Here is a 1,073,527-nt window from a genome sequence, read left to right as displayed (position 1 = left end):
AAAAGACTTGCAGTGTCTGTTCTGTTGAACAGACACTACAAGTCTTTTATTCTTCTGTATCAAGGCCCATGAGTGCCACCCTGCCAAACGCTGGATAGATTTTATATATATATATATATATATATATATATAGTATCATTTTGTGTACCCCCCTTAAATATTTTCTGTTGATCACCCCTTATATGTGTTGTGCCTATCACCCCCCCCCCCCCCTCCCCGCACACACTTCCTTGATATAAATTATACTTATCAACCCTTATGTACTTTAATATCAAGATGACACACACAATTTTCTCTTACTTTTTTTGATGCTTGTGGCTGGGGGGTCTTTGTGTCATAGATGTGCGGTTCCACGGCACCACTCTATCAGTCCTCTCTGCACACCGAGCTTGCAAGGGCAGGATGCGGAGCTGGCCGGGGTCAGGCAGATACAAGGCTGCCAGAAGCTTGTGACAAATGGTGGGCTGCTGAGGGAGCATGGAAGCCTGGGAACAGTGACCGGGCCTCCGGCCTTGAGAGGGGCCCCTGCAGAGTGAGGAGGGAGAAAACGATGCTGCTGCCTGTCTAGCCAGTATAGAGACACAGCAGCAGTGCGCAACAGTGCGACTGTCAGCCTCTGACAGTCAATAAGGGTGGCCCCAAATGTTTAAGCGTACCGCGGCCTGGCTGAGCTATAGCCAATACGGCGGCAGAGGTGAGCGGGAGCCGCAGCTGTTCCCACTTGTTGCCGGGCGGTTGTGTCCAGGGACAGTCAGCAGAGGGGCCGCAGCGAACCCAGTTCGCCCGGGCCAGAGGTGAGGATGACTGACAGTGGCAGTAGGCCAGACCCGAGCCACTAGGATAGCCCAGCAAGTAAAACTGGTTCAGCAACAGCCTGCCGCCCTCCAGTGCCCAGCGCTCATAGGCAGCTGCCTAAAGCTGCCTAATGGTAGCGCCGGCCCTGGGTGCAAACCCATCTGACAGCCTTACAATATATCGGCTATGCGCTTGAACGGCAGATATATCGGCCAGTGTGTACCCAGCAATACAGTCAGTGTTCCAAAAAGAAAGTGTTTTGAAAACATAACTGATGAATGTATAGTTATAACAAACTCTTATACCTATAGAATCCGTACTAACACTTTGGGGTATATTTATTAAGTGGCTGCTTTTTGGAATCTGCTGCTTCTCTGTGTGTTTAAGTGCGACATGTAAAACTGGAAATGATATTAAAAGAGCACCAACTATTGGTTTTGCATTAGTTCTTCAGCAAAGTAAAATGTATTGTAAACTGTGTGATGTGACTACCACAGTGCCCTCTACTGGTCAGTAATAAGCATTCTTTTCTCAGGTACAGCATTACCTTATAATACATTTATAGCATCATCTGTTGGTTTTAAACCTATGAAGGTTTTTTTTTAAAAGCAAAGCAGTTATTCTAGTCTAGACTAATCCCACTCTTTCATGCACCTGTGATGAGCCTATAAATTGATCTAAGCAACTTCCATTCCATGTATCATTATCCTGTGGGCCATGGATGGGATTAGTGGTTGGAGGGTATGCTGATCTTTGTAGTACCACGATGGACGATTTTAGGTTACCTCATTTTTCAATTTAGAAATACGTAAATACTGTATAAAACCCAAAGTGGGTGCTATTATCATATATCATACAGAGACACCACGACATGGCATGGTGGCTTGCCATATAGTTGCAAATGTGACTGAGATTTCTGCATTTCATTCTATCAGGTAAAATGTAAATCTCATTATGCCGGCCCATTTGCAGTGTTCTGGGGGAATATGTTTTTGTTCAGTTTTAAATGTAGCTGACCTGCATACAGGGGCGGATTGGCCATAGGGCTCACCAGGAAGATTCCTGTTAGGCTGACATGTCTGTGGGGCCTGCACTGTGTGTGTGGTCATGTGGTCTCACCTCCCAAATGACAGGCAGCCCACCTCACTCATTACACTGCATTGTCCCCATTCATTCTGATATTCCATCTCTGCAGTACAGCTACTCTGCCATCCAATGATACTGCCATGGCTACATAATATGTTATACCTCTTGTGCTGCCCATGTCAGGCCACTCCTACAACATTTTACAGGCCCAGTTTTAGATGCCAATCCGCCCCTGGTCTGCAGCAAAAGACGCAATTACGTACAGGCCCTATGATGAGGGATCCCGCCCCCTCAACAGACTGCACCCCCATTAGGGCTGCTTCCATAAATTTCCTGGGCTGGTTTTCCATCCCAACCTACCCCTGCCTGCATAGGAATTACTTTATGCAATACTTAATGCAAAACACAGAATATACTATAGTTGTGTTTTAAAGTTTGTGAACCCTTCAGAATTTTGTATAATTCTGATGAAATTTGGCCTAACACTAACTCAGAATCAGATTTTAACACAAGTCCTAAAAGTAGACAAAGAGAACCAAATCAAACGAATGAGGCCGAAAAATTACACATGCTCATTCTTTAGTGCGGATAATGATCCAATATCACAAATCTGTGGGTGGCAAAAGTATGTGAACCTTTGCTTTCAGTATCTGGTATCACCCCCTGGTGCAGCAATAACTGCATGGAAAGTTTACCTCATTCCTCCGTACAAACCAGCTTCAACTCTGTTATGTTGGTGGGTTTCCTCCCATGAACTGCTCACTTCCGGTCCTTCCACAACATTTCACCTGGATTAAGGTCAGGACTTTGACTTGGCCATTCCAAAGTTTTACAGTTATTCTTCTTTAACCATTCTTTGGTGGAATGAAATGTGTGCTTTGTGTCGTAGTCTTGCTGTATGACCCGTGTTCTCTAGAGTTGCAGCTCATGGACAAATGTCCTGACGGTTTGGGTATGGGTGACTGGCGCTTGGGATCCCGCCGGTCACCATACCGGCACCGGGAGCCCGGGGGTTTAGAATGCCGGTGGGGGGCGAGCGCAATGAAGCCCCTTACGGGCTCGGTGTTGAGCTGCACTCGCCAGAGGTACTATTCCCACTCTCTGGGTGTCGTTGAATAGTCCCTGTTAGCATGCCGACTGTTGGGGTTTTGAGCAGGCGGTTTGCAGGCGTCTGTATTGCGACCGTCGGTCAACTACATCCTGTCCTGCATCATGAAAAAACAAGCACATTCTAATTTTTTTGTCACAAGTTTACAATGTATAGGCTGTGTTTGAAATGACAGGAGGTGATTGGATGGTACTTTATATCTCACAATTTTATCAGTATAAGGTAACGACTTTTGTAAGCTGCTTGCTTCGCTGTGTGTTTAAGTATGAAAATGAAACCAACAATTATATTAAACACAAAAACACACTGTATATACTGTAGTGATTTATTGCACATTCAGGTGGTCTGTGATATTTATACTGCTTTAAACTTAATCATACAGCACAGCCGGTGACACAAATTAACAAACGTAAGTAATTACAAGCCTGTGACTGTTACACAAAAGCAATTACATTTTCCCTAAACAGCCTGGATGTAAAAAGTATTTATGTTGTACTTCTTGTAACATTTATACTTCTGTAGTGTCATCTAATGATTGCGAAGGTGAGTGTTTTAGATTATTAAATTGTATACTCTGTAGATCTCTGGTGTAGAGCGCCATCTATTGGTTTTGCATATGTTCTTCAGCAAAGTAAAATGTTTTGTAGACTTTGTGACACAACTACCACAGCGCCCTCTATTAGATACAAATGTATGTATGCTGTAATTAGTTTACAGCGCCCTCTATTGGTTAGAAATATATGTACGTTGTAATTAATTTACATTTTTTAGAGCAAAGCATTTATTCTGAAGAGAATCACAGCGCCTTATATTGGGTTAAATATAATTATCCTGTTTAGGATTGGTATTATTTATTTATTACCAGTTATTTATATAGCACACACATTCCACAGCGCTTCACTGAGACTATTTGGCCATTCACATCAGTCCCTGTTCCAGTGGAGCTTACAATCTATAGTGTATAATGCCTTCCACGACAGTCTATATACACTGCTCTTAGCCGATAATCTGAACTAGGGATGGACATCGAAATCCGATGTTTACAAACCATCAATGTTTTTATTTTCGATGGTAGTGTTTTTCAGTTCGATTGTGGCCTTCTGATGGTTTGCTACCATTGATGGTAATCCTTCGATGGTGTTCCGATGGTGGCCTTTAAAAAAAAAAATCTTGATAGCTATGCCTCCCCCAACTGCTTCCTAACTGCTGTTTCTGTTCATGGAGTCTCTATGGGCTGGTCGGAGGCTGTCTCTGACTCTCTGCCTGCCTCAGATGTGGCCCTACTCAGTCCCCTCACTCCCTCCCCTCTCTATACTCCTGCAAGGCAACAGGGCACATTGCTAGCTCTGATTGGCTCTTACTGTCTCAGAGAACCAATGAGAGCGCAGCCTTTGCCCTGCAGCAGTCACTCATACAGCAGAGCAGTGCAGCAGTGACAGTGTCTCTCCTCCTCACTGCCTGCCTGTAACACACTGGACTCACTTCAGCAGCAGGTATAGTGTATCCTCCAGTCCGAGGCACAGCAGAGCAGCGCTGCTAGTTACACTAGGGATGGATGGACATCGGACGCAAACCATCAAATGATGGCTGGCCTTCCACCATTGAAACTTTCGATGCGATGGTAACTAACCATCGCATCAAAAGTATTCAACGGTAAAAACTATATGATTTGCGCATGAGCAAAAACCTTTGCAGTGCGGTTGACAGGGTGGGATTGGGGCGAGACTAGGGGTGGGATTGGGGCATGACTAGGGCCAGGATTGAGGCGTGACTAGGGGCAGGTTTGGGGCGGAGCCTTGAGAAACAGACAAACTCTAGTAGTGTGAGCATCCTCTCCCCCTCCTGTGACAGTGTTTGGACTCGGGCATGAAAAGGGGCGGGGCTACTCAGGACCAGGCTGGTTGCTACCACAGGTCACAGGAGAATGATCTGCAACAGCTCCTGCCAGCCTGTGATAGGTAAGTTGAGGGCGAGTAAGAGAGAGAAAGTGTGTGTGTGTGTGTGTGTGTGTGTGTGTGTGTGTGTGTATATGGGTGTGTGTGTGTGTGTGTGTGGTCATTATGTGTTAGTGCTACTATTGGAGGCATGTATAAGCGGCATTGCTACAGGGGGCAGTTTGTGTGTAAGCGACACTGCTCCTGGGGGCATTAATACGGTGCAAGGGGCATTAATATAGTGTTACTCCATATTTGCACAGGATTTATTTACTCATTTTTTAAATATATATTTAGTTATTTTTAGACTTTATATATATATATATATATATATATATATATATATATATATGTTTTTTTTGTCTTTCTTTTTTTTTTGTGTGTGTAGGGGGGTGGGGGTTCCTATTTTGTTATTTCTGGGTCTCTCAATTTCTGATGGCAGCCCTGGTTATGGGACAGTAATACTTTAATATAACGGTTATGATACGATGCTGGTTGCTTTTCTTAGTGCCAAATAACCAGTTACAACATCTGTGGGCAGCATCCTGATGTAACTGAATTCCTCTATTGTGCTAAATCGCAGCTTGCTTTGAGGGTCGGTATAATTGGCAGGAAGTCCTGAAATGTCCGAATATTTCTTTGATGGTTTGCATGAAGGTGGTGCATCAATATTAAAATAGCTTGGATCATTTAGTTGCCATGGCAATGCCCTTTCCAAAGCAAGAATCTGTTTCAGGTTCTTCCAGGTCCTGTTCTTTTTTCCAGCAGCAGCTCCTCCAATTCCTGAATGAAGAAAATGCATCTGTTTAAATGAAAGTAGTTTCCCAGCTGCTTCTGGCTCTCCTACACTGCTGGCATCAGCTGCAGATATTTTGCTATCACTCATATTGTAGAACACCTTCCACAACAATCTGAATATACTGCATTCAGCCAAAAGGCCAAGAATTGAAAACATAGTGGCCGAGGGAGGCATGTGGCTGGAAAAGGATCCTCACTCCATCATGGAGAATAACCTCCCCCCCCCTCTAATTTCTATTTTTGCACACCTTACATGCTTACTCCTTACTCTATAGATTTACTTTTGATGGCAAAGAAGGAGAAATCCTAACAAAGAGGAGCACGCACAACGACATTCCGTATCACTTACTACTGCATTGTAAGTTTTCTCTCCTCTCTTGCTGGCTGGATGATGCACAATTATTTGCATGTGCTCCGCCTCCGACAACCACACCCACCAGCCGTCTGCCGCCCATCCCTGGCTCCGTGCTTATCACACTTTCACAATGCTATGAACTCCATCAATCAAGCAGTGGGACATTCATTCTTCAATGGAAGGTTCCCTGGTTGTGTTGAACCTTTCCATGAAATCCAGATTATTTCAACAAGCCCGTCCATCAAAGCAGATTTCAATTTTTCACAACAGTGGGAGGGCTCTGTGATGTCATTGTGATGCATCCACTGGGATGTCATCATTATGCGACACACGTGATGTCACAATGTGCTTGGCTGTACGGACTGCATTTGCTTGGCTTTCTTACTGACATCCACTTGAGGGAGACACACACCAGGAGATAGATGCAGTATATACATACTGCAGAGGTTGTTCCTTTACTGGCTGCCTCTACTGCAAACATCCACACGGACTCCTGCAGCCAGCGTGGACACGCCACAAAAATAAAAATTATTTCCAAACGAGACCAGGTCAAAAAGCCAAGCAGAAGGATGATAATAATAGTAAGTTAGGAATTTAGGAGTTGATTTCGAAGTCGGAATGATTGTTCGTTCGCACTTAGCATTCAGGAATTGCTCACATCCACATGGTCCCCCTGCGTTTCAATTGGACTTGGGTAGAAAACGGGAATTCAATGGAGACAAGAAGTAGATGCAAAACAAGACTCCACAGTAGTTTTCGGGTGCTTTTATTCATCCATTGTAGCATTTTGCAAGGAACAGCAACACTTGAATACAATTTTGCAACAGTGTAAGCCTGCTTGCAAAATTCCCCCAAATCCAGGAGTTTAACAATGCTATGCTGCAAGAACTTTGCACATCTTGGGGAAAAGCTAAGAAGTCGTCAATAGTCTATTTTTGGAATACAGAATAGGAAAGGTGCACCGGTCCCCGAGGTACTGCAATACCGGGTCAATGCGTGGAGTGGACAGAGCAAGCTCTTCTTCCATCTCCCTGTTCTCAAAATCCATTTACTATATGGCCCCCAGATAGGGGGCGTATCAGATATTACACTGATAAGAACAGATTTTTTTTTTGTATGAAGTTACTTATTAATGGGATCCGGATTGAAAGTCGACAGTAACTAGGTCGACAATGTCTAGGTCGACCACTATTGGTCGACAGTAACTAGGTCGACAGGGTGTCTAGGCCGACAGGGTCTTTAGGTCGACATGTTCTAGGTCAAAAGGTCAAAAGGTCGACATGAGTTTTTCACAATTTTTTTTTTGAACCTTTTCATACTTAACGATCCACGTGGACTACGATTGGAACGGTAATCTGTGCCGAGTGAAGCGAAGGCACCATGCCCCGAAGCATGGCGAGCGAAGCGAGCAATGCGAGGGGACGCGGTGCACTAATTGGCGTTCCCGGTCACTCTACGAAGAAAACGACACCAAAATAACATTAAAAATTCATGTCGACCTTTTGACCTGTCGACCTAGAACATGTCGACCTAAAGACCTGTCGACCTTGACACCCTGTCGACCTAGTTACTGTCGACCAATAGTGGTCGACCTAGACATTGTTGACCTAGTTGCTGTCGACTTTCAATACCACACCCCTTATTAATATATCGTTCTTCAAGCTTACATATACATCTGAGGATCAGTGGGAAAACCTTGAAGTTCTCTGTACTTTTCAACGTGCATGCAAGAGACTTGATAATCTAGTAGTTTTACAATAAGCAAGAATGTAGACTAAACAAAGTAAAAACAAAAGAGAAAATATATATTACACCTACATTAGTATGGCCATTCAAAAAGATATGTATTTTTGGGGTTTAGTATGGTATGGTGTCGGCCGTGCTCACGGCGGCCAGCATACCAGCGCTGGAATCCCGACCGCCGGCATACAGACAGCTGGGCGAGCGCAAATGAGCCCCTTGTGGGAACGCAGCACTCGCCACGCTGTGGGCATGGTGGCGCGCGCACCACGCTATCTATTCTCCCTCCACTGGGGTCGTGGGCTGCCTCGAGGCTCAAGAGCTGCTGGGATATGTAGTTCTCCCAGTTTCCATCTCTGGTGGTGGTGACATTTCATAGGGGGTCTCACACAACACTACATACTCACCGCTGCTGCAGGACACCAGCTCCAGACATTGGATGCATTAGGTTAGGACCACACATAGCGGTCAAGCTGGACCCATTCAGGCCGGGAGGAAGGGGGGGGGGGAGTTCTGGGTTCACACGAATCCTGTTCTGTGGAATCCAGCAGAACAGGAGCCGGTCAGTGACACAGGGGATTTCGGTAGAACACAGTGCCGCACAGCGGCATTAGTTACATTGTAAAACCTCATTGTGTGCATAATGTAGGAGAGATAAACAGCCCTTATTGCAATGTCTGCCCCCAATAAATACTGAGAGGGTGGGGGGCATAGGTCTAGCTAATCCCCTGTGTCGGGCTATGTGAGTATATGTATAATTAGGGGGCTGCTTATTTTTCAGGAGTGCCCAACCTCTAATTCAAATAGTATAGAAGGATTAGGTGATTGCTCCAACCGGGATACGGTCGTTAGGTCGACTCAGCTTAGGTCGACAGTCATTAGGTTGGCCACTGAAGGTTGACATTTGCATTAGGTCTACTTGTGCATTAGGTCAAATGGTCGACATGAGTTTTTCACTTTTTTTTTCCTTCATTTTTTGGATTTTTCCATACTTGGCGATCCATGTGGACTACGATTGGAATGGTAACCTGTGCCGAGTGAAACGGTAGCAGAGCGAGGCACCTTGCCCGAAGCATGGCGAGGGGACACGGTGCACTAATTGGGGTTCCCCACACTTTATGACGAAAACAACACTAAAAGAAGTTAAAAAAAACTCATGTCGACCTTTTCAACTGTCGACCTATTACATGTCGACCTAATGCTCATGTCGACCTTCAGTGGTCGACCTAATGACTGTCAACCTAAGTTGAGTCGACCCATACCCCTCCACCCTACAGCGTGTGTGTCAAGGGCGTAGCTACAATAGGTGCAGGGAGTGCAGCTGCTATGGGGCCCAGAACTCAGAGGGGCCCACCTTCCCTGTCATGGGTACACATTATAGACATTTTTCACCACTGGGTGGTACATACAGTAGGGACCCTTGCAAATGTTTGCCTTGGGGCCCGCAATATATCTAGTTATGCCCTTGAATATGCTCATTGTAATGTGGCATAATGATCTTCATACTGTAATATAAACTGGGACACTGTAATGTGGGTGGCACAATATGCAGTGGAGGCACTATAGTGTGTGGCATAATATGAGCTGGGGACACTGTGGGGGAGATTCAAATGTTTGAAAAGTCAGTTGGGAGTCTGTTCTTAATATCTAGTAGACATGAAAATTCAGACACCCAACCGACTTATCAAACATTTGAATTCCCCCCATGATGTGAATTGGGGGTACTGTGCACTAAAATGTGACAAAATGTGAAATGCATAACTACTTCAGTTCATAAAATAAACTAGGGCACTACTATGGTTCAGAAAATTAACTAGTGCACTATTATGGGGCATACAATTATCAACTGCTGCAAAGAAGTGTCTCTAGAAACATTGGGACATGTGCCTATTCAAATTGCTGCTATGGGACCCACAAAGTTCTGGCTATGCCCCTGGTGTGTGTACTACAGTATAAGAATTAGGTAAATTAAGTGTCCATTAATTTGATTATCCCATTACAAACACAGAGGAAACAGACGAGTCGTCTGCTGGTGGGGGAGGTGTGATTGTGCTTCCTCTGAGAAGCTGTGATTACCAGGCTGGGGGAGGGGAGGTTAGTGCTCTGTTTCTAAAGATCCCAGTCTGTGATAATATACAAAGTGATCATTATCTGACACTGATCCAGTGATGATCCTAGAGAGAGGCTGCACAGCTGACACATGTTAGTACACTGCCACTGATTGAAATCTTTTTAAATGACCAGATAATTAACCCCCATGCTCCCAGCCTGGTAAGACAGCTTCTCAGAATGGATAAGCATAGTCACACCTTCCCCGCCATCAGGTGAGCACTGCAGCACTCATTGGGCAGGATTCAAATCTTGCAGCTGCCTTCCCGCCCCCATCGCACCCTCCGGCAGTATTCAAATGTTACTGCCGATGGGTGCGATTTCAGCATTTCAGCTCGCCACCCCCTGGGGTGGTGAGTTAAAAAGCATGAAAAGTGACCCGTTTGGACGCTCAAACGGGACTTTACGTGATCGCGCCCATGACTTTAGTCGGGTTTAGCTGCTTTATGCGGCTAAACCCATCTCTTATGGGCGCGATCAGTGCGATAACAGGGGGTCATAGAATATCGCCCCGTGAACCCCCGTCACTTTAGACGGGAAATCAGGGGCAATAAAAGATTGAATCCCGCCCATTATGTGCAAAGCACAAGACACAACACCTCTATATATGTCACCTCTACATCAGCGCTTCAACACAAGGGACCCGTCACCCTAGCACACTGGTGCAAGCAGGCGGGTAAGCATACCCTTAAGAATTTATCCGTGGGTACTCCATACCCACCGCCGCCGCTCCCTCCCTCCACTGCTGCTCACCGCTCCGCTGCTGCTTGAGGGGAGGAGAGCGCAGCGTGTGCCTCTCCTGCCCCTCAGTGTCTACCTTCAATTAGGTGCTGGACCACGAGCTTTGATTGGCGCCTAATTGAAGGTAGACACCCGCACTGCCGCCGGAGGCTGAGGGGAAGGAGAGGGGCACGCTGTGCTCTCCTCCCCTAACACACAAGACAGCAGCAGCATGGCATGCAGCAGGGGAAGGGGGGGGGGCACTGTGAGTACATGTGTACCTGGCACTGGGGGCATATCTGGCACTGCAGGGCATCTCTGTATCTGACACTGGGGGCATATCTGGCACTGTGGGGGCAATTCTGTATCTGGCACTGGGGGCATTTCTGTATCAGGCACTGGGGGCATATCTGGCACTGTGGGGGCAATTCTGTATCTGGCACTGCGGGGCATCTCTGTATCTGGCACTGGGGGCATTTCTGTATCAGGCACTGGGGGCAATGTGTATCTGGCACTGTGGGGCAATGTATATCTGGCACTGTGGGACAACATGTATCTGGCATTATTGGGGTCATATGTGTATCTGCCCCCCCCATATGTGTATCACGTCCCCATTTTCATTGGCATTTGGCCACACCAATCTTTTGGCACGGGCGCCTTTGGCGCTTAAACACAGTACCTGTAAGACATGTTTTCTACTTGCACCACTACCCTAGCAACCTGTGGGGAAACAGAGGACCCGGAGATGAGACCAGAACGGCACCAGGGTCTGCAGCACAACACCAGCTGCCAGAAATCATGCAAGCACGGATTAACCCCCCAAGGCCGAGGCAGCATAACTCAGACAGAGGCTCCGTCTCCGACATCTACATGGCCACCCTGCAAAACTCTCAGCAGTGAAGGGGTTAAATGACATATTGCGTTGTACTTTGCAGAACACTAATGTGATACCAATAGAGGGCGCTGTGCATCACACACAAATTTAGTTTGTTTCAAATGTTTTTCCAAGCTACAAACAGGCAGCAGGAGAAACTGTGCGAATAAAGGGGGTCATTCCGTGTTGTTCTCACGCTGGTTAGTTTTAGCAGCTGTGCAAACGCTATGCCGCCGCCCACTGGGGAGTGTATTTTAGCTTAGCAGAAGTGCGAACGCATGTGCAGCCGAGCTCTGCAAAAACAGTTTGTGCCGTTTCAGAGTAGCTCTGAACCTACTCAGCGCTTGCGATCACTTCAGCCTATTCGTGTCCGGATTTGACGTCATACACCCGCCCAGTGAACGCCCAGCCATGCCTGCATCTTTTCAGACACGCCTGCATTTTTGCAAACACTCCCTGAATACGGTCAGTTGACACCCAGAAACGCCCCTTTCCTGTCAATCTTCTTGCGGCCATCAGTGCGACTGAAAACTTTGGTAGAACCTGTGCACAACCACAACGGGCTTTGTACCCATACGTCGCGGGTGCGCATTGCGGGGCATACGCATGCGCAGAAATGCAGTTTTTTAGCCTGATCGCTGCGCTGCGAACAACGGCAACTATCGATCAACTCTGAATGACCCCGAAAGGGCTTAATTCAGATCTGATCGCAGCAGCAAATTTTTTAGCAGTTGGGCAAAACCATGTGCCCTGCAGGTGGGGCAGATATAACATGTGCAGAGAGAGTTAGATTTGGGTGGGGTGTGTTAAAACTGAAATCTAAATTGCAGTGTAAAAATAAAGCAGCCTGTATTTACCCTGCACAGAAACCAAATAACCCATCCAAATCTAACTCTCTCTGCACATGTTATATCTACCTCCCCTGCAGTGCACATGGTTTTGCCCATTAGCTAACAAATTTGCTGCTGCGATGAGATCTGAATTAGGGCCAAAGATTATTGATAGCAGTGACACGCATTGAGGTGAGGTAGAGCCTTTCCTGTCATATCAGCGTTACGGAGTTACCACTGTATAAAGTATATGAAAAATACAAAGAATATATTAGAAAGATCTTTTTTGTATTATTCTAATAATTTTTGGCATGGTCTATATGCATACTATAAGCAGGTCTGCCTGCTTATAGTGCACCCTCTATTAATAGTCTTCTTTCACAGTCCCTCGCGCCGCCTGTCTGTAGCTTGGAAAAAGCAAGTCCTAAACATTTAAAACTAACCAAATCTATCTGTGATACACAGCGCCCTCTATTGGTGTCACATTAGTGTTCTGCACAGTACAATGTATGTCGCCATGTGACACGTATAAGGAATTACAGCACCCTCTATTGGTTTTAGATTAGCTTTCTGCAAAGTGCAATGCATGCTTTCATTTACTTCATTCTGGTGACTCACATTCAGTCTGGCAGAGGCTCTTTACAGTTCTCTGCAACAGGGAGCACGCCAGCTAACATCCATACGGACAGCAGAGAAGTGTTCTATCATCCCGTTTGGTAATCTATGTGTGATGCACAGCGCCCTCTATTGGTTTCACATTAGTGTTCAGCAAAGTACATTCTGAGTTGATCGCTCGTAGACGTTTTTTACAGCGCAGCAAACTGGTTACTACTGCGCATGCGTAAGCACAGCAATGCGCACGCACGTCGTACGGGTACAAAGCGAATCGTTGCTGGGCGATGGATTTAACGAAGAATCCATTCGCACAACCGATCGCAAGGAGATTGACAGGAAGAGGGCGTTTGTGGGTGGCAACTGACCATTTTCTGAGTGTGTTAGGAAAAACGCAGGGGTGTCCAAGTGTTTGCAGGGCCAAAAAGACTGAAGTGATCGCAGCTGCTGAGTAAGTCCTAGGCTACTCAGAAACTGCAAAAAACTTTTTCATCCTGTTCGGCTGCAAAGGCATTCACACACTTGCAAAGCAAAAATACACTCCCCCGTGGGCGGCGACTATGCGTTTGCACGGCTGCAAAAAGTAGCTAGCGAGCGATCAACTTGGAATGACCCCCTATGTATGTCACCATTTGACATGTATAAGGAATTACAGTACCCTCTGTTGGTGTCATATTAGTGTTCTGCAAAGTACAATGTATGCTGTCATTTACCTCACACAAAGAATTACAGCGCCCTTTATTGGTGTCATATCAGTGTTCTGCAAAGTACAAGGCATACTGTCATTTACCTCACACAAAGAATTACAGCGCCCTTTATTGGTGTCATATCAGTGTTCTGCAAAGTACAAGGCATACTGTCATTTACCTCACACAAAGAATTACAGCGCCCTTTATTGGTGTCATATCAGTGTTCTGCAAAGTACAAGGCATGCTGTCATTTGACCCAGAGCTGGATTAAGGCTTCGGGGGGCCCGAGGTACATAAGACAATGGGGCCCTAAAATCTAAAACTAAATTCATAACATCTTTAATTACTACAAAGAAAATTACAATTCGGTGGTAAATTTGAAAGAAGCTTTCATATAGGGAGCACATGCATGTATATATAATGTGTGTGTGTGTGTGTGTATATATATATATATATATATATACCTACCTATGTACCGTGGTCGAAGTGGAAATTTTGAAGTGGGGGTATGGAAAAGTGAAGGTTGCAATTATGCAAGCGCCTCCAGGGAAGGGGGCGTGGCCACTCAAAAGGAAGCGTGTCCTTCAATGTAGTTTACCACTCCATATACCCCTTATACACATTATGCACCACAATAGTAGGACCCCTTATACTACCTAGTACTGGTACCCCTTTCACATTAGCTGAAATTCACATTATAGCACACAGAATGAGCCAAAATTCACATTATAGCACACGGTATGAGTCAAAATTCACAATCTAGCACAAAGAATGAGCCGAAATTCACATTATAGCACACAGAATGAGCCAAAATTCACATTATAGCACACGGTATGAGTCAAAATTCACAATATAGCACAAAGAATGAGCCGAAATTCACATTATAGCACACGGTATGAGCCAAAATTCACATTGTGCCACATGGAATGACAAAAAATTCAGGGAGAGTGACAGGGGGACAGGGAAAGTGACAGTAGGGACAGGGAGAGTGACAGAGAGAGGGACAGCAAGGGCATACAGTAGGGACTAGGGAGATAGAAAAGCAGCAGGGTAAGATTACCTACAGTATTATTTAGCAGCGGCGGTGCTGAGGATGCTGTGGTCCGCAGAGTGGTGGAAGTAGAGGCTGTGGTCTGCGGTGCGGTGGATGAGGAGGCTGTGGCCGGCATGGTGCGGAGGAGGCGTAGGCGCAGAGAAGGACTAAGGGTGGCGGCGGGGCGGCATGGGAAGCCCGGAAATGTTGGTGTATAAGATGAGTGTTTAATACACCTTTGTGAATTGCTTCAAAGACTCTGAGTGCCGCCTTGTCTCTTTGCAAATGTTACTACCAATTTGGAGGGCACACACACACACACACACACACACACACACACACACACACACACACACACACACACACACACATATATATATATAAGGTAATTCGTGGTTTTTCCACATAAACCAGTACACCATAAGTAGCAGAAAATAAGAATTTACTTACCGATAATTCTATTTCTCGGAGTCCGTAGTGGATGCTGGGGTTCCTGAAAGGACCATGGGGAATAGCGGCTCCGCAGGAGACAGGGCACAAAAAGTAAAGCTTTTACAGGTCAGGTGGTGTGCACTGGCTCCTCCCCCTATGACCCTCCTCCAGACTCCAGTTAGGTACTGTGCCCGGACGAGCGTACACAATAAGGGAGGATTTTGAATCCCGGGTAAGACTCATACCAGCCACACCAATCACACCGTACAACTTGTGATCTAAACCCAGTTAACAGTATGATAACAGAGGAGCCTCTGAAAGATGGCTCCCTAAACAAAATAACCCGAAATAGTTAACAATAACTATGTACAAGTCTTGCAGATAATCCGCACTTGGGATGGGCGCCCAGCATCCACTACGGACTCCGAGAAATAGAATTATCGGTAAGTAAATTCTTATTTTCTCTATCGTCCTAAGTGGATGCTGGGGTTCCTGAAAGGACCATGGGGATTATACCAAAGCTCCCAAACGGGCGGGAGAGTGCGGATGACTCTGCAGCACCGAATGAGAGAACTCCAGGTCCTCTTTTGCCAGGGTATCAAATTTGTAAAATTTTACAAACGTGTTCTCCCCTGACCACGTAGCTGCTCGGCAGAGTTGTAATGCCGAGACCCCTCGGGCAGCCGCCCAGGATGAGCCCACCTTCCTTGTGGAATGGGCCTTAACAGAATTAGGCTGTGGTAGGCCTGCCACAGAATGTGCAAGTTGAATCGTGTTACAAATCCAACGAGCAATCGACTGCTTAGAAGCAGGTGCACCCAACTTGTTGGGTGCATACAGTATAAACAGCGAGTCAGATTTTCTGACTCCAGCCGTCCTTGAAATGTATATCTTTAAAGCTCTGACAACGTCCAACAACTTGGAGTCTTCCAAGTCGTTTGTAGCCGCAGGCACTACAATAGGCTGGTTCAGGTGAAACGCTGACACCACCTTCGGGAGAAAATGCGGACGCGTCCGCAGCTCTGCCCTATCTGAATGGAAAATTAAATAAGGACTTTTATAAGATAAAGCCGCCAGTTCTGATACTCTCCTGGCCGAAGCCAGGGCCAGTAACATAGTCACTTTCCATGTGAGATATTTCAAATCCACCTTCTTAAGTGGTTCAAACCAATGGGATTTGAGGAAATCTAAAACTACATTTAGATCCCACGGTGCCACCGGAGGCACCACAGGAGGCTGTATATGCAGTACTCCTTTGACAAAAGTCTGGACCTCAGGAACTGAGGCCAATTCTTTTTGGAAGAATATAGACAGGGCCGAAATTTGAACCTTAATAGATCCCAATTTGAGACCCATAGACAATCCTGATTGCAGGAAATGTAGGAAACGACCCAGTTGAAATTCCTCCGTCGGAGCATTCCGACCCTCGCACCATGCCACATATTTCCGCCAAATGCGGTGATAATGCTTTGCGGTGACTTCTTTCCTTGCCTTAATCAAGGTAGGAATGACTTCTTCAGGAATGCCTTTTTCTTTTAGAATCTGGCGTTCAACCGCCATGCCGTCAAACGCAGCCGCGGTAAGTCTTGAAAAAGACAAGGACCCTGCTGAGGCAGGTCCCTTCTCAGAGGTAGAGGCCACGGATCGTCCGTGACCATCTCTTGAAGTTCCGGGTACCAAGTCCTTCTTGGCCAATCCGGAGCCACTAGTATCGTTCTTACTCCTCTTTGCCGTATAATCCTCAATACCTTTGGTATGAGAGGCAGAGGAGGAAACACATATACCGACTGGTACACCCAAGGTGTTACCAGCGCATCCACAGCTATTGCCTGCGGATCTCTTGACCTGGCGCAATACCTGTCCAGTTTTTTGTTGAGGCGAGACGCCATCATGTCCACCATTGGTTTTTCCCAACGGTTTATTATCATGAGGAAAACTTCTGAATGAAGTCCCCACTCTCCCGGGTGAAGATCGTGTCTGCTGAGGAAGTCTGCTTCCCAGTTGTCCACGCCCGGGATGAATACTGCTATCACGTGATTCTCCGCCCAGCGAAGGATCCTGGCAGCTTCTGCCATTGCACTCCTGCTTCTTGTGCCGCCCTGTCTGTTTACATGGGCGACTGCCGTGATGTTATCCGACTGGATCAACACCGGTCTTCCTTGAAGCAGAGGTTCCGCCTGGTTTAGAGCATTGTAGATTGCTCCTAGTTCCAGAATGTTTATGTGAAGAGACTTTTCCAGGCTCGTCCACACTCCCTGGAAGTTTCTTCCCTGTGTGACTGCTCCCCAGCCTCTCAGGCTGGCGTCCGTGGTCACCAGGATCCAATCCTGTATGCCGAATCTGCGGCCCTCCAGTAGATGAGCCTCCTGCAACCACCACAGAAGAGATACCCTTGTCCTTGGAGACAGGGTTATCCGCTGATGCATCTGAAGATGCGATCCGGACCATTCGTCCAGCAAATCTCCCTGAAAATGTTTTGCGTGAGATCTGCCGAATGGAATCGCTTCGTAAGAAGCCACCATTTTTCCCAGGCCTCCTGTGCATTAATGCACTGATACTTGGCCTGGTTTTAGGAGGTTTCTGACTAGGTCGGATAACTCCCTGGCTTTCCCCTCCAGGAGAAATACCTTTTTCTGGACTATGCCCAGAATCATTCCTGGGAACAGCAGACGTATCATCGGAAAAAAACAGCTGCGATTTTTGGAATATTTAGAATCCACTCGTGCTATCGTAGAACTACTTTAGATAGTTCTTTTCCGACCTCCAACTGTTCTCTGGAACTTGCCCCTTTCAGGATATCGTCCAAGTAAGGGATAATTAAGATGCCCTTTTCTTTGAAGAGAGTCATCTTTTCGGCCATTACCTTGGTAAAGGCCCGGGGTGCCGTGGATAATTCAACGGCAACTTTTGAAACTGATATTGACAGTTCTGTATCACGAACCCGATGTACCCTTGTTGAGAAGGGCAAATTTGGACATGGAGGTAATCCTTGATGTCCAGGGACACCATATAGTCCCCTTCTTTCCGGTTCGCTATCACTGCTCTGAGTGACTCCATCTTGATTTGAACCTTTATGTAAGTGTTCAAAGATTTCAGATTTAGACTATGTCTCACCAAGCCGTCTGGCTTCAGTACCACCATATAGTGTGGAAGACTAATACCCTTTTCCTTGTTGTAGGAGGGGTACTTTGATTATCACCTGCTGGAAATACAGCTTGTGAATTTTTCCCAATACTGCCTCCCTGTTGGAGGGAGCCGTTGGTAACGCAGACTTCAGGAACCTGCGAGGAAAAGATGTCTCGACTCTCCAATCTGTACCCCTGGGATAATACTAGTACGATCCAGGGGTCAACTTGCGAGTGATCCCACTGCGCGTTGAGACTCTTGAGACTACACCCCCACCTAACCTGAGTCCGCTTACACGGCCCCAGCGTCATGCTGGGGACTTGGCAGACGCGGTGGAAGGCTTCCTTTCCTGGGAAGGAGCTGTCTGCTGCAGTCTACTTCCCTTTCCTCTATGTCTGGGCAGATATGACTGGCCTTTTGCCCGCTTGCCCTCATGGGAACGGAAGGATTGAGGCTGAAAAGACGGTGTCTGTTTCTGCTGAGATGTAACTTGGGGTAAAAAGGTTGGATTTCCAGCTGTTGCCGAGACCCCCAGGTCCGTTGGACCGACCCCAAATAACTCTTTCCCTTTATACGGCCATACTTCCATGTGTCGTATGGGATATGTATCACCTGACCACTGTCGTGTCCATGACATCTTCTGGGAGATATGGATCACGCACTTATTTTGATGCCAGAGTGCACATATCCCTCTGTGCATCTCGCATACATAAATATATAATGCATCCTATTAAATGCTCTATATCAATCAAATATTTTCAGTCAGGGAAACCGACCAAGCCAACCCAGCACTGCATCTCCAGGCTGATGGCGATCGCTGGTCGCAGTATAACCACCTTATGTGTGTATATACTTTTTAGGATATTTTTCCAGCTGCCTATCAGCTGGCTCCTTGAGGGCGGCCGTATCTGGAGACGGTAACGCCACTTGATAAGCGTGTGAGCGCCTTATTCATTCCCAACGCGCCCTAACTTCTGGCGGGAAAGGGTATAACGCCAATATTTGCTATCGGGGTAAACCCACGCATCATCACACACTTTATTTTATTTTATCTGATTCAGGAAAAACTACAGGTAGTTTTTTCACTCCCACATAATACCCTTTTTTTTTTTTTGTGGTACTTGTAGTATCAGAAATATGTAACACCTCCTTCATTGCCCTTAACGTGTGGCCCTAATAAGGAATACGTTTGTTTATTCACCGTCGACACTGGATTCAGTGTCGGTGTCTGTGTCTGTGTCGACCGACTGAGGTAAATGGGCGTTATTAAAAACCCCTGACGGTGTTTCTGAGACGCCTGGACCTGTACTAATTGTTTGTCGGCCGTCTCATGTCGTCAACCGACCTTGCAGCGTGTTGACATTCTCACGTAATTCCCTAAATAAGCCATCCATACCGGTGTCGACTCCCTAGAGAGTGACATCACCATCATAGGCAATTGCTCCGCCTCCTCCAACATCGTCCTCATACATGTCGACACACACGTACCGACACACAGCACACACACCGGGAATGCTCTGACAGAGGACAGGACCCCACTAGCCCTTTGGAGAGACAGAGGGAGAGTTTGCCAGCACACACCAAAAAAACGCTATAATTACATAGGGACAACCTTATATAAGTGTTTCTCCCTTATAGCATCTTTAATATATTTATATCGCCAATTTAGTGCCCCCCCTCTCTGTTTAAACCCTGTTTCTGTAGTGCAGTGCAGGGGAGAGCCTGGGAGCCTTCTCTCCAGCCTTTCTGTGAGAGAAAATGGCGCTGTGTGCTGAGGAGATAGGCCCCGCCCCTTTTTCGGCGGGCTCGTCTCCCGCTATTTATTGTATTTAGGCAGGGGTTAAATATCTCCATATAGCCTCTGGGGGCTATATGTGAGGTATTTTTAGCCTTATATAGGTTTACATTTGCCTCCCAGGGCGCCCCCCCCCAGCGCCCTGCACCCTCAGTGACTGCCGTGTGAAGTGTGCTGAGAGGAAAATGGCGCACAGCTGCAGTGCTGTGCGCTACCTTTAGAAGACTGCAGGAGTCTTCAGCCGCCGATTCTGGACCTCTTCTTGCTTCAGCATCTGCGAGGGGGCCGGCGGCGAGGCTCCGGTGACCATCCAGGCTGTACCTGTGATCGTCCCTCTGGAGCTTCATGTCCAGTAGCCAAGAAGCCAATCCATCCTGCACGCAGGTGAGTTCACTTCTCCTCCCCTCTGTCCCTCGTTGCAGTGATCCTGTTGCCAGCAGGAATCACTGTAAAATAAAAAACCTAAGCTAAACTTCTCTAAGCAGCTCTTTATGAGAGCCACCTAGAATTGCACCCTTCTCGGCCGGGCACAAAAATCTAACTGGAGTCTGGAGGAGGGTCATAGGGGGAGGAGCCAGTGCACACCACCTGACCTGTAAAAGCTTTACTTTTTGTGCCCTGTCTCCTGCGGAGCCGCTATTCCCCATGGTCCTTTCAGGAACCCCAGCATCCACTTAGGACGATAGAGAAATTTCAATTCATTTAATCCATATTAGTTTTCCAAATGTGCAATGTGCAATGTGCAAGCATAGGCATGGATAATAAAATGATACTCAGCAGTTCAATGCATCAGAATAAGTGGCAGCTCCTACAGCTGTTTCGGTGCCGAAGCACCTTCATCATGGGAATAGCCATCAGTGTATTCTGCCATAGCCAAACACCACAGGTATATATACCAATCTAATCACCAATTAACAAACAAATTACAGAAACCTGTCCATTCAATCATTAACCAAATGCTCACCAATCAAATGTGTAAAACGAGGGTCATCCTGCTCCTCCCCCGCCGCCGCATCCCGCCATGGTCCCCAGCATTCCCTACACTGCATGTAAGTTCCCGTCTCCGTCTTCCGGTGGCCGGAACTAATATCACAGGCCCAGGCCTCAGGGGCAGCATTGTTCACTGCGCCTCCCGGAAGTGACGCGGTATTCATGCCGTCATCACCTGTCCGGCCTTGCTGTCGTCGCTAAGCAACCGAGACTAGACACAAAAGACGCTGGCCAGCCAATGGACGTCGGGGCAATATTACATGTCGCGCCTCCCGGAAGTCCTACATTCTCTGTTCCGTCCACGCCTATCTCGCTCCCTGCATGCATCATGTTGCTAAGCAACTGCAGTGTAATTACGAATCCTGTACGGCCAATAGCATAACTGTAGCGGCGGGGGTGTGTATCAGCATTCTCCTGCTTACCATAATAAACAATACATATGCACTAAGTACATAGTACACCAATGTGTTAGAGCATTTGGAAGTAATAACCTCATAAAATGATTGAAATGGAATAGACCATGGCATTTGATACAGACAGTCCCACTTAAGTCTATGCTGACTTGTTGAAGATTAAGAAAAGACATACTGAATTAGAACTACATGGTCTGACTCTCTCACAGTATCATAAGGATAAATACATACCGAGGGGCTTCCGTATCAGGAACCAGCCTACTATTGGACGTAATAATACAGAGTTTTGCCGGCAATGGTGCCTAATGCTCAATCAATGCAGTTTTGATCTTATGATCTTAGTTATTCAACAGGTTAACACTGAAATCGAGGTTCTTAATAAGGAATTGATTGATTGTGAATCAACAGGGATTCAGATCTTACAGTCAGATACAGGGGGAGACTGGCTTACGAAATTAGAAGCCAGTGTCGCTAGTTTTAGATCTGAATTACTATTGTTCAAAAAAACAAATTTAGAAAAGTAAAGGAAGATTATAGAGAACTCAGAGTCTACCCGTGGCTTACTAATCCAGGTGTGAGACGCACCTGGAGAGGCGGTCAAACAAATAGGGGTAGGAGAAGGGGTGACAGGATATATACTGACCTTGACTCCCAAACATCCCCTAGTGACTCAGACCAGCCATCCACCAGCAGACAGCCTTTTTTTCGGGAACGAGTGTACACAAGGAGTCGTTACAAAGGAGGCAGAGACCCTGTAGGAGAGGGGGGACAAAGCATCGAAAAGGGCCAAGAGAGAACTTACACAAAGGGGAACAAGAGGTAGTGGTGTTCAATCTATCTAAACACACCCTTACATCAGTAGAAATGGCGGTATTATCTAAGGGGTTAACATTTGTACCAACATATAAACAGACAGCGTTTCAATGGGAAACCGAATTATATCGATTTTATAGACAACTACGGTTAAGAGACTTTTTCAGCAAACATAAAGATGGGGCTAAGAAGGAACAGCCGTTTAGACCAAAAAGCACCTTCGATCCCCCCAGCAATAATGCGTCGATTGACACATTTATCAGGTTGGTCAGGAGGGACACTTTACCCATTATTAAGAGTATGAAGAAAAAACATCAACATTTGAGTGTACAAGAAACCCAGTAACATAGTATCTGAGGTTGAAAAAAGACAATTGTCCATCGAGTTCAACCTATTTGTGGTCTCCTATGCATGATGATTTGACTAAAATTTCTGACTGATGCTGCTGTCAGCCATTGCATTGTATCCCTATTTATAGTAACTATAATGCATGACTATGCACCATACCCCTGGATATCCTTATCCAATAGGAATTTATCTAACCCATTCTTAAAGGTGTTGACAGAGTCCGCCATTACAACTCCCTCGGGCAGGGAATTCCAAACACGTATTGTCCTTACCGTGAAAAAGCCTTTACGCCGTATTGTGCGGAATCTCCTCTCCTCTAACCTGAGCGAGTGTCCACGAGTCCTCTGTGTTGATCTAACCAAAAACAGGTCCCGCGCAAGCTCTGTGTATTGTCCCCTTATATATTTGTAGATGTTGATCATATTGTTATGCACACCAGTGCCTGCAGGAATGTACTGGTGTCTGAACTGTTATGCACACCAGTGCCTGCAGGAATGTACTGGTGTTTGAGCTGTTATGCACACCAGTGCCTGCAGGAATGTACTGGTGTCTGAACGGATAGGGATGCAAAACAAATGAACTCACAGACAGACTGGGGAATATGACATTACGTACACAGAAGGTGATAGGGTAACAAAATAAACACAAAGTGAACAGAGAAGCCCAGAGGCAAAGAAACTGGGTGTCTCCCTAGTATTAGTAATGCTCAGATGGAAAAAGCAAGATGTTGTGTTTTAATACGTAGAGAACCCGAAATGCTGTTGCTAAGGGCAACAGCAAAACCCTAAAGGGTTACCAACGGGTGTAGCAGTAAACTCCTTGGTCAGAGATGGAATGATAGACACAAGGAGAGTCTCCACAATCCTAATCCTCACTTGCAGTGCACAGGTTCAGCTTACTGCCACTAAACTGACACCTGAACACCTTGCACAGTGAGACAGGATTTAGGCAGGCAAGTCTGAGAATACAGCCGCAAACTTGCTAAGTTCACAGAGTAGCAAAAGAACCCCAGCAAGTTAAACGACTGACTCCAGTCTTACTGCTAGGTCTGGATTGGCAGAGTGTAGTACCAAATCCCCAGGCCTATTTGCAGTAAGCAACAACAAATACAAAGCTACACAGTACTGGCTAACTTTCAGGAACTGACTAACCAACAAAGATTCAGCAGCATCTGCTTAACCTGAGAAGAGGCCTTATATAGCAGGTGCTGTCCACGCCCCACTCAGACCTCACAGACTGTGAGCACAAAAACCAGCACCGGATCCCCTGCCGTGCACAGAGCCTGTAACCACTGCACAGCAAAAGACCCGAACCGGAGTATCAGCTGCGCTCAGGTTACTCCGCTAGCACTTGTCTCCCGGATGCCATGACGACGTGGCAGCACAGGGCAGGAGACCCTAACAGTACCCCCCCTCTGACGAGGGGTTAAAGAACCCCTACCACCGGGTTTATCGGGGAACTGCGAGAAGAAAGAGCGTATCAGTCTGGGGGCATGAAGATCACAACTGTGCACCCACGACCGCTCCTCCGGGCCATACCCCTTCCAGTGCACCAAAAATGACAGCCGACCCCGAACCATCTTCGAGTCAAGAATCGTTTCAACAACAAACTCCCTCTGGCCACGTATCAGAAGAGGGGAAGGTCTTCCACTGGAAGAAGGATTACTAATCGCCCGTTTTAAAAGAGAACAATGAAATGTTTTATTGATACCCAAAGAACGGGGCAGATCTAACTGAAATGCCACCGGATTGATAACCCTGGTGATCTTATAAGGGCCGATGAACCGGGGGCCTAACTTATGAGATGGCTGTCTCAACTTCAAATTCTTGGTAGACAACCAGACGAAGTCTCCTAATTTGAAGCTGCAGGGTCTTTTCCGCTTATCAAAAACCCTTTTGGTCACTAATGACACAGACACAAGGGCTTTCTTCACTTTCCTCCAAATACCTCTAAGGACCGAAACCACAGAGGAACCACCAGGCGTGGAGTCCAGGGGGTCAAAAGAATTGGCCTTAGGATGATGCCCATACACACAAAGGAAGGGAGAGATCCCTGTAGCAGAGTGAGCCGCGTTGTTATAGGCAAACTCCGCCATGGACAGATGAGCAACCCAGTCAGTCTGACACTTGGAGACATAACACCTGAGGAACTGCTCCAAGGACTGGTTCACCCTTTCAGTCTGCCCATTAGACTGCGGATGGTAGCCTGACGACAAGCTGACAGAAATCTGGAGATCGGAACAAAATGCCCTCCAGAATTTGGCCACAAACTGGGATCCGCGGTCAGAGACCGCATCAAGTGGCAACCCGTGGAGACGCACAACATGCAGCATAAATAATTCAGACAGGCGTCTGGCCGATGGCAGCCCAACCAGTGGAACGAAGTGCGCCATCTTCGAAAACCTGTCAACGACAACCCAGATGGCTGTCATCCCCGAGGATTTGGGCAAGTCCACCACAAAATCCATTGAAATGTGGGTCCATGGCTTAGATGGGATAGAGAGTGGATGTAATGGGCCAACAGGAACCCCTCTAGGAGTCTTATTTCGGGCACAGATGTCACATGCCCGAACCCACTGATCCACATCCTTAGCCACCGAGGGCCACCTCACCGCCCTAGATAGCAACTCCCGAGTTCTGGCAATACCCGGGTGACCTGCCGACTTCTTGGCATGGAATTCCAGGAACACTCGCTGTCTAAACCTAGGAGGCACAAACAAAAGACCTACCAGAAGGTCTGGAGGAGCCTGCTCCTGTGCTCTAAGGACTAATGACAAGAGGTCCTGGGTAATGCCCACTTTAATACATGATGGGGACACAATGGGCAACGGCTCCTCGGTGGTCTCCTGGATTGGAGCAAAACTCCGCGAGAGCGCATCAGCCTTGATGTTTTTTGACCCAGGGCGATATGTTATCAAAAAATTAAAGCGAGCAAAAAACAAAGCCCATCGTGCCTGCCTGGCATTGAGACGCTTCGCTGACTCTAAATATGCCAGATTCTTATGGTCGGTGAGAATTGAGACCACAAACTTAGCCCCCTCAAGCCAGTGTCTCCACTCCTCGAGTGCATCCTTAATAGCCAACAATTCCCGGTTACCCTCGTCATAATTCATCTCGGCAGGCGAACATTTACGGGAAAAGTAAGCACAGGGACTAAGGCGATTATCAGACACTCCCATCTGAGAGAGCACTGCCCCAATACCCATCTCAGAGGCATCCACCTCCACCACAAAAGGACGCTCTGGATCTGGGTGTCGCAGCACCTTGGCCGATACAAATGCCCTTTTGAGATGGGCAAAAGCCGCTTTAGCCTCACAAGACCAGTGAGCAACATCCGCCCCTTTCTTAGTGAGTGCCACCAAGGGCGCCACTATAGACGAAAATCCAGCGATAAATCGTCTATAAAAATTTGCAAAGCCCAGGAAACGCTGAAGCGCCTTCAAACTAGTGGGCTGCACCCAATCCAGGACTGCCTGTACCTTGGAACCCTCCATTTGGAAACCTTCTGGGGAGATAATATATCCTAGAAATGCGATTTGCTGAACTTCAAATTCGCACTTCTCCAGCTTCGCCCCAAGCCGGTGGTCTCTGAGTTTCTGGAGGACTAAGCGTACATGCTTCCGATGTTCCTCCAGGGAATGGGAGAAGATTAGGATGTCATCTAAGTATACAACTAAGAATCTATCCAAATATTCCCTGAGTACATCATTCATGAAATCCTGGAAGACTGCCGGGGCATTACAGAGCCCAAAAGGCATCACCAAATATTCATAATGCCCTGAGTGGGTATTAAAGGCAGTCTTCCATTCATCCCCCTCTCTTATTCGGATTAGATTGTACGCACCGCGTAGGTCAATCTTAGAAAAAATGGTGGCAGTACGAAGCTGGTCAAACAAGACCGAAATGAGAGGCAGTGGGTATGAGTTTTTAATCGTGATACGGTTCAATTCCCTGAAGTCGATGCAGGGTCGCAACGAACCGTCCTTTTTACCCACGAAGAAGAACCCCGACCCAACTGGAGACTGTGAAGGTCTGATAAATCCCTTAGCCAAGTTCTCCTGAATGTACTCTGCCATAGCCTGAGTCTCAGGACGTGACAGGGAGTACAACCTGCTCTTGGGAAGCTTAGCATTTGGCATCAAATCAATGGCACAGTCATAGGGGCGATGGGGAGGTAGTACCTCTGCAACTTTTTTGGAGAACACGTACGCAAAATCTGCATAACACCCTGGCAATCCTGGCAAACTTAGCTGCGAGAGCCTGACTGGAAGGCTCAAGCAACTCCTGAAACAATCAGTACCCCAACTAAGAATCTCCCCAGAGACCCAGTCAAATTGAGGATTGTGGGCCCTTAACCAGGGTAACCCCAACACCAATGGGGCAAAAGTACAGACAGTCACATAAAAGGACAATTCTTCAGAGTGTGTGGCTCCAATAAACAAAGAAATCTGGCTAGTAATTTTACCTTGGGATAATGGTTCCCCGTTTAACCCACAAATCTCAATTTCCGATGCCAAGGGTACTAAGGGAACAGAGTGTTTCAGGGCGAATTGGCAGTCCATAAAAACCCTGTCGGCCCCACTGTCCACAAGGCCTCAGTCTTGACAGTTTGACCGAGGATCTTCAAGGTCACCGGAATGATTAAAGTCTTCTTGGGAAATTCTGACTTCTGGCCTGACAGGATATTTCCCATCACCCTCAGGCCCTGAAGTTTTCCGGCTTTTCTGGGCATGATACTACCACATGACCTTTATTCCCACAGTACAAACACAACCCCTGCTGTCTCCTCCGCGTCTTCTCACGCAAGGAGAGGCGGGTAGCCCCAATCTGCATAGGCTCCTCGGAAAATTCCTCAGAGTCTGAGGTTCCCTTGGGAAAGAAGGAAACCTCGGTCTCCCTTTCAAGCCTACGCTCTCTCAGCCGTCTATCCACCCGGATGGATAACTGCATGAGCTGATCCAAGCTATCAGGCAAGGGATATTGTACCAGTTGGTCTTTTATCTGGTTAGAAAGACCTCTTCGGTACTGGTGTCTCAGGGCTGGGTCATTCCACTGGGTATCATGGGCCAACCTCCGAAACTCCGTACAGTAAACCTCAACTGGCCTTCGCCCTTGCTTAAGGATCGAAATCTGTGCCTCGGCTGAGGCCGTCTTGTCAGGGTCATCATACAACATGCCCAGTGCCGTAAAAAAAGCATCAACACTTTTAAGCGACGGACAGTCAGGCTGCAACCCATATGCCCAGACCTGTGGGTCTCCTTGTAGCAAGGAAATCACTATGCCCACCCGCTGAATCTCCGACCCAGAAGACTGAGGCCTAAGCCGGAAGTATAGCTTGCAGCTCTCCTTGAAACAAAAGAACTGCGAGCGATCTCCTGAAAAACGATCCGGGAGATTTACTTTCGGCTCCTTAACCCCTGAAGGTGCTGCTGCTGGGAGGTGTGCATTTTAATGGACAAATCATTAAATTGTCGAGTTAGGACCTGCACCTGATCGACCACCTGTTGCAACGTATTTTGAGGGGTATGCTCCATGTTCCCACAAAATTTCAACAGGAGTATTTAGGCTGCTGAATATGTTATGCACACCAGTGCCTGCAGGAATGTACTGGTGTCTGAACTGTTATGCACACCAGTGCCTGCAGGAATGTACTGGTGTTTGAACTGTTATGCACACCAGTGCCTGCAGGAATGTACTGGTGTCTGAACGGATAGGGGTGCAAAACAAATGAACTCACAGACAGACTGGGGAATATGACATTACGTACACAGAAGGTGATAGGGTAACAAAATAAACACAAAGTGAACAGAGAAGCCCAGAGGCTAAGAAACTGGGTGTCTCCCTAGTATTAGTAATGCTCAGATGGAAAAAGCAAGATGTTGTGTTTTAATACGTAGAGAACCCGAAATGCTGTTGCTAAGGGCAACAGCAAAACCCTAAAGGGTTACCAACGGGTGTGGCAGTAAACTCCTTGGTCAGAGATGGAATGATAGACACAAGGAGAGTCTCCACAATCCTAATCCTCACTTGCAGTGCACAGGTTCAGTTTACTGCCACTAAACTGACACCTGAACACCTTGCACAGTGAGACAGGATTTAGGCAGGCAAGTCTGAGAATACAGCCGCAAACTTGCTAAGTTCACAGAGTAGCAAAAGAACCCCAGCAAGTTAAACGACTGACTCCAGTCTTACTGCTAGGTCTGGATTGGCAGAGTGTAGTACCAAATCCCCAGGCCTATTTGCAGTAAGCAACAACAAATACAAAGCTACACAGTACTGGCTAACTTTCAGGAACTGACTAACCAACAAAGATTCAGCAGCATCTGCTTAACCTGAGAAGAGGCCTTATATAGCAGGTGCTGTCCACGCCCCACTCAGACCTCACAGACTGTGAGCACAAAAACCAGCACCGGATCCCCTGCCGTGCACAGAGCCTGTAACCACTGCACAGCAAAAGACCCGAACCGGAGTATCAGCTGCGCTCAGGTTACTCCGCTAGCACTTGTCTCCCGGTTGCCATGACGACGTGGCAGCACAGTGCAGGAGACCCTAACACATATCCCCTCTTAGTCTCCGCTTTTCCAATGTAAACATGCCTAGTCTTTCAAGCCTTTCCTTGTATTTGTTAGGGTCTCCTGCCCTGTGCTGCCACGTCGTCATGGCAACCGGGAGACAAGTGCTAGCCGAGTAACCTGAGCGCAGCTGATACTCCGGTTCGGGTCTTTTGCTGTGCAGTGGTTATAGGCTCTGTGCATGGCAGGGGATCCGGTGCTGGTTTTTGTGCTCACAGTCTGTGAGGTCTGAGTGGGGCGTGGACAGCACCTGCTTTATAAGGCCTCTTTTCAGGGTAAGCAGATGCTGCTGAATCTTTGTTGGTTAGTCAGTTTCTGAAAGTTAGCCAGTACTGTGTAGCTTTGTATTTGTTTGTTGCTTACTGCAAATAGGCCTGGGGATTTGGTATTACACTCTGCCAATCCAGACCTAGCAGTAAGACTGGAGTCAGTCGTTTAGCTTGCTGGGGTTCTGTTACTACTCTGTGAACTTAGCAAGTTTGCGGCTGTATTCTAAGACTTGCCTGTCTAATCCTGTCTCACTGTGCTAGGTGTCAGGGGTCAGTTTAGTGGCAGTAAACCGAACCTGTGCACTGCAAGTGAGAATTAGGATTGTGGAGAATCTCCTTGTGTCTATCATTCCATCTCTGACCAAGGAGTTTTACTGCCACACCCGTTGGTAACCCTTTAGGGTTTTGCTGTTGCCCTTAGCAACAGCATTTCGGGTTTTCTATGTATTAAAACACAACATCTTGCTTTTCACATCTGAGCAGTTCTAATACAAGGGAGATACCCAGTTCCTTAGCCTCTGGGCTTCTCTGTTCACGTTGTGTGTATTTTGTTACCCTACCACCTTCTGTGTACGTTATGTCATATTCCCTAGTCTGTCTGTGAGTCCATTTGTTTTGCATAACAGTTCAAACACCAGTACATTCCTGCAGGCACTGGAGTGCATAACAGTCCTGACACCAGTACTTTCCTGCAGGCACTGGTGTGCATAACATATTCAGCAGCCCAATACTCCTGTTGAAATTTTGTGGGAATATGGAGCATACCCCTCAAAATACGTTGCAACAGGTGGTTGATCAGGTGCAGGTCCTGACTCAAAAATGTAATGATTTGTCCATTAAAATGCACACCTCCCAGGCTGCTGGCGGAGCTCCCGCAGCAGCAGCACCTGCAGGGGTTAAGGAGCCGAAAGTAAATCTCCCGGATCGTTTTTCTGGAGATCGCTCGCAGTTCTTTTGTTTCAAGGAGAGCTGCAAGCTATACTTCCGGCTTAGGCCTCAGTCTTCTGGGTCGGAGATTCAGCGGGTGGGCATAGTGATTTCCTTGCTACAAGGAGACCCACAGGTCTGGGCATATGGGTTGCAGCCTGACTGTCCGTCGCTTAAAAGTGTTGATGCTTTTTTTACGGCACTGGGCATGTTGTATGATGACCCTGACAAGACGGCCTCAGCCGAGGCTCAGATTTCGATCCTTAAGCAAGGGCGAAGGCCAGTTGAGGTTTACTGTACGGAGTTTCGGAGGTTGGCCCATGATACCCAGTGGAATGACCCAGCCCTGAGACACCAGTACCGAAGAGGTCTTTCTAACCAGATAAAGGACCAACTGGTACAACATCCCTTGCCTGATAGCTTGGATCAGCTCATGCAGTTATCCATCCGGGTGGATAGACGGCTGAGAGAGCGTAGGCTTGAAAGGGAGACTGAGATTTCCTTCCTTCCCAAGGGAACCTCAGACTCTGAGGAATTTTCCGAGGAGCCTATGCAGATTGGGGCTACCCGCCTCTCCTCGCGTGAGAAGATGCGGAGGAGACAGCAGGGGTTGTGTTTGTACTGTGGGAATAAAGGTCATGTGGTAGTATCATGCCCAGAAAAGCTGGAAAACTTCAGGGCCTGAGGGTGATGGGAAATATCCTGTCAGGCCAGAAGTCAGAATTTCCCAAGAAGACTTTTATCATTCCGGTGACCTTGAAGATCCTCGGTCAAACTGTCAAGACTGAGGCCTTTGTGGACAGTGGGGCCGACGGGGTTTTTATGGACCGCCAATTCGCCCTGAAACACTCTGTTCCCTTAGTACCTTTGGCATCGGAAATTGAGATTTGTGGGTTAAACGGGGAACCATTATCCCAAGGTAAAATTACCTCTTGCACTAGCCAGATTTCTTTGTTTATTGGAGCCACACACTCTGAAAAATTGTCCTTTTATGTGACTGTCTGTACTTTTGCCCCATTGGTGTTAGGGTTACCCTGGTTAAGGGCCCACAATCCTCAATTTGACTGGGTCTCTGGGGAGATTCTTAGTTGGAGTACTGATTGTTTCAGGAGTTGCTTGAGCCTTCCAGTCAGGTTCTCGCAGCTAAGTTTGCCAGGATTGCCAGGGTGTTATGCAGATTTTGCGGACGTGTTCTCCAAAAAAGTTGCAGAGGTACTACCTCCCCATCGCTCCTATGACTGTGCCATTGATTTGTTGCCAAATGCTAAGCTTCCCAAGAGCAGGTTGTACTCCCTGTCACGTCCTGAGACTCAGGCTATGGCAGAGTACATTCAGGAGAACTTGGCTAAGGGATTTATCAGACCTTCACAGTCTCCAGTTGGGTCGGGGTTCTTCTTCGTGGGTAAAAAGGACGGTTCGTTGCGACCCTGCATCGACTTCAGGGAATTGAACCGTATCACGATTAAAAACTCATACCCACTGCCTCTCATTTCGGTCTTGTTTGACCAGCTTCGTACTGCCACCATTTTTTCTAAGATTGACCTACGCGGTGCGTACAATCTAATCCGAATAAGAGAGGGGGATGAATGGAAGACTGCCTTTAATACCCACTCGGGGCATTATGAATATTTGGTGATGCCTTTTGGGCTCTGTAATGCCCCGGCAGTCTTCCAGGATTTCATGAATGATGTGCTCAGGGAATATTTGGATAGATTCTTAGTTGTATACTTAGATGACATCCTAATCTTCTCCCATTCCCTGGAGGAACATCGGAAGCATGTACGCTTAGTCCTCCAGAAACTCAGAGACCACCGGCTTGGGGCGAAGCTGGAGAAGTGCGAATTTGAAGTTCAGCAAATCGCATTTCTAGGATATATTATCTCCCCAGAAGGTTTCCAAATGGAGGGTTCCAAGGTACAGGCAGTCCTGGATTGGGTGCAGCCCACTAGTTTGAAGGCGCTTCAGCGTTTCCTGGGCTTTGCGAATTTTTATAGACGATTTATCGCTGGATTTTCGTCTATAGTGGCGCCCTTGGTGGCACTCACTAAGAAAGGGGCGGATGTTGCTCACTGGTCTTGTGAGGCTAAAGCGGCTTTTGCCCGTCTCAAAAGGGCATTTGTTTCGGCCAAGGTGCTGCGACACCCAGATCCAGAGCGTCCTTTTGTGGTGGAGGTGGATGCCTCTGAGATGGGTATTGGGGCAGTGCTTTCTCAGATGGGAGTGTCAGATAATCGCCTTCATCCCTGTGCTTACTTTTCCCGTAAATTTTCGCCTGCCGAGATGAATTATGACGTGGGTAACCGGGAATTGTTGGCTATTAAGGATGCACTCGAGGAGTGGAGACACTGGCTTGAGGGGGCTAAGTTTGTGGTCTCAATTCTCACTGACCATAAGAATCTGGCATATTTAGAGTCAGCGAAGCGTCTCAATGCCAGGCAGGCACGATGGGCTTTGATTTTTGCTCGCTTTAATTTTTTGATAACATATCGCCCTGGGTCAAAAAACATCAAGGCTGATGCGCTCTCGCAGAGTTTTGCTCCAATCCAGGAGACCACCGAGGAGCCGTTGCCCATTGTTTCCCCATCATGTATTAAAGTGGGCATTACCCAGGACCTCTTATCATTAGTCCTTAGAGCACAGGAGCAGGCTCCTCCAGACCTTCCGGTAGGTCTTTTGTTTGTGCCTCCTAGGTTAAGACAGCGAGTGTTCCTGGAATTCCATGCCAAGAAGTCTGCAGGTCACCCGGGTATTGCCAGAACTCGGGAGTTGCTATCTAGGGCGGTGTGGTGGCCCTCGGTGGCTAAGGATGTGGATCAGTGGGTTCGGGGATGTGACATCTGTGCCCGAAATAAGACTCCTAGAGGGGTTCCTGTTGGCCCACTACATCCACTCTCTATCCCATCTAAGCCATGGACCCACATTTCAATGGATTTTGTGGTGGACTTGCCCAAATCCTCGGGGATGACAGCCATCTGGGTTGTCGTTGACAGGTTTTCGAAGATGGCGCACTTCGTTCCACTGGTTGGGCTGCCATCGGCCAGACGCCTGTCTGAATTATTTATGCTGCATGTTGTGCGTCTCCACGGGTTGCCACTTGATGTGGTCTCTGACCGCGGATCCCAGTTTGTGGCCAAATTCTGGAGGGCATTTTGTTCCGATCTCCAGATTTCTGTCAGCTTGTCGTCGGGCTACCATCCGCAGTCTAATGGGCAGACTGAAAGGGTGAACCAGTCCTTGGAGCAGTTCCTCAGGTGTTATGTCTCCAAGTGTCAGACTGACTGGGTTGCTCATCTGTCCATGGCGGAGTTTGCCTATAACAACGCGGCTCACTCTGCTACAGGGATCTCTCCCTTCCTTTGTGTGTATGGGCATCATCCTAAGGCCAATTCTTTTGACCCCCTGGACTCCATGCCTGGTGGTTCCTCTGTGGTTTCGGTCCTTAGAGGTATTTGGCGGAAAGTGAAGAAAGCCCTTGTGTCTGTGTCATTAGTGACCAAAAGGGTTTTTGATAAGCGGAAAAGACCCTGCAGCTTCAAATTAGGAGACTTCGTCTGGTTGTCTACCAAGAATTTGAAGTTGAGACAGCCATCTCATAAGTTAGGCCCCCGGTTCATCGGCCCTTATAAGATCACCAGGGTTATCAATCCGGTGGAATTTCAGTTAGATCTGCCCCGTTCTTTGGGTATCAATAAAACATTTCATTGTTCCCTTTTAAAACGGGCGATTAGTAATCCTTCTTCCAGTGGAAGACCTTCCCCTCTTCTGATACGTGGCCAGAGGGAGTTTGTTGTTGAAAGGATTCTTGACTCCAAGGTGGTTCGGGGTCGGCTGTCATTTTTGGTGCACTGGAAGGGGTATGGCCCGGAGGAGCGGTCGTGGGTGCGCAGTTGTGATCTTCATGCCCCCAGACTGATACGCTCTTTCTTCTCGCAGTTCCCCGATAAACCCGGTGGTAGGGGTTCTTTGACCCCTCGTCAGAGGGGGGGTACTGTTAGGGTCTCCTGCCCTGTGCTGCCACGTCGTCATGGCAACCGGGAGACAAGTGCTAGCGGAGTAACCTGAGCGCAGCTGATACTCCGGTTCGGGTCTTTTGCTGTGCAGTGGTTATAGGCTCTGTGCATGGCAGGGGATCCGGTGCTGGTTTTTGTGCTCACAGTCTGTGAGGTCTGAGTGGGGCGTGGACAGCACCTGCTTTATAAGGCCTCTTTTCAGGGTAAGCAGATGCTGCTGAATCTTTGTTGGTTAGTCAGTTTCTGAAAGTTAGCCAGTACTGTGTAGCTTTGTATTTGTTTGTTGCTTACTGCAAATAGGCCTGGGGATTTGGTATTACACTCTGCCAATCCAGACCTAGCAGTAAGACTGGAGTCAGTCGTTTAGCTTGCTGGGGTTCTGTTACTACTCTGTGAACTTAGCAAGTTTGCGGCTGTATTCTAAGACTTGCCTGTCTAATCCTGTCTCACTGTGCTAGGTGTCAGGGGTCAGTTTAGTGGCAGTAAACCGAACCTGTGCACTGCAAGTGAGAATTAGGATTGTGGAGAATCTCCTTGTGTCTATCATTCCATCTCTGACCAAGGAGTTTTACTGCCACACCCGTTGGTAACCCTTTAGGGTTTTGCTGTTGCCCTTAGCAACAGCATTTCGGGTTTTCTATGTATTAAAACACAACATCTTGCTTTTCACATCTGAGCAGTTCTAATACAAGGGAGATACCCAGTTCCTTAGCCTCTGGGCTTCTCTGTTCACGTTGTGTGTATTTTGTTACCCTACCACCTTCTGTGTACGTTATGTCATATTCCCTAGTCTGTCTGTGAGTCCATTTGTTTTGCATAACAGTTCAAACACCAGTACATTCCTGCAGGCACTGGAGTGCATAACAGTCCTGACACCAGTACTTTCCTGCAGGCACTGGTGTGCATAACAGTATTCCATCGTCTCCATGCCCTTAATTAGTTTGGTCGCCCTCCTCTGTACCTTTTCAAGCTCCAGGATATCCTTTTTGTAGTACGGTGCCCAGAATTGTACACAGTATTCAAGGTGTGGCCTCACTAGTGATTTATATAACGGGAGTATAATACTCTCGTCCCTAGCATCAATACCCCGTTTTATGCATGCTAATATCTTATTAGCCTTCTTTGCTGCAGTCCTGCTTTGGGTACTACTGCTTAGCTTGCTATCTATGAGGACACCTAAGTCCTTTTCCAGTACAGAATCCCCTAATTTTACCCCATTTAGTAGGTAGGTGTAATTTTTGTTCTTGTTACCACAGTGCATTACCTTACACTTGTCTGTGTTGAAGCGCATTCTCCATTTGGCTGCCCATGCTTCTAATTTAACTAAGTCGTTCTGAAGAGACTCGGCATCCTCCTCTGTATTTATAGTCTTACACAATTTGGTATCATCTGCAAAAATTGACACCATGCTCTCTAGACCTTCTGTTAGGTCGTTAATGAAAATATTGAACAATAGCGGTCCTAATACTGAGCCTTGCGGCACACCACTTAGCACTTCAGTCCAAGTTGAAAAAGATCCATTAACCACAACGCGCTGCTTCCTATTATCTAACCAGTTTTTGACCCAAGTGCATATTGTGCTTCCTAGCCCTGATTCTTGTAGCTTGTATATAAGTCTCATGTGTGGTACAGTATCGAACGCTTTGGCAAAGTCTAAAAAGATTACATCCACGTCTTTACCCTGATCTAGGTTTGCGCTTACTGTTTCATAAAAGCCGAGTAAGTTGGTTTGACAGGATCTGTCCTTCATAAACCCATGTTGATTCCTTTTAATGACCTTATTGGTTTCAAGGTACTTCTGAATACGATCTCTTAGAATACCTTCCAATACTTTCCCCACTATAGATGTAAGACTAACTGGTCTATAATTACCTGGTTCAGCTTTACTTCCCTTTTTGAATATAGGCACTACTTCCGCTATACGCCAGTCTTTGGGAACAATACCTGATATAACTGAATCCTCAAAGATCAAAGATAGCGGTTTTGCCAGTTCAGAGTGAAGCTCCATTAGAACCCTTGGATGAATACCATCGGGCCCTGGTGATTTATTAATCTTTAAATGTTTTAATCGGTCACAGACTACTTCCTCGCTTAAATAAGTACCTATCAGTGTGATATTGTCATTATTGAGATTGTGTGTCAGTCCCTGAATTGGGTCCTCTCTAGTGAATACTGTTGAAAAAAACTCATTTAGTGTGTCCGCTATGTCATTATCATTTTTGCTTAAGACTCCCAACTTGTCTTTCAAAGGGCCTATACTCTCCTTTTTTAATCTCTTGCTATTAATATATTTAAAGAATTTTTTGGGATTCGCTTTGCTTTCCTTTGCTACTAGTTTTTCAGTTTCTACTTTAGCCGCTCTTATTTCCTTTTTGCAATTTTTGTTACATTCCTTATAGTGCTGAAATGACTCTGCTTCCCCGTCAGATTTGTATTTTTTAAATGCTCGCCTTTTCTTGCCCATAAGTTCCTTAATCTTTTTGTTAAGCCACATCGGTTTATGATTTTTATTCCCTTTTTTGCTACTCATAGGAATATATTTGAGTGTATTTTTAGCTAGCAAGAATTTTAGTACCTCCCATTTCTCCGTAGTATTTTTTCCTAAAAACAAACCTTCCCATTCAATATCCCTGAAAAATACCCTCATCTTTTCAAAATTTGCTTTGCTAAAGTTTAAAGTCCTAGTTGAGCCAGTATAGGGCTGTTTGTAGAAACTGATATTGAATGTGACCATATTGTGGTCGCTGTTTCCTATGGGTTCCCCTACTATAATACCCGATACCAAATCCTGATTGTTTGTTAATACCAGGTCTAAGATTGCATTGTACCTAGTTGGTTCCTCAATTAGTTGGACTAGGTAGTTATCATTTAGTGTGTTTAAAAACATACTGCCCCTAGCAGTATCACATGAATCGTTTTTCCAGTTTATCTCTGGATAGTTAAAATTTCCCATCACTACTATGTCTCCTACTCCTGCTGCTTTTTCAATTTGCTTTAGTAACAATTCATCATCAGATGCGTTGATACCAGGCGGCCTATAGCATACACCCAATACTAACTTTTTTGCTCCTTTTTCCCCGCATGCAATTTCTACCCATAATGTCTTAACAGTGTCTACAGTCCCCTCCTGAATATCTTCCCATATATTAGGTTTTAAAAACGGCTTTACATACAGACACACCCCTCCACCCTTTTTATTTAGTCTGTCTCTCCTAAACAGTGTATAGCCCTCTAGATTGACTGTCCAATCATGAGATTCATCCCACCAAGTTTCAGTAATGCCTATAATATCATACTGTTTGCTTGCTGCAAGTATTTCTAGTTCACCCTTTTTACCAGTAATGCTTCTGGCGTTTACATACATACAACTAAGATAAGTATTTTCCCTTGCGTTAGGGACATCTTTCACCTTATGTGGCAAGGATGACCTGTAATCGTCATTGGTTAGTGCTTTGGTAAAATCCCTTTTAGTACCCATGTTAGTAACCTTACTACCTGCTCTTACCCTCCCCCCAACTTCTCCCCCATTTCGTTTACTACCGCCATCCCCACTATTCTCACTGCATGACCCGTAGTTTCTAGCCCCAGGCTCCTAGTTTAAAATCTCCTCCAACCTTCTAACCATCCTTCCCCCCAGCACCGCTGCCCCCTCCTCAGTCAGGTGCAATCTGTCACGACAAAAGAGATGGCGCCTGACTGAGAAGTCCGCCCAGTGTTCGAGGAACACAAACCCCTCTTTCCTGCACCAATCCCTAAGCCACACATTTACCTCCCTAATCTCCCTCTGCCTCCGTGGACTAGCGCGTGGCACGGGTAATAATTCAGAGAAAATTACCTTAGATGTCCTTGCCTTCAGTTTCTTTCCTAAGTCCCTATAGTCTTTCTTAAGGACATCCCACCTTCCGCTAACTTTGTCATTGGTGCCAACGTGCACCAAGACCGCCGGGTCTTTGCCAGCCCCTCCCAACAATCTATCTACCCGGTCCGCGATGTGCCATACCCGAACACCCGGGAGACAACAGACTGTACGGCGATCACGGTCCCGGTAGCAGATTTCCCTATCTGCCTTCCTGATGATAGAATCCCCTACCACCACCATTTGACTAGGTACCTCTCTATCTTTTATCCCAACCGCGCCAGAGGGACCGCACCTCTGGATGCTAGAGGGAGCAGTCTCCTCCGGCACCGTCATTTCTTCACTATCATCCTCCGATTCCTCGTCCAATTGGGCAAATTTGTTCGGGTTTGATAGTTCGGAGATGTCGTGCCTCCCCCTCTTTTTCTTCCTTCTAACTGTGACCCAACTGGCTACCTGATCATCATCCTCTTCTACCAGTGACCCCTCCCGCAACTCCTCCACCGTTCTGTCTAAACTACGCTCGAGATTGTGAATCTCCCTCAGTCGCGTAAAGGTTTGCTCTAGATCAGTTACCTGGGCTTCCAGGGCAACCGTTCGCACACACCTCGTGCAGATGTATTCACACTGGGCCAGGTGTGCATACATCTTGCACGACATGCACTGAGTGAGGTCCTCAATCACAGCCCCTCCCATATTGTTTGCAAGGTCTAACTCCCTGTTACACTCAAAGAAAAAGCAGCAAAAATAAAAAATAGAAGACAAGCAATATCACTTATACAATAATTAAGCTGGCTTATACTTATCTATCTTTGTGCGGTTCTTGGTCCTTCACTTTTATACAGCCGTAGTACTCTCTCCTGCGGCACCTATACTCCACTTAGTTGCAGTTGTTCCAGCTCACTGCTCCTCCTTTTCACTCGGCTTCCAGCTCCTGCTAAGAGAAAAAAAAAAAAAAATGCCCCTCACACCCGCACAATCACAGCCCCTCTGCTACTCTAAGTAAGAGACCCTCTCACTCACTCACATGGTCAGCCCCTTGCAGCCTCACCAGAAGTTTAATGGTACTGTAAATGTGTGTTCCTGATTGTGTATTATAAAACTCACCTTTTTCTGTATTCTTACTCACCTTTTTACTGTTTACAACTCACACTTAGAAATCCCAGCAGCACTTGGAAGAGACCAGCCCCACAGAGCAGCCGCAATAATAAACAAATAATCACACGCCCTGCAGATAAGAGCGGGGGCATTGTCCTTCTTGACCGCTCTGATTATATTGCTGAGGTTATGTCACAACTTGATGATACCACATGCTACAAGAAACTTACATTTGATCCCACAGAAGCCAATAAACGGGAAATAGATTAAATTATCTCTATGGGTGTCCTGAATGGGTGGATTGATGATTCCACCGCTGGGTTTTTGACTCAGGAATTTCCTAAAGTCCCCCTCCTGTATATATTGCCCAAAATACACAAATCAATGACAAAACCCCCGGGTAGGCCAATAATCTCCTCTAGAGGGTCATTGGGTCAGCTCCTGTCACAATTTGTTGATGCTTACTTGCAACCTGTTGTTCAGGGTACACCATTCTATTTACGTAACACCACTGACTTTATCAACAAATTACAATCAATTGGTACACCACCAGAAGGCTGTCTGCTGGTGACGCTTGATGTCAACAGCCTCTACACCAAAATAAGTCACAAGGAGGGAATGGAGGCTGTTAGAGCGGTGATTTCCTCTAATACATGTTATAGCGGCCCCCCCATTGAGAACTTGATGCTTCTCATGGAGGTGGTGCTCCACAAGAATTATTTCATGTTCAATAATGCATTCTATCTGCAATTAAGGGGCACTGCGATGGGGTCAAACATGGCCCCATCGTATGCAAACCTATTCATGTATGAGTATGAGGCATTGCACATACACGGCGACCCTGTGTTTTCTAAATTTGTGCAACTTTACACCAGATTCATAGATGATTTGTTTTTAATTTGGACAGGAGGGAGTCAACTGTTAGAAGCGTTTATTTCCAAGCTTAATGGTGTTGGTGGATCCATCAGATTTACGTATACCAGCAGTTCAAAAAGCATTGAATTTTTAGATGTGAAGGTCAACATATGTGAGGGACAATTCTTCACTGAAATATTCTGCAAGCCCACAGATTAAAACACATTATTACAGTTTGCTAGCTTCCATCCACAACCTTTGAAGAAAGGTTTGCCCTACTCACAATTGATCAGGGTGGTTAGAACTACCCCTGACCACAGTAAACTCCCTGAAGCATTGAACCAAATGGGGGCTAAATTTCTACAACGAGGGTATGATAGAGCTGAGGTGGATGAAGCCATACAGAGATGTCTACGATTGGACAGAAAGGAACTTCTGATCCCCAAAAAGAAACAGGCTGATAATGGGAGAATGTTACTGTCCAGCACCTATTCGATTTCATCACGGGCAATTAGACAAGCTATTCTGTCATAATGGCACATTGTTCAAAGTGATCCAATACTTGAACAAGTGTGTAAGGAGAAACCACTTTTTTGTTATAAAAGGAGTAACAACTTAAAAGATCAAATGGTTTACTTGGACATTAGTCCTCGAGTGGTGACAGGCACAGGATGGCTGCAACCACATAGTGGAGTGCACAAGTGCATGGGCTGCGCGAACTGCAGTTTCCTACAGACTGGGACTCATTTTCAAAACCCTATTACGAATAAGATCTACCAGATAAGGCAACGAATGACATGTGATACGAAATATGTTGTATATGTAATCTGGTGTCCATGCAAAATGATATATGTGGGGAAAACCTAGAGGATGCTGAAGGAACGAGTGGCAATGCATCGCAGCTCAATTAAAAAAGCTCTACTGAAAGTAGACACCAGCACACCACCAGTAGCACGACATTTTGCAGCAGTCAAACATACCATCAGAGACTTTAAAGTGATGCCAATTGAACAGGTGCCTCCCTCACGTAGAGGTGGTGACAGAAATAAATGCCTACTGCAAAAAGAATGTAAATGGATTTACAATTTACAAGCGATGGCCCCACAAGGGTTAAATGAGGAATTGTCCTTTAGTTCATTTATATAGATTACTTTTGAATCGTTTTGGACTTGCTGATGTGTCTGATGGGTCCATCAACAGCTGGATGTTATTTGTGGAATATAGATGTATTTTTTTGTTAAAAAAAACAGTTGGATAGTGCTAGAAAGATACGCTTTCTTCCTCCCTTCTTTGCAAATTGTTTTAATACTGATAAAGTGATTCATTGTTATCAATTTCTTTGAGGGACGCAATCCCATGGTCTATTCCATTTAAATCATTATATGAGGTTATTACTTCCAAATGCTCTAACACATTGGTGTACTGTGTACTTAGTGCATATGTATTGTTTATTATGGTAAGCAGGAGAATGCTGATACACACCCCCGCCGCTACAGTTATGCTATTGGCCGTACAGGATTCGTAATTACACTGCAGTTGCTTAGCAACATGATGCATGCAGGGAGCGAGATAGGCGTGGACGGAACAGAGAATGTAGGACTTCCGGGAGGCGCGACATGTAATATTGCCCCGACGTCCATTGGCTGGCCAGCGTCTTTTGTGTCTAGTCTCGGTTGCTTAGCGAAGACAGCAAGGCCGGACAGGTGATGACGGCATGAATACCGCGTCACTTCCGGGGAGGCGCAGTGAACAATGCTGCCCCTGAGGCCCGGGCCTGTGATATTAGTTCCGGCCACCGGAAGACGGAGACGGGAACTTACATGCAGTATAGGAAATGCTGGGGACCATGGCGGAATGCGGCGGCAGGGGAAGAGCAGGATGACCCTCGTTTTACACATTTGATTGGTGAGCATTTGGTTAATGATTGAATGGACAGGTTTTTGTGTTTTGTTTGTTAATTGGTGATTTGGTTGGTATATATACATGTGGTGTTTGGCTATGGCAGAATACACTGATGGCTATTCCCATGATGAAGGTGCTTCGGCACCGAAACAGCTGTAGGAGCTGCCACTTATTCTGATGCATTGAACTGCTAAGTATCATTTTATTATCCATGCCTATGCTTGCACATTGCACATTGCACTTATGGAAAATCAATATGGATTAAATGAATTGAAATTTCTGCTACCTATAATGTGCTGGTTTATGTGGAAAAACCACAAATTACCTTAGAGTAATTGTTTCACTGTGCACCCAGCAAAAGATTGGAAAGTGTGTGTGATTCAATTCGCTTTGTATACATGTGTGTGTGTGTGTGTGTGTGTGTGTGTGTGTGTGTGTGTGTGTGTGTGTGTGTGTGTGTGTGTGTGTCATACTGGAATGTTAGGAGACAAGAGATATTGGAAAGTTCCATAAGCCTTTTAATTCTTATCAGTGAGTGGGGGAGTTTATGGCCCCAAAACCAGGAAAAAACAGTTCTCACAACACAGAGCCTGCCACATGTAGGGGGTTACGACAGAAAGTGTAGGGGGTTTTTAGGACAAGGAACAAAGCACAGGACAGTTCAGTGTGAGCTGAGGTCTGAGAATGGAAGGCACAGGCTAAGTGTCCAGGACAGACGCAGTCTGGGGATTATGGAACAAGCATGGTACTCCACAGTCCCTGGCATTATAGAACAGCATGTAGGTGCTGCTAGGAAGAGCAAAAGATATCCAGATGTGCAGTGTGATAGCCACAGTATGCAGACTACAGTGGAAGGAACCAGGAACAAAGGCATCTTCAGGGATACCCAAGAAGCAGGACGGGAGGCGTGAGTCTGTGGGAGAGGATGACCTGGGTGAGTGGTAGGAACCACGTGTGGCGGAAGGCCCCCAGTAACGTGTCCATGAGAGACCCCGTTTAGATAGAGCCCCTAGCGAAGGGGGGAGAGCACACTGAAATGAATCTCAGTTTGCGGTCACCGCACTACTGATTCCCAGGGACTGCGCTGGTATGTACTGTAATGCTGTCACATCATTGTTAATGCTGTTATTGCCCGTGAAGCAAATGAAAGGAGATGTAACCTGATGTAACCCATATGAATATTGTGCTGGAGAGGAGAATGAGGCGTTAAATGTTATTGTCGTGATAACCCTGTCTGAACTGTGAATAAACTACTTGCTTATGTGAGGAGTTGGCCTGGTGTGCAATGCTTTTAAAATCACTGATGGACTGGCGCTGCCCGGCTATCACAACAGTATCCATATTGCCCGTCTCTCCCAATAAACAGTCAAATGCACCGGGTGCCCTCACAATATATTATACAGTATCCGGAGGTGCAGCACTCCTGGCGGCTTGGAGAAAAAAGTCTGTATAGCAGCATGTGAAGACAACGTTTCAAAGACTTTTATTCCGTCATTTTCATACCTAATGAAAATGATGGAATAAAAGTCATTTTCCAAGCCGCCAGGCTGCTGCTCCACAGATAATTGGACCGCTGAGCCGTCGCTCAGCTGTCCTTCCTGTATACACTCCCTGCGCGCGGCGCTGCCGCCAGCATTTTGGTGCAGTATTGAGCCGCCGAGGGAGTGGGGACAGCCATAGCTCAGGTGCCCAGCATGTGGAGGCGCCGCGCCGGCTCCTGGGAGCGCAGCACCACAGATCGGACTAGAGATCCGAACTGTGGCGGCAGCGGAGGGCCCTTTTAAAAAGGGGGGCCCGGGGTACTTACCCCCGGGGACCCCCTCTTAATCCAGCTCTGATTTGACCCCTTTACTGCTGAGGGTTTTCTCAGGGTGGCCATGTAGATGTTGGAGACGACGGAGCCTGTATCTGAGTTGTGCTGCCTCGGCCTTGGGGAATAATCCGTACTTGCTTGAGTTCTGGCAGCTGGTGTTGTGCTGCAGACCCTGGTGCCGTTCTGGTTTCATCTCCGGGTCCTGTGTTTCCCCGCAGGTTGCTAGGGTCCTGGGTCCCTTTGTTGAAGCGCTGATGTAGAGGTGACATACAGTATATAGAGGTGTTGTGTCTTGTGCTTTGCATGTAAGGAGTGCTGCAGTGCTCACCTGATGGTGGGGAAGGTGTGAATATGCTTATCCATTCTGAAGCTGTCTTACCAGGCTGGGAGCATGGGGGTTAATTCTCTGGTCATTTTAAAAAGATTTAAATCAGTGGCAGTGTACTAACATGTGTCAGCTGCTGTGCAGCATCTCTCTAGGATCATCACTGTATCAGTATCAGATAGTGATCACTATTGGGCAGTGACGTGCGGTGAGGTCTTTGGCTGGGGAAGCACATATATATCTCCATCTGCCCCCTGTCTCACTTGAGATGTGTGTGCAGGCCAGAGTGTAGGCGCCACTCAGGGCCGGTTCAAGGGTGTTCAGCGCTCTCCTGCAAACTATAAAATTGCGCCCTCCCCCCCTTAACTCATAAAGGAACAGCGTGCATCACAGAAGAGGGGTGTGGACACAATAGAACCTGAGAACAGTACCTTCAATTCAAATTACGCCACACTGTAGTGCAATCTTATTCACATTACACTGTATGTAGTCCCCATGATTCATATTACACAACATAGTAGTGTCCCTTATACTTATGTCCAGCATTGCCTGGGTTTCTGTTTATTTTTTTAAGCTATTATCCCCAGCACTGCCTGAGGATATTTTTTCTTCTCTCTTTTTACTCTTCTCTCTCAGCTCCCCTTTTCCCCATCTATTTCCCTCCCCTCTTTCCCTTTCTTACTCCCACTACTTTGAGAGTCACAGGGATTGTGAGGGCAGGGACGCTGAGGGGGAGATACAGGGAGGGTGAGGGCAGGGACACTGAGGGGGAGATACAGGGATTGTGAGGGCAGGGACGCTGAGGGGGAGATACAGGGAGGGTGAGGGCAGGGATGCTGAGGGGGAGATACAGGGATTGTGAGGGCAGGGATGCTGAGGGGGAGATACAGGGAGGGTGAGGGCAGGAATGCTGATGGGGAGGGTGAGGGCAGGGACGCTGAGGGGGAGATACAGGGAGAGTGAGGGCAGGGATGCTGAGGGGGAGATACAGGGAGAGTGAGGGCAGGGATGCTGAGGGGGAGATACAGGGAGGGTGAGGGCAGGGACACTGAGGGGGAGATACAGGGATGGTGAGGGCAGGGATGCTGAGGGGGAGATACAGGGAGGGTGAGGGCAGGGGACACTGAGGGGGAGATACAGGGAGAGTGAGGGCAGGGACGCTGAGGGGGAGATACATGGAGAGTGAGGGCAGGGATGCTGACGGGGAGGGTGAGGGCAGGAATGCTGACGGGGAGGGTGAGGGCAGGGATGCTGAGGGGGAGTTAGAGGGAGAGTGAGGGCAGGGATGCTGAGGGGGAGATACAGGGAGAGTGAGGGCAGGGATGCTGACCGGGAGGGTGAGGGCAGGGACGCTGAGGGGGAGATACAGGGATTGTGAGTGCAGGGACGCTGAGATACAGGGAGGGTGAGGGCAGGAATGCTGATGGGGAGGGTGAGGGCAGGGACACTGAGGGGGAGTTAGAGGGAGAGTGAGGGCAGGGATGCTGATGGGGAGATACAGGGATGGTGAGGGCAGGGATGCTGAGGGGGAGATACAAGGAGGATGAGGGCAGGAATGCTGACGGGGAGGGTGAGGGCAGGGATGCTGAGGGGGAAATACAGGGAGGGTGAGGGCAGGGATGCTGAGGGGGAGATACAGGGATGGTGAGGGCAGGGACACTGAGGGGGAGATACAGGGATGGTGAGGGCAGGGACGCTGAGGGGGAGATACATGGAGAGTGAGGGCAGGGATGCTGAGGGGGAGATACAGGGAGAGTGAGGGCAGGAATGCTTACGGGGAGGGTGAGGGCAGGGAAACTGAGGGGGAGTTAGAGGGAGAGTGAGGGCAGGGATGCTGAGGGGGAGATACAGGGAGGGTGAGGGCAGGAATGCTTACGGGGAGGGTGAGGGCAGGGACACTGAGGGGGAGTTAGAGGGAGAGTGAGGGCAGGGATGCTGAGGGGGAGTTACAAGGAGGATGAGGGCAGGAATGCTGACAGGGAGGGTGAGGACAGGGACGCTGAGGGGGAGATACAGGGAGAGTGAGGGCAGGGATGCTGAGGGGGAGATACAGGGATGGTAAGGGCAGGGACGCTGAGGGGGAGATACAGGGAGGGTGAGGGCAGGGACACTGAGGGGGAGATACAGGGATTGTGAGGGCAGGGACTGCTGAGGGGGAGATACAGGGAGGGTTAGGGCAGGGATGCTTGCTAAGGGGGAGATACAGGGATTGTGAGGGCAGGGACACTGAGGGGGAGATACAGGGAGGGTGAGGGCAGAGATGCTGAGGGGGAGATACAGGGATTGTGAGGGCAGGGATGCTGAGGGGGAGATACAGGGAGGGTGAGGGCAGGGATGCTGAGGGGGAGATACAGGGAGAGTGAGGGCAGGAATGCTGATGAGGAGGGTGAGGGCAGGAATGCTGACAGGGAGGGTGAGGGCAGGGATGCTGAGGGGGAGTTAGAGGGAGAGTGAGGGCCGGGATGCTGAGGGGGAGAACAGGGAGAGTGAGGGCAGGGACGCTGAGGGGGAGATACAGGGATTGTGAGGGCAGGGACACTGAGGGGGAGATACAGGGAGGTGGAGGGCAGGAATGCTGATGGGGAGAGTGAGGGCAGGGACGCTGAGGGGGAGATACAGGGAGGGTAAAGGCAGGGATGCTGAGGGGGAGATACAGGGAGAGTGAGGGCAGGGATGCTGAGGGGGAGATACAGGGATGGTGAGGGCAGGGACACTGAGGGGGAGATACAGGGATGGTGAGGGCAGGGATGCTGAGGGGGAGATAAAGGGAGAATGAGGGCAGGGATGCTGAGGGGGAGATACAGGGAGGGTGAGGGCAGGAATGCTTACGGGGAGGGTGAGGGCAGGGACACTGAGGGGGAGTTAGAGGGAGAGTGAGGGCAGGGATGCTGAGGGGGAGTTACAAGGAGGATGAGGGCAGGAATGCTGACGGGGAGGGTGAGGGCAGGGACGCTGAGGGGGAGATACAGGGAGAGTGAGGGCAGGGACACTGAGGGGGAGATACAGGGATTGTGAGGGCAGGGACTGCTGAGGGGGAGATACAGGGAGGGTTAGGGCAGGGATGCTGAGGGGGAGATACAGGGATTGTGAGGGCAGGGATGCTGAGGGGGAGATACAGGGAGGGCGAGGGCAGGGATGCTAAGGGGGAGATACAGGGATTGTGAGGGCAGGGACGCTGAGGGGGAGATACAGGGAGGGTGAGGGCAGGGATGCTGAGGGGGAGATACAGGGATTGTGATGGCAGGGATGCTGAGGGGGAGATACAGGGAGGGTGAGGGCAGGGATGCTGAGGGGGAGATACAGGGAGAGTGAGGGCAGGAATGCTGACGAGGAGGGTGAGGGCAGGAATGCTGACAGGGAGGGTGAGGGCAGGGATGCTGAGGGGGAGTTAGAGGGAGAGTGAGGGCCGGGATGCTGAGGGGGAGATACAGGGAGAGTGAGGGCGGGGACGCTGAGGGGGAGATACAGGGATTGTGAATGCAGGGACACTGAGGGGGAGATACAGGGAGGTGGAGGGCAGGAATGCTGATGGGGAGAGTGAGGGCAGGGACGCTGAGGGGGAGATACAGGGAGAGTGAGGGCAGGGATGCTGAGGGGGAGATACAGGGATGGTGAGGGCAGGGAAACTGAGGGGGAGATACAGGGATTGTGAGGGCAGGGATGCTGAGGGGGAGATACAGGGAGAGTGAGGGCAGGGATGCTGAGGGGGAGATACAGGGAGGGTGTGGGCAGGAATGCTGACGGGGAGGGTGAGGGCAGGGACACTGAGGGGGAGTTAGAGGGAGAGTGAGGGCAGGGATGCTGAGGGGGAGTTACAAGGAGGATGAGGGCAGGAATGCTGACGGGGAGGGTGAGGGCAGGGACGCTGAGGGGGAGATACAGGGAGAGTGAGGGCAGGGATGCTGAGGGGGAGATACAGGGATGGTGAGGGCAGGAAAGCTGACCGGGAGGGTGAGGGCAGGGACACTGAGGGGGAGTTAGAGGGAGAGTGAGGGCAGGGATGCTGAGGGGGAGATACAGGGAGGGTGAGGGCAGGAATGCTGACTGGGAGGGTGAGGGCAGGGACGCTGAGGGGGAGATACAGGGATTGTGAGTGCAGGGACGCTGAGATACAGGGAGGTGGAGGGCAGGAATGCTGACGGGGAGGGTGAGGGCAGGGACACTGAGGGGGAGTTAGAGGGAGAGTGAGGGCCGGGATGCTGAGGGGGAGATACAGGGAGGGTGAGGGCAGGAATGCTGACCGGGAGGGTGAGGGCAGGGATGCTGAGGGGGAGATACAGGGATGGTGAGGGCAGGGATGCTGAGGGGGAGATACAGGGATGGTGAGGGCAGGGACGCTGAGGGGGAGATACAGGGATGGTGAGGGCAGGAATGCTGACGGGGAGGGTGAGGGCAGGGACGCTGAGGGGGAAATACAGGGAGAGTGAGGGCAGGGATGCTGAGGGGGAGATACAGGGATTGTGAGGGCAGGGACGCTGAGGGGGAGATACAGGGAGAGTGAGGGTAGGGATGCTGAGGGGGAGATACAGGGAGGGTGAGGGCAGGGATGCTGAGGGGGAGATACAGGGAGAGGGAGGGCAGGGATGCTGAGGGGGAGATACAGGGAGAGTGAGGGCAGGAATGCTGACGGGGAGGGTGAGGGCAGGAATGCTGACGGGGAGGGTGAGGGCAGGGATGCTGAGGGGGAGTTAGAGGGAGAGTGAGGGCAGGGATGCTGAGGGGGAGATACAGGGAGAGTGAGGGCAGGGATGCTGACCGGGAGGGTGAGGGCAGGGACGCTGAGGGGGAGATACAGGGATTGTGAGTGCAGGGACGCTGAGATACAGGGAGGTGGAGGGCAGGAATGCTGACGGGGAGGGTGAGGGCAGGGATGCTGAGGGGGAGATACAGGGATGGTGAGGGCAGGGACACTGAGGGGGAGATACAGGGAGGTGGAGGGCAGGAATGCTGACGGGGAGAGTGAGGGCAGGGATGCTGAGGGGGAGATACAGGGATGGTGAGGGCAGGGACACTGAGGGGGAGATACAGGGAGGTGGAGGGCAGGAATGCTGACGGGGAGAGTGAGGGCAGGGATGCTGAGGGGGAGATACAGGGAGGGTAAAGGCAGGGATGCTGAGGGGGAGATACAGGGAGAGTGAGGGCAGGGATGCTGAGGGGGAGATACAGGGATGGTGAGGGCAGGGACACTGAGGTGGAGATACAGGGATGGTGAGGGCAGGGATGCTGAGGGGGAGATACAGGGAGAGTGAGGGCAGGGATGCTGAGGGGGAGATACAGGGAGGGTGAGGGCAGGAATGCTTACGGGGAGGGTGAGGGCAGGGACACTGAGGGGGAGTTAGAGGGAGAGTGAGGGCAGGGATGCTGAGGGGGAGTTACAAGGAGGATGAGGGCAGGAATGCTGACGGGGAGGGTGAGGGCAGGGACGCTGAGGGGGAGATACAGGGAGAGTGAGGGCAGGGATGCTGAGGGGGAGATACAGGGATGGTAAGGGCAGGGACGCTGAGGGGGAGATATAGGGAGGGTGAGGGCAGGGACACTGAGGGGGAGATACAGGGATTGTGAGGGCAGGGACTGCTGAGGGGGAGATACAGGGAGGGTTAGGGCAGGGATGCTTGCTAAGGGGGAGATACAGGGATTGTGAGGGCAGGGACGCTGAGGGGGAGATACAGGGAGGGTGAGGGCAGGGATGCTGAGGGGGAGATACAGGGATTGTGAGGGCAGGGATGCTGAGGGGGAGATACAGGGAGGGTGAGGGCAGGGATGCTGAGGGGGAGATACAGGGAGAGTGAGGGCAGGAATGCTGATGAGGAGGGTGAGGGCAGGAATGCTGACAGGGAGGGTGAGGGCAGGGATGCTGAGGGGGAGTTAGAGGGAGAGTGAGGGCCGGGATGCTGAGGGGGAGAACAGGGAGAGTGAGGGCAGGGACGCTGAGGGGGAGATACAGGGATTGTGAGGGCAGGGACACTGAGGGGGAGATACAGGGAGGTGGAGGGCAGGAATGCTGATGGGGAGAGTGAGGGCAGGGACGCTGAGGGGGAGATACAGGGAGGGTAAAGGCAGGGATGCTGAGGGGGAGATACAGGGAGAGTGAGGGCAGGGATGCTGAGGGGGAGATACAGGGATGGTGAGGGCAGGGACACTGAGGGGGAGATACAGGGATGGTGAGGGCAGGGATGCTGAGGGGGAGATACAGGGAGAATGAGGGCAGGGATGCTGAGGGGGAGATACAGGGAGGGTGAGGGCAGGAATGCTTACGGGGAGGGTGAGGGCAGGGACACTGAGGGGGAGTTAGAGGGAGAGTGAGGGCAGGGATGCTGAGGGGGAGTTACAAGGAGGATGAGGGCAGGAATGCTGACGGGGAGGGTGAGGGCAGGGACGCTGAGGGGGAGATACAGGGAGAGTGAGGGCAGGGACACTGAGGGGGAGATACAGGGATTGTGAGGGCAGGGACTGCTGAGGGGGAGATACAGGGAGGGTTAGGGCAGGGATGCTGAGGGGGAGATACAGGGATTGTGAGGGCAGGGATGCTGAGGGGGAGATACAGGGAGGGTGAGGGCAGGGATGCTAAGGGGGAGATACAGGGATTGTGAGGGCAGGGACGCTGAGGGGGAGATACAGGGAGGGTGAGGGCAGGGATGCTGAGGGGGAGATACAGGGATTGTGATGGCAGGGATGCTGAGGGAGAGATACAGGGAGGGTGAGGGCAGGGATGCTGAGGGGGAGATACAGGGAGAGTGAGGGCAGGAATGCTGACGAGGAGGGTGAGGGCAGGAATGCTGACAGGGAGGGTGAGGGCAGGGATGCTGAGGGGGAGTTAGAGGGAGAGTGAGGGCCGGGATGCTGAGGGGGAGATACAGGGAGAGTGAGGGCAGGGACGCTGAGGGGGAGATACAGGGATTGTGAATGCAGGGACACTGAGGGGGAGATACAGGGAGGTGGAGGGCAGGAATGCTGATGGGGAGAGTGAGGGCAGGGACGCTGAGGGGGAGATACAGGGAGAGTGAGGGCAGGGATGCTGAGGGGGAGATACAGGGATGGTGAGGGCAGGGAAACTGAGGGGGAGATACAGGGATGGTGAGGGCAGGGATGCTGAGGGGGAGATACAGGGAGAGTGAGGGCAGGGATGCTGAGGGGGAGATACAGGGAGGGTGAGGGCGGGAATGCTGACGGGGAGGGTGAGGGCAGGGACACTGAGGGGGAGTTAGAGGGAGAGTGAGGGCAGGGATGCTGAGGGGGAGTTACAAGGAGGATGAGGGCAGGAATGCTGACGGGGAGGGTGAGGGCAGGGACGCTGAGGGGGAGATACAGGGAGAGTGAGGGCAGGGATGCTGAGGGGGAGATACAGGGATGGTGAGGGCAGGAAAGCTGACCGGGAGGGTGAGGGCAGGGACACTGAGGGGGAGTTAGAGGGAGAGTGAGGGCAGGGATGCTGAGGGGGAGATACAGGGAGGGTGAGGGCAGGAATGCTGACTGGGAGGGTGAGGGCAGGGACGCTGAGGGGGAGATACAGGGATTTTGAGTGCAGGGACGCTGAGATACAGGGAGGTGGAGGGCAGGAATGCTGACGGGGAGGGTGAGGGCAGGGACACTGAGGGGGAGTTAGAGGGAGAGTGAGGGCCGGGATGCTGAGGGGGAGATACAGGGAGGGTGAGGGCAGGAATGCTGACCGGGAGGGTGAGGGCAGGGATGCTGAGGGGGAGATACAGGGATGGTGAGGGCAGGGATGCTGAGGGGGAGATACAGGGATGGTGAGGGCAGGGACGCTGAGGGGGAGATACAGGGATGGTGAGGGCAGGAATGCTGACGGGGAGGGTGAGGGCAGGGACGCTGAGGGGGAAATACAGGGAGAGTGAGGGCAGGGATGCTGAGGGGGAGATACAGGGATTGTGAGGGCAGCGACGCTGAGGGGGAGATACAGGGAGAGTGAGGGTAGGGATGCTGAGGGGGAGATACAGGGAGGGTGAGGGCAGGGATGCTGAGGGGGAGATACAGGGAGAGGGAGGGCAGGGATGCTGAGGGGGAGATACAGGGAGAGTGAGGGCAGGAATGCTGACGGGGAGGGTGAGGGCAGGAATGCTGACGGGGAGGGTGAGGGCAGGGATGCTGAGGGGGAGTTAGAGGGAGAGTGAGGGCAGGGATGCTGAGGGGGAGATACAGGGAGGTGGAGGGCAGGAATGCTGACGGGGAGAGTGAGGGCAGGGATGCTGAGGGGGAGATACAGGGATGGTGAGGGCAGGGACACTGAGGGGGAGATACAGGGAGGTGGAGGGCAGGAATGCTGACGGGGAGAGTGAGGGCAGGGATGCTGAGGGGGAGATACAGGGATGGTGAGGGCAGGGACACTGAGGGGGAGATACAGGGAGGTGGAGGGCAGGAATGCTGACGGGGAGAGTGAGGGCAGGGATGCTGAGGGGGAGATACAGGGAGGGTAAAGGCAGGGATGCTGAGGGGGAGATACAGGGAGAGTGAGGGCAGGGATGCTGAGGGGGAGATACAGGGATGGTGAGGGCAGGGACACTGAGGGGGAGATACAGGGATGGTGAGGGCAGGGATGCTGAGGGGGAGATACAGGGAGAGTGAGGGCAGGGATGCTGAGGGGGAGATACAGGGAGGGTGAGGGCAGGAATGCTTACGGGGAGGGTGAGGGCAGGGACACTGAGGGGGAGTTAGAGGGAGAGTGAGGGCAGGGATGCTGAGGGGGAGTTACAAGGAGGATGAGGGCAGGAATGCTGACGGGGAGGGTGAGGGCAGGGACGCTGAGGGGGAGATACAGGGAGAGTGAGGGCAGGGATGCTGAGGGGGAGATACAGGGATGGTAAGGGCAGGGACACTGAGGGGGAGTTAGAGGGAGAGTGAGGGCAGGGATGCTGAGGGGGAGATACAGGGAGGGTGAGGGCAGGAATGCTGACTGGGAGGGTGAGGGCAGGGACGCTGAGGGGGAGATACAGGGAGGGTGAGGGCAGGGACACTGAGGGGGAGATACAGGGATTGTGAGGGCAGGGACTGCTGAGGCGGAGATACAGGGAGGGTTAGGGCAGGGATGCTTGCTAAGGGGGAGATACAGGGATTGTGAGGGCAGGGACGCTGAGGGGGAGATACAGGGAGGGTGAGGTCAGGGATGCTGAGGGGAAGATACAGGGATTGTGAGGTCAGGGATGCTGAGGGGGAGATACAGGGAGGGTGAGGGCAGCGATGCTGAGGGGGAGATACAGGGATAGTGAGGGCAGGAATGCTGATGAGGAGGGTGAGGGCAGGAATGCTGACAGGGAGGGTGAGGGCAGGGATGCTGAGGGGGAGTTAGAGGGAGAGTGAGGGCCGGGATGCTGAGGGGGAGTACAGGGAGAGTGAGGGCAGGGACGCTGAGGGGGAGATACAGGGATTGTGAGTGCAGGGACACTGAGGGGGAGATACAGGGAGGTGGAGGGCAGGAATGCTGATGGGGAGAGTGAGGGCAGGGACGCTGAGGGGGAGATACAGGGAGAGTGAGGGCAGGGATGCTGAGGGGGAGATACAGGGATGGTGAGGGCAGGGACACTGAGGGGGAGATACAGGGATGGTGAGGGCAGGGATGCTGAGGGGGAGATACAGGGAGAGTGAGGGCAGGGATGCTGAGGGGGAGATACAGGGAGGGTGAGGGCAGGAATGCTGACGGGGAGGGTGAGGGCAGGGACACTGAGGGTGAGTTAGAGGGAGAGTGAGGGCAGGGATGCTGAGGGGGAGTTACAAGGAGGATGAGGGCAGGAATGCTGACGGGAGGGTGAGGGCAGGGACGCTGAGGGGGAGATACAGGGAGAGTGAGGGCAGGGATGCTGAGGGGGAGATACAGGGATGGTGAGGGCAGGAAAGCTGACCGGGAGGGTGAGGGCAGGGACACTGAGGGGGAGTTAGAGGGAGAATGAGGGCAGGGATGCTGAGGGGGAGATACAGGGAGGGTGAGGGCAGGAATGCTGACGGGGAGGGTGAGGGCAGGGACACTGAGGGTGAGTTAGAGGGAGAGTGAGGGCAGGGATGCTGAGGGGGAGTTACAAGGAGGATGAGGGCAGGAATGCTGACGGGGAGGGTGAGGGCAGGGACGCTGAGGGGGAGATACAGGGAGAGTGAGGGCAGGGATGCTGAGGGGGAGATACAGGGATGGTGAGGGCAGGAAAGCTGACCGGGAGGGTGAGGGCAGGGACACTGAGGGGGAGTTAGAGGGAGAATGAGGGCAGGGATGCTGAGGGGGAGATACAGGGAGGGTGAGGGCAGGAATGCTGACGGGGAGGGTGAGGGCAGGGATGCTGAGGGGGAGTTAGAGGGAGAGTGAGGGCAGGGATGCTGAGGGGGAGATACAGGGAGAGTGAGGGCAGGGATGCTGACCGGGAGGGTGAGGGCAGGGACGCTGAGGGGGAGATACAGGGATTGTGAGTGCAGGGACGCTGAGATACAGGGAGGTGGAGGGCAGGAATGCTGACGGGGAGGGTGAGGGCAGGGATGCTGAGGGGGAGATACAGGGATGGTGAGGGCAGGGACACTGAGGGGGAGATACAGGGAGGTGGAGGGCAGGAATGCTGATGGGGAGAGTGAGGGCAGGGATGCTGAGGGGGAGATACAGGGATGGTGAGGGCAGGGACACTGAGGGGGAGATACAGGGAGGTGGAGGGCAGGAATGCTGACGGGGAGAGTGAGGGCAGGGATGCTGAGGGGGAGATACAGGGATGGTGAGGGCAGGGACACTGAGGGGGAGATACAGGGAGGTGGAGGGCAGGAATGCTGACGGGGAGAGTGAGGGCAGGGATGCTGAGGGGGAGATACAGGGAGGGTAAAGGCAGGGATGCTGAGGGGGAGATACAGGGAGAGTGAGGGCAGGGATGCTGAGGGGGAGATACAGGGATGGTGAGGGCAGGGACACTGAGGGGGAGATACAGGGATGGTGAGGGCAGGGATGCTGAGGGGGAGATACAGGGAGAGTGAGGGCAGGGATGCTGAGGGGGAGATACAGGGAGGGTGAGGGCAGGAATGCTTACGGGGAGGGTGAGGGCAGGGACACTGAGGGGGAGTTAGAGGGAGAGTGAGGGCAGGGATGCTGAGGGGGAGTTACAAGGAGGATGAGGGCAGGAATGCTGACGGGGAGGGTGAGGGCAGGGACGCTGAGGGGGAGATACAGGGAGAGTGAGGGCAGGGATGCTGAGGGGGAGATACAGGGATGGTAAGGGCAGGGACACTGAGGGGGAGTTAGAGGGAGAGTGAGGGCAGGGATGCTGAGGGGGAGATACAGGGAGGGTGAGGGCAGGAATGCTGACTGGGAGGGTGAGGGCAGGGACGCTGAGGGGGAGATACAGGGAGGGTGAGGGCAGGGACACTGAGGGGGAGATACAGGGATTGTGAGGGCAGGGACTGCTGAGGCGGAGATACAGGGAGGGTTAGGGCAGGGATGCTTGCTAAGGGGGAGATACAGGGATTGTGAGGGCAGGGACGCTGAGGGGGAGATACAGGGAGGGTGAGGTCAGGGATGCTGAGGGGGAGATACAGGGATTGTGAGGTCAGGGATGCTGAGGGGGAGATACAGGGAGGGTGAGGGCAGCGATGCTGAGGGGGAGATACAGGGATAGTGAGGGCAGGAATGCTGATGAGGAGGGTGAGGGCAGGAATGCTGACAGGGAGGGTGAGGGCAGGGATGCTGAGGGGGAGTTAGAGGGAGAGTGAGGGCCGGGATGCTGAGGGGGAGTACAGGGAGAGTGAGGGCAGGGACGCTGAGGGGGAGATACAGGGATTGTGAGTGCAGGGACACTGAGGGGGAGATACAGGGAGGTGGAGGGCAGGAATGCTGATGGGGAGAGTGAGGGCAGGGACGCTGAGGGGAGATACAGGGAGAGTGAGGGCAGGGATGCTGAGGGGGAGATACAGGGATGGTGAGGGCAGGGACACTGAGGGGGAGATACAGGGATGGTGAGGGCAGGGATGCTGAGGGGGAGATACAGGGAGAGTGAGGGCAGGGATGCTGAGGGGGAGATACAGGGAGGGTGAGGGCAGGAATGCTGACGGGGAGGGTGAGGGCAGGGACACTGAGGGTGAGTTAGAGGGAGAGTGAGGGCAGGGATGCTGAGGGGGAGTTACAAGGAGGATGAGGGCAGGAATGCTGACGGGGAGGGTGAGGGCAGGGACGCTGAGGGGGAGATACAGGGAGAGTGAGGGCAGGGATGCTGAGGGGGAGATACAGGGATGGTGAGGGCAGGAAAGCTGACCGGGAGGGTGAGGGCAGGGACACTGAGGGGGAGTTAGAGGGAGAATGAGGGCAGGGATGCTGAGGGGGAGATACAGGGAGGGTGAGGGCAGGAATGCTGACGGGGAGGGTGAGGGCAGGGACACTGAGGGTGAGTTAGAGGGAGAGTGAGGGCAGGGATGCTGAGGGGGAGTTACAAGGAGGATGAGGGCAGGAATGCTGACGGGGAGGGTGAGGGCAGGGACGCTGAGGGGGAGATACAGGGAGAGTGAGGGCAGGGATGCTGAGGGGGAGATACAGGGATGGTGAGGGCAGGAAAGCTGACCGGGAGGGTGAGGGCAGGGACACTGAGGGGGAGTTAGAGGGAGAATGAGGGCAGGGATGCTGAGGGGGAGATACAGGGAGGGTGAGGGCAGGAATGCTGACGGGGAGGGTGAGGGCAGGGATGCTGAGGGGGAGTTAGAGGGAGAGTGAGGGCAGGGATGCTGAGGGGGAGATACAGGGAGAGTGAGGGCAGGGATGCTGACCGGGAGGGTGAGGGCAGGGACGCTGAGGGGGAGATACAGGGATTGTGAGTGCAGGGACGCTGAGATACAGGGAGGTGGAGGGCAGGAATGCTGACGGGGAGGGTGAGGGCAGGGATGCTGAGGGGGAGATACAGGGATGGTGAGGGCAGGGACACTGAGGGGGAGATACAGGGAGGTGGAGGGCAGGAATGCTGATGGGGAGAGTGAGGGCAGGGATGCTGAGGGGGAGATACAGGGATGGTGAGGGCAGGGACACTGAGGGGGAGATACAGGGAGGTTGAGGGCAGGAATGCTGATGGGGAGAGTGAGGGCAGGGATGCTGAGGGGGAGATACAGGGAGGGTAAAGGCAGGGATGCTGAGGGGGAGATACAGGGAGAGTGAGGGCAGGGATGCTGCGGGGGAGATACAGGGATGGTGAGGGCAGGGACACTGAGGGGGAGATACAGGGATGGTGAGGGCAGGGATGCTGAGGGGGAGATACAGGGAGAGTGAGGGCAGGGATGCTGAGGGGGAGATACAGGGAGGGTGAGGGCAGGATTGCTTACGGGGAGGGTGAGGGCAGGGACACTGAGGGGGAGTTAGAGGGAGAGTGAGGGCAGGGATGCTGAGGGGGAGATACAGGGAGAGTGAGGGCAGGGATGCTGACCGGGAGGATGAGGGCAGGGACGCTGAGGGGGAGATACAGGGATTGTGAGTGCAGGGACGCTGAGATACAGGGAGGTGGAGGGCCGGAATGCTGACGGGGAGGGTGAGGGCAGGGATGCTGAGGGGGAGATACAGGGATGGTGAGGGCAGGGACACTGAGGGGGAGATACAGGGAGGTGGAGGGCAGGAATGCTGACGGGGAGAGTGAGGGCAGGGATGCTGAGGGGGAGATACAGGGATGGTGAGGGCAGGGACGCTGAGGGGGAGATACAGGGAGAGTGAGGGCAGGGATGCTGAGGGGGAGATACAGGGATGGTGAGGGCAGGGACACTGAGGGGGAGATACAGGGATGGTGAGGGCAGGGATGCTGAGGGGGAGATACAGGGAGAGTGAGGGCAGGGATGCTGAGGGGGAGTTACAAGGAGGATGAGGGCAGGAATGCTGACGGGGAGGGTGAGGGCAGGGACGCTGAGGGGGAGATACAGGGAGAGTGAGGGCAGGGATGCTGAGGGGGAGATACAGGGATGGAGAGGGCAGGAAAGCTGACCGGGAGGGTGAGGGCAGGGACACTGAGGGGGAGTTAGAGGGAGAGTGAGGGCAGGGATGCTGAGGGAGAGATACAGGGAGGGTGAGGGCAGGAATGCTGACTGGGAGGGTGAGGGCAGGGACGCTGAGGGGGAGATACAGGGATTGTGAGTGCAGGGACGCTGAGACATAGGGAGGTGGAGGGCAGGAATGCTGACGGGGAGGGTGAGGGCTTGGACACTGAGGGGGAGTTAGAGGGAGAGTGAGGGCCGGGATGCTGAGCGGGAGATACAGGGAGGGTGAGGGCAGGAATGCTGACCGGGAGGGTGAGGGCAGGGATGCTGAGGGGGAGATACAGGGATGGCGAGGGCAGGGACGCTGAGGGGGAGATACAGGGATGGTGAGGGCAGGGACGCTGAGGGGGAGATACAGGGATGGTGAGGGCAGGGATGCTGAGAGGGAGATACAGGGATGGTGAGGGCAGGGATGCTGAGGGGGAGATACAGGGAGGGTGAGGGCAGGGATGCTGACGGGGAGGGTGAGGGCAGGGACACTGAGGGGGAGATACAGGGATTGTGAGTGCAGGGATGCTGAGATACAGGAAGGTGGAGGGCAGGAATGCTGACGGGGAGGGTGATGGCAGGGACACTGAGGGGGAGTTAGAGGGAGAGTGAGGGCAGGGATGCTGAGGGGGAGTTACAGGGAGGGTAAAGGCAGGGATGCTGAGGGGGAGATACAAGGAGGATGAGGGCAGAAATGCTAACGGGGAGGGTGAGGGCAGGGATGCTGAGGGGGAGATACAGGGAGAGTGAGGACAGGGATGCTGAGGGGGAGATACAGGGATGGTGAGGGCAGGGATGCTGAGGGGGAGATACAGGGAGAGTGAGGGCAGGGATGCTGAGGGGGAGATACATGGAGGTGGAGGGTAGGAATGCTGACGGGGAGAGTGAGGGCAGGGATGCTGAGGGGGAGATACAGGGAGGGTAAAGGCAGGGATGCTGAGGGGGAGATACAAGGAGGATGAGGGCAGGAATGCTGACGGGGAGGGTGAGGGCAGGGACGCTGAGGGGGAGATACAGGGATGGTGAGGGCAGGGATGCTGAGGGGGAGATACAGGGATGGTGAGGGCAGGGATGCTGAGGGGGAGATACAGGGAGAGTGAGGGCAGGGATGCTGAGGGGGAGATACAGGGAGGGTGAGGGCAGGAATGCTGAGGGGGAGATACAGGGAGGGTGAGGGCAGGGATGCTGACGGGGAGGGTGAGGGCAGGGACACTGAGGGGGAGATACAGGGATTGTGAGTGCAGGGATGCTGAGATACAGGAAGGTGGAGGGCAGGAATGCTGACGGGGAGGGTGAGGGCAGGGACACTGAGGGGGAGTTAGAGGGAGAGTGAGGGCAGGGATGCTGAGGGGGAGTTACAGGGAGGGTAAAGGCAGGGATGCTGAGGGGGAGATACAAGGAGGATGGAGGCAGGAATGCTGAGGTGGAGAGTGAGGGCAGGGATGCTGAGGGGGAGACACAGGGAGGGTAAACGCAGGGATGCTGAGGGGGAGATACAAGGAGGATGAGGGCAGGAATGCTGACGGGGAGGGTGAGGGCAGGGACGCTGAGGTGGAGATACAGGGATGGTGAGGGCAGGGATGCTGAAGGGGAGGGTGAGGGCAGGGACACTGAGGGGGAGATACAGGGATTGTGAGTGCAGGGATGCTGAGATACAGGAAGCTGGAGGGCAGGAATGCTGACGGGGAGGGTGAGGGCAGGGACACTGAGGGGGAGTTAGTGGCAGAGTGAGGGCAGGGATGCTGAGGGGGAGTTACAGGGAGGGTAAAGGCAGGGATGCTGAGGGGGAGATACAAGGAGGATGAGGGCAGGAATGCTAACGGGGAGGGTGAGGGCAGGGATGCTGAGGGGGAGATACAGGGAGAGTGAGGGCAGGGATGCTGAGGGGGAGATACAGGGATGGTGAGGGCAGGGACACTGAGGGGGAGATACAGGGAGGTGGAGGGCAGGAATGCTGACGGGGAGAGTGAGGGCAGGGATTCTGAGGGGGAGATACAGGGAGGGTAAAGGCAGGGATGCTGAGGGGGAGATACAAGGAGGATGAGGGCAGGAATGCTGACGGGGAGGGTGAGGGCAGGGACGCTGAGGGGAAGATACAGGGATGTTGAGGGCAGGGATGCTGAGGGGGAGATACAGGGATGGTGAGGGCTGGGATGCTGAGGGGGAGATACAGGGAGAGTGAGGGCAGGGATGCTGAGGGGGAGATACAGGGAGGGTGAGGGCAGGAATGCTGACGGGGAGGGTGAGGGCAGGGACGCTGAGGGGGAGATACAAGGAGGATGAGGGCAGGAATGCTGACGGGGAGGGTGAGGGCAGGGACGCTGAGGGGGAGATACAGGGAGAGTGAGGGCAGGGATGCTGAGGGGGAGATACAGGGATGGTGGGGGCAGGAAAGCTGACCGGGAGGGTGAGGGCAGGGACACTGAGGGGGAGTTAGAGGGAGAGTGAGGGCAGGGATGCTGAGGGGGAGATACAGGGAGGGTGAGGGCAGGAATGCTGACCGGGAGGGTGAGGGCAGGGACGCTGAGGGGGATATACAGGGATGTTGAGGGCAGGGACGCTGAGGGGGAGATACAGGGATGGTGAGGGCAGGGATGCTGAGGGGGAGATACAGGGAGAGTGAGGGCAGGGATGCTGGGGGGGAGATACAGGGATGGTGAGGGCAGGGATGCTGAGGGGGTGATACAGGGAGGGTGAGGGCAGGGATGCTGACGGGGAGGGTGAGGGCAGGGACACTGAGGGGGAGATACAGGGATTGTGAGTGCAGGGACGCTGAGATACAGGAAGGTGGAGGGTAGGAATGCTGACGGGGAGGGTGAGGATAGGGACACTGAGGGGGAGTTAGAGGGAGAGTGAGGGCAGGAATGCTGAGGGGGAGTTACAGGGAGGGTAAAGGCAGGGATGCTGAGGGGGAGATACAAGGAGGATGAGGGCAGGAATGCTGACGGGGAGGGTGAGGGCAGGGATGCTGAGGGGGAGATACAGGGAGAGTGAGGGCAGGGATGCTGAGGGGGAGATACAGGGATGGTGAGGGCAGGGAAACTGAGGGGGAGATACAGGGAGAGTGAGGGCAGGGATGCTGAGGGGGAGATACAGGGAGGGTGAGGGCAGGAATGCTGACGGGGAGGGTGAGGGCAGGGACACTGAGGGGGAGTTAGAGGGAGAGTGAGGGCTGGGATGCTGAGGGGGAGTTACAAGGAGGATGAGGGCAGGAATGCTGACGGGGAGGGTGAGGGCAGGGACGCTGAGGGGGAGATACAGGGAGAGTGAGGGCAGGGATGCTAAGGGGGAGATACAGGGATGGTGAGGGCAGGAAAGCTGACCGGGAGGGTGAGGGCAGGGACACTGAGGGGGAGTTAGAGGGAGAGTGAGGGCAGGGATGCTGAGGGGGAGATACAGGGAGGTGGAGGGCAGGAATGCTGACGGGGAGGGTGAGGGCAGGGACACTGAGGGGGAGTTAGAGGGAGAGTGAGGGCCGGGATGCTGAGGGGGAGATACAGGGAGGGTGAGGGCAGGAATGCTGACCGGGAGGGTGAGGGCAGGGACGCTGAGGGGGAGATACAGGGATGGTGAGGGCAGGGATGCTGAGGGGGAGATACAGGGATGGTGAGGGCAGGGACGCTGAGGGGGAGATACAGGGATGGTGAGGGCAGGAATGCTGACGGGGAGGGTGAGGGCAGGGACGCTGAGGGGGAGATACAGGGAGAGTGAGGGCAGGGATGCTGAGGGGGAGATACAGGGATTGTGAGGGCAGGGACGCTGAGGGGGAGATACAGGGAGAGTGAGGGTAGGGATGCTGAGGGGGAGATACAGGGAGGGTGAGGGCAGGGATGCTGAGGGGGAGATACAGGGAGAGGGAGGCAGGGATGCTGAGGGGGAGATACAGGGAGAGTGAGGGCAGGAATGCTGACGGGGAGGGTGAGGGCAGGAATGCTGACGGGGAGGGTGAGGGCAGGGATGCTGAGGGGGAGTTAGAGGGAGAGTGAGGGCAGGGATGCTGAGGGGGAGATATAGGGAGAGTGAGGGCAGGGATGCTGACCGGGAGGGTGAGGGCAGGGACGCTGAGGGGGAGATACAGGGATTGTGAGTGCAGGGACGCTGAGATACAGGGAGGTGGAGGGCAGGAATGCTGACGGGGAGGGTGAGGGCAGGGATGCTGAGGGGGAGATACAGGGATGGTGAGGGCAGGGACACTGAGGGGGAGATACAGGGAGGTGGAGGGCAGGAATGCTGACGGGGAGAGTGAGGGCAGGGATGCTGAGGGGGAGATACAGGGATGGTGAGGGCAGGGACACTGAGGGGGAGATACAGGGAGGTGGAGGGCAGGAATGCTGACGGGGAGAGTGAGGGCAGGGATGCTGAGGGGGAGATACAGGGAGGGTAAAGGCAGGGATGCTGAGGGGGAGATACAGGGAGAGTGAGGGCAGGGATGCTGAGGGGGAGATACAGGGATGGTGAGGGCAGGGACACTGAGGGGGAGATACAGGGATGGTGAGGGCAGGGATGCTGAGGGGGAGATACAGGGAGAGTGAGGGCAGGGATGCTGAGGGGGAGATACAGGGAGGGTGAGGGCAGGAATGCTGACGGGGAGGGTGAGGGCAGGGACACTGAGGGGGAGTTAGAGGGAGAGTGAGGGCAGGGATGCTGAGGGGGAGTTACAAGGAGGATGAGGGCAGGAATGCTGACAGGGAGGGTGAGGGCAGGGACGCTGAGGGGGAGATACAGGGAGAGTGAGGGCAGGGATGCTGAGGGGGAGATACAGGGATGGTAAGGGCAGGGACACTGAGGGGGAGTTAGAGGGAGAGTGAGGGCAGGGATGCTGAGGGGGAGATACAGGGAGGGTGAGGGCAGGAATGCTGACGGGGAGGGTGAGGGCAGGGGCGCTGAGGGGGAGATACAGGGAGAGTGAGGGCAGGGATGCTGAGGGGGAGATACAGGGATGGTAAGGGCAGGGACACTGAGGGGGAGTTAGAGGGAGAGTGAGGGCCGGTATGCTGAGGGGGAGATACAGGGAGGGTGAGGGCAGGAATGCTTGCTAAGGGGGAGATACAGGGATTGTGAGGGCAGGGACGCTGAGGGGGAGATACAGGGAGGGTGAGGGCAGGGATGCTGAGGGGGAGATACAGGGATTGTGAGGGCAGGGATGCTGAGGGGGAGATACAGGGAGGGTGAGGGCAGCGATGCTGAGGGGGAGATACAGGGATAGTGAGGGCAGGAATGCTGATGAGGAGGGTAAGGGCAGGAATGCTGACAGGGAGGGTGAGGGCAGGGATGCTGAGGGGGAGTTAGAGGGAGAGTGAGGGCCGGGATGCTGAGGGGGAGTACAGGGAGAGTGAGGGCAGGGACGCTGAGGGGGAGATACAGGGATTGTGAGTGCAGGGACACTGAGGGGGAGATACAGGGAGGTGGAGGGCAGGAATGCTGATGGGGAGAGTGAGGGCAGGGACGCTGAGGGGGAGATACAGGGAGAGTGATGGCAGGGATGCTGAGGGGGAGATACAGGGATGGTGAGGGCAGGGACACTGAGGGGGAGATACTGGGATGGTGAGGGCAGGGATGCTGAGGGGGAGATACAGGGAGAATGAGGGCAGGGATGCTGAGGGGGAGATACAGGGAGGGTGAGGGCAGGAATGCTGACGTGGAGGGTGAGGGCAGGGACACTGAGGGTGAGTTAGAGGGAGAGTGAGGGCAGGGATGCTGAGGGGGAGTTACAAGGAGGATGAGGGCAGGAATGCTGACGGGGAGGGTGAGGGCAGGGACGCTGAGGGGGAGATACAGGGAGAGTGAGGGCAGGGATGCTGAGGGGGAGATACAGGGATGGTGAGGGCAGGAAAGCTGACCGGGAGGGTGAGGGCAGGGACACTGAGTGGGAGTTAGAGGGAGAATGAGGGCAGGGATGCTGAGGGGGAGATACAGGGAGGGTGAGGGCAGGAATGCTGACTGGGAGGGTGAGGGCAGGGACGCTGAGGGGGAGATACAGGGATTGTGAGTGCAGGGACGCTGAGATACAGTGAGGTGGAGGGCAGGAATGCTGACGGGGAGTGTGAGGGCAGGGACACTGAGGGGAAGTTAGAGGGAGAGTGAGGGCCGGTATGCTGAGGGGGAGATACAGGGAGGGTGAGGGCAGGAATGCTGACCGGGAGGGTGAGGGCAGGGATGCTGAGGGGGAGATACAGGGATGGTGAGGGCAGGGATGCTGAGGGGGAGATACAGGGATGGTGAGGGCAGGGACGCTGAGGGGGAGATACAGGGATGGTGAGGGCAGGAATGCTGACGGGGAGGGTGAGGGCAGGGACGCTGAGGGGGAGATACAGGGAGAGTGAGGGCAGGGATGCTGAGGGGGAGATACAGGGATTGTGAGGGCAGGGACGCTGAGGGGGAGATACAGGGAGAGTGAGGGCAGGGATGCTGAGGGGGAGATACAGGGAGGGTGAGGGCAGGGATGCTGAGGGGGAGATACAGGGAGAGGGAGGGCAGGGATGCTGAGGGGGAGATACAGGGAGAGTGAGGGCAGAAATGCTGACGGGGAGGGTGAGGGCAGGAATGCTGACGGGGAGGGTGAGGGCAGGGATGCTGAGGGGGAGTTAGAGGGAGAGTGAGGGCAGGGATGCTGAGGGGGAGATACAGGGAGAGTGAGGGCAGGGATGCTGACCGGGAGGGTGAGGGCAGGGACGCTGAGGGGGAGATACAGGGATTGTGAGTGCAGGGACGCTGAGATACAGGGAGGTGGAGGGCAGGAATGCTGACGGGGAGGGAGAGGGCAGGGATGCTGAGGGGGAGATACAGGGATGGTGAGGGCAGGGACACTGAGGGGGAGATACAGGGAGGTGGAGGGCAGGAATGCTGACGGGGAGAGTGAGGGCAGGGATGCTGAGGGGGAGATACAGGGATGGTGAGGGCAGGGACACTGAGGGGGAGATACAGGGAGGTGGAGGGCAGGAATGCTGATGGGGAGAGTGAGGGCAGGGATGCTGAGGGGGAGATGCAGGGAGGGTAAAGGCAGGGATGCTGAGGGGGAGATACAGGGAGAGTGAGGGCAGGGATGCTGAGGGGGAGATACAGGGATGGTGAGGGCAGGGACACTGAGGGGGAGATACAGGGATGGTGAGGGCAGGTATGCTGAGGGGGAGATACAGGGAGAGTGAGAGCAGGGATGCTGAGGGGGAGATACAGGGAGGGTGAGGGCAGGAATGCTTACGGGGAGGGTGAGGGCAGGGACACTGAGGGGGAGTTAGAGGGAGAGTGAGGGCAGGGATGCTGAGGGGGAGATACAGGGATGGTGAGGGCAGGGACGCTGAGGGGGAGATACAGGGATGGTGAGGGCAGGAATGCTGACGGGGAGGGTGAGGGCAGGGACGCTGAGGGGGAGATACAGGGAGAGTGAGGGCAGGGATGCTGAGGGGGAGATACAGGGATTGTGAGGGCAGGGACGCTGAGGGGGAGATACAGGGAGAGTGAGGGTAGGGATGCTGAGGGGGAGATACAGGGAGGGTGAGGGCAGGGATGCTGAGGGGGAGATACAGGGAGAGGGAGGCAGGGATGCTGAGGGGGAGATACAGGGAGAGTGAGGGCAGGAATGCTGACGGGGAGGGTGAGGGCAGGAATGCTGACGGGGAGGGTGAGGGCAGGGATGCTGAGGGGGAGTTAGAGGGAGAGTGAGGGCAGGGATGCTGAGGGGGAGATATAGGGAGAGTGAGGGCAGGGATGCTGACCGGGAGGGTGAGGGCAGGGACGCTGAGGGGGAGATACAGGGATTGTGAGTGCAGGGACGCTGAGATACAGGGAGGTGGAGGGCAGGAATGCTGACGGGGAGGGTGAGGGCAGGGATGCTGAGGGGGAGATACAGGGATGGTGAGGGCAGGGACACTGAGGGGGAGATACAGGGAGGTGGAGGGCAGGAATGCTGACGGGGAGAGTGAGGGCAGGGATGCTGAGGGGGAGATACAGGGATGGTGAGGGCAGGGACACTGAGGGGGAGATACAGGGAGGTGGAGGGCAGGAATGCTGACGGGGAGAGTGAGGGCAGGGATGCTGAGGGGGAGATACAGGGAGGGTAAAGGCAGGGATGCTGAGGGGGAGATACAGGGAGAGTGAGGGCAGGGATGCTGAGGGGGAGATACAGGGATGGTGAGGGCAGGGACACTGAGGGGGAGATACAGGGATGGTGAGGGCAGGGATGCTGAGGGGGAGATACAGGGAGAGTGAGGGCAGGGATGCTGAGGGGGAGATACAGGGAGGGTGAGGGCAGGAATGCTGACGGGGAGGGTGAGGGCAGGGACACTGAGGGGGAGTTAGAGGGAGAGTGAGGGCAGGGATGCTGAGGGGGAGTTACAAGGAGGATGAGGGCAGGAATGCTGACAGGGAGGGTGAGGGCAGGGACGCTGAGGGGGAGATACAGGGAGAGTGAGGGCAGGGATGCTGAGGGGGAGATACAGGGATGGTAAGGGCAGGGACACTGAGGGGGAGTTAGAGGGAGAGTGAGGGCAGGGATGCTGAGGGGGAGATACAGGGAGGGTGAGGGCAGGAATGCTGACGGGGAGGGTGAGGGCAGGGGCGCTGAGGGGGAGATACAGGGAGAGTGAGGGCAGGGATGCTGAGGGGGAGATACAGGGATGGTAAGGGCAGGGACACTGAGGGGGAGTTAGAGGGAGAGTGAGGGCCGGTATGCTGAGGGGGAGATACAGGGAGGGTGAGGGCAGGAATGCTTGCTAAGGGGGAGATACAGGGATTGTGAGGGCAGGGACGCTGAGGGGGAGATACAGGGAGGGTGAGGGCAGGGATGCTGAGGGGGAGATACAGGGATTGTGAGGGCAGGGATGCTGAGGGGGAGATACAGGGAGGGTGAGGGCAGCGATGCTGAGGGGGAGATACAGGGATAGTGAGGGCAGGAATGCTGATGAGGAGGGTAAGGGCAGGAATGCTGACAGGGAGGGTGAGGGCAGGGATGCTGAGGGGGAGTTAGAGGGAGAGTGGGGGCCGGGATGCTGAGGGGGAGTACAGGGAGAGTGAGGGCAGGGACGCTGAGGGGGAGATACAGGGATTGTGAGTGCAGGGACACTGAGGGGGAGATACAGGGAGGTGGAGGGCAGGAATGCTGATGGGGAGAGTGAGGGCAGGGACGCTGAGGGGGAGATACAGGGAGAGTGATGGCAGGGATGCTGAGGGGGAGATACAGGGATGGTGAGGGCAGGGACACTGAGGGGGAGATACTGGGATGGTGAGGGCAGGGATGCTGAGGGGGAGATACAGGGAGAATGAGGGCAGGGATGCTGAGGGGGAGATACAGGGAGGGTGAGGGCAGGAATGCTGACGTGGAGGGTGAGGGCAGGGACACTGAGGGTGAGTTAGAGGGAGAGTGAGGGCAGGGATGCTGAGGGGGAGTTACAAGGAGGATGAGGGCAGGAATGCTGACGGGGAGGGTGAGGGCAGGGACGCTGAGGGGGAGATACAGGGAGAGTGAGGGCAGGGATGCTGAGGGGGAGATACAGGGATGGTGAGGGCAGGAAAGCTGACCGGGAGGGTGAGGGCAGGGACACTGAGTGGGAGTTAGAGGGAGAATGAGGGCAGGGATGCTGAGGGGGAGATACAGGGAGGGTGAGGGCAGGAATGCTGACTGGGAGGGTGAGGGCAGGGACGCTGAGGGGGAGATACAGGGATTGTGAGTGCAGGGACGCTGAGATACAGTGAGGTGGAGGGCAGGAATGCTGACGGGGAGTGTGAGGGCAGGGACACTGAGGGGAAGTTAGAGGGAGAGTGAGGGCCGGTATGCTGAGGGGGAGATACAGGGAGGGTGAGGGCAGGAATGCTGACCGGGAGGGTGAGGGCAGGGATGCTGAGGGGGAGATACAGGGATGGTGAGGGCAGGGATGCTGAGGGGGAGATACAGGGATGGTGAGGGCAGGGACGCTGAGGGGGAGATACAGGGATGGTGAGGGCAGGAATGCTGACGGGGAGGGTGAGGGCAGGGACGCTGAGGGGGAGATACAGGGAGAGTGAGGGCAGGGATGCTGAGGGGGAGATACAGGGATTGTGAGGGCAGGGACGCTGAGGGGGAGATACAGGGAGAGTGAGGGCAGGGATGCTGAGGGGGAGATACAGGGAGGGTGAGGGCAGGGATGCTGAGGGGGAGATACAGGGAGAGGGAGGGCAGGGATGCTGAGGGGGAGATACAGGGAGAGTGAGGGCAGAAATGCTGACGGGGAGGGTGAGGGCAGGAATGCTGACGGGGAGGGTGAGGGCAGGGATGCTGAGGGGGAGTTAGAGGGAGAGTGAGGGCAGGGATGCTGAGGGGGAGATACAGGGAGAGTGAGGGCAGGGATGCTGACCGGGAGGGTGAGGGCAGGGACGCTGAGGGGGAGATACAGGGATTGTGAGTGCAGGGACGCTGAGATACAGGGAGGTGGAGGGCAGGAATGCTGACGGGGAGGGAGAGGGCAGGGATGCTGAGGGGGAGATACAGGGATGGTGAGGGCAGGGACACTGAGGGGGAGATACAGGGAGGTGGAGGGCAGGAATGCTGACGGGGAGAGTGAGGGCAGGGATGCTGAGGGGGAGATACAGGGATGGTGAGGGCAGGGACACTGAGGGGGAGATACAGGGAGGTGGAGGGCAGGAATGCTGATGGGGAGAGTGAGGGCAGGGATGCTGAGGGGGAGATGCAGGGAGGGTAAAGGCAGGGATGCTGAGGGGGAGATACAGGGAGAGTGAGGGCAGGGATGCTGAGGGGGAGATACAGGGATGGTGAGGGCAGGGACACTGAGGGGGAGATACAGGGATGGTGAGGGCAGGTATGCTGAGGGGGAGATACAGGGAGAGTGAGAGCAGGGATGCTGAGGGGGAGATACAGGGAGGGTGAGGGCAGGAATGCTTACGGGGAGGGTGAGGGCAGGGACACTGAGGGGGAGTTAGAGGGAGAGTGAGGGCAGGGATGCTGAGGGGGAGATACAGGGAGAGTGAGGGCAGGGATGCTGACCGGGAGGGTGAGGGCAGGGACGCTGAGGGGGAGATACAGGGATTGTGAGTGCAGGGACGCTGAGATACAGGGAGGTGGAGGGCAGGAATGCTGACGGGGAGGGTGAGGGCAGGGATGCTGAGGGGAGATACAGGGATGGTGAGGGCAGGGACACTGAGGGGGAGATACAGGGAGGTGGAGGGCAGGAATGCTGACGGGGAGAGTGAGGGCAGGGATGCTGAGGGGGAGATACAGGGATGGTGAGGGCAGGGACACTGAGGGGGAGATACAGGGAGGTGGAGGGCAGGAATGCTGATGGGGAGAGTGAGGGCAGGGATGCTGAGGGGGAGATACAGGGAGGGTAAAGGCAGGGATGCTGAGGGGGAGATACAGGGAGAGTGAGGGCAGGGATGCTGAGGGGGAGATACAGGGATGGTGAGGGCAGGGACACTGAGGGGGAGAACCAGGGATGGTGAGGGCAGGTATGCTGAGGGGGAGATACAGGGAGAGTGAGAGCAGGGATGCTGAGGGGGAGATACAGGGAGGGTGAGGGCAGGAATGCTTACGGGGAGGGTGAGGGCAGGGACACTGAGGGGGAGTTAGAGGGAGAGTGAGGGCAGGGATGCTGAGGGGGAGATACATGGAGAGTGAGGGCAGGGATGCTGACCGGGAGGGTGAGGGCAGGGACGCTGAGGGGGAGATACAGGGATTGTGAGTGCAGGGACGCTGAGATACAGGGAGGTGGAGGGCAGGAATGCTGACGGGGAGGGTGAGGGCAGGGATGCTGAGGGGGAGATACAGGGATGGTGAGGGCAGGGACACTGAGGGGGAGATACAGGGAGGTGGAGGGCAGGAATGCTGACGGGGAGAGTGAGGGCAGGGATGCTGAGGGGGAGATACAGGGATGGTGAGGGCAGGGACACTGAGGGGGAGATACAGGGAGGTGGAGGGCAGGAATGCTGACGGGGAGAGTGAGGGCAGGGATGCTGAGGGGGAGATACAGGGAGGGTAAAGGCAGGGATGCTGAGGGGGAGATACAGGGAGAGTGAGGGCAGGGATGCTGAGGGGGAGATACAGGGATGGTGAGGGCAGGGACACTGAGGGGGAGATACAGGGATGGTGAGGGCAGGGATGCTGAGGGGGAGATACAGGGAGAGTGAGGGCAGGGATGCTGAGGGGGAGATACAGGAAGGGTGAGGGCAGGAATGCTTACGGGGAGGGTGAGGGCAGGGACACTGAGGGGGAGTTAGAGGGAGAGTGAGGGCAGGGATGCTGAGGGGGAGTTACAAGGAGGATGAGGGCAGGAATGCTGACGGGGAGGGTGAGGGCAGGGACGCTGAGGGGGAGATACAGGGAGAGTGAGGGCAGGGATGCTGAGGGGGAGATACAGGGATGGTGAGGGCAGGGACGCTGAGGGGGAGATACAGGGAGAGTGAGGGCAGGGATGCTGAGGGGGAGATACAGGGATGGTGAGGGCAGGGATACTGAGGGGGAGATACAGGGATGGTGAGGGCAGGGATGCTGAGGGGGAGATACAGGGAGAGTGAGGGCAGGGATGCTGAGGGCGAGTTACAAGGAGGATGAGGGCAGGAATGCTGACGGGGAGGGTGAGGGCAGGGACGCTGAGGGGGAGATACAGGGAGAGTGAGGGCAGGGATGCTGAGGGGGAGATACAGGGATGGTGAGGGCAGGAAAGCTGACCGGGAAGGTGAGGGCAGGGACACTGAGGGGGAGTTAGAGGGAGAGTGAGGGCAGGGATGCTGAGGGGGAGATACAGGGAGGGTGAGGGCAGGAATGCTGACTGGGAGGGTGAGGGCAGGGACGCTGAGGGGGAGATACAGGGATTGTGAGTGCAGGGACGCTGAGATACAGGGAGGTGGAGGGCAGGAATGCTGACGGGGAGGGTGAGGGCAGGGACACTGAGGGGGAGTTAGAGGGAGAGTGAGGGCCGGGATGCTGAGGGGGAGATACAGGGAGGGTGAGGGCAGGAATGCTAAGGGGGAGATACAGGGATGGTGAGGGCAGGGATGCTGAGGGGGAGATACAGGGAGAGTGAGGGCAGGGATGCTGAGGGGGAGATACAGGGAGGGTGAGGGCAGGAATGCTGAGGGGGAGATACAAGGAGGATGAGGGCAGGAATGCTAACGGGGAGGGTGAGGGCAGGGATGCTGAGGGGGAGAGACAGGGAGAGTGAGGGCAGGGAAGATGAGGGGGAGATACATGGATGGTGAGGGCAGGGACACTGAGGGGGAGATACAGGGAGGTGGAGGGCAGGAATGCTGACGGGGAGAGTGAGGGCAGGGATGCTGAGGGGGAGATACAGGGAGGGTAAAGGCAGGGATGCTGAGGGGGAGATACAAGGAGGGTGAGGGCAGGAATGCTGACGGGGAGGGTGAGGGCAGGGACGCTGAGGGGGAGATACAGGGATGTTGAGGGCAGGGATGCTGAGGGGGAGATACAGGGATGGTGAGGGCAGGGATGCTGAGGGGGAGATACAGGGAGAGTGAGGGCAGGGATGCTGAGGGGGAGATACAGGGAGGGTGAGGGCAGGGATGCTGACGGGGAGGGTGAGGGCAGGGACACTGAGGGGGAGATACAGGGATTGTGAGTGCAGGGATGCTGAGATACAGGAAGGTGGAGGGCAGGAATGCTGACGGGGAGGGTGAGGGCAGGGACACTGAGGGGGAGTTAGAGGGAGAGTGAGGGCAGGGATGCTGAGGGGGAGTTACAGGGAGGATAAAGGCAGGGATGCTGAGGGGGAGATACAAGGAGGATGAGGGCAGGAATGCTGAGGTGGAGAGTGAGGGCAGGGATGCTGAGGGGGAGATACAGGGAGGGTAAACGCAGGGATGCTGAGGGGGAGATACAAGGAGGATGAGGGCAGGAATGCTGACGGGGAGGGTGAGGGCAGGGACGCTGAGGGGGAGATACAGGGATGGTGAAGGCAGGGATGCTGAAGGGGATGGTGAGGGCAGGGACACTGAGGGGGAGATACAGGGATTGTGAGTGCAGGGATGCTGAGATACAGGAAGGTGGAGGGCAGGAATGCTGACGGGGAGGGTGAGGGCAGGGACACTGAGGGGGAGTTAGAGGCAGAGTGAGGGCAGGGATGCTGAGGGGGAGTTACAGGGAGGGTAAAGGCAGGGATGCTGAGGGGGAGATACAAGGAGGATGAGGGCAGAAATGCTAACGGGGAGGGTGAGGGCAGGGATGCTGAGGGGGAGATACAGGGAGAGTGAGGGCAGGGATGCTGAGGGGGAGATACAGGGATGGTGAGGGCAGGGATGCTGAGGGGGAGATACAGGGAGAGTGAGGGCAGGGATGCTGAGGGGGAGATACAGGGAGGTGGAGGGTAGGAATGCTGACGGGGAGAGTGAGGGCAGGGATGCTGAGGGGGAGATACAGGGAGGGTAAAGGCAGGGATGCTGAGGGGGAGATACAAGGAGGATGAGGGCAGGAATGCTGACGGGGAGGGTGAGGGCAGGGACGCTGAGGGGGAGATACAGGGATGGTGAGGGCAGGGATGCTGAGGGGGAGATACAGGGATGGTGAGGGCAGGGATGCTGAGGGGGAGATACAGGGAGAGTGAGGGCAGGGATGCTGAGGGGGAGATACAGGGAGGGTGAGGGCAGGAATGCTGAGGGGGAGATACAGGGAGGGTGAGGGCAGGGATGCTGACGGGGAGGGTGAGGGCAGGGACACTGAGGGGGAGATACAGGGATTGTGAGTGCAGGGGTGCTGAGATACAGGAAGGTGGAGGGCAGGAATGCTGACGGGGAGGGTGAGGGCAGGGACACTGAGGGGGAGTTAGAGGGAGAGTGAGGGCAGGGATGCTGAGGGGGAGTTACAGGGAGGGTAAAGGCAGGGATGCTGAGGGGGAGATACAAGGAGGATGGAGGCAGGAATGCTGAGGTGGAGAGTGAGGGCAGGGATGCTGAGGGGGAGATACAGGGAGGGTAAACGCAGGGATGCTGAGGGGGAGATACAAGGAGGATGAGGGCAGGAATGCTGACGGGGAGGGTGAGGGCAGGGACGCTGAGGGGGAGATACAGGGATGGTGAGGGCAGGGATGCTGAAGGGGAGGGTGAGGGCAGGGACACTGAGGGGGAGATACAGGGATTGTGAGTGCAGGGATGCTGAGATACAGGAAGCTGGAGGGCAGGAATGCTGACGGGGAGGGTGAGGGCAGGGACACTGAGGGGGAGTTAGAGGCAGAGTGAGGGCAGGGATACTGAGGGGGAGTTACAGGGAGGGTAAAGGCAGGGATGCTGAGGGGGAGATACAAGGAGGATGAGGGCAGGAATGCTAACGGGGAGGGTGAGGGCAGGGATGCTGAGGGGGAGAGACAGGGAGAGTGAGGGCAGGGATGATGAGGGGGAGATACATGGATGGTGAGGGCAGGGACACTGAGGGGGAGATACAGGGAGGTGGAGGGCAGGAATGCTGACGGGGAGAGTGAGGGCAGGGATGCTGAGGGGGAGATACAGGGAGGGTAAAGGCAGGGATGCTGAGGGGGAGATACAAGGAGGATGAGGGCAGGAATGCTGACGGGGAGGGTGAGGGCAGGGACGCTGAGGGGGAGATACAGGGATGTTGAGGGCAGGGATGCTGAGGGGGAGATACAGGGATGGTGAGGGCAGGGATGCTGAGGGGGAGATACAGGGAGAGTGAGGGCAGGGATGCTGAGGGGGAGATACAGGGAGGGTGAGGGCAGGAATGCTGACGGGGAGGGTGAGGGCAGGGACGCTGAGGGGGAGATACAAGGAGGATGAGGGCAGGAATGCTGACGGGGAGGGTGAGGGCAGGGACGCTGAGGGTGAGATACAGGGAGAGTGAGGGCAGGGATGCTGAGGGGGAGATACAGGGATGGTGGGGGCAGGAAAGCTGACCGGGAGGGTGAGGGTAGGGACACTGAGGGGGAGTTAGAGGGAGAGTGAGGGCAGGGATGCTGAGGGGGAGTTACAGGGAGGGTAAAGGCAGGGATGCTGAGGGGGAGATACAAGGAGGATGGAGGCAGGAATGCTGAGGTGGAGAGTGAGGGCAGGGATGCTGAGGGGGAGATACAGGGAGGGTAAACGCAGGGATGCTGAGGGGGAGATACAAGGAGGATGAGGGCAGGAATGCTGACGGGGAGGGTGAGGGCAGGGACGCTGAGGGGGAGATACAGGGATGGTGAGGGCAGGGATGCTGAAGGGGAGGGTGAGGGCAGGGACACTGAGGGGGAGATACAGGGATTGTGAGTGCAGGGATGCTGAGATACAGGAAGGTGGAGGGCAGGAATGCTGACGGGGAGGGTGAGGGCAGGGACACTGAGGGGGAGTTAGAGGCAGAGTGAGGGCAGGGATGCTGAGGGGGAGTTACAGGGAGGGTAAAGGCAGGGATGCTGAGGGGGAGATACAAGGAGGATGAGGGCAGGAATGCTGACGGGGAGGGTGAGGGCAGGGACGCTGAGGGGCAGATACAGGGATGGTGAGGGCAGGGATGCTGAAGGGGAGGGTGAGGGCAGGGACACTGAGGGGGAGATACAGGGATTGTGAGTGCAGGGATGCTGAGATACAGGAAGGTGGAGGGCAGGAATGCTGACGGGGAGGGTGAGGGCAGGGACACTGAGGGGGAGTTAGAGGCAGAGTGAGGGCAGGGATGCTGAGGGGGAGTTACAGGGAGGGTAAAGGCAGGGATGCTGAGGGGGAGATACAAGGAGGATGAGGGCAGGAAAGCTAACGGGGAGGGTGAGGGCAGGGATGCTGAGGGGGAGATACAGGGAGAGTGAGGGCAGGGATGCTGAGGGGGAGATACAGGGATGGTGACGGCAGCGACACTGAGGGGGAGATACAGGGAGGTGGAGGGCAGGAATGCTGACGGGGAGAGTGAGGGCAGGGATGCTGAGGGGGAGATACAGGGAGGGTAAAGGCAGGGATGCTGACGGGGAGATACAAGGAGGATGAGGGCAGGAATGCTGACGGGGAGGGTGAGGGCAGGGACGCTGAGGGGGAGATACAGGGATGTTGAGGGCAGGGATGCTGAGGGGGAGATACAGGGATGGTGAGGGCAGGGATGCTGAGGGGGAGATACAGGGAGAGTGAGGGCAGGGATGCTGAGGGGGAGATACAGGGAGGGTGAGGGCAGGAATGCTGACGGGGAGGGTGAGGGCAGGGACGCTGAGGGGGAGATACAAGGAGGATGAGGGCAGGAATGCTGATGGGGAGGGTGAGGGCAGGGACGCTGAGGGGGAGATACAGGGATGGTGGGGGCAGGAAAGCTGACCGGGAGGGTGAGGGCAGGGACACTGAGGGGGAGTTAGAGGGAGAGTGAGGGCAGGGATGCTGAGGGGGAGATACAGGGAGGGTGAGGGCAGGAATGCTGACCGGGAGGGTGAGGGCAGGGACGCTGAGGGGGATATACAGGGATGTTGATGGCAGGGACGCTGAGGGGGAGATACAGGGATGGTGAGGGCAGGGATGCTGAGGGGGAGATACAGGGAGAGTGAGGGCAGGGATGCTGAGGGGGAGATACAGGGATGGTGAGGGCAGGGATGCTGAGGGGGTGATACAGGGAGGGTGAGGGCAGGGATGCTGACGGGGAGGGTGAGGGCAGGGACACTGAGGGGGAGATACAGGGATTGTGAGTGCAGGGACGCTGAGATACAGGAAGGTGGAGGGCAGGAATGCTGACGGGGAGGGTGAGGACAGGGACACTGAGGGGGAGTTAGAGGGAGAGTGAGGGCAGGAATGCTGAGGGGGAGTTTCAGGGAGGGTAAAGGCAGGGATGCTGAGGGGGAGATACAAGGAGGATGAGGGCAGGAATGCTGACGGGGAGGGTGAGGGCAGGGATGCTGAGGGGGAGATACAGGGAGAGTGAGGGCAGGGATGCTGAGGGGGAGATACAGGGATGGTGAGGGCAGGGATGCTGAGGGGGAGATACAGGGAGGGTAAAGGCAAGGATGCTGAGGGGGAGATACAAGGAGGATGAGGGCAGGAATGCTGACGGGGAGGGTGAGGGCAGGGACGCTGAGGGGGAGATACAGGGAGGGTGAGGGCAGGGATGCTGAGGGGGAGATACAGGGAGGGTGAGGGCAGGGATGCTGAGGGGGAGATACAGGGAGAGTGAGGGCAGGGATGCTGAGGGGGAGATACAGGGATGGTGAGGGCAGGGATGCTGAGGGGTAGATACAGGGATGGTGAGGGCTGGAAAGCTGATGGGGAGGGTGAGGGCAGGGACGCTGAGGGGGAGATACAGGGAGGGTGAGGGCTGGAAAGCTGATGGGGAGGGTGAGGGTAGGGATGCTGACGGGGAATTAGAGGGTAAGTGAGGGTAGGGATGCTGAGAGGGAGTTACAGGGAGGATGCGGGCATGGACGCTCATGGGGTGTTATAGGGAGAGTAAGTGCATGGACGCTGACTGGTTATTAGAGGAAGGGTGAGGGTAGGGATGCTGACAGGGAGTTAGAGGGATCATGAGGGGCGAGTTACAGGGAGGGTAAGGGCAGTAGTACTGAAGAGGGAGTTACAGGGAGGGTGAGGACAGGGGCCTAAAAAATAGATTAAAATAAACAAATGCTCTAAATCCCCCCAACCGTCACTCACCAGATATGTGCAGCGCCTCCTCACTTCTTCAGTCTGTCACACATGGGTCTCTATCAGTGATTGTGCGGGACAGGACTCGGAGCTGATGGTGTGGGTTCCGCTCACCACCGGCAAAGCTCTTGACTGTGGGCTGGGTCTGGATCCCATCTTTATGTGCCTGGGCGTCTCCTTCCAGATCAGTCCTGTGTGCCGCCACTCCACTCAAATGGCTGTCGAGCTGTCACCGTCTTGCGGGCACATGGTGATATACACACAGGGGCCTGAAAGGGATATAGTGACACATACTGGGGCCTGGGACGGTACAAGAGGAGACACACACACTTTAGCTTGGAGGATTAGGGGGGAGACATGGCATACACACACTTCAGCTTGGAGGGGGGGACATGGCATACACACACTTCAGCTAGGAAGGGGAGGGGGGGACATGACATACACACACTTCAGCTAGGAAGGGGAGGGGGGGACATGGCATACACACACTTCAGCTAGGAAGGGGAGGGGGGGACATGACACACACTTTAGCTAGGAGGGGTGACATGGCACACACTTTAGCAAGGAGGGGAGAGGGACACGGCACACACTTTAGCAAGGAGGGGGAGGGGGGGACACGGCACACACTTTAGCAAGGAGGGGGAGGGGGGACACGGCACACACTTTAGCTAGGAGGGGGAGGGGGGACATGGCACACACTTTAGCTAGGAGGGGGGGGGACACGGCACACACTTTAGTTAGTGGGGGGGACATGGCACACACTCTAGTTAGTAGGGGGAGGGAGGGACATGGCACACACTTTAGTTAGTAGGGGGAGGGGGGACATGGCACACACTTTAGTTAGTAGGGGGAGGGGAGGACATGGCACACACTTTAGTTAATAGGGGGAGGGGGGACATGGAACACACTTTAGTTAATAGGGGGATGGGGGACATGGCACACACTTTAGTTAATAGGGGGAGGGGGGACATGGAACACACTTTAGTTAATAGGGGGAGGGGAGGACATGGCACACACTTTAGTTAATAGGGGGGAGGGGGACATGGAACACACTTTAGTTAATAGGGGGAGGGGAGGACATGGCACACACTTTAGTTAATAGGGGGAGGGGGGACATGGAACACACTTTAGTTAATAGGGGGATGGGGGACATGGCACACACTCACACACTTTAGTTAGTAGGGGGAGGGGGGGAACATGCCACACACTTTAGTTTGTAGTGGGAGGGGGGGACATGGCACACACTCCTCCACGTACCCAGATCACAGTAGACACTAGGTAGACTAGAGGAATGGTCAAGAGTGTGGCAATTACAGTTTAATGCCAAAAAATGCGAAATCATGCACTTGGGTCTCAAAAATCCTAAAGCTAAATATAGTATTAATGGTACTATACTGGAAACTACTGAGGAGGAAAGGGATCTAGGAGTCACTATTTCAGATGACTTAAAGGCAGGTAAGCAATGTAACAAGGCAATGAGGAAGGCTAGTCAGATGCTTGGCTGCATTGGGAGAGGAATCAGCAGCAGAAAGGAAGAAGTAATAATGCCACTGTATACAGCAGGTCATTGGTACGGCCTCATCTAGAATACTGTATTAAGTTCTGGAGGCCATATCTTCAAAAGGATATTAATACATTAGAAACTGTACAAAGGAGGGCAACTAAAATGGTGCATGGCCTACATCACAAAATATACCCAGAAAGACTAAGAAATCTCAATATGTATAGATTGGAGCAGAGAAGGGAAAGGGGGGACATGATAGAAACTTTCAAATATATCAAGGGTTTTAACAAAGTCCAGGAGGGAAACATTCTCCAAATGAAGAGAAGCAATAGGACACGAGGACATGCACTGAGACTGGAGGGGGGGAGGTTCAGGGGAAATTTGTGGAAAAATTATTTCACAGAAAGGGTAGTGGACAAGTGGAATAGCCTCCCATGAGAGATGGTAGAAGCTAAGACAGTAGAGCAATTTAAACATGCATGGGATAGACATAAGGATATCCTTACAAAGAAATAAGGATCAAATAAGGTTAGAGATAAAAAAAAATAGAGTACAGGGAACAAAGAGCACCACAATTCTCATACATAATACAGCTTAGATGTAAGTAGTGAGGGAGTAATCATTGTACTACTAGGGGCTGGCGGCCATTGATAGAGATGAGCCTTTACCAGCAGGAGAAACAGCGGGTAAAGATGGTCGCTAAGTAGGAGAGAAGAGGACTTTGACAACAAAAGGAAAGAGGGCCCTGATCTGAGGAGCTTACAATTTAGTAGGGCGTGTAAAACATACAAGCTGCAGGGTGAAGTGATCATCTAATCTTTCTATACTATTTGTATTGGAGGTTGGACACTACTGAAAAATGAACAGCCCCCTAATGATACATATACTCACATAGCCTGACACAGGGGCAAAGTAGAGATGCCATTGACCATCGATGTTCTCAAAACATCGATGGTCAGGACCTAGTGGTTGATTGGTTTTGCCATCGATGGCGGAAGATCATATTGTTTTCAGCCGTCAATGGCGGGTGTGGTTGCCAGAGGTAACAGTTTTTTGTTTTGTTTTTTTATTTCCATTGAAGTGGCACTGCGCTGTAGGGCTGCTGCCTGCAGTGCAGCATAAATACTTATTCCGGGCCAGCCTCCATTAATATTATAATCACCAGTACTGATTTTTGTGTGTGACTGCAGCTGCGGAATCCGGACAAGCAAGCTGTCAGTCAGAAGTCAGGGCCACCCTGTTCCTCCTCTCCCTGCCCGCCTCTGTAGTGTAGTGTCTCTAGTATACTAGTATATTCCCCAGCCCAGCCTATATGGGGGTGTGCGTGGTAAGTGGCAGCCTAGGTAGGAGAGTGACTCGTTGTCAATGACTACTCACTAGTCTCTCTCACTGCTGCAGCTGCTGTCCTCCCTGGGTCCCAGTCCAGAGAGACGCCACACGGCTGCTGCGACTGCTGGGTAGTCGGCATGGCAACAGGCAACGCACAACTACAACATCCAGCCGCCCGGGGACAGGGTGTGCATGTGCAGAGGTAACGGCACAATGTACTTCAAAAAGCTTCTACGCATGTGCGGCTATTCGATGGCGGGAACCATCAATGGTACATGGTAGAATTGTCTCTAACCATCGATGGTTCCTTCTAAATAGCCATCGATGGCAACCATCGATGGGGGATGTGCCGATGGCCATCCCGGCAAAACTGCCCAGCCGCTCTGTAATTAGTGTGGGCAGACATTGCAATAAGGGCTATTGCTAATCCGGCACACAATGAGGTTTTACAATGTAACTAATGCAGCTAGAATAACATTTCTGACAGCGTTTTTACAGCCACAGATTCAATAACAGGATTTTAATACCTACCGGTAAATCCTTTTCTCCTAGTCCGTAGAGGATGCTGGGGTCCACTTCATGACCATGGGTTATAGACGGTTCCGCAGGAGCCATGGGCACTATTAAGACTTTTCAATGGGTGTGAACTGGCTCCTCCCTCTATGCCCCTCCTCCAGACCTCAGTTATAGGAACTGTGCCCAGGGAGACGGACATTTCGAGGAAAAGATTTACTTGGTATACTGATGGTGAGATACATACCAGCTCACACCTCAACCATGCCGCACAACATGGCATTCAACATAACACACGCCAACAGGCATGAACCAATTACAGCAAATATGCTGAAACCAATAAAACACAACATGTGTAACTCTAATAAACAAAACTGCAGGTAAAGTACGCACTGGGACAGGCGCCCAGCATCCTCTACGGACTAAGAGAAAACGATTTACTGGTAGGCATTAAAATCCTGTTTTCTCATACGTCCTAGAGGATGCTGGGGTCCACTTCATGACCATGGGGTTTATACCAAAGCTCCAGTACGGGCGGGAGAGTGCGGATGACCCTGCAGCACCGATTGACCGAACTTGAGGTCTTCATCGGCCAAGGTGTCAAACTTGTAGAACTTAGCAAAAGTGTTTGACCCTGACCAAGTAGCTGCTCGGCAAAATTGTAATGCCGAGACCCCCCGGGCAGCCGCCCAGGAGGAGCCCACCTTCCTAGTAGAATGGGCCTTCACCGACGTAGGTAATGGCAATCCAGCTGATATGGTCATATAAAATAATTGAAGAACAATGAAGTCTCTTTGGTAGATTTATTGCATTATGAAGTTCACAGGGCTCACGATAAAAGAATATCATGAACTGAACATTGACACATTGATTTCATCTTATATACTTTCATCACAGCATTACATGATCTAATCATATTAACAAGCCAATCATATACATATACCAATTACATTTCAAATATCAGAATATATTATCATTTATAAACTCCCCTTATGGGGGATTTCCAATTAATTAGCTCAGCATCTTGTGATTATGACTGTTATATTAAAAATATACTTTTACCTTCAACATACTTTCGACTTCCCTTTTCTATAGGATACTAGCTAACCACAGTCTATGAAATACTGTAAAGCTAGACTAACTTCCTTACTTTCTGATAAAATCAAAGTTCCTGCAAACATATAAGAATCACATTTAAAACAACAGTTTCTTTTAAGCAATAGACAAACTGACATCCAGCTTCCATTTTGTGTATTCACTTATCTATATCACCAGCCATAGGCCCTCATTCCGAGTTGTTCGCTCGGTATTTTTCATCGCATCGCAGTGAAAATCCGCTTAGTACGCATGCGCAATGTTCGCACTGCGACTGCGCCAAGTAACTTTACTATGAAGAAAGTATTTTTACTCACGGCTTTTTCTTCGCTCCGGCGAACGTAATGTGATTGACAGGAAATGGGTGTTACTGGGCGGAAACACGGCGTTTCATGGGCGTGTGGCTGAAAACGCTACCGTTTCCGGAAAAAACGCAGGAGTGGCCGGAGAAACGGTGGGAGTGCCTGGGCGAACGCTGGGTGTGTTTGTGACGTCAACCAGGAACGACAAGCACTGAAATGATCGCACAGGCAGAGTAAGTCTGGAGCTACTCTGAAACTGCTAAGTAGTTAGTAATCGCAATATTGCGAATACATCGGTCGCAATTTTAAGAAGCTAAGATTCACTCCCAGTAGGCGGCGGCTTAGCGTGTGTAACTCTGCTAAATTCGCCTTGCGACCGATCAACTCGGAATGAGGGCCATAGAATGTGCATGCTGAATCATACCTCTGATCCAGCGCAATAGTCTGCTTGGAAGCAGGACACCCAATCTTGTTGGGAGCATACAGGACAAACAGAGGGGGAAATTTACTAAGCTCCCGATTTTGTCCGAGATGCCGTTTTTTCATCAAAGTGTCATCTCGGTAATTTACTAAGCAATAATCACGGCAGTGATGAGGGCATTCGTAATTTTTTGCAAGTCCAAGAAAAAAATTACGAATGAATACACCATCGGTCAAAACGCGGCTGTTTAAGTATGAATCTCGGTCATTTACTAAGAAGTGCAAAGCAAAAAAAAAACAAACACTGCCGTGAAAAATTACAACTCGTAAAAAAGTGCTAAAAAAAAAACAGACCTGCTTTTTTTTCCCGTGATTGGATAGGCATGCAGGGATCCATGAGATCCGTGCATGTATATCAGTGGGAAGGGGTGGGAAAGTTGTTATTTTATTAAAAAAAATTGCGTGGGGTCCCCCCTCCTAAGCATAACCAGCCTCGGGCTCTTTGAGCCGATCCTGGTTGCAGAAATATGGGGAAAAAATTGACAGGGGTTCCCCCATATTTAAGCAACCAGCATCGGGCTCTGCGCCTGGTCCTGGTTCCAAAAATACGGGGGACAAAAAGAGTAGGGGTCCCCCGTATTTTTAAAACCAGCACCGGGCTCCACTAGCTGGACAGATAATGCCACAGCCGGGGGTCACTTTTATATAGTGCCCTGCGGCCGTGGCATCAGAAATCCAACTAGTCACCCCTGGCCGGGGTACCCTGGGGGAGTGGGGACCCCTTCAATCAAGGGGTCCCCCCCCCAGCCACCCAAGGGCCAGGGGTGAAGCCCGAGGCTGTCCCCCCCCATCCAATGGGCTGCGGATGGGGAGGCTGATAGCCTTTTGTGATAATGAAAAGATATTGTTTTTAGTAGCAGTACTACAAGTCCCAGCAAGCCTCCCCCGCATGCTGGTACTTGGAGAACCACAAGTACCAGCATGCAGCGGAAAAACGGGCCCGCTGGTACCTGTAGTACTACTACTAAAAAAATACCCAAAAAAACACAAGACACACACACCGTGAAAGTATAATTTTATTACATACATACACACATACATACATACTTACCTTATGTTCCCACGCAGGTCGGTCCTCTTCTCCAGTAGAATCCAAGGGGTACCTGTTGAAGAAATTATACTCACGAGATCCAGGGGTCCAGGGTCCTCGGGGAATCCAGGTGTAATCCACGTACTTGAAAAAAATAACAAAACGGACACCCGAGACACGCACTAAAAGGGGACCCATGTTTGCACATGGATCCCCTTTTCCCGACTGCCAGAAACCCACTCTGACTGATGTCTAAGTGGGTTTCTTCAGCCAATCAGGGAGTGCCACGTTGTAGCACTCTCCTGATCGGCTGTGTGCTCCTGTACTGAGTGACAGGCGGCACACGGCAGTGTTACAATGTAGCGCCTATGCGCTCCATTGTAACCAATGCTGGGAACTTTCTGCCCTGCGGTTGACCTAAAGTGACGTCACCGCTGAGCAGAAAGTTCCCACCATTGGTTACAATGGAGCGCATAGGCGCTACATTGTAACACTGCCGTGTGCCGCCTGTCACTCAGTACAGGAGCACACAGCCGATCAGGAGAGTGCTACAACGTGGCACTCCCTGATTGGCTGAAGAAACCCACTTAGACATCAGTCAGAGTGGGTTTCTGGCAGTCGGGAAAAGGGGATCCATGTGCAAACATGGGTCCCCTTTTAGTGCGTGGCTCGGGTGTCCGTTTTGTTATTTTTTTCAAGTACGTGGATTACACCTGGATTCCCCGAGGACCCTGGACCCCTGGATCTCGTGAGTATAATTTCTTCAACAGGTACCCCTTGGATTCTACTGGAGAGGAGGACCGACCTGCGTGGGAACATAAGGTAAGTATGTATGTATGTGTGTATGTATGTAATAAAATTATACTTTCACGGTGTGTGTGTCTTGTGTTTTTTTGGGTATTTTTTTAGTAGTAGTACTACAGGTACCAGCGGGCCCGTTTTTCCGCCGCATGCTGGTACTTGTGGTTCTCCAAGTACCAGCATGCGGGGGAGGCTTGCTGGGACTTGTAGTACTGCTACTAAAAACAATATCTTTTCTTTTACAACAAAGGCTATCAGCCCCCCCATCCGCAGCCCATTGGATGGGGGGGGGACAGCCTCGGGCTTCACCCCTGGCCCTTGGGTGGCTGGGGGGACGACCCCTTGATTGAAGGGGTCCCCACTCCCCCAGGGTACCCCGGCCAGGGGTGACTAGTTGGATTTTTGATGCCACGGCCGCAGGGCACTATATAAAAGTGACCCCCGGCTGTGGCATTATCTGTCCAGCTAGTGGAGCCCGGTGCTGGTTTTAAAAATACGGGGGACCCCTACTCTTTTTTGTCCCCCGTATTTTTGGAACCAGGACCAGGCGCAGAGCCCGATGCTGGTTGCTTAAATATGGGGGAACCCCTGTCATTTTTTTTCCCATATTTCGGCAACCAGGATCGGCTCAAAGAGCCCGAGGCTGGTTATGCTTAGGAGTGGGGACCCCACGCAATTTTTTTAAAAATATTTGACAGTGTTTAATTTAAAAAAAACAAAAAAAATGAACCCCAGCACGGATCACACAGATCCGGCCGAGATTCATTGTAAAAAAGTCGGCAGTGTTTTGCTAATCACTGCCGTAAAAATAGAAAAAAAACCACGAATGACATCGACATCGGAACAAAAGAAAAACCCGAATACGACAGCTTAGTAAATCCATCGTAACAAATTCAAAAAGTTGCAGTTTTACACTTTCGATGTCATTCGTGATTGAACTTTGACCTGAAACGGGAAAACACGAATCTTAGTAAATTTACCCCAGAGTCTCTGTTTTCCGTATCGTAGCTGTTCTAGTGACATAAACCTTCAAAGCTCTAACCACATCTAGAGACTTAGACTCAGTGAACGTGTCAGTAACTACTGGCACCACAATAGGTTGGTTTATGTGGAAAGATGAAACCACCTTTGGAAGAAAATGTTGGCGAGTTCTCAACTCTGCCCTATCCTCATGAAAGAACCGGTAAGGGCTCTTGTGAGACAAGGCCCCCAATTCAGACACCCGCCTTGCGGATGCCAATGCCAAAAGCATCACCACTTTCCAAGTGAGAAACTTCCAACTCTATCTCTTGTAGAGGCTCAAACCAATCCGACTGAAGGAACTGCAACACCACATTAAGGTCCCATGGTGCCACTGGAGGCACAAATGGAGGCTGGATGTGCAGAACCCCTTTCAAGAAGGTCTGAACCTCTGGAAGAGCGGCCAATTGTTTTTGAAAGAAAATTGACAAGACCGAAATCTGTACCTTGATTGACCCCAATCGAAGGCCCGCCTCCACACCAGCCTCCCGAAAATGTAGAAAATGTCCCAACTGAAGCTCTTCCGTAGGAGCCTTCTTGAATTCACACCAAGACACATTTTCTCCAAATACGGTAGTAATGTTTCGACGTTACTCCTTTCTTGGCCTGAATAAGTGTGGGAATGACTTCCTTTGGAATACCCTTTCGGGCTAGGATCCAGCGCTCAACAGCCATGCCGTCAAACGTAGCCATGGTAAGTCTTGATACATGCACGGCCCCTGCTGCAGCAGGTCCTCGCGAAGAGGAAGAAGCCGAGGATCTTTTATGAGCAACTCCTGAAGATCTGGGTACCAAGCCCTCCTTGGCCAGTCTGGGGCAATGAAGATTGCTCGAACCCTTGTTCTTCTTATGATTCTGAGAATTTTTGGGATCAGCGGAAGTGGAGGGAAGACATACACTGACCGAAATACCCACTGGGTCACTAGCGCATCCATTGCTATTGCTTGAGGGTCTCTCGACCTGGAACAATATTTCTGAAGCTTCTTGTTGCGACGAGATGCCATCATGTCTATTTGAGGAACTCCCCAAAGACTTGTCACCTCTGCGAAGACTTTTTGTGGAGGCCCCACTCTCCTGGATGGAGATCGTATCTGCTGAGGAAGTCCGCTTCCCAGTTGTCTACTCCCGGAATGAAAATTGCAGACAGAGCCGTTACACGTCTTTCTGCCCAGAGGAGGACTTTTGTCACCTCTGCCATCGCCGCTCTGCTTTTCGTTCCGCCCTGCCTGTTTATGTAAGCAACTGCTGTTACATTGTCCGACTGGATCTGCACGGGATGATCTTTATGAAGATGTACCGCTTGTTGAAAGCCGTTGTAAATGGCTCTCAATTCCAGCACGTTTATGTGAAGGCAGGTTTCCTGACTTGACCATTTTCCTTGGAAGCTTTCCCCCTGAGTGACAGCTCCCCAGCCTCGGAGACTTGCATCCGTGGTTACCAGGACCCAGTCCTAAATACCGAACCTGCGTCCCTCTAGTAGGTGCGAGCTGTGTAGCCACCACAATAGCGAAATCCTGGCTTTTGATGACAGGATTATCTTCCGGTGCATGTGTAGGTGGGATCCCGACCACTTGTCCAACAGGTCCCACTGGAATACTCTGGCATGGAACTTGCCAAACTGTATGGCCTCGTAGGCCGCTACCATCTTCCACAACAACCGAATGCACTGATGGATCGACGCACTTGATGGTTTCAATATCTGTTTTACCATTTTCTGGATTTCCATAGCCTTAAATACTCTCTGAACTTCTGTGTCCAGAATCATCCCGAGAAAAGACAATCTTGTCATTGGCTCCAACTGTGACTTTGGAAAATTTATGATCCAACCGTGTTGTTGGAGTATGGACAGGGAGAGCGTGATGTTCTGTTGCAACTGCTCCCTGAATCTCGCCTTTATCAGGAGATCGTCCAGATAAGGAATTATATTGACTCCTTTTTGATGAAGGAGGACCATCATCTCCACCATCCCCTTGGTGAATACCCTCGGCGCCGTGGAGAGACCGAAAGGCAACGTCTGGAATTGGTAATGGCAATCCTGAACCGCAACTCTCAGATAAGCCTGGTGAAGAGGATAAATGGAAACATGCAGGTAAGCATCCTTTATGTCTACTGGCACCATGTAATCCCCCTCCTCCAGACTGGAAATCACTGCCCTGAGTGATTCCATCAGATTTTTTAGGTTTATTATCGGTCTGACCGAGCTGTCCGGCTTCAGAACTACAAAGAGGCTGGAATAAAATCCCTTCCCTTGTTGTGACAAAGGTACCAGGACTACGACCTGATCCTGACATAATTTTTGAATTGTCGCTGTTACTGCCTCTCGTTCTGGAAGAGAAGCTGGCAAGGTCGATTTGAAAAATCGGCACGGGGGAACATCTTGAATCTCCAGCCTGTATCCCTGGGATACTATCTGCAAAACCCAGGGGTCCAGGCCAGACTGAACCCAACTTTGGCTGAACAGTTTGAGACATGCCCCCACATGAGCGGCCTCCCGCAAGGGAGCCCCAGCGTCATGCTGTAGATTTGGCAGAAGTAGGGGTAGACTTCTGCTCCTGGGAACCTGAAGCCGCTGTGGACTTCTTTCCCTTTCCCCTTCCCCTACCTGCAAAGAAGGGGGAACCTCTCGCTTTCTTGTATTTATTAGGCCGAAAGGACTGCATGTGAGAGTGATATGTCCTTTATGCCGGTGCAGGCGCAGAGGGCAAAAATGTCGACTTACCTGCGGTAGCCGCCGAGACTAACGCATCCAGTCCATCGCCAAAAAAGGCCTCACCTTTATATGGGAGAGCCTCCATATTTCTTTTGGAATCTGCATCCGCATTCCACTGGCGAATCCACAACGCCCTCCGAGCTGATACTGACATGGTAGCGGCTTGTGAACTCAAGAGTCCAATATCTTTCATCGCTTCTAGCATGTATGCAGCGGCGTCTTTGATATCCCCTAACTTAAGGAGTATCTCATCTTTATCAATCGTGTCAATTTCTGATGACACGCTGTCTGACCATTTTTCAATAGCGCGACTCACCCATGCGTAAGCATTTGTGGGCCTGAGCAGTGTACCATTGGCAACATAAATGGATTTCAATGTAGTTTCCATTTTCCGGTCAGCCAGCTCCTTTAGTGAAGCCGTGCCAGGTGCAGGGAGAATTACCTTCTTTGTTAACCTGGACAGTGCACTGTCTAACACAGGGGGTGACTCCCATTTTTTCCTGTCCTCTACCGGGAAAGGATAAGCTATTTGAATTCTCTTGGGAATATGAAATTTCTTTTCGGGATTCACCCACATCCCTTCAAAGAGAGTATTAAGCTCGTTGGAAGGAGGGAAAGTAACCTTAGATTTATTTTCTTTATAGAAATACGCCTTCTCCTGAGGTACAGGAGTGGCTTCCGTGACTTCCAAAACTTCCCTTATAGCTACAATCATATATTGTATATTTTTTGCCAATTTATGATCTATTTCCCTGGAGTCACTATCGTCGACACAGGAGTCAGTGTCCGTGTTGGTATCAGAATTTACAATATTCGCAAATGGTCTCTTATGTGACCCAGAGAGATCACCTGCGGATGGAAGAACAGACTATTCTATCATGGACAGCCCTGAGGAAGAAGAGGACTAAACCCCCCTTCTTCTGCCCCTCTCCCCTTGTTTGAACTGATTACTGAGACTTTGGGACCGTGGCCCCTTCCCCCCCACTCACAATTAGAGATGAGCGCCTGAAATTTTTCGGGTTTTTTGTTTTGGTTTTGGGTTCGGTTCCGCGGCCGTGTTTTGGGTTCGAACGCGTTTTGGCAAAACCTCACCGAATTTTTTTTGTCGGATTCGGGTGTGTTTTGGATTCGGGTGTTTTTTTCAAAAAACACTAAAAAACAGCTTAAATCATAGAATTTGGGGGTCATTTTGATCCCAAAGTATTATTAACCTCAAAAACCATAATTTACACTCATTTTCAGTCTATTCTGAATACCTCACACCTCACAATATTATTTTTAGTCCTAAAATTTGCACCGAGGTCGCTGTGTGAGTAAGATAAGCGACCCTAGTGGCCGACACAAACACCGGGCCCATCTAGGAGTGGCACTGCAGTGTCACGCAGGATGTCCCTTCCAAAAAACCCTCCCCAAACAGCACATGACGCAAAGAAAAAAAGAGGCGCAATGAGGTAGCTGTGTGAGTAAGATTAGCGACCCTAGTGGCCGACACAAACACCGGGCCCATCTAGGAGTGGCACTGCAGTGTCACGCAGGATGGCCCTTCCAAAAAACCCTCCCCAAACAGCACATGACGCAAAGAAAAAAAGAGGCGCAATGAGGTAGCTGTGTGAGTAAGATTAGCGACCCTAGTGGCCGACACAAACACCGGGCCCATCTAGGAGTGGCACTGCAGTGTCACGCAGGATGTCCCTTCCAAAAAACCCTCCCCAAACAGCACATGACGCAAAGAAAAAAAGAGGCGCAATGAGGTAGCTGTGTGAGTAAGATTAGCGACCCTAGTGGCCGACACAAACACCGGGCCCATCTAGGAGTGGCACTGCAGTGTCACGCAGGATGTCCCTTCCAAAAAACCCTCCCCAAACAGCACATGACGCAAAGAAAAAAAGAGGCGCAATGAGGTAGCTGACTGTGTGAGTAAGATTAGCGACCCTAGTGGCCGACACAAACACCGGGCCCATCTAGGAGTGGCACTGCAGTGTCACGCAGGATGTCCCTTCCAAAAAACCCTCCCCAATCAGCACATGATGCAAAGAAAAAGAAAAGAAAAAAGAGGTGCAAGATGGAATTGTCCTTGGGCCCTCCCACCCACCCTTATGTTGTATAAACAAAACAGGACATGCACACTTTAACCAACCCATCATTTCAGTGACAGGGTCTGCCACACGACTGTGACTGATATGACGGGTTGGTTTGGACCCCCCCCCAAAAAAGAAGCAATTAATCTCTCCTTGCACAAACTGGCTCTACAGAGGCAAGATGTCCACCTCATCTTCACCCTCCGATATATCACCGTGTACATCCCCCTCCTCACAGATTATCAATTCGTCCCCACTGGAATCCACCATCTCAGCTCCCTGTGTACTTTGTGGAGGCAATTGCTGCTGGTCAATGTCTCCGCGGAGGAATTGATTATAATTCATTTTAATGAACATCATCTTCTCCACATTTTCTGGATGTAACCTCGTACGCCGATTGCTGACAAGGTGAGCGGCGGCACTAAACACTCTTTCGGAGTACACACTTGTGGGAGGGCAACTTAGGTAGAATAAAGCCAGTTTGTGCAAGGGCCTCCAAATTGCCTCTTTTTCCTGCCAGTATAAGTACGGACTGTGTGACGTGCCTACTTGGATGCGGTCACTCATATAATCCTCCACCATTCTATCAATGTTGAGAGAATCATATGCAGTGACAGTAGACGACATGTCCGTAATCGTTGTCAGGTCCTTCAGTCCGGACCAGATGTCAGCATCAGCAGTCGCTCCAGACTGCCCTGCATCACCGCCAGCGGGTGGGCTCGGAATTCTGAGCCTTTTCCTCGCACCCCCAGTTGCGGGAGAATGTGAAGGAGGAGATGTTGACAGGTCGCGTTCCGCTTGACTTGACAATTTTGTCACCAGCAGGTCTTTCAACCCCAGCAGACCTGTGTCTGCCGGAAAGAGAGATCCAAGGTAGGCTTTAAATCTAGGATCGAGCACGGTGGCCAAAATGTAGTGCTCTGATTTCAACAGATTGACCACCCGTGAATCCTTGTTAAGCGAATTAAGGGCTGCATCCACAAGTCCCACATGCCTAGCGGAATCGCTCCCTTTTAGCTCCTTCTTCAATGCCTCCAGCTTCTTCTGCAAAAGCCTGATGAGGGGAATGACCTGACTCAGGCTGGCAGTGTCTGAACTGACTTCACGTGTGGCAAGTTCAAAGGGCATCAGAACCTTGCACAACGTTGAAATCATTCTCCACTGCACTTGAGACAGGTGCATTCCACCTACTATATCGTGCTCAATTGTATAGGCTTGAATGGCCTTTTGCTGCTCCTCCAACCTCTGAAGCATATAGAGGGTTGAATTCCACCTCGTTACCACTTCTTGCTTCAGATGATGGCAGGGCAGGTTCAGTAGTTTTTGGTGGTGCTCCAGTCTTCTGTACGTGGTGCCTGTACGCCGAAAGTGTCCCGCAATTTTTCTGGCCACCGACAGCATCTCTTGCACGCCCCTGTCGTTTTTTAAAAAATTCTGCACCACCAAATTCAAGGTATGTGCAAAACATGGGACGTGCTGGAATTTGCCCATATTTAATGCACACACAATATTGCTGGCGTTGTCCGATGCCACAAATCCACAGGAGAGTCCAATTGGGGTAAGCCATTCCGCGATGATCTTCCTCAGTTGCCGTAAGAGGTTTTCAGCTGTGTGCGTATTCTGGAAAGCGGTGATACAAAGCGTAGCCTGCCTAGGAAAGAGTTGGCGTTTGCGAGATGCTGCTACTGGTGCCGCCGCTGCTGTTCTTGCGGCGGGAGTCCATACATCTACCCAGTGGGCTGTCACAGTCATATAGTCCTGACCCTGCCCTGCTCCACTTGTCCACATGTCCGTGGTTAAGTGGACATTGGGTACAACTGCATTTTTTAGGACACTGGTGAGTCTTTTTCTGACGTCCGTGTACATTCTCGGTATCGCCTGCCTAGAGAAGTGGAACCTAGATGGTATTTGGTAACGGGGGCACACTGCCTCAATAAATTGTCTAGTTCCCTGTGAACTAACGGCGGATACCGGACGCACGTCTAACACCAACATAGTTGTCAAGGACTCAGTTATCCGCTTTGCAGTAGGATGACTGCTGTGATATTTCATCTTCCTCGCAAAGGACTGTTGAACAGTCAATTGCTTACTGGAAGTAGTACAAGTGGGCTTACGACTTCCCCTCTGGGATGACCATCGACTCCCAGCGGCAACAACAGCAGCGCCAGCAGCAGTAGGCGTTACACGCAAGGATGCATCGGAGGAATCCCAGGCAGGAGAGGACTCGTCAGAATTGCCAGTGACATGGCCTGCAGGACTATTGGCATTCCTGGGGAAGGAGGAAATTGACACTGAGGGAGTTGGTGGGGTGGTTTGCGTGAGCTTGATTACAAGAGGAAGGGATTTACTGGTCAGTGGACTGCTTCCGCTGTCACCCAAAGTTTTTGAACTTGTCACTGACTTATTATGAATGCGCTGCAGGTGACGTATAAGGGAGGATGTTCCGAGGTGGTTAACGTCCTTACCCCTACTTATTACAGCTTGACAAAGGGAACACACGGCTTGACACCTGTTGTCCGCATTTCTGGTGAAATACCTCCACACCGAAGAGCTGATTTTTTTGGTATTTTCACCTGGCATGTCAACGGCCATATTCCTCCCACGGACAACAGGTGTCTCCCCGGGTGCCTGACTTAAACAAACCACCTCACCATCAGAATCCTCCTGGTCAATTTCCTCCCCAGCGCCAGCAACACCCATATCCTCCTCATCCTGGTGTACTTCAACACTGACATCTTCAATCTGACTATCAGGAACTGGACTGCGGGTGCTCCTTCCAGCACTTGCAGGGGGCGTGCAAATGGTGGAAGGCGCATGCTCTTCACGTCCAGTGTTGGGAAGGTCAGGCATCGCAACCGACACAATTGGACTCTCCTTGTGGATTTGGGATTTCAAAGAACGCACAGTTCTTTGCGGTGCTTTTGCCAGCTTGAGTCTTTTCAGTTTTCTAGCGAGAGGCTGAGTGCTTCCATCCTCATGTGAAGCTGAACCACTAGCCATGAACATAGGCCAGGGCCTCAGCCGTTCCTTGCCACTCCGTGTGGTAAATGGCATATTGGCAAGTTTACGCTTCTCCTCCGACAATTTTATTTTAGGTTTTGGAGTCCTTTTTTTACTGATATTTGGTGTTTTGGTTTTGACATGCTCTGTACTATGCCATTGGGCATCGGCCTTGGCAGACGACGTTGCTGGCATTTCATCGTCTCGGCCATGACTAGTGGCAGCAGCTTCAGCACGAGGTGGAAGTGGATCTTGATCTTTCCCTAATTTTGGAACCTCAACATTTTTGTTCTCCATATTTTAATAGGCACAACTAAAAGGCACCTCAGGTAAACAATGGAGATGGATGGATTGGATACTAGTATACAATTATGGACGGGCTGCCGAGTGCCGACACAGAGGTAGCCACAGCCGTGAACTACCGCACTGTACTGTGTCTGCTGCTAATATATAGACTGGTTGATAAAGAGATAGTATACTCGTAACTAGTATGTATGTATAAAGAAAGAAGAAAAAACCACGGTTAGGTGGTATATACAATTATGGACGGGCTGCCGAGTGCCGACACAGAGGTAGCCACAGCCGTGAACTACCGCACTGTACTGTGTCTGCTGCTAATATATAGACTGGTTGATAAAGAGATAGTATACTCGTAACTAGTATGTATGTATAAAGAAAGAAAAAAAAACCACGGTTAGGTGGTATATACAATTATGGACGGGCTGCCGAGTGCCGACACAGAGGTAGCCACAGCCGTGAACTACCGCACTGTACTGTGTCTGCTGCTAATATATAGACTGGTTGATAAAGAGATAGTATACTCGTAACTAGTATGTATGTATAAAGAAAGAAAAAAAAACCACGGTTAGGTGGTATATACAATTATGGACGGGCTGCCGAGTGCCGACACAGAGGTAGCCACAGCCGTGAACTACCGCACTGTACTGTGTCTGCTGCTAATATATAGACTGGTTGATAAAGAGATAGTATACTCGTAACTAGTATGTATGTATAAAGAAAGAAAAAAAAACCACGGTTAGGTGGTATATACAATTATGGACGGGCTGCCGAGTGCCGACACAGAGGTAGCCACAGCCGTGAACTACCGCACTGTACTGTGTCTGCTGCTAATATATAGACTGGTTGATAAAGAGATAGTATACTCGTAACTAGTATGTATGTATAAAGAAAGAGAAAAAAAAACACGGTTAGGTGGTATATACAATTATGGACGGGCTGCCGAGTGCCGACACAGAGGTAGCCACAGCCGTGAACTACCGCACTGTACTGTGTCTGCTGCTAATATATAGACTGGTTGATAAAGAGATAGTATACTCGTAACTAGTATGTATGTATAAAGAAAGAAAAAAAAACCACGGTTAGGTGGTATATACAATTATGGACGGGCTGCCGAGTGCCGACACAGAGGTAGCCACAGCCGTGAACTACCGCACTGTACTGTGTCTGCTGCTAATATATAGACTGGTTGATAAAGAGATAGTATACTCGTAACTAGTATGTATGTATAAAGAAAGAAAAAAAAACCACGGTTAGGTGGTATATACAATTATGGACGGGCTGCCGAGTGCCGACACAGAGGTAGCCACAGCCGTGAACTACCGCACTGTACTGTGTCTGCTGCTAATATATAGACTGGTTGATAAAGAGATAGTATACTCGTAACTAGTATGTATGTATAAAGAAAGAAAAAAAAACCACGGTTAGGTGGTATATACAATTATGGACGGGCTGCCGAGTGCCGACACAGAGGTAGCCACAGCCGTGAACTACCGCACTGTACTGTGTCTGCTGCTAATATATAGACTGGTTGATAAAGAGATAGTATACTACTAATATTATATATACTGGTGGTCAGGTCACTGGTCACTAGTCACACTGGCAGTGGCACTCCTGCAGCAAAAGTGTGCACTGTTTAATTTTAATATAATATTATGTACTCCTGGCTCCTGCTATAACCTATAACTGGCACTGCAGTAGTGCTCCCCAGTCTCCCCCACAATTATAAGCTGTGTGAGCTGAGCAGTCAGACAGATATATAATATATATAGATGATGCAGCACACTGGCCTGAGCCTGAGCAGTGCACACAGATATGGTATGTGACTGACTGAGTCACTGTGTGTATCGCTTTTTTCAGGCAGAGAACGGATATATTAAATAAACTGCACTGTGTGTCTGGTGGTCACTCACTATATAATATATTATGTACTCCTGGCTCCTGCTATAACCTATAACTGGCACTGCAGTAGTGCTCCCCAGTCTCCCCCACAATTATAAGCTGTGTGAGCTGAGCAGTCAGACAGATATATATAATATTATATATAGATAATAGATGATGCAGCACACTGGCCTGAGCCTGAGCAGTGCACACAGATATGGTATGTGACTGAGTCACTGTGTGCTGTGTATCGCTTTTTTCAGGCAGAGAACGGATTATAAATAAAAGTGGTGGTCACTGGTCACTATCAGCAAAACTCTGCACTGTACACTACTGAGTACTCCTAATGCTCCCCAAAATTAGTAAATCAAGTGTCTCTCTAATCTATTCTAATTCTAAACGGAGAGGACGCCAGCCACGTCCTCTCCCTATCAATCTCAATGCACGTGTGAAAATGGCGGCGACGCGCGGCTCCTTATATAGAATCCGAGTCTCGCGATAGAATCCGAGCCTCGCGAGAATCCGACAGCGTCATGATGACGTTCGGGCGCGCTCGGGTTAACCGAGCAAGGCGGGAAGATCCGAGTCGCTCGGACCCGTGAAAAAAAACATGAAGTTCTGGCGGGTTCGGATTCAGAGAAACCGAACCCGCTCATCTCTACTCACAATGTCTGTTTGTTGATGTCTTTCTATTTATTACCCCTCCCCTTATATGTGTCTGTCTTTCAATAAAGCTTCTGGCATGTGACTCCCCCTCCCTCACCCTCCTACCCTCCACACCCATAGCCTTATTAACTGTTGTATTATTGTATAGTTTAAATTAGGGATGAGCGGGTTCGGTTCCACGGAATCCGAACCCGCCCGAACTTCATGTTTTTTTACACGGGGCCGAGCGACTCGGATCTTCCCGCCTTGCTCGGTTAACCCGAGCGCGCCCGAACGTCATCATCCCGCTGTCGGATTCTCGCGAGGCTCGGATTCTATCGCGAGACTCGGATTCTATATAAGGACCCGCTCGTCGCCGCCATTTTCACACGTGCATTGAGATTCATAGGGAGAGGACGTGGCTGGCGTCCTCTCCGTTTATAGAGAAGAGAGTGAGACAGTAGAGAGAGACACAGTAGTAATTTTGGGGAGCATTAGGAGGAGTACTAGTTACTTGCTGAAGTGATAGATAGTGTGACTGTATATTATCTGACTTGTGGGGGAGACACTGACAGTGGGGAGCAGTTAGAGTCTGAGAGCAGGACTCAGGAGTACATATAACGTACAGTGCACACTTTTGCTGCCAGAGTGCCACACTGCCATTGTGACCACACTGACCACAAGTATAATATATATTGTGATTGTCTGCTTAGGAGTACTACTTGCAAGTTGCTGATAGTGTGACCAGTGACCTGACCACCAGTCACCACCAGTTTAATATATATATATATATATATATATATATATAATTGTATATAATATATATATAATATTGTATACCACCTACCCATGGTTTTTTTTTTTCTTTCTTCTTTATACATACTACTATAGTAGCTTACTGTAGCAGTCTGCGGTGCTGCTGAGCTGACTGTGTCCAGCAGGTCCGTCATCAGTCATTACATAATAAATATATATACCTGTCCGGCTGCAGTACTAGTGATATTATATATATATATATATATATTGATATTGATTTCATCTCATTATCATCCAGTCTATATTAGCAGCAGACACAGTACGGTAGTCCACGGCTGTAGCTACCTCTGTGTCGGCAGTCGCTCGTCCATCCATAATTGTATACCCCCTACCCGTGGTTTTTTTTTTTCTTTCTTCTTTATACATACTACTATAGTAGCTTACTGTAGCAGTCTGCGGTGCTGCTGAGCTGACAGTGTCCAGCAGGTCCGTCATCAGTCATTACATAATAAATATATCTACCTGTCCGGCTGCAGTACTAGTGTGATATAATATATATTGATTTCATCTCATTATCATCCAGTCTATATTAGCAGCAGACACAGTACGGTAGTCCACGGCTGTAGCTACCTCTGTGTCGGCAGTCGCTCGTCCATCCATAATTGTATACCACCTACCCGTGGTTTTTTTTTTTCTTTCTTCTTTATACATACTACTATAGTAGCTTACTGTAGCAGTCTGCGGTGCTGCTGAGCTGACAGTGTCCAGCAGGTCCGTCATCAGTCATTACATAATAAATATATATACCTGTCCGGCTGCAGTACTAGTGATATTATATATATATATTGATTTCATCTCATTATCATCCAGTCTATATTAGCAGCAGACACAGTACGGTAGTCCACGACTGTAGCTACCTCTGTGTCGGCAGTCGCTCGTCCATCCATAATTGTATACCACCTACCCGTGTTTTTTTTTTTTCTTTCTTCTTTATACATACTACTATAGTAGCTTACTGTAGCAGTCTGCGGTGCTGCTGAGCTGACAGTGTCCAGCAGGTCCGTCATCAGTCATTACATAATAAATATATCTAACTGTCCGGCTGCAGTACTAGTGTGATATAATATATATTGATTTCATCTCATTATCATCCAGTCTATATTAGCAGCAGACACAGTACGGTAGTCCACGGCTGTAGCTACCTCTGTGTCGGCAGTCGCTCGTCCATCCATAATTGTATACCACCTACCCGTGGTTTTTTTTTTCTTTCTTCTTTATACATACTACTGTAGTAGCTTACTGTAGCAGTCTGCGGTGCTGCTGAGCTGACAGTGTCCAGCAGGTCTGTCATCAGTCATTACATAATAAATATATCTACCTGTCCGGCTGCAGTACTAGTGTGATATAATATATATTGATTTCATCTCATTATCATCCAGTCTATATTAGCAGCAGACACAGTACGGTAGTCCACGGCTGTAGCTACCTCTGTGTCGGCAGTCGCTCGTCCATCCATAATTGTATACCACCTACCGGTGTTTTTTTTTTTTCTTTCTTCTTTATACATACTACTATAGTAGCTTACTGTAGCAGTCTGCGGTGCTGCTGAGCTGACAGTGTCCAGCAGGTCCGTCATCAGTCATTACATAATAAATATATATACCTGTCCGGCTGCAGTACTAGTGATATTATATATATATATATTAATTTCATCTCCTTATCATCCAGTCTATATTAGCAGCAGACACAGTACGGTAGTCCACGGCTGTAGCTACCTCTGTGTCGGCAGTCGCTCGTCCATCCATAATTGTATACCACCTACCCGTGGTTTTTTTTCTTTTCTTTCTTCTTCATACATACTACTATAGTAGCTTACTGTAGCAGTCTGCGGTGCTGCTGAGCTGACAGTGTCCAGCAGGTCCATCATCAGTCATTACATAATAAATATATATACCTGTCCGGCTGCAGTACTAGTGATATTATATATATATATATATATATTAATTTCATTTCCTTATCATCCAGTCTATATTAGCAGCAGACACAGTACGGTAGTCCACGGCTGTAGCTACCTCTGTGTCGGCAGTCGCTCGTCCATCCATAAGTATACTAGTATCCATCCATCTCCATTGTTTACCTGAGGTGCCTTTTAGTTGTGCCTATTAAAATATGGAGAACAAAAATGTTGAGGTTCCAAAATTAGGGAAAGATCAAGATCCACTTCCACCTCGTGCTAAAGCTGCTGCCACTAGTCATGGCCGAGACGATGAAATGCCAGCAACGTCGTCTGCCAAGGCCGATGCCCAATGTCATAGTACAGAGCATGTAAAATCTAAAACACCAAATATCAGTAAAAAAAGGACTCCAAAATCTAAAATAAAATTGTCGGAGGAGAAGCGTAAACTTGCCAATATGCCATTTACCACACGGAGTGGCAAGGAATGGCTAAAGCCCTGGCCTATGTTCATGGCTAGTGGTTCAGCTTCACATGAGGATGGAAGCACTCAGCCTCTCGCTAGAAAACTGAAAAGACTCAAGCTGGCAAAAGCACCGCAAAGAACTGTGCGTTCTTCGAAATCCCAAATCCACAAGGAGAGTCCAATTGTGTCGGTTGCGATGCCTGACCTTCCCAACACTGGACGTGAAGAGCATGCGCCTTCCACCATTTGCACGCCCCCTGCAAGTGCTGGAAGGAGCACCCGCAGTCCAGTTCCTGATAGTCAGATTGAAGATGTCAGTGTTGAAGTACACCAGGATGAGGAGGATATGGGTGTTGCTGGCGCTGGGGAGGAAATTGACAAGGAGGATTCTGATGGTGAGGTGGTTTGTTTAAGTCAGGCACCCGTGGAGACACCTGTTGTCCGTGGGAGGAATAGGGCCGTTGACATGCCTGGTGAAAATACCAAAAAAATCAGCTCTTCGGTGTGGAAGTATTTCACCAGAAATGCGGACAACATTTGTCAAGCCGTGTGTTGCCTTTGTCAAGCTGTAATAAGTAGGGGTAAGGACGTTAACCACCTCGGAACATCCTCCCTTATACGTCACCTGCAGCGCATTCATAATAAGTCAGTGACAAGTTCAAAAACTTTGGGCGACAGCGGAAGCAGTCCACTGACCAGTAAATCCCTTCCTCTTGTAACCAAGCTCACGCAAACCACCCCACCAACTCCCTCAGTGTCAATTTCCTCCTTCCCCAGGAATGCCAATAGTCCTGCATGCCATGTCACTGGCAATTCTGATGAGTCCTCTCCTGCCTGGGATTCCTCCGATGCATCCTTGCGTGTAACGCCTACTGCTGCTGGCGCTGCTGTTGTTGCTGCTGGGAGTCGATGGTCATCCCAGAGGGGAAGTCGTAAGCCCACTTTTACTACTTCCACCAAGCAATTGACTGTCCAACAGTCCTTTGCGAGGAAGATGAAATATCACAGCAGTCATCCTGTTGCAAAGCGGATAACTGAGGCCTTGACAACTATGTTGGTGTTAGACGTGCGTCCGGTATCCGCCGTTAGTTCACAGGGAACTAGACAATTTCTTGAGGCAGTGTGCCCCCGTTACCAAATACCATCTAGGTTCCACTTCTCTAGGCAGGCGATACCGAGAATGTACACGGACGTCAGAAAAAGACTCACCAGTGTCCTAAAAAATGCAGTTGTACCCAATGTCCACTTAACCACGGACATGTGGACAAGTGGAGCAGGGCAGGGTCAGGACTATATGACTGTGACAGCCCACTGGGTAGATGTATGGACTCCCGCCGCAAGAACAGCAGCGGCGGCACCAGTAGCAGCATCTCGCAAACGCCAACTCTTTCCTAGGCAGGCTACGCTTTGTATCACCGCTTTCCAGAATACGCACACAGCTGAAAACCTCTTACGGCAACTGAGGAAGATCATCGCGGAATGGCTTACCCCAATTGGACTCTCCTGTGGATTTGTGGCATCGGACAACGCCAGCAATATTGTGTGTGCATTAAATATGGGCAAATTCCAGCACGTCCCATGTTTTGCACATACCTTGAATTTGGTGGTGCAGAATTTTTAAAAAAACGACAGGGGCGTGCAAGAGATGCTGTCGGTGGCCAGAAGAATTGCGGGACACTTTCGGCGTACAGGCACCACGTACAGAAGACTGGAGCACCACCAAAAACGCCTGAACCTGCCCTGCCATCATCTGAAGCAAAAAGTGGTAACGAGGTGGAATTCAACCCTCTATATGCTTCAGAGGTTGGAGGAGCAGCAAAAGGCCATTCAAGCCTATACAATTGAGCACGATATAGGAGGTGGAATGTACCTGTCTCAAGCGCAGTGGAGAATGATTTCAACGTTGTGCAAGGTTCTGCAACCTTTTGAACTTGCCACACGTGAAGTCAGTTCAGACACTGCCAGCCTGAGTCAGGTCATTCCCCTCATCAGGCTTTTGCAGAAGAAGCTGGAGGCATTGAAGGAGGAGCTAAAAGGGAGCGATTCCGCTAGGCATGTGGGACTTGTGGATGGAGCCCTTAATTCGCTTAACAAGGATTCACGGGTGGTCAATCTGTTGAAATCAGAGCACTACATTTTGGCCACCGTGCTCGATCCTAGATTTAAAACCTACCTTGGATCTCTCTTTCCGGCAGACACAAGTCTGCTGGGGTTCAAAGACCTGCTGGTGACAAAATTGTCAAGTCAAGCGGAACGCGACCTGTCAACATCTCCTCCTTCACATTCTCCCGCAACTGGGGGTGCGAGGAAAAGGCTCAGAATTCCGAGCCCACCCGCTGGCGGTGATGCAGGGCAGTCTGGAGCGACTGCTGATGCTGACATCTGGTCCGGACTGAAGGACCTGACAACGATTACGGACATGTCGTCTACTGTCACTGCATATGATTCTGTCACCATTGAAAGAATGGTGGAGGATTATATGAGTGACCACATCCAAGTAGGCACGTCAGACAGTCCGTACTTATACTGGCAGGAAAAAGAGGCAATTTGGAGGCCCTTGCACAAACTGGCTTTATTCTACCTAAGTTGCCCTCCCACAAGTGTGTACTCCGAAAGAGTGTTTAGTGCCGCCGCTCACCTTGTCAGCAATCTGCGTACGAGGTTACTTCCAGAAAATGTGGAGAAGATGATGTTCATTAAAATGAATTATAATCAATTCCTCCGTGGAGACATTGACCAGCAGCAATTGCCTCCACAAAGTACACAGGGATGGTGGATTCCAGTGGGGACGAATTGATAATCTGTGAGGAGCGGGATGTACACGGTGATATGTCGGAGGATGATGATGAGGTGGACATCTTGCCTCTGTAGAGCCAGTTTGTGCAAGGAGAGATTAATTGCTTCTTTTTCGGTGGGGGTCCAAACCAACCCGTCATTTCAGTCACAGTCGTGTGGCAGACCCTGTCACTGAAATGATGGGTTGGTTAAAGTGTGCATGTCCTGTTTATACAACATAAGGGTGGGTGGGAGGGCCCAAGGACAATTCCATCTTGCACCTCTTTTTTCTTTCATTTTTATTTGCGTCATGTGCTGTTTGGGGAGTGTTTTTTGGAAGGGCCATCCTGCGTGACACTGCAGTGCCACTCCTAGATGGGCCAGGTGTTTGTGTCGGCCATTAGGGTCGCTTATCTTACGCACACAGCTACCTCATTGCGCCTCTTTTTTTCTTCTTTGCATCATGTGCTGTTTGGGGAGTGTTTTTTGGAAGGGCCATCCTGCGTGACACTGCAGTGCCACTCCTAGATGGGCCAGGTGTTTGTGTCGGCCACTAGGGTCGCTTAGCTTAGTCATCCAGCGACCTCGGTGCAAATTTTAGGACTAAAAATAATATTGTGAGGTGTGAGGTATTCAGAATAGACTGAAAATGAGTGGAAATTATGGTTTTTGAGGTTAATAATACTTTGGGATCAAAATGACCCCCAAATTCTATGATTTAAGCTGTTTTTTAGGGTTTTTTGAAAAAAACACCCGAATCCAAAACACACCCGAATCCGACAAAAAAAATTCGGTGAGGTTTTGCCAAAACGCGGTCGAACCCAAAACACGGCCGCGGAACCGAACCCAAAACCAAAACAAAACCCGAAAAATTTCAAGTGCACATCCCTAGTTTAAATGCATAGTGCAGTCTGAGAACTATAGTGTGGGCTGGCCTGTGCCGTAGTTCTTCGACTGCACTATACTGTCTGCATCTGTATTGTGTTTTGGCTGTGCTGCGGCACGGTACTTATGTTTGTCATGTATATGTATGTTTTTTGCTACTTTATGTCAAATAAAGACTGCTTTTTCAATCAAAAACTTGTACGATATTAACTTTTACAGCAAGGATATATGGCCCATATATCTTTATTAAACATTTGTGAGACCCCAGTCATAATCGTTTAGAATTTGTAGTGAAGTGAGGAGGAATAACCTTGGATATTAGTTAAAGAGCTGGTACAATCCACATGTGTCTCCTTGCTGAACCTGCTTGGAGCTGACTGACTAAAAGTTTACAAACAACCTGCTGGAGGTGGCGGCTGCAGTGTTATGCAGATGTGCGACTGTCACTGGATATGCAGTAACACTGCAGTGGAGATGGCTGAGATTATCCCTGAAGAAGTACAATGATCTGGCATCACTGTCTCTGTGTACCATTAGTAGTTACCAGTGTCCTCTCTCAGAGCTACTTGACTGCAATTTCTCTGTTGAAGTGAAGTCAGTGGCACCTGAATGTACTGCAGCTATATCAGCAGTTAGATATATAATATTAGAAGTGTCTCCCTGGCATGTAGTGCTGTGTATAGAATGTAACAGACCTGATGCAGAGCGCTACAGACGATTCACACAGATGCTGTGATCAGTCCTTCCTTCCCAGGCAGCCTGCAATCAGCTGGGCAGGGGCACACTACCTCACAGGCAGCCTGCAATCAGCTGGGCAGAGGCACACTACCTCACAGGCAGCCTGCAATCAGCTGGGCAGAGGCACACTACCTCACAGGCAGCCTGCAATCAGCTGGGCAGGGGCACACTACCTCACAGGCAGCCTGCAATCAGCTGGGCAGGGGCACACTACCTCACAGGCAGCCTGCAATCAGCTGGGCAGGGGCACACTACCTCACAGGGCTGACTATTATACTGGGATCAAGATGTTCCGACTCCGGCTCTACCTAGCAACGGAGCAGCACTTCCTAATCCGCCTCTGGGATGTGTCTATCCATGGCTGCTGTCACTCACATGGACCTCCCTCAGCGCAGCTTCTGTTTCACGAAAATAGTTACCTCAGCTCTCAGTCCTGACCAACTGTCCTCCCTCCTTCTGTCACTGGTTATGTGACCTGCCCCGGACCTCCGGAGCTGCTGCCAAGGCTGCTGGGAATTATCTGCCTGTATAATAAAATGTACATACAGTACTCTGTAGCGTGTCACACATAGGCCCTCATTCCGAGTTGATCGGTCGCAAGGCGAATTTAGCAGAGTTACACACGCTAAGCCGCCGCCTACTGGGAGTGAATCTTAGCTTCTTAAAATTGCGACCGATGTATTCGCAATAATGCGATTACTAACTACTTAGCAGTTTCAGAGTAGCTCCAGACTTACTCTGCCTGTGCGATCATTTCAGTGCTTGTCGTTCCTGGTTGACGTCACAAACACACCCAGCGTTCGCCCAGGCACTCCCACCGTTTCTCCGGCCACTCCTGCGTTTTTTCCGGAAACGGTAGCGTTTTCAGCCACACGCCCCTGAAACGCCGTGTTTCCGCCCAGTAACACCCATTTCCTGTCAATCACATTACGTTCGCCGGAGCGAAGAAAAAGCCGTGAGTAAAAATACTTTCTTCATAGTAAAGTTACTTGGCGCAGTCGCAGTGCGAACATTGCGCATGCGTACTAAGCGGATTTTCACTGCGATGCGATGAAAAATACCGAGCGAACAACTCGGAATGAGGGCCATAATACCTTATATAGCAGGGTATTACATAGTTATAAGTAACAATTCAGTTTGCACTCTGTACATGAATAGACCCAAATCCTTCTTATCTAGTAATGTGCGATGTGATCTCTGGAAGCCTGGATTTGTGTGCAGTCAGTTGGGGGATTAACAACTCACTTGATAGATAAAGGAGTTGTTACAATAATAAGGGGTACATTTACTAAGCAGTAATAAGAGCAAAGAAGTGAGCCAGTGGAGAAGTTGCCCATGGCAACCAATCAGCACTGAAGTAACATCTATAATTTGCATACTATAAAATGATACAGAGCTGCTGATTGGTTGATAGGGAAATTTCTCCACTGGCTCGCTTCTCCATTCTTATCACTGCTAAGCCCCAGGGTGTATAAGTGAAACCACAGTAGCTGGAGACACACTATAAGATTATCAGGGGAATTCAATTGCAAGTGGGAAATTTAAAAAAAACTTCAGTTGAAGGACAGAAACTGGGACTTGGGGAATCACTGGGCTTTGTTCTCACACCTCCAGAGCAAGGCTGATTTTTTTTCTAAAATAATGAATTTTAGGAAAAATCACCAGGACTTGCTCTGGCACCGCAGTGCCCCCTCCCCCTCCCGAGGACTAATTAAGCAATTGGAAGATTCTAATTATCTTAACTAGTCTGTAACTACTCACCTTACGAATAAGTGTCTACTGTACCCAACGTCTGGAGCTGGTCTCCTGCAGCAGCGGTGAGTATGTAGTGTTGTGTGAATGTGAGTGAGTGTGAGACCCCACTATGATACGTCATCACCACCAGATCTGGAAACTGGGAGAACTACATATCCCAGCAGCTCTTTAGCCTCCCGGCAGCGCCCTTCCCAGTGGGAAAATTGAGGGAAGACCACCGTACACGTAAGCTTTATTTATTATTTTTTTTACTCATGTCGCAGGGTTTTCAGCGGTGAATATTTTATATTTTTTTTAATCTGGATGCCATCTTTATCAGGAGCGAGCACATCTGTGGAAATCCAAAATTGGGCGCAAGATACACAAGGTTTTAAACCTTGCTAAACCTCATGCCCAATTTAATTCCCCCCTATCTGTCCAATCTCCAGAAAATGGACAAAACCAGTTGTTCAGATAAATTGGTTAAAAATCAAAAGGATTTAACCAATTTGTCAGAATGACCGTTTTTGTCTGTTTTCCAGTGTTTGGAAGCAGATGGTCAGTTGTCATTTGCTCTCATATACAATACCAGATTTTCATTCCAACCAGGAAGATTGGACAGATAATCTTATAGTGTGTATTCAGATTTGGTGTCATCTCATCCCACAATATGGGTCAAGATTAAATGAATGAAGGAGGAATTATAACTAGGGATGGCCATCGACCATCGATTATCTATAATCATCTATGGTTTTTGGCAGATGTAGGATACTTTTGCCATCGATGGGGGAGAACCAGATGGTTTCCCTCCATCGATGGCATAACCCAAAAACATTTTCTAGTTTTTTTTTAAACTAAATTCTGGGACACAGAGCATAGCTCTGTCCCCCGACACCCATGAAGCCATGCCCCCAGGCCCCGATTGGCCTGTGGCTTGCTCAATACTAAAGTAGGGGTTAACCAACGATGGCTGAAACCATTGATGGTTCCCTTACAGATGGTTTCCCACCATAGAGGTTATCCATAAATTGTACCATCGATGGTAACCATTGATAGATAACCCATCCCTAATTATAACAAATACCAGTAAATAAAATATTGAACTTCAGAATGCCAGGGTAACATTAGCTCTGTATTATTATGTTATCCCTGCACTTTGTGCCTGGCTGGGGAGTATGGGATCTATGCATGGACTAATCAGCATGAGCAGAATAAAGGATCTACATGACGTCTCTGGAAGCCTGTATTTGTGTGCAGTCAATTGGGAGATTAACAGATCACTTGATAGATAAAGGAGTTGTTACAACAATAAGCCCCAGGCTGTATAAGTGACACCACAGTATAAGATTATCAGGAGAATTTAAAACCCTTCATTTAAAGGATGGCAAAAGGGGGTTCTGTGAATCACTGCAATTTTTCTCATGCACCTCCTAAGCAGCTGCAAGTCTGATTTCTACTGAAATCGTTAATTTTAGGAAAAATCACCAGGTCTTGCTCTGGCAGCTCCCGGATCTGTTTTTGCCCTTCGCCGCCGGAAGTACCTGTGTGTAACGCACGGACACGGCACACCCCCTGACGTCACCCAGCCCAGTAGCCCTGCATGCTAATATGGACGATATATTCCACACTGGCTTGCAAGTATAAACGAGCTGGCACCAACGATGAACGACCGCGGGGCCGCGCATCATTGATCGTTGGTGCCTACACACTGATAGATATGAACAATTTCTCGTTCATTACTGAACGAGATTGTTCATATCTGCTGCACACATTGACCAGTGTGTAGGGCCCATAAGTCTCTGCGTAGTCTAGATCTGTAGAAATCAGACATCAATAATTAGATTATTAGTGTCACAACTGAGGGCCTGAGCTGACGGGAGGCAGCCTCAGTTGTAGGGGCTGAGATGTAACGGAACCTGGGAGGTTGTATCAGACCCCTAGACATGTAAGTAACATGTAGAATAACTGCCCGAAGGCGTGACCACGACAACCAGGATAAAAGTCAATGATGTTTATTATGACAAACTCCGTAACACAGCAGCAGTAAAAGGAAACATAAAAGTCAACAGAGGATAAATACAATTCCTGGGTACTACAGGGTGGCAAGGGCCACAGGCACTGGTAGTGTGAGACAGTTCTTATAATCTTCTAGTTGGAAAGTCCTTACCAGGCCTGACTGTAGCAATGGAGAGAACCCAGGATCGTACCAGCTGATGTTCCAGGAAAGGCTGGGCTGCTGAAGGTAAAACGGCTGCTGTGGATACTGGCTGGAACCAGACTGTTGTTGGTACGGAGTGAATACTGGCTGGAACCAGTTAAATAATAAACGAACTTGAGAGCGATGAAATAATAATGAAGTTTGGAGTTTGAGAGCGGTGAAATAATAATACCGGTGGAGAGTGGAAAACTGCAGAAAAGGGCACCGGCCCTTTAAGAGAAGCTGTACACTGCTGGAAGCTGGGCTGGAAGCAGGTGATTGTTTGAGAGCGGTGAAATAATAATACCGGTGGAGAGTGGTAAACTGCAGAAAGGACACCGGCCCTTTAAGAGAAGCTGTACACTGCTGGAAGCTGGGCTGGAAGCAGGTGATTGTTGTAGCTGGAAACAGGTGAGTCCAGAATGGATCGGAGAGTCAGGCTACACCGCAGATGGAATGCTGGTGTGGGTCTCTATAGCAGAAGTCTGGAGACAGGAGCTGGAACCTGGAAGACAACCACAGGAGAGAGACAAACTGGAACTAGGTTAGACAACCAAAGCACTGATGCCTTCCTTGCTCAGGCACAGCATATTTATACCTGCAGCAAGGAAGGGGTTGGCTAGGCAATTATGCAGATTAACAATACAGACAGCAGATTGGTGGAAATGATCAGATGACAAAATCCAAGATGGCTGCGCCCATGCAGACACTTGGAGGGAAGTTTGGTTTGTAATCCATGTGAGAATTGAAACAGCAATGGCGGCGCCGGCCACAGGAGACAGGAGACGCCAGACTGATGATTGCACATCTAAACCACGCGGGCACAGCGGAGGCCGCGGCTGACGTAATCGCCACTCTGACACTCTGCATGCAGGAACTCAGGGACAGCGGTGGAGGCCGCGGGGAACGCCATTCCAGATGTTACATGGCGCCGTGGTGACCGCGTCTCAGAGTGACAGGAGAGGAGGCAGGAATGTGGACATCAGTGTAACGGATGGGATCCGGTCCTGGAACGCTGAGCCAGCCTCAGGAGGCATCTGAAGGGTAAATAATGGCGTCCAGATACCCGGATCGTGACAGCACCCCCCCCTTTAGGAGTGGCCCCAGGACACTTCTTAGGCTTTAAAGGAAACTTTGCGTGGAAATTTCGGACCAAGGCAGGAGCATGGACGTCTGAAGCATTGGTCCAAGAGCGTTCTTCAGGACCATAGCCCTTCCAGTCAATGAGGTATTGTAACTGACCGTAACGGAAACGTGAGTCCAAAATCTTGGCCACCTCGTACTCGACTCCCCGTTGAGTCTGAACTTTGGGAGCTGGAGGAAGTGCGGAATGAAACCGATTCAGGATCAGCGGTTTCAACAAAGAAACATGAAATGTCCTGGGTATTTTCAAGAAGGATGGTAACTGTAACCTGTAGGCAACAGGATTGATGACTTGTTCAATCTTGAAGGGTCCGATGTAGCGAGGTGCAAATTTCATGCTGGGAACTCTCAACCTCAAATTCTTCGTGGACAGCCACACACAATCACCCACCTTGAGAGCAGGAACCGCTCTACGCTTCCTATCGGCAAACTTCTTATACCTGAATGAGGCTTTAAGCAGGGCTGCGCGGACGTTCCTCCAGTTATTTGAAAACTGACGCAAGGTGACATCCACTGCTGGAACAGAAGTTGCGGGAAGCGGTTGGAATTCTGATACTTTAGGGTGGAATCCATAATTAATGAAGAATGGTGTAGAAGAAGATGAGGAATGGTATTGATTGTTGTGGCTGAACTCGGCCCAAGGAAGGAGTTGAACCCTGTCATCTTGAGAGGAAGACACATATATACGGAGGAAGGCCTCCAAGTCCTGATTCACCCTCTCGGTTTGACCATTGGTCTGAGGATGGTAAGCCGTGGAAAACTTTAACTTGACTTGGAGGGCTTGACACAAACTTCGCCAAAATTTGGCTACAAATTGTACTCCACGATCCGAGATGATCTCTTCAGGAAGACCGTGAAGTCGGAAGATCTCTTGTATAAACACTTGAGCCAACTTGGAAGCTGACGGAAGACCGGTGAGAGGGATGAAATGTGCCATCTTGGTGAACCGGTCAACTACCACCCAGATGGTATTAAACTTGTTGCAGATAGGTAGATCGGAAACAAAGTCCATCGACAAATGGGTCCAAGGTCGACGGGGAACAGATAATGGAACCAGTTGCCCCGCAGGCGACTGGCGGGAGACTTTGTGTTGGGCACACTTTGGGCAGGAGGCAATAAATTCCATAACGTCCTTCTTCAGAGTTGGCCACCAGTAGGACCTAGAAATAAATTCAAGGGTTTTCTGAATGCCTGTATGTCCAGAAAAACGGGAAGCATGGGCCCAATGCATGAGCTTCTTCCTTAGAACTGGCTTAACAAAACTTTTCCCTGGTGGAGGCGTAGAGTCCATCCCTACCGTGGAGAATGCCAACGGATTAATAATAGGATGCTTGTCTGCAGACTCGGACTCATTTTCTTGCTCCCATGAGCGGGAAAGGGCATCGGCCTTACGATTCTGAGAACCCGGACAGAACTGGAGTTTAAAGTCAAACCTAGAGAAGAAAAGTGCCCATCTGGCCTGACGAGGATTCAGACATTGTGCGCCTTTGAGATATAAAAGATTTTTGTGGTCGGTAAGTATGGTGATTGAGTGGGAAGCTCCCTCCAACAGGTATCTCCACTCCTCCAGAGCGAGCTTGATGGCTAGCAACTCCTGATCGCCAATGGCATAGTTGCGCTCAGCTGGGGAGAACTTCCGGGAGAAGAAACTGCAAGGATGTAGATGTCCATCTTTGGCCCTCTGGGATAACACTGCTCCTACTCCAACGGAGGAGGCATCTACCTCTAAGATAAAAGGAGAGTCGGTGTCGGGCTGTTTCAGAACTGGTGCAGAGATGAACCGTTGCTTCAGAAGGTGAAAGGCCTGTGTAGCTTCCTCGGACCACTTGGACGGATTAGCACCTTTCTTGGTTAATGCAGTGATAGGCGCCACAATGGTGGAAAAGTCTCGTATAAATTTTCTAGAATAATTGGCGAACCCTAAGAACCTCTGGACCCCTTTGAGGCTTAAGGGTATAGGCCAATTCTGGATTGCTTGGAGTTTCTCAGGATGCATCTCTAGTCCGGAACCGGACACAATGTAACCTAGAAACGGAATGGTTTTAACTTCAAACACACACTTCTCCAATTTACAATAGAGGTGATTGACACGGAGACGGGAAAGAACCTCTTTTACCCAGAAACGATGATCTTCGAGATTATTAGCAAAGATGAGGATGTCGTCTAGATAAACCACGACATGGCGGTACAAGATGTCCCTGAAAATCTCATTCACGAAGTGCTGGAAGACTGCTGGAGCGTTGCTCAATCCGAAGGGCATGACGAGGTACTCATAATGTCCGTCACGGGTGTTAAAGGCGGTCTTCCACTCGTCACCCTCACGGATTCGAATGAGATTGTAGGCACCCCTCAAGTCCAGCTTTGTGAAAATAGTTGCACCACTAACTCTATCAAAGAGCTCGGTAATCAGGGGTAAAGGGTATCGGTTCTTGACGGTAATGTCGTTCAGACCTCTGTAGTCGATGCACGGACGCAGACCACCGTCTTTCTTCTTAACGAAGAAGAAGCCTGCGCCGGCTGGAGAAGAAGATGGTCGGATGAAACCCTTCGCCAGGTTCTCTTTGATGTACTCTTCCATGGAGTGTGTCTCAGGCAGAGACAACGGATAAGTTCGGCCTCGCGGTGGAACCTTCCCTGGAATGAGGTCGATTGGGCAGTCCCATTCTCTATGAGGAGGAAGGATATCAGCAGAGGCTTTACTGAACACGTCCGTGAAGTCTTGATATGGAGGAGGCGGAACATCTGATGACCTGGGGAAGGAAGAACAAACAGGAAGAACTTTGGCTAAACAAGTCTCAGCACAGGAGGGACCCCATGCCAGTATTTGCGTAGTCGTCCAGTCAATTGATGGGTTGTGGAGACGGAGCCATGGAAGGCCTAAAACCACTGGATGTGTGGCTCTTGGAATCACTAAAAAAGAAATATACTCAGAATGAAGAACTCCCACTCTCAGACGAACTGGAAGAGTCCTTAAGGAAATGACTGCGTCAAAAATCTTGCTGCCATCCACGGCAGTCAAAGAGATGGACGAGGACAGTCTCTCGGTGGGTAGGGACCACCGTTTAACATAAGCTTCGGTTATGAAATTCCCAGCTGCTCCGGAATCAAGGAGGGCAATGACGTTCCTGTAACGTTGAGCAATTTGGAGCGACACTGGGAGGTTACAGTCATGAGGAGATGGAGAGGAGATCATTACTCCTAGCCGGCCCTCTCCTTGGCGAGCTAGGATCTGGAGTTTCCCGGACGTTTGGGACAGGCATTGATAGTGTGCGACGGAGCTGCACAGTAGAGACAGAGAGACTCAGAGAGACGTCTTCGGCGCTCAGCGGGAGATAGACGGGAACGACTAATTTGCATAGGCTCATCCTTGGATGGAGATGGTTGACGAGGAGGAGGAGCAGAAGATTTAGGAGTAGATGATCTTCCTCGCTCGGTTGCTCTCTCTCTGAAACGTAGATCAACCTTCGTGCAAAGAGAAATTAGCTCATCCAACTTAGAGGGCAAGTCTCTGGTAGCTAACTCATCCTTGATGCGTTCTGATAAGCCATGCCAGAATGCAGCATACAGGGCCTCGTCGTTCCATGCCAGTTCGGATGCCAGGATTTTAAACTGTATAAGATACTGTCCCACAGTACGTGTTCCCTGGCGTAAACGGAGAATCTCAGATGAAGCAGATGTTATCCGGCCTGGCTCATCGAAGATGCGCCTGAATGTAGCTACAAAGTCAGTATAGGAGGATAGCAGGGGATAAGACTTCTCCCATAAAGGTGATGCCCAGTCAAGGGCTGAGCCACTGAGAAGGGAGTTGATATAGGCAATTTTGGTACGGTCACTGAAGAAATTGCCAGGTAGAAGCTCAAAGTGGATTTCACATTGATTGAGAAATCCCCTGCAGAACCTTGGAGATCCATCAAATTTTGCTGGCGTTGGAAGATGAAGATGTGGACTGGAAATGGGTAAGGTGGGTGGGGTTACAGCTGGTGTCACTGTAGTGGACGCACCGGACGTGCCAGGTCCACGGAGGGTCGTTTGAATCCCATCCAGCCGTGTAGAGAGATCCTGGAGACAGCGGATGATGTGGCCCTGTGCAGCCTCCTGATGTTCAAGTCGGGCTGCCAGTTCTTGCATCGGCCTGGCCGCTTGATCCTGGTCTCCGGCTGGATTCATTAGGTCAGTGCTTACTGTCACAACTGAGGGCCTGAGCTGACGGGAGGCAGCCTCAGTTGTAGGGGCTGAGATGTAACGGAACCTGGGAGGTTGTATCAGACCCCTAGACATGTAAGTAACATGTAGAATAACTGCCCGAAGGCGTGACCACGACAACCAGGATAAAAGTCAATGATGTTTATTATGACAAACTCCGTAACACAGCAGCAGTAAAAGGAAACATAAAAGTCAACAGAGGATAAATACAATTCCTGGGTACTACAGGGTGGCAAGGGCCACAGGCACTGGTAGTGTGAGACAGTTCTTATAATCTTCTAGTTGGAAAGTCCTTACCAGGCCTGACTGTAGCAATGGAGAGAACCCAGGATCGTACCAGCTGATGTTCCAGGAAAGGCTGGGCTGCTGAAGGTAAAACGGCTGCTGTGGATACTGGCTGGAACCAGACTGTTGTTGGTACGGAGTGGATACTGGCTGGAACCAGTTAAATAATAAACGAACTTGAGAGCGATGAAATAATAATGAAGTTTGGAGTTTGAGAGCGGTGAAATAATAATACCGGTGGAGAGTGGAAAACTGCAGAAAAGGGCACCGGCCCTTTAAGAGAAGCTGTACACTGCTGGAAGCTGGGCTGGAAGCAGGTGATTGTTTGAGAGCGGTGAAATAATAATACCGGTGGAGAGTGGTAAACTGCAGAAAGGACACCGGCCCTTTAAGAGAAGCTGTACACTGCTGGAAGCTGGGCTGGAAGCAGGTGATTGTTGTAGCTGGAAACAGGTGAGTCCAGAATGGATCGGAGAGTCAGGCTACACCGCAGATGGAATGCTGGTGCGGGTCTCTATAGCAGAAGTCTGGAGACAGGAGCTGGAACCTGGAAGACAACCACAGGAGAGAGACAAACTGGAACTAGGTTAGACAACCAAAGCACTGATGCCTTCCTTGCTCAGGCACAGCATATTTATACCTGCAGCAAGGAAGGGGTTGGCTAGGCAATTATGCAGATTAACAATACAGACAGCAGATTGGTGGAAATGATCAGATGACAAAATCCAAGATGGCTGCGCCCATGCAGACACTTGGAGGGAAGTTTGGTTTGTAATCCATGTGAGAATTGAAACAGCAATGGCGGCGCCGGCCACAGGAGACAGGAGACGCCAGACTGATGATTGCACATCTAAACCACGCGGGCACAGCGGAGGCCGCGGCTGACGTAATCGCCACTCTGACACTCTGCATGCAGGAACTCAGGGACAGCGGTGGAGGCCGCGGGGAACGCCATTCCAGATGTTACATGGCGCCGCGGTGACCGCGTCTCAGAGTGACAGGAGAGGAGGCAGGAATGTGGACATCAGTGTAACGGATGGGATCCGGTCCTGGAACGCTGAGCCAGCCTCAGGAGGCATCTGAAGGGTAAATAATGGCGTCCAGATACCCGGATCGTGACAATTAGTTCATGTACACCAGACTATTGTGTAACGGAATCATCTTTGTTTACCTAAACCACAGGAGACCTAGCTAGGTGTGGAGTCCCCCTCTGTTCCAAATCCAGCCAGATAGGGTGGTTCTCTGTGCCCGAATCAATCACCTTAATTAGGAAATGTGTATTATGTTCCTATACACAGAACACAGAAGAAAGACAAACACACCTACAGCCTGAGGCTATTCTGGGGGTATAAGAAGGAGCAGTTTAGTGTGATTCAGTTACGTGAAGCTATGTACACACTATACCAGAGGGTCTCAAACGCGATCCTCAAGGCACCCCAATGGTCCAGGTTTTAGGAATATCCAAGGCTCAGCAAACATGATTTTTTTTTTATTTTGTTATTTCAATATGTTTTTATTGATTTTTCCAGACAACCAGACAAATTATAACATTGAATAAAAGAAAGTATGCACTATGTGTACACATAAAAAACCATTGAATGTTGTATGCATTAACAGAACTACCTAAATAAAGTTGCAAACAGCTACAAGTTATACATAACGGGTGTCGTGTTTTCTTTACATTTGTTCATACAATGGTGATACATGAAGCGACCAGATATCAATGCGAGGCATAAGCACGGATACACTGGTATAGTGGGGATGATAACCACCTATCCCATATCTTGTAGAATTTATCCGGGGCTTTCCTAGAAATATAAACAAACTTTTCATGGGACACAACCGAGTTCACTAACGGGATCCATTTATTAATATCAGGGCCCTCAGTCGCCATCCATGAGCGTGCTATCAATACTTTGGCCAAAGCGCATAAATTAAGAATATATCTCCTAGAATGAGCATCCAATATCTCCTCATCTATGACCCCAAGGATACACACAAGGGGGGTAAACACATCTAAGGGGATTCCCGTAGAGGCTATCATCCGTATCACCGCTTGCCAAAAGTCCTGCACCACTGGACAGGCCCACAATAGATGCCAGAAGGTACCGTCCAGAGAGGCACACTTCGGGCACCTAGAGTCACTCCGTCCCCCTATGTTAACAAGACGGGTGGGAGTGATGTAGACTCGGTGTAATATAAACAAGTGTAACTGTTGAAAACGAGCCGAGGTGGTAGCGGTACGTGAAGTCCCCAAGGCCTCCTCCCATACATCTAGGGAAACCGGTCCCAAATCAGCCTCCCATTTAGATTTAAGGTGTGAGAGACTGTCAGAATGGTGGGCACCGAGCAGAGCGGAGTAGAGAGCAGAAACAGTCCCAGAGCCTAGAGTATCAGTCAGGAGCAGGTGAACCGGTGACTTTCGAAGGAGAGGTGGAGCAGCACTAAACTGAGACGCGCACGCGTGGCGAAGCTGAATATATCTATAATAATAGGATGCGGGTATATTAAACTCAGTCTGCAGTTGTCCAAAAGAAATAAGCGTGCCCGAGGCGTACAATTGATTAAGGGAACAAACACCCCAGCGTCCCCACACCGATCCCATTTGTAGGGACATGAAATGAGTGAGAGCACGAGTGTGCATCAGTGGGGTGTCGGGATCCCATCCCTCCCCCCCCAATATAGAGTGTACCTGCCTCCATACCATAATCGCTTGTTTAACCAACTGCATCTTAAGGAGTGCAACATTATCACTAAGTAGGAGCTGGAGGGGTGACAAATTGATTTCAGATGCTAGTAATACAGAAGAGATTAATAAATCCCCAGACGAATCAGAGACCCAAGGTATTAGATGGAATAACTGAGCCGCTAAGTAATAGAATCTAAGTTTAGAGAGGGCCAGACCACCCGAGTCCCGAGGTCTAGTTAGGGTATCGAGTTTAATCCGAGCTCTACGGTTGGACCAAACCAGTGAGGACAAGAGACCATCTATGATACCAAATAATCTCTGGGGGAGATAGACAGGGGAATGTTGGAGGACATACAGCATTTTAGGTAATACAACCATTTTAATTAGGTTTATCCTACCCGTAACAGTAAGTGGCAATTTACTCCACACCCTGACACGAGACCGTAAATAGACCATTTGTGGACGTATATTCAGATCAATAAATTGCGAGGACCGGTTGCTAACCCATACCCCCAGGTATTTAAAAGAGTCCACCCAACAAAGCGGCAGGTCCCCGGGAGGGAAGACAGGACAGGGGCCTCTAAGCGGAAGGACACAGGACTTGTCCCAATTAATGGACAAACCAGAGAATCCCCCAAAAGTGTCGATTACTTCCAAAATATGAGGCATAGTGGTAAAGTAATCAGGTACAAACAACAGGATATCGTCTGCATAAAGAGCAATTTTGTCTGTCCTGCCCCCCAACCGGAATCCCGCCACCCGCGAGGAGGATCTAACAGTACAAGCCAACGGCTCTACGGCCAGGGCAAATAGGATCGGGGACAACAGACAACCCTGTCTCATCCATCTCTGTAGAGAGAAAGTGGAGGATATGTGGCCGTTAACAGAAACCCTAGCCCGGGGTGCAGAATAAAGCAGTTGGACCCACTTTTTAAAAATAGGTCCAATACCAAATCGGTCTAATGTCCCCCACAAGAAGCCCCACTCCACAAAATCAAACGCCTTAGCAGCATCCAGGGAAACTATAGCTGAGGAGCAGGACCCCTCGTGAGGGGCCTGGAGATGCGTATAGAGTCTACGTAGATTAGGTAAAGTGGACCGGCCCGGCATGAACACTGATTGGTCCTCATTGTTACGACCCGGATGCTCAGGACTGGAGAGATCTTATACGGTAGTCCAGAGCAGCAGGACGTAATGCTGGGAAAGGGAAATGGAATGGGAAATGTTACTACCTGGAGGCTCAGGACTGGAGAGATCTTATACAGTAGTCCAGAGCGGCAGGATGTAATGCAGGGAAAAGGGAAACGGAATGGGAATAGCCCCTGGCACCCTACCTCCGTTGTTTTACCCGTGCTGTCAATTCACTCTTGCGAGACTATGGTTTCTTGGGCCCATGGCAGCCGCGTTTGAAGGGCGGATTAAGTCTGCCCAACTCCGATGCCCCCTCAGGTCTTAAGGAGAGACAAAGAGTGAACTGAGACAGGGTAATAACAAGGGGCCCTCTAACTGAAACAACAAGGCCAGGGGCTACTGGCTAACCTAAAACAAAAAGTATGCGCGGCTTGCCGCCAAGGAAAAGGACAACCAAAGATACCACTTGTCCACTCCCCTACACGGCACCGCCGAGCTGCGGGGAGGACAATGGAAGCGGAAACCTCCGCAATGCTCCAGTACAAACAAAACAATACTAAAGCGGCCTAGGCAGCAACACGCGGCAAGGCCGCCACTCACGAAACCCGGGTGAGAACCCCAACCGACTGCCACAGGTAAATGAGGACCAGAAGGATTCCCAGGACCGGGTAATGAACTCCAAGATACAGGAACTCAGGGAGCAGGACGGACCGGATACGACAGACCAAGAACAGACGTTCACCAAACATGAGCAGCATGCAGGAAGCTATCACCGGCGTTAGTGTGAGGCACTGAGGAGGCATATAACAGGGAACCCTCCAATAGAAACACAAAGGCTAATGAACAAATGCCGTGCAGCTGCTTTGCTGCACGAGCAGGGGAAAACAGGTGAATGCTGATTAGTGCAACGGGGAACGCGGTCCGCCTGTGGCATCCCCGTTGCTAAGGACGCGGCGGCCCTGCACGCACGGCGTCCTAGCGTTGCCAGGGAGCCGGCGGCTTGCACGCGCCTAGCGTCCCGGCGTTGCTAGGCGCAGTGCAGAAGAAACAAGAAGAGAGGCGCGGCGCCCGTGACCGCTGCTCTGTCAGCGAGCGGGCGCACCGCCGCGCCTAACAGTACCCCCCCCCTTGAGGAGGGGTTACAGAACCCCTAGAGCCGAGTTTCTGAGGAAACTCCTGAAAAAATACCCTCTTAAGTCTTGAAGCATGTAAATCTTTATCCAACACCCAAGATCTTTCTTCAGGGCCATAGCCTTTCCAGTGGACCAAAAAATAAAGTCGGCCCGAGACATCTTAGAATCTAAAACCTTCTCCACCAAGTACTCCTGCTGCCCCTGCACATTCACCGGAAGTCTACTCCGGGAAGCCCTCCGAAGAAATCTCCTGGAGGAAAAGTACTGTTTCAGAAGGGAACAGTGAAACGTATTGCCAAAGGAAAAGGACAACCAAAGATACCACTTGTCCACTCCCCTACACGGCACCGCCGAGCTCCGGGGAGGACAATGGAAGCGGAAACCTCCGCAATGCTCCAGTACAAACAAAACAATACTAAAGCGGCCTAGGCAGCAACACGCGGCAAGGCCGCCACTCACGTACCCGGGTGAGAACCCCAACCGACTGCCACAGGTAAATGAGGACCAGAAGGATTCCCAGGACCGGGTAATGAACTCCAAGATACAGGAACTCAGGGAGCAGGACGGACCGGATACGACAGACCAAGAACAGACGTTCACCAAACATGAGCAGCATGCAGGAAGCTATCACCGGCGTTAGTGTGAGGCACTGAGGAGGCATATAACAGGGAACCCTCCAATAGAAACACAAAGGCTAATGAACAAATGCCGTGCAGCTGCTTTGCTGCATGAGCAGGGGAAAACAGGTGAATGCTGATTAGTGCAACGGGGAACGCGGTCCGCCTGTGGCGTCCCCGTTGCTAAGGACCCGGCGGCCCTGCACGCGCGGCGTCCTAGCGTTGCCAGGGAGCCGGCGGCTTGCGCGCGCCTAGCGTCCCTGCGTTGCTAGGCGCAGTGCAGAAGAAACAAGAAGAGAGGCGCGGCGCCCGTGACCAGAAAGGCAGACTTAGCTTCTGGCGACCAATTGGAAGGGTCTGCTCCTTTTTTAGTCAAGGCTACAATTGGAGCGACCAAATCAGAAAAGGCATGAATGAAATGCCTATAATAATTTGCAAACCCTAAAAAGGCGCTGAATTGCTTTTAAATTCGTGGGTTGCGCCCAATTAAGGATGGCCTGGAGTTTTTTCGGTTCCATATAAAACCCCTGGGGAGAAATAATATACCCCAAAAAAGACACTTCCGTGATGTGGAAATCACATTTCTCAAGTTTAGCATATAAATGATTCTCCCGTAGCTTTTGAAGAACCAGACGCACATGGGAAACATGTTGTTCCAAAGACTCGGAGTAGATCAAGATGTCGTCTAAATAAACGACTACAAACTTCCCAAGAAAGTCACGAAGCACATCATTAATAAGGTCTTCAAATACCGCAGGCGCATTAGACAGCCCAAATGGCATCACCAGGTATTCATAATGACCTGACTGAGTGCTGAAAGCCGTCTTCCACTCATCCCCAGATCTTATTTGGATGAGGTTATAAGCTCTTCTAAGATCGATCTTAGAGAAGATGACGGCAGAGCGTAACTGATCAAAGAGCACTGAAATTAATGGCAAGGGATAGGTGTTCTTAACAGAAATTTTATTCAAAGCCCGAAAGTCAATACATGGTCTTAGCGACCCATCTTTTCTCTCAACAAAAAAGAACCCTGCACTCAATGGAGACTTCGAGGGCCTAATGAAACCTTTTTTCAGGCTCTCCTGAATGTAATTATCCATAGCCGTGGTTTCTGGCCCAGACAGGGCATATAATCTCCCCTTAGGTAAAGTGGCATCTGGAATTAAGTCAATAGCACAATCATAGGACCGATGGGGAGGCAGAACATCCGCGTTTCCTTTGGAAAAAACATGGGCAAAATCCTGATATTCCAAAGGAATAGATTCTGGGGTAACAGCCACAACCCGAACTGGATGGGAAATACACTCCTTGCAACAAAAAGGACCCCATTGGGAAATCTCCCCAGACCGCCAATCTATGGTGGGATTATGAAAGGCAAGCCAGGGGTGACCCAAAACTACTGGAACTGCCGGACAATGTGTAAGGTAAAATTCTATTTCTTCTGAATGTAGGGCCCCCACTGTCAGCAATACTGGAGGTGTGCGGTGAGTAATAACCCCATTGGAAAGCGAACCTCCATCCAAGCCGTGCATGGTGATACGTCTATCTAAGGGTATCTGTGGAACACCTAAAGCCTTAGCCCAAGCTAAATCCATAAAATTTCCTGCAGCTCCACTGTCGACGAAGGCCGACACCAACGAACTGAGGCTGCCAAAGGAAATCTTTACCGGAACTAATAAAGAATCTTTAGAGGAGATTAACTGCAGACCTAAGTGAACCCCCTCACCATTCACTTGGTCAAAGCATTTTCCGATTTATTCGGGCAACTACGTGCGATATGTCCCTTGCCACCACAATACAAACAGAGACCAGATTTTAACCTTCTGGTCCTTTCCTCTGGGGACAGCCGGGAGAAACCCATCTGCATGGGCTCCTCGACGTCCTCAGGAAAAGTGTATACACATGGACTAGGCCTAAAAGTTGTTCCTCTTTCAGCCCTCCGCTCTCGGAGACGACGATCAATTTTAATGGCAAGCTCCATGAGTTTGTCTAGAGTCTCAGGAGCGGGGGTACTGAAGGAGACTGTCTTTAATAATTTCAGACAAACCGAGGCGAAACTGACTGCGCAGGGCCGGGTCATTCCAGCCACAGTCGTTCGACCAACGGCGAAACTCGGTACAATATGCTTCTGCTGGACCTTTCCCTTGCTTTAGAGCACGCAGATGGCTCTCAGCTGATGCTTCTCTATTAGGGTCATCATACAAAAGGCCTAAGGATTTAAAAAAGGCGTCTACTGATAGCAAGGCAGCATCATCTGATTTTAGCCCAAAAGCCCAGGTCTGTGGATCACCTTGGAGTAAAGATATGACAATCCCGACCCGTTGGGACTCAGTACCGGAAGAACGAGGCTTTAAACGAAAATAAAGCTTACAAGCTTCTTTAAAATTAAAAAAATCCTTCCGACTCCCCAAAAAACGATCAGGTAAATGCATCTTCGGTTCAGGAACCACACTCGGGGAGGCTCGCAAAAGATCTTCCTGCGATCTCACCCGAAGAGAAAGATCCTGAACCATCTGAGTTAACTTCTGAATCTGGTTGGCCAAAAGCTGACTGGGATTTGGACCTAACCCTGCTGGATTCATGAGGACGAATTTCTAGGCCCACCAATACAAAAAATAAAACCCTTTTTTTTTTATATGGGCCGGTGATAATGTTACGACCCGGATGCTCAGGACTGGAGAGATCTTATACGGTAGTCCAGAGCAGCAGGACGTAATGCTGGGAAAGGGAAACGGAATGGGAAATGTTACTACCTGGAGGCTCAGGACTGGAGAGATCTTATACAGTAGTCCAGAGCGGCAGGATGTAATGCAGGGAAAAGGGAAACGGAATGGGAATAGCCCCTGGCACCCTACCTCCGTTGTTTTACCCGTGCTGTCAATTCACTCTTGCGAGACTATGGTTTCTTGGGCCCATGGCAGCCGCGTTTGAAGGGCGGATTAAGTCTGCCTAACTCCGATGCCCCCTCAGGTCTTAAGGAGAGACAAAGAGTGAACTGAGACAGGGTAATAACAAGGGGCCCTCTAACTGAAACAACAAGGCCAGGGGCTACTGGCTAACCTAAAACAAAAAGTATGCGCGGCTTGCCGCCAAGGAAAAGGACAACCAAAGATACCACTTGTCCACTCCCCTACACGGCACCGCCGAGCTCCGGGGAGGACAATGGAAGCGGAAACCTCCGCAATGCTCCAGTACAAACAAAACAATACTAAAGCGGCCTAGGCAGCAACACGCGGCAAGGCCGCCACTCACGAAACCCGGGTGAGAACCCCAACCAACTGCCACAGGTAAATGAGGACCAGAAGGATTCCCTGGACCGGGTAACGAACTCCAAGATACAGGAACTCAGGGAGCAGGACGGACTGGATACGACAGACCAAGAACAGACGTTCACCAAACATGAGCAGCATGCAGGAAGCTATCACCGGCGTTTGTGTGAGGCACTGAGAATGCATATAACAGGGAACCCTCCAATAGAAACACAAAGGCTAATGAACAAATGCCGTGCAGCTGCTTTGCTGCACGAGCAGGGGAAAACAGGTGAATGCTGATTAGTGCAACGGGGAACGCGGTCCGCCTGTGGCGTCCCCGTTGCTAAGGACCCGGCGGCCCTGCACGCACAGTGTCCTAGCGTTGCCAGGGAGCCGGCGGCTTGCGCGCGCCTAGCGTCCCGGCGTTGCTAGGCGCCGTGCAGAAGAAACAAGAAGAGAGGCACGGCGCCCGTGACCGCTGCTCTGTCAGCGAGCGGGCGCACCGCCGCGCCTAACACTCATGTATCAATTGTAGAATCACAGCGGTAAGCCTTGTCGCTAGTATTTTAGCTAAAATCTTAACGTCAGTTGTTAACAAGGAAATCGGACGGTAAGATTTGACTCGTGTTGGGTCTTTATCCGGCTTACGGAGAACTATAATTAGGGCCTCAGCAATAGAGTCAGGCAACCTACCCTGCACAAATAAATTATTATATATAGCAAGGATTTTAGGGCCATAAAAAGGTAAGTACTTTTTATAAAGTTCTAGGGGTATTCCATCAAGACCCGGGGTCTTCCCTCCAGGAAAAGAGTTAACAGCGTATTCCACCTCAGTCAGCGTTAAAGGGGAGTCCAAAAAACGTCACAGCGTCCTGGGACAGCGTGGGTAATGGAATATCAGCTAGGTACATCTCTATTTCCATCTCAGTGTGATTAAGCCTAGAACTATACAGCCGTCTATAGTAGTCTACAAAGTCCCCCACGATATCGGGAGTATTGAAATGAGTCACATTATCATTGGTACAAATTGCAGGCACCGTATTAGATGCCCTGTCCGCACCCGCCAATGTTGCCATAAAGCTACCAGGCCTATCACCCGTTGCATAGTACATGTGTTGAGCATAAAGTAGACAGTACTTAGCCTTATCAGCCAAGCAATCGCGCCATTCAGCCTGCGCAAGCAACCACCTCTCCCTCGTAGTGTCAAGACCATCGACCATATACTGCAACTCCAGCCTCCTACATCCTGCCTCAAGGTCACGCTCATCCCGGGCATAAACAGATTTCAAGACGGCCACAGTTTTGATCAGGGTGTCGTGGACATATGCTTTAAAGGCATCCCATAAAGTTGTGTCAGACACCGAGCTCTGATTTTCCAGCAAAAAGGCCTCCCACATCTCCACCAACTCCGCACCGGTGCCCATCTGAGTCAGCCAAAAGGAATTAAACCACCAAAACCGTGCCCCCCTAACGTCTCCCATGTCCAAACATAGAATTACCGGGGAATGATCGGATATTCCCCTGGTAGCATACTGAACATCCACCAACCTGGGCAGCAAGCCTTTGGAAGTGAGGGCCAAATCTATCCTGGAGAAGGATAAGTAGGTCGGAGAAAAGCAAGAGTACTGTCGCTTGCCAGGATGGCGGACCCTCCACGCATCGACCAAACCCAGACAGTCCACTAGCAGCGCAAAGTCCCTCCTGCGCACCACAGGAGCATCAGGGGACATTCTAGTTCTATCTAAAGCGTGGTCGATGACGTTATTAAAGTCACCAAGACAAACAATAGCAACATTCGGATATAGCGAAATAAACTCGGCTGCCTTTTTGAGAACCTCCGGGGAGTAAGGGGGCGGTATATAAACAGCCAGGATAAGCAAAGACATAGAATAAACTTGACATTTTAGAAAAACATATCTGCCCCACTGGTCCAATTGGACCTGACCAAGGACAAACGGGACCGACCTTCGAATTAGGATTGACACACCCCGCGAATGCGACGTATGGATGGAGTGGTATGCCCAGCCCACCCATGGTTTCTTAAGAGCCAGGACTTTTGCCCCCACCAGGTGGGTCTCCATGAGGCAAATAATATCCGCACCATATTGTTTAAAGTGACGGAGCACTAATGAGCGCTTGACTTTGTCATTCAGCCACCGGACATTCCAGGATAGGAGTTTAAGTTGATTAGAGGCCATAAGTCAAGATGAAATAAAATATATGATCGGTCCCGCGTATCCCCGGCAGGCCACCAACACCAGCACTAAATAGAATCGAAAAAATCAAAGAACCCATAGCATTTGCAACACGGACAAAAAAAGAAGAAAAGAAAACAAATACCAAAATACAGTTCCTCCCATCCTGCCCCCCCCCCCCCCCCACCCTGTATACCCACCCAAACTGAGGCATACCTTATCCCGATAAACTGTTCCCCCTTAACAAAGAAAAAGCAAACTATACCAACATAAAAGGGCAATGAATGAAATGACCCAAAGACAAAGGCTGCCCTCCTCCTTCTCCGGAAGCCCCACAAAGCGGACATTATTCCTCCTCAGTCTGCATTCCATATCTAGCATCTTGCCTTTTATAAGCGGTGAGATCTTATCCTCTAGCGTAGAGGTCCGGGTCTCGATTTCCCCGACCCGTTCTCTAACCTTCTGGATATCGTGATGGATTAAGGTCAGGTCGGCCTGTACCTGACCTATCTTGTCAGAGAGACGGGATTCGCTAGCCGCCAGGGCTTCCAACACTTTTTGCAACACATCATCAGAAGCTTCACCAGAGGAGGATGATTGACTGGGGGACACCAGTGGAGGGGTATCCCCACCCCCATCCGGCATCGCCGCATGCCTTCCAGGGGTACGCGAGTACCGCGCAAGCCGGGCCACAGCAGATTTATGGTGGTTCCTCAACATTGTTAGATATATTAAAGCCAATCAGGATCGGTAGTTCAAAGGAGACACAGCAACAGCACAGAATTAGTAGAGTCCACGGCTGTCAATAGATTAATGATAATATGTGCACACACTTGAAGCAGGGGGACCCACAATCACAGCACCTCCTTCCAACAGATTGCAAAATCAGAAGACTGGAGAAGTAAATATGGCGTGGGGCCAGTTAGGAAAAATGTATAAAATCTATAATAAAGGAGCTGACGTTATGAGTAGATGCTGAGCCAGTGGCAGTAGAATCTAGGAGAGGGCTCACAGAGAATAATCAGTAGACTTATGCACTGTTCCAGGAGCAGAGCTGACACAGTGCAGTTTAGTAGAGCACTCCGGTGAACTCAGCCAGCAGGGGAGAGGCAGACTCACCAGCCCACGCAGTGGTAAAGTCCAGCGGCTCACGGCAGCGCGATCTCACCCCCCAGGGAGTGGCAGCGGTCAGCGTCCCGGCGGTAAAGCAGCAGGGAGGACACAGCACAGGGAGGCTGCGGCCGCTGGCGAAGACGTGCCGCAGGGCAGCGGCGTTGTCCGGCGGCTCTTAGCGGCTCAGTGACACGGCACAGGGAGCGCCCGCGAACGGAGTCCCGAACACTCAGCGGCGGGCAGGAGACACCACGGAGAGGCCACAGCCGGCAATAGAAATGGGCGGACTGGGACCGGATGTCGCGGCGCCGGCCTAGAGCTCACAGATCTAGGAGCGAGCAATCAGTTAAACTCCAGCGAACGCCACACCGCAGACATCCAGCACGAGGCACCAGGATTCCATATACCTTCCCCCACCAGTTATGCAAGTCTGGGCTCGGAGGGGTACCCCAGGATATCAGTCACGGATAGTTGAGGTGGAGAGCGCCCAGCCAGAGCAGCTACTCCATGTCCTGCTTCCTCAGCAAACATGATTAAATCAAATTGACTGAGGTGCTAATTACGTCACCTGTGGCCAAGCACGAATAAACTTAAAATCTGGACTGTGAGTTTGAGAACCTCTGCACTATACAATTATTGGGCTGATTTGCCAATAAGCATGACATTGGCCTGATTTCTCGTATAGTGTGTAGGAATGAGAGTTTCTATGTTTCTCCATAGCTTGGAGAATGCAATACTAAACATTTGAAACTAAAATAAATATCCGTGATGCACAGCGCCCTCTATTGGTATAGATTAGTTTTCTGCAAAGTACAATGACTGTCGACATTTGATACACACAAGATATTACAGCGCCCTCTATAGGTTTCACATTCAATGTTTTCTAAGTATAATCATTTAATCTAAGTATAATCATTTAACTCACTAAGGAGTTACAGTGCCTTCTATTGGTTTTACATTCGTTTTTGGCAAAAATAATGTATTTCATTTAACTCACACAGGGAATTACAGCGCCCTCTATTTGTTTCAAATTAGTTTTCTGCAAAATATAATGTAGGATTCTGAATAACTCATACAAGGTATTACAGCGCCCTCTATTGGTGTCACATTCATTTTCTGCAAAGTATAATTAATGATTTCATTTAATTTACAAAAGGAATTACAGCGCCCTCTATTGGTGTTATATTACTTTTTTTTGGCAAAGTACTGTATAATGTATGACTTTTAACACAGATAAGGAATTTCAGCGCCCTCTATTGGTTTCAAATTAGTTTTCTGCAAAGTATAATCATTTTATTTAACTCGCAAAGGAATTACAGCGCCTTCTATCGGTTTCACATTCCTTTTCTACAAAGTATAATGTATGATTTAATTTACCGTAATTTACACAAGGAACTATAGCGCCCTCTATTGGTTGTACATTAGGTTTTGGCACAGTGCTGTATAATGATAATTTCATTTAAGTCGCACAAGGAATTACAGCGCCCTCTATTGGTTTAGATTAGCTTTCTGCAAGACGCAAAGGGGGAGATTCAATTTTTTTCACCCCTTTCCACACTCATTCTGTTTCTGCCCTCAGGGACGTTGAATCATTATTTCAGCTCGCTACCCCCCGGAGTAGTGAGGCACCCAACCCTTTACACAGTAAACCTGATTACTATGGGCGCAATATGCGCGATAACTGAGATAATTTTAGAAAGGAAATTGGGCGTGATATGTCATTTGAATCTAACCCAAAGTGTTTCATTTAATTCATTCTTGTTACTCATTCTGTACGACGGAGGGTCGCTACAGAGCTCTGCAACGGGGACCAGGCCAGCTAACATCCATACAGACAGCAGAGAAGTGCCCTAGCTTTCTTCTAACACCTGCCCCGCCCACTTACTGCTCTGCTGCACTTACTACTCTTCTTTTCTCATACACTCCCACATGTTGCAGGGAATAGATACGTCTGCTGCTCCATGTCTATAATGTTCAAGCTGTCTGCTGTTTCCACTTTTCAACAAACTGGATAAACATCAGTGAAATTTTTGTACCATTAGTGAATTTAAATAAGCATTTGATATTTATACAAGAGTTTCCTTTTGTCTTAATCTGGTACTTGTTTTGCTTTGTACATTTTGATACTCTGCACAGGGCTGGTTCCCCAAATCCGTGTCTTGCTTAGGTCTAAATCCACCTCAGCTGGACACACACTTGTCCAGATCAGACCACAGATCAGACTGTTTATACAAACCTTCTGCAGACCTGCTCGTGTATTCTATATCCAATCCTCGCTACATGCTTGTCCAATTTTACAGCAGGCCAATTCGTGTCTGCTGGAACATTTTGCTGAAAAAATACAATTTTGGCTGTGGAAAGGGGGAATTATTAATGAGGATTTTAATAAATTATAAAGACTAAGGAGAGATGGGGACAGGATTTTAATGCCCCACCCAAAAAAAAAATAAAAAAAATAATATAATAAATGTGTGGGCCTAACCAGCCCTGGTTCAAAAAATACAGGGAACTAATTTTGTAAGGGTTCCCCGTATTTAATGAACCAGCACTGGGCTCTCTGCGTTGCCCTGGTTCCAAAAATATGGGGAACAAAACATCTAGGGGTGCCCCCATATTTACAGATCCAGCACTGGGCTCCACTTGCAGGGGGTAAATGCATACCTCCCAACATGACCCTCTCCAGGAGGGACACAATGCTCTGCTTCTGGACTTTTCTCTTAGTTTATGATTGCTGACATCTGTTTTGAACAGGTTAATGGATAAGAAAGGTGTTTCAGCACAGGTGATTGCAAACATAAATTAAGAGGGAGGTCCAGAAGCAGAGCCTTCTATCCCTCCTGGAGAGGGTCATGTTGGGACGTATGAAAATGCCACAGCCAGGGGACACACTTGGTGGAGTCCCGTGGCCGAAGCATTCATCCCCCCTAACTAGTCAGCCCAGGCCGGGGATTCCTGAGGAAGTGGGGACCCCCACCAATAAAGGGGTCCCCCCTCTCCATGGCACCCAAGGCCAAGGCTGAATCCTGGTGCTATCCTTCGTGCCCCTGGGATAAGGGTGCTTAATTGATAGGCATTAATGAAAGAGAATATTATATTTTACAGGAGGACTACAGGTCCCAGCAAGTCTCTACTGAATACTGGTACTTGGAGAACCACATGTAAAGGCATGTGAGGCATTAAGGGCCTGTTGGAACCTATAGATGTGTTAAAATAAAAATCTGACACTGAATGTTTTAATATTTTATTATCCAGCAGCTTAACCTGGGGTGCGGCAGCCTGTAAGCTCTTTTGCATGGTGTCAAAGTCGAAAAATATTGCAGTACACACATCAAGTACAAACTACACACAGATGGCCTCTGCGTGTGTACTTGTTCTGTCGTGCGTGCACATATTCGCAATTTGCGTATGGTCGGTCCTGCGCATTAGTGCGTGGTATGAGTATTTACGGTAGAGTTTGTGTACGCATGGAGGGCCATCAGATCACATTACATATTTAATCCAAATAGTGCACAATGTACACATAGTCCCCCTGCACCACATCAGAAAGTTATAGCAGTTTAAATGGTTTCAGAACAAAGGGATTCACCTTTTCAGGATAGGAGGGGACAGAATAAGGTCATAAGGTGGTGTTTGGTATCCAGCTTTAGGGTATTTTAAGGGTAACATTCCGGTGTTGGTCTGCGGAAGATCGCATGTTCCTGAGGATAGTTAGGTGCAGAAGCAGAATATAGATATAAACTGTATTTACTGTACATTATGTATGCGGCAGGAATCCAGAGGAGACCACCCACAAGAGCAGTTGGAACAGACATCGCCCACCAATTCAAATTGACCTATGACCTCTCCTGTACTGTAAAAGTGCATTCCTGTGTCCAATGGACAAAGGGATTACAGTATCCATTGTATTGCTTTTGGAAGAATTGTATAAATAAAGCCTGCAGCAGGCCTGGTCAGACACAAGACTCACAACGTTATCTATTAGATTACGGAGGACCAGACCGGGAAGCGCACGCAAATATACTCACGTATGTACCATTGACTGTAGCCATTATTCGGTTATATTGTCTTATATTGTATTGTATATATTGTAACCCCCCTTTCAGCAATATTACGCTGTGGTGTCGGAACCCAGTGATTTAACTACAATCGGTGTTGTGTCTTCCTTTCCCTGCTAAGGTTTAAACGTGTTTAGTAACGCATTGCTTTGCTGTATAAGGTTTAAAGCGTATTCATTGGGTGTGTATGCGCTGTGGGTACATTATACCGTCAGCGCGGCATTTGTTCGCAGAGTCCGTACATCGTACAGGACTCTGTACGCTAATAGCGTAAAAAGTAAGTAGCATGTGTACCAAGTACAGCGGCCGCAGCGCCTAAAGGTTTAAAGTGTATTTAGAGTGTATAGAAGGTATAGCTTTTCATTCCTGTATATAAATCGACATTATCAAATGGGCGCATCGTCCGGTTTTCCACATATCCACAGCCTAACAGGTCACAGCAGACTTAACCTAAAAGCAAGAGGGTGGACAGGTATCCTACGTAACCTTTTCTTGGTTGGTGGATGCACTGAGAAACCCTACTTATTTGCTGATTAGATGACGTCTGCTCTGTATGGTTTGTAGGGATGCTGGTAGAACTCGTAAGGTAAACAGGAAAAAAGCTATTTAAAATCTGTGAATTTATTTTTGGCGCCAAATGCGTACACAACAAAAGCGTACACCCATACTCTTTGTACACCCGCTCACATTGTTGCCATAGGACTGATTGCTAGATTCATAAAATAAATATTAAGGAAGTAAGTGTAAAACACAAATGCAGTCTGGCCTAGTTATAAAAGTTTATACAGAAAGAAACTGTGTGGCGTGTTAAGTGAGCGATTATAGTTAATATTGCTCACATTTATAGAAATTGTGTGAGTTGTTTTATTGCGTACGCACATTGATATACGTGGTATAGAACGTGAGGACAGCGTACACAAAACGTGCACGTGGCGCAAGGCCGCACACGTGGCATAGAGGTACGCACGGTTGCGTAATTACGCAAGCTTGCGTAGCGTTGTGTGCACAAAATAAAACCACACGATAGTTCGTTTAATTTAAAGGTGGGACAGTAGCCACGCTACAATAGCACAAAATTGCCCAGTTTCCAAAGTTTAGTATAAAACTCTTATTTACTGTATTGCCTCTGGGAGTAAAACTGCTTATCTGAATGAATGATAATTTTCTGTACAGAAAAACCAAAGTGTATTTGAGTGAGCGAACGTAGGAGTGAGTGGAAATTTGAACCCCGGAATTCGGGATCCCGTCGTGCGGTACATCAAGTGAGTGGAGACTTGGTGGCGTGAGGTGGCTGACTCACGTTAGTATAAGGTTTAATACGCAAATCGTGAGGTGATTTGTAAAGGAGCGTGATAGTGCATTGTATTGCGAAGTATTGAAGTTAAAAGGTTTTTGTATTACGCTCCGGACTGAGAGTCCCAGTTGGTACAACGACCCGTGGTCGTACGGCAGATAAGTAACAAGTACCTATATGCTGTGCGATTGGACCGCGCATTTGTGGATGCAATATATATAGCGCAACTGGATACCCCTTTACGTGCTTTGCGTAAAATCGCGGTACCATTAGCACTGTATAGACCATACGCAAGTGTGATTTGTGTATAAGTGTATAGGAAGTTTTCGCTGGTCTCTCTCAGGAAAATCTCCAGCGGTGTATATTCATTGGAATAGGTAAGTCACTCCTAAACACTTCCAGTGAATAGAAATCAGATAGGGACCTCACTGGGTACGCGGTGGTCATTATTGGAGTGAGTCGTGGTACCCGGCGGAGAAGGAGTGGGTGAAAGCGCTTTAAGAACTTTCACCGTCTATTCGTATTGTGCATTGGGGATTGCGAAATAAGGAAAAAGTCCGCGATGGGATCCAATTGCACAATCGGTGGACGTTTAACCAGGGTTCAGGTTGAGGTGCCGCGGCCCAAGGGGTCGGCGAGGTTTGTTATGTGTGGTAAATATGGATCACACACTGAAGACTTTTTGTCTGAATGGGTACGTATGACTGACAAAGATAGGGTACCATTCCCTAAAGTGGGCAGTTTTGAACCAGAGGTATTGCAGAATTTAAGGATAAGGATATGTTTAATAAAATTAAGAAAACAAAGGATTAGACATACAGATTGTTTAAATTTATGGCAACAAGAGGGGGATATACAAAGAGAATTAGCTCGCGCAGCAGGTTCCAAACCTAGCAGGAAAATAATGGCGACCGCACCACCACCACCACCACCGTATATTGTGGGGGAGAAAGTGGCTACAGACAATGGCACATTGGTACAAGATAAGAGTGTAATTGATAAATGTACTAATGCTAACCATTGCCAGTTGTATCGCATTTTAAATTTTCCCCAGGACTGTGAGCAGGAAGATGAGCCCAGTACGATATCGGCACTCTCTCTAGCAGCCACCATACAAGACACTCAGGTGGGCACGGCCCAACCAACAAGAGCAGTAGTTAGGCCCCCTAGTGGAGGGATAAGTGAGGTCGTGTCCACAGGTAAGTACGGTACCGTACATTATGCAGAAACCATAGCACCCCACATTGTAGAATCAAACCTGAATTATGTAATTGAATTAAATCCTGTCAGGGTGATTGCAGTCCCCAATGGGAAGACTGACGCTCAGGGAGTAACTCCCATCAGGAACATTGCCATGCATTGTCCCTGGTCCCGGACAGAATTAAGGTCAATTATGTCAGAATTTCCTGATCCCAGAAAAGATCTAGTCGCATGCCAGAGGTTCATTAAAGAGTTAGGTAACGCCACCGAACCCACAAACAAAGATTGGCGAACAGTGCTACGGGCATGTTTACCCTCCAATATTGACCCCGCAAAGTTCATAACTGATTGTAACTTAGACGCAGAGGTACCTCTCACTGATGAGTACACTCAGGACTCAGGAGAATGTGCAGCAAATCAATCTGCAATTAGGAGTATATTTCCCTACTGTTGTCAAATGGAATAAAATCTTTTCCATAAGACAAAAAGAAGGTGAAATGGCATCTGAATATTTCCATCGAGCACTGCAGGAAATGGCTAGATACACTGGGGTCGAGGATATTAAGGACAATGCACATCACAGGCAGGTAGCCATTTCTGTATTAATGGATGGGTTGAAGGAGACACTGAGGACAAGGGTACAGACCTCTCTACCAAACTGGAGAGGTATCTCAGTGGCTGCATTGAGAGAGTCCGCTATCGAGCATGATAGGAACATCGTTAAACACAGGGAGTCACAGGGGGAAAAACTGATGACTGTAAGTATAGGTGCACTTACCACAAAGCGACATCAGCCGAAACCCCAGACCCCTGATGGTAAGTCACGTGAAGCAACATGCTATAATTGTCACAAGGTAGGACATTACTCGAGGGAATGTAAGAATAAAGGTTCACATTATGTATACCGACCCCCTAGACCAGGATATGAACTACACTACAATACACATAATTGGGATCAGGGACCGCATAGGAGAAGTTACGAGCCACACGCAGGGGAAACAAGGAGGTACCCACCTAGGAGGGACTGGCAGACCTCTGAAAATTATCAGCTACCCCCCTCACATATTGTAGCTGCCAGTGCGCTGCGGGAGGGTCTCACCACACAATAGGGATTGGGCCACACCTGTAGTCTGCAGCCAGTGAAGTTGATTGCTAGCCTTGGTAGTGAACCTGAGGTCACGGTTGATGTAGCTGGTATACCATTACCTTTTCTTGTAGACACAGGGGTGGCCAGGTCAGTGTTACATTCGACGGTAGGTATAAAAACCACGGGTAAAACAATTTCGGCAATGGGAGTAACAGGAACAGTGCAACACTACCCTTTGAGTAGGCCTGCAGAGATTACGATAGGGCCCTTGCAAACCAAGCATTCTTTTTTGCTGGCTGCAGTGGCTCCGACTAACCTGCTTGGAAGAGATTTATTGTGTAAAATGCGGTGTGTCATATACTATACTCCTGAGGGTGTCTTCTTGGATATACCTGAGAACCACGTTCAGGAAGTGCAAGATATATTAGACACCCCTCAAAGGCTAATGTCGCATTCTGCTGTTATAGACAAGTGTCCAAGAAAGGTAGAGGAAATGATCTCACAAATTCCGGGTTCCCTTTGGACCAAAGATGGACAAGACACTGGATTGATGCTCCGGTAGTAGTGTAAGTAAAAGACGGTAGGATAGCTCCAAAAATCCCTCAGTATCCTCTGAAGCCAGAGGTAGAATTAGGAGTGTACCCCATCATAGAGCGGCTGCTACAACAGGGCATACTAGTCAGGACGTCCAGACTGCCAATAGTCCCATCTTCCCTGTGAAAAAGAGTGGGCGGAGTGGTTACAGGCTAGTGCAGGATCTAAGGGGGATAAACAAGATAGTTGAGAGCCAATTCCCCGTAGTGCCCAATCCAGCTGTCATCCTCATGCAAATTCCCCCTACTGCAAAATTTTTCACTGTCATTTACCTCTGTTCTGCCTTCTTTTCTGTCCCTCTGCACCCTGACAGCCAATACCTCTTTGCATTTACATACAGGGGAGTACAGTACACCTGGACTCGTCTTTCCCAAGGTTTAATTGACAGCCCGAGTATTTTCTCCCAGGCTTTGCATGACTGTTTACAATCCTTTCAACCTGAGAGTGGATCAGTGCTAATACAGTATGTCGATGACTTATTGTTGTGTTCTGATTCACTCGAATCGTCCTTGAAAGACACGAAATAGCTTCTGTTTCATCTTTCCCAAACGGGACACAAGGTTTCAAAGGACAAGTTGCAGCTGTGCCAGACCAGGGTAAAATATTTGGGACATTGCTTGACTCAAGGACTTAGACACCTCACCGCTGATAGCATACAGGCGATTCGCGACATGACTCTGCCACAAACCCAGCAACAGATCCGCACTTTCCTTGGAATGTGTGGGTACTGCCGAAACTGGATCCCAGGGTTCTCCATACTGGCTTTACCTTTGCAAGAGATGGTCTCTTCGAACAAACCAGATCGGAATTCGCACACAGATGAGTCCGAACTGGCATTTGAGAGACTCAAACAGTGCCTATCACAGGCACCTGCATTAGGTATGCCAGATTATGGGAAGCCCTTTGAATTATACGGTACAGAACGTGCAGGGTGTGCGGAAGGTGTCTTAACCCAGAGACATGGTGATGCCAGCAGGCCGGTAGCTTACTACAGTGCACAGTTGGACACCGTAGCGCGGTCTCTCCCCACATGCTTGCGAAGTGTTGCAGCGATAGCTTTGCTAGTAAGTAAAAGCGAAGATGTAGTGTTAGGACACAACCTGACCACCCATACACCTCATGCAGTATCAGCCTAACTAAACTCCGCCCAAACCAGACATGTCTCATCGGCACGGTTTACAAAATGGGAATTATCACTGATGGCCCCTGTAAACATCACCATTAAGAGATGCAGCGCACTAAATCCTGCAACTTACTTGCCAAGTGTGCCTGGACAGGCACAAAGGGTGGAGGATGAGAATGATGGTGAAGGAGGATTTAGTGCAGACACTGATACGCATGATTGTATGGAATACCTGAATCAGACTTTCACCGCGAGACCTGACATCAGTGACAACCCACTGGAAGGCGTAGACTTTACCTTTTACACTGACGGTAGTTGCCACAGACAGACGGACTCGGGAGACCTGTGCACTGGATACGCAGTTGTAGATGACAGAGGTATCATAGAAGTTGAACCCCTGGGCCCACCGCACTCAGCACAAGTTGCTGAGCTGGTCACCCTAACCAGAGCGTGTGAATTGGCCAAGGGTAAGTCAGCTAATATATACACAGATTCTAGGTATGCCTTTGGAGTGGTGCATGATTTCGGGGCCCTATGGCGCCTCAGAAATTTCATGACGGCAGCTGGCACACCTGTAGCGCATGCGTCCCACATAAAAAGGCTTCTAACAGCGATACAAGAACCAGACAGAGTGGCTGTTATCAAGTGCAAAGCACACACTTACAACCAAGACCCAATTTAACTTGGTAACAGCCGGGCAGACGAAGCTGCTATATCAGCAGCCAGCACCCCCATACAAACGAACATCACATCACTGATGACATTCAACACAATCAACACACAAAAATTTCACTTGGTAACAGCCGGGCAGACGAAGCTGCTAAATCAGCAGCCAGCACCCCCATACAAACGAACATCACATCACTAATGACATTCAACACAATCAAGACACAAAAATTAATTGAAATGCAAAAATTGTGTTCTTCACAGGAAAAGGCGGTCTGGAGGTCAAAGGGGTATGGCCTGGAGTCCTCAGGACTCTGGACAGGTGGACATGGTAAGCCAGTGGCCCTCAGAACATATCTTCCAGGTCTAACTGAGGCGGCACACGGTCTGACTCACAGAGGCAAAGAGGGTATGTGCAAGCTAGTGAGAGCCTACTGGTGTACGCCAGGATTCTCTTCTCATGCAGGTAAGAGAGCAATGACATGCCTTACTTGCTTGAGGAAGAATATTGGAAAGTCAATACTAACAGAGCCATCCCATATCCCTCCAACAGACGGACCTTTTCAGGTAATACAAATTGGTTTCATACAGTTACCACCCTGTAGGAATTTAAAATATGTGTTAGTCTGTATTGATGTATTTTCCAATTGGGTAGAAGCGTTCCCTGCTGCCACAAATACTGCTACGTTCACTGCAAAGAAAATTGTGCAGGAATTTGTGTGTAGATATGGTATCCCTAGAATAATTGAAAGTGATAGGGGTACCCATTTTACAGGTGAAGTCTTTCAGGTTATGTGCAAACTGATGGGAATTAATAGCAAGCTGCATACTCCGTGCCGACCACAGGCGAGTGCGAAGGTGGAGAGAATGAACAGCACTATTAAGAACAAGCTGAGCAAAGTGATGGCTGAGACTGGATTGTTGTGGCCAGAAGCTTTGCCACTAGTATTGTACAGCATCAGAACCACTCCCAGGTACCCCCTTAACCTATCACCCTTTGAGATTCTTTTTGGCCGACAACCTCATGTAATGATAGACCCCCAGGATGATTTGAAATGCAATAATGAAGTGACTGTGAAAAATTTGGTTGGGATGAGCCAGCAGCTGAGAAATCAAAATAGAAATCTAAAGCTGGTGATTCCTGACCTACCGAACAGTAATTGTCATGACATTGAACCTGGGGATTATGTAATGATTCGAAATTTTCTACGCTAAGGTTGCCTCATTGACAGGTGGGAAGGACCATACCAAGTCTTGCTAACCAGCACGACAGCATTAAAGGTTGCCGAAAGAGAGACTTGGGTCCACTCGTCCCGCTGCAAGAAGGTCGCTGACCCAGAGAAAACTTGTGACAAAGAGCAGAGTGGAGAGAACCTCGTATCACTAGAGTGTTTGTTCCGGGAAAGCTGAGAGGCAGGACTGTTGAGACGGCACCTGAGCATGGAGAACAACAAGACCAGAGGCGGTTGTCGCACCAGTTTTTGTTTTTCCACCTCCCACTACCCTCCTTTTTTTCTTCTCTTTCTCCTCCCTTCTTGTCTCCCTTCTCTTCCCTTAACAAGATGGATCTACCACAAGAGACTGCGTTTCGGGTTTTCCTGTTAATCCTGTTGTTGACCAGGACAGTCTGTTTCGGTGAGGGTCCCAGAGAGGTCGAGCAAGGATCTGGAATGGGTTCTGATGGCGAGGATGGATTTGTAGAATCTCAGGAGCAACACATCACTCGAGCAAAGGCGGGTATCAGAAAGCGCTCTGGTAGTCAGGGAGCTCGGAGGCACTGTGAAGCGTTATTGTCTGAGGAAAATTGCGTTTGTAGGAATTGTGAGAACATAGTCGAGGATGGGTGCATCTAGAGATGCCAGTCCATCCTTAATATCGACATGGACTGTCATCCATTGAGTGATTACCACTCATTAGTGGGTAAGGTCTTAAACCAGACAGAATGTTGAGTGTGCTCACAAGTACCTCAAGGTCAGAGCAAGTCAGGATTAGTACCATACCCTTTACCAATAGATGAGGTACTCGAATTGCGGGGTGGGAGACCGGTGGACAAGAAATTCAATATTTCTAGGCCCCCTAGTTTGAAGCTCCACCAGTATCATGTAGATAGATCCTTATTATGTTTCAATATTTCCAATTACCGAAAACCGGGAAATTGGGAAGTGACGTGGAATAACCAGACAATTACCTTTTCACACAGAGATGATAGGATACCCATAGACTCTGAACTTGTACGCCAAATAGCCAACAGTGGGAGGTATTTTTGGTATAGGTATACTCGTGGAAGCAAGACCATGTGGGTTGGAAAAGTATCACCAGGGTATTGTGCTCATATCATCCATCCTGATACTTGTACTGAGCAGATGGGAGAACTAGGGATTGGGTTTTTCACTTGGAAAGTTTGTAATATTGTGATGTCATATTCTGTCCCCTATGTTCTCCCAGATGATGCCTATTTCATATGTGGGAGGAAGGCGTACAAGTGGCTTGCCCCGAGTTCAGAGGGATTGTGTTATATTGGGAGAGTACTGCCAGAGGTCATGACCATAACCCATGATAAGATGAAAGATGTTCACCGCAGTGCTCAGGCTCCTTATACTCATACTCAAGACACATCGTCAAGAGACACCTCATAGATAGGACAGAGCACGCAGCCTCTGATTTGATCCACGAATCCACCGGGATTCAATTCCTTCTCGCATTAAACATCACCCGTACTGCCAGAGGAATTATAAATTATAGGTATAAGCGAACTTGATAGATAATATCACTGAGATGTATGACGACACCTTCAGGTATACGGGAAGGGAGTTACAAGCTTACAAGAAGGAACTGATCCAGCACAGGGTGGTCCTAAATTATATCACAGCCGTGACGGGTGGGTACTGTGTCACTTTAGCAACTCAATATGGTGTGAAGTGCTGTAAGTATATTACAAACAGCACTGATGACCCGACCGAGATTATCGATCAAAAGATGGACGATATCTTGCAGTTGAAGTGGGAGTTCCGGAGGAGACACAACCTTACCCTGACGGCTGTGGGTAATGAGCTGACCGGCTGGGTCTCATGGTTGAACCCACGAAATTGGTTCTCAGGATTAGGAGAGTGGGCTCAAAATGTTATTATGAGTGTAGGAAAGTTTCTCCTTTGTATCCTGGGAGTCGTCATAATTATTGGCTTGATATTTAGGTGTGTTCGAATTCTAACGCGGCGCAAGCACGGCACAAAATTGATGAGTCTAAGGAGCGGGGGCATTGGTACAGCAGCAGATTTAATTTATGATCCAACCATAGAGACAGCGTTATGATAAGGATTGCAAATGAATTCCATGGCCTGTTTCTTTCACCCGTTTTTCTTTTGTCTCCTCCTCTGCCCAGATACACCCATCCGGAAAAGACATAAGCCCTACCCAAGAATGTTTATGTAAATGTTTATGTGAACGTATTTTAGATATGTGTCTTATCTTCATCTCTATGTAGAGAAAGAAAAAAGCAAATCAACTTTATATAGCAGCACTCATTCCCTAAGTTCTTTTTTCATAGCAAATGTACTTTATTCAAATATTTTAATAGAAATAATATAAACTTGGAAAAAGATTCTCAATACCCATATGTGATGTAAGTGCCTTTATTATTATCACATATGATGTATTATATGTCCCCTTATAACAAAGGGGACAACTGAAGTGAAATATTAAAACAATAGAGACAGAATAACGTGTAAGAAAAAATTAAATTTGTGTGTATAGAGATGAATTTAAAAAAATGCTGATACGCTGTCTTGATTTATAAATCAATAAATGCCTGTGATTAGAGAGATTGTCAAATGATTTGTTTAATTTATTGAAACAACCACTGACTCCTTTTGGCCAGTGATGTTTGTTCAGGGTTATAAAATGTATCAGTGTTGTAACAATTCTAGTACATTCTCAGTTTTGTGGATCAAAGTGCAACATTTGTTGCTATATGGTAATGCAATAAGAATGTTAGAAACAACACTGCATATATCCGGATGACAGTTTGTCTGTCTATTTATCTACAAATTTAAGGCTGTTGTTGCCTTCAGTAATGCCGGTATATGATTGCACGCTGACAAATGGTAATTTGATATTGGGTATTATAAATTACCCCTGTTGGAATGTATGCTCACTAGCCACTACTCCTAAATTGGTATCCTGCGATCACAGCAATACCTAGGATGAAGATTGCAATTTAGTACTGTGCTGTTTTAAGAATAAGCCTGCTTAGACAGCTCTTTATGGAATTCTATAAGAGGGGAATATAAAGTAAATGTATGCATATTAATGCTGCTGCAAAAATTGCTGTTTAAACATGTGCAGCTAATCCAAGCACATATGAATCTCGAGTTGGTGATTTCATCCTTTTATGACCCCTGTATGGTTCCAGTGATATATGTTCACAATAAAACAGGGGGGAGCATGCCAGATTTTTGAGAGATATAGATGGTTTATTTTATTCTCTTATATCTTAATGTGACCATTTACAGGACCTGTTATTATCTCAGTATCAAGTTGGTATTGCACCGCGGCACAAACATGCACTCATAAAAAACACCTTAGTGTATATTGGGGAGCTTCAAACAAGCGATCTTAATTTATATGCAATCTTCTATAGGATTTATGTATACGTTTAAATACTACTGCAAGTATGCTGTCATAGATGAACAGTTAATCCAAACCTATGTAGTTTCCAAATAGATGGTTATATCATTACATGATCACTGTTAGTTGTTATCCCAGTGACATGTGTTCACAGTAAATCAAGCATGTCAGAATTTTCAAAGATATAAATAGCTTGTTTGGATTTCCCATATACACATATAACAATTCAGGTCCCTGTCACTGCCTGCAAAGTCTGGCTGGTATTGCCATGCAGCACAGGTACCCATTAAGAGTTACCCCTCTGGTATGTATGGTAGAATTGATTGCAGGCAAGTGGCTAGTACTAAGAGCAAACCCTCCTATCTTCTATATATATTTTGCCAGCATGTATCTATTAGTCTAACAAATAACCCTTCCTAATATTCTGGTATGCACAGGTTGTTAATACATGATAATATTTCTATTGACAGCGCACAGCTGAGCCGATGCGCATTTCACTTTATTAAGCTTCGTCAGGGCTTATAGTCATGGGCGCCCGCCTCAGGGAGCATATTTATTGTTAATCATAGCCAATCCGAGGAGAGCAGCATTGGATGGGCTAATCCTATTATCCGGACAGGGAATTCAAATCCCTGTCCGTTGTATTCAGAGACTCTGTATGCGGCGGCCGCTAATTGCCGGCAGCTGCAGCGCGTCTAACCTTTTCTCTGATTAGTGATTACTAAGCGGCTCTGCGATAGCCGCTAATTGCAGCCACCCGCGGCACTGGTCCTTTCCCCATCTCTGAATGAGTGAGCAGGCCTGTTCCTGAGTGATTGAGAGCGCCCTGGAATCTGTAATTACTAGATCTGTCAAGTCTCGTCACCCTGGGAAACGACAGACAATCACGACAAATTCAGTTCCTACATGCTGGGCTAGACATTCTGTATGGGATTACCACTTCTAAACATGCATTAGTTTGTGATAATAGAAAGATCTTACCACATATATACAGATGGTGTGCCTATATACATTTAATTAATTTTAATGATGTATTTATTACGGAAATTGGAGGGATGAAACATGTTCTATTGATTATAGTTCTGTACTCAAGGTTTTTGTTATACTGAATAATCAAACAGTGATAAAAGTGAGAGATTAAATAAACTGTGAAATGTAAAATAAACAAGTTTCGTTTAAAATAGTGACCGTGTGTGCAAATAAATTATTACATATTATCTTCATCTCTACAACCTTCAGTTAATGACACACATAGTCGACAGGTGATATCCACATATACTAGCACTCACATATGTTCCCCCTCCATGTATCATCAACTAAATGTGCACCCCATTAGTTGGAACAAGAAGCCGAAAAGAGCTCGGTAGTGTTTGTTGGCCCACTTACAGACCCTTGATACAGGATAAGAAGGATTTAATGTATACTTTGCAGTACCTCGAAGCTTATCTAGAACATATACGGCACGATGATACATGCCCCTCAGACATGGATTCATACATACATGCTTTTTACTATGCCACTAGGTCATACCTTTCCTACCTACCACTCTCCCCCGACCATCCAATTTTCTGTAGATATTGTGTAGATATTTTTGTTTAGTGATTAGATAGTGGCAGTTATTGGTGACTGCCAAAGGGTGGACTGTCAAAGTCGAAAAATATTGCAGTACACACATCACGTACAAACTACACACAGATGGCCTTTGCGCGTGTACTTGTTCTGTCGTGCATGCACATATTCGCAATTTGCGTATGGTCGCTCCCGCGGTCCTGCACATTAGTGCGTGGTATGGGTATTTACGGTAGAGTTTGTGAACGCATGGAGAGCTATCAAAACACATTACATATTTAATCCAAATAGTGCACAATGTACACATAGCCTCCCTGCACCACATCAGAAAGTAACAGCAGTTTAAATGGTTTCAGAACAAAGGGATTCACCTTTTCAGAATAGGAGGGGACAGAACAAGGTCATAAGGTGGTGTTTGGTATCCAGCTGTAGGGTATTTTAAGGGTAACATTCTGGTGTTGGCCTGCGGAATATCGCATGTTCCTGCGGATAGTTAGGTGCAGAAGCAGAATATAGATATAAACTGTATTTACTGTACATTATGTATGCGGCGGGAATCCAGAGGAGACCACCCACAAGAGCAGTTGGAACAGACATCGCCCACCATTTCAAATCGACCTATGACCTCTCCTGTACTGTAAAAGTGCATTCCTGTGTCCAATGGACAAAGGGATTACAGTATCCATTGTATTGCTTTTGGAAGAATTGTATAAATAAAGCCTGCAGCAGGCCTGGTCTGGCACAAGACTCACAACGTTATCTATTAGATTACGGAGGACCGGACCGGGAAGTGCACGCGAATATACTCACGTATGTACCATTGACTGTAGCCATTATTCTGTTATATTGTCTTATATTGTATTGTATATATTGTAACCCGCTTTCAGCAATATTACGCTGTGGTGTCGGAACCCAGTGATTTAACTACAAATCGGTGTTGTGTCTTCCTTTCCCTGCTAAGGTTTAAACGTGTATTAGTAACGCATTGCATTGCTGTATAAGGTTTAAAGCGTATTCATTGGGTGTGTATGCACTGTGGGTACATTGTATCGTCAGCGCAGCGTTTGATCGCAGAGTACGTACATCGTACGGGACTCTGTACGCTAATAGCGCAAAAAGTACGTAGCGTGTGTACCAAGTATAGCGGCCACAGCGTCTAAAGGTTTAAAGTGTATTTAGAGTGTACAGCAGGTATAGCTTTTCATTCCTGTATATAAATCGACATTATCAATGGCCTCCCCCATCCAGGACTTCCCTGGCGTCTTCATTCTACAGGAGCTCTACACTGCTCCTCCTCTGCTGTCAGACTGACAGCTGCTGCTTCACGCTGGCTAATATTAGCTAACACAAGGGTGCGGGGTGATGACGTGATGAGCCGTGATTGGAGGCACCATTTCTGAAATGGAAATTTGTGCCCTGCTATTCTGCATGTCACCCACTGCTGAACTCTGCACAGGTATAGTCCCATCCTGCCACCTTGCTCCCTGCAACTATACTCTCCTCCATGTCCCTCAGCAATGATCCCGCCTCGACGCAACACCGATAGTCTGCAGGGCTGCCAGGACTGGAGATCGGTCGCCTGCTCCGGTCTCAGCAGTCTACACACTTCAGTATCGGTGGGCTGGTCAGAGGTCGGGTCTCCTAGTTTTTAAGCAGGTTTAAAAACCAGGAAACCTCACAGGCGACCAGGATCGGGTGTGCGAGTTGGTTGGTGGAGGGTACACACTTACCCAATGTCGGGCAAACCAGTCAGTCAGGAGTCGGATCTCCTGAGGATTAGACAAGTGTGTACCCAGCTGTACAGCTGCCGCGCTGGGCATGAGTCATCCACTCAGTTTGAATGAGCAGATACATTGTATTTATCACCAGACAATGTTTCGGGGAACAAGAAACTCACATATACACAGCTTGATTGTGAATGCCAGCAGTGCTCAGCTTTATTTTAATTGTACACTTTCTAATTTATTTCACACATTTCTTTGTCACACATATATATATATATATATATATATATATATCTCTTCAAAAACTAAGGATGCACTCACCAGACTTCTTCAAAAGGTACAAACCGAGCCTTTAATGCCAACAGCACATACTCACAAGGTCATGGTCAACGTTTCGGCTCACCACAGAGCCTTTTTCAAGACCAGATCACCAGATGCCATCTGATCTGGTCTTGAAAAAGGCTCTGTGGTGAGTCGAAACGTTGACCATGACCTTGTGAGTATGTGCTGTTGGCATTAAAGGCTCGGTTTGTACCTTTTGAAGAAGTCTGGTGAGTGCATCCTTATTTTTTGAAGATATATTTGGGACTTTGTCTGGATCAGACTTTGCTCTGGATTTTGCACCCAGCTGATGTGTGAAAAGAATGTGCGAGTGCAGCTTCTACACCACTACTATATATACACTGCTCAAAAAAATAAAGGGAACGCTTAAACAACACATCCTAGATCTGAATGAATGAAATATTCTTATTAAATACTTTGTTCTTTACATAGTTGAATGTGCTGACAACAAAATCACACAAAAATTATCAATGGGAATCAAATTTATTAACCCATGGAGGTCTGGATTTGGAGTCACACTCAAAATGAAAGTGGAAAAACACACTACAGGCTGATCCAACTTTGATATAATGTCCTTAAAACAAGTCAAAATGAGGCTCAGTAGTGTGTGTGGCATCCACGTGCCTGTATGACCTCCCTACAATGCCTGGGCATGCTCCTGATGAGGTGGCAGATGGTCTCCGGAGGGATCTCCTCCCAGACCTGGACTAAAGCATCCGCCAACTCCTGGACAGTCTGTGGTGCAACGAGGCGTTGGTGGATGGAGCGAGACATGATGTCCCAGATGTGCTTAATTGGATTCAGGTCTGGGGAACGGGCGGGCCAGTCCATAGCATCAATGCCTTCGTCTTGCAGGAACTGCTGACACACTCCAGTCACATGAGGTCTAGCATTTTCTTGCATTAGGAGGAACCCAGGGCCAACTGCACCAGCATATGGTCTCACAAGGGGTCTGAGGATCTCATCTCGGTACCTAATGGCAGTCAGGCTACCTCTGGTGAGCACATGGAGCGCTGTGCGGCCCCCCAAAGAAATGCCACCCCACACCATTACTGACCCACTGCCAAACCAGTCATGCTGGAGGATGTTGCAGGCAGCAGAACGTTCTCCTTGGCGTCTCCAGACTCTGTCACATCTGTCACATGTGCTCAGTGAGAACCTGCTTTCATCTGTGAAGAGCACAGGGCGCCAGTGGCGAATTTGCCAATCTTGGTGTTCTCTGGCAAATGCCAAACGTCCTGCACGGTGTTGGGCTGTAAGCACAACCCCCACCTGTGGACGTCGGGCCCTTATACCACCCTCATGGAGTCTGTTTCTGATCGTTTGAGTAGACACATGCACATTTGTGGCTTGCTAGAGGTCATTTTGCAGGGCTCTGGCAGTGCTCCTCCTGTTCCTCCTTGCACAAAGGCGGAGGTAGCGGTCCTGCTGCTGGGTTGTTGCCCTCCTATGGCCTCCTCCACATCTCCTGATGTACTGGCCTGTCTCCTGGTAGCGCCTCCATGCTCTGGACACTATGCTGACAGACACAGCAAACCTTCTTGCCATAGCTCGCATTGATGTGCCATCCTGGATGAGCTGCACTACCTGAGCCACTTGAGTGGGTTGTAGACTCAGTCTCATGCTACCACTAGAGTGAAAGCACCGCCAGCTTTCAAAAGTGACCAAAACATCAGCCAGAAAGCATAGGAGCTGAGAAGTGGTCTGTGGTCACCACCTGCAGAACAACTCCTTGCTAATTACCTATAATTTCCACCTATTGGCCCTCATTCCGAGTTGTTCGCTCGGTATTTTTCATCGCATCGCAGTGAAAATCCGCTTAGTACGCATGCGCAATGTTCGCACTGCGACTGCGCCAAGTAACTTTACTATGAAGAAAGTATTTTTACTCACGGCTTTTTCTTCGCTCCGGCGAACGTAATGTGATTGACAGGAAATGGGTGTTACTGGGCGGAAACACGGCGTTTCAGGGGCGTGTGGCTGAAAACGCTACCGTTTCCGGAAAAAACGCAGGAGTGGCTGGAGAAACGGTGGGAGTGCCTGGGCGAACGCTGGGTGTGTTTGTGACGTCAACCAGGAACGACAAGCACTGAACTGATCGCACAGGCAGAGTAAGTCTGGAGCTACTCTGAAACTGCTAAGTAGTTAGTAATCGCAATATTGCGAATACATCGGTCGCAATTTTAAGAAGCTAAGATTCACTCCCAGTAGGCGGCGGCTTAGCGTGTGTAACTCTGCTAAATTCGCCTTGCGACCGATCAACTCGGAATGAGGGCCATTGTCTATTCCATTTGCACAACAGCATGTGAAATTGATTGTCAATCAGTGTTGCTTCCTAAGTGGTCAGTTTGATTTCACAGAAGTGTGATTGACTTGGAGTTACATTGTGTTGTTTAAGTGTTCCCTTTATTTTTTTGAGCAGTGTATATATATATATATATATATATATATACATACAGTGATCGCACTGAGCAAAAGAATTTGTGGGTCCCAGGGACCCCTCACTTTAAAAAATTGGGGTCCTATTCCACTATTTCTGGGTCCCATCACATATTATAGGGGATGAAGGCAGGAAACAGATGGGACAGTGCTGGGGGACAAGAGCAGTGCCACCCGCGCCAGGGGGTAGAATGACATAGTACTCACTGAGTACATCCCTTAGCAGTGCTTATCCACTGCCGGACTCTCAGAAGCGTATTGCACTCTGACACTCTCTGCGACTACAGTCACAATGATGGTGAATATAGCTGGGGAGTGGGGCATTTCCAGGTATAGGGAGGGGGCAAGGCATCTCCTCTTCCTCATCCGCTCCCCTTCTCATTGGTCCCACGTGATCTGTCACCAGCCACTACAATCAGCACCAGTCAGCAGTGCAGCATCAGCATACCTGTACATTTTCTGCGGTACCGTAGCTGCACTGCATGGTCTATTCTGGCAGTCTGGATCACAGCTTACAAAGAGCTCTGTGTGGAGAATTATCTAGACCAGTCACTGCCTGTTCAGCTGTGTTGAGACTACAAGTCCCAGCACACCTTGTCAACTGGATTTGATGGGACATGTAGTGCCATCACACTTAGAGAGGGGTTTTTAACTGTATGTGTGCATATATCCACTCGGTGTCCCTGTCCGCATCCTTCATGTAATTCCCCCTCAGTGTCCCTGCCCACACCATCCCTGTAACTGCCGCCTCAGTGACCCTGCCCATACACTCCTGTAATTCCCTCTCAGTGTCCCTGCCCGCACCCTCCCTGTAACTGCCGCCTCAGTGACCCTGCCCATACACTCCTGTAATTCCCTCTCAGTGTCCCTGCCCGCACCCTCCCTGTAACTGCCGCCTCAGTGACCCTGCCCATACACTCCTGTAATTCCCTCTCAGTGTCCCTGCCCGCACCCTCCCTGTAACTGCCGCCTCAGTGACCCTTTCCATACACTCCTGTAATTTCCTCTCAGTGTCCCTGCCCGCACCCTCCCTGTAACTGCCGCCTCAGTGACCCTGCCCATACACTCCTGTAATTTCCTCTCAGTGTCCCTGCCCGCACCCTCCCTGTAACTGCCGCCTCAGTGACCCTGCCCATACACTCCTGTAATTCCCTCTCAGTGTCCCTGCCCGCACCCTCCCTGTAACTGCTGCCTCAGTGACCCTGCCCATACACTCCTGTAATTTCCTCTCAGTGTCCCTGCCCACACTCTTCCCATAATTCCACCTCAGTGTCCCTGCCTGCACCATCCCTGTAACTGCCCCCTCAGTGACCCTGGCCATATACTCCTGTAATTCCCCCTCAGTGTCCCTGCCCGCACCCTCCCTGTAACTGCCCCCTCAGTGACCCTGACCATACACTCCTGTAATTTCCTCTCAGTGTCCCTGCCCACACTCTTCCCATAATTCCACCTCAGTGTCCCTGCCTGCACCATCCCTGTAACTGCCCCCTCAGTGACCCTGGCCATACACTCCTATAATTCCCCCTCAGTGTTCCTGCCTGCACACTCCTCGTAATTCCATCTCAGTGTCCCTGCCCGCACACTCCTGTAATTCCCTCTCAGTGTCCCTGCCCGCTCTCTCCTCGTAATTCCTCGTCAGTGTCCCTGTCTGCACCCTACCTGTAATTCTCCCTCAGTGTTTCTGACCTCAGCCTCCCTGTGACTCCCCCCTCAGTGTCCCTGCCCGCACACTCCTGTAATTCCCTCTCAGTGTCCCTTCTCGCACCCTCCCTCTAATTGCCCCTCAGTATCCTTGACCTCAACCTCCCTGTAGGCCCTGCCTCTCATTTTCCCTACCCGAACCCTCCCTGTAATTCCCCCTTAGTGGCCCTGACCTCAGCCTCCCTGTGACTCCCCCCTTAGCCTTCCTGCAAACAACCTCCTGTAATTCCACTTATACATACCTCCCAACTTTGACATCTGCGGAGGAGGGACCCTATCGCGCACCGAAGGCGCGTGTCCGATTTCGGGAGCGTGGCCTAACGGAAAGGGGGTGTGGCCTCGCGGCAAGTGCCGCAATCGCAAGCCACGCCCCGTTTTCGTCATTATGGGGGCATGAATAGCGCTCAGAGAGCTGCTGGTCATGACCCCTGTCCCTCACTGCCGTGAATAGAAGCTGTGCGCATGCTCACAGCATCTATTCACCACTGGAAAGCTACAACTCAACACCCTCCGAGGAACAGCACTTTTGCGGACGCAGATTTGCCTAATTACCTCGAGAGACGTTGGTGGTAACTATAACCCACGGATAGGACATTGTGCCTTAAAAATCAAGGGGACTTTTATAGGAACAGGCCCATTTCACCATCAGTTTTCCAATAGGATCACTCGGTATTGGGAGTCACACCAATCATTTTTCTTCAGTGTTTTTAGGTAGCATTAACCACTTATGTGCATTGCATCTAATTTTTATTATGATCAAAACTATATTCTTATAATAAATTGTGATTTTAATTGTGACACACCTTTGCATTTGTGACCATTAAGCCCTATTATCCTTTGTATCATCTATTCACCGCTGCATTCCTCAGAGCAGCGAGTGACAGGAGGGGATCTCCCAACTGCCCCCCCCCACCCTGCGACCCGCGGGTGGGACAGCGGGACAGACCGTGAAAAACGGGACTGTCCCGCCAAAATCTGGACAGTTGGGAGGTATGACTTATGTGTCCCTGCCCGTACCCTCCCCGTAATTCCCCCCCAGTGTCCCTGCCCGCACACTCCTGCAATTCCCCCTCAGTGTCCCTGTCCGCCCAGTTCTGTAATTCCCCCTCAGTGTCCCTGCCCGCACACTCCTGTAATTCCCCCTCAGTGTCCCTGCCCGCATACTCCTGTAATTCCCCCTCAGTGTCCCTGCCCGCCCAGTTCTGTAATTCCCCCTCAGTGTCCCTACCCGCCCAGTTCTGTAATTCCCCCTCAGTGTCCCTGCCCGCACACTCCTGTAATTCCCCCTCAGTGTCCCTGCCCGCACACTCCTGTAATTCCCCCTCAGTGTCCCTGCCCGCACACTCCTGTAATTCCCCCTCAGTGTCCCTGCCCGCCCAGTTCTGTAATTCCCCCTCAGTGTCCCTACCCGCCCAGTTCTGTAATTCCCCCTCAGTGTCCCTGCCCGCACACTCCTGTAATTCCCCCTCAGTGTCCCTGCCCGCCCAGTTCTGTAATTCCCCCTCAGTGTCCCTGCCCGCACACTCCTGTAATTCCCCCTCAGTGTCCCTGCCCGCACACTCCTGTAATTCCCCCTCAGTGTCCCTGCCCGCCCAGTTCTGTAATTCCCCCTCAGTGTCCCTGCCCGCACACTACTCTAATTCCCCCTCAGTGTCCCTGCCCGCACACTCCTGTAATTCCCCCTCAGTGTCCCTGCCCGCACACTCCTGTAATTCCCCCTCAGTGTCCTTGCCCGCACACTCCTGTAATTCCCCCTCAGTGTCCCTGCCCGCACACTCCTGTAATTCCCCCTCAGTGTTCCTGTCCACACCCTCCCTGTAATTGCCCCTAAGTGTCCCTGATCTCAGCCTCCATGTAAGCCCTCCACCTCATTGTCCCTACCCGCACCCTCCCTGTAATTCTCCCTCAGTGTCCCTGATCTCAGCCTATTTGTAACCCCCCCCTCTGTGTCCCTGGGTGGGGAAGGTGAGGGGTGCCAGTTCCTTACTTTGCCAGGGGCACTCAGACCCCTAGATAGTGATACACCCCTGTGTACAGCTATAAATAAAGGATAATAACAATGCCCAGCATGCCGGCAGTAAAAGGCTTTCTCTATTCTAACATCCAGGTTTACAACCTGAGCTACTATCTATAAAATAAAACACAGACTACACAGAAGATACTGTAGGCCTGATACACAACCTGCTCAGGCTCCCAGGTGCAGTAACCATCAGTAAGCCTGGGTCTAATACCTGCACCATAGCGAGCCACAGATTGCCTCCTCCTGCTGTACAGGCCAGAAAGGGAGAGAACAGAGCAGCATGGGAAAGGGACCAGGGACGGCTGTATTTATGTGCGCTCCATGGTCACAAGAATTGGTGACAGAGCCACCCTCTGTGACAGCTTCGCCACACTCCTGCCCAGCCCAAGGCTGCCCCCTCCCATGTTACCTGTCGCTGCTGCTCGTGCTGCACTGATGAGATAGACACGCACCCCCCACAGTGCTGCAGCGGCGGATCTAGATAAGTAACGGTCTATGCATACATTAAGTCCAGTGTTAATAGTTTCAAGTGACCATGTGTATACATTAGCATTTATAGATATATCGGCCCTGCAGTACAGCTGACGGCCAATCTACCGATCTATTGGTACATCGTGCTGTGTGTACTGGCGGTCAGTTGACCGCCCGTACACTTGCTGCAGACGCCGGCAGTGATTGACAGCAGAACTGGGTGTGCGTATGTAAATGCCCGCCCAGTTCGTGATGTCAGTCACAACAGATCAAGCAGTGTGTATGCACAAGACATTGCTTGGTCCGTCTATAGATATAGCGGATATCGTGTACCCAGCACTGAACCTCACTGATCTTACAGGAAACTAAAAATACTAATTACACACTGAACACGCCCTCCACAGTTGCTTGACCAAATGTTTGCAGACACACAGCACTTCTTAAAAAAAAAAAAACCTGAAAATGTACAAGAAATGTAAATAAACACAAAATATTTTTTATCTGCTAATTTGTTTTCATTTTAAAGAAACAATGGGGTAAATTTACTAAGATGGGAGATTTTTTAGAACTGGTGATGTTGCCCATGGCAACCAATCAGATTCTACTTACCAGTTATCTAGCTGCTTCTAGCAGATAATAGATATAATCTGATTGGTTGCTATGGGCAACATCACCAGTTCTAAAAATCTCCCACCTTAGTAAATTTACCCCAATCTGAGAAACACAGTAAGTGGACATATTTTTCGGTTCTGAGATCCAGGTATCCTGCAGAGTGATTTACACTGCAGCTGCTGCCCGGGGGAGTGTGAGCGTAAGCCGTCCATTGATTTTATTAACGGCCTCGCCGTCCGTTCCCCCCTACCACCTTTTCTCCCCAATAAACACTCGGACAACTGAATTGCGATTTAAAAGGTCACAGCCAAATTTATTGATCAGATTAGAATTGGTACTGTATAAGTGGGTGGCGAGAAAGCAGTGCGTACCCCCGGCTACAGCCTCCATATTAATTTCTCCTAAATTAAACAACGGGGCGGAACCTAAGTCCCGCCCTTGCGCAAGTTAGCTGAGCGGTACCACTTCCCACCATTGGCATAGCACCGGTCCACCCTTAAGATGACGACCGTGTCGGCCCTTGAGGCCACGCCAAACTCGCCGAGTATCTGGGGGAAGTGCCGGCCAACCGACGTTGCGCTACTACAGACTGCCGAGGAGCACTGCTTGCCGCGCCTGCTGGACCTCTTTTGCCAGACCATAATTAAAGACCGAATTGGCCTGACGGTGCCTCCACCGGACGTAAACTTAATTTCAAATTCCAGTTACCTCACCTTTTCCTTGGTGATAATGAAAACTCTGGATTGGCCTATCGGTGCCACCACCGAACATAAAGAATATTCAATTCCTAAATACCAGGGCCAATTGCCCTACTACTTGGGCGGGAGGGTGGGTGCCTTCTTGGATCCTTGATCAGCATGAAAGAGGGAGCCTGCCTGGCATTCCTGATCTTTTGTATCTCCCAGGTAACTCTCCTCCCCTTTTTCCTAAAGGATGCTGCTATGCTACCTGCTCTACCCCCCCCCCCCCCCTCCCCTCCCCTTTTCACCTATTCTCTGCCCCTGGCTCCTTCTTATAAAAAACCCAGGACGCTTATTTATTCTCGGGCCTAATTTGTCCCTTGAATTCTTTAAGCCGTCCATTGATTTTATTAACGGCCTCGCCGTCCGTTCCCCCCTACCACCTTTTCTCCCCAATAAACACTCGGACAACTGAATTGCGATTTAAAAGGTCACAGCCAAATTTATTGATCAGATTAGAATTGGTACTCTATAAGTGGGTGGCGAGAAAGCAGTGCGTACCCCCGGCTACAGCCTCCATATTAATTTCTCCTAAATTAAACAACGGGGCGGAACCTAAGTCCCGCCCTTGCGCAAGTTAGCTGAGCGGTACCACTTCCCACCATTGGCATAGCACCGGTCCACCCTTAAGATGACGACCGTGTCGGCCCTTGAGGCCACGACAAACTCGCCGAGTATCTGGGGGAAGTGCCGGCCAACCGACGTTGCGCTACTACAGACTGCCGAGGAGCACTGCTTGCCGCCATAGCCTGGTTCCTAGAACCCAGGCCCGCCACCCGCTGCTACCTCCTGCCTCCCGCTGACGCTTTCTGCTATGTCGCCCAAGAATAAAGCTAAACCTTTCTCTGTGAGGTGTACCCCGTCTTGCCTGAACAGTCCCTCCTCTCCGAACCTCAACAACGGGTGCCTGGCGATTGTATCGCCTTCTCCCGTCAAGAGCCGGGCTACCGCCTTGTTCACCTTTCTTCTGACCCTTTCTAACCCCGGGCCCCCCTGCGCCCTTGGGACTATATCGGACCATGTGATCCCTGTATTAGGCCACCGGCCCTTCAGCCATTGTATGTCAGCTTGTATTGCCGTAATCAGCTCGCTCCCCTTGCTTTTTCCTAGATCGTTGCCCCCAAGATGTATTACGACCCTCCCTGGTATCCCCTGTGCCCTCTCGTTCCTTAGCAGCGTGTCCCGTAGCCCGTTCCACCTCAAACCCCTGATGCCTATCCATTCCACCTTTGCCCCCCACTTTTGTGCTAAGCCCCCTGCTGATTTGTGTCTGCTGGCCCAGTAAATATACGAGTGGCCGACCATCCAGACTCTCTCGTCCTTCTTTTCCCCTCCTGAAAAGTAGAATTACACATATCCGTTACCCCCTGCTGTATGCGGACCTATGTTGCGAACTTTCGCGCGACCCATATGAAGGTGAAAACCACAAAACCTCTTTTTGTTTGAGGGCAAAATTGGAAAAAGTCCTTCACTCCCCCATTTTATGGCGGGCAGCTTAAGGCCTTGGGTTTCGCGAAAGACGCCGCGCTGCCTTCTAGTCTTGCTTTTCCGCGCGTAAGTATACCTTGTACGCTCCTGATTTCCACCTGCCCAGCTTTTTGATCTCGCTTGCCGGCAACCCCTCGGCCTCCGCGCAAGTTGCCGCTCCTATCCTAAAGGAATGGGTACCGTACTGCCCCACGGGCAGCTGTAAGGCCCTCAGGCCTCTCTTGAATATGCTTTGGAACTGAAATTTTGTCAGGGGGGATCCGCTCTCATGCACTAGCCACTGCGGCCAGGGCCCTTGCGGGCGTTTCCGCTCGTAATCACTTGCTAGCGCCACTGCGCATGTGCTTTTTTCCTCCTGTCTGCCTATCGCTACCCAGCGCCCCCGGCCTAACTGATCTGTTTTAGACTTGTGTATCTTGCAGAGCACCCTATCTTTTTCCACCGCTACGTTGCCTGACAGTAGGCCCGAATCTTTTGAACTCTTGGAGCTTGCTACCAGCTCGCCTACCCTGAAAGCTCCGAAGAATGCGAGGGAAAAAGCCAGGCGGAATAGCCCTGCTTCGTACTCATCCGCTGCGATGCGACTGACTACTTCTATTAAGTTCCTAAGCATGGGGCGTCCTATGGGCCTGCGCGCGTCGCCTGGCGTTGCCTGCTCCCTTGCCCACCCTTTTAGCGCTTTTGATAACAAAAATGACTTTGTAGGGTCCTCCTCCCCTCTAAGCTTTGCGATGTACGCTATCCCTGCGAGTGTTGCGGACATTGCTGCCTTAGATCTCCCCTGGCTATACCCCTGCCACACGTACTCCAACAGTTCCTCGCGAGCGTTCTTACCCGCCTCTCCTTTTCCTATCCTGAACGCCTGCCATTCGCTGAAAGCCGCCTCGTACGTCCTCAGCGTCCGCGGTGCCACTGCCTTTCTTGCTAGCCTTGCTAGCCCGGCTTGATAATCTGCCAGATATAATCAGGACAGTGTAAACCCTCCGACCTGGCTTGTGGTGCGAGCGCCCTGAATCTATCCCACTGGAACCTGGAAAGCGCATCCGCAATCTCATTTTCCACCCCCGGGACGTGGCGCGCTATGAAGTCTATGTTCTTTTGCAAGCAGCGCAGCACTAGGTGCCTCAGTAGCCTGAGCGCTTGTGGCGATTCCGCTTTCTGGTTGCTTATCGCCTGTACCACCCCTAAGTTATCGCACCAGAATACTATGCTTTTGTTCGCCAACCTGCCTGCCCATTACTCCACCGCCACTATTATCGGGAAGAGCTCCAGCAGCAACATATTTTTTGTCCACCCGGCCTCTCGCCATGCCTCCGGCCAGGGCTGCGCGCACCATTCCCCCGCCAAGTAAGCCCCAAAGCCAACTGCCCCAGAGGCGTCGGTGTACAATTGTAGCCCTGTGCTGTGCACCGGCTCGGGCAGCCATACTCGGACCCCATTGAACTCCTTTAGGAATTCCAACCATACCCGCATGTCCTGCCTCAGCTCGCTTGATATGCGTATCTTATATCGCGCTTTCCTGACCCCGCAGGTCGCCCTCTCTAACCTGCGACAAAACACTTTGCCCATGGGAATGACCCTGCATGCAAAATTCAACAATCCTAACAGCGACTGCATCTGTTTTAGCGTGACTTTTTCCGCCCCTGCGCATTCCTGCAGCCTGCCCCTCAGTTTTTCTATCTTCTCTACCGGTAGTCTGCACAGGCCAAGCTCCGTGTCAATCTCTATGCCTAGAAATGTTAGCCTTGGTGTGGGCCCTTCCGTCTTCTCTGCTGCTATCGGGACCCCTAGCTGACTGAAAAGCGCATGCGTCGAGAATAATAGCTCCTTGCACTCCTTGCTGCCCTTAGGGCCCATTAGCAGGAAGTCGTCTAAGTAATGTGTTACCCCGCTCGCGCCTGTCCCTGCCTTCACGCACCATTCTAGGAATGAGCTGAACCTCTCGAAGAAAGCGCATGAGATAGAGCAACCCATTGGTAGGCATTTGTCTATGTAGTATTGTTCGCCTAGCTTAAAACCCATGTACCTGAAGGAATTTGGGTGGAGTGGTAGCAGGCGAAACGCGGACTCGATATCCACTTTCGCCAGCAACGCCCCTTCGCCGCATCCCTGCACCATGGCTAGCGCCTGCTCGAACGATTGGTATGATACGCTACAAGCCTGGGGGTCTAGGGCATCGTTTATTGATTCGCCCTCTGGAAAAGATAGGTGCTGTATCAACCGGAACTTCCCTGCCTCCTTCTTAGGGACGACCCCTAGCGGTGAAACGCACAGCCCTTCTAGGGGCGGCGAGGGGAATGGTCCAGCCATGCGCCCCAACTGGATTTCCCCGTCTATTTTGGCCCTGACCACCTCCGGGAAATCTCTTGCTGACTTTAAATTAGAGATGAGCGCCAGAAATTTTTCGGGTTTTGTGTTTTGGTTTTGGGTTCGGTTCCGCGGCCGTGTTTTGGGTTCGAACGCGTTTTGGCAAAACCTCACCGAATTTTTTTTGTCGGATTCGGGTGTGTTTTGGATTCGGGTGTTTTTTTCCAAAAACACTAAAAAACAGCTTAAATCATAGAATTTGGGGGTCATTTTGATCCCAAAGTATTATTAACCTCAAAAACCATAATTTACACTCATTTTCAGTCTATTCTGAATACCTCACACCTCACAATATTATTGTTAGTCCTAAAATTTGCACCGAGGTCGCTGTGTGAGTAAGATAAGCGACCCTAGTGGCCGACACAAACACCGGGCCAATCTAGGAGTGGCACTGCAGTGTCACGCAGGATGTCCCTTCCAAAAAACCCTCCCCAAACAGCACATGACGCAAAGAAAAAAAGAGGCGCAATGAGGTAGCTGTGTGAGTAAGATTAGCGACCCTAGTGGCCGACACAAACACCGGGCCCATCTAGGAGTGGCACTGCAGTGTCACGCAGGATGGCCCTTCCAAAAAACCCTCCCCAAACAGCACATGACGCAAAGAAAAAAAGAGGCGCAATGAGGTAGCTGTGTGAGTAAGATTAGCGACCCTAGTGGCCGACACAAACACCGGGCCCATCTAGGAGTGGCACTGCAGTGTCACGCAGGATGGCCCTTCCAAAAAACCCTCCCCAAACAGCACATGACGCAAAGAAAAAAAGAGGCGCAATGAGGTAGCTGACTGTGTGAGTAAGATTAGCGACCCTAGTGGCCGACACAAACACCGGGCCCATCTAGGAGTGGCACTGCAGTGTCACGCAGGATGTCCCTTCCAAAAAACCCTCCCCAAACAGCACATGACGCAAAGAAAAAAAGAGGCGCAATGAGGTAGCTGACTGTGTGAGTAAGATTAGCGACCCTAGTGGCCGACACAAACACCGGGCCCATCTAGGAGTGGCACTGCAGTGTCACGCAGGATGTCCCTTCCAAAAAACCCTCCCCAATCAGCACATGATGCAAAGAAAAAGAAAAGAAAAAAGAGGTGCAAGATGGAATTGTCCTTGGGCCCTCCCACCCACCCTTATGTTGTATAAACAAAACAGGACATGCACACTTTAACCAACCCATCATTTCAGTGACAGGGTCTGCCACACGACTGTGACTGATATGACGGGTTGGTTTGGACCCCCCCCAAAAAAGAAGCAATTAATCTCTCCTTGCACAAACTGGCTCTACAGAGGCAAGATGTCCACCTCATCTTCACCCTCCGATATATCACCGTGTACATCCCCCTCCTCACAGATTATCAATTCGTCCCCACTGGAATCCACCATCTCAGCTCCCTGTGTACTTTGTGGAGGCAATTGCTGCTGGTCAATGTCTCCGCGGAGGAATTGATTATAATTCATTTTAATGAACATCATCTTCTCCACATTTTCTGGATGTAACCTCGTACGCCGATTGCTGACAAGGTGAGCGGCGGCACTAAACACTCTTTCGGAGTACACACTTGTGGGAGGGCAACTTAGGTAGAATAAAGCCAGTTTGTGCAAGGGCCTCCAAATTGCCTCTTTTTCCTGCCAGTATAAGTACGGACTGTGTGACGTGCCTACTTGGATGCGGTCACTCATATAATCCTCCACCATTCTATCAATGTTGAGAGAATCATATGCAGTGACAGTAGACGACATGTCCGTAATCGTTGTCAGGTCCTTCAGTCCGGACCAGATGTCAGCATCAGCAGTCGCTCCAGACTGCCCTGCATCACCGCCAGCGGGTGGGCTCGGAATTCTGAGCCTTTTCCTCGCACCCCCAGTTGCGGGAGAATGTGAAGGAGGAGATGTTGACAGGTCGCGTTCCGCTTGACTTGACAATTTTGTCACCAGCAGGTCTTTCAACCCCAGCAGACCTGTGTCTGCCGGAAAGAGAGATCCAAGGTAGGCTTTAAATCTAGGATCGAGCACGGTGGCCAAAATGTAGTGCTCTGATTTCAACAGATTGACCACCCGTGAATCCTTGTTAAGCGAATTAAGGGCTGCATCCACAAGTCCCACATGCCTAGCGGAATCGCTCCCTTTTAGCTCCTTCTTCAATGCCTCCAGCTTCTTCTGCAAAAGCCTGATGAGGGGAATGACCTGACTCAGGCTGGCAGTGTCTGAACTGACTTCACGTGTGGCAAGTTCAAAGGGCATCAGAACCTTGCACAACGTTGAAATCATTCTCCACTGCACTTGAGACAGGTGCATTCCACCTCCTATATCGTGCTCAATTGTATAGGCTTGAATGGCCTTTTGCTGCTCCTCCAACCTCTGAAGCATATAGAGGGTTGAATTCCACCTCGTTACCACTTCTTGCTTCAGATGATGGCAGGGCAGGTTCAGTAGTTTTTGGTGGTGCTCCAGTCTTCTGTACGTGGTGCCTGTACGCCGAAAGTGTCCCGCAATTCTTCTGGCCACCGACAGCATCTCTTGCACGCCCCTGTCGTTTTTTAAAAAATTCTGCACCACCAAATTCAAGGTATGTGCAAAACATGGGACGTGCTGGAATTTGCCCATATTTAATGCACACACAATATTGCTGGCGTTGTCCGATGCCACAAATCCACAGGAGAGTCCAATTGGGGTAAGCCATTCCGCGATGATCTTCCTCAGTTGCCTTAAGAGGTTTTCAGCTGTGTGCGTATTCTGGAAAGCGGTGATACAAAGCGTAGCCTGCCTAGGAAAGAGTTGGCGTTTGCGAGATGCTGCTACTGGTGCCGCCGCTGCTGTTCTTGCGGCGGGAGTCCATACATCTACCCAGTGGGCTGTCACAGTCATATAGTCCTGACCCTGCCCTGCTCCACTTGTCCACATGTCCGTGGTTAAGTGGACATTGGGTACAACTGCATTTTTTAGGACACTGGTGAGTCTTTTTCTGACGTCCGTGTACATTCTCGGTATCGCCTGCCTAGAGAAGTGGAACCTAGATGGTATTTGGTAACGGGGGCACACTGCCTCAATAAATGTCTAGTTCCCTGTGAACTAACGGCGGATACCGGACGCACGTCTAACACCAACATAGTTGTCAAGGACTCAGTTATCCGCTTTGCAGTAGGATGACTGCTGTGATATTTCATCTTCCTCGCAAAGGACTGTTGAACAGTCAATTGCTTACTGGAAGTAGTACAAGTGGGCTTACGACTTCCCCTCTGGGATGACCATCGACTCCCAGCGGCAACAACAGCAGCGCCAGCAGCAGTAGGCGTTACACGCAAGGATGCATCGGAGGAATCCCAGGCAGGAGAGGACTCGTCAGAATTGCCAGTGACATGGCCTGCAGGACTATTGGCATTCCTGGGGAAGGAGGAAATTGACACTGAGGGAGTTGGTGGGGTGGTTTGCGTGAGCTTGGTTACAAGAGGAAGGGATTTACTGGTCAGTGGACTGCTTCCGCTGTCACCCAAAGTTTTTGAACTTGTCACTGACTTATTATGAATGCGCTGCAGGTGACGTATAAGGGAGGATGTTCCGAGGTGGTTAACGTCCTTACCCCTACTTATTACAGCTTGACAAAGGGAACACACGGCTTGACACCTGTTGTCCGCATTTCTGGTGAAATACCTCCACACCGAAGAGCTGATTTTTTTGGTATTTTCACCTGGCATGTCAACGGCCATATTCCTCCCACGGACAACAGGTGTCTCCCCGGGTGCCTGACTTAAACAAACCACCTCACCATCAGAATCCTCCTGGTCAATTTCCTCCCCAGCGCCAGCAACACCCATATCCTCCTCATCCTGGTGTACTTCAACACTGACATCTTCAATCTGACTATCAGGAACTGGACTGCGGGTGCTCCTTCCAGCACTTGCAGGGGGCGTGCAAATGGTGGAAGGCGCATGCTCTTCACGTCCAGTGTTGGGAAGGTCAGGCATCGCAACCGACACAATTGGACTCTTCTTGTGGATTTGGGATTTCAAAGAACGCACAGTTCTTTGCGGTGCTTTTGCCAGCTTGAGTCTTTTCAGTTTTCTAGCGAGAGGCTGAGTGCTTCCATCCTCATGTGAAGCTGAACCACTAGCCATGAACATAGGCCAGGGCCTCAGCCGTTCCTTGCCACTCCGTGTGGTAAATGGCATATTGGCAAGTTTACGCTTCTCCTCCGACAATTTTATTTTAGGTTTTGGAGTCCTTTTTTTACTGATATTTGGTGTTTTGGTTTTGACATGCTCTGTACTATGCCATTGGGCATCGGCCTTGGCAGACGACGTTGCTGGCATTTCATCGTCTCGGCCATGACTAGTGGCAGCAGCTTCAGCACGAGGTGGAAGTGGATCTTGATCTTTCCCTAATTTTGGAACCTCAACATTTTTGTTCTCCATATTTTAATAGGCACAACTAAAAGGCACCTCAGGTAAACAATGGAGATGGATGGATTGGATACTAGTATACAATTATGGACGGGCTGCCGAGTGCTGACACAGAGGTAGCCACAGCCGTGAACTACCGCACTGTACTGTGTCTGCTGCTAATATATAGACTGGTTGATAAAGAGATAGTATACTCGTAACTAGTATGTATGTATAAAGAAAGAAAAAAAAACCACGGTTAGGTGGTATATACAATTATGGACGGGCTGCCGAGTGCCGACACAGAGGTAGCCACAGCCGTGAACTACCGCACTGTACTGTGTCTGCTGCTAATATATAGACTGGTTGATAAAGAGATAGTATACTCGTAACTAGTATGTATGTATAAAGAAAGAAAAAAAAACCACGGTTAGGTGGTATATACAATTATGGACGGGCTGCCGAGTGCCGACACAGAGGTAGCCACAGCCGTGAACTACCGCACTGTACTGTGTCTGCTGCTAATATATAGACTGGTTGATAAAGAGATAGTATACTCGTAACTAGTATGTATGTATAAAGAAAGAAAAAAAAACCACGGTTAGGTGGTATATACAATTATGGACGGGCTGCCGAGTGCCGACACAGAGGTAGCCACAGCCGTGAACTACCGCACTGTACTGTGTCTGCTGCTAATATATAGACTGGTTGATAAAGAGATAGTATACTCGTAACTAGTATGTATGTATAAAGAAAGAAAAAAAAACCACGGTTAGGTGGTATATACAATTATGGACGGGCTGCCGAGTGCCGACACAGAGGTAGCCACAGCCGTGAACTACCGCACTGTACTGTGTCTGCTGCTAATATATAGACTGGTTGATAAAGAGATAGTATACTCGTAACTAGTATGTATGTATAAAGAAAGAAAAAAAAACCACGGTTAGGTGGTATATACAATTATGGACGGGCTGCCGAGTGCCGACACAGAGGTAGCCACAGCCGTGAACTACCGCACTGTACTGTGTCTGCTGCTAATATATAGACTGGTTGATAAAGAGATAGTATACTCGTAACTAGTATGTATGTATAAAGAAAGAAAAAAAACCACGGTTAGGTGGTATATACAATTATGGACGGGCTGCCGAGTGCCGACACAGAGGTAGCCACAGCCGTGAACTACCGCACTGTACTGTGTCTGCTGCTAATATATAGACTGGATGATAAAGAGATAGTATACTCGTAACTAGTATGTATGTATAAAGAAAGAAAAAAAAACCACGGTTAGGTGGTATATACAATTATGGACGGGCTGCCGAGTGCCGACACAGAGGTAGCCACAGCCGTGAACTACCGCACTGTACTGTGTCTGCTGCTAATATATAGACTGGTTGATAAAGAGATAGTATACTCGTAACTAGTATGTATGTATAAAGAAAGAAAAAAAAACCACGGTTAGGTGGTATATACAATTATGGACGGGCTGCCGAGTGCCGACACAGAGGTAGCCACAGCCGTGAACTACCGCACTGTACTGTGTCTGCTGCTAATATAGACTGGTTGATAAAGAGATAGTATACTACTAATATTATATACTGGTGGTCAGGTCACTGGTCACTAGTCACACTGGCAGTGGCACTCCTGCAGCAAAAGTGTGCACTGTTTAATTTTAATATAATATTATGTACTCCTGGCTCCTGCTATAACCTATAACTGGCACTGCAGTAGTGCTCCCCAGTCTCCCCCACAATTATAAGCTGTGTGAGCTGAGCAGTCAGACAGATATATAATATATATAGATGATGCAGCACACTGGCCTGAGCCTGAGCAGTGCACACAGATATGGTATGTGACTGACTGAGTCACTGTGTGTATCGCTTTTTTCAGGCAGAGAACGGATATATTAAATAAACTGCACTGTGTGTCTGGTGGTCACTCACTATATAATATATTATGTACTCCTGGCTCCTGCTATAACCTATAACTGGCACTGCAGTAGTGCTCCCCAGTCTCCCCCACAATTATAAGCTGTGTGAGCTGAGCAGTCAGACAGATATATATAATATTATATATAGATAATAGATGATGCAGCACACTGGCCTGAGCCTGAGCAGTGCACACAGATATGGTATGTGACTGAGTCACTGTGTGCTGTGTATCGCTTTTTTCAGGCAGAGAACGGATTATATTATGTACTCCTGGCTCCTGCTATAACCTATAACTGGCACTGCAGTAGTGCTCCCCAGTCTCCCCCACAATTATAAGCTGTGTGAGCTGAGCAGTCAGACAGATATATATAATATTATATATAGATAATAGATGATGCAGCACACTGGCCTGAGCCTGAGCAGTGCACACAGATATGGTATGTGACTGAGTCACTGTGTGCTGTGTATCGCTTTTTTCAGGCAGAGAACGGATTATAAATAAAAGTGGTGGTCACTGGTCACTATCAGCAAAACTCTGCACTGTACACTACTGAGTACTCCTAATGCTCCCCAAAATTAGTAAATCAAGTGTCTCTCTAATCTATTCTAATTCTAAACGGAGAGGACGCCAGCCACGTCCTCTCCCTATCAATCTCAATGCACGTGTGAAAATGGCGGCGACGCGCGGCTCCTTATATAGAATCCGAGTCTCGCGATAGAATCCGAGCCTCGCGAGAATCCGACAGCGTCATGATGACGTTCGGGCGCGCTCGGGTTAACCGAGCAAGGCGGGAAGATCCGAGTCGCTCGGACCCGTGAAAAAAAACATGAAGTTCTGGCGGGTTCGGATTCAGAGAAACCGAACCCGCTCATCTCTACTTTAAATTCCTCTTTGCTACTGCTGACACTGGCCTCTCTAGTGGCAACTTGAAACCCTCCCTGAACCCCTTTTCCAAAAAGGCCGCCTCCCCTCTTAGCGGGTAGCGGCCTAGCCAACGCTGTAGCGGTTCAGTATTTATTGGGGAGGGCGCCTTGCTTATCCCCCCCTTTACCTTGGGCGCGACTGCAGTCTTTGGCTGAATGATTTGCGTTGCAGCGTATGCATGTGTGCTTGTAACGGCAACCCGCTCCCCTGCTGCATGTGGCGGAATTAAACGCGTAGCATTTTCCTTTTGCTGCGGCGCTACCGCCTGCTTTTGGCAGAAAGGGCTGCCTGCGCTCTGTCGCTTGCGCCGCCTGATTTGTGACTTCCAGCCAAACTTCTACGTCTTTTACCCCAAAGCTAATGACCTTCAACCCTTCTTGCTTTTTTCTAAATTTCTCGTCATATTGCCTCCAAACCCATGCTCTGGCCGTCATGTACATGGTATGTATCATGTGCATGTAACGGAGGATGTTCAAGGCCTCGGCCGGCCTTGTTTCAATGTAGCATGCTGCGAAAACATACATACCCTCCGTCCAATGCGCGTAATCTCTCCGCGCCTCCTCTTCCCTTGCGCCCGCTGCCTTAGCCGCATCTAGACTGCGCTTCGCTTCCTCCGTCATTGCGAAGACGTCCACGAACTTCCCCTTACGTATACCATCCTTTACCTTTGGCCTAACCCCCCTCAATATTGCTGTATTAGCGCAGTGCACCATGCTCTCTTGCGAATCTGGCCCTGCGTCCCCCTTCTTCCCCGCCTCCCTGCTGCGCTTCTTGCTACTCCTTTTGCGTTTAAAATATTTTCTGAACTGTCGCCGCCTTTCGGCGGAGCTAGATGAGTCGCTCGAGTCAGTGTATGATTCGCTACTGCTAGAAAAAGACTTTCGCTCACCTGTTCCTGAAGCCTCGGGTGTCCGATTGACCATCTCTGCCGCTCCGTTCTGTCCCTCGTTGCGCAGCGCGCCCGCCGCGACTTGATCCGATGATGACCCTGCTGCCGGCTGTCTATCTTCTATGGAGGCTGGAACCTGTAACCTCACAGAGGACATGTGTAACGTATCTGCTGGTTGCTCCGCTGGGTGCCGCTGCTGCCCCTCTAGCGGCTGGAGGGCCTGCGCCCCACTGTTCTGTCCGCGGTCTCCTGACCCCAAACTTCCGCTGATCCCTGTCCCCATTGCCTGACCCGGATGCTGCTGCAGGCCGCTGTCAAAGGTGAGGGGCAGCCCGCATGACTGGAGGGGGGTTGCCCTGTGGAGGGCTCCTCCCGGGTGTGTGTAATGGCTTGCTGCTGCGGGCTGCGACGGGGGTGGGTACCATGGGGTTTGGGCGGTGGTGGGCCAGCAGCTCGCCCATTGTGGGTAATGGGCCGGGGGAAGGTGCAGCCCTGTCTGCCACCAGGGGGGGGGGAGCGCTGTGTGCTGCTGCCCCCATCCCATCTGCTGCACCGTTGCGTATTGCGGCTGGCTGCACGCCGCTTGTTCTGCCTGTGCGTGCGGTGTGAGGGAGCCCCGCACCAATATTGGTGGGTACGGGTGGCTCATATGCAGCGTCGCTGGGGGTGTATGCAAGGGCTCCGGCGGTGGGGCCTGTCCCGCCGGAGGCGTGCTATGCGGCTGCTGCTGCTGGGCACGCCCCATCATGTGTGGGTACATGCTGCTAATGCATAGGGATGCGGGGGGGGTACGTGTGGGCTCCGGCGGTGGTGCCTGTCCCGCCGGTGCCGGGATATGCTGTTGCTGGTTTGCACGCCCCAACATGTATGGGTACGTGCTATACATGTCCAGGGATGCGGGGGGTGTACATGCGGGCTCCGGCGGTGGGGCCTGTCCCTCCGGAGCCGCAATCTGCTGTTGCCGCCGCTGGTTTGCACGCCCCATCATGTGTGGGTCCGTGCCAATGCCTAGGGATGCGGGGGGGGGAGTCTGTGTGTGCTCCGGCGGTGGGGCCTGCACCGCCGAAGCCGGGGTTCCCGGCTGCCGCTGCTGTAGAGCGGCGCCAAGCGTGACGCGTTCGCTCGGCGCCGGAAGGGGAGGGTGTTGCGCGCCGAGCGACGGGATGTGCTGTATCACATCCCGCGACGGGCTGTGCGTTGGCGCGCCGGAGCCTGCCTCGAGCCCGCCGCGTGCCAGCCAAGTATGGAGGGGGGAAGCGGGTGGAGGTCTCGCCGACCCCGGCCGGGGCCCGTGGCAGCGTGCAGTACCGCGCGCTGGCGTGGACTCGGGTGCGTCTGTTTGTATGAGACGCCGGGGGGGGGGCTGCATTTCTCTTAGGCCTGGGCATGCTGCACGTGTGTGCTGGTTGTGCAGCGATGGGGCTTAAATGAACGTGAGCTAAACGGTGTATGAATGTTTGAATGTGGACTGCAGTGTGTGTATATACCTGCAGTTTGGGAGAGGGGGAGCGCAGGGAGGATTAGTAATGTAAATTGTACTTATTCTTTCCCTTGATTCCAGGAGCTGTGATGGTGGTGCCTTCTTGGATCCTTGATCAGCATGAAAGAGGGAGCCTGCCTGGCATTCCTGGTCTTTTGTATCTCCCAGGTAACTCTCCTCCCCTTTTTCCTATAGGATGCTGCTATGCTACCTGCTCTACCCCCCCCCCCCCCACCCCTCCCCTCCCCTTTTCACCTATTCTCTGCCCCTGGCTCCTTCTTATAAAAAACCCAGGACGCTTATTTATTATCGTGCCTAATTTGTCCCTTGAATTCTTTTAGCAGAGGGTCGGGCAGGCAGCTCAGCAATCGATACAGACAGACTGTGGCAGACATCATAATCAATGTCTGATCCCGGAAAAGTACTGCAGCTTGCTGAGTTTACAAACAATGGAGGACAAGCTGATGACAGCCACACAGTGCCCTATCCGCCCCCCATCCGACACTGCTGCACAGCGCACCACAAATACCTCTCCCCTTCTGCTGCAGGGGCAACAAACGACCTGGATCAATCCGGCACCGGGTTCCCGCCCTGATATGATGGACAGCCTATGTGTTGCACGAAGGGGCTCAGGTGGGGCATGCTGCTGAAGGTGATTGACATGGGAAACGGCCACTGAGGAATGACCGAGTCCTGCAGGACGCGCTGTGTGTCAGAGAACTGTGTGCGCCTCAACCAATACCATTCCTCAGTAGTGGCTGAGGCATACCCAGGACTCTGACTCACAGCGAGTCCTGCCGGACCCGGTCATTTTTAAAAAGTGAGTCCCCTGCTGCCTGTAACACGTAAAAACGCGCTACATCGCGTATTTTACAATCCCTGATATATAAGACAGAAAGTGAGGGGCGCACCAGGTGAGTATAAAAGTATCAATGATTTAATGACAAAGTAAAAGGTTCACATACATCTAAGAAAGAAATCATCAGCCTCACGCTCCTCCTGCGATACCTCCGGATGACTCACAGTGTAAACTCTGTAGGGCTGGTAGCAGCGGCGGCTCCGGCTCCAGGTCTACCTCTAGCAGAACGCTTGTCTGCAGTGTATTAAAGTGTTTCCCGGCCTCAGATCTCCGCTCCCCATGGACACAGACTATGACGTCTGTTAGCTTCAGTCCACAGGCCATACCCAACCAGTTTCGTCATTAGACTTTGTCAGGGGTGTGTGGCCTGAGTGGTTTGGTTTGTTACAAGGTTTGGTAATTATATGTTATAATATAAATGTATGTAATGATGGGGTTAATAGACTGCTGGTTAAACGGGCTATGTATTATATACTATAGAATGTGGATGTATTATATGCTACCGCTTCCACTGGTAAATGATAAATATGTATGTATTTTTAATTGTGACTATTATGAAATGTCGTTTTAATAGTTAATGAACTTGTATTATGCTAATGGGTTAAAGAATGTATAAATGTGCTAATTTGCATAGTAGATTGAAATGATCATAAATGCTGAGCAGTTGCTAGCTTGGCCACACACCCCTGACGAAGTCAAACGACGAAACCGGTTGGGCGTGGACTGTGGACTGAAGCTGACAGACGTCATAGCCTTTTACTTTGTCATTAAATCATTGATACTCACCTATTGCGCCCCTCACTTTCTGTCTTTTACATGTGTCTGATAAACCTGTGGTAAGGTTCAAACCAGAGGAGGCAGCACTAAACATATATATTAAGGACAACGAACTTTTAAAGCTATAATAAGGACCTGAGTGGACTCTGCGCAACATATTTCTTTGTGTATATATATATATATATATATATATTTATATATTATAGATGTGATGTCACCGGATCCCGACTGCAGGGGTGCAGCGTGGGTGATGGTCTCGGTGGAGGTTTCCTCTCCTCTCTCCCTATATAAGGTAAGAAATTGTATGTCTTCTTTTGTGTCCTGACGAAATGTTATAAAATAAAATGAAACATTGACAAGATTAGCTTCCAGCCATGTTGACTTCTTAAACACCAGTGATCTGGATTTACAAGACCTGCGAGTGCCGCAGTTATTGTATGTATGTATGTATGTATGTATGTATGAATGTATGTATGATATTTTGACACCCCCCATGGATCAATGGGTGGCAGCTCGTGCCCAGTAAATGGATAAAATGAAAAAAAGTGAAGTGCAATAGAGCGCCTACTGGTGTTTATCGAGAATCTGGATTTATAGAATTTTTATGTAGCCAGTTCACCATGTGAAAAGTGCAGAGTGTAAGTTTAAGACGGATTGACTTAGCTTCCTTGGGAACAGCTTCAGTCTGATGATGCTTTTTAGGACATGTAAAACAGAAATAAAACCAACATAGTGTGTACTGTTTGAATTATAAATAATGTTTAACGCTTTAGGGACCTTGCTAGTCCCAATATAGAAAAATAAGTTGGATAATAGGTACTGATTCCAGTACACAAGGGCTGGACAGATATTTATAAAACAAGAAATTTTAATATAACAAATCCTGAAATAAATGTAGGTAGCACACGTACAAAAATAAAATTGTATAAACAGCTTATCTGTCCACAAACGAAATCACCATGTGAGCAGCAGCCCAATCCTATTGGTGAATGTTAAAATGTCCTGAAGCAAATGCAGGTAGCATACGTACAAGATATAAAATTAAAACAGCTTATCTGTCCATTCAGAGAAGTCGTGGGTGAGTCATAAGTCCCGGTCCCGACGCCTTTCGTCCTGTAGCATAGGACTTCATCAAGGGGATACATAGTGGGAGCACAGCAGGGTATTTATGAGGTAGATCATTAGTCACATGACTACCAGGAAGCAGACATCACTTCCTGTGAGGACTGGAATGTATTTACTACTACATTTTTAATATACCTCTACTCAGGCAAGTTAATATAAGTAAAAAGCAGATGTAGAACACACATATATTGCCATGAATACATAAAAACATAAAAACGAGGGCTTTCTATACCAAAAACGGCTCTGGAGCGGCTGTGAACCGCATCTTTGAGCCGCATGATGTCACTTCCGCCCGGCGCTGTGGAGAGCGGTTGTGCGCCATGTGACACGCGGCGTGAGCCGCAAACGTCACTTCCGCCGGACGCTTGAGGAGATAGTTCATGGTAACACACTATGTCTTGCTCGCCGCGTCACTTCCCGCTAAGGAGTGTCTCATTTAAGTCCGGCTGGGGTAGGGTGGAGATTAAAAAGTCCTGGAACGCACGGCCATCTCCGGATGCTTTAGCCCAGACAATTCTTGTTAGTAGTGGCGCCGTGGAACGCACGGCCATTTTGGCAGAAACTTAATGTACAGGAAGAAAATATACGGATCTTTTATATCTAAAAATGATTAAAAATTTTTTTAGTATAGTGATACATGTTAAAAAATAATCAAAATAGTTTACAGGATAGAATTAAATAAATATTTGTTAATGATCTCAAATAGGTGGAAGTGCACTTAGGTGAGTTATAGGAAAACCATATATCTGAGTATGTGGCTTAAAGTGAGGATGATTAAAAAATGTATATGTGTGTGTGTGTGTGTGTGTGTATATATATATATATATATATATATATATATATATATAACAATTCGGGCGACACTCCCGTTGTCCTTCATGTCTTATAGGCCCTACACACATGCCGATCTTTCTGCATGATATGAACGATCTCGTTCATTAATGAACGAGATAACGTTCATATCGTGCAGTGTGGAGTCACCAGCGATGAACGATGCGCGGCCCATCGCTGGGGACATGTCGGCTGTGCATGCAGGCCAATATGGACGAGATCGTCCATATTTGCCTGCAAGTCTACGGAGCCGGGTGACGGGGGGAGTGAAGAAACTTCACTCCCCCCGTCACTGCCCCCCCGCCGCCGGGTCGCCCGTCGGCCGTATCGGCCGTCGGGCACCTCGGCGGCACCTCGTTAAATGTGTAGGGCCCATTAGTACATGTACAGCTTGGTGTGCGGGGGGACACCGGGGGTTAATCCCCATTGTATTTCTAGCTTAGACTACCCCCTCCCTTTCACACACCTGAATTGTATTTTCTAATTAATATGAGCAACTACCCCCAGAAAAAGCTTTAATAGAAGCCTTGATTCTTCTAATGTAATAGAACTTTCCATCTTCTCTCTAGCCTCTACGGAATGAGTTGGGATAGCAATTTCCCTCACATAGCTCTGTAGTTCCACCTGGCTACATGATTATCTTGAGGAATATGTATTCTTAAAAAAGGTTAAAAAAAAACCTCAGCAATCTGAGGAGAGAACCCACCAGATCACCCTCTACTGTCATCATTATCATAATATTAGCAGGACGTTCAGTGTTAACTAAATACACTAAGTAGCTACCTGCCCTATCTGAATTTAAATATTGAATATGTGATGTAAAAAGCAAACGACCTTTCACTCATTCCTGCATATGATTGATCTATTCTTTTTGAGCACTTAGCCACTCTGTCCTAGATGAATCCAATTTATCGGCCAAATCAATTCCAAAACCCTACATTTTGTTTCGAGCTCAAAAATCCATCTTTCTACTTCTAGGCAGCATCTTCAGCTCAGCAATTTTCTTCAATAATGTACCTCGTTGAAAGGCTTTAATCGTATCCCAAAAATCTCTAGAGGCTGAACTTAAATTACCCATAAAAACCTGACCATACTTCCTCCAATTCAGACCCTGCTCCCATTTGTAGTGACCATCAAGTATGACATTTCCAAAAAGCCTGTCCAATATCTACCTTCATATCTAATTGGAGAATAAGTGGTGCATGATCAGATATACCTCTGGCCTTATATTCTATGCTACATATACGAGATAGAATATTCCTAGAGATAAAAGCCATGAATATCCTAAAACAATAGGAGCAATGAATAACAATGGCCACCAAAGCACGCTGGGCTCTCCGGCCTAACACATATATATTGTCCCAGTATACTCAGGAACCCTGTCTCACATATCCCCGGAGTTATATCCAGGAATTCATGTTATACAAAGTACCACAACGTGCATCAATCTGTCAACCACCAGGTGCTATGCGGTCAAGCCAGGCACCAGCCTCTCATGATGTAATGAACATCTTAGTCTCACAATCTACCAGGGATGTGCAGTCAGGGGAGGATTAGTGGTTAAAATAATGCAAAGAAGATACTTATGAAACATATTCTGTGTCATAAGTATCTGCTTTGTACAAACCAATTCTACACTAAAAATAGGTTTGGGAGGCCCGATAGCGGTGCCTCCCGTTGCTAATAGGAAAGCTGCTGGAATGGGGGCCGGGCGGGGGCAGGGCCAAGCCATGGGCATTAAAAGCCCATTGGAAATAACATTGAAAGCGGCACTAGTTTGAGTGGCTCGGTGACAGGGGCATGCTTTCACTGCACATGAAAGCACGCCCCTGTCAATCACCCAGATGTGATTGGACAGCGGATCTGTCAATGGATACAGCTGTCCAGTGATGGATCCGCTGTCATCACTGGTTGGGCAGCTGGATGTGCAGTGGAGGTATGGCGTTAGAGGCGGCGGTGGGACCCGGCGGGGATACTTGGCAAGATGGCAGGCCTGGATCCAAGAGGAGGTTCCAATTTAAAAAATGGCGCCGTTAGCGGCATTTTCTCTGGCTGGGTCCACAGGATTATCCACAGGATCACATTGGGATATTGTCGAGCGACAGCGAAAATGGCACCAACACGGTCACGAGCTTTCTGGCCTCCCCGGATGCATTGGGGCCTCCACTATATAGTCCCGCCCACTGACTCAGTCAGATCAGTTTTTTGCTTGGTGCGGCAGGAAGCCGCATGGTCACAGGGCTGCTGTGAAAGCAGCCTCAAGTTTTCATTACTTTATTTTTATAGACTTACTGTTTTGGTTTGAGCGACTTCTCTTAACAGCGTCTTAAACGTGTATTAGAAAGAGTCGCTCCAACAACTCCCCACCGGGTCGCAACAACGCTTACCTTCGCGGTACAGTGCTGTCTCGACGGGCGTCTGTGTCGGATGTTCTAGCAGGTCCAGCAGACGTTACCAGGCTGTGGCCGGAGCATGGGGAGACAGTGAGTATATGGACTTCCTCTTACTAGAGGGGTCAGGACACAGCTGCGCTGATTTGGTGGAGACTACAAACAGCGTGTTGATGCGCCGAACATCTCGAGTGTGACAGCGCTACGCTCCGGGGATCATAGGCGCCAGGACTAGGTGAGGCCGCGATCCTGGGAGTTTAAGTCAACAGGGGGTTTCAGACGCTCTCCTGGCCGTCCCTCCTCCGAGTTCATGGCCAGTTCCCGCGGGTCTCTCGTTTCATGAACTGAATGACCTCACTTCCGGCTCAGACGCTACCACGAGGGTACTCGGTCGCAGCTTAGACGCTGCGGTTGTGTACACTGGATATAAACCCGCCCAGACCGAGTCGCAGGCCTTTAGTGTCTGCATGCACGTGGAGTCGCTCAGCGTCCGTGTCCGTTGGTGAGCGTCCGTGTCCGTTATCAGTTACCAAGAGCGGCAGTGTACACCAGTAGCGTCTGAATCCACTCAGCGTCTTTCGAGCGTCTTTGCTTGGATATGGAAGTGTGGTGAGTCTCCCTGTATCCCGCTCCCTGGAGGCAGGGTATACAGTACTAAAAATTCCTTCTACTTCTTAGTGTGCACTGTTAATTTTTAGTACCTATTGCATATGAGACCTGTATGTTACTGTGTTTTCTGCATGTTATGTTGAAAAAGAACCAGTTAAACAGAAGTACAATTTTCCTACTTATGTATAAGTTATTATGGAGGTTGTATTCTCATATGACAATGTCTAATGCTTTAACATGTGACTGACTGCTAGTATGTGTGCTGACTTTTCTGTGTAATGTCAGTCCTGTTCAGACCCTCAAATCAGGTGCACTGTGGTCAGATTGATTTCACCTCTATATACTGATTATAGGGTGTGGTTCAGTCACAAAATTGTGTAGTCAATATCAGAAAAAATGTCTGTGAGCGGCAAAAGTGATAAGGAGAATTTGTCAAGCACTCCTACAGCCCTAACATGCTTATCTTGTAAGTCAGGGGTAATTGATATGATTCAATTGGTCACTTATGAGGGTTTGTGTGCAAACTGTTTCGCTTTTCAGCGAAGTAAAAAACAGGAGTTAGTTCAACCTCCAGTAGAGCCACCATGGAATATGTTCGCAAAGACTCTATCTTCAATAGCGGACAGGTTAGCTCCAGTAGCACCACTTCAAGGGTTAGGTTACACTATGAACCCATACATGCAGCTCCCTTCCTATGGTTTGGTTCCAGTAGCCTCTACAAGCAACCAAGGGGTAGGTAAGACTAAGACAGATACGTCTGTATGGCAGACTACACAAGAGGATACATCGGATGATGATGCGGAAACAATAGATTCAACTCCGTATGATGATCAGTCGCAGAGCTTTAGTTCAGATGATGTAGCTGAACTCATTAATGCAGTAAAGGCTGTGCTTTCTCTGGAAGAACCAGCCAAGACAGCGTTAAAAGCAAAAGCACCTGTATTCAAACGAACAAAGTCAGTGAAAGCTGAATTTCCAGCGTCAGAGGAGTTGACGGAAAAGATGGATGAGTCTTGGGCAGCGCCCGGTAAAAAGTATAAGATTCCTAGGAGATGGGATTCTTATTATCCATTTCCTGCTGGAGATTGTTCGAAGAGAGAAGTTCCTCCAAAAGTAGATGCACATGTTCTGCGACTAGTGCACAAATCTGCTTTGCTACTGTAATCTACCTCTTTGAATGATGTCACAGACAGGAGGGTAGAGAGCCTATTGAAAAATATTTTTTCTCTTGTGGGTGCAGTGGTAAGACCTGCTATGGCTTCGGCCTGGGTAGCAAAGGCAATGGGCGAATGGATAGAGGAACTAGAGAATGACATCCCCTCTCCTACTAGGGAGCAAGAGGATCGTCTTTGCCGTTTAAGACAATCTGCCCAGTATTTAGAAGAAGCAGCCATTGATGTAGGCACTGTTGCTTCTAAAGCTTCAGCCCTGGCAGTAGTCGCTCGCAGAGCAGTCTGGCTACGGACCTGGAAGGCAGATGCGGAGTCCAAGAAGGAATTGGAAGCATTGCCTTTCGTGGGTAATATATTATTTAGAAAACCTTTATCGGATATCCTAGAGTCAGAGGCTGAATCGAAGAAGGTCAGATTTCTGGCTACCTACAACCCTAAGTCCAAGGGTTTAAAATTTCACTCATTTCGCTGGCAAAGCAAAGCGAAAGGTAAAGAGGAGCCTAAACAACCCTAGTTTAAATCCAGGGGTAGGAAGCAGTGGGCTAGCAAAAAGCCAGCTTCCAAACCTGAACAAAAGCCCTCAGCCTGAAGAGACGGGCCTCCGCCTGGAGGATTCCAGGGTTGGGGGCCGACTCCTGCAATTTGCACCCACATGGCAACAGTCAACAACAGATACCTGGGTGCAGAAGGTAGTATCTCAGGGGTATGGGTTCCCATTCAGGAGGCAGCCTCCTCAAAGATTTTTTTGCACCAGCCCGTCTCGTATAGAGTCGAAGGCCAATGCCCTGCACGAAGCAGTCCAAAAATTACTGCAGTCAGGTGTGATTGTCCCAGTACCTCCATCACAAAAGGGACAGGGGTATTACTCCAATCTGTTTCTAATCCAGAAACCAAATGGGTCATATCGACCAATTCTAAATCTGAAGATGTTGAACAATTACATATGGATCCCGAAGTTCCACATGGAGACGTTACGCTCCATAATGTTGGCTATGGAACCGGGAGACTATATGGTATCTCTGGATGTGCGGGATGCTTACCTACATGTGCCTATAGCACTATCACATCAGTATTACCTCAGGTTTGCCATCCTCAAGGAACACTTCCAGTTCCAAGCTCTGCCCTTCGGGCTAGCTACAGCACCCAGGGTGTTTACCAAGATCATGGTGGTTATGGCAGCTTGTCTGTGCAAACAAGGGATAAGGATATTCCCATACATAGACGACCTATTAATCTTAGCACAGTCGCAAGATTTACTGTTGAGCCATCTCCAACAGACGATAGTTTGTTTACAGAGACACGGGTGGCTCATAAATTGGGAGAAGTCGTCCCTGAATCCATCACAGCGGATGGTTCATTTGGGAGCCATATTGGATTCAGACCTACAGAGAGTTCTCTTACCAGAGAAGAAAATAGTCAAGGTGCAGGTCATGGCTCAGGAAGCGTTGCAAGCCCAGACAATGTCAGTCCATGCAGCAATGCGACTGTTGGGTCTGATGGTATCAACGTTCGACATGGTGGAATATGCGCAATTCCACTCCAGACCATTGCAGCACCTCATTTTGACAAAATGGAACGGAAATCATCAAACAATAAAGAAGCAGATGATAAAGAGTCCAGTAAATATAAAAAGGTCTCTAGCATGGTGGCTACAGACAGACCATTTAAACAAGGGGAGACCCTTTTGGATAAAAGAGTGGCAAGTCCTGACGACAGATGCCAGCCTGCAAGGTTGGGGGGCGGTACTCGGAAGCCTATGGTTCCAGGGAAAATGGACCGCAAGGGAAAGTCGCCTGCCGATAAATCTGTTAGAAATAAGAGCCATTTACTTGGCCCTAGTTCAGGCAAAGGACAATCTACAAGGAAGACCAGTCCAGATCCGCTCAGACAATGCGACGGCAGTAGCATACCTAAATCATCAAGGAGGGACTCACAGCAAGAGTCTGATGGAGGAAGTAACTCCCATTCTAAAGTGGGCAGAACTCCATCTCCCAGCATTGTCAGCAGTATTTGTCCCGGGTGTACTAAATTGGGAAGCGGATTTTCTCAGTCGGCACACCATTCAGGAAACCGAATGGGCACTACACCCAGAAGTGTTTCAGACACTGGTGAACAAATGGGGTCTACCGGAGATAGACCTTATGGCGTCTCGTCTAAACAACAAAGTTCCGAGGTACGGATCAAGAACAAGGGACCCAGGAGCAGTCCTGGTAGACGCACTGTCAGTAGAATGGAGGTTTCAGCTGGCATATCTGTTCCCTCCAATATCTCTGTTACCCAGAGTAGTGAGAAAGATAAAACAGGCAAAAGGAGCAATCATTCTAATAGCTCCAGCTTGGCCAAGAAGGCATTGGTACACAGATCTGTGGAGAATGTCCGTGGAAGCACCGACACTGCTCCCTCAACGTCCAGATCTGTTAATGCAGGGTCCTTGTTGTCACAGTCATCTGGATCGCCTGTCTTTGACGGCGTGGCTGTTGAAACCTCTATCTTAGAGGCTAAAGGATTTTCAAAGCAAGTAATCAAAACCATGCTTAGAGCAAGAAAGCCTTCTTCGGCCCGTGTATATCATAGAATATGGCAAGCCTATATTCATTGGTGTTCTGGAAAAAATTACAATCCAAGAGCCTTTAAAGTAGCTAGAATTTTGGATTTTCTGCAGGCAGGATTGGATAAGGGGTTGAAGGTTGCTTCCTTGAGGGTGCAAGTCTCAGCGTTGACTGTATGGTTTCAGCAGAAGATTGCTGACCTACAGGATGTACGTACGTTTTTTCAAGGAGTAGTACATATTCAACCTCCATTTGTTCCTCCTGCAGCTCCCTGGGATTTGAATTTAGTTCTTAAATTTCTCCAGGGTCCTTTGTTTGAACCACTTGAGAGAGCGGATCTTAAGTGGTTAACGATTAAAGTTCTTTTTTTACTGGCAATGGCGTCAGCCAGAAGAGTGTCAGATTTAGGAGCATTATCATGTAAGTCTCCTTTCCTAAGTTTTTTTCCAGACAGAGCAGTTCTCAGAACGAGATCTAGTTATCTTCCAAAGGTGGTGTCAAAGTTTCACCTGAATGAAGAGATTGTAGTCCCAGCTTTTCAGGTATCGGGACTATCTGCGGGAGAAGCGTCACTGGACGTGGTTCGGTATTTAAAAATCTATATAGATCGTACTAGTGCCATCAGGAAAACAGATTCCCTCTTCATCCTCTACGGATTCCATAGGAGAGGTTGGCCTGCTAGTAAACAGACGCTGGCGAGATGGCTCCGAGTGGTAATATATGAAGCTTATTCTCATGCAGATCTCCCTATTCCGGCTAATGTCTCTGCACACTCTACACGTAAGGTAGGTCCTTCTTGGGCAGCACAACAGGGTGCATCAGCAGAACAGATATGTAAGGCAGCCACATGGTCTTCCATAAACACATTCATCAGACATTATGCCTTGGATACTTTTGCCTCTCATGACGCAGACTTCGGGCGAAAGGTCCTCCTGTGCAATCAGGAGCGTCCCCACCACTAAAATGGCTTTGGGAATCCCAATGTTATCCTGTGGATAATCCTGTGGACCCAGCCAGAGAAATAAACGTTATGGTAAGAACTTACCGTTGATAACGTGATTTCTCTTATGTCCACAGGTATCCACAGGGATCCCACCCGGACGCATCTGATTTGAGGATCTAGACAAACACTAAAAACCTCTTCCTTCTTGTATGGAAGGGTGTGCATGTGTGTTCTTATCGCCTGTACAGGTCTCTACCTAATGTTCCTGCCTATGATCGCTGTGGAAAGAACTGATCTGACTGAGTCAGTGGGCGGGACTATATAGTGGAGGCCCCAATGCATCCTGGGAGACCAGAAAGCTCGTGACCGTGTTGGTGCCATTTTCGCTGTCGCTCGACAATATCCCAATGTTATCCTGTGGATACCTGTGGACATAAGAGAAATCACGTTATCAACGGTAAGTTCTTACCATAACGTTTATTTTTAAATCTAAGATGGCCGCCGAAAGCCAATCACGGCTCACCGCATCATCGCTCTGCCCATTGGGTCTGGCTTATAAAAACCAGCGCGAGGCAGCGATGGTCAGGCCGGCGGCGGAGAAGGAGCGTGCAGAAGATGGCGGAAAGTCCTGGGAGGCGGCGGCCATGGAAAAGAGCTGACCAAAGGCCGCCGCCAACCCAGGTGAAGACAGAAGACGACAGAAAGCCCTGGGGAGGCGGCGGCCATTCAAAAGAGCTGCCCAAAGGCCGCCGCCCACCCAGGTGAAGACGCGGAAGCCCTGGGAAGGAGGATCCCCCCAGGTGAAGACAGAAGACTCCAAAAGTCCAGGGGAGGCGGCGGCCATGGAAAAGAGCTGCCCAAAGGCCGCTGCCCACCCAGGAGAAGATGCTGCAAAATAAACTTTTTGAAATAAATTGTGTTGTGTATTTATTTTAATATTTTCTTTACAGGCGGACTATAGGTGCCAGCGGGCCCTTAATGGCCGGGCATGCTGGCAGTTGTGGTTCTCCAAGTGCCGGCATGCTGGGGCAGGCTTGCTGGGACCTGTTGGCCGCCTGTAAAGAACAATATTAGCATGGCATGAACCCCGCACCCACCGCCACCAGGGGTGCGGGGCATAGCACTGGGCTTTCAGCCCAGTGCTGGTTGTTGCTCGGGAGGGGGGACCCCATTCATTTTTTTTTCTGGGGCCCCCCGCTTCCCGAGGAATTTCAGCCCTGGGCTGACTGGTTTGGGGAAGTCTAATGCGATGGCAGGGGGACCCCACACTGAGTGTCCCCCCTGCTATGGCATTACTCCCCCTGGCTGGTTTAGCCTGGTGCTGGTTTTGTGTAGGTATGGGGACTCCCCCCCCAAAAAAAATAAAAAAAATAAAAAAAATCTCCATTGAGTGTGGCATACACTGGGTGTGGCATACACTGCACAGCTTGTGTTTACCCATGTTTCACAGTAAGCACAATAACATACACACAGACTGCCCTAACTGTATGTGAGAGGAGACACAAGAGAGAAGGACACCAGCACACCCCAAAGCTGTATAGCCCCAGTGAGGCTTGCAGCTTGCTATATCACAGTAACCACTAATACATTTTGTCCAGATGAGGACCCAGAAAGTGTACAATAGCGTCTCTCCCCCTTTGTTACACCCTGTACCAGTTTTCCAGCGTGTCTTGTGAGGCAGGAAGTGCTGTGTGTGCTGTCTGTGGCTGCATTAAGCAGAGGAAGGTACCAAAATGCCTCTGGTCCCACTCTGAGGTAGATCCGCCCCCTCCAATGGCGCCGGAGCTACAGTGAATATTTATACTGGCAGTCTCCTTTCAGCTAAAAAACATTACAACAAGTGCTAGTTTTAGCGGTTTAGTGCCAGTCTACACGGGGGATCTTAGCGGGACCCCCCAGGGAGGACCCCGTGTGCCGCGCCGTGGTCAGCCGCACAGTGAACCGTGGGGGCCCCCTGTTTGTACTCACCACAGATGTCACCTTCAGACAGCGTTAGGGGTGTGCGGCGTGCTGCGGCTGTGACAGCCAAGGCGCAGTGCCCTGCTGAGTGTGTATCCTCTCCTGAGGGGGCATAGAGGGGAGGAGCCAGCACACCCAGTGAAGAACATTTAAAGTGCACTGGCTCCTATGGACCCCGTCTATACCCATCGTACTAAGTCTCCCCCAATATCCCTTATGGATGCTAGAGAAAATAAGAATTTACTTACCGATAATTCTATTTCTCATAGTCCGTAGTGGATGCTGGGAACTCCGTAAGGACCATGGGGAATAGCGGCTCCGCAGGAGACTGGGCACAAAAAGTAAAAGCTTTAGACTAGCTGGTGTGCACTGGCTCCTCCCCCTATGACCCTCCTCCAAGCCTCAGTTAAGATACTGTTGCCCGGACGAGCGTACATAATAAGGAAGGATCTTGAATCCCGGGTAAGACTCATACCAGCCACACCAATCACACCGTACAACTCGTGATCTGAACCCAGTTAACAGTATGATAACCGTAGGAGCCTCTGAAAAGATGGCTTCCAACAATAAACAACCCGATTTGTTTGTAACAATAACTATATACAAGTATTGCAGACAATCCGCACTTGGGATGGGCGCCCAGCATCCACTACGGACTATGAGAAATAGAATTATCGGTAAGTAAATTCTTATTTTCTCTGACGTCCTAGTGGATGCTGGGAACTCCGTAAGGACCATGGGGATTATACCAAAGCTCCCAAACGGGCGGGAGAGTGCGGATGACTCTGCAGCACCGAATGAGAGAACTCCAGGTCCTCCTCAGCCAGGGTATCAAATTTGTAGAATTTAGCAAACGTGTTTGCCCCTGACCAAGTAGCTGCTCGGCAAAGTTGTAAAGCCGAGACCCCTCGGGCAGCCGCCCAAGATGAGCCCACCTTCCTTGTGGAATGGGCTTTTACAGATTTTGGCTGTGGCAGGCCTGCCACAGAATGTGCAAGTTGAATTGTACTACAAATCCAACGAGCAATCGTCTGCTTAGAAGCAGGAGCACCCAGCTTGTTGGGTGCATACAGTATAAACAGCGAGTCAGATTTTCTGACTCCAGCCGTCCTGGAAACATATATTTTCAGGGCCCTGACTACGTCCAGCAACTTGGAGTCCTCCAAGTCCCTAGTAGCCACAGGTACCACAATAAGTTGATTCATGTGAAACGCTGAAACCACCTTAGGGAGAAATTGAGGACGAGTCCTCAATTCCGCCCTATCCGAATGAAATATCAGGTAAGGGCTTTTATAGGATAAAGCCGCCAATTCTGATACGCGCCTGGCTGAAGCCAGGGCCAACAGCATTACCACTTTCCATGTGAGATATTTCAAATCCACTGTGGCAAGTGGTTCAAACCAATGTGATTTTAGGAAACCTAAAACTACATTGAGATCCAAAGGTGCCACTGGAGGCACAAAAGGAGGCTGTATATGCAGTACCCCTTTGACAAACGTCTGAACTTCAGGCACTGAAGCCAGTTCTTTCTGGAAGAAGATCGACAGGGCCGAAATTTGAACCTTAATGGATCCTAATTTTAGGCCCATAGACAATCCTGCTTGCAGGAAATGTAGGAAACGACCCAGTTGAAATTCCTCCGTAGGGGCCTTCTTGGCCTCACACCACGCAACATATTTTCGCCAAATGCGATTATAATGTTTTGCAGTTACATCCTTCCTGGCCTTGATCAGGGTAGGGATGACTTCATCTGGAATGCCTTTTTCCTTCAGGATCCGGCGTTCAACCGCCATGCCGTCAAACGCAGCCGCGGTAAGTCTTGGAACAGACAAGGTCCCTGCTGGAGCAGGTCCTTCCTTAGAGGTAGAGGCCACGGGTCCTCCGTGAGCATCTCTTGCAGCTCCGGGTACCAAGTTCTTCTTGGCCAATCCGGAGCCACGAGTATCGTTCTTACTCCTCTCCTTCTTATGATTCTCAGTACTTTTGGTATGAGAGGAAGAGGAGGGAACACATATACCGACTGGAACACCCACGGAGTTACCAGAGCATCCACCGCTATTGCCTGAGGGTCCCTTGACCTGGCGCAATATCTGTCCAGTTTCTTGTTGAGACGGGACGCCATCATGTCCACCTTTGGTTTTTCCCAACGGTTTACAATCACTTGGAAGACTTCTGGATGAAGTCCCCACTCCCCCGGGTGGAGGTCGTGTCTGCTGAGGAAGTCTGCTTCCCAGTTGTCCACTCCCGGAATGAACACTGCTGACAGTGCTATCACATGATTTTCCGCCCAGCGGAGAATCCTTGCAGCTTCTGCCATTGCCCTCCTGCTTCTTGCGCCGCCCTGTCTGTTTACGTGGGCGACAGCCGTGATGTTGTCCGACTGGATCAATACCGGTTGACCCTGAAGCAGAGGCCTTGCTTGACTTAGGGCATTGTAAATGGCCCTTAGCTCTAGGATATTTATGTGAAGAGACGTTTCCATGCTTGACCACAAGCCCTGGAAATTTCTTCCCTGTGTGACTGCTCCCCAGCCTCTCAGGCTGGCATCCGTGGTTACCAGCATCCAATCCTGAATGCCGAATCTGCGGCCCTCTAGAAGATGAGCCTTCTGTAACCACCACAGGAGAGATACCCTTGTCCTTGGAGATAGGGTTATCCGCTGATGCATCTGAAGATGCGATCCGGACCATTTGTCCAGCAGATCCCACTGAAAAGTTCTTGCATGAAATCTTCCGAATGGAATCGCTTCGTAAGAAGCCACCATTTTTCCCAGGACTCTCGTGCACTGATGCACTGACACTTGTCCTGGTTTTAGGAGGTTCCTGACTAGCTCGGATAACTCCCTGGCCTTCTCCTCCGGGAGAAACACCTTTTTCTGGACTGTGTCCAGAATCATCCCTAGGAACAGTAGACGTGTTGTTGGAATCAGCTGTGATTTTGGGATATTTAGAATCCACCCGTGCTGACGTAGCACTACCTGAGATAGTGCTACTCCGACCTCTAACTGTTCCCTGGACCTTGCCCTTATCAGGAGATCGTCCAAGTAAGGGATAATTAATACGCCTTTTCTTCGAAGAAGAATCATCATTTCGGCCATTACCTTGGTAAAGACCCGTGGTGCCGTGGACAATCCAAACGGCAGCGTCTGAAACTGATAATGACAGTTTTGTATCACAAACCTGAGGTACCCTTGGTGAGAAGGGTAGATTGGGACATGGAGATAAGCATCCTTGATGTCTAGCGATACCATATAGTCCCCTTCTTCCAGGTTCGCTATCACTGCTCTGAGTGACTCCATCTTGAATTTGAACCTTTTTATGTAAGTGTTCAAAGATTTTAAATTTAAAATTGGTCTCACCGAGCCGTCCGGCTTCGGTACCACAAACAGCGTGGAATAATACCCCTTTCCCTGTTGTAGGAGGGGTACCTTGATTATCACCTGCTGGGAATACAGCTTGTGAATAGCTTCCAATACTGCCTCCCTGTCGGAGGGAGACGTTGGTAGAGCAGACTTCAGGAACCGGCGAGGGGGAGATGTCTCAAATTCCAATTTGTACCCCTGTGATACTACCTGCAGGATCCAGGGGTCCACTTGCGAGTGAGCCCACTGCGCGCTGAAATTCTTGAGACGGCCCCCCACCGTGCCCGAGTCTGCTTGCAGATCCCCAGCGTCATGCTGAGGACTTGGCAGAAGCGGGGGAGGGCTTCTGCTCCTGGGAAGAGGCTGCATGGTGCAGTCTTTTTCCCCTTCCTCTGCCCCGGGGCAGGAACGAGCGGCCTTTTTCCCTCTTGCCCTTATAGGGACGAAAGGACTGGGTTTGAAAAGACGGTGTCTTTTTCTGCTGAGAGGTGACCTGGGGTAAAAAGGTGGATTTTCCAGCCGTTGCCGTGGCCACCAGGTCCGATAGACCGACCCCAAATAACTCCTCCCCTTTATACGGCAATACTTCCATATGTCGTTTGGAATCCGCATCACCTGACCACTGTCGCGTCCATAACGTTCTTCTGGCAGAAATGGACATCGCACTTACTCTAGATGCCAGGGTGCAAATATCCCTCTGTGCATCTCGCATATATAGTAATGCATCCTTTAAATGCTTTATAGTTAATAATATACTGTCCCTATCCAGGGTATCAATATTTTCAGTCAGGGAATCCGACCAAGCCACTCCAGCGCTGCACATCCAGGCTGAGGCGATCGCTGGTCGCAGTATAACACCGGTATGTGTGTATATACCTTTTAAGATATTTTCCAGCCTTCTATCAGCTGGTTCCTTGAGAGCGGCCGTATCAGGAGACGGTAACGCCACTTGTTTTGATAAGCGTGTGAGCGCCTTATCTACCCTAGGGGGTGTTTCCCAACGTGCCCTAACCTCTGGCGGGAAAGGGTATAGTGCCAATAATTTATTAGAAATCAGCAGTTTTTTATCGGGGGAAACCCACGTATCACACACCTCATTTAATTCATCTGACTCAGGAAAAACCACTGGTAGTTTTTTCACACCCCACATAATACCCTTTTTTGTGGTACTTGTAGTGTCAGAAATGTTCAATGCCTCCTTCATTGCCGTGATCATGTAACGTGTGGCCCTACTGGACATTACGTTTGTCTTGTCACCGTCGACACTGGATTCAGTATCCGTGTCAGGGTCTGTGTCGACCATCTGAGGTAACGGGCGTTTTAGCGCCCCTGACGGTGTCTGAGACGCCTGAACAGGCACTAATTGATTTGTCGGCTGTCTCATGTCGTCAACAGTTTTTTGCAAAGTGCTGACATTGTCACGTAATTCTTTAATTACTACCATCCAGTCAGGTGTCGACTCCCTAGGGGGTGACATCACTAACACAGGCAATTGCTCTGCTTCCACATCATTTTCCTCCTCATACATGTCGACACAATCGTACCGACACCCAGCACACACACAGGGAATGCTCTGATAGAGGACAGGACCCCACTAGCCCTTTGGGGAGACAGAGGGAGAGTTTGCCAGCACACACCAGAGCGCTATATATATACAGGGATAACCTTATATAAGTGTTACTCCCTGTTATAGCTGCTGTATTTATATATTAGCTGCCAATAGTGCCCCCCTCTCTGTTTTACCCTGTTTCTGTAGTGCAGGACTGCAGGGGAGAGTCAGGGAGCCGTCCTTCCAGCGGAGCTGTGAAAGAAAATGGCGCTTGTGTGCTGAGGAGAAAGGCTCCGCCCCCTTCACGGCGGCCTTTTCTCCCGCTTTTTTCAGGAAACTGGCAGGGGATAAATGCATCCATATAGCCCAGGAGCTATATGTGATGCATTTTTTTTAGCCATATAAGGTTTTTATATCGTTTTAATTGCGTCTCAGGGCGCTCCCCCCCAGTGCCCTGCACCCTCAGTGACCGGAGTGTGAAGTGTGCTGAGAACAATGGCGCACAGCTGCAGTGCTGTGCGCTACCTTATTTGAAGACAGGAACGTCTTCTGCCGCCGCTTTCTCCGGACCTCTTCGCTCTTCTGGCTCTGTAAGGGGGCCGGCGGCGCGGCTCCGGGACCCATCCAGGCTGAACCTGTGATCGTCCCTCTGGAGCTAATGTCCAGTAGCCAAGAAGCCCAATCCACTCTGCAGTCAGGTGAGTTCGCTTCTTCTCCCCTTAGTCCCACGATGCAGTGAGCCTGTTGCCAGCAGGACTCACTGAAAATAAAAAACCTATTTAAACTTTTACTTCTAAGCAGCTCAGGAGAGCCACCTAGCTTGCACCCTTCTCGTTCGGGCACAAAAATCTAACTGAGGCTTGGAGGAGGGTCATAGGGGGAGGAGCCAGTGCACACCAGCTAGTCTAAAGCTTTTACTTTTTGTGCCCAGTCTCCTGCGGAGCCGCTATTCCCCATGGTCCTTACGGAGTTCCCAGCATCCACTAGGACGTCAGAGAAATTATGATGTACACAATTTACAGCACAATCTGTTGGTTTTACATGTATTTTTTGGAGCAAAGCAGTTATTCTCACGAGGACCACAGCGCCTCCTATTGGTTTCAAATTTATTTCAACTGTAAGATTTACTTTCTGCAATACATAATGCAAAACGCTAAATATACTGTACTAGACAGAAACATGCAGAATTGTAGATAACATAAAAGAAAATACAGTATATAGGACCCTATTCAGGTTGGATTGCAGATTCTGCTAAAAAGCAGGATCTGAAATTGTTTCTATCGCATGCTGTGGGCCGCCCAGCGCAGGTCCAGGCCATCCAGCATTCTACCCACCACCCAGCGGCTGCGACCGCAATGTGATTGCGTTTGCTCTGCAATTACATCGCGGGCCGCAGCAACTGTGGATGCCCCCTGACCTTTTTTTTTCATCAGAGCGGCTGCGTGTGACGTCATGCAGCCACCCCGAAAACGGTCCAGCAAAGCCTGCGTTGTCGCCCCCATCACCACCCAACACCCGACCCTACCCTACTCCCGCCGTTGTCACTCAAAGTGTGATCGCATCACTCCGGCATGCAATCGCAGTTTGCTAGTAGTGCATGTGCTGTGAGAATGCAGTGCATGTGTAGTAGTACAAAAATCAATCAATTGCGATTTTTGTACTACTGCGATCCAACCTGAATAGGGGCCATAGTGTTTGAAAGGTTATCCAGTACCTCTATCATACTTCTTCCTCTTGACACAGTAAAGCTCAGCCTAGCGCTTCAGCAGGTTATAGACAAAATTCATGAATTATCCACTAACTAGTATTTTATTTATTAGTACTTAATTGCTGTGTTTCATCAATAGACGTTCCTAAGCTTTGAGGCTCCTCAAATATATAGTAAATATTCATGGTGAAATATGTATCAGTGATGATAAAATAAGATATGGTTGTGATCTTTAGCAAATACAATTACTGCTGTATACTGCACTCAACATAGAAATATCAAGTTGAAAACAGATTATTACCTACACATAACTTTTACCCTAATATGAAATCATGAAGCAGTGATAATTTGTCTCCTTCCTTCTGCTTCCATCCTACAGTTACAATCCAGCCCCGGTTTGTTTAGACTCAATTGTATAATGCTAAATAATAATAATAATAATAATAATAATAATATTATTATGTATGCAGACAGACACAGAGTTATTGATATATTAACAAATATTACTTATAGGGGGTCATTCCGAGTAGATCGCTAGCTAAAAATGTTCGCTGCGCAGCGATTAAATAAAAAAGCGGCACTTCTGCGCATGCGTATGCGGCGCAGTGCGCATGCGCGACGTACTTTCACAATGGGCTAAGTAATTTTACACAATGTCTAGCGACGCTTTTCAGTCGCAATGGCAGCCGCAGAATGATTGACAGGAAATGGGCGTTTCTGGGTGTCAACTGACCGTTTTCATGGAGTGTTCAAAAAAACGCAGGCGTGCCAGGAAAAACGCAGGCATGTCTGGGAGAACGCAGGCGTGGCTGGCCGAACGCAGGGCATGTTTGTGACGTCAAATCTGGAACTGAACAGTCTGCAGTGATCGCAAGCTAGGAGTAGGTTTGGAGTTACTCTGAAACTGCACAATTTATTTTTGTAGTCGCTCTGCGATCCTTTCGGTCGCACTTCTGCTAAGCTAAAATACACTCCCAGAGGGCGGTGGCTTAGCGTTTGCACGGCTGCTAAAAACAGCTAGCGAGCGATCAACTCGTAATGACCCCCATTGGTAGCAGCATTTCCATTATAAGCCAAAGTTCTGGCAATTGGGCTATGTAGTAGAAAATGCTGCATTATACCCCCTGCTAGAGATAATTGACTTACCATTCTGCTTCTACAGAGATGCAAGTGATTCAATGGAATCATGGTAGATATAAAATACACTTATGCAGTATGTTACCATATAGAACAGCAAGGGCCAGTTGGATATTTATAAAATCCTTCGGGGGCTATACAAAATTTATCAACTTAAAAATTAACCTGCCCCCAGTAGATATGCCCCCATTAGATATGACCCCTAGTAGCGCCGCTTACACACACACACACACACACACACACAATACTCACCAGCCCCGCTCCTGCTTCCGGATCGCTGCCCTCTGCATAGCCGCCCGCTCCTAAGTACTATGAGAGAGACATCATGACATCTCTCCCATATCACCGCACAGCCGCACACGCACACTGCCAGAGCCGGAAGCCGGAGCTCAGGAGTGAGCTCCTGCCTCCGGCTGCTGCTGAGGGGAAGAAGCCAGGCGCCCGCTAGCAACAAAATCTCAGCGGGCGCCTGGCATCTCCCTTGGTTAGGTGAGCCTGGGAGGGCCGGATCAAGTGGCTTTGCGGGCCTTATATGGCCTGCGGGCCTGAGGTTCCCCACCCCTGATATAGAACAATGTTTAGCAAAAAAAAAAAAAGAAGGAAGACAATAGGTTATAACAAATGTTTTTATTACTGAAATCATATACTGTAGTTATTGTTCCAAAAAGAAAGTTTTTGAAAAGATAACTCATATACAGCATGTACATTTATAACAATATTCTTACACCTACAGAATCAGTACTAACATTTAGGGGTAAAGTAACTTTTTACAAATTGCTGCTTCTCTAAGTCTTAAATTTATACCCAAATTTATATTAAAGATTTGATAGATAGGGCGGTATTCAATTCTTTCTGCCCCCATCCACACCCGTTCTGTTTCTGCTGACGGGCGTGGCATCATCATGTCAGCTCACTATCCCAGGCGCCCTAACCCTTTACACAGCTAAACCAAATTACTATGGGCAATCATGTGCGCGATAACAGGGATCACTTTAGAAAGGAGATTGGGCATGATATATCAATTGAATATCGCCCCATAGATAGATAGATAGACAGGGACGGATCTAGACTTTTCTTTAGGGGGGGCGGTTTACTGTTTAATCTTGACTCCTCCCTCTACAGTCCCAACTCCTCCCATCTGCAATCCTAACTCCTCCTCTCTCAATTCTGACTGAACTTTTTGAGTGAGACTGAGATAGAGCTTTGTGATTGTTCTATGTACATGTGACTGTGCTATGGGGAAATTATATTTATTAGCCCTAGTACCCACACACCAGCAAGTGAGGGTCAAATGCTCTGTAACCCTTGCTCTCCTGGCTCCTCTGTGCTCCTGTGGTATAAGCTGCAGCACATCGTTCTGCCTCAGTCTCTCCCAAGAGATCTCTATTCTGCTCAAAAGTGGGCGTGGCTATGACTGTTAGGGGGGGCGGTCGCCCCCCTTCGCCCCCCCTTAGATCCGGCCATGTAGATAGATAGCTATATGTATATATAGATCTGTCGCAGAGCGCCATCTATTGGCTTGCATTCATCTTTCAGCAAAGTAGAATGTATTCTAGGCATGGTTACACAATTACCACAGTGCCCTCTATTGGTACAGAATGTATAGGGTGCTGTATAAGCATTCTTTCTTAGATATTGTATTGTAAGTAATTTCCAGCGCCCTCTGTTGGTTTTAAACTTAGTTTTTAGAACAAAGCAGTTATTCCGTAGAGCATCACAGCGTCTTCTATTGGTTTTACATGTAATTAACCTGTGTAGGATTTACTTTCTGCACTATTTCCGTAAAGCACATTGCTATATATACTACACAGCGACATCCAGTATGTATCAGTGATTATAAAATTTATTGCATTCACAGTAAGAAAAAACAACAACAACTTGGAAGCAGATTTTACTCTACCTATAGATAAATAACTATGGCCTGCAGTGATTATTTCTGCCCTTCTTTTTCACTCTATCCTACAGTTAAAAAACTTCTCCTAATAGTCACAGAGGAATACCCCTTTCAGACTAGCATAAATTTCCCGGGTTATTGCACGTGAGCGCACAGCAACTCTGGATTTTGCTTAGTCTGAGAGGGTCCTGAAGGAATTTCCCAGGTGAGCTTCTCGGCATTTCATCGCGACCTGGGTTGAAGCCGGAATCGACCCGAGATGTAGTGCAGTGTGAACGGCCCCTGCCTGCATTTCTGATCCCAGGACCGTTAAAAGGACTGTGATTGGAGCTTATTTGGCACTGAAACTATGCTGTCAACAGCCAGCACCCCTGACAGCATAGCCAGCGCCCCGGACATTATAGCCAGTGCCCCGGACATCATAGCCAGCGCCCCGGACATCATAGCCAGCGCCCCGGACATCATAGCCAGCGCCCTGGACATCATAGCCAGCGCCCAGGAGAGCATAACAAGTGCCCAGGAGAGCAGATCCAGTGCCCCGGACATCATAGCCAGCGCCCCGGACATCATAGCCAGCGCCCCGGACATTATAGCCAGCGCCCCGGACATTATAGCCAGCGCCCCGGACATCATAGCCAGCGCCCCGGACAACATAGCCAGCGCCCTGGACATCATAGCCAGCGCCCCGGACATCATAGCCAGTGCCCCGGACATCATAGCCAGCGCCCCGGACAGCAGAGCCAGCGCCCCGGACATCATAGCCAGCGCCCCGGACATCATAGCCAGCGCCCCGGACAGCATAGCCAGCGCCCTGGACATCATAGCCAGCGCCCCGGACATCATAGCCAGCGCCCCGGACATCATAGCCAGCGCCCAGGAGAGCATAACAAGTGCCCGGGAGAGCAGAGCCAGCGCCCCAGACATCATAGCCAGCGCCCTGGACAGCATAGCCAGCACCCCGGACATCATAGCCAGCGCCCCGGACATCATAGCCAGCGCCCCGGACATCATAGCCAGCCCCCAGGAGGGCATAACAAGTGCCCGGGAGAGCAGAGCCAGCGCCCCGGACATCATAGCCAGCGCCCCGGACATCATAACCAGCGCCCCGGACATCATAGCCAGCGCCCAGGAGGGCATAACAAGTGCCCGGGAGAGCAGAGCCAGCGCCCCGGACATCATAGCCAGCGCCCTGGACATCATAGCCAGCGCCCCGGACATCATAGCCAGCGCCCCGGACATCATAGCCAGCGCCCAGGAGAGCATAACAAGTGCCCGGGAGAGCAGAGCCAGCACCCCGGACATCATAGCCAGCGCCCCGGACATCATAGCCAGCGCCCCGGACATCATAGCCAGCGCCCAGGAGAGCATAACAAGTGCCCGGGAGAGCAGAGCCAGCGCCCCGGACATCATAGCCAGCGCCCCGGACATCATAGCCAGCGCCCTGGACATCATAGCCAGCGCCCAGGAGAGCATAACAAGTGCCCAGGAGAGCAGATCCAGTGCCCCGGACATCATAGCCAGCGCCCTGGACATCATAGCCAGCGCCCCGGACATCATAGCCAGCGCCCAGGAGAGCATAACAAGTGCCCGGGAGAGCAGAGCCAGCGCCCCGGACATCATAGCCAGCGCCCCGGACATCATAGCCAGCGCCCTGGACATCATAGCCAGCGCCCCGGACATCATAGCCAGCGCCCCGGACATCATAGCCAGCGCCCAGGAGAGCATAACAAGTGCCCGGGAGAGCAGAGCCAGCACCCCGGACATCATAGCCAGCGCCCCGGACATCATAGCCAGCGCCCCGGACATCATAGCCAGCGCCCAGGAGAGCATAACAAGTGCCCGGGAGAGCAGAGCCAGCACCCCGGACATCATAGCCAGCGCCCCGGACATCATAGCCAGCGCCCCGGACATCATAGCCAGCGCCCAGGAGAGCATAACAAGTGCCCGGGAGAGCAGAGCCAGCGCCCCGGACATCATAGCCAGCGCCCCGGACATCATAGCCAGCGCCCTGGACATCATAGCCAGCGCCCAGGAGAGCATAACAAGTGCCCAGGAGAGCAGATCCAGTGCCCCGGACAGCATAGCCAGCGCCCTGGACATCATAGCCAGCGCCCCGGACATCATAGCCAGCGCCCCGGACATCATAGCCAGCGCCCCGGACATCATAGCCAGCGCCCCGGACATCATAACCAGCGCCCCGGACATCATAGCCAGCGCCCAGGAGAGCATAACAAGTGCCCGGGAGAGCAGAGCCAGCGCCCCGGAGAGCATAGAGGATACAGGGAGCAAGGCTACTTGGAGCGATGAGGAAGTCAGAGAACTCCTCAGCATAAGACAGATCACAGGCACATTAAAGGATGCCATTGTTTATAATAACATTGCAAAGCTGCTGGAAGCCAGAGGAATAATCCATACACAACAGCAGGTTGTCAACAAAATAAAGAATCTTCTTTCTTAAGGTGCATGACAACTAGGGATGGCCATCAGTGGTTTATCCATTGATGGTCACCATTGATGGATAACCTCGATGGTGTGATACCATCTGGAAGGGATCCATTGATGGTTTTCCCATCGATGGTCATCCCTGCATTTCTGTACAATGAAATGCGGGCCAATAAGAGCCCTTGGGTGTGGCTTTGTGGGTGTCAGGGGGTGTGGCTAAGCACCGTGCCCTGACACTACAAAAAAAAATAATTGGTAGCACGGAACCATCAATCTGGTTCTCCGCCATTGATGGTAAAAGTATTTGACATCGGTCACAGACCATCGATGATTTTTAATCATCGATGGTCGATGGCCATCCTTAATGACAACAACCGGAAAAAGAGTGGGGCTGGCCTGATAGACTGGCAATATTACAAGATCTGCGCAAATGTCTTTAGACACATAGCTCTCTGCAATCCTGTGAGTTTATCATCCAGCTCACAGTTCAGTGCTACAGAAAGCAGCCAAGACCCAGAAGAAACACCAAGCTTGCCAACCAGTGAAGCCTTCCAGTCATCACCCCGGTTAATTGAGGACACAACAGATAACAGCGAACAGGAACACGATACATCCACCCATACATCTACCAATGATGACAGCATATGTAACACCACGGACGAGGTTGTGGAGGTTCAGCCCAACGACAGCGGAACTTCATAAAAGATTGTCACCCCAACTTTGCAGAAAAACAGTAAGTATATTAAATAATGTTATAATACACATAACACAGTATAGGGTTAAACATGAGCCAGTATTTAAGGTGGAGAAGTGTGCCAGTGGCGAAGTTGCTCATGGCAAGAAATATATTTGCCATGGGCATCTTCTCCACTACTACACCTCTCCACATATTTCCACAGCTTCACATATGGACAAATTTTAGAAACATTACAAGCCACTTTTAATGCTAATCATGTGTCACTGTCAGAGTGTAGCTAGTGTGTAGGTGGGTGAATGCCACAAACACGTTTGTTAACACTGCAATTTTTATGTACGCTCAATGCTGATTCTAATTAGAGATGTGCACTTGAAATTTTTCGGGTTTTGTGTTTTGGTTTTGGGTTCGGTTCCGCGGCCGTGTTTTGGGTTCGACCGCGTTTTGGCAAAACCTCACCGAATTTTTTTTGTCGGATTCGGGTGTGTTTTGGATTCGGGTGTTTTTTTCAAAAAACACTAAAAAACAGCTTAAATCATAGAATTTGGGGGTCATTTTGATCCCAAAGTATTATTAACCTCAAAAACCATAATTTCCACTCATTTTCAGTCTATTCTGAACACCTCACACCTCACAATATTATTTTTAGTCCTAAAATTTGCACCGAGGTCGCTGGATGACTAAGCTAAGCGACCCTAGTGGCCGACACAAACACCTGGCCCATCTAGAAGTGGCACTGCAGTGTCACGCAGGATGGCCCTTCCAAAAAACACTCCCCAAACAGCACATGACGCAAAGAAGAAAAAAAGAGGTGCAATGAGGTAGCTGTGTGAGTAAGATAAGCGACCCTAGTGGCCGACACAAACACCTGGCCCATCTAGGAGTGGCACTGCAGTGTCACGCAGGATGGCCCTTCCAAAAAACACTCCCCAAACAGCACATGACGCAAAGAAGAAAAAAAGAGGCGCAATGAGGTAGCTGTGTGAGTAAGATAAGCGACCCTAGTGGCCGACACAAACACCTGGCCCATCTAGGAGTGGCACTGCAGTGTCACGCAGGATGGCCCTTCCAAAAAACACTCCCCAAACAGCACATGACGCAAAGAAGAAAAAAAGAGGCGCAATGAGGTAGCTGTGTGAGTAAGATAAGCGACCCTAGTGGCCGACACAAACACCTGGCCCATCTAGGAGTGGCACTGCAGTGGCACGCAGGATGGCCCTTCCAAAAAACACTCCCCAAACAGCACATGACGCAAAGAAGAAAAAAAGAGGCGCAATGAGGTAGCTGTGTGAGTAAGATAAGCGACCCTAGTGGCCGACACAAACACCTGGCCCATCTAGGAGTGGCACTGCAGTGTCACGCAGGATGGCCCTTCCAAAAAACACTCCCCAAACAGCACATGACGCAAAGAAGAAAAAAAGAGGCGCAATGAGGTAGCTGTGTGAGTAAGATAAGCGACCCTAGTGGCCGACACAAACACCTGGCCCATCTAGGAGTGGCACTGCAGTGTCACGCAGGATGGCCCTTCCAAAAAACACTCCCCAAACAGCACATGACGCAAAGAAGAAAAAAAGAGGCGCAATGAGGTAGCTGTGTGAGTAAGATAAGCGACCCTAGTGGCCGACACAAACACCTGGCCCATCTAGGAGTGGCACTGCAGTGTCACGCAGGATGGCCCTTCCAAAAAACACTCCCCAAACAGCACATGACGCAAAGAAGAAAAAAAGAGGCGCAATGAGGTAGCTGTGTGAGTAAGATAAGCGACCCTAGTGGCCGACACAAACACCTGGCCAATCCAGGAGTGGCACTGCAGTGTCACGCAGGATGGCCCTTCCAAAAAACACTCCCCAAACAGCACATGACGCAAAGAAGAAAAAAAGAGGCGCAATGACGTGGCTGTGTGAGTAAGATAAGCGACCCTAGTGGCCGACACAAACACCTGGCCCATCTAGGAGTGGCACTGCAGTGTCACGCAGGATGGCCCTTCCAAAAAACACTCCCCAAACAGCACATGACGCAAAGAAGAAAAAAAGAGGCGCAATGAGGTAGCTGTGTGAGTAAGATAAGCGACCCTAGTGGCCGACACAAACACCTGGCCCATCTAGGAGTGGCACTGCAGTGTCACGCAGGATGGCCCTTCCAAAAAACACTCCCCAAACAGCACATGACGCAAAGAAGAAAAAAAGAGGCGCAATGAGGTAGCTGTGTGAGTAAGATAAGCGACCCTAGTGGCCGACACAAACACCTGGCCCATCTAGGAGTGGCACTGCAGTGGCACGCAGGATGGCCCTTCCAAAAAACACTCCCCAAACAGCACATGACGCAAAGAAAAATGAAAGAAAAAAGAGGTGCAAGATGGAATTGTCCTTGGGCCCTCCCACCCACCCTTATGTTGTATAAACAGGACATGCACACTTTAACCAACCCATCATTTCAGTGACAGGGTCTGCCACACGACTGTGACTGAAATGACGGGTTGGTTTGTAGAGATGAGCGCCTGAAATTTTTCGGGTTTTGTGTTTTGGTTTTGGGTTCGGTTCCGCGGCCGTGTTTTGGGTTCGAACGCGTTTTGGCAAAACCTCACCGAATTTTTTTTGTCGGATTCGGGTGTGTTTTGGATTCGGGTGTTTTTTTCAAAAAACACTAAAAAACAGCTTAAATCATAGAATTTGGGGGTCATTTTGATCCCAAAGTATTATTAACCTCAAAAACCATAATTTACACTCATTTTCAGTCTATTCTGAATACCTCACACCTCACAATATTATTTTTAGTCCTAAAATTTGCACCGAGGTCGCTGTGTGAGTAAGATAAGCGACCCTAGTGGCCGACACAAACACCGGGCCCATCTAGGAGTGGCACTGCAGTGTCACGCAGGATGTCCCTTCCAAAAAACCCTCCCCAAACAGCACATGACGCAAAGAAAACAAGAGGCGCAATGAGGTAGCTGTGTGAGTAAGATTAGCGACCCTAGTGGCCGACACAAACACCGGGCCCATCTAGGAGTGGCACTGCAGTGTCACGCAGGATGGCCCTTCCAAAAAACCCTCCCCAAACAGCACATGACGCAAAGAAAAAAAGAGGCGCAATGAGGTAGCTGTGTGAGTAAGATTAGCGACCCTAGTGGCCGACACAAACACCGGGCCCATCTAGGAGTGGCACTGCAGTGTCACGCAGGATGTCCCTTCCAAAAAACCCTCCCCAAACAGCACATGACGCAAAGAAAAAAAGAGGCGCAATGAGGTAGCTGTGTGAGTAAGATTAGCGACCCTAGTGGCCGACACAAACACCGGGCCCATCTAGGAGTGGCACTGCAGTGTCACGCAGGATGTCCCTTCCAAAAAACCCTCCCCAAACAGCACATGACGCAAAGAAAAAAAGAGGCGCAATGAGGTAGCTGTGTGAGTAAGATTAGCGACCCTAGTGGCCGACACAAACACCGGGCCCATTTAGGAGTGGCACTGCAGTGTCATGCAGGATGTCCCTTCCAAAAAACCCTCCCCAATCAGCACATGATGCAAAGAAAAAGAAAAGAAAAAAGAGGTGCAAGATGGAATTGTCCTTGGGCCCTCCCACCCACCCTTATGTTGTATAAACAAAACAGGACATGCACACTTTAACCAACCCATCATTTCAGTGACAGGGTCTGCCACACGACTGTGACTGATATGACGGGTTGGTTTGGACCCCCCCCAAAAAAGAAGCAATTAATCTCTCCTTGCACAAACTGGCTCTACAGAGGCAAGATGTCCACCTCATCATCACCCTCCGATATATCACCGTGTACATCCCCCTCCTCACAGATTATCAATTCGTCCCCACTGGAATCCACCATCTCAGCTCCCTGTGTACTTTGTGGAGGCAATTGCTGCTGGTCAATGTCTCCGCGGAGGAATTGATTATAATTCATTTTAATGAACATCATCTTCTCCACATTTTCTGGATGTAACCTCGTACGCCGATTGCTGACAAGGTGAGCGGCGGCACTAAACACTCTTTCGGAGTACACACTTGTGGGAGGGCAACTTAGGTAGAATAAAGCCAGTTTGTGCAAGGGCCTCCAAATTGCCTCTTTTTCCTGCCAGTATAAGTACGGACTGTGTGACGTGCCTACTTGGATGCGGTCACTCATATAATCCTCCACCATTCTATCAATGTTGAGAGAATCATATGCAGTGACAGTAGACGACATGTCCGTAATCGTTGTCAGGTCCTTCAGTCCGGACCAGATGTCAGCATCAGCAGTCGCTCCAGACTGCCCTGCATCACCGCCAGCGGGTGGGCTCGGAATTCTGAGCCTTTTCCTCGCACCCCCAGTTGCGGGAGAATGTGAAGGAGGAGATGTTGACAGGTCGCGTTCCGCTTGACTTGACAATTTTGTCACCAGCAGGTCTTTCAACCCCAGCAGACTTGTGTCTGCCGGAAAGAGAGATCCAAGGTAGGCTTTAAATCTAGGATCGAGCACGGTGGCCAAAATGTAGTGCTCTGATTTCAACAGATTGACCACCCGTGAATCCTTGTTAAGCGAATTAAGGGCTCCATCCACAAGTCCCACATGCCTAGCGGAATCGCTCCGTGTTAGCTCCTCCTTCAATGTCTCCAGCTTCTTCTGCAAAAGCCTGATGAGGGGAATGACCTGACTCAGGCTGGCAGTGTCTGAACTGACTTCACGTGTGGCAAGTTCAAAGGGCATCAGAACCTTGCACAACGTTGAAATCATTCTCCACTGCGCTTGAGACAGGTGCATTCCACCTACTATATCGTGCTCAATTGTATAGGCTTGAATGGCCTTTTGCTGCTCCTCCAACCTCTGAAGCATATAGAGGGTTGAATTCCACCTCGTTACCACTTCTTGCTTCAGATGATGGCAGGGCAGGTTCAGTAGTTTTTGGTGGTGCTCCAGTCTTCTGTACGTGGTGCCTGTACGCCGAAAGTGTCCCGCAATTCTTCTGGCCACCGACAGCATCTCTTGCACGCCCCTGTCGTTTTTTAAAAAATTCTGCACCACCAAATTCAAGGTATGTGCAAAACTTGGGACGTGCTGGAATTTGCCCATATTTAATGCACACACAATATTGCTGGCGTTGTCCGATGCCACAAATCCACAGGAGAGTCCAATTGGGGTAAGCCATTCCGCGATGATCTTCCTCAGTTGCCGTAAGAGGTTTTCAGCTGTGTGCGTATTCTGGAAACCGGTGATACAAAGCGTAGCCTGCCTAGGAAAGAGTTGGCGTTTGCGAGATGCTGCTACTGGTGCCGCCGCTGCTGTTCTTGCGGCGGGAGTCCATACATCTACCCAGTGGGCTGTCACAGTCATATAGTCCTGACCCTGCCCTGCTCCACTTGTCCACATGTCCGTGGTTAAGTGGACATTGGGTACAGCTGCATTTTTTAGGACACTGGTGACTCTTTTTCTGAGGTCTGTGTACATTTTCGGTATCGCCTGCCTAGAGAAATGGAACCTAGATGGTATTTGGTACCGGGGACACAGTACCTCCAACAAGTCTCTAGTTGGCTCTGCAGTAATGATGGATACCGGAACCACGTTTCTCACCACCCAGGATGCCAAGGCCTCAGTTATCCGCTTTGCAGTAGGATGACTGCTGTGATATTTCATCTTCCTCGCAAAGGACTGTTGAACAGTCAATTGCTTACTGGAAGTAGTACAAGTGGGCTTACGACTTCCCCTCTGGGATGACCATCGACTCCCAGCGGCAACAACAGCAGCGCCAGCAGCAGTAGGCGTTACACGCAAGGATGCATCGGAGGAATCCCAGGCAGGAGAGGACTCGTCAGAATTGCCAGTGACATGGCCTGCAGGACTATTGGCATTCCTGGGGAAGGAGGAAATTGACACTGAGGGAGTTGGTGGGGTGGTTTGCGTGAGCTTGGTTACAAGAGGAAGGGATTTACTGGTCAGTGGACTGCTTCCGCTGTCACCCAAAGTTTTTGAACTTGTCACTGACTTATTATGAATGCGCTGCAGGTGACGTATAAGGGAGGATGTTCCGAGGTGGTTAACGTCCTTACCCCTACTTATTACAGCTTGACAAAGGGAACACACGGCTTGACACCTGTTGTCCGCATTTCTGGTGAAATACCTCCACACCGAAGAGCTGATTTTTTTGGTATTTTCACCAGGCATGTCAACGGCCATATTCCTCCCACGGACAACAGGTGTCTCCCCGGGTGCCTGACTTAAACAAACCACCTCACCATCAGAATCCTCCTGGTCAATTTCCTCCCCAGCGCCAGCAACACCCATATCCTCCTCATCCTGGTGTACTTCAACACTGACATCTTCAATCTGACTATCAGGAACTGGACTGCGGGTGCTCCTTCCAGCACTTGCAGGGGGCGTGCAAATGGTGGAAGGCGCATGCTCTTCATGTCCAGTGTTGGGAAGGTCAGGCATCGCAACCGACACAATTGGACTCTCCTTGTGGATTTGGGATTTCGAAGAATGCACAGTTCTTTGCTGTGCTGCTTTTGCCAGCTTGAGTCTTTTCATTTTTCTAGCGAGAGGCTGAGTGCTTCCATCCTCATGTGAAGCTGAACCACTAGCCATGAACATAGGCCAGGGCCTCAGCCGTTCCTTGCCACTCCGTGTCGTAAATGGCATATTGGCAAGTTTACGCTTCTCCTCCGACAATTTTATTTTAGGTTTTGGAGTCCTTTTTTTTCTGATATTTGGTGTTTTGGATTTGACATGCTCTGTACTATGACATTGGGCATCGGCCTTGGCAGACGACGTTGCTGGCATTTCATCGTCTCGGCCATGACTAGTGGCAGCAGCTTCAGCACGAGGTGGAAGTGGATCTTGATCTTTCCCTAATTTTGGAACCTCAACATTTTTGTTCTCCATATTTTAATAGGCACAACTAAAAGGCACCTCAGGTAAACAATGGAGATGGATACTAGTATACAATTATGGACTGCCTGCCGAGTGCAGACACAGAGGTAGCCACAGCCGTGAACTACCGTACTGTACTGTGTCTGCTGCTAATATAGACTGGTTGATAAAGAGATGTCTATGTAACTATGTATGTATAAAGAAGAAAGAAAAAAAAACCACGGTTAGGTGGTATACAATTATGGACGGACTGCCTGCCGAGTGCCGACACAGAGGTAGCCACAGCCGTGAACTACCGCACTGTACTGTGTCTGCTGCTAATATATAGACTGGTTGATAAAGAGATAGTATACTCGTAACTAGTATGTATGTATAAAGAAAGAAAAAAAAACCACGGTTAGGTGGTATATACAATTATGGACGGGCTGCCGAGTGCCGACACAGAGGTAGCCACAGCCGTGAACTACCGCACTGTACTGTGTCTGCTGCTAATATAGACTGGTTGATAAAGAGATAGTATACTCGTAACTAGTATGTATGTATAAAGAAAGAAAAAAAAACCACGGTTAGGTGGTATATACAATTATGGACGGGCTGCCGAGTGCCGACACAGAGGTAGCCACAGCCGTGAACTACCGCACTGTACTGTGTCTGCTGCTAATATATAGACTGGTTGATAAAGAGATAGTATACTCGTAACTAGTATGTATGCATAAAGAAAGAAAAAAAAACCACGGTTAGGTGGTATATACAATTATGGACGGGCTGCCGAGTGCCGACACAGAGGTAGCCACAGCCGTGAACTACCGCACTGTACTGTGTCTGCTGCTAATATATAGACTGGTTGATAAAGAGATAGTATACTCGTAACTAGTATGTATGTATAAAGAAAGAAAAAAAAACCACGGTTAGGTGGTATATACAATTATGGACGGGCTGCCGAGTGCCGACACAGAGGTAGCCACAGCCGTGAACTACCGCACTGTACTGTGTCTGCTGCTAATATAGACTGGTTGATAAAGAGATAGTATACTCGTAACTAGTATGTATGTATAAAGAAAGAAAAAAAAAACACGGTTAGGTGGTATATACAATTATGGACAGGCTGCCGAGTGCCGACACAGAGGTAGCCACAGCCGTGAACTACCGCACTGTACTGTGTCTGCTGCTAATATATAGACTGGTTGATAAAGAGATAGTATACTCGTAACTAGTATGTATGTATAAAGAAAGAAAAAAAAACCACGGTTAGGTGGTATATACAATTATGGACGGGCTGCCGAGTGCCGACACAGAGGTAGCCACAGCCGTGAACTACCGCACTGTACTGTGTCTGCTGCTAATATATAGACTGGTTGATAAAGAGATAGTATACTCGTAACTAGTATGTATGTATAAAGAAAGAAAAAAAAACCACGGTTAGGTGGTATATACAATTATGGACGGGCTGCCGAGTGCCGACACAGAGGTAGCCACAGCCGTGAACTACCGCACTGTACTGTGTCTGCTGCTAATATAGACTGGTTGATAAAGAGATAGTATACTACTAATATTATATATACTGGTGGTCAGGTCACTGGTCACTAGTCACACTGGCAGTGGCACTCCTGCAGCAAAAGTGTGCACTGTTTAATTTTAATATAATATTATGTACTCCTGGCTCCTGCTATAACCTATAACTGGCACTGCAGTGCTCCCCAGTCTCCCCCACAATTATAAGCTGTGTGAGCTGAGCACAGTCAGATATATATATACATTGATGCAGCACACTGGGCTGAGCAGTGCACACAGATATGGTATGTGACTGAGTCACTGTGTGTATCGTTTTTTTCAGGCAGAGAACGGATATATCAAATAAAACAAACAACTGCACTGTCTGGTGGTCACTGTGGTCGTCAGTCACTAAACTCTGCACTCTCTTCTACAGTATCACAGCCTCAGGTCAATCTCTCTCTCTCTCTCTCTCAACCCTAATCTAAATGGAGAGCACGCCAGCCACGTCCTCTCCCTATCAATCTCAATGCACGTGTGAAAATGGCGGCGACGCGCGGCTCCTTATATAGAATCCGAGTCTCGCGATAGAATCCGAGCCTCGCGAGAATCCGACAGCGTCATGATGACGTTCGGGCGCGCTCGGGTTAACCGAGCAAGGCGGGAAGATCCGAGTCGCTCGGACCCGTGAAAAAAAACATGAAGTTCGGGCGGGTTCAGATTCAGAGAAACCGAACCCGCTCATCTCTATTGGTTTGGACCCCCACCGAAAAAGAAGCAATTAATCTCTCCTTGCACAAACTGGCTCTACAGAGGCAAGATGTCCACCTCATCATCATCCTCCGATATATCACCGTGTACATCCCGCTCCTCACAGATTATCAATTCGTCCCCACTGGAATCCACCATCTCAGCTCCCTGTGTACTACTTTGTGGAGGCAATTGCTGCTGGTCAATGTCTCCACGGAGGAATTGATTATAATTCATTTTAATGAACATCATCTTCTCCACATTTTCTGGAAGTAACCTCGTACGCCGATTGCTGACAAGGTGAGCGGCGGCACTAAACACTCTTTCGGAGTACACACTTGTGGGAGGGCAACTTAGGTAGAATAAAGCCAGTTTGTGCAATGGCCTCTAAATTGCCTCTTTTTCCTGCCAGTATAAGTACGGACTGTCTGACGTGCCTACTTGGATGCGGTCACTCATATAATCCTCCACCATTCTTTCAATGGGGAGAGAATCATATGCAGTGACAGTAGACGACATGTCCGTAATCGTTGTCTGGTCCTTCAGTCCGGACCAGATGTCAGCATCAGCAGTCGCTCCAGACTGCCCTGCATCACCGCCAGCGGGTGGGCTCGGAATTCTGAGCCTTTTCCTCGCACCCCCAGTTGCGGGAGAATGTGAAGGAGGAGATGTTGACAGGTCGCGTTCCGCTTGACTTGACAATTTTGTCACCAGCAGGTCTTTGAACCCCAGCAGACTTGTGTCTGCCGGAAAGAGAGATCCAAGGTAGGTTTTAAATCTAGGATCGAGCACGGTGGCCAAAATGTAGTGCTCTGATTTCAACAGATTGACCACCCGTGAATCCTTGTTAAGCGAATTAAGGGCTCCATCCACAAGTCCCACATGCCTAGCGGAATCGCTCCCTTTTAGCTCCTCCTTCAATGCCTCCAGCTTCTTCTGCAAAAGCCTGATGAGGGGAATGACCTGACTCAGGCTGGCAGTGTCTGAACTGACTTCACGTGTGGCAAGTTCAAAAGGTTGCAGAACCTTGCACAACGTTGAAATCATTCTCCACTGTGCTTGAGACAGGTACATTCCACCTCCTATATCGTGCTCAATTGTATAGGCTTGAATGGCCTTTTTCTGCTCCTCCAACCTCTGAAGCATATATAGGGTTGAATTCCACCTCGTTACCACTTCTTGCTTCAGATGATGGCAGGGCAGGTTCAGGCGTTTTTGGTGGTGCTCCAGTCTTCTGTACGTGGTGCCTGTCCTCCGAAAGTGTCCCGCAATTCTTCTGGCCACCGACAGCATCTCTTGCACGCCCCTGTCGTTTTTAAAAAAATTCTGCACCACCAAATTCAAGGTATGTGCAAAACATGGGACGTGCTGGAATTTGCCCATATTTAATGCACACACAATATTGCTGGCGTTGTCCGATGCCACAAATCCACAGGAGAGTCCAATTGGGGTAAGCCATTCCGCGATGATCTTCCTCAGTTGCCGTAAGAGGTTTTCAGCTGTGTGCGTATTCTGGAAACCGGTGATACAAAGCGTAGCCTGCCTAGGAAAGAGTTGGCGTTTGCGAGATGCTGCTACTGGTGCCGCCGCTGCTGTTCTTGCGGTGGGCGTCCATACATCTACCCAGTGGGCTGTCACAGTCATATAGTCCTGACCCTGCCCTGCTCCACTTGTCCACATGTCCGTGGTTAAGTGGACATTGGGTACAACTGCATTTTTTAGGACACTGGTGAGTCTTTTTCTGACGTCCGTGTACATTCTCGGTATCGCCTGCCTAGAGAAGTGGAACCTAGATGGTATTTGGTAACGGGGGCACACTACCTCAAGAAATTGTCTATTTCCCTGTGAACTAACGGCGGATACCGGACGCACATCTAACACCAACATAGTTGTCAAGGCCTCAGTTATCCGCTTTGCAACAGGATGACTGCTGTGATATTTCATCTTCCTCGCAAAGGACTGTTGGACAGTCAATTGCTTGGTGGAAGTAGTAAAAGTGGGCTTACGACTTCCCCTCTGGGATGACCATCGACTCCCAGCAGCAACAACAGCAGCGCCAGCAGCAGTAGGCGTTACACGCAAGGATGCATCGGAGGAATCCCAGGCAGGAGAGGACTCGTCAGAATTGCCAGTGACATGGCCTGAAGGACTATTGGCATTCCTGGGGAAGGAGGAAATTGACACTGAGGGAGTTGGTGGGGTGGTTTGCGTGAGCTTGGTTACAAGAGGAAGGGATTTACTGGTCAGTGGACTGCTTCCGCTGTCGCCCAAAGTTTTTGAACTTGTCACTGACTTATGATGAATGCGCTGCAGGTGACGTATAAGGGAGGATGTTCCGAGGTGGTTAACGTCCTTACCCCTACTTATTACAGCTTGACAAAGGCAACACACGGCTTGACAAATGTTGTCCGCATTTCTGGTGAAATACTTCCACACCGAAGAGCTGATTTTTTTTGTATTTTGACCAGGCATGTCAATGGCCCTATTCCTCCCACGGACAACAGGTGTCTCCCCGGGTGCCTGACTTAAACAAACCACCTCACCATCAGAATCCTCCTGGTCAATTTCCTCCCCAGCGCCAGCAACACCCATATCCTCCTCATCCTGGTGTACTTCAACACTGACATCTTCAATCTGACTATCAGGAACTGGACTGCGGGTGCTCCTTCCAGCACTTGCAGGGGGCGTGCAAATGGTGGAAGGCGCATGCTCTTCACGTCCAGTGTTGGGAAGGTCAGGCATCGCAACCGACACAATTGGACTCTCCTTGTGGATTTGGGATTTCGAAGAACGCACAGTTCTTTGCGGTGCTTTTGCCAGCTTGAGTCTTTTCAGTTTTCTAGCGAGAGGCTGAGTGCTTCCATCCTCATGTGAAGCTGAACCACTAGCCATGAACATAGGCCAGGGCCTCAGCCGTTCCTTGCCACTCCGTGTGGTAAATGGCATATTGGCAAGTTTACGCTTCTCCTCCGACAATTTTATTTTAGATTTTGGAGTCCTTTTTTTACTGATATTTGGTGTTTTGGATTTTACATGCTCTGTACTATGACATTGGGCATCGGCCTTGGCAGACGATGTTGCTGGCATTTCATCGTCTCGGCCATGACTAGTGGCAGCAGCTTCAGCACGAGGTGGAAGTGGATCTTGATCTTTCCCTAATTTTGGAACCTCAACATTTTTGTTCTCCATATTTTAATAGGCACAACTAAAAGGCACCTCAGGTAAACAATGGAGATGGATGGATACTAGTATACAATTATGGATGGACGAGCGACTGCCGACACAGAGGTAGCTACAGCCGTGGACTACCATACTGTGTCTGCTGCTAATATAGACTGGATGATAATGAGATGAAATTAATATATATATATATATATAATATCACTAGTACTGCAGCCGGACAGGTATATATATTTATTATGTAATGACTGATGACGGACCTGCTGGACACTGTCAGCTCAGCAGCACCGCAGACTGCTACAGTAAGCTACTATAGTAGTATGTATAAAGAAGAAGAAAGAAAGAAAAAAAAAACACGGGTAGGTGGTATACAATTATGGATGGACCAGCGACTGCCGACACAGAGGTAGCTACAGCCGTGGACTACCGTACTGTGTCTGCTGCTAATATAGACTGGATGATAATGAGATGAAATTAATATATATATATATATATATATATATAATATCACTAGTACTGCAGCCGGACAGGTATATATATTTATTATGTAATGACTGATGACGGACCTGCTGGACACTGTCAGCTCAGCAGCACCGCAGACTGCTACAGTAAGCTACTATAGTAGTATGTATAAAGATGAAGAAAGAAAAAAAAAAAAAAACACGGGTAGGTGGTATACAATTATGGATGGACCAGCGACTGCCGACACAGAGGTAGCTACAGCCGTGGACTACCGTACTGTGTCTGCTGCTAATATAGACTGGATGATAATGAGATGAAATTAATATATATATATATATAATATCACTAGTACTGCAGCCGGACAGGTATATATATTTATTATGTAATGACTGATGACGGACCTGCTGGACACTGTCAGCTCAGCAGCACCGCAGACTGCTACAGTAAGCTACTATAGTAGTATGTATAAAGAAGAAGAAAGAAAAAAAAAAAAACACGGGTAGGTGGTATACAATTATGGATGGACCAGCGACTGCCGACACAGAGGTAGCTACAGCCGTGGACTACCGTACTGTGTCTGCTGCTAATATAGACTGGATGATAATGAGATGAAATTAATATATATATATATATATTATATCACTAGTACTGCAGCCGGACAGGTATATATATTTATTATGTAATGACTGATGACGGACCTGCTGGACACTGTCAGCTCAGCAGCACCGCAGACTGCTACAGTAAGCTACTATAGTAGTATGTATAAAGAAGAAGAAAGAAAAAGAAAAAAAAACACGGGTAGGTGGTATACAATTATGGATGGACCAGCGACTGCCGACACAGAGGTAGCTACAGCCGTGGACTACCGTACTGTGTCTGCTGCTAATATAGACTGGATGATAATGAGATGAAATTAATATATATATATATATATATATATAATATCACTAGTACTGCAGCCGGACAGGTATATATATTTATTATGTAATGACTGATGACGGACCTGCTGGACACTGTCAGCTCAGCAGCACCGCAAACTGCTACAGTAAGCTACTATAGTAGTATGTATAAAGAAGAAGAAAGAAAAAAAAAAAACACGGGTAGGTGGTATACAATTATGGATGGACCAGCGACTGCCGACACAGAGGTAGCTACAGACTACCGTACTGTGTCTGCTGCTAATATAGACTGGATGATAATGAGATGAAATTAATATATATATATATATATATATATATATAATATCACTAGTACTGCAGCCGGACAGGTATATATATTTATTATGTAATGACTGATGACGGACCTGCTGGACACTGTCAGCTCAGCAGCACCGCAGACTGCTACAGTAAGCTACTATAGTAGTATGTATAAAGAAGAAGAAAGAAAAAAAAAAAACACGGGTAGGTGGTATACAATTATGGATGGACCAGCGACTGCCGACACAGAGGTAGCTACAGCCGTGGACTACCGTACTGTGTCTGCTGCTAATATAGACTGGATGATAATGAGATGAAATTAATATATATATAATATCACTAGTACTGCAGCCGGACAGGTATATATATTTATTATGTAATGACTGATGACGGACCTGCTGGACACTGTCAGCTCAGCAGCACCGCAGACTGCTACAGTAAGCTACTATAGTAGTATGTATAAAGAAGAAGAAAGAAGAAAAAAAAACACGGGTAGGTGGTATACAATATTATATATATATTATATACAATTATATATATATATATATATATATATATTAAACTGGTGGTGATTATTAAACTGGTGGTCAGGTCACTGGTCACACTATCAGCAACTTGCAAGTAGTACTCCTAAGCAGACAATCACAATATATATTATACTGGTGGTCAGTGTGGTCACAATGGCAGTGTGGCACTCTGGCAGCAAAAATGTGCACTGTACTTTATATGTAGTACTCCTGAGTCCTGCTCTCAGACTCTAACTGCTCCCCACTGTCAGTGTCTCCCCCACAAGTCAGATATACATTATACAGTCACACTATCTATCTAACTATCACTTCAGCAAGTAGTAGTACTCCTCCTAATGCTCCCCAAAATTACTACTGTGTCTCTCTCTACTCTAGTCTCACTCTCTTCTTCTCTTCTCTATAAACGGAGAGGACACCAGCCACGTCCTCTCCCTATGAATCTCAATGCACGTGTGAAAATGGCCGCGACGCGCGGCTCCTTATATAGAATCCGAGTCTCGCGATAGAATCCGAGCCTCGCGAGAATCCGACAGCGGGATGATGACGTTCGGGCGCACTCGGGTTAACCGAGCAAGGCGGGAAGATCCGAGTCGCTCGGACCCGTGTAAAAAAACATGAAGTTCGGGCGGGTTCGGTTTCCGAGGAACCGAACCCGCTCATCTCTAATTCTAATGTATAATTTTATCTTTCAATCACAGTTTTCAACGTTCCACATAAGCGGAAGAAAATTAATAAAGCTGAGCAAGTGGCAAAAGCAATGACAAGTGTATTTGTTGATCAACTCAGAGAGATGGACACTGCAATGTCCGCACAGGAGGACGCACGGCTCGACAGGTTTTTAGAGGTTGAGCACCAAATGCAAGACTCATTTATGTTGCAGCTCTTGAAAATGCAGGAAGGCATGAGTAGGGAGGCACACGAGCGTCATAGGGAGGCCCAGCAAATGCACATGGCTTTCCTTGAACGAATGTTCATTAGTTCTAAAGGCCTGACACAACACCGCAACTCACCATACCATGAACACCATTATCCCACATTCAATCCAGACCCATACTATGACCCTAATGTACTAACCCCAAACCAACAAAGTTCAGTGTATACTGTTTTTCACAATTTAACTTAAGGGTTTATGTGGTTAGGAAAAACCAAGTATTTAAGACAATTGTTTGTGCACAAAGTTTAAGTGCTTAGCTTTAAGAAAGCAAGTTTTGCTTGGGGGGGGGGGGGGGGGTTAGTGTTGTGGTAGGGGTGGGCAGGGTTGTAGGGGTGGGATGGTAGGGGTGTGTTACATTTTGTAAAGTGCCTACATGCACATATCAAAAGCACTTTTTTTTTATACTGTGAACCATAAACTGTGGGTACATTTTTGTGTACGTATACTAGAGATGAGCGGGTTCGGTTTCTCTGAATCCGAACCCGCCCGAACTTCATGTTTTTTTACACGGGTCCGAGCGACTCGGATCTTCCCGCCTTGCTCGGTTAACCCGAGCGCGCCCGAACGTCATCATCACGCAGTCGGATTCTCGCGAGGCTCGGATTCTATCGCGAGACTCGGATTCTATATAAGGAGCCGCGCGTCGCGGCCATTTTCACACGTGCATTGAGATTGATAGGGAGAGGACGTGGCTGGCGTCCTCTCCGTTTAGAAATTAAAATAGATAGGAGAGTGAGAGTGAGACACTTCATTTACTTACTGGAGCTTAGGAGGAGTTATACTAGTGACTGATGACCAGTGACCTGACCACCAGTGCAGTTTTATAATTTATTATTATTTAATAATCCGTTCTGTTCTTGTTCTCTGCCTGAAAAAAACGATACACAGTGACTCAGTCACACTCACATACCATATCTGTGCTCAGCCCAGTGTGCTGCATCATCTATGTATAATATCTGACTGTGCTCACACAGCTTAATTGTGGGGGAGACTGGGGTGCAGTTATAGGTTATAGCAGGAGCCAGGAGTACATATTAAACAGTGCACACTTTTGCTGCCAGAGTGCCACTGCCAGTGTGACTGACCACTGACCACTGTGACCAGTGACCTGACCACACTGACCACCAGTATAGTATATTGTGATTGAATGTCTGCCTGAAAAAGTACACTCGTCGTGTGACTTGTGTGGTGTTTTTTTATTCTATAAAAATTAAAAAAACTCATTCTGCTGACAGACAGTGTCCACTCCAGCAGGTCCGTCATTATATAATATATACCTGTCCGGCTGCAGTAGTGATATATATATATATTTTATATCATTATTTATCATCCAGTCTACTAGCAGCAGACACAGTACGGTAGTTCACGCCTGTAGCTACCTCTGTGTCGGCACTCGGCAGTCCATCCATAATTGTATACCACCTACCCGTGGTTTTTTTTTTTCTTTCTTCTTTATACATACTACATCTCATTATCATCCAGTCTATATTAGCAGCAGACACAGTACAGTACGGTAGTCCACGGCTGTAGCTACCTCTGTGTCGGCACTCGGCAGTCCATCCATAATTGTATACCACCTACCCGTGGTTTTTTTTTTCTTTCTTCTTTATACATACTACATCTCATTATCAACCAGTCTATATTAGCAGCAGACACAGTATGGCAGTTCATGGCTGTAGCTACCTCTGTGTCGGCACTCGGCAGTCCATCCATAATTGTATACCACCTACCCGTGTTTTTTTTTTCTTTCTTCTTTATACATACTACATCTCATTATCATCCAGTCTATATTAGCACCAGACACAGTACAGTACGGTAGTCCACGGCTGTAGCTACCTCTGTGTCGGCACTCGGCACTCGGCAGTTCATCCATAATTGTATACCACCTACCCGTGGTTTTTTTTTTCTTTCTTCTTTATACATACTACATCTCATTATCACCCAGTCTATATTAGCAGCAGACACAGTACAGTACGGTAGTCCACGGCTGTAGCTACCTCTGTGTCGGCACTCGGCAGTCCATCCATAATTGTATACCACCTACCCGTGGTTTTTTTTTTCTTTCTTCTTTATACATACTACATCTCATTATCATCCAGTCTATATTAGCAGCAGACACAGTACAGTACGGTAGTCCACGGCTGTAGCTACCTCTGTGTCGGCACTCGGCAGTCCATCCATAATTGTATACCACCTACCCGTGGTTTTTTTTTTCTTTCTTCTTTATACATACTACAGCTCATTATCAACCAGTCTATATTAGCAGCAGACACAGTACAGTACGGTAGTCCACGGCTGTAGCTACCTCTGTGTCGGCACTCGGCAGTCCATCCATAATTGTATACCACCTACCCGTGGTTTTTCTTTTCTTTCTTCTTTATACATACTACATCTCATTATCATCCAGTCTATATTAGCAGCAGACACAGTACAGTACGGTAGTCCACGGCTGTAGCTACCTCTGTGTCGGCACTCGGCAGTCCATCCATAATTGTATACCACCTACCCGTGGTTTTTTTTTCTTTCTTCTTTATACATACTACATCTCATTATCATCCAGTCTATATTAGCAGCAGACACAGTACAGTACGGTAGTCCACGGCTGTAGCTACCTCTGTGTCGGCACTCGGCAGTCCATCCATAATTGTATACCACCTACCCGTGGTTTTTTTTTTTCTTTCTTCTTTATACATACTACATCTCATTATCAACCAGTCTATATTAGCAGCAGACACAGTACAGTACGGTAGTCCACGGCTGTAGCTACCTCTGTGTCGGCACTCGGCAGTCCATCCATAAGTATACTAGTATCCATCCATCTCCATTGTTTACCTGAGGTGCCTTTTAGTTGTGCCTATTAAAATATGGAGAACAAAAATGTTGAGGTTCCAAAATTAGGGAAAGATCAAGATACACTTCCACCTCGTGCTGAAGCTGCTGCCACTAGTCATGGCCGAGACGATGAAATGCCAGCAACGTCGTCTGCCAAGGCCGATGCCCAATGTCATAGTACAGAGCATGTCAAATCCAAAACACCAAATATCAGTAAAAAAAGGACTCCAAAACCTAAAATAAAATTGTCGGAGGAGAAGCGTAAACTTGCCAATATGCCATTTACCACACGGAGTGGCAAGGAACGGCTGAGGCCCTGGCCTATGCTCATGGCTAGTGGTTCGGCTTCACATGAGGATGGAAGCACTCAGCCTCTCGCTAGAAAACTGAAAAGACTCAAGCTGGCAAAAGCACCACAAAGAACTGTGCGTTCTTCGAAATCCCAAATCCACAAGGAGAGTCCAATTGTGTCGGTTGCGATGCCTGACCTTCCCAACACTGGACGTGAAGAGCATGCGCCTTCCACCATTTGCACGCCCCCTGCAAGTGCTGGAAGGAGCACCCGCAGTCCAGTTCCTGATAGTCAGATTGAAGATGTCAGTGTTGAAGTACACCAGGATGAGGAGGATATGGGTGTTGCTGGCGCTGGGGAGGAAATTGACCAGGAGGATTCTGATGGGGAGGTGGTTTGTTTAAGTCAGGCACCCGGGGAGACACCTGTTGTCCGTGGGAGGAATATGGCCGTTGACATGCCTGGTGAAAATACCAAAAAAATCAGCTCTTCAGTGTGGAGGTATTTCAACAGAAAAGCGGACATCAGGTGTCAAGCCGTGTGTTGCCTTTGTCAAGCTGTAATAAGTAGGGGTAAGGACGTTAACCACCTCGGAACATCCTCCCTTATACGTCACCTGCAGCGCATTCATAATAAGTCAGTGACAAGTTCAAAAACTTTGGGCGACAGCGGAAGCAGTCCACTGACCAGTAAATCCCTTCCTCTTGTAACCAAGCTCACGCAAACCACCCCACCAACTCCCTCAGTGTCAATTTCCTCCTTCCCCAGGAATGCCAATAGTCCTGCAGGCCATGTCACTGGCAATTCTGACGAGTCCTCTCCTGCCTGGGATTCCTCCGATGCATCCTTGCGTGTAACGCCTACTGCTGCTGGCGCTGCTGTTGTTGCTGCTGGGAGTCGATGGTCATCCCAGAGGGGAAGTCGTAAGCCCACTTGTACTACTTCCAGTAAGCAATTGACTGTCCAACAGTCCTTTGCGAGGAAGATGAAATATCACAGCAGTCATCCTGCTGCAAAGCGGATAACTGAGGCCTTGACAACTATGTTGGTGTTAGACGTGCGTCCGGTATCCGCCGTTAGTTCACAGGGAACTAGACAATTTATTGAGGCAGTGTGCCCCCGTTACCAAATACCATCTAGGTTCCACTTCTCTAGGCAGGCGATACCGAGAATGTACACGGACGTCAGAAAAAGACTCACCAGTGTCCTAAAAAATGCAGTTGTACCCAATGTCCACTTAACCACGGACATGTGGACAAGTGGAGCAGGGCAGGGTCAGGACTATATGACTGTGACAGCCCACTGGGTAGATGTATGGACTCCCGCCGCAAGAACAGCAGCGGCGGCACCAGTAGCAGCATCTCGCAAACGCCAACTCTTTCCTAGGCAGGCTACGCTTTGGATCACCGCTTTCCAGAATACGCACACAGCTGAAAACCTCTTACGGCAACTGAGGAAGATCATCGCGGAATGGCTTACCCCAATTGGACTCTCCTGTGGATTTGTGGCATCGGACAACGCCAGCAATATTGTGTGTGCATTAAATATGGGCAAATTCCAGCACGTCCCATGTTTTGCACATACCTTGAATTTGGTGGTGCAGAATTTTTTAAAAAACGACAGGGGCGTGCAAGAGATGCTGTCGGTGGCCAGAAGAATTGCGGGACACTTTCGGCGTACAGGCACCATGTACAGAAGACTGGAGCACCACCAAAAACTACTGAACCTGCCCTGCCATCATCTGAAGCAAGAAGTGGTAACGAGGTGGAATTCAACCCTCTATATGCTTCAGAGGTTGGAGGAGCAGCAAAAGGCCATTCAAGCCTATACAATTGAGCACGATATAGGAGGTGGAATGCACCTGTCTCAAGTGCAGTGGAGAATGATTTCAACGTTGTGCAAGGTTCTGATGCCCTTTGAACTTGCCACACGTGAAGTCAGTTCAGACACTGCCAGCCTGAGTCAGGTCATTCCCCTCATCAGGCTTTTGCAGAAGAAGCTGGAGACATTGAAGGAGGAGCTAACACGGAGCGATTCCGCTAGGCATGTGGGACTTGTGGATGGAGCCCTTAATTCGCTTAACAAGGATTCACGGGTGGTCAATCTGTTGAAATCAGAGCACTACATTTTGGCCACCGTGCTCGATCCTAGATTTAAAGCCTACCTTGGATCTCTCTTTCCGGCAGACACAAGTCTGCTGGGGTTGAAAGACCTGCTGGTGAGAAAATTGTCAAGTCAAGCGGAACGCGACCTGTCAACATCTCCTCCTTCACATTCTCCCGCAACTGGGGGTGCGAGGAAAAGGCTCAGAATTCCGAGCCCACCCGCTGGCGGTGATGCAGGGCAGTCTGGAGCGACTGCTGATGCTGACATCTGGTCCGGACTGAAGGACCTGACAACGATTACGGACATGTCGTCTACTGTCACTGCATATGATTCTCTCACCATTGAAAGAATGGTGGAGGATTATATGAGTGACCGCATCCAAGTAGGCACGTCACACAGTCCGTACTTATACTGGCAGGAAAAAGAGGCAATTTGGAGGCCCTTGCACAAACTGGCTTTATTCTACCTAAGTTGCCCTCCCACAAGTGTGTACTCCGAAAGAGTGTTTAGTGCCGCCGCTCACCTTGTCAGCAATCGGCGTACGAGGTTACATCCAGAAAATGTGGAGAAGATGATGTTCATTAAAATGAATTATAATCAATTCCTCCGTGGAGACATTGACCAGCAGCAATTGCCTCCACAAAGTACACAGGGAGCTGAGATGGTGGATTCCAGTGGGGACGAATTGATAATCTGTGAGGAGGGGGATGTACACGGTGATATATCGGAGGATGATGATGAGGTGGACATCTTGCCTCTGTAGAGCCAGTTTGTGCAAGGAGAGATTAATTGCTTCTTTTTTGGTGGGGGTCCAAACCAACCCGTCATTTCAGTCACAGTCGTGTGGCAGACCCTGTCACTGAAATGATGGGTTGGTTAAAGTGTGCATGTCCTGTTTATACAACATAAGGGTGGGTGGGAGGGCCCAAGGACAATTCCATCTTGCACCTCTTTTTTCTTTAATTTTTCTTTGCGTCATGTGCTGTTTGGGGAGGGTTTTTTGGAAGGGACATCCTGCGTGACACTGCAGTGCCACTCCTAGATGGGCCCGGTGTTTGTGTCGGCCACTAGGGTCGCTTATCTTACTCACACAGCTACCTCATTGCGCCTCTTTTTTTCTTTGCGTCATGTGCTGTTTGGGGAGGGTTTTTTGGAAGGGACATCCTGCGTGACACTGCAGTGCCACTCCTAGATGGGCCCGGTGTTTGTGTCGGCCACTAGGGTCGCTTATCTTACTCACACAGCTACCTCATTGCGCCTCTTTTTTTCTTTGCGTCATGTGCTGTTTGGGGAGGGTTTTTTGGAAGGGACATCCTGCGTGACACTGCAGTGACACTCCTAGATGGGCCCGGTGTTTGTGTCGGCCACTAGGGTTGCTTATCTTACTCACACAGCTACCTCATTGCGCCTCTTTTTTTCTTTGCGTCATGTGCTGTTTGGGGAGGGTTTTTTGGAAGGGACATCCTGCGTGACACTGCATTGACACTCCTAGATGGGCCCGGTGTTTGTGTCGGCCACTAGGGTCGCTTATCTTACTCACACAGCTACCTCATTGCGCCTCTTTTTTTCTTTGCGTCATGTGCTGTTTGGGGAGGGTTTTTTGGAAGGGACATCCTGCGTGACACTGCAGTGACACTCCTAGATGGGCCCGGTGTTTGTGTCGGCCACTAGGGTCGCTTATCTTACTCACACAGCTACCTCATTGCGCCTCTTTTTTTCTTTGCGTCATGTGCTGTTTGGGGAGGGTTTTTTGGAAGGGACATCCTGCGTGACACTGCAGTGCCACTCCTAGATGGGCCCGGTGTTTGTGTCGGCCACTAGGGTCGCTTATCTTACTCACACAGCTACCTCATTGCGCCTCTTTTTTTCTTTGCGTCATGTGCTGTTTGGGGAGGGTTTTTTGGAAGGGACATCCTGCGTGACACTGCAGTGACACTCCTAGATGGGCCCGGTGTTTGTGTCGGCCACTAGGGTCGCTTATCTTACTCACACAGCTACCTCATTGCGCCTCTTTTTTTCTTTGCGTCATGTGCTGTTTGGGGAGGGTTTTTTGGAAGGGACATCCTGCGTGACACTGCAGTGACACTCCTAGATGGGCCCGGTGTTTGTGTCGGCCACTAGGGTCGCTTAGCTTAGTCATCCAGCGACCTAGGTGCAAATTTTAGGACTAAAAATAATATTGTGAGGTGTGAGGTATTCAGAATAGACTGAAAATGAGTGTAAATTATGGTTTTTGAGGTTAATAATACTTTGGGATCAAAATGACCCCCAAATTCTATGATTTAAGCTGTTTTTTAGTGTTTTTTGAAAAAAACACCCGAATCCAAAACACACCCGAATCCGACAAAAAAAATTCGGTGAGGTTTTGCCAAAACGCGGTCGAACCCAAAACACGGCCGCGGAACCGAACCCAAAACCAAAACACAAAACCCGAAAAATTTCCGGCGCTCATCTCTAACGTATACACGAATCCCTACAGTTAAGCAGGGGGGTTTTCTTTTCATATAAAAAATGTTTACAACCATATTCATATATATGTATGTACATATTTTGAAGGTACCAAAATGTACATTTCTCTTACGTCCTAGAGGATGCTGGGGTCCATATTAGTTCCATGGGGTATAGACGGGTCCACCAGGAGCCATTGGCACTTTAAGAGTTTGAGAGTGTGGGCTGGCTCCTCCCTCTATGCCCCTCCTACCAGACTCAGTTAAAAAATGTGCCCGGAGGAGCCAGTCACAGCTAGGGGAGCTCTACAGAGCTTCTTTATAAAAAGTTTTTTTTTTTAGAGTTTATTATTTTACAGGGAGGCTGCTGTCAACAGCCACCCTGCATCGTGGGACTGAGGTGGGGGGGTGGAGTAGTGTCCGCCCTGCGGGGTCTGAGCCACTATCTCCGCTGACAGGACACTGAGCTCCTGAGGGGATAGAACGTTCCCCGCCGCAGGGGATCGCTCACCCTGGCAACATGCCGCCACCCCCTTATAGAGCCAGAAGATCGGTGGCGAATGAGTCATCTGCCCCCCCTAACAAGCGGGGAGCCAATGTGAAGATGGGGCAACGGGGTATGGAGCGCAGTACTAACTGCGCTCTGGGGCTCAGCGGTACATGGTGCTGTGAAAGGCACCCTGAGCCAGCACCTATACCCTACACTGACCTCTCAAGCCTGTCAGGGTCCCGGGATCACTGCCAGCACGAATCCTCATGCCAGTATAATCTTCTGAAGAGCGGGAAAACAGCGCCATTATGGAGGCGGAGCTTCTCCTCAGAGCGGACCCAGCAGCGTTCAGCACCATTTTCCTGCCTGCAGAAATGCTGTCAGTGAAGAACAGTCCCTCCAGAGCAACTCCAGCTATCTCTGACGGTACCAGGGGGTTGTAGAAGGGGGGTGAGGCTGTGTAAAGACTGTGTATCCTATTAAGGTGCACAGTCAACGCTGGTTGGGGTCTCCCTATACCTTGTAAGCGCTGTGTGTGGGTTGGCTCCAATCTCTGTGTCTCTCTGCCATTCTTGGGGGGAAACTCTGTCTGCCCTTACCCTGTGTGTATGTGGGGTGTGTGGGGATTGCAAGCAGCCATGTCTAGAGACTCTGTATCATATGCTGCAGAGGATATATCTTCTCAGGAAGATCCCATTCTATGTAATCAGGATTGCACTTTTGTAGTGCAGATCCCGGCTAGGGAACCGGAGTGGTTAGCCTCTCTGAAGGGGGTTATTTCTCAGATTTCTGAGAGGGTTGCGCAGACTGAGAATGCGACTCAGGTTTTACAGTCCTCTATGGCAGTATGGTCCGGTTCTGTTCCCTCGGGCCCCCCTGCGGTACACTCTCAAAAACGTGCTCTTTTTTACGCAGGGTGACACGGATACCGATTCTAAAACGGCAGACGGTGATGGGGATCTGTGGAGGGGGGCGGCATCACTTGCTAAGGGGGAGCAGTTGATGATTGAGGCCATGAGAGATGTGTTAAATATTGCTGACACAACTCCTGAGCAGGTTGAGGAGGCTTACTTTACTGATACTAAGAAAGCCTCGCTAACCATCCCTGCATCTAAATAATTAAATGCTATATTTGAAAAATCCTGGGAAAACCCAGAGAAAAAATTCCAGATCCCTAAAAGGATTCTGGTTGCTTTTCCCTTCACTGAGGAAGATAGGAAAAAAATTGGAGACCCCACCTATAGTTGATGCATCTGTCTCCAGGCTGTCAAAGAAGGTGGTCTTACCTGTCCCGGGATCTACCGCGTTGAAAGAACCGGCAGATTGCAAGGTTGACACTACGCTCAAGTCCATATACACGGCTTCAGGGGCGAGACTACGGCCTACTATTGCCTGTGCATGGATTTCTAAAGCTATAGCAAAGTGGTCAATCACACTACAGGAAGACTTTACTACGATGGATAAAGGTGACGTTGACTTGTTTTTACGCAACATACAGGATTCTGCGGGATATATTGTAGAATCCATGAAGAATCTGGGTTCCATGGCTGCGTGGATCTCCTCCATGTCCGTCTCGGCTTGCAGGGGTCTCTTGCTGCGCCAATGGCCTGCGGACGCGGAATCCAGAAGAAGTGTGGATAACCTACCCTACACAGGTCAGGCTCTTTTTGGGGAGGTGCTGGATGCGTGGATTTCCACGGCAACCTCGGGTAAGTCTCCTTTTCTTCCCTTAGCTGCACCGGCTACGAAGAAACCTTTTTCTCCCAACACGTCACAGTCCTTTCGGCCTGCTAGGACTAGAAAGAACAAGCCCTCTAACACCTTCTTTAGAGGAGGTCATGCTAAATCCAAAAAACCTGCACCTGCAGGTTCCCAGGGCCAGAAGTCTGCTTCTGGTGCCTCAAAGTCCTCAGCATGACGGTGGACCGCACAGCCTGGAGGTTGGTCAGGTGAGAGCGAGACTCCGGCATTTCAGCCACATCTGGGTGTCAACTGGCCTGGATCCCTGGGTGCAGGATATTGTGTTCCGGGGTACAGGCTGGGGTTTCAAACTCTCCCACCTCACCGATTCTTCAAATCAGGCTTGCCAGCTTTGCTGGCAGACAGAGCTATCAGAAAATTGGAAATGTCAGAAGTCATTGTTCCAGTTCCACCTCATCAGCAAAACAAGGGTTACTATTTGAACCTTTTTGTGGTACCGAAGCCGGATGGTTCGGTCAGGCCAATTTTGAACTTGAAATCGTTAAACCCTTATCTAAGGGAGTTCAAATTCAAAATGGAGCCTCTGAGGGCGGTGATCTCAGGTCTGGTGGAGGGGGAGTTTCTGGTGTCCCTGGACATCAAGGATGCATACCTCCACATTCCCATTTGGTCGCCGCATCAGGCTTATCTCTGATACCGCTCCGGCTCCATCATTCATTTGTCCCCGTCTGGGAGACACAGAGCTATCTGATGCTGCACTGAGCGGGTGAAGACAGACAACCAGGGCTCCCTGCACGGCGTGGCATGGTCTTCACCCACCACTGAGGCTCTGGTGTTCAACATTTCCCTTGCCAACGGGATAGCACCAGGGAGCAGGTATCGAAAGCTCCTGCCCAGCGCTACATGTGCATATACATTTATTTGTCATCTCACCGACCCTGCACCATCTGAATAACGCCATTGATTTGTGCTACATGCTATAGTTCTCAAGTATACAGCAGTGAGTGATTTTTATTCATTTGACAATTATATTCCAGCCATTTATTTAAGTGCATACATTGAACTCTGCACTACCTACGTCCCCTCTGAGTGAGTTCAATTATTGATAATTAGCTGCACCTGCGGAGCAGGTATAAGGACTGAACACTCCTACTCCCAGGTATACCTGCCTTTTGAGAAAGACGCCCTGCTGGCGTTGAAACGCGTTAAGGATACAGGTGATATACCTTGAGGATCAGTACTGCTGTGCACATCAATCTCTTTTCGGAGCCGTGTGTAGGAGCCCAGCTTGACTACTGCGGCCCGTAGATCCCAGCCCGCAGCTTCTCACTCACACAGCCCCAGCCGCTCATCTCCTGCCTTGGCGGCAGGAGCGGTAATTGTCGTCCTACAACAGACTCGGTGCGGGCTTGCAAACGGGAACTGCATCGGGTGCCTTCCCAACTACAGAGAGGTCGGCTGTCTGCCAGCGCACCCGTCCTGATGACCGCTACAGCTCCGGCTCCATCATTCATCTGTCCCCATCTGGGAGACACGGAGCCATCTGATACTGCACTGACCGGGTGAAGACAGACAACCAGGGCTCCCTGCACAGCACGGCATGGTCTTCACACACTGCTGAGGCTCTGGTATTCAACATTTCCCTGGCCAACGGGATAGCACCAGGGAGCAGGTATCGAAAGCTCCTGCCCAGCGCTACATGTGCATATACATTTATTTGTCATCTCATCGACCCTGCACCGTCTGAATAACGCCATTCATTTGTGCTACATGCAATACTTCTCAAGTATACAGCCGTGAGTGATTTTTATTCATTTGACAATTATATTCCAGCCGTTTATTTAAGTGCATACATTGAACTCTGCACTACCTACGTCCCCTCTGGTGGTATCAGTAATCAAACTTTTATTATCTGTTTGAATTGGTGCTCTAATCACATTTTGGATGCTTAGCTATATTATATACTAACATTATTGTGATGTCTTAATATTGTAACATACCCCCGGGAGGTTGCTGTATTTTATTTATTTTTTAAAATAGATGTCTCCAATTACCTGATTGTCAAGCGCCACTTGCTTTTGTTTGCTATCTTTGTGTTTTAAGGGATTGGCAATTCCCTTTTACAAGAGGCTGCTGACAATCATATCGCAGTACCACCCACCAGAGTGCTTAGTGTTTTTTCTACATTTTTCATACGCCTTGTGCGTTTCTTGCCTTACTATAGCAGCTTGGTGACTAGTACTGTAAGATTAATTTTTATACTGATAGAATCCAACGGAGACAAGAAGTCTTGAAGCAATATGAGACTGGGAATTTTAGCACTGAGGAAACACCCCACGATGAGTTCTTGAAAAATTCAAATAGACTAGAAGAGCTCCTTAAGTCTGAATCAAGACATTGGTGGGACAAGATGTTCCTATCAAAGTTTATGGAACATAATAAAATACCTTGTGGTCTGCGAATTTTCAAGAGCTCATCTTTTAATAATGTTTCCGATCTTCTAGAACAATGGGAAAAAATTTTAGACAAATGTTCGTTTGCACTGATGCAATTATTAATTGACTATAGGGGAAACAAATTAATTGAAATTGAGGATGAGATTAAGCAAACACAAGATATACTTTTGAAATATAAAGATGAGGAGTATTATAAAGAGAGGGAAACAGTAATGAACAAAAGATTAGAACATTACTAGAAGGAGATTATAGAGAGGAAGGAGAAGAAATTCTCGCGAGATTTGAGAGATTATAACACAAATACCATTAAAAATTATCACACTAGAAATAGAACAAGAGATGAATCCAGATCAGAGGTCCGACAGAAGTCTAGCCATAGTGAGAACTATGGTTACCAGTCCAAGCCGCAAAGAAGTAGGCCTCAATATAGGTCTACTCAGCACAATACTCGGGATACTTTAGCAAATAACCAGTAGGAATCCAATGCACGGATGTCGCCAGGGTGGACAACTGTACCTCCCAAAACGACATCACGGCAGCAAGAATCCTCCTTAGCAGCTGCGAATGGAGAGTCTCCCCAAGAGCGTCGCCATTTTTTAGACAGAGGGCGGAGAGACAGGATGGAATTGAATGTCAGAGGGAACAGATATTTCACACACAATCATTACGACCCCCGGCTAATACGAACACCAAAAAGAGGAAGAGATACCGAGCAAGAGGTCGAAGAGGAGGTAAGGGGCAACAAAAACCAAAGGTTCCGTTAAAACCAGCTGGTATTTTCAATCTCTCCTCTATTTCTCTAACTAAAACTGAAGAAAAAATTATCTCCAAAGGGATGAATTTTGCACCTACCACACGCCCCAATTTTTTTGAGCTCTTCATTGAGTTCAATCGGTTTGTCAGAGGATTGTGCAGGAAAAGATTTTTTGTGACAGTAGAAAAACAGAATAAGCGTACCTGCCAAGACAATCCTGAAATCATATTAGACCAGGACGATGCTTCTGGTCTTAATATACTGAATGAATTGTTGCTTGAAAATATGCTCCCTGACAACCTAGATCAGCAGACTGAAACATTTTTATTTGATGTTAATAGAGGTACCTTTAAGAAAAGATCTCAATTTTTTTCCTACCCAACACAAAACCAGTGCCATAGACACTTTTTATCATACCACTCTGGAGGAATTTCGCAATCTGTGTGATTATAAAATACAACCCTGTTTGTACAATTTAAAGCCTGATGAAAGAAAAGCTCTTAAGAGACTTTCTGACAATCAGGCTCTCACCATTAAACCAGCTGATAAGGGAGGAGGAGTGGTGGTGCAAAATACCAAAGATTATGTTAGAGAGGCTTAAAGCCAACTGACTGATACCACCTTTTACAGAACTCTAGGGCATGATCCAACTCTTGATTATTAAAAACAATGAAAAAATATGTTGACACTGGCTTGTGCTGATGATGTTCTCACACGTGATAAGTTTGAATTCCTCTACCCCCTCCACCCAATCACCCCCATCTACTATCACCTTCCCAAAGTACACAAGACACTGCACGAACCCCTGGGTCGTCCTATCATTTCAGGGATTGAGGGTCTTACATCAAATTTGTCTTACTATGTTGATCATTATTTACAGTCACGCGCATCCTCTCTGAGATCCCATATTAGAGATACCACTGAGTTTATTAAACTGGTGGAAGGTTTGAAATGGAATCCAGACTTTTTGTTCGTCACTTGTGACGTCCAAGCCTTGTACACAAATATCCCATACGAAAAGGGGGATAGAATGTGTGGCAAAAAGCCTACGTGAAGATATGGGTATCTCAGAGGGGAAACGCCAATTTATTCTTTCTGCTATTGCTTTAATTTTGTCTCACAATTATTTTTTATTTGATCACCGTCACTACCTGCAGGTCCTCGATACAGTGATGGGGACCAGGTTCGTGCCCAGTTTTGCGAACATCTACATGGGCGATTTTGAAAACACCTATATCTGGGGAGGCGCCCATGTTGCGAACCTGGTCCTCTATGGTCGCTATATCGACAACCTGTTTTTTGTATGGAAAGGGGATTCTGTTTCAGTCACTGAGTTTGTTAGTTATATTAATAATAACACTTATGGTTTAACCTCCACATGCACTCACCATCCCTCACAGATTAATTTTTTGGATGTAACAGTAGAGGTGGTAGAGGAAATCGTCACAGTATCTCCATTTAAAAAATCAGTGGATGTGTGTAATTTTATACCTTATTCCAGCAATCATAATAAAAGCTGGCTCAAGAATGTACCGAAAAGCCAGGTACATAGGATTAGAAGAAATTGCACATTTGATACAAAATATCATGAACAAGTTAGGGATCTGGTGGAAACATTTAAAGGTTGCGATTATCCACAAGTAGTACTGGATGAAGCTCTGGTCTATGCTTCTAAACTTGTTAGAAAAGATACCCTTGCTGTTGATGATGACAAAAGTCATGTTGACACTGTCAGGAATCGACTTACCACAGCTGCATCTGTCCGTCGGTGCGGTCTCCGTCCGGGGTCCCTACGTCTCGCTGTCACTGGTCTTCCTGTCGCCGGATGCCTTCTCGGGCCTAGGAACGCTCCTGTTGTCAGCGGGCGTGCATGCACGCCGCGTTCCCGCCAGGCCGCGGTATGGGCGCCGCCATGACAGTTCTCCTCAGACTGCCGCATCGGCCAATCCGGAGCTTGGCCACACCTCCTCGTTTCACTTCCAGCCAATACCTGCAGACCGGGGGGTATATCAGGAGCAGCAGGGTGAGTCAGTCCTTGTCCTGGACTTCGTGTCTCTCCTATGACCTGTGTCTCTGGCTCCGTTCTCCAGTTCCTCCGTTACCTGCTTTGCTTCCCAGTTGATCCTGTGCTACCGTGGAACCACAAGCACCAGCAACTCTTGTACTTGAGATCAAGCTTCACACCTTAACCAGCTACAGTGTGCTCCAGCCCTCTGCAGTAGAGACTCTCCTCCAGGTGCATCTTGTCATCTACACCTGTTCATCAGCCTACAAGCTGCCAGTGTATTTCTAACCCCACTGAGGACTTCAACACTTGTCTCCTGCAATTGCTACCAGGCTTGCTATTCCCACCTTCAGCTCTGCTGGCTCCACGGCCTAACAAATATCGGTTCCCATACCGACACATCGATCCCCTGATCGATTGGATTTACCATACAGTCTTTGCCATAGACTCTCAGCTTCCACGCTGCATATTCACAAACTGCATGTATTACTGTTATTATAAAATATTCCTGCTGCCATATTGTTCAAGCCTGCTGTTTAATAAACAACATTGCGCACATGCGCAGGAATCCAATCCGGCCTCCTCACTTCTTCTATCCTACCTCCACTGACCCACTAGCGCCCCCTCCGGGAACACAAGCTAAACAAAACCTGACAGACACACAGGAATCTAGTCACCTAGGTGGCGTGAATCTGGAGATCAATTATGATATCATCCCCATACAAGAGGTTCCTTCTGGTAGTCTCAATAATATCAAAAATAATGAAAATAATAATATTAACAACAAAAATAAAAACAAAAATAAAGTAAAGAATAAAGACAAGTACAGTTTAGTCTTTAAGTCCAAATTTAATGTAGCTGCTAGTAAGATCAAGAGCATAGTTAATAAAAACTATAGATTACTGTTTACTGACCCTGTTCTCAAGGACCATTTAGATGAAACTCCAGTGATAGTCTTCAAGAAGGCCAGGAATTTGAAAAAATATTCTGGCTCCTAGCTTCTTTAAAGGGCACTCGGATCAGGTTTCAAAAAGTACACAAAGAACTCTAATTGGACCAGAGGTTATAGGTTTCTACAGGTGTAACCATGGGAGGTGTACTACTTGTTCTTTTGTTTTGAATAAAACTAAAAATGTTGTTTCTAATGTCTCTAAAAAAGAGTACAGAATCAACACTTTTGTTAACTGTAACACCCAATATGTGATATATTTATTAATATGTCCATGTCAATTACACTACGTAGGTCGAACCATACGCCCCCTGAAACTCAGATTTATGGAACACAGAAGAAACATCTTAAATAAATGCATGAATCATAGTGTTCCACTTCATTTTTCTGAGTTTCATGGAGGCGATCCTACGGGGCTCCTGCTGGTTGGGCTGGAACATATCCCAGCCACCAGCAGGGGAGGTGACCGTTTTAGAATCTTGTGTAGACAGGAGGCAGCATGGATCCTTAGACTACAGACACTCAATCCTCAGGGTCTCAATGAAACCATAGATCTTGAGTTTATTTAAGGGTTTACCTCTGTTTCTAACTTGAGCACTTTTGTAGGAGTGTTCATAGATCTGTTTTCACCATCTTAGTTAAGGGGTCCTTTCCATTCTTCCCTCTGTGACACTGGTGTGTACCAATTTATTTTGGTCATGCACAGTGTTTTTCCCACTGTCCCACTGGGTTCCCTTCTCTAATTTTGTATACGAGCTTTATGCAAGTGGCTACCTCCCTAAATTCTCTAAACAATCAAGTCGCTATGATCTTCTCATCCTCTCTTTGTCTCTGCCTCCCTCTCTTTCTTTCTCTCTTTCCCCCTCCTCATTTTAGCACATTATCTTAGGAGTGGTTTTTTTTTCCTCCCATGTATTAGAACATGTCTTGTTGTCAGTACAGATCGGAACTGTGTGTGGTAATATGAATTTACACACGATAAGTTGCTTTCCAACATTGGAATTTTTAAACTATTGTGATGATAATATAGAACTTTATTTATTTATCTACACACACTTGTATACATGAAAAATGCTATAGTAACTATGAATTATTATAATATATCTTTTAGGATAAAGTTATGTATTCCCAGTCTCATATTTCGTTTTGGTTCTTTTATTATATTTGTATTGTCCATGCAGTGTATTTAGTGCTGCACGTTTACGGCTTCGTATTAACGTTTATTGTTTTATGGCACCAATATAGTAATATTCTTTTTTCATTCATGAATGTCTGTGTCTGCTCCAAAGTGGGGGCTTAAAGTATTACATCTAACCCGATTATTCAGAATGACTGAGTTTAATTGTTGATAATTAGCTTCACCTGCGGAGCAGGTATAAGGACTGAACACTCCTACTCCCAGGTATACCTGCCTTTTGAGAAAGACGCCCTGCTGGCGTTGAAATGCGTTAAGGAAACAGGTGATATACCTTGAGGATCAGTACTGCTGTGCACATCAATCTCTTTTCGGAGCCGTGTGTAGGAGCCCAGTTTGACTACTGCGGCCCGGAGATCCCAGCCCGCAGCTTCTCACTCACACAGCCCCAGCCGCTCATCTCCTGCCTTGGCGGCAGGAGCAGTAATTGTCGTCCTACAACAGACTCGGTGCGGGCTTGCGAACGGGAACTGCATCGGGTGCCTTCCCAACTACAGAGAGGTCGGCTGTCTGCCAGCGCACCCGTCCTGACCGCTACAGCTCTGGCTCCATCATTCATCTGTCCCCATCTGGGAGACACGGAGCCATCTGATGCTGCACTGACCGGGTGAAGACAGACAACCAGGGCTCCCCGCACGGCACGGCATGGTCTTCACCCACCGCTGAGGCTCTGGTGTTCAACATTTCCCTGGCCAACGGGATAGCACCAGGGAGCAGGTATCGAAAGCTCCTGCCCAGCGCTACATGTGCATATACATTTATTTGTCATCTCATCGACCCTGCACCGTCTGAATAACGCCATTCATTTGTGCTACATGCAATACTTCTCAAGTATACAGCCGTGAGTGATTTTTATTCATTTGACAATTATATTCCAGTCGTTTATTTAAGTGCATACATTGAACTCTGCACTACCTACGTCCCCTCTGGTGGTATCAGTAATCAAACTTTTATTATCTGTTTGAATTGGTGCTCTAATCACATTTTGGATGCTTAGCTATATTATATACTAACATTATTGTGATGTCTTAATATTGTAACATACCCCCGGGAGGTTGCTGTATTTTATTTATTTTTTAAAATAAATGTCTCCAATTACCTGATTGTCAAGTGCCACTTGGTTTTGTTTGCTATCTTTGTGTTTTAAGGGATTGGCAATTCCCTTTTACAAGAGGCTGCTGACAATCATATCGCAGTACCACCCACCAGAGCGCTTAGTGTTTTTTCTACATTTATCTCTGATTTGCGCTGTTAGACGATCACTATCAGTTTCAGGCGCTGCCATTCGGTCTCTCCACAGCACCAAGGATCTTCACCAAGGTGATGGCAGAGATGATGGTTCTCCACCGCAAGCAGGGGGTGAACATAATTCCTTATCTGGACGACATGCTGATCAAGGCATCGTCCAGGGAGAAGTTGTTAAGGTCCATTGCTCTCACAACGCATCTGCTCAGGGAGCACGGTTGGATCCTGAACCTTCCAAAGTCTCATCTGGAGCCGACAAGGAGGCTGTCTTTCCTGGGGATGATCCTCGACACGGAGGTGCAGAGGGTGTTTCTCCCGGTGGAGAAAGCGTTGGTGATACAGTCAATGGTCCGGGATGCGTTGAGGCCTGACCGGGTATCGGTTCATCAGTGCAACCGCCTTCTGGGGAAGATGGTTGCCTCCTACGAGGCTCTGCAGTACGGAAGGTTTCATGCTCAGTCCTTTCAGCGGGATCTCCTGGACCAGTGGTCAGGATCTCACCTACACAAGCACCAAAGTATACGTTGATAATGTCGATATTATCTTAAAACACAAAGCTATACCACTAGATACACTATTACCATGGAGCCGCTATGGCTGCTAGACTTAATACACGTGCTACACACTTTGTACGCTATTTGCGTATAGAGTCCTGCACGTGGTACGCACTTGGCGTACACACGCCGCGCTGAGTGTAGAGAGTATACACAGCGAGCGCACACACAATTGATAACCTTTAAACCTAGTTAATGATACAATGTAATGATATGCTTACACTTTAAACCTTTAGCAGCAAAGTACTGCAACGATGTTATACTTTAAACCTTAAGTAGCGCTGACGGTATAAAGTAACCGCAGTGCATACACCTTATCAATACTTATACACCTTAAACAGTTAAAATACTCTTTAAACCCCTGCAGGAAAGTGAGGACACCACACTGGTTTGTAGTTGAAACCACAGGGTTCTAAGGCCGCAGTGGATTAATTCCAAAAGGTAAACAATACAATTTATACACTACAGGCTAACAAGATAAGTCTAAACAGAATAATGGCTACAGAGAATGTACATACGTGATAATGTTCGCAAGCGCTACCCGAGTCGGTCCTCCGCTGGTCATACAGATAGCGTTCAGAGTCTTGTGTCCCCAAGCCTGCTGCAAGTTCTCTTTATTCACTTCATCGAAAACAATACAATGGTCACTGTAATCCCTTTGTCTATTGGACACAGAGATGTACCTTTTCATTACGGTAGAGGTCATAGGTTGATTTGAAAAGGTGGGCTATGTCTTTCTCAACTACTCTTGTGGGTGATCCCCTCTGGATTCCCCCTGCATACGTAATATACAGTAAACACAGTTAATGTTCATATTCTACTTTTGCACATAACTATACGCAGGAACAAGTGATCTTTCTCAAACCAACACCAGAATGTTTCCCTTAAAATACCCTACAGCTGGATACCAAACACCACCTTGTAACCTTGTTCTGTCCCCTCCTATCCTGTAAAGGTGAATCCCTTTGTTCTGTTATCATTTTAAACAGCTATTTCTTTCTGATGTGGTGCAGGGGGCTATGGGTACAAAATGCACTATTTGGGTTAAATATGCAATGTTCTAATAACACGCTACGCACTCACAAACTCCGCCATAAATACCCATATCACGCGCATGATTGCCGGAGCGATCCTACGCAAATTGCGGATATGTGCACGCACGGAGGACTGAGTGCACACACAGCGGGCATGCGCATGGGGTTAGTACATGGGGCATATATTACAATATTTTTTCGACTTTAACAGTCCACCCTTTGGCAGTCAACAATAACTGCCACTATCTAAACAGAAAAATATACAATTCATATCTACAAATGATTGGGTGGTAGGAGGAGAGGTATATGTGGGAAAATGTATGACCTAGTGAGAAAGTAAAAGCATGTATGTATGAAGTTCATGTCCGGGGGGGGGCATGTATCATCGTGCCGTACATGTTCTAGATAAGCTTCGAGGTATTGTGAAGTATACATTAAATCCTTCTTATCCCGTATCAAGGGTCTGTAATTGGGCCAACAAACACTACCGAGCTCTTTTCGGCTTCTTGTTCCAACAAATGGGGTGCACATTTAGTTGATGATACATGGAGGGGGAACATATGTGAATGCTACTATGTGGATATCACCTGTCGACTATGTGTGATACTACCTGAAGATTGTAGAGATGAAGATAAGACACGTATCACAAATACATTCACATAACATTTGTGCAATCGTCCTTGGGTGTTGATTGCAGTCTTGTCCGTATGGGTGTATCCTTGCTGTGGGTGTTAATCAAAGTCTTTAGAGTGTCCATTAAAGTCTTTAGAGTGTCCATTAAAGTCTTTTCTGGATGGATGTATCTTTGGTTTAAGTGTTCATCAAAAGTCTTGTCTGGATGGATGTATTTTCGCTGAGGGAAAACAAAGGAGAAACGGGTGAAAGAAACGGACCGGGGATTCACGTCTTATCACAACATTGTCTCTATTGATGGGTCATAAATTAAATCAGTTGTTGTAACAATGCCCCCGTTCCTTAAACTCATCACTTTGGTACTATGCTTGCGCCGCATTAAAACTCGAACACACCTAAATATCAAACCAATCATTATGACAACTCCCAGGATACAAAGGAGAAACTTTCCTACACTCACGATAATATTTTGAGCCCATTCTCCTAAACCTGAGAACCAATTGCGTGGGTTCAACCATGAGACCCAGCCGGTCAGTTCATTACTCACAGCAGTCAGGGTAAGGTTGTGTCTCCTTCGGAACTCCCATTTCAACTGTAAGATATCGGCCATCTTTTGATCGATGACCTCGGTTGGGTCATCTGTGCTGTTTGTAATATACGTGCAGCACTTCACACCATACTGAGTTGCTAGGGTGACACAGTACCCGCCTTTCACCGCTGTGATGTAATTGAGAACCATCCTGTGCTGGATCAGTTCCGTTTTGTAAGCTTGCAACTCCCTCCCTGTATACCTGAAGGTGTCATCATACATCTCGGTGATATTATCTATCAGGTTCGCTAGCGCATGAATATACCTATAATTTATAATTCCTCTGGCGGTACGGGTGATATCTAATGCGAGTAGGAATTGAATCCCGGTGGATTCGTGGATAAAATCAGAGGCTGCGTGCTCTGTCCTATCTATAAGGTGTCTCTTAACGATGTGTTCATAGTGAGTGTGAGTGTAAGGAGCTTGAGCATTGCGGTGAACGTCTTTCATCTTATTATGGGTAATGGTCATTACTTCTGGCAACACTATTCCATTGTAACACATTCCCTCTGAGTTTGGGGCAAGCCACTTATACGCCTTCCTCCCGCATATGAAATATGCATCATCGGGGAGAACATATGGGACAGATTATGACATTACCATATTGCAAACCTTCCAGGTGAAAAATCCTATCCCTAGCTCTCTCATCTGTTCAGTACACGTATCAGGCTGTATGATATGCGCACAGTACCCTGGTGATACTTCTCCAACCCGCATGGTCCTACTTCATGGAGTATACCTGTACCAGAAATACCTCCCACCGTCAGCTATTTGGCGTATAAGTTCAGGGTCTACGGGCATTCTGTCAGCTCTGAGTGAAAACGCCATTGTTTGGTTATTCCATGTTACTTCCCAATTTCCCGGCTTTCGGGGATTGGAAATGTTGAAACATACTAAGGACCTATCCACATGATATTGGTGGAGCTTCAGACTAGGAGGCCTAGAAATATAAAATTTCTTATCCACCGGTCTCCCACCCCGTAATTCAAGTACCTCATCTATTGCTAAAGGATACGGTACTAGTCCTGACTTACTCTGACCTTGAGGTACTTGTGAGCACACCCAGCATTCTGTTTGGTTTAAAACCTTACCCACTAATGAGTGATAGTCACTCAATGGATGACGGTCCATGTTGATATTAAGGCTTGACTGACATTTCTGGATGCACCCGTCCTCAACTATGTTTTCACAATTTCTACAAATACAATTCTCCTCAGCCAATAACCCTTCACAGTGTCTCCTAGTTTCTTGACTACCAGATCGTTTTCTGATACTCGCCTTTGCTCGGTGAATGTGTTGCTCTTGGAATTCTACAAATCCGTCCTTGCCATCAGAACCCATTCCAGATCCTTTCTCGACCTCTCTGGTACTCTCACCGAAACAGACTGCTCTGGTCAACAACAGGGTCAACAGGAAAACCCGGAATGCAGTCTCTTTGGGTAAGTCCATCTTGTTAAGGGGAGAGAAAAGGAAACAAAAAGGGGGAGGAAAGGAGGGTAATGGGAGATGGAGAAAATAATAAAAAGGAAAAAGAGAACTGGTACGACAACCGCCTCTAGTCTTGTTGTTCTCCATGCTCAGATACCGTCTCAACAGTGCTGCCTCTCAGTCTTCCCGGAACAGACGCTCCAGTGATACGATATTCTTTCCAAGTCAGCGACCTTTCTGTATGGAACATAAATCCTGCATTACAATGTGTTTAACTGTTGTGTGAAATAAACCATCCGTGGAAAATGAAAAAAAGAGAGAGAGAATATTTAAAAAAAAAGAAAATTTGTCAGATTTGCGTTCACCATCAGGCTGTCACACCAACATGTCCATCGGTATCTCTGCACAGTCTCCCTTCACCAGTATTTCCACTCTCCACCCTCTGTGCATGGCCAGGCACAATGATGCTGGTGAGATATACTGGGGTTGGGCAGACCTCTGAAAAGACCGAGTAGATATGTGATGTTTGAGCTGTAAATCTGTTGGTGAACGTCAGAGATGAAGAGGAAACTTTTAAAGATAAATCACAGAGTTTACCTGGCCGCCCCTGTATCTACAAGAAATGATCTACCAACTACATCAACTGTGACCTCAGGTTCACTACCAAGGCTAGCAATCAACTTCACTGGCTGCAGACTACAAGTGTGGCCCAAAATTTTTCCTATGTGATCCCTGATCCCAATTACGTGTATCATAACTTTGCTCGTGTTCTTGTCTAGGGGGTCTATATACGTTGCTTTTATAATTACAGTTTCGTGCGTAATGTCCTTCCCTTTGACAGTTATAACATTTTACTACATACGACTTACCATCAGGGGTCTTGGGTTTTGGCTGATGTGGCTTCGTTGTCAGGGCTTTGATACTTACGGTCATCAGCTTATCCCCCTGTGACTCTCTGTGCTTAATGATGTTCTGATCGTGCTCGATAGCGGACTCTCTTAATGCAGTCACCGAGATACCTCTCCAGTTAGGTTGAGTGGTTTGTACCCTTGTTCTCAACGTTTCTTTCAAGCCGTCCATTAATACGGACACAGCTACCTCTCTATGATGTACATTTTCCTTAATGTCTTCGATCCCAGTGTATCTAGCCATTTCCTGCAGTGCTCAATGGAAATATTCAGAAGCCGTTTCACCTTCTTTTTGTCTAATGGATAAGATTTTATTCCACTTGACAACAGTTGGGAAATATACTCCTTATTGCAGATTGATCTGTTGTACATTCTCCTGAGTGTATTCATCAGTGAGAGGTACCTCTGCGTCTAATTTACAATCAGCAATGAATTTCACAGGGTCAATATAGGAGGGCAAACATGCCCGTAGCACTGTCCGCCAATCTTTGTTTGTGGGTTCGGTGGCGTTACCTAGTTCTCTGATAAACCTCTGAAATGCTGCTAGATCTTTTCTGGGATCGGGAAATTCAGACATAATTGTCCTCAATTCTGTCCGGGACCAAGGACAATGCATAGCAATGTTCCTGACGGGAGTGATTCCCTGAGTGACAGTCTTCCCATTGGGGACTGCGATCAACCTGACAGGATTTAGTTCAATTACATCGTTCTGGGTTGCTTCTACAATGTGAGGTGCAATTGTCTCTGCATAATGTACTGTACCGTACTTACCTGTGGACATGACCTCACTTATCCCTCCGCTAGGGGGCTTTACTACTGCTCTTACCGGTTGGGCAGTGCCCACCTGGGTGTCCTGTACGGTGGCTGCTGGAGAAAGTGCCGATATCATGCTGGGTTCATCTTCTTGCTCGTATTCCTGAGGGAAGTTTAAGATGGGATACAACTTGCACGGGTTAGCATTAATACATTTATTAAGTTCATTCTTATTACCATTACTACATTTATCAACTTTACTCTTATCATCTATCAGTATGCCATTGTCTGTAGCCACTGTCTTCCCTGTAATATACGGTGGTGGTGGTGCAGTTGCAATCAGTTTCCTGCCAGGGTTGGATCCAGCTGCATGAGCTAGATCCCTTTGCATATCACTCTCTCGTTGCCATAAATGTAAACAGTTTGAGTGTCTGATCCTTTCTTTTCAGGATTTTAACAGACATATCCTAATTCTTAAATTCTGCAACACCTCTGGATTAAAACTGCCTACCTTAGGGAATCGTTCCCTATCTTCCGCAGTCATACGTTCCCATTCATTGCATAAAACCTTTGTGTGTGAGCCATATTTCTCACACATTATGTACCTCGCAGACCCATTGGGCCGCGGAACTATCAACCTGAACCCTGGTTGATCGTCCCTTACTTGAGCAACTGGCCCCCATCTTTTGCAGGTATTGCCTTCTCAGCTAATTGCTACAAAAAAACAAAATACTCAGTGGTAAGGCAACGGTGAAAGTTCTCAGAGCGCTCTCACCCACCCACGCCCACGTTGGCCAATACACCTAAACACTGTCGTCAGCGCCGGTCGTACCCAACTTAGGGCCCTATGTAACCTCTATTTACTGAGAGTGTGTGGGAGTGACTTACCCTTCCCAGTAAATATTGGTCGTTGGAGATTTCCTGAGTGACCAGCGAAATTCCCTTAAAATAAAAAACTGTTACACAAATCACGTTGCATGTGCTACAATTAGCGTCTATTATCCCACGATTTTACGCAAATGGCGTAAAGGGTAACATGTTGAACGAAATATTGCACACACTAACGCGCGGTACAATCGCATGGCGTATAAGTAACTGTTACTTATCCGCTGTACGACCAATGGAATCGTTTTTTCAGGCTGCGAAACCTCAGCCGGAGCTTTTCAGAACAGGCCTATATGGGTACTACGCCAACCCCCGGGGCTGCGCTCTCTATACAACTCACCGCTGACCTTTTAGGCCACGGTATTCAGAGCTTCGCGTGACTTTGTCAGCGGTTTTCTGACTTCGCTGACCTCTTGGTCTGCTGTTATACTAATTGCTCCTTTATACCTTAATCAATGTTAACGTGAGAAAGCCACTCCCACGCCACCAAGTGTCCACTCACCTGATGTGGTCTCCTACGGGATCCCGAATTCCCTGGGTCCACAAAACCTTTGTTGTTTGCACACTCACGCTCGTTCACTCATATACACTTTGGTTTTTCTGTACAGAAAATTAACTTTCATTCAGGGAAACAGCCCCAATTCCAGAGGTGATACAGTAAAAAAGGTATTTAAACTAAATATTGGACACTGATCAATTTGTGCTATTATTGCGTGGCTACCGTTTTGCGCCTAAACTAAAACAATGCTATTGTGTGCTTTGTATTTAGCGGTCGTACTTTTACGCACGTTGCGTGAACACGTCACGTATGTATGCCTTTACGTTGCGTACGCAGTCCCATACGCTATTTGAGACACGTGTACAAAGGCCGTACATCCGCAGTGCTACAAAACTCACAGTTCTATAAATGTAAGCGATATTTAACTATAATCACTTACTTAACACACACACAGTTTCTTCTGTATAAACCTTTACAACTAGGCCAGGTTGCATGTGCGTCTTACACTTATTTCTTAAATATTAACTGTATATTTAAACTAAATAGCAACACATTTTTTTCAGTACAGGTCAAAATGAATCTAGTAATCAATAATTCAAATGGTATGATTCAGATTGGATAGCTATCTTGCAGAACATACACTGATATAAATATACACATAATTATAATATTATATATATGTACCATTCACTGGTCTCCTGAGACTCATTTACCCATTAAGTGCTTCTAATTTGCATATGAATGCTATGTGCTATTGGTTGCCTGTAAAGGTGTTTTTTTTTTCACTGTTAGGAAATAGCAGTTACACAGGTTAATTTGCATTTCAATGGCTATCTTACAGCAAGCAGAGTTAACTGAATCCTAGAGGTAAAAGGAAAAAAAATTTTTGTTTATATCTGTGTGTCGTTCTTACATCAAGTATTCATCTTACTATTAACTTTCATTAAGCCCCATCTGAAACTATTTGTAATTGACTATGGCATGGGTTAAATAAATGCATTGGTAACTCATAAATGGTGATTTCTTATTGACCGAGGATGGCTGATTATTCCGGGCAGTGAAAATCAGCCATTTAGAAAAATGACCTTACCAACATGGCCGCTGCTCCTCCCCCTTCCACATCCATGAGGGTTACACAAAATGGAGGACAGACCATGCGGCTTCCTTTGTCACAAAGAAATCACACACCATGCAAGCCCCTGAAGTTATTTTAGGCCTGAGTTAAAAAAAAAAAACACTATATCAAGGCTATTGCAGCAACTTTTAAATGTACTTTTACCCTACTTAACAGATAAGCAATCCAATCTGAATCAAACACAATATGACTCATTTGAACCTTGTTTTGCAACAAAATGATCAGATATGCAGAGTACAGGTGTATGCTTGTATTGCGTGCGCATGTGGCGTAAAAAGGAAAAATAGCTTTTGCGTTCTTACCTTACGGATCCCTCCAGCATCCCAACAAATCTTGCAGAGCAGACGCTTATCTTATCAGCACTAGTGTATCCACCAACCAAGAGAAGGTTTATGTGGGATACCTTCCCTCCCTTTGCTGATGGATAAACGTCTGCTGTACCCTGCTAGGCTGTGGGTATGAGGAGAACAAGGACGAGCTCCCAATTGATAATGTCGATATTATCTTAAAACACAAAGCTATACCACTAGACACACTATTACCGTGGAGCCGCTATGGCCACTAGACTTAATACACGTGCTACACACTTTGTACGCTATTTGCATACAGAGTCCTGCACATGGTACGCACTTGGCGTAGACACGCCGCGCTGAGTGTACAGAGTACACACAGCGAGTGCACACACAATTGATAACCTTTAAACCTTGTTAATGATACAGTGTAATGATATGCTTACACTTTAAACCTTTAGCAGCAAAGTACTGCAACAATGTAGCGCTGGCGGTATAAAGTAACCGCAGTGCATACACCTTATCAATACTTATACACCTTAAACAGTTAAAATACTCTTTAAACCCCTGCAGGAAAGTGAGGACACCACACTGGTTTGTAGTTGAAACCACAGGGTTCTAAGGCCGCAGTGAATTAATTCCAAAAGGTAAACAATACAATTTATACACTACAGGCTAACAAGATAAGTCTAAACAGAATAATGGCTACAGAGAATGTACATACGTGATAATGTTCGCAAGCACAACCCGAGTTGTCCTCAGCTGGTCATACAGATAGCGTTCAGAGTCTTGTGTCCCCAAGCCTGCTGCAAGCTCTCTTTATTCACTTCATCCAAAACAATACAATGGTCACTGTAATCCCTTTGTCTATTGGACACAGAGATGTACCTTTTCATTATGGGAGAGGTCATAGGTTGATTTGAAAAGGTGGGCTATGTCTTTCTCAACTGCTCTTGTGGGTGGTCTCCTCTGGATTCCCCCCGCATACGTAATATACAGTAAACACAGTTAATGTTCATATTCTACTTTTGCACATAACTATTAGAGATGAGCGGGTTCGGTTCCTCGGAATCCGAACCCCCCCGAACTTCAGCCTTTTTTGCACGGGTCCGAGCAGACTCGGATCCTCCCGCCTTGCTCGGTTAACCCGAGCGCGCCCGAACGTCATCATCCCGCTGTCGGATTCTCGCGAGACTCGGATTCTATATAAGGAGCCGCGCATCGCCGCCATTTTCACACGTGCATTGAGATTGATAGGGAGAGGACGTGGCTGGCGTCCTCTCCGTTTAGATTAGATTAGAGAGTCAGAGACACTTGAGTTGATTTACTAATTTGGGGAGCATTAGGAGGAGTACTCAGTACAGTGCAGCAGAGTTTTGCTGATAGTGTGACCACCAGTTTAATTTTAATCGGTTCTCTGCCTGAAAAAAAACGATACACAGTCACATACCATATCTGTGCTCAGCCTCAGTGTGCTGCATGATAATATGATAATGATAATATATCATCTATGTATGTATTATATCTGACTGTGCTGAGTGCTCACTGCCAGTGCTGCTCACACAGCTTAATTGTGGGGGAGACTGGGGAGCAGTTATAGCAGGAGTACAGTGCACACTTTTGCTGCCAGTGTGACCACTGACCACCAGTATATTGTCTGCCTGAAAAAGTTAAACAAACACTCCTGTGGTGTTTTTTTTTTATTCTATAAACGCATTCTGCTCACAGGGTCCAGCAGGTCCGTCATTCATTATATTATATAAATATTTACCTGCAGTAGTGTTATATTTTTTTTGTTCATCTCTATCATCTTTATCATCTCTATATTAGCAGACGCAGTACGGTAGTCCACGGCTGTAGCTACCTCTGTGTCGTCAGTGCTCGTCCATAATTGTATACCTACCTGTGGTGGGGTTTTTTTTTCTATCTTCTTCATACTAGTAGTTCAGCAGTCTGCTGACAGCGTCCAGCAGGTCCGTCATTATATATTATATATACCTGCAGTAGTGATATATATATATTTTTTATATCATTATCATCTCTATATTAGCAGACGCAGTACGGTAGTCCACGGCTATGGCTACCTCTGTGTCATCAGTGCTCGTCCATAATTGTATATCTACCTGTGGTGGGGTTTTTTTTTTCTATCTTCTTCATACTAGTAGTTCAGCAGTCTGCTGACAGCGTCCAGCAGGTCCGTCATTATATATTATATATATATACCTGCAGTAGTGATATATATATATTTTTTATATCATTATCATCTCTATATTAGCAGACGCAGTACGGTAGTCCACGGTTGTGGCTACCTCTGTGTCGTCAGTGCTCGTCCATAATTGTATACCTACCTGTGGTGGGTTTTTTTTTTCTATCTTCTTCATACTAGTAGTTCAGCAGTCTGCTGACAGCGTCCAGCAGGTCCGTCATTATATATTATATATACCTGCAGTAGTGATATATATATATTTTTTATATCATTATCATCTCTATATTAGCAGACGCAGTACGGTAGTCCGCGGCTGTGGCTACCTCTGTGTCGTCAGTGCTCGTCCATAATTGTATACCTACCTGTGGTGGGGTTTTTTTTTTCTATCTTCTTCATACTAGTAGTTCAGCAGTCTGCTGACAGCGTCCAGCAGGTCCGTCATTATATATTATATATACCTGCAGTAGTGATATATATATATTTTTTATATCATTATCATCTCTATACTAGCAGACACAGTATGGTAGTCCACGGCTGTAGCTACCTCTGTGTCGTCAGTCACTCGTCATCCATAAGTATACTAGTATCCATCCATCTCCATTGTTTACCTGAGGTGCCTTTTAGTTGTGCCTATTAAAATATGGAGAACAAAAATGTTGAGGTTCCAAAAATAGGGAAAGATCAAGATCCACTTCCACCTCGTGCTGAAGCTGCTGCCACTAGTCATGGCCGAGACGATGAAATTCCATCAACGTCGTCTGCCAAGGCCGATGCCCAATGTCATAGTACAGAGCATGTAAAATCCAAAACACAAAATATCAGTAAAAAAAGGATTCAAAAATCTAAAATAAAATCGTCGGAGGAGAAGCGTAAACTTGCCAATATGCCATTTACCACACGGAGTGGCAAGGAACGGCTGAGGCCCTGGCCTATGTTCATGGCTAGTGGTTCAGCTTCACATGATGATGGAAGCCCTCATAACTGAGGCCTTGACACTTATGTTGGTGTTAGACGTGCGTCCGGTATCCGTCATTAGTGCAGTGGGATTTAGACAATTGATGGAGGTATTGTGTCCCCGGTAACAAATCCCATCTAGATTCCACTTCACTAGGTAGGCGATAGCGAGATCTTACCATTTAATTCCAGTGATTTGGACGTATAATTACAGTGATCTTGCCAATTAATTTCAGTGATTTGGACGTATAATTCCAGTTGGAATTGTTTATGTCGCTTGGCTTAGTCATACAGCTACCTCATTGCACCTCTTCGACATCTTTGCATGAGGTGCTGTTTGGGGCCTAGGTTTTGAAAAGTGCCATCCTGTGTGACACTGCGGTATGAGTCCAGGGGTACTGCTGTATTAGTCCTGGGGTACTGCTGTATAAGTCCACCATATGCAGATTTTTTTTAAAGTGACTGGAGCGTGCTGGAGATGCTGTCAGTGGACCGAACAATTGTGGCTCACTCTCGACATTCAGCCACTGCGTGACACTACTAGATGGGCCAGGTGGTTGTGTCGCTTAGCTTAGGCCTACAGCAACCTCGGTGCACCTTTTTTTCTTCTTTGCATGATGTGCTGTTAGGGGCCTTTTTTTTTATATCTGCCCTCCTGTCTGCCACTGCAGTGCCACACCTAGATGGGCCAATTGTTTGTGTTGCTTGGCTTAGTCATACAGCTACCTCATTGCAATTCTTTTTCTTCTTTGCATCATGTGCTGTTTGGGGACTAGTTTTTGAATAGTGCCATCTTGTCTGCAACTGTATTGCCACTCCTAGATGGGCCAGGTGTTTGTGCCGCACACTTGTGTCGCTTAGCTTAGTCATACAGACACCTCGGTGCAACTTTTAGGCCTAAAAACAATATTGTGAGGTGTGAGGTGTTCAGAATAGACTGGAAATGAGTGGAAATGATTGTTATTGAGGTTAATAATACCGTAGGAGCAAAATTACCCCCACATTTTGTGATTTTAGCTGTTTTTATGTTTTTTTTTTCAAAAATCATCCAGATCCAAAACCAAAACACGAAAGGGTGGTTTTGGCAAAACCAAGACAAAACCAAAACACGAAAGTGGAATTAGAACCAAAACCAAAACACAAAACACGAAAAGTGCCTGCCGCACATCTCTAAAAACTATACGCAGGAACAAGCGATCTTTCTCAAACCAACACCAGAATGTTTCCCTTAAAATACCCTACAGCTGGATACCAAACACCACCTTGTAACCTTGTTCTGTCCCCTCCTATCCTGTAAAGGTAAATCCCTTTGTTCTGTTACCATTTTAAACAGCTATTTCTTTCTGATGTGGTGCAGGGGGCTATGGGTACAAAATGCACTATTTGGGTTAAATATGCAATGTTCTAATAACACGCTACGCACTCACAAACTCCGCCGTAAATACCCATATCACGCGCATGATCGCCGGAGCGATCCTACGCAAATTGCGGATATGTGCACGCACGGAGGACTGAGTGCACACGCAGCGGGCATGCGCATGGGGTTAGTACATGGGGCATGTATTACAATATTTTTCGACTTTAACAACGTATGTCGCCAAAAGCAAGGATTTAACTCCTCTGGTGGCTGCAACTGCCGCACCTTCTGGAGGGCCGCAGATTCGGGGTTCAGGACTGGATCCTTCTAACCACAGATGCAAGTCTCAGAGGTTGGGGAGCAGTCACTCAAGGGGAAAACTACCAAGGAAGGTGGTCAAGTCAGGAATCCCTTCTTCCAATAAACATCCTGGAGCTAAGAGCCATGTAGAACGGTCTTCTTCAAGCGGCACACCTACTGCAGGATCAGGCTGTTCAGGTGCAGTCGTACAACGTGACCACAGTGGCCTACATAAACCGGCAAGGCGGAACGAAGAGCAGGGCTGCAATGTCAGAGGTGACAAGAATCCTCCTCTTGGCAGAAAGGCATGCAGTGGCGTTTTCAGCAATCTTCATTCCGGGAGTAGACAACTGGGAAGCGGACTTCCTCAGCAGACACGATCTCCATCCAGGAGAGTGGGGCCTCCACCCGAAGGTGTTCGAGGAGGTAACCGGTTGGTGGGGTGTTCCTCACATAGACATGATGGCCTCCCGCCTCAACAAGAAGCTGTGGAGGTACTGTTCCAGGTCTAGAGACCCACAAGCAGTGGCAGTGGACGCACTTGTAACGCCGTGGGTATTCAAGTCAATGTATATGTGTTCCCTCCACTTCCTCTCATTCCAAGGGTTCTACAGCTTGTAAAAAGAACGAGGGTTCAGGCAATCCTCATTGCTCCGGACTGGCCACGGAGGGCTTGGTACGTGGATCTGCTGGATCTACTACTGGAAGATCCAAGGCCTCGACCTCTTCGGCCAGATCTTAGCTCGGAAGGGTATTCCGAGCGCTGTTATTCCTACCCTGATACAAGCTAGGAAGGGAGTAACGTCTAAACATTACCATCGAATTTGGAAACAATATGTATCTTGGTGTGAATCCAAGAAGTTTCCTGCGGTGGAGTTTCAACTTGGACAGTTTCTCCTGTTCCTGCAAGCAGGAGTGGATACGGGCCTGAGATTGGGGTCCCTAAAGGGCCAGATTTTGGCTTTATCCATTTTCTTCCAGAAACAATTGGCTGCCCTCCCTGAGGTTCAGACCTTTTTGAAAAGGGTTCTGCACATCCAGCCTCCCTTTGTGGCGCTGACGGCACCCTGGGATCTTGACGTGGTGTTGCATTTCTTGCAATCGAATTGGTTTGAGCCTTTACAGGAGGCTGAGGTCAAGTTTCTCACATGGAAGGCTGTCACTTTGTTGGCCTTAGCTTCTGCGTGACGTGTGTCCGAATTGGGGACTTTGTTCTGTAAAAGTCCCTATCTGGTCTTCCATGAAGATAGGGCGGAAGTCAGGACGCATCCACAGTTCCTTCCAAAGGTTGTGTCGTCTTTTCATACCAACCAACCTATTGTGGTGCCAGTGGCTACTGACTCCTCAATTGCTTCAAAGGCCTTGGATGTTGTGAGGGCTTTGAAGATCTATGTGAAGAGGGCTGCTCGTCACAGAAAATCGGAATTGTCCTGTATGATCCCAAGATAATTGGGTGTCCTGCTTCTAAGCAGACGATTTCTCGCTGGAACAGGTTTACTATCCAGCATGCATATTCTACGGCAGGATTGCCGTGTCCAAAATCTGTTAAGGCCCACTCTACTCGTAAAGTGGGTTCTTCCTGGGCAGCTACCTGGGGTGTCTCGGCTTTGCCGAGCGGCTACTTGGTCTGGGTCGAACACGTTTGCTAAGTTTTACAAGTTCGATACTTTGGCCTCTGAGGACCTCAAGTTTGGCCAAGCAGTTCTGCAGGAGCCTGCGCACTCTCCCTCCCGTTCTGGGAGCTTTGGTACATCCCCATGGTACTAATATGGACCCCAGCATCCTCTAGGACGTAAGAGAAAATAGGATTTTAATTACCTACCGGTAAAAAAAATTCTCGTAGTCCATAGAGGATGCTGGGCACTCGCCCAGCGCTTCTTTATCCTGCAGTGGTTTTTAGGTTCAGTACTGCCTTGTTCCTAGGTAAGTTCTGCGTTTCAGTACTGTTTCAGCTGTTGCTGAGTTTTCCGGCTTGTTTGCAGAGTTTGTGTGAGCTGGTATGAATCTCGCCACTATTTGTGTATTTCCTTCTCTCGAAGTATGTCGTCTCCTCGGGCACAGTTTCTAGACTGAGTCTGGTAGGAGGGGCATAGAGGGAGGAGCCAGCCTACACTATTAAACTCTTAAAGTGCCAATGGCTCCTGGTGGACCCATCTATGCCCCATGGTACTAATATGGACCCCAGCATCCTCTACGGACTACGAGAAAAGGATTTACCGGTAGGTAATTAAAATCCTATTATCAGAAGGAGGCCATGTTAACCTGTTTTTTTTTAAAGTTCAACAATTGTTTGACCATATATACACACACACACATGATGATTCTGTGTGCTTTGTTTGTATTATTTAATTGAAAAAAGGGTTGAAACAGAATAAAAAACATTTATTGACCCTAAGAGGTTGCGTCAGCTACATTAATAGTGACCTAAGGTTTGCAGTAATGGTGTTACGAATTTGTTCTGCTGTTGAGTTTAGGTCATCGGCATTATCTGCAGATCCATCAGGTGGGTTTCCAAGATCAGGGTCCTGCACAGTCCACTCAGCAAGAAATTGGTCCTCTTGTAGCTCACTTATGTTGTGCAGTATACAGCACGCAGCTTCAACATGGGGCATGATTTTTAGGGCGACATCATTACGCTTCATCAAACAGCGCCATCATCCTTTTAAACAGTCAAAGGCAATCTCCACTGCCATCCTTGTAGAACTCAGGGTGTGCGCTTATGCAATTTTTCCAGGGTCAGCTGTACTTGTTGGGTGAAACCCTTCATAAGCCAGTGGCATAAAGGGTATGCCGCAATCTGCACCCAATTCACAATCCTAGAATATGGTTATAAAAGGGAGAAAATAAATAAATAAATAATAATATATATATATATATATATATAGATTCTCAGCAGTGTGCGGCACTCAGGTTTGCAGGAATGAATCAGCAGCCACGGTCTGTCAACGTTTCAATTTTAATGCAAAATTGTCATCAGGATAAATAACATACTGAAAAACTCACCTTATATCCCAGAGACCCAAGTGCAGTGAAGTGTGCAGCGCTCGCCCGGCGGGGACCCGTTCGGCTGCTGTAGCGCTGGAAGATGACGTCATCGCGTATTACGCGATGTGCGTCAGTGAGGCCGTCACCATGGAAACCCGGTGTGCAGTCCCTGGGAGGAGAGGAGCAGCATAGAGGCATAGTTGCTGTGTGATCATGCACAATACATTCTGAAGCAGACAAGTGTATAATGTCATAAGCGATATGTATCTGGGTGGATCGTCAGCAATAAAAGAAGTGTTATTGAATCCAAGTGTAGTCTGTGTGTATATGTATTACAATACTGCAGACAGGGGGCTCCCCATAGATGGGCATTAGAGATAATGAATACCTGAGCACTCCATGGTATGGACTTGATTCTAAAACATGTTATTTGTTAATCCATAAAAATGGAATAGTTAAAATGCTGCTGTGCCTGCAGATCTATTTATGAAGGTCTATTACTGAATTAATGTGTTGCTAAGGCAATGTATTGAAAAAAGGTATATGCGGAAATGACAAAAACTGAAATGGTGAAGGGGAGAGGCTGTGCAAGGGTAAAGACAGAACAATGCAGAGGAATTAAAGGTAGCAATAGATATTGAAGAGGTTAAAAGAAACAAGATAATGGTAAAGCTTCATTTAGTCCCTTCGGTATGATTACATCCAGTTTAAATATCCACCGTGATTCACATTGTAGTAGGGCTTTGTGCCTGTCTCCACCTCTGATGTTGGCAGGTATGTGGTCAATCATGCGGTATCGTAAACTCGCCAAGGAATGTTTGAGGGTCATGAAGTGGCGTGCAACTGGCTGATCGCTCTTCCCTTTAGTCAGGGCCAGTCTGATGGCTGATCTGTGGACAGTCATTCTTTCTTTAAACTTCCTCATCGTCTTGCCAATGTAAGTCAGACCACAGGGGCAAATTATTTGGTAGACCACAAAGGATGTTTCACAGGTTAGATGGTATTTGATGGGTATTTTATAACCCAAGTGTGGGTGATGGAAGGTGTCTCCGGCAATAAGGTATTGGCACGTTGTGCAGGTGCATCTGAAACAGCCCCTTTTATAGGTTGAAAAGATAGTTGGTCTATCAATGGTGGTTCTCGTAGAGATATCTGATTTAACCAGTATATCCTTCAGGTTTCTGGACCGGCGATAGCATGGCATGATGTTCGTATCCTGTAGATTCAATTTATTATCAGTTTGGATCAGGTGCCAGTGTTTTTTAGTTATTTTGTTAGTTTCCTCTGAGGCCACATTAAAGGTGCTTTTCCATATGAACTTGGGTGTTATGGTAGCTTTAGGCTTCTTCTGTAATAAGGTATTTCTGTTCATGGTTAACACCTTAAGTTTGGTCTCATGTAGATGCTGGACATTATATCCACGTAGAGTAAAGCGAGTAATGAGCTCATCCATTTGTGCAGCTGCTTGTTTGATGTCTGAATTAATTCTGTGGATCCTAATCATTTGTGAATATGGAAGACCAAGCTTTAGTCCCTTGGGGTGGCAACTTGCATTGTGCAAGAAGGTGTTCCTATCTGTCGGTTTGGTGAACACCGTGGTATGAATGCTTGTATTCACAATGGATATCCTAACGTCCAGGAAGTCTATGGAGTGTTGGTCCATTTTGTAGACCAGTTTTACGGGGCTGGGAGAGATATTATGAGCATCCAGTATACTCAGTAATGTTGATTGTGGGCCTTTCCAAATAATGAATAAATCATCTATATATCTCTTGTATAGAATGATGTTAGATGAGACATTGAGATCTGAAAAAAAGATGTCTTGTTCCACTTGTACCATATAGATGTTGGCATAGGTGGGGGCCACGGCCGATCCCATGGCACACCCCCTTAGTTGTAAATAGAACTTGTTGTCAAACAAAAAGAAATTCTTTGTTAAAACGAGTTCCAGTAAATGAACTAAAATCTCATTGTGTGTGGGATCCATCTTCAACTCATTCAGCAGAACTTTGTTAACTGCATGGAGGCCCTCAGAATGCGGTATAATTGTGTATAAGCTGGTAACATCAGCTGTTACCAGCCATGTATCAGGAGGAATGGGTCCAATTTCACTTAATTGATTGAGTAAAGATGTTGTATCCATCAGAGTATGGGGATGTTGTTGAACATACGGCTGCAATATGGAATCCAGCAGTACTGAGGTAGGTTGAAATAGTGAACCCCTGGCTGAGATGATCGGTCGTCCTGGGGGAGGGTTAATCCCCTTGTGGATCTTAGGGACTGTGTATAAGACCGGGACCACTGGATGTTCTGGGAGTAGCAATTTCATAATTTCTTCTGTGATGATCCCTGCATCACATGCCCTCAGTAGTGCTTCTTTGAGTTCTTTCAAGAAAGTGGACGTGGGGTTGCCATTCAACCTGGTATAAACACCCGGTTCCTCCAATTGATGATAGATTTCTGCCCGGTAGTCGCAGACATCTTGCAGGACGATAGCTCCGCCCTTGTCTGCCGGGCGAATGATTATTTGTTTATTATTGGACAAATTGTGAAGGGCTTCTGATTCAGACTTGGATAAATTATGCTTGAATTCCTTTTTCGTTGCTTTAAGATGTTGCGAATCAAAATCCACTAAACGCATATATGTTTTGATGCTGGCGTTATTTGATAGTGGATCGAAGGTAGATGGTGATTTGAACTGCATCAATTTGGATGGTATATCACTGACGTTTTGCATAGCTGTCTCAGCAAAGTGCTCCTTCAATTTCAATTTGCGGTGAAGCTGATTTTTTGCCACTTGCCAATCTAATTCATCGAATGGGGTTGCTGGGATAAATGATAGACTTTTAGATAGTAGACTACGTTCGCTTGCAGAGAGTTCGTGATGGGATAAGTTGACTATTACCTCCGCTTGTTTGGCGCGGGTGGTTTCCTTCCACCTGCGGCTGCGTTTGTATTGGCCCCCTCTGCGGGTTGCTTTGCTCTGCGTGGTCTTGCTTCGCGAGTGCCAACTCCTAAAGGGGCAGTTCCTTTGGAGGGTAAGTCCTGATCACTGTTCGTACTCTGACCTTCCGCCGATGTATCCGTATCCATGTCGGTTCGTGGATAGCGTCGTCGTCTGAAGAATGGTTTTCTTTTTGCATCAGGATCATTTCCAGAAAGCCATCTGTATACTTGGTGATTCTCGTAATCTTGATCTACCTTGTCAAATTTAGCTTTTTTAAACTTGATGAGGTCACGCTTGTATATGGCTAGTTGATTCTCCAGTTTGGTCAGCCAATCATTCTCTGAGTCAGCGGTCAGTATGGGAAGGTGTTTCACTTCATAATTGTTGATTTTTTGTTTGGAATTGTCTACCTCCAAGTTAGCTTACTCAATGACCAACAGCATAAGGTCTGCTGAGCACTTGTTTAAAATGGAGACCCATTTACGGCAGAATGCCGGATTGAATCTACCGATGGTGGGACAATTCCTCACCCTGAACCCCCTGGGAATTTTTTTAGCTCGGTAATAATCACTGAGTGTGATGGCGTGATATGTGAAATCGATTTCTTTCTTTTTCATGCGGAGTAGATCCCTGTATATTGCTTCTGGGGCCAGTGCTTCAGCCTGAGTCCACAGTTGTTCTTTGTGCAATATAGCTTCTGTGTCTGATTCAGAATAGCTGAAATGTTCCTGTAAAGGTATCAGTGCTGGATTGAATAAGTTCTCATCACCTTGTAGTGGCTGCTCCATAATGGTGTTTCCCAGAAGTGCTCAGCCCGGTTCCGTGAACACACGTGAAAGTGATTATTGTATGCACACAATAATTCAAGTAGATTCCCAGATGCACATAGGTGAAATGCTGGTATTAACTGCGTTGGTTGCCTTGACCTGCTTAGTTCCCTGTGGTCCGGGAACGGTGCTATGTAGGTAAGAGACGGTCCGGCACTCCAATAACTAATGCACTGTGCCCTGGTGCCCTCACTTTTCCAAAGGATGAATAGATTCTCAGCAGTGTGCGGCACTCAGGTTTGCAGGAATGAATCAGCAGCCACGGTCTGTCAACGTTTCAATTTTAATGCAAAATTGTCATCAGGATAAATAACATACTGAAAAACTCACCTTATATCCCAGAGACCCAAGTGCAGTGAAGTGTGCAGCGCTCGCCCGGCGGGGACCCGTTCGGCTGCTGTAGCGCTGGAAGATGACGTCATCGCGTATTACGCGATGTGCGTCAGTGAGGCCGTCACCATGGAAACCCGGTGTGCAGTCCCTGGGAGGAGAGGAGCAGCATAGAGGCATAGTTGCTGTGTGATCATGCACAATACATTCTGAAGCAGACAAGTGTATAATGTCATAAGCGATATGTATCTGGGTGGATCGTCAGCAATAAAAGAAGTGTTATTGAATCCAAGTGTAGTCTGTGTGTATATGTATTACAATACTGCAGACAGGGGGCTCCCCATAGATGGGCATTAGAGATAATGAATACCTGAGCACTCCATGGTATGGACTTGATTCTAAAACATGTTATTTGTTAATCCATAAAAATGGAATAGTTAAAATGCTGCTGTGCCTGCAGATCTATTTATGAAGGTCTATTACTGAATTAATGTGTTGCTAAGGCAATGTATTGAAAAAAGGTATATGCGGAAATGACAAAAACTGAAATGGTGAAGGGGAGAGGCTGTGCAAGGGTAAAGACAGAACAATGCAGAGGAATTAAAGGTAGCAATAGATATTGAAGAGGTTAAAAGAAACAAGATAATGGTAAAGCTTCATTTAGTCCCTTCGGTATGATTACATCCAGTTTAAATATCCACCGTGATTCACATTGTAGTAGGGCTTTGTGCCTGTCTCCACCTCTGATGTTGGCAGGTATGTGGTCAATCATGCGGTATCGTAAACTCGCCAAGGAATGTTTGAGGGTCATGAAGTGGCGTGCAACTGGCTGATCGCTCTTCCCTTTAGTCAGGGCCAGTCTGATGGCTGATCTGTGGACAGTCATTCTTTCTTTAAACTTCCTCATCGTCTTGCCAGTTTAAAGAAAGAATGACTGTCCACAGATCAGCCATCAGACTGGCCCTGACTAAAGGGAAGAGCGATCAGCCAGTTGCACGCCACTTCATGACCCTCAAACATTCCTTGGCGAGTTTACGATACCGCATGATTGACCACATACCTGCCAACATCAGAGGTGGAGACAGGCACAAAGCCCTACTACAATGTGAATCACGGTGGATATTTAAACTGGATGTAATCATACCGAAGGGACTAAATTAAGCTTTACCATTATCTTGTTTCTTTTAACCTCTTCAATATCTATTGCTACCTTTAATTCCTCTGCATTGTTCTGTCTTTACCCTTGCACAGCCTCTCCCCTTCACCATTTCAGTTTTTGTCATTTCCGCATATACCTTTTTTCAATACATTGCCTTAGCAACACATTAATTCAGTAATAGACCTTCATAAATAGATCTGCAGGCACAGCAGCATTTTAACTATTCCATTTTTATGGATTAACAAATAACATGTTTTAGAATCAAGTCCATACCATGGAGTGCTCAGGTATTCATTATCTCTAATGCCCATCTATGGGGAGCCCCCTGTCTGCAGTATTGTAATACATATACACACAGACTACACTTGGATTCAATAACACTTCTTTTATTGCTGACGATCCACCCAGATACATATCGCTTATGACATTATACACTTGTCTGCTTCAGAATGTATTGTGCATGATCACACAGCAACTATGCCTCTATGCTGCTCCTCTCCTCCCAGGGACTGCACACCGGGTTTCCATGGTGACGGCCTCACTGACGCACATCGCGTAATACGCGATGACGTCATCTTCCAGCGCTACAGCAGCCGAACGGGTCCCCGCCGGGCGAGCGCTGCACACTTCACTGCACTTGGGTCTCTGGGATATAAGGTGAGTTTTTCAGTATGTTATTTATCCTGATGACAATTTTGCATTAAAATTGAAACGTTGACAGACCGTGGCTGCTGATTCATTCCTGCAAACCTGAGTGCCGCACACTGCTGAGAATCTATTCATCCTTTGGAAAAGTGAGGGCACCAGGGCACAGTGCATTAGTTATTGGAGTGCCGGACCGTCTCTTACCTACATAGCACCGTTCCCGGACCACAGGGAACTAAGCAGGTCAAGGCAACCAACGCAGTTAATACCAGCATTTCACCTATGTGCATCTGGGAATCTACTTGAATTATTGTGTGCATACAATAATCACTTTCACGTGTGTTCACGGAACCGGGCTGAGCACTTCTGGGAAACACCATTATGGAGCAGCCACTACAAGGTGATGAGAACTTATTCAATCCAGCACTGATACCTTTACAGGAACATTTCAGCTATTCTGAATCAGACACAGAAGCTATATTGCACAAAGAACAACTGTGGACTCAGGCTGAAGCACTGGCCCCAGAAGCAATATACAGGGATCTACTCCGCATGAAAAAGAAAGAAATCGATTTCACATATCACGCCATCACACTCAGTGATTATTACCGAGCTAAAAAAATTCCCAGGGGGTTCAGGGTGAGGAATTGTCCCACCATCGGTAGATTCAATCCGGCATTCTGCCGTAAATGGGTCTCCATTTTAAACAAGTGCTCAGCAGACCTTATGCTGTTGGTCATTGAGCAAGCTAACTTGGAGGTAGACAATTCCAAACAAAAAATCAACAATTATGAAGTGAAACACCTTCCCATACTGACCGCTGACTCAGAGAATGATTGGCTGACCAAACTGGAGAATCAACTAGCCATATACAAGCGTGACCTCATCAAGTTTAAAAAAGCTAAATTTGACAAGGTAGATCAAGATTACGAGAATCACCAAGTATACAGATGGCTTTCTGGAAATGATCCTGATGCAAAAAGAAAACCATTCTTCAGACGACGACGCTATCCACGAACCGACATGGATACGGATACATCGGCGGAAGGTCAGAGTACGAACAGTGATCAGGACTTACCCTCCAAAGGAACTGCCCCTTTAGGAGTTGGCACTCGCGAAGCAAGACCACGCAGAGCAAAGCAACCCGCAGAGGGGGCCAATACAAACGCAGCCGCAGGTGGAAGGAAACCACCCGCGCCAAACAAGCGGAGGTAATAGTCAACTTATCCCATCACGAACTCTCTGCAAGCGAACGTAGTCTACTATCTAAAGGTCTATCATTTATCCCAGCAACCCCATTCGATGAATTAGATTGGCAAGTGGCAAAAAATCAGCTTCACCGCAAATTGAAATTGAAGGAGCACTTTGCTGAGACAGCTATGCAAAACGTCAGTGATATACCATCCAAATTGATGCAGTTCAAATCACCATCTACCTTCGATCCACTATCAAATAACGCCAGCATCAAAACATATATGCGTTTAGTGGATTTTGATTCGCAACATCTTAAAGCAACGAAAAAGGAATTCAAGCATAATTTATCCAAGTCTGAATCAGAAGCCCTTCACAATTTGTCCAATAATAAACAAATAATCATTCGCCCGGCAGACAAGGGCGGAGCTATCGTCCTGCAAGATGTCTGCGACTACCGGGCAGAAATCTATCATCAATTGGAGGAACCGGGTGTTTATACCAGGTTGAATGGCAACCCCACGTCCACTTTCTTGAAAGAACTCAAAGAAGCACTACTGAGGGCATGTGATGCAGGGATCATCACAGAAGAAATTATGAAATTGCTACTCCCAGAACATCCAGTGGTCCCGGTCTTATACACAGTCCCTAAGATCCACAAGGGGATTAACCCTCCCCCAGGACGACCGATCATCTCAGCCAGGGGTTCACTATTTCAACCTACCTCAGTACTGCTGGATTCCATATTGCAGCCGTATGTTCAACAACATCCCCATACTCTGATGGATACAACATCTTTACTCAATCAATTAAGTGAAATTGGACCCATTCCTCCTGATACATGGCTGGTAACAGCTGATGTTACCAGCTTATACACAATTATACCGCATTCTGAGGGCCTCCATGCAGTTAACAAAGTTCTGCTGAATGAGTTGAAGATGGATCCCACACACAATGAGATTTTAGTTCATTTACTGGAACTCGTTTTAACAAAGAATTTCTTTTTGTTTGACAACAAGTTCTATTTACAACTAAGGGGGTGTGCCATGGGATCGGCCGTGGCCCCCACCTATGCCAACATCTATATGGTACAAGTGGAACAAGACATCTTTTTTTCAGATCTCAATGTCTCATCTAACATCATTCTATACAAGAGATATATAGATGATTTATTCATTATTTGGAAAGGCCCACAATCAACATTACTGAGTATACTGGATGCTCATAATATCTCTCCCAGCCCCGTAAAACTGGTCTACAAAATGGACCAACACTCCATAGACTTCCTGGACGTTAGGATATCCATTGTGAATACAAGCATTCATACCACGGTGTTCACCAAACCGACAGATAGGAACACCTTCTTGCACAATGCAAGTTGCCACCCCAAGGGACTAAAGCTTGGTCTTCCATATTCACAAATGATTAGGATCCACATAATTAATTCAGACATCAAACAAGCAGCTGCACAAATGGATGAGCTCATTACTCGCTTTACTCTACGTGGATATAATGTCCAGCATCTACATGAGACCAAACTTAAGGTGTTAACCATGAACAGAAATACCTTATTACAGAAGAAGCCTAAAGCTACCATAACACCCAAGTTCATATGGAAAAGCACCTTTAATGTGGCCTCAGAGGAAACTAACAAAATAACTAAAAAACACTGGCACCTGATCCAAACTGATAATAAATTGAATCTACAGGATACGAACATCATGCCATGCTATCGCCGGTCCAGAAACCTGAAGGATATACTGGTTAAATCAGATATCTCTACGAGAACCACCATTGATAGACCAACTATCTTTTCAACCTATAAAAGGGGCTGTTTCAGATGCACCTGCACAACGTGCCAATACCTTATTGCCGGAGACACCTTCCATCACCCACACTTGGGTTATAAAATACCCATCAAATACCATCTAACCTGTGAAACATCCTTTGTGGTCTACCAAATAATTTGCCCCTGTGGTCTGACTTACATTGGCAAGACGATGAGGAAGTTTAAAGAAAGAATGACTGTCCACAGATCAGCCATCAGACTGGCCCTGACTAAAGGGAAGAGCGATCAGCCAGTTGCACGCCACTTCATGACCCTCAAACATTCCTTGGCGAGTTTACGATACCGCATGATTGACCACATACCTGCCAACATCAGAGGTGGAGACAGGCACAAAGCCCTACTACAATGTGAATCACGGTGGATATTTAAACTGGATGTAATCATACCGAAGGGACTAAATGAAGCTTTACCATTATCTTGTTTCTTTTAACCTCTTCAATATCTATTGCTACCTTTAATTCCTCTGCATTGTTCTGTCTTTACCCTTGCACAGCCTCTCCCCTTCACCATTTCAGTTTTTGTCATTTCCGCATATACCTTTTTTCAATACATTGCCTTAGCAACACATTAATTCAGTAATAGACCTTCATAAATAGATCTGCAGGCACAGCAGCATTTTAACTATTCCATTTTTATGGATTAACAAATAACATGTTTTAGAATCAAGTCCATACCATGGAGTGCTCAGGTATTCATTATCTCTAATGCCCATCTATGGGGAGCCCCCTGTCTGCAGTATTGTAATACATATACACACAGACTACACTTGGATTCAATAACACTTCTTTTATTGCTGACGATCCACCCAGATACATATCGCTTATGACATTATACACTTGTCTGCTTCAGAATGTATTGTGCATGATCACACAGCAACTATGCCTCTATGCTGCTCCTCTCCTCCCAGGGACTGCACACCGGGTTTCCATGGTGACGGCCTCACTGACGCACATCGCGTAATACGCGATGACGTCATCTTCCAGCGCTACAGCAGCCGAACGGGTCCCCGCCGGGCGAGCGCTGCACACTTCACTGCACTTGGGTCTCTGGGATATAAGGTGAGTTTTTCAGTATGTTATTTATCCTGATGACAATTTTGCATTAAAATTGAAACGTTGACAGACCGTGGCTGCTGATTCATTCCTGCAAACCTGAGTGCCGCACACTGCTGAGAATCTATTCATCCTTTGGAAAAGTGAGGGCACCAGGGCACAGTGCATTAGTTATTGGAGTGCCGGACCGTCTCTTACCTATATATATATATATATATACAAGCAGAGGGTCCACACTCACGTTAGAGTATATATAAAGTGCTGGGGTGACATCCAATGAGGGGAAAACATCCAACTCCAATACAATTTCCAAATAAGGGGAGCACTCACCAGTCTTCAAGCAGACATAAGATTTATTAAAGCCATCAGTAGTAGGTAAATTAGATCGACGTTTCGGTCATGTTTCTGACCTTTGTCAGGATACCAGTACAGTGAACTAGTGCTACATATATACCCATATAGATCCCACCCTCCAATTAATCTCAGCAACTCCCCCACACCCCATATCAACAATAATTACTTATGACATACTGAACATTTAAACATACTTATGTTAAAATCAGAGATTCATCATGTCATGACAAGTAGATTTATCAATAAAATTCATTTAACTCACCCCCTCATGCAGTCACTAACCCGCAGTCACTCTTGGTAAGGACCACATGCGGCGTGCGTTCCACTACGGGCCGAACTTCCGGTCAGTGGAACGCACATGCTGTATCCTCTGTGCGTACACCCCATGTGTGGCGTCTGGTAGTTGCCTAGCAACCGCCAGGTCCTAACCTGTCAGATGTCATCAGAGCGCTTACTGCGGCTATAGTATGTAAGAGAGTCACAGGTCTGGGTCTACAGGTTGCTTAGCAACATCCGGCCGCCAGGGTAGTGAGCGCAAATCTTTAAACATCAGCTCGTGGGCTATCTGGGGGGCCATATCTCAGAACTGACAGATCACCTCCCCATTGATCAATTACATATAGTCCTGCATGTAGTCTAATTAACCCGTATTAGGGGCATACAGTTAAATCCATACTTATATGTGTAATATTGCTCATATCATTAAAGGTGTGTAATCAACATTATAGCACCTAAGTGATTTATGCTGGGCATTTATATGGGAGTGTGATATTAAGTTATGACTGCAGAGGGAGCAAGTTACTGTTGGTGGAAGGTAGAGAAATCAGGATATCATGATGATATTCATTACATGAAAAAATACACATACTATTGCTAAATATCAATTGTATATATAGGGACAGTCACATCACCGTCATTGATATATGACAAGTCCGGGACCTCCCACATATATATCGGGTTCCTATAACCCATACTCAATTTTGGTTTCAAAAATTGTATAGAAAGATCAAAACTTTAAAAGGTCGACGACAGAAACAAAAAAATGAAAAATATCAAAAAAGTATATATACGAAAAAGATATATATACACATAAAGAGTAGAAAACAATAAAAAACAAAAAATGTGCAGTGAAAAATTATGATTAAAAATTTAAATAGAAAATTATTTCGTCAAAAATCAATGTTGGTAGAGCCTTCCTGGAGCCTTCTTTATAGGAAGATACTATAGTGTATTCCATCATTGAGGCCTCTTGGTCGTATGGTATCCAACCTGTGTATCCATGCAGCTTCCCGTTTTAATAGGAGTTTTGCTCGGTCACCGCCTCTTTTTGGTGCCTCCACTCTGTCAATTATCATACTCCTTAGTGTTGCCAGAGGGTGTCGTGCTTCACAAAAGTGTCTTGCCACAGGTTTATCCGAGGTACCACTTGATATGGCATTTCTGATGGAGAGACGATGGTTAGCCATTCTCTCACGGAATGGACGAACCGTCTTCCCCACGTATACCAGGGAGCATGGGCATGTCAAGGTGTATACCACATAGTCAGAGGTGCATGTCACTCTATGACGAATGGATATCCTCTCTCCCGTGTGTGGGTGATGGAAGAATTGACCCGTTGTCATACTTCTGCATGTGGTACAGTTTATACATTTAAAACATCCTAGTTTTTTAGGCATCAGCCACATACTCGATGCTTGTGGCATTACTCTGTCAGGCTGCATCAGTATGTCTTTCAGGTTGTGTGCTCGTCTGAAGCTGAGTAATGGTTTATCCGGTAATTTCTTCATGAGTGCCGGATCAGTTCTGACCACTGGCCATAGTTTTCTAACTGCTTTCCGGATGGCCGGACCAGCCGTATTGAATGTTGTAGAAATGACAAACGGGTTGTCTTTCTTGCGTGTTCTGTGTGAGGCTCCCCTATAGATATTTTTGGCCTTAAGTAGGCATCGCGTGATGGTCCTCTTGTCATACCCCCTTGCCTCAAATCTTATTTTCATCTCTTCTAGTTGTTTGGCGGCAACTTCTTCATCCGAGTTATTTCTGAGGACCCTTAGAAATTGAGATATTGGTAAATTTTGCTTGAGTGATCCAGGGTGGTGACTGTCAAATGACAGTAGAGTGTTTCTGTCTGTTGGCTTTCTATACAATTTGAAACCATAGCCATCATTGGTGGTGTAAATACTGACATCTAAAAAATCCACAGTTTCAGTACTGGAATACATGGTGAACCTAATTGTTGATTCTAGGCCATTTAGATACTCAACCATGTTCACTAAAGCCTCCTGGGTACCCACCCATACAAGGAAGACATCATCTATAAATCTGCGATAGAAGGCGATACTGTCACCAAACGGCGGGATGATGTTAATAGTCTCATATGCATCCATAAATAGATTTGCATAGGATGGGGCTATGTTACTCCCCATCGCTGTCCCTGCCGTTTGGAGATAGTACCGCCCCCCATAGGTAAAATAATTGCAGTTCAAAATCAATTCCAGCAAGTCCATCAGAAAGTCTACCGGAGGTGAGCCTGTGTGTGTTTTCAACAGTGCTCGTCTGCTCGTGGCCAACCCTTCAGTGTGGGGTATTACCGTATATAGTGATACTACGTCCATAGTAGCCAGAATCCTCTGGCCAGTATTGGTTTGTAGATTTAGTAATCTCAAAAAGTCTTCCGTGTCTCTTAGATAGCTGTTAGTTTTCTTAACACAGACCTGCAAGAAGCTGTCCACATATTGTGCCACCTTAGAGAAGAGTGAATTACGTGCAGATATGATCGGACGGCCCGGAGGCCTGTCCAAGGTCTTGTGTATCTTAGGTATCACATATAAGATGGGGGTGATAGGGAAGTCTGTCTTCAGAAAACCCAGAGTGTCCTCATCTATCCAACCCTGGGAAAGTGCCATATCTAAGATGTTGTCTAAACGTTTCTTGAAGGCCAGACCCGGGTCCCCAGGTAGTAACCTATAGGTTCCCGTGTCGGCTAGTTGTCTCTATACTTCAGTGTCATAGTCTGTAGTGTTCAGTATTACCACCGCTCCCCCCTTATCAGCGGGTCTCACAGTAATATTAGGGTTGTTCTTTATTTCATAGAGTGCCTTTCTCTCTATTGCCGAGAGATTATATCTAGTCACCTTTTGTTTAGCCAAGGATTTTTTAACATCTGAGTCAAGCATTCTAGTGAAGGTTTTTATGCTGGGATTGTATGATATCGGGTCATAGGTACTTTTATTTTTAAATGGATTGATAACCTCCGTCCTTGGTTTCTCATTCCCAAATTTCTCCGCTAGTCTCAGCTTTCTGCCCATTTTAAACCTATCAACGGACCACTCAAAATCATCAAATCTGGGGGTGGGGATAAAGCTTAAACCTCTAGATAATACACTTAGTTCCGCAGATGTAAGTTTATGTGTGGATAAGTTAATCACGGATTCTTCTGGGTTTTGGTCGTTTTTTTCTTTTCTTTTGTATTTGCCCCGCCGGAGGTGGGGCTTTCTGCGTTTAAATTCTGTTCACCAAACCTCGAGCGTGTATTGGCTCTTGGTAGCGGGTTTTTTTTATATGTCTGGGTATCTGAGGAGTCCCTTTCAGACGAGGAATAGCTATCAAATTGTGAGCGATCCTGTCTGAAACGGTTACCTCTGTATCTCGGGTTGGAATTATCGTTACCCACCAACCACCTGTATACTCTATGGTCTTTATAATCACGATCCACTTTTTCAAGTTTAGCCCTCTTAAAAGTGATCAGATCTTTGCGATGTTTATCAATTTGTTGTTTGAGTTTGGTCTGCCACGGCTGTGTGTTGTCTTTCTGTAGGGTCTCAGTTGCTATAGGTTTAAAGTCAGCAATTTCTACCCTCAATTTTTTCAGCTCACTACCAACTTCCTCAATGACTAATAAGAGTAAATCAAAGGAGCATTTATTTAAGATAGAACACCATTTGCTACAAAAGGCAGGGTTACCTCTCCCTATTGTAGGGATATTGTTGAGACGAAAGCCTCTAGGTATCTGTTTTTTTCGGAAATAATCCGAGAGGAACTGCCCATGTAGCAAAAGGTCTATCTCACGTTTTTCCAAATTTAATAGTTTATGATATAGATCCAAACCACTCTCAGCAGGTATTTTTTCAAAATCATTAAATTCAGACAGTACCCTTTCCGCATCATCATCCGTGAATACTAATACATCACGTTCTGCAGCCAATAATAATTCTGTTGAGACAATGCCTTCCATAAGTGTACCTCCGTGTGATTTACACCACCAATTAGGCTCAAAAAGTCTTCTTTATAAGAAGAAGTACCCAACAAGATTTATTAAATAATAAAAAAGAAAAAAGGGAAAAAAAGAAAAAAGAAAAAAAATATATCAAAGAAAAAGAGTCCACTGTCGTCAAAGTTCCTTAAAAGTCACCAGTACAATCCACTGGGAATTCAGAGATTAGCTTAGTTTAGTCCATCAATATAACAGTTCCATTTCAACAAGGGTATATATTCACTGGTGCAGGACCGGATTTGGAACAGGTTGCAAATCATTACATACAAGCAGAGGGTCCACACTCACGTTAGAGTATATATAAAGTGCTGGGGTGACATCCAATGAGGGGAAAACATCCAACTCCAATACAATTTCCAAATAAGGGGAGCACTCACCAGTCTTCAAGCAGACATAAGATTTATTAAAGCCATCAGTAGTAGGTAAATTAGATCGACGTTTCGGTCATGTTTCTGACCTTTGTCAGGATACCAGTACAGTGAACTAGTGCTACATATATACCCATATAGATCCCACCCTCCAATTAATCTCAGCAACTCCCCCACACCCCATATCAACAATAATTACTTATGACATACTGAACATTTAAACATACTTATGTTAAAATCAGAGATTCATCATGTCATGACAAGTAGATTTATCAATAAAATTCATTTAACTCACCCCCTCATGCAGTCACTAACCCGCAGTCACTCTTGGTAAGGACCACATGCGGCGTGCGTTCCACTACGGGCCGAACTTCCGGTCAGTGGAACGCACATGCTGTATCCTCTGTGCGTACACCCCATGTGTGGCGTCTGGTAGTTGCCTAGCAACCGCCAGGTCCTAACCTGTCAGATGTCATCAGAGCGCTTACTGCGGCTATAGTATGTAAGAGAGTCACAGGTCTGGGTCTACAGGTTGCTTAGCAACATCCGGCCGCCAGGGTAGTGAGCGCAAATCTTTAAACATCAGCTCGTGGGCTATCTGGGGGGCCATATCTCAGAACTGACAGATCACCTCCCCATTGATCAATTACATATAGTCCTGCATGTAGTCTAATTAACCCGTATTAGGGGCATACAGTTAAATCCATACTTATATGTGTAATATTGCTCATATCATTAAAGGTGTGTAATCAACATTATAGCACCTAAGTGATTTATGCTGGGCATTTATATGGGAGTGTGATATTAAGTTATGACTGCAGAGGGAGCAAGTTACTGTTGGTGGAAGGTAGAGAAATCAGGATATCATGATGATATTCATTACATGAAAAAATACACATACTATTGCTAAATATCAATTGTATATATAGGGACAGTCACATCACCGTCATTGATATATGACAAGTCCGGGACCTCCCACATATATATCGGGTTCCTATAACCCATACTCAATTTTGGTTTCAAAAATTGTATAGAAAGATCAAAACTTTAAAAGGTCGACGACAGAAACAAAAAAATGAAAAATATCAAAAAAGTATATATACGAAAAAGATATATATACACATAAAGAGTAGAAAACAATAAAAAACAAAAAATGTGCAGTGAAAAATTATGATTAAAAATTTAAATAGAAAATTATTTTGTCAAAAATCAATGTTGGTAGAGCCTTCCTGGAGCCTTCTTTATAGGAAGATACTATAGTGTATTCCATCATTGAGGCCTCTTGGTCGTATGGTATCCAACCTGGGTATCCATGCAGCTTCCCGTTTTAATAGGAGTTTTGCTCGGTCACCGCCTCTTTTTGGTGCCTCCACTCTGTCAATTATCATACTCCTTAGTGTTGCCAGAGGGTGTCGTGCTTCACAAAAGTGTCTTGCCACAGGTTTATCCGAGGTACCATTTGATATGGCATTTCTGATGGAGAGACGATGGTTAGCCATTCTCTCACGGAATGGACGAACCGTCTTCCCCACGTATACCAGGGAGCATGGGCATGTCAAGGTGTATACCACATAGTCAGAGGTGCATGTCACTCTATGACGAATGTAATTGATCAATGGGGAGGTGATCTGTCAGTTCTGAGATATGGCCCCCCAGATAGCCCACGAGCTGATGTTTAAAGATTTGCGCTCACTACCCTGGCGGCCGGATGTTGCTAAGCAACCTGTAGACCCAGACCTGTGACTCTCTTACATACTATAGCCGCAGTAAGCGCTCTGATGACATCTGACAGGTTAGGACCTGGCGGTTGCTAGGCAACTACCAGACGCCACACATGGGGTGTACGCACAGAGGATACAGCATGTGCGTTCCACTGACCGGAAGTTCGGCCCGTAGTGGAACGCACGCCGCATGTGGTCCTTACCAAGAGTGACTGCGGGTTAGTGACTGCATGAGGGGGTGAGTTAAATGAATTTTATTGATAAATCTACTTGTCATGACATGATGAATCTCTGATTTTAACATAAGTATGTTTAAATGTTCAGTATGTCATAAGTAATTATTGTTGATATGGGGTGTGGGGGAGTTGCTGAGATTAATTGGAGGGTGGGATCTATATGGGTATATATGTAGCACTAGTTCACTGTACTGGTATCCTGACAAAGGTCAGAAACATGACCGAAACGTCGATCTAATTTACCTACTACTGATGGCTTTAATAAATCTTATGTCTGCTTGAAGACTGGTGAGTGCTCCCCTTATTTGGAAATTGTATTGGAGTTGGATGTTTTCCCCTCATTGGATGTCACCCCAGCACTTTATATATACTCTAACGTGAGTGTGGACCCTCTGCTTGTATGTAATGATTTGCAACCTGTTCCAAATCCGGTCCTGCACCAGTGAATATATACCCTTGTTGAAATGGAACTGTTATATTGATGGACTAAACTAAGCTAATCTCTGAATTCCCAGTGGATTGTACTGGTGACTTTTAAGGAACTTTGACGACAGTGGACTCTTTTTCTTTGATATATTTTTTTCTATTTTTTTCCTTTTTTTTTCTTTTTTCTTTTTTTCCCTTTTTTCTTTTTTATTATTTAATAAATCTTGTTGGGTACTTCTTCTTATAAAGAAGACTTTTTGAGCCTAATTGGTGGTGTAAATCACACGGAGGTACACTTATGGAAGGCATTGTCTCAACAGAATTATTATTGGCTGCAGAACGTGATGTATTAGTATTCACGGATGATGATGATGCGGAAAGGGTACTGTCTGAATTTAATGATTTTGAAAAAATACCTGCTGAGAGTGGTTTGGATCTATATCATAAACTATTAAATTTGGAAAAACGTGAGATAGACCTTTTGCTACATGGGCAGTTCCTCTCGGATTATTTTCGAAAAAAACAGATACCTAGAGGCTTTCGTCTCAACAATATCCCTACAATAGGGAGAGGTAACCCTGCCTTTTGTAGCAAATGGTGTTCTATCTTAAATAAATGCTCCTTTGATTTACTCTTATTAGTCATTGAGGAAGTTGGTAGTGAGCTGAAAAAATTGAGGGTAGAAATTGCTGACTTTAAACCTATAGCAACTGAGACCCTACAGAAAGACAACACACAGCCGTGGCTGACCAAACTCAAACAACAAATTGATAAACATCGCAAAGATCTGATCACTTTTAAGAGGGCTAAACTTGAAAAAGTGGATCGTGATTATAAAGACCATAGAGTATACAGGTGGTTGGTGGGTAACGATAATTCCAACCCGAGATACAGAGGTAACCGTTTCAGACAGGATCGCTCACGATTTGATAGCTATTCCTCGTCTGAAAGGGACTCCTCAGATACCCAGACATATAAAAAAACCCCGCTACCAAGAGCCAATACACGCTCGAGGTTTGGTAAACAGAATTTAAACGCAGAAAGCCCCACCTCCGGCGGGGCAAATACAAAAGAAAAGAAAAAAACGACCAAAACCCAGAAGAATCCGTGATTAACTTATCCACACATAAACTTACATCTGCGGAACTAAGTGTATTATCTAGAGGTTTAAGCTTTATCCCCACCCCCAGATTTGATGATTTTGAGTGGTCCGTTGATAGGTTTAAAATGGGCAGAAAGCTGAGACTAGCGGAGAAATTTGGGAATGAGAAACCAAGGACGGAGGTTATCAATCCATTTAAAAATAAAAGTACCTATGACCTGATATCATACAATCCCAGCATAAAAACCTTCACTAGAATGCTTGACTCAGATGTTAAAAAATCCTTGGCTAAACAAAAGGTGACTAGATATAATCTCTCGGCAATAGAGAGAAAGGCACTCTATGAAATAAAGAACAACCCTAATATTACTGTGAGACCCGCTGATAAGGGGGGAGCGGTGGTAATACTGAACACTACAGACTATGACACTGAAGTACAGAGACAACTAGCCAACACGGGAACCTATAGGTTACTACCTGGGGACCCGGGTCTGGCCTTCAAGAAACGTTTAGACAACATCTTAGATATGGCACTTTCCCAGGGTTGGATAGATGAGGACACTCTGGGTTTTCTGAAGACAGACTTCCCTATCACCCCCATCTTATATGTGATACCTAAGATACACAAGACCTTGGACAGGCCTCCGGGCCGTCCGATCATATCTGCACGTAATTCACTCTTCTCTAAGGTGGCACAATATGTGGACAGCTTCTTGCAGGTCTGTGTTAAGAAAACTAACAGCTATCTAAGAGACACGGAAGACTTTTTGAGATTACTAAATCTACAAACCAATACTGGCCAGAGGATTCTGGCTACTATGGACGTAGTATCACTATATACGGTAATACCCCACACTGAAGGGTTGGCCACGAGCAGACGAGCACTGTTGAAAACACACACAGGCTCACCTCCGGTAGACTTTCTGATGGACTTGCTGGAATTGATTTTGAACTGCAATTATTTTACCTATGGGGGGCGGTACTATCTCCAAACGGCAGGGACAGCGATGGGGAGTAACATAGCCCCATCCTATGCAAATCTATTTATGGATGCATATGAGACTATTAACATCATCCCGCCGTTTGGTGATAGTATCGCCTTCTATCGCAGATTTATAGATGATGTCTTCCTTGTATGGGTGGGTACCCAGGAGGCTTTAGTGAACATGGTTGAGTATCTAAATGGCCTAGAATCAACAATTAGGTTCACCATGTATTCCAGTACTGAAACTGTGGATTTTTTAGATGTCAGTATTTACACCACCAATGATGGCTATGGTTTCAAATTGTATAGAAAGCCGACAGACAGAAACACTCTACTGTCATTTGACAGTCACCACCCTGGATCACTTAAGCAAAATTTACCAATATCTCAATTTCTAAGGGTCCTCAGAAATAACTCGGATGAAGAAGTGGCCGCCAAACAACTAGAAGAGATGAAAATAAGATTTGAGGCAAGGGGGTATGACAAGAGGACCATCACGCGATGCCTACTTAAGGCCAAAAATATCTATAGGGGAGCCTCACACAGAACACGCAAGAAAGACAACCCGTTTGTCATTTCTACAACATTCAATACGGCTGGTCCGGCCATCCGGAAAGCAGTTAGAAAACTATGGCCAGTGGTCAGAACTGATCCGGCACTCATGAAGAAATTACCGGATAAACCATTACTCAGCTTCAGACGAGCACACAACCTGAAAGACATACTGATGCAGCCTGACAGAGTAATGCCACAAGCATCGAGTATGTGGCTGATGCCTAAAAAACTAGGATGTTTTAAATGTATAAACTGTACCACATGCAGAAGTATGACAACGGGTCAATTCTTCCATCACCCACACACGGGAGAGAGGATATCCATTCGTCATAGAGTGACATGCACCTCTGACTATGTGGTATACACCTTGACATGCCCATGCTCCCTGGTATACGTGGGGAAGACGGTTCGTCCATTCCGTGAGAGAATGGCTAACCATCGTCTCTCCATCAGAAATGCCATATCAAGTGGTACCTCGGATAAACCTGTGGCAAGACACTTTTGTGAAGCACGACACCCTCTGGCAACACTAAGGAGTATGATAATTGACAGAGTGGAGGCACCAAAAAGAGGCGGTGACCGAGCAAAACTCCTATTAAAACGGGAAGCTGCATGCATACACAGGTTGGATACCATACGACCAAGAGGCCTCAATGATGGAATACACTATAGTATCTTCCTATAAAGAAGGCTCCAGGAAGGCTCTACCAACATTGATTTTTGACGAAATAATTTTCTATTTAAATTTTTAATCATAATTTTTCACTGCACATTTTTTGTTTTTTATTGTTTTCTACTCTTTATGTGTATATATATCTTTTTCGTATATATACTTTTTTGATATTTTTCATTTTTTTGTTTCTGTCGTCGACCTTTTAAAGTTTTGATCTTTCTATACAATTTTTGAAACCAAAATTGAGTATGGGTTATAGGAACCCGATATATATGTGGGAGGTCCCGGACTTGTCATATATCAATGACGGTGATGTGACTGTCCCTATATATACAATTGATATTTAGCAATAGTATGTGTATTTTTTCATGTAATGAATATCATCATGATATCCTGATTTCTCTACCTTCCACCAACAGTAACTTGCTCCCTCTGCAGTCATAACTTAATATCACACTCCCATATAAATGCCCAGCATAAATCACTTAGGTGCTATAATGTTGATTACACACCTTTAATGATATGAGCAATATTACACATATAAGTATGGATTTAACTGTATGCCCCTAATACGGGTTAATTAGACTACATGCAGGACTATATGTAATTGATCAATGGGGAGGTGATCTGTCAGTTCTGAGATATGGCCCCCCAGATAGCCCACGAGCTGATGTTTAAAGATTAGCGCTCACTACCCTGGCGGCCGGATGTTGCTAAGCAACCTGTAGACCCAGACCTGTGACTCTCTTACATACTATAGCCGCAGTAAGCGCTCTGATGACATCTGACAGGTTAGGACCTGGCGGTTGCTAGGCAACTACCAGACGCCACACATGGGGTGTACGCACAGAGGATACAGCATGTGCGTTCCACTGACCGGAAGTTCGGCCCGTAGTGGAACGCACGCCGCATGTGGTCCTTACCAAGAGTGACTGCGGGTTAGTGACTGCATGAGGGGGTGAGTTAAATGAATTTTATTGATAAATCTACTTGTCATGACATGATGAATCTCTGATTTTAACATAAGTATGTTTAAATGTTCAGTATGTCATAAGTAATTATTGTTGATATGGGGTGTGGGGGAGTTGCTGAGATTAATTGGAGGGTGGGATCTATATGGGTATATATGTAGCACTAGTTCACTGTACTGGTATCCTGACAAAGGTCAGAAACATGACCGAAACGTCGATCTAATTTACCTACTACTGATGGCTTTAATAAATCTTATGTCTGCTTGAAGACTGGTGAGTGCTCCCCTTATTTGGAAATTATATATATATATATATATATATATATATATATATATATACAGGTTGAGTATCCCATATCCGAATATTCCGAAATACGGAATATTCCGAAATACAGACTTTTTTGACTGAGAGTGAGATAGTGAAACCTTTGTTTTTTGATGGCTCAATGTGCACAAACTTTGTTTAATACACAAAGTTATTAAAAATATTGTATTAAATGATCTTCAGGCTGTGTATATAAGGTGTATATGAAACATAAATGAATTGTGTGAATGTAGACACACTTTGTTTAATGCACAAAGTTACAAAAAATATTGGCTAAAATGACCTTCAGGCTGTGTGTATAAGGTGTATATGTAACATAAATGTATTCTGTGCTTAGATTTAGGTCCCATCACCATGATATCTCATTATGGTATGCAGTTATTCCAAAATACAGAAAAATCCCATATCCAAAATACCTCTGGTCCCAAGCATTTTGGATAAGGGATACTCAACCTGTATATATATATATATATATATATATATATATAGCACTGGAGTCAAAAGTATATTTTCATGGGAGACAAAAGGTTATTGGAAATTATATTCAACCGTTAGCAATTGGGCAAAACCATGTTGCACTGCAGGTGGGGCAGATGTAACATGTGCAGGGAGATTCAGATTTGGGTGGGTTATATTGTTTCTGTACGTGATAAATACTGGCTGCATAATTTCTACACTGCAATTTAGATTGCAGTTTTAACACACACCACCCAAATCTAACTCTCTATGCACATGTTACATCTGCCCCACCCGCTGTGCAGCATGGGTTTGCCCAAGTGCTAACTTTTTTTTTATACAAACCTGAATAAGATCCATAATGTTTGGCCACTGACCACAACTACTCATTTCAGTATGTCCTGCAACAGTTTTTGCATTGATGAATAGAAAAACAGTGGTAGGACATGCCAGGATGTGTAGTTCCACAGTAGCTGGTGAGATGCTATTTTCCACATTTGGTTAATCTATAATAACAATTAAGATTGAAAGACACAGCATGTACAGTGCGTCCGGAAAATATTCACAGCGCTTCACTTTTTCCACATTTTGTTATGTTACAGCCTTATTCCAAAATGGAATCAATTTATTTTCTCTTACGTCCTAGAGGATGCTGGGGTCCATTTAGTGCCATGAGGTAGAGACTGGTCCTTTGGGAGCCACTGGCACTTTAAGAGTTTAATAGTGTGGGCTGGCTCCTCCCTCTATGCCCCTACTAGCAGACTCAGTTTAGAAAATAAGAATATAAAAATAATCCTAAATAGGAGTATTCAATACAGGTGTTTTGATAGTTAAAATAACCACACAAATAAATTAAATTGTTTGCAGCTCTCACACAGTATTCTGATGTAACTGAAGAAGTAAAAATTATAAATATATAGAATTAACTATACAAGAGAGCGCAGATAATAGAATATAAACACAATTTGTTATTACACTAAAACCATTAGTATCTTGGTTAAAACATTAATATTGTGACAATGAAACCACATCAAATTACTTCAACCACTATATATTCCAGCATAGTGGTATGCATATGAATTCTCAGGGCAAAATTTACTAATATTCGTGTTTGAGTCGGTTTGTGTAGTGTTTAAACTCGTTTTGTATCGGGTGCATTTTCATGCAACTTTTTGAATCCATATACGCAAAGTTACGAAGCAGTCGACTTTATTGTTTTCGTGTTTTCCGATGTCGATGCCAGTCGGGTTTTTTTTGGACCATTCTCGGCCGTCATTGTCATTTGCATATGTCTTTTGGTTGTTTTTACCGATATTTTTTCTAAGTTAAACGCGGCAGGGTTTGTTTTAAGAGCCCGGCCACATTTTCACTTTTAGTTTCGTTTTTCATCCCCGTTCGTGATTGGTTGTGTTTCAGATGGTAGGAGTGTCTGTGCGCAACCATATAAATACGCCCCAAACCGTCCGCACCTCGTGGGTTTAGTTAGTGGTGAGGAGGAGGGAGGTTGTGCGATTTCTGAGTGTGGTATTGTGGTATTGTGTTTGAAAGTCGTCTTGTCATTCTTGTAGTCTTGTATTTTGTGGTTTTGTCTAATTTTTAGTCCAAGTTATTTTTCTTTATAGTCCCTTGTCAGTGTTTGTGTGTGTGGGTGTGTGTGTGTGTGAGTTGTGTAGTCGTAGTGGAGGAGTGTGTTGCTTGTCTATTTTTTTTTCTGTGTTAAGTGTTTAGACACACAATTATGTGTGACTCAGAGGTGGGTGAGGTGGAGGGTGTGAGTGAAGGGGAGGATGTCGGTCAGGTGGAGGAGGTGAGTGTTAGTGAGGTGGAGGAGGTGGGTGAGGTTGCTGCAGCAGCCTCAAGTGATAGTGACAGTCAGACAGCTCCGCAGCCACGCACCACTACTAATACTAGGCGGAATGTAAAGTTTAGTTTTGCTGAAAATGTGGCATTGGTGCGTGAGCTGATGAAGTATCAGCGGCAGCTATTTGGGCCTGAGTCCGCCAAGGTGCCAACACGGAGGAAGATGGTGTTGTGGGCAAAAGTTTTTGCTGCTGTGAATAGTGAGGGGGTGGTCAAGCGGACGGAGGACACGTGCCTCAAACGGTACTATGACATAAAGCGACGTGTCAAGTCCAAAATGGCCAAGGAAGCGAAGTCGGCTCGAAAAACCTGTGGTGGGCAGCCCTATATTGCAAGATATCTGGAGTATGAGGAGCCCATGCGGAGTGTCTTACCTCCTGAAGTAGTCTCTGCAACCCATGTCCGGGATTCAGATAGGCCCAGGAAGAATGGTGAGCATGTGTATTTGCATTAACATTTTATGACCTTTTTTTTTTTTTAAATGTGTGTCATGTCACGTTGCATTATTACTCCCATCTTCAAGTGTGTGTCAGCAAATACATTGTTTTGGTTAATGTTTTATACAAAAGCCAATGTAACATCTTACTTTATTGTATGTCATGTCATGTGTTTTTTTCCAAGATATTTTGCATGTGTAGTTTTGATTTGGTGTGTCACCGAATTGTCCTGCAATAATGTTTTCCTTTTGGACCTTGTTTTTTTTTTTTTTAACTGTGACTATGTTTTATATTTATGTTATCCATGTGCAAAAACAGTGGTTGTCATGTTGAGGATGGAGTAGTGGAAAGTGGTTTGGAAACCACTTACATGTGTAATGTCATTATTACATAATGTAATATTTTTTTGAAAAATACCACTATTTCTTTGTTCATTTTTAGTTTGTATTTGTACCGTGACACCACACTGCAGTGTAATTTTTAAATTATTTGGTTTGGCTCATATAGTGGTAATGTGTGTTTGGAGTGCCACATCACAGAGCAATTTATATATTGCATCTGTAATATTTTTCCTTTCAATACAAAATGAAGATGTGTGTGTTTTTGGTTGTTAATGTTTTTTTTTTTTACTTGTGGCCTATGTCAGTGTCCTGTACATGTTTTCCTGTGTTGAACTTTCCATAGTGCATATGTCTATTGGACAATGTTTATTGTTTTATGTATTGGTTTTTTTGTTTCCGGTCCTTATGTTTTTATTACAAATAAAGCAAGCATTTCTTAAAAGAATAAATGTTTATAAGCATAATTGGTGGATGTATCAACAATAGCATGAATACATGTTTTTTATTTTTATTTTTATACAGTGTTTGAAAAAAGCAGAACTACTCGTCGTCCAGTAACTCCTATCACATCTGATGATGATGAGGCTGCGGAAGCAGGTAAAGTGTCCATTGTAGTATAGGGTATGTTTGTAAAGGAATGGCCATAACAAAATTTCACTTTCAGTAATAGGTCCATCAAAAGAAGTCTGGAGCAGCAGAAGTGGGACTTCTGTAAGACACCACCACAAAAAACCTGTGGCAGAAAAGAAAGCAAGGTCTGATGTCCAGGGCCAACCACAGCAGGCTACCCCGCCACAAAGATTATCGACAGCATGTTCTGTCCCCCCACTCCAAATTTTGGACACACCTCCAAGACATCATCCACACTCCCCTCATCTTGATTGTGAGTATCAAACTGAAATAAATGTAAACAATTTCAGAACGTAATCAAACGTTTTCTTAACCGCATTAAGTCAAAACACATCAAAAACTTAGATACTTACCGCAGTAAGTAAAACATGAAATGGAATCCAAGCAAAATGGCCTTGTCCACATCCAGTAAAGATATGTATGTCCACTTGAGCCATACAGTAGCACATTGTGTGTAAGATGCTGCAACAGAAAATCATGTTTATTTTTGAAAAAAGTAAGGTTGTTTTTCCAAATTTCACATGTGTGTTTGAGCTCACATTGCCAAATACATATAAAACATTACTATGTTTGTTTTATAAAAGCTATAAGGTAACACATTATGGATTCCAATGTGTTTTTATGGTGGCGTATGTCTGAGCTACAATAAAACTAAAGTGTTTGCTTTCACAATTAAGTAACTAGACACATTTGCCACAAACAGGCATATGTATGTATTTAAGTTATGAGTGATGATGTTGCTAGGCAGAATATCTGAAAGCAACAGTGAATGACATGTGTTCCATGTGTAGTGATTTGTTTACATTTCTCAAACATATGGAAAGCTAACGGAGATTTGTTTAACATTTCAGCTTCTAGTCCTGGTAACAGCATCCCTCCGCAACAACAGCAACACAGTGACATGGAGGAGACAATCATCTTAGAAATGCAGCCATTAAGCCAAGGAATGAGCCCCCCAGCACCTGTGAGTACACCACCACAGCAAAGCACACCACCACCACCACAACAACACAGCCCAACAACACCAGTAACACAAGGCCCTGATCAGGTGTTTTGGACCATCTGGGCTAGACAGCAGGCCACTAATGAAGATTGCCTGCATAGGCAGATACAAATGTTTGCAAGCCTACCATGTCACCTCAGAAGAATAACAAGAAATATGAGTAGACAAAATGAACAAACAACCAGAATTGGCAATACCATGGAACTCATGCATACAGACATTACACAGGTCATGGGCAACTTACAGCGCATAATGGAAGAACAGCACAGACTAATGGAAGAACAGCACAGACAACAGCAAAGTTATATGAACATTTTTCAAAGCAATCAAAAGATTAATGACAGTTTATTCCGAATTGTAGACAATCAAAATGCTGCTACACGTGAACTCAATGCCACCCCCACTAACCTGAATGAAACACTCAGATCCATGCACCAACAGCAAACAAGCAGCAGTTCTGGTACGACTACTCCAAATATCACGCCAGTCTCATCACCACCAAAACGCTCCACCAGAGCACGACAACATGACAGTGCTAAAGGCAAAGGGCAGGACAAGCGGGCACCCAAAAAAATTTGAAAAAATTACAAATTAGACATTTCTGATAAGTAACTCTAAATAGTTAGTAAGTGTATGTTTGGCAAAATATATATAACACTTAGCTCCTTGACAATTTATACAACATCATTAATTATAAGTGGTACAAACAACAACATAAAATTTGTACGCACATTTATTCTTTACCATCTTTTTTTTGTATTGGAGGAGGGAAATGTTGATGGAGCCGCACATACATGTTAGCAGGAAGTAACCAGACCACTTGATTTTTTTCTAATCATTACTCTTTCTAGATTCCAATCATTCTCCTCTCCTGCACACACAATCATTGCCAGGCAGCCACATACATGTTAGCAGGAAGTAACCAGACCACTTGATTTTTTTCTAATCATTACTCTTTCTAGATTCCAATCATTCTCCTCTCCTGCACACACAATCATTGCCAGGCAGCCACATACAGGTTAGCAGGAAGTTACTAGACCACTTGATTTTTTTCTAATCATTACTCTTTCTAGATTCCAATCATTGTCATATCCTGCAGATAATCCAAATTACAATGTGATTGTTAACTATTTTACCTTTCTTTATACAACATTACAAGAATAACACAAATGAGTTGCGTAAAAAGCTTTTAATATGTTGGCATTGAATTTTAAAAAATCATTGACAAAATGAATGTCATTATTGTTGGGACATGTTTGTGTGTGTTAAAAATTAGTAATAATGTTATTACACATGATGCAGAAACCAAAAAATAAGAAATTTTTAACAAAAAAACAAAGAATGTGTATAATAATGTATATATGTGGCAAACTGTGTATTTACTTACAAATCAGCAAGTTTACTGCAGCAAACATTAGGAAATAAATTATTTTTGATGACAGTAAGTTTGTGTCCCTTAAATATGATGGAGCATCATACATAGGGACACATGTATTCCTCAAGGCTAACATATTATATGTTGAGGAGTGTTTATTTAGAACACAGGTTCTCAAAATCGTCCCTCAGGACCCCAAACAGTGCATGTTTTGCAGGTCTCCTCACAGAATCACAAGTGACATAATTAGCTCCACCTGTGAACCTTTTAAAATGTGTCTGTGAGTAATTCATACATCTGTGCTTCTACTGGGTTACCGGCAAAACATGCACTGTGTGGGGTCCTGAGGGCCGAGTTTGAGAACCTGTGCATTAGGACGTTACACACAATCATAAAGTCAAATACTAAATAAATTACTATGTGGATTATGTGTGCTTTTAATAAATTTTCAGTGCAAATTTACGAACACTTATCCAGACTTAATGCATGCCACTCATAATCTGTTGTTTTGATTTTTAAAATAAACACAATACACATGCAACATTTGTTTTGCATAAAGCGAGGGTATGTTTGTATGTCTCAAGGAGACAGACACATTCTGAGTAATGGTTTTGACAATAAAAATGGCCAAACATCTATTTATGATTACACAACAAATGAAATAAGCAAACCAAACTTACCTTAGAAATAGCGAGTGATGAGCTCTTGCCTAACCTGCCTCCCTACATCTGTACTCCAAGTATCACCAGATGTCTCTAATTCCTCTGCTTGCTGGCTGCTTTCTTCATCCTCGTCCTCCTCCTCCTCCACATGTGGCAGATGTTGTTGCAAACACATGTTATGAAGAAAGCAGGAGCAGAACACAATTTGAGTCACCTTCGAGGGACTATACAACAAAAGCCCACCAGACTTATCCAGACACCGAAACCTAGATTTCAGCACACCAAAACATCTTTCTATCACATTCCGCGTGGACTTATGTGCATGATTGTAATTGTGTTCAGCAGGGGTATCAGGTCGGGACAATGGAGTTAGAAGCCAAGAGAAACAGCCATATCCTCCATCACCTAAAAGACAGATATAGTAACGTGATTCATGTTAAGATGCAGCAACACATAAGTAACACACTGTGGGGCAGATGTATTAACCTGTAGAAGGCATAAGGAAGTGATAAACCAGTGATATGTGCAAGGTAATAAAGGCAGCGGACAATATGTTCCTAAATAATCATTTACATATTGGAGCTGATTGGCTGGTGCCTTTATCACCTTGCACATATCACTGGTTTCTCACTTCCTTATGCCTTCTACAGGTTAATACATCTGCCCCTGTATTTGGACAAAGTATACACAGGCCTACACATATCAAATTACATACCCAGCAGCCATCCATCTGGTATTTGTCCGTCCTCAAACTTATCAAAGAGGGATGACTGACTGAGGATGAAGGAGTCATGGCAGCCCCCAGGGTAACCAGCAACAACACTCATTATTTTGAGATTTGCATCACAAACCACCTGCACATTTGTGGAGTGCTCTAGATGTCTATTTGTATATATGTGCTGCCTGCCCCTAGGTGGTCTCAGCTCAATGTGTGTGCAATCTATGGCTCCAAGCACATTGGGCATGCCAGCCAGCTCATATAAATCTACCCTGACGGCATGACACTGAGACTCCTGGGTAGGGAAGCAGATTGAGGCATCAATGTGGGGCTGCAAAACAGCCAACACCTGTGTGTATATTTGATAGAAAATTATACATGAGATTTTAGCACAGAACTGGCCACCGAGTAATTAAAACCAAGCAAAAACAGAGTGGGTAGTTAGGTATACATCACCTGTGTTAAGATTCTCGAAAATGAGGGCTGTGAGATTCCTATGACATCCCCAGACACAGCCTGAAAGCTGCCAGTAGCCATAAAGTGCAACACAGCCAGTAGTTTGTGCAGGCTTGAGACAGAGCGAGAGCGTGCTGTCTCAGGGTCTAGGCCCAGTTTGACAAGGTCATACAGATGGAAAATGTTGTTACGATTTAGACGGAACATCTGTATGACCTTATCATCGGACAATGCGTTCAAGTTTAAACGCCCCCTAAAAAAACAAGGCCTGCGCAGCCTCCGCGGTACCTGTACAACCTGCTGACCATGTTCAGTTTCTTGGCCCTGGGTACTTACAGGCTGATGTCTGAGTCTGAGGAATCCCACAGCACACAAAAGATCACTGGCCCACAGTCCTGCTGCCATTTCTGAGTGTAGGTGTATTGAAATGGGCCTAAGATCCTTTTATAGGCATCCTAATTCAGGTGTGAGAGATTTTTTATTTGCAACACATGTAAACACGCCTGAAAAAAGCAGGTCTATTTTTTTGCCGCTTTTTTAACGAATCGCAAAAAAATACGACCGCATTTGAGCACTCAGAGACTAACACCCAAATACGAATGAATAGTGAATTCCCGTGTTCTATGAAATAACAGCCGCGTTTGACCGATGGTCTATTCATACGTATTTCGGAACGTTGTCATTCAAACCATTACGAATAGTCCAAACACTGCCGAGATTGGTGCTTAGTGAATTCCCGGATTGGGACTTAGAAAAAAAAACACAAATCGACCCAACTCGGATTTTTTGTAAATATTGGCCCCAGTTTGGATGTATTTAATAGTGTCCAGAGATTACGAGGCTGAAGTTAGCTTCTTATTCGTCCAGCTTCTTATTCACTTCTTATTCGGCTCCAGCTTCTTATTCACTTCTTATTCGGCTCCAGCTTCTTATTCAGATATTATATTAAAATAAATTAAATAAGGATAGATCACTAAGATAACATTGCATAAACTTCAAATATTGTCCCTTACACCAATTTACATTACATTTTGCATAAAACAAAAATGATTTGGGCATGAAAATGGTGGTAAGCGGGCACAGACACCAGATTTCTTCATTTTGAATAAGAAGCTGTAGTTGTGCAAGGGTTAAACAGCGTTGGTCAAAAGATTTGACACTTGAAACTCACACAGGGTGGTCACTTACATATCACCCACCTGCAATTTGCCTTGACCAACATGCATTTGGGCATAAAAATGGTGGTAAAGCGGGCACAGACACCAGATTTCATAATTTTGAATACGAAGCTGTAATTGTGCAAGGGTTAAACAGCGTTGGTCAACAGATTTGACACTTGAAACCGACACAGGGTGGTCACTTACATATCACCCACCTGCAATTTGCCTTGACCAACAAGCATTTGGGCATGAAAATGGTGGTAAAGCGGGCACAGACACCAGATTTCATCATTTTGAATAAGAAGCTGTAGTTCTGCAAGGGTTAAACAGCATTGGTCAACAGATTTGACACTTGAAACCCACACCGGGTGGTCACTTACATATCACCCACTTGCAAGTTGCCTTGACCAACAAGCATTTGGGCATGAGAAGCTGTAGTTGTGCAAGGGTTAAACAGCATTGGTCAAAAGATTTGACACTTGAAACTCACACAGGGTGGTCACTTACATATCACCCAATTGCAAGTTGCCTTGACCAACAAGCATTTGGGCATGAAAATGGTGGTAAAGCGGGCACAGACACCAGATTTCATCATTTTGAATAAGAAGCTGTAGTTGTGCAAGGGTTAAACAGCGTTAGTCAACAGATTTGACACTTGAAACCCACACAGGGTGGTCACTTACATATCACCCACTTGCAAGTTCCATTGACCAACAAGCATTTGGGCATGACCCTTTAACTCTTTAACCCTTGCACAACTACAGCTTCTTATTCAAAATGATGAAATCTGGTGTCTGTGCCCGCTTTACCACCATTTTCATGCCGAAATGCTTGTTGGTCAAGACAAATTGTAAGTGGGTGATATGTAAGTGACCACCCTGAGTGGGTTTCATGTGGGTTGGGCACGTTTAAATCTAAATATAAGATGCACACCTGTAAACGATTGATATGCAGGTGAAGGGAGTACCTGTGGACAATTAATATGCAGGAAAATTAAGCACCTCTTCATACCTCCCAACATGACCCTCGCCAGGAGGGACAGAATGCTCTGCTCCTGGACTTTTCACTTACTTTATGATTGCCATCACCTGTGCTTAAACACCTTTCTTATCCATTAACCTGTTCAACACAGGTGCCGGCAATCATAAATTAAGAGGAAAGTCCAGGAGCAGAGCATGGTGTCCCTCCTGGAGAGGGTCATGTTGGGAGGTATGCCTATTGGTGCATAATGTCCTTAAATACTCCGGACCCCTAAGCATTAGGAATACCTTCTGAGGAAACCGACAACGTTTACGTCGAAGGAACGCGTAAAGGTTGGAGCCATATCACCCACCGTTTGGCCAGCTCACTACACCTCGGTACAGCCGCCCTGCAGACTGCCAGTGCCGCTCACAGCCGCATCGTCCCAGCTCGGGACTCACTACCTCCTTCACCGCCGCCCTCATCATTGCCATTCTGCCCTTGTGCTATAGGGCTTGGCAGCGTCTCCCTGCATCTGCTATGGCTACGGCCACACCGTCCGGAACTCAGGACACGGCAGCTACAAAACACATCAGCGGTGAGACACTGTATCTATAGACAGCGGGGGGTGTTGCACTATTATACGGACGAGGAGGAATGAGAAACTTTATTCCCAGCGGAATGTGGAGCTTGTATTTGTCACGTTAACTGACTATATATTAAAAGGCTGGTACTTCCAACATGGTGCCATATTCACCTAAAAATATTAAATGTGGATAATTTAGTGAGCAACTAATTGTTTCAAGACATTTATCAATCTTCTGTCCATATAGGAATCTCTGGACACTATTAAATACATCCAAACTGGGACTTCATATGCATACCACTATGCTGGAATATACAGTGGTTGAAGTAATTTAAGGTGGTTTCATTGTCACAATATTAATGTTTTAACCAAGATACTAATGGTTTTAGTGTAATAACAAATTGTGTTTATATTCTATTATCTGCGTTCTCTTGTATAGTTCATTCTATACATTTATAATTTTCTGTTTAGAAAATGTGCCCGGAGGAGCCGGTCACAGCTAGGGGAGCTCCTAGGAGTTTTCTTAGTTTTATTGTTTTCTAGAGTATGTTATTTTACAGGAAGGCTGCTGGCAACAGCCTCCCTGCTTCGTGGGACTTAGGGGGGGGGGGGGGGGGGAGTAGGAACAAACTTAATGGAGAGTTAATGGTTCTCCACTCCGCTGACAGGACACTGAGCTCCTGAGGGTGCTGATCGCAAGCCCACGAGGCGACCGCTCACTCCCGCAGCACGGCCGCCACCCCCTAACAGAGCCAGAAGATAGAAGAGTGGTGAGTACAGCGCCTGGCGTCCTGGTTAGCGGGTCGCCGGCGGGTATGGCGGCACAAGGGTTAGATCGCAGCTCTGGCAGGCTGCGCTCCTGGAAGGCTCAGCAACATTCACATGTAGACACTTGAGGGGCGTCCTGAGCCAGCGCGTTAACCCTACACTGGTCACATTAGTTAACAGGGGCTAATCCCGCTGTTAACACAGAAAACCTCAGGCCAGTATAAACAATAAGTGCGGAAAGCCGCGCACCATTACAGGGGGCGGGGCTTCCTCTCAGAGCGGATCCAGCACTCACCAGCAACATTTTCTCCCTGCAGATCATCAGACAAGACGCTGACAGGGAGCGCCGCCCTCCACATAACTCCAGCAATACCTCTGCGGTATCGGGGTGTTATAGACACGGGGGGAGTGTGATAACAGTACTAACTACCCTATTAAGTTTAGCTAGTTAGCGCCAGGCTTTTATCATAATAACAGCCTACAGGGGCACGGTGTGGCTGGCTCCTTATACTCTGTGACTCTCTGAAGGTACTCTGGGGGAAACTGTGTCCTACATTTTCCTGTGTGTGTGTGTAAGTGTGTATATCTCACATTACCATGTCTAAGGACTCCGTGTCCTGTGCTGCAGAGTGTTTATCTTCTCCTGAGGAATCTATTCCATGTACTCAGGACTGCAATATACTTTCTCAGCCTTCTGAATCCGAACCCGCATGGGTGGATTCTTTAAGGGGAATGATATCCCAGATTTCAACTAGGATGTCACACACTGAGAAAGAGACGCAGTTCTTGAGAAAATCTGTGGAGGGTATGAAGTATTCTGCCCCCACTACTTCAGATAAACACCCACCTACATACTAGAGATATGTGGCGGGCACTTTTCTTCTTTTGGATTTGGTTCTAATTCCCCGCTTGTGTTTTGTTTTTGGGTTGGTTTTGCCAAAACCACCCTTTCGTGTTTTGGTTTTGGATCTGGATGATTTTTGAAAAAAACATAAAAACAGCTAAAATCACAGAATTTGGGGGTAATTTTGATCCTATGGTATTATTAACCTCAATAGCATAAATTTCCAGTCTATTCTGAACACCTCACACCTCACAATATTGTTTTCTCATATGTCCTAGAGGATGCTGGGGACACTTCATAGACCATGGGGTATAGACGGGATCCGCAGGAGACATGGGCACTCTAAGACTTTGAATGGGTGTGAACTGGCTCCTCCCTCTATGCCCCTCCTCCAGACTCCAGTTAGATTCTGTGCCCAGAGAGACTGGACACTAAACAGGGGAGCTCTACTGAGTTTCTCTGAAAAGACTTTATGTTAGGTTTATTATTTTCAGGGAGCACTGCTGGCAACAGGCTCCCTGCTTCGTGGGACTGAGGGGAGAGAAGCAGGCCTACTTCTAGTGAGTTCAAAGGCTCTGCTTCTTAGGCTACTGGACACCATTAGCTCCAGAGGGTCTGATCGCTAGCCGTGCAAGATGCTCATACCCGGAGCCGCGCCATCACCCCCCTTGCAGAGCCAGAAGAAAGAAGCCGGGTGAGTATTAAGAAGATCAGAAGACTTCAATAGACGGCAGAAGATCAGAGTATGAGGTACCACGCAGCGGTCGCGCTGCGCGCCATGCTCACACACACACAGCGGCACTGATGGGTGCAGGGCGCAGGGGGGGGGGGGGGCGCCCTGTGCAGCATAAAACCTCAGCTCTGGCACTGGCAGATAAAATAGGTGCCTAGGCACACATTATACCCCCACCAGTATAAATATGTATTTTCATGAAGCGGGACTGAAGCGCGCCATTACGGGGGTGTGGCTTAGCCCTCACAGCTCTAACCAGCGCCTTTTCTCCACAGGACTGCAGAGACGCTGAGCCTGGCCTCCCACACTGCTGTACAAGTAACAGTGTGCAAAAGGGGGGGGGGGCACAGTTGATTTGGTGCTATGTTATTTATTTAAAAAGCGCACAAGGCGCTGGGTTGTGAGCTGGTAAACTCCCTTGTGTGTCTCTAACAGGCTTGACTGTGGGTCTGTCCCCTATAGACCAGTGGGGTTGTTGGTGTCGGTACACATGTGTCGGCATGTCTGAAGATGAGGGCTCCGCCACAAACGGCTATGGGAATGTCTCTGTCGGCACCGTCGACTCTTAGAGGGTACTTGGTACATGTACATAGATGGCAACATGTCAGTATATGTATGTTTTTCCCAAGAGAAAATAATATGGGAGACACAGCAGGGGGTGGGTGACCCTGTCGGCACCATAAAATCTGACTACAGTAGGTAGAAATTGACATGATAATGTGATGCATTTCTATAAGAGCTATACCTGTAGATATATATATAGGTGTAGTATGGTTACATAGATCTGTGGATCGAACACAGATGTAGTAATATTTGTGGAGGGTGTATTATTCTTAATATATATTTCCCTCGGACCCCTTGGTGTCGCAAAAATTTTATTTTGCCCAGTTACTGCTCCCTGAGATCGACACAAATACTATTTCTTATGTCAACCATAATGTTTCCTGATTAGATCCACAACATCGGCATTCAGTACATGTTTCATACACATTAAGAACGTATTAACGTTACTAGGGACCCTGCTGTTCCTGACAAAAGGATATATATATATATTTATATGAGTTATATATAGATATATGTGTGGATATGTGTATTTAAATGTGTATATTTCTATAAAGTTATAATGAATGCTGAAGTAACGTTGTTCCTTCTCATGTGTTGGTCGCTCTGTTAATAAAACTCTAGATCAGCCGTGACAAGATGGTTCAGATCCTCATGAGGAGTCCGAGTGTTTATTCTTTTCCCGCCGTGGTTAAAATAAAGGGGGTCATTCCGAGTTGTTCGCTATTTTTTTCGTTCGCACAAGGTATGTGTAAAATTGCGAACATGTAGCAAAATTGCGAAATTCCGCCCCCAACGTATTTTTGCTCATTCGTACGCAGTATTACACAAAGTGGGCGTACGCGAAATGACATCGCAGCAATGCGAAACCATCGCATTAACACATACTTCATCGTAAAAATACTAAGTTTTAGTAGATTTACACATCAATGTTAAAAGTGCACACTTTTGCGGACAAACGCACAACAATGGTTTTTTTTCCCTATTCAGTGGAATTACACCTTTCTGTTAAAAGTCCACAAGCCCTCCTCAATTACGAACCCAATTAGTGTAATTAATGTCAATGGTCCTGACCAATTAAGTCTCCAAACAATACCAGAAGAACACTTTGTAGCCATAATTGGCCAGAAACATTGTTGTGGTAAATTGACAAATATAGATATGGGAATTTTTCACGCTCTAATGCAAATGTTTGAAGTATTGTGTATATGTGTAGTGTGTGAATAAATGTCTTTTCATGTATTTAGAATCCATAACCTCCTAACGGGTTTTGTTTATTTTAAATTTGGTGTTATATTTTTATGTTTTTAATCTTGAGTAAGATGTTGTAACTGTTTAAGGTCACCAATTTCTGCAAGCCAATGTGCTGTTCCTTTATAGCATAAATAAGCACAACACCCACTTAACTTCAACAAATTTTTTTTTTTTTAACTTTTTATATTTTTTGGGGGGAAAATAAAAATGTAACAAAATTAACAAAAAAACATTAGAGGACATTTTCAATTGCCTCTATGTCGGCTATAACTTCCCTTAAATGGGCTTTTAGCCGCCCTAAAAGTGCTGGCAAAGTGCTGGGATCTCCAACTGCAGCATCTGAAAAGAAGAGTCAAAGAAAACATTAATAACTTACTCACATTACCTATTATACAAGCAGGGCACAAAGCACACTTTAATGCAGGCCTGTCCAAACTGAGGCCCTCCAGCTGTCGTGAAACTACATATACCAGCATGCCTTGACACAGTTTTGGGGTCAGAGAATGCAAAACTGTGTCAGGGCATGCTGGAATGTGTAGTTTTTCACCAGCTGGAGGGCCGCAGTTTGGACAGGCCTGCTTTAATGCCTAAGTGACTACATCATGGCTGTTTTACGGATAAATCAGTAGCAGAACAACACACAAGCCTGCTCAGCAATTTTTTTTTTTACAAGAAATTTTACCACACCATGGGGTACATTTACTACTACGGGAGTTCTATTTAAGATGGGACGTTGACCATAGCAACCAATAAAATTATACATATTATCTTGTAAAAGTGGACTTAAAAATTACAAGTATAATCTTATTGGTTGCTATGGGCAACATCCCATGTTAAAGAGAACTACCATCTTAGTAAATGTAACACCATGTTGGCATTCATTCACATCTGGAGTGAAGAGAATTCAATTTGTGGGGGTTTGGCCCTGCATCATCACACTGCATATCAACATCTTCAGAAGGACAACATATCCTAGCATGCCCACACTCCCTGAAAGCCGCCCTTTCTAAATAAGGTCAAACAGGTTTTGAAAAATCCAATAAGCATTTTGTGAGTCTAACTTTCACACCACAAATCATGGTGTTGTTAGGCTGGCTAACAAAGTGAAGCATGTGATTTGAAAGTGCAAACATTATGAATACACAGGCACAAGTGTAAAAGACTAACAACATACTAAACTCCACTCAGGTAGAAATGTTAGCCAGAAAACTGAGCACATATAAACCATGTTGTCCTGGCAACCCTGTCGAACTAATGAGTGTCAACCTAGAGTGAACACACAAAACATTGCACACATAAACAGTACATATAATGACACTCACAAAAATTTCAATGCAACATGTACACCATGAATAATAACTCAAATATTTTTCCTTGGTAGCAGATTTTCAACAGTACAACAGTGCCTGTTTTGACATTGTAAGTGTAAGTAGGTAATCATTATTTTTAAAATGTTAAAACACTTACTTTCCTCTGCAACATCATCACTTAGTCCATCAGGGGCTTCTTCGGCCCATTCACTGGGTGGTGAAGGCAGCTGGATGGGGGAAGGAGGCTGGATGGGGGAAGGAGGAGGGATGGGGGAAGGAGGCTGGATGGGGGAAGGAGGAGGGATTGGGGATGTATTTTCTGAGGGTGGGTCTGATTGAGAGGGCGAGGGGGGCGGAGAGAGTGTTTGGCCAATAGAGGGTGAGGAGGGCTGAGAAGGGGATTTGGAATGAGAAGGAGAAGGGGACTGGGAAGGAGGAGAAGGGGGCACAGAAGGAGAAGGAGAGGTGGGCTGAGAAGGGGACTGGGAAGCTGAGGGGGACTGGGAAGCTGAGGGGGACTGGGAAGCTGAGGTGGACTGGGAAGCTGAGGGGGACTGGGAAGGGGAGGGGGACTGGGAAGGGGAGGGGGAGTGAGAAGGGGAGGGGGGCTGAGAAGGGGCCTGATGTTGCCTCCCTGCATCAGCTTGCCGTTGTGGTCGTCCTAGAATGATATATGTATTATATTTTGTGTTGCATGTCAAATTTTATAAACACCATTTGTCAATTAAACTGTTCTGTCCCATGTAAAAGACACAGGGCTAACATTTTTTTTTTTAAATCTGTTGATGTTGTCCATAGCAAACAATCTGATTATACATAACATTTTTGATGCTCATTACTGAATCTATTGCATTGAGTCATATTGATTGGTATAGGCAACATCACCATATCACTATTCAAGCCACCTTATTATATTGACACCACTGATCAAGTTATTTGGTACAGTTTCCAGCCTGTGTAGCAATTCTGTACAACATGCACTTGTTTTGAATCACTTTGCTACAGTCAGTACTGTTTGCCCTAACCACACACACTGTCATATTTATTAAACTAGTTCAGTCAGTGTTGCAATTACAGACTACCACTTAGTGTAAATTTGCACAGTTTATGCTAATAATCTCTGTTATGTAATGTAACTTACTGCGTGCACGCATTAGCCGGATTTGCTGGCGGATCTCCGCCAACAGCTCCGGAGTCCTCCTGCGGAGATCACTCCAGCTCCGTTCCTACTGGATGATGGTCCGCCTGCTGCGGACGCGAGTCCTGAGTAGGTGGCGGACCTCCGCGTAGGCCTCGCGCTTAACCCGATTTGGGATAAATCGCCCTACGCGGCCTACGCGGCGGTCCATCACCGCTACCAGGACTCGGAGCTCCCGCCTGGTGAAAGGTGCGGCACGCATCATGGCAATTGCGTTTTCCTAATTTGGGCATATATTTATAGTGTGTGTTGGCATGTGATTGGTCTAAGATATATGCTGTCATCTAAATAAACTTTATTGATGTGTGCATTGACAATACTTTTTTGCTGGCTGCAGTGCTGTGAAGACTAGAGGGGTGTTCGCTGGAGCGGAAATACGCAGTCGCGGAAGTGTATGACAATAGTCACCTATTCGCACAATTATACACACACACACTTTTATGTTCATAAAATTAAAAACTGGGTACTCACCACTTTTTGTATGAGCAATCAGCTGCACAGTCACAAAGTTAACAACATTTAGTATCATATGTTGTTTGTTAATTTCCAGAAAACAGGAATGGAAAGAACAAAATTATGAATATAATTTTGTAACAACTTGAATAAAAAAAAACCTCAAACACACATTGTAAGGTTAACATGTTACAATATTTACAAAAACAAATATGAATATAATCACACACACCAAAACAAATACACAATGAACTTTCAATAGCTACCTTAATGACATCATAGCAAAATTCACAGAAACATACAGTGTTTTTAGATCTTAAAAATGTCTAAAAAAAACAAACAACTATACCTGAAATATTCTGCCACAATGTGTGCCCTTACTTGACTGCCACTCCGGGAAACACTCCCCAAACCGTATCTCCGCCCAACCCCTGGCTCCTCATCAGGCAACTCCTCTGTTTGAGGAAGCTCCACGCGACTCCTTACAGCGATGTTATGGAGGATATCGCACAGGACCACTATTTTACTTGCCATCTCCGGCGAATACATGATGTCACCACCAGTGTGGTGGAGCACACGAAAGTGTCCTTTAAGGACACCAATTGTGCGCTCCACCAGCTGTCTAGTGGCAGTAAGCATGGAGTTAAATGCCGTCTGTGGTCCTGGCCTGGGCTTACGGTAAGGAGTCATGAGCCAGGGGGTGCAAGGATATCCACGGTCTCCTGTTTGATGAGAAGAAAAAACTTATAAATATAATACTCTTTATTAAAAATATTATTTTATAAAAATTTGGACAAAAACTCACCCAATAACCACGTCTTGTCCTTGCCTTGATCTTAATATCTGCCATATCCCTGATTGTCTAATTACATAGGCATCATGGGAGTTCCCCGGGAACTTCGCATTCAGGGACAGGATCTGGAGGGATGGCCCACAAACAACCATTACATTCAGAGAATGAAACAGTTTCCTGTTTCTATAAATTTCTTCATTATGTCTTGGTGGCACAATAGCTACATGTGTGCCATCCACAACCCCAATAACATGTGGGAAGCGACTACTACCTTCCTCAAATTGCCGCTTCACCACATCTAGGGCACCAACATCCAAAGGCATAGCAATAAATTGCTTAACACGCTTGATGAAATCCTGGCTGACACGCCGCAGGACCTTACTGAACTGGCCCTGCGACATGCCAACCAGGTCTCCCACAACATGCTGGAAGGAACCAGTGGCAACAAAATGTAACACAGCAAGGAATTGTGTCAATGGTGGTATTGCTGTAGGATACCGAATTGAAGGCTCCAGATCACTCTCTATTATGGAGAGAGTGTCTAGGATTAGATGAGGTGGCAGCCTGTATCGTCGCAAAACCACATCATCAGGCATCCCAAAAAGGAGGACACGGGTAGGGAAAATTGGTGGCCTAGCACGCCTCCGTTGCCTTGGTTTGATGAGGAGCCGGTTGCGGTTGGAGGGCTGGCGGTTGGGGTGGGAGTGCTTCCGTGGGTTGGGGTGGGAGGGCTTCAGCAGCCACAAAAATCAACATCACCAACTTAAAATGAAGGTAAGAATATTGAGAATAAGACATAATTTAAAAACACACATTGTCATCCATAATCAAAGTAAAAGTGTATGGGTGTTAACTTACTGCAGGAGCATACGACATTTCTTCAGGAATCAATTACGGCACAAAAGTACAAATTTGGAAACAAAAGTTAAAACACAAATTAGCTAAGTGGTTCAAACATAGGTTATCAAAACAATGACAAAAGTTTGAAAGAATCCAAACATACCCATATAATAACAGCAACAATATATATTCTAACAACTAAGTATAAATAATGTAAATGAGTTTTCTAATTCTAACCACATTCTATAAAAAAATGGGTCCCTTTAGTAGCTATTACAGCCAAGAACAGCCCTACTTTGAGCAAAAAAAAAAAATCTAAAAAAAATGTGAATACAAACATAAGATACACACTTTTAACACACATATACTCCACGACACACAGGGCTAGGGTACTTACCTGCTCAAGAAAGGACAAGTGACTTGATTCAGATCAAACCAAAAAGAAATTAGGCTAATTGGCCAGCAAACAAATCTGGATAACTTCTCCAAAAAATAATACCTACAAGAGACACACAATGAGGCTAAGAGCACATATAGAAAAACAAACAAATATAACATATACACTAAAGTACAGGTTAGCAAAAAAAAAAAAAAAAAAAATTATAATACTAATCCATTTAAATTACAAACAGATATCCTCCCAAATACAGAAACCCACCTCCATTGCACCACCAAACATACTTGCCTTTAAAAATGACTAATGTAGGAATACTCACAAACGAAAATTCTCTAAAAAAACGCACTACGCTCTACATGCTATAAGCTAATAAACGGAAATCTGTATGCTTGACAATGCAAAAAATACTCACTCTGCAAAGTACAAAAGACCACCTTCTCAGACCAAACACATCAACTACTTTCATCATACACACACTCACAGCCTGCAAACCATGCCCTTAAATAAGCAGGACAATCAGTCACACTATTAGCATAATTTACACCTGTGTGAATTAACGCTGCGCACGTAGCTATAAATACCCACACACCTGTGCGTACAGACATGTCATTACCAACATGGCTACTCGTGAGGATTTCGCAGCAGAGATGGACCGCATTACGCGGCAGCAGGTAGAATTGGCTAAAAAACGCATAGATTTGCAGCGGCGAATGCTGGAATCCGCCACTGCGGATTCGGAAGAGCCAGGACCCAGTACTAGAGACATTCCAGCTTCTGATACCCAACAGTTAAGTGGGGTTACCCTGGCAGACACACATACTGGGCAAACTGAGGGAGAATCATCATTAGCCACACAACCACAACATACAGAAGCTGCTAGTGACGAGGAAGATGGTGAGGAGCAACAGGAGCAAAGCTCACAGGCTACCTCAAGACGTAAAAAAAGACAGCCAGCATTCACTAAGAGGGAGTTGCGTGTTTTGGTCACGCAGGCCATGTCCAAAATACATAGAGGACCGAAAAACATGGGTGCTGCTACGAAAGATCGCATCTGGAGGGACATCACACATTCTGTGAATGAAGTCGGCTCTATCGTCAGAACATCACAGGAAGTTAAACGACGGTAAGTGCATCTTGGCAGTCCATTCTCTGTGCTAAGTAGTGTTAAAAAGGTAGTTACATGTGATGTTGTGTATAGCAAACAAAAGCAGAACATGTGTCCTATATATTATGACCTAAAATAATAATACTCTACCTTGCCCCTATTTTTCTAAACATATGTAGTTGGGCCGACTTCAAATCCCGCCTGAAGGGCAAGAGGTCTGCGGAGTGGAATGCCTCAAGGGCTACAGGTGGAGGACCAGCTGTCGCTGTGGAGTTTACAGAGTTGGAGGAGATGGCGATGGACTGTGTGAGTTATGAGGAGGGCACAGGAGTGTCTCATATGGACACGGACCTGCCTGAGATCCTGACTGAACATGACTTGCCAGGTAAGTTTACACACATATTTGTGTGATATTTAAACTGTTTAAAAATCAAAAAAATAATTCTTTATTCTACTCTTTTTCCACACATTCTTCTATTTGCTTGCCACATAACACAGCACAGGGGGGGTGAGCAGTTGGAGTCACAGGAGGGTTATGTGGCTGAGGTGGAGGGACCTAGTGGGTCTGGCAGTGTGGGCCGACAAATCCCACCTCTCCAGGTTCCAACTGGCCCCCCCACCCAACCCTCTGCTATCCCGGAGATCCTGCTTGAAATAGCTAGGTATGGTGAGAGCCTAAATGCTTTTCAAGACGGGGTCATCCGGGAGGTAAGCCAGATAGCTGTCCGGCTCACTGAGCACCGAACCAGTGTTGAGCAAGGTGTTGCTCAACTCTGCCAAGGTCTGGCAGAGATCAGGCAGGGACAAGAACAACTTGCCTCCTCATTCCAAAACCTTGCAAATAACATCTTGCAAGGGCTCCAGGCCATCGCTGTCTCCCTTGCCCACAGTGGCAGAGAGCCACCCACATCGGCTCCCTCCCCTGCCCCTGCCCAGGAAGAGCAGCCCACTGGGCAGGGCCCACGAAGGTCGCTCCGCAGACCAAGTCAAGAAGAACAGCATCAGGCGGGGAGAAAAAAAAGAAAGTGATGTCTCTCCAGATGGGCAGCACCCATGTTTTTCATATTGTCTCTATGTTTCTTTGGAGTTGGCTTGTGTGGCCAGAATGGCTAACTCCCTCTTAGTGAAATGTATTATTAATGTTTTGAGGTATTGTAGCCTGTGAGCTTTTTTTCAGAAACACCAGAGCCATCTTCCTCTTACTAGTGTGCTGTGTATTGTTGTGTTTGTGTGGTGGCTCCTGAATCTTTCTCAGTTTCCCAAAAATATTTGTCTGGCAGGGTGTTTCAGATTATTTTTTTTGCATTTAAATTATGAATTTGTCAGAAGCTGGAGTTTCCCTAGTACTGAGTTCTGCTATATCATTTGTGTCAGTTGCATCTGCTTGCTGCTTGGTCCATCTCTGCCTGTGATACTCACCTGTAGCCATGTTGTTTTGAGCACAAAATATATTACAACAGTAATAAAAAAAAAAAAAAAAACAATTGTGTACTTTATTCAAGGTAATGCATTATGAAAATCTTAGTTCCAGAAAGATTAGCTAAGCATATAGACACTTGGGGAACAAGGGAACAATCTGCTAAATTAAACAAACATTGCATCTTTAAAAATGCAACAGGTATGCCTTGCACCACACTTTAATGTCCATATTAATTAAAATGACACAACTCTGTATTTGTTTTACTATGGGCAACAGGACATCATTTTAAACATTGACAGATATTAAAACCAAAGTTAAAAGTATAATTTATGCACAAAATTAACTGTATGCTGCATTATGTTGCAGAAAACATCCTAGATTTTCTGCCACGTCCACCGCTGGACGTTGTGTCTATCTTGCGGGAGCCCACACCGGTGGGATCACGTCTAAAACTATTCAGTCAGTCCTGGAATAGACATGGACAAGTGAGTTAAGGATAGAGTCCCTAGGGGGTCGTATGGATTACGGAGAGATCAGGAATCCAAGTGGTGCAAAACGTTGCATTCTCCCTGACAGTTCTTCAACAACAGGATTGGCTCCTGAACGTGTTGGAATCCCTGTTGGTCCCAACGACGCAGTGGTCGGCTTGGGCAATTTTATTCGATACAGAACTGATTAGATGTTATTTGGCTTTCGGTGGAAAAGGCTCTGAGGATTCAGAGTCTGGTCAGACCTGCAACAATAGCGGGGGACGTCCTAGTGACACCGTGGGTGTTTCAGTTAGTCTACGTGTTCCCTCCGCTTCCACTCATCCCGAAGGTGATAAGGATCGTAAGAGGAACAAGAGTTCTGGCGATACTCATTGTTCCAGACTGGCCGTGGAGGGCCTGGTATCCGGATCTTCAGGAATTACTCATAGGAGATCCATGGCCTCTTCCTCTACGAGAGGACCTGTTGCAACAAGGTCCGTGCGTGTTCCAAGACTTACCACGGCTGAGTTGACGGCATGGCGGTTGAATGCCATATTCTAGCCCGGAAGTGGATTCCCAGTGAAGTCATCCCCACTCTGCTTCAAGCTAGGAAAGAAGTAACGGCGAAGCATTACCACCGTATTTGGAGAAAGTATGTGTCTTGGTGTGAATCCAAGAAGGCCCCTACGGAGGGATTTCAGCTGGGGCGTTTTCTCCATTTTCTACAAGCTGGTGTGGATGCGGGCCTAGAACTAGGCTCCATTATGGTACAAATTTCGGCCTTATCTATATTATTCTTTAAAGGAATTGGCCTCCCTTCCTGAGGTTCAGACTTTCATGAAAGGAGTGCTGCATATCCAGCCTTCCTTTTGTTCCTCCAGTGGCACCGTGGGATCTCAACGTGGTGTTACAGTTCCTGTAATCTCCTTGGTTTGAACCTTTACGGAAGGTTCAGTTAAAATTCCTCACTTGGAAAGTGGTCATGTTGTTGGCCTTGGCATCCGCAAGGCGGGTGTCTGAGTTAGCGGCCTTGTCTCACAAGAGCCCCTATTTGATCTTCCACGAAGATAGAGCGGAGTTGCGAACTCGGCAGCAGTTTCTGCCGAAAGGCGTTTTCAGCATTTCACATAAACCAACCTATTGTGGTGCAAGTGGCTACTGGCGCCTTAGTGGAATCAAAGTCTCTGGATGTGGTCAGGGCTTTGAAAATCTATGTAGCCAGAACGGCTCCACTTACGAAAATGGGGGCTCTGTTTGTCCTATATGCTCCCAACAAGATTGGGACTCCTGCTTCCAAGCAGACTATTGCGCGTTGGATCTGTAATACGATTCAACAGGCTCATTCTATGGCTGGATTGCCGTTACCGAAATCGGTGAAGGCCCATTCTACCGGAAAGGTGGGCTCATCTGGGGTGGCTGCCCGTGGGGTCTCGGTGTTACAACTTTGCCGAGTGGCAACTTGGTCGGGTTCAAACACTTTTGCGAAGTTCTACAAGTTTGATACCCTGGCTGATGAGGACCTCTTGTTTGGTCAATCGGTGCTGCAGAGTCATCCGCACTTTCCCGCCCGATCTGAAGCTTTGGTATAAACCCCATGGTCTATGAAGTGTCCCCAGCATCCTCTAGGACGTATGAGAAAATAGGATTTTAATACCTACCAGTAAATCCTTTTCTCTTAGTCCGTAGAGGATGCTGGGCGCCCGTCCCAGTGCGTACTGTACCTGCAGTTATTGGTTATGGTTACACACATGTTGTGTTGCGTTTAAGTCAGCCTGTTGCTGACGTTATTCGTGCCGTGGCATGCATTATGCTGTTATTGGTTGTGTTTACACACAGGTTGAGTTATGTTTTATGTCATCGTATTGCTCCATATTTTTTCATGCTGTTGGCTGGTGTTCTCTTGAATACCATGTTCGGCGGCATGCTTGGGTGTGAGCTGGTAGGATGCTCACCGTGGTTAAACAATAAATTCTTTCCTCAAAATGTCCGTCTCCCTGGGCACAGTTCTATAACTGGAGTCTGGAGGAGGGGCATAGAGGGAGGAGCCAGTTCACACCTATTCAAAGTCTTAGAGTGCCCATGTCTCCTGCGGATTCCGTCTATACCCCATGGTCTATGAAGTGTGCCCAGCATCCTCTACGGACTAAGAGAAAAGGATTTACCGGTAGGTATTAAAATCCTATTTTTAGGCGAAAAGGTTGCACCAAGGTGGCTGTATGACTAAGCTAAGCGACACAAGTGTGCGGCACAAACACCTGGCCCATCTAGGAGTGGCACTGCAGTGTCAGAAAGGATGGCAGATTTACAAAATAGGCCCCAAACAGCACATGATGCAAAGAAGAAAAAGAGGTGCACCGAGGTTGATGTATGACTAAGCTAAGCGACACAAGTGTGTGCGGCACAAACACCGTGCCCATCTAGGAGTGACACTGCAGTGGCAGACAAAATGGCACTTTAAAAAACTAGTCCCCAAACAGCACATGATGCAAAGAAGAAAAAGAAGTGCACCGAGGTTGCTGTATGACTAAGCTAAGCGACACAACCACCTGGCCCATCTAGCAGTGGCATGCAGTGGCTGAATGTCGAAAGTGGCCCGCAATTTTTCAGTCCACTGACAGCATCTCCTGCACGCCCCTGTCATTTTTCAAAAATTCTGCAATTGGTAGACTTATATGGCAGTACCCCTGGACTAATACAGCAGTACCCCATGACTTATATGGCAGTGTCAGACAGGATGGCACTTTAAAAAAGCCATGCCCCAAACAGCACATGATGCAAAGATGAAAAAGAGGTGCACCAAGGTTGCTGTATGACAAAGTTAAGTGACACAAGTGTGCGGCACAAACACCTGGCCCATCTAGGAGTGGCACTGCAGTGTCAGACAGGAGGGCAGATATAAAAAAAGGCCCCAAACAGCACATCATACAAAGATGTAAAAGAGGTGCAGTGAGGTAGCTGTATGACTAAGCTAAGCGTCACAAACAATTGGCCCATCTAGGAGTGGCACTGCAGTGTCAGACAGGAGGGCACTTAAAAAAAAATAGTACCCACACAGCACATCATGCTAGAAGTAAAAGAGGGCAATGAGGTAGCTGTATGACTAAGCTAAGTGACACAAGTGTGCGGCACAAACATCTGGCCCATCTAGGGTTGGCACTGCAGTCCCACTGCACTAATCGCGGATACCAGACGCACGTCTAACACCAGCATAGTTGTTATGTCCTCAGTGATCCGCTTTGCAACAGGGTATATATATACTGTATACGTCAGTATCACTGGAGATTATATGGCAATACCACTGGACATATACGGCAGTATCACTGGACTGGACTTATACGCCAGTACCACTGTAATTATACGGCAGGATCACTGGATTTATACGGCAGGATCACTGGAATTATACCGCAGGATTACTGAAATTATGCGGCAGTATCAATGGACATATACGTCAGTATCACTGGAAATATATGGCAGTACCACTGGACATATACGGCAGTATCACTGGACTTATACGGCAGTATCACTGGAATTATATGGCAGTACCACTGGACATATACGGCAGTATCACTGGACTGGACTTATACGCCAATACCACTGTAATTATTCGCCAGTATCACTGGACATATACGGCAGGTTCACTGGAATTGTACGGCAGGATCACTGGAATTATGCGGCAGTATCAATGGACATATACGGCAGTATCACTGGAATTATATGGCAGTACCACTGGACATATACAGCAGTATCACTGGAATTATATGGCAGTACCACTGGAAATATACGGCAGTATCACTGGACTGGACTTATACGCCAGTACCACTGTAAACGGCAGGATCACTGGACTTATACGGCAGGATCACTGTAATTATACGGCAGGATCACTAGAATTATGCGGCAGTATCAATGGACATATACGGCAGTATCACTGGAAATATACGACAGTATCACTGGACTGAACTTATATGGCAGTATCACTGTAATTATACAGCAGGATCACTGGACTTATACGGCAGGATCACTGGACTTATACGCCAGTACCACTGTAATTATACGGCAGTATCATTGGATTTATACGGCAGGATCACTGGAATTATACGGCAATATCAATGGACATACACGGCATTATCACTGGACATATACGTCAGTATCACTAGACTGGACTTATACGCCAGTACCACTGTAACTATATGGCAAGATCACTGGATTTATACGGCAGGATCACTGGAATTATACGGCAGGATCACTGGAATTATACGGCAGTATCAATGGACATATACGGCAGTATCACTGGACATATATGGCAGTATCACTGGACTGAACTTATACGCCAGTACCACTGGACTTATACGGCAGGATCACTGGACTTATACGGCAGGATCTCTGGATTTATACAGCAGAATTACTGTAATTATACGGCAGGATCACTGGACTAATACGGCAGGATCACTGTAATTATACGGCAGGATCACTGGAATTATTCGTCAGGATCACTGGAATTATATGGCAGGATCACTGGATTTATACGGCAGTACCGCTGGACATATATGGCAGTGTCAATGGACATATATGACAGGATCACTGGACTTACACGCCGTCGCTCTGCCTCTTTACACCCGGTATGGCAGGTTAAAAAAGGAATGTGGCTTCGCGGGATGGGGGCATGGCTTCACGGGGCAGGGGCGTGGCTAGCAGTCCCGACCCCCGTTTTCATCACGTCGGGGGTCCAGGAGGAGCGGGCTGCCCCGGGGAGTGCTTTTTCTTCAGTGCCGGCTCCTGCTCAGTGACAGGAGCCGGGTTGCTGCACTGTAATGTTACAGTGCAGCACCTGGCTCCTCTCACTGAGCAGGAGCCATCACTTTGGTGTCACCCCTCGGCAGGTGACACCCAGGTGCGGGCCGCACCCCCCTACTGACGTCAGTGCTTATACAGCAGGATCACTGGATTTATACGGCAGTACCGCTGGACATATACGGCAGCATCAATGGACATATACGGCAGGATCACTGGACTTATATGGCAGTACCACTGTAATTATACGGCAGGATCACTGTAATTATACAGCAGGATCACTGGAATTATACGGCAGGATCACTGGAATTATACGGCAATATCAATGGACATACACGGCAGTATCACTGGACATATACGGCAGTATCACTAGACTGGACTTATACGCCAGTACCACTGTAACTATATGGCAAGATCACAGGATTTATACGGCAGGATCACTGGAATTATACGGCAGGATCACTGGAATTATACGGCAGTATCAATGGACATATACGGCAGTATCACTGGAATTATATGGCAGTACCACTGGACATATACGGCAGTATCACTGGACTGAACTTATACGCCAGTACCACTGTAATTATACGGCAGGATCACTGGACATATACGGCAGGTTCACTGGAATTGTACGGCAGGATCACTGGAATTATGCGGCAGTATCACTGGACATTTATGGCAGTATCACTGGAATTATATGGCAGTACCACTGGACATATACGGCAGTATCACTGGACTGAACTTATACGCCAGTACCACTGTAATTATACGGCAGGATCACTGGACATATACGGCAGGTTCACTGGAATTGTACGGCAGGATCACTGGAATTATGCGGCAGTATCAATGGACATATACGGCAGTATCACTGGAATTATTTGGCAGTACCACTGGACACATACGGCAGTATCACTGGAATTATATGGCAGTACCACTGGAAATATACGGCAGTATCACTGGACTGAACTTATACGCCAGTACCACTGTAATTATACGGCAGGATCACTGGACATATACGGCAGGTTCACTGGAATTGTACGGCAGGATCACTGGAATTATGCGTCAGTATCAATGGACATATACGGCAGTATCACTGGAATTATTTGGCAGTACCACTGGACATATACGGCAGTATCACTGGAATTATATGGCAGTACCACTGGAAATATACGGCAGTATCACTGGACTGGACTTATACGCCAGTACCACGGTAAACGGCAGGATCACTGGAATTATACGGCAGGATCACTAGAATTATGCGGCAGTATCAATGGACATATACGGCAGTATCACTGGAAATATACGACAGTATCACTGGACTGAACTTATATGGCAGTACCACTGTAATAATACAGCAGGATCACTGGACTGATACGGCAGGATCACTGGACTTATACGCCAGTACCACTGTAATTATACGGCAGGATCATTGGATTTATACGGCAGGATCACTGGAATTATACGGCAATATCAATGGACATACACGGCAGTATCACTGGACATATACGGCAGTATCACTAGACTGGACTTATACGCCAGTACCACTGTAACTATATGGCAAGATCACTGGACTTATACGGCAGGATCACTGGAATTATACGGCAGTATCAATGGACATATACGGCAGTATCACTGGACATATATGGAAGTATCACTGGACTGGACTTATACGCCAGTACCACTGGACTTATACGGCAGGATCACTGGACTTATATGGCAGGATCACTGGATTTATACGGCAGGATCACTGGACTTATACGGCAGGATCACTGTAATTATACGGCAGGATCATTGGATTTATACGGCAGGATCACTGGAATTATACGGCAATATCAATGGACATACACGGCAGTATCACTGGACATATACGGCAGTATCACTACACTGGACTTATACGCCAGTACCACTGTAACTATATGGCAAGATCACTGGATTTATACGGCAGGATCACTGGAATTATACGGCAGGATCACTGGAATTATACGGCAGTATCAATGGACATATACGGCAGTATCACTGGACATATATGGCAGTATCACTGGACTGAACTTATACGCCAGTATCACTGGACTTATACGGCAGGATCACTGGACTTATACGGCAGGATCACTGGATTTATACAGCAGAATTACTGTAATTATACGGCAGGATCACTGGACTAATACGGCAGGATCACTGTAATTATATGGCAGGATCACTGGAATTATTCGTCAGGATCACTGGAATTATATGGCAGGATCACTGGATTTATACGGCAGTACCGCTGGACATATACGGCAGTGTCAATGGACATATATGACAGGATCACTGGACTTACACGCCGTCGCTCTGCCTCTTTACACCCGGTGCGGCAGGTTAAAAAAGGGATGTGGCTTCGCGGGATGGGGGCATGGCTTCACGGGGCAGGGGCGTGGCTAGCAGTCCCGACCCCCGTTTTCATCACGTCGGGGGTCCAGGAGGAGCGGGCTGCCCCGGGGAGTGCTTTTTCTTCAGTGCCGGCTCCTGCTCAGTGACAGGAGCCGGGTTGCTGCACTGTAATGTTACAGTGCAGCACCTGGCTCCTCTCACTGAGCAGGAGCCATCACTTTGGTGTCACCCCTCGGCAGGTGACACCCAGGTGCGGGCCGCACCCCCCTACTGACGTCAGTGCTTATACAGCAGGATCACTGGATTTATACGGCAGTACCGCTGGACATATACGGCAGCATCAATGGACATATACGGCAGGATCACTGGACTTATATGGCAGTACCACTGTAATTATACGGCAGGATCACTGTAATTATACGGCAGGATCACTGGACTTATACGGCAGGATCACTGGAATTATACGGCAGGATCACTGGAATTATACGGCAGGATCACTGGATTTATACGGCAGGATCACTGGAATTATACGGCAATATCAATGGACATACACGGCAGTATCACTGGACATATACGGCAGTATCACTAGACTGGACTTATACGCCAGTACCACTGTAACTATATGGCAAGATCACAGGACTTTTACGGCAGGATCACTGGAATTATACGCCAGGATCACTGGAATTATACGTCAGTATCAATGGACATATACGGCAGTATCACTGGACATTTATGGCAGTATCAATGGAATTATATGGCAGTACCACTGGACATATACGGCAGTATCACTGGACTGAACTTATACGCCAGTACCACTGTAATTATACGGCAGGATCACTGGACATATATGGCAGGTTCACTGGAATTGTACGGCAGGATCACTGGAATTATGCGGCAGTATCACTGGACATTTATGGCAGTATCACTGGAATTATATGGCAGTACCACTGGACATATACAGCAGTATCACTGGACTGAACTTATACGCCAGTACCACTGTAATTATACGGCAGGATCACTGGACATATACGGCAGGTTCACTGGAATTGTACGGCAGGATCACTGGAATTATGCGGCAGTATCAATGGACATATACGGCAGTATCACTGGAATTATTTGGCAGTACCACTGGACACATACGGCAGTATCACTGGAATTATATGGCAGTACCACTGGAAATATACGGCAGTATCACTGGACTGAACTTATACGCCAGTACCACTGTAATTATACGGCAGGATCACTGGACATATACGGCAGGTTCACTGGAATTGTACGGCAGGATCACTGGAATTATGCGGCAGTATCAATGGACATATACGGCAGTATCACTGGAATTATTTGGCAGTACCACTGGACATATACGGCAGTATCACTGGAATTATATGGCAGTACCACTGGAAATATACGGCAGTATCACTGGACTGGACTTATACGCCAGTACCACGGTAAACGGCAGGATCACTGGATTTATACGGCAGGATCACTGGAATTATACGGCAGGATCACTAGAATTATGCGGCAGTATCAATGGACATATACGGTAGTATCACTGGAAATATACGACAGTATCACAGGACTGAACTTATATGGCAGTACCACTGTAATAATACAGCAGGATCACTGGACTTATATGGCAGGATCACTGGACTTTTACGCCAGTACCACTGTAATTATACGGCAGGATCATTGGATTTATACGGCAGGATCACTGGAATTATACGGCAATATCAATGGACATACACGGCAGTATCACTGGACATATACGGCAGTATCACTAGACTGGACTTATACGCCAGTACCACTGTAACTATATGGCAAGATCACTGGACTTATACGGCAGGATCACTGGAATTATACGGCAGGATCACTGGAATTATACGGCAGTATCAATGGACGTATACGGCAGTATCACTGGACATATATGGAAGTATCACTGGACTGGACTTATACGCCAGTACCACTGGACTTATACGGCAGGATCACTGGACTTATATGGCAGGATCACTGGATTTATACAGCAGAATCACTGTAATTATACGGCAGGATCACTGGACTTATACGGCAGGATCACTGTAATTATACGGCAGGATCACTGTAATTATACGGCAGGATCACTGGATTTATACGGCAGTACCACTGGACATATACGGCAGTATCAATGGACATATATGGCAGGATCACTGGACTAGACTTATACGCCAGTACCACTGGAATTATATGGCAGGATCACTGGATTTATGCGTCAGGATCACTGGACTTATACGGCAGGATCACTGGACTTATACGGCAGGATCACTGGACTTATATGGCAGGATCACTGTAATTATACGGCAGGATCACTGGATTTATACGGCAGGATCACTGGAATTATACGGCAGGATCACTGGAATTATACGGCAGGATCACTGGATTTATACGGCAGTACCACTGGACATATACGGCAGTATCAATGGACATATATGGCAGGATCACTGGACTGGACTTATACGCCAGTACCACTGGAATTATATGGCAGGGTCACTGGATTTATGCGTCAGGATCACTGGATTTATACGGCAGGATCACTGGACTTATATGGCAGGATCATTGTAATTATACGGCAGGATCACTGGAATTATTCGTCAGGATCACTGGAATTATATGGCAGTATCAATGGAGATATACGCCAGTATCATTGGACATATACAGCAGTATCACTGGACTGGACTTATACACTAGTACCACTGTAATTATACGGCAGGATCACTGGACTTATACGGCAGGATCACTGGATTTATACGGCAGGATCACTGTAATTATACAGCAGGATCGCTGGATTTATACGGCAGTACCGCTGGACTTATACGGCAGTATCAAAGGACATATACAGCAGATCAATGGACATATATGGCAGGATAACTGGACTGGACTTATACGCCAGTATCACTGGACATATACGGAAGTATCACTGGACTGGATTTATACGCCAGTACCACTGTAATTATATGGCAGGATCACTGGACTTATACGGCAGGATCACTGGATTTATACGGCAGGATCAGTATCAATGGACATATACGGCAGTATCAATGGACATATATGGCAGGATCACTGGACTGGACTTATATGGCAGTATCACTGGACATATACGGCAGTATCACTGGACTGGACTTATACGCCAGTACCACTGTAATTATACAGCAGGATCACTGGACTTATACGGCAGGATCACTGTATTTATACGCAGGATCACTGTAATTATACGGCAGGAATACTGGATTTATACGGCAGTACCAGTGGACATATACGGCAGTATCAATGGACATATATGGCAGGATCACTGGACTGGATTTATACGCCAGTAACACTGGAATTAAACGGCAAGATCACTGGATTTATGCAGCAGGATCACTGGATTTATACAGCAGAATCACTGGAATTATACGGCAGGATCACTGGACTTATACGTCAGGATCACTGGAATTATATGGCAGGATCACTGGAATTATATGGCAGGATCACTGGAATTATATGGCAGGATCACTGGAATTATATGGCAGGATCACTGGATTTATACGGCAGTACTGCTGGACATATACGGCAGTGTCAATGGACATATATGGCAGGAACACTGGACTTATACGCCGTTGCTCTGCCTCTTTACACCCGGTGCGGTGGGTTAAAAAAGGGACATGGCTTCGCGGATAGGGGCCTGGCTTCACGGGGCATGGGCGTGGCTAGCAGTCCCGACCCCCGTTTTTATCACGTCGGGGGTCCAGGAGGAACGGGCTGCCCTGGGGAGTGCTCTTTCTCACTGAGCAGGAGCCATCACTTTGGTGTCACCCCTCGGCGGATGACACCCAGGTGCGGGCCGCACCCCCCTTCTGACATCAGTGCTTATACGGCAGGATCACTGGATTTATACGGCAGTACGGCTGGACATATACGGCAGTATCAATAGACACATACGTCAGTATCACTGGACTTATATGCCAGTACCACTGTAATTATATGACAGGATCACTGTAATTTTACGGCAGGATCACTGGAAATATACGGCAGGATCACTGGAATTATACGGCAGGATCACTGGAATTATACGGCAGGATCACTGGATTTACACGGCAATACTGCTGGACATATATGGCAGTACCGCTGGACATATACGGCAGTATCAATGGACATATATGGCAGTATCACTGGACATATATGGCAGCATCACTGGACTGGATTTATACGCCAGTACCACTGTAATTATACGGCAGGATCACTGGACTTATACGGCAGGATCACTGGAATTTTATGGCAGGATCACTGGAATTTTATGGCAGGATCACTGGAATTATACGTCAGTATCACTGGACATATACGCCAGTACCACTGTAATTATACGGCAGGATCACTGGATTTATACGGCAGGATCACTGGATTTATATGGCAGGATCACTGTAATTATACGGCAGGATCACTGGATTTATACGGCAGTACTGCTGGACATATACAGCAGTATCAATGGACATATACGGCAGTATCGATTGACATATACGGCAGGATCACTGGACATATACGGCAGCACAGGGACACCACCACTGGACTGATGAAGCACAACACAGCACCACTGGACTGGACTTATACAGCAGCACTGGACATATGGCAGGAGAGGACACCACCACTGTGACTGGACTGATGCAGCACAACACATCACCACTGTACTGATGCAGGACAACACAGCACCACTGCAATGGACTGGACTTATACAGCAGCACTGGACATATGGCAGCAGAGGACACCACCACTGTGACTGGACTGATGCAGCACAAGACACTACCACTGTACTGATGCAGCACAACACAGCACTACTGGACAGGACTTACACAGCAGCACTGGACATATGGCAGCAGAGGACACCACCACTGTGACTGGACATATGCAGCACAAGACACAGACACTGAGGACGGAGACATGTCCTCTCTCTACACTCTCCAAAGCCAGAGTGAAAATGGCGGCGACGCACGGCTGTTTATATGGAATCCAAACCCAGCGAGAATCCGACAGCGGGATGATGACGTTTTGCCTCATTCTGGTTTCCGAGTCAGGCGGGAAAACCCGAGCCTGACTTGGATCAGGGCTCGTGACGTGAAGTCCGGTAGGGTTCGGTTCTGTGAGAACCGAACCCACTCATCTCTAATATAAATAAACTATTAACACATCTATTTTTTAAAGCATTCTTACTTTGCAGCATTGTTTCCACACCTGCCTAAAACTTTTGCACAGCACTCTATCTATCTATCTATCTATCTATCTATCTATCTATCTATCTATCTATCTATCTATCTATCTATCTATCAATCTATCTACCTATCTACTAGAGATGAGCAGGTTCGGTTTCTCTGAATCCGAACCCGCACGAACTTCATGTTTTTTTCACGGGTCCGAGCAGACTCGGATCCTCCCGCCTTGCTCGGTTAACCCGAGCGCGCCCGAACGTCATCATGACGCTGTCGGATTCTCGCGAGACTCGGATTCTATATAAGGAGCCGCGCGTCGCCGCCATTTTCACACGTGCATTGAGATTGATAGGGAGAGGACGTGGCTGGCGTCCTCTCCATTTAGATTCGGGTTGAGAGAGAGAGAGAGAGATTGACCTGAGGCTGTGATACTGTAGAAGAGAGTGCAGAGTTTAGTGACTGACGACCACAGTGACCACCAGACAGTGCAGTTGTTTGTTTTATTTAATATATCCGTTCTCTGCCTGAAAAAAACGATACACACAGTGACTCAGTCACATACCATATCTGTGTGCACTGCTCAGCCCAGTGTGCTGCATCAATGTATATATATATCTGACTGTGCTCAGCTCACACAGCTTATAATTGTGGGGGAGACTGGGGAGCACTGCAGTGCCAGTTATAGGTTATAGCAGGAGCCAGGAGTACATAATATTATATTAAAATTAAACAGTGCACACTTTTGCTGCAGGAGTGCCACTGCCAGTGTGACTAGTGACCAGTGACCTGACCACCAGTATATATAATATTAGTAGTATACTATCTCTTTATCAACCAGTCTATATTATCAGCAGACACAGTACAGTGCGGTAGTTCACGGCTGTGGCTACCTCTGTGTCGGCACTCGGCAGCCCGTCCATAATTGTATATACCACCTAACCGTGGTTTTTTTTTCTTTCTTTATAGTCATACTAGTTACGAGTATACTATCTCTTTATCAACCAGTCTATATTAGCAGCAGACACAGTACAGTGCGGTAGTTCACGGCTGTGGCTACCTCTGTGTCGGCACTCGGCAGCCCGTCCATAATTGTATATACCACCTAACCGTGGTTTTTTTTTCTTTCTTTATACATACATACTAGTTACGAGTATACTATCTCTTTATCAACCAGTCTATATTAGCAGCAGACACAGTACAGTGCGGTAGTTCACGGCTGTGGCTACCTCTGTGTCGGCACTCGGCAGCCCGTCCATAATTGTATATACCACCTAACCGTGGTTTTTTTTTCTTTCTTTATACATACATACTAGTTACGAGTATACTATCTCTTTATCAACCAGTCTATATATTAGCAGCAGACACAGTACAGTGCGGTAGTTCACGGCTGTGGCTACCTCTGTGTCGGCACTCGGCAGCCCGTCCATAATTGTATATACCACCTAACCGTGGTTTTTTTTTCTTTCTTTATACATACATACTAGTTACGAGTATACTATCTCTTTATCAACCAGTCTATATATTAGCAGCAGACACAGTACAGTGCGGTAGTTCACGGCTGTGGCTACCTCTGTGTCGGCACTCGGCAGCCCGTCCATAATTGTATATACCACCTAACCGTGGTTTTTTTTTCTTTCTTTATACATACATACTAGTTACGAGTATACTATCTCTTTATCAACCAGTCTATATTAGCAGCAGACACAGTACAGTGCGGTAGTTCACGGCTGTGGCTACCTCTGTGTCGGCACTCGGCAGCCTTCCATAATTGTATATACCACCTAACCGTGGTTTTTTTTTCTTTCTTTATACATACATACTAGTTACGAGTATACTATCTCTTTATCAACCAGTCTATATTAGCAGCAGACACAGTACAGTGCGGTAGTTCACGGCTGTGGCTACCTCTGTGTCGGCACTCGGCAGCCCGTCCATAATTGTATATACCACCTAACCGTGGTTTTTTTTTCTTTCTTTATACATACATACTAGTTACGAGTATACTATCTCTTTATCAACCAGTCTATATTAGCAGCAGACACAGTACAGTGCGGTAGTTCACTGCTGTGGCTACCTCTGTGTCGGCACTCGGCAGCCCGTCCATAATTGTATATACCACCTAACCGTGGTTTTTTTTTCTTTCTTTATACATACATACTAGTTACGAGTATACTATCTCTTTATCAACCAGTCTATATATTAGCAGCAGACACAGTACAGTGCGGTAGTTCATGGCTGTGGCTACCTCTGTGTCGGCACTCGGCAGCCCGTCCATAATTGTATATACCACCTAACCGTGGTTTTTTTTTCTTTCTTTATAGTCATACTAGTTACGAGTATACTATCTCTTTATCAACCAGTCTATATTAGCAGCAGACACAGTACAGTGCGGTAGTTCACGGCGGTGGCTACCTCTGTGTCGGCACTCGGCAGCCCGTCCATAATTGTATATACCACCTAACCGTGGTTTTTTTTTCTTTCTTTATACATACATACTAGTTACGAGTATACTATCTCTTTATCAACCAGTCTATATATTAGCAGCAGACACAGTACACTGCGGTAGTTCACGGCTGTGGCTACCTCTGTGTCGGCACTCGGCAGCCCGTCCATAATTGTATATACCACCTAACCGTGGTTTTTTTTTCTTCTTTATACATACATACTACTACGACATCTCTTTATCAACCAGTCTATATTAGCAGCAGACACAGTACAGTACGGTAGTTCACGGCTGTGGCTACCTCTGTGTCTGCACTCGGCAGGCAGTCCATAATTGTATACTAGTATCCATCTCCATTGTTTACCTGAGGTGCCTTTTAGTTGTGCCTATTAAAATATGGAGAACAAAAATGTTGAGGTTCCAAAATTAGGGAAAGATCAAGATCCACTTCCACCTCGTGCTGAAGCTGCTGCCACTAGTCATGGCCGAGACGATGAAATGCCAGCAACGTCGTCTGCCAAGGCCGATGCCCAATGTCATAGTACAGAGCATGTCAAATCCAAAACACCAAATATCAGAAAAAAAAGGACTCCAAAACCTAAAATAAAATTGTCGGAGGAGAAGCGTAAACTTGCCAATATGCCATTTACGACACGGAGTGGCAAGGAACGGCTGAGGCCCTGGCCTATGTTCATGGCTAGTGGTTCAGCTTCACATGAGGATGGAAGCACTCAGCCTCTCGCTAGAAAAATGAAAAGACTCAAGCTGGCAAAAGCAGCACAGCAAAGAACTGTGCATTCTTCGAAATCCCAAATCCACAAGGAGAGTCCAATTGTGTCGGTTGCGATGCCTGACCTTCCCAACACTGGACGTGAAGAGCATGCGCCTTCCACCATTTGCACGCCCCCTGCAAGTGCTGGAAGGAGCACCCGCAGTCCAGTTCCTGATAGTCAGATTGAAGATGTCAGTGTTGAAGTACACCAGGATGAGGAGGATATGGGTGTTGCTGGCGCTGGGGAGGAAATTGACCAGGAGGATTCTGATGGTGAGGTGGTTTGTTTAAGTCAGGCACCCGGGGAGACACCTGTTGTCCGTGGGAGGAATATGGCCGTTGACATGCCAGGTGAAAATACCAAAAAAATCAGCTCTTCGGTGTGGAGGTATTTCACCAGAAATGCGGACAACAGGTGTCAAGCCGTGTGTTCCCTTTGTCAAGCTGTAATAAGTAGGGGAAAGGACGTTAACCACCTCGGAACATCCTCCCTTATACGTCACCTGCAGCGCATTCATAATAAGTCAGTGACAAGTTCAAAAACTTTGGGTGACAGCGGAAGCAGTCCACTGACCAGTAAATCCCTTCCTCTTGTAACCAAGCTCACGCAAACCACCCCACCAACTCCCTCAGTGTCAATTTCCTCCTTCCCCAGGAATGCCAATAGTCCTGCAGGCCATGTCACTGGCAATTCTGACGATTCCTCTCCTGCCTGGGATTCCTCCGATGCATCCTTGCGTGTAACGCCTACTGCTGCTGGCGCTGCTGTTGTTGCTGCTGGGAGTCGATGGTCATCCCAGAGGGGAAGTCGTAAGCCCACTTGTACTACTTCCAGTAAGCAATTGACTGTTCAACAGTCCTTTGCGAGGAAGATGAAATATCACAGCAGTCATCCTGCTGCAAAGCGGATAACTGAGGCCTTGACAACTATGTTGGTGTTAGACGTGCGTCCGGTATCCGCCGTTAGTTCACAGGGAACTAGACAATTTATTGAGGCAGTGTGCCCCCGTTACCAAATACCATCTAGGTTCCACTTCTCTAGGCAGGCGATACCGAGAATGTACACGGACGTCAGAAAAAGACTCACCAGTGTCCTAAAAAATGCAGTTGTACCCAACTTAACCACGGACATGTGGACAAGTGGAGCAGGGCAGGGTCAGGACTATATGACTGTGACAGCCCACTGGGTAGATGTATGGACTCCCGCCGCAAGAACAGCAGCGGCGGCACCAGTAGCAGCATCTCGCAAACGCCAACTCTTTCCTAGGCAGGCTACGCTTTGTATCACCGCTTTCCAGAATACGCACACAGCTGAAAACCTCTTACGGCAACTGAGGAAGATCATCGCGGAATGGCTTACCCCAATTGGACTCTCCTGTGGATTTGTGGCATCGGACAACGCCAGCAATATTGTGTGTGCATTAAATATGGGCAAATTCCAGCACGTCCCATGTTTTGCACATACCTTGAATTTGGTGGTGCAGAATTTTTTAAAAAACGACAGGGGCGTGCAAGAGATGCTGTCGGTGGCCAGAAGAATTGCGGGACACTTTCGGCGTACAGGCACCACGTACAGAAGACTGGAGCACCACCAAAAACTACTGAACCTGCCCTGCCATCATCTGAAGCAAGAAGTGGTAACGAGGTGGAATTCAACCCTCTATATGCTTCAGAGGTTGGAGGAGCAGCAAAAGGCCATTCAAGCCTATACAATTGAGCACGATATAGTAGGTGGAATGCACCTGTCTCAGGCGCAGTGGAGAATGATTTCAACGTTGTGCAAGGTTCTGATGCCCTTTGAACTTGCCACACGTGAAGTCAGTTCAGACACTGCCAGCCTGAGTCAGGTCATTCCCCTCATCAGGCTTTTGCAGAAGAAGCTGGAGACATTGAAGGAGGAGCTAACATGGAGCGATTCCGCTAGGCATGTGGGACTTGTGGATGGAGCCCTTAATTCGCTTAACAAGGATTCACGGGTGGTCAATCTGTTGAAATCAGAGCACTACATTTTGGCCACCGTGCTCGATCCTAGATTTAAAGCCTACCTTGGATCTCTCTTTCCGGCAGACACAAGTCTGCTGGGGTTGAAAGACCTGCTGGTGACAAAATTGTCAAGTCAAGCGGAACGCGACCTGTCAACATCTCCTCCTTCACATTCTCCCGCAACTGGGGGTGCGAGGAAAAGGCTCAGAATTCCGAGCCCACCCGCTGGCGGTGATGCAGGGCAGTCTGGAGCGACTGCTGATGCTGACATCTGGTCCGGACTGAAGGACCTGACAACGATTACGGACATGTCGTCTACTGTCACTGCATATGATTCTCTCAACATTGATAGAATGGTGGAGGATTATATGAGTGACCGCATCCAAGTAGGCACGTCACACAGTCCGTACTTATACTGGCAGGAAAAAGAGGCAATTTGGAGGCCCTTGCACAAACTGGCTTTATTCTACCTAAGTTGCCCTCCCACAAGTGTGTACTCCGAAAGAGTGTTTAGTGCCGCCGCTCACCTTGTCAGCAATCGGCGTACGAGGTTACATCCAGAAAATGTGGAGAAGATGATGTTCATTAAAATGAATTATAATCAATTCCTCCGCGGAGACATTGACCAGCAGCAATTGCCTCCACAAAGTACACAGGGAGCTGAGCTGGTGGATTCCAGTGGGGACGAATTGATAATCTGTGAGGAGGGGGATGTACACGGTGATATATCGGAGGGTGATGATGAGGTGGACATCTTGCCTCTGTAGAGCCAGTTTGTGCAAGGAGAGATTAATTGCTTCTTTTTTGGGGGGGGTCCAAACCAACCCGTCATATCAGTCACAGTCGTGTGGCAGACCCTGTCACTGAAATGATGGGTTGGTTAAAGTGTGCATGTCCTGTTTTGTTTATACAACATAAGGGTGGGTGGGAGGGCCCAAGGACAATTCCATCTTGCACCTCTTTTTTCTTTTCTTTTTCTTTGCATCATGTGCTGATTGGGGAGGGTTTTTTGGAAGGGACATCCTGCGTGACACTGCAGTGCCACTCCTAAATGGGCCCGGTGTTTGTGTCGGCCACTAGGGTCGCTAATCTTACTCACACAGTCAGCTACCTCATTGCGCCTCTTTTTTTCTTTGCGTCATGTGCTGTTTGGGGAGGGTTTTTTGGAAGGGCCATCCTGCGTGACACTGCAGTGCCACTCCTAGATGGGCCCGGTGTTTGTGTCGGCCACTAGGGTCGCTAATCTTACTCACACAGCTACCTCATTGCGCCTCTTTTTTTCTTTGCGTCATGTGCTGTTTGGGGAGGGTTTTTTGGAAGGGACATCCTGCGTGACACTGCAGTGCCACTCCTAGATGGGCCCGGTGTTTGTGTCGGCCACTAGGGTCGCTTATCTTACTCACACAGCGACCTCGGTGCAAATTTTAGGACTAAAAATAATATTGTGAGGTGTGAGGTATTCAGAATAGACTGAAAATGAGTGTAAATTATGGTTTTTGAGGTTAATAATACTTTGGGATCAAAATGACCCCCAAATTCTATGATTTAAGCTGTTTTTTAGTGTTTTTTGAAAAAAACACCCGAATCCAAAACACACCCGAATCCGACAAAAAAAATTCGGTGAGGTTTTGCCAAAACGCGTTCGAACCCAAAACACGGCCGCGGAACCGAACCCAAAACCAAAACACAAAACCCGAAAAATTTCAGGCGCTCATCTCTACTATCTACTGTATCCAGTGCCGGCGCTAACCGCTCAGCAGAGTCTGCAATGCAGGGAGGCGCCGAGCATGAAAGGCGCACTCCCCGCTCTGCTACTCTGCTGCCTTCCGCATGTCCCGCCGGCTGCCGCTGCCCCTGTCAAACAGTCTGACAGGCAGTGGTGCCGTTAGCGTGAAGCAGCGCTTCACGGAAGCACCCCCAATAGCGTCCCAGCTGCTGCCAGCTGGGACACATATGCTGCCCGCTGACACTCGTTACCCGCGGCGGGAGAGACAGCATCTACGTCCGCGCCTGTTGCTGCAGCATGCCTCTTCACCACCCGGTAAATGTAGAAGCCGGGCATCCCTCATCCCCATCACGGCTGTGGGGGGGGGGGGGGGGGGGAGGGGGAGGGGCGAGGGGGCGGGGGGGGGGGAAATGGGGTAGTGACTACCTGCTGTAGTGAACACCCTAGTTCACCAGGTAAAGCATAAGAAAATGTACACTGTTCTCATTTTAAAAGAAGATTGATATGCATAAATATATAACCACACAAACTGCATGTAGGGTAACACCTTACAAGAAAAAACCCTATATATATATATATATATATATATATATGTGTGTGTGTGTGTGTGTGTGTGTATATATATATATATATATGTGTGTGTGTGTATATATGTATATGTATATATATATATATATGTGTGTGTGTGTGTGTGTGTGTGTATATATATATATATATATACACATACATATACACACACATATATATGTATATATATATACACACATATATATGTATATATATATATATATATACATATATATATACACACTCATATATATGTGTGTGTGTGTGTGTGTGTGTGTGTGTGTGTGTGTGTGTGTGTGTGTATTAGTGATGAGCCCGAACTTCACCCTTTTTACACGGGTCCGAGGCAGGTTCAAACCTTCCCGCCTTGCTCGGCTAACCCGAGCGCGCCCGAACGTCATCATCCCGCTGTCGGATTCTCGCGAGATTCGGATTCTATATAAGCAGCCGCGCGTCGCCGCCATATTCACTCGTGCATTAGAGATGATAGGGAGAGGACGTGGCTGGCGTCCTCTCCGTTTATTCACTTTATTGTTGAACTTGATTGCTTAATTGTGGGGAGGACTGGGGAGCAGCTGTTAGGAGGAGTACAGTGCAGAGTTTTGCTGAACAGTGACCACCAGTCCGTTCTCTGCCTGAAAAAAACGCTCCATATCTGTGCTCAGTGTGCTGCATAATAATATATCTGTGCTCACACTGCTTAATTGTGGGGACTGGGGAGCAGCTGTATTATATAGCAGGAGTACAGTGCAGAGTTTTGCTGACAGTGACCACCAGTAAACGTTGTCTGCCTGAAAAACACTCCATATCTGTGCTCAGTGTGCTGCTTTATTGTGGGGACTGGGGACCACCAGTATAATTAATATTATATAGGAGGAGTACAGTGCAGAGTGACCACCAGTATACTATAAACAGCAGTACAATACGGAAGGCCACTGCTGTGCCTACCTCTGTGTCGTCATTAAGTATACTATCCATCTAGATTCTATACCTGTTGGGCATTTTAGTTTTTCAGTTTGCCGACACAGTGTCCACCAGTATACTATATATAGCAGTACGATACGGAAGGCCACTGCTGTGCCTACCTCTGTGTCGTCATTAAGTATACTATCCATCTACATTCTATACCTGTGGTGCATTTTAGTTTTGCAGTTTGCCGACACAGTGACCACCAGTATACTATATATAGCAGTACGATACGGAAGGTCACTGCTGTGCCTACCTCTGTGTCGTCATTAAGTATACTATCCATCTACATTCTATACCTGTGGTGCATTTTAGTTTTGCAGTTTGCCGTCACAGTGACCACCAGTATACTATATATAGCAGTACGATACGGAAGGCCACTGCTGTGCCTACCTCTGTGTCGTCATTAAGTATACTATCCATCTACATTCTATACCTGTGGTTCATTTTAGTTTTGCAGTTTGCCGACACAGTGACCACCAGTATACTATATATAGCAGTACGATACGGAAGGCCACTGCTGTGCCTACCTCTGTGTCGTCATTAAGTATACTATCCATCTACATTCTATACCTGTGGTGCATTTTAGTTTTGCAGTTTGCCGACACAGTGACCACCAGTATACTATATATAGCAGTACGATACGGAAGGCCACTGCTGTGCCTACCTCTGTGTCGTCATTAAGTATACTATCCATCTACATTCTATACCTGTGGTGCATTTTAGTTTTGCAGTTTGCTGACACAGTGACCACCAGTATATATACAGCGACCTTGGTGCGCCTCTTTTTTTCTTTGCATCATGTGCTGTTTGGGGACAATTTTTTGAAGTGCCATCCTGCCTGACACTGCAGTGCCCCTCCTAGATGGGCCAGGTGTTTGTGTCGGCCACTTGTGTCGCTTAGCTTAGTCACACAGCGACCTTGGTGCGCCTCTTTTTTTCTTTGCATCATGTGCTGTTTGGGGACTATTTTTTTGAAGTGCCATCCTGCCTGACACGACAGTGCCACTCCTAGATGGGCCAGGTGTTTGTGTCGGCCACTTGTGTCGCTTAGCTTAGTCACACAGCGACCTTGGTGCGCCTCTTTTTTTCTTTGCATCATGTGCTGTTTGGGGACTATTTTTTTGAAGTGCCATCCTGCCTGACACTGCAGTGCCACTCCTAGATGGGCCAGGTGTTTGTGTCGGCCACTTGTGTCGCTTAGCTTAGTCACACAGCGACCTTGGTGCACCTCTTTTTTTCTTTGCATCATGTGCTGTTTGGGGACTATTTTTTTGAAGTGCCATCCTGCCTGACACTGCAGTGCCACTCCTGGATGGGCCAGGTGTTTGTGTCGGCCACTTGTGTCGCTTAGCTTAGTCACACAGCGACCTTGGTGCGCCTCTTTTTTTCTTTGCATCATGTGCTGTTTGGGGACTATTTTTTTGAAGTGCCACCCTGCCTGACACTGCAGTGCCACTCCTAGATGGGCCTGGTGTTTGTGTCGGCCACTTGTGTTGCTTAGCTTAGTCACACAACGACCTTGGTGCGCCTCTTTTTTTCTTTGCATCATGTGCTGTTTGGGGACTATTTTTTTGAAGTGCCATCCTGCCTGACACTGCAGTGCCACTCCTAGATGGGCCAGGTGTTTGTGTCGGCCACTTGTGTCGCTTAGCTTAGCCATCCAGCGACCTCGGTGCAAATTGTAGGACTTAAAATAATATTGTGAGGTGTGAGGTGTTCAGAATAGACTGGAAATGAGTGGAAATTATGGTAATTGAGGTTAATAATACTATGGGATCAAAATGACCCCCAAATTCTATGATTTAAGCAGTTTTTTAGTTTTTTTTGGAAAAAAAACACCCGAATCCAAAACACACCCGAATCCGACAAAAAATTTTCGGTGAGGTTTAGGTTTTAGGTTTTGCCAAAACGCGTCCGAATCCAAAACACGCCCGCGGAACCGAACCCAAACCAAAACACAAAACCCGAAAAATGTCCGGTGCACATCACTAGTATATATCACTAATAGTAATATATATATATATATATATGTGTGTGTGCATGTATATATATATATATATATATATATATGTGTGTGCGTGTGTGTATATATATGTATATACATATATATGTGTGTGTATATATATATATATATATATATATATTGTAAACTGTAAGCGGGCACTCGTGCTTGCCTTGTGGCCACTTTGCGCTGGTGCCCTCGTAATACCGATATCCTGCTGGAGGACGGTCAACACATGTACAAGGTTTACGCGGAGGCGGGACTCCAATCAACTCATAATGAAAAGACTCTCAGTCCCTTTGTGATCAACATTTCAGAGCTCTTACTTTTGTTCTTTCGTCAGCAACAAAAGTAAAAGTTCTGAAACGTTCACAACGGGACATCTTTTCATTATAAGTCGATTGGAGTTTCGCCTCGATGTATACATGTGTTGACCGTCCTCCAGCAGGAGTGCCGGCTTACAGCTTACTATATGCATATATATATTTAATGTTCATTTGCAAGCAGCACTCACAATTATACGTGAACCATGCTCAGAGAGTGAATGCAATTTCCTATTGATGCTGATTTTTATATATATACTGTGTGTGTATGTATATATATATATATATATATATATATATATATATATAGTAAATCCAAACGTCCCAGCACTCCTTATGACCCATCCAGGATTGCACCCCTAAATATGCAGAAGATGGAGAGAGACGGCACTCCAGAGACTTCACTCGCTGTAAATGTCACCACAAGTGTTTATTCTAACATATTGATGTTTCGTGGCCAGTTGCCCCTTTCTCGAGACATGAGAAAGGGGCAACTGGCCCCGAAACATTGATATGTTAGAATAAACACTTGTGGTGACATGTACCATAAGTAAAGTCTCTGGAGTGCCGTCTCTCTCCATCTTCTATATATTCACTGTGTGTGTATATATATATATATATATATATAGCAATACATCAGGCGGCACTCTGAGTAAATAGTTCTGTAACACAGGATTGACTACTGTGTAGCATAACGTGAATAAGGGACACTACTATGTGGTGTAATATGAATCAGGGGCTGTATGTGCAGTGTAATGTGAATAAGATTGTGCTGCTGTGTGGCATAATTAGAATTGCTACTGTTGTGTGGCCATGCCCCTTCCTTGTGAGACCACACCCCTTCGCGGCATATGCTATCCCTTTATTAAATATGGGAGGGAGGGCGCAAACTTATAGTTTGCAGGGGGGTGCCGAACACCCTAGCACCGGCCCTGACTGTATCTATTATATTTATATATATATATATATATATATATATATAGGGCTAAGCAGCATACGCAGCAGCCCTTCCCCAGTACATTCTGTAAGCAGAGTTCTTAATTATAGTTCTGTGTAGTGGCAGCTCTGCGATTGCAGTGTTTGTGCTAAGTCGGAGACACATGGGGGCAGGGGTCATTTCTTAGTTTTTCAAAAAACAAACAAAAAAACAACCAACTTTGCATTTTTGTGAATTTGGAACAAAATGGATTACTTATCAGTCTGCCATCCCCTGCACTTTCAACAGCCTTGAGATGATGAACAGTCACTGACTAACAAATATTTGCTCTATGGGGGATAGTTTTACTGAAGTGTACTATTGACATGGATGTGTGACCAAAATATAACATAAGGCAGTCAGATACAGGGCACACATCACTAGCTTGTCTCTCATCCTACACAATGGTGTCCTGCGTCTTGTGTCTGGGGCTGATCCTCCTGCACATCTCTGGGACTGTGGAAGCAAAACCGTGAGTCATTTTACTTGTTTTCTGTATACATGTCTCTATTGGATAAATTGTATTCTATATGTGTTCCTGATATATAACTGCATATTCTAAAAGTATCTATCAGTGACATGCGGTAAGGTGAGGCAGAGTATATACTGCCGCACCTGTGTATAATGCCCACATGTATATACTGCTGCACCTGTGTATAATACCCACATGTATATACTGCTGCACCTGTATATAATACTCACATGTATATACTGCTGCACCTGTGTATAATGTCCACATGTATATACTGCTGCACCTGTATATAATACTCACATGTATATACTGCTGCACCTGTGTATAATGTCCACATGTATATACTGCTGCACCTGTATATAATACTCACATGTATATACTGCTGCACCTGTGTATAATACCCACATGTATATACTGCTGCACCTGTGTATAATACCCACATGTATATACTGCTGCACCTGTGTATAATACTCACATGTATATACTGGAGGCACTCGATATCCCGGCTGTCGGGATCCCAGCACTCTGCATACTGGCGCCGGGCTCCTGACCGCCGGGATACCGACAACTATTCTCCCTCTTGGGGTTTCCACATCACCCCTGGAGAGAGAATAAATAGCGTGGCATGCGTATCACGCCACTGTGCCCGCAGCGAGCCTGCAAGGGGCTCTTTTGCACTCGCCCCGCTGCCGGCATTCTGGCAGTCGGGATCCCGGGTGCCGGTATATCGTAGTACACCCGTATAATGTGTATAATGCCCACATGCACCCTTGGGCTCATATATTGTGTGTAAGTGTGGCTCTGGTACTAGCTAGAGCCTCCTGAGCCATTTACCTCACCGCACATCCCTGGTATGGGTTGGGGCTCGGTGTCCAGCGCTGGGGATGCCGGCGGCGAGCGCAACAGAGCCCCTCGCTACGCTCGCCACAGGTTCTATTCCCACTCTATGGGTGGGAATAGTCGAGTGGGAATAGTCCCTGTTAGTCGGCATGCCGACTGTCGGGCTTGTGACTGCTGGAATCCCGATCGCCGGTCACATGACCGGATCCCCCTGGTATCTAGAGTTCTGCAACTATATTATAGCCATGTATAACACTTCTATTTTGACTTACAATTAAATAAATACAAAAATAAATAAATGAACAAACAAATAAACTTGGAATTTTAAGAGCTGCTATTAAGCATAAAACATAAAGAAAAAAGTTTGCATTTAAAAGAAAATAAAGGATCACATTATAGTGCACTAAACAAATCAACACTGTATAATGGGGGTCATTCCGAGTTGTTCGCTAGCTGCATTCTTCATGAGTAAAACAAGATAGAAGATCCTAATTGCGCTTATACTTAGGTAACAGCCCTGGGTGTGTACACACGGTGAGATCCCTGCTATGTTCGATTTTGACTATGCGATTTCCCTTGAACTCCCCCAGAGCCCAGATAGCACAGATAGGACAGATTTTGTCTATGTACGATTTTGACTAAGTGCCAATTTTGACTATACTTTATACTAGATAGTACTCTAGATAGTCAAGATTGACTTGCCTGCACAGTCTATCTAGCCTTACGATACCGACCCCACGGGAGCGCGCATCAGGATCGAATCTGTATCGCAAGCTGCCTAGCACCATGAGATATGCACTAACTTTTCATAAGATTTTGACTATATAGTCAAAATCTTACAGATTTATCTCACCGTGTGTACACAGTCACACAAAAAAACCTTCACTGTGTTTTTAATTAAGAATCATGCACCCAAAATTAGTGAAACCAGGTGGCGCAACCTTATCACAACAGAAATTGAGTGGTCAAAAATGGCTTACACAATGGATATGATAGAATGGTTCCAGCTCCAAATTGTTTAATAATAGGCTAAGAAAATAACAGAAAAATACAACACATAGGGGGTAATTCCAAGTTGATCGCAGCAGGAATTTTTTTTAGCAGTTGGGCAAAACCATGTGCACTGCAGGGGGGCAGATATAACATGTGCAGAGAGAGTTAGATTTGGGTGGGTTATTTTGTTTCTGTGCAGGGTAAATACTGGCTGCTTTATTTTTACACTGCAATTTAGATTGCAGATTAAACACACCACACCCAAATCTATCTCTCTCTGCACATGTTATATCTGCCTCCCCTACAGTGCACATGGGCCCTCATTCCGAGTTGATCGGTCGCAAGGCGAATTTAGCAGAGTTACACACGCTAAGCCGCCGCCTACTGGGAGTGAATCTTAGCTTCTTAAAATTGCGACCGATGTATTCGCAATATTGCGATTACTAACTACTTAGCAGTTTCTGAGTAGCTCCAGACTTACTCTGCCTGTGCGATCAGTTCAGTGCTTGTCGTTCCTGGTTGACGTCACAAACACACCCAGCGTTCGCCCAGGCACTCCCACCGTTTCTCCGGCCACTCCTGCGTTTTTTCCGGAAACGGTAGCGTTTTCAGCCACACGCCCCTGAAACGCCGTGTTTCCGCCCAGTAACACCCATTTCCTGTCAATCACATTACGATCGCCGGAGCGAAGAAAAAGCCGTGAGTAAAAATACTTTCTTCATAGTAAAGTTACTTGGCGCAGTCGCAGTGCGAACTTTGCGCATGCGTACTAAGCGGATTTTCACTGCGATGCGATGAAAAAGAACGAGCGAACAACTCGGAATGAGGGCCATGGTTTTGCCCAATTGCTAACAAACTTTCTGCTGCGATCAACTCAGAATTACCCCCATGGTGTATTCAGCTTGAATAAAAGTGTGATTTTATTACTCAATGGTCCCACTCACATGGTATAGCTGATAAATTTGCATGTAGTAAGCAGAATCTCATTCTGGCTGGTTTCCCTTCATAAATGTGTTAACCATACCGTTACCATAAGGAGCTTGAATAGAGAATAATAATAGTGCAATATCGTCTGTGTATTTAATTTTAAAATAAATTTAATACAAGACACACTCACAAACAAAGGTTAAAAAACAGCATATATCAGAAGGCATCCAGAAAGCTGCAGCGGACAGTGTGGAGATATAGTCACCCAAAGTCCCGGTTACTGAAGGTGTCCCAAAACTGCTGAGTACGTCCTCCGGATCCTCCGTTAATGCCGCACAAACAAGCGTCTGAAGAAGGACAAACGATCCGAAAGCGCTTAAGCCTGGGGGACTTATTTGTACGGCATTAATGGAGGATCCAGAGGACGTACTCGGCAGTTTTGGGACACCTTCAATAACCGGGACTTTGGGTGACTATATCTCCACACTGTCCGCTGCAGCTTTCTGGTTGCCTTCTGATATATGCTGTTTTTTAACCTTTGTTTGTGAGTGTGTCTTGTATTAAACGTGTTTTAAAATCAAATACATAGACGATATTGCACTATTATTATTCTCTATTCAAGCTCCTTATGGGAACGGTATGGTTAACACATTTATGAAGTGAAACCAGCCAGAATGAGATTCTGCTTACTACATGCAAATTGATCAGCTATACCATGTGAGTGGGACCATTGAGTGATAAAATCACACTTTTATTTAAGCTGAATACACTATGTGTTGTATTTTTCTGTTATTTTCTTAGCCTATTGTTAAACAATTTGTAGCTGGAACCATTCTATCATATCCATTGTGTAAGCCATTTTTGACCACTCAATTTCTGTTGTGATAAGGTTGCGCCACCTGGTTTCACTAATTTTGGGTGCATCCTTCATGAGGCAACAAAAGAAAAGGCACTTCTGCGCATGCGTATGCGGTGCAATGCGCACGCGCAACGTACTATTACAAAGAACAATGTAGTTTCACACAGGGTCTAGCAAAGTATTTCAATCGCACTGCTGGCCGCAGAGTGATTGACATGAAGTGGGCGTTTCTGGGTGTCAACTGATCGTTTTCAGGGAGTGTTCAAAAAAACGCAGGCATGCCAGGAAAAACGCAGGCGTGGCTGGGCGAACGCAGGGCGTGTTTGTGACATCAAAACAGGAACTGAACAGTCTGAAGTGATCGCAAGCGCTGAGTAGGTATTGAGCTACTCTAAAACTGCACAAAAAACTTTGTAGCCGCTCTGCGATCCTTTCGTTCGCACTTCTGCTAAGCTAAAATACACTCCCAGTGGGAGGCGGCATAGCGTTTGCACGGCTGCTTAAAACTGCTAGCGAGCGATCAACTCGTAATGACCACCAATAACCTAACTTTAGACCTAGCCTAAAGTGTATCAATGTTACCTATTTTCACTACAATTGTTTTCAGTTCCTTTAACAGTAATTTATTGGTTGACATCAATAGAAAAACAACAGTTATTGTTTACAACAACAGATCTAGATTAGAGCTACAAAAGAATTAGTGGAAGTGAATAAATCCAGATTGTAAAAAATATATTGCTTGTATAACATTTATCTATACATTCAATACATGTAGAAGGTGGGTACATTTGTGCCAAAAAAGCAGGGATAAAAAAATAATTCCTTCTGGAGAATCCCTACTTTCAGGCTCCAGACTTTCAGCCAGTCTTATACGTGCTACCACTTCTCGTGTGATGTGGGTGGTCTGGGGGCAGGTGAAATGCTTCATATACATTGCATCAATGTGCACCCCCACCCCGTTCTGTACAAGGCCACAGATTGCAGCTTAGAGTAGCAATGATAAGATTGTGTCCTGGGTGACACCTCCTAGACTCTCCCCAAGTGGGACACCTAAAAGTCAGCAAATATTTTATGATGCGACTGCATAAGTGAGACAGCTGGTATCCGCTCTTTAGGTCAACAGTAGAAAGATTGACAGCCAATAGGTCGACCACTAATGGTCTTCATGCAGTAGATCATCATGGTCAAAAGATCAACATGACAATGGTCTACACAGCATTTGGTCGACATGACAATGGTCTACACAGGATTTGGTCGACATGACAATGGTCTACACAGCATATGGTCGACATGATTTTTTTCTAATTTTTACCACTTTTTCAGACTTTACCATCAACGTGGACTACGATTGGGAACGGTAATGTGTGGCGAGTGCAGCGAGGCACTTTGCCCGTAACATAGCGAGTGAAGCAGTACACTAATTGTTCCAGGTGCTTTGACAAAGAAACCGACAAAAAATAAATAAAAAAATAACTGTCAACCCTTTCCTGTGTCAACATTTTCCTCCATGTCGACCTTTCGACAATGTTGACCTTTTAAGGTCGACCTAGACCTTTTAACTATCGATCTAATGATCAACACCAAAGACAACTTGGGGATGATTTAAAAAAAAAAAAAAAAATCATATACATAATGAGAAAAAAAAACCCTGGCATGCCCAACACTCCCCATTCAAAAAACACATGATCCAATCCCTGCACTCATAAACTAGGTTACTTGTGCTAATTCTGGGAGCATCTATTACATTCAGTGGAGCTGAAGGGGAAAAGTGGGTAATCTTTACCTGGGCCGGGCCTGCTGGAGGGGCCCAGGTCCAACAGCCACCCCTCCTCCCAATTACAGTCAGCGGCACTTTGGGCAGTGAGAGAAAAGACTGACTGCATCTGAAGCAGCCTCTTTCCTCAGCCCAGCACACGCTGCTGTGTGATGACTGGGGAGAGAGTCAGCTGCAGAAGCAGTCAGTCCTCTCCCCCCAAGTGATGTGTGGGAGGTAGCGATCTCATCCGCCTCCCCACCGCCCACCGTCACTGTCAGCAGTGCCCCCTGTGCAGCGCGTGCGGCCGCACATATTCTATAATATTTTGTATTTGTGTATTTTTCACACATCCACACATTGGCCATGCCCACTCCCATTTCCGGGACCGTGCAGAGCTGTCGGCACCCCTGATTACATTTGTACTTTATATGTAATAATGGTGGTTGTAATCTGAAATGTTTATTGGCTTGCATTGTTGAATATATTCGGGGGAGAGGACCAGGACTGCACACCCTAGCTGCTTACAATGGGATGTGCTACCTATCTGAGACTTAGTACTAGAACATAAAAACAAGAGAGCAGGTACACCATACAACCATTACAATTATAATAAATGTAATAATTATAATTACCGTTGTTCTAATTGTAAAGCGCAACGGAATATGCTGCGCTATATAAGAAACTGTTAATAATAATAATAATAATAATAATAATACTACATCATATACAAGGTTTTTAGCATAAAATTGGCCAATATTATGAGCCTGCCCACCAAGCGTTAAGGTAACCTCATCGGGTAGGTAGCTAACATTATAGGGGTTTGCCTCTGGGGTGCAGGGCACCCCCAAACCAGCCCAGCCAAACCAACCCAGGGCACCACACAAATAAAGGATAGCAGTGAAGTATCAGAATGTTAGGTAAGTGAAAGTAGCTGCTCAGTGTAAGTCAAAAATTGTGAAAAATAGATGTGTGAAAATAAATATTACATAAATAAAAAACAAACTCAAAGGGCCAGATGTATCATCGCTTAGAGAGTGATAAAATGGAGAGTAAAAAAGTGCCAGCCAATCAGCTCCTAACTGCCATGTCACAGGCTGTGTTTGAAAAATGGCAGTTAGGAGCTGATTGGCTGGCACTTTTTCACTCTGTATTTTATCACTCTCTAAGCGATGATGCATCTGGCCCACAGTGATATAAGTGTTAAAAAAAAAAAAAGTGAAATGGTGAATTGCATTGTTGAATGTTAGGTACTCAAAAGAAAATTGTTGCATACCACTAATACCCCTTTTCCACTAGCTTTTTAAAACATGGGTAAATGCGCGTGGGCGCGCATTTACCCGTGTTTATCTAACGTCCTAGTGGATGTTGGGGACTCCGTAAGGACCATGGGGAATAGACGGGCTCCGCAGGAGACAGGGCACTTTAAGAAAGAATTTGGATACTGGTGTGCTCTGGCTCCTCCCTCTATGTCCCTCCTCCAGACCTCGGTTTGAATCTGTGCCCGGACGAGCTGGGTGCTACTTAGTGAGCTCTCCTGAGCTTGCTAAAAAGAAAGTATTTTGTTAGGTTTTTTTATTTTCAGAGAGATCTGCTGGCAACAGGCTCTCTGCTACGTGGGACTGAGGGGAGAGAAGCAGCCCTACTCACTGAAGATAGGTCCTGCTTCTTAGGCTACTGGACACCATTAGCTCCAGAGGGATCGTACACAGGATCGCACCCTTGGTCGTCCGATCCCGGAGCCGCGCCGCCGTCCCCCTCGCAGAGCCAGAAGACAGACAGAAGCAAGAAGACTTCAAAATCGGTGGCAGAAGACTCCAGTCTTCATATGAGGTAGCGCACAGCACTGCAGCTGTGCGCCATTGCTCCCACACTAACCCACATACTCCGGTCACTCTAGGGTGCAGGGCGCAGGAGGGGGGGCGCCCTGGGCAGCAATTAGAGACCTCCTTGGCAAAAGGTTGCATAATATACAGTTGGGCACTTTATATATATATGTATGAGCCCCCGCCAAAATTGTACATGAAAGCGGGACAGAAGCCCGCCGTCGAGGGGGCGGGGCTTCTTCCTCAGCACTCACCAGCGCCATGTTTTTTCTCCACAGCACCGCTGAGAGGAAGCTCCCCAGTCTCTCCCCTGCAGTTACACGGTAGAAGAGGGTAAAAAGAGAGGGGGGGCACATAATTAGGCGCAAGAATCAATATAAACAGCAGCTACTGGGTTAACATTAAGTTACTGTGTTATTCCTGGGTTAATAGCGCTGGGGTGTGTGCTGGCATACTCTCTCTCTGTCTCTCCAAAGGGCCTTATGGGGGAATTGTCTTCAGATGAGCATTCCCTGAGTGTGTGGTGTGTCGGTACGTGTGTGTCGACATGTCTGAGGTAAAAAGCTCCCCTAAGGAGGAGATGGAGCAAATATGTGTGTGAGAGGGTGTCTCCGTCGACAACGCCGGCACCTGTTTGGATATGTGTAATTAAGTGCTAAGGTGAATTTATTGCACAAAAGATTAGAGAACAGACAGGAAATCTACCCATGTCTGTCCCTATGTCGCAGAGACCTTTAGAGTCTCTCAATGCTCACTATCCAAAATAATAGACACTGATATTGACACGGAGTTTGACTCCAGTGTCGACTACGATAATGCAAAGTTACAGCCAAAATGGCAGAAAAGTATTCAATATATGATTATTGTAATAAAAGATGATTTGCATATCACTGATGACTCATCTGTCCCTGACACAAGGGTACACATGTTTAAGGGGAAGAAAGCTGAGGTAAATTTCCCCCCTCTCATGTAGAAAAAGAGCGGGAATCTCCAGACAAGAGACTGCAGCTTCCCACAAAGAATTCTCAGGCAGTATCCTTTCCCCACTAGGGCCAGGATATGATGGGAATCTTCCCCTAGGGTGTCACGTTTGCCCAAAAGGTAGCCCTGATGTAACAGCTATTCTCAGGGATCCTGCAGATAGCGTGCACATTCTGGTACACTACTCAGACCGGCGATTGTGTCGGCATGGGTTTATAGCGCTGTGGCAGCGTGGACAGGTACCTTATCAGCAGAGATTGAGATCCTAGTATGTATATAGATATATATATATGTATATATAGAGATATATATATATTAAAGATGCTGTCTTAAGAGATATGTATATATAAAACATGCCCAAAGAGACATGAGAATACTGGGTCCTAGAGTCAAAGCTATGTCGATTTCTGCTTGACGTGTCCTGTAGAATATGCAATGGACAGATGATGCTGACTTAAGAGGCATATGGTAGGCTGAGGATTGTGTGGAGAAGGGTTCTCGGACCTGGTCTCCACAGCTACAGCTAGTAATTCTGATATTTTGCCTTATATTCCTGCACAGCCTAGGAAAGCACGACAGTATCAAATGCAACCTTTCGGATAAAGAAACAAGGAAGTCCGAGGTGCGTCCTTTCTTGCCAGAGGCGGGGGCAGTGGAAAGAAGCTGCACAACACAGCTAGTTCCCAGGAACAGAAGTCCTCCCCGGCCTCTACAAAAATCAACCGCATGTCGCTGGGGCTCCACAGGCGGAGCTAGGCCCGGTGGGGGCACGCCTTCATAAGTTCAGCCACAAGTGGGTTCACTCCCTGTTAGATCCCTGGGCAATAGATATTGTGTCTCAGGGATACAAGCTGGACTTTGAGAAGATGCTCCCTCACCGACGGCCCTGCCGGCTTCCCCCCACGAGTGGGAAACAGTGTTAACTGCAATTCACAAATTGTATCTTCAACAGGTGGTGGTCAAGGTTCCCCTCCTTTAACAAGGAGGGGGTTATTATTCGACCATGTTGTAGTCCCGAAACCAGACGGTTTGGTCAGACCCATATTGAATGTAAAATCCCTGAACATATACCTGAAAGGGTTAAAGTTCAAGATGGAATCGCTAAGAGTGGTCATTGCAAGCCTGAAAGGGGGAGATTTTATGGTGACTCGGGACATAAAGGATGCATACCTTCATGTCCCCATTTATCCACCTCATCAGGCGTACTTCAGAATTGCGGTACGGGATTGTCATTACCAATTTCAGACATTGCCGTTTGGTCTCTCCACGGCCTTGAGAATATTCACCAAGGTAATGGCGGAAATGATGGTCCTCCTGCGGAAGCAAGGTGTCACTATTATCACGTACTTGGACGATCTCCTCATAAAAGCGAGATCAAGAGAGCAGTTGCTGAACAGCGTATCACTTTCTCTGGAAGTGTAACGGCAACACGGCTGGATTCTATATATCCAAAGTCGCAGCTGGTTCCTACAGCTCATCTGCCTCTCCTAGGCATGATCCTAGACACAGACCAGAAAAGGGTTTATCTCCCGATAGAGAGAGCTCAGGAGCTCGTGACGCTGGTCAGGAATCTATTAAAACCAAAACAGGTGTCAGTGCATCACTGTACTCGAGTCCTGGGAAGGAGGGTGGCATCATACAAGGCCATTCCCTTCGGCAGGTTCCATGCGAGGACCTTCCAATGGGACTTACTGGACAAGTGGTCCGGATCACATCTTCAGAGGCATCGGTTAATCACCCTTTCCCCCAGGGCCAGGGTGTCTCTCCTGTGGTAGCTGCAGAGTGCTCACCTTCTCGAAGGTCGCAGATTCGGCATTCAGGACTGGGTCCTGGTGACCACGGATGCAAGCCTCCGAGGGTGGGGGGCAGTCACACAGGGAAGAAATTTCCAAGGCCTGTGGTCAAGGCAGGAGACTTGCCTTCACATCAATATCCTGGAACTAAGGGCCATATACAACGCCCTAAGTCAAGCGGAGACCCTGCTTCGCGACCAACCGGTTCTGATTCAGTCAGACAATATCACCGCAGTGGCTCATGTAAACCGCCAAGGCGGCGCAAGGAGCAGGGTGGCGATGGTAGAAGCCACCAGAATTCTTCGCTGGGCGGAGAATCACGTAAGTGCACTGTCAGCAGTGTTCATCCGGGAGTGGACAACTGGGAAGCAGACTTCCTCAGCAGGCACGACCTCCACCCGGGAGAGTGGGGACTTCATCAAGAAGTCTTCATGCAGATTGCAAGTCGGTGGGAACTGCCACAGGTGGACATGATGGCATCCCGCCTCAACAAAAAGCTGCAGAGATATTGCGCCAGGTCAAGAGACCCTCACGCGATAGTTGTGGACGCACTGGTGACACCGTGGGTGTTCCCGTCGGTCTATGTATTTCCTCCTCTTCCTCTCATACCCAAGGTGCTAAGAATCATAAGGAAAAGAGGAGTGAGAACAATACTCTTTGTTCCGGATTGGCCAAGAAGCACTTGGTATCCAGATCTGCAAGAAATGCTCACAGAGGACCCGTGGCCTCTGCCTCTAAGACAGGACTTGTGCAACAGGGGCCCTGTCTGTTCCAAGACTTACCGCGGCTGCGTTTGACGGCATGGCGGTTGAACACCGGATCCTAGCAGAAAAAGGCATTCCGGATGAGGTCATTCCTACGCTGATAGAGGCTAGGAAGGATGTGACGGCTCAACATTATCACCGTATATGGCGAAAATATGTTGCTTGGTGTGAGGCCAGGAATGCCCCTACGGAGCAATTCCAGCTGGGCCGTTTCCTTCACTTCCTACAGTCGGGAGTGACTTTGGGCCTGAAATTGGGTTCCATTAAGGTCCAGTTTCGGTCCTATCCATTTTCTTTAAAAAAGAACTGGCTTCTCTTCCTGAAGTTCAGATGTTGTAAAGGGAGTGCTGCATATTCAGCCCCCTTTTGTGCCTCCAGTGGCACCTTGGGATCTTAACGTGGTGTTGAGTTTCCTGAAGTCACACTGGTTTGAGCTAGAGATGTGCACTTGAAATTTTTCGGGTTTTGTGTTTTGGTTTTGGGTTCGGTTCCGCGGCCGTGTTTTGGGTTCGACCGCGTTTTGGCAAAACCTCACCGAATTTTTTTTGTCGGATTCGGGTGTGTTTTGGATTCGGGTGTTTTTTTCAAAAAACCCTAAAAAACAGCTTAAATCATAGAATTTGGGGGTCATTTTGATCCCAAAGTATTATTAACCTCAAAAACCATAATTTCCACTCATTTTCAGTCTATTCTGAATACCTCACACCTCACAATATTATTTTTAGTCCTAAAATTTGCACCGAGGTAGCTGTGTGAGTAAGATAAGCGACCCTAGTGGCCGACACAAACACTGGGCCCATCTAGGAGTGGCACTGCAGTGTCACGCAGGATGGCCCTTCCAAAAAACACTCCCCAAACAGCACATGACGCAAAGAAAAAAAGAGGCGCAATGAGGTAGCTGTGTGAGTAAGATAAGCGACCCTAGTGGCCGACACAAACACCTGGCCCATCTAGGAGTGGCACTGCAGTGTCACGCAGGATGGCCCTTCCAAAAAACACTCCCCAAACAGCACATGACGCAAAGAAAAAAAGAGGCGCAATGAGGTAGCTGTGTGAGTAAGATAAGCGACCCTAGTGGCCAACACAAACACCGGGCCCATCTAGGAGTGGCACTGCAGTGTCACGCAGGATGGCCCTTCCAAAAAACACTCCCCAAACAGCACATGATGCAAAGAAAAAAAGAGGCGCAATGAGGTAGCTGTGTGAGTAAGATAAGCGACCCTAGTGGCCGACACAAACACCTGGCCCATCTAGGAGTGGCACTGCAGTGTCACGCAGGATGGCCCTTCCAAAAAACACTCCCCAAACAGCACATGACGCAAAGAAAAAAAGAGGCGCAATGAGGTAGCTGTGTGAGTAAGATAAGCGACCCTAGTGGCCGACACAAACACCGGGCCCATCTAGGAGTGGCACTGCAGTGTCACGCAGGATGGCCCTTCCAAAAAACACTCCCCAAACAGCACATGACGCAAAGAAAAAAAGAGGCGCAATGAGGTAGCTGTGTGAGTAAGATAAGCGACCCTAGTGGCCGACACAAACACCGGGCCCATCTAGGAGTGGCACTGCAGTGTCACGCAGGATGGCCCTTCCAAAAAACACTCCCCAAACAGCACATGACGCAAAGAAAAAAAGAGGCGCAATGAGGTAGCTGTGTGAGTAAGATAAGCGACCCTAGTGGCCGACACAAACACCTGGCCCATCTAGGAGTGGCACTGCAGTGTCACGCAGGATGGCCCTTCCAAAAAACACTCCCCAAACAGCACATGACGCAAAGAAAAAAAGAGGCGCAATGAGGTAGCTGTGTGAGTAAGATAAGCGACCCTAGTGGCCGACACAAACACCGGGCCCATCTAGGAGTGGCACTGCAGTGTCACGCAGGATGGCCCTTCCAAAAAACACTCCCCAAACAGCACATGACGCAAAGAAAAAAAGAGGCGCAATGAGGTAGCTGTGTGAGTAAGATAAGCGACCCTAGTGGCCGACACAAACACCGGGCCCATCTAGGAGTGGCACTGCAGTGTCACGCAGGATGGCCCTTCCAAAAAACACTCCCCAAACAGCACATGACGCAAAGAAAAATTAAAGAAAAAAGAGGTGCAAGATGGAATTGTCCTTGGGCCCTCCCACCCACCCTTATGTTGTATAAACAGGACATGCACACTTTAACCAACCCATCATTTCAGTGACAGGGTCTGCCACACGACTGTGACTGAAATGACGGGTTGGTTTGGACCCCCACCGAAAAAGAAGCAATTAATCTCTCCTTGCACAAACTGGCTCTACAGAGGCAAGATGTCCACCTCATCATCATCCTCCGATATATCACCGTGTACATCCCGCTCCTCACAGATTATCAATTCGTCCCCACTGGAATCCACCATCTCAGCTCCCTGTGTACTTTGTGGAGGCAATTGCTGCTGGTCAATGTCTCCACGGAGGAATTGATTATAATTCATTTTAATGAACATCATCTTCTCCACATTTTCTGGAGGTAACCTCGTACGCCGATTGCTGACAAGGTGAGCGGCGGCACTAAACACTCTTTCGGAGTACACACTTGTGGGAGGGCAACTTAGGTAGAATAAAGCCAGTTTGTGCAAGGGCCTCCAAATTGCCTCTTTTTCCTGCCAGTATAAGTACGGACTGTGTGACGTGCCTACTTGGATGCGGTCACTCATATAATCCTCCACCATTCTTTCAATGGTGAGAGAATCATATGCAGTGACAGTAGACGACATGTCCGTAATCGTTGTCAGGTCCTTCAGTCCGGACCAGATGTCAGCATCAGCAGTCGCTCCAGACTGCCCTGCATCACCGCCAGCGGGTGGGCTCGGAATTCTGAGCCTTTTCCTCGCACCCCCAGTTGCGGGAGAATGTGAAGGAGGAGATGTTGACAGGTCGCGTTCCGCTTGACTTGACAATTTTGTCACCAGCAGGTCTTTGAACCCAAGCAGACTTGTGTCTGCCGGAAAGAGAGATCCAAGGTAGGTTTTAAATCTAGGATCGAGCACGGTGGCCAAAATGTAGTGCTCTGATTTCAACAGATTGACCACCCGTGAATCCTTGTTAAGCGAATTAAGGGCTCCATCCACAAGTCCCACATGCCTAGCGGAATCGCTCCCTTTTAGCTCCTCCTTCAATGCCTCCAGCTTCTTCTGCAAAAGCCTGATGAGGGGAATGACCTGACTCAGGCTGGCAGTGTCTGAACTGACTTCACGTGTGGCAAGTTCAAAAGGTTGCAGAACCTTGCACAACGTTGAAATCATTCTCCACTGCGCTTGAGACAGGTACATTCCACCTCCTATATCGTGCTCAATTGTATAGGCTTGAATGGCCTTTTGCTGCTCCTCCAACCTCTGAAGCATATATAGGGTTGAATTCCACCTCGTTACCACTTCTTGCTTCAGATGATGGCAGGGCAGGTTCAGGCGTTTTTGGTGGTGCTCCAGTCTTCTGTACGTGGTGCCTGTCCTCCGAAAGTGTCCCGCAATTCTTCTGGCCACCGACAGCATCTCTTGCACGCCCCTGTCGTTTTTTAAAAAATTCTGCACCACCAAATTCAAGGTATGTGCAAAACATGGGACGTGCTGGAATTTGCCCATATTTAATGCACACACAATATTGCTGGCGTTGTCCGATGCCACAAATCCACAGGAGAGTCCAATTGGGGTAAGCCATTCCGCGATGATCTTCCTCAGTTGCCGTAAGAGGTTTTCAGCTGTGTGCGTATTCTGGAAACCGGTGATACAAAGCGTAGCCTGCCTAGGAAAGAGTTGGCGTTTGCGAGATGCTGCTACTGGTGCCGCCGCTGCTGTTCTTGCGGCGGGCGTCCATACATCTACCCAGTGGGCTGTCACAGTCATATAGTCCTGACCCTGCCCTGCTCCACTTGTCCACATGTCCGTGGTTAAGTGGACATTGGGTACAACTGCATTTTTTAGGACACTGGTGAGTCTTTTTCTGACGTCCGTGTACATTCTCGGTATCGCCTGCCTAGAGAAGTGGAACCTAGATGGTATTTGGTAACGGGGGCACACTACCTCAACAAATTGTCTAGTTCCCTGTGAACTAACGGAGGATACCGGACGCACGTCTAACACCAACATAGTTGTCAAGGCCTCAGTTATCCGCTTTGCAACAGGATGACTGCTGTGATATTTCATCTTCCTCGCAAAGGACTGTTGGACAGTCAATTGCTTGGTGGAAGTAGTAAAAGTGGGCTTACGACTTCCCCTCTGGGATGACCATCGACTCCCAGCAGCAACAACAGCAGCGCCAGCAGCAGTAGGCGTTACACGCAAGGATGCATCGGAGGAATCCCAGGCAGGAGAGGACTCGTCAGAATTGCCAGTGACATGGCCTGCAGGACTATTGGCATTCCTGGGGAAGGAGGAAATTGACACTGAGGGAGTTGGTGGGGTGGTTTGCGTGAGCTTGGTTACAAGAGGAAGGGATTTACTGGTCAGTGGACTGCTTCCGCTGTCGCCCAAAGTTTTTGAACTTGTCACTGACTTATTATGAATGCGCTGCAGGTGACGTATAAGGGAGGATGTTCCGAGGTGGTTAACGTCCTTACCCCTACTTATTACAGCTTGACAAAGGCAACACACGGCTTGACAAATGTTGTCCGCATTTCTGGTGAAATACTTCCACACCGAAGAGCTGATTTTTTTGGTATTTTCACCAGGCATGTCAACGGCCCTATTCCTCCCACGGACAACAGGTGTCTCCCCGGGAGCCTGACTTAAACAAACCACCTCACCATCAGAATCCTCCTTGTCAATTTCCTCCCCAGCGCCAGCAACACCCATATCCTCCTCATCCTGGTGTACTTCAACACTGACATCTTCAATCTGACTATCAGGAACTGGACTGCGGGTGCTCCTTCCAGCACTTGGCAAAAAGCGTGCAAATGGTGGAAGGCGCATGCTCTTCACGTCCAGTGTTGGGAAGGTCAGGCATCGCAACCGACACAATTGGACTCTCCTTGTGGATTTGGGATTTCGAAGAACGCACAGTTCTTTGCGGTGCTTTTGCCAGCTTGAGTCTTTTCAGTTTTCTAGCGAGAGGCTGAGTGCTTCCATCCTCATGTGAAGCTGAACCACTAGCCATGAACATAGGCCAGGGCCTCAGCCGTTCCTTGCCACTCCGTGTGGTAAATGGCATATTGGCAAGTTTACGCTTCTCCTCCGACAATTTTATTTTAGATTTTGGAGTCCTTTTTTTTACTGATATTTGGTGTTTTGGATTTTACATGCTCTGTACTATGACATTGGGCATCGGCCTTGGCAGACGACGTTGCTGGCATTTCATCGTCTCGGCCATGACTAGTGGCAGCAGCTTCAGCACGAGGTGGAAGTGGATCTTGATCTTTCCCTAATTTTGGAACCTCAACATTTTTGTTCTCCATATTTTAATAGGCACAACTAAAAGGCACCTCAGGTAAACAATGGAGATGGATGGATACTAGTATACTTATGGATGGACGAGCGACTGCCGACACAGAGGTAGCTACAGCCGTGGACTACCGTACTGTGTCTGCTGCTAATATAGACTGGATGATAATGAGATGAAATCAATATATATATATATATAATATCACTAGTACTGCAGCCGGACAGGTATATATATTTATTATGTAATGACTGATGACGGACCTGCTGGACACTGTCAGTTCAGCAGCACCGCAGACTGCTACAGTAAGCTACTATAGTAGTATGTATAAAGAAGAAAGAAAAAAAAAAACCACGGGTAGGTGGTATACAATTATGGATGGACGAGCGACTGCCGACACAGAGGTAGCTACAGCCGTGGACTACCGTACTGTGTCTGCTGCTAATATAGACTGGATGATAATGAGATGAAATCAATATATATAATGACTGATGACGGACCTGCTGGACACTGTCAGCTCAGCAGCACCGCAGACTGCTACAGTAAGCTACTATAGTAGTATGTATAAAGAAGAAAGAAAAAAAAAAAACCACGGGTAGGTGGTATACAATATTATATATATATTATATACAATTATATATATATATATATATATATATTAAACTGGTGGTGACTGGTGGTCAGGTCACTGGTCACACTATCAGCAACTTGCAAGTAGTACTCCTAAGCAGACAATCACAATATATATTATACTGGTGGTCAGTGTGGTCACAATGGCAGTGTGGCACTCTGGCAGCAAAAGTGTGCACTGTACGTTATATGTACTCCTGAGTCCTGCTCTCAGACTCTAACTGCTCCCCACTGTCAGTGTCTCCCCCACAAGTCAGATAATATACAGTCACACTATCTATCACTTCAGCAAGTAACTAGTACTCCTCCTAATGCTCCCCAAAATTACTACTGTGTCTCTCTCTACTGTCTCACTCTCTTCTCTATAAACGGAGAGGACGCCAGCCACGTCCTCTCCCTATGAATCTCAATGCACGTGTGAAAATGGCGGCGACGCGCGGCTCCTTATATAGAATCCGAGTCTCGCGATAGAATCCGAGCCTCGCGAGAATCCGACAGCGGGATGATGACGTTCGGGCGCGCTCGGGTTAACCGAGCAAGGCGGGAAGATCCGAGTCGCTCGGACCCGTGTAAAAAAACATGAAGTTCGGGCGGGTTCGGTTTCCGAGGAACCGAACCCGCTTATCTCTAGTTTGAGCCACTCAAAACCGTGGAGTTAAAATTTCTCACGTGGAAGATGGTCATGCTATTAGCCTTGGCTTCAGCTAGGCGTGTGTCAGAATTAGCGGCTTTGTCACATAAAAGCCCCTATCTGGTTTTCCATATGGACAGGGCAGAATTGCGGACCCGTCCACAATTTCTGCCAAAAGTGGTGTCATCTTTTCATATGAACCAACCTATTGTGTTGCCTGTGGCTACTCGTGACTTGGAGGATTCCGAGTCCCTTGATGTGGTCAGGGCTTTGAAGGTTTATGTAGCCAGATCGGCTAGGGTCAGGAAAACTGAGTCGCTGTTTATCCTGTATGCATCCAACAAGCTGGGTGCTCCTGCTTCAAAGCAAACTATTGCTCGCTGGATCTGTAACACGATTCAGCAGGCTCATTCTGCGGCTGGATTGCTGCTTCCAAAATCAGTAAAAGCCCACTCCACAAGGAGGGTGGGCTCTTCTTGGGCGGCTGCCCGAGGGGTCTCGGCATTACAGCTTTGCCGAGCAGCTACTTGGTCGGGTTCAAACACTTTTGCAAAGTTTTACAAGTTTGATACCCTGGCTGAGGAGGACCTATCGTTTGTTCAATCGGTGCTGCAGAGTCATCCGCACTCTCCCGCCCGTTTGGGAGCTTTGGTATAATAATCCCCATGGTCCTTACGGAGTCCCCAGCATCCACTAGGACGTTAGAGAAAATAAGATTTTACTTACCGGTAAATCTATTTCTCGTTGTCCGTAGTGGATGCTTGGCGCCCGTCCCAAGTGCGGACTTCTTCTGCAATACTTGTATATAGTTATTGCTTAAATAAGGGTTATGTTGTGGTTGCATCAGGGTTGATCTGATGCTCCGTTGTTGTTCATACTGTTGACTGGGTAAGTTTATCACAAGTTATACGGTGTGATTGGTGTGACTGGTATGAGTCTTGCCCTGGATTCCAAAATCCTTTCCTTGTACTGTCAGCTCTTCCGGGCACAGTTTCTCTAACTGAGGTCTGGAGGAGGGACATAGAGGGAGGAGCCAGAGCACACCAGTATCCAAATTCTTTCTTAAAGTGCCCTGTCTCCTGCGGAGCCCGTCTATTCCCCATGGTCCTTACGGAGTCCCCAGCAACCACTACGGACTACGAGAAATGGATTTACCGGTAAGTAAAATCTTATTTTTTCCCTAGTGGAAAAGGGTCCCCTGGCAAATTCCCGGATCAAGTGATCCGGGAATCCTACCCGGGTAGCTAGCCGGGTTGAACACGTGTTCAACCCGGCTAGCTGTCTAGTGTGAATGGGAGCCGTGTCGAGGCGACACGGCTCCCGTTCACTGTGTATGGGAGGGCGGCGCTGGGAGATCATGTGATCTCCCAGCGTCGCCCCTGCCGCGTCACCAACCCGGCAATTGCCGGGTTGGTGAGCGCTGTCTGTAGGGGGCTGTAGCACGGGTCGCAGCCATGTCAGGCGACACGGCTGCGACCCTTGCTACTGTAGTGGAAAAGGGGTATTAGTTAAAGTACAGTATGGAGGCTCAGAGGCTAGCTGAAATAAATTCCAAAACAAAGTCATTTCACATTGAGGTAACACTGGCTGTGCATGTAGCTAAATACATTTTTGCATTATTGTTTATCAGGATTTACCACAAATTGTGTGATACTGTAATAATCACACAGCTAAAAATAAACCATTATCTTTATTGTCTAATGGGCCTAATTCAGATCTGATCATAGATGTGCTAAATTTAGCACATCTACGATCATTCACTCTGACATGCGGGAGGACGCCTAGCACACGGCTAGTCCGCCCAGTATGTCAGCCCCCAGCCCCCCCCCCCACACACACACACAGGTACAAAAGCATGCGCGGGCGCACTTCACAAAGTAATTCGGACTGCGATCACTGCCGCTGCAGCTATGCAGTCTGAATTACCCCCCAATGTTCTCATCTTAAGGGGCCCATACACCAGCAATCGATTGGGGCAATTTGACAATTTGCAAACGATTGTGTCAATAAATCTGCAATGTACGGCAGTGGCATACACAGGATTTCCATGGGGGTGTTTTCGTACATATACTGTACGTACGTGTGTGTATATGTGTATATATATATATATATATATATATATATATATACGCAGAGAGTAGGAGCGGCACTCCAATAAATTAGCCATGAAACTCCGTTAACCGTTGGTGGTTAACGGAGTTTCATGGCTAATTTATTGGAGTGCCGCACCTACTCTCTGTGCATCGATTTCATTGTGAGGGCACCCAGAGCTATATTTGTCTAAAGTGGCTGTGCCGGACCCCTACTTGTCGTCTCTCTCTCTCTCTCTCTCTCTCTCTCTATATATATATATATATATATAATGTGTATACTGTATGTATGTATCTATCTCTCTCTCTATATACAGTAAATATACATATATAATCACTGCACGGATATATATATCACTGCACGGCACATCACGATTTTTAAATGCAGACTCTACTTTCTCAATGTTTTGGGGTCAACCATGCCCTCTCATCGGGATAAATATAAAAAGGTATATTGGTTGTTGAATATTTATACTGACGATGGGGGATGGTTGACCCCTGAAAAGCTGGGAAAGTAAAGTCTGGATGTAAAAATTCAGAAGTGCTGTGCAGTGATTATATATTTTACAAATATATATGCGCCTGAAATTTTTCGGGTTTTGTGTTTTGGTTTTGGGTTCGGTTCCGCGGCCGTGTTTTGGGTTCGAACGCGTTTTGGCAAAACCTCACCGAATTTTTTTTGTCGGATTCGGGTGTGTTTTGGATTCGGGTGTTTTTTTCAAAAAACACTAAAAAACAGCTTAAATCATAGAATTTGGGGGTCATTTTGATCCCAAAGTATTATTAACCTCAAAAACCATAATTTACACTCATTTTCAGTCTATTCTGAATACCTCACACCTCACAATATTATTTTTAGTCCTAAAATTTGCACCGAGGTCGCTGTGTGAGTAAGATAAGCGACCCTAGTGGCCGACACAAACACCGGGCCCATCTAGGAGTGGCACTGCAGTGTCACGCAGGATGTCCCTTCCAAAAAACCCTCCCCAAACAGCACATGACGCAAAGAAAAAAAGAGGCGCAATGAGGTAGCTGTGTGAGTAAGATTAGCGACCCTAGTGGCCGACACAAACACCGGGCCCATCTAGGAGTGGCACTGCAGTGTCACGCAGGATGGCCCTTCCAAAAAACCCTCCCCAAACAGCACATGACGCAAAGAAAAAAAGAGGCGCAATGAGGTAGCTGTGTGAGTAAGATTAGCGACCCTAGTGGCCGACACAAACACCGGGCCCATCTAGGAGTGGCACTGCAGTGTCACGCAGGATGTCCCTTCCAAAAAACCCTCCCCAAACAGCACATGACGCAAAGAAAAAAAGAGGCGCAATGAGGTAGCTGTGTGAGTAAGATTAGCGACCCTAGTGGCCGACACAAACACCGGGCCCATCTAGGAGTGTCACGCAGGATGTCCCTTCCAAAAAACCCTCCCCAAACAGCACATGACGCAAAGAAAAAAAGAGGCGCAATGAGGTAGCTGACTGTGTGAGTAAGATTAGCGACCCTAGTGGCCGACACAAACACCGGGCCCATTTAGGAGTGGCACTGCAGTGTCACGCAGGATGTCCCTTCCAAAAAACCCTCCCCAATCAGCACATGATGCAAAGAAAAAGAAAAGAAAAAAGAGGTGCAAGATGGAATTGTCCTTGGGCCCTCCCACCCACCCTTATGTTGTATAAACAAAACAGGACATGCACACTTTAACCAACCCATCATTTCAGTGACAGGGTCTGCCACACGACTGTGACTGATATGACGGGTTGGTTTGGACCCCCCCCCAAAAAAGAAGCAATTAATCTCTCCTTGCACAAACTGGCTCTACAGAGGCAAGATGTCCACCTCATCTTCACCCTCCGATATATCACCGTGTACATCCCCCTCCTCACAGATTATCAATTCGTCCCCACTGGAATCCACCATCTCAGCTCCCTGTGTACTTTGTGGAGGCAATTGCTGCTAGTCAATGTCTCCGCGGAGGAATTGATTATAATTCATTTTAATGAACATCATCTTCTCCACATTTTCTGGATGTAACCTCGTACGCCGATTGCTGACAAGGTGAGCGGCGGCACTAAACACTCTTTCGGAGTACACACTTGTGGGAGGGCAACTTAGGTAGAATAAAGCCAGTTTGTGCAAGGGCCTCCAAATTGCCTCTTTTTCCTGCCAGTATAAGTACGGACTGTGTGACGTGCCTACTTGGATGCGGTCACTCATATAATCCTCCACCATTCTATCAATGTTGAGAGAATCATATGCAGTGACAGTAGACGACATGTCCGTAATCGTTGTCAGGTCCTTCAGTCCGGACCAGATGTCAGCATCAGCAGTCGCTCCAGACTGCCCTGCATCACCGCCAGCGGGTGGGCTCGGAATTCTGAGCCTTTTCCTCGCACCCCCAGTTGCGGGAGAATGTGAAGGAGGAGATGTTGACAGGTCGCGTTCCGCTTGACTTGACAATTTTGTCACCAGCAGGTCTTTGAACCCAAGCAGACTTGTGTCTGCCGGAAAGAGAGATCCAAGGTAGGCTTTAAATCTAGGCTCGAGCACGGTGGCCAAAATGTAGTGCTCTGATTTCAACAGATTGACCACCCGTGAATCCTTGTTAAGCGAATTAAGGGCTCCATCCACAAGTCCCACATGCCTAGCGGAATCGCTCCGTGTTAGCTCCTCCTTCAATGTCTCCAGCTTCTTCTGCAAAAGCCTGATGAGGGGAATGACCTGACTCAGGCTGGCAGTGTCTGAACTGACTTCACGTGTGGCAAGTTCAAAAGGTTGCAGAACCTTGCACAACGTTGAAATCATTCTCCACTGCGCTTGAGACAGGTACATTCCACCTCCTATATCGTGCTCAATTGTATAGGCTTGAATGGCCTTTTGCTGCTCCTCCAACCTCTGAAGCATATATAGGGTTGAATTCCACCTCGTTACCACTTCTTGCTTCAGATGATGGCAGGGCAGGTTCAGGCGTTTTTGGTGGTGCTCCAGTCTTCTGTACGTGGTGCCTGTCCTCCGAAAGTGTCCCGCAATTCTTCTGGCCACCGACAGCATCTCTTGCACGCCCCTGTCGTTTTTTTAAAAATTCTGCACCACCAAATTCAAGGTATGTGCAAAACATGGGACGTGCTGGAATTTGCCCATATTTAATGCACACACAATATTGCTGGCGTTGTCCGATGCCACAAATCCACAGGAGAGTCCAATTGGGGTAAGCCATTCCGCGATGATCTTCCTCAGTTGCCGTAAGAGGTTTTCAGCTGTGTGCGTATTCTGGAAACCGGTGATACAAAGCGTAGCCTGCCTAGGAAAGAGTTGGCGTTTGCGAGATGCTGCTACTGGTGCCGCCGCTGCTGTTCTTGCGGCGGGCGTCCATACATCTACCCAGTGGGCTGTCACAGTCATATAGTCCTGACCCGGCCCTGCTCCACTTGTCCACATGTCCGTGGTTAAGTGGACATTGGGTACAACTGCATTTTTTAGGACACTGGTGAGTCTTTTTCTGACGTCCGTGTACATTCTCGGTATCGCCTGCCTAGAGAAGTGGAACCTAGATGGTATTTGGTAACGGGGGCACACTACCTCAACAAATTGTCTAGTTCCCTGTGAACTAACGGAGGATACCGGACGCACGTCTAACACCAACATAGTTGTCAAGGCCTCAGTTATCCGCTTTGCAACAGGATGACTGCTGTGATATTTCATCTTCCTCGCAAAGGACTGTTGGACAGTCAATTGCTTGGTGGAAGTAGTAAAAGTGGGCTTACGACTTCCCCTCTGGGATGACCATCGACTCCCAGCAGCAACAACAGCAGCGCCAGCAGCAGTAGGCGTTACACGCAAGGATGCATCGGAGGAATCCCAGGCAGGAGAGGACTCGTCAGAATTGCCAGTGACATGGCCTGCAGGACTATTGGCATTCCTGGGGAAGGAGGAAATTGACACTGAGGGAGTTGGTGGGGTGGTTTGCGTGAGCTTGGTTACAAGAGGAAGGGATTTACTGGTCAGTGGACTGTTTCCGCTGTCGCCCAAAGTTTTTGAACTTGTCACTGACTTATTATGAATGCGCTGCAGGTGACGTATAAGGGAGGATGTTCCGAGGTGGTTAACGTCCTTACCCCTACTTATTACAGCTTGACAAAGGCAACACACGGCTTGACAAATGTTGTCCGCATTTCTGGTGAAATACCTCCACACCGAAGAGCTGATTTTTTTGGTATTTTCACCTGGCATGTCAACGGCCATATTCCTCCCACGGACAACAGGTGTCTCCCCGGGTGCCTGACTTAAACAAACCACCTCACCATCAGAATCCTCCTGGTCAATTTCCTCCCCAGCGCCAGCAACACCCATATCCTCCTCATCCTGGTGTACTTCAACACTGACATCTTCAATCTGACTATCAGGAACTGGACTGCGGGTGCTCCTTCCAGCACTTGCAGGGGGCGTGCAAATGGTGGAAGGCGCATGCTCTTCACGTCCAGTGTTGGGAAGGTCAGGCATCGCAACCGACACAATTGGACTCTCCTTGTGGATTTGGGATTTCGAAGAATGCACAGTTCTTTGCTGTGCTGCTTTTGCCAGCTTGAGTCTTTTCATTTTTCTAGCGAGAGGCTGAGTGCTTCCATCCTCATGTGAAGCTGAACCACTAGCCATGAACATAGGCCAGGGCCTCAGCCGTTCCTTGCCACTCCGTGTCGTAAATGGCATATTGGCAAGTTTACGCTTCTCCTCCGACAATTTTATTTTAGGTTTTGGAGTCCTTTTTTTTCTGATATTTGGTGTTTTGGATTTGACATGCTCTGTACTATGACATTGGGCATCGGCCTTGGCAGACGACGTTGCTGGCATTTCATCGTCTCGGCCATGACTAGTGGCAGCAGCTTCAGCACGAGGTGGAAGTGGATCTTGATCTTTCCCTAATTTTGGAACCTCAACATTTTTGTTCTCCATATTTTAATAGGCACAACTAAAAGGCACCTCAGGTAAACAATGGAGATGGATACTAGTATACAATTATGGACTGCCTGCCGAGTGCAGACACAGAGGTAGCCACAGCCGTGAACTACCGTACTGTACTGTGTCTGCTGCTAATATAGACTGGTTGATAAAGAGATGTCTATGTAACTATGTATGTATAAAGAAGAAAGAAAAAAAAACCACGGTTAGGTGGTATACAATTATGGACGGACTGCCTGCCGAGTGCAGACACAGAGGTAGCCACAGCCGTGAACTACCGTACTGTACTGTGTCTGCTGCTAATATAGACTGGTTGATAAAGAGATGTCGTAGTAGTATGTATGTATAAAGAAGAAAAAAAAAACCACGGTTAGGTGGTATACAATTATGGACGGACTGCCTGCCGAGTGCAGACACAGAGGTAGCCACAGCCGTGAACTACCGTACTGTGTCTGCTGCGACTGGATGATAAATGATATAAAAAATATATATATATCACTACTGCAGCCGGACAGGTATATATTATATATTATATAATGACGGACCTGCTGGACACTGTCTGTCAGCAGAATGAGTTTTATTTTTATAGAATAAAAAAAAAAACAACACACAAGTGAAGTCACACGACGAGTGTTTAACTTTTTCAGGCAATCACAATATAAGTATACTACTAACTATACTGGTGGTCAGTGTGGTCAGGTCACTGGTCAGTCACACTGGCAGTGGCACTCCTGCAGCAAAAGTGTGCACTGTTTAATTTTAATATAATATTATGTACTCCTGGCTCCTGCTATAACCTATAACTGGCACTGCAGTGCTCCCCAGTCTCCCCCACAATTATAAGCTGTGTGAGCTGAGCAGTCAGACAGATATATAATATATATAGATGATGCAGCACACTGGGCTGAGCCTGAGCAGTGCACACAGATATGGTATGTGACTGAGTCACTGTGTGTATCGCTTTTTTCAGGCAGAGAACGGATATATTAAATAAACTGCACTGTCTGGTGGTCACTCACTATATAATATTATGTACTCCTGGCTCCTGCTATAACCTATAACTGGCACTGCAGTGCTCCCCAGTCTCCCCCACAATTATAAGCTGTGTGAGCTGAGCAGTCAGACAGATATATAATATATATAGATGATGCAGCACACTGGGCTGAGCCTGAGCAGTGCACACAGATATGGTATGTGACTGAGTCACTGTGTGTATCGCTTTTTTCAGGCAGAGAACGGATATATTAAATAAACTGCACTGTCTGGTAGAGATGAGCGGGTTCGGTTTCTCTGAATCCGAACCCGCCCGAACTTCATGTTTTTTTTCACGGGTCCGAGCGACTCGGATCTTCCCGCCTTGCTCGGTTAACCCGAGCGCGCCCGAACGTCATCATGACGCTGTCGGATTCTCGCGAGGCTCGGATTCTATCGCGAGACTCGGATTCTATATAAGGAGCCGCGCGTCGCCGCCATTTTCACACGTGCATTGAGATTGATAGGGAGAGGACGTGGCTGGCATCCTCTCCATTTAGATTAGGGTTGAGAGAGAGAGAGAGAGATTGACCTGAGGCTGTGATACTGTAGAAGAGAGTGCAGAGTTTAGTGACTGACGACCACAGTGACCACCAGACAGTGCAGTTGTTTGTTTTATTTAATATATCCGTTCTCTGCCTGAAAAAAACGATACACACAGTGACTCAGTCACATACCATATCTGTGTGCACTGCTCAGCCCAGTGTGCTGCATCAATGTATATATATATCTGACTGTGCTCAGCTCACACAGCTTATAATTGTGGGGGAGACTGGGGAGCACTGCAGTGCCAGTTATAGGTTATAGCAGGAGCCAGGAGTACATAATATTATATTAAAATTAAACAGTGCACACTTTTGCTGCAGGAGTGCCACTGCCAGTGTGACTAGTGACCAGTGACCTGACCACCAGTATATATAATATTAGTAGTATACTATCTCTTTATCAACCAGTCTATATTAGCAGCAGACACAGTACAGTGCGGTAGTTCACGGCTGTGGCTACCTCTGTGTCGGCACTCGGCAGCCCGTCCATAATTGTATATACCACCTAACCGTGGTTTTTTTTTCTTTCTTTATAGTCATACTAGTTACGAGTATACTATCTCTTTATCAACCAGTCTATATTAGCAGCAGACACAGTACAGTGCGGTAGTTCACGGCTGTGGCTACCTCTGTGTCGGCACTCGGCAGCCCGTCCATAATTGTATATACCACCTAACCGTGGTTTTTTTTTCTTTCTTTATACATACATACTAGTTACGAGTATACTATCTCTTTATCAACCAGTCTATATTAGCAGCAGACACAGTACAGTGCGGTAGTTCACGGCTGTGGCTACCTCTGTGTCGGCACTCGGCAGCCCGTCCATAATTGTATATACCACCTAACCGTGGTTTTTTTTCTTTCTTTATACATACATACTAGTTACGAGTATACTATCTCTTTATCAACCAGTCTATATATTAGCAGCAGACACAGTACAGTGCGGTATTTCACGGCTGTGGCTACCTCTGTGTCGGCACTCGGCAGCCCGTCCATAATTGTATATACCACCTAACCGTGGTTTTTTTTTCTTTCTTTATACATACATACTAGTTACGAGTATACTATCTCTTTATCAACCAGTCTATATATTAGCAGCAGACACAGTACAGTGCGGTAGTTCACGGCTGTGGCTACCTCTGTGTCGGCACTCGGCAGCCCGTCCATAATTGTATATACCACCTAACCGTGGTTTTTTTTTCTTTCTTTATACATACATACTAGTTACGAGTATACTATCTCTTTATCAACCAGTCTATATTAGCAGCAGACACAGTACAGTGCGGTAGTTCACGGCTGTGGCTACCTCTGTGTCGGCACTCGGCAGCCCGTCCATAATTGTATATACCACCTAACCGTGGTTTTTTTTTCTTTCTTTATACATACATACTAGTTACGAGTATACTATCTCTTTATCAACCAGTCTATATATTAGCAGCAGACACAGTACAGTGCGGTAGTTCACGGCTGTGGCTACCTCTGTGTCGGCACTCGGCAGCCCGTCCATAATTGTATATACCACCTAACCGTGGTTTTTTTTTCTTTCTTTATAGTCATACTAGTTACGAGTATACTATCTCTTTATCAACCAGTCTATATTAGCAGCAGACACAGTACAGTGCGGTAGTTCACGGCTGTGGCTACCTCTGTGTCGGCACTCGGCAGCCCGTCCATAATTGTATATACCACCTAACCGTGGTTTTTTTTTCTTTCTTTATACATACATACTAGTTACGAGTATACTATCTCTTTATCAACCAGTCTATATATTAGCAGCAGACACAGTACAGTGCGGTAGTTCACGGCTGTGGCTACCTCTGTGTCGGCACTCGGCAGCCCGTCCATAATTGTATATACCACCTAACCGTGTTTTTTTTTTCTTTCTTTATAGTCATACTAGTTACGAGTATACTATCTCTTTATCAACCAGTCTATATTAGCAGCAGACACAGTACAGTGCGGTAGTTCACGGCTGTGGCTACCTCTGTGTCGGCACTCGGCAGCCCGTCCATAATTGTATATACCACCTAACCGTGGTTTTTTTTTCTTTCTTTATACATACATACTAGTTACGAGTATACTATCTCTTTATCAACCAGTCTATATATTAGCAGCAGACACAGTACAGTGCGGTAGTTCACGGCTGTGGCTACCTCTGTGTCGGCACTCGGCAGCCCGTCCATAATTGTATATACCACCTAACCGTGGTTTTTTTTTCTTTCTTTATACATACATACTAGTTACGAGTATACTATCTCTTTATCAACCAGTCTATATTAGCAGCAGACACAGTACAGTGCGGTAGTTCACGGCTGTGGCTACCTCTGTGTCGGCACTCGGCAGCCCGTCCATAATTGTATATACCACCTAACCGTGGTTTTTTTTTCTTTCTTTATACATACATACTAGTTACGAGTATACTATCTCTTTATCAACCAGTCTATATATTAGCAGCAGACACAGTACAGTGCGGTAGTTCACGGCTGTGGCTACCTCTGTGTCGGCACTCGGCAGCCCGTCCATAATTGTATATACCACCTAACCGTGGTTTTTTTTTCTTTCTTTATAGTCATACTAGTTACGAGTATACTATCTCTTTATCAACCAGTCTATATTAGCAGCAGACACAGTACAGTGCGGTAGTTCACGGCTGTGGCTACCTCTGTGTCGGCACTCGGCAGCCCGTCCATAATTGTATATACCACCTAACCGTGGTTTTTTTTTCTTTCTTTATACATACATACTAGTTACGAGTATACTATCTCTTTATCAACCAGTCTATATATTAGCAGCAGACACAGTACAGTGCGGTAGTTCACGGCTGTGGCTACCTCTGTGTCGGCACTCGGCAGCCCGTCCATAATTGTATATACCACCTAACCGTGGTTTTTTTTTCTTTCTTTATAGTCATACTAGTTACGAGTATACTATCTCTTTATCAACCAGTCTATATTAGCAGCAGACACAGTACAGTGCGGTAGTTCACGGCTGTGGCTACCTCTGTGTCGGCACTCGGCAGCCCGTCCATAATTGTATATACCACCTAACCGTGGTTTTTTTTTCTTTCTTTATACATACATACTAGTTACGAGTATACTATCTCTTTATCAACCAGTCTATATATTAGCAGCAGACACAGTACAGTGCGGTAGTTCACGGCTGTGGCTACCTCTGTGTCGGCACTCGGCAGCCCGTCCATAATTGTATATACCACCTAACCGTGGTTTTTTTTTCTTTCTTTATACATACATACTAGTTACGAGTATACTATCTCTTTATCAACCAGTCTATATATTAGCAGCAGACACAGTACAGTGCGGTAGTTCACGGCTGTGGCTACCTCTGTGTCGGCACTCGGCAGCCCGTCCATAATTGTATATACCACCTAACCGTGGTTTTTTTTTCTTTCTTTATAGTCATACTAGTTACGAGTATACTATCTCTTTATCAACCAGTCTATATTAGCAGCAGACACAGTACAGTGCGGTAGTTCACGGCTGTGGCTACCTCTGTGTCGGCACTCGGCAGCCCGTCCATAATTGTATATACCACCTAACCGTGGTTTTTTTTTCTTTCTTTATACATACATACTAGTTACGAGTATACTATCTCTTTATCAACCAGTCTATATATTAGCAGCAGACACAGTACAGTGCGGTAGTTCACGGCTGTGGCTACCTCTGTGTCGGCACTCGGCAGCCCGTCCATAATTGTATATACCACCTAACCGTGGTTTTTTTTTCTTTCTTTATAGTCATACTAGTTACGAGTATACTATCTCTTTATCAACCAGTCTATATTAGCAGCAGACACAGTACAGTGCGGTAGTTCACGGCTGTGGCTACCTCTGTGTCGGCACTCGGCAGCCCGTCCATAATTGTATATACCACCTAACCGTGGTTTTTTTTTCTTTCTTTATACATACATACTAGTTACGAGTATACTATCTCTTTATCAACCAGTCTATATATTAGCAGCAGACACAGTACAGTGCGGTAGTTCACGGCTGTGGCTACCTCTGTGTCGGCACTCGGCAGCCCGTCCATAATTGTATATACCACCTAACCGTGGTTTTTTTTTCTTTCTTTATACATACATACTAGTTACGAGTATACTATCTCTTTATCAACCAGTCTATATTAGCAGCAGACACAGTACAGTGCGGTAGTTCACGGCTGTGGCTACCTCTGTGTCGGCACTCGGCAGCCCGTCCATAATTGTATATACCACCTAACCGTGGTTTTTTTTTCTTTCTTTATACATACATACTAGTTACGAGTATACTATCTCTTTATCAACCAGTCTATATATTAGCAGCAGACACAGTACAGTGCGGTAGTTCACGGCTGTGGCTACCTCTGTGTCGGCACTCGGCAGCCCGTCCATAATTGTATATACCACCTAACCGTGGTTTTTTTTTCTTTCTTTATAGTCATACTAGTTACGAGTATACTATCTCTTTATCAACCAGTCTATATTAGCAGCAGACACAGTACAGTGCGGTAGTTCACGGCTGTGGCTACCTCTGTGTCGGCACTCGGCAGCCCGTCCATAATTGTATATACCACCTAACCGTGGTTTTTTTTTCTTTCTTTATACATACATACTAGTTACGAGTATACTATCTCTTTATCAACCAGTCTATATATTAGCAGCAGACACAGTACAGTGCGGTAGTTCACGGCTGTGGCTACCTCTGTGTCGGCACTCGGCAGCCCGTCCATAATTGTATATACCACCTAACCGTGGTTTTTTTTTCTTTCTTTATACATACATACTAGTTACGAGTATACTATCTCTTTATCAACCAGTCTATATTAGCAGCAGACACAGTACAGTGCGGTAGTTCACGGCTGTGGCTACCTCTGTGTCGGCACTCGGCAGCCCGTCCATAATTGTATATACCACCTAACCGTGGTTTTTTTTTCTTTCTTTATACATACATACTAGTTACGAGTATACTATCTCTTTATCAACCAGTCTATATATTAGCAGCAGACACAGTACAGTGCGGTAGTTCACGGCTGTGGCTACCTCTGTGTCGGCACTCGGCAGCCCGTCCATAATTGTATATACCACCTAACCGTGGTTTTTTTTTCTTTCTTTATAGTCATACTAGTTACGAGTATACTATCTCTTTATCAACCAGTCTATATTAGCAGCAGACACAGTACAGTGCGGTAGTTCACGGCTGTGGCTACCTCTGTGTCGGCACTCGGCAGCCCGTCCATAATTGTATATACCACCTAACCGTGGTTTTTTTTTCTTTCTTTATACATACATACTAGTTACGAGTATACTATCTCTTTATCAACCAGTCTATATATTAGCAGCAGACACAGTACAGTGCGGTAGTTCACGGCTGTGGCTACCTCTGTGTCGGCACTCGGCAGCCCGTCCATAATTGTATATACCACCTAACCGTGGTTTTTTTTCTTTCTTTATAGTCATACTAGTTACGAGTATACTATCTCTTTATCAACCAGTCTATATTAGCAGCAGACACAGTACAGTGCGGTAGTTCACGGCTGTGGCTACCTCTGTGTCGGCACTCGGCAGCCCGTCCATAATTGTATATACCACCTAACCGTGGTTTTTTTTTCTTTCTTTATACATACATACTAGTTACGAGTATACTATCTCTTTATCAACCAGTCTATATATTAGCAGCAGACACAGTACAGTGCGGTAGTTCACGGCTGTGGCTACCTCTGTGTCGGCACTCGGCAGCCCGTCCATAATTGTATATACCACCTAACCGTGGTTTTTTTTTCTTTCTTTATACATACATACTAGTTACGAGTATACTATCTCTTTATCAACCAGTCTATATATTAGCAGCAGACACAGTACAGTGCGGTAGTTCACGGCTGTGGCTACCTCTGTGTCGGCACTCGGCAGCCCGTCCATAATTGTATATACCACCTAACCGTGGTTTTTTTTTCTTTCTTTATAGTCATACTAGTTACGAGTATACTATCTCTTTATCAACCAGTCTATATTAGCAGCAGACACAGTACAGTGCGGTAGTTCACGGCTGTGGCTACCTCTGTGTCGGCACTCGGCAGCCCGTCCATAATTGTATATACCACCTAACCGTGGTTTTTTTTTCTTTCTTTATACATACATACTAGTTACGAGTATACTATCTCTTTATCAACCAGTCTATATATTAGCAGCAGACACAGTACAGTGCGGTAGTTCACGGCTGTGGCTACCTCTGTGTCGGCACTCGGCAGCCCGTCCATAATTGTATATACCACCTAACCGTGGTTTTTTTTTCTTTCTTTATAGTCATACTAGTTACGAGTATACTATCTCTTTATCAACCAGTCTATATTAGCAGCAGACACAGTACAGTGCGGTAGTTCACGGCTGTGGCTACCTCTGTGTCGGCACTCGGCAGCCCGTCCATAATTGTATATACCACCTAACCGTGGTTTTTTTTTCTTTCTTTATACATACATACTAGTTACGAGTATACTATCTCTTTATCAACCAGTCTATATATTAGCAGCAGACACAGTACAGTGCGGTAGTTCACGGCTGTGGCTACCTCTGTGTCGGCACTCGGCAGCCCGTCCATAATTGTATATACCACCTAACCGTGGTTTTTTTTTCTTTCTTTATACATACATACTAGTTACGAGTATACTATCTCTTTATCAACCAGTCAATATTAGCAGCAGACACAGTACAGTGCGGTAGTTCACGGCTGTGGCTACCTCTGTGTCGGCACTCGGCAGCCCGTCCATAATTGTATATACCACCTAACCGTGGTTTTTTTTTCTTTCTTTATACATACATACTAGTTACGAGTATACTATCTCTTTATCAACCAGTCTATATATTAGCAGCAGACACAGTACAGTGCGGTAGTTCACGGCTGTGGCTACCTCTGTGTCGGCACTCGGCAGCCCGTCCATAATTGTATATACCACCTAACCGTGGTTTTTTTTTCTTTCTTTATAGTCATACTAGTTACGAGTATACTATCTCTTTATCAACCAGTCTATATTAGCAGCAGACACAGTACAGTGCGGTAGTTCACGGCTGTGGCTACCTCTGTGTCGGCACTCGGCAGCCCGTCCATAATTGTATATACCACCTAACCGTGGTTTTTTTTTCTTTCTTTATACATACATACTAGTTACGAGTATACTATCTCTTTATCAACCAGTCTATATATTAGCAGCAGACACAGTACAGTGCGGTAGTTCACGGCTGTGGCTACCTCTGTGTCGGCACTCGGCAGCCCGTCCATAATTGTATATACCACCTAACCGTGGTTTTTTTTTCTTTCTTTATAGTCATACTAGTTACGAGTATACTATCTCTTTATCAACCAGTCTATATTAGCAGCAGACACAGTACAGTGCGGTAGTTCACGGCTGTGGCTACCTCTGTGTCGGCACTCGGCAGCCCGTCCATAATTGTATATACCACCTAACTGTGGTTTTTTTTTCTTTCTTTATACATACATACTAGTTACGAGTATACTATCTCTTTATCAACCAGTCTATATATTAGCAGCAGACACAGTACAGTGCGGTAGTTCACGGCTGTGGCTACCTCTGTGTCGGCACTCGGCAGCCCGTCCATAATTGTATATACCACCTAACCGTGGTTTTTTTTTCTTTCTTTATAGTCATACTAGTTACGAGTATACTATCTCTTTATCAACCAGTCTATATTAGCAGCAGACACAGTACAGTGCGGTAGTTCACGGCTGTGGCTACCTCTGTGTCGGCACTCGGCAGCCCGTCCATAATTGTATATACCACCTAACCGTGGTTTTTTTTTCTTTCTTTATACATACATACTAGTTACGAGTATACTATCTCTTTATCAACCAGTCTATATATTAGCAGCAGACACAGTACAGTGCGGTAGTTCACGGCTGTGGCTACCTCTGTGTCGGCACTCGGCAGCCCGTCCATAATTGTATATACCACCTAACCGTGGTTTTTTTTTCTTTCTTTATACATACATACTAGTTACGAGTATACTATCTCTTTATCAACCAGTCTATATTAGCAGCAGACACAGTACAGTGCGGTAGTTCACGGCTGTGGCTACCTCTGTGTCGGCACTCGGCAGCCCGTCCATAATTGTATATACCACCTAACCGTGGTTTTTTTTTCTTTCTTTATACATACATACTAGTTACGAGTATACTATCTCTTTATCAACCAGTCTATATATTAGCAGCAGACACAGTACAGTGCGGTAGTTCACGGCTGTGGCTACCTCTGTGTCGGCACTCGGCAGCCCGTCCATAATTGTATATACCACCTAACCGTGGTTTTTTTTTCTTTCTTTATAGTCATACTAGTTACGAGTATACTATCTCTTTATCAACCAGTCTATATTAGCAGCAGACACAGTACAGTGCGGTAGTTCACGGCTGTGGCTACCTCTGTGTCGGCACTCGGCAGCCCGTCCATAATTGTATATACCACCTAACCGTGGTTTTTTTTTCTTTCTTTATACATACATACTAGTTACGAGTATACTATCTCTTTATCAACCAGTCTATATATTAGCAGCAGACACAGTACAGTGCGGTAGTTCACGGCTGTGGCTACCTCTGTGTCGGCACTCGGCAGCCCGTCCATAATTGTATATACCACCTAACCGTGGTTTTTTTTCTTTCTTTATAGTCATACTAGTTACGAGTATACTATCTCTTTATCAACCAGTCTATATTAGCAGCAGACACAGTACAGTGCGGTAGTTCACGGCTGTGGCTACCTCTGTGTCGGCACTCGGCAGCCCGTCCATAATTGTATATACCACCTAACCGTGGTTTTTTTTTCTTTCTTTATACATACATACTAGTTACGAGTATACTATCTCTTTATCAACCAGTCTATATATTAGCAGCAGACACAGTACAGTGCGGTAGTTCACGGCTGTGGCTACCTCTGTGTCGGCACTCGGCAGCCCGTCCATAATTGTATATACCACCTAACCGTGGTTTTTTTTTCTTTCTTTATACATACATACTAGTTACGAGTATACTATCTCTTTATCAACCAGTCTATATATTAGCAGCAGACACAGTACAGTGCGGTAGTTCACGGCTGTGGCTACCTCTGTGTCGGCACTCGGCAGCCCGTCCATAATTGTATATACCACCTAACCGTGGTTTTTTTTTCTTTCTTTATAGTCATACTAGTTACGAGTATACTATCTCTTTATCAACCAGTCTATATTAGCAGCAGACACAGTACAGTGCGGTAGTTCACGGCTGTGGCTACCTCTGTGTCGGCACTCGGCAGCCCGTCCATAATTGTATATACCACCTAACCGTGTTTTTTTTTTCTTTCTTTATACATACATACTAGTTACGAGTATACTATCTCTTTATCAACCAGTCTATATATTAGCAGCAGACACAGTACAGTGCGGTAGTTCACGGCTGTGGCTACCTCTGTGTCGGCACTCGGCAGCCCGTCCATAATTGTATATACCACCTAACCGTGGTTTTTTTTTCTTTCTTTATAGTCATACTAGTTACGAGTATACTATCTCTTTATCAACCAGTCTATATTAGCAGCAGACACAGTACAGTGCGGTAGTTCACGGCTGTGGCTACCTCTGTGTCGGCACTCGGCAGCCCGTCCATAATTGTATATACCACCTAACCGTGGTTTTTTTTTCTTTCTTTATACATACATACTAGTTACGAGTATACTATCTCTTTATCAACCAGTCTATATATTAGCAGCAGACACAGTACAGTGCGGTAGTTCACGGCTGTGGCTACCTCTGTGTCGGCACTCGGCAGCCCGTCCATAATTGTATATACCACCTAACCGTGGTTTTTTTTTCTTTCTTTATACATACATACTAGTTACGAGTATACTATCTCTTTATCAACCAGTCAATATTAGCAGCAGACACAGTACAGTGCGGTAGTTCACGGCTGTGGCTACCTCTGTGTCGGCACTCGGCAGCCCGTCCATAATTGTATATACCACCTAACCGTGGTTTTTTTTTCTTTCCTTATACATACATACTAGTTACGAGTATACTATCTCTTTATCAACCAGTCTATATATTAGCAGCAGACACAGTACAGTGCGGTAGTTCACGGCTGTGGCTACCTCTGTGTCGGCACTCGGCAGCCCGTCCATAATTGTATATACCACCTAACCGTGGTTTTTTTTTCTTTCTTTATAGTCATACTAGTTACGAGTATACTATCTCTTTATCAACCAGTCTATATTAGCAGCAGACACAGTACAGTGCGGTAGTTCACGGCTGTGGCTACCTCTGTGTCGGCACTCGGCAGCCCGTCCATAATTGTATATACCACCTAACCGTGGTTTTTTTTTCTTTCTTTATACATACATACTAGTTACGAGTATACTATCTCTTTATCAACCAGTCTATATATTAGCAGCAGACACAGTACAGTGCGGTAGTTCACGGCTGTGGCTACCTCTGTGTCGGCACTCGGCAGCCCGTCCATAATTGTATATACCACCTAACCGTGGTTTTTTTTTCTTTCTTTATAGTCATACTAGTTACGAGTATACTATCTCTTTATCAACCAGTCTATATTAGCAGCAGACACAGTACAGTGCGGTAGTTCACGGCTGTGGCTACCTCTGTGTCGGCACTCGGCAGCCCGTCCATAATTGTATATACCACCTAACTGTGGTTTTTTTTTCTTTCTTTATACATACATACTAGTTACGAGTATACTATCTCTTTATCAACCAGTCTATATATTAGCAGCAGACACAGTACAGTGCGGTAGTTCACGGCTGTGGCTACCTCTGTGTCGGCACTCGGCAGCCCGTCCATAATTGTATATACCACCTAACCGTGGTTTTTTTTTCTTTCTTTATACATACATACTAGTTACGAGTATACTATCTCTTTATCAACCAGTCTATATTAGCAGCAGACACAGTACAGTGCGGTAGTTCACGGCTGTGGCTACCTCTGTGTCGGCACTCGGCAGCCCGTCCATAATTGTATATACCACCTAACCGTGGTTTTTTTTTCTTTCTTTATACATATATACTAGTTACGAGTATACTATCTCTTTATCAACCAGTCTATATATTAGCAGCAGACACAGTACAGTGCGGTAGTTCACGGCTGTGGCTACCTCTGTGTCGGCACTCGGCAGCCCGTCCATAATTGTATATACCACCTAACCGTGGTTTTTTTTTCTTTCTTTATAGTCATACTAGTTACGAGTATACTATCTCTTTATCAACCAGTCTATATTAGCAGCAGACACAGTACAGTGCGGTAGTTCACGGCTGTGGCTACCTCTGTGTCGGCACTCGGCAGCCCGTCCATAATTGTATATACCACCTAACCGTGTTTTTTTTTTCTTTCTTTATACATACATACTAGTTACGAGTATACTATCTCTTTATCAACCAGTCTATATATTAGCAGCAGACACAGTACAGTGTGGTAGTTCACGGCTGTGGCTACCTCTGTGTCGGCACTCGGCAGCCCGTCCATAATTGTATATACCACCTAACCGTGGTTTTTTTTTCTTTCTTTATACATACATACTAGTTACGAGTATACTATCTCTTTATCAACCAGTCTATATATTAGCAGCAGACACAGTACAGTGCGGTAGTTCACGGCTGTGGCTACCTCTGTGTCGGCACTCGGCAGCCCGTCCATAATTGTATATACCACCTAACCGTGTTTTTTTTTTCTTTCTTTATACATACATACTAGTTACGAGTATACTATCTCTTTATCAACCAGTCTATATATTAGCAGCAGACACAGTACAGTGCGGTAGTTCACGGCTGTGGCTACCTCTGTGTCGGCACTCGGCAGCCCGTCCATAATTGTATACTAGTATCCAATCCATCCATCTCCATTGTTTACCTGAGGTGCCTTTTAGTTGTGCCTATTAAAATATGGAGAACAAAAATGTTGAGGTTCCAAAATTAGGGAAAGATCAAGATCCACTTCCACCTCGTGCTGAAGCTGCTGCCACTAGTCATGGCCGAGACGATGAAATGCCAGCAACGTCGTCTGCCAAGGCCGATGCCCAATGTCATAGTACAGAGCATGTCAAATCCAAAACACCAAATATCAGTAAAAAAAGGACTCCAAAACCTAAAATAAAATTGTCGGAGGAGAAGCGTAAACTTGCCAATATGCCATTTACCACACGGAGTGGCAAGGAACGGCTGAGGCCCTGGCCTATGTTCATGGCTAGTGGTTCAGCTTCACATGAGGATGGAAGCACTCAGCCTCTTGCTAGAAAAATGAAAAGACTAAAGCTGGCAAAAGCAGTAGCACCGCAAAGAACTGTGCGTTCTTCGAAATCCCAAATCCACAAGGAGAGTCCGACTCCAATTGTGTCGGTTGCGATGCCTGACCTTCCCAACACTGGACGTGAAGAGCATGCGCCTTCCACCATTTGCACGCCCCCTGCAAGTGATGGAAGGAGCACCCGCAGTCCAGTTCCTGATAGTCAGATTGAAGATGTCAGTGTTGAAGTACACCAGGATGAGGAGGATATGGGTGTTGCTGGCGCTGGGGAGGAAATTGACCAGGAGGATTCTGATGGTGAGGTGGTTTGTTTAAGTCAGGCACCCGGGGAGACACCTGTTGTCCGTGGTAGGAATATGGCCGTTGACATGCCTGGTGAAAATACCAAAAAAATCAGCTCTTCGGTGTGGAAGTATTTCACCAGAAATGCGGACAACAGGTGTCAAGCCGTGTGTTCCCTTTGTCAAGCTGTAATAAGTAGGGGTAAGGACGTTAACCACCTCGGAACATCCTCCCTTATACGTCACCTGCAGCGCATTCATAATAAGTCAGTGACAAGTTCAAAAACTTTGGGTGACAGCGGAAGCAGTCCACTGACCAGTAAATCCCTTCCTCTTGTAACCAAGCTCACGCAAACCACCCCACCAACTCCCTCAGTGTCAATTTCCTCCTTCCCCAGGAATGCCAATAGTCCTGCAGGCAATGTCACTGGCAATTCTGACGAGTCCTCTCCTGCCTGGGATTCCTCCGATGCATCCTTGCGTGTAACGCCTACTGCTGCTGGCGCTGCTGTTGTTGCTGCTGGGAGTCGATGGTCATCCCAGAGGGGAAGTCGTAAGCCCACTTGTACTACTTCCAGTAAGCAATTGACTGTTCAACAGTCCTTTGCGAGGAAGATGAAATATCACAGCAGTCATCCTGCTGCAAAGCGGATAACTGAGGCCTTGACAACTATGTTGGTGTTAGACGTGCGTCCGGTATCCGCCGTTAGTTCACAGGGAACTAGACAATTTATTGAGGCAGTGTGCCCCCGTTACCAAATACCATCTAGGTTCCACTTCTCTAGGCAGGCGATACCGAGAATGTACACGGACGTCAGAAAAAGACTCACCAGTGTCCTAAAAAATGCAGTTGTACCCAATGTCCACTTAACCACGGACATGTGGACAAGTGGAGCAGGGCAGGGTCAGGACTATATGACTGTGACAGCCCACTGGGTAGATGTATGGACTCCCGCCGCAAGAACAGCAGCGGCGGCACCAGTAGCAGCATCTCGCAAACGCCAACTCTTTCCTAGGCAGGCTACGCTTTGTATCACCGGTTTCCAGAATACGCACACAGCTGAAAACCTCTTACGGCAACTGAGGAAGATCATCGCGGAATGGCTTACCCCAATTGGACTCTCCTGTGGATTTGTGGCATCGGACGATGCCAGCAATATTGTGTGTGCATTAAATATGGGCAAATTCCAGCACGTCCCATGTTTTGCACATACCTTGAATTTGGTGGTGCAGAATTTTTTAAAAAACGACAGGGGCGTGCAAGAGATGCTGTCGGTGGCCAGAAGAATTGCGGGACACTTTCGGCATACAGGCACCACGTACAGAAGACTGGAGCACCACCAAAAACTACTGAACCTGCCCTGCCATCATCTGAAGCAAGAAGTGGTAACGAGGTGGAATTCAACCCTCTATATGCTTCAGAGGTTGGAGGAGCAGCAAAAGGCCATTCAAGCCTATACAATTGAGCACGATATAGTAGGTGGAATGCACCTGTCTCAAGCGCAGTGGAGAATGATTTCAACGTTGTGCAAGGTTCTGATGCCCTTTGAACTTGCCACACGTGAAGTCAGTTCAGACACTGCCAGCCTGAGTCAGGTCATTCCCCTCATCAGGCTTTTGCAGAAGAAGCTGGAGACATTGAAGGAGGAGCTAACACGGAGCGATTCCGCTAGGCATGTGGGACTTGTGGATGGAGCCCTTAATTCGCTTAACAAGGATTCACGGGTGGTCAATCTGTTGAAATCAGAGCACTACATTTTGGCCACCGTGCTCGATCATAGATTTAAAGCCTACCTTGGATCTCTCTTTCCGGCAGACACAAGTCTGCTGGGGTTGAAAGACCTGCTGGTGACAAAATTGTCAAGTCAAGCGGAACGTGACCTGTCAACATCTCCTCCTTCACATTCTCCCGCAACAGGGGGTGCGAGGAAAAGGCTCAGAATTCCGAGCCCACCCGCTGGCGGTGATGCAGGGCAGTCTGGAGCGACTGCTGATGCTGACATCTGGTCCGGACTGAAGGACCTGACAACGATTACGGACATGTCGTCTACTGTCACTGCATATGATTCTCTCAACATTGATAGAATGGTGGAGGATTATATGAGTGACCGCATCCAAGTAGGCACGTCACACAGTCCGTACTTATACTGGCAGGAAAAAGAGGCAATTTGGAGGCCCTTGCACAAACTGGCTTTATTCTACCTAAGTTGCCCTCCCACAAGTGTGTACTCCGAAAGAGTGTTTAGTGCCGCCGCTCACCTTGTCAGCAATCGGCGTACGAGGTTACATCCAGAAAATGTGGAGAAGATGATGTTCATTAAAATGAATTATAATCAATTCCTCCGCGGAGACATTGACCAGCAGCAATTGCCTCCACAAAGTACACAGGGAGCTGAGATGGTGGATTCCAGTGGGGACGAATTGATAATCTGTGAGGAGGGGGATGTACACGGTGATATATCGGAGGGTGATGATGAGGTGGACATCTTGCCTCTGTAGAGCCAGTTTGTGCAAGGAGAGATTAATTGCTTCTTTTTTGGGGGGGGTCCAAACCAACCCGTCATATCAGTCACAGTCGTGTGGCAGACCCTGTCACTGAAATGATGGGTTGGTTAAAGTGTGCATGTCCTGTTTTGTTTATACAACATAAGGGTGGGTGGGAGGGCCCAAGGACAATTCCATCTTGCACCTCTTTTTTCTTTTCTTTTTCTTTGCGTCATGTGCTGTTTGGGGAGGGTTTTTTGGAAGGGACATCCTGCGTGACACTGCAGTGCCACTCCTAGATGGGCCCGGTGTTTGTGTCGGCCACTAGGGTCGCTAATCTTACTCACACAGTCAGCTACCTCATTGCGCCTCTTTTTTTCTTTGCGTCATGTGCTGTTTGGGGAGGGTTTTTTGGAAGGGACATCCTGCGTGACACTGCAGTGACACTCCTAGATGGGCCCGGTGTTTGTGTCGGCCACTAGGGTCGCTTATCTTACTCACACAGCTACCTCATTGCGCCTCTTTTTTTCTTTGCGTCATGTGCTGTTTGGGGAGGGTTTTTTGGAAGGGACATCCTGCGTGACACTGCAGTGCCACTCCTAGATGGGCCCGGTGTTTGTGTCGGCCACTAGGGTCGCTAATCTTACTCACACAGCTACCTCATTGCGCCTCTTTTTTTCTTTGCGTCATGTGCTGTTTGGGGAGGGTTTTTTGGAAGGGCCATCCTGCGTGACACTGCAGTGCCACTCCTAGATGGGCCCGGTGTTTGTGTCGGCCACTAGGGTCGCTTATCTTACTCACACAGCGACCTCGGTGCAAATTTTAGGACTAAAAATAATATTGTGAGGTGTGAGGTATTCAGAATAGACTGAAAATGAGTGTAAATTATGGTTTTTGAGGTTAATAATACTTTGGGATCAAAATGACCGCCAAATTCTATGATTTAAGCTGTTTTTTAGGTTTTTTGGAAAAAAACACCCGAATCCAAAACACACCCGAATCCGACAAAAAAAATTCGGTGAGGTTTTGCCAAAACGCGGTCGAACCCAAAACACGGCCGCGGAACCGAACCCAAAACCAAAACACAAAACCCGAAAAATTTCCGGCGCTCATCTCTACTGTCTGGTGGTCACTCACTATATAATATTATGTACTCCTGGCTCCTGCTATAACCTATAACTGGCACTGCAGTGCTCCCCAGTCTCCCCCACAATTATAAGCTGTGTGAGCTGAGCAGTCAGACAGATATATAATATATATAGATGATGCAGCACACTGGGCTGAGCCTGAGCAGTGCACACAGATATGGTATGTGACTGAGTCACTGTGTGTATTGCTTTTTTCAGGCAGAGAACGGATATATTAAATAAACTGCACTGCCTGGTGGTCACTCACTATATAATATTATGTACTCCTGGCTCCTGCTATAACCTATAACTGGCACTGCAGTGCTCCCCAGTCTCCCCCACAATTATAAGCTGTGTGAGCTGAGCAGTCAGACAGATATATAATATATATAGATGATGCAGCACACTGGGCTGAGCCTGAGCAGTGCACACAGATATGGTATGTGACTGAGTCACTGTGTGTATCGCTTTTTTCAGCCAGAGAACGGATATATTAAATAAACTGCACTGTCTGGTGGTCACTCACTATATAATATTATGTACTCCTGGCTCCTGCTATAACCTATAACTGGCACTGCAGTGCTCCCCAGTCTCCCCCACAATTATAAGCTGTGTGAGCTGAGCAGTCAGACAGATATATAATATATATAGATGATGCAGCACACTGGGCTGAGCCTGAGCAGTGCACACAGATATGGTATGTGACTGAGTCACTGTGTGTATCGCTTTTTTCAGCCAGAGAACGGATATATTAAATAAACTGCACTGTCTGGTGGTCACTCACTAGTAAACTCTCTGCACTCTCTACACTTCTACAGTACTCCTCCTAGTCCTAAGCTCCAGTAAATCTCTCTCTCTTATAATCTAAATGGAGAGGACGCCAGCCACGTCCTCTCCCTATCAATCTCAATGCACGTGTGAAAATGGCGGCGACGCGCGGCTCCTTATATAGAATCCGAGTCTCGCGATAGAATCCGAGCCTCGCGAGAATCCGACAGCGTCATGATGACGTTCGGGCGCGCTCGGGTTAACCGAGCAAGGCGGGAAGATCCGAGTCGCTCGGACCCGTGAAAAAAAACATGAAGTTCGTGCGGGTTCGGATTCAGAGAAACCGAACCCGCTCATCTCTAATATCTATACAGTGATTCGCCTGTCCAGGGGATTCCACATAGGGATATTATGCTTATTTTGGCAACAGTACACAGGTGACTGAGTGCTGAACCATATGCAGCACTTTCAGCAGTCTATCTTCAAGCAAACTCACGTAGCCAGCTTCGGGCTTTAATTCCCCATTTTCAAGCAGCATATACAAAATTGTATATGCTGCTTGTAAAAGGGGTATTAAAGCCCGAAACGTCGCTGAAGCTGGCTACGCGAGTTTGCTCAAAGATAGACTGCTGAGTGCCATACTTGGAAAAATGCATGTTACATTGTAATAGACACTGCGGCAAACTGCTTGAGAGGGGAGAGTGCCTGCAAAATGGATGCTATATATATATATATATATATATATACTGCATATATACCTCTGTACATATACGTAAACATGAATGCATACACATATAGCTGCATTGACCCCCCCCCTTCAATTAACAGAAAGCACAGCAAGCAGAATAGTATGCACAGACCCTCACCCGGTGGGACCCCCCCCCCCCCCCATCTCGCTCACACACACACTTCCCCCCTATATGTGACTCACTCCAGGCTGTTGCAGAGTCCATGGGAGTGCCGGAGGGGGTCTCCGCTATCCAGCGCCTCACCCGGCTCAGTCAGAAAGTTCTGAGCCTATGCGGAAGCTGTGCGCTGCCACTGCAGCTCTCCGTACATGCGACCAGCTAATCAGCGAGCCACATTATAGATGCAGTCTGCTGATTTCCTCCACATAAAAAACAAACAAAATCGCTCCGCAGCGCCGATGGATCAGCGGTCAGGGGGGGTTTCCAGGTACTCAGAAACCCCCCCCCTGTGTGCGCGTGTGTATGGGGTTCACAGATCGCAGATTTTGCCCACAGATTGATAGGGATTGTTAACAACATGTTTAATTTCACAGATAAATTGGTCTGTAGATTGCTAGTGTATCGTTAATGGCAGAGAACAGTGAACAATATGAACATTCTCGTTTCGGGCAGCTCGGCGGTGGGTCGCCTGATATGTAGGGCCCATAACAATCAGTGCTGCAAGTATGGCGGTACGGGGCGGTATTACGTACCGGTAAGAAATTGCCAGCCGTTACGCAGTACCGATGGCCCGGCCACCATGATTGCAGCCGCTGCTGCGTGAAGGGAGGAGAGCGCAGTGATGCGCCTCTTCTGCCCTGCCTCAATGCTCAGTGAAGTCTGGTCTCCGGCGGCGTAAATCTCAAATGAGGCACTGGTTCGTTAACCAATCAGAGCTCGTGGACCAGCATCCCTGGCTCCTGATTGACTGCCGGTCTGCGGCTCTGATTGGCTAACGAACCGATGACTCATTTGAGATACACGCCGCCTGAGACCGGACTTCACTGAGCATTAAGGGGCAGAAATGGCACGTGCGGTATTCTCCTCCCCTCACACAGCAGCAGAAGCAACAACAGCGGTGAGCAGCATGGGGGCGGGGGGGGGAGATATACACTGTGGGGAATTTGTGTATCTGGAACTGTGGGGCATATGTGTATCTGGCACTGTGGGACATTTGTGAAACTGGCACTGTGGGGCATTTTTGAATCTGGCACTGTAGGGCATTTGTGAATCTGGCACTGTGGGGCATTTTTGAATCTGGCACTGTAGGGCATTTGTGAATCTGGCACTGTGGGGCATTTTTGAATCTGGCACTGTAGGGCATTTGTGAATCTGGCACTGTGGGGCATTTGTGAATCTGGCACTGTGGGGCATATGTGTATCTGGCATGGTGGGTGCTTATCTGGCACTGTGGGAGCATATATGTATCTGGCACTGTGGGGGCATATATGGCACTGTGGGGGCATACGTGTACCTGGCACTGTGGGGGCATATCTGGTACTGTGGGGGCATATGTGTATCTGGCACTATTGGGGTCATATGTGTTTCTGGCCCCCCATATGTGTATCACACCCCATCTCATTGGCCACGCCCCATGTGGCATGTGGCCACACCCATTTTTGGCACACGCACCTTCAGCGCGCGCACACAGTACCACTAAGAATTTTTTTCTACTTGCACCACTGGTAGCAATCAGCAGATCTGCAGACCCTTTGTTGTAAACTGATGAGTCTTTCAAGATTGTCAGATCTGTTTAACGGAAAATGATCCGCAAATCCCTGAAAAATATCTGTAATGTATAGGCAAGTCAGATGGATTGTAAAAACAATAAATCTGGGTAATAAATCTCAGGATCTGTGAAACAATAAATTGTGATTGCAGATGTATGGGCCCCTTTACTCAAAATAAAATAGTGATTTTGATACTTACTGTATTTAATGCTTTAATACAAAAAAATCCTTATCTGATACAAATATTTTTTTCTAAATGAACCATCCAATCTTCCACTGTTGTGCAATATGTTTCATACTGTATGTGTTGTATCTTTATAAATGTATTGTTTATACAGTATGTTTCTAATGCCAAAAATAAGACTCAATAATGTCTGCAAGTCACACTATGGACCTGATTCAGTAAGAATTGCAAATTCTGCTAAGTAGCAGAATTTGCAGTTTTTGGGATCGCATGCTGGGGGCCACCCATTGTAGGGCAAGGCTGCCCAGCATGCTAACAGCCGCCCGCTCCCTTCACCACGATTAAATTGTGGTGCAAATCTATTCAGATAATAAAGTAGCAGTAAGGGAAAACTACACCAATATCACAAGATCAATTCATAATTAGAGATGTGCGCCAACCCACATGAGTTGGTTTTGGATCTGTATTTGTTTTTAAAAAAAAATCATAAAAACAGCTAAATCACATATTTTGGGCCTGGTTTTGAACCTACAGTGTAATTAACCTCAATAACATTCATTTCCAGTTAATTTTGACCACCTCACAGCTCACAATATTGTTTTTATTCAGTTTAGGCCAATGGCTGCAGCGAGCTGGCTGGCTACTAGCCGACGGGGTGCTGTGCTGTTGTCCATCCAGGGGTGCTTTGTCAAACAATGGATGCGACCCCAGTGTGTATATATATATATATATATATATTTAATTTTGTGCTATACCATGTACTATACTACAATTTTTCTGCGACACTGCCCGTCGGACCGCAGTGTATCATACATATATTGTGACACTGTAGGTGGTCCATCCCCAGGTGTGCTTTGTTACACATAAAGGGGTGCTGTGCCAGATAAGGGACTGCTGTGTTCATCCAGGGGTGCTCTGTCAAACTAGGGGTGGAACCTCTGTGTAAAAAAAAAAAATATAGCCAAAAATACAATTGGAAAAAATTTAAAATGATATATATGTTAAAAAGAAAAAAACAGCGCCACTTGTGGTATTCTACCTGGGAAAACAAGTGCATAATAAATAAATGTCCAAAATAACACTCCCTTGGTACAAAGGGTGTCAGCAGGCCCCTAAATAGAACAGCGGTGGTAAGCTGCTGTAAAATTATATAAAAAACAGGAATATGGGCATCAGCGACCAATGGTGTCTATCGTAAAGGAACATATAAAAATAATAAATTCTTATAAAAAATACATATTTATTTTACAAAAAACAATCTGATTTTACTAAAAACAAGGCTTGAGCATAAAAGTTCATATAAAATGAAAAAAAATGAGAGTAAAAAAATAATAATTGTACAAAATGCACTTCAAATAAAGTATATGTATATAAAGTGCTTATCTTAGATAAGGAGGTCAGTCTGGGAAAGATCATGAAATGACCAACGCGCTTCGTCCATCAACGCGTTTCGTCCATTGATGAAGTCCTGACGGACGAAACGCGTTGGTAATTTCATGATCTTTCCCAGACTGACCTCCTTATCTGAGATAAGCACTTTATATACATATATTTTATTTGATGTGCATTTTGTACAATTATTTTTTTACTCTCCTTTTTTTCATTTTATATGAACTTTTATGCTCAAGCCATTTTTTTTTGTAAAATCAGATTGTAAATTATATATATATATATATATATATATATATATATATATATACAGTAATAGTGAGATTGGCACCCCAGGGTTCAATCAACACCCAACTGATTATCACACCCACAGAAAGTTTTACATATGCACAAAGGTTAAAATATAATCTTCAACAAGGAGTAATAATATACAATGTGTTCCTCTGAAACAATTTATTAAAATTCATAAAAAAATTCCATAATCACGCAAAAATTACTGAAATTTCTTCCAAATCTTGATACAACTTGAGAATCACCACAGATATTGATGTACAGATGTATGGATATTTCTTTACAATCTCCTCCTTATAAGAGGTAATGCCAAATAGATAGAAAATTCAACGCGTTTTGTCTCATGTCGAGACTTCATCAGGGGTACATCTATAATCGTAGAATATGATTTTTAGACATTTGTTCAAAAAACGACATTATTACAACAACGTGATCACTAAAAATGAGGTAGCCTCATGCCGTAACAGGAGGGCCACCACCATTTTAGTGATCGCCGCTCCGATCACACCCCCATCATGCCCACCGTTTGCGCGACACCAAGCCCTTGTTTTGACGCCACGCCTCCGCAACGCTCCATCTCCACCTTGGATACGGAGCATTGCCCCCCCGCCCCACGAATGCCTCTGCCTTATTGACAGATGCAGGCGCATGCGCAGGACAGGATATTATACTTATCCTGGCTATAAATGGGTTAAAAAATCTTAATTTATTCACATAGTGTTTTGCACCTCAAATAATCACATTTTTCACATTAAAATGAGTTCTCTCACTGTTTATTCCACTCCTTTTTAGGGTGGAATGCAAACAAATATGGCGCTGGAACGCACATAATTCCGGTTCCAGCATCATACTTCATCATCCTAATGAGGATTGGTGGATATGGGTCAGGTGCGCGTGGTCATATGACCACACCAGGTAGGCTCTATAGCGCCGGCTATACGGAAACGGGTCTCCCGGCGCTGCACTAGTAAACACGTGGGTGGCGATATGTGTCCCGCCACCCCTCACACGGGATTGGTCAAGTCCCACCTCAATCATTTTCATTTCTGCCCAGCGGCACTATGGGATGCTGCAGAGCATTATGGGGTGTTTTTTTCAATCTAGTGTTTTCTCTACTGTTATATTCTATTTTAGTTTGTATACTAATACATTTGTAGTTCACTCATAAATTGCACAGGGCATTCAGACCTATTCTAAATAGGGAATAATACTATTCACAGTGTGGTTGTGTCTATGTTGCCTTCGTGGTCAGGACCTGGAAGTGACATAACGAGAGGGCAGGAGAGAACTTCCGCCCTTACAGCACCTAAATGTTTGCATCATTGGGCCCTCGCGGGCTCGCTTTCCTCGCCACGCTTCGGGCTCGGTGTCTCGCTTTGCTCGCCACAGGTTACTGTTCCAAATAGTTTGTGACATGGACCTAGGGGCTTATGGGAAAGGTCCTCTCCACGAAGGGAACTAGATGCTACCTTCACAGTGTACCATTCATACACTAAGGGAAGTGATGTCACTAATCCTTCCCCTTTATAAGGAGGATGTGAGCCCTTATTCAAACAACACACACTCTGGTTATTAGATGACACTGCACTGAATGGTAAGATTAAATTGCCCATTATTGAATCTTTTATTCTATTTGAGGCAATAGCTTATGCCCATTGTTTGTTTAAATGGCACTACTCTGATTATGGCCCCATTTACCTATTATGAAGTATGGACTGTCATTATGTTATTTAAAGGGTTTCTGCTTGTATACTGCTGTCAGAGGAGTCCCTTATTTGTCGTTATTGAACTTTTGAAATATGAAGTATTATGGTTGGTTAACCCCAGTTTAAATCAATCTGTCTCCTCCCATATATTTTAAGTAAAAGTGATTAGTGTATAGATGCACTTAATTTTGATTCTATATAATTTTCCTTTTATGTATAGACACTAATGTCATTCAATTTATGGAATCATATTTATGAATGATATTAATATTTAATATATCATATATGGTTATTAATATATGGATATATTTTAATTAATAAGCATTTATCATCTATATCTGCAAATATATTTTGTCAGGCTTACAAACTAATTGGCTGATAAATATATGCAGTCCTTATACATATGACTTATGAAATTATGAAGTTGTGATTCCTTAAAGAGAGTTCAAACTTGAGATTACCACTCCAATCATATGATTATTTATTTACAGGCAGATCAAATCGTGCAGAATAAGATATACACAGTAGTGATAGAGATATATATATATATATATATATATATATATATATCCAAAACAAAAGTCCCGGCACTCCCTGCTCTTAAGGTAACTGGCTGTGGTGCCCTCCTCGAGAAGGTGAATACTTTCCCAATGTAGGTAGTGGAAGCAGGCGGCACTCATGCAGACTTGTGATGAAGAAAGATGGTTAGTTTATTCCAACATGTTTCGGGGATACCCCCATCCTCAGGGCCTCACTGAGTTAGGCCCAGAGGACGGGGGTATCCCCGAAACATGTCGGAATAAACTAACCATCTTTCTTCATCACAAGTCTGCATGAGTGCCGCCTACTTCCACTACCTATATATATATATATATATATATATATATATATATTAATAATATTTTATGCTTCCTTAATTATATAACAAATATAACAAAACAGTTTCACAAACATTAACAATTATTAACACAGTTTATACTTGCAAGTTACAGATCCTTTCCTTCTGCATCTTCTCTCCTTCTCCTCCTCTTCATGACTTCTTGACGACTCTACCACTGACTGAACTCATGTATATATATATACACGTATAATTTAACCATCTGCTGGTATATTCTCATTGTTTTCAGTAAGAAAGATAATTATAGGTTTGCCATTTACATTCCAAGGTTTCATAAAACAAACATTGATCTGAGCTGTGTCCTGTTCCAGAAGGCATGGTGTCATAAAACATGTCCTTTCCTTATACTGTACATCAAAGACCTTCCTTATTCCTTAACTATTTCCCTGTAAATATTAGCACTTGGTTTGGGTGTTACAGTTTCAATAGATCTTCTGTTGTCATTGTCACTGGCCTGCAATATAACTGGACCGAAGGCCAGATTACACTTCTTGATCTAAATGTACACCTGTGGGTTCCAGTGTCCATTGAATTGTAAATGCATTCTTTGTTATACTGTGACCTCTCTAGGCTAATTTATGGTGTTCCCTACACTATGTCTCATCTTGTAGTAAAACACAAATATTTACAATATATATGCACACATATACAAAACATTATTTCCTAAATCATCTTAACGTTGAACTCATATGTTCAAACTTAATTCATAACTATTCCTTACTATATATATATATATATATATATATACCTACCTATACTATTCACTATGGTTACATCACCTATTTATAATGAATTATATTTTAATTCAGACAATATCTATTGCCCTAATATTATACTAAGTGCGGACAATTACCCATATGGCAACAGTCGCCCCCTTGTGGCCATGAGAAATTATTTTGATTGCCACACATTAAACTAGCGTAATTGCTTCCAAATACATTTCAAAATATTTCTTCAAAACATAACTTTTGTTGTAACCATAATATACACCATAAGTGTAATAATAATAATAACGATTGTGATTTTAAAAATCTCTAAAAAGTCTTAGCTTACCTAACTTTATTTTACTTTATTTTTAACTAAAGCAGACCAGACTGAGGTTTTATTCAGTATTCATGAGGAAAACTAATTTCTACAGACATTAGAAATACCATAACTCGATTGTAGACCTTTGCCCTGTATCTGGATCGATACGTTTGGACATTTTTGCTGTTCTTGGCCTTTAGCAATTTATTGGGAGAAGACTGTCCATCTGCGTGGTTTGCTTGCCATTGGAGATGTATTGAGTTTGCAGTATGAAAGCAGTAGAATTCTTCATAGAAGCTGCTGCTTTGCTTGCCATTTCGCTGTTTGGTGCAGAGGGCTTTGTACTTCGAGTGCTGTGGTCTTGATTTGTTTCAAGTTTTGCAACATTCAGTACTTGTGACCACCCTCAGTAATAGTCTTTATACAGTCCTTAGCAGTTCTGTGTCCTTTGCGTTTATCCAATGCCGCAGTTGTGACAAGTGTCCATATTGCTTTGCACAAAACAGGTTGTGAAGTTGAATAGAACAGGGCATATATGAAACAGTCTTTTTTTTCTTTGGTTGTTGACAATAAATATTAATGGTCTTCGGGCAATGGTACCGCAATGGCTGCGAGTAGGACACCTACTCTGTTTACTGTTTTTCCTCACTGAATAAATTACCATGCAGTCTTAAGTCTCCTTATTCTACCTTGTACCTATTTTATATATCTCAATCTAAAATAACCCTATACCAGTTTAACCCATATAAAGGTGTTTCCTATTCTACCTATATTTTGACTAATAATGCAATTTAAAATGCTTTGATGTGTGTATATAGCAACATCCTATCAATACAATAAATGAATAAATAGAATTTTGCTTCAAATAGATATTAAATATCATTTAGGAATGGCTTTAAATATATCTAATTCCATCCAGTATTATGTTATATGCAGCCATGTGCATATACAGTGACCCTGTTGTGCTAAAAATAATTCTCTTTTGTGCAGTCTGTATTAAGAGAATTAATCACCCCAATTAATAATCTTGGCCCAATTTGTTATAAAGGGTATACCATCCTTTATTAGATATTTAATCACTTTTGAAGCTTTTACGAAGGAAGCATAAATAATATCTACTGCGTAGTATAAAAATATATATAAAATATTTACAAGGTATAATACAATGATATAAAATATATACATCAGACAAATGTTTACATATATGTGACTAAAGGTATATAAAGGGATGAGACAGTTCTGCATAATCACAGTGATGAGATGTACTGTACACTGTTGTGGGTGTGTACATGTATTTTGAAAGACAAGTAATGATTACTGTGATGAAAAGGGTTAATGAAAACCTTCCCCTTTCTTGTGAAACTGGAAAAAAACTTTTGATTTTTCCTTATGTCAGTCCTTAGGGCTGCTATGTGGATTTTGCTGGATTGCAGTGATGAAAGGGTTAATGGAGACCTTTTTCCTTGCAAATTGGAGTCCTTTTGGAGTCTTGCATCCTTCGTCATACAGATTGCCAGGTTTACTACAATTCAAACAAAAAGACATGCAATGAATATCACAGATATTTATACAGTGATTTAACATTACTTGCTATGCATTCTGTCCTGTCTGCTGTTTTGTTATCAGGTACAGAATTTACAGATCTGTGTTATAAAGATTTAATAGCTAGCAATTCTTTCCTTTCTGTAGTATTGTCTGTCATTGACAGCACAACTGTTGCTGCAGATATGATGCAGGTTCAAGTTGGAAACTGTGGCTGTTTGACCATCAAAGCAAACAATGGCTATATTGTATCTAACAAGTAAAGGAATGATACTACCGTCTTCACTTGTGACACATACTCCCTTGTGACGCAACCCGGGCCCAGACTGTATCCAAACATAGCGTTTGCTGCTTGGCGTGGCTCCTTAGTCTAGAAGAATCTTGGAGCTTCTGAAAAATACTCTTGTGGGGAGAGAAACTTGTTAGACTTTGCCAAATATCTTTTGTAGGTCCCATGGCTTTCTGTTTGTCCACACCTTTAATAAAATGGTTATGGCACCAGTGCACAAAAACATTCTCATCCTGGTGATACTTTTTGTCATTGTTAATTGGTGTGTGGTTTGCAGAATGACACTCTGCATGTGGTCTCTCTGAGAGCCTGCAAACATTTGCACCATCACTAGATGTCTCTGAGTGCTCGGTGGGGGTTACAAACATTTGGGAACTTTTCGTGTGGATATGTGCCCCCAAATTAATATCATGGATCAGTCCTTTAAACATGTTTGCAGGTGAATACATTTCAGGGTTTGCAACTGTGATTACCATTGGATTTTTCACCATGGATAACTTCTCCACCCCTGTATGCATTTCACTGCTACTATCTGTGTTTAAGACTACTGTCTGCTCATTTTTGCCTAAGGGCACAACAAATTCTTCATTCACATTGGGAACTCTGAGAGTGCATTCAGTAGAACACACATAATCTGAGTTACAATGATCCTCCCCCTTGCTAGAAACAGTATAGGGGACATCTCCTATTGCTGCTACCTTCTTTACATTAATGTGCTCTTTAAAGATGGATAAATCCTGCACATTGGGGGTAACTCCAAGTTGATCGCAGCAGGAATTTTGTTAGCAGTTGGGCAAAACCATGTGCACTGCAGGGGAGGCAGATATAACATGCGCAGAAAGGGTTAGATTTGGGTGGGTTATTTTATTTCTGTGCAGGGTAAATACTGGCTGCTTTATTTTTACACTGCAAATTAGATTGCAGATTGAACACACCACACCCAAATATAACTCTCTCTGCACATGTTAAATCTGCCTCTCCTGCAGTGCACATGGTTTTGCCCAACTGCTAACAAAATTCCTGCTGCGATCAACTTGGAATTACCCCCATTGTTATTTTCTTCCTTTACCAAAAAGGCTGTTCTGCTTGTGGTCTGTGTGACCATAACAGACTCCATGCGCTGCACATTGATGCAGTCCTGCAATATGTAACTTTCATTCATTTCAGGATCTTGTCTGATTAAGTCATCCCTGACTTCTGTAGACTCTGTGTAGAGTCTCATATACAGCAACACTATTTCTGTTGGGTGTTTCCATAACCTCAGCTTGCTTGCTGGGTGTTATCTCTTCATAAGAGATCTTGACAATTTGATTACAAACTGCCAGGCGTTTTTGCTTTCGACTTAAATAATGAATGCATTTTTTGCATTAATGGTCAGGCACGCTTTACGAAGACGTGAACCTGATTCTTCCTTACATTTCTGTTTGGCTGCTAAAGCCGCAGTTCTGCACATTTTCCTTAATGTCACTGCAACTTTTTGCATATTTAACATTGCACTCATTTTACAATGCTAAATATATATATATTCCTTGTTTTTAGTACTCAAGATATCCTCTCCCTAAGATTGATTAGGGTTACTCTAATACCTTGTACAAACATTAATTTATTTGGGAATACTCATTGACATTCCCACTGTGCACATATTTTATTCTAGGCCTTTAAATTCTTATTTGTAACCTATTCCACTGTGATCTTGTAATTTGCCGGCAGGCTTACAGCCCTTTGTGCTGCTTCCTAATAAACATTGTGCTAGTTAAAATAATGTATATTGCACTAACACATTTATCCTAGGTTATACAAAATACAAGATAAGATTACACAATGATAATAAATTTTCGTAGATATATCCCCACCGTGATTCTGCAGATTTGGTAGCCAGCTTATAGCGTCTGCTACTCCTTATAAATATTATAATCAGATAATCAGATTCAGCAATAACAAGTCCCTTCGTGGTCACCAATATTGATTTATGGAATCATATTTATGAATGATATTAATATTTAATATATCATATATGGTTATTAATATATGGATATATTTTTATTTATATGCGTTTATCATATATATCTGCAAATATATTATGTCAGGCTTACAAACTAATTGGCTGATAAATATATGCAGTCCTTATACATATGACTTATGAAATTATGAAGTTGTAATTCCTTAAAGAGAGTTCAAACTTGAGATTACCACTCCAATCATATGATTATTTATTTACAGGCAGATCAAATTGTACTGAATAAGATATACACAGTAGTGTGTGTGTGTGTATATATATATATATATATATATATATAAAATCACTACTGTGTTTATCTTATTCTGTATGATTTGATCTGCCTGTAAATAAATAATCATATGATTGGAGTGGTAATCTCAAGCTTGAACTCTCTTTAAGGAATCACAACTTCATAATTTCATACAATAGTTTCATTACAATTAGTTTGTAAGCCTGACATAATATATTTGCAGATATATATGATAAACGCATATTAATTAAATTCTATCCATATATTAATAACCATATATGATATATTAAATATTAATATCATTCATAAATATGATTCCATAAATAAATACAATCAATAAATTTACTAGGTTGAATACTTTTGAAAGTATCCCCCAAAATTTTATATCAGAGTGCTACTTGTGTCTAAAAATCATATTCTACGATTATAGATGTACCCCTGATGAAGTAGACGAAACGCGTTGGTTTTCTATCTATTTGCCGTTACCTCTTATAAGGAGGCGTTTGTAAAGAAACATCCATACATCTGTACATCAATGTCTGTGGTGATTCTCAAGTTGTATCAAGATTTGGAAGAAATTTCAGTAATTTTTGCGTGATTATGGACATTTTTTATGAATTTGAATAAATTGTTTCAGAGGAACACATTGTATATTATTACTCCTTGTTGAAGGTTATATTTTCACCTTTGTGCATATGTAAAACTTTCTGTGGGTGTGATAATCAGTCGGGTGTTGATTGAACCCTGGGGTGCTAATCTCACTATTACTGTATGTTTCCTATTCTTTGAGTTCTATCTAACAGAGAACTTAGGGGGTCATTCCGACCTAATCGCATGCTGCCATTTTTCGCAGCGCAGCGATCAGGTCACTACTGCGCATGGGTATGCACCGCAATGCACAGGCGCGTCGTATGGGTACAAAGCGGTTCATTGCTTGACGATGGATTTAACGAAGAATCCATTCGCACAGCCGATCGCAAGGAGATTGACAGGAAGAAGGCGTTTGTGGGTGTCAACTGACCATTTTCTGGGAGTGTTTGGAAAAACGCAGGCGTGTCCAAGCATTTGCAGGCCGGGTGTCTGATGTAAATTCCGGGACCAGACAGGCTGAAGTGATCGCAAGGGCTGAGTAAGTTCTGAGCTACTCAGAAATTGCACAAAATGTGTTTGCAGAACTCAGCTGCACTAGCGTTCGCACACTTGCAAAGTGAAAATACACTCCCCCGTGGGTGGCGACTATGCGTTTGTATGGCTGCTAAAAACAGCAAGCGAGCGATCAACTCGGAATGACCCCCTTAGTGATGTAAGGCAGCCTGCCAAATTTCTGTTTAAAAATCCTTATTAGCGCAATAGGAGAGTCTCTCTCTCTCTCTCTCTCTCTCTCTCTCTCTCTCTCTCTCTATATATATATATATATAACAGAGAAAGAGTATGGGGGTTGTAAACTGCACCATAGTACAATCATCTTTACCACACAATTATGCGAGGTGCAGTCATGTGTGACTGAATACAGGGGTTATACTCTAGCGCAACAATAAATCACAATATATAAGATAATTTGTGCTTTATTCAGAAAAAAGTTTTTTTTTCAAAATCTTTATGTGCTTCTATTAAAAATGGTTAAGTATGTGGTCTTATTCACTTAGGTTTAAAAACAACCTAATACCGGTATACATAACAATATAGACACTACTTTGACAACACTCACATATAACATTTAACATAAAAAACACATTTGTTGTTTATTTGGTCTTGGAATACACTTCAGGGTAGCGGGTTACTCCCAGACCATATAGGAATTGAGTAGTGATTTTCCAACTTTTCAATGATAGCAATATGTTTGTTGTTAATAGGAGTTGCCTTTCAGCGTTCCAATCCTCCACTGGGATAATATGCCCAAGTCCTTTGGTTTATACCAAAATGCATAGACACCTTAAGTGCAATTGTCCAAATTTTACCTTCATCGATATAAGTCCTGTATGGAGTCCAGGTTGGTGAGGGGTCTGCCAGCAGACTTCAGCTCCTATCGACGCATTTCACCCCTAGAAGGGGCTTCCTCAGGAAATCCTGGGGATTTGTGATTTCGGACAATGCCACCAATATTGTGAAAGCATATTGTGAAAGCTGGGTGAATTCCAATATGTACCCTGTTTTGCTCACACAAGTAATTTGGTGGTGCAAAATTTTTAAAGAAATGACAGAGGCGTGCAGGAGATGTTATCTGTAGTCTGAAAAAAGAGGGGACATTTTCGACATTCAGCAGGTCTGTGTTGAAGATTACAGCACCTGAAAGGGGTGTAGTATGGTATGCCGGTGGCCGGGCTCCCGGCGGACAGCATGCCGGCGCCGGAATCCTGACCGCCGGCATACCGATAGCTGGGCGAGCGCAAATGAGCCCCTTGTGGGCACGGTGGCACGCTACGTGCATCACGCTATCTATTCTCCCTCCGGTGAGTCGTGGACCCCCTAGAGGGAGAAAAGGTGTTGGTATGCCGGGTGTCGGAATTCCGGCAACGGTATACTGTGCGCCGGGATCCCATCAGCCGGCAAACTAAATACCACCCCCTGAAAGTACTGTTGAATTTGCCTTGCCATTTGCTGAAGCAAGAGGTAGTAACTAGGTGGAATTCTACCCTTTATATGCTTCAACAGATGGAGGAGCAGCAAAAGGCAGTTCAAGGCTACATAACGACTTATGACATAGGGAAAGGAGGGAAAAATAGGATTTTAATACCTACCGGTAAATTCTCATAGTCCATAAGGTATACTGGGGTTCACTTAGTACGATGGGTTATAGATGGGGTCCAAAGAAGCTGGTGCACTTTAAATTTCTTCAACTGGGTGTGCCTGCTCCTCCCCTCTATGCTCCCTCCTATAGCCTGTATAGGTAAAGCTGTGCCCAAAGGAGAATGGACATACTTGAGAGAAGGAACATAACAACAATGAGTGGTGAGATTCATACACCAGCACACCAGTAACATAAAACAACCAGCAATGGCTGGTAACAAAACAGCAACAGCTGAACCAGTAACTTTTGTTAAAGTAAACACCTGCCGACAAGTCCACGCACTGAGGCGGGCGCCCAGTATCCCTTATGAACTACGAGAAAAGGATTTACCGGTAGGTATTAAAATCCTATTTTCTCTAACATCCATAAGTGATACTGGGGTTCACTTAGTACGATGGGGACGTCCCAAAGCTTCCAGAACGGGCGGGAAAGTGCGGAGACAACTGCAGCACCGCCTGCCCAAACTGGGTATCCTCTTCAACTGCCCGAAGTTCCAGAATGTTGATTGGAATTAGGGCTTCGTGGGCTGACCATCTGCCCTGGAACTGAGCCCCTTGGTTGACAGCTCCCAATCCTCTCAGACTCGCATCTGTCGTGAGAAGGATCCAATCCTGAATCCCGAAACTTCGACCTTCCAGCTGGTTTGAGGACTTTAGCCACCACAGGAGGAAAATCCTGGCCTGAGGTGACAGGCGTATTATCCGGTGCATCTGGAGATGAGAGCCGGACCACTTGCTCAGGAGATCTAATTGAAAAGTTCTGGCATGGAACCTTCCGTACTGGATGGCCTCGTAAGAGGCCACCATATTTCCCAACAATCTTATGCAAAGATGGATGGCTATCCGAGTAGGCCGCAAGACCAGTCGGACCATCTCCTGGAGTGTTCTTGCTTTGTCCTCTGGGAGGAACACTCTCTGGGCCACAGTATCGAGAACCATTCCCGGGAACAGGAGCCACTGAGTAGGCACCAGGTGACACATCTTTAAATTGAAGATCCTCCCATGATGTGACAGAAGCTGAATAGTGTGGTCTATACTGAGCAATAGACGCTCCCTGGATCTCGCTTTTATCAAGAGATCGTCCAGGTAAGGGACAATATTGACCCCCTGAATTCGAAGCTGGAACATCATCTCCGCCATTACCTTCGTGATGACCCTCGGCGCTGTGGACAGACCGAAGGGTAGCGCCTGGAACTGGTAGTGATCGGTTAGCAAGGCATACCCCAGGTAAGCCTGGTGAGGCGTCCAAATTGGGATATGGAGATTGGCGTCCTTTATATCCAGCGAGACCATGAACTCCCATTCTTCCAGACCTGCAATCACTGCTCGCAAGGATTCCATCTTGAACTTGAAAACCTTTAGGTAAGGGTTCAAGGATTTTAGATTCAGAATGGGCCTTACCGAACCATCCAGTTTCGGAACCACAAACAGGCTGGAGTAGTAACCCTTTCCTTGTTGCTGCAGAGGCACTGGAACATTGACTTGGGACTGGACCAACTTTAGGATGGCCCGTTGCAGCGTAACTCATGTATCCTCTAAAACTGGTAAGCTTGATTTGAAAAATCGTTGGGGAGGAGCGCTGTCGAACTCCAGCTTGTAGCCCTGAGAAATGAGGTCCTTTACCCAGGTATCCAGGCAGAAGTTTTCCCAGACGCGGCTGAAGTGACGCAGTCGAGCTCCCACCTCGAGATCCTCTCGGGGTGTGGGAGCACCGTCATGCTGAGGCCTTAGTGGGGGCTGAACTGGTGCTGTGATCCTGAGAACCTGCGGCGGCTGGTTTTCGTGCCTTACCTCTGGTGCCTCTCGCTGCATTGGAGCCACCTCTGGTTCTTTATCTAAATCTTGTAGTCCGAAAGGACTGGGTAGACAGCCCCGGGTAGGAACGCCTAGCCGGCGGAGCCCCAGAGGGGAGAAACGTGGATTTGCAAGCAGTAACCTTAGAAATCCACGTATCCAACTCAACCCCGAATAGCCACTCCCCTGAGAAGGGAAGAGACTCCACACTGCACTTGGAATCTGCGTCTGCTATCCACTGATGCAGCCACAAAGCTCTGCGCGCTGACACCGTCATGGCAGTGGTCCTAGCATTTATAGCAGCTATTTCCTTGAGCGAATCACACAGGACGTGTGCAGTGTCTTGAATGTGTTTTATGAAAGTCACTGTAGTGACCAGGGTCATATCCCCGGCATGTCCCTCTTGAATTTGAGTCGCCCATGTATGAATGGCATGTGACATCCAGCAACTCGCAAGCACAGGTCTTTGCGATACGCCAGCCGCTGTGTAAATAGATTGTAGGGTAGTTTCTATCTTCCTATACCCATGGTCTTTTAAAGTAAAGGAGCCAGGAGCTGGTAGTACCACCTTTTTTGAGAGGCAGGAGACTGATATATCTACGGCTGGGAGTTCTTTCCAATTTTTTCTATCTTCAGGTGTAAATGGGAAAGTGTGCAAAAACCATTTTGTAACCTGATATTTTTTGTCAGGATTTTTCCAGGCTTGCTTAAATATGTCATCTAGTTCTGGAGAATCAGGGAAAGTGACACTAAGCTTTTTCTGTGCAAGGAAAAATGACTGCGATGTTGCAGCATCTTTCAAAGGGATTTTTAATACATCCCTGATGGCCAGTATGAGGGGCTCAATACCCTGTGCAGAAGTGGAATTCTCTGTAATAGGATCTAATTCTTCCCCCTCCTCCTGTACCTCTTCCTCAGATTCTGAGAGTAAATCAGGCAGCCCACATTGTTGTGGCCCTGAACCAGGGAGGGGGGGCTGTTTTTCTGCCTTTGCAGTCAGGTCTGCCCAGCCTGCTGCAGTTGTTGTGTCTTCTGATTATTAGCAGTGAGTTGGGATGACATGTCTGCCATCATAGATTTTATGGCACTGACTTGGGAAGACTGACTACATTGGCCCTCATTCCGAGTTGTTCGCTCGGTAAATTTCATCGCATCGCAGCGATTTTCCGCTTAGTGCGCATGCGCAATGTTCGCACTGCGACTGCGCCAAGTAAATTTGCTATGCACTTAGTAATTTTACTCACGGCTTTTTCATCGTTCTGGCGATCGTAATGTGATTGACAGGAAATGGGTGTTACTGGGCGGAAACAGGCCGTTTTATGGGCGTGTGGGAAAAAACGCTACCGTTTCCGGAAAAAACGCAGGAGTGGCCGGAGAAACGGAGGAGTGTCTGGGCGAACGCTGGGTGTGTTTGTGACGTCAAACCAGGAACGACAAGCACTGAACTGATCGCAGATGCCGAGTAAGTCTGGAGCTACTCAGAAACTGCTACGAGGTGTGTAATCGCAATATTGCGATTACTTCGGTCGCAATTTTAAGATGCTAAGATACACTCCCAGTAGGCGGCGGCTTAGCGTGAGCAACTCTGCTAAAATCGCCTTGCGAGCGATCAACTCGGAATGAGGGCCATTGTTCACATGATAGAGAACCAGTTGTAGAGGGAGAGATTCTGGTATGACATACACTGCATAATCGGTGTTTCACCATGTTTTTAGTAGACAACACTCCAACACACACACACACACACACACACACACACACACACACACACACACACACACACGTAATTACAATAGAAAGTCAGCCCTTACTGTATGTGAGAAGGAGACATAGAGTGAGAGAGGGACAGCACACCCAAGCCTGTCAGTAAGACTGTAGGCTTTATATATATATATATATATATATATATCTCACAATGCAACACAGGAGTACTTGTCCTTTTTAGGACACTAATTGTGTAAAATAGCAGCTCTCCCCCGTTTTTACACCCCTGTACCAGTGTCCTGCATATCCTGGAGTGTCTGGAGGAGCTGTGTGTCCTTACTGCTGCAGCTTTAAGTAGAGGAAGGCACCAAAACGCCGCTGGTCCCCTCAATGGCGCCAGAGCTTTATAGTTATTTATACTGGCAAAGTCTCCCTAAGTGTAAAAATCACATAAATGTTAGTTTTCACTACCGCTGCCAGTGTACACAGGGGGGCTATAGCGGATCCCCCCGGGAGGGTTCCATATGCCGCCCCTGCATCTGCGTTGCACCAAGAACCGGGGGACCCCCCTAGCAGGGTCCCGGTTTGTACTCACCACTCTTCTCACCTTCAGGCTATGTTATGGGTGTGCGGCGTGCTGCGATTGTGTTCGCCAAGGCGCAATGCCCTGCGGTACCAACAACCTCTCAGGACGGTGGTCCTGCAGCGGGGAAGCAGCTCTGATGCCTGAAAAGACCAGTAACCGCCCCCCCCTAACTCCCATGGTGCAGGTATACTGTTGCTCAAACAGCATACCGAAAATTACAAAGTTCAAAATAAACTGAAGAAAAACTCTCTGGAGCTCATATAGTGTGCATCCTCTCCTGAGGGCACATTTTTCTAAACTGGCTGTAGGAGGGGGCATAGAGGGGAGGAGCCAGCATACCCAGTTGAAGAGGATACCCAGTTTGGGCAGGCGGTGCTGCAGATGTCTCCGCACTTTCCCGCCCGTTCTGGAAGCTTTGGGACGTCCCCATCGTACTAAGTGAACCCCAGTAACCCTTATGGATGTTAGAGAAAATAGCATTTTAATACCTACCGGTAAATCCTTTTCTCGTAGTTCAGTGCCTCAGTGTGTGGACTTGTCTGCAGGTGTTTTCTTTTACAGAAGTTACCGGTTCAGCTGTTGCTGTTTTGTTACCAGCCATTGCTGGTTGTTATATGTTACTGGTGTGCTGGTGTATGAATCTCACCACTCATTGTTATGTTCCTTCTCTCAAGTATGTCCATTCTTCTACGGGCACAGTTTTACCTATACAGGCTGTAGGAGGGAGCATAGAGGGGAGGAGCCAGCACACCCTGTTGAAGAAATTTAAAGTGCACCGGCTCCTTTGGACCCCATCTATACCCCATCGTACCAAGTGAACCCCAGTATCCCTTATGGATGTTAGAGAAATATACCTTACTCAAGTGAAGTGGATAATACTTTCCATGTTGTGCAAGGTTCTGAAACCCTTTGAAGTTGCCACATGTGAAGTTAGTTCAGACACTCCCAGCTTGAGTCAGGTAATTCCTGTTATTAGAATCTTAGAAAGGCAGATGAAGAAACTGAAGGAGGAGCTGAAATGAAGCGAGTCCGCTAAGCATGCTGAACATGTAGATCAAGCCCTTCATTCACTTCACCAGGATCCAAGGGTCATCAATCTCTTGAAATCAGATCACTATATTTTGGTGTCCATAATTGATCCTAGGTTTAAGCCGTACATTGTATCTTTCTTTCCGATGGACACAATCTGAAGAAATGCAAAGAGCTATTTTTGAACAAATTGTCAGCTCAAGTGGTACGTGACATGGCAACATCTCCTTCGGTTTCTCTGACAAATGATGCTACCAGGAAAAGCTCAATTTTCGTAAGAGACCCGCTGGTGGTGATGCAGATCAATCAGCAAAACCTTATGACATCTGATCGGGCCTAAAAGAACTGCCTACAATTGTGAGGTAGGCATCAATTTCACTACTGGCAGTACAATCAAAGCAATTTGGAGGTTCTTGCACAAACTGACTTTTGCTTTACTTATGTTGCCCACACCCCAGTGTGTACTCAGAAAGCTTTCAGTGAAGCCATTTCCAAAATGTGGAAAAGATGGTGTTAATCAAAACGAATGACCAATTCCACGAGGCAATTACGTAAAAAAAATACAGAGGCACCTGTAATGGTGGATTCCAGTGGGGACAAATTAATATTGTGTGAAGAAGATGATGCACAAACTGATACGGAATCGAATGATGATGATGATGATGATGATGATGATGATGATGATGATGTCAACTTGCCTATGTAGAGCCAGTTTGTGTATGTAGAGATCATTGCTAGCAATGTTCACTGCCCATTGGCAGCTTGTTTTGTGGGGGCCCAAACAAACCAATCTATTCATCCACAAGTGGCAGTCCCTGTTGCGGAAGTGATTGGTTTGTTAAACTGTGCATGCCCTGTTTAATATAAACAACATAAGGGTGATGGGAAGGCCCAAGGACAATTCTATCTTGCACCTCTTTTCTTTGCATTATATGCTGTTTGGAGCATTGCTGACTGTCTTCTTGTGTAGATGACAGACATTTTCATAGTTTATTAAACTGTCATCCTGTCTACCACTGCAGTATCACTCTGCTTCCTAGCTGTGCCATGTTGGAAGTTTAAGTGCCATATGTTTGTGCCACCCACTTCTGTCACTCAGCTTAGAGTCATTCAGCTACCACGTTGCAACCTTTTGGCCTAAATTGGATGAAAACAATATTGTGAGTTGTGAGGTTGTCAAAATTGACTGGAAATGAGTGGAAATTAATGTTATTGATGTTAATAATACTGTAGGAACAAAAACTGGCCCGAATTCTGTGATTTTATCTGTTTTTATGATTTTTTAAAAAAAATATGCATCCAAAACCAAAACACGGGGGTCGGCGCACATCTCTAATATATATATATATATATATACATATACAGGTTGAGTATCCCATATCCAAAATGCTTGTGACCAGAAGTATTTTGGATATTGGATTTTTCCGTATTGGAATAATTGCATACCATAATAAGATATCATGGCGATGGGACCCAAGTCTAACAGCTTGAAGGTAATTTTAGACAATATTTTTAATAACTTTGTGCATTAAACAAAGTTTGCGTACATACACACAATTAAGTGTCGGATCCATGGGGGGGGGCACTCGGGCCCATGCCCCCCCTGTCGTTTGTGGCCTCCGACCCCAGTCCCTCCGTCCCCCGTCCCTCCATCCCCCCGTCGTCGTCCCCCCGGCGCCGCACAGGGAGATGACGGGCGCCCGCTGAGATTGTGTTACCAGCGGGCGCCCGTCTCCATGCACAGCGGCAGCCGGAGGCCGGAGCTCAGTACTGAGCACTGTCACTGTGCGGCGTGCGCTATGAGAGAGACGTCAGTCATGACGTCTCTCTCATAGTGCTGAGGAGAGGACACCAAGAGGAGGAGGACTGCAGAGGTCTGGAAGTGGGAACGGGGCTTGGTAAGTATGTTGTGTTTTCTCTTCCTCAGTGCAGCGGGGGCATCTACTGGGTGCAAACTACAGGGTGACATTACTACTGGGGGCATCAACAAGGGGCATTACTACTGGGGGGGCATTACTACAGGGGGCATTATAACTGGGGGAGCATCTACTGGGGGCACTACTACTGGGGGCATCAACAAGGGATATTACTACTGGGTGGGGGGGCATTACTACTGGGGGAACATCTACTATGGGCATTACTACTGGGGGCATCAACAAGGGGCGTTACTACTGGGGGCATCAACAAGGGACATTACTACTGGGTGGGGGGGGGCATTACTACTAGGGGCATTATTACCGGGGGAGCATCTACTGGGGGCATTACTACTGGGGTGCATCAACAAGGGGCATTACTACTGGGGGGGCATTACTACTGGGGGCAAATTACTGGTGGCATTATTACTGGGGGCATCTACTGGGGGCATTACTATTGGGGGGTCATCTATTGGGGCAATACTACTGGGGGCAGCTACTGGGGGACATTTTTACTGGGGGCCATCTACTGGGGGCATTATTACTGGGGGGCATTACTACTGGTGGCTAAACTACAAGCAGGCAAACTACTGGGGGCATTACCACTGGGAGGCTAAACTAAAGGGGGGGGGGGGTAAACTACTGGTGTCATAACTGCAGGGGCATTACCACTGGGGGCATAGCTACTAGGGCGCCAAATGACTGAGGGCATTACTACAGGCAACATTACTACTGGGGGCACTACGGGCATTGCATAAGGGGCACCACTACTATGGGGTCTATATAAGGGGCACTACCAGTACAGTGGACATTGCATAATGAGCGCTACAACTGTGGGCATTGTATAAGAAGCGCCACCTCACATGCACCGAAGCCGCACGCAAATGTACTTGCCCCTTCCATGGTGTCCCCCCTATAATTTTCTTCTGGATCCGCCCCTGACACAATTCATATATTTTTCATATACACCTTAAACACACAGCCTGAAGGTCATTTAATACAATATTTTTAGTAACTTTATGTATTAAGCAAAGTTTGTGTACATTGGCCCTCATTCCGAGTTGTTCGCTCGCAAGCTGCTTTTAGCAGCTTTGCACACGCTAAGCCACCGCCTACTGGGAGTGAATCTTAGCTTATCAAAATTGCGAACGAAAGATTCGCAATATTGCGAAAAGACTTCTCTGTGCAGTTTCTGAGTAGCTCGAGACTTACTCTGCCAGTGCGATCAGTTCAGTGCTTGTCGTTCCTGGTTTGATGTCACAAACACACCCAGCGTTCGCCCAGACACTCCTCCGTTTCTCCAGCCACTCCTGCGTTTTTCCCAGAAACGGTAGCGTTTTTTCACACACTCCCATAAAACGTCCAGTTTCCGGCCAGAAACACCCACTTCCTGTCAATCACATTACGATCACCAGAACGAAGAAAAAACCTCGTAATGCCGTGAGTAAAATTCCTAACTGCATAGCAAATTTACTTGGCGCAGTCGCAGTGCGAACATTGCGCATGCGCAATAAGCGGAAAATCGCTGCGATGCGAAGAAATTTACAGAGCGAACAACTCGGAATGACCACCCTTAAGCAATCAGAAAACAAAGGTTTCACTATCTCCCTCTCACTCAATTTTTTTTCCATATTTCAGAATATTCCGTATTTCGGAATATTTGGATATGCGACACTCAACCAGTGTGTGTGTGTGTGTGTGTATATGTGTATATGTATATGTATATATATATATATATATATATATATATATATATATATTATATTCTCACTGTCTGGTCAAGATATATACAGTAGATAAACCTTTTTTCTATTTTTTTTCCATTAAAATAACTACATGCAAATGTATAATTTTCCCTTCCTGAAACTTGAAATACTGTACATGGGATTCCATGAATGGGAAAAACACCCCTGATAACTGATTTATACCCTCATAAATAAATTATTGCTGAATTTAGCTGTATACTACATTTTATTGCTTTTGTTTTTTTGTTTGCTACAATTAATAATTGTCCTTGGTCTTTCCGTATCCTATGTCTATATAGGCACTATGTGATCACCGTTCCTGCACAGTTAGTGCAGGGATCGCAGCAGAAAGCCTGCGTGACCTTCCTTGATCTGGATGAAGTGATTGACGTTAGACTGGAACTACAGAAAGATGAAAAAGTTCAGGTTGTTGCTGAGCAGAAAATAAACACCCCGGAATATTCCCAATGTTTCTCTTTCAAGGTGAGTATATTTTCCTAGATGAAATGTGTGTTTTTCAACTAACACTGGCCCTCATTCCGAGTTGTTCGCTTGCAAGCTGCTTTTAGCTGCTTTGCACACGCTAAGCCGCCGCCTACTGGGAGTGAATCTTAGCTTATCAAAATTGCTAACGAAAGATTAGCAGAATTGCGAATAGACACTTCTTAGCAGTTTCTGAGTAGCTCCACACTTACTCGGCATCTGCGATCAGTTCAGGGCTTGTCGTTCCTGGTTTGACGTCACAAACACACCCAGCATTCGCCCAGACACTCCTCCGTTTCTTCAGCCACTCCCGCGTTTTTCCCAGAAACGGTAGCGTTTTTTCGTACACACCCATAAAACGGCCTGTTTCCGCCCAGAAACACCCACTTCCTGTCAATCACATTACGATCACCAGAACGAAGAAAAAAACTCGTAATGCCGTGAGTAAAATACCTAACTGCATAGCAAATTTACTTGGCGCAGTCGCACTGCGGATATTGCGCATACGCATTAGCGACTAATCGCTCCGTTGCGAAAAAAAATAACGAGCGAACAACTCGGAATGACCACCACTGTACCGGAAGTTTGTAGTGAAATGCTTACAATTTAGCAACTGGATATTTCCTGGTCCACAACTACAGAATTTAATTTAAAATCTTTTTTTTTATTTTGTTTATTTAAGAGCACATATCTTTACAGCAAATATCATAGTCACACCAGAGCTCTAACAATCATTTAAGAACTGTTAAGGGGTAAGAAGTACTGACAATTTCTTGAAACAAAACCATTTTACTGTCGACCTTTTGACTGCATTGATCTTTTGACCCTGTCGACCGGTTTTTACCTGTTGACCATCTGGTGTTGACCTTTTGACTGTCTATCTATGTACTGTCAGGTGTGGATCATTAGGTCGACATGAAAAAGGTCGGCAGTGTCTAGGTCGACCACAAAAGGGTGACATGCACAAAGTCAACATGGTTAAAAGGTTGACACAGGAAAAAGTCAACATGAGTTTTTTTATGTTTTCTTGGTGTCGTTTACTCCTAAAAATGACTGGGGACCCCAATTAGTGCACAACGTCGCCTTGCATGGCGAGCGAAGCAATGTGCACAGCTCCGCCACCACTATGCTCAGCACAGGTTACTATTCCCAATCGTAGTCCATGTGGATGGTAAAGCATGTCGACCACATGCTGTGTTGACCTTTTGACCATTTGACCATGTTGGCCAATAGTGGTTGACCCATTGACTATCGACCTTATTAATGTTGACCTATCATCCGGATACCGTACTGTCTATACTTTCAATTCACATCCGCTAGATAAATGATGACTGATTGGTAGCATTTGGCCAAATAATGTTGACTATGAATGATCCTTCAATTCTCATCAGGTCCCTGTGGTGGTGGTAGAAGATTGGTCAGTCTGGTTGTTCCGTGTATCTGCACATGGGAAACACTTAAATGTCAATGAGACCAAGAAGATATTAATACATAAAGCATATGAACGGTGTCTCGTTCAGACGGATAAAGACACATACAAGCCGGGTGATACAGGTAGGACTGAACTTTGTATAATGAGTTGTCAGGATAACATGGAATCAAATTTTGGCATTGTGGAGATTTCAAATACTGGTGATCTCCCATTATTCATATCTCAGCTTCAACTAGTAAGCTGCTTACAATTGTGTTTCGAGATAAAAATATTCGATCAATATTGTCCATTCAGATTTTTCATGGTGATGAGTTGTATGATTATTTTCATGATAATAAAAGAAAATATATTTTCCCTGACAAGCCTTTTAATGATTTCAGTGAAGTTTCGGTTTTTAACTGTGGACTACCAATTCCATGCATCAGAGAGAAAGGTGAGACATTTTATGCTATATACTTCTTGTGTGCTTTTCCTTCCCTCATTTATTCCATAATATCCTCCCCACTGCCTACAATGACACCAAACTCTTGGGTTCTTCTGCCCTTCTGCTTATTTGGGTATTATGACTGCTGATGCAGAAATGTTTATAAACCATGTCCATGTCCTGCTATGTTCTGTACTGTAAGTCATTTTTGTCTAGTTTTGTCCACACAGTATCCGGTCTGTAGATCTACACTAAAAGGTCTACAGTCAAAAGGTCAACCACTATTGGTCGACATGCATTAGGTTAACAGGGTAAAAAATTTGACATGTAAAAGGTAGACACTTCAAAAGGTCAACAGGTTCAAAAGATCAGCAGGTTCAAAAGATGACATAACAATGGTGGACACACATATGGTCGACCCAGTTTAAAAAAAAAATGAAGCATTTTTTTCAACTATTTCATATTTTACCATCCACACGGAGTATTACTGGAAATAGTAACCTTGCCCGAAGCATGGCGAGCGAAGTGGTACACTAATGGGGCTTTTTTTTGTGGCAGAACACCTCCCAAAAAAATTGTTGACCTTTTTTGTGTCGATCATTTCCATGTCGGCCTTTTGACCCTGTCTAACTATTCCATGCTGACCTTTTGACCCTGTCGACCTAACCAAATGCACCAGATATCTGCAAAAATGCTCATGTACTACTGAGCAACAGTGGAGAAAATCACGTTCTAAGGCGGACTTCCTCCACTACAAATTTATGCTCTCATCCTACTTTGCTGCCCTTACCCTCTCTAAACAATCTTACTTCAAAAACCTCATCTCCTCCCAATCCTCAAACCCCCAGCGCCTCTTTGCCACTGTCAACTCGCTCCTCTGCCCACTCCTGCCTCAACTCCCCTCTTCACTTTCTGCTCTTGACTTTGCCACCTACTTCAAATCCAAAATTAACTCCATTCGTCAGGACATAACATCCCACCAGAACCTGAGCAACCCCCCTCCTCCATTTCCCGACCCCCCCCTTTCCTTCCCTCCTACCAACTCTGACATCTTTCTTCCCTACAGTGCATCCAGAAAGTATTCACAGCACTTCACTTTTTCCACATTTTGTTATGTTACAGACTTATTCTAAAATGGAATAAATTCATTTTCTGCAGAGGGGTACACTGGTATTCCACAGGGAATAACATCGGGGTGTAGAGTTGGATCTTGATCCGAGGCACCAACAGGCTAAAGCTTTGACTGTTGCCAGGATGCACTGCACCGCCTCCTCTATATCTCCGCCTCCAGGCACTGAAGCTCAGTTTGTAAGTTGGTGCCTGCAGTGCTGGCAGCTAACAGGATGGGCTGCGTTAGGCAGCCCTAACAAGAGCTTTACTGAGAAGAAAGAAGACTTCAAGGGCCGCACAGGCACTAGATGCCCTGGATGTCACTGACATTCTGTGCTGCGGCTCCATCATCTCCGCCAGCGGCGAAGCAAACTCCCGCACCCTGGTTGCCAGGTACTTGCAGCGGAGGCGCTCCGGTTCCCATAAGGCACACATCACCGCTGCTGCTCTCCTGGATCGTGTGGCCACACTTCAGGGAGGAGGTAAGAGGGTCCCCAAGGTGGGACCCGCCGAAATTGCGATCCGGACGCGGTCCCAGGAGATGGACCGTGCCACTGGCGTGGACACTGTGGCCATGCAGGGACCCCACTATATCCAGCAGGGCAAGGAGCACAGGTTGTATTTACTAAAATCCGTTTGCTATAAGCTCCATAGTACCCGGTGGTGAAGTCCAGCAGAGGGGATAAGGCGCAGACCTGTAGCCCCTCCTCCAGCTCCAGGCGCCATCTACAGCAGGTGATCCTGCCTTGGAGCTGCATCTCTCTCTCTCCCTCACCCCCTGTCAGTGTTTGGGCGCCATTTCACAGAGCTGCGCTGATCCTGGGACTGCTGGGCACTGTCTCCTCTGTAAAGCTGCCTGTCTCATCAGCGCTGTGCATTTACAGGACACTTAAGTATTCTACATGTCATTTAGACAGCGTTAGTTAAGAACAAGTGCATAACTATATGAATATTTAGTACAAGTATTCTGTGATATACATCCAGTGTTTACTGTGCATTGTTATATCTGTATACATACATATATATATATATATATATATGTATATGTAATATTACTAGTCCAGTGCAGTTTTATTGTTATATGGGATAATTTCTGCATTGTACATGTGACTCTGTGTGCCTATAGCTGCTGTGTGGTTTCCATTCTGTGTATCTCACACATATAGCTATCACTATATTCTGTACACTCGGGGGTTAAGTGCATCAGGGTCTTATATACCATATAGTGTTCCACAGGATATACTGTTTTGTATTTTTCTCTGTGTATTTCAGTCACCTCATACCACTAAAATCATCTGTTTGTGCTCTGCATTTGCAGTCACATAACACAGGGGGTTTTGTCAGGTATTGTGCTTGTCTAGCTATATTGTACTGTTATGCCCTAAGGGCTGTAACACACACTCCGGTTTTTCCCGGATGGCAAAAAGCCGGACAAACTTTGTCCGGCTTTTTGCCATCCGGGAGAAACCGGCAGTGTCTGTCACACAGGACGGCTTTGAGCCGTGTGTGATGCTGTGCGCATGCGCAGCATCAGACACGGCTTCAGAAAAAACCGTTGTGTGTGAAAGCTCCCCTTCACACACACGGTTTACTGGCTCCAAAGACGGCCCGGCGGCCGCCCGGCCGCCGGACCTTCCAGTGGTGAGACCCGGCTGCAACCCGGCAGCCGGGCCGGGGCCGTGCAGTGTGAAGGGACCCTAGCCCTCACACTGTTAACTACAATGCCGGCACGGGAAAAAGCCGTACGGCTTTTTCCCGGCCGGCAAAAGCCGGGTAGTGTGTTTTAGCCCTTAGGGGCACGGCCCCGGCCCGGCTGCCGGGTTGCAGCCGGGTCTCACCACTGGAAGGTCTGGCGGCCGGGCGGCTGCCGGGCCGTCTTTGCAGCTAGTGAACCGTGTGTGTGAAGGGGAGCTTTCACACACAACGTTTTTTTCTGAAGCCGTGTCTGATGCTGCGCATGCGCACAGCATCACACACGGCTCAAAGCCGTCCTGTGTGCGAGACTCTGCTGGTTTCTCCCGGATGGCAAAAAGCCGGACAAAGTTTGTCCGGCTTTTTGCCACCCGGGAGAATCCGGCCAGTGTGTTACAGCCCTAAGGCTACATTCCCAATAATGTCTGCTGCACAGGGTGGGAAGTCCGTGGACGCTCCTGCTTCATGCAGTGCTGACGCCATGGATTTACCTGAGGAAAAGATTTCAGCTGAGGGTACAGGTACTGGGTGTTCTGCATCTCCCAGTCAGCCTGCAGCACCGGTGGCACACCAAAACCCACCTTGGGCTGCTTTTTCTTCTTTGCTGACTACGCTTGTAACACGACTTATGCCCCCTGTGGGACCTCCTGTGCCATTACAGCTACATATTGTCCCGGTAGTCAATCCGCCATGGGCGGATACTCTGTTAACTCAGTTACAGCAATTAAATCAGTCCTTGGTTAAACAAAAGCCTAACCCTCGCCCTACTGGGACCAAAAGGTCATCTAAGCGGGCCATTTCTTCCTCACAATCTACTCATGTTTCAGATACGTCATCCAATGAAGATGGGAAATATACTGACCCATCAGACACTGATACAGCTGCTTCTGATGTGGAATCTGCAACACAGGTTGATGTTCCTGACCTAGTGGAGGCTATCAAACTGATTGTTCAGACTGATGACGAGACTGACCCTCCAGATACATAGAAACATAGAAACAAAGAATTTGATGGCAGATAAGAACCACTTGGCCCATCTAGTCTACCCCTTTTTTTTTTCTTACATTATTTTTATCTCTAACCTTATTTGATCCTTATTTCTTTGTAAGGATATCCTTATGTCTATCTCATGCATGTTTAAATTGCTCTACTGTCTTAGCCTCTACCACCTCTGATGGGAGGCTATTCCACTTGTCCACTACCCTTTCTGTGAAGTAATTTTTCCTCAAATTTCCCCTGAACCTCCCCCCTCCAGTCTCAGCGCATGTCCTCGTGTCCTATTGCTTCTCTTCATTTGGATAATGTTTCCCTCCTGGACTTTGATAAAACCCTTGATATATTTGAAAGTTTCTATCATGTCCCCCCTTTCCCTTCTCTGCTCCAAACTATACATATTGAGATTTCTTAGTCTTTCTGGGTATGTTTTGTGATGTAGGCCATGCACCATTTTAGTTGCTCTTCTTTGTACAGTTTCTAATGTATTAATATCCTTTTGAAGATATGGCCTCCAGAATTGAACACAGTATTCTTGATGAGGCCGTACCAATGACCTATACAGTGGCATTATTACTTCTTTCTTTCTGCTGCTTATTCCTCTCCCAATGCAGCCAAGCATCTGACTAGCCTTCATCATTGCTTTGTTACATTGCTTACCTGCCTTTAAGTCACCTGAAATAGTGACTCCTAGATCCCTTTCCTCCTCAGTAGTTTCCAGTATAGTGCCATTAATACTATATTTAGCCTTTGGATTTTTGAGACCCAAGTGCATGATTTAGCATTTTTTGGCATTAAACTGTAATTGCCACACTCTTGACCATTCCTCTAGTCTACCTAGATCCTCAATCATTTGTTTCACCCCACCTGGTGTGTCTACCCTGTTGCATACCTTTGAGTCATCTGCAAAAAGGCATACTTTCCCTTTAATGCCATTTGCAATGTCACCAATAAAGATATTAAAAAGCACTGGTCCAAGTACAGATCCCTGGGGTACTCCACTGGTAACATTTCCCTCCTGTGAATGCTCTCCATTTACCACAACTCTCTGTTTTCTATCCTTCAACCAAGATCTTATCCAGTCAATAATCCTAATATCCAATCTCCAAACTTTCAAGTTTATTTAACAGTCTGCGATGTGGAACAGTGTCAAAAGCCTTACTATAGTCTAGATAAGCTATATACATGGCTCCACCTTTATCCATCACTTTAGTCACACAGTCAAAAAAGGCAATAAAATTTGTTTGACATGATCTCCCCCCAGTGAATCCATGCTGTTTGGGATCCTGTAAATTGCCGGATTTGAGATAATCTACAACTCTTTCTTTTAAGAGTGTTTCCATCAATTTCCCTACTACTGATGTAAGACTCACTGGTCTGTAGTTGTTTGCCTCTTCCTTGCTTCCACTTTTGTGCAGTGAGACTACGTTTGCTCTTTTCCAGTCCTCTGGAATTACTCCTGTAGCTAATGACTGGTTGAATAATTCTGTCAATACGTCTAAGAAACCTGATAAATTCAAGCGTCAGAAGGTTATTAAATTAGTCTTACCACATTCTGACCATTTAATTGACATACGTCAGGAATCCTGGGAGTCTCCAGGAAATAAATTTTCCCTGTCTAAAAAGATGCTAGCTCGTTACCCTATCTCTGCAGAGTTAAGTACCAAGTGGGAAACACCACCACCAGTGGACTTCCATGTAGCCCGTCTTGTTTTGTCATTTACTCTGCCTGTCACCACCGTCACTTCTCTGAAGGAACCCGACGGATAAGCGGGTGGAGAGCTGCTTGAAGTCTATTTACACTCTTGCAGGAGCTGTACATAGACCCACTGTGGTGGCCTCTTGGGCTGCAAAAGGTATTGAAGCCTGGGTTCAAGCAGTTGAGGCAGAGCTACCAAGGAATTTTACTGATAATACCAGACAATTTCTATCATATATTACCACAGCCTCCTATTACATTCAGGAGGCGGCATCTGATGCAGGTGTTATGGCGGCCAAAGCGTCTTCTATGTCCATACTGGCTCACCGGATTCTGTGGTTACGGTCCTGATCGGTAGACCTGGACTCTAAGAAGACCTTGGAGGTGCTCCCTTTTAAGGGAGATATACTATTTGGGGAAGATCTGAACAAGATTGTGACTGACTTGGCGTCTGCCAAGACTGCGTGTCTCCCAAGTACTAATCCTTCGACTCCGAAGGCTAAGAGTACCACCTTTCATACCTTTCGACCTCTAGGTAAAGCAAAGGGTCAGGCGTACCCGAGACAAGCTTGCACTTCCAAAACCTCTAAGCCCAAACCTAAACGTTCTTGGGCCACCCTTCAGCCTGCTTCCAAATCAGACAAGCCGGCTGCATGATGGGGCGGGCCTCCCCCTGGGGGACCCCAGGGTGGGAGGCCGACTTCTACAGTTCACCCAGGTATGGTTAAAGACCACTTCAGATGCCTGGGTGCGGGAAGTTGTCACTCACGGATATGCCATCTCTTTCAAGAAACGTCCCCCTCGCCAGTTTTGCTCAATGGTTATCCCTTCGGAGCCGTTAAAAGCAAAAACTCTACATTTGGTTGTACAATCCCTCCTGGACACAGGAGTGATTGTGCCGGTGCCTCTGTCTCAGAAAGGCAGGGGGTACTATTCAACGCTGTTCCTAGTTCCAAAGCCGAATGGATCCTCCCGGACCATTATCAACCTCAAATCTTTGAACAAATTTGTGAAGGTATCCAAATTCCGTATTGAAACTCTTTGCTCTATTGTTCTGGCTTTGGAGCCCAAGGATTATATGGTATCCCTGGACATACAGGATGCTTACCTACACATACCTATTGCCATGTCGCATCAGCAGTATCTGCGGTTTGCTATTGGCAACCTACATTATCAATTCCAAGCCTTGCCCTTTGGACTGACTACAGCTCCTCGGAGCTTCACCAAGGTCATAGCAGTCATGACGGCCATTGTCCGTCGGCAAGGTATCAGGATCCTGCCGTATCTGGGCAACTTGCTGATCCTGGCAAACTCCCCAGAGGTTCTCATCCATCATCTGGAACTGACGGTCCAATTCCTACAAGCACACGGGTGGCTCACCAATTTGAAGAAATCCTCACTGGTCCCTGCTCAGAGCATGGTGCACCTGGGGGCATTACTGGACACAAACAACCAACGTTTGTTCTTGTCTCCAGAGAAGGTCCTGAAGCTTCAGGACAGGATAAGATACTTCCTTTCTCACCCAAGAGTGTCGATACACTCGGCGATGCAAGTACTAGGCCTCATGGTGTGGGCTTTTGACATGGTAGAGTATGCTCAATTTCATTCCCGCCCTCTGCAGAGGTTAATCCTTTCCAAGTGGAACGGCCTGCATCACCGGATCAGATCTCACAAGATCCCCTTGACTCCAGAGGTTCGTCTGTCACTGACCTGGTGCTAACAGGACCAACAGTTGAGCAGGGGTCGTCCCTTCCGGATCTCCAACTGGGTCCTCCTGATGACGGATGCCAGTCTGCGGGGTTGGGGCGTGGTGTTGGAGCAACACTTTCTCCAGGGTTGGTGGACCAGGGAGCAATCTCTCCTCCCGATAAATATTCTGGAATTGCGGGCAGTGTCCAGTGCTCTGAAACTTGCCCTGCCTCTGGTACAGAACAGGCCTGTTCAAGTACAGTCGGACAACGCCACCTCGTGGCATACATAAATCATCAAGGCGGCACTCGAAACCGCATGGCAATGATGGATGTGTAAAAAATTCTTCAATGGGCGGAACGCCATCTGCCAGCGATATCGGCAGTGTTCATTCCGGGGGTCCTCAACTGGGAAGCGGACTTCCTCAGTCGTCAGGACGTACTCATCCGGAAGTCTTTCAATTCCTAGTGGACAAGTGGGGCCTACCAGATGTAGACCTGATGGCGTCTCGACACAATCACAAGGTTCTGGTCTTCGGAGCAAGGACAAGGAATCCTCAAGCAGCGTTCGTGGACGCACTGGCAATTCCATGGAACTTTCGGCTGCCATACGTGTTCCCTCCAGTGTCACTCCTGCCCAGGGTAATTCGGAAGTTCAAGCAAGAAGGAGGAATACTCCTTCTAATCGCTCCAGCGTGGCCCAGACGGCATTGGTTCTCAGACCTGCAGGGTCTCTCGATAGAGCGTCCTCTTCTACGTCCTCAACGCCCAGACCTCCTCATTCAGGGCCCTCGTGTCTACCAGGATCTGGCTCGACTGGCTTTGACGGCATGGCTCTTGAAGCTTCACTCCTGAGGGCCAAAGGATTCTCTGAGGTGGTCATTCAAACTATGTTGAATGCCCATAAACTGGCTTCAGCTCTGATTTATTATAGGGTCTGGAATTCTTACTTCACCTGGTGTGCTAATAAGAATTACGATGCATACAAGTTCAGCACTGCCAGACTTTTGGCTTTTCTGCAACAAGGCCTGGACTTAGGCCTTCGCTTGGCCTCCCTCAAGGTTCATATTTCTGCCTTGTCGGTGTGGTTTCAGAAAAAAATTGCATCTCTTCCTGACGTTCATACTTTCACTCAGGGTGTTTTATGGATTCAGCTTCCCTATGTCCCTCCTGTGGCTCCATGGGATCTGTCTGTTGTTCTCAATGCCCTACATGAGTTTCCATTTGAACCTCTTGAGACGATGGACCTTAAATGTCTTTACCTTAAGGTCGTGTTTCTGCTGGCTATTGCCTCTGCTAGGAGGGTGTCGGACTTAGGCGCTTTGTCCTGTCGTTCACCCTTTCTGATTTTTCACCGTGACCGTGCAGTTCTTCGAATTCGCCCTGGTTATCTACCTAAGGTGGTGTCCTCGTTCCAACTTAACCAAGAGATTGTGGTTCCGGCCTTTATCTCTCCTGGTTTGTTTTCCAAAGAGCGGTCTTTGGATGTAGTACGGGCTCTCCGTATATATGTGGAGAGGACTGCCTCCATCAGGAGGTCAGATTCTTTTTGTCCTTTTTGGTTTTCACAAACGTGGCTGGCTTGCGAATAAGCAAACTTTGGCCAGATGGATTAGAATGGTGATTGCACAAGCTTATGCGCAGGCTGGTCTTCCAGCTCCTGCTGCTATTAAGGCCCATTCTACTCGGTCTGTTGGACCTTCTTGGGCGGCCAGCCGTAGCTCGTCCACAGTACAATTGTGCAAGGCGGCTACATGGTCCTCAGTGAACACGTTCATCAGGTTCTATGCCTTTGATACTTCCGCCTCCCAGGATGCCTCCTTTGGACGCCGGGTTCTTGTGCCCACTACAGTGCATCCCCACCCATGAGGAACTGCTTTAGGACATCCCCGATGTTATTCCCTATGGAATCCCAGTGGGCCCCGCTGCAAAAAAGGGGATTTATGGTAAGACTTACCATTGTTAAATCTCTTTCTGCGAGGTACACTGGATTCCACAGGGCGCCCACCCTGACGCACTTAGCTTCTTTGGGTTTGTGTGGCAAGAGCCGCTGGTACCTTCTCCTGTCGTGAGAATGTGGTTCTCTGTGGCTAACATCTACCGTCTCTCTTACCTGCTACTGCACTGGACTGGTTAACAAAACTGAGCTCCAGTGCCTGGAGGCGGGGATATAGAGGAGGCGGTGCAGTGCATCCTGGGAACAGTCAAAGCTTTAGCCTGTTGGCGCCTCGGATCAAGATCCAACTCTACACCCCGATGTTATTCCCTGTGGAATCCAGTGTACCTCGCAGAAAGAAATTTAACAATGGTAAGTCTTACCATAAATCTCATTTTTCTCATACATCCAAGAGGATGCTGGGGTCACCATTAGAACCATGGGGTATAGAATGGAATCCGCAGGAGACATGGGCACTTTAAGACTTTGAATGGGTGTGAACTGGCTCCTCCCTCTATGCCCCTCCTCCAGACTCCAGTTTTATAATTGTGCCCAGGTAGACTGGATGCACACTGAGGAGCTCTACAGAGTTTCTCGGGAAAAGACTTTTGTTAGGTTTTTTATTTTCAGGGAGACTGCTGGCAACAGTCTCCCTGCTTCGTGGGACTTAGGGGAGAGAAGTCAGACCTACTTCTAGTGAGTTTAAAGGATCTGCTTCTTTGGCTACAGGACACCATTAGCTCCTGAGGGTCTGATCGCTAGGTACGCCTAGATGCTCGTTTCTCAGAGCTGGCCGTCACCCCCATTGCAGAGCCAGAAGTCAGAAAACAGGTGAGTAGAAGAAGCAAAGAAGACTTCAGTGACGGCTTCTGAGGTACCGCACAGCGATCGCACACTGCGAACGCCATGCTCCCACTACATAGCGGCACTACAGGGTGCAGGGCGTGGAGGGGGGCAGCATATAAACCTCAAAGGAGACTGGCTATAGGGAACATAGTGCCCGGGGGCACTGTCCTAACCCCCGCCAGTATAAATATTTATTTAAAAATAGTGGGACTGAAGCGCGCCATTACGGGGGTGGAGCTTAGCCCTCACAGCTCACAACAGCGCCATTTTCTCTACAACAGGCTGCAGAGACGCTGGTCCATCCTCACACTGCTGCATAAGTATCAGGGTGGAAAACGGGGGGGGGGGGGGGGCACAGTAAATTTGGTGCAATATATCTGTATTATAAAAGCGCTGCAGGTCTGAGGCATTGTTTAGTGTGGTCAGAACCCAGAACCGTTGGTGAAGCGCTGGGTTGTGGGCTGGCAAACTCCCTCTGTGTCTCTCTGTCAGACTTTAGGTGGGTCTGTCCCCTATATGCCCAGTGTGTTTGTGAGTGGTGAATACACGTGTGTCGGCATGTCTGAGGCAGAGTGCTCTTCCCAGGAGGAGATTGTATTAGGGACACAAACGGCTGTGGGAGTGACCCTGTCGGCACCACCGACTCCTGATTGGGTAAATGTGTTGAATGCGTTGAATGCAAATGTGGCTCTTATTAATAGATTGGATAAATCTGAGTCTCAGAACCAGGCATAGAAGAAATCTGTGGAGGCTGTGTTGTTACAAGTCCAGACCCCTTCGAGGTCACAAAAAAGATCGTTTGCTCAGTTTGCAGACACAGATACCGACACGGACTCTGACTCCAGTGTCAACTATAGTGATGCCAGATTAGATCCAAAATTGGCAAAGAGCATTCGGTACATGATTGTGACGATAAAAGACGTATTACATATCTCGGAGGACCTTGCTGTTTCTGACAAAAGGATCTGTATGTATAAGGGAAAGAAGCCTGAGGTAACGTTTCCTCCCTCTCATGAACTGAACGCTCTATTTGATAAGGTCTGGGAAAGTCCTGACAAAAAGTTTCAGATTCCCAAAAGGATTCAGGTGGCGTACCCGTTTCTTTCTGGGGATAGGGATAAGTGGGAGTCACCCCCCATTGTGGACAAGGCTCTATCTCGCCTGTCCAAAAAGGTGGCTCTTCCGTCCCCTGACACGGCAGCCCTTAAGGATCCTGCGGATCGTAGGCAGGAAAATACATTGAAATCCATTTATGTCGTCACAGGTACGCTGCTCATGCCAGCCATTGCATCTGCGTGGGTGAGTAGTGCAATCGAAAAATGGGCAGATAACTTGTCATCTGATATAGATACCCTAGATAGGGATAGCGTTCTCTTGACTCTAGGTCATATCAGGGACGCCGCAGCATATCTAAAGGAAGCTGCAAGGGATATTGGCCTTTTGGGATCAAAGGCCAATGTCATGGCTGTCTCAGCTAGACGTGCATTGTGGATTCACCAATGGAATGCTGATGCTGACTCCAAGAAAAGTATGGAAGCTTTACCATATAAAGGTAAGGCCTTATTTGGAGACGGCCTTGATGATTTGGTGTCTACGGCTACCGCAAGTAAGTCATCCTTTTTACCTTATGTTCCTCCACAACAAAAGAATACGCACCATTATCAGATGCAGTCCTTTCGGCCCAATAACTTCAGAAAGGGCCGGGGGTTCTTCCTTCCTTGCTACTAGAGGAAGGGGAAGAGGTAAAAGATCTCCAGCCTTGTCAGGCTCCAAGGAGCAGAAGTCCTCCCAGGCTTCTGCCACCTCCACCGCATGACGTTGGGACTCCCATGCGGGAGTTCGCACCGGTGGGGGCCAGTCTGAAACTCTTCAGTCAGTTTTGGGTTCGTTCGAACCTAGACCCTTGGATATTACAAATAGTATCCCAAGGGTACAAGCTGGAGTTTCAAGACGACCCCTTCACCGTTTTTTCAAATCGGCCTTACCAGTTTCTCTTCCCGACAGAGAGGTAGTTTGCGACGTAATACAAAAATTGTGTTTAAATCAGGTTATCATCAAGGTTCCCCAGTCACAACAGGGAGAAGGGTTTTATTCTAGCCTGTTTGTGGTCCCGAAGCCGGACGGCTCGGTCAGACCAATCCTAAACCTGAAATCCATGAATTTCTACCTAAAGAGATTCAAATTCAAGATGGAGTCTCTCCGAGCAGTGATCTCCAGTCTGGAGGAAGGGGATTATATGGTGTCGGTGGACATAAAAGATGCCTACTTACATGTTCCCATTTATCCTCCGCATCATGCTTACCTGAGATTTGCAATTCAGGATTATCATTACTAGAGATGAGCGGGTTCGGTTTCTCTGAATCCGAACCCGCCAGAACTTCATGTTTTTTTTCACGGGTCCGAGCGACTCGGATCTTCCCGCCTTGCTCGGTTAACCCGAGCGCGCCCGAACGTCATCATGACGCTGTCGGATTCTCGCGAGGCTCGGATTCTATCGCGAGACTCGGATTCTATATAAGGAGCCGCGCGTCGCTGCCATTTTCACACGTGCATTGAGATTGATAGGGAGAGGACGTGGCTGGCGTCCTCTCCATTTAGATTATAAGAGACTGAGAGAGATTTACTGGAGCTGACTAGGAGGAGTACTGTTACTGTAGAAGTGTAGAGACTGAGTGGAGAGAGTTTACTAGTGAGGACAGTGCAGTTTACTTTATAATCCGTTCTCTGCCTGAAAAAAGCGATACACAGCACACAGTGACTCAGTCACATACCATATCTGTGTGCACTGCTCAGGCTCAGGCCAGTGTGCTGCATCATCTATTATCTATATATAATATTATATATATCTGTCTGACTGCTCAGCTCACACAGCTTATAATTGTGGGGGAGACTGGGGAGCACTACTGCAGTGCCAGTTATAGGTTATAGCAGGAGCCAGGAGTACATAATATATTATATAGTGAGTGACCACCAGACACACAGTGCAGTTTATTTAATATATCCGTTCTCTGCCTGAAAAAAGCGATACACACAGTGACTCAGTCAGTCACATACCATATCTGTGTGCACTGCTCAGGCCAGTGTGCTGCATCATCTATTATCTATATATAATATTATATATATCTGTCTGACTGCTCAGCTCACACAGCTTATAATTGTGGGGGAGACTGGGGAGCATTACTGCAGTGCCAGTTATAGGTTATAGCAGGAGCCAGGAGTACATAATATATTATATAGTGAGTGACCACCAGACACACAGTGCAGTTTATTTAATATATCCGTTCTCTGCCTGAAAAAAGCGATACACACAGTGACTCAGTCAGTCACATACCATATCTGTGTGCACTGCTCAGGCTCAGGCCAGTGTGCTGCATCATCTATTATCTATATATAATATTATATATATCTGTCTGACTGCTCAGCTCACACAGCTTATAATTGTGGGGGAGACTGGGGAGCACTACTGCAGTGCCAGTTATAGGTTATAGCAGGAGCCAGGAGTACATAATATATTATATAGTGAGTGACCACCAGACACACAGTGCAGTTTATTTAATATATCCGTTCTCTGCCTGAAAAAAGCGATACACACAGTGACTCAGTCAGTCACATACCATATCTGTGTGCACTGCTCAGGCTCAGGCCAGTGTGCTGCATCATCTATTATCTATATATAATATTATATATATCTGTCTGACTGCTCAGCTCACACAGCTTATAATTGTGGGGGAGACTGGGGAGCACTACTGCAGTGCCAGTTATAGGTTATAGCAGGAGCCAGGAGTACATAATATATTATATAGTGAGTGACCACCAGACACACAGTGCAGTTTATTTAATATATCCGTTCTCTGCCTGAAAAAAGCGATACACACAGTGACTCAGTCAGTCACATACCATATCTGTGTGCACTGCTCAGGCTCAGGCCAGTGTGCTGCATCATCTATATATATTATATATCTGTCTGACTGCTCAGCTCACACAGCTTATAATTGTGGGGGAGACTGGGGAGCACTACTGCAGTGCCAGTTATAGGTTATAGCAGGAGCCAGGAGTACATATTATATTAAAATTAAACAGTGCACACTTTTGCTGCAGGAGTGCCACTGCCAGTGTGACTGACCAGTGACCTGACCACACTGACCACCAGTATAGTTAGTAGTATACTTATATTGTGATTGCCTGAAAAAGTTAAACACTCGTCGTGTGACTTCACTTGTGTGTTTTTTTTTTTTTTATTCTATAAAAATAAAACTCATTCTGCTGACAGACAGTGTCCAGCAGGTCCGTCATTATATAATATATAATATATACCTGTCCGGCTGCAGTAGTGATATATATATATTTTTTATATCATTTATCATCCAGTCGCAGCAGACACAGTACGGTAGTTCACGGCTGTGGCTACCTCTGTGTCTCTGCACTCGGCAGGCAGTCCGTCCATAATTGTAATACCACCTAACCGTGGATTTTTTTCATTCTTCTTTATACATACATAGTTACATAGACATCTTCTCTTTATCAACCAGTCTATATTAGCTGCAGACACAGTACAGTACGGTAGTTCACGGCTGTGGCTACCTCTGTGTCTGCACTCGGCAGGCAGTCCGTCCATAATTGTATACCACCTAACCGTGGTTTTTTTTCATTCTTCTTTATACATACATAGTTACATAGACATCTTCTCTTTATCAACCAGTCTATATTAGCTGCAGACACAGTACAGTACGGTAGTTCACGGCTGTGGCTACCTCTGTGTCTGCACTCGGCAGGCAGTCCGTCCATAATTGTATACCACCTAACCGTGGATTTTTTTCAGTCTTCTTTATACATACATAGTTACATAGACATCTTCTCTTTATCAACCAGTCTATATTAGCTGCAGACACAGTACAGTACGGTAGTTCACGGCTGTGGCTACCTCTGTGTCTGCAGTCGGCAGGCAGTCCATAATTGTATACTAGTATCCATCTCCATTGTTTACCTGAGGTGCCTTTTAGTTGTGCCTATTAAAATATGGAGAACAAAAATGTTGAGGTTCCAAAATTAGGGAAAGATCAAGATCCACTTCCACCTCGTGCTGAAGCTGCTGCCACTAGTCATGGCCGAGACGATGAAATGCCAGCAACGTCGTCTGCCAAGGCCGATGCCCAATGTCATAGTACAGAGCATGTCAAATCCAAAACACCAAATATCAGAAAAAAAAGGACTCCAAAACCTAAAATAAAATTGTCGGAGGAGAAGCGTAAACTTGCCAATATGCCATTTACCACACGGAGTGGCAAGGAACGGCTGAGGCCCTGGCCTATGTTCATGGCTAGTGGTTCAGCATCACATGAGGATGGAAGCACTCAGCCTCTCGCTAGAAAAATGAAAAGACTCAAGCTGGCAAAAGCAGCACAGCAAAGAACTGTGCATTCTTCGAAATCCCAAATCCACAAGGAGAGTCCAATTGTGTCGGTTGCGATGCCTGACCTTCCCAACACTGGACGTGAAGAGCATGCGCCTTCCACCATTTGCACGCCCCCTGCAAGTGCTGGAAGGAGCACCCGCAGTCCAGTTCCTGATAGTCAGATTGAAGATGTCAGTGTTGAAGTACACCAGGATGAGGAGGATATGGGTGTTGCTGGCGCTGGGGAGGAAATTGACCAGGAGGATTCTGATGGTGAGGTGGTTTGTTTAAGTCAGGCACCCGGGGAGACACCTGTTGTCCGTGGGAGGAATATGGCCGTTGACATGCCAGGTGAAAATACCAAAAAAATCAGCTCTTCGGTGTGGAGGTATTTCACCAGAAATGCGGACAACAGGTGTCAAGCCGTGTGTTCCCTTTGTCAAGCTGTAATAAGTAGGGGTAAGGACGTTAACCACCTCGGAACATCCTCCCTTATACGTCACCTGCAGCGCATTCATAATAAGTCAGTGACAAGTTCAAAAACTTTGGGTGACAGCGGAAGCAGTCCACTGACCAGTAAATCCCTTCCTCTTGTAACCAAGCTCACGCAAACCACCCCACCAACTCCCTCAGTGTCAATTTCCTCCTTCCCCAGGAATGCCAATAGTCCTGCAGGCCATGTCACTGGCAATTCTGACGAGTCCTCTCCTGCCTGGGATTCCTCCGATGCATCCTTGCGTGTAACGCCTACTGCTGCTGGCGCTGCTGTTGTTGCCGCTGGGAGTCGATGGTCATCCCAGAGGGGAAGTCGTAAGCCCACTTGTACTACTTCCAGTAAGCAATTGACTGTTCAACAGTCCTTTGCGAGGAAGATGAAATATCACAGCAGTCATCCTACTGCAAAGCGGATAACTGAGGCCTTGGCATCCTGGGTGGTGAGAAACGTGGTTCCGGTATCCATCATTACTGCAGAGCCAACTAGAGACTTGTTGGAGGTACTGTGTCCCCGGTACCAAATACCATCTAGGTTCCATTTCTCTAGGCAGGCGATACCGAAAATGTACACAGACCTCAGAAAAAGAGTCACCAGTGTCCTAAAAAATGCAGCTGTACCCAATGTCCACTTAACCACGGACATGTGGACAAGTGGAGCAGGGCAGGGTCAGGACTATATGACTGTGACAGCCCACTGGGTAGATGTATGGACTCCCGCCGCAAGAACAGCAGCGGCGGCACCAGTAGCAGCATCTCGCAAACGCCAACTCTTTCCTAGGCTGGCTACGCTTTGTATCACCGGTTTCCAGAATACGCACACAGCTGAAAACCTCTTACGGCAACTGAGGAAGATCATCGCGGAATGGCTTACCCCAATTGGACTCTCCTGTGGATTTGTGGCATCGGACAACGCCAGAAATATTGTGTGTGCATTAAATATGGGCAAATTCCAGCACGTCCCATGTTTTGCACATACCTTGAATTTGGTGGTGCAGAATTTTTAAAAAAACGACAGGGGCGTGCAAGAGATGCTGTCGGTGGCCAGAAGAATTGCGGGACACTTTCGGCGTACAGGCACCACGTACAGAAGACTGGAGCACCACCAAAAACTACTGAACCTGCCCTGCCATCATCTGAAGCAAGAAGTGGTAACGAGGTGGAATTCAACCCTCTATATGCTTCAGAGGTTGGAGGAGCAGCAAAAGGCCATTCAAGCCTATACAATTGAGCACGATATAGGAGGTGGAATGCACCTGTCTCAAGTGCAGTGGAGAATGATTTCAACGTTGTGCAAGGTTCTGATGCCCTTTGAACTTGCCACACGTGAAGTCAGTTCAGACACTGCCAGCCTGAGTCAGGTCATTCCCCTCATCAGGCTTTTGCAGAAGAAGCTGGAGGCATTGAAGAAGGAGCTAAAAGGGAGCGATTCCGCTAGGCATGTGGGACTTGTGGATGCAGCCCTTAATTCGCTTAACAAGGATTCACGGGTGGTCAATCTGTTGAAATCAGAGCACTACATTTTGGCCACCGTGCTCGATCCTAGATTTAAAGCCTACCTTGGATCTCTCTTTCCGGCAGACACAAGTCTGCTGGGGTTGAAAGACCTGCTGGTGACAAAATTGTCAAGTCAAGCGGAACGCGACCTGTCAACATCTCCTCCTTCACATTCTCCCGCAACTGGGGGTGCGAGGAAAAGGCTCAGAATTCCGAGCCCACCCGCTGGCGGTGATGCAGGGCAGTCTGGAGCGACTGCTGATGCTGACATCTGGTCCGGACTGAAGGACCTGACAACGATTACAGACATGTCGTCTACTGTCACTGCATATGATTCTCTCAACATTGATAGAATGGTGGAGGATTATATGAGTGACCGCATCCAAGTAGGCACGTCACACAGTCCGTACTTATACTGGCAGGAAAAAGAGGCAATTTGGAGGCCCTTGCACAAACTGGCTTTATTCTACCTAAGTTGCCCTCCCACAAGTGTGTACTCCGAAAGAGTGTTTAGTGCCGCCGCTCACCTTGTCAGCAATCGGCGTACGAGGTTACATCCAGAAAATGTGGAGAAGATGATGTTCATTAAAATGAATTATAATCAATTCCTCCGCGGAGACATTGACCAGCAGCAATTGCCTCCACAAAGTACACAGGGAGCTGAGATGGTGGATTCCAGTGGGGACGAATTGATAATCTGTGAGGAGGGGGATGTACACGGTGATATATCGGAGGGTGAAGATGAGGTGGACATCTTGCCTCTGTAGAGCCAGTTTGTGCAAGGAGAGATTAATTGCTTCTTTTTTGGGGGGGTCCAAACCAACCCGTCATATCAGTCACAGTCGTGTGGCAGACCCTGTCACTGAAATGATGGGTTGGTTAAAGTGTGCATGTCCTGTTTTGTTTATACAACAAAAGGGTGGGTGGGAGGGCCCAAGGACAATTCCATCTTGCACCTCTTTTTTCTTTTCTTTTTCTTTGCATCATGTGCTGATTGGGGAGGGTTTTTTGGAAGGGACATCCTGCGTGACACTGCAGTGCCACTCCTAGATGGGCCCGGTGTTTGTGTCGGCCACTAGGGTCGCTAATCTTACTCACACAGTCAGCTACCTCATTGCGCCTCTTTTTTTCTTTGCGTCATGTGCTGTTTGGGGAGGGTTTTTTGGAAGGGACATCCTGCGTGACACTGCAGTGCCACTCCTAGATGGGCCCGGTGTTTGTGTCGGCCACTAGGGTCGCTAATCTTACTCACACAGCTACCTCATTGCGCCTCTTTTTTTCTTTGCGTCATGTGCTGTTTGGGGAGGGTTTTTTGGAAGGGCCATCCTGCGTGACACTGCAGTGCCACTCCTAGATGGGCCTGGTGTTTGTGTCGGCCACTAGGGTCGCTTATCTTACTCACACAGCGACCTCGGTGCAAATTTTAGGACTAAAAATAATATTGTGAGGTGTGAGGTATTCAGAATAGACTGAAAATGAGTGTAAATTATGGTTTTTGAGGTTAATAATACTTTGGGATCAAAATGACCCCCAAATTCTATGATTTAAGCTGTTTTTTAGTGTTTTTTGAAAAAAACACCCGAATCCAAAACACACCCGAATCCGACAAAAAAAATTCGGTGAGGTTTTGCCAAAACGCGTTCGAACCCAAAACACGGCCGCGGAACCGAACCCAAAACCAAAACACAAAACCCGAAAAATTTCAGGCGCTCATCTCTAATCATTACCAATTTCAAACATTGCCGTTTGGTCTTTCCACGGCTCCAAAGATTTTCACCAAAGTGATGGCGGAGATGATGGTTCTCCTTCGCAAACAAGGAGTCACGATTATCCCATACTTGGACGATCTCCTGATAAAAGAGAGATCCAGGGACCAGTTGGTCCAAAACGTTGCACTCTCCATGACAGTTCTTCAGCAACATGGTTGGCTCCTAAACTTGCCAAAATCACAGTTGATTCCAACGACGCGGTTTTCATTTTTGGGAATGATATTGGACACAGAACTACAGAGAGTCTTTCTTCCTGTGGAAAAGGCGCTGGAACTTCAGAGTCTGGTCAAACAAATTCTGAAACCAGCAAGAGTGTCAATCCAGCGGCCTACGAGGCCATTCAGTTTGGCAGGTTCCATGCCAGAGTGTTTCAGTGGGACCTGTTCCAGGTCCCATCTACACATGCACCAGAGAATAATCCTGTCGTACAAGGCCAGGATATCGCTCCTGTGGTGGCTGCACAGCTCTCATCTCCTAGAGGGGCGCAGGTTTGGGATACAGGATTGGATCCGGGTGACCACGGATGCAAGCCTCCGAGGCTGGGGGGCAGTCACACAGGGAGAAAGCTTCCAAGGAAGATGGGCAAGTCAGGAAACTTGTCTCCACATAAATGTTCTGGAGTTAAGGGCCATTTACAACGGCCTCCTACAAGCGGAATATCTTCTTTGAGATCTGCTGGTACTGATCCAGTCGGACAATGAAACAGCAGTAGCATACATAAACCGTCAGGGCGGAACGAAAAGCAGAGCGGCAATGGCAGAAGCCACAAGGATTTTCTGCTGGGCGGAAAAACATACAAGCGCTTTGTCAGCGATATTCATTCCAGGAGTTGACAACTGGGAAGCAGACTTCCTCAGCAGACACGATCTCCATCCAGGAGAGTGGGACCTCCACCAAGAAGTCTTCGCAGAGATAGCAAGTCGTTGGGGAGTTCCTCAAATAGACATGATGGCATCTCGTCTCAACAAGAAGCTTCAGAGATATTGTTCCAGGTCAAGGGACCCTCAAGCAATAGAAGTGGATGCACTGGTGACACCGTGGGTGTTTCAGTCGGTGTATGTATTCCCTCCACTTCCTCTAATTCCGAAAGTTCTAAAGATCATAAGAAGAACAAAGATCCGGGCGATCGTCATTGTTCCAGACTGGCCAAGGAGGGCTTGGTATCCAGATCTTCAGGAATTACTCATAGGAGATCCCTGGCCTCTTCCTCTGTGCGAGGACCTGTTACGACAGGGGCCGTGCGTGTATCAGGACTTACCGCGGCTGCGTTTGATGGCATGGCGGTTGAATGCAGAATCCTAACCCGTAAGGGTATTCCCAGTGAAGTCATTCCCACACTTATTCAGGCCAGAAAAGGGGTAACGGCTAAACATTACCTCCGTATTTGGAGAAAATATATCTCTTGGTGTGAAGCCAAAGGGGCTCCTACGGAAGGGTTTTGCCTGGGGCGTTTTCTCCATTTTCTACAAGCAGGTGTGGATGCGGGCCTAAAATTAGGCTTAATTAAGGTACAGATTTCAGCCTTATCAGTTTTCTTTCAGAAACAATTGATAAGTTCAGACTTTCGTGAAAGGAGTGTTGCACATTCAGCCTCCATTTGTGCCTCCGATGGCACCTTGGGACCTTAATGTGGTGTTGCAGTTCCTTCAATCCCATTGGTTTGATCCTTTGCGGAAGGTGGAGTTGAAATTCCTCACTTGGAAAGTGGTCATCCTGTTGGCATTGGCATCTGCAAGGCGGGTGTCTGAGTTAGCGGCCTTGTCTCACAAGAGCCCTTATTTGATCTTCCATGAAGATAGAACTGAATTGAGGACACGTCAGCAATTTTTACCGAAGGTGGTTTCCTCTTTCCACATAAATCAACCTATCGTGGTACCTGTGGCTACTGACGCCTTCGTTGAATCAAAATCTCTGGATGTGGTCAGAGCTTTGAAGATTTATGTCACCAGAACGGCTCGGATTAGGAAAACAGAGTCTCTGTTTGTCCTGTATGCTCCCAACAAGGTTGGGTGTCCTGCTTCCAAGCAGACCATTGCGCGCTGGATCTGTAACACGATTCAGCAGGCCCATTCCACGGCTGGATTGCCGTTACCGGAATCAGCAAAGGCCCATTCCACTAGGAAGGTGGGCTCGTCCTGGGCGGCTGCCTGGGGGGGTCTCGGCATTGCAACTTTGCCAAGCAGCTACTTGGTCGGGGGCAAACACTTTTGCAAAGTTCTACAAATTTGACACCTTGGCCGATGAAGACCTTAAGTTCGGTCAATCGGTGATGCAGAGTCATTCGCACTCTCCCGCCCATTCTAGAGCTTTGGTATAACCCCATGGTTCTAATGGTGACCCCAGCATCCTCTAGGACGTTTGAGAAAATAGGATTTTAATACCTACCGGTAAATCCTTTTCTCTTAGTCCATGGGATGGACGCCCATCCCAGTGCGTACTGTATCTGCTGTTAATAGTTATGGTTCCACATATGTTGTGTTACGTTTATTGTCAGCCTGTTGCTGCAATTGTTCATGCCGTTGGCTTGTGTTCCGTTGAATGCCACGTTGTGCGGCATGCTTGAGGTGTGAGCTGGTATGAATCTCATCTTAGTTTAACAATAAATCCTTTCCTCGAAGTGTCCGTCTCCCTGGGCACAGTTCCTATAACTGGAGTCTGGAGGATGGGCATAGAGGGAGGAGCCAGTTCACACCCATTCAAAGTCTAAAAGTGCCCATGTCTCCTGCGGATCCCATCTATACCCCATGGTTCTAATGGTGACCCCAGCATCCTCTACGGGCTAAGAGAAAAGGATTTACCGGTAGGTATTAAAATCCTATTTTTCCCTCAAAATTCTACACACAATACTTCATAATGACAACGTGAAAAAAGTTTTTGGGAGACTTTTGCTAATTTATTAAAAATAAAAAAACTATGAAATCACATGTACATAAGTATTCACAGCCTTTGCTCAAATTGGTGCACCTTTGGCAGCAATTACAGCCTCAAGTATTTTCAAATATGATGCCACAAGCTTGGCACACCTATCTTTGGGCAGTTTCGCCCATTACTCTTTGCAGCACCTCTCAAGCTCCATCAGGTTAGATGGGAAGCGTCGGTGCACAGTCATTTTCAGATCTCTCCAGAGATGTTCAATCGGATTCAAGTCTGGGCTCTGGCTGGGCCAGTAAAGGATATTCACAGAGTTGTCCTGAAGCCACTCCTTTGATATCTTGGCTGTGTGCTTAGGGTCGTTGACCTGCTGAAAGATGACCTGTCGCCCCAGTCTGAGGTCAAGAGCACTCTGGAGCAGGTTTTCATCCAGGATGTCTCTGTACATTGCTGCATTCATCTTTCCCTCTATCCTGACTAGTCTCCCAGTTCCTGCCGCTGAAAAACATCCCCACAGCATGATGCTGCCACCACCATGCTTCAATGTAGGGATGGTGCATGGTTTCCTCCAAACATGATGCCTGGCATTCACGCCAAAGAGTTCAATCTTTGTCTCATCAGACCTGAGAATTTTGTTTCTCATGGTCTGAGAGTCCTTTGGTGCAGTTTGGCAAACTCGAGGCAGGCTGACATGTGCCTTTTACTAAGGAGTGGCTTCCGTCTGGCCACTATACCATACAGGCCTGATTGGTGGATTGCTGCAGAGATGGTTGTCCTTCTGGTAGGTTCTCCTCTCTCCACAGAGGAATGTTGTAGCTCTGACAGAGAGACCATCAGGTACTTGGTCACGTCCCTGACTAGGGCCCTTCTCCCCCGATCGCTCAGTTTAGACGTCCGGCCAGTTCTATGAAGAGTCCTGGTGGTTCCGACCTTCTTCCATCTACGGATGCTGGAGGCCACTGTGCTCATTGGGACCTTCAAAGCAGCAGATATTTTTCTGTTCCATTCCCCAGATTTGTGCCTCGAGATAATCCTGTCTCGGAGGTCTGTCTACAGACCATTCCTTTGACGTCATGCTTGGTTTGTGCTCAGACATGCACTGTCAAGTGTGGGACCTTATATAGACAGGTGTGTGCCTTTCCAAATCATTTCCAATCAACTAAATTTACCACAGGTGGACTCCAAGGAACATCTCAAGGATGATCAGTGGAAACAGGATGCACCTGAGCGCAATTTTGAGCTTCATGGCAAAGGCTGTGAATACTTATGTACATGTGATTTCTTATTTTTTTATTTTTAATAAATTTGCAAAAGTCTAAAAAAAACTTTTTTCATGTTGTCATTATGGGGTATTGGGGTTCATTCCGAGTTGATCGCTAGCTGAAAATGTTCGCTGCGCAGCGATGATGCAAAAAAATGGCACTTCTGCGCATGCGTATGTGGCGCAATGCGTACGCGCGACGTACTTTCACAACGCCCGATGTAGTTTCACACAAGGTCTAGCGAAGCTTTTCAGTCACACTGCTGGCTGCAGAGTGATTGACATGAAGTGGGCGTTTCTGGGTGTCAACTGACCGTTTTCAGGGAGTGTTTGGAAAAACGCAGGCGTGCCAGGAAAAATGCAGGCGTGGCTGGGCAAACGCAGGGCGTGTTCGTGACATCAAAACAGGAACTGAACAGTCTGAAGTGATCGCAAGCGCTGAGTAGGTCTGAAGCTACTCTGAAACTGCACAAAATTATTTTGTAGCCGCTGTGCGATCCTTTCGTTCGCACTTCTGCTAAGCTAAAATACACTCCCAGTGGGAGGCGGCATAGCGTTTGCACGGCTGCTCAAAACAGCTAGCGAGCGATCAACTCGGAATGACCCCCATTGTGTGTAGAGTTTTGAAGGAAAAAATTAATTTATTCCATTTTGGAATAAAGCTGTAACATAAGAAAATATGGAAAAAGTGAAGCGCTGTGAATACTTTCTGGATGCACTGTATATCTGGAGAGGAAGTCATGGTCCTCACCCCCCTCCACTTCCCCACTTGACCCTATTCCCTCCCACCCTCTCCGCTTCCTCTCTTCTTCTGCCTGTTCCCATCTTGCCCATCTACTCAATCTCTCACTCTCATCAGGCACTGTCCCTTCTGCCTTCAAGCATGCACTAGTCTTAAAAAACCTACCCTTGATCAAACCAATCTCTCCAACTACCGACCCATCTCTCTCCTCCCTTTTGCCTCCAAACTCCTTGAGCGTATTGTCTACAACAGGGCTGGCCAAACCTGTCCTCGAGATCTATCAACAGTTCATGTTTTCCAGGCCTCCTGGAGATCTGTAGAATTGTCAGTTAGGATTGAATGCAGCACATATTAATTAGTAATGACTACACCTGTGCACCAGCTAGGTGGTCTGGAAAATGTGTACTGTTGGTAGATCTCGAGGACTGGTTTGGCCAGCCCTGGTCTACAACCTCCTCATTGTCTTTCTTTCTTCCCATTCACTGCTTGACCCTTTCCAGTCTGGTTTCCGTCCTCTGCCCTCCACTGAAACTGCCCTCACGAAAGTCAGCAATGACCTCCTTGCTGCTAAATCCAGGGGCCACTACTCTCTGCTTATTCTCCTTGACCTTTCTGCTGCTTTAGACACTGTAGACCACCCTCTCCTCCTGCAAATCCTTTACTCGCTTGGTTTGCGTGATAGTGCTCTCTCCTGGCTGTCCTCCTACCTTTCTGACCGTTCCTTCTCTGTCTCCTCTCATGACTTCACCTCCCCTCCACTTCCTCTACCAGTAGGTGTCCCCCAAGGTTCTGTTCTTGGGCCTCTCCTTTTCTCTCCCTACACATCCTCATTAGGTGAGCTCATTAGCTCTTTTGACTTACAATATCATCTCTACGCTGATGATACTCAAATCTACCTTTCCTCTCCTGACCTCTCCCCTGCTCTCCTCACTCGTATCTCCAACTGTCTCTCTGCTGTCTCCTCCTGGATGTCCCAGCGCTTTCTTAAACTTAACATGTCTAAGACTGAGCTGATCATCTACCCTCCCTCCCGCATAACCTCACCTCCCACAATTTAATTATCCATTGAGGGCACAACTATCTCCTCTAGCCCCCAAGTGCGAAGTCTTGGAGTAATCCTTGACTCCTCCCTCTCCTTCAAACCACACATTCAGTACCTCTCACAAACCTGCCGTTTCCATCTCAAAAACATCTCCAGGATCATACACTTTCTCACCCAGGATGCTACTAAGACCCTCATCCACTCACTGGTCATCTCCAGATTGGACTACTGCAATATCCTCCTATCTGGCCTCCCTCAAAAATGCCTCTCTCCACTCCAATCTATCCTCAATGCTGCTGCCCGTCTCATCTTCCTCACCACATCCCCTCTCATCATCCTCCTTCCACATCCCCTCTCTTGCAAGACCTTCACTGGCTACCCTTCCCATTCAGAATCCAATTCAAGCTTCTCACACTCACCTACAAAGCCCTCACCCACTCTTCTCCCTCTTACATCTCTGACCTTATCTCTCTTTACATTCCCACCCTCAAACGGGCTCTCAAGATCCACTTCTTCACCAAACCCAGCCAACTCTCCTCCTAACCCTCTTGTCTATGCTCACTGTCTACCCCTTGTGTGTCACCCCGGTCTGTTAGCCCTTCTCCTTTTAGATTGAAAAAGGTAACTCACTTTTTCAGTCATCCATAGGGGATACTGGAGCTGCTGTTTACAGAGGGGTATAGATAGGGTACGAGAGCCGGTGCACTTAAAAAATTAATGTGTGTGTGTGTGTGCTGGCTCCTCCCCTCTATGCCCCTTCCATCAGACCCAGATTTAGAAAAAGTGCCCTCAGAGCCGGTCACACTCTGGAGGGCTCCAAAGATTCCTTTAATTTTTTATATTTTATTTAGTGTTTCTTCACAGGTAGACAGTTGGCCACTGTCTACCTGCAGCGTGGAAACTTTTTTTTTTTGGGGGGGGGGGATCAGTGGCAGCGCACCAGCAGATCCTCCCTCCCGCAATACCTGCAGGTATTTCCGCCGCTCAGTGTCTCCGGCGGGCAACGGGGCGCCCTGGTTTAGCAGTGTTAGCAGTAATACCACTCCAAGTCTCCTGCACCCGGCGGGGTGCGTTACTATAGCAACAGGGCCGTGGAAAGCGCAGTTACACAGGGTGCACTGAAGCAGGCACAACGCGCCATTGAAAAGGCACGTACTGAGGGGAGGAGCTTGGCTGCTGGCATCTGAGTGCTACAGGCGCCATTTTCCGTGGAACACGCAGTAGTGATGGGAAATCTAGTTCACTTTGGTGATTAGTTCATTATGATCTAGTTCACTGAAAAGATTAGTTCAGAAGATTAGTTCATGTAGTTCATTTAGTTCATCATTTAACTCGCTGACTCTGAGACTGAAAGGAGTGAATGGATTTAGAACTAGTCTAGACTATTACACATAGAGTAGGTATTTCTAATACTAGCTTATTGTGGGAGTTATAGTCTTGTTCAAATGATCAGATACAGTATGTTTAATATGTCAGATTTTTTTATATTTAAGAAAAGCAATAACTTATACAGTTTAGCAACCTTATAGTGACATGTTTATCTCTGCAATATTAATCCCATTGTTAGTACTAACTTTGACTTCATAATATGCAAGTGAAAGACCTAAAGTAATGTAATAAGTCATTTTTTTCTGCTTTTAAAATACAGTAATTAAAAGAAAAAAATGTCCCTTTGCCCCAATGTAACAGACCTTAGAGAGAGATAAAGTGGAGATGTTGCAAAGTAACCAAGTCATTTATCTTCAACAGTCTATAAAGTGACAAAAGCTGATTGGTTGCTAAGCGCAACTGCTCTACTTTATGTCACTTTAAGGTTAATAGTACATATCCCCCTGTCTTGTGTTGTGTGCAGTAATCAGACCCTACAGGATAGTATGCAGCACTCAGCACTGTGTCTTTAGCTGATTGGGAGTGTAGCTTGTCACCTAATATACTGGAGGAATGAGTCATGACTATATGCAGCTCAGTATCAGCTCCACACAATGCATATGCTGAGCACAGCAGTGCCACACATGGTAGCTTATAAGTACTGTACTGACTTGTTATTGCTGTATGAGTCATTGAGTCAGAGATCTGATCAGGGATCTGTATGAATCAGTGAACTACTGAACCACTTGCAAGGAGAGTGACTCATGAGTGGTCAGGACAATGTAGCTCAATCAGCTCCATGCAATCAATGCATATGCCTGAGCACAGCAGTGCCACACATGGTAGCTTAGAGGTACTGTACTGACTCATATGGCTGTATGAGTCATTGAGTCAGTGAGCTGATCAGTGTTCTGAATGAATCACTGAACTGCTGAGCTACTTGCAAGGAGAATGACTCATGAGTCATCAGGACAGTGTAGTTCAATCAGCTCCACAGAGTGAGTCCACTCCATGGGGTAAATTTACTAAGGTGGGAGATTTTTAGAACTGGTGATGTTGCCCATAGCAACCAATCAGATTATATCTATTATCTGCTAGAAGCAGCTAGATAAATGGTAAGTAGAATCTGATTGGTTGCCTTGGGCAACATCACCAGTTCTAAAAATCTCCCACCTTAGTAAATTTACACCCATGTCTGAGTGCAGCAGTGCCATTTGTGGCAGCAGAGATGTACTGGCTCATGAGTATTGCTGAGTGAGAGCTGAATAACAACAGTGCTGCTACAGCAGCACCTACACAACACCCAGCAGAAGGTTTAGCACAGCAGTATGCTCAGGAGCCAGTAGTACCAGAAGCAGCAGCAAGTGTTTGGACATCTGGACTAATAGGACAGTGATTGTATCACAGAAAGGTGAGCAGCATGACCACACATGCACACTCATAGACACACATAGACTTTGGCTAGGCAGTGCAGAGGATCATTTTTTTATTAGATCTGTATTGCTGGGCTGTGTTGTACTTTTAACTTTCATTTTACAGCATCAGATTCAGGAAGTGAAAATCCAGTGAGTGAGACAGTGAATAGCCTAATGCAGCTGCTGGCTCTATTCTGTCTGTGTCTAACTCCTCCTTCCTGATGAACTAATCTCTGCCAGAGCTGTGAACTGAACGAACTAGTTCACTTTGAAGATTAGTTCATTTTGAACTAATTATTCATGAACTACCCATCACTAACACGCAGGTAGCTGTGGTCTGCACGATCTCCCACTCTACTCCAGATGCTGTATTGCAGAGGGGGCAAGCATGGGGGAACAGAGTGGGTGCAATATCCCATTACATTTAGAGATGTGCACTTGAAATTTTTCGGGTTTTGTGTTTTGGTTTTGGGTTCGGTTCCGCGGCCGTGTTTTGGGTTCGACCGCGTTTTGGCAAAACCTCACCGAATTTTTTTTGTCGGATTCGGGTGTGTTTTGGATTCGGGTGTTTTTTTCAAAAAACACTAAAAAACAGCTTAAATCATAGAATTTGGGGGTCATTTTGATCCCAAAGTATTATTAACCTCAAAAACCATAATTTCCACTCATTTTCAGTCTATTCTGAATACCTCACACCTCACAATATTATTTTTAGTCCTAAAATTTGCACCGAGGTCGCTGGATGACTAAGCTATAGAGATGAGCGCCGGAAATTTTTCAGGTTTTGTGTTTTGGTTTTGGGTTCGGTTCCGCGGCCGTGTTTTGGGTTTGACCGCGTTTTGGCAAAACCTCACCGAATTTTTTTTGTCGGATTCGGGTGTGTTTTGGATTCGGGTGTTTTTTTTTAAAAAAACACTAAAAAACAGCTTAAATCATAGAATTTGGGGGTCATTTTGATCCCAAAGTATTATTAACCTCAAAAACCATAATTTACACTCATTTTCAGTCTATTCTGAATACCTCACACCTCACAATATTATTTTTAGTCCTAAAATTTGCACCTAGGTTACTGGATGACTAAGCTAAGCGACCCTAGTGGCCGACACAAACACCAGGCCCATCTAGGAGTGTCACTGCAGTGTCACGCAGGATGTCCCTTCCAAAAAACCCTCCCCAAACAGCACATGACGCAAAGAAAAAAAGAGGCGCAATGAGGTAGCTGTGTGAGTAAGATAAGCGACCCTAGTGGCCGACACAAACACCGGGCCCATCTAGGAGTGTCACTGCAGTGTCACGCAGGATGTCCCTTCCAAAAAACCCTCCCCAAACAGCACATGACGCAAAGAAAAAAAGAGGCGCAATGAGGTAGCTGTGTGAGTAAGATAAGCGACCCTAGTGGCCGACACAAACAAAAAAAAACCACGGGTAGGTGGTATACAATTATGGATGGACTGCCGAGTGCCGACACAGAGGTAGCTACAGCCGTGGACTACCGTACTGTACTGTGTCTGCTGCTAATATAGACTGGATGATAATGAGATGTAGTATGTATAAAGAAGAAAGAAAAAAAAAAACCACGGGTAGGTGGTATACAATTATGGATGGACTGCCGAGTGCCGACACAGAGGTAGCTACAGCCGTGGACTACCGTACTGTACTGTGTCTGCTGCTAATATAGACTGGTTGATAATGAGATGTAGTATGTATAAAGAAGAAAGAAAAAAAAAACCACGGGTAGGTGGTATACAATTATGGATGGACTGCCGAGTGCCGACACAGAGGTAGCTACAGCCGTGGACTACTGTACTGTACTGTGTCTGCTGCTAATATAGACTGGATGATAATGAGATGTAGTATGTATAAAGAAGAAAGAAAAAAAAACCACGGGTAGGTGGTATACAATTATGGATGGACTGCCGAGTGCCGACACAGAGGTAGCTACAGCCGTGGACTACCGTACTGTACTGTGTCTGCTGCTAATATAGACTGGTTGATAATGAGATGTAGTATGTATAAAGAAGAAAGAAAAAAAAAACCACGGGTAGGTGGTATACAATTATGGATGGACTGCCGAGTGCCGACACAGAGGTAGCTACAGCCGTGGACTACCGTACTGTACTGTGTCTGCTGCTAATATAGACTGGTTGATAATGAGATGTAGTATGTATAAAGAAGAAAGAAAAAAAAAACCACGGGTAGGTGGTATACAATTATGGATGGACTGCCGAGTGCCGAGTGCCGACACAGAGGTAGCTACAGCCGTGGACTACCGTACTGTACTGTGTCTGCTGCTAATATAGACTGGATGATAATGAGATGTAGTATGTATAAAGAAGAAAGAAAAAAAAAACCACGGGTAGGTGGTATACAATTATGGATGGACTGCCGAGTGCCGACACAGAGGTAGCTACAGCCGTGGACTACCGTACTGTACTGTGTCTGCTGCTAATATAGACTGGATGATAATGAGATGTAGTATGTATGTATAAAGAAGAAAGAAAAAAAAACCACGGGTAGGTGGTATACAATTATGGATGGACTGCCGAGTGCCGACACAGAGGTAGCTACAGCCGTGAACTACCGTACTGTGTCTGCTGCTAATATAGACTGGTTGATAATGAGATGTAGTATGTATAAAGAAGAAAGAAAAAAAAAACCACGGGTAGGTGGTATACAATTATGGATGGACTGCCGAGTGCCGACACAGAGGTAGCTACAGCCGTGGACTACCGTACTGTACTGTGTCTGCTGCTAATATAGACTGGATGATAATGAGATGTAGTATGTATAAAGAAGAAAGAAAAAAAAAACCACGGGTAGGTGGTATACAATTATGGATGGACTGCCGAGTGCCGACACAGAGGTAGCTACAGCCGTGAACTACCGTACTGTGTCTGCTGCTAGTAGACTGGATGATAAATAATGATATAAAAAATATATATATATCACTACTGCAGCCGGACAGGTATATATTATATAATGACGGACCTGCTGGAGTGGACACTGTCTGTCAGCAGAATGAGTTTTTTAATTTTTATAGAATAAAAAAACACCACACAAGTCACACGACGAGTGTACTTTTTCAGGCAGACATTCAATCACAATATACTATACTGGTGGTCAGTGTGGTCAGGTCACTGGTCACAGTGGTCAGTGGTCAGTCACACTGGCAGTGGCACTCTGGCAGCAAAAGTGTGCACTGTTTAATATGTACTCCTGGCTCCTGCTATAACCTATAACTGCTCCCCAGTCTCCCCCACAATTAAGCTGTGTGAGCACAGTCAGATATTATACATAGATGATGCAGCACACTGGGCTGAGCACAGATATGGTATGTGAGTGTGACTGAGTCACTGTGTATCGTTTTTTTCAGGCAGAGAACAAGAACAGAACGGATTATTAAATAATAATAAATTATAAAACTGCACTGGTGGTCAGGTCACTGGTCATCAGTCACTAGTATAACTCCTCCTAAGCTCCAGTAAGTAAATGAAGTGTCTCACTCTCACTCTCCTATCTATTTTAATTTCTAAACGGAGAGGACGCCAGCCACGTCCTCTCCCTATCAATCTCAATGCACGTGTGAAAATGGCCGCGACGCGCGGCTCCTTATATAGAATCCGAGTCTCGCGATAGAATCCGAGCCTCGCGAGAATCCGACAGCGTGATGATGACGTTCGGGCGCGCTCGGGTTAACCGAGCAAGGCGGGAAGATCCGAGTCGCTCGGACCCGTGTAAAAAAACATGAAGTTCGGGCGGGTTCGGATTCAGAGAAACCGAACACGCTCATCTCTACTAAGCTAAGCGACCCTAGTGGCCGACACAAACACCTGGCCCATCTAGGAGTGGCACTGCAGTGTCACGCAGGATGGCCCTTCCAAAAAACACTCCCCAAACAGCACATGACGCAAAGAAAAAAAGAGGCGCAATCAGGTAGCTGTGTGAGTAAGATAAGCGACCCTAGTGGCCGACACAAACACCTGGCCCATCTAGGAGTGTCACTGCAGTGTCACGCAGGATGGCCCTTCCAAAAAACACTCCCCAAACAGCACATGACGCAAAGAAAAAAAGAGGCGCAATGAGGTAGCTGTGTGAGTAAGATAAGCGACCCTAGTGGCCGACACAAACACCTGGCCCATCTAGGAGTGGCACTGCAGTGTCACGCAGGATGGCCCTTCCAAAAAACACTCCCCAAACAGCACATGACGCAAAGAAAAAAAGAGGCGCAATGAGGTAGCTGTGTGAGTAAGATAAGCGACCCTAGTGGCCGACACAAACACCTGGCCCATCTAGGAGTGGCACTGCAGTGTCACGCAGGATGGCCCTTCCAAAAAACACTCCCCAAACAGCACATGACGCAAAGAAAAAAAGAGGCGCAATGAGGTAGCTGTGTGAGTAAGATAAGCGACCCTAGTGGCCGACACAAACACCTGGCCCATCTAGGAGTGGCACTGCAGTGTCACGCAGGATGGCCCTTCCAAAAAACACTCCCCAAACAGCACATGACGCAAAGAAAAAAAGAGGCGCAATGAGGTAGCTGTGTGAGTAAGATAAGCGACCCTAGTGGCCGACACAAACACCTGGCCCATATAGGAGTGGCACTGCAGTGTCACGCAGGATGGCCCTTCCAAAAAACACTCCCCAAACAGCACATGACGCAAAGAAAAAAAGAGGCGCAATGAGGTAGCTGTGTGAGTAAGATAAGCGACCCTAGTGGCCGACACAAACACCGGGCCCATCTAGGAGTGGCACTGCAGTGTCACGCAGGATGGCCCTTCCAAAAAACACTCCCCAAACAGCACATGACGCAAAGAATAAAAGAGGCGCAATGAGGTAGCTGTGTGAGTAAGATAAGCAACCCTAGTGGCCGACACAAACACCTGGCCCATCCAGGAGTGGCACTGCAGTGTCACGCAGGATGGCCCTTCCAAAAAACACTCCCCAAACAGCACATGATGCAAATAAAAATGAAAGAAAAAAGAGGTGCAAGATGGAATTGTCCTTGGGCCCTCCCACCCACCCTTATGTTGTATAAACAGGACATGCACACTTTAACCAACCCATCATTTCAGTGACAGGGTCTGCCACACGACTGTGACTGAAATGACGGGTTGGTTTGGACCCCCACCGAAAAAGAAGCAATTAATCTCTCCTTGCACAAACTGGCTCAACAGAGGCAAGATGTCCACCTCATCATCATCCTCCGATATATCACCGTGTACATCCCGCTCCTCACAGATTATCAATTCGTCCCCACTGGAATCCACCATCTCAGCTCCCTGTGTACTTTGTGGAGGCAATTGCTGCTGGTCAATGTCTCCACGGAGGAATTGATTATAATTCATTTTAATGAACATCATCTTCTCCACATTTTCTGGAAGAAACCTCGTACGCAGATTGCTGACAAGGTGAGCGGCGGCACTAAACACTCTTTCGGAGTACACACTTGTGGGAGGGCAACTTAGGTAGAATAAAGCCAGTTTGTGCAAGGGCCTCCAAATTGCCTCTTTTTCCTGCCAGTATAAGTACGGACTGTCTGACGTGCCTACTTGGATGCGGTCACTCATATAATCCTCCACCATTCTTTCAATGGGGAGAGAATCATATGCAGTGACAGTAGACGACATGTCCGTAATCGTTGTCAGGTCCTTCAGTCCGGACCAGATGTCAGCATCAGCAGTCGCTCCAGACTGCCCTGCATCACCACCAGCGGGTGGGCTCGGAATTCTGAGCCTTTTCCTCGCACCCCCAGTTGCGGGAGAATGTGAAGGAGGAGATGTTGACAGGTCGCGTTCCGCTTGACTTGACAATTTTGTCACCAGCAGGTCTTTGAACCCCAGCAGACTTGTGTCTGCCGGAAAGAGAGATCCAAGGAAGGTTTTAAATCTAGGATCGAGCACGGTGGCCAAAATGTAGTGCTCTGATTTCAACAGATTGACCACCCGTGAATCCTTGTTAAGCGAATTAAGGGCTCCATCCACAAGTCCCACATGCCTAGCGGAATCGCTCCCTTTTAGCTCCTCCTTCAATGCCTCCAGCTTCTTCTGCAAAAGCCTGATGAGGGGAATGACCTGACTCAGGCTGGCAGTGTCTGAACTGACTTCACGTGTGGCAAGTTCAAAAGGTTGCAGAACCTTGCACAACGTTGAAATCATTCTCCACTGCGCTTGAGACAGGTACATTCCACCTCCTATATCGTGCTCAATTGTATAGGCTTGAATGGCCTTTTGCTGCTCCTCCAACCTCTGAAGCATATATAGGGTTGAATTCCACCTCGTTACCACTTCTTGCTTCAGATGATGGCAGGGCAGGGTAAGGCGTTTTTGGTGGTGCTCCAGTCTTCTGTACGTGGTGCCTGTACGCCGAAAGTGTCCCGCAATTCTTCTGGCCACCGACAGCATCTCTTGCACGCCCCTGTCGTTTTTTAAAAAATTCTGCACCACCAAATTCAAGGTATGTGCAAAACATGGGACGTGCTGGAATTTGCCCATATTTAATGCACACACAATATTGCTGGAGACAGGTACATTCCACCTCCTATATCGTGCTCAATTGTATAGGCTTGAATGGCCTTTTGCTGCTCCTCCAACCTCTGAAGCATATATAGGGTTGAATTCCACCTCGTTACCACTTCTTGCTTCAGATGATGGCAGGGCAGGGTAAGGCGTTTTTGGTGGTGCTCCAGTCTTCTGTACGTGGTGCCTGTACGCCGAAAGTGTCCCGCAATTCTTCTGGCCACCGACAGCATCTCTTGCACGCCCCTGTCGTTTTTTAAAAAATTCTGCACCACCAAATTCAAGGTATGTGCAAAACATGGGACGTGCTGGAATTTGCCCATATTTAATGCACACACAATATTGCTGGCGTTGTCCGATGCCACAAATCCACAGGAGAGTCCAATTGGGGTAAGCCATTCCGCGATGATCTTCCTCAGTTGCCGTAAGAGGTTTTCAGCTGTGTGCGTATTCTGGAAACCGGTGATACAAAGCGTAGCCTGCCTAGGAAAGAGTTGGCGTTTGCGAGATGCTGCTACTGGTGCCGCCGCTGCTGTTCTTGCGGCGGGAGTCCATACATCTACCCAGTGGGCTGTCACAGTCATATAGTCCTGACCCTGCTCTGCTCCACTTGTCCACATGTCCGTGGTTAAGTGGACATTGGGTACAAATGCATTTTTTAGGACACTGGTGAGTCTTTTTCTGACGTCCGTGTACATTCTCGGTATCGCCTGCCTAGAGAAGTGGAACCTAGATGGTATTTGGTAACGGGGGCACACTACCTCAAGAAATTGTCTAGTTCCCTGTGAACTAACGGCGGATACCGGATGCACGTCTAACACCAACATAGTTGTCAAGGCCTCAGTTATCCGCTTTGCAACAGGATGACTGCTGTGATATTTCATCTTCCTCGCAAAGGACTGTTGGACAGTCAATTGCTTACTGGAAGTAGTACAAGTGGGCTTACGACTTCCCCTCTGGGATGACCATCGACTCCCAGCAGCAACAACAGCAGCGCCAGCAGCAGTAGGCGTTACACGCAAGGATGCATCGGAGGAATCCCAGGCAGGAGAGGACTCATCAGAATTGCCAGTGACATGGCCTGCAGGACTATTGGCATTCCTGGGGAAGGAGGAAATTGACACTGAGGGAGTTGGTGGGGTGGTTTGCGTGAGCTTGGTTACAAGAGGAAGGGATTTACTGGTCAGTGGACTGCTTCCGCTGTCGCCCAAAGTTTTTGAACTTGTTACTGACTTATTATGAATGCGCTGCAGGTGACGTATAAGGGAGGATGTTCCGAGGTGGTTAACGTCCTTACCCCTACTTATTACAGCTTGACAAGGGCAACACACGGCTTGACAAATGTTGTCCGCATTTCTGGTGAAATACTTCCACACCGAAGAGCTGATTTTTTTGGTATTTTCACCAGGCATGTCAACGGCCCTATTCCTCCCACGGACAACAGGTGTCTCCCCGGGTGCCTGACTTAAACAAACCACCTCACCATCAGAATCCTCCTTGTCAATTTCCTCCCCAGCGCCAGCAACACCCATATCCTCCTCATCCTGGTGTACTTCAACACTGACATCTTCAATCTGACTATCAGGAACTGGACTGCGGGTGCTCCTTCCAGCACTTGCAGGGGGCGTGCAAATGGTGGAAGGCGCATGCTCTTCACGTCCAGTGTTGGGAAGGTCAGGCATCGCAACCGACACAATTGGACTCTCCTTGTGGATTTGGGATTTCGAAGAACGCACAGTTCTTTGCGGTGCTTTTGCCAGCTTGAGTCTTTTCATTTTTCTAGCGAGAGGCTGAGTGCTTCCATCCTCATGTGAAGCTGAACCACTAGCCATGAACATAGGCCAGGGCCTCAGCCGTTCCTTGCCACTCCGTGTGGTAAATGGCATATTGGCAAGTTTACGCTTCCCCGCCGACAATTTTATTTTAGATTTTGGAGTCCTTTTTTTACTGATATTTGGTGTTTTGGATTTTACATGCTCTGTACTATGACATTGGGCATCGGCCTTGGCAGACGACGTTGCTGGCATTTCATCGTCTCGGCCATGACTAGTGGCAGCAGCTTCAGCACGAGGTGGAAGTGGATCTTGATCTTTCACTAATTTTGGAACCTCAACATTTTTGTTCTCCATATTTTAATAGGCACAACTAAAAGGCACCTCAGGTAAACAATGGAGATGGATGGATACTAGTATACTTATGGATGGACCAGCGACTGCCGACACAGAGGTAGCTACAGCCGTGGACTACCGTACTGTGTCTGCTGCTAATATAGACTGGATGATAATGAGATGAAATTAATATATATATATATATATATATATAATATCACTAGTACTGCAGCCGGACAGGTATATATTAGAGATGAGCGCCTGAAATTTTTCGGGTTTTGTGTTTTGGTTTTGGGTTCGGTTCCGCGGCCGTGTTTTGGGTTCGACCGCGTTTTGGCAAAACCTCACCGAATTTTTTTTGTCGGATTCGGGTGTGTTTTGGATTCGGGTGTTTTTTTCAAAAAACCCTAAAAAACAGCTTAAATCATAGAATTTGGGGGTAATTTTGATCCCAAAGTATTATTAACCTCAAAAAACATAATTTACACTCATTTTCAGCCTATTCTGAACACATCACACCTCACAATATTATTTTTAGTCCTAAAATTTGCACCGAGGTCGCTGTGTGAGTAAGATAAGCGACCCTAGTGGCCGACACAAACACCGGGCCCATCTAGGAGTGGCACTGCAGTGTCACGCAGGATGTCCCTTCCAAAAAACCCTCCCCAAACAGCACATGACGCAAAGAAAAAAAGAGGCGCAATGAGGTAGCTGACTGTGTGAGAAAGATAAGCGACCCTAGTGGCCGACACAAACACCGGGCCCATCTAGGAGTGGCACTGCAGTGTCACGCAGGATGTCCCTTCCAAAAAACCCTCCCCAATCAGCACATGATGCAAAGAAAAAGAAAAGAAAAAAGAGGTGCAAGATGGAATTATCCTTGGGCCCTCCCACCCACCCTTATGTTGTATAAACAAAACAGGACATGCACACTTTAACCAACCCATCATTTCAGTGACAGGGTCTGCCACACGACTGTGACTGATATGACGGGTTGGTTTGGACCCCCCCCAAAAAAGAAGCAATTAATCTCTCCTTGCACAAACTGGCTCTACAGAGGCAAGATGTCCACCTCATCTTCACCCTCCGATATATCACCGTGTACATCCCCCTCCTCACAGATTATCAATTCGTCCCCACTGGAATCCACCATCTCAGCTCCCTGTGTACTTTGTGGAGGCAATTGCTGCTGGTCAATGTCTCCGCGGAGGAATTGATTATAATTCATTTTAATGAACATCATCTTCTCCACATTTTCTGGATGTAACCTCGTACGCCGATTGCTGACAAGGTGAGCGGCGGCACTAAACACTCTTTCGGAGTACACACTTGTGGGAGGGCAACTTAGGTAGAATAAAGCCAGTTTGTGCAAGGGCCTCCAAATTGCCTCTTTTTCCTGCCAGTATAAGTACGGACTGTGTGACGTGCCTACTTGGATGCGGTCACTCATATAATCCTCCACCATTCTATCAATGTTGAGAGAATCATATGCAGTGACAGTAGACGACATGTCCGTAATCGTTGTCAGGTCCTTCAGTCCGGACCAGATGTCAGCATCAGCAGTCGCTCCAGACTGCCCTGCATCACCGCCAGCGGGTGGGCTCGGAATTCTGAGCCTTTTCCTCGCACCCCCAGTTGCGGGAGAATGTGAAGGAGGAGATGTTGACAGGTCGCGTTCCGCTTGACTTGACAATTTTGTCACCAGCAGGTCTTTCAACCCCAGCAGACCTGTGTCTGCCGGAAAGAGAGATCCAAGGTAGGCTTTAAATCTAGGATCGAGCACGGTGGCCAAAATGTAGTGCTCTGATTTCAACAGATTGACCACCCGTGAATCCTTGTTAAGCGAATTAAGGGCTGCATCCACAAGTCCCACATGCCTAGCGGAATCGCTCCGTGTTAGCTCCTTCTTCAATGCCTCCAGCTTCTTCTGCAAAAGCCTGATGAGGGGAATGACCTGACTCAGGCTGGCAGTGTCTGAACTGACTTCACGTGTGGCAAGTTCAAAGGGCATCAGAACCTTGCACAACGTTGAAATCATTCTCCACTGCACTTGAGACAGGTGCATTCCATCTCCTATATCGTGCTCAATTGTATAGGCTTGAATGGCCTTTTGCTGCTCCTCCAACCTCTGAAGCATATAGAGGGTTGAATTCCACCTCGTTACCACTTCTTGCTTCAGATGATGGCAGGGCAGGTTCAGTAGTTTTTGGTGGTGCTCCAGTCTTCTGTACGTGGTGCCTGTACGCCGAAAGTGTCCCGCAATTTTTCTGGCCACCGACAGCATCTCTTGCACGCCCCTGTCGTTTTTTAAAAAATTCTGCACCACCAAATTCAAGGTATGTGCAAAACATGGGACGTGCTGGAATTTGCCCATATTTAATGCACACACAATATTGCTGGCGTTGTCCGATGCCACAAATCCACAGGAGAGTCCAATTGGGGTAAGCCATTCCGCGATGATCTTCCTCAGTTGCCGTAAGAGGTTTTCAGCTGTGTGCGTATTCTGGAAAGCGGTGATACAAAGCGTAGCCTGCCTAGGAAAGAGTTGGCGTTTGCGAGATGCTGCTACTGGTGCCGCCGCTGCTGTTCTTGCGGCGGGAGTCCATACATCTACCCAGTGGGCTGTCACAGTCATATAGTCCTGACCCTGCCCTGCTCCACTTGTCCACATGTCCGTGGTTAAGTGGACATTGGGTACAACTGCATTTTTTAGGACACTGGTGAGTCTTTTTCTGACGTCCGTGTACATTCTCGGTATCGCCTGCCTAGAGAAGTGGAACCTAGATGGTATTTGGTAACGGGGGCACACTGCCTCAATAAATTGTCTAGTTCCCTGTGAACTAACGGCGGATACCGGACGCACGTCTAACACCAACATAGTTGTCAAGGACTCAGTTATCCGCTTTGCAGTAGGATGACTGCTGTGATATTTCATCTTCCTCGCAAAGGACTGTTGAACAGTCAATTGCTTACTGGAAGTAGTACAAGTGGGCTTACGACTTCCCCTCTGGGATGACCATCGACTCCCAGCGGCAACAACAGCAGCGCCAGCAGCAGTAGGCGTTACACGCAAGGATGCATCGGAGGAATCACAGGCAGGAGAGGACTCGTCAGACTTGCCAGTGACATGGCCTGCAGGACTATTGGCATTCCTGGGGAAGGAGGAAATTGACACTGAGGGAGTTGGTGGGGTGGTTTGCGTGAGCTTGGTTACAAGAGGAAGGGATTTACTGGTCAGTGGACTGCTTCCGCTGTCACCCAAAGTTTTTGAACTTGTCACTGACTTATTATGAATGCGCTGCAGGTGACGTATAAGGGAGGATGTTCCGAGGTGGTTAACGTCCTTACCCCTACTTATTACAGCTTGACAAAGGGAACACACGGCTTGACACCTGTTGTCCGCATTTCTGATGAAATACCTCCACACCGAAGAGCTGATTTTTTTGGTATTTTCACCTGGCATGTCAACGGCCATATTCCTCCCACGGACAACAGGTGTCTCCCCGGGTGCCTGACTTAAACAAACCACCTCACCATCAGAATCCTCCTGGTCAATTTCCTCCCCAGCGCCAGCAACACCCATATCCTCCTCATCCTGGTGTACTTCAACACTGACATCTTCAATCTGACTATCAGGAACTGGACTGCGGGTGCTCCTTCCAGCACTTGCAGGGGGCATGCAAATAGTGGAAGGCGCATGCTCTTCACGTCCAGTGTTGGGAAGGTCAGGCATCGCAAACGACACAATTGGACTCTCCTTGTGGATTTGGGATTTCAAAGAACGCACAGTTCTTTGCGGTGCTTTTGCCAGCTTGAGTCTTTTCAGTTTTCTAGCGAGAGGCTGAGTGCTTCCATCCTCATGTGAAGCTGAACCACTAGCCATGAACATAGGCCAGGGCCTCAGCCGTTCCTTGCCACTCCGTGTGGTAAATGGCATATTGGCAAGTTTACGCTTCTCCTCCGACAATTTTATTTTAGGTTTTGGAGTCCTTTTTTTTCTGATATTTGGTGTTTTGGATTTGACATGCTCTGTACTATGACATTGGGCATCGGCCTTGGCAGACGACGTTGCTGGCATTTCATCGTCTCGGCCATGACTAGTGGCAGCAGCTTCAGCACGAGGTGGAAGTGGATCTTGATCTTTCCCTAATTTTGGAACCTCAACTTTTTTGTTCTCCATATTTTATAGGCAGAACTAAAAGGCACCTCAGGTAAACAATGGAGATGGATGGATTGGATACTAGTATACAATTATGGACGGACTGCCACGGTTAGGTGGTATAAAAAAACCACGGTTAGGTGGTATATATTATAATAATAATACAATTATGGATGGACGGACTGCCTGCCGACTGCCGACACAGAGGTAGCCACAGCCGTGAACTACCGCACTGTACACTGGTTGATAAAGAGATAGTAGTATACTCGTAACAACTAGTATGACACTATGACGACGGTATAAAGAATGAAAAAAAAACCACGGTTAGGTGGTATATATTATAATAATAATACAATTATGGATGGACGGACTGCCTTCCGAGTGCCGACACAGAGGTAGCCACAGCCGTGAACTACCGCACTGTACACTGGTTGATAAAGAGATAGTAGTATACTCGTAACAACTAGTATGACACTATGACGGTATAAAGAATGAAAAAAAAACCACGGTTAGGTGGTATATATTATAATAATAATACAATTATGGATGGACGGACTGCCTGCCGACTGCCGACACAGAGGTAGCCACAGCCGTGAACTACCGCACTGTACACTGGTTGATAAAGAGATAGTAGTATACTCGTAACAACTAGTATGACACTATGACGACGGTATAAAGAAAAAAAAAAAAATACCACAGTTAGGTGGTATATATTATAATAATAATACAATTATGGATGGACGGACTGCCTGCCGACTGCCGACACAGAGGTAGCCACAGCCGTGAACTACCGCACTGTACACTGGTTGATAAAGAGATAGTAGTATACTCGTAACAACTAGTATGACACTATGACGACGGTATAAAGAATGAAAAAAAAACCACGGTTAGGTGGTATATATTATAATAATAATACAATTATGGATGGACGGACTGCCTGCCGACTGCCGACACAGAGGTAGCCACAGCCGTGAACTACCGCACTGTACACTGGTTGATAAAGAGATAGTAGTATACTCGTAACAACTAGTATGACACTATGACGACGGTATAAAGAAAGAAAAAAAAATACCACAGTTAGGTGGTATATATTATAATAATAATACAATTATGGATGGACGGACTGCCTGCCGACTGCCGACACAGAGGTAGCCACAGCCGTGAACTACCGCACTGTACACTGGTTGATAAAGAGATAGTAGTATACTCGTAACAACTAGTATGACACTATGACGACGGTATAAAGAAAGAAAAAAAAATACCACAGTTAGGTGGTATATATTATAATAATAATACAATTATGGATGGACGGACTGCCTGCCGACTGCCGACACAGAGGTAGCCACAGCCGTGAACTACCGCACTGTACACTGGTTGATAAAGAGATAGTAGTATACTCGTAACAACTAGTATGACACTATGACGACGGTATAAAGAATGAAAAAAAAACCACGGTTAGGTGGTATATATTATAATAATAATACAATTATGGATGGACGGACTGCCTGCCGACTGCCGACACAGAGGTAGCCACAGCCGTGAACTACCGCACTGTACACTGGTTGATAAAGAGATAGTAGTATACTCGTAACAACTAGTATGACACTATGACGACGGTATAAAGAATGAAAAAAAAACCACGGTTAGGTGGTATATATTATAATAATAATACAATTATGGATGGACGGACTGCCTGCCGACTGCCGACACAGAGGTAGCCACAGCCGTGAACTACCGCACTGTACACTGGTTGATAAAGAGATAGTAGTATACTCGTAACAACTAGTATGACACTATGACGGTATAAAGAATGAAAAAAAAACCACGGTTAGGTGGTATATATTATAATAATAATACAATTATGGATGGACGGACTGCCTGCCGACTGCCGACACAGAGGTAGCCACAGCCGTGAACTACCGCACTGTACACTGGTTGATAAAGAGATAGTAGTATACTCGTAACAACTAGTATGACACTATGACGACGGTATAAAGAAAGAAAAAAAAATACCACGGTTAGGTGGTATATATTGTAATACAATTATGGATGGACGGACTGCCTGCCGAGTTCCGACTGCCGACACAGAGGTAGCCACAGCCGTGAACTACCGCACTGTACTGTGTCTGCTGCTAATATAGACTGGTTGATAAAGAGATAGTATACAATACATACAACAATATACTACTATACTGGTGGTCAGGCACTGGTCACCACTAGTCACACTGGCAGTGGCACTCCTGCAGCAAAAGTGTGCACTGTTTAATTTTAAATTAATATAATATTATGTACTCCTGGGGGCTCCTGCTATAACAACCTGCAGTGCTCCCCAGTCTCCCCCACAATTATTATAAGCTTTGCCTTTTATACATTGATGTGCAGCACACTGGGCTGAGCTGAGTGCACACAGACTGAGTCACACTGTGTGACTGGCTGCTGCTGTGTATCGTTTTTTTTCAGGCAGAGAACGGATATAGCAGAGAACGGATATATTATATTAAAATAAATAAAAGTTAACTAACAACAACTGCACTGGTCACTGTGGTAAACTCTGTCTGACTCTGCACAATCTCTCTCTCTCTTCTAATCTAATTTCTAATGGAGAGGACGCCAGCCACGTCCTCTCCCTATCAATCTCAATGCACGTGTGAAAATGGCGGCGACGCGCGGCTCCTTATATAGAATCCGAGTCTCGCGAGAATCCGACAGCGTCATGATGACGTTCGGGCGCGCTCGGGTTAACCGAGCAAGGCGGGAGGATCCGAGTCTGCTCGGACCCGTAAAAAAAACATGAAGTTCGTGCGGGTTCGGTTTCAGAGAAACCGAACCCGCTCATCTCTAGTATATATATTTATTATGTAATGACTGATGATGGACCTGCTGGACACTGTCAGCTCAGCAGCACCGCAGACTGCTACAGTAAGCTACTATAGTAGTATGTATCAAGAAGAAAGAAAAAAAAAAACCACGGGTAGGTGGTATACAATTATGGATGGACCAGCGACTGCCGACACAGAGGTAGCTACAGCCGTGGACTACCGTACTGTGTCTGCTGCTAATATAGACTGGATGATAATGAGATGAAATTAATATATATATATATAATATCACTAGTACTGCAGCCGGACAGGTATATATATTTATTATGTAATGACTGATGACGGACCTGCTGGACACTGTCAGCTCAGCAGCACCGCAGACTGCTACAGTAAGCTACTATAGTAGTATGTATCAAGAAGAAAGAAAAAAAAAACCACGGGTAGGTGGTATACAATTATGGATGGACCAGCGACTGCCGACACAGAGGTAGCTACAGCCGTGGACTACCGTACTGTGTCTGCTGCTAATATAGACTGGATGATAATGAGATGAAATGAATATATATATATATAATATCACTAGTACTGCAGCCGGACAGGTATATATATTTATTATGTAATGACTGATGACGGACCTGCTGGACACTGTCAGCTCAGCAGCACCGCAGACTGCTACAGTAAGCTACTATAGTAGTATGTATAAAGAAGAAAGAAAAAGAAAAAAACCACGGGTAGGTGGTATACAATTATGGATGGACGAGCGACTGCCGACACAGAGGTAGCTACAGCCGTGGACTACCGTACTGTGTCTGCTGCTAATATAGACTGGATGATAATGAGATGAAATCAATATATATTATATCACACTAGTACTGCAGCCGGACAGGTAGATATATTTATTATGTAATGACTGATGACGGACCTGCTGGACACTGTCAGCTCAGCAGCACCGCAGACTGCTACAGTAAGCTACTATAGTAGTATGTATAAAGAAGAAAGAAAAAGAAAAAAACCACGGGTAGGTGGTATACAATTATGGATGGACGAGCGACTGCCGACACAGAGGTAGCTACAGCCGTGGACTACCGTACTGTGTCTGCTGCTAATATAGACTGGATGATAATGAGATGAAATCAATATATATTATATCACACTAGTACTGCAGCCGGACAGGTAGATATATTTATTATGTAATGACTGATGACGGACCTGCTGGACACTGTCAGCTCAGCAGCACCGCAGACTGCTACAGTAAGCTACTATAGTAGTATGTATAAAGAAGAAAGAAAAAAAAAAACCACGGGTAGGTGGTATACAATTATGGATGGACGAGCGACTGCCGACACAGAGGTAGCTACAGCCGTGGACTACCGTACTGTGTCTGCTGCTAATATAGACTGGATGATAATGAGATGAAATCAATATATATTATATCACACTAGTACTGCAGCCGGACAGGTAGATATATTTATTATGTAATGACTGATGACGGACCTGCTGGACACTGTCAGCTCAGCAGCACCGCAGACTGCTACAGTAAGCTACTATAGTAGTATGTATAAAGAAGAAAGAAAAAAAAAAAAACCACGGGTAGGTGGTATACAATATTATATATATATTATATACAATTATATATATATATATATATATATATATTAAACTGGTGGTGATTATTAAACTGGTGGTCAGGTCACTGGTCACACTATCAGCAACTTGCAAGTAGTACTCCTAAGCAGACAATCACAATATATATTATACTGGTGGTCAGTGTGGTCACAATGGCAGTGTGGCACTCTGGCAGCAAAAGTGTGCACTGTACGTTATATGTACTCCTGAGTCCTGCTCTCAGACTCTAACTGCTCCCCACTGTCAGTGTCTCCCCCACAAGTCAGATAATACAGTCACACTATCTATCACTTCAGCAAGTAACTAGTCTAGTACTCCTCCTAATGCTCCCCAAAATTACTACTGTGTCTCTCTCTACTGTCTCACTCTCTTCTCTATAAACGGAGAGGATGCCAGCCACGTCCTCTCCCTATGAATCTCAATGCACGTGTGAAAATGGCGGCGACGCGCGGCTCCTTATATAGAATCCGAGTCTCGCGATAGAATCCGAGCCTCGCGAGAATCCGACAGCAGGATGATGACGTTCGGGCGCGCTCGGGTTAACCGAGCAAGGCGGGAAGATCCGAGTCGCTCGGACCCGTGTAAAAAAAAATGAAGTTCGGGCGGGTTCGGATTCCGAGGAACCGAACCCGCTCATCTCTAATTACATTACACTATCTAGTCTCTGGTGTTTTTAGGGGTATTTTGTTCATTACTGCCTTAGCTATTACCCAGTATAGCTAGTTGCAGCAGGTGGTGGCTCCTTTCCTTAGGTGTCTCTCCTATCATACGCGGTTTCATTGAGTGTGTTATTCCTCCTGTGTGCCTGTACTGTGAGAATGACAGGGAAGAATGCTTCGAAGGGATCACAGAAGGCGTTCACTTGTAAAGGGTGTTTAGTAAAATTTACACAGACATCTACTGACATCTTTTTATTCTGTGATAAGTGTGCTGAAGAATCGGACTCTCAGATAGCCAGCGGGGTTCAGGACCCTGCTCCGGCCTGGCTGTCAGCACTTACAGGTGTTATGTCCGATTTGTCCTCTGAATTAGCTGCGGCCAGATGTGACAGACAGGCCATTCAGGCGCAGCCCATACAAGCCTCGGAGCCCGGATGGGCCCTGGCACTTAAGAAGTCTGTAGACACTTTAACCACCACTATGGGTTCACAACACAGCTCACCTCACCCTGCTCACCCGGTGTCAAAGAAGCATTTGCTACCTACGGTCTTGCAATCTGATCCATCAGATGATGATGAGATGCCGACCCTAGAGGAAGGTGAGTTTGAGGAGACTGAGTTAGAATCACATGTTGAAGATTCTTATACTTCCTCTCAGGGGGTGGATGCTCTTATACAGGTGGTTAGGGATGTCTTAAACCTCCCAGATAAAGAGGCAGAACCTGCTCAGCCTTTCTTTTCTGGTAAAAAGTAGAAATCATTGGCAACCTTTTTTGTATCAGAGGAATTGGATAGCCAATTTCAAGAGGCCTGGGTACACCCTGACAAGTTTCAGATACCTAAACGTATTCTTACTTCTTTTCCTTTCCCTCCGGATAATAGAAAGCATTGGGAAAATCCTCCTCCGGTGGATCCGTCAGTATCCAGGTTGTCAAAGAAGATTGTACTTCTGGTCCCAGGAGCTACTTCACTGAAGGTTCCATCTGACCGTAAGTTGGAAAACACCCTTAAATGTATGTACATGGCAGCGGGGGTTTCACTACGCCCTGCGATAGTAGGCTGCCGGGTTAATAGGGCCATAGAAGAATGGGCACAGAAGCTTGCTTCTGGCATTCAGGGTGATATGCCCCAAGATGAGTTAATCACTTTGTAACAGCACATCCAGGAATCTGCAGTGTATCTATGTGAGGCCTTCAGAGAGATCGGCCTGCTCACTTCCAGGATATCGGCTATGGCGGTTTCGGCACGCCGAGCGTTGTGGCTCCGACAGTGGTCTGCGGATGCAGAATCGAAAAGAGGGGTTGAAAGTCTCCCCTACACGAGCGATGCTGTATTTGGAGATTAATTGGAAAAGTGGATATCTAAAGCTACAGGAGGTAAATCCATTTATCTTTCCCCTGCAGCCCCACCTCCTCACCGTACTTATTCGGGACCCTCCTTCCAGTCCTTTCGGCCCTCACTATTTAGTGGTACAGCCAGAGGTGGCTGTCATGCCTTTCGTGGTACCAGAGGTCGAGGACGCCAAACAACTGCTGCTGCTCCATCAGAACAGAAGATGGCTGCCAAGCCCACCGCATGACTGTCTCCCCCCCCCCCCCCCCCCCCACACCCGGGAGATTCCAAGGTGGGATCTCGTCTCAGGGACTTCAGTCATGTCTGGGAGGGCACCTGCCAAGACGCCTGGGTCAAGGATCTCATTCGGCAGAGTTACAAGATTGACTCCGTAACCATTCCCCCAAACAGATTCTTCACTGCAGGTTTGCCAGTATTAAAAGAAAAACAGGTAATTCTGCAGCAAGTCATTCACAGGCTCCTGGATCAGGCAGTGGTGGCTCCTGTGCCACCTCACCACTGCAACAAAGGCTTCTATTCAAATTTGTTTGTGGTGCCCAAGCTGGACGCCTAAGTCAGGCCTATCCTGAATCAGAAATCCCTGAATCCGTATCTACGAGTTTTCAGATTCAAGATGGAATCACTGCGGGTGGTAATTGCAGGTTTGGAGGAACAGGAGTTTTTGGTATCTTTGGATATCAAGGATGCCTACCTCCACATCCCCATCTGGCCTTCACATCAGGCTTACCTTCGTTTTGCGCTCAAGGATGCCCAGTATCAGTTCCAGGCCCTTCCCTTTGGACTCTCGTCAATGCCCAGGGTTTTCACGAAAGGTCATGGCGGAAATGACTACAGGGGGTGAATGTTGTACTTTACCTGGATGACCTCCTCATAAAAGCACCGTCCAGGGAACGGCTACTCCACAGCATATCACTCACTCAGAATCTGCTCATCCACCACGGGTGGAGTCTCAATTTTCAAAAGTCTCAACTGGAACCCACTCAAAGACTACAGTTCCTGGGGATGATCCTCGACACTGTGTCGCAACAGGTTTTCCTGCCCCTGGACAAGGCCCAGGCAATTCGGACTATGGTACGGTTGGTCCTACAACCTCGTCAAGTTTCCATACATCTCTGCATCCGTCTCTTGGGCAAGATGGTAGCTTCCTTCGAGGCTATTCACTATCCCGCCCATTTCAATTGGATCTACTCTCCAACTGGACGGGTTCGCACCTACATATGCATCAGATAATCTGCCTTATACATTACTCTCACCTGTCTCTACTGTGGTGGTTACAGAGCACGCACTTGTTGGCAGTTCGGTCCTTGAGCATTAGAAGCTGGATCCTCCTGACCACAGATGCAAGCCTCAGAGGTTGGGAGGCGGTGACTCAAGGCTCTCACTTTCAGGGTCATTGGTCCAGCAAGGAAGCTGCTCTCCCAATCAATATTTTGGAGTTGAGGGCAATCTTCAACGCCCTCTGTCAGGCTTTCCCTCTACTAAAGGGTCACCCTGTTCAAGTACAGTTGGACAACGCCACGGCAGTGGCGTACATCAATCGCCAGGGTGGGACGAACAGCAGGGCAGCTATGAGGGAAGTAACCAGGATCCTGCAATGAGCAGAGAAGTACGCCTCCACAATCTCAGCGATCTTCATTCCAGGAGTCGACAATTGGGAGGTGGATTATTTAAGCAGACAGGATCTAGACCCCGGAGAATGGGGCCTACACCCTCAGGTGTTCCAACAGATCATCGCTCGGTGGGGGACACCGGAGATCGATTTGATGGCGTCTCGCAACAAGAAACTCAGCCGGTATTGTTCACGGATGCAGGATCTAGGTGCAGTGGCAGTAGACGCACTGACAACTCCTTGGTGTTTCCGGAAGATATACATCTTTCCTTCCTTCCCTTTGCTTCCTCGAGTACTGAAGCAAATAAAATGAGAGGGTGTATTGACAATTCTCATCACTCCGGATTGGCCTCGCACGGCGTGGTATGCTGACCTGTATGATCTTCTCGTTAACCACCCATGCCCCTGCCCCTTCAGGACGATCTTCTTCAGCAAGGTCCTTTCGTTTATCCACACTTAAGGCGGCTACGTTTGATGGCGTGGCTGTTGAAAAGGCATTACTAGCAAGGAAAGGTATACCGCACACGGTGATTCCTACCATGCTTCGCTCCAGAAAGGAGGTTACTTCCAAGCATTACCACCGCATTTGGAAGGCTTATGTTGTCTGGTGTGAAAGGAAAGGATATACATCCACGGTTTTCCAGTTGGGTCGTGTCTTACGGTTCCTGCACACGGGTTTGGATGCTGGCTTACGAATAGGATCTCTTAAAGTTCAGATATCGGCCCTGTCGATCTTCTTCCAACAACGGTTGGCCTTGCTGCTGGGCATCCAAACGTTTTTACAGGGGGTGTTACATATCCAACCCCCATTTACTGCGCTGACTGCTCCTTGGGACTTGTCTCTTGTCCTGGATTTCCTCCAGTGTTCTTTGTTTGAACCATTGGAGACAGCAGACTTCAAATATCTCACATGGAAAACAGCTACTCTCCTTGCCTTGGCCTCAGCTCGGAGGGTGTCTGAACTGGGGGCCCTGTCCTGTAAACCTCCTTACCTCACCTTCCATGCCGACAGGGCTGAATTACGCAGAAGGCAGGCTTTCCTCCCTAAGGTGTCTCAGCCTTCCATATTAACCAGCCCATTGTGGTTCCGGTGTTTTCACCTGCCTCTTCAGACTCCAGGGCTCTGGACGTGGTTAAGGTCCTTCGCATCTATGTGAAGCGGTCAACTGGGGTGCAGAAAACTGACTCCCTGTTTATCCTCTATGATGCAAATAAGACGGGCTTGCCTGCCTCCAAACAGTCTATAGCACGTTGGAGCAAATGTACTATTCAACAGGCTTATTCTTGGGCGTCTAAGCCCCTTCCGTCCTCAGTTACAGTACATTCTACCTGTTCGGTGGGTTCTTCCTAGGCGGCTGCCTAGGGAGTTTCCGCCATTCAGTTATGCCGTGCAGCTCCAGTATCCCCTATGGATAACTGAAAAAAATGGGATTTTGGTACTCACCGGTAAATCCTTTTCTCGAAGTCCATAGGGGATACTGGAAGCCCACCCGGTGGTGTCTTCCTCCTGCTGACCTGTTGGTTGTGTGTTTGCTTGATTGTAGCAGCTGTTCAGTTCTCTGATTCTTTTATTATGTTCCTGTTCTTTCTGTTCTCTTTACTTTTCTCCTCTCCAGTTTAGTCCGTTCTCTTGGGGCACAGTTTTTTTTTAACTGGGGCTGATGGGAGGGGCATAGAGGGGAGGAGCCAACACACACACACACACACACACACACACACACACACACACACACATTAATTTTTAAAGTGCACTGGCTCTCGGACCCCATCTGTACCCCCTGTAAACAGCAGCTCCAGTATCCCCTATGGTCTTCGAGAAAAGGATTTAACGGTGAGTACCAAAATCCCATTATTACTTGACTCCAATTGGTCCCATCGGACAGTGACAGAAGGTCCTCACCATGGCCCTCATTCCGAGTTGATCGCTCGCAAGGCGATTTTAGCAGAGTTGCTCACGCTAAGCCGCCGCCTACTGGGAGTGAATCTTAGCATCTTAAAATTGCGACCGAAGTAATCGCAATATTGCGATTACACACCTCGTAGCAGTTTCTGAGTAGCTCCAGACTTACTCGGCATCTGCGATCAGTTCAGTGCTTGTCGTTCCTGGTTTGACGTCACAAACACACCCAGCGTTCGCCCAGACACTCCTCCGTTTCTCCGGCCACTCCTGCGTTTTTTCCGGAAACGGTAGCGTTTTTTCCCACACGCCCATAAAACGGCCTGTTTCCGCCCAGTAACACCCATTTCCTGTCAATCACATTACGATCGCCAGAACGATGAAAAAGCCGTGAGTAAAATAACTAAGTGCATAGCAAATTTACTTGGCGCAGTCGCAGTGCGAACATTGCGCATGCGCACTAAGCGGAAAATCGCTGCGATGCGATGAAATTTACCGAGCGAACAACTCGGAATGAGGGCCCATGTGCCAATACCTGCAATGTACAAAATATGTTTATATTATAATTAAAATTTTATATATATATATATATATATATATATATATATAATGTATATGTGTGTGTGTGTGTGTAAAACATTTAAATAAATAATATAATTAATACGTTAAATTAAATCTATACATATACACAATTGAAAGTGCCACATACATATTTACAATTTACCGATTTTACAAATGGAGCAGGTAGTAGCTATAATACAATAGTGCGCCCACATAACCTGATACACATATACATACATATACATACCCTGCCCCACCCACTACCATTTTCTAAACCCCAATATAGTTTTCATAAATTAAATAATCACTTATTAAGTAGATATTTTAAACATTTATAATAAAACACTTACCTTTTTTCTGTAACTGCTTCTTCTGTCTTCATTCTCATCACAGTTTCTTGCTCCTCCTATCTGCGTAGGCTCCTCTTCGGCGGCCATTACACTCCACTCCAGTCCTGAGTCAGAGGAGAGGAGGGGAGGGAGGGGGGCGTCGCATAAGGAATTCAGTGGCAAGAGACAGAGGGAAGGGGAGAGTGGGGGGTGGGCAGCTCTGGAGAAAGAGAGAAGAGATGAAGGGGGGGGGGGGGGGCGGTGCTACATATTAAAATGAATTCTGTGATGACGCTGCCTCAGCCTGCCCCTCTGCCTGTCTGTGTAAAGCAGCATGACAGGTGCGTGCAGGGTGGCGCAGAGCTGATAAATGCAGTGAGGGGTGGGGGGGACAGACAGGCTAGGCGGCTAGCGTCACAGGCTACCAGCAGACAGGTCTGGGTGCCGGCGCTACCGTGCTTCAGTTTGACAGGCGCATCCGGCAGCATCAGTACAGAAGCAGGGATGCAGAGGCAGGGAAGGCGCCACTCCAGCCTAGCACCTCCCTGCACTGCATTCCTCTGCTGAGCGGGTAGCGCCATACCTGGCTATACATACTGTATTATGAAACTGCATTCAGTAGAAGTTGTGTATCTAGATGGCACTAGTGCCCAGCCTCATGAATAATTGAAATGACAAGCAAAGACTAAGGTTTTTTTTTTTTTTTGCAAACCATCAGGTGTTATGCACACCAGTGCCTGCAGGAATGTACTGGTGTTTGAACTGTTATACACACCAGTGCCTGCAGGAATGTACTGGTGTCTGAACAGAGAGGGATGCAAAACAAATGAACTCACAGACAGACTGGGAAATATGACATAACGTACACAGAAGGTGATAGGGTAACAAAACCAACACAGAGTGAACAGAGAAGCCCAGAGGCTAAGAAACTGGGTGTCTCCCTAGTATTAGAAATGCTCAGATGGAAAAAGCAAGATGTTGTGTTTTAATACGTAGAGAACCCGAAATGCTGTTGCTAAGGGCAACAGCAAAACCCTAAAGGGTTACCAACGGGTGTGGCAGTAAACTCCTTGGTCAGAGATGGAATAATAGACACAAGGAGAGTCTCTACAATCCTAATTCTCACTTGCAGGGCCCAGGTTCAGCTTACTGCCACTAAACTGACACATGGACGCCCTGCACAGTGAGAGAGGATTATGCAGGCAGGTCTGAAAGTACAGCCACAAACCTGCTGGGTTCACAGAATAGCAAAAGAACCTCAGCAGGCTAAACGACTGACTCCAGTCTTACTGCTAGGTCTGGATTGGCAGAGTGTAGTACCAAATGCCCAGGCCTATTTGCAGTAAGCAACAACAAAATACAAAGCTACACAGTACTGGCTAACTTTCAGGAACTGACTAACCAACAAAGATTCAGCAGCATCTGCTTAACCTGAGAAGAGGCCTTATAAAGCAGGTGCTGTCCACGCCCCCCTCAGACCTCACAGACTGTGAGCACAAAAACCAGCACCGGATCCCATGCCTGTAACCACTGCACAGCAAAAGACCCGAACCGGAGTATCAGCTGCGCTCAGGTTACTCCGCTAGCACTTGTCTCCCGGTTGCCATGACGACGTGGCAGCATAGGGCAGGAGACCCTAACAGTACCCCCCCTCTGACGAGGGGTCAAAGAACCCCTACCACCGGGTTTATCGGGGAACTGCGAGAAGAAAGAGCGTATCAGTCTGGGGGCATGAAGATCACAACTGCGCACCCACGACCGCTCCTCCGGGCCATACCCCTTCCAGTGCACCAAAAATGACAGCCGACCCCGAACCATCTTGGAGTCAAGAATCCTTTCAACAACAAACTCCCTCTGGCCACGTATCAGAAGAGGGGAAGGTCTTCCTCTGGAAGAAGGATTACTAATCGCCCATTTTAAAAGGGAACAATGAAATGTTTTATTGATACCCAAAGAACGGGGCAGATCTAACTGAAATGCCACCGGATTGATAACCCTGGTGATCTTATAAGGGCCGATGAACCGGGGGCCTAACTTATGAGATGGCTGTTTCAACTTCAAATTCTTGGTAGACAACCAGACGAAGTCTCCTAATTTGAAGCTGCAGGGTCTTTTCCGCTTATCAAAAACCCTTTTGGTCACTAATGACACAGACACAAGGGCTTTCTTCACTTTCCTCCAAATACCTCTAAGGACCGAAACGACAGAGGAACCACCAGGCGTGGAGTCCAGGGGGTCAAAAGAATTGGCCTTAGGATGATGCCCATACACACAAAGGAAGGGAGTGATCCCTGTAGCAGAGTGAGCCGCGTTGTTATAGGCAAACTCCGCCATTGACAGATGAGCAACCCAGTCAGTCTGACACTTGGAGACATAACACCTGAGGAACTGCTCCAAGGTCTGGTTCACCCTTTCAGTCTGCCCATTAGACTGCGGATGGTAGCCTGACGACAAGCTGACAGAAATCTGGAGATCGGAACAAAATGCCCTCCAGAATTTGGCCACAAACTGGGATCCGCGGTCAGAGACCACATCAAGTGGCAACCCGTGGAGGCGCACAACATGCAGCATAAATAATTCAGACAGGCGCCTGGCCGATGGCAGCCCAACCAGTGGAACGAAGTGCGCCATCTTCGAAAACCTGTCAACGACAACCCAGATGGCTGTCATCCCAGAGGATTTGGGCAAGTCCACAACAAAATCCATTGAAATGTGGGTCCATGGCTTAGATGGAATAGAGAGTGGATGTAATGGGCCAACAGGAACCCCTCTAGGAGTCTTATTTCGGGCACAGATGTCACATGCCCGAACCCACTGATCCACATCCTTAGCCACCGAGGGCCACCACACCGCTCCCTAGATAGCAACTCCCGAGTTCTGGCAATACCCGGGTGACCTGCCGACTTCTTGGCATGGAATTCCAGGAACACTCGCTGTCTTAACCTAGGAGGCACAAACAAAAGACCTACCGGAAGGTCTGGAGGAGCCTGCTCCTGTGCTCTAAGGACTAATGACAAGAGGTCCTGGGTAATGCCCACTTTAATACATGATGGGGAAACAATGGGCAACGGCTCCTCGGTGGTCTCCTGGATTGGAGCAAAACTCCGCGAGAGCGCATCAGCCTTGATGTTTTTTGACCCAGGGCGATATGTTATCAAAAAATTAAAGCGAGCAAAAAACAAAGCCCATCGTGCCTGCCTGGCATTGAGACGCTTCGCTGACTCTAAATATGCCAAATTCTTATGGTCGGTGAGATTTGAGACCACAAACTTAGCCCCCTCAAGCCAGTGTCTCCACTCCTCGAGTGCATCCTTAATAGCCAACAATTCCCGGTTACCCACGTCATAATTCATCTCGGCAGGCGAAAATTTACGGGAAAAGTAAGCACAGGGATGAAGGCGATTATCAGACACTCCCATCTGAGAGAGCACTGCCCCAATACCCATCTCAGAGGCATCCACCTCCACCACAAAAGGACGCTCTGGATCTGGGTGTCGCAGCACCTTGGCCGAGACAAATGCCCTTTTGAGACGGGCAAAAGCCGCTTTGGCCTCACGAGACCAGTGAGCAACATCCGCCCCTTTCTTAGTGAGTGCCACCAAGGGCGCCACTATAGACGAAAATCCAGCGATAAATCGTCTATAAAAATTTGCAAAGCCCAGGAAACGCTGAAGCGCCTTCAAACTAGTGGGCTGCACCCAATCCAGGACTGCCTGTACCTTGGAACCCTCCATTTGGAAACCTTCTGGGGAGATAATATATCCTAGAAATGCGATTTGCTGAACTTCAAATTCGCACTTCTCCAGCTTCGCCCCAAGCCGGTGGTCTCTGAGTTTCTGGAGGACTAAGCGTACATGCTTCCGATGTTCCTCCAGGGAATGGGAGAAGATTAGGATGTCATCTAAGTATACAACTAAGAATCTATCCAAATATTCCCTGAGCACATCGTTCATGAAATCCTGGAAGACTGCAGGGGCATTACAGAGCCCAAAAGGCATCACCAAATATTCATAATGCCCTGAGTGGGTATTAAAGGCAGTCTTCCATTCATCCCCCTCTCTTATTCGGATTAGATTGTACGCACCGCGTAGGTCAATCTTAGAAAAAATGGTGGCAGTACGAAGCTGGTCAAACAAGACCGAAATGAGAGGCAGTGGGTATGAGTTTTTAATCGTGATACGGTTCAATTCCCTGAAGTCGATGCAGGGTCGCAATGAACCGTCCTTTTTACCCACGAAGAAGAATCCCGACCCAACTGGAGACTGTGAAGGTCTGATAAATCCTTTAGCCAAGTTCTCCTGAATGTACTCTGCCATAGCCTGAGTCTCAGGACATGACAGGGAGTACAACCTGCTCTTGGGAAGCTTAGCATTCGGCAACAAATCAATGGCACAGTCATAGGGGCGATGGGGAGGTAGTACCTCTGCAACTTTTTTGGAGAACACGTCCGCAAAATCTGCATAACACCCTGGCAATCCTGGCAAACTTAGCTGCGAGAGCCTGACTGGAAGGCTCAAGCAACTCCTGAAACAATCAGTACCCCAACTAAGAATCTCCCCAGAGACCCAGTCAAATTGAGGATTGTGGGCCCTTAACCAGGGTAACCCCAACACCAATGGGGCAAAAGTACAGACAGTCACATAAAAGGACAATTTTTCAGAGTGTGTGGCTCCAATAAACAAAGAAATCTGGCTAGTGCAAGAGGTAATTTTACCCTGGGATAATGGTTCCCCGTTTAACCCACAAATCTCAATTTCCGACGCCAAGGGTACTAAGGAAACAGAGTGTTTCAGGGCGAATTGGCGGTCCATAAAAACCCCGTCGGCCCCACTGTCCACAAAGGCCTCAGTCTTGACAGTTTGACCGAGGATCTTCAAGGTCACCGGAATGATAAAAGTCTTCTTGGGAAATTCTGACTTCTGGCCTGACAGGATATTTCCCATCACCCTCAGGCCCTGAAGTTTTCCGGCTTTTCTGGGCATGATACTACCACATGACCCTTATTCCCACAGTACAAACACAACCCCTGCTGTCTCCTCCGCGTCTTCTCACGCGAGGAGAGGCGGGTAGCCCCAATCTGCATAGGCTCCTCGGAAAATTCCTCAGAGTCTGAGGTTCCCTTGGGAAAGAAGGAAACCTCGGTCTCCCTTTCAAGCCTATGCTCTCTCAGCCGTCTATCCACCCGGATGGATAACTGCATGAGCTGATCCAAGCTATCAGGCAAGGGATATTGTACCAGTTGGTCTTTTATCTGGTTAGAAAGACCTCTTCGGTACTGGTGTCTCAGGGCTGGGTCATTCCACTGGGTATCATGGGCCAACCTCCGAAACTCCGTACAGTAAACCTCAACTAGCCTTCGCCCTTGCTTAAGGATCGAAATCTGAGCCTCGGCTGAGGCCGTCTTGTCAGGGTCATCATACAACATGCCCAGTGCCGTAAAAAAAGCATCAACACTTTTAAGCGACGGACAGTCAGGCTGCATCCCATATGCCCAGACCTGTGGGTCTCCTTGTAGCAAGGAAATCACTATGCCCACACGCTGAATCTCTGACCCAGAAGACTGAGGCCTAAGCTGGAAATATAACTTGCAGCTCTCCTTGAAACAAAAGAACTGCGAGCGATCTCCAGAAAAACGATCCGGAAGATTTACTTTCGGCTCCTTAACCCCTGAAGGTGCTGCTGCTGCGGGAGCTCCGCCAGCGGCCTGGGATGTGTGCATTTTAATGGACAAATCATTAAATTGACGAGTCAGGACCTGCACCTGATCGACCACCTGTTGCAACGTATTTTGAGGGGTATGCTCCATATTCCCACAAAATTTCAACAGGAGTATTGAGCTGCTGAATATGTTATGCACACCAGTGCCTGCAGGAATGTACTGGTGTTTGAACTGTTATACACACCAGTGCCTGCAGGAATGTACTGGTGTCTGAACAGAGAGGGATGCAAAACAAATGAACTCACAGACAGACTGGGAAATATGACATAACGTACACAGAAGGTGATAGGGTAACAAAACAACACAGAGTGAACAGAGAAGCCCAGAGGCTAAGAAACTGGGTGTCTCCCTAGTATTAGAAATGCTCAGATGGAAAAAGCAAGATGTTGTGTTTTAATACGTAGAGAACCCGAAATGCTGTTGCTAAGGGCAACAGCAAAACCCTAAAGGGTTACCAACGGGTGTGGCAGTAAACTCCTTGGTCAGAGATGGAATAATAGACACAAGGAGAGTCTCCACAATCCTAATTCTCACTTGCAGGGCCCAGGTTCAGCTTACTGCCACTAAACTGACACATGGACGCCCTGCACAGTGAGAGAGGATTATGCAGGCAGGTCTGAAAGTACAGCCACAAACCTGCTGGGTTCACAGAATAGCAAAAGAACCTCAGCAGGCTAAACGACTGACTCCAGTCTTACTGCTAGGTCTGGATTGGCAGAGTGTAGTACCAAATGCCCAGGCCTATTTGCAGTAAGCAACAACAAAATACAAAGCTACACAGTACTGGCTAACTTTCAGGAACTGACTAACCAACAAAGATTCAGCAGCATCTGCTTAACCTGAGAAGAGGCCTTATAAAGCAGGTGCTGTCCACGCCCCCCTCAGACCTCACAGACTGTGAGCACAAAAACCAGCACCGGATCCCATGCCTGTAACCACTGCACAGCAAAAGACCCGAACCGGAGTATCAGCTGCGCTCAGGTTACTCCGCTAGCACTTGTCTCCCGGTTGCCATGACGACGTGGCAGCACAGGGCAGGAGACCCTAACATCAGGTTGTAAAACCCAGTGCTTCTGATTGTGTCTATGCCCGATATTTAAAAGGGCAATGCTTTTACTAGCCATATCTAGCTAGTATAAGCATTGCCCTTTTAAATATCAGGCATAAACCTGATCAGAAGCACCAGGCTTTACAAACCGACTCTTTGTAATTAAACCCATAAGCGCTGCATAGCAATGCCTTAAAAAAATATAGATCAAATGAGTGACTAGTTTGTTGTAGATTGCAACATAACTACTGGTTGAAGCTCTTTTTTTGCTGTAAAAGACACGTATCTCCTCTCCTATTGTAACATAATGGAGGGTGAGTAGGGACTATTAAAGTTTAGATTTATTCTATATAGTAAGTGAAGTTCACCTCTTCCTAAAAGTCCCAATGTGTCCAAATCAATGGAATAATCCACAGTTCTTCTCCAGGGTGACTACAATTTGCCCAGCAGAAGGTGTGTTTTTAGCTCGTGAAAATATGCCCCAGTTCTGCAAAGACATTTCGCTGTTGTCAATGTTGTGAATATGCCCAAAATCTCCAATTATAATAGAACCTCCAGTGTGTGAGTGAAAGTAAGAATGGAACAATGGAGATGGAAACACAGGATGTAAAAACAAAATTATTTATTGGGACAAGAGACAATAAAAATGGTTCGAGGTCGTTTAACAATTCAACAAGAAATGGAATATTACAATTCTGGGACACAAAGGTCTTCCTGGCTACAGAAGCTTAGCAGTTCTATAATAGGGACCTTATTTGACAAAGGGCGGGATGTACTAAAGTGAAAATGCGGTAAAACCCCCGTGTTCTGGGGGTTTTACTGCATTTTCATATGTACTAAGACCCGGCCACCAGGTTTTCGCCGCCAAGGGATGAAAAGATGGCGATACCCTATAGAAGCCTATGGGCTTCTTTCGCACCTGCCGCCGAACTCCGCACCCGCCGACCAGCGTCGCACCCGCTGACCCACCCTCACCTCTCTCCTGGCAGGTTTCTGGTGCAGCAGCACGATCTCCCGCCTCCTTCTCCCCCGCAGCACAGCCATTTGTCCTTCCAGCTGCAGGGGGGAGAAGGAGGAGCCTGGGGACTCTCAGCAAACGTCACCTCCCAGCCCCGTCGCGGGGGGTCTCTGTCACCTCCTTGCGATGTTAATCGCATATGTTAGTACATATGTGATCAGCATCACTGCGGTGGGCGGTGATGTATTTTAATACATCCCGCCCTTATAGAGAAATAAAAGGATTACCTGTATGGCAGAAACCTGCAACATTTTTTAAACAAATAAAAAAAATAGCAATAGTTGTGACAGCCTGTTTATTGTAATGAACAAGGCAGGGAGGGGGATGTGAAAAATAAAAACATCTCAAATACATTTTAATGATTATATCAATAGCAAAATTGAAAATGAGCTGCAAATCATCCTATTCTCCAATAGGATGAAAAATGTGTACTGTATAATAACTCAACATCTGTCTGAAATGAAAACATAATTGCTGATCACGTAAGCATCTTATACCGCTTTCAGAAAGCAAATGTTGGGTCGCATCCAGGAATTGGAAACGGGTCCTTCCCGGGTGTGACCCAGCATTGGACCCTGAGAACTGTCTTCCCGACCCAGCAATATGCCAGGTCGGGTTGCCATCGAGGGCCACGGCGGCATAGGGGGCAGGTGCAGAGGCGGCACCGCACAGCCTATCTCTATGCTGTGAACGGCGACCCGGGAAACCCGTTCACACTGCACCTGACCCGGTAGTAACCCGGGAATAACCCTTCTTTATTCCCGGGTTGAATTACCGGGTCAGGCAACCCGGGATTTCGGGAGTGACCCTTTCACACCGCACAGTGACCCGTGTCAACCCAGCAATATACCGGGTCGATACCGGGTTATTTGTGCGGTGTGAAAGAGGTATTATACTGCTGGGTTTAGATAGCGCAGATACAGTATAACTGGGCACTTTTAACTTCAGAGCTGTACAGTATATGAGATGTATATAATGCAATTACAGTACAGGTTGAGTATCCCTTATCCAAAATGCTTGGGACCAGAGGTATTTTGGATATGGGATTTTTCCGTATTTTGGAATAATTGCATACCATAATGAGATATCATGGTGATGGGACCCAAGTCTAAGCACAGAATGCATTTATGTTTCATATACACCTTATACACACAGCCTGAAGGTCATTTTAGGCAATATTTTTAATAACTTTGTGCATTAAACAAAGTTTGCGTACATGCACACAATTCATTTATATTTCATATACACCAAATACACACAGCCTGAAGGTCTTTAAATACAATATTTTTAATAACGTTGTGTATTAAACAAAGTTTGTGTACATTGAGGCATCAGAAAACAAAGGTTTCACTATCTCAGTCTCACTCAAAAAATTCAGTATTTCGGAATATTCCGTATTTCAGAATATTTGGATATCGGATACTCAACCTGTATATCATAAATAATACTGTATACTGTTTACTGAACTTCTTGTATCCAATAACGCAATAATTAATTAGTTCCTAAATATTTTGCACTTCACTATGTTTTTTTTTCTCTTGCTTTTTAGTATGCAACGGTTGAGCTAAAGGTGAGTATGACACAAACACTCTCTGTAAATTATTTTGTTTTAAATGAACCACCTACAGTAAGCAGATTAAAGAACAAAGTTACCGGATATTATTTAATATTGTTATGTCCATAAAAACAATAGTACATGTATATTTCATTTTATGTTTATTGATGTTGGGTATAATATGCTGGCGGTCAGAATACCAGCCGCGGCATCCTGATGATTGGAATGCCGACGGGAGGGGGGGTAGGTATACTTACCTTCCCCCAATGGCCCTTTAACCTTAACCCTCCCTACCTGTAGCCTAAACCTAACCCCCCTTCCCACAACCTAAGCCTATTCTCGCCTCCCCGCAGCCTAACCCTAACCCTCCCCTCGCAGCCTTAACCTAACCTCCCCCCCGCTCCCGCAGCTTACCTCTCCGGCGGCCCAGTGGAAGATCATTCGGGATTCCGTCGGTCGGGATCCCGGCGCCCTTATTGGGATGCCAGTGCCGCCATTCCAATACATGTCGGGATTCTGGTGTCGGCATTTTAAAGGCCAGGATCCCGACCGTATCCCATTTATTGTTTTATTTTTATTTTCTGTATATTTTAATATGTTAAATTTAAAGATGTGCGGTGAACACTGTTCAGGTTTTGTGTTTTGATTTCGGATCTGGATCTCCACTCGTGTTTTGGATCTGGATTGGTTTTGCCAGAACCACCCTTTAGGGTTTTGGTTTTGGATCTGAATGATTTTTGAAAAAAACACAAAAACAGCTAAAATCACAGAATTTGGGGGTAATTTTAAACAGGACATGCACAGTTTAATAAACCCATAATTTCAGCGACAGGTGGTCCCCCTGGAAAAAGCTCACCAAGTTCTCAGAATCATAGCTAGCTACAAACATACCACCTCCTTCTTTGATGACTTTTCACATTATGAGAAGAGGCAAGAGGAAGAGGACAGTGTCAAGAAGGTGGAACGGAAAGGACTTCAACCAAGCAAATATATAATTACCACATTACTGGACAAACTGAAAAACTAGAGGCCAAAGCCTCCAAATTTGTACCCCCTTCTCCATTTTCAGGGATTAAGATAATCTTGGATTTAATGCTGGGATGCAAATAAACTGGTGTATACCCAGGGCCGGCAACAGAAATCTTGGGGCCCGGTACACTGATTTCTATGGGGCCCCACCCATAACCACCCTCGAGCCCCCCTCCTCATCCCCTCCTCCAAACATCCCTCTTCTGCATGTACATACAGTATAAGGTAGAGCTATAGATCATATATAAAATCTGTTTTTAAGATGTATATTAATGTGTTTGTATATAATATATAAAAAATGTTTTATATAAATGTATAATGGCATAAAATGTGTACCAAAGAATGTGCAGGGTCTTTAAAAGAAAATTTGGCCTATCTTACCCTACAGACGTCTTCTCGTACCCCGAAGAGATGGTTCAGCACTGCAGATCTCACTTGCACGCTCTCTGTGGGACAGTCTGACTGCCCTCAGGTAGATGTGCTCATTCCAGAGGCTCCTCTCAGTAATGAACTGTGCCCGATGGAATGCACAGTTTCCATGCTATGCGGGGGTCCGCTGTGTTGGGATCGTGCTGCAATACAGGTGTTGGTGCTGTCACTACAGTGGCTCCCTCCTCTGTGCCTGGGTCCTGCTGCCAGACAGGTAACTGTTGCTGCTCCTTTCAACAGTGCTGCTCCTCGGTGGCACCAAGCAGTACTAGCACAGAGAAGGGCATGGTACTGTGTACAGTATACATAATAACACTGTAATCAGAGTATATCAGATCACTGTAATGGACTGGGCATAATTATTATTCATATTTTTACCAGGCAGGTAGTTGTGTGACTTGTAGTGCTGCTACCTGTGGGTATAACTTGGTGCATAGTGTGCACCAAGTTATACTCACATGTAGCTGCACCACAAGTCACACAGCAACTTGCCTGATAATAATAATTCCCCTTCCATTACAATAATCTGATATACTCGGTTCTGTCCTAGTCTGTTTGTGTGTTACATAGGCCATAGTGTGCACCGAGTTATAGCCACATGTAGCAGCACCATAAGTCACACAGCAACCTGCCTGGCAAAAATAATGCCCCTCCGAATACAGTGTTATTATGTACACTCTGCACAGCACCGCATCATCCTTCTCTGTACTAGTACTGCTTGCCGCCGAGGAGCAGCACTGTTGAAAGGAGTATGAGTAGTTAGAGCTCGGGATAACACTGCAGCGCTGGGCATGGTGCTGTGCGGCAGCAGCAAGTGACGGGGAACGGCCGGTGCATCACAGCGTAATGACGTCAGCATCATCACACCGGGACTGGACCAAGTGAGACTGTAACGGGGGAAGGGGTGTTTGCGGTTTGGTGATTAATTAAAGTTAATTAGCGGCCGAGTGGAGCAGTCCATTTAGAAATCATCAACAGGTGCTGCGGCTCCGTTTTTTTGTGTCCCTGATGCTTGGGGCCCCTCTGACCTTTGGGGCCCGGTACAGGTGTCCCCTTTGACCCCCCCTGTCGCCGGGCCTGTGTATACCACAGGATCAAGATTGGATATTTTCCCCTCCATGGAGTCTGGAGACTTATTTTGTGAAAATCTCGTGGGTTTCTTCTTTTCCATTTTTTTTATTGCATTTTTATTTACATACATATTTTGTGACAGATGCCTTATTTTTGTTATTCACAGCTCCCAGTTATACGCATGTGAGCATACTTGTGTGTCACAGTTACACGCATGTGTGTCTTGTTTATTTTTTGCATATTTAATTTTAAATAAAGCAGCCCCTTAGATGTTTTAGCAGCCCCTCCTGAGCCCCCACAGCAGCCCCGGATGGGGCAAGTTGAGTTTGGGTGGGTTGTACAGTACTAAGCAGGACTGTGCAGTGAATTTTTTGTTATTGAGCCCCTGCCCTAGTGGTGCTTACCACTCCACAGTTGAAAATCATTTCATACTATAAGTAGGACTGTGGGAGGAAGCAATGCTAATCTCTGTGCCCACAGCATGCCTCAGCCTGACAAGCCAGACATCTTCCTGGCTGTGAGACACCATGAGACTCCATACTGGGCCTTATGCAGTAACTGTTTGTGCCTCACAGTAACTGCATAAGGCCCAGTATGCTGGCCCATCTAGTGCTGCAGTGCAATGGAAAGCTGATGCAATGCAAGATCACTGAAACTCTGTTCTTCTCACACCGCGAGGTCTTGCGATAACCCTACACAGCCCTTAGGAAAAGAACCCTGTACAACAAATGCGCATCTTGTAAATAAATCCCAAAATGTGCAACATCAATAATAAATCAAAATTAAGGTTGACTAATTGGAGCCATTCATTTAAGTGAGTCCCTAACATGAAATAATTGAGAAGAACCTCTCTCTAATGCTCCGGCAGAAAATCTCTCTTTTACCTCTCTGGCAGTTGTGCTGGATTATGATTCTGTCTCTTCTGAGTCACACTGACTTTGGCCACAAATGTGGTCTCTCCCCACTTTATTAAAAAACACTTAGTCAAAATAGCAATTTCCATTTCCACCTTTGCGGCTATGTTTTCACAAATCTGTGATGTTGAAACTTGTTTCATATCTGCTCTAGGCTTTAATTTAAACCTAGGATCAAGTACAGCGTCATCCCTGGAATTATACGGCAGCACCCCTGGACTTATACAGCATAGGCAGCACCCCTGGAGAATTACACAGCATAGTAGACAGGCAACAGCACCCCTGGACTTAAATGGCAGTGAGGCAGCACCCCTGGACTGATAGGGCAGAGGGGCAGCACCCCATACAGGGCAGGACACCTGGAATAATGTGGCAAAGAAAAGACATGCAAGATGGAATTGTCCTTAGGCCCTCCCACCCACCCTTATGTTGTATAATCAGGACATGCACACTTTAACAAACCAATCATTTCAGCGACAGGGTCTGCCACATAACTGTGGCTGAAATGATTGGTTTGTTTGGGCCCCCACCAAAAATGAAGCAATTAATCTCTCTATGCACAAACTGGCTCTACAGTGGCAAGATGTCGTCCTCATCCTCAGATTACCCCCCCCCTTCAGTGTTTACATCCTCATCCTCATAGAGAAATAATATTCAACCAAACCACATCATTTAGGTGTCAGTGGACTGCTTACACTATTACCCAAAGTTTCTGAACTTGACAATAACTTATGATGAATGCACTGCAGGTGACGTATAAGGGAGGATGTTACTAGGTGTTTAACATCCTTTCGCCTACTTATTATGTATTGACAAAGGCAACAGATGGCTTGACACCTGTTTTCCGGATTTGTGGAGAAATAATTCCACACCAAAGAGGTGGCTTTTTTGGTATTTTGCCCAGGCATGACAATGGGCTTTCTGTAGCATCCATAAGGGATATTGGGGACAGAATTAGTACGATGGGGTATAGACGGGTCCAAAGGAGCAAGTGCACTTTAAAAATTCTTCACTGGGTGTGCTGGCTCCTCCCCTCTATGCCTCCTCCTACAGCTCAGTTTTAGAAAAAGTGCCCTCAGGAGAGGATGCACACTCTGAAGCTCCAGAGTTTTTCTTCATTTTTATTTCTAACTTTTAATGATTTCGGTATGCTGTTTGGGCAACAGTATACCTGCGCCGTGGGAGTTAGGGGGAAATGGTCACTGGCCTCTTGAGGTGCAGAGCCGATTCTCCGCTGCAGGACCACCGTCCTGAGGGGCTGTTTGTTCAGCGGGGCATGGCGCCTTGGCTGTCGCAGCCGCAGCATGCCACACACCCCTAACACTACCTGAAGGTGATCATCGGTGGTACCAACCAGAGGCCCCGCTAGGGGGGGTCCCCCTGTCAAATGTGCGGATGAGGCGCGGGTGCGGTGTACGGGTCCCTCCTGGGGGGATCCGCTATAGCCCCTGCGTGAGACTGGCGAAACACAGGTAAACCAAGCATTTATGTGAGGTTGTACATACATAAGGAGACATGGCCAGTATAAATATTAAACAGTAGCTCCGGCACCATGGAGGGGGTCGGAGCTACATTAGAGCGGGCTCAGCTGCATTTTGGCGCCTTCCTCTGCATGAGCAGCAGTTGCAGCAGCCTTACACAGCTCCTCCAGAACTGTCCCTGTATGCATCTGGTACCGGGTATAAGGGGGGAGAGCCGCTATTATTGTGCACAAAAGAGGATTTTATACATAATCTCACTGTGTTTACACAGATCTAACAACCACTGACAGCCTCACTGGGGCCGGTCCGCGTTGGGTGCGCTGGAGTTCTCTCTTCTCTGTCTCCTCCCACATGAAATAGGGCAGGCTTGTCATATTTCATATCAGACTGTATTGTCTGTGTATATTGTACTGTTTTCTACTACACTATGGTAAAATAGAAGTCTCGCAGTGTGTGTAATGCCCGATTCTCTCCTAGCACATAAAGCTCAATATCATGTGAGCAGTGTAGTCAGACATCTCATGCTGATACTAATGTGGGGGAGAGTGCAGAGCCCACCTGGTTGGGGGCTATAAAAACTATGATGTCTGATATGTCATCTTAGCTCACTGCAAATGCAAACAAGACACAAGAACTGCAACAAGCAGTGGCTAGCCTTACTGCTAAGCGTCCCTCCCTGCCTGTTTCACAAAAACTTGCTCTAACAGCACTCCTATCAGATGATACTGATGATGATATACAGGATGCTGGGGATGATGGAGACCCCATATGTGGGGATCCCACCCCGATTCGGGGGATTGAACCCCTCATATTGGCTATTAGGGAGGTGTTAAAGCTCCCCCTGGGGGATGCAAGTACTCAGCAGTCATTTTTCCTCCCTCAAGAGGAACCAAAAGTCCCATTCCCTGATTTCACGGAATTGGATGATTTATTTAAACTAGCCTGGAAGAATCCAGATAAAAAATATCAGATGACAAAAAGGTTTCTAAATACCTTCCCCATTGCCCCTGAAGGCTGGAAATTCTGGGAAGAATCTCCAGCCGTACACGTCTCAGTCTCTCGCCTTTCTAAAAAGTCAGTGCTCCCTGCTCCGGGCTCCCTTAAGGTGAAGGACCTCGCAGATAGAATAATAGAGACCACTGTAAAATCTATTTAAGTTGCTACAGGTGTAGCACAAAGGCCGGTCATTGCAGGTTGCTGGATGACACATGCAATCCATTCCTGGGCTAGTCAAATAAAAGAAGGTCTCTCAGGTAATATGACCTTAGTCGACACTGTTGCTTTACTGACTCACATTCAGGACACGGAAAGAGTCCTCTGTGACTCCTTAAAAGAGATTGGCACTGTTAATGCTAGAACCACGGCTATGGCGGTGTTTGCGCGCAGAGCCATATGGTTACGTCAGTGGATTGCTGATGCTGACTCAAAGTGTAATGTGGAATCTCTTCCCTTTACAGGTGAATGGCTCTTTGGAGGTGATGTGGACACCTGGATTTCGAAGGCTACGGCCGGGAAATCCACGTTTCTCCCTTCGGGGGACCCTCCTGCTAGACTTACTTATCTGGGACCATCTACTCAGTCCTTTTGGTCCTCCAGGGGAGCTGTCATCCAAGGGGAGCAGTTCCAGGGCAGGTGGTCTGCCCAGGAGGCCCTGCTTCCAATCAACATTCTGGAACTTCGGGCTATCCACAACGCTCTGCTTCAGGCGTTTCCTCTACTAAGGGATTGGGCGATCCAGGTGCAGTTGGACAACGCCACGGCGGTGGCATACATCAATCGACAAGGAGGGACAAAAAGCAGGGCCTGCATGCGAGAAGTGTCAAGAATACTCCTCTGGGCAGAAAAACATGCAAGAGCGCTGTCCGCAATCTTCATTCCGGGAGTGGACAACTGGGAGGCGGACTTCCTTAGCCGCCATGAGCTCCACCCGGGTGAGTGGGGACTACACCCTCAAGTGTTCCAACTGATCATCGACAGGTGGGGTTGCCCACAAATTGACTTGATAGCCTCTCGTCTCAACAAGAAGCTTCACTGCTATTGCTCATGAACCAGGGACCCTCAGGTGAGCACAGTGGATGTGCTGACTTCCCCTTGGCCTTACCAGCTGGTCTACCTGTTTCCTCCGATTCCTCTGATCCCAAGGGTGCTCAAGCGGATCAGACATCAAAGAGTGGAAGCAATCTTGATTGCCCCCGAAGAGCGTGGTACGTGGCTCTTCTAAACATGTCCGTATAGGACCCTTGGCCTCTACCACTAAGAAGGGATCTTCTTCAACAAGGACCGTTCGTCTACTCAGACTTACAGCGGCTTCGTTTGACGGCATGGAAGTTGAGCAGAACATCCTAGGTCACAAAGGGCATTCCAAAAAGGTCATTGTCACTATGGTACAAGCCAGAAAACCTGTGATGTTAAAACACTATCATCATATCTGGCGGAGATATGTCTCTTGGTGCGAAGAACGCACATATCCTTCTGCGGAATTCCACTTAGGAAGGTTCCTGCATTTCCTGCAGGCTGAAGTGGATAAGGGCTTACGTCTGGGATCCATTAAGGTCCAGATTTCAGCTCTTTCCATCTTATTCCAGAAGAAGTTGTCTCTCTTGCCGGAAGTTCAGACCTTCTTGCAAGGGGTGCTTCATATACAATCTCCGTTTGTACCCCCTACGGCACCTTGGGATCTAGATGTTATGTTACGTTTTCTACAGTCCTCCTGGTTCGAACCTCTGATGATGGTAGAGGATAAATACCTCACGTGGAAAACAGTGATGTTACTGGCCCTGGCTTCTGCTAGACGTGTCTCAGTATTAGGGGCCTTGTTGTGCAAAAGTCCATACTTGGTCTTTTACGAGAACAGAGCGGAGCTCAGGACTCGACAGCAGTTCCTGCTGAAGGTGGTCTCCGCATTTCAGTTGAATCAACCTATTGTGATTCCGTCCAGTTCTGGCACTGCTTCTATTCCAGAGGCATTGGATGCTGTATGAGCCTTGCAGGTCTATATCAAAAGGATGGCTCGCATCAGGAAGATGTATTCCTTGTTCATGCTGTATGATGCACGTGAAAAGGGTTGCCCTGCTTCAAAGCAGTCCATTGCTCATTGGATTAAGCTTACTATCCAACAGGCTTATGCGTCGGCAGCCTTACCAGTTCCACAGTCTCTGAAGGCCCACTCTACAAGATTGGTGGGTTCTTCCTGGGCAGCTGCCCATTGAGACTCGGCCCTACAACTATGCCGAGCTGCTACCTGGTTGGGGACTAACACCTTTGTGAAGTTCTACAAATTTGATACCCTGACCAAAGAGGATACCTAGTTTGGGCAGGCGGTGCTGCAGTTGTCTCCGCACGTTCCCACCCATTCTGGAAGCTTTGGGACATCCCCATCATACTAATTCTGTCCCCAATATCCCTTATGGATGCTAAAGAAAATAAGATTTTAATATACCTACAGGTAAATCCTTTTCTCGTAGTCCATAAGGGATATTGGGCACCCGCCTCTGTGCAGTGACTTTCTGCAGGTTCTCTATTTTGTGTTCCTGTTCGGCTGTTGCTGTTAATGTTGCCAGACTTTGCTGGCTGAGCTTATGTTAATGTTGCCAGACCTTGCTGGCTAAGTTTGTATTGGTGTGCTGGTGTTTAATTCTCACCACACCTGTTGTTGTTGTTAAGTTCCTTCTCTCAAGTATGTTCATCTCCTTCGGGCACTGTTTACCTATAACTGAGCTGTCGGAGGAGGCATAGAGGGGAGGAGCCAGCACACCCAGTGAAGAATTTTTAAAATGCACTTGCTCCTTTGGACCCGTCTATACCCCATTGTACTAATACTTTCCCCAATATCCCTTATGGACTACAAGAAAAGGATTTACCGGTAGGTATATTAAAATCCTATTTTTTCCTCCCATGGCCAACAACTGTCTTCACTGGTGCCTTATTCAAACAAACCACATCACCATCAGAATCCTCATCGTCAACTTCCTCCGCAGCGCCAGCTACACCCATATCCTCCTCATCCTGGTGTACTTCTACAGTGACATCCTCAATCTCAATATCAGCAACTGGATTGGCGGTGCTCCTCCCAGCACTTGCAGAGGGCGTGCAATTGGTGGTAGGAGCCTCCTCTTCCCATAGTGTTGTGAAGGTCAGGCCTAGACATCACAACCATGGACAGAGCCAGCACCCCTGAATTTCACAACACCCCTGTAATTTTACAGCATGCAAGACAAGGCCAGTGTACATTTATTTCCACTGCACCCCTGTATTTTATAGGCATACAGGGCCAGTTTACATTTATTTTAACAGCAGCGCCCCTGCATTTTTACAGCATACAGGACCAGTGTACTTTTATTTTAACTGCAGCACCCCTGTAATTTTATAGCATACAAGACAGGGCCAGTGTACATTTATTTTAAAAGCAGCACCCCTGTATTTTTACAGCATACAGGACCAGTGTACATTTATTTTCACAGCAGCACCCCAGAATTTTTACAGCATACAAGACAGGGCCAGTGTACATTTATTTTCACTACACCCCTGGATTTTTACATCCAGCACCCCTGTATTTTCACAGCATACAGGAGGACAGTGCCCCTGCCTCCTGTACAATACAGTGACAGCCAGGACAGCAACACCCATGTACAGCTGCAACACCCCTAACAGCACATGAAACACCAGTGACAGCCAGGACAGCACCCCTAACAGCACAGGTACACCACAGTGACAGGAACAGTACCCCTACAGAGCACACACTGACCCCACCTGATGCCACCACCCACAGAGAGAGACAGAAGTCTGTCTCCCTCACTCTCCAAGTATGGAGTGAAAATGGCGGCGATGCGCGGCTCCTTATATGGAATCCAAAACCCACGAGAATCCGACAGCGGGATGATGACGTTTTGCCTCGTTCTGGGATCCGAGTCTGGCGGGAAGTCCCGAGCTGGACTCGGATTCTGGCTCGGAACGGGATGCTCGGTGGTGGGGGGGGGGGGGGGGTTCGGTTCTCTGGGAACTCACTTCTAGTTAAATTGTAGTTAGTAAATTCATGCAGTTTAAATCTTTCCCCAGGTGCTTACCAGGAAAGCTGTGAAAAACGTTTAGGGGTATATTTACTAAAGGTCTATTTGGGTTTTTGTTGTATTTGTAGTTGATTTTTATTTGATTTTACAAATCGCAGATTTACTAAAGGCGAAACCGTTGTAAAATCGACTATAAAACCGAATCCCGACCAAAACTGAATATCGACCAAACATTGGTACTTTGACATAGATGACAACAGGATCCCCAGATTTACTAACAGTCAGTTTGGAAAGCTAACAAAAATCGAACACAAAACCGACACAGAAAACTCCAAAATAATAGACTAATAACAGACAAGCGATTTTGGCTTTAAAAATACTTTCTATTGGAACTTAATTGTGATGCCCTTAAAAAAAGGACACAATCACAAGAAAAAAAAAAAACTACACTATCAAACTTAAAATAAAAACACACAGACACACACACAGACACACACACAGACACACACACACACACACACACACACACACACACACACACACACACACACATACACACTGGCATACATAAAAATAATAAATGAAACTAGACACAAAATATGACAAACTTCAAAATGACAACACAATACAGACATAGACAAGACAAAAATCTCAACACTTACTTTTTTCTCTGTTAATTTATTTCCCCTCTCTCCTCTTCTCACTGCACAAAACTACTTGTGTGTGTGTCAGTGTTTGTATAATGAGTTTATGATGCTTACAGTGCATGTGGTATGTTTGAAAAGTGTGTTGATCTTTATTTTATTTGGTTTGGTAATCGGTTTTATAGGTGATTTTACTGTATGTTCGAATTGGAAGTGGACATCCAAAACCAAGAAAATAAAAACACTAGTCAAAATCAACCCACATTGAATTCGAGTTTGAAATCAACTTCAAAATCAAATTTTAGTTAATGAGTACAGTGATTTGGAAAATGAAATAGAAATTCGATTTCAGCCAATTTAAATCGACTATGAAATTGACTACAAAATTGATCTTAAATAAATATTAGTGATGTGCACCGGAAATTTTTCGGGTTTTGGTTTTGGATTCGGTTCCGCTGCCGTGTTTTGGATTCGGACGCGTTTTGGCAAAACCTCCCTGAAATTTTTTTGTCGGATTCGGGTGTGTTTTGGATTCAGGTATTTTTTTACAAAACCCCCTCAAAAACAGCTTAAATCATAGAATTTGGGGGTCATTTTGATCCCATAGTATTATTAACCTCAATAACCATAATTTCCACTCATTTCCAGTCTATTCTGAAAACCTCACACCTCACAATATTATTTTTAGTCCTAAAATTTGCACCGAGGTCGCTGGATGGCTAAGCTAAGCGACCCAAGTGGCCGACACAAACACCTGGCCCATCTAGGAGTGGCACTGCAGTGTCAGACAGGATGGCAGATTTAAAAAATAGTCCCCAAACAGCACATGCAACACACATATGGATAGTATACTTGATGACACAGAGGTAGGTAGAGCAGTGGCCTACTGTACCGTACTGCTATATATTATATACTGGTGGTCAGCAAAATTATGCACTGTCCTACTACTATATATATACTGCGCACAACTTAAATGCACCACAGGTATGGATGGATAGTATACTTGACGACACAGAGGTAGGTAGAGCAGTGGCCTACTGTACCGTACTGCTATATATTATATACTGGTGGTCAGCAAACTGTGCAAAACTGAAATGCACCACAGGTATGGATGGATAGTATACTTGACAACACAAAGGTAAGTAGTGCAGTGGCCTTCTGTACCGTACTGCTATATATTATATAATGGTGGTCAGCAAAATTATGCACTGTACTCCTACTATATATACTACAATGCAGCACAGATATGGAGCGTTTTTCAGGCAGAGAACGTATAATACTGGTGGTCACTGATCAGCAAAACTCTGCACTGTATTCCTCCTATATAATACTGGTGGTCCCCAGTCCCCACAATAAAGCACACTGAGCACAGATATTTGCAGCATCTGTGCAGCACACTGAGCACAGATATGGAGCATTTTTCAGGCAGAGAACGTAGATATTTGCAGCACACTGAGCACAGATATTTGCAGCACACTGAGCACAGATATTTGCAGCACACTGAGCACAGATATTTGCAGCCCCCTGAACATAGAAACTGAGAGGACGTCAGCCACGTCCTCTCACGATCATTTCCAACGCACGAGTGAAAAATGGGGGCGACGCGCGGCTTTATATAGAATCAGAATCTCGCGGGAATCCGACAGCGGGATGATGACATTCGGGCGCGCTCGGGTTAACCGAGCAAGGCGGGAGGATCCGAGTCGCTCGGACCCGTGCAAAAAAGGTGAAGTTCGGGCGGGTTCGGATTCTGACGAACCGAACCTGCTCATCACTAGTTAATATACCCCTTACACTAATTTGATTCAACATATGATTTTTTAATTGCTGTAGACAATAATTGTATTTTTTACTCACCGTAAAATCTCTTCCTCTGAGTCCATCTGGGGGACACTGCATCAACCTTAAGACAGAAGCCAGATTTCCCAGAACCTGAGTAAACAAACTCCTACCACCAGGGGACTATCCACATGATGTCGATTGTCATGCTGCAGGCTTATCGGATGGATTGGGTCCAGAGCAAGAAGTGCCCTGGCCTCTCCAGCCACGGGAAACTTCTCTTTGTGGAAATATGGAAGACCGCAGAAGGACTGGAAGCTCCCTCTGCCCTGGGAACGAAAGGACTGAAACCGAGGAGGTTTAGGTCTTGGAGCGGAAATTGGGAGTTAAGGACTCTTGCCACCAGTGGCCTGTGAAATTATTTTTGTAAGTTTGGATCCAAAGAGAAACTCCCCGTCGAAAAGAACTGCTTTCAAGATACGTTTAGAATCTGAATCAGCATACCAAGATCGTAGCCATAGAGAACGCTGGGCCGCCACCACCAAGGTGGAGATGCGAGACTGTAGCATAACCAAATCCAAAAAGGCCTCACTGACCTAATTCAGAGCATCAGTCATTTGTTCGGACAGATGAATAGCCTCTGATGGATTATTAGACTGAACTCCCGATACCACCTAAGCCATTCAGTCATCTAAGGCCTTGAGAACCCAAGCACTAGGTCGAAGAGAGACTCCAGGGAGAGTGAAAATTGATTTAAGGACCGCCTCACACTTGCGATCTATGGATTCTTTTAAAGTAATGGACTGAACTGAGGGAATTATTTTGCTTTAGCCAAGCTTGTAATTGGAGCGTCCACCTTCGGAGGGATCTCTCACGGTTTGGTATCGTCATCTGCAAAAGGATAAAGATGTTTGAATTATGTAGGGTCCTGAAGTTTAGAGTCAGGCTTAAGCCAAGTTTATTTTACTATACAGGTATCCTCAAAGCGAGAAAAATATGGAAAAACTGAGGTTTTCTTTTTCTTGTGTTTGAATAGAGATGCTGAACTTGTGTCAGCTACCTCCTCCTGGAGATTAAGAATCTGACATATAGTGTCAATGAGAAGCTTAACTCCAGAATTTGCCACAGAATCCTCCTCCCAACCGGAAGTGTCCTCCCAGTCAGGATCCACTTGTCCTTCCTCCTGAGATGAAGCAGCCAGGTCTGAATCATCTCCTGGAAATGCCAGAGAAGGAGGTAAAGGTCACCGTTTAATAGTGGTTGCCCCAGAAGACGCAACCATCTTACTTAACGTACTCGCCATATCTGAGATAAACCTGCCCATATTGTGGGCCCAGAGGGACTCATCAGTATCACGCTGAGGTAAAAGGTTTCGCATCTGACAAAACCCTATCAGCCTGGAATTGATGCAGTTCAGCTATGGCATCCGCCATACCCCTTGCTCACTGTGGAATCACAGACTGATCTGCTGACCCTCCAGGCTAGGTTACAAAGAGTGTCATGGAACATGCTGTACAGAGTGCACCTGGCTCCATGCAACCTTTTGTCAATTTAGAACCACATTGTGAACAAGAGAAATATACAGTTATGCCTGGCTTGCTTTTGGAAGCTTTGTCTGTCATGGTAGGAAAATGTCTAGAATATTTATAGAAACTAAGATCCCTTATACAAAGCAAGCACTATGTAATCCTATATACTAGCTTGAAAGAACAACAGTGCAGGAAAGATAAAAGAATAATATACAGGAACAGACAGGCTATGACAGTTAAGAGACAGGCTAAATACAGCAAGAGGATCCGGACCCCCATTCGATCGTACCCCCCCACCAAAGCCGCTGTCCCCGCCGCCCATCGTCCCTCACCCAGCATAATCAGTGTTTCTTCATAAACTGTCCAATGTTATTATTTTACCAGCTATGCTGTAGCGTAAAAAGAAATAAAGAAATAAAAGGCTGTAGATATTAAGCAATTCTGTAATTTCTCTATTTTCCCACAGGACCCAAATGGTAGCCGTATTGGACAGTGGCTGAATGTGTCTTCTAATCATGGTTTTGCTGATTTTGGTTTTCCTTTGGCAAATGAGCTAACTCTCGGAGTATATAGAATTAAATCAACCGATGGATGTGAAACAGAATTTACTGTCTCTGAATATGGTAAGTTGCAAGAAAAAAAAAAATCACATATATACAGGGTATAATAGCAATGTGTATCTTAACCCCAGCCGGGTGGCCATGCCCCTAGCTGTGAGGCCATGCCCCCTACTTTTGGATGTCCCTCCCTGGCAGACAGAGAAGTTGGGAGGTATGAATTAAGGTACAACATCACTTTATTATCACAGAGTTTCTTAATACCTAAGGAAGGCTTTGTGTGGATGTATATAGTACAGTAGCTCAGTGTATAGGATCAGCAAGAATGAGCCAAGTACATAAGCTATATTCAGTTCAGTTTTTTACAACTTGTTATACAATTCTTGCCATAGCAACCTTTAAATTAATTTAAATAATGTTATTTAGATAGATCTATTCCCAGGGCTGTCTTAACAGCAGTGTAGGCCCCTGGGCACAGCAATGCACTGGGGCCCCTACCCATCCTCCAGCGGTAGGGGTGGGGGGTGCTATCAGCGGCAGCTTTGATGTCCCGCTGGTGGTAGGAGTTGTTCTATCTTCCACTCAGAATGTAGGACCTGAGGCAGTAATTTCTGCTAATTACTCCTTTACTGCACAGATGGTGGAAGATGGGGCGGGAGGGAGAACACTAAACTGTAGAAGGGGGGCATTGGGCTGAATGAAGTGGCCCTGGTTCTTGACTTCCAGTGAGGTAGGGGGTGTTTAATACATAGGGGAGAGGTGGATAGGGGAGTGGGTTTATTTTTCATCATGTTCTGGTGGGAGGGCAGCTTGCTTGACTGCTGATATCTCAAGTTCATGAAAATAAATTTCTTAGCTTTGAATGAAATAAAAAAACTAGAGAGACCCACCTTTCAGGAGGTACTGGAGACTTAGGGATCAGAGTTCAGGAGCCAGAACAATCCACCAACAAAAATATAAAACTGCTTATTAGGCGTGTAGAGCTGGAGCAGGGAACAGCTGCTTGAAGGCTGATATCTCGGTTTCTGGGCATAGTAGAGACAAGCTGCCAGTGTCCACAGAAAGGGGAGAGTCCCAGCTTTTGGAGGATACCCTCAGAAAAACTCTAAAGGCCCAAACACACTGGGCAATTTTGAGCTGAAAGCAGCTCACTTTTGGTGTTTTGAGCTGCTTTCAGCTCAAAGCCGCCCAGTGTGTATGGACAAGCGATGAGCGGTGAGCGCTGATGCACGCTCCCCGTTCATCGCTGGCAGCCGCCGTTCATCTACTGGTATTACCAGTAGATGAATGGCGGGGTCAGCGGCTTTCCATAGCGTCCTGCTATGGAAAGCCGTTCACCCCCGCTGACATCGCTGGGCAGCGGGGAAAAGCGCTCAGTGTGTATGCACTGAGCGCTTTTCAGCCCAGCGATGTCAGCTATCATCGCTGTGCATACACGCTGGGCAAAAACGTCCAGTGTGTATGGACCTTAAGTCAGACAGAACCCAAGATATCTGGCTGGGAAGAGCAATTAACAGGCTTAGATGGGGACCACAGCTTTAAAGTCGGATATCTCCGGACGATTTTCAAAAATCTGGTATCCCTGGAAAGAGGGGACCCTCAGCTATCAGTCTAGGGCCCTTATAATCCTGAGGCCCTTGGGCAAGAGCCCATTGAGCCCATACAAAAAGACGGCCCTGTCTGTTCCATTTGTGAACATGATTACAGTACAATTGTAGTGTTATAATTGTACAGAGGATATGAAATCATTCACAGCAGTCATTGCCTCATTGTAGCTACAGTGTAAATTCTTCACCACACCAGGGTCCATTTTAGCCAGCAGCCAATTAATCTAGTGGCATGTGTTTTGGACTGTGATGAAATGGGGCAACCAGAGTAAAGATACACAAACACGGGGGAGAATGTTCTGGACTTAGAACTATGAGGCAGCATTCCTAACCACTGTGACAAAATGCTCATTAGTATTACACTCTATACAGATTTAGGACTACTTTTCACAATATGACCTGATAACTGAATCATAATACATTATGGTTACACTCTGTATTACCACAGCAATAACACATCAATCCCGACATGACTATTCTTTGGACCTGATAGTAATACAATACAGTTATACTGTGTACCAATATAAAACTCTATAACTACACAGTATGGCATGTCTAGAGATATGCATGGATCCAGATGTGTTGGCTCTAATTCATCACTTAAGTTTTTTGGTTTTGGATCTGGATTTTTTTTAAATTATTATAAAAACAGCCCAATCATGTAATTTGGGCCTGTTTTTGTTCCTACAGTATTATTAACATCAATAACATTCATTTTCAGTCATTTACAGTCAATTTTGACCACCTCACAGGTCACAATATTGTTATCCAATATTGGCCAAAGGCTGGCTGGCTAAACTAAGCAACAATGCGGCACAGCAATGGCAGAGAGGATGGCAAATTAATAAAATATACAACCCCACATTAAGAATGTTTTCATTAATCAAGAAGAGGCTTTAGGGCAGTACTGGGGAATGGAGATGGAGTATGTAGTGGAAGGCAGGTAAAGGATTGTTTGATTGATCGATTAATCAATTCATTGATTGATTTAGAAAATAACATTTGAGACACGTGGCCTTGTGAGAGTCAGTCTCTGTTTTGCAGCAACTAAGAAGAGAAAAGGCCATACAAGAATGCAATGTTAATATCCAAGGATTCCTGACAAGAGTTGAAAGAGAAGCTAAGAAATTAATAGTTGCACTGCAGAGCTGCAAACTCCAACAAATATTATGAGGCTGACCTGCTGGCCTTGGGATGTGTTGTATATTAAAAAGGACATGCACAATTTAACAAACCAAGCACTTCAGCAAAAGGGACTGCCACTTTTGTGGCTGAAGTGCTTGGTTTTTTTTGGCGCACACAAAAAACTAACAATGGGCTTAAGGCAGCTAACAGTGTTGTTAATCAGCTCTACAGTTGGAAGATGTCATTCTGATCCTAATCAGTGTCAATATCATCATCACCACCACACAACATTAGCTCATCCTCACTGAAATACACCATTACAGAAGTCTTTGTACTTTGACATAATTGGTGATAAAGGTCGTCCTCATGGAATTTGTAGTTCATTTTTATGAATATTAGCTTTTCCAAATTTTTTGGAAGTAGCTTCCTACGCCGATTGCTCACAAGGTTCCCTACTGTGCTAAACACTCTTTCCCAGTACACACTGGAGGGTGGGCAGCTTAAGTAAAGCAAAGCAATCTTGTGCAAGGGGCTCCAAATTGACTCTTTTTTCCTCCTAGTATTCAAAGGGACTGTCTGACATGCCTGTTTGTACATTGTCATTCAAATAATCATCCACCATTCTATTGATGGTTACTGTATCAGATTGAGTCATGGTAGAGTTGTCAATAATTTTGAGCAATTCTTTTAGGCCTGACCAGAGGTCATAATAATATTGTTTCACTCTGGTGTGCTGAGTTTATTTCTCCTCATCAACTATGGGTTTCTTGGAAAAGGTCAGTATTTTCCTGGCAGCAGTCGCGGCGCTAGTACTTCAGTTGCTGCTCCTGCTCTTCTATCGGTGTTGGGTATGGCTGACCAGCGCCAGGGGATCCCGGTGGTCAGCACACTGACCGCGGGATCCCGACAGCAGAATGCCAGCCAATAAATGAGTATTTAAACTTGGGAATTGTTTTGGGGTGTAGATGATGGAGGACACCACCGCACACAGAACAGTAGTTACGTGTTTGGATAAACACTAAATAAATACACTACTAAATTCAATTAGAAAATACTGCAGGTTTTTCTCTCTTTAGACAATAGGAAAAAAATATTTTGTTTTGCAATTTTTTTATATATCTGAAACTCGTCAAAACACAGAGGTCTTCTTGGTGTACAACGGTCTCTTAAACAGTAGAGCAATGAGTACTATTTTTTTGATAAATAATAAGCAATATCATATAGATTACTGCAGTGGTAGATTTCTTAGGTGGAAAAAAGTGCTAGTTCACTTTAATGGCACCCTAAAATGACGTGTTATTTTCTCTAGCATCCATAAGGGATATTGGGAAGACTTAGGGGGTCATTCAGAGTTCATCGCAGCAAATCTTCGCATCGCAAGCGGCGGGTTTTAGCCAAATGCGCACGCGCAAAGTGACGAATGCGTATGTGCCAGGGCCGCCGTACGATGAATATGCAGATATACATATGGATTTTGTGTTCACAGCCACATAACGACAAAGAGGCGTGTTAAAGGCGGTGCAGGGGCATGGCTTCGCAGGCTAGCGAAAAGGGGCGTGAAGGTGGGTTTCTTGTGGGGAAGTATGCTAAGGGCTGCAGGCATGGTTTTTTGCACCGCTGCAAAGCTAATCGCTGTCAGTACACACTAGGCATTCGCAGCTGGCGAGTAGGTCTAGGGCTGCGCACAGTTTGCGAATGCTCAGCAAAGGTGCCTGACAGGGCTCACCCTGTTAATTATTGCAAACAGAACACACCTGTTTGCAATGCAAACGCCACAACAGCTCATTGCATCTCTAGCTCTCTCTGAGGGGTATATTTACTAAGATCCCGATTTTGACCAAGATGGTGTTTTTTCTTCAAAGTGTCATCTCGGTAATTTACTAAACTCAAATCACGGCAGTGATGAGGGCATTCGTATTTTTTTGGAAGTCCAAGAAAAAAAATACGAATGAATACACCATCGGTCAAATACACCTGCAAATTGGTAGAACTCAGTCATTTACTAAAAAGTGTAATTCACAAACACTGCCGGCAATAGACAAACAGTGCCGTGAAAAAATACAAATCGTAAGAAAGTGCTAAAATAAAACAGACCTGCTTTTTTTTACCGTGTTCTGATATGCATGCACGGATCCATGAGATCCGTGCATGTTTATCAGTGGGAAGGGGTGTGAAAGTGTTAATTTTTGTTAAAAAAAATGCGTGGGGTCCCCCCTCCTAAGCAAAACCAGCCTCTGGCTCTTTGAGCCGGTCCTGGTTGAATAAATATGGGGAAAAAAGTGACAGGGGTTCCCCCATATTTAATCAACCAGCACCGGGCTCTGCTCCTGGTCCTGGTTCCAAAAATACGGGGGACAAAAAGCGCAGGGTTCCCCCGTATTTTTAAAACCAGCACCGGGCTCCACTAGCCAGGTACATAATGCCACAGCCGGGGGACACTTTTATATAGGTCCCTGCGGCCCTGGCTTTACATACCCAACTAGTCACCCCTCGCCGGGGTACCCTGGAGGAGTGGGGACCACTTCAATCAAGGGGTCCCCCCCTCCAGCCACCCAAGGGCCAGGGGTGAAGCCCGAGGCTGTCCCCCCATCCAAGGGCAGCGGATGGGGGGCTGATAGCCTTTTTGAAAAGTGTTGAATATTGTTTTTAGTAGCAGTACTACAAGTCCCAGCAAGCCTCCCCCGCAAGCTGGTACTTGGAGAACCACAAGTACCAGCATGCGGCGGAAAACCGGGCCCGCTGGTACCTGTAGTAGTACTACTACTAAAAAAATACCCCAATAAAAACAGGACACACACACCTTGAAAGTAAAAGTTTATTACATACATCCACACCTCCATACATACATACTTACCTATGTTCACACGAGGGTCGGTCCTCTTCTCCATGTAGAATCCATGGGGTACCTGTTGGGAAAATTATACTCACATAATCCAGTGTTGGTCGTTCCTCTTCTGTTGTATTTGTAATCCACGATAATCCACAAGTGTCTGTCAGGCAGCACACGGCAGTGTTACAATGTAGCGCCTATGCGCTCCATTATAACCAATGGTGGGAACTTTGTGGCCAGCGGTTGACCGAAAGTAACCTCACCGCTGACCGCAAAGTTCCCACCATTGGTTATAATGGAGCGCATAGGCGCTACATTGTAACACTGCCGTGTGCTGCCTGACAGACACTTCAGGAGCACACAGCCAATCAGGAGGGTGCCACAACGTGGCGCATCCTGATTGGCTGAAGGAACCCTCTTAAACAGAAGTCAGGGGGGGTTCCTGGCAGTCGGGGAAAGGGGTCCCATGTGAAAACATGGGGCCCCTTTCGGTGCGTGGTCGGGTGTTCGTTTTGTTATTTTGCCAAGTTCGTGGATTACAAATACAACAGAAGAGGAACGACCAACACTGGATTATGTGAGTATAATTTTCCCAACAGGTACCCCATGGATTCTACATGGAGAAGAGGACCGACCCTCGTGTGAACATAGGTAAGTATGTATGTATGTATGTATGGAGGTGTGGATGTATGTAATAAACTTTTCCTTTCAAGGTGTGTGTCCTGTTTTTATTGGGGTATTTTTTTAGTAGTAGTACTACAGGTACCAGCGGGCCTGGTTTTCTGCCGCATGCTGGTACTTGTGGTTCTCCAAGTACCAGCTTGCGGGGGAGGCCTGCTGGGACTTGTAGTACTGCTACTAAAAACAATATTCAACACTTTTCAAAAAGGCTATCAGCCCCCCATCCGCCGCCCTTGGATGGGGGGACAGCCTCGGGCTTCACCCCTGGCCCTTGGGTGGCTGGAGGGGGGGGACCCCTTGATTGAAGGGGTCCCCACTCCTCCAGGGTACCCCGGCCAGGGGTGACTAGTTGGGTATGTAATGCCAGGGCCGCAGGGACCTATATAAAAGTGTCCCCCGGCTGTGGGATTATGTACCTGGCTAGTGGAGCCCGGTGCTGGTTTTAAAAATGCGGGGGACCCCTACGCTTTTTGTCCCCCGTATTTTTGGAACGAGGAGCAGGCGCAGAGCCCGGTGCTGGTTGATTAAATATGGGGGAACCCCTATCACTTTTTTCCCCATATTTTTTAAACCAGGACCGGCTCAAAGAGCCCGAGGCTGGTTTTGCTTAGGAGGGGGGACCCCACGCATTTTTTTAAAAACATTTTAACAAAGTTTTAATTTTTCCAAAAGATGCACAATGAAGCCAATCACGGATCGCACAGATCCGGCCGAGATTCATTGTGTTAAAGTCGGCAGTGTTTTACAATTCACTCCCGTAAAACACTGCCAAAAAAACCGAATGACATCAAAATCGGTAAATACGAAAATGCAGAATACGACAGCTTAGTAAATTAGTCGTAATAAATTCAAAAAGTTGCAAAATTACACTTTCGATGTCATTCGTGTTTGAACTTTAACCTCTGTCGGGAAAATACGAATTTTAGTAAATATACCCCTGAGATGGTATGTACTTTTACACTCCCTGGATATGGTATTATTTTTAACCCCCCCTGGATATGTTCAACTCACAAACAACACACATGTTTATTAGTAGCAATTACATGTGTACTGCACATGTATAACATGTGTTGTTTGTTAAGCAATTGTACACATTAACCACATATTTTTTGTGGAAATATTTTTTTTTTTTTGCCTCTTTCTGTGTACACATTGCTTAGAGCTGACACATTGCTTTGAGCTGTCTATCAAGCTGCATTGTCCATCCAAAATGCACATACTGTATTTATATATCCCACATATATGCCATGTTTCACGGACTACTACATTTGTTGTCTGTTTCATATAACATTTCCACCATAATGCACGCTAACCTATCATTATGAACTAATGCTTTAGGTACTACATTCCTATTGGTTAATTTGGTCACATGGGAGTTATATTTAAGATGGCATGTTGGCCATAGTAAACATACATACAGTATTCCTGATATTATTTTGTAGAAGGTGCAAGATACATGAGAAGTATAATATTTGTTGTTTCTATGGGCAACATCACATCTTAAATGAAACTCCCATCTGATCAAATTAACCTCCTAGTATGTTTTTGGATTATCCACACAAACATACAAAATTGCCTTTGTGTTTTTTTGCACAATAAAATACATGACCATGGACCACAATAAGAAAAACACCATTTAATACCAAAGTGTAAGGGGCATAATAGGATTTTATATACCTACCGGTAAATCCTTTTCTCGTAGTCCATAGAGGATGCTGGGGTCCATATTAGTACCATGGGGTATAGACGGGTCCACCAGGAGCCATTGGCACTTTAAGAGTTTAATAGTGTGGTCTGGCTCCTCCCTCTATGCCCCTCCTACCAGACTCAGTCTAGAAACTTCGAGAGAAGGAAATACACAGATAGTGGTGAGATTCATACCAGCTCACACAACAAGGCAAATCCGGCCAATGGGCCAGAAAACTCAGCAACAGCTGAAACAGTACTGAAACAGTAAAGAACGCAGAACTTACCTAGGACCAGGCAGTACTGAGCTAAATAACCACTGCAGGATAAAGAAGCGCTGAGCGGGCGCCCAGCATTTTCTACGGACTACGAGAAAAGGATTTACCGGTAGGTATATAAAATCCTATTTTCTCTTACATCCTCGAGGATGCTAAGGTCCATATTAGTACCATGGAGAGGTACCAAAGCACCCAGAACGGGCGGGAGAGCGCGCAGGCTCCTGCAGAACTGCTTGACCAAACTTGAGGTCATCAGAGGCCAAAGTATCGAACCTGTATAACTTAGCAAACGTGTTCGACCCAGACCAAGTAGCTGCTCGGCAAAGCTGCAAAAGCAGAGACACCCCAGGCAGCCGCCCAGGAAGAACCCACCTTACGAGTAGAGTGGGCCTTAACAGATTTTGGATACGGCAATCCTGCCATAGAATATGCATGCTGGATGGTGAACCTGATCCAGCGAGAAATCATCTGCTTAGAAGCAGGACACCCAATTTTCTTGGGATCATACAGGACAAACAGCGAGTCCGAATTTCTGTGACGAGCAGTCCTCTTCACATAGATCTTCAAAGTCCTCACAACATCCAAGGCCTTTGAAGCAATTGAGGAGTCAGTAGCCACTGGCACTACAATAGGTTGGTTGATATGAAAAGCCGACACAACCTTTGGAAGGAACTGTGGACGTGTCCTGAGTTCCGCCCTATCTTCATGGAAGACCAAATAGGGACTTTTACAGGACAAAGCCCCCAATTCCGACACACGTCGCACAGAAGCTAAGGCCAACAAAGTGACAGCCTTCCACGTGGGAAACTTGACCTCCACCTCCTGTAGATGCTCAAACCAATCCGATTGCAGGGAATGCAACACCATGTCCAAATCCCAGGGTGACGTCGGTGCCACAAAGGGAGGCTGGATGTGCAGAACCCCTTTCAAAAAGGTCTGAACCTCAGGGAGGGCAGCCAGTTGTTTCTGGAAGAAAATGGATAAAGCCGAAATCTGGACCTTGAGGGATCCCAATTTCAGGCCCATATCCACACCTGCTTGCAGGAATAGGAGAAAACGTCCCAGTTGAAACTCCACCACAGGAAACTTCTTGGACTCACACCAAGACACCTATTTTTTCCAAAAGGGATGGTAATGTTTAGACGTTACCCCCTTCCTAGCCTGTATCAGGGTAGGAATAACAGTGCTCGGAATACCCTTCCGAGCTAAGATCTGGCGCTCAACCGCCATGCCGTCAAACGTAGCCGTGGTAAGTGCTGATAAGCGAACGGCCCCTGTATTACAAGATCCTCCTGAAGAGGCAGAGGCCTTGGATCTTCCAGCAGTAGATCTGGCAGATCCGCTTACCAAGCCCTCCCTGGCCAGTCCGGAGCAATGAGTATTACCAGAACCTTTGTTCTTCTTACAAGCTGTAGAACTCTTGGAATGAGAGGAAGTGGAGGGAACACATACACTGACGGGAACACCCGCAGTGTTACCAGTGCGTCCACCGCCACTGCTTGTGGGCCTCTCGACCTGGAACAGTACCTCCGCAGCTTCTTGTTGAGGCGGGAGGCCATCATGTGAGGAACCCCCCCACCAACCGGTTACCTCCTCAAACACCTCCGTGTGGAGGCCCCACTCTCCTGGATGGAGATCGTGTCTGCTGAGGAAGTCTGCTTCCCAGTTGTCCACTCCTGGAATGAAGATTGCAGACATCGCCACCGCGTGTCTTTCTGCCCAGAGGAGGATTCTTGTCACCTCTGACATTGCAGCCTTGCTCTTCGTTCCGCCTTGTCGGTTTATGTAGGCCACTGTGGTCACGTTGTCCGACTGCACCTGAACAGCCCAATCCTGTAGAAGGTGTGCTGCTTGAAGAAGGCTGTTGTACATGGCTCTTAGCTCCAGGATGTTTATTGGAAGAAGGGATTCCTGACTTGACCACCTTTCTTGGAAGGTTTCCCCTTGAGTGACTGCTCTCCAACCTCTGAGACTTGCATCCGTGGTTAGAAGGATCCAGTCCTGTACCCCGAACCTTCAGCCATCCAGAAGATGAGGCAGTTGCAGCCACCAGAGGAGTGAAATTCTTTTACTAAGAAAGCTCTGTAGAGCTCCCCTAGCTGTGACCGGCTCCTCCAGGCACATTTTCTAAACTGAGTTTGGTAGGAGGGGCATAGAGGGAGGAGCCAGACCACACTATTAAACTCTTAAAGTGCCAATGGCTTCTGGTGGACCCGTCTATACCCCATGGTACTAATATGGACCCCAGCATCCTCTAAGACGTAAGAGAAAAATAATAAAGCCAATATTAAATATTGTTAACATAAATACAAAGTGAAATGAAATAAACAGTACATAAAATGACACAGCAAAAAACACCTGCCTGTGCACAAAAGAGGATGATAGTACCCAGTATTGAAGTACCCCCATCTACTGGGCATCAAACACAACAAGAGACTGGTCTCATTACCCTGGCTGAGGAAGATGTGGTACAAATTGAGAAGATTCTTGTCCCAATACCCAAACGCAACTATCAAGCCCACAAACTGAAAAGGAAGGTGGGAAAAGTTCACAGGCTAATGCATCACAGGCAGGGAAAGCAAAGAGAAGGGGCTAAACCCCATTCAGCAGGAGGGAGATTGTTATTCTGGTCCCACAAGCCATTGAGAAACAATTTTAGAACATAAAGAACATGGGCGCTTGGAAATGTGACCGCATCTGGCGAAAATTATTTTTTTTTCCTTTTAGTCCCTGTCTGAAGGGGTTGTTGCTCTGTGGTGGGTCTGCACATTGATCTCCGATGGCCCTGCCCAGTGGGATTTTGTTCCTGGGCAGGGGTAGGGGATGGGCCAGGTGTTGTAGCCTCCCTGACACTATGGCCAAGGAGGGCAGCGATGGTCTATTTGCCTTGCCCAATAGTCATGTTTAGGTCCTGGACAGAGGAGGAGATGTCACACATGCCTTGTTGCACACTGGAGGCCAGGTCACTGACCCTGGAGGACAGCTCACGGACCTCCCGAAGCATCTGGTCATGGAAGTTGCTGTTAATTCTTCCATGTTTGACTATTTCACTCAGAAGCTCCGGGAGACTGGGTTGGGGAGGGGTGCCAGTGTGTGGCTGGGGTGGTGGTCTTTCCTGCCCCACACTTGAGGTGTCACTACTCCACCCCTCCTCAGCCTCAGTGAGCTGCACCTCCTGTGCTGTGTTTGCATAAATAGAAGGGAAAAAAAACATTAATAACCCACATTTTATACAGTAAACGGTAGCCAATCTAAATTTAAACAATTACCTTCCAAGGCATATGGACATTCCAAGGCAGATGTGTCGGTGTCCATTTCGGACACACCTGCCACCTCCTCGTAGGACACACAGACCATCGCTTGCTCCTCCAGGTCTGTAAATTCCACTGTCTCAGGGAGTGCCCTCCCCCTGTTGCCCTCGAAGCGTTCCAATTCGCAGACTTTTTCTGCTTCAGGTGGGACTTGAAGTCAGCCTAACTACATATGGTTTGGTGTTTTGGGGAAAGGAGAAGAAAAAGGAGATTTATGGTAAGAACTTACCTTTGTTAAATCTCTTTCTGTGAGGTACACTGGGTTCCACAGGGATAACATCGGGGTGTAGAGTAGGATCTTGATCCGAGGCACCAACAGGCTAAAAGCTTTAACTGTTCCCAAGATGCACAGCGCCGCCTCCTCTGTAACCCCGCCTCCGTGCACAGGAGCTCAGTTTTGTTAACCAGTTCAATGCAGTAGCAGGTAAAAGAGACGACAACCGTTAGTAGCCATACACACCACATTCTCACGACAGGAGAAGGTGTCAGCGACTAATGCCACACAAACCCAAAGAAGCTAAGTGTGTCAGGGTTGGCGCCCTGTGGAACCCAGTGTACCTCACAGAAAGAGATTTAATAAAGGTAAGTTCTTACCATAAATCTCCTTTTCTTTTACGTGTTAGAGGATTCTGGGGTCCACATTAGTACCATTGGGTATAGATGGGTCCACTAGGAGCCAGTGGCACTTTAAGAGTTTAATAGTGTGGGCTGGCTCCTCCCTCTATGCCCCTCCCACCAGACTCAGTTTAGAAAATGTGCCCGGAGGAGCCAGTCACAGCTAGGGGAGCTCCTAGAGCTTCTTTAGTTTTATTTTTTTCTAAGAGTTAGTTAGGCACAGGGAGGCTGCTGGCAACTGCCTCCCTGCTTCGTGGGACTTAGGGGGGGAGTAGTTTCCGCCCTGCGGGGTCTGAGCCACTATCTCCGCTGACAGGACACTGAGCTCCTGTGGGTGATGATCATTAGCCGCCCCCAGGCGACCGCTCACTCCCGCAGCATGCCACCACCCCCTTGCAGAGCCAGAAGATTCCGGTGGCGAGTGAGTCACCGGCCCCCTCAGCAAGCGCGGAGCCGGTGTGAAGATGGCGGCAACAGGGTGGGAGCGCAGTATTAACTGTGCTCCGAAGACTCAGCGGCGTAGTGCTGCGCTGTGAGGAGCGCCCTGAGCCAGCGCTAAACCCTACACTGGTCAGCAAGCCTGTCAGGGACCTCAGTTACTCTGCCAGCGGTAATCCTCAGGCCAGTATAAAGATTTGAAGAGCAGGAAGCAGCGCCATGTTCAGGGGGCGGAGCTTCTCCTCAGAGCGGACCCAGCAGTGTTCAGCGCCATTTTCCTGCCTGCAGTTCCTGTACTGAGACGCTGACAGGGAGAGCTGTCCCTCCAAGCATCTCCAGCTATCCTCTGCGGTACCAGGGGGTTGTAGAAGGGGGGGCTGTTTTTTTACTGTCTATTAAGGTGCACAGTCTGCGCTAGGTAGTTGTACTGCATCTACCTGGGTAGCGCTGTGTGTGTGCTGACTCCATGCTCTGTGCTTCTCTGAAGGATTTTGGGGGGAAACTGTCTGACATTTTCCTGTGTGAGTGTGGCTATATGCTTATCACTTAACCATGTCCAGGGACTCTGTGTCTTATGCTGCGGAGGACGCTTCTTCTCCAGAAGAGTCCATTCCTTGTACCCAGGAACATACTGTATCGTCTCAGATTCCTGTTACTGAGCCTGAATGGCTAATCTCTATTAGGGGACTGATTTCTGATATCTCTACTAGGGTAGCCCATACTGAGACTGAAACTCAGGTTTTAAAGAAGTCTATGGCAGTGTGGTTAGGTTCCATTCCCTCTAATACCCCTAGTGTATACCCTCAGAAGCGTGCACTTGCACAGATTATGCAAGATGACACGGATACCGACTCTGACACGGCAGACGGTGATGGCGATGTGCTGAGGGGGGTGGCATCCCTTGCAAAGGGGGTGCAGCTGATGATTGAGGCCATTAGAGATGTATTAAACATTGCGGACACACCACCTGTGCAGGTTGAGGAGGCTTACTTCACAGACAATAAAAAAGCCTTGCTAACCTTCCCTGCGTCCAAAGAATTAAACGCTATATTTGTTAAATTCTGGGAAGACCCGGAGAAAAAATTCCAGATTCCTAAACGGATTCTGGTTGCTTTTCCCTTCCCTGAAGAGGATAGGAAAAGTTGGGAGACCCCTCCAATAGTTGATGCCCCTCCAATAGTTGAGGCAAGATAAATATTGGTGCCCCCATATTTCCTATATCAAGATAAGTGTGTGTGTGTGTGTGTGTGTGTGTGTGTGTGTGTGTGTGTGTGTGTGTGTGTGTGTGTCAGCAGACACTTTACTGATGGAGCTATTTGCTCCAGTAGAGGAAGCACGAGAATGCTAACTATATGAAGTTACGTATAATTGTCAGAGAAGTATCTTCATATAGTTAAAATTCTCAGATTTCCTATACAGGCACAAACAGCTTCATCAGTAAGGTGTCTGCTTCCAGTGTAATAGGTCATGGGTTCTAATCCTGGGTATGACACTTGTAAAATGTGTATAATAAAGAGGGTGTGATTTGTAAGGTGCAGGTACCAGTGAGGAAGTCGGCCACTGAAAAGATAGCGGCAGCTATCAATTAACTTAATTCACTGGTGTCACAGAATGGGAGGAGAGGTGCCCCCCTTCAGAGCAAGAGCCCGGCGGCAGATGTCTCTGTTGCCTCCCAGAGTTCTGCCTCTGGTTGACGCGTCTGTCTCCAGGCTGTCAAAAAAGGTGGTTTTACCTGTCCCGGGTTCTATCGCGTTAAAAGAACCGGCTGATCGTAAGATTGACACTACGCTCAAATCCATATACACTGCTTTAGGGGTGGCATTAAGGCCTACTATTGCCTGTGCATGGATTTCTAAAGCTATAGTAAAGTGGTCGGGCACTGTACTAGAGGGCTTAGATACACTGGATAGAAGTGATCTTGAACTGTTTTTACGTAACATACAGGATTCTGTGGGGTTCATGGTGGAATCCATGAAGGATCTGGGTACGCTGAATGCAAGAATATCATCCATGTCTGTCTCAGCTCGCAGGGGACTCTGGCTACGCCAGTGGTCTGCCAATGCGGAATCCAGGAGGAGTGTGGAGAACCTACCCTACACAGGTCAGCTCTGTTTTGGGAAGCGCTAGATGCGTGGATTTCCACGGCAACAGCGGGTAAGTCACCCTTTCTTCCCTCAGCTCCACCTTCTACGAAGAAACCATTCTCTTCATCTGCTTTGCAGTCCTTTCGGGCGCTAAGACAAAGAAGTCCAAGCCTTTTAACACCTTCTTCAGAGGAGGTCATGCTAAATCCAAAAAACCTGCACCTGCAGGTTCCCAGGACCAGAAGCCTGCTTCTGGTACTAAAAATCATCAGCATGACGGTGGAATGCACAGCCTGGAGGACGGTCAGGTGGGAGCAAGACTCAGACGTTTCAGCCACGTCTGGGTGTTGTCTGGCCTGGATCCCTGGGTACAGGATATTGTGTCCCAGGGGTACAGACTGGAGTTTCAAGATCTCCCAACTCACAGTTTCTTCAAATCAGGCTTGCCAGCTTTACTGACAGACAGAGCTATCCTGCAGGAAGCTATCCAAAAATTGGAAAAGTCAGAGGTCATTGTTCCAGTTCCACCTTATCAGCAAAACAAGGGTTACTATTCGAACCTTGTTGTGGTACCGAAGCCGGATGGTTCGGTCAGGGAAATTTTGAACTTGAAATCTTTGAACCCTTATCTAAGGGAGTTCAAATTCAAAATGGAGTCTCTGAGGGCGGTGATATCAGGTCTGGAGGAGGGGGAGTTTCTGGTGTCCCTGGATATCAAGGATGCATACCTCCACATTCCCATTTGGTCGCAGCATCAGGCTTATCTCAGGTTTGCACTGTTAGACAATCATTATCAGTTTCAAGCACTGCCATTCGGTTTCTCCACGGCACCGAGGGTCTTCACCAAGGTGATGGCAGAGATGATGGTTCTCCGCAGGCAGGGGGTGAACATAATTCCATATCTGGATGATCTGCTGATAAAGGCATCGTCCAGGGAGAAGTTGTTACAGTCCATTGCTCTCACGACTCATCTGCTCAGGGCGCACGGTTGTATCCTGAACCTTCCAAAGTCGCATTTGGAGCCAACAAGGAGGCTGTCTTTCCTGGGGATGATCCTCGACAGGTTAATCAGTGCATTCGCCTTCTGGAGAAGATGGTTGCCTCTTACGAGGCTCTGCAGTACGGAAGATTTAATGCTCGGTCTTTTCAGCTGGATCTACTAGACCAGTGGTCGGGATCTCACCTACACATGCACCAGAGGATACGTCTCTCGCCGAAAGCAAGGGTTTCACTCCTCTGGTGGCTGCAACTGCCTCACCTTCTGGGGGGCCGCATGTTCGGGGTTCAGAACTGGATCCTTCTAACCATGGATGCAAGTCTCAGAGGTTGGGAAGCAGTCACCCAAAGGGAAACCTTCCAAGGAAGGTGGTCAAGTCAGGAATCCCTTCTTCAAATAAACATCCTGGAGCTAAGCGCTGTGTACAACGGTCTTCTTCAAGCAGCACACCTTCTGCAAGATCAGGCCATTCAGGTGCAGTCGGACAATGCAACGACAGTGGCCTACATAAACCGACAGGGCGGAACGAAGAGCAGAGCTGCAATGTCAGAGTTGACAAAACTCCTCCTCTGGGCAGAAAGGCACGCAGTGGCGATGTCAGCAATCTTCATTCCGGGAGTGGACAACTGGGAAGCGGACTTCCTCAGCAGACACGATCTCCATCCAGGAGAGCAGGGACTCCACCCGGAGGTATTTGAGGAGGTAACACGTCGTTGGGGTGTACCTCACATAGACATGATGGCCTCCCGCCTCAACAAGAAGCTTCAGAGGTACTGTTCCAGGTCGAGAGACCCACAAGCAGTGGCTGTGGATGCCCTGGTAACGCCGTGGGTGTTCCAGTAAGTGTATGTGTTCCCTCCACTTCCTCTCATTCCGAGAATTCTAAAGCTTGTAAAAAGAACCCTCGTGCACCAGAAGAATTCACACTGGTGCATGGGCATAAACAACAGGATTGTTTATTTATATATCTATTTATTTGTTTACTCACTGTATTACGTTCCAATTAGTCACATTTATTTTATGTAGAAATATAATAAAAGTTAAGTCTTAACGTCAATCAATTTTCAAATAAGAGTGCCCCAACACAGAGTCTTTCTTTTTCTCTTTTTACTTCACAAAAAGAACAAGTGTTCAGGCGATCCTCATTGCTCCAGACTGGCCAAGGAGGGCTTGGTACGCGGATCTTCTGGGCATGTCCGTAGAAGACCCTTGGCCTCTGCCACTAAGAAGGGATCTTCTTCAACAAGGGCCATTCATCTACCCGGATTTATGGCGGCTTCTTTTGATGGCATGGAAGTTGAACAGAACATCCTAGCTCACAAGGGCCTTTCCAAAAAGGTAATTGCCACCATGGTTCAAGCCAGAAAACCTGTGACGTCAAAACACTATCATCATATCTGGAGGAGATATGTCTCTTGGTGCGAGGAACGCACTTATCGGCCTGCAGAGTTCCACTTAGGTCGGTGCCTTCATTTCCTGCAGGCTTGTGTAGATAAAGGCTTACGTCTGGGTTCCATAAAGGTCCAGATTTCAGCTCTCTCAATTTTCTTCCAGAAGAAATTGTCAGTATTGCCAGAAGTTCAGACCTTCTTGCAAGGGGTGCTTCACATTCAACCTCCTTTTGTGCTGCCCACGGCTCCCTGGGATTTGAATGTAGTTTTAGAATGTCTACAGTCCTCCTGGTTCGAGCCTCTAATTATGGTAGAAGACAAGTACCTCACATGGAAGACGGTGATGTTATTGTCCCTGGCTTCTGCTAGATGTGTCTCAGAATTGGGGGCTTTATTGTGTAAAAGTCCGTACTTGGTCTTTTACGAGGACAGAGCGAGGCTCAGAACTAGGCAGCAGTTCCTGCCGAAGGTTGTCTCTGCGTTCCACTTGAATCAACCTATTGTGGTTCCATCCAGTTCTGGCACTTCTGCTCCTCCGGAGGCATTGGATGCGGTGCGATCCTTGAAGATCTATGTCAAGAGGACGGCTCGGATCAGAAAGACGGATTCCATGTTTGTGCTCTATGATGCACTGAAAAAGGGTTGCCCTGCTTCTAAGCAGTCCATTGCTCATTGGCTTAGGCTTACTATCCAACAGGCCTATGTGTTGGCAGCCTTACCTGTTCCACAGTCTCTGAAGGCCCACTCTACGAGATCAGTGGGGTCTTCCTGGGCGCCTGCCCGTGGAGTCTCGGCCTTGCAACTGTGCTGAACTGCTACCTGGTCAGGGAGACGAAACTTTTGTAAGTCTCCGCACATTCCCGCCCGTTCTGGAAGCTTTGGGACGTCCCCATCATACTAAGTCTCCCCAATGTCCCTTATCGATGCTAGGGAAAATAGGATTTTAATTACCTACCGGTAAATCCTTTTCTCATAGTCCATAAAGGATAGTGGGAACCCGCCTCAGTGAGTTGACTTTTGTACAGGTTCTCTTTTATATGGTTACCTGTTCAGCTGTTGCTGTTTGTTACCAGCCGTTGCTGGTTGTTTTATGTTGGTGTATAAATCTTACCACTCATTGTTGTTATATTCCTTCTCTCAAGTTTGTCCTTTCTCCTTCGGGCACTGTTTTACCTATAACTGCCTGTGGGAGGGGGCATAGGGGGGAGGAGCCAGCACACCCAGTTGAAGAAATTTTAAGTGCACCGTTTCCTTTGGACCCCATCTATACTCCATCGTACTAAGTCTCCCCAATATCCCTTATGGACTACGTGAAAAGGATTTACCGGTAGGTAATTCAAATCCTATTTTTTAAAACACAGTGCTTGAACACTCAAAACAATACAGTAGTAATAATGACACCCTAAAATGACTACACCATCAAAATGACGGCTATCTTTTATGTGTCGACCATTTCCACGTCGTCCTTTTGACCATGTCGACCTTTTGACCCTGTTGATCTTTTGTACTGTCTACCTTTTTTCATGTCGACCTTTTGACCCTGTCGACCTAATGTCTGTCTAACATATGGTGTCTATCTATTGACTTTCTAACTAGACACTGTCTATCTATCAAACCACACCCATTTCTAGACAATTTGGCTCCCAGTGCAAATACAAAAAAAAAGTGTGTCCCTTATACACATTAAAAAGGGGTGTGGCCTCTATGCAATGGGCATTGCCTTGCAGAAAGAGACTTAACACCAATGCAACAGTGCCCCTTACACCATATTATGCCCCACACAGTAATGCCCCTGACACCATATCATGCCCCAGAAAGACAGTAATGTCCCTTGCACCGTAATAACATATTATGTCCCACACAGACAGTAATGTCCCTTGTCCCATATTTATGCCCCACACAAACAGTAATGCATTCCTCCCAACATGACCCTCTCCAGGAGGGACAGAATGCTCTGCTCCTGGACTTCCCTCTTGTGTTTTACCAAAAGTGATGCAATCAAAAATTAAGATGGAAATCCAGGAGCAGAGCATTCTGTCCCTCCTGGAGAGGGTCATGTTGGGAGGTATGGTAATGTCCCTTGCACCATATTTATGCCCCACACAGTAATGCCTCTTAGAATTATGCCACTGTGCCTAATCTGACCCTCATTACATGTAAGGAGTGTGTAACTATTCAGATAGCTAAACCAAGTCCATCTCTTAACCACTTGCCCGGCATGGTCGCATCAGATGCGACCATACCAGCAAGTGTCTTATCTGACTTGGTAGCACATTATGCGACCAGTCAGATAAACAGTGTTTGCAGCAGCAGGGAAGAGAAACTTCCCTCCGACGCTGCTGTCAGAGGGACCGGAAGGTCCCTCTGCCTTCCCGCACCATCCCCCAGTTTTTACCGTGCTGCCAATCATTGCTGATTGGTCAGCAAGGCAGGACCCCCACCCAACGGCTGCAGGCAATAGCAGCTGCTGGGGAAGTGTAAATGAACCCCCCCAAACCCCCCCTGTGTACCTGGTGGCTGTCCCGGATTTCAAAATAAAAGCCACGATGGTCACAATGTTTCCGATGGTCTCAATGTTCCGATGGTGCTGACCGATGTTCTGATGTTTGAAAAAATCTTTTTTTTTTTTTCAAACTAAAATCATTTTGAATAATGTTAAATACACATTCTACACCTAATTCACTCATAAAAAAAACTTCATTTTCTGAGCGGTCTTTTGGAAAATAATTTGTCAGTTAAGTGGTTAATGCACAGACAATGACCTTCTGGAAGTTTCACCTTTTATTCATACAGACTGTAATGATTGTCCATATAATATAGCTGTAATTCTCCAGGATAAATCGATGTACATGTGATAACAATGGAGGTCATTCCGAGTTGTTCGCTCGCAAGGCGATTTTAGCAGAGTTGCTCACGCTAAGCCGCCGCCTACTGGGAGTGAATCTTAGCATCTTAAAATTGCGAACGATGTATTCGCAATATTGCGATTACACACCTCGTAGCAGTTTCTGAGTAGCTTCAGACTTACTCGGCATCTGCGATCAGTTCAGTGCTTGTCGTTCCTGGTTTGACGTCACAAACACTCCCAGCGTTCGCCCAGACACTCCTCCGTTTCTCCGGCCACTCCTGCGTTTTTTCCGGAAACGGTAGCGTTTTTTCCCACACGCCCATAAAACGGCCTGTTTCCGCCCAGTAACACCAATTTCCTGTCAATCACATTACAATCGCCAGAACGATGAAAAAGCCGTGAGTAAAATTACTAAGTGCATAGCAAATTTACTTGGCGCAGTCGCAGTGCGGACATTGCGCATGCGCATTAAGCGGAAAATCGCTGCGATGCGAAGATTTTTACCGAGCGAACAACTCGGAATGAGGGCCAATATTCAGTAAGATAAGAGATGTATAAAGCAGTAAGAAGTTTTAAACTTGTAGGCTAAGAGCAGACTTAATACAGCCTGTCAGCATCTAATACACAGCTTAACTGACAGTGACCAGAGAATAATATGGAGGGTTTTGCCCTTTCACTTGTCACATGGCAAAAGGCAGCTAAGCATAGGCAAACAAATGCAGATCTGAGTAGACGTAACTAGCAGAGTGCCAAGCATTTAACTTGTCATATAAGATCACCAACAAGACAACACAATATAACCATAGAAGTGCTGTGGATCCAGTACACTCCCCATCTGATATCTGTAGATATCACAGAATCATTGTAATGCATGCATAACAATTGCACAAGATCCTGATAAGACATAGGCCCTCATTCCGAGTTGATCGCTCGTTGCCGTTTTTCGCAGCGTTGCGATCAGGCTAAAAATCGGCAGTTCTGCGCATGCGTATGGGCCGCAGTGCACATGCGCCAAGTACTTTCACACAAAACTTTGCAGTTTTACACAGGGCCGAGCGACGCTTTTTCAGTCGCTCTGCTGATCGGTGAGTGATTGACATGAATGGGGCGTTTCTGGGAGGTAACTGACCGTTTTCCGGGAGTGTGCTAAAAAACGCAGGCGTGTCAGCAGATAACGCAGGCGTGCCTGGAGAAATGGGGGAGTGGCTGGCCGAACTTAGGGCGTGTTTGTGACGTCAAAACAGGAACTAAACTGTCCGCAGTGATCGCAAGGTAGGAGTACGTTTCGAGCTACTCAGAAACGGCATGAAAATGTTTAGTAGCAGAACTGCTAACCTTTCGATCGCACTTCTGCCAAGCTAAGATACACTCCCAGAGGGTGGCGGCTTAGCGTTTGCACTGCTGCTAAAAGCAGCTAGCGAGCGATCAACTCGGAATGAGGGCCATAAGAAGCACAGTCTCTGTAACTGGTCTGATGAATGTCTTAGCAGTTCCATCTTTAATTACCTTGACTGCTACTTTCCTAATCTTTCCATCTCCGCTGGGAAAGGTTGCGACAATTAGTCCCATTGGCCACTCATTTGAATTGTCCTGCTTGTCTTTAAGTAGTACAAGGTCTTTTCTTGCAAGTTAGTTCAGTTAGATTGCCATTTACAATGATTTTGAAGAGTAGTTTGGTACTCATGCTTTCAACAATTCCAAAATGTATTGGCAAGACACTGCATCTGTTTCCATTGTCGTTTGTACAAGTCTTTATCATTAAAGTTTCCAGATGGAATGGTGGACACACCAGACTTTTGTGTAAGAAGTGTTGCTGGAGTCAAGATGACTGGCATCTCTGGATCGGTAGAAATTGGTACAAGAGGTCTTGTGTTGATGATAGCTGAAACTTCTGCTAAGAAAGTAGTCAACACCTCATGAGTTAATTGTTTACAGTTGAAATCTAGCTAAATAGAATCAAGAAATGTTGAGAAGTTCCAATCATACGTTCCCAAACTCCACCCATATGTGAAGAATGGGGGGTTTGAACACCCAAGAACAACTTTGATCATGTAGATATCTTTCCACACTTGCATTGTCAACATTGTTTGTTTTCATTTCCAGTTCTCTAGATGCACAAAGTTAGTACCGCGGTCAGAACGTAGTTGTTTTGCAGGTCCCCTGATAGAGAAAAACCTTTGTAGAGCATTTATAAAACTTGAAGTGTCCATAGACTCAATAACTTCAATATGAATGGCACGAATGCTCATGCAAGTAAACAAAACAGCCCATTGTTTACTGTGTGCTTGACCACCTCTTGTCCGATGTTTTACGACTGTCCATGGTCCAAAGACATCTAATCCCACATACTGTATGTGAAAGGAAGTTCCATGGTGAGGCATTCAGCTGGCAAATCAACCATCTTTTGTTCTTGATGTCGGCCTCGCATATTACGGCATCTTACACACCTGTGTATCACAGCAGCAATACATCTTTTAGCGCCAACAATCCAAAACCCTGCTGCACGGATAGCTCCTTCTGTGAAATGTCGACCTTGATGTCTCACTTGTTCATGATAATAGCGTATAAGTAAGGTGGTTACATGTTGACGACCAGGCATAAGAATAGGATTTTGCTCATCTTTATCTAATTTGGCATTATTTAGTCGACCGCCAACTCCCAACAAATCTCTTTCATCAAGTCTGGGGTTTAATGTCCTGAGAGGACTATCCTTTGGGATTTTTTCTTGTTTTCCAATGCACCTAATCTCTTTAGCGTAAGTTATCTGTTGGATACAGCTGAGAACTACTGTTTTTGCTTTATAGAGTTCAGTTGGAGCACATGATCTCAGATTAATGTGCCACCCTTAACATTTCTTTGTTCCGTCATCGGGTCTATTACGGTAACACTGTGCAATATGAATAAGTTGTGCTATATATAGCTCTTATGAGTGTCATCCACTTTGAAAAACATTCAAAATGATGTAGACCACCCGCTGTTGGCCTACGCCTTGGAACACATCTTATATGATTATGCAGGTACCTACATTGCGCACATTCCATGTGGCTACGTCCCATGACATCTAAGAAGCCCCTCTACATTCTACTACTCTAATGGGAAGAACCAAAAAGGGAAAGCAACCGCCCGGCTCTAAGCAGGTCACTACCACTACCGCCCAATCTAGTTTATACAGATATTTAACTCCTGAGGCGGTCATGAGTCCTATAGACGCTGACTACATTTCTACCTCTCCACCATCAGTCAATACAGTAATGGCGTCACCAGGCTCTCGTAGTCCGGTTGCTATTGCAGATCCTACCATAGCGGATATTTTGTCTCACCTACGCTCTCTTCCTACTTGTCACGATCCGGGTATCTGGACGCCATTTCTTACCCATCAGATGCCTCCTAAGGCTGGCTCAGCGCTCCAGGACCGGATCCCATCTGTTATCCTGATGTGTACATTCCTGTATCCTCTCCTGTCACTCTGGGACGCTGTCACAGTAAACGCCATATTACACCTGGCATGGCGTCTCCCGCGGCCTCCGCCGCCGTCCCTGAACTTCTGCATGCAGAGTGTCTGAGTGGCGATTACGTCAGCCGCGGCCTCCGCTGTGTCCGCGTGGTTGGATGTGCATCTGTCAGCCTGGCGCCTCCTGTCTCCGGTGGCCGGCGCCGCCATTACTGTTTTCATTACCACATGGATTACAAACCAAACTTCCCTCCAAGTGTCTGCATGGGCGCAGCCATCTTGGATTCTGTCAGCTGATCATTTCCACCAATCTGTTCTCAGTATTGATAATCTGCATAATTGCCTAGCCAATCCCTTCCTTGCTGCAGGTATAAATACACTGTGCCTGAGCAAGGAAGGCGTCAGTGCTTTGGTTGTCAAACCTAGTTCCTGTTTGTCTCTCTCCTGTGATTGTCTTCCAGGTTCCAGCTCCTGTCTCAAGACTTCCACCATAGAGACCCGCACCAGCATTCCACCTGCGGTGTAGCCTGACTCTCCAATCCATTGTGGATTCATCTGTTTCCAGCTACAACATTACCTGCTTCCAGCTCAGCTTCCAGCAGAGTACAGCTTCCCTTAAAGGGCCGGTGTCCTTTCTACACTTTACCACTCTCCACCGGTATTATTATTTCTCCGCTCTCAAGTTCTACATTTCAGTTCATATTTCATCGCTCCCAAGTTCATTTATTATTTAACTGGTTCCAGCCAGTATCCACTCCGTGCTAACAACAGTCTGGTTCCAGCCAGTATCCACAGCAGCTGTTTTATCTTCAGCAACCCAGCATTTCCTGGAACACCAATGGATATAGAAAAATTAAAGCGCTAACTGGTCACATATGAGAGCAGAAGGTCACGTGAAATTACACATTTATTGAAATGTAAAAGAAACTTAAAAATAGTTTAAAAATTGTAGCAATGTATGAAATGAGCATTGGAGGACATATTTAAGTGTCAAATTCGCTGTGTATCTCTCAGTCCTGATAAGAATGTATAGACAGTTCACACCTGTTCCAATGAAACAGTCCCTTAATTAATATGCTCACGGTATCCCGTCAATGTTCCATCATGTATAATAGTTACCACCAGCAAATGTCCAAGGTGTTTAAGCGGATAGGCATCCGCAACGGCTTGTCCCTTGTTTGGCTGTGGGTGATGGATGTTCTTCAAACGGGTCCGCAAGTTGAGCCAATGGTGGGGACCTGGTCCAGGTGGAGAGTCTTCAGGAATGGGTAATGGAAGGTACGCACACACAGCACCAATCGCCAACGCGTTTCGTTGCGGTCACGCAACTTTTTCAAGGCGTGACCGCAACGAAACGCGTTGGCGATTGGTGCTGTGTGTGCGTACCTTCCATTACCCATTCCTGAAGACTTTCCACCTGGACCAGGTCCCCACCATTGGCTCAACTTGCGGACCCGTTTGAAGAACATCCATCACCCACAGCCAAACAAGGGACAAGCCGTTGCGGATGCCTATCCGCTTAAACACCTTGGACATTTGCTGGTGGTAACTATTATACATGATGGAACATTGACGGGATACCGTGAGCATATTAATTAAGGGACTGTTTCATTGGAACAGGTGTGAACTGTCTATACATTCTTATCAGGACTGAGAGATACACAGCGAATTTGACACTTAAATATGTCCTCCAATGCTCATTTCATACATTGCTACAATTTTTAAACTATTTTTAAGTTTCTTTTACATTTCAATAAATGTGTAATTTCACGTGACCTTCTGCTCTCATATGTGACCAGTTAGCGCTTTAATTTTTCTATATCCATTTGTGTTTTGGGGGTCTGACCAACCCCATTTGTTTCAGCTGCTGTGGTGCATCTCCCTCATCAGCGCCTGGAGAAAATCCACCTTAGGGTGTTTTTTCTTTACTTTCACTTTTCCTGGAACACCAGCTGGCACAATCCTGGGTTATCTCCATTGCTACAGTCGGGCCTGGTAAGGACTTTCCATCTAGAAGATCATAAGAACTATCTCACACTACCAGTGCCCTGTGGCTCCTGCCATCCTGTAGTACCCAGGAACTGTATTTATTCTTTGCTGACTTTTACGTTTTCTTTTACTGCTGCTGTGTTGCGGAGTTGTCATAATAAACATCATTGACTTTTATCCAAGTTGTCGTGGTCACGCCTTCGGGCAGTTATTATTCATGTTACTTACATGTCCAGGGGTCTGATACAACCTCCCAGGTTCCGGTACATCTCAGCCCCTACAACTGAGGCTGCCTCCCGTCAGCTCAGGCCCTCAGTTGTGACAGTAAGCACTGACCAAATGAATCCAGCCGGAGACCAGGATCAAGCGGCCAGGCCGATGCAAGAACTGGCAGCCCGACTAGAACATCAGGAGGCTGCACAGGGCCACATCATCCGCTGTCTCCAGGATCTCTCTACTCGGCTGGATGGGATTCAGACAACTCTCCGTGGATCAGGCGCGTCTGGTGCGTCAACCACAGTGACTCCAGCTATAACCCCACCCACCTTACCCATTTCTGCTCCACGTCTTCATCTTCCAACGCCAGCAAAATTTGACGGATCTCCAAGATTCTGCAGGGGATTTCTCAACCAGTGTGAGATTCAGTTTGAGCTACAACCTGGCAATTTTCCCAGTGACCGTACAAAAATTGCCTACATTATTTCTCTTCTCAGTGGCTCAGCCCTTGATTGGGCATCACCGTTATGGGAGAGGTCCGACACCCTGCTATCTTCCTACACTGCCTTCGTGTCAACATTCAGGCGCATCTTCGACGAGCCAGGCCGGGTAACCTCAGCTTCATCCGAGATTCTCCATTTACGCCAGGGGTCACGTACTGTAGGACAATATCTGATACAGTTCCAGATCCTGGCATCTGAACTGGCATGGAACGACGAGGCCCTGTATGCTGCATTCTGGCATGGCTTATCTGAGCGTATTAAAGATGAGTTAGCTACCAGAGACTTACCTTCTAAGTTAGATGAGCTAATCTCACTCTGCACGAAAGTTGATTTACGTTTCAGAGAGAGAGCAACTGAGCGTGGAAGATCATCTGCTCCAAAATCTTCTGCTCCTCCTCCTCGTCAACTGTCACCATCTAAAGATGAGCCCATGCAACTTGGCCGTTCCCGTTTAACTCCTGCTGAGCGCCGAAGACGTCTCTCCGAGTTTCTCTGTCTCTATTGTGCAGCTCCGTCTCACACCATTAATGCCTGTCCCAAATGTCCGGGAAACTCCAAATCCTAGCTCGCCAAGGAGAGGGCCGGCTAGGAGTAATGATCTCCTCTCCATCTCCTCAAGATTGTAATCTCCCAGTCTCGCTTCAAGTTGCTCAACGTTATCGGAACGTCATTGCCCTCCTTGATTCCGGAGCAGCTGGGAACTTTATTACCGAAGCCTATGTTAAACGGTGGTCCCTACCCACCGAGAGACTTCCTTCGTCCATTTCTTTAACTGCCGTGGATGGCAGCAAAATTTGTGATGCAGTTATTTCTTTAAGGACTCTACCAGTTCGTCTGAGAGTGGGAGTTCTTCATTCCGAACTTATTTCTTTTTTAGTGATTCCAAGAGCCACACATCCTGTGGTCCTGGGCCTTCCATGGCTCCGTCTTCACAATCTTACAATTGATTGGACGACTACGCAAATCCTGGCATGGGGTTCCTCCTGTGCTGAGACATGTTTGTTTAAAGTATTGCCTGTCTGTTCTTCCTCCCCCAGGTCGTCTGATGTTCCACCTCCTCCATATCAAGATTTCACGGATGTGTTCAGTAAAGCTTCTGCTGATATCCTTCCTCCTCATAGAGAATGGGACTGTCCGATTGATCTCGTTCCAGGGAAGGATCCACCTCGAGGCCGAACTTATCCGTTGTCTCTGCCTGAGACGCATTCTATGGAGGAATATATTAAAGAGAACCTAGCAAAGGGGTTCATTCGACCTTCTTCTTCTCCAGCCGGCGCAGGCTTCTTTTTTGTAAAAAAGAAAGATGGTGGTCTGCGGCCGTGCATCGACTACAGAGGTTTGAACGACATTACCATCAAGAACCGTTATCCTTTACCCCTGATTACTGAGCTCTTTGACAGAGTTAGCGGAGCTACCATCTTTACAAAGCTGGACTTGCGAGGTGCATACAATCTCATCCGGATCCGTGAGGGTGACGAGTGGAAGACCGCCTTTAACACCCGTGACGGACATTATGAGTACCTCGTCATGCCCTTCGGATTGAGCAATGCTCCAGCTGTCTTCCAGCATTTTGTCAATGAGATCTTCAGAGACATTCTATACCGTCATGTCGTGGTCTATCTAGACGATATCCTCATTTTTGCCAACGATTTAGAGGAACATCGTTTTTGGGTTAAAGAGGTTCTGTCCCGTCTCCGTGTCAATCATCTCTATTGCAAATTAGAAAAATGCGTCTTTGAAGTCAAGTCCATTCCGTTTCTAGGGTACATTGTGTCCGGTTCCGGACTAGAGATGGATCCTGAGAAACTACAAGCAATCCAAAATTGGCCGGTACCCTTAACCCTCAAAGGGGTCCAGAGGTTCTTAGGGTTCGCCAACTATTACCGAAAGTTTATACGAGACTTTTCCACCATTGTGGCGCCTATTACTGCTTTCACTAAGAAGGGTGCTAACCCGTCCAAGTGGTCTGAAGAAGCCATGCAAGCATTTCATCTTTTAAAACAAAGGTTCATCTCTGCGCCTGTTCTGAAACAGCCTGACATCGACTCTCCTTTCATCTTAGAGGTGGATGCCTCCTCCGTTGGAGTAGGAGCGGTGTTATCTCAGAGGGCTAAAGATGGCCATTTACACCCTTGCAGTTTCTTCTCCCGGAAGTTCTCCCCAGCTGAGCGCAACTATGCCATTGGCGACCAGGAGTTGCTAGCCATCAAGCTCGCTCTAGAAGAGTGGAGGTATCTGTTGGAGGGAGCTTCTCATTCAATCACCATACTTACAGACCACAAGAACCTTTTATACCTGAAGGGCGCACAATGTCTCAACCCTCGTCAGGCCAGATGGGCACTTTTCTTTTCCAGGTTCGACTTTAAACTCCAGTTCTGTCCGGGCTCTCAGAATCGCAAGGCCGATGCCCTTTCCCGCTCATGGGAGCATGAAAATGAGTCAGAGTCTTCAGACAAGCATCCTATTATAAATCCGTTGGCATTCTCCACGGTAGGGATGGACTCTACGCCCCCATCAGGGAAAAGTTTTGTGAAGCCGATGCTAAGGAAGAAGCTCATGCATTGGGCCCATGCTTCCCGTTTTGCCGGACATACAGGTATCCAAAAAACCCTGGAGTTTATCTCTAGGTCCTATTGGTGGCCAACTCTGAAAAAGGACGTCTTGGAGTTTATTGCATCTTGCCCAAAGTGTGCCCAACATAAAGTATCCCGCCAGTCGCCTGCGGGGCAACTGGTTCCACTATCCGTTCCCCGTCGACCATGGACCCACTTGTCGATGGATTTCATTACAGACTTACCCATGTGCAACAAGTTCAATACCATCTGGGTGGTAGTTGACCGGTTCACCAAGATGGCACACTTCATTCCTCTCACCGGTCTTCCGTCAGCTTCCAAGTTGGCTCAAGTATTCATACAAGAGATCTTCCGACTCCACGGTCTTCCTGAAGAAATTATCTCAGATCGAGGAGTTCAATTCACAGCCAAATTCTGGCGAAGTTTATGTCAAGTCCTCCAAGTCAAGCTAAAGTTTTCCACGGCTTACCATCCTCAGACCAATGGTCAAACCGAGAGGGTGAATCAGGACTTGGAGGCCTTCCTCCGCATCTATGTGTCCTCCTTTCAAGATGACTGGGTTCAATTACTTCCCTGGGCCGAGTTCTGTCATAACAACCAGTATCATTCTTCATCTGCTTCAACACCATTCTTCACTAACTTTGGATTCCACCCTAAAGTCCCTGAGTTCCAACCGCTTCCAGCAACTTCTGTTCCCGCAGTGGATATCACCTTGCATCAGTTTGCCAATATCTGGAAGAGCGTACGATCAGCTCTGCTCAAGGCATCGTTCAGGTACAAGAAGTTTGCGGATAAGAAGCGTCGAGCAGTTCCTGCTCTCAAGGTGGGTGATCGGGTATGGTTATCCACGAAGAATTTGAGGTTAAGAGTTCCCAGTATGAAGTTTGCACCTCGCTATATCGGTCCTTTCAAGATTGAACAAGTCATCAATCCTGTTGCTTACAGACTCCAGTTGCCTCCCTTCTTAAAAATACCCAGGACATTCCATGTTTCCCTGTTGAAACCGCTGATCTTGAATCGGTTTCATTCCTCACTTCCTCCAACTCCGAAAGTCCAAACTCAACGAGGCGTTGAGTATGAAGTGGCCAAGATCCTGGACTCACGTCACCGTTACGGTCAACTACAATATCTTATTGACTGGAAGGGTTATGGTCCTGAGGAACGTTCATGGACCAATGCTTCTGATGTCCATGCTCCTGCCTTGGTCCGGAGATTCCATTCCAAGTTTCCTCAAAAGCCAAAGAAGTGTCCTGGGGCCACTCCTAAAGGGGGGGGTGCTGTCACGATCCGGGTATCTGGACGCCATTTCTTACCCATCAGATGCCTCCTAAGGCTGGCTCAGCGCTCCAGGACCGGATCCCATCTGTTATCCTGATGTGTACATTCCTGTATCCTCTCCTGTCACTCTGGGACGCTGTCACAGTAAACGCCATATTACACCTGGCATGGCGTCTCCCGCGGCCTCCGCCGCCGTCCCTGAACTTCTGCATGCAGAGTGTCTGAGTGGCGATTACGTCAGCCGCGGCCTCCGCTGTGTCCGCGTGGTTGGATGTGCATCTGTCAGCCTGGCGCCTCCTGTCTCCGGTGGCCGGCGCCGCCATTACTGTTTTCATTACCACATGGATTACAAACCAAACTTCCCTCCAAGTGTCTGCATGGGCGCAGCCATCTTGGATTCTGTCAGCTGATCATTTCCACCAATCTGTTCTCAGTATTGATAATCTGCATAATTGCCTAGCCAATCCCTTCCTTGCTGCAGGTATAAATACACTGTGCCTGAGCAAGGAAGGCGTCAGTGCTTTGGTTGTCAAACCTAGTTCCTGTTTGTCTCTCTCCTGTGATTGTCTTCCAGGTTCCAGCTCCTGTCTCAAGACTTCCACCATAGAGACCCGCACCAGCATTCCACCTGCGGTGTAGCCTGACTCTCCAATCCATTGTGGATTCATCTGTTTCCAGCTACAACATTACCTGCTTCCAGCTCAGCTTCCAGCAGAGTACAGCTTCCCTTAAAGGGCCGGTGTCCTTTCTACACTTTACCACTCTCCACCGGTATTATTATTTCTCCGCTCTCAAGTTCTACATTTCAGTTCATATTTCATCGCTCCCAAGTTCATTTATTATTTAACTGGTTCCAGCCAGTATCCACTCCGTGCTAACAACAGTCTGGTTCCAGCCAGTATCCACAGCAGCTGTTTTATCTTCAGCAACCCAGCTTTTCCTGGAACACCAGCTGGCACAATCCTGGGTTATCTCCATTGCTACAGTCGGGCCTGGTAAGGACTTTCCATCTAGAAGATCATAAGAACTATCTCACACTACCAGTGCCCTGTGGCTCCTGCCATCCTGTAGTACCCAGGAACTGTATTTATTCTTTGCTGACTTTTACGTTTTCTTTTACTGCTGCTGTGTTGCGGAGTTGTCATAATAAACATCATTGACTTTTATCCAAGTTGTCGTGGTCACGCCTTCGGGCAGTTATTATTCATGTTACTTACATGTCCAGGGGTCTGATACAACCTCCCAGGTTCCGGTACATCTCAGCCCCTACAACTGAGGCTGCCTCCCGTCAGCTCAGGCCCTCAGTTGTGACACTACTAAAGACGATCTCCCCACGAAACAGAACTTTTTGGAATTGGAGAAGAAGATAAATGCTGCCATCAACGTAGAGATTGCTACACTTAAGACAGACCTCTCTCACATGTCCAACCGGGTCTCGGATGCTGAGGTACATCTAGGGGACCTTGACTCTTCCCACAGACAGCTCCGAGAATCGGTCTCACTGCATGCAAAAGAACTACGGATCATGCAATGCTGCCTTGATGACCTAGATAATAGGGGACTTTGAAATAACCTTCAAGTTCGTGGTCTCCCAGAGAAACATAGAAACATAGAATTTGTCGGCAGATAAGAACCACTTGGCCCATCTAGTCTGCCCCTTTTTTTTTTTTTTTATATATTATTTTTTTTTATCACTAACCTTATTTGATCCTTATTTCTTTGTAAGGATATCCTTATGTCTATCCCATGCATGTTTAAATTGCTCTACTGTCTTAGCCTCTACCACCTCTGATGGGAGGCTATTCCACTTGTCCACTACCCTTTCTGTGAAATAATTTTTCCGCAAATTTCCCCTGAACCTCCCCCCCTCCAGTCTCAGTGCATGTCCTCGTGTCCTATTGCTTCTCTTCATTTGGAGAATGTTTCCCTCCTGGACTTTGTTAAAACCCTTCATATATTTGAAAGTTTCTATCATGTCCCCCCTTTCTCTTCTCTGCTCCAAACTATACATATTGAGATTTCTTAGTCTTTCTGGGTATGTTTTGTGATGTAGGCCATGCACCATTTTAGTTGCCCTCCTTTGTACAGTTTCTAATGTATTAATATCCTTTTGAAGATATGGCCTCCAGAACTGAATACAGTATTCTAGATGAGGCCGTACCAATGACCTATACAGTGGCATTATTACTTCTTTCTTTCTGCTGCTGATTCCTCTCCCAATGCAGCCAAGCATCTGACTAGCCTTCCTCATTGCCTTGTTACATTGCTTACCTGCCTTTAAGTCATCTGAAATAGTGACTCCTAGATCCCTTTCCTCCTCAGTAGTTTCCAGTATAGTGCCATTAATACTGTATTTAGCTTTAGGATTTTTGAGACCCAAGTGCATGATTTTGCATTTTTTGGCATTAAACTGTAATTGCCAGACTCTTGACCATTCCTCTAGTCTACCTAGATCCTCAATCATTTGTTTTACCCCACCTGATGTGTCTACCCTGTTGCATACCTTTGTGTCATCTGCAAAAAGGCATACTTTCCCTTTAATCCCATTTGCAAGGTCACCAATAAAGATATTGAAAAGCACTGGTCCAAGTACAGATCCCTGGGGTACTCCACTGGTAACATTTCCCTCCTGTGAATGCACTCCATTTACCACAACTCTCTGTTTTCTATCCTTCAACCAAGATCTTATCCATTCAATAATCCTAATATCCAATCCCAAACTTTCAAGTTTATTTAGCAGTCTGCGATGTGGAACTGTGTCAAAAGCCTTACTAAAGTCAAGATAAGCTATATCCATGGCTCCACCTTTATCCATCACTTTAGTCACACAATCAAAAAAGTCAATAAGATTTGTTTGACATGATCTTCCCCCAGTGAATCCATGCTGTTTGGGATCCAGTAAATTGCCGGATTTGAGATGATCTACAACTCTTTCTTTTAAGAGTGTTTCCATCAATTTCCCTACTACTGATGTAAGACTCACTGGTCTGTAGTTGTTTGCCTCTTCCTTGCTTCCACTTTTGTGCAGTGGGACTACGTTTGCTCTTTTCCAGTCCCCTGGAATTTCTCCTGTAGCTAATGACTGGTTGAATAATTCTGTCAATGGTGCTACCAGCACCTCTTTAAGTTCTTTTAGTATCCTTGGATGTATCCCATCTGGCCCCATAGATTTGTCCACTTTCAGCTTTGAGAGTTCTGTTAGGACCTTCTCCTCTGTAAATGTACTTGTTTCATTTTCCTGAATATCCCTGCAACTTAACTGTGGCCCCTTCCCCTCTCTTTCAGTAGTAAATACTGAGCAAAAATAATCATTAAGATGATCTGCTATTAAATTGTCTCCCTCAACAAGATTCCCAGTGTCCGTCTTTAGTTTTATAATTCCGCCTTTTGTTTTTCTTTTTTCGCTTATATACCTAAAAAAAGTTTTGCCTCCTTTACCCACTGACTGGGCCATTTTCTCCTCAGCTTGTGCCTTTGCACATCTGATTACCTTCTTTGTCTCCTTCTGTCTAACAAGATATATCTTTTTGTCTTCATTATTTTGTGTCTGCTTATATTTCCTAAAAGCCATCTTTTTTGCTCTCACAATATTTGCTACTTCTTTTGCAAACCACACTGGCTTCCTTTTCCTTGTGTTTTTCCTAACAGTTTTGATACAAAGGTCTGTTGCCTTCCATATTGCACATTTGAATGTTTTCCACCTCTCCTGCACTGTTTCCAAGTTCCTCCACTCTGCCAAAGAATCGCTTACACATTTTCCCATCCCTACAAAATCAGCCTTCCTAAAATCCAACACCTTTGTTTTTGTATGGGACGAGTCAGTCTCTGTCTTAATGCTGAACCATACTGCTTGATGATCACTGGATCCGAGGTTTTCACCCACTTTTACGTCTGATAATCTGTCTCCATTTGTAAGTATTAAGTCTAATATTGCGTCTTTCCGAGTGGGCTCCCTCACCAATTGGTGGAGGGATGCTCCCTGAAGGGAATTTAAAATGTTCCTACTTCTAGTGGAACTAGCAACAGACACCTCCCAGTTTACATCAGGAAGATTAAAGTCTCCCATGATTATTACCTCTCCTTTTAATGCCATTTTAGTTATGTCCTGCAATAGGTTCTTGTCAAGTTCCTCTTCCTGACCTGGTGGCCTGTATATCACGCCAATACGAATAATCAACTTTTCCCCTGTTTCTATGGTCACCCAAAGGGCCTCAGTTTTTTCTTCAATACTTTGTATTAATGTAGTATTTATGGCATTTTTTACATACATTGCTACCCCTCCCCCGATTTTTCCAATTCTGTCCTTCCTAAACAAAGTATATCCCGGTATAGCTATGTCCCAGTCATGATTTTCATTGTACCATGACTCTGTAATTGCCACAATGTCTAGATCATCCCTTGTCATTATTGCAGTTAGTTCTGGGATTTTATTTCCTAAGCTCCTAGCATTTGCACACATAGCTTTTAGAGTTTTGTTTGTGCTTTTTCTGTTCCTAGCTATGTTCTTCTCTCTGCCTATTTTTATTTGGTTTTGATCTGAATTATCTTCTGTTGCTGTGGATATGCTTCCTATTCCCTTTGCCTGCAGAAACAATACCTCTGTGTTGGGGGAGCAGATTTCTTTATTCCTATTTGGTTCACTGCCCCCCTTTGTTAGTTTAAATAGCTCTTGATGAAGCATCCAAACTGTTCAGTTAGTATTTTCGTTCCCGTTGAAGATGGGTGCAGGCCGTCACTTTTGTATAAGCTCCTATCTTGCCAGATGGTGTGACTATGGCCTATAAATCCAAATCTCTCCTCATTGCACCATGTCCTTAGCCAAACATTGAAGTTTCTGATGCAATGAGTTCTGTCTTCCCCTCTGTGTACTGGCAATACTTCTGAAAAAGATACAGTGGTTGCCACCTGCTTCAGAGCAGTCCCTAACTTCCTAAATTCATCTTTTACAGCAATGAGTTCTGCATTTGCCAGGTCATTTGTCCCTAGGTGGACAATGACATCCACCTCCCCATCTTTTCTTGCTGCCTTCACAATTCTTAGCATGCGCTCTTTATCCCTTGGAGCTGTGGCTCCAGGTAAGCACCTTACTTGTTTCTCTACTTCATTTGCATTTCCCAGATGTATTCCTCTAATAATGGAATCTCCCAAAAGAAGTGCAGTCCTTTTTGGAGATTCAATTTTCCTGTTCCATTTCCTGTTCCTATGGTTGGTAGATGTCCCCATATCCTCCTGTTCTGTAGTGCCTCTATTAGTTGTATCTTCCAGCCCTGCAAGAGTAGCATACGAGTTTTGCAGTGTCACCGCTTGCGGGAGGTGTCTGTGTCCCTCTGGAAACCTCTGCCCTTGAGAGCCCACAGTAGTCCAGGCAGAATGTCTTCTGGTGGCTCTCTGAGGCAGTGGAGGCTTCAAAGACACAGACATCTTACAAATCTCAGCATGCAGTTTTGCTATCTCCTCCTTCAGCAGAGAAAATTGCTCACAGATTGGACAGCAGCTGAGTCTCCACGCTGCCTCTTTCCAAACAAATGCTTTACATCCATTGCACTGCACAAGGCCAAACATTGTATCAGATGTGAATGGTATTGCAAATTTGTGTGTTACTTGGTGTATTTTAAAACTCACCTGTTGCTGTATTCTAACTCACCTGCTGCTGTTACAAACTCACTTAATAAGCCAAGCCTCACTTTATAATGCACGCCTCTCACAAGAGCACAGCTCACAGAGTCTGGTCACTGTTTATATAGTTTCTCCTCAGGTAGCTGTTCTATTCAGCCCCTCCTCCTAATCACTTCACACCTAGATTCAGCCACTCCTCCTCCTAGTTTCTCTTCACACTCTAAGACAGCACAAGTGAAAGCACAGAGACAAACACAGCCAAAATCTCACTCCTTTTTCCCACAATATTACAATCCCTATATGGATAGATAGAGAATACTCACCTGCTGCTGTTACAAACTCACTTAATAAGCCAAGCCTCACTTTATAATGCACGCCTCTCACAAGAGCACAGCTCACAGAGTCTGGTCACTGTTTATATAGTTTCTCCTCAGGTAGCTGTTCTATTCAGCCCCTCCTCCTAATCACTTCACACCTAGATTCAGCCACTCCTCCTCCTAGTTTCTCTTCACACTCTAAGACAGCACAAGTGAAAGCACAGAGACAAACACAGCCAAAATCTCACTCCTTTTTCCCACAATATTACAATCCCTATATGGATAGATAGAGAATACTCACCTGCTGCTGTTACAAACTCACTTAATAAGCCAAGCCTCACTTTATAATGCACGCCTCTCACAAGAGCACAGCTCACAGAGTCTGGTCACTGTTTATATAGTTTCTCCTCAGGTAGCTGTTCTATTCAGCCCCTCCTCCTAATCACTTCACACCTAGATTCAGCCACTCCTCCTCCTAGTTTCTCTTCACACTCTAAGACAGCACAAGTGAAAGCACAGAGACAAACACAGCCAAAATCTCACTCCTTTTTCCCACAATATTACAATCCCTATATGGATAGATAGAGAATACTCACCTGCTGCTGTTACAAACTCACTTAATAAGCCAAGCCTCACTTTATAATGCACGCCTCTCACAAGAGCACAGCTCACAGAGTCTGGTCACTGTTTATATAGTTTCTCCTCAGGTAGCTGTTCTATTCAGCCCCTCCTCCTAGTCACTTCACACCTAGATTCAGCCACTCCTCCTCCTAGTTTCTCTTCACACTCTAAGACAGCACAAGTGAAAGCACAGAGACAAACACAGCCAAAATCTCACTCCTTTTTCCCACAATATTACAATCCCTATATGGATAGATAGAGAATACTCACCTGCTGCTGTTACAAACTCACTTAATAAGCCAAGCCTCACTTTATAATGCACGCCTCTTAGGATGTACAAGGACCACATATTGTCGATACTCTCACTAAAATTTTCAATGAGATTACTGATGCCACTCCAGATAACACGATCCTATTTGATAGGGCACATCGCGCCCTACGCCCGAGAGGCCTTCCGTCTGAGGCACCTAGGGATGTTATCTGTCACCTCCATTACCACCACGTTAAAGAGCACATCCTCAGCAAGGCCCGTAAACTCAATGAGATTGAATGCAATGGATCCAAGATCCATATATTCCCTGACTTTTCATGGGATACCCTTCAACAGAGGCGCTTACTAAAACCCGTCACGGACGCTCTTCGGAAAAAGAACATTTGGTTTCGTTGGGGTTTCCTTTTAAACATACAAGCCTCTCACGAAGGCCGCCAACTAGTCTTACAGTCACCTACTGACCTCGAGCAGTTCTGTTTCGCTCTCTCTATACCTAACCGCATCTAGAAGATTGGACCATGCTACATTCTCATCTCGAGCCTCCGAATCTGTTTGGGTTGAGACCGCCATGGACTCCTGTGACAAGACGGAATCGTAACCCTTCTTCAGTGATCAGGGGCCTTCCTCCCTCAGTCACTTGATGGACTTTCTTAGCAGACGTGACCCTCATCAACTTGACTTGCGTTACCACCTGTGACGCTTCAGATATGTATACATTCTTAGTTGTTTGATTCATACTTATAACGCTGTTATATGTTACCACATAGTACACAAATCTACCTGATTCCCTGTTCAATCCTTAAATGTGTTACTGTTTGATTATTCCCTAATCCACTGTTCATTGGTACTTCTTATAGCCTTGATATTATTTTTGTGTTCTTAGTTTAATGTGTTATGTACCGTTTCTTATTGTTCGCATGCGTACGGTTCTTACCCTTTACACTTTGACAAGACATCTTCTTACTGAACCTTACATATCAGTTCCCAGTAGAGGTTGCAGCTACCCTTCCCCAGTTGGGTTGTTCCACAATCCGAACTTGGAGCATGGGGAGATGGTTACACCCCACATGCTCCAATAGCTGGCTATCTTCCTTTGTGCTAACTAGCACAACAATGTATTTTCACGTTAGCTGTTTCCACTTTTCTTCTTTCCTCCTATCATTGTATACTATTTTCTGTTTTTTTTTTTTTTTTCTGTTTTTACTCCCCTGTCTTTTTCCCCGCACTTTATATTCACGTGTCTCTCATTGAGGTTACATATTCCTCTTGTTTTAACATAGTTCTGTGTAGTTGCCTGTTTGCTGCGTTTGTGTATTTTCTTTTACCATGGCTCCATCTAGCTCAATGACTGTTAAATTATGCTCCTTCAATGTGAAGGGCCTTAATGTGCCTGAAAAATGCTCCACTCTCTTACGAGAACTTCACACAGAGAGAGTGAGTGTAGCTTTCCTACAAGAAACACATTTTAAACAATCTGCTGCTCCCCGGCTCGGTAATTACCACTATCCCCATGTATTTTGTAGTAACAACTCCCTAGGTAAATCTTTGGGAACAGCGATATTACTCTCCCGCCAACTTTCAGTAACGGAGATTTCACACCATATACTGATTGAAGGTAGATGCCAGATGTTGAAATGCAAAATATTTAACCAAATTGTTGATGTGTACTTCCCTAATACAAAACAAAAACAGTTTTTCTTGAAAGTATCCCGTCTGGTGGACCTACTGAGGGAAGGCTGTCTGGTTATAGGTGGCGATTTTAATTGGTCTCTTGAGCCCCCATTGGATTGTTCCTCGGGGTCCTCCCGTATCTTATTGAAGGACCATCGTAAAATTACATGAACATCAATTAGTAGACGTCTGGAGGATCCAACACCCCACTGTCAGAGACTATACTTATTTCTCCCCACCCCACTCAGTGTATACACGTATCGACTATTTTCTGATAGATCATAAGAACTTGCAGCTTTTTTCTGATACCCATATTGGCCAAATTACATGGTCAGATCACGTCCCGATTTTTTACAACTATAACTCCCCCTGATGCTCCCCCCCTAGACCATGGACATTGCGGTTTAATGAGCTCCTTTTGCATGATCCACATATGGCAGCAGAACTCCCTCATGCTATAATAGATTATATTTCTCTAAATGATATCCCTGATACTCCTGCTGTTGCGGTCTGGGAGGCATATAAATGTGTCTTGAGGGGTAAATGTATTCAACTGGGGTCCCAATTAAAGAAGGAGAGAGAATCCCAATGTAGACGACTTCTGGCTCGCATTCAGCAGCTCAAGACACACCATAAGTCTTCACTAGATGAGGATGTGTTGCGGGAACTAACTGAAACTAGAACATCTCTTAATAAGCTTCTCCAAGACAAAACTAAATGGGACCTATGGAAAAGCCATCATAAATTCTATCAATGGGGACATAAACCTGGCTCTATGTTGGCTAGAGCACTGAGAGCCCAAAGATCGCAGACATATGTTCACTCAATAAAGGTCCCTGGTGGGACCACAGTACATTCTTTTTCGCAGATTGCAGTGGCGTTTCAAGACTATTACACAGATCTTTATAACTTGAGGAGAATTTCAAACTCCAACTACGGTACCTTCACCCTCAGAGGCGGCTGACAGTTATCTCTCTTCGGTTGCGTTCCCTAGACTTCCGGACAATGAAGTAGCCTCTCTCGAACAACCGTTCACCATAGAAGAATTAGATTTTGCCCTGTCTTCAACACCTATTGGGAAAAGCCCGGGTCCAGATGGATTTCCAGTGGCATACTACAAGTTATTTCGATCCCACCTAATGCCCCTCTTTCTGCGAGCTTGCAACACAATTTCTAGGGACACTGCTTTTTCCTCACATTGTCTTGAGGCACATATCACTGTGATCCCTAAAGAAGGTAAGGACCCCTCTCAGTGCTCTAGTTACAGGCCGATCTCCCTGTTAAAGAATGACATAAAACTCTACGCAAATATGCTTGCTAATAGGTTGGGCCGTCTCCTCCCAAGTCTGATACATATTCATGGAGGGCCTTCTCCGACGTTTGGGTTTAGGTCCTTTCTGTCTACACCGCATTTTAGCTCTTTACCAATCCCCTTCTGCTCGAGTACGAGTCAATGGGTCCCTCTCTAATCCCTTTTTAATCAAAAATGGTAAAAGACAGGGGTGCCCATTATCCCCTCTCATATTCGTGTTGTGTATGGAGGCATTGGCGAGAGCTATACGAGCAAACAATGATATTAAAGGTATATCGATTGGTCATCATGTATTCAAACTAGCGCTGTTCGCAGACGATCTTCTCGTCACTATCTCCTCGCCAGTAACTTCTCTTCCTGCCCTGATGCACGAATTTGATAGATTCAGCCTAGTTTCCAACTTTAAGATAAACTACTCAAAATCGGTTGCCCTGAACATATCATCTCCCCCATCAGTGGTATCAGGCCTTCAAACTTATTTTCCCTTTTCTTGGCACGTGTCCCAACTTAAATACCTGGGAATTCTTCTATCCCCTGGAAACACACAACTTTATAAACTCAACTTCCCTCCACTACTCCTACAATTTAAAAGATTATCATTGAAGTTGTCCTGGCTGGGTAGACTCAACACAATAAAAATGAATATTTTACCCAATATTCTCTACCTATTTCAAGCTTTGCCTATTACTATACCTGTCATTCTTTAAAGAGCTACAATGTTTAACATTGAGATTTATATGGGGATCTGATAGGCCTTGAATCCCACAGTCCACATTAATACTGAGCTGTTTTAGGGGAGGCCTTCAGCTACCTCATTTGTTAACGTACTACCATGCCACTCACTTAGCCAGGATTGTCGAGATGTCCAGATTACCTATCTCAAAACAATGGCTGTTGATAGTAAGTCACGCAACTAATACTCCATCCCATGTCCTTCCATGAATTAAAAAATGCCCCACGGCTAAAACACCCTACACCCCACACTTCGAACTTGGAAAAAGTACAGACAATTCTCACTTTTTAGCCTGGGTACTTTGTTGCCTACACCTCTATTTGAGAACCCTGACTTCCTTCCAGGTTGCTCGGCAACTGGAATAACATGCTGGACTTCAGCAGGTATCACACGTATATCTCACTTGCTCTCTGACGGTGGGGTGCGGTCCTTCGCAGAACTCCAAAAAGACCATGATCTCACTGTCCGCTCCTTTTGGTTTTATCTTCTGGCCCGACATTATGCGGTCTCTCTGTCAGCTGGTACTTCTCGTAGGTCCCCTACTATATTTGAACTGCTCTGTCTGACTTACGCAACTCCACAACATCTGATTTCTCAACTATATCAATTGTGCTCTGATTGTGCCTGTTCTCAACCGCCGTCATATGTGTCAGCCTGGCAGAGAGACTTCGGTAGAGAACTAGAGGAACACCAATGGGCCCGTATTTACACATACACATTTGCCAGTTCCTTTTCACTCCAAGTGCTGGCAACTTAATACAAAATTCTGGCTAGATGGTATAGATGCCCATTGCAACTTCATAAAATGTTCCCATCTTCGCTTGAAACCTGCTGGCATTGCGAACAGGTGAGAGGCACACCTCTCCATATTTTGTGGGAGTGCCCGATATTGATAGTCTTTTGGCAGAATGTTCATAAGGTAACGAATGATTTGACTAGCTTCTCCTTACCTTTCACGCCTGCGTTTTGGCTGTTTAATTTGATGGATATCCCTCTGTCAAGAACTCACTACTTAGACACCTAATGAATGCTGCCAGGGCAACTATACCGTGCTACTGGAAATCCCATACATGTCCTCCTATCTCTCATTGGTTCCAGAGGGTGGATCATTATATGAATATGGAAGAACTTAACCAGTCTTTGAAACTTCCAAACCCTAAATTTACGTCCACATGGTTTAGCTGGCTAACCTTTAAAGAATCAAACAACTATACTACATATGTCGACCCATCTACATCATAAATATTGAGTTCCACGGAAAATCAACATCAATCCCTTTCTTCTTCTCTAGATCTTTTCTTCTTTCTTATCTACTTTCATGTTCTCTTTTTGTTTTTGTTGTTATATTGATAAAGACGGGAGTATTTTTTATATGATAGACAATGTTTGAATGCAACAAATGTCTTCTTTGTTGTACTTTCTCCCTGATTTTCATATGTCATGCTCTAGACTATTGACTACATGTTTTCTGTAATGACGACATATTGCTCTACTGTCGTGCTGAAATTGTTTCAATAAAATAGATTGTATAAAAAAAAAATGATGTAGACCATGCTCATCCCTTGTAACAGTAGTAACGAACAATGTAGTTAGTTGTGGGCGAAGCTCTGCATCAAATTCAGGGTTTATCAATTTGGATATCATCTGGATGTAACAAAAATGTTGGACCTATTAACCAGGTGGTACTCATCAGAAGTGTTGCAGGAACTGACCTGGTGGCATGATCTGCAGGGTTTTTATCTGTAGGTACATAGTTCCATTGTTCCGGAAAGAAAGATCTTCTGATCTTTTCCACTCTGTTACTGATATACACGTGGAATCTTCTTGTTTGGTTGTATATGTAGCCTAGAACTACTTTACTATCAGTGAATTTAACTCCATCCAGTTTGTTGTCTAATTCTGCTAGTATAAGCTCTGCTATTTCTGCTGCCAGTACAGCCCCACACAGTTCAAGTCTCTGAATAGTATGTTGAGGTTGTGGTACCAATTTAGCCTTGCCTAGAATGAATCCAACCTGGCAAGCTCCTTTAGGATATGTCACCTTTAGATAAGCATCTGCAGCTATGGCCTTTGCTGAGGCATCTTAGAAAATACAAACCTCCTTGCGTTTTGCTGCAATAAGTGATATAGAGGTGTAGCAACGTGGAAATTGGATTTGTTCTAGGGAACGTAAGGATTCATTCCACATCTCCCATTCCTGTTTCCTTCCTAATGGTAGTAGTGAACCCAGTCTTGTGAATCTGTAGAAAGCTCCCTTAGTAAAAACTTCCCTTGTATTGTTACTGGAACTACGAACCCAAATCGGTCATAGAGACTGTTGACAGGATACCTCTTCGGGTGTATGGTCTTTCTTCTGTTGACACTTGAAATGCAAAGGTTTCTGTCTTGATATCCCAACTTATTCCTAGGATGCGCTGAATTCGAAGAGTATCAATACCTAGATCTAGGCTTTTAAAATCCTTTGAAAAATCTTCCGAGATTGAACGCCTTCATAACTCCGGTACCAGTGGCGTAACTACTGCCCCTGCAGCCCTCGCGGTGGCTTGGGGGCGACGGGCTGCGGGGGCGCCACTGACTTAGAACAGATTGACATGCGGACGAGCCTATGCATGTCAGTCTGCGGTCTCCGCTGCTGTACGGAGGGACATGGAGCACGGAGCGCGCGCCTCTCCTCCGTCCCTCCCTGGCTCTCCAGCTGTCTAATAAAGGAAGTGCCGTTCGTGAGCTCTGATTGACTCACGAACCGGCACTTCCTTTATTAGACAGCCGGAGAGCCAGGAGGGACACTGGAGAGGCGCGCGCTGTGCACTCCGTGTCCCTCCAACACAAAGGATGGGGGGGGGGGGGAGCAGGCACTGTGGGGGAACATCTGGCACTGGGGGCATATACCTGGCACTGTGGGGGACTATCTGGCACTGGGGGCATATACCTGGCACTGTGGGGGACTATCTGCACTGGGGGCATATACCTTGCACTGTGGGGGACTATCTGGCACTGGGGGCATATACCTGGCACTGTGGGGGAATATCTGGCACTGGGGGCATATACCTGGCACTGTGGGGGACTATCTGGCACTGGGGGAACATCTGGCACTGGGGGCATATACCTGGCACTGTGGGGGACTATCTGGCACTGAGGGCATATACCTGGCACTGTGGGGGACTATCTGGCACTGGGGGCATATACCTGGCACTGTGGGGGACTATCTGGCACTGGGGGCATATACCTGGCACTGTGGGGACTATCTGGCACTGGGGGAACATCTGGCAATGGGGGCATATACCTGGCACTGTGGGGGACTATCTGGCACTGGGGGCATATACCTGGCACTGTGGGGGACTATCTGGCACTGGGGGCATATACCTGGCACTGTGGGCGACTATCTGGCACTGGGGGCATATACCTGGCACTGTGGGGGACTATCTGGCACTGAGGGTATATACCTGGCACTGGGGGCATATACCTGGCACTGTGGGGGAAAATCTGGCACTGGGGGGAGCAGGCACTGAGGGAGAATATCTGGCACTGTGGGGGAATAGTCACTGAGGGGGCATATGTGGCACTGTGGGGGAATATTTGGCACTGGGGGGAGCAGGCACTGAGGGGCATATGTGGCACTGGGGTGGGGGTATATTTGGCACTGGGGGCATGTACCTGGCACTGTGGGGGAATATCTGGCACTGGGGGCATATACCTGGCACTGTGGGGGAATATCTGGCCCTGGAGGCATATGTGGCACTGGGAGCACGGCCCTAACAACAAGCACTACCCCCTAGCAACGAGCATGACACCCAGTGCATGAAACCCCTGGCAACGAGCATGACACCCAGTGCATGAAACCCCTGGCAACGAGAATGACACCCAGTGCATGAAACCCCTGGCAACGAGCATGACACCCTGAGCATGAAAACCCCTGGCACCGTGCATGGAACCAAGAGCATGAAACCCCTGGCAACGAGCAGGTAATTTAAAAGTAATTAGAAGCCTTACTGTAGAACTTAATGTGTAATGGGCATTACGGTGTGAGGCATAATGTATCACGGACATTGCGGTGTGTGTCATAATGTGTCAGGCATTACGGTGTGTTGTATACTATATCACGGGCATTGTGGTATGTGGTATAATGTCTCGGGGTCATTGCGGTGTGTGTCATACTGTGTCACAGATACGGTGTGTAGCATAATGTATAACGGGCATTGCGATTCCTGTCATAATGTGTCACAGGCATTACGGTGTGTGGCATAATGTGTCGGGGGCATTATGGTGTGTGCATATTGTGTCATGTGCATTATTGTGTGTGGAATAATGTCTAAGGGCCATTGCAGTATGTGGCATAATGTATACTGGGCATTACTATAAGGAGGAAAAATTACAAATAATGTAAGGGGCATGAATCAGGATTATTTTTCTTTCCTGTGGTGGCTAACGTCTGGGCGTGCAGGTTGCAAAACTGGGGTATAAGGTAGTCTTTTCATGCAATGCCACGCCCCTTTAGGCGAATCCACGCCCATTTCAATGAAGCCACACACCCTTTTTGGCGGCACACGCATATTTGTCCCTTTACCAGTGCCAATTATGGGGAGTATGGGGGGGGGGGGGGGGCGCAGAAGAATTTTTTGGCATGGTGGAGAAAAATTTCTAGTTACGCCACTGTCCGGTACTGCTCGAAACTATTTTGTGAAGTCTCAAATTAGCAACACTTAACATCGCTTGAACTCTTTAGAGTGTATATATATAGCTTCATCTTCAGTAGGTAGGGATTTAAGTCCGTCATCGACATAAAAGTCCCTCTCAATGAATTGCCTTGTATCAGCACCATATTCCATTTCTCCCTCTTGAGCTGTTCTTCTAAATCCGTAGGTAGCCACTGCAGGTGAAGGACTATTACCAAAAACATGCACTTTCATTCGGTATTCAGTGACTTCATCATGTACATTGTTATTGCGGTACCACAGGAACCTTAAATAGTTTCTATTGTCTTCTCTAACAACAAAGCAGTAGAACATCTGTTGCATATCTGCTGTTATAGCGACATGTTCTTTCCTAAAGCGAATTAACACTCCCAGGAGGTTTTTTGTAAGGTCTGGTCCAGTGAGGAAGACATTGTTCAATGAAGTACCTTGAAATGTGTCACTTAAGTCAAATACGACCCTTATCTGACCTGGCTTTCATGGATGTACACTCCAAAGATTGGGAGATACCAACATTCTTCACGCTTTTCAAGTGGAGTAGCTTATTCTGCATGGCCGTTGTCAAATATGTTTTTCATAAAGGCTACAAAATGCTTCTTCATTTCTGAATTATTTTCCAGGTTACGCTTCAGCAAGTTGAATCTTGCAAGAACTTGTTCCTTATTGTTGGGAAGATGACATCCGGATGAACGAAATGGGAGTGGGGCAACCCAACTATTTGATTCATCTTTGAAGAATTCTTTGTCCATAAGTCTTAGAAATTCCTTGTCTTCCATTGAAGGTGCAGTTTTATTGTCATCCTTTGTTGTCTGGAACACAGTATCACCAAGATCTTCTCCACCCTCCTCAGATGTAGTAAGCTCTTTGTCAGTATGATTCACTTGACCTTGTTGAACTGCTCTGGTGAGACTCTCTTTTATAAAGAAGTGAGTAGGGCATGGTTCAAATAAGGATACACAACCATTTTTCAACACATTTATTTTGAAGGCATTGATGTTGTCTGGTCTGCGCACCTTGTTGATACAAACGTCACCCACTATCACACATCCTAAGTCGAGTGTTTGGGCATAGGGTGCATTGTGAGGGCTGTTGCGTTGTTGACAAACTTTGTGAACCCTCAGCATGTCTCTGCCGAGCAGAAGAAGAATTTGAGCGGCATCATCCAATGGTGGGATGTGATCAGCAATAGCTCTCAAATGAGGGTGATGACGTACAACGTCAGGCATAGAGATCTCACTCCTGTTGTTTGGCAATTGATCACACTCTATAAGTGTAGGAAGAGGAAGTTTTAGGCTTCCATCCGCAGTCTCTGTTATGTATCCATTTGCCCTTCTTTCTAATGTATCTTTTGTCCCGGCACATGTGTTAAGTGTGGAGGTGATTCAGAGCTGATCGTAGATATGTTAAAATTAGCACATCTACGATCAGATTCTCTGACATGTGTGGGGACGCCCAGCACAGGGCTAGTCTGCCCCGCATGTCTAGCCCTATCCCCCCCCCCCCCCCGCACAGGTGCGAAAGCATGGCGGCGAGGCTTTTGCACCCAGTGAGTAGCTCCCTGCCTGCGCGGCCTAGTTTTTGGCTACCCGCCAAGTTTTGGGCTGCAGTGGCTACATATGACATCACGCAGCTGCCGCGGCACACCCCAGCAATGGTCCGGACACGCCTGCGTTGTCCAGACCGTGCCCCCCAAATGCCATTCTAACGCTGTTGGCACGCCCCCTCCCACCCCGCGACCGCTTCTGCCTGTCAATCAGGCAGAGTCCACCATGCCAGTGACATGCCTTTGCATCTCACTGGGTGCGAGCGCACTCCAGAAAGGGCTTCTGAGTGCAATCGCTGTCGGTGCAGCGATTGGCTCTGGATTAGGCCCTGTGTACGGAGTGGGGTTCTCCCCTATGTTGGATAGGTCAAAGAAATCAGACTCAGTTAAAGATGTATTACTTTGATCATCCAAAATGACGCCATTTTGGATGATCAAAGTAATACATCTTTAACTGAGTCAGATTTCTTTGACCTATCCAACATAGGGGAGAACCCCACTCCGTACACAGGGCCTAATTAGAGTCAGCTAAAACCGCTGAAAATGCAGCTGATGAAATCCCATCGCAGAGTTAAAGGGGGTCATTCCAAGTTGGTTGCCCGCTAGCTAGTTTTAGCAGCACTGCAAACGCTTTTCCCCCACCCACCGGGGAGTGTATTTTCGCTTAGCAGAAGTGCACACGCTTGTGCAGCAGAGCGCCTGCAAAACCTTTTTGTGCAAAACAAGACCAGCCCTGAACTTACTCTTCGTGTGCGTTGAATCTAACGTTGGAAGGTTGGCTTTTGATGTCACACACCCGCCCAGCCACGCCTGCATTTTCCCTGGCACGCCTGCGTTTTTCTAAGCACTCCCTGTAAACGGTCAGTTGACACCCACAAACGCCCCTTTCCTGTCAATCTTCTTGCGAAAACCTCGCTAGAACCTGTGCAAAACCACAATGGACGTTGTACCCGTACGTCGCGCATGCGCAGAAATGCTGATTTTTAGACTCATCGCTGCGCTGCGAACAACGGCAGCTAGTTACCAACTCAGAATGACCCCTATGGCCAGAAGATTCGCGTACCATGCACTCCGAGGCCAGTCTGGGGCAATCAGAATTGCCTGGTCTGTTTGATGCCTGATTCTCTTTAGCACCCTTGGGAGCAACGGAATCGGCGGAAACAGGTAGACCAATCGGTAAGGCCACAGCGTCGTCAGTGCATCCACTGCTATTGCCTGAGGATCTCTGGTTCTCAATCAATATCGGCGAAGCTTCTTGTTGAGCCAAGAAGCCATCAGGTTGATCTGTGGGCAGCCCCACAGGTCGGTGTCTGCCGAAACACATGTGGGAGGAGGCCCCACTCTCCCAGGTGGAAGTCGTGATGATTCAGGAAGTCGACTTCCCAGTTGTTCACCCCCAGAATAACACCCACAAACGCCCCTTTCCTGTAAATCTTCTTGCGGCCGCCAGTGCGAAGGAAAACCTTGCTAGAACCTGTGCAAAACCACAATGGACGTTGTACCTGTACGTCACGCGTGCACATTGCGGGGCATACTCATGCGCAGAAGTGCCGATTTTTAGTCTCATCGCTGCGCTGCGAACAACGGCAGCTAGCGATCAACTCGGAATGACCCCTATGGTCTGCCGAGATATGGTGTTTGCAGGTGATCAGGGCCAGATTAAGGCATGTGGGGGCCCAGGGCAACCTAGTTGTGGGGGCCCCCCTCCAAAAAATTGACAACTTCCCTGCCTGTACAAAAAACATAGAATTATAGCTCTTATGGGTGTAATAAATCAAAGCGGCTACAGAAAATATATATAAAACTAGTGCTTGACATGCACTGGTTCTCTTTGCAAACACTTTTGGGAATAACAGATGGGGTGCAGTGTTATTCCCAAAGGTGTTTGCAAAGAGAACAAGTACTGAACATGTATGCATCTGTCTATGACATACTTCCTGTAAACCTAACCACATAACTTCTTCCAGATTGCCCTGTGTTCTGCCAGCCTCTTACCTAGTGTGTACCTTGTGAAGCTGTTGCTGGACTAGGATACATGAGAAGTGATTATAAAGCTCCCCGCAAAGGGCTGTTTGAGGAGGAGGAGGAACTGCTGCAGCTGGGCGGGCAGGGGGGGGGGGGGGGGGGGGAAGCAGGAGCTGTGATTAGAGTCTGCACCACAGGGGTTATAGGGGTCAGGGGAACTGAGCCAAGCAGAGACGGATTTAGACCTCATGGGGCCCTAGGCAGTGGCGGAACAAGCAAGCGGTGGGCCCAGGTGCAACAAAATGCTTTGGGCCCCCCCCCCCCCCATCCCATCCAAGTCCACCCCATGGGCAGTGCGCGCCGTAGGCGCGCGCAAAAATACATAGTGGCGTGGCTTCGTGGGGAAGGGGTGTGTCCACAAAATAATACCAATTCATAAAACGGTGCACAGTAGTCTCCATTCTTCAAATTACGCCGCACAGTAGCACCACTACACCAGGTAGAGACCCTTTCACTCCTTACAGCGAACAGATTCCCCTTTTTACACATAACGGCAGACAGTGTGCGCTTTTTACACATAACGGCAGACAGCGTGCCCTCGTTACACATAGCGGCAGACAGCGTGCCCTCGTTACACATAGCGGCAGACAGCGTGCACTTTTTACACATTACGGCAGACAGCGTCCCCATTTTACACATTACGGCAGACAGCGTCCCCATTTTACACATTACGGCAGACACCATACACTTTTACACATAACGGCAGATAGCGTGCCCTTTTTACACATTACGGCAGGCAGATTCTACCTTTTTACACATAGCGGCAGGCAGATTCCCCATTTTTATACATAGCGGCAGGCAGATTCCCCATTTTTATACATAGCGGCAGGCAGATTCCCCATTTTTATACATAGCGGCAGGCAGATTCCCCATTTTTATACATAGCGGCAGGCAGATTCCCTATTTTTACACATTGCGGCAGGCAGATTCCCCATTTTTACATTGCGGCCAGGCAGATTCCCCATTTTTACACATTGCGGCAGGCAGATTCCCCATTTTTACATTGCGGCAGGCAGATTCCCCATTTTTATACATAGCGGCAGGCAGTCCCCCCTTTTTACACATTGCGGCAGGCAGTCCCAACAAATAAAAAAAGAAAGAGACAGAAAGAAAGAAAGAAAGAAAGAAAGAAAGAAAGAAAGAAAGAAAGAAAGAAAGAAAGAAAGAAAGAAAGAAAGAAAGAAAGAAAGAAGAATTATACTTACCCTCTCTGTTGGCTCAGGCTCCTCGGTGCAGCTTCCCGGGCAGTAGAGAAGAAGGAGGAGGGAGGTGAAGGAGGGAGCCGCAGCAGCGCTGTGTTACTGGTGGAGGCGCTGCTGCTGCTGCCCCTCTGCTTCCCTATAGGCTGTTCTCAGAGACAGCCTATAGTGAAGCAGAGGAGCAGCAGCAGCAGCGCCTCCACCAGTAACAAAGCGCTGCTGCGGCTCTCTCCTTCACTGAGAGACTGTGACCTGTTTGTATATGAGGGAGGGAGGGACGGACCCTCCTCCCTCCTTCGTGTGCGGGTGACCAGAATCGTTCCTTATGACGGGCGGGTCACGGGAGCGCTGGTGTGCGGCTGCGGCATGACATACAATGAGTCATTGTGACTCATTCATGTAATGCCGGCCGGCGGCTGTGGGCCCTTGAGTGCGGCGGGGCCCCAGTGCAATGCACTGCCTGCCCCGCCAGTAGTTCCGCCCCTGGCCCTAGGCAAAATACCAGTTTTGGGCCCTCCTCCCTCAAACAATCCATAGCACTTGATTTTTGTTCCTTGCATTTATTCCGCCAATCACTGTTACCTTCCCCAAACGGTCCGTTCCTGTCAATCACTCTGCATTGGAATTCTCTCTACAAGTGGCATCGCACAAGTACCTTGGCACATTTAAAATTAACTGACCGCCCACATACATTGGATGAAATCATTTTGTGTGTCCAAACATTTCTCAACCTAACATCACTTTTACAACATTGTCACTAGTCCCTAGCACAGTGGGTGATGGGGAAAGAGAGATGCTGATGGGGAGAGAGAGAGGGTGACAAGCACGGGTGATGGAGCAGTTTGTGATGGAAAGGGTAACAGGGAGAGGGTGACAGGGAAAAGCAGTGGGTAATAGAGAGAGGGTAACGGAGAAGCAGAGGGTGACAGAGAGTGGGTGAAAGAGAGAGGTAGAGGGTTATGGGGACAGGGTGACGGAGATGGTGATCAACAATGGGTAACAGGGAGAGGGTGATAAGCACGGGGATGCTGGAAGAAGCAGTGAGTGACGGGGACAGGCAGATAGTGATGAGGAGGTGACAAGCAGAGGGTGACAGGGACAGGGCAACAGGGAGAGGAAAAGGCTGGAGAGTGGGTGAAAGGGAGAGGCAGTGGATATATGATGTCTCTATGAGGGAGTAAAGGGGGTAAATTAGTACATGAAGGGTAAGTATCAGTGGGGGAGACAGGCAGAAAAAAAACAAGGGGGTTTAACATGAGAGGAGAGAGGGAGAGTGGGGGGGAGTGAGGGAGGGGGAGAAACAGTAAGAGGGGGAGAGGAGATGGACAGAGAAACTGAGAGTGAGAGAGGGGGGAGGGGAGAAAGGGGAAAGAGCATTGGAGAAATAGAGAGTGCACACTGTGAGTGAAGAACTGACCTTTCACCGAGTAGCCGACACAGCAGGGGCACAGCTTGGGGCCAGCTAGTGACGGAGTAGACCAGGACCGGCATGCCTGACATGATTGGCATAAACTAGGAAAGCAGGCCAGGTTTTCTCCTCTGGTATTCATGCCAGGCTGGTAACTAGATTGTGACATTGGAGCCCCAGCAACAAGCAGCGTTAAAGAGGAGCAGTGGAGGTAAGAGAGGAGGGGAGGAAATGTGAGGGGAGCAACTGGAGAGGCAGGACAGCCTCCTCCAATTTTGTACGGACATTACTGCTGATAATGCCAATGCAGACACCTTCACTGCTGTTAATTACTGCAATTATGCTGTCCATTTAAAAAAAAAAGTGCCAGTTACATTGCCCGCCCCAACAGTGCCAGTTACATGCCTCACTGTGCCAGTTACATGCCTCACTGTGCCAGTTACATGCCTCACTGTGCCAGTTACATGCCCCACAGTGCCAGATACATTGCCCCACTGTGCCAGTTACATTGCCCCACAGTGCCAGATACATGCCCCACAGTGCCAGTTACATGCCCCAATGTGCCAGTTACATTGCCCCACAGTGCCAGTTACATTTCCCACCCCCACAGTGCCAGATACATGCCCCACTGTGCCAGTTACATACCCCACAGTGCCAGATACATTGCCCCACAGTGCCAGTTACATTGCCCCACAGTGCCAGATACATGCCCCACAGTGCCAGATACATTGCCCACAGTGCCAGTTACATTGCCCGCACCCACAGTGCCAGATACATGCCCCACTGTGCCAGTTACATGCCCCACTGTGCCAGATACATGCCCCACTGTGCCAGTTTCATGCCCCACAGTGCCAGTTACATGCCCCACTGTGCCAGATACATGCCCCACAGTGCCTGCCCCCTCGCTCACTCACCGCTTCCTCCCGTTCCGTGGCTGTGCTATGTGAGGGGAGGAGAGCGCAGCGCAGCACCTCTCCTGCCCCTCACCGCTCTCGGTCTCCGGCGGCGGCTATGTGGCGCCGGTTCGCTAGCCAATCAGAGCTCGCGGACCGGCAGCCAATCAGGAGCCGGTCCTCAAGCTCTGATTAGCTAACGCCGCCGGAGACCGGACACACGCATCGCTGCTGGCAGCGGTGGTGAGGGGAGGGAGAGACGCTGCGCTCTCCTCCCGTCACATTGCGGCGTGACGGGGGCGAGTGGGGCATGATGCCCTGGCCGCCGGTGGCGCCCCCCTCTGCTGGGCCTGCCAAGGCGCCAATGGCACGTGCCCCACTCACCCTACCCTAGTTACGCCTCTGGTGTATGTATATAACTATTTGCAGTAACAATAATAACTACTATGCCAGGCTTGCCCTGTCCCATTAGTGCTCCATGTTATTATTGCACACAGCTGCAGTGTCAGCAGCGAAGGATTTGGGAAGTGTGACTGTGTGTTGCCAAGTGATGCATAAAGTGCTGGGAGCTGGGTCAGAGCTACACAGACATGCACTGTGATTGTCTCCTTACCATGCTGCTGCTGGTTAGTATGGTCTGCTATTGTTATCACCAGGCAGCAGGGGCGGATTTCCCGCAAGGCAACCTAGGCGCTTGCCTAGGGCCCCGCTGGTCCCAAGGGGCCCGTGAATAGGCCCCACTAATTCTGACCCGATAATTCATTCCCAGAGGAGCACTGCACTTGTGTCATGATGTCACACCGCAGATCTGCCGCACTTCCAGAGTCCCGCTCCCGCAGTCAGCGCTGCCTCTCCTAGCAATGGCCGCCGTTGCACTACTTTCCCTCCTGCTGCCCAGCACCTGAGAGCAGCGTGTCACTGCCTGGTGATAACAACAGCAGACCATACTAACCAACAGCATGGTAAGGAAGCCTCCACCGCTGCTGCTGAGGTCCTCCGAATTGTGGGCAGCTGCCCCACATCGGGCATCCCGGAGGGCCATGGGCTGCAGCGATTGTCTCGTGGGATTTGACATCCCGCGAGACTGGCTGTGCAGCACATGTGCTCCGCTGGCAGCCTAATAGGCAGGCTGCAATGGAGACACAGATAAATGCTGTGCTCGATTTTAATAGTGTTGACGCAGATTCGGAGGGGAACTGTGTGTGGGCCCCTAATGTGTGGGGGCCCCGGGACGACCGCCCCTGTCGCCCCTCCTTTAATCCGGCCCTGCAGGTGATTATCAGTATATGCTGGGTGCTGCACACACTTACTTGAGTTAACACGCCTTAGATCTGAGATCAACTGCACGTGATGATGAGTCCGGAGCAAACTTGTGGAAAGTTCTGGCTGTATGGATGTAGTCACCGGATCATGGATCTGTAATGGGTGAGATGGAGTTTTCCCCAGCCTGGCTGTAAATCTGTAAAGCTTAAGCCAACAGAAAGCTTAACTTCTTACTATTCTGACCCTCATTACACGTAAGGAGTTTGTATCTATTCAGATAGCTAAACCAAGTCCATCTCTTAATGCACAGACAATGACCTTCTGGAAGTTTCACCTTTTATTCATACAGACTGGAATGATTGTCCATATATTATAGCTTTAATCAGGGCCGGATTAAGGCTGGTGGGGTCCCAGGGAAATGTAGGTTGTGGGGGCACCCAAACCAACCATCTGCTAGCAGTCACCTCCCCTCCCCCCTCCCCCCCACCCCCGCTGCTCCACCAGCCCCTGTCCCACTCCTTGTCAGCAGGCATTAACTCCGCGGCTGGGGACCATGCTGGCGCTGCTGGCAGCAGCCGCTGTTACTAAACAGCTGAGCCGCCGAGGTACTCCTGCATAGTGAAAGTGGGAGCAGAGCCATTAGTGCGCTGCCGCGATCGGGGTCTCCTGCCTCATAGCTGCCGCGTACCTTTACCCCGTGCAGTAAGCCCGTCCACTCCGCCCTGGAGTCTCCGTCCTCTGTCCCTGCCGCCAACAGTGCTAGCATGGTCCCCAGCCGCGGAGTTAATGTCTGCTGACAGGACAGAGTATTAGGGTGACATCTGCAATTCAAAATGAAGTGTGTGGGGTCCTTAATGTGTGGGGGCCCCGGGACAGCCGCCCATGCCTTAATCCGGCTCTGGCTGTAATTTTCCAGGTTAGATCGATGTACATGTGATAACAATATTTAGTGAGATAAGAGATGTATAAAGCGGTAAGAAGTTTTAAACTTGTAGGGTAAGAGCAGACTTAACACAGCCTGTCAGCATCTAATACACAGTTTTTTGTTACCCAATGCCTGAAAGGCACACAAGACAGTACCTCCCAGTACAGCACACCCTCTCCCTCCGATCTTCTGTGTGAAATGGTGCCCAATCACAAGGGAGGGAGTAATATGCAAGCCAAATCACACGAGATCCGGCACCGGGAAGATGACATTTACCTTGTTTTAGGATCCGAACAAGGCGGGAAGACCCGATCCGGGGTTCGGATTGACTCGTAACAACAAGATTTGGGTGTGTTCAGTTCCATGAAAATTAAACTGCACATCTTTAGGCATGACCAATGAATATGATTATGATACAAAAATCTAATACTGCACTAAACTGACACAGAACATTACACTTTCTCAATAGAATAGCATCATAATATAACTCTAGTGCACGCTATGGAGAAACTGAACTGAACTGAACTGCACCTACTGTACAGTACTTTACATATCTGGAATGAAAATCAGCATTGTATAAATCTGCTGAATACTCATATTTAATAAATATGAACTTAAGCTAAATGCAGAATACATACTAAGGAAAATACTACCGATGGTGCAATGGGATAATGCGTAGAGATGAGCGCCTGAAATTTTTCGGGTTTTGTGTTTTGGTTTTGGGTTCGGTTCCGCGGCCGTGTTTTGGGTTCGACCGCGTTTTGGCAAAACCTCACCGAATTTTTTTTGTCGGATTCGGGTGTGTTTTGGATTCGGGTGTTTTTTTCAAAAAACCCTAAAAAACAGCTTAAATCATAGAATTTGGGGGTCATTTTGATCCCATATTATTATTAACCTCAAAAACCATAATTTCCACTCATTTTCAGTCTATTCTGAATACCTCACACCTCACAATATTATTTTTAGTCCTAAAATTTGCACCGAGGTCGCTGGATGACTAAGCTAAGCGACCCTAGTGGCCGACACAAACACCTGGCCCATCTAGGAGTGGCACTGCAGTGTCACGCAGGATGGCCCTTCCAAAAAACACTCCCCAAACAGCACATGACGCAAAGAAAAAAAGAGGTGCAATGAGGTAGCTGTGTGACTAAGCTCAGCGACCCAAGTGCCCGACACAAACACCTGGCCCATCTAGGAGTGGCACTGCAGTGTCACGCAGGATGTCCCTTCCAAAAAACCCTCCCCAAACAGCACATGACGCAAAGAAAAAAAGAGGCGCAATGAGGTAGCTGTGTGAGTAAGATTAGCGACCCTAGTGGCCGACACAAACACCGGGCCCATCTAGGAGTGGCACTGCAGTGTCACGCAGGATGTCCCTTCCAAAAAACCCTCCCCAAACAGCACATGACGCAAAGAAAAAGAAAAGAAAAAAGAGGTGCAAGATGGAATTGTCCTTGGGCCCTCCCACCCACCCTTATGTTGTATAAACAGGACATGCACACTTTAACCAACCCATCATTTCAGTGACAGGGTCTGCCACACGACTGTGACTGATATGACGGGTTGGTTTGGACCCCCACCAAAAAAGAAGCAATTAATCTCTCCTTGCACAAACTGGCTCTACAGAGGCAAGATGTCCACCTCATCATCATCCTCCGATATATCACCGTGTACATCCCCCTCCTCACAGATTATCAATTCGTCCCCACTGGAATCCACCATCTCAGCTCCCTGTGTACTTTGTGGAGGCAATTGCTGCTGGTCAATGTCTCCGCGGAGGAATTGATTATAATTCATTTTAATGAACATCATCTTCTCCACATTTTCTGGATGTAACCTCGTACGCCGATTGCTGACAAGGTGAGCGGCGGCACTAAACACTCTTTCGGAGTACACACTTGTGGGAGGGCAACTTAGGTAGAATAAAGCCAGTTTGTGCAAGGGCCTCCAAATTGCCTCTTTTTCCTGCCAGTATAAGTACGGACTGTGTGACGTGCCTACTTGGATGCGGTCACTCATATAATCCTCCACCATTCTTTCAATGTTGAGAGAATCATATGCAGTGACAGTAGACGACATGTCCGTAATCGTTGTCAGGTCCTTCAGTCCGGACCAGATGTCAGCATCAGCAGTCGCTCCAGACTGCCCTGCATCACCGCCAGCGGGTGGGCTCGGAATTCTGAGCCTTTTCCTCGCACCCCCAGTTGCGGGAGAATGTGAAGGAGGAGATGTTGACAGGTCGCGTTCCGCTTGACTTGACAATTTTGTCACCAGCAGGTCTTTGCACCCCAGCAGACTTGTGTCTGCCGGAAAGAGAGATCCAAGGTAGGTTTTAAATCTAGGATCGAGCACGGTGGCCAAAATGTAGTGCTCTGATTTCAACAGATTGACCACCCGTGAATCCTTGTTAAGCGAATTAAGGGCTGCATCCACAAGTCCCACATGCCTAGCGGAATCGCTCCCTTTTAGCTCCTTCTTCAATGCCTCCAGCTTCTTCTGCAAAAGCCTGATGAGGGGAATGACCTGACTCAGGCTGGCAGTGTCTGAACTGACTTCACGTGTGGCAAGTTCAAAGGGCATCAGAACCTTGCACAACGTTGAAATCATTCTCCACTGCACTTGAGACAGGTGCATTCCACCTCCTATATCGTGCTCAATTGTATAGGCTTGAATGGCCTTTTGCTGCTCCTCCAACCTCTGAAGCATATAGAGGGTTGAATTCCACCTCGTTACCACTTCTTGCTTCAGATGATGGCAGGGCAGGTTCAGTAGTTTTTGGTGGTGCTCCAGTCTTCTGTACGTGGTGCCTGTACGCCGAAAGTGTCCCGCAATTCTTCTGGCCACCGACAGCATCTCTTGCACGCCCCTGTCGTTTTTTAAAAAATTCTGCACCACCAAATTCAAGGTATGTGCAAAACATGGGACGTGCTGGAATTTGCCCATATTTAATGCACACACAATATTGCTGGCGTTGTCCGATGCCACAAATCCACAGGAGAGTCCAATTGGGGTAAGCCATTCTGCGATGATCTTCCTCAGTTGCCGTAAGAGGTTTTTAGCTGTGTGCGTATTCTGGAAAGCGGTGATACAAAGCGTAGCCTGCCTAGGAAAGAGTTGGCGTTTGCGAGATGCTGCTACTGGTGCCGCCGCTGCTGTTCTTGCGGCGGGAGTCCATACATCTACCCAGTGGGCTGTCACAGTCATATAGTCCTGACCCTGCCCTGCTCCAATTGTCCACATGTCCGTGGTTAAGTGGACATTGGGTACAACTGCATTTTTTAGGACACTGGTGAGTCTTTTTCTGACGTCCGTGTACATTCTCGGTATCGCCTGCCTACAGAAGTGGAACCTAGATGGTATTTGGTAACGGGGGCACACTGCCTCAATAAATTGTCTAGTTCCCTGTGAACTAACGGCGAATACCGGACGCACGTCTAACACCAACATAGTTGTCAAGGACTCAGTTATCCGCTTTGCAACAGGATGACTGCTGTGATATTTCATCTTCCTCGCAAAGGACTGTTGGACAGTCAATTGCTTACTGGAAGTAGTACAAGTGGGCTTACGACTTCCCCTCTGGGATGACCATCGACTCCCAGCAGCAACAACAGCAGCGCCAGCAGCAGTAGGCGTTACACGCAAGGATGCATCGGAGGAATCCCAGGCAGGAGAGGACTCGTCAGAATTGCCAGTGACATGGCCTGCAGGACTATTGGCATTCCTGGGGAAGGAGGAAATTGACACTGAGGGAGTTGGTGGGGTGGTTTGCGTGAGCTTGGTTACAAAAGGAAGGGATTTACTGGTCAGTGGACTGCTTCCGCTGTCGGCCCAAGTTTTTGAACTTGTCACTGACTTATTATGAATGCGCTGCAGGTGACGTATAAGGGAGGATGTTCCGAGGTGGTTAACGTCCTTACCCCTACTTATTACAGCTTGACAAAGGGAACACACGGCTTGACACCTGTTGTCCGCATTTCTGGTGAAATACTTCCACACCGAAGAGCTGATTTTTTTGGTATTTTCACCAGGCATGTCAACGGCCCTATTCCTCCCACGGACAACAGGTGTCTCCCCGGGTGCCTGACTTAAACAAACCACCTCACCATCAGAATCCTCCTGGTCAATTTCCTCCCCAGCGCCAGCAACACCCATATCCTCCTCATCCTGGTGTACTTCAACACTGACATCTTCAATCTGACTATCAGGAACTGGACTGCGGGTGCTCCTTCCAGCACTTGCAGGGGGCGTGCAAATGGTGGAAGGCGCATGCTCTTCACGTCCAGTGTTGGGAAGGTCAGGCATCGCAACCGACACAATTGGACTCTCCTTGTGGATTTGGGATTTCGAAGAACGCACAGTTCTTTGCGGTGCTACTGCTTTTGCCAGCTTGATTCTTTTCATTTTTCTAGCGAGAGGCTGAGTGCCTCCATCCTCATGTGAAGCTGAACCACTAGCCATGAACATAGGCCAGGGCCTCAGCCGTTCCTTGCCACTCCGTGTGGTAAATGGCATATTGGCAAGTTTACGCTTCTCCTCCGACAATTTTATTTTAGGTTTTGGAGTCCTTTTTTTACTGATATTTGGTGTTTTGGATTTGACATGCTCTGTACTATGACATTGGGCATCGGCCTTGGCAGACGACGTTGCTGGCATTTCATCGTCTCGGCCATGACTAGTGGCAGCAGCTTCAGCACGAGGTGGAAGTGGATCTTGATCTTTCCCTAATTTTGGAACCTCAACATTTTTGTTCTCCATATTTTAATAGGCACAACTAAAAGGCACCTCAGGTAAACAATGGAGATGGATGGATACTAGTATACAATTATGGATGGACTGCCGAGTGCCGACACAGAGGTAGCTACAGCCGTGGACTACCGTACTGTACTGTGTCTGCTGCTAATATAGACTGGTTGATAAAGAGATGTAGTAGTAGTATGTATGTATAAAGAAGAAAGAAAAAAAAACCACGGGTAGGTGGTATACAATTATGGACGGACTGCCCAGTGCCGACACAGAGGTAGCTACAGCCGTGGACTACCGTACTGTACTGTGTCTGCTGCTAATATAGACTGGTTGATAAAGAGATGTAGTAGTAGTATGTATGTATAAAGAAGAAAGAAAAAAAAACCACGGGTAGGTGGTATACAATTATGGACGGACTGCCCAGTGCCGACACAGAGGTAGCTACAGCCGTGGACTACCGTACTGTACTGTGTCTGCTGCTAATATAGACTGGTTGATAAAGAGATGTAGTAGTAGACTAGTAATATGTATGTATAAAGAAGAAAGAAAAAAAAACCACGGGTAGGTGGTATACAATTATGGACGGACTGCCCAGTGCCGACACAGAGGTAGCTACAGCCGTGGACTACCGTACTGTACTGTGTCTGCTGCTAATATAGACTGGTTGATAAAGAGATGTAGTAGTAGTATGTATGTATAAAGAAGAAAGAAAAAAAAACCACGGGTAGGTGGTATACAATTATGGACGGACTGCCGAGTGCCGACACAGAGGTAGCTACAGCCGTGGACTACCGTACTGTACTGTGTCTGCTGCTAATATAGACTGGTTGATAAAGAGATGTAGTAGTAGTATGTATGTATAAAGAAGAAAGAAAAAAAAACCACGGGTAGGTGGTATACAATTATGGACGGACTGCCCAGTGCCGACACAGAGGTAGCTACAGCCGTGGACTACCGTACTGTACTGTGTCTGCTGCTAATATAGACTGGTTGATAAAGAGATGTAGTAGTAGTATGTATGTATGTACAAAGAAGAAAGAAAAAAAAACCACGGGTAGGTGGTATACAATTATGGACGGACTGCCCAGTGCCGACACAGAGGTAGCTACAGCCGTGGACTACCGTACTGTACTGTGTCTGCTGCTAATATAGACTGGTTGATAAAGAGATGTAGTAGTAGTAGTATGTATGTATAAAGAAGAAAGAAAAAAAAACCACGGGTAGGTGGTATACAATTATGGACGGACTGCCGAGTGCCGACACAGAGGTAGCTACAGCCGTGGACTACCGTACTGTACTGTGTCTGCTGCTAATATAGACTGGTTTATAAAGAGATGTAGTAGTAGTATGTATGTATAAAGAAGAAAGAAAAAAAAACCACGGGTAGGTGGTATACAATTATGGACGGACTGCCGAGTGCCGACACAGAGGTAGCTACAGCCGTGAACTACCGTACTGTGTCTGCTGCGACTGGATGATAAATAATGATATAAAAAATATATATATATCACTACTGCAGCCGGACAGGTATATATTATATAATGACGGACCTGCTGGACACTGTCTGTCAGCAGAATGAGTTTTTTATAGAATAAAAAAAAAAACACCACACAAGTGAAGTCACACGACGAGTGTTTAACTTTTTCAGGCAATCACAATATAGTATACTATACTACTAACTATACTGGTGGTCAGTGTGGTCAGGTCACTGGTCAGTCACACTGGCAGTGGCACTCCTGCAGCAAAAGTGTGCACTGTTTAATTTTAATAATAATATGTACTCCTGGCTCCTGCTATAACCTATAACTGGCACTGCAGTGCTCCCCAGTCTCCCCCACAATTATAAGATGTGTGAGCTGAGCACAGTCAGATATATACATAGATGATGCAGCACACTGGGCTGAGCAGTGCACACAGATATGGTATGTGACTGAGTCACTGTGTATCGTTTTTTTCAGGCAGAGAACGGATATATTAAATAAAACTGCACTGTCTGGTGGTCACTGTGGTCAGTCACTAGTAAACTCTGCACTCTCTACAGTTCTACAGTACTCCTAAGCTCCAGTAAATCAGGTCAATCTCTCTCTCTCTCTCTTCTAATCTAAATGGAGAGGACGCCAGCCACGTCCTCTCCCTATCAATCTCAATGCACGTGTGAAAATGGCGGCGACGCGCGGCTCCTTATATAGAATCCGAGTCTCGCGAGAATCCGACAGCGTCATGATGACGTTCGGGCGCGCTCGGGTTAACCGAGCAAGGCGGGAAGATCCGAGTCGCTCGGACCCGTGAAAAAAAACATGAAGTTCGTGCGGGTTCGGATTCAGAGAAACCGAACCCGCTCATCTCTAGATAATGGTTAGCATTACTGCCTCACAGCATGTGGTCACGGGTTCGATTCCCACCATGGCCCTAACTGTCTGGCGATTGTATAGTCCCCCCATGTGTAGTCTCCCCATGCTTGCGTGGGCTTACTCCGGGCAGGGCCGTCTTTTCGTATGGGCTCAATGGGCTCTTGCCCAAGGGCCCCAGGAGTAAAATGGCCCTAGGCTGATAGCTGAGGGTCCCCTCTTTCCAGGGGTACCAGATTTTTGAAAATCGGCCCTGGGGAACCAGAGATATCAGACTTCAAAGCAGTGGTCCCCATCCAAGCCTGTTAATTGTTCTTCCCAGCCAGATATCTCGGTTTCTGTCTGACTTAGAGTTTTTCTGAGTATATACTCCAAAAGCTTTGACTCTCCCCTTTCAGTGGACACTGGCAGCTTGTCTCTACTATGCTCAGAACCAGAGATATCAGCCTTCAAGCAGCTGGTCCCTGCTCCAGCTCTACACGCCTAATATGCAATTTTATATTTTTGTTGGCGGATTGCTCTGGCTCCCCAAGTTCCCAGAACCTCCTGAAAGGTGGGACTCTCTAGTTTTTTTTTTATCCCATTAAAGCTAAGAAATCTATTTCCAAGAACTGGAGATATCTGCAGCAAAGCAAGCTGCCCTGACCCCCAGAAAATGATGAATATTAAGCCTACTCCGCTATCCACCCCTCCCCTTTGTATTAAACACCCCCTATCACCCTAGAAGTCATGTTCCAGGACCCCTTCATTCAGCACAATGTCCCTTTCTACAGTTTAGTGTTCTCGTTCCCGCCCCATTTGTGCAGTAAAGGAGTAATTAGCAGAAATTATTTCTCCAGGTCCTACATGCTGAGCGAAAGATAGAACACCCCCTATCCCCCGCGGAACATCAAAGCTGCCGCTGATAGCACCCCCCACCCCTACCGCTGATGGGTGGGTAGGGGCCCCAGTGCATAGCTGTGTCCAGGGGCCTACACTGCTGTTAAGACGGCTCTGACTCCGGGTACTCCGGTTTCCTTCCACAATCCAAAAATATACTGGTAGGTTAATTGGCTCTCAACAAAATTAACCCTAGTGTGTAAGTGTGTGCGTGTACATGGGCAGACTAGATGGGCCAGGTGGTTCTTATCAACCATCAAACCTATGGGCTCATTTATCAATGAGTGATAAATTGCACCAGCCAATCAGCTCATAACTGCCATGTTACAGACTGTGTTTGAAAAATGACAGTAAGGAACTGATTGGCTGGTGCAATTTATCACTCACAGTGAAATGTATCACTCATTGATAAATGAGCCAACACGTTTATTTGAATTTGTAATTTAGCACCAGAGATTTGCAATTTAATTTCTATTTTTCTTTGTTTCAGTGCTGAAAAGATTTCAGTTACAAATCAACTTGCCGCCCAATGTAACTTTGGCAGATAAATCCTTTCTCCTGGAATCTTGTGGCAGGTATGAACTATGTTGCTTTAGTGTGACCCCACAAACTCACACTTTATCCGGGCCAGGAGTACTGTGGGGGAGCTTTATAAAAGCATGGAGAGACATAAAGTGGAAAGAAATAAAGCACCAACCAATCAGCTCCTAACTGTCATTTTTCAAACTCAACCTGTAAAATGACAGCTAGAAGTTGATTGGTTGGTACTTTGTCTCTCTCCACATTATCTCTCACCAAGCATATTAAATATCCCCAACATATTTTATTTACACTTACACATAGTATCACATACAACAGTCTCCGCAAGAGACAAATTCGTTTGGTTAAAGTTTGTTGTTCAGCGTTTTTTTCCCCACACACACATGTACAACATGATACAAAACATTAACTCATTGTTATGTCTAGAGATGTGTGCCAACCCCCGTATTTTGGTTTTGGATCTGTATTAACTTTGTGTTTTGGTTTTGCTACAACCAGCCTCACGTGTTTTGGTTTTAGTTTTATATCTGTATTTTTTTTCAGAAATTGATAAACTCACATAATTTGGACCTTTTTTGTACGTATAGTATAAATAACCTCAATCACATTCATTTCCAGTCAATTTTGACCACCCCACAGCTCACAATATTGTTTTCATCCAGTTTAGGCCAAAAGGTAGCACCAAGCTAGTTGGCTGAGTAAGCTAAGCGACAGTACACACACCTGGCTGTTTAACTTTAAATATGGCACATCTGGGAAACACAGTGGCAGTGCAGTGACAGACAGGATGGCAATTTAATAAACTGTTCGACCCCATAGAAAGTAACCAAGAATGTTTTCATTAATCAAGAACTAAATCAGAGGCTTGAGGGAGGTACAGGGAAATTGAGGTGCTAAAAGAAGAATAGAAAAATGATTGATTGATTGATTGATTGATTGTGGTAGGCAACTGCATAGTCCACTAGGGCAGGGACTAATGTGAATAAGTAATTTTTCTCTGTGAGGCCTACCGGCAAAAAGACAATAAAAGATGAATAAAACAAATTATTGATTGATTGATTGATTGATTGATTGATTGTGGTAGGCAGCTGCATGGTCCACTAGGGCAGAGACTGATGTGAATGACTAGATTTTCTCTGTGAGGCCTACCAGCAAAAATACAGTAAAAGAAGAATAAAATATTTCTTGAATGATTAATTGATTGTGTTAGGCAACTGTATGGTCCACTAGGTCAGAGACTGATGTGAATGACTAAATATTCTCTGTAAGGCCTACCAGCAAAAAGACAAAAATAATTGATTGATTGATTAATTAAAATTACATTTGTGGGGGAGCCATAAAATACCAGAATGAATGATTTGATTAAAATTAACATATGTGTGAGACACATTTATTATTACAAATTACTTAGTAATAATGGGGAAATAACCAATAAAAATGTTTGTCTATGCAAAGTAGACTGTCACCAATGCCCCCCAAAAATACAGCACATAATGAAAAGTGGTGAAAGATGGAATGGTCCTTGGGCCTTCCCACCCACTTTTATGTTGGATATTAAAAAGGATGTGCACAGTTAAACAAACCAAGCACTTCAGTGACAGGGACTGCCACTTTTGTGGCTAAAGTGCTTGGTTTGTTTGGGCTCCCCACAAACCAGTTTTTTGGAAGGACTACCTCTGATCACTAATGAGGAGGTTTATGATCTTGTAAAATACATTTACAACTCTCTGAAAATGACATAACATGGAAGAGGTGCCTAGATGGCTAACGTTCCTACCTCTACTAACTTTGGCCTCACAAATGGAACAGATGCCTTCATAGCCATTGCCAGCATTTGGGTAAAAATAATCCCACACCCAAGAGGTGACTTTTTTGGTCTTATGCCAAGCATCACAATCACTTTCTTTTTTTCGCAGGCAAGAACTGCAGTAACTGGTGACTGACTTACACAAACAACATCCTCATCCTCCTTATTAGTGTCAGATAGTAGTAGTACACACATATTCCCCTCATCCTTTTCCACTTCTACACAAACATCCTCAATTTCTATGTCCTCATCACCATCTTTACTGTACTGATCCCTACATGTGCAGATGGTGGCAAAATGGTGGTTGGAGGTGAAAGATGCTTCTCTATGATGACAGTGTGAGAAATGTCAGACTCACACATAGCTAATGTACACACACCTAGACTCTCCTCAGGTATTTCTGAATCTGAACACACAGTTTGAGCCTTAATGGTTTTTTGTGGCGGCACTGATTTGTCACTTTTAAGTTGACACCTCTATACCTTTATTTAATAATAGCTGAATACCAATGCTTCGCTATGGAATTTCAAGTACTTCCATGCGTGTAACTTAAATTTTGAAGGACTTCCTGGTAAACTACATTTTTAGTCTTTCCTTCATGCTGAAGAATGGCCAGGCTGTCAGAGGAGTATGGGAAGTCATCACTCACGGATACGCTATATCCTTCAAGACACGTCCCCCTCCTCGCTTTTGCCTGACGGACATCCCTTCGGATCAGGTGAAGGCAACAACTCTCCGTTTAGTGGTACAATCCCTCCTGGACACCGGAGTAGTAGTTCCGGTGCCTCTGGCTCAGAGGGGCAGGGGGAACTATTTAATGCTGTTCCTAGTCCCCAAACCGAATGGTTCCTCCCGGCCCATTCTCAACCTCAAATCTTTGAACAAGTTTGTGAGGGTCTCCAAGTTTCGTATGAAGACCTTTCGCTCTATTGTCCTGGCTTTGGAACCAGGGGACTATATGGTATCCCTGGATATAGAGGATGCATACCTGCAGATCCCTATTGTCATGTCACATCAGCAGTACCTGCGGTTTGCTATTGGCAATCTCCATTACCAATTCCGGGCCTTACCGTTTGGTCTCACCACGGCTCCGCAAATTTTCACCAAGGTCATGGCAGTTATGACAGCTTCACTCTGCCGTCGGGGCATCAGGATCCTGCCGTATCTGGACGACGTGCTGATCCTGGCCAGTTCCCCAGAGGTTCTCCTCTGTCATTTGGATCTGATGGTCCAGTTTCTGCAAGCCCACTGGTGGCTCATCAACTGGAAGAAATCATCCCTGGTCCCTGCCCAGAGCATGGTGCATCTGGGAGTGTTGTTAGACACACACAACCAGAGGTTGTTCTTGTCCCAGGAGAAAGTCCTGAAGCTTCAGGACAAGATATGTTGCTTCTTCTCTCGTCCGCGTGTGTCGATACACTCGGCGATGCAAGTACTAAGTCTCATGCTGTTGACTTTTGACATGGTGGAGTACGCTCAATTTCATTCCCGCCCTCTGCAGAAACTGATTCTTGCCAAGTGGGATGGCCTGCCTCAACGGATCAGCTCTCAAATGATCTCCTTGTCTCTGGAGGTCCGTCTGTCACTGACCTGGTGGCTGCAGGACCAACGATTGAGCAGGGGTCGTCCATTCTGGATCTCCAACTGGGTTCTTCTGATGACGGATGCCAGTCTGAGGGGTTGGGGCACAGTGTTGGAGCAACACTCTCTTCAGGGTCGGTGGACTCTCCTCCCGATAAACATTCTGGAATTGCGGGCAGTGTTTAATGCTCTGAAACTGGTCCAGCATCTGGTACTGAACAGGCCTGTTCAAGTACAGTCAGACAACGCCACCACGGTGGTGTACATAAATCATCAAGGTGGCACTCGAAGCCGCATGGCGATGATGGAAGTGTCAAAGATTCTTCAATGGGCGGAACGCCATCTACCAGCCATATCGGCAGTGTTTATTCCAGGGGTCCTCAACTGGGAAGCGGACTTCCTCAGTCATCAGGGCATACACGCCAGAGAGTGGAGCCTTCATCCAGAAGTATTTCAACTCCTAGTGGACAAGTGGGGCCTACCAGATGTAGACCTGATGGCGTCTCGACACAATCACAAGGTTCCGGTCTTCGGAGCAAGAACAAGGGATCCTCAAGCGGCGTTCGTGGATGCACTGTCAATTCCATGGAACTTTCGGCTGCCGTACGTATTCCCTCCAGTGTCACTCCTGCCCAGAATAGTGTGGAAGTTCAAGCAAGATTGTGGAATCCTTCTTCTAATAGCCCCAGCGTGGCCCAGACGGCATTGGTTCTCAGACCTACACGGTCTCTCGCTAGAGCGTCCTCTTCTGCTTCCACAACAACCAGAACTTCTCGTTCATGGCCCTTGTGTTTACCAGGATTTGGCCCGACTGGCTTTGACGGTGTGGCTCTCTAAGCTTCCATACTGAGGGCCAAAGGCTTTTCTGAGGCGGTCATTCAAACTTTGTTGAAGGCCCGTAAGCCGGCTTCTGCTTGGATTTACCATAGGGTCTGGAATTCTTACTTTGCTTGGTGGGCATCTAACAATCATGACGTTTACCAGTTTAGTATGGCCAAACTTTTGGCCTTCCTACAACAGGGCCTGGATTTGGGCCTCCCTCAAGGTTCATATTTCTGCCTTGTCGGTATGGTTTCAGAGAAAAAATGCGACTCTGCCTGATGTTCATACATTCACTCGGGGTGTTTTACGGATTCAACCTCCCTATGTCCCACCTGTGGCTCCTTGAGATTTGTTGGTGGTTCTGGAGGCTTTGCAAGAGTCTCCATTTGAACCTCTTGAATCTGCAGACCTTAAGTGGCTTTCCCTCAAGGTCTTGTTTCTGCTGGCTATTGCCTCTGCTAGATGGGTATCAGATTTGGGTGTCTTGTCTTGTAGGTCCCCCTATCTGATTTTTCACCATTCTTCAAACGCACCCTGGTTATCTACCTAAGGTTGTGTCTTCTTTTCTTCTTTCCACCTTAACCAGGAGATTTGGTTCTGGCCTTTGTCTCTCCGGATTTATCCTCCAATGAGCGGTCTTTGGATGTGGTACGGGCTCTCCGTATCTATGTGAAGAGGACAGCCTCCGTTAGGAAGTCTGATTCTCTCTTTGTACTGTTTGGTTTTCACAAACGTGGCAGGACTGCTAACAAGCAGACCTTGGCCAGATGGAATAGAATGGTGATTGCACATGCTTATGTACAGGCTGGCCTTCCAGCTCCTGCTACCATCAAAGCCCATTCTACTTGGTCTGTTGGACCTTCTTGGGTGGCCCGCCGTGGAGCGACCCTTGAACAATTGTGCAAGGCGGCAACGTGGTCCTCAGTGAACACGTTCATAAGGTTCTATGCCTTCGATACTTCCGCCTCCCAGGATGCTTCCTTTGGACGCCAGGGTCTAGTGCCCGTTACAGTGTGTCCCCTCCAATAAGGAACTGCTTTAGGACATCCCCAATGTTATTCCCTGTAGAATACAGTGTACCCCGCTGCAGAAAAGGAGATTTATGGTAAGAACTTACCTTTGTTAAATCTCTTTCTGCAAGGTACACTGGATTCCACAGGGCGCCCACCCTGACGCACTTAGCTTCTTTGGGTTGGTAAGGCATTAGCCGCTGATACCTTCTCCTGTCGTGAGAATGTGGTGTCTGTGGCTACTAACTGTTGTCATCTCTTTTATCTGCTACTGCATTGGACTGGTTAACAAAACTGAGCTCCTGTGCACAGAGGCAGGGTTATAGAGGAGGCGGCGCTGAGCATCTTGGGAATAGTCAAGGTTTTAGCCTGTTGGTGCCTCGGATCAAAATCCTACTGTAGACCCCCCCAATGTTATTCCCTGTGGAATCCAGTGTACCTCGCAGAAAGAGATTTAACAAAGTTAAGTTTTTACCATAAATCTCCTTTTTTCATTTTAGTGTCATTTGAATCTGTTAAATAAAAAGGTCTATAGTTGCATTATTCAAAGGACATCTTATATTGTCCCAAAGAGGAACAAATTTAAGATTTAATTCTGTACATTACTAAATAAAATTATGCTTCACAGTGAAAGTGATGATACAAAAACCCACAAAGTTCTATCTGGCCATGATTTGAGTTAAAAACCCCATGCAAACTTATACAGTGTAGATGAATAAATAGATCCTGAGACAGCATCACTATCTATAATTTTCTGTATTTATGTTTCTCTAGTTACACCTATGGAAAGCCAGTAGAGGGCTCTGTTGATTTTATAATCTGTCCTAGAGCAATTGCTAACATCTGGCAATGGGGCTATCAACCCATTAGTAACAATGAAGAACATAACAAAAAATGCCTCCAAATAAAAGATGTGAAGGTGAGTAGAGCCCAGAAAAGATTTGTGTAGATTGAATTAGATCATAAAAATGACAATTAGTCGCAATAATCTGTATACAAAAATGTTGGTTAACATTCACATCTCATTGGTTTGTTCTGAACTGGGGTGATCTCTGTTTTGTCTAACAACATACAGAATGTGATTTTCCATCCCCATGATATAAATCTGTTGAATACACATATTCAATATATTTGGACTATGGCCCTCATTCCGAGTTGTTCGCTCACTAGCTGCTTTTAGCAGCATTGCACACGCTAGGCCGCCGCCTTCTGGGAGTGTATCTTAGCTTAGCAGAATAGCGAACGAAAGATTAGCAGAACTGCTACTAAATAATTATTTGCAGTTTCTAAGTTGCTCCGGACCTACTCACAGATTGCGATCAGCTCAGTCCGTTTAGTTCCTGCTTTGACGTCACAAACACGCCCTGCATTCGGCCAGCCACTCCCCCGTTTCTCCAGCCACTCCCACTTTTTCCCCTGACACGCCTGCATTTTTTAGCCAACGCTGGGAAAATGCTGAGTTGCCGCCCAGAAACGCCCCTTTCCTGTCAATCATTTACCGAACAGCAGTGCGACTGAAAAGCGCTGCAGATGCCACAGCAAAACTGCTAAGTTTTGTGTTAAATAACTAAGCGCATGCGCCCTGCGTGCCTTGCGCATGCGCAATTTGCAACAAATCGCACCATAGCGAAAATCGGCAACGAGCGAACAATTCGGAATGGCCCCCCATAAGATAAATGCAGTACACATACTGTACTAATGAAAATACTATTGGTTACAGAAATTTCCATGACCATAATGTGAAAACTCTGCCACTATGCTGTATTACAGTTGGAATTTTAAACCAGTAACCACTGAGAACAGCATACATGTGACCTGTTTACTAGATAATATATGATAGGATATTATTCAATTTGTTCACTAGTTAAGACTAACCTAATCAGGGAGCACCATTATACAACCAAAAAAGTGTTCTAATGTTTTAAACAACCGGTCTATCCTTTTGTAATTTGCATCCAAATTTTGCTATGTAGTGTGACCAATGTTCATATGTTATGTACTTACGGTTGACTGCGGCGATAAGAAAATATTATATAATTCTCAGATATCTTGTATCATTTTCATAAACCCAACTGTTTAGCTGTAATTTTTTAGGGTTACATAAAGCAAGATCACCCAAGATACTGTATTCTGCTGGAATAACATGTAGTATATCTATGACTTCAAGTGTATATGGCATTCTGCTTACTGGTAACAACAATCAGCTTTTAGCTAGCATTCATCAAGTACATTCTATAAGTAGAAGCTGATTCTTTGCTATGGGCAAGTAACTTTGGATCTGGAACAAACCATGTTGCAATGTAAAGGGGTCCAAATACATTTGGAGATTTTTTTTTTTGCATGCATGCAGGGTAAATACATGTTGCTTTTGCATATAGCTCACAAATGTTGGATAGGTTTATGTTTACGATGTAATTTAGATTTGAGTTTGGACATGCCCCTCCCAAATCTAGATCTCTCTGCACATTTTAAATTTACCCCTCCTGCAGTGCAACATGGTTTTGCCCAGGTGCAAAGTTTGCTACCAACTCAGAATCAGCCCTTTTAATTTTTGCATGTATGTTTAAAGAATTATTCATACTGTACTTTTGATCTTTTCTGTTTTAGACTGATAACAAAGGATGTCTGTCCAGGGAGATCAACCTCAGTTTTTTCAATTTCTCAACCTCAGATCGCAAAATGTATTTAACAATTTCAGCTTCACTAACAGAAGACGGCACAGGTAAGAATTTGCAAGGGAATCATCAAGGTTACTTCCTAATATTGCTCAAAGGTGCACATCTGCACTAAAACCATAGCAGCCAATCATTATTCCTTTTTTGTTTCTATCAATGACAAGTCAGACAGTGGAAGCATAGCTCACAACATTTTAAAATAATTTCACCGACTTTCTGTTGCTGGAGAGGTGCAGGGCTCGTCACCCACTATATATCCTAGACTCATGCATAGGTACTGAAGGTCCCAGGAGTCTGGCTGCTCCTTTTTTATTCTGCTGGAGTATCATTCTTTCTCATTCAACCTGGGAGTGGGGCCAAAGGTTTGGAGTTGTAGGGTGGGCAGTGCTACCTGACCTGTGGATTGTCAAGGCTGCACTTGGTATAAAGGTCTTTCCCCGCCATTGCTATGCTTCTTATTGGCTGACCCCACACCTGGGACCAGTCAGTATTGACCACAAATTTCTATCCATGGGGGGTCATTCTGAGTTTTTTCGCTCGTTGCCGATTTTCGCAATGGAGCGATTAATGCGAACATGCGCATGGTTCGCAGTGTGCATGCGCTAAGTATTTTAGCTCAAAACTTAGTAGATTTACTCACGGCAGAATGAAGAATTTTCATCGTTGAAGTGATCGGCGTGTGATTGACAGGAAGTGGGTGTTTCTGGGCGGAAACTGACCGTTTTCAGGGAGTGTGCGGAAAAACGCAGGCGGGCCAGGATAAAACGCGGGAGTGTCTGGAGAAACGGGGGAGTGGCTGGCCGAACGCAGGGCGTGTTTGTGACGTCAAACCAGGAACGAAACGGGCTGAGCTGATCGCAGTGTAGGAGTAAGTCTCGAGCTACTCAGAAACTGCTAAGAATTTTCTATTCGCAATTCTGCTAATCTTTCATTCGCAATTCTGCTAAGCGAAGATACACTCCCAGAGGGCGGCGGCCTAGCGTGTGCAATGCTGCTAAAAGCAGCTAGCGAGTGAACAACTCGGAATCACCCCCCATGTCCATAGATTGCAAGCTTGCGAGCAGGGCCTTCCTACTTCTATATCTGTCTGCTTTTACCCAATTTTGTTCTATTACTGTGGTTCTAATTGTAAAGTGCAGTGGAATATGCTGCGCTATATAAGAAACTGTAAATAAATACATAAATAAAGAAATATCTTCATAAATGTTTAAGTTCAATCACACAATTTGTATTTACACAGATATATGGGGTCTACAACACTTCCCTATTTTCATTAAGTTACTCCTTAGAGGTGATTAACAAGCAGCAGGACACCCCTGTCCATAGTCTTTGTCCCAAGATTGAGCAAGAGTGGACAACCAATTAACTTAGAGGACATGCCCATGGGACCTCTACTGAGCCATGTTAGATGCACAATAGCCCCAGTTCTACCACCCATTATATATTCAGCTGTATAAAATAGAGCTGACTATATCATGGTCTGTAACTGAACAAATGTAGCTGCCACCGGGGAGTGACCAATTAAAAGCCCCGTGCCATTTCCAGGAAACTATCCCCATAAGCTGTGTACGCAGTGCCACCCAACCAATTTTTATTTTAGAATTTTGTTCTAGATATGAGTGCTAAATGCTTGGCTCAAAATCATTACTGGTGTTCGATGCTAGGCCTGGTATGCCTCTAATGTTGAATATTGCAATTAGCCAGACATCCATCACCTAATTCCTCTCTCTCTAAAATTTTCCATAGTCTTATACTGCCAGCTGAATTAGGAGTCATCATGGGTACCATTATTTCAGCTGTGCCAAATTCACTTATTTACTTTTAGTTTCATTTGGTTTATGTACAAATGTTCACACACTTTCTCTGTGGACGGATGGAGCAAAAGACATCCGGATGACAGTTATAGACAAATTATTCTTTGAGGCAATGGAAAAATAAAACTGTGTTTTGTTTCGGAAAAGATATTCTCTGTAAAGTTGCAGATTTAGTATTGAAAGCCTACAGTAAATAGAGCCCATCATCAATGTGTGCCCCAAAGATCCCATTCCCAACCTCTCTGGGAAAGCGGAATCGTACACCCCAAGATCATGCCACCCCCCACCCCCCCACCCCCACACCCGCCTTGTGCCACTCCTTGATGGCTTTGCATAGCTTCTTCAAATGGCATCAGATGGTATACGGCCATGCCTCTGACTTGTGCACACACACCCAGTGTACGGGGCCTATTGGAACTCTTGACAGCCTTGGTAAACACAGTAACTACAACGGTAGCATTTCAAAAATTGGTCACATGAAAAAATGAATAACATTTAAAAAATGTTTCCTGTTTAATGAATTTATTTTATTGCCAGTGGAAGCTTCATATGTTCCACAGCATAAATTAAAAGATTAATTTGGGTAAAGCAGAAATAAAAGTTATTCTTGAGGATACTGACACAAAACATACAGTGAAAGATTATGCTGCCTGCTCATTGAAAATTTAGGAAATCAGTGTTAAAAATCAAAGATAAATCACAGTAACTTTATACTTAGACCATCTGCTTCTTTGTATAGGTCACACTGAGAGAGCATCAAATAACCTCATGCTCGGGAATTATAGGAAATTACAATTTGTGGATACTGGAGAGTTTTACTATAGAGGTATTCCATTCCAAGGCAAGGTAAGGAGAAATTAGACAAGCCTGTAGAAAAATGTTTATGTTGTTGTTAATAAATGTAATAGAAAAAACAAACACACCTGTTAGTTCATAGGGGTCATACTGTATACTGAAGGTCAATTTGCCGAAATATTGAAAAAAGTTGCCACACTTAAGTGATTTACATGTTTTTTTATATGACATATCAATTAAATGTGAATCAACCTATAAATGTAAGTTTCTATTACGTCCTAGAGGATGCTGGGGTTCCATTTAGCACAATGGGGTATAGACAGGTCCACTAGGAGCCATGGGCACTTTAAGAATTTAATAGTGTGGGCTGGCTCCTCCCTCTATGCCCCTCCTACCAGACTCAGTTTAGAAAATGTGCCCAGAGGAGCCGGTCACAGCTAGGGGAGCTCCTAGGAGTTTTCTTAGTTTTATTTTTTTCTGAGTTAGGTTACAGGAAGGCTACTGGCAACAGCCTCCCTGCTTCATGGGACTTAGGGAGGGGGAGTAGGAACCAGGTCTTGAAGTTAATGGTTCTCTATCTCCGCTGACAGGACACTGAGCTCCTGAGGGTGCTGATCACAAGCCCACGAGGCGACCGCTCACTCCTGCAGCATGGCCGCCACCCCCTAATAGAGCCAGAATATAGAAGATTGGTGAGTATAGCGCCAGTGTCCCAGTTAGCGGGTCGCCGGCGGGTATGGCGGCACAAGGGTTGGAGCGCAGCTCTGACAGGCTGCGCTCCTGGAAGGCTCAGCAACATTACATATGTAGACGCAGGAGGGGCGTCCTGAGCTAGCGCGTTAACCCTACACTGGTCACATCGTTAACAGGGGCTAATCCCGCTGTTAACATCAAATTCCTCAGGCCAGTATAAAGAATAAGTGCGGGAAGCCGCACGCCATTACAGAGGGTGGGGCTTCCTCTCACAGCGGATCCAGCACTCACCAGCGTCATTTTCTCCCTGCAGATACATAGGAAGAGACGCTGCCAGGGAGCGCTGCCCTCCACATAACTCCAGCATACCTCTGCGGTACCAGGGTGTGATAGACGGGGGGGAGTGTCATAATAATACCACCTAGCCTATTAAGGTTAGCTGGTTAGCGCCGAGCTTTGATCATAATATCAGCCTACAGAGGCGCGGTGTGGCTTGCTCCTTATACTCTGTGACTCTCTGAAGGCTCGGGGGGAAACTGTGTCTGACATTTTCCTGTGTGTGTGTAAGTGTGCATATCCCACATTACCATGTCTAAGGACTCTGTGTCCTGTGCTGCAGAGTGTTTTTATCTTCTCCTGAGGAATCTATTCCATGTACTTAGGACTGCAATGTACTTTCCCAACCTTCTGAATAAGAACCCCCATGGGTGTATTCTTTAAGGGGAATGATATCCCAGACTTCAACAAGGATGTCACACACTGAGAAAGAAACGCAGTTTTTTGAGAAAATCTGTGGAGGGTTTGACATACTCGGCCCCCACTGCTTCGTCTAAAACCCCACCTACATACCCGCGAAAACGTACACTTGCCCAGATAATGCAAGCTGACAATGATACCGACTCTGATACAGGGAATGGTGATGGGGATATGCAGGGGGGGGGGATGCATTCCTTGCTAAAGGGGTGCAACTAATGACTGACGCCATTAGGGACATTTTACATATTACTGAGAAAGTACCTGAGCAGGTGGAGGACTACTATTCTACAGAAAGTAAGAAAGCCTCGCTTACCTTTCCTGCTTCTAAGGAGTTAAACTCTTTGTTTGAAAAATCCTGGGAAAACCCAGAGAAAAAATTCCAGATCCCAAAAAGGGTTCTCATTGCTTTCCCTTTCCCTGTAGAGGACAAAAAGAAGTGGGAAAACCCACCTATAGTAGACGCTCGTGTATCTAGGTTGTCTAAAAAGGTGGTTTTACCTGTCCCTGGTTCAACCACTTTAAAAGAGCCAGCTGACCGCAAGATTGAGACTACGCTCAAATCACTATACAGAGCTACAGGCCTGGCTTTAAGGCCCACTATTGCTTGTGCATGGATTTCTAAAGCCATAGTAAAGTGGTCAGGCACATTAGATACTATGGATAGGAGTGACATTGAATTGTTTTTGCGTCACATACAGGATTCTGCAAGTTTCATGGTGGAGGCCATGAAGGACCTTGGCCTGCTTAGTGCAAGGGCTACTTCCATGGCAGTCTTGGCACGCAGGCTTACCAGCTTCGCTGACAGAAAGTGGTATCCTACATGAAGCCATTTAAAAATTGGTCCAAACAAATGTAATTCTTCCAGTTCCACCTCACCTGAAACACAAGGGTTATTACTCAAACCTGTTTGTGGTACCGAAACCGGACGGTTCGGTAAGGCCAATATTAAACCTAAAGTCCTTGAACCCCTACTTACGAGTGTTCAAATTCAAGATGGAGTCTTTGAGAGCGGTGATCTCAGGTCTGGAGGAAAGGGAATTCCTGGTATCCCTGGATATCAAGGACGCGTACCTTCACATTCTGATCTGGCCGCCTCGCCAGGCTTATCTAAGATTTGCACTGCAGGACTGTCACTATCAGTTCCAGACTATGCCATTCGGCCTCTCCACAGCACTGAGGGTGTTCACCAAGGTCATTGCAGAGATGATGCTCCTCCTTCGCATGCAGAGAGTGAACATAATTCCATATCTGGATGATCTCCTGATAAAAGCATCTTCCAGGGAGAGGCTGTTGCAGAGTATTGCTCTCTCAACTCAACTACTCCAGGATCATGGGTGGATCCTGAACCTTCCAAAGTCACATTTGGAGCCAAGAAGGAGACTGTCCTTCCTGGGAATGATACTCGACACGCAGGTGCAGAGTGTGTTTCTACCGGTAGCGAAAGCATTGGTGATCCAATCCATGGTCCTGGATGTCCTGAAACCAGCCTGGGTATCTGTTCATCAGTGCATTCGCCTTCTGGGAAAGATGGTAGCCTCTTACGAGGCTCTGCAATATGGAAGATTCCATGCAAGGTTCTTCTAGCTGGATCTCCTGGACAAGTGGTCGGGATCGAATCTTCACATGCACCAGTGGATACGCCTGTCGCCAAAGGCCAGGATTTCACTCTTCTGGTGGCTGCAAACTTCTCACCTACTCGAGGGTCACAGATTCGGGATCCAAAATTGGATCCTTCTGACCACGGATGCAAGCCTCAGAGGTCGGGGAGCAGTCACCGAAGGGGAAAGCTTCCAAGGAAAGTGGTCAAGTCTGGAATCCATCCTTCCAGTAAACATTCTGTTCGCAGAGGTAACAAGCCGGTGGGGGGTACCTCAGATAGACATGGTGGCCTCCTGCCACAACAAGAAGCTTCGGAGGTACTGTTCCAGGTCGAGAGACCCACAAGCAGTGGCTGTGGACGCCTTAGTAACTCCGTGGGTGTTCCAGTCAGTAGATGTGTTCCCTCCACTTCCACTCATCCCAAGGATTCTCAAACTAATAAAAAGAACAAGAGTTCAGGCTATCCTCTTTGCTCCGGACTGTCCAAGAAGGGCTTGGTATGCGGATCTTCTGGAATTACTGCTGGAGGATCCGAGGCATCTTCGTCTTCGCGAGGAACTTCTGCAACAGGGGCCGTTCGCCTATCAATACTTACCATGGCTACGTTTGACGGCATGGAGATTGAACGCCAGATCTTAGCTCAGAAGGGCATTCTGAACAAAGTAATTCCTACTCTGATCCAAGCTAGGAAGGAAGTAACGTCTAAACATTACTATTGGATTTGGAAAAAGTATGTGTCTTGGTATGAATCTAAGAAGTTTCCTACGGTGGAGTTTCAACTAGAATGGTTTCTCCTCTTTCTGCAAGCAGTTGTGGATTTGGACCTACGCTTGGGTTCCATAAAAGTCCAGATTTCGGCCTTGTTCATTTTCTTCCAGAAACAATTGGCTGCTTTCCCTGAGGTTCAGACATTCTTGAAAGGCATTCTGCACATCCAACCACCTTTTGTGCCTCCTAAGGCACCTTGGGATTTTAATGTGGTGATGCAGTTCCTGCAATCGGATTGTTTCGAGCCTTTACAGGAGGTGGACGTAAAGTTTCTTACTTGGAAGGCTGTCACACTGTTGGCATTGGCATCTGCTAGACGTGTGTCAGAATTGGGGGCATTGTCGCAAAATAGTCTCTACTTGATTTTCTATGAGGATAGAGCTGAGCTCAGAACGCATCAGCAATTTCATCCAAAGGTTGTGTCGGCTTTTCATATCAACCAACCTATTGTGGTGCCAGTGGCTTCTGACACCTCGATTACTTCCAAGTCCTTGGATGTTGTGAGGGCTTTGAAGATTTATGTGAAGAGAACTTCTCGTCACATAAAATCGGATGCTCTATTTGTCCTTTATGATCCCAACAAAATTGGGTGTCCTGCTTCTAAGCAGACAATTTCTCGCTGGATCAGGCTGACTATCCAGCATGCTTATTCTACGACAGGATTGTCGCTTTTAAAATTGGTTCAGGCCCACTCTACCCGTAAAGTGGGTTCTTCCTGGGAGGCTGCCCAGGGTGTCTCGGCTTTACAGCTTTGCCAAATAGCTACTTGGTCATGGTCGAACACGTTTGCTAAGTTCTACAAGTTCGATACTTTGGCCGCTGAGGACCTTAAGTTTTTTCAATCTGTTCTGCAGGAACCTCGACACTCTCCCTCCCATACTGGGAGCTTTGGTACATCCCCATGGTACTAAATGGAACCCCAGCATCATCTAGGACATAAGAGAAAATAGGATTTTATATACCTACCGGTAAATCCTTTTCTCGTAGTCTGTAGAGGATGCTGGGCGCCCGCCCAGTGCTTCGTTTTCCTGCATTGGTACTTGGTTAAGTATTGTTGGTTCAGTCGTTGCTGAATCGTTTCAAGTTGGTTAGCTTGGCTTTCCTTTTGTTATGTGTGAGCTGGTGTGAATCTCACCACTATCTGTGTATTTCCTTCTCTCAAAGTATGTCTGTCTCCTCGGGCACAGTTTCTAAACTGAGTCTGGTAGGAGGGGCATAGAGGGAGGAGCCAGCCCACACTATTAAACTCTTAAAGTGCCCATGGCTCCTTGTGGACCCATCTATACCCCATGGTACTAAATGGAACCCCAGCATCCTCTATGGACTATGAGAAAAGGGTTTACCGGTAGGTATATAAAATCCTATTTTTAAAGACTTTGTTTTCACTAGCGTTTGTCGATGTTATTGATGTGTCGATCTTGAGTTTGTCGATGTTCGATCACTGTCGATCTTGGGTTTGTCGATGTTCGATCACTGTTGATGTAGGTGGTGTCGATGTTGCGTGGTCGATGTTGGCATTGTCGAACTAGCGGTTGTCGATCCATCGACTGGATCCCCAGACACATATAATACTGTATGTTCAAAATGAGCGAGATAGACAAAAAAAAAAAATCTTCACAGACAACAGGATTTAAATGAATAGGTCCATTAATTATGATAATTGTATTTATTTTAAGTTCTCAAAAGCAATCCAAAAATACAAGATACAGTAATCAAAGACCACAAACTAGCCTACAGACTAACAAGTGAATAAGGTGGTACAAAAGCAAAGATCAGTATACTGTACTTAGATCATAGTTGGTAAGGAAGGTACATGGTGTAGTGTACAAGTAAACTGCATATTATCAGTGGAACCAAAAATAGGATTTTAATTACCTACCAATAAATCCTTTTCTCGTAGCCCGTAGAGGATCCTGGAAATTCATATAGTACCATGGGTATAGATGGGTCCACTAGGAGCCATGAGCACTTTAAGAATTTTATAGTGTGTGCTGGCTCCTCCCTCTATGCCCCTCCCACCATACTCAGTCTAGGAAACTGTGCCCGAGGAGACGGACATACTTTGAGAGAAGGATAGATAAAGAAAGTGGTGAGATTATGAACCAGCACACAAAGAACAAGAGGAAAGCCATGCTAACCAAACTTGAAACCAGGAACAGCAACAGCTGAACCAAATAATATTGCTTAACCAAGTAACAGTGCGGGAAGAACGAAGCACCGGGCGGGCGCCCAGTATCCCCTACGGACTACGAGAAAAGGATTTACCGATAGCTAATTAAAATCCTATTTTCTCTTACGCCCTAGGGGATACTGGGAATCCATTTAGTACCATGGGGAAGTACCAAAGCTCCCAAACCGGGTGGGAGAGTGCTGAGGTTCCTGCAGAACTGATAGACCAAACTGAAGGTCCTCAGAGTCCAAAGTATCGAACTTGTTAAACTTAGCAAACGTGTGCAAACCTGTAACTGCAACCAAGTAGCTGCTCGGCACAGCTGTAAAGCCGAGACACCCCGGGCAGCCGCCCAAGAAGAACGCACCGACCTAGTAGAGTGGGCCTGTACATATTTTGGAACCGGCAAGCCTGCCGTGGAATAAGCATGCTGGATAGTGAGCCTGATCCAGCATGCAATCATCTGCTTTGAAGCAGGACACCCAATTTTATTGGGTTCATAGAGAACGAACAGCGAGTCCGATTTCCGAGCTGTTCTCTTGACATACACCTTCAAAGCCCTCACAACATCCAAAGACTTTGAAGTAGCAGAGGTGTCTGTAACAGCCGGAACCACAATAGGTTGGTTGATGTGAAACGCAGACTCCACCTTGGGAAGAAATTGCTGACGAGTTCTGAGTTCAGCTCTGTCCTCATGTGTCTGCTGAGGAAGTCTGCTTTCCAGTTGTCTACTCCCAGAATAAAGACCGCCGACAACGCCACGGCGTGTTTTTCCGCCCAGAGGAAAATTCTTGACACCTCTGACATTGTGGCTCGGCTTTTCGTTCCGCCCTGTCAGTTTATGTCCGTCACTGCTGTCACATTGTCCGACTGGACCTGAATGGCCTGATTCTGAAGAAGAGATGAGGCTTGCAGAAGGGTGTTGTATATAGCCCTGAGTTCCAGGATGTTGATTGGAAGGACGACTTCCTGACTTGACCATCTTCCTTGAAACTGCACCCCCCTGGGTGACTGCTACCCAACCTCTGAGGCTTGCGTCTTTGGTCAGCAGAATCCAATTCTGAATCCCGAACTGTTGACCCTCGACTAGGTGAGAAGTCTGTAGCCACCACTGAAGGGAGATCCTGGCTTTTGGCAAAAGACGGATCCTCTGGTGCATGTGAAGATGCGATCCGGACCATTTGTCCAACAGATCAAGCTGGAAGGGTCTTGCATGAAACCTTCTGTACTGAATTGCCTCGTAAGAGGCCACAATTTTCCCCAGAAGGCGAATGCACAGATGCACCGAGATCCGAGTTGGCTTCAGCACAACCCAAACCATTTACTGGATTACCATAGCCTTTTTCAAGGGAAGGAACACTCTCTGAAACTCTGTGTCAAGTATCATACCCAGGAAAGGAAGCCTCTGCATCGGTTCCAGGTGAGATTTTGGTAAATTCAGAATCCACCCGTGATCCAAAAGTAGTCTAGTTGAGTGGCCAATGCTGTCCAACAACTGCTCCCTGGACAATGCCTTTATCAGAAGATCGTCCAGGTACGGAATTATGTACACTCCCTGTTTGCAGAGTTTAAAACATCATCTCTGCCTTCACTTTGGTGAACACTCTCGGTGCCGTGGAGAGACCAAATGGCAGGGCCTGGAACTGGTAGTAACAGTCCTGCAATGCAAACCATAGATAAGCGTGATGAGGCGGCAAGATCAGAATGTGAAGGTACGCATCCTTGATATCCAGAGACATTAGGAACTCCCCCTCCTCCAGACCTGAGATCACCGCTCTCAGAGACTCCATCTTGAATTTGAACACTCGAAAGTACGGGTTCAATGACACAAGGTTCAAAATCGATCTTACCGAACCATCTAGTTTCGGTACTACAACCAAGTTGGAATAATGGCCCTCATTCCGAGTTGTTCGCTTGCTAGCTGCTTTTAGCAGCATTGCACGCGCTAGGCCGCCGCCCTCTGGGAGTGTTTCTTAGCTTAGCAGAATTGCGAATGAAAAATTAGCAGAACTGCTACTAAATAATTCTTGGCAGTTTCTGAGTAGCTCCGGACCTACTCACAGATTGCGATCAGCTCAGTCCGTTTAGTTCCTGGTTTGACGTCACAAACACGTCCTGCGTTTGGCCAGCCACTCCCCCGTTTCCCCAGACACTCCCGTGTTTTTCCCTGACACGCCTGCATTTTTTTGCAAACGCCGGGAAAATGCTGAGTTGCCGCCCAGAAACGCTCCTTTCCTGTCAATCACTCACCGATCAGCAGAGCGACTGAAAAGCGCCGCAGGATCCACAGCAAAACTGCCAAGTTTTGTGTTAAATAACTAAGCGCATGCGCAATTTGCAACAAATCGCAGCATAGCGAAAATCGGCAACGAGTGAACAACTCGGAATGACCCCCAATACCCCTTGTTTTGCAGATGAGGTGGAACTGAAACAATGACCTGAGTCTGTACCAGTTTTTGAATGGCGTCATGTAAAGTTATACTTGCCTCTTGCGAAACTGGTAAGCCCGATTTGAAGAATCTGTGAGGTGGGAGCTCCTGGAACTCCAGTCTGTAGCCCTGGGAAATAAGATCTATGACCCAGGGATCCTGGCACGAACTTGTCCAGATGTGACTGAAGAATTTTAGCCGGTCTCCCACCCGCCAGTCTTCCAGGCATCGCGGCCAGGGCCGGATTAACAATGGGGCTAATGGAGCTGCAGCTCCAGGCCCACACTGCAAAATAGGCCCACAGATCTCCTTACTGCTGCAGCAGATAGGATAAAAAAAATCCTTCTACTGCAGTCAGTGCCCTAGGTCCCTATGGCCTCTCCACCAGAGACCACCAACCTCCTTCCAACCGCGTTGCCTGGAGAGTCAAATGCAGCTGCCGGCATAGATCTATTACCTATGATGGCGGCGCAGTGGAAGCCTTTCCCAGTCCTCCCTGCGCGGCTTACACACTGTGCGTCGGTGCCTCCTCTGTCTGCATGATGTCACTGTGTGCGCTGTCCTGACCACCGCATCAAGTCTCCAACACAGCCCACTGCAGTGACTCAAAGCAGCAGCTCCGTGAGGTGGTCCAGCGGCGTCAGCAGGGTGTCTGACTGAGGTGAGGTGTCAGACATGCTAGATGCCTGCCTACTGCTCTAACCTCTAATACAGTTACTGTATACGGCATGCTGGGCATCAGAGCAGCCAGGCAGATACTCTGTTAATTAGAGAACTATGTACAATATTTTTTAGTGAAACCGTGATATTGATAATAAATAAATATATAAGCATTTATCTATTGTTAAATCCTGATGTGTATATACTGGGATGACGTAATAGGCAGTTTGGTAGTACTGAAGTGCGCCTCAAGCCGACGCTGACACGTCCATAACGTAAGACCGGAACCGGAAGTGCTGGGCATTTCCGGTTGCGTTCCACGCGGCTGTTGGAGCGCACGCCGAGATCGAGGTAATGAACGTGTGGGTATATAAGGAGTAGCCAGTGACAGGTATGTACTTCCGCTGCAATTAGCTCTGCTTATTGTTTGTCTATTATGGGCATAGAAATGATGAAAAGCTTGACAAAGGTCCTGTAGGACCGAAACGTTGCTGACCTGCCTGCCATGCATCTATGTATGCTTTGAAATTTTTCTTGTGAGTATTGGAATAAATATACCTTAAAGCACATTGAAGTTTGGAGAGTGCCTATTCTTGGACTATATAACGAAGATCACTCAGGAGTTTGGGGATTCTTTGTGTAGTGCACCCCGCAGATGTTTTTTCATGATGAGAGTGCTGGACTGCTCTATAATAAGCATTTATCTATATATACTATATAAACAGTGTAACCACCTCACGGACTTGATACTCATCATGACTGTGACTAGGCGCGAGTGCACCTCTTGCACCAATGCACGTGCACTCCAACATGCACGTGTGTCCTAGTCGCGCCCACTAACTTTGCATTGAGTGACAATTGCCGCGGCTCGGCGCAGGTGTGACTAGGCACTATCAGCGTGGCTACATCTGTATATATCCTGAAGAAAAGACTGAAGATGTCTGGAAACGTTGATATTGCGGTAAAAAAATTTTTTGGAACACATATAAAGTACGTGGAGTGCCGCCTTATTCTTCTAAAGCAGGGGTAACACTGTTCTATTAAAAATCTGGGAAGACACCTCAACACACACACACACACACACACACACACACACACACACACACACACACACACACACTCTGCTCGAAGTGTGCCTGTATGTCATACCGGCACTTCACTTGGACGACCAGCAATGGGACTGTGACAGTATGACTGCTCCCAACGCTGGTCAAATGTGACTGCTGCGTTAAAATTTGGCGCCAGTCAGGAGCCAATTATGGTTTGCGGACTGAGAGCGAATAAGGGGAAGCTGGCAGCATTTTGAATTTGGCTCTGGCCATGAGCCAATCATGGCTCTTGGACTGGCAGCCAGCGGACGCTCCTGATCAGCGGCTGGTCTAGGAGTTATGTTTGTCTCATGGCGTGGAGCAGGGCGGCCCAACTACCACACTTTTGAGGGTGCTGCCAATGGTGATATGAGGCCAATGTGATATGAGGTGAGCTGTGGTTTAGTGCGGTGTGAGGAGCTATGCTTCACTGTGGTGAATGAAACTGTGATGTAATGCGGTGTGGGGATCTGTGGTGAATGATGCTGTGGTGAAGTGCGGTGCGGGTAGCTGTGCTTCACTGTGGTAAACGGAGTTGTAATGTAGTGCGGTTGCTTGGAGCTGTGGTGTAGTGAGGAGAGTGAAGTTGTGCAGGAGTGCTGTGGTGTAGTGCTGAGAGGGGAGCTGTACTGCGGTGAGCGGAGCTGTGGTGTAATGCAGAGAGGGGAGCTGTGCTGTCGTGTGGTGAGGGAGGCTGTGCGGAGCTGTGGTGTAGTGCGGTGTGGGGAGCTGTGCTGTAAATTGGGATGTGTGGAACTATCAGGAGGCCTTTCTAATACCCCTTTGAGACTGCAAATGGCGGGTTACACCCGGGAGCTTCCAGGGTGTGACCCGCCTAAGCCCCTTTGACAAAGGCGTCCCCAGCCTGGTATATTGCCAAGTTTGTGACATCAGTAGTGACGCGTGCTGAGGTGATGCTTGGAGATCAGATGATCTCCAAGTGCCACCCGTGCATACAGTGTGAACGGGAAACGGGTTGCATCAACCCATTCACGCCTCACAGTGCCCCGTGTTGAAGCTGTATTCAAACCTGGTCACTAAGGGTTGAAATACCGGGTCTCTCGACCCGGGATATTTCCCCTGGGCCCTTTCAGACAGCACAGCAACCCGAGTTACTGCACGCTCATGTGCAATAACCCTGGTTACAAGCTGGTGGTCCGAAAGGGGTATAAGTAAAGACCTTCTGATATTTACATACCCCCACTTCAAATTTCATATTTTCTACTTTGTGCACTGGTAGCTATGCCCCCCATGGAGTTAGCCACACCCCATGGCACAGACCACACCCTCACAGCACTGGTCACACCCCCTGCGATGGCGCACAATAGGCCTTTATAAATTTCAGCTCCAGGCCCATGAGGACCTTAATCTGGCACTGGGTGTCAGGTCTCTCAGTAGGAGCTGTGGAGTGCTGTTTTAGTGCAGAGCAGCAATGAAAGGCAGAAGCCAGCAGCACTAGTGACTTTGAGACAGTACTACTTCCAGGGCCGTTTCTTGGGGCAGGCGAGCAGTGCAACCGCACTGGGCGCCCGCTGCGGCACTAACTGTGGCTCCCTGCTTCCCCCTCCTATTTCTTCCCGAGTAACCCGCTCAGGGGGCGGAGTTTCACGGAATGACGCGGTTGCGTCGTTACGACGCAACCCCGCCACTCCGCGAAACTTCCCCCCCCCCCCGAGCAGAGTACAGAGGGGGATCCAAGTTACAGTAGGAAGAGGGAAAGGCCGGCGCAAGGAGCGACTGGTGAGGCGGGCCGAAGAGCGGTAATCAGCTCTGTAAGTATTCTCTCTCTCTCAATGTGTAAAATGGGGACACCTGCCGTAGTGTGTGAAATGGGGACTCTTGCCTACCGTGTAATGTATCAAGGGCATTGCGGTGTGTGGTATAATATGGTGCAGGGGGCATTACTATGTGGGGCTTAATATGGTAGAATTTTCTTTCCCTGTGGTGGTCGTGATCTGTTGGAGCAGGGTCAAAAACTGGATTGTGAGGTAGTCTTTTCAGACGAGGCCATGCCCATTTAAATGAGGCCACACCCATTTAGATGAGGCCACGCCCCTTGTTGGTGCGCGCACAACTTTTTTTTATCAAGGTGTGTGTGGGGGGGGCGCACATTTTTTTATGTCATGGGGGGGCACATTTTTAAATCTCGCACTGGGAGCCAAATTGGCTGGAAACAGCCCTGAGTACTTCCTCCATCAGTGGACAGCTGGCAGAATGGGTGAGCAGCCTATCCTAGTGTAGCAGCACTGTCTACAACAGAGGTATGTATTAATTAACACAGCACAACTCTTACATGCTAACAGAAGTTAGGAACAAGCTGACACAGGTTTTGTAACAAGATAATGGTCGGGATTGGCAGTACACTAGCAGACTTACTTGGCACCTATTGTCAGCCCATAGGTTACAGAGACCACATTTATATAAACAGCTGAACTTTAAAACTAATGTCATACACAGTTTACAGCTGAGTAATTCTAGACCTGGAAATATGACAGCCGTATATAAATAAATGATATATATGTGTATTTATATATATATATATATATATATATATATATATATATGTGTGTGTGTATATATAACAAAGGCAGCGGCACTCAGTCTTTCAAACAAATATATAGGTGTATTCAAAACATCACAGCATGAAAATCCTACGTTTCGGAGTAACCTAACCCCTTTGTCAAGGTGAGGTGTGTGAACAAACAATAATAGGCAACTTACCTAAATAGGGAAAATGCCCGCCATGTGCTGAAGTGAGAGAAGGGGAACGCGTCCGCCGCGCCTGGAGATCATGTCGCGCGTCCATGTGTGAGCATTGCCTAGAAGACACTTGGCAACGTTGGGACGCCGGCTGTTAGTCTTGGCGCGATAATAAGAATTTACTCACCGGTAATTCTATTTCTCGTTGTCCGTTGTGGATGCTGGGAACTCCGTAAGGACCATGGGGAATAGACGGGCTCCGCAGGAGACTGGGCACTCTAAAAGAAAGATTAGTGGTGTGCACTGGCTCCTCCCTCTATGCCCCTCCTCCAGACCTCAGTTAGGGAAACTGTGCCAGGAAGAGCTGACACAACAAGGAAAGGATTTGGAATCCAGGGTAAGACTCATACCAGCCAGCCACACCAATCACACTGTACAACTTGTGATAACCATAGCCAGTTAACAGTATGAACAACAACTGAGCCTCATTTAACGGATGGCTCATAACAATAACCCTTTAGTGAAGCAATAACTATATACATGTATTGCAGAGAGTCCGCACTTGGGACGGGCGCCCAGCATCCACTACGGACTACGAGAAATAGAATTACCGGTGAGTAAATTCTTATTTTCTCTGACATCCTAGTGGATGCTGGGAACTCCGTAAGGACCATGGGGATTATACCAAAGCTCCCAAACGGGTGGGAGAGTGCGGATGACTCTGCAGCACCGAATGAGCAAACGCAAGGTCCTCCTCAGCCAGGGTATCAAACTTGTAGAATTTAGCAAATGTGTTTGAACCCGACCAAGTAGCAGCTCGGCAAAGCTGTAAAGCCGATACCCCGTGGGCAGCCGCCCAAGAAGAGCCCACCTTCCTTGTGGAATGGGCTTTTACTGATTTAGGATGCGGCAGTCCAGCCGCAGAATGTGCCAGCTGAATCGTGCTACAGATCCAGCGAGCAATAGTTTGCTTTGAAGCAGGAGCACCCAGCTTGTTGGGTGCATGCAGGATAAATAGCGAGTCAGTCTTCCTGACTCCAGCCGTCCTGGAAACATAAATTTTCAAAGCCCGGACTACGTCCAGCAACTTGGAATCCTCCAAGTCCCGAGTAGCCGCAGGCACCACAATAGGTTGGTTCAAATGAAACGCTGATACCACCTTTGGGAGAAACTGGGGACGAGTCCTCAATTCTGTCCTGTCCATATGGAAGATCTTCTTCAATAAGGACTGTTCATCTACCCTGACTTACGGCGGCTTTGTTTGACGGCATGGCTGTTGAGTGGAACATCCTAGCTTGCAAAGGCCTTTCTAAAAAGGTTATTGCAACCATGGTTCAGGCCAGGAAGCCTGTAACATCAAAGCATTACCATCATATCTGGAGGAGATATGTCTCTTGGTGCGAGGAGCGCACGTATCCTTTGGCAGATTTTCACCTGGGACGCTTCTTGCGTTTCATGCAGGCTGGAGTGGATTTGGGCCTATGCCTGGGCTCCCTAAAGCTCCAGTTTTCTGCCCTCTCTATTTATTTCCAGAAGAAGTTGGCAATGTTGCCAGAAGTTCAGACTTTCTTGCAAGGGGTACTTCACATATAACCTCCCTTTGTGCCACCAGCGGCACCCTGGGATTTGAATGTGGTATTGGAATATCTACAGTCCTCCTGGTTTGAACCTTTGATGACGATAAAAGACAAGTACCTTACGTGGAAGACGGTAATGTTACTGGCCCTGGCTTCTGCTAGGTGTGTCTCAGAATTTGGGGCCTTGTCGTGTAAAAGTCCATACTTGGTCTTTTACGAAGACAGAGCGGAGCTCAGAACTAGGCAGCAGTTCCTGCCGAAAGTTGTCTCTCCATTCCACCGCAATGTGCATGCGCGACGTACGGGTACAACGTCCGTTGTGGTTTTGCACAGGTTCTAGCAACGTTTTCATTCGCACTGGCGGCCGCAAGAAGATTGACAGGAAAGGGGCATTTCTGGGTGTCAACTGACTACAGGGAGTGCTTAGAAAAATGCAGGCGTGCCAGGGAAAATGCAGGCATGGCTGGGCGAACGCTGGGCAGGTGTGTGACGTCAAAAGCTAATCCTCCAACGTTAGAATTAACGCACATGAAGAGTAAGTACAGGGCTGGTCTTGTTTTGCACAAAATGTTTTTGCAGGCACTCTGCTGCACAGGCGTTTGCACTTCTGCAAAGCTAAAATGCACTCCCCAGTGGGTGGCGGCAAAGCGTTTGCAGTGCTGCTAAAAGTAGCTAGTGAGCGAACAACTCGGAATGATCCCCCATGTCCGTCGAAGACCTTTGGCCTCTGGCACTGAGAAGAGATCTTCTTCAATAAGGACTGTTGGTATACCCTGACTTACGGCGGCTTCGTTTGACGGCATGGCGGTTGAGTGGAACATCCTAGCTTGCAAAGGCCTTTCCAAAAAGGTTATTGCAACCATGGTTCAGGCCAGGAAGCCTGTAACATCAAAGCAGAGCCGGCCCTAGGCATAGGCAAACTAGGCAAATTTGGTATGCCTAGGAGCATCAGCAGCTCTTGCTGATTAAAATGATATGCCTATATTCTGTGTGTACCATTTCATATGCAGATACAGTCACAGTCTCACACAGTATATAGGCATGCTGCATATCATTTTAATCAGCAGAAGCTGCTTGTGCATCCTAGCTACAGAGCAATGCAAATAAGATGCATATTTTCATCAAGAAAAGTCACCCGACATTAGCACCAAGGCAAGATTTATGAGAACACATCTGTATCCAAGCAGAGGCAGAGGTCACAGTGTTAGCGGCTGTGTGAGTGGTTTGGTTGTGCAGTAGTGATTGGCATTTTTGTAAGGGGCATTATGCTAGTCGTGTAAAAATGCATTAATAATGTGCAGTAAATGTGTAAGGGGCACTGTGTGTGTCATTATCTGTATAAGGGCATTAATAATGTGTGGCATATCTGTAAGGGACATTATATGTCATTATGTGTATAAGGACATTAATAATGTGTGACATATGTGTAAGGGACATTATGTGACATTATGTGTATAAGGACATTAATAATGTGTGACATATGTGTAAGGGGCATTATGTGTGTCATTATGTGTATAAAGGCATTAATAATGTGCGACATATGTGTAAGGGACATTATGTGTATAAGGGCATTAATAAAGGTTGTCATAATGTGTAATGCGCATTATGTTTATAAGCACATTAATAATGTGTGTTATTTGTGTAAGGGGCATAACTGTGTGGTATTATGTGTATAAATGCATTACTTATGTGTATAAGGTGCTCTATTGTGTGGCGTAATGTATAAAAAGGGCACTACTGGGTGGTCTAATGTGAATAAAGAGCAATATGGTGTGGTGTAATGTGAATAAGGAGCAATTCAGTGTGGTGTAATGTGAATAAGGGGCACTACTGTGAGGAGTAACGTATATAAGGTATAGCGGTACTACTGTGTGATGTAATGTGAATTAAGGACACTATCGCATGATAAAATGTGACTACATTTGTTGTACTGTGTGGCGTCATTTAAATTGGGGATACTATTGTATGGCCACGCCCCTTGCCTGCAAAAACACACCCCTTTTTGGGCTGTGCACCGAATGTGCACACTGTTCCTATTTAAAATTTAGGGAGTATGAAACTCAAAATAAGGACTGCTATGGGTGATGGTGCTGGGAAAGGGGTACACTGACAGAGGCGGAACTAGTGGTGGTGCTAGGGGGCACCAGTCAAAATCTTGCCTAGGGCATCATATTGGTTAGGGCTGGCTCTGCATCAAAGCATTACAATCATATCTGCAGATTTTCACCTGGGACGCTTCTTGCGTTTCCTGCAGGCTGGAGTGGATATGGGCCTATGTCTGGGCTCCCTAAAGGTCCAGTTTTCTGCCCTCTCTATTTTCTTCCAGAAGAAGTTGGCAATGTTGCCAGAAGTTCAGACTTTCTTGCAAGGGATACTTCACATACAACCTCCCTTTGTGCCACCAGCGGCACCCTGGGATTTTAATGTGGTATTGGAATTTCTACAGTCCTCCTGGTTTGAACCTTTGACGACGATAGAAGACAAGTACCTTACGTGGAAGACGGTAATGTTACTGGCCCTGGCTTCTGCTAGGTGTGTCTCAGAATTGGGGGCCTTATTGTGTAAAAGTCCATACTTGGTCTTTTACGAAGACAGAGTGGAGTTCAGAACTAGGCAGCAGTTCCTGCCGAAAGTTGTCTCTGCATTCCACTTGAACCAACCTATTGTGTTCCCGTCTAGTTCTGGCACTTTTGCTCCTCCGGGGGCATTGGATACTGTGCGAGCCTTGAAGATCTATGCCAAGAGGACGGCTCAGATCAGAAAGACGGATACCCTGTTTGTGCTCTATGATGCGCAGGAAAAGGGTTGCCCTGCTTCTAAGCAGTCCATTGCTCCTTGGCTTAGGCTTATTATCCAACAGGCCTATGTGTCGGCAGCCTTACCTGTTCCTCAGTCTCTGAAGGCCCACTCTACAAGATCGGTGGGGTCTTCCTGGGCGGCTGCCATGGAGTCTCGGCTTTGCAACTATGCCGAGCTGCTACCTGGTTGGGGCAGAACACCTTTGTGAAGTTCTTCAGGTTTGATACCCTGGCCAAAGAGGATACCCAGTTTGGGCAGGCGGTGCTGCAGACATCTACGCACATTACTGCCTGTTCTGGAAGCTTTGGGACATCCCCATCTTACTAAGTGATCCCCAGTATCCCTTATGGATGCTAGAGAAAATAGGATTTTAATTCTTTAATCCTTTTCTCGTAGTCCATAAGGGATACTGGGTGCGTGCCTCAGTGTGTGGCCTTCTCTGCAGGTTTTCACTGGTTTTCAGTTTAACTGTTCATCTGTTGCTGTTTTGATACCAGCTGTTGCTGATTGTTTTCTGTTAGGGTGTGTGAAGCTCACAACTCGTTGTTGTTATGTTCCTTCTCTCAAGTATGTCCATTCTCCTTCGGGCACAGTTTTACCTAGACTGGCTGTAGGAGGGGGCAAAGAGGGGAGGAGCCAGCACACGAAGCTGAAGAAATTAAAAGTGCATCGGCTCTTTTGGACATCATCTATACTCCATCGTACTAAGTGAACCCCAGTATCCCTTATGGACTACGAGAAAGGGATTTACCGGTGGTAATTAAAATCCTATTTTACCCGACACCTGATGAAATAAAGTGTTCCCAGTTTCTAATGCACTGCAGGTGGTGCAGCCTGTGCATTTGTAGTTGCCAGGCTTACGGGTTTTGGATTCTATATAAGTAAGCCGTGGCTGGGACTCAGCACCATTTCACTCTCAATCACACTGCTGTATGCTGCGCTGTACTCTGCTGTAGATTGGCTGTGCTGATAGTGAGACTCCAGACTCTGGTGCTCTGTATAGTCAGTGATGTATAGGGGTAGGCTGCTGTATGCTGCACTGTACTCTGCTGGTTTAATTGGCTATGCTGTGTCAATCTAAAGTGACTGTCTGTTCACATGCAGCACTACAATGTGTATTGTCATTGTGAAAAAAAAGTAACATAAAAAAAATTGATCTATTGGGCCCAATTCAGACCTGATTGCTGTGCTGCAAATTTGCAGAGGGCTGCGATTAGATAGTCGCAGCCCAGGAAGAGTGAAAACCCGTCCCGTGCAAGTGTGTGAATGCATGCATGCGAAAACTTCACCAGGCAGCGGACAGCTGCGAATCCATTCGCATCTCACTCGCCAACACATTTTTTTCCAGTCTGTGCGTAGCCCAGGACTTACTCCTCAGCGCTAATGAGGATGTTGATGATGAGGATGTCGTTTATGTAAGTCAGGCACCTGTGGAAGCAGTCCTTGCCCATGAAAGTAGAATGCCATTGTCATGCCTGGGCATAAAGACCAAAAATTCCACCTCTTACTGTATATGTTGAAATATTGTTACCCAAATCCTGACAACACTTGTCTAGCCATCTGTAGCATTTGTAAAGCCCAAGTAAGTAGAGGTAGGGAGGTTAACCATCTAGGAACCTCCTACCTGTTACGTCATTTGCAGCGAGTTTATGGAAAGTTTTGGGGAAAATCTGAAACTGGCATTAAAAAAATAACAAATATAACCGCATCAGTTAGCTCCCTTCCCTCAACTAGATCCCAGCACCTGCAATCTCCACTGCCAACACCTTTATCATCAATATGCTCACTAATGATCGTAGGTAGTCCTGCATCCAGGATAAGGCTAAGTGACTCCCCCCTATCCAGGATTCCTCAGAAGAATCCTTCAGCGCTTGGCCTACTACTTCTGCTGTTGGTGGTGGATCTCCCAGAAGGGGACTAAGAAGACTACAATTGATTGTAAAATAATCCTTTGCGAGATAATGCAAATATGACAGCTGTCACCCAATCGCACAGTGGACACCCATGGCCTACATCACAAAACATACCCAGAAAGACTAAGAAATCTCAATATGTATAGTTTGGAGCAGAGAAGGGAAAGGGGGGACATGATAGAAACTTTCAAATATATCAAGGGTTTTAACAAAGTCCAGGAGGGAAACATTCTCCAAATGAAGAGAAGCAAAAGGACACGAGGACATGCACTGAGACTGGAGGGGGGGAGGTTCAGGGGAAATTTGCGGAAAAATTATTTCACAGAAAGGGTAGTGGACAAGTCGAATAGCCTCCCATCAGAGGTGGTAGAGGCTAAGACAGTAGAGCAATTTAAACATGCATGGGATAGACATAAGGATATCCTTACAAAGAAATAAGGATCAAATAAGGTTAGAGATAAAAAATAATAAAAATAAAAAAAGGGGCAGATTAGATGGGCCAAGTGGTTCTTATCTGCCAACAAATTCTATGTTTCTATGGATCACTGATGCTATGATGTCTATGCTGGTATTAGATCTGCTTCCAATAGCCACCTTTAATGCAGTGTGTTTTAGACAGTTAATTGACCTCCTGTGTTCCTGGTACCAAATTCCATCTCGGTTCCATTTTACCCGACAAGTAATTCCTCACCTGTGACAAGATGTTAATACAAATATGAATTATTGGCCTACAAAATGCCATTGTACCCACTGTCCACTTAACCACAAATATGTGTACAAACAGGGGGCCTAATTCAGACCTGATTGCAAAAGCAAAATCTTTCTCTAATGGGCAAAACCATGTGCACTGCAGGGGGGGGGGGGGCGATATAACATTTGCAGAGAGAGTTAGATTTGGGTGGGCTATATTGTTTCTGTGCAGGGTAAAAACTGGCTGCTTTAGTTTTACACTGCAATTTAGATTTCAGTTTGAACACACCCCACCCAAATCTAACTCTCTCTGCACATATTACACCAGACCCACCTGCACTGCACATGGGGGGTCATTCTGAGTTGATCACTTGCTAGCTACTTTTAGCAGCCGTGCAAATGCATAGTCGCCTCCCACAGGGGAGTGTATTTTCGCTTTGCAAGTGTGCGAACGCCTTTGCAGCCGAGCTCTGCAAAAACAGTTTGTGCAGTTTCTGAGTAGCTCTGGACATACTCAGCCCTTACGCTCACTTCAGTCTTTTTGGTCCCGGATTTGTCATCAAGACATCCACCCTGCAAATGCCTGGACACGCCTGCGTTTTTCCAAACACTCCCAGAAAACGGTGAGTTGACACCAACAAATGCCTTCTTCCTGTCAATCTCCTTGCGATCAGCTGTGAGAATGGATTCCTCATTAAATCCATCGCTCAGCAACAATCCACTTTGTACCCATATGATGCGCCTGGGCATTGAAGTGCATACGCATGCGCAGTTTTGCCATTTTTTTTACCTGATCGCTGCACTGCGAAAATCGGCAGCGAGCAATCAACTCGGAATGACCCCCATGGTTTTGCCCATTAGAGAAAACTTTTGCTGTTGCTATCAGGTCTGAATTAGGCCCAGATTTGGACAAACTAAACATTATATGACTATATGAACCAGTTAGAAAAACTAAGGGATGTCATAGCAAAATGGATTACCTCACTTGGACTCTCCTCAGGATTTGTGATTTGTGATAATGCCACGAATATTGTGAGAGAATTACAGCTGGGTGAATTCCAACACGTCCCATGTTTTGCTCACACTATTAACTTGGTAGTTTGGAGTTTTTTAAGAACTGACAGGGGATTGCGGGATATGTTGTTTGTGGCCTGAAAAATTTCTGGACATTTTCAGAAATCAGCAGCTGCATGCAGAAAACTGCAGCACCTGCAAGACAGTTCAATTTACCCTGCCACCAACTGAAGAGGTGGTTACAAGGTAGAATTCCACCCTTTACAAGCTCCAGTGGATGGAGGAATACCAGAAAGCCATCCAAAGCTACACAACAAGCCATCATTTTCGGAGATGATGGGGAAAGTAGTCACCTGTGAAGTGAGTTCAGACACTACCAGCTTGAGTCAGGTGATTCCCCTAATTAGACAGCTTGAGAAATTTAAGGAGGAGATGAAATAAAGCTATTATTCTAAGTATGTCACACTTGTAGATCAAGTCCTTTATTCGCTTCACCAGGATCCAAGGGTTGTCAATATCTTGAAATCAGATCACTACATATTGGCAACCATGCTTGATCCTAGATTTGGTTGTACATTGTGTCTTTCTTACCAACTGACCCAGATATTAAGAGATACAAACAGCTCCTGATGAGCAAGTTGTCTGCTCAAGTGGCACGACACGACAACGAGACCCAAGAGACCCAGTGATGATGCAGAGGAGTCAACACAATTTTTTTTACATCTGGTCAGATCTACAGTTTGGTGCACTATCCCAGAGGTTCCCAAACTGTGTGAGTGGCTCCCTGGGGTGCCTCGGGACACTTGCAGGGGGCCCTGGGTTGGTGGTTCAGTACCAATTCAAATTATTCATGGTCAATATAATAGGCAAAACCAGTGCTGGTGGCTGCCAGTCATAAAATATGTGGCCAAACAGAAGCAAATCTTGTCCCTCACCACACAACTGACCCTAAGGATGACATATAAACGCAATCTACTTAATGTAATATTTCTTTCTAAATTTCTCAATAAAAACTTTTTGGCCTAGGGGAGCCGTGAAAAAAATTCTGATATTCTAGGGCGCCGTGATTCGAAAAAGTTTGGAAACCACTGCACTAGCCGATGTTAGCCAGGTAGTGGGGACTAAGTATCAACTGCATTTGTAAGCAGAATATCCCTCTACAAACCACAAGTACAATTAATTGGTTTCTAGCACATTTCTTTGCCACTGATTACAACCGCTGCTTCATCTGATAAAGAGGAAAAGTCTTTCACAGGAAAGTCTAATTTTTTCACTTTCCGTATTTCTGAGCAATTACCACAAGTCACTCACCACACTTCTACCGTAGGAAATTAAATGTTTATATGGTTTACATTAACACAATCATCAAAGGTAAATTGAGGAAAGTCTATAACGTATTTTCCTAACCTGCTATATACTGTAATTCTGTGGAGCAGGAAATCCCGAACCATCCGAGTTAGGAATATATAAATCTATAGTACAGTCAGGGCTTAAAGTGAGCCGGAACGGGGCGGAACTGCGTTCCGTCAGTTCCACTTGGAGACAGAACGCAGTTTCGCCTCCTCCGGCTCGCCTCACCCGATGTGTGCCGGCCTCGCAGGGAGATGCTGGGCGCCCGCTGAGATCGTGTTATCAGCGGCGCCCGGCTCTCCCTGCATAGCGGAAGCCAGTGGCAGGAGCTCACTACTGAGCTCCTGCTTCCGGCTCTGCAATGCACGCTATGAGAGAGACATCATGACGTCTTTCTCATAGTGCTGGGGAGCCGGACGCCAGGAGCGTCACAGCGGTCGGACGCAGGAGCGGGCTTGGATAAGTATGGTGTTTTTGTTTTGTTTTTTTAAACATGGGGGGCTGAACTACAAGGGGCCTAAACTACTGGGGACATTACTACTTGGGGCAAACTACATGGGGCTAAACTACAAGGGGGCAAGCTACTGGGGGCATTACTTCTTGGGGCAAACTACTGGGGCATTACTACTTGGGGCAAACTACTGGGGTCAAACTACATGGGGCTAAACTACAGGGGTGCATTACTACTGGGGGCATAACTACAGGGGCATTACTACTTGGGGCAAACTACTGGGGGCAAACTACATGGGGCTAAACTACAGGGGCGCATTACTACTGGGGGCATAACTCCAGGGGCGCATTACTACTGGGGGCATAACTACAGGTTGGCATAACAACAGGGGCATTACTACTTGGGGCAAACTACATGGGGCTAAACTACAGGGGCTAAATGACTGGGGGCATTACTACAGGCAAAATTACTACTGGGGGCAATACTACACAGGGGCATTACCATTAAGGACATTACTAATGGGGGCACTACTAATGAGGGCATTGTAAAGGGGGCACTTCATAAGGGGCATCACTCCTGGGGACATAAGGGGCACTACTACTGGGGCATTGCATAAGGGGCACCACTACTATGAGCTCTATATAAGGGGCACTTCCACTGTGGGCACTACCAGTACAGTGGTCATTGCATAAAGGAGCACTACTACTGTGGGCATTGTAAAATGGGCGCTACTGCTGTGGGCATTGTGTATTACGGGGTGCTACTACTGTCGACATTATGTGTATTAGGGGTGCTACTACTGTGGGCATTATTACTATTGTGTGACCACGCCCCTTTCTTTTTAGACCACGCCTCCTTATTGCAATACCTTTATTGCATGGGCGCCGGCAGGAGGGGGGGGAGTTCCACCACCTCTCTAGGACCACTTTAAGCACTGAGTACAGTCCATCTATTCTGCAAAATGTATCATTAATGAATGCTGTAAAGAGCAGTCTATGAGCCGGATGTAATAGCGCCCGAGTTCGGCGGCTGTGCGGGATGCCGGTCGAACTCAGACGTTTTTTTAAAGGGGCAATAATGTCCAAGGCATGGTTTAGCCTTGTACATGATTGCCCCTTTAAAAAAACGTCCGAATTAGGGCGCTACTTCATCCAGCCCTATAACTGAATATGTACAGTACAGTTTATTATATGAAGGTTCCAATAATCAGTTTCCATTTCTCCTTCTCAGGTAAAAGTAGTTGATGAGAAAAATCATCCCATGGCTAATGAAGTTTTATCAGTTCGTGTGCAGCAAAATCTTCGTCAGATCCCAAATGTGGTGACGGACAAAAATGGATTTGCTCATTTTACACTTAACACCTCTAGATGGAGCAGCTATGTGTCCTTAGCGGTAAGTTACTCTGTTACAAAGCAGGGAATTTACATAGTTTGCTATTTTATCTAATAAACCTTCAATTGTTTGAGGGTTGTACCGTAAATACACCACTTAATTAAAACAATCATAAATAAACCGTAATATAAATAAAGATTTGGAGACATGTAATTGGCAGAATAAAATGTGTTAGCTATTTATTGAAAACCATGTAATAATATTCAAGTATATTCAAATAATGTATGGTAGCAAAGAAAGAATGGCCAGAATCAGTCCGATCCAACAAAGCACTAAACAACTATCAACATGCATTGCCTGCGGATACTGCAAAGGGTACACACTAGAGATGTGTGGCGGACACTTTTTGGGTTTTGGTTTTGGATCTGGATCTCCATTCGTGTTTTGGATCTGGATTGGTTTTGCCTAAACCACCCTTTCGTGTTTTGGTTTTGGTTTTGGATCTGGATTTTTTTAAAAATCATAAAACCAGCTAAAATCACAAAATGTAGGAGTAATTTTGACCCTACAGTATTATTAACCGCAATAACACACAGAATATAGCCATGCCACATATCATTTTAATCAGCAGAAGCAGCTGGTGCCCCTAGGCATACCAGATGCCCTAGGTATTTGCGTAGTTTGCCTATGCCTAGGGGCTGCTCTGTTTAGAGATCTCAATGATGCATCAGTATGGTTAACATCATGTATAAAGGATTTTCTCTTCTAATTAGCTTTGAAAGGTCTGCAAACCTTTTTGATCTGATTTGTCCAATACAATAGGTATTGCACCCCTCACGACACTGTCACCGGGACACTGACAGCCAACATCCCGAAGGTGATGGCCTGGGGAGGGAGGGTTAGGCACTAGGTGGATTAGACATAGCCGACACCACTGGATTGTTAGCTGTAGTCGACACCCCCGAGGGTTAACCCTAACTGACACCCCTGGAGGGTTAAGGTTAGGGTAGGGGAAGGGAGAGGGGCCAAATACTTACCACCACCCGGTGTTGGGATTCTCGCTGTCGGGATGCCGCAGTCGGTCATGTGACCGGCGGCATCCCGACCGCCGTCATTTCATACACAAGCTATATTGCATCTACATTAATATTTCTTAAAGCCTTTGAAGCAAAAATACATTTCAGGTATAAATTCCTAATGTGCTTTAATTATTGAAAACTAGAAATAACTCAAATATATTTGGTTCCTTAGTGGGGGCAAAATGTAATCATTTTTGTAGAAATTTGAGTTGCTTGTCAGTCAGTTTATCAGATAAGTTAAAATATATTTGGTGCCTAATGGACTCCTGCCCTTCTTCGTTGTCTTCCCGCTACCTCTTCTCCTTCTGTATCTCTTAACCTCCTTAATACAACTATGGACCCACATTTTCAATACAGGAATCCCACTTTACATTTTTAACTCCCTACAATATATAAGTAGCACCCACCTGGTGACACATTGCATAAATAGCTCTTACCAGTAGTGACATACAGTAAAATGAATGCTGTACATCAAACGGGTTTAGTATGCTATGCCGGCGGCCGGGCTCCCGGCAACCAGCATACCGGCGCCGGGAGCCCGACCGCCGGCATACCGACACTGTGGCGAGTGCAAAGGAGCCCCTTGCGGGCTCGCTGCGCTCGCCACGCTGCGGGCACGGTGGCGCGCTAAGCGCGCCACGCTATTTTATTCTCCCTCCCGGGGGGTCGTGGTCCCCCACGAGGGAGAATAGATGTTGGTATGCCGGGTGTCGGGATTCCGGTGCCGGTATACTGTGCGCCGGGATCCCGACACCCGGCATACTGAAGACCACCCCATCAAACATTCCATTAACATATACCAGTCACACACATTACAAAATAGCTCCACTACATCAATACTCTCCTCCACACACATAATATAAATACCAAACACCAATTCTAACATCACATTAATAGCCCACACACTTATTCCATTAGTTCCCAACCCCAACTTTTACCATTTTCTGCATAACTTAAAGTTCCTTTTACCATGTTCCCTTGCCTTACTCCTGCACAGACAAAAGTGGTAAAGAGAGGAGTGGGAGGGGCTTTCCCATGCAAAGGGAGGAAAAAGGAGTAACAAGACTCACGGCGTGATGAAATGCCGCCCGATTTCGGTGGCCGCGCGGAATGCCGGCCAAACTTGGACATCGTTTTAAAGGAGCAATCACTTACAAGGCATGGGTTTGCCTTGTAAGTGACTGCCCCTTTAAAAAAACATCTAAGTTCAGCCGCCATCCCGCACAGCCGCCGAACTCGGGTGGCATTACATCCCGCCGATAGAGTGAGGAACTCAGAGATAAAAAAAGACCCAAACTGGAAAAGTGGGGAGGAGCAGAGGGGAGTGAAAAAAAAAAGTAGTAGAAGGAAGGAAGGAAGGAGAGGAGTGTCCCTCGGTTTTTTTCAATATTGCTCCATTATGGGGGCAGCTGCTTCAAAAGCAGCTGTGTTGTGTTCCCTATCACTGTTGTAGAAGTAGCAGTGATATTTACCACCCCGGTGCTGGCCTTCTGAGCTTGCGTGATCACTCACTGCAGAGCGCTTCACAAACCCGGAGTCTCATAGGAAGGTGAGGTGCTCCAGGAACAAACGCCATCTGATGACTGCCAGACTGAGACTTGTATTGCACTAGATAACAGGAACAGCTAAGGCATGTGATGCACTGCAAGTCTGCAACAATAACAGACTGTACTGTAGCAGGAACAGACTTGTACTGTACTGTACTGTACTGTAGCAGGAAAAGACTGATACTTCTAATGTACTGCAACATGAACAGACTGAGACTTGTAGTGCACTGTAACAGGAACACAAGGCCAGACACAGCAGGATGATGATGGACCTAGAAGGACTTAAATAGGGCTCCCTGGCTGCTGATTGGCAGCAGTAGTCACGTGCAGTAAAGTTAGACCTGAACTGGAAGAATCGAGGTTAGCTGACTCAGAGCAAGATGGTGGACCGACGGTCCGACAGCGCCAGCTGCACTATGCAAAGCACCTCTAGAAAACCTGTCCTGCAGGACAAAGATGAGTGATAGCCGATATGAAGCGGCATTGTATAGTATACAGACAGGGTTTTTTGGTCCACGTTGTGACACTCCTTAGTCATATATATATTTGCTGCAAATTTCATGTGCTCCAATAAGTTCATGTCTCATTGGACCAGATGTAAGATCATAAACTGACCACTAGAATAAGCGTCCATTTATGTTTCTCAACAGACTCAACTTACACTTAAAATAATGAGTGAAATTGCTACTTAGTAGAAATATTGTTAACCATACAGTTGCTATGATAGCCATATGTGCCATACAACTACATGTAGAATGAGTTTCTGTATTATATATATATTATAATTTGCTTAATAATATGCATTAAATTATTTCAATTGCAAAAAAAAATTACAGTACAGTACTGTAACTTATTATCAAACCTCCATACTGTACAGGTGGTCTGACTCCTCTTATGTTGTGTCCCCAGATAACACTTTCATCAGCTGATAATGATGACGATAATGACTATAGATATGCAATGCACATCAGTAATTGGCTTTTACCCTTTTACTCTGAGAGTAACAGCTTTCTGACTCTAGAACAAATTTCAGACCAAGTCTCGTGCGACTCTGATCTATCGGTGAATGTGCAATATGACATCAATAAGAGCAGCCTGGATCCTAAATCTGATCATCTCACGTTCTTCTACTATGTAAGTATTCTTTCTGTAGGTAAGGAGCTAACTAAGTAGTAAATGGAGTCGTTTTAAAATAAAATTCTTAGAATTAGTGAATCAGTCTCTAGTAATTTTTTTTAAATATGTAATAAATATCAACCAATGTGTGCATCATGGGGGCAGAGTGGTTATAATTGCTACTTCACATTACTGCAACCATGGGTTTATTTCTTACTATTATTTATTTTATTAACAGTTTCTTATATATTGCAGCATATTCCGTTGCGCTTTACAATTAGAACAACAGTAATAGAACAAAACTGGGTAAAATCAGACATACATAGAGGTAGGAAGGCCCTGCTCGCAAGCTTATACTCTATAGGGAAATAGGCATTGATGCACAAGGATAGATGCTACCTATTGCATAATGGTCCACCAGATTGCTAGTTCTTAATGGGTTATATGATATGATCACCCAGCAATGTTGGCCAAGTGTCAGGAGGGTGTGAGAGTAAAGAAAGACAAGATATGTGATGTTATGTGTACTGTACAGAGAGGATGTAATTAGATAGGGAAGCACTGAAGGTTATGTAGGTGGGTCTGGAATTTGATATGCTTGCCTAAAGAGGTGAGTTTTCAGGGAACGTTTAAAGGTTTGGAGACTAGAGGCGAGTCTTATTGTGCGTGGGAGGGCATTCCACAGAGTGGGTGAAGCCCGGATAAAGTCCTGTAATTTTGAGTGTGAACAAGTAATGCGTGTGGATGAGAGACACAGATCTTGTGCCGAGCGGAAAGGTCGGGTAGGGAGATATTTTGAGATGAGTGAAGAGATGTATGTTGGTGCAGTTTCGTTAATAGCATTGTATGTGAGTAACAGTATTTTATATTTAATATGGTAGAATACCGGTAACCAATGTAGAGACTGACAGAGCGGATCTGCAGACGATGAACGTCTAGCGAGGAAGATTAGCCTCACAGCTGGGTTCAGAATGGATTGTAGTGGTGAGAGCCTATGTTTGGGAAGACCAGTCAGGAGACTATTACAATAATCAATGTGTGAGATAATGAGAGCATGGGTTAGAGTTTTTGCTGTGTTTTTTGTAAGATATGGTCATATTTTGGATATGTTTCTTAGATGTATGTAACATGATCTTGAAACAGATTAAATGTGGGGAACAAAGGACAGTTCAGAGTCAAGAATGACACCTAGGCAGCGAGCTTGTGGGGTAGGGATGATTGCTGAGTTATCAACAGTGATAGAGATATCAGGTTGGTAACTACTTTTGGCCGGTGGAAAATAGGATTTTGATAACCTACCGGTAAATCCTTTTCTCCAAGTCCGTAGAGGATGCTGGGGATGACATCAAGACCATGGGGTATAGACGGGATCCGCAGGAGACATGGGCACTCTAAAGACTTTTCAGTCAGTGTGAACTGGCTCCTCCCTCTATGCCCCTCCTCCAGACCTCAGTTGTAGGAACTGTGCCCAGGGAGACTGATATTTCGAGGAAAGGAATTACTTAACTAGTGGTGAGATATCTACCAACTCACACCCTCAACCATGCCGCACACATGGCATTCAACATAACACACGCCAACAGGCATGAACTATTGCAGCAACATGCTGAAACCAAGATAACACAACTTGTGTAACTGTAATAACTAAACTGCAGGTAAAGTACGCACTGGGGCGGGCGCCCAGCATCCTCTATGGCAGTGATTTTCAACCTATTTTAACTCGCGGCACACCGAACAGTATTTTAAAATTGCCAAGGCACACCATCAGTTCCCCAAAGACAAAAACAAAAAACACACATTGGCCCTCATAGTAAAAAAAAAATCCATACATACATTGGCCGCCCTACACAGAAAAAAACAATCCTATTGCTCCCCACATGAATTATTCGCATTGTTCCCCCCATAAATCCATAAGTCCTTATTCTCCCCACATGAATCCTATTGTTCCCCACAGGAGAAAAAAAATAACAACAAGTATTAGCCCCTACCGGTCAGCTGTCCTCCCCCCTGTCCCTCAGTGGTGGGGGTTGTTCATAGTGGAGTGCTGCGAATACGAAGCATCGAGTGGTCGGGCAAGTGTGGAAGTGGGCAAGGAAAGCTGTGTATGCAGGCGGGAACTGGAAGATGTGTATGCAGGCGGGTGAGCTGGCTGGGTGGTGAGACGTGGCGGCCGTGACCTATGATATCACACTGCTGCGTCTTCAAGGCATACGTCACGGCCTGAGCACGACTGATCCTCTAAGAAGAGCCTGGGCCAACAGTTCACTCTGAAGGTGCAGGAAGCTGCTCTGGCTCTGCGGCACACCTTGCAACTGGTCGCGGTACACTAGTGTGCCATGGCACACTGGTTGAAAAAATCTGCTCTACGGACTAGGAGAACAGGAGTTACCAGTAGGTTATCAAAATCCTATTTTCTCATACGTCCTAGAGGATGCTGGGGATGACATCAAGACCATGGGGTCTGTACCAAAGCTCCAGTACGGGCGGGAGAGTGCGGATGACCCTGCAGCACCGATTGACCAAAGTTTAGATCCTCATCGGCCAAGGTGTCAAACTTGTAGAATTTTGCAAATGTGTTTGACCCTGACCAAGTAGCTGCTCGGCAAAGTTGTAATGCCGAGACCCCCCGGGCAGCTGCCCAGGAGGAGCCCACCTTCCTAGTAGAATGGTCCTTCACCGACATCGGTATCGGCAATCCAGCCGTAGAGTGAGCTTGCTGAATCGTACCTCTGATCCAGTGCGTAATAGTCTGCTTGGAAGCAGGGCACCCAATCTTGTTGGGATCATACAGGACAAACAAGACCTCTGTTTTCCGTATTCGAGCTGTTCTAGAGAAATAAATCTTCAAAGCTCTAACCACATCTAGAGACTTTGACTCAGCGAACGTGTCAGTAGCAACTGGCACCATAATAGGTTGGTTTATGTGGAAAGAGGAAACCACCTTTGGAAGAAAATGTTGACGAGTTCTCAACTCTGCCCTATCATCATGGAAGATCAGGTAAGGGCTCTTGTGGGACAAGGCCCCCATTTCAGACACCAGCCTTGCGGATGGCAATGCCAAAAGCATCACTACTTTCCAAGTGAGAAACTTCAACTCTATTTCTTGTAGAGGCTCATATTAACCCGATTGAAGGAACTGCAACACCACATTAAGGTCCCATGGTGCCACTGGAGGCCCAAATGGAGGCTGGATGTGCAGAACCCCTTTCACGAACGTCTGAACTTCTGGAAAGGAGGCCAATTGTTTTTGAAAGAAAACTTATAAGGCCGAAATCTGGACCTTGATTGACCCCAATCTAAGGCCCGCATCCACATCAGCCTGCAGAAAATGGAGAAAACGTCCCAACTCAAACTCTTCCGTAGGAGCCTTCTTGGATTCACAACAAGACACATATTTTCTCCAAATACGGTGCTAATGTTTAGACGTTACTCCTTTCCTTGCCTGAATAAGAGTTGGGATGACTTCCTTGGGAATACCCTTTCAGGCTAGGATCCGACGCTCAACAGCCATGCTGTCAAACGTAGCCGCGGTAAGTCTTGATACACACACAGCCCCTGCTGTAGTAGGTCCTCTTGAGAAGGAAGAAGCCGAGGATCTTCTATGAGCAACTCCTGAAGATCTGGATACCAAGCCCTCCTTGGCCAGTCTGGGGCAATGAAGAATGCTCAAACTCTTGTTCTTATTATTATTTTGAGAACTTTTGGAATCAGTGGAAGTGGAGGGAAAACATATACCGACCGAAACACCCACTGGGTCACCAGTGTGTCCACTGCTATTGCTTGAGGGTCTCTCGACCTGGAACAATATCTCTGAAGCTTCTTGTTTAGACGAGATGCCATCATGTCTACTTGAGGAACTCCCCAAAGACTCATCACCTCTGCGAAGACTTCTTGGTGGAGGCCCTACTCTCCTGGATGGAGATCGTGTCTGCTGAGGAGGTCTTCTTCCCAGTTGTCCACTCCCGGAATGAAAATTGCTGACAGAGCTCTAACATGTCTTTCTGCCCAGAGTAGAATCCTTGTCACCTCTGCCATTGCCGCTCTGCTTTTCGTTCCGCCTTGCCTGTTAATGTACGCGACTGCTGTTACATTGTCCGACTGGATCTGCACGGGATCTTGAAGAAGATGTACCGCTTGTAGAAGGCCATTGTAAATGGCTCTCAATTCCAGAACGTTTATGTGAAGGCAGGCTTCCTGACTTTATCAGTTTCTTTGGAAGCTCTCCCCCTGTGTGACAGCTCTCCAGCCTCGGAGACTTGCATCTGTGGTTATTAGGACCCAGTCGTGAATCCCAAACCTGCATCCCTCTAGTAGGTGAGAACTGTGTAGCCACCAAAGGAGCGAAATCCTGGCTTTGGGGGACTGGATTATTTTCCGGTGTATGTGTAGGTGGCATCCGGACCACTTGTCCAACAGGTCCCACTGGAATACTCTGGCATGAAATCGGACAAACTGTATGGCCTCGTTTGCCGCTACCATTTTCCCCAACAACCTAATGCATTGATGGATCAATACGCTTGTTGGTTTCAATATTTGTTTGACCATTTTCTGGATTTCCAGAGCCTTTTCCACTGGAAGAAATACTCTCTGTACTTCTGTGTCCAGTATCATCCCTAAAAAGGACAATCTTGTCGTCGGTTCCAACTGCGACTTTGGAAAATTCATGATCCAACCGTGTTGTTGGAGTATTGACTGGGAGAGTGCGATGTTCTGCACCAACTGTTCCCTGGATCTCGCTTTATCAGGAGATCTTCCAGATAAGGAATTATATTGACTCCTTTTTAACGAAGGAGGACCATCATCTCCGCCATCACCTTGGTGAATACCCTCGGTGCCATGGAGAGTCCGAACGGCAACATCTGAAACTGGTAATGGCAATCCTGTACTGCGAATCTCAAATAAGCTTGGTGAGGTGGATAAATGGGAACATACAAGTAAGCATCTTTTATGTCTACTGACACCATGAAGTCCCCCTCTTCCAGACTGGAAATCACTACCCTCAGGGATTCCATCTTGAACTTGAACCTTTTCAGGTAGAGATTCAGATTTTCAGGTTTAAAATCGGTCTGACCGAGCTATCCGGCTTCGGATCTATAAAGAGGCTTGAATAAAAAAAACCTTCTCCTTACTGTGCCAAGGGTACCAGGACAATGACCTGATCCTGACATAATTTTTGAATTGCCGTTGTTACTGCCTCTCTTCCCGGAAGAGAAGCTGGCAAGGTCGATTTGAAAAATCAGCATGGGGGTCTGTCTTGAAACTCTAGTTTGTACCCATGGGACACTATTTGTAAGACCCATTGGTCCAGGCCAGATTGAATCCAGATTTGGCTGAAAAGTTTCAGACGTGCTCCCACCCGAGCGTACTCCCGCAAGGGAGCCCCAGCGTTATGCTGCAGATTTGGCAGAAGCAGGGGAGGACTTCTGCTCCTGCGATCCGGGAGACGCTGCAGATTTCTTTCCTTTTCCCCTTCCCCTACCTGCAAAAAAAGGGGAGACCTTTGGCCTTTTTGTATTTGTTGGGCCGAAAGGACTGTATGTGAGAGTGATGTGTCTTTTTCGCCGGTGTAGGAGCATAAGGCAAGAATGTCGACTTACCTCCGGTAGCCACCGAGACTAACGCATCCAGCCCATCACCAAACAAGGCCTCACCTTTATACGGGAGAGCCTCCATATTTTATTTTGGAATCTACATCAGCATTCCACTGGTGAATCCACAACACCTTCAGAGCTGATACTGCCATGGTAGCGGTTCTTGATCCCAAGAAACCACTATATTTCATGGATTCTAGTAAGTACGCAGCAGCATCTTTGATATGACCTAACGTTAGAGTATCTATTGTGTCAATGTCTAATGACAAGTTTTCTGACCACTATTTAATAGCACTACTCACCCACTCACAGACAATGGTAGGCCTGAGTAGTGTCCCATTGGCCACATCAATAAATCACCTCACTCACTTGCGGTCTGTCGGCTCCTTAAGTGAAGCCATTCCAGGCGCAGGGAGAAACACCTTTTCTCTTTTATGACAGGGCCCAGTCTAAAATGCAGGGTGACTCCCACCTTTTTGGGAAAAAGGTAAGCTGCCTGAATTCCTTTTGGGAATCTGAAATTTCTTTTCAGGTTAAATCAGACCTGAGGTGGAGGGAAAATTACATTACTTCTTTACTAAAGTAAACCCTCTCCTTGTGGTAAAAGAGGGGGCTTCGTAACTTCTAACACCACCTTTATAGCTAAAACATGTTTTAAATGCTTTTTTTTTGCTAACTTAGGACCTATTCCCCTGGAATCACTAGTGTCGACACAGGAATCAGTGTCCGTGTCAGTATCAGTTTGTACTATGTGTGCAAATTTGTATGTGACCCATAAAGGTCCCTGTGGATGAAAGGCAGAACTATTCAAAATCACATCTTCAACAGATTATTTTCATTTTCTGTATGAGATTTAGTCCAACCTCTTACTGATATGATTCACACTATCATCTAACCTTTCACCCAGTCAGGCTCTTGGTGTCATATTACACCTCTGTGTCTCCACAGAGTTCCCTGCCACAGACATGTCACTTGCAGAACCACACCACAGACACTCCGGGACTTATAGGGGGACAGACCCACAGTAAAATCTGTCAGAGGGACACAGATGGGATTTGCCAGTTCACAACCCAGCGCCAGTAACACAATGTCTGTGAACACAAAATGCCCACTGACATTCAGCGCTTTTATAATGTTAATAACACAATTATATAGCACCAAATTCACTGTGGCCCCCCCTGTTTTGCACCCTGATACTTGTTCAGTAGTGGAGGAGGACCAGCCTTGTCTCTGCAGCCTGAGGAGAGAGAGAGAAAATGGCGCTGAGCAGTGAGCTGGCTGACTGAGGAGGAAGCTCCACTCTTCCTCAGCTTTTATGAGGTAATTTTTTATACTGGCAGGGGTAGGACTGTGCCTCAGAAACTTATGCCCCTTATTTATGCCAGTGTCCATAGGTTTCATGCTGCCCAGGACTCCCCCCCCCCCTCACGCCGTGCACCCTGCAGTGCCTGTGTATGTGTGGGCAACATGGCACGCTGCGCTCCCGCCAGCCGCGCGGTACCTTTAGCCGTCACTTACTTGATTGAAGATCATTCTTCTCATACTCACCTGTCTTCTGACTTCTGGCTCTGTGAGGGGGGACGGCATGCTGTGGGAGTGAGCATCTAGACACGGCTAGCGTTCAGTTCCCTTCAGGAGCTAATGGTTTCCTGTCAGCCAGAAGCAGAGCCATGAAACTCTGAGGAAGTTGGTTCCTACTTCTGTCCCCTCAGTCCCACGAAGCAGGGAGTCTGATGCCAGCAGATCTCCCTGAAAATAAAAAACCTAACATAAGTCTTTTCAGAGAAACTCAGTAGAGCTCCTCAGAGTGCATCCAGTCGACCTGGGCACATTTCTAAAACTGAGGTCTGGAGGAGGGGCATAGAGGGAGGAGCCAGTTAACACCCAATGAAAAGTCTTTAGAGTGCCCATGTCTCCTGCGGATCCCGTTTATACCCCATGGTCTTGATGTCGTCCCCATCATCCTCTAGGACGTATGAGAAATATAATTAATTCTATTTTGGAAATATTAAGTTTGAGGTGGCGAGATGTCATCCAAGATGAAATGGCAGAAAGGCATTCAGTGACACGGGCCAGAACAGATGGTGACAAATCTGGGGAGGATAGGAAGATTTGGGTTTCATCCGCATACAGATGGTACTGAAATCCGAAAGAGTTGATTAGTTTGCCAAGAGATGTGGTACAGATAGAGAAGAGCAGAGGACCTAAGACTGAGGCTTGCGGTACTCCAACTGAGAGAGGTAGCGAAGAGGAGGTGGAATCAGAGAAACGAACACTGAAAGAGCGATTAGATAAGTAGGATGAGAACCAAAAAAGGGCTGTGTCCTGAAGACCTAGGGGGAAGAGGTCTCAAAGCTTGGATTGATATAAAGTGGAAAGAGATAAAGTGGGAGATGTATTAAGCAGTGAAAAGTGTGGAGAAGTGAGCCAGTGGAGACATTGCCCATGGCAACCAATCAGCTGCTCTGTATAAGTTTATAGTATGCAAATTCTAACATGCTACTTCAATGCTGATTGGTTGCCATGGGCAACTTCTCCACTGGCTCACTTCTCCACTCTTTTAACTGCTTAGTACATCTCCCCTAAAGTAACCAATCCTATCTGTCATTTGTCAATCACAGCCTATAAAATAACAGGAGCTGATTGGTTGAAACTTCGGGCGGGATGCATCAAGCATTGCGCATCTGGCCACTTAGTAATTTCATATGCTTAAACAAGTGGCAGTAAAATCACAAAGGAAAGCTCTCCCAATAATACTACTGGGTGGTTTATGACCCAGGAGTCCTGCACATGTGCGTCTGTTGGCCAGTGCATGTGTGAGCCTTGGGCGACACTGCGAGGGATCTTACTCTCAGGAAACATTGCGAAGAGAAGACCATGGACTTCTATTGGGCAACACCATCTATAGATGAGATTGCCTATTGGTCCAAGCTCTAGAAAGTTTGCTTTCCGTAGCTTGGTGCATATGGTGAATGCTGTCAAACCTCAGAAAACGGCGGTTTCGGAGGTTTCACAGCATTTTTTACATTGATGCACCTAGAAACAACCGTGACAGCATATTAAAGTATGTGCTTCTGATAGCATACTGCTAAGAATACAACACGAGTTGTATCTACCAATATTGGAGTCTGATGCGTAATTGGATGGTATTAACCCGCTGATAGATGTAACTTCATCCAGATACCATCTGATATAGGTGGTCATTCCGAGTTGTTCGCTCGTTATTTTGTTGTAGCAACGGAGCGATTAGTCGCTAATGCGCATGCGCAATGTCCGCAGTGCGACTGTGCCAAGTAAATTTGCTATGCTGTTAGGTATTTTACTCACGGCATTACGAGGTTTTTTCTTCGTTCTGTTGATCGTAATGTGATTCACAGGAAGTGGGTGTTTCTGGGTGGAAACTGGCCGTTTTATGGGTGTGTGCGAAAAAACGCTACCGTTTCTGGGAAAAACGCGGGAGTGGCTGGAGAAACGGAGGAGTGTCTGGCCGAACGCTGGGTGTGTTTGTGACGTCAAACCAGGAATGAAACTGACTGAACTGATCGCAGTTGCCGAGTAAGTGTGGAGCTACTCAGAAACTGTTAAGAAGTGTCTATTCGCAATTTTTCTAATCTTTCATTCGCAATTTTGATAAGCTAAGATTCACTCCCAGTAGGCAGCGGCTTAGCGCGTGCAATGCTGCTAAAAGCAGCTTGCGAGAGAACAACTCGGAATGAGGGCCATAGGGTGTTCTTCATATACTGTATGAGCAAGTGTGACAACATATTCAAATTGGGATATATTAATAAGGCACTCCAATGTATAAAGATACGAAACCTCATTAGAAAATAATATTTATTGAGACATTGGGCGGTATTCAAATGATATATCACGTCCAATGTCCTTTCTAAAGAACTGAATGACGCCCATTGAGTGGAGGTTTAAATGCACAGCATATTTTAATCACATATTTCTAACTTTTTTTGCACAATCAACTTTTTCATTTATTTTCACTTTTTTATATATATTCTGTAGCACAGTGATATTAAACAAAACATAATATGTTATCTTTTAATATATTGTTTACTTAGTGCACCACATAGGACATTTCATTTCCTCTTCTTGCTTGTTTCATCTTTTCATGTGTCCGTGGTAGCACCTCCCCAATAATTGAATAATTAATTGCAATACACAGAGGGCCACTGTGCCGATTAGACCAATACTATATCCTGTGCTAGTGGGCAAAATATATTTTTCTGTGTTGATCACTTGAAGATGGTATATACAAGTTAATGTTTCAGCTAATACCAATTAATGTCATTAACATCCATCCAATTTTTAATTCTTACTAACAATAAGGGTTAGACACAGCGGGTAAAATAAGGATTGAACACGTCAACATTTTTCTCAGTAAATATATTTCTGTTGGGGCCACTGTAATGAAATGTTCACCAAATGTCAGCAACAACCCACATGCAAAGAAATCAAACCATAGATGTCCATAAATTAAGTTATGTGTAATAATGTGAAATGACACAGGGAAAAAGTATTGAACACACTCACTGAAATTTATTTAATACTTTGTACAAAAGCCTTTGTTGGTAATAACAGCTTCCAGATGCCTCCTGTATGGAGAAACTAGTCGCATGCATTTCTCAGGTGTGATTTTGGCCCATTCTTCCTTACGAACCGTCTTAAAATCTTGAAGTCTCCATGGGCATCTTCTATGAACTCTGATCTTTAGTTCATTCCATAGAATTTCAATTGGATTCAAGTCTGGTGATTGGCTGGGCCATTCTAGCAGCTTTATTTTCTCTTTCTCTGAAACTAATTGAGAGTGTCCTTGGCTGTGTGTTTGGGATCATTGTCTTGCTGAAATGTCCACCCTTGTTTCCTCTTCAGCATCCTGGTAGATGGTAGCAGATTTTTATCAAGAATGTCTTGGTATTTTTCCATCCATCCTGCCTTCAGTTATATGAAGTATGCCAGTACCGTATGCTGAAAAACAGCCCCACACCATTATGTTCTCACCTCTAAAATTCATTGTTGGTATGGTATTTTTGGGGTGATGTGCAGTGCCATTTCTCCTCCAAACGTGGTGGACATCATGACATCCAAAGAGTAAAATTTTATTCTCATCTGACCAGACTATATTACTTATTGTTTTCTTTGAAACAATTGTACCTGCTAATTCATCAGGTCTTTCTGACAAACGTGGTGTATATCATGACATCCAAAGAGTAAAATTTTATTCTCATCTGACCAGACTATGGGGCAGATGTATTAACCTGGAGAAGGCATAAGGAAGTGATAAACCAGTGATATGTGCAAGGTGATAAAGGCACCAGCCAATTAGATCCTAACTGTTAATTTACATATTGGAGCTGATTGGCTGGTGCCTTTATCACCCTGCACATATCACTGGTTTATCACTTCCTTATGCCTTCTTCAGGTTAATACATCTGCCCCTATATTACTTATTGTTTTCATTGAAACAATTGTACCTGCTAATTCCTCAGGTCTTTCTGAAGTTCTCCACAAGTGGTCCTTGGCTCTTGGACAACTCTTCTGATAATTATATTAACTCCTCTGTCAGAAATCTTGCGAGGAGCACCTAGTCATGGCCGGTTTATGGTGGAATTATGTTCTTTCCACTTCTGGATTATGACGTACTCACTGGAATATTTAGAAGTTTAGAAATCTTTCTGTAACTTTTGTTACTAATGTAACTAATGTATGTTTTGAAACAATAAAGTTGCGAAGTTCTTGAGAGAGCGCTTTGCTTTAACTCATCATGAGATATTTCTTGCGGACATCTATGGTTTGATTTCTTTGCATGTGTGGATTGCATGGGTTGTTGCAGACATTCGGTGAAAATGTCATTACAATAGCCCCATTACAAATATATTTACTGAGAAAAATGTTCAATACTTATTTTACCCGCTGTATACAGTATTTTTCTGACATCTGCGTGGCTGCTATTAAATTACATTAGTTTCCCATTAAAGAATATTTAACTTTCTCTTTTTGTTTCCAAGCTGCTGTCTAAAGGGGGAATCACTTCTTACAAACAATATAAACTAAACCTTAAAGAGCAAGCAAATAGCCCAAGTGAGTATATTAATCACACACAGTATATTGTAAAATAAGGATGTGTCCTCTTACATATTTGCTTTGTGCGCTACAAGTTGCTTTACACATAATGCACGAGTGCCTTGTGACTCTGTAGCGCCGAGCGCCTTTTTTTTCTGCGTTTTATTATCGCTAAAATGCGTCTTAGATGCAAACTAATGTAATAAGACGCACAAGCAGCTTGCTGCTGATTAAAATGATATTCTGTGTGTGACTGTGACTGTATTTGCATACAAAATGCTATGAACAGTGTTTTCATGGAAAACACTAACGTGGCATTTCGGATGCAGATAGAGCACCAATTACACACACAGAATATAGGCATGCTGCATATCATTTTAATCAGCAGAAGCTGCTCATGTGTACTGTTACATTACTTTGTGTCTAAGATGCATTTTCGCTGAAAAAAACACACACAAAAAATGCTCAGCACTACCAAATCCCGTCACAGCATGTTGCGACTTCAAGGGCTGTTTAGCGTGACTACAGCAAAGATGTAAGAAGACACATTTGTACAGTATATAAACTATGTAGTATATTATTACGTATAGTACATTATATAGGAATTCCCTCCTCTGTATCCTCTGAATAATCATGCTGGTTACTGGTCAGAACTCCTCACTTCACAATGCTGGATAATCGTTGGCATCAGCCATGGAAGACTGCAGAACATTTTTCATGTGGATTGCTTTGAAATCATGTGACAGGCAGTGGCGTCGAGAGAGGGGGAGGGGAGGGTACAAATTACCTGGGCCCAGGACTGATGGATTGGCCCAGTGGGGGCCCAGGTCCCCCACCCCCCCTCTTACCTGGATGCAGCAGCTGCAGCTTTTCTTCTCTGCCCAGCAAACACTGCTGTATGCTGGATTGCAGTGTGGCCAGGGAAGTGCTTAAAATAAAATAAAAATTCTATATTTTTTGCTACGGGTGCATGGCCATTCCTCCTGTGATTAGGCCATGCCCCCTGAAAAGTACCTGGGCTCTCTACTGCCCTGGCTGGGAGGCATGCCATGCTCCTGTGAGTGGGTGCTTCTTATGTGCTAGACACCCCCCCAAAGAGGTGTGGCCATGTCCCCAGTATGCTGTGATCACACACCCTCCAGGGGGGGGTGGGGGGTGGGGGGGGGGCTAGAAAGTTGTTGTACCGGGGCCAAGGATTTCTCTTGGCAGCCCTGGTGACAGGTAGTAAGCCAGGCTTTGAAGAGGACATGCCTAACAGGACATATCGATCCTCTAACCTTCCAAACTCAACAGAAATGTTCCAGAAATGCACCATTAGAATAAATAATATTTTTCCAAAGACTATTAATCAGCTGTTTTACATTTCTTCTAAGGACCTTATCTCAAATTTAAGCATTCAACGTCAGTCTCTCTTTCCCAAAGGAAAACATAATTAATCTGTAGCAGGTGACAACCACAAGCCTCTAGGTGCAAATGAAAACACCATGAGTGACTTTTAAGGCCAGACACTGTGGTCCTCATTTACAAAGCCTGTTTTTGCTGACTGCACGATACAGTTTACTCCTAGATAGTCTGTCATGGGTCAAGAAGAAAAATCTTTACAAGGTGCACGTTAAACATTACACCAGAATCTGAGCCATTTAGTGTAACTCTATTATTTGCTCTCCAGGCATTATAAAAACCAGATTGGTCAGTGCAGGTGCTTTAACAGCTGGGAAAAAAGTGCATGACCCTCTACTTTCAGAGGCTACAATCCCTTCACTTAAAGACACTTAGGGGCTTATTTTATAGATGAGTGGGTCCGGATCTCCAAGATCCGAACTTCACGATCCGAGCCGGGAACCGAGTCCGGCTCAGGACTTCCTGCCATACTCGGATCCCAGAACGAGGCAAAACGTCATCATCCCACTGTCGGATTCTCACGGGTTTTGGATTCCATATAAGGAGCCGCGTGTCGCCGCCATTTTCACTCCAGACTTGGGGCACTGTTCTGTTTGCTGTAAAAATAAAGGGGCATTGTTCTGTGTGCTATAATAATAAAGGGACGCTGTCCTGTGAAATGGAGAACAACATTTGGAGAAAAAAATAGTGAAATATCAGGAACCACTTCTAGTTCCTAGTACTATTGCTGAAGCTGATGCTGCCACCAGTCATGTCATTGACGATGCAATTCCAACAACATCGTCTGCTAAGGCTGATGCCCAATGTCATAGAGGACATATACAATCCAAGAAGCAAAAATTAATAACAAAAAAAAAAAAGAAATTATCTGATGAGAAAATTGGCAATATGCCATTCACGACACGAAGAAAAGGCTAAGGCCTTGGCCTATGTTCATGACTGGTGGTTCAGCTTCTCAGCATTAAATCCGAGATTATCGTAATCCCTGAAAATGGAGAAGGGGGTACAGGGGCGGATCCAGAAAAAAATTACAGGGGGGGCACCATAAGGGACGTGGCTTCGTTGGAATGGGCGTGGCTTCGTTTGAATGGGCGTGGTATTGCAGGAAAAGACTACCTTATACCCCAGTTTTGCAACCTGCACGCCCAGACGTTGGCCACCACAGGAAAGAAAAATAATCCTGATTCATGCCCCTTACATTATTTGTCATTTTTCCTCCTTATAGTAATGCCCAGTATACATTATTCCACATACTGCAATGGCCCTTAGACATTATTCCACACACAATAATGCACGACACAATATGCACACACTGTAATGCCCCAGACACATTATGCCACACACCGTAATGCCTGTGACACATTATGACAGGAATCGCAATGCCCGTTATACATTATGCTACACACTGCACCGCCCCTGATACATTATAGCACATACAATGTCTGTGACACATTATGCCACACACTGCAATGACCTTGAGACATTATACAACAATGCCCGTGATATAGTATACCATACACCGTAATGCCTGTGACACATACCGCAATGCCCGTTATACCCTATGCCACACACCGCAATGCCCGTTATATATTATGCCACACTGCAATGACCCTGAGACATTATACCACATACCACAATGCCCGTGATATAGTATACCACACACCGTAATGCCTGACACATTATGACACACACCGCAATGTCCGTGATATATTATGCCACACACTGCAATGACCCTGAGACATTATACCACATATCACAATGCCAGCGATATAGTATACCATACACCGTAATGCCTGTGACACATTATGACACACACCGCAATGTCCGTGATACATTATGCCACACACCGTAATGCCCATTACACATTAAGTCCTACAGTAAGGCTTCTAATTACTTTTCAAATACCTGCTCGTTGTCAGGGGTTTCATGCACTGGGTGTCATGCTCGTTGCCAGGGGTTTCATGCTCTTGGTTCCATGCACGGTGCCAGGGGTTTTCATGCTCAGGGTGTCATGCTCGTTGCCAGGGGTTTCATGCACTGGGTGTCATGCTCGTTGCCAGGGGTTTCATGCACTGGGTGTCATGCTCGTTGCCAGGGGTTTCATGCACTGGGTGTCATGCTCGTTGCTAGGAGGTAGTCCTTGTTGCTAGGGCTGTGCTCCCAGTGCCACATATGTCCCCAGTGCCAGATATTCCCCCACGGTGCCAGGTACTCACATGCCCCCAGTGCCAAATATAGCCCCCCCCCCATGTGCCAGGTACACATATACCCCCAGTGCCAGATATTCCCCGACAGTGCCACATATGCCCCCAGTGCCAGATATCGCCCCCCCCCCAGTGCTATATATGCCCCCAGTGCCACATATGCCCCAGTGCCAGATATTCCCCCCCCCCAGTGCCACATATGCCCCCAGTGCCAGACAATGCCCCAGTGCCAGATATCCCCCCAGTGCCAGATATTCCCCCCAGTGCCAGATATCCCCCCCCAGTGCCACATATGCCCCCAGTGCCAGATATCCCCCCCCCCCAGTGCCAGATATGCCCCCAGTGCCAGATATGTCCCCAGTGCCAGATATTCCCCCCTTCCTCCGCCGCCGCCGCCGCTGCTCCCCCCGCTCCCCTGCTGTTAGGAGGGACACGGAGGGCATAGCACACGCCTCTCCTGTGTCCCTCCTGTGTCTCCGGCGGCCGCGGGTCACTGTAATAAAGGAAGTGCTCAGAACGGCACTTCCTTTATGAGACCCGCGGCCGCCGGAGACCCAGGAGGGACACAGGAGAGGCGCGCACTGTGCCCTCCGTGTCCCTCCTAACAGCAGGGAGGAAACGAGACCGCAGACTGACATGCCGACGCTCGTCCGCATGTCAGTCTGCACTAAAAATGACAGGGGGGGCACGTGCCTTGGTGCCCCCCCCCTAAATCCGCCACTGAGGGGGTACAAATTTCGGAGGCTTTGGCCCCTAGTTTTTCAATTTGTCCAGTAATGTGGTAATTATATATTTGCTTGGTTAAAGTCCTTTCTGTTCCACACCAAGATAGGAGCCAAGATGAAAGCCTGTGTGTTGTTCCTGATTGCGTGTGCCTCTCTAATTTTGAATCACCTTCTTGACACTGTCCTCTTCCTCTTGCCTCTCCTCATAATGTGAAAAGTCATCAAATATGGAGGTAATATGTTTGTAGCTAGCTATGATTCAGAGAACTTGCCAAGCTTTTTCCAGGGGGACCACCTGTCGCTGAAATTATGGGTTTATTAAACTGTGCATGTCCTGTTTAAACAACATAAGGGTGGGTGGGAGGGCCCAAGACAATTCCATCTTGCACCTCTTTTTTTTTCTTTGCATTATGTGCTTATTTGGACCTAGTTTTTAAAACTGCCATCCTGTCTGCCACAGCAGTGCCACTCCTAGATGGGCCACGTGTTTGTGCCACCCACTTGTGTCGCTTAGCTTAGTCATCCAGCTACTAGCTTAGTCATCCAGCTACCTCGGTGCAACCTTTTGGCCTAAAAACAATATTGTGAGGTGTGATGTGTTCAGAATAGACTGGTAATGAGTGGAAATTAATTTTATTGAGGTTAATCATACTGTAGGATAAAAAAAAACAACAACCAAATTCTGTGATTTTAGCTGTTTTTATGTAAAAAAAAAAAAAATCTAGATCCAAAACCAAAACCCAGAAGGGTGGTTTTGGCAAAACCAATCCAGATCCAAAACACGAACGGAGATCCAGATCCAAAACCAAAACACAAAACCCGAAAAGTGTCCGGTGCACATCTCTAGGAGATGAGCGGGTTCGGTTCTCAGAGAACCGAACCCTACTGAACTTCACATCCCGAGCCTGGATCCGAACCAGGCTTGGGACTTCCCACCAGACTCGGAAATCAGAACGAGGCAAAACGTCATCATCCCGCTGTCGGATTCTCGCAGGTTTTATATTCTATATAAGGAGCCACACGTCGCCACCATTTTCACTCCGGAATTCGAGAGTGTAGCGAGAGGACGTGTCTCTGTCCTCAGTGTCTGAGCCGGAAAGTGGGGTGGCGATTCCAGTGTTGTCTTGTGCTGCTCAGTCCAGTGTAGTGTCTTATGCTGCATCAGTCCAGTCACAGTGGTGGTGTCCTCTGCTGCCATATGTCCAGTGTAGCTGTATAAGTCCAGTGCAGTTGTGCTGTGTTGTCCTGCATCTGTACAGTGGTAGTGTCTTGTGCTGCATCAGTCCAGTCATAGTGGTGGTGTCCTCTGCTGCCATATGTCCAGTGTTGCTGAATAAGTTTAGTCCATTGCAGTGGTGATGTGTTGTCCTGCATCAGTACAGTGGTGGTGTCCCTGTGCTGCCATATAAGCCCAGGGGTGCTGCTGTATAAGTCTTGGGGTACTGCTGTATAAGTCCAGTACAGTGGTGCAGCTGTACTGCCATATAAGTCTTGGGGTTTTGGCGTATAAGTCCAGTACAGTGGTGCAGCTGTATAAGTCTAAGGGTACATGCCGTATAAGTCTAGGGGTACTGCCGTATAAGTCTTGGGGTACTGCCGTATAAGTCCAGTACAGTGGTGCAGCTGTATAAGTTCAGGGGTACTGTCGTATAAGTCTAGGGGTACTGCCGTATAATTTCAGTGATGCTCACGTATATGTCCAGTGGTACTGCTGTATATTTCCAGTGATACTGCCGTATATGTCCAGTGATACTGCCGTATATGTCCAGTGGTACTGCCGTATAAGGCTTGGGGTACTGCCGTATAAGTCTTGGGGTACTGCCGTATAAGTACAGTACAGTTGTGCAGCTGTATAAGTTCAGGGGTACTGCCATATAAGTCTTGGGGTACTGCCGTATATGTCCAGTACAGTGGTGCAGCTGTATAAGTACAGGGGTACTGCCATATAAGTCATGGGGTACTGCCATATAAGTCTTGGGGTACTGCCGTATAAGTCCAGTACAGTAGTGCAGCTGCATAAGTCCAGGGGTACTGCCATATATTTCTAGGGGTACTGCCATATAAGCCCAGTGATACTGCCGTATATGTCCAGTGGTACTGCCGTATAAATCCAGTGATACTGCCGTATATGTCCAGTGATACTGCCGTGTATGTCCAGCAGTACTGCCGTATAATCCAGTGGTACTACCGTATAAATCCAGTCCAGTGGTACTGCCATATGTGGCCAGTGATACTGCTATATATGTCCAGTGGTACTGCCATATAAGTCCAGTGATACTGCCGTATAAGTCCAGTCCAGTGGTGCTGCCATATAAGTTCAGTGGTGCTGTATATTATTTACTCCAAATAAAGGGGTTATTAATATTTAATCCAAATAATTTTTACAGGGTTTGCCCTGTGGCGTAGAGGTACGCTCTCCTGTGCTGCATTTTGTTATATAACTCCAGAAAAATAATGGAGAACAAAAATTTGGAGGATAAAATAGGGAAAGATCAAGAACCGCTTCCGCCTACTGCTGCTGCTGCCGCTGCTGTTGTTGCTGCTGGGAGTCGATCGTCATCCCAGAGGAAAGTCGGAAGACCACTTGTACTACTTCAACTAAGCAAATTACTGTCCAACAGTCCTTTGCGAGGAAGGTGAAATATGACAGCAGTCATCCTGTTGCACAGCGGATAACTGAGGACTTGACAGCAATGTTGTTGTTAGACATGTGTCCGGTATCCGCCTTTAGTGCAGTGGGACTGCAGTGCCGCTCCTAGATGGGCCAGGTGTTTGTGCCGCCCACTTGTGTTGCTTAGCTTAGTCATACAGATACCTAATTGCACCTTTTATAATTCTTTGCATGATGTGCTGTTTGGGGACTAGTTTTTTTAAAGAGCCATCCTGTCTGCCACTGCAGTGCTACTCATAGATGGGCCAGGTGTTTGTGCCGCACACTTGTGTCGCTTAGCTTTGTCATACAGATACCTCATTGCACCTCTTTTTCTTCTTTGCATGATGTGCTGTTTGGGGACTAGTTTTTTTTAAGTGCAATCCTGTCTGCCACTGCAGTGCCACTCCTAGATGGGTCAGGTGTTTGTGCCGCACACTTGTGTCGCTTAGCTTAGTCATATAGCTACCTCATTGCACCTCTTTTACTTCTTTGCATGATGTGCTGTTTGGGGACTAGTTTTTTTAAGTGCCATCCTGTCTGCCACTGCAGTGCCACTCCTAGATGGGCCAGGTGTTTGTGCCGCACACTTGTGTAGCTTAGCTTAGTCATACACCTACCTAGGTGCAACTTTTAGGCCTAAAAATAATATTATGAGGTGTGAGGGGTTCAGAATAGACTGGAAATGAGTGAAAATGAATGTTATTGAGGTTAATAATACCGTAGGATCAAAATTACCCCCAAATTCTGTGATTTTAGCTATTTTTTATTTCCCCCTCCAAAAAAAATCATCCAGATCCAAAACCAAAACACGAAAGGGTGGTTTTGGCAAAACCAATCCAGATCCAAAACATGAGCGGCGATCCAGTTCCAAAACCAAACACGAAAAGTGCCCGTTGCACATCTCTAATTTCTAGCCTTGCCTCCAGAGTGCAAAGAAAAGGGACTGTGCTGTGTGGCCACACCCCTAGTGTAATGTAGCCACTCCTCCTAGTGTCATGTGGCCATGTCCCCTCATGAGACATGACCACGGCCATTTTTCGGCACAATCAGTTCCACTAAGAAAATATTTCTGCTTGCACCACTGGGCCCAATATGAGACATTAGCAACAACAATGTTTAGCACCCAGAACCTAAGAGGTGATCTAAGAGGAACAGCTCGTATGAAGAAGAATAAAGCCCCTTTCAGACATAATTACCCAGCTCAGACCTGGGACACAGAGCACAGGTTGAAGCTGGGGCTACCCCTTTCACACACGGGTGAAGACCTGCATTATTCCCGGGTCTTCCAGCAAGTAGTGGGCACCAAGGGCTACTGTCTTTGGCCAATCAATTAATTTAGGTGTTACTCGGGTTGCACCTTTCAGACCTATGCCAGGTCGTCTTCTCAGGTTACAAGTCCAGGAAAAAAACAGGTCACGGACCCAGGACGCTCATCTCGGGTACACCTATTCAGACATTTTCTATATTTTCCATGAATTGTTGTAGATAAACCCTATATATATATATATATATACCAGACGACAAAGACAGCAGCGGCACTCGGAGTCTTATACATGTATAACGTGTATTTCAAAGTATCACAGCATTTACAACGTTTCGTGGCTTAACTGCCCCTTTGTCAAGGTGAATTAATTCACCTTAAAAAAGGGGCGGTTAAGCCCTGAAACTTTGGAAATACTGTCCTTTCACTTAACTGAAATTGTCGGGTTTTTTTAATTTAAAAAAGCTTAAAAGGTATTTTTAATAAAATATATATATTTTTTTTAAATATACTAAGGGGGAGTTTTACACCCCCCCCCCTCATCCCCTGTATCCATAGGCCCACATTGTAAAACTACTTCCCACTCCCCATCAGAAATAGCACCCTCAGTAGCAAAAGATCCCCAGCTTTACCTACACCCACCCTTCTAGTGATAATAGATCCAAGTGTCAGAGCCCCCCTCACTCAAGTGTCAATTGGCCCCCAACTGTTACTGCCCCCCTCCCCATGTGTAGCTCCATGTGTGTCGGTTCCAGCTACGTAACAGTGCTTGCATCAGGCCATGTCTCTTCCACAGTGCAACTAAACTTATCATCCACTCACTGGTCATCTCACGGCTCGACTACTAAAACATTCTCCTCACTGGCCTCATTCACTCCCATCTTGCTCCCCTCCAATCTGTCCTCAACTACGCAGCTAGGCTTATCTCCCTCTCCCGCCGCTCCACTTCTGCCACTCCCCTTCAACAAAATCTGCACTGGCTCCCATTCCCCTACAGAATCCTCTTCAAACTCCTCTCCCTCACATACAAGGCCATCTCTAATTCCACTGCTCCCTACATATCAAACCTCTTCTCCCTTTATACTCCCTCCGAGTCCCGCCCCCAGCGGTCGGCCAGTGACCGTCGCCTATCCTCTATCCTGGTTACTGCTTTCCATGCTCGAGTTCAAGAATTGCCTGTGCTGCACCCCTTCAGTGGAACACGCTCCCCCACTCCATTAGACTCTCCCCGAACTTGGACATTTTCAAACGGGCACTGAAAACGCACCTATTCATCAAAGCGTACCCTTCCGATGCATAACCTAGTCCTGAGGCTGCTCCTCCATTCCCCTGCCTCATGCCTTGACCATCTCTGCTTTGCTTACATCCTGCCAACAGGCTACCTCCCGCTTGCTTGTACCTCATGTCATCTGTCTGTCGCCCCTTCCCACTAGATTGTTAGCTCCTCAGAGAAGGACCCTCCTCACATTTCACTCACAGTACTCTCCTACTCAGCGACCATCTTTACCCGCTTTTTCTCCTGCTGGTTACGGCTCATCTCTATCTATGGCCGCCAGCCCCTAGTAGTACGCTGATTACTCCCTCGCTACTTACATCTAAGCTGTATTGTGTATTGAGAGTTGTGGTGCTCTTTGTTACCTGTACTTGATATTCATTATTTTTTACTGTACTGTTCTGTCTCCCTGTACTGTTCTCTTGTATGCCCTTTGTACGGCGCTGCAAAACACTTGTGGCGCCTTATAAATAAAATGTAGTAATAATAATAATAATAATAATAATTTTGTTTATTTTTTTCATTATATAATCCTTCCAGCTAATAAAGCTATTTATGGGGCAACCCTAACACCCCCCCCCCCCTCCTATCATGTGATCACCAACCCCCAATTACCCCCTGTTTAGCCCCGCGCACTCACCTTATTGCAGTGGCTGCGCAGTGGAGTGTGGTGCAGGGGGGACTGATCATAAACTATGTTCTCCTCCCAGCACTTTTACTTCAGGCACATGCTCCCCGGAATGCTGCTTGCAAGGCATTCTGGGGCGTGATTTAGGGAGTGATGTCGGCGGTCAGACACCGCCACATCACTACCAGGGGGCCACTGCTACAGGAGGAAGTCTGTTCTGCACTTGTGCAGGATGGATTTCCTCCATTTAATATGGGGGAAGCAGCGGGTGGACTGTATGTATGTGATGCAACCAAGCCAGGTGACAGACACCTGGCTTTGGTCGCATCACATATGTGAGTGCCAGGCAAGTGGTTAAAAAACAAATGAATTCCCCTCAGTCAAAGCTACCCTATCTGTATACTGTATACAGTATGTTAATACATAAGTACACAGCACAATTTCTGCTCTGAGATCTTTATTGATATAATTGAACTATACAGACAGCAATGCGAGGTTGAGTCTGATGTATTTTATTTTCTCTCTTTGCAGCACTGCATGGATCTTTCCCAATACAGATCCATGTAGATTCTGATCTTTTCCCTGCGGTACATATCCTTATTTTCTCTGTATTGCCCAAAGGAGAGACTATTGCAGGGAGAGCAATATACAACATTGCAGGTTGTTCCAAGACCAAGGTGAGTAAATTAGACATAGACAACACCATACTACTTCATAACGGTGAGAAAATCACATGGAAAAAGAAAATTATTAAAGTAAAAGACATTAAAGGATTATTTATCATAGGGTAATACCCCTAAAGATACAGTGGATACCGATACAGGATATCTCAATATGTAATGAGCCACCCAGCTGATTATTGCTGTCACTGGGCATTGCCAGAGATAGACCTTGTTGACTGCCTCCAGCTTTGTATGGTGCTGCCCAATTTAAAATGATCATGGTGACTGCCGCAATCCATGTATCCATTGATAATTATATGAAATTATTTTTCTCTTACGTCCTAGAGGATGCTGGGGACTCCGTAAGGACCATGGGGATAGATGGGCTCCGCAGGAGACATGGTCACTTTAAGAAAGACTTTAGATCTGGGTGTGCACTGGCTCCTCCCTCTATGCCCCTCCTCCAGACCTCAGTTTACTACTGTGCCCAGAGGAGACTGGGTGCTTTTCAGGGAGCTCTCCTGAGTTCCCTGACAGAAAGTATATTTGATAGGTTTTTTATTTTCAGGGAGCCTGCTGGCAACAGACTCCCTGCAGCGAGGGACTGAGGGGAGAGAAGCAGACCTACTTCTGTGAGTTGAAAGGCTCTGCTTCTTAGGCTACTGGACACCATTAGCTCCAGAGGGATCGGTACGCAGGTCACACCCTCGCCGTCCATCCCAGAGCCGCGCCGCCGCCCCCCTCGCGGAGCCGGAGATAGAAGCCGGGTGAGTATGAGAAGAAAAGAAGACTTCAGAGGCGGCAGAAAACTTCAAGATCTTCACTGAGGTAACGCACAGCACTGCAGCTGTCCGCCATTGCTCCCATACACCTCACATACGGCAGTCACTGTAAGGGTGCAGGGCGCAGGGGGGGGGGGGCCTGGGCAGCATGTAGACCTCTTATTTGGCAAAAAGGATATATATACAGCTGGGCACTGTATATATATAAGAGCCCCTGCTAATTTTACACTGTTTGAGCGGGACAGAAGCCCGCCGCCGAGGGGGTGGGGCTTCTCCCTCAGCACTCACCAGCGCCATTTTTTCTCCACAGCACCGCTGAGAGGAAGCTCCCCGGACTCTCCCCTGCTTATACCACGGTAGAAAAAAGGGTTTTAAAGAAGAGGGGGGGCACATAATTCTGCGCAGATAATATATAACAGCGCTACTGGGTAAACATAAATTTACTGTGTTTTTTCCTGGGTCATATAGCGCTGGGGTGTGTGCTGGCATACTCTCTCTCTGTCTCTCCAAAGGGCCTTGTGGGGGAACTGTCTTCAGTAAGAGGATTCCCTGAGTGTGTGGTGTGTCGGTACGCGTGTGTCGACATGTCTGAGGTAGAAGGCTATACTAGAGACGAGCGGGAGCAAATGAATGTGGTGTCTCCATCGACAACGCCGACACCTGACTGGATGGATATGTGGAATGTTTTAAATCCTAGTGTAAACTCATTGCACAAAAGATTAGACAAAGCTGAAGCTAGGGGACAGTCAGGGTGTCAACCCGTGCCTGATCCTATGTCGCAGGGACCATCGGGGTCTCAAAATCGCCCACTATCCCAAATAGTTGACACAGATACAGACACGGATTCTGACTCCAGTGTCGACTACGATGATGCAAAGTTACAGCCCAAGTTGGCTAAATCTATTCGATATATGATTATTGCAATAAAAGATGTTTTGCACATCACAGAGGAACCCCCTGTCCCTGACATGAGGGTGCATATGTATAAGGGAAAGAAACCTGATGTAACCTTTGCCCCCTCACACGAGCTGAACGAGTTATGTGAAAAAGCTTGGGAATCTCCAGACAAAAAACTGCAGATTTCCAAAAGGATTCTTATGGCGTATCCTTTCCCGCCAACGGACAGGATACGATGGGAATCCTCCCCTAGGGTGGACAAAGCATTAACACGCTTATCCAAAAAGGTAGCGCTGCCATCCCAGGATACGGCTGCCCTCAAAGATCCTGCTGACCGCAAGCAGGAGGTTACCCTGAAGTCCATTTACACACATTCTGGTACCTTACTCAGACCGGCAATTGCGTCGGCCTGGGTCTGTATTGCTGTAGCGGCATGGACAGATACCTTATCAGAGGAGATTGATACCCTAGATAAGGATACTATTTTATTGACCCTGGGGCATATAAAAGATGCTGTCCTATATATGAGAGATGCTCAAAGAGACATTAGTCTAATGGGTTCTAGAATAAACGCTATGTCGATTTCTGCCAGAAGAATCCTATGGACCCTGCAATGGACAGGTGATGCCAACTCAAAAAGGCATATGGAGGTTTTACCTTACAGGGGTGAGGAATTGTTTGGGGACGGTCTCTCGGACCTGGTCTCCACAGCTACAGCTAGTAAATCAAATTTTTTGCCTTATATTCCCTCACAGCCTAAGAGAGCACCGCATTATCAAATGCAGTCCTTTCGATCACAAAGAAACAAGAAAGTGCGAGGTGCGTCCTTTATGGCCAGAGGTAGGGGCAGAGGAAAGAAGCTGCACAACACAGCTAGTTCCCAGGAACAGAAGTCCTCCCCGGCCTCTACAAAATCCACCGCATGACGCTGGGGCTCCACTGAAGGAGTCCGCCCCAGTGGGGGCACGTCTTCGAGTTTTCAGCTACATCTGGGTTCATTCACAGGTGGATCCCTGAGCAATAGAAATTGTTTCTCAGGGTTACAGGCTGGAATTCGAAGAGGTGCCTCCTCGCCGATTTTTCAAATCGGCCCTACCATCTTCTCCCCAGGAAAGGGAGATAGTGTTAAATGCAATTCAAAAATTGTATCTTCAACAGGTGGTGGTCAAGTTGCCTCTGCTCCAACAAGGAAGGGGATATTACTCGATCCTGTTTGTAGTCCCGAAACCGGACAGTTCAGTCAGACCCATATTAAATTTAAAATCCCTGAACCTATACTTGAAAAGGTTCAAGTTCAAGATGGAATCGCTAAGAGTGGTCATCGCCAGCCTGGAAGGGGGGATTTTATGGTAACTCTGGACATAAAGGATGCATACCTTCATGTTCCCATTTATCCACCACATCAGGCGTACCTCAGATTTGCGGTACAGGATTGTCATTACCAATTTCAGACGTTGCCGTTTGGTCTTTCCATGGCCCCGAGAATTTTCACCAAGGTAATGGCGGAAATGATGGTGCTCCTGCGAAAGCAAGGTGTCACAATTATCCCGTACTTGGACGATCTCCTCATAAAAGCGAGATCAAGAGAGCAGTTTCTGAACAGCGTATCACTTTCACTGAAAGTGTTACAACAACACGGCTGGATTCTCAATATCCCGAAGTCACAGTTGGTTCCTACGACTCGTCTGACCTTCTTGGGCATGATTCTGGACACGGACCAGAAAAGGGTTTATCTTCCGATAGAAAAGGCCCAGGAACTCATTACGCTGGTCAGGAACCTATTGAAACCAAGACAGGTGTCAGTGCATCACTGCACTCGAGTCCTGGGAAAGATGGTGGCATCATACGAGGCCATTCCCTTCGGCAGGTTCCATGCGAGGACTTTCCAATGGGACCTACTGGACAAGTGGTCCGGGTCACATCTACAGATTCATCAGTTGATCACCCTATCCCCCAGGGCCAGGGTATCACTCCTGTGGTGGCTGCAGAGTGCTCACCTCCTAGAGGGCCGCAGGTTCGGCATTCAGGACTGGATCCTGGTGACCACGGACGCGAGCCTCCGAGGTTGGGGAGCAGTCACACAGGGAAGAAATTTCCAGGGTCTTTGGTCAAGTCAAGAGACTTGTCTTCACATCAACATCCTGGAACTAAGGGCCATATACAACGCCCTATGTCAAGCGGAGACCTTACCTCGCGACCAACCAGTTCTGATCAAGTCAGACAACGTCACCGCAGTTGCTCATGTAAACCGCCAAGGCGGCACAAGGAGCAGAGTGGCGATGGCGGAAGCCACCAGAATTCTTCGCTGGGCGGAGAATCATGTAAGTGCACTGTCAGCAGTGTTCATTCCGGGAGTGGACAACTGGGAAGCAGACTTCCTCAGCAGACACGACCTACATCTTGGAGAGTGGGGACTTCATCAGGAAGTCTTTGCACAGATTACAAGTCGGTGGGGACTGCCACAGATAGACATGATGGCGTCCCGCCTCAACAAAAAGCTACAGCGGTATTGCGCCAGGTCAAGAGACCCGTCAGGCAGTAGCTGTAGACGCCCTAGTGACACCGTGGGTGTTCCAGTCAGTCTATGTATTTCCTCCTCTTCCTCTCATACCCAAGCTGTTGAGAATAATAAGAAAAAGAGGAGTGAGAACAATCCTCATTGTTCCAGATTGGCCACGAAGGACCTGGTATTCGGATCTACAGGAAATGCTCATAGAAGATCCGTGGCCTCTTCCTCTAAGACAGGAGCTGTTACAACAGGGGCCCTGTCTATTCCAAGACTTACCGCGGCTGCGTTTGACGGCATGGCGGTTGAACGCCGGATCCTAGCGGAGAAAGGCATTCCGGATGAGGTCATTCCTACGCTGATAAAGGCTAGGAAGGACGTGACATCTAAACATTATCACCGTATATGGCGAAAATATGTTTCTTGGTGTAAGGCCAGGAATGCTCCTACGGAAGAATTCCATCTGGGCCGTTTCCTTCACTTCCTACAGACTGGAGTGAATTTGGGCCTAATATTAGGTTCCATTAAGGTTCAGATTTCGGCCCTATCCATTTTCTTTCAAAAAGAATTGGCTTCTATCCCAGAAGTTCAGACTTTTGTGAAGGGAGTGCTGCATATTCAGCCTCCTTTTGTACCTCCGGTGGCGCCTTGGGACCTTAACGTGGTGTTAAGTTTCCTTAAGTCACACTGGTTTGAACCACTTAAAACGGTGGAGTTGAAATATCTCACTTGGAAGGTGGTCATGTTATTAGCCTTGGCTTCGGCTAGGCGAGTGTCGGAATTGGCGGCTTTGTCACATAAAAGCCCCTATCTGGTTTTCCATATGGATAGAGCGGAATTGCGGACCCGTCCTCAATTCCTGCCAAAAGTGGTCTCATCCTTTCATATGAACCAACCTATTGTGGTGCCTGTGGCTACGCGTGACTTGGAGGATTCCGAGTCACTTGATGTGGTCAGGGCTTTGAAAATTTACGTGGCCAGAACGGCTAGAGTCAGAAAAACAGAAGCACTGTTTATCCTGTATGCGACCAACAAGATTGGTGCCCCTGCTTCAAAGCAGACTATTGCTCGCTGGATCAGTAACACAATTCAGCAAGCGCATTCTACGGCTGGATTGCCGTTACCTAAATCGGTCACTAGAAAAGTGGGCTCTTCTTGGGCGGCTGCCCGAGGGGTCTCGGCACTACAGCTGTGCCGAGCTGCTACTTTGTCGGGTTCAAACACCTTTGCAAAGTTCTGTAAGTTTGATACCCTGGCTGAGGAGGACCTCATGTTTGCTCAATCGGTGCTGCAGAGTCATCCGCACTCTCCCGCCTGTTTGGGAGCTTTGGTATAATCCCCATGGTCCTTACGGAGTCCACAGCATCCTCTAGGACGTAAGAGAAAATACGATTTTAAACCTACCGGTAAATCTTTTTCTCGTAGTCCGTAGAGGATGCTGGGCGCCCGTCCCAAGTGCGGACTACTTCTGCAATACTTGTATATAGTTATTGCTTAAATAAGGGTTATGTTATAGTTGCAACCGTCTTGAGCTGATGCTATGTTGTTTCATACTGTTAACTGGGTAGTTTATCACAAGTTATACGGTGTGATTGGTGTGGCTGGTTTGAATCTTGCCCTTGGATTAACAAAAATCCTTTCCTCGTACTGTCCGTCTCCTCTTGGCACAGTTTCTCTAACTGAGGTCTGGAGGAGGGGCATAGAGGGAGGAGCCAGTGCACACCCAGATCTAAAGTCTTTCTTAAAGTGCCCATGTCTCCTGCGGAGCCCGTCTATCCCCATGGTCCTTACGGAGTCCCCAGCATCCTCTACGGACTACGAGAAAAAGATTTACCGGTAGGTTTAAAATCCTATTTTTTTTCCTTCTTTAAAACTATTTTAGTAATTTTGATTTCTATTTTGAAGAATCTGCACATGGAAGGCTAAGTCTGGACCTCTTGTGCGGTGTACGTGTGTGACCCCGGGACACACATGTGCAGTGGGGACCTGGGCCAGCTACAAAGAAGCAACTATTGTCTTATCACTGCCAATCAGTGGCATTGGGAAAGTGAGCATTGCTCAGTTTCCCCATTTAATTTTAATTTAAATTTTCTCTTGCATCCATAAGGGATATTGGGGACAGAATTAGTACGATGGGGTATAGACGGGTCCAAAGGAGCTAGTGCACTTTAAATTTCTTCCACTGGGTGTGCTGGCTCCTCCCCACTATGCCTCCTCCTACAGCTCAGTTTAGAAAAAAGTGCCCTCAGGAGAGGATGCACACTCTGAAGCTCCAGAGTTTTTTCTTCATTTTCTTTTTAAGTTTTATTTATTTTGGTTTGCTGTTTGGGCAACAACATACCTGCGCCGTGGGAGATAAGGGGGGATGGTCACCGGCTTCTTGAGGTGCAGAGCCGCTTCCCCGCTGAAGGACCACCGTCCTGAGAGGCTGTTTCTTCAGCAGGGCATGGCGCCTTGGCTGTCGCAGCATGCCGCACACCCCTAACGCTGCCTGAAGGTGATCGTCGGTGGTGAGTACCAACCGGGGGCCCTGCTAAGGGGATCCCCCGGTTTACTGTGCGGCTGACAGCGCGGGTGTGGTGGGTGGATCCCTCCTGGGGGGGACCCGCTGTGGTCCCCGCGTGAGACTGGCTAATATGAGGTAAACCAAGCATTTATGTGAGGTTTTTACACATGGGGAGACATGGCCAGTATAAAAATACAGTAGTAGCTCCGGCGCCATGACGGGGGGAGGAGCTACATGAGAGCGGGCTCAGCTGCATTTTGGCGCCTTCCTCTGCATAGTAGCAGCTGCAGCAGCCTCCGCAGCTCCTCCAAACTGTCCCTGGATCGCTGGTACCGGGTGTGGGGGGGTGTGGGGGGGGGAGCCGCTATTCTTGTGCACAATAACATCCCCTTGGGGGATTTTTATCAGTAACAGTCTCCCTGTGTTTACACATAAAAACGCTGACAGCCTCCCTGGGGCTGTGCAGCGCTGGGTGCGCTAGGATCCTCTTTTCCCTGTCTCCTCTCACATGCAATAGGGCAGGCTTGTAATATATATTATCAGGGTGTGTGTGTGTGTGTGTGTGTGTGTGTGTGTGTGTGTGTGTGTGTGTGTGTGTGTGTGTGTGTGTGTGTGTGTGTGTGTGTGTGTGTGTGTGTGTTATACCGGTTTTTCTGATCACAATGGTAAAACAGAAGTCATGCAGTGTATGTAATGCCAGATTCTCTTCTAGTTCATCCAGCTCAATATCATGTGAGCAGTGTAGTCAGTCATCTCAGCATGCTGAGATCATTGTGGGGGAGAGTCCAGAGCCCTCCTGGTTGGGGCCTATCAAAACTATGATGTCTGATATGTCATCTCAGCTCACTGCAAATGCCAATAAGACTCAGGAACTGCAACAAGCAGTGGCTAGCCTAACTGCTAAACCCCCACCCCCCCCCCCCTGTCTGCTTCAGGTGCACAGAAACGTGCTCTGCCTGCACTCCTTTCAGATACTGATGATGATATAAAGGATGATGGGGATGATGTGGACCCCATAAGTGGGGATTCCACCCCTCTCCAGAGTATTGAACATCTCATATTGGCTATTAGGGATGTGTTAAAACTCCCCCTGGAGGATGCAAATACTCAGCAGTTATATTTCTTCCCTCAAGATGAACTGAAAGTCACATTCTCTGATTCCAAGAAATTGGATGACTTATTTAAAAGAGCCTGGAAGAATCCAGATAAAAAATATCAAGTGTCAAAAAGGTTTTTGAATACTTTCCCCTTTGTCCCTCAAGGCAGAAAATTCTGGGAAGAGTCTCCAGCAGTAGACGCCTCAGTCTCTCGCCTTTCTAAAAAGCCGGTGCTCCCTGCTCCGGGCGCCTTTACAGTAAAGGACCAGGCAGATAGGAAAATTGAGACCACTCTAAAATCTACACCGCTCAAAAAAAGAAAGGGAACACTTAAACAACACAATGTAACTCCAAGTCAATCACACTTCTGTGAAATCAAACTGTCCACTTAGGAAGCAACACTGATTGACAATCAATTTCACATGCTGTTGTGGAAATGGAATAGACAACAGGTGGAAATTATAGGCAATTAGCAAGACACCCCCAATAAAGGAGTTGTTCTGCAGGTGGTGACCACAGAACACTTCTCAGCTCCTATGCTTTCTGGCTGATGTCTTGGTCACTTTTGAAAGCTGGCGGTGCTTTCACTCTAGTTGTAGCACTAAAACCCACACAAGTGGCTCAGGTAGTGCAGCTCATCCAGGATGGCACATCAATGCGAGCTGTGGCAAGGAGGTTTGCTGTGTCTGTCAGCGTAGTGTCCAGAGCATGGGGGCGCTAACAGGAGACAGGCCAGTACATCAGGAGACGTGGAGGAGGCCGTAGGAGGGCAACAACCCAGCAGCAGGACCGCTACCTCTGCCTTTGTGCAAGGAGGAACAGGAGGAGCACTGCCAGAGCCCTGCAAAATGACCTCCAGCAAGCCACAAATGTGCATGTGTCTACTCAAACGTTCAGAAACAGACTCCATGAGGGTGGTATGAGGGCCCGACGTCCACAGGTGGGGGTTGTGCTTACAGCCCAACACCGTGCAGGACGTTTGTCATTTGCCAGAGAACACCAAGATTGGCAAATACGCCACTGGCGCCCTGTGCTCTTCACAGATGAAAGCAGGTTCTCACTGAGCACATGTGACAGACGTGACAGAGTCTGGAGATGCCAAGGAGAACGTTCTGCTGCCTGCAACATCCTCCAGCATGATCGGTTTGGCAGTGGGTAAGTAATGGTGTGGGGTGGCATTTCTTTGGGGGACTGCACAGCCCTCCATGTGCTTGCCAGAGGTGGCCTGACTGCCATTAGGTACCGAGATGAGATCCTCAGACCCCTTGTGAGGCTATATGCTGGTGTGGTTGACCCTGGGTTCCTCCTAATGCAAGACAATACTAGACCTCATGTGGCTGGAGTGTGTCAGCAGTTCCTGCAAGACAAAGGCATTGATGTTATGGACTGGCCTGCCCGTTCCCCAAACCTGAATCCAATTGAGCACAGCTGGGACATCATGTCTCACTCCATCCACCAACAACACCACGTTGCACCACAGACTGCCCAGGAGTTGGCGGATGCTTTAGTCCAGGTCTGGGAGGAGATCCCTCAGGAAACCATCTGCCACCTCATCAGGAGCATGCCCAGGCATTGTAGGGAGGTCATACAGCCACGTGGAGGCCACACACACTACTGAGCCTCATTTTGACTTGCTTTATGGACATTACATCAAGTTGGATCAGCCTGTAGGGTGTTTTTCCACTTTAATTTTGAAATCCAGACCTCCATGGGTTAATACATTTGATTTCCATTGATAATTGTTGTGTGATTTTGTTGTCAGCACATTCAGCTATGTAAAGAACAAAGTATTTAATAAGAATATTTCATTCATTCAGATCTAGGATGTGTTGTTTAAGTGTTCCCTTTATTTTTTTGAGTAGTGTATTTACATTTCTGCAGGTGTTGCTCAAAGGCCGGTCATTGCAGGTTGCTGGATGACACATGCAATTCATTCCTGGGGTAGTCAAATTAAGGAAGGCCTCTCGGGTGATATGACCTTAGTTAATACTGTTACTTTCCTGACTCACATTCAGGACACGGCAAGAGTCCTCTGTGATTCCCTTAAAGAGATTGGCTATATTAATGCTAGGACCACGGCTATGGCTGTGTCTGCGTGCAGAGCCATATGGTTATGTCAGAGGATTACTGGTGCTGACTCCAAACGTAATGTGGAATCTCTTCCCGTCACAGGTGAATGGCTCTTTGGAGGTGAATTGGACGCATGGATTTCCAAAGCTACAGCCGGGAAATCCACATTTCTCCCTTCAGGGGCTCCACCTGCTAGATGTACCTATCCGGGACCGTCTACTCAGTTCTTTCGGTCCTCCAGATTTCGATCTAGGGCCAGAGAGGCCTACAACGCAGCTAGAGACTCCAGAGGAAAACCTAGGAAACCAGCCGTTGCTGGATCTCAGGACCAGAACACCAGTTCTGCTCCCGCAAAGACTTCAGCATGATGGTGCCCACCCACCCTCATGGTGGGAGCTTGGTTACGTCACTTCAGCTACATCCGAGACGGTTCCTGTCAAGATGCTTGGGTAAGGGACCTTATCTCTCAGGGTTACAAACTGCAGTTCGACGGTACTCCTCCCCAACAATTTTTCAAAACAGGCTTACCAGCTTTGGAAAGTATGCATGGTACGCTACTACTGGCCATAAACAAGTTGGTCCAGTCCTAGGTTATTGTTCCAGTACCCTTGCTACAACAAGGACAGGGTTACTACTCCAGTCTGTTTGTAGTACCGAAACCAGACGGGTCTGTGGGACCCATTCTGAATCTGAAGTCCTTGAATCCTCACCTGAAGTTTTTCAAATTCAAGATGGAATCTTTGAGAACGGTGATCACAGGCCTGGAACAACGGGAAATCCTAGTGTCCCTGGATATCAAGGACGCTTACCTACATATCCCAATTCGGCCTCCTCATTAGGCCTATCTGAGGTTTGCCCTACTGACCGATCACTACCAGTTTCAGGCGTTACCCTTCAGCCTGTCTACAGCTCCGAAGGTGTTCACGAAGCTGTTGGCAGAAATTATGTTTCAGCTCAGGGTCCAGGGGGTCAATGTGATTCCATACCTGGACAATCTCCTGATAAAAGTGAGTTCCAGGGAGCTTCTATTGCTCCATATAGATCGCACTATCTGACTTCTGTCTCACCACGGGTGGATCTTCAATCTACAGAAGTCCCACAGGGAACCATCTCAGCGGCTCCTGTTTCTGGGGATGCTACTGGATTCTGTAGCACAGAAAGTGTTCCTCCCAGAGGAAAAAGGGAGAACACTTCAAGAAATGGTTTGCATGGTACTCAGAACTGCTCGAGTCTCCATTCATCTTTGCATAAAATTGTTGGGAAAGATGGTGGCCTCGTACGAGGCGATTCAATTCGGAAGGTTTCATGCCAGACCGTTCCAATTGGACATCCTGAACAAGTGGTCCGGTTCCCATCTTCTGATGCACCGGATGATTCGGCTGTCACCCCAGGCCAGGATTTCTCTACTGTGGTGGCTACAGTCTTCCAACCTGTTGGAAGGTCGACGCCAGGCTTGGACTGGCCCACAGAGGTACAGGGGAAACCACCGGTGGGCCCCACTGCCTGAGGCCCCACCTCCTGCTCTAAGGATCAGGTTCCAGACTGTGCACTTGAAATATACATTATACATATGTTACCTTATACTGGACTATGGTGTATGTTCTACAGTGTATTACTGTTATTAATCTGTTATTAATCTGGTACATTATCATGCATGCAACAGCTGAATTTACTGTATATATTTTTGAAGAGGCCCAGATGTTGCACTCTCTAATGGTTAGTCAAACCAATAAGGTGGCAGGCCACACCCCCTCTGAAAACTGGCCACACCCCTAACATGGGCCCCTAGCACTGCATTCCTCCGGTGCGCCCTGCATGCCCCAGTCTGACACTGGTCGACGCTTTGGGATTCAGGATTGATCCTCCTCACAACGGATGCGAGTCTAAGATGATGGGGAGCTGTCACCCAGGGGGCACAGTTCCAGGGCAGGTGGTCTGCCCAAGAGGCCCTACTTCCGATCAACATTCTGGAACTTCGGGCTATCCACAATGATCTGCTTCAGGCGTCTCACCTACTACGGGATCGGGCGATCCAGGTGCAGTCGGACAACGCCACAGCAGTGGCGTACATCAATCGACAAGGAGGGACAAAAAGCAGAGCCTGCATGCAAGAAGTGTCAAGAATACTCCTCTGGGCTAAAAGAAATGCAAGAGCGCTGTCCGCAATCTTCATTCCTGTGAGTGGACAACTGGGAGGCTGACTTCCTAAGTCGCCACGACCTCCACCCGGGGGAGTGGGAACTACACCCTCATGTGTTCCAACTGATCATCGACAGGTGTGGTTGCCCACAGATCGACTTGATGGCCTCTCATCTCAACAAGAAGCTTCGCCGTTATTGCTCACAAACAAGGGACCCTCAGGCGTGTGTAGTGGATGTGCTGACTTCGCCTTGGCCTTACCAGCTGGTCTACCTGTTTCCTCCAATTCCTCTGATCCCAAAGGTGCGCCAGCGAATCAGACATCAAAGAGTGGAAGCAATCTTGATTTCCCTGTATTGGCCCCAACAAGCTTGGTACATGGCTCTTCTGGACTTGTCAGTAGAGGACCCTTGGCCTCCTCCACTAAGAAGGGAACTTCTTCAACAAAGACTGTTCATCTACCCGGACTTACAGCGGCTTCGTTTAACAGCATGGAAGTTGAGCGCAACACCCTAGCTCACAAACGGCTTTCCAAAAAGGTCATTGTCACTATGGTGCAAGCCAGAAAACCGATGATGTCAAAACACTATCATCATATCTGGCGGAGATATGTCTCGTGGTGCGAAGAACGCAAATATCCCTCTGCAGAATTCCACTTGGGAAGGTTCTTCCATTTCCTGCAGGCTGGCGTAGATAAAGGCTTGCGTCTGGGATCCATTAAGGTCCAGATTTCAGCTGTTTCCATCTTCTTTCAGAAGAAGTTGGCTCTCTTGCCGGAAGTTCAGACCTTCTTCAAGGGGTGCTTCACATACAACCTCCTTTTGTGCCTCCTACGACACCTTGGGATCTGGATGTAATGTTACGCTTTCTACAGTCCTCCTGGTTTGAACCTCTGACGACAGTAGAAGATAAGTACCTCACGTGGAAAACGGCGCTGTTACTGGCTTCTGCTAGGCGTGTCTCAGAATTGGGGGCCTTGTCGTGCAAAAGTCCGTACTTGGTCTTTTACGAGAACAGAGCGGAGCTCAGGACTAGACAGCAGTTCCTGCCAAAGGTGGTCTCCGCGTTTCACTTGTATCAACCTATTGTGATTCTGTCCGGTTCTGACACTGCTGCTCTTCCGGAGGCATTGGATGCTGTATGAGCCTTGAAAATCTATGTCAAGAGGACGGCTCGGATCAGAAAGACGGAATCTTTGTTCGTGCTGTATAATGCGCGTAAAAAGGGTTGCCCTACTTCAAAGCAGTCCATTGCTCGTTGGATCAGGCTTACTATCCAACAAGCCTATGCGTCAGCAGCCTTACTGGTTCCACAGTCTCTGAAGGCCCACTCTACTAGATCGGTGGGTTCTTCCTGGGCGGCAGCCCGTGGAGTCTCGGCACTGCAACTATGCCGAGCTGCTACCTGGTCGGGGACAAACACCTTTGTGAAGTTCTACAAATTTGATACCCTGACCAAAGAGGATACCCAGTTTGGGCAAGCGGTACTGCAATTGTCCCCGCACGTTGCTGCCCTTTCTGGAAGCTTTGGGACATCCCCATTGTACTAATTCTGTCCCCAATATCCGTTATAGATGCTAGAGAATATATGATTTTAAATACCTACTGGTAAATCCTTTTCTCGTAGTCCATAAGGGATATTGGGCGCCCGCCTCTGTGCGGTGACTTTCTGCAGGTTCTCTGTTACTTGTTCCTGTTCAGCTGTTGCTGTTAATATTGCCAGACTTTGATGGCTAAGTTTTGTATTGGTGTGCTGGTGTTTAAATCTCACACCTGTCGTTGTTATGTTCCTTCTCTCAAGTATGTCATTCTCCTTCAGGCACTGTTTTACTTAAAACTGAGCTGTGGGAGGAGGCATAGAGGGGAGGAGCCAGCACACCCAGTGGAAGAAATTTAAAGTGCACTGGCTCCTTTGGACCCGTCTATACCCCATCGTACTAATTCTGTCCCCAATATTCCTTATGGACTACGAGAAAAGGATTTACCGGTAGGTATTTAAAATCCTATTAATTGCAACAATAGTTTTTCTATCTCTGGGATAAGAGGCAATTTATTTATTATTTACTTATTTATTTATTAACCGTTTCTTATATAGCACAGCAAATTCCATTGCGCTTGGAAACAACAGTGATCAAACAAAACTAGATAATAACATACCGTCATAGAGGTAGGAAGGCTCTGCTCGCAAGCTTACTATCTATAGGGAAATAGGCACTGATACAAAAGGATAGGTGTTATGTATTGCATAATGGTCCACCAGATTGCAATCGTTCTTGTTGTATGATATGGTCACACAGCAATGTTGTCCAGGGGTCAGGAGTATGTGAAAGTAGTGAAGAAATACAAAATATGTGAGGTTATGTATGGACTGTGCAGTGGGGATATAAGTTAGAAAGGAAAGTTTATGAGGGTTATGTTGGCAGTTCCAGAATTTGATAAGTTTGCCTGAAGAGGTACGTTTTCAGGGAACTCTTGAAGATTTGGAGACTAGAGGAGAGTCTTATTGTGCGTGGGAGGCAGAGGCGTATCTAGCACGGGGCGAGCAGGGCACGTGCCCTGGGCGCTGTGGAAGCCCCAACAGAGGGGGCGCCACCGGCACGGCCCGCTCACCCCATGCAACAGGGATTCCGCCGACGCTACCTGCGGCGCTCTCCCTGTCTTCCCGGCTGCTGTGCCTGTCACACTGGACAGGCAGCGGCAGCCAGGAGCCTCCGCTTATCTCCCCCCCCTCCCTCTCCCTCCGTCTCCCCTCCCCTCCCTCTCCCTCCTTCTCCCCTCCCCTCCCTCTCCCTCCGTCTCCCTACACATTATACTGTGCGCGATCGCGCGTGCGCGCGACCGCGACGGTATGCGCGCGCACGCCTGCAGTGAGCGGGTTTACTGAGCCAGGTGAGCGGAGTGGACTTTAGTTTTTTTTCTGTCGGGAGAGGGGGTTGCGGGACAGTGTGTGTGAGTGTGTGTTAATTGTGTGAGTGTGTTAATTGTGTGTGTGTGGGACAGTGTGAGTGTGTTAATTGTGTGAGTGTGTTAATTGTGCGTGTGTGGGACAGTGCGAGTGTGTTAATTGTGTGAGTGTGTTAATTGTGCGTGTGTGGGACAGTGTGTGTGTGTTAATTGTGTGTGTGTAGGACAGTGTGCGTGCGTGTGTGTTAATTGTATGTGTGTGTGTGACAGTGTGCGTGTGTGTTAATTGTGTGTGACAGTGTGTGTGTGTTAATTGTGTGTGTGTGACAGTGTGCGTGTGTGTTAATTGTGTGTGTGGGACAGTGTGCGTGTGTGTTAATTGTGTGTGTGTGTGTGGGACAGTGTGCGTGTGTGTTAATTGTGCGTGTGTGTTAATAGTGTGTGTGACAGTGTGTGTGTGTGTTAATTGTGTGTGTGATAGTGTGCGTGTGTGTTAATTGTGTGTGTGACAGTGTGCGTGTGTGTTAATTGTGTGTGACAGTGTGCGTGTGTGTTAATTGTGTGTGTGACAGTGTGCGTGTGTGTTAATTGTGTGTGTGTGACAGTGTGCGTGTGTGTTAATTGTGTGTGTGGGACAGTGTGCGTGTGTTAATTGTGTGTGTGTGTGGGACAGTGTGCGTGTGTGTTAATTGTGTGTGTGTGGGACAGTGTGCGTGTGTGTTAATTGTGTGTGTGTGTGTGTGTGTGTGTGTGTGGGACAGTGTGCGTGTGTGTTAATTGTGTGTGTGGGACAGTGTGCGTGTGTGTTAATTGTGTGTGTGGGACAGTGTGTGTGTGTGAGACAGTGTGTGTGTGTGTGAGACAGTGTGCGTGTGTGTGTTAATTGTGTGTGTGCGTGTGTGGGACAGTGTGCGTGTGTTAATTGTCCCGGCGGTGATTGGTGTCTGCAGTGTGCGCCCCCGTCCTCCTCCGCTGCTGCTGACAGGAGCGGTGTTGTGCGGCTCTCCCCCTGCTCCGCCGGCTCCGTCCTCCCGTCGTGGCCCTGCAGTGTGTGCCGGTCTCCCCAGCAGCAGCAGCAGGTTAGTCTCTCTCTCTCCTACCCCCTCTCTCTCTCTCTCTCTCTCTCTCCTACCCCCCTCTCTCTCTCTCTCTCTCTCCTCTACCCCCCCCCTCTCTCTCTCTCTCTCTCTCTCTCTCCTCCTGTGGATTGAAGTTTGTAAGTATCATTTTCATTTTTACAGGTGCCCCTATTGGATTCTACTGGACAAGTGGACGTGACCGGCGTGGGATGTAGGTAAGTAATCTGTCTCTCATTTTTACAGATTCCCCTATTGGATTCTACTGGACAAGTGGACGTGACCGGCGTGGGATGTAGGTAAGTAATCTGTCTCTCATTTTTACAGGTGCCCCTATTGGATTCTACTGGACAAGTGGACGTGACCGGCGTGGGATGTAGGTAAGTAATGTGTCTCTCATTTTTATAGGTACCCCTATTGGATTCTACTGGACAAGTGGACGTGACCGGCGTGGGATGTAGGTAAGTAATCTGTCTCTCATTTTTACAGGTACCCCTATTGGATTCTACTGACAAGTGGACGTGACCGGCGTGGGATGTAGGTAAGTAATCTCTCTCTCATTTTTACAGGTACCCCTATTGGATTCTACTGACAAGTGGACGTGACCGGCGTGGGATGTAGGTAAGTAATCTGTCTCTCATTTTTACAGGTACCCCTATTGGATTCTACTGGACAAGTGGACGTGACCGGCGTGGGATGTAGGTAAGTAATCTGTCTCTCATTTTTACAGGTACCCCTATTGGATTCTACTGACAAGTGGACATGACCGGCGTGGGATGTAGGTAAGTAATCTCTCTCTCATTTTTGCAGGTGCCCCTATTGGATTCTACTGACAAGTGGACGTGACCGGCGTGGGATGTAGGTAAGTAATCTGTCTCTCATTTTTACAGGTACCCCTATTGGATTCTACTGACAAGTGGACGTGACCGGCGTGGGATGTAGGTAAGTAATCTGTCTCTCATTTTTACAGGTACCCCTATTGGATTCTACTGGACAAGTGGACATGACCGGCGTGGGATGTAGGTAAGTAATCTGTCTCTCATTTTTACAGATTCCCCTATTGGATTCTACTGACAAGTGGACGTGACCGGCGTGGGATGTAGGTAAGTAATCTCTCTCTCATTTTTACAGGTACCCCTATTGGATTCTACTGGACAAGTGGACGTGACCGGCTTGGGATGTAGGTAAGTAATGTGTCTCTCATTTTTACAGCTACCCCTATTGGATTCTACTGGACAAGTGGACGTGACCGGCGTGGGATATAGGTAAGTATGTGTGAGTGTGTCAGTGTGTTTTAATAAATTTTTACTGTCACTGTCCTCCAAGTCCCTAGTAGCCGCAGGTACCACAATAGGTTGGTTCATGTGAAAACCTGGGTATTTTTTCTGTTGTAGAACTACAGGTACCGGCGGGCCCGTTATTTCCCTGCATGTTGGTACTTGAGGTTCTCCAAGTACCAGCAAGCGGGGGAGGCTTTCTGGGCCTTGTAGTTCCACAACAAAAAACAATATTCTTTTTTACTTACATGGCTATCAGCCTCCCATCCACAGCCCACGGATGGGGGGGACAGCCTCGGGCTTCACCCCTGGCCCTTGGGTGCCTGGAGGGGGGGTGACCCCTTGTTTTAAGGGGTCCTCACTCCTCCAGGGAACCCCGGCCAGTGGTGACTAGTTGGGGGGGTAATGCCACGGCCGCAGGGACCTACATAAATGTGTCCCCCGGCTGTGGCATTATGTCCCTGGCTAGTGGAGCCCGGTGCTGGTTTTAAAAATACGGGGGGACCCCTACATCTTTTGTCCCCCGTATTTTTGGGACCAGGACCGGACTAAGAGCCCGATGCTGGTTGTCTAAATACGGGGAACCCCTGTCCAATTTTTCCCCAGTATTTAAACAACCAGGACCGGCTCAAAGAGCCCGAGGCTGGTTATACTTAGGAGGGGGGACCTCACGCAGTTTTTTTTGGACATTTTTAACCCATTCAGACCCTTCTCCATTAAGTTAATGGAAGCCCTGGACAACAAAATTGCATTCATGTCCTCCTCCCACTCCTTTCCCAGTCCCAAACACTAATTATTATTTTTTTCTATAAAATTGTACAATATATCACAAGTATGATGAGCAGGCATGCAGCGGGCATTGGCGGCTTTGGACTGAGTTGCAAATTAGTGGCGGAGGGCTGGGTCAGTTGATGGTGGGCCAGTTTGTAAGCCATTGGTGGTGGCAGTGGGCATCGGCTCAGAGGCAGTGGCGGGCATTGGTTCGGTGGCGGTAGGGCTCATTGGCAGGATTCGGCAGACATTATGCTGTAGTGCCTCACCGCACGCCACTGACCTCACCGCACGCCACTGGTGTGTGGGACAGTGTGCGTGTGTGTTAATTGTGTGTGTGGGACAGTGTGCGTGTGTGTTAATTGTGTGTGTGGGACAGTGTGAGTGTGTGTTAATTTTGTGTGTGTGGAACAGTGTCAGTGTGTGTACATTTTTGCAGTCCAGTGTGTGTGTGTGGGGGAGAGGAAAGTATGAGAATGTGTGTGTTTGTAGTCTGAGTGGGTGTGTGTAGGATTTGGGGGTGGCCAGTCTGTGTGTGTGTAATCAGTGTGTGTGGGATGTACTAATGGCCATTTACCGAAGAGAGATATGTATTAAACCACGGGCACTGAGATGCCCTTCTCACTCACCATCCAGCTGGGTGGGCGAGCCGGGCGGGTGGAAAGCCAGCAGCAGGGGCAGTATGCCGGATATCAGCAGCCGAGGGTGGGGGCTGTAATGCACGTGCAGAGCCCAAAGCCGGAGATCAGCAGCACGTTGACCGGCAATAAGCAGCTTCTGCTTCCGCGTTCAACATGCTGCTGATGTCCGGCTTTGGGCTACGCAGGGTTCGGGGGATGGGTGTCCTCTGCCGGTGTACTGCAGCTCCGGGGGTGCGGGCTCCGGAGGCTTTCAGCACTGTTGAATATCCAGCTGCCTCAAGTATGTACAGCCCGCACCCTCTGCTGCTGATATCCGGCATGCTGCTGCTGGTTGTCCCCCCGCCCGGCTCGGCCACACAGCTGTATGGTGAGAAGGGCATCTCAGTTCCTGAGGTTTAACACATATGCCTCAGAAAATGGCCTCTGCGGTAAACGATACTAATGCTTACCGTGACAGTAACAGCGGGGAGGAAGGTGCACATCGGAATCCTGCAGCATGAAACAAGAACCCCTTCAGAGCGCAGCAGACCACACTGAAAAGGGTGCATACCCGGTGCGGTGCTCTGCATCCCGGGTGGTGCCGAAGATGTGGAGTGTCGGAGGTGGCAGAAGCACCGCAGCTTGGGGTGAGAAACCGCTGCAGCCCTTCCGCTGCTAAACTCTGCAATTAGTCTATTAAGGGGGTGGGCTCCCTCATCATAGTGCCCCACAGGCCATGTTAATTCTGAGGGTAGGATCCCCTAACTCTATAATGGGAATTTTGGCTCATATCATGTGCTGTAACGTGAATTTTGGCTCATACCGTGTGCTATAATGTGAATTTCGGCTCATACTATGTGGGGTAATGTGAATTTTGGCTCATTCCGTGTGCTGTAATGTGAATTACGGCTCATACCGTGTGCTGTAATGTGAATTTCGGCTCATACCATGTAGGGTAATGTGAATTTTGGCTCATACCATGTGGAGTAATGTGAATTTTGGCTCATACCATGTGGGGTAATGTGAATTTCGGCTCATACTGTGTGCCATAATGTGAATTTCAGCTCATGCCGTGTGGGGCAATGTGAATTTCGGCTCATACTGTGTGCTATAATGTGAATTTCGGCTCATACCGTGTGCTATAATGTGAAAGGGGCACCAGTACTAGATAGTATAAGGGGTCCTAATACACTGAAGGACACGCCCCTTTTGAGTGACCGCGCCCCTTTTCCGGAGCGCGCGCGCCTTCGGCGCGCGCATAATTGCTATCTAAACTCTTTCATTCCACCTTCAAAATTCTACTTCGACCACTGCACCTACATACACATACATACACACCCTGACATCTGTATATGTAGTGACACCGGTGGCGTCTGCACATACTTTCCTTTTGTGTTTTTTTTATTTTATTATTATCATCATTTTATTAATTCATTCTTTTTATTAGAAAATTGTTTTTTTTTTTGTTTTTTTTTTTTTTTGGGGGGGGGGGGGGGGCGCCATTATTGATCTTGCCCTGGGCTCCAAAAACCCTAGTTACGCCTCTGGTGGGAGGGCAGCCCGAAGATAGTCCTGCAGTTGTGAATGGTAGTGAGTAATGAGTGTGGATGAGAGACTCAGATCTTGTGCAGAGAGGAGAGGTCAGGTTTGGAGATATTTTGAGATAAGCAAAGAGATGTATGTTGGTGTAGTTTGGTTAATGATCTTGTGGGTGAATAAAAGTATTTTATATTGAATATGGTAGAATACAGATAAACAATGGATGGACTAACAGAGCGGATCAGCAGACAATGAACATCTCGATAGGAAGATTAGCCTCGCAGCTGCATTCAGAATGGATTGTAGTGGTGAGAGTCTCTGTTTGGTAAGGCCAGTATGAAGACGATTGCAACAATAATGTGGGAGATAATGAGAGCATGGATTAGAGTTTTTCAAGTGTCTTGTGCAAGATATCGTTGTATTTTGGATATATTTTTAGATGCATGCAACATGATTTTTAATGTGGGGATAAAAGGACAGTTCAGAGTCAAGGATGACACCTAGGCAGCGAGCTTGTGGGGGTAGGGTTGATTGTTGAGTCTCAACAGTGATAGAGATATCAGGTTGGTAACTACAATTGGTGGGTGGAAATATAATCAATTCTGTTTTTAAAATATAAGCTTGAGGTGGCGAGATGACATCCAAGATGAAATGGCAGAAAGGCATTCAGTGACACAGACCAATACAGATGGTGACACATCTGGGGAGGATAGGTAGATTTGAGTATCATCCACGTACAGATGATACTGATATCCAAAAGAGCTGATTAGTTTGCCAAGAAATGTGGTATAGATTGAGAAAAGCAGTGGACCTAAGACGGAGCTTTGCGGTACTCCAACTGATAGAGGTAGCGAAGAGGAGGTGGATTCAGAGAAGCAGACACTGAAGAAGCGATTAGATAGGTAGGATGAGAACCAAAATAGGGCTGTGTCCTGAAGACCTAGGGATTGTAGTGTTTGTATGAGAAGAGAGTAGACAATAGTGTCAAAAGCAGAAGAGAGATCTAGAAGAATAAGAAATGAGAAATGGCCTTTAGACTTTGCAATGACCGGATAATATACTATTTTAGACACTGCTGTCTCTGTAGAGTGTTGGGAACGACTGCAGTGGGTCAAATAAGTTGTTTGAGTTATAGTGTGTGACGCATGTTTAGGCAAGTCTCTCAAGTAGCTTGGAGGGGCATGGGAGCTGAGAGAATTTAAAAGAGAGTTAGGGTCAGTATTTTGTTTTTTTCAGAATGGGAGTAATCACGGCATGCTTGAACAGTGAAGGAAAGATACCAGGAGAGAGATTGAGAGAGAGAGAGAGAGAGAGAGAGAGAGATTAAAGATTTTAGTTAAGGTTAGGATGAGCACAGGAGACAGAACTTTACTTATTTGTGAGGGTATAGAGTCAAGATGAAAGGTAGTAGAGCAGGAGGATGAGAATAGTGTTGATACTTCATCTACATTAGTCAGGATCTACTCTAAGCCATTTAGTGGTAGGGAAGTAAGTGAATGTTTGCTTTTCACCGCAGGGGAGCCCATGTTCTGGCCGCTGGGCACAGACATTTTTTTTTTAACATTGTAAATTGATACATATACCCCTCAATCCTGGAATGGAACCAAGGGCCTGATTCATGTTTGTAAGTACAGCAAAAAACAAGCAACTTTGTGTCTGGAACAAACCATACTGCAATGCAAGGAGAGCGAATACATTTATATTTTTTCTGTGCAGGGTAAATACTGGCTGCTCTTGCATGTACAAAGAGAAAGAATGCAGGTGCACTATTCAAACATTACATGTTAGAATTGTAATACATTTTTCAATAAAATTTACACTTAAATAGAGTTATTTGGCATAATCCTTGGGTTATGGGCTTACCCACCAGGTCTAGGTAACCTCATAATCAGGTAAATCCCACCAAATCTAGGGCATGGGACACCCCTAAGCCAGCCCAACCAAACCAACCCAAGGCAACACACTAGTAAAAGATAGCAAGTGAATTGTTAGTGTTCGATAAGTGAATAGAATGTTTGATAAGTGAATAGAATGTTAGATAAGTGAATAGAATGTTAGATAAGAAGTGAATAGAATGTTATATAAGTGAATAGAATGTTAGATAAGTGAATGTAAGTGAATATTTTTCACACCTTTTTTCTTTTACCCCTGTAACATTCCTGACACATAGCAGCTGCTCTCACTTATCTACAGTAACACTCTTTAACACTTCAAACTGGAATTCCCAAGTCAAAGGCGCTCAGTGTAGTTTCATATAAAAAATAATTGCAAGTTACTTATGTCCATATATGGATTTTGAATGACGAATTTGTCTGTTCTTCTCAGAAGTGCTATTTTCTCATCCACTTGTTCCTTACATATTGGTCACTATATATATATATATATATATATATATATATATATATATATGTAAAAGAAATATATACAAAAAACATAGTGTAATACGTCCTATATCACAAGGTAAAACACAATTTGTTTCCAAATCCTAAAATCTTCTAAGTAATCCAATGCATATCAAACTCACAATATAGCGTATGTAATTCCGCATATAAAGGTATCTTTTATGCCTGGTGTAACATCTATGCTTTCCCCCAGATGATGCGTACCATACTGACTCTCGGTCAGATCGTAATCCTCCTATCTGGGTTTCTTTGTGGAGTGTTTTTCAAACATGCACTCCTCAGCATACACAATAAATATGATGATGGTGTGAAAAGTACCAAAAACTTTTATTCACACCATTTAAAAATACATATGTACACCAGTGCTTAAAAATGGGTATACAGTATATGATACATGTAATCCACTCTGAAAACAGGTACTTGTTTACCAGCTCAGCCATCCGCCGAAAACAGCACGGCTGGTCTGATGTTACTCACAAATCCAGCCTCAAGAGGGAAACCTGTGTCAACAATAACCCACATATGGGAACGCGTTGGAAGAGTGCGGGTTATTGTTGACACAGGTTTCCCTCGTGAGGCTGGATTTGTGAGTAACATCAGACCAGTTGTGCTGTTTTCGTCCGACGGCTGAGCTGGTAAACAAGTACCTGTTTTCAGAGTGGATTACATGTGTTATATATACCCATTTTTAAGCACTGGTGTACATATGTATTTTTATTTTTATATGGTGTGAATAAAAGTTTTTGGTACTTTTCACGCCATCATCATATTTATTGTGTATGCTGAGGAGTGCATGTTTGAAAAACACTCCACAAAGAAACCCAGATGGGAGGATTACGATCTGACCGAGAGTGAGTATGGTACGCATCTTCATCTGGGGGAAAGAATAGATGTTACACCAGGCATAAACGATACCTTTATATGCGGAATTACATACGCTATATTGTGAGTTTGATATGCATTGGATTACTTAGAAGATTTTGGGATTTGGAAACAAACTATGTTTTACCTTGTGATATAGGACGCATTACACTGTGTTTTTTGTATATATTTCTTTTACATATATATAGTGACCAATATGTGAGGAACAAGTGGATGAGAAAATGGCACTTCTGAGAAGAACAGACGAATTCGTCATTCAAAATTCATATATGGAGGACATAAGTATCTTGCAATTATTTTATATGAAACTGCACTGAGCGCCTTTGACTTGGGAATTCCAGTTTGATTTTGCATTACTGTATATATAAGGGTGAAGTGGCCTTTGATATTCCCAGGTGGCTGCACAAGTGTGTTTGCGCCTTGGGTGTCAGATTTATCTTTGATACATTTACTCTTTAACCCTTCACTTGCTATCTCTCATTAATGTGTTGCCTTGAGGTGGTTTGGTTGGGCTGGTTCAGGGTGTCCCACACCCTAGACTTGAACCCTGGCAATGGTAGGTACTTACCCGATTATGAGGTTACCTGGATGGGCTGAGTGAGCCCATAACCTTGGCCAAAATTATGCACAAAAACCCCTATTTTATTGAAAAATGTATTACATTTCTACTTAGTAATGTTTGAATAGTGCACCTGCATTTTTTTCTCTTTGTCTGTGGCACGAAAAGTCTCAACAGGGTACCACCTCTCATTACATGTAGTAAGGGTATGCAATCTAGCCCCCCCTCACCCCCCCCCCTTCCTTTTATGTTCTTGCATGTAGTCCAGAAGTGTTAGCTTTATTTTTACACTGCAATTAAGATTTTGGTTTGAACCCACCCCAGCCTAATCTATATCTCTCTGCACATGTTACATCTGCCCCACCTGCAGTGCAACATGGTTTTACCCAGTTGCTTGCTTTTTTTATTTACTTACAAACATTCCCAGGTTGGAAGTCTTCTGCCGATGGTTGAAGATGACATAATTTCTAAATTCGGGGAAATCCGGATCTCCCCATGCTGTAAACAGGACCTTGGTCGGATGACCCAGGTTTCCCATTTACACTGCCCCGTTACCCGTGTTCTCCTTCCTGGGTCCAATCCTGCTCGCTACCTGGGTTGGATTCCCTGGTAACTGGACCTGGATTATTTTTTTCGGGTACCCTTTAACACAGAGTCGCAACCCGGGATAATCTGGCAATAGCGCAGGTTAGTGTGGGATACAATGTGGGTCGGATACAATACAGGATACAGTGCAGGGCGAATACACCAATAGTGCACTTACTGTGACAGGGGATTCCAGTGGTGTCCTCAGTGCGGGAGTGTCGGCAGTGCAGGGGTGCTGGCAGAGTCCTCATTGTAGGGTTGCAGGCGGTGTCGGCACGGCTGGAGTGCTGGCGTTGTCGGCAGTTACGGTGGTGTCCTCAGTGCAGAGTTGCTGGTGGTGTTGGTACTGTTGGGGTGATGGTGGTTTCGGCAATGCAGGAGTGTTGGCAGTGTCCTCAGTGCAGAAGCACCGACAGTGTCGACAATGCAGGCATGCTGGGTGTGCCAGCAGTGTGGCGTGCTGGCTGAGTCAGCAGTGCGGGGGTGCCGGTTGTGTTGGCAGTGCAGAAGTGCCGACAGTGTCCTCAGTGCGGGGTGTTGGCAGCACGGGAGTGCTGGCGGTATCCTTATTGTGGGGTGCCGGCGGTGTGGGGTGTCGGCAGTGCAAGAGTGCCGGGGGTGTCCTCAGTGCGGGGGTGTCGGCTGCGCGGGAGTGCCAGCGGTATCCTCAGTGCAGGGGTGCCAGCAGTGTGGGGTGGCAGCAGTGCGGGTGGCGGCGTCGGCATTGCAGTTGTCAGTATTGGCAGTGCAGGCGGTGGTGTCACAGCGGTGCGGGTCGCCATCTTTCCCCATTAAAGTCTATGGGGACATGATGATTGGCTGAGAGCTGTGACAGACTGCTCTCTCAGCCAATCAGCGGTCAGTCCCATTGACTTTTGAAATTGGCATCCGTGGTGAACAAGTGAGAGCCGACAGCGGGATCTTGAGTGTTTGCCTCGGGCCGGGCTAGAGGCAGCTGGGGCAGATCCGAGCCCCGGGCTCGACTGCCCTGGATAGGGGAAGATCGGAGTAGTTCTCAAAATCCGAACCGCTCATCTCTAGATAAAACCATTGGTTGACTTGCACATTCATGTTACTTATAGTTTGTTTTTACTATGTTTTACTTACAGTAATTGTTCCTTGACTTCCAGCACTACAGAATATGTGTTGTCTTTTAAGTAAACTTTACTAATAATAATGATTATGATGGTGGCTCCCCTGTATGTAAAATATTGGTACTTATCAATGCATAAATGTCTGAATATATTTCAAAGTAAACACTGCTAAGTAGAAGGATGCAACACAGTTGATTGTCATCCAGTCGGCTGGCAAACGTTAGTTGAGCACTCTTTCATTTCACATTTGTCCAGGCTGTTAACAAAATCCAAATTTTTTGATAACGTACTGTATGAAACTCAAAACCCTTTCCTTTGCTCAGATGCAACCCTATCTCAAACAGTAAAGTTCTTATCAGATAAACATATATGATAAACTACATATGAAAGAAAGTTTCATGAGCTTTGTGTGTTTATTGGACCAGATAATCTAAGAATACCCTGAAATATATTTATTTTTAAATATTCCTTTTAACTTCTGCTTAATGTGCAATATATCAAACAGGTGCAACTCAGTTTCTCAGAAGCTCAGGTCCGTCCTGGGGATAAGGTGAATCTAAAGCTTACAGCCGAGTCTGAAACCTTGTGTTCCGTGCGATCTGTGGATAAAGGGTTTTTACTTCACAAAGCTCATGAGGACACCTCATTGCTGACAGATTTTGTAAGTTTATATTCATTCTTAAGATATGAATAGATAGAAACTATGATTGCCAAGATGTCCCCATTTCTTCAACTTCTCCCTCCAGTTTCCAGCAAGATATTAACTAATGTGCTTTTCTGACATCACTTTTATATTTATTTGATCTAAACTGTTTGCTGATTTTGAGACTTGATATGATTCCCATGATTTCTAGATCTTTGTTTCGTAAAGGACAAACTGTTTTTCCTATTCTGCATTAGAGATGACACAGGTACTTGAACATGAAAACTAATTTTTTTTTTTTTTACACAATACACCACAGTTTTCCACAGTACCAAAGTTATTTTTGTTAGAGTAACAGTGCTTTCTCCATAATTGGAGACTCAAGAGAGATTTAATGGGTACACTAATCACTGATGTTTAAGTATAAAGCTAAGTACACAGTATACAATTATTGGCCCGATTTGCCAATAATCGGTAGAACGATCAAAGTTATCGTATAGTGTGTACAAACAATCAAAAATCCCGGCCACAATCTCCCTATATCGAGCAGACCATATTATGTTGGTGGTAGAATCAATTGACCATGTTAATCTCCCCGCAAAGTTTTCTTGCATGAGCAGCCCAGACAAAGGTTCTGGCCAGAAAGTAGGGAACTCAAGAAAAGAAAAAGCAACCACAGTATTTAATCTTTTTTGTTTTTGTAAGTATGCATGTTTTATCCTTTGTACAGCTATACTAGGGATTCTTAAAAGTAAATTTTATATATATATATATATATATATATATATATATATATTAGAGATGAGCGGCTTCGGTTCCCTGAGAACCGAACCCCCCCCCCCCCCCCGAACTTCACACTCCGAGCCTGGATCCGCCATACTCGGAAACCAGAACGAGGCAAAACGTCATCATCCCGCTGTCGTAATCCCGTGGGTTTTGGATTCAATATAAACAGCCGCGCGTCGCCGCCATTTTCACTCCAGACTTGGAGAGTGAGGGAGACAGACCTCTGTCTCTCTGTGGGTGGTGTGCGCTGTAGGAGTGCTGCTGCTGTGGTGTACCTGTGCTGTGTTAGGGGTGCTGTCCTGGCTGTCACTGGTATTTTATGTGCTGTTACTGCCGGGTGCTGCAGCTGTACATGGGTGTTGCTGTCCTGGCTGTCACTGTGTTGTACAGGGGGCAGGAGCACTGTTAAATATTGGGGTGCTGATGTCTTAATAAGATTACACTGGCCCTGTCTGCTATAAAAATTCAGGGGTGCAGTTCTTACAAATTATTTAAACGCACACTGCTCCTCTATGCTGTCAAATATAGAGGTGCTGATGTCTTAATAACATTACACTGGCCCTGTCTGCTATAAAAATTCAAGGGTGCAGTTCTTACAAATTATTTAAAAGCACACTGCTCCTCTATGCTGTCAAATATAGGGGTGCTTATGTCTTAAAAACATTACACTGGCCCTGCCTGCTATAAATATTCAGGGGTGCAGTTCTTACAAATTAAAAGCACACTGCTCCTGTATGCTGTCAAATATAGGGGTGCTGCTGATGTCTTAATAACATTACACTTACCCTGTCTGCTATAAAAATTCAGGGGTTCAGTTCTTACAAATTAAAAGCACACTGCTCCTCTTATGCTGTCAAATATAGGGGTGCTGATGTCTAAATAACATTACACTGGCCCTGTCTGCTATAAAAATTCAGGGGTGCAGTTCTTACAAATTAAAAGCACACTGCTCCTGTATGCTGTCAAATATGGGGGTTCAGTGAAAATAAATGTACACTGGCCCTGTCTTGTATGCTGTAACATTACAGGGATGTTGTGAAAATACAGGGGTGCTGGCTCTGTCCACGGTTGCGATGTCTATTCCTGACCTTCACAACACTGTATGGGAAGAGGAGGCTCCTACCACTATTTGCAGGAGCACCGCCAGTCCAGTTGCTGATATTGAGATTGAGGATGTCACTGTAGAAGTACACCAGGATGAGGAGGATATGGGTGTAGCTGGCGCTGCGGAGGAAGTTGACGATGAGGATTCTGATGGTGATGTGGTTTGTTTGAATAAACTTGTGTCGCTTAGCTTAGTCATCCAGCAACCTCGGTGCACCTCTTTTTCTTTTCTTTTTTGCATCATGTGTTGTTTGGGGGTCTAGTTTTTAAAACTGCCATCCTGTCTGCCACTGCAGCACCACTCCTAGATGGGCCAGGTGTTTGTGCCGCCAACTTGTGTCGCTTAGCTTAGTCATCGAGCTACCTCATTGCACCTCTTTTTCTTTTTTGCATTATGTGCTCTTTGGGGCCTAGTTTTTTAAAAATGCCATCCTGTCTGACACTGCCGTGCCACTCCAAGATGGGCCAGGTGTTTGTGCCGCCCACTTGTGTCGCTTAGCTTAGTCATCCAGCGACTTTGGTGCAACCTTTTGGCCTAAAAACAATATTGTGAGGTGTTCAGAATAGACTGGGAATGAGTGGAAATTAACGTTAGTGAGGTTAATAATACTGTAGGATCAGAATTACCCCCAAAGTCTGTGATTTTAGCTGTTTTTATCATAATCATCCAGATCCAAAACCAAAACCCGAAAGTGTGGTTTTGTCAAAACCAATCCAGATCCAAAACACAAGCGGTTATCCAGATCCAAAACCAAAACACAAAACCCGAAAAGTGCCCGCTGCACATCTCTAGTTATTATTATTGCTTTCATTTCAGATTCAAACAGGTTCCATATATAAGATTCCGGTTTTGATCTTGGAGCATCTACTGCCATTGTGGTACAGTGTTTAAATTACTGCACATATATTAACGTCAAGTGTCTATCACTTCTCGGCCTTGGCTAAGATCAGTGTAGTATCGTTTCTTATCAGTTTAATATCTGATACGACCCCTCTCTAGGGGCCATATGTTACATGGATTGGAAGCAGAGCATGCTAGGTCCTCTTCACGCATTGACTGGTATTACAGTACCTCCATGACCAGTGCAACTATGTAGTCTAATTTTTGGTGCAAACACAGCATGCTGTGCGCTATGCCTGGGATCATTCAGTTACGTGTATTCAGGCTATTATTGTTCTAATGAGTCTTCTTCCCCACAGTCAGATACCTACAATACAGGCATCTGGCTGAGTATCCATTTGGATATGGCAAAGTCGGTTTTCTCTGCCCAGCTGGCTATAATGACCAGGGACGTGTTTGAGGCTCATCAGTACCTGATTAGACGTGAGTTTGTATAGAAGACAGCTCAAGTTATGTTCCATCTCTCCCCTTATGGCTTAGTTTTTGCAAGAGAGTGAGTTTATACAGTGCAGCCTGTAGTCCGCTGGGTTTTCTTACAGACCACCAATAGGTGTCTGATTAGTGGATTTGATTCACTAATACGCCTCTGGGGCTTGATGTTTTGCTTCCACGCGTAACAGTGGGATGTTTAAGGCAAGATCCTGCAGTGTTTTGAGCGTCCCCTTCAAATGGGGCTGCTGACTGAATGCAGCTCGGAGACTGTAAGGAGTTGCTTATTCTTGCTCCAAGAGACTGGTTTGCTGGTAATGTTGGGGAGTATCGGGAAAGGAGTAATTGACACTGTCATTTTCTTTCCTGCTATTGCCTTCCACTTAAATAGAATATATGCATTACGTATCTGTGATGTTAGTGTATTAGAATGCTTAATATTTGTAGACACTCCCTTACTAACATGTGTAAGCCTGAATCTTCAGTGATGGTCCCTGGGACCAGGGGATGCTGGGAAGTGGGTGGTCCTGTGTGCAATGTGTCTGGAGTTGGTGATGGAATAAACAGCATAGCAGTGAACTCACATGTCTCTGTGTCCTGATGACTGGATTTACAAACGTATGAACAAAACATGGTGTCAGAAGAAGTGTAACTTGGACTGCTAGTGCTCTCAGAGTGTGAAAGAATCCTGCAGAAGTCTGTAAGGCTGTGATAGTGTCTGCAAAGCCTGCCGTGTGCTCCTATCTTCAAACAGTGAGTAACCATGGATAAACTAGCTCCTCCAACTGGCATGCTGATGTCTGGTAACTTGTCTGAAAACTGGAAAAGATTTAAGTAAAGGTTTAATATATATCTTGCTGCATGTGGAGCTGATTCAGAGGCTGACAAAACAAAGGCATCCATTTTCCTCCATGTGATAGGAGAGGATGTGCAGGACATTTATAATAGTTTTCAGTTTGCTGAGGGGCAGAATATGGTGCTATCTTCTATAATGCAAAATTTTGAAGATTACTTTGTGCCAAGGAAAAATGTGACATATGAAAGATAGAAGTTTTTCACATGTGATCAGAAGTCTGGAGATGGATTTGATCAGTATGTTACAGAGATGCAATCACTCAGTAAAACCTGTGAGTTTGGTGATTTAAAGGATTCACTGATTAGAGATCATATTGTCTGTGGAATACCTGATAATGGACTCAGAGAGAGACTGCTGAGAGAGCAAGACCTAACACTAGAAAAGGCAGTGACTATGTGTAGATCTACAGAAATATGATGTACACTTGCTGTACTGTCCCAGCAAATACATGTACATTGCTGATACACTTTCTCGTGCTGTGGAAAAAAGTGAAGGTTCCAAAAGTCTGATGGATGAAGAGATAGAAGCCTTTGTTAATTTGATCGTAGCTTCTCTACCAGTGTCTCTTGCAAGACAAGAACAGATTAGGAAAGAAACTGAGACAGATGACACAATGAAATTGTTGAAAGATATCATTCTGAAAGGTTGGCCAGCAGAAAAACATGCATGCCCGCTGTCTATCCATGATTATTGGATGTACCGCAGTGACCTTACAGTTGTCGATAGTATTATTTACAAAGGCAATAGGTTTGTCATACCTGCACGACTAAGAAAAACTATGCTGTGCAAGATACAAGAAGGCCACTTAGGAGAAGAAAAATATAAGCGGAGAGCGCGTGAAGTTATGTATTGGCCAAGAATGAACCAAGACATAGCACAGACTACAGCTACATGTGAATTATGTCTTACGTATAGATCGAAACAACAAGTCGAGCCACTGAGTCCTCACGCAGTGCCAGAGAGACCGTACCAGAAAGTTGGCGCAGATTTGTTTGATTGTAATGGGAAAATGTACATTGTCGTGACTGATTATTACTCTAACTACCCTGAGGTGAAGACACTACATACAACTACTAGTAAAGCCGTAATCAATTGCATGAAGTCAATCTTTGCATGGCATGGTGTTCCTATGGAAGTGTTCACTGACAATGGTCCTCAGTTTTCCAGTGCTGAATTTAGACAATTTGCTGTTGAGTGGGAATTTGTCCATACTACGTCAAGTCCCCACTATCCACGCTCAAATGGGTTGGTGGGAAGTTCAGTAAAAACTGTAAAGAGTCTCATGAAAAAAGATCAAGAAGGTAAAGAAGATTTCTACAAAAGTCTTTTAATCTACCGCAGTACACTTTTACAGAATGGACTTTCTCTTGTACAAATGCTGATGGGAAGGAGGATTAGAGCAAATCTCCCGATACATGATGAACTGCTTTATACACATAACTCAGCGTTGGTTAGACTGAGTAAGGAACGTCAACAGGCGAAACAGAAACTGTTCCATGACAGGCGAGCAAAAAGCTTATCTGATCTAAAATCGGGTGACCAAGTCCGTCTCAGAGATCACGAGAAAGGTATTTGGGTGCAGAAAGGTATTGTGCAAGCACAAGTAGCACCAAGATCTTATACTATACGTACAGAGCGTGGAACAGAAGTAAGAAGAAATCGGGTGGATTTAAGATTTCAACCTAACCGTAATGAAGACAACATGACTGAAGGATACCCTTCATCTGACATGTATGATGATCCTGATAATGGTGAACAAACCACGATTCTAGAAAGGTCCAACATGATCGATGAAACACAGACTGTGTATGAAAGACCCATAAGGGAAATACGCAGACCTGAGAGACTCATTGAAACGTGTTAGATGATGTTCTTAATATGACATTGTTAATTGTTGCATTGAAGCGTACAGGGCTTATCTTTAAAGAAAAGAGGATGTGATGTTAGTGTATTAGAATGCTTAATATTTGTAGACACTCCCTTACTAACATGTGTAAGCCTGAATCTTCAGTGGAGGTCCCTGGGACCAGGGGGATGCTGGTAAGTGGGTGGTCCAGTATGCAGTGTGTCTGGAGTTGGTGATGGAATAAACAGCACAGCAGTGAACTCGCATGTCTCTGTGTCCTGATGACTGGATTTACAAACGTATGAACAAAACAGTATCTGTATAGATCATTATATTTATGTATACGGGTACCTCCTCTTCTTACAGACTAGGGAGAATGAAAACCGTTGACAGGACCCTCTGTCAGCGTTCTACCTTCCATTGAGGGTTCCCAATTCTCTCCCTTATTATGGGTGGAAATCTACACTATGGTAGTATTCCGTTCCTGTTCAGCAGGTCCATCAGATGTAACCTTTTCAAAAATCTGGATAGGGATGTGTGTGTACCACAAGCATGAGTTGTAGATCTCATTATTTAAGATATAAAGTGTAGTCAAGGTTTTTATACCTTGCTTTTCTCAGCACTGCCATAACAGTTGGTTGGCGTCAAAGGTCCTGGTTCTTATGGCACTACTCCAAACTCCAAGCCTTCAGATAAGATACCGGTGTTAAGTAAATCTATCAGGAACACCAATCGACCTAAGGCGCTGTGTTAAGGTCACAGTCTCCACTGGACATGAATTTTTACATCCAATTACAGACTCGGTGTAGGGGGAGTTCATGGTATCACTATAGACTTGGACTCTTTACTCCTTGTTCCCTTCTGGAAGATTCATCTTCAGTAACTTTGGTTTGTAGTCCTCTTGTCCTCTTCCAGTTTTCAAATATTTTCTTTTGATGTCCCATAGCTCATGGGGCTTTCTAATTGGTCACAGAATTTGCCCATCTGTGGACTCGAGTTGCACTTTTCATCCTTTATCTGGTTGACCTATTACTCTGTACCTCTTTTGGAGAGTGATTAGATTACTGCTTCTGTTAGCACATCATGAGGGATGTTTTCCTCTAGTCCTAGGACTACCCAGAACTTTCAGTTCTGAGCGTGTGGCTTCAACTGGATAATCTCCTTGTGCACAAGGGATTTGGTTTGCTGGGTCCTTCAGCTCGGATGGTCTCTCTACTTCTGAGAGCGTTGGTTGGCTTTCTATTGGGCCTTCCCATATGACCTTTCAATTCAGGGGGTGTTCCCCTTTGGGATCCCCTTTTTGTAGGAACTGGATTTCCTACTTTACTGCTTGTTCCAATCTCCTCAGTTGAGGATTTTCTCCAGGTGCTGATCGGTCAAGGAATCCCCTCCGGATTCCATCCTGCTCAGCGATGTCCTGGGCCTAGAATTGCTTGATAGGATTTGGGTCAGACTGATTCCTTTTTTAAGAGTGGACCACTTCAGTCTGGTCTGACTAAACCACTACTGTAGCATATTTTTCAGAAAAGGAAGTACAAAAAAAAATAATTGTGCTCTAGCACCTTTGTTTTTTTCCCACGGATCTACTGTTCGGAAGTAGTCTTTGCAGCAGACAGAACTACCTTACATTACAGTGGGTTCTGAACCATCATTTCTAACAGTTATAGGATTGGTGGGGTCCTCCTCTACTTTTTTTAATCTGCTTTTCAGCACCTGATGTCCAGGGGCTTTGACAGTGGAGGCCTTGTCAGCTCCATGGTCTTGTCAGTTTGCTTTGGCGTTGCCTGACTTCTTTCCTCTTTCCAAGTTTACCCATTTAGGGTAAAAGGCATACAGTTGTTTCCTTGTCATTCTCCTGACTGGCCTCACAGATTATAGTCTACGTGTCTGCTGATCCATCTCGCAGATGTATCTGGGATATTGTATCTGCGTTCGGGCGTTATTCAACAGAGTCCTTTTGAATTTTCTGGCATCTACTTTTGCTATCTTAGCTATGCAATGTGTGGTGATGGGACGCAGGGAACTTTTGGGGCTCAGCATGTTGGGTCTCTCTCCCTTTATGCAACACACTGGAGTTCTTTTCACCATCACGGAACTCCAGTATTCTGTGGTGGTTACTCTACAGTGTCTGAGTTCACCTACCGATTTCGTCCAGGCATCCTCCGATGTTGGGTGACTACTCTCGGCTTCCTGTAGTTCGGTTGTTGGTGACAACATTTCCACTTCTCCATCTTGGTTAGCAGTAGCTCTATGTCTGCTCTCCCTGGAGGCGAAGACTCGCACTGTCGGTCTTCTCAAATACATGTCCTTCCAGACGTTCAGCTTTTGTTCTGAGAGATTATCCAGATTATTCAGTCTCTCTTTGTTCCGCCTTTACTCTTTTGGATCTCGATTAGCATTGGCAGTGTTACATTTTTCCTTACTACTGCCTCTGCTGTCTGTCCCTTTTACATACCTGTCTTTCACAGCAGCTTTACTGTTTGCTCTGGCTTATGCCAGCCTTTTCGGTTGTTCTCCTTGTCTCATCTTGCTTAAAGCGAGGCAGGATTTCGTATTCGTCCCGGTTAGTTGCCGACTGTGATTCTGATTTTCACAGAAGCTATATATATTTGGTTTCCTGATGGTGAGGGCTCTTAGTCCTTATGTAGCCAAGATGGCTCCTTTTGTTGCTGACTGTCCAGCCTCGATGTAATATCTCGCTCATTGGTGGGGTTATAGGTCCGGTTTTCTATGTCCATGTTTTTCTTGTCCTCTCGGCCGTTCCTGGCCTCTGTCTCGCCTCATTCTGTTGTTGGTGGGTCTCTATCTTGATTACTGTTGAGTCTTACCGCACCTTCGGCTGCAGTCGCTCCTTTAGTCACACTTCAGCATTCTCACGGCTGTGGACTTGTGTCGCGGTTTGGACATGCAGTTTTTTACGGAATCCTCAGCGATCTCCCGCCCATATGGGAAGTTCTGGGATGTCCCTATGGTACAAGACTCCAGCGTCCCCTATGGATGAATGAGAAAAGGAGATTTATGGTACACTTACCATAGTTAAATCTCTTTCTGCGAGGTAACATCAGGGGGTGTAGAGTTGGATCTTGATCCAAGGCACCAACAGGATAAAGCTTTGACTTTTCCCAGGATGCATTGCACAGACTCCTCTATAGCCCCGCCTCCAGGCACTGGAGCTCAGTTTCGTTAACCAGTCCAATGCAGTTGCAGGCAAAGGAGATGGTAGATGTTAGTCACATAGAACCACGTTCTCACGTCAGGAGAAGGGACTAGCGGCTAATGCCATACAAACCCAAATAAGCAAAGTGCATCAGGGTGGGCGCCCTGTGGAATCCAGTGTACCTCGCAGAAAGAGATTTAACAATGGTAAGTCTACCATAAATCTCCTTTTCTGCAACGGGGTACACTGGTATTCCATAGGGAATAACATCGGGGATGTCCTAAAGCAGTTCCTCATAGGAGGGGATGCACTGTAGCGGGTACAAGAACCCGGCATCCAAAGAAAGCATCCTGGGAGGAGGAAGTATAAAAGGCATAGAACCTGATGAACGTGTTCACAGAGGACCACGTAGCCGCCTTGCACAATTGTTCAGCGGACGCGCCTCGGCAGGCCGCCCAAGAAGGTCCAACAGACCGTGTAAAATTGGCCTTGATAGCAGCAGGAGCTGGAAGACCAGCCTGTGCAGAAGTTGTGCAAGCACCATTCTAATCCATCTGGCCAAGGTTTGCTTATTTGCAGGCCAGCCACGTTTGTGGAAACCAAAACGTACAAAAAGGGTATCTGACCTCCTGAGGGAGGCAGTCCTCTCTACGAAAATACGGAGAGCTCGTACCATATCCAAAGACCGCTCTTTGGAGGACAAACCAGAAGAGATAAAGGCCGGAACCACAATCTCTTGGTTAAGATGAAAAGATGATACCACCTTAGCTAGATAACCAGGGTGAGTTCAAAGAACTGCCTGGTCATGGTGAAAAATCAGAAAGGGTGGCTGACAGGACAAGGCGCCTAAGTCCGACACCCTCCTAGCAGAGGCAATAGCCAGTAAAAACATGACCTTAAGGCGTGTAAGACATTTAAGATCCACAGACTCAAGAGGTTCAAATGGAGACTCTTGCAGGGCATGTAAGACAACAGACAGATACCATGGAGCCACAGGAGGGACATAGGGAGGCTGAATCCATAAAACACCCTAAGTGAAAGTATGAACGTCAGGTATAGACACAATTTTTCTCTGAAACCACACCTACAAGGCAGATATTTGAACCTTGAGGGAGGCCAGACGAAGGCCTAAAACTAGGCCTTGTTGCAGAAAATCCAAAAGCCTGGAAGTTCTGAACAAATAGGCATCATAATTCTTAGCAGCACACCATGTGAAGTAAGAGTTCTAGACCCTGTAATAAATCTGTGCAGAAGCCGGATTGCGGGCCTTCAACATACTGTAGTTTGAATAACCACCTCGGAAAATCCCTTGGCCCACAGGAGTGAAGCTTCAAGAGCCACGCCGTCAAAGCCAGTCTGGCCAGGTCTGGATAGACACAAGGGCCCTGAACAAGGAGGTCTGGGCATTGAGGAAGTAGAAGAGGACGCTCTATCGAGAGACCCTGCAGGTCTAAGAGCCAATGCCGTCTGGGCTACGCTGGAGCGACTAGAAGTAGTATTCCTCTTTCTTGCTTGAACTTCCTTAGTGTTAGGCGCCGGGGTCCGCTCGTCGGTGCGGCCCGGCGCCTAGCAACCAGGGACGCCGTGCGCGTACAGCCGCCGGCTCCCTGGCAACGCTAGACGCCGGGCGCACGGAGCCGCTCTGACCCTAGCAACGGGGACGCCACGTTCGGGCCGCGTTCCCCGTTGCTGGGTCTGTTCTAATTGTATTATGGTGTGCTGGCCGTGCAGCATGCAAGCTGCACGGCATTAATTGTGATGACCCAGTCTGGCTCCTGATTGGGGAGCTCACACTTATAAGCACCCTTTGGACTTCTCACAGACGCCGGTGATAGCTTCCTGTTTGCCTGTGTCAGTTGCAGAGAGTTTCCAGTCCTGCTCAATCCGGTTGTTCCTGTCCTCAGTGGTCCTGTACTCGGAAATTTGTCATCTATTCCTGGAGTCTGACCGAGCACCTTTAACATCCTGTGGTGTTCGTGAGTCGCGGCGCAGCCGTGTGTTGCGGCTTGTCCGCTTACTGTTTATTATTTAGTATATTTGTGTTCTGGAGCTTTTGCGGAGGATTCCGCTCCCACAGATCCACTCTGGTATCCAGCGGTGCTGGATAGGAGTAACGGATCAGTGGATCTTTGGTTGTCCTTTTCCCTGGCGGCTAGTCCGCACATACCTTGGTTTAAGTTAGTTAGCTTGTAACCCCTGGCCTGGTTGCTTAGTCAGAGGGCCCCTTGTTATCACCCTGTCTCGGATTTCCCTTTGTCTCCCATTAAGACCTGAGGGGGCATCGGGGTTGGGCAGACATAATCCGCCCTTCGAACGCGGCTGCCATGGGCTCAAGCAACCATAGTCTCGCAGGGGATTTCTGATAACACGGGCGAGACAACGGAGTTAGGGCGCCAGGGGTTACTAGGCTCTCCTGCTCCCACAACCAGCAAATCTTCCCAGTACTCAGACCTCTGCCATTAGATCTCCTCTGGTCTGGAGTACGGGAATCATAACACTTAGAACCCTGGGCAGGAGTGACACCAGAGGGAACACGTATGGCAGCCGAAAATTCCATGGAATTGCCAGTGCATCCACGAACGCTGCTTGAGGATCACTTGTCCTTGATCCGAAGACTGGAACTTTGTGATTGTGTCGAGACACCATCAGGTCCACATCTGGTAGGCCCCACATGTCCACTATGAGTTGAAAGACTTCCGGATGAAGACTCCACTCTCCGGTGTGAACGTCCTGACGACTGAGGAAATCCGCATCCCAGTTGAGGACTCCGGGGATGAACACTGCCAATATTGCTGGCAGATGGCGTTCCGCCCAACGGAGGGTTTTTGATACTTCCAGCATTGCCATGCGACTTTGAGTGCCGCCTTGATGATTTATGTATGCCACCGTGGTGGAGTTGTTTGATTGTACTTGAACAGGCCTGTTCTGTACTAGAGCAGGGCCAGTGTCAATGCATTGAACACTGCCCGCAGTTCCAGAATGTTTATCGAGAGGAGGAGAGGGTCAGGAGGACCTAGTTGGAGATCCAGAAGAGACAGCCCCTGCTTAACTGTTGGTCCTTTAGCCACCAGGTTAGTGACAGACAAACCTCCAGAGTCAAGGAGATCATTTGAGACCTGACCCGATAAGGCATGCCATCCCACTTGGAAAGGATTAACCTCTGCAGAGGGCGGGAGTGAAATTTAGCGTACTCTACCATGTCGAAAGCCGACACCATGAGTCCTAGTACTTGCATTGCCGAGTGTATCGACACTCTTGGGCGAGAGAGGAAGTATCTGATCCTGTCCTGAAGTTTCAGGACTTTCTCTGAAGACAGAAACAGTCTTTGGCTGTTTGTGTCCAGTACTGCTCCTCGGTGCACCATGCTCCGAGCAGGGACCAGTGAGGACTTTTTCCAGTAGATGAACCACCCGTGGGCTAGTAGGAATTGGATCGTCAGTTCCAGATGACTGAGGAGAACTTCCTGGGAATTCGCCAGGATCAGCAAGTCGTTCAGATACGGCAGGATCCTGATTCCCTGACGACGGAGATGGGCCGTCATCACGGCCATAACCTTGGTGAAGATCCGATGGGCTGTGGTCAATCCAAAAGGCAGTGCCTGGAATTGATAATGTAGGCTGCCAATAGCAAACCGCAGATTTTGTTGATGCGACATGGCAATAGGTATGTGCAGGTAAGCATCCTGTATATCCAAGGAAACCATATAGTCTTTGGGTTCCATGGCCAGCACTATAGAGCGCAGAGTTTCCATACGGAATTTGGATACTCTCAAACTTGTTCAATGATTTGAGGTTGAGTATAGGCCGGAAGGACCCATTTGGCTTCGGAACTAGAAACTGGGTCGAATAGTATCCCCTGCCTCTCTGAGACAGAGGTACCGGCACTACCACTCCTGTATATAGGAGGGATTGTACAACCAAGTTTAGAGCTTGCGCTTTAAACGGATCCGCAGGGGGATAACCATTGTGCAAAACTCGCGAGAGGTACGTCTCTTGAAAGAGATTGTGTACCCTTAAGAGACAACTTCCCGTGCCCAGGCATCCGAAGTTGTCTTTAACCAGGCCTGGGTGAACTGCAGAAGTCGGCCTCCCACCCTGGGGTTCCCCAGGGGGAGGCCAGCCCCGTCATGCAGCAGGCTTGTCTTGTTTGGAAACAGGCTGACGGCGACCCAGGATTGTTTATATTTAGGCTTAGTGGTTTTGGAAGCACGAGCCTGTCACTGATACGCCTGACCCTTTGCTTCCCTGCTGGTCGAAAGGAACGAAAGGTGATACTCTTAGCCTTCGGAGCAGAAGGATTAGTATTTGGAAGACACGCAGTCTTGGCAGTAGCCAAGTCAGTTACAATCTTGTTCAGATCCTCCCCAAATAGGATGTCTCCTTTAAAAGGTCTTTTTGGAGTCCAGGACCACATTCCAGTACCTCAACCACATAATTCGATGAGCCAGGATAGACGTAGTAGATGCCTTGGCCTCCATTACGCCTGCATCAGAGGCCGCCTCCTGAATATAGTGGGAGGCTGTGGTAATATGGGACAGATATTGTCTGGCAGTGTCAGTAAAATCCTGAGGCAGTTCATCCTCAATTGCCTGAACCCATGCTTCAATTCCTTTTGCAGCCCAGGAGGCTGCCATAGTGGGTCTATCTACCGCACCAGTAAGAGAATAAATAGACTTCAGGCATCCCTCTACACGCTTATCCATCAGTTCCTTCAGTGAGGTGACGGTGGTGACAGGCAGAGTAGAGGACACCACATGACAGGCGACATGAGAGTCCACCGGTTGTGGAGTTTCCCACTTGCTACTCAACTCCGCAGGGATTTGATAACGAGCTAGCATCTTTTTAGACAGGGAAAATTTATTTCCTGGAGATGACCAGGATTCCTGACGTATGTCAATTAAATGGTCAGAATGTAGTAAGACTACTTTAGCAACCTTCTGACGTTTGAATTTATCAGGATTCTTAGACGCAATAGTAGGCTCAATGTCATCATCTATTTGAAGAATTAGCTTAATAGCCTCCACTAGGTCAGGAACAAATACCTGGGTTGTAGATTCCTCATCAGAAGCAACTGTATCAGTGTCTGACAGATCAGTATATTCCCCATCCTCATCGGAAGAAGTATCCGAAATATTAGTGGATTGTGAGGAAGAAATGGCCCGATTTAGATGACCCCTTGGCCCCAGAGGGGCGTGGGGTAGACTTTTGTCTAACCAAAGATTGATTTAATTGCTGTAATTGGGTAGACAGACTGTCCGCCCAAGGCAAATTAACTACAGGGAGAATATGTGGCTGCAATGGCACAGGAGGTCCCACAGGGGGCGTAAGACATGTCACAAGTGTAGTCAGCATACTTGAGAACGCTGCCCAAGGTGGGTCCTGATTGGCCACAGGTGCTACAGGTTTACTGGGTGTATGGGACTCAGCGCCTGAACCAGCAGCTAAAACTTCTCTCTCAAGTAAATCCGTGGTGCCAGTACTGCAGGATGCAGAAGCTTATGCGGATTTCCCGCCCTGTGTGGCAGACATTATAAGGAATGTAGCCCTAGGGCATAAAAGTACAATATAGCCAGACAAACACAATACCTGCAAATAACCCCCTATGTCATGAGACAGTAAACACAGGACACAACACAGAGGATTTAAGCAGTATGAGGTGACTGAAAAACACAGTAAAAATACCACACACACACACACACACACACACACACACACACACACACACACACACACACACACACACACACGGGACCCTGACGCACCTAGCCCCTCAGGGTACAGAATATAGTGATAGCAATATGTGATACAGCAGAATGGAATCCCACACAATAGCTACAGGCACACTCAGTCACATGTACAATGCAGAAGTTATTACATATAAACAATAAAACTGCACTGGACTAGTATAACTACATATAATTAAATATGTATGGGTATAGCTATAACAATGCACAGTAGATAATGGATGTATATCACAGAAAGCAGATAGCAGTACACTTGTTCTTAGCTAACACTCTCTAAAATGACATGTAGAATACTTAAGTGCCTGTAAATGCACAGCGCTGATGAGACAGGCGGCTTTACAGAGGAGACAGAGCCCTGCAGTCCCGGAGATCAGCCCAGCTAGTAATGAAGTAGATGGTGCCCGCAGCTGGGGGCTACAGGTCAGCGCCTTATCCCCTCTGCTGGTCCTCACCACCGGGTACTGTGGAACCTATATCAAATGGATTTTAGTAAATCCGACCTGTGCTCCATACCTCCCAACTGTCCCGATTTTCGCGGGACAGTCCCGTTGTTTTAGGACTGTCCCGCTGTCCCACCCGCGGGCCACAGTGTCCCGCGGTGGGGGGCAGTTGGGAGGCTCTCCAGACACTCGCTGCTCTGCTCAGTTCAGAGCAGAGCAGCAGTGAATAGATGCTGTGCGCATGCGCACAGCGTCTGTTCACTAGAGACGGAGGGACAGGGGGCATGCCAGCAGCTCCCAGAGCGTTGGCCATGCCACCATACTGACGAAAAATAGGGGCGTGGCTCGCGAGCGCGGCACTCCCATGAAGCCACGCCCCCTTTTGTATTGGCCACATCCCCTTCTTTCTCTCCTCCCAATGTTGGGAGGTATGGTGCTCCCTTGCCGTGGTGGATATAGTGGGGTCCCTGTGCAGTACAGTGTCCACGCCAGTGGCGCGGTCCGTCTCCTGGGACCGCGACCGGATCGCGTTTACCGGCAGGTCCCACCTGGGGTTCCCTCTTACCTCCTCCCTGATGTGCAGCCACGCGATCCTGGAAAGCGTCAGCGGTGGTGTGCCTGATGACCAGTGCGCCTCCACTGCAAGTACCCGGGAACCCGGCCGCGGGAGTATGCAGCGCTGCTGGGGGAGGTGATGGAGCCGCAGCACAGAATGTCATAATGACATAAACAATGCTGCGGGCCTTGAAGTCTTCTTAAAAAGCTCTTTTCAGGGCTGCCTAGCGCAGCCCCACCTGTTAGCTGCCTGCTCTGCAGGCACCAACTTAAAAACTGAGCTCCAGTGCCTGGAGGCGGGGCTATAGAGGAGGCGGTGCAATGCATCCTGGGAACAGTCAAAGCTTTAGCCTGTTGGTGCCTCGGATCAAGATCCAACTCTGCACCCCCTGATGTTATTCCCTGTGGAATACCAGTGTACCCCGCTGCAGAAAACAGGATTTTGGTACTCACCGATAAATCCCTTTCTCTGAGTCCATAGGGGATGCAGGATGCCCACCCTGCGCTGCTCTCTTCCTGCGGTGGTTGCCCCGTAATCCCTGGTGGCTAGGTATACTTCGATCTTTGTTTTGCGAGGCATCCTGCCTCTACGTTGCTGTCATCTTGCTTTTCTCTAACGTCCTAGTGGATGCTGGGGACTCCGTAAGGACCATGGGGAATAGACGGGCTCCGCAGGAGACTGGGCACTCTAAAGAAAGATTTAGTACTATCTGGTGTGCACTGGCTCCTCCCTCTATGCCCCTCCTCCAGACCTCAGTTAGAATCTGTGCCCGGCCAGAGCTGGGTGCTTTTACTGGGCTCTCCTGAGCTTACTAAGAAAGAAAGTATTTTAGTTAGGTTTTTTATTTTCAGAGAGCTTCTGCTGGCAACAGACTCTCTGCTACGTGGGACTGAGGGGAGAGAAGCAAACCTACTCACTGCGGCTAGGTTGCGCTTCTTAGGCTACTGGACACCATTAGCTCCAGAGGGATCGAACACAGGTACCTAACCTAGAGATGAGCGCCTGAAATTTTTCGGGTTTTGTGTTTTGGTTTTGGGTTCGGTTCCGCGGCCGTGTTTTGGGTTCGAACGCGTTTTGGCAAAACCTCACCGAATTATTTTTGTCGGATTCGGGTGTGTTTTGGATTCGGGTGTTTTTTTCCAAAAACACTAAAAAACAGCTTAAATCATAGAATTTGGGGGTCATTTTGATCCCAAAGTATTATTAACCTCAAAAACCATAATTTACACTCATTTTCAGTCTATTCTGAATACCTCACACCTCACAATATTATTTTTAGTCCTAAAATTTGCACCGAGGTCGCTGTGTGAGTAAGATAAGCGACCCTAGTGGCCGACACAAACACCGGGCCCATCTAGGAGTGGCACTGCAGTGTCACGCAGGATGTCCCTTCCAAAAAACCCTCCCCAAACAGCACATGACGCAAAGAAAAAAAGAGGCGCAATGAGGTAGCTGTGTGAGTAAGATTAGCGACCCTAGTGGCCGACACAAACACCGGGCCCATCTAGGAGTGGCACTGCAGTGTCACGCAGGATGGCCCTTCCAAAAAACCCTCCCCAAACAGCACATGACGCAAAGAAAAAATGAGGCGCAATGAGGTAGCTGACTGTGTGAGTAAGATTAGCGACCCTAGTGGCCGACACAAACACCGGGCCCATCTAGGAGTGGCACTGCAGTGTCACGCAGGATGTCCCTTCCAAAAAACCTGAACCACTAGCCATGAACATAGGCCAGGGCCTCAGCCGTTCCTTGCCACTCCGTGTGGTAAATGGCATATTGGCAAGTTTACGCTTCTCCTCCGACAATTTTATTTTAGGTTTTGGAGTCCTTTTTTTTCTGATATTTGGTGTTTTGGATTTGACATGCTCTGTACTATGACATTGGGCATCGGCCTTGGCAGACGACGTTGCTGGCATTTCATCGTCTCGGCCATGACTAGTGGCAGCAGCTTCAGCACGAGGTGGAAGTGGATCTTGATCTTTCCCTAATTTTGGAACCTCAACTTTTTTGTTCTCCATATTTTATAGGCAGAACTAAAAGGCACCTCAGGTAAACAATGGAGATGGATGGATTGGATACTAGTATACAATTATGGACGGACTGCCACGGTTAGGTGGTATAAAAAAACCACGGTTAGGTGGTATATATTGTAATACAATTATGGATGGACGGACTGCCTGCCGAGTGCCGACACAGAGGTAGCCACAGCCGTGAACTACCGCACTGTACACTGGTTGATAAAGAGATAGTAGTATACTCGTAACAACTAGTATGACTGACTATGACGGTATAAAGAATGAAAAAAAAACCACGGTTAGGTGGTATATATTGTAATACAATTATGGATGGACGGACTGCCTGCCGAGTTCCGACACAGAGGTAGCCACAGCCGTGAACTACCGCACTGTACACTGGTTGATAAAGAGATAGTAGTATACTCGTAACAACTAGTATGACTGACTATGACGGTATAAAGAATGAAAAAAAAACCACGGTTAGGTGGTATACATTATAATACAATTATGGATGGACGGACTGCCTGCCGAGTGCCGACACAGAGGTAGCCACAGCCGTGAACTACCGCACTGTACACTGGTTGATAAAGAGATAGTAGTATACTCGTAACAACTAGTATGACTGACTATGACGGTATAAAGAATGAAAAAAAAACCACGGTTAGGTGGTATATATTATAATACAATTATGGATGGACGGACTGCCTGCCGACTGCCGACACAGAGGTAGCCACAGCCGTGAACTACCGCACTGTACACTGGTTGATAAAGAGATAGTAGTATACTCGTAACAACTAGTATGACACTATGACGGTATAAAGAATGAAAAAAAAACCACGGTTAGGTGGTATATATTATAATACAATTATGGATGGACGGACTGCCTGCCGTCTGCCGACACAGAGGTAGCCACAGCCGTGAACTACCGCACTGTACACTGGTTGATAAAGAGATAGTAGTATACTCGTAACAACTAGTATGACACTATGACGGTATAAAGAATGAAAAAAAAACCACGGTTAGGTGGTATATATTATAATAATACAATTATGGATGGACGGACTGCCTGCCGACTGCCGACACAGAGGTAGCCACAGCCGTGAACTACCGCACTGTACACTGGTTGATAAAGAGATAGTAGTATACTCGTAACAACTAGTATGACTATGACGACGGTATAAAGAAAGAAAAAAAAATACCACGGTTAGGTGGTATATAATTATACAATTATGGATGGACGGACTGCCTGCCGAGTGCCGACTGCCGACACAGAGGTAGCCACAGCCGTGAACTACCGCACTGTACTGTGTCTGCTGCTAATATAGACTGGTTGATAAAGAGATAGTATACAACAATATACTACTATACTGGTGGTCAGGCACTGGTCACCACTAGTCACACTGGCAGTGGCACTCCTGCAGCAAAAGTGTGCACTGTTTAATTTTAAATTAATATAATATTATGTACTCCTGGCTCCTGCTATAACAACCTGCAGTGCTCCCCAGTCTCCCCCACAATTATTATAAGCTTTTATACATTGATGTGCAGCACACTGGGCTGAGCTGAGTGCACACAGACTGAGTCACACTGTGTGACTGCTGTGTATCGTTTTTTTCAGGCAGAGAACGGATATAGCAGAGAACGGATATATTAAATAAAAGTTAACTTAACAACAACTGCACTGGTCACTGTGGTAAACTCTGTCTGCACAATCTCTCTCTCTCTCTCTCTCTCTTCTAATCTATTCTAATGGAGAGGACGCCAGCCACGTCCTCTCCCTATCAATCTCAATGCACGTGTGAAAATGGCGGCGACGCGCGGCTCCTTATATAGAATCCGAGTCTCGCGAGAATCCGACAGCGTCATGATGACGTTCGGGCGCGCTCGGGTTAACCGAGCAAGGCGGGAAGATCCGAGTCGCTCGGACCCGTGAAAAAAAACATGAAGTTCTGGCGGGTTCGGATTCAGAGAAACCGAACCCGCTCATCTCTAACCTAACCTTGATCGCCCGTTCCCAGAGCCGCGCCGCCGTCCCCCTCGCAGAGCCAGAAGTACAGAAGCAGCAGAAGCATGAAGACATCGAAAATCGGCAGCAGAAGACTCCTGTCTTCACTTAAGGTAGCGCACAGCACTGCAGCTGTGCGCCATTGCTCCCACAGCACACCCGCACAATCCGGTCACTGTAGGGTGCAGGGCGCAGGGGGGGGGCGCCCTGGGCAGCAATTAAGATACCTGATGGCAAAAATATGCATATATACAGTCAGGCACTGTATATATGTACGAGCCCCCGCCATTTTTACACATAAGAAGCGGGACAGAAGCCCGCCGCTGAGGGGGCGGGGCCTTCTTCCTCAGCACACCAGCGCCATTTCCTCTTCACTGCTCCGCTGGAAAGACGCTCCCCAGGCTCTCCCCTGCAGTATACAGGTGCAATAGAGGGTAAAAAAGCGAGGGGGGGCACATAAATTTAGGCGCAGAGGTATATAAAACAGCAGCTACTGGGTAGACACTAAGGTACAGTGTAATCCCTGGGTTATATAGCGCTGGGGTGTGTGCTGGCATACTCTCTCTCTGTCTCCCCAAAAGCCTTTGTGGGGTCCTGTCCTCAGTCAGAGCGTTCCCTGTGTGTGTGCGGTGTGTCGGTATACCTGTGTCGACATGTTTGATGAGGAAGGATACGTGGAGGCAGAACAAGTGCAGATAAATGTGGTGTCGCCGCCGGCGGTGCCGACACCTGATTGGATGGATATGTGGAAGGTGTTAAATGATAATGTAAGCTCCTTGCATAACAGATTGGATAAAGCTGTAGCCTTGGGACAGTCGGGGTCTCATCCCATGCCTGATCCTACAGCGCAGAGGCCGTCAGGTCTCAAAAGCGCCCACTATCCCAGATAGTTGAAACAGATGTCGATACGGAATCTGACTCCAGTGTCGATGACGATGATGCAAAGTTGCAGCCTAAAATGACTAAAGCCATCCGCTACATGATTATAGCGATGAAGGATGTATTACACATTTCTGAGGAAAATCCTGTCCCTGACAAAAGGATTTATATGTATGGGGAGAAAAAGCAAGAAGTGACTTTTCCCCCGTCACATGAATTGAATGAATTATGTGAAAAAGCGTGGGATTCCCCTGATAGGAAGGTAATAATTTCCAAGAGATTACTTATGGCGTATCCTTTCCCGCCAACTGACAGGTTACGCTGGGAATCCTCCCCTAGGGTAGACAAGGCGTTGACACGCTTGTCTAAGAAGGTGGCCCTGCCGTCTCAGGATACGGCCGCCCTAAAGGATCCTGCGGATAGAAAGCAGGAAGCTATCCTGAAGTCTGTTTATACACATTCTGGTACACTGCTGAGGCCAGCAATTGCTTCGGCCTGGATGTGTAGTGCGGTAGCAGCATGGACGGATACTCTGTCTGAGGAGATAGATTAGATACCCTGGACAGGGACACTGTTCTACTGACCCTGGCACATATCAAGGACGTGGTCCTATATATGCGGGATACCCAGAGGGACATTTGCCTGCTGTGCTCGAGAGTAAACGCAATGTCCATTTCTGCCAGAAGGGTCTTATGGACTCGGCAATGGTCAGGGGATGCCGACTCTAAAAAACACATGGAGGTTTTACCTTATAAGGGTGAGGAATTGTTTGGGGACCGTCTCTCAGACCTAGTTTCCACAGCTACGGCTGGGAAGCCAAATTTCTTGCCTTATGTCCCCCCACAGCCTAAGAAAGCACCGTATTACCAATTGCAGTCCTTTCGTTCTCAGAAGAGCAAGAAAGTCAGAGGTGCATCCTTTCTTGCCAGAGGCAGGGGTAAAGGAAAAAGGCTGCACCATGCAGCTACTTCCCAGGAACAAAAGTCCTCCCCGGCTTCCACTAAATCCACCGCATGACGCTGGGGCTCCACAAGCGGAGCCAGAAGCCATGGGTGCGCGTCTCTGACATTTCAGCAACCAGTGGGTTCACTCACAGGTGGATCCTTGGGCTATACAAATTGTGTCTCAGGGATACAAGCTGGAATTCGAGGTGACGCCCCCTCACCGTTACCTAAAATCGGCCTTGCCAGCTTCCCCCATGGAAAGGGAGGTATTGTTGGCGGCAATTCACAAACTTTTTCTCCAGCAGGTGGTGGCAGAGGTTCCCCTCCTTAAAAAAGGGAAGGGGCTACTATTCCACTATGTTTGTGGTACCAAAACCGGACGGTTCGGTCAGACCCATATTGAATTTAAAATCCCTGAACATTTATCTGAAGAAATTCAAGTTCAAAATGGAATCGCTCAGAGCGGTCATTGCAAGCCTGGAAGAGGGGGATTTTATGGTGTCTTTGGACATCAAGGATGCTTACTTGCATGTCCCCATTTATCCGCCTCATCAGGAGTACCTCAGGTTTGTGGTACAGGACTGTCATTACCAATTCCAGACGTTGCCGTTTGGCCTTGTCCACGGCACCGAGAATATTTACCAAGGTGATGGCGGAAATGATGGTGCTCCTTCGGAAGCAAGGGGTTACAATTATCCCATACTTGGATGATCTCCTCATAAAGGCGAGGTCCAGGGAGCAGTTGCTGATCAGCGTAGCACACTCTCAGGAAGTGTTGCGTCAGCACGGCTGGATTCTGAATATTCCAAAGTCGCAGCTGATTCCTACGATGCATCTGCCCTTCCTGGGCATGATTCTGGATACAGACCAGAAGAAGGTGTTTCTCCCGGAGGAGAAGGCTCAGGAGCTCGTGACTCTGGTCAGAGACCTCCTAAAACCAAAACAGGTGTCGGTACATCACTGTACGCGAGTCCTGGGAAAGATGGTGGCGTCATACGAAGCCATTCCCTTCGGCAGGTTACATACGAGGATCTTTCAGTGGGATCTGCTGGACAAGTGGTCCGGATCGCATCTTCAGATGCATCGGATGATCACCCTGTCCCCCAGGACCAGGGTGTCTCTTCTGTGGTGGCTGCAAAGTGCTCACCTCCTCGAGGGCCGCAATCCTGGAACTACGGGCCATATACAACGCCCTGAGTCAAGCGGAGCCTCTGCTTCGAGACCAACCAGTGCTGATTCAGTCAGACAACATCACGGCAGTCGCCCATGTAAACCGCCAGGGCAGCACAAGAAGCAGGGTGGCAATGGTGGAAGCCACCAGGATTCTTCGTTGGGCGGAGAATCACGTGCAAGCACTGTCAGCAGTGTTCATTCCGGGAGTGGACAACTGGGAAGCAGACTTCCTCAGCAGACACGACCTCCACCCGTGAGAGTGGGGACTTCATCAAGAAGTCCTCACGCAGATTGCAAATCGATGGGAACTGCCACAGGTGGACATGATGGCGTCCCGCCTCAACAAAAAGCTAAAGAGGTATTGTGCCAGGTCAAGGGACCCTCAGGCGATACCTGTGGACGCACTGGTGACACCGTGGGTGTTCCAGTCGGTCTATGTGTTTCCTCCTCTTCTTCTCATACCCAAGGTGCTGAGAATCGTAAGGAAAAGAGGAGTGAGAACAATACTCATTGTTCCGGATTGGCCAAGAAGGACTTGGTACCCGGAACTGCAAGAAATGCTCACAGAGGACCCATGGCCTCTGCCTCTCAGACAGGACCTGTTGCAACAGGGGCCCTGTCTGTTCCAAGACTTACCGCGGCTGCGTTTGACGGCATGGCGGTTGAACACCGGATCCTAGCAGAAAAGGGCATTCCGGATGAAGTTATTCCTACGCTGATAAAGGCTAGGAAGGACGTGACAGCAAAACATTATCACCGTATATAGCGAAAATATGTTGTTTGGTGTGAGGCCAGGAAGGCCCCTACAGAGGAATTCCAGCTGGATCGATTCCTGCATTTCCTACAGTCAGGTGTGACTATGGGCCTAAAATTAGGGTCCATAAAGGTCCAGATTTCGGCCCTATCCATTTTCTTCCAAAAAGAACTGGCTTCACTGCCTGAGGTTCAGACGTTTGTTCTGGGAGTGCTGCATATTCAGCCCCCTTTTGTGCCACCAGTGGCACCTTGGGATCTTAACGTGGTGTTGGGTTTCCTGAAATCCCACTGGTTTGAGCCACTTAAGACAGTGGAGCTAAAGTATCTCACGTGGAAAGTGGTCATGCTGTTGGCCTTAGCTTCAGCTAGGCGTGTGACAGAATTGGCGGCTTTGTCATTTAAAAGCCCCTATCTGGTTTTCCATATGGACAGGGCAGAATTGCGGACTCGTCCGCAGTTTCTGCCAAAGGTGTTGTCATCTTTTCATTTGAACCAACCTATCGTGGTGCCTGCGGCTACTCGTGACTTGGAGGATTCCAAATTGCTTGACGTAGTCAGGGCTTTGAAGGTTTATGTAACCAGAACGGCGGGAGTCAGGAAGACTGACTCGCTGTTTATCCTGTATGCGCCCAACAAGCTGGGTGCTCCTGCTTCAAAGCAAACTATTGCTCGCTGGATCTGTAACACGATTCAGCAGGCTCATTCTGCGGCGGGATTGCCGCATCCAAAATCAGTAAAAGCCCATTCCACTAGGAAGGTGGGCTCTTCTTGGGCGGCTGCCCGAGGGGTCTCGGCATTACAGCTTTGCCGAGCTGCTACTTGGTCGGGTTCAAACACTTTTGCAAAATTCTACAAGTTTGATACCCTGGCTGAGGAGGACCTTGTGTTTGCCCATTCGGTGCTGCAGAATCATCCGCACTCTCCCGCCCGTTTGGGAGCTTTGGTATAATCCCCATGGTGCTACGGAGTCCCCAGCATCCTCTAGGACGTAAGAGATAATAAGATTTTAAACCTACCGGTAAATATTTTTCTCCTAGTCCGTAAAGGATGCTGGGCGCCCGTCCCAGTGCGGACTATTTCTGCAAGGCTTGTATATAGTTGTTGCTTACATAAGGGTTATGTTACAGTTGAGATCAGTCTCTGGTTGATGCTGTTTTGTTCATGTGTTAACTGGTTGCGTATATACCATGTTGTAAGGTGTGTATGGTGTGGGCTGGTGCGTATCTCGCCCTTAGATTAACAAAAATCCTTTCCTCGTACTGTCCGTCTCCTCTGGACACAGTTCTTTAACTGAGGTCTGTAGGAGGGGCATAGAGGGAGGAGCCAGTTCACACCCATCTAAAGTCTTAGGGGTATATTTACTAAGCTCCCGATTTTGACCGATTTGGTGTTTTTTCTTCAAAGTGTCATCTCGGGAATTTACTAAACACAAATCTCGGCAGTGATGAGGGCATTCGTAATTTTTTGGAAGTCAAAGAAAAAAAATACGAATGAATACACCATCGGTCAAATACGCCTGTTATTTGATAGAACTCGGTCATTTAATAAAATTTGTATTTCACAAACACTGCCGGCAATAGCCAAACACTGCCGTGAATAAATACAAATCGTAAAAAAAAGCAGTTTTAAAATAGACCTGCTTTTTTTTTACCGTGTTCTGATAGGCATGCACGGATCCGTGAGATCCGTGCATGTTTATCAGTGGTAAGGGGTGGGAAAGTGTTAAAAAATTTTAAAAAAATGCGTGGGGTCCCCCCTCCTAAGCAAAACCAGCCTCGGGCTCTTTGAGCCGGTACTGGTTGAAAATATGGGAAAAACATGACAGGGGTTCCCCCATATTTCATCAACCAGCACCGGGCTCTGCGCCTTGTCCTGGTTCAAAAAATATGGGGGACAAAAAGCATAGGGGTCCTCCGTATTTTTTAAACCAGCACCGGGCTCCACTAGCCAGGTACATAATGCCACAGCCAGGGGACACTTTTATTGTGGTCCCGGCGGCCCTGGCATTACATACCCAACTAGTCACCCCGGCCGGGGTACCCTGGAGTAGTGGGAACCCATTAAATCAAGGGGTCCCCCCCTCCAGCCACCCAAGTGCCAGGGGTGAAGCCCGAGGCTGTCCCCCCATCCAAGGGCGGCGGATGGGGGGCTGATAGCCTTGTGGAAAAAATTAGAATATTGTTTTTAGTAGCAGTACTACAAGTCCCAGCAAGCCTCCCCCGCAAGCTGGTACTTGGAGAACCACAAGTACCAGCATGCGGTTGAAAACCGGACCCGCTGGTACCTGTAGTACTACTACTAAAAAAATACCCCAAAAAAAACAGGACACACACACCGTGACAGTAAAAGTTTATTACATACATGCACACCTCCAAACATACATACTTACCTATGTTCACACGAGGCTCGGTCCTCTTCTCCATGTAGAATCCTCGGGGTACCTGTGATAAAAATTATACTCACATAATCCAGTGTATCTTCTGTTCTTTGTATAATCCACGTACTTGGCAAAAAAAAAAAATGGAAACCCGACCGCGCACTGAAAGGGGTCCCATGTTTACACATGGGACCCCTTTCCCCGACTGCCGGGACCCTCCCTGACTCCTGTCAAAGAGGGTCCCTTCAGCCAATCAGGGAGCGCCACGTCGTGGCACTCTCCTGATTGGCTGTGTGCTCCTGTAGTGTCTGTGAGGCTGCACACGGCAGAGATACAATGTAGCGCCTATGCGCTCCATTGTATCCAATGGTGGGAACTTTGCGCTCAGCGGTGAAGTTACTTTCGGTCAACCGCTGACCGCAAAGTTCCCACCATTGGATACAATGGAACGCATAGGCGTATCAGCCCCCGGCTGTGGCATTATATACCTGGCAAGTGGAGCCCGGTGCTGGTTTAAAAAATACGGGGGACCCCTACGCTTTTTGTCCCCCGTATTTTTTGAACCAGGACCAGGCGCAGAGCCCGGTGCTGGTTGATGAAATATGGGGGAACCCCTGTCATTTTCCCCCCCATATTTTGTCACCCAGGACCGGCTCAAAGAGCCCGAGGCTGGTTTTGCTTAGGAGGGGGGACCCCACGCATTTTTATTTTTTATTTTTAACACTTTCTTTTTTTTTTACGAAAGGTGCACAATGAAGCCCTGCACGGATCTCACAGATCCGGCCGAAATTCATTGTGTTAATGTCGGCAGTGTTTTACTATTCACTCCCGTAAAACACTGCCAAAAAATACGAATGACATCGACATCGGAAAACACGAAAATGCAGAATACGACAGCATAGTAAATTAGTCGTAATAAATTCAAAAAGTTGCAATTTTACACATTCAATGTCATTCGTGTTTGAACTTTAACCTCATTCTGAAAAATACGAATTTTAGTAAATATACCCCTTAGAGTGCCCATGTCTCCTGCGGAGCCCGTCCATACCCCATGGTCCTTACGGAGTCCCCAGCATCCTCTACGGACTAGGAGAAAAAGATTTACCGGTAGGTTTAAAATCTTATTTTTTTTCTTTAGCCCAGGTAAGACGCTTCTGACATTGTTTGTTGTTCAGGAGCGGCTTGACAAGAGGAATACGACATTTGAAGCCCATATCCAGGATCCGTCTGTGTGTGGTGGCTCTTGGTGCACTAACTCCAGCCTCAGTCCACTCCTTGTGAAGCTCCCCAACACTTTTGAATGGCCTTTTCCTGACAATCCTCTCCAGGCTGTGGTCTGGAGAGGAGAAAGATGAGAAACATGAGACATGAGACCGAACAATGCAGAAGAGATGAATTCCGCTATTGAAGCATCTGGTCTTCCATAACACCTCATCAGTGCCACAGGCTGATAGAATCCATGCCATACCGCACTGAGGCAGTAATTCACATAAAAGGGGCCCAAACCAAGTTCTGAGTACATATGCATGATTATACTTTTCAGAGGGCCAACATTTCTGTATTTAAAATCCTTTTTTTATTGATTTTATGTAATATTCTAATTTTCTGAGATTTTGGATTTGGGGTTTTCTTAAGCTGTAAACCACAATCATCAAAATTATAACAAATAAAGACTTAAAATATCTCACTTTGCATGTAATAAGTCTATATAATATATTAGTTTTACCTTTTAAGTTGAATTACTGAAATAAATGAACTTTTGCACGATATTGTAATTTTCTGAGTTTCACCTGTATGTTTATGTGTGTTTCGAACGTGTTTCGGCCATGTACCAGCCTTTTCCATCCCTTGAATCCTAAGATGGCCACCAGTAGTATATCTGCACATGTGTGATGCCATCTTGTCATTGTGTAAGAGCGACATGGTGGAGGATGGACGTCCTCTACTTTGCTCCTGGGACTCATGTGTTTACCCACTTGTGACCGCTGTTCCAGAACCCTGCACTGCAGTCTGCTACCTTATACCTAGAAGACAGTAAGCAGCTGATGAGCTGCCAACACCCCAGCTCCGCTACAGGCTCTGCTCCATCTGCCATCCAAGCAGTGTAACAGACAGTAATATTGTACAATCACTTGAGCCAATAAACCGCAAAGCCTGGTTAAGGAGGAGATGTACTAAGAAGTGATAAAAGTGGAGAAGTGAGCCAGTGGAGAAGTTACCCATGGCAACCAATCAGCATTGACGTAACATTTATCATTTGCATACTATAAAAGTATACAGAGCAGCTGACTGGTTGCCATGGGCAACTTCTACTTTGGCTCACTTCTCCACTTTTCTCACTGCTTAGATTGGTTATTGCCTACATTATAACAAGTAGTGTGTACAGTACTCTGCTTATCTACAAAACTGCACACACATTCACAACATGTGGCGCAAACTAACACAAATGTTATTGTCTTGTGTGCAGACAAGGAGATTATCAGAGACATTTACTTCAGGTCAATATCGCCATCCTAATTTGATATGGGACCCAGTATATCACCGATGCCAAGAAAATGAGACTGTTGTACAGGAGGATTATTCCCTGACTGAGGTCTCTGCTTTGTTTGAGGTATGGAAAATATATTTTAATTTCATTTATGTTATACGTGCTGCAGGGTTGGGTATGATTTGCCGGCGTTCGGGATGCTGGCAGTCAGAATACCGACCGTTACATCCCGATGATTAGAATCCCAACAGGGAAAGGTAAGTATACTTACCTGCCCCCCTAACCCTCCCTTTCAGTAGCCCCCCCTCCTCCTCGCAGCCTAACCCTAACCCTCTCTGGTGGCTCCTGAATCTAACCCTCCTTCCCTGCAGCCTAAACCTAACCCTCCCCCCGGGGCGCAGCCTAACCCTAACCCTCCCTGGGGGTGCCTAAACCTAACCGGATCCCATGCTGTATGTACATTATTACATACTTACCGGCTTTTTGGCTGCTCTCTCCGGGAAAGAGCAGCCAGGTCGGCTCAGCAGGGGGCGGGGAAGGGTGGTGACGAGCAGAGGGGGCGGGTCAGAGGTGGGGTGGGGGGCATGGCTGATGTATTGCGTCATTTAAGCCACGTCACCGCTGTGTAATGCCGCTATTACTGGCATTATCCTGCAGGGGGCGTGGCTATGATGACGCGATTCAACAAGAATCGCGTCATCGACTGCCCGGACCGCCCACTTTACTCACTAAGTGGGTGGCCGGGCAGGGGGGCACACAGAAATCGGGAGACTTGCCTGCTCTTCCAGGGGGCGGGGAAGATCACACGATTTTCGGGAGCCACCCGCCCATTCCCGGGAGAGTAGGCAAGTAAGCATTATTATCTACTTTTTCTAAAAGCCTGTGGCTAGTACCATTTTATCTTGGCCTTTACATGTGTCCTAGAGATAAATGGTTTGAATTAAGTATACTCCCCCATTTGCAGTACATCACTAAAATACGCAATGCTGTGTGAAGCGGCTTCCTGTGCATACCTGATGTATTTTATGCTTACAGCATGAACTTGTTTCAATAGACACATGGGGGGTGTCATTCCGAGTTGATCGCTCGCTGACGGTTTTTGCAGGGACCAGGTCACTACTGCGCATGCGTATGCACCGCAATGCGCAGGTGCGTCATACGGGTACAAAGCAGATCGTTGCTAGGCGATGGACTGAACGAAGAATCCATTTGCACAGCTGATCGCAAGGAGATTGACAGGAAGAAGGCGTTTGTGGGTGTCAACTGACCGTTTTCTGGGAGTGTTTGGAAAAATGCAGGCGTGTACAGGCGTTTGCAGGGCAGGTCTGACGTCAATTCTGGGACCGGACAGGCTGAAGTGTCGCAAGGGCTGAGTAAGTCCAGAGCTACTCAGGAACTGCAAAAAACTTTTTCATCCCGCTCGGCTGCACAAGCGTTCGCACACTTGCAAAACAATAATACACTCCCCTATAGGCAGTGACTACCTGATCGTTGCGCTGCAAAAAATAGCTAGCGATCGATCAACTCGGAATAAGGGCCATAAAAAGTATAATTTCTGCATCAGGGTACATAGGTTTCCACAGGGAAACATCAGGGTGTAGAGATAGAGCTTTAGCTGTCCCAGGATGCATCGGGTCCCTCCTCTATATTCCCACCTCCAGGCACTGTGAGCTCAGTTTTAGAGTTGGTGCCTGCAGTATCAGGTCACTAAACAGGGGGGCTGCGCAGCCCTAAAAGCTTTTTATTTCTCTGACGTCCTAGTGGATGCTGGGGACTCTGTAAGGACCATGGGGAATAGCGGCTCCGCAGGAGACTGGGCACATCTAAAGAAAGATTTAGGACTATCTGGTGTGCACTGGCTCATCCCCCTATGACCCTCCTCCAGACCCCAGTTAGATTTCTGTGCCCGGCCGAGCTGGATGCACACTAGGGGCTCTCCTGAGCTCCTAGAAAGAAAGTATAGTTTAGGTTTTTTATTTTACAGTGAGACCTGCTGGCAACAGGCTCACTGCAACGAGGGACTAAGGGGAGAAGAAGCGAACCTAACTAACTGGTGGTAGCTTGGGCTTCTTAGGCTACTGGACACCATTAGCTCCAGAGGGATCGCACACAGGACCCGACCTCGTCGTCCGGTCCCGGAGCCGCGCCGCCGTCCCCCTTACAGAGACAGAAGCAAGAAGTGTCCGGAAAATCGGCGGCTGAAGACTTCTGTCTTCTCCAAGGTAGCGCACAGCACTGCAGCTGTGCGCCATTGCTCCTCATGCACACCACACACTCCGGCCACTGATGGGTGCAGGGCGCTGGGGGGGGGCGCCCTGAGCAGCAATATTAACACCTTGGCTGGCAAAACTGACACCATATATAGCCCCAGGGGCTATATAGGTGTAAATTACCCCTGCCAGAGTTACACAAACAGCGGGAGAAAGCCCGCCGGAAAAGGGGCGGAGCCATCTCCCTCAGCACACTGGCGACATTTTTCCTCACAGCTCCGCTGGAAGGATCGCTCCCTGGCTCTCCCCTGCAGTCCTGCACTACAGAATGGGTAAAAAAGAGAGGGGGGGCAATAAATTTAAGCGCAGTATATTTATTATAAGCAGCTATAAGGGAAAACACTCTGTATAGTGATATCCCTGTGGTATATAGCGCTCTGGTGTGTGCTGACATACTCTCCCTCTGTCTCCCCGAAGGGCTTTGTGGGGTCCTGTCCTCTGTCAGAGCATTCCCTGTGTGTGTGCTGTGTGTCGGTACTGCTGTGTCGACATGTATGATGAGGATAATGATGTGGAGGCAGAGCAAATGCCTGTGAATGTGATGTCACCCCCTGCGGGGTCGACACCTGTGTGAATGGACTTATGGAAGGAATTACGTGACAGTGTCAGCTCCTTACATAAAAGGTTTGACGACATAGGCTACTCAGCTTGTGCCTGTCCAAGCGTCTCAAATGTCATCAGGGGCTCTAAAACGCCCGCTACCTCAGATGGCAGACACAGATGTTGACACGGATACCGACTCCAGTGTCGACGACGATGAGACTAGTGTACCTTCCAATAGGACCACCCGTTACATGATTGAGGCAATGAAAAATGTATTACACATTTCTGATAGTACCCCAGGTACCACAAAAAAGGGTATTATGTTTGGTGAGAAAAAACTACCAGTAGTTTTTCCTGCACCTGAGGAATTAAAAGAGGTGTGTGAGGAACCGTGGACTTCCCCCGATAAGAAATTGATAATTTCTAAACGGTTATTGGCAGCGTACCCTTTCCCGCCAGAGGATAGGTCACGTTGGGAAATGCCCCCTAGGGTAGATAAAGCGCTTACACGTTTATCAAAAAAGGTGGCACTACCGTCTCCGGATACGGCCGCCCTGAAGGAACCTGCTGATAGAAAGCAGGAGGCTACCCTGAAAGCTATATATACACACACGGGCATTATATTGCGACCAGCGATTGCATCGGCATGGATGTGCAGTGCTGCTGCTGCGTGGTCAGATTCCCTGTCGGATAATATTGATACTATGGATAGGGACAATATTTTGCTGACAATAGAGCATATAAAAGACGCTGTCTTATACATGCGTGATGCACAGAGGGATATTTGCCGGCTGGCATCAAAAATAAGCGCAATGTCCATCGCCGCCAGAAGGGGGTTATGGACTCAGCAGTGGTCAGGTGATGCCGATTCAAAAAGGCACATGGAAGTTTTGCCTTATAGGGGGGTGGAACTGTTTGGGGATGGTCTTTCAGACCTCGTTTCCACAGCTACGGCTGGGAAATCTACATTTTTGCCACAGGCTACCCCACAGCAAAAGAAAGCACCGTATTATCAAGTACAGTCCTTTCGGCTCCATAAATACAAGAGGGCTCGAGGCGCATCCTTTCTGCCGAGAGGCAAAGGTAGAGGGAAAAAGTTGCAGCACACAGCTAGTTCCCAAGAGCAGAAATCCTCCCCCACGTCCGGTAAGTCCACAGCATGACGCTGGGGCTTCACAGGCGGACCCGGGGACGGTAGGGGCCCGTCTCAGAAATTTCAGCGCACAGTGGGCTCTCTCACAGGTGGATCCCTGGATCCTTTAAGTAGTATCTCAGGGGTACAGACTGGAATTCGAGACGTCTCCCCCCCGCCGTTTCCTAAAATCTGCCTTACCAGCAACTCCCTCTGCCAGGGAGGCAGTGTTGGTGGCTATCCAAAAACTATATTCACAGCAAGTGATTGTCAAGGTACCCCTCCTTCAACAAGGACAGGGTTACTATTCCACAATGTTTGTGGTACCGAAACCGGACGGTTCGGTGAGACCCATCTTAAATTTAAAATCCTTGAACACTTATATCAAAAGATTCAAGTTCAATATGGAATCGCTCAGGGCGGTTATTGCGAGCCTGGACGAGGGGGATTTCATGGTCTCCCTGGACATCAAGGATGCCTACCTGCATGTCCCCATTTACCCTCCTCACCAGGAGTACCTCAGGTTCGTGGTACAGGACTGTCACTATCAGTTCCAGATGCTGCCGTTTGGGTTATCCACGGCACCGAGGGTCTTTACCAAGGTAATGGACAAAATGATGATACTCCTTCGGAAGAAGGGGGTTTTAATTATCCCGTACTTGGACGATCTCCTGGTAAAGGCGAGGTCCAAGGAACAGTTGTTAGTGGGGGTAGCACTTTCTCGGGAAGTGCTGCAGCAGCACGGCTGGATTCTCAATATCCCAAAGTCACAGCTGGTCCCGACAACACGTCTTCTGTTCCTGGGAATGATTCTGGACACAGACCAGAAAAAAGTGTTTCTTCCAGTGGAAAAAGCCGAGGAGTTGTCATCTATAGTCAGAAACCTCCTAAAACCGGGAAAGGTGTCGGTACATCAATGCACGCGAGTCCTGGGAAAAATGGTAGCTTCGTACGAAGCAATTCCATTCGGAAGGTTCCATGCAAGGATTTTCCAGTGGGACCTGTTGGACAAATGGTCCGGGTCGCATCTCCAGATGCAGCAGCGGATAACCCTGTCGGCAAGGACCAGGGTATCACTACTGTGGTGGCTGCAGAGGGCTCATCTCCTAGAGGGCCGCAGATTCGGAATACAGGGCTGGGTCCTGGTGACCACGGATGCCAGCCTTCGGGGCTGGGGAGCGGTCACACGAGGAAGAAATTTCCAGGGACTGTGGTCAAATCAGGAGATTTCACTTCACATAAATATTCTGGAGCTAAGAGCCATTTACAATGCCCTAAGACAAGCAAGACCCCTGCTTCAAAACCAGCCGGTACTGATCCAGTCAGACAACATCACGGCGGTCGCCCATGTAAACAGACAGGGCGGCACAAGAAGCAGAAGGGCAATGGCAGAAGCCACAAGGATTCTCCAATGGGCGGAAAATCACGTGTTAGCACTGGCAGCAGTGTTCATTCCGGGAGTGGACAACTGGGAAGCAGACTTCCTCAGCAGGCACGACCTCCACCCGGGAGAATGGGGACTTCATCCAGAAGTCTTCCAAATGCTGGTAAACCGTTGGGAAAGACCACAGGTGGACATGATGGCGTCCCGCCTCAACAAAAAGCTAAAAAGATATTGCGCCAGGTCAAGGGACCCTCAGGCGATCGCTGTGGACGCTCTAGTAACACCGTGGGTGTACCAGTCGGTTTATGTGTTTCCTCCTCTGCCTCTCATTCCCAAGGTACTGAGAATAATACGAAGGGGAGGAGTGAGAACTATACTCGTGGCTCCGGATTGGCCAAGAAGGGCTTGGTACCCGGAACTTCAAGAGATGCTTTCAGAGGACCAATGGCCTCTACCGCTAAGGCGGGACCTGCTGCAGCAGGGGCCCTGCCTGTTCCAAGACTTACCACGGCTGCGTTGACGGCATGGCGGTTGAACACCGGATCCTGAAGGAAAAGGGCATTCCGGAGGAAGTCATCCCTACCCTGATCAAAGCCAGGAAGGATGTCACTGCAAAACTTTATCACCGCATTTGGCGGAAATATGTTGCTTGGTGTGAGGCCAGGAAGGCCCCAACGGAGGAATTTCAACTGGGTCGATTCCTGCATTTCCTGCAAGCAGGGGTGACGTTGGGCCTCAAATTGGGGTCCATTAAGGTCCAGATTTCGGCTCTGTCGATTTTCTTCCAGAAAGAATTGGCTTCACTGCCTGAAGTTCAGACATTTGTCAAAGTAGTTCTGCATATTCAGCCTCCTTTTGTGCCGCCAGTGGCACCTTGGGATCTCAATGTGGTTTTGGAGTTCCTAAAATCACATTGGTTTGAGCCACTTAAAACCGTGGATTTGAAATATCTCACGTGGAAAGTGGTCATGCTGTTGGCCCTGGCTTCGGCCAGGCGTGTATCAGAATTGGCGGCTTTGTCTTGTAAAAGCCCTTATCTGATTTTCCAGTTTCTCCCGAAGGTGGTATCAGCTTTTCACTTGAACCAACCTATTGTGGTGCCTGCGGCTACTAGGGACTTGGAGGATTCCAAGTTACTGGACGTAGTCAGGGCCCTGAAAATGTATGTTTCCAGGACGGCTAGTGTCAGGAAAACTGACTCGCTGTTTATCCTGTATGCACCCAACAAGCTGGGTGCTCCTGCTTCTAAGCAGACTATTGCGCGCTGGATTTGTAGCACTATTCAGCTTGCGCATTCTGCGGTAGGACTACCGCAGCCTAAATCTGTAAAAGCCCATTCCACAAGGAAGGTGGGCTCATCTTGGGCGGCTGCCCGAGGGGTCTCGGCACTGCAACTTTGCCGAGCGGCTGCTTGGTCGGGGTCTAACACTTTTGCTAAGTTTTACAAATTTGACACCCTGGCTGAGGAGGACCTTGAGTTTGCTCATTCGGTGCTGCAGAGTCATCCGCACTCTCCCGCCCGTTTGGGAGCTTTGGATTAATCCCCATGGTCCTTACGGATTCCCCAGCATCCACTAGGACGTCAGAGAAAATAAGAATTTACTCACCGGTAATGGATGCTGGGCGCCCATCCCAAGTGCGGATTGTCTGCAATACTTGTAAATAGTTATTGTTAACTAATCGGGTTATTGTTGGGAGCCATCTGTTCAGAGGCTCCATTGTTATCATACTGTTAACTGGGTTATTATCACGAGTTGTACGGTGTCATTGATGTGGCTGGTATGAGTCTTACCCGGGATTCAAAATCCTTCCTTATTGTGTCAGCTCTTCCGGGCACAGTATCTTAACTGAGGTCTGGAGGAGGGTCATAGGGGGAGGAGCCAGTGCACACCAGATAGTCCTAAATCTTTCTTTAGATGTGCCCAGTCTCCTGCGGAGCCGCTATTCCCCATGGTCCTTACGGAGTCCCCAGCATCCACTACGGACTACGAGAAATAGAATTACCGGTGAGTAAATTCTTATTTTTTCACTTGGAATTGACTTTTTTCTGTCAGAGCTTGCAGCGCTGTAAGTCAGGGTGACTTCAGCACTGCAGCTCCATCACCCCCCACGCCAGCGCCGCATACGCCTGCTGGCTTGCCCAGGTACTTGTGGCGGGGACTCCGTGGCTTCAAGGTGCCACTGTGACTGTTTACCGGGATCACGTGGCTGACACAGTGGGACAGGTAAGAGGGTCTCCTAGTGGGACCCGCCATTTAAATCGCGATCCACCGCGGTCTGCGGAGTCTGATCGCGGCGCTAGCATGGACACTGTTTAAAGAGCGGGGACCCCACTAGACCACCAGGGCAGTAAGGGCACAGGTCTAGGTGTATTTAACACATATTTAATAAGGCCCTGTAGTACCTGGAGTGAAAGACCAGCATTGGGGAGGAGGCGCTTGACCTGTAACCAGTGGCGTAAGTTCGTCCCAGTTGCCCGGAGGCAAGATAAATATTGGTGCCCCCATATTTCCTATATCAAGATAAGTGTGTGTGTGTGTGTGTGTGTGTGTGTGTGTGTGTGTGTGTGTGTGTGTGTGTGTGTGACAGCAGACACTTTACTGATGGAGCTATTTGCTCCTGTAGAGGAAGCACGAGAATGCTAACTATATGAAGTTACGTGTAGTTGTCTTCATATAGTTAAAATTCTCAGATTTCCTATACAGGCACAAACAGCTTCATCAGTAAGGTGTCTGCTTCCAGTGTAATAGGTTGTGGTGTCATCTAATCCTGGGTATGACACTTGTAAAATGTGTATATTCAGTATAATAAAGAGGGTGTGATTTGTAAGGTGCAGGGACCAGTGAGGAAGTCGGGCACTGAAAAGATAGCGGCAGCTATCAATTAACTTAATTCACTGGTGTCACAGAATGGGAGGAGAGGTGCCCCCCTTCAGAGCAGGAGCCCGCCGAGAGATGACTCCGTTGCCTCCCAGAGTTCTGCCTCTGCCTGTAACCCCTCCCCCGACTCTGGGTGCCATCTACTGCCCGTGAGCTGCCTCACTCTCCCTCCTTTCCTCACAGAGACCCTGGCAGCCATCTTCAGCATAGCAGCAGCAGGTCTCCCGGATTGCTGGGCAATGTCTCCCCGTAAAAACGCCTGAACAGGACTGCTTTTTACATACACTTAAGTATCCTACCTGTCTCATAAGGCAGTGATAGTTGAGATAAGTGTTCCCTGCAGTTAATTTGTACGAGTTTTCTGCATTATCCTCCAGCCTCAGGGCTGTGTTGTGATATAAGGGTCCTTTGCAGTATTAATGATGATATCATTTCTGCATTGTGTGTGACTGAGTGCCTTTATCTGCTGCCTGGTTTCATTTTCAGTGTATCTCAGATATCTCTCCCTATTATTCTATACCGTGGGCTGAGGTGCATTTTGGGTTAGATTAGATAACACAGGTTTTATCAATATGTATATATAAGTATATTATATCTGTGTCACAATCACATCATACCCTGTACTTATTGCATTGCATTTTTCGTACTGTATAAGTCCACTTAGTTTTCATTATCATAATAATGTCTAACAAAAAGGGCCGCACACAGGCTGAAGTCCCTGTATTAATGTCATGCAGAGTGTGCTCAGCCGTTTTGTCTGAGGAGGACATGTTACATGACGGTCTCTGTGCTGTTTGTTATTCACCTCCCAGTCAGTCCGCTGCTCCTGCTCAGGAGCCATCATGAGCAGCCTTCTTATCACTATTGGGTGCACTTGTAGAACGCCTTGTGCCCCCTATGGGTCCAACTGTGGCACTTATATCCTCAGATAGTCCCTATGGTGAATCCGATGTGGGCGGATAATTTGTCTAATCAACTGCAACAACTCAATCAGTCCCTGACTAGACATAAGGCTCCCTCAGGACAAAAAATGTGTCACTAGTCTCTCTAATCGGGCTACTTATTCCTCACAATCCACAATCCTCTCTGATGTCTCATCTGAAGAGGAGGGGGAGCATACAGCTCTATCTAACACAGACTCCTGTGCTGCAGATGAAGAAGCTTCTATGTCAGTAGATGTCCCTGCCCTTGTAGATGCTACTAAACATATTCTCCAACTCACAGATGAGGAGGAGTCCACTACAGTGGCTAAGAATACGCATATGTTTTAAAAACAGAAGGTGGTTAAAACTGGATTACCCCACTCTGATCATTTAGACATCAGACGGGAACCCTGGACTACCCCAGGCAAGAAATTCCCTGTCGCTAAAAGGGCGTTAGCTCATTATCCTCTACCCGCAGAGATTTGTAACGAATGGGAAAATCCGTCTCTGGTGGATTCTCATGTTACCCGCCTCGTGGTGTCATCTACTCTGCCTGTTACTACTGTCACCTCCCTGAGGGAACTGACAGATAAACGTATTGAAGGGTGTCTGAAATCTATTTACTCCCTTACAGGGGCTGTTCATAGACCCACCATAGCTGCTTCTTGGGCTGCAAAGGCGATAGAAGCTTGGGTTCAGGCCCTGGAGGAAGAGCTGCCCGAAGATATATCCGAGGAAGGCAGACAATACCTGTCTCATATTAAAACTGCTTCTTACTACATACAGGAAGCGTCTTCTGAGGCTGGAGTGTTGGTCGCCAAGGCGTCTGCTACGTCCATTCTGGCGCAACGTATTCTGAGGTTAAGACCTTGAAAGGTGGACTTAGGTTCCAAGAAAACCTTGGAATTCCTCCCCTTCACTGGGGATATTCTTTTTGGGGAAGAATTGACTAAGATTGTATCTGCATTGGCGGCTGCCAAGACAGCTTTTCTACCCCCCACTAATCCTTCTCAGAAGGCAAAAAGTACCACTTTTCGCTACTCAGGGAAAAGCAAAAAGGTCAGTCATTCCCTAGACAGTCTCGCAATTCCAAATGCTCCAAGCCCAAGGCCAAACAGCCCTGGGTGGCTCGTCAGCCTGCCACAAAAACTGACAAGCTTGCAGCCTGATGGGTCGGGCCTCCCCCTGGGGGACCCCATGGTGGGAGGCCGACTTCTGCACTTCACCCAGGTTTGGTACACGACCACTTCAGATGCTTGAGTGCTAGAAGTTGTCTCTCACAGGTACGCCATCTCGTTCAAGGGACGTCCCCCTCACCAGTGCTTTACCACGGGCCTTCCATCGGACCTGATAAAGGTGCAAAATCTACAAACTGCAGTCAAATCTCTCCTTCACACAGGAGTGATTTTGCTGGTTCCTCAGTCCCATAGGGGCAGAGGTTATTACTCGACCCTGTTTCTAGTTCCGAAGCCCAACGGGTCACACCGGCCTATTCTCAACCTCAAATTTTTGTGAGAATATCCAAGTTTTGCATGGAAACTTTTCACTCAATAGTTCTGCCTATGGAACCTGGAAACTATATGGTATCCCTGGATATACAGGATGCATATCTGCACATTTCTATTGCCAAGTCGTATCAGCAGTTCCTGTGGTTTGATATTGGCTACATTCATTATCAATTCCATGCTGTTTGGACTGGCTACGGCTCCTCTGTCAGGAATCGACTTTCCACAGCTGCATCTGTCCGTCGGTGCGGCCTCCGTCCGGGGTCCCTGCCTCTTGCTGTCGCTGGTCTCTCTGTTGCTGGATGTCGTCCTGGGCCTGGGAACGCTCCTGTTGTCGGCGGGCGTGCATGCACACCGCGTTCCCGCCGGGACGCGGCATAGGCGCGCCATGACAGTTTTCCTCAGACTAGTGTGACAGCCAATCCAGAGCTTGGCCGCACCTCCTCGTTTCCACTCCAGCCAATGCTGCAGACCAAGTGGTATATCAGGAGCAGCGGGGTGAGTCGGTCCTTATCCTGGACTTTGTGTCACTCCTGCGACTCGTGTGTCTGGTTCCGCTCTCCAGTTCCCTTGTGTTCCTGTTGGCCTTCCAGCCTGTTCCGATACCACCGTGGAACCACAAGCACCAGCAATCCCTGCATCTGTTATCAGGCTCCACACCTTTCACAGCTACAGTGTGCTCCAGCCCTCTGCAGTAGAGACTCTCTCTCCAGGTGCATCTCATCATCTCCACCTGTGCATCAGCCTGCAAGCTGCCAGTGGAATTTCCAACAGCACTGTGAACTTAACACCTGTCTCCTGCATTTGCTACCAGGCTTGCTATCATTATTACCATCTCTGCTGGCTCCACGGCCTAACTATCTCTGGTTCCCATACCAGCATATCGATCCCTTGATCGATTATACCACCATACTATTATTGCCATAGACTCTCAGCTTCCACGCTGCTCCATACCCATTGCATTTATTGTTTATTATTGCAAGTATTCCTGCTGCCATATTGTTTTACTTTTCGCTTAATAAACAACATTGCGCACATGCGCAGGAATCCAATCCAGCCTCCTCACTTCTTCCATCCTACCTCCACTGACCCACTAGCGCCCCCTCTGGGGACACAAACCAAACCGAACCTGACATCCTCACATCTTTACAAGGTCATGGCCGTTATGACGGCTCATCACCGTCACCAGGGGATAAGAATTCTTCCGTACCTAGATGATCTTCTGATTTTGGCGAATTCCCAGGAAGTTCTCCTCAGTCATCTCCAACTGACGGTAACCTTCCTTCAGACCCACGGTTGGCTGATAAATTAGAAAACGTCCTCCCTGGTTCCATCTCAGAGAATGGGGCACTTCTGGACACTCACAGTTAAAGAATGTTTCTATCCCTAGACAAAGTCCTGAAAATTCAGGTCAAATATACGTCACTTCCTTCATCGCCCCCGGGTGTCAGTACCCTCGGCGATGCAAATACTCGGTCTGATGGTATCGTCCTTCAACATGATAGAGTACACTCTGTTCCATTCCTGCACTCTACAACAATTCATCCTCTCCAATGGAAACGGCCTGCCTCATCGGATCAGATCTGAAATGATCTCCTTGACTCCAGAGGTTCGCTTGTAGCTGACCTGGTGGCTACAGGACCAACGATTGAGCACGGGTCGCCCGTTCTGGATCCCCAACTGGGTCCTACTGAAAAAGGATGCCAGTCTTCGTGTCTGGGGAGCGGTGACAGAGAAACACTCATTTCAGGGACGTTGGACCAGGGAAGAATCTCTGATTCCAATCAATATACTGGAATTGAGAGCAGTGTTCAATGCACTGTCTTTGGCTCATCTTCTCTTACAGAACAGGCCTGTTCAAGTACAATCAGACAATGCCACCACGGCGGCCTATATCACCCACCATCAGGGCGGCACTCGGAGCCGCATGGCAATGATGGAAGTGTCCAACTTTCTCCAATGGGCGGGATGCCATCTACCAGCCATATCAGTGGTATTCATTCTGGGCTTTCTCAACTGGTAAGCAGAGTTCCTCAGTCACCGGGATATTCACTCCGGAGAGTGGGCTCTTCATCCGGAGGTCTTTCAGCTCCTGAGAGACAGATGGGGTCTACCGGATGTGGATCTCATGGCGTCTTGACACAATCACAAGGTTCAGGTCTTCGTATAATGAATCAGGGACCTTCAGGCAACATTCGTGGACGCATTGGCAGTCCTGTGAAACTTGTGCCTGCCTTATATATTCCCTCCGGTGTCACTTCTGCCCAGGGTTCTTCAGAAGTTCAAACAAGAAGGAGGAACTCTCATTCTAGTCGCTCCAGCATGGCCCAGACGTCACTGGTTCTCAGATCTCCAGGGCCTCTTGGCAGAGTGTCCCCATCTACCTCCTCAGCGACAGGACCTCCTACAGCAGGGACCTTGTCTTCATCCAGACCATGCCAGATTGGCTTTGATTGCGTGGCTCTTGAAGCATCACTCCTGAGGGCCAATGTGTTCTCCAAGGCTGTCATTCAGACTATGCTGAAGGCATGGAAACCAGCTTCTGCCCAGATGTATTACAGACTGTGGCATGCTTACTTCACTTGGTGTGCTGCTAAGAATTATGATGCCTCTAAAATCAGAACTTCCAGAATTTTGGCTTTTCTTCAAAGAGGTTTAGACCTAGGCCGTACCTCTCTCAAGGTACATATTTCTGCCTTGTCTATATGTTTCCAGCGCAAGATTGACTCCATCCCTCATGTACACACATTCCTTCTGGGCATTATATTTACATAGCCTCCCTATGTCCCTCCAGTGGCTCCATGGGATCTGTCTATTGTATTGCAGGCTCTTCAAGAAGCTCCGTTCGAGCCTCTGGAATCTGTGGATCTCAAATGTCTCACGGCCAAGGTCCTTTTTCTTGCTGGCTATTGCCTCTGCGAGGAGGGTTTTGGACTTAGGTGCATTGCCCTGTCGTCCACCCTTTTTGATCTTCCACCGTGACAGGGCTGTTCTCCGAACTAGACCTGGTAGCCTACCTGAGGTGGTTTCATCTTTCCACCTTAACCAAGAGATTGCAGTTCCGGCTTTCATCTCTCCAGACTTGTCGGCTAAAGATCGTTCTTTGGATGTGGTTAGGGTTTTATGTGTCTATGTGGACCGAACCGCTTCCATTAGATGGTCTGATGTCCTCTTTGTCCTTTTCAGATTTCACAAGCATGGCCGGCCTGCAAATAAACAGACTCTGGCCAGATGGATTAGAATGGTGATTGCACAAGCTTATACTCAAGCCGGTCTTCCAGTTCCAGCTACGATTAATGCCCATGATGCTACGCGGTATGTTGGTCCTTCTTTGATGGCACGCCGTTGGTTGTCCACCGAACAATTGTGCAATGCGGCTACGTGGTCTTTAGTACACACATTTCTTAGGTTCTATTCCTTTGATACTTTTGCCTCCCGGGATGCTTCCTTTGGATGCTAGATTCTTATATCTTCTCAGGCACGTCCCTTCCCTTGAAGTACTGCTTTCGGACATCCCTGATGTTTCCCTGTGGAAACCTATGTATCCTGCTGCAGAAAGTAAGAGTTATGGTAGACTTACCATTGTTAACTCTCTTTCTGTGAAGTACATAGGTTCCATAGGGCGCCCACCCTGATGCACCTAGCTTCTTTGGGTTTATATGGCATTGGCCTCTGGTTCCTTCTCCTGTCAGTGAGATTGTGTTCTTCTGTGCCTAACATTTTCCTTCTCTCTTGCCTGCTTCCTGCATTGGACTGGTTAACATAACTGAGCTCACAGTGCCTCAAGGTGGGGTTATAGAGGAGGGACCCATTGCATCCTGGGACAGCTAAGGCTTTGCCTATTGGTGCCTGGATCCAGATCCATCTCTACACCCTGGTGTTTCCCTGTGGAACCTATGTACTTCGCAGAAAGAGAGTTAACAATGGTAAGTATATCATTTCTGTTCCTGTTGTAGCTGATACCTACATCCCAGTTTGTTCATGCTTGGTGCACTACAGATTTCAGCCAGCTTCCTGTAGCCAATGTCTTCCAGAGAAGTATACAGTACATTTATTGGGGCTCATTCCGAGTTGATCGCTAGCTGAATTTGTTCGCTACGCTGCGATGAGGCAAAAACGGCACTTCTGCATATGTGTATGCGGCGCAATGCGCACGCTCAATGTACTTTCGCAACGTCCGCTGTAGTTTCACACAAGGTCTAGCGATGCTTTTCAGTCGCACTGGCTGCCGCAGAGTGATTGACATGAAGTGGGCATTTCTGGGTGGCAACTGACCGTTTTCAGGGAGTGTTAGGAAAAACGCAGGCGTGCCAGGAAAAATGCAGGCGTGGCTGGGTGAACGCAGGGCGTGTTTGTGATGTCAAATCTGGAACTGAATGGTCTGAAGTGATCGCAAGCGCTGAGTAGGTTTTGAGCTATTCTAAAACTGCACTTTTTTTTTGCCGTTCTGCAATGGAAACGATCGCACTATTGCAAAGCTAATATACACTCCCAGAGGGCGGCGGCTTAGCGTTTGCAAGGCAGCGAAAATCTGCTAGTGAGCGACCAACTCGGAATTACCCCCATTATGCGTTCCAGTAGCAAGTGTCATATCTCTCAGCTTACAGACTGTCTACAGTTCTCCCCAGTGAGGGTAATCTGCTCCTGCCCAGGTATAATTTATTATGTTATCATACTGGATTTCTCCTGTTGAGCTGATTGTGCTATACAGTACATCTTATCCTGATTCTGCCATTGCATCATTCATTCTGTTGTACATTAAATGCTTACAGGATGCTACTTGTCTTGCCTTTTTACACTTTTACTCCACCTCATGATCATATTCACCATCCCTGCTGGCAAAAGTGACTGTTGTACTGTATCTAACCATTTATCTTGTATTTAGTAAAGTTTAATTTCTATGAAGAAGAACTTGCTCAGACCCCTTCACCTTCCAGCTGTACTCACCCCTTGGCCACAAGTTTGCCTGATGTTTTGTTTGGTATAACCCTAAATTCGAGATACGTATCATTAATCAGTGTATTGGTGGTCTAGAGAAAAAAGTTGCGGGAACGCAACGAAACGCGTTGGTGCCTGGTGCTGTGCGTGCCCACTATCTGCCAATTCAATCTCCTGAGGAATCTTCACCTGGACCAGGTCCCCATCATCTCTATACTCTTTTGGACTCCCGTTAGAAAAACATCCCTCCCCAGCGTGGAAGCTCCACACAGCCAAACAAGGGACAAGCTCCTGCGGATGCCTACCGCTTAAACACCTTGAACAACTGCTGGTGGTAAATATCATATTTAATGGAACACTAACGGGACATCCTAAGTTTACTATTAGGGGACTGCTTTATTGGAACAGGTTTGAACTGCTTTCATTGACTCATATCAGGACTAAGAGGGGCACTGCTGCTTTGATATCCGACACCCACTAGTGTCTTTTTATACATACCCATGTGTATTTTAAATCATTGTTTTTACAACTATTAAATGTGGTTTTTTCATGTGACCTGCTTCTCTCATATATGACCAAACTAGCGCTTTAATTATTTTCTGTATACACTTGTGTTTTGGGGGTCTGACCAACCCCATTTGTTATAGCTGCTGTGGTGAATCCTCCCAATCAGCGCCTGGAGTAAACTCACCTTAGGGTGGTTTTTTTTCTCCTCTGGTGGTCTAGAGAGGGGCCCACCAGGTTACTCAAAGTCTTTATCTACTGTACTTTTTACTATTTGGGGAGCGCCTTAGTCAGTGCTGTAAGTAGGTTGGTACGAGGTGGTACGGAGTACCATTAAGAAATATGGTGGTAAAACGCAGTACCACCAGCTGGGGTATAATTTATAAGGGCCATTTTTGTGTTTGGGACATAAAATGGTGTCAGTGGCATAACTGTGTGTGGCATAATATGTAATAGGCATTACGGTATGTGTTATAATTAGAGATGTGCACCAGAAATTTTTTGGGTTTTGTGTTTTAGTTTTGGATTCGGTTCCATGGCCGTGTTTTGGATTCGGACGCGTTTTGGCAAAACCTCCCTGAAATTTTTTTGTCGGATTCGGGTGTTTTTTTTAAAAACCCCTCAAAAACAGCTTAAATCATAGAATTTGGTGGTCATTTTGATCCTATAGTATTATTAACCTCAATAACCATAATTTTCACTCATTTCCAGTCTATTCTGAACACCTCACACCTCACAATATTATTTTTAGTCCTAAAATTTGCACCGAGGTCGCTGGATGACTAAGCTAAGTGACACAAACACCTCAATATCACAGGAATTATTCGTTCTAATCAATGGTATTATTGGTCCAAATCACTGGAAGAAAATGACAAATTCACAGGAATTATTCGTTCTAATCAATGGTATTATTGGTCCAAATCACTGGAAGAAAATGACAAAATCACTGGAATTAAATGGCAGTAATGTTGAGAATTATAAAGAGGTGCACTGTGGTCACTGGACGGCTAAGCTAAGCGAGACAAACACCTTAATATCACTGGAATTATTTGTTCTAATCAATGGTATTATTGATCCAAATCACTGGAAGAAAATGACAAAATCACAGGAATTATTCGTTCTAATCAATGGTATTATTGGTCCAAATCACTGGAAGAAAATGACAAAATCACTGGAATTAAATGGCAGTAATGTCGAGAATTATATCAAATGGCAGTACCTCTGGACATATACGGAAGTATCAGACAGGATGGCACTTAAAAAAATAGTCCCCAAACAGCACATGATGCAAAGAAAAGAGAAAAAGAGGTGCACTGTGGTCGCTGGACGGCTAAGCTAAGCTAAGCGACACAAACACCTCAATATCACAGGAATTATTTGTTCTAATCAATGGTATTATTGGTCCAAATCACTGGAAGAAAATGACAAAATCACTGGAATCATTTGGCAAGATCACTGTAATTAATAATTAATTATAAATCAATTGGCCTAGTGAAGTGGAATCTAGATGGGATTTTGTACCAGGGACACAATAACTTCATCAATTGTCTAAATCCCAATGCACTAATGGCGGAAAACGGGCGCACGTCTAACAGCGCACTGATTTTACTGAGCACTGATTATACTGAGCACTGATTATACTGATCACGATGATACTACAGAGAACTGACACTGAGCAGCGAGAACAGCACTGGACTATTGTACTGTAGTAACTGGTCACCACAATGCAGCACTGACACTGAGCACAGATATTAAGCACTGATCAGGATACTAGAAGTGACACAGAGCAGCAAGATACAGCAATGGCCTACTGTACTGCACTACTATATACTGGTGGTCACCAAAATGCTGCACTATACTACTATACTGCTCACAACAATGCAGCACAGATATGGATACTTGAAGTGACACGGAGCTGCAAGATACAGCAATGGCCTACTATAGTGTACTACTATATATACTGGTGGTCACCAAAATGCTGCACTGTACTACTATATACTGCTCACAATAATGCAGCACAGATATCGATACTTAAAGTGACATGGAGCTGCAAGGTACAGCAATGGCCTACTGTACTGTACTACTATATATACACTGATGCTCACCAAAATGCTGCACTGTACTACTATACAGCTCACAACAATGCAGCACAGATAGGGATACTTGAAGTGACACAGAGCTGCAAGGTACAGCAATGGCCTACTGTACTGTACTACTATATACTGGTGGTCACCAAAATGCTGCACTGTACTACTATACTGCTCACAACAATGCAGCACAGATATGGATACTTGAAGTGACACGGAGCTGCAAGATACAGCAATGGCCTACTGTACTGTACTACTATATACTGGTGGTCACCAAAATGCTGCACTGTACTACTATATGGGTGTAGTACGGTATGCCGGCACTCGGGCTCCCAGCGACCAGCATACCGGCGCCGGGAGCCCGACCACCGGCATACCGACAGCGTGGCGAGCGCAAAGGAGCCCCTTGCGGGCTCGCTGCACTCGCCACGCTGCGGGCACGGTATATTCTCCCTCCAGGGGGGTCGTGGCCCCCCACGAGGGAGAATAGTTGTCGGTATGCCGGGTGTCGGGATTCCGGCGCTGGTATACTGTGCGCCGGGATCCCGACATTCGGCATACAGAAGACCACCCCTACTATATAGTATATACTGGTCCCCTAGCAATGCAGCAGATATTGAGCACTGATCATCAGGATACTGTCTAGAACTGAGTCTGACACGGAGCTGCAAGATACAGCAATGGCCTACTGTACTGTACTACTATAATATACTGGTGGTCACCACAATGCAGCACACTGAGCACAGATATTTGCAGCACACAGAGCACAGATATTGAGCTTTTCAGGCAGAGAACGTAGCCACGTCCTCGCCGCTCAAACTCCAATACACGAGTGAAAATGACGGCGACGCACGGCTCTTTCTATGGAAAATGAATCTTGCGAGAATCCGACAGCGGGATGATGACGTTCGGCCTCGTTCAAGTTATACGAGCAAGGCGGGAAGATCCGAGGCTGCCTCGGACCCGTGAAAAACATGTGACGTTTGGGGGTTTCGGATCTCGACGAACCGAACCCGCTCATCTCTAGTTATAATATGTAAGGCATTACGGTGTGTGGCATAATGTGTAATGGGCATTACGGTGTGTGGCATAATGTGTAATGGGTGCTACATTGTCTGGCATAATGTGTAATGGGCATTACGGTGTGTGGAATAATGTGTAATAAGCATTATGGTGTGTGGCATAATACAGTATGTAAAAAGCATTATGGTGTGTGGCATAATGAGTAATGGGCATTATGGTGTTTGGCATAATGTGTAAGGGGCATTACGGTGTGGCATAATGTGGCCATGCCCCTATTGTCATGTTAGCCACTCACCTAGTTTTGTGTGACCACGCCCCCTCATGACACATGATCACGCCCATTTTTACTATCAGTACAACTAAGAAAAATATTCTACTTGCACCACTGTCCTTAGTTGATTTAGGGCCTAATTCAAGGTTGATTGCAAAAGCAAAATCTTCCTCTAATGGGCAAAACTATGGGGATAATTCAGATCTGATCACTGGGCTGCTAATTTTGCTCTCCTGCAATCAGACAGTCGCCGCCAACAGGAGGAGTGTAAATTTGCCGTGCAAGTGTGCGATCGCATGTGTAGCTGAGCTGCTAAAACCCAGTATGTGCAGTCTGTGTGCAACCCTGGACGTAGGGGGTAATTCAGATCTGATCGCTGCTGTGCATTTTCGCACAGCGGGCGATCAGATCCTAACTGTGCATGTGTATGCACCGCAATGCGCACGCGCGTCGGATAGCAATAACCGGTATCGTCAGTCAGCGATAGGATGGTGCGAAAAATCAGATTGCACGGGTGTTCGCAAGGTGATTAACAGGAATAGGCCGTTTGTGGGTGGCAACTGCACGTTTACAGGGAGTGTCCGGAAAAACGCAGGCGTTCCCAAGCGGTTTCAGGGAGGGTGTCTGACGTCAGCTCCAGCCCCGATCAGCCTGTTCTTATCGCACTGGGTGGCGCAGAGACTGCACATTCTGGGTTTTAGCAGCTCAGCTACACATGTGATCGCACACTTGCACGGCGAATTTACACTCCCCCTGTAGGCGGCGACTGTCTGATCGCAGGACAGCAACATTAGCAGCCCAGCAATCAGATCTGAATTACCCCCTTAGTCCTCCAGTGCGATAAAGAACAGGCTGATCGGGGCCGGAGCTGATATCAGACACCCTCCCTGAAAACGCTTGGGAACGCCTGCGTTTTTCCGGGCACTCCCTGTAAATGGTCACTTGCCACTCACAAACGGCCTCTCCCTGTCAATCACCTTGCGTACGCCTGTGCGATCGGATTTTTCGCACCATCCCGATGCTGACCGGCAATGCCCGTTGTTGCTGTCCGACGCACGGGCGCATTGCAGTGCACACGCAGTTAGGATCTGTTCGCCCGCTGGGCGAAAACACACAGCAGCTATCAAATCTGAATTACCTCCTATGTGCACGGCAGGTGGGGCAGATGTAACATGTGCAGAGAGAGTTAGATTTGGGTGGGTTATTTTGTTTCTGTGCAGGGCAAATACTGGATGCTTTATTTTTACACTGCAATTTAGATTTCAGTTTGAACACACCCCACCCAAATCTAACTCTTTCTGCACATGTTATATCTGCCCCACCTGCAGTGCACATGGGCCCCCATTCCGAGTTGTTCGCTCACTAAGCCGCCGCCTACTGGGAGTGAATCTTAGCTTTGCAGAATTGCGAATGAAAGAATCGCAGAATTGCGAAAAGAAATTTCTTTGCAGTTTCTGAGTAGCTCGAGACTTACTCTGCCACTGTGATCAGTTCAGTCAGTTTCGTTCCTGGTTTGACGTCACAAACACACCCAGCGTTCGCCCAGACACTCCTCCGTTTCTCCAGCCACTCCCGCGTTTTTCCCAGAAACAGCTGCGTTTTTTCGCACACACCCATAAAACGGCCAGTTTCCGCCCAGAAACACCCACTTCCTATCAATCACACTCCGATCACCAGAACGAAGAAATTTCTTCGTTAAGCCGTGAGTAAAATACCAAACTTTTTTGCAAATTTACTTGGCGCAGACGCACTGCGAACATTGCGCATGCGCAGTTTGTGACTAATCGCTCCGTTGCAAAAAAAACTAACGAGCGAACAACTCGGTATGAGGGCCATGGTTTTGCCCATTAGAGGAAAATTTTGCTTTTGCAATCAACCTTGAATTAGGCCCTTAAAACTACATAAAGCTGCCCTCGGTACTTCACCTACTATCAGCCTGAACCTTTCTCTAAAACCCTTAACCCTATTCTCAATTCAGCATCTTCCCTGTTGTGGTAACAGCATAAACATTTTAATACAGTATGTTGTAGAATTTTATTGGGATACTAGCGACCCGCCCCTGACTGGGAGCAATTTAAAATTTACTGCGATAGGCTATTTTAACCGAGGTCTTATAAGATTTCCTTGTAGATGACATTAGTAATTTTTTCTCCTAACGTCAGCTCGAAAATATTTTGTTTTGATGGGACACGTGAAAGAGCCACATAAAGTGGTCCATGAGAAAAACACTCTTTACTTAGGTCAACTCCTGCCATGTTGTCTGTCCCTGTGCATTTACTATGGGCAAACGCCATGTATACTCTTACACTGGACGGCCGCGTATGCGCCTACGATCATCCCCTCCCCCATCCACTGCCAGTTTGTCCTTCACCTTTTGACTTCTGTTCCTATTGACTTTAGCTGAAAAGTATAGAAAAACATAAAATGTGGAAAAACATAGAGAAAAACAAACATTTGAAATTAATGTTACTTTGAGAAAAAAAGAATAGGTTTTCACATAAATGAAATAGGAATAGAAAAAAAAGGGAAAACTGAAATTTTGTAACAGTAAATCAGTTTTTCTGGAGAAACCGGATAATACTTATCAATCTCAGAAGCTGACAGGGTCACTAAAAGTTCAGCCCTAACCAGCAATAGGCTATAATGGGGCTGGTTATACAAATATATATATAAAAATAAATGGTGGTCCCCTTTCTAATATATTGGACGTTTTCTCTACATGCATAATTGCAGCTGCAGGCAGATACATGTCTCGAAAATAGTCATGACCCGCTTTTGTTTTTGCTGCCACTCCCCTCTACCACCCCAGTTACTGACTGTCAATTACTTTGTGTTTAAATCCTCACTGTGTCTGGCATCGCCAGGGCCGTCTTTTCGTATGGGCTCAATGGGCTCTTGCCCAAGGGCCCCAGGAGTATAAGGGCCCTAGGCTGATAGCTGAGGGTCTCCTCTTTCCAGGGGTACCAGATTTTTGAAAATCGGCCATGGGGAACAGAGATATCCGACTTGAAAGCAGTGGTCCCCATCCAAGCCTGTTAATTTTCTTTCCAGCCAGATATCTCGGGTTCAGTGTGGCTCTGAAATTTTCTGAGGGTATAATCCAAAACCTGGGACTCTCCCCTTTTGGTGGACACTGGCAGCTTGGCTCTACTATGCCCAGAACCAGAGATATCAGCCTTCAAGCAGCTGGTCCCTGCTCCAGCTCCACACACCTAATATGCAGTTTTAGATTTTCGTTGGTGAATCGCTCTGGCTCCTGAACTCTGATCCCCAAGTCCCCAGGACCTTCTGAAAGGTGGAACTCTCTAGTTTTTTTATCCCATTCATAGCTAAGAAATATATTTTCATGAACTTGAGATATCTGCAGTCAAGCAAGCTGCCCTCCCACCGGAAAATGATAAATATTAAGCCCATTCCACTATCCACCCCTCCCCTACGTATTAAACACCCCCTACCACCCTGGAAGTCATGTACCAGGGCTTCTTCATTCAGCCCAATGCCCCGTTCTACAGCTTAGCCCCATCTGTGCAGTAAAGGAATAATTAGCAGAAATTAGTGCTCCAGGTCCTACACGCTGAGCGGAAGATAGAACACCCCCTACACGGGACATCAAAGCTGCTGCTGATAGCAACCCCTACCGCTGGAGGATGGGTAGGGACCCAGTGCATTGCTGTGCCCAGGGGCCTACACTGCTGTTGAGACGGCCCTGGGCATTGCAAAGGTTCCTTGGCACATGTGCAGTGCGTTCACGGCGCATGCAAAGTCTACTGATAATCGCTCAGTTGTGTGAATGTTAACTTATGCAATGGGAATGGTAGGAGCAAGAAGCCTATCTGCAGACAGTTTTAGTTTCGCTGGTAGCCATTGGCGTAGCTACCATAGATGCAGGGAGGGCAACTGCTATGGGGCCCAGAGCTGAGGGGGGCCCATCTTCCCTGTCACAGTTACATGTGTTATATAAATTTATTGCCATTGGGTGGTACGTACGGTAGGGAACCTTTCATACTTTGTTCTTGGTGCCTGTAATATATCTAGGTATGCCCCTGGACTTGCTCATTGTAGTGTGGTATAAAATGAACTGGAGGGCATTTTAATGTTATATAATATGAACCGGGGCACTGTAATGAGGCACATTATGAACAGGGAGCACTATATATCATAATGTGAATTGGGGGTACTGTGCGGCATAATGTGTACTGGCAGCTCTGGAATGTGACATAGGGTGAAATTAAGCACTACAGTGATTCATAAAAGAAACTAGGGCACTACTATGGGGCATAACATTAAATAAGGCGCTACTATGGTTCAGAAAATGAACTAGGGCACTATTATAGTGCATCAAATGAACAACTGCTGTAGAGAAGTGTCTCTCTAGAAGCATTGGGACGGGGGCCCCTTTAAAATGTTGCTATGGGGCCCACAAAGTTCTGGCTATGCACCTGGTGGTAGCGGCACGCCAGCAGTGATGAATGGTGCCTCCTCCAACTCATTGTTGTTTGGATTCCATCACAGTGTCCGCAGCCGTGTAACATACTACCATCTTCAGGCAGACCTCTGTGTTATTGGCTTCACTTTCAGTTCCAGTCACCATTGTGGTCCTATGAGTATTCCATAGAATCCCCATAGATCAAATACAGTGTGATTGTATCAATGAATGATGTGGTAACGGGGGCCACAAATAGTAAGCCTGAGGCTGCATCTAATAGCACCCAGACGGCCAGTGGCAAGAGGAAAATGCCTGAATTAGTGAATGCCAGACAACATACCCTCCAACATGACCCGCCCCACTAGGTACAAAATGCTCTGTTTCTGGACTTCCCTCATAATTTATTATTGCCATCACCTGTGAAGAAACATCATTTAACTAGTTCAACACAGGTGATGAAAATCATAAATTAAGAGGGAAGTCCAGAAACAGAGCATTTTGTACCTAGTGGGACGGGTCATGTTGGAGGGTCTGAGACAGCCCCATGTCTTCAATGGTCAATTTACCCATGGATGTGGCTACATGATATGTATTCACGATGAAATAAACTTTATATTTATTCTGAGAATGATTCGACAATAGGAAAAAAAGAAAAGAAAAACAAAGCCAAATCACATTTATAAGTAACTTTTTTGGCATAGGCAGCCTCTCAACACAGTTTATTTCCCGAACATGGTAAATCGGCATGGAGTTTGTATGTACTCCAAGTGTTTGCAGAGTTTTCCCCCACACTCAAAAAACATACTGGTCAGTTATTTTGAATCTTACAAAATGAACACTCTTGTGCGACCGCTTTTCTGCTAAGGCAGGGGTACGCAACCTGCTGCTCTCTAGCTGCTGTGGAACTACACATCCCAGCATGCCCTGCCACAGTTTTAGAACATCCTCAGGCGCGCACGCAGGGGGGGTTTTTGAGTACCTAGAAACCCCCCCCCAAAGCCGCTGATCTATCGAACTGCTGTTTGACGTTTTTTTGATATTGCAGCAGTCCGTGTCTCCCTCTGCGTGGCCGCACACTGAGAGAGCTGGCAGCTGCATGTAGGGGGAGCTGCAGCTCCTCAGCCTCAGGCTGAGATGCGCAGTGTGTGTTCTCCCTGCCAGCAGCCAGCCCACGGGACTCACTGTGAGAGATCTCCAGTGGCGCAGTCAGCGGGAACCAGGTGGTTGATCACGGTAATTGCTGAGTACTGTAGTGGTCCAAGGTACTATGTGACAGATGCGGCCATATCAGTGCGGGAACCGAGGGGGGGGAGGGGGGATGTGCGCCCCCGGCTCTGCATGATGCGGCTATCGGACGCCGCCAGCGTGAGTGCGGGAACCGGGCGGGGGGAGGGGAGAGGGGAGAGGGGAGATAAATTATGCGGGCACTGATGTTTCATAATAAATGCTGAGCTCTGACACATGAGTGAGCGTGTCCCTGTCTGTCTATGGGTGGTGGTGGGGGGAATGATGATGATGCTTGCTGTGTGTGCTGCCTGTTGTCTGTGTGTGTTTAGAAGGGGGGGGGGGGGGGTAGTAGGGTAGGTAGGGGTAGAGAGGAATGGTTACGCTGCCCAGTCTGGAGGTTCTAAATCCGAGTGGGAGAAGTGACTCTCTGATGTCACTAGGGAAGGAGACACGTCACCAGGAGGAGGAGCTACGGCCAAACAGGGTACCCGAAAAGTACCCTCGTGGACTCGCTTTGCTCGTCACCGGGTTACTAAAGGTAATAGTTGGTGGCGTGGATAGTAGAGGAACTATCCCGCTTGCCTAGCTCCCCCCCCCCTTGTGTCATGGCTTCTCCCCCTGATATAAAAGGTCCCTTAGGCCACTTGGATCTAGGATCTACCTAATGATCATAGTGCTTGCTGCATGCTGATTTATTGGGGGAGGGGTATGTGGTTTGACTTTTTTTCATTGGTCTATACCCAATTCTTTGGAATCCCCCCTTTAAAATTCCTGCGCTTGCCACTGATCCTAACAGAAATCCTGCAGTAGGACATGCTTTGATGTGTAGTTCCACAGCAGCTGGAGAGCCACAGGTTGCCTACCCTTGTGCTAGGGACTTCAGACAATAAGCTTCATGGGGCCTTTACTAAAATGAATGACATATACTCTCTGTACAATGCTGCATAAATTAGTAGTGCTGCAGTATGGGGGTCATTCGGAGTTGTTCGCTCGTTGCCGATTTTCGCAACGGAGCGATTAATGCGAAAATGCGCATGGTTTGCAGTGCGCATGCGCTAAGTATTTTAGCTCAAAACTTAGTAGATTTACTCACGGCAGAACGAAGAATTTCCATCGTTGAAGTGATCATAGTGTGATTGACAGGAAGTGGGTGTTTCTGGGCGGAAACTCAGCGTTTTCACAGCGTTTGCTGAAAAACGCAGGCATGCCAGAGAAAAACGCGGGAGTGTCTGGAGAAACGGGGGAGTGGCTGGCCGAACGCAGGGCATGTTTGTGACGTCAAACCATGAACGAAACTGACTGAACTGATCGCTAATCGTGAGTAGGTCCGGAGCTGCTCAGAAACTGCTAAGAATTATTTATTCGCAATTCTGCTAATCTGTCGTTCGCAACTCTGCTAAGCAAAGATACACTCCCTGAGGGCGGCGGCCTAGCGTGTGCATTTCTGCTAAAATCTGCTAGCGAGCGAACAACTCGGAATCACCCTCTATATACTGTACATAAACAATAATTATACTAGATTTTATTTAACTATTAACATACATTTTTGTGTTACAGGCACACAATCTAAAAGTATTTACCAACACACAGATAAAGAGACCAGTGAGATGTGCTGCAGCATATATCCGTGCCCGCTCTTCAGTGCAAATGAAAAAAATTAAAACTGAAGGTACAACATCAATAAAAGATCCAGATGAAAAATGAATCTTTAACTATACAAAATCCAAACTGTTTTATGTTATTCTAATTGAACACTTTACTTACTATTACATACAGTACCTTCTTTAATGAGCCAAAAATGTATACAGTAGATATGAAATAATGGCAAATACAAAAATGAATACTGTACACAGCATGTAAAAGTTAAGAAGCCTATTTATTATATACTTTATTCTCATCTGTGCTTGAGTATCATACCCTCCAACCGTACCTTTTTAATAGGTACAGTACCTTTTTTTATGGTCTGTACCGATTTCTGGCTCTCTAAACTTCCATTGAAAGTATAGGAAAAGCCCTTTACCCGTGGCCACGCCCCCTTTTCTAATTTTTACCGATTTTTATGTGTAAAATGTTGGAGGATATGGAGTATACTTTCTAATTGGGGTACCTTTGTTTGGAGATTGCTTACACTTTTGATTTGGCTCATTAATTATTCACATGATTGTCATGCTTTTGGCATACAGTATAGTCATTTATTTTCAGAATTTTTGTTTTCATTGACTTATCTACAGTTTACTGTATGTACAATGGGCCTAATTAAGACCTGATCGCTAGGGTGCGTTTTTTGCATCCCTGCGAGATCAGGTAGTCATCGCCTGCAGGGGGAGGGGGAAATCGCTGTGCAGCAGTGCGATCTCATGTGCAGGAGATATGCACAAACAGAAGTTTGTGCAGTCTCTGCACAGATCAGGACTTACTCTTCCAGTGCGATGATCGGGGCCGGAGCTGACGTCAGAAACCCTTCCTCCAAACGCCCGGTCTCTCCTGCGTTTTCCCGGACACTCCCCTAAAACGGTCAGTTGCCACCCACAAATGGCCTCTTCCTGTCAGTCACCTTGCGATCTCCCGTGCGATCGCATTTTTTGCACCATCCCATCGCAGCCTGGCGCTCCCCTTCGCTGCGGACCGTCGCACCTGTGCATTGCGGTGCATACGCATGCGCAGTTCAGACTTGATCGCCCGCTGTGCGAAAACGCGCAGCAGCGATCAGGTCTGAATTAGGCCCAATGTTCTAATTGTATATTTACTGTATATTCTTATATTATTACACAGTTATTTAAATTACTTCTTTATTAAAATAGAACTCTGAAACACTTATTTTGTAATGCATTAAAATACAACTGGCTCATTTATCAGGATTGCATATTGCATGTTATCTGGTGGGATCTTACCATCCAGGATCACCTTGAAATATGCGATCCTAACGGTGGGATGTATCACCCTGCACATGCAGGGACAACTGCTCCGAAAGGGCTTCCCCGCATTGTGCCAAGCGGGGTGACCGTGCCTCTGCGCATGTGCGGTAACCTCACCTCCGTGCACAGAGACCATTTCCGGCGGAGGGTGGTGTAATGGTTAGCATTACTACCTCACAGCACTGAGGTCATGGGTTCGATTCCCACCATGGTCCTAACTGTGTGGAGTTTGTATATTCTCCCCATGCTTGTGTTGGTTTCCTCCTGGTACTCCAGTTTCCTCCCACAATCCAAAAATACACTGTCAGGATAACTGGCTCACAACAAAATTAACCTTAGCATGAATGTGTGTACATGTGGTAGTAGAGAATAAAGATTGTAAGCTCCACCAGGGCAGGGACCAGTTATTCTCTGTAACGCGTTGCAGAATATGTGTGCACTATATAAATAGTAAATAAATAACCCTGCAGGAACTACATCCCACGATGTGTAGCCCATAGGCTGCAATGGGCTACAGCAGTCCGGAGATTGTGGTAGCTGCGAAGATCAATATCGACAAAATTTTGCATTCCCGATATTGATACCTCGGACAGGCTGCGAGCGGCAATGGAGGGCCAGCTGCGGGTGGTAATGGAGGGAACGCAGCAAGTATCGGAGATACCTGCTGGGATCCCTATTTCATACATTCGGGGGGTACATCAGGGCCGAAACTAGGGGGGGGCTAGGGGGGCAGGCGACCTGGGCGCCAGATTGGAGGGGGCGCCGAGACCCCCTAACACCCGCCGCGGCACTTACTTTTAAACCCCCTTCTCCCGAGTGCCCAGCTCGGGGGGCGGGGTTTCGCGGAATGACGCGATTGCGTCGTGACGTCCCGGCGCAAACGCGTCATTCCACGAAACCCCGCCGGAGGAGGGAGAAGGGGGAGCCCGGAGCCGCGCAGACGAGGAGGGAGAGGCGGCTGAAGAGCGGCGAGAACCGCTTCAAATGTAAGTCAGCCCGTCTCCCTTCCTCTCTCTCTCTCTCCCTCCACCACCTGCCGCAATGTGTAAAATGGGGACCTGTGCCTGCCGCAATGTGTAAAATGGGGACACTTGCCAGCGTACTGTGTAAAATGGGGACCTGTGCCTGCCGCTATGTGTAAAATGGGGACACTTGCCAGCGTACTGTGTAAAATGGGGACCTGTGCCTGCCACTATGTGTAAAATGGGGACACTTGCCAGCGTACTGTGTAAAATGGGGACCTGTGCCTGCCGCAATGTGTAAAATGGGGACACTTGCCAGCGTACTGTGTAAAATGGGGACCTGTGCCTGCCGCAATGTGTAAAATGGGGACCTGTGCCTGCCGCAATGTGTAAAATGGGGACCTGTGCCTGCCGCAATGTGTAAAATGGGGACACTTGCCAGCGTACTGTGTAAAATGGGGACCTGTGCCTGCCGCTATGTGTAAAATGGGGACACTTGCCAGCGTACTGTGTAAAATGGAGACCTGTGCCTGCCGCTATGTGTAAAATGGGGACCTGTGCCTGCCGCTATGTGTAAAATGGGGACACTTGCCAGCGTACTGTGTAAAATGGGGACCTGTGCCTGCCGCTATGTGTAAAATGGGGACACTTGCCAGCGTACTGTGTAAAATGGGGACCTGTGCCGGCTGCAATGTGTAAAATGGGGACACTTGCCAGCGTACTGTGTAAAATGGGGACCTGTGCCTGCCACTATGTGTAAAATGGGGACACTTGCCAGCGTACTGTGTAAAATGGGGACCTGTGCCTGCCGCAATGTGTAAAATGGGGACACTTGCCAGCGTACTGTGTAAAATGGGGACCTGTGCCTGCCGCAATGTGTAAAATGGGGACACTTTTTCCTGCCGCAATGTGTAAAATGGGGACACTTTTTCCTGCCGCAATGTGTAAAATGGGGTCACCTGTCTGCCGCAATGTGTAAAATGGGGAATGGGGACACTTGCCTGTCGTACTGTGTAAAATGGGGACACTTTTTCCTGGATATGAAATGTATGTTAGAAAAGGCAGTTTTTCAGGTAAAAAAGTTCTGAAAGATATATATATATATATATATATATATATATAATATTGTTATTCATTTATTTTTTATTTTTTTTATTTAATTTTATTATTTTTATTTATTTATTGTAAAATATATATTTTTTTTTTGCGGGGGGGGGGGGGGGGGGGGGGTCGTCAAATGACTACCTTGCCCTGGGTGACAAAAATCGTAGTTTCGGCCCTGGGTACATAGTATTTGCGGCTAGCCCCCGAAAACGTGTTTTCGGAGACATAGCCGCAAATACTGTTAAGTGGGCATTGGGCACCATAGTCATTATCATTATGAGGTCATGTAATACCTTTTTCTCAAAACATACACATCACAAACATCACAAATTAACTTTTTTTTTTAATAGAACTTTGTGCATTTTTTTGTAGCATTAGAGTACGTGCTCCTCTTTTATATATCTGTCATCTGTATAAATATAGCTTGGGCAAAACCTGGGTCAAATATACAATTTAGGGGCCTAATTCAGACCTGATCGCTGTTGTGCGAAATCGCAAGGCGGGCGATTATCGAATGACTGCGCATGCGTACGGATCGTAGTGCACACGCGCAAGGCCAAACTGCGAAAAAATCCAGCATCTTTTTTGATCGCTATGCGTACGCAGGTTGATTGACAGTAAGCGGACGTTTGGGGGTGGAAACTGGACGTTTTCTGGGAGTGTCAGGAAAAACGCCGGCGTTCCCAAGCGTTTTCAGGGAAGGTGTGTGATGTCAGCTCTGCCCCGATCAGCGTGTTTGTATTGCACTGTAGGAGTAGGTCCTGGGCTACGCACAGACTGCACACACTGGAAAAAAACATATGATGGTGAGTGAGTTGCGAACGGAATTGCAGCTGACCGGCGTTTGCAAAGCTTTTTGCACGGCGTACGCAGACTTGCACGGGGCAGGTATTCACTCTGTCTGGGCGGCGACTATCTGATCGCAAACCTCTGCAAATTCGCAGAGGAGCGATCAGGTCTGAATTAGGCCCTAAGTCTGATCCAAGATGTGCTGCAAATGTGCTAGATGATATTTACAGTATGGTGCTGTTTGCCATATTACTCAATCAGGTAGAAATACAATATAACATTTGCCATTTATTTTTCTTTCATTCCCCATTCTATTCACCATCTGTCTATGGCTTCCATTATTTTTTCAAGGAAAAGGTCAAGAGCTGAAGAAGCATCTCGCAAGAACAAACTTCCCTGACACCTGGTTATTTGACTTAGTTTCTGTAGGGTAAGTAGTTCTCAGTTATAGTTATATGTCAGTGAACCAGTTCCACAGGTACTATTACACAAATATTTAATAATATGTCATATTCACTGGCGTTGGTATCGGGATCCCGGCGTTTGGTATCCTGGCTGTCAAAGTACCGACAGCAGCATCCCAATGATTAAAAAAGACACTGGGTATTTTAGACAAGTAATCCTGATGCCTAACCCCCTAACCCTACCCTACCTTTCTCACAGCCTAAACCTAACCCTTCGCCCCCCTCACCCTAACCGGTGGTGCCTAAGCCTGACCCCCTTCCTCGCAGCCTTACCCTAATCCTGCCTCCCCCGCAGTTTAACCCTAGCCCTCACTCCCAACAGCCTAATCCTAACCCTTCTCCCGCCCTTTCCCCAGCAGCCTAACCCTTCATCCCCCCCCCCCCCCCTCCCCAGCAGCCTAACCCTAGCTTACCTCTCCGGCGGCTCATGCAAGCATCGCTCCGGTGCAGGGATAGTTTTGAATGTTGAGATCCCGGTGTGGCATTCTGAGTAGTGTCGGGATTCCAGCGTCAGTATTTTAACTGCCGGGATCTTGACCAAATTCCATTCACTGATTATACTACACAACTTATCTTGGTATTATTCTCTAAACCTGGTAATCAGGAGAAGAAGGCCCCTACAAGCCTGTATCTTATTACCTAACAAGTTATTACAGTATTTTCCCCTCTCATAATTCTTAACCTGGGTACACAGGGCAATATAGAGTATCGGCAGTTCGAGCGAACGCCCGTTATATATCGCAAGCGGGTTGGTGGGTATTTACACCCGATATGTCTGTGAATGACGTTGTTCACAGACCTATTGCGTCTGCTGTGCAGCACAGCCGATGTCCGAAATATCTACAGATATACAGTATCAGTGCATCTGGCTGTGTGCATGGGCGGTCCTCCAACCATCCGTACACTTACTGCAGGGACTGACGTCAAAGCTGTGTGGGTAAATTCAAATGCCCGCCCAGCTGTGATGTTAGGACGATACATTGAGTGGCCAATCAGTGAGTGCATTGGCATTTCTATAATGGGTGCAATGTGTGCAGTACAAACTGCACCCATATTTTAATACTTACCTTTCCAGAGTCCTGCGTCGGGAGCTGCAGCCGATGCAAAAATCACACCCAAAATGGAGGCCATCCATGCACAGTAGTGAAATTGGTCTCCGGAACATGGTGGAAGCCATGTTTCCGGAGAACTGCACATGCGCAGTAGACTCCGGCACAATGCTGTAGACTTATGCACCGTGCAGAGAGGGGGCTCACCTGGAGTCTGCATAGGAGCCCTCACTTCAGTTAAACCGCCCCTGTGTGAGTGTGTATGCTTACAAAGAAGAAAAATTGTGGCAGAGATCAATTTATCTAGGTGCACTCTCCCCCCTTAAATAATTCTGTTCTATGATATTCTAACTTAAATAATTTACAATTTTTGTTTTTGTTTTATTACAAACATGAAATACCAATACCCACATGGAATGTCATCCTTTATTCATAATATCCCATATAGTATTATAATGGCCTTATTATTAGGCCACACTAAGCGAAATATTAAAAATTTATTTTTTTATAGAAATAGAAAAACGTGAAAAGAAGAATTGTTTATTAGACAGATTTCTGTCTTGTGTGAAAACAAAAAATAATAAAATTCTTAAAACCAAATCGTGTGCCGCCTATTGTATTTATTATACTTGATGTTACTCTTATGATGAGTATAGGGATTCTAAGCTCCAATTATTTGTATGTATGCACCTGATGAATATCAGTGTGCCACTCTAATATTGAGCTTTGTTTAAACAATGTATTAATTCCAGATGTACCACACTTAAATTACATATGGCAGTGTGAAAAGAAATAGATATAATGATAAACACTTTCTGTCCAGGTTTTAATGTTGATACTGTGTCTGCTTGTATTTTTTTTTTATAAACAGTATTGTATTTCAATCACCTGTTATTCTGTATACACTGTTGACACTGTATCCACTAGTTTATTTGACAGTAGTAAATTTCAATCACATACTGCTTTTATGTACTGTAACTGGCAACAAATGTTGCTGTTGTGTATCTGTATAAATTCTTGGCAGTCTGCCAGTCTTCCTATGTTGCACAGAAATGAAATTGTGATTGCTTCCTGCTCTTTAACCATGAAAATAGTATAATGAAGTGTCCCCCCTCGATGATATAATACAAATAATTTCTTCTTATGGCCAAAATGAGTACTGAGGAATAGAATTTACAGATCCCCTCATCCACGCTATCAACATAAATTTAATGATTTATCCCGCAGTTATATTCTGCCTGTATGTGTGGGGATGAGGGTTGTTACGGGCTGTTGATCCCAGCTAAGTCGCCCCAGCACTCCTGGGTTATTAAAGAACTGGTTGTGTCAGAAACTAAAATGTAGTCCGTATACAGGTGGGTTTGCTCTCTTATGTGTGAAGCCCACCGACTGACATCCTCTGCATAGTTTGTTACATACTCAGCATGACAATACCCGTTTCTGACAGCCTGAATGTATCCTATGATCCTCCTGCCCTCCTCCTATAATCACATATGACCCTGCATAACAATCTCGGGTGACACTTCCTTCATGTGTTTGCTCAAATAGCAGCTATCACATAAATGTGTGGTACATCGGTATACAGATTAGGAGCTTAGAAACTGATACATAGACATTAGCGGCGCACGGTTAAACTTATGCGCATTTCGCTCTTTGTTAGAGCTTCTTCTAACATAGAGAGAAAGAGAGAGAGAGAGAGAGAGAGAGCTCTACTGAGTTTCTCTGAAAATACTTTTTTGTTAGGTTTTTTATTTTCAGGGAGGCTGCTGGCAACAGTCTCCCTGCTTCGTGGGACATAGGGGAGAGCAGTATGACCCACTTCCAGTGAGTTCAAGGGCTCTGCTTCTGGCTACAGGACACCATTAGCTCCTGAGGGTTTGATCGCTGGGTATGCTCAGATGCTCGCACCCACAGCCTGCCGTCACCCCCTTACGGAGAAGGAAGTGAGAAGACAGGTGAGTAACCGAAGTAAAGAAGACTTCAGCATCACTGACGGCATTTTTCTGAGCTCCCACACAAACAGCACTGCAGGATGCAGAGCGCGGGGAAGGGGGGGCGCCCTGGGCAGCTTGTAAACATCCTCATTAAGCATATGGCAAGAGGGGACATTAGTGTACTGTCCCGACCCCCGCGAGTATGAATATTGGAAAAAGTGGGACAGAAGCGCGCCATTACGCGGGCGGAGCTTCTTCCTCACAGCTCACGGCGCCATTTCCTCCCCTCAAGCTGCAGAGATGCTGGTCCTCCTCACACTGACAAGTACCAGGGGGGCAAAATGGAGGGGGAAGGCATAATATTGGTGCAATATATATACATGATAATAGCAATATAGGTCTGACATTGTCTTGGCAATTTCAGACCCATGTTTTCAGCGCAGGGTTGTGAGCTGACAAATCCCCTCTGTGTCTCTCTGACAGACTTTACTGTGGGTCTGTCCCCTATATGCCCGGTGTGTCTGTGGGTGTTTGGTGCACGAGTGTTGGCATGTTTGAGGCTGAAGGATCTTCCCAGGAGGAGGCTGTATTGGGGACACAGACGACTATGGGGGTGACCCTGACGGCACCGCTGACACCTGATTGGGTAAATGTGTTAAATGCCTTGAATGCTAATGTTATTAGTAAGAGGCTAGATAAGTCTGAGTCGCAGACCCAGGCATGGAAGAAATCTGTGGAGGATATGTTATTCCAAAGTCAGGTCCCCTCAGGATCACAAAAATGTACGTTGACCCAATTGGCAGACACTGATACCGACACGGACACTGAATCCAGTGTCGACTATAGCGATTCCAGGTTAGACCCAAAAGTTGGCAAAAAGCATTCAGTACATGATTGTGGCGGTTAAAGATGTATTACATTTCACTGAGGACCCAGCTATCCCTGGTAAAAGGGTCTGTATGTATAAAGAAAGGAAACCTGAGATAACGTTTTCTCCCTCTCATGAACTTAACACGCTATTTGAAAAAGTTTGGGAAGGTCCTGACAGAAAATTTCAGTTTCCCAAAAGAATTATGGCAGCTTATCCATTTCCCTCGATGGATAGGGAAAGTGGGAGTCACCCCCCACTGTGGACAAGGCCTTGTCTCGTTTGTCTAAAAAGGTAGCTCTCCCGTCACCTGACACGGCGGCCCTTAAGGATCCTGCAGATCATAAACAAGAGACTACGTTGAAGTCCATTTATGTGACCACGGGTACACTACTCCGACCTGTCATTGCGTCTGCGTGGGTAAGTAGTGCTATCGAAAAGTGGGCAGATATCTTGTCATCTGATATAGATACCCTAGATAGGGATAGCATCCTATTGACGCTGGGTTATATCAAGGACGCTGCAGCATACCTTAAGGAAGCTGCGAGAGATATTGGTCTTTTGGGATCAAAAGCCAATGCCATGGCTGTTTCAGCTAGGCGTGCGTTGTGGATTCACCAATGGAATGCTGATGCTGACTCCAAGAAAAATATGGAATCTCTACCTTATAAAGGTAAGGCCTTATTTGGAGACGGCTTTGATGATTTGGTATCTACGGCTACCGCGGGTAAGTCATCCTTTTTACCTTATGTTCCTCCACAACAAAAGAAAATGCACCATTATCAGATGCAGTCCTTTCGGGCCCAATAAATTCAGAAAGGTTCTTCCTTCCTTGCTACTAGGGGAAGGGGAAGAGGTAAACGATCTCCAGCCTTGTCAGGCTTCCAGGAGCAGAAGTCTTCCCAGGCTTCTACCAATTCCACCGCATCACGTTGGGGCTCCTATGCGGGAGACCGCACCGGTGGGGGCCCATCTCAAAATCTTCAGTCAGTTTTGGGTTCGTTCGAACCTAAACCCTTGGATTTTACAAATAGTATCCCAAGGATACAAGCTGGAGTTTCAAGACGCCCCCCCCCCCCCCTCGCCGTTTTTTCAAATCGGCCTTACCAGCTTTTCTTCTGGACAGGGAGGTAATTTGCGACACAATACAGAAATTGTGTTGAAATCAAGTTATAGTCAAGGTTCCCCAGTCACAACAGGGAGAAGGTTTTTATTCGAGCCTGTTTGTGGTCCCGAAGCCGGACGGCTCGGTCAGACCAATCCTAAACCTGAAATCCCTGAATCTCTACCTAAAGTGATTCAAATTCAAGATGGCGCAGTGATCTCCAGTCTGGAGGAAGGGGATTTTATGGTGTCGGTGGACATAAAAGATGCCTACTTACATGTTCCCATTTATCTTCCGCATCAGGCTTACCTGAGATTTGCAATTCAGGATTGTCATTACCAATTTCAAACGTTGCCGTTTGGTCTATCCACGGCTCCGAGGATTTTCACCAAAGTGATGGCGGAGATGATGGTTCTCCTTCGCAAGCAAGGAGTCACAATTATCCCATACTTGGACGATATCCTTATAAAGGTGAGATCCAGGGACCAGTTGGTCCGAAACGTTTTACTCTCCATGACAATTCTTCAACAACACAGTTGACTCCTAAACTTGCCAAAATCACAGTTGATTCCAACGACGCGGTTGTCGTTTTTGGGAATGATATTGGACACAGAACTACAGAGAGTCTTTCTTCCTGTGGAAATGGTGGTGGAACTTCAGAGTCTGGTCAAACAAATTCTGAAACCAGCAAGAGTGTCAATCCAGCGGCCTACGAGGCCTTTCAGTTTGGCAGGTTCCATGCCAGAGTGTTTCAGTGGGACCTGTTGGACAAGTGGTCCGGGTCCCATCTACACATGCACCAGAGAATAATCCTGTCGTCCAAGGCCAGGATATCGCTCCTGTGGTGGCTGCACAGTTCTCACCTCCTAGAGGGGCGCAGGTTCGGGATACAGGATTGGATCCTGGTGACCACGGATGCAAGCCTCCGAGGCTGGGGGGCATCACACTGGGAGAAAGCTTCCAAGGAAGATGGTCAAGTCAGGAAACTTGTCTCCACATAAACGTTCTGGAGTTAAGGGCCATTTACAATGGCCTCCTACAAGCGGAACATCTTCTTCGAGATCTGCCGGTACTGATCCAGTCGGACAATGTAACAGCAGTAGCGTACATAAACCATCAGGGCGGAACGAAAAGCAGAGCGGCAATGGCAGAAGCCACAAGGATTTTCTGCTGGGCGGAAAAACATACAAGCACTCTGTCAGCGATATTCATTCCAGGAGTGGACAACTGGGAAGCAGACTTCCTCAGCAGACACGGTGTCCATCCAGGAGAGTGGGGCCTCCACCAAGAAGTCTTCGCAGAGATAACAAGTCGTTGGGGAGTTCCTCAAGTAGACATGATGGCTTCTCATCTCAACAAGAAGCTTCAGAGATATTGTTCCAGGTCAAGGGACCCTCAAGCGATTGCACTGGATGCTCTGGTGACACAGTGGGTGTTTCAGTCGGTGTACGTGTTCCCTCCACTTCCTCTCATTCCAAAAGTTATAAAGATCATAAAAAGAACAAGGATCCTGGCGATCCTCATTGTTCCAGACTGGCCAAGGAGGGCTTGGTATCCAGATCTTTAGGACTTACACATCGGAGATCCCTGGCCTCTTCCTCTGTGCGAGGACCTGTTACAACAGGGGCCATGCGTGTATCAGGACTTACCGCGGCTACGTTTGATGGCATGGCAGTTGAACGCAAAATCCTAGTCCGTAAGGGTATTCCCAGTGAAGTAATTCCCACACTTATTCAGGCCAGGAAAGGGGTAACGTCTATACATTACCAACGTATTTGGAGAAAATATGTTTCTTGCTGTGAATCCAAGAAGGCTCCTACGGAGGAGTTTCAGCTAGGACGGTTTCTCCATTTTCTACAAGCAGGTGTGGATGCGGGCCTAAAATTGGGCTCAATTAAGGTTCAGATTTCAGCCTTATCGGTTTTCTTTCAGAAACAATTGGCCTCCCTTCCAGAAGTTCAGACTTTCGTGAAGGGCGTATTGCACATCCAACCTCCATTTGTGCCTCCAGTGGCACCATGGGACCTTAATGTGGTGTTGCAGTTCCTTCAATCACATTGGTTTGAACCTTTGCGGAAGGTGGAGTTGAAATTCCTCACTTGGAAAGTGGTCATCCTGTTGGCATTGGCATCTGCAAGGCGGGTGTCTGAGTTAGCTGCCTTGTCTCACAAGAGCCCTTATTTGATCTTCCATGAAAATAGAGCTGAATTGAGGACACATCAGCAATTTTTACCGAAGGTGGTTTCCTCTTTCCACATAAACCAACCTACCGTGGTACCTGTGGCTACTGACGCCTTCGTTGAGTCACAATCTCTGGCTGTGGTCAGAGCTTTGAAGATTTATGTCGCCAGAACGGCTCAAATTAGGAAAACAGAGGCTCTGTTTGTCCTGTATGCTCCCAACAAGGTTGGGTGTCCTGCTTCCAAGCAGACCATTGCGCGCTGGATCTGTAACACGATTCAGCAGGCCCATTCCACGGTTGGATTACCATTACCGGAATCAGTAAAGGCCCATTCCACTAGGAAGGTGGGCTCATCCTGGGCGGCTGCCTGGGGGGTCTCGGCATTGCAACTTTGCCGAGCAGTTACTTGGTCGGGGTCAAACACTTTTGCATTGTTCTACAAGTTTGACACCTTGGCCGATGAAGACCTTAAGTTCGGTCAATCTTTGCTGCAGAGTCATCAGCACTCTCCCGCCCATTCAAGAGCTTTGGTATAACCCCATGGTTCCAATGGTGACCCCAGCATCCTCTAGGACGTATGAGAAAATAGGATTTTAATACCTACCGGTAAATCTTTTTCTCTTAGTCCGTAGAGGATGCCCGTCCCAGTGCGTAATGTATCTGCAGTTAATAGTTATGGTTACACATATGTTGTGTTACGTTTATTGTCAGCCTTTTGCTGCAATTGTTCATGCCGTTGGCCTGTGTTCTGTTGAATGCCGTGTTGTGCGGCATGGTTGAGGTGTGAGCTGGTATGAATCTCACCTTAGTTTAACAATAAATCCTTTCCTCGATATGTCCGTCTCCCTGGGCACAGTTCCTATAACTGGAGTCTGGAGGAGGGGCATAGAGGGAGGAGCCAGTTCACACCCTTTCAAAGTCTTAAAGTGCCCATGTCTCCTGCGGATCCCGTCTATACCCCATGGTTCTAATGGTGACCCCAGCATCCTCTACAGACTAAGAGAAAAGGATTTACCGGTAGGTATTAAAATCCTAATATTTCTATGATGCTGTTGTCTGAGCATCATATACCAAATTAAAGGTCTTGGTCTGTAGATTTGCAGAAAAATATTGCCGTTGTAATTGGTTGCTAGGTTTCGGAGTTATGTGGCAAAACTTCTGCCTGCCATTTACAATGCATCACCATTGTGCACTGGAAAATGTGACAGTGGGTGAACTCTCCCTGTGCACCTGCTGGGTGACCTGGAACAGGTCGCCTGCTGGGTGGTCTGAAAACTGTGACAGTTATTTGCAGCCACCCACTAAGCAGGCTCTTAATGTTTAGCACAGCCTCTCCCATGCTGATGACTGCACTAACACCTGTGAAGCTGCTGAACACCTAGAGCACACTACGCAGCTTTTACACTGTCAGACTACTGATCTCCACTGCTGCTGCACCTGCTGCCTCTGGTCTGGTCCTGTCACTGGTCTCTGCACACTTCTGTCCTGCAGCACTCTGCTCTATCACAGTCCACTCTATGCTCTGTTCAGTGCCGGAACTAATGCCGGTGCATTGCACCGAGGCCCGCTGCAATCAAGGGGCCCACAATTAGCGGCAGTATAATGAGTCACAGATTTATTATACGCCGCCTACTGATGTGCTGTGTAACTACTGTAGCTAGAGCTGGATGAATAACAGAGATGAAGCTACGGGGGGAAAGAAGGAGGAGAGAGGGGGATACAGGAGCCGTGGCATGGCGTAACTGGTCCTCATGTTTGCGCTGCTGCCATCCCTCTCCCTCCCTCCTTAGGCCGGCCGCAGTGAATACTGGGAGGAGGGACGGACGGGAGCTGTCTGCACTGCAGAGAGGAGTCTACCACCGGAGTGGTATGTGTATGTAACATTGGCGGATTCAAGGGGGGGAGGTGGCACCAAGGCACGTGCCCCCCACCTAGAAGACCCCAGCCAGTTGAGTCACAGTGATCCCCCCTGCCCCCTTCCCATTCTACCTAGTGTCACCCATTCACAGTGTTCTCCACTATCTCACTCCCAACCTTTCTCCCAACCCAGTGTCTACCACCCTACCAGCCCAGGGCATCCTCCCTTCCCTCCCTCAACCAGCCCACTGCCCCTCTGCAAGAACACCACCCCCAACCTGTCCAGTCACAGTGTCCCTGTTACATACCTCCCAACTGTCCCGTTTTTTGAGGACTGTCCCGCTGTCCCACCCGCGGGCTCTATCTGTCGCTGCCCTGCTTAGCAGAGCAGCGGTGAATAGACGCTGTGCGAATACGGTGAGTATCCGCCCTGGAATGCCTCCAGCCTGTCCGTCTTCTTGCGATCGCCGATGCGATCACATTTATCGCTGGCGGCATTGGCCATCACCAGGCAACAACGCGCGTGCGCAATGTGTCCGGCGCGCATGCGCAGTTCCGACCCGTTCACACAACAGCGAAGAACCGCTGCGTGCGAACGGGTTGGAATGACCCCCAATGTGCGGTGTAATGTGAACAAGATTGTGCTACTTTGTGGAGTAATTTGAATTGGTACTATTGTGTGGCCACACCCCACCCGCTTCTTGCGGCGTGCGACTTCGGTGCGCACTGTCCCTTTATTAAGTATGGGAGGGAGGGTGCAAATTTATAGTTTGCAGGGAGGCGCCGAACACCCTTGCACTGGCCCTGGGTTACACTTCACTGATTTGTGCATGCATTAGTGAGTGTGCTTTTACCTTTCTGCTTGGACTCTTTTGGAAATTTTCTCTGTGACTCTGCTTTCCATATTGAACAATCTTTCTTCCGTTATGTCTTAGATCTAAAACATGCTCTGATTTTCCTATTGTGGAATTTTATAGTTGCAGCTTTAAGGGCCATTTTGGTGTCAATTTCTATGTTGTCAGTTGCAAGCAGTGTTAATTTTGTCAAAGGAAATTTTGACTAAAAGTTATCGTCGACAACAATTTATTTCATGACTAAAATGAGACTAAATTAGACTAATATGAAAATTGAGATCCAATGACTAAATCTCAACTAGACCAAAGCAAAAAAAGTGACTAAGACTAAAATTTAATTTAAAAACCTTGTCAAAATTAACACTGGAAGGTTTTAAATTTTTAAAGTACAATTATGTGTTCTCAATATTTGCAGAAAATAAATATGACCTGCTGTGAAGGAAATGTGATTGTGTATTGCACTTGTTTGTTCTAACAGACTTAAGATATTAATTTGTCTATGATATATGGGAGTACTATGGTAAGTCAGACTCAGTATGTAACACTTTCTCAACCTACCGAGCCTAGATTGCTATACATATAGTTAATGGTATGCAAACTTCTCAAGGGAAGTTTAGAGAAATGTTCCTCTACAGTATCATTAAACTGTGTGCAAAGTTATGGCTAAAACATGGACTAAAATCATACTGAAATAAAAACTGAGATCCACTGACTAAATCTTGACTAACGAGAAGGAAAAGAAAAAGACTAAAATGTGACTATAAACCAACTATAATTTTATGTAAGCGACGAAGAGTAAAACTAAATTGAAAATCCTTGTCAAAATTAACACAGGTTGCAAGTTTCTTTCTATGCTGGTGTTCCTCTATAAAAGAGGTTTTCACAAAGTACTGTATAGTACTAACTCTGCTTCAAGCCTATCCATCAGTATACTGTACTGTATGTGTCATGTAGACTGCACAGAAGTATATCCACCACATGGTAACAGTTTATGTCCTTGTCCATTGACTGGAGTTGCACTACTGTCACTTGGACTCCATTTATATTATTAGCATGTCTCTTCCATTGCCAAATCACATTTTGTATAATTTCTGTCGCAGAACCAGCTTACTGTTTAAATAGGATTTCTCTAACGTCCTAGTGGATGCTGGGGACTCCGTAAGGACCATGGGGAATAGACGGGCTCCGCAGGAGACAGGGCACTTTAAGAAAGAATTTGGATAATGGTGTGCTCTGGCTCCTCCCTCTATGTCCCTCCTCCAGACCTCCGTTTGAATCTGTGCCCGGACGAGCTGGGTGCTACTTAGTGAGCTCTCCTGAGCTTGCTATAAGAAAGTATTTTGTTAGGTTTTTTTATTTTCAGAGAGATCTGCTGGCAACAGACTCTCTGCAGCGTGGGACTGAGGGGAGAGAAGCAGCCCTACTCACTGAAGATAGGTCCTGCTTCTTAGGCTACTGGACACCATTAGCTCCAGAGGGATCGTACACAGGATCTCACCCTTTGTCGTCCGATCCCGGAGCCGCGCCGCCGTCCCCCTCGCAGAGCCGGAAGGCAGAAGCCGGTGAAAGAAGCAAGAAGACTTCGAAATCGGCGGCAGAAGACTCCAGTCTTCACTGAGGTAGCGCACAGCACTGCAGCTGTGCGCCATTGCTCCCACATTAAACCCACATACTCCGGTCACTGTAGGGTGCAGGGCGCAGGGGGGCACCCTGGGCAGCAATTAGAGACCTCTTTGGAAAAAGTTTGCATAATATACAGTTGGGCACTGTATATATGTATGAGCCCCCGCCAAAATTGTACATGAAAGCGGGACATAAGCCCGCTGTCGAGGGGGCGGGGCTTCTTCCTCAGCACTCACCAGCACCATGTTTTTTCTCCACAGCACCTCTGAGAGGAAGCTCCCCAGTCTCTCCCCTGCAGTTACACGGTAGAAGAGGGTAAAAAGAGAGGGGGGGCACATAATTAGGCGCAAAAATCAATATAAACAGCAGCTACTGGGTTAACATTAAGTTACTGTGTTATTCCTGGGTTAATAGCGCTGGGGTGTGTGCTGGCATACTCTCTCTCTGTCTTTCCAAAGGGCCTTATGGGGGAATTGTCTTCAGATGAGCATTCCCTGAGTGTGTGGTGTGTCGGTACGTGTGTGTCGACATGTCTGAGGTAAAAGGCTCCCCTAAGGAGGAGATAGAGCAAATATGTGTGTGTGAGGGTATCTCCATCGACAACGCCGACACCTGTTTGGATATGTGTAACTAAGTGCTAAGGTGAATTTATTGCACAAAAGATTAGAGAACAGACAGGAAATCTACCCATGTCTGTCCCTATGTCGCAGAGACATTCAGAGTCTCTCAATGCTCACTATCCAAAATAATAAACACTGATATCGACACGGAGGTTGACTCCAGTGTCGACTACGATAATGCAAAGTTACAGCCAAAATGGCAGAAAAGTATTCAATATATGATTATTGTAATAAAAGATGATTTGCATATCACTGATGACTCATCTGTCCCTGACACAAGGGTACACATGTTTAAGGGGAAGAAAGCTGAGGTAAATTTCCCTCCTCTCATGATGAAAAAGGGCGGGAATCTCCAGACAAGAGACTGCAGTTCCCCACAAAGAATTCTCAGGGAGTATCCTTTCCCCACTAGGGCCAGGATACGATGGGAATCTTCCCCTAGGGTGTCACGTTTGCCCAAAAGGTAGCCCTGACGTAACAGCTATTCTCAGAGATCCTGCAGATAGCGTGCACATTCTGGTACACTACTCAGACCGGCGATTGTGTCGGCATGGGTTTATAGCGCTGTGGCAGCGTGGACAGGTACCTTATCAGCAGAGATTGAGACCCTAGTATGTAGATATATATATGAATATATATATATATATATATATATATATATATATATATTAAAGATGCTGTCTTAAGAGATATATATAAAACATGCCCAAAGAGACATGAGTATACTGGGTCCTAGAGTCAAAGCTATGTCAATTTCTGCTTGATGTGTCCTGTAGAATATGCAATGGACAGATGATGCCGACTTAAGAGGCATATGGAAGGCTGAGGATTGTGTGGAGAAGGGTTCTCGGACCTGGTCTCCACAGCTATAGCTGGTAATTCTGATATTTTGCCTTATATTCCTGCACAGCTTAGGAAAGCACGACATTATCAAATGCAGCCTTTCGAACAAAGAAACAAGAAAGTCCGAGGTGCGTCCTTTCTTGCCAGAGGCGGGGGCAGAGGAAAGAAGCTGCACAACACAGCTAGTTCCCAGGAACAGAAGTCCTCCCCGGCCTCTAAAAAAAATCCCCCGCATGTCGCTGGGGCTCCACAGGCGGAGCTAGGCCCGGTGGGGGCACGCCTTCGGAAGTTCAGCCACAAGTGGGTTCACTCCCTGTTAGATCCCTGGGCAATAGATATTGTGTCTCAGGGATACAAGCTGGACTTTGAGAAGATGCCCCCTCACTGACGGCCCTGACGGCTTCCCCCCACGAGAGGGAAACAGTGTTAACTGCAATTCACAAATTGTATCTTCAACAGGTGGTGGTCAAGGTTCCCCTCCTTCAGCAAGGAGGGGGTTATTATTCGACCATGTTGTAGTCCCGAAACCGGACGGTTTGGTCAGACCCATATTGAATTTAAAATCCCTGAACATATACCTGAAAAGGTTCAAGTTCAAGATGGAATCGCTAAGAGCGATCATTGCAAGCCTGAAAGGGGGAGATTTTATGGTGACTCGGGACATAAAGGATGCATACCTTCATGTCCCCATTTATCCACCTCATCAGGCGTACCTCAGAATTGCGGTACGGGATTGTCATTACCAATTTCAGACGTTGCCGTTTGGTCTCTCCACGGCCCCGAGAATGTTCACCAAGGTAATGGCGGAAATGATGGTGCTCCTGCGGAAGCAAGGTGTCACTATTATCACGTACTTGGACGATCTACTCATAAAAGCGAGATCAAGAGAGCAGTGGCTGAACAGCGTATCACTTTCTCTGGAAGTGTAACGGCAACACGGCTGGATTCTATATAGTCCAAAGTCACAGTTGGTTCCTACAGCTCATCTGCCTCTCCTAGGCATGATCCTAGACACAGACCAGAAAAGGGTTTATCTCCCGATAGAGAGAGCTCAGGAGCTCGTGACACTGGTCAGGAATCTATTAAAACCAAAACAGGTGTCAGTGCATCACTGCACTCGAGTCCTGGGAAGGATGGTGGCATCATACGAGGCCATTCCCTTCGGCAGGTTCCATGCGAGGACCTTCCAATGGGACGTACTGGGCAAGTGGTCCGGATCACATCTTCAGATGCATCGGTTAATCACCCTATCCCCCAGGGCCAGGGTGTCTCTCCTGTGGTGGCTGCAGAGTGCTCACCTTCTAGAAGGTCGCAGATTCGGCATTCAGGACTGGGTCCTGGTGACCACGGATGCAAGCCTCCGAGGGGGGGGGGGGGGCAGTCACATAGGGAAGAAATTTCCAAGGGCTGTGGTCAAGTCAGGAGACTTGCCTTCACATCAACATCCTGGAACTAAGGGCCATATACTACGCCCTACGTCAAGCGGAGTCCCTGCTTCGCGACCAACCGGTTCTGATTCAGTCAGACAATATCACCTCAGTGGCTCATGTACACCACCAAGGCGGCACAAGGAGTTAGGTGGCGATGGTAGAAGCCACCAGAATTCTTCGCTGGGCGGAGAATCACGTAAGAGCACTGTCAGCAGTGTTCATTCCAGTAGTGGACAACTGGGAAGCAGACTTCCTCAGCAGGCACGACCTCCACCCGGGAGAGTGGGGACTTCATCAAGAAGTCTTCACGCAGATTGCAAGGAGGTGGGAACTGCCACAGGTGGACTGATGGCATCCCGCCTCAACAAAAAGCTACAGAGATATTGCGCCAGGTCAAGAGACCCTCAGGCAGTACCTGTAGACGCACTAGTGACACCGTGGGTGTTCCAGTCGATTTATGTATTTCCTCCTCTTCCTCTCATACCAAAGGTGCTGAGAATCATAAGAAAAAGAAGAGTGAGAACAATACTCATTGTTCCGGATTGGCCAAGAAGGACTTGGTATCCGGATCTGCAAGAAATGCTCACAGAGGACCCATGGCCTCTGCCTCTAAGACAGGACTTGTTGCAACAGGCGCCCTGTCTGTTCCAAGACTTACCGCGGCTGCGTTTGACGGCATGGCGGTTGAACGCCGGATCCTAGCAGAAAAAGGCATTCCGGATGAGGATATTCCTATGCTGATAAAGGCTAGGAAGGACGTGACGTCTAAACATTATCACCGTATATGGCGAAAATATGTTGCTTGGTGTGAGGCCAGGAATGCCCCTACGGAGGAATTCCAGCTGGGCCGTTTCCTTCACTTCCTACAGTCGGGAGTGACTTTGGGCCTGAAATTGGGTTCCATTAAGGTCCAGATTTCGGCTCTATCCATTTTCTTTCAAAAAGAACTGACTTCTCTTCCTGAAGTCCAGACGTTTGTAAAGGGAGTGCTGCATATTCAGCCCCCTTTTGTGCCTCCAGTTGCACCTTGGGATCTTAACGTGGTGTTGAGTTTCCTGAAGTCACACTGGTTTGAGCCACTCAAAACCGTGGAGTTAAAATTTCTTACGTGGAAGGTGGTCATGCTATTAGCCTTGGCTTCAGCTAGGCATATGTCAGAATTAGTGGCTTTGTCACATAAAAGCCCCTATCTGGTTTTCTATATGGACAGGGCAGAATTGCGGACCCGTCCACAATTTCTGCCAAAAGTAGTGTCATCCTTTCATATGAACCAACCTATTGTGGTGCCTGTGGCTACTCGTGACTTGGAGGATTCCGAGTTACTAGATGTGGTCAGGGCTTTGAAGGTTTATGAAGCCAGAACGGCTAGGGTCAGGAAAACAGAATCTTTGTTTATCCTGTATGCTTCCAACAAGCTTGGGGCACCTGCTTCAAAGCAAACTATTGCTCGCTGGATCTGTAACACGATTCAGCAGGCTCATTCTGCGGCTGGGTTGCCGCTGCCTAGATCAGTTAAGGCCCATTCCACAAGGAAGGGGGGCTCTTCTTGGGCGGCTGCCCGAGGGGTCTCGGCATTACAGCTTTGCCGAGCGGCTAGTTGGTCAGGTTCAAACACCTTTGCAAAGTTCTACAAGTTTGATACCCTGGCTGAGGAGGACCTTGTGTTTGCTCATTCGGTGCTGCAGAGTCATCCGCACTCTCCCGCCCGTTTGGGAGCTTTGGTATAATCCCCATGGTCCTTACGGAGTCCCCAGCATCCACTAGGACGTTAGAGAAAATAAGATTTTACTTACTGGTAAATCTATTTCTCGTAGTCCGTAGTGGATGCTGGGCGCCCGTCCCAAGTGCGGACTTCTTCTGCAATACTTGTATATAGTTATTGCTTAAATAAGGGTTATGTTGGTTGCATCAGGGTTGATCTGATGCTCTGTTGTTGTTCATACTGTTAACTGGGTAAGTTTATCACGAGTTATACGGTGTGATTGGTGTGACTGGTATGAGTCTTGCCCTGGATTCCAAAATCCTTTCCTTGTACTGTCAGCTCTTACGGGCACAGTTTCTCTAACTGAGGTCTGGAGGAGGGACATAGAGGGAGGAGCCAGAGCACACCAGTATCCAAATTCTTTCTTAAAGTGCCCTGTCTCCTGCGGAGCCCGTCTATTCCCCATGGTCCATACGGAGTCCCCAGCATCCACTACGGACTACGAGAAATAGATTTACCGGTAAGTAAAATCTTATTTTTTCATGCAGCTTTTGTAATGCATCCCACATATCTTTTTCTGAAGTCCTATATCATGTGAATTAGCTGATTATCTTCAAATAACAAACATAAGGTTGCTCATGCCTGTGTCTTTTTTATATCAAATTCTTTGTTATTTATCTCTAGTATGTCTGTAGTAATAATCTCCAACATGTCTGGATAGCAGCATGTTAACCCTAACCTTAACTTTCCTCAGTTGGAAATTGTCATTATACATTTTAGACACTGCTGGTTTAAGATCTGATATTGTGTTTTTTGCTCCTTTTGAAATACAGTGTTGACTTACACACATACAGTACCCTTTGCAAAGTTTACTGGATGATTGTTTTTATTCTCATATTGTACTGTATCTGTCCCCATAACTTGTTGTAGAACATATTTGCAGCATGGAAATATTGTGAGATAAACACTGCGATCAGTAAATATAAAACTTCATATTATAACATTTAGGATTAACAGAAACATTGTATGAGAGTACACAATTATAACATGAGATTACTCAGTCATAAATTAGCAATTAGCCTGTAGCTGTTACTACACTCCAAAACATGTGATGCCACAATCTTCCAGCATTAATTGTACAAAAACTTCACTTCACTACAGTGTGTTATTTCTAACATTTAGATGATTAAATTGGGCTGCTACCTCTCATTTCAAACTTGCAAACAGTTGGCTAAGCTGAAATACTCTGTTGTACTGTTGACATTCCAGGGGCCGGATGTAATGATGCCCGAGTTAGGCGGCCATGCAGGATGCCAACTGAACTTGGACATTTTTTTAAAGGGGCAAATCACTTTCAAGGCATGGTTTTGCATTATAAGTGATTGCCCCTTTAAAAAAACGTCCGTGTTCAGCTGGCATCCCGCACAGCTGTCGAATTTGGGCTTCATTACTTCCGGCCCTATATGTCTGATTGCCTTGTTATTTTAAACCTATCCTTGTTTTTAAGATAGGGTTAAAATCCTGGAAAACTCATATATCGGACTACACCCAGGCTGTAAGCCTGAAAGAATAGGATCTGCCTGGATCCGAGCCACACGCCCTCCCCCTAAGCTTCTTACCATCTGGTGAAGCTTCCTGTATCCTAAGAAAATTCATGCAGCGACCTTCTTTCCTCCTAACTTCATCAACCCTTTCCTGAGAAATACTTATTTCAGCATTCCTTTCCCTCCCAGCTTCACCTTATGGCCCTCATTCCGAGTTGTTCGCTCGCTAGCTGCTTTTAGCAGCATTGCACACTCTAAGCCGCCGCCTACTGGGAGTGTATCTTAGCTTTGCAGAATTGCGAACAAAAGATTAGCAGAATTGCGAATAGAATAGCGATTAGAAATTTCTTTGCAGTTTCCGAGTAGCTCGAGACTTACTCTGCCACTGCGATCAGTTCTGTCAGTTTCGTTCCTGGTTTGACGTCACAAACACACCCAGCGTTTGGCCAGACACCCCCCCGTTTCTCCAGCCACTCCCGCGTTTTTCCCAGAAACGCCTGCGTTTTTCCGCACACTCCCATAAAACGGCCAGTTTCCGCCCAGAAACACCCACTTCCTGTCAATCACACTCCGATCACCAGAACGATTAAAAATCTTCGTTAAGCCGTGAGTAAAATACCAAACTTTTGTGCTAATTTACTTGGCGCAGGCGCACTGCGAACATTGCGCATGCGCAGTTTGCGACTTACCGCACCGATGCGAAGAACTCGGAATGAGGGCCTATGTTCTTTTGTTTGTGTAACCCTAACATCTCATCCCTAACATTTGCATGCATTTTGCCTGGCAGATGTTGAACTACAAAGTGGTAAGGTTGCAGAGCCAGAAACCACCAAGTGACTTTTGCATTTGTTTCCTTATTCCAATGCATCCACTGCAACAGCGCGTGATCTTTTACCAATAGAAATTCTCTACCCAGAAGGTAATATTGTAATGTTCCACTGCCCATTTTATAGCTAGATATTCCCTCTCTTCTCTTATTTTATAGCCCAGAGGGACACACAGTACTGAACCTGACTACCCCAGACAGTATCACTAAGTGGGAAACTGATGCATTTTGTATAGGGAAGTCTGGACTTGGTGAGATAAAGAATGTTGGGTTCACCACCTTCAAACCTTACTTCATTGACCTGATATTACCCTACTCTGTGGTACAAGGAGAGAAATTTACAATCAAGGCCCTGGTCTTCAGCTACAAGAAGAACTGTAGTCTGGTAAGTACAATCCTAAAACAATAAGAAAATGTACTGGTAAATTTGTTTCCCATAGCAGCCAACAACTGAAAGCTTACTTACTGCAGAAATAAGATAAAAAATTACAATGTAAATATATTAAATTTATGTTTTTTAATCAAAAGTTTATTATTGAGCGAATGAGACAATCAAAAGTACATTTAGGAATGACACTTATAAATATTTTATGAGCAAGCAAAATGAATCTAGGGTTACATACTGAATTATTATTAAAATACATATTATATATATATACTGTATATTTCTGCAGCAGGGTACATTGTGTTCCACAGGAAAACATCGGGTGTAGAGATGGATCATGAGCCAGGAACCAACAGCCTAAAGCTTTAGGCTGTCCCAGGATGCATTGGGGCCTCCTCTATAACCCCGCCTCCAGGCACTGTGAGCTCAGTTTTTCGAGTTGGTGCCTTTACAGGGGGGCTGCACTGGGCAGCCCTGAAAAAGCTTTCTAAGAAGACTTCAAGGGCCGCAGCACTTACATGTCAGAGTGACATTCTTCGTCACCTCCCAAGCGACATTGAATACTCCCGCGGCTCAGTTCCCGGGTACTTGCAGCGGAGACGCTCCGGAGTTAGGCACACGAAGAGGCGTAACCAGGGTTTTTGGAGCCCAGGGCAAGATTAGGGATGGTGCCCCCCGCCCTCGTCATTCAGCACACCATCACCGCCCCCTGTATCGTCATTCAGCACACTATCACCTCCCCCTGTATCGTCATTCAGCACACTATCACCTCCCCCTGTATCGTCATTCAGCACACCATCACCTCCCCCTGTGACATCACTCAGTCACACCATCACCACCCCCTGCATCCTCTCTCAGCCACACCATCACCTCCCCCTGCGACGTCTCTCAGCACACCATCACCTTCCCCTGTGACATCACTCAGCACACCATCACCTCCCCCTGCGCCATCATTCAGCACACCGTCACCTCCCCCTGCATCATCATTCAGCACACCATCACCTCCCCCTGCGTCGTCATTCAGCACGCCATCGCACTCTGTGTCTCTGTGTGTGTTCCATGCGCTGGGAGCCCATGCTGCTGCTGTCATGGAGACTGCACCGCACCTGAGTGCCCTGTGCTGGCATTCTGACAGAGAGGGTGGGGTGTATTAAAATACATCACCGCCCCTCACCGCCTACTGCAGCAATGCTACTCACATATGTACTAACATATGCGATTAACATCACAATGCGGTAGACGAGCTCCCCTGAGATGTTGGCGGTGAGGTAGGCGGGGATCTCCGTCACCCCCCAGACCTGGGAGGTGACGTTTGCAGGGAGTCCCTGGGCTCCTCTTCCTCCCTGCAGCCTGGGGGTAGGGATTATTCAACTAAAGCAGGCCTGGGGGTGGGGTGGGGGGGTTTATTCAAGTAAACCAGGCCGGGGAAGGGGGGGGTATTCAACTGAAGCAGGCCTGGGGGGTGGGGGGGGGTTATTCAAAGCAGGTCTGGGGGGCTTTAGTAAACTTAAACAGGCTGAGGGAGATATTTAACAAAAGAATGCCTGTTTTTTTTATTAAACATACAGTCCTATCCCTTTTTTTGTTATTATTCAAGAAAGCATAGGCCTGTTTTTTAAATAATTACAACAGCTACTGAATTGAAAGCTTGCATTTACTTACGGGAAGGAACAGCTCCGTTCAGCTGCTCTCCGTCCTAGCCTTCCTTCCAGTCAGTAGGCAGTGGTACTGGCAGGCACTTCTGTACTGTAAATAGAGTGCAGCCAGTAAGTCCACTAAGATGAAATTGGCAGACAGGGCCCAGGCAGAAAGAGACAGGGCAGCGGGTGACGTCAGACGCCAATTCGGGCGCACCACCAGCCCAGAAAGTGCCTCGCTGGTGCCAGCTCCGCCCACTAGGCTGTAAGCTATAGGAAGCCTACGCTGGCCTCCCAAGTCTCCGCCCACCCAATGACGCTGCCTTGGAGCTGGAGGAAACCCCTCCCAATCCTGCTGCTATTGCCTAGGCGGCATTTCCTCCGGCTTCCCCTATGCTGCCCACCCAGTCCCCTGTGCAGTTCGGGATCGGGAAGCAGGGAGCGTACCGCGCGCCGGTACTGCACACTGACTGAGTCTGCAGTGATCTATTCTACACTCACTGCAGTGCAGCCAGTAACTATTAAGGTTTTAAAAAAACACTCCGTCGCTGGCGCTGGGTAGTACTGCGCAACACTACCTGGGCGGCGGCGGCCCCCCTCTGCCGGGTCTCCACAGCGCCCAGGGCACATACCCCACTGGCCCTGCCTTAGTTATGCCTCAGGGCAAACGGTCGCAGACGCTCTCCTGGTTCTCGTGGCTGCTACGAAGGGAGGAGTTAAGAGGGTCCCCCAGGTGGGACCCGCCACTAAATCGCGTTCCTGTCGTGGTCTAGGAAGATAGACCGCAACGCTGCCGTGGACACTGTCACCGAGCAGGGACCCCATCATATCCACCAGGACTTAGGAGTACAGGTCGGGTGTATTAACGCCCAGTTTAATAAGACTCCGTAGTACCAGGCGGTAAAGACCAGCATAGGGGAGACAGTGCTTGACCTGTAGCCCCTCCCTCAGCCCAGGGCACCATCTCTGAGCAGATTTTCCCACCCTGGAGCAGCCTCACACTCTCCCTCACTCCCTGACTGAGACGCTGGGCGCCATCTTCTAAGCATAGCTGCAGCTGGTCTCCGGGACTGCAGGGCAAGGTCTCCCTTGTAAAGCCGCCTGTATACAGCGCTGTGACTTTACAAACACTTAAGTATTGTAGAACAAACGGTGTTGAAAAGGAATAGGTTGCGCTTAGGATGAAAAGCAGCCCACAGCCAGTGGAAAAGGTGTCACCAAAACCTTCAACATATAAACCACACAGAAAAATACCACTGTTTATATGGGTGCTTACTAACAGACCAGATATACTTGGTACTCTCTTTGATAATCACAGAGTATTTTGTTTTCCTTAAAAAAAAAAATAAACAGAAAATAGTGCAGATGGTACTATTCAAATATTGAAATATAGGAGGGTGCTAATTTCAGACTCCTACCAGAAGAGATGGTCTACTAGATTGTAGACAAACAGGCACAAAAGGAGCGGACCAATGCCAGTCACAAACTTTTCCTTGTATTCTCTGTATGCAACACTGTTTTATTTACATAAAAACATTTAAAAATGATAAAAGCCACAAAGAGGATATGGAATGGACTCTCACCAATGATATTAGTCTACGTGCAAGGTAGACCAAATTCGCATGTGTGAATATATCGCAGGCGTCCCTGGACAGATGTCCGCACACCGGTGGGTTCAATAGATATTCTCCTTTCCTCCTCACCAACGCGTTTCAATACCACCCTGGGTATCTTTTTCAAGGTATGAGGAGGTCTGTTACATGTACCAGTATTTAAACCCGCACAAATTATGTAAGGATCCGGTGTCTATAACCTAATGCCAGACATGGAGTTTCTAACCAACTAAAATCCTATACATAATATACAACAAACGGAGTCCAGCCAGTCCATCTTTTCTAAAAGGTTCAGCTCTCTCAGCTGATAATTCCTGGGATGCCGTTGTAGCTGCCGGAAGTCCCGGCTCCGTTTTGCGTTCCAGATGACGTCACTTCCGCCTTTTCGTGCGTTCCAGCTGATATCACTTCCGGTGACGCACTTCCCCTTTTACGATGTGCATTTATATAATGGAAAATTCAGATGCGGCGGCCATTTTATTGGTTTGTTGTACCCGATGTTATAACCAGCAGCATTACAGGATGATATAACGAGAAACATACAAAGGAGACAGATATTATGATTCTTAATAACATTATATAAATAGTACTTTTTCTTATAAAACATTCTTTATAACAAAGTATATATATATATATATATATATATATATATATATATATGATATAAGAAGTATGTATGAATAAAAAATGCAGTATAAAACATTCCATCAGAGAAACCACTTGCTCCCAAAATCTTTATTGAGACCTGCTGGTATTAAAGTTTTATAATTAAAGATCATCTCCATCTCAGTGCGTGCTAAGCCGGAAGTTGATTCTTGATGTCTAATAATTTTATTTACTTTTTTAAGACCGTAGAAGTTTAAAATATGTTTCGTATCAGTGCGATATGAAACATATTTTAAACTTCTATGGTCTTAAAAACGTAAAGAGCAGGTCTCAATAAAGATCTGACCTAGTGGTTGCTATTAAGCAGATCCTACAAATCACTGATGATGATAAGGACTCCACTACGGTGTCTAAGAAACCTGATACGTTTAAACATCAGAAGGTAGTTAAAACTCTATTACCACATTCTGACCATTTAGTGGACATCCGGCAAGAACCCTGATCTAATCCAGGGAAGAAATTCCCCCTGCCTAAACGGGCCTTAGCTCGATATCCTCTCCCTGCAGAGTTATGTAACAAGTGGGAAAATTCACCGCCGGTGGATTCCCATGTCACCCGTCTAGTGGTATTGTCCACTCTGCCTGTCACCACTGTTACCTCAATGAAGGATCTGACAGATAAGCGTAAGCGTGTGGAGGGATGCCTGAAGTCTATTTACTCTCTTACAGGTGCTGTACATAGACCCACTATTGCAGCCTCCTGGGCTGCAAAAGGTATTGAAGCATGGGTTCAGGCACAGGAGGAAGAGCTGCCCGAGGAATTATCTGACAAGGCCAGAAAATACCTGTCTCACATTGCCACCGCTGCCTATTACATTCAGGAGGCATCCTCTGAGGCGGGTGTGTGAGTGGCCAAGGCATCGACTATGTCTATCCTGGCTTGCCGTATTCTGTGGTTGAGGTCATGGAAGGTGGACCTGGACTCCAAAAAGACCTTGGAGGTACTCCCTTTAAAAGGGGACATTTTGTTTGGGGAAGACCTAAATAAAATTGTGTCTGAATTAGTGACTACTAAGACTGCCTTTCTCCCAATCACTACTCCTACTGCACAGAAGGCAAAAGGTACCACTTTTCGCTCCTTTCGGCCTCAAGGGAAAGCAAAAGGTCAGGCATACCTCGAATCTCGTGCTCCCAAAACCACTAAGCCCAAGGCAAAGCAGTCCTGGGCAGACTGCTTCTAAACACGACAAGCCTGCCGCATGACGGGGCTCCCAGGGTGGGAGGCTGACTTCTGCAGTTCACCCAGGTCTGGATAAAAGCCACTTCAGATGCATGGGTGCGAGAAGTTGTCTCTCGTGGGTGCGCAGTCTCTTTCAAGAGACATCCCCCTCACCAGTTTTGCTTCACGGTTATCCCTTCGGATCTGTTAAAGGCGCATGCTCTGCAAATGGTTGAGTTCCCTCCTGGATACAGGAGTGTTGGTGCCGGTACCTCTGTCCCAGAGAGGCAGAAGATACTACTCAACCCTGTTTCTAGTTCCGAATCCCAATGGGTCTTTCCGGACTATACTCAACCTCAAATCACTCAACAAGTTTGTGAGAGTGTCCAAGTTCCGTATGGAAACATTGTGCTCAATTGTACTGGCCATGGAACCCGGAGACTATATGGTATCCCTGGATATTCAGGATGCGTACCTGCATATACCTATTGCCATGTTGCATCAGCAGTATCTGCGTTTTGCTATTGGCAACCTACACTCAATTCCAGGCTCTGCCATCTGGACTGGCTACTGCCCCTCAGATCTTCACCAAGGTCATGGCCGTGATGACGGCTCATCTCGGTCGCCAGGGAGCCAGGATCCTGCCGTATCTGGACGACTTGCTGATTCTGGCGAACTCCCACGATGTCCTCCTCAGTCATCTGCAACTGAAGGTAAGCTTCCTACAAGCCCATGGGTGGCTCATCAATTGGAAGAAGTCCTCGCTGGTCCCAGCTCAGAGCATGGTGCACCTGGGGGCACTGCTGGACACATACAGTCAATGGCTGTTTAGTTCTCCAGAAAAGGTCCTGAAGCTTCAGGACAGGATAAGATGCTTACTTTCTCGCCCCAAAGTGTTGATACCATCGTCGATGCAAGTACTAGGTCTGATGGTGTCGGCATTTGACATGGTAGAGTACGCTCAATTTCATTCCCGTCCTCTGCAGAGGTTAATCCTTTCCAAGTGGGATGGCCTACCTCATCGAATCAAATCTCACATGATCACTTTGACTCCGGATATTCATCTGTCGCTGACCTGGTGGCCAGCAATTAAGCAGGGGCCGTCCCTTCTGTATCCACACTGGGTCCTACTAACTACGGATGCCAGTCTGAGAGGATGGGGTGCGGTGTTGGAGCAACACTCACTACAGGGTCGCTGGACCAAGGAGGAATCACTCCTCCCGATAAACATTATGGAGTTAAGGGCAGTGTTCAATGCGTTATCTCTCTCCCTGCCTCTAGTACAGAACAAGTACGGTCAGACAACGCCACCATGCTGGCATACATAAACCATCAAGGCGGCATTCGAAGCTGCATGGCAATGATGGAAGTGTCAAAAATCCTTCGCTGGACGGAACGCCATCTGCCAGCAATATCGGCAGTGTTCATTTCGGGCATCCTAAACTTGGAAGCGGATTTCCTCAGTTGTGTATGCCAGAGAGTGGAGTCTTCATTCAGAAGTCTTTCAACTCCTAGTGGAAAACTGGGGCCTACCAGATGTAGACCTGATTGCATCTCGACATAATCACAAAGTTCTGGTCTTCGGATCAAGGACCAGGTATCCTCAAGCAGCGTTCGTGGATGCACTAGCCATTCCATGGACCTTTCGGCTGCCCTACGTGTTCCCTCCAGAGTCACTCCTGCCCAGGGTACTACGGAAGTTCAAACACGAAGGAGGAACACTACTTCTAGTCACTCCAGCGTGGCCCAGACGGCATTGGTTCTCAGACCTTCAGGGTCTGTCGACAGAGCGTCCTCTTCTTCTTCCTCAGCACCCAGATCTCCTCGTACAGGGCTCTTGTGTCTACCCAGACTTGGCCAGACTGGCTTTGAAGGCGTGAATCTTGAAGCATCGCTCCTGAGGGCCAAAGGATTTATTACAGGGTCTGGAATTCTTACTTCACTTGGTGTGCTGATAAGAATTATGATGCACACAGATTCAGAACTTCCAGAATTCTGGCTTTTCTGAAGCAGGGCCTGGACTTAGACCTTTGTCTGGCCTCCCTCAAGGTTCATATATCTGCCTTGTCGAAATGGTTTCAGAGAAAAATTGCATCTATACCCGACGTTCATACATTCACTCAGGGTGTCTTACGGATTCAGCCTCCCTATGTCCCTCCTGTGGCTCCATGGGATCTTTCTGTTGTCCTGAATGCCCTGCAAGAGTCTCCATTTGAACCTCTTGAGTCAGTGGACCTTAAATGGCTCACGGTCAAGGTCCTGTTCTTACTGGCTATTGCCTCTGCTAGGAGGGTGTTGGACTTAGGCGCTTTGTCCTGTTGTCCACCCTTTCTGATATTTCATCGAAACCAGGCAGTTCTTAGAACTCACTCTGGGTATTTACCTAAGGTGGTGTCATCTTTTCACCTTAACCAAGAGATTGTGGTTCCGGCCTTCATCTCTTATGATTTGTCCTCCAAAGAGAGGTATTTGGGCGTGATACGAGCTCTCCGTATATATGTGGAGAGGACTTCCTCTATCAGGAGGTCAGATACCCTTTTTGTACTGTTTGGTTTTAACAAATGTGCCTGGCCTGCGAATAAGCAAACCTTGGCCAGATGGATTAGAATGGTGATTGCACTAGCTTATGCGCAGGCTGAACTCTCAGCTCCTGCTGCTATTCTTGCCCATTCTACTCGGTCTGTTGGACCTTCTTGGGCAGCCCGCCATGGTGCGTCCGCTGCACAATTGTGCAAGGCGGCTACGTGGTCTTCAGTGAACATGTTTATTAGGTTCTATGCCTTTGATACTTCCACCTCCCAGGATGCTTCCTTTGGATGCCGGGTTCTTATGCCCGCTAAGGCGCATCCCCTCCCATGAGGAACTGCTTTAGGACATCCCCGATGTTTCCCTGTGGAACACAATGTACCCTGCTGCAGAAAAGGAGATTTATGGTAGACTTACCGTGGTTAACTCTCTTTCTGCGAGGTACATTAGGTTCCACAGGGCGCCCACGCTGACGCACCTAGCTTCTATGGGTTTGTATGGAATTAGCCGCTGGTCCCTTCTCCTGTCGTGAGATGTGGTTCTATGTGACTATTATCTATCTTCTGTCTTACCTGCTCCTGCATTGAACTGGTTAATGAAACTGAGCTCACAGTGCCTGGAGGTGGGGTTATAGAGTAGGCCCCAATGCATCCTGCGACAGCCTAAAGCTTTAGCCTGTTGGTGCCTGGATCAAGACCCATCTCTACACCCCAATGTTTCCCTGTGGAACCATGTACCTCGCAGAAAGAGAGTTAACCATGGTAAGTCTACCATAACACTCTCTCTCTTTCTCTCTCTCTCTCTCTCTTTCTCTCTCTCTATATATATATTTGTGTTAGTTTTAATGTTTTCTTATGCATTTAATAAAATGCAATTTAATTTTTTTTAGATATTTAGCAAATTATTATAATATTTATTACATTATTACTGTTTTATTATGCTATTAGTTTAAGCTTTAAGGCTGGGGCCACACATAGCGGCCAAGGACGGGACCCGCTTGGCCGCAAGGAGACTCACATGGGCACCTATGCAGGTGCCCACACAGGCGCGGCAGTCCCGCCACCGCTGCCGGATCCAACCGCAGCATACTGCGGTTGGGCCGGATGGCAGGATTTCAATGTATGTGTTCACACAGTGCAGCTGCACCCATGTGTCACTGGCCGGATCCTGTTCTGCGGAATTCCGCAGAACAAGATCCGTGTGCACATAGAACCCCCCTCCTGGCTTAGCGGGACCCGCATAGCCACTATGTGTGGGCCCAGCCTTAGTTTGTTTGTGGTGCACCATTTGTTTGTTAAATATGGCAGATGTTTACAGGCGATTTTTTTTCATACATGCACATCCTTTTTTGTTGTTGTCATATGTTATGTTATTGTTGCATTAGTTTCTCTTGTAGTTGTTGCAATTAATTCCCATGCCAATCTTGCCTTGTCAAATTTTTTTTCTTCATTTGATGCTTTGCACTGGAATTTTTGTACCCATTTTAAAACTGGTGGGTTTAAAACTTCCAGTGGCTTCATTATAATTCTTAAAAATGGTCTTGGTATGAAATACTGACGGTCGGGATGCCGGCAGTCATATAACTGACCATGGCATCCCAACAATGATGATCCCGGCATCGGACAGGGGTAAGTATTTTACCCCTCTCCTGCCCCCTGCCCTAACCCTTGGTGGGGGGCGGCTAGGGCTAATCAGTGGTGGGTGGTGGCTAGATGTAACCCTCGAGGGTGGCGGCTATGGTTAACCACCCCCCTAGTGCCTAACCCTAACCCCACTAGTGCCTAACCCTAACCCTCCCTCCCCTGGGCCCTAACCCTGATACTTACCTTCGGCATTGCAGCGGTCGGGGTTCCGGGGCCGGTCTCCCGAGTTGTGTCGGGATTCTGGCATCGGTCACATGTCTGCCGGCATCCAGACCGTCGGGAAGCTGAACACATCCCATACAAATGTATCTATTTTTCTCTTACGTCCTAGAGGATGCTGGGGTCCATTTTAGTACCACGGGGTATAGACTGTTCCGCAGGAGCCTTCGGCACTTTAAGACTTTTCAACAGTGTGAACTGGCTCCTCCCTCTATGCCCCTCCTCCAGACCTCAGTTTAGAAAATGTGCCCAGGAGACTGGATGCACACTAGTGGAGCTCTACAGAGCTTTGCTGGAAAAAGATTTTCTTAGGTTTTTTATTTACAAGAAGCTGCTGGCAACAGCTTCCCTGCTTCGTGGGACTTAGGGGGGGAAGTAGGAACCAACTTCTCAATTAGTTAATGGTTCAGCTTCCGCTGACAGGACACCATTAGCTCCTGAAGGGTATTGAACACAGCCCAAGCCTGGCCAGCGTTCATTCCCACAGCACTGCCGCCACCCCCTAACAGAGCCAGAAGTCAGAAGGCTGGTGAGTATATTACCGGAGTCCTATAGAGAGGGGATCCTTCGGTCATCGTTGGCGGCATACAGATACACGCACAGCGGCGGGACGCTGCGCGCCATGTCCCTCAGCACAAGGGTGCAGAGAGTGTGTGTGGGGGGGGGGGGGGGCGCGCTCTGAGGGCATGTTTTGAAACCTTACTCTCACTGGCAAAAAGGGCACATACATGTACAGCCGCTGATGTGCCATCCCCAGCCAGTATAAATATTACATTGCTGAGGCTGAATCGCGCCATTACAGGGGGGCGGGTCTTCTCCTCAGACTTGCCAGAACACTCACTGGGTGCCATTTTCTCCTGCAGAAATGCCAGTGTGAAGCTCCTGAACGCTGTTTCTCCTCATGACAACGCTGATACAAGTACAGGGTGTTATAGAAGGGAAGAGAGAGTTCATTATAATTAGGTCTGTGGGCATATTATTGGTATATGCGCTGTAAGTGGGTAATATTTCTACAATTCACATATGAGGCGCAGTGTGTGGACTGGAGGATTCTTCCCAGGAAGAACCCATTTTAGATACACAAGAGGGTAATATAGGGGCCCTTCCCTCTCAGAAGGAGCTGGAGTGAGTGAGAATGTTGCAAAATAATATGTCAATGCTTGCAAAGAAATTCTCTGAGTCTGAACAACAGACTAAATATTGGAGGCAGTCTGTGGAGGATGCCCTGTTTTTACTGACCCCTCCATATCATCCACTCGCGTCCCATCCAGTTCCCAGAAAAGGTCTCTGGCCCAGATAATGCAAGGGGACACAGACACAGATTCCGACACGGACGTCGACCCTGGGGATTTGAGAGGGGTAGGACCCCAAATTAGCCAAAAGCATACAATGTATGATAGTCGCTATAAAGGACATGTTGGAGTTTCCTGAAACAACACTGGTCCCTGAGGAAAAGGATTATTTTAAATTAAATAAAAAGCAGGTTGTGACTTTTCCTCCTTCAAAGGATTTGAATGCGTTCTTTGAAGAATCCTGGGCTAACCCAGAGAAGAAATGTACCCTTCCCAGAAGGATACATGTAGCGTACCCTTTCCCTGACGAAGACAGGCACAAATGGGAGACACCCCCAATGATAGACACCTCAGTTTCTCGGCTGTTTAAGAAAATAGTTTTGCCTGCCCCTGGTTCAGCCTCTGTAAAAGATCCAGCTGACCGTAATTAGAAACAACTTGTTAGGCGCGTCAGGTCTCGCCGGCGCCCGGCCGTTGCTAGGCAACGGGCCCGGCGCGTCACGTCCACCGCGCCTCTTCCTAGTCCCCGCACAGCGCCTGGCAATGGGAGGACGCTGCGCGCAGAGAGCCGCCAGGTCCTTGGCAACGGGGACGCCAGAGGCGGACAGCGTTCCCCGTTGCCATGTAATTTCTAAATCCACTTGACCGCTCTGGGTCGTGCAGTAGGGCAGCTGCACGACATCACCAATTAGGTTCTCTGCAGTGATTGGGGGAGTTCCCTGGTATATTCTCCCTTAGTGCCTGACACAGATGCCGGTGATAGCTTCTTGTGAGCTGCTTCCTGCCCTGGAGTATTCCTGTCCGGTAATCCTCTGATCCTGTCAACCTTTGATCCAGTAGTCCTGAGTCCTGGTGTCCGGGAGCCTGTTATTGGAATCTTTCCAGCTTTCCAGTCCTGTGAGCCAGTGCCTGCGGCCTCGGGGTTCCCGTTCACCTGCGTGTATCTACATCGGTGTTGTGAGTAGCGGCTCTGCCGCACCTTACGGCTTTAGCCGTATCGTTCTCTTTATTTTTGCTTTGGTGTTTTCTGCGGAGGTCTCCGCTTAAGCTGTCCTCGCCGCTATATGACGGTGTTGTGTTGGCGGGTGGACAGCATCGCTTTTGTTATTTGTCTTGGCGGCCGTGCCGCACATACTTTTTGTTAGAGTTCTATAGTTGCCCCTAACTCTGTGTTCTGTGTTTAGTTAGATGTTCCCCTTGTTCTCGCCCCGTCTCAGTTTACGCCTTGTCTCCAACTAAGACCGGGGGGCATCGGAGTTGGGCAGACCTAATCCGCCCTTCAAACGCGGCTGCCGTGGGCACAAGCAAACATAGTCTCGCAGGCGTAGGCTGACCACGTGGGTGAGACAATGGAGTCAGGGTTCCGTAGGGGTTGCTGCTGAACTTTGTCCTAACTACAGCATCACGTTCATGTGCTTGGGGTTTATCCACTCAATCACTAACATTCCAAGCACAGTGAACGTAATACAACCCTAAAATCCATATATACGGCTAACGGAAGGTGCTTAGGCCCACCATTGCTTGTGCGTGGGTAGGTAACACTGTGGAAAAATGGTCTGACAACTTGCTTGTTAACATAGACAAAGTTGACAGGAATGAAATAGTCCTAACTCTCGGCCATATCAAAGATGCTGCAGGTTACTTAGTTGAAGCTATGAAGGATATTGGGTTGCTGAGTTCAAGATCCTCCGCTATGGCGATTTCCGCCCGCAGGGCGCTGTGGATCCGCCAATGGAATGCTGATGTGGAATCAAAAAAGAATATTGAGGGGCTTCCATACAATGGAGAAGCACTCTTTGGAGACAAGCTGGATGCCATGATTTCAACAACTACATCAGGCAAGTCTGCATTTCTGCCTTCCGCAGCTGCTCCACCTAGGAAAGGATTTCATTCTCATACGATGCAATCCTTTCGGCCCAACAAGTCCAAAAAGGCAAAGGGTACCCCCTTCTTCGCAGGAAGAGGGCGAGGAAGAGGTAAAGAATCTACAACACCATCAGGCTCGCAGGAGCAGAAGTCAACAGCTACTTCTGCTAAAACCTCAGCATGACGCTGGGGCTCCCCTGCGGGAGTACGATCGGGTGGGGGCACGTCTACTGTCTTTCAGCCAGGTCTGGGTTCACTCATATCTGGATCCTTGGGTATTGCAGATAGTATCCCAAGGGTACAAATTGGAATTTCAGAACCTTCCCCCATGCCGATCTTTCAAATCAGCCTTACCAGCTTCTGTTCAGGACAGAGCAAAAGTGCTGAACGCAATACAGAAATTATGTCAAGACAACGTAATTTCCTTAGTTCCTGTGTCACAACAGGAAAAAGGGTTTTATTCAAGCCTGTTTGTAGTGCCTAAACCGAATGGCTCGGTCAGACTGATTTTAAACCTAAAGACTCTGAACCTTTATTTGAAAAGGTTCAAATTCAAGATGGAATCCCTGAGAGCGGTGATCTCCAGCTTGGAGGAAAAGGAATTTCTGGTATCGATGGACATCAAAGATGCTTATTTACATGTTCCCATCTACCAACCGCATCAGGCATACCTGAGGTTTGCGGTGCAGGACTGCCACTACCAGTTCCAAACATTGCCTTTCGGGCTCTCCACGGCTCCGAGAATATTCACCAAGGTGGAGATGATGGTTCTTCTTCGCAAGAAAGGAGTCAAAGTCATCCCATACTTGGACGATCTCCTCATAAAAGTGAGATCCAGGGAGAAACTAGTGCAGAACATTGCACTTGGATCATAAACCTTCCAAAATCACAATTGGAACCCACAATGAGGTTATCATTTCTGGGAATGATATTGGACACGGAAGCACAGAAAGTATTCCTACCAGTGGAAAAGGCTCTGGAGATCCAGAGGATGGTCAAACAAGTTTTAAAACCAGCACGCGTATCGATTCATCAGTGCATCCGCCTGCTGGGGAAGATGGTAGCGGCTTACGAGGTTCTACGATTTGGCCTATTCCACGCCAGGGTGTTCCAATGGGACCTACTGGACAAGTGGTCCGGATCGCACCTACACATGCACCGGAGGATAATCCTGTCAACAAAAGCCAGTATTTCACTCTTGTGGTGGCTTCAAAGTTCTCACCTCCTGGAGGGACGCAGGTTCGGGATTCAGACTTGGATCCTGGTGACCACAGATGCAAGCCTCCGAGATTGGGGAGCAGTCACGCAAGGCGTTCCTCAAGTAGATATGATGGCATCAAGTCTCAACAAGAAGCTTCAGTAATATTGTTCCAGGTCGAGAGACCCACAAGCAATAGCAGTGGATGCACTGGTGACCCAGTGGGTGTTTCAGTCGGTGTATCTGTTCCCTCCACTTCCATTAATACCAAAAGTTCTCAAGGTCATCAGAAGAACAAAGGTTTGAGCAATTCTCATTGCTCCAGACTGGCCAAGGAGGGCTTGGTATCCAGATCTTCAGGAGTTATTATTGGAAGATCCTCATCCTCTTCCTCTTCACAAGGACCTGCTCTAGCAGGGGCCGTTTGTTTATCAAGACTTACCGCAGCTGCATTTGACGGCATGGCTGTTGAGCGCCAGATCCTAGCCCATAAGGGTATTCCCAATTAAGTCATTCCCACACTTATTCTGGCCAGGAAAGGGGTAACGTCCAAACATTACCATCGTATTTGGAGAAAATTTGTATCTTGGTGTGAATCCAAGAAGTCTCCTGCGGTGGAGTTTAAATTAGGAAGTCTTCTCCTATTTCTACAGGCGGGTGTGGATGCTGGCTTGAGATTAGGGTCTATCAAGGTCCAAATTTCGGCCTTGTCCATTTTCTTTTAGAAACAGTTGGCTTCCCTTCCTGAGGTCCAGACGTTCGTGAAGCGGTTCTGCGCATCCAACCTCTCTTTGTGCCTCCTGCGGCGCCATGGGATCTTAATGTGGTGTTGCAGTTCCTTAAATCGGACTGGTTTGAGCCTCTACAAGAGGTAGAGTTGAAGTTCTCACTTGGAAAGTGGTCATGCTGTTCTCCTTGTCTGAATTAGGGGCTCTGTCACTCAAGATTCCTTATTTGATGTTTCATGAAGATAGAGCTGAACTGCGGACGCGTCAGCATTTTCTTCCAAAGTTTGTTTTTTATTTCTATATCAACCAACCTGTGGTGGTGCCAGTGGCTTCTGACACCTCAGCCGTTTCAAAAGTCCTTGGATGTCGTCAGAGCGTTGAGGACTTATGTTGCAAGAACGGCTCGGATAAGGACAACAGAATCTTTGTTTGTCCTCTATGACTCCAACAAGATTGGGGGTCCTGCTTCTAAGCAGACTATTGAGCGCTGGATCAGAGGTACCATTCAGCATGCTTATTCCATGGCAGGATTGCCGTTACCGAGTTCGGTAAAACCCCACTCTACAAGTAAAGTGGGTTCTTCCTGGGTGGCTGCCCGGGGTGTCTCGGCATTGCAAATTTGCCGAGCAGTTACTTGGTCAGGGGCAAACACGTTTGCCAAGTTTTACAGGTTTGACACCTTGGCTGCTGACGACCTTCAGTTTGGTCAGTCAGTTCTACAGGAACATTAACACTTTCCAGCCCGTACTAGGAGCTTTGATACATCTCCATGGTATTAAAATGGACCCCAGCATCCTCTAGAGCAGGGGTTCCCAAACTGTGCGCCGCGGCTCCCTGGGGTGCCGCAGCGCTGTCACAGGGGTGCCGCCGTCGCAGCCTTGCAGTCGCATGTCTTTTTTTTTTTTTCCTGTGTGGCCTGGGCAATGTGGAGGAAGGAATTTGTCCATCATACTTAGCCGGCGCTGGAAGTGGGGACATAGCGTGCGGCAATAACCTGTTGGCCGGGCAGTGTGGAGTTAGCGCGGGGGGGGGCGGGATGTGTCAGAGCAGCCGGGCAGTGTAGGCTTCTTACTAAGTCAGCGTGCCGCAGAAACCTGTGTGGCTGGCCAGTCTGGAATTAGCCAGGGAGACTGAGGGGAGGGAGAGGTGCAGGCTGCGCTCTCCTCCCCTCACACAGACAGGACATCAGCGGCAGCAGCAGGAGTGGTGAGCAGGGGGAGGCTTCACTTATACCTGGCACTAGGGGTATATCTGGCACTGGGGGGGCAATGTATACCTGGCACTGGGAGCATATCTGGCACTGGGGTGACTTGTGTACCTGGCACTGGAGGGGCATATATACCTCGCACTGGGGGGACTTTTGTATCTGGCCTTGGGGGGGATATCTGGCACAAGGGGGGGGAAGTGTATCTGGCACTGGGGGGACATATGTATCTGGCACTGGGGGGACATGCATATCTGGCATTGAAGGGGGCACGTGTAACTGGCACTGGGGGCATATCTGTATCTGGCACTGGGGGCATATCTGGCTCTGCGGGGACATGTGTATCTGGCCTTGGGGGGGATATCTGGCACTGGGGGGACGTGTATCTGGCACTGGGGGGACATATGTACCTGGCACTGGGGGGGCATGCATATCTGGCACTGAAGGAGGCACGTGTACCTGGCACTGGGGGCATATCTGTATCTGGCACTGGGGGCATATCTGGCTCTGCGGGGACATGTGTATCTGGCCTTGGGGGGGATATCTGGCACTGGGGAGACGTGTATCTGGCACTGGGAGGACATATGTACCTGGCACTGGGGGGGCATGCATATCTGGCACTGAAGGAGGCACGTGTACCTGGCACTGGGGGCATATCTGTATCTGGCACTGGGGGGACATCTGTACCTGGCACTGGGGGGGCATGCATATCTGGCACTGAAGGAGGCACGTGTACCTGGCACTGGGGGCATATCTGTATCTGGCACTGGGGGGACATCTGTACCTGGCACTGGGGGGGCATGCATATCTGGCACTGAAGGAGGCACGTGTACCTGGCACTGGGGGCATATCTGTATCTGGCACTGGGGGCATATCTGGCACTGCGGGGACATGTGTATCTGGCACTCTGGGCATATCTGGCTCTGCGGAGACTTGTGAATCTGGCCTTGGGGGGGACGTGTATCTGGCACTGGGGGGACATACGTACCTGGCACTGGGGGGGCATGCATATCTGGCACTGAAGGAGGCACGTGTACCTGGCACTGGGGGCATATCTGTATCTGGCACTGGGGAGACATATGTACCTGGCACTGGGGGGGCATGCATATCTGGCACTGAAGGAGGCACGTGTACCTGGCACTGGGGGCATATCTGTATCTGGCACTGGGGAGACATATGTACCTGGCACTGGGGGGGCATGCATATCTGGCACTGAAGGAGGCACGTGTACCTGGCACTGGGGGCATATCTGTATCTGGCACTGGGGGCATATCTGGCGCTGCGGGGACATGTGTATCTCGGCACTGTGGGCATATCTGGCTCTGCGGAGACTTGTGAATCTGGCCTTGGGGGGGACGTGTATCTGGCACTGGGGGGACATAGGTACCTGGCATTGGGGGGACATGCATATCTGGCACTGAAGGGGGCATGTGTACCTGGCACTGGGGGCATATCTGTATCTGGCACTGGGGGCATATCTGGCACTGCGGGAACATGTGTATCTGGCACTGTGACATGTCTGACACTGGGGGGATGCAATACGATTTAGTACAAAACGTACCGTTGTGGGCACCTTTAGCTTGCTTGCAATTGTTGATAGCATTATTTTGACCCAACTTCTTTGAAAAAGGGACAGTTCGGTAATTATTTTGGCTTAAGGGTGCCTTGAAAAAGTCACGGACACTCAAAGGGTGCCTTGGACTGAAAAAGTTTGGGAACCACTGCTTTAGGGCGTAAGAAAAAAATAGGATTTTAATTACCTACCGGTAAATCCTTTTCTCGTAGTCCGTAGAGGATGCTGGGCGCCCGCCTAGTGCTAATTTTTCCTGCAGAAATACGTTTTATCTTTTTACACAGGTTCTCATGTGTTAAGATGTTAATGTAAATTCTTCTCTCGAATTTGTCCGTCTCCTCGGGCACAGTTCCTATACTGAGGTCTGGAGGAGGGGCATAGAGGGAGAGCCAGTTCACTCTGTTGAAAAGTCTTAAAGTGCCGAAGGCTACTGCGGAACCGTCTATACCCCATGGTACAAAAATGGACCCCAGCATCCTCTACGGACTACGAGAAAAGGATTTACCGGTAGGTAATTAAAATCCTATTTCTGCTGCGGGGTACACTGGGCTCCACAAGGATAGACATTGGGGTGTAGAGTAGGATCTTGATCCGAAGCACCAACAGGCTCAAAAGCTTTGACCTTTTTCCCAAGATGCATAGCGCCACCACCTATATCACCCCGCCTCCGTGCACAGGAGCTCAGTTTGTAGTTGGTGCTTGCAGTGCAAGCATGTAAAAGGAAGAGCTGCTCACAGCAGCTCTATACAAGCTTTTTCTGAGGAAAAAAGAAGACTACAAGGGCTGCAACAGAGGCACAGATTGTGCTGGATGTCAGTAGGCATTGCCTGCTGCAGCTCCATCTTTCCCCCAGCGGCGCTGTACACTCCCGTGCCCTGGTTGCCGGGTACCTACAGCAGGAGGCTCTGGTTTTCTTCCAAGTTAGTCACACACGGCTGGGGCTCTCCGGGATCGCGTGGCCGCACTTCGGGAGGAGGTAAGTGGGTCCCGCTTGTGGGACCCGCACTTTATCGCGATCTGGCGCGGCCGGTGGGAGGCGGGCCGCGCGCGCTGGCAGTGGACACTGTGGCAGTACAGGCGATCCCACTAGATATATATACAAAAGATTGGCGCTCTAAGGTACACACACTATATCTGGTTGGATTCAGACGGCTGCTCACCAGTTGTGGGCGGGCTGCCCCAACAATAGATCAAAATGAATATGAAAAAAGAAAGAATGGGAGCGCAGGATAATTCCAATAAGTATTTTTTATTAAAATATTGTTATATCAACCACATAAAAATACAGTGCATGAACTAGCCTAAAAATAATGAACAATTAATAATGTATAAATGTATACAAGACTGCCATATCTCCTGAACCAATATGAATAAGAAAACCTTTAATAAACCCTAATTAAGGGCTGCATTGATGCTTCATGAAAATCAGCCGTGCGTCCACGAGCTGAAATATTTGTAAGAAGGAGACTGATGAAAAGTACCTCTGTTATAAATCACTGTTAAAGTGTACACTCTCTTCTCCTTGTACACAAAAGAACCTCATTGGCAAAGAGTATCCCAGTATTGAAATTGCGGACAACCGTGCTGTATTATTAAGTGGCAAATAGACAGTGATGGTCAAATTCACTTGTAGTATATCACCTGATGTGAGAGCCTCTCCGTCAAAGGCGCTGTACTGAGCCGGGTTTGCAGCGGCTCTGTGCAGTGAAAGTACAGCTGGTCACGTCACCAGTGAACCATCCAGATGAACACGGTTGTTTTTCTCCGCTGAAGGGTACTGTACCAATTTGAATGTGCAGCAGTACAGAAAGATTGGAGCAGCAGATTCCCCAGCCGCTGGTGAAAAGTCCGTTTTAATTGCGGCTACGGTCCACTCGATATATGCGGCTCACAGAGTGTCAGGAGAATGCAGCAGTCAGATGAAGTCCTTCAATGGAGTACCTTAACGTGTTTCTCGGCCTACAATGCTGGCCGTTTCATCAGAAGGAAATGAATCTTCATTTCCTTCTGATGAAACGGCCAGCATTGTAGGCCGAGAAACACGTTAAGGTACTCCATTGAAGGACTTCATCTGACTGCTGCATTCTCCTGACACTCTGTGAGCCGCATATATCGAGTGGACCGTAGCCGCAATTAAAACGGACTTTTCACCAGCGGCTGGGGAATCTGCTGCTCCAATCTTTCTGTACTGCTGCACATTCAAATTGGTACAGTACCCTTCAGCGGAGAAAAACAACCGTGTTCATCTGGATGGTTCACTGGTGACGTGACCAGCTGTACTTTCACTGCACAGAGCCGCTGCAAACCCGGCTCAGTACAGCGCCTTTGACGGAGAGGCTCTCACATCAGGTGATATACTACAAGTGAATTTGACCATCACTGTCTATTTGCCACTTAATAATACAGCACGGTTGTCCGCAATTTCAATACTGGGATACTCTTTGCCAATGAGGTTCTTTTGTGACAAGGAGAAGAGAGTGTACACTTTAACAGTGATTTATAACAGAGGTACTTTTCATCAGTCTCCTTACAAATATTTCAGCTCGTGGACGCACGGCTGATTTTCATGAAGCATCAATGCAGCCCTTAATTAGGGTTTATTAAAGGTTTTCTTATTCATATTGGTTCAGGAGATATGGCAGTCTTGTATACATTTATACATTATTAATTGTTCATTATTTTTAGGCTAGTTCATGCACTGTATTTTTATGTGGTTGATATAACAATATTTTAATAAAAATTACTTATTGGATTCATCCTGCGCTCCCATTCTTTCTTTTTTCGATCCCACTAGATCACCAGGGCATGGGTGCAGGTCAGGTTTTCTCTTTAAACCTTTTTTACAAGTAGCCCGCAGTACCCAGTGGTTTTGCCAGCAGGGCGCCATTTCCCGCAAATGTTCCCACCCTGAAGCGGCATATCTGTCTCTCCCTCACTCCCTGGCAGTGTCTGTGGCGCCATTATCCCTCAGCTCACTGTTCCTGGGAATGCTTGGGCAAATCCTCCTGTGTAAAGCCGCCTGGTTGTCAGTGCTGTGACTTTACAAGACACTTAAGTATTCTACCTGCCTTTTTTAGTCAGTGTTAGTTAAGAAAGAGTGCATTTAGTCAGGGTTTCCTAGTACAATTCCCCCGTGATATACATCCAGTTCTTACTGTGTACTGTTATATATATTGTTATATAGCTGTGTAAGCTGGTCCAGTGCAGTATTATTGTTAGTAACAACCTTTGCATTGTACAGACTGTGACTATTTGTGTGTGCATTTGATAGCTGAGTGGTGTCCATTTCGTGTCTTTCACTCAACCTGCTATCCCTATATTCTATAACCTGAGGGGGCTTGGTGCGTCAGGTTTTAACTAATATAGGATTTTCACAAAGATATACTGTATTACGTATTTTTCTCTGTGATTTAGTCACCATATCTCTCCTTTATCTCTGCTGGTGCTGACTACACTGCGCAGGGGTTTGGGCTAGAGGTATTGTGCTGATGACAAATTGTACTGTGTTACCTGATACTACAAGTTATATCATGTCTGCTTCTGAGGGTAACGGTTCTGGGGCTGAACACACTGCCGGTGTTGCGTTGCTGTAGCCACAGATACCTATGAGGAGAATATAGCAGCTTTGGGCTCTGGTTCTGGGGGCTCCTTGCCCCCCAGTGGGACGGTGGCAATGGGGGCAAATAATGACCCGCCGTGGGCCGCTTTTTCCATGCTTCTGCATACGCTAGTTCATAAACTAACACCCCCTATGGGACCCCCAATGCCGGTGCAACCGTTTGTGGTCCCTGCAGCTAACCTGCCATGGGCGGATGATTTATCTGCTAAAATAAAGAAGTTGAACCAGTCCCTGACTACTAAAAAGTCTGACCGTCGCTCGCCTACATCCAAGGGATCCTCTAAGCGAGTGCTTGTCTCCTCACAGTCCACTGCTGTCACTGACACCTCGTCGGATGAAGACAGCACTTACACTGACCCCACAGGTTCTGTGGATGTTCCTGATCTTTTGGAGGCTATTAAGTTAATTTTACACATTACGGATGATCCCGAGCCATACGTTCCTCCTAAGAAACCAGATAGGTTCAAGCGTCAGAAGGTGATTAAACAAGTTTTACCTCACTCTGACCACCTAATTGATATACGTCAGGAACCCTGGGAAAACCCGGGTACGAAGTTTGTGCCTCAAAAGAAGATGCTGGCTCGCTATCCCCTCGCGCCGGAGCTGTCTAAAAATTGGGAAACGCCTCCTCCAGTGGACTCACATGTGGCTAGGATGGTGGTTTCCTCAGCTCTACCGGTCACCACCGTCACGTCTCTAAAAGAGCCTACGGATAAATGTGTGGAGGGTTGTCTGAAAGCGATTTACACCCTCACGGGTGCTGCACAAAGGCCTACTATTGCAGCTACTTGGGCTGCAGAGGCCATTGAAGCATGTGCCTTGGAGTTAGATGCTGAAATCTCCTCTGACCATGCTAGACAATGCTTGTCTTATATTGTCACAGTTTCTCGTTATATTAAAGAGGCGGCTTCTGATGCTGGTATCCTGGCAGCCAAGGCCTCTACTACTTCAGTCCTGGCTCACCGGATATTGTGGCTGACATCCTGGTCTGTGAATCTGCACTCTAGAAAAACCCTGGAGGTACTCCCTTTTAAGGGAGATATTCTGTTTGGGTAGGATTTAAATAAGATTGTGGCTGACTTGGCTACTGCCAAAACTGCCTGTCTGCCAAGTACTGCTCCTTCTGTGTCGAAGGCTAAAGGTACTTCCTTTCGCCCCTTTCATTATTCAGGTAAAGCAAAAGGTCTTCCAAACCTGGTAAGCCTAAGCCCAAAAGAGCCTGGGTGGCCCGTCAGCCAGCTTCCAAGACAGATAAGCCTGCCGCATGACGGGGCGGGCCTCCCTCTGGGGGATCCCGGGGTGGGGGGCCGGCTTCTGGGGTATACCCAGGAATGGTTGAAGACCACTTCAGATGCCTGGGTACGGGAAGTCGTCACGCAAGGTTACGCCATAGCCTTCAAAAACAGACCCCCTCATCGATTTTGCCAGACAGATGTCCCGTTGGACAAGACAAAGGCAAACACTCTACATTCGGTGGTACAGACCCTCCTGGATACAGGAGTCGTAGTACAGGTGCCTCTTGCGCAGAGGGGCCGGGGGTACTATTCTCCGCTTTTTCTAGTGCCGAAACCAAATGGGTCCTCCCGGCCCATTCTCAACCTCAAGGCATTGAACAGGTTTGTGAAGGTTTCCAGGTTCCGGATGGAAACCCTTCGCTCTATAGTTCTGGCCTTGGAACCTGGGGACTTCATGGTCTCCCTGGATATACAGGATGCTTACCTGCATATTCCTATAGCAGTGTCTCATCAGCAATACCTGAGATTTGCGATTGGCAACTGCCATTACCAGTTTCGGGCATTACCTTTTGGTTTAACAACGGCTCCGCGAGTCTTTACAAAAGTCATGGCGGTGTTGATGGTGGTACTCCGCCGTCAAGGGGTCAGGATACTGCCGTATTTGGACGACTTGTTAATCCTGGCAAATTCCCCAGAACTTCTCATGCGTCATCTAGATGTGACGGTCCGGTTTCTGCAAGCCCACGGGTGGCTCATCAACTGCAAGAAGTCATCCCTGATCCCTGCTCAGAGCATGGTGCATCTGGGAGCACTATTGGACACTCACAACCAGCGGCTGTTCCTGTCTCAGATTCGTTGCTTCCTATCTTGTCCGCAAGTGTCGATACATTCGGCGATGCAGGTGCTGGGCCTCATGGTGTCAGCATTCGACATGGTGGAGTACGTTCAATTTCACTCTCGCCCTCTCCAGAGGCTGATTCTAGCCAAATGGGACTGCCTGCCTCACCAGATCAGGTCTCAAATGAACTCATTGACTCCGGAGGTCCGTCTGTCGCTGCTCTGGTGGCTCCGGGACCAACAACTGTGCAGGGGCCGTCCATTCTGGATATCCGACTGGGTCCTGTTGACGACAGATGCCAGTCTAAGAGGTTGAAGCGCGGTGCTGGAGCAACACTCCCTTCAGGGGCGGTGGACCAAGGAGGAGTCCCTCCTCTCGATCAATATTCTGGAGTTGTGGGCGGTCTTCAATGCCTTGAACTTAGCCCAGCATTTCTCTGACGTCCTAGTGGATGCTGGGTACTCCGTAAGGACCATGAGGTACAGACGGGCTCCGCAGGAGACTGGGCACTCTTAAAAGAAAGATTAGGTACTATATCTGGTGTGCACTGGCTCCTCCCTCTATGCCCCTCCTCCAGACCTCAGTTAGTATCTGTGCCCGGCCAGAGCTGGATGCACCCTAGGGGCTCTCCTGAGCTTCCTAGAAAAGAAAGTATTTGTTAGGTTTTTTATTTTCAGTGAGATCTGCTGGCAACAGACTCACTGCTACGTGGGACTGAGGGGAGAGAAGCGAACCTACCTGCTTGCAGCTAGCTTGGGCTTCTAAGGCTACTGGACACCATTAGCTCCAGAGGGATCGAACACAGGCCCAGTCCTCGGTCGTCCGGTCCCGGAGCCGCGCCGCCGTCCCCCTTGCAGAGCCAGAAGAACGAAGAGAAGTTGAAAATCGGCGGCTGAAGACTCCGGTCTTCATTAAGGTAGCGCACAGCACTGCAGCTGTGCGCCATTGCTCCCTTAGCACACCACACACTCTGGTCACTGATGGGTGCAGGGCGCTGGGGGGGGCGCCCTGGGCAGCAATTAGATTACCTTACTTGGCGAAAAACACATAATACAGTCTGATAAACTGTATATGTGCATTAACCCCCGCCATTAAAGTACATAAAAGGACAGAAGCCCGCCGCTGAGGGGGCCGGGCCTTCTTCCTCAGCACACCGGCGCCATTTTCTCTTCACAGCTCAGCTGGAAGGAAGCTCCCCAGGCTCTCCCCTGCAGTATCCTGGTACACAAAGGGTAAAAAAGAGAGGGGGGGGGGGGGGGGGGGCACATAAATTTAGGCGCAAAACTGTGTATATAAGCTGCTATAGGGGAAACATCACTCAGTATAGTGTACATCCCTGTATTATATAGCGCTGTGGTGTGTGCTGGCATACTCTCTCTCTCTGTCTCTCCAAAGGGCCTGGTGGGGGAACTGTCTTCAAATAGAGCATCCCCTGTGTGTGTGGTGTGTCGGTACGCGTGTGTCGACATGTCTGAGGTAAAAGGCTCCTCTAAGGAGGTGATAGAGCGGATAATTGTGTGGGAGGGTGTCTCCGTCAACAACGCCGACACCTGTTTGGATATGTGTAAGTGCTGAGGTAAAATTATTGCACAAAAGGTTAGGGAACAGAAAAGAAATCTACCCTGGTCTGTCCCTATGTCACAGAGTCCTTCAGAGTCTCTCTATGTTCACAATCCAAAATAACAAAGTATCGACACAGAGTTTAACTCCACTGTCGACTACGATAATGCAAAGTTACAGCCAAGAGGGCTAAAATATATTCAATATATGATTATTGGAATAAAGAGGATTTGCATATCACTGATGACTCATCTGTCCCTGACACGAGAGTACACATGTTAAGGGGAAGAATGCTGAGGTAAATTTCCCTCCTCTCATGAGGAAAAAGAGCGGGAATCTCCAGACAAGAGACGGCAGCTTCCCACAAGAGAATTCTCAGGCTGTATCCTTTCCCCACTAGGGCCAGGATGTGTTGAGAATCTTCCCCTTGGGTGTCCTGTTTGCACTAGCTATTCTCAGGGATCCTGCAGATAGTGTGCACATTCTAGTATACTACCCAGACCGGCGATTGTGTCGGCATGGGTTTATAGCGCTGTGGCAGCGTGGACAGGTACCTTATCAGCAGAGATTGAGACCCTAGTATGCATATAAATATTTTAAGATGCTGTCTTAAGTGATAGATATATAATTATAAAGCATGCCCAAAGGGACATGAGTATAGTGGGTCCTAGAGACAAAAGCTATGTCGATTTCTGCTTGACGTGTCCTGTAGAATATACATTGGACAGATGATGCCGACTTAAGAGGCATATGGAAGGCTGATAATTGTGTGGAGAAAGGTTCTCGGGCCTGGTCTCCACAGCTATAGCTGGTAATTCTGATATTTTGCCTTATATTCCTGCACAGCCTAGGAAAGCACGACATTATTAAATGCAGCTTTTCGAATAAAGAAACAAGTCTGAGGTGCGTCCTTTCTTGTCAGAGCCGGGGGTAGAGGAAAGAAGCTGTACAACACAGCTAGTCCCCAGGAACAGAAGTCCTCCCCGGCCTCTACAAAAATTCACCGCATGTCGCTGGGGCTCCACAGGCGGAGCTAGGCCCGGTGGGGACACGCCTTCGTAAGTTCAGCCACAAGTGGGTTCACTCCCTGTTAGATCCCTGGGCAATAGAAATTGTATCGCAGGGATACAGGCTGGACTGTGAGAAGATGCCCCCTCACCGAGGACCCGGCGGGCTTCCCCCCAAGAGAGGGAGCCAGTGTTAACTGCAATTCGTAAATTGTATCTTCAACAGGTGGTGGTCAAGGGTCCCCTCCTTCAACAAGAGGGTGTTATTATTCGACCATGTTATAAACCCGAAACCAGACGGTTCGGTTAGACCCATATTGAATTAAAATCCCTGAACATATACCTGAAAAGGTTCAGGTTCAAGATGGAATCGCTAAGAGCGGTCATTGCAAGCCTGAAATGAATCGGGACATAAGGGATGCATACCTTCGTGTCCCCATTTATCCACCTCATCAGGCGTACCTCAGAATTGCGGTACGGGATTGTCATTACCAATTTCACCAAGGTAATGGCGGATATAATGGTGCTCCTGCGGAAGCAAGGTGTCACTATTATCACATACTTGGATGATCTCCTCATAAAAGCGAGATCAAGAGAGCAGTTGCTGGACAGAGTATCACCTTCTCTGGAAGTGAAACGGCAACACGACTGGATTCTATATATTCCGAAGTCGCAGTTGGTTCCTACAGCTCATCTGCCTCGCCTAGGCATGATCCTAGACACAGACCAGAAGAGGGTTTATCTCCCGATAGAGAGAGCTCAGGAGCTCATGACACTGGTCAGGAATCTATTGAAAAACAAAACAGGTGTCAGTGCTTCACTGCACTCGAGTCCTGGGAAGGATGATGGCATCATACGAGGCCATCCCCTTCGGCTGGTTCCATGCAAGGACAATGGAACTTACTGGACAAGTGGTCCTGATCACATCTTCAGATGCATCAGTTAATCACCCTATCCCCCAGGGCCAGGGTCAGGGTGTCTCTCCTGTGGTGGCTGCAGAGTGCTCACCTTCTCGAGGGCCGCAGATTCGGCAGTCAGGACTGGGTCCTGGTGACCACGGATGCAAGCCTCCGAGGGTGGAGGGCAGTTACACAGGGAAGAAAATTCCAAGGTTTGTGGTCAAGCCAACAGACTTGCCTTCACATCAATATCCTGGAACTAAGGGCCATATACAACGCCCTAAGTCAAGCGGAGTTCCTGCTTCGCGACCAATCGGTTCTGATCCAGTCAGACCGCAGGGGCTCATGTAAACCGCCAGGGCGGCACAAGGAGCAGGGTGGCGAGGGTAGAAGCCACCAGAATTCTTCGCTGGGCGGAGAATCAAGTAAGCGCACTGTCAGCAGTGTTCATTCCGGGAGTGGACACGACCTCCACCCGGGAAAATGGTGACTTCATCAGGAAGTCTTCACGCAGTTTTGCAAATTGATGGAAACTGCCTCAGGTGGACTACATGGCGTCCCACCTCAATAAAAAGATAAAAAAGGTTTTACGCTGGGTCAAGGGACTCTCAGGCGTTAGCTGTGGTCGCACTAGTAACACCGTGGGTGTTCCAGTCGGTCTATATATTCCCTCCTCTTCCTCTCAGACCCAAGGGCTGAGAATTGTAATAAACGGTGGAGTGTGAACAATGGCCCTCATTCCGAGTTGATCGGTCGCAAGGCGAATTTAGCAGAGTTACACACGCTAAGCCGCCGCCTACTGGGAGTGAATCTTAGCTTCTTAAAATTGCGACCGATGTATTCGCAATATTGCGATTACTAACTACTTAGCAGTTTCTGAGTAGCTCCAGACTTACTCTGCCTGTGCGATCATTTCAGTGCTTATCGTTCCTGGTTGACGTCACAAACACACCCAGCGTTCGCCCAGGCACTCCCACCGTTTCCCCGGCCACTCCTGCGTTTTTTCCGGAAACGGTAGCGTTTTCAGCCACACGCCCCTGAAACGCCGTGTTTCCGCCCAGTAACACCCATTTCCTGTCAATCACATTACGATCGCCGGAGCGAAGAAAAAGCCGTGAATAAAATTACTTTCTTCATAGTAAAGTTACTTGGCGCAGTCGCAGTGCGAACATTGCGCATGCGTACTAAGCGGATTTTCACTGCGATGCGATGAAAAATACCGAGCGAACAACTCGGAATGAGGGCCAATATTCTTTGCTCCGGATTGAGACTCGGTACCCGGAACTGCAAGAAATGCTCTCAGAGGACCCATGGCCTCTGCCTCTCAGTCAGGACATGTTGCAACAGGGACCCTGTCTGATCCAAGACTTACCGCGGCTGCGTTGGACGGCATGGCGGTTGAACGCCGGATCCTAGCGGAAAAGGGCATTCCGGATGCAGTTATTCCTACGCTGATAAAGGCTAGGAAAGACGTGACAGCAAGACTTTTTCACTGTATATGGCGAAAATAGGTTGCTTGGTGTGTGGCCGGGAAGGCCCTACAGAGGAATTCCAGGGGGGTCGATTCCTGCACTTCCTACAGTCAGGAGTGACTATGGGCCTAAAATTAGGATCCATAAAGGCCAAGATTTCGGCCCTATCCCTTTTTCTCTCAAAAAGAACTGGCTTCACTGCCTGAAGTTCGGACGTTGTTACAGGGGTGCTGCATATTCAGCCCCTTTTGTGCCTCCAGTGGCACCTTGGGATCTTAACGTGTGTTGGATTCCTAAAATCCCACTTGGTTGAGCCACTTAAGACCGTGGAGCTAAAATATCTCACGTGGAAAGTGGTCATGCTTTTGGCCTTATCTTGGACTGGGCGTGTGTCAGAATTGGCGGCTTTGTCATGAAAAAAGCCCATATACTGATCTTCCATATGGAAAGGGCAGAATGGAGGACTCGTCCCCAATTTCTCCCTAAGGTGGTATCATCGTTTCATTTGAACCAACCTATTGTGGTGCCTGCGGCTACTAGGGACTTGGAGGATTCCAAGTTGCTGGACGTAGTCCGGGCCCTGAAACTTTATGTTTCCAGGACGGCTAGAGTCAGAAAAACTGACTCGCTATTTATCTTGCATGCACCCAACAAGCTGGGTGCTCCTGCTTCAAAGCAGACTATTACTCGCTGGATCTGTAGCACGGTTCAGCTTGCACATTCTGCGGCTGGACTGCTGCATCCTAAATCAGTAAAAGCCCATTCCACGAGGAAGGTGGGCTCTTCTTGGGCGGCTGCCCGAGGGGTCTCGGCTTTACAACTTTGCCGAGCTGCTACTTGGTCGGGTTCAAACACTTTTGCAAAATTCTACAAGTTTGATACCCTGGCTGAGGAGGACCTTGAGTTTGCTCATTCGGTGCTGCAGAGTCATCCGCACTCTCCCGCCCGTTTGGGAGCTTTGGTATAATCCCCATGGTCCTTACGGAGTACCCAGCATCCACTAGGACGTCAGAGAAAATAAGAATTTACTCACCGGTAATTCTATTTCTCGTAGTCTGTAGTGGATGCTGGGAGCCCGTCCCAAGTGCGGACTCTCTGCAATACATGTATATAGTTATTGCTTAACTAAAGGGTTATTGTATGAGCCATCTGTTGAGAGAGGCTCAGTTATTGTTCATACTGTTAACTGGGTATAGTTATCACGAGTTGTACGGTGTGATTGGTGTGGCTGGTATGAGTCTTACCCTGGATTCCAAATCCTTTCCTAGTAATGTCAGCTCTTCCGGGCACAGTTTCCCTAACTGAGGTCTGGAGGAGGGGCATAGAGGGAGGAGCCAGTGCACACCAGATATAGTACCTAATCTTTCTTTTAAGAGTGCCCAGTCTCCTGCGGAGCCCGTCTATACCCCATGGTCCTTACGGAGTACCCAGCATCCACTACAGACTACGAGAAATAGAATTACCGGTGAGTAAATTCTTATTTTTATTCAGAACCGTCCTGTTCAAGTACAGTCGGACAACGCCACCACAGTGGCTTACATAAATCATCAAGGCGGCACTCGAAGCCGCCTAGCAATGAAGGAAGTCTCACGGATTCTACAGTGGACAGAACGCCATCTACTGGCCATTTCGGCAATATTCATTCCAGGAGTCCTAAATTGGGAAGCGGACTTTCTCAGTCATCAGGACGTACATGCCGGCGAGTGGGGCCTCCATCCAGAAGTGTTTCAACTCCTACTGGAAAGGTGGGGCCTTCCAGACGTAGATCTGATGGCGTCTCGACACAATCACAAGGTTCCGGTCTTCGGAGCAAGGACAAGGAATCCTCAAGCAGCATTCGTGAATGCGCTGGCGGTACCGTGGAGGTTTCGGCTGCTGTACGTGTTCCCTCCGGTGTCACTCCTACCCAGGGTAATTCGGAAGTTCAAGCAAGAAAAAGGAATTCTGCTTCTCATATCTCCAGCGTGGCCCAGACGGCTCTGGTTCTCAGACCTGCAAGGCCTATCGTCAGAGCATCCAATTCTACTTCACAACGCCCAGACCTCCTCGTTCAGGGCCCCTGTGTCTACCAGGACCTAGCCCGGCTGTCTTTGACAGCGTGGCTCTGGAAGCTTCTGTCTTAAGGGCTAAAGGGTTTTCTGAGGCGGTCATTCAAACTATGTTGCGGGCCCGGAAACCGGCTTCGGCACGGATTTACTATAGGGTCTGGCATTCTTACTTTGTTTGGTGCACATCTAACGATTATGACGCCTCCACGTTCAGTATAGCCAAGTTGTTGGCTTTTCTTCAGCAGGGCCTGGACTTAGGCCTGCGTCTGGCCTCCCTCAAGGTTCAAATATCTGCCTTGTCGGTGTGGTTTCAGAGAAAAATTGCGACCTTACCTGATGTGCATACCTTTACTCAGGGCGTGTTGCGTATCCAACCTCCCTATGTCCCGCCTGTGGCTCCTTGGTACTTGTCGGTGGTTTGGGAGGCGTTACAAGAGTATCCGTTTGAACCTCTTGGTTCAGCAGACCTTAAGTGGCTTTCCCTTAAGGTGGTGTTTCTGCTGGTTATTGCTTCAGCTAGAAGAGTGTCGGATTTGGGTGCCTTGTCCTGTAGTTCCCCATATCTGATATTTCACCGTGACCGGGCGGTTCTTAGGACTCGTCCCGGCTATCTACCTAAGGTGGTATCTTCGTTCCACCTTAATCAGGAGATTGTAGTTCCGGCACTTGTTTCTCCTGATCTGTCTCCCAAAGAGCGGTCTTTGGATGTGGTATGGGCTCTCCATATCTATGTGAAGAGAACTGCTCCTATTAGGAAATCTGATTCTCTTTTTGTTGTGTTTGGGTTTCACAAACGGGGCTGGCCTGCTCACAAGCAAACTCTGGCCAGATGGATTAGAATGGTGATTGCACATGCTTATGTGAAGGCTGGTCTCTCTGCTCCTGATAACATTAAGGCCCATTCTACTCGGTCTGTTGGACCTTCTTGGGCGGCCCGCCGTGGTGCGACCCTTGAACAATTGTGCATGGCGGCTACGTGGTCATCAGTGAACACGTTCATTAGGTTCTATTCCTTCGATACCGCCGCTTCCCAGGATGCTATCTTTGGACGCCGGGTTCTTGTGCCCGCTACAGTGCGTCCCCTCCCATAAGGAACTGCTTTAGGACATCCCCAATGTCTATCCTTGTGGAGCCCAGTGTACCCGGCAGCAGAAAACGAGTTTTATGGTAAGAACTTACCTTTGTTAAAACTCTTTCTGCGAGGTATACTGGGCTCCACAAGGCACCCACCCTGACGCAATTAGTTTCTTTGGGTTGGTATGGCATTAGCCGCTGACACTTCTCCTGTCGGGAGAGTGTGGTGTTTGTGGCAACTGGCAGTTGTCGTCTCTTTTACTTGCTACTGCATTGGGCTGGTTAACAAAACTGAGCTCCTGTGCACGGAGGCAGGGTGATATAGGAGGTGGCGCTATACATTTTGGGAAGAAGGTCAAAGCTTTTGAGCCTGTTGGTGCTTCGGATCAAGATCCTACTCTACACCCCAATGTCTATCCTTGTGGAGCCCAGTGTACCTCGCAGAAATAGTTTTAACAAAGGTAAGTTCTTACCATAAAACTCGTTTTTTTGCATGCAGTGAAAATACTGGCTGCTTTTTCATGTAGCAAAGAAATACTTGAGAGCTTTATTTTTACACTGAAATTTTGAATTCTGCAGATACCCAAGTATAAATCTACAGGTATCTGCATATTTTAACATTTCCCATCTGCAGTGCAACATGGTTTTTGGCAAGTTGCAAACTGCTCTTTTTTTTGCTTCTTTTTTTATTTGTTCCTACAGTAAGTCTGAATCAGACCCATAGTGTTACGTGTCCAAAATGTCAGGTGGTTTCACCAAACCTTGTTTATTGAATGAGTGTAGAGTTTTCTTGCTACTAATAAATCCATATTTTTTGTGCAAAATAGCATAATCATTAGTAAGGCAAGCAACCTAGTGGACAAGTTGTATTCAGCACAAGATATTGGGAAACCTGCAAACCATGTACTGTAAAAGCCAAAGCAACAAACATTTTAAGTTTGAATAGAACAAACTGTAAATGTATATTCTCATCTTGCTGTAGATATTTCCTACATGTAGCACATTATTTCCCTTTTTACAGTTGCAAACATCACATTGTCTAGTAATATTTCATTGGCTATTCACTCATACAGTATTGTTGCTTTTACTTTGTCGTAATTACAGGTGGTGGCTTCACTGTCTGATTCAAATGATTTCACAACAGTCCAAAGCAAGGAGCAGGCCAGATGTGTCTGTGAAGGCCACTCGACCCACTTTACCTGGAATGCCACAGTCTTAAATCTAAGTACTGTATTGATATAGTAAATTTGATGTATATAGTTTTAAGGACTCTCATACAGTACTACAATACATTGCAATCCAACTCCATTTACCACATCACCATTCTTTATGATGTTAGCTACCTCGAAAATGATAGATTTTTTATAATATAAAGCTTGTGTTGTGCACCCACCCTCCTGCTTCTTACCTTAGTAGTTGTGGAGTGGGTGAGGCATTAATTACTCCTCAGAGTTGGAGTATGGTAATCGGCTGTGACTTCATGGCCAAGCACCAAATTCACAGACCATCACAGACATGGAGGAGGAGGAGCTGACAGCTAGGGATGGTCATCTAAAAGTTCACCATCGATGGTCTCCATCAATGACACCATCAGTACTTTCCATCAAGAGAAATTAAAATATTCATGGAGACTCATCAATCGTCGTCCTTGCTGTGGCATAATTGACCCCAGTGAGCCAATCAGAAAAGGGAAATGGCTAAGCATCAGATTCTCTGTGCTGGGGAAAAACCCAAGAAAAACTGTCACTAATGTGACTAACTGTCCCATTGATGGTGGAGAACAATCAGATCCTTTCCATCAATGTCAAAACCATCAACCATTACAAGCAAACCACTGATGGTTAATGGCCATCTCTACTTCACATATAAGAATATGCTGGAGGCATTTCCATCATGCCAACATCTGCCACTTCATGTGGGAGCCCCAAAACAGCATATAAAAATCTGTATGAGTGACAAGTCAGTCATTCAGTGTTTCAGGCTCCTCCTATCCATTAGTCCACTAGGTAACTACTGTACCTTGGGGGGTCATTCCGAGTTGTTCGCTCGCAAGCGGATTTTAGCAGATTTGCTCATGCTAAGCCGCCGCCTACTGGGAGTGAATCTTAGCATCTTAAATTTGCGAACGAAGTATTCGCAATATTGCGATTACACACCTCATAGCAGTTTCTGAGTAGCTCCAGACTTACTCGGCATCTGCGATCAGTTCAGTGCTTGTCGTTCCTGGTTTGACGTCACAAACACACCCAGCGTTCGCCCAGACACTCCTCCATTTCTCCGGCCACTCCTGCGTTTTTTCCGGAAACGGTAGCGTTTTTCCCCACACGCCCATAAAACGGCCTGTTTCCGCCCAGTAACACCCATTTCCTGTCAATCACATTACGATCGCCAGAACGATGAAAAAGCCGTGAGTAAAATTCCTAAGTGCATAGCAAATTTACTTGGCGCAGTCGCAGTGCGGACATTGCGCATGCGCATTAAGCGGAAAATCGCTGCGATGCAAAGTTTTTTACCGAGCGAACAACTTGGAATGACCCCCCTTGTTTCTTCTAATAGTCGTGTCTCACGTAATTACATGTAGCACACAAACAATTTAATTAAGCCACATTAATCAAATACAGTATGGGCTGTAATTATTTTTCCAGCTTGTCAAACAGTCCTAATTTACAAATTTATTAAATGTGTAAAACATCCACAATACACCATGCAAATTTTCATGTAAATTAGTAATAATAACAATTATTATTAATACAATTTATCATGGGTTTAAAAGAAATAAGATTGAGTCCAGAATGTAATAGCATGAGAACAACCATTCTGACTGGTTAGTAGTATATATATATATATATACAGTTAGCTGTAAATGCTGCAATCTTGCCAGCCAGAGTCTCCTCTATTGTTTGGTGACTTTTCCAGAGAATTGTATGCTATTACATATGGGCACTTGTACTGTATCAACATTAGAAAAATCGGGATGGGGACTTGTGGTTAGATTTGTTTAATATTGTTGGGTGTCTGGTGATTTTACAGCGAGTCATACTCTATTACATATAGTGATTTGCATCTCACCTGAAAATTGGCGGAATAACACCAATTTCCTAAATTTCTCCAGCTATTACATTCACACCAGTGGAATGTTCAAGATAATATTACATTTCCCCCATGAAGTTATTAAGAGTAAAATGTTCTTCATTGGTGAGAAGCCATCTCTAGCAGAGTTTCCAAATTCCAGCCACCTAGATGTTGCTCTTTGGGAAAAGGTGGAATAAGCATTGACCCAACCTAGTCTCAGCTGTCTATGAATTTTCAAAATACAACCTGTTGTGGGTGATTGAAGACGGTATCTGTTTGGATGGTCGACCATGATACGGTCGACAGTCATTAGGTCGACCGCTATTGGTCGACATTGACACAGTCAACATGGTCACATGGTTGACACATGAAAATGGTCGACACATGAAAAGGTCGACATGGCTTTTTTTTTTTTAAATTAGATTTTTACATTTTTCATACTTTACCATCCATGTGGACTACGATTGGGAATAGTAACCTGTGCCGAGCACAGCGGTAGTGGGGCGAGGCACCTTGCCCACAGCCATGCAAGGGGATGTGGTACACTAACTGGGGTTCCTGGTCATGTTACGGAAAAATTACACCAAAAACAGTTAAAAAATCCATGTCGACCTTTTCACGTGTCGACCATTTTCATGTGTCAACCATTAGTCCATGTGAACTATGTCAATGTCGACCAATAGTGGTCGACCATTCATACGGAACCATTGAAGACCATAGCTGAGAATTCATGCTGATTACTATACCCTTAGAGGAATTCTTAATGGGAGAATACTGGAGACCTGTGTTGGGAAACGTGGATGACACTGATCAGTCACTAGAATAGATGAACAGAATGAAGCAATATAAAAATGCAACTTGTATGATATTACATAATAGTAGGCTTTGCAGTTTGTGGGTATAACAATGTAGCAGAATAGGAATCCTGTTGCTTCAGTCGTGTCAAATACAGATGTGTCCTCATACATTGTTGCTCAAGTGCACCAAATACGTAGCACTGTGTGCAGCTTTTACCTGATACTGCAATGCTTATAATAGGCAAAATGTAAGGAAATATATGGTACGCTTCTCCTCTCATGTGGTGTCTCGCCCCCTATGGCGCAAAGATGCTCAGTGTATGAGGACACATCTGTATGCATTTTAAAAATGAGGGATCTACTCAACTTACTGCATAATGTTGTCCTATCTTCACTTTCCAGAGAACTTAAAGATCCATGTGAGCAGTGGATCCCTGCAGGTCATTGGAACATGTACTGCAGATCCACTTTTGTTGGGAAAGGATCACAGAGAAGACTCTATTGAGAAAACTATTGTGGTCAAGGTATGAGTTGAAATTTTGTATTATATAACGGGTCCCTGCCCCAATATAAAGTTGCCATACAGTATGTTAAAGATCTAGAAGTAACATTTACTTATATGCAGTGCATCCAAAATGAAGAAGCTTAGTAGAAAGGAGTGAGGAAGCTTTTATCATTTGGGATACAAAACATTACACATTTTATCAATAAACTTATTGTCGGAGAAAGTCACCAGTCTCTTTCAGCCTCTACGTTTTAATAACTGATAACAGAGAACAATGGTATAAGTATAAGTAGTATGTCAAATGTTCATTTAGTATTTTTATTAGCCATTTCATAGTAATATAACCTGTATTTTAGGTTAGGTGGTCCTCAAATGTATATAATAGAAGCTTTCATTTCCATTGTCTTTCATATCCCAAACCCACTCAAAAAACTTCATGTTTTGTAACAGAGATTGCTGTTGATTTAGGAGTCTCTGACATTAGAAGTGGCGGCGCATAACCATGGGCATTCCTGGGTTGGTGACTGGGAGATTGCCCTATTGGTTGTGTTGTGTCATGGGCATGTCGGTGAACGCAGTTGCATTCCCAAACGCAGAGCCACCATGTTTAAAGGAATTTCTGATGGAGACAACCATGTTTAAAAGAATTTCTGATGGAGACAATGCACCTGCCATACGCTGGTGCAAGTGTCGATGGTGTGCTGATGGTGGAGTGTTTAGAACCACCAGAGTAGTTGCGGAACATCCGGCAGGGTTGCACTGTTCATGGGCATTGAAAATGGACATCTCAGGGCTTGCACAGTCTGGCACATGCTAGTACACAGGGGGTAGGCTAAAACTACTATTTATGTATTATTGCCGCTGCAACAACGCAAAAAGTTGCAACTGTGCCTGCATTAGTTCCCACCCCTGAATGAGGTCCTAATTGTTTAGTTTAAAGAATGCATTGGTTCACTCGAGTGAATAGCCTGTAATTGTGCCTTATTGTGATAATGACAGAGACTTTTTATTACCTATAGGTGTTTATGCTATATGCAAAATCATTAATTACATAAACAAAGGTCTGTCTGTATTTATAAGTTAACTCTTACCATTATCAGCATTATTCAACTGACTCCTTCAATACTATGTTTGTCTTCTTTTTGTAGGCTAGAGGACACGAAGAACAAAAGACAGAAACTTATATTATATACCCAGCACGTAAGCTTAATATACAGGCTATAAAATAACTATGTACCAGAATACTGTCTCTTTTCATTATAATGATTAAATAATAATAATAATAATAATAATAATAATAATAATAATCCATAGGAAAAATTATCCAGCACAGTAAGAGTCACTCATCATTCTAGAGGCCCCTGGTCAACTTGTTGGCTGCATGCATGGAAAGGAAAGCTCAGTTCCAGCTTCCAGTTCACAGGGGAATGTGATAGAAAAGCTGGTGGCTAGTGGGTGGCATTTCATACAAAAGCTGTTAGGTAGGGGCATATTATATAAAATGTAACTTGTCTGCAGGGGTTGGCATTAGAGATGTGCAGTGGGCATTTTTCGGGTTTTGTGTTTTGGTTTTGGATTCGGTTCCGCAGTCGTGTTTTGGATTCGGATGCGTTTTGGCAATACCTCCCTTAAGAATTTTTGTCGGATTCGGGTGCGTTTTGGATTTGGGTGTTTTTTTTTCAAAAAACCCTCAAAAACAGCTTAAATCATAGAATTTGGGGGTAATTTTGATCCTATAGTATTATTAACCTCAATAACCATAATTTCCACTCATTTCCAGTCTATTCTGAACACCTCACAATATTGTTTTTAGGCCAAAAGGTTGCACCAAGGTCACTGGATGACTAAGCTAAGCGACCCAAGTGGTCAGCACAAACACCTGGCCGATCTAGCAGTGGCAATGCAGTGTCAGACAGGAGGGCAGATATCAAATAAAGGCCCCAAACAGCACCTCATGCAAAGATGTCAAGGAGGTGCAATGAGGTAGCTGTATGACTAAGCCAAGCGACACAAACAATTCCAACTGGAATTATATGTCCATATACTGGAATTATTTGGCAAGATCACTGTAATTAATAATTATAAATCACTGATATTAGTTGGTAAATCACTGTAATGCTACGTCCAAATCACTGGAATTATTTGGCAAGATCACTGTAATTAATAATTATAAATCACTGATATTAATTGGTAAAATCACTATAATGCTATGTCCAAATCACTGTAATTATTTGGCAAGATCACTGTAATTAATAATTATAAATCACTGATATTAATTGGTAAAATCACTGTAATGCTACATCCAAATCACATGAATTAATTGGCAAAATCTTGCTATCGCTTGCCTAGTGAAGTGGAATCTGGATGGGATTTGGTACCGGGGACAAAATGACTTAATCAATTGTATAAATCCCACTGCACTAATGGCGGATAACGGGCGCACGTCTAACAGCGCACTGATTATACGCATCACTGATTATACTGAACACTGATTATACTGAGCACTGATTATACTGATCACTGATTTTACTGAGCACTGATTTTACTGAGCACTGATTATATTGAGCACTGATTTTACTGAGCACTGATTTTACTGAGCACTGATTATACTGAGCACTGATACCACTGTGACTGAAATGATGATGACCTATGCACAGTGACAGGACACTACCACAGCACCCTACAGCAGCAAGATGCAGCACAAGACACTGGACTATCAGTAATGTACTTTAGTATACTGAGCACCACACAATGCAGCACAAGACAATGAGCAGTGATCCTGAGCACTGATGAGGATACTAGAACTGACACTGGGCAGCGAGATGCAGCACTGCACTATTGTACTGTAGTATACTGGTCACCACAATGCACCACAAGACAATGAGCAGTGATCCTGAGCACTGATGGGGATACTAGAACTGACACTGGGCAGCAAGATGCAGCACTGGACTATTGTACTGTAGTATACTGGTCACCACAATGCACCACAAGACAATGAGCAGTGATCCTGAGCACTGATGAGGATACTAGAACTGACACTGGGCAGCGAGATGCAGCACTGGACTATTGTACTGTAGTATACTGGTCACCGCAATGCAGCACAAGACTGAGCAGTGATCCTGTGCACTGATGAGGATACTAGAACTGACACTGGGCAGCGAGATGCAGCACTGCACTATTGTACTCTAGTATACTGGTCACCACAATGCACCACAAGACAATGAGCAGTGATCCTGAGCACTGATGAGGATACTAGAACTGACACTGGGCAGCGAGATGCAGCACTGGACTATTGTACTGTAGTATACTGGTCACCACAATGCAGCACAAGACTGAGCAGTGATCCTGTGCACTGATGAGGATACTAGAACTGACACTGGGCAGCGAGATGCAGCACTGCACTATTGTACTGTAGTATACTGGTCACCACAATGCACCACAAGACAATGAGCAGTGATCCTGAGCACTGATGAGGATACTAGAACTGACACTGGGCAGCGAGATGCAGCACTGGACTATTGTACTGTAGTATACTGGTCACCACAATGCAGCACAAGACTGAGCAGTGATCCTGTGCACTGATGAGGATACTAGAACTGACACTGGGCAGCGAGATGCAGCACTGGACTATTGTACTGTAGTATACTGGTCACCACAATGCAGCACAAGACTGAGCAGTGATCCTGTGCACTGATGAGGATACTAGAACTGACACTGGGCAGCGAGATGCAGCACTGCACTATTGTACTGTAGTATACTGGTCACCACAATGCAGCACAAGACAATGAGCAATGATACTGAGCACTGATGAGGATAATACTGAGAACTGACACTGAGCAGCAAGATGAAGCACAAGACAATGAGCAGTGATACTGAGCACTGATGAGGATACTAGAACTGACACTGGGCAGCGAGATGCAGCACTTGACTATTGTACTGTAGTATACTGGTCACCACAATGCAGCACAAGACAATGAGCAGTGATACTGAGCACTAATGAGGATACTAGAACTGACACTGGGCAGCGAGATGCAGCACTGGACTATTGTACTGTAGTATACTGGTCACCACAATGCAGCACAAGACAATGAGCACTGAACCTGAGCACTGATGAGGATACTAGAACTGACACTGAGCAGCGAGATGCAGCACTGGACTATTGTACTGTAGTATACTGGTCACCACAATGCAGCAGATACTGAGCACTGATATTGAGCTGATATTGTGCTTTCCATTCAGAGAACGTTGTTAGGTGGGGCGTCTCTCGCCGCGTCCGCCGCACCTCTTCCTCCGGATCCCCGCACGGCACCTGGCAATGGGAGGACGCTGTGCGCGGAGAGCCGCCGGGTCCTTAGCAACTGGGACGCCGGGCGCGGACCGAGTTCCCCATTGCCAGGCAGTTAAATCCACCTGTCAGCTTTTGGTCGTGCAGCAGGGCAGCTGCACGACATCAGTTAATTAAGGGGTCTCTGCTGTGATTGGGGGAGTACTTGTTATATTCTGCCTCAGTACCTGACACAGACGCCGGTGATAGCTTCTTGTGAGCTGCTTCCTGCCCTGAAGCGTTCCTGTCCTGGAATCCTGAAGTTTGTCTGTCTTTGATCCAGTTATCCTGTGTCCTGGTGTCCAGTGCTCTGTTGTCGGAATCCTGCCAGCCTTCTGTTCCTGTGAGCCTGTGTCCACAGCTGAGGGGTTCCCGTCCATTTACCTGTGTTTACTCCGGTGTTGTGAGTAGTGGCTTTGCCGCACCTTATGGCCTTGGCCGTATCTTTCCGTTACATTTGATTTGGAGTTTTTCTGCAGAGGTTTCTGGTGTGACTGTCCTCGCCGGTATACGTCAGTGTCACGTAGGTTAGGGGACAGCATTGCCTTTGTTGTTGTTTGTTTTGGCGGTTAGCCACACATACTTTTGTTTAGAGTTCTGTGGTTGCCCCTAACTCGGTGTTTCCGCTTTTAGTTAGAGGTTCCACTTGTCACCGCCCCGTCTCAGTTTACGCCTTGTCTCCAACTAAGACTGGGGGGCATCGGAGTTGGGCAGACTTAATCCGCCCTTCAAACGCTACTGCCGTGGGCACAAGCACACATAGTTTTGCAGGCATAGACTGACCACGAGGGTGGGACAACGGAGTCAGGGTGCCATAGGGATAGCTGCTGAACTTCGTATCAATTACAGCATCATGTTCCTGTGCTTGGGGCTTACTCACTCAGCCTTCAGAGTTCCAAGGTGGTCATTCCGAGTTGTTCGCTCGCCAGCTGCTTTTAGAAGCATTGCAAACGCTAGGCCGCCGCCCTCTGGGAGTGTATCTTAGCTTAGCAGAATAGCGAACGAAAGATTAGCAGAACTGCTACTAAATATTTTCTTGCAGTTTCTGAGTAGCTCCAGACCTACTCCTAGATTGCGATCAGCTCAGTCCGTTTAGTTCCTGGTTTGACGTCACAAACATGCCCTGCGTTCGGCCAGCCACTGCCCCGTTTCTCCAGACACTCCCGCGTTTTTCCCTGACACGCCTGCGTTTTTTAGCACACTCCCGGAAAATGCTCAGTTACCACCCAGAAACGCCCCTTTCCTGTCAATCACTCACCGATCAGCAGTGCATCTGAAAAGCGCCGCACGAACACCAGCAAATCTACTAAGTTTTGTGTTAAATAACTAAGCGCATGCGCGCTGTGTACCATGCGCATGCGCATTTAGCAACAAATTGCAGCATAGAGAAAATCGTCAACGAGCGAACAACTCAGAATGACCACCCAAGTACAGTGAACGTAACAGCGGGATGATGACGTTTTGCCTCGTTCGGGTTTTCCGAGTCAGGCGTGAAGAACTGAGGCTGCCTCGGACCCGTGTAAACCACGTGGAGTTCGGGGTGGTTCGGTACTCGGAGAACTGAACCCGCTCATCTGTCGTTGGCATGCATGAGAACACGTGGTTGTAAAACAAAATGAAATGATATGTCCATTGTATGGATTTTATGACCAGTATAATGAAAAAAAAAAATCTTTAGAATCATTTGGTAAAATTTGGAGTCCAGACTTTCATTACATAATTCCCACTGCCTATTTGCGTAGTCCTCTGACATTCCAGCACTTTCCTCAGGAGCCTCCCACCTGGTAATCTCTACTCTCTTTCCCCTCTACTGCTTTGATTCATTCCCTTCCTCTTCATTTTCTCCCTTTCACTCCATATGGTTAATCACACTGTTCCTCCTTCTTTTTCCCCATTATTACATACAAAAGGGCAAGCCTACGCATTTATTTTCTTGCAACCATTTATGGTTATAGCATTATGGTCACGATAATAAATTCATGGGTCGGGATGTAATGCCGCCCGAGTTCGGCGACCGTGCGGGATGCCTGATGAACTCGGATGTTTTTTAAACGGGAAATCACTTACAAGGCATGGATTTGCCTTGTGAGTGATTGACCCTTTAAAAATGTGGCATATGGGGGGCGTGGCCTGGCCGTTCTGGAGAGTGGACGTGCTCTTCCCAGCTCCTGCAGGCATAGCCCTTAAAACACCTTTTTTCTCCTCCTGCCCTATACCTGGACGCTCCAGGTTACCCCCTACGACCCCTCCTGAGTTGCTGTTGCCGCTGTGGGGGAACCGCGGAATCGGGGAGTGCTTTTAAGCACTCCTGCGGATTGCGGCCTTCCCCCAGCGTGAAGCCGGGGCCTAAAGTTTGCCGACGGCCCGGACCAGGCGTCCGGAAGCGGGATGTCGCCGCCGTTTGACCTCCAATGGGCTCCACCAGTCTCCCGTCACCCCATCCAGGTTCCCTGCACCCTCGTCTGGAAGCTGGGTGCCGAATCTGGGCATGATGGAGAGATTTCACCGGGACCAGAGCTTGAGCAGCGGCCATCTTGCCTGCTGCCTCCTGGAGCCGCCGAGCCGCTGACCGCATCCCATCCACCTTACCTCCTTCATCTCCCCTGCAGCCTGAAGCCCGTGGCGCTGTGCGGTAAGTTGACCGGACCCCGCGAGCTTCTCCGCCGGCGCCCGCTCTCTTCCTGCTCCCTCCCTGCTATAAGCACCGGAGCTCCGTGGGCGGGGGCCGCAGCTGAACCAGGGATCCCCGGAGTGCAGGCGCTGGTCCCGGCAGCACCTACCTGCGGAGATAGGGCAGGCCTGAGTGCTCCTCTGGATGCCAGGGTCCGACTTTGTACCTCCAGGGACCAGGAGTCCACTTACGGCCGGAGCTGTCCCATCTGGCTGGAATCTCCTCTCTGCCACCCACTTTACCCCGCAGTACCCCTCCTGTCAGACATCTTGCTGGGTCAGTGGACCCTCGGAGCCCTCCGGGACGGCCCCCCACCGTGAACGCTGTCGCCACCCCTGCTGCCTAGCTGATCGCCTCTCTACGCCTGGCTCTTTCTCCTGGAGAGTTGGTGGAGGTCAGTGTTACTATCCAGCTACCGCTCATGGGAGCTCCCTGTGATCTGCACCTGTGCTGTGAGTAACTCCCCCTGCTTTGTGCTAGCTACTGTTGCCTTGTATTCCTGAGCTGCAGGCTCCGCACTGCTCCACTACACGCGCCCCTCAGCACCTGGGTACTTTCATGAGATACTACGCAGTGACTTTTGCGCTACTCTTACCCTCCTTCTCTGATAGCGGTGCACTCTATTGCTGGACTCTTCCTCATTTACATACTCCCGGGCGTCTACCCCGTGGTCGCTGACGGGATGTGAGTGCGGCTGCTCTCCACCGGCTATGCTGTCTAACTAGTAGGGGAATGTATCCCCCGTCATCCTTATAAGACTATGGTGTTGTCCTTTTGAAATGGTCCTTTCATTCACCCTCTTCTGATGGCCAGGGGCAAGAAAAATCAACAGGGAAAATCCGCCCGGTCTACACGTAGTACTTCGTCTCAATCGAATCTCCGATCCTACCTATCCATAACGTCTGTTGCTGATCCCCCTCCTACTACGCCTGATTCAGGTATTGCCCCGCCCACGATGGCTTCCTCTCCCCCGACTGGAGATCTACAGGCTCAAATGTCCCACATGCGGGGTGAAATCGGGGAAATTCTGACCCATGTCCGCTCCCTTCCTTCTAAACAAGACATGCAAGCTCTGGAATGCCAACTTCAGGACTCTATTCAAACCCAGATCTTGTCGGTACAATCTGATATAAAACATTTGGGATCCAGAGTTGTCTCTCTAGAGGAGGAAAGGGACACAGTGGAGGACCAACTACTCCAGCTTCGTGACACGGTCGTTCAACAGGTGTCGGACATGGAACTGATGCAGCATAAATTAGACGACCTGGATAACAGAGGACGTCGGAATAATATTAGAATCCGGGGCCTCCCTGAAGAGGTTCCTTCATCCGGCCTTGTTGACGCTCTAACCAAAATATTCGGCGAAATCCTGGGCCTGGACTCCTCTGACTCGATTGAATTCGACCGTGCACATAGAGCCCTCAGACCTAAAGGGCCAGCTTCTGATCGCCCGAGGGACGTCATTTGCAGACTCCATTATTTCTCACAGAAAGAGGAGATTCTTCGCAAGGTACGAGATTTGGAAGGAGTTGATTTTAATGGTACTCGGATCCAAATTTTCCAAGACCTCTCCTGGCGCACACTCCAACAGCGGAGGTTGTTGAAGCCTTTGACAGAAACGCTGCACAAGCGTGACCTGAAGTACAGATGGGGTTTCCTGTTTTCCTTGCAAGTATCCCATGCTGGTAAGGTCCTCTCACTCCAATCCCCAGTGGATTTTCCTGGATTTTGCTCTGCTTTGGGACTAGAAGATATTTCCCTCCCTGATTGGCGAGCTTTTACTCTCCCTACCCTGGCCTCTACCAATCCAACCAGAAGAGAGAGGTGGCACAATGTCCAGAATCCAAAACGGAAATCCAAAGGCGAAGACCCTCTCCAATCGGTGGATGCCACTTGATGGGAGTGCGGCTGAAGGAGTTTGCTAGTCCTTTTTCAAGTTCTGATTTTGCTGGATCCCGTGTCGGGTTTGCAGATGGACCCCCTGTGAGACTTATTTGCTTAGTTTCTCTGTTGTTTCTGCTTCATGACTTCAGATTTGTGGTTTCTTTTTTATTTTTATTTTTTCTCTTTCTCTCCCTCAGTCCCCCTAGGTGCTTGGCAATACTTGTACCCTGTTTTTCATCATTGTATCATCTCATAGCAGTCAATTACTAATTTGTATTTAGACCCAGAACCTTATTCTTACGCGTTTACTTAATGCAGTTATGGCCCTTATTGGAGCCGCTTGAACCCCCCCCCCTTTTTTTTTTTTTTGCTTTGCCCTGAAAGGACCTTTACCATTATTATTAGTATTGCTATTATTGTTATTACTCATGTTACTGTTCCTGGATTGCACAACCAACACCGGTTATCTTTGTTACTTACGTTTCACTTGAATTGATTGATTTTAGGATGGCGGGGCTGCGGCCCCCTAATGTACCCCCTACCGCTACGGTTTTCCCGAGACAGAGGCACCCTTACGGTCCCTTTCCTGTCCGGTTGCGGTATCTTACTGTTCGATTTACTCTGGTATGTTGCTTTCTCTCTCTCTTGTTCATGGATACTCTTCAATCTTCTCTTTTCTCCTCAGTCCCATCCTTCTTTTTTTCCCTCTCTTCACCTGGTCCACAGTGTACGATCTTTGAGGTCCTACAACACCCCGACATATGGCTTCTACACTTAGGATACTCTCCATAAACGCCAGTGGTTTGAACGTTCCTGAGAAGAGGGCCGGTGCTCTCCGTTCGTTTCACATGGAGAGGGCTGATATTGTCCTTGTACAGGAGACCCATTTTCGACACTCCCCCTCTGCACCCCATATTAGGAATAGGTTTTTTCCCACCTCATATTATTGTAAGGTCAACATGCTTTCCTCGAGATTATTATGGACAGGGTTGACACGCTGAAACAGGGGATCCTGATTGTGGGTGGAGACTTCAACTGGGCCCTCGACCACACCCTAGACACCTCCTCCGAGTCCCCGTTGGTGCGTCACCGCTTGTCCAGGAGGGTGAGACGCCTCCTTCACGTTCATCAGCTGTCCGACGTCTGGCGCATATTTCACCCGTCTGAATGGGATTAAACTTATTATTCGGTTCCTCATCGTTCATACTCTAGGCTAGATTATATTCTACTTGACCACAGACACCTGTCCCTGGTTTGCAATGCTTCCATAGGCCAGATGACCTGGTCCGATCACGCTCCGGTCAGACTGGACATTTCCATCGGACCCCCTCCTGCTCAGCGACGCTCTTGGCGCTTTAACGAGTCTCTATTGCACGACCCGTACTGTAAAGCCCAACTTGAAGATGCCATTGATATGTATATTGATTGTAATGCCTCCCCTGATGTCTCTGACTTGACAATTTGGGAGGCTCAAAAATGTGTAATCCTGGGAAAGGGCATTCAATTGGGCTCCTACCTAAAGAAACAATGTTTGGGCCAAATTGAGGGACTTCTGTGGCAAATTGAATCCCTAGAAACCGCCCATAAGGCCTCTCTCTCCCCTGACACCTATGTAGATCTGGTTGCGGCCCGTTCGTCCCTGAATAAATTACTATTGGATAAAGTGAAATTTTTCTTTTCGGAAGTGTCGCAATCGGTATTACCGCTGGGGCAACAAGCCGGGCAAAATGCTTGCCAGGGCTTTACGTACCCAGAGGGCGCTCTCGTTTATCCCCTCCATAAAGGACGCACATGGCCGTCTTTTCCACGACACGGATAAAATTGCGGAGACATTCTGTTCGTATTATACCTCCCTATACAATCTCCCCTCGGCTAGCGATCGGTCATGCGACGTGGACGCTTACCTTACAAAGATTGACTTCCCTTAACTCTCGGAGGATGCCGGGAGGAGTTGGAAAAGCCTTTTACTTCCCATGAACTCGATGATGCCATTAAATCCACTCCTTCTGGAAAGAATCCTGGCCCTGACGGTTTCACCATCAATTATTATAAAGCCTTTAGGGATAAATTGTCCCCTCTCCTTTTTGGACGCATGCAACACAGTCTCTGATACTAACCCTTTTTCTAGGCAATCTCTTGAGGCCCACATCACGGTCATCCCTAAGGAAGGCAAGGACCCCTCCCTGTGTCCCAGCTACCGGCCTATGGCCCTCATTCCGAGTTGATCGCTCGCAAGGCGATTTTAGCAGAGTTACACACGCTAAGCCTACGCCTACTGGGAGTGTATCTTAGCTTCTTAAAAGTGCGACCGATGTATTCGCAATATTGCGATTACAAACCTCGTAGCAGTTTTTGAGTAGCTTCAGACTTACTCTGCCTGTGCGATCAGTTCAGTGCTTTTCGTTCCTGGTTGACGTCATAAACACACCCAGCGTTCGCCCAGGCACTCCCACCGTTTCTCCGGCCACTCCTGCGTTTTTTCCGGAAACGGTAGCGTTTTCAGCCACACGCCCCTAAAACGCCGTGCTTCCGCCCAGTAACACCCATTTCCTGTCAATCACATAACGATCGCCGGAGCGATGAAAAAGCCGTGAGTAAAATTACTTTCTTCATAGCAAAGATACTTGGCGCAGTCGCAGTGCGAACATTGCGCATGCGTACTAAGCGGATTTTCATTGCGATGCGATGAAAAATAACGAGCGAACAACTCGGAATGAGGGCCTATATCCCTTCTCAATGTTGACGTTAAACTCTTCGCCAAACTCCTTGCTAATAGGCTCAGGTCCCTCCTACCCTCCCTTATACATAATGACCAAGTGGGGTTTGTCCCTGGTCGAGAGGCGAAGGACAATACGTCTAAGATCAAAACTCTTATACACTACGTCTCCTCAAAGGACTCCCCGACGATCCTACTATCCACTGACGCTGAAAAAGTGTTCGATACAATTGACTGGGGTTTTATGGCTGGGGTGTTGAGACACATGGGACTGGGTCCGACTTGCTTGCATCGCGTCCTGGCTCTTTACACCTCCCCTTCGGCCAGAATTGTGATTAACTGTTCATTGTCCGGATCGTTCGATATTAATAAAGGGACTAGGCAGGGCTGCCCCCTGTCCCCCATGATTTTTATTCTTTGCATGGAGGCCTTAGCTAGGGCGATTAGGCTTAATCCAAATATTTCTGGGATCAGACTTCAGGCTAATGAATATAAACTTGCCCTCTTCGCCGATGATTTATTGGCTACAATCACAAACCCTACAGTCTCCTTGCCTAATTTAATGGACGAGTTTAAGCTCTTTGGTGAGCTCTCTAATTTTAAAATAAATTATTAAAAATCAGTGGCCCTGAATCTTAATGCCCCGCCTGCCATGGTATCCGGACTTAAAGCGGCACTCCCCTTCACCTGGCACACCTCTCAATTGAAATACTTGTGGACTACCATTTCCAGGGATCTTTCACGTCTTTTTGATTCTAACTTTACCCCCCTCCTAAACTTTATGCAGACCTCCAGTCCTGGACTTCGAAGTCTTTCTCCTGGCTAGGCAGACTGTTAGGCGCCGGGGTCCGCTCGTCGGTGCGGCCCGGCGCCTAGCAACCAGGGACGCCGTACGCGGACAGCCGCCGGCTCCCTGGCAACGCTGGACGCCGGGAGCGCTGAGCCGCACGGACCCTAGCAACGGGGACGCCACTGGCGGACCGTGTTCCCCGTTGCTAGGCTTTAAGAGTTAATGTATTCTCCTGCTCTCTGGCCATGCAGCAAGGCAGCTGCACGGCATTTATTCTAATCAGCCTTTTGGCAGCTTTGGAGGACTCCTTGTTAAATACACTCCCAGGGCTTCTCACAGGCGCCGGTAATAGCTTCCTGCATGCTGTCTCTGTTTGCTGAGAGTCTGTTCCAGTCTTGCTGTATCCGGTCATTCCAGTATTCGGAAGTCCTGAACTCGGAAGTTTGTCATCTTATTCCTGGAGTCCTGACTAATCACCATATAACATCCAGTGGTGTTCGTGAGTCGCGGCCTTGCCGTGTGTTGCGGCTTGTCCGCTTTATTATTTATTATTTGTGTTTTGGAGCATTTCACGGAGGGTTCCGCTTCCACAGGTCCACTCTGGTATCCGGCGGTGCTGGGTAGGAGTATTGGACAAGTGGATTTTGGTTGTCCTTTTCCATGGCGGGTTTCCGCACATACTTCAGGTTTTGTTAGTTAGCTTGTTGCCCCTGGCCTGTTGTCAGTCAGAGGTCCTCTTGTTATCATCCTGCCTCGGATTTCCCTTTGTCTCTCATTAAGACCGGGGGGCACCGGAGTTGGGCAGACATAATCCGCCCTTCAAACGTGGCTGCCAAGGCTCAAGAAACCATAGTCTCGCAGGGGATTTCCGATAGCACGGTTGAGACAATAGAGTTAGGGCGCCAGGGGCAACTAGTCTTTCCTGCTCCCGTTACCTGCATTCCATTCCAGCGCTCTGGTCCTTGTCATAAAATCTCCTCCGGTCAGGAGTGCTGGAATCATAACACAGACTGGGTATTCTCAAGGTGAATTCCCTCCCTAAAATCTTGTATCTATTGCAGACCCTACAAATCAAAATTCCTCTAACTTGGTTCCGGGAGGTCCAACTGCTATTTAGAGAATTTATCTGGGGAGGCAAGAGGCCACGCTTGAAATTTTCCATGATGGTTAGGCAGAGAGACAAAGGTGGCCTTCGCCTGCCAGACATACAAGGCTACTACCGAGCCTGCCATCTCCAATGGATTCTTTGGTGGTCTAGAGCTGTACCATCGAAACAATGGGTGCAGATAGAGAGTCAGGTGCTCTTGTCACCAATTGCTGTCGCCCCGTGGTTGCATACCCTTCCTGCCATTTTCCATCCCACTGTAGGTCCCACTTTGGCATGTTGGAAAGCGATTAGAAAATCCCCCTCTGTTTCCTCGCCGACTTCCGCTTACATGTCCTTTTTATTTAATGAACGATTTCCCCCTGGTATGGCCACGCGGGCCTTCCAGTCTTGGTATGACTTAGGACTCTGGAGGGTCGGGCAGCTGATGGATGGGGGTGGATTTGTCTCCTTTTCGAAACTACAAGAGACATGGCATTTGCCGCCCAGAGACTTTTTTCGCTATCTGCAAGTTTGCCACTTATTTGGGGCCTCAGGGCTATCATGGAGGGAGGCCCCCAACCTTCACGCCGTTTCAACGCATCTGCGACAGCCCGTCACCCCCGCCCCACTCTATCTCCTTGATATACAACCTTTTATTGACAGACTCCAGCTCAACTCTCCCACCCATTACTGAGAAGTGGGATAAAAATCTCGGCCGGGAGCTCGGCGAAGAGGTTTGGGAGAAAATATTTAAACTGGCTCATGCTTGCTACCCTAGTACACTAGTAGTAGAGACCCAGTATAAATTGATCTCTCGGTGGTATAGATGCCCTGATATTCTTTCTAAGATGGGTCTTGGACTCCCCAATACCTGTTGGCGCTGCTCTTCTGGCCCCGGGAACCCGCTCCATATATGGTGGTCGTGCCCCTTACTCCAACCCTTCTAGAAGGAGATACTTTCACTTTCTACTGAAATTACGGGAGAAGAGGTACCAACGGATCCCCTGTTTTGGCTGTTTCATTACTCGTCCAAACCATCTCGAGCTATAAACACTCCTTATTATGCCATCTCAACAATGCCACCAAAGCGGTGATTCCTGTCCGCTGGCGATCCTCCTCCCCTCCAACTGTTAGAGATTGGTTGAATAGAGTAGATCTTTATATGGACTAGGATGATATAATGGCATCTGCTGATGGGAGCTTTTTATCCTTCAGGGATACGTGGGCTCGATGGCTACTTTTTAAAGATTCCCCAACCTTTAGGTCCATCCTCGCCTCCAGTTCTCCCGCGTCCTCCTAGACACTTCCCCACCTCAATGTACTGCTTCCTGTTGTGTAGTAAGCAAGAGACTCGCGCTATGGACCAGGTGATTCTGATTCTTGTTCTTATCCTTTCCCCCTTCTTTTTCTCCTCTACCTCTTTCCGTATCTTTTCTTTTTTCTTCTTCTTCTTTATCTTGTTCTTGATTTGGGTTAATAGGGTTAACAAGACCTGTTGGACTATTTAATTATACCTTTCTATGTGTTTGAGCTGTTATAAAACATTGATTACATGCTCTCCTGTTATTGGCCACGGGAGCTAGACAGGCCTGCAGTTGTTTTACGACACTACTTTTTATTGTGATTGTCTGTATGTTAACCGTTTGTCATTGCTACTATTTTTTCAATAAACATATTTTGCACTAAAAATGTGGCATATGAGAGAAAATATTGTGGGTGGGAAGCAGGTGGTGAAATGCAGGTGATCCGGAGTCATGTGAGAGATACACTGGTGGGCATAGGTAATATAATATCAAAGCTTATAAGCAGTGGGAGAAATGTGAAATACTGTAAATACTAGTGGGCATGGGTGCTTGTGATAGACAACTGGAGAGTCAAGGCTGGCATGCAGTGTGAAAAAGCTGGTAGGATGGAAGAAAAAGCTGTTTGAAAGGAAAGCTGTTAATCAGGTAGAAAGGAGAAATCTTGTGGTCATAGCCAGCACATAATAGAAAAGCTGGATCTAGGAGTCTTATTTGAGAGAAAGAGTAGGCAAAGTGTTATGTGAAAGAAAAGCTTGTGGACAGGCAACTTGTGATGTAAATGCTCTTGGGGATGAGGGAGCTGTGAGAGATAATCTGTGGCCAGTGGGATGCGTTTGATAGAAAAGCTGTCAAGCAGGGATCATGTGAGTGAAAAATTGGTGAGCATGGAGGCATATTATATTAAAGCTGGTGGACAGGAATGGCATGTGATAATTAGTGATGAGCGGGTTCGGTTCCTCGGGATCCAAACCCCCCCGAACTTCACCCATTTTACACGGTTCCGAGGCAGACTCGAATCTTCCCGTCTTGCTCGGTTAACCCGAGCGCGCCCGAACGTCATCATCCCGCTGTCGGATTCTCGCGAGATTCGTATTCTATATAAGGAGCCGAACGTCGCAGCCATTTTCACTCGTGCTTTGGAGATGATAGCGAGAGGACGTGGCTGCAAATATCTGTGCTCAGTGTGCTTGCAAATATCTGTGCTCAGTGTGCTGAAAATATCTACGTTCTCTGCCTAAAAAATGCTCCATATCTGTGCTGCATTGTAGTATATAGTAGGAGGACAGTGCAGAATTTAGCTGTGGCCACATGAATATATATAGCAGTACGGCACAGTAGTCCGTTGCTCTACCTCTGTGTCGTCAAGTATACTATGCATCGATACCTGTGCTGCATTTTAGTTGTGCGCAGTATATAGTAGGAGGACAGTGCAGAATTTTGCTGTGACCACCAGTATATATATAGCAGTACGGTACAGTAGTCCATTGCTCTACCTCTGTGTCGTCAAGTATACTATGCATCCATACCTGTGCTGCATTTTAGTTGTGCGCAGTATATAGTAGGTGGACAGTGCAGAATTTTGCTGACCACCAGTATATATATATAGCAGTACGGTACAGTAGTCCACTGCTCTACCTCTGTGTCGTCAAGTATACTATGCATCCATACCTGTGCTGCATTTTAGTTGTGCGCAGTATATTGTAGGAGGACAGTGAAGAATTTTGCTGTGACCATCAGTATATATATAGCAGTACGGTACAGTAGTCCATTGCTCTACCTCTGTGTCGTCAAGTATACTATGCATCCATACCTGTGCTGCATTTTAGTTGTGCGCAGTATATAGTAGGAGGTCAGTGCAGAATTTTGCTGACCACCAGTATATATATAGCAGTACGGTACAGTAGTTCACTGCTCTACCTCTGTGTCGTCAAGTATACTATGCATCCATACCTGTGCTGCATTTTAGTTGTGCGCAGTATATAGTAGGAGGACAGTGAAGAATTTTGCTGTGACCACCAGTATATATATATAGCAGTACGGTACAGTAGTCCATTGCTCTACCTCTGTGTCGTCAAGTATACTATGCATCCATACCTGTGCTGCATTTTAGGTTTGCGCAGTATATAGTAGGAGGACAGTGCAGAATTTTGCTGACCACCAGTATATATATAGCAGTATGTGACAGTAGTCCACTGCTCTACCTCTGTGTCGTCAAGTATACTGTGCATCCATACCTGTGCTGCATTTTAGTTGTGCGCAGTATATAGTAGGAGGACAGGGCAGAATTTTGCCAACCACCTGTATATATATAGCAGTACGGGACAGTAGTCCACTGCTCTACCTCTGTGTCGTCAAGTATACTGTGCATCCATACCTGTGCTGCATTTTAGTTGTGCGCAGTATATAGTAGGAGGTCAGTGCAGAATTTTGCTGACCACCAGTATATATATAGCAGTACGGTACAGTAGTCCACTGCTCTACCTCTGTGTCGTCAAGTATACTATGCATCCATACCTGTGCTGCATTTTAGTTGTGCGCAGTATATAGTAGGAGGACAGTGAAGAATTTTGCTGTGACCACCAGTATATATATATAGCAGTACGGTACAGTAGTCCATTGCTCTACCTCTGTGTCGTCAAGTATACTATGCATCCATACCTGTGCTGCATTTTAGGTTTGCACAGTATATAGTAGGAGGACAGTGCAGAATTTTGCTGACCACCAGTATATATATAGCAGTATGTGACAGTAGTCCACTGCTCTACCTCTGTGTCGTCAAGTATACTGTGCATCCATACCTGTGCTGCATTTTAGTTGTGCGCAGTATATAGTAGGAGGACAGGGCAGAATTTTGCTGACCACCAGTATATATATAGCAGTACGGTACAGTAGTCCACTGCTCTACCTCTGTGTCGTCAAGTATACTATGCATCCATACCTGTGCTGCATTTTAGTTGTGCGCAGTATATAGTAGGAGGACAGTGAAGAATTTTGCTGTGACCACCAGTATATATATATAGCAGTACGGTACAGTAGTCCATTGCTCTACCTCTGTGTCGTCAAGTATACTATGCATCCATACCTGTGCTGCATTTTAGGTTTGCGCAGTATATAGTAGGAGGACAGTGCAGAATTTTGCTGACCACCAGTATATATATAGCAGTATGTGACAGTAGTCCACTGCTCTACCTCTGTGTCGTCAAGTATACTGTGCATCCATACCTGTGCTGCATTTTAGTTGTGCGCAGTATATAGTAGGAGGACAGGGCAGAATTTTGCTGACCACCAGTATATATATAGCAGTACGGGACAGTAGTCCACTGCTCTACCTCTGTGTCGTCAAGTATACTATGCATCCATACTTGTGCTGCATTTTAGTTGTGCGCAGTATATAGTAGGAGGACAGTGCAGAATTCTGCTGACCAACATTATATATATAGCAGTACGGTACAGTAGTCCACTGCTCTACCTCTGTGTCGTCAAGTATACTACAAAAGTTCAGTAAAATGACCCAAAAATCAAAATTAAAAGCGTCTGATGAGAAGCGTAAACTTGCCAATATGCCATTTACGACACGGAGTGGCTAGGAACGGCTGAGGCCCTGGCCTATGTTCATGGCTAGTGGTTCAGATTCACATAAGGATGGAAGCACTCATCCTCTCTCTAGAAAACTGCAGTGCCACTCCTAGATGGGCCAGGTGTTTGTGTCGGACACTTGGGTCGCTTAGCTTAGTCACACAGCTACCTCATTGCACCTCTTTTTTTCTTTGCATCATGTGCTGCTTGGGGACTTTGTTTTTTAAATCTGCCATCCTGTCTGACACTGCAGTGCCACTCCTAGATGGGCCAGGTGTTTGTGTCGGCCACTTGGGTCGCTTAGGTTAGTCACACAGCTACCTCATTGCACCTCTTTTTTTCTTTGAATCATGTGCTGTTTGGGGACTATTTTTTAAACTGCCATCCTGTCTGACACTGCAGTGCCACTCCTAGATGGGCCAGGTGTGGATGGAAAGTATACTTGACGACACAGTGGTAGGTAGAGCAGTGGCCTACTGTACCGTACTGCTATATATTATATACTGGTGGTCAGCAAACTGTGCAGAACTGAAATGCACCACAAGTATAGATGGATAGTATACTTGACGACACAGAGGTAGGTAGAGCAGTGGCCTACTGTTCCGTACTGCTATATATTATATACTGGTGGTCAGCAAACTGTGCAAAACTGAAAGGCACCACAGGTATGGATGGGATAGTATACTTGACGACACAGAGGTAGGTAGAGCAGTGGCCTACTGTACCGTACTGCTATATATTATATACTGGTGGTCAGCAAACTGTGCAAAACTGAAATGCACCACAGGTATGGATGGGATAGTATACTTGACGACACAGAGGTAGAGCAGTGGACTACTGTACCGTACTGCTATATATATAGTTATACTGGTGGTCAGCAAAATTTTGCACTGTCCTCCTACTATATACTACAATGCAGCACAGATATGGGGCGTTTTTCAGGCAGAGAACATATAATACTGGTGGTCACTGGTCATCAAAACTCTGCACTGTCCTCCTACTATATAATACTGCTGATCCCCAGTCCCCACAATAAAGCAATTAGCACACTGAGTACAGATATTTGCAGCACACTGAACACAGATATGGAGCGTTTTTCAGGTAGAGAACGTAGATATTTGCACTTGCAGCACACTGAGCACAGATATTTGCAGCACACTGAGTTCAGGTATTTGCAGCACAATTTGCAGCCCACTGAACATAGAAACTGAGAGGACGCCAGCCACATCCTCTCACGATCATCTCCAATGCACGAGTGAAATATGGCGGCGACGCGCAGCTCCTTATATAGAATATGAATCTCGTGAGAATCCGACCGCGGGATGATGACGTTCGGGCGCGCTCGGGTTAACCGAGCAAGGCGGGAGGATCTGAGTCTGCTCGGAACCGTGTAAAAAAGGGTGAAGTTCGGGGGGGTTCGGATCCCGACGAACCGAACCCGCTCATCACTAATAGATAGAGTATATATATATATATATATATATATATATATATATATATATATACTCTATCTATCTCACATCATATTAATTTAATCTTCTTTAAGCGGATCGCCTCTCTATTGACATTTGCTGGTTAAAATGTCTTCCGAATGGTATTATTATTGTTTACTGTGCTGGCATCTTATATAAAGTTTTAACCATTTTTGTTCCTTGCCAGATAACAGTGAGAAAATCCAAGTTTCTTTCCAAGTTCCAGACAGAATGGTGCCAGGCTCGGAACGTGCCCACATCATTGTACTGGGTAAGGAAGCCCCTGAGTACTAATCTCAGTGAGACAGGAGAGTGATATTCTGCTGGCTTTATTCTTTTTGTAATAACTATTATAATGTGTTCGGCAGGTGATCTCATGGCCAATTTTATCATTAATTTGGACGATATGCTTCATATGCCAGAAGGGTGCGGGGAGCAGAACACAGCAAAGCTTCTAAGAAATGTTTACTCACTGCAGTACTTACAGAGTACCAAAGAACTAACACCCCAAACCCAAAAAAAGATTGTGGAATCCTTAATTCAAGGTGAGTGAGCTAAGTATCTTGTGATGCAAAGATGTGATTTCGGCCCTCATTCCGAGTTGTTCGCTCGCTAGCTGCTTTTAGCAGCAGTGCAAACGCTAAGCCGCCGCCCTCTGGGAGTGTATCTTAGCTTAGCAGAAGTGCGAACGAAAGATTAGCAGAACTGCTCGGAAAAAATTTCTTGCCGTTTCTGAGTAGCTCCAAACCTACTCCTACCTTGCGATCATTTCAGTCTGTTTAGTTCCTGCTTTGACGTCACAAACACGCCCTACGTTCGGCCAGCCACTCCCGTTTCCCCGGGCACGCCTGTGTTTTTACCTGACATGCCTGCGTTTTTTAGCACACTCCCGGAAAACGCTCAGTTACCTCCCAGAAACACCCACTTCCTGTCAATCACTCAATGATCAGCAGAGTGACTGAAAAGCGTTGCTCGACCTTGTGTAAAGCTGCATAGTTTTTTGTGAAAGTACTTCGTGCGTGCGTACTGCGGCCCATACGCATGTGCAGAAATGCTGATTTTTAGCCTGATCGCTGCGCTGCGAACAACGACAGCTAGCGATCAACTCGGAATGACCCCCTTTGTGTGATGTCAGAGGGGTGAGACGTAGCACTTGCATACTTCCCAACTGTTCCTTTCCAATTCTTTCTCATTTGGGTCTGATGCTTAACTAATAATTCACCAGATGTAATTAGCAGCAAGCTTAAATTCACAAAAAATATAGAGGTTACTTTGGCCTGTAAGGTAGGATAGTCATCATCATTAGTTTGATGATGTTGACTATTTTTGTACCTTGTATCTTTATTTGAAAACAATATGCGTAATAATAATAATAATAATAATAACATTGTGGCCTCCCCATCCAAAGTGTAATCAGATCCAGGGATCAAAGCCTAGGCTGGTAGTGGCACAATCAGTGGCTACAGCCCCCGCAGTCCCCCCCGAGGCATGGGGGCGCGGTGCCGGACAGTGACTGATGCCCAGTAGCGGATTTACCGCTAGGCAACGCCGGATTGCTTAACAGTACTATCATCTACTGCTCATCAGTGGCGCCCGCCAGCTCACCTGCTGCCTATACGCCCGCCCTCAGGTAAGGTGTTTTAGTTAGTACGGATGGGAAAGAGGGGGCGGCGGTCAGCGGATGAAAGACCCTCCTCTTCCCTCCTCCAATGCCGCCTTCAGTACCACTCAGTCCTGCCAGCTGGTGTTAACGGGCGTCGCCGGGGGAACTTCTGACATCATGCGCCTGATGTCACATGCACTATGTCCCGGGCCCGACTCCACAGTACCCAGCCAGCGCAAACATGAGATCCTGCTTCACTCTGCATATGCATTTCCCGTGGCTGGTATCAGTAGCTGCCAGCTTCTGTATGTGGTACGGGGGAGGTGTTGCCGGCCACCGTGGGTCGGTGGGATGTGTTGTATGCTGGTGTACCGGGGAAGTCGGGGTGAGATATGTCTGGCTGCAGCTAAACTGAGGGGAGGACAGACATGGGCCTTCATTCCGAGTTGATCGCTTCGCTAGCTGATTTTAGCAGCAGTGCAAATGCTAAGCCGCCGCCCTCTGAGAGTGTATCTAAGCTTAGCAGAAGTGCGAACGAAAGGTTAGCAGAACAGTGCTGAAATTTTTTCAAGCAGTTTCAGAGTAGCTGCAGACCTACTCCTACCTTGCGATCACTTCAGTCTATTTAGTTCCTGTTTTGACGTCACAAACACGCCCTGCGTCCAGCCAGCCACTCCCCCGTTTCCCCAGTCATGCCTGCGTTTTTTAGCACACTCCCGGAAAACGGTCAGTTACCTCCCAGAAATGCCCCATTCCTGTCAATCACTCACCGATCAACAGAGCGACTGAAAAGAGTCGCTCGGCCTTGTGTGAAACTGCATAGTTTTTTGTGAAAGTACGTTGCGCATGCGCACTGCGCCCATACGTATGCGCAGAAATGCCAATTTTTAGCCTGATCGCTGCGCTGCGAACAAAGGCACTAGCGATCAACTTGGAATGACCCCCCATGGTGTGCTAGTTGCTGCCTGTTGTGCTCTGGGGGGAGGGGGGCAGAGGAGGAAGAGGATTGTATGATGGCTAATGTGCGTGTGTGTGTGTATGTGTGTGTGTGGGGAAGGGGGGGCTCCCAGATGTGTGTTCCCTATATTGTCCTTCACTATATATATATATATATATATATATATATATATATATACATACACACTGCTCAAAAAAATAAAGGGAACACTAAAATAACACATCCTAGATCTGAATGAATGAAATATTCTTATTAAATATTTGTTCTTCACATAGTTGAATGCGCTGACAACAAAATCACACAAAAATTATCAATGGAAATCAAGTTTATTAACCCATGGAGGTCTGGATTTGGAGTCACACTCAAAATTAAAGTGTGATTGACTTGGAGTTACAGGCTGATCCAACTTTGATGTAATGTCCTTAAAACAAGTCAAAATGAGGCTAAGTAGTGTGTGTGGCCTCCACGTGCCTGTATGACCTCCCTACAACTCCTGGGCATGCTCCTGATAAGGTGGCGGATGGTCTCCTGAGGGATCTCCTCCCAGACCTGGACTAAAGCATCCGCCAACTCCTGGACAGTCTGTGGTGCAACATGGCGTTGGTGGATGGAGCGAGACATGATGTCCCAGATGTGCTCAGTTGGATTCAGGTCTGGGGAACGGGCGGGCCAGTTTATAGCATCAATGCCTTCGTCTTGCAGGAACTGCTGACACACTCCAGCCACATGAGGTCTAGCATTGTCTTACATTAGGAGGAACCCAGGGCCAACCGCACCAGCATATGGTCTCACAAGGGGTCTGAGGATCTCATCTCGGTACCTAATGGCAGTCAGGCTACCTCTGGCGAGCACATGGAGGGCTGTGCAGCCCCCCAAAGAAATGCCACCCCACACCATTACTGACCCACTGCCAAACTGGTCATGCTGGAGGATGTTGCAGGCAGCAGAACGTTCTCCTTGGCGTCTCCAGTCTCTGTCACGTCTGTCACATGTGCTCAGTGAGAACCTGATTTAATCTGTGAAGAGCACAGGGCGCCAGTGGCGAATTTGCCAATCTTGGTGTTCTCTGTCAAATGCCAAACGTCCTGCACGGTGTTGGGCTGTAAGCACAACCCCCACCTGTGGACGTCGGGCCCTCATACCACCCTCATGGAGTCTGTTTCTGATCGTTTGAGTAGACACATGCACATTTGTGGCTTGCTGGAGGTCATTTTGCAGTGCTCTGGCAGTGCTCCTCCTTGCAGAAAGGCGGAGGTAGCGGTCCTGCTGCTGGGTTTTTGCCCTCCTACGGCCTTCTCCACGTCTCCTGATGTACTGGCCTGTCTCCTGGTAGCGCCTCCATGCTCTGGACACTACAAACCTTCTTGCCACAGCTCTCATTGATGTGCCATCCTGGATGAGCTGCACTACCTGAGCCACTTGTGTGGGTTGTAGACTGCGTCTAATGCTACCACTAGAGTGAAAGCACCGCCAGCTTTCAAAAGTGACCAAAACATCAGCCAGAAAGCATAGGAGCTGAGAAGTGGTCTGTGGTCACCACCTGCAGAACAACTCCTTTATTGGGGGTGTCTTGCTAAATGCCTATAATTTCCACCTGTTGTCTATTCCATTTGCACAACAGCATGTGAAATTGATTGTCAATCAGTGTTGCTTCCTAAATGGACAGTTTGATTTCACAGAAGTGTGATTGACTTGGAGTGTCACTGTGTTGTTTAAGTGTTCCCTTTATTTTTTTGAGCAGTGTATATATATATATATATATATATATATATATATATATATATATATTCCATAGACAAAAAACCTTACGGTTTCACATGTCCCATTAAGGCTTCTAGACATGATTGAAATTTCAGAAACCTGTTGTAACTCTTCCACTCAAACTCCAAAAAGCAATGAAATTCCGATCATTAAGGCTGACGCCTTAATGGACGTGTTCCTTGCGCAATACGGATATGGTATGCCATCACAGCCTGTGGGTAAGTGCAGATTCAGCACTCTCACAGAGTGAGATTGCTGTCACTCACACAATGGTGGAGCTGCTAATTCACAGATTTGTGTGCTCATTGGAATACACACATGCAGTCTATGCAACTGAAGGTCTGAGCGGAAGACAAAGCTGCTCGGATGAGGTAAGAGTGTTGTTGATTGGAGGGAGAAGACAGAGCATTGTGGATGGGGGTGTGTGGATAGAGGGAAGACTAAGCAGCATTGATGGGGGTGACAAAGAAACGCAGGATAATTCAGACTGCAGCGATCGTGTGTACAGTCGGCCGCCGGCCAGCCCGGGAGGGGGAAACATTACACAATGTCGCTCACAGAGCGACCTCATTTAATGTGTATGGGCCTTTAGACTTTGGTCAAAATATTTTGCTGCCTTTGCAGCTGATGCAGGGAGGGGGGTAGGCGGCAGCAGCCTGTAACTGAGGCTGGAGGTAGGCGTGAAATGCATTGCTTGTACGTGTGAGTGCGTGGTGTCAGGTGCTGCGCATGTATATGTGTGTCAGGTGCTACCTGTGTATGTGTGTGTCAGGTCCTGTGTGTGTGTGTGTGTGTGTATATGTATGTGTCAGGTGCTGAGTGTATATATGAGTGTGTCTGATGGTGCCTGTGTATGCGTCAGCTGCCGCACGTGTGTGTGTGTGTGTGTGTGTGTCAGGTGGTGCGGGTGTATATGTGTGTGAGTATCAAGTGCTCCGCGTGTGCACAAGTGTATGTCTGGTGCTGTGCATGAATACGTATGTCTGTGTCAGGTGCTGCGCATGTACATGAGTGTGCGTCAAGTGCTGCACAAGTACACGAGTGTGCATTAGGTGCTGCGCGTGTACATGAGTGTGCGTCAGGTGCTGCGTGTGTACATGAGTGTGCGTCAGGTGCTGCGCGTGTACATGAGTGTGCGTCAGGTGCTGCGCGTATACACGTGTGTGCGTCAGGTGCTGCGCGTATACATGTGTGTGCGTCAGGTGCTGCGCGTGTCTATGTGTGTGTAAGGTGCTGCATGTGTATATTAGGGTGTCTGATGGTGTGCGTGTATATGTATGTATCTATCAGGTGCTGCGTGTATATGTATGTGTCAGGTGCTGCGTGTATATGCATGTGTCAGGTGCTGCATGTGTACAAGTGTATGTCTGGTGCTGTGCATGAATACGTATGTCTGTGTCAGGTGCTGCGCATGTACATGAGTGTGCGTCAAGTGCTGCGCGTGTACACAAGTGTGCATTAGGTGCTGCGCGTGTACACGAGTGTGCATTAGGTGCTGCGCGTGTACATGAGTGTGCGTCAGGTGCTGCGTGTGTACATGAGTGTGCGTCAGGTGCTGCGCGTGTACATGTGTGTGCGTCAGGTGCTGCACGTGTCTGTGTGTGTAAGGTGCTGCATGTATATATTAGTGTGTCTGATGGTGTGCGTGTATATGTATGTATCAGGTGCTGCGTGTATATGTATGTGTCAGGTGCTGCGTGTATATGCATGTGTCAGGTGCTGCATGTTTATTTTATTGTGTCTGATGCTACATGTGTGTGTCAGGTGCAGCACGTGTATATGTGTGTGTGTCAGGTGTTGCGTGTGTATGTGTGGGTCAGGTGCTGCATGTTTATTTTATTGTGTCTGATGCTACGTGTGTGTGTGTCAGGTGCCGCACGTGTATATGCGTGTGTGTCAGGTGTTGCGTGTGTATGTGTGTGTCAGGTGCTGCATGTATATATGTGTGTGTTAGGTGCTGTTCATGTATGTGGGAGTGGCAGGTGCTGCATGTGTATATATGTGTGAGTAGCAGGTGCTGCGTGTGTATATGATTGTGTGTCAGGTGCTGTGCGTGTGTGCGTTAAATGCCACATGTATATATGTGTGTCAGGTGCTGCATGTCTGTATGTGTGTGGGTGTGTCAGGTGCTGCATGTCTGTCAGGTGCTGCATGTGTGTGTCAGGTGCTGCATGTCTGCGTGTGTCAGGCGCTGCATGTCTGTGTGTCAGGTGCTGCGTGTCTTTGTGTGTGCGTGTGTCTGTCAGGTGCTGCATGTGTGTGTCAGGCGCTGCATGTCTGCGTGTGTATGTGTCAGGTGCTGCGTGTATATGCATGTGTCAGGTGCTGCATGTTTATTTTATTGTGTCTGATGCTACATGTGTGTGTCATGTGCAGGACGTGTATATGTGTGTGTGTCAGGTGTTGCGTGTGTATGTGTGGGTCAGGTGCTGCATGTTTATTTTATTGTGTCTGATGCTACATGTGTGTGTGTCAGGTGCCGCACATGTATGTGTGTGTGTCAGGTGTTGCGCATGTATGTGTGTGTCAGGTGCTGCATGTATATATGTGTGTGTTAGGTGCTGTTCATGTATGTGGGAGTGGCAGGTGCTGTGCGTGTGTGCGTTAAATGCCACATGTATATATGTGTGTCAGGTGCTGCATGTCTGTATGTGTGTGGGTGTGTCAGGTGCTGCATGTCTGTCAGGTGCTGCATGTGTGTGTCAGGTGATGCATGTCTGCGTGTGCCAGGCGCTGCATGTCTGTGTGTCAGGTGCTGCGTGTCTTTGTGTGTGCGTGTGTCTGTCAGGTGCTGCATGTGTGTGTCAGGCGCTGCATGTCTGTGTGTGTGTGTGTCAGGCGCTGCATGTGTGTCAGGTGCTGCGTGTGTGTCAGGTGCTGCGTGTGTGTGTGTGTGTCTCAGGTGCTGCGTGTCTGCGTGTGTGTCAGGTGCTGCGTGTGTGTGTCAGGTGCTGCATGTCTGCGTGTGTGTCAGGTGCTGCGTATCTGCGTGTGTGTGTGTGTCAGGTGCTGCGTGTCTGTGTGTGTTAGGTGCTGCGTGTGTGTGTCAGGTGCTGAACGTGTCTATGTGTGTGTAAGGTGCTGCATGTGTATGTTAGTGTGTCTGATGGTGTGCGTGTATATGTATGTATCAGGTGCTGCGTGTATATGCATGTGTCAGGTGCTGCATGTGTACAAGTGTATGTCTGGTGCTGTGCATGAATACGTATGTCTGTGTCAGGTGCTGCGCATATACATGAGTGTGTGTCAAGTGCTGCGCGTGTACACGAGTGTGCATTAGGTGCTGCGCGTGTACATGAGTGTGCGTCAGGTGCTGCGCGTGTACATGAGTGTGCGTCAGGTGCTGCGTGTGTACATGAGTGTGCGTCAGGTGCTGCCCGTGTACATGAGTGTGCGTCAGGTGCTGCACATGTACATGTGTGTGCGTCAGGTGCTGCACGTGTCTGTGTGTGTAAGGTGCTGCATGTGTATATTAGTGTGTCTGATGGTGTGCGTGTATATGTATGTATCAGGTGCTGCGTGTATATGTATGTGTCAGGTGCTGCGTGTATATGCATGTGTCAGGTGCTGCATGTTTATTTTATTGTGTCTGATGCTACGTGTGTGTGTCAGGTGCCGCACGTGTATATGCGTGTGTCAGGTGTTGCGCGTGTATGTGTGTGTCAGGTGCTGCATGTATATATGTGTGTGTTAGGTGCTGTTCATGTATGTGGGAGTGGCAGGTGCTGCATGTGTATATATGTGTGAGTAGCAGGTGCTGCGTGTGTATATGATTGTGTGTCAGGTGCTGTGCGTGTGTGCGTTAAATGCCACATATATATATATGTGTGTCAGGTGCTGCATGTCTGTATGTGTGTGGGTGTGTCAGGTGCTGCATGTCTGTCAGGTGCTGCATGTGTGTGTCAGGTGCTGCATGTCTGTGTGTGCCAGGCGCTGCATGTCTGTGTGTCAGGTGCTGCGTGTCTTTGTGTGTGCATGTGTCTGTCAGGAGCTGCATGTGTGTGTCAGGCGCTGCATGTCTGCGTGTGTGTGTGTGTCAGGCGCTGCATGTGTGTGTCAGGTGCTGCGTGTGTGTGTGTGTCAGGTGCTGCGTGTCTGCATGTGTGTCAGGTGCTGCGTGTCTGCGTGTGTGTCAGGTGCTGCGTGTGTGTCAGGTGCTGCGTGTCTGCGTGTGTGTCAGGTGCTGCGTGTCTGCGTGTGTGTGTGTCAGGTGCTGCGTGTGCGTGTGTCAGGTGCTGCGTGTGTGTGTGTCAGGTGCTGCGTGTGTGTGTCAGGTGCTGCGTGTCTGCGTGTTTGTGTGTCAGGTGCTGCGTGTGAGTATGTCAGGTGCTGCGTGTGAGTGTGTGTGTCAGGTGCGCGAGTGTGTCAGGTGCGTGTGAGTGTCAGGTGCGTGTGAGTGTCAGGTGCGTGTGAGTGTGTGTGTCAGGTGCTGCGTGTGCGCCAGGTGCTGCGTGTGTGTCAGGTCCGTGTGAGTGTCAGGTGCTGCGTCTGTGTGTGTGTGTGTCAGGTGCTGCGTGTGTGTCAGGCGCTGCATGTCTGGGGGGGGGGGGTGGCCGGAAACACAGCAGGGAGGGGGGGTGGCCGGACACACAGCAGGGAGGGGAGGGGGTGGCCGGATACACAGCAGGGAGGGGGGGGGGGGTGGCCGGACACACAGCAGGGAGGGGGGTTGGGTGGCCGGACACACAACAGGGAGGGGGGGGTGTCCGGACACACAACAGGGAGGGGGGGTGGGGTGTCCGGACACACAACAGGGAGGGGTGGCCGGACACACAACAGGGAGGGGTGGCCGGACAGAGCAGGGAGGGAAGGGGGGGGGGGCTGGACACACAGCAGGGAGGGGATGGTGACCGGACACACGGCAGGGAGGGGAGGGGGTGGCCGGACACAGCAGGGAGGAGGGGGGGTGGCCGGACACACAGCAGGGGAGGGGAGGGTGGCTGGACACTCAGCAGGGGGGAGGGGGTGGCTGGACACACAGCAGGGAGGGGAGGGTGACCGGACACACAGCAGGGAGGGGAGGGGGTAGGGGGTGGCCAGACACAGCGGGAAGAGGGGATGTCCGAACACACAGCAGGGGAGGGTGGCCGGACAAACAGCAGGGGAGGGTGGCCGGACAAACAGCAGGGAGGGTGGCCGGACAAACAGCAGGGGAGGTGGCCGGACACACAGCAGGGGAGGAGAGGGTGGCCGGACACACAGCAGGGAGGGGAGGGGCGGACATAGCGGGAGGAGTGGGGCTGGGCGAATACACAGCAGGGGAGGGGAGGGTGACCGGACACACAGCAGGGAGGAGGGGGGTAGGCCGGACACACGGCAGGGAGGGGAGGGTGGCCGGACACACGGCAGGGAGGGGAGGGTGGCCGGACACACGGCAGGGAGGGGGGTGGCCGGCTGCAGGCTAGGCTCCACCGATCACACACTCAGCGATCACTGTGCTACAGCAAGCGTGGCGTGCAGCGGTGCTGGACATTAGGGAGTGCCTGTGCGCACCAGGCACCCCCTGTACGCACGCCTATGCACTACCACCCCCCCGTATGCCACACTACATCACTATGCTATAGCCCTCCCATATGCTGCACTACTTCATAATTACACTATACCCCCCATACAACATACTACATCACCACACTACTCACAATAAAATTAAAACATCCCAGTTCCTCATTCTTAATGAGCTCACGTGAGTTCTCTCCCCAACGGAGCTCCAGACCAAGTAACAATGAAGACACCAGCAGCGTGTAGGGGGCAGGCCTGGTCCACTTGTCAGGAGAGAGCAGTCACTGGAGGGTAAGAAGGGGGCGGGGCCTAGTACTACAGACGGGAGAGAACACAGTCAGGAGAGAGCAAGGTACAGGGGTAGAAGGGGATGGCTGATGTGAAGAAGGGGGCGGGGGCCTATTCTTACAGGCTTTCAAAATTCGACTTTTTAAAATTCGACATTTGACAAATTCGACTTTTCTGCAATGGTACAAATGCAGCAATTCGACAAAAGTATATTCAATTGAAGTTTGTAAATTCGACAACAGTGCTTTTAAACAGTAAATTCGTCATTTTCAATCCGCCACACTTTGCAGGCGGAATCTAATAAATAAAAGTTGTTTTTTTTTTGGTAATAGCATATCTATATTAGAAGGGATTAGGTACTTGGTTTGTCTTTTTTGGAGGCACAAGTATTATTTATATATTTTTTAAAAGATTATTATTTTTTTTTAAATGGAATGTAAAAAACCCGGAAAAAAAAATTGCGTGGGGTCCCCCCTCCAAAGCATAACCAGCCTCGGGCTCTTCGAGCCGGCCCTGGTTCTAAAAATCCGGGGGAAAAACGGACAGGGGATCCCCCGTATTTTTAAAAACCAGCACCGGGCTCTGCGCCTGATGCTGGTGCAAAAAATACGGGGGACAAAAAGAGTAGGGGTTCCCCGTATTTTTTACACCAGCATCGGGCTCCACTAGCTGGACAGATACTGCCACAGCCGGGGGTCACTTTTATACAGTGCCCTGCGGCCGTGGCATTAAATATCCAACTAGTCACCCCTGGCCGGGGTACCCTGGGGGAGTGGGGACCCCTTCAATCAAGGGGTCCCCCCCCCAGCCACCCAAGGGCCAGGGGTGAAGCCCGAGGCTGTCCCCCCCATCCAAGGGCTGCAGATGGGAGGCTGATAGCCTTGAGAAATTTGAAAGAATATTGTTTTTTCCAGTAGTACTACAAGTCCCAGCAAGCCTCCCCCGCAAGCTGGTACTTGGAGAACCACAAGTACCAGCATGCGGGAGAAAAACGGGGCCGCTGGTACCTGTAGTTCTACTGGAAAAAAAATACCCAAATAAAAACAGGACACAGACACCGTGAAAGTATAACTTTATTTCACACCTGCCGACACACACATACTTACCTATGTTGACACGAAGCAGTCGGTCCTCTTCTCCAAGTAGAATCCACGAGTACCTGAAAATAAACGATAATAATACTCACCTGATCCAGGTTCCAGATTAAATCCACGTACTTGGCAAAACAACAAACCGAACACCCGGACCAGACGGACTGAAAGGGGTCCCATGTTTACACATGGGACCCCTTTCCACGAATGCAGACATCCGAATCTCGTGAGAATCCGACAGCGGGATGATGACGTTCGGGCGCGCTTGGGTTAGCCGAGCAAGGCGGGAAGGTTCGAACCTGCCTCGTGTAAAATGGGTGAAGTTCGGGGGGTCCGGATTCCGACGAACCGAACCCACTCATCACTAGTATGTGCGTGTGCATGTCAGGCGCTGCGTGTGAGTGCGTGTCAGGCGCTGCGTGAGTGTGTGTGCGTGTCAGGCGCTGCGTGTGAGTGTGTGTGCGTGTCTGTCAGGCGCTGCGTGTGAGTGCGCGTGTCTGTCAGGCGCTGCGTGTGAGTGCGCGTGTCTGTCAGGCGCTGCGTGTGAGTGCGCGTGTCTGTCAGGCGCTGCGTGTGCGCGTGTCTGTCAGGCGCTGCGTGTGAGTGCGTGTGCGCGTGTCTGTCAGGCGCTGCGTGTGGGTGCGTGTGTCTGTCAGGCGCTGCGTGTGAGTGCGTGTGCGCGTGTCTGTCAGGCGCTGCGTGTGTCAGGCGCTGCGTGTCTGTGTGCGTGTGTCAGGCGCTGCGCGTCTGTGTGTGTGTGTCAGGCGCTGCGCGTCTGTGTGTGTGTGTCAGGCGCTGCGCGTCTGTGTGTGTGTGTCAGGTGCTGCGTGTTTGTGTCAGGTGCTGCGTGTCTGTGTGTGTCAGTCGCTGCGCGTCTGTGTGTGTGTGTGTCAGGTGCTGCGTGCCTGTGTGTCAGGTTCTGCGTGTGTGTGTCAGGTGCTGCGTGTGAGTGTGTGCGTGTGTCAGGTCCGTGTGAGTGTCAGGTGCTGCGTCTGTGTGTGTGTGTCAGGTGCTGCCTGTGTGTGTGTGTGTCAGGTGCTGCATGTCTGTATGTGTGTGGGTGTGTCAAGTGCTGCATATTTGTGTTTGTGGGTGTGTCAGGTGCTGCATGTCTGTGTGTGTGTCTGTCAGGTGCTGCATGTCTGTGTGTGCGTGTCAGGCGCTGCATGTCTGCGTGTGTGTGTCAGGCGCTGCATGTCTGAATGTCAGGTGCTGCGTGTGTGTGTGTGTGTGTGTCAGGTGCTGCGTGTGTGTCAGGTGCTGCGTGTCAAGTGCTGCATGTGTCAGGTGCTGCGTGTCTGCGTGTGTCAGGTGCTGCGTGTGTGTGTCAGGTGCTGCATGTATGTGTGTGTCAGGTGCTGCGTGTGAGTATGTCAGGTGCTGCGTGTGAGTGCATGTGTCAGGTGCGTGAGTGTGTGTGTCAGGTGCTGCTTGTGTGTGTCAGGTGCTGCGTGTGTGTGTCAGGTGCTGCGTGTGTGTGTCAGATGCTGCGTGTGTGTGTGTGTGTGTCAGGTGCTGCGTGTGTGTGTGTCAGGTGCTGCGTGTGTGTGTCAGGTGTTGTGTGTGTGTGTCAGGTGTTGTGTGTGTGTGTCAGGTGTTGCGTGTGTGTGTGTGTCAGGTGCGTGTGAGTGTGTGCGTCAGGTGCGTGTGAGTGTGTGCGTCAGGTGCGTGTGAGTGTGTGCGTCAGGTGCGTGTGAGTGTGTGCGTCAGGCGCTGCGTGTGCGTCAGGCGCTGCGCGTCTGTGTGTGTCAGGCGCTGCGCGTCTGTGTTTGACAGGCGATGCGCGTCTGTGTTTGACAGGCGATGCGCGTCTGTGTGTGTCAGGCGCTGCGCGTCTGTGTGTGTCAGGCGCTGCGCGTCTGTGTGTGTCAGGCGCTGCGCGTCTGTGTGTGTCAGGTCCGTGTGAGTGTCAGGTGCTGCGTCTGGGGACGGCGGGGAGGGATGGACGGACACAGCAGGGAGGGCGGGGGGGGGGGCACAGCAGGGAGGGCGGGGGGGGGGATGGACGGACACAGCAGGGAGGGAGGGCGGGGGGGGATGGACGGACACAGCAGGGAGGGCGAGGGGATGGACGGACACAGCAGGGAGGGGGGGGGATGGACGGACACAGCAGGGAGGGAGGGTGGGCGGGGGATGGACGGACACAGAAGGGCGGGCGGGGGATGGACGGACACAGCAGGGCGGTCGGGCGGGGGATGGACGGACACAGCAGGGCGGGCGGGGGATGTCAGGCGCTGCGTGTGGGTGCGTGTGTCTGTCAGGCGCTGCGTGTGAGTGCGTGTGCGCGTGTCTGTCAGGCTCTGCGTGTGTCAGGCGCTGCGCGTCTGTGTGTGTGTCAGGCGCTGCGCGTCTGTGTGTGTGTGTGTGTCAGGTGCTGCGCGTCTGTGTGTGTGTCAGGTGCTGCGTGTCTGTGTCAGGCGCTGCGCGTCTGTGTGTCAGGGGCTGCGTGCCTGTGTGTCAGGTGCTGCGTGTGTGTGTCAGGTGCTGCGTGTGAGTGTGTGCGTGTGTCAGGTCCGTGTGAGTGTCAGGTGCTGCGTCTGTGTGTGTGTGTCAGGTGCTGCCTGTGTGTGTGTGTGTGTCAGGTGCTGCATGTCTGTATGTGTGTGGGTGTGTCAGGTGCCAGGCGCTGCATGTCTGTGTGTGTGTCTGTCAGGTGCTGCATGTCTGCGTGTGTGTGTCAGGCGCTGCATGTCTGCGTGTGTGTGTCAGGCGCTGCATGTCTGAATGTCAGGTGCTGCGTGTGTGTGTGTGTCAGGTGCTGCGTGTGTGTGTCAGGTGCTGCGTGTGAGTGTGTGCGTGTGTCAGGTCCGTGTGAGTGTCAGGTGCTGCGTCTGTGTGTGTGTGTCAGGTGCTGCCTGTGTGTGTGTGTGTGTGTGTGTGTGTCAGGTGCTGCATGTCTGTATGTGTGTGGGTGTGTCAAGTGCTGCATATTTGTGTGTGTGGGTGTGTCAGGTGCTGCATGTCTGTGTGTGTGTCTGTCAGGTGCTGCATGTCTGCGTGTGTGTGTCAGGCGCTGCATGTCTGCGTGTGTGTGTCAGGCGCTGCATGTCTGAATGTCAGGTGCTGCGTGTGTGTGTGTGTGTGTGTCAGGTGCTGCGTGTGTGTGTGTCAGGTGCTGCGTGTCAAGTGCTGCGTGTGTCAGGTGCTGCGTGTTTGTGTCAGGTGCTGCATGTGTGTGTGTGTCTGTGTGTGTGTGTGTCAGGTGCTGCGTGTGAGTATGTCAGGTGCTGCGTGTGAGTGCATGTGTCAGGTGCGTGAGTGTGTGTCAGGTGCTGCGTGTGTGTGTCAGGTGCTGCCTGTGTGTGTCAGGTGCTGCCTGTGTGTGTGTGTCAGGTGCTGCCTGTGTGTGTGTGTGTCAGGTGCTGCGTGTGTGTGTGTGTGTGTGTGTCAGGTGCTGCGTGTGTGTGTGTGTGTGTCAGGTGCTGCGTGTGTGTGTGTGTGTGTGTGTGTGTGTGTCAGGTGCTGCGTGTGTGTGTATGTGTCAGGTGCTGCGTGTGTGTGTGTGTCAGGTGCGTGTGAGTGTGTGCGTCAGGTGCGTGTGAGCGTGTGCGTCAGGTGCGTGTGAGCGTGTGCGTCAGGTGCGTGTGAGTGTGTGCGTCAGGTGCGTGTGAGGGGGGGGGACACAGCAGGGAGGGCGGGGGGGGGATGGACGGACACAGCAGGGAGGGGGGGGATGGATGGACACAGCAGGGGGGGGGGGATGGACGGACACAGCAGGGAGGGAGGGCTGGCGGGGGATGGACGGACACAGCAGGGAGGGAGGGCGGGGTTGGACGGACACAGCAGGGAGGGAGGGCGGGGGATGGACGGACACAGCAGGGCGGGCGGGGGATGGACGGACACAGCAGGGCGGGCGGGGGATGTACGGACACAGCAGGGCGGGCGGGGGATGGACGGACACAGCAGGGCGGGCGGGGGATGGACGGACACAGCAGGGCGGGCGGGCGGGGGATGGGCGGACACAGCAGGGCGGGCGGGGGATGGACGGACACAGCAGGGCGGGCGGGGGATGGACGGACACAGCAGGGCGGGCGGGGGATGGACGGACACAGCTGGGCGGGCAGGGGATGGACGGACACAGCAGGGCGGACGGACACAGCAGGGCGGGCGGGGGATGGACGGACACAGCAGGGCGGGTGGGCGGGGGATGGACGGACACAGCAGGGCGGGCGGGGGATGGACGGACACAGCAGGGCGGGCGATGGACGGACAGGGCGGGCGGGCGATGGACGGACACAGCAGGGTGGGCGGGCGATGGACGGACACAGCAGGGCGGGCGGGGGATGGGCGGACACAGCAGGGCGGGCGGACACAGCAGGGCGGGCGGGGGATGGGCGGACACAGCAGGGCGGGCGGGCGATGGGCGGACACAGCAGGGCGGGCGGGCGGACACAGCAGGGAGGGCGGGCGGACACAGCAGGGCGGACACAGCAGGGCGGGCGGGGGATGGGCGGACACAGCAGGGCGGGCGGACACAGCAGGGCGGGGGATGGGCGGACACAGCAGGGCGGGCGGGCGGACACAGCAGGGCGGACACAGCAGGGCGGGCGGACACAGCAGGGCGGGCGGGCGAGGGATGGGCGGACACAGCAGGGCGGACACAGCAGGGCGGGGGATGGGCGGACACAGCAGGGCGGGCGATGAGCGGACACAGCAGGGCGGGGCGGGCGATGAGCGGACACAGCAGGGCGGGCGATGAGCGGACACAGGCGGGCGATGAGCGGACACAGCAGGGCGGGCGGGGGATGAGCGGACACAGCAGGGCGAGCGGACACAGCAGGGCGGGCGGGGGATGAGCGGACACAGCAGGGCGGACACAGCAGGGCGGGCGGGGGATGAACGGACACAGCAGGGCGGGCGGGGGATGAACGGACACAGCAGGGCGGGCGGGCGAGCTGCGGCTATCTCCTCCCGCTGACACTCCTGAAGGGGACCCGGCTTCCTCCGGCTTCTTCCAACTTCTCCCGGCTCTCTCCGTGTGACTGCTCCGTCGTTCTCCTCCCCCAGTAAGGCTCCCTCCGTCGCTCACGTTCCGCGATCTCCTCCGGATCTTGTAGACGCTCCCTCCTTCTCGTCCTCCCGCCGCCTGCAGCTGTCCTCGTCATGCACGAGACACTGCTTCCCGCGCTCTCCTTGTGCACAACTGCCAGTACACAGCGCGTAAGGCTACTAGAGCCATTATGCCACCCCCTGCTGGCGGCCACTGCGCAGGCGCAACAAATTGAAAAGCCCTATCTTTAAAATGGGGCATATTTTACTTAATTAAAAAAAAACTATAACTTTCTGAAAAACCACAACCCCAAAAGGCACTACACTGGGACATACTCTATCTAGTAAAACAAACCCCAAGTCTTAATTCGTCCTCTGGCCCTCATTCCGAGTTGTTCGCTCGGTATTTTTCATCGCATCGCAGTGAAAATCCGCTTAGTACGCATGCGCAATGTTCGCACTGCGACTGCGCCAATTAACTTTACTATGAAGAAAGTAATTTTACTCACGGCTTTTTCTTCGCTCCGGCGATCGTAATGTGATTGACAGGAAATGGGTGTTACTGGGCGGAAACACGGCGTTTCAGGGGCGTGTGGCTGAAAACGCTACCGTTTCCGGAAAAAACGCAGGAGTGGCCGGAGAAACGGTGGGAGTGCCTGGGCGAACGCTGGGTGTGTTTGTGACGTCAACCAGGAACGACAAGCACTGAAATGATCGCACAGGCAGAGTAAGTCTGGAGCTACTCAGAAACTGCTAAGTAGTTAGTAATCGCAATATTGCGAATACATCGGTCGCAATTTTAAGAAGCTAAGATTCACTCCCAGTAGGCGGCGGCTTAGCGTGTGTAACTCTGCTAAATTCGCCTTGCGACCGATCAACTCGGAATGAGGGCCTCTATCCAGAGTTATGCCTTCCCAAAAAATATCTAATTCACTCTATAGGAAAACGGTGTCAAAAAACCACAAAGGCAGTCACAGAAAAAAACTGACAGTTGGAACTTTAGGTTACTCCCAATTTCTCATTTTTTATTATTTTGCCCTGAAATTTGGCATGCAGCACCGGGTGACAATTCTACGTGCCCATGCCAAATTTCAGCTCAGTACGTCCAATCAGTTTTGAGGTGTAGCCCCTCAAACAACCATGCCCCCATCTCGGAAGTTCCCTATGGGAGAATTCCGTTTGTTCGATTCAGCCTTAATATAAGGGCACGACCGTGCCCTTATAATAAGGGCACGACCGTGCCCTTATAATAAATAAACACCAATAGTGTCGGCAGCACTCCTCTCTTACAAAGCTTTTGTCAAGATATACAGCATCTCCTGTTCTGGGGGGGTGGACAATAATTGCTGGACGTTGCCTCATATTGCTGTATATCTTGACAAATTGACAACTTTGTAATAGACCTGAAACGTTTCCACCGTCATTATTGGTGTCTACATATTTGAGCCAGTAGATAGACCATAGCACTAACAAGCAGCGTCACTCAGAGACTTGAAAGAGTGGATATTTCACAGCGTCACAGTATTAACCCAACATTTCGGGGCTTGCACAGCCCTTTGTCAAGGTGAGCTAATTACCTAGGGGGGCCCCAAACCAATATTTTGCTTAGGGCCCCATGAGGTCATTCAATCTATAGAGGGCGTCAGCCGCGAGGGCCACCCAATTAGAAAGAGGTTAGGCTGAGCTGATGCGGCAGTGTCCCGCTGCCCAGACCGGGGACGAATTAACCGCAGGTGCTCCCGGCTTCTGCTGAACACAGTGACAGTCACTCTGAGCCCGCACCCTCGGAGCTGCATCCCGCGGCATAAGACCGTGCTAGTGTGAGAGGTGCGGCTGCGGTGCGTGTGGTGGAGCCTGCTGCCGTGCAGGTGTAGCTTCGGTACTCACCAGACGCCGCTCTCTCTCACCTTCAGGTACCGGAACCTTCAACGGACCTGGCAAATCTTCCGTCGGACCCGGACGCGATGACCTAGGAGGAAGGAGATTTCTGAGTGCTGTCCTCCTGACTGTGGACCGAAACGCCCTCCGTAGTCGAGGAAAATAGTACTTTCGGGCTAGGTGAGGGTCATCCCAGGCGTCCGCCTCAGAGCCCGAATTTCACCTATTGGCACTCTCGCGCCAGGTGGAAATTCTACATTGCACCGGCACGCAAGGCTCACCGTTCGCCCAGAAGGAAGGGAGACAGACAGGGACACACGCAGAAGGAACACACAGACCGATGTTATTCACCGTCCTACGTCTTGTACTCCGATCTTCTCCACTTACAGGTCCCTGTAAGGAGGCAAAGAGAGAAACAGCCGTGCAGGGCCTAGAACTACCCTAGTGTGCGTCCGCTACACTAGCTGCATAAACAGAGCCCTCAAATTAGCTCGTGTGAGTGGTGCGACACAACTATGCACAAACTTAAACACAGACACATTGCCCTGCACGGTAACAACACACACATCGGAGTACAACATCAAACGGTGCGGTTCCTTTAGATCCCTACCTACACTCTGGGGGAGGTGGACGCCACACAGCCTACCCACCTCCTGTACCTTCCCTCATGTGGGCCTCAGGCCTGCCTACCTAAATACTTCAGGGTGGCCTGGGCCTAGCGCCCAGTGCCACCTGTACTCACCTCAGGGGTCTTATTCACTGGGCCTAGCGCCCCCTAGCTGCACACAGGCCGGAGGCCTGATTTCACCCACGGGCCTAGCGCCCGCCTAACCTGTCACACGCGGGGTAACCTGGGCCTAGTACCCAGCGTCACCTTTCGATATCCCTAGCTGGCCAAAATACCCCAGGGCCTAATGCCCTCTAATGCCCCACAGGCATATTGCCTGATATGCCCCCGGGCCTAGTGCCCGCCTAACTGGTGCCACAGGAGAGGGTGGCTTGGGCCTAATGCCCAAACCACCTAATCAAATAATGGCCCCCAAACCTCCTATCTGCGTAACAGGCCTAGTGCCTGAATTGTGCCCACGGGCCTAATGCCCGTCCCTGGTGGTCGAGGGAGGAAAAGGGAGGGGGTGAAGTTGCCTCACTGAGGCCTCACCTGCTCCTGGGATCTCCGGTGCCCTCTTCTGCCGCTGACCCGTCCTGGCCAGCGGCGTCGCCTCCGCTGCTCCGCGTCCAGCCGCCGCTGGACATCTTCCTGCAGGAGCCCGACGTCTTCTGGCCTCTTCAGCGGCCGCCGTCTTCTCCGCGCAGACCCTCTTCTCCAGGACCCGGCTTCTTTCTTCTTCGCGCTCTTCCGCGCGCGCTGTGTCTCCGTCTCCCGCCCGGCGTCTGACGTCAGATGCCGGGGGCGGGGCCTATGACGCGGCAAGCGCCGATTGGCTCGCCGCGTCCCTCTCTGATTGGCTGCCGCTCCGGGTGCTGCGATTGGCTCCCGGAGGGCGCCAACGTTTGAATCTTCCCGCAGCCTCCGGTCCGGTGCAGGGAAAATGGTAATCCCTGCACCGGACACACGCTGCCACGCACCCAGCGCTGGAGACAGACAAGCTGCCCCAGCGCTGTCCCCAGCTAGGGACAGCAACACTGATGTGCCCACAGGGCACATCTCTACATTTCCCCCCCCTTTTTCCTTTGTAGTCCCTACAAAGTTCCTCACGACGTCCATTGTCCGCGGGTCAGGGAATTCCGAGATCCCTCCGGCGAGTTTGTGTTCGAGGGCCCAGCCTGGACCGGCCGTGACCCCACACCCTTCCTCCTCCAGCTCCGGGTTCCTCTTACGTCCTGGATCCTCTGGGAGAGTGGCATCTCCTCACGGTCGCTCGACGTTGGCCACCAAGGGGAATCTTCCTCCACGTGGACAACAGTCACCCACTCTTGACCTCCGATATCGTCTGTGGCTTCGTCCCTGTCTTCCGGGTGTGGTATCGACCACCACCCAACAGCGGAATCCTCCGGGGCATCCGTTTCCTCCCGGGCAACAGCCACTATATGTCGCATTTCCTCGTGGGGCATCTCCAAAGGTCCTGTGTCTTCCTCTGGAACGGGTCCTCCCACGGCATCACGATCCTGTCCCCGTACGTCCGTCCATTTCTGCACTCCCGGCAGGTATTCTTGCTCCAGGACTATCTCCTCCTCTTCACGGAGGGCATTCGACTGGGAGCATGACTCCACCCGATCCTGCCAGTCACTCTCATCGGCGCTTCCGATGCCAGAGTCGTCCTCCATCTGTTCTTGGAGGGATTCGTCGGCGGACAGCTCACCGTAGCCGAGTCCTCCTCCACCGATACCTGGGCTAGGGGACTATTTTCCCCCTCAGCGTACTTAGTCCTTTCCGCTGGCACCTCTGTTTCCTCAGCGTACGCCTTCGCTTCCGCTGGATTCATTACTTCCTCAGCGTACTCCTTCGCTTCCGCTGGCATCTCTTGGTACCCAGGACACTCCTGTTCCGCACGTCCTGGTCGTGGACGGTTCCATCGCGGGGAGATTCCGGACGTCTCAGTCACTGGGTCTTCACGCTTTTCTTCGCAGCGTGGTCTCTTCACCTCCCAGTCGTCCACCTCCGCCTTATGCGGGAAAGGATTCTGCCTTACTGGGGTCACTTTCTTGGGACAGAGTAGGTCCGCGGCATCTTCTAAGGGGCACTCACTGGCCGCATGTCCTGGTCGCCGACACTTCCAACAAGGGAGGGCCACTGCCACCTTCTCCAAGACGGGTTCCTGGTCCACCTCCTTCACTGGGAAATCTTCACCCATTGGTTCCGGCTCAGAGGAAATGGGCACCTGCGAACTAACTTCAAGCAAGGCCTTCCGCTCCATTTCCCTGGTTTCCTCCTCCCATCTCTGGGCGCGACCATCCGCAATCATCCGGTCTTCATTCCACGGACAATCGGGAAGCGCATGTCCTCTCGCCTCGCAGAGCGCACACACAGGCTCTGCAGCCACCCGGTCCCAAAGTTGCTGACGAGGCTCCGTCATCTGCTTCACCGTGGCCTCGTAGTCCGTCCTGTCTTCCGTCCATGGACATTCCAGGAGCCGATGTCGGGGATCTCCACAGCTTTCACACCAGGAATCAACCTCGTCTTCGCTCAACTCTTTGTCCCAGGGACAACTGTTGTGCTCAAGCCCGTAGTTTCCGCAGAGCAAACACCAGGACTCCTTCTTCGCTTGGCCCTTCTGACATCTTTGGTCCGCTTCCTGGACCACCTTTTTGGGGATGTCTCTCGCCAAGTACACTCGTCGGCAAAGTGCCCCGTTTGCCGACATTTCTTGCAGGGTGTCACAGCGACCTTCTTGCGCCCTTTCTCCCGGCGCTCTTCCTTTCCCAGCTGGACCGACCGCTGCACCATCTTCAGGAGGTCTGCCCCGGACACCGTCACCCAGTCACTCTGGTCCGCACGCGTCCGTGGGTGAGTCTGTTCCGGAGCCATCCGCAGGGAGGTCTTTTTGGTGGCGTTCCACATCGTGTCCGTGATCCGGTCTCTCTGATCCTGCCGACTACGCCAAGTGTGAGAGGTGCGGCTGCGGTGCGTGTGGTGGAGCCTGCTGCCATGCAGGTGTAGCTTCGGTACTCACCCGACGCCGCTCTCTCTCACCTTCAGGTACCGGAACCTTCAATGGACCTGGCAAATCTTCCGTCGGACCCGGACGCGATGACCTAGGAGGAAGGAGATTTCTGAGTGCTGTCCTCCTGACTGTGGACCGAAACGCCCTCCGTAGTCGAGGAAAATAGTACTTTCGGGCTAGGTGAGGGTCATCCCAGGCGTCCGCCTCAGAGCCCGAATTTCACCTATTGGCACTCTCGCGCCAGGTGGAAATTTTACCTTGCACCGGCGTGCAAGGCTCACCGTTCACCCTGAAGGAAGGGAGACAGACAGGGACACACGCAGAAGGAACACACAGACCGATGTTACTCACCGTCCTACGTCTTTTACTCCGATCTTCTCCACTTACAGGTCCCTGTAAGGAGGCAAAGAGAGAAACAGCCGTGCAGGGCCTAGAACTACCCTAGTGTGTGTCCGCTACACTAGCTGCATAAACAGAGCCCTCAAATTAGCTCGTGTGAGTGGTGCGACACAACTATGCACAAACTTAAACATAAACACAGACACATTGCCCTGCACGGTAACAACACACACATTGGAGTACAACATCAAACGGTGCGGTTCCTTTAGATCCCTACCTACACTCTGGGGGAGGTGGACGCCACACAGCCTACCCACCTCCTGTACCTTCCCTCATGTGGGCCTCAGGCCTGCCTACCTAAATACCTCAGGGTGGCCTGGGCCTAGCGCCCAGTGCCACCTGTACTCACCTCAGGGGTCTTATTCACTGGGCCTAGCGCCCCCTAGCTGCACACAGGCCGGAGGCCTGATTTCACCCACGGGCCTAGTGCCCGCCTAACCTGTCACACGCGGGGTGACCTGGGCCTAGTACCCAGCGTCACCTTTCGATATCCCTAGCTGGCCAAAATACCCTAGTGCCTAATGCCCTCTAATGCCCCCCGGGCCTAGTGCCCACCTAACTGGTGCCACAGGGAGAGGGTGGCTTGGGCCTAATGCCCAAACCACCTAATCAAATAATGGCCCCCAAACCTCCTATCTGCGTAACAGGCCTAGTGCCTGAATTGTGCCCCCGGCCCTAATTCCCGTCCCTGGTGGTCGAGGGAGGAAAAGGGAGGGGGTGAAGTTGCCTCACTGAGGCCTCACCTGCTCCAGGGATCTCCGGTGCCCTCTTCTGCCGCTGACCCGTCCTGGCCAGCGGCGTCGCCTCCGCTGCTTCGCGTCCAGCCGCCGCTGGACATCTTCCTGCAGGAGCCCGACGTCTTCTGGCCTCTTCAGCGGCCGCCGTCTTCTTCTCCGCGCCGACCCTCTTCTCCAGGACCCAGCTTCTTTCTTCTTCGCGCTCTTCCGCGCGCGCCGTGTCTTCGGCTCCCGCCCGGCTCTGACGTCAGACGCCGGGGGTGGGGCCTATGACGCGGCAAGCGCCGATTGGCTCGCCGCGTCCCTCTCTGATTGGCTGCCGCTCCGGGAGCCGCGATTGCCTCCCGGAGGGCGCCAACGTTTGAATCTTCCCGCAGCCTCCGGTCCGGTGCAGGGAAAATGGTAATCCCTGCACCGGACACCCGCCGCCACGCACCCAGCGCTGGGGACAGACAAGCTGCCCCAGCGCTGTCCCCAGCTAGGGACAGCAACACTGATGTGCCCACGGGGCACATCTCTACACAAATCCCAGAGCAGAGGCTGCAGCCACCTGTTGCCAGTCACAATGCTGCTGGTCTCCAGAGTTCTGCTCCTGCTGCTGGCGGTTCCCTGGTGCTGTAATCCAGTGGATGCTGCACAGGGCAGCATGGTGCTGGTGTGTGAAGAGACCTGCAGCGGCCACGGGACCAATATACCGCGTCTGGCTGACGCAGTAATAAATATAGTAAGTTACTGGTTTATAGCCAGGCAGCTTAGGGTGATAAATCATAAGTGCCATGTGATGCAAAGCATGAAACCCCTGGCAGCGAGCATGGAACACAGAGCATGAAACCACAGGCAACGAGCAGGTAATTAAAAGCCTTACTGTGGTTCATAATGTGTAATGGGCATTGTAGTGTGTGGCATACTGTATAATGGGCATTGTAGTTAGAGATGAGCGCCTGAAATTTTTCGGGTTTTGTGTTTTGGTTTTGGGTTCGGTTCCGCGGCCGTGTTTTGGGTTCGAACGCGTTTTGGCAAAACCTCACCGAATTATTTTTGTCGGATTCGGGTGTGTTTTGGATTCGGGTGTTTTTTTCCAAAAACACTAAAAAACAGCTTAAATCATAGAATTTGGGGGTCATTTTGATCCCAAAGTATTATTAACCTCAAAAACCATAATTTACACTCATTTTCAGTCTATTCTGAATACCTCACACCTCACAATATTATTTTTAGTCCTAAAATTTGCACCGAGGTCGCTGTGTGAGTAAGATAAGCGACCCTAGTGGCCGACACAAACACCGGGCCCATCTAGGAGTGGCACTGCAGTGTCACGCAGGATGTCCCTTCCAAAAAACCCTCCCCAAACAGCACATGACGCAAAGAAAAAAAGAGGCGCAATGAGGTAGCTGTGTGAGTAAGATTAGCGACCCTAGTGGCCGACACAAACACCGGGCCCATCTAGGAGTGGCACTGCAGTGTCACGCAGGATGGCCCTTCCAAAAAACCCTCCCCAAACAGCACATGACGCAAAGAAAAAAAGAGGCGCAATGAGGTAGCTGACTGTGTGAGTAAGATTAGCGACCCTAGTGGCCGACACAAACACCGGGCACATCTAGGAGTGGCACTGCAGTGTCACGCAGGATGTCCCTTCCAAAAAACCCTCCCCAAACAGCACATGACGCAAAGAAAAAAAGAGGCGCAATGAGGTAGCTGTGTGAGTAAGATTAGCGACCCTAGTGGCCGACACAAACACCGGGCCCATCTAGGAGTGGCACTGCAGTGTCACGCAGGATGGCCCTTCCAAAAAACCCTCCCCAAACAGCCCATGACGCAAAGAAAAAAAGAGGCGCAATGAGGTAGCTGACTGTGTGAGTAAGATTAGCGACCCTAGTGGCCGACACAAACACCGGGCACATCTAGGAGTGGCACTGCAGTGTCACGCAGGATGTCCCTTCCAAAAAACCCTCCCCAAACAGCACATGACGCAAAGAAAAAAAGAGGCGCAATGAGGTAGCTGTGTGAGTGAGATTAGCGACCCTAGTGGCCGACACAAACACCGGGCCCATCTAGGAGTGGCACTGCAGTGTCACGCAGGATGTCCCTTCCAAAAAACCCTCCCCAATCAGCACATGATGCAAAGAAAAAGAAAAGAAAAAAGAGGTGCAAGATGGAATTATCCTTGGGCCCTCCCACCCACCCTTATGTTGTATAAACAAAACAGGACATGCACACTTTAACCAACCCATCATTTCAGTGACAGGGTCTGCCACACGACTGTGACTGATATGACGGGTTGGTTTGGACCCCCCCCAAAAAAGAAGCAATTAATCTCTCCTTGCACAAACTGGCTCTACAGAGGCAAGATGTCCACCTCATCTTCACCCTCCGATATATCACCGTGTACATCCCCCTCCTCACAGATTATCAATTCGTCCCCACTGGAATCCACCATCTCAGCTCCCTGTGTACTTTGTGGAGGCAATTGCTGCTGGTCAATGTCTCCGCGGAGGAATTGATTATAATTCATTTTAATGAACATCATCTTCTCCACATTTTCTGGATGTAACCTCGTACGCCGATTGCTGACAAGGTGAGCGGCGGCACTAAACACTCTTTCGGAGTACACACTTGTGGGAGGGCAACTTAGGTAGAATAAAGCCAGTTTGTGCAAGGGCCTCCAAATTGCCTCTTTTTCCTGCCAGTATAAGTACGGACTGTGTGACGTGCCTACTTGGATGCGGTCACTCATATAATCCTCCACCATTCTATCAATGTTGAGAGAATCATATGCAGTGACAGTAGACGACATGTCCGTAATCGTTGTCAGGTCCTTCAGTCCGGACCAGATGTCAGCATCAGCAGTCGCTCCAGACTGCCCTGCATCACCGCCAGCGGGTGGGCTCGGAATTCTGAGCCTTTTCCTCGCACCCCCAGTTGCGGGAGAATGTGAAGGAGGAGATGTTGACAGGTCGCGTTCCGCTTGACTTGACAATTTTGTCACCAGCAGGTCTTTCAACCCCAGCAGACCTGTGTCTGCCGGAAAGAGAGATCCAAGGTAGGCTTTAAATCTAGGATCGAGCACGGTGGCCAAAATGTAGTGCTCTGATTTCAACAGATTGACCACCCGTGAATCCTTGTTAAGCGAATTAAGGGCTGCATCCACAAGTCCCACATGCCTAGCGGAATCGCTCCGTGTTAGCTCCTTCTTCAATGCCTCCAGCTTCTTCTGCAAAAGCCTGATGAGGGGAATGACCTGACTCAGGCTGGCAGTGTCTGAACTGACTTCACGTGTGGCAAGTTCAAAGGGCATCAGAACCTTGCACAACGTTGAAATCATTCTCCACTGCACTTGAGACAGGTGCATTCCATCTCCTATATCGTGCTCAATTGTATAGGCTTGAATGGCCTTTTGCTGCTCCTCCAACCTCTGAAGCATATAGAGGGTTGAATTCCACCTCGTTACCACTTCTTGCTTCAGATGATGGCAGGGCAGGTTCAGTAGTTTTTGGTGGTGCTCCAGTCTTCTGTACGTGGTGCCTGTACGCCGAAAGTGTCCCGCAATTTTTCTGGCCACCGACAGCATCTCTTGCACGCCCCTGTCGTTTTTTAAAAAATTCTGCACCACCAAATTCAAGGTATGTGCAAAACATGGGACGTGCTGGAATTTGCCCATATTTAATGCACACACAATATTGCTGGCGTTGTCCGATGCCACAAATCCACAGGAGAGTCCAATTGGGGTAAGCCATTCCGCGATGATCTTCCTCAGTTGCCGTAAGAGGTTTTCAGCTGTGTGCGTATTCTGGAAAGCGGTGATACAAAGCATAGCCTGCCTAGGAAAGAGTTGGCGTTTGCGAGATGCTGCTACTGGTGCCGCCGCTGCTGTTCTTGCGGCGGGAGTCCATACATCTACCCAGTGGGCTGTCACAGTCATATAGTCCTGACCCTGCCCTGCTCCACTTGTCCACATGTCCGTGGTTAAGTGGACATTGGGTACAGCTGCATTTTTTAGGACACTGGTGACTCTTTTTCTGAGGTCTGTGTACATTTTCGGTATCGCCTGCCTAGAGAAATGGAACCTAGATGGTATTTGGTACCGGGGACACAGTACCTCCAACAAGTCTCTAGTTGGCTCTGCAGTAATGATGGATACCGGAACCACGTTTCTCACCACCCAGGATGCCAAGGCCTCAGTTATCCGCTTTGCAGTAGGATGACTGCTGTGATATTTCATCTTCCTCGCAAAGGACTGTTGAACAGTCAATTGCTTACTGGAAGTAGTACAAGTGGGCTTACGACTTCCCCTCTGGGATGACCATCGACTCCCAGCGGCAACAACAGCAGCGCCAGCAGCAGTAGGCGTTACACGCAAGGATGCATCGGAGGAATCCCAGGCAGGAGAGGACTCGTCAGACTTGCCAGTGACATGGCCTGCAGGACTATTGGCATTCCTGGGGAAGGAGGAAATTGACACTGAGGGAGTTGGTGGGGTGGTTTGCGTGAGCTTGGTTACAAGAGGAAGGGATTTACTGGTCAGTGGACTGCTTCCGCTGTCACCCAAAGTTTTTGAACTTGTCACTGACTTATTATGAATGCGCTGCAGGTGACGTATAAGGGAGGATGTTCCGAGGTGGTTAACGTCCTTACCCCTACTTATTACAGCTTGACAAAGGGAACACACGGCTTGACACCTGTTGTCCGCATTTCTGGTGAAATACCTCCACACCGAAGAGCTGATTTTTTTGGTATTTTCACCTGGCATGTCAACGGCCATATTCCTCCCACGGACAACAGGTGTCTCCCCGGGTGCCTGACTTAAACAAACCACCTCACCATCAGAATCCTTCTGGTCAATTTCCTCCCCAGCGCCAGCAACACCCATATCCTCCTCATCCTGGTGTACTTCAACACTGACATCTTCAATCTGACTATCAGGAACTGGACTGCGGGTGCTCCTTCCAGCACTTGCAGGGGGCATGCAAATAGTGGAAGGCGCATGCTCTTCACGTCCAGTGTAGGGAAGGTCAGGCATCGCAACCGACACAATTGGACTCTCCTTGTGGATTTGGGATTTCAAAGAACGCACAGTTCTTTGCGGTGCTTTTGCCAGCTTGAGTCTTTTCAGTTTTCTAGCGAGAGGCTGAGTGCTTCCATCCTCATGTGAAGCTGAACCACTAGCCATGAACATAGGCCAGGGCCTCAGCCGTTCCTTGCCACTCCGTGTGGTAAATGGCATATTGGCAAGTTTACGCTTCTCCTCCGACAATTTTATTTTAGGTTTTGGAGTCCTTTTTTTTCTGATATTTGGTGTTTTGGATTTGACATGCTCTGTACTATGACATTGGGCATCGGCCTTGGCAGACGACGTTGCTGGCATTTCATCGTCTCGGCCATGACTAGTGGCAGCAGCTTCAGCACGAGGTGGAAGTGGATCTTGATCTTTCCCTAATTTTGGAACCTCAACTTTTTTGTTCTCCATATTTTATAGGCAGAACTAAAAGGCACCTCAGGTAAACAATGGAGATGGATGGATTGGATACTAGTATACAATTATGGACGGACTGCCACGGTTAGGTGGTATAAAAAAACCACGGTTAGGTGGTATATATTGTAATACAATTATGGATGGACGGACTGCCTGCCGACTGCCGACACAGAGGTAGCCACAGCCGTGAACTACCGCACTGTACACTGGTTGATAAAGAGATAGTAGTATACTCGTAACAACTAGTATGACTGACTATGACGGTATAAAGAATGAAAAAAAAACCACGGTTAGGTGGTATATATTATAATACAATTATGGATGGACGGACTGCCTGCCGACTGCCGACACAGAGGTAGCCACAGCCGTGAACTACCGCACTGTACACTGGTTGATAAAGAGATAGTAGTATACTCGTAACAACTAGTATGACTGACTATGACGGTATAAAGAATGAAAAAAAAAACCACGGTTAGGTGGTATATATTATAATACAATTATGGATGGACGGACTGCCTGCCGACTGCCGACACAGAGGTAGCCACAGCCGTGAACTACCGCACAGTACACTGGTTGATAAAGAGATAGTAGTATACTCGTAACAACTAGTATGACACTATGACGGTATAAAGAATGAAAAAAAAACCACGGTTAGGTGGTATATATTATAATAATACAATTATGGATGGACGGACTGCCTGCCGAGTTCCGACACAGAGGTAGCCACAGCCGTGAACTACCGCACTGTACACTGGTTGATAAAGAGATAGTAGTATACTCGTAACAACTAGTATGACTGACTATGACGGTATAAAGAATGAAAAAAAAACCACGGTTAGGTGGTATATATTGTAATACAATTATGGATGGACGGACTGCCTGCCGAGTTCCGACACAGAGGTAGCCACAGCCGTGAACTACCGCACTGTACACTGGTTGATAAAGAGATAGTAGTATACTCGTAACAACTAGTATGACTGACTATGACGGTATAAAGAATGAAAAAAAAACCACGGTTAGGTGGTATATATTGTAATACAATTATGGATGGACGGACTGCCTGCCGAGTTCCGACACAGAGGTAGCCACAGCCGTGAACTACCGCACTGTACACTGGTTGATAAAGAGATAGTAGTATACTCGTAACAACTAGTATGACTGACTATGACGGTATAAAGAATGAAAAAAAAACCACGGTTAGGTGGTATATATTATAATACAATTATGGATGGACGGACTGCCTGCCGACTGCCGACACAGAGGTAGCCACAGCCGTGAACTACCGCACTGTACACTGGTTGATAAAGAGATAGTAGTATACTCGTAACAACTAGTATGACACTATGACGGTATAAAGAATGAAAAAAAAACCACGGTTAGGTGGTATATATTATAATACAATTATGGATGGACGGACTGCCTGCCGACTGCCGACACAGAGGTAGCCACAGCCGTGAACTACCGCACTGTACACTGGTTGATAAAGAGATAGTAGTATACTCGTAACAACTAGTATGACACTATGACGGTATAAAGAATGAAAAAAAAACCACGGTTAGGTGGTATATATTATAATACAATTATGGATGGACGGACTGCCTGCCGAGTGCCGACACAGAGGTAGCCACAGCCGTGAACTACCGCACTGTACACTGGTTGATAAAGAGATAGTAGTATACTCGTAACAACTAGTATGACTGACTATGACGGTATAAAGAATGAAAAAAAAACCACGGTTAGGTGGTATATATTATAATACAATTATGGATGGACGGACTGCCTGCCGACTGCCGACACAGAGGTAGCCACAGCCGTGAACTACCGCACTGTACACTGGTTGATAAAGAGATAGTAGTATACTCGTAACAACTAGTATGACACTATGACGGTATAAAGAATGAAAAAAAAACCACGGTTAGGTGGTATATATTATAATACAATTATGGATGGACGGACTGCCTGCCGACTGCCGACACAGAGGTAGCCACAGCCGTGAACTACCGCACTGTACACTGGTTGATAAAGAGATAGTAGTATACTCGTAACAACTAGTATGACACTATGACGGTATAAAGAATGAAAAAAAAACCACGGTTAGGTGGTATATATTATAATAATACAATTATGGATGGACGGACTGCCTGCCGACTGCCGACACAGAGGTAGCCACAGCCGTGAACTACCGCACTGTACACTGGTTGATAAAGAGATAGTAGTATACTCGTAACAACTAGTATGACTATGACGACGGTATAAAGAAAGAAAAAAAAATACCACGGTTAGGTGGTATATAATTATACAATTATGGATGGACGGACTGCCTGCCGAGTGCCGACTGCCGACACAGAGGTAGCCACAGCCGTGAACTACCGCACTGTACTGTGTCTGCTGCTAATATAGACTGGTTGATAAAGAGATAGTATACAACAATATACTACTATACTGGTGGTCAGGCACTGGTCACCACTAGTCACACTGGCAGTGGCACTCCTGCAGCAAAAGTGTGCACTGTTTAATTTTAAATTAATATAATATTATGTACTCCTGGCTCCTGCTATAACAACCTGCAGTGCTCCCCAGTCTCCCCCACAATTATTATAAGCTTTTATACATTGATGTGCAGCACACTGGGCTGAGCTGAGTGCACACAGACTGAGTCACACTGTGTGACTGCTGTGTATCGTTTTTTTCAGGCAGAGAACGGATATAGCAGAGAACGGATATATTAAATAAAAGTTAACTTAACAACAACTGCACTGGTCACTGTGGTAAACTCTGTCTGCACAATCTCTCTCTCTCTCTCTCTCTTCTAATCTATTCTAATGGAGAGGACGCCAGCCACGTCCTCTCCCTATCAATCTCAATGCACGTGTGAAAATGGCGGCGACGCGCGGCTCCTTATATAGAATCCGAGTCTCGCGAGAATCCGACAGCGTCATGATGACGTTCGGGCGCGCTCGGGTTAACCGAGCAAGGCGGGAAGATCCGAGTCGCTCGGACCCGTGAAAAAAAAAGTGAAGTTCGTGCGGGTTCGGATTCAAAGAAACCGAACCCGCTCATCTCTAATTGTAGTGTGTGGCATAATGTATCACAGGCATTACAGTGAGTGGCATAATGTTTCACAGGCATTGTGTTGTGTGGCATAATGTGTCAGGGACATTGTCGTGTGTGGGATAATGTATCACGGGCATTATAGTGTGTGCATAATATATCATGGGCATTTGGTGTGTTGCATAATGTGTCGGGCATTATGGTGTGTGGCATAATGTATCACAGGCTTTACGGTGTGTGGCATAATGAATCACAGGCATAACGGTGTGTGGCATAATGTATCACGGGCATTGTAGTGTGTGGCATAATGTGTAAGGGACATTATGGTGTGTGGCATAATGTGTAATGGGTATTACGGTGTGTGGCATAATGTGTAATGGGCAGTACGGTGTGTGGTATAATGTGTAATGGGCATTGCGGTGTGTGAGGGCATTACTATAAGGAGAAAAATGACTAATGTATGTAAGGGGCATGAATCAGGATTTTTTTTTATTTCCTGTGAAGGCCAATGTCTAAGCGTGCAAGTCGTAAAACTGGGATATAAGGTAGTCTTTTACTGCAATGCCACACCCCTTGTAGCGAGGCCACACCATTCCAATGAGGCAACGCCCCTATTTTGGGGTGCACACAAATTCTTTGTTTTTTAAATGGCAATGGAGGGGCGCCGGAAACTTTTTTGGCTTGGGGGAGCAAAATTTCTAGTTACGCTACTGGGCACAATCCATCTTGGTCTCCCATGTGCATTATGCAGTAGTGCTGCTAGGATAGAATCTGTCAGTGTACACTTTCACTGCGGCAAAAGTGTCAGTGTCAAACTCAGGGCTCACATGACAGCTGCTATTCAGAGCAATAATCAATTGCTCTAGTAGATTTGTATCTGCCTTCACAAATCACAGCAAGTTGGACCCTTAATTTGCACAGTGCCAATGGAATTTATTATGAATAGGACCCTAAGGGGGGAATTCAATTGAGGGCGATAAAAAAATAAAACATATAGTGCAGGGTTATTTCCCGTAGGGTTTTGCTATACATTTAGAGGACTTAGGGCCTAATTCAGACCTGATCGCTCCTCTGCGAATTTGTAAAGGTTTGAGATCAGATAGTCGCCGCGCAGACAGAGTGAAAATCCGCCCCGTGCAAGTCTGCGTACGCCGTTGAAAAGCTTTGCAAACACCAGTCAGCTGCAAATCTGTTCGCAACTCACTCACCATTGATTGTTTTTTTCCAGTGTGTGCAGTCTGAGCGTAGCCCAGGACCTACTCCTACAGTGCGATAGAATTAGACTGATCGGTCCGGAGCTAACATCACACACCCTCCCTGAAAACACCTGAGAACGCCTACGTTTTTCATAACACTCCTAGAAAACGTCCAGTTACCTCCCCCAAACACCTGCTTCCTGTTAATCAACTTGCGTACGCCTGGCGATCGAAAAATTGGATGGATTCTTTCGCTGTTTGGCCTCGCGCCTGCGCACTTTGATCCGTATGCATCGATAATCGTCCACCTTGCGAATTCGCACAATAGCGATCAGGTCTGAATTTGGCCCTAAAAATGAGACACAGTGATTTTTATAGAAATCACTGCGTCTTTTCTTTTTTTTACGCACCTCCAGAGTAAGTCTGATTTTTCCTAATACCCGTATTTTTAGGAAAAATCACGCAGACTTGCTCTGGCACTACCCTTGAGGCCTAATTAAGCAATTTGATGTTTCTAATTAGCTTTATTAGTCAATATTTACTCACTTTCCGAAGCGGTGTCTTCTCCAGTGTTGGGATTCGGATTATTGTAGCAGCTGTGAGTATGTAAGTGTCGTGTGTGTGCATGACTGTGTGTGTGAGCCCCCCCCCCCCGTGTGTGTGTGTGTGTTACCTCCCGGAGGCAGCAGCTGGGAGAACTACATCTCCCAGCAGCCATTTTCTTTCCCAGCAGCCCCCACGCCAGTGTAAAGATGGAGGGGAGACCTCCGGGAGCTGCGGAGACCTCTGAGTTGAAAACCTCATGGCCATTTTTACGGGTATCGGGAGTGCGCATTCACATGGTAATCCAAAACTGGGTGCAAGGTTTTTTACCTTGCACCCAATTGATTTCCCCCCTAAGGATTTAACATTGTTTGCTCTATTTTCATAAGACATAACCTAAGCCTGAGGTTGGCTGGTTTAACCCACCTTAGTTTAAAAGCTGAGACATAGCTAATAAGTTTAACATTGTTTTTAGGTTGGAATTAGAGGAAACTTGTAGGGATAGACATGTGTGCATTACTGGAATTGCTTTATCTCTGCAGGCTACCAAACAGTACAGATATCTAAAAATGAAGACAACGCTTATTCATTGCATCGAGGTTCTCCATCAAATTTATGGTATGTGTGAAACACTCAAACCTTCATGTGAACTCAACTAAAGTAGCTGTCATATCAAAAATGAGACAGACTCAATCCCACAGGTGCAAATAAAGAGTTATGATTCATACAATACATCCATTTCTGGAGTGATTGATGATAATGCTCTCGCTCCTTTTTTCCTTTATTCCTTTACGTTCTTTCTCCTGTTCTTCCTATAATTTTCATGGAAGCTGTATCTTTATTCACCATATCATGTGGAAAGATATAAAGAAGGACATATGTGTACAACAGTGTATAATAATCGCATCTGGTTATAATCACACCATGTGGAAGAACAAGGTTAATGGAGGGTGCTGTGGAGAGTGGGCGTGTTCTGACTCACATTCTATAAGTATAGTATCAATCGTATAAAGGTTTCTTTTCCAACCGGAATCCTCCACATCACCCAGGTTAGTGCACCCTTTATATGTAAATTGCTCTTAGTGCAGAGAGCTGAACACATAAAGGTATCTTTAACATACAGGAATATTGGCATACCTCACACAGTAATGTCAGTAGTATCACCCACGTAACAGTATATCTAGTATGATGCTCAAGGTATTACTGTATCTGTTTCCACAACATTCACTGAATATACTCCAATCCAACCAGTATGGTAGTAAATAAATGATGTATTCCAAAAACAAAAATTCCCAAACAGTAGGAATACCATAAAACAGACAAAAACAGTCCAAAATATGTAGAATTTAAAAAACAGTCCAAAAAATTCTACAATCAATGTAGCAAGTGGAAAAGAAGGGATTTGCATTACATCAGAGATCAGTATAGCATACCTCAAAATACAGAAATATGGCTGTTCACACTGCTCTGTCAACGCGTTTCAGTCACAACTGACTTTTGCTAGGTACGGCCTTTTGATTAAGCTATCAAGGTCTTGTGAGACCCCCATTTCTTGTTCTCTGTGCAATTGGTTGTCATGCTGCTTTTCCGTCAGTATTGGGTCAGATGTTGTAATCCCGATGCATAGATATATATATATATTCAGCAGGGAGAGCATGGCATTAACACAGTAGCTGTCCCTAAATTCTGTATATATGTTGCTCTTTCTGCATTTTTGTCTATATTGAAGAGATGATTTAGTTCTGCTCAAAAGTTGATAACTTGAAGATTTGAGGGTTTTTACTTTGTTATAATTAAATCAGCCAGTTCCCACTGAATGAGCATTATATTAATATTTACTGTACTGTGTAATTATTTCATCAAACCCAGCTATCTCTCATCCTAACCCTCTGTCCCACGCTCACTGTCTACCTCATCTGTCTCACCCCTGTCTGTCTGGCCCTCCCCTTTAGAATGTAAGCTCTCACGAGCAGGGCCCTCTCCCCTCATGTGCTTTTCATTTTCTTACTTAGACTATCATCTACTCCATACTCCCTTCGATGGCAGCTAACCTTTGGTTTCTGCCACCCTGATACTTATCTTAGTGTCATGTCCCCTGATGCAGTAATGTTTCTATACTATATACTTGTACTGCATTGTATTTCACTGTAAATCACTGTTTTCTTGTTTTGCTTATTTGTTTATGTACTTTGCTAGGTGCTGTGGAGCTATATAAATAAATAAATATAATAATAATAATAATAATAATAATAATAATAATATATAAATATTAACAATATTAAATGCATCCATAATTTGATGCAGTCTGTCAGGACTGGGGTCTTTTGTGTTCCCAGCTGTGACACTGGTGGGCCAGTGGTGGAAGCTTGATGGAAAAAGCCAATAGGCTTAAGTTGCTTTTTGCGCATTTAGCTGCGTCCGACGTGCGGGTTTCAGCCCTCTGCTTGGGTCTCTCAGAACTAAAACCTGATAATAACTATGGGCGGGGACATAGCCAGATTAAGTTGGTGTGTGTGTGGGGGGGGGGGGGGGGGGCTGTTGCGCAGGGCATACTGTACTGTACTCTAACGGGAGCCCCTCCCAGCAGAAGCACACTGACATTACTAGCTCTTCTCTTGTGCAGCAGAATAACCAGGCAGCCAGAATGTGAGCAGGACAGTATGCAGTACAGGTTTCATGACATGCTGATGGAGCTTACCGATCAGAAGAGAGCTAGAAGGGGGGAGAGAGCTGTAAGTGAACCATGGATCCCAGCTTCTCCTCCTTCCTACCTGGGTGTCTGGGTCCTGTGTAACCAGCTATCTAATGAGAGCATTCAGGTCTAGAGAGAAACACACACACAGAGTCCTCCTGAGTCCGGTCCCAGTGTGTAAGTAGCACAGACACTGTTGCCATTGCATTCTTGCAGGATAAATTATAGATTGTATTTTTCTATGTGAATTTTAAGGTTGTTTAAGTTGTCTTGGGTCTACTACAGGAAAACTTTATAAAATAGTTGTCTCTCAATTACGTGGAGCTATAAACAGTACCCAGCCATTATTAAACTTTCAGTTTAAATCTAATATACACCATTATTTTAAATTTCATTGACACAATCCATACTTCCCAACATGACCCATTCCAGGAGGGACAGAATGCACTCTACCTGGACTTCCCTCCTAATTTAGGACTGCAATCACTTCTGTTGAAATACCATTCTTTTCAATTACCGTATATACTCGAGTATAAGTCGACCCGAATATAAGCCGAGGCACCTAATTTTACCACAAAAACCTGGGAAAACGTATTGACTCGAGTATAAGCCTAGGGTGGGAAATGCAGCTCTACCCGTACACAGACCTCATAGTGCCAGATATGCCCCACAGTGCCAGATGTGCCCTACAGTGCCAGATGTGCCAGATATGCCCCACAGAGCCAGTTATGCCCCACAGTTCCAGATATGCCCCACAGTGCCAGATGTGCCAGATATACCCCACAGTGCCAGATATGTCCCACAGTGCCAGATGTGTCAGACATGCCCCACAGTGCCAGATATGCCCCACAGTGCCAGATGTGCCAGATATGCCCCACAGTGCCAGATATGTCCCACAGTGCCAGATGTGCCAGACATGCCCCACAGTGCCAGATATGCCCCACAGTGCCAGATGTGCCCCACAGTGCCAGGTGTGCCAGGTATGCCCCACAGTGCCAGGTGTGCCAGATATACCCCACAGTGCCAGGTGTGCCAGATATGCCCCACAGTGCCAGGTTTGCCAGATGTGCCCCACAGTGCCAGATATGCCCCACAGTGCCAGGTGTGCCAGATATGCCCCACAGTGCCAGGTGTGCCAGATATGCCCCACAGTGCCAGGTGTGCCAGATATGCCCCACAGTGCCAGGTGTGCCAGATATGCCCCACAGTGCTAGATACTTACCCTCCGTCGCTCATACGCTGTCTTCTGAAGGAGGGACACAGAGAGCGCAGCATGCGGCTCTCCTGTGTCCCTCCTGCATCTCCGGCGGCAGCGGCGTGTGTTAAAGGAAGTGCCGGTTCGTGCACTTCCTTTACCACTCAGACGCCGCTGCCGCTGGAGATGCAGGAGGGACACAGGAGAGCCGCGCGCTGCGCTCTCTGTGTCCCTCCTTCAGAAGACAGCGCGGGAGCGACGGAGGGTAAGTATCTAGCACTGTGGGGCATATCTGGCACACCTGGCACTGTGGGGCATATCTGGCACTAAAGCTGACTCGAGTATAAGCTGAGGTGGCTTTTTCAGCACAAAAAAAAGTGCTGAAAAAGTCGGCTTATACTCGAGTATATACGGTAAATAGTTCAACACAGGTGATGCTAATCATATATTCAGAGGGAAATCCAGGCAGAGAGCATTCTGTCCCTCCTGGAATGGGTTATGTTGGGAGGTATACACAATCTAATAATCACCCCTCCACACACACACACTTCCTCCAGGTCTTAAGTTCCTCGGACCCACAAAGACTTAATCCGGCCTTGGGTGAGGAAGCAGGAACTTGGGTAGTTCTGGGTAGTTCAGGATGGCAGACAAGGACCAAAGGTGCAGGTGACAAGTCTGGAACTGATGATACAGATATTATGCTAGACCAGTGGTTCTCAAACTCGGTCCTCAGGACCCCACACAGTGCATGTTTTGCAGGTAACCCAGCAGGTGCACAGGTGTATTAATTACTCACTGACACATTTTAAAAGGTCCACAGGTGGAGCTAATTATGTCACTTGTGATTCTGTGAGGAGACCTGCAAAACATGCACCGTGTGGGGTCCCGAGGACCGAGTTTGAGAACCTGTGTGCTAGACTGATCCCAGCAAGCTGAATGTACTTGGTCTAATGGTATGACAGACTAAATCCAGTGAGCAGGATTCACTTGGTATGCAGGTGCGCTGAGCTAAAGCCAGTGAATAGGAAAACTTGGAATTGATGGTGCTACTTATGTTGGACTGGAACTAATGATGTTTGTGCCGGACTGGAACCAATGATGTTTCTTATGTCAGACTGGAACCAATTATGTTTCATATATCAGACTGGAACCGATTATGCTTCTTATATTGGACTGGAACTGATGTTGTACTTGTATCGGGCTGGAACTGATGACTTGGAATCACAGGTGCCGATTCAGTGGGTGCTCCCGGCCCGAGCACCCACGGAAAATGATAAGCACCCACGGGACAGTAGGCAGCCGCCTGACCGATAAATAGTCACTGCCGGCCAGGCCATACATTCCCACTGCCGCCTTGGAGCCTATTATAAACCGCACTCACACTGCAAAAGCAGCGGGGCCGGGGAGTTGCCCATACACAGTCCCCTGGTCAGGGCACACAGTGCGGGGGGAAAGAGCGCAGGGCACCTGGTGTATGAATGAGCCGCCAGCATGTCACAAGCGGATCCCAGCGCTGGCCCCCGTCCCAGTCAGGAGGCTGACTGTGAGCTGGGGTGGAGCCGCGGGCCAGCTCCACCACCAGCTCACAGTCAGCCTCCTGGTCTCTTGCGCGTGCGGCCGCAGCGTGACATAAGTACATCATGCGGCACTGCCCGGCCTCCCGCCCGCCTACTGTGAGGAGCTGCCGGGGGAGTGTGCGGATGCAGTTCCTGACAAATATAATATATTATACAGTAATAAAGAATTCCTTATTATTCTATGAGGAATGGCAACTAGCATTACACACCCCTGGCAACTAGCATTATACACCCCTGGCAACGAGCATTACCCCTGGCAACTAGCATTACACTCACCTGGAAATTAGCTTACACACCCCTGCAATTAGCATTAACCCTGGCAACTAGCATTACACACCCCTGGCAATGAGCATTACCCCTGGCAACGAGCATGACATCCATCCCAGAGCTGGAAACCCCTGGAAATGAGCATGGATCCCAGAGCATGAAACCCTTGACAACAAGCAACACACCCAGCCCATGAAACCCCTGGCAACAAGCATGACACCCAGCAAATGAAACTCCAGGCAAAGAACATGACACCCAGCGCGTGAAACCCTTGGCAACGAGCAGATAATTTAAAAGTAATTAGAAGCTTTACTGTAGGGCATAATGTATCACGGCCATTGCGGTGTGTGGCATAATATAGTGCAAGGGGCATAATATGGTGCAAGGAGCATTACTATGTGGGGATTAATATGGTGGAATTTATTTTTTTCCCTGTGGTGGCCGAGGTTTGTTGGTGCAAGGTCAAAAACTGGGGTGTAAGGTAGTCTTTTCCTGCGAGGTCACGCCTCTTTTACCAAGACTACGCCCACAATTGTAATGCCACACCCCCTTGCCGATGGGCGTCACAGGCTTGAGCACCCACCAGCAAAAACATAAATCGGCACCACTGCTTGGAAGTATTGCTGAGTGTGGATACACTGAGGTATACAACAGAAACAAGGGAGGAAATTTACTAAACACAAATCATAGAAACATAGAATTTGACGGCCGATAAGAACCACTTGGCCCATCTAGTCTGCTCCTTTTTGTTTACCATATTTTTATCTGAAACCTTATTTGATCCTTATTTCTTTGTAAGGATATCCTTATGTCTGTTCCATGCATGTTTAAATTGCTCTACTGTCTTAGCCTCTGCCACCTCTGATGGGAGTCTATTCCACTTAGTCCACTACCCTTTCTGTGAAGTAATTTTTCCTCAAATTTCCCCTGAACCTCCCCCCCTCCAGTCTCAGTGCATGTCCTCGTGTCCTATTGCTTTTCTTCATTTGGAGAATGTTTCCCTCCTGGACTTTGTTAAAACTCTTGATATATTTGAAAGTTTCTATCATGTCCCCCCTTTCCCTTCTCTTCTCCAAACTGTACATATTGAGATTTCTTAGTCTTTTTGGGTATGTTTTGTGATGTAAGCCATGCGCCATTTTAGTTGCCATTCTTTGTACAGTTTCTAATGTATTAATATCCTTTTGAAGATATATCCTCCAGAATTGAACACAGTGTTCTAGATGAGGCCGTACCAATGACCTATACAGTGGTATTATTACTTCTTTCTGCTGCTGATTCCTCTCCCAATGCAGCCAAGCATCTGACTAGCCTTCCTCATTGCTTTGTTATATTGCTTACCTACCTTTAAGTCACCTGAAATAGTGACTCCTAGATCCCTTTCCTCCTCAGTAGTTCCCAGTATAGTGCCATTAATACTATATTTAGCCTTTGGATTTTTGAGACCCAAGTGCATGATTTTGCATTTTTTTGCATTAAACTGTAATTTCCACACTCTTGACCATTCCTTTAGTCTACCTAGATCCTCAATCATTTGTTTTACCGCACCTGGTGTGTCTACCCTGTTGCATACCTTTATGTCATCTGCAAAAAGGCATACTTTCCCTTTAATGCCATTTGCAATGTCACCAATAAAGATATTAAAAAGCACTGGTCCAAGTACAGATCCCTGGAGTTCTCCACTGGTAACATTTCCCTCCTGTGAATGCACTCCATGTACCACAACTCTCTGTTTTCTATCCTGCAACCAAGATCTTAATAATCCTAGTGTCCAATCCCAAGCTTTCAAGTTTTTTTAGCAGTCTGCGATGTGGAACAGTGTCAAAAACCTTACTAAAGTCTAGATAAGCTATATCCATGGTTCCACCTTTATCCATCACTTTAGTCACATAGTCAAAAAAGTCACTAAGATTTGTTTGACATGATCTCCCTCCCAGTGAATCCATGCTGTTTGGAATCCTGTAAATTGCTGGATTTGAGATTGTTGACAACTCTTTCTTTTAAGAGTGTTTCCCTCCTACTGATGTAAGACTCAATGGTCTGTAGTTGTTTGCCTCTTCCTTGCTTCCACTTTTGTGCAGTGGGACTACGTTCACTCTTTTGCAGTCCTCTGGAATTACTCCTGTAGCTAATGACTGGTTGAATAATTCTGTCAATGGTGCTACCAGTACCTCTTTAAGTTCTTTTAGTATCCTTGGATGTATCCCATCTGGTCCCATAGATTTGTCCACTTTCAGCTTTGAGAGTTCTCTTAGGACCTTCTCCTCTGTAAATGTACTTGTTTCATTTTCCTGAATATCCCTGCAACTTAACTGTGGCCCCTACCTCTCTCTTTCAGTAGTGAATACTGAGCAAAAATAATTCTTAAGATGATCTGCTATTACATTGTCTCCCTCAACAAGAATCTCAGTCTCTGTCTTTAGTTTTATTATTCCGCCTTTTGTTTTTCTCCTTTCGCTTATATACCTAAAAAAAAGTTTTGCCTCCTTTACCCACTGACTGGGCCATTTTCTCCTCGGCTTGTGCCTTTGCACATCTGATTACCTTCTTAATCTCCTTTTGTCTAACAAGATATATCTCTTTGTCTTTATTATTTTGTGTCTGCTTATATTTCCTAAAAGCCATCTTTTTTGCTTTCACAATATTTGCTACTTCTTTCGCAAACCACACTGACTTCCTTTCCTTGTGTTTTTCCTAACACTTTTGATACAAAGGTCTGTTGCCTTTAATATTGAACTTTTTAATCTCTCCCACCTCTCCTGCACTGCTTCCAAGTTTCTCCAATCTGCCAAAGAATCGCTTACACATTTTCCCATCCAGTCAAAATCAGCTTTCCTAAAATCCAACACCTTTGTTTTTGTATGGGATGAGTAAGTATCTGACTTTATGCTGAACCATACTGCTTGATGATCACTGGGTCCCAGGTTTTCACCCACTTTTAAGTCCGATATTCTGTCTCCATTTGTAAGTATTAGGTCTAATATTGTGTATTTCCGAGTGGGCTCCCTCACCAATTGGTGGAGGGATGCTCCTTGAAGGGATTTTAAAATGTCCATATTTCTAGTGGAACTAGCAACAGACACCTCCCAGTTTACATCAGGAAGATTAAAGTCTCCCATGATTAATACCTCTCCTTTTAATGCCATTTTAGTTATGTCCTACAATAGGTTCTTGTCCAGTTCTTCTTCCTGACCTGGTGGCCTGTATATCATGCCAATATGAATAATCGACTTCTACCCTGTTTCTATGGTCACCCAAAGGGCCTCAGTTTTTTCTTCAACACTTTGTTTTTAAGGTAGTATTTATGCTTTTTTTTACATACATTGCTACCCCTCCTCCGATTTTTCCAATTCTGTCCTCCCTAAATAAAGTATATCCCGGTATAGCTATATCCCAGTCATGATTTTCATTGCACCATGACTCTGTAATTGCCACAATATCTAGATCATCCCTTGCCATAATTGCAATTAGTTCTGGGATTTTATTTCCTAAGCTCCTAGCATTTGCACACGTAGCTTTTAGAGTTTTGTCTTTGCTTTTTCTGTTCCTAGCTATGGTGGTCATTCCGAGTTGTTCGCTTGGTAATTTTCTTCGCATCGCAGCGATTTTCCGCTTATTGCGCATGCGCAATGTTTGCACTACGACTGCGCCAAGTAAATTTGCTATGCAGTTAAGAATTTTACTCACGGCATTACAAGGTTTTTTCTTCGTTCTGGTGATCAGAGTGTGATTGACAGGGAGTGGGTGTTTCTTGGCGGAAATTGGCCGTTTTATGGGTGTGTGTGAAAAAACGCTGACGTTTCTGGGAAAAACGCGGGAGTGGCTAGAGAAACGGGGGAGTGTCTGGGTGAACGCTGGGTGTGTTTGTGACGTCAAACCAGGAACGATAGGCACTGAACTGATCGCACTGGCAGAGTAAGTCTCGAGCTACTCAGAAACTGCACAGAGATGTCTTTTCGCAATATTGCGAATCTTTCGTTCGCAATTTTAAGATGCTAAGATTCACTCCCAGTAGGCGGTGGCTTAGCGTGTGCAATGCTGCTAAAAACAGCTTGCGAGCGAACAACTCGGAATGAGGGCCTATGTTCATCTCTCTGCCTATGTTTATTCTATTTTTATCCGCGTTATCTTCTGTTGCTGTAGATGGGTCAGTGTTGTAGCAATTCGTATTGAGATACACTGCTGTCCACACAAATACGAATCACTAGACCATCGGTCAAACACAGTTGTTTGGTCAAATACACCTCATACAGGGGGTAATTCCAAGTTGATTGCAGCAGGAAAATTTTTAGCAGTTGGGCAAAACTATGTGCACTGCAGAGGGGCAGATATAACATGTGCAGAGAGAGATAGATTTGGGTGTGGTGAGTTCAATCTGCATTCTAAATTGCAGTGTAAAAATAAATCAGCCAGTATTTACCCTGCACAGAAACAAAATAACCCACCCAAATCTAACTCTCTCTGCAAATGTTATATCTGCCCCCCCTGCAGTGCACATGGTTTTGCCAAACTGCTAAAAAATTTCCTGCTGCGATCAACTTGGAATTACCCCCACAGCACGGGAATTTACTAAGGATTCTCAATCACTGCCGACAATAGCCATTCTGTGATGCAAAAGCATGGAATTCGTACAGAAATAGAACTTTCAAATAGACCTGTTTTTGGCTGGCATGTTTGGAGAATCATGCATGGATCAGTGAGATCCGTGTATGCTTCTCTGTGTAAAGTATGTGAAATAATAAAAATAAAAAACATTTCTTGGGGTTCCTCCTCCTAAGCATAACCAGCCCCGGGCTCTTTGACCCAAACCTGGTTGTTAAAATACTGGGAAAAATTTGTAGGGGTCCCCAGTATTTATACAACCACCCCCCCACGGGCTCGGACGTATGGGTCCCCCGTATTTTTAAAACCAGCACTGGGCTCCACTAGCCAGGGAGATAATGCCACAGCCGGGGGACACATTTATGTAGATCCCTGTGGCCATGGCATTAACCCCCCAACTAGTCACCCCTGGCTGGGGTTCACTGGGTGAGTGGGGACCCCTATAATAAAAGAATGACCTCAACTTTGTGGTCTACAGCAGACCGCAGGTTCCCACCATTGATTATAATGGAAGACCGCGATCCTCCATTTTAGCCTATGCGCTCCACCTGATTGACAGACCAGGAGCGCACAGCCAATCAGGAGAACGCTATGACATGGCGCTCCATGATTGGCTGGCGGGTCTCCAACTGATAGAAGTCACGAGGGGTCCCGCCATTTGGGGAAAGGGGATCCATGTGTAAACCAGTGGGCCCTTTAATGCCCCGCATGCTGGTACTTGTTGTTCTCCAAGTACCAGCATGCGTGGAGGCTTGCTGGGACCTGTAGTTCCACAGCAATATTTATAAAAAATTACATTTTACACTTTTTACGGCTATCAGCCTGGCACCCACAGCCCATGGGTGCCAGGGACAGCCTCGGGCTTCACCCCTGGTCCTAGGGTGCCTGGAGGGGGGACCCCTTTATTGTAGAGGTCCCCACTACCCAGGAAACCCGGGCCAGGGGTGACTAGTTGGGGGGGTTATTGACTGGGCCACAGGGACCTACATAAATGTGTCCCCCGGCTGTGGCATTATCTCCCTGGCTAGTGGAGCCTGGTGCTGGTTTTAAAAATTCGGCGGACCCCTACGTCTTTTTTCTCCCGTACTTTTGGAACCAGGACCGGTCCAAGAGCCCGGTATTGGTTGTATAAATACTGGGGACACCTATGCATTTTTCCCCTTGTATTTTAACAACCAGGACCGACTGAAAGAGCCCGGGGCTGGTTATGCTTAGGAGGGGGGACCCCAGGCATTTTATTTTTAACTGTTTCAATACTGTACACAATGAAGCCCTGCACGGATCTCACTGATCCGGTCGGGCTTCATTGTGTTATGTCCGGAAGTGTTTTACTAATCTCTCCCGTAAAACACTGCACAACAATACGAATTACATCGACATCGGTGAGTGCAAATTTAGTAAATTAACATTTTTTTATTTTTTTTTAAGTTGCAATCTCAAACTGCTGATGTCAGCCGAGATTGATCTCGGCTAACATCGGCAGAAACATGAATGTTAGTAAATTCACCTTAAGGTCTTAGCTAAATTGTGTTAGACATTACAACATGGGGGGTCATTCCGAGTTAATCGCTCACTACGGATTTTCGCAGCGCAGCGATCATGGCAGAATGGGGCTAATCTGCGCGTCGTATGAGTACAAAGAGCATTGTGGTTTTGCACAGGTTCTAGCGACGCTTCCATTCACACTGGCGGACGCAAGGAAATTGACAGGAAGTGGGAGTTTATGGGTGGCAACTGACTGTTTTCTGGGAGTGTTTGGAAAACGCAGGCATGGCCGGGCGTATGCAGGGTGGGTATCTAACGTCAATTCCGGGTACTTCGTCGCAGCAATCATTGCACAGAATAAGTAACTACAGGGCTGGTCTTGTTCTGCACAAAATGTTTTTGCCGCCACGCGGCTGCAGAGGTGTTCGCACTCCTGCAAAGCGAAAATACACCCCCCCGTGGGCGGCGACTATGCGTTTGCACGGCTGCTAAAAGTAGATAGCGAGCGATCAACTTGGTATGAGGGCCATAGAACTGTAGATAACTAGCAAGAGTGGTCCGAACCGGGAGTATCTTCAGTGCAGATGGAATGCACTCAACAGATGGTGATATGCTGAATCAAGCAAGTACTGAACACTGAGAACCTGCTGCAATCATTGAATGTTCACACCTCTTTGGTACTGCAGGCTGAAAGAGTTTACTCAGGGAGAGCTGGCTTAAGGTGCATACACACGGTGAGATCCTTGCTATGCCCGATTTTGACTATGTGATTTCCCTTGAACTCCGCCAGAGCCCAGATAGCTCAGATTTTGACTATCTGTACTTTCAATTTTGTCTATGTGCGATTTTGACTAAGTGCCAATTTTGACTATACTTTGTACTAGATAGTACACTAGATAGGTAAGATTGACTTGCTTGCACAGTCTATCTAGCCTTGCGATTCTGACCCCGCGGGACTTTTCTCTTAATTTATGATTGCTGACACCTGTGTTGAATAGGTTAATGGATAAGAAAGGTTTTTCAGCACAGGTGGTGGCAATCCTAAATTAAGAGGAAAGTCCAGGAGCAGAGCATTCTGTCCCTCCTGGAGAGAGTCATGTTGGGAGGTATGTATTATGCGGAGATCAGGTGTTCAAGCTGTTTGTCTGTCTTCCCGGTTCTGTTGCTGTTCCCAGTGTACCCCATTCCGTGGACCTCATTCTATCACCTTCCTGGACACTGGGCACCGCCATGTTGACAGGGATCAGATGATCACTGATGCACCAATCAGAGCTCTGACTGGGTCAGCTGATTCTCTCCACCAGTCACAGTGCAGCAAGGGGGATATAAGGTCTGACTCTGGCCTTTGCAAATAGCCTTGAACAACGTCGCTTACAGAGCTACGTCTCCTGGCTCCAGTCCTCTGTGACCTGCTGTCTAAACCAGTTTCCTAAGCCTGCATCTGAGTTTTGGAACATCTGATCTCAGCCTGCACCTGTGTCTTAAGGGTATCCGGTCTCTAGGTTGACCACACTTAGGTCGACATGCATTAGGTAGACCTTTTGCTCGCCATGCGAGGGCACACGGTGCACTAATTGGGGTTCCCGGTCACTCTACGAAGAAAACGACACAAAAAAAACAAAAAAAAACTCATGTCGATCTTTTGTCATGTTGACCTAATGCTTGTGTTGACTTTAGTTACTGTCGACCTAAGTGTGGTCGATCCTATGAACCACATCCGTCTTAAGGTGTGTACACACTGTGAGATTTCTCCTTTCTGTTTTGACTATATAGTCAAATCGCAAGAAACGTTAGTGGAAATCGCAAGGTGTTAGGCAGCTTGTGATACAGATTCGATCCCGATGTACGCTCCCATACTTCCCAACATGACCCTCTCCAGGAGGGACACAATGCTCTGCTTCTTGACTTTTCTCCTAATGTATGATTGCCGGCAGGTAAATGAATGAGAAAGGTGGTTCAGCACAGGTGATGGCAATCATACAGTTAAGGTCCGTATACACGGGGGAGATGCATGCTGAGCGAACCGCTCAGCACACATCTCTCCCCCGCTCAGCGCAGCGCGATGTGTGCTGAGCGAGGGGAGGGGGGCGCTCACTTCACACAGCGCTGAAGTGAGCAACCTGCTAGATTGAGCCTGCATACCGGCCAATCTAGCATCAGCGATAGCGACGCGCGGGGCCGCGCATTGCTATCGCTGTGGGGGGTACACACGGAGATATCAGTGCTTAACTTAGATTTTAAGCATGGATCTCTCCGTGAGTACCCCCCTTAAGAGGGAAGTCAAGGAGCAGAGCATTCTGTCCCTCCTGGAGAGGGTCATGTTGGGAGGTATGGTTATGTGATATGCCCATGACAATCCCAAAACACACTTTCATTTATTAATACAGTAATTAGCAACTATTTTGTACGATCATTCATTAACACTGTCTATAGTTTCATATAGTTTAATATCATCTTTATTTTTTTGCACATTTTTGACCAACTTGACACATTTCTTTGTGTTATTTGTCTTACAGTTTGTTATCTATTTAAAGTAACCCAATAAAGATAACATTTTAAGGGGAATCCCTTATACATTTAAACCAAATTAGGGTTAAATTAAGTGTTGGTTTTGGGGTTTTCTGTGATTTTCTGTTGGAATTGCACATTGGATATTTACTAAAGGAGCCGGGATAACACATGGGACTTAGCTCCAATCCCATGTGTTTTTGAGCGAAAGCTGGGCCATTTTCGGCTGATGAAAATGGACCCTTATTGTATACTGCAGTAATGACCATCAGTAATTAATCGCGATATCCGCCTGTTTTCACCCACCGGAAATGGACCAGATCTAATTAGATACCCCCCATTGTCTTGTACTACAGTATGTCTTTGTTTTCTTGTTTTGTTCATTTGTTTACGTAATAATAATAATTTCAACATATGAGCTGGGTATGTGTTGTATTGAATATAATACAAGCTAAAACATGAGTTGTTTATAACACCAGTGTGGGATTATTTGATCTATTAATAATCAACATTTTGTGTTCTCTTACAGGCTCACAGCCTATGTAGTAAAGTTTTTTAGCAGCGCTCAAGGATTGATCTACATAGATGAGACTCAAGCTCAGCAAGCTGTGACATGGTTGAACAGTCGACAGTTACCCAATGGCTGTTTTGACGGCGAGGAGTCTTACTTTAATAATGACGTACAGGTGTGCACACATTTATTATATTTTTCACTTGGATTTATATTGTTCTGATTGCATTAAAATATATTACATAGTCCTCAACAGACTGATAATGATTTTACTACTGTAGTTTGTGCAAAGAATTTGTAACTACTGTATTTAAGAAAGTTATCGCCTAATGGCGAAACTTGCGCAGGTGCAGCCGGTGTATTGCACCGGGGCTCAACGCAGTGAAGGGGCCCAAAGCTGCCTGCTTCATAATGAGTCACACTGACTCATTATAACGCCGCCTCAACCTTCTCCGCCAGCCACCAGTAACAACGTGCAGCACGCCAGCAGTTCTTCTAGGGTGAGCTGCTGTCAGTTCTTTAACATGCCGACCGGAAGGAGAGAAGGTGCCTCTCCCTGTCACCTCTCCCTGCCATAATGCGGCCTCTCCCTGTCACCTCTCCCTGGCATCATGCTTCCTCCGCCTATCACCTCTCCCTGGCGTCACACTGCCTCTCCCTGGCGTCATGCTGCCTCTCTCTGGCATCATACCGCCTCTCCCTGTCACCCTCACATCCATTGCCTGTCACTCCTCCCTGGCATCACTCACCGCCTCTCCTTTTCACCAACTCCTCGTCCCCCACTGCTGCTCTCCGTTACCTCCTGCTGTGTGGCATATTATGAACATGGGGTAGGAACGGGCGATGGAGGGGGTGCCGAAGCATATTTTTGCACCTGGGCCCACCACTCACAAGTTCTGCCACTGTTACAGCCAGTCCCCAACAAATTCTGATGGCAGTTCTGACTGCAAGTGAAGTGCTATTACATTTAGAGATGAGCGGGGTCGGTTCTCCGAGATCAGAACCCCCGCGAACTTCACCTATTTTACACGGTTCCGAGGCAGCCTCGGATCTTCCCGTCTAGCTCGGTTAACCCAAACGCGCCCGAACGTCATCATCCCGCTGTCGGATTCTCACGATATTCGTATTCTATATAAAGAGCCGCTCGTCGCCGCCATTTTCACTCGTGCATTGGAGATTGAACGGAGAGGACGTGGCTGCGTTCTCTCCCTGAAAAGCTCTGTAATCTGTGCTCAGTGTGCTGCAAATATCTGTGCTCAGTGTGCTGCAAATATCTGTGCTCAGTGTGCTGAAAATATCTATGTTCTCTGCCTGAAAACGCTCCATATCTGTGCTCAGTGTGCTGCAAATATCTGTGCTCAGTGTGCTGCAAATATCTGTGCTCAGTGTGCTGCATTGTGGGGACTGGGGACCACCAGTATATAATTATAGTAGTGCAGTACAGTAGGCCATTGCTTTATCTTGCAGCTCTGTGTCAAGTATACTATCTTTGTGCTGCATTGTTGTGAGCAGTATATAGTAGGACAGTGCAGCATTTTGGTGACCAGCAGTATACATATAGTACAGTACAATAGGCCATTGCTGTATCTTGCAGCTGTGTCAAGTATACTATCTCTGTGCTGCATTATTGTGAGCAGTATATAGTAGGACAGTGCAGCATTTGGTGACCAGCAGTATAATATAGTACAGTACAGTAGGCCATTGCTGTATCTTGCTGCTCTGTGTCAAGTATACTATCTCTGTGCTGCATTATTGTGAGCAGTATATAGTAGGACAGTGCAGCATTTTGGTGACCAGCAGTATACATATAGTACAGTACAGTAGGCCATTGCTGTATCTTGCAGCTCTGTGTCAAGTATACTATCTCTGTGCTGCATTATTGTGAGCAGTATATAGTAGGACAGTGCAGCATTTTGGTGACAAGCAGTATACATATAGTGCAGTACAGTAGGCCATTGCTGTATCTTGCAGCTCTGTGTCAAGTATACTATCTTTGTGCTGCATTATTGTGAGCAGTATATAGTAGGACAGTGCAGCATTTTGGTGACCAGCAGTATACATATAGTACAGTACAATAGGCCATTGCTGTATCTTGCAGCTTTGTGTCAAGTATACTATCTCTGTGCTGCATTATTGTGAGCAGTATATAGTAGGACAGTGCAGTATTTTGGTGACCAGCAGTATACATATAGTACAGTACAGTAGGCCATTGCTGTATCTTGCAGCTCTGTGTCAAGTATACTATCTCTGTGCTGCATTATTGTGAGCAGTATATAGTAGGACAGTGCAGTATTTTGGTGACCAGCAGTATACATATAGGCCCTCATTCCGAGTTGTTCGCTCGGTATTTTTCATCGCATCGCAGTGAAATTCCGCTTAGTGCGCATGCGCAATTTTCGCACTGCGACTGCGCCAAGTATCTTTGCTATGAAGAAAGTCATTTTACTCACGGCTTTTTCTTCGCTCCGGCGATCGTAATGTGATTGACAGGAAATGGGTGTTACTGGGCGGAAACACGGGGTACAGTAGGCCATTGCTGTATCTTGCAGCTCTGTGTCAAGTATACTATCTCTGTGCTGCATTATTGTGAGCAGTATATAGTAGGACAGTGCAGCATTTTGGTGACAAGCAGTATACATATAGTACAGTACAGTAGGCCATTGCTGTATCTTGCAGCTCTGTGTCACTTCTAGTATCCTGATCAGTGCTCAATGTCTGCTGTGACCAGTATGTATACTGTACTGTGCGACGTGTGTTATACACCTGGTGATTTTATACATCCTGTAATCTGTACTGAGCGATGTGTGAGATACACCTGGGGATTATACACCCTGTATACTGTACTGTGCAACGTTTGTGATACACCTGGTGATTATACACCCTGCATACTGTTCTGAGCGATGTGTGAGATATACTTTAGGATTATACACCCTATATACTGTACTGTGTGATGTGTGAGATACACCTGGGGATTATACACCCAATATACTGTACTGTGTGATGTGTGAGATACACCTGGGGATTGTACACCCTATGGGGGTAATTCCAAGTTGATCGCAGCAGGAATTTAGTTAGCAATTGGGCAAAACCATGGTCCTCATTCCGAGTTGATCGCTCGCAAGGCGAATTTAGCAGAGTTGCTCACGCTAAGCCGCCGCCTACTGGGAGTGTATCTTAGCTTCTTAAAATTGCGAACGATGTATTCGCAATATTGCGATTACAAACTACTTAGCAGTTTCAGAGTAGCTTCAGACTTACTCGGCATCTGCGATCAGTTCAGTGCTTGTCGTTCCTGGTTTGACGTCACAAACACACCCAGCGTTCGCCCAGACACTCCCCCGTTTCTCCAGCCACTCCTGCGTTTTTTCCGGAAACGGTAGCGTTTTCATCCACACGCCCATAAAACGCTGTGTTTCCGCCCAGTAACACCCATTTCCTGTCAATCACACTACGATCGCCGGAGCGAAGGAAAAGCCGTGAGTAAAAATACTATCTTCATAGCAAATTTACTTGGCGCAGTCGCAGTGCGGATATTGCGCATGCGCACTAAGCGGAAATTCACTGCGATGCGAAGAAATTTACCGAGCGAACGACTCGGAATGAGGGCCTGTGTGTACACACCCTAACAATCTGAACCAGCATAGTTTGTTTTCTTTTTACTCATTATTAAATAACACATAAATATTATAACACCTAAAAATTAAGCGTAAACATATATAAACTATTGGAAACACAGACAATTATTCAGTTATTAATGTCCTGATATAAAATTGATGAAGTGCAAATTTGCTGCTGCTGTAGTTGTTGAAGACTGCAAGAAGAGTCTTTCTCATGGGAAAAAGGGTTCTTATAATCCCAATACACAATGCTGGTGGTGTAGGTTCCCACATTATAGGTGAAGAAAGTGAGGCAGTTGCTGTGGCTTATAGAGTCTCTGGTGTAAATTTACTAAGGTGGGGGATTTTTAGAACTGCTGATGTTGCTCAAAGCAACCAATACGATTCTACTTAACATTTATCTAGCTGCTTCTAGAAGATAATAGATAGAATCTGATTGGTTGCTATGAGCAACATGACCAGTTGCAAAAAAACTCCCACCTTAGTAATTTTAGCCCTCTGTGTTTTAGCTCACCCTCGGCCTGATTCAGACGTGGATGCATAACACTGTGAGCTCTTTAATGCATTTCATTACCTAGAGTAATAGTTTCATCAGAAGGATATAAATACATCTGGCGGTCCGTTATTTATGTGTCGATCAGCCAATCAATCATTTGTATTAATTAGTTGCCATCTACGTGGCTGCACAAAAAAAGTGTACAAAATTGCAGATATAATGTAGGTACAATACTTCGAAGTATGAAGTAAAATGCAAATAGCACTGGGCGCATATGTGCACAGATTAGTTAAAACAGATATTGGTATGGAAAACTTGTATTAAAACAGATGCATTTGAGCCATTTGACACTATAAACTTGCACAAGTTCAGTCAAAGGGGGCAATTCAATTCAACGCAAATTCAATCGTGCCAGGCGGGAGCTCCCAGAGCTATTCAAGTCAGCGTAATGTTATGTCGGAGAAAGCTGGTTTTCGCACCTAAAACATGGTGGTTCGTCACAAGAAACGACATTCTCCGACTTAAGTGCCCGACGCAATGCTGTTTCCGCCACACTCGGGGCAGAAAACAGCATCACACCAGTAGCTTTGTCTGATTTATGCTTGCCCTACAGGAGGGGTACAAGATGAAATCCTCTTGTTGGGCATAACAATGTGCTGAATTGAATAGCTCCGGGAGCTCCCTCCCGGCGCTATTAAATTTGAGTTGAATTGAATCGACCCCATAGTTAGTTACTGAATAAAATGTACACAAAATTGACATACTGTACTGTAATGTAAATATTTGTGGTGGACTGCTATTCTACTGAATCATAAAACTACATACAGTAGCTTGTCCAGTTTTTATGACAGGACAGACAGACTGACCTGGAAGACAAACAGTGACAAAATGGGAAGAAAGACTGACAGGGTAGACAGAAAATTGGTGGCTGATCCCAGATGATGAGTGTTGGCCCCACTATGTTCCAGTACCGATAGTGAAAAACCATTGACCCTCAAGTCTGTTCACAGTCCTGTGCAGTGCCTGGAGCTTTTGGATGACAGAAAATCTAAGTAGCCATTTTCAGAAGCTGGGGGGGCCGAGGGTGTGATGTTAGTGTATTAGAATGCTTAATATTTGTAGACACTCCCTTACTAAAATGTGTAAGTCTGAATCTTCAGTGATGGTCCCTAGGACCAGAGGGATGCTGGGAAGTGGGTGGTCCAGTGTGCAGTGTGTCTGGAGCTGGTGATGGAATAAAACAGCACAGCAGTGAACTCACATGTCTCTGTATCCTTATGACTAGGGAAGCCAATCCTGGGCCATTTTTTCAATCCCGGGTATCGGGATTGAAAAATGGCCAATCCCAGGATTCCCGGGATACCCAGGATTGGCTTTTACCTAGGTGTCCGCCCCCTCGCCCCGCCCACCCCGCACATATAACTCACCATATACCGGGGGCGGGTGGGAAGGGACCATCCAGTGAACGCTGCTGGCGGCTCCCACCAGCAGCTGACAGCGCAGCGTGACCTCTCACGCTGCGCTGAGAACCCGGAAGGAGGATGCCGGGCAGCGTTTGAGCATCCTCTGGATGCTCAACGCTGATCCCTCAATCCCCGGGATTGGAGCTTCCAATCCTGGGATTGAATCCCGGCCATTTTTGGCCCTAAATCCCGGGATCCCTCCGATCCCGATTCGGGATTGGCCACCATACTTATGACTGGATTTACAAACATATGAACAGAACATGGCATCAGAAGAAGTTTAACTTGGACTGCTAGTGCTCTCAGAGTGTGAAAGAATCTTGCAGCAGTCTGTAAGGCTGTGATACTCAGTGTCTGCAAAGCCTGCCGTGTGCTCCTCTCTTCAAACAGTGAGTAACCATGGATAAACTGGCTCCTCCAACCGGCATGCTGATGTCTGGTAACTTGTCTGAAAATTGGAAATGATTTAAGCAAAGGTTTAATATATATCTTGCTGCATGTGGAGCTGATACAGAGGCTGACAAAACTAAGGCATCCATTTTCCTCCATGTCATAGGAGAGGATGTGCTGGACATTTATAATAGTTTTCAGTTTGATGAGGGGCAGAATATGGTGCTATCTTCTATAGTGCAAAAGTTTGAAGATTACTTTGTGCCAAGGAAAAATGTGACATATGAAAGATATAAGTTTTTCACATGTGATCAGAAGTCTGGAGATGGATTTGATCAGTATGTTACAGAGCTGCAATAACTCAGTAAAACCTGTGGGTTTGGTAATTTAAAGGATTCACTGATTAGAGATCGTATAGTCTGTGGAATACCTGATAATGGACTCAGAGAGAGACTGCTGAGAGAGCAAGACCTAACACTAGATAAGGCAGTGACTATGTGCAGATCTGCAGAAATAGATTTCAAGCCAAAACGTCACACAAGGAAGTTGATGGTGCTGTACATGTAGTGCAGAAAACAGGGTCAAGCAAACATCCATTCTCAAGAATGAAGCCGTCTAAGCCACAGTCTAATAAGGAAATTTGTAGTAGATGTGGAAATGCTCACAATCCTAAAATGTGCCCTGCTTATCGTAAAACCTGCATGAAATGTGGTAGACTAAATCACTTTGCCAAATGCTGTAAAATGAAAAGTGAAACAACCAAAGTGCATGGTGTTAAACAAACAGATGAATTCTTTGTGGATTGCATTGAACTTTGCAGTGCAGATAAGAAAGAATGGATTGTCCCTTTAACTGTGAACGAGATTGTCATTCCCTTTAAGCTTGATACTAGCGCGCAGGTCAATTTAATATAATTTCAAGACTATAAGACTTGTAGAGTAAAACCTAAAATTCATCCAGCCAAAGTGAAAGTTACAGGGTACACTTGGGAGGAAATTCCTGTGAAAGGTACATGCTTAGTGACAATGAAATATAAGGGACAACAGTTTAAAACATCTCTACTGATTGTGGATAAAAATGTGCAACAGATTCTAGGATTAAGTTCCTATGAGAAACTAAGCTTGCTAAAGAAAGTTTTTATGGTGACATCAGAAGTAGAAGATGACTACAAATCGATTTTTACAGAATACAGAGACTTTTTTGAAGGTCTAGGTTGTTTGCCTGGAGAGCATAAAATAAATATAGACACACAAGTTTCTTCAGTGATACACCCCTGTAGAAAATTGCCTTTTGCGCTGAGAGAAAAACTGAAACAAGAGTTTAATCGCATGGAAGCCTTGGGTGTGATACAGAAAGTTGATGAGCCTACTGAATGGGTAAGCTCCTTAGTAATTGTTGAAAAGAAAAATGGACAACTCAGAATATGTCAAGACCCCAGAGATTTAAACAAAGCTATTAAACGAGAACATTTCAAACTACCAACCAGAGATGAAATCATGTCGCAATTTGCGGGAGCAAAATGGTTCAGTAAATTGGACGCATCTTCAGGATTCTGGCAAATGAAGCTTGATGAGGCCAGCTTAAAGCTTTGTACACTTAATACACCAGAAGGTCGATACAGATTTCTTCGACTACCATATGGAATATTGTCTGCTCCAGAAGTATATCACAAAAAGATACAAATGATTTTTGAACATATTCCAGGTGTTGAAACAATGATGGATAACATTATTGTCTGGGGATCTACAAAGGAAGAACATGATTCTAGATTGAGACAAGTAATGGAACTTGTCAAGAAAGTGAATCTAAAGCTAAACAATTACAAATGTGAATTTGGCATGAATACACTTACCTTTATGGGTGACGTGGTCTCGGATCAAGGTGTAAAACCAGACCCAAGGAAAATATTAGCCATAGTGAACATGGAATGTCCTAACAACAAAGACGACGTCAGAAGATTCCTAGGAATGATTACTTACTTAGGAAAGTTTATTTCTCAACTCTCTGAACGAACAGCCTCTCTTAGATGGTTGTTGGGCAAAGATAACGAGTGGATGTGGTCACATGAACAAGAAGAAAGTTGGCAAAACTTGAAACAGATCATTACAGAGCAACCAGTGCTAAAATTCTTTGATGCTGCAAAAAGAATAAGAATTTCAGCAGATGCTTCGCAATTTGGCTTATGCTCAGTGTTGTTACAAGAACATGAGGATACATGGCAACCAGTAATCTATGCATCAAGAGCACTGACAAGTGCTGAAACAAGGTATGCTCAGATAGAAAAAGAACTTCTAGCGATCACATATGCATGTGAGCGATTTCATCAGTTTGTGTATGGTCAAACATTTACAGTGGAAACTGACCACAAGCCATTGGTAGCTATCATGACTGAATCATTACATGACTGTCCCATGAGAATTCAACGAATGCTTATCAGACTACAGAAATATGATGTACACTTGCTGTACTGTCCCAGTAAATACATGTACATTGCTGATACACTTTCTCGTGCTGTGGACAAAAGTGAAGGTTCCAAAAGTCTGATGGACGAAGAGATAGAAGCCTATGTTAATTTGATCGTAGCTTCTCTACCAGTGTCTCTTGCAAGACAAGAACAGATTAGGAAAGAAACTGAGACAGATGACACAATGAAAGTGTTGAAAGATATCATTCTGAAAGGTTGGCCTGCAGAAAAAAATGTGTGCCCACTGTCTATATTCATGATTACTGGATGTACCGCAGTGACCTTACAGTTGTCGATGGTATTATTTACAAAGGCAATAGGTTTGTCATACCTGCACGACTAAGAAAAACTATGCTGTGCAATATACATGAAGGCCACTTAGGAGAAGAAAAATGTAAGTGGAGAGCACGTGAAGTTTTGTATTGGCCAAGAATGAACCAAGACATAGCACAGACTACAGCTACATGTGAATTATGTCTTACGTATAGACCGAAACAACAAGTCGAGCCACTGAGTCCTCATACAGTGCCAGAGAGACCTACCAGAAAGTTAGCGCAGATTTGTTTGATTGTAATGGAAAAACATACATTGTCGTGACTGATTATTACTCTAACTACCCTGAGGTGAAGACACTACATACAACTACTAGTAAAGCCATAATCAATTGCATGAAGTCAATCTTTGCAAGGCATGGTGTTCCTATGGAAGTGTTCACTGACAATGGTCCTCAGTTTTTCAGTGCTGAATTTAGACAATTTGCTGATGAGTGGGAATTTGTCCATACTACGTCAAGTCCCCACTATCCACGCTGAAATGGGTTGGTGGAAAGTTCAGTAAAAACTGTAAAGAGTCTCATGAAAAAAGCTCAAGAAGGTAAAGAAGATTTCTACAAAAGTGTTTTTATCTGCCGCAGTACACCTTTACAGAATGGACTTTCTCCTGCACAAATGCTGATGGGAAGGAGGATTAGAGCAAATCTCCCGATACATGATGAACTGCTTAATGGAACGTCAACAGGCGAAACAGAAACTGTTCCATGACAGGCGAGCAAAAAGCTTATCTGATCTAAAATCGGGTGACCAAGTCCGTCTCAGAGATCACGAGAAAGGTATTGGGGTGCACAAAGGTATTGTGCAAGCACAAGTAGCACCAAGATCTTATACTGTACTATACGTACAGAGCGTGGAACGGAAGTAAGAAGAAATCGGGTGTATTTAAGATCTCAACCTAACCATAATGAAGACAACATGACTGAAGAATACCCTTCATTTGACATGTATGATGATCCTGATAATGGTGAACAAACCACGATTCTAGAAAGGTCCAACATGGTCGATGAAACACAGACTGTGTATGAAAGACCCAAAAGGGAAATACGCAGACCTAAGAGACTCATTGAAACATGTTAGATGATGTTCTTGATATGACGTTGTTAATTGTTGCATTGAAGCATACAGGGCTTATCTTTAAAGAAAGGAGGATGTGATGTTAGTATATTAGAATGCTTAATATTTGTAGACACTCCCTTACTAATATGTGTAAGTCTGAATCTTCAGTGATGGTCCCTAGGTCCAGAGGGATGCTGGGAAGTGGGTGGTCCAGTGTGCAGTGTGTCTGGAGTTGGTGATGGAATAAAACAGCACAGCAGTGAACTCACATGTCTCTGTATCCTTATGACTGGATTTACAAACATATGAACAAAATAGAGGGCTTGTTGACTTTCATTTACACAAAGCAAACTCTTTTCCAATATAAGTATCCACAGTTATATTTAGAATTGATGCCATTATATGCATGTAAATGGATATACCAGTGACTTGTGGTAAGGTGAGGCAGGTGTGGCAGAGACTCACCTGTCATACTCCAGTATACTCCAGAGTTTTGACTATAAAAATTAGAGATGTGCGGAGGGCACGTTTCGTGTTTTGGTTTTGGATCTGGATCATCGCTCGTGTTTTGGATCTGGATTGGTTTTGCCAAAACCACCCTTTTTCGGGTTTTGGTTTTGGATGTGGATGAGTTTTGAAAAAAACACAAAAACAGCTAAAATCACAGAATTTTGAGGTAATTTTGATCCTACGGTATTATTAACCTCAATAACATTCATTTACACTTATTTCCAGTCTATTCTGAACACCTCACACCTCACAATATTGTTTTTAGGCCAAAAGGATGAACCAAGGTCGCTGGATGACTAAGCTAAGCGACACAAGTGGGCGGCACAAACACCTGGCCCATCTAGGAGTGGCACTGCAGTGGCAGACAGAATGGCACTTTTAAAATCTAGGCCCCAAAGAACACATAATGCAAAGTAAAAAAAGAGGTCCAAGATGGAATTGTCCTTGGGCCCTCGGCCATCCCACCCACCCTTATGTTGTATAAACAGGACATGCACACTTTAACAAACCAATAATTACAGCGACAGGGTCTGCCACACGACTGTGGCTGGAATGATTGGTTTGTTTGGGCTCCCACAAAAAGAAGAAGCAATTAATCCCCCCACCAAAAAAGAAGCAATTCATCTCTCCTTGCACAAACTTGCTCTACAGAGGCAAGATGTCGTCCTCATCCTCCGATTCCTCACCCCTTTTTGCATGTACATCCTCATCCTCACAGAGTATTAATTCGTCCCCACTGGAATCCACCATCACAGGTCACGGTGTACTTTCTGGAGGCAATTGCTGGTAAAGGTCTTCCTGAAGGAATTTATAATTCATTTTGATGAACATCATCATCTCCACATTTTGTGGAAGAAACCTCCTACGCTGATCGCTGACAAGGTGACCGGCTGCACTAAACACAACTTAGATAAAATAAAGCCAATTTGTGCAAGGGACTCCAAATTGCCTCTTTTTCCTGCCAGTATACATACGGACTGTCTGACATGCCTACTTGGATGCTGTCACCCATATAATCCTCCACCGTTCTTTCAATGGTGATAGCATCATATGCAGTGATAGTAGACATGTCAGTAATCGTTGGCAGGTCCTTCAGTCCGGACCAGATGTCAACACTTGCTCCTGACTGCCCTGCATAACAGCCAGCGGCTGGGCTCGGAAATTTTATCCTTTTCCTCGCAGCCCCAGTTGCGGGAGAAAATGAAGGAGGAGCTGTTGACGGGTCACGTTCCACTTTAGTTGACAATTGTCTCACCAGCAGGTCTTTGCACCTCTGCAGACTTGTGTCTGCTGGAAAGAGAGATACAACGTAGGCTTTAAACCTAGGATCGAGCACGGTGGCCAAAATGTAGTGCTCTGATTTCAACAGATTGACCACCCTTGAATCCTGGAAAAGCGAATGAAGGGCTCCATCCACAAGTCCCACAAACTTAGCGGAATTGCTCCATCTTAGCTCCTCCTTCAATTTCTCCAGCTATTCTGCAAAAGCCTGATGAGGGGAATGACCTGACTCAAGCTGGCTGTTTCTGAACTGACTTCACGTGTGGCAAGTTCGAAGGGTTGGAGAACCTTGCACAAGACGGAAACCATTCTCCACTGTGCTTGAGTCAGCTGCATTCCCCCTCCTTTGCCTATATCGTAGGTGGATGTATCGGCTTGAATGGCGTTTTGCTGCTCCTCCATCCTCTGAAGCATTTAGAATGTTGAATACCACCTTGTTACCACCTTTTGCTTCAGGTGATGGCAGGGCAGGTTCAGGAGTGTTTGCTGGCGCTCCAGTCTTCGGCACGCAGTGTTTTCATGTCGAAAGTGGGCCGCAATTTTGCTGGCCACCGACGGCATCTCCTGCATGGCCCTGTCATTTTTCCAAAAATTCTGCACCACCAAATTAATTGTATGTGCAAAACATCGGGCGTCTTCTGGAATTTGCCCAGATGTAATTCACGCACAATATTGGTGGCGTTGTCCGATATCACAAATCCCCAAGAGAGTCTAAGTGGGGTAAGCCATTGTGCGATGATGTATCTCAGTTTCCGTAAGAGGTTGTCAGCGGTGTGCGTCTTACAGAAACTGGTGATACACATCGTAGCCTTCCTAGGAACGAGTTGGCGTTTGTGAGATGCTGCTACTGGTGCCGCTGCTGTTGTTGCTGTAGGAGGCAATACATCTACCCAGTGGGCTGTCACGGTCATGTAATCCTTAGTTTGCCCTGCTCCACTTGTCCACATATCCATGGTTAAGTGGACACTGGGTACAACCGCATTTTTCAGGACACTGAGGACACTTTTCTTAATGCCCCTGAACAGTCCGGGAATCGCTTTCCTAGTGAAGTGGAATCTAGATTGGATTTGGTACCAGGGACACACTACCTCCATCTATTGTCTAAATCCCAATGTACCAATGGCGGATACCGGATGCGCGTCTAACACCAACATAGCTGTGAAGGCCTGAGTTATCCGCTTTGCAACAGTATGACTGCTTTAGTATTTCATCTTACTCGCAAAGGACTGTTGGACAGTCAATTGCTTAGTTGAAGTGGTACAAGTGGTCTTCCGACTTACCCTCTGGGATGACAATCGACTCCCAGCAGCAACATCAGCAGCAGCAGTAGTAGTAGGCGTACCACTCAGGGATCTTCCGCAGGAATCCCGGTTAGAAGAGGACTCGTCAGTCATGCCAGTGACATGGCATGCAGGACTACTGATGTTCCTGACTGAGGAGGAAATTGACATTGAGGCAGTTGGTGGTGTGGCTTGCAGGAGCTTGGGTACAAGAGGAAGAAGGGATTTAGGTGTCATTGGACTGTTTACGCTCTTACCCAAAGTTTCTGAACTTGACAATGACTTCGATGAATGTGCTGCAGGTGACATATAAGGGAGGATGTTCCTAGGTGGTTAACGTCCTTACCCCTAATTATTACAGATTGACAGAGGCAACACATGGCTTGACACCTGTTGTCTGGATTTGTGGAGAAATAATTCCACACTGAAGAGTTGGCTTTTGTGGTATTTTGCCCAGGCATGACAATGGGCTTATTCATCCCATGGACAACAACTGTCTCCCCCAGTGCCTGATTTAAACAAACCACATCCCCATCTGAATCCTCCTCGTCAACTTCCTCCTCAGCGCCAGCAACACCCATATCCTCATCCTGGTGTACTTCAACAGTGACATCTTCAATTTGAATATCACAAACTGGACTGTGAGTGCTCCTTCCAGCACTGGCAGAGGGCGTGCAAATGGTGGAAGGAGCTACCTCTTTCTGTCCAGTGTTGGGAAGGTCAGGCATCGCAACCGCTGACACACTTGGACTTGCCTTGGGGATTTGTGATACCATCTTAGAATGCACAGTTCTGTGCTGTGCTTTTGCCAGCTTAACTCTTTTCATTTTTCTAGCGGGAGGATGAGGGCTTCCATCGTCATGTGAAGCTGAACCACTAGTCATGAACATAGGCCAGGGCCTTAGCCGCTCCTTGCCACTCTGTCGTAAATGGTATATTGGCAAGTTTACATTTCTCCTCTAACCATTTACATTTATTTTTTGGGGTTATTTTACTGAACTTTGCCCTCTACTATGACATTGGGCATCAGCCTTGGCAGACGACGTTGATGGCATTTCAACATCTATGTCATGACTAGTGGCAGCAGCTTCAGCACTAGGAGGAAGTGGTTCTTGATCTTTATCTATTTTATCCTCCAAATTTTTGTTCTCCATTATTTTTCTGGAGTTATATAACACAATATGCGGCACAGGAGGGCATACCCCTACACCACAGAGGACAAACCCTGTGAAAATTATTTGGATTAAATATTAATAACCTCTTTATTTGGAGTAAATAATATACAGCACAGGACAGCACCACTGGTCTTATACGGCAGTACCACTGGACTTATACGGCAGTATCACTGAACTTATTCGGCAGTACCACTGGATATATACGGCAGTATCACTGGACTTATATGGCAGTACCACTAGACCTATACGGCAGTAGCACTGGACTTAAACGGCAGTACCACTGGACTTATACGGCAGTATCAGTGGATTTATACGGCGGTACCACTGGACTTATACGGCGGTACCACTGTACTTATACGGTGGTACCACTGGACTTATACGGCTGTGTCACTGGACATATACGGCATTATCAATGGACTTATACGGCAGTACCACTGGACTTGACTTATACGGCAGTACCACTGGACTTATACGGCAGTACTACTGGACTTGACTTATACAGCAGTACCACTGGACTTATACGGCAGTACCACTGGACTTATACGGCAGCACCACTGGACTCATACGGCAGCACCACTGGACTTATACGGCAGCACCACTGGACTTATATGGCAGTACCACTGGACTTATACGACGGTACCACTGGACTTATACGGCGGTACCACTGGACTTATACAGCGGTACCACTGGACTTATACGGCGGTATCACTGGACATATACGGCATTATCATTGGACTTATACGGCAGTACCACTGGACTTGACTTATAGAGCAGTACCACTGGACTTGACTTATACAGCAGTACCACTGGACTTACACGGCAGCACCACTGGACTTATACGGCGGTACCACTGGACTTATACGGCGGTACCACTGGACTTATATGGCGGTTTCACTGGACATATACGGCGGTACCAATGAACTTATACGGCGGTACCAATGAACTTAAACGGCGGTACCACTGGACTTATATGGCTGTACCAGTGGACTTATACGGCAGTACCGCTGGGTTTATACGGCAGTACCACTGGACTTATAGCATCACAGGGACACCACCACTGGACTGATGCAGGACAACACAGCACCACTGCAATGGACTGGACTTATACAGCAGCACTGGACATATGGCAGCAGAGTACACCCCCACTGTGACTGGACTGATGTAGCACAGGGACACCATCACTGGACTGATGCAAGACAACACAGCACCACTGCACTGGACTGGACTTATACAGCAGCACTGGACATATGGCAGCAGAAGACACCACCACTGTGACTGGACTGATGCAGCACAAGACACCACCACTGGGCTGATGCAGCACAAGACAGCACTGGAATGACACATAAGACAGAGCAGGTCTCCACACCACTTTCCCGCAAAGACAAACACTGAGGAGAGAGACACGTCCTCGCTACAGTCTCCGACTCTGGAGTTAAAATGGTGGTGACGCGCGGCTAATTATATGGTATACAAAACCCACGAGAATCCGACAGCGGGATGATGACGTTTTGCCTCGTTCTGGTTTCCGAGTCTGGCGGGAAGACCTGAACCGGGCTCGAATCCGGGCTCGGGACGTGAAGTTCGGTAGGGTTCGGTTCTCAGAGAATGGATCCCGCTCACCCCTAATATAATAAGAAAATACAAAGAAGATTTTATAAAGTAACAGTACGTAACTATCTTCTTTATATTATTCTAATCATTTTTATAGTTAAAACTCTGGAGGATACTGGAGTATGACAGCTGAGGCAGTGCCCCCTGCCTATCATGTCTACACATCTCTGATAAAAACTAGAGATGAGCGCCTGAAATTTTTCGGGTTTTGTGTTTTGGTTTTGGGTTCGGTTCCGCGGCCGTGTTTTGGGTTCGAACGCGTTTTGGCAAAACCTCACCGAATTTTTTTTGTCGGATTCGGGTGTGTTTTGGATTCGGGTGTTTTTTTCAAAAAACACTAAAAAACAGCTTAAATCATAGAATTTGGGGGTCATTTTGATCCCAAAGTATTATTAACCTCAAAAACCATAATTTACACTCATTTTCAGTCTATTCTGAATACCTCACACCTCACAATATTATTTTTAGTCCTAAAATTTGCACCGAGGTCGCTGTGTGAGTAAGATAAGCGACCCTAGTGGCCGACACAAACACCGGGCCCATCTAGGAGTGGCACTGCAGTGTCACGCAGGATGTCCCTTCCAAAAAACCCTCCCCAAACAGCACATGACGCAAAGAAAAAAAGAGGCGCAATGAGGTAGCTGTGTGAGTAAGATTAGCGACCCTAGTGGCCGACACAAACACCGGGCCCATCTAGGAGTGGCACTGCAGTGTCACGCAGGATGGCCCTTCCAAAAAACCCTCCCCAAACAGCACATGACGCAAAGAAAAAAAGAGGCGCAATGAGGTAGCTGACTGTGTGAGTAAGATTAGCGACCCTAGTGGCCGACACAAACACCGGGCACATCTAGGAGTGGCACTGCAGTGTCACGCAGGATGTCCCTTCCAAAAAACCCTCCCCAAACAGCACATGACGCAAAGAAAAAAAGAGGCGCAATGAGGTAGCTGTGTGAGTAAGATTAGCGACCCTAGTGGCCGACACAAACACCGGGCCCATCTAGGAGTGGCACTGCAGTGTCACGCAGGGTGTCCCTTCCAAAAAACCCACCCCAATCAGCACATGATGCAAAGAAAAAGAAAAGAAAAAAGAGGTGCAAGATGGAATTATCCTTGGGCCCTCCCACCCACCCTTATGTTGTATAAACAAAACAGGACATGCACACTTTAACCAACCCATCATTTCAGTGACAGGGTCTGCCACACGACTGTGACTGATATGACGGGTTGGTTTGGACCCCCCCCAAAAAAGAAGCAATTAATCTCTCCTTGCACAAACTGGCTCTACAGAGGCAAGATGTCCACCTCATCTTCACCCTCCGATATATCACCGTGTACATCCCCCTCCTCACAGATTATCAATTCGTCCCCACTGGAATCCACCATCTCAGCTCCCTGTGTACTTTGTGGAGGCAATTGCTGCTGGTCAATGTCTCCGCGGAGGAATTGATTATAATTCATTTTAATGAACATCATCTTCTCCACATTTTCTGGATGTAACCTCGTACGCCGATTGCTGACAAGGTGAGCGGCGGCACTAAACACTCTTTCGGAGTACACACTTGTGGGAGGGCAACTTAGGTAGAATAAAGCCAGTTTGTGCAAGGGCCTCCAAATTGCCTCTTTTTCCTGCCAGTATAAGTACGGACTGTGTGACGTGCCTACTTGGATGCGGTCACTCATATAATCCTCCACCATTCTATCAATGTTGAGAGAATCATATGCAGTGACAGTAGACGACATGTCCGTAATCGTTGTCAGGTCCTTCAGTCCGGACCAGATGTCAGCATCAGCAGTCGCTCCAGACTGCCCTGCATCACCGCCAGCGGGTGGGCTCGGAATTCTGAGCCTTTTCCTCGCACCCCCAGTTGCGGGAGAATGTGAAGGAGGAGATGTTGACAGGTCGCGTTCCGCTTGACTTGACAATTTTGTCACCAGCAGGTCTTTCAACCCCAGCAGACCTGTGTCTGCCGGAAAGAGAGATCCAAGGTAGGCTTTAAATCTAGGATCGAGCACGGTGGCCAAAATGTAGTGCTCTGATTTCAACAGATTGACCACCCGTGAATCCTTGTTAAGCGAATTAAGGGCTGCATCCACAAGTCCCACATGCCTAGCGGAATCGCTCCGTGTTAGCTCCTCCTTCAATGCCTCCAGCTTCTTCTGCAAAAGCCTGATGAGGGGAATGACCTGACTCAGGCTGGCAGTGTCTGAACTGACTTCACGTGTGGCAAGTTCAAAGGGCATCAGAACCTTGCACAACGTTGAAATCATTCTCCACTGCACTTGAGACAGGTGCATTCCACCTACTATATCGTGCTCAATTGTATAGGCTTGAATGGCCTTTTGCTGCTCCTCCAACCTCTGAAGCATATAGAGGGTTGAATTCCACCTCGTTACCACTTCTTGCTTCAGATGATGGCAGGGCAGGTTCAGTAGTTTTTGGTGGTGCTCCAGTTTTCTGTACGTGGTGCCTGTACGCCGAAAGTGTCCCGCAATTCTTCTGGCCACCGACAGCATCTCTTGCACGGCCCTGTCGTTTTTTAAAAAATTCTGCACCACCAAATTCAAGGTATGTGCAAAACATGGGACGTGCTGGAATTGGCCCAGATTTAATGCACACACAATATTGCTGGCGTTGTCCGATGCCACAAATCCACAGGAGAGTCCAATTGGGGTAAGCCATTCCGCGATGATCTTCCTCAGTTGCCGTAAGAGGTTTTCAGCTGTGTGCGTATTCTGGAAAGCGGTGATACAAAGCGTAGCCTGCCTAGGAAAGAGTTGGCGTTTGCGAGATGCTGCTACTGGTGCCGCCGCTGCTGTTCTTGCGGCGGGAGTCCATACATCTACCCAGTGGGCTGTCACAGTCATATAGTCCTGACCCTGCCCTGCTCCACTTGTCCACATGTCCGTGGTTAAGTGGACATTGGGTACAGCTGCATTTTTTAGGACACTGGTGACTCTTTTTCTGAGGTCTGTGTACATTTTCGGTATCGCCTGCCTAGAGAAATGGAACCTAGATGGTATTTGGTACCGGGGACACAGTACCTCCAACAAGTCTCTAGTTGGCTCTGCAGTAATGATGGATACCGGAACCACGTTTCTCACCACCCAGGATGCCAAGGCCTCAGTTATCCGCTTTGCAGTAGGATGACTGCTGTGATATTTCATCTTCCTCGCAAAGGACTGTTGAACAGTCAATTGCTTACTGGAAGTAGTACAAGTGGGCTTACGACTTCCCCTCTGGGATGACCATCGACTCCCAGCGGCAACAACAGCAGCGCCAGCAGCAGTAGGCGTTACACGCAAGGATGCATCGGAGGAATCCCAGGCAGGAGAGGACTCGTCAGACTTGCCAGTGACATGGCCTGCAGGACTATTGGCATTCCTGGGGAAGGAGGAAATTGACACTGAGGGAGTTGGTGGGGTGGTTTGCGTGAGCTTGGTTACAAGAGGAAGGGATTTACTGGTCAGTGGACTGCTTCCGCTGTCACCCAAAGTTTTTGAACTTGTCACTGACTTATTATGAATGCGCTGCAGGTGACGTATAAGGGAGGATGTTCCGAGGTGGTTAACGTCCTTACCCCTACTTATTACAGCTTGACAAAGGGAACACACGGCTTGACACCTGTTGTCCGCATTTGTGGTGAAATACCTCCACACCGAAGAGCTGATTTTTTTGGTATTTTCACCTGGCATGTCAACGGCCATATTCCTCCCACGGACAACAGGTGTCTCCCCGGGTGCCTGACTTAAACAAACCACCTCACCATCAGAATCCTCCTGGTCAATTTCCTCCCCAGCGCCAGCAACACCCATATCCTCCTCATCCTGGTGTACTTCAACACTGACATCTTCAATCTGACTATCAGGAACTGGACTGCGGGTGCTCCTTCCAGCACTTGCAGGGGGCATGCAAATAGTGGAAGGCGCATGCTCTTCACGTCCAGTGTTGGGAAGGTCAGGCATCGCAAACGACACAATTGGACTCTCCTTGTGGATTTGGGATTTCAAAGAACGCACAGTTCTTTGCGGTGCTTTTGCCAGCTTGAGTCTTTTCAGTTTTCTAGCGAGAGGCTGAGTGCTTCCATCCTCATGTGAAGCTGAACCACTAGCCATGAACATAGGCCAGGGCCTCAGCCGTTCCTTGCCACTCCGTGTGGTAAATGGCATATTGGCAAGTTTACGCTTCTCCTCCGACAATTTTATTTTAGGTTTTGGAGTCCTTTTTTTTCTGATATTTGGTGTTTTGGATTTGACATGCTCTGTACTATGACATTGGGCATCGGCCTTGGCAGACGACGTTGCTGGCATTTCATCGTCTCGGCCATGACTAGTGGCAGCAGCTTCAGCACGAGGTGGAAGTGGATCTTGATCTTTCCCTAATTTTGGAACCTCAACTTTTTTGTTCTCCATATTTTATAGGCAGAACTAAAAGGCACCTCAGGTAAACAATGGAGATGGATGGATTGGATACTAGTATACAATTATGGACGGACTGCCACGGTTAGGTGGTATAAAAAAACCACGGTTAGGTGGTATATATTATAATAATAATACAATTATGGATGGACGGACTGCCTGCCGACTGCCGACACAGAGGTAGCCACAGCCGTGAACTACCGCACTGTACACTGGTTGATAAAGAGATAGTAGTATACTCGTAACAATTAGGATGACACTATGACGGTATAAAGAATGAAAAAAAAAACCACGGTTAGGTGGTAGGTATATAATAATAAATAATACAATTCTGGTCGGACGGACTGCCTGCCGTGTGCCGACACAGAGGTAGCCACAGCCGTGAACTACCGCACTGTACACTGGTTGATAAAGAGATAGTAGTATACTCGTAACAATTAGGATGACACTATGACGGTATAAAGAATGAAAAAAAAAACCACGGTTAGGTGGTAGGTATATAATAATAAATAATACAATTCTGGTCGGACGGACTGCCTGCCGTGTGCCGACACAGAGGTAGCCACAGCCGTGAACTACCGCACTGTACACTGGTTGATAAAGAGATAGTAGTATACTCGTAACAATTAGGATGACACTATGACGGTATAAAGAATGAAAAAAAAACCACGGTTAGGTGGTAGGTATATAATAATAAATAATACAATTCTGGTCGGACGGACTGCCTGCCGTGTGCCGACACAGAGGTAGCCACAGCCGTGAACTACCGCACTGTACACTGGTTGATAAAGAGATAGTAGTATACTCGTAACAATTAGGATGACACTATGACGGTATAAAGAATGAAAAAAAAACCACGGTTAGGTGGTAGGTATATAATAATAAATAATACAATTCTGGTCGGACGGACTGCCTGCCGTGTGCCGACACAGAGGTAGCCACAGCCGTGAACTACCGCACTGTACACTGGTTGATAAAGAGATAGTAGTATACTCGTAACAATTAGGATGACACTATGACGGTATAAAGAATGAAAAAAAAACCACGGTTAGGTGGTAGGTATATAATAATAAATAATACAATTCTGGTCGGACGGACTGCCTGCCGTGTGCCGACACAGAGGTAGCCACAGCCGTGAACTACCGCACTGTACACTGGTTGATAAAGAGATAGTAGTATACTCGTAACAATTAGGATGACACTATGACGGTATAAAGAATGAAAAAAAAAACCACGGTTAGGTGGTAGGTATATAATAATAAATAATACAATTCTGGTCGGACGGACTGCCTGCCGTGTGCCGACACAGAGGTAGCCACAGCCGTGAACTACCGCACTGTACACTGGTTGATAAAGAGATAGTAGTATACTCGTAACAATTAGGATGACACTATGACGGTATAAAGAATGAAAAAAAAAACCACGGTTAGGTGGTAGGTATATAATAATAAATAATACAATTCTGGTCGGACGGACTGCCTGCCGTGTGCCGACACAGAGGTAGCCACAGCCGTGAACTACCGCACTGTACACTGGTTGATAAAGAGATAGTAGTATACTCGTAACAATTAGGATGACACTATGACGGTATAAAGAATGAAAAAAAAACCACGGTTAGGTGGTAGGTATATAATAATAAATAATACAATTCTGGTCGGACGGACTGCCTGCCGTGTGCCGACACAGAGGTAGCCACAGCCGTGAACTACCGCACTGTACACTGGTTGATAAAGAGATAGTAGTATACTCGTAACAATTAGGATGACACTATGACGGTATAAAGAATGAAAAAAAAACCACGGTTAGGTGGTAGGTATATAATAATAAATAATACAATTCTGGTCGGACGGACTGCCTGCCGTGTGCCGACACAGAGGTAGCCACAGCCGTGAACTACCGCACTGTACTGTGTCTGCTGCTAATATAGACTGGTTGATATTTAAAGAGATATTAGTAGTATACAACAATACTATACTGGTGGTCAGGCACTGGTCACCACTCCTGCAGCAAAAGTGTGCACTGTTAATTAATATAATTGTACTCCTGGCTCCTGCTAACAACCTGCAGTGCTCCCCAGTCTCCCCCACAATTAATTATAAGCTTTTAATTTATACATTGATGACTGTGCAGCACACTGGGCTGAGCTGAGTGCACACAGACTGAGTCACACTGTGTGACTGACTGTGCTGTGTATCGTTTTTTTTTTCAGGCAGAGAACGGATATAGCAGAGAGAAGTGAACGGATATATTATATTAAATAAAAGTTAACTAGCAACTGCACTGGTCACTGACTGTGGTAAACTAACTCTGTCTGCGACTCTGCACAATCTCTCTCTCTCTATCTAATCTATCTCTATTCTAATGGAGAGGACGCCAGACACGTCCTCTCCCTATCAATCTCAATGCACGAGTGAAAATGGCGGCGACGCGCGGCTCCTTATATAGAATCCGAGTCTCGCGATAGAATCCGAGCCTCGCGAGAATCCGACAGCGTCATGATGACGTTCGGGCGCGCTCGGGTTAACCGAGCAAGGCGGGAAGATCCGAGTCGCTCGGACCCGTGAAAAAAAACATGAAGTTCGGGCGGGTTCGGATTCCGAGGAACCGAACCCGCTCATCTCTAATAAAAACTCAACAAATTTCCAGCAGTATATACTTCTGCATATGTGTATAATGCCCACATTTATATACTTCTGCACCTGTGTAATGCCCACACGAACCCGCGGGTGCATATATGTGTGTGTAAATCTGGTTCTGATACTAGCCAGTGACTCCCCAACCATTTACCTCACCCGCATGTCACTGGGATACACCCTAATTTAACAGTTTTGTGCACTATATGCTCATGCCCCAATGTCCGTCATTATTTTTGCTCATTATGGTTTTTTTTATGGTACCTTATGTTTCTATGTTTGTCATTGATTACATTATTATAGCTGTGACTTCTGTTCTTTTTTTATGCTTCAATAAAACAAAAAGTTGTTTTAAAAAATAAACAAATTCCTGTAACTTGGACCTATTTTTGTTACTACCTGTATAGTATTTTAGGGATGTAGTTACGAGACCGGCGGTCGGGATCCCAGCGGTCAGTATACTGACGTCGGGATCCGGACCGCCAGAATACCGACAGGGGATCCAGGGCTATTCCCACTCGTGGGTGACACCCATGGAGTGGGAATAGACCCTGCGGCGAGCGCAGTGAGCCACCGAGCCCGCAAGGGTCTTTGTTGCGCTTGCCCCCTGTCGGCATTCTGGCGGTCAAGATCCCAGCGTCTGTATGCTGACCACCAGGATCCTGATTGCTGGTCTCACATACCCAATGCATATTATTAAAATTAAAAACATTCATTTCTAGTCAATTTTGACCAAATTTAGCATTAAAATAACAAGAGAGGGACAGTGATCGCGCTGAGCCGGAAAAAAAGTGGGTCCCAGGGACCCCTCACTTTTAAAAATTGGGGTCCTACCGGTCCTTTTGTGGGTCCCATTGAAGTGAAGGTTCATATTAATCTCATTACCGATTCAAACATGAAAACACAGACTTAATTTGGACACTACGAAAGTGTAGCAGGAGGGGGGAAGTGACAAAGCCGCTGGGCTGTGTAGCATACAGACACTGCACCAGAGCTGTAACTAGACATTTTGGCGCCCTTGTGACAGAAAGTGAATTGGTGCTCACGGTCCTACACCGCAAAGAACAGATAATGCGCGCCGAAGGCGCGCTGCAAATTTTTAGGGGCGTGGCCACATAACAGTGCCAATTCACATTACACCACACAGTAGTGCCGCTTATGCACATTGCGCCGGGTACAGCACGTTACACACTTTGCGCCGGGTACAGCACGTTATACACTTTGCGCCGGGTACAGCACGTTATACACTTTGCGCCGGGTACAGCACGTTACACACTTTGCGCCGGGTACAGCACGTTACACACTTTGCGCCGGGTACAGCACGTTACACACTTTGCGCCGGGTACAGCACATTACACACTTTGCACCGGGTACAGCACGTTACACACTTTGCGCCGGGTACAGCACGTTATACACTTTGCGCCGGGTACAGCACGTTATACACTTTGCACCGGGTACAGCACGTTACACACTTTGCACCGGGTACAGCACGTTATACACTTTGCAGCCACCACCTCAGACCCCCCCAGACACAGCGATCATGGGTGTCAGCGAGGGAAGGTGGTATCCACAGTAATTGTGCGGAAAAGGGTGGGGGAGGGGAATTGTGCAGGAAGGGGGTGCTCAGTCATTGCAGGTGTCACTGGAGGGGGTGTCCTGCCTGTAACTCACAACACCATATTCGCTTATCCAGCCTGTAGCAATGGCCCCCAGCAGCCGCATCTTACCAGCGCCGCATCACCCTCCCTCCCTCCCTCCCTCCCTATGTAATGAGCCAGGCGAGGAGCGGACAGAGCAGCAGAGTAGCCGCTGCCCCGCTCACTGTCCCGTCTGCCAGGCTGTGTGGACATTGCCTCCCACTCGCAGCGTCGTCCCCGTATCCCGCAGCAGCGCACAGACGGGTGAGGTCCACAGGGAGGAGGACGGATTACACTGACAGCGCATTGCCCTGCAGCGCAGCGCGTCCTCACCTTTAAATTCAAACCTGGAGTCCGCCCTGCAGCCGGCACAGAGAGCGCTGCTAAATCCCGTCTCAGCCCCAGCATTCGACTGCTGTCACCCGGACTCGGAGCCCAAGGAGGAGGAATCAAGCTGCAGAGCGGGAAGAGAAGTCAGGACGGAGGCTGCCGCAGTGATTGGATGAGAGGAAACGCTGCCAGCATTGATTGGTTGGGGTTTGGTCTGCTGGCTGTGACTGGTTGAAGAGACGCGACGTGCAGCTGCCTGCAGTGATTGGTAGGGGAGCCACAGCGCGTCCCGCAGGACCCCGTCATAATTCAAAACTGAGTCCCCCACTGCCTATAACGCGTAAAATACGCGTTATAGCGCGTTTTTGCGATCACTGGAGGGACATACATACAATCCAAAACATACAAGATCTGTTTTTGAGCTGTGAGATCTTAACTTGTGGGAAGACCCGAGCAAAGACTTAGTACAACTTGGAACCCCCAAAGTCACCCGAGCCGGGGTTCGGTTCAACTCGAAACCTCAAAGTTCGGGTGTGGTCCGTTTTCAGCAAAGTCGAACCACTCATCTCTAGTATATATTATTCTGGAGACTTGATTGCATTTCTTGATAATCATGTAGAAACACTTTCAGTTAATATAATAAACTATAAACTGGATTTAATTGCTGTCTGATATCTATCTGTTTTTTCCATCTCTTTCATGAGTCAGGTAGATAAAGAAGTGACACGAGCTGCTTACATCCTCATCTCACTGCTGGAGCATCCCCAGGCCTACAGCGTAAGTTATCCTATTTTATTGACATCTGATTTTGATGTTCGTTACGGTGTTCAACCAGGGGTGTGAATTCATCCCGGTCGCCTGGAGGCAAGCTGGAGTTTGGTGCCCCCCCCCCCCCCCCAAAAAAAAAAAAGGTAAAACAAATATGGTGGGTGTGTGTGTGTGTGTGTGTGTGTATATATATATATATATATACATATATACGAAAGTAGGGGAGAAGAACTAGCGCCTTATGGTGCAGTAATTTAGTCAATATTGTACTGCAGACACGAAAAGTACCGGATAACAATTTGTGTCAGGGCCTATAAATTCCTTGTCCAATAGTTGCTCTCCACCTATATATCAGGAGACATAGATCATCGCCATATAGTGTAGCACCTTAGTACATTAACTGGGGGTCCCTCCCCTATAAATCATGCGTACCACATAAAAGCTTTAACCATACGTATCGGAGAATCTCCTGAGGAAGCCTGAAGGGCGAAACGCGTTGAGACTGACTGACCTACCTACCAACTACCTGTATCATTAAGCTAAGCTTTTTTATGTTTTATTTTTATGTATTAAAATTACTTTTGTCTTTTGATACAAGGTAGTCTGATATTGCTTTATACGGGACCGGCTTGGGTCAATTGGATAGAGACTTATCCGATACGTATGGTTAAAGCTTTTATGTGGTACGCATGCTTTATAGGGGAGGGACCCCCAGTTGATATACTAAGGTGCTACACTATATGGCGATGATCTATGTCTCCTGATATATAGGTGGAGAGCAGCTATTGGACAAGGAATTGATAGGCCCTGGTACAAGTTGTTATCCGGTACGGAATTTTCCATTTTTCGTGTCTGTAATACACTACTGACTAAATTACTGCACCATAAGGCACTTGTTCTTCTCCCAAACTTTCGTAGAAATTCCATGACTGAACGTACCCAGGTAATTTTCTGAAGAACTGAGCTGCCGCCAGGAAGTTTGGAGTGTGCCCATAAGACCTAGATGGTCCAGATAAGTTCACTGGGGACAGTGATGTGTTGAGACTTTTTTATAAGACTGTTATTGACTGACCCTTAGAGGGGAGTTCCGAATGGTGGATAAGCGCACTGATCTGTAAAAATATTTATTTATATAAATATATATATATATATATATAACACACAACTTGCAGGGACCAGGGGGGATGCATCCCTTGCTAGGGGGGTGCAACTAATGATTGAAGCCATTAGGGACATTTTACATATTACTGAGAAGGTACCTGAGCAGGAGGAGGAATCTTATTTTACAGAAAGGTAGAAATCCTTGCTTACCTTTCCTGCTTCTAAGGAGTTAAACTCCTTGTTTGAAAAATCCTGGGAAAACCCAAAGAAAAAATTCCAGATCCCAAGAAGGGTTCTCATTGCTTTCCCTTTCCCTCAAGAGGACAGAAAGAAGTGGGAAAACCCACCTACTGTATAGTAGATGCTTCTGTATCTAGGTTGTCTAAAAAGGTGGTTTTACCTGTTCCTGGTTCAACCGCTTTAAATGAGCCGGCTGATCGCAAGATTGAGAGTACGCTCAAATCACTATACACAGCTACAGGCCTGGCTTTAAGGCCCACTACTGCATGTGCATGGATTTCTAAAGCCATAGTAAAGTGGTCAGGCATATTACTGGAGGAATTAGATACTATGGATAGGAGTGACATTGAATTGTTTTCGCGTCACATGCAGGATTCTGCAGGTTTTATGGTGGAGGCCATGAAGGACCTTGGCCTGCTTTAATGCAAGGGCTACGAGCTCCAGGCACAAAATCACTATATTTACTGGCAAGGAGCTGATTGAATGTGCACATTAAATAAGACTGATATGGGCATTTGATTTACCACAGTGTGACATAAAAATTCAAATGTACTTGTCTGAGTAGAACAGATCTGTTTGAGGAAAAAGCCACCTCTTAAACGTATGAGCTATCTTCCTTCATACAATATCTTCCCAAATACTACTTGGTGTGCTGACAGCATAGTCTGAGAGCACAAACCAATAAAGATATTAAAAATTATAAGGAAATTTAGTGAATCACTGTACAAGCCCTTACAGTGATAGACAGGCTCCCACTTATAGGAAAACCACTATACTTGATAATAGGTAATTTGGATATGCAAATCCATTATATGGAAGAATATCATGAAGTGCTGACAGCTTAGACTGAGAGCGCAGAACATTAAGTGCTGACAGCTTAGACTGAGAGCACAGAGAACAATTTCAAGTAAAAGTGGGGTTCATAAACTTAGAACAATAAAAACGCTGACAGCTGAGACTGAGAGCGGGGGAGCCATGTTGTTTGGGAATTATGGTATGAAGGCTTTACCAAACGATATGTTATAATATACACATGATTGTATATGAGCTATCCTCTAAGAAGGACAGACGGAACATATAGGTGGTATTACCAGTAATAATTTTGACATCCAACAGATCATTCACAAGAAAGGTCTTTAATATAAACCGACAAATAACAATATAAAAAACTCAGGCAAGGTTTACATTGAATTAAATATTGTGATCACATTTTGACAGCACCACAAAATTTCTTGTAAAAAAAAGGTCAGAGAACCTGGAATATATTCAATACACATATAGATTCAAGACATTGCACAGCACAGTGGAACCAGAGAGTGTGGGTTTTTAACACTATATGTTGCACTTTGTCTCACATTTGTCTTTTATATTTTATTATTTCACAGTACTTGGCTTTTTTTAAGTATAAAGAACAATAAAAGTTATATTTTAATAAGTATGTTCAGTTAGAGTGCGCCACACCAAGTCCAATTCTTCCCTTTCCTTTGAAATCTACTTCCATGACAGTCTTGACACGCAGAGGACTCTGGCTATGCCAATGGACTGCGGATGCAGAATCCAACAAAAGTGTGGAGAACCTACCATTCACAGGTCAGGCTCTGTTTGGGGATGCATTGGATGCGTGGATCTCCACGGCAACTGCGGGTAAGTCAACCTTTCTTCCCTCAGCAGCACCACCGGCTAGGAAATCTTATCCTACGTCTACACTGCAGTCCTTTCAGGCCGCAAAATTTAAAAAATCTAAACCCCCTCCCACCTTCTTTAGAGGAGGTCGGGGAAAATCCAGAAAACCTGCACCAACAGGTTTCAAGGAACAGAAACAAGGTTGTGCTTTCTCAAAATCCTCAGCATGACGATGGACCTCCCAGCCTGGAGATCGGGCAGGTGGGAGCGAGACTAAAAGATTTCCGTCACATCTGGGCGTCATCATGCCTAGACCCCTGGGTAAAAGAGATTGTTACCCAGGGGTACAGACTGGAGTTTCAGGAACTACCACCTCACAGATTCTTCAAATCAGGCTTACCAGCTTCGCTGACAGAAAGTGCTATCCTACAGGAAGCCATTCAAAAATTGGTCCAAACAAATGTCATTGTTCCAGTTCCACCTCACCTGAAACACAAGGGTTATTACTCAAACCTGTTTGTGGTACTGAAACCGGACGGTTCGGTAAGGCCAATATTTAATCTAAAGTCATTGAACCCCTACTTGAGGGTATTCAAATTCAAGATGGAGTCTCTGAGAGCGGTGATCTCAGGTCTGGAGGAAGGGGAATTTCTGTTATCCCTGGATATCAAGGATGCGTACCTTAACATTCCGATCTGGCCGCCTCACCAGGCTTATCTAAGATTTGCACTGCAGGACTGTCACTATCAGTTCCAGACGCTGCCATTCTGCCTCTCCACAGCACCGAGGTTGTTCACCTAGGTCATGGCAGAGATGATGCTCCTCCTTCGCATGCAGGGAGTGAACATAATTCCATATCTGGACGATCTCCTGATAAAAGCATCTTCCAGGGAGAGGCTGTTGCAGAGTATTGCCCTTCCAAAATCACACTTGGAGCAGACAATGAGACTATCCTTCCTGGGGATGATACTCGACACGCAGGTGCGGAGGGTGTTTCTAACAGTAGAGAAAGCGTTGGTGATCCAATCCATGGTCTGGGATGTCCTGAAACCAGCCCGGGTATCGGTTCATCAGTGCATTCACCTTCTGGGAAAGATGGTAGCCTCTTACGAGGCTCTGCAATATGGAAGATTCCATGCAAGGTTCTTTCAGCTGGATCTCCTGGACAAGTGGTCAGGATCGCATCTTCACATGCACCAGCGGATACGCCTGTCACCGAAGGCCAGGATTTCACTCCTCTGGTGGCTGCAAACTTCTCACCTACTCGAGGGCCGCAGGTTCGGGATCAAAAATTGGATCCTTCTGACCACGGATGCAAGACTCAGAGGTTGGGGAGCAGTCACCCAAGGGGAAAGCTTCCAAGGAAAGTGGTCAAGTCTGGAATCCATCCTTCCAATAAACATTTTGGAACTTAGGACCATATACAACGCCCTTCTATAAGCGGCACATCTTCTGCAAGAACAAGCCATTCAGACAGGGCGGAATGGAGAGCAGAGCTGCAGTGTCAGAGGTAGCAAGAATCCTCCTCTGAGCAGAAAGGCATGCGGTGGCGCTGTCGGCGATCTTCATTCCGGAAGTGGACAACTGGGAAGCGGACTTCATCAGCAGACACGATCTACATCCAGGAGAATGGGGCCTCCACCCAGAGGTGTTCGCAGAGGTAATATGCCGGTTTGGGGTACCTCAGATAGACATGATGGCCTCCCGCCTCAACAAGAAGCTTCGGAGGTACTGTTCCATGTCGAGAGACCCAAAAGTAGTGGCGATGGACGCCCTAGTAACTCCGTGGGTGTTCCATTCAGTATATGTGTTCCATCCACTTCCACTCATCCCAAGGATTCTCAAACTAACAAAAAGAACAAGAGTTCAGGCGATCCTCATTGCTGCGGACTCGCCAAGAAGGGCTTGGTACGCGGATCTTCTGAAATTACTGCAGGAAGATCCGAGGCCTCTTCCTCTTCGCGAGGACCTTCTGCAACAGGGGCCATTCACCTATCAAGACTTACCATGGCTACGTTTGACAGCATGGAAGTAGAACGCCTGATCTTAGCTCAGATGGGCATTCCGAACAAACTCATTCCTACTCTGATCAAAGCTAGGAAGGGAGTAACATCTAAACATTACCATCAGATTTGGAAAAAGTATGTGTCTTGGTGTGAATCCAAGAAATTTCCTACGGTGGAGTTTCAACTGGGACAGTTTCTCCTCTTTCTATAAGCAGATGTGGATGTGGGCCTATGCTTGGGCTCCATAAAAGTACAGATTTCAGCCTTGTTCATATTCTTTCAGAAACAATTGGCTGCTCTCCCTGAGGTTCAGACATTCTTGAAAGGGGTTCTGCACATCCAACCACCCTTTGTGCCTCCTATGACAGCTTGGGATCTTAATGTGGTGCTGCAGTTCCTGCAATCGGAATGGTTTGAGCCTTTACACAAGGTGGACGTAAAGTTTCTTACTTGGAAGCCTATCACACTGTTGGCATTGGCATCTGCAAGATGTGTGTCAGAATGTGGGGAATTGTCGCACAGGAGCCCCTACTTGATTTTCCATGAGGATAGAGCTGAGCTCAGAACGCGTCAGCAATTTCTTCCAAAGGTTGTGTCGGCTTTTGATATCAACCAACCTATTGTGGTGCCAGTGGCTTCTGACACCTCGATTTCCTCCAAGTCCTTGGATGTTGTGAGGGCTTTGAAGATTTATGTGAAGAGAACTTCTCATGCTTATTCTACGGCAGGATTGTCGCTTCCAAAATCGGTTCAGGCCCACTCTACCCGTAAAGTGGGTTCTTCCTGGGCGGCTGCCCGGGGTGTCTCGGCTTTACCACTTTGCCAAGCAGCTACTTGGTCAGGGTCGAACACGTTGCTAAGTTCTACAAGTTCGATACTTTGGCCGCTGAGGACCTTAAGTTTGGTCAATCTGTTCTGCAGGATCCTCAGCACTCTCCCTCCCATACTGGGAGCTTTGGTACATCCCCATGGTTCTAAATGGAACCCCAGCATCCTCTAGGACATAAGAGAAAATAGGATTTTATATACCTACCGGTAAATCCTTATCTCGTAGTCCTTAGAGGTTGCTGGGCACCCGTCCAGTGCTTCATTTTCCTGCATTGTTACTTGGTTAAGTATTGTTGGTTCAGTCGTTGCTGAATCGTTTCAAGTTGGTTAGCTTGGCTTTCCTTTTGTTGTGTGTGAGCTGGTGTGAATCTCACCACTATCTGTGTATTTCCTTCTCTTAAAGTATGTCCGTCTCCTCGGGCACAGTTTCTAGACTGAGTCTGGTAGGAGGGGCATAGAGGGAGGAGTCATCCCACACTATTAAACTCTTAAAGTGCCCATGGCTCCTAGTGGACCCGTCTATACCCCATGGTACTAAATGGAACGCCAGTATCCTCTACGGACTAAAAAGAAAAGGATTTACTGGTAGGTACATAAAATCCTATTATTAGTTTCACCTTTTAAGTTGAATTACTGAAATAAATGAACTTTTGCACGATATTATAGTTTTCTGAGTTTCACCTGTACTAATGAAACTACACCAAAAGATTTGTGAATCTCTGCAATAGACCCATCCTTTGTTTGTAGCAGTCATACACCATTTGCTGAAACAAATATCCGCGGAGGTTTGGATTATTAGTAACCAAGTACCGTACTTATTTCTCTAACGTCCTAGTGAATACTGGGATGACATAAGTACCATGGGGTATAGATCGGGTCCACTGCAGCCTGGCACTTTAAGAAATCAATAGTGTGTGCTGGCTCCTCCCCTCTTTCCCTCTATGCCCCTCCTAGCAGACTCAGTTTAGAAAAATGTGCCCCAGGTGCCGGGTGCATGCCTCTGGAGCTCCAGAGAGTTTTCTTCAGAAATTTATGTTAGTTTATTTTTTTCAGGCAGCACTGGTTGGCAACCAGTCTGCCTGCATTGTGGGACTTAGGGGGGGGGGGGGCGGGACCAAACCAACTTCCTATAGAGTTAATGGTTCGTATTCCCGCTGACAGGACATTAAGCTTCACATACCCCTGGGTGTGCGCACACGCCGTCAGCATGCCGCCACCCATAACAGATGCTGAAGTGAGAAAGACGCGGTGCAGTGAGTGTTTTTACACCGGGGTCCCAGTTAGCCAGTCCCCGGTGATATGTGGCGGCATTAGGGCACAGCGGTCACCCGGCTGCGAGCTGCGGTGCCCGCTCCGGACCCAACACTGGTGCTATAGTAAAGGGTTTTTTTACACTCCTTTTTACACTAAACGCTCTGTTTTAGAGCCAGTATAAAACTATAGGGGCCGCGCGCCATTGAGGGGGCGGGGCTTCCCGGAGAGCTGGACCAAAGGCTGAAAGGCGCCATTTCCTGCTACTGCTGACTGCTAGGCTGCATGCTGACGCTGCTCCTCCACAGAACCCACTGAACCACCAACAGTACTGGTACCAGGGGATTTTATAATGATGGGGGAGCATATAAATGGCAGTGACACCGCTGCCTTACTGTAATATATATATATATATATATATATATATATATATATATATGTACACAGTGGCGTAACTAGAAGTTTTTCTCCCCCAAGCCAAAAAATTCTTCGGCGCCCCATCCCCCATCATTGGCACTATTAAAGGGATAAACATGCGGGCGCCGAAGGCGCGCATGCCGCAAAAATGAGGTGTGGCTTTGTTGGAATGGGCGTGGCTTTGCATAAAGGGGCGTGGCATTGCAGGAAAAGACTTCCATATACCCCAGTTTTGCAACCTGCACGCCCAGACGTTAGCCACCACAGGAAAGAAAAATATTCCTGATTTATGCCCCTTACATTATTTGTAATGACCCTGAGACATTATACCACATACCATAATGCCCATGATATAGTATACAACACACAGTAATGCCTGACACATACCGCAATGCCCGTTATACATTATGCCACACTGCAATGACCCTGATACATTATAGAACATACAATGCCTGTGACACATTATGAGACGCACTGCAATGACCCCGAGACATTATACCACATACCACAATGCCCGTGATATAGTATACAACACACCGTAATGCCTGACACATTATGACACACACCGCAATGTCCGTGATACATTATGCCACACACTGCAATGACCCTGAGACATTATACCATACACCGTAATGCCTGTGACACATACCGCAATGTCCGTTATACCCTATGCCACACTGCAATGCCCCTGAGACATTATACCACATACCAGAATGCCCGTGATATAGTATGCCACACACCGTAATGCCTGTGACACATTCTGACACACACCGCAATGTCTGCGATACATTATGCCACACACTGTAATGCCCATTACACATTAAGTCCTACAGTAAGGCTTCTAATTACTTTTAAATTACCTGCTCGTTGCCAGGGGTTTCATGCTCTTGGTTCCATGCACGGTGCCAGGGGTTTTCATGCTCAGGGTGTCATGCTCGTTGCCAGGTGTTTCATGCACTGGGTGTCATGCTCGTTGCCAGGGGTTTCATGCACTGGGTGTCATGCTCGTTGCTAGGGGGTAGTGCTTGTTGCTAGGGCTGTGCTCCCAGTGCCACATATGTCTCCAGTGCCAGATATTCCCCCACGGTACCAGGTACTCACATGCCCCCAGTGCCAAATATAGCCCCCCCCAGTGCCACATATGCCCCCAGTGCCAGATATTCCCCCACAGTGCCAGGTGCTCACGTGCCCCCAGTGCCAAATATAGCCCCCCCATGTGCCAGGTACACATACAGTGCCATATATGCCCCTTCAGTGCCCCCCCAGTGCCATATATGCCCCCTCAGTACCCCCCAGTGCCATATATGCCCCCTCAGTGAACCCCCCCCCCCCCCCCCGCTGCTGTGAAGGAGGGACACTGAGGGCACAGCGCGCCTCTTCTGTGTCCCTCTGGGTCTCTGGCGGGTCTGTTAAAGGAAGTGCCGATTCGTGAGCCAAACAGAGCTCACGAATGGCACTTCCTTTATTAGACTCGCCGGAGACCCAGAAGGACATGGGAGAGGCGCGCGCTGTGCCCTCCGTGTCCCTCCTTACAGCAGGGATGGTTAGTGTCAATCTGCTCTAAATCAGTGGCGGCGCCCCCGCAGCCCCTCGCCCCCAAGCCACTGCGAGGGCTGCGGGGGCAATAGTTACGCAGGGTATATATATATATATATATATATATATATACGTGTATGACCGGCACTCCTACAACACCTTGTAAATACCTGGGTGCCCTCCCGTGGCACTACACGGCTCAGCAGACAGCACGGATTGGTGGGCGGCACTCCAAGGATTTGAAAAGAAGAATCACAGCTACACAAGCATTATGTCATCAACGTTTCAGACGCCTTTTATTTGCGCCTGACGAAAGGCGCAAATAAAAGGCGTCTGAAACGTTGATGACATAATGCTTGTGTAGCTGTGATTCTTCTTTTCAAATCCTTGGAGTGCCGCCCACCAATCCGTGCTATATATATATATATATATATATATATATATAGCTGTAGTACCGGCACTCCGCCTCTTACCAATAATGGTGCCTCGGTCCCTCCAAAGCACTGCTATGAAGCAGGGCAATATAGCGTGAATGAGAGAGTGGCACTCAATCGGACTTTTACCTAACTTGACAGATGGGCGCAGGACGCCTCTGCAGGTTAACGTTTCAGTTTTATTTTAAAAACTTTAGTCAGAATAATAAACATTACAGGCGCAGACGAGCGCACGTTGCGGGTGCGTGACATCACCGGCCCTGCGCCCAGCGGTTCGTGTTTCCGTGTGGGTGTCTTCACGGGTGTATTAGGTATAAAAGGTAAGCAATTTTGTAATGTTTATTGTTCTGACGAAAGTTTTTAAAATAAAACTGAAACATTAACCTGCAGTGGCGTCCTGCGCCCATCTGTCAAGTTAGGTAAAAGTCCGATTGAGTGCCCCTCTCTCCTTCACGCTATATTGCCCTGCTGCATAGCAGTGCTTTGGAGGGACCTGAACTATAACCCATGGTACTAATGTCATCCCAGTATCCACTACGGACTACGAGAAAAGGAATTACCAGTAGGTATTAAATTCCTATTTGTAGGGTCCTGGGATCCAGGACCGGTCCTACTGTATGTTTACATATAGGGGATTGGTGGTGCACCCCAGAGTCACATGAATAGTGAACTGTAGGGGAAAGAAGACTCTTTTTTTGGGGGGACACTGTTAGAGAAAGAGTGCCCTCGAAATATAGTGTTCTTTCCCCTATAGTTCCTTATACTAATGCAAGATCCACCTGAGTATGCCAACAATCCATGCGCCTGCATTTGGAAGCCTATCCTGCCTGCCTTTTTTCCACCTGCAGCCACAAATATCATCATTAGTGTGTTGAGTGCCAGAGATCCGCCAAAAACAGGCTTGCAGTTTCCATCCACACACTACAACCAAGCATGGAAGCTGGCACACACGCTCATGACAGTACCATGTGACTACCATGACATGGAGCAGTTCCATTTGTGCGAATGCTTGCCTACCTGTTACTGCTCAAAATGCTCAGTTTACAAAAAAAGTGTGGCCTGTCCATGGATGGGTGAGGTATAATAGACAGTCAATAGGTCGACAACATAATGCAAAATGTCAAGAGATGAAAGATCAACAGTGGTTAAGGTTGACAGGTACAAAAGGTATGACATACAAATTATTGTTAATGAATGACAGATATCTTTGCTGCTTTTTTAAAATGCGTTTTTCCTTTTAGGCATTTCTCTGGTCAGTGGTCTTCTATAAGTAATGTCAAGGAATACAAACTATTTTTGTGGCTATACCAGGGGTTCCAAACTGGTATTGTCTATTACATTGACCATAAATGATTTGTAAGTGCCCTGATGCACCCCTGTAAGTGCCCTAATGCACCCCAGGGTGCCACGGCACACAGTTTGAGAACCACTGGGATATACAGTAGTTAGTATTGCATGAACGAAATTACTACATTTTGTTGCTCCTGATTGTAAAATGTGATATTACTAAACACGTGGGCAATTGTGCTGGTAATGGAGACAGTGGCCCTAAAGCTTTACATTTTTTACTTCTGTTATGTTTGACCAATTCTCTCTTTTTATTTAATTTTTATCAACTTATTTTGTCCCTTATGACAATGTTCCATGTTTAGGCAAACATTGTGGAGAATGCATTGAAGTGTTTGAAGAATGAAGCACACAGTGTTACAACTACCTTTACCCAGGCTCTTCTGGCCTATGCCTTCACTCTGTCAGGAGACAGTGAACTGAGACAGGAGACACTGGAGCACTTGGAGAAGGCTGCTATAAAGAAAGGTGAGGAGCATTTGAGAATTTAAAATGCATTCTTTGTCATACAGATGTAGCCATGCTCATCGTTCCTGCTGCTGCGCCATACAGGCGTCCTAGTCGCACCATACAAATAGCGCAGGTAAGCAAAGTAAGGCGTGATAAGGCACAAGAGGATCTACAGCATGCAATCAACAGTTTCACCACTGGGTGGCGATTGTTCCACTGATGAAAACTACAGTACAGTGCTGAATAGCAGTGGATGGATATGGCACTACAGAATACTGAACGATGTAGCAAGCCCTGACAAGCAGGCCGGTGTACATTAAATATAGTAATTATGTTCTAATACATTAATACTGCAGGGCGGAGTAAGAAATCACCGGAATGGCACATACAGTACCCAGTGAGAACATGCCTTTACAACTGAAAGTTTCCCTTGTGCGCTGTATAAAATGATCCCTACATTAAGTAGAAATTTGAACACAGAAAAAGATTTGCTCAGCGTCTCCAACGCGCACAAAGAAAAGCACAGTTCAGAGTTCTACACAGCTCTAAAAGAAATAAAACCATTGCAATTAGCGTTGGGACACACAGCACTATAATTTTTTTTTACAATGAGCGACATCACTAAGTCACTGCAGGTTTAAATCACCTGTCTCCAAGGCTCTGTTGGCATAGTATTATTGCCGATGGTTACCATGCCTGTGAGCTAGGGTTCGATTCCTGCAAAGGACACACTTGTACGGGAGTTTCTGATTTTCACAGTTGTAAATATAAATTAGTGTCAAAATTTTGGTAAATCTATAGAGATGTAAATTTTAAATGTCTTCATGTACGTAAATATGAATCCATGGTCCTTGGCGTTACCCGAGGAGCACCCGTAGCAGATATGGTAAAAAGTGACAGGACCATTTTTGTAGTTTATTTACACACTGGAGGTGCAATCCAAATTTTAATACGATTGTCCGTTTTGGCGTTATCGTTCACGCAACACAAGCCACGCATCAGTAATGACGTCATTATTTCAACCCCCTTTTCAGCCCCTTAGGGGAGGTTTATTAAAATTCTAATACATAGTTTTCCTATTTCCCACCTGCAGAATACCTATGTTAAATTTCGGCTTCCTATCATATCGGGAAGTAAGAGAATTAGTGATGAGTCAGTCAGTCAGTGAGTGAGGGCTTTCGCATTTATATATATAGACAAGTGTGACTTTTCAAATTACGAGAGTCTTATCTTTATGAGACTGAATTTACTGTACAGTGCACCCACCCGTGAAATCACAAGTCTCACAGGGGTAGGATTGGGGCTGGGGGAGGCTACCTAGTAAAGCAATGGGGAGGCCCGGGAAGAAGTACAGTAAACTCAGTCTCATAAAGATATGTCTTACGTAATTTGAAAAGCCATACTTGTATTGTATATCTGTGTAAAAATTTGCATCTACAGCTTTTTTTCTGACTTTGAATGTATATCTGTGTGAATGTCTGAGTATATGAAGCACAACAGAGCTTGTCTTGGGAAATAAAAAAAAAAAACCTGTGGATGCTAATTTTTACACAGATAAACAATACAAGTGTGTCCTTTGTGGTAATCAAACCCTAGCTCACCGGCATGGTAACCATCAGCGATACCACTATGCCAAGAGAGCTATGGAGACATGTGACTGACACCTGCAGTAACATAGTGATGTTGCTCATTATAATTTTTTTGTATAGTGCTGTGTGTCCCAACTCTATCGCTGATTGTAATGATATTTTTTCTTTTAGGGAGCTGTGTATAACTCTAAACTGTGCTTTTCTTTGTGTGCATTGGAGATGCAGAGCCAATCTTTTTCTGTGTTTACATTTCAAATTAATGTAGAGATCATCTAAAAAAAAGTAGTTGTAAACTACAAGCATCGTTTGAATTTACAATGGAGACTTCACGCATGCGCAATGGTGGTTTTCAAAAGCGACACCTGGTGGATGAACACAATCATTACACCCGACGGAGACTTAACTTATTACACTGTGACTGAATAAACCACCCTGCGACAAGGCGCAGGCAAATGTACAGATGTAGCCTTGCTCATCTATGTCACAATGCATTCGCAAGTGCGCACGCATCGCGGCATAGTGAGAACGCGCTGATGTGCGACTGCTCACAGTGGGCATTTGCTCCATAGGGTAACATGGTGTGCATATGCATGCATGCACGTTTGCAGCGGGCACACTTGCCACGCCAGCGTTGCCATGATGCGTATGCATGGCTACATCTGTAATGGGACTAGTTTTTCGCCCTACACGCTACACGGAGGATAGATGAGCGTGGCTTTCCACTGGCTGTGGCTTAGTTTGGACAGAGAAAGTTTAAGTGAGGAGAGTCAGAGAACCAGGATTGGTTTAAATCGGAATCATGTATATGTGTGGGGTTGGTTTCATGGTGGTAATTAGATACTGTAGATTGGAAGTTAGTAAACCATAGACAGAAAAAGGACTGAAGGATTGATACAGTATTACAAGCAAAATACCAATATTTAAGTTACATAAAATGATTGTATATTATCCATTAGTGTTTAGTAGGATGAGTATTAATTTCTTCTATTATTCTTATTTTCATTGTGAATATCAAAATAGATGGATTTAAACATTGGCAAAGAAACATGTACAATCAAGAAGACATTGAGACAACTTCCTATGTTGTTCTGGCTTTACTTTCTAAAAAAACAATAACCCAGAGGGATCTTGAGGAGAGCGCAGATATTGTTCGTTGGCTTTTGACAAAGCAGAAACCACGGGGAGGATTCGGCTCCTCTCAGGTTACATTTCCTGTTTATAATAAATGCCAAATCTTTCTTCATGCTAACGTTGGTACTGTAAGGCCAATCATCATGTCCCACCCAATCTCCCTTCATATCATCACTAGATATTACTCCAACTCCATCACCTTATTAACCTATGACCTTACCAGAAAGCTCCTGCTCTCTCCTGCTCATGAATCTACTGAGCAATCTCTGCAATTTCCTTCTCAAGGAAGAAGGGAACATCACATTCCTTACTTCTCTAAGCAGATCTGAATTTTGGAAACCCATATTTTGTCACACACTTGTGCCACCGAGTTATATTATGCCATACAGAAATGCCTCCAATTCATATTATAGTTACACAAAACTGCCACACAATGGCGCCACCAACAATTAATGGGGATAAGATACAAATTTCTTACATTTTAAACAGAATTTCCAATAAAGCAAATGCTTTGATATGCTTGATGCTGAAACTCAAGAAAATATAACATAGTGTAGTATTGTTTCAGAAGAAATTTTGATTTATTTCAAGAGCCGCAACTCACATTTTCAGTTGATCAGGTAGGCATATCGCACCATATAGGTGTAGCAATATCTTTAAACTCCACAGCAGTTGTTTATCTCTCCTTGTTACTGAAACTTGAGAAGAAGTGGAACAATAGTGCAAAACAGTTTGGAAAACTTAAAAACCATTTAATAAAATCGCACTCACATAAATATAAAATATACAGCATATATCACCAAAATCCATCCAGAATCATCAGCATCAGGGAAAGGGATCCTAATGAACTTCCACTACTGGAAACTGATGTTCGGTGTGATGGTGTCCTGTGCATGAACGCGTTTTCGGACCACAAAAGGTGGTCTCAGTGGACCATCTTTTATACCATAACATTAATCATTGAATGATTGCAGCTGTTATTCCATACGTCCTCTGTTTCCGAAAATGGAAGTACGTCACATGGAAGTGACATTTGCGGTTCAGCTTGCATATCACACATAACGCCGATATCAATTCTTCCTCCGGGTGGCTCACGTGACCCCCGGATGTAGTGTATGCGTTCCACAGTGCATCATATTGCGTTCCACCAGAGTGTTATGTTCAGAAGTGTCCGGTTCCGAACATTGAAATCCTTTCACATACATAAGTTCCGGGTGGTAAATGGTGGACAGTCAGTCCATTTCAATCGAATGGTAAAATGATGGTCCCAAAATGAAAAACAACAACCATAAATATATATGTCATTTTAAAAATGAAAATTTCGAACAAAGTTACAAAAAAGAAATCACAAATGAATAAATTAGGAAGGTTAAAAGACTTAAAGAAACCATTTAATTTCAAAATCGGCATTAAGCCCACCAGGGGCTAGAGATCCCAATGTATGGATCCATTTCATCTCTGACTTGGCTAACCGGATTTCTACATCATCACATCACCAAGTAGGATCCATACGTTGTATCCCCCAAAACGCTTTAATCCCACTTGTACTGCAATCATGTTTAATTTTAAAATGGGCAGATACTGAATGAGTATCGAAACCTTTTTTGATATTGTAAACATGCTCAGCTAAACGGGTTTTTAGACATCTGCTGGTCTTTCCCACATATATTAATTTACGCTGACATTTTATGGCATAGACAATATTTCTGGAGTTGCATGTAATGAAATTCCGTATTGAATAAGTTCTTTCATTTACTGTAAATTCCTTGAGTTTATTGATTCCTTTTGTTGAACGGCACATAACACATAGCCCACATCGATAAAAGCCTTGACTCCCTATATTACTGCGCTTTGGTATTTCCATTGTGCTGCGAACAAGTTTATCTTTCAAATATGGGGCTCTCCTATAAATGAATCCTAGGTTTCTCAGGTATATCTTTTCCAATAATAGGGTCTTGCTTAAGGATTTGCCAATGTTTTCTAAATACACTTTCTATTTCTTTATGTTGGGAATTAAAATTTGTGATAAACGACCACTGAAAAATATCATTTTTTTTCTTTGGATTTATCATTAATTCCTGATATTAGATCTCTGCTATCTTTTGTATTTACCTTTTTCATTGCATTGTTTATACAATCATCTTTATAGCCCTTATTTATGAAATGATTTTTCATTTATAAAGTCAGTGCCTCCCAAATAGTTGACTCTGTACAGTTTCTTTTAACTCTAAGGAATTGACAGTTATCGTGATGTAAACTGGATCTTTCTATGAAGCTATTTGAATCTGTCGTTTTTTTATAAACCTTCATTTCCAATTTGCCCTCTTTTACATACAAACAAAGATCTAAAAAGAAAATCTCCTCTGAACTGACAGTAGATGATAATTTAATATTAAAATCATTATATTTTAGAGAATGTAAAAAAAGTTGTAATGATTCCATGTTGCCTTTCCATACAAATAATATATTGTCTATATAACGATTCCATAGCACCAGGCTCGCCCCGATATCACCACCATGCCATATCACTAGGTCCTCCCTGTAAGCCATGAAAAGATTCTCTTTTTAGATCTTTGTTTAGACTGCCTGCTTCGTGGGACTTGGGGGGGGAAACGGCCCAACCTCTCAGGGTTAATGGTCCCGTTCCCTGCTGGCAGGACACTAGCTCCTGAGGGAACTACTCGCAAGCCCCACCACGGTGAGCGTACATTCCCGCAGCACGCCGCCACCCCTAACAAAGCCAGAAGATAGAAGAGTGCTAAGTTGGCGTCCCAGTTAGCGGGTTGCCAGACATTATGGCGGTGTAAGGGTATGGAGAAGCACGGCTTCTAAATGGAGTGGACTGCGTCTCCCGCTGAACAAGCGGACACAGTACCCAGACAACAAAGTCATAAAAGGAGTCTAACTCCATTTTATGTATATAAGACACATAAAGCCAGTATAAAAAAAGAGAGGTAAGACCCCGCACCATGGAAGGGGTGGGGCTTCATCATGATCGGATCCAGCAGCTCACCAGTGCCATTTTCCCTCACTGCTGCTTACACAGAAGCTGACTGACAGGGAAGCGCAGCTCCTCCGGAGAGACTCCAGATTACCTCAGCGGTACCAGAGGGTCATAGCAGGGGGGAGCGATTATTAGTGTACTAAGTCCCTAATCTAGGTACTTAGTCTGCGACCCGGCTAAACTTTGCATTAGCAATAAGGGCGCCGTGTGCTGGTTCCATAATTTCTCTGTGTCTCCCTGGAAGGGCTCTTTGTGGGTTAATTGTGCATTTAACCTTTTCGTGTGTGTGTGTGTGTGTGTGTGTGTGTGTGTGTGTGCTGCCACTGTCACAGTATGTCAGGCAAAGAGTGTGTTTCATGTAAGGCACAGTGTTCCTCTTCTCCAGGGGGTTCACTGGTGTGTACTCAGTGTAGTATCGCTATCCAGGCTAGTGGGGCAGAACCAGCATGGCTGGACTCCATTAAGGGAATGATTTCCACCATTTCTACAAAATTATCTAAAATGAGAAAGAGAAGCAATACTTAAGGCAGTCTATGGATGAGTTGATGAAAAAGGACTCAGTCCCCAAACCAGCATCTCAGTCCCTTGCCATTTGTCCGCAAAAACATACTTTGGCCCATATCCTACAGTCTGACTCTGATGAAGAGGGGTCAGACATGGAGGAGGGTGAGGTGGACTCAGAGGTCGGGGAGGGTACTCTGTTGCAGGGAACAGAGGCTCTCATAGAGGCTATCAGATAAGTTCTGCATATCCCTGATAAGGTGCCAGAGGTGTGTGAGGAATCTTATTTTAATATAAAGAAGAAATCCTCAGCCACTTTTCCTGTGTCAAAGGAACTTAATACCCTGTTTGAAGAACCATGGGTTAATCCTGATAGAAAATTTCAGATCCCTAAACGGTTGTTATCATCTTTTCCTTTTCCTCCTGAGGATAGGAAAAAATGGGAAAACCCACCGATAGTGGATGCATTCGTATCCAGGCTCTCCCGAAAAATTGTATTGCCTGTCCCGGGTGCAGCCTCCCTAAAAGACTCAGCTGATCGCAAAATTGAGACTACGCTCAAATCCTTGTGTACAGCTGCTGGGGTGGCTCAGAGACCCACTATAGCATGTGGGTGGATTGCACGAGCCATTACTAAATGGTCGGGTAACCTGATTGAGTGGTTAGACACCTTGCCTCAAGAAGAGGTTATCTTGTTCCTGCAACACATACAGGATTCTGCGAACTTTATGGTGGAAGCCATAAAATAAATAGTAAGGCTTAATGCACGCACTACAGCTATGGCAGTGTCTGCATGCAGGGGTTTATCGCTACGCCAGTGGACTGCGGATGCGGACTCCAGGAAAGGCGTGGAAGGCCTACCCTTCACAGGAGAGGCTTTATTTGGAGATGAACTAGACAAATGGATCTCTAAAGCTACTGCCTCCACATACATACCTTCTGCACCTCCCCCATCTAGGAAGGCCTACTCGGGACCTAATTTACAGTCCTTTTAGACTACCAAGTTTAGGGCAGTGCAGAAGTTCTTCTACTGCCACCAGAGGCGCTAGAGGTAAACCACGCAAATCAGCGACTGCTGGTTCACAGGAACAGAGCTCAGGCTCTGCTTCCTCAAAACCTTCAGCATGACAGTGGACCGAGATGCCTGGAAGACTGGCAGGTGGGAGCCCGGCTAAAATTCTTCAGTCACATTTGGACAAGCTCGTGCCAGGATCCCTGGGTCATAGATCTTATATCCCAGGGATACAGACTGGAGTTCCAGGAGCTCCCACCTCACAGATTCTTCAAATCAGGCTTACCAGTTTTACAAGAGGCAAGTATAACCTTACAGGACGCCACTCAAAAACTGGTACAGATCCAGGTCATGTTCCAGTTCCACCTCATCTACGAAACAAGGGTTACTATTCCAGCTTGTTTGTAGTACCGAAACCAGACGGTTTGGTAAGACCGATTCTGAACCTCAAGTCGTTAAACCCGTACTTACGAGTGTTCAAATTCAAGATGGAGTCTCTGAGAGCGGTGATCTCAGGTCTGGAGGAGGGGGAATTCCTAGTATCTCTGGATATCAAGGATGCATACCTTCATAATCCGATCTGGCCACCTCATCAGGCTTATCTACGAATTACTCTGCAGAACTGTCACTACCAGTTCCAGGCCCTGCCATTTGGTCTCTCCATGGCACTGAGGGTGTTCACCAAAGTGATGGCAGAAATTATGTTACTTCTCCGCAAATGAGGAGTGAACATAATTCCGTACCGGGACGATCTTCTGATAAAGGCACCGCCCAGGGAGCATTTGTTGTTGCTCATTGGTCTATCAACCAGACTACTCCTGGATCACTGGTGGATTCTGAACCTACAAAAAACTCACCTAGAACCAACGCAGAAGCTTCATTTCCTGGGAATGATTCTGCACACAGAGTCTCAGAAAGTATTCCTTTCCTTGGAAAAGGCAATGGTAATCCAGTCCATGGTTCGGGCTGTCCTGAAGCCAACCCGGATCTCGGTGTATCTCTCCATATGCCTTCTCGGGAAAGTAGTGGCATCGTACAAGGTGATTCAATATGGAAGGTTTCATGCGAGACCCTTCCAGCTGGATCTGTTGGACAAATGGTCCGGATCGCATCTTCACATGCACTAGAGGATTCGTCTGTCGCCAAAAGCCAGGATCTCCCTCCTGTGGTGGTTACAATCTTTTCACCTGATCGAGGGTTGGAGATTCGGGATTCAGCATTGGATTCTACTAACCACAGATGCAAGCCTCAGAGGTTGGGGCGCAGTCACTCAAGGGATGCAGTTTCAGGGAAGATGGTCAAATCTGGAAGTCGTCCTTCCGATAAACATCCTGGAACTCAGAGCTATCTACAATGCTCTTCTACAGGCCTCATATCTTCTTCAGAATCTGGCCATTCAGGTCCAGTCAGACAATATGACGGTGGTGACATACATAAACCGACAGGGCGGAATGAAAAGCAAAGCCGCAATGTCAGCGGTGTCAATAATTCTCCTCTGGGTGGAAAAACACGCCGTGGCGTTGTCGACGGTCTTCATTCCGGGAGTAGACTACTGGGAAGCAGACTTCCTCAGCAGACACGACCTGCACTCGGGGGGAATGGGGCCTCCACCTGGAGGTGTTCCAGTGGCTAACGAGTCGGTGGGGTTACCCACAGATCGACATGATGGCTTCTCGACTTAACAAGAAGCTCAAGCGGTATTGTTCCAGGTCGAGAGACCCACAAGCAGTGGCGGTGAATGCTCTGACAACTCCGTGGGTTTACCAGCTGCTGTACGTGTTTCCTCCACTTCCTCTGATCCCAAGAATTCTAAAATGAATAAAAAGGGAAAAGGTTCAAGCAATTCTCATTGCTCCGGACTGGCCAAGAAGGGCCTGGTATGCGGATCTTCTCGAGATGCTGATCGAAGATCCGTGGCCTCTGCCTCTTCGAGAGGATCTTCTGCAACAGGGCCCGTTCATCTATCAAGACATAACGCGGCTACGTTTAACGGCATGGAAGTTGAACGGCTGATTCTAACCAGGAGAGGGATGCCTGACAAGGTCATCCTGACTAGTATCCAAGCCAGAAAGGGGGTGATGTCTAAACATTACCATCGTATCTGGAAGAAATATGTCTCTTGGTGTGAGAGCAGACAATTTTCTGCGGTGGAATTCCATCTGGGACGTTTCCTGCTTTTTCTGCAGTTCGGGAGTGGATGTGGACCTACGCTTAGGCTCCATAAAAGTACAGATTTCGGCTTTATCTAATTTCTTATAGAAACAATTGGCTTCTCTCCCTGAGGTCCAGATGTTCTTGAAAGGTGTTCTACACATCCAACCTCCCTTTGTGCCTCCCACGGCACCTTGGGATCTCAATTTGGTGCTGCAGTTCCTCCAATCGGACTGGTTTGAACCATTACAGGGAGTTGACATAAAGTATCTTACGTGGAAGACTGTCACACTGTTGGCCTTGGCTTCAGCAAGATGTGTGTTGGAGCTGGGGGCATTGTCTCATAAGAGCCCCTACTTGATTCTTTATGAGGACAGAGCTGAACTCAGAACTCGTCAGCAATTTCTTCCTAAGGTAGTGTACGCGTTTCACATCAACCAACTTATTGTGGTTCCGGCTGTTACGGACTCCTCTACTACTTCAAAGTCTTTGGATGTTGTAAGGGCTTTGAAGTTATATGTGAAGAGAATGGCTCGTCACAGAAAATCAGACTTGCTGTTCGTTCTCTATGATCTCAATAAGATTGGGTGTCCTGCTTCAATGCAATCCATTGCACGCTGGATTAGGCTCACTATCTAGCATGCTTATACCACGGATGGCTTGCCAATTCCAAAATCTGTTCAGGCCCACTCTACTAGGTCGGTGGGTTCCTCCTGGGTGGCTGCCCGGGGTGTCTCTGCTTTACAGCTCTGCCGAGCAACTACTTGGTTGGGTTCGAACACGTTTGCAAAGTTTTATAAGTTCGATACCTTGGCCTCTGAGGACCTTCAGTTTGGCCAATCAGTTCTGCAGGAACCTCAGCACTCTCCCACCCGGTTTGGGAGCTTTGGTACTTCCCCATGGTACTAAATGGATTCCCAGTATCCTCTAGGATGTAAGAGAAAATAGAATTTTGACTACCTACCCGTAAATCCTTTTCCCGTAGTCCATAGGGGATACTGGGAATCCATTTAGTACCATGGGGAAGTACCAAAGCTCCCAAACCGATGCTTCATTCTTCCTGCACTGTTACTTGTTTAAGTATTCTGGTTTGGTTCAGCTGTTGCTATTCCAGTTTTCAAATTTGGTTAGCATGGCTTTACTCTTGTTATGTGTGTGCTGGTTCGTAATCTCACCACTTTCCTTATCTATCCTTTTCTCGAAGTATGTCCGTCTCCTCGGGCACAGTTTCCTAGACTGAGTCTGGTAGGAGGGGCATATAGGGAGGAGCCAGTGCACACTATCAATTTCTTAAAGTGCCCATGGCTCCTAGTGGACCCATCTATACCCCATGGTACTAAATGGATTCCCAGTATCCCCTACGGACTACGAGAAAAGGATTTACCGGTAGGTAATTAAAATCCTATTTTTTATTTTTTAAATCCTGTGTCCTAACCATGGGTGTCTGTGGAGAGTGTTAAATGGGGCTGTATTCTATGTGAGATCCTCTTGCATGTGATGTCATTAGACAATAATCTATTTGCCTATGTTACAGTATTTATCACTTTATTGAGAATGACAATGCCAGTACAGTTCTTACCAGGGACGGACTGGGGGCCAAAATCAGCCCTGGCATATGCGCGCCTTCAGCACGCGTGCACATGCCAGGGGCGTGTGCACCATGAACGGGTGCGCACGGACACTAAAGACAGGGTTGTGCCGCTAGTTACGGGGGCGTGGACTCGTGGCATGCCCCATTTTCGTGGGTGGGTGGCGGGGGAGCGGCCAGAACAGAGAGACGGAGACTGCACTGCGCGCGGCCTTCCCGGCTCTCTGTGTGACAGGACTGGCCCACCAGCCCATCGGCCCTTCTGGCATTTGTTAAAAGTGCCAGATGGGCAGTCCAGTCCTGGTGCTTACCCATAGCTAAAAAAAAGTAAACATGTAATTAAGGTCCCACAGCTTTCCTAAATTGTTTACAAAATATAGACCAAATGAATCAACTCAAAGAAACAAAAACTTTACATTAAAGAGTCTATAAAGAAAATACTGTATTATTGTAATTACCCATTAAACACTTAAAGTACATAACCCATAGACATCAGATTCACATTAAAGTTTCCAGATAGTAGACTGTTATTTGGTAAAATGAAAACCGTATTAGGAGATAATTTGCGGGGGGGGCAGAAATTTTGACTGCCTAGCATAGGGGCCTCCACAGGGTTTAATCCAGCACTGGGGGAGGGGCAGACAGTCAGGGGTGACACAGATCGGGTAGACAGTGAGCATGGAATAGATAGTTAGGATGAGAGATGACTGGGTTTGATGAAGTGGGTCTTGAGAACTCGTTTGAAGATTTGTAGAGAGGTGGAAAGTCTGATAGGGAGAGGTAGAGAATTCCAAAGATAGGGAGCAGCACATGCAAAATCTTGGAGGTGAGAGTGGAAGGAGGTAATCAGTAGGCAGGAAAGGCAGCACGAATTTGTCTAGCAAAGACGGTGGGTGGGAGTGTAAAGGGAGATAAATTCAGATATGTAAATGGGTGAGGAGTGGGTGAGGGCTTTAAAGTGAATGTGAGAAGCTTAAATTAGATTCTGAAGGGGAAGGGGAGATAGTGTAGTGCTTGTAAGAGATGGCAGACGTACAGATGTGTCAACTTTCATCTAGCTTCTCTTCTAGTCATGCCATACTGTGCATGAGTTGGTAGTGCCAAGCGTCTTCTGTGTAACTTTTTCCACTTATTCGCAAAATGACATGAATAGAATGCACAAGCAGCTTTTGCTGATTTAAATGATATGTGACATGCGTATATTTTATGTGCAACTGCAGCTGTATCTACATATGAAATGCTACACTACAGTACTGTAACGTAGCATTTCGTATGCAGATACAGGTGCGGTCACACACAGAATATAGGCATGTCACATATCATTTGAATCAGCAGAGCCTGCTTGTGCCGAAGGGGATAGGGTCAAATGGGCAGGTGGAGGGTGGGGGGACCAGAAAAGGGCCATGATTTCCTCTTTGGATACAGAGGAAAAAGAAGTCAGTGTTGGTAAGATGGATGGGGAGTGGTGGTAAGGGAAAGGAGGGGGTAGTATGCTGAGGGTCTGGTGGGATGTGATGTCCTGACATATGGAGAAAATTTTGGATGTGACGTCAGTGGCAAAGTCAAGGGCAGAGAGTGAAGAAGGGAGTAAAGGCAGGGTGGTCAAAGGAGGGAGTTGAAAGTGGCGAAGAGACGCTGGGGGTTTGAAGCCTGGAAAGAGATGAGGTTCTTGAAATATGACTGTTTAGAGAGGTAAAGGGCAGCACTGTAAGATGAGAGAATAATGGAGGAAGTCAGCCTTAGAGCATGATTTCCTCCACAGTCGCTCGTGGTTCATGAACATTTTTGCAGATATATGGTGAATTTGGATTGCCAGGGTTGAGTGTATTAAGGTGTATACACACTGGACAATATATTGGCAGTTCTATTGAATGGGCGATATATTGCAGGTCTGTCGGCCAGTGTGTACGAGCGATATGTCTGTGAACGCCATCGTTCTATCTAATGATATATTGGCGCATCGTTCTCTGTGTACGGATGGTCAGCCGACCGCCCGTACACTTGCTGCAGACGGCGGCGGTGATAGACAGCACAACTGGGAGGTCAAATGTAAATGCCTGCCCAGTTCGTGACATCAATCCCGATGGATCGACCAGTGTGTGTGCACAACACACTGCCCAGCCCGTCTGTAGATATATCTGCAGATCAATTGATCTGCAGATATATCTACCAGTGCCAGTTTAAGGTCATGATGGGCCTGGAGCTGAAATTTATAAAAGGCCTATTGTGCGCTGCTGCAGGGGGTGTGACCAGCATGGTGGGGGGGTGTCGAGTGATATGGGGGTGTAGTCTTTGCTATGGGGTGTGGCTAGTACCATGGAGGACATAGCTACCCACCTACCTTCAATCACATCAATCCCCCTCCACTCTGCCTATAAGAAGCGTACACCACGTGTTATATTATTGACCACTGAATAGGTTGACAACAAGTAGTTGACATGCATTAGTTCGACATTGTCAAAAGGTCGACAAGGTCATTAGGGGCCAAATTCAGACCTGATCGCTCCTCTGCAAATTTGCAGAGGTCTGCGATCAGATAGTCGCCGCACAGAGTGAAAACCTGCCCCGTGCAAGTGTGTGTATGCCGCGCGAAAATCTCTGCAAACGTCGGTCAGCTGCAAATCTGTTCGCATCACACTCACCATCCAATGATTTTTCCAGTCTGTGCGTAGCCCAGGACTTACTCCTACAGTGCGATACAAACATGCTGATCGGGGCCAGAGCTGGCGTCACACACCCAGCCTGATAACGCTTGGGAACGCCTGTGTTTTCCTTGACACTTCCAGAAAACGGCCAGTTACCATCCCCAAACGCCCGCTTCCTCCTGTCAAACAACTTGTGTGCGCCTAGCAATCAAAAAAGTTGCTGGATTGTTTTGCAGTTTGGCCTCGTGCATGCGCACTACGGTCCGTACACATGCGCAGGCGATCGATAATCATCCGCCTTACGAATTTGCACAACACCGATCAGGTCTGAATTATCCCCTAGGTCGACGTGTAAATGGTCGACAGGTACATAAGGTTGACAGGTTCAAGTGGTTGACACACACATGGTTAATATGTTGTTGTTTTTTCCCCAACATATTCATACTTTACCATCCACGTGAACTACAATTGTGAATACTAACCTGCCCGAAGCAAGGGGGAGGGGGGGGGGGGGGGGGGGGGGGGCGCGGTACACTAAATAGGGTTCCCTGTGCTCTGATGGCGAAAAAAAACACCAAAGAAAAATAAAAAAAATGTGTTGTGCCTTTCATGTGTCGACCTTTTCGCTGTCGACCTATTAAATGTAGAACATCCTAATGTAGATCCACTGAACTATAACTATATATATATATATATATATATATATATATATATAAAAATGTCCAATGCTCGTTTCGGGGCACAGCCTGTCGTCAGGGAGAAACACGGTACATACAAAAACCATTGGCCACCAAATACTCCTGAACACACTCCAGAATGTACTCACCTGCAGGGAACATTCCTTCCGACCGCATCGTGGGACGACAAAGACCAGCCGCCCTGAGACGATGATGTCATCGGACTGCGCCACTGCAGAAAACCAATCACGGATAAACTTCACGTTTCCATGGTGACTCGTATCACTAACAAATATATACAGATGTAGCCAGGCTCATCATTGCTGCGATGGGTACGTATGTGCATACACATTGCAGCAATGACTAGCTGCGCCTACTCACACCCGCAACTAGGCAATGCAATGCGTATGCATCACTGATGTGAATATTCGCACGCACACACCGACGAGAATAGGCACAGCCACAATGAGTGCAGCTACACAAACACACACACACACACATTTACTGTATATATAATATATCCTAGAGTTGTCCTTTAAAAAATAAAAATAATAAATATATATATATATATATATATATATATATATATGTTTAAAGAACGAGCGGCACTCATAGAGTACTAAAATGACGAGAATAATGACAGAGACTGCGCTCCGGATAACAGTCACGTTTCAGTAATATTATAACTTTCGTCAGACAAAAGTTATAATATATATAATATAACTGAAACGTTACCGTTATCTGGAGCGCAGTCTGTTGTTATTCTCGTCATTTTAGTCCTCTGTGAGTGCCGCTCGTTCTTTCAACATATCTCTGCAAACAAGCAAGAGAGGGCACCGGGGCAGTTGTATTTGGTACCAGAGTGCCGATTATCTGGGAAACTATATATATATATATATATATATATATATATATACACACATACATACATACATACTACATATATATATATATATATATATATATACACACACACACACTACATATATATATATATATATTTTATCCATATATACAGTAAATCAGCAGCCACCAGTAGGTAACAGGTCTGATACCTCACCTCAGTCTGGAGGATATCAGACACCCTGCTGTTGCCGTCAGACCGCATTCACGAGCTGCTGCTGGGCCCTGGGCTGGCGGTTTGTGTTGTGGAGTCCGGGACTCAGGGACTCCGGCTGCGGTAGTGGCGGGGCGGCAGCTTTTTGATGGCACGTGCTGTGACGTCACCCGGCGCGGAGGAGGTGCCGCTGAGTCACACTATATTTGCGGCACAGGGAATGGAGTTCCTCCATCTCCTCAGCGGCACTCTTTAATCCACCGGCGCAGCGGCCGGAGGGGGGGATCTCGGGCATTGAGGGCGTAGCCCTCCTAGAACACCACAGGCTGCTGCGGCAGAAGGATTTTTTCCCCCTGCCTACTGCAGCACAGAGATTTGTAATGATGTGGACCTATTTTGGAGGGTGGGCCTGGAGCTGCAGCTCCATCAGCCCCATTGTTAATCCGGTCCTGATATCTACAAGTGTGTACCTAGCATTACCTGTTCTTACTGCATCATAGTTGGGTGTAGGAGAGGTGGGTCCGCTAAGCCTTCAGGTGCCATAGCAATGACACCCCTTGTAGTTACTCCACTGACCCATCCATTCCTGTGACTCTCCTGCTTGCTCGTCAAGATACATTAAGTTACTCTCAAACTAATCTCTTGGTTTATTGCTCTATGTTGTTCATAGTATATCTCAACTGATTCTACTAATATGTCAAGTTTCCCTGTTACTATGTACAGATGTAGCCTTGCTCATCGTTGCTGCAATGCGTTTTCACGTGCACACGCATTGCGGCAGTGACTTAGTGTGCCTGGTTGCAAATAGTCGCACCTGCGATCACAGTGTAATTCCTATGGATTGCAGGTGCAACTTTCAGCATGCACCCGCCAGCAGGCATGCTAATCGTGGCAAGCTTGTTGCACCCACAAATAGATGTGGGTATGATGAGCAAGGCTACATCTGAGTATTCAATGTACAGCACTGTGAACACTATGTGGTGCCTTAAAAAGTAAATGTAATAATAATAGTAATAATAATTTTAATAATAATAATAATCATCATCATCACCATCATCCTCTTCATTTAATAATAATAATAATAATTTATGTAATCATGACTAACATTTTAATATGGAATTAAAAAAACAAATAAATAAAAACTTCCCTCCCAAAATGGTTTAAGCAGCAGCACTTTTAGCCCTAGCTAGGTGTTGCGAATATGGGTGATATTCCCACCAAAAAAGCCACAAAATCAGTGCCAGACTATGGTGCTATGATAACAGGGAAACCCATATTGTGGGAACCCCTTGTCATAATGGTCCGCCTAGTTGGTAGTTTGCTGAACTACAAGTCAAGTGCCAGCATGCCCTGGCATCCAGTGTGTATCTGTAGTGCCACATAAACAAAACTGTTAAAAAACATACACATGGCAAATTCCTTTAACTAAAAACTCCAACAATGCCTCATTCACCTTTTCTTTCTTCCAGTTTTTAATCCATAAAGAATAAAATTGAAAACACATTAAGGCCTGTCATTAACTAACCAATAAAGAATGACTTTGCTGATTGGTTAGTGCATAAGAAATCTGCTCTGACTAGTTAGTATCCATTAGACCACAAGGTACAATTAACTTTATTAATATAATGGTGTAGAAGGAAGTGGTTCCAAATGAATTGCCAGGCTGGATTCTTATAAATATTGAAGGGGTTTAATTAACGCAAAGTTTCTGTAGTTGTGGGCAGCCTTGGAATCCTGCTATAATGTGAGAATACATAGGGCTAATGCAGGGGGTTTATAAGTCTACAAGCGGAAACCTGTGCCGCCACAAATGTTACCATTGCCATTGGCACATGCAACAGCCCCACGCTAGGTGCAAGAGATCCATCTGAAGCAGGCTTCCCTTCCCCATATGCACAACTCTGAATAACACAGAGCTTTACATACACACACATGACATGCCTATGACACTCCCACAGGTCAGGGTGGTTCCATTTTACTTACTTTGTTTCCACCCAGTTGCTCTTCCAAAACGCCCAATTTCTCGTAAGACAGCTCCAACCGAGTTCCAAAGAGATTTGTCTGACTCAAAATCAGCCCTACTGTATAAGTGTAAGGGACTTTGAAAAAAAAAATCCTTACTGTTCTTTTATGCTCTATTAACAGCATCTTCAATTATTGTCAGAATATTGTAGTTACTGTACTATCTAACATTAGAACTCCAAAAGGTCAGTGGAGCCTCTGTTTTATCTCTGAAAGATGTGATCCTTTTGTTTTATAGGACACTACAGTAGCTCTTCAAGCTCTGGCTAAATATGCCCAGACCATGCACCATAAGAAGGGAGATGCAACGGTGACAGTTGAGTCAAAGTCTGGGTTTTATAAAGAGATTCATGTGGATAAAAGTAACAGCCTTCTCCTACAAACAGTAGACCTGCCAGAGTTCCCTGGAGAATACACAGTGACTGTCACAGGAAACGGCTATGTCTATGTACAAGTAAGTAGCATGTTGTTTTTCAGAAGATTCAAAACTGTGTTTACATTACCATATACATATCTACAGAGGGTTGTTAAGGGTTCTTCAAGGAAGAGGTTTGATAATCATTTTAGTAATAATTTTTCTTCTATAGATTCCTTTCTAAAGATAGTGTGCATCAAGTATTTATTGATTACAAGTGGAGGATTAACAGTTAGAAAAACATCCTCAGAGTGTGTATGCAATGGTGGCACATTGGTCCTGATTCGTATTTGGAAGCAAAGCAAAAAAGCAAGCAACTGAGCAAAACCGTGTGTGCAGAGAGAGTTAGAGTTGGGATGGGTGTGTCCAAACTGAAATCTAAATTGCAGTGTAAAATAAAGCGGTCTGACATTGGTGGGCTACCTGTACATGGAAAAGCAGCCAGTATTTACCCTGCACAGAAAAAGTAAATGCATTTCCTTTCCTTGCATTACAAAATGGTTTGCTCCAGATACAAAGTTACAAGCTTTTTCTGCCTTGCTTCCAAATCCGAAACAAGCCTATTGGTTATTTACAGAACTTTCAGTTTCTAGTTTGTATGTTCTCCACAAGTATGTGTGGGTTTCCTCCAAACAAGTGCTAATAGGTTAATTGGCATCAGACAAAGTAAACGCTAATGTAAGCACCGCTGGGTGTAAGGTCTGAATGGAATGATTAAATACTGTATACTCTGTGAAGAATATGTGTTACCTAATGTACATAGATAATAGGTAATAAATTATTAAATATATGCTAAAGCATGTGCAAAGTGACATAATAGCATCACACGTGGACAAACTTTCATCTCACCAGGATGGTGAAAATTACCCCTACAGACACTAAAACTGAAAGTTGGGTTAAAACAGGAAGGTTCCTTAAATCAAATAAATTCTTGAATTTTAAAATTGTATATCATACTTCATTAGTGATGTCTTATTTTTTGCTCAAGATGCAATCTCCCCTAAAAATGAGGTTTGTGTGTTTGACATAACATGATTACGTGAAGCTGCAAATATGGAGGTTTTGGAAAGGTCATACAGTAATTAGGGTAAACACCATTTCATATTCTGAATCTCAGACATGGGCCAAGGGGATGTAGTCATGTGACCGGCGGTCAGGAGACCGACGGTCACATAACTTCCCCCTACATCCCACCATTTCACAATCCCGACGGTCGGCATGCCGACCAAAAGGGACCTTTCCCACTCGTGGGTGTCCACGACACCCATAGATTGGGAATAGAACCCGTGTCGACCGCAGGTTGCCACTGAGCCCGCAGCGTGGTGAGCGCAGCGAGCCCACAAGGGGCTTGCTGCACTCGCCCCACCTCCCACCGGGATTCCGTTACCGGGATCTCGGCATCAGTATGCTGACCGGCCGTTTCCTGACCGCCGGTCACGCATACCACACCCTGGGCCAGGATGTAATGGAAGCTGAGTTTTGCGTCCAGAAAAAAGTCTGACCAACTCGGACATTATAATGTCCCACTTTTTCCCAGAACTCGGCCAATATAATGGCGTGTGCCTTTTGCGCTCACAATGCAAATCGGATCCGACTTGTCACGGTGTTTAGATGACGAAACATCCGTGTCTTTCAGACCAACTGGAATGCATCTTTTAGTATAAGCGGACCACAGTGTCAGAGAAAGTCACCCATTGGCACCCAAAAGTCCCATGATTGAAGCAACACACATCCTAAATAAACCCCAGTCCTCCAAGACGCGCAAGCAGCTTATGCTGATTTAAATGATATGCGGCATGGCTATATTCTGTGTGTAATTGCGATGGTATCAGCGTACCATATTATGTTACAGTGTTTGGCTGGAAAACACTGTAGCATAAAATGTTGTATGCAGATACAGTTGCTTATGCATCTTATTAGCTTAGTTTAGCATTTTGCGTCTAGGACGCACAAGTAGCTTCTGTGCAATATCAACTGTATCTGCATACAAAATGTTATGCTACAATGTTTTCCAGCAAAACACTGTAATAATTTGGTTTGCTAATACAGTCGCAATTACACACAGAATTTCTTAATGGGCATTTTTGGGTGGCAACAATGCATACCCACAGAAGAGAACCATTATGTGGGTGTATTTGGGTGTGATGTGGCCAGAGTTACTTTGTATTCTGAGTCTCCTGCACCTAGAATAGGATTGGAGTAAGCGCTGATGATGATAATGATGATGGTAACTTTTGCATATGGAATAGTGGTGCAGTGCGAATGCAGAGATGCGTGGGCTTTAGAACATGCATATAGTTACATAAGCATTACATTTGCATTTAATTCACTTTCCGTTCACAGTGGGCATCTGGAGTTTCGTTCACATTACATACGACTCAGAATCTGCAATAAATGTTTTCATTAGAGAGATGGTGCTTTTGCAGTGGCAGCCTTATAAATATACCCAGTGGTTAGTTTTGGACAGAGAATACTGAGTTATAGGAGGTACTGTGCTCGTGAAAATTCAATTTATTTAAAATAGTCTAAATTATGCAGTAAAAAAAATCCACATTATTATTGCTTACTTATATAATCTCATTATTATTATGCAGCACTATAAAGAGATATGTAATCAGTAGGGATGAGTGGGTTTGGATCTCTGACTCGGGACTTCCCCCCAGACTCGGATCCCAGAATGAGGCAAAATTTCATCATCCCGCTGTCGGATTGACGTGGGTTTTGGATTCCATATAAGGAGCCATGTGTCACCTCGATTTTCACTCCGGACTTGGAGAGTGAGGGAGACAGACCTCTGTCTGTCTGTGGGTGGTGGCGTACAAGGGTGCTGCTGTCCTGTGCTCTTCTGGGGTGGTGTCCTGTGCTGTTAGGGGTGCTGCTGTTCTGGGGTGGTGTCCTGTGCTGTTAGGAGTGGGGCTGTCCTGTGTTGTACAGGGTTGATGTTCTGTGGTGTCCTGTGCATTTGGGGTGCTGTACAGGGGTGCTGCAGTCCTGTGCTGTACAAGGGCACTGTTCTGTGTGCTGTAAAAATAAAGTGGTGCTGTAAAAGTACAGCGGTGCTGTGGCCCTGTCCTGTATGCTGTAAAAGTACAGGGGTGTTGTAAAACTACAGGAGTGCTGTGGCCCTGTCCTGTATGCTGTAAAAATACAGGGGTGCTCTGGCCCTGTCCTGCATGCTGTAAAAATACAGGGGTGCTGTAAAAATACAGGGGTGCTGTGGCCCTGTCCTGTATGCTGTAAAAATACAGGGGTGTTGTAAAAGTACAGGGGTGCTGTAAAAATAAAGGAACCCTGTGGCCCTGTCCTGTATGCTGTAAAATACAGGGGTGCTGTCAAAATAAAGGAAAACTGTGGCCCTGTCCTGTATGCTTTAAAAATACAAGGATGCTGTAAATATAAAGGGTCGCTGTTCTGTTTGCTGTAAAAATAAAGGGACACTGTTCTGTGTGCTGTAATAATAAAGGGGCGCTGGAGAAAAGAATTTGGAGGAAAAAATAGTGAAAGATGAGGAACCACTTCCAGTTCCTAGTACTAGTGCTGAAGCTGCTGCTGCCACCAGTCATGACATTGACGATGCAATTCCATCAACGTCGTCTGCTAAGGCCGATGCCCAATATCATAGAGGGCATGTAAAATCCAAGAAGCAAAAAGTAATAACCAAAAAAATAATAATTATCTGATGAGAAACGTAAGATTGGCAATATGCCATTCACGACACGAAGTTCAAGGAAAGTCTAAGGCCTTGGCCTATGTTCATGACTGGTGGTTCAGCTTCTCATGAAGATGGAAGCCCTCCTCCCTCTCGAAAAATGAATAAAATAAAGCTTGTTAAAGCCCAGGAAAAAACAACAGTGCATTCAGACTCAGATATATCACAACTCCCCAAGGAGAGTCCAAGTGTGTTCGCGGTTGCGATGTCTAGGCCTGACCTTCCCTAGACTGTATGGGAAGAGGAGGCTCCTACCACCATTTGCATGCCCTCTGCAAGTGCTGGGAGGAGCACCCACCAGTCCAGTTACTGATATTGAGATTGAGGATGTCACTGTAGAAGTAAACCAGGATGAGGAGGATATTGGTGTAGCTGGAGCTGAGAAGGAAGTTAACAATGAGGATTCTGATGGTGATGTGGTTTGTTTGAATAAGGCACCAGTGAAGACAGTTGTTGTTCAAGGGATGAAAAAGCCCATTGTCATGCCTGGGCAAAATACCAAAAAATCCACCTCTTCGGTGTGGAATTATTTCTCTGTGAGGATGAGGATGTAAACACTGAAGGGGGTGAGGAATTGGAGGATGAGGACGACAGCTTGCCTCTGTAGAGCCAGTTTGTACAGGGAGAGATTAATTGCTTCTTTTTTTGTGGGGGCCCAAACAAACCAATAATTTCAGCCACAGTCGTGTGGCAGACCCTGTCGCTGAAATGATTGGTTTGTTAAAGTGTGCATGTCCTGTTTATACAACATAAGGGTGGGTGGGAGGGCCCAAGGATGATTCCGTCTTGCACGTCTTTTATTTGTCTGCCACATCATTCCAGGGGTGCTGCCCCTCTGCCCTATCAGTCCAGGGGTGTTGCCCCACTGCCGTTTAAGTCCAGGGGTGCTGCTGCTTGTCTTCTGTGCTGTGTAATTCTCCAGGGGGGCTGCCTATGCTGTATAAGTCCAGGGGTGTTGCCTATCTGCTGTATAAATCCAGGGGTGCTGCCTATCTGCTGTAGAAGTCCAGAGGTGCTGCTGTATAATTCCAGGGGTGCTACTGTGCTTGATGATAGGTTTAAAGTTTAAACTAAAGCCTAGAGCAGAATATTAAACAAGCTTCAACATCACAACCAGATTTGTGAAAACATATAGCCGCAAAGGTGGAAATGGAAATTCCAAGTTTGACGAAGTGTTTTCCAATAACGTGGGGAGAGACCACATTTGTGGCCAAAGTCGGTCAGACTCAGAAGAGACCGAATCATAATCCAGCGGATCGTGACATGCCAAAATCTCCTACTTCATTTTCTCTGGCAACTGCCGGAAAAAAATAGATTTTCCAAACACACCTTTGTCTATATGTCTGCCATATAATTCCAGGGGTGCCCTGTCTGAACCCGCTCATCTCTAGTGTATATATATATCTTCTAGTGGGCACTGTGTACCCAGCATTAGAGAGAGGTTCTTCTCAATTATTTCATATTAGGGACTCAATGGCTCCAATTGTCATAATGTGAAAAGTCATTAAATATGGAGGTGGTATGTTTGTAACTAGCTATGATTCGGAGAACTCGGCAGGCTTTTTCCAGGGGAACCACCTGTCGCTGAAATGATGGGTTTATTAAACTGCATGTCCTGTTTAAACAACATAAGGGTGGGTGGGAGGTCCCAAGGACAATTCCATCTTGCACCTCTTTTTTTTCTGTGCATTATGTGCTCTTTGGGGCCTAGTTTTTAAGACTGCCATCCTGTCTGACACTGCAGTGCCACTCCTAGATGGGCCACGTGTTTGTGCCGCACACTTGTGTCACTTAGCTTTGTCATCCAGCTACTAGCTTAGTCATCCAGCTACCTCGGTGCAACCTTTTGGCCTAAAAACAATATTGTGAGGTGTGAGGTGTTCAGAATAGACTGGAAATGAGTGGAAATGAATGTTATTGAGGTTAATAATACTGAAGGAACAACCCCCCCCTCCCCCCCCCCCCCAATTCTGTGATTTTAGCTGTTTTATGGTTTGTTTTTAATCCAGATCCAAAACCAAAACCTGAAAGGGTGGTTTTGGCAAAACCAATCCAGATCCAAAACACGAACGGAGATCCAGATCCAAAACCAAAACACAAAACCCAAAAAGTGTCCGGTGCATATCTCTAGTAATCAGTCACATCAGTCCCTGCGTCATTGGAGCTTACAAACTTGCAAACACATGGAGTAACCATAGAAAGCCCATGCTGACATGTGGAGAACATAAAAAGTATACAGATATACAGTACTGTATGTGGAAATGTAATAATACTGAACTACGTAAACAATTTAAGATTGTACTTAAACAATTCAGTCATTCAATTGTTTATATAGATACATGTAAAAGACAGTATCCAGATTCCAGATACTGGGCCTAATTCAGCTTCAGTAGCAGTTTCTGTAAAATAGCAAAACTGCCACTGCTTGCGATCACATGCTGGGGGCCACCCAACACAGGGCAAGGCTGCCCAGCGATGTGATCACAGTCAAATTGCGATGGCATCACAGAAATCGGTAGTTAGTGGAAGCCCCCTGCACCCGTAGCCAGCCTGTGTATGCAGTTGCACCACCACCATGTTTCCTATCACAGAAAACGTAGGCAACGCTATCAGGCTGCCCTGAAAACTACTATGACATACCTATGTTTCCTGGTCCTCTCCCCCACCAACGCGTTTTGTTGCCCCTGAATGATCCGCTGCCTGTCAACCAAATTGCGAAGGATGCGATCACAAAGTGGCCTTCTGAGATTTTTGGAATATAAGCAACTGATGCTGAATTAGGCCCACTGTCTTTGAAATGTATCTATACTGTATGAACAACTGAATAACTGAATTGTTTAAGTACATGTACCCAGTCTTAAATTGTTTAAGTGGATTGTTCATTATTTTTAACCTTTATTAGAATAACTAAATACAATTGTTTGTGCTCTCTATATTAGTTATATCCTATTATCACTTATATGCACACATTTGATAAGTGTCTAGCCAAGCCACCAAGGATGCGGCCGCAGTGTGATTGACAGCGGCGGCTGTTCGCGGAGTGGTGGCGTTGGGGAGGAGCGAATAGGAGCGGGAGCGTGACGTCAAGCGCAGCCGCTCTGATTAAAGAAATGGCGACTGACTGACAGCGCAGCCAGGGGTCTACCGTGGCCCCTCACACATGCTGGGCGTAAGGAGATGGAAGCAGATCTGGCTGTGTATGCAGCGATATGCATCCATCTCTGAACCAGCCGCCCTGGATTGTAATCAATGCAGAGTTTTTTAGTACTTTTTTATTTATTTGGTTATTTAATTAAATACTGCGCCCGAGTTTATATATCTGATACTAACCTAATTTAGTGAGGCAATAGACCCGGTGACTCTTCTTACCCCACAGCCTATTGTTTTAGTTTCTCATTACATAAAATTCTCAAAATTTGTTTAATAATGTTTTCACATTATGTTTTGTTAAATGGTTTAATAGATTGTTCCTAACCCTGTGTTCCTCTCTCTGCAGTCACACCTGCATTACAGCAGTCTTCCTGTCAAATCTGATGCCTACTTCGTCCTCAATGTAAGCTCTGAGCCAGCCATCTGCACTCACGAGGGACAAACAAGTTTTGAGGTCCACGTGGATGTACGGTGAGAATGAAGTTATAATGCCTTAATTATTCCCACCCATTGTTCCTTCTACTTAACCCTTAAGGGGTTAGAATGCTTCCTGAAGAAAATAATTGGTAGAGGTATTTTATTTTATATAATTAGAGATCTCAAAGTCAAGAAAGCTAACCTATGTAGTACATTTTATAAGGTAACAGGTTCCTGAGGATTGGATAGCCACCAGAAGTCAGACCAATGCCATGGCCAGACATGATGAGCCTTAAGAGGTCCCACAATATCTTGTGTGATACTATTATCCCTAGAGGCTTATGACCAACCTAGTTATGGATACTATTGTAAAGTAATGATTTTATCTATTATTATGAATGTTCAGTACTATGGTTGAACTGGTGTGGATGAATGTACATTCATATATTGTGGAGTGTATGTGCAGTTTGCAATGGCAGAAGGGCTGCATAGCAAAGTGGCCATGTAAAAAGGTCTGAAAGTATGCGCAGTTAGGTAGGACCAAATTAAATGTAGGCACTTTTTGCAAATAGTTAGGTCTAGACCAGGGGTGGCCAAACAGTCAGAGGCAAAGAGCCAGAAAAGATCTGTAGACAAGGGCAAGAGCCACTATCATGCGCGTTCTAGTTGTCACAAAGACACACCCCATTTTTGTGCGCACACTTTTCGGTATGACATTTGTAGGAGTATGACCTTGTGTCATAACCCCATTTTTAGTCATGTTGTATAGTGCCACATACATATAATGCCCCAGTACAGTGCTACATACATATAAAAATGACAATAAATGGGAGCCTCCACACTGTCCCCACAGTGCCAGATACACATATGTCCCCACAGTGCCAGATACATATATGCCTCCCAGTGCCAGATACACATGTCCCCACAGTGCCAGATACATATATGCCCCCAGTGCCAGATACACATGTTCCCACAGTGCCAGATACATATATGCCCCACAGTGCCAGATACACACAAGACACACAGTGCCAAGTACACATATGCACCACAGTACCAAATACATATTGCCCCACAGTGCCAGATACATATATGCTCACAGTGCCAGATACACATGCCCCCACAGTGCCAGATATGCCCCCAGTGCCAGATACACATGCCTCCACAGTGCGAGCTATGCCCCCAGTGCCAGATATACATGTCCCCACAGTGCCAGCTTTGCCCCCAGTGCCAGATATACATGTCCCCCCAGTGCCAGTGTCCCCACAGTGCCAGCTATGCCCCAAGTGCCAGATATACATGTCCCCACAGTGCCAGCTATGCCCCCAGTGCCAGATAAACATGTCCCCACAGTGCCAGCTATGCCCCCAGTGCCAGATATACATGTTCCCACAGTGGCAGCTATGCCCCCAGTGCCAGTTATGCCCCATGTGCCAGATATGCCCCAGTGCCATATATACATGTCCCCACAGTGCCAGCTATGCCCCCAGTGCCAGATATACATGTCCCCACAGTGCCAGATATGCCCCCAGTGCCAGATATACATGTCTCCACAGTGCCAGATATACATGTCCCCACAGTGCCAGCTATGCCCCCAGTGCCAGATATACATGTCCTCACAATGCCAGCTATGCCCCCAGTGCCAGATATACATGTCCCCACAGTGCCAGTTATTCCCCCAGTGCCAGATATTTGTCCCCACAGTGCCAGCTATGCCCCCAGTGCCAGATATATATGTCCTCACAGTGCCAGCTATGCCCCCCAGTGCCAGATATGCCCCCAGTGCCAGATATACATGTCTCCACAGTGTCAGATATACATGTCCCCACAGTGCCAGCTATGCCCCCAGTGCCAGATATACATTCCCCCCCTCCTTCCCCCCGTGCTGCTCACTGCGCTGCTGCTGTTTGTGAGGGGAGGAAAGCACAGCGTGCACCTCTCCTGCCCCTCACTCTCCGACGTTGGTGTCTCTCTTCAATTTGGCGCCGGTCCATGAGCCAATCAAAGCTCGTGGTCCGGGAGTAAATCAGTAGCCTCAGCTGCCGGTCCGCGAGCTCTGATTGGCTCACGGACCGGCGCTGAATTGAAGAGAGACACTGCCGCCGCCGGAGAGAAGTGTGTGTGCTGAGCAGCGGTGGCCAGGAGCCAGCCGAGCCGCATGCGGCGGATGAAAGAGCCGCATGCTGCTCGAGAGCCGCTGGTTGGCCACCGCTGGTCTAGCCAAAATACAATACAGTGAGTATCCATGTGACTGCCATACAGTATAAAAGGTTTTCACGTGACCACCATACAGTAAAGACAGCATCCCAGGGACCTCTATAATGTAAAGATAGCAGCCTAGTGACTTACATACAGTACAGACAGTATAACAGTGACTGTCATACAGAACAGACAGCATCCCAGTGACAGCCATACAGCATAGACAGCATAATAGTGACCACCATCATTACAGCTAGAATTCCAGTGATCAGGGCCGGCTCCAGGCATGTTCGACTAGAGCGGCCGCGCGGGGCGCCACCCTTAATGGGCGCCGCACGCTGCGGCCGCCATATTCCTGCCTGGAGCCAGCCTTCATTCAGTGTCCCGGCCGCTTGTGTGCGCGACGTTAGACGCCGGTGCCGCATAGTGCGCATACAGAAGTGTTCATCCGTCCGCCCACCCGCCCGCACCCACCCGCCCGCGCCCACAGCAGTACTCCCCCTCCCGGCTCCCAGCACCGCAGTGACATGTAAGTGAATATCTGGCACTGTGGAGTCATAGCTGCACTGTGAGGGCATTTATGTTTCTGGCACTGTGGGGGCATTTATGTTTCTGGCACTGTGGGGGCATATCTGCACTGTGGGGGCATTTATGTTTCTGGCACTGGGGGCATTTATGTATCTAGCACTGTGGGGGCATATCTGCACTGTGGGGGCTTTTATGTTTTGTGGCACGGGGGGCATTTATGTATCTGGTACTGTGGGGGCATATCTGCACTGTGGGGGCATTTATGTTTCTGGCACTGGGGGCATTTATGTATCTGCCACTGTGGGGGCATATCTGCATTGTGGGGGCATTTATGTTTTGTGGCACGGGGGGCATTTATGTATCTGCCACTGGGGGCATTTATGTATCTGGCACTGTGGGGGCATTTATGTTTCTGGCACTGGGGGCATTTATGTATCTGGCACTGTGGGGGCATATCTGCACTGTGGGGGCTTTTATGTTTTGTGGCACGGGGGGCATTTATGTATCTGGCACTGTGGGGGCACTTATGTATCTGGCACTGTGGGGGCATTTATGTTTTGTGGCACTGGAGGCATTTATGTATCTGGCACTGTGGGGTCATTGATGTATCTGGTAGAGATGAGCGCCTGAAATTTTTCGGGTTTTGTGTTTTGGTTTTGGGTTCGGTTCCGCGGCCGTGTTTTGGGTTCGAACGCGTTTTGGCAAAACCTCACCGAATTATTTTTGTCGGATTCGGGTGTGTTTTGGATTCGGGTGTTTTTTTCCAAAAACACTAAAAAACAGCTTAAATCATAGAATTTGGGGGTCATTTTGATCCCAAAGTATTATTAACCTCAAAAACCATAATTTACACTCATTTTCAGTCTATTCTGAATACCTCACACCTCACAATATTATTTTTAGTCCTAAAATTTGCACCGAGGTCGCTGTGTGAGTAAGATAAGCGACCCTAGTGGCCGACACAAACACCGGGCCCATCTAGGAGTGGCACTGCAGTGTCACGCAGGATGTCCCTTCCAAAAAACCCTCCCCAAACAGCACATGACGCAAAGAAAAAAAGAGGCGCAATGAGGTAGCTGTGTGAGTAAGATTAGCGACCCTAGTGGCCGACACAAACACCGGGCCCATCTAGGAGTGGCACTGCAGTGTCACGCAGGATGGCCCTTCCAAAAAACCCTCCCCAAACAGCACATGACGCAAAGAAAAAAAGAGGCGCAATGAGGTAGCTGACTGTGTGAGTAAGATTAGCGACCCTAGTGGCCGACACAAACACCGGGCCCATCTAGGAGTGGCACTGCAGTGTCACGCAGGATGGCCCTTCCAAAAAACCCTCCCCAAACAGCACATGACGCAAAGAAAAAAAGAGGCGCAATGAGGTAGCTGACTGTGTGAGTAAGATTAGCGACCCTAGTGGCCGACACAAACACCGGGCCCATCTAGGAGTGGCACTGCAGTGTCACACAGGATGTCCCTTCCAAAAAACCCTCCCCAAACAGCACATGACGCAAAGAAAAAAAGAGGCGCAATGAGGTAGCTGTGTGAGTAAGATTAGCGACCCTAGTGGCCGACACAAACACCGGGCCCATCTAGGAGTGGCACTGCAGTGTCACGCAGGATGTCCCTTCCAAAAAACCCTCCCCAAACAGCACATGACGCAAAGAAAAAAAGAGGCGCAATGAGGTAGCTGACTGTGTGAGTAAGATTAAGACAATTTTATTTTAGGTTTTGGAGTCCTTTTTTTACTGATATTTGGTGTTTTGGTTTTGACATGCTCTGTACTATGCCATTGGGCATCGGCCTTGGCAGACGACGTTGCTGGCATTTCATCGTCTCGGCCATGACTAGTGGCAGCAGCTTCAGCACGAGGTGGAAGTGGATCTTGATCTTTCCCTAATTTTGGAACCTCAACATTTTTGTTCTCCATATTTTAATAGGCACAACTAAAAGGCACCTCAGGTAAACAATGCAGATGGATGGATTGGATACTAGTATACAATTATGGACGGGCTGCCGAGTGCCGACACAGAGGTAGCCACAGCCGTGAACTACCGCACTGTACTGTGTCTGCTGCTAATATATAGACTGGTTGATAAAGAGATAGTATACTCGTAACTAGTATGTATGTATAAAGAAAGAAAAAAAAACCACGGTTAGGTCACTGGTATATACAATTATGGACGGGCTGCCGAGTGCCGACACAGAGGTAGCCACAGCCGTGAACTACCGCACTGTACTGTGTCTGCTGCTAATATATAGACTGGTTGATAAAGAGATAGTATACTCGTAACTAGTATGTATGTATAAAGAAAGAAAAAAAAACCACGGTTAGGTCACTGGTATATACAATTATGGACGGGCTGCGGAGTGCCGACACAGAGGTAGCCACAGCCGTGAACTACCGCACTGTACTGTGTCTGCTGCTAATATATAGACTGGTTGATAAAGAGATAGTATACTCGTAACTAGTATGTATGTATAAAGAAAGAAAAAAAAACCACGGTTAGGTGGTATATACAATTATGGACGGGCTGCCGAGTGCCGACACAGAGGTAGCCACAGCCGTGAACTACCGCACTGTACTGTGTCTGCTGCTAATATATAGACTGGTTGATAAAGAGATAGTATACTCGTAACTAGTATGTATGTATAAAGAAAGAAAAAAAAACCACGGTTAGGTCACTGGTATATACAATTATGGACGGGCTGCCGAGTGCCGACACAGAGGTAGCCACTGCCGTGAACTACCGCACTGTACACTGGTTGATAAAGAGATAGTAGTATACTCGTAACAACTAGTATGACGACTGTATAAAGAACGAAAAAAAAACCACGGTTAGGTGGTATATATTATAATACAATTATGGATGGACGGACTGCCTGCCGAGTTCCGACACAGAGGTAGCCACAGCCGTGAACTACCGCACTGTACACTGGTTGATAAAGAGATAGTAGTATACTCGTAACAACTAGTATGACGACGGTATAAAGAACGAAAAAAAAACCACGGTTAGGTGGTATATATTATAATACAATTATGGATAGACGGACTGCCTGCCGAGTTCCGACACAGAGGTAGCCACAGCCGTGAACTACCGCACTGTACACTGGTTGATAAAGAGATAGTAGTATACTCGTAACAACTAGTATGACTATGACGACGGTATAAAGAAAGAAAAAAAAAACCACGGTTAGGTGGTATATAATACAATTATGGATGGACGGACTGCCTGCCGAGTGCCGACACAGAGGTAGCCACAGCCGTGAACTACCGCACTGTACTGTGTCTGCTGCTAATATAGACTGGTTGATAAAGAGATAGTATACAATACTACTAATATACTGGTGGTCAGGCACTGGTCACCACTAGTCACACTGGCAGTGGCACTCCTGCAGCAAAAGTGTGCACTGTTTAATTTTAATATAATATTATTTATCATGTACTCCTGGCTCCTGCTATAACAACCTGCAGTGCTCCCCAGTCTCCCCCACAATTATAAGCTTTATATACAATACATTGATGTGCAGCACACTGGGCTGAGCAGTGCACACAGACTGAGTCACTGTGTGACTGTGTATCGTTTTTTTCAGGCAGAGAACGGATATATTAAATAAAACAAACAACTGCACTGTCTCTGGTGGTCACTGGTCACTGTGGTCGTCAGTCACTAAACTCTGTCTGCACTCTGCACTCTCTTCTAATCTACAGTATCACAGCAATCTCTCTCTCTCTCTCTCTTCTAAATCTAATCTAAATGGAGAGGACGCCAGCCACGTCCTCTCCCTATCAATCTCAATGCACGTGTGAAAATGGCGGCGACGCGCGGCTCCTTATATAGAATCCGAGTCTCGCGAGAATCCGACAGCGTCATGATGACGTTCGGGCGCGCTCGGGTTAACCGAGCAAGGCGGGAAGATCCGAGTCGCTCGGACCCGTGAAAAAAAAAGTGAAGTTCGTGCGGGTTCGGATTCAAAGAAACCGAACCCGCTCATCTCTAGTATCTGGCACTGTGGGGGCACTTATGTATCTGGCACTGTGGGGTCATTGATGTATCTGGCACTGTGGGGGCACTTATGTATCTGCCACTGTGGGGGCACTTATGTATCTGTCACTGTGGGGGCACTTATGTATCTGCCACTGTGGGGGCACTTATGTATCTGCCACTGTGGGGGCACTTATGTATCTGGCACTGTGGGGGCACTTATGTATCTAGCACTGTGGGGGCACTTATGTATCTGGCACTGTGGGGGCACTTATGTATCTGGTACTGTGGGGGCACTTATGTATCTGGCATTGTGGGGGCATTTATGTATCTGGCATTGTGGGGGCATTTATGTATCTGGCACTGGGGGCATATCTGCACTGTGTGGCCATTTATGTATCTGGCACTGCTGGGGGGCATGTCACGTGTAGCTGGCACTGCTGGGGGGTATGTCACGTGTAGCTGGCACTGCTGTGGGGCATGTCACGTGTAGCTGGCACTGCTGGGGGGCATATCATGTAGTGTATCTACTAGGCGTCTGTGGCTAGGCAATGTGTCTAACGTGCTCTGCCTGGCGCAAAGTGTATAGGAGGTTCTACCTGGTGCAATGTGTATTAGCTGCACTACTATGTGGTGTAGTGCGAATTGCCACAATTATGTGGTCATGCACCTTCCCCACGAAGCAACGCCCCTAAATTTATGCTGCGCGCCGAAGGCGCGCACTGTCCCTGCTGCTGCATGTGGGTGGAGGAGCACCAAGCATTACAGTATGTACATAATTTTGCCCTCCTAACTTAAAAATGTGCCCTCCTTGTGATCAGCACCCTGCCCTAAACCGTGAACACTATCATGTGTAGCTGGCACTGCCGGGGGGCATATTGTGTGTAGCTGGCACTGTTGTGGGGCATGTCATGTGTAGCTGGCACTGCTGCGGGGCATGTCATGTGTAGCTGGCACTGCTGCGGGGCATGTCATGTGTAGCTGGCACTGCTGCGGGGCATGTCATGTGTAGCTGGCACTGCTGCGGGGCATGTCATGTGTAGCTGGCACTGCTGCGGGGCATGTCATGTGTAGCTGGCACTGCACATTATGTGTATCTAGCACTACACTGGAGACATTGTGTGTAAGGAACACTACTGTGGCTGTTCTGTGTAAGGCTGCTAATTGTGTGCATAGAGGGGGTGTGAAAATATATTTATTTATAGTTTGATAATATGAAGTTACGAGGCCACGCCCACTTTCCCAGCAGGCCACGCCCACTTTCCCCGAAGCGCGCGCGACTTCGGCGCGCGCATAGGGGTTGGGGGCGCTTTTACATTTTCTCGCTCAGGGTGCTAGTAGGCCTGGAGCCGGCCCTGCCAGTGACAGCTATATAGTACAGAAACAGCATCACAGAGATTACAGTATAGCACAGACGGCATCACAGTGACCACCAGAAAATACAGATAGCATTCCTGTAACAGCTATTACAGTACAGAAAGCATAACAGTGGCTGCTACTACAGTACAGACCGCATCCTATTAACCTATATTACTGTACAAAGAGCATTCCAATGACCATGATTCAGTACATGGAGCATCCCAATGACTACATGCAGTATAGGCAGCATCCCAGTGACCACCCTACACTGTGACCACAGTAACCACCCTACACCCTACACCCTACACCCACACTGAGCATCCCAATAATCATCACAAAGCATACTGTAGGCAGCTTATCAGTGACCACTATAAATTACAGACAGCATACCAGTGACTGCCATTCAGTATATTGAGCATCTGAATGACCACATTGAGCATCACAGTCACTGCCTCTCATGCTTGATAACATTGTTAACCATGTTTTAATCATCACTGAGCCACTACTACATTACAAACTAAATTAACTTTTCCCTGTTAATTTCCCCCTTTTACCTTACCTTGGGCCTCGTTCAGATAATGGCAAAAGCTTACCTGAGCATAAGGGTGCCCGCTGTTTCCTCCTCATTTCCATCTGATGGCGTACAACTGCAGAAACATCTGCACCATCGTTGCAGATTGGGTCATCATGCAGATTCCGAGTGCCTCTGAAGACGCGCAGGCTGGGCAACTCTCCCGGGATGCAGAGGTCTCCCCAGTAGCAAGTGATATCACAGCTGCTAAATTATGCATGCCCAGAAAACGGCATCTGAACGGCCATGACGTGCTTGCGTTTACCTGACCACTCCCCGTTACCACCCCCAAACGCTGTCTACCTGTCACTCTCTTTGCGACTAATCTATTGTTACAACCGCCATCGCTATTCAAATGCTTCACGTGCGTAGTATAGCTCAGATGCATAGAAACATAGAATTTGACAGCAGATAAGAACCACTTGGCCCATCTAGTCTGCCCTTTTTTTACCCTAATTTTATCTCAAACCTTATTTGATCCTTATTTCTTTGTAAGGATATCCTTATGTCTATCCCATGCATGATTAAATTGCTCTACTGTCTTAGCCTCTACCACCTCTGATGGGAGGCTATTCCATTTGTCCACTACCCTTTCAGCAAAGTAATTTTTCCTCAAATTTCCCCTGAACCTCCCCCCTCCAGTCTCAGTGCATGTCCTCCTGTCCTATTGCTTCTCTTCATTTGGAGAAAGTTTCCCTCCTGGACATTGTTAAAACCCTGGATATATTTGAAAGTTTCTATCATGTCCCCCCTTTCCCCTCCAAACTATACATATTGAGATTTTTTAGTCTTTATGGGTATGTTTTGTGATGTAGGCCATGCACCATTTTAGTTGCCCTTCTTTGTACAGTCTCTAATGTATTAATATCCTTTTGAAGATATGGCCTCCAGAATTGAACACAGTATTCTAGATGAGGCCTTTCCAATGACCTATACAGGGGCATTATTACTTCTTTCTTTCTGCTGCTTCCTCCTCAGTAGTTCCCAGTATAGTGCCATTAATACTATATTTAGCCTTTGGATTTTTGAGACCCAAGTGCATGATTTTGCATTTTTTGGCATTAAACTGTAATTGCCACACTCTTGACCATTCTTCTAGTCTACCTAGAACCTCAATCATTTGTTTTACCCCACCTGTTGTGTCTACCATGTTGCATACCTTTGTGTCGTCTGCAAAAAGGCATACTTTCCCTTTAATGCCATTTGCAATGTCACCAATAAAGATATTAAAAAGCACTGGTCCAAGTACAGATCCCTGGGGTACACCACTCGTAACATTTCCCTCCTGTGAATGCACCCCATTCACCACAACTCTCTGTTTTCTATCCTGCAACCAAGATCTTATCCATTCAATAATCCTAATATCCAATCCCAAGCTTCCAAGTTTATTTAGCAGTCTGCGATGTGGAACAGTGTCAAAAGCACGGGCGTAGCTACCATAGGTGCAGGCAGTGCAGCTTCTATGGGGCCCAGAGCTGAGAGGGGCCCACTTTCCCTGTCAAAGTTACATGTGTTATATACATTTTTCTCCATTGGGTGGTACGTAGGGGTCCTTTCAAACTTTTTCCTTGGGTCCTGCAATATATCTAGGTATGCCCCTGGACCTGCTTATTGTAGTGTGGTATAAGCTGAACTGGAAGGCATTATAATGTTATATAATATGAACTGGGGCACTGTAATGAGGCACAATATGAACAGGGAGCACTATATATTGTGAATTGGGGGTACTGTGCGGCATAATGTGTACTGGCAGCTCTGAAATGTGACATAGGGCTAACTTAAGCACTACTGTGATTCATAAAAGAAATTAGGGCACTACTATGGGGCATAACATTAAATGAGGCTCTATTATGGTTCAGAAACTTAGGGCACTATTATAAGGCATAAAATTAACAACTGCTGCAGAGAAGTGTCTCTGTAGAAGCATTGGGACGGGGGGGCCCTTCAAAATGTTGCTATGGGGCCCACAAAGTTCTGGCTATGCCCCTGGTCAAAAGCCTTACTAAAGTCTAGATAAGCTATATCCACGGCTCCACCTTTATCCATCACTTTAGTCACACAGTCAAAAAAGTCAGTAAGATTTGTTTGACATGATCTCCCCCCAGTGAATCGATGCTGTTTGGGATCCTGTAAATTGCTGTTTGAAATAACCTACAACTCTTTCTTTTAAGAGTATTTCCATCAATTTCCCTACTACTGATGTAAGATTCACTGGTCTGTAGTTGTTTGCCTCTTCCTTGCTTCCACTTTTGTGCAGTGGGACTTCGTTCACTGTTTTCCAGTCCTCTGGAATTACTCCTGTAGCTAATGACTGGTTGAATGAGGCTCATATGCATGCACAGTATGAAAACATCGACTGATTTGCGTACTTTAACCGCTTTGTATCCGCTTCTGAATGAGGCTCATATTTTTCATAAAAGCAAATTATACTTACCGATAATTTCATTTCTTCAAGATACTTCATGGCAGCCATTACTCTGGGATTGTATCCCATCCTCCTATAATTAGACAGGTAGATTTTTATTCAGCAGCTAAGTACCGCCCACTCTGGGTATAAAGCGACCCTCCTCTTCCTCCTCCCTAGTCTTTTGAATGTCTCCTTACCGACACCTTCTGTGGAAAAAAAAACTTAAGGGAGGGAATATCATAGGCTGCCATGAAGTATCTTGAAGAAATGAAATTATCGGTAAGTATAATTTGCTTTTTTTCTTCTGCGTTCCTTCATGGCAGCCATTACTCTGGGATATACCAACGCTCAATACAGGGAGGGTAACAAATTAGAAAGACCACGGTTTAATGCTGAATAGTAATAACTATTTATTCCATAACCCTTTCAAGGACTTGTTTCCCAAAGTGGGAGTCTCCAACATGCAGCACATAATGACTAGAGAACGTATGTATAGATGACCAGGTAGCTGCTGCGCATATGTCTCTTGCCGACACTTGAACCTTCCTAGCCCAGGAAGCTGCCACCGCCCTTGTAGAGAGTGTGCCTTTAGTCTTCCTGGAACCTCCCGATCACTTTCCTCATACACAAATGTTAGCAGTTCTCTAATCCATCTGGAAATGGTTTGCTTAGTAGGCATGTCACCTCTCTTTGGTCCTGAATGCAGCACAAACAGGTGTTTGGTCTTCCGAAACTCCTACACGGTCTCCAGATAAAATTAGATTGCTCAGGTTAAATCTAAATTGTGCATCCTTTCTTCCTCCTTGTTCTGTGGTTCCGGATAAAAGGACAGCAAGACAATTGCCTGACCCGAATGAAATTCTGAAACAACCTTAGGTAAGAAAACTCAGATTAGTTCTAACAACAACTCTATCCGGAAGGAAATTTAAATAAGGTTCTTCTGACCACAGGGCTTGTAGCTCACCAACTCTCCTGGTCGACATAATAGCCACTAGAAAAGCCACTTTCCATGTAACAACTTTGAGATCTCCTGTATTGGCTCAAAGGGTGGCGCCATTAAGGCATCTAACACAAAATTCAGGTCCCATGGTGCAAGGATTAACCTAACTCTAGGGCGTATCCTCTTTATTGACTGACAAAACTTTTTTGTTAAATCGGCCTTCGACAACCTTTGGTCAAGGAACACGCTGTGTGCTGCTATTTGGACTTTGATAGTCGACACTGCCAGACCTCTCTCGAAGCCCTCGAACAGGAACTGTAACACGTGAGACGTATCTGCTTTCTGAGTGCCGAAATCTAAACTGGCCCAGGAAATAAAATTTCTCCAGACTCTGTAATATGCACTTGAAGACTCCTTCTTTGCCTGAATTAGCAAATCGAGGGCCTGCTCGGACAGGCCCTTTTTCCTAAGTAACTGCCGTTCAAATTTCATGCCGTCGAATAAAGCTGCTGAAGGTTCGGATGTAGCAGCGGCCCCTGGTGTAGCAGATATCTCCTTAGAGGTAGTCTCCAAGGTCCTTGTTCCGCCATCCTCATCACTGAGGGAAACCAAACTCTCTTTGGCCATAAGGGAAGAATTATTATGACTTGTGCCTTCTCTTCCCTGATCTTCTTTATTACCCGGGCAATCATTGGAAACGGGGGAAACACATAAACCAGTCTGAAATTCCGTGGAAGAGAGAAGGCATCTACTCCCCCTGTTCCTGGTAGATGATAACGGGGAAAAAACAGGGACATCTTCACATTGATATGTGTGGCCATCAGGTCTACTTGAGGCCTTTGAACAATGTCCCGGAACATTGCCTCGTTTAATTCCCATTCTCCTGCTAGCACTTGTTGTCTGCTGAGGAAGTCTGCTACCAGATTTCTTTTGCCTGGAACATGCAGGGCTGACAAGGACCAAAGGTGGCTTTCCGTCCAAACTGCCCTAATTTCTCTGTGATTTGAAGATAGTCTTTTCTCTCTCTGATTCCATTGGCCTTGGCAACTTTGCTGTAGCAGATTTTCTCCCCAACCTACTGCGCTGGCGTCTATTGTTAACACTAGATACTGATGTCCAGCCAAAGACGTGCTTCTTTCGATCAGCTACGCTTCCAACCACCAATCTAGGGACCGCCTTGTCTCTTGACGCAACCCTATCTGATAGTTTAGAGAATAACCTTTTCAACTGAACCGGAGAATGTCCATCTGTAGTTTCCTCATTCTCCATCTCGCCCAAGGGACTATATCTATGGTGGACACCATCATTCCTAATAGACTCATCGCTTGACGTAACGTCACCGTGCTGCACCCTCTTACCAGAACTGCCAGCTCCTGTATTTTTCTGCATCTCTCTTCCGACAGACTTATTACATAGCTGCAAGTATCCAGTTGTACTCCCAGAAACTGAATTTTTTGTTCTGGTTCTAACTGGCTCTTCTCCCAGTTTATCAGCCAGCCATGATTCTGAAGAATCTTTAATGTCTTGTCCAATGCCACCATCACCTCTACTTCCGATGCCTAACATATTAGCAGATCGTCCAGATATGACCAAATTGCCACCTGTTGATTTCTTATGACCGGCAGGAGTGATGTAAGGACTTTCGTGAACACCCTTGGTGTGTTAGACCAAACGGAAGGCAAGTAAACTGAAAATGCTTTCCGAGCACGCAGAATCTTAGATACTTTCTGTGATAACTGGCTACAGGTACCTGAAAATAAGCATCCTTTAGGTCTATGGACCCCATAAAATCTTTTCTCCTTACCCCTTTCAGAATTGACTTTAGGGTTTCCATATGAAATTTTCTTGTTTTTATGAATCTGTTTAGGCGTCTGAGGTCTAGAATAGTTCTGAACTCCCCAGGGGGCTTTTTTTTATTAGGAATATTCTTGAGTAGAATCTGCTTCTTATCTGGAACTTTGGGACAACCTCCACTGCCTTTGCTCTGATCAATTTCTTTAAACTGCCCCTTAGGGCTTCTAATTCTGGAGCCAGAGAAGGTGTTTCTGATACCAGAAAATTGTTGTCATCTAGAACTACCGTAAACTCTATTCCGTAACCATTGGCTATGACATCCAACACCCACGTATCTTGAATTGACTCTCTCCAATGACTGCTACATTCCCAAAGTCTGCCCCCTACTGGAATGGAGTCCAGAACTCCACAATAGTCATTGTCTGCGACCTCTTCTGTAGGACTGACGAAAGGAGTGACGATTTGTCCCTGACGAATACCTGCCAATGTAACCATGACCTGGCCTATAGCTCCTGGCCTCTTTAAATTGTTGCCTGGAGTAGGGAACAAGAAATCTATTCCTTCTATCTTGAGGTTATTATGCTGATTTACCTCCTGATATTTTCTGTATAATGGCTTACAATTTATTGCCAAATAACAATGATCCTTCAAATGGTAAAGACACCAGTCTATTCTTGGAATGGATATCTGCTGCCCACGGTCTAAACCACAGAGCTCTCCTTGCCATTATTCCTGCTGCCATAGACTTTGCAGCAAAATTTAGAACATCTAAGGATGCCTCACACAGATATTTTACTCCTTTGATATAAAAATTTTTCAACAGACATTACCTTGACATTTTCTCCTCTAAGTCTGTAGACATTGCTGACCCCAGACTCTTAATGCTCTGGATACTGAAGCAACTGCTACACCTGACTTTAGTGACACCGCTCAGGAAATATGTAGCTTTTTTAGGGCACTTTCCATCTGTTTATCCATACCGTCCCTTAAAACTGCACCATCCTCCAGCAAAATAGTAGTCTTTGAAACTACCTCAGCAACTGCAGCATCAATTTTAGGTACCATACACCAGTTTAAAACCTGCTCATCCTCAATAGCAAACATACGGTCACTCTTTTTAATATTACCAAGCCTTTTATCAATATTTTGCCACTCTTAACTGACAATGTCTTTGATGCTTTGTGAACTAGACACTCCTAGTTTTTTTTTTTTTTTTTTTCCCGAACACTCTGCAAACAGTACATCTTCATCATCACATTTTCCTTCAGGCTCTTTATAGTTCATAGTCTTATAAATATTCTTTAACAGACTGTCCACCAATTCAAATGTGAATTTCCTATCCTCCTCCTGATACTCGTCATCATAACTACAATCATGTGAGACTGAATCCTCCACTGAATCAATGCTAGTCAAAAAGGCCCTACACACTTAAAGATTATCTGTCCAATCTGGCTGATTGGAAAGAAAATCTGGCAATGGCTGGGAGCAAATGACAATCAACAATTTGCTACCAAAATCAAGAAAATGGACAAAAAACAGTTCAGATAAATTGGTTTAATGAAACAAACTTAACCAATTTGTCTTAAAGTCCATTTTTGTCTATTTTCCAATGTTTGAGAGCAAATAGTGAATTGCCATTTGCTCCCATACATTGCCAGATTTTCTTTCCAATCAGCCAGATTGGACAGATAATCTTTTAGTGTGTAGGGCCCAAAGACCTAGACCTTTTACTTCCCTGCAACTCAGACAGCTGCGGCTTGGTAACAAACGAGCTCTTCATTCACTCTTTCAGATTCTGTGTTTGTCTGGACTACAGATTCTGTAGTCACTGGCCTCATTTCTAGTGCAATCTTCACAAAATTTAGTATTCTCCACAGAAGAGAAGATTTTATCACAGGCAGCACACTGAATTTCCTTGTGCTTCTTTTTAGTTTTACACATCCTCTTCTTAGTTGGAGGCACACTATAATACTGGTATCATAACCTACTATAACATTATATAATATAATATATATATATATATATATATATATATATATGCCCTCTATGAGGACTTACTTCTTTAGGGCAACAGTTGGCTATGGGGAAGAAGGCTCCTCCATGATATTGCTGCTGGTATGCGAAGGAACCTGCCCAGCCATTCAGGGAGACACTGCAGTCTGAATCTCTGTGTGCAGTGCCATTTTTTTTTTAAAACAGCTCCTTATCATAGAGCTGCAGTACTTGTGCAGAGCTTCCCTCTAATCCTCCAGGGATGCCTGCCGCCCAGCACTTCCGCCCACCAGCCGCCACTGTCGAGCGCTCCCTTCCACCCGCCAGTGCGTCCCTTCCCCTAGCCGCGCTTCCACCCACACCACGGAGTGGGGAGAACGCAAGCACAGATGGAAAAGTGGTATGTGCATTACGATGCGGCGATGCAGAGAGGCCTCTATACAAAAGCAGGCTGCGGGCAGACACCTTAAGCTGTTTAGTGGGGACTTACTCATACCGCCCCTAGCACACTTTGCCACTCTTCCCAGGGAGCCACCCTCTTCCAGTATAAAGCAATAACCGCAAACTGGGAATATTAGAGGTAAGCCTAAAAAAAAAAAAAAAAACAACAAACACTGCTCTAATAGGAGACAGGAAAAAAGACTAGGGAGGAGGAAGAGGAGGGTCGCTTTATACCCAGAGTGGGCGGTACTTAGCTGCTGGAAAAAAAAAAACTACCTGTCTACTTATAGGAGGATGGATACAATCCCCAGAGTAATGGCTGCCATGAAGGAACGCAGAAGAAATAATGATTACTGGAGCAATGACAAGTACAGGTGAATCTCAGCATGGAAGCTGACAGAGTCTTTGAATAAACACTAGGATATAGAGAAAAAACGGATCTCCAGTGGTATGCCAGTCCCACTCTCCCGGCGCTTATATATATATATATATATATATATATATATATATATATATATATATATATAAATATAATAAATATAGGTTTTCTATTTAAGAATATAACCAATATAGGCAGACAGCAGCGTATGTTTTGAGGCTTGGTTAGAGTCTCTAGCATAAACTAAACGAAAAAAGATCTATAAAACATTGCGCTTAAGAATGTATAATATAATTGTATATTGTACCGATATAACAATAAAAATAGTTTTTTTTAAAAATGTCTGTGAAGTGATCAGAAATGAGGTTGGGAGACTGTTTATGAATAATAAGGAAAATACATTTTATTTTAAACCAGATAATCCATCATATGAAAAATAAAATAAACATATGTATAGTTTTAAGAAAGCATCAATTTGGTTAATATATTCCAAAATACATGGCTAGCTATTCAACCAACTATGATTTATAATTTAAAAGCTGTATTAATATTAAATGAATACTAAAATGCCCTCTTAGGAAGCAGTATATGTCAGTAATTGCACTCCTTTAAAAGATCCACACAATTATAGGTGATGGCTATAAGTGCCGGCGTCCCGGCTACAGTTTTTTGTTCAGAATAAACTGAAGACCGTTGCCTGTAAATCTCACAAATGTGATTGGATAGTCTCTCCTATCTCGGTGGTGAGGCTATCACCGCGCCGGGTATGATGTAACGTGTGTCCGTATAGCGGGTAGGATCAAAGGACTCACCCGTCTCCCCGCTAAGATGTTTGCTGCCGTCTCTCCGCTCCCGGTGGTGAGGCCGTCACCGCCCTGGGTGATGTAATGGGAGGGTTCGTAATTAATTACCCGCAGAGATCTCATTGTCTGCACACTGCGGCGTGATGGCTACAAATGATCCTTTTAAACCCAATGAAAAGAGAGCTCTAAGGTTGGGAGACCTTTTTCTAAATGTAATCTATGGCATTTTATATATCTATTCTAATTTATTTTAGTTTATTATTTACATATGTACACCTGAATAGTATAATATAATATTTTAGAAGCATCACAAACTAAATTGTATAAGAGTCTAGAGACCTGTGAAAGAAAAACCATCTGCTGTGAATAACTGTAATTGATTAGAAATTACTGCTAGCTATAAAAGAGGAACCCTCTAACTAAATGGTATTCCTGAGGAAGTCCCAAGGCATTGTGGGACGAAACGCGTTGACACCATTGCACAATCAGCAGTACACCAGTCCACCGTGATAGAACCTGTTTGGCTTTGGATAATAACTTGCAGAGGCACCGCTGCCTAAAATCTTCAAAGGGCTCCGTCCTGCAATACTCCTGGTAATAACCTGCCTGTCAACCTGTCACCTAATTACCATCACGCCGCAGTGTGCAGACAACGAGATCTCTGCGGGTAATTAATTACGAACCCTCCCATTACATCACCCAGGGCGGTGACGGCCTCACCACCGGGAGCGGAGAGACGGCAGCAAACATCTTAGCGGGGAGACGGGTGAGTCCTTTGATCCTACCCGCTATACGGACACACGTTACATCATACCCGGCGCGGTGATAGCCTCACCACCGAGATAGGAGAGACTATCCAATCACATTTGTGAGATTTACAGGCAACGGTCTTCAGTTTATTCTGAACAAAAAACTGTAGCCGTGACGCCGGCACTTATAGCCATCCCCTATAATTGTGTGGATCTTTTAAAGGAGTGCAATTACTGACATATACTGCTTCCTAAGAGGGCATTTTAGTATTCATTTAATATTAATACAGCTTTTAAATTATAAATCATAGTTGGTTGAATAGCTAGCCATGTATTTTGGAATATATTAACCAAATTGATGCTTTCCTAAAACTATACATATGTTTATTTTATTTTTCATATGATGGATTATCTGGTTTAAAATAAAATGTATTTTTCTTATTCATAAACAGTCTCCCAACCTCATTTCTGATCACTTCACAGCCATTTTTTCAAAAACCAATTTTTATTGTTATATCGGTACAATATACAATTATATTATACATTCTTAAGCGCGATGTTTTATAGATCTTTTTTCTTTGAATAAACAGTCACATACAATGGATCGGTCTGGAAACCAATAACAGCTTGCTAATAACGATGATCATCCTGGAAGCTGATGGCAACTGGAATCAATACTCTGAAGGTAAGTAGTACAACAGATGGTAACTTTGAGCTGGTTACTTTAGTGCTGGATGGATAGCACAGTGCTGATGCAGAGCAACAACACACAAGTGAGTATGGAAAGGCAGCACCTGGAGAGAGTCTCTTACTGCAAGTAGTAGTGGTAGCAGACTGTGGAAGGAGCTGTAGCAGAGCTGGATGGCTGGTGAATGTAGTTCCACAGAAGAGCTGACACTAAGAAATCTCAGGAGACTGGAGCCAGGAGACGCTATGCACTGGATGCGACGCGTTGTTCAAGGCAATGAGACCGAGCCGGTGTTCTGGTTTTATACCCCCTGGTCAGCAGGCATTGGATGCTTGAGTCATGTGTGCAGACACAGAGCAGGATTGGATGTTTCAAGTAAGCTGACCGCAAGTGTCATGGCCATGCTGTACAGATGGCGGGAACACAGTGGGGTACATACCAGATGGAATTCAGGGGTACACAGTGGTAATGGGTTCTGTGCACCGCGGACAGATAACTCATGCAGCATCAAGCTGGGGACGTGACCTCCGGAGGCCCGCACACCAGCGTGCTGATAAGTGAGATACCGATGAATGCTGATTCCTGACAGTACACCCCCCCCCCTTTTATGGGTGGGCACTGAACACCCACGAGGCTTGGAAGGAAAAAGTCTGAGAAAAGCTTGAACTAACCGTGGAGCATGTACATCAGTGGCGTTGATCCAACTCCTCTCTTCAGGACCATACCCGGACCAATCAATCAGATACTGTAGATGACCATACCAACAACTGGGAATCCAGGATCTTCTCAACCTCAAACTCTATACCTCGATGAGTTTGAACCTTTGGAGCCACTGGAAGAGCTTTCTGAAAACAGTTAAGAATCAAGGATCTAAGGAGAGAAATATGAAAAGAGTTGGGAATTTTCAAATATGGAGGCAACTTCAACTTGTAGGCCACTGGGTTGATGACCCGCTCTACTGGAAATGGACCAATGAACCGTGGAACGAACTTCATTGAAGGAATTCTGAGACAGAGATTACGGGTGGATAACCAAACTTTATCACCTGGTTTTTAACTGGGAACTGCTCGCCTTTTCTGATCTGCGAATACTTTGTACTGGTGAGATGCTTTCTTGAGAGAGAGAGAGATTAATCTTTTTCCAAACCTGGGAGAATTGCTGAAGAACTGAAGAGGCTGCAGGTACATCAACAACTGGAAGATCTTGGAAATCTGGAACTCTGGGATGTTGACCGTAAACTGCAAAGAAAGGAGTAGTATTGGTGGCGGTATGATAACGGAAGTTATGAGCAAATTCTGCCCAAGGCAATAAATCTACCCAGTCATCCTGTGATGAAGAAATATAGAGTCTTAAAAAGGTCTCAAGCTCCTGGTTTACTCTCTGTCTGCCCATTCGTTTGAGGATGATATGCTGTAGAGAACTTGAGTTTGACTTGCAACGCGGAGTATAAAGTCCTCCTGAATCTTGCCACAAATTGAACTCCACGGTCAGCTATAATTTCAGTTGAAAGCCCATGTAAACTGAAGATTTCACATAAGAATAATTGTGCAAGCTTTGAAGCAGAAGGCAAGCCAATGAGTGGAACAAAATGGGCCATCTTTGAGAACCTGTCGACCACTACCCAGATGGTATCATACCCTTTGAAGGGAGGTAGGTCCGATATAAAATCCATCGACAGGTGAGACCGGGGACAACTTGGTATAGAATTTTGCAAAAGTTGACCAGCAGGAGCCTGACGAGGAACATTGTGCTGGGCACACTTAGGACATGAAGCCACGAATTCTTGGATATTAGCTTTCATATGAGGCCACCAGTAGGATTGAGACATGGACTTATAAGTCTTTAGGACCCCAGGATGTCCAGTGAACTTGGAAGTATGAGCCCAAGACAGGAGGTTTGGACGGAGCTCAGGAGAAACAAACATCTTGCCAGGAGGCGGAACTGGAGAAACTTGAGTGGAAGCAAAGACTACAGGGTTGAGAACTGGATGAGAGAGTGGTTCTGAAGATTCTTCACTGGAACTCATGGAGCGTGATAAAGCGTCTACTTTAACATTCTGAGAACCAGGACAGAACTGCAACTTGAAATTAAAATGAGAGAAGAATAAAGCCCACCTTGCTTGACTTTAATTTAGACACTGCGCTGCCTTTAAGTAAAGAAGGTTCTTATATAGATGGTAATGGGAAATTTTACGCCCTCCAAAAGATACCTCCATTCTTCGAGGACCAGTTTAATTGCCAGGAGCTCCTGGTCACCGATGGCGTAGTTAATCTCAGCAGGTAAAAATCTACGGGAGAAAAACCCACAAGTGTGAGTTTTGCCATTGGCGCCAGCTTGGGACAATACTGTGCCAACGCCAACTTTTGAGGCGTCCACCTCCAGATTGAAGGCTCTGTTGACATCTGGTTGCTGTAACACAGGAGCTGAGACAAAAGCTTGTTTCATTTTTTGAAAGGCAGACAGTGCATCTTCAGACCACTGAGAAGGATTTGCCCCTTTCCGTGTGAGGCAAGTAATTGGGGCTATCAATGTAGAAAATCCTTTGATGAACTTCCTATAATAGTTGGCAAAGCCAATGAAACGCTGAACAGATTTGAGTGTAGTCGGAAGAGACCAGTTCTCTATTGCTTCCAGTTAAACTGTATTTATTTGAAGATCTGAACCGGAAATTATAAACCCTAGGAAGGTCATTGATGAAGCTTCAAAAGTACACTTAGATAATTTTTCATAAAGATGATTCTGTTGAAGACGTCGAAGAACCTCCTTTACCTGTTGGAGATGAGAAGCCAAATCTCTGGAGAAAATCAGGATGTCATCGAGGTAGACTACCACATACTTGTACAGAACATCTCAAAATATCTAATTGACAAAGTTCTGGAACACAGCTGGGGCATTACGAGATATTCATAGTGGCCATCACGGGTGTTAAAAGCGGTCTTCCACTCATCGTCACTTTGGATTCTGATGAGATTGTATGCCCCACGGGGACCCAGCTTGGTAAAGATACTGGCACCTTTGACTCTGTTAAACAGTTCCGTAATTAATGGCAAGGGGTAGCTGTTCTTAATGGTAATATCATTTAATCCTCGATAATCAATGCAGGGACATAGTCCTCTTTCTTTTTTCTTAACAAAGAAAAACCCCGCCCCCGCTGGAGATGAAGAAGGACGGATAAACCCTTTCTGTAGGTTCTCTTTTTTTGTAAACACATTTTATTGTATTTTCAAAGGTGAACAATTTTTTTCAGTCGCAATGGGAGACACTCCCTGCATTAGGTAAGAGTAAACAAAGTATCAGAAAATTTACTCAGGGAGTGAGAGAGAGTATCATATACCCTTCAAATTGTGGATTTGTAAGACAGTACAGACAAACCAGGAGACGAGACAGGAACAAAAGGACTTAGAACTGGGGGTGTGGGGGAGAGCTAAAATAGAATGGGAGGGGGGGGGGGATTAGATCAAGGCTACCAATGTACAGTGTATTATAAGGAAATGGGCCACATATAGATACAATCTTAAACCGTAAAGGAGAGGAAGCGTTAGCCGGAGCATATATGTCCATAATGTTGTAACAGATTCCAGATCATGGTAGAAAGCGAAGAGGCGGTATAGCTGGAGGTCCTCAGCATTCAAAGTGGGATTTTATTCTGGAACAGTCTTGGTTCCCAAAGTATAGCGAAAATGTTCCTTTTGATTGAGCGTCCAGTGAGCTCAAAAACGAGTCCCATTTGATGTGGTATGAGGATAGGGACAATGGTTCAATGAGAAGCAAAGATCTCATATCGAAAGACATTAACTGGAGAAGATGAGATTTCAACTCTTGCATAGTGGGAGCTGTTTTTTTAATCCAATGGAGTAGTATTAACTTTTTTGCCAGAGTTAAAATGATGATAAGGAAGGGGATTCGTGTATGGGGGCGAGGACCCAGCTCCCAACCGTCAAACCAAAATAATAAACATGCTTCAGGTGAGGGTGAGAGCGAGACATTAAGAATTTCGTTGATATAACCTATTAACTTACACCAGAATCTATATATTTTGGAGCAACCCCAATAACAGTGAAAAAACTTTGCATTAGACATAGAGCATTTCATACAGTCACCTAGTTCATTACCGGAAATGTGTTTCCTCTGGGCGGGAGAGATGTAGGCCCTATGAATAAATCTAAAGTGAGTCTCCAGTAAGTAGGCAGATTGCAAATATTTAGAGTATGAGAAGTATCGGGAGAACAAGTGATCGGAGCATGTAGTGAGGGAAGGTATATCCGCGATCCAACTACAGAGTATGTTCTTCGAAAGTAGGGTGGCCTCTGGTTTGGCAGAGATGAGCCGGGGATAAATGTAGTGAAGTCTGTATCCTATGGCTGAATGGGACTGTAGGAGGTGGAGAATGATGTGTGTGTTGGTCGGAGGGGGAACCGGGCGAGGGAGAGAGTGCGCATAATGTCTGACCTGGAGGTATAGGTAAAACATGCTGTTGGGGAGAGAGAACTGTTGCTGGATTTCAGCGAAAGGGAGGACATTGCCACCTGGGTCGAAGACCTTGTTCACGAGAGCCACACCCTTTCGTCTCCAAACCCGGAACGCAGGGTTGTTCAGGGAGGGGGAGAAGTCAGGGTTACTCCAGAGGGGGAGATACGGGGAAAATCTAAAATCTCTTTTCAGTTTTTTGTGAAGACATATCCAGTTGATGTAAGGGTCTTGGAACATGATGTTGGAATACACTGAGTGGGGGATACTAGAGGTTTTGAGGTGCAATAGAGCAGCGGGGGAAAGAGGAGAAAATATGGCATTGTCAAGTGCTACGTCCATGAAGGTGGAGTCATCTAGCAGCCAGTCACCAGCATAACGAAAGCTTGAAGTGGTATAAGACTTGAAATCGGGTATCCCCAGGCCCCCCAATTTTTTGGGAAGCATAAGAGCAATTCGGGGGCGCTTCCCATTCCATAAAAACGAGGAGATGGCGGAGTTGATGGAGAGGATATCACCATTGGTGAGGGCAACAGGCAACATTTGAATCATATAGAATATTTTAGGGAAGATAACGGTCTTCACCGCCGATGCCCTCCCCATCAAGGCAGTCACTTTTTGAATAATGTGGGAGAAATTAGACTTATACAAGTCTTCTAACTTGCTGGTGACATGGACCCCAAGATATTTAATTTTGTTACAAATTAATCTGAAACTGGGAGAAAGCAGGAGCAGAAGATAGATCCAAGGAGTATGAACCTATCGGCATCAATTCCGATTTTTCTACATTTACTTTATAGCCGGAAACTGAGCCGAAGGTTTCGACCAGGATCATAATGTGTGGGATCGAGGTAAGTGGGTCAGTGATGAAGAGTAGCATATAATCTGCATAGAGGGAAACTTTTAATACACAGTCGGAGATTTTTATACCCTTAAATTCAGGTGAGTTGCGTAAAAGGATGGCAAGTGGCTCGATGGCAATTGCAAAGAGGAGAGGGGAAAGAGGGCACCCCTGTCTTGTACCCCTGAATAAGGAGAAGCGGTCTGAAATCTGGCTGTTACATAGTATCTGAGAGATGGGATTGGAGTATAAAAGTTTAATATAAGAGATGAAGTTAGAAGAAAACCCAAAATTTGACATGGTATTAAAAAGGTGTGGCCACAGAACAAGGTCAAAGGCCTTTTCTGCATCTAGTGACAGGATGACGCCTGGAGGGGAAGTGCCTGAGGTGTGTTGTAAGTGTTGCACTGCCGATATGACCTTCCGCACATTCAGGACGAGTGTCTCCCTGAAATAAATCCGGTTTGATCCGGATGTATAATAGAAGGTAAAATCCTTTTAAGCCTGTCCGACAAAATCTTAGTAAGAATCTTATAATCCGAGTTCAACAAGGAGATCGGCCTATAAGAGGCTGGCAGGGTCAGGTCTTGCCCTGGCTTAGGTAAAACTCTGATATAAGCGGCATTAAAATATAAAGGGGCTTGGCCCGACCGCAATATGTGATTGAAAACGAGCACTAATGTGTCCTGAATGTGCGGAAGCATCAGCTTATAGAAGCTACTACTAAACCCATCGGGGCCTGGGGCTGTGCCCTGTTTCAAGGACCCAACCACGCAGGTGACTTCCGCTGGACTTATGGGGGCCGTCAAATCGGCATCTAATGTCGTGGATAATCTAGGGGTAGCGTATTCCAAATCAGGAAGAGATGGGGGAGTGGTGAATGCGTAATTCTCAGGGGAGAGAGAAGGGGCAGGTGAGTAAAGGGAAGCATAGAAGTCCTTGAGGACTGAGACAATCTGGACATTGGAGGACGTTAGGGATCCGTCTGGTTTTCTTAGGGGGTGAACTAAAGAGGAGGGTCTCGTGCCTTTTAACATGTTAGTTAGCAGTTTACTGGACTTGTTCCCAAACCGATGGTAGCGATAATTAACCGCAATTAAGGATTTATTACCTCTACTATTTAAGTATTCATTGAAGTGAGTCTTAGCAGAGAGGTATACTTGCTTATTAGTCACAGTTGGACTTTGGCAATAAGCTGAGTAGGCAGTGGATAACAGACTTTGCAATGATAAATAAGTGGCGGCATATGATTTGTTTAGACGGGCCACATATGACAGAATGTTTCCCCGTAGGACCGACTTAGCTGCTTGCCAAAATAGAGGGGGATTGTCAATCGCGTGGGACTGATTATTTGCGTGGTATTCCTCCCAACTAGTTTGAAGCATTGTTTTAAATTTAAAGGAGGTCAAAAGGTTGGATGGGAAACGCCATATGATTTTGTTAGGGGGTTCGTCAGAAACGTGTAAAGAGAACCACTGCAGAGAATGATCCGAGACAGATATCGGCTCAATCTCCACGGACGAGACTCTCGTGAACAAGGCCAGGGACAGCAACAGGTAGTCTATGCGGGACAGGGTGTGGTTGGCTGCAGACATACAGGTGTACATTTTGACAGTGGGATTAACAACTCTCCATATGTCCACTAGGCACAATTGTGTGGCAAAATGGGGAATACCATACTTGGGAAGTGAGAAAGTGTGAGGGGGTAGATGACCTGTCCAGGTAAACATCTGAGATGAGGTTAAAATCACCGCAGACCAACAGGCCCTCATCCATATAAGGTGTCAGTAGCGTAATCAATTTTACAAAAAAGTGTCTTTTGTACACTGTCGGGGTATATACATTCCATAAAGTGTATCGTTTGGAGTGTAGGGTAATGTGCGCTATGACAAACCTGCCTTCCGTGCAGGAATCATTTTTAGAAGCTCGGAGGGGAGGTGCCGTTTAATCAATATGGCTACTCCACGGGACCTGGAATTAAAAGAAGCACTTGCTAATAATTTCCACCCTAACATTTGTAATTTCAGCATTTCCGCGGGAACCAAGTGTGCCTCTTGAACAAAAACAATATCTAAATGTAACTATTACAGTACAGCAAAATTTTCCTCCGCTTCGCACATTTAAGGACCCAATCTTAATTTCAGCCATATTGTGTACACATGCATTGTAATCTGAATTGTAAGGTAACCAGGGAGGAGGAGCATAGAACTAGTAGAGCCCATATGGGGGCAGGGAGGGGGAGGGACATTGGGGAAAAACAGAGGGGGGGGGAACACAAGGACAGAGACAAAACACCAAAGAACACGACTAGCGCGTTGAAGACAGCTATGAAATAATCACATAATTTCCGGAGGCCCGGAAAAATTTGGAGAACCAATAGGTGCAGAGACCAAACCAACATAAACCCGGAGCATTACTCCCTCCGTGCCCGGGGAGAATTGAGATCATGAAACCTCATCATAAGGCGGGACAACATGTAATGGAGCAGGAACCATGTATGAACATAAAGAACAGAATTTGCAAAGAGTTGAGCCACAAGCTTTGAGACATAGCAGCTTGCATGCGGTGAGCAGCAATAGTGGAGTGATGAAAACTGATGAGCTCCGCAGCGTCAATTAGGGTCAGAGATGTCCGCATCTGAGCGGGAGCGACCTTCACATAGGAAATCCGCAGCGTCATCCGGGGTGGTAAAGTCATAATGCCTATCCTTGTCGAAGATCCATGAATTAGCGTGATATATCAGTGCAAATTTTCTCTTGTCGGCAATGAGTCGGGTGCATATAGGGGAGAAGGCACGTTGTACTTTCGTCAATTCGGCAGAAAAGTCTTGGAAAAGTCTGAGATTTTTGCCTTCCCAATTCAGGACAGGCTGTTTCCTAGAGGCACGCCATATTTCCAGCTTATGTGTGTAACTCAGACATTTAAAGATGGTCACTCTGGGGCGGGTGTCAGTCAGACGGGGAGGGGGGCCAATACGGTGTACCCGTTCTATAACCATATCTTTACAGGCATCTTGAATGCTAAGGAGGGTGGGTAATGTGTTAGTGACAAAGTTCTCCAAGGAGGCCCCTTTTAGGGATTCAGGCAAACCCACGATCCTAATATTATTCTGTCTGGAACGATTTTCGATTTCCTCCAGCTTATTAATAAAGGCATAGTTGTCTTTTTCAAGATGTTTAATTTCACACTGCATATCAGCAATATTGTGAGCCATGGATCCTCTCCTGTTCTCCGCTGTGGAGACCCGTGTGTTTAAGTGTTGCAGCTGCGCTGTAATGTCACTCACCGCCTTGGTTAGCAGCGGGCCCATGGTGGATGAGATGGCGTCCACTAGATCCCCATATAGAAGCGGACTGTCACAGTGCCTGGGTGAGGACATCGGATCAGAGTCCTGCCTATCCGCCACTAACTTCTTGGACGCCGGGGAGTGTTCGATGGACACGCCAAATGGCGCCATGACAGGGACCGCTCCTCTCTTCACTTGTAGCAGCGCCTGCTGCTGCGAGCGCGGCGGCTGCGTTGCGGTCACAAATTTGTCCATCTCAGGTGGACCCCAGGTGGGGAGGATAAAAGTGGTGAGGTTTGGAGGCGGTAAGGCCTTGTAAAAGTGGTAGTTTGGCTGGGCACGGAGCGGAGCTGTGAGATGGAGCAGCTCACTCCATGCACCCGGAACCGGAAGTCTGTAGGTTCTCTTTTATATACTCACTCATGGCTTGAGTCTCAGGAACGGAGACTCTAGACCTCTAGGTGGCTTTCTCCACGGGATAATATCAATGTGACAATCCCACTCTCGATGGGGAGGCAGAACATCAGCGGCCTTTTCACTGAAGATGTCAGCAAAATCTTTGTAGGCCTCAGGAAGATTGGACTGGACCTTTAACCCTGAGGATCTCACAGGATGGATTTGAGCCGGACAGGAGTGGAAACATGAGGAACTCCATGCTGTGAGCTGTAACGTGGACCTGTCAATTTGTGGATTGTGTAACTGAAGCCAGCGCATAGCCAGCACAGTCTCATAAGTGGCTTTAGAGATGACCAAGAATTCAATGAACTCAGAATAGAGGAAGCCCACTCCCGGGACCACTGGCTTAGTTTGCTGAATGATGGAGTCCTTAGCAATACGACTGCCGTCCACAGCAGTGAGGTAGACTTGATGAGTCAGCTTTGAAACAGGAAGATGGATTCTGTCAACTGCAGCCTGTGTAATAAAGTTCCCAGCAGCAATGCAGTCCACTAGAGCAGAAAAAGACTGTAGAACACTCTGTGTTTCCAGGGTAACAGGCAGGATGAGATCTCAGGAAGAAGGAGCTTTGGTTAAAAGAGAGAATCTGCTCGCTCCCATAACGGGGAGACCCAATTCAAGGCAGGACCAGTCAGGAGAGACACAATGTATGCAATCTTTGTCCTAGTTGTCGGGAAGTTGTGCGGCAGCAATTCAAAGTGGACTTCATACTGATTCAGAAATCCATGAAACATTTTGGAATTGCCATCGAACTTACTCGGCATAGGAAGATGGAGACGAGACCCTGGAACGGTGGCAACTGGAGAACCTGAAGCTGTGGAGCTGGAAACTGGAGCTGAAGATGGAGCTGGAGCAACGGAACTTGGAAGAGACTGTTGTAAAGTGTCCAGTTGGGAAGACATCCCTTGCAGGCACCGTATAATCTGCTGTTGTGCAGCCTCTTGACCATCGAGTCATGACACTAAACTTTGAAGGGTCCCTGCCCCCACACTTTGACCGCCGTCCGGGTCCATGGACCTTGAACAAACTGTCAGGTCTGTAACTGTGTCTTTTCCCGGAGGGGCCACTAGTGGGTCAGTGGTGGTGCGGTGAAGGATATAAGGAGGCTGTAGTAAATGCCAGCGCATGTGCGCAATTATGTTTATTTAGCACACAGAGGTATGAACAGTAACTGGAACACAATAACAATACTGATGGTGTGAGCTAGGAAGTATACAGTTCCTGCAAGGGATGTCTTCCCGACTGGACACTCTGCAACAGTCCTTTCCAAGTACTGTCGCTCCAGCTTCCAGTTCCACAGCTTCAGTTTCTCCAGTTGCTACCGTTCCAGTGTCTCGTCTTCATCTTCCTATGTCAAGTAAACTCGATGGCAATCCCAAAATGTGTCATGGATTTCTGAATCAGTGTGAAGTCCACTTTGAATTGCTGCCGCACAACTTCCCGACACCTAGGACAAAGGTTGCATACATTCTGTCTCTCCTGACTGGTCCTGCCTTGAATTGGATCTCCCCGTTATGGGAGCGAGCAGATTCTCTCTTTAACAACTATACAGAGTTTGTTGCTGCATTCTGACGCATCTTTGATGAACCTGGGCGTACAACAACAGGACAACATCCAACAAGGTCCAAAGGGCCTTGCTGCCCTTGCAAGGTCCTCAAGGCCTAAATGGCGGAGAATGGGGTGGTGGGGTTGAGTCTTTGAAAATGGGCCATACAGTAAGCCCCTTCCTACCAACAGCAAAGTCTGGGTAACTGCTGGAATCTTTTTCAATGGGGTTGTTCCATGGCAGATCACAGAAGCCCCGCTTCATTAATCACCTCACAGCACTCTCCCCCCCCCCCCCACCTCTTCAATAAACACCTGACAGCACACACTGCTCAACACCAGCAAAATGACCTTATTAGACGCATTCTTGTCCTGGGCTCCTTCTCACCTTTCATTGCTCCCGGCCTCCTTCCTAAGACAGACCCTCTTAGGCTCCGCCATTCCTTGGCATGTCACAAAGAGAAGTTCTGCAGGCTGTCGGGAATTGTACTTTAAAATGTATAAACTATTCAGGCTATTTACAGAGCGCAAATCAAGGACCTAGACTACAACTCCCAACAGCTCCCGTGGTACTGAACGATGCACATCCAAGCTGTAATTGCAAGCTATGCTGTACTAGAAGCCTGGGAGTTTATTTACTAATATTCATGTTTTAGTCGTTTTTAAGAGTGTTTGATCTCGAATGGCATTTTACTGCAACTTTTTGATTCCTGATACGGTAATTTACTAAGCTGCCGAGTTTGCAACATTCGTATTTTCTGATGTCGATGTGATTGGTAATGTCAGGCAGTGTTTTACGTGAGTGATTAGTAAAACACTGCCTGACAAAACACAAGGAATCCCGGCCGGATCTGTGAGATCCGTGCAGGGCTTCATTGTGTGCATTCTGAGCAGTGCAGAATGGGTTAAAAAATTTAAAAAGAATTGCGTGGGGTCCCCCCTCCTAAGCATAACCAGCCTCGAGCTCTTTGAGCCGGTCCTGGTTGTAAAAATACAAGGAAAAAAATGACTGTGGTTCCCCTATATTTAAACAACCAGCACCGGGCTCCATGCCTGGTCCTGGTGCCAAAAATACGGGGCACAAAAGACATAGGGGTCCCCCGTATTTTTACCTCCAGCACCGGATTCCACTAGTCAGAGAGATAATGCCACAGCCGGGGGACACTTTTATATTGGTCCCTGCGGCCCTGGCATTAAATCCCCAACTAGTCACCGCTGGCCGGGGTACCCTGGAGGAGTGGGGACCCCTTAAATCAAGGGGTCCCCCCCTCCAGCCACCCAAGGACCAGGGGTGAAGCCCGAGACTGTCCCCCCCATCCGTGGGCAGTGGATGGGAGGCTGATAGCCTTTTGTGTAAAAATAAAATATTGTTTTTTGTAGCAGAACTACAAGTCCCAGCAAGCCTCCCCCGCAAGCTGGTACTTTGAGAACCACAAGTACCAGCATGCGGGGGGAAACGAGCCCGCTGGTACCTGTAGTTCTACTACATAAAAAATACCCAAATAAAAACAATACACAGACACCGTGAAAGTAAAATTTTATTAAACGTACATGCACACTTACATACATACATACTTACCTATGTTGACACGAAGCACTCGGTCCTCTTGTCCAGTAGAATCCCGGGGTACCTGTAAATAAAATTATACTTACGAAGAATCCGGTGTAGATCGGTCCTCTTCTTATAAGTTATAATCCAGGGACTTGGTAAAATAAAAAAACGAAAACCCTGATCCACGAACTAAAAAGGGTCCCATGTTTAAGCATGGAACCCCTTTCCCCGTCTGGCGGGACCCCACATGACTCCTGTCAAAGAGGGTCCCTTCAGCCAATCAGGGAGCGCCACGTCAGGACCGGCTCAAAGAGCCCGAGGCTGGTTATGCTTAGGAGGGGGGACCCCACGCAATTTATTTTTAGAATTTTTACACTAAACAGACCCTTTCCCATAGATAACCATGCACAGATCTCACTGATCTGTGCATGATTATCCAAACTCGCCTGGAAAAACCAGGTCTATTTTTTTGCTGCTTTTTTTAACGATTCGCAAAAAAATACACCCTCAATTGAGCATTCAGAGACTAACACCCAAATACAAATGATTAGTAAATACCCGTGTTGTATGAACAAACAGCCGCGTTTGACCGATGGTCTATTCATTCGTATTTCTCAACTTTGCCGTCAAAACCATTACGAATTGCCCAAACACTGCCGAGATTTGTGCTTAGTAAATTCCTGTGTTGCCACTTAGAAAAAAAAAAACACAAACTCGGAATTTTAGTAAATATACCCCCTGGTTGTCATGGTGTTACTGGTGACGAACTGTAACCATACAGTACATAAAAAAACAGGTGAAAATCAGATTTTTGGTGTTAAAATGCACAAGCGAGACAAGTGCAACCTGAATTGAGAATTCAGATGTTTTTTTATGGTTCCGATTGGCTCTAATCTAAGGGCTGAGCTGTAGAACTATTAAGCTGTACACCAACAAAGGATTCGAGGAGTCAACTGCCAAAGTGTAGGCTATGAATAGATTATGGCGAGCTCAATGAGCCCATACACCTGGAGGTTCGGGCACTGCAAGCCCACAAGAAAATGTAGAAATTTGACCAACTAGTAATTGCCAATTACAGGGACATTTTAAGGCCACATGAAATGGGTATAAGAGCATATTCTAAGGTCAATATTAAGTACTTCAACCTATTGGCTTATGAGTCTATCACTAAAATAACCTTATTTTAATAACACACACTTAAAAAGCTCCATCGATTTTGTTGAAAAATTCACTCATTAAAAAAAAAGTTGCTTCAGGGCCCTTCCGGGATTATGGGCCATGAAACTTAGGCTTCATTAGTTTCAAAGTAGATCCGCCTCTGCAGTGAATATACAAAGTATCAGTGGATCAGTAAAAATTTTAACTGTAAACTGTGTCCATAATGCAAGAAACTGGAAATCTCAGGACATATGCCTTGGTGTCTGAATGACACAGTTGTTGGGTATACTACATGGTATAACATTAGGAGCTAAGAGGTTTTAATGCTCCAATTCTTGTGTACATCTATTATTATTATTATTATTATTATTATTATTATTATCCTTTATTTATATGGCGCCACAAAGGATCCCATTACACAGTACATAATAAAATGAGCAAACAAGAAAACAGCACTTACAGTACAAAATAGGGCAGGTATAGAAAACCCGGGGTTAGGTGCCATCAAAGGGAGTATGCAGTATAAGATAGTGTAAGTAAGAAAAGGAAAGGCACATGAGGAAATAAGTCCCTGCTCTTGCGAGCTTACAATCTAAAAGGTGAGGGGGTAACAGACCAGAGTGACACAGACGAGGTAGACAGTGAGCATAGACAAGAGGGCTAGGAGGAGAGTTAACTGGGTTTGGTGAATAAATGGGTCTTGAGAACCCGTTTGAAGTTTTGTAGAGAAGTGGAGAGTCGGATGGGGAGAGGTAGAGCATTCCAAAGATAGGGAGCAGCACGTGCAAAATCTTGAAGGTAGGAGTGGGAGGAGGTAATTAGTTAGCAGGAGAGATGGCGTACATTAGCAGAGCGAAGAGGATGGGTGGGAATGTAAAGAGAGATAAGGTCAGAGATGTAAGAGGGCGAAGAGTGGGTGAGGGTTTTGTAGGTGAGTGTGAGAAGCTTGAATTGGATTCTGAATGGGAAGGGTAGCCAGTGAAGGTCCTGCAAGAGAGGGGATGTGAATGTAGTACGTTTGGTGAGGAAGATGAGACAAGCAGCAGCATTGAGGATAGATTGAAGTGGAGAGAGGCATTGTTGAGGGAGGCCAGATAGGAGGATATTGCAGTAGTCTAATCTGGAGATGACCAGTGAGTGAATGAGGGTCTTAGTAGCATCCTGGGTGAGAAAGGATCTGATCCTGGAGATGTTTTTGAGGTGGAAATGGCAGTTTTAGAGAGGTACTGAATGTGTGGTTTTAAGGAGAGGGAGGAGTCAAGTATTACTCCAAGACATCGCACTTGGGGGCTAGAGGAGATAGTTGTGCTATCAATGGATAATGAAATTGTGGGAGGTGAGGTTATGCGGGAGGGAGGAAAGATGATCAGCTCAGTCTTAGACATGTTAAGTTTAAGAAAGCGCTGGGACATCCAGGAAGAGATAGCAGAGAGACAGTTGGAGATAAGAGTGAGGAGAGCATCGGAGAGGTCAGGGGAGGATAGGTAGATTTGAGTATCATCAGCATAGAGATTATATTTTAAGTCAAAAGAGCTAATGAGCTCACCTAATGAGGATGTGTAGAGAGTGAAAAGGAGAGGCCCAAGAACAGAACCTTGGGGGACATCTACTGGTAGAGGAAGTGGGGGGGGGGGAGGTGGAGTCATGAGAGGAGACAGAGAAGGAACGTTCAGAAAGGTAGGAGGATAGCCAGGAGAGAGCAGTATCACACACACCAAGGGAATAAAGGATTTGCAGGAGGAGAGGGTGGTCTACAGTGTCAAAAGCAGCAGAGATGTCAAGGAGAATAAGCAGAGAGTAGTGGCCCCTGGATTTCGCAGCAAGGAGGTCATTGCAGACTTTTGTGAGGGCAGTTTCAGTGGAGTGCTGAGGACGGAAACCAGACTGGAAAGGGTCAAGCAGTGAGTGGGAAGAAAGAAAGACAGTGAGGCGGTTGTAGACAATACGCTAAAGGAGTTTGGAGGCAAAAGGGAGAAGAGAGATGGGTCGGTAGTTAGAGAGATTAGTTGGATCAAGGGTAGGTTTTTTAAGAATAGGGGATACAAGTGCATGCTTGAAGGCAGAAGGGACAGTGCCTGATGAGAGTGAGAGATTGAGTAGATGAGCAAGATGGGAACAGGGAGAAGAAGAGAGGAAGCGGAGAAGGCGGGAGGGAATAGGGTCAAGTGGAGAGGTGGAGGGGGGTGAGGACCGGATGAGGACCATGACTTCCTCTCCAGATACAGGGAAGAAAGATGTCAGAGTTGGTAGGAGGGAAGGAGAGGGGGGGTTGAGAAATGGAGGAGGGGGGTTGCTCAGGTTCTGATGGAATGTTATGTCCTGACGAATGGAGTCAATTTTGGATGTGAAGTAGGTGGCAAAGTCAAGAGCAGAAAGCGAAGAGGGGAGTTGAGGCGGGGGTGGGCAGAGGAGTGAGTTGACAGTTGCAAAGAGGTGCCTGGGGTTTGAGGATTGGGAGGAGATGAGATTTTTGAAGTAAGTCTGTTTGAGAGGGTAAATGCAGCAAAGTAGGATGAGAGCATAAATTTGTAGTGGAGGAAGTCTGCCTTATTGCATGATTTCCTCCAGTGACGTTCAGCGGTACGTGAGCATTTTTGCAGATATCTGGTGCATTTGGTGTGCCAGGGTTGAGGTGTCGATCTGCGAGGGTGAATAGTGGTTGGTGGGGCGACAGAGTCAAGAGCAGAGGTAAGGGATGCATTGTAAAGGGAAGTAGCTTGTTCAGGGCAGGAAAGAGAGAGAATAGGAGAGAGCAGCGAGTCAAACAGGGAAGATAGGGAAGTGGTGTCAATAGCCTCAATGTTATGCTTAGTGATGGTAGTCTTAGGTGGTAAAGATGGAGAAGCAGATAGAGATAGGTTAAAAGTGAGCAGGTGATGGTCAGAGAGGGGGAACAGGGAGTTAGAGAAATCAGAAAGATCACAGCGGTGAGGGAAAATCAGATCCAGTGAGCTCCCGTTCACATCGGAGTGTGAGGTGGTCCACTGGGAGAGACCAAGAGTAGAGGTGAGGTTAAGGAGTTTAGAGGCAGGTGATTTTGTGGGGTTATTGATAGGGATATTGAAATCACCTAGGATAATGGAGGGAATGTCAGAAGAGAGGAAGTGAGGCAGCCAGGAAGCGAAGTGCTGTATAATGGAGGTCATTCCGAGTTGTTCGCTCGCAAGGCGATTTTAGCAGAGTTGCTCACGCTAAGCCGCCGCCTACTGGGAGTGAATCTTAGCATCTTAAAATTGCGAACGAAGTAATCGCAATAGCGCGATTACACACCTCGTAGAAGTTTCTGAGTAGCTTCAGACTTACTCGGCATCTGCGATCAGTTCAGTGCTTGACGTTCCTGGTTTGACGTCACAAACACACCCAGCGTTCGCCCAGACACTCCTCCGTTTCTCCGGCCAGTCCTGCGTTTTTTCCGGAAACGGTAGCGTTTTTTCCCACACGCCCATAATACGGCCTGTTTCCGCCCAGTAACACCCATTTCCTGTCAATCACATTACGATCGCCAGACCGATGAAAAAGCCGTGAGTAAAATTACTAAGTGCATAGCAAATTTACTTGGCGCAGTCGCAGTGCGGACATTGCGCATGCGCATTAAGCGGAAAATCGCTGCGATGCGAAGATTTTTACAGAGCGAACAACTCGGAATGAGGGCCCATATGTGTAAAATGACCCTAGAGGTTGCATGTAATGATAACCAGCAGCGAATACAACATATAAGTGGAGTTCCTGTGAACAGGTAAAGACTTGAAGTTGTATCTAATTCATACTTTAACTTCAGATTATAGACTGGTGGGCCAAGCAGTTCATAGAGTTATGTCTGTACTGGAATATAATCATAACTACCACCTGTGTTCCATTCACAATGCTCACTGGTGTAGATTGCCCAGGTTTGATAACTTTTACTTTCATAAATCTAGAGCTTACTCATTTTAATCTTCCGTTATGTTGTAGATACTCAGGAGGACGTGCCGAGACCAACATGGCTTTGATTACGGTGGAGTTTCTGTCCGGGTTTCACTCTGATGAGACAAGCGTAAATAAGGTGAGAAACATAATTCAGTCAATTATTTGTGTATCTCCCTAAATTAATTGTGGATACTCAGATTTGGAAGCCTGCTGCTTGTATTTTGCTGACCTGGCTGACAGTATTGGCAAGTCAAAGAAACAGGGCTGCTATATAGTATATAATTAATCTGAAGATATGATGTACTATAAGAAAAAAAATAACCTAATCATTAAGTGTAATCAAACTAAACATGGAACATAAATATGGGCAGTGAAAAATGTCCTCTAGTCTTGTTTAGTTTCAATAATAAACTTTCTCTAACATCCATAAGGGATACCGGGGTCACTTAGTACGATGGGGTATAGATGGGGTCCAAAGGAGCCGGTGCACTTTACATTTCTTCAACTGTGTGTGCTGGCTCCTCCCCTCTGTGTCCCCTACCACAGGCAGTTTAGAAAAAAGTGCCCTCAGGAGAGTATGCACACTCTGGAGCTCCAGAGAGTTTTCTTCAGTTTTATTTTAAACTTTATAATTTTCGGTATGCTGTTTGGCAACAGCATACCTGCACCATGGGAGTTAGGGGGGGGACGGTTACCGGTCTCTTCAGGTATCAGAGCCGCTTCCCTGCTGCAGGACCACCATCCTGAGAGGTTGTTGTACAGCAGGGCCCTGCGCCTTAGCGGTCGCATTCGCAGCACGCCGCACACCCCTAACAAATGCCTGAAGGTGAGAAGAGTGGTGAGTACAAACTGGGGGCCCCGCTAGGGGAGTCCCCCGGTTCTTGGTGTGGCGCAACGCGGGGTGGCATACGGAACCCTCCCTGGGGGGATCCGCTATAGCCCCTAGCCCCCCTGTGTACACTGGCAGCGGTAGTGTGAACTAGCATTTCTGTGATGTTTTACACTGTATGGGAGACTTTGCCAGTATAAATATCTACTTAGCTCTGGCGCAATTACAGCGGGCGGAGCTTCCTCAGAGCGGGACCAGCAGCGTTTTGGTGCCTTTCTCTGCTTCTAGCTGCAGCAGCAAGGACACACAGATCCTCCAGACACTCACAGATACTCAGGAAACTGGTACAGGGGTGCAAATAAGGGGGAGAGCCGCTATTGTACACTATATAGTGTCCTCAAAAAAGACAATCATCCGGTGTTTCTCTGTGATATAAGTATTGATACAGCTTGCAGTCTCATTGAGCCTGACTAGCTTGGGTGTGCTGTCCCTCTCTCACCCTATGTCTCCTTCTCACATACAGTGAAGGCAGGCTTGCTATTGTATATACTGGTGTGTGTGTGTGTGTGTGTGTGTGTGTGTGTGTGTGTGTGTGTGTGTGTGTGTGTGTGTATGTTGTCTACTAGCACCATGGTTTAAAACCAATAATGCAGTATATGTCACACCAGATTCTCTCCATCTACAATGGTTCCATGTCATCTGAACAATGCTGTCAGTCTTCCCAAGTTAGTGAAGAGACTGGGGAGGGGGGTAAGGGAGGGGGGAGGGGGAAGGGTCAGGAGCCATCCTGGCTCGGTACCATAAAAAGTATGATGGCAAATATGTCATCCCAGCTCACAGCTAATACTCAGAAGACACAACAATTGCAGCAGGCTGTGGCAGACCTGACTTCAAAGGCTGATAAACAACCCCCCTCCCCAGTTCAGGTCCACAAAAACGTGGACTGACTGATTTACTCTCAGAGGAAGTGCAGGAGGAGGGGGAAGAATTAGATCCTACTACAGAGGATTCTACTTCTGCACAGGGTATTGAACCCCTTATACTTGCTATCAGGGATGTATTGAAAATCCCTTTGGAAGATGCTGCAACACCGCAGTCGTTTTTCCTAGCACAGAAAAAACTTAGTGTAATTTTACCTGATTCTCCGGAACTAGATGACATATTTAAGCAAGCCTGGAAAAATCCTGACAAAAAATATCAGGTTACCAAAAGGTTTTTGCACACTTTCCCATTTACACCAGAAGGTAGGAAATATTGGGAAGGACCCCCAGCCGTGGACGTATCGGTCTCCCGCCTCTCAGAAAAGGTGGTGCTACCGGCTCCTGTACCTTAAAGGACCCTGGGGATAGGAAGATAGAGACTACACTAAAGTCTATTTACACAGCGGCTGGCGTATCATAGAGACCTGAGCTTCCAGGTTGCTGGATGTCACATGCCAGTCATATATGGGCGACTCAAATTCAAGAGGGCCTAGCGAAAGATATGTCCCTGGTCACTACGGTGACCCTCGCAAAACACATTCAAGACACTGCACGTGTCCTGTGTGACTCGCTCAAGCAAATAGATGCTAGGACTACTGCCATGCAGTGTTGGCGTGCAGAGCTTTGTGGCTGCGTCAGTGGATAGTGGACGCAGATTCCAAGCGCAGTGTGGAGTCTGTTCCCTTCTCTGGGGAGTGGCTATTTGGGGTTGAGTTGGACACGTGGATTTCTAAGGTTACTGCGGGAAAATCCATGTTTCTCCCCACTGTGGCTCCTCCGGCTAGCCGTTCCTACCCGGGGCCGTCTACCCAGTCCTTTCGGACTACAAGATTTAGATCATGAGCCAGAGGTGCCTCCAATGCTGCGAGAGGCACCAGAGGTAAGGCAAGAAAACAGACTGCAGCGGGTTCTCAGGATCCCAGTGCCAGTTCAGCCTCCACAAAGGCCTAGGCATGACGGTGCCCCCCCAACCCGAGAGGATCTTAAGGTGGGAGCTCGACTGCGTCACTTCAGCCGCGTCTGGGAAAGCTCCTGCCAGGATACCTGGGTGAAGGACCTAATTTCTCAGGGCTACAAGCTGGAGTTCGATGGCGCTCCTCCCCAACGATTTTTCAAATCAAGCTTACCAGTTTTGGAGGATACTCAAGTTACGCTACAACAGGCCATCCTAAAGTTGGTCCAGTCCCAAGTCATTGTTCCAGTGCTACTACAACAACAACAAGGAAAGGGTTATTACTCCAACCTGTTTGTGGTACCGAAACCGGATGGTTCGGTAAGGCCCATTTTGAATCTAAAGTCCTTGAACCCTTACCTAAAGGTTTTCAAGTTCAAGATGGAATCTTTGCGAGCAGTGATTGCGGGTCTGGAAGAACGGGAGTTCATGGTCTCACTGGATATAAAAGACGCCTATCTCCATATCTCGATTTAGCCACCCCACCAGGCTTATCTGTGGTTTGCCCTGCTGAACAATCACTACCAGTTCCAGGCTCTACCCTTCGGCCTGTCCACAGCTCCGAGGGTCTTCACGAAGGTGATGGCGGAGGTTATGTTCCAGCTCTGCATCCAGGGGGTCAATATTGTCCCTTACCTGGACGATCTCTTGATAATGGCGAGGTCCAGGGCGCTTCTATTGCTCAATATAGACTGCACTATTCAGCTTCTATCACATCATGGGTGGATCCTAAATTTACAGAAGTCCCACCTGGAGCCTACTCAGTGGCTCCTGTTACTGGGTATGTTTCTGGATACAGTGAATCAGAAAGTGTTCCTCCCAGAGGAAAAAGCGAGAACTCTCCAGGAGATAGTCCGTCTGGACTTGCGGCCTACTCAGATATCCATACATCTTTACATAATATTGTTGGGAAAGATGGTGGCCTCATATGAGGCCATCCAATTCAAAAGGTTCCATGCCAGAACATTCCAATTGGATCTTCTGAGCAAGTGGTCCAGATCTCATCTTCAGATGCACCGGATGATACATCTGTCTCCTCAGGCCAGGGTTTCCCTCCTGTGGTGGCTACAGTCCACCAATCTACTGCTTGGTCGAAGTTTCGGGATTCAGGATTGGATCCTCCTCACGACGGATTCGAGTCTGAGAGGATGGGGAGCTGTCACCCAAGGGGCTCAGTTCCAGGGCAGATGGTCAGACCACGAAGCACTACTTCCAATCAACATTCTGGAACTTCGGCCGATATACAACGCTCTGCTTCAGGCCTCTTCTCTGCTCAGAGATCGAGCGATTCAAGTTCAGTCGGACAACTCCATGGCAGTGGCCTACATAAATCGACAAGGAGGACCAAAAAGCAGAGCCTGCATGCGAGAGGTGTCAAAGATACTCCTCTGAGCGGAAAAAAATGCAAGAGCAATATCCGCCATCTTCATTCCGGGGTGGACAACTGGGAAGTGGACTTCCTGAGTCGTCACGATCTCCACCCAGGAGAGTGGAGTCTCCACCAACTGGTGTTTTAATAGATCATTGATCTGTGGGGCTGCCCACAGATAGATATGATGGCTTCTCGACTCAACACGAAGCTTCGCTGGTATTGCTCAAGAACCAGGGACCCTCAAGCAAGGGCAATAGACGCGCTGATGTCCCCTTGGCCTTACTGACTGGTCTACTTGTTTCTTCCGATTCGGTTGCTCACGAGGGTTTTAAAGCGAATCAGGAATCAAAGACTCCAGGCAATTCTGATTGCCCTGGATTGGCCTTGGAGGGAGTGGTACGTGGATCTTCTGGACATGTCCATCGCAGACCCTTGGCATCTGCCAGTGAGAAGAGATCTGCTGCAACAAGGACCTTTCGTCTACCCTGACTTACGGCGACTTTGTTTGACAGCTTGGAGGTTGAGCGGAACATCCTAGCTCACAAAGGCCTTTCCAAGAAGGTTGTTGCAACCATGGTGCAGGCCAGAAAACTTGTGACGTCAAAACACTATCATCACATCTGATGGAGATTGGTGCGAGGAATGCACGTATCCACCTGCAGAATTCCACTTGGGACGTTTCTTACGTTTCCTACAGACTGGTGTGGATAAGGGCTTACGTCTGGGATCCATTAAGGTCCAGATTTCGCGCTCCCAATTTTCTTTCAGAAAAAGTTGGCCCTATTGCCAGAGGTTCAGACCTTCTTGCGAGGGGTGCTTCACATACAACCTCCGTTTGTGCCGCCCACGGCACTTTGGGATTTGAATGTAGTGTTGTATTTTCTACAGTCCTCCTGGTTTGAACTTCTGACGACGGTAGAAGACAAGTACCTTACGTGGAAAAGGGTGATGTTACTGGCCCTGGCTTCTGCTAGGCGTTTCTCAGAATTGGAGGCCTTATCCTGTAAAAGTCCATACTTGGTCTTTTACGAAGACAGAGCTGAGCTTAGGACTAGACAGCAGTTCCTGCCAAAGGTGGTCTCTGCGTTCCACTTGAATCAACCCATTGTAGTCCCTTCAAGCTCTGGCACTTCTGCTCCTCCGGAGGCATTGGATATTATGCGAGCCTTGAAGATTTATGTCAAAAGGATGGCTCGGATACGAAAGATGGATTCCTTGTTCGTGCTCTATGATGCGCAGAGAAAGGGTTGCCCTGCTTCTAAGCAGTCCATTGCTCATTGGCTTAGGCTTACTATCCAGCAGGCCTATGTGTCGGAAGCCTTACCTGTTCCACAGTCACTGAAGGCCCACTCTACAAGATCAGTGGGGTCTTCCTGGGCGGCTGCCCATGGAGTCTCGGCCTTGCAACTATGCCGAGCTGCTACCTGGTCGTGGAAGAACACACCTTTGTGAAGTTCTACAAGTTTGATACCCTGGCCAAAGAGGATACCCAGTTTGGGCAGGCGGTGCTGCAGACGTCTCTGCACTTTCCCGAACTTTCTGGAAGCTTTGGGGCATCCCCATCGTACTAAGTGGACCCTAGTATCCCTTTTGGATGTTAGAGAAAATAGGATTTTAATTACCTACTGGTAAATCCTTTTCTCGTAGTCCATAAGGGATACTGGGCGCCCGCCTCAGTTCGTGGACTTGTCTGCAGGTTTTTCTTTTACAAAAGTTACCTGTTCAGCAGTTATTGTTTTGTTACCAGCCGTTGCTGGTCGTTTTATGTTATTGGTGTGCTGGTGTATAAATCTCACCACTCAATTGTTGTCTTGTTCCTTCTCTCAAGTATATCCATTCTCCTTCGGGCACTATTTTACTTATAACTGCCTGTGGGAGGGGGCATAGAGGGGAAGAGCCAGCACACCAAGTTGCAGAAATGTAAAGTGTACAGGCTCCTTTGGACCCCATCTATACCCCATCGTACTAAGTGACCCCAGTATCCCTTATGGACTACGAGAAAAGGATTTACCGGTAGGTAATTAAAATCCTATTTTTTATTCTACAAAGGAATGAAACGATGAAAGTGACAGAAAGAAACAAGTGGCAGGATGTAATAGAGTTTGAGATTGCTGGAGGTGCAGGATGCCGGCTGATCTCGGATGTTTTTTTTTAAAGGGGCAATCACTTACAAGGCAAAAACAGGCCTTGTAAGTGATTGCCCCTTTAAAAAAACATCTGAGATCAGCCAGCATCCCGCACCTTCCGTGATCTTGTGCTCCATAACATCCCACCCAATATGTTGTTCTTGAGTGTTCAGACTCCTAATTGTAGTCAGTAGGAATAAATATGTGTACTTCCTGATAATGTAATAAATATTCCATATGAAAAAATCTGTATCAAAAGATTAGAAAACATCAAATAGTTTAGATCAAAAATGTTCGCAGATAGTAATAATTTAAATGTAAGTATTAAAAAAAATAGTATGTGCTGTATAACAGTATAAAAAAATGAAACAAAATATATAAAACATACAGTACATGTAAAACTAAAACAATGTCTTTGGTGACACACCCGCAACACGCTCATGTCTGGCTAGCCATGCTCCCAGAAATTAAACTGATCTGCATGCAATTTCGATCTGCATTGTTCTGCGGTAACCATCGGGATGCATGTGCAGTGCAGTTCGGACGCATGAGTATACTGAAAATATTGGCCCTTAGAGTGCAATCCAATGCTGCACATTTAACCGAGGTTCTCCACTTCTTCAGGACCTACAGTAAGCTTGGTAGATTAGTTATATCGGAGCTTTTACGATATACTTGGAAAATGTAACTTTTACGTAGTCCCTAGGTTTAAGCAAGAGCGTCTTTAAAGGAGGTACTTATAGCCATTCCATTTAAAATTCTGCAGTGCTTCAGATGAGTCTCACTCGTACTGATCAGCAAAGGGGTTGAACTTAGAAATGGGACAATAATTTATCACTTTTTTAATATTCTTTATTTAATGATACCCAAAAAATACAGTGGTGGTTTCATATAATGCTGTAATCAAAGAAAAAACATTGGAAAAATACTGCCCAGGGAGAAGCGGGAAAGGTAGGTTTAGGAGGGGAGAAGGGGCTCAAGAAGGAGTCCATCTTAACTAGAGATGAGTGGGTCCGGTTCACCCGAACTTTGCAATCCGAGTCTGGATCCGAGTCCAGCTCGGGACTTCCCGCCTTACTCGGATCCCAAATCGAGGCCGAACATCATCATCCCGCTGTCGGATTCTCGCAGGTTTTGGATTCTATAAAGGTCTCCAGTGATTTATGTGCAACTTCACTCTAGTGAAGAGTGCAGTGGAGAGTGTACTGGATGGACGTATCTGTCTCAGTACTATGTTGTCTGGCATGGGGCGGGTACTCTGTCTGCTGTATCTGAAAGGGGTGTTCTGTCTGCTGTATCTGAAAGAGGTGCTCTGTCTGCTGTATCTGAAAGGGGTGCTCTGTCTGCTGTATCTGAAAGGGGTGCTCTGTCTGCTGTATCTGAAAGGGGTGCTCTCTGTCTGCTGTATCTGAAAGGGGTGCTCTCTGTCTGCTGTATCTGAAAGGGGTGCTCTCTATCTGCTGTATCTGTAAGGGGTGCTCTGTCTGTTGTATCTGAAAGGGGTTCTCTGTCTGCTGTATCTGAAAGGGGTGCTCTGTCTGCTGTATCTGAAAAGGGTGCTCTGCTATATCAGTCCAGGTGAGGTGCTCTGTCTGCTGTATCTTAAAGGGGTGATCTGTCTGCTGTATCTGAAAGGGGTGCTCTGTCTGCTGTATCTGAAAAGGGTGCTCTGCTTCATCAGTCCAGGTGGGGTGCTCTATCTGCTGTATCTGAAAGGGGTGCTCTCTGTCTGCTGTATCTGAAAGGGGTGCTCTCTGTCTGCTGTATCTGAAAGGGGTGCTCTGTCTGCTGTATCTTAAAGGGGTGCTCTGTCTGCTGTATCTGAAAGGGGTTCTCTGTCTGCTGTATCTGAAAAGGGTGCTCTGCTATATCAGTCCATGTGGGGTGCTCTATCTGCTGTATCTGAAAGGGGTGCTCTGTTTGCTGTATCTGAAAGGGGTGCTCTGCTGTATCAGTCCAGGCGGGATGCACTGTCTGCTGTATCTGAAAGGAGTGATCTGTGCGTCCATCCATGGGCTCCGCCCCAATGTAAAATTAAAATAATGAAAGCTAAAAACAAAAAGCCCAAAAATGTAATTCTAAAAAAAATGTTTTTTTGTTTGTTTGTGCTGTACCCCAGTGTACTATCCAATTTTTATTTTATTTTCATAAGTACTGTGACACTGCCGGTCAGACCGCAGTATATTATTTCCTACTCATATATGTATTGTGAGATGCTGTTGGTGAAGGTCAACCGCAGTGTTTGATCACTATTTCTGACGCACACACATATTGTGTGAAGCTGTGGGTGAAGGGGGTTCACTACGATCTGCCGGCGGCCGGCCTCCCGGCGACCAGCATACCGGCGCCGGGAGGCCGGTCGCCGGCTTACCGACAGTGTGGCGAGCGCAAATGAGCCCCTTGCGGGCTCGCTGCGCTCGCCACGCTATGGGCACGGTGGCGCGCTGAGCGCGCCACACTATTTTATTCTCCCTCCAGGGGGGGTCGTGGACCCCCACGAGGGAGAATAAGTGTCGGTATGCCGGCTGTCGGTATGCCGGCTGTCGGGCTCCCGGCGCCGGCATGCTGGTCGCCGGGAGCCCGACCGCCGGCATACTGAAGACCACCTGGGTGAAGGTGGTACCACAATAATATATTTTATTTCCTACTCATACACGTATTGTGCGACATTGTTGGTGAAGGTCAACCGCAGTGTTCGACCACTATTTACTACACATATATGTATTGTCCAGCACTGTTGGCGAAGGTCAACCGCAGTGTTCTATCACTATTTCTGATGCACAGACGTATTGTGTGATGCTGTGGGTGAAGGTGGTACCACAGTAATATATTATATTTCCTACTCATAAGTGTATTGTGTGACACTGTTGGTGAAGGTCAACCGCAGTCTTCGACCACTATTTCCTACACATATACGTATTGTCCAACACTGTTGGTGAATGTCAACCGCAGTGTACAATCAATGTTTCTGATGCACACACATATTGTGTGATGCTGTGGGTGAAGGTGGTACCACAGTAATATATTTTATTTCCTACTCATAAGTGTATTGTGTCACACTGTTGGTGTAGGTCAACCGCAGTGTAGTATATTTTATTTTGTACTCATACCCGTATTGTGTGACACTGTTGGTTAAGGTCAACTGCAGTGTAGTATATTTTATTTTGTACTCATACACATATTTTGTGACGCTGTGAGTGAAGGTGGTACCCCAGTAATATATTTTATTTCCTACTCATACACATATTGTGCGACTCTGTTGGTGAAGGTCAACCACAGTGTTCGATTATATTTCTGACTCATACACGTATTGTGCGACACTGTTGGTGAAAATTAAACCACAGTGTTTGATTACTATTTCTGACTCATATTGTAGTGTGCAACACTGAAGGTGGTAAATTTTTTGTAGAAACTGTGGTGTTCGTGTTTGTAGATAGATATGGAGGACAAACAAATGAGAGGAGAGCAGGAAGCACATACTAGTGGTGCAAGTGCTGCCACCAGTTATGATGATACAAGTCCGTCAGCATCATCTACTAAGGCAGATGCCTAGGAGCATAGAGGGCTTAAGTCAGGGCATGTAAAATCATTTAATTTTACAGTGGTAAAGAAAAAAAACATCAAAAAGCAAGTTAGCTGCAGAGGCAGTAAGACAAACTGTGCATTCAGAATCAGAACTATCAGACATTATTGATGAACGTTTAGGGGTGTCCACGTCAGCTATGTGTGAGTCTGACAATGCTCACACTGTCCTCATAGAGAAGCCTCTTTCACCTCCTTCCACCATTTCTGCACCATCTGCACATGTGGGGAGCAGTACAAGTAAAGATGGTGATGATGAGGAGGACATAATTGAAATGGAGGATTCATGTGTGGAAGTGGAACAGGATGAGGGGGATATGTGTGTATTACTACTATCTGACAGTGAGGATGTTGATGATGTTGTTTGTGTAAGTCAGCCACCGGTGGCTGCAGTTGTTGACCATGATAAAAAGAAAGCCATTGCGATGCCTGTGCATAACACCAAAAAAGCCACCTCTTGGGTGTGGGATTGTTTTTTAACCCAATCCTGACAATGTTTGTCAAAGCATCTGCTCCATTTGTGAGGCCAAGGTTAGTAGAGGTAGGAACATTAGCCATCTAGGCACTTCCTCCATGTTATGTCATTTGCGGCGAAGACATGAAAATTATTGTACAAGATTATAATGTAATTAACACCTCATCATCAACATCATCAGAGTCATTACTTATCGGAGGTAGTCCTTCTAAAAAATTTTTTGTGGGGGCCATATTTTCCTGCATTCCTAGTTCATTTCAGATTCCTGCATGTTCCTGTGTGTTCAGCTTCAGCTGCAGTATAATGAGGAGTTTTGTCTGTGTGTGCAGCTGAACAGGTTATATGAGTCTCAACCTCGGGTGTACAGGGGGTCACTGCCAGAAGACCACCGAATCTTCGAAGAAGGAGTCCACTCCATCGTAACATTATGACCAGCCCAAACATACTGGAGAATAGCAAAATGGATCCTGCTACTTAGAATCCAGTCCAGTCTTCTATCTCAAGCCAGAATCCGGATGAGGATCCAGCTCCAGTACTGTCCAGCAGACTGAAGTGGTGTGAGGACATGCAAAATCTAACATCACAAGCTTTTCTAGGGCTATCTATTTGTGTGGATGCTCTGCACCAGCAGATTTCTACACACAATTTTTTTTCTAATCTTTTCTATTCATGTGGGCAAAGAATAAATGACACCTCTCAAAATTACTGTTCACTGCCGCCTCAGTTTGCCAGCGCAGGAAGTCCTGAACAACTGAGGATTCAGCAGTCTCTATGTGAACAGCTGTTAAAGCCATCTTCAGGAAATGATGGTCTTATTCCTGAAGCACTTGGCAATTCCTTGGATGACACAAGAATTGCTTCTCAATCTGCTAGGGCAGAAAAAATGTAAACTCCAGTTCCCGTAGGTCAGGGGTGACCCCTCCTATGCCTTCAGAAAGGAGATTCCGGAGTTTCCAGCGTTCCAAACTTTCTGAGGCTGAGTGCCAGCAACGAAAAGGATGATCTGCTTTGTATGTACTGTTAAAGCGACAGTCACTTCATTAAGGACTGCTCCCTCCGCAGGTCAGGAAGAAGTGATGCTCAACATCTTAAGGTACAGGCTGACAAACCATCTCTAGTGGCGACTCCAGACTCCATGAATCCCAAGAAAGGTGTCAAGGGTTCCCAAAAGGAGGGTCAGGTCTATAACTTGGGGACCTTTGACCCGAACTCCCCAGCTTAGATTTGGGAACCAATTGAGGGCACATGAATCCCTCATTCCCAGGGTAACCCCTGGTCCTGTAGCCCTAGGAAATACATCCAACCTCTACAATCCCTGAAGAGCCCCCTAGCTCTGCACCCCCTGGAGGGGCATTGGATTTGCTAACCTCAGGAGTTGTAACTGTTGTTGTGGTTGATGGGTTGGCCCCAGCAAGAGAGTCCGATGATCCGGTCCCAGCAAGAGAGTCCGATGATCCGGTCCCAGCAAGAGAGTCCGATGATCCGGTCCCAGCAAGAGAGTCCGATGATCCTGTCCCAGTAAGAGAGTCCGATGATCCGGTCCCAGCAAGAGAGTCCGATGATCCAGTCCCAGCAAGAGGGTCCGACGTTTCGGTCTCATCAAGGGAGTCCGACGTTCTGGTCTCATCAAGGGAATCCGATGTTCCAGTCTTATCAGTGGAGTCTGATGTTCCGGTCTTAGGGGAGTCCAAAGTTCCGGTTTCATCTAGGAAGTGTGAGGGCTGACCCCAGGAGGGGTATCTCAGGTGCCGACCCCAGGAGGGGTGTCTCAGCTGCCAACCCCAGGAGGGGTGTCTCCAGTGCTGACCGCAGGAGGGGTGTCTCAGGTGACGGCCACAGGAGGGGAGTCTGATGTACTGGCCCCAGGAGGGGAGTCTGTCGTACTGGCCCCAGGAGGGGAGTTCGATGCACCTACTCCAGAAGAGTCTTCTGTTTCTGTGGCCTTAGAAAGGTCATCTGACTCTGTAGCCTCTGATGGTGCATCTGACTCCAAAGCCTCAGAAGAGGCATCTTTCTTAGTATCAAGTCCTGTAGCCCCAGGAGGGGCGTCTGTCTCAGTATCAAGTCATGTAGCCCCAGGAGGGGCGTCTGTCTGTGTCTCAATTTCAGTAGCTCCTTGTGGAGCATCAGATCCTGTTGAGTCCCCAGAAGGGGAGAGTCCAGCCATGACCTCAGATGGAGTAGTTCATGCCATGTCCCCTAAAGTGACTTCTAGACACTCAGCTTCTGTGAGAAATTCTGACCCTGTAAAATCTGGGAACAAATCTAAGTCAGTTATGTTAGCTGAAGATTCACAACTTCCTCCTAAAGACCAAGATCCAGATCTAGCCCTCTTCTATGGAAAGATTGAGCAGTTCCATGAAGTGTTGTTGCAGTTCCTGGACGTGGCTCCACTCTGTTCCTCTCCAGCAGAGATTGTGTTGCTTCTTCTCATGTCTTTTAGAGAGGAGGTTAAGGAGTGGGCTGACCAGTTAATCAAATCCAGAGATCCTATTCTACAGTACATGGGGGCCTTCAACCAAGCTGTGGCCAAGAGGTTTGGTGGACCAGATTTTATTTTCTCTGACGTCCTAGTGGATGCTGGGTACTCCGTAAGGACCATGGGAAATAGACGGGCTCCGCAGGAGACTGGGCACTCTAAAAGAAAGATTAGGTACTATCTGGTGTGCACTGGCTCCTCCCACTATGACCCTCCTCCAGACCTCAGTTAGATTCTTGTGCCCGGCTGAGCTGGATGCACACTAGGGGCTCTCCTGAGCTCCTAGAAAGAAAGTTTATTTTAGGTTTTTTATTTTACAGTGAGACCTGCTGGCAACAGGCTCACTGCATCGAGGGACTAAGGGGAGAAGAAGCGAACCTACCTGCTTGCAGCTAGCTTGGGCTTCTTAGGCTACTGGACACCATTAGCTCCAGAGGGATCGACCGCATGGAACTGGCCTTGGTGTTCGTTCCCGGAGCTGTGCCGCCGTCCCCCTTACAGAGCCAGAAGCAAGAAGAGGTCCGGAAAATCGGCGGCAGAAGACATCAGTCTTCACCAAGGTAGCGCACAGCACTGCAGCTGTGCGCCATTGCTCCTCATACACACTTCATACTCCGGTCACTGAGGGTGCAGGGCGCTGGGGGGGGGGGCGCCCTGAGCAGCAATAAAAACACCTTGGCTGGCAAAATATCACAATATATAGCCCCACAGGCTATATATGTGATAAATACCCCTGCCAGAATCCATAAAAAAGCGGGAGAAAAGTACGCGAAAAAGGGGCGGAGCTATCTCCCTCAGCACACTGGCGCCATTTTCTCTTCACAGTGCAGCTGGAAGACAGCTCCCCAGGCTCTCCCCTGTAGTTTGCAGGCTCAAAGGGTTAAAAAGAGAGGGGGGGGGGCACTAAATTTAGGCACAATATTGTATATACGAGCAGCTATTGGGAAAAATTCACTCAATATAGTGTTAATCCCTAAATTATATAGCGCTCTGGTGTGTGCTGGCATACTCTCTCTCTGTCTCCCCAATGGGCTGTGTGGGGTCCTGTCCTCAGTCAGAGCATTCCCTGTGTGTGTACGGTGTGTCGGTACGGCTGTGTCGACACGTTTGATGAGGAGGCTTATGTGGTGGCAGAGCAGATGCCGATAAATGTGATGTCGCCCCCTGTGGGGCCGACACCAGAGTGGATGGATAGGTGGAAGGTATAAACCGACAGTGTCAACTCCTTACATAAAAGGCTGGATGACGTAACAGCTGTGGGACAGCCGGCTTCTCAGCCCGTGCCTGCCCAGGCGTCTCAAAGGCCATCAGGGGCTCAAAAACGCCCGCTCCCTCAGATGGCAGACACAGATGTCGACACGGAGTCTGACTCCAGTGTCGACGAGGTTGAGACATATGCACAATCCACTAGGAACATCCGTTACATGATCCCGGCAATAAAAAATGTGTTACACATTTCTGACATTAACCCAAGTACCACTAATAAAGGGTTTTATGTTTGGGGAGAAAAAGCAGGCAGTGTTTTGTTCCCCCATCAAATGAGTGAATGAAGTGTGAAAAAGCATGGGTTCCCCCGATAAGAAACTGGTAATTTCTAAAAAGTTACTGATGGCGTACCCTTTCCCGCCAGAGGATAAGTTACGCTGGGAGATATCCCCTAGGGTGGATAAGGCGCTCACACGTTTGTCAAAGAAGGTGGCACTGCCGTCTTAGGATACGGCCACTTTTAAGGTACCTGCTGATAAAAAGCAGGAGGCTATCCTGAAGTCTGTATTTACACACTCAGGTACTAGACTGAGACCTGCAGATAGTGCTGCTGCAGCGTGGTCTGTTACCCTGTCAAACAGGGATACTATTTTGCAAACATAAGAGCATATTAAAGACGTCGTCTTATATATGAGGGATGCACAGAGGGATATTTTGCCGGCTGGCATCCAGAATTAATGCAATGTCCATTCTGTCAGGAGGGTATTAGAGACCCGACACTGGACAGGTGATGCTGACTTTAAAAGGCACATAGAGCCTTATAAGGGTGAGGAATTGTTTGGGGATGGTCTCTGGGACCTCGTATCCACAGCAACAGCTGGGAACAAAAAATGTTACCTCAGGTTTCCTCACAGCCTAAGAAAGCACTGTATTATCAGGTACAGTCCTTTCGGCTTCAGAAAAGCAAGCGGGTCAAAGGCGCTTCCTTTCTGCACAGAGACGAGGGAAGAGGGAAAAAGCTGCACCAGTCAGCCAGTTCCCAGAATCAAAATTCTTCCCCCGCTTCCTCTGAGTCCACCGCATGACGCGGGGGCTCCACAGGCGTAGCCAGGTACGGTGGGGGGTCGCCTCAAAAATTTCAGCGATCAGTGGGCTCGCTCACAGGTGGTTCCCTGGATCCTTCAAGTAGTATCTCAGGGGTACAAGCTGGAATTCGAGGCGTCTCCCCCCCGCCGTTTCCTCAAATCTGCCTTGCCGACAACTCCCTCAGGCAGGGAGGCTGTGCTAGAGGCAATTCACAAGCTGTATTCCCAGCAGGTGATAGTCAAGGTGCCCCTACTTCAACAAGGACGGTTCGGTGAGACCCATTTTAAATTTTAAATCCTTGAACACATACATAAAAAAATTCAAGTTCAAGATGGAATCGCTTAGGGCGGTTATTGCAAGCCTGGAGGAGGGGGATTACATGGTATCCCTGGACACCAAGGATGCTTACCTACATGTCCCCATTTACCATCCTCACCAGGAGTACCTCAGATTTGTGGTACAGGATTGCCATTACCAATTCCAAACACTGCCGTTTGGACTGTCCACGGCACCGAGGGTCTTTACCAAGGTAATGGCAGAAATGATGATACTCCTTCGAAAAAAGGGAGTTTTAATTATCCCGTACTTGGACGATCTCCTTATAAAGGCGAGGTCCAAGGAGCAGTTGTTGGTCGGAGTAGCACTATCTCGGGATGTGCTACAACAGCACGGATGGATTCTATACATTCCAAAGTCACAGCTGGTTCCTACCACACGCCTACTGTTCCTGGGGATGGTTCTGGATACAGAACAGAAAAAAGTGTTTATCCCGCAGGAGAAAGCCAAGGAGCTGTCATCTCTAGTCAGAGACCTCCTGAAACCAAAACAGGTATCGGTGCATCACTGCACACGAGTCCTGGGAAAAATGGTAGCTTCTTACGAAGCAAAATTCCATTCGGCAGGTTCCATGCAAGAACCTTTCAGTGGGACCTCTTGGACAAGTGGTCGGGATCGCATCTTCAGATGCATCGGCTGATAACCCTGTCTCCAGGGACCAGGGTATCTCTACTGTGGTGGCTGCAGAGTGCTCATCTTCAGGAGGGCCGCAGATTCGGCATACAGGACTGGGTCCTGGTAACCACGGATGCCAGCCTTCGAGGCTGGGGGGCAGTCACACAGGGAAGAAATTTCCAAGGACTTTGGTCAAGTCAGGAGTCATCCCTACACATAAATATTCTGGAACTGAGGGCCATTTACAATGCCCTAAGTCTGGCAAGGCCTCTGCTTCAAAACCAGCCGGTACTGATCCAATCAGACAACATCACGGCAGTCGCCCATGTAAACCGACAGAAGCAGGATGGCGATGGCAGAAGCCACAAGGATTCTCCGATGGGCGGAAAATCACGTCTTAGCACTGTCAGCAGTGTTCATTCCGGGAGTGGACAACTGGGAAGCAGACTTCCTCAGCAGACACGACCTACACCCGGGAGAGTGGAGACTTCATCCAGAAGTCTTCCAACTGTTGGTAAACTGTTGGGAAAGGCCACAGGTGGACATGATGGCGTCCCGCCTAAACAAAAAACTAGATATTGCGCCAGGTCAAGGGACCCTCAGGCAATAGCTGTGGACGCTCTAGTGACACCGTGGGTGTACCAGTCGGTTTATGTATTCCCTCCTCTACCTCTCATACCAAAGGTACTGAGAATAATAAGAAAACGAGGAGTAAGAACGATACTCGTGGTTCCAGATGGGCCAAGAAGAGCTTGGTACCCAGAACTTCAAGAAATGATAACAGAGGACCCATGGCCTCTACCGCTCAAACAGGATCTGCTACAGCAGGGGCCCTGTCTGTTCCAAGACTTACCGCGGCTGCGTTTGACGGCATGGCGGTTGAATTCCGGATCCTAAAGGAAAAGGGCATTCCGGAGGAAGTCATTCCTACGCTGATAAAAGCCAGGTAAGAAGTAACCGCAAACCATTATCACCGTATTTGGCGAAAATATGTTGCGTGGTGTGAGGCCAGGAAGGCCCCAACAGAGGAATTTCAGCTGGGTCATTTTCTGCACTTCCTACAGTCAGGAGTGACTATGGGCCTAAACTTGGGTTCCATTAAGGTCCAGATTTCGTCTCTGTCGATTTTCTTCCAGAAAGAACTGGCTTCACTGCCTGGAGTTCAGACATTTGTAAAGGGAGTGCTACATATTCAGCCCCCTTTTGTGCCTCCTGTGGCAACTTGGGATCTCAACGTGGTGTTGAGTTTCTTAAAATCACATTGGTTTGAGCCACTTAAAACTGTGGATTTGAAATATCTCACGTGGAAAGTGGTCATGTTATTGGCCTTGGCTTCGGCCAGGCGTGTGTCAGAATTGGCGGTTTTGTCATGTAAAAGCCCTTATCTGATTTTCCATATGGATAGGGCAGAATTGAGGACTCGTCCCCAGTTTCTCCCTAAGGTGGTATCAGCTTTTCACTTGAACCAACCTATTGTAGTGCCTGCGGCTACTAGGGACTTGGAAGATTCCAAGTTACTGGACGTAGTCAGGGCCTTAAAAATTTATATTTCCAGGACGGCTGGAGTCAGGAAAACTGACTCGCTTTTTATCCTGTAGGCACCCAACAAAATAGGTGCTCCTGCTTCTAAGCAGACTATTGCTCGCTGAATTTGTAGCACAATTCAGCTGGAGCATTCTGCGGCTGGATTGCCGCATCCTACATCAGTAAAAGCCCAATCCATGAGGAAAGTGGGCTCATCTTGGGCGGCTGCCCGAGGGGTCTCGGCTTTACAACTTTGCCGAGCTGCAACTTGGTCAGGGGCAAACACGTTTGCTAAATTCTACAAATTTGATAACCTGGCTGAGGAGGACCTTGAGTTCTCTCATTCGGTGCTGCAGAGTCATCCGCACTCTCCCGCCCGTTTGGGAGCTTTGGTATAATCCCCATGGTCCTTACGGAGTTTCCAGCATCCACTAGGACGTCAGAGAAAATAAGATTTTACTCACCGGTAAATCTATTTCTCGTAGTCCGTAGTGGATGCTGGGCGCCCATCCCAAGTGCGGATTGTCTGCAATACTTGTATGTAGTTTTTGCCTAACTAAGGGTTATTGTTGAGCCATCTGTTGAGAGGCTCAGTTATATTTCATACTGTTAACTGGGTATAGTATCACGAGTTATACGGTGTGATTGGTGTGGCTGGTATGAGTCTTACCCGGGATTCAAAATCCTTCCTTATTGTGTCAGCTCTTCCGGGCACAGTATCCTAACTGAGGTCTGGAGGAGGGTCATAGTGGGAGGAGCCAGTGCACACCAGATAGTACCTAATCTTTCTTTTAGAGTGCCCAGTCTCCTGCGGAGCCCGTCTATTCCCCATGGTCCTTACGGAGTTCCCAGCATCCACTACGGACTACGAGAAATAGATTGCCCAATCAAGCCATTCTTCTCCGGCAACATCTGTCTCTAAGAAGAAAACCGTTATCCTCCCTTTGGATGTAGACTCCAACTTGGATTATGATTCTGAAGCCAATGTGTTTCCTTTGCTGGAGGGTACCATCAGTTAGGATAATGTATGGCAGTGGTTTCCAAACTTTTGTGAGTCACGGCACCCTGGAGTGTCAGATCTTTTATTCACGGCACCCCTAGGCCACAAGTTTCTTATTGAGAAATTTAGAAAAAAATATTAGATTAAGTAAATTATGTTTATATGTCATCCTTAGGGTCAGTTATGTGGTGAGGGATAAGATTTGCTTCTGTTTGTCCACATATTTTGTAACTGGAAGCCATCAGCACTGGTTTTGCCTATTAAATTGACAATAAATAGTTTGATTTGGTCCTTGACCACCAACCTGAGGCACCCCTGCAAGTGTCCCACGGCACCCCAGGGTGCCACGGCACACAGTTTGGGAACCACTGATGTATGGGGACTTACCTTGGTCAGATTGCTGGAATCCTGCAGGAAGAAGTCTTGACGAAAATCTTGATCTACCTTGTCCGTCTGTCTGTTCTTGTCAAGTCTTCAGTTTCCCTTGGTCTTGATAGGGTGTCCAGAGTCCACCCTTAAGGGGGGGAGGGGGTACAGCTGCAGTATACGAAGGAGTTTTGTCTGTGTGTACAGCTGAACAGGTACATTGAGTCTCCTCATCATAGGGCCTGGTCTTCCTGGCTGCTCTGATTAGAAATTGTCTGCTATATATGTGTTTCCTGACCCTCATTCCATGCTGGTCATAGATCGTGGTTGCCGCGGGAGCCTTCGTCTCTAGGTCCTGGTTCCAGTCGTGGAAACCTTTTGTCTGGTTTTCTGTTTCTGTACCCAGTTATACCCGTGTTCAGTTCTGTGTCAGTTATGTAATCATCAACTTCCAACCCAGTTATATCTGTGTTCAGTTCTGTGTCAAGTTAATGTAATCATCTGCATCCTACTCAATTATACCTGTGTCTAGTTCTGTGTCAGTTATATAGTTACCAGCATCCAACTGTATTCCTGTGTCCAGCCCAGTGTCAGCACATAATATTCAGCATCTTACTCTGTGTCAGTCGTATTGTCGGTCTTGATTGCTTTAGCTATTTCTGCTATAGAGTACTCCTCATCTTCTTGCTATACTGTCTTGTGTTTCCTTATTAATCTACCTCACTTATATACCCTCAGTACTCCCTATGCCAGTCGCTCTGTCTCTGCGTTGTTTTGGTCTAACTTCTTTCTGTAGTGTATTGTCTGTGCATGTACTTTGTGTTCTCCTCGCCTAAAAGCTGTCCAGAGTTTAGGAGAGCTCTGTGTTAAGTGTCTATTGCTAGTTATCCAGTCTCTTGTCTTAGAGTAACTCTTATCCTCTTTCGGTCCTTCGTTACATTGGCTTTGATTCAGGTCACTCAGAGGTTGAGATCATACTACCGCCAGTGGTGTAAGTCCTGGTGGGCATCCCAGTACCGGTAGACGTATAAAGTCTTATGGGAAAAGCGGCTCTTACAGGCATGACGACCTCCTGAGTGCATTCTATGAGTCTCAACCTCGGATGCACAGGGGTCACTGCCAGAAGACCTGCAAGCAACACCGAATCTTTGAAGAAGGAGTCCACTCCATCGTAACAGAAGGAATACAATTTCAGAGTATTAATTCTGTTTAGGAATAGTTATATACTCATAGATTTGCCAAACAAGTTTTGAGTTACCTATCTAATCTACTTTTTTTTATTAGAGGACTTTGAAATTGCTTGCTTTTCACCTAAATTGACTTCTTATATTTCTGGTGGGGGACCTGATAAAAATTTCAAATTCACAGCACACACAGTAATCTATGAGGTGTAACTGTAAAAAAAAAATATTGGAGTTTGATATTCCATTTTTTGATATTCCATTTTACTTTCATTTTAAAAATTGGAATATCACAAAATTAAGTATCAAACGCCAATTTTTTTTACAGTTGAATTAACATATTGGGGGTCATTCCGAGTTGATCGCTCGCTAGCTGTTTTTAGCAGCCGTGCAAACGCAATCTTTTTGGTCCCGGAATTGACGTCAGACACCCGCCCTGCAAACGCTTGGACACGCCTGCGTTTTTCCAAACACTACCAGAAAACGGTCAGTTGCCACCCACAAACGCCTTCTTCCTGTCAATCTCTTTGCGATCGGCTGTGCGAATGAATTCATCGTTAAATCCATTGCTCAGCAACGATCCGCTTTGTACCCGTACGACGCAATGCGCAATGCGGTGCATACGCATGCGCAGTAGTTACCTGTTCGCTGCGCTGTGAAAAACTGCAGCGTGCTATCAACTCGGAATGACCCCCTTAATCCCCTGCTGTAATGACTTTGGGGGTCATTCCGAGTTGATCGCTAGCTAGCTACTTTTTGCAGCCTTGCAAACGCATAGTCGCCGCCCACAGGGGAGTGTATTTTTGCTTTGCAAGTGTGCGAACGCCTTTGCAGCCGAGCTTTGCAAAAACATTTTGTGCAGTTTATGAGTAGGTCTGAACTTACTCAGCCCTAGCTATCACTTCAGTCTTTTTGGTCCCGGAATTGACGCAGACACCCGCCCTGCAAACGCTTGGACACGCCTGTGTTTTTCCAAACACTCCCAGAAAACAGTCAGTTGCCACCCACAAACGCCTTCTTCCTGTCAATGTCCTTGCGATCGGCTGTGCGAACGGATTCTTCGTTAAATCCATCGCTCAGCAACGATCCGCTTTGTACCCATACGACGCGCCTGTGCAGTAGTTACCTGATCGCTGCGCTGCAAAAAACTGCAGCGTACGATCAACTTGGAATGACCCCCATTGTCCAATCAAGGATTTTGTTGACTACATTTGCTTAACCACAAGGGTGTGCTGTGGTTCAGTCTTTTTCAGGACCAAATATATGCTCTTGCTGCAAATTATCCACTACTGAATTGAATTATGAGATATATGATATTGACATAAATTAATAACCAAAATTAATTTTCGTAACTGCTGTGATGCATGATTGTTTCTATCTCTTATCTGAAAGTTGTTTTCTCCTTTTTTCTTTGTGTATAATTATTGCACGTCTTTTAGGGGACCTGTATTTGAAATTTTCATTAAACGTCATATTTTAATATTTTTTCTATAACAATTACTTTTCCATAAGGAGTGCGCCACAAAAGGGTATTTTCTTTCTCTTTTCTTGCAATTTGACATTTTTATCAGGTTCCCCACTAGAGCTATAGGGCCATATGCAATTGCGGTCGAATTGCCGCAAATGTGGAAAAACGGTACCAGCATGCGGGGGAAAACGGGCCCGCTGGTACCTGTAGTTCTACTGCAAAAAAAAAAACCCAAATAAAAACAGTACACGCACACCGTGAAAGTAAAACTTTATTACATACATGCACGCCGACACACACATACTTACCTATGTTCAGACGCCGACTCGGTCCCCTTCACTAGTAGAATCCATGGGGTACCTGAAAATAAAATTATACTCGCACAATCCAGTGTAGCTCCGTCCTCTTTGTAATCCTCGTACTTGGCAAAAAAACAAACCGAAAAAAGAAAACGCATTACCCGATGCACGCACTGAAAGGGGTCCCATGTTTACACATGGGACCCCTTTCCCCGACTGCTGAGACCCCCCGTGACTCCTGTCACAGAGGGTCCCTTCAGCCAATCAGGGAGCGCCACGGCGTGGCACTCTCCTGATTGGCCGTGCGCGTCTGAGCTGTCAGACGGCGCATAGCACTATGCCGCTCCATTATCTTCAATGGTGGGAACTTTGCGGTCAGCGGTGAGGTTACTCGCGGTCAACCGCTGACCGCAAAGTTCCCACCATTGAAGATAATGGAGCAGCATAGTGCTATGCGCCGTCTGACAGCTCAGACACGCACAGCCAATCAGGAGAGTGCTACGACGTGGCGCTCCCTGATTGGCTGAAGGGGCCCTCTGTGACAGGAGTCACGGGGGATCTCTGCAGTCGGGGGAAAGGGGTCCCATGTGTAAACATGGGACCCCTTTCAGTGCGTGCATCGGGTAATGCGTTTTCTTTTTTTGCCAAGTACGAGGATTACAAATAGAAGAGGACAGATCTACACTGGATTTTGGTGAGTATAATTTTATTTACAGGTAACTCGTGGATTCTACTGGTGAAGAGGACCGAGTCGGCGTGTGAACATAGGTAAGTATGTGTGTGTCGGCGTGCATGTATGTAATAAAGTTTTACTTTCACGGTGTCTGTGTACTGTTTTAACTTGGGTATTTTTTTTGCAGTAGAACTACAGGTACCAGCGGGCCTGTTTTCCCCCCACATGCTGGTACTTGTGGTTCTCCAAGTACCAGCTTGTGGGGGAGGCTTGCTGGGACTTGTAGTTCTGCTACAAAAAACAATATTCTTAATTTTGTCACTTGGCTATCAGCCTCCCATCTGCAGCCCATGGATGGGGGGGACAGCCTCAGGCTTCACCCCTGGCCCTTGGGTGGCTGGAGGGGGGACCCCTTGATTTAAGGGGTCCCTACTCCTCCAGGGTATCCCGGCCAGGGGTGACTAGTTAGTGACCCCCGGCTCTGGCATTATCTCTCTGACTAGTGTGTCCCGGTGCTGGTGTTAAAAATACGGGGGACCCCTACGTTTTTTGTCCCCCGTATTTTTGGCACCAGGACCGGACGCAGAGCCCGGTGCTGGTTGTGAAAATACGGAGGATCCCCTGTCATTTTTCCCCCCGTATTTTTACAACCAGTACCGGCTCAGAGAGCCCGAGGCTGGTTATGCTTAGGAGGGGTGACTCCACCCATTTTTTTTCAGGATTTTTTACACACTTTTGTGCCGTCCATGAAGTCGAATCCAGGACGCACATTATCTTCAATTGGTCCGTTTTTCGACAGCGGGACTGTTGAATCCATTTTTTATTGAATATGTCGAATTCGGGTCCCGGCGGGAGGGTATGTGACTGTCGAATTGTGTCGAATTTAAAAACAGTCGAATTCCAGCCGGAATTCGACCACAATTGCATATACCCCATAAGGTCAATTTAGGTGAAAAAAGGAAAAACAAGCAGTTTGAAAGTGCTCTAATAAAAAGAGTAGACAAGATAGATAACTCAAAATTTGTTTGGCAAATCTTTGCGTATATTACTATTTTCAAACAAAATTACAGCTCTGAAATTGTATTCCTTCCCACTGAAATACAATCCAAAAAATAGATTTTTTAAAAAAAATCTGACAATTAATTTTGGCCTTAAATTTCAGACAAAAATGTAGCTTGAAATCTGCTGAAAATATTGGATTTTAGCCCAACTTTCTATTACTTTTCTGAGCTGAGATATTGCATTTACCCCAAACGTCCGCAACAGTGAAAAATATGTCATGATACAGAAATGGCCACCATATTCATATGAAGGCGAATAAAAATAAAGTAATGGTGGTTTCTGACCACTAACTTACCCCCTGTTATCATTATACACTAAAAATATATATATTTTTCTAAAGGTCAAGCAACCAATTAATTTAATTCTGCCCATTTGATATGGATTGACCCATACAACACAAGGGAGGGCGGGAGGGCCCAAGGACAATTCCATCTTGCACCTCTTTTCTTTGCATTATGTGCTGTTTGGAACATGGCTGACTGTGATGACAAACACTTGTATAGTTTATTAAACTGCCACCCTGTCTGCCGCTACATTGCCACTGTTTCCTAGATGTGCCATGTTCAAGTGCCACATGTTTGTGCCGCCCACTGCTGTCACTAAGCTTAGTCATCCAGCTACAGATGGGTCCACGGTTATCTTGACTAGTTTTCTGCGCCTAGGCACAACATGACTTATTAGCATAAACCCTTCATCTATTGTTCTCAGCTGCAAATACAATACAGAGAACAATGCAGCAGGGGATTAAGTCATAACAGCAGTGGATTAAGTCCGACTGGCCAGTCTCAATTAATCCTATTAAAGGTCAAGATAAACGTGGACCCATCTGTACCTCGGTGCGACCTTTTGGCCTAAACTGGATGAAAACAATATTGTGAGGTGGTCAAAATTGACTAGAAATGAGTGGATATTAGTGTTATTGAGGTTAATAATACTGTAGGAACAAAAACAGGCCTAGATTCTGTCATTTTAGCTGCTTTTATGATATAAAAAAACCACAAAAAAATACAGATCCAAAACACAAAGGGGATACAGATCCAAAACAAGAACCCAAAACCTGAGATTTGGGCCAGTGCACATCCCTATTCTTAACCCATGAAGCGATATACCTCTGGACCGTTATTTGAAACATACCTGAAAAGAAGCAGTGCACAGGACAAAGTTGTGGCTTGTTATAACTAGAGATGAGCGGGTTCGGTTCCTCTAGAGCCGAACCCCCCCGAGCTTAACCCATTTTACATGGTTCCGAGGCAGACTCGAATCTTCCCGCCTTGCTCTGTTAACCAGAACGCCCCCGAACGTCATCATCCCGCTGTCGGATTCTCGCGAGATTCGTATTCTATATAAGGAGCCACGCGTCGCCGCCATTTTCACTCGTGCATTGGAGATGATAGCGACCTCTGTGTCGTCAAGTATACTATCCATATCTGTGCTGCATTCATTGTAGTTGTGCGCAGTATATAGTAGGAGGACAGTGCAGAATTTTGCTGACCACCAGTATATATATATATAGCAGTACGGTACAGTAGTCCATTGCTCTACCTCTGTGTCGTCAAGTATACAATCCATATCTGTGCTGCATTCATTGCAGTTGTGCGCAGTATATAGTAGGAGGACAGTGCAGAATTTTGCTGACCACCAGTATATATAATATATATATATATATATAGTAGTACGGTACAGTAGTCCATTGCTATTGATATATTACTGGCATCTAATTCCACACACTAAAAGATGGAGAACAAAAATGTGGAGTGTAAAATAGGGAAAGATCAAGATCCACTTCCACCTCGTGCTGAAGCTGCTGCCACTAGTCATGGCCGAGACGATGAAATGCCATCAACGTCGTCTGCCAAGGCCGATGCCCAATGTCATAGTAGAGAGCATGTAAAATGCAAAAAACTAAAGTTCAGTAAAATGACCCAAAAATCTAAATTAAAATCGTCTGAGGAGAAGCGTAAACTTGCCAATATGCCATTTACGACACGGAGTGGCAAGGAACGTCTGAGGCCCTCTCCTATGTGCCTCATGACTAGTGGGTCAGCTTCACATGAGGATGGAAGCACTCGTCCTCCCACTAGAAAAATGAAAAGACTTAAGCTGGCAAAAGCACAGCAAAGAACTGTGTGTTCTTCGAAATCACAAATCCCCAAGGAGAGTCCAATTGTGTCGGTTGCGATGCCTGACCTTCCCAACACTGGACGGGAAGAGGTGGCCTTCCACCATTTGCACGCCCCCTGCAAGTGCTGGAAGGAGCACCCGCAGTCCAGTTCCTGATAGTCAAATTGAAGATGTCACTGTTGAAGTACACCAGGATGAGGATATGGGTGTTGCTGGCGCTGAGGAGGAAATTGACAAGGATTCTGATGGTGAGGTGGTTTGTTTAAGTCAGGCACCCGGGGAGACACCTGTTGTCCGTGGGACGAATATGGCCATTGACATGCCAGGTCAAATTACAAAAAAAATCACCTCTTTGGTGTGGAATTATTTTAACAGAAATGCGGACAACAGGTGTCAAGCCGTATGTTGCCTTTGTCAAGCTGTAATAAGTAGGGGTAAGGACGCTAACCACCTAGGAACATCCTCCCTTATAAGTCACCTGGAGCGCATTCATCAGAAGTCATTGACAAGTTCAAAAACTTTGGGTGACAGCAGTACCAGTCCACTGATAACTAAATCCCTTCCTCTTGTAACCAAGCTCCTGCAAACCACACCACCAACTCCCTCGGTATCAATTTCCTCCTTAGACAGGAAAACCAATAGCCCTGCAGGCCATGTCACTGGCAAGTTTGATGAGTCCTCTCCTGCCTGGGATTCCTCCGATGCATCCTTGAGTGTAACGCCTACTGCTACTGACGCTGCTGTTGTTGCTGCTGGGAGTCGATCGTCATCCCAGAGGGGAAGTCGGAAGAACACTTGTACTACTTCCAGTAAGCAATTGACTGTCCAACAGTCCTTTGCGAGGAAGATGAAATATCACAGCAGTCATCCTGCTGCAAAGCGGATAACTCAGGTCTTGGCAGCTTCGGTGGTGTTAAACGTGTGTCCTTTATCCACTGTTAATTCACAGGGAACTAGAGAATTGCTTGAGGTACTGTGTCCCGGGTACCAAATACCATCTAGGTTCCATTTCTCTAGGCAGGCGATACCGAGAATGTACACAGACGTCAGAAAAAGAGTCACCAGTGTCCTAAAAAATGCAGTTGTACCCAATGTCCACTTAACCACGGACATGTGGACAAGTGGACAAGTGGAGCAGGGCAAACTCAGTACTATATGACTGTGACAGCCCACTGAGTAGATGTATTACCTCCCGCAGCAAGAACAGCAGCGCCGGCACCAGTAGCAGCATCTCGCAAACGCCAACTCATTCCTAGGCAGGCTACGCTTTGTATCACCGCTCTCCATAAGAGGCACACAGCTGACAACCTCTTACGGAAACTGAGGAACATCATCGCAGAATGGCTTACCCCAATTGGACTCTCCTGGGGATTTGTGACATCGGACAACGCCACCAATATTGTGCGTGCATTACATGTGGGCAAATTCCAGCACGTCCCATGTTTTGCACATACATTGAATTTGGTGGTGCAGAATTTAAAAAAAAAACGACAGGGGCGTGCCAGAGATGCTGTTGGTGGCCCGAAGAATTTCGGGCCATTTTCGGCATTCAGCCACCGCGTGCCGAAGACTGGAGCACCAGCAAACACTCCGGAACCTGCCCCGCCATCATCTGAAGCAAGAGGTGGTAACGAGGTGGAATTCAACCCTCTATATTCTTCAGAGGATGGAGGAGCAGCAAAAGGCCATTCAAGCCTATACAGCTACCTATGATATAGGCAAAGGAGGGGGAATGCACCTGACTCATGCGCAGTGGAGAATGATTTCAACGTTGTGCAAGGTTCTGCAACCGTTTGAACTTGCCACACGTGAAATCAGTTCATACATGGCCAGCCTGAGTCAGGTCACCCCTCATCAGGCTTTTGCAGAAGAAGCTGCAGAGATGGAATGAGGAGCTAAAACTGAGCGATTCCGCTAGGCATGTGGGACTTGTGGATGGAGCCCTTAATTTGCTTAACTAGGATTCATGGGTGGTCAATCTGTTGAAATCAGAGCACTACATTTTGGCCACCGTGCTCGATCCTAGGTTTAAAGCCTATGTTGTATCTCTTTTCCCGGCAAACACAAGTCTGTAGAGGTGCAAAGACCTGCTGGTGAGACACTTGTCAAGTCAAGCGGAACGTGACCCATCAACAGCTCCTCCTTCACATTCTCCCGCAACTGGGGCTGCGAGGAAAAGGCTAAGAATTCCGAGCCCACCCGCTGGCGGTGATGCAGGGCAGTCTGGAGCGAGTGCTGACATCTGGTCCGGACTGAAGGACCTGCCAACGATTACTGACATGTCATCTACTGTCACTGCATATGATTCTGTCACCATTGAAATAATGGTGGAGGATTATATGAGTGACCGCATCCAAGTAGGCACGTCAGACAGTCCGTATGTATACTGGCAGGAAAAAGAGGCAATTTGGTAGTGATGAGCGGATTCGGTTTTACTCGATTTTACTCGGTTCTCAAAACGCCATCTTATTGGCTATCCAACACACGTGACATCCGTGAGCCAATAAGATGCCGTTTTGAGAACCGAGTAAAACCGAGTAAAACCGAATCCGCTCATCACTACAATTTGGAGGCCCTTGCACAAACTGGCTTTATTTTACCTAAGTTGCCCCCCCTCCAGTGTGTACTCCGAAAGAGTGTTAGTGCAGCCGGTCACCTTGTCAGCAATCGGCGTACGAGGTTACTTCCAGAAAATGTGGAGAAGATGATGTTCATCAAAATTAATTATAATCAATTCCTCCGTGGAGACATTCACCAGCAATTGCCTCCAGAAAGTACACAGGGACCTGAGATGGTGGATTCCAGTGGGGACGAATTAATAATCTGTGAGGAGGGGGATGTACACAGTGAAAGGGGTGAGGAATCGGATGATGAGGAGGAGGTGGACATCTTGCCTCTGTAGAGCCAGTTTGTGCAAGGAGAGATTGATTGCTTTTTTTTTGGTGGGGGCCCAAACCAACTAGTCATTTCAGCCACAGTCGTGTGGCAGACCCTGTCGCTGAAATGATGGTTTTTTTAAAGTGTGAATGTCCTGTTTATACAACATAAGGGTGGGTGGGAGGGCCCAAGGACAATTCCATCTTGCACCTCTTTTTTCTTTAATTTATCTTTGCATCATTTGATGTTTGGGGCCAATTTTTTTAAGTGCCATCCTGTCTGACACTGCAGTGCCACTCCTAGATGGGCCAGGTGTTTGTTCCGGGCACTTGGATCGCTTAGCTTAGTCATCCAGCGACCTCGGTGCAAATTTTAGGACTAAAAATAATATTGTGAGGTGTTCAGAATAGACTGGAAATGAGTGGAAATTATGGTTATTGAGGTTAATAATACTATGGGATCAAAGTGACCCCCAAATTCTATGATTTAAGCTGTTTTTGAGGGGTTTTCGAAAAAAAACACCCGAATCCAAAACAGACCCAAATCCAACAAAAAAAATTCAGGGAGGTTTTGCCAAAAACGCGTCCGAATCCAAAACATGGCCGCGGAACTGAATCCAAAACCAAAACACAAAACCCGAAAAATTTCCGGTGCACATCTCTAGTTATAACCAACCAATGCTTAGGAAGCTGGAGCATGGGAATTCAAATAGGAGTAGCAAGTGGCCAACTCGTTTAGTTCTTCCCACCTATACAATACCAGGTGGAAGCGAATTTGTGGAACCTATCCATGAACATGTAAAAGTCAGTTTGATGAAACCCTTCCATAAGGTCGAGACAGGAAGGGGATTGTCAGTGTATCATAATAAATGCTTTGGCGATGTTCTTGAAGTGTTTCAAAATAGATTTCTAATATTTGTAAATAGGCACAGTACAGTATATAGATAAGGTCCGGATTAGGCCATCCGAGGACACGTTTTTTTTTTACCGTAGGCCACTTCAGTGTAACTCTTACTGTGTGCTTTGTATCCTTGTCCTGTTGAAAGACAAATCTCCTGCACAATTTGATATTTCAGAAACAATTATTTTTTCAGTTACAGAAACAATGCATGTTTTTATAAGCTTGATAGCACAGCATAGTATGCCGTTCAAAGTAAACCTAGCTAAGACAAGGAAAATAATGACTTATGATAGGGCCTCTGACATGTTCATGCTGTGGATGGAAAATAAATGAATTTAAAATAAAATATATATAGGAGATAATTGAAAACATCCTGAGGCATTTTTATGGCAGTGGGTCCCACGTTTCTCAGAATGGGTAGGGGAAATATAATGATATGCATTGTGTTAGTAGAATTTGTTTTAGACTGGTTGCATTATATATAATGGATGATTTCATACAGTACACAAGATATTCTAATTGTACCTGGTTATAATTTAAAGCTTTTATAGGGTAAGATTATTTGTAGAAAATGCCTTTTAATTGGTCATTTGTAAAAATATATTGCTAAAGTATAGACTTATTTTGTATAACATCTCTCAATATTAATTTATTTCCACACGATAGGAATCTCTAAAAAAGTTTTGTGTATTGGAATGTGTGTGTACTATTGGCGATGGTATGGCAAAGTAATGGTACACACCAGCGGATGCCCTGAAGTCAGTGAACAGCCAAGTACTTAACCAGAGAAGTGGTTTATTCAGCTGTAATCTGGATGTACAGCCATACTCACAATTATGCATGAAAACAGACTCTCAGCATGGAGTGGACCTTGAGTTTACCAGCCATTCAATGTATGAGGGTAGCAGTGTAGGATGCAAGCAATACAAGCAGTTGTAGCTTTGTGGATCAAGTGGTTCACTAACACAGTGACAAGATTGAGCCAGCCGTGCATGCATAAAAGTACAGGTGGTGGCCATCTTGGTTAGGGATTGAAGCCTCTCTAAAGGAGCCAATATGGAAAGTAGCGCTCTCCAGTATCAACAATGTCCATTTAGATTGGACAAGATGGTTTTATTTTAACAGAGCTACACACAGAACAATGATTACTTTTTCAAAATGCAATGGGTGTGGCCTGATTTACATGACCACTATGGGTAGCTGGGCATCAGTTTGCTGTCTCAAATAACATCAGAATGAACTCATGCCTGTAATTCTTTCTCTCCTGTAGTTGAGGAAGAATCCTGCAGTAGATAGAACAGAGGTCTCAGCGGATAAAGTCACCATTTACCTGACCAAGGTAAGGGATTGATCAGTTTATTTATAACATGTCTGTATGTACCATATCAGAAATCAATTTCTGAGTCCCATATATGGGATCGGTATGCATGACCGGAAGTCACAATACCGGCGCTGACATCCTGATGGTCACAATCCCGACAAGGGAGAGGTAAGTATTCTAACACCCCCTCCCTACACTCCCCTTACCACAGCCTAACTCTAACCTCCAACCTTCCCCCTAGTGCCTAAACCTAATCCCCCCCTTTCCGCAGCTTAAACCCAACCCTCCCTCCTAAGTGTCTAAACCTCACCTCCCTCCCGGTGGTACCGAAAGCTCCCTCCCCCCGCAGCCAAACTCTTCCGGCTATACTTACCTTTGGGATTCCGGCTGTCAAGATTCCGGCTGTCAGGACTCTGGCATCGAGATGTTGACCTATTCGTGATCCCAGCATTTGTATTCCGCCTGCCGGGATCCGGACAGCCAGCATCTTTAACATATATATACTATTGGGGAAATACCGCACCGGTATACACTAGGTATCACAGATAAATATAATAACCAAAATGAAAAGATATAAGGAAGACTTTATGTTCCTAATTTTTAATTTGGTGGTGCACCCTGAGTCAATGGCAACTAGAGACAACAGGAAGAGAAAAAAAAGACTCTTTTTTGGGCGCACTCTTGAGTTAATAAACATATAAGAGAATAGAAGAATTGATCTAAAAATTAACTTTTAATGTTGTTACAATAATAAAATAGGTTCAGTGGTCAGATGCATCAAACGTAATTAAACAGAAAAGTTTAATAGCAATAGATTAGCTGATACTGACTATAATGTCATACTCCAATATAATCAAACATAATTGGATGCTAAAATTTGCATAATAGTTCCGGCTGCCGGCGTACAGCGCCTGTTGTGGGGGGTGGAACCCACCAATTAACGTGATAAATTAGACCCCTCAGTTCATTAACACAAAATTAGTATAGTTAAGGTGCCGGGTGGCATATCATGCTCCGTAATGGCAGGGAAAGAAAAGACAAGGTAAGAGATGAGATGGTAGAGTGATTCTGCTGTCAGTGTTAGACTCTGAGCATTAGGGCAAGTCTATTCTCTACTATACTGAGTATTCCTCAAGGGTCGCCCACTTGAGTACTAGCCCAGCCCTACACAGATTAGCTTCCAAGATCGGACGGTTTCGGGCGTTACCAGTGTGGTATGATAGTAGAGGAGGTGATTAGGAATAATCCGATGCTTCTGGAATCACTGATGAGAGTTCACGAATTACATAGTATCAAAGAAGAGAGATGAAGATAAGATGGATCTGCTGCCAATGTTAGACAGGGACAAGCCCTGAATCAGTGGTGAGAGTCCACGAAAAAAAGAAAAGAATGAAAAGATGAGAAAAGCGTGAAGAGGAAGCAGGCTCAACAGATTGTCGGCTACTAAGAGCAAGAAAAATGAGCAAGAAAAATGTACTGACGTTAATAAATGAACTATATAATCCAATAGGATATCTGGGTTAATTAGTACTGACACCAGATGTAAACAGTTCAAGTAGAAGACAATGAGATGCGAACAAATTGATGGACAAGATAACAGTGTGACATTAAAGCTGAGTCAGATTTGAGCCTGTAATATTCTGTGCAAAGCTGTTTCAGTGATTCTAATAATTATGTAGCATATAGCTGATAATAGTAAACATTGTAGCAAGTACATAGAATGTTACTTAAGGCTGAGTTTGCACAGTGACCCTGTAGAAGACAATGAGATGCAAAAAAATTGATGGACAAGATAACAGTGTGACATTAAAGTAGAGTCAGATTTGAGCCTGTAATATTCTGTGCTAAGCTGTTTCAGTGATTTTAATAATTATGTAGCATATAGCTGATAATAGTAAACATTGTAGCAAGTACATAGAATGTTACTTAAGGCTGAGTTTGCACAGTGACCCTGTAGAAGACAATGAGATGCAAAAAAATTGATGGACAAGATAACAGTGTGACATTAAAGTAGAGTCAGATTTGAGCCTGTAATATTCTGTGCTAAGCTGTTTCAGTGATTTTAATAATTATGTAGCATATAGCTGATAATAGTAAACATTGTAGCAAGTACATAGAATGTTACTTAAGGCTGAGTTTGCACAGTGACACTGTAGATGGATGCCTGTGTGATTACATGAAGAAAACTGTAAAAGTAATATTGTAGAAGAATCCATTCAGGTGAATGTGATGAGAAAAATAATAGATAGGTTGATATTACCCTGATGATTAGCAGGCCTGTCCTGAGTCACATAGGCCAGGGAAAAGAATTCCAAGGGGTGGCAAGTCCAAAAATTCAGATGAAGTTAATAGCGGGCAGTCAGTGGAACACTGTCAGTGCCGGACAGTGCATACCTGCCCGGCAGAGGTTCATCAGCCGGCCGGCTGATGTGGATGTCAGGAACAGGAGCTGTGCAATCTCTTGTCACGGGCGATCGCAGGAGTCCCGCGGTGAAGTTGGTGAAGGCACTCGTACTGCAATTCAAATGCGGTCGGAGCTGGAAGAAGAGGGGTGGCGGTCGGTGTGGCACTGTAGCGCCGAGGACGGGAATGCTTCGGGCGGCCGGAAGGGAGAACCTGGAAGTCAGTACATTTTTCTTGCTCATTTTTCTTGCTCTTAGTAGCCGACAATCTGTTGAGCCTGCTTCCTATTCACGCTTTTCTCATCTTTTCATTCTTTTCTTTTTTTTTCGTGGACTCTCACCACTGATTCAGGGCTTGTCCCTGTCTAACATTGGCAGCAGATCCATCTTATCTTCATCTCTCTTCTTTGATACTATGTAATTCGTGAACTCTCATCAGTGATTCCAGAAGCATCGGATTATTCCTAATCACCTCCTCTACTATCATACCACACTGGTAACGCCCGAAACCGTCCGATCTTGGAAGCTAATCTGTGTAGGGCTGGGCTAGTACTCAAGTGGGCGACCCTTGAGGAATACTCAGTATAGTAGAGAATAGACTTGCCCTAATGCTCAGAGTCTAACACTGACAGCAGAATCACTCTACCATCTCATCTCTTACCTTGTCTTTTCTTTCCCTGCCATTACGGAGCATGATATGCCACCCGGCACCTTAACTATACTAATTTTGTGTTAATGAACTGAGGGGTCTAATTTATCACGTTAATTGGTGGGTTCCACCCCCCACAACAGGCGCTGTACGCCGGCAGCCGGAACTATTATGCAAATTTTAGCATCCAATTATGTTTGATTATATTGGAGTATGACATTATAGTCAGTATCAGCTAATCTATTGCTATTAAACTTTTCTGTTTAATTACGTTTGATGCCATCTGACCACTGAACCTATTTTATTATTGTAACAACATTAAAAGTTAATTTTTAGATCAATTCTTCTATTCTCTTATATGTTTATTAACTCAAGAGTGCGCCCAAAAAAGAGTCTTTTTTTTCTCTTCCTGTTATCTTTAACATATACCCTGTATATAATTCACATAAATGTACATACTGTATTGTAATTAAGACCACAACATGTAACTTTCATCTTGAAATGAAGTAACAAATACATGGCTAAGGCAAATAAGCATAAAGTCACTTTCCGGGATTATAAGTTTCCTGAGGGGGTTCTAGATGCTTGCTCGTCAGAAGTTCTGAAAGGCTGGAAACAGGGTGGCTGGATATAACTCTTCTTCGTAGAGCAGTTAGACTATAGTAAGCAGGAGTGACTGAGAACTGGTAGGACTAGTAAGTAGAGACAGTACTGTGCTGTAACTGGCTGGCCTCTGTTACTGGATTAAAGCTGGCTGCAGAGGTACTTGGTATAATGCTGCTGACACTGGACTGGGACCGAGTTGAGAAGAGCTGACACAATGCAGCAATTCCAACTGGAACCGACTGAAGAGATTCTGGTACAATTTAACAGTCCAAGCTGGGACCGGCAGGAGAGGCAGGTACTTAGTAACAAAACCAGACTGGAACCAGCTGGAGAGATACAAGGGCTTGATAGCGTACTGGGCTGGAACCGGCTGGAGAGATACAGGTACTTGGTAATGATACTGGACTGCAACCGGCTGGAGATATTCAGGTACTGGGTAGCAATACTGGACTGGAACTGGCTGTAGAGCTACAGGTACTTGATAGCGATACCGGGCTGGAACCGGCAGTAGCGATACAGGTACTTGGTAGCGATACAGGACTTGAACCGGCTGCGGAAATGCAGGTATTTGGTAGAAATACCTAAGTGGAACTGGCTGTAGCGATACAGGTACTTGGTAGCGATACCTGATTGGAACCGGGTGTAGAGGTACAGGTTCTTGATAGTGATACCAGACTGGAACCGGCTGTAGAGATACAGGTACTTGGTAGAGATACTGGACTTGAACTGACTGTGGAGATACACGTATTTGGTAGCGATACCCGAATGGAAACAGCTGTAGCGATACAGGTACATGGTAGCTATAAAGGGCTGATTCCGGCTATAGAGATATAGGTATTTGGTAGCGATACCGGACTGGAACTGGCTGTAGTGATACAGGAAGGAACAGGCTGTAGCGATACAGGTACTTGGTAATGCTACCAGATTGGAACCGGCTGAAGAGACTCAGGTACTCAGAGACAGCGTCTGAGAGTCTGACCACCTGTAGTCATGAGCCTAAGATATGGCTAAAGTGCAACATTGTTCAGGCAAATTGTCAGTGCACTGCTGGACCCTTTATACCCTGCACAGGGCTGGGATTGGCAGAAATAGTCAGCTTAGTGAAGGAACAGCTCAGGAGACCAACATGGCAGCGTCCAGTGATTAAAGCCAGCAGGAATGCGTGGGACCCCAGAAACCCTGGAGACTCCCCTATGCCGAGAACCTGCCAGAGATACACTGCCTGTAGAACTGTGCAGCCGGACTCCCCACCAGAGCAATGCAGCAGCGTGGTGAGTATCTGCACGCTGTTGTGTAAATCCTGACAGTACACCCCCTCTTATGGAGGCCTCAGGACACCTTTTGGGCTTCTTTTGACCTCCTGTGGCAGTCTTGAATCAGTTGTGGAGCATGGACATCGGTGGAATTGATCCAGGCTTTCTCTTCAGATCCATAGCCTTTCCAATCAATGAGATACTGAAGGTGACCAAAACAATGACTGGAATCTATGATTCTCTCCACTTGATACTCTACTCCATGTAGAGTATGAACTTTTGGGATCTTGGGTGGAGTAGACTGGAACTCACTCAGACCTAAGGGACATACGGGGTCATTCCGAGTTGTACGCTCGCAAGCTGCTTTTAGCAGCTTTGCACACGCTAAGCCGCCGCCTACTGGGAGTGAATCTTAGCATATCAAAATTGCGAACGAAAGATTCGCAATATTGCGAAAAGACTTCTCTGTGCAGTTTCTGAGTAGCTCGAGACTTACTCTGCCAGTGCGATCAGTTCAGTGCTTGTCGTTCCTGGTTTGACGTCACAAACACACCCAGCGTTCGCCCAGACACTCCTCCGTTTCTCCAGCCACTCCCGCGTTTTTCCCAGAAACAGTAGCGTTTTTTCACACACTCCCATAAAACGTCCTGTTTCCGCCCAGAAACACCCACTTCCTGTCAATCACATTACTATCACCAGAACGAAGAAAAAACCTTGTAATGCCGTGAGTAAAATACCTAACTGCATAGCAAATTTACTTGGCGCAGTCGCACTGCGGACATTGCGCATGCGCATTAGCGACTAATCGCTCCGTTGCGAGAAAAAAATACAGAGCGAACAACTCGGAATGATCCCCATAGTAAGGATATATGGAAAGTGTTAGGTATAGTATCTTCAGTTGAGGTAAGTGCATCTTGTAAGCTACCGGATTTATACTGGGCACTCTAAGCCTTACATTTCATGTAGAGAGACATACATGATCTCCAGGTTTTACATTTGGCACAGCACAACGTTTCCGATCAGTGAACTCTTTGTAATTTCTTGAGGCTTTTCTTAGTGCAATGAGAATATTCTTCCAAACTTCTGAGTATGACTTAAGAGTAGCAGTAGATGCAGGAATGTCCATGAGAGGTAATGCCTGAAAGTCTTGGACTTGAGGATCTTGGCCATAGACTGCAAAGAATGGTGGTGTGTCAGTGGCAGAGTAGTACCAGAAGTTGTGAGCGAATTCTGCCCAAGATAGTAGTTCTGCCCAGTCGTCCAGAGAAGAAACATATAACCTGATGAAAGATTCTAGATCCTGATTGACCGTTTCTGTCTGTCCATTGTTTTGTGGATGATAATCTGAAGAAAACCTCAACTCCACTTGGAATGCTGAGCATAGAGCTTTCCATAATCTGGCCACCTCGATCTGAGATCTCTCTTTGGGTAAACCATGTAGATGGAAGGTCTCTCTCAGGAAGACTTGAGCTAGACAGGGGGCGGATGGTAAACCAGTCAAAGGAAAATAAAATGTGCGATCTTGGAAAAATTATAGACTACTACCCAGATGTTATTGTTCGCTTTGGAAACAGGCAAATCTATAATAAAGTACATTGACAGATGTGTCCAATGTTGGGTCGGAACTGGCAGAGGCTGTAGAGGACCAACTGAATTTTGACAGAACACTTTATGTTGAGCACATCTGATACAAGATGCAATGAATTCTTGAAGATCAGATTTTATAGAGGGCCACCAGTAAGAGCGTTGAAATAACTTTTTTAGAATGCCAGTGTGGCTAGCAAAATGAGAGGCATGAGCCCAAGTTAAAAGTTTTTTTTTAATACTATTTAAAATGTTTTTATTGAATTTCGTGATCAAGATTGTGCAGGTAAATACAATGAAATGTTGCATGTTAAGAGTAAAATCATATCGAGTTTCAATTTGAACATGTACAATCGACCATCTCAAAAAGATGATAAACAATCTAACAGGTGACAACTTCCACATTTAAAAGAGCACAATCAGAGGATGATATATTTGTCATCAAAACAAGAAAAACCATTTAAACAAAGTCGTCAGAGAAGAGAAAAGAGAAATTAGTAAGAAGCAAGAAGAGGAAAAAGACAGGATACAGGGGGCTGGGGGGCAGAAGAGGAGGTTCAATAGTTACAAAAAAAATCAGAGAGGTCAGCAGGAGAATCAATGTTTAAGGTCATAGAGACATTGGCAACTGTAGTGAGCAGCAATATACACAAGACAGATTATGAATGACTCAAGAAAGACAAATATAGTGGAGATTATTTGAACTAGATGATCTCTAACAAACGGGTATTATGGCTTTTGCCGCATTATTAAGATGCCTCAAAAAGGAGTGTTTATAAGTCTTAGCGGAAGCCAAAATAATGTTTAGAAGCCAAAAGCCTGGGTCCCTAGGTATGTCACCTCCTAAAATAGTTTCTGAGCATTTAAATATATTAGACCAAAAAGAGGTAAGTGAAGAGCATTCCCACCAAATATGTAAGAAACTACCTGCGGCTGAGCGACACCTCCAGCACCTATCAGAAACATTGGGGAACATCTGATGTAATTTGACAGGCACCCTATACCATCTATAAATAATCTTGTATAAATTTTCTAAAGTGGTCAAACAGAGTGAACTAGCCTGAGTATTACGAAAGACTGACTCCCAATCCTGAACTAACCCCTGTAGTTCTTTTTCCCAAGCTGATGTTAATGTTGGGGGTAAAGGAAAGGAGTTCTTTATAATGAGTCCATAGAGTTGAAAGATCGTGTGCGACGGGGGTTGAGGGTCGACACATGAACGTTCAAATGAAGTAAAGATCCTCCTTAGTTCCGACAGTTTAACAGAGAACATTATAAAATGGCGTAGTTGGAGATATTTCTAAAATTCTGAGTGTGGAAGATTCAAGGAATTTTGGATATCGGGAAAAGAACGCACCCCATCTGGACACACCAACTGACCCAGCTGAAAGATTCCAGCCTCTGACCATGACTTGAAAGAGGGGGTATGAAGACCTGGGGAGAAGTTATGATTAAAAAGAAAAGAAATAAGGGGGGAGGTAATAGAGGAGATATGGGGTAGAATACGAAGCTTCTTCCAAAGACCCAGAGTTGGAGACACTGTAGGGTGGGCCACTTTTGGTAGGGAAGGTAAGCATGGGATGATCTCGATGTAAATAGCATTGTTCCTCTAAAGAAACCCATGGTTTGTATCCTTTTGCGCAAGTCCACTCTAACACCCTATTTAGTAAAACCGCTTGGTAGTAGCATTCCTCCATTGTGTTTCCGCCGAAAGAGAATATCATGTTTAAATCGGGGGGGATGTAGATCCCCAAACAAATTTACGTATAAGGCTCTGAACTGACCGAAACTACACTGGAGGAATGTGTATATGGAGAGCCTGAAGTTTGTATAAAATCTTATGGTGTGTACACACGGTGAGATCCTTGCTATGCCTGATTTTCACTTTGTGATTTCCCCTGAACTCCCCGGAGCTGAGCACCACCGATTTTGACTAACTTTTCTTGAGATATGGACTATGTGTGCTTACGATTTTGGTTTATGTGAGATTTTGGCTTATGTGAGATTTTGGCTTATGTGAGATTTAATTGACATGTGAGATGAACTAGATAGTACACCGATCTAGCAAGGATTGACTTGCCTGCACAGTCTATCTTTTCTTGCGATCCCAACCTGGCGGGACCGCGCATCGGGATCAAATCGGGATCGCAAGTGGAATAACACCTTGCAATTTGCACTAACTTTTCTTGCGATTTTGACTATATAGACAAAATCGAAAGAAAAAATCTCACCATGTGTACACACCATAAGGGAGAGAATCCATTTTAACAACGTTAATGCTGCCGAACCACGATAGACGCAGGGATCTCCATCTCTGGAAATCTGCACGTAGAGAACATAGAAGAGGTTTAACGTTTAAAGAAAAAAGTTTGGATAAGTCGTTGGAAATTTGAACCCCCAAGTATTTCAGGCTAGTGTCATTCCAGGTAAAAGGAAAAGATTGCTTCAGAGCATCAATTGCAGTATATGACACTGTAAAATTCATAGCAACTGATTTCGAGTAGTTTATTTTGAAATTCGAAAGGTCTCCAAACCTATGGAATTCGTTTATTAGATTTGGGAGGGATATAGTAGGTTTCGAAATCAGAGCTAGTAAGTCATCAGCGAAAAGGGCAAACTTGTGTTCCTGACCTCCCACTCGTTGACCTGAAATATTGGGGTTCAGTCTTATGGCCCTAGCAAGGGCTTCCATGCACAGTACAAATAATAGGGGAGACATGGGGCAGCCTTGTCTGGTACCATTCGTAATTACAAATGAGTCAGATAGTGATCCATTAATTCGAACTCTCGCCATGGGTGTATCATACAAGGCCATGATTCTATGGAGACAAGCATGACCCAGTCCCAGGTGGCGCAGAACTACATTCAGAAATCCCCAGTCTACCCTATCAAATGCCTTCTCTGCATCTGTAGATAACTCTATAGAGGGGACTGAGGACAATGAAGCGTAATGAATCAAATTAATAACTTTGGTTGTATTGTCTGGCTTCCCGACCCAAAACAAAGCCAACCTGGTCTCCATGAATCAGCTTAGGCAAGAGGAGTTTTATGTGATTCGATATTAATTTGGCAAAAATTTTATATCAATATTCAATAAAGAGATTGGCCTATAGCTGGAGCAAGTGCTGGGATCCTTGCCTTCCTTCGGGATAACAGTGATGTGTGCTTCCAGGCTTTGGTTTGAGAAATGGGATTTGTCAGAAATGGAATTAAATGCTCGAGTTAGAAGGGGAACTAACGTTTCTTTAAATGCTTTATAATAAGCTATAGAAAAGCCGTCAGGCCCAGGACTTTTGCCTAGAGGCGAAGAATCAATGACCTTAACTACTTCCTCAGTGAGAAAGGGTTCATCAAGAAAATTCACATCTTCTTGGGAAAGAGTAGGAAAATTCAGGGACTGTAGATAAGGGGCTATCGAAGTTTGATGGGTCAGGTCGTCAGTCACCTTCATTCCTCTTGATAGATTATATAACTTGGTGTAGTATGAACTGAAAGCTTCAGTTATTTTCTGTGTTTCATTATGTGTGTGACCCTGGTCGTCTTTTATGGTGTGAATGAAAGTGATTGCCCGTTGTTCCCGAAGCGCTTTGGCCTATCGAGGCGTCTGATAAGAGGTGGAGGTGACGGTGGCTAAGAAACAAATAGTTGATTCTAGAGTATGTGTTAATGTGTTATGAGCATATGAGTCAAATTAGTACTCCAAGTCAGAGGGGTGGGATAGTCTCCAAGTATCAATCATCTGGTGGTCCAGAAGGGTGCGTCTCATCCTTCTATATTCCTTCCCAGGCCTATAAGAGGTTTTGTTGGAAGTGTCTTGTGTGGGGTCAAGAGACCAGTTTAAGTCCCTTCCCATAACCACAACCCCCTCAAGGTTCAGACTTCTCCAGTATAGATGAGACAAAGTTTGGTTGCTGCATATTAGGGGTGTATACATTGAGCAAGGAGAAACGCTGATTGTAAATATCACATTTAACCAATAGCCCTCTACCTTCCATTATTTTATGGGATGAAATATTAGTGATCGGTAAATATCTAGCGAGTAATATAGCTATTCCCAAAGTCTTGCCAGCAGAATTATTAGATGTAAAGACATGTGGGTAATAATGGCATTTTATTGAAGGAGTGCTTCCTAATTTGAAGTGTGTTTCCTGTATAAAGGCTATGTCGACCCTATCATCTCGAAGGCATTTAAGCAGTTTGGATAGTTTTTCGGGAATATTCAATCCCTTAACATTAAACGTGACAACCTTCGAATTATTGGCATTTGTCATAAATCAGCATTACAGACAAAACAATGAGTCAAAAGCCCTAAAGAGAAAAGATTAATGTATAGATAGAACACTGAGGAGATAACACCCAGGGAAGAAGAAGGGGAAAGAAGATAAAGAGAAAGAAGAAGCTGATACAAGAGAGAGGAAAAAGTAAAAAGGGGAGAAAAAGTTGAGAGTAATAGCAATAATAACACATAGTAATTCTCGAACCATAAGTAATTAAAGAATTGTGGTAGATTGAAAAACCAAAAGAGGGGTTTAGCTGCATTTAGACCAAGAGAGGAATCCAGCCTACTCCTGGCCTAAAAATTTTTCAGGTGCAGCATAATGGGGGTGTAAATGGGGTCAACAACAGCGGTAACCCATGTTGTAACAGTAGTAAATGATTAAACCAGGATGTCTGGGCTAAACAGTATATGAACAGTGAGAGTGGGAAGAACTTGAAGTCAAAAGGTATGGTATTAAGGCTAGACTAGTTGCAATTTAAGACTCTCTCAGGCAGACAAACTTGAGAAGGACTACTACAGGAAAATGTAACAAATCTCAATAAGAAGTAAACAAATTTCTGAGACATAACCAGGCTATGTATACAGTATGTCATAAAGATAGTGTCTCATATGAGAACAATGTACTTCAGCCCAGCATGATAACCATGCAAAGCTAAGCACAATGCATAAGTCATCTCACCAACCAATGGAGCATTTAATCAGGTCAATTAACTGTGGAGGGGGTCGACTGGGGAAATGACCTAACTCGATGTCTAGAAGATTGAGCTTGTTGCCAAAGGTCATTCTGAAACTTGAGGGTGGGCATCTCTGGCTGGGCATGATAAGCTTCCCAATCGGCAAGAGCTATCGGAGATATGCCCATTAAAGTGAAAAAAAGCTGATAAATCCACTGGTTTGTAGAGGGTAAACGCTTTGCCGTTATTTGTGACCTGTAGAGAAAATAGATAACCCCACCGGTATTTTAAGTCAAGTTTACGGCGGGTGTCAGTAAGGGGTCTCAAAACTCATCGCTGTTGCAGAGTAGCCCATGCCAATTCAGGGAACAGTTGTATCTTATCTCCATTAAAGTCTATGCCCTCAAGCTGACAAACTTTCCTTAACATTTCTTCTTTTTGAGTGTAGTAGTGGAGATGACAGATTACGTCACGTGGTTTGTCGGTGGCAAGCCTCTAGGTCTCAGAGCCCGATGTGCTCTGTCAAATTGAATTTCGGTGTTTGGGTTTAGGCCTAAGAGTTCCCCAAAAATCTTCGTGAGGATATCTGTCAGACTGGACTGTGGGATGTCTTCCGGGAGACCCCAAACTCTGATATTGTTACATATACCACGATTGTCCAAATCTTCGAATCGCGATTTTAGTGAAGTATTCTCAGAAGTTCGATGAGTGATCACATCCTTGAGTTGGGTAAAAGCATCAGCTATTGCCGTCTCGTGATCTTCTAAGGTATCAATTCTGACTCCAAGCTGGGACATGTCAGCCTGTAAAGACGAAACTTCCTGTTTGATTGTAGGTAGGAGACGAGATTCTAAAGCTAGGAAATCTTGTTTCGTGGGTAACGACTTAATGTGGGTTAAGATTTCATCAATCTCTCTGTTTAAAGATGGAGCCTGCAAAGGCGTAGTGTCTCCAGAGGCAGACATGCTGTCAGATGATGCAGATGGGGCAGGTGAGGAAGATTGGGTGCTATTGAGAGCTACGTCTGGAGTAGGAGTCGTTAAATATTGCCGCAAATCAGAAATAGGGCCCCCAACTTGTTTTGGAGACCCCTCGGGTTTAGTTTTGGATTTTTTATTCCTCACCATTGAGTTGAGCTGATGTAAGGATCTGACAGTAGAGAGGAGACAGACATCACTCAGTTAATACCTGGTACCTTAATAAAGAAGAAAAGGGCTCATCGCTGTGAGTTGACCCCCTCGTGGCATCAGGCAGCCAGTGGCATTGTCATCGTGTCATATTGTATGCGGCGTGAAAAGCTACATATCCGGGTACATATATCATGATTGCTCCAGACAGTAACACGTGTTGTGGGAATTCTGGAATCAAGAATGCCAAAGTGTAATAAGGTCTCCGAGGCAAATGTGGTGTAATCCTGTGCCAGGGAGGAGTGAGATGAATTTAATAACAATAGGTCAGTGTGAAATGGATATGGAAAACATATGTAACAAGCGTCCACAAGAGGGCGACCTTGCCATACAATAGGATAGCAGGGGTTTCAATTTTATTCAATATAAAGCAAGGTTGGTAAGATTAAACTTGCTGCAATGATTTGATCAGAAAGTCCAAGTGCATCAATTCCACTCTGTGTATGGAAGGGAAAAGCTGGTGTGGCAGAAGGCTGCAGTCCGCAGCCACATTCAGAGCCTGGACTCGGGCTCAGTGTGAATCAGTCTCTGTGGCTAGTTATAGTGGGGGAGCAGGTCATTTGGCATACAGATTCCCCCAGACTTTAAAGGAGCTATAAGCTAATAGTCTTTCAACCTCTGGGGTGCAGCATACATTAACACATATGGAGGGACCCAGTAACAAGCACGGAATCCTCCATCCAATATATATGGATGCCCTCTGTAGGCGGTGCCCTCTGTAGGCAGAAGGCACCGCTGGTTTAGAAGGGCTGGAGACCCCACAGTGCTGCTGCGAGTCAGGAGCGCGGTCCGAGCGGCAACACCCCTCCCTGGTAACACAGTTCCCCTCACTCACTGCGGCCGCGTGGAGCCAGGAGGAACCAAGATGGCGGGCGTCACTCCGGCGGGCGAGGCACAGTGAGTGAGGGCACCAGGAGGGAGTATGCAGTGTGTAGGGGCCGCTGCGTCAGGCAGAATCATGCCGCACAGGAACGGGCAGCATGGAAGTCTGAACCGGTTCAGAGATCAAGGTCCCGGCTTGAGAGGGAGGGAGGTGCCGCGACCCACGAAGAGCAAGTTAAAAGTTTTTGTCATAGAGTCAGATATATGAACATTTTCCCAGGTGGTAGTGCAGGAGAAATCTGTGTAGCAGCAAAAGAGAGAGGGTTGAGAATGAAGTGCTCATCTTGGTGGGGGGGTTTCCTCTTCAGTGGAGACAGACCTGGATAGAGCGTCTGCCTTGCGATTATGTGACCCCAGATGGAACGTTATCTTGAAGTTAAAACTAGCGAAGAAAAGTGCCCAATGAGCTTGTCAAAGATTAAGACACTGGGACGATTTTAAATACAGAAGATTTTTATGATCTGTGAGGATAGTCACAGGAAATTTGGCTCCTGCCAACAAATACCTTCACTCTTCTAATGTTAACTTGATAGCGAGAAGTTCTTGGTCGCCAACTGAGTAACTCTTCTTGGTGTGTCAGAATTTTCTAGAGAAGAACCCGTAAGGATGAAGTCTCTCACCTCCAACATTTTGAGATAATGGCCCCAATACCAATTGAAGAAGCATCCACCTCCAAGACAAACTGTTTCTCTAAATTAGGTTAATGAAGGATCGGTGCAGACTTGAATGCTTGTTTGAGAGCTTAAAAGACAGATTATGCTTATGGAGACTAGTGTGAAGCGTCCACCCCTTTCTTAGTTAAAGCTGTTATTGGCACCACTAAGGTTGAAAAATCTTTGATTTATTTACGGTAGTATCTGGCAAAACCTATGAATCTTTGCACCGCTTTCAGGGTTGTAGGTTGAGCCCAGTTGTGAATAGCCTCAAGCTTCTCAGGAGCCATCTGTAGGTTTTTGCCAGAAGTTATGTAACCTAAGCAAGGGACAGTGGATACTTTGAAGATACACTTGGAAAGCTTGCCATACAGACGCTTAGATTGAAGTCTTTGAAGTACCTCCTTAACATGCCGACGATGAGAGCTCAGATCTCAGGAGAATATGAGAATATTGTCCAGATATGCAGATGTAGCCACGCTCATTGTTGCTGTAGTTTCACCATACATGTGTCTAAGCATCGTGACATAAATATATCTCAGGTTGGAAGGGTAAGGCGTACTAAGGAGCAAGAAGATCCACAGCATGCAATAAACAGCTTCACCACTGGGTGGCGATTGCTCCACTAATGAAGACTACAGCTGTATCCTCTTCATTTGTTGCTGCGATGCGCTTGCATCGCAGCATACAAATCGTGGCATAGTGGGGCACGTGCGTACGCATGCTCCACTATGCATACTTTACAATGGGAGACGGCAGTTGCGCGCACACGCACTCAACCGGCGGCCACTCTCTGCACTAGCTGCGATGCATATGCATGCAGCATGCCACGATGCATACGTATCGTGAACCCGTTACAGCAATCTGCTAAAAGCAGCAAAGCTGTAGCGGGACACATCTGTATAGTGAATACAATAGCAGAGGATGGATACGGCACTACAGACAGAGGCGGAACTACCGCCAGTGCAACCAGTGCGTTGCACTGGGGCCCGCCTCTGTCCAGGGGCCCAAAGCATGTAATGAGTCAAACTGACTCATTACATGCCGCTGTGTGCTGCGGGCAACCGCTGCCCGCAGCGCACAGCCGCCTGGAGAGGAGAGGAGCAGGGGTACGGGGGAAGGAGGAGGAGGGAGGTGGAGGAGGGAGCAGCAGCAGCGCTTTGTTACTGGTGGAGGCGCTGCTGCTGCTGCCCCTCTGCTTCACTATAGGCTGTCTTCCGAGAACACCTGGCACACACGTAGTTACGGCTCTGTATTAGCGTGACTGCCTAGCATACCCAGGCACATGGGTTCATTTCCCGAAAATGGCAGGGTATTTTTTTTATTTTTTTTTGTAATAAAACAATTTAGATTTCTGTTCTGTTACCGACAGTGGCATCCCGATGGTCAGAATCCCTACGGATCCCAGTAAGTATTTTAAACCTACCTATAATCCTAACCCTAACCCACCCCTCCCATAGCCTAACCCTAACCACCTCCTCCCGCAGCTTAATCCTAACCTCCCCTCACCCCACAGCCTAACCACCCCCACCCCAACTGACAAACCCTAACCCTCCCCCTAGTGCCTAACCCCAACCCCAGTACTTGCCTTTGGGACATGTTGGGATTCTGACTGTCATGATCCCGGCTATCGGGATCCTGACTGCATCCCTATGGGACAGATGAACCAGTCTAGAGCTGGTTCCTTTGTAATGGTAACCATGATAAAAATAATGAAAATGGCTCATCAAGAGGTGGTTCTAAACAACTAATTGTTGTTAAGGAACACACAATACACACACAAGAGTATTGACAAACAAATGGATTCAGACCAGGAATGTCTTATGAGAGGAGGGGCCCTTGTTCACCCTCGGTGCGGGCCCCTAGTGAATCAGAGGCTCATGTGCACTGCAGAACAGTCTGCTGTAATGTTATATACGCCAGTGATTATCACTTTAGAAACTGTGGAAAATAGATGTGTTTATCACTACAATAAACAGAGACATCATTTTTTTAATATCACCCCATATTCAGAAATGTGGTATAATGGGGCTGAAAAGCGAGGAAGTTTAGGTTATCATGTTATTTGTATACACTTGATTAAAGAAATGGGCAAATCTGTAAATGGCAAAATAAATTGCATCATAGATATTGGCTACTGAGTACGAAAAGGGGTCCTGGGTAATTTGAAAATAAAAAATAACAATATAATAAATAAAATACTAATTTGAACTGAAATCTGGGAAAACAGAGTGTAACAATATGACTGCTGGTAGGTGTGTAATAAAACTGCCCTTTCCTGTAAATTGTGGTGGGTTCACTGTGTAGAGCATGGGTCTTCAACCTATGGCCCTCCAGCTGCTGTGGAACTACATGCCTTACCACAGATTTGCTATTAAAGCATGCTAAACCTGCTAGCATGCTGGGATGTGTAGTTCCACAGCAGCTGGGGGGCCGCAGGTTGAAGACCCATGGTGTAGAGGATTGATTTCTTCCATCTGTATGCTTTCCCTATGCTGGTGCCACAGTGGGGGCGTTTGGGGTGAGAGAAGAGGAGGTATCCTCCCATCTGCTCATGCTGCATTCTGGCTTGCTGCTGTAGTAATTGCTGACTGGAGAGCCCGAACAGTCAGCTGACTCATGTTGCTAGGAAATGCTTAGAACTATGGAAGCCCACTGCTTCCAAAAGACTGAAGTTTCACTGTTTTGTCTATACTAATAGAGATGAGTGCTGATGCTGATGGTGCTCCACTTGGCCCCATGTACAGCAGCAAATATACAGTAGGTCAGCACACGCAGCAGGAGACAGTGAAGGAGAGGTGCCCCCTTCAGGTCAGAAGCCCGGCGGCAGCGAACTCCATTGTCTCTGGGAGTTCTCTGCTGTTGCCGATGCAAATGATATGGCTCCTAACAGGCATATACTGTATGTGTGTTTATTCAGGACTGTGAGCCACATTTGCAGAATCACATCTTTACTGTACCCATCCTACATTAGCATCTCTTTTTCCATCACTTAAGCAGGGTCAGACTGGCCCATAGGGTGTAAATGCCAAATTGCTTTCTAACAAATATTTAAAATGCTTACTCTAATATATACTGTAGATGCCTGCGCATCTTATTACCATGTGCTATGAATGTGCGCTATATATCGCAAAACACTGCATCCCATAAGAGAAAACAATACACCCACACATTATCTGAGTTCCAAAGCTCATTGATGTATATATTTCTTATTAAAAGGATATGTATTCAATATATCACAATGTACAGTATATATATATAGTTACATGGTTACAATTTATACAGTAAGCAGTTATTACAATCTAATTCAAAATACAGCCACAGCCAGCAAATACATCACCATATTTTCCTCATATAAAGTCTGCACATCACTCTCTCTCTCTCTGTAAAATCATGCAGGCACTGGTCAGTCAACATCTTCACCATCATCTGGGACAAACAGGAAAGAAGCACACGGCTCTGTGTGTGTGATCACCTATATACTATGTATTTTGGGGGAGTGCACACATCTAGTCTAGGGGAGGGAACTTTCTCATTCATGATGAGTCACTGGTCAGTTCATGCTGTCTTCCAGGAAATCCATTGTTCTAATAAGAGTGACTTTAGCTTTCATACATTTAATCATATCTACTTGTTGCAATGAGCTACAACTTAATAACAGGCATCAAATTGATATACACATTAATCTGGTTGCTTTAATACCAAACACGACATGTTTGTAAATGCATGTTACCATATATTGCTGTGCTCGCTGCGCGTATTTGCAAGCTTAGCGATTCATATGTGTGGAGTCTGTATATTCTCTCTATGTAATATTTTTTACTTCGACAAGGGGAACAGGGGAAACCACCGGTGGGCCTCATTGCCTGTGTGCCCCTTGCTCCTCTAGGGATCAGGTTCCAAACTCTATCCTAGTGCACTTGAATTATGCATTATACATATGTTACATTATACTTCACAAGAATTTGGTTTATTTATACATTTGCCAAGGGGCACAGATCATATGTTCTGTAATGGTGAGCCAAACCTCTGTGGTGGCTGGCCACGCTCCCATTGGAGCCTGGCCACACCCTTAAGCATGGGCCCTTACAACAGCATCCTCCCGGTGGGCTCCTCAGGCCCCAGTCTGACACTGCACTAAAGTTACATATATTCAAAGCAGAATTGCAGGACACGGGAGCCTGGATCCACGGAACACTGCAAATTCATACCTGCCATCATTGGAGACTTTCATGCACATTTTGGGGCTGTGACTACACATCAAGCCCCCATTTTCATCATAATGGGTTCTTGCCAAGTGCTCCCATAGCTGCTGGGCAGCTCCTACAGTACCTGCGTGCAGAGGTGTAGCTGGAGCAAGGGTATGTTTTGGTGCCCTCTTCCCTATACTGAATTGGGGGCCTAGCCAACATGTGGGGGTATGTTACATTTGAAATGAAACAATATTTAAAAATCCTAAATTGGTGACAGGGCCGTTTCTAGACCTTATGGAGCTCAGAGAGAAAGCTTTAGTCAGCGCATGCTGAAGGCTTGCAACAACAATATAGGGGCATGGCAGCATGGACGGTGTAATGGTTAGCATTACTGCCTCACAGCACTGAAGTTATGGGTTCCATTCCCACTATGGCCCTAACTGTGTGGAGTTTGTATATTCTCCTCACGCTTGCGTGGGTTTCTACCGGGTACTCCGGTTTCCTCCCACAATATAAAAATATACTGGTAGGTTAATTGGCTCCCAACAAAAATTAACCCTGGTGTGCGTGTGTGTGTGTGTGTGTGTGTGTGTGTGTGTGTGTGTGTGGTAAGGAATATAGATTGTAAGCTCCCATGAGGCAGGGACTGATGTGAATGACAAAATATTCTCTGTACAGCGCTGCGGAATATGTGTGTGCTATATAAATAACTGGTAATAATAAATAAATAATCTCTTCATTGGGAAGGTGCGTTGCCACACAATAGTACCAATTCACATTACACCGCAAAGTAGTGCCTGTTATTCACATTACACCACACAGTAGGGCCCCTTATACACATTATGCCACACAGTAGAGCCCCTTATACATGTTATGTCACATAGTAGATGCCCTTATACACGTTACACTATGGTTGAGCCCTTATACACATTACACCATGGTAGAGCTGCTATGGAAGTAGCTGTATTTAACTATTTACTTGTTTAGTTCAAATAAATTAAAAACACTATACAGTATGTGTCCTGATTGACCTGACCTCAGAACCTCACAATTCCTCAATGAAACTAAAGCCCCAAATGTGCCCCCCCCCCCCCCCCCCCCCACAGACCTGATAACCCCCCCAGTCTCTGAATGAAAATAATGCCCCAAAACTGAAGAGAGAGGTTCTACAGTAGCCAGGGCAGAGAGAGGTTCTGCAGAAAGAGGTGCTGCAGCAGCTAGGGCAGAGAGAGCTGCTGCAGCAGCATCTGAAGTAGAGACATGTCCTGCAGCTTCCAGGAAAGAGAGAGATGCTGCAGCAGTGGGGGTAGAGAGTGGTGCTACAGGACAGAAGTAACCCTGCTGCACAGCTACAAGCAGACAGTGAGACATATAAAGAGGGCAGCTGAGCTCTGGCATGTGCTAGCTGTCAGCGTCTCCTGCGGCCACCTCTGGCCTGCTCTGTTGCCTACCTGGTCTCAGAGTCAGCGTGCGCCCCTCTGCTTCTCTTCCTGCTCTGCGGCTGCCAGTACAGTGGCCTGCGGTAAGTGGGGGAGGCGGGCGGCAGTGCACCCTCTCAACTTTTTCAGTGCCCGGAGCTCATGCTTCACCGGCAGAGCCGGCCCTAACCAATATGATGCCCTAGGCAAGATTTTTTCTGGTGCCCCCTAGCATTCCTACCCCTATATTTAAAATAGCCCAAAGAGGGGTGTGTTTTTGCTGGCAAGGGGCATGGCCACACAATATTACCCCCAATTCAAATTACACCACACAGTACTGCAACTTTATTCACATTTGATCATGCGATAGTGTCTCTTATTCACTCTACATCACACAGTAGTACCACTTTACCTTATATACATTACTCCTCACAGTAGTGCTCCTTATTCACATTACATCACACTGAACTGCTTTATTCACATAAGACAACACAGTAGTGCCCTTTCTATACATTATGCCACACAGTAGAGCACCTTATACACAGTAATGCTCCTCACACACATGACACACATTATTAATGTCCTTATAAACATAATGCGCCTTACACATTCTGCCAACCTTTATTAATGCCCTTATACACATAATCTCCCTTACACATTTGCTGCACATTATTAATGCATTTATACACATGACACGCATAATGCCTCTTATGCCGAACACTATTGCACAATCAACCTACCTGCACACAGCACTTACATGGCCGCTAACACTGTGACCTCTGCCTCTGCTTGGATACAGATGTGTCCTCATACATCTTGCCTCAATACACCATGCCGAAGGAGATGCCTGGTGAGAGTCAGCTGGCAGCTCTCCTAACGTTGGGCACCTTTTTTATGAAAATGCATGTTATTTGTATTTCTGTATGGCTAGGATGCACAAGCAGCTTCTGCTGAATAAAATGATATGCGGCATGCCTATATACTGTGTGCGACAGTGGCTGTATCTGTATACGAAATGCTACACACAGAATAAAGGCATGCCGCATATCATTTTAATCAGCAGAAGCTGCTGATGCCCCTAGGCATGCCAAATGCCCTAGGCAGTTGCCTTGTATGCCTATGCCTAGGGCCGGCTCTGTTCACCGGAACCACCCTCGCTACACACTTGCCTGCACGCATGCATCATCCATTCACCACAACAGTGATAGAGTGCCCCCTCAACCGCCACCCTTTCCACCCACCTGCGGGGCACTAGGACAATGGGACAGTGCCCGAAAAGAGGGAATTTCCTGCTTAAATAGGGATGGTTGGGAGGTATGCAGATTTTTTATTTTCTATATTATATTTGCACTATTCACATTCAAGGTCTTCACATGGATTTTTACAGTACGCCAGCACAAACAACTACAACATAATAATAATAATAAATGGCAGGTAACTGTCCAGAGGATTCTGCTTTGCTCTCTCTTTAAACTAGACGCGCTTGTGAAAATGTGTGACAAACATCACAAACAGCATTTTGCACGTATCTATTGTGCCCCATAGATTACCTGTATTATGCTTTGTTCTTCCTCAGCTCACTCATGTAACAGAGAGATTTGCTTTTGGCATGACCAAAGAAACACATGTGGAAAATCTGCAGCCCGCAAATGTCATAGTTTATGATTATTATGTTCCAGGTAAGTGGAAACGTGCACAACATTACCGTACATGTATATATTGTAGATGTACGCGGTCGAGTCACTTTATTACGACCAGCTCATACATTTGACGTTGACAACGCATAGTCCATGAAGTACATCACGTGTCGTGAGCTGGCTTAGTAGGTGTATAGGGTTTGCACTTGTTGCTGTCATGGGTACAGGGGGCAATTTATTGGAGTTGCAAGAAGGGTCGATTATCTGCTTTCAGACCAAGGGTGACAGTATTTCTGAAACAGAGCAGTTTGTGAACTGTTCGTGTGCTGCTGTGGTGAAGGTGTATCGAGACTGGACAAATGGCCCCATTGCGAATAACCGACGTGGAAACTGTGGAGCACCACGCGCCATCCGTGTGCGAGGTGAACGTCGGTTATGAAGGTGCCTGAGGGGGCAGCCGACATGCTACAGTGGAGTAGCTCACCGTCAAAATGAGCCTGGGGGCTACCAGGCAGTTCAGGCCGATAACTGCTGTCCGTGCTGCACACGGTTACTCTGGCTAGCTGGTGATCATAAAAATGTGACTCGACTGTGTATAACACATCTTAGCTGCCATGGAAAGGTATTTTCCCAGTACAGTGTGCGATCTAGAAATATTTGCATGTTTGTCAATCATTATCTATGCAAAGTTGGTTCTAAGGACCTAATTCAGACCTGATCGTAGATGTGTGAAAAAATGCACATCTACGATCAAAATCTTTGACGTGCGCGGGGACGCCCAGCACAGGGCAAGTCCGCCCCGCATGCCGGGTCCTGAAACCCCCCCCATCCCCACCCCCCACCGCAGACTTGCGAAAGCATCGTACGGCGGCGATGTTATCGCATCTGATGAGTACCTCTCTGCCTACGCAGCCTAGCGAAGGCAGGCGGCTACCCACTATGTTTAGGGTCGTAGCAGCTGCGTGTGACGTCACGCAGCTGCCGCGGCCTGCCCCGCAATTGTTCCGGACTCACCTGCGTTGTCTGGTCCGCACCCCCCCCAACACCGCCGCAACACCGCAGATGCACGCCTGACCGCCCTGCGACCGCCTTTGCCTGTCAATCCGGCAGAGGAGACCGCACAAGTTAGATGCCATCGCATCTCACTGTGTGCGTACACACAGTGCGGCTTCTGCGTGTGTGCGCACTTCACCAGCCTTCAGCCTGCGTACGCTGCCGCTGCAGCGACCAGGTCTGAATTTCTGTAGGCCCTCAGTCCCTTTCATTTGTCATTTCACATGCTGAGCACTATCATGCCTAGGAGAACATATTTCCCTTATTGCAAAAAACATGTTTGTCTCTTTCTATTCTAGATGAAAACACTGTGGCAGAGTATAATTCTTGCAGTGCAGGTAAGTGAAACTTATCTGTCATTTCCCAGTGCTGTACATGCTTCTTGGTTATTATATGAACAGACAAACTGAGTCATTCATTTGTTATTCTTAATGAATTGGATATGACTCCAACATGCATCCTTTCCTGTGAAAGGTCACTGCCGTGTATTAGGATAAAGCTACAGATGCAGCCGCGCTCACCTATCCCGAGATGCATAGATGGCGTTACTAGTGTGCCTGCATCTATTATGTACACTTGCGTAGGCGCACCATAGACTTTAATGGTGCAATTGCAGACTGAGAATACAGTAGTCGCAGCCAGGAATGCTATGAGCTTTCCACGATGCATGTGCCCGTGTGTATACATTGCGGCAAAGCTGAGGGTGGCTACATCTGTATGTGGCCAATCAGCACATGCAATGCTCATATTCACAGATTTCAGCGATTTTCTTCTACTGCATATGCGCAAAATCCCCTAAAAACTCATACAGGCTACAGCGCATGCGTTACACTGAGGCGCAGGGGTGATTGAGATGCATGGTGTCAGAAATATAAATATGTTGAACATCCCTGGGTGGTGACTGGGAGGTCGCTATTCAGACACATGGAGATTGTCCATCTTAGAGAATTGCAGCGTATGAAGATGCTGAAAGTGAGTCACATGCTTGTACACCAACATGTCAGCTGTTTTCTGTGGACACTAGGGACTTTATTTATGAAGCGGCGGTTTATGTAAGCTGCTGCTTACCGGTGGGTTGGAGGTGAAAGTGTAAAACGGCTCTTGCAGTCAGTATAAGGCACACTGGGCTTTACAGTTAAGGTGCATACACACTGGGCGTTTTTACGCATGCGCAGTTCTGACCTGATCGCAGCGCTGCAAAAAAACTAGCGTGCAATCAGGTCTGAATGACCCCCAAAGTTCTGGCTACGTCCCTGCATATGAGCATATGAGTACTGCTGTACGTACACACAGTGGCGTAACTAGAAATTTTTCTCCCCCAAGCCAAAAAATTCTTCGGCACCCCCCCCCCCCCCCTTCATGCTCCATAATTGGGAGCAAGAAAGGGATAAATATGCGCGCGCCGAAGGTGCGCGCGCCAAAAAGGGGCGTGGTTTTGTTGGAGTGGGCCTGGTTTCGCATAAAGGGGCGTGGCATTGCAGGAAAAGACTACCTTATACCCCAGTTTTGCAACCTGCACGCCCATACGTTGGCCACCACAGGAAAGAAAAATAATCCTGATTCATGCCCCTTACATTATTTGTCATTTTTCCTCCTTATAGTAATGCCCACTGCCCAGTATACATTATGCCACATACTGCAATGGCCCTTAGACATTATGCCGCACACAATAATGCACGACACAATATGCACACACTGTAATGCCCCCGACACATTATGCCACACACCGTAATGTCTGTGCCACATTATGCCACACACCGTAATGCCTGTGACACATTATGACAGGAATCGCAATGCCCGTTATACATTATGCTACACACTGCAATGCCCCTGATACATTATAGCACATACAATGTCTGTGACACATTATGACACACACCGCAATGCCCGTGATACATTATGCCACACACTGCAATGCCCGATACATTATAGCACATACAATGCCTGTGACACATTATGCCACACACTGCAATGACCTTGAGACATTATACCACAATGCCCGTGATATAGTATACCATACACCGTAATGCCTGTGACACATACCGCAATGCCCTGCCCGTTATACCCTATGCCACACATCGTATTGCCCGTTATGTATTATGCCACACTGCAATGACCCTGAGACATTATACCACATACCACAATGCCCGTGATATAGTATACCACACACCGTAATGCCTGACACATTATGACACACACCGCAATGTCCGTGATACATTATGCCACACACTGCAATGACCCTGAGACATTATACCACATATCACAATGCCCGCAATATAGTATACCATACACCGTAATGCCTGTGACACATTATGACACACACCGCAATGTCCGTGATACATTATGCCACACACCGTAATGCCCATTACACATTAAGTCCGACAGTAAGGCTTCTAATTACTTTTCAATTACCTGCTCGTTGTCAGGGGTTTCATGCACTGGGTGTCATGCTCGTTGCCAGGGGTTTCATGCTCTTGGTTCCATGCACGGTGCCAGGGGTTTTCATGCTCAGGGTGTCATGCTCGTTGCCAGGGGTTTCATGCACTGGGTGTCATGCTCGTTGCTAGGTGTTTCATGCACTGGGTGTCATGCTCGTTGCCAGGTGTTTCATGCACTGGGTGTCATGCTCGTTGCTAGGAGGTAGTCCTTGTTGCTAGAGCTGTGCTCCCAGTGCCACATATGTCCCCAGTGCCAGATATTCCCCCACGGTGCCAGGTACTTACATGCCCCAGTGCCAAATATAGTCGTCGTCCCCATGTGCCAGGTACACATATACCCCCCCAGTGCCACATATGCCCCCAGTGCCAGATATTCCCCCCCAGTGCCACATATGCCCCCAGTGCCAGATATGCCCCCAGTACCATATATTCCCCCCCAGTGCCAAATATGCCCCCAGTGCCAGATATTCCCCCCAGTGCCAGATATTCCCCCCGTGCCATATATGCCCCCAGTGCCAGATATTCCCCCCCCAGTGCCAGATATTCCCCCCGTGCCATATATGCCCCCAGTGCCAGATATCCCCCCCAGTGCCATATATGCCCCCAGTGCCAGATATTCCCCCCCCAGTGCCATATATGCCCCCAGTGCCAGATATTCCCCCCCAGTGCCATATATGCCCCAGTGCCAGATATCCCCCCCCCAGTGCCAGTTATTCCCCCCCAGTGCCAGATATTCCCCCCAGTGCCATATATGCCCCAGTGCCAGATATCCCCCCCCAGTGCCATATATGCCCCCAGTGCCAGATATTCCCCCCCAGTGCCATATATGCCCCCCGTGCCATATATGCCCCCAGTGCCAGATATCCCCCCCCCAGTGCCATATATGCCCCCAGTGCCAGATATCCCCCCCCAGTGCCAGATATTCCCCCAGTGCCAGATATCCCCCCCCCCAGTGCCAGATATGCCCCCAGTGCCAGATATTCCCCCCAGTGCCAGAAATGCCTCCCCCCCCCCAGTGCCATATATGCCCCCAGTGCCAGATATTTACCCCCCCCCCCCCCCCCCCCCCGCCGTCGCTTTTTGGAGGGACACAGAGGGCACAGCTCGCCTCTCCTGTGTCCCTCCTGCTGCATCATCTCTGGCGGCCGCGGGTCTATTAGGGGGAAGTGCCGGTTTGTGAGCCAATTAGAGCTCACGGACGGCACTTCCCCCTATTAGACCCGCGGCCGCCGGAGATGATGCAGCAGGAGGGAGACAGGGAGGCGCGCTGTGTGCCCTCCGTGTCCCTCCAACAAGCGGCGGAGGGAAGGAGACTGCAGACTGACATGCGGACGCTCGTCCGCATGTCAGTCTGCTGTAAATCAGTGGCGCCCCCGCAGCCCCTCGCCCCCAAGCCACCGCGAGGACTGCGGGGGCAGTAGTTACGCCACTGCGTACACATACACACGATAACAATGATATATAAGACTTATAAACATTAATTAATATACATGCATATATATATATATATATATATATATATATATATATATGTATTAACCAGTTCTATTCAGCGGCACTCAGAGACTTGTAACAGCGTAGAACTTTAAAACATCTTATGCAGGCTTTTTTTATTTATTTATTAAAGCACAAGATGTTTTCAAGTTCTACGCTGTTACAAGTCTCTGAGTGCCGCTGAATGGAACTGGTTAATACATGGATTTTGATCTCCAGAGGGCACCGGAGCATTTTAAACCAAGCAAGGCGAGTGCCGATCCATCTGTCACAGTTATATATATATATATATATATATATATACACACACACACACACACACACACACACACACACTATATACAGGAGGGTGGCACTTTAGCACTTATCTGTAAATTAAGCGGTACTGGAACCAGTGTCCATCATTTCAGTTTTATTTAAAAAATAACACTGAAATGATGGCCACTGTAAGTACTATTCTTTGCTTTGGTACAACACTTTGGCCCATTGCATTACTTTCATGTGAGTGCCTGATTTTGGATAGACAGATAAAAAAAAAAAAAAAAAAAAAATATATATATATATAGTGTATGTTTGGCACTCCAATCTGTATATACCATAAATAGTTCCCATGTGCCCTCCAATGTAAATATAAAATAGAATGCATTGGCGGCGGCACACACGGTTATGCAAGAAACTTAATGTTAAATGCTACTTTTTTAAATAAAACCGAAACTTAGAAGCATTTACCATTATGTTTCTTGCATGACCGTGTGTGCCACTGCCATTCCGAGATAGATATATCTACAGCTATATCCTGTATGTATGTATATATACATATATATATATATATATATATATTCACACATATACACATAAATGCATATATACAGTATAATAATAACAACACAGAACCTAAACTCATTAAAAAAAAAAAAAACAGTACAGCCAGCCTTACTGTTACTTTGTTAGCAGGCTGCTGTCACATTGATATAATAGGAGAGCGGTAGTTCCTCTCTCTCTCTGTCTCTCCTCCAAGCAGCTCCTGTCCGCTGGGCACTGGCTCCACACAACCCCCCTCACTCGATAAGCCATCCTCCTCTCCTGCAGCCTGCGCGCCCAGCCAATGACTGAGCCGCAGGCTGCTTCTTTACAGATTACTGGACAGCTGAGCCGTCGCTCAGCTGTCCTTTCAACCCGGCTGCCCTACATGGCGTGCGGCGCCTGCGCTCTTATTTTAATAATGAATGCAGACGGGAGCCGTCGCAAGCCTGCCTACCCTGCTTGTGGTGCCGCCGCGGCCCCACAAGTGTCTGGCAGTGCAGGGGGAGCCGGAAGCACAGCACCGCAGATCGATCCGATCTGTGGTGGGTTGCGGGGACACGGGGGCCCTTTTAAAAAGGGGGGCCTGGGGTACTTACCCCCGGGGACCCCCCCTTAATCCGGCTCTGGGTCCACTAGGAGCCATTGGCACTTTAAGAGTTTAATAGTGTGGGTTGGCTCCTCCCTCTATCCTCCTACTACCAGGCTCAATTTAGAAAATGTGCCTGGAGGAGCCGGTCACAGCTAGGGGAGCTCCATAGGAGTTTTTCTAGTTTTATTATTTTCTTAGAGTTTAGGCACAGGGAGGCTGCTGGCAACAGCCTACCTGCTTCGTGGGACTTAGGGGGAGAGTAGTGTCCGCCCTGCGGGGTCCGAGCCACTATCTCCGCTGACAGAACGTTGAGCTCCTGAGGGGAATGATCGTTCGCTGCCACACGTGTCCGCTCATCCCCGCAGCATGCCGCCACCCCCTAACAGAGCCAGAAGATAGAAGGTGGTGAGATTATGGCGGCACAAAGGTAGGAGCGCAGCTCTGAACGGCTGCGCTCCGGGGAAGGCTCAGCGGCACACAGTGTTGGCGCTGTGAGGTGCGTCCTGAGCCAGCGTCTGAATACCCTAAACTGGTCACAGACGCTAACCGGAGACTGAATCCCCAGGCTAGCGATAGAATCCTCAGTACACAGCCGTTACCCGGAGACTGAATCTCCTGGCTAGTGACGGAATCTTCAGTACACAGACGCTGACCGGGGGCTGAATCCCCCGGCTAGAGACGGATCTCAGGCCAGTATAAAGAAGACGCGCCATCTTCAGGGGGCGGAGCTTCTCCTCAGAACTGACCCAGCAGCATTCAGCGCCATTTTCCTGCCTGCAGCTCCTATTCCACAGACGCTGACAGGTAGAGCTGTCCCTCCAAGCAACTCCAGCTATCCTGTGCGGTACCAGGGGGTTGTAGAAAGGGGGGATGGCTGTGTAATATCTGTATAGTCTATTAAGGTGCACAGATAGCGCTGGCAGTTTTATAAGTTCTGCCTCAGTAAGCGCTGTGTGTGGGTTGGCTCCAGTCTCTGTGGCTCTCTTGGCATTCTTGGGGGGACATTGTGTCTGTCGTTTCCCTGTGTGTGTGTGTGTGTGTGTGTGTGTGTGTGTGTGTGTGTGTGTGTGTGTCTGTGTGTGTGTGTAGTGTTTGCTGTCTCCAGATGCCATGTCTCGGGACTCTCTGTCATGTGCTGCGGAGGATTATTCCTCTCAGGATGATCCCATTCCATGTAATCAGGATAGTACTGTTTTAGCACAGATCCCTGCAAGGGAGCCTGAGTGGTTAGCCTCTATTAAGGGTATGATTTCTCAGATTTCTACTAGGGTAGCACAAACTGAGACTGCTACTCAGGTTTTAGAGAACTCTATGGCTGTTTGGTCCGGTTCTGTCCCTTCCAAACCCCCTAGCGTACACTCTCAAAAGCGTGCTCTTGCCCAGATTATGCAGGATGACACGGATACCGATTCTGACACGGCAGACGGTGATGGGGATGTGCTACGGGGTGCGGCATCCCTGGTTAAAGGGGTGCAGTTGATGATTGAGGCCATTAGAGATGTGTTGAATATTGCTGACACAACTCCTGAGCAGGTTGAGGAGGCTTACTTCACAGATAATAAGAAAGCCTCACTAACATTCCCTGCATCTAAAGAATTAAATACTATATTTGAAAAATCCTGGGAAAACCCAGAGAAATAATTCCAGATCCCAATAATTGACGCGTCTGTTTCCAGACAGTCAAAGAAGGTGGTTTTACCTGTCCCGGGATCTACCGCGTTAAATAAAACGGCAGATCGCAAGGTTGACATTACGCTGAAATCCAAATACACGGCTTCAGGGGTGATATTGCGGCCTACTATTGCCTGTGCATGGATTTCTAAAGCTATTGTAAAGTGGTCAGGCACGTTACTAGATGACTTGGCTACTATGGAAAAAAGTGACGTTGAATTGTTTTTACGTAACATACAGGATTCTGCAGGATTTATGGTAGAATCCATGAAGGACCTGGGTTTGATAGCTGCGGGGATCTCTTCCATGTCTGTTTCGGTGTGCAGGGGTCTCTGGCTACGCCAATGGTCTGCGGATGCAGAATCCAGAAGTGTGGAGAACCTACACTACACAGGTCAGGCTCTATTTGGGGAAGCGTTGGATACGTGGATTTCCACAACAACCGCGGGTAAATCACCTTTTCCTCCCTCAGCTGCACCGGCTATGAAGAAACCTTTTCCCCAGCTGCGTCACAGTCCTTTCGGACAGCTAATGCGAGAAAGAACATGCCGTCTAACACCTTCTTTAGGGGAGGTCAGGCAAAATACAAGAAGCCTGCTACGACAGTTGCCCAGGACCAGAAGCCTGCTTCTGCTACATCAAAATCCTCAGCATGATGGTGGACCGCACAGCCTGGAGGACGGTCAGGTGGGAGCAAGACTCAGGCGTTTCAGCCACGTCTGGGTGTCGTCCGGCCTGGATCCCTGGGTACAGGATATTGTGTCCCAGGGGTACAGACTAGAGATGAGCGCCTGAAATTTTTCGGGTTTTGTGTTTTGGTTTTGGGTTCGGTTCCGCGGCCGTGTTTTGGGTTCGAACGCGTTTTGGCAAAACCTCACCGAATTATTTTTGTCGGATTCGGGTGTGTTTTGGATTCGGGTGTTTTTTTCCAAAAACACTAAAAAACAGCTTAAATCATAGAATTTGGGGGTCATTTTGATCCCAAAGTATTATTAACCTCAAAAACCATAATTTACACTCATTTTCAGTCTATTCTGAATACCTCACACCTCACAATATTATTTTTAGTCCTAAAATTTGCACCGAGGTCGCTGTGTGAGTAAGATAAGCGACCCTAGTGGCCGACACAAACACCGGGCCCATCTAGGAGTGGCACTGCAGTGTCACGCAGGATGTCCCTTCCAAAAAACCCTCCCCAAACAGCACATGATGCAAAGAAAAAAAGAGGCGCAATGAGGTAGCTGTGTGAGTAAGATTAGCGACCCTAGTGGCCGACACAAACACCGGGCCCATCTAGGAGTGGCACTGCAGTGTCACGCAGGATGGCCCTTCCAAAAAACCCTCCCCAAACAGCACATGACGCAAAGAAAAAAAGAGGCGCAATGAGGTAGCTGACTGTGTGAGTAAGATTAGCGACCCTAGTGGCCGACACAAACACCGGGCACATCTAGGAGTGGCACTGCAGTGTCACGCAGGATGTCCCTTCCAAAAAACCCTCCCCAAACAGCACATGACGCAAAGAAAAAAAGAGGCGCAATGAGGTACCTGTGTGAGTAAGATTAGCGACCCTAGTGGCCGACACAAACACCGGGCCCATCTAGGAGTGGCACTGCAGTGTCACGCAGGATGTCCCTTCCAAAAAACCCTCCCCAATCAGCACATGATGCAAAGAAAAAGAAAAGAAAAAAGAGGTGCAAGATGGAATTATCCTTGGGCCCTCCCACCCACCCTTATGTTGTATAAACAAAACAGGACATGCACACTTTAACCAACCCATCATTTCAGTGACAGGGTCTGCCACACGACTGTGACTGATATGACGGGTTGGTTTGGACCCCCCCCAAAAAAGAAGCAATTAATCTCTCCTTGCACAAACTGGCTCTACAGAGGCAAGATGTCCACCTCATCTTCACCCTCCGATATATCAGCGTGTACATCCCCCTCCTCACAGATTATCAATTCGTCCCCACTGGAATCCACCATCTCAGCTCCCTGTGTACTTTGTGGAGGCAATTGCTGCTGGTCAATGTCTCCGCGGAGGAATTGATTATAATTCATTTTAATGAACATCATCTTCTCCACATTTTCTGGATGTAACCTCGTACGCCGATTGCTGACAAGGTGAGCGGCGGCACTAAACACTCTTTCGGAGTACACACTTGTGGGAGGGCAACTTAGGTAGAATAAAGCCAGTTTGTGCAAGGGCCTCCAAATTGCCTCTTTTTCCTGCCAGTATAAGTACGGACTGTGTGACGTGCCTACTTGGATGCGGTCACTCATATAATCCTCCACCATTCTATCAATGTTGAGAGAATCATATGCAGTGACAGTAGACGACATGTCCGTAATCGTTGTCAGGTCCTTCAGTCCGGACCAGATGTCAGCATCAGCAGTCGCTCCAGACTGCCCTGCATCACCGCCAGCGGGTGGGCTCGGAATTCTGAGCCTTTTCCTCGCACCCCCAGTTGCGGGAGAATGTGAAGGAGGAGATGTTGACAGGTCGCGTTCCGCTTGACTTGACAATTTTGTCACCAGCAGGTCTTTCAACCCCAGCAGACCTGTGTCTGCCGGAAAGAGAGATCCAAGGTAGGCTTTAAATCTAGGATCGAGCACGGTGGCCAAAATGTAGTGCTCTGATTTCAACAGATTGACCACCCGTGAATCCTTGTTAAGCGAATTAAGGGCTGCATCCACAAGTCCCACATGCCTAGCGGAATCGCTCCGTGTTAGCTCCTTCTTCAATGCCTCCAGCTTCTTCTGCAAAAGCCTGATGAGGGGAATGACCTGACTCAGGCTGGCAGTGTCTGAACTGACTTCACGTGTGGCAAGTTCAAAGGGCATCAGAACCTTGCACAACGTTGAAATCATTCTCCACTGCACTTGAGACAGGTGCATTCCATCTCCTATATCGTGCTCAATTGTATAGGCTTGAATGGCCTTTTGCTGCTCCTCCAACCTCTGAAGCATATAGAGGGTTGAATTCCACCTCGTTACCACTTCTTGCTTCAGATGATGGCAGGGCAGGTTCAGTAGTTTTTGGTGGTGCTCCAGTCTTCTGTACGTGGTGCCTGTACGCCGAAAGTGTCCCGCAATTTTTCTGGCCACCGACAGCATCTCTTGCACGCCCCTGTCGTTTTTTAAAAAATTCTGCACCACCAAATTCAAGGTATGTGCAAAACATGGGACGTGCTGGAATTTGCCCATATTTAATGCACACACAATATTGCTGGCGTTGTCCGATGCCACAAATCCACAGGAGAGTCCAATTGGGGTAAGCCATTCCGCGATGATCTTCCTCAGTTGCCGTAAGAGGTTTTCAGCTGTGTGCGTATTCTGGAAAGCGGTGATACAAAGCGTAGCCTGCCTAGGAAAGAGTTGGCGTTTGCGAGATGCTGCTACTGGTGCCGCCGCTGCTGTTCTTGCGGCGGGAGTCCATACATCTACCCAGTGGGCTGTCACAGTCATATAGTCCTGACCCTGCCCTGCTCCACTTGTCCACATGTCCGTGGTTAAGTGGACATTGGGTACAGCTGCATTTTTTAGGACACTGGTGACTCTTTTTCTGAGGTCTGTGTACATTTTCGGTATCGCCTGCCTAGAGAAATGGAACCTAGATGGTATTTGGTACCGGGGACACAGTACCTCTAACAAGTCTCTAGTTGGCTCTGCAGTAATGATGGATACCGGAACCACGTTTCTCACCACCCAGGATGCCAAGGCCTCAGTTATCCGCTTTGCAGTAGGATGACTGCTGTGATATTTCATCTTCCTCGCAAAGGACTGTTGAACAGTCAATTGCTTACTGGAAGTAGTACAAGTGGGCTTACGACTTCCCCTCTGGGATGACCATCGACTCCCAGCGGCAACAACAGCAGCGCCAGCAGCAGTAGGCGTTACACGCAAGGATGCATCGGAGGAATCCCAGGCAGGAGAGGACTCGTCAGACTTGCCAGTGACATGGCCTGCAGGACTATTGGCATTCCTGGGGAAGGAGGAAATTGACACTGAGGGAGTTGGTGGGGTGGTTTGCGTGAGCTTGGTTACAAGAGGAAGGGATTTACTGGTCAGTGGACTGCTTCCGCTGTCACCCAAAGTTTTTGAACTTGTCACTGACTTATTATGAATGCGCTGCAGGTGACGTATAAGGGAGGATGTTCCGAGGTGGTTAACGTCCTTACCCCTACTTATTACAGCTTGACAAAGGGAACACACGGCTTGACACCTGTTGTCCGCATTTCTGGTGAAATACCTCCACACCGAAGAGCTGATTTTTTTGGTATTTTCACCTGGCATGTCAACGGCCATATTCCTCCCACGGACAACAGGTGTCTCCCCGGGTGCCTGACTTAAACAAACCACCTCACCATCAGAATCCTTCTGGTCAATTTCCTCCCCAGCGCCAGCAACACCCATATCCTCCTCATCCTGGTGTACTTCAACACTGACATCTTCAATCTGACTATCAGGAACTGGACTGCGGGTGCTCCTTCCAGCACTTGCAGGGGGCATGCAAATAGTGGAAGGCGCATGCTCTTCACGTCCAGTGTTGGGAAGGTCAGGCATCGCAACCGACACAATTGGACTCTCCTTGTGGATTTGGGATTTCAAAGAACGCACAGTTCTTTGCGGTGCTTTTGCCAGCTTGAGTCTTTTCAGTTTTCTAGCGAGAGGCTGAGTGCTTCCATCCTCATGTGAAGCTGAACCACTAGCCATGAACATAGGCCAGGGCCTCAGCCGTTCCTTGCCACTCCGTGTGGTAAATGGCATATTGGCAAGTTTACGCTTCTCCTCCGACAATTTTATTTTAGGTTTTGGAGTCCTTTTTTTTCTGATATTTGGTGTTTTGGATTTGACATGCTCTGTACTATGACATTGGGCATCGGCCTTGGCAGACGACGTTGCTGGCATTTCATCGTCTCGGCCATGACTAGTGGCAGCAGCTTCAGCACGAGGTGGAAGTGGATCTTGATCTTTCCCTAATTTTGGAACCTCAACTTTTTTGTTCTCCATATTTTATAGGCAGAACTAAAAGGCACCTCAGGTAAACAATGGAGATGGATGGATTGGATACTAGTATACAATTATGGACGGACTGCCACGGTTAGGTGGTATAAAAAAACCACGGTTAGGTGGTATATATTGTAATACAATTATGGATGGACGGACTGCCTGCCGAGTGCCGACACAGAGGTAGCCACAGCCGTGAACTACCGCACTGTACACTGGTTGATAAAGAGATAGTAGTATACTCGTAACAACTAGTATGACTGACTATGACGGTATAAAGAATTAAAAAAAAACCACGGTTAGGTGGTATATATTATAATACAATTATGGATGGACGGACTGCCTGCCGACTGCCGACACAGAGGTAGCCACAGCCGTGAACTACCGCACTGTACACTGGTTGATAAAGAGATAGTAGTATACTCGTAACAACTAGTATGACACTATGACGGTATAAAGAATGAAAAAAAAACCACGGTTAGGTGGTATATATTATAATACAATTATGGATGGACGGACTGCCTGCCGACTGCCGACACAGAGGTAGCCACAGCCGTGAACTACCGCACTGTACACTGGTTGATAAAGAGATAGTAGTATACTCGTAACAACTAGTATGACACTATGACGGTATAAAGAATGAAAAAAAAACCACGGTTAGGTGGTATATATTATAATAATACAATTATGGATGGACGGACTGCCTGCCGACTGCCGACACAGAGGTAGCCACAGCCGTGAACTACCGCACTGTACACTGGTTGATAAAGAGATAGTAGTATACTCGTAACAACTAGTATGACTATGACGACGGTATAAAGAAAGAAAAAAAAATACCACGGTTAGGTGGTATATAATTATACAATTATGGATGGACGGACTGCCTGCCGAGTGCCGACTGCCGACACAGAGGTAGCCACAGCCGTGAACTACCGCACTGTACTGTGTCTGCTGCTAATATAGACTGGTTGATAAAGAGATAGTATACAACAATATACTACTATACTGGTGGTCAGGCACTGGTCACCACTAGTCACACTGGCAGTGGCACTCCTGCAGCAAAAGTGTGCACTGTTTAATTTTAAATTAATATAATATTATGTACTCCTGGCTCCTGCTATAACAACCTGCAGTGCTCCCCAGTCTCCCCCACAATTATTATAAGCTTTTATACATTGATGTGCAGCACACTGGGCTGAGCTGAGTGCACACAGACTGAGTCACACTGTGTGACTGCTGTGTATCGTTTTTTTCAGGCAGAGAACGGATATAGCAGAGAACGGATATATTAAATAAAAGTTAACTTAACAACAACTGCACTGGTCACTGTGGTAAACTCTGTCTGCACAATCTCTCTCTCTCTCTCTCTCTTCTAATCTATTCTAATGGAGAGGACGCCAGCCACGTCCTCTCCCTATCAATCTCAATGCACGTGTGAAAATGGCGGCGACGCGCGGCTCCTTATATAGAATCCGAGTCTCGCGAGAATCCGACAGCGTCATGATGACGTTCGGGCGCGCTCGGGTTAACCGAGCAAGGCGGGAAGATCCGAGTCGCTCGGACCCGTGAAAAAAAAAGTGAAGTTCGTGCGGGTTCGGATTCAAAGAAACCGAACCCGCTCATCTCTAGTACAGACTGGAGTTTCAAACTCTTCCACCTCACCGATTCTTCAAATCAGGCTTGCCAGCTTTGCTGACATACAGGACTATCCTACAGGAAGCTGTCCAAAGATTCGAAATGTCAGCAGTCATTGTTACAGCTCCACCTCATCAGCAAAACAAGGGCTACTATTCGAACCTTTTTGTGGTACCGAAGCCGGATGGTTCGTTCAGGCCAATTTTGAACTTGAAATCGTTAAACCCTTATCTAAGGGAGTTCAAATTCAAAATGGAGTCTCTGAGGGCGGTGATCTCAGGTCTGGAGGAGGGGGAGTTTCTGGTGTCCCTGGATATCAAGGATGAGTACCTCAACATTCCCGTTTGGTCGCTGCATCAGGCTTATCTCAGATTTGCACTGTTAGACAATCACTATCAGTTCCAAGCACTGCCATTCGGTCTCTCCACGGCACCGAGGATTTTCACCAAGTTGATGGCAGAGATGATGGTTCTCCTCTGCAGACAGGGAGTGAACATAGTTCCATATCTGGACGATCTGCTGATAGAGGCTTCGTCCAGGGAGAAGTTGTTACATTCCATTGCTCTCACGACTCATCTGCTCAGGGAGCACGGATGGATCCTGAACCTTCCGAAGTTACATTTGGAGCCGATAAGGAGATTGTCTTTCCTGGGGTTGATCCTTGACACGGAAGTGCAGAGGGTGTTTCTACCGGTGGAGAAAGCGTTGGTGATACAGTCGATGGTCCGGGATGTCTTGAAGCCTGCCCGGGTATCGGTACATCTGTGCATTCGCCTTCTGGGGAAGATGGTTGCCTCTTACGAGGCTCTACAGTACGGAAGATTTCATGCTTGGTCATTCCAACTGGATCTGTTAGACCAGTGGTCGGGTTCTCACCTACACATGCACCAGAGGGTACGTCTGACGCCGAAAGCAAGGATTTCTCTCCTCTGGTGGCTGCAGCTGCCTCACCTTCTGGATGGCCGCAGGTTCGGGGTTCAGAACTGGATCCTTCTAACCACGAATGCAAGTCTCAGAGGTTGGGGAGCAGTCACCCAAGGGGAAACCTTCCAGGGAAGGTGGTCAAGTCAGGAATCCCTTCTTCCAAATAATCATCCTGGAGCTAAGAGCTGTGTACAACGTGCTTCTTCAGGCAACGCACCTTCTACAGACTCAAGCCATCCAGGTGCAGTCGAACAATGTAATGACAATGGCCTACATAAACCGACAGGGCGGAACGAAGAGCAGAGCTGAAATGTCAGAGGTAACAAGAATCCTCCTCTGGGCAGAAAGACACGCGTTAGCACTGTCAGCAATCTTCATTCCGGGAGTGAACAACTGGGAAGGGGACATGATCTCCATCCAGGAGAATGGGGCCTCCACCCGGAGGTGTACGAGGAGGTAACAGGTCATTGGGGTGTACCTCAAATAGACATGATGGCCTCCTGCCTCAACAAGAAGCTTTGGATGTACTGTTCCAGGTCGAGAGACCCACAGGCAGTGGCGGTGGACACCCTGGTAACTCCATGGGTGTTCAAGTCAGTGTATGTGTTCCCTCCACTTCTACTCATTCCAAGAATACTAAAGCTTGTAAAAAGAACAAGAGTTCCGACGATCCTCATTGCACCGGACTGGCCAAGGAGGGCTTGGTATGCGGATCTGCTGGATCTACTACTGGAAGAACTGAGGCCTCTCCCTCTTCGGGAGAATCTTCTGCAACAGAGGCGCTTATCAAGACTTACCGCGGCTACGTTTGACGGCATGGTGGTTGAGCGCCGGATCTTAGCTCGGCAGGGTATTCCGACCGCGGTTATTCCTACCCTGATACAGGCTAGGAAGGGAGTAACGTCTAAACATTACCATCGAATTTGGAAAAAGTATGTGTCTTGGTGTTAATCCAAGAAGTTTCCTGCGGTGGAGTTTCAACTTGGACGGTTTCTCCTATTCCTGCAAGCAGGAGTGGATATGGGCCTGCGTTTGGGATCCCTCAAGGTCCAGATTTCGGCTTTATCCATTTTCTTCCAGAAACAATTGGCTGTCCTCCCTGAGGTTCAGACCTTTTTGAAAGGGGTTCTGCACATCCAGCCTCCCTTTGTGGCACCGACGGCGCCCTGGGATCTTGACGTGGTGTTGCATTTCCTGCAATCGGATTGGTTTGAGCCTTTACAGGAGGCGGAGGTCAAGTTTCTCACGTGGAAGGCTGTCGCTTTGTTGGCCTTGGCTTCTGCACGACGTGTGTCAGAATTGGGGGCTTTGTTCTGTAAAAGTCCCTATTTTGTCTTTCATGAGGATAGGGCCGAACTCAGGACGCATCCACAGTTCCTTCCAAAGGTTGTGTCTGCTTTTCATATCAACCAACCTATTGTGGTGCCAGTGGCTACGGACTCCTCAATTGCTCCAAAGTCTTTGGAAGTTGTGAGGGCTTTGAAGATCTATGTGAAGAGGACTGCTCGTCACAGAAAATCGGACTCTCTATTTGTCCTGTATGATTCCAAGACAATTGGGTGTCCTGCTTCTAAGCAGACGATTTCTCGCTGGATCAGGTTCACTATCCAGCATGCATATTCTACGGCAGAATTGCTGTGTCCAAAATCTGTGAAGGCCCACTCTACTCATAAGGTGGGTTCTTCCTGGGCGGCTGCCCGGAGTGTTTCGGCTTTGCCGAGTGGCTACTTGGTCTGGGTCGAACACATTTGCTAAGTTTTACAAGTTCGATACTTTGGCCTCTGAGGACCTCAAGTTTGGTCAAGCAGGTTTGCAGGAACCTGCACGCTTCTCCCTCCTGTTCTGGGAGATTTGGTACATCCCCATGGTACTAATGTCGACTCCAGCATCTTCTAGGACGTAAGAGAAAATAGGATTTTAATTACCTACCAGTAAATCCTTTTCTCGTAGTCCGTAGAGGATGCTGGGCGACCGCCCAGCGCTTTGTTATCCTGCAGTGGTTCTTTGGTTCAGTTCTGCCATGTTCTTAGGTAAGTTCTGCGTTTCTTTACTGGTTTCAGTACTGTTTTAGCTGTTGCTGAGTTTTTAGGCTTGTTAGCCTGGTTTGCCTTGTTTGTGTGAGCTCGTATGAATCTCGACACTATCTGTGTATTTCCTTCTCTCAAAGTATATTGTCTCCTCGGGTACAGTTTCTAGACTGAGTCTGGTAGGAGAGGCATAGAGGGAGGAGCCAGCCCACACTATTAAACTCTAAAAGTGCCAATGGCTCCTAGTGGACCCGTCTATACCCCATGGTACTAATGTGGACCCCAGCATCCTTTACGGACTACGAGAAAAGGATTTACCGATAGGTAATTAAAATCCTATTTTCACTCTATACCAGCAAACAGAAAAGGGGTTGCTTTTTCCCCCTGGTATCCCCCCAGCACACTGACTAATACCTGTATCAATACTTGAATCTTTCTGGTAATAGAATTTCAGAGATTTTTGTTACATACAGTATATTTGCAAATACTGTACATGGGAAGCTGCTGAGCCACTTCACGGCTTATCTGATATCAGCAGTCCTACACTGCATAATAGCAGTGCCCACATAGGGCCATGTGATTTGTCTACAGTAAGGCCTCATGATAAAGGCTCATACAAAAATACATCCAGATTGAGGGCTAGCTTACCTGAGAGCCACCCCTAAGATCTTCCATTAGCACTACAAGGTCCGGCATGCCTTCCATGCAAAGACATACAGTGGCAGCTGGTCAATCACTCTAGGGATACTTATCAGGTGGTGCCTGAAAATGGAAGGGTCACAGCAAACAGCAAACTCTATGCGAGGTTGTGGAAATGTATTGTAAGTCCTAATAGGCTTGAAGTTGAATTTCTGCAACAAATAGGGATCCACAGTGTTCCATGCTTCTGGTTTACATTTGAAAGGTTTCCAATTATTGTATAGAGCAGTAATCTGATTTGCTTCTCTATATTTCAGGGTTTGAAAAAGACAAATCCCACTAATCAGTGAAGATATCACATGGTGTCCTCCATGCCACAGAATACATGCAGTCTATCTTCAAATACTGTAGATGAGAAGAGATTCCCATCATTAACACTGGCTGATTAATAGTTTATTTTAATACAATATTCAATAAACAATACTCAACCTACTGTATTCTTGTTGGTCATTTTTTTGTAATAGAGATAATTAATTAAATGTATAGTATATATATATCATGAAATGCCAGACAAATGAAGTCATTGGCCCAAATGAATTAAGAAAAAAGGGAATGCACTAAGCGCTTAGGTGAGTGAAACTGCAATATGATTGTCAGCAACCTCTTGTAAAAGGGAATTGCCAATCCCTTAATACACAAAAATACCAAAGAAAACCAAGTGGCGCTTGACAATCATGTAATAGGAAACATTTAATAAAAATACAAATAAAAGACAATACAACAACCTCCCGGGGGTGTGATACAATGTTAAAACATCACAATAATGTTGATAAACAATGTGATATACCAAAACACCTGGTATTTGATTAGAGCACTTGGAGACATATAATGAGGGTTCAATTGCCAATGTTATCACGGGGAGTCTCAGGTTTGGGCAGAGAACAGTATATACACACTGGGATGTGCAACTGCAGGGTATTTTCCAAATAAATAGGGGGTAATTCCAAGTTGATCGCAGCAGGAAATTTTTTAGCAGTTGGCCAAAACCATGTGCACTGCAGGTGTGGCAGATATAACATTTACAGAGAGTTAGATTTGGGTGGGTTATTTTATTTCTGTGCAGGGTAAATACTGGCTGTTTTATTTTTACACTGCAAATTAGATTGCAGATTGAACACACTCCACCCAAATCTAGCTCTCTCTGCACATGTGATATCTGCCTCCCCTGCAGTGCACATGGTTTTGCCCAATTGCTAACAGAATTCCTGCTGCGATCAACTTGGAATTACCTCCAAATAGCTCACAGTGGCGTGCCCATAGGTTGTTACCCGTGACCCTGGTTGAGATGCGTTATTCAGCCAATGTGAGCAATATGAGCAAAAGTTGAAATTAATGGAAATATGTGTACCTGTTATCGCTGGGCAGGAGCTTTCGATTCCTGCTCCCTGGTGCTGTCCCGTTAGCCAGGGAGATGTTAAACACCAGAGCCTCAGCGATGGATGGAGAGCAGTGCTGCGGTGCACGGGGAACCCGACTCAGCCGTCCTCACCGAGATGCTGCCGCATCCAAGAGCTCCGTGTCCCCCTGCACGGAGACCGACCACCGATGGAGCCGAAGTGGTGGCAAAGGTCAGGCCAAGTGCACTGACCAGCGACCCGTCAGTCGCTCGTGCTGCCAGGCAGTGTGGAGGCGGCTGTGGCTGGAGCCGTGTAAGTTGGAAGCTGCGGACTGGGATGCCCGAGCCGCAGCCGTCAATCTGGGTTCCCGTGCACGGCTCTGGTGGGGGATGAACGTACACAGCGGTACCGGTCCTCGTAGAATGTCCTGTATTCCTTAACGCGTTTCAACGCCAACAGGGCGTCTTTCTCAAAAGGCAAGTGAGGACGGCTGAGTCGGGTTCCCCGTGCACCGCAGCATTACTACTGGGGGGGGCATCTACTGGGGGACATTATTACTGGGGGCAAGCTTCTGGGGGCAAACTACAAAGGGTCTAACTACTGGGGGCAGACTACAGGAGGGCATTACTACTGGGGGCAAACTACAGGAGGGCATTACTACTGGGGGCAAACTACAGGAGGGCATTACTACTGGGGGCAAACTACAGGAGGGCATTACTACTGGGGGGGGGGGCATCTACTGGGGATCATTATTACTAGGGGCCAAATACAAGGGGACAAACTACCGGGGGGAAGCTACTGTGGGCAAACTACAAAGGGGCTAACTACTGGGGGCAAACTACAGGAGGGCATTACTACATGGGCAAACTACAGGAGGGCATTACTACTGGGGTCATAACTACAGGGGCATTACTACTTGGGGGCGTAACTACAGGGGCATAACTACTTGGGGGCATAACTACAAGGGCTAAACTACTGGGGGCATTACTACTGGGGGCTAAACTACAAGCGGGGCATAACTGTAGGGGCTAAACTACAAGGGGGCAAACTACAGGGGGGCATTATTGCTGGTGGCTAAACTACAAGCAGGCAAACCACTGGGGCTAAACTACTGGGGGGCACTACCACTGGGAGGCTAAACGACATGGGGGGGTAAACTACTGGGGTCATAACTGCAGGGGCATTACTACTGGGGGCTAAACTACAAGCGGGGCATAACTGCAGGGGCTAAACTACAAGGGGGCAAACTACAGGGGGGCATTATTGCTGGCGGCTAAACTACAAGCAGGCAAACTACTGGGGCTAAACTACTGGGGGCATTACCACTGGGAGGCTAAACTAAAGGGGGGGGTAAACTAATGGGGTCATAACTGCAGGGGCATTACCACTGGGGGCATAACTACTAGGGCTAAACTACAGGGGGCTAAACGACTGGGGGCATTAGTACAGGCAACATTACTACTGAGGGCAATACTACACAGGGGCATTACCATTGAGGGCATTACTACTGGGGGCACTACTAATGAGGCCATTGTAAAGGGGGCATTTCATAAGAGGCATCACTCCTGGGGACATAATGGGCACTACTACTGGGGGCATTGCATAAGGGGCACCACTACTATGGGCTCTATATAAGGGGCACTACCAGGGTGGGCACTAGCAGTACAGTGGACATTGCATAAGGAGCACTACTACTGTGGGCATTGTATAAGAACCGCTACTGCGGTGGGCATTATGCGTATTACGGGGTGCTACTACTGTGGGCATTATTACTATTCTGTGACCACGCCCCTTTCTTCTTGAGACCACAACCATTTTTTTTGCGCGCGCAATACCTTTGTTGCATGGGCGTCGTGGGGTGGGTGGTGAGTTCCACCACCTCTGTAGGACCACTTTAAGCACTGCTGTTGACATACTGTGAAGGTTGACATAATTGTCGACATTGTGGTGTCAACACTGAATGTCGACATTGTTATTATTGACCTTTTGACATGCCATGAATTTCTATAATGGTACATTAGCACCGCATAATTGATAAAAAAAAAAAATTGTGAGAAACCCCATCCTTAATGTGAAATTAACCATTTATTGTTTCTGATGACAGCTAAGATTTATTCTAATAACAAGGGTGGTCATTCCGAGTTGTCGTTCGTTGCCAATTTTCGCAACGGAGCGATTAGGTGGAAAATGCGCATGAGCATGGTTCGCAGCACGCATGCGCTTAGTGATTTAACACAAAACTTAGTAGATTTACACAAGCTTGAGCGACGTTTTTTCCTCGCTCGAGTGATCGTAGTGTGATTGACAGGAAGTGGGTGTTTCTGGGCGGAAACTGTCCATTTTCAGGGAGTGTGCTAAAAAACGCAGGCGTGCCAGGGGAAAACGCAGGAGTGGCTGGAGAAACGGGGGAGTGGCTGGAGAAATGGGGGAGTGGCTGGCCGAACGCAGGGCGTGTTTGTGACGTCAAACCAGGAACTAAACGGACTGAGGTGATCGCAATCTAGGAGTAGGTCTGGAGCTACTCAGAAACTGCAAGGAATTATTTAGTAGCAGTTCTGTTAATCTTTCGTTCGCTATTCTGCTAAGCTAAGATACACTCCCAGAGGGCGGCGGCCTAGCGTGTGCACTGCTGCTAAAAGCAGCTAGCGAGCGAACAACTCGGAATGACCCCAAATATTCAGATCCATGTAAATGTAAGCAGCAATAGGCCAAATTCATCCCTTCTATGTATAGTTCTATTGTAAAGTGTAGCATTTAATTTCGTTTTTATAGATATTTCATGGTGCCTGTTTTCTACTAAGGTGGCAATTCAATTGATTCCGATAAATTTTACCGTATATAAAATGGGCCTTATCACGATTGTTTGGCCAATGTTTTTATCACGCAAATCAATTAATGCCAGGTAGATGGTGCCGCACATAGAAAGCAAAGACTCTGGCACTGTAACAGGGTCTTTGCTCTCTAGTAGTCAGCGTCATCTTCCCAAATATCACTGGGAAGATGGCGCAGGCCAGGGAGGCGGGACCCTCTTCCTGATCAAGTAAAGTAGGAAGAGGGTGCCCTCCCCAGCGCCACCCTCGCCCCCCCCCCCTACTCCCTGTGTTAAAATGGTGCCCCAAAATTTATAATTAATTTAATATTAATGGGCGTCACCATGCCCACTTTTTTAACCCATGCCCCCTTACTGGGGCCCAGCGTGGCTCTCTATACCCATGACTACGCAATATGCCATAAAGTATTAGAACAATAATTATCTGATGCTTTCTCACAAAGATATATGCCATTTAAGATTTCGGCTTCTTTTCATTTAGACATGTTAGCAGGAGTTACAAACTGGTCTACCAGGATACCTTTCAGAGAATACAGTGGTGTGTATGTAGGGGTCCTAATACCTTACGCACAATTCCAGTCCTGGATCTCGAACCTGCGCCCCTCTAGGAGGTGAGAACTGCGCAGCCACCACAGGAGTGAGCCTCTGGTCTTGGTGTCTAGTATTATACCCAAAACCGACAACCGCGTCGTTCGGACCAACAGTGATTCCGGCAAGTTCAGTAGCCAACCATGTTGTTGAAGAACTGTCAGGGAGAGTGCAATGTTTTGCACCAACTGGTTCCTTGACCTCGCCGTTATCAGGAGACCGTCCCAGTACGGGATTATTGTGACTCCTTACTAGGGACGGAGAACCATCATTACCGCCATCACCCTGGTGAAAATTCTTAGAGCCGTGGACAGACCAAACAGCAACATCTGAAATTGGTAATGACAACCCTGAATTGCAAACCTCAGGTAAGTCTAACGAGGAGGGAAATGTAATTAGGCCTCCATTATGTCTACTGAGACCATGAAAAAAAAAATATTATTTTTTTTCAAATTGGAAATCCCTGCCCTGAGAGATTCCATCTTGGATTTGAATTTCTTTAAGTAGAAATTGAGGGATTTCAGATTTAGGATTGGTCTGACCGAGCCGTCTGTCTTCAGGACCACGAAGAGGCTTGAATAAAAGCCTTCTTCCTGTTGTGACAGGGGAAGCCAGGCCAATGACCTGATCCTGATACAACCCTTGTATTGTGTCGCATACTACCTCCCCGTCTGGAGGAGAATCGGTAATTTGAAAAATTGGTGAGGAGAAACGTCTGGAAACTCCAGTATGAACCCTTGGGACACTATTCATAAAAAAACCCGGGTCCAGGTCCGTTCCAGGACTGACTGAAGAGTTTTAGACGTGGTCCCACCAGTGTGGGCTTCGGCAAGAGAGTCCCAGCGTCATGCGGTGGATGTGGCAGAAAACAGAGGATGATCTCTTCTCCTGTGATCTTGAAGAGGTTGCGGACCTCTTCCCTTTTCTCCTTCCTCTACCTGCAAAGAAAGAGGAATCTGTATCTATTGGTCCGAAATGACTGCATCCGACAATGGTGTGTCATCATCCCTAGTGAGGGAACATAGGGCAGGAAGGCGGACTTACCAGCAGCAGCTGTCGAGATCAAACTAACTAGGCCGTCACCCAACCAGGCTTCACCTTCATAGGGAAGAGACTCCCCTTCTTCTCGGAGTCAGCATTGCATTGGTGAATCCACAACGCCCTCCTAGCCGAGACCGCCATGGAATTGGCCCGTGAATCCAAGAGTCCTATATCCCTTGCAGTCGCACGAAAGTATGCTGCCGTGTCCTTGATATGACCCAACATAAGGAGTATTCCCTAGGGTATCTACATCGGATGACAAGGTACCCGACCATATTTGAATACTACTACTCCCCCATGCACATGTAATGGCAGGACTAACTATCATAGTCGTGGACACATAACTAGAATATATCGTAGCTTCCTGTATATGATCTGCTGGATTTGTGACAGGGCCCCGTGCAGAACAGGGGGCGACTCCCACTTTATTCTGTCCGCGGTGGGAAAAGAAATAAACAATCAGAATCCTCCTGAGGATTTGAAACCAACTTGTCAGGGCTGACCCAGACTTTCTCACACAGAGCTCTCAGCACATGAGAAGGAGGAACGATACCTCAGCTTTCATTATAACTTTATATACACTGCTCAAAAAAATAAAGTGAACACTTAAACAACACAATGAAACTCCAAGTCAATCACACTTCTGTGAAATCAAACTGTCCACTTAGGAAGCAACACTGATTGACAATCAATTTCACATGCTGTTGTGCAAATGGAATAAACAACAGGTGGAAATTATAGGCAATTAGCAAGACACCCCCAATAAAGGAGTTGTTCTGCAGGTGGTGACCACAGACCACTTCTCAGCTCCTATGCTTTCTGGCTGATGTTTTGGTCACTTTTGAAAGCTGGCGGTGCTTTCACTCTAGTGGTAGCATTAGACGGAGTCTACAACCCACACAAGTGGCTCAGGTAGTGCAGCTCATCCAGGATGGCACATCAATGCGAGCTGTGGCAAGAAGGTTTGCCTTGTCTGTCAGCGTAGTGTCCAGAGCATGGAGGTGCTACCAGGAGACATGCCTGTACATCAGGAGACGTGGAGGAGGCCGTAGGAGGGCAACAACCCAGCAGTAGGACCGCTACCTCCGCCTTTGTGCAAGGAGGAACAGGAGGAGCACTGCCAGAGCTCTGCAAAATGACCTCCAGCAAGCCACAAATGTGCATGTGTCTACTCAAACGATCAGGAATAGACTTTATGAGGGTGGTATGAGGGCCCGACGTCCACAGGTGGGGGTTGTGCTTACAGCCCAACACCGTGCAGGACATTTGGCATTTGCCAGAGATCACCAAGATTGGCAAATTCGCCACTGGTGCCCTGTGCTCTTCACAGATGAAAGCAGGTTCTCACTGAGCACATGTGACAGACGTGACAGAGTCTGGAGACGCCAAGGAGAACGTTCTGCTGCCTGCAACATCCTCCAGCATGACCAGTTTGGCAGTGGATCAGTAATGGTGTGGGGTGGCATTTCTTTGGGGGGCCGCACAGCCCTCCATATGCTCGCAAGAGGTAGCCTGACTGCCATTAGGTACCGAGATGAGATCCTCATACCCCTTGTGAGACCATATGCTGGTGCGGTTTGCCCTGGGTTCCTCCTAATGCAAGACAATGCTAGACCTCATGTGGCTGGAGTGTGTCAGCAGTTCCTGCAAGACGAAGGCATTGATGCTATGGACTGGCCCGCCCGTTCCCCAGACCTGAATCCAACTGAGCACATCTGGGATATCATGTCTCGATCCATCCACCAACGCCACGTTGCACCACAGACTGTCCAGGAGTTGGCGGATGCTTTAGTCCAGGTCTGGGAGGAGATCCCTCAGGAGACCATCCGCCACCTCATCAGGAGCATGCCCAGGTGTTGTAGGGAGGTCATACAGACACGTGGAGGCCACACACTACTGAGCCTCATTTTGACTTGTTTTAAGGACATTACATCAAAGTTGGATCAGCCTGTAGTGTGTTTTTACACTTTAATTTTGAGTGTGACTCCAAATCCAGACCTCCATGGGTTAATAAATTTGATTTACATTGATAATTTTTGTGTGATTTTGTTGTCAGCACATTCAACTATGTAAAGAACAAAGTATTTCATAAGAATATTTCATTCATTCAGATCTAGGATGTGTTAGTGTTCCCTTTATTTTTTTTTAGCAGTGTATATATATATATATATATATATATATATATATACGGGAAGTCCCACACTCTCACCCAACACAGGTAACGGCTGGGGTGCCAAATCAAAGTCTGATCCAATCAATGGGTCAAACTCATAGTACAGTACAGTGTTTCTCCACATAACAGTGGAGAAAGATAGCACTCTCCAGACTTGTTATAGTATACGTAATAAAGTCATTTATTCAAAACACTTGGTTCCATGTAATCTTCATGTCACAAACAAGGTATATACATAAAGGGCTCACCAACGTTTCGGTCCTGTATTCGGACCTTTCTCAAGGTATTTGCCAGTCAATCAATGCAAAGTCAAGAAAACAGCAGCATCAGTGTCAGCATCAAAGCAGGAACCAGGATCTGCATATTGCCTCCCAGGCCCCCTATATATATACCCAGGAGTTAACTAGTGAATGAGTCACATGCCCGTCTGGCCGCGGAGTCACTTCCGGTAATACCGGAAGTACCGTTCCACCGGCCGTAATGTAAGTGTATAACCCAAGGGGCAATAGATGGGGATAAATCATGTTAATCCCATTAGGCAGACTACTCTGTTGCCTCTATTACCTTCAGCGGTCAGCCGTTAGTTACCCTGGCTGAACCGCCGGTCTCCATGGTGACGCGCGATGCCGCCGCGTCACTTCCGGTCTAGACCGGAAGTCATGCGTTCCACCGAGTGGAACTTGCGTTTCAGGCCGCAATTGATGCAATAGAGGATAATGTGTTCCACAGTGTGGAACTAACAGTGCAACACAAATACTACATATAGGAGGCGGGTTAGTTACACTATTAGCTGGGCAATATGTAGACATTAGTAGACAATCGTGAATTAGTACAATATTTAGATGCAATTAAAATGGGTATACTGGGGACCTGGAGAGTCACACATATTACATCATAAAGACTAGTTTGTACAGACATATAAGTGTGCGCCACGCGCGTCACACCCATGCAGAAAATACTAGTGAGGTATCAGATTATGGTTTTAGGTTACCATATAAATTTTATGTTAGTATAATTAGAGGGATGCTATCCCTAAGAATAATTAACAATTGTTCACACAGACTCATGGCTGAGGGCATTCATAACTTGGCTGTAGTTCACCTCAGGATGTCTCCAGCGAGGCTGGGTTGAGTCTAGATAGGAAGTCTTACGGCTGCAGTCCTTGATCGCTGCTCACTTACCCCAGGAATATTGAGAGGGGGTTATTTTCATTCATCCCTCTAGGGGAGATAGTGTCTAGTCTGTGAATCCAGAAGCTTTCTCTTCGTTTCAAAGTCATGGTGCGGTCTCCGCCGCGGGCGGGTGGTGGTACCCAGTCAATAAGTTTGCACCTGAGATTGGATACCTGGTGTTGATGTGTCAAAAAGTGCCTCGGTACGGGTTGTTCTGCCTTCTTAGATTCAATAGCCTGATGGATGGTAGTCCTATGGTTTGCCATCCTATCCCGGAACCTTCTTGATGTCATCCCGACATAATATAGCCCGCAAGGGCATATAAGGATGTAAATGACATGGTCCATCAGACAGTGTAATTTGTACTTAATCTTTATTGGACGTCCAGAATGTGGGTGCGGGAAGGTGGGTCCGGTGAGCATGCTTCGGCATGTGGTGCAACCTGTGCATTTATAACATCCTGGTTTCTGCTCTTGCAGCCATGTTGTCCTGCTAGGAGCGGTTGGGTTCGCGGTTGGTCTCAATAGGAGTTGTTTGAGGTTCGGTGATTTCCAGTATGCCATCATCGGAGGTCGTATATTCTTTGCCTTTAATTATGCATCCGATGTGATGATAGGCCACCTCCTGCGGAGGGCTTTATTAATATTGCCTGACTGGCTGTCGAAAGTTGTGGTGAAGACCATCCTGTCGGTGTTGGAGGTGGGGCTTGCGGGCACGGTGTTGGTACTAGTTTCAGTGATGTTTGATGTTGTAAATTTTACACGGGCTTTATGCAGACATCGCTGTATGCAGCCGTCCGTGTATCCACGTTCTCTGAATCTTCGCGACATGTCGTCCAACTGTTGCTCCATGTTCAATGGGTTGGAGTTATTCCGCATGACTCTCAAAAATTGGGAAATAGGTAAGTTCTCTTTGAGTGCTGGTGGATGCTGGCTAGTAGATAGAAGGAGGGTGTTCCTGGCTGTGGGTTTCCTGAAGAGCGTCGTGCTGATCACATGGTTTGATATGGAGACCGTGATATCAAGAAAGTGAATTTGGTGGTCATCAATCTGGTGTGTGAATCTCACCGGATTTTCCAGTTCATTTAGTGCCTGAACCATCCGGTGGAACATCTCTGTCGTCCCAGTCCACAGGATAAATATGTCGTCGATGAAGCATTTATACATCAAAATGTGAGCCCCATAAGTTGGTAGGATATGCTTCTTCTCGTAGGCTGCCATAAATATATTAACGTATGCCGGCGCCAAATTCGAACCCATGGCGGTCCCGGATTGTTGTACATAGTACTTGTCCAAGTAGGAGAAATGATTCAACTTCAGAACTGCTTCCGCCAGTTGGATGATGAAATCAATCGGTGGATCAGCCGGAGGATGGGTCCCAAGGGCCTCTCTTAGTGCCTGCAGTCCATCTTCGTGGGGAATAATAGTGTATAGCGAGCATACGTCCAATGTGGCCAATCTGACATCTCCACTCAGCTGCGGTAATTCGGAAAGTTTGGCGAGGAAGTCCATGGTATCCCTGATGTAGCTATCTGACTGCTGTACTATTGGTTGCAGAAATGAGTCCACGTATATTGCCAGTGGTTGCAACAACGAGTGTTTAGCCGAAATGATTGGCCTACCTGGTGGATGAGAGAGTGTTTTGTGGACTTTGGGTAGAGTGTATATAATGGGACACACTGGGTGTGAGACAGTGAGGAAATCGAAGGTGTGTTTATCAATCCACTTGGACTGGAAGCTATGTTGTAATAGCCGGTCCACTTGTTTTTTGAAGTTTGGGATGGGGTTGGTGGCACAACCTAGGTAGGTCGATGTGTCAGCTAATTGTCTACAAATCTCTTTATTGTAGTCTCTCCATTCCTGCACAACGATCGCTCCTCCCTTATCTGCTGGTCTGATGACAATAGAGGTATCATCCCGTAGTGTTCTAAGCGCTTGTCTTTCTTGTTTGGATAAGTTGTCATACGTCTTCCTAGGAACACCTGCGTTGATATCCTGTTCGACCAATCGAGTATACGTCTTTATACTGGGATTGGATGAGGGTGGGTCATATGTGGATGGTGGACGAAACGGGGACCTGTTTTCAATACTGGTATCCCCGTAGTGTTCACGGAGTCTAAGTTTGCGTCCGAACTTATACATATCTATAGTCGTCTCAAAGGATTTATGTGGGCACATTGGCACAAAGGACAAGCCACGAGAGAGAAGGCTCAATGTGGCCTCATCCAGTGATCTATCCGTCAAATTAAACACTAGATTTTGTTTTTGTCCCTGCACCTTCGCCATACGTCGCCCCTTCCTTGGATGTGGTCTGCGCGTCCCCCGCTGGGGGGTAGACCTGCGTCTTGGCTCTGTCCTAAAAAAGCTGTATTATGAGGTCGACGGTTGTCAGTCTGTTCTGTGTCTGAAGTGGAGGCAGACGACCCAGTGTCAGAGGTCGCGTATTGTCGCCGACCCTGGCGGCGTTGTTGGAAACCTCTCTGGGGTCTAGTGGGTCTAGAGTCACCTAGTAGCCACCTATTTACTGTATGGTTCTGATAATCCGATACCACCGTGGCTAGTTTGTTCCGCTTAAATGCGGTGAGTTCTTTCTTATAACTGTCAATCTGGGCTTTTAGTTTCTCTAGGTGGTTACAGGTTTTATCACTCCTAATGGTGGATAAGTGGACGTCGTTAAATGTGGCAATCTGGGTCTTGACTTTATTTAGTTCGGTACCTACCTCCTCTATTACTAGTAACATTAAGTCTAGGGAACATTTATTAAGTACCCCGCACCAGCGGCTACAGAATGTGGGGTTGTTCCTCCCTATGGTGGGGATATTGCTGACTCGGAACCCTCTGGGGATTTGTTTTTTACGGTGGTATTCAGATAAAAATTGACCATGAAGGTTAAGGTCAATTTCCCTCTTACTGAGTCTTAAAAGTTGATGGTATAGGTCAGTAGTAATATACCTTGAGAAAGGTCCGAATACAGGACCGAAACGTTGGTGAGCCCTTTATGTATATACCTTGTTTGTGACATGAAGATTACATGGAACCAAGTGTTTTGAATAAATGACTTTATTACGTATACTATAACAAGTCTGGAGAGTGCTATCTTTCTCCACTGTTATGTGGAGAAACACTGTACTATATATATATATATATATATATATATATATATATATATATATATATACATACACAATATATATATATATATATATATATATACACACACATGTACATATCCGCAAATAGACCCCTCTGTCAGGAACAGCCAGAGTCCTCAGTGACGTCTTTAATGTGCACTACTCATGTACTGAATGCTCTTTTTTTTTTGGGGGGGGGGGGGATCTAATCAGGAAACATTATGGTCGACATAGGAAACAGTATCCGTGTCAATATCAGGGAGTAGTAACTGGGCAAAATAACATTTTCTGCAACCCCGAGGGTTCTGAGGGAAATATAGCTATGAACATGACATCCTCCATAGATATTTCTACGTCTGTGTTTGGGACACAGAGTTATGCAACCTGACTATATATATATATATATATATATATATATATATATATTCTCATATGCAAAAAAAATTCCCAGTCAAATATTGGTGGTGCCTACATGGCCACCCACACACATCTGTGTCCCTAAAATTGTTTTCACTTGGGAAAAACATTCAGCCACCGACGCGTCGACACACATGTACCACAACCCAGCGCCTAATCACCTGTTCTGAAACACTAAGGAATGCCCCAGACCTGCAGCGCTTTTATATTAAATATATATATATATATATATATATATATAGCACCAATATTATGTGCCCCGCCCCCCGTTTTGCACCCTGATCTTTATTCAGAAGTGTGAGGAAGGACCAGCGTGTCTGCATAGAAAATAGCACTGAGCTGTGTGAGCTGAGGACTAAGCTTTTTTCAACTACATCTTTATACTGGCGAGGGTTAGGACAGAGCCTAGGCACCTTTGTCCCCTCTTGCCAGTCTTATTTTTGAGGTTTATATGCTGCCAAGGGCGCCCCCCCCCCCCCCCCCCCTGCGCGCCCTGCACCCTGTAGTGCTATTGTGTGTGGGAGCATGGCGCGCAGCGTGCGATCGCTGAGCGGTACCTCATAAGCCGTCACTGAAGTCTTCTTCTACTCACCTGTCTTCTGACTTCTGGCTCTGCAAGGGGGTGACGGTCGGCTCTGGGAATGAGGCGTACCTAGTGATCAAACCCTCAGGAGCTAATGGTATCCTGTAGCCAAAGAAGCAGAGCCTTGAAACTCACAGAAGTAGGTCTGACTTCTCTCCCCTAAGTCCCACGAAGCAGGGAGACTGTTGCCAGCAGTTCTCCCAAAAAATAAAAAAACCTAACATAAGTCTTTTCAGAGAAACTCAGTAGAGCTCCTCAGGGTGCATCCAGTCTCCATGGGCACAATTCTAAACTGGAGTCTGGAGGAGGGGCAAAGAGGAAGGAGCCAGTTCACACCCATTCAAAGTCTTGAAGTGCCCATGTCTCCAGCGGATGCCGTCTATACCCCATGGTTCTTGATGTGACCCCAGCATCCTCTAGGACGTATGAGAAATTCTAGGTCAACGTTCCAACAGAGGCTAGAAATATCTACTCTAGAAACCAATGCCACTTTTGTGAATGATAGGAATTTTTATTTTTAATAAGCATCTAATGGGCTTTAGTAATCATGTTTATCTTCCTCAGTGTTGACAATGATCTCATCCTCATCACTGATGCCAAGATTATTATACCACAGTATTAGTTCATTCACACTAGAAACTATAAGGTGGCTAAACTACAGGGGCTAACTACAAGGGGGCAAGCTACTGGGGGCATTACTACTTGGGGCAAACTACATGGGGCAAACCTACAGGGGCGCATTACTAGTGGGGGCATAACTACAGGGGTGCATTACTACTGGTGGTATAACTACAGGGGCACATTACTAGTGGGGGCATAACTACAGGGGTGCATTACTACAAGGGGGCAAGCTACTGGGGGCATTACTACTTGGGGCAAACTACATGGGGCGTATTACTACTGAGGGCATAACTACAGGGGCACATTACTAGTGGGGGCATAACTACTGGGGTGCATTACTACTGGGGGTATAACTACAGGGGTGCATTACTACTGGGGGTATAACTACAGGGGCGCATTACTACTGGGGGTATAACTACAGGGGCTAAACTACTGGGGGCATTACTACTTAGCGTGAAAAATTATATGTACATACAGCTAGAGATAAATCTCAAACTGTATATATATCTGGCGCTGAAATGCAATGTATGGTAGTAATTTACCAGATGGTGATCAGTAAAAATCGTGACCTTTAGGGCTGCTGAGCAAAACAGCTGGTTAGGCTGAACAACTAATTGAAGTACAAAGAAGGAAGAAATGCTCTGCGCACCAAAAATCACTTGGAATTAATTAATTGATTAATTAAGTGCAGTCTAGCAAGGAGAATGATTGACTCAATGAAGCTTGACCTTTTTTATAAAGAAAAATATTTTATAAAACAGTTAATGACACAGAACAAAGTATATGAGACAAACAGTACATATATATATATATAGCAGTATAAAAACGGAAGGTTTTCACCTCTTGCAAGTGTAAACAGAAACACTGTATCTAACTTTTATGAACGTGCTGTTTAAACAGCATACAATGTATCTAAAATGCAGATCAGATATCTTAAGTGAAAGAGGCTCTTTACAGAGAGCAACAATTGATTCTGACACTGGCGTCCCAGTGAGGAATCATATAAAATGTCCACAGATGGCTCCACAATATGAAATTATTAGAAGCAAAACAAACGGTAATAATTACCCCCGTGCTGATTCCTGAGATGTAATGCAGAGTCCTGTATGCATTTGCACGAGGAGAATGTAAAGATTTGTAGTTGCTGCCACAATGGTAATTAGAGGACAGACTTGCTGGAATACTTATTCTCCGTTGTAATAGCCGTCAGTTGACCATCAGATGATGACATATAGGGAGTTTCTCAGCAAGGGACGTGATCCGTATGGCTATCGGTAACAGCATGAAACGGCAAAGCCGCTGATGGCTGGCGCCGCACTGGTCTCGCAGCGGAGATCCGTCTATATCCAGCTGATCGCAGCGGGATTCTGATGTAGAAATGCCGTTAGCAACTGGACTCCCTTTAACCTCACTGCGGAGGTATAATTCCTGTAGGTCACTTGGCTTAGATGTGGACGGAACCGGAGTATCAGGGCCGAGATGGTAGGAGCCCGTCTGTGGAGTAACAGATATCCACTGCACTGAACTCGTAGAAAGGGGCGTCGGGGGTAATTATTACCGTTTGTTTTGCTTCTAATAATTTCATATTGTGGAGCCATCTGTGGACATTTTATATGATTCCACACTAGGACGCCAGTGTCAGAATCAATTGTTGCTCTCTGTAAAGAGCCTCTTTCACTTAAGATATCTGATCTGCATTTTAGATACATTGTATGCTGTTTAAACAGCACGTTCATAAAAGTTAGATACAGTGTTTCTGTTTACACTTGCATGAGGTGAAAACCTCCGGTTTTTATACTGCCATATATATATATATATATATATATATATATATATATATATATATGTACTGTTTGTCTCATATACTTTGTTCTCTGTCATTAACTGTTTTATAAAATATTTTTCTTTTATAAAAAAGGTCAAGCTTCATTGAGTCAATCATTCTCCTTGCTAGACTGCACTTAATTAATCAATTAATTAATTCCAAGTGATTTTTGGCGCGCAGAGCATTTCTTCCTTCTTCGCATTACTATTTGGGGCAAGCTACTGGGGGCAAACTACATGGGGCAAACCTACAGGGACGCTTTACTACTGGGGGCATAACTACAGGGGCACATTACTACTGGGGGCATAACTACAGGGGCGCATTACTACTGGGGGTATAACTACAGGGGCATAACTACTGGGGCGCATTATTACTGGGTGTATAACTACAGGGGCATTACTACTGGGGGCATAACTACTGTGGCGCATTACTACTGGGGGCATAACAACAGGGGCTAAACTACTGTGGGCATTACTACTTGGGGCAAGCTACTGGGGGCAAACCTACAGGGGCGCATTACTACTGAGGGCATAACTACAGGGGCACATTACTACTGGGGGCAAAACTACTGGGGCTCATTACTACTGGGGGTATAACTACAGGGGCATTACTACTGGGGCATAACTACAGGGGTAAACTACTGGGGGCATTACTACTTGGCGCAAACTACATGGGGCTAAACTACAGGGGCGTATTACTACAGGGGCGCATTACTACTGGGGGCATAACTACAGGGGCAATACTAGGGGCAAACTACATGGGGCTAAACTACAGGGGCGCATTACTACTGGGGGCATAACTACAAGGGCGCATTACTACTGGGGGCATTACTACCGGGGGCATTACTACTTGTGGCAAATTATATGGGGCTAAACTACATGGGCTAAACGACTGGGGGCATTACTACAGGCGACATTACTACTGGGAGCAATACTACAGAGGGGCATTACCATTAAGGGCATTACTAATGGGGGCACTACTAATGAGGCCATTGTAAAGGGGGCACTTCATAAGAGGCATCACTCCTGGGGACATAATGGGCACTACTACTGGGGGCATTGCATAAGGGGCACCACTACTATGGGCTCTATATAAGGGACACTACCACTGGGCACTACCAGTACAGTGGACATTGCATAAGGAGCACTACTACTGTGGGCATTGTAAAAGGGGCGCTACTGCTGCGGGCATTGGTTATTACGGGGTGCTACTACTGTCGGCATTATGTGTATTGGGGGTGCTACTACTGTGGGCATTATTACTACTGTGTGACCACACCCCTTTCTTTTATAGTCCACCATCTCTCTACGACCACCTTAAGCACTGGCTATAGGGTTCGTCATACAATTTGTAGTTCATTCGATGAATGCTAGTTTTTCTACAGTTTGTTTTTGGGAAGCAGCCACCTGTGATGATTGCTCACAATGCTCCAATATGTAAATTGGCAGTTAGGAGCTGATTGGCTGGTGCGTTATCACCTTCCACTTATGACTGCTTTATCACTTCTCCAGACTTAATACATCTGCCCCAATGTTCTTTCAGAGTAGACACTGGACAAAGGCAGTTTAAGTAGCCCAAAACTCATATGTAAAAAGTGCTCAAATTACATGTTTTTCTTTCATAATTAAAAGAGATTTTCTGAGATGTTCATTTCTACAATAGCATTAAAGTAATCTCCCGTCATTCTACAATTTCAAAGTGTATCAGATTGAGATGTACTAGTACTAAATATATTTGGGTATTTGTTTTAGGCCTGACTAGATCTCATAAGCTTTCACATTGGTGCACTTGTTCATCAGTGTAACTCTTAGAGAAGGCATACCTACCAACTGTCCCGATTTTGGCGGGACAGTCCCGTTTTTTACGGTCTGTCCTGCTGTCCCACCCACGGATCGCAGGGTGGGGGGGCAGCTGGGAGATCCCCCCCTGTCACTCGCTGCTCTGAGCATAGCAGCGGTGAATAGATGCTGTCCGCATGCAGAGAGGGACAGGGGGCATGACCAGCAGCTCTGTGAGCGCTGTTCATGCCCCCATAATGATGAAAATGGGAGCGTGGCATGTGGTCGCACTTGCCGCGAGGCCACGCCCCTTTCCGATAGCCTCCCCCAATTTGTCCCTCCCTGGTCCGTGGAGTTGGGAGGTATGGAGAAGGTGTTTTTTTTTCGACAATAACATTTGTAGGAGAGACAGAAGCAGGGGACATGTCAACATCTTATTCACAAGGAGCTGTTTGCATGTCTTTAGATATGTGTCAGTTGGCAAGAAATTCATTATGACTGAAGCCTAGCATTATATATGGTTGACCAAATATATTGAGCCAATTTCAAGATACTGCAGTTGATCTCAGTGCCAGATTAAGGTCCAGATGGGCCTGGAGCTGAAATTTAGGAAAGGCCTATTGTGTGCCTTGGCAGGATATGTGACTGGTGCTGCGGCGGTGTGACTAGTGATGTGGGGGTGTGACCAATGTGGTGTGGGTGTGGTCTACATAAGAGGGTGTGGCTAGTGCCTACCTTCAACCACTTAATAGTGCAGCTATGGGGGCACTCAGATTCAATAGTATGTTTGTTTGATAAGAAGTTAAAACATAACCTTTTTTTGGTTTTGGTTAAAAATTATAGTTTAAGCGCCTTTTATGCAGTAATATATAAAAGAAAAGAAAACAAACAAGGAAGGAAGACCCTAATTACACATATCAAGTGTTCATCTGGATATTTTTCCTTAACGTCCACCATAAAACAGTGGATAGAAAAAACCTGTCAGTCTGATTCCTATTTACGTGTGACTCAATACTTTAATGGCTCCATGTTGCCATAATATACATTTTACACATCACGGATACCTGCAATGATGTGAACAAGCCCGTGGAGGTGAACCGCGTTATCAGGCAGCGACAGGTACCCCACTCCATACGCTACTGTGCACGACGGGCCCACCCGGCTCTGCGTTCTGAGCTCCAGCTCTTCCTGGAAAGTACAAACCGCTAATACCCCTTTCAGTATTGGTGAAAGTTTATACTGTGTGGATCTTGTATTAATTTTTACATAACACAGGTACTCTCTCTAAACTCTTTTATTTACTAAACTTCTCTTTACCTTCGGACCCTCTCTCATCATTGCAGGTATCCGTAATATGTGAAATGTATATTATGGCAACATGGAGCCATTAAAATATTGAGTCACACGTGAATAGGAATCAGACTGACAGGTTTTTTTCTATCCATTGATTTATGGTGGACGTTAAGGAATTATATCCAGATGGACATTTGATATGTGTAATTAAGGTCTTCCATGCTTGTTTCTATATATAGAAATATATAGGCGCTTAAACCATATTTTTTAACCAAAACCAAATAAAGGATATGTTTAACGTCTGATCACATGAACAACATACTGTTGAATTTGATCTGAGTGCCCCCAACAAAGAGTCTTTTTTCCTTTCTGTTTTGTGTTTATATTATATCTGAATCTGGGGTGCACCGCCAACACCTGATAGCTGGGACACCACGATAACCCTATTAAAATTATATGGTAGTTGGCATTACTTGTGATTTTTTTCCCTTGGTATAAATCCTGTTGCAGGTCACAGGAAACCATAGGGCATTCTAGTGCGGAACCCTCACCGTGTTTCTTCTTAGATCCTTACTAACACAGATCCCACTAAATGATACACACTGACATTGACCCACTTACTGACACATCTTACTGACACACACACACACACACACACACACACACACACACACACACACACACACACACACACACACACACACACACTACTCACTGACACATACCCCTTACTGACAGCCACTCCTTACTGACAAAGCATTGACACACACATACATACACACTTATTGACACAGACACTTACTGACAGACACACCTTACAGTAATTCTGTTAGGAAGTGTCAGTAAGCCCCTTACTGACAGACACACCACTTACTGAGACACCAATTACTGACAGACACTATTTACTGACACACACAAAACAGAAACTTACTGATACAGACCACTTACTGGCAGACATTATTTACTGATACACACACACAGACAAACTTACCGACACAGACCACTTACTGACAGACACTACTTACTGACACACACACTGACAAATAAACTTACTGACACAGATCACTTACTAACAGACATTACTTACTGACACACAAACTTACTGACACAGCCCACTAACTGACAGACATTACTTACTGCCAAAGACCACTTGCTGACAGACATTAATTACTGACACAGACCACTTGCTGACAGGCAGACCACTTACTGACAGACATTACTTACTGACACACACACAGACAAATACACCTGACACAGACCACTTACTGACAGACATTACTTACTGACACGCAAACAGACAAATACACCTACTGACACAGACCACTTATACTGACAGACATTACTTACTGACACACAGATACACTTACTGACACAGACCACTTGCTGACAAACTTACTGACACAGACCACTTACTGACAGACATTACTTACTGACACACACACAAATACACCTACTGACACAGATCACTTACTGACAGAGATTACTTACTGACACAGACCACTTACTGACAGGCATTACTTACTGACACACAAACAAATACATCTACTGACACAGATCACTTACTGACAGAGATTACTTACTGATACAGACCACTTACTGACAGACATTACTTACTGACACACTCAAATACATCTACTGACACAGATTACTTACTGATACACATTACTTACTGACACACACAGATACACTTACTGACACAGACCACTTGCTGACAAACAAGCTTACTGACACAGACCACTTACTGACAGACATTACTTACTGACACGCACACAGCCGAATACACCTGACAGACCACTTACTGACAGACATTACTTACTGACACGCACACAAATACACCTACTGACTCAGATCACTTACTGACAGAGATTACTTACTGACACACACACTTACTGACACAGACCACTTACTGACAAACAAACTTACTGACAGGCATTACTTACTGACACACACTGCCAAATACACCTAATGTAATGACACAGATCACTTACTGAAATATGGGAAGAGGACGACCTCCGGGCCTGGTGTGCTTTGCTCTGCCCCTACTAAGGTGTCGCACGTCCGAGGCTCCATAACCCACCTCTCCTCACAGAGAGCACTCTCCCAGCGCAGGTCCTTCAGACAGGCCAGAGAGCGGAGCTTTTGTGTGGCATGATGACGCGTTGGATTGGTCTGGGGGCGGAGCTTCAACAGATATGGGACGGAGCTTCAAGTGATATGAGGACAAGCTCCGGACTGGTGTGGGGGGCGGAGCTTCGGCTGGTATGGGGGTGGAGCTTAGACGGGACCAGGGGCAGAGCTAGTATGAAGACAGCGCTTCTGATTGATCTGGGGGCGGAGCTTCGATGAAACCAGGGGGGGCGGGCTGAGTTCCGGCGGGTCTGGGCAGCAGCGCAGCGGAGTGTCAGACTGAGACAAGCCAAGGTCATGGGGTGTTATGCACAGTGGCCAGCTGGTGCTATGTTGGGCACCTTGGGAGGTGAGTGCGGTGAGTTGCTGGTGGTGACAGGATTATTTTTTTCCTGTCAACACTTGCTGCACCGCATTGGATCCTGTGGGCCTATTTTCAATGGGTGGCCTGGAGCTGCAGCTCCATCCGCCCCATTGTTAATCCGGCCCTGGTTGATCTACAATGCCAACATAATCAACAGAGGCCTGATTCACGTTTCATCACAATTGCAATTTAACGTGCAGTTTCCGTATGTTCGGGAAATTGTGCATGGACAGAACCCATTTCTGTCGGAGGAGGGACATTTTCCGGGAGTGGCAAGGCCAAGGACAGCGGCGCGAGATGCAGTTTTCTTTGCCTCACAAGCCGCCCTACGGCGGCAGGCCTGAGTAAACTCAGGCTTCCTCAACCTGCTGTTGAAGATGAACATTGCAAACGATGGTTGCGATGTTTATCCCATATGCGATCACATCACAAATGCAGGAAGGAGGTGATATGCACCTCCTCCTGCATTTGCATTGCTATGGATTGCAATTGCAATCCATACTAAATTAGGCCCAGAATTTCTTAATTTCATATCTTGGGTGTATTATTTGACTTCGCTGGCAGTGTCTGAACTTACTTCATTTGCTACAGTTTATAGTTTACATTACCAAAAGTGTGCTAGTGTAAGATAACATGTCCCCTCTCTCCCTATGTCACGGCCTAATGTGTAGCTCTTGATGGCTTATTGCCGATCCTCCATATAAAGCATATAAAGGACTTATATCCGAGTTAAGTGAATCCCTCTGCATGGATGCAAATAGTACATGCGGTGCACGTACAGAGTTTGTGCATTTCTGCTTTCCTAGGATCAACTCTGAGTTAGTTGAATCTCTGAATGATTTGAGTGAAATGGGTGAAAATGGGCGGCAACATGCAAGAGATGTACCTCATGGGAGTGTTATGGTAATATCATTGGAGTATCATAGGCAAGTAGCTAAAGGTCAGAGGGCCTGATTCATTGTTGTACAGTATTGCACAGCCACAGGGAAACGGCTGTCCAATACCGTATAACTAATAGTCTAATGCTGCAGGAGGCGCCTGAGGACAAAAGACGCCCCTGACACATCGCAGATCTGAGTGCTACATCCAAAGACGCAGTATTGGATCACCATCGTAACCATAAGTCATGTTGGTTGCAGCATTCGGCCATCTAAGTAAGCCTCAGCTTACTCAGATGGGTACAAAATACTTGCCATTCACAAGGCGACCATTATGGTGCTGGAAGACAAGTAAGATGTCACATGCAATTCTGATGGTGTCATTTGGACTAAAAAGACCTAATTCACACTAGAGGCTAAATGTAATAGGGTGCAATTTCGGAAAACGTGCGATTTGTACAGCAAATTCACACGTTTTCCGAAAATTGCAAATGTAATAGCTTGCGATTTGGTTAAAAATTGCATGTTTTTAACATATACCAAAAACTGCAAGTGAAAAATCGCAACCAGATGTGTTCCCATTGAAAACAATGAAAATCGCAAATGTAATAAGATGCGATTTTTTCACTTGCACACAAAACCTTACCAAAAATCGCAAGAATAATAGACCAGGTTTAGACACTGGTGATTTTTGGAGAAGCATGCACGGATCAGTGAGATCCATGCATGCTTCTGTCTGTAAAAGTAAAGAAAGTGTTAAAAAAACCTGACATGCAGGTCCCCCCCAAAAGCATAACCAGTCCCGATTCTTTGAGCCGGACCTGGTTGCAAAAATACGAGGGGGAGGGGGAATGACTGGGGTTCCCCGTATTTTAACAACCAGCACCGGACTCTTGGACCGGTCCTGGTTCCAAAAATATGGGGGACATAAGAAGTAAGGGTCCCCCGTATTTTTGAAACCAGCACCGGGCTCCACTAGCCTTCCTGGCTATGCCGCAGCCAGGGGACACTGTTATATAGGTCCCTGTGGCCACAGAATCATTCCCCCAACTAGTCACCCCTGTGCAGGGTTCCCTGGGGGAGTGGGGACCCCTAAAATAAAGGGGTCCCCCCCTCCAGGCACACAAGGGCCAGGGATGAAGCCAGGGCTGTCCCCTCCATCCGTGGGCTGTGGATGGAGGGCTGATAGCCGTGATAGTGTTAAAATGAATATTGTATTTTGCTGTGGAACTACAAGTCCCAGCAAGCCTCCCCCACATGCTGGTACTTGGAGAACCACAAGTACCAGCATGCAGGTAATTACAGGCCCGCTGGTACTTGTAGTTCCACAACAAAAGAAATACCCAAAAAAAGACAAAACACACACATCTTGAAAGTAAAAGTTTATTTACACACACTTACACACTCACACATACTTACCTAGTGTCCCACGCAGCACCTCGGACACCTTGTCCAAGTAAAATCCATTAGGGTACCTGTAAAAAAAATCCCCAATATACTCACCTATAATCCTGTGTAGATTGGACCTCTTCTGTCCAAATAGGCATCGACAGGGTTAAAAAAAACAAAATGCAAAAAACCCGAACCTCGCCACTAAAGAAGATCCATGTTTATACACTCATGTCACTAGAGGACCCGGCAGCCAATCAGTGACCGCCACATCATAGCGCTCTCCTGATTGGCTGAGCGCTCCTGGCCTGTCAATCAGACAGAGCGCATAGGCTATAATGGAGGATCGTGGTCCTCCATTATAGTCAATGGTGGAAAAATTGAAGTCTGCTGCCTCTAGTGACAGGAGTCACGGGGGACCCCGGCATTTGGGAAGGCTATCCCTGGAGGGCTGCACACATCGGTCTAAGAAGCGCTTAATACAGGGGTCATTATTGTAGACTTGTTAGGAGTAAGTACAGAAGGGGAGATACCATATCTAAGCTTTTCCAAAGATCAAGAGGGTGATTATATGACCATCCCTAATTATGCTGCCAGCACTATTGTTAACTCCAGACCACTGGGAGTCACCAATCTAAGGACACCTATTGCAGTATCACGTGCACACCTTGTTACTGCTCTTCCTGACCTATAAGACTTTTTTCTCAATTTCTCTAACTGCATTATGGTCAGAACCAAGGATTCTACTCAGAAAGGTAACACTCCTCTAATTAAGGAGACTATGTCCCAGGCAGATATGAGGCCATTCTTACAACCCACCCCATCCAGACCCACAGAAGATCTCTCTGCTTCATGCCTTTTCTACTCTCCTCCTGTTGCTCTCACATCTTTCCAACAGCAGACTTAATTATTTCACCTTTTAAAGGTGACAGATATCCAGGAAATTTTTTCATCCTGAAAACTCTCCCCACTAAGCAAGATCTTCAAGACACTATTCGACGAGAACTGGCTACTATTAGGCATGATATCTCACAACTCAATGATCATGTGTCTACCTTGGTAGACCATCGAGACTCAACCGATACGTTCATGAGATCTTTGAGGGACATTATCTTGGCTCAATCAGCAGAGATTCGCTTGCTACAAATGTAGATAACAGATCAAGACAACAGGGGGAGGAGGAACAATATTAGAATTAGGGGTCTCCCGAAGGATGTCCCTCAAGAAGGTTTTGGTGGACACCCTCACGAAGATATTTAATGAAATCCTAAGAAACGACCCTAATGACACTATAACCTTTGACAGAGCTCCCAGCTGACCGCGCATGCGTTGTTATCTGTCGTCTACACAACTACTCCAAAAAAGATGACATTATGTACAAAGTGTGACAGTTGAACGGAGTGGACTTCAACGGCAAAGTGATCATATCTACCAGGATCTATCTTGGCATACCCATTAGCAGAGGAAAGCCCTCAAGCTGGTAACCAACGAGCTCCGATAACGCCAATAGAAACATAGAAACATAGAATTTGACGGCAGATAAGAACCACTTGGCCCATCTAGTCTGCCCCTTTTTTTTATCCTTTAGGTAATCTCAACCCTTTTTGAACCTTAATTCTTTGTAAGGATATTCATATGCCTATCCCAAGCATGTTTAAATTGCTCTACAGTCTTAGCCTCTACCACCTCTGATGGGAGACTATTCCACTTATCCACTACCCTTTCTGTGAAGTAATTTTTCCTTAAATTTCCCCTGAACCTCCCCCCCTCCAGTTTCAGTGTATGTCCTCGAGTTCTAATATTTCTCTTCCTTTGAAGAATGTTTACCTCCTGAACTTTGTTAAGACCCTTGATATATTTGAAAGTTTCTATCATGTCCCCCCTTTCCCTTCTCTCCTCCAAACTATACATGTTAAGATCTTTTAGCCTTTCCGGGTACGTTTTGTGATGTAGGTCATGCACCATTTAAGTTTCCATTCTTTGTACACTCTCTAATGTATTTATTAGAGATGAGCGGGTTCGGTTTCTTTGAATCCGAACCCGCACGAACTTCACTTTTTTTTTCACGGGTCCGAGCGACTCGGATCTTCCCGCCTTGCTCGGTTAACCCGAGCGCGCCCGAACGTCATCATGACGCTGTCGGATTCTCGCGAGGCTCGGATTCTATCGCGAGACTCGGATTCTATATAAGGAGCCGCACGTCGCCGCCATTTTCACACGTGCATTGAGATTGATAGGGAGAGGACGTGGCTGGCGTCCTCTCCATTTAGATTAGATTTAGAAGAGAGAGAGAGAGAGAGATTGCTGTGATACTGTAGATTAGAAGAGAGTGCAGAGTGCAGACAGAGTTTAGTGACTGACGACCACAGTGACCAGTGACCACCAGAGACAGTGCAGTTGTTTGTTTTATTTAATATATCCGTTCTCTGCCTGAAAAAAACGATACACAGTCACACAGTGACTCAGTCTGTGTGCACTGCTCAGCCCAGTGTGCTGCACATCAATGTATTGTATATAAAGCTTATAATTGTGGGGGAGACTGGGGAGCACTGCAGGTTGTTATAGCAGGAGCCAGGAGTACATGATAAATAATATTATATTAAAATTAAACAGTGCACACTTTTGCTGCAGGAGTGCCACTGCCAGTGTGACTAGTGGTGACCAGTGCCTGACCACCAGTATATTAGTAGTATTGTATACTATCTCTTTATCAACCAGTCTATATTAGCAGCAGACACAGTACAGTGCGGTAGTTCACGGCTGTGGCTACCTCTGTGTCGGCACTCGGCAGGCAGTCCGTCCATCCATAATTGTATTATATACCACCTAACCGTGGTTTTTTTTTTCTTTCTTTATACCGTCGTCATAGTCATACTAGTTGTTACGAGTATACTACTATCTCTTTATCAACCAGTGTACAGTGCGGTAGTTCACGGCTGTGGCTACCTCTGTGTCGGAACTCGGCAGGCAGTCCGTCCATCCATAATTGTATTATAATATATACCACCTAACCGTGGTTTTTTTTTCGTTCTTTATACCGTCGTCATACTAGTTGTTTCGAGTATACTACTATCTCTTTATCAACCAGTGTACAGTGCGGTAGTTCACGGCTGTGGCTACCTCTGTGTCGGAACTCGGCAGGCAGTCCGTCCATCCATAATTGTATTATAATATATACCACCTAACCGTGGTTTTTTTTTCGTTCTTTATACCGTCGTCATACTAGTTGTTACGAGTATACTACTATCTCTTTATCAACCAGTGTACAGTGCGGTAGTTCACGGCTGTGGCTACCTCTGTGTCGGCACTCGGCAGGCAGTCCGTCCAACCATAATTGTATTATATACCACCTAACCGTGGTTTTTTTTTCATTCTTTATACCGTCGTCATACTAGTTGTTACGAGTATACTACTATCTCTTTATCAACCAGTGTACAGTGCGGTAGTTCACGGCTGTGGCTACCTCTGTGTCGGCACTCGGCAGGCAGTCCGTCCAACCATAATTGTATTATATACCACCTAACCGTGGTTTTTTTTTCATTCTTTATACCGTCGTCATACTAGTTGTTACGAGTATACTACTATCTCTTTATCAACCAGTGTACAGTGCGGTAGTTCACGGCTGTGGCTACCTCTGTGTCGGCACTCGGCAGCCCGTCCATAATTGTATATACCAGTGACCTAACCGTGGTTTTTTTTTCTTTCTTTATACATACATACTAGTTACGAGTATACTATCTCTTTATCAACCAGTCTATATATTAGCAGCAGACACAGTACAGTGCGGTAGTTCACGGCTGTGGCTACCTCTGTGTCGGCACTCGGCAGCCCGTCCATAATTGTATATACCACCTAACCGTGGTTTTTTTTTCTTTCTTTATACATACATACTAGTTACGAGTATACTATCTCTTTATCAACCAGTCTATATATTAGCAGCAGACACAGTACAGTGCGGTAGTTCACGGCTGTGGCTACCTCTGTGTCGGCACTCCGCAGCCCGTCCATAATTGTATATACCAGTGACCTAACCGTGGTTTTTTTTTCTTTCTTTATACATACATACTAGTTACGAGTATACTATCTCTTTATCAACCAGTCTATATATTAGCAGCAGACACAGTACAGTGCGGTAGTTCACGGCTGTGGCTACCTCTGTGTCGGCACTCGGCAGCCCGTCCATAATTGTATATACCAGTGACCTAACCGTGGTTTTTTTTTTTCTTTCTTTATACATACATACTAGTTACGAGTATACTATCTCTTTATCAACCAGTCTATATATTAGCAGCAGACACAGTACAGTGCGGTAGTTCACGGCTGTGGCTACCTCTGTGTCGGCACTCGGCAGCCCGTCCATAATTGTATATACCAGTGACCTAACCGTGGTTTTTTTTTCTTTCTTTATACATACATACTAGTTACGAGTATACTATCTCTTTATCAACCAGTCTATATATTAGCAGCAGACACAGTACAGTGCGGTAGTTCACGGCTGTGGCTACCTCTGTGTCGGCACTCGGCAGCCCGTCCATAATTGTATACTAGTATCCAATCCATCCATCTGCATTGTTTACCTGAGGTGCCTTTTAGTTGTGCCTATTAAAATATGGAGAACAAAAATGTTGAGGTTCCAAAATTAGGGAAAGATCAAGATCCACTTCCACCTCGTGCTGAAGCTGCTGCCACTAGTCATGGCCGAGACGATGAAATGCCAGCAACGTCGTCTGCCAAGGCCGATGCCCAATGGCATAGTACAGAGCATGTCAAAACCAAAACACCAAATATCAGTAAAAAAAGGACTCCAAAACCTAAAATAAAATTGTCGGAGGAGAAGCGTAAACTTGCCAATATGCCATTTACCACACGGAGTGGCAAGGAACGGCTGAGGCCCTGGCCTATGTTCATGGCTAGTGGTTCAGCTTCACATGAGGATGGAAGCACTCAGCCTCTCGCTAGAAAACTGAAAAGACTCAAGCTGGCAAAAGCACCGCAAAGAACTGTGCGTTCTTTGAAATCCCCAAATCCACAAGGAGAGTCCAATTGTGTCGGTTGCGATGCCTGACCTTCCCAACACTGGACGTGAAGAGCATGCGCCTTCCACCATTTGCACGCCCCCTGCAAGTGCTGGAAGGAGCACCCGCAGTCCAGTTCCTGATAGTCAGATTGAAGATGTCAGTGTTGAAGTACACCAGGATGAGGAGGATATGGGTGTTGCTGGCGCTGGGGAGGAAATTGACCAGGAGGATTCTGATGGTGAGGTGGTTTGTTTAAGTCAGGCACCCGGGGAGACACCTGTTGTCCGTGGGAGGAATATGGCCGTTGACATGCCAGGTGAAAATACCAAAAAAATCAGCTCTTCGGTGTGGAGGTATTTCACCAGAAATGCGGACAACAGGTGTCAAGCCGTGTGTTCCCTTTGTCAAGCTGTAATAAGTAGGGGTAAGGACGTTAACCACCTCGGAACATCCTCCCTTATACGTCACCTGCAGCGCATTCATAATAAGTCAGTGACAAGTTCAAAAACTTTGGGTGACAGCGGAAGCAGTCCACTGACCAGTAAATCCCTTCCTCTTGTAACCAAGCTCACGCAAACCACCCCACCAACTCCCTCAGTGTCAATTTCCTCCTTCCCCAGGAATGCCAATAGTCCTGCAGGCCATGTCACTGGCAATTCTGACGATTCCTCTCCTGGCTGGGATTCCTCCGATGCATCCTTGCGTGTAACGCCTACTGCTGCTGGCGCTGCTGTTGTTGCCGCTGGGAGTCGATGGTCATCCCAGAGGGGAAGTCGTAAGCCCACTTGTACTACTTCCAGTAAGCAATTGACTGTTCAACAGTCCTTTGCGAGGAAGATGAAATATCACAGCAGTCATCCTACTGCAAAGCGGATAACTGAGTCCTTGACAACTATGTTGGTGTTAGACGTGCGTCCGGTATCCGCCGTTAGTTCACAGGGAACTAGACAATTTATTGAGGCAGTGTGCCCCCGTTACCAAATACCATCTAGGTTCCACTTCTCTAGGCAGGCGATACCGAGAATGTACACGGACGTCAGAAAAAGACTCACCAGTCTCCTAAAAAATGCAGTTGTACCCAATGTCCACTTAACCACGGACATGTGGACAAGTGGAGCAGGGCAGGGTCAGGACTATATGACTGTGACAGCCCACTGGGTAGATGTATGGACTCCCGCCGCAAGAACAGCAGCGGCGGCACCAGTAGCAGCATCTCGCAAACGCCAACTCTTTCCTAGGCAGGCTACGCTTTGTATCACCGCTTTCCAGAATACGCACACAGCTGAAAACCTCTTACGGCAACTGAGGAAGATCATCGCGGAATGGCTTACCCCAATTGGACTCTCCTGTGGATTTGTGGCATCGGACAACCCCAGCAATATTGTGTGTGCATTAAATATGGGCAAATTCCAGCACGTCCCATGTTTTGCACATACCTTGAATTTGGTGGTGCAGAATTTTTTAAAAAACGACAGGGGCGTGCAAGAGATGCTGTCGGTGGCCAGAAAAATTGCGGGACACTTTCGGCGTACAGGCACCACGTACAGAAGACTGGAGCACCACCAAAAACTACTGAACCTGCCCTGCCATCATCTGAAGCAAGAAGTGGTAACGAGGTGGAATTCAACCCTCTATATGCTTCAGAGGTTGGAGGAGCAGCAAAAGGCCATTCAAGCCTATACAATTGAGCACGATATAGGAGATGGAATGCACCTGTCTCAAGTGCAGTGGAGAATGATTTCAACGTTGTGCAAGGTTCTGATGCCCTTTGAACTTGCCACACGTGAAGTCAGTTCAGACACTGCCAGCCTGAGTCAGGTCATTCCCCTCATCAGGCTTTTGCAGAAGAAGCTGGAGGCATTGAAGAAGGAGCTAAAAGGGAGCGATTCCGCTAGGCATGTGGGACTTGTGGATGCAGCCCTTAATTCGCTTAACAAGGATTCACGGGTGGTCAATCTGTTGAAATCAGAGCACTACATTTTGGCCACCGTGCTCGATCCTAGATTTAAAGCCTACCTTGGATCTCTCTTTCCGGCAGACACAGGTCTGCTGGGGTTGAAAGACCTGCTGGTGACAAAATTGTCAAGTCAAGCGGAACGCGACCTGTCAACATCTCCTCCTTCACATTCTCCCGCAACTGGGGGTGCGAGGAAAAGGCTCAGAATTCCGAGCCCACCCGCTGGCGGTGATGCAGGGCAGTCTGGAGCGACTGCTGATGCTGACATCTGGTCCGGACTGAAGGACCTGACAACGATTACGGACATGTCGTCTACTGTCACTGCATATGATTCTCTCAACATTGATAGAATGGTGGAGGATTATATGAGTGACCGCATCCAAGTAGGCACGTCACACAGTCCGTACTTATACTGGCAGGAAAAAGAGGCAATTTGGAGGCCCTTGCACAAACTGGCTTTATTCTACCTAAGTTGCCCTCCCACAAGTGTGTACTCCGAAAGAGTGTTTAGTGCCGCCGCTCACCTTGTCAGCAATCGGCGTACGAGGTTACATCCAGAAAATGTGGAGAAGATGATGTTCATTAAAATGAATTATAATCAATTCCTCCGCGGAGACATTGACCAGCAGCAATTGCCTCCACAAAGTACACAGGGAGCTGAGATGGTGGATTCCAGTGGGGACGAATTGATAATCTGTGAGGAGGGGGATGTACACGGTGATATATCGGAGGGTGAAGATGAGGTGGACATCTTGCCTCTGTAGAGCCAGTTTGTGCAAGGAGAGATTAATTGCTTCTTTTTTGGGGGGGGTCCAAACCAACCCGTCATATCAGTCACAGTCGTGTGGCAGACCCTGTCACTGAAATGATGGGTTGGTTAAAGTGTGCATGTCCTGTTTTGTTTATACAACATAAGGGTGGGTGGGAGGGCCCAAGGATAATTCCATCTTGCACCTCTTTTTTCTTTTCTTTTTCTTTGCATCATGTGCTGATTGGGGAGGGTTTTTTGGAAGGGACATCCTGCGTGACACTGCAGTGCCACTCCTAAATGGGCCCGGTGTTTGTGTCGGCCACTAGGGTCGCTAATCTTACTCACACAGTCAGCTACCTCATTGCGCCTCTTTTTTTCTTTGCGTCATGTGCTGTTTGGGGAGGGTTTTTTGGAAGGGACATCCTGCGTGACACTGCAGTGCCACTCCTAGATGGGCCCGGTGTTTGTGTCGGCCACTAGGGTCGCTAATCTTACTCACACAGCTACCTCATTGCGCCTCTTTTTTTCTTTGCGTCATGTGCTGTTTGGGGAGGGTTTTTTGGAAGGGACATCCTGCGTGACACTGCAGTGCCACTCCTAGATGGGCCCGGTGTTTGTGTCGGCCACTAGGGTCGCTAATCTTACTCACACAGTCAGCTACCTCATTGCGCCTCTTTTTTTCTTTGCGTCATGTGCTGTTTGGGGAGGGTTTTTTGGAAGGGCCATCCTGCGTGACACTGCAGTGCCACTCCTAGATGGGCCCGGTGTTTGTGTCGGCCACTAGGGTCGCTAATCTTACTCACACAGTCAGCTACCTCATTGCGCCTCTTTTTTTCTTTGCGTCATGTGCTGTTTGGGGAGGGTTTTTTGGAAGGGCCATCCTGCGTGACACTGCAGTGCCACTCCTAGATGGGCCCGGTGTTTGTGTCGGCCACTAGGGTCGCTAATCTTACTCACACAGCTACCTCATTGCGCCTCTTTTTTTCTTTGCGTCATGTGCTGTTTGGGGAGGGTTTTTTGGAAGGGCCATCCTGCGTGACACTGCAGTGCCACTCCTAGATGGGCCCGGTGTTTGTGTCGGCCACTAGGGTCGCTAATCTTACTCACACAGTCAGCTACCTCATTGCGCCTCTTTTTTTCTTTGCGTCATGTGCTGCTTGGGGAGGGTTTTTTGGAAGGGACATCCTGCGTGACACTGCAGTGCCACTCCTAGATGGGCCCGGTGTTTGTGTCGGCCACTAGGGTCGCTTATCTTACTCACACAGCGACCTCGGTGCAAATTTTAGGACTAAAAATAATATTGTGAGGTGTGAGGTATTCAGAATAGACTGAAAATGAGTGTAAATTATGGTTTTTGAGGTTAATAATACTTTGGGATCAAAATGACCCCCAAATTCTATGATTTAAGCTGTTTTTTAGTGTTTTTGGAAAAAAACACCCGAATCCAAAACACACCCGAATCCGACAAAAATAATTCGGTGAGGTTTTGCCAAAACGCGTTCGAACCCAAAACACGGCCGCGGAACCGAACCCAAAACCAAAACACAAAACCCGAAAAATTTCAGGCGCTCATCTCTAGTATTTATATCCTTCTGGAGATATGGTCTCCAGAACTGGACACAGTATTCCAGATGGAATAGAAGTATGGCTGGGGATTCCTCTTCAACCTACAAGTCTCATCATCTGGGTAGATATATACCCTGAGCTCTCCTTCTGACCTCACCTTATTCTGTTCTGGACTTGGCCTAGAAGATCGAGATACCTAACTGGGGATTTACTATACCTGAGTTGAAAATTTCACAACAAGCTGGACAGAGCTCCTCATGGCAAGAAGTGCACAACTCTAAGAAGAGCTCTAATGCTTCTTTAACTTCTCAGGATGCAGACATAACTTGATTGACTATCTCACTTCACTGGATGGTATACTACCATTCTTTCTTTTCCAGATATAATTGGATCCCGATTTGTCGGCTGTTGGTGAGATTTATCATATTCCTGATTGTATTGCTGATACACTGTTTGAAGTTCCCGTCAGTTTAATCTTTAAGTTCTTATTAGAAGAAATCTCTCTTAAAGACCATGTTACCCATTATGTCTTGATGACATTGGGTGTGTTTATATCAAAATACATGCTTTATCTTGCAATTTTTTCCTATACTTATAGAATGTATGTTTTATAATGAGCCCTTAGTAGTGACTCCCTTGCCCCACATCCACATACTGCATTTTGGATTTCTGGTTCCATGTCTTACCAGTCTCCCCACAGCAGGTTTCGTAATGTTCTTATTGTTGTTATTGTTACCCTCTCCTATACTCTGTCTCCCCTCCTTTCCCTTTTCATATCTGATCTCTCTCTTTTCCTCTTTCTCCTTGACCAATCCAAGAGCTAATGCATGCTTTAATGACTTTCGGTTTCCATGACACTGCCAGGCAAACTAAAAATATCCTCGATAAAGGCCAGAGGCCTTAACGTTCCAGAAAAACTATCCATGTGGGAAGATAGAGTCGATGTTGTTTTAATACAAGAGACTCACTTTAAAATCTCCGCTCATAGGGGCCGATTCAGACCTGATCGCTGCTGTGCACACAGTGGGTGATCAGGTCTGAACTGTGCATGCGTATGCACCGCAATGCGCCGGTGCGTCAGACGACTGTACCGGCCATCGGTGACTAGAGACAGGATGGTGCAAAAAAACGATCGCATGGGTGATAGCAAGGTGATTGACAGAAAGAGGCCATTTGTGGGTGGCAACTGAACGTTTTGCAGGAGTGTCCGGAAAAACGCAGGAGGGACCAGGCGTTTGGAGGGAGGGTGTCTCACGTCAGCTCCGGCCCTGATCAGCAGGAAACCATCGCAGCAGCAGAGTAAGTCCTTGGGCTGAGCAGAGACTGCACAAACTGATGTTTGTGCAGCTCTGCTACAAATGCGATCACACAACGGCACACATCTAATACCCTCCTCCTGTAGGCGGCAACTATCAGATCGCAGGGGCTGCAAAAAATGCACCCTAGCTATCAGGTCTGATTTACCCCCATAGACCGTCACTCACCAACTGTCGTTTTCCTCTAGCTTACTATTGTAACAACCCAGCCAGTAAATCTAAAGGAGTGGCGATATTATTTTCCAAAAACCTACAAAGTTACCGACATTTCTATACACAAACTTGTCCCAGGTAGAGTACTCCTAGTTAATTGCAAAATATATGTTCAAATTGACACTTTTATTGTGCTTAACACACCTGACACTGGTCAGCCCTCTTTCTTCCAATCCTAACACCTACAACTAGATTCTCTCTTTACTGGTATTGTAGTTTTAGGGGGGAGATTTGAATTGGGTTATGGGCACGTCTCTTGATATTTCCACTAATGCCCCCAAATTTCCCCCAAAAAAAACATAGTCAGGTTAAGAGGATTTTCCATGAACTTCAGTTAGCCAACTCCTGGAGGGTTCTCCACCCGACTGGATGTGACAACTCTTACTACTCAAACCCACATCAAGTCTACACGTTCCTACACTATTTGTTTTTAAGCCATAGACACCTCCCTTTACTTGTAGATGCCTCCAGTGTCTCTTACCCTGTCGGTTTAACTGCAATCCCCAGGTTAGTGGACTTGGCGTCTCAATGAATCCTTATTGCAAGATAAATACTGCAAAGGTGAAAGTGATAAAGCCTTATCTGAGTATTTCATCACTAATGAAACTGCCGAAGTTTCTAATAAAATCCTTTGGGAGGCATATAAGTGTACCCTACGGGGCAAGTTTATACAACTTGGCTCCTACATGAAGAAACAAAGAACGGCACAAATAACCAAATTGTTACAAAAGATTCACTCGTTAGAGACCTCACAGAAATCTACATTGTTTGGGGTGGCGTATGTGGAACTGGCTGAGGCACAAGCACAACTGAATAAAGCGGGTCATTCCTGATCGCACGCTAGTTTTTTTTGCTGCGGTGCGATCAGGTCAAAACTGCGTATGCACCGCAATTCGCATGCGCGTTGTACAGGTACAAAGCGGATCGTTGCTAAGCGATGGATTTAACAAAGAATCTATTTGCACGGTCGTTCGCAAGGAGATTGACAGGAAAAAGGTGTTTGTGGGTGGCAACTGACCATTTTCTGGGAGTGGTTGGAAAAATGCAGGCATGTCCAAGCGTTTGTAGGGCGGGTGTCTGACGTCAATACCGGACACAAACAGGCTGAAGTGATCGCAGCGGCTGAGTAAGTTCAAACCTGCTCAGAAACTGCACAAAACTTTTCTGTACCACTCGGCTGCACAAGTGTTCGCACACTTGCAAAGCAAAAATACACTCCCCTATAGGCGGCGACTATCTGATCGCAGTGCTGCAAAAAGTAGCTAGCGAGCGATCAACTCGGAATGACCCCAAAAAATTCTTACTGACAACATCCACCTTTCCATTAGCATTAGATATAAATATTATCAGTGGGGCAATAAGCAAGGCCATTTACTGGCCTGGGCGCTTCGAGCCCAGCGGGCATCCTCGTTTGTTTATAATATGAAAGACAGCAAAGACTTTGTTATAAGACTCCTGAAATTGCGTCCTGCTTTAAACGTTACTACTCAACTTTATACAACCTAGATGAGTCCTCCTCTGATACTCTCTTTCGGACATTTTTCGATCTAAAGCCTATTTAGCAGAAGTCGCATACCCTTCTCTCCCATTTCCCAATAGAGAGGAATTAGAAAGGCCTTTCACTCTGCAGGAAGTATAACAGGCAATGGCCTCCCTACCTTCAGGTAAAAGCCCAGGCCCAGACAGCTTCTCAACAGTTTACTACAAGACATTTAAAGAGACCTTGGCTCCCAGACTCCTCCAGCTGTGCAGCTGCCCGTGACCTATCCCGCTTGGTACCTTTGAACTTCCAACCACTCCTCCAGATAATAAATGCAGACTACAGTAGATGGCATCTTAAACAACTTTCTTGGCTAGGCAAGATAAACACTCTTCCTAAATTGCTCTATACTCCTGGTCCCTACTACTCAGGACCCTACAACTCCTAATCCAGCAATTTATATGGTTCCATAAAAGACCTAGGATTAACCGATCCGTGATGACATGGCCGGTCCATAGTGGAGGTTTTCAATTACTAGATATTAAAAACTATTATGCGGTGCTACTTATAGGATCTCGGACCAGACCAGGAGACGGGAAACTAAGCAGTGGGTGGGGTTAGAGGGAGTATATATGCAACAGTACCCTGAAATTTTTCCCTGGCTTTCCTCTTTGCCCAGACCCCCCCCCCCCCCCTTCCCTCGCTCACCCAACCATCTCTTCCACACTCTCCTTTTGGAAAGTTTTGCACCGCTCGCCTTATATTTCTTCTGAATTTGGCCCCTTGTCAATGTTCTTAGCAAATACGGAATTTATACCTGGACTATCTCGCTCCCATTTCCATAGGTGGGCATGTGAGGGGCTCTTTAGGTCGGTCAGTTGGTGACATCTACAGGTTTAAAACAAAACTTGCAAGTTAGACATTTTTTTAATTCTGGCAGTAGACTTCCACAAGCATCCCGAGAATTAACAAACTTTGAGGGACTCTGTGTTGGCCCTATTGATCCTATACACACAATATCCACTCTATATAAATTATTACAAAACACAAACTCTTTGATCTCGCCTCCTTTTACTTTAGCTTGGGAAAGAGACTTAGGAATATCACTTTCAGATAAAGAATGGAAAACTATATTTTTTAAAGCTATTAAACGCTCTGTCTTTATCCAAGTGAGAGAAACCCAGTACATGGCCGCTTTACACATGGCCTGCCATGTATGTCATGGCAGGAAAGATTATCTAGTGCCATGAATGGCAGGCCATGACACTTTTTTCAGAAAGGTAATCGTGGACACATCTGTATACCATTCAGGATTTGTATATCAATCAAACCAGCTACATAAATAAATACAGGTTCTAAACCCAATCTGACACTTTACATATGGAATAAGGAAATCCCACGTGATTAACACCTTTGTCTAAGGAACTCACACTCCTAGCATATTACCTGCTGTGCACTGTACCACCTCAAAAGGTTTTGTCATTCACAAGATATGCTAGGAGATGGAAATTAGCATCCCATCTCCTAGTCACAGAAGATAGGGGATCCTTATTTAGTCATATATAGTAAGCGCATTGTTTCCCTTTTAAAATACATGTGAGCACATCTTAAATATAAATGCATTAAACATGCAATCCTACAATTGTGCACAAAGCACTACATATGACATGTTAAAACACATCATTTAAAAATTGTCGCCAAGTGCCCATCGTCTCTATAAAATGGCACCGGGCATGGAGCATTAACCCCTTCAGCGCCTCCATTAACCATGTGGCCAACGGGGTCTCCGGCCACACTCCTCTCCCCCAATTCAAGCGGGAAAACCAGCGAATCATGTCCCAATGATTTGGCTCCTTGTCCCGCAGTCTCTTGAGGTGAAGGGGACGCTGCCTGAGGGGTTTAGGCTCCAGCCTAGACAGTCCATCCATATTGCAGTGGGCCTTTCTTCATGGGTACACAATGTTCATATAGTCCACATGAAGTCCAAGTTCAAGGCTCCACCACAAAAGTCTGTCAGATTTCCCCAAGGTGGGTTGCAACCACCTAACAGGTGGGTGGTAAGTCACCACTGTGGGGGACCAGTTACAGGAACAGAGTAGACATTGGTCCAATGCACACATAATTGTCAACCCACGTGTCCCAATTGTAGCATGCCCCACCTCCCATCGTAGCAGTAAACAGGCCACAGAGTGCTCCTGCCCATATGGCCCCTCCTGGCTCAGTACTGCTCCCAGTCCATGCACTGGTGCAGTAGTTTATACCACAATGTCCTGGTCAAGAATGTGCACCATCAGCACTGGAGCAGGTACCAGAGCCTCCTTCAATGACTGGAATGCCATCTCACAAACGGGTGCAAAGTCCACTGATTTGGGATTGCCCTTCCTAGTCATCTCTGTAAGGAACACTACAGAACTAAAGTCAGTGACAACATGTCCATAGGGCCTTACAGGTTCTAAGGTCAGTACCTGTCTGGGTGATGTGGATCTGGGACAGCGTCTGGTCGCCTCTGGTTTGGGCCTACCCCTATCTCCTTCCACACAGTATCCCAGGTACTGCACCTCTGTCATTTCTATCTGGCATCCGTCTGTACTAACTGTCAGACCTGCCCTCCAATCCTCCTCTGTCGACCTATGACTCGGGAAACCTACTCTGTCACCTAGGTCTGCTCTTATCTCCTGGGTGGTCATTCCGAGTTGTTCGCTCGCTAGCTGCTTTTAGCAGCTGTACAAACGCTAAGCCACTGCCCTTTGGGAGTGTATCTTAGCTTAGCAGAAGTGCGAACGAAAGGATCGCAGAGCGGCTGCAAAATAATTTTGAGCAGTTTCAGAGTAGCTCCAGACCTACTCAGCGCTTGTGATCACTTCAGACTATTCAGTTCCTGTTTTGACTTCACAAACACGCCCTGCGTTCTGCCAGCCACGCATGCGTTTTTCCTGGCACGCCTGTGTTTTTTCAAACACTTCCTGAAAACGGTCAGTTGACACCCAGAAACGCCCCCTTCCTGTCAATCACTCTGCGGCCAGCAGTGCGACTGAAAAGCTTCGCTAGACCTTGTGTGAAACTACTTCGGCTGTTGTGAAAGTACGTCATGCGTGCGCATTGCGCGGCATAATCATGCGCAGAAGTGCCACTTTTTTGCCTGAACGCTGCGCTGCGACCAAAAACAGTTAGCGAACAACTCGGAATGACCACCCTTGTCTGCTACCTGTACCACAGTGATGGCAGCCAGACCACCAGCCTCTGGATTCTGTGTGGCATCCACTACAGGGAGGCTGCGTGTCTACCCCGATCTACTGCGCACAAGCAGGGGACCTGCTATGTCCACATCAACTTGCTCCTCCTATGGGCAGAGGCCCAGAAACAACACAAACACTGGAGTGCCCCAGCTGCCAACGCATGGCACCAGCCTTACAGTTGGTCTGGGCATCATCTGACATTCCAGACCAGGGTAAGCTCTGTGTCAGGTACTTCAAGGCACGATCTATCTCCAGGTGGCTGTCCAAAGAGGTTTCGTGGGCAACCGACACCGGTTGTGCAGGAAAGCTACCTGGTGGGACCAGTTGGACACATTCCCTATCTGGTCTAACCCTGTACCTTAACCCTTCCCGCTAGGTCACACTTCCCACCCCAACCCTGTCAAGGCTGCTGCCAGCTTAGCGCCTCATGCCTTCCAGGGATGGGTCAGAGAGCTGAGCCTTCCTAAACTCCTGCCTGTGGCCCTCAATCTCTCCTAAATTGGGACACTCTACAGGAGGATCTAGATTGGGACTGCTAGGGTCAGTCTGGTAGGGGTCAGTCACGAAAAGGTCAGTGTGGTTTTGTCACAACTGAGGCTGGTGCTGACCAGGGGGAAGCCTCAGTTGTAGGGGCTGAGGTATATATGTGTACCTGGGAGGCAGTACAGGGTTCTTGGACATGCAAGGAACCTTTAGAACAAATGCCCGAAGGCGTGACCACGACAACAAGGGAAAGTTCAAAGGTTTTATTAAACACAGTTCAGAGGAATACTGATGACTTGGTACTGGTAATAGGAAACAGTTCAGAGAAATACTTGGGATCGATGACGGAACACCGATGGTGATTTGGAATCAATGACGGAACACCGATGGTTACTTTGGGATCGTTGGTAAGCTTTGAGTGAAGCTGGGGTTCGCAGATAGAAATGCACTATTGTACTTAGAAGCACAGGTGAAGCATGAAGTGATGCTGGGGATCGCTGGAGAATGGCTGCTGGAAAGCCGGAGTTCAGACACAGGTGAATCAGGGTAGACTGTAGAGGGTTAATCACTGGAGTGTCGGGTTACACTGCAGAGTGTAATCACCAGGGAGTCAGGCTGTACTGCAGAGAAGGTCCATGGGAGAACTGCACACTGGAATCACTGAAGACAATTGAAGCACTGACATCTTTCCACCCCAGGAACAGGATATTTATACCTGCTGGGAAGCAGGGATTGGCTGGCTGATTAACCAGAGACCAGAGTGCAACTGCTGTGTAATCAGGCAGAGAGCAGAGTGCAGCTGATAGGCTGAAAGGTAACACGTGATTAGGAAAACATGGGTGCGTCCATGTTAGCTTTTGGAGGGAAAGATTGTTTGTAACTTGAATGTGAGCTTTAACCATGAAGCTGCCAGAATCACAGTAAAGAGATTTGAGACAAAGAGATGCAGCGTGCTGCACACAGACAGTGCAGATGGAATCCGGGCTTGGAACACTGGGACAGTCTCAGGAGGCATTTGGAAGGTAAATACTGATAAGGAATTACCTAGATCGTGACAGGTTTGTCAAACTCACCGCCAGAGTTGGCAAACCACTTGGGCCAGGAGAATCATTGGGCACCCCCACAGGATCAAACAAGCTGGAATCAACATCCTCTGCGTTGCTAGGGGACGTAGGCATACCATAGGCAAAAGGCATGCGGGTTCGATGTGCTGATCTAGCCGCTGTAATCTTTTCCTCTGGGCTGGTTGGCTGTGCTGGCGGTTGTCTAGCAGCTATAGTCTTTTCCTCTGGGCTAGGCTGTGCTGGAGTAGCGGATGTCAATGGTTGTTTTGGAACTTGACTTCGGGGAATGGCACCAGCAAAAGTGGAGATGATCCAACCACCCAGATCATTTCCTAGTACCACATCAGTTGGGAGAACATCGATGACAGCAACTTCTCGCAACTCTGGTCCAGATCCCCAGTCCAGGTAGATTCTTGCCATGGGAACCTCTTTCTCCATTCCATCTGCCATGGTGACCGTGGCAGTGCGACCCTGCAATACTGCAGCAGAATCTATAAGGTGGGGGCTCACTACAGTGATTAAGGCCCCAGAGTCTCCTAGGCCTTCCCCCTGCAGGGGTCCCATGTGGAACGACTGCAGGTGCCTTCACATATTGAGTAGGGGCTGTTTGGTCATGCAGGTGACTCTCTCCACAGAGTACACCTGTTTCTCACCACACTCCATTGGACTGACTGGATTGGGAACAGTCTCTGTAGGCTCATCTCCACTCGTTAAACAAGCGAGCCAGGCTCTAGCACTCAGATTTGGGACATGAGTCTGGGGTGCTTGAGGTGTAGGACAGTTCATCCTTAGATGTCTGATTTCCCACAGTCATAGTACTTCTTCTCCAGTCATGGCACCGGTGGTCTCTGATCATGTCCAGGGAAGCTGCGGTGCTGTTGCTGGCCAAGAGCACCTGGGTTGGAAGATGCTTGTTTTTGGGGGTGATGGGCTGAAGAGGGGTGTCCCCCTGGTGGTACAGTCATTTGGGGCTGGCTGCTGGTAGGGAACTTCTTCCCATGTGGCTGAATTGCCACATACTTGTCTGCTAGCTGGGCAGCCATCTTTAAGTTGGGTGGCTCCCGGTCTAGCACCCACTCCTTCACTTCTGGGGCACACCTGCGATAGAACTTCTCCCTACAAATCATGTTGAGCAATGCGTCCCATGTAGTGGCTTCCGAATCCTTCACCCACTTCACCACGTACTGCCGCAGCTAGGTGGCAAACTGCTCATGGGTGCTGTTAGGGTTCTTGGGCAAGTCCCGGAACTTTTTCCTGTAGGACTCGGGAGTGATGAAGAATTGCTGGAAGAGGGTCTTTGCGTCTTCGTCATAATCCCCACAATCCTCTGTGGCCACTCCTCGATAGGCCTTCAAGGCCTCTCCATGAAGAGTGGGCACAAGGTGTCTCACCCACTCTGACTTGGGTAAATAATGTAGTTTGAAAGTCCTTTCAAAAACTTGTAAATGTCCATCAATGTCCCTATTACTGTCTGCAAACTTGGCAAACTGTATACATCCCAATCTGCTTGCAGTAGCGGACAATGGCTCTCGGGGTACCATGGCCTGTAGTTCCTGCTCATCACGCCACATCTGGATGATGATCAAGTGCTCTTGCTCCGTTGCCCTTTCCCCAAATTCTGCTAGCCGATCCGCTAGGCTATCCATGCCACCCCCCTTGGGATTTTGGGATCCTGGCCCTGCTAGGTATTTCGGGAAACATGGCTGCTGTGAGAGGGGGGGGGGGGGGCTTTTGGGTCTCACCGGTTCCGTATGAAGGTCCATTGGTGGGCCATCCTCTTCGATGCTGATGCCCTCAGTGTTCTCCACCTTCGCCCAGGCGGACTCCTCCAAGCTCACAAGTGGTGCCCTCATGACGCTTCCGGACGTGTTGAAAGGGATATCCACACCCTTCTGCCAACACACGATCACCAGATCGTACTAAGATACTCCGCTGAAGTCATTCATCTTGTGCGGTCTCCTGCACTGCAGTTTCTCCTTTCCTGAATAACTCGGCTTCTCCAGTTGGGTGACTGAAAAGGTGCCTGGGATTATCCCACCGCTATTCCACCAATTTCCGTGATTGGATGGTTTCGAAAGCCCTCACCACATCACAGAATGGAGTTTAGGTCACACAGGACCTGGCCAATTAGGGGATTCCCGCTTACCGTCAGTAACCACCTGTTATTGACTCCACCCACTGCACAGTGGGTGGGTACTATGCTGCCACAAACAGACTCCTCCTTGCCATGGTTCTGCTCTATTTGTGTCGACACGCTGTCTTACCACACCTGTGTGGTGTTGACGAATCCCCACTGGTCGCTTGACCAAGCCTCTGCACTGTGGCTGGCAGGAGGCGGAACTTGGAGACGCTGGGTGTACCCAAAACAGCCTGAAGAACAGAGCTATGTTTGGCATAGCCCTGCAAGTCACAAGATGAAGCGTACGTCTTGAGGCAGAAGATGTTTATTTGCCCAAATATTCCTGAAAAGAACTCAGCAATACAGCAGATGTTTACAGCAGAAAGTAGTTGGTATAATACACCTTTACACAGGGCAGTAGCCCTCATTTTATCTTACTCCAATACACATACCACAGGGGGTAAGCCCACCCTGAGTTTTTTCCATCCATCTTACAAAATATAAATAAATTACATTTTAAAAGGATATAACTGCATAAAGCAATTTCCTCCCTCCTGTCACAAACAAAGGGGGTAATTCAGAACTGATCGCTAGCAGCCAATTTTTGCACTGCTGCGATCAGATATTCGCCGCCTACATGAGGAGTGTATTTTAGCTGTGCAAGTGTGCGAACGCTTGTGTAGCAGAACTGTACAAACAGGACTTACTCAGCCGCTGCGATCGCTTCAGCCTGTTCAGGACCAGAACCCACTTCCTGTCAATCTCCTTGCGTTCCCCCGTGCGAATAGATTCTTCCCACAAACCCATCGCTGAGCGGCGATCGGCTTTGTACCAATGCAACGCGCCTGCGCATTGCGGTGCATATGCAAGCGCAGTTTAGATCTGATCGCCCGCTGTGCAAAAACGCAGCCTAGCGATCAGGTCTGAATTACTCCCAAAGTTTGGTGTTATTTAAACTGCTTCCTTTACCACCTGGCAGTTTGCACTTCACCTTTGATACATTTATCACATAGCTTCAAAATATGGTTTGTATTTGATTTCTCAAACAAATGTTCCTCTTCCTTTTCCTGTATATACCATTCAGGATTCGTATATCAATCAAATCAGCTACATAAATAAATAGAGGTTCCAAACCCAATCTGACACTTTACATATGGAATAAAGAAATCCCCCGTGATTAACACCTTTGTATAAGGAACTCACACTTCCAGCATATTACCTGCCATGCACTGTCCCACATCAAAAGGCTTTGTCATTCACAAGATCTGCATTCACCAGATCTGCTAGGAGATGACAATTAGCATTCCATCTCCTAGTCACAGAAGATAGGGGATCCTTATTCAGTCATATATAGTAAGTGCATTGTTTCCCTTTTAAAATACATGTGAGCACATCTTAAATATAAATACATTTAAACATGCAATCCTACAACTGTGCACAGAGCACTACATATGACATGTTAAAACACATCATTTAAAAATTGTCGCCAAGTGCCCATCGTCTCTGTAAAATGGCGCCGGGCATGGAGCATTAAACCCTTCAGCGCCGCACCGCCATTAACCATGTGGCTGACGGGATCTCCGGCCACACTGCTGTTGTATAGATGTATGGAAATTGGAAGGAAAGCATTCTGGAGGTCTATTTTAACACAAAAACCATTCTGGTTTAGTAAAAAGTAAATGCCATGCAAACTCTCCACATGGAATCTTATGGGGTTTGAAAAGCTGTTTTGCACTCTTACATTTAATACTGGTCTGAATGACAAATGTTAATTTTTATTTTATGTATTTATTTATTTTTGATAGGGAAGTTATGACTTATCAGCTATGCAAAAATGGGTTTTCCATCTCTGTATTGTCTAGTCAGAGAATTGTTTGTAATATATCAATCAGACAGGACTGCATATCAAACAGTGTACTGTATATGCCTTTGATGAGAAATCAAATTAATGGCAAGTTGACACCAACTGTACTGTCTTTAACCATTTGTCTATGGTAAGCTCTCTACTAAAGTCTAGCTCTGAAAGCACAATGCACAAAGGGCTTCATAAAGTATGTTTACCTTGAGCTCTAAGCCTCAGCACCACTAAGGACCTGTGAACCATATAACAAGACCTTACTCCTGACAGAAACTCTGGACCAAACAGGTCTGCATGTGAGAGACTAGAATAGTCCAGATACTTTGGTTCTAGTTTTGACAAGTCTGCTCTAGCGAGCCATCATGCCATTTTAAAGTTTGAAAATAGTTAATTGCTTGCAGAGCCGGCCCTAGCTATAGGCATTATAGTCTAATGCCTAGGGCACCAGGGATGCCTGGGGGCATCCCAAGTCTGAATAACCATGGGACGGGTTGATTACACCAAGATAGCTGCCTGTCCCTGAAGGCATTGGTGTGTACTGAGAGCACGGTGCGAAGGAGAATTGCTGGTCTGCCGGGTGCCGTGCTCTATATCCCCCTTCCCCGGCCAGACTGGCGCAGCGTCGCTCTGCTCACCAGTGTCACTATATGGAGACTGAAAGTGTCGCCCAGCAGAAGCTGAGGAGGAGGCTGAGCATGCTCTTCAGCAATCCCTTCTCCCCTCCACTGCGCTCCTCAACACCGGGCGTGACATCATCATGCGCGCCCAGCGTCGGTGCCTGATATGGGGAGCTGCAGCCGTTGGAGAGTTGGCGAAGGCATTGTGTATGGCATCCGAATAGAGGAGACATGTTTGGGCAGGGATGGAACAGTGACCCGCGCACCAACACCTGTCAGCGCTGCCCTCACCACTCCAAGCCAAGAGTCGGATCCACAGGAGTGCACATGACCATCGCAGGGTAGGGACAGATAGGCCTCCCCCTGCGTTCCTATCACCTGCTCTCTCCCTAGCCCTCCGCCTGCGTTCCTCTCACATGCTCTCTCCCTAGCCCTCCCCCTGTGTTCCTCTTACATGCTCTCTCCCTAGCCCTCCCCCTGCGTTCCTCTCACCTGCTCTCTCCCTAGCCCTCCCCCTGCGTTTCTCTCACCTGCTCTCTCCCTTGCCCTCACCTGCTCTCTCCCTAGCCCTCCGCTTGCGTTCCTCTAACATGCTCTCTCCCTAGCCCTCCCCTTGCGTTCCACTCACATGGTCTCTCCCTAGCCCTTCCCCTGCGTTCCTCTCACCTGCTCTCTCCCTAGCCCTCCCCCTGCGTTTCTCTCACCTGCTCTCTCCCTTGCCCTCACCTGCTCTCTTCCTAGCCCTCCCCTTGCGTTCCTCTCACCTGCTCTCTCCCTAGCCCCCCCCCTGCGTTTCTCTCACCTGCTCTCTCCCTTGCCCTCACCTGCTCTCTCCCTAGCCCTCCGCTTGCGTTCCTCTAACATGCTCTCTCCCTAGCCCTCCCCCCGCGTTTCTCTCACCTGCTCTCTCCCTTGCCCTCACCTGCTCTCTCCCTAGCCCTCCCCTTGCATTCCTTTTACATGCTCTCTCCCTAGCCCTCCCCCCGCGTTTCTCTCACCTGCTCTCTCCCTTGCCCTCACCTGGTCTCTTCCTAGCTCTCCCCCCCACATTCCTCTCACCTGCTCTCTCCATATCTCTCCCTCCATGTGCCTCTCACCTGCTCTCTCCCTAGCCACACCCCCCGACATCCCAGTGTGCCTCTCACCTGCTATTTCCCTAGCTCTCCACCTGTGGGGAGATGATATTACTGTGTGTAATGTTTATATGGGGGTGATGAGGTATCTGTGCATGAGATGTTATATTGGGAGCAGAGGCCAGTATTATTGGGAGTATCATATTAAGGATACCAAAAAATGAAATTCAGGCAGGCCCTGCCCCTACCTGGGTCCCCTTTAATTCCCCTACTTACTGTAAACTTGATGGCGGAATTATCTGCTAGGGGGCACCAGACAAAATCTTGCCTAGGGCACCAAATTTGGTAGGGCCGGCCCTGACTGCTTGTCCCACAATAAATTAGATCTGCTGATAACTTTTAGAGGGGAGTGAGAAAAAGTGTATCCATGAAGCATACAGATTATCATTCTGTTCTGCTAGCCCAGGACATATAACAGAGGACCTGTGCAACTGTAAATTTTAATTTTAATTGCTTTTCTAGGAGTTTTATTTGAGAAATCAGTAGTTTATCACACAATAATGCATTAAGAGCTGCATCAAAAACTGGAAAAAGAGAATTGGCATATCAAGCAGACCTATGAGAATCCTCAGCGCCAGAGCCGGATTAAGGAGGGGTCCCAGGGGATACGTTACCCCAGGCCCCCCATTTCTCAGGGGCCCCCGTGTCCCTGTAATTGATCGCACCAGTCACCAGCCTGTCGCTGCACTGTGGCACAGGTAGGCTGCAAAAACATTGTCAATTACGCGGCGCACATCACTACGGTAACACCCGCCCGCCTCCTCCCCACCCACGGTCACCTGTCCAGTTCTCATACTGTGCTGGCTAAGAATGACATCATCTCCTGACTCCCGGCGCACTGCACCCGCACTACGCTGCGCCAACCCTCCCTGCCTCACCTGCTATATCCCAGACGTGACAGGAGCCACAGCAGATGTGACAGGAGCTGCAGCTTGACAATGATAGCGGCAGGAGGATGCACAATCTACAGCACTGCCGGCTCCACAAAAGAGGAAGCTGACACTGAAACAGAATGGTAAGTGTCAGCGTACATTTGCTACTTTATTTCCACTCTCATTAAATCTCTCATCCCCCCTCCCGCTTAGCTCCACCCCCTTGTGCCATGGCTCCTCCCCCTTATGGAAAAGGTCCCTTAGGCCACTTGGATCTAGCCTCAACCCTCCCGCTCTCTCTCTACCTCTCTCCTTCTCTCTCTCCCTCCTTCTCTCTTCCTCTCCCTCTCTCTTTCTTTCTCCCTCTCCCTCCTTTTCTCTTCCTCTCCCTCCCCTCTCTATCTCTTTTTTTCTGCCTTTCCCTCCACCTCTTCCTCTCTCTGTCTCTCTCCCTCAGCTCCCCCTCTGTCCATCTCCCTCTCTCTCTCTTTTTCTCTCTTAGTCCCCCTCTTTCTCACTCACTCCCTCTCTCTTTCTCTCTCCCTCTCTCTTTCTCTCTCCCTCTCTCTCTCCTTTCATTCCCCCCTCTCTCCTTCTCCCTCTCTCTTGGTGGTCGAGGTGGTGTGTGGGTGGCAGTTAAGCTGGTGCTCCGTAGGTCCCCAGAAATGTCAGTGTATATATACAGTATATATATATATATATATATATATATATATATATATATATATATATATACACTACATATATCTAATCAGCAGTGCGGGTGGCATGCACGGGACTGACATTCAATTCAGATAACTGAACAAAAACAGTCTCTTTCATGATCAACATTTCAGAATTATTAACCTTTGCCAGGATCCTAACGAAGATTAATAATGCCAAAATGTTTATTGTGAAGGAGAATCTTGTGTCCTGTTATTTGAATTGAATCCAGTCCCATGCGTGCCACCCGCACTGCTGATATATTCCTAGGTTGAGAGATACAGTGTATATATATATATATATATATATTAGTTTTTAGGGGGCCCCCATGTCTTCAGTACCCCGGGTCCCGGATTCTTAATCCGGCTCTGCTCAGCGCCATATAATATTATTTTATAAGCATAGACCTGAATGCCTGTTTAGAATTTTTATGCACCTCAGATTGTGTATGCAAAGCCCAGTGTGAGGATGGAGTATATATTAGGCAGAAGTGTCCTGGCAGCTAGAGCCATCGCTGTGATCTGGTATTAGGATTCCCATTCAGAAGTGTGGAAATTATTAGGAAGGGAAAGTGTTTGAGACATTGGCCAGCAGTCACATTATCTCTTATTCAGAGATGGGTTTTCTAATGTTTTGTCAACTACAGGCATTATCAGGAAACTTTGTGTATATGCCTCAGCTGACATTTTATTATTATCCTTTATTTATATGGCGCCACAAGGGTTCCGCAGCGCCCAATTACAGAGTACATAAACAAATAATCAAACAGAAAACAAGCAACTTAAGGGGGGTACTCACGGGAGAGATGTGTGCTGAGCGATCTTAACACAGACCTCTCAGCACACATCTCTCATCCCGCTCAGCACAGCGCGATGTGCTGAGCGAGGGGGAAAGCCGACGGGGGGCCGCTCACTTCACACAACGGTGAAGTGAGCGACCCGCTAGATTGAGCATGCATGCAGCTCAATCTAGCATCGGCGATAGCGATGCACGGGGCCGCGCATCGCTATCGCTGGGGGGCATACACACGGCAGATCCGTGCTTAAAATCTAAGCAATCTAGCAAGATTGCTTAGATTTTAAGCACGGATCTCTCCATGTGTACCCCCCTTTACAGTTGATGACAGTATAGGACAAGTACAGGGTAAATAAACATTGTTACATCAGCAGATGACACTGGAATAACTATCAAGTGGCAGAAGACTGCTGGATTTGGTGCAGTTGAAGATTATTGAAGTAAGAAAAAGGATAAGCACACGAGGGAAGAGGGCCCTGCTCATGAGAGCTTACATTCTAAAGGTGAGGGGTAGATAGACAGGGGTGACACAGATGGGATACATAGAGAGCGTGGAACAGAGGGTTAGGATGAGATTTGGCTGGGTTTGAGAGCCCGTTTGAAGTTTTGTAGAGAGGTGGAGAGTCTGAGGGGGTGAGGTAGGGAATTCCAGAGAAATGGTGCAGCACATGAAAAATCTTGGAGGTAGGAGTGGGAGGAAGTAATCCGTAGGCAGGAGAGTCGGTGTGCATTAGCAGAGCGAAGGGGACGGGTGGGAGTGTAAAGGGAGATAAGGTCAGAGATGTAGATGGGAGAGGAGTGGGCGAGGGCTTTGTAGCGAGTGTGAGAAGGTTGAAATGGATTCTGAAAGGGAGAGGTGGACATAGTGCGTTTGGTGAGGAAAATGAGCCCTGTGAGGATTTATTTATTTTAGTGGCAGCATCAGTCTTGAACATGTGCCTACCTCAGAAAATGGTTTATTACGATCAGAGTCCGTTTTTATCTCAGAGTCTGAGGGATTATCATTTCCTCACAACTATTGTACTACATGAGGAGTAGGATGATAATGATAACACAGTGACAAATGTTTGTGTGTTTTATATTTTTTTATTTTTTGTATATTCAGAGGTGAATTATGCAGTATATCTGTGATAGAAACCAGGGCTGAATTTTCTATCATCAGAAAGCTCCTCAATGCCCAATGTGACTTTGAAAACACAGCTGTCCCTATCCCTTCCTCAGAGTCTGCATCTACCACAGAGGAGGGACTTGAGGATTAAGCAATATGGGAAGGACCAGCAATGGGTTTGTCATGAGAGTACCCTTTAATCTAGGGATGGGGAACCTTTTTCTACCAAGGGCCATTTGGATATTTATAAAATCCTTACAAAAATTATCAACTTAAAAATTAGCCTACCCCCAGTAGTTATGCCCCAGTAGATATGCCCCTAGCAGTTATGCCCAAGTAGATGAGCCCCCAGTAGTTATGCCCCAGTAGATATGCCCCCAGTAGTTATGCCCCCAGTAGTTATGCCCCCAGTCAGTAGTTATGCCCCAGTAGATATGCCCCATTAGTTATGCCCCCAGTAGATATGCCCCCAGTCAGTTGTTATGCCCCAGTAGATATACCCCCTCAGTTATGCCCCATTAGATATGCCCCCAGTCAGTTGTTATGACCCATTAGATATGCCCCCAGTCAGTTGTTATGCTCCATTAGATATGCCCCCAGTCAGTTGTTATGACCCATTAGATATGCCCCAGTCAGTTGTTATGCCCCATTAAATATGCCCCCTGTAGTTATGCCCCATTAGATATGCCCCCAGTCAGTTGTTATGCCCCATTAAATATGCCCCCTGTAGTTATGTCCTATTAGATATGCCCCCTATAGTTATGCCCCATTAGATATGCCCCCTATAGTTATGCCCCATCAGATATGCCCCCTGTAGTTATGCCCCATTAGATATGCCCCTAGTAACGCTGCTTACAAACACACATTCAAAGAAATAAAAAAACACAATACTCACCTGCCCCGCTCCTGCTTCCGGACCGCTGCTCTCTGCCTGGCTGCCCGCTACTCGGATCTATGGGAGAGACGTCATGACATCTCTCCCCTAGCGCACAGCCGCACACTGCCTGAGGCGGAAGCCGGAGCTCAGCAGTGAGCTCCTGCCTCCGGCTGCTGCTGAGGGGAAGGAGCCGGGTGCCCGCTGGTTAGGAGAGCCTGGCCGGGCCGAATCAAGTGGCTTTGCGGGCCTTATACGGCCCACGGGCCGGAGGTTCCCCACCCCTGCTTTAATCATATTTCAGGTCTCCACTTGCTGCCAGCTCCAGGCAGAGACGGATTTAGAACTCATGGGGCCCTAATCAAGACACAGATTTGGGGCCTCCCTTCCTCAAATAATCCTCAGCATGAACAGAGTGCACAGAGAGTTAGATTTGGATGGGTTATTTTGTTTCTGTGCAGGGTAAATACTGGTTGTTTTGTTTTTACACTGCAATTTAGATTTCAGTTTGAACATACCCCACCCAAATCTAACTCTCTCTGGACATGTTATATCTGCCCCATCTGCACTGCACATGGGCCCTCATTCCGAGTTGATCGCTCGCAAGGCGAATTTAGCAGAGTTACACACGCTAAGCCTACGCCTACTGGGAGTGTATCTTAGCTTCTTAAAATTGCGACCGATGTATTCGCAATATTGCGTTTACAAACTACTTTGCAGTTTCTGAGTAACTTCAACCTTACTCTGCCTGTGCGATCAGTTCAGTGCTTGTCGTTCCTGGTTTGACGTCATAAACACACCCAGCGTTCGCCCAGACACTCCCCCGTTTCTCCGGCCACTCCTGCGTTTTTTACGGAAACGGTAGCGTTTTCATCCACACGCCCCTAAAACGCCGTGTTTCCGCCCAGTAACACCCATTTCCTGTCAATCACACTACGATCGCCGGAGCGATGAAAAAGCCGTGAGTAAAAATCCTTTCTTCATAGCAAAATTACTTGGCGCAGTCGCAGTGCGAACATTGCGCATGCGTACTAAGCGGAATTTCACTGCGATGCGATGAAAAAGAACGAGCGAACGACTCGGAATGAGGGCCATGGTTTTGCCCATTAGAGAACAATTTTGCTGCTGTGATCAGGTCTGAATTAGGCCCATTGATATACTGTATTACCAGTCAGTGTGTGCCTCCTCCCAAGCCATGCTTGTAGCAGGCAGATGTTAGACACTGCACTTAAAATAACACTGTCCACCCCCCATCCCGCCTAATTGGAATTTATACTGTAGTGGGTGGATGTTATATAAAATAAAAAAATACCGTAATAAGGTACACTGGAAGACCTCATGTTTTTTTCTGTGCACATCCTGGCTCTCTAAGCATCTGAAGTCATACATACGTGTGTCATGGCTGGTCACACGCACAGTACTTGCAGGACTAGATACACAGGCATGCGCTGGAGCCGACATCCATCAGCTGTCTAATCACTGGGAGTAATCAGTCAGCCCAGCTCTCGGACAATTTTGGTGAAGCTCGTGGTCCGTCAGAAAACAGGATTTTAATACCTACTGGTAAATGTTTTTCTCCTAGTCCATAGAGGATGCTGGGGTCCACTTCAGTACCATGGGGTACAGACTGTTCCGCAGGAGCCATGGGCACTTTAAGACTTTTTCAGAGTGTGAACTGGCTCCTCCCTCTATGCCCCTACTCCAGACCTCAGTATAGGAACTGTGCCCAGGGAGACGGACATTGCGAGGAAAGGATTTACTTTTAATTTAACGGTGAGATTCATACCAGCTCACACATCAACCATGTCGCACAACATGGCATTCAACATAACCCATGCCAACGGGCATGAACAATTGCAGCAACATGCTGAAAATAATTGTAACACAACACTTGTGTAACTACAAAACTAACCACTGCAGGTAAAGTACGCACTGGGTTGGGTGCCCAGCATCCTCTACAGACTAGGAGAAAAGGATTTACCGGTAGGTATTAAAATACTGTTTTCTCATACGTCCTAGAGGATGCTGAGGTCCACTTCAGTACCATGGGGTTATACCAAAGCTCCAGTACGGACGGGAGTGTGCGGATGACCCTGTAGCACCGATTGACCAAACTTGAGGTCCTCATCGGCCAAGGTGTCAAACTTGTAAAACTTTGCAAACGTGTTTGCCCCTGACCAAGTAGCTGCTCGGCAAAGTTGTAATGCCAAGACCCCCCTGGGCAACCGCCCAGGATGAGCCCACCTTTCTAGTACAATGGGCATTTACTGACTTTGGTATCGGCAATCCTGTCATGGAATGAGCTTGCTAAATCGTCCCTCTGATCCAGCGCGCAATGGTCTGCTTAGAGCAGGACACCCAATCTTGTTGGGAGCATACAGGACAAACAGAGCCTCTGTTTTCCGTATCCGAGCTGTTCTAGCGACATAAATTTTGAAAGCTCTGACCACATCAAGAGACTTTGACGCAGTGAAGGTGTCAGTAGCCACTGGCACCACAATAAATTGGTTTATATGGAAAGACGAAACCACCTTCGGAAGAAATTGCTGACGAGTTCTTAACTCTGCCCTATCTTCATGGAAGATCAGGTAAGGGCTCTTGTGAGACAATGCCCCCAACTCAGACACCCGCCTTGCGGATGCCAAGGCCAACAGCATGACCACTTTCCAAGTCAGAAACTTCAATTCTATCTCCTGTAGAGGTTCAAACCAATCCGATTGAAGGAACTGCAACACCACATTAAGGTCCCATGGTGCCATCGGAGGCACAAATGGAGGTTGGATGTGCAGCACCCCTTTCACGAACATCTGAACTTCTGGAAGGGAGGCCAATTGTTTTTGAAAGAAAACTGATAAGGCCAAAATCTGGACCTCGATTGAACCCATTTTAGGCCCGCATCCACACCCGCCAGCAGAAAATGGAGAAAATGTCCCAACTGAAACTCTTCCGTAGGAGCCTTCTTGGATTCACACCAAGACACATACTTTCTCCAAATACGGTGTTAATGTCTAGACGTTTCTCCTTTCCTGGCCTGAATAAGAGTGGGGATGACTTCTTTGGGAATACCCTTTCGGGCTAGGATCCGGCGCTCAACAGCCATGCCGTCAAACGTAGCCGCAGTAAGTCTTGATACAGCAGGTCCTCGCGAAGAGGAAGAGGCCGAGGATCTTCTATGAGCAACTCCTGAAGATCTGGATACCAAGCCCTCATTGGCCAGTCTGGGACAATTAGGATCGCTCGAACCCTTGTTCTTCTTATGAGCTTGAGAACTTTTGGTATTAGTGGAAGTGGAGGGAAGACATACACCGACCGAAACACCCACTGTGACACAAGTGCATCCACTGCTATTGCTTGAGGGTCTCTTGACCTGGATCAATATCTCTGAAGCTTCTTGTTGAGACGAGATGCCATCATGTCTACTTGAGGAATTCCCCAAAGACTTGTCACCTCTGTGAAGACTTCTATGTGGAGGCCCCACTCTCCTGGATGGAGATCGTGTCTGCTGAGGAAGTCTGCTTCCCAGTTGTCCACTCCCGGAATGAAAATTGCAGACAGAGATTTTGCATGTCTTTCTGCCCAGATGAGGATCTATGTCACCTCTGCCATTGCCGCTCTGCTTTTCGTTCCGCCCTGACGGTTTATGTACGCGACTGCTGTTACATTGTCCGACTGGATCTGCACGGGTTGAACTTGAAGAAGATGCATCGCTTGTAGAAGGCAGTTGTAAATGGCTCTCAATTCCAGAACATTTATGTGAAGACAAGGTTCCTGGCTTGAGATAGGTACAGGTGTGGAATCTATATGTAGTGCGCACTATAAGAAGCTTGAAAAAGTGAGAGACACACAGAGTCAACTCTCTACAATACCTCCACCCCAAACGGGTTTGGAACAATTGCAGAAGAATATGGTGTCAATACATACAACCAAGCGCATCAATATGGTCCCGGACCCACTATCGTGTGTGGTCCTGTCCTTGAAGGTCTCAAATGTAATATTTACCAACAAGGGGAGAAAAGAAATAAAGTGCATATAGTGAAGCACAGTTGTTATCAGTAAATACCAGAATAAAGTGCATGGAGTACAGCACAATTAAAAACACATTTAATAATGATCCCTAAAAACATATATAGCAGCAAGAAATAATGTAGCAGCACAGAAAAATCCACGCAGGGAGTCCAATAAAGTGCAATTACCAGAAGCAGGTGAAGATAGATCACATAAGTCTATGAGTCCACGGCAACCGCAGCAGCTCCTGCACCGCATACACTGGTCCTCCACACTGGATCTCCCGGTTCAGTCAGTATTTGGATTCAGCCAATGCATTTATACCCTTTACATCGGGTCTTTTTCAAGGCATCCAACAGTATAATGTCCGTTTCCTTTGATCCTTCTATTTAAATACACTTCCTACCAATCGTGGGGTGGCGGGTGCAGGTGGCTCCTATACAACCATTTACTACATGTCCCATGAGCCTTTCTGCGCCCCGCCGTCATTTCCGCTTCCGCCCATCGCATCTGTAACCACAGAGCCTGGCCAGCCACGTCCGTTTCCATGGGAACCCGTCACCTCCGATATCGGCAGCGGGTAGTCTGTAATGCTTGCCAAACGTGGGGATTCCCATAAGTCCATCATTAAGTGTATAATATATGGTGCAGCCATGCCAGAAGGAATATGTGAAAAGCAAAACTTAGTCAGTACCACATAATAACAGTTTAACATTGCACATCCCGAAAATGACTGATGTTGTAGTGCAACATGCAAAGAATAAAGTGCAAAGTGCTGTGCATAGGATAGAGAGATAATAAATCACAAAAACCATTTTACCTCGAAATCGAGTTTAAGCCCGCCCGGCTGCAGCGTGCCCAATTTGTAGATAAATTTCATTTCTACTTTTGCTAATTGTGTTTGGAGGTCCCTTTGCCTCCAATTGCCTTTAACCCACTGTACCCCTAAAAATCTCCTGATATCAACAGGATTTTTATTGTGTACGGTGCGGAAATGGTCTAACAGGGCATGTGTCGTCGGGCCATTTTTTATATTTCTGAGATGTTCACTTATCCGCACCTTTAGGGGCCTGGAAGTTCTTCCGGTGTAGAAGAGACCGCATGTGCATTCAACCGCATAAACTACATTTTTTGTATTGCAGGTAACAAACGTGTCAATTCTCACTTTCTTCTCGTTCACCTTAAATTCACTGGTTTTATTGTTACCGTCACCCTTAATAGTACGGCACCCAATGCACATCCCGCATCGGAAAAACCTTTCGATTTGATGGTGGGTAATGATTTTGCGGGAGGTAAAGCACCTCTAACTAATGCATTACTCAAATTAGGGGCCCTTCTGTAAATACCTTTCGGTTTATTTGGAAGTTTCTCTCCTACTATACTTTAAGCAATTATAGTTTAGCCAAGGTAGAAGTCTGGGTTTTGGAAAAAGGGCTTAAGTTTGCCCCCTCTATTCCCATTAATAAGTTCCCATTAAGAACTTCCAGGCCCCTAAAGGTGCGGATAAGTGATCATCTCAGAAATATAAAAAATGGCCCGACGACACATGTCTTGTCAGACAATTTCCGCACCGTACACAATAAAAAATCCTGTTGATATCAGGAGATTTTTAGGGGTACAGTGGGTTAAAGGCAATTGGAGGCAAAGGGACCTCCAAAGACAATTAGCAAAAGTAGAAATGAAGTTTATCTACAAATTGGGCACGCTGCAGCCGGGCGGGCTTAACCTCGATTTCGAGGTAAAATGGTTTTTGTGATTTATTATCTCTCTATCCTATGCACAGCACTTTGCACTTTATTCTTTGCATGCTGCACTACAACATCAGTCATTTTCGGGATGTGCAATGTTAAACTGTTATTATGTGGTACTGACTAAGTTTTGCTTTTCACATATTCTTTCTGGCATGGCTGCACCATATATTATACACTTAATGATGGACTTATGGGAACCCCCAAGTTTGGCAAGCATTACAGACTACCCGCTGCCGATATCGGAGGTGACGGGTTCCCATGGAAATGGACGCTGCTGGCCGGGCTCTGTGGTTACAGATGCGATGGGTGGAAGCGGAAATGACGGCGGGGCGCAGAAAGGCTCATGGGACATGTAGTAAATGGTTGTATAGGAGCCACCTGCACCCGCCGCCCCACCATTGGTAGGAAGTGTATTTAAATAGAAGGATCAAAGGAAACGGACATTATACTGTTGGATGCCTTGAAAAAAACACGATGTAAAGGGTAGGAACGCGTTGGATGAATCCAAATACTGACTGAACCGGGAGATCCAGTGTGGAGGACCAGTGTATGCGGTGCAGGAGCTGCTGCGTTTGCCGTGGACTCATAGACTTATGTGCTCTATTTTCACCTGCTTCTGGTAATTGCACTTTATTGGACTCCCTGCGTGGATTTTTCTGTGCTGCTACATTATTTCTTGCTGCTATATATGTTTTTAGGGATCATTATTAAATGTGTTTTTAATTGTGCTGTACTCCATGCACTTTATTCTGGTATTTACTGATAACAACTGTGCTTCCCTATATGCACTTTATTTCTTTTCTCCCCTTGTTGGTAAATATTACATTTGAGACCTTCAAGGACAGGACCACACATGATAGTGGGTCCGGGACCATATTGATGCGCTTGGTTGTATGTATTGACACCATATTCTTCTGCAAAGGTTTCCTGACTTGACCATTTTCCTTGGAAGCTTTATCCCTGTGTGACTGCTCCCCAGCCTCGGAGACTTGCATCCGTGGTTACTAGGACCCAGTCCTGAATCCCGAACCTGCGTCCCTCTAGTAGGTGAGAACTGTGTAGCCACCACAGGAGCGAAATCCTTGCTCTGGAAGACAGGATTATCTTCTGGTGCATGTGCAGGTGGGATCCGGACCACTTGTCCAACAGGTCCCACTGGAATACTCTGGCATGGAATCGGCCAAACTGTATGGCCTCGTTGGCCGCTACCATCTTTCCCAACAACCGAATGCATTGATGGATCGACACTCTTGTCGGTTTCAAAATTTGTTTGACCATTCTCTGGATTTCCAGAGCCTTTTCTACTGGAAGAAATACCCTCTGCACCTCTGTGTCCAGTATCATCCCCAGGAAGGACAATCTTGTCGTCGGTTTCAACTGCGACTTTGGAAAATTCATGATCCAACCGTGTTGTTGGAGTATGGACAGGGAGAGTGCAATGTTCCACACCAACCATTCCCTGGATCTCGCTTTTATCAGGAGATCGTCCAGGTAAGGGATTATATTGACTCCTTGCTGTCGAAGGAGGACCATCATCTCTGCCATCACTTGGTGAATACCCTCGGTGCCGTGGAGAGTCCGAACGGCAACGTCTGGAACTGTTAATGGCAATCCTGTACAGCGAATCTCAGATAAGCTTGATGAGGAGGATAAATTGGAACATGTAACTAGGCATCTTTTATGTCCACTGACACCATGAAGTCCCCTTCCTCCTGACTGGAAATTATTGCCCTCAGAGATTCCATCTTGAACTTGAACCTTTTCAGGTAGAGATTCAGAGATTTCAGGTTTAAAATTGGTCTGACCGAGCCGTCCGGCTTTGGAACTACGAAGAGGCTTGAATAAAACCCTTCTCCCTGTTATGACAAGGGCACCAGGACAATGACTTGATCCTAACATAATTTTTGAATTGCAGCTGTTACTACTTCTCTGTCCGGGAGAGATGCTGGCAAGGTCGATTTGAAAAATTGGCATGGGGGACGTCTTGAAACTCCAGTTTGTATCCATGGGACACTATTTGCAAGACCCATGGGTCCAGGCCAGATTGAACCCAGAGCTGACTGAAAAGTTTCAGACGTGCTCCCACCCGAGCGGCTTCCCGCAAGGGAGCCCCAGCGTCATGCTGCAGATTTGGTAGAAGCAGGGGTTGATTTCTGCTCCTGTGATCCTGGGGACGCTGTGGACTTTTTTCCTCTTCTCCTCCCTCTACCCTTTACCCTTTTTGTATCTGTTGTGCGAAAGGACTGCATCTGTGAGTGATGTGTCCTTTTCGCCGGCGCAGGAGCATTAGGCAAGAATGTCGACTTACCAGCAGTAGCTGCAGAGACTAAAGCATCCAGCTCATCTCCAAATAAGGCCTCACCTTTATACGGGAGAGCCTCCATATTTCTTTTGGAATCTGCGTCAGCATTCAATTGGCGAATTCGCAACGCCCTCCAAGCTGAGACTGCCATGGTAGTGGCTTTTAAACCCAAGAGCCCAATATCTTTCATGGCTTCTAGCATGTATGTAGCAGCATCTTTGATATGACCTAACGTTAGGAGTAGGGAGGCCAATTCCGGGCCATTTTTTCAATCCCGGGTATCGGGATTGAAAAATGGTCAATCCCGGGATTCCCGAAATACCTGGGATAGGCTTTCAACTGTTTCCGGCCATCCCCCACGCCCCTCCCCGCCTGCCCTGCAGACATTAAAAAAAGTACAAACCTGCACAGCCAGGTAGCTGGTGAGGAGGAGGCGGCGGGGGAGTGCAGGGGAGCCGGTGGTTGAGTGCAGGGAAGTCGGGAGGAGGCGGCGGGTAAGTGCAGGAGGAGACGGGAGGAGGCGGCGTGTAAGTGTAGTGGGAGCTGGGAGGAGGCGGCGGGTGAATTCCGCCGTACCTTCCTGCTCTGCGGCTGCTGAAAGCGCAGCGTGACCTCACAGGCACAGGTCACGCTGCGCAGGGGGAGCTGAGAGGAGGGAGCCGGGCAGCATTTGAGCGTCCTGAGGACACTCAACGCTGATCCCTCAATCCCTGGGATTGGAGCTTCCAATCCAGGGATTGAATCCTGGCCGTTTTTGGGCCTAAATCCAGGGATCCCGCCGATCCCGCGATTGGCCTCCCTAGTTAGGAGTATCTCGTCTCTATCTATCGTGTCAATTTCAGATGACAAGTTGTCTGACCATTTTTCGATAGCACTACTCACCCATGCACAAGCAATGGTGGGCCTGAGTAGCATACCATTGGCCACATAAATAGATTTCAACGTAGTCTCCAACTTGCGGTCTGCCGGTTCCTTTAGTGAAGCCGTCCCAGGCGCAGGGAGAGTCACCTTTTTAGTTAATCGTGACAGGGCACTGTCTAAAACGGGGGTGACTCCCACCTTTTCCTGTCCTCTGCCGGGAAAGGAAAAGCAACCTGAATTCTTTTGGGAATCTGAAATTTCTTTTCAGTGTTTGCCCAAACTCCCTCAAAGAGAGTATTTAGCTCATGAGAAGGAGGGAAAGTTACATTAATTTTCTTTTCCTTATAAAAATAAGCCTTCTCCTGAGGTAAAGGAGGGGTTTCCGTAACTTCTAAGACCTCCTTTATAGCAACAATCATGTATTGAATGCTTTTTGACAATTTAGGATCTATTCCCCTGGAATCACTAGTGTCGACACACGAATCAGAGTCCGTGTCGGTATCAGTTTGTACTATTTGTGCAAATGGCCTCTTATGTGACCCAGAGGGGTCCCCTGTGGATGAAAAAGCAGAACTATGAAAAATCACATCTTCCACTGATTTTCTCCAGTTGTCTGCATGAGACTCAGACTTATCCAATCTCTTACTGATATGATTCACACTATCACGTAATTCTTTCACCCATTCAGACTCGTGGTGTGCTGGCAGCACCACCACATTACAACTTTGTGTCCCTAAAATGGCTCCCTCAGGGGAAGAGCTCCCTGCCTCAGACATGTCACACACATGCACAACCACCCCACGGACACTCCGAGACTTATAGGGGACAGACCCACAGTAAAATATGTCAGAAGGACACAGAAAGGATTTGCCAGTTCACAACTCAGCGCTAGTGATATAATCCCTGTGTAACACAAAATGCCCACAGACCTGTAGCGCTTTTATAATGACAAATTCACCATACAGCACCAATTTATACTGCTAATGGTGTCCTGTCAGCCAGAAGCAGAGCCATGAACTATTCAGGAAGTTGGTTCTTACTTCTGCCCCCTAAGTCCCACGAAGCAGGGAGACAGTTGCTAGCAGTCCTCCCTGAAAATAAAAAACCTAACACAAAGTCTTTCAGAGAAACTCAGTAGAGCTCCTCTGGAGTGCATCCAGTCTGCCTGGGTACATTTTCTAAACTGAGGTCTGGAGGAGGGGCATAGAGGGAGGAGCCAGTTCACACTCTGAAGAAGTGGAACCATCTATACCCCATGGTACTAAAGTGGACCCCAGCATCCTCTAGGACGTATGAGAAATGCCCTTTATACAGCCTTGTCGGTGGGCCCCCTGAGACTAACAGGGCCCTAAGCAGCTGCTTTGGTTGCCTTGTGGTAAATCCTCCTCTGACTTCGGGCAGTACTGTTCTGTCAGCTCTGGACAGGATAGGTTTGCCTGCTACGAGCAGTTTCAGGAAGTGATAAAATAGATTGGCCTGAACAGGCATCCCTGTGAGAAATCCATATTATTTGTATTTATTTAGTTATATTTGATAGCAACACAATTACCATAATATAGAGAAAGACCTGAATGAGTAGCTCAGAGTTGTACCTCAGAATGTGAATTGGCCATCAGGTATTATCTCTGAAGGATTTCTCATTCGCTCTGATAAATACTGTGGGGTAAATTTACTAAGCTCCCGATTTTGACCGAGATGCCGTTTTTTCATCAAAGTGTCATCTCGGTAATTTACTAAGCACTAATCACGGCAGTGATGAGGGCATTCGTAATTTTTTGCAAGTTCAGGTAAAAAATTACGAATGAATACACCATCGGTCAAAACGCGGCTGTTTAAGTATGAATCTCGGTCATTTACTAAGAAGTGCAAAGCAAAAAACCACAAAACACTGCCGTGAAAAATTACAACTCGTAAAAAAGTGCTAAAAAAAAACAGACCTGATTTTTATTTTCGTGATTTGATAGGCATGCACGGATCCATGAGATCCGTGCATGTATATCAGTGGGAAGGGGTGGGAAAGTGCTTATTTTTCCCAAAAAAATTGCGTGGGGTCCCCCCTCCTAAGCATAACCAGCCTCGGGCTCTTTGAGCCGATCCTGGTTGCAGAAATATGTGGAAAAAATTGACAGGGGTTCCCCCATATTTAAGCAACCAGCATCGGGCTCTGCGCCTGGTCCTGGTCCCAAAAATACGGGGGACAAAAAGAGTAGGGGTCCCCCGTATTTTTAAAACCAGCACCGGGCTCCACTAGCTGGACAGATAATGCCACAGCCGGGGGTCACTTTTATATAGTGCCCTGCGGCCGTGGCATCAAAAATCCAACTAGTCACCCCTGGCCGGGGTACCCTGGGGGAGTGGGGACCCCTTCAATCAAGGGGTCCCTCCCCCCCAGCCACCCAAGGGCCAGGGGTGAAGCCCGAGGCTGCCCCCCCCATCCAATGGGCTGCGGATGGGAGGGCTGATAGCCTTTGTTGTAAAATAAAAGATATTGTTTTTAGTAGCAGTACTACAAGTCCCAGCAAGCCTCCCCCGCATGCTGGTACTTGGAGAACCACAAGTACCAGCATGCGGCGGAAAAACGGGCCCGCTGGTACCTGTAGTACTACCACTAAAAAAATACCCAAAAAAACACAAGACACACACACCGTGAAAGTATAATTTTATTACATACATACACACATACATACATACATACATACATACTTACCTTATGTTCCCACGCAGGTCGGTCCTCTTCTCCAGTAGAATCCAAGGGGTACCTGTTGAAGAAATTATACTCACCAGATCCAGGGGTCCAGGCTCCTCGGCAAATCCAGGGTTAATCCACGTACTGGTCAAAAATAAAAAAACGGTGTCCCGACCACGAACTGAAAGGGGACCCATGTTTGCACATGGGTCACCTTTCCACGAATGCAAGAAACCCACTTTGACTTCTGTCTAAGTGGGTTTCTTCAGCCAATCAGGGAGCGCCACGTTGTAGCACTCTCCTGATCAGCTGTGTGCTGCTGTCCTCACTGACAGGCAGCACGCGGCAGTGTTACAATGTAGCGCCTATGCGCTACATTGTAACCAATGCTGGGAACTTTCTGCTCAGCGGTGACGTCACTTTAGGTCGGGACACCGTTTTTTTTTTTTTTTCCAAGTACGTGGATTAACCCTGGATTTGCCGAGGAGCCTGGACCCCTGGATCTGGTGAGTATAATTTCTTCAACAGGTACCCCTTGGATTCTACTGGAGAAGAGGACCGACCTGCGTGGGAACATAAGGTAAGTATGTATGTATGTGTGTATGTATGTAATAAAATTATACTTTCACGGTGTGTGTGTCTTGTGTTTTTTTGGGTATTTTTTTAGTGGTAGTACTACAGGTACCAGCGGGCCCGTTTTTCCGCCGCATGCTGGTACTTGTGGTTCTCCAAGTACCAGCATGCGGGGGAGGCTTGCTGGGACTTGTAGTACTGCTACTAAAAACAATATCTTTTATTTTACAACAAAGGCTATCAGCCCTCCCATCCGCAGCCCATTGGATGGGGGGAGACAGCCTCGGGCTTCACCCCTGGCCCTTGGGTGGCTGGGGGGGGGACCCCTTGATTGAAGGGGTCCCCACTCCCCCAGGGTACCCCGGCCTGGGGTGACTAGTTGGATTTTTGATGCCACGGCCGCAGGGCACTATATAAAAGTGACCCCCGGCTGTGGCATTATCTGTCCAGCTAGTGGAGCCCGGTGCTGGTTTTAAAAATACGGGGGACCCCTACTCTTTTTGTCCCCCGTATTTTTGGGACCAGGACCAGGCGCAGAGCCCGATGCTGGTTGCTTAAATATGGGGGAACCCCTGTCATTTTTTCCCCCATATTTTTGCAACCAGGATCGGCTCAAAGAGCCCGAGGCTGGTTATGCTTAGGAGGGGGGACCCCACGCATTTTTTTTTTGGATTTTACATTGTTTAATTAAAAAAAAAAAAAAACCCCAGCACGGATCACACAGATCCGGCCGAGATTGATTGTAAAAAAAAACGGCAGTGTTTTGCTAATCACTGCCGTAAAAATAGGTAAAAAAACACGAATGACATCGACATCGGAAGAAAAGAAAAACCCGAATACGACAGCTTAGTAAATCCATCGTAATCATTTCAAAAAGTTGCAGTTTTACACTGTCGATGTCATTCGTGATTGAACTTTGACCTTTTTTCGGAAATTACGAATGTTAGTAAATCTACCCCTGTGTCTCAGATGAGGGAGAAGTGAACACTGATATAACCTTTACCAAGGTTTTTATGCCCATTTTTGCAATATATGAGGAAAGAACAGTGTGTCAGCCAGAGAGACTGAGCCTGTGTCTGACTGAACTGATCCTTCAGCGCTGAAGAAAAATATGATTCAGTGAGTATTAGCCCCAAGCTGCTAGTGGGCATGTGACCTGTGCATCTCTCTCTTTTATCCAACACAACAATTATTTCTATTTTAATGGCTCTTTTTATTTGCAAATACAGGTTACAGCCATGGGCACCAGGTTTGCCCCTAGTTATGCCAATTTATATATGGCCTACTGGGAACACATTGCCATCAATCAATTGAAGACGGAGGGGGCAAACCTGGTGTGCTGGTATCGTTTTATTGATGACGTATTTTTTATTTGGAGAGGGGATAGCGTTATCCTGTCATCCTTTTGCACTAATCTGAATGTGAACAATTTTAACATCTTATTAACGTTCCATACCAGTAACCAGACAGTCTCCTTTCTAGATGTAAAACATTTATATCAAAGATAATATTCTGTCTACAAGCATATTTAGAAAGGAAACTGATTCCAATTATTATATTGATGCTACTAGTCAACATCATCAGAAGTGGTTAGAGGGAATACCTCTAGGCCAATTTAAAAGAATAAAGAGAAACTGCACAGATGAAATAGTTTGTAAAACAGAGATAGAACTTGTTGGTGAACGATTTAAGAACAAATGGTATTCAGAGAAGAAGATTTGAAAAGCTAAAACCGTAGTAAATGAGATTAATAGGGATGAACTTTTAAAGCCTAAAAAGAAAGTTGACAATAACGATCCATCTCTACAATGGGCGTTTATAGGTCAATATGGTTCCCACTTTAAAGCATTGGAAAAGAGTGTACAAAGAAATTGGAGAGTCCTACAAGAGGATCCCATTTTGAAAGAACACTTACCCAAAATGCCCAAGTTCATTTATGGACGAGCACAGTCCTTAAAAGACAAACTTATCAAAAGTACTCTATATGATTCCAAAACTATTAGTGAAGAACAAGGGGCTTTCACATATGTGGCTCATGTTTAATGTGTCGCTCTACCAACAATTCTTTTAACTCTATATATTGGAAAGACCACCCGTAATTTAAAAATTTGTATGGCAGAACATATCTATAACATAAGAAAAGGCCATCTAAACCATCCCCTGTCATAACATTTTAAAATATTTCATGAAAACTGTGAATTTAATATCAAAAGGTTTATTGGTATAGACCAAGTAATAGAATCTAAAAGAAACAGAGACATAGATATCCGTTTAGCAAAAAAAGAAATGGAATGGATTTATGTTTTAAATACTCTGGTTCCAAATGGTCTTAACGCAGACTTCGAACTGAAATGGTTTATGACATAATATTTTACAAAGTCTGCATATATATGCTTTCAAACCTTTTTCTAAACTGTTTTTTTCTTGTTTTTTCTTCACATGTCACAATAAGAGAATATGATGTTGCCATTAGGGAAGGACTTCATGGGAATACAAAGTACCATGTAGATATTTAAGGCAACCTATATTTCTCTTTAAGAAGATATTGAAATTCATTGAGATGGTGCAATAAAATTAAATTAAATCTTGACCTGAAGTGCCCGGAGCCCTACACAGCCTGCTGCCGAGGGGGGGAGCGGGGGAGGCTCGGAGAGGAGTGCGCCCGTCCCTGCACCAGAAGTCATCGCGGGGGTCCCGGACGCGCTGGTTCCCGAGGATCGCAATAGTGCGGTGCCTCACCTGAAGTGCCCGGAGCCCTACACAGCCTGCCGCCGCAGTGGAGAGCGGGGGAGGTTCGGAGAGGAGAGCACCCGTCCCTGCAGGTGACGCTCGCATCCCCCGCCGGAAGTGAGAGCCGCGGCACCCGTGCGGCTGGTCCCAGGGTCGCCTCATCGCTGCTTTCTGAAGTGAGCCTGTTGGTGGTGGAGGTGAGGGTGTCTCTCATATAATACCTGCTGGCCCCATCAGAGAGCCTAATTATTACTACAGAGGTACAGTGGGTGCTGGTCCCTGGTCCTATTTCTTTTGGGAATTCTGGAAGTGCATATTTATAATCTATTTCCCTGCCTCCCGGAAAACACACTGCTCTGCTGCAAGAGATATCCCTCTGTGTCCAGGGACCCAGTTTCCCCCCCCTCTACCCTGATAGCTGGCTGAGATACTTGGAGTCGCCTCCCATCCCTCCCGGCCATCCCGACACCACTGCCCTGTGATATAAGCCCTCCAGGCTTCAAGGGAGATATTACGCCACCTGGGGATGGCCCGTATCCCAACCACCCAAGGGATGTTCTAACAACGTCATAGTGTGGCCCCCTCACTCAGATTTTTTCATTCAATCCGTGGATCCGTGTATACTGAGCATATTGAGTATCTGCTAACTATCAACACCGGCTTTTATTATGTCTAACAAGAACCGGAAGGCGTCAGCTGCGACCACTCCTTCTATATTTACACCTAAATCTAAGGCGCCGCCTCAGAATACATATCGTGCGGGGTCATCTCCCCCCGATTCCCCGCCAGACCTGGACATAGATCCGTCCATACAATCAGTCCTTACTACTCTGGTAGACGGTATTAAGCTGACATTCCAACAAGAACTCAAGCGGGCGGTGGACGACTTCAAGTCTGAACTGACATCTCTTGGTACACGGACAGACGCCCTGGAGTCCAAAACGGACGAAATATGCCAATACCAAGGCTCAGTGGAGCGGGAGCTCTCCCTCCTCAGATCTGAAATTGCCGACCTTAAGGAGAAACAAGAGGATATGGAGAACAGGTCGCGTAGGAATAACCTGCGTGTCCGGGGTGTCCCTGAGACGATTCCCGCTCCGTCTATACCCGCATTTCTCAAGGACCTCTTCAGGCACATCCTCCCCGGTCTCCAAGATAACGACCTTCTCCTTGATAGGGCGCATCGGGCGCTCAGAGCCAGGCCCCCTCCGGGCCAACAGCCTCGAAATATTATTACCCGCCTGCACTATTACCAGACGAAGGAGAGGCTTGTTATAGCAACTAGAGATACGCCAACCATTACATTCCGGGACACTCAGGTCCAATTATTCCAGGATCTGGCACCTTCTACTATACAGAAAAGGAGGGACCTCCAGCCTATCACTAGAATTCTGCGCCAACATAACATAAAATACAGATGGAACTTTCCCTTCCAACTACAAGTTTTAGCAGACAACACGGTGCGCACGGCCAAGACGCTGGAACAAGGGCAGAAGTTACTTGAGGACTTAGATTTACTTCCCGATCCTAATACTGGCTATGGCCCACCGAGTTCTCCTAGACCACAACGTACCCGACCCCCTCAAGTGTCTTGGCAGCAAGTCCGGAATGGCTCGAAAAATGACTCGGCCCCTCCTTGATTTGGGACTCCTGTTCGCCTGACCAGATATTCCATCCGGAGACGGACACGGGGCACCTTACTTTTAGGTTATTCTCCTCTTCTGTTAGTTGCATATTTTTTTATATATTGTCCCAATTTTTTGGATAGTTCTGTTGTTTGTTTGTTCCAGGTGTTCATAGCCATTTTGAAGTGCGATGTGCACATCACGGATCCACCTCTTTTACTCCTCCCCTTTAGGTCTTTTGACTGGTTTGGGGGCCCATGGTGTCTTACCGGCCCCAGATTTTCTCTCCTCCACCCCTGGAGGTTATTGTTATAGTACCTGTTTCTCCAGTGTTCTCTCTCCCCCCTTCTATATCCTAGTGCGTTTCTTACTGTCACTATGAATGGCCCTATCGTTTGGGCTTACTCTATAAGGGGTTCTGGCCTGTTCAGGCCTTCTGTTCTTGTCTTTCCTCTTTTTCTTGTTCTTCTGTCCTCCTCCTTTCTCCCCCTCCCTCTCTTATCCTCTTCTCCCTCTTCCGCCTCTCTTCCCCTGACTCGACTGGCCCTGTTCAATTTTTCAAGGTTCTTTCAGCAGAACGTAAGAGCTCTCCATAACTGGTCTTCCCCATGGGTCTGAAGGTCTTCTCCCTGAACGTCAATGGCCTCAATTCCCCTAGGCGGCGTACGATGGTCCTGGATACCTGTAGGCGGGAGAAAGCTGACATCGTGATGCTCCAGGAAACTTACATGACGGGCACTCATTCTCAATTACGAGGTAAGCGCTTTCCACAAACCTATTTTGCTTCTGCCCCGTGCAAAAAGAGGGGTGTAGCAATCCTGATTTCTAATAAGGTTCCCTTTACTCTCTCTAAATCCCTGACAGACCCTGAAGGCAGATTTCTTATGCTGTTGGGCACCATTGGAGCTGAGAAGATTACCCTAGTTAACCTGTATGCTCCAAATACTGGCCAAGGCCGATTCTTCCGTAGCACATTTCGGCAAATGGAGCGGTTCTCACAAGGCCATATTCTTATTGGTGGGGATTTTAATGCAGTGCTCGACCCGTCCCTTGATAAAAAGGCACCCACTTTCATTAAACATTCCCCTGAGGTACTGCGAACGGCACAGGTCCTAGGAGACGGTATTAATAAGATGATGTTACTAGATTTATGGCGCCTCAAAAATTCTATGGCTAGGGACTATACCCATAACTCTGCTCCTTACCAAATATATGCCAGAATTGATATGATACTAGTCTCTCGTTCCTTGGCACCGATGGTCACTTATGCAGGTATTAAGCCCATCTCATGGACAGACCACTCGGGAACTATCCTCCTATTTGATCTCTGTAGCTCTAGTGGTAGGTCTGGGTCCTGGAGGTTGGATGACAGCCTATTATTGGATCCATCTACTCTCCGAGACGTTAGATCTGCCATATCGGAATACTTTGAGATCAACATATCTGATGAGATAGCTAATAGTATTGTTTGGGAGGCTCATAAAGCCACGATTCGAGGTAAGCTCATTAGCGCAGCTTCTCATCGCCGAAAGCAGACCCAAAGTGAAATTTCCTCTCTAGAAACTGAAATATCATCTTTATTACTCGAACATCAATTACACCCCTCCGCTACCTTACTTTCTCAGATAACCACACTAAGAGGCAGACTCAACACTATATTGTCCCGCAGATCGGCCTTTATTTTACGGCGGCTACAGCAGAAATACTACGATAAAGCAGATAAAGCTGATTCTGTTTTAGCTAATAAGCTTCGTGAAAAAAAGGCCTTGAATTTAATCAATAAATTGAGGTCTCTTCACACAGGGGCAGTCACATATGACCCAGAGACAATTGTTCAGGAATTTCAAACCTACTATGAAACACTTTATAACCTCCCTTCTGCCACACCCCAACATGACATACAGGATACTCCTTCTCTTTCCTCTTTTTTCGCTAATACTATACTCCCTCGTGTTTCTGATCAGCACCTCTTGGACCTAAATGCTGACTTTACAGATACCGAAATCCTTTGTGCCATTAAGAATCTTAAAGTGTCAGCTGCCCCAGGCCCGGACGGTTTTTCCCCTACATACTATAAAAAATGTGCGACGGAACTTACACCCTTTCTCTCTAAATTCTTTAACGATATATTGCGCGGTGCTTCTTTTGATGTCTTATCTTCATTGGCAAGTATAGTTGTGATCCCTAAGCCCGGTCGAGATCCTGAGCTGGTTACTAATTATAGGCCCATATCACTCTTAAATGTTGACATCAAGATCTACGCAAAATTACTGGCTAATAGGCTGGGGCCCTTACTCCCTCAATTGATCCATCCTGATCAAGTCGGTTTTATACCTGGGCGCCAAGCCTTAGATAACACACGTAGAACGGTGGATCTGATACATGAAATACATAAACAAAAGAAGCCAGCTATGGTCCTGGGTTTAGATGCCGAAAAGGCATTCGATCGGATTCAATGGCCGTTCATGTTCCACACGTTACAACAGGTGGGGATATCGGGCCGTTTTTTACAGGGAATAATGGCATTATATAACAACCCCAGGGCGGCTGTACTTGCCAATGGAGTGATGTCTTCCCCTTTTCGGATATCTAATGGCACGCGGCAAGGCTGTCCTCTCTCTCCTTTAATATTCGCTCTAACTATAGAACCCCTTGCTGCGCGGATTCGAGCCAATCCACTCATTAAAAGGATAAAGGTGGGAACTGTTGAACACAAAATAGCGTTGTATGCAGACGATGTGCTGCTTACAATCTCTGACCCTGTACACTCATTGCCCCATCTTTTTCGAGAAATAGAGGAGTTTGGTGCTCAATCTGGCTATAAAATCAATACTGACAAGACTGAGGTTTTAGACTTTTATATCCCACAAAATATGAAAGATATTCTGACACACAGGTTCAATTTTCATTGGAATGCAAAGAAACTCACGTACTTGGGAATAGCTATAACCAAAAATTACTCTCACCTTTTTCAGGCCAATTTCCCCACCTTGCTCGCCCGCCTCCAGAACGACCTTGAAAACTGGGGTAGCCAGTATATCTCTTGGATCGGTCGTATCAATGCCGTTAAAATGAACCTGCTGCCCAGACTCCTCTATTTGTTTCAAACTCTCCCTGTTCGAGTGCCGCCATATGTTTTTAAAACCCTCCAACACGCTTCGTCCCAATTCATTTGGTCTAAAAAGAAGCCAAGAGTGAAGCGGGTTACGCTACAAAAACACACCTCGGAGGGCGGCTTAGGGGTCCCAGATTTCAGGGCCTATTACATAGCGGCCACCCTAGCGCAATGTACTCTTTGGAATACTACAAAAGCGGAGAGGGTATGGGTCTCAATTGAGGCCGACTCCCTTAATTTGAACTTTCTCTTCTCTTTATTGTGGCTCCCCTCCTCAACACGCCCCCGCTCCATTAAATCACACCCAGTGGTATCCCACTCCTTAGACGTCTGGGATTTAGCCAATCGTAAATTCCAGCTGGCACCACTCCCTAGTCCTTTGGTCCCGATATTTGATAATCCTTTGTTTCAACCAGGCTGTCAACCTAATGCCTTGCCACAATGGTAAATGGAAGGGATTAGGTTACTAAATGACCTGACCTCAGATTCACTGTTCCCAACCTTTGCAGAATTACAATCTAAATACGTTTTACCTCATTCACTCTTCTTCCAATACCTGCAAATTCGTCACTTCCACTCCACGCTTCTTACACAGATTAATCATAGGCCGCTAACTTCTATGGAAGTTAATGCAACGCGCACGAACTCGACTAGAGGACTTATCTCCACGATTTATAGATCGCTGGTCCCCCTAGGACAATTAGATAAGGAGCCTCATGAAAGGGCATGGGAATCGGATCTGGGGGAAACATTTGATTCTGAGGAATGGACAGATATCTACACTAGCTTAACATCTAGCTCTATTTGTGTGCGTGCGAAGGAAAATACATACAAGCTCTTCTATAGATGGTATTATGTTCCCACCCGACTTGCCAAGATGTTTCCAGACACATCTCCACTTTGCTGGAGATGTAAAACAATGGATGGTACGTTCTTGCATATCTGGTGGGAATGCCCTAGACTCCTCCCTCTGTGGAGGGAACTGGGATCCCTTTTCAGCTCAATCCTGGAGCTCACCATCCCCATGTATCCCAAGCACTTCCTTCTCTCTATATCAATCCCTGGGGCCTCGCGATGTCAGACTAAATTGTTCACCCACATGGTCCTGGCAGCTAGATGTGCCATTGCATCATCTTGGAAATCCACAGAGGCTCCTACTCTGGGAGAAATTGTAGGGAAAATATGGCACATCTATACTATGGAGCATATTACTAGTATCTTAAAGGGTTCCTCAGAGGCCTTTCTTAGGACCTGGGAACCGTGGACGTCCTTTTTTAAGACCTCTCCCCATTTCCGCTAATGGGGCTGCGTCCTATTGTAGGCCCCAAATAATATACATTCCTTTTTTTTTTTTTTTTTCCTTTGGACGGGGCCGGCCGGGTCACCCTACCCCTCAATACTCACACTTTCCTTCCTCTCCACTAGTATTTGATCTTGTGTCTGTGTCTCCCCTTTTTCTCCCTCTCCTGCTCTTTCCACTCCCACAATATCTTATAATATCTTGAAAAATTGATGAGTATAAGCTTTGTCTAGACAGAAATTAGACTAACACTACTTTGTCTATGTCAGTTCTTGTTCCCCCCTAAGGGATGTTCAACGTATACTTATGACTCTGTACAAATGTACCGATATAATACTATTGATTGTTCCTGTCTGTATCTCATCTGCCTAATAAACAATTATTATAAAAAAAAATTAAATTAAATCTTCACTTGGATTGGAGACAAAACGCAAAGAAACTACATAGGATGCCCTTCCTATATTTCAATCTATGTCCACGGCAGGTGGAATGCATACTTCCGGTCGCGGCAAATGGTGGAACGCAAGCTACAGGGACAACCACTTCTTCCTGTTTCCGCTGACAAACGCGGGCGCACATATCAGGTTCCAGTTAAGAGGGGGCATCAATAACCATCATAGAACAGCAATCCCTAGTATTTCCACTAACAACTGCGGGCAGTGGAACGCATACTTCCGGTTCCGGTCATGTGGTGAAACGCAAATGGCGGGAACTATGAAATCAGCTATTTCCGGACAAGCACCTTAAATAGGGCAGCAATCCACACTTTAACATAAGCACTTGAAAAAGGATAACCTATCTGAAACGCGTTGTGCCTGGAATGGGATTTCGATCTACTTGGACTTCTACCGGTGATTTTGCTGTATCCATCTGCAATTGGGCTAAGTGTGTGGTGTGTTGTCGGGCTGCCTGGTTGGAACCCATCCTCTTAACATCGAGGCACACACCACATACCCAAAACGGTATGAGCCAGAAATCCCACCATTGAAAAATCTTGCACAAAGACTGTCCTTTCTTGTTTACAACTGCCAATGTTTACTAATTAAGGGTCTGTGCAATACATTGTTTTTAATATATGTCACTGTTTGTACAATCCATGTTTATGTGCACTGTGTCACTTTATAATCATGGCTGTCTAAAAATAAAACATTTGTCTTTTTTTGTCATAAATTAGACTTTGTTTTAAAATCCAATTGCCACCTCCTTGAGGAAAATAGCGCTCACTATAGATATAATTTTTTTTTCAACCTGTGCACAACCGGGCCTGCTGGACAAGTGCAACTTCACTGTTAGTGTCGGTAGGTTAGTGATTTAAAAATTTCACTTCCCTGCCTTCCAGCAGAAAATCAGGATGCTTGCTGCATAACCCACCAGCTGTTGCTAGGTGGCAATCTTCCCAACGTACAACTTAACGTGGCAAATAGAATACTCCCCCTAAATGTACTTGTACTGCTTCCTGTACATTGCAACATGGTTTGTTCCAGATAAAAAGGTTACTTTTTTTTTCTTTGCTCCTAACACAAAATCAACTCCAAAATGTAGAATACAGATAATTTTATCAGGAATTAATTTAGGAGTTACAAGTATTATTATTATTATTATTATTATTATTATCATCATTATTATTATTATTAGTAGTAGTAGTAGTATTACTGTAATTGCTATTACATACTCTCGTGACACTAGAAGCACAAATGAAAATCTTTAGATAATATCTTTTGACTTCGGCCATGAATATTTACGGGGTTTGAAACTAATAAGCTGTCAAGGCTGCGTTTCCAATGTATGGATATACAATCTCAGTAGTATTAAATAATGGGGAAAGCTTTGCTTTTCACTGCTTGTTTCAAGCCACTGTCCCAATAGAGGTCAATTGGGATAGAGGTAAGTGTAGTCAGAGAGGTATCACAAGAGAAATCAGTGATTACCTCTGAATAAATTGTGAGGTAAGCCATTTCTCTGGTGAAACCGCCAGTGAAGGCCTAATTTAGCTTTGGTGATAGACCCTATATTGAAATGTCAGCAGCCACGCCCTGGCTCGTAGAGGATGCTGGTCCCGGCTGCTGCCAGGTGACCAGGATGCTGCACCTCCTCTGACCACCGAAACTTCTGGGTCCCACCCTGTGCCTAGCATCGCTGCCGCAGGGGGGACTGGGAGCCGCCGGGCACCTAGCAACCAGGACACTGGACGCAGGCGGTGTTCCCGGTTTCTGGGCAATTAGGATTTTTGGTCTGCAATTATTGTGGATGTGCAGCAGTGCAGCTGCACATCCTTTACATAATTACTCTCCACTCTGGTTCTTGTGGGCTGATTGATTCAGCTGCCCTATATATCCCTCCATGTCATTTCCTCTGAGCTGGTTATAGTTCCTGCTTCCTGTTGTGAGACTACCAGCCCTGTGAACTCCTGTGTTCAGAAACCCTGACTAAATCTCAGTTCTGTCTGGATTCAGTCAGCCATGACATCAGGTTCAGTGTGGGTTCGTCCACACAGATACTGTAATCATCTTGAATTTTGTTTGCATCTTTTTGTCTTTCTGCTACCATTTTTTTATATCTCATTACTATTCACATTACCATTACATTTGTCTCTTCACCACAGTACATTTCCATTACATGCCCACTACCCCACTCCTTCTCTGTAACATTCATAGCCGCAGTCTCGTTAGCTGGTCCCTAGAACCATTACAGGTTTACGGGTCTATTTACTAAGCCTTGGATGGAAATAAACTGGATGGAGATAAAGTACCAGCCAATCAGCTCCCAACTGCCATGATACAGACTGTGTTTGAAAAATGTCAGTTAGGAGCTGATTGGCTGTCACTTTATCTCCGTCCACGTTATCTCCATCCTAGGTTTAGTAAATAGACCCCTTAGTCTTACTCTTTCTGTCCTTTTTACCGACAGATAACTCTGGTCATCTCCGGGTTAAGCTCGTACTGTCGCCTGTGGCGTAAGTCCTGGCAGGCATCCCAGTACCGGTAGGCGTATAAAGTCTGAAGGGAAAAGCGGCTCTTATAGGCAAGAAGACCTGCTGAGTACTCTCTATGAGTCTTATACCCAGGTGTCTGGGGTTATTGTTCAGAAGATAGACCACATGTCAAGTTCACCCACTCATCACCTGCAATCACCCAGTTCTCCGCATCATTCAGTCAAAGAACATCCCTCAGATCTTAACACATAAGTAATATGTCCCCTTACTAAACTCAGCCGTATTTTAGGTAAAAAGAAACAACTAAAAGGTTAAATTAATGAAGGATATGTCCTAAAGAAGTACAGTAGTAGGAATATAATTTTTTCTACTTTTTAAACCTCAACAGAAAGTTTTCCTTTGTTAAACAAAAAGGAAATAGTAACTTGCACCCTAGCTGCAGCTCGGTGCTCGCCCAAAAGAGCACAACTCCTTTCTAGAGACGAAATACAACAAAAATGGCGATCTCCAAGCGCTGCTATATAAACTCCAGATCCATATGTCCCCGTGGTCCTCAAAGAGAAAATTTATCCATTAATAGGAATGCTTTTCTAAATGCTCCAAGTGGTACCACTGGAAGACTGACCTGTTTTAAAAAAAATTTGTTCCTATAAAACTTTAAAACTTCATATATCCAAATGGTGTGCCTCAGGACTCACAACTTAGGACCCATCAGTACCCGGCTTACCTTAATGATAAGCCCTACATTCACTGCAAGGTATCTTTTGAGGGTCTCAGCTTCTGTGTAATCCTCCTGTGTCACCATCCAAATAGTAGCTTCAAATAGGGCGGTGTAGAACAGCAAATAAGATAGTTCTTATCCTTCTCTTTTATAAAAATAACATTTATTTCCACAAATATATTGTGAAACATAAAAACACAATATAAAAACACTAAAAGAAACAAATCAGGAGGCACCCTGATGTCCACCAGCGAGGCCACTTCCACCTTTACCCCTTAGATGGAATAGGGGAATATTACCAAAAAGTCATGGGGTGAAAAAAATACCCTAGCCCTAGATGAAATATTGGTATAGGTGATGTGGTCCAATCCAGGGTCCTCCCTTAATAGCACCAATGCCTTTCAGATATTATCCTTCCTCAGGCAGCAACACAATTGTTGACCTTATGTAAATGTTTTGATATATACTAGTCTATCACAAGTACTGAACTTTAGACCAAACATTATAAACTCCCCATATGAACAAAGGGAAAAGGTTATTCTGCACAGTCCTTTCTGAGATACTGGGGACATATGGAACACATCTCTGTACATTCAATGTAATTGAAGTGTTACAATTTGGCCGCTGGACATGTGTGTGTCCACAGACAGACAGACAGACCCCTGTGGTGCGGAGAGTAAGTAGGAGAAAGCAATGCGGTGGCCAGACAGCATAATGGAATGCAATATATAATGGCAAACTGCTCTAATAAAACTGGTAACATTCCTCAAATGATGCGGGAGGGGGTTGTTCTAGACAAGAAAAAAGTTTTTTCCCCACGCACCCTAAGGGCTATTAGTAACAAGACCTGTACACTATATGGTAATAGAAAATGTAGAGATCTTGGATACATATATTTTGCAACAAAAAAAAAGATAAGCCTCCAGGCCACTTCAAGGCATCTCTATTACTGGAGGTCCCTAATACTAAGTATAAGTCCAGGGTGCGGACCCCACAAAGCTGCCTCAGGCCCAACCAACCCAGGTCAGCACATTAAAGAAATACTAAAGTGTTAATATGTGTTAATAGGAAAGAAGCAGGAGCTATGTGTTAAAAAGTGATTCAAAAAATAATTGTGTTAGGAAAATACTCAAAAGAGTAGTGTTAGTGGAATAATAAATAGGAGTGTTACAAAACTGCTAAATAAATATTATGGTGTGCTACCCCAAGGCAGCCCGGCCACACCAAATCCAGGGGGCACCACACACCCAACTCACACGCAGCAATAACAATTGTATCCACTATGGGTCATATAATTGCTTAATGTAAGGCCACATGATAATGGCCCATACAAAAATATATCCAGATTGAGAGCTAGCTTAACTGGAGTCACCCCTGTGTCCTCCAAATAGCACTATAGGACCCAGCACGCACTCCTAATGCTGGCTCCATCTATGCTTCTCTGAACTGCAATATATAATGGCAAACTGCTGTAATCAAACTGGTAACATTCCTCAAATGCTGTGGGAGGGGGTTGTTCTAGAAAAGAAGAAAACAAAAGGGTTTTTCCCACGCACTCTAAAGGCTATTAGCACCAAGACCTGTACACTATATGGTAATAGAAAATGTAGAGATCTTGGTTACATATATTTTGTACAAAATGTGATAAGCCTCCAGGCCACTTTAAGGGGAGGCACAGGGAGAGACAGTCGGTGACTAGGGAGAAGCAGTAGGATAGGCTGTTGGTGACAGCAGGAGAGGCATGTGGTGACTGAGGTGTCAGTAAGTGACAGCTAGAGGGTGGCTGGGAGATGCAGAGGGTGGCTGGGATATGTAGATTGGGAAAAGCAAAGGCTGATGGGGAGAAGCAGCAGGTGACTGGGGAGGCAAAGGGTTATGGAGAGATGGTGGGTGACCGGAAGAAGCAGAGGAGACAACAGAAAGGCATTTGGTGAGGGGTGACAGAGAGAGGCAATAGGTTATGGGGAGAGGCAGAGGGTGACAGGGAGAGACAGAGGGTGACAGGGGGATGCAGAGTGGAAGGGAGATAGTGAGTGATGGATAGAGGCAGAGGGTGATGGTAAAGGCAGAGGGCAGCAGGAGGAGGGTAATGGGGAGATACAGTGGGTGATGGAAAGAGGAGGGTGACAGGGAGATAGTGGGTGATGGGGAGAGACAGGATGATAAGGAGAGGCAGCAGGTGACAGAGGTAGGCAGAGGGTATCAGGGATATAGTGAGTGATGAGAAAAGGCAATGGGTGGCAGCTGGGCCGGATTGGCCATTACATTTACCGGGGAGATCCCCGGTGGGCCAGGCGGTGTGAGGGGCCGCCTGCCATCTGTGGCTCCGCCCCCCACAGCATATCAACAGGGGTGGGGAACCTCCGGCCGAAGCCGTTTGGTCCGGCCCACCAGCTTGTCAGTGAGACACGCTGCCGCTCAGTCGGGCGGCAGCGTGTCTCAGCTGTCAGCACAGGGAGACGGAGGAGAGCGCGGCTGTGTCGAGTGGGACCAGCGGCGTGTAGAACTTCAAACCAGCCGCCGGTCCGTGAGCCAATCAGAGCTCGCGGACCGGCAGCCAATCAGGAGCCGCGGCTGCCGGTCCGTGAGCTCTGATTGGCTCTCGAACCGGCGGCTGGTTTGAAGTACTACACGGCGCCTCCGCTCCCACCCGACAGCCGCGCTCTCCTCCGTCTCTCAGGTAAGCAGCACGGAGGGGAGGGGGGAGGGCAACTGCATACCTGGCACCGTGGGGGGCATCTGTATACCTGGCACTGTGGGGGCATCTGCATACCTGGCACTGTGGGGGCATCTGCATACCTGGCACTGTGGGGGCATCTGCATACCTGGCACTGTGGGGGGCATTTGTATACCTGGCACTGTGGGGGGCATCTGTATACCTTGCACTGTGGGGGCATCTGCTTACCTGTCACTGTGGGGGCATCTGCATACCTGGCACTGTGGGGGGCATCTGTATACCTGGCACTGTGGGGGCATTTGCATACCTGGCACTGTGGGGGCATTTGTATACCTGGCACTGTGGGGGGCATCTGTACACCTGGCACTGTGGGGGCATCTGTATACCTGGCACTGTGAGGGCATTTGCATACCTGGCACTGTGGGGGCATCTGTATACCTGGCACTGTGGGGGGCATCTGTATACCTGGCACTGTGGGGGGCATTTGTACACCAGGCACTGTGGGGGCATCTGTATACCTGGCACTGTGGGGGCATCTGCATACCTGGCACTGTGGGGGCATCTGCATACCTGGCACTGTGGGGGCATTTGTATACCTGGCACTGTGGGGGGCATTTGTACACCTGGCACTGTGGGGGCATCTGCATACCTGGCACTGTGGGGGCATCTGCATACCTGGCACTGTGGGGGGCATTTGTACACCTGGCACTGTGGGGGCATCTGTATACCTGGCACTGTGGGGGGCATTTGTATACCTGGCACTGTGGGGGCAATTGTGGATCTGGCACCGCACTATGGGGGGCATATGTGTATCACGTCCCATTTTAACTGGCCACACCCATTTTTTTGGCGCGTGCGCGCCTCCGGCGCGCACACACAGTACCTCTAAGGGGCAGACCTACTGGGGGGCAGGGTAATTTTTTAAGTTGAGAATTTTTGTATGGCCCCCGAAGGATTTTATAAATATCCAAATGGCCCTCGGTAGAAAAAAGGTTCCCCACCCCTGCTCTAGAAGAAGGTTGCGCTACCCGGGAGGGGAGGTAAAAAGGTGGAGGTGCGCGCGCCGCAAGCGCCAGTGATGTCACGCACCTCAAAGGAAGAACGGGTGCGTCCAGCAGCCTGCTCTCCGCTCCCTGGGCCGCTGGCAGCCTGTGGTGAGAGGAGGGGACATCGGGGCTGGTCAGGAGAAAAAGTCTGCTTGCACTGTTATTGACATCTGCTGCAGTCAGTCTTTAAAATAAAAAAAAATGTCCTGCAGCTTACAGGACATTTTTTTTTTTTAAAGACTGATAGGGGGACATGGAGATCTGCATGGGGGGGGGGGGGGGGGGGGAAGGAAGGAGATATTACATAGGACGGGGAGGAAGGTTATTTAGTGCTGGGGGAGATGATCTCATGGGGATATTCTGTTCTAGGGAGAGATGATCTGCAGGGAGTTTGGGGGTGGGTTTGCTATTCTGTGCTAGGGAGAGATGATCTCTCTGAGGGGGCTATTGCCAAAGGTCAGTGCTCGAAGTGGTCAGTGCTCGAAGTGGGCTGGTATACAAGCACTTCTTTGAGCACTGAGTTTGAAGAACCCCGCCGCAGCATTGCGCTCTCCCTCCTGTGACTGCAGCGCTACTATTTCAAATCTGCTGCGGACCGAAAGCCAATCAGGAGCAGCCACGCGGCTGCTCCTGATTGGCTGCCGGTCTGCGGCAGATTTGAAATAGTAGCGCCGTGGTCATAGGAGCACAGCGCCGCACCAAAGGCTGCCGCCCTCAGCCTCCTCGCCGCCACCCTCAGTCCTTCTCTGCCAACTCCCACAGTCTCCTCTTCCGCACCATCTACGAGGCCCACAGCCTCCTCCACCTTGCGCCGACCACAGCCTCCTCATCTACCGCACCGCAGACCACAGCCTCCTCAACACCACCGCTGCTAAATAGGTAATCTTACCCTGCTGCCTTTTTCTCTTCCTAGTCCCTACTGTATGCCCTGCTGTCCCTCTCTGTCACTCTCCCTGTCCCTATGTCCCTGCTATCACTTTCCCTGTCCCTCTGTCACTCTCCCTATCCCTATGTCTCTGCTGTCACTTTCCCTGTCCCTGCTGTCACTCTCAATGTCTCTGCTGTCACTACCGCTGTCCCTCTGTCACTCTCCCTGTCCCTATGTCCCTGCTGTCACTCTCCTTGAATTTTGTCTCATACCATGTTTCATAATGTGAATTTCGGTTCATACTGTGTGCTATAATGTGAATTTCGGCTCATTCTGTGTGCTATAATGTGAATTTCGGCTCATTCTGTGTGCTATAATGTGAATTTCGGCTCATACTGTGTGGTATAATGTGAATTTTGGCTCATACTGTGTGGTATAATGTGAATTTCGGCTCATACTGTGTGCTATAATGTGAATTTCGGCTCATTCTGTGTGCTATAATGTGAATTTCGGCTCATTCTGTGTGCTATAATGTGAATTTCGGCTCATTCTGTGTGCTATAATGTGAATTTTGGCTCATACTGTGTGGTATAATGTGAATTTTGTCTCATACCCTGTGCTATAATGTGAATTTCAGCTCATACCTTGTGCTGTAATGTGAATTGCAGCTCATACCCTGTGCTATAATGTGAATTTTGGCTCATACTGTGTGCTATAATGTGAATTTCAGCTCATACTGTGTGCTATAATGTGAATTTCGGCTCATACCGTGTGCTATAATGTGAATTGTGGCTCATACTGTGTGCTATAATGTGAATTTTGGCTCATACCATGTGGTATACTGTGAATTTCGTCTCATTCTGTGTGGTATATTGTGAATTTTGGCTCATACTGTGTGCTATAATGTGAATTTTGGCTCATACCGTGTGCTATAATGTGAATTTCGGCTCATTCGGAGTGCTATAATGTGAATTTCGGCTCATACCGTGTGGTATAATTTGAATGTACAGGCTCCTTGCTGCCAAACGGGTTCAACTGAACGGGACCCTCTAAAACGCAATGTGTGGCTCTAGCCTTAGTGAGTAATGAATATACCTGTGCACATGTCGGGTGACCTGGATAACGTGAGCTGTTTGGGGTCCTGAGGACCGAGCTTGAGAACCACTGTAATAGAGTATAGCTGTAATTGCTTTAAAATGTATTTAGTGAGTGTAAAGAGGATTAAATGTCAAACCAGTTTCAATTGCTTAAATACTTCCGCTACAACACAATACTATCTAATAGGTTTAATGAGTTAGGTCCAGCTAATATGACCTACCCTGCCTTTTGTTGGTGTAACAACGCCTATATTACATTTTTAAGTAATCCCGCCTACTTTGGTATTGGCTCCGCCTACAGTTGGTTTGGTGCCGCCCACATGAGGCCACTTCTAGAAATTTTTCCAGGGCCACTTTCATTTCCCAATCCGTCCCTGGGTGGCAGGGGAAAGAAGTCATACTGTACCAATGAGACACAGTGGGTGACAGGGGAATGCAAAGAGTGACAAGGAGTTAGTGGGTAATGAAAAAAGGAGAGGGTGACAGGGGAAGGCAGAGTATGAGAGGGAGAGGATGACAGGGGAAGTCAGAGAGTGACAGGGGAAGGCAGAGGATGTCAGGGAGATAGTGGGTGATAGGAGAGGCAGAGGGTAACAGGGAAAGGCAGAGGGTGACAGTGAGATATAAGGTGATGGGGAGAGGCAGTGGCTGACAGGTGAAGGCAGGGGATGGCAGGGAGATAGTGGATGACAAGAGAGCTAGAGGGTGACAAGGAGAGGCAGCTTGTACCAGGGAAAGGCAAAGAGAGTGATAGGGAGATAATTGGTGATGAGACACAATGGGAGACAGTGGAAAGCAGAGAGTCACAGGGAGATATTGGGTAAGAGAAGAGGCAGATGGTGACAGGGGAAGGCAAAAAATGACAGGGAAATATACAGTGATGGGGAGAGGCAGTTGGTGATGGGAAGGCAGAGGATGGCAGGAAGATAGTGGGTGATGGGAGAGGCAGGGGGTGACAGGGAATGGCAGAAGGTAACAGTGAGATATATAATGATGGGGAGTAGCAGTGGGTGACAGGGGAATGCAGAGGATGGCAGGGAAATAGTGGGTGACAGGAAAAGCAGAGGGTGACCGGGAAAGGCTGAGGGTGATAGGAAGAGGCAGAGCATGACAGAGAAAGCCAGAGCACTGCAGGGGAAGGGAGAGGGTGAAAGGGAGAGACAAAGAGTGACAGGGGAAAACCAAGGGTGACAGTGAGATAGTGGGTGATGGGTAAAGGCAGAGGGTGACAGGGGAAGGAAGAGGGTGACAAGGGAGATAGTGTGTGCTGGAGAAAAGTAGAGGAAGATAGGGAAAGGCAGATAATTCCAGGGAGATAGTGCGTGACTGGGAAAGCAGTGGATAACAGCTGTGAGGAGGCTGCAGGCAGAGACACTCATTGGTTTACTTATTGCTGGGGCCGGGGCCTGGGCTCACACCATAGTAGCGTGGCTGGCTCGGCTGGTTCAGTTAGTGAGATGGGCTGGCACTGCAGGAAGGGGCCAGGCAGAGCCGGATTAAGAGGGGGGGCTCCGGGGTTTAATACCCCGGGCCCCCCTGTCTGAAAGGGCCCCCCGTCATGCGCCACAGATCAGATCTGTAATCCGATCCAATCCGCAGCACCTCACTGCGCTCCCCTCCCCACTATCTGCCCAGCAGCAGCCGCCGCTCACACAGCCGCTGGCGCCGCAGAGAGCTTCCTGGGCTGTTGCTGAGCGATGGCTCAGCTGCCCAATAGTGTTTCACGCTGCAGCCTGCTGCTCAGTGACTGGCTGAGCACACAGGCTGCAGAAAAGAAGGAAGCTCCCTGCCAGCGCGTGTGTACTGGCCGGGTGAAGAGACAGACTCTAGTCCTGTCTGTAAGGTCAGGATGGGCTGTTTATTTATTTTTTTAAGTTATTTATTCAATTTAAACATAGGCTCTGGGTGTGTGTGTGTGTGTGTGTGTGTGTGTGTGTGTGTGTGTGTGTGTATATATATATATATATATAGAAATATATATATACATATATATATATATACACATATATACACACACACACACACACAGTGTGCACAGTGTATATGTATATATATATATATATATATATATATAGTTTTCCAATTGCGGCACTCTGACTTAATTCACTAAAAATGACAAGAGCTAGATAGCGTGCAGCCGTGGGGGTTGCGTCGAGGAGGGCACCAGTCACAATATCTATACTGGAGTCCTTGGAGTGTCGGAGCGATGAGTTGTGTGTATGTGTATATATGTTTATATATACATATATATATATATATATATATATATATACACACACACACACACACACACACACACACACACACACACATACAAATAACAGAGGCGGCACTCCCGGACTCAGTACTTGGTGAAAGATAAAGTGCTTTACTTCGACGTTTCGGGATACTTTCCCCCGTCATCAGGACAAGTGTGTCCTGATGACGGTTGGGGGGATTACCTCAAAACGTTGCAGTAAAGCACTTTATCTTTCACCAAGTACTGAGTCTGGGAGTGCTGCCTCTGTTGTTTTGCATAATGGATGGGCTTTGCTGGTCCCCTAGAGTGCACCCTGGCAGGTTATTTCTGTGGCTTACGAGGGAGTGCCAGATTGTGGATTGTTTTTTATATATATATATATATATATATATATAAAAATGTATTTACATGTAGGTAGTCCGGCACTCCCTTTGATCTGTAAACAATGCCCAGGTGCCCTAAGTGGGGTCGAGGTCTAGTACAGAATAAACAGCGGCACTCAGAGTCTTCTGTGCTAAAAAAAAACTGTGTTGTACAAGTCACATACAACCGACGTTTCGAGGCTCGCAGACCCTTTTTCAAGGTGTGAATAAGGGGGAAAAAAGGGTCTGCGAGCCTCAAAACGTCGGCTGTATGCGACTTGTTCAATACAGTTTTTTTTGGACACAGAAGACCGAGTGCTGCTGTTTATTCTGTACTATAAATATATATATATATATATATATATATATTAAAAAAAAAAAATATATATATATATATATATATATATATATATACACAGCCAGCAAACGTAGCACTCCTGGTGTCTTATTAAATAAATCTCTCAGATGGGCAGTTTAGTAAAACAACGTTTCAATGCCATTTTATTGTTAAGGCATTTTCCTCAGGTTACAAATACATGCAAGACAGTCTTACCTTTAAAGGCTGCTAATCACCCTGTGCCCCTGTCGCGTGTGGCGGGCGGGACACCGCCCGCTCCGTCTGGCGCGGCAGTAGTGACGTCAACCTACGTCACTTCCCCCATGTGTGCTCCCCATCACCATAGCTACGTTTACAGGATAGCTTACGGCCCCACGGGTTACCATGGGAACAAACAACAATACAAACAAATACTGCAGGCAGATCTGAGAGATTTATTTAATAAGACACCAGGAGTGCTACGTTTGCTGGCTGTGTATGGAATTTTTCACGAAGGCACCCGGTGCAGTTACTTTTTCAATGGAGAGCAGGAATACATGGACTGTATATATTCGTAAGTTGTTGGAGTGGCATCTCCAACATACTTTCTATTTCAAGGCTCCCTTATTCATATTGTAGTGTATGAGTTACTCTGTTTCCTCTGCCACATGTTTTTAATTAGCACCTGCACTTTTTTTGCTTATTTGCACTAGTGGATTTTTTGCACATTGAATATACGTATACGGTTGATGGCACATATGGATATGGTCTGATACTGCAAGTTTGCCTATCAAGTAATTACACACCTGTAGTTATGTATTTGTGGTAAATTGCTTTCAGTATGGCTGAGTCTAGTGGTGATGTGGGGGGGTGCCCCCTGTTCTCAAATTATGCAATAGGTGACCTGCATGGGTATTCTGAAGCGGAGGCAGAGGAGATATTATATACAGAGATCATGGATGCTCAGAAGGAGGCTAGTGCACCACACAGCTCCTACCGTGAACTACTCCGCCTACACCGCAAAGAAATTGATTACTATTACCATTGCATTTCGCTGTCAGACTACTATAGAGCTAAAAAAATTCCCCGTGGCCTACGGGTTAGGAACTCACCCATTATAGGCCGTAATGATTTGGCCTTTTGCAAAAAGTGGGTGGGTATCCTTAATAAATGCTCTATGGACCTCATGCTCTTGATAATAGAGCAATCCACTAAAGAGATGAATGCCATAAAAGTGAAAATTGCAGAATTTGAGACCATCCACAAACCTATCCTACAGGCGGACACCAGTATCAACTGCTATGAGAAACTCAGTGGCCAGCTACAAATCCATAAACGTGATTTAATCAAGTTTAAAGCACAAAAACGTAGTAAAGTTGATGGCGACTAAGAGAATCACAATGTATACAGATGGATGGATTCTTCTACTCACCATGACCAAAAAAAACAATTTTTCCGAGGTAGACCATACCGCCAGAGAGACTTTGAGTCATCTAATGAACACACTCCATCTACGAGTAAATCGGATTCCGCTAGCCAGCAACACCTCGGTCACCGCCCTTTAGGCAGTGCTTCACGGATCCAGCCACCAGACAAAAGCGAAGCAAGCGGCCCTATACCAGACGAGGGCACCAGTGGCAGAGGCAGAAACAGAGTAGGGAGACCACCGAAAAATCAGAGACGCTAGTAGTCAATTTATCAGACTAATAACTATCAAGAACTGAACAACAAGTCTTGTCCAGAGGTTTATCATTCATCCCGACTGCTAGGCGTGACCCGTTTACTTGGCAGATAGAAAAATATCGGCTGCAGCGACAATTAAAACTGAAAGAACATTTTCACAAACAGGCGCCATCAGTAGCAAATGTGCAAATTCCAAGTAAATTGCAGCAAATTCTGCCTAAATCCAAATTTGAACCTCAGTCTCAAAATGCTTCAATCAAAACGTTCAGCAGACTGCTAGATGAACAGACCAATATGTATGTGAGCAACATGCCACAATTACGCTATAATCTAACCAAAGCTGAGAATGAAGCTTTATACCATCTTGCAGCACAGGATAATCTCATCTTTCGCCCCGCGGATAAAGGCGGGGCATTAGTGATCCAGAACAAAAAGGACTATAAAGATGAAATCCAGCGTCAATTACAAGATTCTGAGACGTATTGTCGGCTGACTAAGGACCCTACCAATGAATTTAAATGTCAACTTACTGCACTACTAGATAGTGCAGTACATGAGGGTTTAATAACGAGTGCCATACGTAATGCTCTTATTCCAGCTCATCCTGTCATGCCATTACTATATACAACACCCAAAATCCATAAGTCACTCAGTAAACCACCAGGGCGCCCCATCATTTCTGCTCGGTCATCTTTATTTCAACCTATTGCTCTATATCTAGATTCTTTGCTCCAACCATGTATACAAACGCATCCGCGGTTCCTGCTAGATACAACGTCGTTATTGAATAAATTACAGCAACTACCTAGGTTTGACGATAATGTTTTACTCTGTAGTATTGACGTTCAAAACCTATATACAGTTATTCCCCATGACATGGGCCTCGCGATTATGGAGCAATATTTGAGCAACCATGTTGAATTCCAGGGCAATAGTTTGAAATTGTGTATTCAATTATTTTACAAATGACCTTACAAAAAAATTTTTTTTCTATATGATGGTCAGATTTATTTGCAACGGAAGGGGTGTGCCATGGGGTCTTCTGTGGCCCCGGCATACTCCAACATTTTTATGTTCCATGTAGAACAGGAAATATTTTTTACAGATTCCGATGTGGCGAGCAGCATTTTGTTCTACTGCCGTTACATCGACGATCTGTTGTTAATCTGGCAGGGTACCAAGAGCAAACTTGAGGATGTCATTCAAGCACATAACATGTTGCAGCACCCTATTAAGCTCACGTATACCATTAGTGAGCATGCCATCAATTACCTAGATGTGCACATCTCTCTTGAACATGGCAAGATTACAACTTCCCTCTACTCTAAAGCCACCGATAAGAATAACATGTTGCATTATAAGAGCTTTCACCCCCAGCCACTTAAGAGGGGGTTGCCATTCTCTCAGCTCCTTAGAGTTAGACGCATTACTTCTGACCCCGCCATAGCGAATGCTCAGATGGAAGTGATGATAGAGCAGTTTGCCCAACGGGGCTATCCTATGCAGAGGCGGAACTAGCGGCAGTGCAGGCAGTGCCTTGCACTGGGGCCCGCCACTGTGAAGGGGCCCAAAGCCAGAGCGGCATGTAATGAGTCAAACTGACTCATTACATGCTGCCTGGCTCCCGCTGTGTGCCGCCGCCGAGGAGAGGATGCGCACCGGCTACGGGGGGGGGGGGGGGAAGGCGGAGGAGGGAGCCGCAGCAGCGCTGTGTAATTGGTAGAAGCGCTGCTGCTGCTGGCTCTCTCCTTTACCATAGGCTGCCCTCCGCCGCCTGTGACTGCTGGGATGCGCATCGCATCCCAGCAGTCACAGTGGCGGAGGGCGGCCTATGGTAAAGGAGAGAGCCAGCAGCAGCAGCGCTTCTACCAATTACACAGCGCTGCTGCGGCTCCCTCCTCCACCCCCCTCCTCCTTCTTCTCCCCTGCCAGAAGGCTGCCAGAAGCTGCACGAGGAGCCTGAGCCAGTGGAAACGGTAAGTCTATCTATCTATCTATCTATCTATCTATCTATCTATCTATCTATCTATCTATCTATCTATCTAGTCTGCCGTATTGTGTAAAAAAGGGGGACGCTGTTTGCCATAATGTGTAAAAAATGGGATGCTGTCTGCCGTAATGTGTAATAAATGGGACGCTGTCTGCCGTAATGTGTAATAAATGGGACGCTGTCTGCCGTAATGTGCAAAAAATGGGACGCTGTCTGCCGTAATGTGCAAAAAATGGGACGCTGTCTGCCGTAATGTGCAAAAAATGGGACGCTGTCTGCCGTAATGTGTAATAAATGGGGAATCTGCCTGCCGTAATGTGCAAAAAATGGGACGCTGTCTGCCGTAATGTGTAATAAGGGGACGCTGTCTGCCGTAATGTGTAATAAATGGGATGCAGTCTGCCGTAATGTGCAAAAAATGGGACGCTGTCTGCCGTAATGTGTAATAAATGGGACGCTGTCTGCCGTAATGTGCAAAAAATGGGACGCTGTCTGCCGTAATGTGCAAAAAATGGGACGCTGTCTGCCGTAATGTGTAATAAATGGGGAATCTGCCTGCCGTAATGTGCAAAAAATGGGACGCTGTCTGCCGTAATGTGTAATAAGGGGACGCTGTCTGCCGTAATGTGTAAAAATGGGACGCTGTCTGCCGTAATATGTAATAAATGGGATGCTGTCTGCCGTAATGTGTAACAAGGGCACGCTGTCTGCCGTTATGTGTAAAAAGTGTACGCAGTCTGCCGTTATGTGTAAAAAGGGCACGCTGTCTGCCGTTATGTGTAAAAAGTGTACGCTGTCTGCCGCTATGTGTAACAAGGGCACGCGGTCTGCCGTTATGTGTAAAAAGGGCACGCTGTCTGCCGTTATGTGTAACAAGGGCACGCGGTCTGCCGTTATGTGTAAAAAGGGCACGCTGTCTGCCGTTATGTGTAAAAAGGGCACGCTGTCTGCCGTTATGTGTAAAAAGTGCACGCTGTCTGCCGTTATGAGTAAAAATGGCACACTGTCTGCCGTTATGTGTAAAAAGTGCACACTGTCTGCTGTAATGTGTAAAAAGAGGAATCTGTCCGCTGTAAGGTGTAAAAGGGTCTCTACCTGGTGTAGTGGTGCTACTGTGCGGTGTAATTTGAATAATGGAGACTACTGTGTACCGTTTTATGAATTGGTATTATTTTGTGGCCACACCCCTTCCCCACGAAGCCACGCCACTATGTATTTTTGCGCGCGCCTACGGAGCGCACTGCCCCTGTTTTGCATGTAGGGGTGGGGCTCCGATGCCGTTTCTTGCACACAGCGCTAAAATGTCTAGTTACGGCACTGTTGCTAGGTATCCATTTCTCTGGCCCTGAGCAGGTCCCCCTCACCAGATCCTCTCCAGGGGTGAGGGGGTGGACTTGGATGGGATGTGTGTGTGGGGGGGGGATGTGGTGGGGGGGGCAAAGCATTTTGTCGCACCTGGGCCCACCGCTCGCTAGTTCCGCCACTGATCCTATGCACCTTTTTAGAGCGGCTAAGGATAGGGCATTGAGGGTAGAGCGTGATACACTAATTAGTCCATCCAAAACCTCTAATGTAGAAAGCCCTATGATCCATTGGGTGGTGCAATATCACGCTGCCAGTACAGGGATCAGATCTCAAAAAAACTGTGGCCTATCATCCAGAGCGATCCTGAATTGGGCCTACAAAATACCAAATTGATGTCCTGTTACAAACGCAATAAAAACCTTAGAGACATCCTAGTTAAAGCAGATGTCTCTCAATATGCATCTCCGCAACTTATGTTCAATAAAAAGGGATGCATCCGGTACACGTGCACCACGTGCCAGTTCTTAATACCAGGTGACACGTTCCAACACCCTCTATCTGGCAAGACTATGTATATTCTTCATACGCTTACATGTTCTTCTAAATTTGTCATATATCAGCTTATATGCCCCTGTGGGCTGTCATATATTGGCAAAACAGAACGAATGTTCAAAGAACGTATGGCAGCCCATAGGTCCGCAATTAAATTAGCTATCGCCAAGGGTTCAAGTGAACAACCAGTAGCCAGGCACTTTGCCCACAGTAGGCATCCTTTGACCACGCTCAAGTACCGTATGATCGATCACGTACCGGCCTATATTCGAGGTGGAGATCGTGGTGGTAAACTTCTGAGATTGGAAGCACAATGGATTTACCGTTTAGGTACTATCCATCCTAGGGGACTCAACGAGTCCCAGGCATTTAACTGCTTTTTATAAATAATATAGCTACTTCAGTTTTCTTGTCCATATATGCAGCTTGTCATCATAGGTAGCCATACGTGTTTGTCAGCACACGCAATTGCTACCGCTGTAAAACCCATCCGTGTTTCTCACTGTTGGCCACTGTACAATAGATTTACCCATATCACCCTGGGGGCATTCACACAAAATAAAGGGAGGAAAGGGTAGGGCTATTAGTTTCAGTGCCCAAATGTACATCCCTTGTATTTTAGGTGTCTCTACTGTTTACCTTATGTTGCTATGATATGTCTTAAATGCGTATGGTTTTGATATCATTGTGACCTTTTTGTACGAGATCTATGTATTGTTAGACACTGCGCACCATACATGGCTATACATTGCAGTTATGGATGTATGCCGATAATGATTCAGTTATGTTGTTTAGATCCGCCCGCACATTTGTTTGTATTGTTGTTTGTTCCCATGGTAACCCGTGGGGCCGTAAGCTGTCCTGTATACGTAGCTATGGTGATGGGGAGCACGCATGGGGGAAGTGACATAGGTTGACGTCACTACAGCCGCGCCAGACGGAGTGGGCGGTGTCCCGCCCGCCACACGCGACAGGGGCACAGGGTGATTAGCAGCCTTTAAAGGTAAGACTGTCTTGCATGTATTTGTAACCTGAGGAAAATGCCTTAACAATAAAACGGCATTGAAACGTTGTTTTACTAAACTGCCCATCTGAGAGATTTATTTAATAAGACACAAGGAGTGCTACGTTTGCTGGCTGTGTATGGAATTTTTCACTAAGGCACCCGGTGCAGTTACTTTTTCAATGGAGAGCCGGAATACATGGACTATATATATATATATATATATATATATATATTCATAGGAGCAGGGTGGCGTTCCTGGCAGTCGGGATCCCAGCATTCGAAATACAGACACCGGAATTACGTCACTGCTCGGATCCCTGACCACTGGAATCCCGAATGAGTGTTTGCCAGGGGTGTGGGGGGGGGGGGGGGGGGGGAGTGTTAGGGTTAGGCTGCGGTGTGAATATTAGGGTTAGGATGTGGTGGGAGTGTTAGGGTTAGGCTGCGGTGGGAGTGTTAGGGTTAGGCTGCGGTAGGAGTGTTAGGGTTAGGCTGTGGTGGGAGTATTAGTGTTAGGGTTAGGCTGCGGTGGGAGTGTTAGGGTTAGGCTGCGGTGAGTGTGTATATATACACTGCTCAAAAAAATAAAGGGAACACTAAAATAACACATCCTAGATCTGAATGAATGAAATATTCTTATTAAATACTTTGTTCTTTACATAGTTGATTGTGCTGACAACAAAATCACACAAAAATTATCAATGGAAATCAAATTTATTAACCCATGGAGGTCTGGATTTGGAGTCACACTCAAAATTAAAGTGGAAAAACACAGTACAGGCTGATCCAACTTTGATGTAATGTCCTTAAAACAAGTCAAAATGAGGCTCAGTAGTGTGTGTGGCCTCCACGTGCCTGTATGACCTCCCTACAACCCACACAAGTGGCTCAGGTAGTGCAGAAGTAGAAATCTGAGAGATATATTGGTGCGGACCGATGTTAGATCAGAAGCAACTGTTAGAGATACCTTTCTCAAGAGAAAAATGGGTTGTACGAGATGTGCCTGTACCACCTGTCAATTCTTAATTGCAGGTGATACATTTTGCCATCCTGGGTCAGGCAAAAAGTATAAGATCCGACATGCTTTGACATGCAATTCTAAGTTCACCATTTATCAAATTATTTGCCCTTGCGGAAAATCATATATAGGTAAAACTGAAAGAGCTTTTAAAGAACGTATGGCTGCGCACCGTAGTGCCATTAAGGCAGCCATTAACAAGAGGGGTAGTGAACAGCCTGTAGCCCGTCATTTCCTCATGGCAGCACATCCTTTATGCACCTTACGATACCGTATGATTGATCACATACCCCCGATGACTCGGGGGGGGCAATAGATCACTTAAATTACTTCAGCGCGAGTCTGAGTGGATATTTAGATTAGATACGCTTAGCCCTAAGGGGTTAAACGAACATTTGGGCTTGAATTGGTTTGTATAATCCCTATAATTTCATGATATGTGTGACCCTGTAATGGTTTGTTTAATGATATTATAACTTCTGGCCTCTCCTAATAGTCTGATGTATGGTTAACTTGTCACCATGTCCCTAGTCTAAAAGTATATCTTTAATCAGTGTTGAATATAGTAAAGCGCTTTGTTACTTGTAAAACTGTGAGACTTGTAACGAGTGTGTAGCTTAAGACTTGTATTATGTATTATGTATTATTTTTATCAGTGCACTGGGTGGTGACCTTTGGACCGGCGCGTCCGTGTGAGGCGTGTCTGGGAAATTACGTCACTGCTGATGAGACCGGGTGCGCCGGACAGCTTGGCGCCCGGCGATTGGCGTTCTGGTGATGGGAGCACTTATTTAGGTAAGAGTTTCATTGTGTATTTGTTTGTCTGATGAAAGTGCCGATATAATAAAAGAAGGGGGCACTGAAACGTTACCCTATATGCCTACATAAGAGTTGATTGCTTTATGCCCAGGAGTGCTGCACGCGGAGACTGTTCTATTGCAAGAGGAGTGGGGGCACCCGGGCTGGTAACATTTGAATATGGAGAGCCGGACCACCTGTGGAGAAATGGATAAGTACTATGCGTGGCATGCTTAGTGCTTTTTGTCAAGGCTCCCTTTTTATTGATTCAAATAAGTGATACTTCTAACATCAGTTTGATTAAGTGCTGGACTGCAGTGGCAGCTGTTGATTTTAAAAGTGACTGTGTTTTATGCTCACACTTTGTGTGCTTGTCTTGCAAAGACGGGGACAGTTCAATATAAATGACATTGAGGCTTTGCCTCTGATATTAAGTATTTATTGCCAAGTTGCCGTATATATAGCTGTGGAGTTGTGGATACAGAGACATTGATACTATAGTATAGCACCGTACAGCATTATGGCCAATATTGAGAATGAAGATGGTGCTGCGGGCTATACTCATATCTCTTATGCTATAGGAGATCTGTTCAGTTATTCAGAATCAGAAGCTGAAAATATCCTATGCAATGCGGAGCTCATGAATGAGCTGGAAATAATAAGAATTTACTTACCGATAATTCTATTTCTCATAGTCCGTAGTGGATGCTGGGAACTCCGTAAGGACCATGGGGAATAGCGGCTCCGCAGGAGACTGGGCACAAATAAAAAGCTTTAGTACTACCTGGTGTGCACTGGCTCCTCCCCCTATGACCCTCCTCCAAGCCTCAGTTAGGATACTGTGCCCGGACGAGCGTACACAATAAGGAAGGATTTTGAATCCCGGGTAAGACTCATACCAGCCACACCAATCACACCGTATAACTTGTGATCTGAACCCAGTTAACAGTATGATAAACAGAGGAGCCTCTAGAAAAGATGGCTCACTACAACAATAACCCGATTTAGTTTACAATAACTATGTACAAGTATTGCAGACAATCCGCACTTGGGATGGGCGCCCAGCATCCACTACGGACTATGAGAAATAGAATTATCGGTAAGTAAATTCTTATTTTCTCTGACGTCCTAGTGGATGCTGGGAACTCCGTAAGGACCATGGGGATTATACCAAAGCTCCCAAACGGGCGGGAGAGTGCGGATGACTCTGCAGCACCGAATGAGAGAACTCCAGGTCCTCCTCAGCCAGGGTATCAAATTTGTAGAATTTAGCAAACGTGTTTTCCCCTGACCAAGTAGCTGCTCTGCAAAGTTGTAAAGCCGAGACCCCTCGGGCGGCCGCCCAAGATGAGCCCACTTTCCGTGTGGAATGGGCTTTTACAGATTTTGGCTGTGGCAGGCCTGCCACAGAATGTGCAAGCTGAATTGTACTACAAATCCAACGAGCAATAGTCTGCTTAGAAGCAGGAGCACCCTGCTTGTTGGGTGCATACAGGATAAACAGCGAGTCAGATTTTCTGACTCCAGCCGTCCTGGAAACGTATATTTTCAGGGCCCTGACTACGTCCAGCAACTTGGAGTCCTCCAAGTTCCTAGTAGCCGCAGGTACCACAATAGGCTGGTTCAGGTGAAACGCTGAAACCACCTTAGGGAGAAATTGAGGACGAGTCCTCAATTCTGCCCTATCCGTATGAAAAATTAGGTAAGGGCTATTATAGGATAAAGCCGCCAATTCTGACACGCGCCTGGCTGAAGCCAGGGCCAATAGCATTACCACTTTCCATGTGAGATATTTTAAGTCCACAGTGGTGAGTGGTTCAAACCAATGTGATTTTAGGAACCCCAAAACCACATTGAGATCCCAAGGTGCCACTGGAGGCACAAAAGGAGGCTGTATATGCAGCACCCCTTTGACAAAGGTCTGAACTTCAGGAACTGAAGCCAGTTCTTTTTGGAAGAAGATCGACAGGGCCGAAATTTGAACCTTAATGGACCCTAATTTTAGGCCCATAGACAGTCCTGTTTGCAGGAAATGCAGGAAACGACCCAGTTGAAATTCCTCTGTAGGGGCCTTCCTGGCCTCGCACCACGCAACATATTTACGCCAAATACGGTGATAATGCTGCACGGTTACATCCTTCCTGGCTTTGATCAGGGTAGGGATGACTTCATCCGGAATGCCTTTTTCCTTCAGGATCCGGCGTTCAACCGCCATGCCGTCAAACGCAGCCGCGGTAAGTCTTGGAACAGACAGGGTCCCTGCTGGAGCAGGTCCCTTCGTAGAGGTAGAGGCCACGGGTCCTCCGTGAGCATCTCTTGAAGTTCCGGGTACCAAGTCCTTCTTGGCCAATCCGGAGCCACGAGTATAGTCCTTACTCCTCTCCTTCTTATGATTCTCAGTACCTTGGGTATGAGAGGCAGAGGAGGGAACACATACACTGACTGGTACACCCACGGTGTTACCAGAGCGTCCACAGCTATTGCCTGAGGGTCCCGTGACCTGGCGCAATACCTGTCTAGTTTTTTGTTGAGGCGTGACGCCATCATGTCCACCTTTGGTTTTTCCCAACGGTTCACAATCATGTGGAAGACTTCTGGGTGAAGTCCCCACTCTCCCGGGTGGAGGTCGTGCCTGCTGAGGAAGTCTGCTTCCCAGTTGTCCACTCCCGGAATGAACACTGCTGACAGTGCTATCACATGATTTTCCGCCCAGCGAAGAATCCTTGCAACTTCTGCCATTGCCCTCCTGCTTCTTGTGCCGCCCTGTCTGTTTACGTGGGCGACTGCCGTGATGTTGTCTGACTGAATCAGCACCGGCTGACCTTGAAGCAGAGGTCGTGCTAGGCTTAGAGCATTGTAGATGGCCCTTAGCTCCAGGATATTTATGTGAAGTGATGTCTCCAGGCTTGACCACAAGCCCTGGAAATTTCTTCCTTGTGTGACTGCTCCCCAGCCTCTCAGGCTGGCATCCGTGGTCACCAGGACCCAGTCCTGAATGCCGAATCTGCGGCCCTCTAGAAGATGAGCACTCTGCAACCACCACAGAAGAGACACCCTTGTCCTTGGGGACAGGGTTATACGCTGATGCATCTGAAGATGCGATCCGGACCATTTGTCCAGCAGATCCCACTGGAACGTTCTTGCGTGGAATCTGCCGAATGGAATCGCTTCGTAGGAAGCTACCATCTTTCCCAGGACTCTTGTGCATTGATGCACTGAGACTTGCCCTGGTTTCAGGAGGTTTCTGACTAGGTCGGATAACTCCCTGGCTTTTTCTTCCGGAAGGAACACCTTTTTCTGGACTGTGTCCAGAATCATCCCTAGGAACAGAAGACGTGTTGTCGGAATCAGCTGCGATTTTGGGATATTTAGAATCCAACCGTGCTGCCGTAGCACTACTTGAGATAGGGCTACTCCGACTACTAACTGTTCTCTGGATCTTGCTCTTATCAGGAGATCGTCCAAGTAAGGGATAATTAACACGCCTTTTCTTCGAAGAAGAATCATCATTTCGGCCATTACCTTGGTAAAGACCCGGGGTGCCGTGGATAATCCAAACGGCAGCGTCTGAAACTGATAGTGACAGTTTTGTACCACAAACCTGAGGTACCCTTGATGAGAAGGGTAAATGGGGACATGGAGGTAGGCATCTTTGATGTCCAGAGACACCATAAAGTCCCCCTCTTCCAGGTTCGCGATCACTGCCCTGAGTGACTCCATCTTGAATTTGAACCTCTGTATGTAAGTGTTCAAAGACTTCAGATTTAAAATAGGTCTCACCGAGCCGTCCGGCTTCGGTACCACAAACAGCGTGGAATAATACCCCTTCCCTTGTTGCAGGAGGGGTACCTTGATTATCACCTGCTGGGAATACAGCTTGTGAACTGCCTCCAATACTGCCTCCCTGTCGGAGGGAGACGTTGGTAAAGCAGACTTCAGGAACCGGCGAGGGGGAGACGTCTCGAACTCCAATTTGTACCCCTGAGATACTACTTGCAGGATCCAGGGGTCCACTTGCGAGTGAGCCCACTGCGCGCTGAAATTCTTGAGACGGGCCCCCACCGTGCCTGAGTCCGCTTGTAAGGCCCCAGCGTCATGCTGAGGACTTGGCAGAAGCGGGGGAGGGCTTTTGTTCCTGGGAAGTGGCTGTCTGTTGCAGTCTTTTTCCCCTTCCTCTGCCCCGGGGCAGAAAAGAGGAACCTTTTGCCCGCTTGCCCTTATGGGGACGAAAGGACTGAGCCGGATAAGACGGTGTCTTTTTATGTTGAGAGGCTACCTGGGGCAAAAATGTGGATTTCCCAGCAGTTGCCGTGGCCACCAGGTCCGATAGACCGACCCCAAATAACTCCTCCCCTTTATAAGGCAATATTTCCATATGCCGTTTAGAGTCCGCATCACCTGACCACTGTCGCGTCCATAATCCTCTTCTGGCAGAAATGGACAGCGCACTCACTCTTGAAGCCAGAGTGGAAATATCTCTCTGTGCATCTCGCATATATAGAAATGCATCTTTTAAATGCTCTATAGTCAACAATATACTGTCCCTATCCAGGGTATCAATATTTTCAGTCAGGGAATCCGACCAAGCCACCCCAGCGCTGCACATCCAGGCTGAGGCGATTGCTGGTCGCAGTATAACACCAGTATGTGTGTATATACTTTTTAGGATATTCTCCAGTTTTCTGTCACCTGGTTCCTTGAGGGCGGCCGTATCAGGAGACGGTAACGCCACTTGTTTTGATAAGCGTGTGAGCGCTTTATCCACTCTAGGGGGTGTTTCCCAACGCGCCCTAACCTCTGGCGGGAAAGGGTATAATGCCAATAACTTTTTAGAAATTATCAGTTTTTTATCGGGGGAAACCCACGCTTCATCACACACACACACTAGAGATGAGCGGGTTCGGTTCCTCTGAATCCGAACCCGCCCGAACTTCAGTTTTTTCTTCACGGGTCCGAGCGACTCGGATCTTCCCGCCTTGCTCGGTTAACCTGAGCGCGCCCGAACGTCATCATCCCGCTGTCGATTCTCGCGAGGCTCGGATTCTATCGCGAGACTCGGATTCTATATAAGGAGCCGCGCGTCGCCGCCATTTTCACACGTGCATTGAGATTCATAGGGAGAGGACGTGGCTGGCGTCCTCTCCGTTTAGAGAAGAGAGTGAGACAGTAGAGAGAGACACAGTAGTAGTAATTTTGGGGAGCATTATTAGGAGGAGTACTACTACTACTACTTGCTGAAGTGATATAGATTAGATAGTGTGACTGTATTAATTATCTGACTTGTGGGGGAGACACTGACAGTGGGGAGCAGTTAGAGTCTGAGAGCAGGACTCAGGAGTACATATAACGTACAGTGCACACTTTTGCTGCCAGAGTGCCACACTGCCATTGTGACCACACTGACCACCAGTATAATATATTTTGTGATTGTCTGCTTAGGAGTACTACTTGCAAGTTGCTGATAGTGTGACCAGTGACCTGACCACCAGTTTAATAATCAATCACCACCAGTTTAATATATATATATATATATATATATATATATAATTGTATATAATATATATATATAATATTGTATACCACCTACCCGTGGTTTTTTTTTTTTTCATTATTCTTTATACATACTACTATAGTAGCTTACTGTAGCAGTCTGCGGTGCTGCTGAGCTGACAGTGTCCAGCAGGTCCGTCATCAGTCTTTACATAATAAATATATATACCTGTCCGGCTGCAGTACTAGTGATATTATATATACATATATATTGATTTCATCTCATTATCATCCAGTCTATATTAGCAGCAGACACAGTACGTTAGTCCACGGCAGTAGCTACCTCGGTGTCGGCACTCGGCAGTCCATCCATAATTGTATACCACCTACCCGTGGTTTTTTTTTTTCTTTCTTCTTTATACATACTACTATAGTATAGTAGCTTACTGTAGCAGTCTGCGGTGCTGCTGAGCTGACAGTGTCCAGCAGGTCCGTCATCAGTCATTACATAATAAATATACATACCTGTCCGGCTGCAGTACTAGTGATATTATATTGATTTCATCTCATTATCATCCAGTCTATATTAGCAGCAGACACAGTACGGTAGTCCACGGCTGTAGCTACCTCTGTGTCGGCACTCGGCAGTCCATCCATAATTGTATGCCAACTACCCGTGGTTTTTTTTTTTCTTTCTTCTTTGTACATACTACTATAGTATAGTAGCTTACTGTAGCAGTCTGCGGTGCTGCTGAGCTGACAGTGTCCAGCAGGTCCGTCATCAGTCATTACATAATAAATAAACATACCTGTCCGGCTGCAGTGCTAGTGATATTATATTGATTTCATCTCATTATCATCCAGTCTATATTAGCAGCAGACACAGTACGGTAGTCCACGGCTGTAGCTACCTCTGTGTCGGCACTCGGCAGTCCATCCATAATTGTATACCACCTACCCGTGGTTTTTTTTTCCTTTCTTCTTTGTACATACTACTATAGTATAGTAGCTTACTGTAGCAGTCTGCGGTGCTGCTGAGCTGACAGTGTCCAGCAGGTCCGTCATCAGTCATTATATAATAAATATACATACCTGTCCGGCTGCAGTACTAGTGATATTATATATACATATATATTGATTTCATCTCATTATCATCCAGTCTATATTAGCAGCAGACACAGTACGGTAGTCCACGGCTGTAGCTACCTCTGTGTCGGCACTCGGCAGTCCATCCATAAGTATACTAGTATCCATCCATCTCCATTGTTTACCTGAGGTGCCTTTTAGTTGTGCCTATTAAAATATGGAGAACAAAAATGTTGAGGTTCCAAAATTAGGGAAAGATCACCTCGTGCTGAAGCTGCTGCCACTAGTCATGGCCGAGACGATGAAATGCCAGCAACGTCGTCTGCCAAGGCCGATGCCCAATGTCATAGTACAGAGCATGTAAAATCCAAAACACCAAATATCAGTAAAAAAAGGACTCCAAAACCTAAAATAAAATTGTCGGAGGAGAAGCGTAAACTTGCCAATATGCCATTTACCACACGGAGTGGCAAGGAACGGCTGAGGCCCTGGCCTATGTTCATGGCTAGTGGTTCAGCTTCACATGAGGATGGAAGCACTCAGCCTCTCGCTAGAAAAATGAAAAGACTCAAGCTGGCAAAAGCAGTAGCACCGCAAAGAACTGTGCGTTCTTCGAAATCCCAAATCCACAAGGAGAGTCCGACTCCAATTGTGTCGGTTGCGATGCCTGACCTTCCCAACACTGGACGTGAAGAGCATGCGCCTTCCACCATTTGCACGCCCCCTGCAAGTGCTGGAAGGAGCACCCGCAGTCCAGTTCCTGATAGTCAGATTGAAGATGTCAGTGTTGAAGTACACCAGGATGAGGAGGATATGGGTGTTGCTGGCGCTGGGGAGGAAATTGACCAGGAGGATTCTGATGGTGAGGTGGTTTGTTTAAGTCAGGCACCCGGGGAGACACCTGTTGTCCGTGGGAGGAATATGGCCGTTGACATGCCTGGTGAAAATACCAAAAAAATCAGCTCTTCGGTGTGGAAGTATTTCAACAGAAATGCGGACAACAGGTGTCAAGCCGTGTGTTGCCTTTGTCAAGCTGTAATAAGTAGGGGTAAGGACGTTAACCACCTCGGAACATCCTCCCTTATACGTCACCTGCAGCGCATTCATAATAAGTCAGTGACAAGTTCAAAAACTTTGGGTGACAGCGGAAGCAGTCCACTGACCAGTAAATCCCTTCCTCTTGTAACCAAGCTCACGCAAACCACCCCACCAACTCCCTCAGTGTCAATTTCCTCCTTCCCCAGGAATGCCAATAGTCCTGCAGGCCATGTCACTGGCAATTCTGACGATTCCTCTCCTGCCTGGGATTCCTCCGATGCATCCTTGCGTGTAACGCCTACTGCTGCTGGCGCTGCTGTTGTTGCTGCTGGGAGTCGATGGTCATCCCAGAGGGGAAGTCGTAAGCCCACTTGTACTACTTCCAGTAAGCAATTGACTGTCCAACAGTCCTTTGCGAGGAAGATGAAATATCACAGCAGTCATCCTGCTGCAAAGCGGATAACTGAGGCCTTGACAACTATGTTGGTATTAGACGTGCGTCCGGTATCCGCCGTTAGTTCACAGGGAACTAGACAATTTCTTGAGGTAGTGTGCCCCCGTTACCAAATACCATCTAGGTTCCACTTCTCTAGGCAGGCGATACCGAGAATGTACACGGACGTCAGAAAAAGACTCACCAGTGTCCTAAAAAATGCAGTTGTACCCAATGTCCACTTAACCACGGACATGTAGACAAGTGGAGCAGGGCAGGGTCAGGACTATATGACTGTGACAGCCCACTGGGTAGATGTATGGACTCCCGCCGCAAGAACAGCAGCGGCGGCACCAGTAGCAGCATCTCGCAAACGCCAACTCTTTCCTAGGCAGGCTACGCTTTGTATCACCGCTTTCCAGAATACGCACACAGCTGAAAACCTCTTACGGCAACTGAGGAAGATCATCGCGGAATGGCTTACCCCAATTGGACTCTCCTGTGGATTTGTGGCATCGGACAACGCCAGCAATATTGTGTGTGCATTAAATATGGGCAAATTCCAGCACGTCCCATGTTTTGCACATACCTTGAATTTGGTGGTGCAGAATTTTTTAAAAAACGACAGGGGCGTGCAAGAGATGCTGTCGGTGGCCAGAAGAATTGCGGGACACTTTCGGCGTACAGGCACCACGTACAGAAGACTGGAGCACCACCAAAAACAACTGAACCTGCCCTGCCATCATCTGAAGCAAGAAGTGGTAACGAGGTGGAATTCAACCCTCTATATGCTTCAGAGGTTGGAGGAGCAGCAAAAGGCCATTCAAGCCTATACAATTGAGCACGATATAGGAGGTGGAATGCACCTGTCTCAAGCGCAGTGGAGAATGATTTCAACATTGTGCAAGGTTCTGATCCCCTTTGAACTTGCCACACGTGAAGTCAGTTCAGACACTGCCAGCCTGAGTCAGGTCATTCCCCTCATCAGGCTTTTGCAGAAGAAGCTGGAGACATTGAAGGAGGAGCTAACACGGAGCGATTCCGCTAGGCATGTGGGACTTGTGGATGGAGCCCTTAATTCGCTTAACAAGGATTCACGGGTGGTCAATCTGTTGAAATCAGAGCACTACATTTTGGCCACCGTGCTCGATCCTAGATTTAAAGCCTACCTTGGATCTCTCTTTCCGGCAGACACAAGTCTGCTGGGGTTCAAAGACCTGCTGGTGAGAAAATTGTCAAGTCAAGCGGAACGCGACCTGTCAACATCTCCTCCTTCACATTCTCCCGCAACTGGGGGTGCGAGGAAAAGGCTCAGAATTCCGAGCCCACCCGCTGGCGGTGATGCAGGGCAGTCTGGAGCGACTGCTGATGCTGACATCTGGTCCGGACTGAAGGACCTGACAACGATTACGGACATGTCGTCTACTGTCACTGCATATGATTCTCTCACCATTGAAAGAATGGTGGAGGATTATATGAGTGACCGCATCCAAGTAGGCACGTCACACAGTCTGTACTTATACTGGCAGGAAAAAGAGGCAATTTGGAGGCCCTTGCACAAACTGGCTTTATTCTACCTAAGTTGCCCTCCCACAAGTGTGTACTCCGAAAGAGTGTTTAGTGCCGCCGCTCACCTTGTCAGCAATCGGCGTACGAGGTTACATCCAGAAAATGTGGAGAAGATGATGTTCATTAAAATGAATTATAATCAATTCCTCCGTGGAGACATTGACCAGCAGCAATTGCCTCCACAAAGTACACAGGGAGCTGAGATGGTGGATTCCAGTGGGGACGAATTTATAATCTGTGAGGAGGGGGATGTACACGGTGATATATCGGAGGATGATGATGAGGTGGAGATCATGCCTCTGTAGAGCCAGTTTGTGCAAGGAGCGATTAATTGCTTCTTTTTTGGTGGGGGTCCAAACCAACCCGTCATTTCAGTCACAGTCGTGTGGCAGACCCTGTCACTGAAATGATGGGTTGGTTAAAGTGTGCATGTCCTGTTTATACAACATAAGGGTGGGTGGGAGGGCCCAAGGACAATTCCATCTTGCACCTCTTTTTTCTTTAATTTTTCTTAATTTAATTAATTAATTAATTTTTCTTAATTTAATTTTTTGCGTCATGTGCTGTTTGGGGAGGGTTTTTTGGAAGGGCCATCCTGCGTGCCACTCCTAGATGGGCCCGGTGTTTGCGTCGGCCACTAGGGTCGCTTATCTTACTCACACAGCTACCTCATTGCGCCTCTTTTTTTCTTTGCGTCATGTGCTGTTTGGGGAGGGTTTTTTGGAAGGGACATCCTGCGTGACACTGCAGTGCCACTCCTAGATGGGCCCGGTGTTTGTGTCGGCCACTAGGGTCGCTTATCTTACTCACACAGCTACCTCATTGCGCCTCTTTTTTTCTTTGCGTCATGTGCTGTTTGGGGAGGGTTTTTTGGAAGGGACATCCTGCGTGACACTGCAGTGCCACTCCTAGATGGGCCCGGTGTTTGTGTCGGCCACTAGGGTCGCTTATCTTACTCACACAGCTACCTCATTGCGCCTCTTTTTTTCTTTGCATCATGTGCTGTTTGGGGAGGGTTTTTTGGAAGGGACATCCTGCGTGACACTGCAGTGCCACTCCTAGATGGGCCAGGTGTTTGTGTCGGCCACTAGGGTCGCTTAGCTTACTCACACAGCTACCTCATTGCGCCTCTTTTTTTCTTTGCGTCATGTGCTGTTTGGGGAGGGTTTTTTGGAAGGGACATCCTGCGTGACACTGCAGTGCCACTCCTAGATGGGCCAGGTGTTTGTGTCGGCCACTAGGGTCGCTTAGCTTACTCACACAGCTACCTCATTGCGCCTCTTTTTTTCTTTGCGTCATGTGCTGTTTGGGGAGGGTTTTTTGGAAGGGACATCCTGCGTGACACTGCAGTGCCACTCCTAGATGGGCCCGGTGTTTGTGTCGGCCACTAGGGTCGCTTATCTTACTCACACAGCTACCTCATTGCGCCTCTTTTTTTCTTTGCGTCATGTGCTGTTTGGGGAGGGTTTTTTGGAAGGGACATCCTGCGTGACACTGCAGTGCCACTCCTAGATGGGCCAGGTGTTTGTGTCGGCCACTAGGGTCGCTTAGCTTACTCACACAGCTACCTCATTGCGCCTCTTTTTTTCTTTGCGTCATGTGCTGTTTGGGGAGGGTTTTTTGGAAGGGACATCCTGCGTGACACTGCAGTGCCACTCCTAGATGGGCCCGGTGTTTGTGTCGGCCACTAGGGTCGCTTATCTTACTCACACAGCTACCTCATTGCGCCTCTTTTTTTCTTTGCGTCATGTGCTGTTTGGGGAGGGTTTTTTGGAAGGGACATCCTGCGTGACACTGCAGTGCCACTCCTAGATGGGCCAGGTGTTTGTGTCGGCCACTAGGGTCGCTTAGCTTAGTCATCCAGCGACCTCGGTGCAAATTTTAGGACTTAAAATAATATTGTGAGGTGTGAGGTATTCAGAATAGACTGAAAATGAGTGTAAATTATGGTTTTTGAGGTTAGTAATACTTTGGGATCAAAATGACCCCCAAATTCTATGATTTAAGCTGTTTTTTAGTGTTTTTTGAAAAAAACACCCAAATCCAAAACACACCCGAATCCGACAAAAAAAATTCGGTGAGGTTTTGCCAAAACGCGGTCGAACCCAAAACACGGCCGCGGAACCGAACCCAAAACCAAAACACAAAACCCGAAAAATTTCAAGTGCACATCTCTATCACACACCTCATTTAATTCGTCTGATTCAGGAAAAACTACAGGTAGTTTTTTCACACCCCACATAATACCCTTTTTAGTGGTACTTGCAGTATCAGAAATGTTTAACACCTCTCTCATTGCCGTGATCATGTAACGTGTGGCCCTACTGGAAGTCACGTTTGTCTCCTCACCGTCGACACTGGAGTCAGTATCCGTGTCAACGTCAGTATCCACCACCTGAGGTAACGGCCTTTTTAGAGCCCCTGATGGTTTCTGAGACGCCTGGACAGGGACTAGCTGATTAGTCGGCTGTCTCATGTCATCAACTGTCTTTTGTAAGGAGCTGACACTGTCACGTAAATCCTTCCATAAAGCCATCCACTCAGGTGTCGACTCCTTAGGGGGTGACATCTCTATTATAGGCAATTGCCCCGCCTCCACATCATTTTCCTCCTCATACATGTCGACACAAACGTACCGACACACAGCACACGCACAGGGAATGCTCTGATAGAGGACAGGACCCCACTAGCCCTTTGGGGAGACAGAGGGAGAGTATGCCGGCACACACCAGAGCGCTATATATATAGATATAGGGACAACCTTATATAAGTGTTTCTCCCTTATAGCTGCTGTATTGTTAATAACCAGCCAATTAGTGCCCCCCTCTCTTTTTTACCCTGTTTCTGTAGTGCAGGACTGCAGGGGAGAGTCAGGGAGACGTCCTTCCAGCGGAGCTGTGAGGGAAAATGGCGCCTGTGTGCTGAGGAGATAGGCTCCGCCCCCTTCTCGGCGGCCTTTCTCCCGCTTTTTGTGAAAATCTGGCAGGGGTTAAAATTCATCCATATAGCCCAGGAGCTATATGTGATGTATTTTTAGCCAGCCAAGGTGTTTCTATTGCTGCTCAGGGCGCCCCCCCCTAGCGCCCTGCACCCTCAGTGACCGGAGTGTGAAGTGTGCTGAGAAGCAATGGCGCACAGCTGCAGTGCTGTGCGCTACCTTGTGGAAGACAGGATGTCTTATGCCGCCGATTTGCCGGACTCTTCTTGCTTCTGGCTCTGTAAGGGGGCCGGCGGCGTGGCTCTGGGATCGAGCTCCAAGGCTGGGCCTGTGATCGGTCCCTCTGGAGCTAATATGGTCCAGTAGCCAAGAAGCCCAATCCACTCTGCACGCAGGTGAGTTCGCTTCTTCTCCCCTTAGTCCCTCGATGCAGTGAGTCTGTTGCCAGCAGGTCTCACTGAAAATAAAAAACCTAAACTAAAACTTTCACTAAGAAGCTCAGGAGAGCCCCTAGTGTGCACCCTTCTCGTTCGGGCACAAAAATCTAACTGAGGCTTGGAGGAGGGTCATAGGGGGAGGAGCCAGTGCACACCAGGTAGTACTAAAGCTTTCTATTTGTGCCCAGTCTCCTGCGGAGCCGCTATTCCCCATGGTCCTTACGGAGTACCCAGCATCCACTAGGACGTCAGAGAAAATACCTTTAGAGGATATTTATAGAGATCTCCTAAAAATGAACAAAAAAGAGATGGAATACTATTACCATTGTATCTCTCTTAGCGACTACTATCGGGCAAGAAAAATCCCCCGTGGCCTAAGAGTGAAAAATGGCCCCACCATAGGCAGGCAAGATGCTATGTTCTGCAAAAAATGGGTGGCCATTACTAATAAATGTTCAATGGACTTAATTTTACTCATTATAGAGCAGTCCACTAAGGAAATGAATGCTGTGAAAGAAAATATTAGTGCGTATGAGACATTGCACAAGGCGACTCTAATGAGTGACACCACGGTAAATTGGTATGAGAAATTATCTGCCCTGATGCAGGTGTTCAAGCGCGATTTGATCAAGTTTAAAAAAGAAAAGAGAATGAAAGTCGATGCAGACTACGATAATAACACAGTCTATCAGTGGACCAGTGGCCCCAGGAGTATGCATAACAGACAACCATTCTTCCGTAGAGGTCGTGGACGAGATTACATAACAGGATCTAACAGTGAGGTCAATTCATCTACTACGGATTCTGATAGACCAACGCATAGACAAAGAACAAAACGCACCATTGGCTCTTTAGGGGTGACGACCAGGGCGCGATACATAGGGGGCAGAGGCAGAGGTTACGAAAATTTACCAGGCGTGGAGGCCAGTGGCGTAGATGCAAGATCGGGTGCGAAACCACCCCGCCAGAACAGAGCCTAGTTGTGAACCTCTCTTCGTATGAACTCACACCCCTAGAGTCTAAGGTACTTTCATTGGGTCTCTCATTTGTACCCACCAACCTATTTAAACCATTTCAGTGGCAGGTGGAACAGCATAGGTTGGGTCGACAACTTAAAATGAAGGAGTATTTTGGTAAAAATACTGCCCAACAACAGGAAGGGGACGCTATCCCAAATGAATTGCGGAGACTACAACCGAAGTCTACATTTGATCCGCTGTCTGGTAATCCCACTATAAAAACGTTCATGAGGATGCTTGATAGCGAGGTAGATGAACAGATACAAAACCCACTACCTATACGACATAATCTACGTCACGAAGAATATCAACCTTTACAGGAACTATCTAAAAATGAAACCCTCGTATTTAGGCCAGCTGATAAGGGGGGAGCCCTTGTCATACAAGACCGGGACAAATATATAGAGGGGGTCAAATGACTACTTGGTGATAAAGATACATATAGACTGTTGGATAAAGACCCTACTAATGTGTTTAAATTAGAACTTTCTAATGTATTGAAACAGGCACTGGACAGGGGTATTATAACAGCTAAATTGAGTGCGGCTTTAGTACCTATTATGTATACTACGCCGAAAATTCATAAATCTATGGAGGACCCTCCTGGACGCCCCATCATAGCGGCTGTCCAGTCCCTGTTTCAACCTGTGTCTGTATACATTGATACGTTGTTGCAGCCTTGTATCCAGGCGCACCCCAACCATTTGCTGGATACCACTATGTTGCTTGGTAAACTTAAAGATCTAGGGGATATAGACGATGACGTGTGGCTATGTAGTATAGATGTATGTAGCCTGTATACTATCATCCCCCATGAGGAGGGCCTGAATGCGGTTAGGCGTTTCCTTACGAATAATGTTTTGTATAAGGGCCCTGAGTTGGATTTTTTGTTGGAATTGTTGAACTTGGTCTTAACCCGCAATTTCTTTATGTTTGATGGGCAGTACTACCTGCAATGTGTTGGCTGTGCGATGGGGGCCAGTGTGGCCCCATCGTACGCCAACATATATATGTTTCAGGTAGAAAATGACATCCTGTTTTCCAGACCAGAGGTGGCAAATAATATATTGTTCTATACTAGATATATAGACGACCTGCTGATCTTTTGGCGGGGGTCTAAGGAGTCACTTGTATCTGTGATTGATCAGCATAATGAGCGTGAACACCCTGTTAAACTTACATATACTATCAGTAGAAATGAGATCCATTACCTAGATGTCATGATCGAGAAACAAGGGGGTAAGATTTCTACCTCACTGTACTCGAAATTAACAGATAGGAATAATTTACTTCATGGTAGGAGTTTCCATCCCACACCACTCAAACGTGGGTTACCATTTTCACAGTTGCTCCGCATCCGTCGGATCACATCTGACCCGACCAGAGCGGAAGAACAAATGGACACTATGATTGGCAGATTCCTTCGTAGAGGATATAATCTGCAACAATTACTGGTAGCGAAGGAAAAAGCCCTTAAGCTTGACAGAGATACCTTAATTAGGCAATGTAAAAATAAAAAGGAACTTAATATGATCCCTTGGGTACAGGAATTTAATCAACATAGTGCCAGTATTAGTAAAGTCTCAAAAAATCTGTGGCCCATGATCCAATCGGACGGTGATCTGAAGCTTAATAACACCAGACTTATGAGCTGCTACACTAGAAGTAGAAATCTGAGAGATATATTGGTGCGGACCGATGTTAGATCAGAAGCAACTGTTAGAGATACCTTTCTCAAGAGAAAAATGGGTTGTACGAGATGTGCCTGTACCACCTGTCAATTCTTAATTGCAGGTGATACATTTTGCCATCCTGGGTCAGGCAAAAAGTATAAGATCCGACATGCTTTGACATGCAATTCTAAGTTCACCATTTATCAAATTATTTGCCCTTGCGGAAAATCATATATAGGTAAAACTGAAAGAGCTTTTAAAGAACGTATGGCTGCGCACCGTAGTGCCATTAAGGCAGCCATTAACAAGAGGGGTAGTGAACAGCCTGTAGCCCGTCATTTCTTCATGGCAGCACATCCTTTATGCACCTTACGATACCGTATGATTGATCACATACCCCCGATGACTCGGGGGGGGCAATAGATCACTTAAATTACTTCAGCACGAGTCTGAGTGGATATTTAGATTAGATACGCTTAGCCCTAAGGGGTTAAACGAACATTTGGGCTTGAATTGGTTTGTATAATCCCTATAATTTCATGATATGTGTGACCCTGTAATGGTTTGTTTAATGATATTATAACTTCTGGCCTCTCCTAATAGTCTGATGTATGTTTAACTTGTCACCATGTCCCTAGTCTAAAAGTATATCTTTAATCAGTGTTGAATTTAGTAAAGCGCTTTGTTACTTGTAAAACTGTGAGACTTGTAACGAGTGTGTAGCTTAAGACTTGTATTATGTATTATTTTTATCAGTGCACTGGGTGGTGACCTTTGGACCGGCGCGTCCGTGTGAGGCGTGTCTGGGAAATTACGTCACTGCTGATGAGGCCGGGTGCGCCGGACAGCTTGGCGCCCGGCGATTGGCGTTCTGGTGATGGGAGCACTTATTTAGGTAAGAGTTTCATTGTGTATTTGTTTGTCTGATGAAAGTGCCGATATAATAAAAGAAGGGGGCACTGAAACGTTACCCTATATGCCTACATAAGAGTTGATTGCTTTATGCCCAGGAGTGCTGCACGCGGAGACTGTTCTTTTATATATATATATATATATATATATATATATATATAATTTGAATTTTAGACCTTAGGGCCCCCCTGTTTTAAGAACCCCGGGCCCCCCGATGCCTTAATCCAGCTCTGGGGCCAGGGCTGCTCCTCTTATCCGCCCCACCTCCCCCAGCACCCTGTCAGTCCCAGTTACTCAAGAGTAAGAGAGAGAAAGCACATTGTGGTGGGCGGAATACTAATGAGTCAGTTTGACTCATTATAATGCATCCAGCTACATGACCCTCAATAGCATTGGGCCTCGATATAAATGCTCTGGTTTCGCCACTGCTAGTTCCGCCACTCTTCTCATTGCAAGTTCCCTCTATATCCCTCTGCCACAGCTCACACTGCTCTCCTCCCACCTCACTGCCCCTACAGGTCACACTTCCCACTCACTCCATACTGGTCCCCCCCAAGCTCACTTCCCCATCATACCTTTCTGCCGACATCACAGTGACACACACACACACGTATTTCCGCTTACCTTACAAGCAGTAGAGTAGTTCTCTCACTCTCTGGCTGGCCGGGGATCTGCAGCAACTCCACCTCTCCCTCTGACATCAGCCCTGCTCAATCCCATGTAGCTCAGATGCAGCTGGCAAAGTGGGGTCAGCCTGCGTTGCCACCCCCAGCAAGTGGCACCCGTAGGCATGTGCCTCAAATGCCTAATGGGAATCCTGCCATTGGGCACTTGTGGCTATTCAAACGGGATGCAGTGAAGATGCCGGTGTTCGGAGCTGAACGGAATGTCGAGCGCAAGAATCCTGAACAAAGAGGCACCACATGTCTCCACTGGTAAGGATAACAGGGAGAGTGGTTAGGCTGCGCCCTGGGGAGGTTAGGGTTAGGCTGCAGGGAGGGGGGTTAGGGTTAGGCACCCCCCAGGGAAGGTTAGGGTTAGACTGTGGTGGGGGGTAGTGTCTGGTGTCAGACTGCAGTAAAGGTTAGTTAGGGGTCAGGGTTAGGGTAACTTTTTACCTGCTGTCGAGATTTTGATCTCCGGGATGCCGCTGTCGGGATTATGACAACCGGCATCACGGATGCCGGGATATCATATGTATTCCATTCATGTACAGTCATGCCGGGAGGCCTTGCTTGGACTTGTAGGTCACCTTTAAAGAACAATATTATTTAACCATTTTATTAGCTTTACATCTTTTTCGCTCAAAATCTGCTTCTTATTTGCATGATTAAAACACATAGAAGCGACAAAAGTACAGTGCTAGCTTACACTGATCAATAGGTCTTGTGACATTTGTGTGCGACTGATGTGTAAAAAGGACTCCGATGCAGCGGACGCAGCTTTTCTTCAAGATGAGTTTTATTGTGCTTCATCTGTTACCTTGTACATTTATAAAACCTATTCCTGTTCAGTTGTAGCCCATCATCTCTGGTACGCTGTGAGCGGCTTTCCTCTGTGTGTGTGATATGACTAAGACTCAAAATTGAAAGAAAAATATGGTACATTACTCCTCTCAGAGCGACTCAATTGCGCCGGGCATCCTGCGCCATATGGCATATGGACAACCAGTAAGTGATGACATATCTACATGCGGCATTGTATACTAGTTCCTGCTCAGTGTGTTGTTGTAATATAGGGGTCAGGAGCCAAGGACTAAAAAGATAAGCACTGTCAACTGAAAAGAAAACAAACAACTGATTAAACATGTGTGCTCATCAAACAAAGACATAGGTCATTTTATTGTTTAAAGTTCTGTAACAGCATCAATTCCTTTAACACTCATTTGTTAACAGAAAATATAAGATATAGGAGGTCATTCCGAGTTGTTCGCTCTGTAAAAATCTTCGCATCGCAGCGATTTTCCGCTTAGTGCGCATGCGCAATGTTCGCACTGCGACTGCGCCAAGTAAATTTGCTATGCAGTTAGGATTTTTACTCACGGCTTTTTCATCGTTCTGGCGATCGTAATGTGATTGACAGGAAATGGGTGTTACTGGGCGGAAACAGGCCGTTTTATGGGCGTGTGAGAAAAAACGCTACCGTTTCCGGAAAAAACGCAGGAGTGGCCGGAGAAACAGAGGAGTGTCTGGGCGAACGCTGGGTGTGTTTGTGACGTCAAACCAGGAACGACAAGCACTGAAATGATCGCAGATGCCGAGTAAGTCTGAAGCTACTCAGAAACTGCTACGAGGTGTGTAATCGCAATATTGCGAATACAGCGTTCGCAATTTTAAGATGCTAAGATTCACTCCCAGTAGGCGGTGGCTTAGCATGAGCAAATCTGCTAAAATTCACTTGCAAGCGAACAACTCGGAATGAGGGCCATAGCAAAGAGCATTGAGGTGACTGTAGGGATGACAGGCATTTCATAGGCTTTTTCATAAAGTTCAGTTGCTATAGTACATTTGTACATTAGCAAAAACAGTAAAAAAAACTAGAGATGTGCGGCTGGCACTTTTCGTGTTTTGTGTTTTGGTTCTAATTCCACTATCGTGTTTTGGTTTTGGCTTGGTTTTGCCAAAACCACTCTTTCGTGTTTTGGATCTGGATGATTTTTGAAAAAAACATAAAAACAGCTAAAATCACAGAATTTGGGGGTAATTTTGCTCCTACGGTATTATTAACCTCAATAACAATCATTTCCCCTAATTTCCAGTCTTTTCTGAACACCTCACACCTCACAATATTGTTTTTAGGCCAAAAGGTTGCACCGAGGTCACTGGATGACTAAGCTAAGCGACCCAAGTGGGCGGCACAAACACCTGGCCCATCTAGGAGTGGCACTGCAGTGTTAGACAGGAGGGCAGATATCAAAAAAAGGCCCCTAACAGCACATGATGCAAAGAAGAAAAAAAGATGCACCAAGGTTGCTGTAGGGATAAGCTAAGCGACACAACCACCTGGCCCAACTAGTAGTGTCACGCAGTGGCTGAAAGTCGAGAGTGGGCTGCAATTGTTCGGTCTACTGACAGCATCTCCAGCACGCTCCAGTCACTTTAAAAAAAATCTGCAATTGGTGGACTTATACGGCAGTACCCCAGGACTAATACAGCAGTACCCCTGGACTCATACGGCAGTGTCACACAGGATGGCACTTTTAAAAAACTAGGCCCCAAACAGCACCTCATGCAAAGATGTCAATGAGGTGCAATAAGGTAGCTGTATGACTAAGCCAAGCGACACAAACAATTCCAACAGGAATTATACGTCCAAATCACTGAAATTAATTGTCAAGATCACTGTAATTAATAATTATAAATCACTGACATTAATTGGCAAAATCACTGTAATTATACATCCAAATCACTGTAATTAAATGGCAAGATCACTGTAATTAATAATTATAAATCACTGACATTAATTGGCAAAATCACTGTAATTAATAATTGTAAATCACTGACATTAATTGGCAAAATCACTGTAATTATACATCCAAATCACTGTAATTAAATGGCAAGATCACTGTAATTAATAATTATAAATCACTGACATTAATTGGCAAAATCACTGTAATTATACGTCCAAATCACTGGAATTAAATGGCAAGATTACTGTAATTAATAATTATAAATCACTGACATTAATTGGCAAAATCACTGTAATTATACGTCCAAATCACTGGAATTAAATGGCAAGATCACTGTAATTAATAATTATAAATCATTGACATTAATTGGCAAAATCACTGTAATTATACGTCCAAATCACTGGAATTAAATGGCAAGATCACTGTAATTAAAAATTATAAATCACTGACATTAATTGGCAAAATCACTGTAATTATACGTCCAAATCACTAGAATTATATGGCAAGATCACTGTAATTAATAATTATAAATCACTGCCATTAATTGGCAAAATCGCTTTAATTATTCATCCAAATCACTGGAATTAAATGGCAAGATCACTGTAATTAATAATTATAAATCACTGACATTAATTGGAAAAATCACTGAAATTATACATCCAAATCACTGGAATTAAATGGCAAGATCACTGTAATTAATAATTATAAATCACTGACATTAATTGGCAAAATCACTGTAATTATACATCCAAATCACTGGAATTAAATGGCAAAATCTCGCTATCGCCTGCCTAGTGAAGTGGAATCGAGATGAGATTTGGTACCGGGTACACAATACCTCCATCAATTGTCTAAATCCCACTGCACTAATGGCAGATACCGTGCGCACGTCTAACACCAACATAAGTGTCAAGGCCTCAGTTATGAGGGCTTCCATCGTCATGTGAAGCTGAACCACTAGTCATGAACATAGGCCAGGGCCTCAGCCGTTCCTTGCCACTCCGTGTCGTAAATGGCATCTTGGCAAGTTTACGTTTCTCCTCAGACCATTTAAATTTCTTTTTTTGGGTCATTTTACTGAACTTTGGCTTTTTGGATTTTACATGCCCTCTACTACCACATTGGGCATCGGCCTTGGCAGACGACGTTGATGGCATTTCATCGTCTATGTCATGGCTAGTGGCAGCAGCTTCAGCAGTAGGAGGAAGTGGTTCTTGATCTTTCCCTATTTTATCCTCCAAATTTTTGTTCTCCATTATTTTTTTGGGCGTTATATAACACAATGGGGGGTCATTCTGAGTTGATCGCTAGCTGCCGTTGTTCGCAGTGTAGCGATCAGGCTCAAAATCGGCATTTCTGCGCATGCATACGGGCCGCAGTGCGAACGCGCAACGTATTTTCACAAAAAACTATGCAGTTTCACACAGGGTCGAGCGACGCTTTTCAGTCGCTTTGTTGATCGGTGAGTGATTGGCAGGAAGTGGGTGTTTCTGGGTGGTAACTGGCCGTTTTCCGGGAGTGTGCTAAAAAACGCAGGCATGTCAGAGGAAAACGCAGGCGTGCCTGGGGAAACGGGGGAGTGGCTGGCCGAACGCAGGGCGTGTTTGTGACGTCAAAACAGGAACTAAACAGACTGAAGTGATCGCAAGGAAGGAGTAGGTCTGCAGCTACTCTGAAACTGCTTGAAAAAAATTAAGCACTGTTCTGCTAACCTTTCGGTCGCACTTCTGCTAAGCTAAGATACACTCCCAGTGGGCGGCGGCCTAGCATTTGCACTGCTGCTAAAAGCAGCTAACGAGCGATCAACTCGGAATGAGGGCCAATATGCGGCACAGGAATGACTGATGGCTGATGGCCAAGACACTACCACTGGTCTGATGCAGCACAACACAACAACACTGTAAGAGACTTGTGGTTGTTGTTGTTGTTGTTATAATTATTATAATACTGTATCAGTGGACATATAGCAGCAGCATATATCGTCACTGGAATGACTGATGGACAGGACACTACCACTGGTCTGATGTAGCACAACACAACAACACTGTAAGGGACTTGTGGTTGTTGTTATTATTATTATTATAATACTGTAGCTGTGGACATGTAGCAGCAGTGTATATTGTCACTGGAATGACTGATGGACAGGACACTACCACTGGTCTTATGTAGCACAACACAACAACGCTGTAAGGGACTTGTGGTTGTTGTTATTATTATTATTATACGGCAACAGTGGACATATAGCAGCAGCAGGGCTGTTTCTAGCCAATTTGGCTCCCAGTGCGAGATTTAAAAATGCGCCCCCCAATGACATAAAAAAATGTGCCCCCCCCCACACACACACACCTAGATAAAAAAAAAAACTTGCGTGCGCACCCGGAAAGGGGGCGTGGCCTCATCTAAATGAGTGTAGCCTCATTTAAATGGGCATGGCCTCGTCTGAAAAGACTACCTCACAATCCAGTTTTTGACCCTGCTCCAACAGATCAAGACCACCACAGGAAAAAAAATTCTACCATATTAAGCCCCACACAGTAATGCCCCCTGCACCATATTATACCACACACTGCAATGCCCTTGATACATTAAATCCCCACACTACGGCAGGCAAGAGTCCCCATTTCACACATTACGGCAGGTGTCCCCATTTTACACATTGAGAGAGAGGGAGAGAGTATACTTACAGAGGCGATTACCGCTCTTCGGCCTGCCTCACCAGTCGCTCCTCGCGCCGGCCTTTCCCTCTTCCTAACTTGGATCCCCCTCTGTACTCCCCTCGGGGGGGGGGGGGGGTGTGGAGTTTCGCGGAGTGATGGGGTTGCGTCATGACGTAACGACGCAACCGCGTCATTCTGTGAAACTCCGCCCCCCGTGCGGGTTACTCGGGGAGAAATAGGAGGGGGAAGCAGGGAGCCACAGTTAGTGCCGCGGCGGGCGCCCAGTGCGGTTGCACTGCTCGCCTGCCCCAAGAAACGGCCCTGAGCAGCAGCGTATACCACTGTGACTGCCTCGTCACTGGAATGACTGATGGACAGGACACTACCACTTGTCTGATGCAGCACAACACAACAACACTGTAAGGGACTTGTTGCTGTTGTTGTTATTATTATTATACGGCAGCACTGGACATATAGCTGCAGCGTATACCACTGTGACTGCCTCGTCACTGGAATGACTGATGGACAGGACACTACCACTGGTCTGATGCAGTACAACACAACAACACTGTAAGGGACTTGTGGTTTTTGTTATAATTATTATTATTTGGCAGCAGTGGACATATAGCAGCAGCGTATATCGTCACTAGAATGACTGATGGACAGGACACTACCACTGGTCTGATGCAGCACAACACAACAACACTGTAAGGGACTTGTTGCTGTTGTTATAATTATTATACGGCTGCAGTGGACATATAGCAGCAGCGTATATCGTCACTGGAATGACTGATGGACAGGACACTACCACTGGTCTGATGCAGCACAACACAACAACACTGTAAGGGACTTGTGGTGGTTGTTGTTGTTATTATTATTATAATACTGTAGCAGTGGACATATAGCAGCAGCGTATGTCGTTACTGGAATGACTGATGGACAGGACACTACCACTGGTCTGATTCAGCACAACACAACAACACTGTAAGGGATTTGTTGCTGTTGTTGTTATTATTATAATACTGTAGCAGTGGACATATAGCAGCAGTGTATACCACTGTGACTGCCTCGTCACTGGAATGACTGATGGACAGGACACTACCACTGGTCTGATGCAGCACAACACAACAACACTGTAAGGGACTTGTGGTTGTTGTTATTATTATTATTATTATTATAATACTGTAGCAGTGGACATATAGCAGCAGCATATACCACTGTGACTGCCTGGTCACTGGAATGACTGATGGCCAAGACACTACCACTGGTCTGATGCAGCACAACACAGCAACACTGTAAGGGACTTGTGGTTGTTGTTATAATTATTATTATACGGCAGCAGTGGACATATAGCAGCAGCGTCTACCACTGTGACTGCCTCGTCACTGGAATGACTGATGGACAGGACACTACCACTGGTCTAATGCAGCACAACACAACAACACTGTAAGGGACTTGTGGTTGTTGTTATTATTATTATTATTATACGGCAGCAGTGGACATACAGATGTGTCCACATACATCTTTGCTATATCCCGCCATGTATGGCACAGTTTTGCATGCCATGGACTCAGAGATTTAGCCATGACTTGTGATTTGTCTTAATTTGCTTCTTTATAATGTTACTTTATACATATTCTATTATGGCAAACCAAAATTGTAAAATTAATTCACTCGCTACTCGTGAAAAAGAGCTTAGCCATGTTTTGCATGTTGTGCCAAATTGGTAAAAAAGCAAAGATGTAATGTATAGCAGCAGCGTATACCACTGTGACTGCCTCATCACTGGAATGACTGATTGGTAGGACACTACCACTGGTCTGATGCAGCACAACACAGCACCACTTTATACAGCTACACTGGATATATGGCCGCAGAGGACACCAACACTGTGACTGGCTGGACTGATGCAGCACAATACACTGACTACACTGGACTGGACAGCACAACACAGCACCACTTTATACAGCTACACTGGATACATGGCAGCAGAGGACACCAACACTGTGACTGGCTGGACTGTTGCAGCACAATACACTGACTACACTGGACTGGACAGCACAACACAGCACCACTTTATACAGCTACACTGGATATATGGCAGCAGAGGACACCAACACTGTGACTGGCTGGACTGATGCAGCACAATACACTGACTACACTGGACTGGACTGAGCAGCACAACACAGCACAAGACTAGCCAACCCACTTTCCCGCCCCCACACAGACACTGAACACTGAGGACACGTCCTCTCAATACACTCTCCAAGACTGGAGTGAAAATGCCCGCCACGCCCGGCTCCTTATATGGAATCCAAATCCCACGAGAATCCGATAGCGGGATGTTGACGTTTTGCCGCGTTCGGGTTTCCGAGTCCGGCGGGAAATCTCGAGCCTGGCTCGGAACCGGACTTGGAAGGCAAAGTCCGATAGGGTTCGGTTCTCCGAGAACCGAACCCGCTCATCTCTAAAAAAAAAACCCATAATGAATAATTAGTTTATTGAGGTGCCCCAGATGTGCCTGCAGTACTATATAAGTATATTTCTAAAAGTAGGCTGGGACATACTTGCCTACTCTCCTGGAAGTTGAGGGAGGCTCCTGATTTTGGGGTTGCCCCCCACACCTCCGGAAGAGCAGGCAGATCTTCCGCATCCTGCCTGCACCCTACTGAAGCGGTCAGGATAGAGAGATACTCTCCGCAGGTCCATGATGTGGGGAGGGGCTAAAATGACACGGATTGCATAATTTTTACCACGCCCCCTTATTGCGGGCCCGCGAATAGCGGTGTTTTCCTAATGTAGGGGTGGGGCTTGATGATGTCACAGCCCGGTCCCGCCTCCCTGCCGCGTCTCAACTGCGGGCTTCTCCCGCAGAGGAGAAATTAAAAGTAGGTAAGTATATGCTGGAATATCCCGCCACTGTAGTCTGAAATGATCTGTCGGCACATACAGTAAGCGCAGCATAGTCTACAACTGCATCAGTGGTGGAAATGCGGTAAGCATGATGGGCTTTATTGACAACTAGTTATTTGCCTGCCAAAATGACAGAACAACATCACAGTAATGTCAGCACCGGCGGCTGTGTGCGGCTGAATGGAGCAACAATTGCATTGCTCCGTCAGGCGCCATCTTGTGGCTGCCGATGCACAAAAAACTTGAGGGGGTAAATTTACTAAGGTGGGAGTTTTTTTTAGAACTGGGGATGTTGCTCATAGCAACCAATCAGATTGTACTTAACATTTATCTAGCTGCTTCTAGAAGATAATAGAGTATGCTTGGATGCTATAAGCAACATCACCAGTTCTAAAAAGTCTCCCACCTTAGTAAATTTTCCCTGAATTCTCCCCATAGAGGTGAGAAGCAATGTTAGACTTTTATTATATAGGATATGTAAATGAAATGGTTCCACACAGTGACCAAGTGATAAAGAGAATCTAGCCCAACTTGATGATTGATTATATCATTTTCTAAATGAGCCTTGTTACATGTGATTTCACTAGTTCATTACACTGTGGTTTAATGGTAATTATTATTATGTAGAAATATGAATTTGGAAGATACTGAACGTAACTTTATTCTTCACTCATATTTCTATTGGAGTTCGTAAAGATGGGATGTGTCCCCTCAAAATGTCCCATCCCAATTACAGAGATATGAGGCCTGCTTACACATGCCTGTGCAGCCACTTGCACAGCACTATAAGTAACGCAGAGGCCCTAGCATCACGAGACAATGACTGTACTGGTCTTACAACTACAGTACTGTACTACTACAAGTCTACAAGTACGACTACAAGTCTAGTATGACCAATACTAATGCAGTGACTGATGAAATGTAATAAATTGTGGATTTGCATTAACTAATAGTTTGCTGCAAATTATAGTGCATTCTTGTCACTTTATGATATGTAGAGATCATAGGATATAACAGCCAGTGATTTGGATGCTGTGAAGCCAAGCTACCGGAGATGAGCTTCAGGTTTAAAACTCATAAGAACAATCGGGGATGGGGGTGGGGGGTGGGGGGGTGTTCCTGGACTGGATTTCAACTATTGGCTGGTGATATACAGTATGGTCCCTCTAACAGTATAGTTAATATCTTACCTGTGATAAAGATGCATATCCTTATGAAGAGGGTACTGTGCTGATTAATCCTCTTAAGGAAATTGTGCTGTGCTGATTTATCCTCTGTGTTGAGCAAAAGTAAAAGGTAACCTCATCACCAGAGCGGTGTT

At 46.9% G+C, this 1,073,527-nt stretch overlaps 2 protein-coding genes, 1 non-coding gene and 3 pseudogenes across 4 annotated transcripts; 3 read left to right on the top strand and 3 right to left on the bottom strand.

Moving 5' to 3' along the window:
* Positions 1–3,313: 3,313 nt before the first annotated feature.
* INO80C (INO80 complex subunit C) lies at positions 3,314–5,849 on the bottom strand. Its single transcript, XM_063963754.1, has one exon. The coding sequence runs from the start codon at positions 5,807–5,809 to the stop codon at positions 5,402–5,404; it is 408 nt and encodes a 135-aa protein (XP_063819824.1). The 5' UTR covers positions 5,810–5,849; the 3' UTR covers positions 3,314–5,401.
* A 1,178-nt stretch (positions 5,850–7,027) lies between these two features.
* LOC134899755 (U2 spliceosomal RNA) lies at positions 7,028–7,215 on the bottom strand. Its single transcript, XR_010173368.1, has one exon. It is a non-coding gene; the product is annotated as a U2 spliceosomal RNA (small nuclear RNA).
* Positions 7,216–309,919: 302,704 nt separating this feature from the next.
* On the top strand, positions 309,920–954,799 carry LOC135056662 (alpha-2-macroglobulin-like). 2 transcript variants are annotated; one of them, XM_063962105.1, is made up of 36 exons: positions 309,921–310,113; positions 376,944–377,127; positions 378,519–378,681; positions 378,940–378,992; positions 439,765–439,785; positions 454,119–454,275; positions 517,059–517,143; positions 523,103–523,247; positions 524,936–525,050; positions 527,557–527,663; positions 551,500–551,661; positions 555,137–555,361; positions 566,952–567,024; positions 577,683–577,828; positions 604,024–604,179; positions 632,596–632,739; positions 659,286–659,397; positions 663,850–663,928; positions 682,559–682,784; positions 714,964–715,084; positions 718,131–718,252; positions 719,382–719,433; positions 738,245–738,328; positions 738,426–738,602; positions 771,686–771,761; positions 785,999–786,155; positions 811,380–811,448; positions 822,528–822,690; positions 825,282–825,463; positions 840,288–840,503; positions 847,670–847,794; positions 883,824–883,914; positions 914,558–914,626; positions 935,965–936,067; positions 937,378–937,416; positions 954,624–954,799. In XM_063962105.1, exons 1-36 carry the CDS (start codon positions 310,046–310,048, stop codon positions 954,647–954,649), a joined length of 4,293 nt encoding a protein of 1,430 aa, XP_063818175.1. In that variant the 5' UTR covers positions 309,921–310,045; the 3' UTR covers positions 954,650–954,799. The 2 variants fall into 2 exon arrangements, with proteins under 2 accessions (XP_063818176.1, XP_063818175.1); XM_063962106.1 differs by lacking the exon at positions 811,380–811,448 and having other exon boundaries at positions 309,920–310,113.
* On the top strand, positions 606,975–607,145 carry LOC134899775 (U2 spliceosomal RNA; annotated as a pseudogene).
* Positions 915,718–915,836, bottom strand: LOC134897968 (5S ribosomal RNA; annotated as a pseudogene).
* Positions 917,486–917,604, top strand: LOC134897967 (5S ribosomal RNA; annotated as a pseudogene).
* Positions 954,800–1,073,527: the final 118,728 nt, after the last annotated feature.

Source organism: Pseudophryne corroboree, chromosome 3 (genome assembly GCF_028390025.1).
Source record: "Pseudophryne corroboree isolate aPseCor3 chromosome 3, aPseCor3.hap2, whole genome shotgun sequence".
NCBI lineage: Eukaryota > Metazoa > Chordata > Amphibia > Anura > Myobatrachidae > Pseudophryne > Pseudophryne corroboree.
The sequence above is the reverse complement of the archived record's forward strand: the minus strand, read 5'-3'. Positions and strand labels throughout refer to the sequence as shown.

Coding starts and splice junctions, on each gene's coding strand:
- LOC135056662 (XM_063962105.1), top strand. CDS start 310,046: ATGGTGTCCTGCGTCTTGTGTCTGGGGCTGATCCTCCTGCACATCTCT. Junction 523,248..524,935: donor TCCAAATAAAAGATGTGAAG/GTGAGTAGAGCC, acceptor TTTCTGTTTTAG/ACTGATAACAAAGGATGTCT. Junction 577,829..604,023: donor CAGGTTGTTCCAAGACCAAG/GTGAGTAAATTA, acceptor TATATCAAACAG/GTGCAACTCAGTTTCTCAGA.
- INO80C (XM_063963754.1), bottom strand. CDS start 5,809: ATGAGTGATAGCAAAATATCTGCAGCTGATGCCAGCAGTGTAGGAGAG.